General features: G+C 38.6%; 5 protein-coding genes, 3 long non-coding RNA genes, 1 other non-coding gene and 1 pseudogene across 27 annotated transcripts; 7 read left to right on the forward strand and 3 right to left on the reverse strand.

The window, feature by feature from the left end:
- Window positions 1-208,762: 208,762 nt before the first annotated feature.
- On the forward strand, window positions 208,763-396,561 carry LOC133245900 (uncharacterized). Of its 2 annotated transcripts, XR_009735809.1 has the most exons (5): window positions 208,763-208,865; window positions 380,889-380,971; window positions 388,287-388,439; window positions 394,972-395,120; window positions 395,869-396,561. It is a non-coding gene; the product is annotated as an uncharacterized LOC133245900 (long non-coding RNA). The 2 variants fall into 2 exon arrangements; XR_009735810.1 differs by lacking the exon at window positions 394,972-395,120.
- Window positions 368,951-823,646, reverse strand: CRPPA (CDP-L-ribitol pyrophosphorylase A). 11 transcript variants are annotated; one of them, XR_009735807.1, is made up of 25 exons: window positions 822,552-823,639; window positions 811,179-811,455; window positions 778,295-778,444; window positions 714,367-714,471; window positions 710,169-710,214; window positions 664,174-664,271; window positions 626,855-626,929; window positions 626,305-626,397; window positions 591,714-591,849; window positions 497,850-497,866; window positions 448,250-448,278; window positions 442,902-443,184; window positions 403,861-404,009; window positions 399,704-402,188; window positions 395,341-399,475; window positions 394,959-395,106; window positions 388,174-388,232; window positions 387,777-387,811; window positions 387,553-387,646; window positions 385,132-385,367; window positions 379,043-381,921; window positions 376,756-376,800; window positions 375,814-375,935; window positions 371,658-371,785; window positions 368,951-369,785 (listed from the first exon to the last, which is right to left on the reverse strand). XR_009735807.1 is itself a non-coding variant. In XM_061413612.1 (12 exons), the coding sequence occupies exons 1-12, from the start codon at window positions 822,806-822,808 to the stop codon at window positions 443,085-443,087; spliced, it is 1,383 nt and encodes a 460-aa protein (XP_061269596.1). In that variant the 5' UTR covers window positions 822,809-823,639; the 3' UTR covers window positions 442,854-443,084. The 11 variants fall into 11 exon arrangements, 8 of the variants coding, with proteins under 8 accessions (XP_061269596.1, XP_061269597.1, XP_061269600.1 ...); XR_009735808.1 differs by having other exon boundaries at window positions 368,951-369,781; window positions 371,193-371,785; XR_009735806.1 differs by lacking the exon at window positions 371,658-371,785.
- LOC133245897 (thymosin beta-10-like) lies at window positions 555,770-555,945 on the forward strand (annotated as a pseudogene).
- On the forward strand, window positions 730,607-733,784 carry LOC133245898 (uncharacterized). The gene is made up of 3 exons (XR_009735805.1): window positions 730,607-731,030; window positions 731,494-731,662; window positions 733,270-733,784. It is a non-coding gene; the product is annotated as an uncharacterized LOC133245898 (long non-coding RNA).
- Window positions 823,647-864,288: 40,642 nt separating the features above from the next.
- On the reverse strand, window positions 864,289-868,591 carry SOSTDC1 (sclerostin domain containing 1). The gene is made up of 2 exons (XM_061413618.1): window positions 868,211-868,591; window positions 864,289-865,704 (listed from the first exon to the last, which is right to left on the reverse strand). The coding sequence occupies exons 1-2, from the start codon at window positions 868,413-868,415 to the stop codon at window positions 865,289-865,291; spliced, it is 621 nt and encodes a 206-aa protein (XP_061269602.1). The 5' UTR covers window positions 868,416-868,591; the 3' UTR covers window positions 864,289-865,288.
- Window positions 868,592-916,463: 47,872 nt separating this feature from the next.
- LRRC72 (leucine rich repeat containing 72) lies at window positions 916,464-986,346 on the forward strand. Of its 4 annotated transcripts, none has more exons than XM_061413626.1 (9): window positions 916,464-916,670; window positions 933,804-933,877; window positions 947,603-947,672; window positions 967,619-967,700; window positions 968,407-968,517; window positions 978,593-978,682; window positions 979,933-980,085; window positions 985,232-985,259; window positions 986,115-986,346. In XM_061413626.1, exons 1-9 carry the CDS (start codon window positions 916,575-916,577, stop codon window positions 986,278-986,280), a joined length of 870 nt encoding a protein of 289 aa, XP_061269610.1. In that variant the 5' UTR covers window positions 916,464-916,574; the 3' UTR covers window positions 986,281-986,346. The 4 variants fall into 4 exon arrangements, with proteins under 4 accessions (XP_061269610.1, XP_061269612.1, XP_061269613.1 ...); XM_061413627.1 differs by lacking the exon at window positions 916,464-916,670 and adding an exon at window positions 927,391-927,590; XM_061413628.1 differs by lacking the exon at window positions 968,407-968,517.
- A 624-nt stretch (window positions 986,347-986,970) lies between these two features.
- Window positions 986,971-1,032,630, reverse strand: ANKMY2 (ankyrin repeat and MYND domain containing 2). Of its 4 annotated transcripts, XM_061413622.1 has the most exons (11): window positions 1,032,186-1,032,630; window positions 1,023,606-1,023,670; window positions 1,017,644-1,017,782; window positions 1,014,686-1,014,784; window positions 1,008,404-1,008,564; window positions 1,003,151-1,003,365; window positions 1,002,150-1,002,285; window positions 997,881-998,009; window positions 995,814-995,943; window positions 994,176-994,411; window positions 986,971-990,211 (listed from the first exon to the last, which is right to left on the reverse strand). In XM_061413622.1, the coding sequence occupies exons 1-10, from the start codon at window positions 1,032,250-1,032,252 to the stop codon at window positions 994,224-994,226; spliced, it is 1,329 nt and encodes a 442-aa protein (XP_061269606.1). In that variant the 5' UTR covers window positions 1,032,253-1,032,630; the 3' UTR covers window positions 986,971-990,211; window positions 994,176-994,223. The 4 variants fall into 4 exon arrangements, with proteins under 4 accessions (XP_061269606.1, XP_061269605.1, XP_061269608.1 ...); XM_061413621.1 differs by lacking the exon at window positions 986,971-990,211 and having other exon boundaries at window positions 993,216-994,411; window positions 1,032,186-1,032,629; XM_061413624.1 differs by lacking the exons at window positions 986,971-990,211; window positions 1,032,186-1,032,630 and adding an exon at window positions 1,031,505-1,032,115 and having other exon boundaries at window positions 993,216-994,411.
- Window positions 998,003-1,002,155, forward strand: LOC133245906 (uncharacterized). Its single transcript, XR_009735811.1, has 3 exons — window positions 998,003-998,191; window positions 1,001,277-1,001,396; window positions 1,001,717-1,002,155. It is a non-coding gene; the product is annotated as an uncharacterized LOC133245906 (long non-coding RNA).
- A 191-nt stretch (window positions 1,032,631-1,032,821) lies between the features above and the next one.
- On the forward strand, window positions 1,032,822-1,095,192 carry BZW2 (basic leucine zipper and W2 domains 2). 2 transcript variants are annotated; one of them, XM_061413619.1, is made up of 12 exons: window positions 1,032,822-1,032,963; window positions 1,049,857-1,049,921; window positions 1,060,271-1,060,447; window positions 1,066,844-1,066,947; window positions 1,068,371-1,068,436; window positions 1,072,028-1,072,163; window positions 1,076,089-1,076,198; window positions 1,080,756-1,080,926; window positions 1,082,974-1,083,120; window positions 1,084,562-1,084,700; window positions 1,093,847-1,093,969; window positions 1,094,731-1,095,192. In XM_061413619.1, exons 2-12 carry the CDS (start codon window positions 1,049,864-1,049,866, stop codon window positions 1,094,757-1,094,759), a joined length of 1,260 nt encoding a protein of 419 aa, XP_061269603.1. In that variant the 5' UTR covers window positions 1,032,822-1,032,963; window positions 1,049,857-1,049,863; the 3' UTR covers window positions 1,094,760-1,095,192. The 2 variants fall into 2 exon arrangements, with proteins under 2 accessions (XP_061269603.1, XP_061269604.1); XM_061413620.1 differs by having other exon boundaries at window positions 1,032,868-1,032,979.
- On the forward strand, window positions 1,037,288-1,037,360 carry TRNAG-CCC (transfer RNA glycine (anticodon CCC)). Its single transcript has one exon. It is a non-coding gene; the product is annotated as a tRNA-Gly (tRNA).
- Window positions 1,095,193-1,145,795: the final 50,603 nt, after the last annotated feature.

The following is a 1,145,795-nucleotide window of genomic DNA, read 5'->3' on the forward strand; positions in this document are numbered from 1 at the left end:
TGGCGTTGCAAAGAGATGGACATGGCTGAACATACACCTATGCAAAGGTTCTATAGGAAGATAAAACAGCATAAATTTTAGAGAAGTTTGAAATTTCATTTAAGGGAATGCTTATGTGTTGTTTGGACAGCAAGTTAGTAAGAATAGTCAACTGATTACTTTTTAGGATCAAGAAAGTAGTTATTAATAGTCATGGTGTCCATCCTTTTGGGACTAGGAGAATGTTGTTGTAGTTGACAGAACCAGAAACATCAAAAAAGTATTCCATTTAGAGGAAGGCGGTGAGGTTTATATTAAATACAAGGTATTTGAGCTGATTATTGCTTTCTGAATAGATCCCTTTATTAGATGAACTGGAGTATGCATTAAAGGTAAGTATAAAAGTGAGGCTTAGTTGCCAAGTGATCACTGATACTCTGATGATGAATGGGTTTCTGACAGTATAGGAGGTAACAATACAAAAATACCCATTCAGCCTTGATAGTCTCACAGAGAGAAAGAAAAGAACTCAAAACCATATGGAAGGCTTATCAGATGAAATATTAGAGAGGTTTGTAGCAAACACAGCAGATATTCGGAAAGCCAAGAGAAAAGAAAGATTTTATGAATGGGTGATGGCTAGTTTCAAATAGAGTAGAGTTCCTGTGGAAGATAATAGTTGAGAAAAGACTCAGAGAAGAATACAGTTAATAGCACGGTGAATGTTTCTGCAGAATATCCCTGGATCTGGAATGCAAAGGAAAGAAGGGAGTGCAGCAGTTTTCAAAAATTTGTAAATCACTCAGAAAAAAGAAAATAGTGCAGTTATCTAAAAGACAGGCAAAGGTAGTGGCAGTGCTTTTTTTTCCCCCTCACAAAGAAACAATTTTTTAGATGTTAAAGTAGGAGGAAAGAAGCTGATTATATTGTCATTACTCACTACATGTCAATATTGATTGAGTGGGTAATTGAGCTTTAGTTGGAAACAGTAAAATTAAGCAAAAAATAATACTTCTTGGAAGTCAGAGAGGGTGACTACAAGTAAGGAGTTTATTTAAATGAAGAGAGAGATAGAAAGAAGTATGCTACTTGTAAAATATATTTTAAAAGTCATATCTTTTCTATATTTGGGATGGGATTGTGGAGTTTTAATAACAATTTGATATTACAGAATATTTATTAAAAATAATAAAAATTTATAAATAATAAGAAATATTATTTGGAGGCCTTGGTTTACCTTTTCCATGTAAATTTTTCTTTCAGCCTTACTGCTTGAGGATGCTGAAATTTGATATACAGTATTCTGCTTATGGGGCTTCCCAGGTTGCCCTAGTGATAAAGAACCTGCCTGCCAGTGCAAGAGGCCCAGTAGATGAGGATTCAGTCCCTAGGTGGGGAAGATACCCTGGAGGAGGAAATGGCAACCCACTCCAGTATTCTTGCCTGAAGAATTCCATGGACAGAGGAGCCTGGTAGAGGCTACAGTCCGTGGGCTTGCAAAGAGTTGGACACAACTTGGCGACTAAACACAACAAAATATGTAATAATGTAATCAAAATATGAGCATCAACATTCTGACCAATAAGAACTTGGTAAGGAGAGACAACTAAGCAACTCTCTTATTAGGACCTCAGAAAGTGTTAAACATGCAATTTTTAGACATTATCAGAAGAAAGTACTTTGGACTTTAGGTCAGAATTCTGAAGACTCATGCTTTTACACAAATTTATAACTTGTTTTGTCAACCTTAAATTATGCTTCATCACTCTATGAAATGATCAAGAATTGACCATTAAGTTCAATAAACGTAAGTTCAACTCTCCTGTTTGCTTAAACTGAAGCTAGCATATTTTCTCAATATTATCTTAGAGCAAACAGGAAGACACATTTTGGATCTTTGAATTCTTGCATAGGACATATAGGTCACTCTCTTTCTTACTTTATTTTGAAATACAAACCACTCTCTTGAAAGACATATTAATCTACAGCTTCAATCAACAATAAAGTAAATGATAATAATTTAAATGCTTACAGAAATCATCCAAAAAGTAGGAAAAGATATCTAACACAGATTTAATTTTCTTCTGAGAAATAACCTCAGAATTACAAGTATTAGATATCTAATTAGGTTGCTGTAAAGAAGCCTTTTAAAAATTACTTAAAAGTAGGGAATGATTAAGTTGTGAGATCAAGAATATACATTTTTAGGAAAAGTAAAATAATGTCTTAATATTTTGCAGTACATACAAAATGAGACAAAATTTCATGAAAAACAATTTTGCTGTTTTTAACAGTTCTATTTCTCAAAAGCATAGAAAGTGAGTATCATGTACTTTTGAAAACTATCTTGAAAGATTAGAAAAGTGGTCCCTGTATGTATAAATGCACTGGTGTCAAAATGTATATTAGAAGTGCAAAAATAATCGTGTAAATGCATTCCTAGGGCTGTTTTAACAAACTACAACAAATTAAGTGGTGTAAAACAGCAGAAATTTATCCTCCCAGAGTTCTGAAGACTAGTAGTCTGAAATCTACTATTGAAATCAGAGGTCACGCCCTCTGAAAGCACTAGGGAAGGATCTTTTGTTGCTTCTTCCTACCTTCTGGTAGGAGCCAGCAACCATTGATGGTCTTTGGTTACAGATACATCACTCAAGCCTCCATCATTATGTGGCTTTGTTCACTGTGTCTCTTTTTTTCTTATAAGGAGACCAGTCATATTGGATTCAGAGCTCACTCTAATCTAGTATGACCAATAACATCTGTAAATAACCTATTTTCAAATAAGATCATATTCTGAGGTACCAGGTGGACATGAATTTTGGAAGGATACCAATCAATCTAATAGCAAATGAAAGCATTCCGTAAAAGTGGAGTGGAAAAATAGCAATATGTCTAATAATATTTTATATATTGTTTAATTTAAGCATGGTTTTGAAAACAGAAAGATTGAATAATATAGACAGAAATTCAGTCACATCTTTAGGTTCCACTTCTAATTCAAGTTCTCTTGTTAATTCCACCACATCTGCAGTTACTTCCTCCACTGAAGTCTTAAACTCAAAGTCATCCATGATGGTTGGAAACAGCTTCTTTTAAACTCCTGCTGATGTTGATATTTTGACCTCTTCACATGAATCATGAATGGCCTTAATGACATCTAGAATGGTGAATGCTTTCTGGAAGGTTTTCAATTTACTCTGCCAGAATCCATCAGAAGAAAGGAATTATGTATGAAATTCTTTTAAGAAATGTATTTCTTAAATAATAAGACATGAAAGTCAAAATTACTTCTTGATCCATGGGCTGCAGAATGGACGTTGTGTTAGCAGGCATAAAAACAACATTAATCTCACCATACATCTCCATTAGAGCTCTTGGGTGACCAGGCACACTGACAGTACTGACAATATTTTGAAAGAATTTTTTTTCCCCTGAGCAGTAGGTCTCAACTGCGGGCTTATACATATTTAGTAAACCAAGTTTTAAATACATGTCCTGTCATCCAGGTTTTGTTGTTCCATTTATAGAGCACAGTCAGAGAGAGTAGATTTAGCCTGATCCTTAAGAGTCCTAGAACTTTCAGAATGGTAAATGCGTACTGGCTTCTACTTAAAAGTTACCCACTGCATTTGGCCCTAATAAGAAAGTCAGTTCATCGTTTGACACTTTGAAGTCAGGTGTTGACTTCTCTCTAGCTATGGAAGTCTCAGAAGGCATCTTCTTCTAATAGACAACTGTTTGTTTAGTCTACCTTGAAAAATCTGTTGTTTCGAGTAGCTACCTTCATTGGTTATCTTAGCTAGATCTGGATAATTTGCTGCAGCGTCTACATCAGCACATGTTGTTTCACCTTGCACTTTGAGATTATGGAGATGGCTTCTTTCCTTAAACCTCATGAATGAACCTCTGCTAGCTTCACACTTTTCTTCTGAGGCCTACTCTCTGCCCTCATAGAATTGAAGTGAGTTAGAGTCCTTTTCTGAATCAGGCTTTGCCTAGGGAACGTTTTAACTGGTTTTATTTTCTATCCAGACCACTAAAATTTCTCTTGTTGTTTAGTCATTAAGTCGTATCTGGCTCATTGTGACCCTATGGACTGTAGCCCACCAGGCTCCTCAGTCCATAGGATTTCCCAAGAAAGAATACTGGAGTGGGTAGCCATTTCCAACTCCAGGGGAGCTTCCCAACCTAGGGATTGAACTCGCTTCTAATGCATTGGCAGGCGGATTCTTTACCACTGAACCACCAGAGAAGCCTAAAACTTTCTCTATACAGGCAATGAGGCTGTTTTACTCTCTTAATCATTCATGTATTCACTGGAGTAGCACTTTTCATTTCTTTCAATGACTTTCCCTCTGCATTTGCAACCTGGCTAATTGTTTGGTGCAAGAGGTCTAGCTGTCAATCTATAATGACTTTTGACATACCTTTCTCACTAAGCTTAATCATTTCTGGCTTTTGACTTAATGTGAGAGACATGATTCTTCCTTTCACTTGAACACTTAGAGGCCATTTTAGGATTACTATTTGGCCTAATTTCAATATTGTTGTGTCTCAGGGAATATGTAGGCCTGAGGGGAGGGAGAAAGACTGCGAACAGCCAGTTGGTGAAGCAGTCAGACACATATACTTATTAAGTTTGCTTATTAATAAGTATACTTATTAACTAAGTCATTTTGTCATAGTTCATGGCACTCCCAATAGCAACATTAAAGATCTTTGGTGATAGATCACCATAAGCAATATAATAATGATGAAGAAGCTGAAGTTGAACGGTTCTATGAAGACCTACAAGACCTTTTAAAACTAATACCCAAAAAAGATGTCCTTTTCATTTGAGGGGACTGGAATGCAAAAGTAGGAAGTCAAGAAACACCTGGAGTAACAGGCAAATTTGGCCTTGGAATATGGAATGAAGCAGGGCAAAGACTAATAGAGTTTTACCAAGAAAATGCATTGGTCATAACAAACACCATCTTCCAACAACACAAGAGAAGACTCTACACATGGATATCACCAGATGGTCAACACCAAAATCAGATTGATTATATTCTTTGCAATCAAAGATGGAGAAGCTCTGTACAGTCAATAAAAACAAGACCAGGAGCTGACTGTGGCTCAGACCATGAACTCCTTATTACCAAATTCAGACTTAAATTGAAGAAAGTAGGGATAACCACTAGACCATTCAGGTATGACCTAAATCAAATCCCTTATGATTATACAGTGGAAGTGAGAAATAGATTTAAGGGCCTAGATCTGATAGATAGAGTGCCTGATGAACTATGCAATGAGGTTCGTGACATTGTACAGGAGACAGAGATCAAGATGATCCCCATGGAAAAGAAATGCAAAAAACCAAAATGGCTGTTTGGGGAGGCCTTACAAATAGCTGTGAAAAGAAGAGAAGCGAAAAGCAAAGGAGAAAAGGAAAGATATAAGCATCTGAATGCAGAGTTCTAAAGAATAGCAAGGAGAGATAAGAAAGCCTTCCTCAGTGATCAATGCAAAGAAAGAGAGGAAAACAACAGAATGGGAAAGACTAGAGATCTCTTCAAGAAAATTAGAGATACCAAGGGGACATTTCATGCAAAGATGGGCTCGATAAAGGACAGAAATGGTATGGACCTAACAGAAGCAGAAGATATTAAGAAGAGGTGGCAAGAATACACAGAAGAACTGTACAAAAAAGATCTTCATGACCCAGATAATCACGATGGTGTGATCGCTGACCTAGAACCAGACATCCTGGAATGTGAAGTCAAGTGGGCCTTAGAAAGCATCATGACGAACAAAGCTAGAGGAGGTGATGGAATTCCAGTTGAGCTATTTCAAATCCTGAAAAATGATGCTGTGAAAGTGCTGCACTCATTATGCCAGCAAATTTGGAAAACTCAGCAGTGGCCACAGGACTGGAAAAGGTCCGTTTTCATTCCAATCCCAAAGAAAGGCAATGCCAAAGAATGCTCAAACTACCCCACAGTTGCACTCATCTCAGACGCTAGTAAAGTAATGCTCAAAATTCTCCAAGCCAGGCTTCAGCAATACGTGAACCATGAATTTCCTGATGTTCAAGCTGGTTTTCGAAAAGGCAGAGGAACCAGAGATCAAATTGCCAACATCTGCTGGATCATGGAAAAAGCAAGAGAGTTCCAGAAAACCATCTATTTCTGCTTTATTGACTATGCCAAAGCCTTGGACTGTGTGGATCACAATAAACTGTGGAAAATTCTTCAAGAGATGGCAATACCAGACCACCTGACCTGCCTCTTGAGAAACCCATATGCAGGTCAGGAAGCAACAGTTAGAACTGGACATGAAACAGCAGACTGGTTCCAAATAGGAAAAGGAGTCCGTCAAGGCTGTATATTGTCACCCTGCTTATTTAACTTATATGCAGAGTACATCATGAGAAATGCTGGACTGGAAGAAACACAAGCTGGAATCAAGATTGCCGGGAGAAATATCAATAACTTCAGATACGCAGATGACACCACCCTTATGGCAGAAAGTGAAGAGGAACTAAAAAGCCTCTTGATGAAAGTGAAAGTGGAGAGTGCAAAGTTTGGCTTAAAGCTCAACATTCAGAAAACAAATATCATGGCATCCGGTCCCATCACTTCATGGGAAATAGATGGGGAAACAGTGGAAACAGTGTCAGACTTTATTTTGGGGAGCTCCAAAATCACTGCAGATGGTGAATGCAGCTATTTAATTAAAAGACGCTTACTCCTTGGAAGGAAAGTTATGACCAACCTAGATAGCATATTCAAAAGCAAAGACATTACTTTGCAAACAAAGTTTCGTCTAGTCAAGGCTATGTTTTTTCCTGTGGTCATGTATGGATGTGAGAGTTGGACTGTGAAGAAGCCTGAGTGCTGAAGAATTGATGCTTTTGAACTGTGGTGTTGGAGAAGACTCTTGAGAGTCCCTTAGACTTCAAGGAGATCCAACCAATCCATTCTAAAGGAGATCAGCCCTGGGATCTCATTGGAAGGAATGATGCTAAAGCTGAAACTCTAGTACTTTGGCCACCTCATGCGAAGAGTTGACTCATTGGAAAAGACTCTGATGCTGGGAGGGATTTGTGGCAGGAGGAGAAGGGGATGACAGAGGATGAGATCCTTGGATGGCATCACTGACTCAATGGACGTGAGTCTGGGTGAACTCTGGGAGTTGGTGATGGACAGGGAGGCCTGGTGTGCTGCGATTCATGGGGTCACAAAAAGTCAGACACGACTGAGTGACTGAACTGAACTGAACTGAACTGAATGATGGAAAAGCTTGAAATATTATGAGAATTACCAAAATGTGATACAGTGACACAAAGTGATAAAATGCTGTTGGAAGAATGGCACCAACAGACTTGCTTGATGCAGGGTTGCCACAAGTCTTCAATTTGTAGAAAACAACAGTATCAGCAAAGTACAAGGACGTAAGGCATGATAAAACAAAGTATGCCATATTTATTCTCAAGCAGTTTACCAGAGATGTTAGTACTTTGCCCAAGTTTGCAGGGTTTTCAGAGACAAGGACTATGCTAATGTCCAATACTTTCAAACTGCAATCTGTGTATTTATGATAAAGTCTGTGTTGATTTTCTACTTTCTCTAAGTACTTTCAGCTTTTGTAATTGATATTATGGGACTGAAAGTGTTTCACAATAGTTGTTTCAGTTAGCCTTATCTCCATAGATTCCTGTGGGAAGCAGCAGATTAATAGATTTGGGAGCCCAGGGTGTAAGACCCTAGAACTGTAGCCTGGCTTAACTAAATTCTGTTCTGTGACATTGGGCACGATATTTTATCGCTTTGCACCTCAGAGTCTTCATCTGGAAAATGAAAAAGTATCAGAAGTATCATGGGAGTGAGAATTCAAAGAAGTAGTCTTCGTCAGGTAAACAAAGAAGTACCAGGCAGGCAGAGAGTAAGTCCTCAGTAGTCGTCAGCCATTGTTCTGTACCTCCTATTGCCCTAAAGCATTAAGCATGCAATAAGCATAATTTGCATACTTTCTCCTTTGTAACAGTTCTTTGAAATACCTGATTTGATATATAAGCTGCCTTAGTGTTGAGTGTATAATTTAACTTGAAAATTAACTGAAATATTATATCCCAAGTGTTATTTTAGTACATTTGAAGTCCCTGATTAACAGTTCTTGAAGAGGTGGAAATATACATAATTTACAATATTTTTTTTAAAAACTTGGCTTTTAGTCACATTCTTTCAGATGTACCAATTTTAGCTCTGCTACTCAAACTGTATTAAATTCAAAAGTATAGTAACATGACAGATACAAGGTCTTGGGCTGGATTTCAAAAACACCATCTAATTCCACTGTGTTGGTAATGCTAAATAAAAGTCAATATTTAATTGTGTGAGATATGTGCAATATAAAGATATAGAATATAAAACTATGAAAACTAATATATGAGAAGAAATATACCAATGAAGTAATGCTATCTGTATTTCATTAACTAAAGGTAATGAAAGTTCCTATGAGGGAGAATTCCTATTTAAATGAAAATTGCATGAGAACTAAAAGTTGGGAACTGAGGTTATTGAAAATTATACACAATATTTTATACCTTTTGAAATAAAAATTTATCTAAGATGAACTATATAACTGGATTCTCTATCAAAGTTCACATACTTATAACAAGTAAAAATAGGTAAAAGGTATTTCACTTCTATTTACCATACATGCTCAACAGAAAAATTTCAGGGTCTACTCTCCTTGAAATTCCAATGAGATTTAGACAATGCATTTTACTGGCTGCATGAAATCTTCTGATTTACAATTTAGAATTGTTGATCCTTATTTTATACACAGAGTAACTAGAAAACTTGAATAACTTTATTCCTGTAGTATTTGCTCTGTCAAAGTTAAGTTCATGATGAAAACCAGGACCAACCAGGCAGTGTTTCATACTCATCTCAAGCCTTTCTCATTTAGACAGTCAAATATTTCTAAGAAATAGTTTATTCTAGAATCTTCCATTTCTCTTAGCCATAAAAGTCTACCCATTGTCAAGTCTTATCAGTCTTAAATCCTGTCTTCTAAATATTCTTTTTCTTCCATATCATCTCTATTGCCAGTTTTGTAAAATAATTTCCATGTTCTTTTGATTCTAGTATAGGTGTCACCAAACCAACCTACGTACTTACAGCCTGAAGAATAAAATCCAGATTTGTTTATAAGATTTTTTATACATATATAAAGCACACGAAAAATGCATACAGAAAGATCCCATTTTAAGGTAGAACAGTGTTATTTTCTTCTTTAAAATCCCCTTCCTAAATTGCCACAACACTTCTTGTCTTCAAAATAAAAAATCTTTTGCCTTGATTGACTGATACAATGAGTTTGCTGCTAGAAAGTTAGACTCCAAGTTGCTTAACAAGAAGGCTATTTTGAATTTCAAATCATGTGGAGTTTAGAGGAAAGGGGGGCTTTGGGCTGGCAGGTACCTCAGAGGTCAAGCCCTGCTTCTCAGGTTTTTTGGCTCTACTTGTGTCAGTTAATTATCCTCAATCTGACTCCTTTCATGTTTGCAAGAGAGATCCCAGTGGTACCTATAGAACACAAGTCTCACCCTGCTTAGAGAAAAAGTGTTTCTCTTTTCCATGGAGCAAGGAAGTTTCTCTTTGATTTCCTGTTTAGACCCATTACTCCTAGGCCAATTACTAGAGAAAGACTGAAATTACTGATAGGTGTATCACTATCTGGGCTTCCCAGGTGGCACTAGTGGTAAAGAACCTACCTGCCAAAGCTGTTGACTTAAGAGAAGTGAGTTTGATCCCTGGGTTGGGAAGATCCCCTGGAGGAGGGTATGGCAACACACTCCAGTATTCTTGCCTGAAGAATACTATTGACAGAGGAGCCTGGCGGGCTACAGTCCATTGGGTCACAAAGAGCTGGACATGACTGAAGCAACTTAGCCTTCACATATCACTATCTGGAGAATAACTATCTGGAGTATAATGAATATTAAAGAGTCAATCATGTATTCTCTTCATATAACATATCTAACTTTTAGATGTTATAGTCTCAGTTTGCCTATACATAGTCTAAATGCTAATCACAATAAACTACCTCAGGTTTCCTAAATGTGCTTCCTTCCCATTAGGTACTTTCCCACTTTTGCATTCTTTAAAGGTTAACTCAAGTCCCATCTTTTCTGGATACATTTCCTAATTCTACCAAGCTGACTTAAGAACACCTTTCTTATGATCTTGATTACCTCAGCACAGTATTTCACAATCTCTTGCACACTGAGATTACCTGGAGGATAATTTCAAAATACTGATGAGTGGAGACCATGCTCAAATACTCAAATATCCTGATTCAGTTGGTTTGGGAGGGAGCCTGGACATGGGAAATATTTTAAAACTTCTCAGTGATTCTAATGTGAAGTTATGGTTTAGAATCCTGCTCTAGTATATCACTTGCCCTCTGTGATAGTTACTACAAATTTGTTTTTCTCTTCTTGGCTGTGAGCTTTTGCGGGTAGGACTGGTTTTTCACCTTTGCAACTCAAGCACCTAAGAAAGTGTCTGATACAAAGTCAGTACTCAGAATCAGTTGATAAAAAAAGGCTGAGTTTTGAAAGACAATCATTTCAATTCAACTTAGCAGTGATTAGCTGAACCTTCTACTGTGTGCTGGACTCTGTTGGAGATATTGGTGTACAGAAGTAAACAATACAGTGCCAGCCTTGAGGGAAACGTAATTCAAAGGGGTGCTCAGAACTGAGCATACTGATAGTAGCTTTTTAAACTACTCCACAAGAATAACCAATAATCTCAAATGACATCAACGTGTCATTCTTTCCTTCAATCATACTCATTACTAAAAGTAACTGAATGCAAAATTTTAAAAAATAAGGTCTTACAAATATATGACTATGTAAAGGCTAACTATAAATAGTTCCCTTTCATATTTTCTTTATTTAAATATTTAATATATGTTTCTATTTTTATCTTAGCTCCAAAATAAATATACCAAAAAAAAACCCTCTACTAAGTCTTACTTTGGCTCAGTATTCAAGCAAAGGCAGGTGTTCACTAAATAGAATGTGAAAATTAAAAGCAGTCTAACTGCAGAAAACCCTTTGAGCCACAAGTTTAAAATTTTTAATGGTTTTACAATCTTCTCAAGCTGTCAATGGAAAAAAGTGGCTTGACATTGAACACATACCAAGTCAGTAGCATAACTATTTTACAATGTCTGATTGGCCATTGAGAAAATAGTTTAAAATTCAATCCATGTGATGGAAATGCCACTTAGAAAAAGACCATTCATATTGCAGAGCTGCAGGAAAACTGTGGTTGTAACAGTTCCCTTTTCATTCAGCAACAGGATTCTTAAAGAATTACAAATGGAATGGTTCCTAGAATATTACATATTGGGTATTAGTAATATAAATTTTACCATCATAAACTTCATCATTAGTAAGAAGGAAAAAAATATTATTTTTCCATCCTATGGGTTAAAATGATTCCTCACATTAAATGAAGATTCTCAGGTTAATTTATGGGTTACCCTCTGGCAATGTCCATTCATAAATCCACTAGGATATTTGTACAGTAATTTAACTGAAATATACTGAACACTAGCTGTTCCTGTTTCTCACAGTAGATGTGGTTTTCCTAGTCATCCGTCCAACTTCCATGAGTATTAGTCGTAGATTCTGAATTCTATTTGGAAGTCTATGAGTAGATACAGATGCATTAGTGATTATAGGTTGCTGAAACAGAATTGGTTGCTTCATAGGGTTAGTATGTTGAATAACCCTCTATACCCCTTCTGTAAAAACAAATGAATATAATAAGGAACTAAATCAAATGGTGAATTTTAAAATTCAGTATCTGCAAGGAAAATTGTTATGAAAAGCTAAGTAGACTTAACCACATTTAGATCAGATTCATCTTATATATCTCAGTACTAGACAGTTCCGAGGCCTGTAAACTTTTAAATTTGTGTTAATTTCAGCTACATGTAAACTGCCTAGTTTTGAGAAATCCAAACTAACTGATTTTCTTTTATGCCTATTTTCTTATCTACTTTTGGGCTTTTTTGTTCTTGATTATTAATAGCAGTTTCCAAAATGAAAAGGGGCAAAGAAAGAAAGCATTACAAGTCAAACAGGATTCACCATATCTTGGTTATCAGCTCTGAAAATAATTTTAGTAGAAGATTAAAATTAGTGGATAAAATTAAAAATTCAGATAATTTGTGTATTTTTAAGATCTCTTTTATCCATTTCCTGACCATTGCTCACATCAGTAATTAGTCCTACCAGATAATTGTCTGTTTATATAAAATGAATTTATATAAAATTCTATAAAATAAAATTAAACATTAAAATCTACTTTAATAATTATATGTTGATAACTAATAAAAATTCCTGTGAAGTACTGAGAGATTTTCAAAGACACAAGAGTTATGAGGTGATGTCCTTAAAGTACTTTGAGACCTGGAAAGGAAGCTAATTTATAGTTACATACATTTTCTGATATAATTTAAATTTAGTTAGTTCCTTAAAGAAAACATACCACTAAGGTTTCATTTTGCTTTTTAAATGGACTTTTTTAGGTTTACAGAAAAATTAAGCAGAAAATTACAGAGCACCCATTTAACCCTTGTTTCAACACACGGAGCTTCCCCCATTATCAATATGCCCCACCAGAGTGGTACGTTTATTATAACTGGTGAACATACATTGACACATCATTATCACCCAAAGTCTGTAATTTACCTTAGGACTCATTCTTGGTGCTGTACATGCTATGGGCTTTTACAAATAGGTAATGACATCTGTACACCATTACAGTATCACTAGAATAGTTTCACTCTCCTAAAAATCCTCTGTGCTATGCCTGCCCATCCCGCCCTTCACATAACCCTGGCAATTAACCACTGATCTTTCTTCTGTCTTCATAGTCTGTCCTTTATAGAATGTCATATAGTTGGAGTTATACAGCACAACATGTTTTCAGATTGGCTTCTTCCACTTAATATACATTTAAATTTCCTCCATGTCTTTTCACGTTTTGGTAGCTCATTTCTTTGGGGCACTGAAAAATAGTCCAATGTCTGGACATAGCACAGTTTATGTATCCACTCACCAATGAAGGACATGTTGGTTACTTCTGAGTTTTGGCAATTATAAATAAAACCGCTATAAACATTTGTGTGCAGGTTTTTGTATAGACATAATTTTCCAATTCATTTCAGTAAATATCAAGTAGTGTGATTGATGGACCATATGGTACCATGTTTAGTCTTCCAAAATGGCTATACCAGTTTGCAATGGTTGCTTACATTCTTGTCAGTATTTGGTGTTGGCAGAGTTTGGATTTTGCCATTCTGTCATATAGTTGTAACTCATTGTTCTAACTTTAAATTTCAAATGATATAACGTGGAGGGCCTTTTCACATGCTTAGTTGCCATCTTCTTTATATATAAACTGTTAGGGCCTGCTATGCATGCATGCTTAGCTGCTCAGTCGTGTCTGACTCTTAGCAATCCTCTGGGCTATAGCCTGCCAGGCTCCTCTGACCACGGGATTTTCCAGGCAAGAATACTGGAGTGGGTTGCCATTTCCTTCTCCAGGGCATCTTCCTGACCCAGGGATCGAACCTGGATCTTCTGTGTCTCCTACGTTGCAGGTCGGTTCCTTTACCTGATGAGCCATTGGGAAAACTGCAGGCTTCTTTGGACTTTCCAGGTGGCACTAGTGGTATCTTCTTTGGGGAGATGTTGGCTCAGGTTTCTGACCTATTTTTTAGTTGGCTTGTTTACTTTCTTAGAGTTTTAAGAATTCTTTGTATATTTCAGATCACACTATTTTATCAGATATGTCTTTGGCAAATATTTTCTTAGTTTGTCTTATCTTACTCTTTTGACATTTTCATTCACAGAGAAGAATTTTTTTTTTTCTTTAAATTATAATGAAGTCCAACTTCTGAAGTCTTTGTTTCCTGAATCATGCATTGGGAACTGCAACTAAAAAGTCATCAACATACTCAAGGCCATCAAGATATTCTCCTGTTATCTTCCAGGAATTTTATAAATTTACATTTTATACATTTAGTTCTCTAATCACTTTTGGGCTATTTTTTGCAAAGCAGGTAAGGTCTTTGTCTAGATTCATTTTCTGCATGTGGATGTTCAGCTGTGTTAAGGTTTTAATGTTTGTATTGTGATCTGTGTATTTGTGATAACATCATTTAAAATTTCATTATATTTATTTACAAATATATTGTAAAGTTAACCTTTAGGAGGAGCTATGAAGGCAAAATAATAAATAATTATAAGCACAGCATTTATGAAATGAATATCCCTTATAAAGGCATGAGACAAATAAGAAATATAATACTTCTACAGAAATCAGCAGGAACATTGAAAACATTTCCCTATTATATTTTAAATTAAATCTTACAGAATTGTATTTTTCTGAAGAAATAGTGAACAGTGATTTCACTATCCTCTTGGGTAGTAATAGAAATCATTTATTAGATTAATTCATAAGCCAAACCTAATTCATAATGTTAAACCTAAGCCAAAAGAAATGCCATCTGTAAACAGGATTGGTACAGTTCCTATTTTAAAAACCTAGTCATTGCTTTATATAAATGATGGGAGAAAGGAAAAGCAAGGATGATAAACATCTAACATATTCATTTAACCTCTAATTTTAACAATTTATATGGCAACCACTATATCCCCATTTTAAGCATTACTGCTAAAAAATAGAATAGTATAGAAGCTTGCTTTAGAAGTTAATTATTCAACCTTTAACAGTGAAAATGAATGCACAGTTACCACAAAAATATGTGTGGCTTAAAGGGATTTTAAAAGTGATTATCTGTTATTGTAAAATATTAAATGTCTTTTCCTCAACAGACAAATAATATCCTTTTTATTGTGTACTATTAAAATCAAGTGTTGAAAAGTCAAAAGCAGTGGTGTGTGTGTGTGTGTGTGTATGCATATGTATGCTATTTTTTCATGTATATGATAAAGTAAATAGAGAACTTTCTTTTCAGCACTTTGAGAATTACATCTTTACACCTCTTCCTAAATCAAGGGCACAACAAGATGGTGTTTTTTTTTGTTTTTTTTTAAGATGGTGTTAAAAGTGATGAAAAATACCCAGGAATGAGGGGAACAGAAATCACTGACAAAAACTTATGTGATATAGAGAAGAGAGTTAAATATGTGTGTAAAGAAGTTAAATCAATCAAGTTTTTCTTGGATATAGCTCCATGCACACACTATTTCAATAACTTGTTCTTTTGGGGGGTATAAAAGAACATATTTTGTTTTTTTCTCTTAGGTATGTTATTAAAATAAGCAGATTTCCCCTTTCTCTTTCCTCTCAATTTCTGATCCATTTTGCAATCCCCCACTGATTCCATGTCAGCATGGTCTGTTTTTGACTAGACAAATAGTACACAGATTTATTCCTACAGAAACCATCTCTGGTAAAATCATAGAGTGTCTGCTTAAAAAATACCCAAAAGTTAACTGCGTGCTTTCCACTGGCCAGAAATAACTCACAGTAAATGAATCCACAAACCGGTCAATGGAATATTATAACCCTCTTAGGGGAGCCATTGTACTATGAGAGAAATTTGAAGCAGTGAATCAGCCTTTACTACACACACACACACATACACACACACACTGTGTATGGTATTAACTATGGTAACAAAAGGACTGTAGATCTGTAAAAAATTTCCACTTGAAGCCACATAATGCTATCTTATATTTCTTTCATTTACACTGTAACATGGTGATAACTTTTAAAATAATTTTCACTTATTACTGTTGCAACACTGACGAAGATCTGGACTGCAATAATTTCAAAATAAGAATGGGCTGGTGTTAGATAAATATCTAAGAAGATATAAAACTTCTTAGATATAAATCGGCATGGATTGAAAGTTGGTAATATGGGATATGTGTTGCTTAAACTAAATTCCAGAACTTATTTCAGGGGAAAAAAAATCTCACACTTTCAGTGCATACAGGGATTCTATATTTCTGAGATTAACTGTAAGAACTAATTTGACACATTTTTCACTAAAATCACTTTGGAATTTGGTGGCAAAGCTAGGGTTGCAAGTGTGGAAAAGTAAATATGGAAATAGAAACTTATAGAAGTAAAACTAAAATGTGCCATGTGGGGAAAATCATTAATTTTTCAAGTCACAATCTTTGACCATTGTTATATCATGGATCTGCCAATGCATAGATTCATCGTGCTATGATGACATGTTGTGTTACAATTTTTGTGTTATTTTTGGAAGCTCATTTTGAAACTCTGTGATCATACTGGGAAAAGATCTAATGTGCCTGAAAACAAAGGAATGCAATTTTTAAGGAAATAAATGTACAATTAAAAGGAGAGACACACTCTCAATTTACATCAATCCAATTTAAATATGTCCCTTAAATCTAAATGTCATAAAAATTAAGAGTATTCCTTCCAGCCTAGGGAGTTGGAAAATCTTTTCCCCTTCCGAAATGATATTCCAGGGGATTTCCAGATCTTTCTACCCTATTATACTTGATTGCTTTCTATTTCATCACCTCAAAATCTGATGTTGCCTAGAATATCTATAGTGAAAGTCGCTCAGTCGTGTCCAACTCTTTGCGACCCCATAGACTATACAGTCCATGGAATTCTCTAGTCCAGAGTACTGGAGTAGGTAGCCTTTTCCTTCTCCAGGGGATCTTCCCAACCCAGGCATCGAACCCAGGTCTCCCACATTGCAGGCGGATTCTTTACCAGCTGAGCCACCAGGGAAGCCCCAAAGAATATCCATACACTTACACAAACATACACATGCTAACTACAATAACTGTATGGTTTTCTCTTTCGCCCTTGTCGTATTTCCTACTTCATGTAAATCCTGGGCGAGGCACATTTCTCACTTCATCTGACTTCTGGGCTGGTTACATTTCTTCACCTCAGTTCTGAGTAAGGGCAGGATTTTACATGTCAGGATTGATCATGAAAAGAGCACGATGGCGAGGAAAGCATACCCTTGCTTTCCACACCTCCTGAGAATACAGATGTCATTCTCCTTCAGAGGTTATGCTTCCTTTGAGGTTCTTCCTTCAGAGGTGATGCTTCAAGGGCTGTAAGGAAGTGATCAGATTCACTGCCCATTTGAGTGGCTCTGAGTACACAGGATCTTCCACAGGAATCTCAAATTTTCTGCACATTTTACAACTGTTATTCCCGTGTGTTTGTATATCTCTACATTGTTAATGGGGAAGACAAACAGGGAAAAAGGGGAAAGAGTCACAAGGAGATATAAATGGAGAGCCTTTTATACAGTCTCCTAAGACAGCTTTCCTTCCAAGCCATATTTCCACTTCCTTGGTCCTTTCAGAGCCCTTGTCCCAGACATGGAACCACAAACGGTTCATGAAATGCAAAATATTGCAACTATGGCAACCCACTCCAGTATTCTTGCCTGGAGAATTGCATGGACAGAAGAGCCTGGTGGGCTGTACAGTCCATGGGGTCGCAAAGAGTTGGAGATGACTAACACACACACACATTTCAGTTGCATGGCTGGGGTGTGACTGTGGCATCTCAGGACAGAATTGTGACTGAATTCTCCTTATGTTTAATATTTTTTTGTGATTTGGTACAAAGTTATTCTTTATGTACAATATATAGGCTAAACAAATACTGTGGGTCAGGTTAGAAATGCAACCAGCACTGACAACACTGGTTTTTATTCATTTGCTCAACAAATATCCATTAAGCACTATAAGGATGTATTCAAATTTGCAAGCTAATGAGAATATAAGGATCATAAATTTCTTAAATTGGCAATTATCTGGAATTAAACTCTGTATGCTGAAGTTATTCCGTTTGTCCTCTTCTTGAAGATGTTACAGAATAAGTTTTATTACTTAATCACCACTAGAGATTTAATATGATTTCTCCAGTTAGATGTCTTAGGGTAAGGTAGGGGAAGGTTTTTTACTTTCAAAACACAGGTAACTTATACCCTAATTTTTAAAAGAAATGAAAGATTGTCTGCCCCTCTCTGCCTTTCTACCTATCTATATAGACAAATAGATATGCATATCAGTTCAGTTCAGTCGCTCACTCATGTCCGACTCTGCAACCCCATGGACAGCAGCACACCAGGCCTCCCTGTCCATCACCAACTCCCAGAGTTTACTCAAACTCATGTCCATTGAGTCGGTGATGCCATCCAACCATCTCATCCTCTGTCATCCCCTTCTCCTCCCACCTTCAATCTTTCCCAACATCAGGATCTTTTCCAATGAGTCAGTTCTTTGCATCAGGTGGCCAAAGTATTGGAGTTTCAGCTTCAGCATCGGTCCTGATGATTATTCAGGACTGATTTCTTTTAGGATGGACTGGTTGGATCTCCTTGCGGTCCAAGGGACTCTCAAGAGTCTTCTCCAACACCACAGTTCAAAAGCATCAATTCTTTAGTGCTCAGCTTTCTTTATAATCCAACTCTCACATCCATACATGACTACTGGAAAAACCATAGCTTTGACTAGATGGACCTTTGTTGGCAAAGTAATGTCTCTACTTTTTAATATGCTGTCTAGGTTGGTCATTACTTTTCTTCAAAGGAGCAAGCATCTTTTAATTTCATGTATATGTATATACAGAGATCTTTATATATATATATATATATATACACACATATGTATATATATAAACACACTTAGATATACATTTTCTCTATATACAAATGTATATAGTTATAGATATCTATACTTATATCTAGTATTTATCTAATACTTAATACATGTCATAACTTCTGTGTAGAAATATCTATAGAGAACCTTTCATTTATTAATAATTAGGATATTTTTGAGTCCAGTCTCAGGTACAGAGAAATAAGAGGCATTTTATTGCTAATCATACAAAGTCAATTTCACATCTATGATAACTACTACATGATATTTAAAAATCTCTATATTATCACAGATAATATCAGCTGGGGCTTCCCAGGTGGCACTAGTGGTAAAGAACCTGCTTACCAATGCAGGAGCCATAAGAGACGAGGTTCGACCCCTGGGTTGGGAATATCCCCTGGAGGAGGGCATGGCAACCCACTCCAATATTCTTGCCTGGGAATCCTGTGGACAGAGGAGCTTAGCCGGCTACAGTCCATGGTGCTGCAAAGAGTCGGACACGACTGGAGACTTAGCATGCATGCATGGATAGTATCACAAAAATAGATTAAATTATTTAATTTACTATTACTTTAATAATTTTTTATCAGTGTGTATTTTAAATTAAGACACTCATAAAGACTGAGTTGATTTTAAGAAGGAATGAATGGATGAGGAAAAAGAGGCTTCCCTGGTGGCTCAGTGGTAAAGGATCCATTTGCGATGCAGGAGACCTGGGTTTGATCCCTGGGTTGGGAAGATCCCCTAGAGAAGAAAAGGACATTCCACTCCAGCAGTCTTGCCTGGGAAATCCCATGGACAGAGGAGCCTGGCAGACTGCAGTCCATGGGGTCACAAGAGTCAGACACGACTTAGCAACTAAACCACCAGTACTACCAATATTGATATAGTTGAAGGTATATAGTCAGGCACTTAGAAGTACTAAGGAGAAGCACAGAAATTGAAACTGTAATCAGAAATCTTCCAGCAAACAAAAGCCCAGGTCCAGACGGCTTCACAGCTGAATTCTACCAAAAATTTAGAGAAGAGCTAGCACCTATCCTATTTAAACTCTTCCAGAAAATTGCAGAGGAAGGTAAACTTCCAAACTCATTCTATGAGGCCACCATCACCCTAATACCAAAACCTGACAAAGATGCCACAAAAAAAGAAAACTACAGGCCAATATCACTGATGAACATAGATGCAAAAATCCTTAACAAAACTCTAGCAATCAGAATCCAACAACACATTAAAAAGATCATACCTCATGACCAAGTGGGCTTTATTCCAGGGATGCAAGGATTCTTCAATATCCACAAATCAATCAATGTAATACACCACATGAACAAATTGAAGTACTAAGGAGAATTTCTACTTCTTGTTCAATTCTAATCAACAGTTTGGATTTTCAATTTTGAATATCTGAATATATAATATCTTAGTACATAAGTTTGTTTCAAAGACATTTTGACATTTCTCATAACAGTTTAAGTTTTTTATATTTTAATATTCTGTTTCATACATTGAATCACAAAAAAGATTTCTTTGAATCAAGGTGAAAACAAAAGCCTTTTATTTTAATAAACCATATGTACAAGATTATCTTCTAAATTCAAGGTATTTAACATAGACAAGCCTATGATTTGCAAAGTAACAATCTAGCTATAACCTAACTGTAACTACATGCAGATAGTAATAACAAGCTCTTTTCTTGACAATGATAGTTACTTGCAGTTTCTAAATGACTGCATATTCCCCTTTTTAATTTCATTTATTCAGTGACATATTTCCAGTTATCTTTTCCATTAAGTCGGAGAAGGCAATGGCACCCCACTCCAGTACTCTTGCTTGGAAAATCCCATGGATGGAGGAGCCTGGTGGGCTGCAGTCCATGGGATTGCAAAGAGTCGGACACGACTGAGTGACTTCACTTCCACTTTTCACTTTCATGCATTGGAGAAGGAAATGGCAACCCACTCCAGTGTTCTTGCCTGGAGAATCCCAGGGACAGAAGAGCCTGGTAGGCTGCCATCTCTGGGGTCACACAGAGTCGGACACGACTGAAGCAACTTAGCAGCAGCAGCAGTTTCCATTAAGTATTTTCCATAATTTTAACTTTCATATGATTCTTAGCAGTGAATATAAACCATTTCACACTGCAAAACATTTCTTTCAATGTAGCAGATGTTAAGGATGACATATTTCACTCAGCTGCACCCGTACATGGAAATACATTTTGAACATTTAGGTTAAAGTTGGAAGTAAAGGTAATCTACAGAAGGAATGAAAATATTTTAATAACATTATTTACTTTAGATGATAAAAATACTTTTACATTGTCCCTTTTTGTATTTTCATATTTTTGGAAAGAAATAAATACTTAGAGATCTCCTGGAATTGAATTTTTAAAATTAAGATATTAAACTACTTTTAAAATAAAAAATGTTAAAATGTTATATTAAAATTATAGATTTTAATGTCCCAAATTTAGAAGGATTCTTGAGTGCCCCATTTATACATGGCCTATTATTAAATACTATGTGATCCTCACAGAGAAAAGAGTTGTAATCTTGAAGAATATTCCTTATCTATATAAAATAGGTAACCAGCAAGGACCTCCTGCATAGCACAGGGATCTATACTCAATATTTTATAATAACCTATAAGGGAAAAGCATCTGAAAAAAGATATATATATATATATATATATATATATATATATATATACACAGACACATATATTCACCATATATATAACTAAATCGCTGTGCTATATATCTGAAACAAACATTATAAATCAACTATACTTCAATTTTATTAAAATTCAACCCCCCCCAAAAAAAAACAAAATCTTTGAAGCTAAAACTTAAACAAAAATAGAAAAAAAATTCCTTATCTGCTTTTAATATGGAATGCCAAAAACTATATATTTAAGAGGGTCTTTATGGGATTTTTTTGTATAACCGTTAGGAAATGGACATCCTTAGGTGTCAGGCAAGCCCTGTTAATTTTGCAATCCTTTGAACAAAGACATTTTGCCAATTATTATATATGTACATTACGTTAAAATATGTATTTTAAATATAGAATATAAAATAACAGTGGTAACTCCTTCAGATAACTACATTTTAATTTCTAGTAACAGAGTAAATCTAGGAAATAAACTTGTAAGAGTGTTTTGTTATTGTTGTTGTTATGAAATAACCCATAATATGTAGATGTGGAAAATCCCTATTTTTCCAGTGGTCAGATGTTTTGAACTTGTGTTGACTGAACCATGAAAATGGCTGATTCTAACACTCTATTGCTAAGGAAACTGGACCCGAAAGGTGTATTTCCTTGTTTTGTTCTTCTCCCCCCCCACCACCCCTGCCCCCGAATTACTTGCTTTTCCTACAAACTTCATAATCCCTGCTCTTATATTTTAAAATTATTCATTGAACTGTCAAACAAGTGAACAAGACAGACTTAACCAGTTATGTGGCTAAAAGGTGATAAAAAAGAATATTGTACAACATAATTTATAATAATTTGGCCCTGCATGATTTTAAAGGTTTAGATGTTATGGAATTTAAAAGTTGAATTAGAACAGGATACAGTTATAGCTGCTGCTAAGTCACTTCACTCGTGTCCGACTCTGTGCGACCCCAGAGACGGCAGCCCACCAGGCTCCCCTGCCCCTGGGATTCATCAGGCAAGAACACTGGAGTGGGTTGCCATTTCCTTCTCCAATGCGTGAAAGTGAAAAGTGAAAGTGAAGTCACTCAGTCGTGTCCGACTCTTAGCGACTCCATAGACTGCAGCCTACCAGGGTCCTTCATCCATGGGATTTTCCAGGCAAGAGTACTGGAGTGGTTGCCATTGCCTTTTCCGACAGTTATAGCTACAGACAAGAAATAAAGACCTTATTTCCTAAAAACTCACTACGGCCTATATGATCCACTATTGGGATGCAGATGTTGGGGGGAAAAACAAAAAGAAAAAAAAAACTTAAGAAAAATTGGAAAATATGCCTAAGTGTTGGAGAAGTGGAAGTCTATCAGAAACATCAGATTTAGACATCTTAATTATCTGCAACAACAGTCAACCAAAAGCATTTCACAAAATACAACAATGACATTTCTGAGAATTACTTGGAAAACTGATTCTTAATATGTGCAACACTGAAGAACCTTCCCTCAACAGATACTGCAAATATGGAACATGCTTTTGAAATTCTGAGGAAAGACTAGAACATTTTCATCCCAGACAACAAAGCACACCCTGTTAGCGCCACCTACCAGTTGCAGTTCAAACTGCAATGGAAGAAAAGATTGTAACAAGGCCTCTGACTATAAATAACTCACTTTCTTAAACTATGTAATATACAGTTATGTCTAATATGAAATGCTTTATTTTGAACTCATCATTTTATACTTTTTATATGGCCTCATAATAAATGATGTAGGTGGTTTCCAGTTACCCAAAAGTATGTAGTCATATTGTCTATGGATCACTATATACAGATCTATGAAAAACACAGCTTTCTAAGCTAATTACTATGGAAAAATTTAATTAATTTTAATCAAGGCCAGTGTTTTCTCCAGGACAATATAGTGTTCACACTTTGTCAACGTCTTTCTAACTGTGATGAAGTGTCATGGCAGAGAAACCTTTTATATCTTTCTGTATCGCTGGCCTTCTCATGGTATTCCAGGGTACAGAAAAATTCTAAATTTTTTATTCCAGTACAAACTTGAGCTTTACATGTAAAGGCCTAAAGGTTAGCCTTTATTTTTCTCTTGTGGTACTTGAAAATAATTAAATGAAATTTATTACTAAATCATTAAAGTATTATCACAAGATATTTTTATATAGTCATTTGGTTTAGAGCCTGCAGAACAGGAGGCAGTATTCTAAATTTTGCCTTGGAACACTGCTTTAGTTAAAAGACATTAAAGTCTCTCATGGGCATGTGGTATAGGCTTTTCTTTCCAAAACTAACATTCAATTGGCTTCATTCTCATTTCCTACCCTCCCTTTCTTCCTCTTCCTTTTTCTCCTCCTCCTTTTCTGACAGAAGCAGGGAAATTATTTGAGCATTTTGAAATAAATGTCCTTTTGGGGCCCAACATGTCTCTCTTTTCACTACACAATTAGAAAAGCAGAAGAGGCTACGTAAACCCTGAGAACCAGTCCAAACTGTGAGGCTAAAGGGTAAGCAAGTTTCCAAGATGAAACACAAATGCTTCCATGGGTAATTGAATTGGCTTTGGCAATTAAATCTATACTAAAGATTCAAAAAGACAGTTTGCTTATAAGCATAAACATACAAAGTTGTACACATTATTGCCTCAAAGTATTTCTTCTTTCATACATAATCTCCATTATGTATTATAAATGAATGAAAAGAACATTTGCTGGATCATAAAGTTCTATCTGGTTGACTTTGTTAAAAACTTTATGAAGAATTTTAAAGGACTACAAATAATGTTCTGATTGTTTTACTTTTGGGAAGAAAGAATATTCAGTTAGCACTTGTCCAGACCTCAGCAATATAAAGGCCTTTTCCTTTTTGGAAAGGAAGCTTTTTAATACACTTGGTTGACTTCACAAAAAAACAATCTGGGACGCAAATGTAGGCAATTTAAACTAGTCGTTCGGGTGAAAATCTTTCTGTCTTCATCTCACTCAAAATATTACCTAAATGTAATCTGAACCATTTAAAGTAGCTCTACTTAAATCGTGTTATGTTTTCAGTAGTAAAGACTGATAACTTGATAGTTCCCAAGGGTTTGATTCTTACAGTTTAAGTATAGAGTTGACATTACATGCTATTTTTCTGAAAATCCCCAGGGCTATAGTAGAGATGAGATAAGTAAAGATATACGGAGCTGTTTAGAAATCTGGAGCTATCTTCAAGCCCAGTACTATTGGCCAGCATCTCTATAGATTTATTCATTCTCACATTAATATAATCTTATTAACTGGTAATTAGAAGTAGATAATGAAACCTTGGCCTCTTAGTTCTAAATATATATGTATACATTATTTGTACTGTGAAAATGTCATTAAATATACTTTGTAGGTGTTATTTTTGGAGGTTAGGAGTTCATTTTTTCATTCTAACACAAAATTAAAATTTTATTACCAGAAAAGCTCTTAGTTCAGGCCATTACTTCTTCTCTTCCAAACAACTGCTTCATTCCTTGTGTCCCTAACTTCAACCACACATTCTTAAGTTTCCCTGAAGATAACCTTTCCACAGTTATCACATTGATCTTTTTAATGTAATTATCCCACCAGTTCAGTTCAGTTGCTCAGTTGTTTCTGACTTTTTGAGACCCCATGGACTGCAGCATGCCAGGCTTCCCTGTCCATCACCAAATGCTCAAGCTTGCTCAAACTCATGTCCATCAAGTCGGTGATGCCATCCAACCATCTCATCCTCTGTCGTCCCCTTCTCCTCCACCTTAAATCTTTCCCAGCATCAGGGGCTTTTCCAATGAGTCAGCCCTTCGCATCAGGTGGCCAAAGTATTGGAGTTTTAGCTTTAGCATCAGTACTTCCAATGAATATTCAGGACTGATTTCCTTTAGGATGGACTGGTTGGATCTCCTTGTAGTCCAAGGGACTCTCAAGAGTCTTCTCCAACACCACAGTTCAAAAGCATTAATTCTTCGGTGCTCAGCTTTCTTTATAGTCCAACTCTCACATATATGCATGATTACTAGAAAAACCATAGCTTTAACTAGACGGACCTTTGTCAGCAAAGTCAAGTCTCTGCTTTTTAATATGCAGTCTAGGTTGGTCATAGCTTTTCTTCCAAAGAGCAAGTGTCTTTTAATTTCATGGCTGCAGTCACCATGTGCAGTGATTTCAACCCCCAAAAATAGTCTCTCACTGTTTCCATTGTTTCCCCATCTATTTGCCATGAAGTGATAGAACCGGATGCGATGATCTTAGTTTTCTGAATGTTGAGTTTTAAGCCAACTTTTTCACTCTCCTCTTTCACTTTCATCAAGAGCCTCTTTAGTTCTTCTTTGCTGTCTGCCATGAGGGTGGTGTCATCTGCATATCTGAGGTCATTGATATTTCTCCTGGCAATCTTGATTCCAGTCTGTGCTTTATCCAGTCTGGAATATCGCATGATGTATTCTACATATAAGTTAAATAAGCAGGGTGACAATACACAGCCTTGACACACTCCTTTCCCGATTTGGAACCAATCTGTTGTTCCATGCCGAGTTCTAACTGTTGCTTCCTGACCTGCCTACAGATTTCTCAGGAGGCCAGTCAGGTGGTCTGGTATTCCCATTTCTTTAAGCATTTTCCACAGTTTGTTGTGATCCACACAGTCAAAGGCTTTGGTGTAGCCAATAAAGCAGATGTTTTTCTGGAACTCTCTTGCTTTTTTCAATGATTGTATGGATGTTGGCAATTTAATTTCTGGTTCCTCCACCTTTTCTAAATCCAGCTTGAACATCTGGAAGTTCATGGTTCACATACGGCTGAAGCCTGGCTTGGAGAATTTTGAGCATTACTTTGCTAGCGTGTGAGATGAGTGCAATTGTGTGGTAGTTTGAATATTCTTTAGGATTGCCTTTCTTTGGGACTGGAATGAAAACTGACCGTTTCCAGTCCCGCGGCCACTGCTGAGTTTTCCACATTTGTTGGCATATTGGTGCAACAATTTAATAGCATCATCTTTTAGGAATTGAAATAGATCATCTGGAATTCCATCACCTCGACTAGCTTAATTCATAGTGATGCTTCTTAAGGCCCACTTGACTTCACACTGCAAGATGTCTGACTCTAGTTGAATGATCATACCATGGGGTTTACCTGTGTCATTAAGATCATTTTTGTATAGTTCTGTGTATTCTTGCCACCACTTCTTCATATCCCACCATCACTGCATAAAAAGACACACTGGTATTCAACAGCAGTTCCTCATGTTAAGACTTGCTCTCCTCACTTCTCCATCTCGAATCTGAAATTCAGCCACACTGAACTGATGCCAATTATTTTAAAGGCCATATACTTTCTCTCTCAGTCACTTACTCCTAATCCCAATATCATATATTTATGACATATTCATATTTTAGTGAGGGATAGCATTTTACTAAATGCTTACTAATTCTATCTACTTTTTTGCATGGAGGGGTACACACAGTGTGGCTTGATGGATAGTAATTCCCTGACTAGGGAACAAACCCTGGCCCTCACTTGTGAAAGTATAGTCCTAACCACTGGGAATCTCCTGCCCTCTGTCTACTAAAAGAGCATGCCTATGAGGTCTTTCTTGACCTCTTCAATGCTCTATTCATCTATCCAAGTTACCTACTCAAGGGTACTGTAACCACTTCATAAGTAGTTTTCATGAGTCCATAAGATTTTAAAGGTGGAAACATACTAATCCACTTAGTTATCTTTCAGTTCAGTTCACTTCAGTCGCTCAGTCATGTCCAACTCTTTGTCACCCCATGAATCAGAGCACACCAGGCCTCCCAGAGTTCACTCAGACTCACATCCATCAGTCAGTGATGCCATCCAGCCATCTCATCTTCTGTCGTCCCCTTCTCCTCCAGCCCCCAATCCCTCCCAGCATCAGAGTTTTTTCCAATGAGTCAACTCTTCGCATTAGGTGGCCAAAGCACTGGAGTTTCAGCTTCAGCATCATTCCCTCCAAAGAAATCCCAGGGCTGATCTCCATCAGAATGGACTGGTTGGATCTCCTTGCAGTCCAAGGGACTCTCAAGAGTCTTCTCCAGCACCACAGTTCAAAGGCATCAATTCTTCGGCACTCAGCCTTCTTCACAGTCCAACTCTCACATCCATACATGACCATAGGAAAAAACATAGCCTTGACTAGACGAACCTTTGTTTGCAAAGTAATGTCTGCTTTTGAATATGCTATCTAGGTTGGTCATAACCTTCCTTCCAAGGAGTAAGCGTCTTTTAATTAAATAGCTGCATTCACCATCTGCAGTGATTTTGGAGCCCCCCAAAATAAAGTCTGACAATGTTTCCACTGTTTCCCCATCTATTTCCCATGAAGTGATGGGACTGGATGCCATGATATTTGTTTTCTGAATGTTGAGCTTTACGCCAAACTTTGCACTCTCCACTTTCACTTTCATCAAGAGGCTTTTTAGTTCCTCTTCACTTTCTGCCATAAGGGTGGTGTCATCTGCATATCTGAGGTTATTGATATTTCTCCCGGCAATCTTGATTCCAGCTTGTGTTTCTTCCAGTCCAGCATTTCTCATGATGTACTCTGCATATAAGTTAAATAAGCAGGGTGACAATATACAGCCTTGACGGACTCCTTTTCCTATTTGGAACAAGTCTGTTGTTCCATGTCCAGTTCTAACTGTTGCTTCCTGACCTGCAAACAGATTTCTCAAGAGGCAGGTCAGGTGGTCTGGTATCCCCATCTCTTTCAGAATTTTCCACAGTTTATTGTGATCCACACAGTCAAAGGCTTTGGCATAGTCAATAAAGCAGAAATAGATGTTTTTCTGGAACTCTCTTGCTTTTTCAGTGATCCAGCAGATATCTGCAATTTGATCTCTGGTTCCTCTGCCTTTTCTAAAACCAGCTTGAACATCAGGAAGTTCACAGTTCACGTATTGCTGAAGCCTGGCTTGGAGAATTTTGAGCATTACTTTACTAGCGTCTGAGATGAGTGCAACTGTGGGGTAGTTTAAGTATTCTTTGGCATTGCCTTTCTTTGGGATTGGAATGAAAACTGACCTTTTCCAGTCCTGTGGCCACTGCTGAGTTTTCCAAATTTGCTGGCATAATGAGTGCAGCATTTTCACAGCATCATTTTTCAGGATTTGAAATAGCTCAACTGGAATTCCATCACCTCCTCTAGCTTTGTTCGTAGTGATGCTTCCTAAGGCCCACTTGACTTCACATTCAGGATGTCTGGTTCTAGGTCAGCGATCACACCATCGTGATTATCTGGGTCATGAGGATCTTTTTTGTACAGTTCTTCTGTGTATTCTTGCCACCTCTTCTTAATATCTTCTGCTTCTGTTAGGTCCATACCATTTCTGTCCTTTATCGAGCCCATGTTTGCATGAAATATTCCCTTGGTATCTCTAATTTTCTTGAAGAGATCTCTAGTCTTTCCCATTCTGTTGTTTTCCTCTATTTCTTTGCATTGATCACTGAGGAAGGCTTTCTTATCTCTTCTTGCTATTCTTTGGAACTCTGCATTCAAATGCTTATATCTTTCCTTTTCTCCTTTGCTTTTTGCTTCTCTTCTTTTCACAGCTATTTGTAAGGCCTCCCCAAACAGCCATTTTGGTTTTTTGCATTTCTTTTCCATGGGGATCATCTTGATCTCTGTCTCCTGTACAATGTCATGAACCTCACTGCATAGTTCATCAGGCACTCTATCTATCAGGTCTAGGCCCTTAAATCTATTTCTCACTTCCACTGTGTAATCATAAGGGATTTGATTTAGGTCATACCTGAATGGTCTAGTGGTTATCCCTACTTTCTTCAATTTAAGTCTGAATTTGGTAATAAGGAGTTCATGATCTGAGCCACAGTCAGCTCCTCGTCTTGTTTTTGTTGACTGTACAGAGCTTCTCCATCTTTGGCTGCAAAGAATATAATCAATCTGATTTTGGTGTTGACCATCTGGTGATGTCCATGTGTAGAGTCTTCTCTTGTGTTGTTGGAAGAGGGTGTTTGCTATGACCAGTGCATTTTCTTGGCAAAACTCTATTCGTGTTTGCCTTGCTTCATTCTGTATTCCAAGGCCAAATTTGCCTGTTACTCCAGGTGTTTCTTGACTTCCTACTTTTGCATTCCAGTCCCCTATAATGAAAAGGACATCTTTTTTGGGTGTTAGTTTTAAAAGGTCTTGTAGGTCTTCATAGAACTGTTCGATTTCAGCTTCTTTAGCATTACTGGTTGGGGCACAGACTTGGATTACTGTGATACTGAATGGTTTGCCTTGGAAACGAACAGAGATCATTCTGTCATTTTTGAGATTTCATCCAAGTACTGTATTTCAGACTCTTTTGTTGACCATGATGGCCACTCCATTTCTTCTGAGGGATTCCTGCCCGCAGTAGTAGATATAATGGTCATCTGAGTTAAATTCACCCATTCCAGTCCATTTTAGTTCGCTGATTCCTAGAATGTCTACATTCACTCTTGCCATCTCTTGTTTGACCACTTCCAATTTGCCCGGATTCGTGGACCTGACATTCCAGGTTCCTATGCAATATTGCTCTTTACAGCATTGGACCTTGCTTCTGTTACCAGTCACATCCACAGCTGGGTATTGTTTTTGCTTTGGCTCCATCCCTTCATTCTTTCTGGAGTTATTTCTCTGCTGATCTCCAGTAGCATATTGGGCACCTACTGACCTGGGGAGTTCCTCTTTCAGTATCCTATCATTTTGCCTTTTCATACTGTTCATGGGGTTCTCAAGGCAAGAATACTGAAGTGGTTTGCCATTCCCTTCTCCAGTGGACCACATTCTGTCAGATCTCTCCACCATGACCTGCTCGTCTTGGGTTGCCCCATGGGCATGGCTTAGTTTCATTGAGTTAGACAAGGCTGTGGAACTAGACAAGGCCTGACTAGAGGCAACCAGTAACAGTTTACTGAAAACATGAATGGATGACTGAATAAACAAACAGATCAACTGAACAACTTTAGAAACAAGGAAATTGAGAGATAGCTTGATTTAGAGACTTGCCTGAGACAACTTGTTGAGGAAAAACTGCATTATAATTTACCAGATGACAATTATTATTAATCATGCAGTGTTCCTCCCCTTCTGATATCTTGATAGTAGTACCAGAAAAATCTAAGTATCAATATCATTAGTTTATAACTAAATCTTAGCTACAATAGGCCAGTAAGAATAATATGTTATTTTTTAATTTCTTTGTATTTCAACAAACTATGTACTTTGGCCAGCTGATACAAAGAACTGACTCTTGGAAAAAGACCCTGATGCTGGGAAAGACTGAAGCCATGAGGAGAAGGGGACGACAGAGAATTAGATGGTTGGATGGCATCACCAACTCAATGGACATGAGTTTGATCAAGCTCTGGAAGTTGGTGATGGACAGGGAAGCCTGGTGTGCTGCAGACCATGGGGTTGCAAAGAGTCAGACACCACTGAGAGACTGAACTGAACTGAATAATTTGAATATAGTGAACTCTACCTCATGCCTAAGGTGGAGAACAGCTTTGGCAGCTATGATTGAGTGACAGCCCTTTTTATAAAATAACTACGCTGCCCACTTAGCCCTCTTCTCCACAGTTTCTTGAATACTTGAGTTTTCCTGATTTCCTCCAGTGACTTTTTGTTGTTGTTGTTGTTAAGTTTGGAGAAGTACAGCCAGCTGGCCAGAATCTGCTTCCCATGTGTTCTCAATAATTTTTATTCCTCTAAGGGCTAGCCTATGCTCTCAAACCTGACTACACATAAGAATCACCAGGGTAATTAAAAAAAAAAAAAACAGGTAACACTATAAAGAAAGATAGTGACTAAATTGTTCAGGGGTGGCTCTTGGGCAATAATAGGTTATCAAAACTCCTATCTGATTCCAATGTGTGGTTAGACTTGGCCAAGTCCATTCTTCACTTTTCCAGGTGGAATACCAGAATGGCCTGACCTTTAATCTGATTTGCACATTTCTGCACACAGGAGATGATGCATGCCAATATATAATGACTATTCAAATGCAGAAAGAATGGTGCATTTGAAAAGACTGTTCTGTCCTTGTGTTTTAGTTTGGGAATGTAGCTTGTCAATAATGCCTATGGGGGCCAATGGGAAGATAAGGAAGTATTGGATTTCCTACCATCAATGTCTGACCTTGTCTTGGAAAGAACATACTGGAATCCTTTACAGATTTAGTTTTGGAAAGCCCCTCAGTTTCTCCTGGAAGTTGAGGCATGTGATGGAAGTGTCTGAATACAGAACAAAGAACCATTTCCCCTAATTTCTTTCCAATTCCTGCATATCTTTAAACTCAGTTCCCTACGGAGAAGGTAATGGCACCCCACTCCAGTACTCTTGCCTGGAAAATCCCATGGATGGAGGAGCCTGGTAGGCTGCAGTCCATGGGGTAACGACTGAGCGACTTCACTTTCACTTTTCACTTTCATGCATTGGAGAAGGAAATGACAATCCACTCCAGTGTTCTTGCCTTGAGAATCCCAGGGACAGGGGAGCCTGGCCGGCTGCCGTCTATGGGGTCGCACAGAGTTGGACACGACTGAAGTGAGTTAACAGCCCATTCCCCTAAACTCCTTGCACTGAATATGTGACCTGAATAAGTCCTACAGCAATGTTAAATGTTTAAAAAGATACTGTTTGTACGCAGCCCTCCAGAATCCTCAGTCATGGGATTCTCCAGGCAAGAATACTGGAATAGGTGGTCATTCCCTTCTCCAGCGGATCTTCCTAACCCAGGGACTGAACCTGGGTCTCCCACATTGCAGGCATATTCTTTATCCTTTGAGCCATAAGGGAAGCCCAGTATTAACACAGGAGATTAATGAAAAATGAACAATGAGCTATACTAAGGAGGCAAAATAGAGAGATAGTAGCACTCTAGTGCTTTGTTCTGTGCTAAGTCATGTCCAACTCTTTGCAACCCCATGGACTGTTGCCCCACTCCTCTGTCCATGGGATTATCCAAGCAAGAATACTGGAGTGGGTTGCCATTTCCTTCTCCAGGGGATCTTCCCAACGCAGGGATCGAACTCAGGTCTCCTGCATTGCAGGCCGATTTTTTACCATCTGAGCCACCAGGGAAGCCCCCCTCTAGTGCCTTACGACTACCTAATCAGTGATGATATCAATTCTGGTGTTGGTAGAGATTTAGGCAAAGCAAACTGCAACTAAGGTACCAGCCAATTCACCTGTCCTTTCTATGCCTCCTTTTCAGAGAAGTAGCTGTAGCTCATAGTATCTGTCGACTGAGCAGTGGGTCTGGAGAAACCCCCACCTCTGGCCATTGCTGACTGGACAAGAACAGACATTTGATTTAAAGCTACTCAGTTTATTGGTTGGCTACTGACCAACCGGCTTCTCTTCCAATCACTCATACTAATGGTGTCGGAGATATGAGGAGGGTTTTGGACACTGAAACCTTAAGGTTATACATTCTGTGGGCTAACGACCAGTTTCACCAATGTGAAATTAAATGTTCAATAGTTCCAAGTTAAATGTACAATGAATTGGGTATTTGGATTAAAGAGTGACAGAAAATCACCCAGTGTAACTCTCCATTGATATGACCAGGAGTGAGAGGGGAAGCTGAAGGGGACTGGCGTGCTCACCCAGCTCACTGCCCCCAGAACCCCATTGGCCTGAGCGAGCCGGGTCACCAGGACCCCACCCCTGCCGAGCCTTCCTGGCACCCACACCCCCTGGCCAACGACCTCAAGCTCATAACCCAAACCGCGAGCTTCCACACTCTCCAGGCCTCTACACGGCACACAAGCAGCCCTCGTGCCTCTGTGCCTGAGCACCCTTGGGCCACCTGGGCCCGAGGCCGCCATTTTGCGTCTCTAGGTCCCCCGGCTTGGTGCGGCGTCTGCTAGTAGGCAAGCGCCAGGCCGCCCCCAAGTGGATACCTGGTTAGCGGTCGAACGCTGCCAGCTTTCACTTGCCACCTCCTCGCAGCCTCTGTCTCTCATCGTCTCTTCTCTCCAGGCAGCTTCAACGGAGCTGAAACAGCCACTCCTGTTCCCAGCCACTATGCCGGCCCGCAGCCCATCGCCAGCACCGGAAACTCTGCTGCCTCCTCCCATGTCCTCTTCCCACTCAGAGGGACTAGTGCATTCCAGACCCCCGGCAGCCACGGGTCCTGTTGTCTGTGCACCATCAGGTTCAGTACCCCTTCCACCTTCATTGCCCACGAGAAGTATTACTGGTTCTCTCACGCCACGGAGCACGTGAAACGAGCCAGGCGCCACAGGATGGAGTGGTGTCCCATCCCACTTGTCTCTCCAGCTTGCTCATAGGAATACAGAGAAGGGGCAGACCCTTGACTGCTAGGATTCTTGCTTCTGGAACATCATCAAGCACAGGCCTCAGTGGAAGGGTCCTCCTGGATCCTTGGTTCGTAATAAAGATGTTCCGTTGGATGAACCAGCCTTAATGAACAGAAATTTTAGAGCCGTTCCTGGGGTTTTGATGACTCTGGTTGCTGGGAATCCTTCTGTGTTTCCTTCGAATTAATTTGGGAAATTCCCGTATTCATTTTTACCTCAGCTACTTTGGGTTCATTAACACTGCCCTTAATTACGGAGAAGGCGATGGCAACCCACTCCAGTGTTCTTGACTGGAAAATCCCAGGGACGGAGGAGCCTGGTAGACTGCCGTCTATGGGGTCTTACAGGGTCGGACACGACTGAAAAGACTTAGCAGCAGCAGCCCTTAATTAGGAAAATAATGAGTTCAAGAAGGTAAATATCTGTACTTTGATTTTCTTTTGGCACAAAAAGATTAGGTTTGGATTGACAAATGTTCAAGGAAGGCTTTTCACCAGAAGATCAGAGTGGAACGAACCATAGGTTTATGGAGGGAGGAAAAAAGCAGGAGAACTTGAAAAATGAGAAAGGCATTTTGAAAGTTACTGGTACTTCATATCAGTAAGATCTTTCTTATATAAAACATCATAATATTTTTTGCATGGCTAGAAATATTTTTTGATACTTTTAAAAGGCTACGTGGGTACACTGGTAAGAAATGCGTAAAAAAAAAAAAGAAAAATGCTGTCATTTGAAAGAATGGTGATGACGGTGATAACAATTATTAATTACATGCTAGGCTCTGAGCCAAAACCATAAGGAACTTCATATAGAAGATAATGTTGAATTCTAACAGTAGTTTTATTAAATAAAAGTTTTATGAATATCATGCCTATTTTATGGTTAAGTAAAGCTGAAGTCACAAAGAGTCCAAAATGACTGAGCGACTAGACACAGCATACCACAAAACTAAGCTTAGATTAAATCCTGTGTTTAAAGTCATATCGCTGGAATGTGGTTATGCAAATTCTGAAGGAATTGAGTCTGTTTAAGAGGCTGTGATCTTAACCACTCTGCTTTTATACTTGGAGGGAAACTTTCCTCAGTTTCTTGAGTTGGAACATTATCGGGCATAGTGGCAAAGCAAACCATCTAGAAAGGGAGAGGCTGGGAGTGTGGCTGTCTGACCACACAAAAAGCTGTAACATTTTGTTACAGCTGTGTTCTTGGCATGCATAGAGACTTTGTAAGATTTAATTTGAAAAAAAGATGATCTTGACACGTCTCAGGAACTTGATCAGGAAAAGAAAGGTAAGTCAGAGGACCACTTCAGTAATTAGAACAAAATAAATATAGGGGCTTGGGTTATGGTTGTCCAGGTTTGTGGAAGTTGGTAAAGGAGAAAAAGAGTTATTGACAATTTTAAATTTTGAGACTAGCGGACTAAAATATTATGGTGCCCTGGGGAGCAATAGGAAAATTTGAAAGTGTCCATTCTTTTCTATGAGGGAAGAAAAATAATTTTATTGGTTGTTCAGTCAAATTGCAAGCAAAGATGTGAGATAGATCTTTCTTTTGTTCAGGTGAATTGTTTTCCTCTTCTGTTCTAGAGAAGTCTCCTGAGTGTGGGGCTCAGTATCTCACTTCAGTATTTAAGCTGGTCTTACTGTGGACTTTGTTTTGTTCTCTGGGACTGTGATATTTCCTCCCTTATCCATATTTCAATAGCTGGATAGTATACTATTGTATGCCCTAATATCCTGTTCTGTTTCCCACAAGGATCCAAGTTTATGGAGATCTGTAGCTCAATACAGTGGTTGGAGTTTCTAACCAGCAGTAGCTCTTTGGTGCCGACTTTATATATTGTTGGATCCTTTCTTACTGACTGGTATGCCTAGTTCTTATGATGTTGTATTTTTCTTACCATCTACTATATTAACTTGGTAACTGTTCCTAGATAAGCCTGAATATCATACATACCTATCTAGTTTCCAGAAAGCAACTATTTCTAGTGGGGCTAATTCTACTTGGGTCACAGTCCAAATATTTTTGTTCTCCCATTGGTACAGAATTCCTTGATTTTATTTAACAGATCAGATATAATGTGTTGCTATAAACCTATAGGTTAGTAGCCAGTGTACTGGTGTTTCCTTCCTCTTTTTAAACTTGTAGTCACAAAAAAAGGAAACCACCAATAACCTTAAATTCTTTTCTTTTTTATCTTATACAGTGAAAGTCTTTCTTATGTTTGACTTGACCAATTCTGTCTCCCAAATGTAACCACTACAGAATTTGCTAAGTGAATCTTTTCTGATTTCCACACATTGATACATATCTGCATATGTACTCTGATACATTTATTATAGTCATTAATTAGTTTCTTTGTTTATAAAACTAGAATCATGGTATGTATGTGGGTTTGGGCATTTTTATCCACTTAATTATTATATGTAAGCTTACAAATCAATATCTCATTTCATTTAATCATTTTATAGTACTCCTTGAATGAAGGTACCATATTTTTATTGTTGTTGTTATTTTACTGATGTTGAAACTGCATGTAATGTTTGCAACCAGTATTGTTCTGTGTGAGAGTGTGAATTGTGTGTGTGCTACTTAGGCTAATATAACTGAAGAGTAGATTCTTAAAGGCTAAATTATTGGGGCAAAGAGTAGGCAAATTTTAAAATTACATACACATTCCCAGACTACGCTTTAAAACTCCTATCTTTTTGCACCAAATATTTGAGTGCCCTTTTACCACAGACTTGCCAACATTGAATAATATCAATGGTTTGATTAGTTAGGTAGTTGTGTAAAAAAATATAATATTATTTTAATTAAAGTAATGAAGATGAGGATCTCTTTATGTTTGCTTAGACATTAATTTGCATCGTCATTTATTTTATTCACTTATGTGTTTACTGAATTTTACTAAGTTGTTTTGGAAATTATTTACTAAGTTCTGTCTCCTAGATTTTACTAAACATTATAGGCAAGAGCTACTCTTTATTAATATGCTATTTGCAATTTTACTTTGTGTAATTTATTAAGATAAATACATTTTTCTTTTTGAATGCAGTATTTTAAACTTTGCATTTTAAACAGTGGTACCTAGAATGGTTAAAAATGCATTAATGTAACAACACTAGTTTTTTTGGATTTTGCATTAAGCAAGGACTACATGAAGAGATAGACTTCATTTATCTGAATGGACATACAACAATAAAAAACTCAACCACATGCACATACTCTTTAAAAACATGTAAAATATATCAGCTTTGTATAGTCTGCTCTTAATAATGGCAGTATGTTAAAGGAAATTTTAAAACTACTTAGCAGACATAAATGAAATATTTACAAAGAATTAAAAAATTGAGATTATGCTTGCCAGAAGTATTGTGGTATATACAGTTCTTCATATGCTATATTTTTAAGGCACAGCCAGTTTTTAGCATATTTGTGAGAGACATGTATAAACAAATTTGCTGTGTTATTTCCTTGCAAAGTATTGTTTTACAACTTCATATTGATTATGAATAGAATAGTGATTACAGTGACAATTTAGGGCTAGATTTACAGGCAACAATAAGATTTCAGTGAATGTGTTTTTAAAAGATGAAGACTGAGGCCTTGAAAGAGAAATAGAAGATGAGAAATTATCATTTCTGGATCTGGAGAGAGATGCTCAAGGAGCAAATCCCAGATTACTATGGGAATCAAGATAAAGATATCAGACTAGGGAAACTTTCCTTCATTCATTTTCTCACCTTTCTTTCAGCTCACTTTCTTTTAATTCCTCTAGGAAAAGGAAATCAGTGGTAGAACTGAATATATGCCTCTACCCATGTATCAGTAGACATCTATATTATTCTTCTGTAATTTTTTTCCCTATGACTAAATCAACTGGAAACTTCCTTCACCACTCCAGATGATCTTGGGTTATGAAAAAGACATCTCTTAAGAGAATTTCAGAGGAGAAAAATTCTTGCTGTCAGAGAATTATAACCAGCACAAATGTCCATTGTCTCCTAAGTATGTAGTTGGTGTGCAGTCAGTTTAAACACTATATACATTAAAATCAATCAGTATCTGTGGATTGGTGAATGATTTATCCGGTATTTCTTGTGTATTTATGATATGCTAAAGAGTACAATGGTGAGTCAAACCAGCAAGTTTCTTTCATGAAACTCAAATATATAATACTATATAAAGAAAATAGTGGTATGGTATAAATCATGGTCTTTGGAGTCTCAGATATTTAGTCTTGTCCCAGCGTTGTCCCTTACTAGCTATATGACCTTGGACAGTTGATTTGACCTCTCTAAGTGGTCTTAATTATTTTGTCAGAGATTGTTTCCTCCTGTTATTCCAGAAGGTATAATGGGAAGAACACTGACCTAGAAGAATCTTGGCCTGTTGGCGTCCACTCCTGCCCCCTTTCTCCTACTCACTCTGGGCCTGGGAGAGAAGATTGGATAAGGTAAGCTACTTCTTAAGCTTCTTAAGGAAGCTTTCTTAAGCATCTTCCATTATTTTAGGATGCAAGAAATCTGTCTTCACACTAATTTCACATTCATGAGGTACAATTAGCTTTCCTGCTGCTGCTGCTAAGTCGCTTCAGTCGTGTCCGACTCTGTGCGACCCCATAGACGGCAGCCCACCAGGCTCCCCTGTCCCTGGGATTCTCAAGGCAAGAACACTGGAGTGGGTTGCCATTTCCCTCTCCAATGCATGAGAGTGAAAAATGAAAGTGAAGTCGCTCAGTCGTGTCTGACTCTTAGCGACCCCATGGACTGCAGCCTACCAGGCTCCTCCATCCATGGGATTTTGCAGGCAAGAGTACTGGAGTGGGGTGCCATTAGCTTTCCTAGAGTTTCTCCATTCCTTTGTTTTTCAAGTTCTCTTGCAAGACTGTAGTTTTGAATCAAGGAACAAAGTATGTTGAAAGTTTTAAAGTTTCAAAATCATTTATTTACGAGAAAAGACCTTTGCCATTGGATTTCAAACAACGATAGGAGTGGTTTTAAGAAACGCAGTCTACACTATAACTTATTTCCCAAGGGCTCCAAAAGACAGACCTCTCCTTCTAAAACTTACATTTTTGGGAAAGGTGGAGCTGAACTCTCATCTGTAGAAAACATCTGTCAGAATACATGACTCATTGCCAGAAGCCCTCTTTTGGAATCTTTTCTTAATAACAACAATGTATAACAAAAAGACGCTTTGTATTTCAGTAATGCCTTTATTTAGACCTCCTTTCCAATCCATTTATAAACATGTCTAAGAAACAGGCTATGTCTAGACTACCAAACAAAAAAGGCACGAAAATCGAACAGGAAGAGTGTTGGAGCATTGCTGAACTGCTGTGTTCAGGAGTTTGAATATTCACAGTAGTTTATTCCATTTATAACTTTCATAAAAACGCTAAGAAAAAAATACAAATTTTACAGCAGCAGATTTCATTTAAATCCTTCTCTATAAATTTGGATGCATGTAAAACATCTTTGTTAATTATGATTGGGGCTGGTAATCTAAAGAAATGTAGGCTATGCCATGCTTACATACACAAAAAAGATAAACACAGATATAAGAGTGTCTTAAAGTAGTTTGCTGCTAAGTCACTTCAGTCGTGTCCGACTCTGTGTGACCCCATAGACAGCAGCCCACCAGGCTCCTCTGTCCATGGGATTTTCCAGGCAAGAGTACTGGAGTGGGTTGCCATTTACCCATTGTTAAATTGTAATATTTTCTAATTGTTGAATTGGGGGACCTCTTCATGTATTCGAGACACAAGTTTTTTCTCAGATACATGTCTTAGAAATAATTTATCCTAGTCCTTTGATTGCCTTTTTGTTTTTGAAAAGCAAAAACAAAAATTTAGTATTTGGAAAACTTTAGTATTTCCACATAAATTTGGGAAACAAATTGTAGATTCCTAAAATAAAGTCTACTGAGATTTTGGTTGGGATTGAATTGAATCTAAAGATAAATTTGTGGGAATTCTGTGGTGGTCCATTGGTTAGGACCTGGAGTTTTCACTGCAGTGGCCCAGGTTCAGTCCTTGGTTGGGGAACTAAGATCCTACAAGCTTCACAGTGCCACCAAAAAAAAAAAAGATACATTTGCAAAGAGTTTATGTCTTAGCAATATTGAGTCATCCAAGTTACAGATTCAAGGTATTTCTCTGTTTAGTCTTCATTTTATCTCAGGTAAGTTTTGTAATTTTCAGTATAGGTCTTATATCTCTTCTATCAATTTTATACATAAATATTTCATATATTTGATGTTATTAAAAATGACATTATTTTCATAATTTTAATTTCCAGTTACTCACTGCTAACATAATAGAACTGTGATTAATTTTGTAAATTGATCTTGTACCCTTGCAATCTTATAAATTTATTCACTAGTTCTGATAGCTTTTTTGTTGATTTTATAGGGTTTTATATACAGATGATTGAGATGATTGCCTTTTATTTCTTTTTTCTATCTGAATGCATCATCAGCTAGAATCTCAAGTATAATGTTGGTAATAATGAAAATTATAACCACCTTGCTTTGTTCCTGACTTTAAAGGAAAATATTTTCTCTTTCACCATTAAGTATGAGCTGGTAGTTTTTCATAGATGTCATTTATCAGATTGCAAAAATTTTTATCATTATTTACATTTGAAATAAATGTAAATTTGAAATTTACATTTGAAATTCATCAGACTCCACAGAGCACACACATTTGAGGGTGATGTTTAGAGGCAAAGGATAAGGTACAGAATGAAAAAGAAGATGCAGGCAGGCAGCATTATCTGAGCGAAATTCCACAAGGGAGTTCTGGTTCCTATGCATGTACCACACGTGTACCATGCTGTGTCTCCAGCTTGAATTGGCTGATGTGTGCAAGGATTGTTGGCTCCAGGGGAGTTCCCTGAGAAGCTTTCACTGGCCATTTAATCTGTCAAGCAAGCTTGTTAAAGTGGGTATGCTAGCGGCAGTCATCAGTAAAGAAAATGAGAAGATCATCAGAAGAGTTTCCGACCTTAAACAGCACATCATATAGTCTGCTTCCTTTATCTGGTCCTAAAGTCACAAAGCAAGCACCCAGGCAGTCTGGTGAGATAAAGAGCTTTTCCAGTCCAATAATAAACCAGCTCATTGTCTTCTTATTGTTGGAAGTTCACTTCTGTTCTTAGTTTGCTGAGAGTTTTATCAGGAATTGATAGTGTATTTTGTCAAACACTTTTTTCAGCAGCTCTTCAGATGATCACATGGTTTTACCTTTTAAAGCTATTAATAGGGAGAATCACATTGGTTAATTTTCAAGTGAAATTACATAGGCACTCCTGAGATAAACCATATTGCTCATGATGTATTTTTCTTTTTTTACATATTGTTGGATTGAGTTGCTAAAATTTTTTAGAAATGTTTACATCTATGATCATAAAAGATATTCATCTCTAGCTTTCTTTTGTTATAATATTCTTATTTGGATTTGGGTCAGGATCATATGGTCATATAGAATTGGGAAATGTTCCTTCTTCAATTTTCTTGAAAATCTTTTGTAGAATTTATATTATATTCTCCTTAAATGTTTGGTAGAATTTTCCAGTGAAGCTGTTTGATCTGGAATTTTTGTTACAGGAAGATTTTTAACTAGTAATTTGATTCCATTTAGGGCTATTCAGATGACCTGTTTCTTTTTGAGTGAGCTTTATTGGTTTGAGTCTTTAAAGGAAGTTTTTCAGTTCTTCCAAATGGTCAAATTTATTGTTTTAGAATTTATTATATTCCCTCATTTTTTCAGTACGTTTAAAATTTGTAGTGACATCACCTTTCTTGTTTCAAATTTGGTAATTTGTACCTTCTCGCTTATCAATCTGGTTAGAAGTTTTTAAGCAATTTTCACTTTTATTTATTTTGCACTTTTCTATTTCCATTTATTTCTGTTTTTCACAGTTACTGTTTCATTTCTTCTGTTTTCATTGTGGTTAACTTTGTTAGATTTTGATAATTTCTGAATATAGAAGAAATGCTCGGTTATGTCTCACTCTTTGTGACCCCCTCCAACTGTAGCCCACCAGGCTCCTCTGTCCATGGGATTTCTCAGGCAAGAATACTGCAGTGGGTTGCCATTTCTTCCTCCTCCAGGGGATCTTCCCAATCCAGGAAGTGAACCCACATCTCTTCCATCTCCTGCAATGGTGGCATTTTTACCACTAAGCCGCCTGGGAAACCCATAGAAGAACAAACTACTGATTTGATAATTTTCTTTTATAACATAGATATGTAGTGCTGTGATTTCATCTTTTAGTGCAGTTTCAGCTACATCTCAGACTTTTTGATAGGTTGTGTTTTCACTTTTCTTCAGTTCAGAATACTTTTTTTTCATATATTCTTTGACTTATGGATTATTTAAAATTTGGTCTTAGAGTTTACAAATATTTTGGAACTTTCCTAGTATTTTACTGTTACTAATTTAATTCAATTTTGGTATGAGAGCATACTTCATATAATTTGAGACCTTCTATATTGAGACTTCTTTTATGGATCTGAATAAAAACTTTCTTGGGAAATATTCCGGGTGTACTTGAAGTAAATGTGTGATCTGTTGTTGTTGAATGGAGAATTTCATAAATATCAATTAGTTCATGTTGATTGGTAATTTCGTTCATGGTGTTTATATCCTTGAGGAAATTCTTAAGGATGCTGAAGCTGAAACTCCACATTCAAAAAACTAAGATCATGGCATCCAGTCCCATCACTTCATGGCAAATAGATGGGAAACAGTGACAGACTGTATTTGGGCGGGGGGGGCTCCAAAATCACTGCAGATGGTGACTGCAGCCATGAAATTAAAAGACACTTGCTCCTTGGAAGAAAAGCCATGACCAACCTAGACAGCATATTAAAAAGCAGAGATATTACTTTGCTGACAAAAGTTCACATAGTCAAAGCTATGGTTTTTCCAGTAGTCATGTATGGATGTGAGAGTTGGACTATAAAGAAAGCTGAGTGCCAAAGAATTGATGCTTTTCAACTGTGGTGTTGGAGAAGACTCTTGAGAGTCCCTTGGACTGCAAGGAGATCCAACCAGTCCGTCCTAAACGAAATCAGTCCTGAATATTTGTTGGAAGGACTGATGTTGAAGCTGAAACTCCAATACTTTGGCCACCTGATGCAAAGAACTGACTCATTGATTGGAAAAGACCCTGATGTTGGGAAAGATTGAAGGCAAGAGGAAAGGGGGATGACAGAGGATGAGATGGTTGGATGACATCACTGACTTGATGGACATGACTTTGAGCAAGCTCCAGGAGTTGGTGATGGACAGGGAATCCTAGTGAGAGAAACTAGATTAGTGATTTCCTAGAGCTTGGGAATGGTGCAGAGTGTTTAGAGGAAAGAAACAAAGAGGCCAGTGGGAAAACACTTGGAGTTGATGTATCAGTTTAACATCTTGATGGTGATGATGGATCCATAGATAGATAAATATTAAACACTAAATATTGTGAGCCAACTATATTAGTGAGAAAAATCAACACAAGGTATTTCATACTAAATTCAAAGTAGAAAGTGGAGGAAATCTTAATTGTAAGAGTTCCAATAATTCATCATCTTTGAGACTGGGACAGTTACTGGTGGTATTTTAGAAAGTGTGACTTAAACTGTGTCTTGAAGTTAATGGTTATGTTCATGAAGGGAGTTATGGTTAAAGTGGACCCTGATTTTGGATAGTGATAAACATTAGTAATTTCCTGTAACTTTACACAGAAGGAATGTCTCCATATGGTACAAGCAGAAAACAATTGTTTTCTATTTCCCCTTTGCCTGTTCGAACTTTTCCGTGGGGCTCATTTCCTGTCTTCGGTTACATGTAGGATAGCCCTCATGTCTTGTCTAGTCTTATTTCAGTAATTAAAATGTCTAGACTCCTGTAACTGGCAAAACCTATGTCACTGAGAATCAATGATCTCCTCTCTCCACTTCCCCTTGTACCTGTTCAGGTGTGGGTTCTTTAGTAAAAAAAGAAATAAGCCTTCAGTTTCTGCATTTTTCCAAGTCATTGCTTCTTTCTTTCCAGCCCCTCTCCCCACAACCTGCCAGCTTGCCAACCCACATTTCTGCCCTCTCCAGCGATGCTGGAAGAAGAGAGTTCAGAACAGATCAGATGAGTCGCTCAGTCGTGTCCAACTCTTTGCGACCCCATGAATCGCAGCACGCCAGGCCTCCCTGTCCATCACCAACTCCTGGAGTTCACCCAGAATCACATCCATCGAGTCAGTGATGCCATCCAGCCATCTCATCCTCTGTCGTCCCCTTCTCCTCCTGCCCCCAAAGGCAATACCTAGTACTGACAAGATCTCGTTTTAACAAGCATTTAACTGTTTACCTTATGGAGTGTTCTCCTGCACTTCTGGTTACTCAGGTAGTGTATCTTTTTGTTTGTCTCTTGCCCTCAGCTCAGGATTCTTCTCTCAGCCTTCTGATGATACACTCATTTGGTTGGGTAGTATCAAACCTGCAGGTGGTCCCTTTTAAACTCATTACTGGCCACCAGCTCTTTCTCATTTGGCACAACTCTAGGTATAGGACACAGCCCATTTTATTGCAGGGATGTGTGTGATAGCTACCTCACTTCCTTCCACCTCTGTCTCTCCATCCTCCTATAATTCTCAGGCACTTGAGTGCTCTTTCTTCACTCCAGAGCACATATATCAAGGTCTCCAAATGGTTAGATTAATCCCCCCCTTACTGAATTCAGTTAAGAATAGAATACCATCCTTACTTTTCTGACACTTTGAGTGGAAGGCAGGAAAAAAAAAATGCCATAGGAGTTTGACAACTATATCCAAGGAAAAAAGGTTATTTTCTCTTAGCTTCTTCTTTTTTAAAAAATTTTTACTTATTTATTTTTTGGCTAAGGTAAGTGGCATGCGGAATCTTAGGTCTCTGAGCAGGGATCAAACTCATGCCCCCTGCAGTGGAGTGCGACCACCAGGGAAGTCCCTTTCTTGGCTTCTTAAACCTTGAAATGTTTGAGAGTATTTAACTAGGGCTTGTAAAACAGTTTTCATTTTTGTTTTCTTTGCCAGTCTGATGTAGGCAGTATTTCACCTCAGTGTGGAATGTGGAAGCACTTGCTCATTATTGTTTTCTTCTTGGAATTTGAAATCTCAGCCAGAACTGAAACAGAAAGGTTTCCATTTTGACATTCTATTAGAAGACTATATACTGCCAAGGGTAGGTTGTAATTGAATTCTACTGTCAGAGTCTGTGGTTCTTAGAATATAGGATTGCAAAAGGCATCATTTATAAGCATCTTGAAAAAGGTGTGACTAGAGTTAGGTTATTTAGTTTTTTGTTGGTTTGCATTTATTTTGGACTATGTCAAGATGGTATTAGGATTTGAATAACAAAGCAAAGTTTCGTACAACATTAAAAATGACAAAATATCAGAAAACAATCTTATTAATATAGTCATTTCCCATGGAAGCTATCAGAATAAATACTATTTTGAAAAATAGATATTTCTTATAATATCATAGATTTATTTAGCTTGACATTAAAATTATAATTTACTTCTTGCAACTAATAAGTATGATTGATTCTTTTGGGTATGGGATAATATGACTAAATGCCCAAATAGTTTTTATTATATCATGAATTTATCAGTCAAAGCTTCAGGTTGAAAAATTTATAACAAGTTAAAATAATAAAGTCTTGTGTACCCCAGTGTTCATAACAGCACTATTGGCAATAGCCAAGGTATAGAAACAACCCAAGTGCCCATGAACAGACATTTGGCTTAATACGATATAATATATGTACATATAATGGAATATTATACAGCCATATAAAAGAATGAAATACTGCCATTTGTGGCAACATAGACATAGAGAATACTAGGTGAAATAAGTCATGAAAAAACAAATATGATTATCACTTACATATCAAATATAAAAATAATATAAATAAATTGATATACAAAACAGAAACAAACATGTAGAAAGCAAACTTATGGCTACCGAAGAGAAAGGGATGAGGCTAGGGATAAATTAGTAGTACATGCTTAACAGATATAAACTGCTACGCATAAAAGAGATAAGCAGCGAGGATTTGCTGTGTAGCACAGGGAGCTATATTCATAATTTTTTAATAACTGATAATGGAAAATAATCTGAAAAATATGTATGTATGTGTATATATATGTGTATAACTGAATCACTGCTGTACACCTAAAACTAATACAATTGTATAAATCAACTATACTTCATGTTTAAAAGGTTGTTGTATCTAAAAAGGAAAAAAATGATAAAATCTTTAAAACTATTTCATAAAATGGGGATATTAGTGTGTAAATTTGTTAGGAGATGTGTCAAAGACAAAAATCCAGACAAGTAAGGTAAGTGATTTTATCTAGGCCTAATAGAGAGAGCACCTCAGATCTGAATATTAAAGTTACTGAGCAGAGTGGTTTTCCTCTAAATGTGTTTAGGTGGGAATACACAGTTTATAGGCTTCTCAACAGTTGCATAACACAAAAGAGAAAATACTTTTGGGGGAAGGTATGGGAACACAAATGTCTGAGAATGATTTATTCTTGAACAGGATGTACTTGGGAAGATCTACTTAATGTTCTTATAGAAGATAGAGGAAAAGATTGCCTGAATCCTTTCTGAAAAGACTGATTTGAACTTGTTACTGGATATGAATCACATCACTGAACCTGTATGTGGGAGCAAAGTCGATGTGTGTGTCAGGCAGTATGGCCTTTTATAGGCAGGATGGCTGATGAGCCAAGAGAAACAATTTCTTTATCTGTATTGTTCGCAAATCATCTGGTAGATTTGCTACCCGATTCTGAAGTCCAGTGAAATATTATAACTGAGTTTCAAAAAAGCAACTTATGTCTACTATAACAAAGTTATGTAATACATATTCTAGCAGATCAGTGATGTTAATCATATCTAATTTAGTCATATGTATTTATGGTAAATGTAATGAAACATTTATTCCATAGTCACCACTAAATAAGGTCAGTTTTAAAACTCTTGAGAAAATAATATATAATATTCTCTGATTAAACACATATTACACAAAGCATGAACAGATCCCACCAAAGTATTTCCCTGTGACACTCCGAGGTGCATGTGATTTTTATAAATACTTTCTTGCATTATATTGAGTTCAAAATCAGTGACATATGTTTAACATTACCTGTTGAAGAAATTCCAAGTTTACTTTCAATAGTTAAAGTAAGCAGATGCTTAGAAACTTCTTATAAACTGTCACTACCTAACTGTCACCTGTCAGTGTTAACATTTTAAAACTAACAGGAATTCACTCACTGGCTGGAGCAATCCCATGAAAACCGTGCCCAGAAAAAGTCTGGGGAAATGAACATAAAAATATCATGCAGATGAAAGAAGATAAAAGGAGATGGACTACTAAAATTTAGAGAGATCTCAACTGACCCTTTTCCTGCTTTGTTTGCTGCCTGTGTAGGATGGCTAGGAGCCATCCTGGGTTCTGAGGAGGGAGAGGGGGTTTCTGCCTGCGATGGTAATCTAGAGAGGTCTCTTTTTCTGAACTGGCCAATACATGTGGCTCAGTAAATGTGTATGTTGCCAGTATGCCCAGAGTTGTCGGGATGTAAGAGCCATCAATGTATCTAGATTCTGGAGTATCGTATCAGTCAGCTTTGGCTGCCAGTTTATACAGAATGGTGCAAATGTTCCAGCAGGTGGTTGGTAAGGTGGATTGGCTATCACTTCTGTGGTAGCTCAGCTTGTAAAGAATCCGCCCTCAATGCAGGCGATCCCAGTTTGATTCCTGGGTCAGGAAGATCCCCTGGAGAAGGGATAGGCTACTCATGCCAGAATTCTTGAGCTTCCCTGGTGGCTCAGCTAGTAAAGAATCTGCCTGTAATGTCGGAGACCTGGGTTCTATCCCTGGGTTGGGAAGATCCTCTGAAGAAGGGAACGACTACTCACTCCAGTATTCTTGCTTGGAGAATTCCATGGACAGAGGAGCCTGGCAGGCTACAGTCCATGGAGTCACAAAGAGTCAGACACAACTGAGCAACTTTCACTTTTCAGTTTTGTTGGGGTTGGAGTGATTCTGCCTTTGTAGCTGGGATATTGCTATAGGCAGATTGCTGCTGGAGTGGACTGTTCTAACAGCAGTTTTGGAATTCAACCTTTTCTTGCTCCAACAATTTTATTCTGGCTAGATATATTGAACCATCTGTCACCCTCCCATCTAGGCAAGAAGTAAGATAACGGATCTCTGGAAGATAACTGAAGTCTTACATAATTCAGACAGTGGGAATCTCTTCCTCCCCAAACTCTCTTCCCATCTTAAACCTGGAGGAATGTGGATGTTATATCCCTAATGGTTGCTCTCTGCCAACCTGTAGAGTCTGAGTGAATCAAAGTGTTGGCTTTACCAGTTACTGGCTGAGCAACTCTTCACCCTTGTGTGCCTTAGTTAACTCACGTAAAGCAAGCAGGGCGATCAAATTTGACGATAAAGATTCTGGAAATGGAATTCCCAGCTCTACTTTCTGGCTTAATCATCATTGGCAAATTATGTAACCCTTCTGTACCTCAGTTTTTTCATCTGGAAAATGGGGATCATAGTAGTAGCTACCTCATGGAGTTGATATGAAAGTTAAATGAGTATAAGTACTTAGAAGCTGGCACATAATAGACATCATGGTGTTTTCCATGATGATGGAAGGTTGGAGAGTTTTTGATAAAAAAAATTAGATGTCAGTGCATTTGTTGGCCAGTGTGATCATGTAAATCTTGCATACAGGTGAAACTTCAGAAAACATAAGTAGATAGAGAAATAGTTAAGTAATGTAACATATATTATAGATAATAGTATTTAAGTGACATTTCAGTATTTCCAATGGGCTGTTTTTTTTTTTTTCTAACTACTCTATGTTCAAAAAATGTATAAATAAATGTATCATTTTAAAAAGGACAAACTTGAAAAAAGAGAGAGGGAGAATTATATAGGGAGAATTAAGAATGAATTTTATAAAGTTAAAACTTATCACAGTAACATTTTAGATTTGAACAGGACTAATGGAGTGGTGAAGTGAGAAGTTTGGTAAATGTTCTCCACAAAAACAACAAATATCAGCAAAACCAAGTATTTCAGAACTCTCAAGATTAACCAAAGGCTTCCAACAATCTGAAGAGGAATGATTCAAGAAAAACTACCAAACTTCAGTAAAAACACTGGAGTCTTTGATGTTTAAGTTGGCCTACTCCCATCTCCCTGTCCACAGAAATGCAATTTAAAACCGCAATAAGATGTCACTTCGTATCGCCTAGAATGCTTGTAATAAATGAGACGGACAGTAACAAATGTTGATGGGAATGTGAAGAAACATGCTGGTGGGAATGAAATTTGTACAGCCACTTTGGACAGTGGTTTGTCAATTTTTCAAAAAGTTAAAGTATCTACACAAGAGAATTGAGCACATTTGTCCCCACAGGGACATTGTTGTTCAGTTGCCCAGTCATGTCCAACTGTTTGTGACCCCATGGACTGCAGCACACCAGGCCTCCCTGTCCCGCACCATCTCCCGAAGTTTGCCCAAGTTCATGTCCATTGCACTGGTGATGCCATCCAGCCATCTCATCCTCTGAGGCCCTCTTCTCCCTCTGCCCTCAATCTTTCCCAGCATCAGGGACTTTTTTTCAGTGAGTCAGCTATTTGCATCAGATGACTAAAATACTGGAGATTCAGCTTCAGCATCAGTATCACAGTCCTTCCAATGAGTATTCTGGGTTGATATCCCTTAAGATTGACTGGTTTGATCTCCTTGCTGTCCAGGGGACTCTCAGGAGTCTTTTCCAGCACTGCAGTTTGAAGACATCGATAATTCGGTTCTCTGCCTTCTTTAAGGTCCTGCTCTCACAGCCGTACATGACCACTGGGAAAACCATACGGACCTTTGTCTTGACTAAAGACCTTTGTCAGCAGAAGGATGTCTCTGTTTTTTAACACACTGTCTAGGTTTACGATAGCTTTCCTGCCAAGAAACAACCATCTGATTTCATGGCTACAGTCACCATCCACAGCGATCTTAGAGCCAAAGAAGAGGAAATCTGTCACTACTCCCTTTCCCCTTCTGTTTGCCATGAGGTAACAGAGCCAGATGCCATTATCTTACTTTTTTTTTCTTTTAATATTTAGTTTTAAGCCAGCTCTTTCACTCTCCTCCTTCACACTCATAAAGAGGCTCTTTAATTTCTCTTTGCTTTCTGCCACTAGAGTGGTGTCATCTGTGTATCTGAGCTTGTTGATGTTTCTCCCGCCTATCTTGATTCTAGCTTGTAACTCATCCAGCCCAGCATTTCTCATGATACGCTCAGCATATAGGTTAACCAAACAGGATGATAGCAAACAGCCCTGTCATAGTCCTTTTTCAATTTGGAACCAATCAGTTTCCATGCAGAGTTCTAACTGTTGCTTCTTGATCCTCATACAAGTTTCTCAGGAGACAGGTAAGTTGATCTGGTATTCCCATGTCTTTAAGAGCTTTCCACACTTTGTTATGATCCACACAGTCAAAGGATTTTAGCATAATCAGTGAAACAGAGGTAGATGTTTTTCTGGAATTCCCTTGCTTTCTCTATGATCCAATGAATGTTGGCAATTTGATCTCTGGTTCCTCTTTCTTTTCTAAACCCAGCTTGGATATCTGGAAGTTCTTAGTTTGCATAATGCTGAAGCCTAGCATACAAGATTTTAAGTATGACCTTACTAGCATGGGAGATGAGTGAAATTGTCTGATGGTTACCACATTCTTTAATACTACCCTTCCTGGGATCTGGGATGGGGATTGGCCTTTTCTAGTCTATGGCCACTGCTACATCTTTCAGCTTTGCTGACATATTGAATGCAACACCTTGATGGCATCATCCTTTAGGGTTTTGAATAGCTCTACTGGAGTTCCATTGCATCCACTAGCTTTATTAACAGCAGTGCTTCAAAAGTCCCACTTGACTTCACTCTCCAGAATGTCTGGCTCTGGGTGACTGACCACACCATCGTAGTAATCCAATTCATTAAGATCTTTTTTTGAGGAGGGAATGGCAAACCACCCCAGTATACTTGCTGTGAGAACTTCCTGAACTGTATAAAAGAACATAGGAACATGCTCACTGTTAAATTACTCATCATGTCCCCAAATTGGAAATCTGGTGTCACTCTTGAGGAAGAAGTTGAATTGGCAACAGGAGGGAGGCTGGGTTAGTGCTTCTATCTGACTTGGGTGTATGATTCAGAGCTGTGGAATCTAACTATGATGCCAGAGCCTGAATCTCTCTTGGGGGCCTTTACTTTTCATAGATATAGTTTTACTACCTGTGATCTATGGTTTGGCCAGCTTCTCCTTGTTTGAATAGAAGGAGCTGAGAGTCGTTAAAGGGATGGGGTGAAACAGCAGCTGTGTATTGAGTGGTTACCCACCACCCAGTGCTTTGCATTCCCTCAGTTGTTCTTCACAACAGCTGTGCCTAGGACCCCTTTGCTCCCATCTCCCTCTTGCCATAACTTCTGCTCATTTAGATTTGAGCAGAAGGAGGCTCAAATGCCTCCTTCCTTAGGGAATCATCTCTACTTACCCTCTACCACCACATTCAGTTACTCTTTACTGAAATAACTTTATTATATTTATTTCTTCTATGATACTTGCCTCATTTATTCCTTCAGAATAAATTCACGTTAATTATCTCATGTATTTGCTTGGTTATTATCTATCTGTCTAATGTGACATATCCATTCAATGAAATACTATTCAGCAGTAAAAAGAATTGACATTTGCTACAACATGAAGAACTTTAAAATATTATGCTAAATGACAGAAGCCAAGCATGAGAGAGGATATATTGTCTACTTCTATTTGTGTGAAATATCCAGAAAATACCAATTTTTAGAGAAATAAATTAATGGTTGCCTAAAGCTGAGAACAGGAATTAGCCATAAGTAGATAAGAACAATCTCACTGGAGGAATAAAAATGTTCTCAAAATGATCCATGGTGATGATTCCACCAGTCGGTAATATTAATAATCTTTAAAATTTATACTTCAAATGGGTGAATTGTATGATATGTAAAATATAGCTCAGTAAAATTTTTACAAGAATATTTTAGGCCAGCTTTTCCTCTCAGCAATCAGGGCATACTTTGCTGGGTATATACTCTGGGACCAATGGCCTGGAAGTCTGATTGGACAAAGAGCCAGAGTTTCAATTGCTAATAATTTGCAGTGCCTGGTACTGAAAGCAGGGATAGAGAGGAGAGTGTATGAAACAGTTACTTGGAAAACCTTTGGATGAAAAATCCATATAAAGAAAAAAATGGAATAAAAAATTCTTTAAAAAAGAAATTATTTTTTTAATTTTTATTTTGGATTTTTATTTTATATTGGGACACAGTTGATTAACAATGTTGTGTTAGTTGCAGGTATATAGCAAAGTGATTCAGTTATCCATATACATATATCCTTTTTCAAATTCTCTTCCCATTTAGGTTATTACAAAGTATTGAGCAGAGTTCTTTGTGTTATCAGTAAGTCCTTGTTGGTTATCTATTTTAAATATAGCAGTGTGTGCATGTCAGTCCCAAACTCCCAATCGATCCCTTCCCCCATAGAAAGGGGGTTTTGGACGTGAAGTTAAATTGCTGGACAAGAGAGAGTATGTGAAAGAAGATTTGAGGCCAAATTTAAGAATCAGAACTCAGACACAGTTTTTAATGATAAAGAGATAGCTAAGTGGCCTTGGAGCTGTGTGTAAAACCAAGCTCATAGTCCCTCTCTTCCTAGATTTTCTCTAAGGAAATAAACATGGATGGGTAACCAAGGAAAAAAACAAAGTAGAACTTCATTGTTATAAATAAGCATCTTTTATCATTGAAGCTGAACTTGAGGAAAATCCAAGTTACAATTGCAATATTTGTTTATTGAATACTACTGACTCCCATACCAATAGTATCGGGAAGGCAGAAGTTCCCTAGTCCTTCTCCTAGAGAAATTACTGAGGTCCTATTATGTGGCCCCATTGTATCTGTTCAGGCATTTGTTCAATAAGGATTTATTAAGCATTTATTGTGTGCTGGGCGCTATGCTAGTTGCTGGGGATACAATGGTGAACAAGACAGATACAATCTCCTTGCCCTCGTGGAGCTCACATTCTAGTTGAGGAAGACAGGCAAAAAATAAGTAGACACATAGAATGAGATAACTGCATGTATTTCACCTTTCTCCCTTAACAGGTGGTAGGATGATGGCTCATAACTATTTAAAAATAACAATTATCAAGCCAGTATTACGCTTCAGGTAATCTAAGCTGTTGGGATATACCAGTAAACAAAACAGACCTCAAATGTTGCCTTCGTTGAGCTTGAATTCTGAAAGGGAAAGAAAAGCAAGAGCACAGAAGTAAATACATCAGGTATGTCGTATACTAATGGTATTGGAAGACGTAAACGTAGAAGGGCATGTGCACTGCTGTGGGAAATGCGCTGCAATCATAGTTAAGGTGGTCAGGGACACTTCAGAGAGAAAGTGGGGCCGCTTTAGGTGTTGCTGACCAGGGTTCTTGGCCTCCTTAATCAGTAAAAATTGATAAGAGGCCAGATAAGAAATTCAGGCAAGGCTTTACTGGGACTCTTGCTTCAGCAGGAGGGAATGCAAACAAGATTCCCTTGTTCACTCCCAGGTGGTGGGTGTGGGGTGGGGTGAGCTAGTTCCTTATATGGGATGAGTGTAGAGGTGAGTGCAGAAGGAAATGGCAACCCACTCCAGTATCCTTGCCTAGAGAATCCTGTGGAAGGAGGAGCCTGGTGGGCTGCCGTCTACGGGTCGCACAGAGTCAGACACAACTGAAGTGACTTAGCATGCGTGCATGCATGTAGGGGTGAGTTCAGGGGTTGCACTAGACGGGCAGCTTAGTTGGTCTTCCCACCTTCTTGGTGATTCTGTGTGCTTGGTGCAGTACCCTGCTTTTGCTGCTAACACCCTGCTTCTGCTGGGTTTTGGGTCTTTTTGTATCTTGTTTTTTGTAATTAATCCCAACCGCACATCCATGCAGTTATTTTTAGTTCGCCATTACTTTCTTTGTGTTTTGCTGATGTAGAAGACCTTTGTCCAGGGGCAGGCACTTCAGCAAATGGTCCCAGGTCCCAGCCTGTCTCATAGGAAGGGACACAACCTTAGGTGAGTCATATCTCTATATCTGAGGCAGTCACCACAGTGGCTAACAGCTTAACACTACCCACCAACAGCAATCTCAGCTACGTTGCCTAGTCCTTTCCTGAAGAGAGATCCAGGCCCATCATATAGTCCAGTGAGTGGACTGGACTATATATAAATATATAGTATTTTCAAACTATGGAATTACAGAATGAATCATTCATCAATTGTTATATATAGGTGTATGTATAGGTGTTTAAGTCCCAATATGGTCAAACCAGATGAGGACGTGATACCATTTTTCTTTTAAATCTATAGATGTATACGTCTATCTACTAAAGAAAAGATCTTAAGCCATTAGGGCTATACTACCTAACATAGGTTTTAAAAAGTGAAACAGTTATCAAAATAAACGTAAGTAGAATACTTTAGTGCTAACTTTTTAGGTACAAAATATGTGTGTAAGAATTCAGAAAGTATAATAATAATATGGTGGAAGAAATCAAGAAGTGGATAGGTTTTTACCTGGGCATTTGCCATCTTTTTAATTCTTAGACTTAGTAAAAAATAATACTGTTGTTTTGTCTTCTTTTTTTCTCAAGTCCTTTATGATTTAAGCAAAAAGATGACAAAGTCATATGTATAAAGTTCTGTTTATTTCAAGTCTTCAACAGATTCTAGTTCTTTTACATTTAATCACAACCTGATACAAGGTAATTTAATTTAAATTGATAGTTATTTCATAAAGACTTTTCATGAGTGCATATTTTTAGAAATAGTAATAGCTATATTTATTTGAGTAATTTCTGTGTGTCAAGCATTATGTGGAACACTTTAACTATCTTAATTAATCCTATGGCATCCCTACCAAGAATATTCCAGTCTTAATTATCTTCATTAATATATGAGGAATCTGAGAGTTAGAGCCTCTAAATAATCTATCTAAGATTATCAGGTACTAAGCACATTGAAGATCCAGCCCCATCCTTGGGAATAGTTGCAAAAGTCATGAGAGCTTTATTGCAAATAATCCTGTCTGATGGCAACAGGTGAAACATTCCTGATATGAAATTGAGTATCAGAGATAGTAGTTATATATCAATGATATGAGTAGCACTCCTCAGTCTGGTCTCAAGCCCCAACGTCAGCTGCTGCTGCTGCTAAGTCACTTCAGTCGTGTTCGACTCTGTGCGACCCCATAGACGGCAGCCCACCAGGCTCCCCCATCCCTGGGATTCTCCAGGCAAGAACACGAGTGGGTTGCCATTTCCTTCTCCAATGCATGAAAGTGAAAAGTGAAAGTGAAGTCACTCAGTCGTGTCAGTCGTGTCCGACCCTCAGCGACCCCATGGACTGCAGCCTTCTAGGCTCCTCCGTCCATGGGATTTTCCAGGCAAGAGTACTAGAGTGGGTTGCCATTGCCTTCTCCACCAACTTCAGCTCTTCACCTCAAATCTTGAATGGAACAGTCAATCACCATGTGACCATTCACTTTTTAAAAAAATTTTAATTGAAGAATAATTGCTTTATAGAATTTTTTGGTTTTATGTCATACATCAACAAAAATAAGCCATATGTACACCCATGTCCCCTCCTTCCTGGACCTCCCTCCCATTTTTGTGATGAGAAGTTAAAAAGCCAGGAGCTAAAAACCTGAGTAATGACATGAGAGGTGATAGTTATTTGGTAAAAACTAACAAAGATAATTCAGTTGCATAAAATTTCATAGAAGAAGTATATGAGATGTGCTATGGAATAGGCTGATTCTCTGAAGATACATAGAAAAATCAGTCCAGCACCGGAGGAATGGAATGCAATGTTTAACACAAGCCAATTGCTGAAAATTGTCTTTGCAGAGAAATTCTGTAGTATGCAATTGCTTTAGCTGAAGCACATGGAGTTAATCATGCCATAATCGAGGGTTTTTTTCACTCTCCTTGAAATAATTAGCCACAAGACTGTAAGTGCATTTTTCATGTCAAATGGACAGTGGCTTCAAATAAATTGGAAAGCGGATGTGTAAGAGAGTGAGAAAAGAAGACTGACTTGAGGCATGAAAGACAAAATATCAACATCTCTTGTATAACCACTGAACATGTGTCAGCAAGCGTGAGGTCACTATTCACTGGAAATAGTAAAACTAAAATAGGGAGTTTATTAAGTAAGAGAAGCAGTAAAGTAGAGCTTATCTTGCCTATCAACCAGTAACTTGCAGAATATTGAGGACAGCACAGGGATTTACTTAACTCCGAATTCAAACAATATGAGTGAAGGTATGATAAAACTTCTAGAAAACCTAATGCTAAATATGATGTCTGCAGAAGAAGGGCAAAAACCCAATTGCTTCCTTGATCAGATCAAAGTTGATGAGCTGTGTTCTGGTCAGCACAATAGTTGAGATAATGATGGCAGAGGAGGGTATGTTACAAGAACATTTATGTTCTAGAAAGCATAGGAGATCTCTTATTCAAGACAGTTAACCAGTAATACTAGGTTAGGTAGTTCTATTTTAGTTCAGAATATCAGTTGTATGACTTCTGCCTGTGGTCATCTGTATCTGAATTTTCAGTAAGGAGTAGTCATTGTATTTTTTGAATCGCAGTTGAGTTTCTGTCAGATTCTAGTTTCATGAATAAAAAAGAGGCACACTTCTGATCTGGTCATGCTAAGACTATTTACTGCCAAAACCTGTACAGTGTATCACCAACCACAAATAATAATAATAATAATATCAATTATAATAATTGCAGTGTTCTTGTAAGACAACTTTATATATCAACTCCTGTAACTGTCATAATACACTTTGAAATAGATCCTATTATATTCATTTTACTAATAAGTAAGCAGAGATGCCAGGGGGTTGGATGACTTTACTGCCTCACACAGCTAGTAAGTAGCAGATATCGAAACCCAGTTGTCTCTTCTTTAGGGTCTGTCTCTTAACCACGATATACTGTCCTATAAACTGTGACAGCAGTACTGAAACCACTTGGCTATCATACGTGCCACACTCTCCTTCTTGGATCTAACTAGAGGTTTCTCATTCACTACTGCTGACCATGGAGAATCTCTTTTTGCTTCTAGCATGCCATAACTTGCATGTAGCCTCTGGTGGAACCAAGTTGCTTTTCTTCTATATTATAGAACAAGGTCTTGGGAGGCCTAAATATAAGGTGAATGGAAATTTACCCAATTCAAAAGAACAGCATCCCATATATCATAAATAAGAATGCTCAGAGGGACTGTATCTAAGCTCTGCTTATATAAACTTGGACTAATGATTGAAAAATGTTTTTAAAAAACTCAAAAAAATGTTCTGAGCAGTTTTAAAATGAGTAATTGATGTTTGTGGTGTCCAGGGACAAATTAGTCATTCAGAAATTTAAGAAAGGAAGAAAAGCCCCATGGGTGTTTCTCCAAATCATATTTTTCTTCTTCTTTTCTTTCCTGTTGTCTCTGTTTATTGTAATGATCTGTCTGATTTTTGGATAGTTCCATTCTCTATGTAGCTAAGATCACTTAAGAAGCATGTGCATGTTATTGCATTTCCTGGGTATAGAAGCAGTCCTGAGGTTAGTCAGTGATACTATAAGAAGTTGGAAAGCAGAGAAGGTAGTCCTGCTAACCTAGGACTTCTCTCTCCTTATAGTCTAATAATACTCTGGATACATCCTCCTACATCTTAATTTTGTTTTTACAAGCTTAGCCATCCCATTATCCATGGCAGCAATATGTCATTCCTTGATTGTCTCTCTTTCTAGCCTAACACCTATTAGACGTCTATCTTTAGAATTAAATTATTTTAACCAAAAGATTTAAGCTTCTGCCAATTCCAAATATTGATCTGCCCTAGAGAAATTGTCTTTTTAAACTCATCTGGGCTCATTCTCACTTTGACCTCTATCCAGAATCTCCTAATACTACTGTCATTTCAGCCACTATTTGTGTCCCGTTGTCATGGAGACTATTTTTCTGACCCATAACTTCGTTGACATCCCTCACCCCTTGCTCTGTCCTTAGGCCATAAGCCCAACCTAGAACAGCTATTATTTCTGAGGGTCTCTGTCTTTATGCTCCTTCACATAGTAGAAACACAAACTCTTATTTTCAGTCAACCATGATACATTATTTGATGCCCGATTCACTAATTTCCTTTTTGAGGGTCTTTTTGTGATGCACATTACTTGGTGTATAGTGGAAACTCAAAATATGTGTTGAAAAGGGGAAGAAAAGAGGTGGGAAGAACATGAAGTCAAACATTCTTGTGTTCCAACTTCAACTTAACCTCTTCTTAGTTGTGTGAATGTGAATGAATAAATTAAGCTATGTGTAACTCATATTCCTCTCTATAATGGGAGACTAATAATATATTTCATGTAAATTAGGAAGAGGTAATAGTTTTTGCCTTTAAAAACACAGTAGAATATAGTTTAAGTATTGGAATAAATGAACTGAATTAAAAAGATGTACATATCATATGTAATTGTATATGATTTATATCATATATAATTGTATGTGTATATGATATATGTAATAACTGGGATAGCAGCTAATATGGAAATTTAATATGTTTCAGATCAATGTCTTTAGTACATTTGTTTTCTTAAATACCAGAAAACTGATACATGATAACTTGCCCAAAGTAATGTATATATTAGCAACATTATTTTTAATCAGTTAGTAGTATTTTACATGAAGTGACAGGAAAGCCAGTATTTACTATTTGTATTTTTTTAATTCTTAATTTTAAACTAATCAATGCAATTTTTATCTGTCATACATGCATTAATTTCTCTTTTTGTGCAATAAATTATACAACTTTTCTAAGTATAGAAGAAGGAATATTAAAAAAAAAGTTTGAGAAAAGTTTCAGTTACTTTGAACTAATTCTTGATTACAATAACAATGCATGATAGAAGTATGGATGCAATATATTTTACACTGTCATGTTTCAAGGTCTCCCTAAAATGTTATGTAATTTGGCTTATTAGTTGCACTGGTCTATTTCACTTGTCCTCACAGCAAGCAAGGTATTGAAATAGGAAATTATTTGAGCCAAGTAATTTCATTGGAAGTAATTCAGTTCAATAGTAGTTTTTGAGTCTCTCCAGGACAAGTCAAAATACACCTTAACTTACAAATATCCAAAGTCCTGACCTTTTGATTTTTCATAGCTTTTCTTTATTGACATGAGTTATTCTTCCCGCCCTTTTCCAGTTAGTAATTTGGATTCTTTCCTGAGGAGGATTTTTCCATGCACACCACATAAAGCTATCCATCAGCTTCTTCCCATGGTTAGGTTTTTATTCATCTTACTAACACCAGTTTTTGTTGGAAACAAATCAGAAAGTCAGGAAAACTACAAATGGAAAAGATATGACATGTCAACCAGTATAACTTCCTACAAACGAGATTACTACTTATAATTTACTTTGTTTGTTTTATCATACCTGACACCATCACAAGAGCACCGTTATCCTTTAATCATAAAGTGAGAACAATTTTCTTGTTTAATGCTTAGTGTAATACTCAGTTTTATGTTTTCTCCCTTCCCAGAGTTGAAGGAAAAAATGAAGAGAAATATTTTGGCCGCATGATTCTCCTCCCATCCCTGCCCATGCCAAGTCTTTTCCTTTGAGCCCTGAACTGTTAACTCTCAGTGTACTCAGAGCCATTACTAAGCTAAAGGGGATTCTCCCCACCAGGGAAGAAAGCTATTTATCATTTACTGGAGAAGGGATAAAGAAAAAGTATCCAAATCTATTCTCTGGTTAAAAATGGCTAGCACCACGATCCTCTTAATTGCTATCTCCCTCTTCCAAACTTCCTTATCTATGACTCTCAACACTCTTACCCAATTATTCAGGCAACATTCAAGTAGTTCATACCATATGGCAAGCATTTTCCTAAGCATAGGGTTTAAAAAATTGAAATTCTGTAATTCTAACCCTAAAAGTGATGGGAAAAGAGATGGCAAACCACAATTACATACTATATGTAAAGTGATTTAATGGAGGAATGCACAAGAAGTGGTGAAGATATAAAAAGACATTACCTCTGGGATTACAGAAAGAGCTTCAGAGGAGGAATGATTGGTTTTGACTTGAAGAATGACTAGAAGGAATTCATTAGACAAGCTGGCCAAACAAAGGGAACAGAGCATGTAAAAATTGAAAGCTGTGAGTGAATGCAACACTCTTGGCACACAGTTCTGAGTCATAGGATGCCTGGAAGCAAATAGTGGATTTGGAACCAAACGTCATGATGTCTTTGATTTTTATTCAGAAAAATTTGATCCAAGAGTTTGGACGGTTTAAATTATAAGGGGTATGTCAATCAAGTTTGCATTTCTAAAACTTTATCCATCTTATTGGTATGGATCTTCTGCAAAGATCTATTTAAAATGTTTAGATGATGGTAACCATATTCTCTGGTGAAAAGAAAGGCAGGAAAAGCACGGTGGAATGGCCATGTAAGGAATTCTGAAAATCCTTGCTTCCATAAAATAATGAAAATTAACTTTTCAAAACTCTAAAAATTGACCAGAAGTCTTACAACAATATTAGGAGCACTTATTTATGAGAAATGGATGATGTGGGAGTGATTTCAACAAGAGGCTATATAAAACATTCCTCATTGTTTCCCCCCTTCAACAACAATTTGGCATCCATCCACAGACAGAAGTAGCCCTGAGGGACCTGGGGATCCAGCACCATACACCAAGGCATCTGAGAAGATCCACCCTAGCAGTGGGTATTAGGTATACAGGCTTTATCTTGGTAGTGGACCCTGTAGTGGTGTGTGAACTGGCTGCAGGTACTCTGTACCCCTCTCTGTGTTCTCTCCTAGAGAACACTATGTTAGATAGTTATTCATGGATAGGTGAGCTTTTATGGAAGTCCAGGAGAACTGCTGGCACTTAATTGGAACAGCAACAACAACAAGTTTGAAACCATTCAAGAGGGTGAGAGGAATCATTTGATTTTATCTATATCACCCCATTCCAAGGTGACATTCCAGTGCCAAGAGAGAACATGGCCAGAGATTTTTCCCAAGGAGGAAAGGAAGAACAGTTGAGTGCCCAGTTTTCCCAGCAGGGTGAATGCAATGCTGCCACAGAGGGCCATTTCTCTCTCCATCCAAAGCACCGTGTGTGAGCTACAGCAGTTGGAGACAAAAAGAGGCTGGGAGAATGACAGGTAGGACTCTCAGAAAGCATTAAAGGGACCTGGGTCCCACCATGAACTTTATGAGGAAGCTACCTGTGAGCCCCTGGGGATGCCTCATCTGTAGACATCCTCATGGCTGATGGGCACCCGTGGTTCTGTGTTCCTCACCCACATGTTTGTGGCCCACTCCTTGTGCATACTCCAAATGGTGGCATAAGTGACCTTTGGTAGAGGACTAGTGAGCAGAAAGCTGACCTGAGTCCCCAAGTCAGGGAGAGACCACAATAAGATTAATGGCTGACTTTTCATCAGAAACAATGGAAACCAGAAAGCAATGAGATGATATTTTCAAAATTCTGAAAAAGACTTACCCAAGAATGAAGTATTTTACAAAAACATCCTTGAAAAATCAATTCATTTTCAGACACTAAAACTAAAAGACTATCATTAAGCAGACCTGCTATACAAGAAATATTAAAGGAGGTCCTTCAGGCTAAAATGAAACTAGGTAATAACTTGCTTCAATGTGAAGAAGTAAAAACCCTAATAAAGGTCATTACATAAATTAATACAGATTACAGTATATTTATCTTTTTCATAAATCTTTTGTCTGATACAAAAGATATGTATAAATCAGTAATTAAAAATTATGTTTATAGCTTATAGAGATTATAATGTACAAAGATGTGATTTGTAGGATGATAGTATCACAAAGGAGTGGAGAGAGGGTGGAACTGTATCGGAGCAAAACCTTTATATAATACTAAAATAAAGTAGATACTTACTGAGCTAGATTGTTTTAGTTAAGATGTTAATTGTAATCCTAGGGCAGTCAGTCAGAGAATACATCAAAAAGTAATGAAACATAAGTTATAAAATAAAGTTGCTCAGTTGTGTCCAACTCTTTGTGACCCTATAGACTATAGAGTCCATGGAATTCTCCAGGCCAGAATACTGGATTGGGTAGCCTTTCTCTTCTCCAGGGAATCTTCAGTTCAGTTCAGTTCAGTTCAGTCGCTCAGTCGTGTCCGACTCTTTGCGACCCCATGAATCACAGCACGCCAGGCCTCCCTGTCCATCACCAACTCCCGGAGTTCACCCAGACTCACGTCCATCGAGTCAGTGATGCCATCCAGCCATCTCATCCTCTGTCGTCCCTTTCTCCTCCTGCCCCCAATCCCTCCCAGCATCAGAGTCTTTTCCAATGAGTCAACTCTTCGCATCAGGTGGCCAAAGTACTGGAGTTTCAGCTTGAGCATCATTCCTTCCAAAGAAATCCCAGGGCTGATCTCCTTCAGAATGGACTGGCTGGATCTCCTTGCAGTCCAAGGGACTCTCAAGAGTCTTCTCCAACACCACAGTTCAAAAGCATCAATTCTTCGGCACTCAGCTTTCTTCACAGTCCAACTCTCACATCCATACATGACCACAGGAAAAACCATAGCCTTGACTAGATGAACCTTTGTTGGCAAAGTAATGTCTCTGCTTTTGAATATGCTATCTAGGTTGGTCATAACTTTCCTTCCAAGGAGTAAGCGTCTTTTAATTTCATGGCTGCAGTCACCATCTGCAGTGATTTTGGAGCCCAGAAAAATTAAGTCTGACACTGTTTCCACTGTTTCCCCATCTATTTCCCATGAAGTGATGGGACCGGATGCTATGATCTTAGTTTTCTGAATGTTGAGCTTTAAGCCAACTTTTTCACTCTCCACTTTCACTTTCATGAAGAAGCTTTTTAGTTCCTCTTCACTTTCTGCCATAAGGGTGGTGTCATCTGCATATCTGAGGTTATTGATATTTCTCCCAGCAATCTTGATTCCAGCTTGTGTTTCTTCCAGTCCAGCGTTTCTCATGATGTACTCTGCATATAGTTAAATAAGCAGGGTGATAATATACAGCCTTGACGTACTCTTACCGACCCATAAATTGAACCGGGGTTTCCTGCATTGCAGGTGGATTCTTTACCAACTGAGCTATCAGGGATGCCCTAAAATAGTATGTTATAGTAGAAAATCTCTAACACAGAAGGAAGCATGGAGAAAAAGGAATGACATCAAGAACAGAATGAACAACATAAGATGTATGGAAAACAAGTAGAAAACAGGCAACTGCAAATGCTACTTTGTTCGTAATTGCATTAACTGTACATGGGCTAAGCTTAAATAAAAAAACGGATATTTGCAGAATGGATTCTTTAAAAAAAAAACCAGCTGTATGCTGACAATAAGATACAGAGACATTAATTCAGAGGCAAAAATAAATTGAACATACATGATGAAAAGATAAGTACCATTCAAACAGAAACCACAAGAGAGCTTGAATGGTCATACTAAAATCAGACAAAATACACTTTGAGACAAAGTTTGTTACTAAAGACAAGGGGAAATTTTTTTTTGTTGACAAAAGAGTTTATTCAATCAAGATGAGAAAACAGTTACAAATTTATATACCCACTTAAGAAAGAAGAACCCCCTCCAAAAATGAAGCACACACAGAATTGAAGGGAAAGACATACATTTCAATGATATATTTGGAGACTTCCATACCCCCCTTTCAACAGTTATTATATTAACTGGGCAGACTATCAAAAAAGAAAAACAGTATAACCCAGTTAACATTACCCACATCTGTTGATCACAGTCCAACATAACAGAATACATGTTGTTCTCTAGTGCACATGGGACATTCTCCAGGACAGATAATATGTTAAGCCCTTAAAAAATTTTCCACAAATTTACAAGGATTGAAACAAAATATGTTTTCTGACCACAAATGACAGGTAATTAATAGAATGATGAGTTCAAATCTGATATGATCAAAATATGAAGTCATTTTTTAAGCAGAAAGAAAAATTATGAACATTTGCTTTTAAGGAAAATTAATTTAAAAGTTTAATATTCAGTAGAAAAAACTATATAATCATATTCATAATGATAACTGGTAATGTACATAATCATATTAGATTGACCAAATTCAAGAATGATTCTAAGCACCTCATATTCATGAATATATTTTATCTTTCAGAAAACCTATCATAGAAGAGATAATATTATTATATTTCCATTTTAAAGCTAAGGAAATTAGGATAATGAGTAATTAAAACTTGTACAACATCACACATACCATAATTTATCAATTTATCAATACACATCAGGGTTGCTTCCATTTAAGAGCTATTAAGAATAGAGTTGTTATTAACATATGTATACGCTTGTATTTGGAACTCTGTGCTCATAATTCAATTCCTCTGAAACTCATACATTAAAATGAGATTAAGTGTGAAAAAGATTTATTGGCAAAAGTGATTATGAAAGATAAAGGGGAGAATCAGAGAAGATGGAATAGATTTCAGACCACAATTCAGATCTGATAGGAGAGGAAGGAAGGATGATTGCTAAGAAATTGTATCAAGCTACATGCTATTCTAACAAAGCTTTGGCCGAGTTAATGTAGGCCAAATTTGTTAACGTCATAAATCATATTAGTGAAGTTTCTTTGTAGTCTTTATTTTCTGATATTTTCTAATCATGAAAGGCATTACATTTTATCAGTTGAATTTTTGTGTCAACTAAAATAATCATAGTCATTTTTCTTTATTTTGTCTTCCCTGGTTGCTCAGCTGGTAAAGAATCTGCCTGCAGTGCAGGAGACCCTGGTTTGATTCCTGGGTTGGGAAGATCACCTGAAGAAGAGATATGGTACCCACTCAGGTATTCTTGGGCTTCCCTTGTGTCTCAGCTTTTAAAGAACCCACCTGCAATGTGGGAGACCTGGGTTCAATCCCTGGGCTGTGAAGATCCCCTGGAGAAGGGAAAGGTTACCCAGTCCAGGATACAGTCCATGGAGTCACAAAAAATCAGACATGAGTGAGTGACTTTCACTTTCACTATTAACATAGTGAATTACATTGATTTTCAAATGTTGAACCAGCCTTGTTTTCCTAAGATCATGATCCATTTTCTGATTTTCCTGGAGTATGAAAATCATTTTAAAATCTTGCCAGGTGACTCTTAATCACATTGAAGTTTTAGAACCAATGAGACCCATTTGTATACCTTCCATTTTCCTTTTCTATGGCTATAAGGTATACCGAGATAAAGTTATGAGTTCACATCAAAACGTCTAATTCATATGTAACAGAACAGTTTATCCAGCTTTCTCAATTGTGATACTTATAAATCCTTTCACATGCAGTGCATAATATACCCATTATCATTTATTTGTTTATTTACTTAAACATCTTCCCTGAACGTGAACAGTTTTTCATCCCTCTTGCTGTCACATCATGCTTGTGGCTACCTCATCACCCCATTGAGCTGTGACTCCCAAGGCATTGTCTACCCTCTTCCACACCAGTGCTCTGTTTAGCTTTCTTGGGCTTCAACACCTTACGCTAGACACCCGCTCCGTATGGACATGATTCTCACCTTACTCAGGCTCTGACTCAGGGCCACCTACCTTCTTGGGTAGAAACCCTTGTGAGCCCATTTGGGCTCCAGCAACTTTTGCAGGGCTGTGCTTCTACATGCATGTCCTCCTCACCTTGCTTGGATTCTAACTGCCCACTCTCTTGGACATACTCCTTGTCCTTCTTAGGCTCTGCTGTCTCACACTAGGCTGTCTCTCTTCAAGAATACACTACTCACTCTGCTCTTTCTCTCCCTGCATTGGAACTCTGCTGTATGTATTCTTTCCTCATCCCACTCAGGCCCTGATACTGTAGATGGAGCAACCCTTCTAGTGGGATGCCCTCTCACCCTCATTAGGCTCTGATATCTCATGCCAGGCCAATCCCCATGTACATACCCTTGTTAACCCAGTAGAACTTAGACAGTCTTTCCAAGGTATTCCCGCCACGTGGGCACTCTCCTCACCCCATCTAGATTTTCTGACACCCCTCTCTGAGCCTCATGTTTCCCACTGTAATGCTGACATAGTCAGTTACGTTGATCTGCCTAGTCTAAAGCTTTCAAGACTAAATTATTTATTAAGATAAGTAAAGGGTAGAGAAGGCAAAGGAAGGAATAGTGGAAGAGACAAAGAGGAAAATGAAACACTTGCTGTAAAATTTTAGAACTAGAAGGAGGAATCAGAATTGCTCTTTCTATGCTAGATGAAGTCCTGCCTTATAAACAGTCCTGCCTGAAGAACAGTGTCACTGGATATACTGTCTGTGAACAGAGCTATCAATGTTAATTAATGGGGCCTTGGAAGATGCTAATTTTTTAAAAAAAGTATTGACATAAAATTCACTTAAGATGAAATTCACCAATTTAAAATGTACAGGTCAGTATTGTTCAGTATTCACAAACCTCTGCAGTCATCCCTATCATCTAAGCTTTAGAACATTTTCATTACTCCAGAGAAACTCTGTACCTGTTAAGCTGTCAGTCCCCTTACCCCTCTACCCTCTGACATAGGCAACCACTAACTTCCTTTATTTGCCTAGAGACTTATCTTTTCTGGATGTTTCATATAAACAGATCTGTATAAAATGTGTTTTGTGACTAGCTTTTTTTGTTTAGCTTAATGTTTGTTTTCAAGGCTTATACATGTCATCACATGTATCAATACTTCTTTTTATGGTCAAACAATATTTCACTGAAAGTTATGACCAACCTAGAGAGCATATTCAAAAGCAGAGACATTACTTTGGCAACAAAGGTCCATCTAGTCAAAGCTATGGTTTTTCCAGTGGTCATGTATGGATGTGAGAGTTGGACTGTGAAGAAGGCTGAGCGCCGAAGAATTGATGCTTTTGAACTGTGGTGTTGGAGAAGACTCTTGAGAGTCCCTTGGACTGCAAGGAGATCCAACCAGTCCACTCTAAAGGAGATCAGTCCTGGGTGTTCTTTGGAAGGAATGATGCTAAAGCTGAAACTCCAGTACTCTGGCCATCTCATGCGAAGAGTTGACTCATTGGAAAAGACTCTGATGCTGGGAAAGATTGGGGGCAGGAGGAGAAGGGGACGACAGAGGATGAGATGGCTGGATGGCATCACTGACTCGATGGACGTGAGTCTGAGTGAACTCCGGGAGCTGGTGATGGACAGGGAGGCCTGGCGTGCTGCAATTCATGGGGTCGCAAATAGTCGGACACGACTGAGTGACTGAACTGAACTGAACTGACTGAATATTTCGTTGTAGAAATATGCCACATTTTGTTTATCTGTTTATCAATTAATGGACATCTGTACTGTTACAAATAGTGCTTCTGTGGAATTCTTGTGCAGAGATTTGCATATACATGTTTTTCGTAACTTGTATTAGTCTGCTCAAGCTGCTATAACAGAATACCACAGACCAAGTGGATTAACCAACAGCAGTTTATTTTCTCACAGCTCTGGAGGCTGGAATTTTAAGATCAAAAATGCTGGAAAGGTTGATTTCTCATGAAATCTCTGCTTCTCACTTGCTGATGACTATCTTCTTGCTTTATCTACACATGGACTGCTTTCTGTGCACATATATTCCTGGTGTCTCTTCCCCTTCTTTTAAGACAGCAAGTTATTTAGATGAGGGCTTCATTCCTATGACCTCATTTAGCATTAATTACTTCATTAAAGGCCTTACCTTCAAATTGAGACCTGTTGATGACTGGGGCTTCAACATATGGAATGGGATGGAGGACACAACTTGGTCCATAGCTTTCTATACTCTTGCCCCCTCCAAGTTCATATTCTTCTTGTATGCAGAATACATTCACCTCATCCTAGCAGCCTCCAAAGCATCAACTCCAAGTCCAAAGTTTTATCTAAGTATCATCTAAGTCAAGTGTAAGTGAAGCTCAAGGTATGCCTCATCCTGAGGTAAAATTCCTCTCAAGGTAGGAAGCTGTAAAACTAGAAAAGTTGCATGCTCTTAGAATTACAGTGATAGGACAGGCGTAGCATAAATATTCCCACTCCAATGGGAAACTGGGAGAAACTATAAAAAATGGATAAGAGGTCCCTTGCAAGTCTAAAAATCCTGCTAGGCAAATTCCATTAGATCTTAGGATTTCAGAATAATCCTCTTTGACCAGATGCTCTGTCCTTTGGCTCCACCACAGAGGTGACCTGTGGTCACAGGCCTGCGGGAATGGGGCCTCGCTATCAGGGCACACGAGGCAGCAGTCCCATCCCGTTGGCTCTGACTGGTAGCCCTACCCTCTCAGGCATGGCCTATGGCCTTGCCCTTGTGGCCCCAGGCAGGAACACGAATCAGTCCTTAACAGGTATATACCTAGGAGAGGAATTACTGGATCATATGGTAACTCTGTGTTTAACTTTTTGGGAAATCGCTAGACCCTTTTTCCAAAGTGGTAGAACTATTATATATCCTCAGCACTGAATGAGGATTCTAATTTCTCCCCATCTTCTGCAATCCTTGTTACTGTCTGAAGCTTGTCATTTTAAAGGAGCTCTTGAGCACAGTCACTGCTATCATAGTTTTAACCACAAGCCTCCCTAACATTCTTTCCTCTGCCCTTTGCTGACTTGTTTTCCTTTCTCTATCATTCTTTCTCATCAAGCTTATGCTGGCAGACTCCCTGAAAGCAAAACATGAAAGGGACCTTATGAAGCTATTTAAGGTTTTTATTTATTTATTTATTTAAACTTTGTTTTTGGTAGTATGACATTTGCCATCACTTAGTTACTATGGTTTTGCAAGGCAAGCTCTCTGAAGCTGGTTAGTTTTGCTGACTCTCCAGTACAGTTTCCATCCAGACAGTTTCTGATTGCCTAGAATTTAGCTAATTGAGCTTCAGGCAAGGACTGTCTAATGTCAGACCACGTAGGTACACATTAGAGAAAAGTACATTTAAAAAAATCAGTATAACTAATTGATACAATAGCATAAATTAGGTAATTGCTCAGTAATTTGTGCTGTTTACCTAGCAAATTAGCCCATAGTTTTAAAACAAATTTATGCCCTTGTAATAACCTTTTCACAGGCACCAATGTGGGACACGTCTAAATACCAAGGGAAAAATAAATGAAGTAGAATAAATATTTTTTTATTCAGTTAACTGTGAATTTTCTTAATAGCCCAAGTAAAACTGGTGCTTCTGGTGTCCAGCTGTGTAGTCCTTGTCTGTGATTTTTTTAATGGTGTTGTTTTGGTTCACAGTGGTCACATAAGCCTGGGATATCCTTTTTTAACTTTCAGTTGAAGATTATCAATATCAGACTGGAATTACATCATGAAGGATTATTGACTGATTCACTAGAACTGGTGCTGTAATACTTCTTCAACTCATACAGTGCATTTACTGTGAAGTCAGAGCTTCAGGGATTTTCTGAATACAGATTTTTCTATGGTAACAGAGAATATCTTGTCATTTTATAATTTTTTAGACTAAAGTAAGACCCAAGTGAAGAGAAAGTCAGCGGATGCTCACAATAGGAGGAACAAATTCCAGGCCACAACTAAAGACATTATAAATGCCTAAAATTACTCTCTTTATCTCTAAGGCAGGTGTTTCAAAACTGGATGGGTCCCAGATTTTTTTTATTTATTTTTGGTTATTGTTTTTCTAGAAGTTGAAAAGGATGTTAAAGATAAGGCAGGTGTTAAGATAAAATTCCTCACTAGGAATGACTCATCAACAGCCAATCAGGGGTTCTGTATCTGAACATGACCAGGGGGTTGTCCTGGTCATGGCTATGAAAACTCCCTTCAGTCCAGGAGAAAACAATATTTTTAAACAAAAGTTTGAAATAATTTCCACTTAAGAAAGAAGAAATCTCCATAGCCACTTGATAACACCATTTAGATAACAAAGAAATGTTACTGTTACTTTGTCACTATAAAGTTAGCAGCTCTGGTTTCAACCTTGCCTTTTACATTAATGTGTATTATATCTTTAATATTTAAAATTTTATAGGATGATAAATCTCTTACTACATCTAAATTGAGCTTATAAAAATGAATTATTAAAATACGTTAATAAATGATCATTAGCAAAAAGAAACAACCATAGAAAGTTTCAGGTGTTCAAGGCCAATGTCTTCCAGAGATACACCAAGTATTTTTTTCTAGGAAGAAAATGGATTAACAAATAGTACCAAGAAAGAAGTTTATTGGCCCCTTTTGTCATTTACCTCCTTTGGGAATTACGGCAAGGAACAGTTGCCCTTGTTAACCTGTGAACATTTTTCACTCCCATAGGTCACTGACTCTGGCTCAGGGGTCCAATTTTCCTTTCATTCATTAACTACATTGGGAAGCAAAGTTCCTAACCCTTTCCAGTCTAAATGTGGAACAATCACATCCCCTCACAATCAACTGCCAGTGTGCTGGAACCTTTACGTTTCACTGTGCTCTTGCAGTGACGCAAGTTTTTAACAATTGAAGGATATTAACTCAAAAACTTGTTTTCTAATTGGAGGAGCTCAAGGGATTTCAAATAAATGAGCTTGTATAAACTGGAAGCTTGTACATGTGCCTTTCCAATTATTTTTGTTCAAATTGGGGGAGAGGGCACTGCTAATCTCAGAAAGCAGATTTAAGAAATTATTTTAGCTATGAAACCAACTCAGGATAACAAAACTGAGCAGCTGTGAATTGTTTGGATAGCTGAGAAGACATAACTTTTTCTTTTATCTTAGTAAAGATATCATATATTCAAAATAACATAACTTAATTATTTAAATTTGTACATTTTTGTTGATCCTCTAGATTATTTCCTATTATTAGACCCATTGGAAAGAAGAAAAACAAGTGCCTGTTGAGTTGAATTTTAGACTTTTACCAGACCTTTTTCACCTTCCTCTCACTTGCATAACTTAATTGTGAATTTAGAAACCACACAGTATCCATTTGTAACAATTATTGTCTTTGTTAATAAAAGAGACGGTATGAAATCTATATTGTTGGCAGTGTGAGGGACTGTGTTCCCACGCTGTTTGAATTAAATACATTGCTTTCTGGAGATTGATGGGAATGCATTTAACAGAGCTTTCTAGGAACCTTCAAACTGTATGCTAGCACGGTGAGTTAAAGAAATTTGGTTTGGAAGTATGATGGGGAAATCCTCTGTGTTCTCTGTCATTTCCTACTCCCCGCTAGACAAGTGAGTAAGAGAGAGAGAATGGGACATGGGGTGGGATGGTGATTCTAATGGTTAATTAAGCTTTTATTCAGATAATATTAGATATTTCTTGAACAAGATTTAAGCACGTAAAATCTGTACTTCATCTTCACAAGGGAAGATATTCTTTAATAAAATATTTGATCATTCAGGAATAACTTATGTAAAATGGTGTATTAATATATGAATATATTACAAAATTCAACATTAAGAACTTTCCAATTTTCACACACACACACAAACACTCACACACATACACCATATCTCCTAAGGGAAAAGTGTCTTACCCTTAAATAAGACTTTTTTCAGTCAGCTCCTGGAATTGAGGCAGTTACTGGGTCAGCTGATAAAGAATGCACATTTGGGTGTAAAATTGAAATAATTAATTATTCATTTAGCTTTTTAAAGGTTTTTTAAATTACAGAAGTAATTCATAAAGACATATCTCTTATAAAGGATTCACACTATACACAAGACATGTGGGCAACCAGTTCTGAAAAATAGATTACCAGTAGTAGAATTTTTAGAAAAGAGGATATCTGTTTTTCACTCCCTTATTTTTTCTACATTTATTTTGTAATATACTACAGATTACCAATTTACAGTTTCACCAAGTGTATGTGAGAGTGCCTGTTTTTTATAACTATATTAAGATTCAATATTATCCATTACATTGTTTTCAGTATTATGGACAAAAATATTTTTATTGCCTTTTTGATTTGCTTTTCTCTAAGTGAATTTGAGCTTCTTTCAATTTATTATTGATTATATATTACTTTTAATTTCTTTTTTTGTATACTTGTGTTCTTTAGATTGTTTGTATTTTTCCATTTACTTTTATCAGAGCTCATTACACAGTCTCAACTTGAGATAGTTGCATTAAATGGTTTATTTGTTCAACATATATTTACTAAGAGCATTTACTATAACTTGTCAGTCACTGTTTTATGTCTTAGGAAAGCAGTAATAAACAAGACAATCCAGTAAGGGAAGACAGATTTAAGAATAAACAAACAAATGGATACCTAAGATAATTACTGTGAAGAAAGCAGATTATAAAAGAAAATTATACCAGAAATTCTCATTGCTAGTGGCAACAGAAAATAGGACAGCTACTTTTAAGATAGTTTGGCAGCTTTTTACAAAACTAAACATACTCTTACCAATGTGATTCCACAATAATGATCTTTGATATATACAAAAATTAACTGAAAATGCATGTCCACACAAAAGGATGGAGGTTTATAGCAACTTTATTCATAATTGCCAGAACTTAGAAGCAATCAAGATGTCCTTAATTGGTGAATGGATACATAAACTATGATACGTTCAGAAAGTGGAATATTATTCAGTGCAAAAAAGAAATGAATTATCAAGCCATGGGAAGACATGGAGGAAATTTCAATTTATATTATTAATGAAAGAAACTGAAAAGCGTACATCCTGTATCATTACAACTATATGACATAATAGAAAAGGCAAAACTATAGTGTTGGTAAAAAGACCACTGGTTGTCAGGAGCTGTGTGGGGGTGGGGAGGAGGGATGGGGATGACTAGGGAGGACACAGCCTATTTGGGGGCTACTGGAACTATTCTGTCTGGTACCATAATGGTGGAAACATGTCATTACACATTTGTCAAAACCTATATAGTGTACAACATCAAGGATAAACCATAATGTAAAGTCTGGACTGTGGATGATAGTGACATCATCTTAAGTTTTACCACTGTGATGACTGTGCCACCACTCAGGTGTGGGGTGTTGATAGTAAGAAAGGCTGTGCCTGTGTAGGGACAGGGTGTATGGAAACTCTATACTTAGAGCTCAGTTTTGCCGTGAACCAAAAACTACTCTAAAATAATAGTCTATTATAACAAATTATAATAGGTTATATATTTATATAGATATTATATATAATATAAATTTATATTACAAAATATTACATTTATATACATTTATATAATATATATAAATTATATACAAATTATAACAGGTTCTATATTTCTTCTATTTTATTTGTAATTTTGCATTATTATATACACTAAATACTATGAGGTAAGAGTACCCGGGTGGCTCAGACGGTAAAGAGTCTGATCCTGCAACGCGGGATCCCTGGGTTAGGAAGATCTCCTGGAGAAGGAAATGACAACTCACTCCGTATTCTTGCCTGGAAAATCCCACGGATGGAAGAGCCTGGAAAGCTACAATCCGTGGAGTCACAAAGAGTCAGACACGACTGAGCGATTTCACTTTCACTTTTTCACCTTCAAGTTCTAACTTAAATTTGTTAAATGGATGAGTTTCCATATGTTTAGTTTCATAATGATTTGGAGAGCTTTTGAATTCTCACGTTCACATGGGTCAGTATATGGACTCTGTACTATCCCATTACTTATATGTCCATACTTATGACAATGCCAAGTAGTTTTCATTACTTTGACTTTATATTTCAACATCAGGATGCATATGGTATAGGTCAAGGATGTGGACTCTAGAATGAAACCTGCTGCTGCTAAGTCGCTTCAGTCGTGTCCGACTCTGTGTGACCCCATAGACTGCAGCCCACCAGGCTCCCCCGTCCCTGGGATTCTCCAGGCAAGAACACTGGAGTGGGTGACCATTTCGTTCTCCAATGCATGAAAGTGAAAAGTGAAAGTGAAGTCGCTCAGTCGGGTCCGACTCTTAGCGACCCCATGGACTGCAGCCCATAAGGCTCCTCCGCCCATGGGATTTTCCAGGCAAGAGTACTGGAGTTGGGTGCCATTGCCTTCTCCGCAAATGAGACCACACAGTTACTAATGGTATATATAATTTAGGCAATATGTTTAGTCATCTAGTGTCTAAAACAACTCATCTGTCAAATTAAGATATATTAGGAGTTTTAATTATGTGTAATAATATATATGTAAAGCTTTTAGACGAATGCCTCACATAGAAGTGGCATTTATTACAGTGTTTACTGATTCTGCGATTGTAGCTCTCATGTGATAGCACAAGGACTCCTCTTTATTGTTCTTAGTTTTCAATAAACATTTGTTCTTTTAATTGAAGTTAAGTTTTAATTTGAAGTTAAGTTTTAATTTGATGTTCTGTATTCTGTATGATTTTGGAAAAAAACATTTGTTGATCATAAAAAAGATAAAATTTGCTGTCTTGATTTCTTTTGTAACAGGTTGCAATTGAAAATGTATATGTTAACTTGTATTGAATGAGTGTTTTTAATTTATATTGAATGAGTGTTGTCACTGTATTGTATCTTTCCCTACAGAAATAGTGAATTTCTTCACTATTATTCAGCTATTTACACCCATTGGTAAATTTTTATCCATATAGTGATAACCCTTTTTGTGCTTATTCTAAGACTGTTACTATTTTGTTGTTGTTTATGGAAGCCACTCTCCTCCTCTCATTCTCTCTCTCCTTAGTTTTTAACTTTTAATTTTTGGTCTAAAGGAAAATAAATAATTGATATTGATATTACGTAAGTTCACCTTTTCAGCTTCCTTATTAATTCTATTGATTTTTCAGTTGATTCTATGTATCCCTATTTTTTCGGGGTTACAACTGGTATTCTGAACTGCGGTACTGGGGAAGACTCTCGAGAGTCTCTTGAACTGCAAGGAGATCTAACCTGTCCATCCTAAAGGAAATCAGTCCTGAATATACATTGGAAGGACTGATGCTGAAGCTGAAACTCCAGTACTTTGGCCACCTGATGCGAAGAACTGACTCATTGGAAAAGGCCCTCATGCTGGGAAGGATTGAAGGCAGGAGGAGAAGGGGATGACAGAGGATGAGGTGGTTGGATGGCATCACCAACTCGATGGACGTGAGTTTGAGTAAACTCCGGGTGTTGGTGATGGACCGGGAGACCTGGCGTGCTGCAGTCCATGGGGTTTCAAAGAGTCGGACATGACTGAGCAACTGAACTGAACTGAAAAGTTATTTTGAGGTCTTAATTCTTAGTACCTTATAATGTGACCATAGTTGAAAATAGAACCCTTACAGATGTTATTAAGCTAAGATGAGGGTGCTGGCAAGGGTTGAAACCAGTATGATTGGTGTCCTTACAAGAAAAGCAAAATACCAGGTGAAGGCTGGGGATTCTGTGTGACTACAGAGGATAAGATGAGAGTGATGTAGAGAAGGAAAATAAGGATAGAAAGTCACCACCAGAAACTAGGAAGAGATAAGAAAGCCTGAGAAGCATGTCCCTGCCAACACATTGATTTTTCACTTGTAGTCTACAGAATTGTGGGAGAATCAGTTCTTATTATGATACATGTTTCTCTAGTTTGTGGTACTTCTTTATGACAGCTTTAGAACACAGATACACTTATGAAGACATATGACATGCAAATAGAGTTTTAACCTTTTCTATTTATACATCAGTTCTTTTTTATTGTGTGATTACATTGCTTGAGATCTCCCCACAGTGCTAAAGAGGAGTGGAGTTAATGGACAATAATCTTATTCTTGAATTCAATGAGATTCTTGTTATTAATTTGCTAATAGTATGTTGCTTTCTGGAACTTTTATTAGATAACATTTATCAAGTAAAAAAGTTTCCTTCTATTGCAGTCTGGCTCACAAATTCCATTAATTGATTTTGGAAATTTGGGGGAAACCACATATTAAAATGAAAATCATATATTTTTTCCTTCAATATTTTTCTGCAGTGACTTGATTTATAATACTCCCTCATGCAGAAACATTTTTATGTTCTTGAAAGAGTTATTTATAATGCATTGTTATTTTATTATATTACTTGATTCAATTTATTAACATTTTATATAGGATTTTTCATAGAAGTTTATAAATACAATTGACTAATAGTTAAGTTTCTCTTTTAGTGTTCTTTTGGCTGATTTGTTTCAGGATTATGCTAGTTTCGTAAAATGAATTGGGAAGTTTTATATCTAGATGTTTATATCTTTCCTTTTCTCCTTTGCTTTTCGCTTCTCTTCTTTTCACAGCTATTTGTAAGGCCTCCCCAGACAGCCGTTTTGCTTTTTTGCATTTCTTTTCTTGATCCCTGTCTCCTGTACAATGTCACGAACCTCATTCCATAGTTCATCAGGCACTCTATCTATCAGATCTAAGCCCTTAAATCTATTTCTCACTTCCACTGTATAATCATAAGGGATTTGATTTAGGTCATACTTGAATGGTCTAGTGGTTTTCCCTACTTTCTTCAATTTAAGTCTGAATTTGGCAATAAGGAGTTCATGGTCTGAGCCACAGTCAGCTCCTGGTCTTGTTTTTGCTGACTGTATAGAGCTTCTACATCTTCGGCTGCAAAGAATATAATCAATCTGATTTCAGTGTTGACCATCTGGTGATGTCCATGTATAGAGTCTTCTCTTGTGTTGTTGGAAGAGGGTGTTATGACCAGTGCATTTTCTTGGCAAAACTCTATTAGTCTTTGCCCTGCTTCATTGCGTATTCCAAGGCCAAATTTGCCTGTTACTCCAGGTGTTTCTTGACTTCCTACTTTTGCACTCCAGTCCCCTATAATGAAAAGGACATCTTTTTTTGGGTGTTAGTTCTAAAAGGTCTTGTAGGTCTTCATAGAACCGTTCAACTTGAGCTTCTTCAGCATTACTGGTTGGGGCATAGACTTGGATTACTGTGATATTGAATGGTGTGCCTTGGAAATGAACAGAGATCATTCTGTCATTTTTGAGATTGCATCCAAGTACTGCAGAGTTCCAAAGAATACCAAGAGATAAGAAAGCCTTCAGTCATCAATGCAAAGAAATAGAGGAAAACAACAGAATGGGAAAGACTAGGGATCTCTTCAAGAAAATCAGAGATACCAAAGGAATATTTCATGCAAAGATGAGCTCGATAAAGGACAGAAATGGTATGGACCTAACAGAAGCAGAAGATATTAAGAAGAGATGATAAGAATACACAGAAGAACTGTACAAAAAAGATCTTCACCACCCAGATAATCACGATGGTGTGATCACTGACCTAGAACCAGACATCTTGGAATGTAGACTCAAGTGGGCCTTAGAAAGCATCACTATGAACAAAGCTAGTGAAGGTGATGGAATTCCAGTTGAGCTATTCCAAATCCTGAAAGATGATGCTGTGAAAGTGCTGCACTCAATATGCCAGCAAATTTGGAAAACTCAGCAGTGGCCACAGGACTGGAAAAGGTCAGTTTTCATTCCAATCCCAGCAATGCCAAAGAACGCTCAAACTACCACACAATTGCACTCATCTCACACGCTAGTAAAGTAATGCTCAAAATTCTCCAAGCCAGGCTTCAGCAATATGTGAACCGTGAACTTCCTGATGTTCAAGCTGGTTTTCGAAAAGGCAGAGGAACCAGAGATCAAATTGCCAACATCTGCTGGATCATGGAAAAAGCAAGAGAGTTCCAGAAAAACATCTATTTCTGCTTTATTGACTATGCCAAAGCCTTTGACTGTGTGGATCACGATAAACTGTGGTAAATTCTGAAAGAGATGGGGATACCAGACCACCTGACCTGCCTCTTGAGAAATCTGTTTGCAGGTCAGGAAGCAACAGTTAGAACTGGACATGGAACAACAGACTGGTTCCAAATAGGAAAAGGAGTCCGTCAAGGCTGTATATTGTCACCCTGCTTATTTAACTTATATGCAGAGTACATCATGAGAAACGCTGGACTGGAAGAAACACAAACTGGAATCAAGATTGCCGGGAGAAATATCAATAACCTCAGATATGCTGATGACACCACCCTTATGACAGAAAGTTAAGGGGAACTCAAAAGCCTCTTGATTAAATTGAAAGTGGAGAGTGAAAAAGTTGGCTTAAAGCTCAACATTCAAAAAACGAAGATCATGGCATCTGGTCCCATCACTTCATGGCAAATAGATGGGCAAACAGTGGAAACAGTGTCAGACTTTATTTTTCTGGGCTCCAAAATCACTGCAGATGGTGACTGCAGCCATGAAATTAAAAGACGCTTACTCCTTGGAAGGAAAGTTATGACCAACCTAGATAGCATATTCAAAAGCAGAGACATTACTTTGCCAACAAAGTTTCGTCTAGTCAAGGCTATGGTTTTTCCTGTGGTCATGTATGGATGTGAGAGTTGGACTGTGAAGAAGGCTGAGCGCTGAAGAATTGATGCTTTTGAACTGTGGTGTTGGAGAAGACTCTTGAGAGTCCCTTGGACTGCAAGGAGATCCAACCAGTCCATTCTGAAGGAGATCAGCCCTGGGATTTCTTTGGAAGGAAGGATGCTCAAGCTGAAACTCCAGTACTTTGGCCACCTCATGCGAAGAGTTGACTCATTGGAAAAGACTCTGATGCTGGGAGGGATTGGGGGCAGGAGGAAGAGGGGACGACAGAGGATGAGATGGCTGGATGGCATCACTGACTCGATGGACGTGAGTCTGAGTGAACTCTGGGAGTTGGTGATGGACAGGGAGGCCTGGCGTGCTGCGATTCATGGGATCACAAAGAGTCGGACACGACTGAGCGACTGATCTGATCTGATATCTATTTCCAACTTTATTTCTTATTCCTGAAAACATTTAGTGGTGTTTTTGCCTTTTTTCATTTTCTTTTAGTTTTCCATTTTATATCTATTTAATGTAGTCTTTAAATGACAGTGTTCAACATTTTGATCATGACTACTCTTTCTTTAATTAAAAAATTATTAGAATACAGTTGATTTACAATGTTGTGTTAGTTTCTGTCGTATAGCAAAGTCTATCTTAAAAATTGTGCCTATCTATTTATTCCTTTTTTAAACTTTTATACAGTTTTTTTCTACTTTCTTCAGATGAAGCTTGGATAACTTCATTTTTACATTTTTTTTTTTTTAGTAATCAATTTATGGATAAATGTTTTCTTTTGAGCTTGACTTTGGTCACCTCCCAAAGATTTTGATATTAAGCATTCTTATCTTTATTTCTAAAGAGATTCTTATTTTCATCTTGATTTCTTTATTATCCCAAGAGATGAAATCAGTCAGTTCAGTTCAGTTCCTCAGTTGTGTCTGTATGTAGACATACTGATTGTGATTATTAGATAACATGTATCAAGTTAAGAAAATTTCTTTCTATCTCCATCTAACTAGCAAATTCCATTAAATTCCATTTATTGTTTAAAACTTATTTTTAGTTTTTTAGTGTGATTTAAAAAATAATGTGAGCTACATAGTCTCTTCTTTTTGGAATCTATAGAGATTTCGTTTATCTCCTAGTTCCTAACTAATTTGTGAATTCCCCAACTTTTTAAAAAAATTTTTGTTTGTAGAATATGGACACACACTTTTTAAAATTATATACACACAGGCATGTCTCGTTGTGTCTTAAAATTTCTCTATACATTTTTAAACTGTTCTTCTATTTTTAAGACTATTTTTTAAAGTTTTTCTTAACATTTATTACCACTTCGGTGTTATTTATTGGATTTATTTTGTATTTTGTCAGGAATAATCTACTAGTTCTCTTTTGGAAGGTCTGTAATTACGAGTTTTTGAGTATTTATGTTTTATAATGTTTTTACTTTTTCTTCTATTGATTATTGGTTTGGGTGGATATAAGATTAAGACTTAAATTCACAAACTCACAGTCATATTTTCCGAACTTGATGGATATTGCTTCTTACGCTATAGCATCTGCCTTTGAGAAGGAAGTCGGATTCAGGTCTAATTCTTGTTCTTTTGTAGGCAAGGTGTTGTTATTATTATTTTTTTTCTTTTTGGTCTCTCAGGAAGCTTTTAACTTTTCTCTTTATCCTCATAGTTTTACATTTTACCATGCATTTCAATGTGCAGTTCTTTCTTCATCCATTCATGTTAGGATTTTGTTGTATGTACATTTAAGTGTAATATGCCAAATTTTATGGAGGAAATTTTCTTTCTTTTTTTTTTAAATTTTATTTTATTTTTAAACTTTACATAATTGTATTAATTTTGCCAAATATCAAAATGAATCCGTCACAAGTATACATGTGTTCCCCATCCTGAACCCTCCTCCCTCCTCCCTCCCCATACCATCCCTCTGGGTCGTCCTAGTGCGGAAATTTTCTTTTATGTTAGTGATTATTGGTTTTTCTTCATACATTTGGTAGTTCATTATTGTAAACTCATTGTTTTATTTGATAATACTTGTTCAAATTTTATTAGAACTATTTCTGATTGTATGAATTTGTATTATACCAGTATGAAATGTAATTGTAGTTTGTCCTCTGAATGTGGGGCTCCATCTCCTTTTAAAAATATTGTCCAGATACCTTTGCTTCCTCTAGTAACCAAATCAGGAGATAGAGGAAAGCTAATTTGCATGAATTACAGTTTACAGTTAGTAATCTGAATAGTGGTTAATTAGACAACAGTGGTTATCATTCTGCTCCATAAGATTCAGTTACATTACTGTCTTCCATGACAGCTTGTCTGTAAGTGTTTTATACCATACTAAGGAATAGCTTCCCTCTTAACCTGAGTCTGCCTGCTTTCTGTTTTTGTAGAAATCCTCCTAATTTATAGAAAAACTAGTTTCTAATCCACCAGTGTAGGGTTTCTATATTATGCATGGTACCCTTGAGTCATGCCCTGCATAGCCTGTTAAGATATGTATCATCGGGCCAGGCAGGCATTATTTTCATTTTCCAATTTGTTGAGATTAATTTATCAAATTAGAAATTGTTTTCTTCTCGGTAAAGATGAACTTAAGAAGCAAGCCAGAAGTATTTTATTAGTTTGACATCTTCTGACAGATCTCTTTATTGACTTTATCATGTGATTGTTGCTGTCATCTGTGCACTATAACCTAGTCTTCTCTTTTTTTTTTGAGTAGTAAAGATAGATCTTGCCCTGTCATGAACATAAGACTATTACTACATGTAATCAGATAACATAAATTTCCCACTTCTCTCTCTTTTGTGGGTGTGTGTGTGTAAGTGATGGCAGTCCACTGTTTCTGAGGAAATTCAGAATATGTTGACTGTAATCAAATAATTATGATCTTTAATTTTGTCTAAAAATTAGTAGAAAGTTATTTGGAAGGAATGATGCTAAAGCTGAAACTCCAGTACTTTGGCCACCTCATGCGAAGATTTGACTCATTGGAAAAGACTCTGATGCTGGGAGGGATTGGGGGCAGGAGGAGAAGGGGACGACAGAGAATGAGATGGCTAGATGGCATCACTGACTCGATGGACGTGAGTCTGAGTGAACTCCAGGAATTGGTGATGGACAGGGAGGCCTGGCGTGCTGCGATTCATGGGGTCGCAAAGAGTCGGACACGACTGAGCGACTGATCTGATCTGATCTGATTATGAAAGTTATTCAAGAGAAGCAATAAAGGAAAGTAATTGACACTCCTAGTCTTTTCAGAAAAGCCATGGCTTGTTTGATGTCTGAAATGATTAGTTGACATCAAAGGCTTTGCCTGGCTTATGTCCTGCCAATAGTTTCATCCTGAGTACAATATTTTAGGAAAGGTAAACGTGGTTTTCTAGATTATTAGAAAACTTTTGCTCCACACAACGAATTACTGAAGTGAACTTCCCTCCATACACATTTCATTATTCTGTAATGTTTGACCACTAGTAACTCCATCTGGAACTTTATCTAGTCCCTAGCCAAAATCCTCCTCCTTCTTAAAGATATTCTGACCCTCCTCTGAGTTTTCATTTCCTCCTACTCTACCCGAGTGATGAGCTCTAACCTCTTCCCTCCAGATGTCAAACCCACCTATTCCCCTGAGATAAAATATATACAACAATTTTGCTTCACTGCTAACCATTCACCAAGGGAAAACTGAATTTTCACATGTCCATCTCAAAAAAACCATCAAAAGAACCCACTCCCACTGAAAAGAATTATATCTCTTTTGAAACTTATCCTTACTCTACCAAATATATAAATTTGAACATAAGAAATTATTTTAGTTTAAACTGTTCATACAGTTTTTTGAGTGTGCACACATGTGCAGACATACACCATATTCATGATAAATTATATCCAAATGACCATTTCTGTATATTAACTTATAAAAAATCATTCTATCATGTCTGAACTATTTGGAGGTAGGATTCTTCCATATATCTCATATATGCCTTATATTTTAACTCTCCTCTTTATAATTTCTTATAGTAATGATTGCTTATAACACTAATAGAATTATCTAGTGTTAGCAATAGAAGAGAACACAGAAATTATCTAATATAGCTTCTTACTCCCAGCATAGAAGCTTAAATCTAATTTTAGATGCTTACTATTTTATGATAAAAAACTATTTTATTATCTTTGATTTAATAGCCTCTTTTTCAAAGTAATGCATTTGCCACCTTCCAGAAATACAAGGATCTTGTTTATTTTAACCTGTTTAACTATCTCCCTTTATTTATTTCTATTTTGGTAACATTTTAAATCTGTACATATATATATTTATGTATATATATATACACACATATATGTATATATATACGTATACATATGTATAGAATGTATGTATATATATATATATTTTACACTGTGTAAGATATTGTTGCCATTACTTTCTATAGACAATATTCACTTATATTTACCCTTATATTTAATCTTTCTATTGTTTTTCAATCCTTCTTGCATGACCATGTTTTAATCTTCAATCATGTTCCTCTGCCAGAAAAATCCCTTTTAATGTTTATTTTAATGCCAATTTATTGGTATTGCATTTTTTGGTCTGAAAATTATATGTATTTTCCCTTCATTCATGAAGCTAGCTTTTGCTACTTTTGTAGAGTTGTAGGTTGTTAATGATTGCTTTCAAAACTTTAAAGATAGCATTTCACTATTTTTTGTCTGCTGCAAAGTCTGCTATTATACCTTAATAGTCATGAGGTTTTTTTCCTGGCTGCTTTTAAAATAATCTCAGATTTTGGTGTTAAACAGTTTTTCTAGCTCATTGAGAGAAGTGGTTTTTATTGTATATACCCTGCTTAGAGCTCATAATATTTAATACCTAACTTCTGTTGTTGTATTTTCTTAGTTGTAGAATTTCCATTTAATTCTTTTTACAAATTCTACATTTATATTGAAGTTCTCTATTTTGTACCTATTTTTCTTGATCATATTAATCATAATTCTTTTAAAATTTGTGTCTGGTTAGGTACAGTATCTGGGTCACCTATGCATTTGTTTCTGTCATCTGATTTTTTTTCTCCTGATTTTTAGTCATTTGGTTCTATCTCTGGGATACCTGGTAATTTTTTATTACATGCTAAACTTTGCCTAAAAAATATTGTGGAGTCTTTTCTTACCAGAGATTTAATTTTTATCCAGCAAAAATTAGAATATGAGTGGGTTAGTTTGTTTCAGGTAAAATTTTTAAATAATTTTTATTTAGTTTTGAAAGCTGGCTTACTTCTGTTGTGCTCTTAAACCCAGGAAGGATCTATTACTAGGTCCTCAGTTTATGAGGGCCTCTTTTCCTTAGAGGGCAGTAAAGTAATTTTTTCTCTCTGTAACACTGGGATTTTAATAAAAATCTGTTTCATTTTTTAACTCCTTATCATCTGCTTTCTAAATGTCTTTTTTTTTTTTTTTTTTATTGTAAATATGGCCCACACAGGAGTAGCTTAGGAGCTAGGAAATCCCATAAGGGAAATAGTACAGAGACTGTTAGGCTCATTTCTCTGTGATTCTCTTTATTATCTCAGATCTTGGAATCTTGAATTTTGGCTGCCTTGGTGGTCTAGAATTCCAAATTTTTATCTCCTTAACCTAAGTATTCTTGCCGGGAAAATCCCATGGACAGAGAAGCCTGGCGGGCTATAGTCCATGGGGTTGCAAAGAGTCAGACACGACTGAGCAACTGAGCGTTCATGCATGCAACCTAAGTTGATTGCCAAAATCTTTAACCTGTTATTTTCTGCCTCTTTGTGCAATGCTTCGAATTACCAGTTGTCCCAGGGGGAAAATAGCAGTGGCAAATATACATCTTCCTTTGATGCATTTCCTTTCTCTCCTAGGTCCCCTTGTTTGTTTGCCAGTTCCTCTGTTGGCTGTGCTTTACATTTGTGTTTTCACGTTTTACATTTTATTCAGCCTTTTTTCAGCAGTTAGCTTTAGCAGCTCCCTTAGTCAGATAAAACCTACATTGTTACAGTAAGAAGCATTCCAATATTTTTTTTAATATATTTTAAAAGTTGGATTGCAGGTTTATGAGTTAGATTAAGAAGATCAAGTTTACTACTTTTCTGACTCCCAGCTACAAGCAAGTTAACCTGAGTTTCTTCATATGTAAAATGAAGATGACAGAGTTGCAGCATCACAGAATGTGAGAAAGTATAGTTGGTGCTCTATATCTATAGGTTCCATATTCACAGATTCAATTGCAGATCAAAAATATTCAGAAAAAATTTCCAGCAAGTTCCAGACTGCAAAACTTGAATTTACCGCACACTCGCAACTGTTTATTACATAACATCGACATTGTGATAGTATTATAAATTATATAGAGATGATTTAAATATGCAGGGAGATGCATATAGATTACACGCAGATACTCTGCTGTTTTACATAAGGAACTTGAGCATCTATAGATTTTGGCATATGTAGGGTAGTGGCAGGGGGTTGTCCTGAAGCCAACCCCACACAGATATGAAGGGATAACTGTATAAGAGTTATATACTCAGTGTGCTAATAAGCATTGAGTGCGGCACTTGTGAAGCACAAAAAAAAGTTACAAACATAAATATCAGGTTCTGCTCTGAAGATATCACTCAGCAGAGTAGAGATGTCACATTGCTTTTTAAATTAACTCTTGCCAGTGCTTAGCAGAATCTATTCAGTGATTGTTGCAAAGTTTACTAAGTTATATTTAATTTTTTTTTCTTTTTAAAATCTTTTTTCTATCTCCTTTCTGTCTTGTGGCACCTCAGTTGTTCTGCAAAAAATTTCTTTAGTATTACCTGAAGTAATAGTATATTGTCTGTGTTTATTTGGACGCCGTTTGGCGTAAGTTTTATACTGTTGTCTGTTTAACTTGTACTTATGTTTTCTCTCTAACAAAATTGTACGTCCCTGATGGAAACCAGGAATTTTGCTGTTACTGTTGATAATACTCCCATGAGCAGAGTATAGAGCACATCATTGCCATTCAGTAATTATTCGTTGAATTTAGTTGGGGCATGAGTTGAAAGAAAGAAACTGGAAAAAGAGATTCCCATTTCAGTTTAAAAAGTTGCAAAAATGTACTGAAATTCATGGTTCTTAAGTCTGTGATTTCAAGAACATATTTCTGTGCTCTTTGATCACCCAGAAGATGTAAAATGTTAAGTCTAGTAAAAGAGATCATTTATTTCATATATTCAAAAGATAGGAAATACTCCAAATTACATATTTATTCATTTCAGGGACAAATTATGCCTTATAATAAAAAAAACATTAGCTTGTACTAACATATGAGAGCCATTGCACTATAAAAATTGCATTAAAGTCTTTTGTTACTTGAAAACAATTGATCTTAACAGTTTGGTTTTATGATTAAAATATCCAGGCTCTTTGGTAAAGGCCTCTTAGTTGCAGGTCCATTAGACCAGTCTTAAGAAAGGCCTGGCTTGTTAAACTAAGAGACTTACCTGAAACAGAACTTGATCTTGCTCTGTCTCAGTTCTTTGTCTAAGTCTACTTTTGATAAGGGCTTCTCTGGTGGCTCAGTGATAAAGAGTCCGCTTGCCAGCACAGAATATTTGAGTTGAATCCCTGGGTTGGAAAGACCCCCTGGAGAAGGAAATGGCAACCAACTCCAGTATTATTGCCTGAAAAATCCCATGAACAGACGAGCCTGGTGGGATACAGTCCAGGGGGTCACAAAGAGTGGCGTGACTAAGCAACTAAACAACAATAACAGCTTTTGATGAACTCCATGTGAGTATTGGAGCATCTTACATTATCTGCATTTGAACTTGTTCAGATCTTCCTTGCTTTCAGGTTCTTTCCACGAGGGCTCAAGTTCACATTTTCTTCTTCTGTTCAGTTCAGTCGCTCAGTCATGTCCGACTCTTTGTGACCCCAAGAATCGCAGCACACCAGGCCTCCCTGTCCATCACCAGTTCCTGGAGTTCACTCAGACTCATGTCCATCAAGTCAGTGATGCCATCCAGCCATCTCATCTTCTGTCATCCCCTTCTCCTCCTGCCCCCAATCCCTCCCAGCATCAGAGTCTTTTCCAATGAGTCAAATCTTCACATGAGGTGGCCAAAGTACTGGAGTTCCAGTACTTTAAAAGTTCCAGCTTTAGCATCATTCCTTCCAAAGAAATCCCAGGGCTCATCTCCTTCAGTATGGACGGGTTGGATCTCCTTTCAGTCCAAGGGACTCTCAAGAGTCTTCTCCAACACCACAGTTCAAAAGCAGCAATTCTTCAGCGCTCAGCTTTCTTCACAGTCCAACTCTCACATCCATACATGACCACTGGAAAAACCATAGCCTTGACTAGACGGACCTTTGTTGGCAAAGTAATGTCTTAGGCTCCCTCTATAATTCCAGTAAGTACCTATATGGGTTAATAATTACCTAAAATTCTCCATAGAAGCTTTTTTTCTCTAGCTTTTAAAGGATGCCTGGGCCACACCATAGCCTAAAAAACCAAACTTTCATTTTAAAAAGATGAACCCAAACCTATCTGAGGGAAAGATATAGGAGTGCTATTAGTAGTGATTTAAACACTGCATACTATTCTCAGTTTAGTCTTGGATTTGGATTGGCAAACAGAGTCAAGATATACAGTCAACTTCACCCAACACCAAGTGGCTTAGCTTTAAGAAGGAACGCGTTACAAGAAAAAATATAGCATGAAAGCAATAGCATAGAACTCCCAGGCACAGTCTTCCGTTTCCTAATATTTCACGTTTGTGTTGTGCTTGCAGTTTGTGTTGTTCATGAAAGATGAAACTAAGCCATCCTTCCGGGGACCTGTCATGCTTTATACCTGCTTAGCCACTCAGCCCCTTCAGAAGTATGTGACGCTCCTCTTTCTTCCTATTCTCTGGAGCATCTGTGTCCATCATCAGTAGCTTCCACATATTACTTGGTAACAAGTGCTTGGTAGCTCTTGGCCTAACTAATTTCCATTTATTTTAGCTTCAGTATAGATAATCTGCTAAAGCAGAATTGTCCAAAGATTAGGTGTCCTGAGACCAGAGGAACGCTACAGAACGAACTGTTAACCTACTTAACAGTGTTTACAAATTTATGAATAATGAACAAAACATCTGAAAAGGTCAATTATTTTGTATTAGTTCATGATATTCACTTAAGGAAGCACCTATCATTTAATGTATTTTTGGCATTGAACTTGTAGCTAATGCAAGGATTTTTCATTCTTTTAGCTTGCTAGTTTAAATACAAAATAGGTTTTGTTATTAAATGTTGGAATCATATTTTTAAAAGAATCCTGTAGTGACTTCACATTGAAATTATTATGTATTTTACTAATATTAGCACAGGAAAGGTTTGATAGCAAACAAGCCAGTATGAATGGATTGCATTGTCTAGCTATGTCTTTATGTTGAAAATATTTGTACCAAATGAAGCTCAGAACGACAAAAAGTTTCTTCTTTACTTCAGTTATTGATAAGAATAAACAATGTGAGGCCAAGGAGTGAAATTCTGAGCTTAGTTTTCTAGATCAAAGTAAAACAATGTGATCCGTCATAGCATGGTTAACAGAAAAATGTTTCAGTACTAGTGACATTTGTTATATGTTTAACTAACACATTCATAAATTTTTTAGTCAAAATACTGGGCTTCACAGTTGGCCAATCCTAAAGAATCCTCCTGCCAATGCAGAAGATACAAGAGACACAGGTTCAGTCTGTGGGTTGGGAAGATACCATGGAGGAGGGCATGGCAACCCATTCCAGTACTCTTGCTTGGAAAATTCCATGGACAAAGGAGCCTGGCAGGCTACAGTCCCTGGGATCCCAAAGAGTGTGACATGATTGAGTGAATGAGCACACACACCCACCCACACAATGAAAATATAAAGTACCATTAACTAGTCAACATAATACTGTGGTACTCTTATTGCAAACTATAAAACTGTTGTCAGTTTTAAATTACTCTTCCATTACAATCATTCCAAGAAAGTGCCTATGTATTTGAGTCTGAATATATCATTATAGATACCTGAATAATCTGCTCATCATTTGATCAAATTCTTCTGGAAGTCTTCCTAGTATTTGGTGGCTGCTGTTCTATAAGAAGGGGCATATAGAAAAGCCAGTTAGCTTGCCAGGGTCCATAAGTGTTTTAAAGCTTGTATTTAAAAGAGGCAAGTGCCTACTTTGATTTTTCAAATTTCACTAGGTGATAATTTCTCAGCTATCAGAATTAATGAAAATTCAGGAAATATCAAACTTCAGAGGATATAAAACCTCGCATAAGAACATTTTAGAAGAAGGATTCAGTAACCTTCCCATGTGACAAATCAGGCCTTTCTTTGTACACATTAGAGAAAAAAAGAGGTGGTAGAAGGTGTGGGTCATATGGGAGGCAAAGTTGGATCTAAAAGTTTCTGACAGATGTATCTTGATCAACTACTGCCCCTGAATATGGATCAGTCTCATTTAATTAACCAATCCTTCTCACATATTTTGTAGGAATGGAATACATGATAGAGCTCTTGGCAGATGTGATCACTGAAAGAATGAATGGAAGCACAGAGGAAGTAGAGTGATGCAGGTAGAGCTGGTGCAGCTTCACATGCATGCTAAGCTGCTTCAGTCGTGTGTCCAATTCTTTGCGACCCTATGGACTAGAGCCGTACAGGCTCCTCTGTCCATGGGAATTCTCCAGGCAAGAATACTGGGGTGGGTTGCCATGCCCTCCGCCAGGGGATCTTCCTGACCCAGGGATCGAACCTGCATCTGTTATGTCTCCTACATTGGCAGGCAAGTTCTTTACTACCAGCTCCACCTGGGAAGCCCAGATAAGGTGTATGTCCATCCATGACCCTTCATAAGTCCTTATTTCTGGAAGGTACTGACCACACGTTAAGGAATACTGTTCTCACTGTATTAACCTTTAGGACCAGCATCTGTGAAGGTGATTGAAATAGTATATTAGAATGTTCCCTATAAAAGGCAGGAAGGAAAATACCTCTGGCATAAGTAGATTGATTTTTTCCTTTCCCCTAAGAAATGCAAGTCTCACTTAGTTAAAGAAAGAAACATTCTCTTTTGTAAACATCAGCTCTAATGCTTTTTTGAACTTTTCTTACTTCTGTGTCACTTCTGTGTACTTGGAATAATCCTTTGCGTATATCCCATTTCTCTCTGTGTCTTTATTGAGAAAATACCAAATTCTGGATATAGATGAATGAAGAGTTTTGAAGCACTGGTGCTTTGTATAGGTAAACCTTTGGAAGGTCATGCATTCATTTGAAACAGGTCATGCATCTGTCCATATATTTAAATTTTTTTCGCTTCATGATCTATAGGTTTCAAAACAAATTGTACTGATAACACTTTTCATCCATTTTTCACACTGCACTCAGAAACACAGCTTAAACTAAAACAAAGGTGACTCATAGCCAAGGGAGTCTCTTCTTTTACTAGGTCTGTCCTCTGGAAGCACTTTCCCCCCTTCCCTAAAGAGCTTATGCTTTTACCAGCTAAACTTAAAATGGGTCTCTTCCATGTCCATTTCCTGCATATTTTGTTCTTGATCCAAAATATTTTTTATCCACCTTTCATGTCAGTATTTTAAATACCCTATTGTGCCTTAGTGAACATGTTAAATTATAAAATAAGAGAAGAGTAAATGTGTAAACGGAAAACTCAGCAAGCAACTGAAGATCCTAATACCCAAGTGAAGTAGGTCAAAAGGTTACAAAGGAAAAGAATATGGGTTTCTGGAAAGAGGCTTAAATATAAACAGCCCCCTGACCTTGGGTTCAAATACAGAATGAATAGAATGGTTGGACATATTTATTAAGGCAGATGATTTGAAAATTTTAATCCTATGCTAAACTGAAAAACATCCAAGGAAGGCAGTATTTGAGTGTCTGCCCTCAAGTCCAAGAGGAGGAACCTCTAGGGATTTTCTGGAGAGAAGAAACTCTATTACAACATTTTCCTGGCCTGTAAGCCGTCTTAGGAGGAAGTGAACAGAGCCTTTTGCCCCAAGGCCAAATTTCAAGAGGTTGGACTGCCAGGACATCCTACACACCGGACAGAGATAGTGAAGCCAAGACTACCCACATTCCCATGCTTTTAAAAACTGAGGAACCTCAAGGGGGTACTTGATTTATGTGGAATAATTGGCTTGCCCAAATATATTTCAGAAAGAAAACCTTTTCCATCACCCTCACCTGGGACGGAAAACTGTGGAAAATGGGGGTAGAAGAAGAAGGGCAAAGATTGAATTACTCCTTGGCTAATGCATTAGGACTCTTGGAAAAGAGTGCAATGTTGGGAAAATAACATTGACTAGCAGTTATTGAGCGATCATGTAGTTTTAAATGTAGCATCTGCTCTCATCCTCACAAAACTCCTACTAGGCATAGGCCATTATTATATTAAATTATTATATTAATTTTTATAAATGAAGAACCTTGAGCCTAGGTTGATTACCTAACGAATCAGGAAGCATGCTATGATCATAAAATGAACAGCTATTAAGTGATAAAGCCAGGACCAAACCCTTAACTCTCTGACTTAGCGCCTGTATTCTTGACAACCTATAGCATTGGATGAATGAGCCACTGCAATAAAGATAATCATGAACTGGGAAACAAACTTATCACATATATGATGTGTATGATTCTTTACTCAAAGTAATGAGTTTTATGAGTAAAAGATGTCAAAGACTATTTGGAATCCACCTATAGGTCGGTAAGTGCTTAGAGGACATAATATTACACTTTTCATATTTATTTATATTGTAAAATTTGTAACCTCTATGAACTAGCCCTACTCTGTTGCCAGCTGTTAGCAATCTATTGATACTGAAACAATGAAAAGTAAAATTTTAAATTAAATGTCTACAATATGTTGTTTCCCATGCTATTGCTATGTATTCATTCACACACGTTCTCTCTCTTAATCTAATGCCCTGCTCAGTGGTTAGCATAAAATATGCATTCAATAAGTATTTCTAAAATAATGAGGTAGGTGGTATTTCCCTCATTTTGCAGATGTGACAACTGACTCGCAGAGAAAACTTACCAAAGACCACAGGACCTCATGTAGGATTCAAATTTAGTTTTTCTAACTTCAAAAACCATACATTTGGTATAATATCAAAAGCCACAAAATTACAGAAATATGTTATTACAGAAATGAATAAAACAAGTGGAAAGGAGATTTCACTTGTGCAGGTTTCCTTTTCATGGAACAAGAATTGATTGTATATGGGGATGTGGAAGAGTGTGGAAGGAAGTATTCTTGGCCACTGCTTCCAGGTTTGTTTGTATCATATAATATTTTTATAGCATACTGTGGGAAGTGAGGAAATAATTGTCAGCTGGAGTGCCCTGGCCACCCATGACTCTGACCAGCTTACCACATGAGCTGAGAAATGCATAAGGTATTTTTTAGATCTTGAGATGTTCAGCTTGGTTTAGGAGATACGGTGGGAGATGATTTTGGAAGAGTAGTTTAGAGTCAGATTATGAAGACTTCTATATGCCATGTATTAGGATTATAAAATCATAATGAATATACAGAAAGCTAAAATAGTGCAATAATGGAAAAAAGTATTTTATCTGATTTTTTTTCCCTCAATCATTCTGTATATTTAAACCTACCTTTATAGCTTAGGGTTTCTTACTGTGATGCAGTTGATATTATACAAAACCTCCCATAGAAATTAACTATGAGAACTGAATAAAATGAAATAAAAAATAAAAGAGCAACTGTTTAAATTGTTCTTGGGACTTCCCTGGTGGTCCAATGGTTAAGACTCTACACTTTCAATGCAGAGGGCATGGGTTCAATACCTGGTCAGGAAACTAAGATACCACATGCTGTATGGTTCAGTGAGAAAAACTGTTCTCCAGTAACTAAGGCAACAAGAAAACAAGGAACCAAATTCCTAAAGAGAAGGGAAATTCTTTAAAGTGAACACTACATTTGTCTCCACTTTTTCATTTTGGCTGCCAATACATAGCCCTGAAATAGAAACTAATCACAAATCAGCAGCCTAGAAGTTGCAGAAGGACAACAAATTGGACTTTAGGATTACCAGAAGAGCCATAATTTGAGGGGTGAAAATCAGGAGACCTCTGACAATCTACATATAATTTCTACTCTAAGCATTTACTGATTTTGATCTATGGAGAACACTGAGATTCTGCTCAGAAGTTTAAAAATACAGTGGAGATTTTGAGAATCTAATGGTGACATAGAGACAAAAAGCAGTGTTAGACCCCCAAATAAGAATGATCCCATTTACTCAAGTCTTTTCCACTGAAATTCCTGCAAACATTGCATATAAGAAGTAAGAACAAACTAAAAATAGGCTAGTTCTTCCTGGATAAATAGATCTAATGAAAACTGTAACACTTTGAAACCGAAATCTACAAAATCAATTCAGTTCAGTTCAATCACTCAGCTGTGTCTGAGTCTTTGCGATCCCATGGACTGCAGCACGCCAGGCCTCCCTGTCCATCACCAACTCCTGGAGCTTACTCAAACTCATGTCCATCGAGTCGCTGATGCCATCCAACCGTCTCATCCTCTGTTATCCCCTTCTCTTCCCGCCTTCAATCTTTCCCAGCATCAGGGTCTTTTTAAATGAGTCAGCTCTTCACATCAGGTGGCCAAAGTATTGGAGTTTTAGCGTCAGCATCAGTTCTTCCAACGAATATTCAAGACAGATTTCATTTAGGGTGGACTGGTTGGATCTCCTTGCAGTCCAAGGGACTCCCAAGAGTCTTCTCCAACACCACAGTTCAAAAGCATCAATTCTTTGGTGCTCAGCTTTCTTTATAGTCCAACTCTCACATCCATACATGACTACTGCAAAAACCATGACTTTGACTAGACAGACTTTTGCTGGCAGGTAATGTCTCTGCTTTTTAATATGCTATCTAGGTTTGTCATAGCTTTTCTTCCAAGGAGGAAGCGTCTTTTAATTTCATGGCTGCAGTCACTATCTGTAGTGATTTTGGAGCCCCCCAAAATAAAGTCTCTCACCGTTTCCATTTTTTACCCTTCTATTTGCCATGAAGTGATGGGACCGAAATCTACAAAATAGTGTAAGAGACATCAAAGTAAACCAAAATAAATGCAGAAAAAGACTATGGTCAAAGACTGGTGGATTCAGCATTACTAAGATGCTAATTCTTTCTAAATTTATCTGCAGTTTCAACATAATTTCAGTTAAAATCCCAACTTTAAAAAAATTAACAATTTAAATTTATATGAGTATGCAGACCATCAAGAATAATCATGATAATCTTGAAGAACATTTTTGGAAGATTTATATTACCAAATACCAGTTATTTTATAAAACTACCATACTGAAAAGTATGTGAAATCTCTGGTACACAAATACATAATTTGACCAATGAACAGAATAGAGAGTCTAGAAGCAGACCCATTCATATATACTCATCTGATTTATGACCAAATTGCTGTTAAAATTCAGTAAAGAAATGATAATCTTTGCAGTTAGTAGTAGTAGATCAGTTTAATTTTTATGAAAAATTTAATTTAAGTTTTAATTTATTCCTACCTCATACTTCATATACAGAATTCAGTCACAGTAAATTGTAGACCTATGAGTTTTTGTTGTTGTTTTATGTTTTGTTTTGTTTTTGTTTGTTGTTTGGTTGCCAAGTCACGTCCAACTCTTTGCGACCCCATGGGCTAAAGCCCGCCAGTTGTCTTTGTTGGATTTCCTAGGCCAGAATCTGGAGTGGCTTGCCTTTTCCTTTTCCAGGGGATCTTCCCAACCCAGAGATCAAATCTACATCTCCTGCATTGCAAGCAGATTCTTTTATCACTGAGCCACCAGGGAAGCCCAGATATAAATGTAAAAGGTAAAAAACATAAGATCATACAAGATCAAGGAATATCAATATGTTCATTTGGTAGAAAATATTTCTCACAGTCTTCCTAAAAATAAATTTTTAAGTCATAAAAAAATCTATCCAGAAAGAAAAGTATTGATATATTACACTTTATTAAAATTAAAAGAAATTCTGTTGATCAAAAGCATACCTCTAAATGAGTGAAAAAGACAAGTCACAGAGTTTGAGAAGACATTGGCAATACATATATTTGGTAAAAAGCATGTCTCCAGAATTTATTGTTAAATACCTAAAAATACTTAAGAAAAGGGTATATGTGTATGTGTGTCCATGCGCGTGCTCAGTCATGTTCGACTCTCGAACCCCGTGGACTGTGGCCCACCATACTCCACTGTCCATGGATTTTTCCAGGCAAGAATACTGGAGTGGGTTGCCATTTCCTACTCCAGAAGAAAAAGGTAGTCAGTTTTATTTTAATGGCCATAGACGTGAATAGGAATTTTGAACAAGATAATTTCCAGCTGTCCAATAAATGTATCTAAATTTGCTCAAACTTGTTAGTGATCAGAGAAATAAAAATTAAAATCACAAGACAACCCCAAGTTTTGGTGAATATATGGATCCCTGAACTCCCGTACACTGAGTGGTAATGAAAATTTTTACAACTATTTTGGAAAACTTAAAATATCCACAGAGCTTAATGTTTGCATACTTTATGACCCAGCAGTTTCACTCCTAGCTGTGTAATCAAGAGAAACGCAAACCACTGTACACCAAAAAGCAGGTTTTGGAATATTTACCACACTGTTAGTCACAATAGAAACTGGACACAAATCTTCATCCACAATAATTTTTGTATATTTATATGATGGGATATTATACAGAAATAATAAAACTGTATGCAGCAACTAGATGACTCTTATTGATAGATGAGCCAAGATCCAGACATAAAAGAATACTTGTGTAGTGTAACTCTATTATTTAAAGCTCAAAACTGGCAAAACAAATTTCAGTTCAGTTCAGTCACTCAGTCGTGTCTGATTTTTTGCAACCCCATGAATCGCAGCACCCCAGGCCTCCCTGTCCATCACCAACTCCCAGAGTTCACTCAGACTCACTTCCATCGAGTCGGTGATGCCATCCAGCCATCTCATCCTCTGTCGTCCCCTTCTCCTCCTGCCCCCAATTCCTAATGGTTAATATTTAGGGATATTTTAATGGATAGACTGTTGGGGAGGCTTTTTGGATTCTCTATATGTTGTGTTTTTTTCTTCTTGTTGTTACTTACATAGATTACCTTTGACAAATATTCATCGAGCTGTGCATGTCAAATGTGTGTACTTTATGTGGGTGACATTTCAGTAAAAATGTAAATGTATCTTTATGCATAGTGTACAGAAATTCTATACATTTTATTATACATATATTTAAACCATTCCCTTTTGGCTGAGTGTACTGCTATCACCCTAAACTAAGCTGTATAAACTTGCCTTGTCTTTGGTTTCACCTTCCTATGCACATCTTTCTTTCTCTTCCCTTCCTTGATCCTCATAGGCCATAAAAACCTGAAAAAAAAAAAACTTTACACTTTTAGGGCTCCTAATTCTGTATATCTAAAATATAAAGTTTATGCTACTTTGCTTCAAACTTTCTTTCATTTTATTAAACCTTTGCTCAAACTGCTGCCACTCTGCTGCTGCTGCTGCTAAGTCGCTTCAGTCGTGTCCGACTCTGTGCGACCCCATAGACGGCAGCCCACTAGGCTCCCCTGTCCCTGGGATTCTCCAGGCAAGAACCCTGGAGTGGGTTGCCATTTCCTTCTCCGATGCATGAAAGTGAAAACTGAAAGTGAAGTCGTTCAGTCATGTCCGACTCTTAGCGACCCCATGGACTGCAGCCCACCAGGCTCCTCCGTCCATGGGATTTTCCACTGCCACTCTAGTCTTCCTTAATATCACTTTCATTACTCCTCTAAACAAAAATTGCAACAACATTGTCAACAATAAATTTTAAAATATCTGCTTGGTTTTGAAGGCAGAAACTGTTCTCTGCCTGTCCACTCCTATGTCTGGTAGCTCTTAAGAACACCCATCTGTCCTATCTGTTGGTCCAGAATTCTCGTTGTCCCTGCGATTTCCACATATTCCATTACATCTTCTTTTTCTCCCTCTCTCTCTCTCTGATTTCTGCTCACTGTTCATGGCCCCAATCAAGCCTTCTTTCTCCAATAAACATCCTTCATTGGTATGCCTATTTTCAAATACTTTACAGATAGAATGGTGTAACCTTATGCTGTCATAATTTGCTCTACCTGTGACCATTATAGCCTCCCAAGAAGGTATCAGCTCTTTAAGGAGAGGAAATATGGGTCTTCATTCCATATCATTAATTTGGCATGTGTGGTCTCCTGATGTAAGGTATTTTCCCCATTTCCGAAATGTGATTGACATATAGTCCTACATAAGTTTAGGATATACAGCGTAATAATTTGACATATATATATATATCAAGAAATGATTATCACATTAAGTTTAATGACCATCCATCATCTCACATAGATACAAAAAAAGCCCAAAACAAATCTTTTTTTCCTTGTAATGAAAACTCATATTCTCTTAACAACTTTAATACATATCACTTTCATACAGAAGTGCTAACTATCATAAAGTTGTACATTGCATCTCTAGTATTTATTGTGCCTTTTGACCACCTATCCCTAACTCCTCTTCCCACCTCCTTTATCTGTGTATGATTCATCTGCTTGAAGACTCAGTAAGATTCTAGAGGCCAGATTTCTAATTACACACTATATTTCCTCAAAAGATGAGCCTAATGTCTTGCATAAAGAAAACCTTCAATACATACTCATTAATTGCTTTTTCCTGATTCTTTCAAAGAAACAGATAGGCCATTATGTTATGGATACACCACAGAATTTTCCTTTATTAAAATCTTCCAATCCACTCACCGTCTGCCTAAAATCCTAACTCTCCATTATTTTTACAGGCTGTATAGGATCTAGGCCTTGCCTTGCTCTCAGGCATTTCTGTCTTTGCATCTCTCCTATTGCTTCTTCTCAGCTTTTTTTTTTTTTTTTTCCGTACTGGAATATAGCCGGTTAATAGTTCAGGTGCACAACAAAAGGGCTCAGCCATATATATATACATATACATATATATAGAAATATACACACACATGTCCATCCCCCCCTACACTCTCCTCCCATCCAGCTGCCACATGACATTGAGCAGAGTTCCCTGTGCTATACAGTAGGTCCTTGCTGGTTATCCATTTCAAATAGAGCAGTGTTTGGGATGGACATGTATACACTCCTTCTCAGCCTTTATTCTTACTCTTCTCTTGGCCTGGAAATGCTCCTCCCCAGGTCATTACAGTGCCTAGTTTTCACAAATGTTACCTTCTTAGGGAGGTCATAATCCGTCTCATCACTCCCTATAAACTATTTTCTTTTGTTTGTCTTCTTAACTTTACCTGTTCTCACCCCAAATGTAAACTACTCAAAGGCAGAGACTTTGAGTTTCTTATTTTTGGTATATCCCCAAGCCTTGCAATACAATATGGTTAAGAAATCTGAGTTGAATAAACATATGAAGAAATGAACAAATGAAATAAACACCTACAGATTACGATTAAATCAAAGATAGTAATTCAGAGTGAATTAAAGTGAATCAAATTAAATTCAGAGTGAATTAAAGCAGAAGATCCTGAGGGACAGAGTAGTAGATCAACCATACAGGAAAAAGGCACAACCTCAGAATATGTGAATATAATTAATAAAAATAGGGTGAATGTGAGTTGTGGGCAAATTTTTCTTACAAAATGACAGGATAAATGGTAGTGTTTTAAAATTTTTGAATTCAGCCTATATCAAATACTGAGCTACATGGTAAAAAAAATTAATAAAGTTGGCTATTTATGTCTAATTTTATTGTAAAAAGCCATGCATCTGGGGGCCAAATGACCTAAGAACACATTATAGACAATAACTCTTTAATTATTTGACATAGGTGGAGACAGAAATCATTATCTCATTTAGCAGATCTTAAAAATTGAGGCAGTGAAAACAAATGTTTGTCTAACATTTCAACACTAATTTTAGAGTATTATGTGGAATTTCAGTTCATAACTGCATGTTTGTTCCTGCATCTACTACAAAAATTATTACCAAACTTATACTGTGAACATACACTTCAACATGGTGAGAGAAGCAGCACACTCCACGTTCTACAATAGATTTCTCTTCTGTAATCATGCAATTATGGGTAACCAGAAAGGCCATGAATATAGCACTAGGTCTTAAATGTGGGCATTTCCCCCATCAATTTATTCAAAAAGTGCTGTATTCATGGTCAGGGAATTGGTTCAGGTTCAAGAATGGACTGACTATGGAAAGACATTAATTCAAGCCCAAATTAGAATCTTAAAGAATAGTGCCCCACAAAGCAGAGAAAGTGGGTTTGTGGTGGCAAAATTGTAGCACATACCAATTTGATGACTCCTGACAAATCACATAGAAGCAGTTTCTCAAAAAATTGTATCAGGATTTACAAGTAATATCAGTGGTATATGATCATTTTTCCCCTTGTGTGTCACTTCCTATAGATTTATGTCTTTACTTTTAGCTATTTTTTATTCTTGGATATCCCAAATTCCGCTCTCCTCCCACTAAGAAAGTTCCAGCCTTAGAGTTGTTAAAGTAAAAACAATTGTTGTTAAAGTGGAAAATGGAAGCAATTTTTATCATTGGCCCACCACAGTTTGGCTCAGTTCTTCAAGTCTCTGCTCTCGTTGAGAATGAAGCCAGACCACACACTGAGGCTGAATTACAACACTTCAAAAAGAAGAAAAACACTAATGGAAAAAGTCAAATGGGTTTCCAAATGGGAGGTGGTAGACAGTGCAGAAACGTCCTAGCACAGCTCTTATGAGGAGTATACTTTGAATCCAAGGCCCCAACACGTAATCATGAGTTTGCATTACCACGCTGCTGTGACTGCAGAGCAGGAAATGTCCATTCAGCTGCAGAGTGTACTAGAGTCCATCAGCCTCAGTGGGAAAGCCTGTTGAGAGCCTTTCACCCCAGTTCCCGCTTTTTGTGAGTCGATCCTGACATTTATGAAAATAAAAATGAGGGCTGCATGGAATATTTTTTCTTTAAGATTATTTCAGCAAGTGAGTGAATAAATTAGGGAGTGAATAATTGGAAAGAAAACCTTAAGTTGGTAGTGGCAGAGACACTTCTGATATCTTGGACACAAAGGCTGCTTTCTAAGTCCTAGAATCCAATTAAGTGTTGATAAATCAAATTGTGGGAAGGATAAGAGTGATGATGTATTTTAGGGAAAAATCAGAAAAGGTACTTGATTGCTTCTGGAATATTCTCCATCATTTGTGTCTGGCCCAGGCACTTGTTGTTTTCAACAACAAGACTCAGCCATGTTTGACTTTTTGCGACCCGATGGACTGCAGCAAGCCAGGCTTACCTGTCCCTCACCATCTCCCAGAACTTGCCTAGGCACTTAGGGTATAGTAGTAAGCAGAAGGAAACACTGTCCCTTCCTTCAGAGAGGCAGATCTGAATTTAAAAATGGCTACACAGATCCAAAATTAGGATTGCTGTGAATGCTAGAAAAGAGAGAGACCCATTAATATGAGGGTGTATAAAATGTGTGACTTGACTATAAGATTTTTCAGAAATTATAAAGGAGTTAACCTATACTGCGTGCCAATCACTTTCAGAATCATGAAGACTTTTATATCCTAAACACAGCCAGGCTGAGAAGGGTTTTCCAACACTGTATCTTGCTCAGACCTGAGAAAGTTAGGGTCATTTGGTGAGACATGTATGCTTTCATGGCTCTTTCACAAATATTATGCAAACTTTTGAAAATCTGGACCAAATTTGTGGAAGAGCACAAGAGCTCAGGAGTTGAGGAAGACGCTTTAAACTCACCAGAATAAATAAAAGGGAAAAATAGAGGAAAAAAGTGAAGGAAGAAAATGGACATTTTTAAGAAACTAGGTGCTCTGTATAAATTATCCCGTTTACTCTCCTCCATATACTGTGGATGTTGAGTGTAACTATCTACATTGTGTAGATGTGGAAACTGAGGCCTCCAAGAGTTCAGTAATTTCCTGACTATGACAAATCCAGTTAACAGATATGCTAGAATTTTAACACAGGTTGCTGGCTTCAGACTCATGCTCTTAATTTTTCCATACACAGTGCTTCTTCTCTAAAGAGAAGGCCACTAGGCCTTATCAGTGGATAAGATGTGTCATTCTAAAATAACCTCTGCCTCTAATCTAATTTAAATTAAGGGGAATACTCTTGAGAATTCAATGCAATTGCCATGATTCTAGGAGAAAATTTCCAGAGATTTGCCTTAACTCTGTGAGTCTTTGATACCATTGTTTTCTATCAATCTAGTCATGCCCTGACCTTTTTCTTATGAAAATAGATTGCCAGTCCCCTAACTATAGACATAGGCTCATAACCCAGGCTGGAAAACTATGCCTGGAGAACAAGTTTCTGTTCTGTGACACAGTATTGATTAATATGGCAGACATAGTGATTTGGTTCTAGTACTCAAACATAATCCATTCTTCTCTTCTTGACTCTATCACAGAATTTGGAAAAGGTGAACTTATCTTTATCCCAGTCTCCTGTGAGCTAAAAGTAGCCATGCAGTCCTTTTCTGCTCAATGAGATGTTTTTTTGCTAAATAGTAATTCTGTGAAAAATGTTGCTTCCTCAGTGAGAAAGAACAGACTATGTTGGCTTATTCCTTTTGCCTATTTGTTCTCTTTCCAATATGAAATTCGGTTGTAATACCTGGAGATGCAACAATTCTGTAACCAACAAGTGATGAGGACATGAGCCAACTTTGAGGGTATTTGGACAGAAAAATCGAGAGAGGTTGGGATTTTGAGTCACTTGCCTGGCTATTGACTATGTTCCCTTGGTTTCGTTACTGGGAAAATTCATGATCGTCTGATTGTTTCAGCCACTAATTTAAAAAAAATCTTTTCTGTTATGGCTTATTACAAGCTACTGAATATAGTTCCCTGTGCTATACAGTAGGATCTTGTTTATCCATTACATATATAATAACTTGCATCTTAAGCCACTATGAGTCTGAGTGAACTCCAGGAGTTGGTGATGCACAGGGAGGCCTGGTGTGCTGCGATTCATGGGGTCGCAAAGAGTCGGACACGACTGAGCGACTGATCTGATCTGATCTGATGAAGATATCTTCTGTTTTACTGCCAAAAGCACTACAGACATATAAAGTCAGAGGTGCAGTCATAAAACCAGCTGGCCAGTAGGAAATCTTCCTCAACATTTTTCTGCTTGAATCAGAAGGGTGATACTCTTTTGAGTGCTTTGTCTGAAGGGAGTGGTCATGTTCCCTCTGATTGTGGCCACTCCACAGAAACAGAATGGACCCCCCAAAAAACTGAGTGTAGATGTCTAGATTGATGATGCCCTGTAAACCCAGTAAGGGTAGGAAAAAACTAGGGATAAATCAGACAAAAGATGTGCTAGACCTGTACAAAAACTACAAAATTTTACAGGAAGTAATTAAAGAAAGCCTAAATAAATGGAGAAACATACACTGAACAGAAGTTGGAGAATTCAATATTTTAATATGTAAATTCTCCCCAAATTAATTTACAGACTCAAACCAACAACCAAAATCCCAGAAAACTATTTTTGTAGTAAATGATAAACTGATTTTAAAAATTATTTAGAGCCCCGAGCACCTAGAGCCTGTGAGCCACAAGAGAAGCTACTACAATGAGAAGCCTGTGCACTGCAATGAAGAGGACCCCCTGCTCACTGCAGCTAAAAAAGCCCGCCCTAAGCAGTGAATCGGAGAAGGCAATGGCACCCCATTCCAGCACTCTTGCCTGGAAAATCCCATGGACAGAGGAGCCTGGTGGGCTGCAGTCCATGGGGTCGCTAGGAGTCGGACACGACTGAGAGGCTTCACTTTCACTTTTCACTCTCACGCATTGGAGAAGGAAATGGCAACCACTCCAGTTTTCTTGCCTGGAGAATCCCAGGAATGGGGGAGCCTGGTGGGCTGCCATCTATGGGGTCGCACAGAGTTGGACACAACTGAAGCGACTCAGCAACAGCAGCAGCAGCAGCAATAGCAAGCAATGAATACTCGATGCAACCAACAGATATCTCTCTATAGATATAGATATATAGGCTCAATATGTATCATAGAACTAAATTTGAACTTAAAAATATAAAACTAGAGAAGAAAGCATAGAAGAAAAGCTTTATGACATTGCATCAAGCTATTGTTTCTAAGATACGACACTTTTGCAGTGGATGGGTAATAGTATTTCATTGAGATTTTAGTTTTCATTTCCTTATTGATATGAAATGTTAAGTATCTTTTCATGTGCTTGTCATTTTTGTATCTTCTTCAGTGAAATGTTTGTTTGTTCATTTTTAGCCCATTTATAATGTTTTATTTTGTCTTGAGTTGTATGTTCTTGTATTCTAGATACAAGACATCAGATCATTGTTTTGTAAATATTTTTCTCAGTTTGTGGCTTGCCTTTGCACTTAAAAAAAAAAAAACAAAACAGTTTCCCTCCAAAACTAAAAATGATGAGTTGGCTTTATTCTAGGGATCAACTTTATATATCCTAAGAAACCTTTAATTCCCACAAGGTCATGATAATTTTATACTGTTTTCTTCTAGAAGTTATAGAGATTTACCTCTCTGTATGGATATTCAATTGACTCATCATCTGTTTGCTAAAAACACTGTCCTTCCACTCTTCACTTATCTTGACGTATTTGATAAAAATTGATGGTTCATATGTATGCATTTCTGGACTCCCTGTTCTCTTTCGTTGGTTTGTTTGTGTACCCTTAATGCCCATATCACAAGTTTGATTACTGTTGTTTTGTTGGTTGGTCTCTAAGTTGCATCTGACTCTGCTGCAACTGCATGGACTATAGCCTGCCAGGCTGCTCTGTCCATGGGATTTCCCAGGCAAGAATACTGGAATGGGTAGCCATTTCCTTCTGCAGAGGATCTTCCCAGCCTAGGGATCAAAACTGCATGTCCTGCATTACAGGCACACCCTTTACCACAGCTGTTGTTCAGTCGCTCAGTCCTGCCCAACTCTTTGTGACTCCATGGACTGCAGCACGCCAGGCTTCCCTACCCTTCACTATCTCCCTGAGTTTGCTCAGACTCGTGTCCATTGAGTCAATGATGACATCCAACTATCTCATCCTCTGTCACCCGCTTCTCCTGCCTTCAATCTTTCCCAGCATCGGGTCTTTTCCAATGAGTCAGTTCTTTGCATCAGGCAGCCAAAATATTGGAGCTTCAGCATCATTCCTTCCAATGAGGATTCAGGGTTGATTTCCTTTAGGATTGACTAGTCTGATCTCTTTGTGGTCCAAGGAACTCTGAAGAGTCTTCTCCAGCACCACAGTTTGAAAGCATCAATTCTTTGGTGTTCAGTTTCTTTAAGAAGATCCAACTCTTATATCCACACATGACTACTGGAAAAACCATGGCTTTGATTATATGGATCTTTGTCGGCAAAGTGATGTCTCTGCTTTTTTAACATGCTAACTAGATTTGCCATAGATTTTCTTCCAAGGAGCAAGCATCTTTTAATTTCATAGCTGCAGTCACATGTGATTTTGGAGCCCAAGAAAATAAAGTCTGACACTGTTTCCATTGCTTCCCCATCTATTTCCCATGAAGTGATGAGACCAGATGCCATGATCTTCGTTTTCTGAATGTTGAATTTTAAGCCAGCTTTTTCATTCTCATCTTTCACTCTCATCAAGAAGCTCTTTAGTTCCTCTTTGCTTTCTGCCGATAAAGGTGGTATCATCTGCATATCTGAGGTTATTGATATTTCTCCCTGTAATCTTGATTCCAGCTTGTGCTTCATCTAGCCTGGCATTTCATATGGTGTACTCTGCATATAAGTTAAATAAGCAGGGTGACAATGATACAGCCTTGACGTAATCCTTTCCCAATTTGGAACCAGTCTGTTGTTCCATGTCCAGTTCTAACTGTTGCTTCTTGACCTGCATATATGTTTCTCAGGAGGCAGTTAAGGTGGTTTGGTATTCTCATCTCTTGAAGAATTTTCCACAGTTTGTTGTGATCCACACAGTCAATGGCTTTAGCATAGTCACTGAAGCAGAAGTAGATGTTTTTCTGGAATTCTCTTGCTTTCCTATAATCCAGTGGATATTGGCAATTTGATCTCTGGTTCTTCTGATTTTTCTAAATCCAGCTTTATATCCAAAAGTACTCAGTTCACGTACTGCTAAAGCCTAGCTGAAAGGATTTTGAGCCTGACTTGCTAGCATGTGAAGTGAGTGCAATTGTGGTAGTCTGAACATTCTTTGGCATTGCCCTTCTTCTGAGTTGGAATTAAAACTGACCCTTCTCAGTCCTGTGGCCACTGCTAAGTTTTCCAAATTTGATGGCATATTGAGTGCAGCACTTTAACAGCATCATCTTTTTGGATTTGAAATAGTTCAGCTGAAATTCCATCACCTCCACTAGTTTTTTTTTTTTTTGGTAGTAATGCTTGGAAAAAACTCTGATGCTGGGAGGGATTGGGGGCAGGAGGAGAAGGGGACAACAGAGGATGAGATGGTTGGATGGTGTCACTGACTCGATGACTGAACTCCGGGAGTTGGTGATGGACAGGGAGGCCTGGCGTGCTGCGATTCATGGGGTCACAAAGAGTCGGACACGACTGAGCGACTGAACTGAACTGAACTGAATTCTTCCTGAGGCCCACTTGACTCCACACTCCAGCATGTCTGGTCTAGGTGAGTGACAATACCATCATGTTTATCAGTGTCATTAAGATCTTTTTTAATACAGTTCTGTGTATTCTACCCCCGTCTTCTTAATCTCTTCTGCTTCTGTTAGGTGCTTACGGTTTCTGTCCTTTATTGTGTCTGTCTTTGCATGAAATGTTCCCTTGGAATCTCTAATTTTCTTCAGGAGATAGCTAGCCTTTCTCATTCTGTTGTTTTTCTCTATTTCTTTGCATTTTTCACTTAAGAAGGCTTTCTTATCTCTCCTTGCTATTCTCTGGAACTCTGCTTTTAGATGGGCTTGTTTTTCCCTTTCTCCTGTCTTTCGCGTCTCTTCTTTTCTCAGCTGTTTGTAAAGCCTCTTCAGGTGATGACTTTGCCTTATTGCATTTCTTTTTCTTGGGGATGGTTTTGGTCACTGCCTCCTGTACAATGTTATGAACCTCTATCCATAATTCTTCAGGCATTCTATCTACCAGATCTAATCCCTTGAATCTATTCATCACCTCCACTGTATAATCCTAAGGGATTTGATTTAGGTCATATCTGCATGACCTAGTGATTTTCCCTACTTTCTTTACCACAGAGCCAAGCTTTATTAAATTCTTGAATTCTGGTGTGATAACTTTGGCTTTTACACCAGCTGAATTTCCTTTTAGTTCAGCTGTACATTTCTAAAGAAAATGCTGTCCTTTTGTTCAACTTCCATTTCTTTCTTACTGTGATCACAAATTTCAGCCACCTTGGTTTCTCCAGACTCTGATGTCTGTCTTTTAAAATCTGCACTCCACAAGGCCACCAGACTCCTTCTGGGCTCATCCTTCCTACCCTGAGGCCTGGAAATTGCTTCCAGGAAGTACACTGAAGAGTTTACAGGACTGCCCTTGTTTGTTTCCTTTCTCTCAGGAGTCCCAGGTCTCTGCTGTCTGTTGTTCAATGTCTGGAAACATTTGTTACAAACATTTTACCCAGTTTTCTGTTTACATTGAGAAGGCACTGCCTGCAGCAGTTAATCCTTCATGGGCAGAAGCAGATTCCTGTCAGTCGTTTTAATTTTACCCCTTCTAGTGAATGTGTAATTTACCTTGCTGTGATTTAAATAGCTCATGATCTTGAGCAAATTGTCATGTGCTGGTTGTTCTTTCATATATCTTCATTTATGAAACGTTTTTCAAATATTTTGTTCATTTGTCTTATTAAGTCGTAGGATTTTTTTATACATTCAAGATGCTCTTGTCATAAATATATATTGTAAATATTTGTAAATGTATTTTACAAATATATTTGAGATATATTGTAAATATCTCTAGGTCTTTGTCATTCTTAATCATGTCTTTTGAAGGGCAGAAGTTTTTAGTTTCAATAAAGTCCAATTATTGATTTTCTTCTTTTATGATTCATCCTTTTCCAGTATCAAGAAACCCTTTGCCTACCCCAAGGTAACAGTTTCTCCTATCTTATTTTTCTATAAGCTTTATAGTCTTAACTTCTATGGTTGCATCTATAATCCACTTAAAATTAATTGTGCAAATATAATGTAAGAATTGAGGTATATGTTTTTTTCAAATCCTAGTTGTATCAGGATCATATGTTGGAAAGAAAATCTGCTCTTATTATTACTTTAACATATTTGTTAACATTGATTAACCACATATGTAAGTATGTTCATTTGGGGGCAGTCCATTTTTTTCCCTTGATTTATATATTTATTATACTTGAAGTTAGGTAGTACAAGTCCTTCAACTTTGTTCTTTTTCAAACTTATTTTGGTTTGAAAAAAAGAACAGAATTTCACAAGAGCAAACTTGAAGTCGTTCATGTCTAATAGCCAAGAAGGAAAGAATTGGGAAAAAATTAAATAATTATAACATTGAATTTTAAACCATAAAATAAATATTTATGTCCCCATACTAATATAAGTACAAATTTTATAAATGTGTATGGGGGGACAAAAGCTCTTCCATTTGGATTTTCAAGTAAATATAGAAAGGATGAGGGAAAATTCTGTAAGATTTTGCCATAAGTGAGTACTGAATTATGTCATCTTTTAAGGTGAATTATTTAGTTTGTGAACATACTGAATTAAGTGGTTGATCATTAATGTTAAAAAAGCAATATACTGATATAATAAATATTATGTATTGTTGTTGTTGTTTAGTCGCTAAATCATGTCAGACTGTTTCCAAGCTCGTGAACTGCAGTTCTCCACGCTTCCCTGTCCTTCACGATTTCCTGAAGTCTGCTCAGACTTATGTACATTGAGTTGGTAATACTGTCCAACCATCTCATTGTCTGTTCCCCACTTCTCCCCCTGGCTTCAGTCTTCCCGAACATCAGAATCTTATCCAATAAGTTGCTCTTCACATCAGGTGGCCAAAGTATTGGAGCTTCAGCATCAGTCCTTCCAACTAATATTCAGGGTTGATTTCCTTTAGGATCAACTGGTTTGATTATCCTTGCTGTCCAAGGGACTCTCAAGAGTCTTATCATCACCACAATTTGAAAGCATCAATTCTTTGGTGCTCAGCCTTCTTTATGGTCCAACTCTCACATCCATATATGACTACTGGAAAACCATAGTTTGACTATATAAACCCTTGTCAGCAAAGTGATGTTTCTGCCTTTTAATACACCATCTGGGTTTGTCATAGCTTTTCTTCCAAGGAGCAAGTGTCTTTTAATTTCATGGATAGTCACCATCTACAGTGATTTTGGAGCCCAAGAAAATAAAATCTGTCATTGTTTCCACTTTTCCCCATATATTTGGGGAAATGATGGGACTGGATGCCATGCCAGCTTTTTACTCTCCTCTTTCACTCTGATCAAAAGACTCTTGAGTTCCTCTTCACTTTCTGCCATTAAGGTAGTATCATCTGCATATCTGAGTTCTCCCTTGATTCCAGCTTGATTCCAGCTTGTGATTCATCCAGCCCAGCATTTCCCATCATGTACTCTGTGTATAAGTTAAATAAGCAGGGTGACAACATACAGCCTTGTTGTATTCCTTCCCCAATTTTGAGTCAGTCTGCTGTTCCATATCGGGAACTAACTATTGCTTGACCTGCATAACAGGTTTCTCAGGAGGCAGATAAGGTAGTCTGGCATTCCCATCTCTTGAAGATTTTTCCACAGTTTGTTGTAATGCACATAGTCAAAGGCTTTAGCATAGTCAATGAAGCAGAAGGAGATGTTTTTCTGGAATTCCCTTGAAACGTAAATAAATCTATAAGAACAATATATTTTATAAACACATATATATTATAGTATTATATATATATTAAGTTATAATGTATTAATAGTATAAAATATATTGATACCTTATTAATATATTTATGTTTTAATACTAATAGCAATAGCAATGATTATATTAATAATCATACAATGTAATATATGTACTTGATGTAATGACTTTATAATAATTTTTCCTGTTTATCATGATAGATCAAAATATAATTTTTCTGATATTAATATAGCTATTCCCACTTTCTGTTGGTTAGAGTTTAAATGTTATATCTCATTCCATTCTTATCCTTTTAAAACAATTCTAAGTAGATTTCCTGTAGACAGCTTATTGTCATATTTTGCTTTTTATGTACAATTTGACATCTTATTCTTTTAATTGGATTGTTTAGTCTATTGATATTTAGTATAATTATCAATATTTTTTGTATAAACAGCATATTTTTACTAGTGTTCAACATGATACATTGACTTTGTGTTTTATTTTCCCTAAATTAACAGTATTTTTCCATATTCTATTTCCACTATTATCTCATTATATAAAGCATATTAAAAAAATTTTTTACCTTGTATTTTGATTTCATCTATATGTATTTAACATCTCCAAATTTATGTACATATAGAAATCTTACTATGATATACTTTGATTTCTCCCTCCATTTATTTTTCAGTTGTTTTCATACATTTTTCCTACATGTGCTACAATTCATTGTTATTAAATTTTATTTAAGCAGTTAATTATCATTTTAAGAAATTAATGTATTTTATATCAAAACCAGGTAGTTACAATTTCTAATTATATTACTCTTATTTGTAGGTACAGTATTCATGCTGTATTTCCTCTTGCCAAAGAACCTTCTTTAGTATATCGTGTAGTACAGGTCTTCTGGCAACAGCTTATCTCTCTTTCATCCTTTGTTTTTCTTTACTTTCAGATGTTTTTATTGTGTTTACATTTTTTCAGTACTTTATTAATATGATATCATTGTTTACTTTCTTATGTTTCTTAAGAGTAGTATGCAGCCATTTTATTCCCTTGTATATATGTGCATTTTTACTTTCTCTTCTTGAAAAATTTCCCTTTGTTGTTGTTTTTTATTTGATTATGATATACTTTGATATTTGTGATAGGCAGAATAATGGCACTCCAAAGATAAACACACTATAAGACCCAGAAGCTGTGAATATGTTGCCTTTTGTGGCAAAGGAAAGTTAAGATAGCCAGTGGAATTAAGGTTTCTAATCAGTTGACCTTAAACTAGGGTAATTATCATGGATTATCTGGGAAGATTCAGTGTACTCACAGGTGTTCTTTAAAGCTTAAGAGAGACTAGAGAATTATGGGAAGATGTGATTACAAAGGAAATTTATAGGAAGATACTTACTGCATTAATATGCCTGGAAAGAAGGGGCCATGAGTCAAGAAATATGAGTTGCCTCTCAGAGAGGGAAAGGGCAAGAAAAAAATTCTTCTGTAGAGTTTTCAGAAAGAAATTCAGCCTGCTAACACCTTAATTTTAACCAAGTTAAGTGTGTGTTAGATTTTTGATATACACAATTTTAAGATAATAAATTTGTATTGTTTTGAGCCACTAAGTTTGTGATACTTTGTAAAAGCAACAGTAGAAAAATGTCAGAGTATAACTTTGTGTGTCTTCCTCTTTATGCTTTATTTATCTTCATGTGTTAGTGGAGTTTTTTTTTTTTTCTTCTTCTTCTTTTTTTCATTAATCTTGGAAAATGGTGGTTAATTCTTTCAATCTTTCTTACATTTCTCACTTCTGGGACTCAAATAACACTGATGCTGCTGCTAAGTCGCTTCAGTCGTGTCCGACTCTGTGCGACCCCATAGACGGCAGCCCACCAGGCTCCCCCATCCCTGGGATTCTCCAGGCAAGAACACTGGAGTGGGTTGCCATTTCCTTCTCCAATGCATGCAAGTGAAAAGTGAAAGTGAAATCGCTCAGTCGTGTCCGACTCTTAGCGACCCCATGGACTGCAGCCCACCAGGCTCCTCCGTCCATGGGATTTTCCAGGCAAGAGTACTGGAGTGGGGTGCCCTTGCCTTCTCCCAAATAACACTGATACTACCTCATAAATCCCCGAGTATTCTATACCTCTTTCGGTCCTTTTCCTATCTGGACATAACAGTATTTTTTTTTTTTTTTTAGTTTCAATTGTTGTATCTACATACTTACTGATCTTTTCTTTTGTGGTGTCTAATCTGGTAATCTCATTGAGGAACATTTTTAACTCATGCATTGTATTTTTCTAAGTAGTTTTTACTTTCTTTTCTATAGCTTGTATTTATTTTCTCATATGTTTATGGTTTCCTTTAAATACTTGAAGATATTTCTGATAATCCTTTTAAAATCATTATCTGTTATTTCATTTTTCTGTTATTTTGGAGTTTGTTTCTATTACTGGTTATGGGTAATAATTTCTTGTTTCTTCACATGTCTCCTCATTTTTACTGGATGTTAGGCACTTCTAAGTTTTATTCTGTTATATTATAGGTCTTCAGAAATCCTTTTCAAATTGGTAGACTCTGGTCAGGCTTCCCTGGTGGCTCAATGGTAAAGAATCTGCCTGCCAACGCAGGAGACACAGGTTTGAGCCCTTAGTTAGGAAGATCCCCTGGAGAAGGAAATGGCAACCCACTCCAGTACTCTTGCCTGGGAAATCCCATGGGCAAAGGAACCTGGCGAGCTATAGTGTATATGGTGTCACAAAAGAAACACATGCAACTCTGGTCTGGCATATAGTCTTACTTCTTTTGTGGCTTGCTTTTAAGTTTTTTTAGTGCAAGTTTAGAGTAGTTTTACTCTAGGGATGTTTAAAAGTCCTGCAAATATGTTCTTCTGCTGTCTTTCGATTGTCTTGAGTATTCAATATAATCTCTCAATTCTGGCTGGCCAAAACTCAAGTCTCCTAGCCTTGTGCAAGCTCAAAATACTTTTTATTTTATTGTCTCAGCTCTCTCTCTTCCTACACTAGTGGAGATTTTTCCTATCTGCTTGGACCTTAGAATTCAGCATCAGAATCAAGAATATTCTATGCAGATTTCTGGGACTTTTTCTTTGTATAGCTCCCTCTTTCTTAAACTCCAGTCTTCCCTGGTGGCACAGATGGTAAAAAATCTGCCTGCAGTGTGGGAGACCTGGGTTCAATTCCTGGGTTGGGAAGATCCCCCGGAGAAGGGAACAGCTATTCCCTCCAGTGTTCTGGCCTGGAGAATTCCATGGGCAGAGGAGCCTGGCAGGGTACAGAGTCCATGGGGTCACAAAGAGTTGGACACTACTGAGCAACTTTCACTTTCACTTTTTTTCCTTAAACTCCACTTTGCAGTTTTCATCGCCTTCACCTCTCTGAAGTTTTATCTTTGCCTCTTCAGATAGGCTACCATTATATAGCTAGGATTCTCCTCCCTACACATCAGAAAGTGTGATTCTCCTCCCTATGCATCAGAAAGTGCTTCTAGAGAGAAAACCCTGGGGAAGGAAATGATAACTCACTCCAGTATTTTTGCCTGGAGATTCCCATGGGCAGTGGAGCCTGGCAGGCTATGGTTCATAGGGCTGCAAAGAGTCAGACACAACTGTAGCAACTTACCATGCATGCACACATGCACTGTATATAACATGGATAAGCAAGAAGGACATACTGTATAGCATGGGGAACTTTAGTCAATATCTTATAATAACCTATAATGAAAAAGAATCACTTTGCTGTATACTTGAAACTAATACAACACTGTAAATTAGCTATACTCCAATTCTTAAAACATTTAAATGAATAAGAATTTAATACATATATACATTGCAATTTTCAAGTTTGTGTAAATATTTTATCAAATAGTTGATTATTTTTTCAAGAGATAGAATTTCTAATATATGGGAAAAATTGGCATTAAAACAATCTCCCCACTATTTTATATGTTTAATGCACTAGTAAATATCATAGTTTTGATGTCTTCTATAATCAATTTTTTAAATGTGTATATGAGTTCTTTTTGAAGCTGACTTCTGTCAGTGTAATATATTTTGTCATAATGTAATGTATTTTTAGCCTTGAATGATTTTGCTGACTTCTCTATTGTACCTTTCTGTCACAATAATAAACATTGATATTGAAAATTAAGCTTTTCCCTTCATTTTATTAAGCATAATATCTTACATTTTAAAGTATTTTTATGTTATTAGAATTTTTGATATTACCCTAAAAATTTATCTAAGTAGCATAAAATGCACATTCTGTTAAGTAATTATTAAACATTTACAATGAAGAATTTTTTATGAAATGCATTTCTTAATGAGATTGATAGATTTTGTTTGTTTTGTTTTAGGTTGTTTTTGTATCCTTGGATGAACATTTCTATTAGAATATAAAGAGTCTCAACATTTATTAGCTGCCCATTTCTTATTTTTATAGAACTAAGCCCTGAGGAATCACATACTCATAAATAAGAAAAGTGCAATGGAGGGAATTTTATTTTAACCATGTCATTCAATTCTTTGTACATCTTCTGAGTCACGTGTCAAAAATGACATGCTGATTTATCATTAAAAGTTACTTTTAATGATTCATAAGTGTATAACTAGATTATAGTCTAGGGTTTCACAGGTGGCTCAGTGTAAAGAATCCACCCATCGAAGCAGGATCCATAGGAGATGTGGGTTTGATTCCTGGGTTGAGAAGATAACCCAAGGAGGAAAAAATGGCAACCCACTCCAGTATTCTTGCCAGGATAATCTCATGGACAGAGGACCCTGGTGAGCTACACTCCATGGGAGTTGCCAGTCAGTCTTGACTGAGCAACTGAGCATGCACACACAAATTATAGTCTACTTCAGTGTTCCTAATTATAAAGAATGTGGAGCCATCTAGTCTGCAAAGAAAGACTTGAAAATGTCAGTTTTCATTCTAGTCCCAAAGAAGGGCAGTGCCAAAGAATGTTCAAACTACTGCACAGCTGCACTTATTTCACATGCTAGCAAGGTCATACTCAAAATCCTCCAAGCTGCACTTCAACAGTGCATGAACTGAGAACTTCCATACGTACAAGCTGGATGTAGAAAAGGCAGACTAACTAGAGATCAAATTGCCAACGTCCTTAGGATCATAGAAAAAGCAAGAGAAATCCAGAAGTAGAAAAACATCTACTTCTGCTTCACTGACTACTCTAAAGCATTTGACTGTGTGGATCACAACAAACTGTGGAAAACTCTTCAAGAGATGAGAATAACAGACCACTCTTCCTGCCACCTCTGAGAAACCTGTATACAGGTCAAGAAGCAACAGTTAGAATTGGACTTGGAACAGCAGATTGGTTCCAAATTGGGAAAGGAGTATGTCATGGCTGTATTATTGTCACCCCGCTTATTTAACTTATATGCAGAGTACATCATGTGAAATGCCAGGCTGGATGAAGCACAAGCTGGAATAAGATTGCAGGGAGAAATATCAATAACCTCAGATATGCAGATGATACCACCCTTATAGCAGAAAGCAGAAAAGAACTAAAGAGCCTCTTGATGAAAGTTAAGAGGAGAGTGGAAAAAGCTGGCTTAAAACTCAGCGTTCAAAAAATGAAGAACGTGGCACCCGATCCCATCACTTCATGGCAAATAGATGGGGAAACAATGGAAACAGTGACAAACTCTCTTTTCTTGGGCTCTAAAATCATTCCAAGCTCCAGGAGATGGTGAGCATGCTCTGGGAGATAGTGAAGGACACGGAAACCTGTCCTGTCCTGTCTATGGGGCTTCCCTCATAGCTCAATTGGTAAAGAATCCACCTGCAGTGCAGGAGACCTGGGTTTGATCCATGGGTTGGGAGGATCCCCTGGAGAAGGGAAATGCTACCCACTCCAGTATTTTGGCCTGGAGCATTCCATGGACTATATATAGTCCATGGGGTCACAAGGAGTCGGACACAATGAGTGACTTTCACTTTCAAATCATTGCAGATGGTGACTGCAGCCATGAAATTAAAAGATGCTTGCTCCTTGGAAGAAAAGGTATGACAAACCTAGACAGCATATTAAAAAGCAGAGACATCACTTTGCTGACAAAGGTCTGTCTAGTCAAAGTTTTTCCTGTAGTCATGTATGGATGTGAGAATTGGACCATAAAGAAAGCTGAGCACCGAAGAATTAATGCTTTCAAACTATGATGTTGGAGAAGGCCCTTGAGAGTCCCTTGGAAAGAAGGAAATCAAACCAGTCAAGCCTAAAGGAAATCAACCCTGAGTACTTGTTGGAAGGACTGATGCTGAAGCTGAAGCTCCAATACTTTGGCCACCTGATGCCAAGAGCCAGCTCTTGGAAGAGTCCCTGATGCTGGGAAATATTGAAGTCAGGAGGAGAAGGAGATGACAGAAGACAAGATGGTTGGGTGGCATCACCGACTCAATGGACAGGAGTTTGAGCAAGCTCCAGGAGATGGTGAAGGACAGGGAAGCCTGGCGTGCTGCAGTCCATGGGGTTGTGAAGAGTCAGACATGACTGAGCAACTGAACAACAAACTGTTATTCATCTTCATTGATGTCATAACTCCAATATTTTGAATTTTTTTCAGCTCCCTAGATATTTGAACAGCACTGAAAGTGAAAGTGAAGTCACTCAGCCGTGTCCGACTCTTTTTGACTCCGTGGACTGTAGCCTACAGGGCTTCTCTGTCCATGGGATTTTCCAGGCAAGAGTAGCAGAGTGGGTTGCCATTTCCTTCTTCAGGGGACCTTCCTGACCCAGGGATCGAACCCAGGTCTCCCACATCGCAGGCAGACGCTTTATCCTCTGAACCACCAGGAAAGTAAAGCATTAGTTGTGAATTAAAGAATTAGTTGTGAGTAAAAGAAAGATTCAATCTTTCTGTTGTGATATAGATCAATGGAACAAAATAGAAAGCCCAGAGATAAATCCACGCACATATGGACACTTTATCTTTGAAAAAGGAGGCAAGAATATACAATGCAAAAAAGACCATCTCTTTAACAAGTGGTGCTGGGAAAACTGGTCAACCACTTGTAAAAGAATGAAACTAGAGCACTAGTACATCATGAGAAACGCTGGACTGGAAGAAACACAAGCTAGAATCAAGATTGCCGGGAGAAATCTCAATAACCTCAGATATGCAGATGACACCACGCTTATGGCAGAAAGTGAAGAGGAACTAAAAAGCCTCTTGATGAAAGTGAAAGAGGAGAGTGAAAAAGTTGGCTTAAAGCTCAACATTCAGAAAACGAAGATCATGGCATCCGGTCCCACCACTTCATGGGAAATAGATGGGGAAGCAGTGGAAACAGTGTCAGACTTTATTTTTCTGGGCTCCAAAATCACTACAGATGGTGACTGCAGCCATGAAATTAAAAGACGCTTACTCCTTGGAAGGAAAGTTATGACCAACCTAGATAGCATATTCAAAAGCAGAGACATTACTTTGCCAACAAAGGTGCGTCTAGTCAAGGCTATGGTTTTTCCTGTGGTCATGTATGGATGTGAGAGTTAGACTGTGAAGAAGGCTGAGCGCTGAAGAATTGATGCTTTTGAACTATGGTGTTGGAGAAGACTCTTGAGAGTCCCTTGGACTGCAAGGAGATCCAACCAGTCCGTTCTAAAGGAGATCAGCCCTGGGATTTCTTTGGAAGGAATGATGCTAAAGCTGAAACTCCAGTACTTTGGCCTCCTGATGCAAAGAGTTGACTCATTGGAAAAGACTCTGATGCTGGGAAGGATTGGGGGCAGGAGGAGAAGGGGACGACAGAGGATGAAATGGCTGGATGGCATCACTGACTCGATGGACGTGAGTCTGAGTGAACTCCGGGAGTTGGTGATGGACAGGGAGGCCTGGCGTGCTGCAGTTCATGGGGTTGCAAAGAGTTGGACACGACTAAGCGACTGATCTGATCTGATCTGATCTGAGAACACTTTCTAACACCATACACAAAAATAAACTCAAAATGGATTAAAGATCTAAACGTAAGACCAGAAACTGTAAAACTCCTAGAGGAGAACATAGGCAAAACACTCTCTGACATACATCACAGCAGGATCCTCTATGACCCACCTCCCAGAGTATTGGAAATAAAAGCAAAAATAAAGAAATGGGACCTAATTAAACTTAAAAGCTTCTGCACAACAAAGGAAACTATAAGCAAGTTGAAAAGACAGGCTTCAGAATGGGAGAAAATAATAGTGAATGAAGCAACAGACAAACAACTAATCTCAAAAATATACAAGCAACTCCTAAAGCTCAAAACCAGAAAAATAAATGACCCAATCAAAAAATGGGCCAAAGATCTAAATAGACATTTCTCCAAAGAAGACATACAGATGGCTAACAAAGACACGAAAAGATGCTCAACATCACTCATTATCAGAGAAATGCAAATCAAAACCACTATGAGGTACCATTTCACGCCAGTCAGAATGGCTGCGATCCAAAAGTCTACAAGCAATAAATGCTGGAGAGGGTGTGGAGAAAAGGGAACCCTCTTACACTGTTGGTGGGAATGCAAACTAGTACAGTCACTATGGAGAACAGTGTGGAGATTCCTTAAAAAACTGGAAATATAACTGCCTTATGATCCAGCAATCCCACTGCTGGGCATACACACTGAGGAAACCAGAATTGAAAGAGACACGTGTACCCCAATGTTCATCGCAGCACTGTTTATAATAGCCAGGACATGGAAGCAACCTAGATGTCCATCAGCAGATGAATGGATAAAGAAAGCTGTGGTACATATACACAATGGAGTATTACTCAGCCATTAAAAAGAATACATTTGAATCAGTTCTAATCAGGTGGATGAAACTTGAGCCTATTATACAGAGTGAAGTAAGCCAGAAGGAAAAACACCAATACAGTATACTAATGCATATATATGGAATTTAGAAAGATGGTAACAATAACCCTGTATACGAGACAGCAAAAGAGACACTGATGTATAGAACAGTCTTTTGGACTCTGTGGGAGAGGGAGGGGGGATGATTTGGGAGAATGGCATTGAAACATGTATAATATCATATATGAAACAAGTTGCCAGTCCAGGTTCGATGCACGATGCTGGATGCTTGGGGCTGGTGCACTGGGACGACCCAGAGGGATGGTATGAGGAGGGAGGAGGGAGGAGGGTTCAGGATGGGGAACACATGTATACCTGTGGCGGATTCATTTTGATATATGGCAAAAGCAATACAATATTGTAAAGTTAAAAAATATAATAAAATAAAAAAAAAAGAAAGAAGGAAACAGGGAGAAAAAAAAGGCGGTATGAATTCCTTAACTATAGTCACTTTCTTAAATAGATGACTTTAGGGAAGACCGTAGATTGAAGTTCAGGATATGGAAATATGCACTGTTTTTGAATCTATCCATCTATTTCCATGTATTTACTTGTAAAATCTTCATGTACGCTATGTGGTCACGGGTCACAGGACCAGAAGGCTCTGGGTGTGTGCATCAGGACATTGTACAATATAGAGCGTACGATCTTTACTTCTCTTTCCTATAAGACTACCTTATTTGAAAACAAAAGACTACACAGTTAACTCTTTAATATACTATTCTTTTTTTTATAAATGAGACAGATGAAGCTCAGAAAAGTAATGTAGGATGTCCTGTTTCATGGGTGGTAAGTGTTGGACCTAGAACTCAAACCTGGGCTTCTGTTATTCCAGAGGCCGTACTCCTTTTATATATACTGTCTTTCAAGTGGGCAGAAAAATAAGTACGTTTGACAAACTTCATAAATGTAAGCTACTAGCTAAGAAGGTATTCACTAGAAGTGTACATAAAGAAAGAGAGAAAAAAACAAAACAAATTAAAAACTTGAGCTTGAAAAATGTGGAGGATTTCTATATGTAAAAACAAAGAGCAAAATAAACTAGGAAACAGTACAAAGAAGTCGGGAATGTGCAATACACATTGTAGGGGAAGGAGACAAGGGGAAAAAAACTATATATGGAGTTTAATTGGACAACAGAGAAAATTGGCAAGTTGCTGTTGAGTGGAATATGGAAAAATCTTAATGACTCAGTCCTTAAGAATTAGGAGTCACTGATGGGTCGGAACAGGGGACATGATAAAAATCATGTTTTAGGAAGAATTATCTGGTTGGTAGTTGCCTGCAGTATAGTTTGAAAAAAGCTTTGACAAGACTACCTAAGTAGGCTGTTGTAATAATCCAGATGTGAGATTATAATGGAATAGGCTACAGTGTTAGCTATGGGAATATAAAGGGAAAGACAAATACCAGAGACAGTAAGAAGAAGGAAATCAGAGACTAGGGTAGATATTCATGTGGGGAACACTGAAATATTAGGCAAGAATAACTGCCTTGGGTTGCTCAGACGTTTTAATGCAAGCTTAGGGCTCTGGATATTGTAAGTAGTGAGGAGCCAAAAATTTTTTTGAACATGAGAGTAAGAGTGTTTAAAGGATATTAATAGTGAAATAAGTATTTTCTCTTATTTTTCAGCAATAGCATTAGAATATACTTGTAAAATCTAGACATAAATAAAGCCTTAATTCCATAAATTATGAATTCCGTTCCTCTAAGGGTAATGTAAAGTTACTTATGTGTCATATTAAGTCACAGCCAGATTATTATTTCTTGTGTTTTGTGTTTAAAAGGTAGTGTAAGATGGTCAGTGAAACTTTATGATTGCTCTGGAATTGGCTTCTATCAGGAGACGAAGAGAATATAAACAGTTTGTGCTTAGACACATCTTCAGACAGTAAAGCTTGTTTAAGCAACGGCTCCTACTCCCAGCCGGTCACCACAAAACATGCTTCTTCCTGTCTGCTCATAAAGCCTTACTGGGAAGATAGTGATGAAAGGTGGTTTAGGGGTGGCAGAGTGAATTTGGTATTTTCCTAAGAAGATTGTAAGAGATCTGAATTTTTAAAGCAATTTAAATTTTTAAAGTAGTTTCACAATTTTGATGATTTTTAATTTAGATATACTTCCTAACTTCCTGACAATTTAAGCAATATTAGAAGGAAACTGCTAACTGTCCACAATTACAGGTTGTTTACATTTTATTTTATCATCATCATCTATCTATCACCTGAAAGTTGGAGATAATGAATCATTTAACCCTTAAATACTGCACTGTATGTATATTTTCTAAGACATCTGGTTCTTTTTAGAATGCGCCAGGACCAGCAATTTGTCCCTAATTTTCAATTCTAGTGATAAAATCCAGACCAACTGAAAAAGTCCCACTCAAGATCTTATTATAAAAGCATTCTATGAAACATTTTTCTTAAAAAGCAAATAGATAAATAGTAATGTGAGGTAGATTTGTTATAACAGCTACTTACTGAGATTTTAAAATGTACTTGGCAATGTATTAGTCATTTTGTATTTGTAATTTGTTCCTCTCATCATATATTTCTAATCATGCTATTCTTCACAATAAACTTATAATGGAGGCTCTATTTGGACAAAGTAGACACAAATATGAGTTCAGTGAGTAAAGAAAACTGGAAGTGCTATAAATTAATATTTGATAAATGTAATTTATGCCCCTTTATGTTAGAAAGGATACATTTATATCCTATTAATAGAAAATATCATTAAGTGATGTAGAGCATGTACAATTTGTAGAAGACTGTATCGAATAGATTCTCAAGTTCTTATTGAAAGTGTTCACTTTGAGCAGGGAGTTTGGGTTGCTTTGTTTTTATATTTCCTTTACTTTGTCCTAGGCTTCTTCACTGGGTACCACTGAAGAAGTTTTTTTTTTTTTCCTTGAACATTAGTAGCTTTTTATTCTAGAATGTTACAGTTGACTACTTGTTCACTTCTCTTCTGATGCCCCAGTGTTCATTTCCATCTTACTGTTTGTTCCGTTTCCTTTTCCTGATACTGTATGTCTAGGGAAGCCTTTGAATCTAGGGGAAAAAAGAACTCAGAGGGTCCAATAACTGCAAAATTATTAAATCTTTTAAATAACCCAGAGTAGATCATTCTTAAAATAACTTCCATGTTAAGATTTGCCTATTCATTTCTTATAAATGAGAATTAACACATGATTAACACATAAAATATGATTAGTTTAGTGTCTTCTAAGGGTCATGCATTGTTTTGTCATTTTACATAATGCCGTTTAATCTTCAAAATGATTCTCCAAGGGAGTAATATAGCTAATAACTGAGAAAAGATTACTATTGAAAAATCTGTGATAGAATATAAATAAAATATTATATTATAATTAAGCTACTAGAACAGAAATAATATGATAGAATAAATCTAAATAATAAAATAAATAAGAATATCTCAGCATTTGGGGCCCATTTATTAAATACTTATTTTGTTTCTGTTACTGTCGGGTGTCACTTTGAGAAAAACAATACTTAAAAGTTGTTTGAGATGCTTTTCCTTTCCCCACCTTACTCTGTATCTTCTCTTTCTGCCCTCTGGAACAGATAGTATGGCTGGAGCACTGGCAACCATCTTCGATCATAAAGAGATCTTGGGAATGGGAATCTTGTGCTAAACATGGTGGAGCAAGAAAAAAATAATTGCTGGTCATTAATGATATTGTGAAACTTCCATATCAGCCTAAATCTCCCTAATCCAGACTTTTTCCATGTGGAACAGAAATTTAATTCTCCCTCATGTAAGCAACTCTGTGGTATCATTTTTGGTTTTTCTGTTATTTAGAAATAAACCCAAACTCCTAACTTTAAGTACTTAAATATTCTGTATTATTTAGGTGCTAGTACCTTGTTTTACCATCAGCTCTATAGATAAAGTAAGAGCCGTTAGGCGTGGTAGAAGGAGATTAGATTTTTTTGTTTCAGACTTTGCTGACTACAATATAGTGGATAATTTGGAAATAAACAAACAAACAAAAACCCAGTACTGGAAGCAGAAAACCAAATAGATTGTTAGAATCATCCAAGAAAAAGATAATGAAGCCCAATCTAGGAAAGTTGTGGTTGGAATAGGAGGAAAAGGAGAGATTAAACAAATACTTAAGATATAAAACTGCCAGGAGTGTAAGATTGGTTGGAATTGGGATGGTAGAAACTAAAACCTCTCTGAGTTTCTAAGACAAGTGGTGCAATCAATAGAGCCAGTGCACAATGGAAGAAGATACGTCAGTGGAAAAGTTGACTTTCCGAATATTAGTTATTTATGTTAAAGCCAAAAGGATAGACACAGGATGCAACTGGATAAGAAGACGTTGCTATTGTTTAACAGAGGAATTTTGACTGGCAGCGTGTGGTGGGGTGAGAGATGGAGGGGGCAGGGGTGAGAACACAGATTATCAACTAGAGAACAGATACAGAGTGGGAAAATTAGTGAGCAGGTAATATAACCCTGGAGGTTCTCAGGATTGAGAGGTTGGTGGAGTAAAACAAGTGTCCCATAGGGGAGACAGAGAAGAAAAAGTGAATGAGAAACAAATGGATCCAAAAATCATTTCAACAAATGTCAGGTTGGAGTGAATAACAAAATGTGCACAGTACAGCAGATCATCACTGGATTGGGCAGTGAGGAAGTCATTATTTTTAATGAGCAGAATTCTGGTTGAGTTGTTGTTGGGTTGGGGCAATATTGCAGTCGATTAGGAATGAATGGTAAGTAAGGGTAGTTGACCATTCTTCAGAGAAGCTTCAGTTCAGTTCAGTTCAGTTCGGCCGCTCAGTTACGTTCGACTCTTTGCGACCCCATGAATCGCAGCACACCAGGCCTCCCTGTCCATCACCAACTCCCGGAGTTCACTCAGACTCACGTCCATCGAGTCAGTGATGCCATCCAGCCATCTCATCCTCTGTCGTCCCCTTCTCCTCCTGCCCCCAATCCCTCCCAGCATCAGAGTCTTTTCCAATGAGTCAACTCTTCGCATGAGGTGGCCAGAGTACTGGAGTTTCAGCTTTAGCATCATTCCTTCCAAAGAAATCCCAGGACTGATCTCCTTCAGAATGGACTGGTTGGATCTCCTTGTAGTCCAAGGGACTCTCAAGAGTCTTCTCCAACACCACAGTTCAAAAGCATCAATTCTTCGGCGCTCAGCCTTCTTCACAGCTTAGATGAATAGTAAAAGGAAACATTGAGTAATAGTGAACAAAATCTATGATACATTAAAAGGTGATTAAATGATAGCTGTTGTTTAGTTGCTAAGTTGTGGCCAACTCTTTATTAATGCTTTTGAATTGTGGTGCTAGAGAAGACTCTTGTGAGTCCCTTGGATTGCAAGGAGATCAAACCACTTAATCCTAAAGGAAACCAACCTTGAATATTCATTGGAAGAACTGTTGCTGAAGCTGAAGCTCCAGTACTTTGACCACTTGATGCAAAGAGCTGACTCATTGGAAAAGACCCTGGTGCTGCGAAAGATTAAATTGTTATTAAATAGTGATGCTATCAAAATAGCATCACTGACTAAATGGACATGAATTTGAACAAATTCCAGGGGATAGTGAATGACAGAGGAGCCTGACACACTATAGTCCATGGGGTTGCAAAGAGTTGGTGACTTAGTGAATGAACAACAACAAAAATGACAGCTGATTTAAAAAAAAAGAGGATTGAAGTGTCATTATTAAATAATTGACAAGAACATTTGGAGTGGCATCAAGATAATGCTCACATCCTTGGTCTAAAGAAATACAGTCTTGGCTTTAATTGCTTTAAAAAGAGAGCAGCATCTCAATACACATTTTAAGTTCTATGTGATAATGGATAAGATTATTAGATAGGAAATATTAGATATTCAAGGTGTTGTTGTTGTTCAGTTGCTGAGTCGTTTCCAACTCTATGCTACTGTATGGACTGCCGCACGCCAGGCTCCCATGTCCTTCACTGACTCCGAGTTTGCTTGAATTCATGTCCACTGAGTTGGTGATGCTATCTAACCATCTCATTCTCTGAATAACTAAATTTTGGTTGGATTTTGTATCAATGAGAGAAAATGAAATAAATCAGGAAGACAGTGAGGCAAATGATTGGTCCACTAATATATTTTCATACTTCTGCTGGCGACTAGGAAAATGATGTACCAGTCACATCTGTACTTTTTCAGCCAGCCTGCAGATCCAGGAGTAGACTCTGAATTAGTTACCCCGAAGCCAGCAAGCCCATGCAAATGTTGTAACTCACGTTTTTGAATTTCACCATTTCCCAAAGCAAGTTGACCCAATGATCTATATTTAGTGGTGATTTTTATTCCCAGATGTTGAAAACAGCTTCTTTGCTGGCACTAGGTCCTTGAGGATGCATTTTCCCTAAGCTTTAAATAGCATACTTTAGGGAATTAGTATTACCCAAGATATAAAAAGATTAATAAGGATTTAAAGTTAAATAACCCCGGTAATTCCTTTAATGGATATGCATCTAAACTGTTTCCTTGGTTAATATTATCGCAGCTTATTTATCACCGCATTCCTAGGAGATAACTCTCTTAAGTCTGTGACCATAGTGTTTCAGTCATAATGCAGTGCCGAAGCCACAGGCCTGAATTCTTGGCACAACGTGAGCAACCTTGCATAAGTCCATGTGTGAGCATTTGGAGAGCCTAGCCCTTTCGATACCCTGTGTAGTTTCTTTTTAAAGACATCTGAATTTTATCTGTGTCTTTCTGGCTTTCATTGAGAATGTTTATTCAATTCCATGTGAGAGAATTGAACTCTCGACAAGGAGCATGATGAATTTTCTAATTCAAACTGGGTACCAAGAGGTGGCCTGTCATCATTTTCCTTTTGTTGCACTGAAAAAAAAAAAAAATGAGTGAGTCTCCTTGAGCTCACTTCCCACTTCTGTTTCAAGTTCCCCCATCAAGTCATTAAACATTCTCTGGGTTTTGTCAACAGCCTGGTAAACATCCAGCGAAAGAATCAAAATAAGATCGTTTATTTAACATTCTTCTCCTCCAACTGCTGATTAGAATAAATAGTTTGGATAAAACTCCTATCTGATCCAACAATCACAAAAAGAAAACATTTTAGCTGTTGGGAGTTTAGATTGAGTTAGAAATACTTTAAACAGTGAAGAATTTTTTTTGCACACTTTGATATTTTCTTTATCTTCAACTCATCTTGTTAAGGCAATGTAAAAGCTAAATATTAATGTTGAAAAACTATTGAGAAAGCTTCTTAGCATTTAAGTAAGAATGTAGGCACTGATTTCCAGAACAAGCTATAGACGGGAAAGCCTCCGTGTTCCATTATAAGTAACTGAAGGAAGTTGAGTCTAAATAGCTGTTTCTGAAAACTACCTGAAAAGTCTGAAAAGACTACAGGTGAGATGTGTGCTGATTCTGTTTATCTCTGTTTAGAGAAGCCAGTAACAGCCAAAGGGGAAAAAATGTTTCTAGTTATCAAAAAGACTTTTAGACTTCTAGAATAGCAGATTATATTTTTAATGTAGCATTCAAGATTCTATAATTGTCCACAAAATCTCCTCTACCTCCACCTCCTTCCAACTTTGTTCTTATCAATTATCCCGTGCTTCAGATAAAATAGTATAAATACAGGCCCCACAGGATACCACACACTTCAGTGCAGTTCTGTCTTTCACAGCCCTCTGCCTCAGATGCTCTTTTCACTCTTTAAGGCTGATTATAATTCTAGTGTTCCTTCTGAATGACCTTAAATGCCACCATGGAACATTATCTTTACTCAAAATAATGATTGACTGACAAACTATGATTCTTCAGACTTGGACATTGGGCAAATGTTTCCTGGAAAAGGAATAAAATGAACCTGGCATTTTGAGAAAAACAACGAACAGTAATTGTGATAAAATTAGAGCTGTCAAAAGAAAGTGAGGGTTTTGGAAAACTTTTATTTACCATCATGAATTCTGTCATTTCCCAGTACTTTAAACACTTTTGTGATGAAATTGGTGAGGACATTAATGAATGTGACCTTTCGATAATGCATAATGAAATATGCCAGCCTTTGGAGGAGCAGTCTATGTCAATGATCTGTATCCAGAATGATGAATATGTGATTAAAAAATCAAAATCACATATGAGTAAAGTGTAAGAAAAACTAGTGATTTTAATGTGATGAGGTAAGAAAAGTTGATTTGTGTGATTTCAAGTTTTATATTTCAAATAACTTTTAAGAAACTAATACTTGTCTGGTTTTGGTACAGTATCAAAGAAGAATATTTGCAATTATCTGGAAATTCTCCTCCCTTTTCCAATTATTATCTGTGGAAAAAAAAACAGATTTTCTTTATATACTTCAACAATGAAAAAATACTCTATAAATTGGCTGCAGAAAAAAAAATGTAAGAATACAACTATCTTTGGTAATGACATCAAAGAGATTTCTATAAATGTGAAACAGTGCCACACATTTCACCAAAATTTTTCATATATGGTTATTTTTCAGAATAGCTGCCAGTAAGTATGTTTTATTGCTGCACGTGTTAATTTCTCCATGAAAACTGTAGATATGTAAGAAGTCCAACTTTGTCAACTTTAGCCTGGTTTATTTTCTGTAAGCAAGCAAATTATTTGGTTGATGAAGAATAAATACATATATTTCCTAGTAGTCTCATTGAAATTCAAGAATTTCTTAATGGTTTTAGGTTTAATACAAATTATTTTCACCCCTTTCTTCCCATCTAAACTTGGTTATAGGAGGGGAAATGGGGATAGAGCCAGGCAAGCACTACAACACTCAGTGAGGCAAGAGTGTTAATTTCTCAGTCTTGGGTGAAGGGAAGTAAGATAACTATATAATGTGAGGAGAGCTATGAAAAGCATATCCACTGGAATTTTGATATGCTATCATCACCACATTGCTTTAAAGCCTAGCTTGAAGGATTTTGAGCATAACCTTACTAGCATGTTAAATTGTTGTAATTACTTACACTATAATTATTTCAGTGATGTTAGTAATGCCTGCCTGTTCTTTTGTTTGGTTACATTTACCTGTTCATTCTTTTTTTTTTTCTTTTAATTTTATTTTATTTTTAAACTTTACATAATTGTATTAGTCTTGCCAAATATCAAAATGAATCCACCACAGGTATACATGTGTTCCCCATCCTGAACCCTCCTCCCTCCTCCCTCCCCATACCATCCCTCTGGGTCGTCCCAGTGCACTAGCCCCAAGCATCCAGTATCGTGCATCGAACCTGGACTGGCATCTCGTTTCATACATGATATTTTACATGTTTCAATGCTATTCTCCCAAATCTTCCCACCCTCTCCCTCTCCCTCAGAGTCCATAAGACTGTTCTATACATCACTGTCTCTTTTGCTGTCTCGTATACAGGGTTATTGTTACCATCTTTCTAAATTCCATATATATGCGTTAGTATACTGTATTGGTGTTTTTCCTTCTGGCTTACTTCACTCTGTATAATAGGCTCCAGTTTCATCCACCTGATTAGAACTGATTCAAATGTATTCTTTTTAATGGCTGAGTAATACTCCATTGTGTATATGTACCACAGCTTTCTTATCCATTCATCTGCTGATGGACATCTAGGTTGCTTCCATGTCCTGGCTATTATAAACAGTGCTGCGATGAACATTGGGGTACACGTGTCTCTTTCAATTCTGGTTTCCTCAGTGAGTATGCCCAGCAGTGGGATTGCTGGATCATAAGGCAGTTCTTTGTCTATCATTATCTTATAAATATATTTGTGAAATAACAAATGCCAGGTTTTTATTTTTCTCAAATTTCAACCAAAAATTTAAAACTTATTCATGTATTTTTACAGTTAGTATCTAAGTTTGGACTTAATTATGTCATCCTCTTTGCTTTCTGTTTTTTTTTTTTTTTTTTGGATGTAGGCTTTTTCCCCTCTTGTCTTTTGCTATTTAAGCATGTTATGTTTTCTCTGCACAGTTTTTTAGTAATATGGATATTTTATTTTTAGCTTTATTGAAATTTAAATGATAAATACATTTTTAAGATATTTCAAGTTTATGACACTATGACTTGATATATTACATATACATGGTGGAAGGATTTCACACTTCAAGTTTAATTATCAAATTTATCACATTACATATTTACCTTTTTTTTCCAGCAGGAACATTTATGTTCTAACTTTCTTAACAAATTTTAATCTAACAATACAGTGGTATCAACTACAGTTGCCATGCTATATATTAGACCCATTATACTGTATTAATCTTATAACTGAAAGTCTTTACTATTTTACTTAGTTGTCCTTACTTCCCCCCAGCCCATAGCCCCTGGCATCCACTTTTCTACTTTCTGTAAGTTTGACTTATTTTCCATCATATTCCACACAGGTGAAAAGTCATGCAGTACTTGCCTTTTTCTACCTCATTTCACTAAGCATAATATCCTCTAGATTCGTCCATGTGGCCAAGACAGAATTTCCATCTTTTTAATGGCTGAATAATATGTCTAGTGTGTGAACAATCCTGCACTTAATATGGGGCTACAGATATCTTTTGGAGACGTGGTTTTGTTCCCTTTGGATATATACCCAGGAGAGGGATTTCTGAATTCTATAGACAGAAGGATCTATTTTTATTTTCTTAAAGAAACTCCATACTGTTTTCCACAATGGCTGTAGCAGTTGACATTCTCACCAACGGTGTACGGGGGTTCCTTTTTCTCCACATCCTCATAAGTATTTCTTAACTCTTGTTCCTTTGATGATAGTCATCCTAATAGATGATAGGTGATGTCTCAGTGTGCTTTTGATTTACATTTCACTGGCGATTAATGGTGTTGAGCACCTTTTCATGTACCTGTTGGCCATCTGTATGCCTTCTTTGGAAAAATGTTTATTCAGGTCCTTTGCCCACTTTTTAACTGATTTTTTTTTTGCTATTGAATTATATGTGTTCATTTTATATTTTAGATATTAACTCCTTATCAGATATATGGTTCACAAATGTTTTCTCGCATACCATAGGTTGTCTTTTCATTTTGTTGATGTTTTTTCTTTTTTTGCTGTGCAGAAATTTTTTGTTTTAAAGTAGTACTGTTTGTTTATTTTTACTTTTTTTTGGCTTTGATTTTCATGCCAAATCCCCCCCCCAAATCATTCCTAAGACCAATGTTAATTAGCTTATTACACATATGTTTTCTCATAGGAGTTTCAAGGTTTCATGTCTTTATTTCAACACTATAATCTATTTTGAGTTGATTTTTATGTGTCATATAAGATAGGGTCTGGTTTATTTTGCATGTGGCACTATCCAATTTCTCCATCACCATTTAATAAAGGAAATATCCTTTCCCCATTGCATATTCCTGGTTCTTTTTTCAAAAACTGACTATATATGTAATGGTTTATTTCTGGGCTCCTTATGTTAAGGATCTGTGTGTCTGTTTTCATGCCATTACTATACTATATTGATTACTGTAATAATTAGTTCTGTAATATATTGAATATTGGGTAATTGCATTATTTTCCAATCTACCATAACAGGTATTTGGACCATCTTTACCAGATAAATGTGTGAGTGGCAGCCTTCCTCATCCCTTGTATATCTGGTGATGTCTACTTCCTCACCTTGCACATAAATAAATTTGGCTGCTCATAGAATTTTGCCACAAATCAAAACCATGACACCATTGTTTTCTGGCAGATGAACTTTTTTTTTTTTTTAATCTGGATGCTTGTAGTATTGAAAAATTTATCGTGTGTGTGTGTGTGTGTGTGTGTGTGTGTACTCAGATGTGTCCAATTCTTTACAACCGCATGGACTATAGCCTGCCAGGCTCCTCTGTCCATGTGATTTCCCAGGCAAGAATATTGGAGTGAGTTGCTATTTTATTTTCCCCGGGGGATCTTCCCAACCCAGGGATTGAACCTGCATCTCTCGGGTCTCCTGTATTGGCAGGCAGATTCTTTACCGCTGAGCCACCTGGGAAGCCTGAAATGTTTATCATCAAAGCAATCTAATAATTTCACTCATTGAAAAAGTAGCCTTTTGGTGACGTTTGTGTGACTGTTTCTGACATTCGCCTCCACAGATTTTGCTGTTCCTTCAGGGTATTTCCAGTGCACACAGTGCTTTAGCCTTCTGTCACCTGCCATCAGAAATGTTTCCGTGAGCTCCATTAGCTCTTCTTCTAAACCATTATGCACTAAAATTTTAGATTGGAAGTTGGCATTTTCTTACTCCCCTGAGACTGGTGGTATTTGCATAATCCTATCCCCATTTCTCCTCCTCTAAGTTTAGATGAGAGAAAAGGGATTAAAGTAGCTTAATATTAAACTCAAATTCATTTTGAAATCTCTCTAAAATATTGATTTCATCACTTAATATTCCTGGCTCAAAAACTGTCAGCACACCCAACATGCCTATTGGATAAAATGTAAATGTTGCAATTCATCATCCAAGGTTGGTCATAATATACTTTTTAAATAGTCTCTCCAGTTCCACCTCACGTATCTCCTCAACTCAGTTTTTTCTCCAATGAGATTGTTTTCTCATTTTTTTCGAGTTAAGCTATACAAGATTCTGCCCGCCCATGCCTTTCACACTGTATCACTGGTCTGAAAGGCCTTGTATCTTTGCAGTAAATTTTATTACTTGATTCCTAGCTTGAGACTTCCTTCTTCATTGAGCCCTCTAAAACCATAGTAGCTTATTTAGCATTTTCTTTCCTGTGTTACTCATGTTAGTGGTTAATTGTGTTGATTATTTTATACATAGAATGAGGAGTTGTCTCATCTCTTCTACTTTGATAATACCTTAGAAGTGGCACTCGGCAGTAATACTGTTTTATCTTCACTTTACTGCCAACATTATTTATATAGTAGTACTTAACAAATGCTTGCTATGTAAATGTGTAAACAGGGAAAACAAAAGAAGAAAGACCTAGTAGTTGGTTTTCATTTTAAGGTACTTTACACATCTTGGAAAAAAGTCTAAAATTCTCATTGAAAAATTCAGCTGAATTAGTTTATTCAGTAGTTTCCACAAAAACGTTTAAATTAGTATAGAAGAAAATTAAGCCACATTCAGATGGTATTTTGAATAACTCTCAATGCTGTCATTACTAGGGAGAGGTAGTGTTATTGTATCATGGAGGAAGACTGTTGAAATAGGCTCTGAAGTGAGGAACCTTGAATTCAGCTCTCTACTCTTTCACTATCTGATGGAGTCCTCGTGGGCTGTTTTCTAATTCCACTTGAGTCCTCTTGGGAAGTCTTCTAATTCCACTTTACAATTTTTTCATCCATAAAATGGCAGTAATAATGGTTCATGAGTGATATATCGGGAAATTAGGTGAAGACTTCAAAATTATTTCTAGAAGTACATTGTCTACCACATAGGAAATAATAAAAGTCTTATTTATTATGTTTCTATCACCCTAAAATATATTAATTCATCTGTTGTAACTTGATAAGACAAATCATATTATTACCCTAATCAAAGATGCAAAAACAGAGAGACAAGATAAGTAATTGTCCAAGATCATATAGTTTTTAAAAACTATAGCGCCATGGGGTCATCCGAATCTTTGCGACCCCATGGACTGCAACCTGCCCAGCTCCTCTGTCCATGGGATTCTCCAGGCAAGAATACTGGAGTGGGTTGTCATTTCCTTCTCCAGGAGATCTTCCCAACCCAGGGATCAAACCTAGGTCTCCCACATTGCAGGCAGATTCTTTATTGTCTGAGCCAGCAGGGAAGTCCCTTAAAAAAAGTAGTAGTACCAGACAAATCATATTGGGTATGTCCAGAGCTCATACTCTCGACTGCTAGGCTAATCTGTAAGGGGGGCTCCCCAGGAGGCACTAGTGGTAAAGAATCTGCCTGCCAATACAGGAAACAGAGGAGATGTGTGCTCGATCCCTGGGTCAGGAAGATCCCCTGGAGGAGGGCATGGCAACCCACTCCAGTATTCTTGCCTGGAAAATTCCATGGATACAGGAGCCTGGCAGGTTACAGTCCATGGGGTTTCAGAGAGTCAGACATGAACTGAGCATGCACACACACAGGCTAATCTGTTACTAAGATGTATAGAGATTCTTGGTATCTATTCTTACCCATCTTAACTCACATTGGCAGTCAAATTTCATGTAAGTTACATGTCTACTTTTGCAGAGCTGGTGTAAGCCTGTTGGGATGTTAATGGGAAATGATAATCCTCTATTTCTCTTGAGATGTGAACACGAGATGAGGGGATTTTAGAAAATATATCACATTGGTACAGAAAGTCATAAAATCTCTTTTCTGGCAATTTTCAACAATATTATTTGGAATAGTTAAGCTATTTCTGGATGAATTTCACATTTCATGGTCCCTTTTGAGCCTTATATTCATATAATTTGATTTTATAAATCCATTGATATATGGTACAGATAAGTTTTCCTTCATGTGGAAATGAAATAGCTAGTATCCTAAGCGGAAAAGAATTCATATTTCTAAATTAGGCTTCTGTTTATATGTATTTTTTTTGAAAAAAAATTAATTTGATTATATATACATTTAAATTAGACTGTACCTTTTTTGTAGTTAATAAGATAACTGCATTCCAACAAGATTTTAAAACATTCAAGCTGCAAAATCTTTTTCATGGCTATGGTAGATTCTGTACATTTTAGTTAAAGTAATTAAAAGGTCATCTTAGAACATTCATAGCGTAGACATATTAGGAGAGATAGAAGCAGTAACAGAGTAGGGAAGAAAAGTAAAGTAATAGGATAGCAATGGAAGAGCAGCTTGCTGGGCTTGAGATACTGCTGAATATGTATGTATCCTCGCCTCAGTATCCATAGCAGAACATGATGACAGTTCTAAAGGCAGCTCCCAAGATCTGCCAGACTTTTGGAAGTGGATGGCATGAGCATGAGTGGGTGTGTGAATGTTTTTTCCTAGCTGGACAGACATTTTCCTTCTGTTGCCAAAGCCTTGTTGTTTGTGTGCGAGATGAAGTCCCTGTTCCCGATGCTCCACCAGGAAGCAGTAGGAACACACAGGGAGCCAACTCCTATTTGGAAAACCAGACCAGCTCTTGGAAGGAAGCCTCAAAATATTGAGTTAATTTTTGTGAAGAAAATCATTTTTCTGTGGTTTGTATATCAGTTATTTAAATATCCTGAAACTGAGGTAGGGAGATAGCACATTACAAAAACCAAACTGAAATGACCTTAAATGCTCATTTGGACCGAGCCTTGTGATACTGTCAGAAAGCCAACAATAAGAAAATCATGCAGGATGGTGGCCAATCAGCTTCCTGAATGCAAAGAGAAATATCACAGTTTTGCACTTGTGAGGCCATTCCTACATTTTATCACCTTTCAGTGATGAAATGTTTCTTTACAAATAGTGAATATAGACACATTTGGGTTGAGATATAAAAGAGAGGAAAGAAGTGGGAAAAAATTGCCCTTTAAGTACTTTAACATCAGGCACAGAGAAGATGTCAATGAATACTAGTTCCTTTTCCTTTACAAAAATCCTCTCGATAACCCTTAAATATAAGTATTATACCCATTTTCCAAAAAGGAAACTAAATCCCACCACTTACAAATGACGGAGCTTGACTTGGTGTATTTGACCACAAATGACACAGACAAGCTTTCCACAACATCAGGATCTTTCTCCAATTGTACTGACTTTCCTATAACTATAGCAGAGATCCTTTTTTCCCTATTTAATTGGTGTAGTTTCTTCTCAAAATGTCTGATTTAATGAGGAAACCTTTCTCTCCCAAGCCATTATAAAGAAGTACTTAAAAGTTTGGGCCTCCAGAGTTAATCTGAGTTTAAAGACAAGTTCTGTCAACAACTATAGTATAATCTTGGAAATTACTTTAAAAGTCTCATGTTCAGAACAGTGAAAGGACATTAAGAACTAAGGAAATTTGAATGAAGTGTGGACTTTAGTTGAGAATAATGTATTCGTTCCTTAACTGTAACCATACTAATGTAAGATGCTAATTTTAATGTTCATATTACTTCTGGGCTTAGGGTATATGGGAACTCTCACAGTTTTTGTGTAAATGTAAAAGTGTTCTGAACTGTGGTGTTGGAGAAGACTCTTGAGAGTCCCTTGGCCTGCAAGGACATCCAACCAGTCCATTCTGAAGGAGATCAGCCCTGGATTTCTTTGGAAGGAGTGATGCTAAAGCTGAAACTCCAGTACTTTGGCCACCTCATGCGAAGAGTTGACTCATTGGAAAAGACTCTGATGCTGGGAGGGATTGGGGGCAGGAGGAGAAGGGGACGACAGAGGATGAGATGGCTGGATGGCATCACTGACTCGATGGACATGAGTCTGAGTGAACTCTGGGAGTTGGTGATAGACAGGGAGGCCTGGCGTGCTGCAACTCATGGGGTCGCGAAGAGTCGGACACGACTGAGCCTGAACTGAACTGAACTGAAAAGTGTTCTAAAATGTAAAATTTGTTTTTAAAAATGCTGTGTTTCTCCTCTTGGTTTTCTTATCATAATTTGATGAATTAAATACATATATAGTACTTAGTTCCTGGTAAGTGTGAATATGCAAATAAGTGTTAACTATTTTTTAGCGTTAGCTATTTGGGGAAGATGTTTAGGAAAAGGCTTCCCTCATAGCTCAGTCAGTAAAGAATCTGCCTGCAGTGCAGGAGACCCGGGTCCAATCCCTGGGTGGAAAAGAGAGTGCTTTTGGTAGAGAAGGAAATGTTTTTTATTGGGCATCTTTATAGTGTGGAAAGAACCAGTAGTCAGACTAAAGGGTTCCTGCCTTCCTACATCAGAAGTTTGTATAGCAAAGTCTTATCAGGGATGTGGTTTTTAAGGTCAGCAAGTATCCTTATATCTTCCAAGAAGAATCTACCAGCCTGCTTCTCTCCAACCTGTCTCCAGTTACCAATAAGTGTTAGATAAGATTGAAGAGAAGAAACACATGAGAAAAATTAAACTAAGCATTAAAGAGAAGCACATGAATCCCACATACAAGTTAGGGATATTCTGCTTAGAATGGATCCAGTGTGACTGGTTGAACTGTGTGAAGCTCCATGTTGGAAACAGTATTCTGCTGCCTAAATTTCTCAGTTACCAGCTGCCAATCACCAGATTCCTTTACCCCTCAATATTTGGCTGTATTGCCTTCTGTTACAATTTCCTTACATAGGATGAAAAATTCTGTGTAGTACCAAAGAAAGAAAGCATATGTGAAAAACTACCCCGTGAAATGAAACTAGGTGTCAGATGAAAAGAATGAACTAAGATGAATATCTGTGAATCATCTTGGGAAGCTCACCACATAAATTTGGGAGACAATGTTCCTGTCTTCTTCTTAACATGGTACTCATTTCATTTTCTAGTGTAAAACCAGATCCCAAGAGCAGTGAACTCCTAACTTCAAAAGATTTTCCTATAGCTGAAATTATACATCGACTTCCCCCAGTCTTGAATGTGCATCTCTAATAAATGTCTAGACCTTTGAACCACACTCAGTTGTGTAAAGTTATAAAGGAGACATACTACATTATGCCTGCACATGGCATTTGAACTCGATAAGGGCCAGCAGTTCTGTCTACCACTGGGTAATAAACTCTTGCATTCTAAAGTGTGAAAGTCGCTCAGTCATGTCCGACTTTTGGCGACGCCATGACTATACCATCTATGGAATTCTCCAGGCCAGAATACTGGAGGAGGTAGCCTTTCCCTTCTCCAGGGGAGCTTCCCAACCCAGAGGTCGAACCCAGGTGTCCCACATTGCAGGTGGATTCTTTACTAGCTGAGCCACAAGGGAAGCCCAAGAATACTGGAGTGGGTAGCCTCTCCCTTCTCTAGTAGATCTTCCCAACCCAGAAATTGAACTGGGGTCTCCTGCATTGCAGGCAGATTATTTTCCAGCTTAACTCTCAAGTAAGTCTAAATATGTCTTCATTTTTTAAAAATATAAATGATTGCTTTAGTTCAATAATCTTTAATGCTGGCAATACTAGAGGGACTTGCAAATTGCCTCCTATGTAAACTATAGAGATTTTTATTTAGTTGGGCTTGTGCAGACTGGGAATTAATATTTTTTAAATCTTTCTAGTTGATTCTATCATGCAACCAAGATTGAGAACCACTGTAGAAGTAGATCAGTTTAATTAATGCCTTTTTCCTTTAGCTTTTCATTAGTTAGATTCCTCACATATCCCAAATGGTACTAAGTTCTGAGGCAAAACAAAATAAGCGGCCTCTAGCCTCTAGGATTCTGAAATCAAATATGTTTGAGAAATGCTGTCTACTGTACTTCTTACAGGTTTCCCAGAGAGCGCTAGTGATAAAGAACTTGCCTGCCAATGCAGGAGATGTAAGGGAAGTAGTTTCAGTCCCTGGATTGGGAAGATCCGCTGGAGGAGAGCGTGGCAACCCACTCCAGTATTCTTGCCTGGAGAATCCCATGGACAGAGGTGCCTGGAGAGCTCCAGTCCATAGCGTCACACGGAGCTGGACAGGACTGAAGCAACTTAGTACATATGCACCTTCTTCTTATCCCTTTCTTAAAGAATCACTGTGCATTTATTAAAACTACAGGTTGTCAGATTTTCTGTTGAATATGAGCAAAATCCCAGAACTGTGGGGCTGTCAGCAAGCTGATGGAAAATGGACTTTGGGCAGACATATGTGTCATTTACATGTCTATAGGATGTGTTTAAAACCTGCCCTACCAAAAAATGAACTAATCTCTAGAGATGACACTGAGAATAACGTGGGTGACAGTCTCCCTGGCCTAATTAAGGACATTGGTATCAAGTTTGTGTCAGTGGAAAGCACATTAAGATCTTTAAATAGTACCATCACAGCTGTTGTCCCCTTGCTTGTCGATCTGAAGGGAAGAGAAAATTTCAGAAATGTTATAAATAGTAGAAATACACCTTAGCTCTCCTTGGATCTGTGCAAGGAAGGAAAAGTGGTGTCTTCTGTCTGCAGTGTAGGACTCTGCATACAATCAGGACCAACTGCTGACAGATTTCTCCCTCACTCCACCCTTGGAACCGGGCCAGAAACTGGGCTTCAAAGTATATCTAAGTGAAAGTTCATTTCAGCTTTATCAACAAACATGACTGCTGCCAAGTCATTCTGAATTGCCCTTATATAAACAACGTTTATCTGTTATTTCCCTTTGAAAATAAGTATTGTGTTTTTTGAATAAGCCAATAAAATACTGTTTTTCTTCGTGATTCCTGACATATTTGTTTATACGAATTCCATCAGTAAAACCTACTTTTGAAGGTTCCCCAAATTGGAAAAACATTTCGTATTTTGCCTATGAATGAGAGTACGAGTACAAAAAGGGCTATTCTGCATAATGAAATATTCAACATTACCACATTGAATATTACTATTAATAAATATGACCACAAAGTATTCCCCTCCTTTCAAACTTTAGTTTCCTCTTTAGTAAAATGGAGTGGATCACACCTACCTTCGTGGTAATGAGGATAAAGTGAGAAAATATTCACTGTATTTAACAGCTTTGAAAGCCATCCTCTGTCAGTGGTTTGCTACCCGGCGCATGACAAAGTCAAGTCTGTGCTGTCCTACATTCAGTTTGGCAGGACCCCGTTGGGGGTGGGGGAGATTGTAGTACACTGGAAAAAAAAAAAAAAGATTAGTGCAATTAAGCTTAAAATAGGAGCTTCTTGAGTCTGCATTAGACTCAAGGGCAGAGATAACCCTTTCAGCTTCCTCTACTCTCAAACTCATTGAGATTCATTCTGCTTTTAATTAGTGCAAACAAGTACAAAGGGTTGTGTTTCTTTCTCCTTTTAGGTCTTGCTCAGTCATGTATGATTCTTTGTGACCCTATGGACTGTAGCCTGCCAGGCTCCTCTGTCCATGGAATTCTCCAGGCAAGAATACTGGAGTGGGTTGCCATTTCGTCCTTCAGGGGATCTTCCTGACCCAGGAATCAAACCTGCGTCTCCCGCGTTACAGGCATTTACTATCTGAGCCAACAGGGAAGCTCTTTTAGGTCTTTACTGTTTAGAATCAGTGCTTTCCAAACTAGTTCTTCCAGAGCCCAAACACTTCCTCAGAAGTATTGGCGGGGGACAGAGAAGGAATGATCGCAGGTTCAAACAGATGCTTCCTCTTCCCACTAGAGCAGCTTTACTCCTACTCACTTATAATTACTTGTCCAGAACAAGATTTCTGGAGAGGAAAGAGTTCTTTAGCTCAGTAAATGTGGTGACCATTGCTTAAGGAATCACAGGAGATGGAGCACTGCCTAAAATGAACCTTCCTCCATCCAAAATAATAAGTGATTAAGTGACCTCCCATATTGAAGGAGTATGTTAAATGCCAATGTGCATGTTAAATTTTGTTTCTGTTTACCTCCTATGTGCTTTCAGATGCTTGTTGTCACTAAAAAAATGTTCTTTGTTTTCCTACTGCTACTGCTACTGCTAAGTCGCTTCAGTCGTGTCCGACTCTGTGCGACCCCATAGACGGCAGCCCACTAGGCTCCTCTGTCCCTGGGATTCTCCAGGCAAGAATACTGGAGTGGGTTGCCATTTCCTTCTCCAATGCATGAAAGTGAAAAGTGAAAAGGAAGTCGTTCAGTTGTGTCTGACTCTTAGCGACCCCATGGACTGCAGCCTACCAGGCTCCTCCGTCCATGGGATTTTCCATTTGTTTAAAATACAGTATGTTAAATGTCATTTTATTGGAACATGATATTCAAGGCATCGCTCTGGACATTCAGCACTTAAAAATGTGCAGAAGTCAGATCAACAACAGATATGACTACGTGATACGTTTTCATGGGGCTGCACATGGAGTCTTTAATATGTGCTCTGAAAGTTTTTTATTTTTAAATTGTTGTTAATCTTTTAAAGATTATTTCTGCATAGCAGTTTTTTTCATATTTGCTAGCAGAGTAATTCCAAATACAGAGAGACACTCAAATAAACAAACCGGACTCCAGTAGCACGTCATTCAATGCAAGGATGTGAAAGTTCATTTAATAAATATGAATACAATGAACTGACCTATTAGACATGTGCCCTACTGAAAGGTATATGAATCTCAAATACTACTGTTCAGGTACTACTGATGCTTTATTTCAAAAGAATTCAATTCACCAAATTTGATTCAGATCAGTGTATAGATACTTGGACTGATTTCCCAGATAATCACAGGTGAAAAGGATTATGTTTGTTGTCAAGTCAATCTAAGTAGGTTTGGGAGAAGGTATGATTTATTTCTCTTTCATTAGAAGCAATGGAAAGAGAGAATATTTTTCTTTTCTCTCTTTTCTTTCTTTCTTTTTTGCCTAAATTAGTTCATCACTCTAGAGAGAGCTAGAGTAGAATGAATAAAGTCTATCAATTATTTCAGGAAGTAAATTGTACTTTCCATAGGCTATCATAAATAGATTTTTTCAGTGTTACTGAGGTTACCAAATTAATGAAAAACATTTTGAAGCCCTAATAGATCTCCCCTTTGCCAAAGATTGTTATGAAGTGTAAATTGGAAGGATCTGACTTGAAATAGATATGTGAGGTTCCTTCAGGGATATGTAAGAAGATACCCACTGTAGCATCTTTTTTAGCGGTAGTGATTTGAAGGCAAACTGGGACTCCATCCAGGAGAAAGGCTAGCTAAAATGTGGAGGATGCACAATGGAGATTATAGAGCAGTTAGATACTATGGATCAGATAACGTGATGCAATGTAAACTGACCTTAAAGACGTGTGTGCTCTCACAGTCACACAGTCGCGTCTGACTCTGCAACCCCATGGACTGTAGCCCTCCAGACTTCTGTCTCTGTCCATGGAAATTTTCCAGGCAAGAATACTGGATTGGGTTGCCTTTCTCCTCCAGGGGATCTTCTTGACCCAGGGATCTAACCTGAGTCTCTTGCATCTACTGCATTGGCAGGCAGATTCTTTAGCACTGAGACACATGGGGAGTCCCGTAGAAGATGTAGTAATGGTCAGTGTGAAGGACAGAAGAGAGTGTGACACATAACACAGTACTGTGTAACTATGTATGTAAACTAAGTGTCTCTGCACCCTAAAACACAGTATGTATTTTTCAAAAGTACACATAAACGTCACCCCAAAATGTGCATTGATTGAAAAGTAAAGATTATTTCATTCAATCTTGTGCAACCACAGGCCACTGAAAAAGGGTTCATGATGTTAGTCCTCCACCATGTGTTAAGAAACACAAAGACTAACTTCCAGGGCTATCCGCTGGTTAGGGCTCTGCCCTTCCAACATGGGGGGGTCAGGTTCAATCCCCGGTTAGGGAACTAAGATCCCACATACTATGTACTGTGGCCAAAGCAATAATAAAGAGAAATATAAGGGAAAGAAGCAGACAACTTAATGCTCTGTTATGCTTTTTCCCTTTCTTACATATAATTTTTTTACAAGAATTAATACTGAGTGTTTACAGGACTCATAAAAAGGTCAGGATTATTAGCTATCTTGAAGTTAATTTAATCATTATTTCTGATATTAAAATTCTCCTTATAGCATAGCTTTCAAGTGCTTGTCCAGAGTCCTCTTCATTTTTGAAGGAGCATGCTTTTTTGGAATGTACATATTTATCCCATTAATAAGAAAACCAATAGCAGAATGAATAAGAATAATCTGAATTAGTATCTCAGGATCTAAAAATTTGACTTTTTTTTAGTTTAGTATTTTTTATTGAAATATAGTTGGTTTACAGGGTTGTGTTAATTACTGCTGCTGCTGCTAAGTCACTTCAGTCGTGTCCAACTCTGTGCGACCCCATAGATGGCAGCCCACCAGGCTCCCCAGTCCCTGGGATTCTCCAGGCAAGAACACTGGAGTGGGTTGCCATTTCCTTCTCCAGCGTTAATTACTATTGTATGGCAAAGTGATTGAGTTACATATACATACATTCATTTTTTAATATGGTTTTTCCATCGTTGTTTATCTTAAACCATTGAAAATAATTCTCTGTGCTATGCAGTAGGACCTTGTTGTTTATCCATTCTATATCCATTCTATATACATCTGCTACCCCTAAGCTCCCACTCCATCCCTCTTCCAACAACCCTTCTTTAAGGCAACCACCAGTCTGCTCTCTATGTCAGTGAGTCTGTTTCATTTTCATAGATAGATTTATTTGTGTCATATGTAGATTCCACATGTAAGTGATATCATATAGTATTTGTCTTTCTCTTTCTGACTTCACTTAAGTTTGATAATCTCTAGGTTCATCCATGTTCCTGCAAATGGCATTATTTTGTTCTTTTTAACAGCTGAATAATGTTCCACTGTATATATATGCACCACATCATTGGGCTTCCCAAGGACTCAGTGACAAAGAATCTGCTTGCCAATACAGGAGATGAAAGTTCCATCCCTGGTTTGGGAAGATACCCTGGAGAAGGAAATGGCAACCTACTCCAGTATTCTTCCCTGGGAAATCCCATGGACAGAGGAGGCTGGTGGGTTGCAGTCCATGGGGTTGCAGAAGAGTTGGAAATGACTTAGCAACTAAATAATAACAACAGACACATCTTTATCCACTCATCAGTTGATGGACATTTGTTTCCCAGTCTTGGCTATTGTGACTAGTGTTGCCATGAACATAAAGATGTGCGAATCTTTTTGAACTAGTTTTGTCTGGATAAATGCCCAGGATCTTACAATAATTCTATTTTTAGTTTTCTGAGGAATCTCCATACTGTTTTCCCTGGTGTCTGCACCAACCTACATTCCCACCAAAAGTGTAGGAAAGTTCCCTTTCTTCCATACCTGATCCAGCTTTTCTTATTTGTGGACTTAACGAAGTCTGTTTTGACTGGTGTTAGGTGGTACCTCGCTGTAGCTTTGATTTGCATTTCTTAAATGATTACTTAAATGATACTTAAATGATTGAAAATTTGAATTTTTAACAAGCTTCTTACCCCCATATCCACCAAGTAATTCTTATGCTCATGAAAATGTAAGAACTACTTAATAATGAAGCAACAATAAAGTATGCTTCACTCCACTCAAGTTCATATTCATGCTTGTGTGCATGCTCTGTCGTTTCAGTCATATCTGACTCTATGACCCCATGGACTGTAGGCTACCAGTGTCCTTGTCCAAGGGATTTTCTTGGCAAGAATATTGGAGTGGGTTGCCATGCCCTCCTCCAGGAGATCTTCCCAACCCATGGATCAAACCCACATCTCCTATGTCTCCAGCAATGTAGGTGCATTCTTAACCACTGAGCCACAAGGGAAGCCCTTGTTCCTATTTATAAAAAACATTTAAGATGTCTAGTGGTGAGCTACTTTGTATTTTTCCTGTATACTGAGTTCACACTTTGTTCTTCTTCTTTTTAATTGTTCTAAGACATCAAATTCACAATGAATTTTAAAGTAGAGGAAACAAATTTATTAGCATTTTTAAATCATCGTCTTGTTATTGTTGAAGAAGAATTCAAAGCCATCAGGAATAAACTTAAAACATGATTAAACTTATGTTCTTCTGTCTTGAATATCCCTATAGTTATCCTATTCAAAAAATCCTTTTCCTTTCAATAATGTCAAAGTAAAACAAACAAACACTCATTCACTGGCAGAATTGAAAGAAGGCATTAGGGATAAAATAAGATCTGGCACTAAAGTTGTGTTTGTCACATATGCATGTCTCTTACTAAGAGAGACTACTACTTAAGGATTTTGAACAAGAGCAACACTATTTTGAAATCTGACTTCTGAAGCCAAAATTTTTTGCTGTGTGCTAATAAGAGGACCACTTTCCCCTTGTCATTCTCTCTTTTGTAAAAATCTGAAAATTTACACTTCATGCGAAGGGGAAAAACATAGGAAAAATCCACACGTTTTCGAACCACAGTTTGTTGAAATGGACAGTATATTATCGGACATATAGAGATCAAGTTATTGTGGTTTTTAAGGCTGTTATCTGCCTCATTGATTTGACTTTGTTAATTTTAGAATTCTGGCAATGATGCCGAGACTGGGGACTTTTTTTCCTTCTATTCTCTCTCCAGAAGCTCAAAGAAAACTACTCATACCGCTGACATACACACACTGACTACAAACTTGCACATGTGGGTGTATGCATAAGCACGAGTGCATGCGCCGTGCAAACACACACAGCCTGTCCCTCTGAGAATAGAAATCTGTTCCTTTGAGCATTACAAAGAATACTAAGGGCCAAACCTCTTAGGGCTGGAAAATAGCTTATGTTCTTGCCAGTGAGTTAAAGCCGGAATATCCCCTTTGTCATAGCCAAATTTATGACATGGATCAAAAACTATAAAAAGCTATGTTGCATCCTGCCATTAAGGAGAATTAATATTTTCAGTGGTATGTTAACCAACGTTTTTCCAGTGTCTCTCGTTAAAAGCAGATTGTTGACTTTTCATCATGGTGTGCCAAACATTTTCATTGAAACCCTAACAAGACTTTCATCTTAGAACCATTATTTCTTAATGGACTTGGATGGGGCAACATAAAGGAATGGCTCTGCTTTGCAGCACGGCGGCATTCGGCGATGGCCATCATTAGCGTGTTGGGCCTTGCTGAATCATTACACATGTAGACATTTAAGGCATTTCCAGTGTGACTTCATTTTTTCCCTTGAAGCACGCTTCATGTTTTATCTATTATGCTTAAGCATCATAGGTTCTTTTTCTACTTTTATGTATCTTTATTATGATTCTTTCTGTTCAGATGTCCTGTAAAAAATATAATAAATCATTCATACACCCACAGAGCTTTTTTTTTTGTTTCTTTTTTTTTTAAGAATATCTATCTGTGGAGTTTTCTTCTGTATTTAGGAAAACAGTGCATCGTTAACAACCTTCAGCCCCAATAATTTTTTAGCAATGAACTACATGACATCAATTGTTCAGATTCCCCAAATGTATATGTTCTCTTATATCATTGTCTGGATGTGAACTGGAAGTGACTATACCATGGCAAAGGAAGTCTATAGCCTAGATGACAAAGGGTGCTATGAAAGCAGAATGGACCTTCCATTTGGCCAAGTTTGGAAAATACATGATGTGAAAATGCTTATGATACAGCCACTGAGCTGATGCTGATTTGCTCTAATTTGCTCTAATTTCTAATCTCTCAAATACATATTCAGAGTCAATGACAATTACACACCGAGATGTAAATTTTAGCTTTTGGCGTGGGTTCTCACTTCACTGTGTTGGCCTGAATGTCTGTTGAGTGTTTTATGATGTGGTCAATCAAACTGTAAGATATGGCTATACACCACACTGCTGACTCCGAAACCAGCAAGCTGAGAGTCACCTGAAGTTAGCGCTCAAAGTCAGATAAACTTCTGAACTCCAAGAATGTGTGGAAGACGGCCATTTATGCAGGAAATAATGCTTCATTCTAGAAATCTAGGTTTTATTGAGTTTAATATGCCTCCCAAGAAGTTTTATGATTGGGAAACCAGCATGAGTTAAATATATATTACAAAATCCTTTATTTGGAATATAAGTATAGCTATTCAGTTTTTATTCCTAGGAAGCAAAAATCAACCCACTTGCTCTAAATATAGCATTTCAGTTCAGATGCTGCTGAATGCAAGTAACAGTTTTTCACAACGTAACTCGATTGAACAATGAAAGGTCATCCATCCCAGGTAGGTAACTGAGTAACTCAAGTTTGCAGGGTTCTGGTCAGCACTTCTCCCATTGGCTTTTCCTCTTACTTCCAAGACTATTGTAGCTCCAAGTATCACTTCCTCACACAACAATATTCAAAGCTAAAACAAAAGTAATTGAAGCTTTCTACTTACCTTTCCTTTTTCTCAAAGAAAAAATATTTCTCAAAACTGAATAGATTTCCCTTTAAGGTTTTGTTTATGTTTGTGTTTAGCAAGTTATAGCACTTATGTAAGGTAGATGCAAATATGTTAAAAGTTGTTTGAAGGAAGCGCAAATGATTCAAATATCTATTGTGTCTAAACAGACATGCTATTACACTATTTAATAAATCGTGCAACTTGGAGACTAACCAGAATAGATGTAGTGACCAATCAGAATGGTCAGGTGTATGACTCGGGGCCTATTCAACTGAGAACTGGCTGAATTGAGTTGTTTTTATTTTGCCTTACTAAATGTTTAGATTAAAGGGCTTTAAAATAGAAGGTGATGGAAACCCATGCTGTCATTACCTCCACCAGACTGTTGATTTTTTATTGTTTTTCATTCACTAAATCATGTCCGACCTTTGTGACTCCATGGACTGCAGCATGCCAGACTTCCCTGTCCTTCACTATCTCATGGAGTTTGCTCAAATTCTTGTGCATTTATTCGGTGATGCGCTCTAATGATCTCATCGTCTGCTGTCCCCTTCTCCTTTCACCTTCAATCTTTCCCAGCATCAGGATCTTTTCCAATGAGTCAGGTAGACAAAGTATTGGAACTTCATTCTCAGCATCAGTCCTTCCAATGATTATTCATGGTTGATTTGTTTTAGGATTGATTGGTTTGATCTCTTTGCTGTCCAAGGGACTCTGAAGAGTCTTCTCCAGCACCACAGTTCAAAATCATCAACTCTTTGGTGCTCAGCCTTCTGTATGGTCCAGGTCTCAACATCCATACATGACTACTGTAAATACCATAGTTTTGATTATACGGACCTTCATCAGCAAAGTTTGTCATAGCTTTTCTTCCAGGGAGCGGGCATCCTTTAATTTCATGGCTGCAGTCCCCATCTGCAGGATTTTGGAGCCCAAGAAAATAAAATCTGCCACTGTTTCCGCATCTACTTGCCATGAAGTAATAGGATTGGATGCCATGATCTTAGTCTTTTGAATGTTGAATTTTAAGCCAACTATTTCACTCTTTTCTTTCACCTCATCAAGAGGTTCTTTAGTTCCTCTTTGCTTTCTGCCATAAGTGTGGTGTCATCTGCATATCTGAGGTTGTTGATGTTTCTCCCAGCAATCTTGATTCTAGCTTATGTTTCATCCACCCTGGCATTTTGCATGATGTACTCTGCATATAAGTTAAATAAACACAGTGACAATATATAGCCTTGATGAACTCCTTTCCCAATTTGTAGCCAGTCTGTAGTTCCATGTCCAGTTCTAACTGTTGCTTCTTGACTTGCATGCAGGTTTCTCAGGAGGCAGGTCAGGTGGTCTGTATTCCCATCTGTTGAAGAATTTTCCAGTTTGTTGTGATCCACACAGTCAAAGACTTTAATGTAGTCAATGATGCAGAAGTAGATGTTTTTCTGAAATTCCCTTGCTTTTTCAATGATCCAACGGATGTTGGCAATTTGATCTCTGGTTCCTCTGCCTTTTCTAAATCCAGCTTGTGCATCTGGAAGTTCTGTTGAAGCTTAGCTTGAAGAATTTTGAGGATTACCTTGCTAGTCTGTGAAATGAGCACAACTGTGTGGTAGTTTGAGCATTCTTTGGCATTGTCCTTTTTGGGATTGGAATGAAAACTGACCTTTTCCAGTCCTGTGGCCACTGCTTGCTGGCATATTGAGTGCAGCACTTTCACATCATCATCTTTTAGGATTTGAAATAACTCAGCTGGAATTCCATCACCTCCACTAGCTTTGTTTGTAGTAATGCTTCCTAAGACCCACTTGACTTCACACTCGAGGATGTCTGGCTCTAGGTGAGTGGCCACACAATCATGATTATTGGGGTCATTAAGATTTTTTTTTTTGTATTTTTTTGTGAGTTTATTTTTTTGTTTTCTCTTCTTTCTTTAAATTTTAATTAGAGGCTAATTACTTTACAATATTGTGGTGGTTTTTTGCCATACATTCACATGAATCAGCCATGGGTGTACATGTGTTCCCCATCCTGACTCTCTCTCCCACCTCCCTCCCCATCCCATCCCTCAGGGTCATCCCAGTGCACCAGCCCTGAGCACCCTGCTTCATGATTCAAACCTGGACTGCTCTTCTTAATCTCTTTTGCTTCTGTTAGGTCAGTACTGTTTCTGTCCTTTATTAAGCCCATCTTTGCATGAAATGTTCTGTTGATATCTCTAATTTTCTTGAAGAGATCTCTAATCTTTCCCATTCTATTTTTTCCCTCTGATTCTTTGCATTGTTCACTTAAGAAGGCTTTCTTGTCTCTACATGGTATTTTTTGGAACTCTTCATTCAATTGAGTATATCTTTGCCTTTCTCCTTTGCCTTTCACTTCTCTCATTTTCTTGGCTGACAACTATTTTGCATTCTTTCATTTCTTTGGGATGGTTTTGGTCACTGCCTCCTGTTCAATGTTGTGAATCTCTGCCCATAGTTCTTCATGCACTCTGTTTATCAGATCTAGTGTCTTGAATCTGTCACTTCAGTTGTATAATCATAAGGACCATCAGTTTCTTGAGGGCAAATAGTATGTTTTACTTATTACTGAATCCCTAATATTCAGCATAGCACTTGAAACTCAGAAGGCACTCAGCTATCTGGGGAATTATTAATAATCAATGACTAGATGTAGTCCAGTCGCAGAATATCTGGATATGCTTACTATGAAGTTGCAGTTCTTTTTTTTTAACTCTTCTGTTACATTCTTTAATTTTCAATAGTTTCCTTTCTTTAAGCTCTTTCTGTGTTTTTATGGCGTATAACTATAGTTGGTTAGAATATTTTATTCTTGATATGATGAAATGCCTAACCATTTTATTGCTGATATAATAGAATTTAGTTACTCTGTAATTTTTGAAAGGAAGTAGAATTTGCTACCCGAAAATATGTCTCTCTGGGATAAGGATTATTTTAGGCTGATCTTTTTAAAGAAACAGCAGACCTAGAAAAAACCCTGAAAAATGAATAGAAGTTACTACTTTTGTAAGAGATATTTACATTTATAAGGGAAATCTTCATGTGTAGGGGTGTGTCCTTCCAATTTGGCTTCTCTCCTGGCTCAACTGGTAAAAAATGCACCTGCAATGTGGGGAAACCTGGGTCCTTCCAATTACTAGGAAGAGGAAGATGACTATATCTCTAGAAACTCTTATCAAAGGAGAGGGCAAGGACCTCAATCTGTATAATGACCTTATTCTTATTTACTGTGCTTTGCTTGATAATCTTCCATAACTGGCTCCCTGCCTCCCAACATCTTATTTTGTCTTTAGCTGCAGACAGTATTTAAGGAGATGGGTCATTCTGGGGAGTTACCAAGTTGAAACTTGACACTTTCTAGTGTGTACAGGAAGAATACATGCTGGTATACTTTTGTTTTTCTCCTGTTATTCTGATGTTCTTACAAGGCATGCCTCAGCTGAGAACCTGGAAGGGTAGAGGAAAGTTACTCTTCATCTCCTAAACGTTATTTTTGAATCAAATATGTGTATTATAATTGTTTCAAAGTAGATATATTCTTCCTGGGACATATTTTGTTTCTACTATGATGGTGATTATGAGGTTAGAAATAATACTGCATTTTATGTTTTAGTACAAATTATTTTTTTTATGCTTCTTCTTTGGGCAGAGATTTACATTAGGTGAATTTCTTAATTTTGCAAAGTCCAAAATATATGTTATCTTTAAGAAGTACCTTGGCTAAGTATGCAAATATTGTGTGTCTTAAAATACATACAAAGGGAAGATTATGATAATAATATTATCTTAAAATCATATATATATGAAAGACTATGATTATTAAATTAATTCCTTGTTCAATAGGTCCAAAAAAGTCAGGGTACTTTTAAAATTTATACTTGAAAAAAAAAAAAACACAACTGCACCAAAAGATAGGAAAAGCAAAACTTTCAAAATGTGCTTTTGAACCAGTGAACAATATTAATACAATATTTGAGGTGCTAAATACTTTTAATTATTTCAGAATTCAAACTTACTTACTTATTTTGCTTACTTGAAATTGCATAAATCAAAAGTGCCTTTATAATTCAACCCAAATGGTATAGTACTTCAGTCAGCTGGTGGAACTGATTCAGGACATTAAAGAGATGCCTGCAAAGTTATAAATCGCTATTCCAATCGGAAGTGAAGAGGTTAATAATTTAAGATTCCACTGAAAAACCGACTAACAGAAAGGTTTCCAGCGAGATGCATTCGTTTGGGGTTTGTTCTCTTTTTTTCCCCCTCTACTCTCTCCTCTCCTGCTCTTTCTCTCATCTCTCTCTCTCATTTTTTTTTTTTTTTTTTTTTTTTACTCAGTAGGGGTTTAGAGAAGATGTTTAGAAGGGAAGGAGAGGGCTGGTTGCTGGCCCCCAGCATTCCCCCGAGCCCCGTTACGGAAGGGGGAGGGCTTCCTGCCCAGGCAGCCATCTGTAACATTCTGTGAACAGCAGGAACCCGGGGCTGCTCCAGTCAGTAAGCCAGGGTGAGGATTCTGTCTGCATGCAAAGAAAAGCCTAAAGGATTTTCCCCTCTTATTTCTCAAATTCTCTGTGCCTCTTTTCTTTTACCTGTTGCTGGTGAACAATGGAGCTGGCTTTATTAGGAGTTGCTCGTATAAATAAAATAGCATCTCAGCAATGTCAGACCAGTACTGTTGAGGAGACTGGTATCAAAATACCCAGCCTGCCTCCTGGAATGTGCTGGCAGCAAGCTGGCAATGTCATCATTCAGCTAATGTCACACTGTGGAACTCTTTCTGGATTTAGTGGACGTGTGTCTGATGTTCCCTAAAGTTACTGCTTTCTAGGCTTGAGTCAATTAGAGCTGACTTTTTGGAAAGTGGTGTCATTTAAAACCTATTTTATGAAAGTTATTTTTGTGCCTATAATTTGGGGCTCACACGTCTGTTATTTCCTCCAGTCCTTGGCATGCACAATATGCTGCCTATGGAAAGCAGTAAAGAGTGACAATGGAAAAAATAACAAGGGCTTTCTTACTTTCAACATCTGGAGAAAATGCATTTAAGGAAATGTTAACAAATAGGTACAGGAATTGATAAAGTAAAAAATATACGTGCTTCCTTATAGAGGCAAAAATAATCAGAATAGATGGATATTTTTAATAATCAGTTTTAGACAAAGAATACATTACAGTTTAACAGTGAAAACGATCTTATTTAAGAAGATTCCTTTCACATCCTTCCCTGGGGTCAGCCACATGACTAATGTCAAGTCCCCAAAGCACATAGGCACAAAAATATTTTCTCAGAACTAAGGCACGAGGATTCCCATTTTCAAATTTTCCTGTTTTCCACTTGTCAATAAAGTTTTACTATTATATTTAGATTCCTGGCAGCAGTCTAGAGAAGCAAGCAAATTCTACCGTAGAATATGACACTTAAAAAAAAAAAAACTCAAGAAGAAGCATTCCAATCCAGAGATAGATATTAGGATGAGCAATGTAGCCATAGTGTTATTGAGGAAAAAAATGTACACATCTGAAAGTATCCTATCTTTATACACCAAAATAACTTAAAGACAAAATATGCTTCAAGCAAAAATAAATCATCATGAATATCTACTACAGTCTTACTAAAAAAAATAGTAGATAGATTTCAGCATAGTTTTTCTACCTCCCTTTTTTCATTTTTATACCTTAAAGAAAGCATCAGTAAATATTCCCATCTGGTCTTTTTATTTTTGATGCTACATCACAGTCTTATGGTAGTATAGGCTAATTTATAAAGATATTGCATCAAAATTTGAAAACACAAAAATTCAAATTTAAATAATTTAAATTTATTAAAATAATTAAAATTAAATAATTTAAATCTTTTTTTCCTAGACTTAGCCATTGTTTAGATGAGAAAAAAAATTTCCAGATCAGTATTTGGAGAAAGAATACGTCTTGACAAAATATTGTAACAAAACTTATTAAAACCTGCAGAATCAGATCTGTAGAAATGTTTAAGTTTTAGAAAATAAGTGGATTGCTTCCAAGTGCATAGAGTTAGTGCTTAAGGGGTTAGAATGCCCTTGTTGGGGAGGATGGGGGTGGGAGAAGCACTTCCTAAGACTGCTTTAATTCCTTTCTTGTGTCCAGTCATCCTAATGTCAGTATCTAGCATTAAGCTTGGAGTTTAAATGTCTCCGAACTTTTTTTTTCTTTTTAATATTACAAAGGAAAAAGCCAGTTCCATCATCAGGAGTGTGAGACTGCTGTAGCATACCAGGAAAAAACAAATGACTACCATTTTATAACAAATAATTACTGTAAAAAGGAGGCTGCCCTGATTCATACAACCAGTGTTTCTTACCTGTCGTAAACCACCTAGGAATCCAACTAGCTGATGAACTGGCAATGAGAACATACTGTCCAGGATAAGCATGGTCCAAATTCTTGCCACCAGAAGAATGTTTTCTCCATTAAGGTAGATGTCACTTTTTTAAATGAATTAATACGTTGAATAATATTACAGTCTGGATAGGAGGTCCTGGGATCCATTTTGCCTCTTCAGGGAAAATATAAATATGTTGAATGTTATACAGTTCCAAAGTACAAGTCTCAGTGAACGGTTTTACCTTTGTCGGGTCTACATTTTCCAGGCACTTTTTATTTTATATAACTTATTAGTAATGACAGCACAGTTTTCTTCCATGTATTGACTGTTTTCAATGGCTATTCAAGAGAAATATTATTGTGAAAATCTCTAAATTAATGAGAGCCCCCATTTTTCTGGGCTAGAGCAAGATGTTCTTGAACCTTAGCCATATAGGTGCCAATAAAAGGCTGTGAAAGTTGTTATGGAGACATCTACACCTGCTTAACCATTTTACACTGCCCCTGTGATTAATACACAAAACCCTTGAGTCCGAATAATTATCCCTATTTTTCTGATAAGGAAACTCAACTTCACGACATTTTCTAGTCATTCCTCTAGTAAACACAACTTGAACTGCTTCTCTCTGACTTCTCAGATGGGCTACATGGTACTTCTCTATTTTGACCTATCCTTGGCTAAAGAAAGATAATGCCCCATAAACTGGCGATAGGTTCCTAGAGACCAAGAACCCTGGGGTTTGATTTATACATTCCCAGAAACTAGCACAGTGAAACACAAATAAGACCGTCAGTTCGTATTCGCTGAATGAGTGAGTGAAACAAACTCAATAAAGAGTTTAATTGCCGTGTTGAAAAGCTGTAAACTGCCTTGCATTTCATTAAGCTATTTCCTTCAAATTTATACTCATCTTTGAAAGATACATTTATTGGGTTTAAAGTGAAAGTTGCTCATTTGTGTCCGACTCTTTGCATGACAATTTTTGGAATTTTCATTTTATTTAGCTCTATTCCTTAGAATTGATAAGGTTAAGAAAAAAGACTTTTTATCTATATAGTTTAAAAATATAATCATAGCTCAACATCACTAATTAAAGAAGTACACATCAAAGCTGCAGTGAGATACCATGTCACATGCATTAAAATGGCTACTATTTAAACAAAAGACAAAATAACAAGTGTTGCTGAGGATGTGGGAAAATTGGAACCTCTGTATACTATTGTTCAGAATGTAAAATGTCACAGCTGCTATGGAAAACAGTATGATGTTTCCTCGAAAAATTAAAAATAACCTTACCATATGATGTAGCAATTCTAATTCTGGGTATATGCCCAGAAAGTTGAAACAACTCTCAAAGAGATATTTGTACATCCATGTTCATAGCAGCATTATTCATAATAGCTGAAACATATAATCATCCCAAGTGTCCATCAACAGACAAATGGATAAGCAAAGTGTGCCATATACATACAATGGAATATTATTCAGCCTCAAACAGGCAGGAAATTTTGACATGTGGTACAACATGAAAGAGACTTAGGGACATTATGCAAAGTGAAATAAAGCAGCCGCCAAAAGAAAAATAATGTGTGATTCCCCTTACAGAAAGTAGAATGGTATTTGTCAGGGGATATATGGGAGAGATGGAATGTGGAGTTATTATTTAATGGGTACAGAGTTTCACTTTTACAAGATGAATTGAGTTTTGGAGATGGATGGTGGTGATGGTTGAACAACTATATAAATGTACTTAGTATCCATGCACTTTACACTTAAAAATGGCTAAGATAGTAAAGTTTAAATTTTCTGTATTTCACCACAGTAAAAAATTTTGGAAAACAATATGATTAGGGAAAACAACATTGGTGCATATGTATAAGCCCCTTTTGGGGTTCTACTCAGCATTACCTCTCTCATGTTTTTTATTTTATGATTAATATAGGGGCTTCCCAGGTGGCACAGTGGCAAAGAATCCACCTGCCAGTGCAGGAGACAGAGGAGATAAGGGCTTGATTCCTGGGGCAGGAAGAGCCCCTGGAGTAGGAAATGGCAACTCACTCCAGTATACTTGCCTGAAAACTTACACAGATAGAGCAGCCTGGTGGGCTACAGTGCATGGGGTTGCAGACTCGGACACAACTGAGAGATGTGCGTGTGTGCACACACACATTTTAATATAGCTGAGGTTTTTTTTTAGAACTTTTTATTTTGTATTGTCGTTTTAATATTAACTGTACTTTTTTATTATGAGGGAGAAGATGAAGCTCTGTGGACCTTCATTAATTATTTAAGTGAATCTGGCATCTTTCAAATTAAAATAACCAATTTATTCTCAGAGAGTTTTATAGAGCCAGAGCTTAGGTATTCAGAGGAAAATATTGCCAAGGAGTCTTAAGAAAACCAAGAATTGTAAGAATATCCAGTTCCTTAAAAAAACAGTACCACCGTAACATGAATTATTTATTAGCAAAAAATTTTAAATTATTGATTAAAGCACAGGCATAAAAAGACAGCAGCAGTTAATAAACTGGACTCTTGCTCCACATTATATGGATACTGTGAATTGATTTTGGAATTTTAGCGTCAGCAATGAAGCTTCCATGGTCCAGATGATTCTTTATCTATTCATCTACCCATTAAAATATGTATTTTTAAAATTCATTTAGCAAATACTACTGATGACATTTGCTATACTAGCCCTGAGTAAGTAGGGGGGAATACAATTATGACAAACATGGATATATTGAAATACGCATTTTTATAAAATAAAAATTCTGAAATTTAAAGTTATGCATATTGTACAGACTTTTTTTTAAATTTATATGATCCAAATTTCTAACATTGAATTAGAATGTCTAAAATATAGCACTGTAAATTAATTGACAAAATTTGAATATTGCATGCTTTTACAAGTGTTTACAAGTGGTAGTTGTCAAATTTACTCATTTATGGTTTAAAAAGATCTTTCATGGTTTTTGCTCTAAGCTGTTTAACGAGGTCAGTAAAATTCTCTCACTCTGAATTTTTTCTTCTGTGACTAATTATAGAATTATATAAACTCACGTATCAAAGAATTTAATTAAAGGCACCATTAAGGATGTGGAGATAATGTAGATAGAAGCCTCAGCAGTTATTCAGATCCTGAAGCATGCTTTTAGTTGTGGGACATGTTGTTTTGGATTTCCCTAGTGGCTCAGATCGTATAGGATCTGCCTGCAGTACAGGATACCTGGGTCCAGTCCCTGGGTTGGGAAGATCCCCTGGAGAAGGGAATGGCCACCCACTCCATTATTCTTGCCTGGAGAATTCCATGGACAGAGGAGCCTGGCGGGCTACAATCCACAGGATCGTAAAGAGTTGGGCACAACTGAGCGACTAAGACACACACACACACACACACTGTTGCATATTTAGAAGTCAGCAAAGTCTGTGTGGTGTACTGCCTTGGTTTTTTAGGAAACCCCTGGTGTCAGTGCCAGCAGCCTTTCTTAGGTGGCTGTAGGGGCCTTGAATTTCAAATAGAAAACTGAAGAGAAAGAACCTTAGCTGTTACAATTTTACACCCAAATCAGGTAGTCCCCAGAAGCCCCAAGAAATAACCAGGTAAAAAAATTTTAAAGGTCAACTCAAGTTCCTGTGGTCATGCATGTGAGAGGAAAACCTTCCAATTTTTGGCTTTAGTTTTAGGCTGGGGATGTTTAGAGAAGACACACTTTACATCTCTCCCACTTTGGTGGTTCTTTACATATTCTTGTGTGCTTAGATACAGTTTCTCTAGAACTATAAATGTCTTTATGGCTTGAATGGTAAAGCTTTTGTCTCTGTGGAAGTTCAGCAGATATATTAATAGAAGATGCTTTCATACAGGCAGCATAGAGCAGAGGAGGTTGAGAACCGAAGTAGCAGCATTCACTGCTGGCTTCTGATCACATATGTTTGGTAAAGGGTAACAGGAAGGCAATGGCACCCCACTCCAGTACTTTTGCCTGGAAAATCCCATGGACGGAGGAGCCTGGTAGGCTGCAGTCCATGGGGTCACTACAATTGGACACGATTGAGCGTCTTCACTTTCACTTTTCACTTTCGTGCATTGGAGAAGGAAATGGCAACCCACTCCAGTGTTCTTGCCTGGAGAATCCCAGGGACAGGGGAGCCTGGTGGGCTGCCGTCTCTGGGGTCGCACAGAGTCGGACACGACTGAAGTGACTTAGCAGTAGCAGCAGCAGCAGCAGCAGCAACAGCAAGGAATTCCCTGATGGTCCAGTGGTTAGGACTTCTGGCTCTCATTGCCGGGGCCCCACAGTTAAATCCTTGGTTGGGGTGCTCAGTCCCTGATTGGGAAAGTAAGATCTCACAGGTTGTGCAGCATGGCCATAAACAAGATAACAGCAAGTAATTTGTTGGAGGAAAAAAAAGATATGGCTCTTCATTGGGAGATGCAGATGAGTAGTTTGGAAGCTTCAATTGGTTATTAATGAAAGCAGTCATTCAGAGCTTTCAAGAAATAACCAGTACCCAGTTTTCATTTTCTAATGGCTAGTTCTACCAAGAGTTTTGCAGGAAAACTAATCCTATATTGGCGGGAGCATAAAGATGAAAGGGAGATGTTTGGAATATGGGGATTTATTTCCCTTCTTTCTGGCTCAGATCAATCTTGCTGTCCCAGAGTGGTTTTATCCCAGCCAGGTAGCACCATCCAGAAGTGGCAGTGTGGAGTTGGGTTGGGAGCAAATGACAAGCTCCTCCCACAATACATACATTATAATGCTTTTCTTAAGTCAGAAGGAGAGGTGTTGAAATCTGATGTGTAATCTGATGTAATCTGATTGTAATCTGTAAGTCTGTAATCTGATGTGGTAGTGATAGATTTCTCCAAAAAATGACACTCATCTTTGTTTTAAGGCTTCCCAGGTGGCACTAAAGGTAAAGAACCTGCCTGCCAATGCAGGAGAGGTAAGAGATGCGGATTTGGTCTCTGGGTAGGGAAGATCCCCTGGAGGTGGGCGTGGCAATCCACTCCAGTGTTATCGCCTGGGCAATCCCATGGATGGAGGAGGCTGGTGGGCTACAGTCCATGGGGTTGCAAAGAGTTGGACACGACTGAAGTAACGCATGCTCACACATATTCATACTTGATTTAACACTTGCAATATTTAGGCTATTATAAAACAAGTTAAATTGTGCGTATATTTTAGTTTATCCAGCTTATTACATGTACATATTGTGTTTCATGTATTTGAACATTCAGTTTCTTCTACACATGGGATATCCATTATAACAGTATTACCTGAAGGTGGGGGTAGGGGCAGGTGCCCTGGTTGGTGGTGATAAACTTATAATTATGATTATGCTACAATATGGGGTAAAGCAACATTGTGAGCTACTATAATTTTTTAACAAGGTAATTTTCATATTTGCCTAGTGACAGCTAGCGAATGGGATTATGAAATTTGTAAGAAATGAAAACAGTAATACAGAATAAAGTAACTTTTTTAGCATGGACTTAACATGACCTTCCCTGCCCTTCCCCACTGTTTCTTTGTACACTCACATGTTACCCCATTTGATTCCCACAACGATTCTGTATTAGCCCCAAATTATGGATGAAGAAACGAGATTTCACTCAGTAATACTGGAAGCAAATGAAGCTAGAACCAGGGACTCGAAGTCCAGGAGTCTGTGGGCTACTCACCAAGTAGGCTCTCAATAAACACATTCGTCCACAGAGACTGAGGGTTGCTTCCTGAATGTTCTTGTTTTCCTGAAGGACCTTTCAGCAAGAACTGTGCTAAAAAATAAATTGGGGCATCGTAATTGAATGCTCTTGTGTTGCTGTCTGCTCATTGTCTCTCTCCTAAACAAGAACACATGGCACATCCATTTCTCAGCAGCATCACAGAATATCACTACCTAATTTAGGCTCCATTCAGGAAATAAATAGCAGGTCCTAATAGGGCCTTGGGAGGCGCAACTACATGTGTATACATACCAGCGTGAATGTACATAAGTCCCTTTGCTCTGCTCAGTCACAACAATTACTGTGAAAGCTTCAGTAACTTCATTTTGGCAAACAGAATGATAGGTCTGTGAACCAAATGTTAGCCTTAAAAAGTGTATTTTTCTGTTAGATCATTAGGTTTCTTTTTTCTGTACTTAACAGATGTGTGGGAACTAAATGGGTCTGGAGTCACTGATATTTTATGAATATGAAAAGCACTGTCCTTCCTGTGAATAAAAACAACCATTATCCAGTTAATTGATCTAAATAAAATATTTTTCAGCATTAAAAAAAAATATTTCCTAATGCTCTTAATTTTACTCATTATCCTCTTAATCTCTGGAAACCTGAAAATAAAAGCCTATGAGGCTATAAATGAGAGAAAACCCTTACTTTTGAATTTTTCTCCACTTGCCTGTAAAACTTGACTCATGTCCTCTTTGAGGAGGAGTGAGTGGCCAAGTTTGCAGCCCCCACTATTGTAAATAATACTGTAACGTGTACTATGTCATCACACACTAATCACTGTATGGAATAACAGGAAGGGACTTTGGCGATTACCTGATTTAATTCCCTTACTTTATAGAGGAGGAAACCAGGGTCTGGAGAGGGAAGTCCCCTGCACAAGGTCACACATATAATTAGGGGCAGACCATGTTTATTTATATTAATACAATTCACCCTTCACTGTTCTACAAGCAGCTGGTGGCTCTGTGACAGGAAAGGGGAACAAAATAGCACTGCTGCCACATACACAAACTTCATTTATTCAATTGTTAGCAAATATTTATTGAACCTTCTGGCATGCTAAATGTTGGGGATCCAGAGCTGAACATACAAGCTGAGATCCCAGGAGACAAAAGCAGCTCTCTGCTTCCATAGGCGACAATCAAAAGTTGTTCCATAATAAGCAAAGGCCATTGAGGACTCTTCACTGCATATGGGTATGGCTTAAAGATAATGGCTTCTAACACACAGAGTAAGAGAATTCAAGGGGTGGTACATTAATATTTCCAAAATTAGTAACAGCTGCCCCTTTCTGTAAGTAATGCGGTCATGAAAGATAATACATGAGGGCAAAAATAGAGTTGATGCTAGAACACTAATTCATGAACATCGCTGATTGTTAAATTGCAGTTTTCCTTAGGCTTCATATGCTCTAAAATCATTTTTTAAATATTCTTTTAAGCTCTGGAATAGAGATCACGAGATTAGAACTTTCTGCCCTTTGGTAAATGTTCTCAAGAAGTTTAAAAAAAAAAAATGACAAAAAAAGTTACACTCCTTTAAGAAAGTCAGACTACATAAAAGCCAGTGTCCCTTTCAGTTAAAACTTCTATTTCACGAACTATTTCACTTCATCTTTTGTAGAAAACGTTTTTATCATTAAAATTAAAAAACAAATTGAAACATATAATTTGAGTGATTTTTTTTTTTTTTTTTTTCTGTAACAGGGTTACACAGAATGGAAGAATCAGAAATACATTCCTAGAAGGTAGAGACAGTGTCTAGGATATCTGTGTAAAAGGTCATGCTGTTTAGTCGCTCAGTCATGACTGACTCTCTGCGACCCCATGGGCTGTAGCCCCACTGGGTTCCTCTGTCCGTGGGATTTCCCAGGCAAGAATATTGGAGTGGGAATCCTTCTCTAGGGGATTTTCCCTATCCAGAGATTGAACCTGCATCTCCTGCTTGGCAGGCAGATTCTTTACCCACTGAAACCCTGGGAAGCACACATAAAGGCATAAAAAACGCTGAAAAATAGTGAGCACTCAGACTTTTGGCATATCTCAGGTAGGAAGGATTCAGTATCCTGGAGATAAAAATGAATAGAAAATATGGTTAGCTTCACATAGAAGATTGCCTTACTCATGATGCATCCAGTTAACTAAACATAGAAGACAAAGTGGCTCTGATTTCTAAATCTAAGTGGTACAGGGTGCTGGGGAAAAAAGATCCAGTTTGAAATGCTTGTTCTGTCATAGTTTCAGTAAGATTCAAAAACATTAGAAACTGTGAAGATGAGGTAGCAAAGTTTTATGTTTTATATTCCTAAATTCAACTATCCTTCAAAGTGCAAATTTTTCATTTAACTTTAAGCAACATCTTAGAAATGATACCGTCTATATCTCCTGTAATTAGGCAGGATGCATTATTTACCCAATCCTGCAAATCCTTTGTCTGGTTTCCCTTCATTGAGATTTTCTACAGCCAGTTGTTATTTCTCTTAAAGACAAGGACAGTTAACAAAAAACAGATTAGAAACTGAAGTTCTTTAACTTCTTTAAGTTAACTGAAGTTAAAGAAGTGACAGAACCAAAAAGGATTTGCTTAATTGCTTACTTTATGTCAAAGCAGGCCTTGGGCCCTAAAGAGGAAAGTGAGTCTGTTTCCTAACAGATAATTACTGGGAGGATATTTTCAGTGACCATTCCACTGCCAGAAGAGTCAGCAAATTGGCAGCCGGGTTCTTCCATTCCTCTCCTCTGGTATTTCAGCAAGATAAGGTGGTGTGAGATCGGTTACCCCCTTCCTCTTGCCCTGGGCTTTCCATCTTTCTGTAGCAATCAAGGACAGTTCCTTTCCATGTTTCAACGTCAATCACCCCTCACACGCGCCTCCCCTCTTTAGAAATCAGTGGAATCTGCCTTGGGTTAGGAAAGTTCCAAAATACTTCCTAGCAGAATCATGGAAATTAAAGATGTGGAGGACTTCACTGGATCATCTCCTCCATCTCTTTCCCATTAAGGAGTTTTCCAGATGGGCAACTTTTGTACACTGGATGCCTCCTCTCGTTTCTGCACGGCCTAAAGTCAAATTGTGAGCATCCAAGTCTAATGTGGAAAGGTGAATAAGGCCTGCATTCAATAATTTCATAGACAGAAAAGTGCCTTATCCCAAAGGTGTTATCATATTACAACAGCTTTTGGATGGAAATAGGTGACACCTCATCAGAACAGTTACGTGAGAGTGCTGTATGGTCTTCCCAGCTCTATGGCCTGACATTTTTTTTTTTTTTTTTTTTTAAGCAGAGAGCAGTGTTTGGTTGCTGTGAGCACAATGGAACCCATTGGGAACTTGGCCTTTTCATTTTCTCTCTCTCTCTCTCTTGCTTTCTTTTTTGTTCTAGTTTTCTACACATAAGAACCGTTCTTTCAGGGTTTTCCCCCCTCCCAGAAACCTCCTGAAAGATAGGAGTAATGCCTAATGGTACATAGATAAATATGCAGGAGGACATAGGTCAGTAATAGGTATCATTTCACCAGAAATTTATTTCAGACTCTTCCCCTTCATATATTTCCATCAGCTTCACACGATGCTGCCAAAAAGTGGTGTGAATTTCTTTCTTAGTGTTAAATTATTAAAGAACCACCTTAAGTAAGTGCCATTGTGGTTAGAAGACTATGGCCACATTAAGGCCAGAAGAACCTTCTGATTTTTCCTTAATACAAAAACCAAACTTTAATGTCAGGTGAGGTGGAATCCTGGCTTGCTTTTCCCTTAACTGAGTAAACTTGCATGAGTTATTTAGCTACAGTCTCAATCTAGTCATTTGTGCAATGATTTTTTTAATAAGGCAAAGTATATGTTAAAATATCTGGCCCATACTAAATGCAAAATAAATAATAGATTATTTTCTTCCTTTTTTTTAAAGGTAATTAATCTAAGAGACTGGAAGAATCCCCAAAACAGGGGATAAATGTGAAAATGTTTTTCCCCGTCTCATTTTAAGAAAAAAACCAAATTAATTCTACATTTTTCTGGTAGCAATAGTGTGCTTCTGAGTACACAGTTCCTTGATACTATTTTTTAAAAGAAAGAAGAAAAAGAAATCTTGGCATTCATTATACAGTTGGCAAAAGCAGTTAAAAGAATTTTAGATACTAAACTTTTTAAATCCTCAGTATTCCATGATGCTCTTGCCCGTGACACATTAAAATATACCTTAAAATATTAATAACATTAGAATCATCAGACATATCATACTCATGGGTCAAAATGGTAAAGTCTCTTAGTTGCCAGTAGCAGGAAACAGCTTGAATTAATAAGCATAAAGGGCAACTTACAGGAATAATTTGGGGAGTATATTTCCTTGAAATACTCTTCCCTCAGATACTTCATTTTAACTTTTCTTCCTCATGCTGTTATTCAAATCTTACTTTCTCAGTGATGCTGTCCATGATCTTCCTTAATAAAATTATGATCCCCTTTACATCCCCAATCCTACTATATATGGATTTATTTATATTGTTTATTTCACGTCTACTGTCACTAAAGGTAAGGTCCACCGCAGCAGAAATTGTAGACTATTTTATTTATTGCTTTTGCCTTAGCAACTAAAATGGTACCTGGCATACAGTGAGAACTCAGTAAATATTTATTGACTAAGTGATTCTGAATCTCATGGAATCTGAGAAAGAAATTTTTTTTAAATTGGCTTCAGAAAAAGCCAGTCATGTTTTTTTAGAAGCAGGAGCATTTAGATTTTTCCCTTTGAAGCACTGCCATTAACATGGAAGTCCACTTTTATGGATAGAATGTGTCTTCTAACATGTCATTCTGTGTTCATTCTCTGTTAGCAAACCAAAGAATGCATTTGAAGGAGGGTATGACTGACTTGCCTGCCATTATGTCAAATGGCACCTCAAACATTTCTGCTTAGATTCTGGAGAAGTGGCCAACACTCAAACACTTACCAAGTAATATAAATGTGTGACACCAACTGGATGTGGTCCACGAGAGAGCCGTGTACCCTAGAGCTGTACTTCAGGGGATAGTGTACTGAAGCAGAGAATAAATTTCCTTTTTAAAGGGTGAAGCCCCTTTTTAGTCTGGCTGAGTGCTCTGTTGGGCCAAAGCCCACTTTTTCCCAGACATTCTAATTTTCAAAAGAAGTGGCAAATATGGATCTTTCTATAAATTCTCCCAATTTCAAAATTGTGGCGACTACTTAAAATGTGTTAAAATACACTGTGAAGATCACGCAAGGCATATGGAGAGGACAGATGTGGTCAGCTTGCCCTGTGTTTGTAATGTCCGGTTTAGAGTATCTTTCAGTTCTAGTTATCTGAATTTCATAGCCTAAGCCATTTTCATTTAATTGTATTTGTAACATTTATAAAATTATTAATAAAATCCTCCATTTCCAAGCTAGATTTCAAATGCACATAGTTTTCAACTTTCTCCTTCTAAAGGATTCTCCGTATTCCCTTAATTAATTTAATGATTTCCTTTAGACCTTTCTAGTTCATTGCATTTATATCTTTCTTGAGTATTTAAGGGAAATAGGTGAAAAATACTGAATCTGCATAAAGAACATCTAGGTTCCACTAGTGTCTCACTAGTTGTACAAGCTTGAACCCAGTCATGTAAGGTATTGGCACTTAGATATATGCCTTTGGACCCTTAAAATGAGAATGACAGCACTAATTCCTTTATCTTATGTGAGGCCATGTACTTGAAAGACTGTACAAACTATAAACTGCTTAAAATGTAAGACTTACTCAAATAGAATAACATCATAGCTTAGTATAGCTGTTGAGTCCCACTGAATACTTTGTGTCTAATAGAGTGCTTTATTGCCAATAAAATTCTTTATATCCTATAAAACTGAGAATGCATAATTACATGGTTTTGTTGTTGCTCCTGCCATCACAGCAACATTCTGAAATGTTTTCCAGACTCTTTGAACTTTTTCTTAGGTTGTAATTTATAATTAACAGTGTTCACTTCAGTTCAGTTCATTCGCTCAGTTGTGTCCACTCTTTGTGACCCCATGAATTGCAGCACGCCAGGCCTCCCTGTCCATCACCAACTCCCAGAGTTCACTCAAACTCAGGTCCATCGAGTCAGTGATGCCATCCAGCCATCTCGTCCTCTGTTATCCCCTTTTCCTCCTGCCCCCAATCCCTCCAGCATCAGAGTCTTTTCCAATGAGTCAACTCTTCGCATGAGGTGGCCAAAGTACTGGAGTTCCAGCTTTAGCATCATTCCTTCCAAAGAATACCCAGGGCTGATCTCCTTTAGAATGGACTGGTTGGATCTCCTTGCAGTCCAAGGGACTCTCAAGAGTCTTCTCCAACACCACAGTTCAAAAGCATCAATTCTTCGGCGCTCAGCTTTCTTCACAGTCCAACTCTCACATCCATACATGACCACAGAAAAAACCATAGCCTTGACTAGACGGACCTTTGTTGGCAAAGTAATGTCTCTGCTTTTCAATATGCTGTCCAGGTTGGTCATAGCTTTTCTGCCAAGGAGTAAGCGTCATTTAATTTCATGGCTGCAGTCACCATCTGCAGTGATTTTGGAGCCCCCCAAAATAAAGTCTGATGCTGTTTCCACTGTTTCCCCATCTATTTCCCATGGAGTGATGGGACCGGATGCCATGTGTAGTAGTTTATAAATTCATTTTGCCCTCAACCTAGCTCATCACATCCCTTTTCTGCCTTCAAATCAGATTCTAATTATCTTTCTGTTGTCAATTATCTCTTTTGAGTCACCCCAGTTATATTTGTCATATTTAATCACTCTTCCTCATTTGTTATTCATTTAAAAATACCTCCCTTGTTAATCCCTATCTTTAAAAATCACATCAAGACATTTTTAGCTGCTCAAATAAAATGTTTTTCTTTACGCTCCCAATTCTTCCAATGAAAAATTATCTCTTCTAAACATTTATATAACTTTATTAATTTAAAACTTAATGCATTTCACTTTGATAAATATTTATTCATGTATCACAGTAAGTACAATGATTCAGTCTTGTTCACTTTTGTAACTCTTACAACTCTTAAAATAGGAGTTTGTATATAATAGGTACTCAAAATAAATTGGATAAGTGGATTTTTCTTTAATTTTATTACCTGTATTTTCCTACATCAAAGTTAAGTGTTATTCTTTATTTTAATTGCTTTCCTTATATTCCTGCATGTTATGCCTGTTAACCTAAACTTAACTGTAGTTAACCTACACTTAAGACCTTGGCAATTAGGAAAAAGAAAACTTAAAGAATTCTCTCTTTTTTTCTCAGCAATATATTTAACATGTTGGTTGAGACTGTGTTCCAGCCTCAACCCCCAGAGAACCCTGACACTAACTTTTCTAAGTAGAGAAATGATCATTTATTCCTACACATTGCTTCCTGTCATTAAGCCATTTCCGTACTTAAGACAAAACATTTTCCATAATAACAAGGAAACCAAGTGTTTTTCCTAAATTGTTGTTTGACCACCTATAGCACACACACACTTACTTTCAAAGTTTTCTGAAAGTAGAAATTCTCTTTTGTCAATATCAGCTCTGAGAAATCCGGGAGATCCATCTATTTAATGTCTCTATTGAAAACCTGCTAAGTGCCAGGCACTATGAGACACATGAAAGGAAATCCCATTTAGCCCTTGAGATGCTTCACCTTTGCAATTAGCTACCTGCTTTAATATGAGTACAAAGGAGTAATTTTACCTGGTAGGGAGGCCCATGAAGGTTTAACTGAAGTGGACATTTAAGCTGAGTCTTCAAAGACAATTTACTTAGTGGTCAAGGATCAGGAGGTACATTCTGAGAAAATGGAACAGAGCATGTTGAATCATGGCTGCAGACACCAGCACCCAGTGTGATGATCTGCATGCAGTCTGTCAAGCTCTTCTGGAGAGAAGCCATATAGCAGATAAGACCAGAAGAGGCCTGTTGCAGAAATCCTTCTGAACTGTGGTTGTTGTGTTTGTTCAATCGCTAGTTGTGTTCAACTCTGTGACCCCACGGACTGCAGCATGCCAGGCTCCTCTGTCCTCAGGCTCCTCTGGAGTTTACTCAAATGCATGTCCATTGAGTCAGTGATGTTATCCAACCATCTCATGAATCTGTGAACTCATTTTCCATGAGAACTGTGGTGGAGAGTCCCTGTTTTATCCTGTAATCAAAACAGTCAATGTTTGCAACCAAGGAAGAGATCAGATAAGATATATCCTATAGAGTACTGTGAATGCTGGGATAAAAGATGTATATGTGGAAAGTGAGGCTATTTGCAGATTATTTGAAAACTTTAGTTCGATGCTCTAAGCTGTTAGAGCAGCAACAATGAGGAGAGAAGGAGATAAGCTATATTGTTTTGAAGGTTTAATCAAATGAAATATACAATTATAACTTGACTTCATTCAGTTCAGTTCAGTTCATTTGCTCAGTCGTGTCTGACTCTTTGTGAGCCCATGGACTGCAGCATGCCAGGCCTCCCTGTCCATCACCAACTCCCGGAATTCACTCAAACTCATGTCCATTCAGTTGATGATGCCATCCAACCATCTCATACTCTGTTGTCCCCAGCATCAGGGTCTTTTCCAGTGAGTCAGTTCTTCGAATCAGGTGGCCAAAGTATTGGAGTTTCAGCTTCAGCACCAGTCCTTTCAATGAATATTCAGGACTGATTTCCTTTAAGATAGACTGGTTGAATCTCCTTACAGTCCAAGGGACTCTCAAGAGTCTTCTCCAACACCACAGTTCAAAAGCATCAATTCATTAGTAAGGCATTATCTTCGCCTTGTAGAGGCCACATTACATATTTTTCCCAAAGTGATATTTTTCTAGGAATCCACGATATTATCATTCTTTCCAGGTGCTGCCATCCTGATGAGTATGAGGATACAAATCACAAGTCTGAAGTTCGCAGGTTTGCTTCCAATTTCCTCCCAGTGGACACTATGTACTGGAAACCATTAGTCTTTACTACCACAAGTCAGTTAAGCATGACAGTTTGCACATTCTAGCCAGAACTTTCACCAGGGTCCCTGATGATTTATTTATATCTAGTCCATCAATTAAATATAGAACATACTCTTGATTTACTCAGTACAACTTTGTTTTTAGATTTTTAACTTGCCATTGTTATGCATCCCTTGCTTTCCTTTAAAAATGAAGATCTTATCCCTCCTTTCAGAAATCTCTGCTCATCCCTCATTTCTCATTCTAGCTTGCTAACAGGAGCTGTGGTTGAGTTACTTTTTAAAATATGTGACACACATCTTCCCTGAGAAGATCGTCATAGGTGACTCCAGGCTTCCTGTGTTCCAATTTCTCTCTAAATGCTCCTTCTTTTCTTTACCAGTGTATGCCAATAAGTGAGGATAAAGAAATATGGGACAGAATGGAATTCTGATACATTATGTATCCTTTACCATGAAATTAAAACTGTTGGGTCTTAAATTATTTTATTTCTTGTAATCCCAGAAGTTTAATAAAGGTACATACCAGTTGTTCTACTTATTCCATATATTCATCCTGTTAGTGTTTTTAAGCAAAGAAAAAAAATTGGAAATAATCACAGTAGACTAAAATTTTATATTTAATGACTCAGCTATGGTATATCTAGATAATGTACTAAGTAGCCATTTAAAAATGATTATTTTAATCTGGTATTTTGACATGAAAAACTATAGAATATTATATAATAAAAAAACACATTGCATAATTAGATATGGAGTATGATTTGATTTTGTGATAATTTCTTTTTATATGATACAATTTGGGTAATAGAATTTCAGTTGAATTTGATTTAATTTTTACTGTTTTATATTTTCTGGTGAAGGTTGCCCATTGCAGATTCAGAATACTTGCTGTCTTTATTTAGGAATCTTGTCCTCTGTTTGAGGTTTGCTAACATTTTCAGAATAAAATTATTAGTAATTCTTGGTAATACAAATGATCCGTGGCATATTTTAAGAACGTTTTTGTGAGATGTCGCTAAACAAAACACAGTAAACCAAAAACCCTTGCATCATTTCCTCTGAGTTACTAGTCCTTGTCTGAGTAGAGAGAGACACTGGGTCTCCCCTCTGCTTAAGCCCAATCAGGATTAATTTCTTAGATGATAATGCCACCATGATTAAAACCAAGTTGACAACTCCACATTCACTATTTCTGGGATGATATTTAAATGTTAGAGAGAGAGAGAGAGAGAGAGAGAGCATTTTATATATTAAATTTACATACATGTATTTTTTTTAGATAGAAAACTGAGTTTTTTGTCTTGCTTTGTTTTGTTTTTCCTATGCTTTTTGTTGAAAGGATCTCAGCTCCTCTGCTCTCCAGTCCAGCATACCAGGGCACGATTTGGCATTATTATTCCATTCTTAGAAAAGGAAAGGACAGTGCTGGGCACATTGACATTCAGTTCTGTATTTATTTTCTTGGTGGCACGTATCCTGACCTTTCCAACTTGATACCTCGGGTTGATAGACTGTGTGCAGTTTTCTTTTATTTTCCTTTACTTTGGCAAGTCTTCCAGGGAAGAAAGGATGACTTCTTCCAGTATCCAGTGAGGCTTTTTTATGTTTTTCCTTTACAATCTGGAAAATTTCATTATGAAATCTGAAACATAATATTTATGCCACCAACACATTTTGCATGTTAATTTCCCAAGAAGATAAATCCCATTTTCTTACATTTCCAGAATCTCAAGGATCATGGGGCATCCCACACTTGCTCCTTGGATGTTCTACGCTGGTGCTCCATCTGGTTTTCTTTTCTAAACGTGTTCCCCTGAGATCGTCTTTAATTTGAATTGTATTAAATTCATCAAACTTCTTAATGAGCCTTGGGCCTTGTTCAACTTGTGTGGCAGTCCCTCCTGGATAGTAGCAGAGGAGAATCTTAACTGCCTTTAGTATCTTTACTTCTGGGCGTTCCCATCAGGTCTAAGCGCTGTTTCACATTATGTGGATGTCATAAATAACTTGGTTGAAAGGGTCAATGTTTTCTTATCTTGAAGAGAGTCAAAGGGCAGTTTGCATTTATCTAGGAAATGCACCTCACAGATGCTGGTCTTAAAAGCTCCTCAGGGGATGGGTGGGGAAATACTATTATCCTTACATAATTCTAAAAGCCTGGGGGGTGAGGGGTGGACCAACTGCACAAATTCTTTCCTTTCCTCTTCATCAAGGCCACAGCAAAAAGAAACACACACACACACACACCCCACTAGTAATTTCACTTATCTTACAGCTCACAGTTTCTACTCAGTAGTATGTACTTGTCTTGTCACATCTTAGCTTGTTTCCTTCAGGATGTTTTTCACTTGTATACAGAGTGGCTTGTAAGAGGTTTACTTAAGTACTATCTTGGAAACAGTTTCAAGTACACCTCCCCAAGTCAGAAGAGCAGAAGCCAAGGATTTTTTGTTTTGTTTTGTTTTGCTATGATGAACTGGGACTTGACTTAAGAAATTGAGCCCAAATTAGGTTTTAAAGAAAAGGATTTGTAACTGTATTCTAAAGGCCCCCTACACAGTCTACAGCTGTCTGGATCTGTTCCTGAATGGAAATCATAGATGAAGTCTGTGATATCTCCCTATTGAATTTTCAGTCCACCACCCAGTTTTAGTTCATGCTATCTGTTCCTTGCCAAATTCCACTTCCTTGAGACTGTAACCCATATCCATTGATTTATGTTGTAAGTCTGGGAAAATCAGCTTCTAAACACTAAAGAATTTGAATACTATCAATTCATCTTAAAGAACAGACAAATGCCTGCAAAATTCCTCTTGAAACAAATATTTTGAGATCAATTCTACTTTATTATTGACTTCCATTACTGAATTAGAGATTCTTTTTTCTTTAAATCAACTTTGTTGAGGTACATTTTCCTGGAATAGAATGCACTTATTTTAAATGCACGGTTTGATGAATTTTCATAAAGACATATGAAGCCGTAGAGCTTCCGATCCAAGCAAGATACAGAATAATTTTATCTCCTTAAAAATCCCCCTATGCCTCTTCTAGAGTGCAGCTAGTGAAAAATTCCAAAGATGAGACTGAGTTTGGCGGGTATTGGGAGTGGAAAGAAAGCCGGTGCAGCTGGCTTAGTGAAGAAGTGGAGAACAACATGAAAAGAGAGCAGAGAAGCAGGTGGGACCTGATCTTGCATGAAGTAAAGTTTGACTCTATGTCCAGTATAAAGAAGCCCTTGGAATCTTGTATATCAAGGAGTATTATGATCTGAGCAGCATCTCATTTTCTTTCCATCGCCATCTGTCCATTCCTACAGTTTCCACCTGGCTGAGATCCCCTACTTCATGCTTTCCTGATCCCATCCACAGGAATTTCTGGAATTTTTTTTAACCCCTGAACTTTTATATTACACATGTCTTCCGCTGTTTACACCATTGCTTCTGCTCTACTGTCTAGCATGTAAAAGGGATAGAAGGAAATAAAAGAAAGAAGGAAGGAAGGGTGTTAAAAACCTATTGCAAACTGATCACAATACCAAATTATATATTTTATAATATATGACTGCCCTAATTGGAAATTTACTGCTATTTAGGTAGTTTATGAAAAGTGAGACCAAGCAGAAGAACAACCATTTGCTAAATGCATACTATCTGGCATTAGTCCAGGCACTATAGCTAGAACTACAGAGTAGAGCATTTGATTTAATGACTACTAGGCTCAGTAGATGCTGCTTGCTTTAGCAAATGAAGAAATAGATTCAGAGAATTAACTTTCCCTAAGTCACCTAAGTTGTAAGAGTGCTCAGATCTTTATGGTTCCATAAGCTATTCTATTGGAGAAGGCAATGGCACCCCACTCCAGCACTCTTACCTGGAAAATCCCATGGACGGAGGAGCCTGGTAGGCTGTAGTCCATGGGGTCGCTAAGAGTCGGACACAACTGAGTGACTTCCCTTTCACTTCTCACTTTCATGCATTGGAGAAGGAAATGGCAACCCACTCCAGTGTTCTTGCCTGGAGAATCCCAGGGACGGCGGAGCCTGGTGGGCTGCCGTCTATGGGGTCGCACAGAGTTGGACACGACTGAAGCAACTTAGCAGCAGCAGCAGCAGCAGCAACCTATTCTATTCCCCTAATACATACTGTCTCCTCAAAATTAGGATTTCCTTTCTGATGTGTTAGGTGTGTTAGTCAGTCAGTTGTATCTGACTCTTTGCCACCCATGGACTGTAGCCCACAAGGCTCCTCTGTCCATGGAATTCTCCAGGCAAGAATACTGGAATGAGTAGCAATTCCCTTCTTCAGAGGATCTTTCCGACCCAAGGAGAGAACCCAGGTCTCCTGCATTGGCAGGTAGATTCTTTACCATCTGAGTCACTGAAATAATGTGAACATTTTAACTATGTGAACAGAAAGAGGGAAGGGAACTGGTACTGTTTATTAAGTTCCTAATATATGCTGCTCATTAAGCTAAGTATCTAAAATTTTATCTGTTTTAATTATTCCAGCTATCCCAAAGAAAGGCTGAGAGAAGTTAAGAAGCCTTCTCTAAGTCATGAAGCTCACTGGGACAGAGCTGGGAGGTGATTCAGCTGTGTCTGGTTCTGATACCCATATTCATTGCCTCTGATGAAGCCACCGTTTGAAAGAAAAAGTTGGCCTCACCTCCCTAGGACTAAACTTAAAAGGTATATAATATACTTATTGTGTAGAAACTTTCAGCCAGAGATGAAACAGAAAAATCTATTTCTAGGAACTGGGGGGTGGGGCCGTGATGTCCCTCCACTTCTGCACTGTCTGTGAAGAAGAACGTGGTTGTCAAGTGCCCTAGAATAAATGACACGTTTTGATAGATGCACAAGAGGGTCCTGGCTTCAGGGCCCACAGCAGCAGAACAGGAAACGCAGAGGTTTCCAGGAGAAATGAAGTTGCCTTCTCTAGGGAGAAACAAAAAGGAGCATTTGAACAGGCAGTTGATCAGTAGGAAAACTGCAAAGTGATAAAAGAACTGGAAGTCACAAAAGCCCTTGGCATACTAGTTTTAATAAAATGGTTTGTCCCCAGCTACACTTTATTCAGTGAGTGCCTTGATATATGTTTCTAAGAATTATCTTTTAACAATGCAGGTGTTTCCACTGAGCGCCAACCCCTGTCTTTACCAAGGATAAAAGAATCCCTTTGGACTATTTATCTGATTGACCAATCAAGATGTGCATTTATTTCTTTCAGTGATTTTAACCAGAGTTTTCACTGCTTTCTATTGTCTCAGGTGGACAGAATCTGCTACAGTTTTGGCTGTGTGACTTTTTACTAATTATTCATTTGGTTAAATTTGAAGCCATAATTATTAAGTATTTTAGTATTCCCCAAAAATTCCTTTTTAAAATTAGATTGCTACTTGGTAAAAAAAAAATCCTAACAATTCTGAGTAAAATATTAAATGTTCCAGATTGGTTTAGCATGAGAAAACACAATTAAAAATTTGAAGAAAGTTAATATATAACATTTTGACTCTTAGAACTCTTATAATATGCTTCCATATAATTTATTTTGTAATAATTAGATTAGAATCTCCAAATAGATCATATAAAGCGGGTATAACAATAACATGCATTACGTGATCCATAATATCTCCTTACTGTGAATATATTACAAGATGGCACAGAACCATATTAGCTACGAAAGTGATTTTTCAGCTGAAAATAAATATAAGAATTGCTACTGAGAATTTGCGGATTGAAAAAAACACTGGTTACTCTGGCACCAAATTATACATCTTGGTAATGAAAAAGAATAAAAATATCTTTGCCTGTGTAGAAACAGTTTTGTCACATGGTGAGACAAGCATACTGAAATTTTCTCTTTTTTGCTACTTAAGACACTCAGAACTAGCATTCATCTGGTATTTTGTAGGTAATTTATGATTTCAGTACTACTATAAAACAGCCACTTCTCAAAACTAGCGTAAATGAACCATATGCCCCAGATATATATATATTTTTTTCTTCTGGAGTCTATTGGGAAACTATTTGTTCAGAAGAGTATGAAGAAATTCAGCCTCACATCAGGGTCCTTGTCCATTATGAGTGACAATAAAATACACTAGGCCAGTGTAGATGTCATGTCTAGTGGTTTCTGGGGGAGGAGGGCTGTGGCGAGTAGGTAGCAGAGTCCTCTGACTTTGTGGATTAGGATAAAATGGCTATGACTTGTGTTTATTGCTTCTATTCACAATCTTTTGGAAATACTGTCTAGAACACAGGAAGAGAATGAGACTCTCTCATGGACTGCTCTATCATAGATCAGCACATCAGAGTCACAGTGGATGCTTAGACTGGGTTAATCAATTGTTCATATACTTTGAACAGACCCAAATTACTAATAATTGAAAGTAGCTAAGAAATTTAAAAATAGATTGATGTAATTTAGTGTTAAACGTTTCTGTATCCATTTATGTATTTACTTATCCTACCCAAAGAACCTTGTGCCTGCTACAGCTCCCCTAAACATGTTTGCGCTCTTACCTACTACCATATTTTGTTGTTGCTTCTGCTGTTCTGTTGTTTAATACAATCATTTTCCCTTTAGAGTCTATGTGTGACTTTTTTCAGATCTCTAGGTGTAGGGCTGACCCTGGAGAATATGTCAGGGACTGATTGCCTAACAATCAATTAATAATGATTGTAAATCAGTTATGATTAACTGATTATGTAATTGATTAAGTAACTGATTATGAATGATAATCAGTTAACAATCAGTTAATGGCAAAGAGAAACAGTGGAAACAGTGGCAAACTTTATTTTGGGGGGCTCCAAAATCACTGCAGATGGTGACTGCACCCATGAAATAAAAAGACACTTGCTCCTTGGAAGAAAAGTTATGACCAACCTAGACAGCATATTAAAAAGCAGAGACGTTACTTTGCCAACAAAGGTCTGTCTAGTCAAAGCTATGGTTTTTCCAGTAGTCATGTATGGATGTGAGAGTTGGACTGTGGCGAAAGCTAAGCGCCGAAGAATTGATGCTTTTGAACTGTGATGTTAGAGAAGACTCTTGAGAGTCCCTTGGACTGCAAGGAGATCCAACCAGTCCATCCTAAAGGAGATCAGTCCTGAATGTTCATTGGAAAGACTGATGTTGAAGCTGAAATTCCAATACTTTGGCCACCTGATGCAAAGAGCTGACTCATTTGAAAAGACACTGATGCTGGGAAAGATTGAAGGCATGAGGAGAAGGGGACGACAGAGGATGAGATGGTTGGATGGCATCACGGACTCAGTGGACATGAGTTTGAGTAAACTCTGGAAGTTGGTGATGGACGGGGAGGCCTGGTGTGCTGCAGTCCATGGGGTCGCAGAGTCGGTTACGACTGAGCAACTGAACTGAACTGATTGCCTAGCAGTCAAACAAACAAAAAGCCTCATAAAAATGGAAATAAATCATATTTAAGAAACTCCTTTGCAATTTGTCATCCTACTTGTTTCCATCACGTTAGCACTGCTCAGTGAATTGCATATAGAAAATGAATAAAAATATTTTTGAACTATCATTTCTTGGCATTGTCAATCTATGAACAAGACAGTTTTTTTTTTTTAATTTTCCATGAAGGGAGAGCATTTTCAATCTGCCATAACATATGCTCACCCATCTTTACCTTGAACCTACAGCATTTCACACTATAGTGAGCATAGATGATTCCTTTTTGACTTTTTTTATGCTGCTGGCAGAAGTCTTCTCGCGTTTGCTTTGAATCCAGTCTTCAGTGCATCTCTGTCTGCTTTTGCACAGATCCAGGAGTATAAGATGTAGCTGAGTCCAGCCTGTCGCCCGTACACCACCACGATGTCGCGAGAAAGGGCACAAGGACCCGTCAGTGTTGGCTTAGCCTTCTGCCCAGCTGGCGCAAGGTCAGGAACTACTTTTTCTTTGGGTTAATTTGCGAACTTTGATGGTGTAAAACAAGGTTCATATCTGTAATAAAAACAATATTGTAGTTTGAAGATTCGCAAATCCCCAAGGAAGTAATTCCTCAAGTATAAACATTGCTAGTTGCATTTATTCACTTGATTCCTCTTTATATGTTAAAAAGAGAAACAAACCCAACAGCCTTTACAAAAAGCATTTTCAGAGTGGCTTCACTTTTCTACAGAACATCCGTTAAAAATCAATAAAAGGCCAGGATGACACAAGATAGTGTTTATTTTTAAAGTTACCTCTATAAATGAATCTTCCAATTTCACATTTTTATGTTTCTCCTTTATGGTTAGTCTTTGGAGAAAATACAAATTAAAGAGTTTTTATTCAGTTGAAATGGAGGCTTTCTTTAGAAGAATTTCTTTCATAAAGCATAGATCAAATCTAAGCTCATATTTTGAATATGGAAATTCTCTTGGTGATGAAAGTTATACCGAGAAAATGTGGAATGTGTGCTTCATACTTTATGTGTTCTTGAAAATAATCACAGTGCCAGTGAACTTCAGGATGATGGAGTTTAATGGGCCCTGGAGTCTGAATAGATCTCATTTCTTGGATTAGCATATGAACTTGCAACCAGAAGTGTGTGTAGAATCAGCACAAATCTGCAGAGAGTCATGGCTCTGGTGGGAAAAACACGTGTGCCAGTCAAAGGAGCCCCTGGCTGCTGTAAGTGATTGAGGAATTGAAAACTTTGGCTCGCTCAGTGTAACTGGGTGCTAGACAGGATTCCACTAGGAAACTTGTGCTGAGATTAGACTAGTTTGTAAAGGATGCCAAGAAAAGCAGAGTTGGTGCTGCTAGGGCAGACTGAGGCATGAACAGTGAAGTCATTGGACGTTATAAAATACTCTAAAAGATGAGGAATTATCTAATAAAAAGTGTTGTCTTTAGTCTTTGGACCTGCTCTTTTGTTTTTCTTTTTCCTTCTCCTCCCTGTTGTGATCAGTCATTGATCTCCAACTAGGTTCAGTTATTTGGTTTCCCTGGCACAGTTGTCATCTGGTCTGGGAATTATAATTAATTATTTTTGTGAAATAGCGACTATCTTGAAGCAATTCATTTATACTGGCAGAAGGTCAAAGCTTGTTTCAGAGTTTTAAGTGCCTAAAAAGTTGAAAAGTATTCTCTTCTCATGTCCTGACAATGAAAGCCAGTAGGTAGTGTCAAAGGGAACTGTGGGGTTTCTGGCATTATTGCCCTTTGCTTTGGTAACAAGAAGAAAAAAGAATGACTTGGAAAGACATAGGAAATTTAGCTCTTACCTGGGTGGATCATGTCAAGTTTTGGTTTTTCCATTTCCCTGTATTTCATTTATTTTTTGGATAGCGTTGTAATTTTACAAAGTGGTTGTGAAAACACTGCTGACAGCTGAATTTACATCCCTGGGTCATAATAGTCACCAGGAGATTGGGTCCACAGTGAATAAGCAGCAAGAAATCTGGGTAGAGGAATGGGGCATAGAGATATTATGTTAAAAACTCATTTAAAATATCAAAAGACACCACCCAATCTAACTTTTTTCCTATCGGTATAGCCATAAGGTAGTTCAGTCCTCAGACACAGTGTGGGGGATATGAAAAAAAGTCATTCATGTAAATTAACATCTTAAATGCATTATTTTGTCTTCAAAAATCTTTATAATTACATGAAAAATATATTAGTATATTTGAAATTTAGAATTAAAAGCTGACTTACTGCCAAATAATGAGCAGGCTATTTTATTTTTGAGAGTTAGGAGAAGGAGAAAATCAAACTAATGAACAAAAAACAATTATTTATTAAACAGTACTTTGTTGATAGAAAATTTAGGAATTAAACAAGTCATATGACCTATAATCTAGGAGCAAAGAAAATTAACCAGTCTGTTCCTTTCAGATTCTTTAAGGCTGTGCTCCTTTCTATAAAGAGAAGCGAAAGAGACCAGTGTTTGCAGACTGTCTGCTTTAAGTCAGATGTTTTATACGCACTATCTCACACCCTCTGAATTAAATGCCACTCAGGGAAGCTTTACAGTCATCTTTTTAATGAATAAAAACATGAACCGCAGAGGGAAAACAAATAAATCCACTATTGTTAGTAAGTGATGAAGTTCAAATTTTGAACCAGATCTATCCACAAATTTATGTTTGATTTACTTCACTGGCAAGCTGGAAGTGGAAACCAATTAAACATTTTTTAAAACCTGTATTTTTGTCATTAGTACCATGGGAATGAAAAAAAAATCAATTGGAAAAAAAAAAACCTGCTTCATTCACATTTTATTCATTCAGTGAGAGTAGCTTGAAGCAGTGAATGACCACGGCTGGAGCAAAGAACTACCACATGTGCCTGAGCCTTCTCTACACCATCCTCGCTCTCTGGAAGAGCCTGGTGCTTTTGTATGGTTTTCCTTACGTGGTGGGCTGGCAGTATGGTCACAAGAGGAGACACAGGAGAGGCTGTGACAAACAAAGTTTCATACAGTCACAGGTCTGAGAGATAGGAGGGCAGGCAGACCACATGGGAAAGACACAGGATGGTCAGGAGCCAGAAGATGGAGTGAGGGGAAGATTTTAAGCCTGAGTCTTGACTGGGGACAGCAAGGCAGAGTAGAAAGTACAGTTTAAAGTTAGTTGGTTTGAATCCTTTCAGTGGGCTTTCTAAAGCTATAGAGGTGGTTCCTAGTTGCCTGGTAGTCAGGTACAGATGAGAGAGTTGGACAATAAAGAAGGACAAGTGCTGAAGAATTGATGCTTTCAAAGTGTGGTGCTAGAGAAGACTCTTGAGAGCCCCCAGGACAGCAAAGAAATCAAACCTGTCAATCCTAAAGGATATCAACCCTGAATATTCATTGGAAGGACTGATGCTGAAGCTCCAATACTTTGGCCACCCAATGCAAACAGCCAACTCACTGGAAAAGCCCCTGATGTTGGGAAAGATTAAAGGCAAGAGAAGAATGGGGTATCAGAGTATGAGATAGTTGGATGGCATCATCCACTCAATAGACATGAGTTTGAGCAAACTCTGGGAGATGGTGAAAGACAGGGAAGCCCAGTGTGGTGCAGTCCATGGGTCACAAAGAGTTGGATACAACTTAACAGCTGAACAACAAGGTCCTCAGGTGATTAAAGCAGAAGAATAAAGAGTAAGGCAAAGAAGTAAAGAGTAAGGCAAATAGAGGATGTGTTGGTTCTGGCTTCGTTAGTGTGCATTTTAAAGGCACACTCCGGGCCGAACTCTTTGCTATCATCTCTAAGAAGTGGCTGACCCCAAGAGGGGCAACTTCTCCCCAGCTGGAAAGTATTTTTTCTAAGATATCAAAACATTATAATATATAGAAAATTTTAAATATATACACTGTACCTGTTTCACATGCCATGGTTATTGCTGTCCCTTGTCTTTCAAGTCACTATCCCTTCAGGTCTTGGGTTTGAGAATATAGTGAACATCTTAACCATCTAATTGGCAGGCATTCTTCCTTCCACAATCCAGAGAAGCCTGAGTCAGTTCAGCTTTCTTACTTCCTTCATGTAACCTACATGACTCAAAAGAAAGGTAACCATACCACCCTCTGCTCATGAGCCTGAATTATCAAAGGTCCTGCTCTTCTTGATTAGTAATTGAGTCAAGTATGGGCATGTGACTTTATCTTGACACCCCCACCCCACACACAGACCAAAATAAAGATTTCTGAAGGGTTCTAGAGAAGTTTTCATAGATCTGCTAAAAGGAATACAGAAAACCTCTCATGTTGAACACTTCTGACCTTAATGCATCAGGCAGCCACTGCATGAATGCAAGGGAAAGAAATCTCAGGATGAAACCAGCCCTGCCTAGGACAGAGCAGAGAGTCAGCACTCGGGAACTAAAGGTAGAGTGGAGCTAGGGACTGACCAGTCCTACCTCTGCATGTCCAAACTCTGGATGACCTCTCAGTGTTTAAGCCAGGTTGAGGTGGATTTTTCTATTGCACATATGGGTCTTTGCAAAGGCTTGCTCCTGATACAGAAGTTTTAGATAAGAGAGAAAAAGCTTAAGAGGACCCCTACTACAACATTGGTTCTGGTGTTTATCCAGGACTTCTACTATTTGTTAGGTTTATGCAAATGTAATTATTGTTTTTGGACCATGAATTTTAAATCATTATAACTAACCTCAAGCACATCTTTATTAGTAAAAACAGGAACCATTACAGTCAACACATTTTCGCCAATGAGAAAGATGTTCGTTTATTTCTATAGTGTAAAGATCCACGCTTCAGAATTAGACAAGCTCTTGGAAAAGAATTTCTGCCTCCTGCTGTTTGTGGAAGCACTTTCCCTGTAAAAGTTGTTGAGATGCTTGAAGAAGTGGTAGTTGGTTGGCGAGAGGTCAGGTGAATGTGGTGGATGAGGCAAAACTGTGTAGCCCAATTCATTCAACTTTTGAAGTGTTGGTTTTCCGATGTGTGGTCAGGCATTGTCTTGGAAAAGAATTGGGCCCATTGTGTTGACCAATGCCAGCTGCAGGCTTTGCAGTTTTTGGTGCATCTCATTGATTTGCTGCGTGTACTTCTCAGATGTGATGGTTTTGCCAGAATTCAGAAAACTATACTGGATCAGATAGTCAGCAGACCACCAAACAGTGACCATGACCTTCTTTTGGTGCAAGCTTGGCTTTGAGAAGTGCTTTGGAGCTTCTTCTTGGTCCAGCCACTGAGCTGATCATCACTGATTATCGTATAAAACCCACTTTTCATCACACCTCACAATCTGATGAAGAAACAGTTCATTGTTGTTGCATAGAATAAGATAAGACAACATTTCAAAACAATGATATTTTGAGTTTTGGTCAGCTCAGAAGGCACCCACTTACCGAGGTTTTTCATCTTTCCAGTTTGCTTCAAATGCCATTGACCATAGAATGGTTGAGTTCTTTGGCAACTTCTCATGCAGTTGTAACAGGATCAGCTTCAATGTGCTTTCAGTTGGTCATTGTCAACTTCTGATGACTGGCCATTGCACTCCTCATCTTCAAGGCTCTCATCTCCTTTGCAAAACTTCCTGAACCACCACTGCACTGTAGGTTCATTAGTAGTTCCTGGGACAAACACGTTGTGAATGTTGCGAGTTGTCTCGCTGCTTCATGACCCATTTTGAATGCAAATAAGAAAATTGTTCGAATTTGCTTTTTGTCTAGCATCATTTCCATAGTCTAAAATAAATATAAAATACACAGCAAGTAATGTCATTAGCAAAAAAAAAACCCTGCGAGAAATGCACATTAAAATGATGTATAATATAACACTCATTTAAGACTGTATTCCTATATCAAACGGCAAAGTTCAACAGTGCAAAACCACAATTACTTTTGCACCAACCTACTAAAGAGCCTCTTGATGAAAGTGAAAGAGGAGAGTGAAAAAGTTGGCTTAAAACTCAACATTCAGGAAACTAAGATCATGGCATCCAGTCCCATCACTTCATGGCAAATAGGTGGGGGAACAATAGAAATAGTGACAGACTTTATTTTGGGGGGCTCCAAAATCACTGCAGATGGTGACTGCAGCCATGAAATTAAAAGACGCTTAGTCCTTGGAAGGAAATTTATGACCAACCTAGACAGCATATTAAAAAGCAGAGACATTACTTTGCCAACAATGGTCTGTCTAGTAAAAGCTATGGTTTTTCCAGTAGTCATGTATGGATGTGAGAGTTGGACTATAAAGCTGAGCACCGAAGAATTGATGCTTTTGAACTGTGTTGAAGAAGACTCTTGAGAATCCCTTGGACTGCAAGGATATCCAACCAGTCCATCCTAGAGGAAATCAGTCCTGAATATTCATCAGAAGGACTGATGCTGAAGCTGAAACTCCAATACTTTGGCTACCTGATGCAAAGAACTGACTCATTTGAAAAGACCCTAATGCTGGGAAAGATGAAAGGTGGGAGGAGAAGGAGACAACAGAAGATGAGATGGTTGGATGGCATCACCAGCTCAATGGACATGAGTTTGAATCAACTCCAGGAGTTGATGATGGACAGGGAGGTCTGGTGTGCTGCAGTCCATGGGGTCACAAAGAGTCAGACACGACTGAGTGACTGAACTGAACTGAGCGGAAGCCCTTCTGTCCCACCTTGCCTTTCAGGTATTGCATTAGAAAGAATGAGTACAAAGGAAATCATTTCCAGGAAACTGATGTCCCAGAATTAGGATAACACAATAGGAAATTAGTTGAGCATTTCCACTGTATCAGTCACTCTTTGGGGCTGTAGAAATATACAAAAAGCAAGAAAAATCTCCAATAACAAAAGTTACTAACAGTTTTAAAAGAGGAGAAAAACAATCAACAAATTAGCAAATACGTATATAATATGACAAAAGGCATGAATATTTTCATCCCAATGCAAAATAAGATTCTCAGTAAATATTAGAAAATGCTGTGAAGAAAATTAAGAGAGAATAAGGCAGTATAGAATGGCTGTGCACATGGAGAGTACTATTTGATACAAGGAGCTAAGGGTCAATCTTCCAAAGAAAGGACACGAAAGCAGAAACCCCAAAGACTGAGAGAAGCAGTCATGGAGTTATCTGGAGGAAAACTCTTCCAGACATTAAGAACAGAAAATGCAAAATCCCAGAAATAGAACCATTCCAGGTGTGTTAGAAAACTATCAAGAAGAACAATTTGGCTATCATAGAATGAATGACGGGAGTGGGAGAAGATGAGGACAGAGAGGGGACACAGAACTTGTAGGCAGACATAGGACATCATTAGCCACAATAAAGACTTCAGACTTTCTTGTTTTCAGGAGCTTTGTGTGGAGTGTGACATTTTCACTGCAGTGAAAAAACAGGCTCTAAGGAGGTCTGGGGGTAGGGAGACATGTTAGGAGGCAAATGCAGTAGTTCAAACGAGAAAAAATGATGAATTTGGAAGACAACATGAAGGTAGTAAGAAATGCCAGATTCTGAATATATTCTGAATATTACCAAATGATTGACTATGTAGTATGAGAGAAAGAAAGGCATCAAGAATTATTCCATGATTTTGACCTGAAAAAATAGAATCATCTCTTTTCTACGATGGTGCTAACTACGTGATGGACTACTCATGTTGGAGGTGGGTAGAGTTACAAGTTCAGAATAGCAGTTTTCAAATTCAGAATAGGTGAGAAAATTTCAGATTTTTATAGACTTTCACAGAAAAGTGTTGAGTAAGAGGCTGGGTATCCAGCTCTAAAATTCAGAAAAGAAAGTTAAGATTAAAGACCCAAATTTGAAAGTTGTCTGAATAAAAATGTATTGAAAATTGTGGGACAAAATTAAATCATTTGGAGAATGAATGCAGATAAAGATGATTCTTGAGCCCATCAGTGTTTAGCAGTCAGGGAATATGAGCATCACCCAGGAAAGGACAGAAGCGGATTAAAAGAGGAGACCAGTGAGTTTTAAAATGAAAAGGATGATCTGGAGGCCAATAAAGAATGTGCTTTAATGAGGAAGAAATGAGCAAGTGCTTCAAACACCACTAATTGGTAGAAAAAGATGAGAACTGGAAAATGTCCATGACTGAGAAAAAGGCCAAATTCAACTTGCTTGACTTTTCTTTTTTACAGGTACCACTTTATCATACTTCTTTAGCATTTGGAATGCAGACTAATTAGACTACTTATTTTTATAGAGATTATATTTGATTTCTTTTTGTTCAGTCCCTAAGTTATGTCCGAATCTTTGCAAGCCCATGGACTGCAGCACACCAGGCTTCACTGTCCTTCGCCATCTCCTAGAGTTTTCTCAAACTCATGTATATTGAACAGTGATGCCATGATAGCCAATAAGTGGTGTGATTAACAAGCTGAAAGCAGCTGCCTCTGTGTTTCTACCTAGACTCCAATTTGATGAGTGGCTTAGGAGTATTCTGAGGGTCAGCCTGCAGTAACATGGGAATCTTGAAAACATGCAAATAACATCTCCGCCAAAGCATTACATCGCTCATTGCACATTAAGGTGCACATTTGCAAAGCCACCAGAAAGCTGTAAAACAAATCTGATTGGCTTTAGCAATAGTTGAAGAAAGAGGACAGCATATATTAATGCTTTCTGGCAAGCCATTTGGAGATTTTTATTTAACTTTCATTATATATAGGTGTTAAATTATCAAAATACCTCCTGCCAATATGATAGGGTAAGTCTTCCAAACTAAAGCATTTCTACATCTGTGAAACAGCTGAATTTATGTCAAGTTTGTGAATCTATATAATTATAAATTTAATTAAATTCCAAATGATATTTTTATGAAGAATTCAGGCCTCCAAAATGAGTATTTTGCACAAACTCTCTTTTAAGATTAACAGTAAAATATTCAAACTAAAGGCTTTGTATTTTATTTTGTAGTAGAAACAATGTCTTTAGGCTGAAGAGAGCTGATGGAGTGCAGTACAATGAAAGGAAGGCTATGCTGTTAAATAGCAGTTAGTAATTAACCTTATGCTCTTTCTTGATTATGTCTATATCATAGGAGTTAAAGCAATGCCAAGTTTTTTTTTTATTAAATTTCAGTTCTAACTATACTTTGTTTCAATGAGATTATTTTTGTCTTCTAATAAACACATGATTCACAGAAATCTTAGTTTTCATTATGTAGTGATTAGGCATTAGTGATTTCTGTGACTCCAGATTTGAAAAATACCTCACTGACACTGAATGAATTCAATAAGACTGTATTGTAGACAATATGTTTATTACTAATTAGGGATAAATGTTAGCTTCCCAGGTGACTCAGTGGTAAAGAATCATCCTGCCCTTACAGGAGATGTAGGGGACATGGACTCAAACCCTGGGTTGAGAAGAGGAGAAGGAAATGGGAGCCCACTCTAGTATGCTTGCCTGGGAAATCCCATGGGGAGAGGAGCCCAGCAGGCTACAGTCCATGCGGTCGCAAAGAGTCGGACACAACTGATACACATACCCAGGGATAATGCTAGTTTTTGAAGCAAAGAATAAATCAACATGTCCATGAAAATATATGTAATCGTTTTTTCATGTTCCAGACACTGTACTAAGCTCTTCATTTATAATTCTTAATTCCTCAGACGAACTCTGAGGGATAGGACTATTTTACAGATGAACCCTGTTTTAAACAATGGGAACTGGGGTCTGGAAATTTTAAGTAATTTGGTGAACGTCACAGTAGGTATGTTGGCTTGCCAGGCTCTTAAGCACTACTCTGTACTGGGCCTTGATGTACAAGTACAAATCTAAAGGTTCTTCTAAAGCTTCTGTACCAAAGGAGATTAACAATAAATCAATAAATTTATGCAGTTTTTCCACATAGCTATCTCACAGTTTCTTAAGCTTTTATTAATATTTTTTTCACAGTGATGAATAGCTTTAATAGATACAAATATTGTCCATTTATAAAATACAAGACATGTATGCATTTTATTTAATTTATTAGTAAATGAGGAAACCAATAAAATATTAGAACATGTTAGTAAAGAATCCAGAGAGCACAGATATGCGCAGTCAAAAGCCGCTTGCTGAAGCAAATGTGTGAAAAACTGAATTCTTGGAGGTGTATTAGACAATTTTACTTTCTAGGAACAAGAATAATGTTCTTTGCTACCCATTTCTACAAATTATAAAGTTATAAACTTGCTGAAAGATAATAAATGCAGATAAGCCAAGGGTGTGCTAGACAAGACACCGTGTCATTTTTTGCCTGTTCAAAGTCTTTAATATCTGACAGTCCATTCATCTTGTGATCATAGTAATCTCAAAGATTATTCTTGAGCATAAAAAAGGCACAATTAGATTTGACCTGATTATTTACCCAAGTGCAACAAGAGTGTTGCTGCTGCTGCTGCTAAGTTGCTTCAGTCGTGTCCGACTCTGTGCGACCCCATTGACGGCAGCCCACCAGGCTCCCCCGTCCCTGGGATTCTCCAGGCAAGAACACTGGAGTGGGTTGCCATTTCCTTCTCCAATGCATGAAAGTGAAAAGTCAAAGTGAAGTCGCTCAGTCATGTCCGACTCCTAGCGACCCCATGGACTGCAGCCTACCAGGCTGTATCATAAAGGCTCTTTGAGTTTGCTTTGCATTTTCTGAGTCATACATACAGCACTGAACAGCTACAAAGGCCATAAATTAACCTCTGCCTAGATATTTTCATAAGGAATCTCAGATTTTGTGTTTGTATCAGATTTTGTTTCTTGTATCCCAAGGCCAGGAAGCCAAGCCCAAGAATCTCACTCCACTAGATTTTACTGGCAATACCTAAACATCTAAGTGAATTCCTATCTTCTGGAAGTCTCCCAAATTTTTAAAGATTCCTAGTCTGCCAAGAACTTACTTACTAAACTTTAGAATAAGGCTGGGACCCTGTAAGCCAGGTATTGGACCAGTTTTCTTAGGAGAAGTTTGGAGGCATTGGCTCTATACTTTTCTTTCCCCTGAAAGGCAGCCTGTCACACCTGATTTTTTAAGAGTTTCAGTCTCTAATACAATACCCTAGGCAAAAATCTTGGAGAACAGATTCTTGTTGTGGCTATGCAAATATTTTCATGAAAGGTACGGGGTCATACTAAGTTTCTGAATTCTTGAAAGAGAGGGTAAGTGGGTTGAATTGCATCTGCCTGCCCCTGCTGCTGCTAAGTCACTTCAGTCATGTCCAACTCTGTGCGACCCCACAGACAGCAGCCCACCAGGCTCCCCCGTCCCTGGGATTCTCCAGGCAAGAACACTGGAGTGGGTTGCCATTTCCTTCTCCAATGCATGAAAGTGAAAAGTGAAAGTGAAGTCACTCTGTTGTGTCCGACACTGAGCGACCCCATGGACTGCAGCCCACCAGGCTCCTCCATCCATGGGATTTTCCAGGCAAGAGTACTGGAGTGGGGTGCCATTGCCTTCTCCCTGCCTGCCCCACCCCACCCCTAAATACCTCAGAGTTCTAACACTTGCGAATGTGTATTGTTTGGAAAGAGGCTCTTTGCAGATTAATTAAGTTTTCTTATTCAGTCCCAGGAAATGAATTCTTATTCTACTGTATCTTGGACTAGTAGCCTGATTTTATGGCACTCTGGTTTGAAAGTTGTCTATGTGAGCTCACCTTCAAAGCCTGTACCCAAGAGTTTTTTCTTTGAAGTATCAATCATTAATTAAGAATTTCAAGACAAGATCATTCTAGATTTGGTGGGCCCTAAGTCCAATGACTGATGTTTTTTATAAGAGAAAGAAGAGGAAGATTTGGGACGCAGACAAATTGAGGGGAAGGCGGTGTGAGGACAGAGGCAGAATTGAACTGATAGGTCTACAAACCAAGGAACACCAAGGACTGATTGCCAGCTGCTCTCAGAAACTAAAAGACCTGGGACATCTTCTCCCCTCAGAACCTTCAGAAGGAATGATTTTTAAACTTCCCACCCTCAGAACTGTGGAGAATAAATTTTTGTCATTTTAAGTCACCCAGTTTTGTGGTCATTTGGTATGGAAATCTTAGGAAACTAACACAGGTAGTCAGTAAGAACTAAATATTATTTATAAATGCCATATTTCTGCTTTAAATGCAGATTTTACTAAATTGTATGCATTATAGGTAGCTTAAGATGAAAAAGAAAGGGCTTGCTTATATGTCCAGAAAATAGAAACTTAAAACTGTACCAACTGTATTCCAAACAAATAATCACAAGAAAATTACCTTCACCACTTTTCATATTCAGCTCTAGGAAATAAATGCTTATTCCAGTGAATCTTGGGTTAGTGTCTGACTTCATGAAGCCGTCTAGCAGTGTGGTGTGAAAGTTGTCTGTGTGATGTCAGTTTCAAAGCCTGCACTTGAGTTTATTCTTTGAAATGTCAATCATTTAAAGTCTCAGAGACCTTTTGTGTCCATGATACAACTTTGCCTTGCAGCTTACAGTAGGGACTTCAGGTGAGAATTAGAGTAAAATAAAACTGTTTAGAGACTTAATGACCTTTGTTATTTTATCACCATAGTCGATAATATTATCATCATAATCAATAATATCAAACAAAAGAAAGTAAAATTCGCTATGGGGGTATAGCATATAACTACTTTATAGAAATTTTGATCAATTTTCCCCCTTAGGGTAAAACTGTATTATGGAGAAAAAGGGCACTGACAAATTTCCAGGGACTTCCCATGTTTCTGAAATATTTACATTAACAGCATTTCACCCCCACATACATTATCTAGAAAAAGCTGAGTGTCTCTTCCGAACTGATAACTTTTCTATGCAACTCTTCCAATAGCAATAGATCAAATAAACGTAAAGTTGTCTCATATTTCTTTTTATTAGGTGATAGAACAAAGCTTTGTGATTTCTCAGGAGACCTCTGGGAAATCTCAAAAATAGTTCTAGATGTAAAATATATCCTGAAAATATTTTCATTCTTTCCTCAATTCAGGGACAGTTTTCAGAAGACAAAAGCAAAAGAGTGGTCACAGGCTATTTGGACACTTTAAGAAAATAGAATAATAGGTATCTGAGAAATGATTTCTAGTTACCTAGTTAATCAAAGTGACAGTGAAAGATATTAAAAAAACAAATCTAGAAGATAATATCTGTAGTGGATAGCCAGTCCCTTTTGCAAAGGATCTTCCCAACCCAGGGATTAAAACGGGGCCTCCTGCATTGCAGGCAGATTCTTTACCACTGAGACATCATGGAAGTCCCATTTAATCAAAGTGACAGTAAAAGATTTTAACTGCAAATTTAGAAGATAATATCAGTCTAAGAACTTTAGTTCTTTAATAGCTGAGGAATCGTTATTCTTTTTTGTTTGTTTCTGCTTAATTAAATAATCAAAGACATAAGAAAGTAAACATAAAGCACAGAAAATTGTTCTGAAGAGGCAGTATGTCCTGTGTAAGCAAGATAACAGAGAAAGTAAAAAAAAAAATCCTTTCATAACGTAGATGAAGGCATGAATCAGTTAACCAAGGAATTTAGCCCATCAAAAGTGAGCAAATGTGACTAAAATTTTAACATGCTTCATATTAAAAGCTTCTTTTCAGATTTAGTATTACATATAAACCAGGGATAATTAATTCCACCATGCCAAATTTTGTTCTATATTATACTCTTTCAATATTCTGGAACATGCTGACCTTTGGTTGGAGGACAACCTATGTTCTGAGGACCCCTAGGGAAGTCTTCGGAAGTCTTTGAGGTCAAAACTATTTTCACAATAGCATTAAGATTTTCTTTTTCAATTTTCATGCTCTCACAAGTGTGCGTTGGGGTTTTCCAGAAGGGACACAGTGTGTGATAGTGCAGTAGGCTGCATGCAGAAGCCGGTTGAGAACCCAGCTGTCATCTATTATTTCATATATTAAAGACATTTTTTTTAATGTGTAGCAAAGTCACTTTTTTAGCAAAAATCCTTTTTAGTAAATAGTTATTTTCATAAAAATATGTTCTTTCTCTTAACATGGTTGATTTACTTCTTCTGTCTTTAAATAAATGAGTAAATTTATATTTTAAAAATCCAACCATTTTAGGCTTGCATATGGCAAATATTGACAGATATAACCCACAAAATAATGCTTTTTGGGGTTGACAATACTTTCTAATAGCTTAAAGGTAGAAGTGAAAAAGTTTGGGGAAAGCTGCTTTAGGAAAAATGTACTCCTTTTCCCTAAAAAGGAAAAGCGCAGAGTTGTGTTTTCTTTCTACTGCTCCCTGTACTGTCTCAACCACTTACTAATTATTACTTTTAACCATAGTAACTAACTTCCATATCTAAAGTCATAGGAAGAAACACATTTATTAAAATGCAGTTTGAGGCCATTCTTTTATAGAATGGACTTCCCTGGTGGCTCAGACAGTAAAGAATCTGCCTGCAATGCAGGAAACCCGGGTTCGAACCCTGGGTCAGAAAGATCCCCTGCAAACTCCAGTATTCTTGCCTGGGAAATCCCATGGACAGAGGAACCTGGCAGGCTACAGTCTACAGGGTTATAAAGAGACAGACACAACTGAGTGACTAACACATTCACTTCGCTTTTTATAGAATTGACATAAAATATGAACTATACTGATATTTAACATCTAGATAAGAATAAGTAAGTAGCTCAGGATAATTAGAGGACTAGACACAGCAGAGCACGTTTTAGAGATGAAAAGAACTTCATTAAAATCACAAGTTATCACGTAGAGGAATTCAATATTCACCAAGAGACTGGCTCCCTATTTTATGAATGTAGTCAGAAAAATCTAACAAGAGCACAGGAAGGACAATCAGAATGGCAGCCAAAGCAAATATGCTTTAGTTAGAAAGACTCATGTTAGACCCACTGAATAGCTGTACACTCCCCACCATCCCACACCTCTCCTAAAGGGATGGGAAGATCCAAATTTATCTAGGAACTCACTGAAGATCTAATGACAGAGAGAAGCCACAGTGACTTTCTTTGTAAAGATTATTTTAGCTGAGGTGAGTTTTATTTGTTTTTTGCTTTTCTCTGGAAAAAATAAAAATAAAAAACTTATTATCAGTCCTGTTTTTTGTTCTTACTAGGAAATGGTGATGCAACAGCCAAGTACAATCAGAGTCTAGTGAATGGAAAGAAAATACATATGGTTGTGAAAAGTCAACTTGATTTGAGGAATTTGTAGGAAACGTCCAGGCTTCCCTGGTGGTTCTGTGGTAAAGAACCCACCTGCCAAAGCAGGAGATGTGGGTTCAACCCCTGGGTCGGGAAGATCCCCTGGAGAAGGAAATGGCAACCGTCTCCATTATTCTTACCTGGAGAATTCCATGGACGGAGGAGCCTAGCGTGCTACAGTCTGTGGGGTCGCAAAAGAGTCGGACAGGACTTAGTGACTAAACAGTGACAACAGAGGGTATGTCCTGTGCAGTCAAAGAAGACTCTACACAACTGCTAACGAAAGCCGCCTGTGTGCTTCTTAGCTGAGATAAACGCTCCCATCTTGGCTTGTGAAAAACTTAATCGGTTTTTAATTTTGACTTATAGTCATTTAATTTTCATGAACATACAATGACACTGAGATACTGTGTCAAGTTATAATATCATATTGGAAAGTATTAGAATGAGACTCACTATAGGCAATGCATTGGACTAGAGATACTCACATGTACTGTTCAGGAGTGTAACTCTGCATCTTTTCTGGAAGACTATTATAGTCACGGGAGAAGGCAGCGGCACCCCACTCCAGTACTCTTGCCTAGAAAATCCCATGGACGGAGGAGCCTGGTGGGCTGCAGTCCATGGGGTTGCCAGGAGTCAGACACGACTGAGCGACTTCACTTTCACTTTTCACTTTCATGCACTGGAGAAGGAAATGGCAACCCACTCCAGTGTTCTTGCCTGGAGAATCCTGGGGACGGGGGAGCCTGGTGGGCTGCCATCTATGGGGTCGCACAGAGTCGGACACGACTGAAATGACTTAGCAGCAGCATTATAGTCACATAATTAGGGCTTTTATAACTGTGGCAGTCCTGTAAATCAGCAGTTCTACTTCTGGAAACTTGCCTTAAAGAAACACTCAGATGTTATCAGTGTTAATGTAGTGTGCTAATAATAATAAAGAGATAGAAACAAACAGAACAAGCACCCATCCAGAGTTGGTTGAAGAAATTAGCAGTTCATCCATGTAATGAAACAGTAGTTACAAATAATGATATGACTTCATTTATTTCTTCATTCACTCAACAAATATTTAAATGTAATATTCTAGGAACTACTGTATAAATTGGGCACATAGAAATAGACCCAGAAGTCCCTGTCCTCCAGGAGCTTACATTCTAGCTGGAGAGAGAAGCAGGAGTAATGGTGCTAAGACATCATGTTAGCACTAAGGGGAAAAGCAAAGGAGAGAAATGGGGAAGCTGAGGAAGGAGCCCCTGAGAGAGTTAAATTTGCATCAAGAAGTGAAATAGCTGAGAGAATAAACCACATAGATATCTGGAAGAGTAGGATCCTATACAGACGGAACAGCTGATACCGAAGCCCCTCAAGAACAAGGGGTCAGCACGGGCAGAGGGGATTTAGCAAAAAGACTCAGGTGGTGAGGTCAGAGAGGAAAGGTCTTAGGTGGTGAAGTCAGAGAAGAAAGGAAGTGCCAACGAAGAATTTGGCCATTTTAGAAGGAACAGGTAATGTGATTTGTCTTACATTATAATAAGATTACACTAATTGCTATGTAGTTAGAATGGATATGGAACAACAGACCGGTTCCAAACAGGAAAAGGAGTATGTCACCCTGTTTATTTAACTTATATGCAGAGTACATCATGAGAAACTCTGGGTTGGAAGAAGCAATAACCTCAGATATGCAGATGACACCACCCTTATGGCAAAAGTGAAGAGGAACTAAGAGGACAGTGAAAAAAAAAAGTTGGCTTAAAGCTCAACATTCAGAAAATGAAGATCATGGCATCTGGTCCCATCACTTCATGGGAAATAGATGGGGAAACAGTGGAAACAGTGTCAGACTTTATTTTTTGGGGTTCCAAAATCACTGCAGATGGTGACTACAACCATGAAATTAAAACACGTTTACTCCTTGGAAGAAAAGTTATGACCAACCTAGATAGCATATTGAAAAGCAGAGACATTACATTGCCTACAAAGGTCTGTCTGTTCAAGGCTATGGTTTTTCCTGTGGTCATGTATGGATGTGAGTGTTGGACTGTGAAGAAGGCTGAGCGCCGAAGAATTGATGCTTTTGAACTGTGGTGCTGGAGAAGACTCTTGAGAGACCCTTGGACTGCAAGGAGATCCAACCAGTCCATTCTAAAAGAGATCAGTCCTGGGTGTTCTTTGGAAGAAATGATACTAAAGCTGAAACTCCAGTACTTTGGCCACCTCATGCGAAGAGTTGATCATTGGAGAAGACTCTGATGCTGGGAGGGATTGGGGGCAGGAGGAGAAGGGGACGACAGAGGATGAGATGGCTGGATGGCATCACCGACTCGATGGACGTGAATGTGAGTGAATTCCGGGAGATGGTGATGGACAGGGAGGCCTGGCATGCTGCAGTTCATGTGGTCGCAAAGAGTCAGACACGACTGAGCGACTGAACTGAACTGAATTGCTATGTTGAGTATAGATGAGAATGAGCTAAAGATGGAAGGAAAAAGACCAGTTGTGAGGTTTCTTTAGTTATCTAAGCAAGTTATAAAGGGGTTTAGACCTGATTGTAATAGTGGAGTGGGAAGTGGTAAATTTGGGGCTTATTTGGAAAGACAACAGCATTTTTATTAAATCGGATGTGGGCTTCAGTAAAATAGCTAAAAGATGACTTTAAGACTTATTTCTTAAATAACAGGAAGGATGGCGTTATTTTTTGAGATTAGGAAAGAGGAGTAAGTATGGCAGATAATATCAGTCAGATTTGAACTTGAACTTTGAAGTTTTGCATCTTAAGTTTGAGATGCCTATGAAGTCACCAGATAGAGATGTCAGTCACTTGTATATATCAACCAGGAATTGAGAGAAGTCCAGGATGCAGATATATAATCGGCAATGCATCCTGTAAATGGTATTTAGGGCTTTCCTGGGATCTCAGTGCTAAAGAATCCACTTGCCAATCAGGAGACTTGGATTCAATCCCTGAGTTGGGAAGATCTCTTGGAGAAGGAAATGACAACCCACTCCAGTATTCTTGCCTGGGAAATCCCATGGACAGAGGAGTGGTGGGCTACAGTCGATGGGGTCAAGAAAGAGCCAGACAAGACTTAGCAACTAAACAACAGCCACAGTGAAATGGTATTTACAGGCATTGGATTATATACGAACACAAAGGGTACAGGTATAGAAAGACAGGAGAAGAGGTGAACGGACTGAGCCTAATAACACTGCAAATGTTTCAAGACTGAAATTGAGGAGAAGTCAAAGAAACCAAGGGAATTCCCTGGTTGTCCAGTGGTTAGACCTCTGTGCATTCACTGCTTGGGGACCCAGGTTCAATTCCTAGTTAAGGAACTAGAATCCCGCAAGTTACACGGTGCGGCCAAAAAAGAGAGGAGTGGGAGGAGAGACCAAGAAGCAGCAGCCAGAAAATAAAATCAGAAGAGGCTCTGAAAGCCAAATGAAGACAGTGGTTCAAAAAAAGAAAGGGATCTGCAATGTCTAGTAAAGATCAAGTAAAATGAGGAATGAGGACTGCACATTGAGTTAGAAGTTAGAGGTGATCTTATGGAACAGTCAGTGGAATGTTTATAAATGTCTAATTGAATCTATATTTAGGTACTATTTTTGAATCCTACTTAAAATAATGTTTAGGGTATAAAACAATACATGTTTGGAAAGTGTAGTATGAATTTATTAAATATAAATTCATATCTATTATTTTTTTCTTAAATTTTATTCTGAGACTGTACATTTTGTACCCATGACTTTTATTCTGTGACTGACATTTGTGCCTCTTAATCCCCCTCACCTATTTCTCTAACAAGTAGGTGGTTGCTAGAGTGGAGGGAGGGGCAAGATAAGAGAAACATCACTGTGAATTTATATGTATATGCATACTTTGGCCACCTGATGTGAAGAGCTGACTCATTTGAAAAGACCCTGATGCTGGGAAAGATTGAGGGCAGGAGGAGAAGGGGACGACAGAGGATGAGATGGTTGGATGGCATCATCGACTCAATGGTTATGGGTTTGGGTAAACTCCAGGAGTTGGTGATGGACAGGGAGGCCTGGCGTGCTGCGGTTCATGGGGTCACAAAGAGTCAGACATGACTGAGTGACTGAGTGAACTGATACATGTTTAGTATTAAAATGCATATATAGGAGAAGCATGAAATAAAGTCCACCAAGATTATTAACAGGGTCTGTTTCATCAAGTGATACATTAAAGCCTTTGGTTTGGGGACTTTCTCTATAGCTTTATTTTTTCTGAATGGGTATCTATTATGTTTGCATTGAGGGGAAAAAAAGCAAAGGTAAAAAAATAAGGGATAAAAATAAACCACAAAAAATAAGATAATCTGCATTACGGTAAAACTCTTGGTAAGATAAAGATTAAGGTAAAAAAGACTGTTGATTCCTCTTAAGCTAGGAAATGTTTTAGAAAAAAGTTTAGTTGTAAAATGCATTTGTATTTAAACACTTGAAGAAGTTCATAGAACTCTTTCTTCTTACACAGTGAATTATTATTTAGTAAAGAGTGTTCTTTCACTTAAAAATAAAAATCTGATTTCAATTGTTCTTAATGGTCTAAAAACAAGATGTTGCGCTTGAAAGCTAATAAGAATATGCATTAGAAAGTTGGAATTTTGTTCTTTTTTTTTTAATTCACTCTTTTTTATTTTCCTATAGCTCAGTAAGTGTTTAATATAGCAAGACTTATATTTTACGTGTTTTAATAGTGATACTTTAGGAAAACCTCAGTTTACCAAAAGATCCTCAAACATAATCATGACCCAGGAAGCAGCTGTATTCCATTTCCAAAGAAAAAATTACACCATGCTGAATTGTTTAAAAGAAGTAATATAATGGTGATTTTTTGTGTGTGTGATTTAGTTTGAAATACTGTGCCTAAAATGCTGAGCTTGAAGTCCCATAAAGCTTGGTATGCTTTGCAAGAAAGCACTCCCAGCTTAATTTAGGCCAGGCTTCCTTTTGCTTTGAAGGAACAAAAAAGAAACATTAACTGTTCCTGGCCTTCTCCTTAGGAATTGACACAACATTTCCTCAGCAGTCATGGTGATGCTCATAGCAAGCTGAGCTAATTCTTAAATGAATAGATGAATGAATGAATGAACTGTGGAAAACTCCAAAAAAAAAAAAGAAAAAAAAGTAAGTCACCTTTTATCTTAACAGAATGTAAATGGAAAGTCTTAGAAATGTGAAACTTCCAGTCAAAAACATTTTTATTTCATGTGAGGCAGTTTTTTTTCAAAATCATGGTAGCTTCAAGCAGGCACCACAGTTTTTAGATTAAGCCTCATTGTGTTGTATCACCTGTCTAAAATCTAAAATGAGATAAATTTTAAAATATTCATATATTTATTCCTCAGTACAAGTAACATAAATGGAGATTCAGTCTTGCTCAATATTTGTAGTGCCTGTACTTCTTATTGTCTCTCACTGCAAGAACTACCTTCTTCCCTTTTCTTGTACTCAGTCTGAAAATATCTTTCCACTATCTCTATAATCTGAGTTTAGAATACAAATTATTGGTGTCAAATAATCAAATATCTCTTCTACTGATCTTATATAAATGAAAAGTTCAAATTCAAGAAGTAATCCTATGGAATACATGCTCTAGTCTACTAAAGTAGAAACAAAAATTATAAAGCAATGAAGTATAGATTTAAAAAATAATTATGGGGGACAATATAAAATACTTGAAAATATTTGATTGTTCCAAAGAATCAGAGAAAAGAAAGAACAAAAGAACAGAAAACTTGTTGGGACAAATAGAGATAAAATATATGGTAAAATTAAATTCAGTGCCAACAATTAAATGTAAATGGACTAAACACTCCTGTTTGAAGGCATAGGTTTTCAGAATGTTTTCAGATATATTGCTTACATTGATAAAATTGAACAAGTTGGAAGATTTAACTATCTGACTTTAAGTCTTGTTATACTGATAACAGTATATAAAAAAGTGTGCCATTTGGTATTGGCATAATAATAAATAGATCAATGGATCAGAATAGAGTCCAGAAACAGACCCAATTATACACAGTTAGTTTCTTTTTGAAAAGATAATAAAGCTATTTAATTTAGTGAGAGAAAATAAAATCTCTGTGACAAGTGGCACAAGAAAAGCAGATAAACATATGGGAAAAAAATAAACCTTGACCCAAATCTTATACCACGCATAAATGAGTTGAATTGTCAGCCTAACTAATGTAAAAGCTAAAACTATAAATTCCTAGAAGAAGAAACTGAAAGAAATATCTTTGCAAACGTATGTAGGCAAAGATTCATTAGAAATTTAAAAGATAAACTGGGCTTTATAAAAATGTTTAAATTTTCCTCAAAAAAAATGATCACATGAAGAATCAAGCCATAGAATGGGAGAAAGTATTCACAATTAGCATCTTACAAGAACTTGTAGCAATAATGTATAAAGAACTCTTAAAAATAATATTCAAGTAGTCTAAAACTAGAAATGATCAATGTCTTTCCACAGATGAATGGATGAACATATAATGATATAAATATATCATTATTCTACATGGCAATGAATAAAAGAGAGCTGATACAGAATGAGCCTCAGCTATATTATATTGAGCAAGATAAGTGTGTGTACTGTATTTTCCATTAATATAAAATTCTAAAATGTCAAAACTAAAATGGAGAGTAGAATAGATGTTCCCTGATGGTGAAGGGCAGGAAGGAACTTTCCAGGTTAGTGAAAATGATTTATGCCTTGATTAATTATTGATTACATGAGTATATACAATTGTTAAGAATCATTAAATTGTACGCCTAAAAGCCATGTATCTTATTGTACTTCAGTTATACCTCAGTTTGTAAAATGTGATCCTGTTGAGGAGCTCTGGCTGCTGGGATTCATCTACTGGGTTCAGGGGTATTAAGCAACACATTCTTTATTTTGCCCAGGAATGCTAAAGGTAACTAACTCTACCAATAGACTATATGGAGAGAATATAATAACCCTTTATAGTAATTCAGCACATAGAGTTTTAAAGTAAACATAACTCTCCTTTGGCCTTAAAATAATATCTTGAGTTAAGTAGGCAAACATCATTATTCCAAGTCATAAATGAGGAAAGTGAAGCTTTTTAGCAGGACCTAACAGTAGAAGGAGAATCTCAGTTTTTCTGACCATTAGCCAGTCCAGCTCTCTGGACCACTCTATCTGTATAGACCATTGTCATTTTAAAGCATTGATTGATTGTCCAAATTCAACAGTCATCCACTTATCTCCTGGCTGGGCTATTGGGTTTTAAAGATGGACACAAGGTCTCAATCCTCAAGGAGAACACAGTATGTACTTACTCTGCTGAAGTCCATTGTAGGAGGAGATCTATTTTGAACACCTAAACAGACGTCATGGGGCTTCCCAGGCGGTGCTAGTGGTAAAGAACCTGCCTGCTAGCACAGGAGATGTAAGAGATGCAGGTTCGATCTCTGGGCCAGGAAAATACCCTGAAAGAGGGCACGGAAACCCACTCCAGTATTCTTGCCTGGAGCATCCCCACGGACAGAGAAGCTTGGTGGGCTAGTAGTCCACACGGTCACAGAGTCAGAGACAAGTATGCAACTTAGCACACACACAGACACTAAGATGTGAATGCATTTTTCACATTACCTGATATGTTGGAATTAGACATCTTAATCAATAATCTATCAAAGTGTATTTATTAGGAACACATGCTTTTGGACTTCAAATTCATCGTATATCCAACTCTTCAAACCCTGAGGGGTAGTTTCTACTGCAGCCGACCAACCCACTAAAGGCGTGTCTTTATTTCTAAACTGAAAGTGGAGGCCTCAAAACCCCAGCAAGGAAACATTTGTTTTGGCCTTTTTTTCTTTCAGCTGTCATATATTCATTGAGAATATACGGACAGCTAGGTGCAGGAAGGATCCTGTTAAGTTTCCATAAAACCACCAACCCTGACACCGTAGAACGTTTGTTCCTTTTGTTGGTTTTCACATTCCCTGAAAATTGGAGGGGTGACTAAAAGAAGAAAGGCTCAACAGCAGGGCGATGGGAAAGTTACTATAGAATAATTTGAAGCTTGGTTCTCCTACACAATATCTTTTATTGAATGAAAGAAATAGTTTGAATTTCACTCTGAAACAGAATGAAATGGTGACTTTACCAAGGATGCCTTTCAGCCCTAATTTTATTTTTCATTATATCTTGATATTTAGGATTCAATGTTTATTAATTTTGCACTTTAAAATTAGCATAGAGGGACTTCCCTGGTGGTTCCGTGGCTAAGACTCTGCACTTCCAATGCAGGAGGCCTGGGTTCAATACCTGATCAGGGAACTAGATCCCACATGACACAATTAGGAGAAGACTGCAATGAAGACCAGCACAGCCAAATTAAATATTTAAAATAAAATAAAAGTAACAGTATAGACTAAATATACATATTTTAATATTTTAACTTATTTGGACATATTAGAATTCATAGCTTATAATGTTTAAGAAAAGTAAGATATTTTGACATTTTATATGGCATTTCTGACAGATTAAAAATATCCCTAATTACTGTATAAATAAGGAGCCGTAGAGCAACTGAAAGCCTCACTTGTAACTTTAATGAATGTCAAGAGTAATTCTTTTTTAATATTTTAGAGGTGGCTAATACCATATTTGTTGTACATTTTTCATATATAGCATGGTTTACCATTAGTCTTCAGAAAAAAAAACTTAAGACTATAAATTTTACCATAAAAATCACAGAAAATGATCTTGGTAATAAAGATTTAAATATTATTCAGTAAGAAAAGCAGTAGGTGTTAGAATTATAAGATTTAATCCGAGATTACTATGAATGTGTCGAGTAACTTGTTAAATCTGAAGAAGAAACTCTGATCGAAAGGATAACCAGTTTCCATTCCTAGTTTTGCCACTAAGTAAATGTGTGATACTGGATACAGAGAATTTTAGAATAATATGAAGGCCCAAAGAACTCAGTGAAGAAATTTTCTCCAGTGGCAAAGACCATTACACGATCCTACAGTCTTTGATCACTTATATTAACAAGGACTCATGGCTTCATGAAGCAGATGTTAATTTTCTGTAAATTATCTGAGATTACTTAAGTTTAAATAAAGTGGTATAAGTGTGCATGTTAGTTTTAATCTGTGCCCTAGAGATAACATTAATTTACAGAGTCCTAATCAAGACTACGCACCCCAGGGAAGTTGAACTACTACTTGGAAAAATTTCATCAGAATCCTGCACTACAAAATTATGGTGATAATCAATTCAATGGTCCTAAGTGTTGATCCCTGCTAAATGTCAGATGGTATGATAATTAGCCTAAGGAAAGTTAGCAGTGATTTTTTATCTGTGCTAAGACGAGTATTGTATGAAACAATATGGGCTGATCACTCTGCTCTTGGTCAAAAGAGGTATAAGCATCTTGGATTAGCTTGGTTTTTCAAACTGGTCCCCTAAACCTAGGGCTGTGTGCTCACTCTGACTAGCAGACTACAATAACTTTGCTACTGAAATGTTGTCACATTTGCCTCATGGGACCCTTTTATTTAATTTCATTACAAGAGTGCCCAAAAGAAGAAAGAAACTTTGTCAAGTTTGCAGGTTGCATTCCTCACATGAGGGTGCCTGTTAATGTGTGGCAGAATCTGGCCTGCAACTTGCTTTTATCATAACATACCAAGCGGCAGTAAAGTGCTGGAGGCTATCGTATCTACCCCCCCGCCCCAAAATCCAATAATTATTTATTTCTAACTTTATTGAGATATAATTGACATATAACATTGTGCAGGCTTAAGGTGTACAATGTGATGATTTGATGTATATATTTATTGCTAAATGATTTTCACAATAAGCGGAATGCAATTATTCTGAAGGACTACATCAGTTTAGGTAAGTTCACAACAGCAACTCATTCTGTTTTTATTTTTGTGTTAATGTCTCAGAATACTATTTATTAATTTGCAAAGAGAATATCAAATTTTAACTGAGCCAGAACATGTGTATTAGCTGATGAACACATTACCTCTTCTGGTTTTATAGTTCCCTTAGGAAATATTCTTTATATTTAGCTGACATTGACTTCTGTAAAACTTTCATGCGTTTGTCATGGTTTTTTACCTTCTGGGCCACACACATGAGCCTAATCCCTCTAAAGCAGAACTAAATTTTTAAACACAAACTCAAAACATGACTTATTTTTTTATTTTTTTTCTGTTCTGATTGAGACCTCATTTACCTAACAGTATAAAATTCAGTCTCAGTCCATTTGAGTGTTTACCCTTTCCAACTCATGTGAAAACCCTCGAGTCTCACAGAAGATAGTCCATTCAAGGAGTCTTTGCTGTGTTCACTTCATGTTTCTGTCTTCTAAATTGCTCACTGCTTAAGATCCCCTGATGAAGGCTGTACCTTGTCGTGGTCCCACAGCCCTGGTGCTGAGACAGGGCCTCTCTAGTTGCAGTAGGCTGTTCTACTCATATTCTGCTGCTTTCTTGGAAGACAGTATCTTGGTAATCCATGATATTTCATAGAATTACAAATCTTGATCCTCTTCTCACCATGGGAAAAACAGCCTAGCTCCAGGAATTTCTACCTCCCCAATCTGCAAGAAATAGGCCCTCATACACTAGCACACGTTAGCTTTGTCCCACAACATTTCATCATTCCCTTTGCCACGAGTCTTCACCACCATCTTCCCAGAGGCGATTACTGTTATAAATTTTTTAAACCATAGATTAGTTTTGCCTGCTTTAAAATTTGTATAAACAGAATTGTATAATGTGTATTATTTTCCTGTGTAAGAAATTCATTCTTTTTTACTGTACTATAGTAGCATTTCATTATATGAATATGCCACTGTTTTAGGCATTCTCCTATTAAGTTGTCTCCAGTTTTTAACTACTATGAAAAGAGTATTTGTGGATGTATATTTAAACCTTTTTCTTGGTTAAATATATTGGGGTACAACTGCTGGGTCATAAGGTAGTTATATGTTCAGTTTTATAAGAAACTGCCAGACCTCTATTGAAAGAGACAGTACCATTTTACATTCACACTAAAACGAATTCTTCTACATCTTCATCAATATTTGGTGTCGTCAGTGTTTTTGTAACTAACCATTCTGTTGAGTATGTAGTTGTATCTCACTATGGTTTGAAGTCCATCTTGTCTATACTTTTGTGTATAGACATACATAGAAGTAAGCCACAGTAAAACCATCACTTGTGTATTCAAGTTTGGGATCTTCAAATATTTAGAAGTATCCCAGTTGAAAAGATAAATATTCAAGTCTATTCCTAACTCTTGGGGGCAGGGGGTACAGATTTACAGTTCATCCTTGAGTGTTCTGGCCTCTGTTGTTTCCCACCTTTGACTTCCTCCCACCACTATGGGGTTGCCCATTTATGTAGGTTGTCCAGGTCAGGCATCTGAGCTTTGTTCTTCCCCATGCACAGCATCCCTTTGGGTCTAGGGAAGTGCACATCAGTGTCATAATCTGGAAGCAAGCCGAGTGGGTGAGGAATTCTGGGATTGCAAATAGCTGCAGGGTGGGCCACAGGGGAGAATGTGGACTTTAGGTGGACATAGGCTTTGATCCCCTACCCAAATCCTTGCTCTGTGGGAGAAGTAAGGATAGAGGCAGAGACCCCTCTTGTCCAAATCTGAGTATAGTAGTGTGAGAACACCCATTTCATCTGCTACTGAAGTTGCACTCTGTTACTTGCCTGAGCGATACCAATTTCCACCTCTTTTGCTGCAATGGCAGATCCTAAAGGGCTCTGTCATTTCCTCAGCCACCTTGGCCTTTCTACAGTATTTGGCTGAGATGTAATGTTTTCACAAGAAAAACGGAAACTCAAAACCAACCAACAAACCCAGGAAATGCAAAAACACATATATGGATGTTTACCTACCTCAGAGAATTGTTTGTGGCTGATACTCAGAAATACATTAGCGATATAGCCAAAACATAACCAGAGCAAAAGAACTCACAGCCCCCTCCCACACACACAGACACACACCCCCTTGCCAGATTTCTGTACAGATGGATCATTCAGAAATGCCTCAGAAATATTTATCAATCATAGGTGAATTGAACACTGCTTATATATATGGTGGTCACTGCTCCAAGGACGCTACATACACTACTTATTTAATCCTTACACGACTTAGCAACTAAACAACAGTAACAATTATTATCTTCATTTCAGATGTGGAAACTGAGGCATAGCCAGATTAAATTAAAAAGATTGCTTGAGTTTACTCGCTAGGAAGTTGCAAAGGCAACATTCAAAGCCAGACAGTCTGGCTGCCGAATCCACAGCCCGGCTAGGAGGCTGTGCTGGGTAGGTCTATGTGTTAGGCGTTTTATGAGGTGTTTTATATAGATTAGCTAATTCAAACTGTGACAAAGGTATAATTATCTCTGCTTGACAGATGAGAAAACAGAGGCTAACTAAGTTGCCAAAATTATAAAACTAGTAAATGACTGAGCTGGATTTTACTAACTTGTCAAAATCCTATAACTAATAAGTGAGTGAGCTCAGTTTCAAACTTGATTAAATTATATTTGGGCCACATAGCGTCTGAAGGCAATATGTAATATTTTTGACATTTTTTGTGTGTTTTCATTTTCAATTTATACATGGAAGAGTAAAATTCAATTATCTGGGCATTTCTTTTACATGGAACACCCCAGCCTTTAACAATACCTGATAAATGAGGTATTACTGTACCCTGCTACACACAGGGAAGATTTGATTTGATTTCCAGTCCTGCAGCCTAAACCAAACCCGGGATTTTGAAAGTGGTGCTATAGTTGGCATTAACTGCATTTGATTTTTCTCTGAGAGAAAAAGAGTTCCTTTTTGGACTTAAAAAAAAAGAACCAATATATCCGTAAATATCAAACACGTTATTTCATTTCAATATACATTTATGGATAAGATAACTTAGTGATTTCATATTTCCCTGTGAGTGCAATAAAATCTGAAGAAAATTAAAGGAAAAAACGTCTACACCAAATCATTCAATATGCATTCCTCGATGCATTCCACAGCTTGGAGCACATACAGGAAAGTATGGAAAAAATGACTGCCTGAGCTCTCCTACTTAGAAAGATTTAATTTTCCTTCTGAGCCCTTAGTGTGAGCATAGGTGCAGCATTTATTGTACATCTGTCACACGTTTTCAAGTTGCCACTGAATTGAGCATGTGCTCCTTAAATGTAAGAGAGAGTGAAAAACCAGGAAAGGTTCCTTAAAGAAAGCAGTGCATTTTCTATCCCTGAGAAATATTTGCACATTTAAGCATAAACAGAGACTATGCTTTTTACCCAACAGCTTTCTTTACTTCTCAGTACACTGCTTCTACGATAATGAGTCTTACCTGAAGACATGTTCATTGACTAATTATTCTGATTAAATTATGCTTTGCAAGCTTCAGAGTAAAATTCATTTTTTCACTGATCTTGAAAATACTAGAAGGTCTGAGCAGAGAGGTCTTCCACAAATGGGGAATCTCCAGTAGCACTATTGGGCTGGTGATTGGAAAGGAAGAGCAAACACAACTGCAATAAACCATGCATGTGGTGTGTGTGTGTGTGTGTGTGTGTGTGTGTATTAGTTGCTCAGATGTGTCCAGCTCTTTGTGAACCCATAGACTGTAGCCCACCAGGATCCTCTGTCCCTGAAATTCTCCAGGCAAGAATACTGTAGTGGGTAGCTATTCCTTTCTCCAGAGGCTCTTCCCAACCCATGGATCAAACTCAGGTCTCCTGCCTTGCATGCAGATTCTTTACCATCTGAGCCACCAGGGAAGCCTGCAATAAACCCTATGACTCCTTTAAAATAAGTACCTCTGTGAATGTTACTTCTGACGAGAATGCCATATCGATATGGATCTATGTTGACTAAGCCTGGTGGTGGTGGTGTGCCTAAATATTAGCGGATGATAGTGGCAAGAGACGGCATCCTTGTCTTGTTCCTAATTTTAGAAGAACTGCTTTCAACTTTTCACCATTGAGAATAATATTTGCTATGAGTTTGTCATCAGTTCAGTTCAGTCGCTCAGTCATGTCCTACTCTTTGCGACCCATGAATCGCAGCATGCCAGGCCTCCCTGTCCATCACCAACTCTTGGAGTTCACTCAAACTCATGTCCATCGAGTCAGTGATGCCATCCAGCCATCTCATCCTTTGTCGTCCCCTTCTCCTCCTGCCCTCAATCCCTCCCAGGATCAGGGTCTTCTCCAATGAGTCAACTCTTTGCATGAGGTGGCCAAAGTACTGGAATTTCAGCTTTTGCATCAGTCCTTCCAACGAACACCCAGGACTGATCTCCTTTAGGATGGACTGGTTGGATCTCCTTACAGTCCAAGGGACTCTCAAGAGTCTTCTCCAACACCACATTTCAAAAGCATCAATTCTTCGGCACTCAGCTTTCTTCACAGTCCAACTCTCACATCCATACATGACCACTGGAAAAACCATAGCCTTATGGCCTTTATTGTGTTGAGGTATGTTCTTTTTATGTCTACTTTCTGGAGGGTTTTTAATCATGAATGAGTGTTGAATTTTGTCAATAGCTTTCTCTGAATCTATTGAGATAATCATATGGTTTTTCTTTCAGTTTCTTAATATGGTATATCACATTGATTGATTTGCCTACATTGAAGAATCCTTGCATTCCTGGGATAAAGCCCACTTGGTCATGATGTATCTTTTTAACCTGTTGTGGGATTGTTTGCTAGAATTTTGTTGAGGATTTTCGCATCTATGTTCATCAGTGATATTAGCCTGTAATTTTCTTTTTTTGTGGCATCTTTGTCTGATTTTGATATTATGGTGATGGTGGCCTCGTAGAATGAGTTTGGGAGTTTTCCTTCCTCTACAAGTTTTTGGAAGAGTTTGAGTAGGATAGGTGTTAGTTCTTTTCTAGGAGTTGTGGTACATATACACAATGAGGGGCTTCACTGGTGGCTCAAACAGTGAAGAGTCCACCTGCAATGCAGGAGACCTGGTTTTGATCCCTGAGTCAGAAAGATTCCTTGGAGAAGGGAACGGCTACTCACTCCAGTATTCTTGCCTGGAGAATTCCATGGACAGTTCATGGAGTCACAAAGAGTCAGACACGACTGAGTGACTAACACTTCACTTTCATTTTCATACACAATAGAATATTACTCAGCTCTAAAAAGGACCACATTTGAGTCAGTTCTAATGAGATGGATACACCTAGTGCCTGTTATACAGAGTGAATTTAATTCAGAAAGAGAAAGACAAATACCATCTATTAATGCATATGTATGGGATCTAGAAAAATGGAACAGACGATCCTGTTTTCAGGGCGGCAAAGTAGACACAGACATAAAGAACAGACTTAGGGTCACAGTGCAGGAAGGAGAGGGTGGGATGACTTGAGAGAATAGTATTGAAACATATACATTACCATATGTAAAATAGATAGATAGTGGGAATTGGCTGTATGATGCAGGGAACCCAAAGCTGGTGCTCTGTGACAACTTAGAGGGGTGGGATCGGGAGGGAGGTGGGAGGGAAGTTTAAGAAGGAAGGGACACATGGATGCCTGTGGCTGATTCATGTTGATGTATGGCAAAAACCATCACTATATTGTAAAGTAATTATTCTCCAATTAAAAATAAAATTAAAAAGAAGAGGAAGGATGGAAAAAAGAAAACTGAAGGAGAGAAAAATATCCTTTAATAAGAATGGACTTCTTAAAAATTCTTACTTCTAAAATTCAAACTAGGAAGAGAAGATTTAAACCAAGAAAGAACTCACGAGGGAATGACTCTCTATTTCACGAGTTCTACGTATCATCACCATAAAAAAAAAAAAAAAAAAAAAAATTAGTGGTCGTGTTTTTACTTCCCCTGAAGCCTCCACACCACCGTGCTATAAAATGTCAATGCATAGTGTTGCAAAATTTATCTGTTTGTTTAGCTTTAGAACTTGACTTTCCAAGAATGCTTCAGCAGTGAATGAGAGCCCATGGTGAGAACAGACCCCACACAGCTGCTGGCACCATGGGTGCCTGGGCACAGCCCATACAGAGCAGGAAGTTGCTCCCACATATTTGGCAGAGACTGCCGGGGCATGGAGCCACTGGCAACCTGGCCTCCCCAGTGAGTGAAGTGAAGTGAAAGTCGTTCCGTCATGTCCAGCTCTTTGTGACCCCATGAACTATAGCCCACCAGGCTTGTAGATCTGTGGAATTCTCCAGGCAAGAATAATGGAGTTGGTTGCCATTCCCTTCGCCAGGATGTCTTCCCAACCCAGGGATCAAACCCAAGTTTCCTGAATTGCAGGTGGATTCTTTACCATCTGAGCCACCTGGGAAGCCAAGAGATTTTTTTCCTAAATGTCAGGGTCTCCTTGGGAGGATGGGAGCCAACATTGCCAGAGGCAAGACTTAGAAATTAGCAGAGAACAAAGGGAGATGCGAATGGAATAAAAAAAAAAAAAAAAGATTATGGCTTCTTTGCCAGAACCAACAGTGGATGGAGAAATCCGCTAAGTTGCTGGTTTGATAGATAGGGACTTCAAGGTGAAGAGTATTTTTCTTTTGTTCAGTGTTTGAACTCCACCCTGCTTTGATTTGTGATTTATACTTCACTTTGTTTTTTAATTGCTGTTGTTTGTAGCTATTTAATTTTTGTTTAAGAAACAAAATCAAATCCAATAAGAAATGAAAACAATTGATTACCTTCCAGACTATCATAAAGATCATATAGAAAGTATTTTTTTAATTAACTTTTAAAAAATGTTGGGAAGGCAAATACACTCTCTTGAAGTTCTGCTATATGCTAAAGAATGTGCTAGATATTTAACACATATTATCCTGTTTGGTGCTCATAATAACACAGATAAAATATTTATTTTTGGCTCTGCTTTGCTGATGTAGAATTTAAGGTACTAATCTCTGGTGACCTCAGCCTGAAGCAGATTGAAGTGGGGCTTCGGTTCCCCATCCAGAGACTGAGGTTGGGTCATGGCAGTGAGAAGAGCAAACCCTGACCATTAGACCAGTGGTCAGTGAAAAGGCCCTGGCTCTTTGGCTTTGTAGAAAAAGGATTCCCATAAATATGAAAATAGTGAAACAAGTAAAGTCTTTATTAGGAGGAAAAAGAGTATAGTACTTGTGGATAGATACATGGGCAGACTCAGAGAATCACTGAGTTGCACCCTCATGACAGTTTAAATCACTTATTTGGGGCATTTCTTCCAGTTTTCCTTTGGCCAATTATTTTGATTTGCCTGGTTCACAGTCCATATTTTGTCTATCTCAGGATCCTCCCTTGTGTGGGCACGCATTTCTTAGCCAAGATGGATTCTACCAAAGAGGCCTATGGGTAGTAACCATCACTTAGCTTCGCTCTCCTTTTGACTTCCAAGGAGGCTTTCTGTGCATGTGTAGGTAGGGAGGTCTCCTGTCTTTGAGAATGAGGAGTGGGTAGTCTCTTATCTTCTATCTAGACAGGGCCCAGCCTCCCCTCTCAATTGTCCTGCCATTCTCATCTTGGAGTACTGGTCCACAGGGAATGAATCTCCAGTTACTTTACCCTGGCAAGGGGAGGACATCTACCTCCTGCCTCAATACAAAGAAATAAAGTGACATGTCCAGAGTGGCACAGCCACAAATGTGATTTATGACTTGACCCTTGTCCAACAGAGAGTTCATTCCCTGTCCTCACACTGAAAAGCATTTCCAATGCATTTCTCCTCATTGTTAATTATGAAATAATTTTGTCACACAATAATATCTTATGCAAATAAGAATTTAGATGTTTCCAAGAAAATCCCATTGTCAGTTTTACATTCTGACTTTAACAGATTTCTGTAGAGATGTAAGTTTCCAACCTATTTGGTTGTGTGGATAGAACTAAATGTTACTATACAGAATCAAAAGAGAATTGAATTAGGAGGCTCTATAGATTGTCGTCATGCACTGTCCACAATTGTCACTAGCCACATGGGGCTTTTTAAAATTTAAATTAAAGAAAATTAAATGAAATGAGAAAAATGTAACCTTTTGTAAAAGTAGCTACATTTTGAGTTCTTGAATAGCCCCACCTGGGTGGCTGGTAGCTGCTGAATGGCACACAGCGGAGTATTACCTACTCATCTTTGCAGACAGTTGCACTGAGCAGTGGTTCTCTATTCTTTACCACTTCAGAGTCCAGAGGAAGAAGCAGATTTCCAGAAAGTTATTGTTTGTATAATAAATACCTCTGGTGTGCTTTCTCTTCCAGCCCTCTTGTCCCCACACTACACTGTCATGTAAGTTTTTTTTTTTTTTTAATATGAGAACAAAAGTAAACAATTATAGGAAGAACTGCAGGAAATTTATTTCTTGTTTGTAACATGCCGAAGTGAGGGGAAATGATACTTTTTTTTTTTCAGGATCTTATTGTGAACTGTAGGTTTGTTGGCAAAGATAGAACTCAGGTGCCCCAAATCATGTTTCTTATGAAAATGCTTTAAAACCTTGAGAGGCCAAAAAAAAAAAAAAAGGTCCTATGAAGCTTTGATTAGTAATGTCTTTTTCCTAAATGTGAATATCTGTAAGAGTTTCTAATGTTTAAGTGATGGTCATTTAATAAGGCATTTTCTTTTTTTTTTTTGTTTTTGTTTTTGTTTTTGATGCTTTTTATTTATTATTTTTTTTTTAAATTCAGAAATGGAAAATTTTAATGTACATAAAAGGGAGCTTTTATCTAGTGATTGACTTTAAATTTCACTGATAGTCCTAAAATGTTATTCTCAACATGAAAAAAAAATTTTTTTACAAATATGTTTCCTTTCACATACTAGTAAAGCCGTTAAGAATGAAATGTTGTTGCCATTTTGTTACTGTTATTGATTTTAATAATGTAACTTCACAATAGTTATCATATTTTAGTTTAATTCACTGTAATAGCACAAATCCAGGTGGTCATGACATGAACCAAAGTATAAGATAAACTCCAAATATAGGCCAAATAAAGGAAATTACCTGTTTTACTATAAAAAGGTAAAAACATAAATCAAAAAATTTTTTTATAAATAATAAAGCTCCTTTCAAATTGCATTAGCTGCATATCCTTGGCTCTAAGATTTGCCTAATAGCTATCCTGTCCATAATTTTTTTTAATTTTATTTTATTTTTAATTAATTTTATTTTATTTTTAAACTTTACATAATTGTATTTTCAAATGCCTATTTTGTGAAAATATAAAGTAATCCATTCAATTATGCTTAAATAGTGAAATTTAAAATTGAAATAACCAATATATTTTGTGAAAATTAAAATAATTTCCGAAACATTTTAAACCTTAATTCTCATGGTATTTGGAAATTGTCATTTCTTCACTGATTGTTTCATGTAAATAATCATATGTAGATTGTACACCTAAATCTACACTTTTTTTTTCATTTGGATCTAAACGTCATCAAAAACAGTTGAAACACATATAAACAGGGGTCCCCAACTTCCAAGATCTAACGCCTGGCGATCTGAGGTGAGCTCATGTAATAATAACAGAAATAAAGTGCACAATAAAGGAAATGGGTTTAAATCATCCTGAAACCATCGCCCACCCCTCCCCGCACTGGCCCACAGAAAAATTGTCTTCTGCAAAACCAGTTCCTGGTGCCAAAAAGCTTGGGGACCACTGCACTTAAGGACATTTTGAGTGAGACTCAAAAGACTTTTCTCTATACTTATTGAACGTTAACACGTGGAATCACTTTTCGTATAGTAGTTACAGCTGACTTTAAATAATACCTCACCGAGTCTTTGTGTTAATACTTGCACTTCTGTGTTCTAAGTCATATTCATTTATTAAGAAGGATTCAAAGTGCTTTAGTTATTACTTTCCTCACAGTATTCTCCTGGTGTAGGAAAACAACTAGCTAAATTCTCAGGAGGGAAAAATCAAGCACAAGGCTGTGATTATCTGAGAACTTTTTCAGTATACTAAAACCTATAGCAACTTGGTTGTTAGGTAACCTAGATCTGATGGCTCACAAATGATCACAGACAATGTGTGAGCATGCTAAGTCGCTTCAGTTGTGTCGGATTCTTTGAACTATAGCCCACCAGGCTCCTCTGTCCATAGCATTATCCAGGCAAGAATACGGAATGAGTTGCCACGTTCTCTTCTAGGGCATCTTCCCGACCCAGGGATTGAACCTAAGTCCCCTATATCTCCTGCTTTGGCAGGCAGGTTCTTTACCACTAGCACCACCTGAGAAGCCCCCACAAACTATGTAAGCCTCTTAACTTCCACTCTCGTAAAATCAGTGTTATAGTTAAAGGACCCTGACAGATATAACATTTATGACTGTGTTCAGTGTATATGTGAGTGCATTTATCATTTAGGATGTACACCAGAGCGAATTATCTCTGCTAGATTCTGTGACTGTGACATAGATTGGGTGTGGGGTTAAGTCCTGATATGATTATAACATTTAAAGATACAGAAGTTTTCACTGTAACCATCCTAGACCATCTTGTTCCACCATTAGGGATATCTCATGAAAGAAGTTAGACAAACATGATTTGAAACCATTACCCTTCAATTCAAAAGTTTCAGTGTTTTTTTGGTTTTGTTTTTTTTGTGGGAACCTGGTTCCCCAACTAGGGATCAATCTGTGCCTTCCTACAGTGGAAGCTCAAAGCCCTAACCACTGGACCACCAGGGAATTCCCAGTTTCAAAATTTTTAAAGTTTATTTCCCACACTGTCTCTGTCTCATCCAAGTTCTTATTTTTTTCTTTTAGTTTCTTTTAGCTTTCCTCTCTATTTCTTTTCTATTTTTCTAAACAGATTTTAGCAAATCTTGGCAATTGTCTTATGTTTAAGGCATACCATGAAAAATGGATCAAGAAGGCAGACCCTGTACATGGGTAGGTATGAGCTGGCCACCCAAGATGGCTGTTCTCTTGCTCTCTGCCAGTCCCTTCTTCTACCAGTACCCACTTAGCCTACACCCTACTCACCTGACTGACCTTCCTACATACTTGCCTCAGCCCTAGCTAATGACTGTTCTGACCTTTAGATCAGAGCATCTCCACCTGATAGCCTATTTAAGGGGCGGTGAGGGGCGGCGGGCCTCCACTAGTTTCCCTAGTAACCAAGGAGCCAACCAGATAGCAATTCCCCCTACAAGTGGTACCTTCCCCCTCCCGGCGGGACCGACGCCTGCTGCTGGGTCCTGCCCACAGGCCTCTGCCGCGCACTGTGAGGTGTCCCTCCAGGACCTTGCTTCAGACGTGTAAGTTTGACCTCTCTGTCACCGACTCCAGGCTGTTTCTTTGGTCTCAAAGCTGGGCAGGGACTGGGCTCGCAGGCCTGTGGGATGCAGCCCAACAATTGACTGCACAGCCAGGAGACCAAGGAAGCTGCTGTGAGCGCTGGAGACGTTCAGGAAAGGGAAGTTGTGGGGGCCCTGCACTAACACCTGGGGCTTGAAGGTTGTGTGTGTGGAGGGGGTGAGGGACCTGAGGGCGACCACCTACTGATGTGGGCCCGATGATAGCTGTCCTTGATGAAAGGAGACCACCCAGAGAGTACAGAGGACTCAGACACCCTCAGGCTGTTGCAGAGATGTGGCCGCCATTACAGTGGGAAAAAGTGGCCACAGGTGTGGTCTGGTTGCTGCTTTTTATATTAGGACCGCTGGTGCTGCGCTCACAGACCAGGTGAAGCTTGAATGCTGATCATGTTCCTCAGAAAGTAAGGTGTGGGAATGGGAGGGAATGATATGTACTATTGTCTATTACTGTTATTTGTTAAACTGAATTGGTGATTTAGAAATGGAAAAAAGAAAATCCCTGAAAAATGACCAAGATGGGAATCTTGACTTTCTAAGACTGATTTCTGTATATGCCATGAGAGGAAATGAGCTTTCTGAAAGGAATTGGTATTTCTTTTCTTGTGTTTTTGAGATGTAAATCATCTGCTTGGGATCTCAGGGACTTTATCAGAGAAAGGAAAAGAGACTTATTTATTTATGGATTACAGTTTTACAATGTGTTAGTTTCTGGTATATAGTATATGTGTATTATATATATTCTTTTTTAATATTATTTTTCTTTTATAATTTACTTTAAGATATTGAATATAATTTTCTGTGGTATACCATCAGTTCAGTTCAGTCACTCAGTCATGTCCGACTCCTTGCGACCCCATGAACTGCAGCACGCCAGGCCGCCCTGTCCATCAACAACTCCCAGAGTTTACCCAAACTCATGTCTATTGAGGTGGTGATACCATCCAACCATCTCATCCTCTGTCGTCCCCTTCTCCTCCTACCCTCAATCTTTCTCAGCATCAGGGTCCTTTCCAGTGAGTCAGCTCTTCGCATCAGGTGGCCAAAGTATTGGAGTTTCAGCTTCAACATCACTCCTTCCAATGAACACCAAGGACTGATCCCCTTTAGGATGGACTGGTTGGATCTCCTTGCAGTCCAAGGGACTCTCGAGTCTTCTCCAACACCGCAGTTCAAAAGCATCAATTCTTCAGCGCTCAGCTTTCTTCACAGTCCAACTCTCACATCCATACATGACCATTGGAAAAACCATAGCCTTGACTAAATGGACTTTGTTGGCAAAGTAATGTCTCTGCTTTTTAATATGCTGTCTAGGTTGGTCATAACTTTCCTTCCAAGGAGTAAGCGTCTTTTAATTTCATGGCTGCAGTTATCATCTGCAGTGATTTTTGGAGCCCCCCAAAAATAAGTCAGCCACTGTTTCCCCATCTATTTGCCATGAAGTGATGGGACTGGATGCCACGATCTTAATTTTCTTAATGTTGAGCTTTAAGCCAGAATCTTGCTATTTATCCATATTCTATATAATAGTGTGTATGTGTGAATTTCAAGATCTTAATTTATTCCTCTCCTCAAGTTTCCCCTTTGATAGCCATAAATTTGTTTTCAAAGTCTGTGAGTATTTGTTTTACAAATTAAGTATATTTTTATAATTTTTAAGTTTCTGCATATAAGCAGTATCATATGATATTTGTCTTTCTTTGGCTTAGTATGATCTCTAGTTCCATCTATGTTGTGGCAAATGGTATCATTTCATTCTATTTTTATGACTAATATTTCATTGAATATATGTCCCACATCTTCTTTATCCATTTATTTGTCAGTGGATATTTAGGTTGCTTCCGTGTCTTGGCTACTGTCAATAGTGCTGCTATGAACATTGAGGTGCATATATCTTTTCAAATTAGAGTTTTCTTGGCATATGTGCCTGGGAGTGATATTGTTGAATCATATGACAACTGTACTTTTAGTTTATTAAAATACTTCCATACTGTTTTTCTGGAGAAGGCAGTGGCAACCCACTCCAGTACTCTTGCCTGGAAAATCCCATGGACAGAGGAGCCTGGTAGGCTGCAGTCCATGGGGTTGCTAAGAGTCGGACATGACTTCACTTTCACTTTTCACTTCCGTGCATTGGAGAAGGAAATGGCAACCCACTCCAGTGTTCTTGCCTGGAGAATCCCAGGGACGGGGGAGCCTGGTGGGCTGCCGTCTATGGGGTCGCACAGAGTCAGACACGACTGAAGTGACTTAGCAGCAGCAGCAGCAGCATACTGTTTTCCATGGTAACTGCATCAATTTACATTCCCACCAACCTGGTAGGAGGGTTTGCTTTTCTTCACACCTTCTCTAGCATTAATTATTTGTAGATTTTTTAACGATGGCCATAAAAGAGGATTTTGTAAACTCTAGTGGGAAAACTGGGAGATCTGTGTTGACTGTGTATGTGTACCTTACAGTATACATTATAAATATAATGTTTCTCTACCTCCAAGTGGCATGGCCAAGATCATTAGGCATAGAAGCAGCAAGTGACTTCAAGTTAGTCACTAGGGGCGAAAGAACTTTTAATACCATTCAGTTATTAATGGTATTAATAAGTGACTGGGATAACATTTTTAAATAGGAGTATAATTGCTTTACACTGTTGTATTTAAGTTTCTACTGGACAACAACGTGAATCAGCTATAAGTATATGTGTATCTTCCCTCCCTCTTGTGGGTTAACATTGTTGAAGCCCTATGACTTCAGGCGGTACTCACTTTGATTTTGGAGGGGTGCTTTTCATTTCTTTCTTACTCATTCACGTCTTTTACTAAATATTGAGGCAAAAGGCAGGAATGAGCTATTAAACTGGAATAGCACCATGAAAAGAAGAAGATGGAGAAGAATGAGTTGGTTTTTCAGTTCAGTTCAGTCACTCAGTCATGTCTGACTCTGCGACCCCATGGACCGCAGCACGCCAAGCCTTGCTGTCCATCACCAACTCCCAGAGTTTACCCAAACTCACGTCCATTGAGTTGGTGATGCCATCCAACCATCTCATCCTCTGTCATCCCCTTCTCCTCCTGCCTTCAATCTTTCCCAGCCTCAGGGTCTTTTCAAATGAGTCAGCTCTTCACATCAGGTGGCCAAAGTATTAGAGTTTCAGCTTCAACATCATGATGTCCTTCCAATGAATACTGAGGATTGATTTCCTTTAGGATGCACTGGTTGGATCTCCCTGCCGTCCAAGAGACTCTCAAGAGTCTTCTCCAACACCGCAGTTCTAAAGCATCAGTTCTTTGGTGCTCAGCTTTATAGTCCAACTCTCACACCCATACATGACGACTGGAAAAACCATAGCCTTGACTAGACGGACCTTTGTTGACAAAGTAATGTCTCTGCTTTTTAGTATGCTGTCTAGGTTGGTCATAACTTTCCTTGCAAGAAGTAAGCGTCTTTTAATTTCATGGCTGCGGTCACCATCTGCAGTGATTTTGGAGCCCAAAAAAATAAAGTCAGCCACTGTTTCCCCATCTATTTACCATGAAGTGATGGGACCGGATGCCATGATCTTAGTTTCCTGAATGTTGAGCTTTAAGCCAACTTTTTCACTCTCCTCTTTCACTTTCATCAAGAGGCTCTTTAGTTCTTCTTCACTTTCTGCCATTAGGGTGGTGTCATCTGCATATCTGAGGTTATTGATATTTCTCCCCGCAATGTTGATTCCAGCATGTGCTTCTTCCAGCCCAGCGTTTCTCATGATGTACTCTGCATATAAGTTAAATAAGCAGGGTGACAATATACAGCCTTGATGTACTCCTTTTCCTATTTGGAACCAGTCTGTTGTTCCATGTCGAGTTCTAACTGTTACTTCCTGACCTGCATAGAGATTTCTCAAGAGGCAGGTCAGGTAGTTTGGTATTCCCATCTCTTTCAGAATTTTCCACTGTTTATTGTGATCCACACAGTCAAAGGCTTTGGCATAGTCAATGAAGCAGAAATAGATCTTTTCCTGGAACTCCTGCTTTTTCTATGATCCATCGGATGTTGGCAATTTGATCTCTGGTCCCTCTGCCTTTTCTAAAACCAGCTTGAACATCAGGAAGTTCACAGTTCACATATTGCTGAAGCCTGGTTTGGAGAATTTTGAGCATTACTTCACTAACGTGTGAGATGAGTGGAATTGTGCAGTAGTTTGAGCATTCTTTGGCATTGCCTTTCTTTGGGATTGGAATGAAAACTGACCCTTTCCAGTCCTGAGGCCACTGCTGAGTTTTCCAAATTTGCTGGCATATTGAGTGCAGCACTTTCACAGCATCACCTTTCAGGATTTGAAATAGCTCAACTGGAATTCCATCACCTCCACTAGCTTTGTTCGTAGTGATGCTTCCTAAGGCCCACTTGACTTCACATTCCAGGATGTGTGGCTCTACGTGATCTATCACAGCATTGTGATTATCTGGGTTGGTTTTGGGGACCCACAAATGCCCAATTTTGCTGAATGAGGAAAAACTTGTATAGTAATAGCAATCATGATGGTTAACTTTATGTATCAACTTGACTAGGCCAGTGTGCTTAAATATTTGGTCAGAAATTACTCTGGATAAAAGTTACATCTAAATCAGTTGATTCTGAGGGAAGCAGATTGCCTTCCATCGGGTGAGTGACTGTCATCCAGTCAGTTGAAGGCCTGAACTAAACCAAGGGCTAACCTCCCCTGGCAAGAGGGAATTCTTCAGCAAACAGCCTGTCCTGAGTCTTCAGCCTCATAGCCTTTCAGACTTAACCGTACAATCAGCTCATGGCTTGGTGTTCAGCCTTTCAGTCCACTATGCAGATAGTTGGACTTGCTGGACTTCACAATTGCATGGGCTATTTCCTTAAAATAAATGTCTTCCTATATATATATACACAGCTTATAGGGTCAGTTTCTCTGGACAGCTCTGATTAAGACAGTAATGAAAGAAAGGTAACAGAGGAAATTAGCAATAAGAGACTATTAGCAATTTTTAAGTGGAAGAATGATAAGATTGGAGTCATGTTTCAGGAAAATGAGTTGTGGTGAGATGTAAATTGCATGGAGGGATGAAGCACAGTAGAGAAACATGTGGAGGGGATGTAATAGAGGTTAATAAGTATTTGAGGACATGAGTGGCACTGTAATAAAGAGACAGCATAGATAATGAGAAAACATAGGTGGTGACGCTTCAGATTCTGGAAACAGACTGATCACAATTTGAAACCCCAGCTTTTTCCTTTCCTATTTGTTTGAACTCAAATAAGTTCCAGAAAAGCTTTCGTTATCCGTAAAATATAAGTAATTGTATCTATTTCCTAGAGCCATTGGAAGATTCGAATAAAGGCATAAATACTCCTGTAATGTGTAACACAGATTCTGTGTTTCTTGTATAGTAACCACTGAACAAATACTAGTTTCGGATACCCATCTCCCACATACACAGGATAGCTAGCACATATATGGAGAGTTAGCCACATGAGAGCTAGCTTATTTATGTGTATACACACATATGCTGGCTCTACATATATATGCTAGCTATCATGCATATATATGTGTGTGCATATATATAAAATGTGTATAAAGTACGTGGCATAAAAGCAGCAGTTCAGATAAGTTAAAGGGAGGAGGGGGATTCAAGCTTCTGTGATGTGAAAAAAAAAATGGTACTGTTAACAGGAATAGCAAAATCAAAAGCCGTAGCTCTTTTGAGGTAAGAGACAAGAAAGGATAATAAACTCATTTATTTTGGAACATGTTAAAATTCATTTACTAAATGAGACCTGAGGAAAATCTAAGTGGTTAGAAGTGAAAGTTTAATAATATGTAATAAAGTAGTTGGAGAAAAGCAATATCTTAATTCCAAAATAACTGGAATGAAACTTAAGATTTTAATTTATTCACTATGTATATTTCTATTAAGATAATATTAAGAAAGTTTTAATGAAATGGGAAAATGCTATATTATAGCCATTTCTTTCAATATATATATTAATTAAAATATAGTTAATTCCATGGTATAAAATTATAATTCATTAATTTTGTTTGCATTCCAGTAATCTAACAGATGAACCTCTGCCTTTTAAAAGTGGGTGCATGTGTCAGATGCCAAGTACTATGATTTATTAGCACTGATATTTGAAAATGAGAAATCATGGTCAGATGTACATACATATGACTGGTATTGATTACGTACTACATGTCAGGCTCTGTGCTGTAGTTACTTCTTCCTCAGAATATCCCTACTGCTTTGGACTTTATTCTCTAATCTATGGATGATGCTCCCTTTCCTTTGAGGACACAAAGCTAATAAGAATACAGTTTAATCCGAACCCAAATTTGATTTTACAGCACTTAGATGTGTGGACTGGTTACCGGAAAGCCTTTTTTTTTTTTTTTAACCCAGTGGTTATCAAAATTAAACCTTTTTATTGGTCAGAAAAGCTTCAAAAGCTTTCTGTGGCAAAAGGTTTTCTATACCTTTTGGATTCTGCTCAATCACAGAGGAAGTTGTAATAAAAGTTCTCATGGTAAGACACTTATTTCACTTTAGCTACTGTCTCCTCCCACCTTCTATAAAAAGTTTATGTACCACACAGACTATAAAGAACACAACTGAAGGCAGACTCACAGGATAGGGCTGAGGTAATCTGTGCTCTGCACACACTCTTCCTCTACACATTTGGAGGAAAGCACAATAAGACTTTTCAGACATCTGTTTTTGAGGTTAACGAAAACCGAAAACATCAACAAGACTCAAATAGCTTTAAAATCTTTAACACACTCTGCCATGTTGGAAACTACCTGTCAAAACACATTCTCTCAAAGCAACCTATTCCTCTTTCATATTTTATTTGTAAAATTATTCTATTATCCATTAGCCTAGCACCAAATCCATTTACTGTATCTGGGGATACTTTTTAAAGTAACATTGTAAATTGACATATCCTGTGTATTTATTGCTCCTTCCCATTTTCAAGCTCTGACGAAGCCCAGGGCCAAGGCCTTTGAAGACAGTCTAGAATCCTGCAACCAAAGGGAACATGTCAGGAAATGGGCTTCCCGAGGAGGCGAAGTTGCTAGCTGCTCTGTAGCTAGGCCACAGGCTGGCTAATGGGCAGCAGGCAAGTGACCACTTAGAAAAAGTACTGTAACAGGTGGCTAAAAAGGTGACTGGAACTAGAACCCACTTTGTTCTTATTCCATGAGCACTCATAGGTCAATCCATTTTTTTCTTACAGGTGGAATGATAGAGATTTCACCTAAATCCTTAAACCCATTTCATACCATGCTGCTGCTGCTAAGTCACTTCAGTCATGTCTGACTCTGTGCGAACCCCCAGACGGCAGCCCACCAGGCTCCTCTGTCCCTGGGGTTCTCCAGGCAAGAATACTGAAGTGGGTTGCCATTTCCTTCTCCAATGCATGCATGCATGCTAAGTCGCTTTAGTCATGTCCGACTCTGTGCGACCCTATGGACAGCAGCCCACCAGGCTCTGTCCACGGGATTCTCTAGGCAAGAATACTGGAGTGGGTTGCCATTTCCTTCTCCATTTCATACCATAAAAATACCAAAATAAATATTGAAAAATAACAGCACAAGCACAAACTTTTGAAATACTCATTAAGTAAGTAAAATCAAACAGAATATAAAAACCACTTTGTTAATGTCCCCTGTGGTTAATCACCCTATATGAATAGAAAGGGCAAACCATCTTACAAGGCAAATCCAGTAAGTTGGAAATATTTTATTCTTTTAGAATCAGTAAACCTTCTTTTGGGAACCACTTGTCTTTGCACCAGGATCAAAATTAGATTCACCTTAAATTTATTATTTATTAAACTATGAAAACCTTTGCATTAGTAAAGCTAAAGGCAGGACTGCCCCTAATATTTGCAGGGCCTGAGGCTTGCACTAGGCATGTCTGAGAATTTTAAAGTTATGTATCAGACTATGGGGCTTCCCTGGTGCCTCAGTGGTAAAGAATCCACCTGCCAGTGTAGGAGATACAGGAGACAAGGGTTTGATCCCTGGATCGGGAAGATCCCCCGGAGAAGGAAGTGGTAACCCACTCCAGTGTTCTTGCCTGGAAAATCCCATGGACAGAGAAGCCTGGCAGGCTACACAGTCCATGGATTCACAAAGATTGGGATATGATTGAGTGACTAAGAACATACACATATATCAGGCTATAGTCATGATCATTCCAGGTTCCCACTAAGGCCCTTAGAACCTGCTTTTGCACTTTCCCCACAGCTGAAGTGCAAGAGGTGTTGATCTCCCAGGCTGCATCAATCCCTGTAAACCCCAGTAGCCACCCGGATCTGTTGACACAGGGCAAGGCAGAAGCCGGTCCAGTACCCAGGATGCCCAGGCAGTCACTGGAATTACCCCAGCCTAAAGCAGTTCTGACCTGGTAAAGCTCCCCCAGTGCCAGGATGGCAAGATCTCCTCCCACTCTCTTACTTTTCTAGCTCAGAATTTCCTGGCAGTTCTAAGCACTTCCCAAAGCTGTATTACCCCAGGACGGGGAGGGATGGTGTTTAGTTGTTTTGAGCATCCAGTCTGACTCAACACCTACTTGCAATGATTTGAGTCAACCGGCTTAAATAGAAGCAGCTCCATTCCCTGACTCCCAGGGAAGAAACCGTGATTTTTCTCCACTCGCATGACTCACTCTCAAGACACACATCCTGTGTGTGTATGTGTGAGGCGGAGGGGCGGGGGGTGTCCCATACATTCCTCCCAAATAATGTTATTGGTGCAATTAGTTATTGAACTTGGGAAAACCTTCCTTAAAAGATCAGAAAGAAAAAAATTTGTATTTTGGTATTTGAGAAATGTGTTGATTCCCCTATAGCATGAGACCTAGCCCTGGAGCCTTTGAAAGCAGGACTTGCTCAGAAGAGAGAGATCTTCTTCATGCACTTTAATGTCCTCTTCATTGCTTTTCTCCAGTGTCTAGTAATTCAACCACATCTGCCAGAAAAACTAATTGCCTTATAGTCATTGTGTGACAGTTACAGTGTTACTTATGATAACAGTGTTTGGTATCAAAACTTTCAGATCTTTAAAGGTATAGTATCTCATATCTCATCACATTCTTATGGGTAGATTGCATTTCAGTAGGACCAAAACTTGCCACTGAGGACCCTTCTTCCAGCAGAGATGCACCCTTCTGCACCCCATGTGGTTCTTGGGGCATGGTCACTCCAGGGGCCTTACCCAGGATCTGGTTTCTGGGTCCTGGGGCCATGATTTAGGATTGGACAATCTGAGTGTCTCCTGCCCTGGCAACATGCCTGGTGGCAAACGGGGCTATTCAGAGTCCAGAAGTGCTGACAGATGTTGGGAAGAGTATGTTCTTTTTCTCAGGAATCCAGAGCATGTTGGATTAGGGCTGTCTGTAGTCATCTTGGTGCCTCATGAAAAAAGCCTCTGAAATTGAAGTCAAACAGAAGGAGAGATGAGAGAGAGAGAGTCCTCAGGATGGTGTTTAGATCCCTGAATCTAGTTGTGCCTCTTGGAAAAGCCAATACATATTTTTATTTGGTTTATTTTGAACTAGTTTGAGTTGGAGTTGTGTCACTTGTAACACAAAGCCAACTGAATAACAGAATTTCTGAAAGCAACAATTGATTCTGATCCCAGGCAAATCCGCCCAGATGTTTTACAACCACATCATTTAAAAAACTAAACCTATCTGTTTATCTCCCTCTTGACAAATCTGCCTTTCCTACTGTATTCCAAAACCTCTGACCAAAAGATATCACTCCCCTTGAAGTTCCATCTCCGTAAGTACTGCCACACTTTGTCCTGAATATTCGTGAATCCATCTTCTCTTCTACTGTCGCTGTTTATTCCATAATTTTTATTTTTTTGCTGATCTGTTGGAAGAACCTTTTTCTAACTGGTTTTCTGTACCTCGTTTTGCCCACTTGCACACTGTATTTGATCTTGTTGCCAGAGTGAGATTTGTGACAAGTACTTTTAATGATGTGACCCCTGTGTTCCATCCCACCCCTGCAACGCTCTCTCTCAATTGCTCATCATTGCCTGAAAGGTAAAGCTCAAATACCTTAACACTGGTTAGCTAGCTCCTTTATAATCTGGCTGAAGCCTGAACGTTTCTAAGCTGGCCTCCTGCCACTGCCTCACAAATAATCTGCGGTTCATCCATAATAAATTGCTCCAGTTCCTTGGGCAGTCATTTGTTTGCACATACTGTTTCTCCTTTATCTGAGAAGGCCTTTATATTTGTTCTCAGCAGAAAATTAATATGTGCTTTTCTAGACTCAATCAAACCTTGCTTCCTTCTAGTAAATGTAATCTTTCAAGGATCTGTACAGAATGGAAAGTCCAAATCAGTCTACTTCTTAAGCTTAGGATTTTGTTTGTATCCATTATTCTTAAATTCACTTAGAGAATCTGTGAGGTATGATCATAGAGGAATGGGAAATAGTAGAATGGATCTTAGAACTTTGCTGTGAAGAGGCCATGGTTATTATCTGCTGTTACAGAAGCCAAGGCAAATGTAAATTTTTAGTTCTTTTGATTCTGTACTGTTTGGTTGGCTTAGTGTATCCACGGGTCACGCACTTATAGTCCTGTAATATAAACCCACAATACACATTGGTGTGTGCTGAAAGCATAGGGTCATTCCATGTTGTCTATGACCTTTTTATTTCCATATAGCTTTTCTCCCAGAACCCAATTTGTATTTCTGTCTCTACACCTCTGAGTTGGAGATTTTCCTATATTTGCATCAGTGTTTTACATTGGACATTTCCTCAAGGTCTCTGACTTGGATTCCCACTCCCCCTACTTCGGATTACTTTGTAAAGCATATATATATGTCTGTATTGTAACTAGCCCATTGGAACCCACCACTTACACGTATGCCCCACTCTTGGGTATATGGGCTCTTCTTAATACTGACTAGAGTTTCCTTTTAAGTCTGGTTAGCAGGAAATATGAATGTTGGCTTAGTCATGAGCAAGATTTTAAGACCCAATAGTAATCACAAAATCCACCTAGATTTCTTTTGCAGTTACTTAGCGCTCCTTGCTTTGTCTTGTTTTTTGGTCTCCAAGTGGAAGGAAACAAAAGTTCCTGTTTATTTCTCTAAAGTGCCTGTGACACTGATTTGTTCATTTCCAACCCGAAGGTAGTCGAAGCCAGCAATAGGGTGACTCATCCATTTGAGATATTTTTTTCAGTCCATCTCAGCAAACTGACTTGTTCCGGCTCCAAAGCAACAATGCCTGGGCAAAGTGGTTTATCATTAGCTCCCAGATTGCGTGATGCCAAATGCTGGATTTTTAGAGTCATGGGTGTTCTGCAAAACCCTCAATGCCCAGGCGAGACATGCTGGATAGATTCTGTGCATTCTGGGAAATACATCAAGGTAATAATTACTTCCACATTTCCCCTCTTAAATACACATTTTTACTCAGGGCCACAGGTTGCCCTTACATACACCCAATGCATTTCAGATTTCTGTGTAATTTAAAGAAAAAGCATTGCTGAGGTGAGCCAAATTTATATACGAGTTCTTTGTATAAGTTATTTCAGAGCTACAAAGGCTGTGGACCCGTGCTTACATACAGTTTGTTTCCTTGTTATGGCTTTCTGCCATCAACTGGAATACCTTTCTTATAGTGCTTTAGCTCCCAATATGAAAAAAGGTTACTTATTTTTTTATAAATTTTTTAAAGAAAGACTCCTTATGTATGTTACTAAGAGGACTGGTTTACATTTTCAATACCCTTGATCTGGATATGGTAGGAGAGGTGATATGTTGGAACGGAAAATTGTGAATTGCAAGTCCAGTGGAAAGAATGGGATCGTTTTCTGTGGGGGCGAAGGAGAACGTATATAATTTTTTATTCTGTGGAAACTGAAGGCAAAATGTATTGAAACATATCTTTATGAATTATAAATAGAACTCGCTTCTGTTGCACTCATTTATTCCTTGTAGGATATATATTGTCGTTTGGTTTCATATCATTTTGAAATCTTTCTCAGAGTTAACATTCAGACTATCACTCTCTGTTCAGTATTGATAATGTCAATTACATTATTCATCTCCACAGATTTTTGTTTCATTACTGTTTGGAAATGGCTTTAACATTGCTTTGGTCATAGGTCTTTCATATAGAAATAGTTTTCTCAGTTTTAAGTGTGCCTTCTAATTATATTTGATTAAAGAACATTTGGGACTTCATTTGGGGGTTCTCTTTGTATATTGTTTTTACATTTTCCTAAAACCACTGACAGTTTATAGATATATTAGGAAGTCACTAGATTTTTCTGTGTTTCTTACTGTTGTCCATGCTTTCTATTAAAATACTTATTTAAAATAGCACAATATTTTGTCTGTGGTTTTGGGAACATTAAACTTAAGTGCATTCTGTGACTCAAATGTGTGTCTGTTCAGAGACATTCAAAAAGAAAAGCAATTGAAAGCTCAAGTGCAATGTTGTTACGTTTTTATTGAAAAGAATTTTTAAAAAGCCAGATATTGTGGTGCCAGATACATTACTTTAATGGTTAACTCCTTGACAGTCTGTCAAAAGGTAGAACTTGTATCTGGGATAGCTTTATGGGATAAACATGTCATAGCTTTCATTTTACTACCTCTGACTATAGAAAATTGTTTTAACTGATTAAACATGTAAATGGTCATGTGTTCAGTACCATCCATAGAGCTTTTGTGGAGAAAGTATACTGGATATATCATTTTAGGGTGTCATTAGATTGTTTGAATTTGCTTTAAATTAAAAATGACTTGAATATCTTCAGTTCAGTACAGTCGCTCAGTCGTGTCCGACTCTTCATGAACCCATGAATTGCAGCACGCCAGGCCTCCCTGTCCATCACCAACTCCCGGAGTTCACTCAGACTCACGTCCATCGAGTCAGTGATGCCATCCAGCCATCTCATCCTCTGTCGTCCCCTTTTCCTCCTGCCCCCAATCCCTCCCAGCATCAGAGTCTTTTCCAATTGGTCATCTCTTCGCATGAGGTGGCCAAAGTACTGGAGTTTCAGCTTTAGCATCATTCCTTCCAAAGAACACCCAGGACTGATCTCCTTTAGAATGGACTGGTTGGATCTCCTTGCAGTCCAAGGGACTCTCAAGATCTCCTCCAACACCACAGTTCAAAAGCATCAATTCTTCGGTGCTCAGCCTTCTTCACAGTCCAACTCTCACATCCATACATGACCACAGGAAAATCCATAGCCTTGACTAGATGAACCTTTGTTGGCAAAGTAATGTCTCTGCTTTTGAATATGCTATCTAGGTTGGTCATAACTTTCCTTCCAAGGAGTAAGCGTCTTTTAATTTCATGGCTGCAGTCACCATCTGCAGTAATTTTGGAGCCCCCCAAAATAAAGTCTGACACTGTTTCCACTGTTTCCCCATCTATTTCCCATGAAGCGATGGGACCGGATGCCATGATCTTCGTTTTCTGAATGTTGAGCTTAAGCCAACTTTTTCACTCTCCACTTTCACTTTCATCAAGAGGCTTTTGAGTTCCTCTTCACTTTCTGCCATAAGGGTGGTGTCATCTGCATATCTGAGGTTATTGATATTTCTCCCGGCCATGTTGATTCCAGCTTGTGTTTCTTCCAGTCCGGCGTTTCTCATGATGTACTCTGCTGCTGCTGCTAAGTCGCTTCAGTTGTGCCCGACTCTGTGCGACCCCTGAGACAGCAGCCCACCAGGCTCCCCCGTCCCTGGGATTCTCCAGGCAAGAACACTGGAGTGGGTTGCCATTTCCTTCTCCAATGCAAGAAACTGAAAAGTGAAAGTGAAGTCGCTCAGTCGTGTCTGACTCTGAGCGACCCTATAGACTGCAGCCTACCAGGTTCCTCCATCCATGGGCATTCCCAGGCAAGAGTACTGGAGTGGGGTGCCATTGCCTTCTCTGCATATAAGTTAAATAATCAGGGTGATAATATACAGCCTTGACGTACTCCTTTTCCTATTTGGAACCAGTCTGTTGTTCCATGTCCAGTTCTAACTGTTGCTTCCTGACCTGCATACAGATTTCTCAAGAGGGAGGTCAGCTGGTCTGGTATTCCCATCTCTTTCAGAATTTTCCACAGTTTATTGTGATCCACACAGTCAAAGGCTTTGGCATAGTCAATAAAGCAGAAATAGATGGTTTTCTGGAACTCTCTTGCTTTTTCCATGATCCAGCGGATGTTGGAAATTTGATCTCTGGTCCCTCTGCCTTTTCTAAAACCAGCTTGAACATCAGGAAGTTCATGGTTCACGTGTTGCTGAAGCCTGGCTTGGAGAATTTTGAGCATTACTTTACTAGCATGTGAGATGAGTGCAATTGTGCAGTAGTTTGAGCATTCTTTGGCATTGCCTTTCTTTGGGATTGGAATGAAAACGGACCTTTTCCAGTCCTGTGGCCACTGGTGAGTTTTCCAAATTTGCTGGCATATTGAGTGCAGCATTTTCACAGCATCGTCTTTCAGGATTTGAAATAGCTCAACTGGAATTCCATCACCTCCACTAGCTTTGTTTGTAGTGGTGCTTCCTAAGGCCCACTTGACTTCACATTCCAGGATGTCTGGCTCTAGATGAGTGATCACACCATCGTGATTATCTGGCTCATGAAGATCTTTTTTGTACAGTTCTTCTGCGTATTCTTGCCACCTCTCTTTATATCTTCTGCTTCTTTTAGATCCATACCATTTCTGTCCTTTATCGAGCCCATGTTTGCATGAAATATTCCCTTGGTATCTCTAATTTTCTTGAAGAGATCTCTAGTCTTTCCCATTCTGTTGTTTTCCTCTCTTTCTTTGCATTGATCCCTGAGGAAGGCTTTCTTATCTCTCCTTGCTATTCTTGGAACTCTGCATTCAGATGCTTATATCTTTCCTTGTCTCCTTTGCTTTTCGCTTCTCTTCTTTTCACACCTATTTGTAAGGCCTCCCCAGACAGCCATTTTGCTTTTTTGCATTTCTTTTCCATGGGGATGGTCTTAATCCCTGTCTCCTGTACAATGTCATGAACCTCATTCCATAGTTCATCAGGCACTCTATCTATCAGATCTAGGCCCTTAAATCTATTTCTCACTTCCACTGTATAATCATAAGGGATTTGATTTAGGTCATACCTGAATGGTCTAGTGGTTGTCCCTACTTTCTTCAATTTAAGTCTGAATTTGGTAATAAGGAGTTCATGATCTGAGCCACAGTCAGCTCCTGGTCTTGTTTTTGTTGACTGTATAGAGCTTCTCCATCTTTGGCTGCAAAGAATATAATCAGTCTGATTTCGGTGTTGACCATCTGGTGATGTCCATGTGTAGAGTCTTCTCTTGTGTTGTTGGAAGAGGGTGTTTGCTATGACCAGTGCGTTTTCTTGGCAAAACTCTATTAATCTTTGCCCTGCTTCATTCTGTATTCCAAGGCCAAATTTGCCTGTTACTCCAGGTGTTTCTTGACTTCCTACTTTTGCATTCCAGTACCCTATAATGGAAAGGACATCTTTTTTGGGTGTTAGTTTCTAAAAGGTCTTGAAGGTCTTCATAGAACCATTCAACTTCAGCTTCTTCAGCATTACTGGTTGGGGCATAGACTTGGATTACTGTGATATTGAGTGGTGTGCCTTGGAAATGAACAATCTTAACATGACTTAAATTCCAGCCTAGACTTAATTGGCCTATTCTCCAAATGCATAGTCCAGAATTGAATAGAATGTCAAGATTTATTTATTAAAATATCTTGTACCTAGAGAATGAAGAGAAAGTGAAGGTGGAGTTACCAAATTCTGAGTACTTATTCATTTGGGTTGATGCATCCAATTATTTCTAGTTCTGTAGCTCTTCTTTGGGAAAAAGGAGTCAAGTGGTTTCAAGCATTGGCTTTGGAATCACATCAAAAGTGTTCAAATACTAGGTTTTCTATTTGGAAGTGTTCAAATACCAGACTTTATATTTGATAGTCACATGCACTTGGGAAAATTGTGTGTCCTCTCTCAGCCTTAATATTCCCTGGAAAATGAGTAAATTTTAACCTGTATCATAGGACAATTGGAAGGATCAAATGAGATTAATGCAAGCAAATTATTTATCTTAGACTCCTGACACATCGTAAGATTTGTTAAATCATTCCCTAAGTGTTCGAGGTGAGGTGGAAGTTAGGGAGTGGTCGCTGCACTGATGAATGGCATACTAATACCATTTGCTAATATTCTGATGACAGAATGAAAGTGACCAAATTTAATGTAGATCCATCCGTATCTTGCTATCTCTCTTAATAATTCATTTGCCAGATCTAATAAACTCAGAAGTGAAATTGACATTCTGGACTACCCAAAGACAGTGGCAAGCTAGGGAATGGTGACTATCTAATAGCTCAGTAACTTCCCACACTATTGATACTGGAGATGTTCATGACTGGGCAGATGAGCACTTGGCTTACAGTGGGACCATATCTGTCAGTTGCTCCTGATCACAATGCCTGGGAAAACGGAAATGTGAAAAATATGTGTAGTGTGTGTAATATGTGTAGTGTGTGTAATATGTGTAGTGTGTGTGCAGATTCACAAAATTTGCAAGAAGATGCAAGTCTTGCCTATGTTTCCCACCAAAGGAAAATACAGTAGCTATCAACCATTGTTGTTGTTATTCAAGTTGTCAAGTTGTGTCTGAGTCTTTTGTGATCCCATGAACTGTAGCCCACCAGGCTCCTCTGTCCATGGGATTTCCCAGGCAAGATTACTGGAGTGGGTTGCCATTTCCTCCTCCAGAGGATCTTCCCAACCCAGAGACTGAACCCAAGTCTCCTGCATTGGCAAGCAGGTTCTTTATTGTCTGAGCCACCAGAGAAGCCCTTCTCATGGTTTTAGAGAAATTGTATTGGAAAGATAATTAACTACAAATATATTTACTGAGTCGCTTCCTTCAGGAAAGAATGCATATCATTCAGAGGGCTAATGTTAGTATAATATAAAAGTGACTGTCAGGACTGTCAGTGTCAGGTAAGTACCCAGAATGTTTCCTTAAACAACTCACGCAGTAACTTCTTCTGCAGGAAACCCTGGTTCAATTCCTGGGTTAGAAAGTTCCCCTGGAGAAGGAAATGGCAACCCACTCCAGTATTCTTGCCTGGAAAATCCCATGGACAAAGGAGCCTGGTGGGCTACAGTCCATGGGGTCGCAAAGAGTCGGACATGACTGAGCAACTGATAACTTATCTAAGTGGATGTGGAATGAGGTTTGAGAGGGAACATAGTATTATAGCCTCTTTTTCAAAACAAGTCTGTGCACACAGTCTGAGCTGTAATTTCATGTTTCTGTTTCAGTCTTTGTTTCTCAACTCACATTTTAAATTATTTAGATACAGGGGACAAGTCTTGTCCTTTTGCGAAGAACAGTTCATACCAAATGACACTGATTTTAAAACGTTTTTCTTCTTCTGCCAAAATGTTGCTACTGAGGAATTACCATCAACTCAGTTAAGACCCTCCAGTGTGAATGGTGGTGCTGAGTCACCCACACTCTCAACCTGATCCCCTTTTTGATCACAGCAAACTTTTGCAAAATAGCTGGGTGGAATGATGGTTAGAGGCAGTGAAACCATTCAGCTCAGACTGAGACTTGAACCCATAGCCTGGGGGCTCAAACCTGGTTAAAACCCAGTTTGGGAATTGAACCCATGTGGCCAGGACTTGAACTCAACCAAATCCCACAGTTTTCCAACTGAGATCACAGACCTAGTTTCAAGACCTAATGAAGTTCTGGTTCTTGATGTCTCATCAGAGGAAGTATTCAGTGGGAGACAAAGTGATTAGTTAGAAACACATTCCACAGACAGAGTATATGGGTCATCTCAGAAGGCAAGAGCTGTCTTTGGAGAAACACACTTCATAGACAAGAGTGTCAAACCCAATTAATATTCCAGTTCTTGGAGAATTGGAGAATGAACTGATAAGTTCATGCTAAAATCTATATAACAATGCCAAGGGCCTAGAATAGTCAAAAAAAAAAAAAAATGTGATTGGTTAGTTTTTATGGGCCAGGTAATTTCATACACTAATGAGTGGGAGGCTTATTCCAAGCATTTTGAGGAGGGGTGGAGATTTCCAGGGATTGGGCCACTGCCCACCTTGTGGTCTTTGGTCAGCCTTGGAAATGTCTTGGCGCCTCTGGGTGTGTCATTTAGCTTGCTGATATATTCCAATGATCATATACTGAGGATCAAGGTCTAGTTGAAGTTGACATGTCTGCCATCTTAGACCCATTTGGTTCTAATCGGTTTATGTTGTATCCTCGGGCTATGTCATTCTTTCAAAGGTTGTCCCCTGTCCCCTCCCTCCTGTTTCAGCAGCATGCGTAAAATGCTACATTTTCTGTTTTCGAACATGTTTCTAAAGGGATAAATACAACTCTGGCATCATTAACACTGTGTTCAGTAGAACCACTAAGCTGTATGCTGAAATGTATATTTGAATTGGGATGAAATTCACAGTGGCATACTAGACATCTACACTCATTTACACTACACTCACTGAGTGTAGTAATATCTATACTCATTTGTGTTGATAAAGCCAAATCAGAATTTCTGTGTGTATTTTGTGCCTAAGAAGTTGGTGGAGCCGAGGAGATGATTTAGGAGAAAGAAACATGGGTTCTAGGCCTAACTGGGTTGTCCTTTACTGGGTTAGTAATTTTCCTTTGTCTCAGTCTTCATTTCTGAAAAACAAGGGTTTGGGCTAGATGGTTGTTTTCCAAATGTACTGGATCTTAAAGAAGCTTATCGCGTCCTAGCCAGTCTTAAACATCGCTATTCAGCAGGGCTATAGCCTGTAAATCTATTATATATATATAATCAAATACTCCGAGTAACTTATATAAACACTGGATTAGGTGTTGTTTGACTTCCTTGCTCCCCACTTCAAAAAGTCAGAGGTATAGGAAGTGGTAGTTATCACATTGTTATTAATGTCCATTTACAAATGGCTATGCTGAGAGATGGGCCTATCAACAGAAAAATCTAAGAAATAAAATCCTTTAAGGACACATTATTTCACTTTTATTTAACTAAATGACAAAATATACATTCATTAGTACACACTAATACATTGAAACCAACCAATAGAACATGGTGGTCATTAAAAGCGTGTGCCATCTTGTTGAATGAAGCCTGAGGAGAGGGAAAACAGTTTTGCTTTTCTACCCTCTAGTCTTATGTGTATTTATAGAATCTCTTTGCAACATGGTATTGTAGGGTTTAGGAGCATGACGAAGTGTTATAAAAATCATGGAAATTCAGGCTTGATATGATCACAACTGCAAAGATTCTAAGTATGGGCCCTATTAAAGAGAAGAGCGATATAAAACAATACAGTTTTATAACACAGACAACACCTTTGCTCATGCTCAAACATCCACACACACAAGCACACTCATGCCCCCACAAATATGAACACATGCACACCCTCTTTGGAACACATGCTGTGTCACACTCTCAGTTCTGGATTGAGTTTTTAGTTGATTAAACACACGAAACTGAAACTATCCAAATAAACTCTCTTGGCAGTTATTGAAAGTCTTTTGAAGTAAGCCAGAATGCCTCTGCAGTATATGTTCCCATATTGAATCAGTCCCTGTCACAGTGATAGCATGTTTATTTTTTATGTTGGAACGTAGACTTCTTTCATTGCACCAGCTCTACGAAGATAAAAATAAAAGTCAATAATGCAAGGCTCCATGGGTTTGAAGACCTCCACTGTGGTGAAAACTTAGGCTCTAATTCTTTTTCAGTCTATTTAAAAGATTAGGCTGCTGCTACTTTGTAGCATTATTTTCAGACTTTTTCTCTCCCCTCTAAGAGGAAAAATAGTTTCTTGCTCCTATGAAGCAGTAAAGCTTCTTAATACTTTGGTGATTCCCTCATTCCTTTTATGTTTCTGGGGCCATGTGGTCTGTTGAAGCTTGTCATTTGTAACAGGAACTGACTGGGAGAGACCCATGTGGGAAATGCTAAAGGTAATTTTGAAGATTTCCCCAAAACCTTGTTCCTTTCTTCAGAGCCCTTTACTGCTCAAAAGCAAAATATTTTGAAATACCAAATTTGGAACTTGAACTATAAAGTAAAACAAAGTGAAATATTTCCAAAAATTAACTCATACACCCTGCATAAAAGCACCCTCTTCCCCCAAAGTCCCTGCTTTGCATAATGGTATCAACTGAAGTCTTGGCCTCTCATCCTGCCCAGTTGTTCTTCACATGCTGTGTTACCTACAAAACAGCTCTTAGTTCTCATTCTCTGGGCTTGTCTCATGGCTGAGTAGGATTTTGTTGAATATAATCTGTTAATCTCCCTGCTTCCTCTTCCTCAAATCCTAACCCTGTTGAAACAGTCTTCTAAAGTATGAATCTGACCTTGTCTTTAGAAACTTTGTAACTAGAATAACTAAGGAATGTTCTTCTCTTATGGTTATCAGGTCCTTTATAACCTATCTTAGACTCATATGCTATGATTTCCTTTAGCCCTTATTCAACCCCTCAGCCCCCTTTTAGGGACACTGACCTTCTTACCATTCCCTAAATAGGCCCTGTTGTTGTCTGGACTATCTCCGTAGACATGGCATTCCCCTACCTCTCACATCATGACACCTGTCCCAGGCTAGCAAACTCCAGTTCAACCTTCAATATTCATCTAATGTCATATTTCCTATGAGGCTTCCACATTTCTCCCTCCTAGAGTACTCCATTCATCCTCTATTTCCGATGCAAATCGTGCTATGGCTAGTATAATGAGTTGAATGTTGACCCCCCCACCAAAGGTATATCCACACCCTAACCCCCTCCAGTACTCTTGCCTGGAAAATCCCATGGATGGAGGAGCCTGGTAGGCTGCAGTCCATGGGATCGCTAGGAGTCGGACATGACTGAGCGACTTCACTTCCACTTTTCACTTTCATGCATTGGAGAAGGAAATGGCAACCCACTCCAGTGTTCTTGCCTGGAGAATCCCAGTGACGGGGGAGCCTGGTGGGCTGCCGTCTATGGGGTCACACAGAGTCGGACACGACCGAAGTGACTTAGCAGCAGCAGCAGCAGCCCCCTGAACCTCTGAATGCCACCTTATTTTGAAAAAGGCTCTTTGCAGACATAATTAGGAATCTTGAGATGAGATCATTATGGATTACACGAATGGCTTTAAATCTGATTCAAGTGTCCTTATAGGACACATAGAGGAGAAACACACAGGGAGAAAGGGAGACTCTGTGAAGATGGAGTCAGAGATTGAATTGACCACAAGCTGAGAAACTCCTGGAGCCACCAAAAGCTGTAAAGATCCCCCTGCCCCCCGCCCTGAGACTTGGGAGGGAGCATGACCCTGTCGACCTCCTGATTTCTGGCTTTAAACCTCCAGAACTGTGAGAGAATACATTTCTTTCTTTTTTTTTTATAGCCACCAAGTTTGTGCTAATTTGTTGCAGCAAACCTAGGAAACTAAGGATGGTTATTTATACATCTGCCTCAAACTAGATCTGGAAATCCTAGAGAAGAAAAAAAAAATCACCATAGATTTTTCTTCGTAATTAATAGACATTTTGGGAGTGGATTTAGGTTAATAGAAAAATTGAGCAGTAAGTACAGACTGTTCTCATACACCCCTTCTCCCCCAGTTTCTTTTATTATTAACACCTTCCATTTTTGGTATATATTTATCGCAATTAATGAGCCAACATGTATACATTATTATTGACTTAAATCCATAGTATGCATTAGGGTTCAGTCTGTGTGTGGTATTTTCTGAGTTCTAATAAATGTATAATAACATGTATCCACCGTCATAGTATCTTACAGAATAGTTTCACTGTTGCTGCTGCTGCTAAGTCACTTCAGTCGTGTCCGACTCTGTGCGACCCTATAGACGGCAGCCCACTGGGCTCCCCCGTCCCTGGGATTCTCCAGGTAAGAACACTGGAATGGGGTGCCATTGCCTTCTCCGGAATCGTTTCACTAAGAAGCTAAAAAATAAAGCCCTAAAATGCTCTGATGCTCTACCTATTCATCCCTCCCTCTTCCCAAACCTTGAAAACCATTGATGTTTTTACTGTCTCCACCTGTCTTTTCTAGATTGTCAGAGTTAGGATCATGGAGTATATAGTCTTTTCAGATTGTCTCCAGTCACTTAACAATATGCACTTATCTCTCTTCATAGCTTGATAGCTCATTTCTTTTCTCAGTGGCTGTTACTCAGGGTTTCTGGGTTGGTTCTGGGTTCTTCCTTGCTTTGATGTGATTTGTGTCATATCCTAAAGCCAAAGGACAAAGTGTGAACTGATCATGAAAAGGACACAGAAACACCTGCTGTCACATGAGAAAAAGGAGCCTTAAACCTCCAAAAGGTGTATAACTCATATTCATAGGTTGAATACATTTTGAGTTTTACAACTGGTAACTTTGACTTATTTATAAAACAGTTAAAAAGTGACTCATGTAATAGTTATGAATCTTACTTAGAGTCAGATTTTAATGGTTATTCCCATGGCTGAATGGCTAGGATCAGTTACCCTTTTATTTTGCCCTCCCACCATCTCTTTTTTAAGAGAAGAGTGTCCTTCAGTAGCATTCGGTATGTATGAATGAATGATATGAAGTGGAGGTTTTCGGTTCAGTTCAGTTGCTCAGTTGTGTCCAACTCTTTGCGACCCCATGGACTGCAGCACACTAGGCTTCCCTATCCATCACCAACTCCTGGAGCCTACTCAGACTCATGTCCATCGTGTTGGAAGATGCCATCCAACCATCTCATCCTCTGTTGTCCCCTTCTCCTCCTGCCTACAATCTTTCCCAGCCTCAGGGTCTTTTTCAGCCAGTCGGTTCCTTGCATCAGGTGGCCAAAGTATTGGAGTTTCAGCTTCAGCGGAGGTTTTAAGTCACAGTAATTTTAAGAGGTCTTGAAAGGAGAGATACTGGGTTGGCCTAAGTGTTCATTCAGGTTTTTTTGTAAGCTGTTATGAAAAAATCCAGACAAATGTTTTGCCAACCCAATACATATGAAAGAAGCTGGGTCCTGAGGTGATAGTTGTTAAAGGTGAGTGATAGAAATATGAGGGCTTGTTTTATTCTCTAAATTTGTGTATTTGAATTTACTCATTTGAAAATAATACTGATAAAGAGAATTTCAACATAATTTTAGGCAATTATATTAATTGAACAGAACTTTGATCTCATCTCAAAGCAGAATTTTATATGCTGAAAAAAATTCTAAAAGAACAAAAATTTTGTATGACTGAAGCTACTTAAGGATCTGAATGCAAAAAAAAATGTATATATACATACATATGTGGGGGGTATGTGTATTGAATATCTGTAATATATTCTTAGAAAACATATTCCAATATAGTAACAATAGGAAATATATTTGAATTATATTTATGAAAATACTGGAAAAAAATGCTTGAACAAATACTGACAATAGATAATACATAGCCAAATGGAAACATCTTAGGTGCCAATTTAAAGTCTAAAAAGCCAAGTATAGAAAATTTTTTTACTATTAAAGAAAAGTTTCAAGAAAGGATATTTGAGCAGTCTCATAAAATTGTCATCTTATAGTATGATTTTGGGTGCAGTTTGTGATAATTTCAAGGAAGACAGAGGTAACAAATCTATCATGCAATTCATAGTAAGTAATTTATGTTAATGTAAATAAATAATTTATGGATACATCACAAATGGGAAGGATTCCTCTCCCACCACATTGGGAACTGTCTTTAATTAAACTACAAATTCATATCATTCCCTTCTGAATAATGAAAATTTCCCTTCAGAATATCCTGAAAATATTGAACTGGAAAAAAGAAAACTCATATTTTGTTCACAATTTCAAATGGTTTTCAGTGTAAAGTCCTAAAACATAAACTTATTTTCATCAAACTAGTATTATTTAGCTTTGTTTTTAATAAATATATGTATACTTACACTAAGAAAATTCATTTAACAAAAGAGCAAAAGAAAAAAATCCCAGCCTCTTGTTTTCAGAAAATATATTAGTAGATGGCTCAAACATAGAATCTTGGTTCCCCATAGGACTCCAGCCAGCCCTCCCAGTACCTCGAGCTGTGGTCTTCTGATGCATTCTCCCCATTGTTTGTGATAAATATTTCTGGCACACTTATCATCTTAGGTAAAGTAAATTGTTGAAATCTGATTTACTGCCGGCTTTCGGGTGAAAATGCAAAAGGAGCTGAAATCTGTGTTTTGGATTAACATTTTATTATTTGGTTGATACTTTTCTTCTGCTTTGTAGCAGTGTTGTGATTTTGCTTGTTTTTAAGCTTCTTCAATTTTTGCTGCATATTTTGTCATTTGACTAATAGGAAAATGTTTGCTTCTTAGTCATCTTATGTCAGATGATTCATTTCTTCTCTTTTGGTTTTTTTTTTTTGATAACATCAGGCAACTTTAGTAGTGTTTCTAAATTTATCATGCAGCTGTTAAAAAAAAAATTCCCACTGGAATTCTAGCATGTGTACTTGGGTGCTGTAATGAATATGCCTATTTAAAATTTTTAAATTGATACTTCAATGTATACAGACTACATAACAGCATCTCTAAATCCATTTCCTGTCCCAAGAGTCAGAGTAGGCTGCAAAAAATGACTGTTGTGGTATGATTTTTATGAGGATTAGGATTTCAAGTAGTCACTGACTCATTTTTGTTGGTTTTGTTTCGGTGCTATAATAATTTTCCCTTAGTCCCACACCACCTTCCTAGTCATTCATTTAGCTTAAATTTATGTATTTATTCAATTAACATTTTGTGACCACTGCTTATTTGCCATGCACTAGAGGTCCAACCAGTCCATTCCAAAGGATATCAGCCCTGGGATTTCTTTGGAAGGAGTGATGCTAAAGCTGAAACTCCAGTACTTTGGCCACCTCATGCGAAGAGTTGACTCACTGGAAAAGACCCTGCTGCTGGGAGGGATTGGGGGCAAGAGGAGAAGGGGACGACAGAGGATGAGATGGCTGGATGGCATCACCGACTCGATGGACGTGAGTTTGAGTGAACTCCGGGAGTTGGTGATGGACAGGGAGGCCTGGCGTGCTGTGATTCATGGGGTCACAAAGAGTCAGACACAACTGAGCGACTGAACTGAACTGAGGTTAAACATTGGAACCGTGAAATGAATAAGACATGATCACTACATACAAGTAGCTCATACATTGTGAGGAACATCTTTGTTCAGAAGGGGAAAAGAAACTTGTGTTAAGACAAAGAAAAATAAAAATAACATCTTTCTCTGACATAGGCATACCTGAAATGATAAAACTGTAATATTGACAGCTTTGGGGGGAAAATGGACTTGCGGAAACACTTTAGATTGGGAGCAAACATTTGGATTTAAACACAAGGCTATCTAGAACCGACTTAAGTTGAATGACAAGGGTTTCTGGTGACATTTTTTGCTGCAATCTGCAGGCAAATGGTGCATATTTATAGTCTGGAGGTCATCAGGTGGAACTGCAGGGGGTTGGAGTGAAGACGAGGAGAAGAATTAGGAAACATAAAGGGAAAGTGAAACTATTTGAATATTTAGAAGTTGGAATAGGTGAGCCCTCCTATTAATAGGGGATAAGAATGACATGTGTAATGATGGGTATTCATCTCATGTATCTGATAGTGTGGTGGTGGCTAAGCTGTAAGTGAATAATACTATAAATATGATAAATGTTGTTACAAATTAGTAGATTTAAAACTGTTTGATTATACAATAGAATGGCTTTTATTCACCCTATATGAGCAATTGATGAATAAGCTATAATTTTTCATAGTTGTGTTTGGTACAGTCTGCCTTCTTCAATTATAATAGTATGAATGAATAGTAGGCTTAGGATCATGGATAGTGAGACTTGGTATAACACTGACAGGGGTGCAAGTTTTTGTCATGTTAGTAAGATTAACCCTGCTGTTACTGGGATACCTTGTAAATTCAGGTACTCAGAAGTCAAATGGTGATATCCTAGTTTTATGGTTAGGGCTAATGTTATTACTGTTGGTACTGTTGGATTAAAGATTTTTGTAATAGTTCATAGGCTGGAGTATAATAGGTTAATGATAACAGCTATTATAAGTAATATTGATGTGGTAGCTTGTGTTTGAAAATATTTAGTGCATGCTTCTATACCTCACAGGTTAACTTTTTTTAATATAGGAAAAATGGCTAGTATGTTTATTTTGAAACGATTCAGATAAGTAGTCACTTCAGTTCAGTTCAGTTGCTCAGTCGTGTCTGACTCTGCGCAACCCCATGGACTACTGCAGCGTGGCAGGCTTCCCTGTCCATCACCAACTCCTGGAGCTTGCTCAAACTCATGTCCATTGAGTCAGTGATGCCATCCAACCATCTCATCCTCTGTCGTCCCCTTCTCCTCCAGCCTTCAATCATTCCCAGCATCAGGGGCTTTTCCAATGAGTCAGTTCTTTGCATCAGGTGGCCAAAGTATTGAAGCTTCAGCATCAGTCCTTCCAATGAATATTCAGGACTGATTTCCTTCAAGATGGACTGGTTTGATCTCCTTGCTGTCCAAGAGACTCTCAAGAGTCTTCTCCAACACCACAGTTCAAAAGCATCAATTCTTCAACACTCAGCTTTGTTTATGGTCCAACTTTCACATCCATACATGACTACTGAAAAAACCATAGCTTTGACTAAATGGACCTTTGTCAGTAATGGCTTTTTGCTTTTTAATATGCTATCTAGGTTTATCATAGCTTTTCTTCCAAGGAGGGAGCATCTTTTAATTTCATGGCTGCAGTCACCATCTGCAGCGATTTTGGAGCCCAAAGAAATAAACTCTGTCACTGTTTCCATTTTTTCCCCATCTATTTCCCATGAAGTGATGGGACTGGATGCCATGATCTTGGTTTTTTGAATGTTGAAATTTAAGCCAGTTTTTTCACTCTCCTCTTTCACTTTCATTAAGAGACTCTTTGGTTCCTCTTTGCTCTCTCCCATCAGGTTGGCATCGTCTCCATATCTGAGGTTATTGGTATTTCTCCTGGCAATCTTGATTCCAGCTTGTGCTTCATCCAGTCTGCCATTTTGCATGATGTACTTTGCATATAAGTGAAATAAGCAGGGTGACGATATTCATCCTTGACATACTCCTTTCCCAATTTGCAGCCAGTCCATCATTTCATGTCTGGTTCTAACTATTGCTTCTTGACCTGCATACAGATTTCTCATGAAGCAGGTAAGGTGATATGGTATTTCCATCTTTTTAAGAATTTTCCAGTTTGTTGTGATCCACACAAAGACTTTAGCATAGTCAATGAAGCAGAAGTAGATGTTTTTCTGAAATTCCCTTGTTTTTTCTATCATCCAACGGATGTTGGCAATTTGAACTCTGCTGCCTCTGCCTTTTCTGAATCCAAACTTGAACATCTGGAAGTTCTTGGTTCACATACTGCTGAAGCCTAGCTTGGAGAATTTTTAAGCATCACTTTGCTAGCATGTGAAGTGAAGTCGCTCAGTTGTGTCCGACTATTTGCAACCCCATGGACTGTAGTCTACCAGGCTCCTCTGTCCATGGGGTTTTCCAAGCAAGGGTACTGGAGTGGGTTGCCATTTCCTTCTTCCCAGCCCAGGGATTGAACCCAGGTCTCCCATATTGCAGGCAGACGCTTTACCATCTGAGCCATAGGGAAGCCTAGCGTGTGAGATGAGTGCAGTTGTGCAGCAATTTGAACATTCTTTGGCGTTGCCCTTCTTTGGGATTGAAATAGAAACTGACCTTTTCCAGTCCTGTGGCCACTGCTGAGTTTTCCAATTTGCTGCCATATTGAGTGCAGCACTTTCACAGCATCATCTTTTAGGATTTGAAATAGCTAAGCTGGAATTCCATAATTTCCACTAACTTTGTTCATAGTGATGGTTCCTAAGGCCCACTTGAGTTTACATTCCAGGATGTCTGGCTCTAGGTAAGTGATCACACCATCGTGCTTAGCTGCATCATGAAGATCTTTTTTGTATAGTTCTTCTGTGTGTTCTTGCCACTTCTTCTTAATATCTTCTGCTTCTGTTGGGTACATACAGTTTCTGTCCTTAATTATGCCCATCTTTGCATGAGATGTTCCCTGGATACCTCTAATTTTCTTGGTGAGATCTCTGGTCTTTCCCATTCTATTGTTTTCCTCTAATTCTTTGCATTGATCACTGGAGGAAGGCTTTCTTATCTCTCCTTGCTATTCTTTGGAACTCTGCATTCACAGGGGTATATCTTTCCTTGTCTCCTTTGCCTTTCACTTTTCTTCTTTTCTCAGCTATTTGTAAGGCCTCCTCAGACAACCATTTTGCCTTTTTGCATTTCTTTTTCTTGGGAATGATTTTGATCACTGCCTCCTGTACAGTGTCACAAATCTCTGTCCATAGTTCTTCAGTCACTCTGTCTATCAGATCTAATTCCTTGAATCTATTTGTCACTTCCACTGTAAAATCATAAGGGATTTGATTTAGGTCATACTTGAATGTTCTAGTGATTTTCCCTACTTTCCTCAATTTAAATCTGAATTTTGCAATAGAGAGTTCATGATCTGAGCCACAGTCAGCTCCAGGTCTTATTTTTGCTGACTGTTTAGAGCTCTTCCATATTCAGCTGCAAAGAATATAATCAATCTGGTTTCGGTATTGACCATCTATCTGGTGATGTCCATGTGTCATCTTGTGTTGTTGGAAGAGGGTGTTTGCTATGACCAGTGCGTCTCTTGGCAAAACTGTTAGCCTTTGCTCTGCATCATTTTGTACTCCAAGGCCAAACTTGCCTGTTACTCCAGGGATCTCTGGACTTCCTACTTTGCATTCCAATCCCCTATGATGAAAATGACATCTTTTTGGGGGGTGTTAGTTCTGGAAGTTCTTGTAGTTCATCATGCTGCTGCTACTGCTGCTAAGTCGCTTCAGTCGTGTCTGACTCTGTGCGACTCCATAGACGGCAGCCCACCAGGCTCCCCTGTCCTTGGGATTCTCCAGGCAAGAATACTGGAATGGGTTGCCATTTCCTTCTCCAATGCATGAAAGTGAAAAGTGAAAGTGAAGTTGCTCAGTCGTGTCCGACTCTAGCAACCCCATGGACTGCAGCCCACCAGGCTCCTCTGTCCATGGGATTTTCCAAGCAAAAGTACTGGAGTGGGGTGCCTAGAACCATTCAAATTCAGCTTCTTAGGCATTAGTGATTGGGGCATAGACTTGGGTTACTGTGATTTTGAATGGTTTGCCTTGGAAATGAACAGAGATCATTCTATCATTTTTGAGATCATACCCAAGTACTGCATTTCAGACTCTTATTCACTATGAGGGCTACCCTATTTTTTCTAAGGGATTCTAGACCACAGTAGTAGATAGAATGGTCATCTGAAATAAATTCTCCCATTCCAGCCCATTTTAGTTCACTGATTCCTAGAATTTCAATGGTCCCTTTTGCCAACTCCTGTTTGACCACTTCCAATTTGCCTTGATTCATGGACCTAACATTCCAGGTTCCTATGCCATATTGCTCTTTACAGCTTGCACTTTACTTCCATCACCAGTCATATTCACAACTGGGTATTGTTTTTGCTTTGGCTCCATCCCTTCATTCTTTCTGGAGTTATTTCTCCACTGATCTCCAGTAGCATATTGGGCACCTACCAACCTGGGGAGTTAATCTTTCAGCATCCTATCTTGTTGGCCTTTTCATACTGTTCATGGGGTTCTCAAGGCAAGAATACTGAAGTGGTTTGCCATTCCCTTCTCCAGTGGACCACATTTTGTCAGAATTGTACACCATGACCCATCCGTCTTTCATGGCCCTACGTGGCATGGCTTATAGTTTCATTGAGTTAGACAGTGGGAGCTGGTTATTACAATTATGGTTCCTGAGATAATAGTTGTTAGGATGATGATCATAATGATGCAATTTATTAGTATAGGAAGGAAAGGATATAAACCAACATTTTAGAGGTATGGACCAGATGGCTTATTTAGCTGACCTTGCTGTTGAGTCATGTCTGACTCTTTGTGAACCCACAGACTATAGCCCACCAGGCTCCTCTGTCCATGGTATTCTCCAGGCAAGAACACTGGAGTATGTTGTCATTTCCTTCTCCAGGTGATCTTCCCAATCTGGAGATCAAACCTGTGCCTTCTGCATTGGTAGGTGGATTCTTTACCACTGAGCCACCAGGGAAACCCCTTAGCTGATCTTTCTCTAGAATATAGTGTAATGTGATGGCATGAAGAATTCTGAATTAAGAGTTCAATTCTTACAATTCTAGAAAGAAGAGAATTTAAACCTTTATTATTTACTCGATCAAAGCAACTCTTCTATCAGACATATTTGTTATTTTTTGGAGGAATACTCGATGTTATAATAGGTAGTGAGACCTGTCACGTGCACAGGGCTAGCATTAGTGGTAAAAAGACTTTTGAAGTAAATATGTTAGTTGATCATATGGGAATTGTGTCAAATTGAATTCATAGGAAATAAATTGTTAGTAGTAGTGTTTTGATAATAAAATTGTGCATCGTTTTGATTTATATGGGTTATGGAACTCTCCTAGAAATAGGATTGTTGTGAAAATGTTCAGTATGACGATGATGGCATTTTCTGCTGAGAAAAATACGGTGAATGGGCCTGCTGTGTATTCTATGGCTAGAAGAATGGGGATAACAAGTATTAATATATTAATTGTAAACATTGTGTTAGGAAGGGAATTTGAACCTCTGGCTATAAAAGTGTGTTTCATGCAGACACACACCGAGTGGTAGAACACACGCAGTGGGCAGGCAGTCCTCTAGTATCACTTACACTAATGTCATGTTTTTGGTAAATAGGTGGAGTTTATGTTTACTGAGTTCCTTTTACCTTTTTAAATCTTTCATTGACTGCATGCTTGTGTTTAATAAATAATGTTGAATTGTATTTATTTATTGTTAATGTTCTTGTTTAATAAATGAGTTTTATTTACTGTTAATTATCAGTGTGGTATTAGTTACTGATGCAAAGGTATGCAAGGAGAAATACTTCTTGTTATTCGTATTAACTTTATTGCCTCTATCGGTCAATAGACTAGTCAAGTATAAATCTTGAACTTGATTTACTTGTTGTTGGTTTTAGGGTAAAATTACTGTTGAGCTTGAAGTGGCAGCTTCTAAGCCAACTATGGTGGATATGGAACAACAGACTGGTTCCAAAGAGGAAAAGGAGTACATCAAGGCTGTATATTGTCACCCTGATTATTTAACTTATATGCAGAGTACATCATGAGAAACGCTGGGCTGGAAGAAACACAAGCTGGAATCAAGATTGCCGGGAGAAATATCAATAACCTCAGATATGCAGATGACACCACCCTTATGGCAGAAAGTGAAGAGGAACTCAAAAGCCTCTTGATGAAAGTGAAAGTGGAGAGTGGAAAAGTTGGCTTAAAGCTCAACATTCAGAAAACGAACATCACGGCATCCGGTCCCATCACTTCATGAGAAGTAGATGGGGAAACAGTGGAAACAGTGTCAGACTTTATTTTTCTGGGCTCCAAAATCACTGCAGATGGTGACTGCAGCCATGAAATTAAAAGACGCCTACTCCTTGGAAGGAAAGTTATGACCAACCTAGATAGCATATTCAAAAGCAGAGACATTACTTTGCCAACAAAAGTTTGTCTAGTCAAGGCTATGGTTTTTCTTGTGGTCATGTATGGATGTGAGAGTTGGAGTGTGAAGAAAGCTGAGCGCCAAAGAATTGATGCTTTTGAACTGTGGTGTTGGAGAACACCCTTGAGAGTCCCTTGGACTACAAGGAGATCCAATGAGTCCATTCTGAAGGAGATCAGCCCTGGGATTTCTTTGGAAGGAATGATGCTAAAGCTGAAACTCCAGTACTTTGGCCACCTCATGTGAAGAGTTGACTCACTGGAAAAGACTCTGATGCTGGGAGGGATTGGGGGCAGGAGGAGAAGGGGATGACAGAGGATGAGATGGCTGGATGGCATCACTGACTCAATGGACGTGAGTTTGAGTGAACTCAGGGAGTTGGTGATGGACAGGGAGGCCTGGCGTGCTGCGATTCATGGGATCACAAAGAGTCGGACACGACTGAGTGACTGAACCGAACTGATGGTGGTATTTGTCTTTATTTTCTAGTTAAGGTTGTATCCATTTCTGAAAAGCTGTGCCTTTTAGATTAACATTTTAAAGTACTTGAATATTTATAATTTGTGGTAATTCTTAAAGTTGAACTGAAATTCTTTTCCTAGACAACTAACCATCAGAAGGCTTCTTAGGCTTGTCACCGTCACTCACAGATTTGCTCACTGTTCTGCTATATAGATGAGTCTGTTCTAAAAAACTGGTCATAAGTACCTCATCAATTTCAGGATATTTAACTTTTCTTTGTTAAATGTTTGCAACTTAGATTGTTATGAGAAAGATACAAGGGGTAAACTTTGCTTTTTGCTACTTTTAATGTTTCTTTCACCATTCCCTTAGTTCTGTCAGTTCAGTTGAGTCACTCAGTTGTGTCCAACTCTTTTCCACCCATGGACTGCAGCACACCGGGCCTCCCTGTCCATCGCAACTCCTGGAGTTTACTCAAACTCATGTCCATTGAGTTGATGATGCCATCCAACCCTCTCATCCTCTGCCATCCCTTCCTTCTCCCACCTTCTATCTTTCCCAGCAACAGGGTCTTTTCAAATGAGTCAGTTCTTCACATCAGGTGGCCAGGGTATTGGAGTTCCAGCTTTAGCATCAGTCCTTCCAATGAATATTCAGGACTGGTTTCCTTTAGGTTTTACTGGTTGGATCTCCTTGCAGTCCAAGGGACTCTCAAGAGTCTTCTTCAACACCACACTTCAAAACCATCAATTCTTCGGAGCTCAGCTTTCCAACCCTCACATCCATACATGACCACTGGAAAAACCATAGCCTTGACTAGACGGACCTTGTTGGCAAAGTAATGTCTCTGCTTTTTAATATGCTGTCTAGGTTGGTCATAGCTTTTCTTCCAGGGAGCAAGCGTCTTTTCATTTCATGGGTGCAATCACCATCTGCAGTGATTTTGGAGCCTCCAAAAATAAAGTCTCTCACTGTTTCCATTGTTTCCTCATCTATTTGGCATGAAATAATGCGACCAGACGCCATGATACTTGGTTTTCTGAATGTTGAGTTTTAAGCCAGCTTTTTCACTCTCCTCTTTCACTTTCATAAAGAGGCTCTTTAGTTCTTCTTCCCTTTCTGCCATAAGGGTGGTGTCATCTACATATCGGAGGTTATTGATATTTCTTCTGGCAATCTTGATTCCAGCTTGTGCTTCTTCCAGCCCAGCGTTTCTCATGATGGACTCTGCATGTAAGTTAAATAAGCAGAGTGACAATGTACAGCCTTGACCTACTCCTTTCCCAATTTGAAACCAGTCTGTTGTTTCGTGTCCAGTTCTAACTGTTGTTTCTTGACCTGCATACAGATTCTCAGGAGGCCAGTCAGGTGGTCTGGTATTCCCATCTCTGTAAAAATTTTCCACAGTTTATTGTGATCCACACAGTCAAAGGCTTTGGCATAGTCAGTAAAGCAGAAGTAGATGTTTTCCTGGAACTCTCTTGCTTTTTCCATGATACAGCAGATGTTGGCAATTTGATCTCTGGTTTCTATGCCTTTTCTAAATCCAGTTTGAACATCTGGAAGTTCATGGTTCACATACTGTTGAAGCCTGGCTTGAAAAATTTTGAGCATTACTTTGCTAGTGTGTGAGATGAGTGCAATTGTGCAGTAATTTGAACATTCTTTGGCATTGCTTTCTTTGGGATTGGAATGAAAACTGACCTTTTCCAGTCCTGTGCCCATTGCTGAGTTTTCCAAATTTGCTGGCATATTGAGTGCAGCACTTTCATAGCATCACCTTTCAGGATTTGAAATAGCTCAGCTGGAATTCACTGGAATTCACTACCTCCTGCAGAGATACAGTCAGCAGCTGGAAATCACTTCCACTAGCTTTGTTTATAGTGATGCTTCCTAAGGCCCACTTCACTTCATATTCCAGGATGTCTGGCTCTAGGTGAGTGATCACACCATCATGCTTATCTGCGTCATGAAGATCTTTTAGATACAGTTCTTCTGTGTGTTCTTGCCATCTCTTCTTACTATCTTCTGCTTTTGTTAGGTCCGTACTATTTCTGTCCCTTATTGAGCCCATCTTTGCATGAAATATTCCCTTGGCATCTCTTATTTTCTTAAAGAGATCTCTAGTCTTTCCCATTCTATTGTTTTCCTCTATTTCTTTGCATTGATCACTGGAGGAAGGCTTTCGTATCTCTCCATGCTATATTTTGGAACTCTGCATTTAAATGGGTATATCTTTCCTTTTCTCCTTTGCCTTTTGCTTCTCTCATTTCGCAGTTATCTGTAAGGCTTCCTCAGACAACCATTTTGCCTTTTTGCACTTATTTGTCCTGGGGATTGTCTTGATCCCTGCCTTCTGTACAATGTCACAGGAGTGGTGGCTGCACAGTGCTGGAGTGGTGGCTGCATGGCACTAGAGCAACTGTGAGGAAATACCCCATGTCCAAGGGCAGAGAATCCCTGGCAATATGGTAGAAGGGGCAAAATTGCATTTAGAATCAAACCCCATACCTGCCAGAGATGCTCAGAGAGCTCAAACAAACCTTGTGCCCACCAGGATCCAGGGACCCCACAGAGACTGAGACAGAACTGTGTTTGAGTGTCTCCTGCAGAGGTACAGGCCAACAGTGGACTGTCGCAGGGGCAGGGGCTCTGGGGGCAGCAGACCTGGGTATGGCATAAGCCCTCTTGGTTGAGGTTGCCATTAAACTCAACCATAGAGCTGCCAGAACTTACATAGGACTGGGGAAACAGACTCTTAGAGGGCATAAACAGAACCTTGTGCACACCAGGACCCAGGAGAAAGGAGCAGTGACCCCACAAGTGACTGACCCAGACTTGCCCATGAGTGTCCAGGAGTCTCCGGTGGAGGTGGAGGTCGGCAGTGGCCTGCTGCAGGGTTGGGAACACTGAGTGTAGCAGTGCATGCATGGGACCTTTTGAAGGAGGTCGCCATTATCTTCATTACCTCCACCATAGTTTGGCCTCAGGTAAATAACAGGGAGGCAACACAGCCCCATCCATCAACAGAAAATTCATTAAAGTTTTACTGAGCGTGGTCCCGCCCATCAGAACAAGACCTAGTTTCCCCCTCAGTCAGTCTCTCCCATCAGGAAGCTCCCATAAGCCTCTTATCCTTCTCCATAAAAGGGCAGACATACTGAAAACTACAATCACAGAAAACTAACCAATCTGATGAAATCGACCACAGCCTTGTCTAACTCAATGAAAGTATGAGCCATGCCATATAGGGCCACCCAAGACGGACAGGTCATGGTGAAGAGTTCTGACAAAACGTGGTCCACTGGAGAAAAGAAAGGCAAACCACTTCAGTATTCTTGCCTTGAGAACCCCATGAACAGTATGAAAAGGCAAAAAGATAGGATGCTGAAAGATTAACTCCCCAGGTTGGTAGGTGCCCAATATGCTACTGGAGATCAGTGGAGAAATAACTCCAGAAAGAATGAAGGGATGGAGCCAAAGCAAAAACAATACCCAGTTGTGAATATGACTGGTGATGGAAGTAAATTGCAAGATGTAAAGAGCAATATGGCATAGGAACCTGGAATGTTAGGTCCATGAATCAAGGCAAATTAGAAGTGGTCTAACAGGAGATGGCAAGAGGGACCATTGAAATTCTAGGAATCAGTGAACTAAAATGGACTGGAATGGGTGAATTTAACTCAGATGACCACTGTATCTACTACTGCAGGCAAGAATCCCTTAGAAGAAATGGACCCCATCATAGTCAACAAAAGAGTCCGAAATGCAGTACTTGGATGCAATCTCAAAAATGGCAGAATAATCTCTGTTCGTCTCCAAGGCAAACCATTCAATATCACAGTAATCCAGGTCTATGCCCCAACCAGTAATGCTGTAGAAGCTGAAGTTGAATGGTTCTATGAAGACCTACAAGACCTTCTAGAACTAACACCCCCCAAAAATGTCCTTTTTCATTATAGGGCACTGGAATGCAAAAGTAGGATGTCAAGAAATACCTGGAGTAACAGGCAAATTTGGCCTTGGAATAAGGAATGAAGCAGGGCAATTAGTGCCATGCTACTGCTGCTGCTAAGTCGCTTCAGTCGTGTCCGACTCTGTGCGACCCCGTAGACAGCAGCCCACCAGGCTTGGCTGTCCATGGGATTCTCCAGGCAAGAACACTAGAGTGGGTTGCCATTTCCTTCTCCAATCCATGGAAGTGAAAAGTGAAAGTGAAGTCGCTCAGTCATGTCTGGCTCAACAACCCTATGGACTGCAGCCTACCAGGCTTCTCTGTCCATGGGATTTTCCAGGCAAGAGTACTGGAGTGGGTTGCCATTGCCTTCTCCAATAGTGCCATAGGGTATTTTAAATTTCTATCTTCTATGCTTTAAATGTTGAGTAAATGTTTTATTTAGCTGGCTTATACTTACTCTTCCCTGGTGGCTCAGATGGTAAAGTGTCTGCCTACAATGCGGGAGACCCAGGTTCAATCCCTGGGTCAGGAAGATCCCCTGGAGAAGGAAATGGCAACCCACTCCAGTATTCTTGCCTGGAAAATCCCATGGACAGAGGAGCCTGGTTGGCTACTGTCCATGGGGTCGCAAAGAGTCAGACACGACTGAGCGACTTCACTTAATTCTCACAGAATGGAGAGTGTTGGGCTAGATTTAGTTCAAAGTACTAACAAATTACAAAATCTAGGTGTAAACTAGGTGCTTTATTAAAGCTATGATTTGGTTTATCAATTTGTTGAATCTCGTCTCTTACATGATTAGGAAGTTATTACAATACTTGGAGTGTGACAGACGGTGTGTGTGTGTGCTTTGTAGTCTTATTCATTAACCACTTCTATTCTTAATTTACTAAATCCTCCTTTGGTTTTTAGTTTTCATAAAATCTTTTGAGTGGTGAGAAATATATTAAAGTAGGAAATGTAGCCCATTTATTCTGACCCATAGGTTACACCCTAATCTAATGTCTTTATGTGTAATAATTATGCTTGCTTTTATCTCTTTTAGGATTTAAACTGAATGTAGTATGTAGACTGAATTAGCAAGAGTTGGTGAGGTTTATTGGGTTTCATTGATTATAGAGCAGGCTCCTCTAGAGTGGTGTGAAGCACTGCCAAGTCATTTGAGTTTTCAGCCGTTGCTAGTAATACTCTGACCAATAATGTTATTTATTATAATTATTTGAGTTGAGGGCTAAGCATAGTGGATTATCTAATCCCAGTGTGAGTCGTAGCTGTTGTGTAATCAGGAAGTATTAAAGTCACTTTCATAGTAGATTTTTATTTTAGTTAATGGCTTTTTACAACTTAAAGTTTATTTTACATCACTGTTTAACATGCTTTGTGCTGAATTTCTATTAACTTGGGCTAATCATTTGACCGCAGTGGCTGGCATGAAATTTACCAATGCTAGTTAGTATAACTTAGTCAAACTTTCATTTATGGCTTAATTTTTATCACTGCTGTTTCCCGTGGAGGGTGTGGTTAAGCAAAGTGTTATGAGCTGCTAATAGTGGTGTGCTTGATGACTGCTTCTTTTAATCTTAATGATTTAGAGGGCATTCTCATGGGGCCTGGATGATTGGATGTGTAATTTTATTTAAAACTAGTAGAAAGGCTGGGCCCCAAACATATGTGTTTATGGAGTCAGTAAACTCATCTAGGCATTTTCAGTGCCTTGCTTTAGGTTTTAAGCTATGTTAACAAGCTGTTCTTAACAATGAGAGTAATATGTTTATAGTTGTTTTAAGGGATTTGCATTGAATTAAATGTTAAAATTTTGATAAAAATAGTAGATCTAGGGAGATCTGTCTATATAAATGTTAGATAAGTATCTCATTGGTACAATTATAGTTAGTTGGGTCTAATTTTGAGGATTAAGTTATTCATGTTTATTAGGTAGATGGCTGCATTCTATGTATTTTTATTTTTTCCTTGTTTGGGGAGTTTGGAATGTATTATAGTCAGGTAGAGCATGGGATTAAGTGGGGGTTGTGGGGTTTGTTAGAAGGCAATGGCACCCCACTCCAGTACTCTTGCCTGGAAAATCCCATGGACAGAGGAGCCTGGTAGGCTGCAGTCCATGGGGTCACTAGGAGTCGGACACGACTGAGTGACTTCACTTTCACTTTTCACTTTCATGCATTGGAGAAGGAAATGGCACCCCACTCCAGTGTTCTTGCCTGGAGAATCCCAGGGGCGGGGAGCCTGGTGGGCTGCCGTCTCTGGGATCACACAGTCGGACACGACTGAAGCAACTTCGCAACAGCAGCAGTGGGGTTTGTTAAGCAGGTCACTTCCCTGTTCAGTGTGCCTGCATGTGCACGTGCGTGCTCATGTGTCAGTAATTTCCTTATGTCCTGTAACCACTGCCTGAATAACAGCTTATGGTTGGTGATGTTGGTAAATAATACTAAAATCCAACTACAATTTATTTGGCTGTGTTAAGGCCATAGATGGCCATAGCTGAGTCACAGCATCCCTTTAAAAATGAAAAAAATACCAAATGCATGAAACCATAGTTATGTATGAACATGGGCTGATTAGTCATTAGTCCATCAAGATGTAGGATGCAAGATGTGAAACAATATGTGATTTTAGGTGAGATGCTCCTAGGTAGTAATAAGATGCCTGATAAAGTTGGCTTAAAGCTCAACATTCAGAAAACAAAGGTCATGGCATCCGGTCCCATCACTTCATGGGAAATAGATGGGGAACAGTGGAAACAGTGTCAGACTTTAGTTTTCTGGGCTTCAAAATCACTGCAGATGGTGACTGCAGCCATGAAATTAAAAGACGCTTACTCCTTGGAAGGAAAGTTATGACCAACCTAGATAGCATATTCAAAAGCAGAGACATTACTTTGCCAACAAAGGTTCGTCTAGTCAAGGGTATGGTTTTTCCTGTGGTCACGTATGGATGTGAGAGATGGACTGTGAAGAAGGCTGAGTGCCGAAGAATTGATGCTTTTGAACTGTGGTGTTGGAGAAGACTCTTGAGAGTCCCTTGGACTGCAAGATCAAACCAGTCCATCCTAAAGGAAATCAGTCCTGAATATTCATTGGAAGGACTGATGCTGGAAGCTGAAACTCCAATACTTTGGCCACCTGATGCATTATGTTACATAAAAATTTGAAATCCTTAACAGGATCCTCCATGATCTAGCTGAGACTTATCTCTCTAGCCACTTTCTGCCTTGCCTGCTCCACTTCACAATGGATTTTTTTAAGTTCTTTGGAAGGACAAGCTCTTTCCTAGTATCTGAACCTTCACACATGGTCTTATTTTCTGCCTGAAATCTCTTCTCTCACTATTTACTTTAATATTTCCTTTTTATATGCTTAATCTATATATTCCTTCACAAAACTATAAGCCTTACTTTGAATTCTCCTGTAATAAATGCCACGTACTTCATTCATATCCCCTTTTTGTCGGAGGTGAAGTTGATGCTAGAAATAGCGGATGTCAATTGCTCACATTTGTATCTTTCAGTGAAAATGGTCATTTGCAGAGGGCTATGCCATGTCTAATGTGGCTATAAAAATGTCTGACCCTTTGCATCAAGTTGAGACAGCTGAGCTCCAGATATCCATGTAGGATTTATTCAGGCCTCAGTTGCATGACAGGTCAACATCTCTGTCTGTTCAGTGCTATCTTTCCCACTTCTTCACAGACATCTCCATAGAGCTCTTCCCGGTACACACATACACAACCTTTTTTTTCCCTCAGAGTTTGTCTCCAGAGAACCAAACCTAAGATCATATCAGGAATAGTCCTAGGAAGTCAACTATAAAGTGAAAACCTTAGTGCCGAACTGTTCAGTGCCTGGAGGGTAATAAGACACCATCATCAATGTTAGGATGGGCGTGGATAGCCTCTGGCATTCTCTAGTTCAGAATTAAGCATTCACTGGTGATGAACTGGTAGGGTCCAATATCAGCAATAATATTTTTGGTACATGGGAGGGATGAGCAAATTAGTTAATGGCAGTGCCTGTAGAACTGGACATGGAACAACAGACTGGTTCCAAATCGGGAAGGGAGCACGTCAAGGCTGTATATTGTCACCCTGATTATTTAACTTATATGCAGAATATATCTTGAGAAATGCTGGATTGGAAGAAGCACAAGCTGGAATCAAGATTGCCGGGAGAAATATCAATAACCTCAGATATCAGATGACACCACCCTTATGGTAGAAAGGGAAGAAGAACTAAGGAGCCTCTTGATGAAAGTGAAAGAGGAGAGTGAAAAAGTTGGCTTAAAGCTCAACATTCAGAAAACGAAGATCATGGCCTCCAATCCCATTACTTCATGGCAAATAGATGGAGAAACAATGAAAACAGTGACAGACTTTATTTTTGGGGCTCCCAAATCACTGCACATGATGACTGCAGCAATGAAATTAAAAGACACTTGCTCCCTGGAAGAAAAGCTATGGCCAACCTAGACAGCATATTAAAAAGCAGAGACATTACTTTGCCATTGAAGGTCTGTCTAGTCAAGGCTATGGTTTTTCCAGTGGTCATGTATGGATATGAGAGTTGGACTATAAAGAAAGCTGAGCACTGAAGAATTGATGCTTTTGAACTGTCCTGTTGGAGGAGATTCTTAAGAGTCCCTTGGACTGCAAGGAGATCTAACCAGTCCATCCTAAAGGAAATCAGTTCTGAATATTCATTAGAAGGACTGATGTTGAAGCTGAAGCTCCAATACTTTGGTCACCTGATACAAATAGCTGACTCATTTGAAAAGACCCTGATGCTGGGAAAGATTGAAGGCAGGAGGAGAAGGAGACAACAGAGGATGAGATGGTTGGATGGCATCACTGAGTCAATGGACATGGGTCAGTAAGCTCCAGGAGTTGGTGATGGACAGGGAGGCCTGGCATGCTGCGGTCCACAGGGCTGCAAAGAGTTGAACACAACCGAGCAACTGAACTGAACTGAACTGAACTGAAAGCCTGTAGAAAGAGGTGGCTCTTGATGAGTTCCATTTGATTTATTGTCAAGAGAAAATGTTAGGCTCAGAGTAATTATTCCCCAATAGATCGCAAGATGTAAAGGCTGCAGGGCATCAATTGCATTTAAAGAAATCCTAATCTCTTGATGTGGGAGGAAGAGGTAGCAGAGGATCAGGTACATGACTCTATCCTAAAAATAACAGAACTGTAGGTGAGTTTGCATTCTCACCTGGCAGTCTTCTGCTCTAAGATCAGAGCCCAAATAAGAAAAGAGGGGACCCTAAGATACAGAATGAGGATTTCTAAATGAATCCTGTTGAGAACTTCACACCCCCAAATTCTCCTGAACCTGCTGGACCTGAAAAATTGACCATATACTCTTTATTAGAATTCAGTGGCTCCCCTGGTTTGAGGACTATGTAGATGCCTCAAGACACTTTGCAAGATGGTGCTTCTGTCCCCAATGATCTCCTCCCACCTACCACTGTAGCACCATTTCAATAACCATATCAAAAAGAAAAAAGTCAAATCCCAGAATAGCCTGAACAAGAATGAGCCTGATCTGCCAGGAAAAGAGGTAGGTTCTATCTTGAAGGATACTGAAGGAACTGCAGGATCTAGCTGATACATATCAGCAAGAGCCGGGAGACAATGGAACTGGATTGTGAGATGTACTCAGGGAAACAGAAATAAATCTGATCAGGAAAGATTATTGATGTGGGCTACTTTTCCAGAGAATAAAAGTCTGACAAGTGTCCTAGGAGATAGTACTAATACATGGCTAAGGTGACTCTTGAAATTTGTAAAAAATTATGGTCTTCCTTAGTTAAAAAGTGTTAGTTTCTCAACCATGACCAACTCTCTGGGACCCCATGGACTATCATCCACCAGACTTCTCTGTCCATGGAATTCTCCAGGCAAAAATACTGGAGTTGCCATTTCCTTCTCCAGGGTATCTTCCTGATTCAGGGATTGAACTCGCGTCTCCTGTATCGCAGGCAGATTCTTTTGTAAAGTATAAATGTCAGAAATGCTGTAGCTGGTAGTGGAGTAAGGGTTTAAAAAGGTCCTGGAGATAAACTTTCTAGAATAGATGTACTCCCTTAGGCTGGAATAGGTTCCAGGGGAGGGCCAAGGGAACCTTCCATTTACCAAAGCAGTTAGAAATGCCCAGTGAGAGGGGCAGCAGCATCATTGGGAAGTTCAGTGAAGGGTTTCTTCTGTAGACAGTAGCTGATGATAGAACATTCTGCTCCTGTTAGGGCTTCATGACGGTGCTGGTGATGATAGGATGCTAGAATGAGGTGGTTGCACTTCACTGTTAGAAGCAATGGAGAATGTACTTTATACAGTAAGGAGCACAGTGAGATCACAGGGCTACTGTGAGAGAGGTATGGAGAATGCTAACGAAACAGTTTTCGTGAAATGAGTGAAAGTCGTTCAGTTGTGTCTGACTCTTTGCGACCCCATGGACTATACAGTCCATGGAATTCTCCAGGCCAGGATACTAGAGTGGGTAGCCGTTCCCTTCTCCAGGGGATCTTCCCAACCCAGGGATCGAACCCAGGTCTCCCACATTGCAGGCAGATACTTTACCAACTGAGCCACCAGGGAAGCCCAAACACAATATTCAGTTCAGTTCAGTCACTCAGTCGTGTCCGACTCTACGACCCCATGGATTGCAGCACGCCAGGCCTCCCTGTCCATCACCAACTCCCGGAGTCTACCCAAACTGAAGTCCATTGAGTCGGTGATGCCATCCAACCATCTTGTCCTCTGTCATTTCCTTCTCCTCCTGCCTTCAATCTTTCCCAGCATCCAGATCTTTTCCAATGAGCCAGTTCTTTGCATCAGGTGGCCAAAGTATTACTGTAGACTACATAGGCATCTAAAAAGGGTATGTCTTGGTTTTACAGTGTAGACTAATTGAGGGAAGAGGCTGGATATATGGTGGAAAATACAGTCTGAATTTATTTGTACAGCGTGTTAACGCCCACTAGAGAGCATGAACCTCAGAAGAGAGACTAATCAAAAAGGTAGAAATAATACCTTCCCAGTGGTGCTAGTGCTAAAGAACCTGCCTGCCAATGCAGGAGACGTAAGAGACACAGGTTGGACCCCTGGGTTGATAAGATCCCCTGGATGAGGGCATGGCAACCCACTCCAGTATTCTTGCTTGGAGAATCCCATGGACAGAGGAGCCTGGCAGGCTATAATCCATAGAGTTACAAAGAGTTAGACACGACTTAAGCAATTTAGCATGCATGTAGTGACTAAAACTGAAAGACAGCCAGTTGCTGTCATTGGTCAGCCCAGTACTGGGACAAGGGGAGCATAATAGAGATGCTATGGTGGCAGAGAGGGAGGTTATACACAGGCAGTATCTGTAAGGCAGTTCAAGTTACTGCCCCTGCTGTATGTTTAACTGGCCAAAATAGATGCCATTACTGAACCTCTGATATGATGCCAACCCTAAAGAAAACTAGCCAACCACTTCGTGGAGAGTTAATTGTACTTGAAATCTCCAAGCTAGAAAGATGAGCAAGTAAAATTCATACACTGATTATACATTTGCCTTTCCTACCCACAAAGACTTGGCCATCCTCTCTATCTGAAAACATACAGAAAAAATTTTTATCTACTGGCACAGCATCCTGCATGTCTATGCCTTGAACAAAGGACTAGCTTTATTAGAGACCAAGATATGGCAGTGGGCACATGACCATGGGATCCCCTGAGACTATAATATATAAACCTCCCAGAAGTTACTAACCTGCTGAATGGTAGAATGGGTCTGACCACATATGCATCAATTTGGTTTGAGAGTGTATTAATTTGCTTTGTTGAGTTGCTAGGTCATGTCTGACTCTCTGCAACCCCATGAACTACAGCATGTCCTTCACTATCTCCTAGAGTTTGCTCAAACTCACATCCATTGAGTTGATGGTGCCATCCAACCATCTCACCCTGTCGCTCCCTTCTCCTCCTGCCTCATCTTTCCCAGCATCAGAGTCTTTTCCAATGAGCTGACTGTTTGCATCCGGTGGCCAAAGTATTGGAGCTTCAGCATCAGTCCTTCCAATGAATATTCAGGACTGATTTCCTTGTCTCTGTGGTCATAGGCTTAAATAACAGACATTTATTTTCTTTCAGTTCTAGAGGCTAGAGGTCAAAGGTAAAGGCAGGTTTGGTTCCCCCCGAGGCCGCTTCCTTGGCTTGCAGTTGGCAGCCTCTTGATACGTTTTCATGTAGTTAATCTCTCTGCCCAAGCACACCCTTAGTGTCGCTGTTTTTATTTCCTCTTTTAATAAGGACACTGAGTTGGATGGGCCTCATTTTACCTTAATCATCTCTTTAAAGCTCCTCTCTCCAAATATAGTCATATTATATGATACTAGGGTTCATGACTTCAAAATAGGAATTTGGGAAGTCAGTCTTAAAGGTAATCAACCCTGACTGTTCACTGAAAAGACTGGTGCTGAAGCTCCAATACTTTGGCCACCTGATGTGAAGAGCCAGCTCATTGGAAAAGACCCTGATGCTAGGAAAGATTGAGGGCAGGAGGAGAAGGGGGTGACAGAGGATGAGATGGTTGGATGGCATCATCAGCTCAATGAACATGAGTGTGAGCAAACTCCAGGAGATGAAAGACAGGAAAGCCTAGCGTGCTGCAGTCCATGAGGTTGCAGAAAGTGAGACATGACTTAGCAAATGAAAAACAACACAGTTCAGCTTGTAACAGAGAAGGAAGGGTTCTATCCTCCAGAACACTGTATATACCTTGAGTGAAGGAACTTTATACATTGGTTTGTCTCCAAAATCTCAAACACTTGAGACTAGGAACCAAAAAGTTGGAAGTATCAATAGCCCTAGTTACTATCACTCCCAAGAACCCAATAGGAAAGTTTGAGCTTCCTGTCTTACCAAGGACACAGTAAGAGCCCCATTCAACTTTCAACCCTCCAGTAACTTCATACTCCTCACACCAAGGGAAAATCAGGAAAAACAGGGAATCGCCATCCCAACAGGTATCTTGGCAGGACACCTATCCTGATCATGTGCAAAATGGGACTAAACATGTGTTGTGCTCAAGGGACTCACTGGGGTATGCCTCTGCTTCCATGGCCAGTTTTAATAATAATGAACAAGCACAGCAGCCATTGTCTGAGAAGAGCATGCTAACTAGGGACTCGGATCCTTCAAGGACAAAGATCTCACATACTTTACCAAGAAAACCACCTAGCAAGCAAGGGGGTTAGCTGAGAATGAGGAAAACGTGGACTGTATGGTGGAGCAGGTTGATGAGTATTAGTTAGTTACTACTAAGTGGTCACACTTTATTTTTGGGGGCTCCAAAATCACTGCAGATGGTGACTGCAGCCATAAAATTAAAAGATGCTTACTCCTTGGAAAAAAGTTATGACCAACCTAGATAGCATATTCAAAAGCAGAGACATTACTTTGCCTACAAAGGTCCATCTAGTCAAGGCTATGGTTTTTCCAGTGGTCATGTGTGGATGTGAGAGTTGGACTGTGAAGAAAGCTGAGCGCCAAAGAATTGATGCTTTTGAACTGTGGTGTTGGAGAAGACTCTTGAGAGTCCCTTGGACTGCAAGGAGATCCAACCAGTCCATTCTAAAGGAGATCAGTCCTGGGTGTTCTTTGGAAGGACTGATGTTGCAGCTGAAACTCCAATACTGTGGCCACCTCATGCGAAGAGTTGACTCATTGGAAAAGACTCTGATGCTGGAAAGGATCAGGAGGAGAAGGGGACAACAGTGGATGAGATGGCTGGATGGCATCACTGACTCGATGGACATGAGTCTGAGTGAACTCCGGGAGTTGGTGATGGACAGGAAGGCCTGGTGTGCTACAATTCATGGGGTCGCAAAGAGTCAGACACAACTGAGTGACTGAACTGAACTGAAGAGGTCACATGAGGCAGCAGTGGTTCATCCTATGGCCCTTCTTTTGTAAGTTTCCCAGGAAAGGTCAATAAGAGCCATGAAGGAGTTATTTCCAGAGATGGACAACTAGTTGGAAGATACAGGTGGATCTATACCACTTGGTCATGGTCGTGGTTTAGTCACTAAGTCGTGTCCAACTCTTATGACCCCAGGAGCTGTAGCCTGTCAAGCTCCTCTGTCCGTGGGATTTCCCAGGCAAGAATAGCAGAGTGGGTTGCCAGTTGCTTTTCCAGAGGATTTTCCCAACCCAGGGATCGAACCTGGGTCTCCTACACTGCAGGCAGACTCTTTGCTGATTGACCCATCAGGGAAGCCCATACCACTTGGTAGTAGACCATGATCATTACATGATGATTCCCTCAGATACCCCCTTTAGGGCTGACGCACCAGCCCCAGCTGTTGGAAAAACAGACTGCTAAGAGCTCACTGATAGACCTTCACTGTGAATTTCTTCAGTAGCCACAGGGAGCACCTTCCCCTCAGTGATAAATTCTTCCAGGGAGGCAGTCGGTAGCCAGTGCCCATGAAGATGCAAAGCTTTGTTTCCTTCCCTTAATTTGGGATAGCTTTGAAGGACTGTCCAGCAGCTAGACCTCCATAGGGTCCACTGAGAGCTCAGGTGCAACCTCATTGTGGCCCAGCCTCTCCCTCAACCCGATCCTGCTTCATCAGTGTCTCCACAAGTGTCCTGAGAGCACTCCACAATGGGTCTTCTCTGTGAAGCCACCACCCTGAATGTTTCCAGGATATCTGATCTAAAACATTCCACCCTCAGCCTTTCACCATATATCTTAGCTTTCTTTCAGAGCAATTAATATTATTGGTAGTAACTATACATTTATTGGAGAAGGCAACGGCACCCCACTCCAGTACTCTTTCCTGGAAAATCCCATGGACAGAGGAGCCTGGTAGGCTGCAGTCCATGGGTTCGCTAGGAGTCGGACATGACTGAGCGACTTCGCTTTCATGCATTGGAGAAGGCAATGGCAACCCACTCCAGTGCTCTTGCCTGGAGAATCCCAGGGATGGGGGAGTCTGGTGGGCTGCCGTCTGTGGGGTCGCACAGAGTCGGACATGACTGAAGTGACTTAGCAGCAGCAGCAGCATACATTTATGAGGATTCATTTATTTCTATATCAGCTACTAACATGATTGAGGGCAGGACACGTATGTAACTATTTTGTCCACTCCTGTAACCCCTTATATGTGGTACATAATTGGTACTTATTAAAGAGTTCTTTCTACCACTAATCAAACTGGATAACATGAACTGTTTTTTTAAGTCCTCTGTTAGTAATATATTCACCTTACACTAATAAATTCTTCAGTTTCTAGAAGAACTCCAAGCATGAAGGAATGTATCTGTCTACCTTGTGCAGGATGCTACATTCTTCAGGAGAAAATAGGACCAGCTCCCAGATCATGCCATGAGCTGTAGCCTCTCCTTGTTCCTCAACACTGTTTACTCATCCGTTTAGATTCCCCTAAATCAGCTCCTTTCTTTTTCCCACAAATAGCTAATTCGGCCTTTCTAATCTGCCTAAACACCTCCCCCTTCTCTCAACCTTGCTGTATCATTGCAGGGGACTTGAAGTTCTTGACACTACATCCATTTACAAAACATAAACACCGATGCCTATATCTGTGTCTACCTTTTTAGTGCCAGATCATTAGGAGTATTTTTTGTTTAAGGTTATCAGCACTATTTTTTATTGACTTATGCCAATTTTATTGACTTATGCCTGCTTTATTGACTATGCTAAAGCCTTTGACTGTGTGGATCACAATAAACTGTGGAAAATTGTGAAAGAGATGGGCATACCAGACTACCTGACCTGCCTCTCGAGAAACCTGTAGTCAGGTCAGGAAGCAACAGTTAGAACTGGACATGAAACAACAGACTGGTTCCAAAAAGGAAAAGGAGTACGTCAAGGCTGTATATTGTCACCGTGCTGATTTAACTTATATGCAGAGTACATCATGAGAAAAGCTGGGCTAAAGGAAGCACAAGCTGGAATCAAGATTGCCAGAAGAAATATCAATAACCTCAGATATGCAGATGATACCACCCTTACGGCAGAAAGGGAAGAAGAACTAAAGAGCCTCTTGATGAAAGTGAAAGAGGAGAGTGAAAAAGTTGGCTTAAAGCTCAACATTCAGAAAACGAAGATCATGGCATCTGGTCCCATCACTTCATGGCAGATAGATGGAGAAACAGTGGAAACAATGTCAGACTTTATTTTTCTGGGCTCCAGAATCACTGCAGATGGTGATTGCAGCCAGGAAATTAAAAGATGCTTACTCCTTGGAAGGAAAGTTATGACCAACCTAGACAGCATATTAAAAAGCAGAGACATTACTTTGCCAACAAAGGTCTGTCTAGTCAAGGCTATGGTTTTTCCAGTGGTCATGTATGGATGTGAGAGTTGGACTATAAAGAAAGCTGAGTGCTGAAGAATTGATGCTTTTGAACTGTGGTGTTGGAGAAGACTCTTGAGAGTCCCTTGGACTGCAAGGAGATCCAACCAGTCCATCCTTAAAGGAGATCAGTCCTGGGTGTTCTTTGGAAGGACTGATGTTGAAGCTGAAACTCTAATACTTTGGTCACCTGATGCAAAGAGCTAACTCATTGGAAAAGACCTTGATGCTGGGAAAGATTGAGGGCAGGAGGAGAAGGGGACAACAGAAGACGAGATGGTTGGATGGCATCATCGACTCAGTGGACGTGGGTTTGGGTGGACTCTGGGAGTTGGTGATGGACAGGGAGGCCTGGTGTGCTGCGGTTCATGGGGTCGCAAAGAGTTGGACACGACTGAACTACTGAACTGACTGATCAGCCCTAATTTTTTTAGGATAACATTTATTCTTGCCCCTTCCCTTCATAGATGAGCCTCTTGAAGAGGTGTTACATTTACTATTTCTGTTTCTTCACCTTCCAGTTTTTTCCCATCAATTTCAGCTTCCTTTGTGGAGCTCATCATTCCACTGAAATTACTCATAACAGGATTGCCAACAATCTCATTGTTAATATATCCCAACAGAATCTTTTTCAATCTTCGAATTACTAAGCCTTTCCTAAGAATATATGACACTTGTCCTGTCTCCTGAAATGCCCTCTTTCTTGGCTTTCGTGACACCAGCTAGATTTGTGTTCTCACCACTGTTCAGAATTACCATCTGGCAACTGTATTGACTCCTTGTCTTCTGGGACTCCTCTAATTATTGGTGTTTTACTGAGTTGTTGGCTCTCTTCTCTCCACATTTTATGATGTTCAAAAGATAACCCCGTTCAGTTCCTTGCAATAAATAACATCCATACCTTCAGTGCCAATCTCTATGTGAGTGTCAAATTCAACATTTCCAAACTCCAGTTTGTTATTTTTCTCACTTCTCCACTTTCTGTCACTACACACACACACACACACACACACACACACACTCCATTCACTCAGCAACACAAATGAGAAATTTAGGAATAATACTTGACTATTCACAGAGTTTTGTGAATTTGCATCTAATTATGTTAGTGCCTCACTTAAATCCCCTCAATAATCTATATAATGCCCAAGAAAAACCCCTATTTTGTTTATAAGACTCCTATACCTTTCATGGGAGAAGGAAATGGCAACCCACTCCAGTGTTCTTGCCTGGAGAATCCCAGGGATGGGGGAGCCTGGTGGGCTGCCGTCTATGGGGTCGCACAGAGTCGGACATGACTGAAACGACTTAGCAGTAGCAGTAGCATACCTTTCATGAGCTGAACTCCCTTTCACCAGAAATATTTTAATCATTCCCATCTCTTGTCTAGAAAGGCAAGATAATTCTAGAGAATAGAGCTGCCTAAATTTGAATTCAAGGTGTACCATCTGTATGACGTTTGTAATCTGTGAGAGGAAAAATAATTAATTTGTCCATGTCTCATTTTCCTTTAATGTTAAAAGAAATGAATATAGTATCCATTTATTTATGCATGAGAATTAATTTGTATCCAACATGTAAAAGTCTACAGTGGGTGCCTGGTAAGTAGGAACCACACAACAAATGTTACCTGTATTTATTATTTTTATTACTAATAGCAGTAGTAGTAGTATTCTGGACATTAAGTTTCTTCATGGAAGGTACTGTGGTAGGCATATAATATATCTTAAATGTTCATGTATGGAAAAAAAAAAGAGTTCTTTAGAAAACCAACTCATGATACTATGGAATATTTTACTTCTTTAAATGCTGAAATAATTGCAAAATTAGCACATTTCAAAGAATTTCAGTAAGTGTAAACTCTGAAACTATGACAGAAAGAAAATATTCTGTTACATATAAATTGAAAAGGGTCATTATCTTGAGAGACACATATTTCATGTGTAAAAGCTTGAGAAGCAAATATTTTCTGAAAGAATCAAAAAGAAAATGAAAGTTAAGCCATAAATGTATCATGCCTATTGGCATAGGAAAAAGTAAGTTTTGCAAAATAAAGCTCAACCAAAGCTTACTTGCAAACTTTCTTATTTAAACCTTCTGGAAGAGACCGAAAACTCAACAACTTGGCTTATCAAAGACTGCAGTCAATATAGCAAGGCTTAAGAAAGATTGGAATGAACAAGCTGCTTCACAGACTCGGAATGTTATTAGAGTCAAAGCCAGCCACACCATATGGTTGCTGAAAAATCCACTCATCAGGAAGAGCCATAAAATTGCACTGTATTTCTTGAGGCATAAAACTCCTACCTATTAAGGTTAAAAAAAAAAAAAAAACACAACACTCACAGAAAACTTGGAAGGAAAGGGAAGCAAGATTAGAAGACTTCCAAAATGTGCTTAGAGTATTCATGCTGTATATAGCTACATGGCAGACAGCAAAATAGGTTGTAGGTGCTGCAGACATAATATCAATGCACAGAAACTCCAGGCTGTTTGTGAATTGTCTGTAGAAGTTACCAATTCAGTACTCACCCATGACTGATAGATGCCCTTCCAATGGCCTTTTCACCCACTTCATGTCCTGATTCAACTACTGCCATGCATTTCCTTTTATTCCACAAACTTTTTGGAATGAAGCAAGTATTATGATCTTTTTAATAAAACAACCAAAACAACATTTAGGTATCAAATATACATATTTCTAAATCAAGATAAATTTGACTCTGAGTAACAGGTAAAAAAATTCTTATATTGCAGATTATCAAGTCCCCCAAATTATATAAAATCTAAAATTATATAAAGTCCTCCAGTTTTTTTGGGGGGGTTGGATTTCATTTTCTATTTGTCAGTGCATATTGATCATGTGGGACTGGTCCCCTGAGGATGGGAGGGACCACTGGTTTCTCACTAGGCTGGAGAGAGGGCATTTTGCCTAAATTTACAGCTTCAAAGTCCACCATCTGGTCTCCTAGGGATGTCCTGAAGCTAGTGTCTTCTGAGGTCCTACTTCTCCCTCCAGAGTAGCAAGAATCATGCACTGTAACTGTAAGAATGAAACTATATATTTTGTTTCCTGCAGCCTTATTAAGTCTTATGCAATGGTAGAATTCTTCCCTATTCTTGAATGAAAACCTGGATGAAATCGAAGTCCCTGCAATTTATGCTGTTTATGTAATCGCACACACTGTCTTGTTTCAGTTATTAGCATATCCAGACCAAGATTCTAATTAAACTCTTAACTTGATTAAATATTAACATGTTCTCTAGCCTGTATGAGCTTGAGGCTGGAGCCTGCAAAGGGATTGCAAGACCAACTGATATTTGAAGTCAACTGAACTCCTGGCCTTGAAAGTGAACGTGTTCGTTGCTCAGTGGCATCCACTCTTAGTGGTCCCAGGACTGAAGATTGCCAGGCTCACTGTCCATGGGATTCTCCAGGCAAGGATACTAAAGTGGGTTACCATTCCTTCTCCAGGAGATCTTCCTGACCTAGGGATTGAACCTGGGTCTCCTGCATTGCACACAGATTCTTTACCGTGTGAGCCCCAGGAGGCTGTCACTCCTGGCCTTGGTCCATAGTTAAACTTGACTTTCTCTTTTGAAGTACTTGCATAGCCTCTTCAGGGACCCTCACCTGTCTGTTCAGTTCAGTTCAGTTGATCAATCATGTCTAATATTTTGTGACCCCATGGACTGCAGCACACCAGGCTTCCCTGTCCATCACCAGCTCCCAGAGCTTGCTCAAATACATGTCCACTGAGTCCATGATGCAATCCAACCATCTCATCCTCTGTCATCCCCTTCTCCTCCTACCTTCAATCTTTCCCAGCATCAAGGTCTTTTCAAATGAGTCAGTTCTTCACATCAGGTGGCCAAAGTATTGGAGTTTCAGCTTCAATATCAGTCCTTCCAATAAATATTCAGGAGTGATTTCCTTCAAGATGGACTGGTTTAATCTCCTTGCAGTCCAAGGACTCTCAAGAGTCTCCTCCAACATGACAGTTCAAAAGCATCAATTCTTCAGTGCTCAACTTTCTTTATAGTCCAACTCTCACATCAATGCATGACTACTGGAAAAACCATAGGTTGGACTAGATGGACCTTTGTTGGTAAAGTAATGTCTCTGCTTTTTGATATGCTGTCTATTTTTATCATAGCTTTTCTTCCAAGGAGTGCCATTTAATTTCATGGCTGCAGTCACCATCTGCAGTGACTTTGGAGCCCGCCAAAATAAAGGCTGTCACTCTTTCCATTGTTTCCCCATCTATTTCCCATGAAGTAATGGGATTGGATGCCATGATCTTCATTTTCTGAATGTTGAGTTTTAAGCCAACTTTTCACTATTTTCTTTCACTTTGATCAAGAGTCCCTTTAGTTCCTCTTTACTTTCTGCCGTAAGGATAGTGTCATATGCATATTTGAGGTTATTGATATTTCTCCTGGCAATCTTGATTCCAGCTTGTGCTTCATCCAACCCAGCATTTCACATGATGTACTCTGTGTATAAATTAAATAAGCAGGGTGACAGTATACAGCCTTGACGTACTCCTTTCTCAACTTGGAACCAGTCAGTTGTTCCATGTCCAGTTCGATCTGTTGCTTCTTGACCTGCATACACATTTCTCAGGAGGCCGATCAGGTGGTCTGGTATTCCCATCTCTTGAAGAATTTTCTACAGTTTGTTGTCATCCACACAGTGAAAGGCTTCAGCATAGTCAGTAAAGCAGAAGTAGATGTTTTCTTGGAACTCTTTTGCTTTTTCTATGATCCAGTGGATGTTGGCAATTTGATCTCTGGTTCCTCTGCCTTTTCTAAATCCAGTTTGAACATCTGGAAGTTCACAGTTCATGTACTGTTGAAGCCTGGCTTGGAGAATTTTGAGCATTACTTTGATAGCATGTGAGATGAGTGCAATTGTGTGGTAATTTGAGCATTCTTTGGCATTGCCTTTCTTTGGGACTGGAGTGAAAACTGACCTTCCCAGTGTTACTGGAGTGTGTAGCCATTCCCTTCTGTAGGGGATCTTCCTGATCCAGGGATCAAACTGGGTCTCCCACATTGAAGGCAGATTCTTTACCATCTGAGCCACCCAAAATATACAATTTCCCGTCAGTTTAATTTGGCTTTTAAATCCTCTGTTCTTATATTGGAATAGGTAAGTAAGATGTAAAGAGCAGTCTTATATTTTTCTCACCAACTGATCCCACTATATGAATATTAAAAACGAAAGCAAGAGTTTCACATAACTACACAGGTCAGTAACTACTGAGAAATAATACATGCCTCTTATATATAATTTCCCCAAAGTAAAGATATCTATGTATATGTGTATACATTTTAAAATTTTGTTCTCCAAATATCGACTGCATTTGAAAGCTCTGATAATCTGTGCAATGAGTGATACATCTTTAGTGCTATTGAAACATTCCTTGCATATACCATGAACATTCAACAGGAAATTTAAAACTTTTAGGGAGGATAAGTATAACAAAACCAATAATTAAAATTAACAATCTGTGTTCATTTTCATAGATACTGTGACAGGTGAGAGCTAACATCATTCATCTCTAAGTTTTCTTTCCTCTTCTTTGTCTTGTTTTTGTCAATGGTGAGTGTACCTGAGTCTCAGTTGTGTGCAGTTCTCAGTTGAGAAATATAAAGAATGCAATGAAGAATCTCAAAAGAGGAGCCATTTATTTTTCAGTTAACGAAAGAGAAAGACAAGGACCAATCTGAAATACTTGACTGGGATCCCAGAGTTGATACTTGCACCTTAACAGAAATTTGAAATAGAACCAAGTATTGGAATAGAGAAGTATGTAGAAAATGACAGTGATCTCAATTAGTTGCGTCATCAGGTAAAATACTAAGTGAAAAGCCCATGTGGAGGAGGAACTCTACTATAGATGAGGTTATTGCTTTGCTGTCTTATACATAAGTTATTGCAAGGAAAAGGCAAATATTTAAACTGCCAATTGAATAAGTAACAATACCACTTATCTCCCAAAAATACGGTGAACATTCATTTAGTTCAATTCAAAATTATTTTTTAGGCCTCATTGCTTTAGGTTGTCATAAAATTTCTGTGTGTGTGTGTGTGCATGTGTAAATACAGTGAGAGCTCATTAATGGTACGGAACTAATTCAACTGATGAATCAAACTGGCAATGTGGGAGGAAGAGTGGGTCATTGTAAATGTTGTACAAGGTATGATATATTACCTGTGAGCAGAAAATAAGTTCTCTACAACAATAGGAATGTGTTTGGGGTGTGCTGAGTGACAGTTTTAAATGTATTGGAGTGAACAGTAACTCATATAATGATGTGTAATTAAGAGAAACACAATACCATTATGTTACCATTTTAAAAATGACAGAGCTGAGAATGTTTTCTTGGGAGAACCATATTCAATTGGACATGTAAGCTGGGGAACTTCAGTACTGTCTTCACATGTTTGAAACTACCATGTGGAACAGGGGATAGATCTTTCTCTAGGTGCCAGAGGAAAATGAGCAAAAGGTAAAGGGAGATCATGTTTGGATCAATTATAAAATGGGTATCTCAGAAGGAAGGAGGTTCTCTGCCATCTGAGGTGTTCTGATGTGAGATGTTAATCTTGTCTGAGATAGAGTTTCACTTGGCTCATGTTTTTGGACTCAAGACTCCCTGTGCACCTCCTCCTAACACATTAGACTGATATGGAACATAGTCTAATAGGTTAAAGAGGCAAATGTATAGGAATCCGCCTTGGCTCCCTACCCTAATTAGGGATGCCATATTATCTTAGCCTGGGCTAAGAGGAGTTGGTATCCAAGTCACAAAATTCTTTTGCATCTTAGACCTTTCAAAACAGATAACTTCCTCCACTGGCTCTGAACCAGCTCTAAAGAATCCTGTATTTCTTTGTTCAATTAATCCATGTCTTCCTTTTTTTGTTTTCAGTCATGAAACTATTCTTTATGGATTTCATAACTTAAAAATTCCTGTGATACATTGACAGACCAAAAAAGCACTTTCTCTTTTCAACATCTGTACTATGATGATTTATGACCTCTCTTTATTTGGTTTGCTGTCCTACATTTTTTAAGCAGTAGGTAGAAGAATGAGAATCAGTTCTTTGAACTGTACTGTATATAAATATCTGAGCTGAAGTACAATAACAGGTCTGTTGTGCATCACGAAGTAAAACCAGTAAGGTAAATAATGTAGCCGCATAAAAATATCTTATTATTCATATTATAAACACCTCTGATTTTACCTAAACACAGCCAAGTACAGAGTAGCCATATTATCTTGGTGTTGTGCGTAGCAACCATGAAGCCTATAAACTTCCATGGGTATCTGTTTACAGTATTTTCTAATCAGTAAATGGAGGTTAGCATTGGTTCATCATTAAATTCAGAGCATTATTCTATACAGATGGTGCTTTAACATTTTTTCCCATATGGTGTCATATTTATTTCTACAAAGGAAAAGTGATGACAGAATTTTTTTGAAAAAAAAGTTCCTAAAAAATATGTATTAAAACAGCAGTAGATTTCCCATTAAGCAAAGAATTCAGTACCTCATTTTTCAGCCAGCTGAAGGAGCGCCGAGAATGTACTGGCTTTGAGAAAGATATATCTTTCCAGCCAAAACTCTTCAGAGAAGTTCAATATGAATAATTTCCATTCAGGAATTCCATCTTTCATATGCCAGGTGTCAGGACTGTCAAATCTTTGGACTGTTTAGTCTTATCAAACCTAATAAAACAATCATACATAACCACTAGGAAACATTTTGTTGTTCTTTTCTTCACAGCATCACTTTTAAGTTCATCTTGGTTTACTAAAAACCAGTTTCGCATTCTTAGACATCTTGTTCAGATTTCTAAAGAAAATTTTCTTGAAAAGTATGTCAATATAAGGAGTTATTCAAATATACACATAATACAAGAGTGATATTCAGATGTTTATATATTGAATGTAAACTATGAGACATGAAGTTTAAATGGTATTCTTTCTGAGGGAAAAGAAAAATCGATGGTAGAAACCTTTTAGTTTTAACTTACTGACAGTTCATGTGGAGCTGGATGATGTTGGCTGGATATTTCTTTGTACCAAACATTTGAAATTCAGTACAGAAAACGGGTGTGCAGATTGCCTCCTTGCACCGTGATTCAGTCTTGTGACAGCAGGGTTTCCCTTGTAGAACTTTGAGTTCAAGGTGTCCTTATTTTACCTACTTCCCATAACTTGTAGTTCTACAAAAGAAATGGAGTAGAGAGAATTTCTCAAATGAAATATCTTAAGTGTCACCTGCAATTGGTATTGTTAAAATCAGTTCCTTGGATTAGTAATATTAAAGTCTGTTTTAATTTCTCCAACAATATATTGGTAAATAAAAGGAAAATATATTTTTAGAGGGAAAAAAGTGGAAATGTTAGTCACTCAGTCGTGTCCGACTCTGCAACCCCATGAATGGTAGCCTGTTAGGCTCCTCTGTCCATGGGATTCTCCAGGCAATAATCCTGGCATGGATAACAATTCCATTCTCCAGGGGATCTTTCTGATTCAGAGATCAAACCCAGGTCTCTTGCACCGCAGGCAGATTCTTTACCATCTGAGTTACTAGGGAAGCCCCAGGGAACTGATGCAGTTGCTTAATGTTGCTCAAGAACAGGATGAAGCATGATATAGGCTGCATTTTCATAATCCTTTGCAGGTTAAATTTCTCTAGATATATGAGGGGATAATATAAATCGCTCCTTTGCATACCTATCCTGAAATGGTTGTGAATGATCTTAGCAGTTCCTGGATTCCATTTAAGAAGGATGTAATAACTTTATTGCCTTCCCTGGTGACTCAGTGGAAAAAAATCCCCCCGCCAATGCAGGAGATGCAGGTTCAATCCCTGGCCTGGGAAGATCCCCTGGAGAAGGAAATGGCCCCACTCCAGTATTCTTGCCTGGGAAATCCCATGGACAGAGGAGCCTGGAGGAAACAGTCCACGGGGTCACAAAAGAATCGGACACTGAGAGACTAAACAACAATGGTAATTCTGTTGACCAACTGCCAGATGATGGGCCACGTACTTTTAGACGTATTATCTCCTCTGACAATTTCAGTTGCCCCTTAGGTCTGTCAACCAGTCCTGCTTCTAGTTAGGAGGAAGTCTAAGCCATGACTTATTTTCACATCACTGGGTTCACTAGATCTTATTTGTCTATAAATTATAGTTCTAAATTCGAGGATTCTGTCTTAGGTTTAAAACCAAGTCCTTGACTATTAATTCAGTTTTATTAGGTGAGTGTGTGCTTTATTCTTTCAATACTGACCTGATACTTGAGTTCATCCAAGAATACTTGGTTCTGTTGGCTTTACCCATGTTTCTCCAGAGACTTGAATTCAATCCAATAGTTCTGCCTCTGGGTCTTGATGTTTTATTGCTGACAACGAGAATATCCCATCATTAATCTGTTGTAGCCTCTATGGTGATATCTGTTACTTTGGAATTATAACTAATCACTAGTGGGATAGAGATACTCAGTATAAACCTGTATATTCTTATAGCAGAGCAATGTTTGAACATCACCTATCATATTTGCCATTTTTAAAAAAACAATAGAAAATCATCAGTTGTAGGAATTATCAAGGCAGCGTCAAAGGACAGTTTGTCATCTAGATCCCGAGGACATAAAATCTTCAAAGCCAGAGAGCCTATTTCATCATTGTATTCTTTGTGGCTAAAATGGGTCCTGCCCCAGATTCCTCTGTCCTGTCTTGAAAAACCAGGCAGGTCTAGTTGCTGTATTCTAATCCATTCCAGTCTGCCTCCAGAGTTTGACTGTAGTATCCGATAACTGTTTTGTTTGTTTGTTTGTTTTTTAAGAGCCTTAGGTGCTTAAATTCTTAAAAGTATTTAACTCAGATTAGCAGTTGCAGAAATTCATGGCAGAGCAAAGCGAAAAGTAAAGAAGTTGAAGTGAAAGGGAGAAGAAAGAAGATGTAGAGCCTATTATACAGAGTGAAGTAAGCCAGAAGGAAAAACATCAATACAGTATACTAACGCATATATATGGAATTTAGAAAGATGGTAACAATAACCCGGTGTACGAGACAGCAAAAGAGACACTGATGTATAGAACAGTCTTATGGACTCTGTGGGAGAGGGAGAGGGTGGGAAGATTTGGGAGAATGGCATTGAAACACGTAAAATATCATGTAAGAAACGAGATGCCAGTCCAGGTTCGATGCACGATACTGGATGCTTGGGGCTAGTGCACTGGGACAACCCAGAGGGATGGTATGGGGAGGGAGGAGGGAGGAGGGTCTAGGATGGGGAACACATGTATACCTGTGGCGGATTCATTTTGATATTTGGCAAAACTAATACAATTATATAAAGTTTAAAAATAAAATTTAAAAAAAAAAAGAAAAAAATTTAAAAAAAGAAGATGTAACTAAGAATATCATAGGTGACTTTGTGATTGGTCATAGAACTACACTGACAGATAATGTTTAGTTAAAAAAAAAAGTTTAGTTTAAAAAATGGATATTTTAGGGGGAAAGTTTTAGGGGGAAAGTTCTGACTTTTTATTCATTTTACTTTTAAAATTACTTTTTATTAGAGTATAGTTGCTTTATAATGTTGTATTAGTTTCTGCTGTACAGCAGAGTGAATCAGTCACACGTTTAACATAGATATGGGCTTCCCAGGTGGCTCAGCAGTAAAAAATGCACCTGCCAATACAGGAGACTTGGGTTTGATCCCTGGGTCAGAAAAATCCTGTGACAAAGGAAATGACAACCCGCCCCAGTATTCTTGCCTAGAAATCTCAGAGGAGCCTGGCAGGCTACAGTTCATGGGGTCACAAAAGAGTCAGATACATCTTAGCCACTCAACAACAACAATATATATATATATATATATATCCCCTCCTGTTGAACTGTGTTCCCACTTAGGTCACCACAGTGTATTAAGTAAAATTCCCTGTTTTATACAGTAGGTTCTAATTAGTTATCTATTTTATACATAGTATCAATAGTGTATATGTGTTGGGGCCGGTGAGGAGAACTGGGACATATATATGTCATCTTCTTGAAGAATACTTAATATGCTTAAATTAGTTTTTTGCACATCAGTTCTCATGATAGTCGATGTTCCATACCTAACGCTGCATGGTCATATCCATGTTTCGGCACTGAGTCTAGAATTTTCTCCCCAGTAGTCAAGAAAACAAGGAAATGAAGATGACACCATACAGATGATGTGTTCTTGGTTCATGTCAAATCACTATTTAAAATAAAATTTATATTTATTTATTTTTAAAATTTACCAGTTTGACACATATACTCTTGATAGTCGGAAACATTTAAACAAAAACAAACTTATTCATAATCATTATGAAATAACATATAAAGTAAATATTAACCAAATGTGAAGGTAAATCGCTATACTGCTTAACATGTACAGTTGGAACACAGAAATATGAATTATCTAAGAGAACAAATAATTTTAGAAATGCAGGAGAAATCATTTATTGGGCAAGAGAAATATTTCATGTATTTTTAGAGACTGTATTTAGTCTGCTTTGGTTAATGAATAGTATGTCCCCTCAACCATTAATTGATCATGCATCCAGATGCAAAGGGAAATATTTTGGGAATATGCCAACATTTTATAAATTAATGTATCAGTTCAGTTCGGTTCAGTCTCTGTCATGTCCGACTCTTTGCAACCCCATGAATCGCAGCACGCCAGGCCTCCCTGTCCATCACCAGCTCCCGGAGTTCACTCAGACTCACGTCCATTGAGTCAGTGATGCCATCCAGCCATCTCATCCTCTGTCGTCCCCTTCTCCTTCTGCCCCCAATCCCTCCCAGCATCAGAGTCTTTTCCAATGAGTCAACTCAGTCCATAAAAGAATTCTAAGTGATAATTTTTACATGGTGGTGTACAAACATTCTTGTAGCTTACAGAACTCAGCGGTATATTATCCTTGTTGAAAAAAAATATACTTGAGTCTCAATAATTATTTACTGGATTATATAAGAATATTTAAAGCCAGTGGTGATACTGACTGTGAAACATATATATATGCACACACAGAGAAAGCATTTTTCAGAAAATGTATGTGCATATGTGCTCAGTCATGTGCAACCCGCCAGGCTCCTCTGGCCATGGAATTTTCCAGGCAGGAATAGTTAAGCAGGTTGCCATTTCCTGCTCCAGGGCTTCTTCCTGACCCAGGGATCAAACCTGTGTGTCCTGCGTGTGCTGCTTTGGTGGGTGGACTTTTTACCACTGTGCACCTGGAAAGTCCCCAGAAAATGTCCACATGTAATAGACATGGGATTGAAAGAGCATTCCTACAGAAGATAGTTAACAAGAGGTTTATATTAACAAATTTCTTAGCCACCTGTTTTCACAGAATTTCAGTCACATCTATATCCTTATCTACTGTCTAAAATCTCCAGCTTTTCACCGAATAATTTTAGTTGAAGTTTTCACAGAGATTGAAAAAGCTGGCTCTGTGAGACTGTATGTGTGAAACACTTTTAAAATGGATGCCCTTAACACGATTTTTTTCTATGTTTATTTTACTCATATTTTTGCTCTTCTACTATTTTTTTACACATATTTTCCTTCCAACTTTGACCTGTATATCCTGAGGTAACTCTCCCCTACTTCCTGACACTTCCAAGTCAAAACTCTCTCACTCTTTACACCTAGTGGGGATCATGGTTTCTTGTCACGAGAAGGTGTGCTGTGAGATTCAATCTGTTGCCACTCAACGTAAACATCTTTCTAATCCCTGGTGATGGTCAGAGGTCTCGGTGGCGTACAGTACTGTCACCCACACCACGGTGAAGCACAAAGAATGAACCTTCATATTCAAACGCTTATAAGAACATACACGATGACACAGTTGTCAGTAGTACTTGTGAGAATCAACTTAAAAACAAAAATCTCAGCTAGTGTATCTTCAGGAGATTTTTTCCATGTGTAAAATCTCCGCATGTGCAATATTCTCAGCAGGTTGAAAACTACATTAATTGTTCACAAAAAGTAGCAGTTTGATACTTTTCTCAAACTTAGTGTTGAATTATTTTCACTTGTTTGAAATTATTTTCCTACTTTATTTCTATATTTCTCACACCATCCACTGTCGTACTTAAACCTTCAAAAATATTTCACAAATATTTCTATGTATTATATAAATACATTTGATATACATCTGTATATGTCCATGCGTGTATGTGTGCCTGTATACACACACACACACACACACGTATCTACATACATACACACATTTTGGTGAATAGAATATTTATCTGTGTGTTTCTCTGTTCTGCCTAGACTTTAATTTCAAAGCCTGTGTTTTGAATAAGACTGTGAGTGCCCTATTTGTTAAAATTAATGAAATACTCTTCATTTTTTTGCATGTACATACTCCTAAATGATGATGCTCATTTTGTAACTACCTTCTCTACTATAAATTATCATTCCAGATGGCATTCCATTGTTTCAAAACAGATGCCACTTGCCATCTTTTAGGAAAAGATTGTATTTAATAGGAAGTCTGGGCAGTGTTTTTCTACAAAAAGGGAGAGAGGGTGTAGCTTGAGGAACAATATTAGGCTTTGCAATTGAATTGTTCTTCTACGAATTACTTCCTAAAAACTGATGTAAGCAAATAACTCTTCCAAGTCTCTAAGAACTTCTTTACAGTAGGAAGTAGCTCCACAATTTGCTGAAAATATTTTCATCTCTCCACTCAGGAAGTAAGGATCAAAAGCGATTATTATTTCTTCTTCCTTAAACACATCATAGGTGCCATGTGTCATAGAATACACACCCTAGTTCTGGGTGTGTATGCGTGTTGGGAAACACTAGCATACTCTTACAAAGACGCATCTTCCTTCCCCTCCCCCCTAAAAATGTTCTTAAATAAATTAAATGTAAAGATTAGTGGGAATAGAGACTTTTATTTACTACAGTTGTCTCAGTGCCTAGTTCAGGGTCTCACACAGATGCTTGATAAATACTAACCAGATGAATGAATGAAAGCTGTTTATAGCTTCAGCTACCAAGCAATAAACTCAGTGAACTAAAGGACTCCAGGCTCTCTCCTCACTCACTATATCAGCCCCATAGGTAAGAAAGATCTCAAGGATATCACAGACTCAGTTTACCCTTTCAGGTGATAAGAATTGTCTATGTGGTGTCTGGGAAACACCAAATATGGAGATAAAGGTATATCTTTATAGATAAAGATATAAAGGCCGTATAGAACATAAGGGGAAAAAAACCCACACCAGACTGAGCCAGGTAGTGAATGAATTATCACTAGTCTGTTGTTAGGTGAAGGGGGTGATATCAGTGTCTGAATCTCTTTCAGGGTCTATATTCTATCATTCTATGAACATTTTCCCCACAGTACACACTGTTTGCTTATATTCATGGATGTTCTGGTGCTAACAGCCAACAACGCTAGATGAGATAGCATCAGTCCATAGGGTTGCAAAGAGTTGGACACGGCTAAATGGCTTAGCATGCATGCACGCATGCATAGTAGTTAAATTCTGGTTCATCAATAAGCATTTCTTTTTTCCATTTCATTTGGACTTTTCAACTGGCACCCACAGTGCCCTAAAAGTCGTGGTACTTTCTCTTCTAATCAACACTGTTGGTCTAAATGTCCAGTAAACTTTATTTTTAGTGAAAATAAGAATGACATGTTTCAAATTTAATTTTACATACTTGACTTAGATGGTTTCCATAACTTACGTAAGGGCATGCTATATAAGAATTATGAGCACTTCACTCGCATACCATATACTGCAAAAAGAGAAGGGACTGCTTTTCTCAAACCCTTGGTGATAAAGTGGAGCCGTTCATGTCTCCTTCACTTCCACTTCAGCTTCTTTCATTCACTTGAACTCTGCTGAGGGCCTTTGTGGTGAGCAACTATTGCTTCTGCCAGCCCAGCATCCATTCTCCTTCTTCTGATACAAATACCCTGACTTTCCTCAGGGAGCCACCCCTCCCCAAGTCTCAGCCCTGTGGTTAGAAGGCACCTGGCATCACTGCTAGATTCCAGACTGGACTTGTAACCCACGTTTGTCAGATCATTACATCACATTGATACAGCAGTTTGTTCAAGGGTAGGTGTGTCACTCAAGCCAAACTCATAAAACTCAAATCTAGAATTTTATTCTCCATGGGGTCACAAGAGTCAGACAGGACTCAGTTTCAGTTTTTATTTTCACTTCGTACATATACATATAGGTAAATAGAAAAATATCTGTGGATATGTATGCATGTGTAGACATGTGTGCATGCATGAATTCGAGTGGGGTTAGCATCAGTGACATCCTATTAGCAAATCAGTTCACTCCATGCCCAGATACGGGTTTCTAAATACCACTCTCTAATAAAGAACAGAGCTCCTGGGAGAAATGGTTTTCTCTAGATGTGAGGCAGGAAAATATGAAATAAGCCTGGATCATTATACAGTAGCAGAAGTAAAGGAATGTAGGGAAAAAAGAAAATGAAGGAGGTCGGCATATGGAAGGGCATAAGAGCCAAACTGAAGGATCTCCAATGGACAAAGTTTGAATAGCTTGAATAACAGAATAAGTTACTGGGGTGTTTGAGATTTAAACCCCCAAAATAAAAATCTGTAAGAATTTAACAATGTAAATAAATTAATTACTGCATAAATAAATAGGGAAAATTCAATGACTCTCCCTGCAGAAGAGTTTCATTTAACAAATTGAAAAGTACCAAGAGAAATTAGAAACCACCATTAGGACACTACAGTAAAAATTGCGACAGGCAAAATCCAAAGGTGAATGCTAAAGTGAGTGGGACAAAAGTTTAAGCTGAAACAAGATATTTGCACAGTATTCCTTTACAGTACTTAATAATCACAAGACAAAAGTAGTTCCGAATGAAAAGTCTTAGCAGTTATGTCCATAGCCAAGCGGTTAAGGTTGCCGTTACCAGCATTGATTCATGTAGCCCCTGATACTAGGTACTGAAAAGGGCACATCAATTCTGTGATAGTCTTTTCATTAATCCTAGCCTGAAGCCAATCATGAGAAAACATGAGACAAACCCAAGTTGAAGGGCTTTCTACAAAATAACCAGTACTCTTCAAACATGTCAAGGTCATAAACACAAGAAAAGACTGAAGACTACCCCACATTGGAGGAGACCACATAGGCATGAATCCAGCATAGGAATCCTGGATTATTAGATTGGAACAGAAAAATAGCAGTATTTTTTTTTAAATGATAGTATTTGAATAAGGCCTGTACTTTGGTTAATACTCATGTGTCAAGGTTAATTTCTTGATTTTTGATAAATGTTTTATAGTTATAAGATGTCACTGTAACAGAAAGCTGAGTGAAGGGTAAAGGGGACCACGCTGCTTTTGCAATTATTTTATAAGTATTAAATTTTACCAGTGCTAAAAACAAATCAAACTTCTTGATCCTTTAACCAGTAGTAGACTATCAGTGCTATTCATCCCATGCTGCCAATTTGAGTTTTATTATTTAGGACATTTCCTAATTTTCCCCATTTTGTTTTCTGTGATCATAGAAAAAACATGGAAATACCACAAAGCATCATGTATGTAATTTTTAAAAAATTGACTAAGCTCTTGTATCAAACAGATAGCAGAGTCAGTGACTGTAGCTTAGTTCTCCATCCAGAAGAGCACAGCGCGGGGCTTCCAGGGTATCAGGCAGCTTTGGTCTATAGAGTGATTCAGAGGTCCAGGTTTCATTCATATTTTTTCTTCACCATCCTCTATGGGGTCCTCCCTGTGTGTTACCGTCATATCCAAGTTAGAACTGTTGGGAAGTAGAAAGAAAAGCTCAGGAAGCTCTGCCAGGACTTAAGAAATTATCATGGAAGTGGCACGTGTCAGTTCACTCATATAAACTGGAACATCTGTCAGGATGTCTAGGAACAAAATCAACTGCAATTCTGTTGCTATGGAAGAAGAGAAGAAAGACTTTGGTGGTTGACTACCAATCTCTAATACAAGAATAAAGAGCATTTTTAGGAGATTCCCAGTTCAGCAATCATTTACAATAATGAGGAACTTCAAATATAGAAAAGAATCTTTAAGCAATATGAATAGTGTCATAAATATTAATGATAATAGCTGACATCTGAATAGTAAGTTATATTTCAAAAATGTTTTTCCTGTGAATTGTCGCATTTAATTCTGTGAAACAAATGTATTAATCCTAATTTATAAAGGAAGAAATTAGAGCAGAGAGAGATTAAATATTAAATAATGGTGCTGTGGGAATACAATTCTAGATTATCTGACCCAGCATGGGAATTTTCTTTATAGACTGTGTTTGGATACCTTCAGTTTAATTGTTAAGAATGGTTTGAAAATTCAGAGGTAAAGTTTCACCTCAGTATTATTAAAATCACATTGTTAGAAAATTGTATACACTGTTTTCAGGGAATTAGGAGTTTAAGAATGAGTCAGACTCTCCTTCTGAACGTGACCTAACCATATTTGTTCAGTTCATAATGACTGAATGTTTTATTTAGACCAAAGAACCACTAATTTCAGGCTCTGGTTAAAAGCCAGACCTCGAAGTCTCCTATTATTCCAAGACTCCATTTCCAAATATTTTATTTCCTTAATTTGTCTCATGCACTGGTTTTGTCCCAGGCAGTTCTCATTCAACTCCAAGTTCAAACAAGAGCCTTCAGTTTCACAGTCTCTCTTCTCTCCCCCAATTTGTCTTGGCTGATCGCCTCCCACTGTGGCCACACAATTTCTCTCATTTGCACAGTTGATGCCGTAAGTCACTGCTGTTGGCAAGGGAGTACTTGAAAGGTTACGTTCCTTCATAGAGAGTGTGGTTAAAGGACAGAACCCAGAGCAGAGGACCCCTCCAGTCCATCACATTCCGTGATCAGTCCCCTCCTTGTGAAGTGATAAATATCACTCCTATACAGCTTAGGATTCTAAATAAGTATTCAGGTCATTTCCTTTCCTGCCCATGTAAAATTGATGTCAAGATTGCAATGAAACTGCCAAAAATGTCAGTTTGATTTTTCATTAATGGAAGTGTAGGTATCTGAACAGAGGAGCTACTCTATGTCCTTGCTCTGTGATAGACTAAGCCAACCGGAAACTTTAAGTGGAAGTCATAGTCTCTTAGCTTAAGAGCCCTGTCTATACCTGTGGACTGTTAGAGAAGTGAAAGAACTCAGACATTCCAGGAGGAATGAGAGAGGCTCTTACTAAGACTGGACAAGCATTGTCTCCAAGTATCTCAAAGGCAGCCTTGAACCATCCTTCAACAAGGCATCACTCTGCATTACCTAATAGAGAAAGCCCGACTTTGGTAATTATTAGAAATCTTATCTTAGCTCAACATGGAGAAAAATAGGTGTAAACATCAGAGATGTCTGAAAAGGGAATGTCTGCAGTGAGCTAGTTTCTTACCCCTTGGAAGGCTTCAGGCATGAGAGCAGCAGTTTGAAAGTCTGTGGTTAAGAGAGTAAAGGCTGGCCCACATGGCCTGGCTCTGCAAACTTGGACACACTGTCCTTTAGCATCCTTGCAACATAAGTGGAATAACAATGCCATCCATCTTAAATAGATTTGTGACAGTTTATATGGAAAGTACTGAGATGAACTTTTAATGATACTAAAGTTTCAATAAATATTGTAAATATTTTTTAAGAGCCAGAACTGGAGAAAAATCTGTAAATGGGAAAAATAAAAAACACATGGGAGACTGAAGAGCTACATTGAAAGTTATAACCAATTTGTATACTCTCCTTAAAACTCCAGACAGTCTGCCTTCTGTATTGTCTTTATTAAATAACAAACTATTAGAGGGCAGAGAATGTATGAAGACAATATCAGTTTGAAGCAAGTAAGATGCGTTAGTGTTTTGCTTTTCCACCAATGTGTCTTGGCTTATTAGTGGGCTGTGAATGCCTTATGGGTATGGTTACAGGGGATAACAAAATTTAAAACAATTTTATAACCATTTAAAATGTATATCAATTACAATTATTGCATGGATCCATTTCAAGCATCAAAACATATTAAAAATTTACATTTATTTAGCAATTTAAAGTTGTTCACTAAAACTTCTGCAAACATTAACTTAGACTTTTTATTACTGATAAATAAAGTACAGAAACTATGATGTTTCTCATCAGGCTTCACATAGATCACCCCGAAGTTACTTCTAAATGATGCCAGTGTGCCAATTAAAATTGTTTTCTACATGTCATGACATTAAAATGTATGAGAAGTACTTAACTGCATTTTTTTTTTAAATACAGTAGTCCTTTGATATATGCAGCAGATTGGTTCCAGGACCCTCCCTACTGATACCAAAATCTAAAAATGTTCAAATCCTTTATATAAAAGGCATAATATTTCCATATAACCTATGCTCATTCTCCTGTATACTTTAAATTATCTCGATTATTTCTAATACCTAAAACAACGTAAGTAGTATGTACATAGTTGTAAATACAATGTAAATGCTATGTCAGTAGTTGAGAGCGTGTAGCAAGTTCAAGTCTTGCCTTTTGGAAATTTCTACAGGTTTTTTAAAACATATGTTTTCCATTCATGATTGGTTGAATCTGTGGATGTGGAACTTCTAGATACAAAAGGCTGACTGTAATCTTTTTATTTATTTATATCTTTTACTAAATCTCAATATAAAAATTATGATAAAACCAAGTTAATCTGGTCAAAACCAAATTTTGATCAAACTTGGCATAAGATTAGCTAGATTTTATCCTTCCAAGGGACACAGTTTGAAATTTTTGTAGAAACCACACTGCAGTGATCTTTTATGGTGTGGGCTATGATCTCTTTTTGGCAGAAAAAATTTCCCTGATGAGTGAAAATTTACATAAAATTCAAGTATGACCAAATAATGGTCAACTCCATGCAAGTATGTATTTATGTGTAACTTAGAATAACTCTTTAAAGTGAATTATTATACCTTACTAAATGTAATATTTATAAATAAAAATAATACATTCCTCTTATTTACTGTTGGTTTTTTCTGCAATGAAGTCTGGCTCCCAAACACATTCAACAGTGCTGCAATCTTGCTGTTGACTGGTACTCATATACATGGGTTGGAAATTTGGTAGTGTCCAAGAAGGCATGATTTGTTTTAGTCTTGAGTTGAATGTATTTTTCAACTGCTTTCTTGCTTTCTAATAAATTCTGCTTTTAAACCACTCTGGACAAATTTAGCTTTAGACTGTATTTTATTTTTATTGTAATTGCTCCTTCTTTCTCCAGCAATAAGGAAGTAGAAATGGAAAGTTTAAGTGGACTTTGTGTACCTAAGTGTATCATTATCAAAATAGTTTGGGAGCCAGGAGTACAGTGAAAGAACACTAAAACTTGAGTCAGAATATCTGACTCTTAATTGTTAAATTACTTTAGACAATTTAGCCCCATTGAATCTGCTTTCTTAGTAAAAAAGAGAGTAACGGCATGCCCATTAACTCTGTTACAAACGAGAATTGAAGAATTGATCTACTGTAGAAGCTTAGAGATGTGAGTTATGTCTGTGTCTGAATGTTTTTAATGATCAGTTTAGTCTTAACATTGTTATTCTGAATTCCGAAAGGGACTACCAAACAGAAGCCATGGTAAACAACCTCCAGTAAAAACAAATGACATGAAACAGGCTCTCCTCCAATAACTTTCTCCCAGAGCATCCACTGACCACTAGCCAGCTGTGATGCAGGCATTCATTTATAAATACATTCAGGCAAAGAGTATAGTGACTAGACAGCCGCAACATAGCTGACAAAGTTTATTTAATCATTTTAACCGTTGTCTTGGATTTCTAAATCTATGATAAATGTAAATAAAAGCTAAGGAAACCAATCGAAGCCAAAACTAATGGGAGGTGGGGAATAAAAAGGCAAACATGGATCAATTGCAAAATAACAAGGTATGCAAACCAATGTCCAGGTACATATCTTCCTTTGTGATTCCAGAGTACTACAGAACTCAACATGAAAGACCAAGAATGGTCAGAAATGTAAAATATTTAGCAGGCATTGATGGATATAAACTTGAATACAAATATACCTTGAATGCAATTGAAAAACTGAGAATAGAAGTCATGGCACACACACGGTTATGATAGATATTGTCAGAATGCCTCATGGGCCGACAGGCGCACTGATGTTCATGGCCAGAAGTCAGCACTTCTCCTGGTCACACTATTCCTAGCTTGGGAAGCAGAGATCAATACATTCCATGAGAATAGTGAAGATTAGGGTTATTTGATTAGACTCAGAAGCAACATAAATAAGGAAGTCTTCTACAGAAAACCTTGATGTTCTACCCCTTATCTCAACAGTGTTGTCGATCCCCAGCCCCCCAAAGCAAGCAATAAGGAGGAAAAGCAACATTACATGAGGGGTGGCCTCAACTATGCCAAGGAGTATTTGTTATTCTTTCTTTCCAGAGCTGTTTCCTCTGATGGGCACCAGCAGTGTCATGCAGGTAGATCTGTGAGAAAGTGCATACAGCCCAGGGAAACTTTCCAAGCACTGGTTGGAGGGGATTGATTTTCTGTTTTTAAAGAAAAGTCTGTCTCTCTGAATCTTATGTCCATTAACTTCAGGTTACTTACTCGACTTTCTCTTGAGGTAGTGAATAGTCTGGAGTTATCATATGTATTCCAAGGTTGTGTTCACAACATGCTGGGGAGAGTATAGGACTATCAGTTACAGAAAAATTACTTTGATTTTGTTATATTCATTGTATACATGGTTTTCAAAGAGCAAAAAGCATAACTTTGTGTTCATATAAGTAAATAGAATTTATTAAGACCAAAGGATCCTTAAGAACAGAGGTTACACTTACATGAGCTCATGGTGCTTTGAAACGTAAGCTAAATCAGGCTGGTAGCTGATTAGTTAACTATCTTTACTGTGTTGATAATTGACCATTGTTGCTGAGTTGACAAGAAATCTAAATCTGCAACTCAAAGGGGCTTCCAATATTCTGTTAAAATATTTTTGAAATTTAAATCCCAATGTTAAGAAGATAAATAGGTTTCTTGTTGGGGATACAGTTTGGCAGAGAATCAGTGTCTCTAGAGCTTTGGATGCCTTGTTGAGATTTTAGCTTCTTTTGTCCTTTTCCTGTCAAGCAGGCAAGGAGCTCTATATGTAACCACTTTAGTAAAGATGTAGGGCAGGAAAGAGGAATGAGCCACAAGTCTATGTGAATTTTTTTTCTCTCAATTTTTAAGCTCTTGGGAGAACCTAGATAATTTTATGATGAAGCTAAATCTTCCTTGGTATCATAGGCATGAATTTCTGAACAGACAGGGAGGATTGGTTAGACTGTGAATAAGAAGAGACAGACAGAAGGACCAGGGAAGCCACATCTTGTTCTTTAGCAGTTCTGCTGCAGAACTGGCTGGCAGGCAGGCAGGCAGGCAAGATAGATAGTCAGGTAGGTAGATAAATAGCTAGATAGCTAGATACCTGGCCGTGTTATCCCACTGGGTACACATGATCCCTGGAAGGTAAGTGAAAGGATCCTGTCACGCAAGCATGTACAGGAAGCAGGAAGGAAGCAGCTGAATTCTAAGAGCCTGTGAATCCTCTACAAGGGTCATCCCCAAAGACTGGGGTCAACATCTAGGATGAGTCACCTGTCCCAGGTTACCTAGGATTGCCCCACTTGTAGCAGGAAATCTTCTCAGTCTCAGACAAACCAAGACATTTGTCCTGTTCCCTTACCATTCCTCCCCCAACCTCAAACACAGGTTTTAAGTATATGGAACGAGGGAACAAGTCTAAGATGAGTATTTCAGAAAGGACTGAGATTTTCACCTGACCTAAGGAATGGTCAGATCAGAAATTGAGATTATGAAATCAAAAGGAATTATGGAAAATACTCTATTTTTTATACACCAGAGCTTGTGTACTAAATGATACCTAAAATAGTTGAATACTAGAAGCAAAGAATGTCAGCAGTTTTCCAATATCACTAGCCTTAAATTCTATACTGAGCTAAAACATTGTGTAGAGTGACCAAAGAAATATGTCATAATTACAAAATTCAGAAACTCTCATAGCATTCCTGAAAAAGGTACTTGAAGAACTACTAGTTGATACAGAAATGAATCAATAGCAAAACTCAAGAACTGATATTTGGCAAAACTAATACAATTATGTAAAGTTTAAAAATAAAATAAAAAAAAAGAAAATTGTGTAATAAAAATCACATGAAAGCCTGTAGAGTAAAATTATGTCTAAATAATGATTGTAAAAATGATAGTACAAGTAAATGCAAAAAAGGTGGAAAGTTTCTGAAAAAAAATTGACACAAGAATGATAATTCAAAGATAACTTTCATCATTTGGGCCTTTACATATTGTACCTTCATATACAAATTGTACCTTCGAAGATGGGGAAGTAAGATTATTTTTTAATTTTTTAAAATTTTTATTGAAGTATGATTTATAATGTATTAATTTCTACTGTAGAACAGATTTATTCAGTTATACACATATATGTATATTCTTTTACATTATGTTTTATCATAGGATACTGATTATTGTTCTCTGTGTTGTATACAGTAGCATCTTGCTGTTTATCCATTCCCTGTATCATAGTTTACATTTCCTAAGCCCTGCCTCCTCCTCCGTCACTCCTCTAACGCCCCTCCTTGGCAACCAGAAGCCTCTGTGCCCATGAGTCTGTTTCTGTTTCACAGATACATTCATTTGTGTCATATTTTAGATTCCACAGATAAGTGGTATCATATGGTATTTGTCTTTATCTTTCTGATTTACTTCACTTTAGTGTGATAATCTCCAGTTGCATCCATGTTGCTGCAAAAGGTATTATTCCATCCTTTTGACGGCTGAGTAGTATTCCATTATATTTATGTGACACATCTTCATCCATTCTTCTGTTGATGGACATTTAGGTTGTTTCCATGTCTTGGCAATTATGAACAGTGCCACTATGAACATAGGGGTGTGAATGTATCTTTTTGGATTAGAGTTTTCTCTGGATATAAGCCCAGGAGTGGGATTTTTGGATCATATGGTAATTCTATATTTGGTTTTCTGAGAAGTCTTCATACTGTTTTCCAAGTGTCTGTGCCAAATTACATTGGGGAAGTAAGGTTAAAAGCATTCTCAGTTGTTTTTTTTTTTTTTAATTTACCAAAAATGTCAAAGGATTTGTTAAGAGAATTGATTTTATAATTATAAATATATGGTAAAAGAATTGTCCAGAAATCATAAGTATATTATTTTAGATGAAAGAAAAATAAAACCAAAAAAAGGAATAGGAATGTAATATAAATGTGCTTAGTTGGCTCAGATGAAGAATCTTCCTGCAATGTACAAGACCTGGGTTTGACCCCTGGCTTGGGAAGATACCCTGGAAGAGGGCATGGCACCCATTCCAGAAACCATAAATAGATTATTTTAAATGAAAGAAAAATAAAAGGCAAAAAGAAATAGGAAGGTAGTATAAATAGGATACAAAAAACAATTACTAAAGTAGGTCTGGTCATATTGCATATGATAATGGAGGTTAATGAGTTAAAATCCTTAAATTATAAAACTCTCCATTTTCTTTGGAAAAAAAAAAAACTTATTATTGAACATATGGTGTTATAAGAGAAATACCTAAGTTCAAAGGTGTCTTTGGGCTGTCCATTACTGCTGAATCTTGAAACCCTATTGTAATATCACTAAAGTGATTATTTTAAAAGACACAGACGCACAAGGATACTGAAAGTAGGAGTAGAGACCATAGCCACAGGGCTTTGAAGCCTGGGAAACGTGAATGAGAGGCCATGGCCTGATCTATACCACAGAGTCTTCAAAAGACTCAAGAACCAATGTCCACAGGTACCACAGTGAGGGTGAGGCTGATAAAAGAGCTGTTGGATGAGAGCTATTTGAAAAGCAGTTGTCTGATCCTATCTCCTTTCCCACTCTTTCCCCTAACTGCCCCTCCTTCACCCTATTCATTGGTTCAAACTCCATGGAAAATTGACAGACAGGATCTCTGGACGGAGAGATACAAGGAAAAATTGAGGACAAGCGTGATATGACAAAAGAAAACCCATGGGCATCAAGAGTACACATGCCAACTACATAATGAGACTTCCTCCTCAAGTACCTTTGCCTTTTTATGGCCCTTCTACAGCCAGGACTTAACTTCTGGGTAGGGCCTTAGAGGGTTTTTCAGTGGGAAATGTGTACAGCCCCAAAGAAGGGGAATAAAGGCACTGGCGCAGAGACGACACATGGCCCAGTCAGATCCTCTTACTGTCATCTCAAGAGCAAAGGCCCCATAACAAGCACAGGGCTTGTAATCAGCTTTCAGGCCCTTCAATCCTAAATACAGTAAAGAAACCAGGATTAGCAAGCATTTTATGAAAGCCTCTAATGTGAAAGGGAAGGGATCGAAACAAACAGAAAACGAAAACAATTTGGAGGAAAAGAAAATTGTGAAAAGTGAAGGAATAAAGAATATCATAATCAGAGAGAAGTACTGAATCTCAAACTCAAGTATATTAGACTGTTATTCAAAAATGGCAAATCATATCTATCAGATCAGATCAGATCAGTTGCTCAGTCGTGTCCAACTCTTTGCAACCCCATGAATGGCAGCACGCCAGGCCTCCCGGTCCATCACCAACTCCCGGAGTTCACTCAGACTCCCGTCCATCTAGTCAGTGATGCCATCCAGCCATCTCATCCTCTGTCATCCCCTTCTCCTCTTGCCCCCAATCCCTCCCACCTCCCAGCATCAGAGTCTTTTCCAATGAGTCAACTCTTCGCATGAGGTGGCCAAAGTACTGGAGTTTCAGCTTTAGCATCATTCCTTCCAAAGAAATCCTAGGGCTGATCTCCTTCAGAATGGACTGGTTGGATCTCCTTGCAGTCCAAGGGACTCTCAAGCGTCTTCTCCAACACCACAGTTCAAAAGCATCAATTCTTCGGCGCTCAGCCTTCTTCACAGTCCAACTCTCACATCCATACATGACCACAGGAAAAACCATAGTCTTGACTAGATGGACCTTTGTTGGCAAGGTAATGTCTCTGCTTTTGAATATGCTATTTAGGTTTGTCATAACTTTCCTTCCAAGGAGTAAGCGTCTTTTAATTTCATGGCTGCAATCACCATCTGTAGTGATTTTGGTGCCCAGAAAAATAAAGTCTGACACTGTTTCCACTGTTTCCCCATCTATTTCCCATGAAGTGATGGGACCGGATGCCATGATCTTCGTTTTCTGAATGTTGAGCTTAAGCCAACTTTTTCACTCTCCACTTTCACTTTCTTCAAGAGGCTTTTTAGTACCTCTTCACTTTCTGCCATAAGGGTGGTGTCATCTGCATATCTGAGGTTATTGATATTTCTCCCGGCAATCTTGATTCCAGCTTGTGTTTCTTCCAGCCCAGCGTTTCTCATGATGTACTCTGCATATAAGTTAAATAAACAAGGTGACAATATACAGCCTTGACGTACTCCTTTTCCTATTTGGAACCAGTCTGTTGTTCCATGTCCAGTTCTAACTGTTGCTTCCTGACCTGCATATAAATTTCTCAAGAGGCAGATCAGGTGGTCTGGTATTCCCATCTCTTTCAGAATTTTCCACAGTTTATTGTGATCCACACAGTCAAAGGCTTTGGCATAGTCAATAAAGCAGAAATAGATGTTTTTCTGGAACTCTCTTGCTTTTTCCATGATCCAGTGGATGTTGGCAATTTGATCTCTGGTTCCTCTGCCTGTTCTAAAACCAGCTTGAACATCAGGAAGTTCACGGTTCACATATTGCTGAAGCCTGGCTTGGAGAATTTTGAGCATTACTTTATATCTATAATTACATCTAATTTTAATATCTAATGAAGGTTAAAAACAGTAATTATTAATGCTATAAAAGGTGTGATGTACTTTCCCAAACCTTGTAAGAAAGAAACCTGAAATAGTAAACCAAGATACATGAACATTTATCTGCATTTTTGCCCAGAAAACCCAGTTCTAGAAAATGATCTTGTGTAAATTATTATACATGCACAAATGGTATAAGGACAGTCAATCTGAAAGTATTCAGAGTAGCAGAAAGTGAGAAAAATTCCATATGTGCGTGGAAAAGTGGATGGTTTGCATATAAAGTGACTCAAATTGTTTTAGTTATTAGGAATCATGTAACAACAATTGAAGACTGAACATTTTTGTAATATAATTTTAAAACTTATAAGTTGCAATTTCAGCTTTGAAAAAGTTTAGGCATGTGTGCATATGTGTTTAGGTATACATATAATTAATAAATGCTAAGAAATAAAGAGGACTGAAAAGTATATCAAAATTTAGCTGTTTATTTCCGAGTAATGGGGTTATAAATTAAACTTATTTTCTATTTTCATATTTTTGTTTATGCTCTTCAAATCTTTAAATTTGAAAATAAATCTGAATATTTTAAATCTTTAAATAGAAATTTGAAAGCCTCTGCAGTTGAATTGGCAAGTGACAAGTATGGAATGAACAGTTGTCCAAAGCATTTGATTGCTATTATAGACTTAGTGTTCCTACTGGCAGAAGAAGCCCAAAATAACCAGTAAAACTTGTTCACACAACTGTGCTGACAATGATATTAATGCCTAGAACAACACAACAGTTCACTAAGGGAAAACCATGTTGGGTTCAGCTCAGAACCAGAGGAGGGTAAAAGTGAATGGAAAAAGATGAGATTGACAGGGAAACCCAATGCTCAGTTCAAGCTCCCTGCCTGGGTGGGCAGTACGAGTGGGAAACTAACCTCTCCAGAATTGGGGTTCACTGGCCGCAAGTAGAACAAAGGCTTGCAGAGCTGGCCAGACTGAAACAAGTAGCTGTAACAGCATTCTGCCCTATGAGTACCACCCTCAACATAATTGGCCACCTGAACAAAGGAAAGCAGGGCCCGGGGTTCTCCATTCAGGAAGCAAATCTGAAGAGCAGGAACTGGAGCCATGTGCCAACACTTCCCCAGGATCAGAGGCCAAGAAAATAGTGTAATATCTGAAAAACAAATCTGGTCAGTTTCTCATAGGACTTCCTAACTCAACTATTTTTGAATTGGCAGTATATTTCTAAGGGTCTGAGTATTGGTTCTATCCTAAAACCATGAGGTATTGTGAGGTTACTTTTACATGGTAACAGACTTTATTAAGTTATATAACTATCATTTCTGATATTGGAAAGAGAGCTAGTCCACCTGAATTGTTGGAGTACCTATTACTTTAATACAAAACAACAATGGTATGTATATACATACATATATACATAATACACACACGTGTGTGTCTGTGTGTGTATATATAGAAGATAAATAGGTTTCTTCTTGTGGATACAGTTTGGCAGAGAATCAGTGTCTCTAGAGCTTTGGATGCCTTGTTGAGATTTTAGCTTCTTTTCTCCTTTCCCTGTCAAGCAGGCAAGCAGCTCTATATGTAATCATTTTAGTAAAGATGTAGGGCAGGAAAAAGAAGAATGAGCCACAAGTCTTTGTGGACTTTTTTTTCTCAATTTTTAAGCTCTTAGGAGAACCTAGGTAATTTTATGATGAAGCTAAATCTTCCTTGGTATCATAGGCAGGAATTTCTGAACAGAGAGGGAGGATTGGCTAGACTGTGAATAAGAAGAGACAGACAGAGGGACCAGGAAAGCCACATCTTGGTAAAGAGTCTGCCTGCAGTGCGTGAGACCTGAGTTCAATCCCTGAGTCAGGAAGATTCCCCTGGAGAAAGGAATGGTTACCCAGTATTCTTGCCTGGAGTATTCCACGGACAGAGCAGCCTAGTGGGCTATAGCCCATGGTGTCACCAAGAGTTGGACGTGACTGAGCGACTTTCACTTTCATAAAAAAATATATGTATACATATATATGAAAAAAATATATAGGCTTCAGTTCCTTTTTTTCCACTAAGCATTCAACCACTGTTCTTTATGTATAAGATATTGATTATGCCTAGCTATTGAGTATTTAAAGACAAGTCCCATGTGTTGTTTTTCAAATCTAGTAGGGGAGGGAATAAAATTAATATATACATGCTTTACTTATGTAATTATACATAAAGGGCTCTTATTAGTTAGTATAGCTAGGAAATTTGCATTAATTAAAAAAAACCCTTGTTATATCAATGACTTCACATAATAAAACTTTATTTATCAATCATAAAAATCTAAAGAAGATAAGTTTTTTAGAGCAAAACTCCACCAAATGGTGACTTAAGAATATAGACCAAAACATAGCCTCCAAATTTGCTGTCAAAAAGAGATGGAAGTGGCACACTGGCTTTTAAATATTTCATATCAGAAGTGATGTTTGTACCAAACGTGAGAATATGTGTGTGTGTTGAGAATACTTAAGATCAACTCTCAACAAATTTCATTTATGCAGTACAGTATTATTAACTATAGTTATCATATTTATGAATTCATGTCATAACTGAATATTTGTACCTTCTCACTAGCTCTCCTGACTTTCCCCTGGCCTCTGGCAATCACCTTTCCACTCTCTGGTTCTATGAGTTCAATTTTTTAAAGTTCCACGTATAAATGAGATTATGCAGTATTTATATTTCTATTTGACTTTATTTCACTTAGCATAAGGTCCATGTTGTCACAGGTGGCAGGATGTCCTTCTGTTTTATGGCTGAATAATATCCCATTGTGTGTGTGTGTGTGTGTGTGTGTGTGTATGAATGAATATTTACACATATATGTACACCCACCACATGTCTTTATCCATAGCCATCTCTTGGGCTCATAAGTTGTTGCCATATCTTGGCTATTGTGAACTATGCTTCAGTGAACATGAAAGGGTAGATTCCTGTTGGAGATAACTGATTTTATTTCTTTTAGATAATGCTCAGAAGTGAGATTGCTGGTAGTTCATATGGTATTTCTATTTTTAATCTTTTTAGAAATCTTTATACTGTTTTCCATAATGGCTGCACCAGTTTACATTCCCACCAACAGTGTAAAAATGTTCCCTTTTCTCTACATCCTCCCCAATACTCATTATCTCAAATCTTTTTGATAACAGCTATCCTAACAGATGTGAAGTGATAGCTCATGGTGGCTTTGGTTTGCGTTTCCCTCAGAATAAATGGCAACCCAGTCCAATATTCTTGCCTGGAGAATCCCAGGGACAGAGGAGCCTGGTAGGCTGCCATCTGTGGGGTCGCACAGAGTCGATCATGACTGAAGCGACGCAGCAGCAGCAGCAGCAGCAGCAGAATTAGTAATGTTGAGTACCTTTGTATATACCTTTTGGCCATTTGTATGTCTTCTTTGGAAAAATGTCTATTCAGGTCCTTTTTCCACTTTTAAATCATGTTAATTTTTTATATTAGCTGTATATGTTTTTTACATTAACCCCTTATCAGATACATGGAATGAAGATATTTTCTCCCATTCTCTAAGCTGTCTTTTCATGTTGTTTACTGTGTCCTGTGCTCCACAGAAGCTTCTTAGCTTGCTGTAGTCCCACTTGTTCATTTTTGCATCTGTTGCCCATGCTTTTGGTGTGCTACCCAAAAAAATCATTAAAAAGACCAATGTCAAAATCTTTTCCTTGCATTTTTTGGTAAGAGTTTTATAGTTTCAGTTCTTATATGTAAGTTTTTAATACATTTCAGTTTCATTTTTTGTGTATGGTATAAGACAAGAGTCCAGTTATATTCTTTTGCGCATGGATATTGGGTTTCCCAAACACAACTGATTGGAGAGACTGTCCTTTCCTCACTGGGTATTCTTGGCACACTTGTTAAAGATTAGTTAACTGTATATGCATGGGTTTATTTCTGGGTTCTCTGTTCTCTTCTATTGGTCTAGTGTCTGTTTTCATGCCAGTACCTCAGGGCTGTTTTAGGCTCTGCAGTTGGTTGGAGTTCAGTGGGCCTGCTTCCAGGGGCAAAGACAAGTGTTTCTCCCATCAAGTCTCTGGGCAGGCAGGACTTCTGTGACACCATAGCTGAGAGAGGCTGAGGTTCAGTGATAGAGCCATTTCTGGATCTGCTATCAGATTGAGGGTGGCGGCCTGCCTCAGGAGGGATGAGTATGGGGAACAGATGGGCAGAATTGCCTCCAGGTTTTAGCTAAGAGGGGCTGGAGTCAGGTCACAGGACCATACCCAGGACCAATGTCAGCAGGCCTGTTATCCAAGGCACCTATCAGCATGACTCCTGCTGGGTCCCCTGGTGGGTGGTCCTGGCAGCAGAGCCAAGGCCATTTGGGGTTGCAGTTAAGCCAGTTCTACAGGAGACGGAGCTATTTTTGGGTCTATATCTAGGACTATGGGCATCCCAGTTGACTCAGTGATGAAGAATCCACCTGCAAATGCAGGAGACACAGGAGAAGTAGGTTCTGTCCCTGGGTAGGGAAGATCCTCTGGAAGAGGACATGGCAGCTCACTCCAGTATTCTTGCCTGGAAAATTTCATGGACAGAGGAGCATGGCAGGTTACAGTCCATGGGGTCACAAACAGCTGGACATGACTGAGTAACTGAGCACGCATGCATCCAGGACCATGATTGGTGAGTCAGCCACCTGTGCGTGGGCCTGCCTTCTCAAAATACCCCTCCTTAGTCTTGGACTCCACTGGAGTTTCAGTCTCCTGCGTGGGTCCCAAAGTTCCCACAAAGATACTTCTATCTGTGGATGGCTGCCAGATTATAGTTGCTGAGGGCACAAAGGAGCCGGAGACCTCCTATTTTGCCAGCCTGCTGAAGTCATCTCTAATTTCTTATTTTTGTATTTAACCTAATAGCCTTGAGTGGGGGGAATGTTGATTATTTAAGATTTTGTATTTATTAATGTAAATGAAGGGAGCTTTGCTTAGCACAATGCCAGCACATAACAAGCTCTTCATGACTATTTTGACCCATTAACTGAGAAACAACAGTAAGAAAATGATTCTGTAGCAAGCACAAAATTATAGCCATGTATGATATGGTTAACTGTTTAAGAAATTCTCTTTAAAAATAGTAAAAAAGAACTGGAAGAGATAAGTCATCTGGTAGAGATTCTAGAAATATAAGATCAGCCCTCAGGCCCAAATCAACCAAAGTTCTAATCCAAATTCAGAAAACAAAGCTATTTAAAAATTCAGAACCATAGCAGACATAACAATTTAAGTGATCTTTTTCACAGATCTTTCTATCCAAAACTTTGTAGGAATTTCTTAACAAACTTTGTTTCAATCTTAATTATGTCTTTTCCTACTTTTTTTCTTCCCTTTTGTTGTTAGCTGGCTCCATTTTTGTTTAATTATGCAACTCTTATATGATGATTTCCACATTAGATGAGGCAGAGCTACTACAGTCTGTGATTATTGTTAAGGTGGGCTGTGGCTCAGTGTTTCCATTCCTTTTTACCCTTCGCTGACCATTACAGAGAGAATGGTATCAACTTTAAAATACAAAACACCTGGGTTTAAACAAACATCTCTGCTGCAAAATTACTGTTACTGAAGCTGGCTACAAAGACATGTACTAAGTTTAGAAGATAAAAATCCAAATAAATACATTAGAGATAAATCACACAGAACAATGTGCCTTGAAACTTGGACTTCTCTGATTCTAATGACTTCTCTTACTCTAACAAAGAAAAATTCTGAAGAGAAGTAACTTTCATAGACAAGAACTGCTGAACAAAATCCTAAATCATTGCTCCTAAGTATTTATGTTTTGGAAAAGGGGATGGCAGCATACTCCAGTATTCTTGCCTGGGACATCCCATGAACAGAGGAGCCTGGTGTGCTACAGTTCATGGGGTCGCAAAGAGTCAGACACGACTAAGCCACTAACACTTTCAAATATTTATGTTGACAGCAGCCAGAAAACAGTTCTCAATTGGCTGTAGCTGCCAAAACAAAAACCCATAGAGGTTATAAAAATCCAGGAAATTCAGTTCAACTGTTTAAAGCATATTTGGAGATACCTACTAAGTGCTGGGCACCACTGGCCTCTGGAAATTAAAAAATGTGTATGGTATTTTCATGCTGATACTGGAGTAAGCACACCTATTCAAACCCTGATAGCAAGTCTGGATACATTACTGTTATCTAAAGAATATTCCCAAAGGCATTCATTTACCTTATGACTCAGTCAACATTTGTACTTAAATAATAATTAATAGTCATTTATTAGGCTCCCACAGCATTCTAGACTCTAAAATCCACCTAAATATGTAAAACTCTCACTCTCAAGGTGGTACTGGCGAATAATGGTCCTATTTTTCTAATATCTCTCATCCCTAATTCTTTATCTGAAAAAAAAAAAGCACTATGTACATTGAAATGCTTTATTTCATTATATTAAATGAAAGTTTACACATGGAGACTGCTGAGTGCTCCATACATATGCTACACTATTTGTCCATAAGTCTAGGGATTTCCTTTTCTTGGCATGAATTATAGGAGAAGTGCCTCACACCCGGACTGAGTGAGTTATTCTAGCTTATGGTGGTGTTGGAGAGAAAAGCACATAAACCAGAGGATGTCATTAGACCAGTGACAATGGAGGAGAAAATATCCAGCGTTGACAGCCGCGCTCACTTGCAAGCTGATGGGTGTCAGCATGCCGAGCAGTACAGACAGAATGGCTTAGGAAGGGGTTTGCTGCATCTGGTGAGAAAGGAAGTGTAACAGCAAAAAGAGAACAAAATATTGTATGTCTGTGTTTGCTCCACCTAGGAAAAGCAGACACAATGAATCCACAGTATGTATAGAGAAGGAACTAACCACATGTATTAATACGGTCTTTGTGCCTCGGCTATAAAACAGGTTCTGGGCTTGTAGTTAAAGTGGCTGCACAGATGGGGCCTTTTCCCCTTTCTTTGCAATATTCCATATTCTAATTATGACTTGCACTGCTTCTGGCACGAAAGCAAGGCCACTGATGTGGCCCCCAGAGTAGGCATGATAAAAAGCCAGGCCCATGAACTTGTGTGACTGCTCTTTTCCACTTCCCTTCTCCTCCCTTGGCTAATTCAGTCTGGTTTTTTTGTTTTTTTGGTTTTTTTTTTTTTTTTTTGGACAGCATTTGGAATTCTTCAAGCTGTCTCTGGTTGCTTTTCACTCACTGGGAAAAAAAAAAAAGAAAAAAAAGGATCAGATCTTCAGAAGTAACTCTATAGTTACTGGCAGGAGAAGAAGCCCAGACTACTTAACAGTGTGGTTGGTATAAAACCCCACAAGCATGTGAAGTGCTAATAATTGATTACAGTAAAGAGGACTGTGTAAGAGCTAGTGGAATTGTCCAGTGTTCTATGTAAAATCCAAGTGCAAATCTCCATCAAGGGTGACAGGTTTCCCCACTGCATATGAGACTTTATTTTGGCCCTAAAGGTTTAGGTTTTCCATTTTAGACCGTAAAAGAATAACATCATAAAATTAATGAAGATCACTAAATGAGATAGATGGTCTAAATCGTCTTATATTTTTGTGATGGCTAGTAGAGTCTCGTAAGTTTTCTCTTCTGTACAAATTGATTTGAACTATCGAACATTAGGCGATTCATTGAACTGTATCTTAATATTCCATCAGATTCTTATGAAGAACAGTTTTTGGTAACCATGAGTCTCAAGCTGTATAGCTGTAAATATAGGAAAGTATCTTACACAATCGGTACTTAGGTTTTAGCTCTTTGAATATAGTAATAACATAATTCTTAGGTAAAGGGCCTTTCGTTTTAATGTTATTTAAAATACTTGATGCTTTTTCCCCTCTTTTTCTTGCTTGCAGTCATTTTCCCCTGATATATCAATACTCTGTCATTTGATAATCATAAGCATTGTTGTATTCATTCACTCACTCACTTTTTTTTTCAATAAATATGCATTAGTGCCTGGAAGTAGAGTAGTTAACACACCAGAATGAAACCCATACTCTCCTAGAAGGAGATAGGTAAAAGATAAAATAAATATATAGTAAGCTAGATATTGACAGAAATTATAGAAAAAATATATAAGAGGAATAGGGAATGGAATTTTAAATATGGTGGCCAGGGAATGCTTCTCTGAGAATGCTGTTTATACTTCAGTAGAAACAGACAAAAATCCATTCATGTGTATTTATGATAGAATATGGTTTTGCTGAGAAAATGAATGCAAAAGCTTTGAAGGCAGATTATTCATGGAGTGTGAGAAGAGGAGCATAATGGAGCAACCAGTATAACCAGAATGGAGCAACCAGTGAAGCTGACCATGGAGACATCACCAGGACCAGATTGTATAGACCAATGTAAGGACTTTAGTTTTTACTGAGTGAGATGAGAACCCTTTGGAGGGTTTATGTACAACAGTGACATGTTTGAATTTATGATTTGAAAGTCAGTTTATTGGTAATACACTGTTGGAGTGAAAAAGGCAGAAATGAGACTATTCACTGCAATTATTCATTCAAAAAATGATGCTTTGGACTAAGCTGATACAGATGAAGTGAATACAGATGGTTGGATTATAGATGTATTTTAAAGGTAGATTGAGTGGTACTTGGTGATGGATTAAAAGCAAATTATGAGGAGAAAAATTTAGAGATTTGGGTGTTGGCAAATGAAATGTGGATTTGTCATTTACTGATATGGAGAAGACTCTGTGAAGGACAGATTTGGAGGGAATGGTAAGAGCGTGATTTTGGAGTTGCTGAACTTGAAATACCTATTAGATATCTAAATAGAGAGATGTTGAGTTTAGAGAAGAGGTCCAGGATGCAGTTATCCATCTGGGAGTTGTCCATGGAGAAATGATTTTTGAAATCATCTAAAAAAGAGATGTGATACCCGAAATAGTGTAGGGAGAGAAGGCTTTGGGGTCTTAGGCCTGAATCGCTCCAGTGATTCCTGTCAGGGGGATATAGAGAAACCCTCAAAGGAGTATTAGCTGAAGCAACCAATGAGGAAAAGAGAAAACCTGAAGACTGTAGTATCCTGCAGTCCACATGAGGAAACTTTTGAGGAGGATGGGGAGTGGTCAACTGTATCAAATTCTGATGACGGGTCAAATGAGATGATGAACAAGAACTGGTTTGGATTTAGTAACATGAAATTCATTGGTGATTAGACAAGAAAAATTTCATTAGTGTGGTGAGTTCCAAAGCTTGACTGGAGAGCCTGTAAGAAAGAAAGATAGGAAAAGAGAGAAGAATTGAGGACTGTTAATTTAGACAACATTTTGAAACCTTTTTTTTTTTTTTTTAGATAAAAGGAAATGGAAAATTAAGTGCTAGCTGAATGGGATGATAGAGTCAATAAAATCCTTTTCTTTTTTCAGACAGGAGTAATAGTGCACGTTTGTTATACATGATCTAGTAGGAAGTAGAGGAAAATAAAACAAGAGGGACAACAATGTCTAGGAGAGTAAGCAAACAGTCTCCTGCCCAGTGGAAGAACTGTCTTTAGATAGGAACGAGTTTAAATCATCCACAGTCCAGAGAACAGATACAGGTTGGTGGTTAGTTGTTATGGTAGGACCTTGTGGAAGCGCTCTTCTGTTTCTATTTTATCTGAAAACAAGGTCATCAGCTAAGAGTTAGGATTTAAGAAGAAGTATCATGAGTTTGAGGAGAGAAGCAAGAGTAGGAATTATTTTTCAGGGAGAGTAAAAGAATGAATGGACTAGGGAAATATAATATGATTGCCAGGCAACATTAAGAGCCCACTTGAGATTAGAGGTCATAAATTTAAAGGAAGACAATCGTTATGGTTGTGTTTTTCTGCAGTCATATTCAGCTGTATGGGAACAGATGTGGAGTAGGCAGAGAGATGGATTTAACCATGGATTAACCATGGGTGAAATTCTGCAAGACAAGTGTAATCAAGGAGAGAGAGATGGAGGGCGGGAGAGAGGCAGGAAAAGAGGGAAGAAAGGGAGAGAGGGAGAAATTAGAATGATGGGTCATGGGATATAAGGTAGGTAAATAAGAAAGACAGTTCATAAAATCATAAGGGTGACAATTAAAAAGTGGTATAATCAATCGATTTTGGCCCCCATGATGTATAAATAAGCATGAACTGGAAAGGCAAAAAATAATAGTCATGGAGAGAGATTCCTGAAAAATGCAATTTTGGGAAGTTAAGTTGCTGTTCAGTTGCTCAGTCATGTTCGACTCTGCGACCCCATAGACTGCGGCACACCAGGCTTCCTTGTTTTTCAATATCTCCCAGAGTTTACATAAACTCATTTCCATTGACTCAATGATGCCATCCAACCATTTCATCCTCTAAGTCCCCTTTTCCTCCTGCCCTGTATCTTCCCCAGCATCAGGGTCTTTTGCAATGAGTCAGCTCTTTGCATCAGGTGGCCGAAGTATTGGAGCTTCAGCATCAGTCCTTCCAATGAATATTCAGGGTTGATTTCCTTTAGGATTCATTGATTTGATCTCTTTGCTGTCCAAGAGACTCTCAAGAGCCTTCTCCAGCACCACAGCTTGAAAACATCTATTGTTTCGGTGCTCAGCCTTCTTTATGATCTGACTCTCACATCCCTACATGACTACTGGAAAAACCATAAGGAAGTTAAGAGTTGTTAGTAAAAAGAAAAGAAACTATATGGTCTAACCTTAGTACTGTCTGTCTTACATAGATGGAAGGTGATCATTTTAGAGAGAGGAGGGCAGGGCACCAAGAAGTTAGACTGAAGGAGCATCTGCATAGATTTTGAAATCAGCAAGAATTAAGACAGGAGTAGTTTAGGAGAGAGTGACCTTTATCTAAGAATTAAATTCCAAAAGAAAAAAAGGGAAGTGACCTAGCAGCCAGCAAATGAGTGCAACAGGGAAAGGTAACATGAGCTCTCACAGCATGAGGTTTAAAGTGGGAAGAATTGATGAAGGAGAAAGAATTGCTGAGAAATACTGACAAGGGACAAGTGCATGACCCATGCACAGGCCCAGGGGTAGGAGAGTGTGGAAAAGAGCCACCTGTTAAGGGGACTCCTGAGGAAGCAGTGTCCTCAAGGAAGAACCAACTGCAGTTACAGGGGTGGTTCTCAGCCTTGGCTGCTCATCTCATAAGTAGATTCGGTAGATAATAGATAGGATGAAGGGCTACCCCAGTGGCTCAGTGGTATAGAATCTGCCTGTGATGCAGAAGACACAGGAGACCTGGGTTCAATCCCTGGGAGGGGAAAATCCCCTGGAGAAGGGCATGGCAATCCACTCCAGTATTCTTGCCTGGAGAATCCCATGGACAGAGGAGCTTGGTGGGCTATAGTCCACAGATTCGAAAAGAACTGGGCATGACTGAAGCAACTGAGCACGCATGCTCAGGTTGAAAGTGAAAGTGTTAGTTGCTCAGTGATGTCCGACTCTTTGTGACCCCATGGACTGTAGCCCACCAGGCTCCTCTGTCCATGGGATTCTCCAGGCAAGAATACTGGAGTGGCTTCCCATTCCCTTCTCTGGGGAGTCCCAACCTAGGGACTGAACCTGGCATTCCTAAATTTCAGACACATTCTTTACCATCTGAGCCACCAGATAAGCCCTAGATAGGATAGATAGATATGAGTTTGTGGGGAAAGCTTTACAAGTGAAACTGAAAATTATTTATTTGAAATAAGTCTAAATAGAACAGTCTATCTATCTAGACTGTCAGTCTATTCTATATAGTCTGTTATCTAGACTTATTTCAAATAAATAATTTTCAGTTTCACTTGTAAGGCTTTCCCCCAAAATTTTCATGGAAAATCTGCCACAGGATTAAAACAAGTAGTTTTTCAATCAATTAAATTCCATGAAAGACATTACTTACATTCTCTATTATGTAGTGAAAAAAGTATCCAGGGTCATGCACATAATCAGTTTTCATTATCCCAGAAGATCTAATCAAACATAATTAGGCAGGAAGTAATCTCACTTAAACATTCTTTTGGTATGAAGAGTTCTCCAACAATAATAAAGACTAATCCTTCTTCACGTGTAACATTGAAGATATGGAATTACGTGTGTCACAATCCAAGATGGCTGTGCTACAGCCACAGGAAGCCCGTGGTGCTCTATTGAGCTGGTTGTCCACAGTGCCTCTGTTACAGGCACTATACCCAAGGAGATCTAGATATACAGCAGCAATCTACCCTGTTTGTGAGAAAAGCTGTGTTTCTATGATTCCTATAAGGTGGTTGTTCAGTTGCAAAGTCATGTCTGACTCTTTGTGACCCTGTGGACTGCAACATGTAAGGTGTCTGTGTCCTTCACCATCTTGCGGAGTTAGGTCAAACTCAGGTCCATTGAGTCGGTGATGCCATCCGACCATCTCATCCTCTGTCATCCCCTTCTCCTTTTGCCCTCAGTCTTTCCCAGCCTCAGGGTCTTGCCCAGAGAGTCAACTCTTCTCATCAGTAGGCTAAAGTATCGGAGCTTCAGCTTTGGCATCAGCGCTTCCAGTGAATATTCATGGTTGATTTCCTTTAGAATCAACTGGTTTGATCTCCTTGTATTATGATTTATAGTTCACTGTGAATTAATGTATAATTAGTGCTAGAGAAAAAGTTAAAGTGCTTAATTATAAGAGACAAAAGAGCCAATTCAAACCTTTTTAAGGCTTAATGTTTTATTATTTGAAAATGTATTCATTTATTTCTTCAAACAACAGTTTCTGAGTATCTAATATGTATGAGGCACTCTACAGGCTAATGGGCACATGGCAGTGAAAGAAACTCAAACTTCCCATAATTTACATTCTTCTTCACTCTGGTGAAGAGTCTTTTTATTCACCACCCAAAAAGCAAGATGTATGAGTGTTTCCAGATAAATAGAGGCGGCAGGGATTAACTTTAAATTGGATATTTCCTCCTAAAATTATTTCCTGATATCCCTTGTGAAAATTTAAGATATATAGGAGTCTTACAAAACTTGGAATGAAAAGTCGCAAACTCAGGGAAAGCTAGTTTCTTAGTAAATCTCTTGTGATGTTCGTAATTTCAAAAATCAGAAACAAATGTTTCTGTCACCCCTAACAAGTGAACAGAGGCAGTTAAAATCAACTCATATATCTTAGATTTTTTGTTAAAGATGAATACTAAGAACATAGATGAGACTTTAAAAGAACAGGAGAGATCTGAGGGTTTAAAAATAAAAAATGTAGCCATAATTCCTCTGAGAGGAAGAGCTAAGACAAAATAGAGTGGTGTTGCAGAAAGAAATGAAAATCCCCAAGGCAACCCAGCAAAGGAAGAAGAGGTTCTCTTAAAGTATAAATGGGCTTTTGTTGAATTTTAACAAGCCCTCAAAGGACAGATGCCCGGAGATGTCTGAAGTTCTTCATTTAATGTGAAAATACTTTACACTTTCCTTTAAACAAAGAAATCACCCCACTGGCTAGGAGCCAGAGCTTGCACATTTTTTGAGGCACCACAGGAAAAGAAAAAAGAAAGAAGCCAAGCATTTCCACATTCCCCCTAGGGGACGAATATGCCCGGGTCCCAGATTCTCATCAGTGGCAGCTCTGGATCCCTGATTAATGAGTCCTTCCATGCTCCTGGCTTTGCCGCCCCCACCGCTGCGCTCCAGTTTCAATTTTCACCCCCTCTCTGGACGTGGCTCCTCAGTGAAGACAGCCCAGAAATGATGTGGAGGGAATAAAAGGGAAATGCAGATATTAGTGCTACCTGACCAGCAGGAAATTTGAACTGTATCAGTTGAGATGGCCCAAAGAGCTGTTGAAATGTAAGATAAAGTTTAGAACAGGATTACTATGCCATGGATTATTTGTGGGGGAGCCAACAGAGTTTAAACTAGAACTTTATGAGTCACTGTGGCATACTATCACTGTTTCACTCCCTCCTTCTCTGGATGGGGGCTTCTTTAAGTCACAGCTGCAGTGGAGGCTTTTTATTTAACCTCCTGAAAAGGACTCTGTGTCATTTGGGTGGCTGAGCTGGGTTAACTTATCTGTGGGTTGTGATTTACTTGAGTATGTGACCGTGATAATCGTAGATACAGATAACCATAGCAATGACACCTACCTATCATACTATCTGGGTTCTATAAATATAAGATAAATACATCTCCACAGCATGGAAATATGGCACAGAAATGGAAGATATGAGATGCTCACGATTCACTCATGGTCCCCCAGCCAGGGGGCTTCCCAGATGGGCAGTGATAAAGAGTCCGCCTGCCAATTCAGGAGACCTGGGTTCAATCCCTGGTTTGGGAAGATCCCCTGGAGAAGGGAATGGCAATGCACTCCAGTATTCTTGCCTGAAAAACTCCATGGATACATGAGCCTGACGGGCTACAGTCTATGGGGTCACAGAGAGTAGACATGACTGAGCAACTCACCGTTTCACTTTTGGCCTGTTTCTGAGCTGTATGACCTTGGACAAGTAGCAGCCTTGTTAAGACTCAATTTTCTCATCTATTAATCAGGGTGATAATAGTAGGTTTACTTTAAAGATTAAATGAGATGATGCATAATAGATAAAACATAATCTGTATACTAACATTATAATAAATGACGGCAGTTAATTCGATGTCAATAACATGCCCCCAAATAGTGGTTGCACCCCAATGGAATCTAAAATTTCCACTTGTTTTACTCCCAGAATATATATTAAAAGGTTGTTTTATACAGCTCAGGGATCGGAAGATGGCAGGGATATTTTTAGTTACAAGAAAGAATTGTGAAAAATAATTTGTGTGTGTTAATCACTCAGTGTCTGACTCTTTGTGACCCCCATGGAGTGTAGCCCGCCAGGCTTCTCTGTCCATAGGATTCTCTAGGCAAGAATACTGGAGTGGGTAGCCATTCCCTACTCCAGGGGATCTTCCTGACCCAGGGATGGATCCCGGGTCTTGTGCATTGCAGGCAGATTCTTTACTGTCTGAGCCACCAGGGAAGCCCCAAAATCAATTTGAGCATATCTAAATCCTGGAGGAGAAGGAGACAGCAGAGGATGAGATGGTTGGATGGCATCACCGCCATGATAGACGTGAGTTTGAGCAGGCTCTGGGAGTTGGTGATGGACAAGGAAGCTTGGCATGCTGCAGTCCATGGGTCACAGAGTCAGACACAACTGAGCGACTGAACTGAAATCCTGGTAACAAGCTGACAACATGAAGCAAATAATTAAACTTAGAAGAAACAGAGAAGGGGCTGTCCAGGGTAAATCAGAACAAGAAATGCCTTCTTCTCGTTTTCTCCCCGAATTGTCCCTCAGTCTTGGATTTCTTCTGGGCTGTTTAGTTTATAGTCGGTGTGTTCTTGGAGCAGCAGTTGCTTGGAGCTCAGCATTGTGGTTTCTAGCAGCAAAGGAAGCTTTGTGACTGGATCACTCTAAGTCACTCTGTTTCAAGCTGCCAAAGACTCTGGGGTTAAGAAGAATGGTAGAGGACCTCTATAATTTAAGACTAGTTTTCTTTTTTGTTTTTTGTTTTTTTCCATTGGAGCGATTCAGTGTGCATTGTGTGCACATGTGTTCCAGTACAGATGGAGACTCAAATGACTGTCAGACCCTTTGGTGTGAGTTCAAATTTCCTGAAGGTGTTGGAATGTCTGTAAAACATCAGATGCCCTTCTGCTTGAGTTTTTTTTTTTTTTTAAGTAAATATATTTTAATTCTCTGCTGATGTGAAATCTCATTTTATTTAGGGAAAGGTTTGACAGTGTCTTTGAAAAATTGTTCATTAAAAAAAAAGCTTTTGAGTTTCTGGCAGGTAACTGATTCTCATAGTAAGAAGTTAGATCTGATTTGTCCATAATCAAAAACCAGGCATTGTGTTTGTGTGTCTTCCCTCCCCTGCACCCCAAAATCAAATATTTTTTTTCTTGTTCCAATACTATTAGTCATATTTTAAAGAATTATTGGTGAGCTGCTGTCATCACTCTTACAATGCTTTTTCCTACTTAAGCTTCAGAAAGTTTTTTTTTTTTTTTTTTCAGGGAGGCTTGGATGACTTTATCAGTATTCATGCTGGGGTTTTATTTCTAAGCCTTTGGATAACTGTAGAGTAGCTTCCTCCAGCTTCATTTTAAACTAATCGCGTTTGTCAAAGAGCAAAGAAGCCTCCGCCATAGTTGTGCCTTCACTAGTGGGTCCTGCGGTCTGCAGCTTCCCCCAGCTACTTTTGTAGCTGAGAATCAAAATGTTAAGAAAATGCTGCGAAAAGGATTTGGGGCAGATAGAATCCTCAGTTCATAGTATTTCTGTCCTCAGCCAGAAACTGAAAATACAAAAATAACCATCAGTTAAAACATCAGCAGCAACTAATTTACAGGTGTGCTGAATATGTAGCTGCTTATTTAACATGCCTTGAGGTGTGTGTACAGTTTCTATTTAACCAGTTATTCCCCTGCATAAGATCTCTTGTTCCCTGTCCCATGGCAGACATTCTACCATTAGAGTCACTCCTGTGGATTCCAAATCAAAGACTAAAGCAACGCCACTAGAATGCTCCTGTGACAATGTGATATATGATACTAGTTCACTCAGGATTGGCTTGCTCATGCTGTGGGAGCAAAGTACCACCAAGTCACTTAAAGCAACTTCAAGCAACTTAAAATGATAACTGTTTTATATTTCCTTATGTGACATGTCCATCATGGGGACAGAGGGCTTCTACTCACCACAGACATTCAGGGAATTTTCTCATGATCATTCCAAAAGAAAAAAGGATTCCTAAAGTGATGTTGAAGTTACAGTTAAGTACTCAGATCTCCAGAGTGACACACATCACTTATAATTACAGTTCATCTGTCATCACTGGTCACATGGCCCCCATGACCACAAACACGGGCCAGCAAGTACATCCAGTGTGAAATGGTGGGAACTTGACAGCATTTGTTCAGAGCACTAATAACTCTCGACAGTTACCTCAAGGGAGGGGTTCTGAATTTGGAAACAGCCTTTGCCTTCTGGCTCCAGGAATTCTCAAGATGAAGTGCTGGATGAGCTGGGGGGAAGTAGGAGCAAGTCTCATTAGGTTGAGAGCCTTCATGGATGGAAGCCACAGGGAGAGGATCATGTTTGTCTGGAAGCAAATAGCAGATGTTAGGCAAAAACAAGAGGGAGATCAATTTACTGTGCAACTTTGCTAATATCAGTTTTGCTTACAACTGTATTGTTGAAATCAAAGTCAGACTTTTTAATGTAAATATAACATATTTTAGACATAACACAAAATAATAAATACTGTATGTGAGATCATCATAAAAAATGTTATATATTTGTGGACTACTACAAATAACAAACCAAGTCATTCACTGTATGCTTAGCATCAAAAGAAAATAGCTGAAATTTGAAATGTACATACACTAAAGTTTATGTGTACAAGTTTCTAAGTTTGCTTCAGTTCAGTTCAGTTCAGTCGCTCAGTTGTGTCCAACTCTTTGCAACCCCGTGAATCGCAGCACGCCAGGCCTCCCTGTCCATCACCAACTCCCGGAGTTCCCGGAGTTCAGACTCACATCCATCGAGTCAGTGATGCCATCCAGCCATCTGATCCTCTGTCGTCCCCTTCTCCTCCTGCCCCCAATCCCTCCCAGCATCAGAGTCTTCTCCAGTCAGTCAACTGTTCACATGAGGTGGCCAAAGTACTGGAGTTTCAGCTTTAGCATCATTCCTTCCAAAGAAATCCCAGGGCTGATCTCCTTCACAATGGACTGGTTGGATCTCCTTGCAGTCTAAGGGACTCTCAAGCATCTTCTCCAACACCACAGTTCAAAAGCATCAATTCTTCGGCGCTCAGCTTTCTTCACAGTCCAAATCTCACATCCATACATGACCACTGGAAAAACCATAGCCTTGACTAGACGGAACTTTGTTGGCAAAGTAATGTCTCTGCTTTTGAATATGCTATCTAGGTTGGTCATAACTTTCCTTCCAAGGAGTAAGCGTCTTTTAATTTCATGGCTGCAGTCACCATCTGCAGTGATTTTGGAGCCCCCCAAAATAAAGTCTGACACTGTTTCCACTGTTTCCCCATCTATTTCCCATGAAGTGATGGGACCGGATGCCGTGATCTTCGTTTTCTGAATGTTGAGCTTTAAGCCAACTTTTCACTCTCCACTTTCACTTTCATCAAGAGGCTTTTGAGTTCCTCTTCACTTTCTGCCATAAGGGTGGTGTCATCTGCATATCTGAGGTTATTGAGATTTCTCCCGGCAATCTTGATTCCAGCTTGTGTTTCTTCTAGCCCAGCATTTCTCATGATGTGCTCTGCATATAAGTTAGCTTAGGTAAGTGTTATTATAAGTATTCTCAGAATTGACTAATATGGAAAACTATTTGCCAGGAAATCAACTTTTTCTGTATAGTAAGAGGCCACTTACAGTTGGTTTCAATCTTAGGTGTCATTGTTTTGATTAATTGTGCATTTTGTGGTTAAGTAATTGTTCATTTTTGTATAGTCACTCTTTCAAACCATGAACCACTCATGAATACTAGATGGCTTAATTTTTTCTTATTTGTGTTCAGGAGTTCATTCCTTTTAATGTTGCATAGAATTCCATTATTTGGGTACATGAAATTGTTTATCAAATGGTCTGCTGAGGAATGCTTGAGTTGTTTCTGGTTTTTGGTATTACAGATAAAGCTGCTTTGAACAGGTAGGTACAAGTCTTGTGTGGACATATGCTTTCAGGGCTCTTGGGCATATACCTAGAACTGGAATGACTGAGTCATGGGAAAGTATATTTTTAACTTTTCAAGAAATTGCCAAACTGTTTTCCAAATGATTGTACAATATTCTATTCCTGTGAGCATCATATGAGAGTTCTAATTCCTCCGTATTTTCACAGACACTTGGTTTAGCCAGCTTTTTAAATTTTAGCTGCTCTCATAGATGCATAGTACTATTTCATCGTACATTTAATTTTAATTTCTCGAGTATTTACCATTTAAAATACTTCGTGAAGTATCTGTTCAAATCTTTTGTTTATTCTTTGGGTTGTTATTTGTAATGAACTTGCAGGAACTCTACATATTCCTGATACAAATCTTTTGTCTGAGAATGTTGTAGTTTCTAACCGGCTGTTTTTGCCTTTTCATTTTCTTAACTGTGTCTTTTGGAAGAAGAAAAGACTTAAAAAATACAAGCAATTAACATTTTAGGTTAGAAAGTAACATTTCTAAAGGGAGAGACTGTCCTCAAAATTGTATCACAGTCCTTCTGGGGCTAAAACATGAGGCATTGTTAAGGTATGAACAGTTCAGAACTAAAGATAATCATAACAAAACCCAACAACCATATCCATTTCCTGAGTGCTGAGGCTGTGCCAAGCAATGGAGTTGGCTACTTAAATAGGAAGTGACTGAGACAGAAGCCCTCCCAACTACAAAATTATACAAATTTTTATCTCTGCTAAAGCCAGCACATTTCTGGTAGTGTTTCGTAACTACTCCAACAGCTTAAAAAATAGTGAGTAAAAAATACACAATGTATTTTTTGTGTAGTGTAAACATCTACTTCTCTGACTTTCTTTCAAATACTATGATACTGAGATGGAAAAGTTGATGCAGGTGATAATCTCAAAATGCGAGATCAAATTGTTTTGCATTCATGTCCCTTTTTAAGAATTGAAACAATGATACAGCATTATATTAGATAAGAGGGGTTGTTTGCTTTATTTTTAAAATATTTTTATTAATAGTTACCTAAGTTATTTTTTAACTATTAAACTAGTACACTGTGAAGAAAATCTTATGGGTTTTTTAAGATAAAATATGACGTTTCTGGAAAATATCATTTTTATGTTGGGTTATTTCAGTTGTACTTGGCACAGGATTCTTTATTCACTGGCTTTTGTCACGTGGTTCTCTCCGAATAAAACAGCCAATAACTGAGTTGCAAGTCAAAAGGAGTTTCATGTTTAAGTCTTAAATGGTGGTAAAAAGCTACGTATGTACCCCTGCATAGGGTAAGCTCTAGCTTCAATGTGACCAGTTTCAATTTTCAAGCAAATGAACTGAGATTAAATAATAAAAAGAATTCAAACCATAAGAGGTAGAAAGTAAATATGTATGTAAAAATGTGGGAAATATAAATTTAAATATAAAATACAGATTTAAACATAAATGTTAGTAATTATACTTGGTGTTAATACATTAAATTCCCTATCAAAGTCAAAGATTTTAACTGAGTTTATCAACAACAGCAACAATTCTGTACTTATAATAAGGGGCACAGCTAAATACAAAGTTAAGAAAATAATTAAAAGTAAAAAAAATATTTGATAAGCAGAAACTAGACACACACAAAGCAACTAAAGTGATAATAATATTGAGGTATATAAGTCAGAAAGTGTTAGCAGAGATGAAAAGAAAATTTTCATGATGATGGAAGGTTCAGTTGATCATGGTGATAAGAGGTTTCAATTCTAAGTACCTAATTATATAGCTTCAATTTTATGAGAAAAATTAACCAAAATTCAGGGAAATGTAAAAAATTAATATGGAATAGTATACAAATTATGATCACTTGGCTATAAAACAATAAATGAAAATAACATAAACCACAGTGTAAAAATTTTAAAGAAAAGATGTCAAAGCCAAATCTCGTGAGATTTAAAAAAAAATTACAATCAGGAAGAGATTATTCAAGTTCTGCTACATTGGTTCAGTATTTGAAAGCCAGTCAGTGTATTTAATTAAAAAAAATTAAATTAAAAAAAAATAAAAATAAAAATCCTGATTTTCTTTATGCATTCAGAAAAAAAACTAGACAAATTACAATTACCATTACTTATAAAAACTTCTGTAAAACTGAATTAAAAAAACTCCCTTCATACTAAAGTGTATCTTCAAAAATCTATAGCAAAATACAAAGTCATAAAATATTAAAGGCTTTCCCCAGTAGTGTCCTGTTTACAAAACTGCTATTCTACTTTGTATTGGGTTTCCTAGCTGTTACAAGAAAGGAAATAAAATGTACATGGAATGGAAAGAAAGAAAAAAAATTGTCACTCTTTGCAGTCAGGAGATCCAAAATAATCATTATATAAATGATTAAGTGGGTACATCAGGGTTGCTGGATATAAGGTTGTATCTGGGTTCTCCAGAGAAACAAAATCGAAAGGAAGTGAGGAAGATAGATGGGTTGGGTGGGTGGATGGACGGTTGGATGAACGGAAAGGCAGGTAGGTAAATAGATGGATAGATACAGGGGCAGAATTTGAGAAAATGTCTTACGTAATTGTGGGGGCTGGCAAGTCTGAAATCTGTAGGTTGGGCCAGCAGTCTGGAAATTTGGGTTAAAATTAATGTTGAATTCTTGAATCTGAAATCTTCAGGACAAGTCATCTGATAAAGTTTCCGATACTACAATCTTAAGGCGGAATAACTTCAGTCTTTGCTCTTAAGATCGTCAACTGGCTGGATATAGCTCCCCCATGTTATGAAGTGAAGTGAATTGAAGTCGCTGAGTCGTGTCCAACTCTTTGCGACCCCGTGGACTGTAGCCTACCAGGCTTCTCTGTCCATGGGATTCTCTAGGCAAGAATACTGGAGTGGGTTACCATTTCCTTCTCCAGGGGATCTTCTTGACCCAGGAATCGAACCCGGGTCTCCCTCATTGAAGGCAGACGCTTTAACCTCTGAGCCACCAGGGAAGCCAAAACGTCATCTCTTTTACTCAGTCTAATGGTTTAATCACACTTTAAAAAAATAGCTTCACAACAGCATCTTGACTGGTGTTGAAAATAGTTGGGCACAATAGCCTAGCCATGTTGATAGCCATTGCAGTCCACCCCTTGTCAATTTGGTACCCATACACATCTCCTTCGAACATACTTAATTTCTAAAGACATTATTAAAGTCTTACTTCTACTTGGTATGATACAACAATCCTGTATGAAACCCAAAGTTCACTAACCCTTTCACCAGAAGATGATTCAAAATCCTTGAGTGACAGTCTTCCCTTTATATTCTGTAACTCAAATACTCTGATAGAAAGTTAATAAAGCTTAACTACTATGATGCAAAGTCAATACATCTCATATCATGATAAGAGAGGAAAGAAAAAATGTTATGTATATACACAAATATAATCAAAATAAGGAAGACATACTCGAAATGATTACAGTTGTAGGTTCTGCAACTGGTCATGTGGCCGTGACTGGTATTTGAAATTACCTACTCCTCCATCCCTTCTGTACTGTCTTAGCCCTCAGAAAGTACCTCAGGTGGTTGTGGTCTATACCTGGTAGCATGATACAAATTTTATTCCTGAAGGTTCTAAGCCATTAGTAATCCTGCCTCAATTGGGTTGTTGTAGTTTTCTATTCACTTTAACCACAGGGCATGGTAGTACTAAGAGATGCCCTAAAGCAGGAGTCCCCAGCTTCCCAGATCTAATGTTGGTGATCTGAGGTGGAGCTGATATAGAAGTAAATGTAATGGACTGGACTCGAATCATCCTGAAAGTGTACCCCCCTCCCCAGTCCGTGAAAAAATTGTCTTCCAGGAAACCAGTCCCTGGTTCCAAAAAGGTTGGAGACTTTTGCCCTAAAGGAACCTGTGCATTACAGATATATTCTTCCTTACTTCCATTTTATAACAACAGTCCAATTTCTTTTTAAGTTTGTATTTTATATTGGAGTATGGACTTCCCTGGTGGCTCAGATGGTAAAGAATCTGCCTACAATGCAGACCTGGCTTTGATCCCTGGGTCTATAAGAGCCCCAGGAGAAGGGAATGGCTAACCCCTCCAGTATTCTTGGCTGGAAAATTCCGTGGACAGAGGATCCTGGTGGGCTACAGTTCGTGGGTCGGACACGACTGAAGGGACTTAGCATGCACGCATAGCCAATTAACAATGTTGTGATAGTTTCAAGTGGACAGCAAAGGGATTCAGCCCTACTAACTTCCCTTTGGTAGTTAGGATCAGCCCTCCTAGCCAGTGTAGTAATGCCCATATTTCCCTGTTGATTCAGAGGCATGAGGAGCCCAAAGTGGCCAGGTGGCAGTCTTCACTTCCAGTTCAGTGGAATCATGCTGTATTTTCTGGTGGAAGCATTCCTTCCCTTGGAGACCTATAGACCAGCAAAACCAGCAAGATGATGAGGATAGGAAGAAAAATTTTTTTTACTGATGAACCACTCGCAGTAATAGTGATGTCACCTCCATTTTCACCCCTTGATCCCTGGACCCACGGTCCTGGATATGGGAGAAACAAACCATATACTGAGCACTGACTTTCAAGATTCCTTGATATTTATATCATATTATGTATGTGCTCAGTTGCTCAGTCATGTGTGACTCTTTGCAACCCCATGAACTGTAGCCCTCTAGGTGCCTCTGTCCATGGGATTTTCTAGGCAAGAATACTGATGTTGGTTGCCATTTCCTACTTCAGGGGATCTTCCTGACCCAGGAATCAAACCTACGTCTCTTGTGTCTCCTGCATTGGCAGGTGGATTCTTTACCATTAGTGCCACCCTAATGGGAAACCCTATTATATACACATACATCTAAATCCATGCACACATACATATATATCAGGGAATCTTGAAAAAACTAAAACACAATAAGTTATGAACTATGATACCATTTCATATAACATATGAAGGCATACATCACAGTATTAGTTTACACACATATAAATAAGTGGTTAAGTATTAAAGTCTGAACAGAAAAGATACACAAAGTGCAAGAATAGGGTTATTATTAGACAAAATTATATGATTGGAGAAATGTCTAAAGGAATTTTAAATTATAAACTTATTTTTTAAAAATTCTGAATCAAATAAGGCAAAACATGACATTTTTCAAAAGGGGCACCTGAGTCTATCCTATGGACTGAATTGTGTCCTTCCAAAATTTGTGTTTTGAAGCCCAAAACCTGATATAATGATACTTGGAAATGGAGTCTTTGGGAGGTAATTAGGTCTAGATGAGATCGTGAGGGTGTGGCCCTCGTGATGGAATTAGTGCCTTTATAATAAGAGACATCAGAGAGCTTGTTCTCACTCCATCTTGTGAAGACACAGCCAAAAGGTGATCATGTGTAGCCTGGAAGAGAGATCTAATCAGAACTCTTACCCTACTGGCATCCTGATCTCAGACTTCCAGACAGCAGAACTATAGCAGATAAACTTCTGTTAGTTAGGCCATGTTGTCTATGGTATTTTGTCATGGCAACCCAGGCTAAGATAATCTTTATTACCTTATTCAGAATATAATTCCTTATGTTTGAAAACTCACTCCCTTTAAAAAAAAAAAATCCATTGCCATGTTGCCCAAAGAGTTCATAGAAAAGCAGAATACTAGAAAAATTAAAAGTAAGTGAAAGCATTTTTTAAGTTTAAGTGACTATACAAGTATCAGATATTGTAAAATCCTTTAAGGTAGGAATTATGTGTATATCACCAAAGCCGAGTGAAGTATCTGCCACATACCAGTGCTTAATATCTGTGACATACAAAGAGTATATCAATCAAACAGAAAGCATAAAGCTCCACTAACCATTGTTCTCCTGAAATCTCATAATAAAGAGAGGGGGTTACAGCAACCACAAAAACTTATCTTTTCAGGGACCTATTATCATGTCACAAGTTTTCAAGCTTTTAATGCTGCTATAAATAACAGGGAACCCTTGGCCTGCTTAAACCAGTTTCCTAATATTCTCTTTTCACAAATTACTAATTCTGGCTTCTACAGTTGTGATTAAGCCCTTTCCCTTGCTTTTTCTAATCTTTATTTTTTTTTTTTAGACTTTTTGCTTTATAATGCAGTATAACTGATTAACAATGTTGTGATAGTTTCAGGTATACAGGAGAGGACTCCACCATACATATACCTGTATCCATTCTCCCCCAAACTTCCCTCCCATTCAGGCTGCCACATAACATTAGGCAGAGTTCCCTGTGATACACAGTAAGCCCTTGTTGGTTGTCTGTTTTAAATATAGCAGTGTATATGTCCATCCCAAACTCCCTAATTATCATTTTCCTCAGTCCTTTTCCCCTAGCAACCATAAGTTCATTGTCTGAGTCTGTGGATCTGTTTCTGTTTTGTAAATAAGTTCATATGTATCATTTCTTTTTAGTCTGCTTATAAGGGATGTCATACAGTATTTATACTTCTCTGTCTGACTTACTTCATTTAGTATGACAGTCTCTAATTTCCTCCATGTTGCTGCAAATAACATTATTTCATTCTTTTTAATGGTTGAGTAATATTCCTTCATGGAGAAGACAATGGCACCCCACTCCAGTACTCTTGTCTGGAAAATCCCATGGATGGAGGAGCCTGGTGGGCTGCAGTCCATGGGGTCGATAGGAGTCAGACACGACTGAGCGACTTCACTTTCATGCATTGGAGAAGGAAATGGCAACCCACTCCAGTGTTCTTGCCTGGAGAATCCCAGGGATGGGTGAGCCTGGTGGGCTGCTGTCTATGGGGTCACACAGAGTCGGACATGACTGAAGCGACTTAGCAGCAGCAGGAGCAGTGTTTATTGAGTACTGTAGATTATAGAAGGTTTCCATCTTTGTAAAATATTTTGTGGATAGCAGAGATTTCTTTTTCCATATAATACTTCAGTTCAGTTGCTCAGTCGTGTCTGACTATTTGTGATCCCATGGACTGCAGTACCCGAGGCCTCCCTGTCCATCACCAACTCCCGGAGTTCACTCAGACTCCCGTCCATTGAGTCAGTGATGCCATCCAACCATCTCATCCTTTGTCATCCCCTTCTCCTCTCACCTTCAATCTTTCCCAGCATCAGGGTCTTTTCAAATGAGTGGGTTCTTCGCATCAGGTGGTCAAAGTATTGGAGTTTCAGCTTTAGCATCATTCCTTCCAAAGAAATCCCAGGGCTGATCTCCTTCAGAATGGACTGGTTGGATCTCCTTGCAGTCCAAGGGACTCTCAAGAGTCTTCTCCAACACCACACTTCAAAAGCATCAATTCTTCGGCGCTCAGCCTTCTTCACAGTCCAACTCTCACATCCATACATGACCACTGGAAAAACCATAGCCTTGACTAGCCAGACCTTTGTTGGCAAAGTAATGTCTCTGCTTTTGAATATGCTATCTCGGTTGGTCATAACTTTCCTTCCAAGGAGTAAGCGTCTTTTAATTTCATGGCTGCAGTCACCATCTGTAGTGATTTTGGAGCCCAGAAAAATAAAGTCTGACACTGTTTCCACTGTTTCCCCATCTATTTCCCATGAAGTGATGGGACCGGATGCCATGATCTTCGTTTTCTGAATGTTGAGCTTTAAGCCAAGTTTTTCACTCTCCACTTTCACTTTCATCAAGAGGCTTTGAATTCCTCTTCACTTTCTGCCACAAGGGTGGTGTCATCTGCATATCTGAGGTTATTGATATTTTTCCCGGCAATCTTGATGCCAGCTTGTGTTTCTTCCAGCCCAGCATTTCTCATGATGTACTCTGCATAGAAGTTAAATAAGCAGGGTGACAGTATCCAGCCTTGACGTACTCCTTTTCCTATTTGGAACCAGTCTGTTGTTCCATGTCCAGTTCTAACTGTTGCTTCCTGACCTGCATACAGATTTCTCAAGAAATCCTGGGTAATTTCATACTAAATAGGGGCATGTGATCGCTTCCTTCTTTTGAGCTAATCATCCCAGAGAGGGAATCACTCCTACTTTGTATCATTCCCCAGAGGTGAACTTCAACTTCTCCAGGAAAAGTGAGCACATTTTATTAACCTGCACCACATGAAGTTTGGGAGGTTTTTTGGTTAATAGACCAACAAGCTGTCATTGTAGAGAACAACTTCTAGCCTGTGGGCCTGGATAAAATTATAGAAATGGAGCTATCAGGGAAAATCTAAAAAGTGTGGCTCCACGTAAGAATTGTACTTATGGTTCTCTCTCTCTCTTTTTAACATCATATGTGTTTATACTTTCACTAAATTTCCAAATGTGTTAATTCAAATTAGTCTCCTAAGTATTCCCTTCTGTCGGTAGCATTTGGCTGTACAGTAAAATGAGCAGCTGCCACAAAGCATTCGCTAATGCTCCCTTCCTCAGAGGGAGATTAGTACAAATTTAAGTTTGTGTTAATCCCCACCTGTAGCACCATGATCTCTGTTGGGTTTTGCTAAGTTTAAATAATTGCTACAAAAATAATTTGCTCTTATTTGCATAATATAGGACTGTAGCAACAGTTTCTGCGCTATATTATTAACCTGTTTTGTGGTAAATGGTGTTTACTTATGGCCTTGGACATGTGGTATCTATTAAGTAACATCTCCAAGAATGGATGCTTTCTTACTTGTTAAATGGAAACCAAAATGTCAAAAATAATTTGGGGGAATGTAAAAGTAAATGGCAAATGCTGACAGTCATGAGGCTTACTGAAGTTACCAAAAATGCAGATTGCTTAGACATTAATAAAAAATAATAATAACAGCTTTTGAGGCTTGACTGGGACCATTTATGGCATGATTTCAACATCACTTAACATGACGCATTCATATTTTCCCAGTGCCATTTCCAATTACAGTACAATACAAATTTTATTAGTTGTCTAGTAATACTGTTGACTCATTGGAAAAGACTCTGATGCTGGGAGGGATTGGGGGCAGGAGGAGAAGGGGACGACAGAGAATGAGATGGCTGGATGGCATCACTGACTCAATGCACATAAGTCTGAGTGAACTCCGGGAGTTGGTGATGGACAGGGAGGCCTGGTGTGCTGCGATTCATGGGGTCGCAAAGAGTCGGACACGACTGAGCAACTGAACTGAAGTAATACTGTAGATAATTTAAAAAGGCAGTATATGCTTTTTAAAATAGGGACATTGATTCTAATTCTACAAGGCTTTGATTTAAGAAAAAAATTAATGAAACATTTTTATATAAGGGAAAAATAATTATCTTCCATGGTTTTATTATTGAGTTTTTCATTTTACTTCAATTGTCTTAAAAATGGTTTGTAATGGCCTAGCATGAACATAATGAACATGCATTAATTACAAAATGTTTTCAAATGTAAATGATCAGGATCCATTTGGGAGATGAGTGTCAAGTACTTGGGCCCAAGAATAAACCTGGTATCTCACCAAATGTTTTCTGCTCTGAAAACTGGCATCCCCTGTGACTTCAGATCCCATATCAAAAATGTTCAGTCATTCTTCTCCAAGACCACACTGCTCAGAACTCAAGCAAAAATTTCTTCTTGGAAATTGTTCCACTCAGTTTGACTACCTCATTAATAATCTGAAAGAATGATGGGAACAGAAACAATGTCAAAAAATGTTGGTACCACTGCTAAGTAAAAACTTTTGAGCTATATCACCACTCAGCCCTTAATGTGGGTTTCCAGGTGGCACCTGTCAATGCAGGAGATGCAAGAGCACAGGTTCGATCCCTGGGTTGGGAAGATCCCCTGGTGAAGAAAATGGCAACTCACTCCAGTATTCTTGCCTGGAAAATCTCATGGACAGAGAAGCTTGGTGGGCTACAGTCCATGGGGCCGCAAAGAGTCAGCATGACTGAGCACACACACAGCCCTTAACATAATGGAGTTTTGTAACAGAATTCCAATACTGAAGGAAGTCTGGAGAAGTACACTGTATCTTTGGGTAGGTAGAAGAAAGAACTAGGGGGAAAAAAAGAAAAAAAATCCTGAAACTTTGGATCTTTAATTCTCCAATTTTCATTGATAACTCATAAAAAAACCATTAGACATTTTTATCTTTATGTTTTATTTAATCAAACTAGTTTCAAAACTGAGTTTCCATCGTGCCAGGCTGATGGAGGATTCAGCCTGAGATTTCCTGGTGCTTCCCCTACACAGAGGTGCCAGCACTGAGAAATGGGAACTCTCTTGCACCAGTGCTGACAGTTACAACAGGCTGCTGCATGGCGGCCTTGAGGTCTTGTTGTTCTCAGGAGCTCTGGTGCTCCACTTGAGGCATCTTCAGAACAGCTGAGAAGCCGAGGATCTCAGTGAAGTACCAGAGGATTGTGTGATCTCTTGGGTTACAGAAATACCCCATATTTTTCTTGTTCTTAGAAGCACAACCCTCTCCCTTGCCCCCACGGGTTTCCAACACTGTACCTTCACTGATTTTAGGAGGAATCTGCTTTATGTATGTATGTAGCTTCTATTAGGTGGGTACTAATGGAATTGCAGTTTCAGACTGAATTTTAAATCATTATAACTGGGCTCAAACACATCTTTATTAATCAAAATAGGACCCATTACAATCAGTACATTTTTGCCAATGAGGAATAAGTTTGTTTATTCTGTAGAGTGAAAATCTGTGCTTTGAACTCTTGGAAAGCAATTTCTGCCTCCTGCTAGTTGTGGGAGCATTTTCCTTGCAAAAAGTTGTCAAGATACCTGAAGAAGTGGTAGTTGGTTGGTGAGAGGTTAGGTTAATATGGCGACTGGGGCAAAACTTCATAGCCCAATTCGTTCAAGTTTTGAATGGTTGGTTGTGTGATGTGCTATTGGGCATTGTCATGGAGAAGAATTGGGCCCATTCTGTGACTTATGCCAGCTGCAGACATTGCAGTTTTTGGTGCATCCCATTGATTTGTTGAGCATACTTCTCAGATGTAATGGTTTCACCTGGATTTAGAAAGCTATTGTGGATCAGGCAGCAAACCACCAAACAGTGACCATGACATTTCTTTGGTGCAAGTTTGGCTTTGGGAAGTGCTTTGGAGCTTCTTCTCTGTCCAGCCACTGAGCTGGTCATCACCAGTTGTTGTGTGAAATCCACTTTTCATCGCACATCACAATCTGGTCAAGAAATGGTTCGTTGTTGCTTTGTAGAATAAGAGAAGATGAAAATTCAAAACAGTTATTTGATTGCAGTCAGCTCATGAAACACCCACTTACCGAGCTTTTTCACCTTTCTGCTGCTGCTAAGTCACTTCAGTCGTGCCCGACTCTGTGTGACCTCATAGATGGCAGCCCACCAGGCTCCCATGTCCCTGGGATTCTCCAGGCATTTCACTTTTCTAATTTGCTTCAAATGCCAAACAACAATAGAATGGTTGACATTGAGTTCTTCAGCAACTTCTCCTATCGTGAGAGGATCAGCCTTGATGATTGCTCTCAACTGGTCATTGTCAACTTCTGATGCCCAGCTACTTTGCTTCTCATCTTCAAGGCTCTTGTCTCCTTTGGAAAACTTCTTGAACCACTACTGAACTATGTTTGTTAGAATTTCTTGGGCCAAATACATCGTGGATGCTGCAAGTTGTCTCCTCTGCTTTACCACCCATTTTGAACACAAGAAAATCACTCTAATTTGCTTTTTGTCCAATATCATTTCCCTAGTCTAAAATACACATAAAATAAATAGCAAGTAGTAAGTCATTAGCAAAAAAACATAAAGTGAGAAATGTGCATTAAAATGGTGTATTAAATAACCACATTTATTTAAGAATGTATTCTAATATCAAATGACAAAGTTCAACAATGCAAAATTGCAATTACTTAGGCACCAACTAATATTTTTCTGCTCTGCAAAAATATCCAAGGAAAGGAACAATAAATATCAGCTACCCACCTGGAATGAAGAGACTGGGAAATTTTTAGGGAGTGCAAATGCTCTATAACATAAAAAAAAAAAATCTGCAATAAAAATGAGTTAAAAATGATTGCCAAAAAAGTTTGTCAGGAAATTTGAATTTTTATGGTAACTGAGCCAAAATTTGAAAATACTTCATCTTGCCCCTTCAATGCACATCATTCTAAGAAGTCTTAAAACATGTGATATATATATATCTATATAAATATATATATATAGATAGATAGATACTTTTTTCCCAACCATTTTTGTCTGATTTCCTATGAACTCAAACTAAAACTGACTTTCTCACTCTCTAGACTCTCCTCTCCAACCTCTCTCCAATCCAGTCACTTCTGTCTCATCTCGTCTTCACTGGGGACCGCAAGGCTGAGATAAGTCCTGAGAAGGAGTACATCTTACATGTAGTGACTCTCAGTGTTTCAGAAATACTGCTTGACAACAGCTAGATTCTGTCACTACATATTCCTCCTTGAGTCAGCTGGTGATGCTTTTCTCAGTGTACACTGTTACTGGGTCCTCTTGATTTTACTTTTGTCTATGAATTTCTTTGTGTTGGCATTTTTATGATGCAGTGCTCGGGTGGCACTAGTGGTAAAGAACTCACTTGCCAATACAGGGGACATAGGAGAAGTGGGTTTAATCCTGGGTCTGGAAGATCCCCTGGAGGAGGGCATGGCAACCCACTCCAGTATTCTTACCTGAGAATCCCGCAGACTGGCCGGCTACAGTCCACAGGGTCGCAGAGAGTCGGACATGACTAAAGCGACTTAGCACGGCTACCTTACAGCACTTCATCCAGAGCCTTCTCTTGAGAAATCTACCTGCCTACATGCAGATTTCCCTTCATTTCACCCAGTACAAACATCACATGAGTCTTCTGACAATAGTTTTAAGTTGGTGTCCTTGGTCCTGTGCAGTAGTGTTCATTCTCTCTCGTCAGAAGGATGACTACCATGCTTTTCAGCGTGGCATTTTCCACCCTACAGAAATATGGACCAAACTGTCTTTTAACTTATTTCTTCTTATACCTCTTTTAAAAATTCAGTCAATCTAGGGATACCCTATGTTTCCTTCTTTGCAACCCACAGGACTCTTTGCCTGTTTTCAGGGTATCCCTATTGCTTTCCTGCATCTGATGTTCTTTAATTCCAGGTCAAGACCTGCCTTCTCCAAAAAAAATGCTGCATATCCTATTGTACAGACCAGTGGCTTCTCTTGTGTGAAAACTCCCAGGTTTTCTTTCCAGTAGCCATTCTTTATTTCCTTGAGTATATTCCCACTTAGACTTGTTGGTGCTCTTCTTGGATTTTTAAATCATTCATATTATGAATGAAGTTTCACCTGTGTAGCTATAGAGTGTGGGCTTTGTATGGGAAACTGTGGTTCTTCTGTGTAGAGATCAGCACAGAATAGGGAACTGTTTCACCCTGCCATAAAGATGTTGAAATGAGTGTATAGCCCTGCCTCAGCCTAATGACAACGGCAGAGTTTAGAGAATATGCTTGTAGTGAAAATTAACATAGAACAAATTGTGCCTAATGTGTGTGTGTGTGTGTGTGTGTGTACTCAGTCATGTCCGACTCTTTGAGACCCTATGGACTGTAGCCCACCAGGCTCCTCTGTCCATGGGATTCTCCAGGCAAGAATACTGGAGTGGATTACCATTTCCTTCTCCAGGGGATCTTCTCCTCCCAGTGATTGAACCCAAGTCTCATGGATTACAGTTGGATTCTTTACCACTAGTGCCACCTGGGAAGCCCTGTGTGTGTATATATGCACATAAGTATGTGTGTGTGTGTGTGTGTGTGTGTGTATGGAGGCTTCTGGTAAGAGATGCTGATTTGATCCCTGGGTCAGGAAGATCCCCTGCAGGAGGACATGGCAACCCACTCCAGTATTCTTGCCTGGAGAATCCCATAAACAGAGGAACCTGGTGGGTTACAGTCCATAGGGTCACAACAGGACTGAAGTGACCTCGCACGCATGCACACATGCATGCGTATATATCTATAGGTTCTATTACAAATAAAATGGCTAAGTATACATCATGACTTTTGGAGAGATTGGAGAAAAGGATTCCACATTCCTCTGGAACAAAGAAAAAGGAAATTTAACTAGTGTAGGGGATGTCTTGCCTCCAAGAAAAAGGATAAACCTTCCTCCAGCAACCTGAATCCAATCTAACCTAAAAAAGTATTCTGTATGCATGTAAACGTGGATAATGTTTGAACTATCCATTCATCAAAGCATTAAAACCCCGAAACTCATTTCTGCTCTCCAGAATGGCGCCATTGCACATTTCTGCTCCAGAATAATTCGTGTGGACGGATCTGGCAGCCAAACATGAAAGTGTGGGTGCTGAACGGCTGGCAGCTGGCCCAGCAGTTAACCCTGCTGTTTTAGAATGCCATAAAATAAGCACAATTTAATCTTTCCAAATCATTTGATCAGTGGCTGTGATTTCCGCAGAAAATAACTTCAAAGAAGACAGGCACCTTTGTTGATGCTTGTTTAAGCAGCCTGAGTGCTAGTATATTTAAGAATAAGAAACAAAAAACTCAAAGCCTGTGATAGATTCTTAAGAATCTGAACCAACAGGGTATGTAAACCAGCCTATTGATTTTCCCTGGTGGTAAGGATGTGCTCACATTGATACAATTAAGAGATAATGTCATCAGCTAAAAGGTCATCCCAGGTAGATTCATACTGCTTATTGAAATCTATCAAAGTGTGGAGTCTTTGCCATAGATACAGAGAACAGATTGGTGGTTGTCAGAAGTGGGGATTATGCATCAGTGGTCAGTGAAATGGTGAAGAAAGTCAAAAGGTACAGACTTCCAGTTATAAAATACATGAGTTATGGGGATGTGATGTATAGCATGGTGACTTTAAATAATATTGTACTGCATATTCGAAAGTTGCTAAGAGTATATCTTAAATGGTCTCATCTTAAAAGAAAATTCTCTAAGTAAGGTGACAGATGTTAACTCGGCTTATTGTGGTGATCATTTTGCAGTATATAAAAATATCAAGTGATATACACCTGAAACTAATAGAATGCTGTGTGTCAACTATACTTCAATTGAAAAAAAAAAAAAAGAGACTTTGTTATGGGGAACACAAATCAGTACATAAAATTGTGATGTCTATTAAAGTAATGCTCAAAATTCTCCAAGCCAGGCTTCAGCAATACGTGAACCATGAACTTCCTGATGTTCAAGCTGGTTTTAGAAAAGGCAGAGGAACCAGAGATCAAATTGCCAACATCCGCTGGATCATGGAAAAAGCAAGAGAGTTCCAGAAAAGCATCTATTTCGCTTTATTGACTATGCCAAAGCCTTTGACTGTGTGGATCACAATAAACTGTGGAAAATTCTGGATGACATGGGAATACCAGACCACCTGACCTGCCTCTTGAGAAATCTGTATGCAGGTCAGGAAGCAACAGTTAGAACTCGACATGGAACAACAGACTGGTTCCAAATAGGAAAAGGAGTTCGTCAAGGCTGTATATTGTCACCCTGTTTATTTAACTTCTATGCAGAGTACATCATGAGAAACGCTGGACTGGAAGAAACACAAGCTGGAATCAAGATTGCCGGGAGAAATATCAATAACCTCAGATATGCAGATGACACCACCCTTATGGCAGAAAGTGAAGAGGAACTCAAAAGCCTCTTGATGAAAGTGAAAGTGGAGAGTGAAAAACTTGGCTTAAAGCTCAACATTCAGAAAACGAAGATCATGGCATCCGGTCCCATCACTTCATGGGAAATAGATGGGGAAACAGTGGAAACAGTGTCAGACTTTATTTTTGGGCTCCCAAATCACTGCGGATGGTGACTGCAGCCATGAAATTAAAAGACGCTTACTCCTTGGAAGGAAAGTTATGACCAACCTAGATAGCATATTCAAAAGCAGAGACATTACTTTGCGAACAAAGGTCCATCTAGTCAAGGCTATGGTTTTTCCTGTGGTCATGTATGGATGTGAGAGTTGGACTGTGAAGAAGGCTGAGCGCCGAAGAATTGATGCTTTTGAACTGTGGTGTTAAAGAAGACTCTTGAGAGTCCCTTGGACTGCAAGGAGATCCAACCAGTCCATTCTGAAGGAGATCAGCCCTAGGATTTCTTTGGAAAGAATGATGCTAAAGCTGAAACTCCAGTACTTTGGCCACCTCATGCGAAGAGTTGACTCATTGGAAAAGACTCTGATGCTGGGAGGGATTGGGGGCAAGAGGAGAAGGGGACGACAGAGGATGAGATGGCTGGATGGCATCACTGACTCGATGGATGTGAGTCTGAGTGAGCTCCAGGAGTTGGTGATGGACAGGGAGTCCTGGCGTGCTGAGATTCATGGGTTTGCAAAGAGTCGGACACGACTGAGCGACTGATCTGATCTGATCTGATTATTGATCTAATAAAAACACACACTTATTTAGGATACTCCCCACAATGACCTTACTTAATTTATGATACCAATCTGAAGTACAGATTGCATCATTTTATCTTATGATGACTTCAGTTCAGTCACTCAGTCATGTCCAACTCTTTGTGACCCCATGAATTACAGCACATCAGGCCTCCCTGTCCATCACCAAGTCCCGGAGTCCACTCAAACTCATATCCATTGAGTCGGTGATGCCATCCATCCATCTCATCCTCTGTCAACCCCTTCTCCTCCTGTCCCCAATCCCTCCCAGCATCAGGGTCTTTTCCAATGTGTCAACTTTTCGCATGAGGTGGCCAAAGTGTTGGATTTCAGCTTTAGCATCAGTCCTTCCAATGAACACCCAGGACTGATCTCCCTTAGGATGGACTGGATGGATCTCCTTGCAGTCCAAGGGACTCTCAAGAGTCTTCTCCAGCACCAAAGTTCAAAAGCATCAATTCTTCGGTGCTCAGCTTTCTTCACAGTCCCACTCTCACATCCATACATGACCACTGGAAAAACCATAGCCTTGACTAGACAGACCTTTGTTGGCAAAGTAATGTCACTGCTTTTTAATATGTTGTCTAGGTTGGGCATAACTTTCCTTCCAAGGAGTAAGTGTCTTTTAATTTCCTGGCTGCATTCACCATCTGCAGTGATTTTGGAGCCCCCAAAAATAAAGGCAGCCACAGTTTCCCCATCTATCTGCCATGAAGTGAGGGGACCAGATGCCATGATCCTAGTTTTCTGAATGTTGAGTTTTAAGCCAACTTTTTCACTCTTCTCTTTCACTTTCGTCAAGAGGCTTTTGAGTTCCTCTTCACTTTCTGCCATAAAGGTGGTGTCATCTGCATATCTGAGGTGATTGATATTTCTCCCGGCAATCTTGACTCCAGCTTGTGCTTCTTCCAGCCCAGCGTTTCTCATGATATACTCTGCATATCAGTTACATAAGCAGGGTGACAATATACAGCCTTGACGAACTCCTTTTCCTATTTGGAACCAGTCTGTTGTTCCATGTCCAGTTCTAACTGTTGCTTCCTAACCTGCATATAGGTTTCTCAAGAGGCAGATCAGGTGGTCTGGTATTCCCATCTCTTTCAGAATTTTCCACAGTTTATTGTGATCCACACAGTCAAAGGCTTTGGCATAGTCAATAAAGCAGAAATAGATGTTTTTCTGGAACTTTCTTGCTTTTCCCATGATCCAGTGGATGTTGGCAATTTGACCTCTGGTTCCTCTGCCTTCTCTAAAACCAGCTTGAACATCAGGAAGTTGATGGTTCACGTGTTGCTGAAGCCTGGCTTGGAGAATTTTGAGCATTACTTTACTAGCTTGTGAGATGAGTGCAATTGTGCAGTAGTTTGAGCATTCTTTGGCATTGCCTTTCTTTGGGATTGGAATGAATCCTGTGGCCACTGCTGAGTTTTCTAAATTTGCTGGCATATTGAGTGCAGCACTTTCACAGCATCACCTTTCAGGATTTGAAACAGCTCAACTGGAATTCCATCACCTCCACTAGCTTTGCTTGTCATAATGCTTTCTAAGGCCCACTTGACTTCATATTTCAGGATGTCTGGCTCTAGGTCAGTGATCACACCATGGTGATTATCTGAGTCATGAAGATCTTTTTTGTACAGCTCTTCTGTGTATTCTTGCCACCTCTTCTTAATATCTTCTGCTTCTGTTAGGTGTGTACAATTTCTGTCCTTTATCAAGGCAATCTTTGCATGAAATATTCCCGTGGTATCTCTAATTTTCTTGAAGAGATCTCTACTCTTTCCAATTCTGTTGTTTTCCTCTATTTCTTTGCATTGATCACTGAGGAAGTCTTTCTTATCTCTCCTTGCTATTCTTTGGAATTCTGCATTCAGATACTTATATCTTTCCTTTTCTCCTTTGCTTTTCACTTCTCTTCTTTTCACAGCTATTTGTAAGGCCTCCCCAGACAGCCATTTTGCTTTTTTGCATTTCTTTTTCTTGGGAATGGTCTTGATCCCTGTATCCTCTACAATGCCACAAACCTCTGTCTATAGTTCATCAGGCACTCTTGTCTATGTGATCCAGTCCCTTAAATATATTTCTCACTTCCACTGTATAATCATAAGGGATTTGATTTAGGTCATACCTGAATGCTCTAGTGGTTTTCCCTACTTTCTTCAATTTAAGTCTGAATTTGGTAATAAGGAGTTCATGATCTGAGCCACAGTCAGCTCCTGGTCTTGTTTTTGTTGACTGTATAGAACTTCTCCATCTTTGGCTGCAAAGAATATAATCAATCTGATTTCGGTGTTGACCATCTGGTGATGTCCATGTGTAGAGTCTTCTCTTGTGTTGTTGGAAGAGGGTGTTTGCTATGACCAGTGCATTTTCTTGGCAAAACTCTATTAGTCTTTGCCCTGATTCACTCCATATTCCAAGGCCAAATTTGCCTGTTACTCCAGGTGTTTCTTGACTCCCTACTTTTGCATTCCAGTCCCCTATAATGAAAAGGACATCTTTTTTGGGTGTTAGTTCTAAACATTCTTGCAGGTCTTCATAGAACCATTCAACTTCAGCTTCTTCAGCATTACTGGTTGGGGCATAGACTTGGATTACTGTGATATTGAATGGTTTGCCTTGGAAATGAACAGAGATCATTCTGTCATTTTTGAGATTGCATCCAAGTACTGCATTACAGACTCTCTTGTTGACCGTGATGGCTACTCCATGTCTTCTGAGGGATTCCTGCCCGCAGTAGTAGATATAATGGTCATCTGAGTTAAATTCACCCATTCCAGTCCATTTTAGTTTGCTGATTCCGAGAATGTCGACGTTCACTCTTGCCATCTCTTGTTTGACCACTTCCAATTTGCCTTGATTCATGGACCTGACATTCCAGGTTTCTATGTAATATTGCTCTTTACAGCATCAGACCTTGCTTCTATCACCAGTCACATCCACAGCTGGGTATTGTTTTTGCTTTGGCTCCATCCCTTCATTCTTAATGGAGTTATTTCTCCACTGATCTCCAGTAGCATATTGGGCACCTACTGACCTGGGGAGTTTCTCTTTCAGTATCCTATCATTTTGTCTTTTCATACTGTTCATGGGGTTCTCAAGGCAAGAATACTGAAGTGGTTTGCCATTCCCTTCTCCAGTGGACCATATTCTGTCAGATCTCTCCACCATGACCCGCCCATCTTGGGTTGCCCCACGAGCATGGCTTAGTTTCATTGAGTTAGACAAGGTTGTGGTCCTAGTGTGATTAGATTGACTGGTTTTCTTTGAGTATGGTTTCAGTGTGTCTGCTTTCTGATGCCCTCTTGCAACACCTACCGTCTTACTTGGGTTTCTTACGTTGGACGTGGGGTATCTCTTCACGGCTGCTCCAGCAAACTGCAGCCACTGCTCCTTACCTTGGATGAGGGGTATCTCCTCACTGCCGCCCCTTCTGACCTTGAATGTGGAATAGCTCCTCTAGGCCCTCCTGGCCCTGGGCAGCCACTGCTCCTTGGAGGTGGGGTTGCTCCTCCCGGCCGCCACCCCAAGCCTCAGGCGTGGGGTAGGTCCTCCCGCCCGCCGCCCCTGGCCTCGGGCGTGGGGTTGGTCCTCCCGGCCGACTCCCCTGGCCTCCAGAGTGGGGTAAGTCCTCCTGGCCGCCACCCCTGGCCTCAGGCGTGGGGTTGGTCCTCCCGGCCGCGGCTCCTGGCCTCCGGTGTGGGGTAGCTCCTCCCGGCCGCTGCCCCTGGCCTCGGGCGTGGGGTAGCTCCTCTTGGCCATTCCTGTACCGTCGCAGCCTGGCACTCTCCACCGCTGCCCCGACCTCAGACGTAGGGTAACTCCTTTTGGCCGCCTCCTCTCGGGCATGGGGTCCTTCCTCCCAGCTTCTGCCCCTGATCTTGGACGTGGGGGAGCCGCCCACGCTAAATGTGCCAGTCGCAGCTGCCCACACATCTCCCTTTAAGATATATTTTAAATTAAGGAAACCAAACTTGAAGTGTTCTAGAAGGAGGAGACCCTGTCGTCATAGTTCAGTAATTTTATCATGGTCAGTGGAACTTGGAGACATGGTTCATTAAGACCATCTCACTTTGTCTTGATTTTTAAAAAATGTATAGAAAACCAAAAATATATTATGTTCTCACTGCATTTATCTGACTTAGACTTAAATACAGAATAAAGTAGTTTAAGCCAAATTTACTTTTAATACCAATAGTGAATAGTGATAGTGAAGTCGCTCAGTCGTGTCCGACTCTTTGTGACCCCATGGACAGTAGCCAACCAAGCTCCTCTGTCCATGGGATTTTCCAGGCAAGAATACTGGAGTGGGTTGTTATTTCCTTATCCAGGGATCTTCCCAACCCAGGGATCGAACACAGGTCTCCTGCATTGTAGGCAGACACTTTACCATCTGAGCCACCAGGGATTTAATATCAATAATACAAAGCAATTTATTTCTTATTTACCTTATCATCAAGAACTAACATAGACGTCACATCACATTTTATGAAGAACCCTAAGTTGCTTCGGAGAAGGCAATGGCACCCCACTCCAGTATGTTTGCCTGGAAAATCCTATGGACGGAGAAGCCTGGTAGGCTGCAGTCCATGGGGTCACTAAGAGTTGGATATGACTGAGCGACTTGACTTTCACTTTTCACTTTCATGCATTGGAGAAGGAAATGGCAACCCACTCCAGTGTTCTTGCCTGGAGAATCCCAGGGACAGAGGAGCCTGGTGGGCTGCCATCGATGGGGTCGCACAGAGTCGGACACGACTGAAGTGACTTAGCAGCAGTAGCAGCTAAGTTGCTTTTCATCAATTTTGTCCATTATCTCTTGTGAAAATATTCTGTTTTGCTTCCTTTCTTTATATTTTCTAGTGACAACTTTTGTCTTACTAGTTAATAGTTCTTTATGTAACTCACCATGATTCATAGATTTTTAGTTCCTTGATCTGTACCTTTTGTATGTTCATTGTCCATCTATACTTATATCCTTTCCTCCAAAAGTAGGATCCATGGTTTGTCCTAATACCACCCTCAAATTCCTTGCCCTTGAATATTCTTATTTTGTACTTTTTGGATTATTAATTTCTATCTCTGGTTTACTGCAAACAATTCAAGTCTGTTATTTTTCCTTGGCTATCATTGATTACCAGGGGGAAAAAATGGCCTAACTCTGTAGTAAATGGCATTACAGACATGACATTGGATGGAACAATCTTTATGCTGATCCCCATTTCACCCAGAGATTGTTGCAGATGTTTACATTCCTTAAACCTACACCATTCAGTCTCTGCAGATGATCTGACCATAGAATAAAATTTTCTCCCCTCAAATCCTGTGGGGAGTAGGGTCTTGATCACCCCACCAGGAGACCAAGAGACCAGGAAACCAATAGACTGAGAGAACTGTTAATACAAGTGGAGAATGAGGGACATCTGAAAAAAAGGTGGTGGATGAGGGGTATTACTCACTCTCCAAAGGATGACCCACTCAATAGCCTCAGAATACTCCTAACACTTCCTGATTCCTCTTGAGCAAAACCCTGCTGCTGCTACTGCTAAGTCACTTCAGTTGTGTCCGACTCTGTGTGACCCCATAGACAGCAGCCCACCAGGTTCCCGCATCCCTGGGATTCTCCAGGCAAGAACACTGGAGTGGATTGCCATTTCCTTCTCCAATGCATGAAAGTGAAAAGTGAAAGGGAAATCGCTCAGTCATGTCCAACTCTTAGCAACCCCATGGACTGTAGCCCACCAGGCTCCGCCATCCATGGGATTTTCCAGGAAAGAGTACCTTTCCTTAAAGACTGACGTCAACACCTCTGCTACTATTGGGGACTCACTTGCTTTCCACACAGTCTTTAGCATAGGAGCCTGAAGTAACAGATTAATAGCTGTAGCAGAGAGCTATTTTAGTGGGATTATCTTTGTGTCCATTGGTGGAAGGATTCTGCTTTGGGAACTAGAACCTGTCAATCCACTGAACCTAAATCTGTGGCAATGAGAGGCACAATTCCCCCAAGTATGTCACTGGAGCAAGGGTAATTGAGATCATGGCTACTTCCACTACTTGGTTCCCAAACTCACGTACTCTTCAGATGATGGTATTTGATTTAGAATGTACACTCATTCCTGAAGATGACGCAGTCCTGGAGGAGAAACCTTGCAGGGTATCATATCCAAACTTGTGCTTCAACTGTACTTTCTTTTTTTAAAAAACATAAAAAAGTTCAGTCACTCAGTCGTGTCTGACTCTTTGTGACCACATAGACTGCATCACGCCAGGTTTCCCTGTTCATCACCAACTCCTGGAGCTTGCTCAAACTCATGTCCATTGAGTTGGTGATTCCATCCAACCATTTCATCCTCTGTCGTCCCCTTTTCCTCCTGCCTTCGATCTTTCCCAGCATTAGGGTCTTTTCCAGTGAGTCAGTTCTTTGCATCAGGTGGCCAAAGTATGGGAGCTTCAGCATCAGTCTTTCCAATGAATATTCAGGATTGATTTTCTTTACGATTGACTGGTTTGATCTCCTTGCTATCCAAGGGACTCTCGAGAGTCTTCTCCAACACCACAGTTCAAAAGCATCAGTTTTTCGGCACTCAGCTTTCTTTATGGTCCAACTCTCACATCCATGTTTCAGCTGTACTTAAAGAGGCCAAGGTACTATACTCTTGAGCTAGTGGTTTCTTTGTGGTCTTATATGGGAAAGAACCAATGGATCCCTTGGTCATCTTTCCACTGCCACATATTTCATGTAATTATCAAAACATTTGGTATTATGTGTCAGTGAATAAAACACTCTGTAAATCCTCAGATACTGGTCCAAACAAAGCTCTGCTGTCATGGAAGTCAATTCTTTACCAAGAGTATGTGTCAATTACAGTTAAACTGAATTGCTTCTGCTTTCAGAATGGAATGGTCCAACATAGTTAACCAGAAGCTGATTGGACTTGTCAGGGTTCAGTGCTGTCCTAGGGTCTGGGATTAATACCTTTGCTGACAATTTGGGCATTTAGTAGGGGCAGTCACAAGATTAACACTGGTGAAGGGGAGGCCATGTTCCAGAGCCCCACTGTAGCCTCCATGACTTTACTCTTCGTGTATCCATTGTGCAGCACCAGGATGGACAATGATGAAGGCTGGGTGATGTTTACTGGCCAAGTCTTTTGATAAAGAGACTTGGTTGGTTAGTGCATCTTTTGTGAATAGTGTGTGTATTCTCTGATAGATGTTGACAAAAATTTATGATCTTCCCATTTTGTGCTTAGTCCATAGGTCCAAACACATATCACTTCTCCAGACCTCCTTCTCCCCAACTTCCCATTCTTACTTTTTTTTGCCCTTGACCAATGAGCTGGGCTATTTAGCACTGTCCATGAGTTCATTTGTCCTTGGGCTATTTCTCTTTCCACACAAAGTAAATGTTAACTTCACTCTGAGCTCTACCTCTTGGGAGAGTTTTCCTACACTATTTCCTTTCAAGGAAACCCCTGAATTGAGCTGTAGTGAAGTAACCACCCTTTTTCAAATAACACTAACATACTATACCAACCCTTTAGCAAACCCATCACTGGCGAATAGTCTTCTCCATCTGCTGGTTATAAAAGATCTTCAGTGCTGCCTTAGATGTGACTTCGGGGAAATCTGCCGATGTAACAGTGGTAGATAATATGGGGGCACGGGCTAGGCCACCTGTTCATGCATTTCCTTTTTCTCTGTCTTCTTGCTTATGTCTAACTCTGGATGTACCACTTCCATCTTATGATGACTGCTGGGTTCCCCTGGCCATATTAACTCAGTAATCTGAGAGGACTCAGTTCATGATGGCCGTCTTTGGTTGCTTGGTCTCTTGATATCTATTCAGATGCTCTATTCCTACCAAGGCCCCTCTGCATACCAGGAAGTATGTAGCAGGTGTATTTTCAGGAGGTGTGTAGTTCTTGGCAACAAATTGTATGACCTGTTCCAGAACCGAGGGGTCTATGTGAATATTCCCATCACAGATGCCACAGTCTGCTGTGATTCTCCCATCACAGGCATGTCTGGTACCACAGTACAGTACGGCTCAAGAGGCAGCGGCTTTCCCCACATCATGCCTGTTTCTGCTCTGAGCCCTGCTAAAAACTAGGAGCCTTCCATGTTACCCAGAAAATGTGTTGGAACATTACCCCTAGTGCTGAAGATGATGACTGCAGAATTCAGAGTGTTGTGCTTCTTTTTTTAATATTCTCTCTATTCCACACTTTCCCTAAAAGCATTTTAAACTTTCTACCATCTCCAAATTTTGACTTGGTGTATACAGACGAGAATAGGAAAAATTTTACCTCTTTATTAAGCACTTTCTTTCATTATGTTCCCTGGTTATGTAAGCAATACGTGTTAACTTTGTCATTAATTGAAATCATGGATATTGTCATGGCAAATTATAGTTATTTCATTACAGTTATTTGTATCCTTCATTATGTTAATATTGTGAGTTATAGGCCTGCTTGTGAGCTCTTGAGTTTTTATAGTTTATAAGTACATATATTACTGCATCACAAATTCATGAACTTTTTAACATATTTGACATTACACCTCAATATAGTTGATTTCCCTTACGTCTCTATATACTAATATTATATATTTACAAATATTTTTCTGAGAAGGAATCCATCAGCTTCTTCAAAATTCCACAGAGGTCTCGTTCATGGCATATATTTTCGGAACCCCTGCCTAGACCAGGCTTCTCTGTCACACACGCTCCTTTATGACACAGAGGCTTCAGCTTACATGGCAATTCCTCAGAGGCCTCCCTGACCACCCGCCCAAAGGAAGCCTCCTGGGCACTTCTAAGACACACTATCCTGTTTTTCTTTCATCAGAGTATTTATAAATGCCTTATGTTTCCTTGTTCACATGGCTGTTTGTTGGCTTAGTCTGTCACACTTGATCAAGTTGACATTTCCTTCTTCAATGTCCATTCGAGTATTTCAGGCTTATCCCTTGAGATTTCCTTCAAGGGATAAATTTCCTTTAAATGATCATTTTCCTCAGGTTTTTCCTACTAACACTTCTTTCTTCTCTAATTCATTTTCCTACCTGGACAGTTTCACTCACTCCCACTAGTACAAACATCACCAGAAGTGTATTACTCCCGAGGAGATGTACAAGTCCTCAATCCTGTGTCCCCCATCCTGAAATCCATAAAGTTCCCTTTTCCTACTAAATTTATTAGCAGCAAAACAGTACCTGAATTAACAAAATAGCCTTTATTGATCTCAAATCCTGTGAATATTCATGCATTTCACCAAGAGAACTCAAGGTTTGGTATGAGCTACATGGCACTGCCCAAGATTCTGCTAAAGATACTACTTTTTATAGGACATGTGTGTGTATGAGTCTTTCAGTCATGTCTGACTCTTTCCAACCCTGTGGACTGTAGCCCACCTGGCTCCTCTGTCCATGGGATTCTCCAGGCAAGAATACTGGAAGGAAGGGTGGAGGTAGCCATTACCTTCTCCAGGTTATCTTTCCTACCCAGGGATCGAACAGAAGTTCACATTGCAGGTGGATTCTTTACCGTCTGAACCACCAGGGAAGCCCTTTTATAGGATGTAAATAACATATTACTTTTCAACTCTGAAAAACTGTGACATTGGAAGGGCTGAGATCATTTGTCTATTTCTAAACCATCTGTAGATTTTAAAAAATAGTTAATATTGTTAATGAGGGATATTATAAAGATCTTTAATGAGATATATATTTTCTTAATAATAACCCATATTTACTGTCTTATGAGTATCAAATAGCTCAGTGAGATTCCTTGCTCTTCTGCTTACAAGCCACATCTCCAATCATTTCTCGACAAACATCCAGTTTTTCAGCTATATCAGGCTAGGCTTATGCACATACGTATGCACGTACCTCACTTCTCTATTACTTCTGCCCCTGGAAAGTAAATCCTTATGTGTTCAGTTTAGTTCAGTCGCTCAGTCGTGTCCGACTCTTTGCAACCCCATGAATCACAGCAAGCCAGCCCTCCCTGTCCATCACCAACTCCCGGAGTTCACTCAGACTCACATCCATCGAGTCAGTGATGCCATCCAGCCATCTCATCCTCTGTCATCCCCTTCTCCTCCTGTCCCCAATCCCTCCCAGCATCAGAGTCTTTTCCAATGAGTCAACTCTTCGCATGAGGTGGCCAAAGTACTGGAGTTTCAGCTCTAGCATCATTCCTTCCAAAGAAATCCCAGGGCTGATCTCCTTCAGAATGGACTGGTTGGATCTCCTTGCAGTCCAAGGGACTCTCAAGAGTCTTCTACAACACCATAGTTCAAAAGCGTTAATTCTTCGGTGCTCAGCCTTCTTCACAGTCCATCTCTCACATCCATACATGACCACAGGAAAAACCATAGCATTGACTAGACGGACCTTTGATGGCAAAATAATGTCTCTGCTTTTGAGTATGCTCTCTAGGTTGGTCATAACTTTCCTTCCAAGGAGTAAGCATCTTTTAATTTCATGGCTGCAATCACCATCTGCAGTGATTTTGGAGCCCCAAAAATAAAGTCTGACACTGTTTCCACTGTTTCCCCATCTATTTCCCATGAAGTGGTGGGACCGGATGCCATGATCTTCGTTTTCTGAATGTTGAGCTTTAAGTCAACTTTTTCACTATCCACTTTCACTTTCATGAAGGAGCTTTTTAGTTCCTCTTCACTTTCTGCCACAAGGGGGGTGTCATCTGCATATCTGAGGTTATTGATATTTCTCCCGGCAATCTTGATTCCAGCTTGTGTTTCTTCCAGCCCAGCGTTTCTCATGATGTACTCTGTGTAGAAGTTAAATAAGCAGGGTGACAATATCCAGCCTTGACGTACTCCTTTTCCTATTTGGAACCAGTCTGTTGTTCCATGTCGAGTTCTAACTGTTGCTTCCTGACCTGCATACAGATTTCTCAAGAGGCAGGTCAGGTGGTCTGAGATTCCCATCTGTTTAAGAATGTTCCACAGTTTATTGTGATCCACACAGTCAAAGGCTTTGGCATAGTCAATAAAGCAGAAATAGATGTTTTTCTGGAACTCTTGTGCTTTTTCCATGATCCAGTGGATGTTGTCAATTTGATCTCTGGTTCCTCTGCCTTTTCTAAAACCAGCTTGAACATCTGGAAGTTCATGGTTCATGTATTGCTGAAGCCTGGCTTGGAGAATTTTGAGCATTACTTTACTAGCACGTGAGATGAGTGCAATTGTGTGGTAGTTTGAGCATTCTTTGGCATTGCCTTTCTTCGGTATTGTAATGAAAACCTACCTTTTCCAGTCCTGTGGCCACTGCTGAGTTCTCCAAATTTGCTGGCATATTGAGTGTAGCACTTTCACAGCATCACCTTTCAGGATTTGAAATGGCTAAACTGGAATTCCATCACCTCCACTAGCTTTGTTCGTAGTGATGCTTTCTAAGGCCCACTTGAATGTCAAGTCAAGTGAGCCTGAAAGAATGTGGTCCACTGGAGAAGGGAATGGCAAACCACTTCAGTATTCTTGCCTGAGAACCCCATGAACAGTATGAAAAGGCAAAATGATAGGATACTGAAAGAGGAATTCCCCAGGTCAGTAGGTGCCTAATATGCTACTGGAAATCAGTGAAGAAATAACTCCATTAAGAATGAAGGGATGGAGCCAAAGCAAAAACAATACCCAGCTGTGGATGTGACTGGTGATAGAAGCAAGGTCTGATGCTATAAAGAGCAATATTGCATAGGAACCTGGAATGTCAGGTCCATGAATCAAGGCAAATTGGAAGTGGTCAAACAAGAGATGGCAAGGGTGAATGTCAACATTCTAGGAATCAGTGAACTAAAATGGACTGGAATAGGTGAATTTAACTCAGTTGACCATTATATCTACTATTGCGGGCAGGAATCCCTCAGAAGAAATGGAGTGGCCATCATGGTCAACAAAAGAGTCTGAAATGCAGTACTTGGATATAATCTCAAAAACAACAGAATGATCTCTGTTCATTTCCAAGGCAAACCATTCAATATCACGGTAATCCAAGTCTATGCCCCAACCAGTAACGCTTAAGAAGCTGAAGTCGAATGGTTCTATGAAGACCTACAAGACCGTTTAGAACTAACACCCAAAAAGGATGTCCTTTTCATTATAGGGGACTGGAATGCAAAAGTAGGGAGTTAAGAAACACCTGGAGTAACAGGCAAATTTGGCCTTGGAATACGGAATGAAGCAGGGCAAAGACTAATATGAGTTTTGCCAAGAAAATGCACTGGTTATAGCAAACACTCTCTTCCAACAACACAAGAGAAGACTCTACATATGGACATCACCAGATGGTCAACACCGAAATCAGATTGATTATATTCTTTGCAGCCAAAGATGGAGAAGCTCTATACAGTCAACAAAAACAAGACCAGGAGCTGACTGTGGCTCAGATCATGAACTCCTTATTACCAAATTCAGACTTAAATTGAAGAAAGTAGGGAAAACCACTAGACCATTCAGGTATGACCTCAATCAAATCCCTTATGATTATACAGTGGAAGTGAGAAATAGATTTAAGGGCCTAGATCTGATAGATAGAGTGCCTGATGAACTATGCAATGAGGTTCATGACACTGTACAGGAGACAGGGATCAAGACCATCCCCATGGAAAAGAAATGCAAAAAAGCAAAATGGCTGTCTGGGGAGGCCTTACAAATAGCTGTGAAAGGAAGAGAAGTGAAAAGCAAAGGAGAAAAGGAAAGATATAAGCATCTGAATGCAGAGTTCCAAAGAATAGCAAGGAGAGATAAGAAAGCCTTCCTCAGTGATCAATGCAAAGAAATAGAGGAAAACAACAGAATGGGAAAGACTAGAGATCTCTTCAAGAAAATTAGAGATACCAAGGGAACATTTCATGCAAAGATGGGCTTGATAAAGGACAGAAATTGTGTGGACCTAACAGAAGCAGAAGATATTAAGAAGAGGTGGCAAGAATACACAGAAGAACTGTACAAAAAAGATGTTCACAACCTAGATAATCATGATGGCATGTTCACTCATCTAGAGCCAGACATCCTAGAATGTGAAATCCTTCTGTGTAGTTCTTGTAATATCTACACATCTCTGCGATGTTTTCGCTAGCCTGCCAAAGCAGAATTACTGAATGTCATTTGGGGACACTTCTGCCTGAATAATTATTGCTGAAAACTCTTACCACATTAAATTGCAAAAATGCACATACTAGTATTTCTCTTGCCACTATGTGAGGAGCTCCACGAGTATAGATGTGGTGATTTAGTCACTAAGTCATGTCTGACTCTTAACCCCACAGACTGGAGCCCACTAGGCTCCTCTGTCCATGAGATCTCCCAGGCAAGAATACTGGAGTGGATTGCCATTTCCTTCTCTGAGCAATGTCGTATTCCCACAATGATGCCTGGCTCTGTTCTCACAGTATCTACTAGACAGATTTACCATTTTCTCCAGCTCCGTCCTCCCATTGCATTCCCTGTTGCTGTTAATTGCACTAACAGGTATCTGTTCACTCAAGCATCAGTCCTTCATTCTCCCTCCCATGATTCTCTTTAAGCATAACATTAGTCACTCATGCACTTTGAATTCATATTCTCTAGCTCCTGTGTCACTGCTATATGCCCTCATTATCTCTCACCAGCATTTTGAGATACTGTCCTGTTTCTCTCCTTGTAAACTGACTTTCTGTTCAGTCTGTTGTTATTCTAAAAGAATGGTTTAATTGTGTTACATGGTAAATTGAGATGTTTTAAAATGAGCTTACCCATACATTAGTATTGCACAAATGTCCTTAGAAGCTGCCCCCTAGTCTACTATTCAAGCACCGCTCCTTGTCTGTCAACCCTGAGTTTGTACTTCACAGCAAATCTTCTGTGACTTGAATCTTTTGCTTTTTCTGGTATGTAAGCCTCGATAATGGTCCCGTGTCAAGTTTCACCTTATGTTAAATAGCCAGATTAAAAGCTAACCTTTATAAAAATATTCTCCAAGTGGAGAAGATGGACGTCTCAGCTCAGGGAGAGAGAGAGAATTCACCCTTCTTCTGCCATTGTGTTCTGTTCAGGCCTTCAGTTGATTGCATGATGCCCATCCATATTGGTGAGGGTAGATCTTTCCTGTGTCCACTGATTGAAATGATAATCTCTTCCAAAAACACTGTCAAGGACACACCCAGAAATAATGTTTAGCCAGCTTGTCTGAGCATCCCTTATGGTTGTCAATTTGACACAGAGACTTAAACATCACAGTTAGAATTAAGATAAGGGTATCTGTTGTCACCGGTATTGTTTAATTATTTCATAAAGTAGTCAACATATAGTAAATGCATAAAACAACAAAAATGAAACAAAAATTTAATTACTTGTAGATTATATGATAATTTGTTTAGAAAGGCAAAATAGCTGTTGATTTTATTAGAAATTATACTAAATTTCAAATATTCAATAAATATTTGCAGAGTTAATTCTTTGACAAAGTGTTACATAAAAAACATATACTCCATTCCCACAATTAATAAAAATATAACATACCTACAAGTAAATTTTTAAAAATAGTTATTATCTTTAATGAGAGATATTATAAAGATCTTTAATGAGATATATATTATCTTGCTGAATAATAAAACTTTAAAATATTTAAAAGTATCCATATTTCCTAAATTAATGTGAAAATTTAAGAAATTTCCAGAGAAAATAGACTTTTGCTTCTCTTTGTTCTCAAATCAAACATGATAAGACTGAAAAAATTTTGAAATACAAGCAGTGAGTGTGGCCTAGTCTTGTTCAGTCGCTTAATTTTGTCAAACTATTTGTGACCCTATGGGCTAGAGCACCCAGGCTTCACTGTCCTTCACCATCTCCCTGAGCTTGCTCAAACTCATGTCCATTGAGTTGGTGATGCCATCCAACCATCTCATCCTCTGTCATCCCCTTTTCCTCCTGTCTTCAATCTTTCCCAGCAGCATCAAGGTCTTTTCCAGTGAGTCAGCTCTTCCCTTGTAGCTTAGTGTAAAGAATCTGCCTGCAGTGCAGGAGACCCAGGTTCAATGCCTGGGTTAGAAAGATCCCCCGGAGAAGGAAATAGCAACCCACTCCAGTATCCTTGCCTGGAAGATCTCATGGACAGAGGAGCCTGGTAGGCTGCAGTCCATGGGGTTGCAAAGAGTCAGGCACGACTGAGCGACTAACATTTACTTACACTTTATAGCTCTTTACATCAGGTGGCCAAAGTATTGGAGTTTCAGCTTCAGCATCAGTCCTTCTAATGAATATTCCGGACTGATTTTCTTTAGGATTGATTGGATTGATCTCCTTGCTGTCCAAGTGACTCTCAAGAGTCTTCTCTAGCACAAAAGTTCAGTTCAGTCGCTCAGTCATGTCCGACTCTTTGTGACCCCATGAATTGCAGCACGCCAGGCCTTCCTATTCATTACCAACTCCCGGAATTCACTCAAACTCATGTCCATTGAGTCGATGATGCCATCCAGCCATCTCATCCTCTGTCGTCCCCTTTTCCTCCTGCCCCCAATCCCTCCCAGCATCAGAGTCTTTTCCAATGAGTCAACTCTTTGCATGAGGTGGCAAAAGTACTGGAGTATCAGTCCTTCCAAAGAACACCCAGGACTGATCTCCCTTAGAATGGACTGGTTGGATCTCCTTGCAGTCCAAGGGACTCTCAAGTGTCTTCTCCAGCACCACAGTTCAAAAGCATCAATTCTTCGGCACTCAGCTTTCTTCACAGTCTAACTTTCACATCCATACATGACCACTGGAAAAACCATAGCCTTGATTAGATGGACCTTTGTTGGCAAAGTAATGTCTCTGCTGTTTAATATGCTATCTAGGTTGGTCATAACTTTCCTTCCAAGGAGTAAGCATCTAATTTCATGGCTGCAATCACCATCTGCAGTGATTTTGGAGCCCCCCAAAATAAAGTCTGACACTGTGTCCACTGTTTCCCCATCTACTTCTCATGAAGTGATGAGACCAGATGCCGTGATCTTTGTTTTCTGAATGTTGAGCTTTAAGCCAACTGTTTCACTCTCCTCTTTCACTTTCATCAAGAGGCTCTTTAGTTCTTCTTCGCTTTCTGCCATAAGGGTGGTGTCATCTGCATATCTGAGGTTATTGATATTTCTCCTGGCAATCTTGATTCCAGCTTGTGCTTCTTCCATCCCAGCATTTCTCATGATGTACTCTGTGTAGAAGTTAAATAAGCAGGGTGACAATATCCAGCCTTGACGAACTCCTTTTCCTATTTGGAACCAGTCTGTTGTCCATGTTGCACCAAAGTTGGAAAGCATCAATTCCTAGGGATTCAGCCTTCTTTATGGTCTCTCACATCTGTACATGACTACTGGAAAAACCATAGCTTTGACTCTATGGACCTTTATTGGCAAAGTAATGTCTCTGCTTTTTAATATGCTGTTTGTCTTAGCTTTTCTTCCAAGGAGCAAGCATATTTTAATTTCATGGCTGCACTCACCATCTGCAGTGATTTTGGAGCCCAAGAAAATAAAAACTGTCACTGCTTCTACTTTTTCCCCTACTATTTGCAGTGAAGTGATGGGACCTGGATGCCATGATCCTAATTTTTGGAATGTTGAATTTTAAGCCAGCTTTTTCACTCTCCTCTTTGACCATCATTTAGAAGCTCTTTAGTTCCTCTTTGTTTTTGTGCCATTAGGATGGTGTCATCTGCGTATCTGAGGTTATTGATATTTCTCCCAGCAATCTTGATTCCAGCTTGAGCTTCATTTAGCCCAGCATTTCACACGATGTAGTCTGCATATAAGTTAAACAAACAGGGAGACAGTACACAGCCTTGTCGTAGTTGTTTCCTAATTTGGAACCATTCTGTTGTTCCATGTTCATTTCTAACTATTGCTTCTTGACCTGTGTACAGATTTCTCAGCAGGCAGGTAAGGTGATCTAGTATTCCCACTTCTTGAAGAGTTTTCCACAGTTTGTTGTGATCCACACAGTTAAAGGTTTTAGTCAATGAAGCAGATATTTTTCTGGAATTCACTTGCTTTTTTCTATGATCCAACTTATGTTGGCAAATTGACCTCTGATTCCTCTGCCTTTTCTTTTTAATTTTTTTTTTAATTGAAGGATACATGCTTTACAGAATGTTGCTGTTTTCTGCCAAACCACAACATGAATCAGCCATAGGTATACATATATCCCCTCCCTTTTGAACCTCTCTCCCATCTCCCTCCCCATCCCACCACTCTAGGTTGATACAGAGCCCCATTTGAGTTTCCTGAGTCATACAGCAAATTCCTGTTGGCTATCTATTTTACATATGGTAATGTAAGTTTCCATGTTACTCTTTCCAAACATCTCACGCCCTCCTCCCCTCTATCCATGTCCATAAGTCTATTCTCTATGTCTGTTTCTCCATTACTGCCCTGTAAATAAATTCTTCAGAACCATTTTTTTTGTAGATTCCATATATATGCATTAGAATATATTTATCTTTCTTTTTCTGACACACTTCACTCTGTATAATAGGTTCTAGGTTCATCCACCTCATCAGAACTGACTGAGATGTGTTCCTTTTTATGGCTGAGTAATATTCCATTGTGTATATGTACCACAACTTCTTTATCCATTCAGCTGTCGATGGGCATGTAGGTTGCTTCCATGTTCTAGTTATTGTAAATAGTGCTGCAATGAACAATGAGATGCATGTGTATTTTTCTTTCCTCAGGGTATATACCTAGGAGTGGGATTGCTAGGTCATATGGTTGTTTTATTCCTAGTGTTTTAAGGAACTGTCTTTTCGTAGTGGCTGTATCAATTTACATTCCCACCAACAGTGTAAGAACGTTCCCTTTTCTCCACACCCTCTCCAGCATTTATTGTTTGTAGACTTTTTGATGATGGCCATTCTAACAGATGTGAGGTGATATCTCATTGTGGTTTTAATTTGCATTTCTGTAATAATGAGCAATGTTGAGCATCTTTTCATGTGTTTGTTAGCCATCTGTATGTCTTCTTTGGAAAAATGTCTGTTTAGGTCTTTTTCCACTTTTTGATTGGGTTGTTTGTTTTCCTGGTTTTGAGTTGTGTGAGTAACTTGTATATTTTGGAAATTAATCCCTTGTCAGAAGTTTCATTTGCTATTATTTTCTCCCATTCTGAGGGTTGTGTTTTCACCTTGCTTATAGTTTCCTTTGCTGTGCAAAAGCTTTTAAGTTTAACCAGGTCCCCCTTGTTTACATTTGTTTTCATTTCCGTTACTCTAGGAGGTGGGTCATAGAGGAGCTTGCTTTGATTTATGTCATCGAGTGTTCTGCCTATGTTTTCCTCTAAGAGTTTTATACTTTCTGATCTTACATTTAGGTCTTTGATCCATTTTGAGTTTATCTTTGTGTATGGTGTTAGGAAGTGTTCTAACTCATACTTTTACATGTAGCTGTCCAGTTTTCTCAGCACCATTTATTGAAGAGGCTGTATTTGCCCCATTGTATATTCTTGCCTCCTTTGTCAAAAATAAGGTACCCCTAGGTGCATGGGTACCTATTTCTGGGCTTTCTATCGTGTTCCATTGGTCTATATTTCTGTTTTTGTGCCAGTACCATACTGTCTTGATGACTGTGTTTGTGGTATAATCTGAATCAGGAAGGTTGATTCCTCCAGCTCCATTCTTCTTTCTCAAGACTGCTTTGGCCATTTGGAGTCTTTTGTGTTACCATATGAATTGTGAAATGTTTTGTTCTAGTTCTGTGAAAAATGCCATTGGTAATTTGATAGAGATCACATTGAATCTGTAGATTGCAATCGATAGTACAGCCATTTTCACAATATTGATTCTTCCTACCCAGGAACATGGAATATATCTCCATCTGTGTCATCTTTGATTTCTTTCATCAGTGTCTTATAATTTTCTGTGTACAGTTCTTTTGTCTCCTGAGGTAAGTTTATTCCTAGATATTTAATTATTTTTGTTGCAATGGTGAATGGGATTGGTTCCTTAATTTCTCTTTCTGATTTTTCATTGTTAGTATATAGAAATGCAAGTGGTTCCTGTGTATTGATATTGTATCCTGCAATAAATTCACTGATTAGCTCTAGTAATTTTCTGATACTCTCTTTAGGGTTTTCTATGTACAATACCATGTCATCTGCAAACAGTGAGAGCTTTACTTCTCCTTTTCTAATCTGGATTCCTTTTATTTCTTTTTCTTCTCTGATTGCTATAGCTAGGACTTCCAAAACTATGTTGAATAGTAGTGAAAAGGTGGACAAGGAAGTGGACACTGTTGTCTTGTTCCCAATCTTAGGGGGGATGCTTTCAGTTTTTCACCACTGAGAATGTTTGCTGGAGGCTTATCACATATGGCCTTTACTATGTTGAGGTAGGTTCTTCTATGACCATTTTTTGAAGAGTTTTAATCATAAATGAGTGCTGAATTTTGTCAAAGGCTTTTTCTGCATCTATTGAGATTATCATATGGTTTTGGTCTTTCAATTTGTTAATATGGTGTATCACATGGATTAATTTGTGTATATTGAAGAATCCTTGGCATTCCTTGAATAAACCCAAATTGATCATGGTGTATGAGCTTTTTGATGTGTTGCTGAATTCTGTTTGCTAAATTTTGTTGAGGATTTTTGCACCTATGTTCATCAGTGATATTGGCCTGTAATTCTCTTTTTTTGTGTAGTCTTTGTCTAGTTTTGGTATCAGGGTGATGGTGGCCTCGTAGAATGAGTTTGGAAGTGTTCTTTCTTCTGCAGTTTTTCTAAAGAGTTTTAGAAGGATTAGCTCTTCTCTAAATGTCTGATAGAATTATCCTGTGAAGCCTTCTGGTCCTGGGCTTTTGTTTTTTTTTTTTTTTTTTGGGAGATTTTTGATCAAAGCTTCAATTTCAGTGCTTGTAATTGGGTTGTTCATAATTTCTATTTCTTCCTGGTTCAGTCTTGGAAGGTTGAACTTTTCTAAGAATCTGTCCATTTCTTTCAGGTTATCCATTTTATTGCCATATAGTTGTTCATAATAGTCTCTATAATCCTTTGTATTTCTGCATTGTCTGTTGTAGCCTTTCTTTTTTCATTTCTAATTTTGTTGATTTGATTCTTCTTTTTTTCTTGATGAGTCTGGCTAAAAGTTTGTCAATTTTGTTTATCTTCTCAAAGAACCAGGTTTTAGTTTTATTAATCTTTACTATTGTTTCTTTCATTTCTTTTTCATTTATTTCTGCTCATATCTTAATGATTTCCTTCCTTCTACGAATTTTGGGGGTTTTTTTGTTCTTCTTTTTCCAGTTGTTTTAGGTGTAACGTTAGGCTGTGTATTTGATGTTTTTCTTGTTTCTTGAGGTAGGATTGTATTGCTTTAAACTTCCCTCTTAGTACTACTTTTGTTGCATCCCATTGGTTTTGAGTTGTTGTGTTTTCATTGTCATTTGTTTCTAGAAATTTTTTTATTTCCACTTTGATTTCTTCTGTAACCTGTTGCTAATTTAGAAATGTGTTGTTTAATCTCCATGTGTTTGTGTTTCTTACAGTTTTGTTTTTTCTCTTGTAATTGATATCTAGTCTCATAGCATTGTGGTCAGAGAAGATGCTTGATATGATTTTAATTTTCTTAAATTTACTGAGGTTTGATTTGTGACCCATAATGTGGTCTATCCTGGAGAATGTTCCATTTGCACTTGAGAAGAAGGTGTATTCTTCTGTATTTGGATGGAATGTCCTGAAGATATCAATGAGATCCGTCTCGTCTAATGTATCATTTAAGACTTGTGTTTCCTCATTAATTTTGTTTTGATGACCTATCCATTGGTGTGAGTGGGATGTTAAAGTCTCCGACTATTATTGTGTTACTGTCAGTTTCTCCTGTTATGTCTGTTAGTGTTTGTCTTATGTAGCGAGGTGCTCCTGTGTTGGGTGCATATATTTACAGTTGTCATGTCTTCCTCTTGGATTGATCCCTTGATCATTACGTAGTGTCCTTCTTTATCTCTTGTAATCTTCTTTATTTTAAGGTCTGTTTTGTCTGATGTGAGGATTGCTACTCCAGCTTTCTTTTGCTTCCCATTTGCATGCAATATATTTTTCCATCCTCTCACTTTCAGTCTATATGTATATTGAGGTTGAAGTCAGTTTCTTCTAGACAGCATATATATGGGTCTTGTTTTTGTATCCATTCATCCAGTCTGTGTCTTTTGGTTGGAACATTTAATCCATTTATGGTTAAAGTAATTATTGATATATATGTTCCTATTGCCATTTTCTTAATTGTTTGGGGTTGATTTTGTAGAACTTTTTTCTTCTATTTCTTGACTATATAAATCCCATTAACATTTGTTGTAAAGCTGGTTTGGTGGTACTGAATTATCTTAATTTTTGTTTATCTGAAAAGCTTTTGATTTCTCCATCAATTTTGGATGAGATCCTTGCTGGGTTACAGTAATCTAGGTTGCAGGTTTTTCTGTTTCAGTACTTGAAATATATCCTACCATTCCCTTCTGGCCTGTAGAGTTTCTACTGAAAGATCAGCTGTTAAGCTTATAGGATTTCCCTTGTATGTTACTTTGTTGATTCTCCCTTGCTGCTTTTAATATTCTTTCTTTGTGTTTAGTCTTTGTTAGTTTGATTAGTATGTGTCTTGATGTGTTTCTCCTTGAGTTTATCCTGTATGGGACTCTTTGTGCCTCTTGGATTTGATTGACTATTTCCTTCTCCACTTTGGAGGAATTTTCAACTATAATCTCTTCAAAAATTTCTCATACCCTTTCTTTTTCTTTCCTTCTTCTGGGACCCCTATAATTTGAACGTTCGTGCATTTGATACTGTTCCAGAGGTCTCTGAGACTATTCTCAGTTCTTTTCATTCTTTTTACTTTATTGTGGTCTTCAGAAGTTATTTCCACCATTGTATCTTCCAGTTCACTGATTCATTCTTCTGCTTCAGATATTCTGCTATTGATACCTTCTAGAGTATTTTTAATTTCAGTAATTGTGTTGTTTGTCTCTACATGTTTATTCTTTAATTCTTCTGAGTCTTTGTTAATTGATTCTTGCATTTTCTCCATTTTGCTTTCAAGGTTTTTGATCATCTTTACTTACTATCATAATTCTGAATTCTTTTTCAGGTAGTTTGCCTATTTCCTCTTCATTTACTTGAACTTCTGTGTTTCTAGTTTGTTTTACTTCATGTGTGTAGTATTTCTGTGCCTTTTCATTATATATATGTTTTTAACTTATTGTGTTTCAGGTCTCCTTTTCCCAGGGGCTTCCCTGGTGGCTCAGAGGGTAAAGCGTCTGCCTGCAATTCAGGAGACTCGGGTTCGATCCCTGGTTCAGGAAGATCCCCCGGAGAAGGAAATGGCAACCTACTCCAGTGTTCTTGCCTGGAATGGATGGAGGAGCCTGGTAGGCTACAGTCCACAGGGTCGCAAAGAGTCAGACAAGATTGAGTGAATTCAGTTTCACTTTTCCCAGGCTTCAAGGTTGAATTCCTTCCTTTTGGTTTCTGCCCTCTAAGGTTGGTCCAGTGGTTTGTGTAAGCTTTGTATAGGATGAGATTTATGCTAAGTTTTTGTTTGTTTGTTTGTTTTTCCTCTTATGGCCAAGGCTGAGTGAGGTGGTAATCCTGTCTGTCTGCTGATGATTGGGTTTGTATTTTTGTTTTGTTTGTTGTTTAGATGAGGCATCCTGCACAGGGTCTGTTGGTGGTTGGGTGATACCAGGTCTTGTATTACACTGGTTTCCTTTGTGTGAGTTCTCACTATTTGATACCCACTAGGGTTAGTTCTCTGGTAGTCTAGAGTCTTGGAGTCAGTGTTCCCACTCCAAAGGCTCAAGGCTTGATCTCTGCTCAGGAATGAAGATTCCACAAGTGGTTTGTTATGACATTCAGTTCAGTTCAGTCACTCAGTTGTGTCCGACTCTTTGCGACCCCATGAATCGAAGCACACCAGGCCTCCCTGTCCATCACCAACTCCCGGAGTTCACTCAGACTCACGCCCATCGAGTCGGTGATGCCATCCAGCCATCTCATCCTCTGTCGTCCCCTTCTCCTCCTGCCCCCAATCCCTCCCAGCATCAGAGTCTTTTCCAATGAGTCAACTCTTCGCATGAGGTGGCCAAAGTACTGGAGTTTCAGTTTCAGCATCATTCCTTCCAAAGAAATCCCAGGGCTGATCTCCTTCAGAATGGACTGGTTGGATCTCCTTGCAGTCCAAGGGACTCTCAAGAGTCTTCTCCAACACCACAGTTCAAAAGCATCAATTCTTCAGCACTCAGCCTTCTTCACAGTCCAACTCTCATATCCATACATGACCACAGGAAAAACCATAGCATTGACTAGACGGACCTTTGTTGGCAAAGTAATGTCTCTGCTTTTGAATATGCTGTCTAGGTTGGTCATAACTTTCCTTCCAAGGAGTAAGCGTCTTTTAATTTCATGGCTGCAGTCACCATCTGCAGTGATTTTGGAGCCCAGAAAAATAAAGTCTGACACTGTTTCCACTGTTTCCCCATCTATTTCCCATGAAGTGATGGGACCGGATGCCATGATCTTCGTTTTCTGAATGTTGAGCTTTAAGCCAAGTTTTTCACTCTCCACTTTCACTTTCATCAAGAGGCTTTTTAGTACCTAAAACAAGAAACCAAAGATGAACCCCAGACAAATGTCAGTTATAAAATCAGGCAAATAATAATTAAAATAATGGAATATTCACATATATATATACACCCATGGGCAAAGTCAAAACAGTCCAACAAAAATAAAGTACAATAGATTGACCTGGCAAACAAAGGAAATCAAAAATTATATTTACCAGTTAAGAACAAAACTAACTAAAGCACAAACTGGAAAAGAAAACTAAAGCAAGGTGCCGGGGGAGGGGGGGGAATAAAGCAATGAAAATAAAACAAATATGTTGAGAGGAAAGAAAGAAAATAGATATGCAAATTTAAATAGAGGTAGATAAAGATTTATATACATTAAATATTAACTGCAAGGGGAAAAGAACAGTAAGAAAGGCAAACAAAGGAATAAATGTAGAAAAAGTATAATAGGTTTAAGAAAATTAAAAATTAAAATTATAAAAAAGAAAAGGAAAAAAATGGAAGAAAGAAAAAAGGAAAACTCCACAGAACTGCAAAGGCCCAATGTAGAGGCAGAGATTGATAACAAGAATAAAAAGTGTGATTGAATATACACATATACACCCAGAAGCAAAATCAAAACAGTGCAACAAAAATAAAGTAAAATAAATTGACCTGGCAAACAAAGGGAACCAAAAATTATGTCTACCAGAACAAAACTAACTAAAGCACAAACTGGAAAAGAAAACTAAATCAAGGTGCCAATTGGGGTATAAAGCAATGAAAATAAGACTAACAACTTTAAAGGAAAGAAAGGAAGAATAGATATGCATAGTTAAACAGAGGTAGATAAAGAAGATTTATATATATTAAAAATTAACTTCAAGGGAAAAAGAATAGTAGGAAAAGCAAACAAAAGAATAAATATAGAAAAAAATAATACGTTTAAAAAATTAAAATTACAAAGAGAGAGAAAAGAAAACAAACTCCCCAGAACTGCAAAAGGTGAACATAGAGGCAGAGGTTTATAACAACAATAAAAAACGTGACTGAGAAAAAAAGAAAAAAAAAAGCTCAAAAGATTGGTTAGATTTCATAGTGCCAATAAAATCGACAACTATAACAGAGTAGGGGGAAAAGGGGAAAAAAAGAAAAGAAAATCCAACAGAATCTATAGAACAAGTCAAAACATAAGAATAATAAATGTTTTTCCTGAGTCACTGCTGTTAGAGTTTTTTCCCTCGCTGGGATCACAGTCCCTTGGATGTGATCCTTGGATGCCCTCTAACACTGTGCTGATCTCTGGACCTGCTGTGGGGGCTGCTCAGATTCTAATCTGCTCCTACTCCTCTGTGTTCTTGCCTCCAGTGTCTACAGCTATCAGAACCAGTGTGTTTTCTTTCGTGAGAGCTCTCAATGACCTTTTACTTATTCCACAGACAGAGTGTCTGCCTAGTTGATTGTTTAGATTTAATCTGGAACTTGTACAGTTGGTGGGAGGGTTTTGGGTCTTCTTCCTTAGTCACACAGTGCCCAGGTTTCGATTGTGGTTTATTTCCACCTCTGGATATGGGTCATCCACTGGGGGTAGCTCCTGAGGCTGCCCTGGAGGACTTGGATTTGCCCCTGTGAGGGCCAGGTGCAGAGGTGGTGCAGCTGCTTGGGTCACAAAGGTTCTGGCAGCACCAGATGCTCAGGGGAGTTGGCGGCCAGGGCAGCAGGAAATATAGTGCTCTAGAAGGGTATGGCAACCAGTGTTGGCCAGTATGATCCAGTATTCTTGCCTGGAGAACCCTCCTCCCTGTCAGAGAAGCCTGGCAGGCCACAGTCCACAGGGTTGCAAAGTGAGACACTACAGAAGTGACCCTGCCCACATAGGCACAAGACTTTTTTTGCCTGTGGCAGCTCTGCCCCAGTGAGAGTTGAGTGTGAAGGTAGCGCAGCTGCTTGACTTGCGGGGACCCTGGCGGCGCTGTGTGCTGGGAAGCAGACTGCCTCCACCCCAGAAGTTATGGCCCTATCAGAGTCTTTTTCGAGCCTCTTGTAGCTGGCGATTAGAAGGCCTCCTTGGCCAGTCTTTCTCCATAGCTCTGCTCCTTCAGGCCCTTAGAGGGCTTCCTTGCCTGGGGTCCTTCTCTGTTGTTTGGTGCATCAGGCACATAGAGGGGGGCCCCCTGGGTGGGGTCCTACTCTGTAGATCAGCATGTCAGGCACTTCAAGGGGCACCCTGGAAGGGGTCCTGCTCTGTAGTTCAGTGTGTTGGGTGTTTGATGTGCCAGCCTCTCTATTGTTCAGCTGCCAGTGCCTGCATCTTGGGGGAGAGAGGCTATGGTGATGGCTCAACCCCATACACGTGACTCACCAGTATCCCCTCGATTTCTCGGCTGCCTGGCTCTCCTCCACAGGCATTTCCCACCACAATCTCCTCTCTAACATCCTCTCTATCTGTCACATCCCCTCGCAGTCAACAGAAGCCCTTGCCCTGGGATTGCTCCACAATCCCTAAACTCCAGCTCCCAGCCACTGTGCCATCTGGGGTATATAAGGCTGTGGCAAGGAATGTCTGATTCTCATTCCATTTATTTAGGCTGCCACAGATCAGCTGTTTCACTCTCAACCTTAAATGTTTCTCCTCTGACTCAGACAATTGTCCCAGTGTGGGCATCAGACCCCTGCTTCAGTTCCCCCACACACCGAGGGCAGGTCCAGTTCTACTAACACTCCCGTTTCCCCCCCTTGTTCCTTCATCCTACTGAGTTTTCCATATATTCTTTCCTGCTGGTCAGGTCCTTCTGTCCACTCTCAGCTGGCGTTCTGCATGCACTTCTGTGTCTGAAGGTGTATTCCTAATGTGTCCGTGGAGAGAGATGTACTCCACCCAGCTCCTCCACCACCATCTTTTTCTTCCTCCTCCTCTGCCTCTTCTTAATCCAGCAAGAACATCTGGAAGTTCTCAGTTCACATACTGTTTAAGCCAACTTGAAGGATTCTGAGTATGACCTTGCTAACCTGTGAAATGAGTGCAATTGTGCAGTAGGTTGATTAGATTAACCTTAAATTCAAGCTGCTGCTGTTATTTAGTCACTAAGTCCTGTCTGACTCTCTACAATTCCATATACTGAAGCCCATCAGGCTCCTCTCTCCATGGGATTCTCCAGGCAAGAATACTGGAGTGGGTTGCCATTTCCTTCTCCAGGGGATCTTCCTGATCCAGGGATCAAACCAAAATATTTTCAAGGGAAGATAAGAATGCTGTAGAATAAAATATAGAATAAGATCTATTTATGACTGACAGGTAGTAAATACATTAAGAACACATGCCTAAATAGAGCTTCAGAAATGCACAGAGATGGTAGCAGCAGATAGGGAAGAGAGTGCTGTGTGAGTGGAGGAAAGACAGTGAAAGAGGCCAAAGAAAAAATAAAAACTGCCTTTTAATCTTATTATGTATAACTGTACACTAAATTTTTTTTTAGATTGGCATGTACTGTATTGTTTTAGAATGGAAAAGAAAAGGGAAAAGAGAAATTGTGATAAAATTCATGTTTGTGTTAGAGTAATTAAACAGGTGTCCTCTGACAATTATTACAGTTTTTTAGAAAGTATTTGTTAGCATCAATAAATTGAGTAATGTGCATAAACATTGAGCCAATAGTGGTATTTTCAAAAATTATATAATAGCCATATAAATTTAAGTATTCAAAATTGTTTATGAGAGAATGCTCAATGAAGAGTTGATTCTAATAGATAAAATTGAGAAACAGCTTAAACACTTTATCAATAAGGATTGAAATCTTAAATAACATGATTTATTTATTAAGAGAATACAGTACAAAATTAAAATTTTGAAGCATATCTCTGTGTATTGGACCTAAAATTCCATTTAGCTTTTGTAAATGAATAATAATATTAACATAATAATAGGAACTATTGGTATATACACTGTTGGTATATATATGTACAAAATTATAATATACATGAGTCTATTAACATATATGTTGTATATAAATATACATAATCTTTTTATATTTGAAAAGTAAGATTAAGGGCTCTAAATTTTTGCTCTCATTGGTAAATGCTTTCAAATGATGATTTAATACTTTTAATATCAGAAAAATAAGAACTTATCAACTCAAAACCACCTAAAGCTTTTAGATGTCTGCAAAAATTACTGATATAAACACAACTTGGTGCAATTAAATAAGTTGTCTTCTTTGAAAAAAGAAATTAAAATTAATCTAATGAATGTAAAACCTTATCAATTTAATATCACTTGTTAAAATATGAATATCCAAGAGCTCAAACATTGCCTGTTTGCACGCATCACACCACTCATTCAAGGTAACTTTCAAGCCTAAGAAGACCAGCAAATTATTCTCACTAAAATTAGTTGATCTCTCTGCGGACTTCCCTGGTGGCTCAGATGGTAAAGCGTCTGCCTGTAATGTGGGAGACCCAGATTTAATCCCCGGGTCGGGAAGATCCCCTGGAGAAGGAAATGGCAACCCACTCCAGTACTCTTGCCTGGAAAATTCCACGGACGGAGGAGCCTGGTAGCCTCACTTTCTGTAGACCTATGCATCACAATGCCCATTTCCAAAAATCAATGTTGTTTTCTCATTCAGTAACATAAAAATCCTTCTCAGTGACAAGGTTTTTCAGCCTTCCCTCCTGTGGGTCAAAGTTAAGGATTTCCTCTTGCACAGAACTCTGAATGTGGAAATGGATGAACTGTATTAATATCAACCAACCCATCATCTGTTTGATTTGTACACTCAAACAATTAGAGCTTATAACCTCTTGTAAAAAACTTTATTTCCAAAAGATACCATGATGTTGAAATTGAAATTCACAGAGATAATATTAAAAAGGAATTAACTATGTTTTCAGAGGATTTTATCTTATATTCAGGCTTTGGTCATGACCCATGAACAGTATGAAAGGCAAAATGATAGGATACTGAAAGAGAAACTCCCCAGGTCAGTAAGTGCCCAATATGCTACTGGAGATCAGTGGAGCCTGGCGTGCTGCGATTCATGGGGTCGCAAAGAGTCAGACATGACTGAGCGACTGATCTGATCTGATCTGATCTGATTGTCTCAAATCACTTGTAATTTGTAGGTTAAAGAAAATCATGAAAAATTTTAGTTTAGTAATGTACATTCTAATATGAGAAAACAAAGTAATTTATAAACTCTAATGTATTTGAAGTTAGGAAATATATGTTAAGCATCTAATTTACATTGAATTGAAAAAGGCAATAAAAGTCTGATTAACATGATCTCCTTAGACATATGTTGAATAAAAGACTACCTTAATGATGATAATCATATTTTATGCTTTAATTTGGAGTTAATTGTGGAAGTTTTAGTGTTTTAGATATACAGTATTTATGCATCTTAAAAATAAAATAATTTTTATTTTATATGAAATTCATAAGAAGGCAAAACTCTAAAAACGTAAAAACTCTAAAATCCAAGCTGAGTGAAAATAACACAAGATTTATGATACATATGCATACTTGTTGGCGGTTCTGTCTTATAATAAAGTCAGAGGTTGCAAAGAAACATATATGAATTACCATTTCCTTTTGTACTTATTTTATATATATAAAACACATATGCTTATTGCATCATATATGTATGTATACATATAGTACCTACATATACATATAAAATGCACACACACACCCAACACTACATCTCCTGGACTCTAGAAGCAGAATGGCACCTCTCAACCACAGTCACCCTCACTTAACATTTTAAAGGCACAGTTACTCCATCCTTTAATAAGGCTGTTTTTAAATTTTGAATCATTTCCTCTAGCTTTCCATGGTAAAGTATATTTTTTAATATTTTATATATATAGAAAAACACTGAATGACCTTATTAGCTGCAGGCTATAAATGCCACAAAACAGATTTAGAAATTGGAACATACCCAGCATAAATGGTTACCAACAGTGAACTGGAAGGCATACAAAACAGGGCAGTAAAGCCACCACACAATATGAGGAAAATCATTAAACGATCTGGAAAAGCATCAAGATGGCTGGCCTCTTTGTAGTTCCAGCACAAAGACTGAGCCTTATTTCTAAATATTTTCCCTGGTGGGGAATAACAGCTTGAAAATAATCCCAGATGTATTCATTTGTGTAACCATTTGCTTCTTGTAGCATATAGGCATGGAAAAATTATTGAAGGCTTCAGTTCTGGACTTGTATTTTTTAAATGTCAGGCTTTTGAAAAATAGCACCATTTTTCTTTAAAACCGTTCATTTACCTGGAATGTTGGCCAGCAGGCCTATAATATGGACTTGGTTTTGTTAAGATTGAAAAAATGCCCAATGGCAAAAGAGGAATGGGCAATTTCAGTGGATATAACTAAATGTGAACCCAAACTTAAATGAGCAAATGTCCAAGCAGGGTGAAAACCAGTGCTTTTATGATTCTAAGCTAGCCAAGGAATTCTAGATCCTGTTAAAGAAATAGCAATTTAGAGAAACAGTAATCTAGAAATTTTTCTTTAAAGATACTGAAAGCAGACCATTTGAAATAAAGTTTAAAACAGTTGACTTTACACTCAGGGATTTTTTTTTTTTTAATCATCCTTTCATTTTGAGATGATTCTAGATGTTGAGACAAGAGTTCCAAAAGCTACAAGTCATTTCTGAAAATCAGTTTTAAAACACAGTTAGATGAACACATTTTTTAGTTCTGTCAATTGTTGACAAATTCACTTGAACTTTTCGAGTTCTAAAAATGTTTAAATTATCTGCTAAGTATTAATTCAACTTTCTACATTTGAGTAAATGTTAATTTTTTTTTAAAGTAGTGTCTCTGGTAAGGGTGGGGCAGGTATGTGTCTGTGTGAGTGTGTGTGTAGGGAGGAAAAAGGGGAATGAGATTTTAATCAGTGTCATGCTTTTCTCCTCACTTGATCAGATTTTTGTTGTTGTTTTAAAGATCAGTAGGAAATAGCTCACATTTTTAGACATTGTAGTGCTGAAGTGTTGTTTCATTATTATTATAAACTAGACTGTTGTTTAGAATGTGAAGTGGTATGTTTGAACCCATCATCCATTTGACAGATATTTAATGAGCACCTGTGTTATGCCAGGCAGTTTTGCAACCACGGTTTCAGCAGTGGCAAGGAAAACTCTTGTGGCTTAGATGGTGTCACCAGTCCAGGTTCGATGCACGATGCTGGATGCTTGGGGCTGGTGCACTGGGACGACCCGGAGGGATGGTACGGGCAGGGAGGAGGGAGGAGGGTTCAGGATGGGGAGCACATGTATACCTGTGGCGGATTCATGTTGATGTATGGCAAAACCAATACAATACTGTAAAATTAAAAAAAAAATGTTAGCTATAAAAAAAAAAGAAAAAGAATCTCCAGCCTACAGTGCTGGAGACCCGGATTGGATCCCTCCATCAGGAAGAGCTCCTGGGGAAGGGAATGGCAAGCCACTCCAGAATTTTTGCCTGGAGAATTCCATGGATAGCAGAGCCTGGCAGGCTACAGTCCATGGGGTCGCAAAGAGTCAGACACCACTGAGTGACTAACATACATAGACACAAGGAAGTCTGAGTACATCATTCTTCAGACGGCTTCTCAGAAAAACTAGAATCATAGTCCTGATTATCTAAGGAAAACAACCTGGGACGAGAAACAGAGTATTTTTCTCATTGACATACTCAATATATTTTGTAAGCATGACATCAGTTTCCTCATAATTGATGTAAAACATTTTTCATCTGAGTATGTATAACTGCTATCCTGTAGCTTAGAAAAAAATCTCTTTGATTCAAGTGATCTCTTGCCTTGAGATATACTATTATCCACAGGATGATGACACCAGAAGGAATGGATTGGATTAATTTTTTCAAGCGAAAATAAGGAACTCAATCTAAACTATGTAAAACTCACCTCACTATGATTTATTGCTTTTTTCAAACCATTGAAGCTGCAAATAAAATTTATGACGGAAGAATAATAAATTAGGACTGGATAAAGGCATAATTTTAGGCCTCAAGTTCCTTGTACAGTTAGATTTTAGCACATAAAATGGGGAGCAGCATAATACTAACAAGTTAATAAAGTCAGCCAAGTGCTGACATGTAGAAACATTTTTTTTAAAACAATGGGTCGGTCCAGTCAGTTAGCCTTGTTGACAACCTGAAATTTCAAAACCTTCATTACTTACATTCAATGAACATTAAAAATGTAGAAAAGTTCATAAATACATGCAGCAGAGGTTCACTGGTCTTAGAATATATTTGGGGAGTGGGGGTGGGTAAGTTGCCTTTAAAGTCAAAACTGTAAAATTACCACATAATAAAAGCCTGTGCTTTGAACGCTAATTGCCCATTTATTTAAAAAAGAGGGAGGGGAAAGCTCTCTTCTTACAACTATGAGAGTGTGATGTAGAAACTTTCTTAGGTTTTCCTGAGGTGTGTTTTATGTATTTTTGTCTTTACTGCGCTTTTCCATTTATTCTTGATTTTAATGTTACTAATATGCATAGTATCAAGAAGGCATTATGTCTATGAAGATTCCTACTGTGTTTTAATTGAGAGTAAATTGCCTTCAATAAATGGGGCTTCCTACTGGCCTGGAAAGCTGGCCCACCCTAGTGGCCAGGCACAAACGGTCGTTTGAAGAGTTAAACCGAGGCACGATAGCCCACTTTGTCAGCTGCCTAGAGGGAAGTTGTCAAGTCTGGGACCCTGCTGCTTTATTCCTATAACTGTGTTTTAGAAACACCTCACAAGTGGAATTGTGGTTGCCTCATCCAGAAAATGTGGAAAGGATTAATGTGGCATGTAAAACAAATCACTCCTGAGCTCAGCTGAGAAAGTGGGTATTAAAAGCACTGCAGTCAAAAGGGCTTTAGTGAGAGGGTCACGGTGATATACAGTCCGCATATGTTGGGCTGGTAATGCTTCAGGGTGTTTGGAAATGGTAATGGTCCATGGGTGTAAAGTCTTTCAAGACCTCTTAAAGGCACATGTGTTTCTTGAGCATGTCCTCCAAACAAGGGCCTGTTATGGGCTAGACTCACTGAAGCTTTTAAACTTTATTGATTGGTTTGTGGGATTCCAGGTTCACTTACTGCTTAAAAAGAGAAGGAAAGAAAAAAAAAAAAAACCTGTTGATAAACATGGGCAAGAATCCCACTTTAATCTCAACCTTATGAATCAATAAACAGTGTGGGATGTTGCCTCCTCATCGATTACAGTATGCACTGTTTATTTTTATTATGGAAGTGCTTGCTAGTTTTCCGAGTTAATGGCAATAGATCTGGGTTGTTCTTCTAAATCCAGGTGCTTTGTAGATTTATTTTTGAGGGGGAAGGAAAGGGAGACGTGAAGATTTCTTGCTATTTGAAATACGAACCATGCTCTTAATAAAAACTTGTGGGTTTCAAGTTGAGAGAGAACAAATAAACGTGCTAAGGGTAATTTCATAAACTGAAATGACTTTCTTTGGTATTCCCACTTTAGGAATCAGTTCATTCAGAGCTTATATTATAATGCAAATATGTAATTCTAGCCACAGTTGAATGAATGCTTAAATAAATAAAATGCAGTAGTTTTCTACATAGCAGTAAACTATTTTTTTTTTGACCAATTCTCCTCTGTTTGGTTTATATTTGCTCTTTTTTATGGGACACTTATATTTTTTCCCCAGAAGGTTAGACCTCATCCATTCATCCATTTTTCTAAATAACCTACTCCAAAGGATCATGCAAAATCTTTGAAAAGATGAAAGCACAGGCAAAGGTTGCAATAAATAAGGAATGATGCATTTAAATAGTTGTCAGCACATGGACTCAAAACAAGCATGTGTTTTTGGGTAAGACCTGATAAAATATCAAGACAGGTTCGCAGGAAGTACTAGTTAACTGACCTAAAAATCTCATCAGTGAAACTAAACAAATAAAAATATTATGTGAGACTGGAAAAAGGCAAGGTAGGGTGCTTTTGTGTTTGGGTTCAGTGCTCCTGAGTTTGGCCCCAACTTACAACCATGACTGCAAATATTTTTTCACCAACTTCAAGCATGACGTTATTCGCTACCTTTGCTTTACTGAAGGCCTGGTAAAAGTCAAGATCAATAATTTCTCAGGACCATTTCCACTCTACACTGAAATTACAACCAGCCTGAGGGACAGAGCAGATATAAAATTTCTTGCCTCCTCTGTAAAACTCATAAAGCATCTACATTGCTTTGTTTTTTAATTGAACTTCCCGTCTTAGTCCCATTGACGTCACTACTCTCTGACAAACACATTTGACCAGGGGTGGGGAGGTGTATGGTGAGCGCCTGTGGTCATTGTATTGGAAATGAAGTGGATGTGTACAGAAAGAATATGGAAATGTCAAAATAGCTAGGTGGTAAGAACAAGGGAAGCTGCCAATATCATTGTATTTGGCTATGCAAGCATGGAATATTATGGCTATGACTACTTGATATTCAGAGAAGCAACTAATGTTGCTGCTGTCCACATGCCCAGCTGTGGCTGAAAAGGACACTCACAGCCTTTTGTGCAAAATGCTCTGTATAAGAGTCACTGTTCATGCACCAGTTGTTCTTACTGCCTTTGATCTTCAGATCCTTTTATTTTATGCGAACAGTCTTCATCAGCCAGAAGCAAGCATGAGTCTACAGCCTTATCTTCTCAATTTGCTTATAATTACCCCTCCAAGAAATTTCTGCCTTAGATATAAATGGAAAATGCTTTAGATATTTGTGCTCTCTGTTAGAAGCCACCGCTTCCATATGTAAAACTACTCAAAATTTTCTATTCTACGTTTAGCATTTTTCAAATAATTTCCTGAATATGGTAAACATCCAGAGGGTCAAAGTGCAGTGCCTATCTGTTTCATTTTATTGGGATAGTTTCTTTTCCTACTGGAATGATGATAGCAAGTGGATGATCTTGACAACGGTCTTTCCTTTGTCGTTAGGTATGTGTGAGTCTGTACGTGTATGTGACATTTTAAACTGGAAAGGGTTCCGGGCCTGAATGATAGATTCTGAGACATCTAAGCAAGTTCTGAGTTGGGAAAATCCCTGTGCTCAAGGGTTCTGACTTGGACTGCTTCCTCAAACGCACTAATTGGGGACCTGGACTGTGTTGAGCTTTGCAGGTTTCCATGTCTCCCAGACACACTGCACGTGAGGGCAGACTAACCCACACCAGGATGTGCTGCACACCTGTACAACAGATGACCAATTTTAAATGTGCAAAGAAAAACCTCCACAGAAAAACATGATGTTTCCTTCACATGGTATACATACAATTCAGACAGCTCAGGGGCTAAAGCATGCCATTTCACTGTAAGTTTTCATTGCTAAAGACATTTTATAGGGCTTAAATTTTATATAGTCCAGTATCAAGTAGAACTCCTAATTGCGTAACTTCAAAGTAGACATGTGAGCCCAACTTTAATATTATTTTAGTGGCAATCACTGCCCTTCCAATTGTTCCTATGAGGTCCTATATTAACATTATTATTGGGAATTTTATTTAACTTCAATTTTAGTGAGACCTGTGCCTCCTCCTTTGAGTAGGAGTTTGAACACTTGAGATTGAATTGATAGAGAAAATCAAGTCTGAATCAGTTTATAGCCCAGAGGTACATTGTGAATCCCATAAAGCATTGTTGCAGGAACCTGGTTAGTGTTCTGTACACCTGCTTAATGTTTTTTTCATCATCACAAATGTCAAAGTGCTCAGTAAGTCACTGGGGTTTGAATGACAGCCGTGCGCTAAGCAAGAAGTTATGTTTTTTCACTACCAAATTGGACCATAAATGATGAAAAAGAGGTCAAAAAGGAAGTATGGAACCATACAAATTTGAAAGGGGAAACTGCTAATAGCCATAAACCCGGTGCAATCAAAGGCTTGGCAAGTCATTGCAAATTACCTGCTCTGTGAATTACTGATCGCACTGCATTATGATATAGAACTTTCTAACTCCTTTCATCTGTAGCAACAGGGTTTCTAATAGCTCACAGATCAAAAGCAAAACACTGCCAGTGGAATTCTGATACAAATAAGCCAAGGTTGCACAAGTATAATCCATGTGAACAAAATTTTAATATACATCCAATATTGCTTTTGGTCAGTGGATTATTTAACATAGTTTATGTATTTTACAAACCACACTTAACCAATACAATACTTAATGAAAGTGAAGATAGGTAAGGTATGCCTGACTAATATAAAAGGAGGAGTGAACTCTTACATGATACTTTCGTTAGGGACTAATGTAAGTTGGTGTGCCATAAGCCAGATCTTGGCAGTCTTTCAGATGGAAGATGTCAAGTCCCTAAATCTTTTTCTTCTAGCCCAAAACTCAGACATGTGGGAGTCGGGGGTACTAAAAATTACCCCTCCAAATATTTTTCTTACTAGGGAAAATATCTGTATCAATAAGTTTCTTTTGAAAAATATAAAATGCCCATTAATGGAGAAGTCTGGCGGTCCTTTGCATGCCACTGTAATCAGATTGTTTTCCTCCAGCCTCTTTGCTAGAGATCAGGGGTACTGATTAAATGGACATATTTATTCTACATAAAAAAGCCCAGGGAAAAGAACACACACACACAAAAAACCTTGAACTATCAGATACATTATAGCAAAGACTTGGCTCAAGTGTTGCCAAGTGAGATTTTTGCGCTGATGCAAAAATACCCTGGTGCCTGGGAGGTGAAGAGGAAGAAGCAGATGAAGCAGACAGCTGCCAAGGAGAGAGTTTCAGTTATACTGTACTTGGATCTTTTGTACTTGATAATAACTGACAGAGTCACAAGTGAAAATTATTTCCTTATTGGTTCTTGGATCTAAGTTCTTATGTAACCCACTGCAGTTTTTTTGTAAGGATAATTTTTTTTTAATTTGTGATAATTATTCAATTAGTGTTACTCCCTGCCCTAATGTTGAAAATACAGTGAAATGAGAGCTAGCATTCTTATAGGAAATGCATGTAAGTGGCCACACTGAGATAAACAAAGAATACAAATTGCAACAGTTCTATAAAGAATATAAACAGATGGCCAAGAAAGGTATTCTTTAATATTTATTTTTATTTATTTATTTGGCTGTGTCGAGTCTTAGTTACAGCACTCAGAGTCTTTAGTTGTATACAGCATGTGGGATCTAGTTGTTGCAATGTGGGATCTAGTTTCCTGACCAGGGATTGAACCTGGGCCCTCTTGTACTGGGAGCATGGAGTCTTAGCCACTGGACCAGGAAAGTCCCTGAGAAGGTATTTGAATAGGTCTGTTCCCTGAGGGAGAATGGTCAGGAAATGCTCATAGATGAAATGCTGTTTAAGCTGGGATTGAGTCAATATGAAAAAGCGAGACGTGTAAAGAGCAGGGTAGATGGGAAAGATATGACGCAAAGAAGAATAATACAGGTCCAAAGTATGTGAAGGGCCAAGGGTAGTTGACGAAGAGCAAGAAATACCATGTGGCTGGGCCACAACAAGCAGGGGAGAATAGATGATGATGAGGGCAGATGATGGAAGGCTGTGAGTCAGAGTGAGGAAAAGAGCAACATGTTATAACTAGCTATTCTAGGAAGAACAAATGATCTGCGAGAAAGCACTGAAGCAAAACCAGCTAGGTCAACATTGAGGTGCCCAAGTGAGATGACGGTGGTTTGGATGAGGGTGGTGGCAGTGGAGGAACACAGAATTTAAAGCAATCTGACTCTGCACCCAACAAATCCCCAGAGAAGTTGTGAAAGGCTTCCTGTCATTGTGGCACAGTAGCCCAACCTTCTGGTTAAGGTGTCCCAGTGAACGATACTCTACCCCCAATCTCCAGACAGAGGATCTGCCTCTCTCAACAGTACACCCTTAAAATTGGTGTGAAAGTTGCTTAGTCGTGTCTCTTTGCGACCCCATGGACTGCAGCATGCCAGGCTTCCCTGTCCATCACCAGCTCCCAGAGCTTGTTCAAACTCAAGTCTTTCGAGATGGTGATGCCATCCAGCCACCTCATCCTCTGTCGTCCCCTTCTCCTCCTGTCTTCAATCTTTGTCAGCATCAGGGTCTCTTCCAATGAGTCAGTTCTTCGTATCAGGTGGCCAAAGTATTGGAGTTTCAGCTTCAGAATCAGCCTTCTAATGAATATTCAGGGTTGATTTCATTTAGGATTGACTGGTTTGGTCTCCTTGCAGTCCAAAGGACTCTCAAGAGTCTTCTCCAACACCACACTTCAAAAGCATCAATTCTTTGGTGCTCAGCCCACTTTATGTTCCAACTCTCAGATCCATACATGACTACTGGAAAAACCATAGCTTTGACTAGACAGACCTTTATTGGCAAAGTAATGTCTCTGCTTTTTAATATGCTGTCTAGGTTGGTCATAACTTTTCTTCCAAGGAGCATCTTTTAATTTTATGACTGCAGTCACCATCTGCAGTAATTTTGGAGCCCCCCCCCCGAAAATAAAATCTCTCTGAAGTGATGGGACTGGATGCCATGATCTTAGTTTTTTGAATATTGAGTTTTAAGCCAACTTTTTCACTCTCCTCTTTCACTTTCATCAAGAGGCTCTTTAGTTACTCTTCACTTTCTTCCATAAGGGTCATGTCATCTGTGTATCTGAGGTTATTGATATTTTTCCTGGCAATTTGTCTTTATCTTTCTGACTTATTTCATTTAGTATGATAATGTCGAATTGCATCCATGTTGCTGCAAATGTCATAATTTCATTTTTTTGGATAGCTGACTAGTATTCCATTGCGTGTGTGTGTGTATCTTCTTTATCCATTCATCTTTTTTATCTTTATCCATTCATCTTTCAATGGACATTGATGTTGGTTCCATGCTTTGGCTGTTGGACATTGTGCTGCTATGAACAATAGGGGTGCATATATCCTTTTGGGGGGTACATTTCTTTATTGCAGTATAGTTGCTTTGCAGTGTTGTGTTAGTTTCTGCTATACAGCAGAATGAATCAATTACACGAGTATATATATATATATATATCTCCACTATTTTATATTTCCTTCCCATTTAGGTCACCACAGAGCATTGAGTAGAGTTCCCTGTGCTATACAGTAGGTTCTTATTATCTGTTTTATACATAGATGTGTATAGGTTGATCCCAACCTCCTGATCTGTCCCACCTCCCCATTCTGAGGCGTGCATGTATCTCTTTAATTTTGTCTGGATATGTGCCCAGGAGTTGGCTTGCTGGATCATGTGGTAATTCTTAGGTTTTTAAGGAACCTCCATACTGTTTTCCGTAGTGGCAGCACCAACTTACATTCCCAGCAACAATGTAAGAGAGTTCCCTTTTCTCTACACCCTCTCTCCAGCATTTATTTGTAGACTTTTTTAATGCATTTACAAATTTTTTGAAGTACAGCTAATTACTATGCAAATCTCTTTGCTCTGCTCTGATGCAGAGCAAAGTGACTCAATTGTACACATGTAGACTTTCCTTTTTTAATATCCCTTTCCATTGTGTTTTATCCCAGGATATTGAATATAGTTCCCTATGCTATATAGTAGGACCTTGTTTCTTATCCATTCTATGGCTAGTAATTTTCATCTGCCAACCCCAAATTCCCAATCCTTCCCTCTCCTACACCACCCTGCTTGGCAACTACAAGTCTGTCCTCTATGTACATGAGTCTGTTTTGTACATAGATTCACATGTGTTATATTTTAGATTCCACATATAAGTTATATGGTATTTGTCTTTCTCTAACTTACTTCACTTAGTATGATTTCTAGTTGCCTCCCTCTTGCTACAAATGGGCATTATTTCATTCTTTGAGCAGCTGACTAGTACTCCATTGTATATATGTGCCGTATCTTCTTTATCTGTATGGACATTTGTCTCCATGTTTTGGCTATTGTGAATAGTGTTGCTATGAACATAAGGGTGCATGTGTCTTTCTGAATTATAGTTTTGTCCAGGTTTATGTCTAGGAGTGGAATTGCTGTATCATATGGTAATTCTATTGTTAATTTTCTAAGGAACCTCAATACTCTTTTCCATAATGACTACACCAACTTACATGCCCTCCTGACAGTGGAAGAAGATTCCATTTTCTCCACAACCTCTCCAGCATTTATTGGTAGACTTTTTAATGATGGCCATTCTGACCACTGTGAGGTGGTCCTCAGTGTAGTTTTGATTTGCATTTCTCTAATAATTAGTGACGTTGAGCATCTTTTCATGTGCCTATATGCCATCTGTATTATTCTTTGAAGAAATGTCTATTAAGGTCTTCTGCCCACTTTTCATTGGGATTGTTTTTTGTCGTTGTTGTGAAAGACGATTCAGACTGTCAGATGGCTGAAGGTTATCACTTGGCCTTTCTTGCAGTGCAGTGTTTGGGTGTCATCATCTATCTTGTTGTTCAGTCACTAAGTCATGTCCAACTCTTTGCAACCCCGTGGACTGCAGCACACCGGGCCCCACTGTGCCTCACTGTCTCCTGGAGTTTGCCCAAGCTCATGTCCATTGAGTCAGTGATGCTATCCAACCATCTAATCCTCTGCTGCCCTCTTCTTTTGCCCTCAATCTAGCCCAGCATCAGGGCCCTTTCAAATGAGTTGGCTCTTGAATCAGGTGCTCAAAGTATCAAAGGTTCAGCATCAGTTTTTCCAATGAATATTGAGGGTTGATTTCCTTTAGGATTTACTGGTTTGATATCCTTGCAGTCCAAGGGACTCTCAAGAATCTTCTCCAGCACCACAGTTCAAAAGCAAAAGCATCAGTTCTTTGGTGGTCAGCCTTCTTTATGGTCCAACTTTCACATCCATAGATGACTACTACATAGCTTTGACTATATGGGTCTTTGTTGGTAAAGTGATGTCTCTGCTTTTTAATACACTATGTTTGTCATAGCTTTTCTTCCCTCATCTATGAATCACTTCAGTGTCATTTAGGGCAAGAGGCTGCTGAACCAGGATGCCAGCCACCCCAGGCCCACCTTCCAGGGCTGAGTGACTATCATGCTGTAAACCTGAAACTCTGCTGAGGCCATGTGCAGGAAAGTTCTAAAGAACAGTCCCTGAACCAGGAAGCTGCCTGTATACATGCACGCCAGCCTTTAGACCATGTAAGCTCAGTCATGCTCCCAAACAAGTGTAAGTTCTATGATGCACTCATTCCCAACAGGGAAATGGGAAGGAAGTGGAAGCAAGGAGAAATAATAAACAACTGGCTTCCCATGAGGATTGTTGAATTTTATCATGAACATATATTTTGGCTAATATTTACAATATGGCATATGCTGGCCTCTTTTTGAGGAAAAGAATATACAGAAATGCTCCTAAGTTCTTTTTCCTATCCTGCACAAATGGAAAAAAATAAGTTCAGAAAGCACAAGTTCACTACCTGCCTCCAGTTCAGGTCAGTTCAGTCGCTCAGTCATGTCCGACTCTGCAACCCCATGAATCGTAGCACGCCAGGCCTCTCTGTCCATCACCAAATCCCGGAGTTCACGCAGACTCACGTCCATCGAGTCAGTGATGCCATCCAGCCATCTCATCCTCTGTCATCCCCTTCTCCTCCTGCCCCCAATCCCTCCCAGCATCAGAGTCTTTTCCAATGAGTCAACTCTTCGCATGAGGTGGCCAAAGTACTGGAGTTTAAGCTTTAGCATCATTACTTCCAAAGAACACCCGGGACTGATCTCCTTCAGAATGGACTGGTTGGATCTCCTTGCAGTCCAAGGGACTCTCAAGAGTCTTCTCCAACACCACAGTTCAAAAGCATCAATTCTTCAGCGCTCAGCTTTCTTCACAGTCCAACTCTCACATCCATACATGACCACTGGAAAAACCATAGCCTTGACTAGACAGACCTTTGTTGGCAAAGTAATGTCTCTGCTTTTCAATATGCTGTCTAGGTTAGTCATAACTTTCCTTCCAAGGAGTAAGCGTATTTTAATTTCATGGCTGCAATCACCATCTGCAGTGATTTTGGAGCCCCCCAAAATAAAGTCTGACACTGTTTCCACTGTTTCCCCATCTATTTCCCATGAAGTGATGGGACCAGATGCCATGATCTTAGTTTACTGAATGTTGAGCTTTAAGCCAACTTTTTTACTCTCCTCTTTCACTTTCATCAAGAGGCTTTTGAGTTCCTCTTGCCATAAGGGTGGTGTCATCTGCATATCTGAGGTTATTGATTAGGTGATAAAATTAAATGTATAATGACAGAGAAACAGGCATATTAAAGCAATGAGGAAAGATTACCATTAATTTTGATTAAAACACCTTAATATTTCTTTATGAAACACGACTAGCTGATGTTCCTCAGTTAATGCATTTGCATATTTAAAATACTATCACAACCATTTTATCAGAGTGTAACTTGTCCAATATTGAGTCGGAATTTGAGTTCCTCTGATTTTCAGTCTCTGTTTGCTATTTGTGCTCATTGCTAAACTCCTGTTTCATATTCACAGAATATATTTACATATTTCTCAATGCATGGGTAGGCCCAATGCATATCCAGAGGTGTCACAGAAGGTTAATCAAAATCAAAAGAGTATGTTTTTGTGTATACATACACGTATTGCACTATTTTTGAACAACAGTCTGTATTTTTTTCAGTGTTTTTCCACAGTGTGTATTTTTTCTCTGAAAAAGAGAGTTTGAAAAGAATTGCCAGATCTGTCTTGGAACTTCCATTTTAAATTCAAAACAGATTCCCAAACGTCTACTGGGATATATCTCCAAATACGACAAAGAATGTGCACCTGTGATTACCTAAACCGGCCAAAGAAGGGCACCAGTGCCTCACATAAATGTTGTCACAGATATTTTTTATTTGGTTATAGAATTTTATCAGAAATCCCATGGCTCGGTGGAGAATTCTATCTGTCCTACAGGTCTACTTCTTGTCTTTAGATAACATTTTACAGCAAAAACCTGACATATTGCTTCTGTCACCCTTTGGCCACTAAAGGAACTTAAAACAGCACAATGGGTGAATAATAAGGAGACAAAGGGAATTTTCTGCTCTTTTGGCTCAGTCCATGCATGTGGTCATAATTTTCCAACTTTATGACAATAAAGGGAATGAATTTCTCTCTCCACTGCTCCTTCCCCAGTTGATCTTCCACTGTTTAGCAGTTGGCCGTATGTATTATAGAATGATTAAATAAGCTAAAGGGTAACGAACGAGATGGCTACTTGAGATTTACAAGGAAATAATGAATGGTGGAGAAAGAGTAGCACGTTTGAAGGGCAGGTTCAAAGAGGCACTAACCAAGGTGGATGATTATCTTACAGTTTCTGAGAGCCAAATAGAAAACTGAAGAGACCCTGACATGTCTCAGGCTAATTTGTTCTGTTGTGTGCTGTGGCTGATAGGATAGACCCACATCAGCCTGGAGTAACTGCAATAAAAATCTTATTTTCTTCTTTATAATTGTAGGCTACACCTTATAGTCCTTTACCTGATTTATCTATGAATTCTCCATACCATTTGGATGGTTTTTAAGACTGAGTTTTCAAACAACTACTTACATGACACAGTGATTTTACTTGTATTCAGTATTGCTCAGTTTTCAAAACCAGGCAAAGAAAACAGTCACATTAAAAAAAAAATGTACAAAAATACTGAACAGAAGGATGGATAAACAAATTGTGGTATGTCCATACACTGGGATATTATTCAGAAATTGAGGAACAAACCACTACAACCCCATTGATAAATCTCAAAAACATAATGCTAAGTAAAAGATGAGTAGTTACTATGAGTAATTACCATGTGGTTCGTTTGACCATGAAAACTAAAATGCCTGAAATTATGATATAAAAACTGGAACAGTAATTGTCTCTCTGGGCAGAGGGCTAGGAGGTGAGGGTAATGTTGGATTTGGCGTAGTAATATTCTATACTTTGAAAGAGGTTTTAGTTACATGGGTGTAGAAACACATCAAAAATCATCAAATGATACACAAGATATGTGCATTTTGCCTTGTAAGTTGAACAAAAAAGTCATTAAATATTGAACCCTGGTTGATAATATTCATAGTTTTGAGGTGAACAGCACTGAGACTGCAATTAACTTTAAAATGCATCAGAGTAATGATATAGATTAGTAGGTAGAGAGGTGAAAAGTAAAGAAAGCAGAATTATAGAAACTAGATGCTAAATATATGGGTATTCACTGCACACCTCTTTCAAACTCTATTTGGAAATTGCCATAATTAAAATATTAGGAAAAAAATTAGGCATCACTGTTTTCCTTTTTCCTTTGTGTTGCTCCCGAAAACTTAAGAGTTGAAATGAAAAAACCAACAAAAATATTGGCTACAGCTCTCTCAATGAACAAGGCTCTGATGTTCTGCTTGCTATTCTGTTTAAGCCAGCACTCCATGATAATTTAACATGGAAGTGAATGACTTCCTTACCCAGAAAGGACTATATTCTCACAGTGAAGAACAAGCATGCAAAGCAATGATGGAAGTGCGCTGGCCAGGGATACATGATGAACCTGCTATATGAGAGCCCTGCTCACAGACCTTCCCCGTGGCAGCGAGCAAACAGTACGGGTTCTTCCTCTACAAAAAGGGACAAGTAGATATAGTGATTAACTACAAGGTTTTGAAGTCAGGGGCATGCATCTAAGTTTGCATTTGGGCTCTTCCTGCCATTAGCTTTCTTTCCCTATCAATGTTATTGAACTTTTTTCCATGTTTTGGTTTCATCATTTACCAAATGGACGAATTATTTGACATTTACTCTTGAACGTATTCTGAGGAATAATGAAGTACTGAGGTTATTATTATCACACGCAGACACACACAGAACTGGAGAAGAGAGAACAGAAATGGATTAAGTGTGATGGAATTTAAAGAAAAGTAAAGTTTTAGAGCAGAGGATAATGACAAAATAAGCTAGAAAGAATCAAACTATCAGACTGCACAATTCCTGGTTTTCCCATGACTGCTTTTTTATTTTCTTTTTTGTACTATGTGGGTTACAGAAGTACTTTTCCCCCTTGAACATTAAAGCGGTGACAGCAATGATTATTCCTAAGCACAGGTCTGAATAAAAAGCCATACTATGGAATATTTTACTCTCCCTGCAAATCTCCTCACAACCTTCTCATAAATAAATGGGGCTAGAGTCAAGAAAACTATGTTAAATCCCTCCTTTACTGTTTGGACTGTTCCCAAATCATTCATCATGAATACAGGAGGATGGGGGCTTCTCTTTGGCATATATCTTAGGGAGGTCTGGCAGGGTTAAGGGAAAGAGACAAAGGAGCCTGTGCTCAAATAGCCAGGGTATTTTTGCCAATCTAATGCTTTTAAAAATACATGCACAGTATACTTTTGTCAGGAAATCCTCAGGATGCTTACAGTGAAGGTGGTGAAAATTGCTTAGGCAGCTCAAAATCGTATCTAGAGCTTTTTGCAGAACAGTGTTCTGACAAGTGAAGATGAGAATATCCATCTCTAGATCTTAAACTCAGTGACCCTGAGAATTGGCAGTAATTTTTTTAAAATTGGATTGGAATCGAGTAACTCTTTAAATGTGAGTGGTATCTATTTCCATTCTATCAGTATTTCTGGGCAAAGAGGATGACGTTGTACAGGCCAATTTGAGGGCAAAAATATCTTGGTCCCAGGGAAACTAGGCATGCTGTATAAGAGTCACAAAATTCATGATAGATTGCTCTGTGCAATTGCTCTTAAGGATTCCATGTCCTATTTTAAATCTTTGAAATGAAACTTTATGCCACAGGGTCGTCAATGAGAGGAAAGGGTAAAGGAAAAATATAAAATAAGGCTGAAGCAAGACAGCACATCTGTTACGGTATGAATGGCTCTTACAAATTCTCTTCCTTTCACTCAGAAACGTCTTATTGTTAACTGTTTTATTTGGGTGGGGTATACATTATTTATGGGGTTTAGAGTAGAAGGCCACCATGTTTTATCTTTTTCTGGCTTTTATGCTTGAAAAAACAATGCTAAGTTGTGGTTGTGTCAAGATAACTTTAAGTGAAAAGTACATTTTAAAATTTCTTTAATTAAACATGATCAAAGGCACCCTTAAAGCATTTGAATGAGCATTTTGCTAGTTATATGGCACTGTCTCTATTCTTTTAACATGGCTATTGGCTCAATGAACCTGTTGTTGGTTCAACAGTTCCTTCTGCTATGAACGACCAACATTTTCCACTCTTTGAAACTTAGTGTTTTACTATATACAGATGAAACACACCTGTTTCTGATATACAACCACTTTCAATTTTTGTTAACTGAAAAAATTCATGAAATGGAAAAAATCTGTGTACTCCTTTCTGGTGTAAAATATAATTTGGAGATTCATGTTGTTGATTAAAAAACAGTGAGCACCTACTGTGCGCAGAAGGCACTGTGGGATTAATTCAACAAATCTGAACATGTTTATGGAGCACTAACTCTGGGCCGAGCCCTCTTGCACGATCTGAAAGGTGGGTTATGAAAACAAAACAAAGCAAAAATACAGAGACAAACACCAGTAACAAGCAGGGAAGGAAGCGTGATAGAGTGTGCTGGGGGGTGGCCTGACTTTTAGATAGGATGACCAGAGCATTTGGTATTGGGGGAAACAAGATTATAATGGGAAAAGGTGAAGAAAGATTGGGAAGAAAATGAAGGTGCAGACAATATAGTTCGTTGTGGAATATCTTTCCCAACAGAGGGAGCAACAAGGGCCTTGAAGTGGAGGAACACTGAACACTTGAAGAAGAGGCCAGTGATGCCATAGCTGAACACCTGGAGTGGGAAGAAGCATAGATGAGTTCATAGAGGTAACAGGGAGCCAAATTATAGTAGGTCTTGAAAGCCATTGAAAAGGCTTTGTTTTTACCACGAGCAAGATAGGAGCCTTTGGAGGGGTTGAATAAGAGAAAGCATTATCTAAGTTTTTAAAAAATTACTTATTTCAATTAATTTTTATTGGAGTATAGTTGCTTTATAATGTTGTTAGTTTCTGCTGCTGCTAAGTCGCCTCAGTTGTGTCCGACTCTGTGCGACCCCATAGACGGCAGCCCACTAGGCTCCTCTGTCCCTGGGATTCTCCAGGCAAGAACACTGGAGTGGGTTGCCATTTCCTTCTCCAATGCATGAAAGTGAAAAGTGAAAGTGAAGTCACTCAGTCGTGCTCGAATCTTAGCGACCCCATGGACTGGAGCCCACCAGGCTCCTCCATCCATGGGATTTTCCAGGCAAGAGTACTGGAGTGGGGTGCCATTGCCTTCTCCAGCAAAGTAAATCATCTATACACATATCCCCTCTTTTTTTATTTCCTTCTCCTTTAGGTCACTACAGAGCACTGAGTAGAGTTCCCCGAGCTCTACAGTGGGTTCTCATTAGTTATCTATTTTATACATACTATCAGTATTGCACATATGTCAATCCCAATCTCCCAATTCCTCCCACCAGCCCCCTTCACGTTGGCATCCATACATTCGTTCTCCACATCTGTGTCTCTATTTCTGCTTTGCAAGTAAGATCATCTATACCATTTTTCTAGATTCCATATATATGCATTAATATACATATTTGTTTTTCTCTTTCTGCCTGGCTTCTTATTTGCTTTGCTCCGTATAACACTCTCTAGGTCCATCCATGTCTCTAGGCCCAGCTAATTTTGTTCCTATTGGAACAAAGAGGCTGAGTGATATTCTATTGTATATGTAATACATCTTCTTTATCCATTCCTGTGTTGATGGACATTTAGGTCTCTTCCTTGTCCTGGCTATTGTATGCAGTGCTTCAGTGAACACTGGGGTGCATGCATTTTTTTTGAATTATGGTTTTCTCCAGGTCGATGCTCAGTAGTGGGATAGCGGAGTCATATGGTAGTTCTGTTTTTAGTTTTTTGAGGAACCTCCATACTGTTTCTTTATAGTAGCTATAGCAATTTGCATTCCAGTCAACATTGTAGGATGGTTCCCTTTTCTCCACATCTTTTCCAGCATTTGTTGTTTGTAGATGTTCTTGATGATGGCCATTCTGACCACTGTGAGGCGATACCTCATTGTAGTTTTGATTTGTATTTCTCTAATAGTGATCTTAAGCATCTTTTCATGTGGTGTTGGCCATCTGTATGCCTTCTTTGGAGAAATGCCTATATAAAAGTCTCCTGCCCATTTTTTGACTCAGTTTTTTTTTTTTTTATATTGAATTGCAGGAGCTATTTGTATATTTTGGAGATCAATCCTTTGTCAGCAAATATTTTCTCCCATTCTGAGGGTTGTCTTTTCATCTTGTTTATGGTTTTTTTTGGCTGTGCAATACCTTTTAATTATTCCTAAATCAGTATAGTTGCCCTGTTGCATACACACACACAGTAGTATGTGTATGTAGAGACAGAGAAATCAGTCAGCAAGCCACTGAGTATACCAGATGAGAGACAATTATGGCTTGGGTCAGGGTCATAGACATGAAATGCCTAGAAGTAGATTCTGGATATATATTTGAGATTTGCAGAATTTACTGAAAGATTATATGCATAAATTAAGAGAGAGATGAATCAGTGATTCTAAAATGTCAGTTGCCATTTATTACAGAAGAGAAGGTAGGAGGTAAAGCAAGTTTTGAGGGATGGCAATGGGGGCAGGGATTGGGATTTCTGTTTTGGACACATTTCACAGGAGATGCCAAGTGAGGAGGCAAAGTGCAGATGACTCAGCATGTAGGTGGGGAGAACCATTGGGAGCTGAGGTCAAGGTCCAGGCTGGACACACATATTTGGGAGTCATCAGCATTGAGATGATATTTAAAGCTGTAAAATTCCATAAAATCATCTTGGGAGTGAGTGGATATTGATCAAGTACCAAAATGAAGCTTTACTAAATAGTGAAGAATCCAGACTGATAAGCTAGAACCCAAAGAGGGGGAGGGAATGAGACACCAAGAAGAAATGGGCAGTGAGCAAGGAGGAAAACTGAGAAAGCATGAGGTCCTAGAAGTCAAGTGGCGAAAAAAAAAATGGAATGAGGATTATAGAAACAATTCTTAACCTTATAAAGATACAATGATATAAAAGTATTCCAAATTTAGTAGAGTAAGTGGTAAGTGCTACAAAAGATCTGTATTTCTGGCTGCTACAGTCGCCTACAAAAGGGATTCCTGACCCTCAGTTCATGAGAGGCCTGCATGGAGTGGGCAGCATTTACACCCAATGTTGAGGGATGTGTAGAAATTTGATTGGTAGAAGTGGAGGAATAGAAGACAGTTGTATCAGAGGGAACCTTTTACTAAGAAGCTCAGAGAAGGGAAAGGATGAGTATATTTGAGGAACAGCGAGTAGTCAAGCTGGCCTGGGGTGGAGAATGTCCAGACCACTTGCTGCACACATCTAGGGCAGGTTGCCAGGGGCTGATAAAGATGCTCAGATTTTGTTATGTGGTTTTTGTTTCTTTACCAACTCTTCAAAGCAATGGGTATAAGAAGTCTTAACCCTGAACCTTTCTTTTCAATCCTTTCTCCCAATCTCTCACCTACCAAATCTTGTCTTCTCATCTGTAAATACAGTAACAGTCATGCACAAACTCTATCTGTTTAGCAACTGTGGAGTTCTTGTTCTAAGGTAACTCTGGTAGGAGAAAAGAGAGTAACATGTGCAAAAATAATCACTGTAGTAGGAGTTGCTTCTGTGTTCCAATTCTGAAGTTGGAGGAAAAGGGTAGAGAGAGAAATAAGAATAAGATAAGGCTCATTCTTTGAACAGTTGCACAAATTTCTGAGGTCACTTTGCCTTAATAGCTGGAAAATAGAAAATTCATGCTATATATTTGGAATTTGGCCCAGCACAATCTGACCTGTGCCCCAGTGCCATGGAGACGAGAAAGTTGTGTTGCCAGCATCCAGATACAAAATTCCTTAAAAATAACAGTCGTCACCTCTGGGGCCTGATCAACTCATGGCACTGAAGAAAAAGAAACATGAGGAGGAATCACATGAGATTTTCTTCTCAGTAACAGACAGGAAATATATTAACAGATTCCATGCCTCAAAAAAATGAACATGGTAAATTTCATGTGAATTTTAATTTTAGGGTCAATTTCATGAGTTTTCCCCCCTCATCTTTGTATTCCCAGTGACTTAGTGGGATGAACTGAGTCAGAGGACCTATTATCCATTTCGAACTCAGTCACCAGTTTAAGCCCCCTGGTCTCTTTGCACTTCATGGGTCTTATTTGCAAAATTAAGGGAGGGGACACTGGTATAGAAGAAAATGGGAAAGTCATCCTAAATCTGTAGGATTTGGAGTCATACATATTTGGTAGCTATAGGATGCTGTGCAAACTACTGAGTGTCTCAATTTCAGTTGCTGAAACACAGATTGGAAAGAATAACAGCTCTCACCTAGTGCTGTGATGAGGATTAAAAGAATTCATGTACAGAAAACTTCTGGCACATAGTAGATCCTCGAATAAATACTCATTTCCTTCCTTCTCTTAATTTGACCATTTTAGTTCCAATATAACATCAAGCACTTATTTTGCAGAATATTTTTTGAAAGAAATTACAGAATTTACCACTATTTGTTGTTTTGAATTTTTAAGAAATGGCATCTGCAGCCTCTACGTTTAGGGTGAAAAATAAAGAATTTGCCCGGAGCGCGTACTACATGAACAGTGAGGAGAAAACTGGTATTCCCCTCGGGAGATTTAAGATTATTTGGGGAAAAAAGAGGAAGGAAGGAAAGGAGGAAGGAAGTTAGTTGATAAATAGTTTTAAAGTCTATAAATTTAAAATAAACCAAATAAGAGAAAGAAGAGTATTTGTTCCACTGTCCTTCCCATTAAGATGTAGGTTAGGTACTAGGGCTGGCATGACACAAACATCTATCTTCTTCCTAAAATGGAAAAACAAATTTTATGAAAATGAGTGAGTTAACAGCAGGAATGTCAGCTCAGTCAATGACTCAATGCTCTTGTAAAAGGAAGTGTATACTTTACTACTTTGGCCTTTCTATATTTTTCTTATTTTGTCTGACTACATATTGCAGACATTCTTTTCAGTTAGCAAGTAGTCTAATTTGCAGCTGCTTTTATAAAACCAAAGCTTCCCTCCTACAAATGAAAATGTTCAAGTCCTTCGATCTCTAGTATCATAAGGTTTGTTATTTCAGACATGTAAAACACCCAGAGCACGAAGAAAACACAATGAATGGCCACCATCCCTCAGCGCCATCCATTACTCAGCCGTTTCAGTTTTGTCATACAGTATGAAATATAAATGGAGAAAGAGAGGAAGGGAGACAAAGCAGTAATTTACGCCTGTCTAGAAAGTTTGGCACTGCAGCCCCAAGTACAGGGAGCCATTTACAGGAGAAAAAGCGTAACCAGAGACTATGGAAGTGTGGAAGGTGAGATCATCCACCAGCAGCAATCTTTCAAATTCATAGACACTTGTGGATTCATGAGGTGAGAATGAGCAGTGCAGAGGACTGCGGAATTCATTTCCAGTGTTTGACTTTGTTAACACACATTCTCAAGCTGTCTTTGTTATGAGATAGCGCTCAACTTCTTAGTGAAAAAAAATCCGTATAGAAAATATCCCCATTAATTGGAAATAATAATAGTGTCAAACATAAAAAAGACCACAGGACTATTTATGTAATTCTAAAGTATTATTTAAAAGAGAAATATATATATATATATATATTTATAAATACATATAAAACATATATATTCTTTTAAATATATAATTATATATCTCCTATATATAATTATATGTGTGTGTGTGCATATATATATATTTATTTAGGAGAAGTTTGCACTAATCATCTTTTTTTAAAAAATCTTTACCTGAATTTTTAAATGATTAATTTGAATTAACTAATTGTAATTTATTTGAATGTATTTGTCTTCATTAAGAATAATCAAAACTTGTCTTGAAATGTCTTTTAACTAAACTTTTTTCCAAGGCAGAAATAAATCTATCAGTGATTTAATAGGACAAGAAAAGTAATTTATGGAATGAAGCAATGATCCATTACCTTTCTCACACCTTTCTCACAAAGCCTTGCATAGATATTATGTCAATTTCAAAATCAGAAGAAGGAAATGCTAATATATGTTAGTAGTTTCTCTAGAAACTGGCAAATCAAAATCTAGGAATGAAACGATGATACTGTGAAAGTGTTAGGGGGTGAGAGAGGGAAGAAGAGGTAGCATCAATTATAGCTTTTGGGGTCTGAGTGTGTACCAGAAAAATTAAAATAACATGTGTCAGTAAAGTGTCATTTGTTCTGAAGGACTTGCCTGACAATTCAGAGATTTTAAAGTAGTTCCTCTTCTGGTGTCTGCTTCCTGGTGGGTGAGGTTGGTCGAGATTTGTGCCATTATCCCCTTGCTAGGGAGTCTGATTTGGAGAAGGCAATGGCAGTCCACTCCAGTACTCTTGCCTGGAGAATCCCAGGGACGGAGGAGCCTGGTGGGCTGCCGTCTATGGGGTCGCACAGAGTCAGACACGACTGACGCGACTTAGCAGCAGCAGCAGCAGGGAGTCTGATTGGTGTGGTGCTGACCAGAGCCTGCCAGCATGTAGCGCAGGGTCTGCTTTGCTCTGTGGGTGTCAATGCGCCTGTCAGGGGTGGGGTCTTGGAGGAGAGGCCTCCAGGTCTGGTGCTTAGCTGTGTCTGTGATCTGCAGCGAGGTAGGCAGATTGCAGCACTCCCCTGGGGAGAACAGCCACTGAGTAGTCCTCCCCTGGAGCTGCTCACCTGTGAGTGTGCTCTGCTGTGTCCCCATCACCCGTTGTGCCAGCTCACCAAGTGTGCTGTAAACATGCGGCCTTACGACTACACATGATTAATCCAGGTGATTAAATTAGGGGTAAGATGAGGAACATCTGAAAGGATAAGCAAGGACTTTAGCTGTCTAATCCAGAGCTTTTCAAATATTAAAGTGCACAAGTCACTTGGGATCTCATTAAAATACAGACTACGAATCAATTTGGGGTGGGACTCAAGATTCTGTCTTTCTCCTAAGCTCCCAGGCCATGCCAATGCTGCTGATCTGTGAAGCACACCTTAATTAGCAAAGCCTCAGATCATGACACAGGAAGAAAGTTTATCAGAGAAATTGCATCTAGAGAAGTCTGAATATCACATGATCTTTCTTTTTTTTTTTTTTTTAGTATTCATCCCACTTGCATAATATCTAAGACAGAACTATGTCATACCATATTCTTTTTTTTTTCTGAAAAATTTCACAATATAATGTTGATAGTTTACCATGAAGAAATTAAGAAAAGAGAATAGTTTCTAATGTTTATCCATGTATTGACTGTTCGTAGTGCTCTTTACTCCTTCCTGTATTTCCAAGTTTTGTTTTGATATTATCATCATTCATAAAGGACTTTATCATTTTTTATAGCTCGTGCATGCTTCCTTAGCTTTCATTTCTCTGAAGGTGTTTTCACCCCCATTTCAAAAGATACTTTCAATGAATATCTATTACAGAATTGACAGCTTTAATTTTTCAGCACTTTATTATTTTTTTTTATTTGATAAATTTAACGCCTTTTATTGCCATACCTCATTTTACTGTGCTTTGCTTTAGTGAACTTTATAGATACATGTTTATTTATTTGTTTTTTCCTTGTTAATTTTCTGTTTAGTTGATCTATCCATTAGTGTGAGTGGGGTATTAAAGTCTCCCACTATTATTGTGTTATTGTTAATTTCTCCTTTCATACTTGTTAGGATTTGTCTTACATACTGCGGTGCTCCCATGTTGGGTGGATATATATTTATAATTGTTATATCTTCTTCTTGGATTGATCCTTTGATCATTATGTAGTGACCTTCTTTGTCTCTTTTCACAGCCTTTGTTTTAAAGTCTAATTTATCTAATACCAGTATTGTGACTCCTGCTTTCTTTTGGTCCCAATTTGCATGGAAAATCTTTTTCCAGCCCTTCACTTTCAGTCTGTATGTGTCCCCTGTTTTGAGGTGGGTCTCTTGTAGACAACATATGTAGGGTCTTGTTTTTGTATCCATTCAGCCAGTCTTTGTCTTTTGGTTGGGGCATTCAACCCATTTACGTTTAAGGTAATTACTAATAAGTATGATCCCGTTGCCATTTACTTTATTGTTTTGGGTTCGAGTTTATACACCATTTTTGTGTTTCCTGTCTAGAGAATATCCTTTAGTATTTGTTGGAGAGCTGGTTTGGTGGTGCAGAATTCTCTCAGCTTTTGCTTGTCTGAAAAGCTTTTGATTTCTCCTTCATACTTGAATGAGATCCTTGCTGGGTACAATAATCTGGGCTGTAGGTTATTTTCTTTCATCATTTTAAGTATGTCTTGCCATTCCCTCCTGGCTTGAAGAGTTTCTATTGAAAGATCAGCTGTTATCCTTATGGGAATTCCCTTCTTTGTTATTTGTTGTTTTTCCCTTGCTGCTTTTAATATTTGTTCTTTGTGTTTGATCTTTGTTAATTTGATTAATATGTGTCTTGGGGTGTTTCTCCTTGGATTTATCCTGTTTGGGACTCTCTGGGTTTCTTGGACTTGGGTGATTATTTCCTTCCCCATTTTAGGGAAGTTTTCAACTATTATCTCCTCAAGTATTTTCTCATGGTCTTTCTTTTTGTCTTCTTCTTCTGGAACCCCTATGATTCGAATGTTGTAGCGTTTAATATTGTCCTGGAGGTCTCTGAGATTGTCCTCATTTCTTTTAATTTGTTTTTCTTTTATCCTCTCTGATTCATTTATTTCTACCATTCTATCTTCTAATTCACTAATCCTATCTTCTGCCTCTGTTATTCTACTATTTGTTGCCTCCAGAGTGTTTTTAATTTCATTTATTGCATTATTCATTATATATTGACTCTTTTATTTCTTCTAGGTCCTTGTTAAACCTTTCTTGCATCTTCTCAATCCTTGTCTCCAGGCTATGTATCTGTGATTCCATCTTAATTTCAAGATTTTGGATCAATTTCACTATCATTATTTGGAATTCTTTATCAGGTAGATTCCCTATCTCTTCCTCTTTTGTTTGGTTTGGTGGGCATTTATCCTGTTCCTTTATCTGCTGGGTATTCCTCTGTCTCTTCATCTTGTTTAAATTGCTGAGTTTGGGAGTCCTTTCTGTATTCTGGCAGTTTGTGGAGTTCTCTTTATTGTGGCGTTTCCTCGCTGTGTGTGGGTATGTAGAGGTGGCTTGTCAAGGTTTCCTGGTTAGGGAAGCTTGTGTCGGTGTTCTGGTGGGTGGAGCTGTATTTCTTCTCTTTGTTCAGTCGCGCTATGGGGAGGGAGGGAGGGATGCTGCAAACAAATGACACTGGTGTGCGCTCGCAGTGCCTCAGCCACACTGGGTCTGCCCCGCTCACGGCGCGTGTAGCCTCCCTGCCCACACTGCTCAGGCTCTAGGTTGTTCCGCCGGGAACAATCCGAGGCTGGCCCTGGGTTGCATGCACCTCCCAGGTCCAAGCCGCTCAGGTTCAGGCACTCAGGTAGTCCTCAGAGGCGCAGACTCAGTTGGGGCTGCGTTTTGTGCTCTTCCCAGGTCCGAGCAGCTCAGGTGATGAGGTGTTTGGCGAGCGCCAATGCTGCGACTTATCGCCTCCCCGCCACTTGGTTATCTGGGTGTAAAACCAGCGCACCTTCTCAGGCAGATGTTGACCGTCCAGACCCCCAATATGTTTTAGTTAGCAAATAAGCCAGTTTTATAGATAATGTCTCTCTGAGGCTGCAATTGCCCCCTTCCGGCTCTGGCTGCCTGTCACCGGAGGGGGAAGGTTTGCAGCCGGCTACCTCTGTTTAGTCCTTTGTTCCGTGCGCGGGCTGGCGGTGTCTTAGGTTAGGGCTGGCTTTTCGCATGGTAGATATCCCACAGTCTGGTTTGCTAGCCCAAATTATTTCGCTCAGATAGTGCTCAGGGTATTCAGGCCAGATTCTTACTCTCAGCGATGCAGCCCGCGCCGCGCCTCCCTGCCCAGCCCCCGCTTGCTAATGGCGGATGCAGGCGTCTGCGCTGCTTCTCCGCTGGAGGAGTTACCGTAGGGCTCGCAATCTGCGAGTTTTAATTGTTTATTTATTTTTCTCCCTGTTATGTTGTCCTCTGTGCTTCCAAAGCTCGGCACGGATTCGGCAGTGAGAAGGTTTCCTGGTGTTTGGAAACTTCTCTCTTTTTAAGACTCCCTTCCCGGGACGGAACTCCGTCCCTCCCTCTTTTGTCTCTTTTATTGTCTTTAATATTTTTCCCTACCTCCTTTCGAGGAGTTGGGTTGCTTTTCTGGGTGCCTGATGTCCTCTGCCGGCATTCAGAAGTTGTTTTGTGGAATTTACTCGACGTTTAAATGCTCTTTTGATGAATTTGTGGGGGAGAAAGTGTTTTCCCCGTCCTACTCCTCCGCCATCTTGGCGCCTTCCCCTCCACATGATCTTTCTTAGCACCCTTATTCCCACTCAGTTCTTTGCAATGGAATCTACTCTAAAAAAACATAAACAAAAGTAACATATTCAAATAAACACAATATGATATTTTTACTAAAGCAAATAAATGCATTATTTAGCTCAGTTCTCAAAAGAGCCTGTGAACTAAATGCTTTTATTGGGTTGGCCAAAAAATTCATTCAGGTTTTTCCATAACCTGAATGGAGAAATCTGAATGACGTTTTTGGCCAACTCAATATTATTTTGACTTTACAGAAAAAGAAACAGCCTTGGGGAATTTAATTAAGGCAAAACCACATATGCAAAATTTAGAAACAGTTCTGAATTTGGCAAATCTTCACTCCAGAGCCTAAATATTCTAGTCAGTTTTACTACAATTGTCAAATTATGCTATTGCATTCTTAGTTATTTTGCAAACAAAGCACTAGACAAAAGAGACAGTAGGGATACAAAGATGTAGGAACTTTGGGATACACCATCTTCACTGACAGCTTCTAGAACAGGAGGGGCACAGGAATAAATTACTCTTGACATTAGCAATCTTACATGCGTGGTGAATAGAAGAAGCATTGATGCAATAAATCATCTCTTTCAAGACCTAGAATGAATACAAGAAGAGAGTAAGATACTGGATTCAGCTCCGTAAGCTAAAGAATGGACAAAAATATTCTAGATAAGGACATGCTGGAGCCTCCACAGCCCTGAACATATGGGATAACCCTTAAAGCTCCACGTCTGAAAAAATAGCCCTTAGATTTTAAAATCCCTAAAGGACTTTTACAATATGAAGGATTTACTATATGAAGGGTATACTATTAAACATTTTATGCATTCTGTTATTTTTAAAGAGTATAATCCTTCCCCTAAGGTGTGCTGGCTCCAGGGTCTTTGAACAAGTCTAGACAAGAATTAACCAGGAGCCATCATTTTCATTATAAGTATGTTATAATTATGTTTGCTTATTTCACACTGTTTAATATACTCCCTCCTGTTAAACTACAGCAAAGGCCTTTAGCACCTGTTGCTTATTTCTGCCAGACTGAAAGTATTCCTTTCTCTTTATTATTCGTGTGCAAGGATAAGATGGAACTTGCCAAGAGTTGTCATTCTTGAATGCACCTGCCAAGTGTCAGATACTTTAATAGCTGAAATGCTTATAGCATATGCTGTGGTTGCTGCAGCTACCAACTTCCAGTGCCCGGAATTTCACAAGAGATGGAATACATGCAGGATGACAGATTCATTCCTTGATACACACGTATGTGACTATGTGCCCATGGGTATACACCACACTTATATAACACATCCCCAGGTCAGCTTTGGAGGAGAATATTTCTTAAAGTAATTTACTACCTTACATCTTCAACTTAAAAAAAAAAAAAAAGAAAGAAAGAATAAATCCCTTGGACTATACTTACTTATTTGTTGGCAGTTGCTCGACCAGACTGGCATCAGCCTGAGTACTAAAAAAAATAAAATAAAACTGAGTTTTGGCTTACAAGGTAGCACCCCACATCCTTTTTTGGTAAGTTCTTTTCTGGTGATGCCTAATACATTCCCCACTCTTCTGTTAGGTCTTCAGTCCATCCAGATAAAAGTGAGGACTGCACAGCCGCAGTGATTGAGGGGCGGGGCTGGAATAGATGTCTTATCCTCCATACGGAGGTCCCAGTGGGGTGAAGATGGAAAGGAATGCATCCTTGTTCCAATTTACTGTCTCCTGCCAGTTCTGTCAGATCTTATCAGAGGTGCCCAGTGGAAAGGGGAGAGGGTAGAAACGGTTTTCTAGAATGCTGACATGGGACTAAAGCCAGGAAAGATGGAGTGATGATGGTTCTGCGTTCCTTGCTTTACCACATTCCCAAGGACAAGTGAGGCCTTCCACGCTTTTTTCCAGTTTCCCAGGAGCCCATGTGTTTCATGCTTACTTCCCCTGCCCATGTATATATAGCTGGCAGAACATTAACCTCCCTCTCCTTGACAGATATTTTAAAAAAAATCTATGTAACATACAAGAAAACAACTCTGCAGCAGGAAGCAGTCTTATTTTATGAACACCCTTCCTCAGGTAACATCAAGATAGTACAGTTTAGACAATTAATTTTCCCTTTAGAAACACTAGAGTGCAATATTCCTGGACCTCTTTCCCTCTCTTTCTCCCTCTTTTGCTTTCACTGTACCTCTCTTTCATGTATGAAATTACCACTCAGAGCTCAAGCTGCTTGATAATTAAAGAATAAATTAGACATCTCAAGGTCTTTAAAATTTGAATAAACATGAGTTTAGTTCATGAATAGCAAGCTTTCACAAACCAAGTAGTCAAGAACCTTGTTGGCATAGCACCTGAATGGAACCAAGGGCTCTTTCTCAGAGGTAGAATTTCCCATATAAGTAAGTCTACAAACCTCTTCACTGATAATTCATTATACCTTCTGGAAAGGGCTGTCTTGCTGTGTAGGGCTATAGTCAAGCAATTTTTCTTTTCCTAAGTTAACTTATACCCTGGTAAGTAATCCTTCTTGGATGTGAGTCAGTCACAAGGAGGATTTTTCTCAGAGGTTCCTGGCACATTTAATTTATAATTGATGCCACCGATGACATAAAAACAGAAGTGCATTATACTTAAGGACAAAAAAGATTCTTCAGGTATACTCAGAGTGAGCTCATTTTTGCCAGTGAAGAAATAGAGCACCTGCAGGTAAGTGGTCTATGTTCCCATGGGCTCTGCTACCTGTTAATAATAGTATTATTGGATCATTACCTAGGAAAACAACCCTAGGAAAAAAGTCAAAGCTCATGGCTTTCAGCAGACTCAGAAAAACACATAGGGAGCAGAGTTCTAAACTCTGCCTTTCAGAGCCTAGGCTGCTGATCAAAGAATTCCAAAGAGAATTCTGTGCGCTGTCACTGATAAAATTTAAAAGGAGATTAGAGACCTGTTTCCAGCCGGAATAATTTGAAAGCTCTGACATGTACCATTATACTGTGTGATGAACATTTCCAGAAGAATAAGATGTCTGTTTTGACCTGTGCAGTGTAAAAAAACACGTTGAAGAGAAGGACAGAGGATTATTTTTATACAGATACCAGAAAGCTGCCCTCCTTATTGAGAAAGTATGGCAGGCTGAATTTTTGTCTTTAGTTTCCTTTGTAATTTGAAAGTCCTCCCAGATAAAACTTTGCGGTATACAACTTGGTTTTGACATCCTGGCTTTTTGCCTCTAACTGTTTATAAGTCATGCAAGGAAGTCATCTATCTTGACCAATATGGCTTAGACATATTTTCCATGTTAATTACACATGTTTGGACTGACATTGCAGTGATACAATTTCATTGTTTAAAACAACAGAGTGGATGGCTCTTCAGCTCAACAAGTATAGGTAAAAATTCTTCCTAGGGTAGATGGAACAAGTCTGGAAACTATATAGGCACAGGCGCTAGTGGCTGAAACCCCAGGGACTAAGAAGCTGATAATTCTGCAATGATCCCTTGTTTCAATTAAAAGCATGTTGGAAAACTATGACATAGTTATCAAAAAAATTACAATTATAATAATATATGTGTTAGACACTCCCACAAGATTGGTATCCTGAAAATAATCAGCAGTTGAAAAGGAAGCAGAAGCATTTTAACTCCGACCCAATGGAACTATTCACATTTTGGCTGTGTTTTTGAGCAGGACCTCCACATTTTTTTACACTCACCAGAACACCAGCAGTTAACCCCGTAATGGCCAACTGCTAGTTATTACCCTACATTTGGTCCGCAGCTGCATGGCTCTGCTCACTTTATTGTCGTTTCAGCCCTCAGCCCATTAGATGCCTGGTGACCGCTTGCATGCAGAGGGGCCTTTGGTTAACTGAATCCCCATCAGGATCACAGCTGTTGTAAAATATGCGGTGACAAAAATATCCATGTGCAATGCATGGCAGATAAATCTGCAAGCCAATTTAAGCAAAACCTGAAAAACAAATGAGGGCACTAGTCAAACGCTCTGGCTTCTGAACATTACAAACTACATTTCCTTTATTTGGGGGGAATATGTTTCCTAAAATGCCAGCATTCCCCTCTCAGTGTAACAGATGACTGGGGCTAAATTTCAAAGTGATAGGCCCAGTTAAGCAAAAAATACACTTTTCCACCTTCCTTCACTCAGCAGTAAGAGAATGAATGTCATGTTCAATTATCCAAACAGATTCCTGACTTTGGCATAATGCTCACATCAGCATTAGGTATTTATTCACAGTGTGCCTCCACTCAAACACCAAACCCGTGTTTCAGTTTCTTTCCGCCTGGACGCCTAGCACAGGGGTTGCATATGTGCAAGCGTGTCCTTCCACAGCGGCTGGCAACAGCTGAGCTTCCGGTCCGGCCCATCACACAGCGGGCCCTGAAAGTAGCCTGCAGGTAACTATGGTGGCTGTTACAGTGTCAACCCATTGTCCAGTTGTGACACTGAGAGACTGTGCTCATTCTGCTTCATATTGCTACCTGCAAGCATTTAAAAATAGGAAGAAGACAAGGAAATAAACTACCCCCCAAACAGGATGAAATAGTTTCTCAATTGGTATCACTCAATGTCACTCCTTTGTCATTTTGTCAAAAGTGAAAATCAGGTAACAAACGTGACCGGAGACTCCCTTAGGTCTAACTAAATTTAAATTCACAAAGTGGGAATTGTTTCTGGTTCTAACTAATCTAAAATTTGGTTTGTACCTGCATGTGTTGATTGAATGAACTCCTCTCCCACATGTATTCTGTCCATTCACTCGATTGTTGAGATGTTCCTTAACAGATTTTCCTCCTCCATTAACTTATTCTGACATGTTGTAAGTGCCCGCTATGTGCCAGGCACTGGGGATGAAATACTAATGAGTCACAGCTCCTGCATGCAAAGAATCGAGCATTCAGAGGCATAGAATCTCTCAAATGTAGGAGAGGGAAGATTCTTTTTATTCCCCTTCCACCCATGGACAGAGGAGCCTGGTGGGCTACAGTCCATGGGGTTGCAAAGAGTCAGACATGACTGAGCAACTAACCACAGCACACATGAATCCTCCACTTCTCTGCTGCCATAAATTACACAAATGAGAGGGAAAAGCACCATTAGTTATTAAATACTTTTAGCTGTTTCCCCAACTTGGTTAGGTAGGAGAGAACTCATGGTTATATTACCTATGCACTGATGGATGGCCTGTTGATTTCTTAGTAATGGTCATTGGGAAAAAAGATTTTTTTAAAACTTAAAACTAAAAATTATCAGTTAGATACCTGGAGCACAGCCAATGTTTTATGTGCAGGGAGTTAAAAAATACAGTGTGATTTATACATTCTATCTTTAAGGAATAGCCTTGTCACGTCAAACAAGGTTATGACAAATAATTTAAAAATAGAATGGATTACAATTCGTTTATCTGTATATCTATGTATGATGGGAAGAAGTATGCATATGAAAGCTCCTGGTTTTTAGCATTGTCAAAGTAAACTTAATAATTAGTTTAGATTCTCATAATCTCACGTCATGTTGCTCTATTTCTTGCTGTTTTTCAGAGGCTCCCCTCCATCCATAAGATAAAGCACTGGAAGGGCTGTGTGGGATCCATGCGTGAGTGCAGCTCTGCTACACGAAGCCGGTAAACTTACCAAAGATTTGATCGAAGTCAGTGAATTCCAAGCCTCTTTGCTCTATTTATTTCTCCCTTCTGAAAGTGTGTGGAAGTGTTAATCACTCAACCTAGTCACTCAGTTGTGTCTGACTCTTTGTGACCCTATGGACTGTAGCCCCCAAAGCTCCTCTGTCCATGGATTTCTGCAGGCAAGAACACTGGAATGGGTGGCCATTCCTTTCTCCAGGGGATCTTTCCAGGGATCAAACCCACGTCTCCTGCATTACAGGTAGATTCTTTACTGCCTGAGCCACCAAGGACGCTCATTCTCTCCTTGGGCCCATATTTTTCTCCCCATATTTCAGTTTTCTTCTTGTGTCTCCTCTCTGTTGGTTAATGTTATGCTGTTATTTGAAAGCAGATCATGGTTCATAAAATAGAGGTTTTCTATAAAGTTAACAAAAATAACTTTATGGATTTGAATGTGAACTTCTATCTGACCAAGAAGACTGATAAGATACATCCCTTTACACTAAATATATAAACTTGGAGCCAAGGGCTAGGGATTTCCCCCACCTCTAGTGAAATCAGTTCAGTTCAGTTCAGTCGCTCAGTCGTGTCTGACTCTTTGCGACCCCATGAATCGCAGCAAGCCAGCCCTCCCTGTCCATCACCAACTCCCGGAGTTCACCCAAACTCATGTCCATCATGTCAGTGATGCCATCCAGCCATCTCATCCTCTGTCATCCCCTTTTCCTCCTGCCCCCAATCCCTCCCAGCATCAGAGTCTTTTCCAACGAGTCAACTCTTCGCATGACGTGGCCAAAGTACTGGAGTTTCAGCTTCAGTCCTTCCAATGAACACTCAGGACTGCTCTCCTTTAGAGTGGACTGGTTGGATCTTGCAGTCCAAGGGACTCTCCAGAGTCTTCTCCAACACCACAGTTCAAAAGCATCAATTCTTCAGTGCTCAGCTTTCTTCACAGTGAAATAAGAAAGTATAATAGTAAACACTTTCTGAACTTGTTTCAAGCTTTTAAGAAAATTACAATAGCTCATTTCTTATACTTATCATAATAGAGGAGAAACGAATATGTGGCATTCAGTGTAGTCCAAAAATTACTTGTTGTATGCATGTGTGTGTGTATATATCCTAATAGCATATATACATGTATTACTATATACAAACATATATGTATATACATTATTAGATATTTTAAGTACAAAGGAAAATGAGATACTCTTATACATAAAGTTACTACTAATCACAGGAGAAGTAGAAAATGAGCCAAGAGCTTAATCATGATACAGAAAGGTTCTAAGCAGAAGGAAAAGTATCATAAAATATATATATTGGAGAAGGGAATGGCAACCCACTCCAGTATTCTTGCCTGGAGAATTCCATGGACAGAGGAGCTTGGTGGACTATAGTCCATGGGGTCACAAAGAGTTGGACACGTCTGCGTGACTAACACACACACATATATGTATATATAAGGATGAGCACCTGGCCCATACCAGATAAGCTCTCAAGAGGCAAGCAAACTAACTCTTAAAAGCTAAATTTAAGAAATCAAAGAAAAAGGCATATCATAGACTCTTACTTCCAAGGAAATAGTTTATGAAAAGAACAGACGCATAAAACATGTTGAATTTTAAGGAACCACAAATTACTCAAAACAAAATGCAAGAGATGGAAAGACGGAAGAGACTAGACAAGAGAGCTAGAACTGATCAAGAGGGCTTTAGATACCAGATTAGTAGGGTCTGGGATTCATTAGGTGATGAAGATGCATTAAGAAATTTATGAAAAAGATCATGATGAGCTAATAAGGGCCTATGCTAAGCACTATTTGCCATGAGCAGGAAAAAGAAACATACTGAATATATTCAGGAAATAAAATCGATAGGATTTCACATAGAAAATATAGAGGAAAAGCTGGTATTAAATGTGATTTTCAAGTTTTGTCTTGAGTTAGAAGTTTGTTGATAGATTTTACTACTTGAAATAAGAAACGGAAAAGGAATCTGATCAAAAGCACAGGTGGAAGCTTAAGGCGTAAATGGTAATAAGGAATAACATATCTAAAACTACTGAGGCAATAAGAAAAAGTAAAAATATAAATGAGTTTGTGTACTCATCAATTTTCTCTCAAGTTAAATAGAGTTTTGCAGGCTGGCGGACAACATCTATCTAAAAGAAATTTAAATTGAAAGTCAACCCTTTTAAACTGAAGAAATAATCCATATTCTAGGAAAGAATGATAACTAAGAAAAGTATTTTCTAAGAGTTCTAACTACAGCATTTTTTTGTTTTAGAAAACATTACATCTGTACCATTACCTGAAACTAGATTGTTTTTAAGTAACATATTAGCTTTGCATTCCACTTAAAAGTGAAAATACAATGCAAAAGAATCTTATAAATATTGGAAATTATACATTTTATGAGCTATTATCCAACCTTTAATTACAAAGAAAATTTATAGGCCTGCCATTTATATGAGAGGGAGAGATGAAATGGTAATAATATGAGAGAGAGACAGAGAAATAATATGAGAAAATATCTATACACATTTAATAAAAATGAAAGTTAAAATAATTTGACATCATTGTTTATCAGTTGGCAAAGATGAACAAATGTAAGAAAACAAGCACTTTTAAATACTCTCAATGGATATAAAGAGATTTCTTATATAGCAGTTTAAAAATATAGATTAAAACCTTTAAATTTTACACACCCTTTTTATGAAGCATGTTATTTATAAATTGAGTATATTCAAGAAGTAAGCTGTATACACATATATATGTATGCACACACACACATAGATAGATAGATCGGTCCCTGTTATTAAAATGAATACATAGCATTTGTGGTGGTTTTAATCAGTGTTTTTTATATTTCAAAGAAAACATCTGATATTCAAAAATAAAAAATGAAAATTGTAAGATTTCTCAAAAGGACTTATGAAGGGTATCTTAGTCATACCCCACAGAACTTCTAAAAATCCTCTTCCTCCATTTATCTTCCCTAAAAGCCTCACTACAGTTGGGTAGGTTCTCCCACTGTCTCTGATTCTCTATTAAAATTCTCCAAAACCTTTTAATATAATTAAGCACTGGTCATTTCTTCTCTGTCACCTCTTTTCTCCATCTTTTCAGATCAACTTTTTTCTTGTCTTGCATGTGTCTTCCTCAAGTGAATTAATATAGCCTCTTAAACAGTGCTCTCATTCATCCATTTCCGGGATCAACACAGCCAAAACCCCAAGCCTTAAATTGCCAAAACAACGTAGCTTTCCTCTTTGGAAGGAAAAGAGAAGGCTTTAGAAGAGGGCAGCTGAAAATATGTATATGTTAATTTTTGAAAATATGTCATAGAGAATTTATCATATTTGTTCTGTTTATTACTGAAAATATTTGACATTCTAATTATCTAACAACAGTTGATTAGTTACATTAATTATGCTAAATTCATTCAACAGAATTTGATGACATAGCTTTCAAATTGTTTGTTGTGTGTGTATAGGTACATATGAAATATATTTAATGACAATGATATTCATAGATTAAATTTAAAATCACTAGTTTAAATTAGTTTCTGTAGTTAACCTCTCCATTTTTTATTACTGGCTATGTTGAGATATCAAACTATTTCAGTGATTGAGTGAGTGAGTGAGTGAAGTCGCTCAGTCGTGTCTGACTCTTTGCGACCGCATGGACTGTAGCCCACCAGGCTCCTCCGTCCATGGGATTCTCCAGGCAGGAATACTGGAGTGGGTTGCCATTTCCTTCTCTAGGGGATCTTCCTGACCCAGGGATCGAACCCAGGTCTCCTGCATTGCAGGCAGACGCTTTAACCTCTGAGCCACTTGTGATTTTCTTTTGTCCTATGTTTTCTAAATATTTTACAACAAACATTGGTGATAAGATTAAAACAGTGATTTGTAAAGGTGGAAGTCTTTACTGCTCTAAATAATATGTTAAACTCAGAGAAATGAAAACGTGTCTAATTTCATCCAAATTGAATTTTTTTCAAAAGCCTCTAATTGACACTCATTTGTTATCATGTATGCTAGTAGTTCTAAAAATGGATAGATGTGAGTTATTTTTAGGACTAAATTAAAAAACACAGAACAGTTTCCAACTCTATTACTTTGCTAGGGCTGCCATAACAAAATATTAATACCTAACATAGGTATCTTGAATAGCATAACTTCATTCTCACTGTTCTGCAGGCTGGAAGTACAAGACCCAGGTGCTGGCAGGGTTCATGTCTTCTGAGGACTCACTCCTGGGCTTGCAGATGGCTGCCTTCTTGCTATGTTCTCACATGGCCTTTCCTCTGTTCACGTGCATTCCTGTAATCTCTTCCTTTTCTCATAAAGACACTAGTCCTATTGATCCAAGATGACCTCATTTAACCTTGAAAAAGTAAAGTGAAACTGTTAGTCGCTCAGTTATGTCTGACTCTCTGCAACCCCATGGACTGTAGCCTGTCAGGCTCCTCTGTCCATGGAATTCCTAATTACTGCTTTAAAGGCCACATCTCCAAATTTAGTTATAGGAACTTAGGGCTCCAACATATGAATTTTGAAAGGAATATAATTCAGACCATAATGCCAACTAAAATATACTCTCAGTTAAAATAAACTTCAACTTAAATTCCAGAAGGTGGATATGAAGATAATAATAGAAAGATACAATTTATACAGTAGCACTACTGTATATTTTAGTATATTCTAATTCTTTGAAATGTGTTGTGTACAAAGTAATTCTGTTAACTAAGAAATATAATTAATGAAAAATTCCCTTTTTCAGTAATGCTAAAACTAGAACGAGTCTGAATGTATTTTCTCTACTTTTAATCTAGCTGTGCCATTACAAGGTGTCACATACACAACTGTGCTAACAGATATAGTCATCTAGAATGCATAGCTGGAAAGGAAATCCTCTACTCCAGGGAGTGCCTTAAAAAAAAATAGGAGGCCTACTCATTAGTTGTCCTTTGTTTTCTACTTTGGGTTACATCAAACTGACCAAAATTCCTATTTATTACTAGTCCATTAAAACAAAAGCAAAGTTTAGACAGAGAGCATTAATCAATTCATATTTCCATAAGCACAAAGATTACGTCAGCCAATAAATCACTCAACCAGCTGTGTCTTTTTTAAAAAGGATTTGTAAATAATCAGTTTGACTGAAATTAATTGCATTTTTTTCTTCCCCCAATCCCTCACACATACAACAGTATGAAAGTATCTGGAGACAAAAAGTAAGCTGAGATTCTGTCATAAATAAGATAACCAATTTGGCTTATACGCCAAGTAATCCGTGGTGAGATCACTGAGTCCTTAGGTATAGAGCAACAGCAAAATGTAGTACTAAGAAATGCGATCACAAAATTTTCCAAGGGGCATAGTTTTTCAATGTGTAAAAAGTCATCCATATATGAGGACTTTTTTCTTTTGTGAAAGCACCATCACAATGATTTTATTTACCCAATTATATTTCATAAACTTTTATCAGATAATTTACCTAAATGATTTCTGACTCTACACTTGTTTGAAATGTGGGTTTCAAGGATTGGCTACATGAAATAGAAGTCACCTCATGCCCATGGCTTCTACTTCATTCATCCAGTACAAACATCAACATGGCAAAAATCCATGTCTAGAAACTTCCTAAAGAATGAAATGTCTTTCCTCTCTAGAAAGTAGCAACATGAAAGATGACTGAGAATGGTAAGTATTCAAAACTATACCTTACAGTGTTAACTACAGTCACCCTGCTTTACTTTAGATCTTCAGACTTTATTCACCTAACAGCTGAAAGTTTATACCCTTTTACCAAGCTCTTCCCACTTTCCCCAGCCTTCAGCCTTTGGCTACTCCTTTTCAGTTCTCTATTTGTATGAGTTTTACTGTTTTGTTTTTCAATTCCACATATATATGATACCTTACAGAGCAGAATTTGTCTCTGCTTGGCTTTCACTTAGCATAAAACCTAAAGGTCCATCCGTATTTTCACACATATCATGATCTCCTTTTTCCTCATGGCTGAATAGTATTCATAGGAGTGAGTATGTGTGTGATTCTTGAATATGATGTCCTGCGTTTCCATTTTGCCTTGGGCCCTGAAAAATTAGGTAGCCAATCCTAAGAATATGTTATCCTGAGGATCCCATATCAATTCAAACTCTTCTCTGAACATCATCTTTAACTTCTTACCTTAGGTCCTGATGATACTGTTTCCCTTGTCTGACACAGAGGATGGATTTTTCTAGTATACCCCAAGTAGCACGTACCAGAAGAAGGTAAGGCATTGGTTGTGTATCACCCCCCTCCCATTTGCAGCTTGCACCACCAGACTAAACCACCCACTACATCTCCTTCTTAGTCTCATATTTTGACCCAGTTACTCCCTTACATTTACTCTTGACTCATTCTCTTCTCCAGTTTGGTTCATGCCATCATTTTTGGTAACTGTAGGAGGCCTATGGATGAACTATTTCCTCTGCCTGTCAGAGCCCTTCCTTACCTTCAGTCACCTGTTCCTCCGCCCCCTCCCAGCCAGTGATGCTGGCTGTATCAGCAGTAACTCACCATACCTGAAATCTTAAAATCAGTCACTCCCTTCTCCGGCTGCCACCTGCGTTGATTCAGTTTTCAGTCTCAGGTACTCATTTTGCAAGAATTCTTCATCTTCAATAAAACATCAAACCATTGACTTTACTTTTCATTCTTCCAACCTACATATGTTTCCTTTCCCCCCTTTAACCAGGCTTTTAATCCATGTTTCCTAGTTGAAATAATTCCCTTTTAAGTATTTTACCTTCTTTGCCTCCTTTTTTCCTCCAGCATCTTCCCCTTGAAAACCGTAAACATTGGCTGAAAGCATCTTAAAACTTTTTCATGCCAGCATCTGAGAAGCTAAATGTAATTGTAGAGTAACAACTAGGAGGAATAAAACCACCTCACATTTGTGCTAAAAATTTTATACAGATATTGACAGGGAGGTCTGGTGTGCCACAGCCCATGGGGTCACAAAGAGTTAGTCAGGACTTAGCGACTGAACAACAACAAAAACATACAGATATTTAACATTTCATACAGATATTTAAAACTTTAACCATGAAAGCTGGGATAATTCTAGTTTTGAACTAGAGAATTCTTCTGTAAAATATATACAAAGACTCATTTCTCTTTAAAATGTTTAAATTGTTTCCTACCTCTTTGAGAAGAGCAACCAAACATCTTCCAGGGCTTATAACAGCGCTTCTCTAGCAACCTATGGGGAGGAGAGTTTGTTTTAGTTTATGCTTTTGTTTCTATTCTGTTTCAGCATGGACTGAGACAAGGTCCTACTGCCTATGGTTGGAAGCAATCTGCAATGTGAGATGCACCATCCAAGTTCACACTCACCTGAACTGAGTTGAGTCTAGTGATGAAGGGCTGGAGTCTCTGCAATTTGAAGCTGTTGTAAAGGTTTTACATTGTAAGTACTTTAGTCTGTTCGCTACCAGCAGTGGTTTAACCCAGACTATTACTAGTGGTAGTCTACAAGTCCCTGTCTCTCTGACCTTAATCCACACAAACCCATCCACTTGTCTCCGACACAGCAGGCGGCTGGCTTCCTTTTTGCCCTTCAGATGAACTATCAGGCCTCTGGACTCAGAAAATTCTTTGTCCAGTTCTCCACAATAAACCTTATTGTTATCCTTCAGGTTTCAGCTCAGACACTGTCCTCAGAGAGGCTCTCCCAAAGGCCCCCTTCTCAATCAGTGGTCTCCAATTATTCCCTGAATCATAATACAGCTTATTCCCTTTATAGTATATTCTAGAATGTTAACATATTCTTAAATTTTTGTTTTTTAATGCATTATAAATTTTGAAATTAACTGGATTAGTATAATAAGTAACCATCCTTTGCTTGGCAAATCTACCCTTTCTAATGAAACCAGAATTAATAAACAGGTATGCATAATCTTTTTGGTAAAAACACATAAAAACACACACACTTTTTTTTTTTAAATGGACTCATTCTCTACATATTACTCTGGAATAATTTTTCACCTAAGAATATATTTTAGACATTTCTAAAGTCTAGAGACCAACACTTAACTGTTTTAAGAAACAGTTAAGCAAGTATATACATAACTCAGGTAGAGAGAGTTAAGTAAATGAGATTTTTGGTTATGTTTTTAATCTGCAAGGTTTGTCGCTGTTTGTTTGCTTTGCTACTTCTCTGTTTCCTTTCTTCACCTTCATCAATTCACCCTCCCCCATGAGGATTCTTTTTAAAAGTTCAGTGCCTGCCATTTTTTATAGTGTGTGTTGTGTGTTGTTCTGGTCGCTGTAGTGTTGTGTTCTGGTTGCTTTTCTGCATCTTGCTTTTCTCACTCAACGACTTGTTGTCATAATTACCCCAAGACAAATGGCATAGGTCTTACTCATGGTTTCTGATTGCTTCTCAATAGCCCATAGTGTGACTGTATCATATTTTTTTCTCAGTTGAAGGCCATTCATTCTTTCTGATTTTTGCCTCGTAAAAAAAAAAAGAAAAAGACAGTGAATATTCTCATATGTATATTTTTATACTGTGGTGTTTTTACTTCTGAAGAATGTGGTTGCTTCTAGGTTGTGGTTATGTACATTTTTAAAGGCATTGTTAAAAATTGTTCTCCAAAAAGATGGGGATAATTTATCATTCCAGTAGCAAAGAATGTATCATTTCCTTTATACTGACCAGCAATAGATTTACTGAAATTTAAAAATTTTGTCAGTTGGTGATGGTAAAATGATACATATTACATTGTTATTTTTAGTACAGGAAATTTGAGTTTACTCATTTGTGAATTCCCTATTCATATCTTTGATGTAATTTTCTATTGAGTAGCTTGTCCTTTTCTTTACAATTTGTAAGGATTCCTCCTATATTATAGACATTAAACACTCATCATCATCGTCTTGCAACCTTGTTTTTTTCCCCATAATTCTTATTATCTGTCTGCTGACTTTGTTAGTATAGTAAACGTTTGTCATGTCTGTGTCTGTTCTAAGATCTACTGAACATTCTTTCTGTATGTGAATAACTTTCTACTCATGAGTTCCGTCTCCTCAACTAGAAAGCAGAAACTCATTTTCACAGGTTCCCTTGCAACTAGGGTACAAGAACATGCTCCTATCAAATTCACCTGCACATAACTCCAAGGTGGAAATGATGAAAGCAAGACAGTGAACCGTGGCTTCAGTGTCCTACAGAGGCAGCAGAGGTATCTTCTCAAAAGTAGTTCCTCGGTAGAGTTTGGGCACTTTTCCTACAAAATTGATTTTCTGAACATGTTGTTTCCAACCAAGAACCCTAACTGATACTGATATCAGTGTGTATACAAAAGTTATAATTTTAATGTCAAATGTATCTTAATTTATTTTTTCTGGGCTTCTGTAATGTTATACAATTTCCCCTTAATCCCTATATAAGTAGCCTTTATGATTTTCTTCTATTTTTTAAATTTTAAATCAATAGGGAACTACTAAATGTACATGTACACATATATTTATATTCATTTTTTGTTTGTGAATATTTATAAACAATTGTTGTTTAGTGGCTAAGTCATGTTTGACTCTTTGTGACCCTACCAGGCTCCACTGTCCATGGAATTCTCCAGGCAAGAATACTGGAGTGGCTTGCCATTTCCTTCTCCAGGGGATCTTCCCCACCCAGAGATTGAACCCATGTCTCCTGCTGAGTTACCAGGGAAGCCCAATTTATAAATAATATACTGTGTGGATGACAACGAACTGGAAATTCTTAAAGATATGGGAATACTAGGCCATCTGACCTGCCTCTTGAGAAACTTATATGCAGGTCAGGAAGCAGCAGTTAGAACTGGACATGGAACAACAGACTGGTTCCAAATAGGAAAAGGAGTACGTCAAGGCTGAATATTGTCACCCTGCTTATTTAACTTATATGCAGAGTACATCATGAGAAATGCTGGACTGGATGAAGCACAAGTTGGAATCAAGATTGCTGGGAGAAATATTAATAACATCAGATATGCAGATGACAACATCCTTATGGCAGAAAGTGAAGAGGAACTAAAGAGCCTCTTGATGAAAGTGAAAGAGAGTGAAAAAGTTGGCTTAACACTCAACATTCAGAAAACTAAGATTATGGCATCTGGTCCCATCACTGCATGGCAAATAGATGGGGAAACAGTGAGAGACTATTTTTGGGGGGCTCCAAAATCACTGCAGATGGTGACTGCGGCCATGAAATTAAAAGACCCTTGCTCCTCAGAAGAAATGTTATAACCAACCTAGACAGCATATTAAGAAGCAGAGACATTATTTTGCCAACAAAGGTCTATCTAGTCAAGGCTATGGTTTTTCTAGTAGTCATGTATGGATGTGACAGACTATAAAGAAAGCTGAGCTGAAGAATTGATGCTTTTGAACTGTGGTGTTGGAGAAGACTCTTGAGAGTCCCTTGGACTGCAAGGAGATCAAACCAGTCTATCCTAGAGGAAATCAGTCCTGAATATTCATTAGAAGGACTGATGCTGAAGCTGAAACTCCAATACTCTGGCCACCTGATTCGAAGAGCTGACTCATTTGAAAAGACCCTGATGCTGGGAAAGATTGAAGGCAGGAGAAGAAGGGGACGACAGAGGATAAGACAGTTGGATGGCATCACCGACTCAATGGACATGAGTCTGAGTGAACTCCAGGAGTTGGTCACGGACAGGGAGGCCTGGCGTACTGCAGTCCATGGGATCACAAATAGTCGGACACGACTGAGCAACTGAACTGAAGTATTATATGGAAAAAGAGAGAAATCTCTGCTATCCACAAAATATTTTACAAAGATAGAAACCTTCTATAATCTACACTACTCAATAAACACTGCTGCTGCTGCTGCTAAGTTGCTTCAGTCGTGTCCGACTCTGTGCAACCCCACAGACGGCAGCCCACCGGGCTCCCCCGTCCCTGGGATTCTTCAGGCAAGAACACTGGAGTGGGTTGCCATTTCCTTCTCCAATGCATGAAAGTAAAAAAATAAAGTGAAGTCGCTCAGTCATGTCCGACTCCTAGCGACCCCATGGACTGCAGCCCACCAGGCCCCTCCGTCCATGGGATTTTCCAGGCAAGAGTACTGGAGTGGGTTGCCATTGCCTTCTCCGCAATAAACAAACACTAGCCCCACTTTAAAAAATATGACTGAAGCTGCTGAGAAACATCATTTTTAATTTAATTTAGATTAATTTCCATTTAAATGTAAATAACATCTGTGCCTGGTGGCTACAGCATTGAACAACACATAATAGGGACCATTGGCATTTTTACTATATTAATTCTTCCACATGAGTGGACCCAACTTAGTTCCCTCTGGTTAAACAGCTAATTGTCATCTCTATTTAATAAATAAGTCTTTCTTTTCCCAAAGAGTAGCTAATGTGACCATATATGAAAGTTTCATATATACACATTTATTTTCTAGATTCTCTATTTTTTTATGGATCCATATGGCTAATACCGTATTGATATTATTATAGCGACTTTATAGGCTGATGTATAAAGCATATTTCACAGCTTCTGACTCTATATCTAACTTTCCTTGGCTGTTTCAGACTTATATTCTTCCAAGTGAAGTTTTATATCATTGTATCCAGTTCTAAAAACAACCTTGATGAAGTTCTATTTATTAGTGCCTCAAATTTATTGAATAATTTTGAAGAATTGGCATTTTTACTATATTCTTCCCATCCAAAATCACAGTATATTTTTCCATAGTTTAAATATTGTTTTATGTCTTTTAGTAGTCTATGAATAAGATTCATAGATTTTTAAAAATATATGTCCTTTGTTTTCTTTTTTTAAAGTTATCTATGAAAATATTATACTCTTTTTTATAAATGAATATCTTTCCATTTTCATTTCCATTGCTTACAGATAATATAAACAAAACCTTTTGGTCTTAACATATTTATTTTGTTTTTATCTTAAATTCTCTTATCCATTATTTTTCATTGGTTCTGATTTTAACTAGAATCTGAATTTCTAGATTAATATTGTCATTAGAAAAAAATCTATTTTCTAATATTTATACTAATATTTTTTACTTAGCATTCCAAAGCAATAGCAGCAGTAGAAATTTACATCTAATTTTTCATATTAACTTCAATGAGAATTTTCTAACTTAATGATTAATTTTAGGTTTATTATTTTGTCATACTTTATTCCTATTAATTCATATAATTCTTTCATAATGTACTGGTATTACCATATGACTTTTAAATAGATTGAGGTAAGTCATTATACTGATGGACTTGGGATATTACAACTATCTCTTATTTTACAAAGATCTCTGTATCTGTATTTATATAGGAGTTCAGGCTACATTTTTGTTTTTATATGCTAACTTCATAAGGTTTCATATTAAGAATTTTTCCAGTGGATTGTAGTAACTTAAATAACATAGGAATTATCTGTTTTTTATGAAGATTTGATGTAATCCAGCTGTGAAAATCTGTGGTCTTAGTGGCTTTTATTAATGGCAGATTTTTAACCTTCTCAATAACTTTTTTGATTATTTTCAAAAAATTTTTACGATGATTTTAGAAATTTAAATTTTTAGAAAAGCATCTATGTCACCTATGTCTAAGGTTTTCAGATCTGTTGCAAAGGACTGTCTTCACACATACTTTTTTATTGTTTTATGACTATTTTAATCACACCTCTAATTATGTCTCATATGTCACTCCCATTCTTGCATATTTTGTTCCTTTCTATTCCCTTAATCAGGCTTCTTTTTCTTGCTTCTCAAATCTCACTTGACTTTCAGTATAGTTCAATAATTGGAGTTAAGAGATCCCTTTTCTACAAATAGTTATAATGGTATGCTATTACAAAACATTTGTCACTATAAATAACAAATTCTCTGGTTACCTTCAGTCTTCACATATAGCTCCATCAGAAAGTCTATTTCCATTCAGTAATAAAAGCTGAGTACCCCTGTTATGCGGGGGCCTATTACGTGGAAGAGATGAGGCACAAACTGTATTTAGTAAATGGGTGAGGCAACTATTTGTTGGCAGCCATCAGAAGAGGAAGGGAGCAAAGAGAACGAGACAGTTTTTGTGTGACTAGGAGCTGGTATGGTAATCCCTGTATGCTGCAGACACAGAGCTAACTCTCAGACTATTTCTTAGGTTCTTCAGAAATCTCCATCTCTATGGAAGAGGTGGGTTGATTACCAATTTGGCTGGTTAATACTCCTTCTATAGTCACTGAGAATGCTTCAGGGTCTGGGCCTCTTCAGTAAATCTCCCTTGAGATCACATTTCCCCTTCAGAGAGCCCTGAACCTACAGATGATCTCATGTAGGCTCTTTCTCAGGCATGGCCCATGTATGGTAGGGGTTGAATCATTCAGGTGTCTTTACTCTGAGAACTTCTAAGCACAAGAATCCCTGCCTCCCCTCTCCTTAGGTTTCCCTAGTGGCTCGGTGGTAAAGACTCCACCTTCCAGTGCAGAAGACGCAGGTTTGATCCCTGGGTGGGGAAAAGCCCCTGGAGAAGGAAATAGCAACCCATTCCAGTATTCATGCCTGGAGAATCCCATGGAGAAAAGAGCCTGGTGGGCTACAGTCCATGGGGTCACAAAGAATCAGACACAACTTAGCAACTAAACAACAACCCCTCTCCTTGGCTTGTCTGTCAGCTGCCAGCTAGTTACTCATTTGTGACCTTTATATTTAACAAACTGAAGTCAGACCCTAGGCTCTTGTGTCCCCCCCAATCTGCCACAGAGTTACATAAGATTCTCAATGTTCTCTTTAGATCTGAAATGAAGAACAAAGTAATCCCCGCCCTTCTGCCTTTATACTCAGAATTTCACAGAACTGCTATTTCTGAATAATCACTTTACTAAATTATAACCATGGTCCAATCTCAGAAAAATCAACCTAACTTAAGCAATTTTAAACAGCAAAAGATGAATTGGTACTTACCAAATTGTTGCAGGGCAGGAGAGCTCTAAGTGGGCCTGAAGCACTGACTCCCAGAGCACCATTGCAGAAAGGACGGTCAGGCTTTGGTCACTTTTGCCACCATCAGAATACTTCAGTTGATGCTATGCGCCAGTCTCTATTGCAGTTCCTAAGGATACAATGGTAAACAACATCGGACAATAAATTCCTGAAACAATGAAGTTTTACTTTTAGGGATAAAGTGGAAGGGGAGACAGGAAGCAAGCAAGGTACATGTGTAAAATATACATTTATGTTACATGCTGATGATTGCCATGCAGACAGATACCAGAGGCAGCATGCGATTTTAAGCAGGTTTTTACGATTGGAACATTGTTGGTTTTCTTAAAAGACTGACACATACAAATATATCTGAACACTTTTTGAATAATCCTTGATATTTTCTGCTCTTGGGATAATGCCCCAAGTCTCTCAGCCAGTAAATGGGGAGTGAGTATTCAAATTCAGGCCTGGGTGTCTCCAAAGCACATGCTCTTTCCACAACCCATTATTTTTTAATAGTAAAATATAAATGATTTCTAGATTTGCCACATCTCCATTCTTTTATTAATATACATGTAATTAAGAATTGACATATATACACTACCATGTGTAAAATAGATAGCTCATGGGAAGCTGCTTGTATTCACAGCTTGGTGTTCTGGGATGACCTAGAGGGAAGGGATGGGGGTAAGGTGGGATGGAGGTTGAGGTGGGAGGCAGGCTCAAGAGGGAGGGTGTGTGGATATACATAGAACTGATTTGCTTCACTGTACAGCAGAAACATAACATAACATTGTAAAGCAATTACACTTAATAAAAAAATTTATATTATTTAGAGAAGTCATTGAATCTAAATAGATTAAGGCAAATGTCTTTGGGTCTTTTATAGCCATAAGGCCATTCCTGGAAAGTTCTGAACAGCTTCCTCAATGCATAATTATTGCTCAGTCTGAAAACATGGTGTCTTGAGTTCTGCCTTGGAAGATGCTAAGCAAGATGGCTGCAGACAGCTGGTGAGGTGTGTCTGGTGTTATCTGTACATTCTCCCAGAACAGCTCTAGTTCTGCCAATTTATATATTGAAATGCTCAGGAGTAATCACCATTCTTAACAGACTGGATCTTGTCCAGGCCCAGATTCTTGGACTTCTCTGAATCTCACATGATGGCCCCAGAATCAAATTCTATTAACTGCTAAGGACCACCCAGGAGTAACCTTTAAACTGGATGTAGACATATCAAATTTCCCAGAGCTCTGTCAAGCTAAAGTGGGTCACCCAGACCACACAGGCAGGACAGGAGATCTAGTGGAGTTTTGGTTTGGACTCAACTTCCAAAAGAATGTGTGATGTCTTCTCCAGTCTTGAGAAAACAAGCCAGAGCCTGTGCACTCATGGAAACAGCTTGGATGCGGTATATCCTCCCACCACTTGGCTTCAGTAACATGCGTGAGTATCAGCTGTCCTCATCTGAGCATCACAGCTATGAATCCTCAGCTGTGAATTTTCCTAAGAATGTTGTAAAAGCCATCTCTCCAATCTCGCCTACCCAGTAGATTAAAGAAACCTTTAACTTTGTTTCCTCTCAGTTGTCTTTGTCGGATTCTTGGTAAATTCAGATTATTTTAATCAGTGTTTTTATATAAAATTAACTAGGTAATTATATATATAGTGCATTATAATTTTTAGGTGATATTTGTTATATACATGCAAGATTGACACTGCTTATCATTCAGTTTGTTTCTGTCCTTGAGTTTTGGGAACAACACAATCAGAAATATCTACAACATAAAGATTATATCTTTATGTGAATTGACAGCAGTAAATTGGGATTTGATACTTTTTTTTAAAGTCTGATCATGCTAGTACAGTAGTTTTAATTTACACCTGGTTGGGTGTCTTGTACATGAGCAAAAGTGGAAAGTGATGAATGAGCACACTGAACCATTCTCAAGCTGAGAATTTTTGACCTTGTGAGTATATATTACTACTGCCATGTTCTAAGCCTTTCTACTAACTCCCTTGAGCAACCCCAAATTGATACTGTTATTTAAAAGAAATTTTTCTTGTGTAAAGAGATACTAGTATAGTTACACTGCAAGTCACCATATAATCTGATCTAAGCAGAGACATGCCTCTGAAAAATCCGGGATGCTGCTTTCCCTCCGACCATCCATCAACCCCATGACCGAGAAGGTAAGGCAATTCTATTTATGAGACTCCACTTTCCCCCAAAACCAAGAACAAGAGGGTTTACCAGCTTATAAAATATTTAAAATTTCATCTAAGATAGATAAACTGATGTGCGAATGATAGTTCTATGGAGAAGAGAGAAAAGTCTGCTAATTTGTCTGTTTCTTGAACAAGAGGAGGGGCTAACCCAAGAGTCGTTCATCAGCCACCATGTGGAATCACTTATGCCAGATGGGGCCATCAATTACATTGGAAAGCACTCGCACTGTACTTTCTAGATTGTAGGGAAAAAATGCTTATATAAAGTGAAAAAGAGGGAGCAGTAAGACTGTACCTGGTTGATCCAATCCCCCGAGTTCCTCCAATTCTATTACCATGGATTGTCTTTCATCACCTCCTGGATTTTAACCTACAAGTGCACTGCAATACTAGCATCCAGTTACACATCCATTGGTGAGCAGACACATGAAGAAAACTCTCGAATTTAGTCATTTATGTGTCAGCAAGCAGGGAGCCCCACTTCCCCCATTGCCAGAAAACTTCCTTCTACGCCACTGGAGTCATGGCCAGACATTTACAAGCCATTCCCTTTGGCCGAAAATTTGGTTTTAAACCCTTAATGATGCATCTGCAACTACTGTTTTATTGAACTAATTTCAAATGCAGTCATGTTTCCAGTAGTCTATGACAGTTTTAAAAGTTTGAAGAGACCAGGAGTTGGAGACAACAGTAGAGCAGATGTGTTTCATTGGGATTTGTTAACATTTTACTAAACTATGTTATAGAGCCATTTCAGAAGGCAAGCATCAGCTCAAGCAACAACTCCTCCGTAAACACATATAATTCCATGTCAACTGATAAAATGAGAATACACACGCCACCAAACTCCCAGCCCAATATGCAAATATATGTGTGTGTGTGTGTGTGTGTGTGTGTGTGTATGTGTGTATATATATATATAAAATTGCAGAATCTGCCTGCAATGAAGCAGACCTGGGTTCTATCCCTGGGTTGGGAAGATCCCCTGGAAAAGGGAATGGCAACCCACTCCAGTATTCTTGCCTGGAGAATCCCATGGGCAGGTAGGTCAGGTAGGGTCACAGAGTTGGACACAACTGAGTAACTAACACTTTCACTTTTTTATTCATTTCATATATATATATGTGTGTGTGTGTGTGTGTGTTTTACTCATTACTCACATACACATACACACAAATACACACACACACACATACATACAGAGTAAAACATAGTCCTGTAAGTGCCACAACAGGTTCAGGTTATTAATTTTAAAGAAAATATACTTACTCATTTTAAAAAATGAAGTAACCATTGGGCATCTGTTATACAGCAGACAGCCTTAGGTTTTTGGGATTCATCAGTGACTAAGATATGTGAATTCAAGGAGCTTCTGTTTTAGGAGAAGGAGGTGGAGGCAGACTGAAGTAAAAACAATAAGTAAACTACAAATCTTCCTAGAAGGCGATAAGCATGATGATAAGATAAATAGGTGGAACAGGACTAGAGAGCTCTGAAGTACAGGGACCGGGGAGGGCTGTCAGGTCACAGAATGTGAGCAGTCAGTGGACTGCCTGACAAGGTGATATCTGGACAAACAACTGAAAGATGTGAGGGGATTAGCAAGTATTTTTTAAATAACAAATTATGAAATATGAAAGCCTAAAAAATAAATTTGATAAATTATACAACAATCTGATAAACAGAGCTGAAAACTAAAGTTGTCAGAGAGCAAGAATGATGGTAAAAATACACTTTCTTCAGTTACTTCTCACTCTGCCTCCTCTTCTCTTGTGGCTCAGCTGGTAAAGAATCTGCCTGCAATGTAGGAGACCTGGGTTGTGTCCCTGGGTTGAGAAGATCCCCTGGAGAAGGGAAAGGCTACCCACTCCAGTATTCTGGCCTGGACAGTTCACTGGACTGTATAGTCCATAGCGTCGCAAACAGTCAGACATGACTGAGCGACTTTCACTTCATTTTCATGCCTCTTCTTACTGCTGCTTTTCCATAAGTCACATCTTCCTCATTTCCTGCTTTGCTCTTTTCTTTCCCTGACAAATTCATGTGCTTCCTTGCTCTTTATACAGGTATTTTTAAAATTTATGAATAATTAGTGGTGCTTCCAAGAATACATTATTATTTTCCCAGGAAACCAACATGACCACTTACCTTATTCTTGCTAGAAATATCTTTTTTCTTTATTCAGGTTGTGATCATCAGAATCATACATTAATAGTAAACTCTATGGCTCATTTAATGATTTTAATTTTGTTCCTCAAAACCTTGTCCTAAAAGTGAAAAGTCATAAATTGAAAGCAAAGTTCCTTAATTTTAAAGAAATTACAAGGTATATCATCCCAATCCAAAATACTCAAAAAAATTTTATAGACTGGAATATATATATATATATGAACAATGAAAACAAGTTTATATAAACAGTGTGAATAAACACAAACCGCAGTGTGAAAGTAAAACAAAGTCTGAACACAAATTGTCATGAAGTTTACTTTACTCACTAAGGCAGGCGGAGCTTCAAGGATGGCAGTTGGTGCTTATCTTCAGACAGGAATTTGACATCACAGTTGGATATACTGGACATATTAGTTTCCTAGGGCTGCCATAAGAAACTAGCACAAGCTGGGTGGTTTGAAACAACAGACATTAATTCTCTCATAGTTCTGTAAGCCAAAGGTCTAAAATTAAGTCCAAAAGTCTTGGCAAGCTTTCTGGAGTCTCCAGGGGAGAATCTGTCCCAGGCCTCTCTCTGAGCTTCTGGAGATTCCCTGTAATCCTTGGCATTCCTTGGCTTGTAGATGCATCATTTTATTCTCTGTCTCTGTCTTCCCATGGTCTTCTCCCTCTGTGTCCAAATTCCCCTCTTCTTAGGAAGACATCTATCATTTGATGAGCATCTACCCTCCATTATGATCTTATCATGAGTTGATTACATCTACAAAGACCCTACTTCAAAATAAACTCCTATTCACAGGCACCAGAGTTCAAACCTTGACCTTGTCTTTTTGGTGGCACAATTAAATCCTGGAAAAGGATTTCTTTTTCTTAAGACTGTGACAAAAATAAAGGCTAAACCTAAAAACAGTGGAACATGTGGAGACACATGGGAACATGTACAGAAGAGACTAAAGATTCAAAGGATGCTACATCTTCTCACCTGGCGTACTAACACAGAACAACAATGTTTTGTTTCATCCAAACATGATGCTCAATTTGAATTTGTTGCAAAAGATATTAGAAATGATTGTGTTAACTAAGTGGCAACTCTGTCTGAATCTGGAAATGTACTATTTAGTATATAGTTTTCAGTATATTTGGAAATGAAAAAAATTTCAAAAAAGTGTTATTTTGAGAAAAGTGAGCTGTTATAGTCAACACTGGTTAATCGTACAGTTATAACATGAAGTAAATCTGTATCTTCAGAGTCAGGAGCAACCCACCTGTAATCTAGACTTACAGTATATTTTCATAATAATGTACTAAAAGCCGTATTTCCAATGTATGCTACTTAGTTGGCACTTAAAATGCTTAAATATCCCTATAGTATATCATTTCTTCATAAAATGGAGGGAAAAAAAAGGTTGTTTCAATGTGGAGGCTGCAGTTTCATTTTTCTGATTAAGCAATTTGCACACCAACTGTTACATATTGAATTATGTTCCCTCAAAAGTATATGTTGAGGTTCTAACTCCCAGTATGGTCTCATTTGGGAAGGGTCTTTGAAGATGTAATTAAGTTAAGATGAAGTCATTAGGGCCCTAATCCAATATGAATGGTGTTCTCATAAAATAAGAAATTTGCATGGAGTCAAACAGTATGTGAAGATAAAAACAGGACACCATGTACAGATGAAGGCTGAGACCAGGGTGAGGCATCTATAAAGAACGAACATTAAAACTCCTAGAAATCCACCAGAATCTAGGAGAGAGATGTGGGAGAGACTGTCTCTTACAGTCTCGATTGCTCATAGGGAAGACAGTAAGATGTAAGCATATCTCATAAGGAAGATGTAATAAACAGTTGGATGAGACCTCTGGAAAAGTGTATTAAGCTGACAAAAACCCCTCCTTTTCTTCTTTTTCAAAAACTGCTGGTATGGTCCTGAGGTCTAGCAGCCATGTGGGGACTGAGTAGAAGGCTAAGAAATTTATCCCAGAATCCCTGACACTCATGTGCTACTGAACTCAGTGACTGCCTAGCTCTATACTTTGATTTACAAATGTATAACCACATATATTTAAATCACACAGGTCTGTCACTAGAAGCCAAATGCAATTCTTCACCAATATAAAAATCTATCTGAGGATCTATCCATCCTTGGTTTCCCAGCTTCCAGTTAGCTTACTCTGAACTTGTCACACTTTACAATGCAGAGTAATGCACTAACATTCCTCATTTTTGTCATGAAATAAACACTTGACCATGAGAATATTATTGCACATTTCAAGGAACATAATTCTAATGAAACCACAATATTTTTTCTTTTGAGCATTGTTCTTATTTTATCAGGAAAAAACTTGAGAGATAAAGAAAATTCCCCCTCAAAAACTCTTTAAGTTACTATGTTTTTTTATTTATCATGTTAGTAATCATTTTTCAGTGCCACAAAATGAGTAAGACCTAACTTTTTGGTGTGAGCTTAAGAGAGTTTTAAATTTTGTGGGCTGCCAAAAATATATGAAGATGGCAATGGTTATTCACTGAGACCTCTTCAAATAGCTTTAATAGCAGAGGAGTGGGAAAAGTGGAAATCAAGAAAGGAAGAACTTGAGGGATTCTTAAAAGTATATTAGTGTTTTTTGCAACCCAAGTAATGTCTAAAGCATAATTCTAAGAGGGATACTGGTAGGTGTGATATGGAAAACACTTAAAAAATATACCACAGAACCACTTACCTGAGGACCTACCTGGTACGTCTGTTTTATTCATGTCGTGTAAGAGATAAATGGAAGCCATTTTTTGCTTTAAATGATCCTTCTTTCCTTTCTTCAAAGAAAAAATAAAGAAAAAAGAGAAACAGACTATCATCTGAATTCCTTATAAACTGAAGCTACAGCATTGCCTAAAATTAAGCTTATGTAATCTTCAATGTCATACAGTTAAAAGTATGTGGTCAAATGCTTAAGAAAAAAAAAAAAGAAAATGAGGTTTTAAGAGATTTCCCCATGCTTTCCTAGTTAAAATGCTTACTAAAAACCTATGCCTAGTTGCCATCAATTTCCCCCTCAAAATTATATTATCTCACTTAAGAAGTCTTGGCTCTATTCCATTACTTGGCATTGCTGCTTTGAGGGTCTCATCTTCCATGTGAAGAAACAAGTCCATAATGACCAAGCACCTGAGATGCTTTGGATGGTTTGTTTTTTCTTCTTGGCTACAGCATCTAGGCTCCACAAGACTGTCTTAGTCAAGGGCCCAAGTAAAAATATTTTTAATTGATTACCATTTGGGGGCAGGAGGAGAAGGGGATGACAGAGGATGAGATGGCTGGATGGCATCACCGATGTGATGGACGTGAGTCTGAGTGAACTCCGGGAGTTGGTGATGGACAGGGAGGCCTGGCGTGCTGCAATTCATGGGGTTGCAAAGAGTCGGACACAACTGAGTGACTGAACTGAACCATTACAGAAAAGTCAACCAATAAAGACTTTTAGGAAAAGTCTTCCCGGGCTTGTAAGTCACTCTTTGGCAATCTTAAGCAACAACAGGCTTCACTTAAGAAATAATACTGTAGTTCTTGGCCAGAGGAACAAAAATCACAGATGGATCCAGACCTCTCATCTTTGTTTCCTCCTAGTTGCAGATTTTCAGTTTAGGACTTCTGATTCTTACACTGTTACAGGTGCTGCTTCTTCCCTTTGAACCATCTTTCTCTTACCTTCTTATTTTCATAGCCATTATCCTTCCAAATCCTGTTTCTGAATGACATCATTATTGAGTTCTTTTGACACTTAACCTTGATACTGAAGTGTAACATCTCAAACGTGTGTTGCATCTTGGAGTATAATGAGATGTCATGTTCATGACCTTATTTCTAAGGAAGTAGGTGAGGTAGGAAGGATCATAAATACAGAGTCTGACACTGAGGAGCAGAACAGCTATTTATAACTCAGTATCACATATATACTAAGTGACAGAGCTAAGACTAGCATCCAGTTCAACTTTCTCATCGAGTTCTTCCATTCACTCTGCTGCATTTCCACACTCACTTTTGAAATGGGTACTTTTGCTCCATCAACTAGGAAGGTGATTGAAGTGACTCGTGGGAGAGAGAATTCTCTCCCAGTCAGACATGTCTCCAAATTGAATTATTAACATTGGTGAAAGTTTAAGAAGCTACTAAGGCACAGAAAAATGTCATTTTGAAATAAGCAATTTACATTATGATACTCTCGACATTTACCAAAACTATAATATTCAATGCCACTCACTGCAAATCTAACACAAAGCCATTCTTGAAAGCTGAACAAATGACAAATGTTTCCAGAGGTATCCTTGGCCTGAATTATGTGGTTCCCATAGGGAATTTTATGAATCCAGGTACAGGATGTCATAACAGTGTCTGCTTGGATCAGACAGCCTTGCTCCTCGATTTACAGGACATTTGGCTTGTATTCTTTGTTCCTTAATCTCGTCAGTTATTTCTAAGGAGACCTACCATGCCTCCGTCTTAGAAAATGGTCTTCAGGGTAAGTGAAGGATGAATATTGGTGGCAAAAATCCAGTTTTTCTCCTCTGTTCTTCCAATTCCTACTTCATTTTAGCTCCTTTGCTCCATCTATAGCCATGAGACTCAGCCGAGCACAACTACAAAAACAAAGTCGAGTGAGCACACCCAGAGCCTAAATCAATGAAACCAAACTTTGTAGGTGAGGGTGTAAGTACCTGGAAGCTTAGAAAACCATGTATACCTGTATTTTCTCCTGATTGTTTTCTGTTTTTCTTAGCCATCTGTGTGGAACAGATATTCTGAGTGTATTCACTAGAGAAAAAAAATGTAAAAACTTCTCTTATATTAAAAAGTAATTTGCTAAGTCAAGTATCCCTTCAGTAACTACCAACTGAGAGCTTGTTTTGAGAGACAGTAATTCTGTGATAAGCGCTGGGGCTATAACATGAACCAGACAAGTTCAGCTTTGCCTTCATGAAGCTTATAGTCTGATGGAAATGTACAAAAATGAAAAAAAATAGTAAGTATACAACAGTGAGAATATAAAATTCTATGAGAAACTGAGAACAAAGCATTCCCATGGGTATATCTGAGATTGAATGCAATCTACTCTATATCTGGTTTAACTCAATTCAAACTTTCTCCTACTCATAAGAAATTACATAGAAATACAAATAAATAAGGGTGATATTTTGATAAGGATAACCCTGTGCTTGCTATACTACAGAGAAAAATGTAGATCATTCTTAAACTTGAATCTACTAATAAATTTTTATTAACTGCAACGTAGTGTCTTATAATCTATGTGATGTCATCTTTCTAAATATGAAGAAATTATTTTGAACATTAAAGTAAAATAAAATGACATGCTGTTTTATGCTAATAATTTTTTTTTTTAACAGTAGGACTTCCACCTTTTTTGTGTCTTAAATTGGGTGCACTTATGGGTGTTATTCCATGAGAAAATGAAACCACCAAAAACCATGGTAGGAAATAGGTAGCTACAGCTAATGTTCATCTATACTTTCAATAAACTATAACTTATTATTATTTATTACTTTTAATAGAGAAATTATATTCTATAAGATAGTGCTTTAGTGTGGTCATGCAAATATATCACATTTTCAATTTATTCACTTAAATTCATTGCTAAGAAGGTATGCATGATAGCTTGATGCTTAATAATCAAAAAATAATGAACTGGAGCACATTACAGATTAGTTTCATAACTCAACCAAATTTACATAGTGTTTCAATGAGAAATAACCAAGAAACCTTGGCAAGATTCTACACTGTTTTATAATGTCATCCCAGGAAAGAACTTGCTGTTGGTAGAACCCCTAAACTTCCACTGCAAAAATCTCATCTCTGAGTTAAAATACCTTCTAAAAATAATAAATAAATACCTTCTACAGGACTTCTCTGGTGATTCAGTGGTTAAAACCCTGTGCTTCCCCTGCAGGAGGGATGGGTTTGATCCCTGATTGTAGATCTAAGATCCCGTATGCTACATGGTGTGACCAAAAAAAAAAAAAAAAAAGGAAACCTTCTAATTTCTCCATCTGGTAAATGTCTCCTAAAAGGCTACCAATTCTGACAGTGCTATAGCTACAGCCAATCCTAGTTTAGAGCTGACAGTAGCAAAAAAAAAAAAGAATAAATAAAAAAAGAAACCCAAAACAAAACAAAAAACCCACCACAGACATATAATTTTTTTTTAATATTCACAGTTCCCAAAAGAGTAGTTGTCAACTGTCCAGGGAATGTGTCTATGTGGGCCAAACCCACAGAGAACTAGTCTTATCTAGTATGTATTTATTTTACTATTTGTTATATCATAAATATAATCCAGTTTCCCTTTCTTCATGAAATGTTAATGTATGTGTTCTAATCTGAAGCTGGAAATCTCTGTCATACCAGTGCTCATAAAAGAATAACAAAATTTCATATTATTTCCAGATATTTTGACTTAATACATTTTAAAAATTCTACATTTATATAACTAGCTTCAAATAATAATTATGAACAACATTCAAAAATAGAAAAGTATCCATCAGTTCAGTTTGGTCACTCAGTCCTGTCTGACTCTTTGAGACCCCATGGACTGCAGCATTCCAGGCCTCCCTGTCCATCACCAACTCCCGGAGTTTACCCAAACTCATTTCCATCAACTCCATGATGCCATCCAACCATTTCATCCTCTGTTGTCCCCTTCTCCTCCTGCCCTCAATCTTTCCCAGCATAAGGGTCTTTTCAAATGAGTCAGCTCTTCACATCAGGTGGCCAAAGTATTGGAGTTTCAGCTTTAGCATCAGTCCTTCCAATGAACACTCAGGACTGATCTCCTTTAGGATAAATTGGTTGGACCTTCTTGCATTCCAAGGGACTCTCAAGAGTCTTCTCCAACACCACAGTTCAAAAGCATCAATTCTTCCGTGCTGAGCTTTATTTATAGTCCAATTCTCATATCCATATGTGACTACTGGAAAAACCACAGCCTTGACTAGACAGACCTTTGTTGGCAAAGTAATGTCTGCTTTTGAATATGCTATCTAGGTTGGTCATAACTTTCCTTCCAAGGAGTAAGCGTCTTTTAATTTCATGGCTGCAGTCACCATCTGGAGTGATTTTGGAGCCCCCCCAAAAATAAAGTCAGCCACTTTTTCCTTATCTATTTGCCATCAAGTGATGGGACCAGATGCCATGATCTTCGTTTTCTGAATGTTGAGCTTTAAGCCAACTTTTTCACTCTCCTCTTCAACTTTCATCAAGAGGCTCTTTAGTTCTTCACTTTCTGCCAAAAGGGTGGTGTCATCTGCATATCTGAGGTTATTGATATTTCTCCCAGCAATCTTGATTCCAGCTTGTGCTTCATCCAATTCTTTAAATACATTTCAAATGAAAATATTCTAATTCTTATATTGAGTAATATACTTTCTATGAATATCTTCATTTGGTATGTGGTATATAACACATGCTTTAAAAAGATTTTTTAATTTGTTGAAAAAACAAATTATGTATATACTTGTATACATATATCTAATCACATTAGCATAATGTTAACTGTTATATTCTAAACATTCATATATCCAGTCCAATATAGAAACCAGCAAAAGAGACACTGATGTATAGAACAGTCTTTTGGACTCTGTGGGAGAGGGAGAGGGTGGGATGATTTGGGAGAATGGCATTGAAATACGTATAATATCATATATGAAACGAGTCGCCAGTCCAGGTTCGATGCACGATACTGGATGCTTGGGGCTGGTGCACTAGGACAACCCAGAGGGAGGGTAGGGGAGGGAGGAGGGAGGAGGGTTCAGGATGGGGAACACATGTATACCTGTGGCAGATTCATTTCGATATTTGGCAAAACCAATACAATATTGTAAAGTTTAAAAATAAAATAAAATTTTTAAAAAAGAAAAAAAAAAGAAACCCACTAATCTACTTAAAACCGCACTTTCAAAATAATGAAAAATATTCATTTTTAATAGTTACTCTCTTCCCTTTACAAAAAACAGTTTCTAACTAAAGTTTGACTTTTAATAATTTCTAGCTTAAGGCGTTTGAGCACACATATTTGCTTTCCTTTCTTGTAGAACCCCACCTAAAATCACAGTAAAACAATAACAACAAAAACAACAACAATAAAGAATACACTCATAACAGTGAAAGAAAGTAAAGGAGAATTTTAAAAGAACAACAAAAAGTGGGTGCGGAGAATTAATTTTGTGACAGTTGGGCAGCCTAGATACCAAAACATAACTTGCCCTGAAAATAGCTAAAAATGCTGGATACAGTGTACACAGCATCAGTTAAATTTGTGGGTATGCTATTAAGAGACAAGGATTATGTGAAGCAAAAACTTGGCTTTACCTTGAAGATATTTGTTAAACCCAGGTAATCTTGAACTACCGTTTTCAAGATTTCACATCATGAGAAACTTAAAATAGACCCCAGAGCCAAGCCAATATGGAACTCTTACAGATGATTTTCCTACATAAACTGGAGAGACATGGTGCCATGTTCTTGATTAATATATAAGTGAACACTGTCTTCTACAATCTCATACCTCCCCGTCCTCACCCCACCCCTCCAACTTCTAACACCACCACCTACACTTTTTCTGCTAATGATAAAAATAAAAACTGCCTGAATTGACACTTGGTGCTGGCAGAGGAAAAAAACAACTCTCTTTATAGCACTGAAACATATACATTACCATATGTGAAACAGATAGCTAGTGGGTGGTTGCTGTATAACACAGAGATCAACCCAGGGCTCTGTGACAACCTAGATGGGTGGAATAGGGTAGCAGGTGAGAAAGGTTCAAGACAGAGGCGGCATATGTAAACCTACGGCTGATTCATGTTGTTTTATGGCAGAAACCAACACCACATTGTAAAGCAATTATCCTCTAACTTAAAAAAATTAACTCTCTTAAGAATTCGTAAGTACAAATAGTTTCTCAATGAATTTTACAAATCAATGATATATCACTTAGAAAGCATAAAAATTTTAAGTCATGAATTTATTTTTAAGTGGTCCAACATTAGTAGTAAGTATAGGCAGTCAAAAACTTCATATCTTTTCTGAGGGATACCAATCATACTAAGGCCTTAAAAAATTCCCAGATAAACTTCCAAAAAATTTGAACTCATACTCAAAATCACCAAACACGTAGGAAATCAGGCACCACGAAGGAAAACCAGAAGAATCAACACGTAGCAGAATCAGACATAAATGGGAACAAGGACAACTGTTAGAAAATGATGATGGACATGGCAGATATGAGTCAAACTCTATCAATCATCACTGTGAATGTCTACATGCACCAATCAAAAGATAGAGATTGTCAGAGTGGATCTATAAACACAGATCCTGAATATGCTCTCTACAAGAAAGCCACGTTTAATATAAAGACAAATATAAATTAATAGTAAATAGATGGAGAAAAGTATACCATAAAAACACTAATCAGAAGAAAGCAAAAGTAGGTATATTAATTTCAGACAGAGCAGAACTCAGCAACACCATCAATCAATGGATTATAATTACCATGCATATGTTACTTCATCCAACAAAAAAATACTCATCCTTCTCAAATTCACATGGAAACTTCACCAAAATAGATGATATTCGGGGCCATAAAACACACCTTTAAAATATATTTTAAAAGACAGGAATCATTAAATGCCTGCTCTTAGACACAATGGGATTAATCTAGAAATCAATAACACAAAGACATTTGGGAAAGATAACTGTATTTGAGGAAAGCCCAAAATATATGGAGATTACACAATATATTTCTAAATAACATATGGGTCAAAGAAGAAATCTCAAAAGAAATTTAAGAAGATTTCAAACAAAATGAAAATCCAGCTTATCAAAATGTGTGGGGATGCAGAAAATGTAGTGCTTGGAGGAAAAGTTATAGTATCAAACGAATATATTAGAAATAAGAAAGATTTAAAAATCAACCATCTAAGTTTCCAACTCAGCAGACTAGGAAAAAAGAGAAAATTAAAACCAACATAAGCAGAAAAAATAAAAAAAAAAAGATTTCCAGAGGAGAAAGGGACGACAGAGGATAAGATGATCGGATGGCACTACTGACAATGGATATGAGTTTGAGCAAACTCCAGGAGACGGTGAAGGACAGGGAAACCTGGTGTGCTGCAGTCCATGGAGTCACGAGGAGTCAAACACGACAAGCAACTGAACAACCTCAGCAAAGAGCATAAATCAATAAAATTGACTTATGGAATAAGGAATCAATAGAGAATATCAATGAAACCAAAAGTTGTTTCTTTAGAAAGAGTCACAAATGTATTTTCATTAAAACAAATTGTATTGGAATGTAGTTGATTTTGGAGCTTCCCTGGGGGCTCAGTGGTAAAGAATCCACCTGCAAACACAGGAGATGTGGGTTTGATTCCTCAGTCAGGAAGATCCCCTGTAGAAGGAAGTGGCAACCCACTCCTGTATTAAAGCCTGGTGGGCTACAGTCCGTGGGGTCACAAAAGAGTTGGACATGACTTAGAACTAAACAACAATAGTTACTTTAAAATGTTCTGTTAAGTGATTAATAAAATTGATAGGCTTCTATCCAGACTAAGAGTAAGAGAGATATATACTACTATTATCAGAAATGAAAGAGGAAGCACCAGTACAGATCCCGTGTACATTAAAAGGGTAATAAAGGAATACTATGGACAATACTCCTCCCAACAGTTTGAAAACCAAGATGAAATGGACCAATTCCATGAAACACACAGTTTGCCAGAATTCACACAGACAGACCTGGATAATCTGAGTAGATTTATATCTATTTTAAAGAAATCGAGTCAATCGTTAACAGCTTTCAAAAGTATAAAGCACCTGGCCCAGATGGGTTCACTGGTAAATATTTCCAAACAGTTAAAGAAGAAACTATACCAATTTTCTATTATCTCTTTCAGATGATAGAAGAAAAGAAAGTACTTCACTAACTCACTTTTGAAGCTACTATTACCATAATTTTGAAACAAGACAAAGACACCTTAAGAAAACTAATGATCAATATTTTTCATGAACATAAAATAAATGCAAAAATCCTCAAGAAAATATTAGCAATTTGAATTCAACAATGTATTAGAAGAATTATACACCACAACCAATTAGGATTTATCCCAGATATGCAAGGCTAATTCTGCTTTTGAAAATCAATATAATCTATCACATCAACAGATTGAAATATAAAAATTACATGATTTTATCAATAGATACATAAAAAGGCATTTCACAAAATAACACCCATTTATGATAAAACTGTCAGTGAGTGAGGGGGTGAACATCCTTAATAAATAATCTACAAAAAAAGCCCACAGCTCGTATCACACTTAATGGTGGTTATTTACTCCTAAAAGTTGAAAACACATCCAAACGAATACCTGACACATATGTGCATAGAAATTTATTCGTTAATTTCTAAAACATGGAAGTAACCATGATGTCCTTCAGTAGGTGAATGGATATGTAAACTGCAGTACATTCAGGCAATAGATTATTACTCATTACTAAATAGAAATGAGTTATTGGGCCATGAAAAGACTTAAATGTGTATTACTAACTCACAGAAGCCCATCTGAAAAGCCTACATACTATAAAATTTCAATTGTATTGCATTCTGGAAAACGCAAAATTATGGAGATATAAAAAGATCAGTGGTTGCTATGAGTTGAGGGAGGAGAACGGATGAATAAACAAAGCACAAAGGATTTTTGCTGCTGTTGCTGCTGCATCACTTCAGTCCTGTCCAACTCGGTGCAATCCCATAGATGGCAGCCCACCAGGCTCCGCCATCCCTGGGATTCTCCAGGCAAGAACACTGGAGTGGGCTGCTATTTCCAATGCATGAAAGTGAAAAGTGAAAGTGAAGTCGCTCAGTCATGTCCAACTCTTCATGACCCCATGGACTGCAGCCTACCAGGCTCCTCCATCCATGGGATTTTCCAGGCAAGAGTACTGGAGTGGGTTGCCATTGCCTTCTCCGAAAGGATTTTTAGGGTACTGAAAATCCTCTGTATGATAACATAATGATGCATGTCATTAAACACTTGTCGAAACCCATAGAATGTACAAAACCAAAACAGACTTTGGGTCATTATTATATGTTAATATAGATTTATCAATTGTGACAACTGTTCTAGTCTGGTGGGGATGATGTTTGTTAACAGGGGAGGCTATGTGTATGTGAGGCCGGGGTCTATGAGAAATCTCTATAACTTCCACTCAATTTTGCTGTGAACCTAAACTGTTCTTGAAAAAAATAATAGTTTTTTTTTTTAAAGAGTAGGCTTAGGGAAATAAATGTTTTAGATTAAAAATAAGAACAAGTAGCAGAACACAAAATTAGAACCTCCAAGTAGCTGTCTCTTTGGAGCAGGACTGTGGGTAGAAAAAGACGTGGATTAGAAAACCACTGTTTTTCATTATAAACCCTCCTGTACTAGGTGATCTTTTTCCTATTAAAATGAACCACTTTCATCTCAATTGATGGATGGGTAAATAAATCACAAAACTGATATAAAATGACTCCTGTGCAGAACTTTTATCGTTCATGTAATTAATTAACTTGTGGCTGCCCAGCCTTGTCTGACATCCTCCACTCCACATTGTTTTTACTTCTTCATCAATAGATGCTATCCCATATCATGAGGTATAATGCTATCTCTTTTTCACAGGAAGAGCATCTAATTAAACACGAGAGCTGAACTGCAGGAAGTTTCTTCTACAGCTTCTAAAATATTTTATAATCATCACTACATGTCAGCTGAGCTGCATGTCAATCATGGGCAGGACCAGAAAGAGGCAACTGAAAGTCCCTGGGATCATTCGGCCTAATTTATAGCCAGAGCACAACTGGAATTTAGAGATCCTTCCAGGGATTCAGAGATGGCAGCTCAGCCACCTGAAGAGTCGTACACCCTACTTGGAACACACCCACAGACAGACAAACCTGTTCCAGGTCTGGGGTTCATTCAGTGAACCTGGCAGAGACCCAGGACTACCTAGCCCACCTCATCTCTAAGCCAGTCCCCTTCTGTCCCTAGTTAACCTTGTATCAAGTTCCCTTATTATTTTTTAAAGAAGCTATACAACTGGAGGAAATTTGGGAGGACAAAATCCACCCCGCTTCATGTAAGATCAGGAATGGCAAGCTGTAAAACTTGTCCCCTGGTGAGGGAGCATATGCCTCACTGGGTGCTTTGCTACCTATGCTATCAAAAGGGCACAGTTCCCCAGACTTTGTTGGGGCTTCCCTGATGATTGAGTGGTAAAGAATCTGCCTGCCAATGCAGGAGACGCAGGACACACAGGTTTGATTCCCTGAACTTGGAAGATCCCCTGGAGGAGGAAATGGCAGCCCACTCCAATACACTTGCCTGAAAAATCCCATGGACAGAGAGGCCTGGTGGGCTATAGTCCATGATGTCACAGAAAAGTTGGACACTTAGCAACTAAACAGCACCATACTTTCTCAAAGAGCATAAACTCATCAAGTGGCCAAATACATTCTCTTCCTCCTACAATTAAAAGAAGGAAAAAGAAAAGTTCCAATCTTGTCTTCGTATTGCTATTTGTAATTCAGTCTCCTCTCCGATTTTCTTTCCAAGTGACTCCTCCCAATACATAGCAACCCAGTAACATGGAAATCCCAAACCACACCTTTCTAAAACTACCCCACGTTGGCAAACAGTGCAGTAGGGAACTTCACTCAAGGGATGAATGATATCCCAGGTTTGATTTTTCTATGTCATGTAATTACCTCTTCACATTTTCCAATGTCTTGTCTTTCCTATATATTTTCTAAAGCTTTACTTTATCAGAACTGAATGAATCTTACATTTCATATCAAAGGTATGCAAAGAAGAGAAGAAAGAAGAATTTCACAGATGAGGTTTCCCCAAAAGAACAGATCAGTAAGAAATCATTGCCAACCTCATGATGAAATATATTTATAGGTTTGGAGTATTAAATATACATTAGCACAATATAGTCACTGCAATGATAACCACAAACACATCAGAATTCATGTTTCACTTCACTGGACCTGTCTATGCTTTCCATTCTCACACAAAGAGCAGACTTTCAAAGAACAGTTCATCTAAACCTGAATCGTAAATAGTACACCTTCGCATTTAGTGACAAAATTATGTTGGCAAAATATGGTATTTTATCTCATGCATTTTAAAGTGTGTTTATGTATGGAGGACAGGTGTGCCCTTGCACACATGTACAGATGGAGTTAATATACTCACAAACATACATGGCATGGACACTGGTCTTTGTGCTGTTATGCCAGCACACCATGTGTTCCGTTGGCTTGGGCTCATCATTTCCTGTTCCTCTGCCTGTCACACTCTCCTGCAGTCAGCAACATGCTTCGTTCCTGCCACAATTTTATGCTTTGCTCAAATTTCGCTTTCCTAGTGAGGTGTTCCCAGATCACTGAATTTAAAATTACAGTTCCTTCATCCCAGCAGCTCCACAGGCTTCTTCCCTGTTGTACTGTATTGAATGGGCTTTCCAGGTGTCACTAGTGGTAAAGAACCTCCCTGCCAATGCTGGAGACGTAGGAGACAGGTCAGACCCTTGGGTCAGGAAGATCCCCTGAAGAAGGGAATGGCAACCCACTCCAGTTGTACTACCAGGAGAATTCCATGGATAGAGGAGCCTGGTGGGCTACAGTCCATAGGGTTGCAAAGATCAGACACTGAAGCAGCTAACACACACACACTGTATTTAATATCTATAATGTACTTATCTCCTTTGTTTTCTAACATCAATGTGTCTGACACATCAAGATGCTCAGAGGCCTTTTTTTAAATACTTGAATGAATTTGAAGATGATGCAAAGAATGTCAACTTGGTATCCTAATAACCTTGAAAGTGTCAGTTTTCCACCATATCAGTGGAACTATATGTTCTTTCCAATTGCCAAATGTTTTTTCTTTTTTCTTAAGAGATTTATTAGCTTCCCCCATTTTCAACTGTTCTCACTGGCCTTCTAGTCTGTCTTCATCCAGTGTTTATTTGACATTTCCTAGTTTACTGAGGACTACCTCAACAAAAGGGGTTTTCCAAGCAAAAAAATTCCCACACACAAAAAAAATCAACTCTGCTACAGTGAAGAAGTGAAATTGCCACAGGAGGTCATGTAAACAAAGTGAAACATATCTGGGAATTACAGGCGAGCGGTCCACCCAGGAGGAGTAAGAAATTGGACTGCCCAAGGAATCCCCTGTTCCCCTTCCTCAGAAGATATGTCTCTGGCAGGGGTCCATCTACCCCCACTCAACAGGCAATCATTTTCCAGGAGAGCCATTTGGACATGTGGCTACTTTCCAGTCACTTGAGAAGTTCTCCAGCAACTGTGTCCTGAGATGTCTATGGCGTAGGTATGATTTCAGAAGACAGATCTGCCTGAATTATTTCTTGCCTGGACTTGGCTGGGACTTTTTTCCATCTATTCTAACTTTTTTTGGTCTAGATTTTTATGAGTATTGAATAATAAGTATTTTAGATGTCTCTAGTAGCTGAGATCAAGTCTTAGACAAAAGACTTCTAAGACTGAAATATAAATAGAGAAGAGTTCAGGATGACATCATGGTGTGTGCACACCAGAAGTGACCACAAATAACCTACAATAACCTTTAAAATTAGTTTTTTCCTGACTTCATAAAACAATATTTTATTTGGCAGACACACATTGGCAAACTCTTTCAAAAGCTCTATTTGTTTTCTGTATCCAGGAAGACACAACCAGTGTTTTCATATAGGTTTCCTTCTATGCTGCGGTTTTGCCATTTTCTGCTTCTTTATGAGTGGCGGTTACAGAGTATTTTTCTTTGAGACATTTATTAAGAGTAACAAGGACATGAATGAAAAACCATCCTTATAACAATACAGGGTGGGTTTCTGCTTCCACATGCAGTGCTGACCAAATCCAAAGGACAGAAGTTGAATATATCAACAGTGATACAGTTGCTTTATCCTGAGGTTATATAATAATATGCAGCTGGATAAAAATATATTATAGTATATTGCAGGGAAACAGTCCACGTGTCCTTTGATGTGTTCATGGAACCCAAGATTAGAAAGAGAACATTGCATCATGACCTAGTTTTTTAAAAAGGGGTGGGGGGGGTAATAAAACTATCCAAGACAAACTGAGGTATAACAGAGAACAGGAAGAGAACTTCAAAGTTATCTCATAGGTATGCCAATTGTTCTGGTTTTTAAAAAATGTTCCTATTGCAAAAAAAAAGTGATATTTTTCCTCAATATTTGAACAGGAAATCCTTCTGAATCTGATTAATTCCGTATCACTCAGGTTTTCAAATTAATTCACATCAGTTTTTCAGACTTCTACTATTCCTCAGAAGACCAAGATGGGTGTGTATCAATCCTTTCAGATATAATAAAAGCCAAATTTATATTTCCCAAATAAACAGCACTTCTAGAACAAGTCACCGTATTTCATTTTCTTCTTTGGGTTCCTATTAATCTTTTACCCTTACACAGGCAAAAGAGGAAGGTTCCAATAATTAACCTTGTGCTGTTGACCTAACCAAAATTAACTGGCTATGCAACAATTTAGTTGTCCATATAAAAACAGGAAGAGAGATTTCCCCAAGTAACCCTTATTCACCATGAGAAAAACAGCTGGTGCTCTGTCTTTCCATATGAGCCTGTGGGGCATGGATGAAAGGCTGTATATGTCTGATATCCTCTCTTGTAAATGGGTGGTTTTTTTCAGTGGAAGTATGCCAACATTGAATTCCTGAGAATCAGCCCCCCTGCGCCCACCCCATACCCCAAAAACAGCCTGGTCAAAATATTTAGAATTATATTTTCCTACGAGGAGGTCTGTGAAAATGAACCAAGTTTCCCCACCAGCGTTATATGAATAATCACTGCAAAATAATAGTGGAAACCTACACCTTCCCCTGCTCCAAAAGGAGGCAAAGATTAATAAGAAACACTGCCTCTGACAACAAGAATCAAAGTTTTCCTACCAGACTTCTCTGTGTCCTGTTTTCCAGTAGTTCTGCTACATTCCCCATAGTACACTGCTGGGAGTTTTGATTTTTTATTTTTGCTACGCATGCTCACACATCTGTTGCACATGTGTGATCAACCGACTCGATTCTCGAGCCAAATGTCCTGTTAAATGGACAGAGTGGGCAGAGCATTCCTTTGAGAGTTAGATTCTGCCTCTGGTGGATTGCCTCCAAATGCAATGGTGTAATAAAGCAAAGAAATCTGCTCATTGGAATTGCATTGAAATGAACTGTGTCCTCCCCTAAAATACCATATGGTCGTGATCCCTGGAGGTACGGCACATAACACCTAGGTCTGGCAGACTCCAGGGGAGGGCTGTAAACGTCCCTGCGTAGTCAGCCTGTGAAAGGCAAGAGAGTTGACAAGAAGCATGCCGGGTGAAACCAGAATCCTATCTGATGTTCCTCAATCAACTCGAAATGAAAGAAAGGAAACTGAACAAAGAAATTCTAGCAAGTTGTCGTGGAGAAATCCTCCTTCTCCCATTAAATAGCCGTTCTTGGATCTCACCTCCAGGAAAAGTGAAACCGTATGGAAAGAAAACTCTTTCACCTGAGCAGTAGCCAGAGTTTCTTTGCAGCAAATTATCCCAATAAGCCTCAAGTGTACGTCTGCAAAGCAAAAGGCCGTCTTCATAACCAAACCTCTACCAGAGCCAAGAGCAGAGGGACCAAGGAACTGGAGATGCTGGGAGTCGTGTCTCTGCTCTGGGTGATGCTCTCCGTGAACCTGACCTTACTGCAGGTAGTAGCTAGCTGGCCACCTGCATGCCAGTCTGTGAATCCTCTCAAAGGACAACAGCCCCCACCCACCCACCCGTACAAACACCATTCCTTTTTAGCGGGGAGTGAAAGTGAAGGTAACTTTGATGGTGAGGTACTGATATGTCTATATGCCAAATAATAGAAGAGAATAGCCTATCTTATCCTCCACAGTAGTCAGATTAAATAATTTCTATGGTATAAAAGTTCAAGTATGGAGTTTAACCACAGTAAAACCCCTGTAGCCATTGGTAGTTGTAACATTCTCACCTATATCATCGGTTCAATTCCAGTTTTCATTTGTCTTGAAAACAGACACATTTTCCATCAATCCCTAATCAAATATGTTTCTAGAAATAGTATAAGAAATTACCTCAAGACATGAAGTTACTCCTGCCTGAAATTTTTTTCTATCCTAATAATTTGATGATAATGATATATCTCTGCTAATGGCATGAAAGAATTTCTAAAACCCTAGTTTCTTCTCATCCCTCATTTTTCTTTCTCTAGGAGCTTTAACAGTAAAGCTTCTATCCATATATCCAAATTTAAATCATAGATTTATATACCTGTTCTTAACTTTCCTGAAAATTCAAGGTTTATTTTTCATGTCAAATGTTACTTTGTGTTTTGATTTTTACAATTCCCTTGTGATTAATTTTGAGGAAGCTCAGTTATGATGAATTATAAAATATAGCTATTGAGTAATGAATAGTATTTAGGACATATTAGGGCAGTTTTATCTTAAATAAGTCAATAGTAGGAAATTAGTTAATAGTCACTCATTTAATCTTAACCAGAATCCAACAAGACAAGTATTATTCTCCCTGTATTTTACAGATGAGGAAATTGAGGTTTATCAGGATTTTGTCACAGGGCTAAGGTCAGGAGCAGAAAATTTAGCTGAGGTATAAACCCCATCTTGTGTTTATAGAGCAGTGTTCTGAAATGACTATTACACCATCATGGTAGAAGGGCTTTTGGTTTTATTTTGCTGTTGAGATTCAGACTCTAGAACTGTCATTTCAGACATGTATTCTCCAGATTCTAAGATCATGAAATGGGAAACTCTGATTTACCTTCACAATCTCACAGTATTTTTAGAAACCATCATTTAACTAAATTTTTTCCTTCTTCAAATCTGAATCTTTTCCATGACTAAAGTATGAATCCATACTTTAAATTCTGCCTCTAATAATATCATCTAAAAAGCTTAACTTTTCTTCCCCCAATCTTTTCTTTCACAGAAAAAAAAAAAAAGTTTCGTTAATCTTACCAGAAAAGTCATCTTTTTTCCTTACTTTCTAAAGGAAGGTACTTTGCCAAAAGTAGAGATTAAAAGTACACAAATAGATTTGATTTTAAAATATTTTGAAAGAACTAAGTGTGTTTAATTGAAGTTTTCCCATCAGTAAGGCCTTTTCCTCTCTGAATCATTTTTGCTTGAGGATCTCTATGAACATTGCAATCACAAAAAATGGCTCTTGGAAATCATGCAGCAGGCAGTTGACATTTCCACTGATACCCATATTTCAGAATAATCCCCATAATATTAACACAGATGTTTCTTTTTTTCATTAACTGTAGTATCTTCAGATTTGATACTGAAACACCAAATAAATGTCAGTTCTTCTTTGTTGTTGATAAAGACATCAGATTCTGAAGCAATACTCCATTCATATATTACAACCCTGTTTATTGTTTCAGCAGAGGAGTTCTGAGTGCAAAGTGTGTGGGAAGAATATTTATCTTATTTTTACAGATCAGAAAGCTGATGCATAGAGATTAAATTCTATTTATGAAGTCAATGAAAATATCAACAGAACTGTGATGAGCCAAGTCTGCATTCCACAGAAGTCTAAAAATAAAGTGGATTTTCAAGTCGTAAGTAACTAGAATTTCGAAACATAATGTAAAATTAAAGAATTAATATATTCATGCCTTACATTTCAGCCTTAGTCTAGGTCATCGATATTTTATCAGACTCACCAGAAATTCCCAGCACAGTTTGCCAACTGATCTAAACACATTAAGTCCAAAGGAGTCATATATGTGCATACATATAAATATATATACATATTTTAATTTAGAGGATGTATTTCTCTAAAATGCATAGTATCACCTGTGTCCAGTAAATATAAAAGTGCTTTTAGTTGGGGACAAGACTGCAGAAACACAAATTCTCACACTTCTCAGTCCAGTTCTAAAAGCAATGTCTGGTCATGTTAATAATGCTGCTAATTGTCCAGGATGTAAATTTGGGTGTAGCTATATTTCTTTTTGGATGTTTGGTATCTTTCTTGTAATCTGATTCTTTGCCATCCCCATAGGCAAGTGGGCATTTGTTCTTGTGGGCACTCATATCAATACTCTCTCTCTCTCTTTTGCTGATTTTAAATGGTTGGCTTTGTTGCAGTGAAAACAGAGCATCTCCAAGAATTTGAGAAATAAGTTCCTATTCAGACCCAGAATCATGGTCTGATCATATTCTCTAAAATTATTTCTGCAGTTTCACATCTGAATTAAAATTAAGAAATTAATCAGAGAGAGGAAGGAGGGAGGAAGCATAGACGAGAGGCAGAGGGAGAGAGAAAAGCAAACAAGCCCAAAATAAAGACTGTGAAGACTAGCCTCAGACAGCTGTCGCAGAGCCTTTCTAGTCCAACTGCTGTTTCTCCAGTTAGCATACAAAGTGCCGCGTGTGAAAACACTCGTGTATAAACAGGAATTTGAGCTCAGCAACACTCCTGCTTACTTTCTCTTCCTCTCCCCTCCCTTCTCAAAGTCCTTTTACTTCCTAATCTGCCAAATCAAATGCTAAATCAGGAGCAATAGCCTACAATTAGCCTTTTCAATTAAAATGGGGAGTTCAAAGTTGACTCCAGAGTGAGTAATTGCTTTTGAAAACCACAGCCAGCAGGCAGCTGCCAGATGATTACAACAGTTTATTTAACCTCAAAACATCTGATCAATTTTATTATCTCAGCAGAAGAGAGATACCCTGGAGCTCCGGGGTCTGAAATATACTACTCATCCTAGATGTCTGAGTGAAAATAAAAATTCCTGCACGCTATAAATATCCTTTTGCCATCACCTTGCTGAGAAAACAAATGCAAGTCATACTTTCTTCATCCGAGGCTAAGAAACTGAAGGCGAAAGCACCCTGCTGTCAGCTGGGGCAAGAGGAGGGGGAAGGGGACCAGGAACAGACCATTTTCAAAATTACAAGGTTTAAAAACATTCAAACATCTGGCTCTTGATGTTTGGGGTTTTCATTATCCAGAAAGGAGACAGAGAGAGGGCCGCCAACCTCACCAAAACAAAGAATATCACGTTGCGAGCATCCTGGTTTGGCTGCCTCCTCAAGGCCGCCGACCTTATTTTTCTGAACTCCGCTCGGAGGCTCCAGGGATGAAGACAACTAAACTCTGCCTGTTTTACACGTGGCCTGGGAAGCCCCCAATCCCCTGCCTCCACCCAGTGAGGCCGGAGCACAAGCACGGAATACATATAACTCTCCCGGCCTCCACTCCTGGGGATTTCTCCCGGCCCCTTCTTCCAGACCTAGCCGTCTATCCTGTCTCTCCAGGCCTTCCTCCCCGACCTTTGGATTTATTTCCTCACTGCTTCTGCAAGCCCGCTGGAACCCACTGCACTAGACAGGTGGTGTTGACCATTTCACTTTCTCAGCAGCTTTGTTGTGAAGACTGAGTGGTTACCATACATAAGGTGCTGAGAGCCAGCCTGACACATAGGGAAGTGCTGTGTAAGCTTTAGCCTTTTGTTTTGATAATTCTCTCAAGATTGGACCTGGCCTCTTGGGCAATTCTACCCACTCTGAGGCCCAGCTCTCAGCTCCTGGACATCTCAGATAGTCTGGATGGAGGGTTCACACAGCTGGGTACCTGGGCTGATTTGGTGCCCCTACTTTGGTGTCACCTTATAAGAAAGCTTTGATACCATCATGTAGCTCTCATTTTTCAAGCAATTTAACCACCTTGAACAGTGACCCCTAATTATAGTTATTTCTGAAATACACCATCATTTCCAGCCACAGAGGAGTAGCTAGACACTAACTTCCATCACTGAATTTGAGGAATATTAATATTGAATCTTTTCTGCCCATTGTAGGAACTGCCAAGTTCAAAGGAAAACAACATTCGAAGAACAAGTCAATTTAGGAAATGTTCATGGGAAATAAAACCACTCATTTCAACAAAAAGCGACTTCAGTATCCAAAAAATCATGAAAGCACAATCTCACTACTTATTCTTTGAGTTTGAGATGATTGTGTTTTATGTCTAGTCCCCAATCCCATTTCACTTTTCCTTTTAGAACCATGTTAACATATGTGATACCTTGAACTCCTAGAAGTTCTTGTGTAATAATGTTTTGTGTATATTTTAATATGAAGTGCATTGATTAAGACCTAATAATCTATCAAGGTTATTGATTTATTAAAAGTTTGGTTCATTTTAAAAATTATTTTCTTCATTCCACCCAGTGTTCTCACAATATATTCATGTCATTTCCTGTACATCTAGTTTGTTGCTTTTAGTTACTACAGAGTACTCTAAAGTGGGTGCTCAAGTCATTTTTACCTCACAACTCAATTCCTGCTATTAACAACAACATTTTTAACATCCAATAGTTTATCTCATATATGATCAACCTGATCTAAAGTCACACAAATTTTACTAATTCCCTGACGGGATTTTTTTATTTTTTTGAACTCCAATCTTAAGCTTTCCACCTGAATTATCAAAATAAATGTTCTCTCTTTCACTTTCTAGTGAAGAAATACTCAGATAAATTAGCAGTTTTTATTCTGAAATCTGATTGTTGGCAATCAACCTGTTTTGTTGATAAAGGTAAACATCCTTCAGAGACACAGAGTGATGTAAAACACAGACGTCTTAAAAGCCTTGTGAAACTAAGCCACGAATAAAAAGTAAATAATTAGCCAGCCATGTTTTCGGCATCTATAGCGTTTTAACTACAAAAACGTAGCAAATGCTAAGATTCTAAAGACAATATTCAAATTCCTGCATTGCAGCACTATTTGATACAATGCAATACTGGAGACAATTTAAATGTCAATAGGAAACTAGAGTCTAAATAAAATACAGGTTTTTATGCAATTATAAAAAAGTAATTCCATAAGTACTGACACAGGAATATCTTAAAAATACATTGTTAGTTAAAAAGAAAAAAGGTCACGGAAAAATATTTTCCATATGATTCCGTTTTGTTTAAAAAAAGGCAATAGAAATACACGTGTATAAAAATACATACACACACACACACACACATATATATACATACTGGTTTACATGTGCTAGAAAATAAGATTCAAATTGCACCAGAGGGATAACAAAACCTAAGAGAAGGGAAAAAATTGCCTTTTAGTATGTGTCCTTCAGTATCAATATTTACATATTACATTTTTGGTTGTTTACAAGTATGTATTAATGTCTTATAAATTTTTCTAAGTATAAAAAAACAAAAGTATAACAAATAAGGCTGGCTTTTGAGGAAGGTTGGATATCGGTTTTATCCATATATAGAGTGATAGAGGAGCTGACCTGGCACAGCCTCATCCAGGCAAAGCAGAAGTAGACGGAAGAAAGAAGCAAAAGAGCATATCAAGAAGTCACCCCTACCCCAAGTCACTTGTTAGAAGGCAATCCAGAATCAAAGTGACTGTTTCCACACTGACATATCACCTGCCAGCATTTGTTTGTTTTTTAATTGCAATGGAAAAGAAAAAGAAGACCCTCATTTTAAACAGAAGTAACATTTTTCAATGAACTAGAGAAGTTAGGAAAACTAAATTTTGTGACCAGTGATGCTGACTCTAAGGTGATTTTTTAAAAAATCTGTTAGAAATGCATTTCAAGACGCTAAGAAACTAAAATATATATGAAATATATGTGTGCTTCTTTCTTCTTAAAGAAGATTATGTAAATTCTAGTTTACAATATATTTTACCAATAAAAGGCTAATATCTCAATTTTTCATACATATTTTACTTTGGAACTTTTGATATTTTAATGGTTAATGTTTCAAAATAAATATTTTTAAACTTTTTATCTTCAAATATTCAAACATGTAAAGTCCAATCCAAAACAGAACTTGGAGACTAATGTAAAAATTTAATATTTTAAGTTATTTACAGAAACTTGAAAAAATTTAAACAGAAATATGAAAAAAAGAGGTAAATGCAAAGCCATCTATACTAGAATGAGAATGAACATACTTTTATCACTGAAAAACAGACATTTTTAATTTTTCTAAGACAGGCAGGCTTCATTCTTTAAGGATGAAACATTTGATTTTGATACTGTGTAATCATGTCAGTTGTCCAGCAAAACATTTTTGCCTTAAATGTCTAGGAAAGCTATAACACAAAGTGGTAAATTACAAGGAAAATATGGAATTATATCCATGGCAAATAAAACAATAACAGGCCTAACAAAATGTTCTACTCCATGTAGAACCAAGATGTTTTACACTGATAACCACAAATAAGTGATCTGGGTTCTATTTTCACCAGTCATTTAAAATTGTGAATTCTTTACCTACACAAATAAGAATATTACTGTTAGATACTAAACTAATTATTTATGAAGACAACTTTCCTTGCATATCAAAATACCCCATAATATTTTAATGAGAAAAACATTTTTAAAAGTATGAAACAGATTCTAGATATTTGCACTTGAATCTTGCTTTGCTGATGGTTTACCAGAAGGCAACAATCGAAAGGAAATATTTATGATATTATACTCCCTCTAGTGTTGGAGAAGATAATGGCAACCGACTCCTTGCCTGGGAAATCCCATGGACAGAGGAGCCTGGTCTGGTGGGCATTTTTTTAAAGGCAAAGTTCAGCTATCTCCTTATACACTCCAGGGCACTGTGAGCTTCAGGGTTCGCCTGATCCTCAGTGGAAAGGGTCTTTGCACATTATTGTCAACCATGCCTGTGATACAGGAACCTCAGAGACATTACTTTGCCAACAAAGGTCCGGCTAGTCAAGACTATGGTTTTTCCAGTGGTCATGTATGGATGTGAGAGTTGGACTGTGAAGAAAGCTGAGCGCCAAAGAATTGATGCTTTTGAACTGTGGTGTTGGAGAAGACTCTTAAGAGTCCCTTGGACTGCAAGGAGATCCAACCAGTCCATTCTGAAGGAGATCAGCCCTTGGATTTCTTTGGAAGGAATGATGCTAAAGCTGAAACTCCAGTACTCTGGCCACCTCATGCGAAGAGTTGACTCATTGGAAAAGACTCTGATGCTGGGAGGGATTGGGGGCAGGAGGAGAAGGGGACGACAGAGGATGAGATGGTGGATGGAATCACTGACTTGATGGACGTGAGTCTGAGTGAACTCCGGGAGTTGGTGATGGACAAGGAGGCCTGGCGTGCTGCGATTCATGGGGTCGCAAAGAGTCGGACACGACTGAGCGACTGAACTGAACTGAACAGTAGCAGAGGAACCCTGTGTGAAGCCAGAAGATCTCAAGGCTCTTACTGTCGAAAGGGTGAAGCAAAAACATCTGAACAAAGCAGCAGAACTTAGTCTCAGTACAGGGACAAGGTGTACCTACGGTGTACCCTCCAATTCTCCTGATTTAGACGGCTTCATACTGAAAGTCACACCATTGTGTTAATGTCCTTTGAACAGAAAATCCCTCCACCCTTTGGCCCTTTGCGCTAGCACAAAACCTACGACTGAGCAGGCGCTTCGGCTATGCTCACTAGCCCTGAGGACGATGTCCTGGGTTTAACGCCGGCGTGCACCAATACTTACTAATTCCCATGTATACCAACTGACAGATTCATTTGCCTTTCAGATTATCTGCTGCTGATAGAAGTGTTCTTGTGGTCAGAGGAAGTTAGGCAAGGTGTGAAGCGAAAGGATGTTTAGGACAGCTCTTAAGCTGTGTCATGGTGAGGAAAACCTTGGAGACAGGGCACTGTCGATGAAGGAGGGAAGAGACATATTTAAAGAGAAAGGAACACGGAAAACACATATTTATCTAGTCCAGATCCACGAAGCCGCAGAAAAGGAAGCTCAGCCCTCTTCAGAAGCAAAGTGCCACCTACCCTAGAAGAGAATTATAGGACTTTATCTACTGTAACACTTATAATTGTATCTACCTTATGTTTGGGGCAGGGGGGAAGCCTGACTGTAAAATCATTATACAACTCGGGAGGGGGCAGGTGTGAGGCAGAGAGATGTGGGGATATAGACAACTAGAGAGCAGTGGTTTTCTTTTTAGGTTAAAATGTTTGAACACACAATGCTGTTTGTACAAGTGAACAGCAATATAAACACATCAAACAAGCTAAGCAACATTTCTCAGCCTGGCCTGTGATGTCACCAATGCATGTATCCAGTTTTTACAGAACAATTTCTATGGTGCAACCCAAGGCCTATCCAATTTGAATTTCTAGGGATGCTGTGTGATGAGCAACAGTTCAGTTCAGTTCAGTCACTCAGTCGTGTCCGACTCTTTGCGACCCCACTGACTGTAGCACGCCAGGCTTCCCTGTCCATCACCAAATCCCGGAGCTTTCTCAAACTCATGTCCATCGAGTCGATGATAAGCAACATGCTGGTCTTTAACAAGATCCCCAGATGATTTTCTGTACAGACGTAAAAGTATAAGAATCTTAGCATCAGGGACTAAACACACTTCTTCACAGACCCTTATAAAGGAGTGGGGGTGGGGGAGGTAGGCTCTAAGATATCAACTTTGGGGGCAATCATGCACAACCCAAGTTCCTTATATATTGCCTTTTGAAAGTTGTCATGCCATCTCTTGATTCAATTTCCCTTCTGTGTGTGAAAGGTATTTGGTTTTTTTGAATAATGCTGTCTAACATTTAGAGGCCATATTGAAAAATACTTATCTTTACATTCTAGGATCACCTTGAGCTTGGAGAAATTACACTCTGAGAAGCCCACAGTAAAACCGAGACAACAAATCAACAGTTTTGTATCCTTCTTTTGGCTAAATTAGAGAAGGTGCCAATATATTGCAAAGATAGATGTATCCATCCATCTGTATATTGAGCAGCTACTATATATAATGTATTATGTTCAATGGCATGAATACCAAGACGATAAGTGAAATTAGTCTGGTCCTTACTCATTTGAGTTTGTTAAAATTTCTGGAAAACAGCATCATGAAAATTTATAAGCTCATGTGAGAAAGTTTTGTTTTCAGGTTGATGCTTGAAAATTAATTCTAGTTACATGTACATGTAAGTGCCTGTCAATAACAATATATAGGCCAAGACAGTTGCTTATTGTGCTGTTGTTTCATGGAAAAATTTATGCAGCATCGGTCTTTGTGGGCTGCAAAATGGTTCAGTGGTTTTCTGGTTCAAAAACAACAGAAAAAAGAAAATCTTCCTAACAAACATCACGCATCTCAGAAGAAATAGCCAAGAGTGTGGCCAAATTGATCATAATCCAAGACATCCTCTAAAGTGTAGCCTTCCTGCATCTTAGATAAACCATGGCAAAAATCACTTTTATTATTTTAAGAATCTGTCCAAGTGTCATCTTAGAAACTATATATTCTATGGTGCAGAGACTAAGGGAATCTTGGGGAAAAAATAAAAGAAAGGCTGAGCTTTTTTATTTTGTTTTTTGCTGCCTTCTACTTTGTGTTAGCTCTTTCAACCACAGGTCTCCTATCCGCCACCCCCTGCCTCCGTGACACACTGCAGAAGCACAGTTCCTTAACCATGTCCCCATGACCTTCTCTCTCTGCTATGGGGTAAGGAAGGGTTAAAACTGTGATTCTCAAGACAAGGGAGAGGAGAAGAAGAAAGCAGGAAGAATTGTGCATTGATCCAAAAGTTATGCTTTGGTATAATTTCTCTCTTAAAAAAAATTTTTTTTTAATAACAAAAGCTTCAGAGAGCAAACTTCAAATAAAACATCTTTGCTGGCTTGCTAGTTTTTCATTCTTGTTATAAGAAATTACCATAAACGGGGTGGCTAAAAGCAGCACAAACATATCATCTTAACAATTTTATAGGATAGACGTGAGGGTCTATAATTACAGTGTAGCCAGGCTGCATTTCTAGAGGCAAATCTGTTTCCTTACCTTTTCCAGCTTCTAAAGGACATCAGCATGCCTCGATCTGTGGCCCCTTCTTTTCAAAGCCAGCAGTGTTGCGTCATCCTGATTACTCTTTCGTAGTCACACATCTATGACTCTCTTCCTGGCAGCTATTTCCACTTGTAAAGACTACCATCATAATAACGACGGTAGTCCTTATTATATAAGAGCCGACCAAATTCACCCAGGGTGATCTATTTAAGATCAGCTGAAAAGCAGTCTTAATTTCATCTTCAATCCTAATCGTCCTCTACCATGTAATGTAATGTGTTTATAGGTTATGGCATTAGGATAAAGCTATCTTTGCAGGGGCTGTTATTCTGCCAACCAACCACAACTGGTGAGGAAAGTCAAAACATGGTCACTACTAACCATAAGAAGAGGCATCCTTTTAAAGGGAGATGCAAAATGCAAATCACAAAAGTGTAGGAGGATGAAAGCGGTTCATTAGACGGGGACCAGTTAGGAAGGCTGGGCAACATCAGCTTAGTGTAATACTCACTGTTCAGGAAGTGGTTGATTGGGTGGAGAAGGCAAATATATTGATGTAGGTGCCTAGATTTTAGCCTAACAACTAAAATACTCTCAAAGCAAAAATTAAATAGGTATAACTTCAGATATTTTTCATTCCAGGGGTTTACAGTTGAAGGAAAATGAAACCTTTGAAATTTCTCAGCCTGTAGTTAGGAAAAGTGCTGTTGTTGTTTAAGCAGTGTCCAACTCTTTGCAACACCATGGACTATAGCCTTCCAGGTTTCTCTGTCCATGGGATTTCCCAGGTAAGAATACAGGAGTGGGTTGCCATTTTCTTCTCCAGGGGATCTTCCCAATCCAGGGATCCAACCCAAGTCTCCTGCACTGGCAGTTGGGTTCTTTACCACTGAGCCACCAGGGACCTTTTCCTTAAATATGATGCTGTTGGGAGTACACTGATGCCACCAGTGGGGTGCTCTGCAAAATTCCAGAGAAAGCAATTTACATCTTTCATTTGTGCTGTTTCTTTCACTTTTTTGATGGTTATTGATCTTTCTTCATTTTCAAAATTAAGAATGAATTCAAAATGAAGGTGAATTCAAAAATGAAGGTGAACTCAAAAATGAAGGTGAATTCAACTAGAATATGAATTTCTCAGATAGGCATCAAAGATGAAGGAATGCCAGTAGTCATAAATGCCCATGCCTACAGAAGCCAGGCAAAAAAAAAAAAAAAAAAAGAGGCAGAATGTGATACATCAAGGAGAAGTGAAGCACCTGGCCTGCCTCGTGAGAAACCTGCATGCAGGTCAGGAAGCAACAGTGAGAACTGGACATGGAACAACAGACTGGTTCCAAATAGGAAAAGGAGTACGTCAAGGCTGTATATTGTCACCCTGCTTATTTACTTATATGCAGAGTCCATCATGAGAAACGCTGGGCTGGAAGAAGCACAAGCTGGAATCAAGATTGCTGGGGGAAATATCAATAACCTCATATATGCAGATGACACTACCCTTATGGCAGAAAGTGAAGAGGAACTAAAAAGCCTCTTGATGAAAGTGAAAGAGGAGAGTGAAAAAGTTGGCTTAAAGCTCAACATTCAGAAAACGAAAATCATGGCATCCGGTCCCATCACTTCATGGGAAATAGATGGGGAAACAGTGGAAACAGTGTCAGACTTTATTGTTTTGGGCTCCAAAATCACTGCAGATGGTGACTGCAGCCATTAAATTAAAAGACACTTACTCCTTGGAAGGAAAGTTATGACCAACCTAGATAGCATATTAAAAAGCAGAGACATTACTTTGCCAACAAAGGTCTATCTAGTCGAGGCTATGGTTTTTCCAGTGATCATGTATGGATGTGAGAGTTGGACTGTGAAGAAGCTGAGCGCCGAAGAATTGATGCTTTTGAACTGTGGTGTTGGAGAAGACTCTTGAGAGTCCCTTGGACTGCAAGGAGATCCAACCAGTCCATTCTAAAGGAGATCAGCCCTGCGCATTCATTGGAAGGACTGATGCTGCCGCTGAAACTCCAATACTTTGGCCACCTGATGCAAAGAGTTGACTCATTGGAAAAGACCCTGATGCTGGGACGGATTGGGGGCAGGAGGAGAAGGGGACGACAGAGGATCAGATGGCATCACTGACTCGATGGACGTGAGTTTGAGTGAACTCTGGGAGATGGTGATGGACAGGGAGGCCTGGCGTGCTGCGATTCATGGGGTTGCAGAGTCGGACCCAACTGAGCGACTGAACTGAAGCTTATGGAAAATTAGAGTGTGCACTCCATCTAAAAAGGGTGCTTACTGCTTGGACTGAGATCACTAGATTTGTGATAAAAAGACCCCTCATCTTTAGACAGCTGCATTTTTATAATAAAATTTTCCAATTTTCAAACAGGGGCAACTATTTCATATTTTAGGAGAAGCATGAAAAAACACATCTGTGAGTAATGCAGCTACAGAGCTTCCAATGTGTAAATTCTGGCTCATTTTCTGGTCTTTCTAAAGTTCAATGCTACAAAACACCACTCAACATAAAGGGTAAACTTGATACTGCTCCTGCTTGCGAGAGAGAAGAACATACTTCTGTACTGAGTAGAGGGCTAGACTATCCTGCTTTAAAATATCACTTGAGTTCATACTTTCAAACACCTCTCCATTTGATTTTTATAATTTTCTATGAATCATAAAGGCCTTTAAATATGCTTTGTTTACTACTAAAATATAAAGCAAGTCCTTTCAAGAAACAATTTTGGTATCAGACAGCGGTGGGGGAAAATATTTGGTTTGTGATGAGCACAATAGGATCATTCTGGTCATTGCTAAGAGTCTGAATATCACGAAATATTTATAATAATCAAATGCTGAAAGTGTGCTCAGTGGCTCAGGCATGTCCAACTCTTTACAATCATATGGACTATAGCCTGCCAGACTCCTCTGTCCACAGTATTTCCCAAGCAAGAATTCTGGAGCAGTTTGCCATTTCCTCTTCCAGGGGACCTTCCCAACTCAGGGACTGAACCCGCATCTCTTTCAACTCCTGTGTTAGCAGGCAGATTCTTTATTACTGAGCCACCTGGGAAGCTCCCAAATGCTGAATGCCATGTTCAAACTGTCAATGTCAGTAAAATAAAGAACAAGCATATTTCAGAATTTCCGTGACAGAGGAAACCCTGCAAAACACACACTCACATACATATGTAATAATGTATATCTGCATTCATAAAAATGTGTACAAATTATTTCCCCCACTGAATTGATCTCATCGCACGCACCACAGTCCAAACAAGGAATCAAATTCTACCACCAGGTGGAGCTTAGCTTCCATTAAAGCAGCAGATGAGTAAAAAAGATCGCAAGAGCTTTTTTGAATTCTTCACAACCCTGAGGAAAAGACTGAAGTAAAAGGTAAACTAGAGTAGAACCTAACTGCAAATAGTAAGGTGTACTAAGACGCCAGGCCGGAGCAACAAATGGTGGATACACTTGCTGGAGAAGCAGGGAGAGAGCTCCTGTAGAGTGTGGGTCAGGAAGGCAGATGAGAAGGCCTTATATTAATGGCTGATGAAAGGAAAGAAAATTTGGGAGGCCCATTCAGTATTAAGCTTGCCTAAATTCTTTATGTGGCACTAGCAGTAAAGAACCTGCCTGCCAATGCAGGAGAATTAAGAGACATGCGTTCGATCCCTGAGTCAGGAAGATCCCCTGGAGAAGGGCATGGCAACCCACTCCTGTACTCTTGCCTAGAGAATCCCATGGGCAGAGGTACCTGGTGGGTTACTGTCCATGGGGTTGCAAAACGTTGGACACAACTGAGAAACTGACATTTTTTAAAAATAAAATTATTTTATACCTGTTACCCACATTTAATAGCCAAAATTCAAAGAAAACAGAGATATGTATAGGATGCTCCTATTCTTAAGGTGGTAAGATACTATAAGTTCTATAATAGCAGATATATAATAGCTTATATATGACATAAGCATAGATGTAGAAGAAATAAACATGTGTAAAACATGTAGTAATAGAGCCCATCAGGCAGCAACAGCATGTTCAAAAGCATAAGACATAAAAGCAGAGTGTGATCAGGAAATGGTAAGTGGTTGGCTGGCATGGGTGGCATACAAGGTGTGAGTGCCGCACAGTGATGAGGGCATAAACTAAAGTGATGGCAGGAGAAAAGAAGAAGAAAGGCTCAATTTGATGGACAGTTACGAGGCAGGCAGTGACACAGGGAACAAGTTTAAATAAAAGGAGGCACAACTTCAAAAGGTAAAGAGCAGCAAGTTCTGGGAACACTGACAAGACATGAACTTGGGCAACACGTCAAATCTGGGGAGAAAGTATAACCTCAGGTTTTGATTAAGTTTAATGTAACTAAATATAAACAGTAAGATATCCAAGTATAAAAATGTTGCTCAGAAGGCAATTAAAGATAGGACAGAAGCCCATGTGATGTTCACTGGTTGGGGGAGGCATTTGGGACAGACCAGAAAACCGCACTGAAATGCACAGCCTTCGCCGGCATCCTCATTTAATGCTGTGTAGAAGCCTAGATTACTCGTGGAATTAATTGTTGTTGCGCTCTTTGTGCTTTTGCCTCACCCCTATATTCAGAGCCAGTAGCCTGGATCTACAGTTTGTTGCCACAGGGGTTATAGAAGGGAGAAAATTTGGAAGAGCCTAAAATTACAAGTGCTGCTTGTTCTGGTGTAAAAGCCAAACTCCACTAGATTTACCAATGATCCCTGGGTAAGGGAAAAGAGGAAGGGCCTTTGAGGCAAAAAGAGAATAAGAGAGCGACCTGAAGGTCAAGAAAGAGGATGATGGGACTCGAGGATCCAGGGACTTACAGTCCCAAGGCAATAGAAATACAAACATAAAGAAACAAGTGGGACTTAATCATACTTACAAGCTATTGCACAGCAGAGGAAACCATAAACAAAACGAAAAGACAACCTACAGAATGGCAGAAAATATTTGCAAATGAAGTGACAGACAAGGGCTTAACTTCCAAAATATACAAACAGCTCATACAACTCAACCATGACAAAAAAACAAACCACCCTATCAAAAAATTGGCAGAAGATCTAAATAGACATTACTCCAAAGACAAACAAAGGGCCAATTGGCATATGAAAAGATTCTCAACATCAATAATTATTAGAGAAGTGAAAATCAAAATGACAATGTGGTATCACCTAACACCGGTCAGAATGGCCATCATTAAAAGACCTACAAATAACAAATGTTGGAGAGGGTGTGGAGAGGAGAGAATCCTCCTATGCTGTTGGTGGAAATATAAGTTGGGTGCAGCCACTATGGAAGACAGTTTGGGGTGATGCAGAAAACTGAAAACAGCATTACTATAGGATATAGCAAGTCCATCCCTGGGCATATACCCAGAAAAAACAAGAATTTGTAAAGCTACATCCACCCAAAGTTCATATAGCACTATTCACACCAGCCAAGGAAAGGAAACAACTAAATGTCTATCAACAGACGAATGGACAAAGAAGACGTGGTACATATATATACAATGAATTACTGCTGCTGCTGCTGCTGCTGCCGCTTCAGTAGTGTTCGACTATACAGCAAAATTGTCTGTCCTGGATTGGGGTCAGGGTGGGGCAGGGGAGCAAGCGAGCTGGGTGTGGGAGTAGTCTCCTTTAAGGAGTAGTAACAGAAATATCAATAACCTCCGATATGCAGATGACACCACCCTTATGGCAGAAAGTGAAGAGGAACTAAGAAGCCTCTTGATGAAAGTGAAAGTGGAGAGTGAAAAAGTTGGCTTAAAGCTCAACATTCAGAAAACAAAGATCATGACATCTGGTCCCTTCACTTCATGGGAAATAGACGGGGAAACAGTGGAAACAGTGTCAGACTTTATTTTTCTGGGCTCCAGAATCACTGTAGATGGTGACTGCAGCCACGAAATTAAGACGCTTACTCCTTGGAAGGAAAGTTATGACCAACCTAGATAGCATATTCAAAAGCAGAGACATTACTTTGCCAACAAAGGTCTGTCTAGTCAAGGCTATGCTTTTTCCAGTAGTCATGTATGGATGTGAGAGTTGGACTGTGAAGAAGGCTGAGCGCCGAAGAATTGATGCTTTTGAAGTGTGGTGTTGGAGAAGACTCTTGAGAGTCCCTTGGACTGCAAGGAGATCCAACCAGTCCATTCTGAAGGAGATCAGCCCTGGGATTTCTTTGGAAGGAATGATGCTAAAGCTGAAACTCCAGTACCTTGGCCACCTCATGCGAAGAGTTGACTCATTGGAAAAGACTCTGATGCTGGGAGGGATTAGGGGCAGGAGGAAAAGGGGACGACAGAGGATGAGATGGCTGGATGGCATCACCGACTCAATGGATGTGAGTTTGAGTGAACTCCAGGAGTTGGTGATGGACAGGGAGGCCTGGCGTGCTGCGATTCATGGGGTTGCAAAGAGTCGGACATGACTGAGCGACTGAACTGAACTGAACAGTTATCTACACTTCGTGCATTTAAAATTTGGTTTAACACCACAATAATGTCCTCTAAGTAGCGTTCCCTGGTGGCTCAGTGGTAAAGAATCTGCCTGCAATACAATGCAATGCAGGAGCTGCTGCTAAGTCGCTTCAGTCGTGTCCGACTCTGTGCGACCCCATAGATGGCAGCCCACCAGGCTTCCCCATCCCTGGGATTCTCCAGGCAAGAACACTGGAGTGGGTTGCCATTTCCTTCTCCAGTCAGCCATAAAAAGAATGAAATGAAATAATACCATTTGCAGCAACATGAATGCAAACAGAAATGATCACACCAAGTGAATTAAGTCAGAAAGAGCAAGACAAATACCATATGACATCACTTTTATGCAGAATCTAAAATATGACACAAATGAACACAGAACAGACTCAGGGACATAGAGAGCAGAATGGTGATTTCTTAGGAACTGGGGATTAGTGGAGGGATGGTGTGGGAGGCTGAGGTTAGCAGATGTAGTGTCTGTAGAGTGGATAAACAACAAAGTACTACTGTATAGCACAAGGAACTATATTCAATATGTTGTGATAAACCATGATGGAAAACAATATTTTAAAAAGAATGTATGTATGTATGTATGCTGTACTGTGCTGAGTTACTTCAGTCAAGTCTGACTCTTTGCAACCCAAGGGACAGTAGCCCACCAGGCTCCTCTGTCCATGGGATTCTGCAGGCAAGAAAACTGGAGTGGGTTGCCATTTCCTTCTCCAGGGGATTTTCTCAACCCAGGGATCAAACCTGCCTCTCTTTTGTCTCCTGCATTGTCAGGCAGGTTCTTTACCACTAGCACCACCTGGAAAGCAATAATATATATGGAGAGTAACAATGACATATATACATTACCATGTATATACTGAGGCCACACACACACACACACACAAATAAAATGAAATAGGCAAGGACTACTGTGTGTGCTCATTCAGTCGTGTCCGACTCTTTGCGACCCCATGGACCGTAGCCCACCAGGCTCCTCTGTCCATGGGGATTCTCCAGGCAAGAATACTAGAGTGGGTTGCCATGCCCTCCTCCAGGGGATCTTCCTGACTCAGGGATCAAACCTAGGTCTCTTGCATTGCAGGTGGATTCTTTACCGACTGAGCCACCGGGGAAGCCCATGGACTACTATATCCTGAAATCAAATCAACATTTAAAATAAAAGCTGCAGAGTCCTGGTCTTATTTCTACTCCTGATTGCTGGCCCTTGAAGGACAGTGGGGACAGATGGCTGAGGACTAGATGAGCAGTTCTGATGCTCTGATGCTTCTTGAGACCCACCAGGTTCTTTGTACATCCCTGATGAAAAAGGAGCCTGAACAATGCCAGAGATTGACTTTTATTCTAACCCCAAAGGACTGGGGATTGAAATCAGGGGTGAGGTTGTTTTTTTTTTAAGATATTTCTGGACATGTGTATTTGTAAATTGAGATTCCATCACATTACAGATGGCTCAATGGATTCTTGGCTGTTTGATTTATATATTCTCTCTTGATAAACCAGGCTGGAAATTTCTCAACAATTTATATCCCAAGAAATAAAGGCTCAACTAAAGGATTGTTGATACTGCTACTAGACAGAAGTTAAATTCTGTACCTGAAAGGGACCTTGGCAGATTATCATCACATTTAATATAAGCTAGAGTTAATCAGACAGCTAAAATTTAATGCTTAACCCCAAGGACAGTACATCTTTTTTAAAATTTTTAATTGCTGTATAATTGCTTTACAATGCTGTAGTTTCAACTGTGCAACATGGGTCAGCTATATGTATACACACATCCCCTCCCTCTTGAGCCTCCCTATTCCCCAATTCCCATCTCACGCTCTAGGTCATCACTAGGCACCAAGTTGAGCTCCCTGTGCTGTACAGCATCTTCTCACTGGCTATAATTTTACACATGGCAGTGTGCAAATATGTCAATGTTACTCTCTCAGTAACTGTCCTGAGGTCCATTTTGAGGTCTGAGTCTCTATTCCTGCCCTGCAAATAGATTCACCAGTACCAGTTTCATAGATTCCATATGTATGTGTTATTACATGGTATTTGTTTTTTCTCTTTCTGACTTATTTCACTCTGTATGACCATATGACCCAGTAATCCCATTATTGGGCGTAATACCTGAGAAAAAACCATAATTCCAAAAGACACATGCACCCCAATGTTCACTGCAGTACTATTTACAACAGCCAGGACATGGAAGCAACCTAAATGTTCATCAAAAGATGAACAGAGAAAGAATACATGGAACATATATACAGTGGAGTATTACTTAGCCATAAAAAGGAAGAAAATTGGGTCATTCATTGTAATGTGGATGAATCTAGAGTCTACCCAACATAGACAAGGAGATTACATCTTAACAGTGAACAGAGGTATATAAAGAAAATATTTCAATATAAAATGTAACCAGTAAGTGAACTTGACATGTGCATACCCAAGCAGAAGATTTTGCTGCTCTGTAAGAAACTTTAGGGAAAGGATTTGTTAGGGGCTAACGTGAAATCTTGAAGCCATAATGAGACAGGATCCTCTGACTCAAATTCCCAGAGGTGCTCTCCTTTAAGTCCCCATCATTACCTAATGACACCACTAAGTTCACTTTCATCATGTCACTTTCCATTTTGTCACAATTTTCATCTGTTTCTCATCTTTCCAGCAAAAGTGCCACAGAGAATGGTTATCCTGCCTTTTCTCTTTCTGAAAGTGAAAGTGAAGTCACTTAGTTGCTTTCAACTCTTTGCGACCCCAGGGACTGTAGCCTACCAGGCTCCTATGTCCATGGGATTTTACAGGCAAGTGTACTGGAGTGGGTTGCCATTTCCTTCTCCAGGTTTCTCTTTCTAGAACCTGCCTATCTCCTTGTAGAATTTCCAGACAACCTAGAGGCCCTGAGCGTTAAGAGATGCCCGATAACTAGGGAGCAGGATACGGTCTGCTATGTTAAAGTTCTCGCCTTAATACTAGGAGACCCACATCTGCTGCTAATGACTAACTCTGCCAGATGGCAGAAAGCCCACAGTAGAATGAGAATTAAAACAAAAATACACAATTGCATAAGTAGATTCTAAATATTTTTATCACCATGTCTATTACTGGTCATTTTTTATTGTTATTTAGGATAATGTTTAGATCCTATTGATGAGCAGCTATGTAGTGGGGAAGTAACAAATACAGGATTGCAGCACTGCCTGTACCACTTACAAGCTGTGTGATCTTAGGATCTTAGGGGCCTCAGGCTCTTCTGAGAAATAAGGAAAAGTTCTCAAGAAAGTTACATCAGGTATGCAAATTTTATCTGGCAAAGATGAAACACATTCAATGGTAATTATTATGGAATAACTAGTTGGTCTCCGAGATACTCTTTTATGATAATAAAGATCACAAAGGAAAAAAAGCAGTCTTTCTTTTACATACTTTGCCCATACTTATGTTACCTTAGAGTGTTATAAGTTGATCATGTCTAGGACTGCAAAATCCAGACCTTGGGAAATGTTATCAGTACTCACGCTGTTTTGTGTTTAACAGCAACTTAGACACGAGCATTTCTCTTGAAGAGAATGGATGACGGTACTATCGCCCATTCTGGGGAACGTCTAACTGTAGAATAAGAAATAAGCTAAGTCCTTTGGATGGGCTTCCCTGGAGACTCAGATGGTAAAGAACCTGCCTGCAATGCAGGAGACCTAGGTTCAATCCCTGGGTCAGGAAAATCTGCTGGAGAAGGGAATGTCTATTAACTCCAGTACTCTTGCCTGAAGATTTCCATGGACAGAGGAGCCTGCGGGCTACAGTCCATGGGGTCACAAAGATTCGGACACAACTGAGTGACTAACACTTTCACTTTCAAGTCCTTTGGGTGGGGATGCAGTAGACACTTCTTGCCCTTTGGTCCAGGAGTAACTGGACCGAAACATCCAATAATCTACACTGCTTCCAGTAGTGGCTCAGGCTCTCTGAGTGAGCTGGATGAGCATTTAAGACTGATATCCTGTACTCAAGGACAGTCCCTCAACAGGGATTGTTCAGACTACAAACAGCTGTGCCCAGGAGAGTGGTTTTCTCGTGAAGGTAATAACAGCAGCATGGTGACAAGATGAAAAATAAAGGGTAAAAGAAACTAAGATACTTAGTCTAGAGCATGCACAAAATTGCTGGGGAGGATACTGTGAATCAGGTTAGTTTCTTACAGAAACCATGTGGGTTCATGTATTAATAATCTGGGTTTAGGAAAAAACAAAGCATGTAAAATCATTTTCACATCACTGGCTAGTGAAGTCACCCATGTTAAAGTTATGCAGTCACTTGAAGATTGTGTTGAATCTGCATTGCCAAGGAGTATTGTTAAATGTGTATAATTACAAATAAATACTTTTTTATTATGTATAAATATGTACAACATATTCTCTATTCTCCCAGTTTAAGATAAACTTTGCTAAATCTGTAATACCTAATCTCTACAAGTTCTCCTTTTATGTGTATATAAAAAGTAAGCTCACAATGCAATTGTTCAGAACTGTTTTAAGATAGTGTTGACATAAGACTCTCTCTCTCTATATATATATATATATATTTATATATATCTTCTCTTTTACTGCATTCTCATTCTTTCTCTACATACATGCACACAAGAAGAATTAATAAAGCTATCATATGGTGGAATTAAGAGAAAAGTTTACGCTTAAGTTTTAACTCTGGGTCAAAAAAATTGAAAAGACCACAATTTGCAATTCATACACTAAGATAAAGAATTGAGAGAAGAGAAGAGTGTGTATCAAAAGCGCTCCAGTGGAAAAATCCCCAATCTAACTCTATTTTATTCATGGATGTGTGAAGAGAGTCATTAAGTGTATTAATTATAAAGATAAATAATTAATGCTACATATATTATGTATGCTAAAAGAGTATAAAAAACTGGCTTCAGAACTGAAGGTTTGTTTGATATGAAGCAAAACAGTAAATAAATAGTAAAATAAAAATAAAGTTGCATTGAGGCAACACAAATAGGTTTGGGAAGAAGTTATACTATAAATAATGCCATAATTTATCCAAATCTTTTAATATCCTTTAAGATTCCTAAACCAGAGCCAAGCATATTTGGTCTAGAGTTGCTTCTTTCTGCAATCTTATTATAGTATAGTGCACTTAATCTTAAATTCCTGATTTATGGTAGAATTTACGGATATTCCCACTGGGATCCTAAAGCTCTTAATTTGTTTACATATTTTGGCATTTTTCCAGATTTATGTGAACAGTAACAGATCCAAGAAACAAAGAAAAGGAAATGTCTTTGAATAGCATTCTTTTACTATCAGGTCATACATACCTCCATTCAGTAAAACAGGCCACTGAATTCCTGAACTGGGCAGTTCAATAATACATTTTTTAAAACTCAGGTGGGATTAAAGAGAATGATTTTCTATTCAAACAAGAAAAGCAAAAGGAACTATGAACTTAACAGGGTCTTAAAAACACACACACAGGATGGAAAAAGAAGTCCTCCAAACTATAGAAAAAAATTAGTAACACACAGATTTTATCATCTATTTCCTCCTCCTCAAAGGGATGTTTTGTTATCCTCTTAGACTGAAGAGCTTGCTCTCAATTAAATTAAGGGCTCAGATGTAAAGAATAGAAAAGGAATAAAAAAAGAAAAGGAAAGAAAAAGCTGACATACCAACAAACCAAGCAATTTCCATAGCCCATTTTATAATGAGGTAGAACAAAGAGCAAAATGGATGGTGCCAAAATGGCTAAGCTCCAGAAACCTCATTCAGTTAATCCACTATATGCTTTGCCAAACCTTATCCAAATAACCCAATTATTACAGTCCAAAGGCTGGTGGAAATTCTTACGAAATTGGCCTCCATGTGGAATCTCAAATCATGTTTCCACTCAGGTCAAAAAGATCACTAGAATTGTCTTGTGGTAGCTTTGGCCTCTGGCTTAACTGCAATTGTGCAAAATGGAAAATGAGGGAATGCATCCAGGTAGAATTCTGGATGTAGATTTCCACTGGATTCTTTTAAAACCTCAAGTATGGAACAGTCCCTCCTAGCTGTAATCCAGTTCCCTGAAAAGTGTCCAAAACAGAATCAGAAATTCTGAATTTTCAAACTGTGTTTGGCTTCTAGTGTGCTGGGTGATCAGGAACCCTTAATCTCTGTATCTATATTTTTGGAATTGTCATATCACAAGGTTGATACAAACCACCTTACAGAGACCCTACAAGGATTAATTAAGGTTAAACAAAGAAAAAAATGCATTAGACAATTCAGCCTTCATCTATGCTTCTAAATAGACCCAGATGTTTTATTAATAACAACTATTCAGATTATTTGGTAGCATCTTCGCTAAGTAGAGAGTAACTTGCATAATGCATTTCAGCTGTAAAGACTTTTAAAAAATATATCCAACTACTTTTATTTTAATTCTATATTACTTTCATTAGCAACAGAAAATCTATTTTTTTTTCTTCATACACACTAATGTGTTAAAGTCAGATCTTGTGTTTTGTGTGGTTCAAATTTAGATATGAATCTTTTATGTGGTGGACATAATGTAGGTTTTAATAAAGGCTTAAGAGTGAAGAAAATAAGCTCTTTATATAATAGAATTATTTAAGAACTCATGATAAAATCCTGCACAATATTATTTACTTTTTAAATCCTGGCAATCCAGTATCATCACAAGTAGTTGTCAGAATCCTTTCTCAAGCTTCAAAGTAAGTACCGTTTGTAGTATTTCATGTACAGATGTGAGAGTAGGACCATAAAGAAAGCTGAGCGTGAAAGAATTGATGCTTTCGAATTGTAGTGCTGGAGGACTCTTGAGAGTCCCTTGGGCAGTAAAGACATCAAACCAGACAATTCTAAAGAAAATCAACCCTGAATATTCATTGGAAGGACTGATGCTGAAGCTGAAGCTCAATACTTTGGCTACCTGATGTGAAGAGCCAACTCATTGGAAAAGATCCTGAAGCTGGGAAAGATTAATGGCAGGAGGAGAAGGAGACGACAGAGGGTGAGATAGTTGAATGGCATCATCGACTCAATGGACATGAGTTTGAGCAAACTCCAGGAGATACGAAAGACAGGGAAACCTGCTGTGCTGCAGTCCATGGGGTTGCAAAGAGTTGGACATAACTTAGTGACTGAACAACAACAACATTTCATTTACCTAATCAGTATTTACTGAGCAAGATAAACTGATCAATGTATTTCATCGACTGCAAAATTCAGATTTTAACTCCACATGCTAAAAAAAAGAAGTTCAGATTATTTATCCATTCACCAAATAATGTCAAACACATATTTGGGACATGGGACAGTCTCATGACAAGAGAAGACTTCCTACTTTCTTCTGCCTAGATGTTCTCTAGACCTTCCTTTCTCTTGCGAAGATGATGAATGGATTTCAACTTCTCTTTTTAGGTCTTGTTGAGGCACAAATACCTGCAATGCAACTCTAGTTCATCAAGGCAATATTTCCTTCTACTTTTCTATGTTACACTTTTGTTATCCAGGTACGTTTGATCATTCAATGCCTGAGGAAATCCCATAACTTCAGAGCTCAAAGACTGCCATCTCTGTGACTGATAAAATTTTTATGTGTGTATCAGTCTTTGGCTTCCCTGGTGGCTCAGTGATAAAGAATCCACCTGCCAATGCAGGAGATGTGGGTTTGATCCCTAGGTCAGGAAGATCTCCTGGAGAAGGAAATGGCAACCCACTCCCATATTCTTGCTTAGGAAATCCCATGGACAGAGGAGTTTAGTGGACTATAGTTCAAGGGGTCGCAAAGAGCCAGACACAACTGAGCAACTGAACAACGACAACAAATCACTCTTTGTAGGTTTACTGGCACATACAAACCCAAGGATGTTCTAAAATATTGTCTGTGTGGAGTGGCAATGGCCAAAGGAAACAGAGAGTACAGCAACACTCAAAGGTTTTCCTTCTCATATATATACACACACAGACATACACACACTGTTGTGGACGTTATTTTGTTCTTTTTATGAGTGACTGAGCGACTAACACTAATTTACTTAATAAGAATCTGCATGCATTGGAGAAGGAAATGGCAACCCACTCCAGTATTCTTGACTGGAGAATCCCAGGGATGGTGGGCTGCTGTCTATAGGGTCGCACAGAGTCAGACACGACTGAAGCGACTTAGCAGCAGCAGCAGCATGTAGCACAGGGAACTCTACTCAATATGCTGTAATAAACTATATGAGAAAAGAATCAAAAAAATAAGAGAGTGGATATTTGTATATGTGGAACTGATTCACTTTGCCGAACAGTAGAAACTAACACAACATTGTAAATCAACTATACTACAATAAAAATTTTTTAAAAATATGCCTTTCCATGGGAAAAATAGTGTGTTTTATAATACTATATAGAATCATACTTAGGAATAACAGCTCCAAAGTTAGATAGTCAAATCTGAATCTCAATTCTTGCACCTGTGCTTGAGTGACTCTGTTACTTAAAGTTATTAAAAACGTACGTACCTCGGTTTCTTCATCTTTTAAATGGAGATTGGTATGCTACTGAGGACGTGAAGTTATTATAAAGAAAAAGTTATGCACATGCAAAAGTACTAAAAACAGTTTCTGGAACACGGTAATTCACTCAACAAATGTTAGCTATTTCTATAATCAGTATCATTTTAGACCCAAGAAAGTTTAACTTCTTCGGAAAACTTTTCTATAATATTCAGGTCTACTTTTCTCCTTCAGTAACAACTAATACGGAAGGAGGCATCCAGAGAACCTTCTAAGACTTTGGGATCATCGCCCTAACCAACAGGTCTCCTTATAAACTATTTCCTTTAGCAAAATGTGTGTCTCCAGATAAATTTTAGACTTTTGAGATTAAAGGTACCACACACTACCACAGATTCCCTTTCCTTGCTTACCAACTAGTGCTCAATGAAAAGATTCAAAACTCAGTAGTAGCAAAACAAGAAGAAAAAAAAGCCCATAGATGTTTATTGAGTTCACCTGTCTGCTGGAGGCCCTGCCAATCAGCCGGGCTTTTTCATCCATTTGATGACTAGCTGGAGGTCAGGTGATCAGGCTGTTTTCTTTTGGAGGCAGCAGGCCAGGCTGAGCATGTGCATCTCACGGTGGGGTCAGAAGTGGGAAAAAGCAAGCAGCAATATGCAAGGTCTCTAAGGTCTTGTCTCAGCAGTGCCCTGCCACTTCTGAGTTGCTCTGTTGGCCAAAGAAGGTTTTGTGATGAATTCCAAGGTCAAGAAGTAGACATAAATTCCTCCTGTGGAAGCTAAGTGGAAGGAAAGAGTATTTCTAAACAGCAATTCAACCCACCACACCCATGCAGACATCATTAAGAGGACACAATATTTTTCCACTGTGCCCAATTACAGCTTTTATATCCTTAGCTGCCAAAGTAATTGCTGGGAAACCTGCTAATTAGAAGGGAAAGAAGAAAAAAAGCTAATTAAGACTTCTGGTTTTGTAAATTTTTAATATACTTTACAGAATATAGCTGAATCTCAAATTCTACTTGTATGCAATGTAAAACATCATACTGTTACAGTTTGAGAATACTGTATTTATTCAGTTGAGGCTGAGTCAGTTTGAAAAACAAACACATATATGCTAATTATCAATGAAAACTGTCATTAGATTTAAACATAGCAATAATTTAGTTATCAATTACCTCTATTTTGTTTTGTAAAGAGAACATTTAAAATATTTAATAGTAATTTCCTACTTTTCACTTTAAAAGATATATACGCTTTCATAATTGTGAAACTAAAAATACATGAGAATATATATAAATGTTACAGTGCCAAACACCACCTATACAGCCGCTTCTAGCCCACTTATTTGAAACTATATTAATAAATACTAAAACAATATGTACTTACCATTTATTCTGCTTATTTTTAATTAAACTTTTAAAATAATTTCAAATCTTTATCTTAAATGGCTTTCTTAACCTTTTGCTAAAATATTATAATTTATGTTTCTTTGATATAATTAGTTTCAACATTAAAAAGAAGTAAAATTTACATATTTAACTTAAGAAATGTAATATTGCAAATTGATTTTTATAAAAGAAATACTGCACACACATATGTGTATATAAAGTAAAATTTGATAGTTATAATTACAGATGGCCCTTGAAGATGCAGGGGTTGGGGCACTGACCTCCCCAGTAGTTGAAAATCTGTGTATAATTTATAGTTGGCCCTTTGCATCCATGGTTCCTTCCAATCTGAACATTCAACCATTGTGTAGTACTGCAGTAGATACTACTGAAAAAACTCACGTATAAGTGGTCCAATGCAATTCAAACTTGTGCTGTGCAAGGGTCAACTGTTTAATATACAGTCTTTTCATGGCAAGCCAATGCAAAATGCTTAAAGTGGCCACAGTAAGAATGGCTTTGGGTAGAATAGGGATCTGACTTTTATCTGTAGATGAGTATTTACAACAAGTCATCTCTCACACTGAGCACTTTCTTGAAAACAAAGAAACAAACTACCTCTTAGCAATGAAGGTCAATCAAACCACTGATCACACTGTTAACTTCCTAAAAAGGCTGACTTTAAATGGCATGTAATTAAGTAGCATGCATTTAAAAAGAAAACCGTCTTTCCACAAATTTTTGCAAGTAGAAAGCAATTTCAGCAATCCTCAGGCATACTTTACCATTATTTTTAAAGGAACTTTGGAAAATAATGTGAAAATGGACAGTTTTCATGAATGTATGTTTCCAGAAATGAAGATGAAAATAAACCTGTAAAGTTGCCTCTGGATCTCTCAACAAACACAGCTGATTTACCTTTCTCTCTTGGGGAATATTTCTCTTTGTTCCCTTTATCCTTAGCTATGATTTCTGTATGTTGAAAAGCCAAAAGCCTCAGGACTTTCCTGTGCTCACTGGATGGACAAGTCCCTTTGCATCCATTCCTCCAATACTCACCCAGAGCCTCTGGTTCATGTCCCACAGCCTCGCTGCTGGATGTCCATTGCCTGCAATCATTGCTATATAGGAAATAAGCTTAAAACTCATTCTTAGTACCCAAGTTTAAGCCCTGTTTTTTGCTACTAAGCAGACACATGTCTTTGGAGAAGTCAGTGAAGATCTCTGAGCCTCAGTTTTCAGTAAAGGATGTGAGGAGATTTCTTTAAATTATTTTCAATGCTGTGAATCAGTTTTCAAATTATAAAGAAAAAAAGTAAATGCCATAATGATGATGGGGATTTCAGACCCAACTTAATATTTTATCTAAATCTCACACCACTAAATGTTTACAACTGCCTAGGGTAACGGCATACGGTTCCCAGGTAAACAAATGGTCGTCTGGTATAACGTCATACCAGAGAAGAATTCACCTTGGAACAAACAGTACGTCTTTCAACTGAACAGTCCATCATTCCATTGAAATCTAAGGTAACACAGCCAGCACTCAATAGATACACTGATATTGTTTGTGCCAGAGAAATGCCCAGTTTCCCACCATGTACCTAAAGACATGAATCTTTTCTTTAAAAATCTTGATAATTTTTCCCCTTTTGCCTTTATGAGCACTTTCAAATTCTTAAAACACTCACTTGAAGACATCAACAGGAATATCTATGACCTTTTACAATGCAGCCAACCCATCCTAACAAAGAGAGTTCTAACCAATATCCACACAATGCCCATATATTTTTATCCTCAAGATTTTTAATTAAATGATTTATTTATATTTCTTAACATCCCAAGAGACAGAGAGAGAGAAAATGGTGAGCCCAGGAATTTAGATTCAAGCCTACATTCATTCAAACCAACACAGTTCACCTAGGAGAATGCATTGCAACAATTATTTCATGTCTTTTATATTCTACTATTATTTAAATATAAAATATAAACTCTACAACTACCAAGGATACTTGGGAAATAAAGGGAAAATTACTCAACATGTTAAGAAGAGACTGCACAAGGCAGATAATTCACAGACTATCTGTAACTGAAAAAATTTTATGCAACTTTCACAGTTCCCACATGGCAGGTTAAGCTCTGGCATAACCCTAGTATGTTTCTATAAAGTATATATATAGAACAAAAAGCATCTCTAATGACTGAATTCACAGAATTATAAAATATAAGGCAAAGGGAAAATCATCAGCATCTAAGATGTATATACCAGTGGGAATTTGAAGGAGTAAGAACTTAAAAAGGTAGCAGTTATTAAAATTATTTGATATACAATCAACTAGCCTTTGAGTGGATCACAATAAACTGTGAAAAATTCTGAAAGAAATGGGAATACCAAACCATCTGATCTGCCTCTTGAGAAACCTACATAAAGGTCAGGAAGCAACAGTTAGAACTGGACATGGAACAACAGACTGGTTCCAAAGAGGAAAAGGAGTACATCAGGGCTGTATATTGTCACCCTGCTTATTTAACTTCTCTGCAGAGTACATCATGAGAAACACTGGGCTGGAAGAAGCACAAGCTGGAATCAAGATTGCCGGGAGAAATATCAATAACCTCAGATATGCAGATGACACCAACCTTATGGCAGAAAGTAAAGAAGAACTAAAGAGCCTCTTGGTGAAAGTGAAAGTGGAGAGTGAAAAAGTTGGCTTAAAGCTCAACATTCAGAAAACGAAGATCATGGCTGCTGCTGCTAAGTCGCTTCAGTCGTGTCCGACTCTGTGCGACCCCATAGACGGTGGCCCACCAGGCTCCCCCATCCCTGGGATTCTCCAGGCAAGAACACTGGAGTGGGTTGCCATTTCCTTCTCCAATGCATGAAAGGGAAAAGTGAAAGTGAAGTCACTCAGTCGTGCCCGACTCTTCACGACTCCATGGTCTGCAGCCTACCAGGCTTCTCTGTCCATGGGATTTTCCAGGCAAGAGTACTGGAATGGGGTGCCATTGCATCCGGTCCCATCACTTCATGGCAAATAGATGGGGAAACAGTGTAAACAGTGTCAGACTTTATTTTTGGGGACTCCAAAATCACTGCAGATGGTGATTGCAGCCATGAAATTCAAAGACGCTTACTCCTTGGAAGGAAAGTTATGACCAACCTAGATAGTATATTGAAAAGCAGAGATACTACTTTGGCAACAAAGGTCCATCTAGTCAAGGCTATGGTTTTTCCAGTGGTCATGTATGCATGTGAGAGTTAGACTGTGAAGAAAGCTGAGCACCGAAGAATTGATGCTTTTGAACTGTGGTGTTGGAGAAGACTCTTGAGAGTCCCTTGAACTGCAAGGAGATCCAACCAGTCCATCCTAAAGGAGATCAGTCCTGGGTGTTCATTGGAAGGCCTGATGTTGAAGCTGAAACTCCAATATTTTGGCCACCTGATGCAGAGAGCTGACTCATTTGAAAAGACCCTGATGCTGGGAAAGATTGAGGGCAGGAGGAGAAGGGGACGACAGTGGATGGTTGGATGGCATCACCGACACAGTGGACATGGGTTTGGGTGGACTCCGGAAGTTGGTGATGGACAGGGAGGCCTTGCGTGCTGCAGTTCATGTGGTCACAAAGAGTCAGACACGACTGAGCGACTGAACTGAACTGAACAACTACCAGTAGTTTATATACTTTCAGAAGACTAACTTGAGATTGACCAGTGTTAATTTCATGACACTTTCCAGTCTTCCTTTAAAGTTATTCACAAAAATCAGAACCCTTTTCAATTAATGTAAGTCAAAACTATATTTCATAAACCGAGGAAAACATACAATTTTAAAACATTAGAAAAGCAGGACAGTCTATCTCCTTTAGGAATCTAAGGTAATGTGAGGCTATTGGTGAAGATACTCAGATCATAGTTCCCTGCTATCTCTTTTTTGTCAAGGTATGAAAAATCAGAATGCAATTCAAATAACCCACAGAGAAAGGATATTGTTATAATTAACAATAATCATTAATCTTAATTTTAGTCTCATTATACAGTGATTTGCTAATTAACATAGAGATAATAGTTGACATTTTCTAAACTTTCATTCCTTGGACAATTAGCTGACTACTCATTATTTCTATTTTACCCTTTCATGCCTTTGTGAAAAGATTCTTTATGTGAAGGCCATTATTTTCCACTTGTCTGTTCTTTTCCAATTTAGGGAATTTATATTTGGCATGCATAAAAATGTTTTTAGTTCACCTAAGCATCATATCCTATGAATTATAAAAGACAACTTCAACATTCTACCATATACAATTTGCAGGGAAGCACAAAAGAAATACTTGGGGGAATGTTTCTAAGAACACAGCAGGTAATTTCCTCCATGTTCTTCATGCTACCAGTAGTTGACCAATGAGTCCAGAATTTCTTTCTTTGATTAAGGCAGAAATAATGGTGGTGCCTTGCCTTAAACTTTCCCGTAGCTTCTGTTCCTCCTGAAAGAAAAGAAAACAATATTTGTTCTAGAAATAACTTTTCTTTTTAAAAGAATATTTTTTAAAGAAACTTCCCCCCAACTTTATAGAGATATAAACGTAAGTATAACATTGTATAAATTTAAGCTATATGATGTGATGATGTGATATACATATATGTATGTGTGTGCATATATATATATAGCAAAATTATTACTCAAGAAAAGTTTGTTATCACATCACCTCATATAGTTAACTTTTTGGAAGGTGGTTAATAACATTTATGGGCTTTCCAGGTGGCTCAGTGGTAAAAAAAATTCATCTGCTAGTACAGGAAACATGGGTTCCATCTGTAGGTCAGGAAGATACCCTGGAGTAGGGAATGGCAACCCACTCCAGTATTCTTGTCTGGAAAATCATATGGACAGAGGAGCCTGGTGGGCTACAGTCCATGGGGTAGCAAAAAGTTGGACACAACTGAGGAACTGAGCATACACACATAAACATTTAAAGATCTACTCTCTCAGCAACCTTGAAGTATACAATATAGTACTGTTAACTTTTCAGCCACTAGGCTGTCCGTTAAATTCTCTGAACTTACTCATCTCCTAACTGGAAGTTTGTATCTTCGGACTAACATCTCCCCCATTTCCTCTACTTCTCAGCCCCTGGCAGCCACCAATCACAGACTCAGCCCCTGGCAACCACCAATCACAGACTCAGCCCCTGGAAACCACCAATCATAGACACAGTTCCTGGCAACCACCAATCATAGACTCAGCCATTGGCAACCACCAATCACAGACTTCAGTTCAGTTCAGTTGCTCAGTCGTGTCCAACTCTGCGACCCCATGAATTGCAGCACGCCAGGCCTCCCTGTCCATCCCAACTCCCGGAGCTCACTCACACTCATGTCCATCGAGTGGGTGATGCCATCCAGCCATCTCATCCTCTGTTGTCCCCTTCTCCTCCTGCCCCCAATCCCTCCCGGCATCAGGGTCTTTTCCAATGAGTCAACTCTTCGCATGAGGTGGCCAAAGTACTGGAGTTTCAGCTTTAGCATCATTCCTTCCAAAGAAATCCCAGGACTGATCTCCTGCAGAATGGACTGGTTGGATCTCCTTGCAGTCCAAGGGACTCTCAAGAGTCTTCTCCAACACCACAGTTCAAAAGCATCAACTCTTCGGCACTCAGCTTTCTTCACAGTTCAACTCTCACATTCATACATGACTACAGGAAAAACCATAGCCTTGACTAGACGGACCTTTGTTGGCAAAGTAATGTCTCTGCTTTTGAATATGCTATCTAGGTTGGTCATAACTTTTCTTCCAAGGAGTAAGCGTCTTTTAATTTCATGGCTGCAGTCACCATCTGCAGTGATTTTGGAGCCCAGAAAAATAAAGTCTGGCACTGTTTCCACTGTTTCCCCATCTATTTGCCATGAAGTGATGGGACCAGATGCCATGATTTTCGTTTTCTGAATGTTTAGCTTTAGGCCAACTTTTTCACTCTCCACTTTCACTTTCATCAAGAGGCTTTTTAGTTCCTCTTCACTTTCTGCCATAAGGGTGGTATCATCTGCATATCTGAGGTTATTGATATTTCTCCCAGCAATCTTGATTCCAGCTTGTGCTTCTTCCAGCCTAGCGTTTCTCATGATGTACTCTGCATATAAGTTAAATAAGCAGGGTGACAATATACAGCCTTGACGTACTCCTTTTCCTCTTTGGAACCAGTCTGTTGTTCCATGTCCAGTTCTAACAGTTGCTTCCTGACCTGCATATAGGTTTCTCAAGAGGCAGGTCAGGTGGTCTGGTAGTCCCCATCTCTTTCAGAATTTTCCAGTTTATTGTGATCCACACAGTCAAACGCTTTGACATAGTCAATAAAGCAGAAATAGATGTCTTTCTGGAACTCTCTGGCTTTTTTGATGATCCAGCAGATGTTGGCAATTTGATCTCTGGTTCCTCTGCCTTTTCTAAAACCAGCTTGAACATCTGGAAGTTCACGGTTCACGTATTGCTGAAGCCTGGCTTGGAGAATTTTGAGCATTACTTTACTAGCGTGTGAGATGAGTACAATTGTGCAGTAGATTGAGCATTCTTTGGCATTGCCTTTCTTTGGGATTGGAATGAAAACTGACCTTTTCCAGTCCTGTGGCCACTGTTGAGTTTTCCAAACTTGCTGGCATATTGAGTGCAGCACATTCACAGCATCATCTTTCAGGATTTGCAATAGTTCAACTGGAATGCCATCACCTCCACTAGCTTTGTTTGTAGTGATGCTTCCTAAGGCCCACTTGACTTCACATTCCAGGATGTCTGGCTCTAGGTGAGTGAGCACACCATTGTGATTATCTTGGTCTTGAGGATCTTTTTTGTACAGTTCTTCTGTGTATTCCTGCCACCTCTTCTTAATATTTTCTTCTTCTGTTAGGTCCATACCATTTCTGTCCTTTATCGAGCCCATCTTTGCATGAAATGTTCCCTTGCTATCTCTAATTTTCTTGAAGAGATCTCTAGTCTTTCCCGTTCTGTTGTTTTCCTCTATTTCTTTGCATTGATTGCTGAGGAAGGCTTTCTTATCTCTTCTTGCTACTCTTTGGAACTCTGCATTCAGATGCTTATATCTTTCCTTTTCTCCTTTGCTTTTTGCTTCTCTTCTTTTCACAGATATTTGTAAGCCCTCCCCAGACAGCCATTTTGCTTTTTTGCATTTCTTTTCCATGGGGATGGTCTTGATCCCTGTCTCCTGTACAATGCCCCTGGCAACCACCAATCACAGACTCAGCCCCTGGCAACCACCCATCATAGACTCAGCCCCTGGCAACCACCAATAACAGACTCAGCCCCTGAGTGAAGTCGCTCAGTCATGTCTGACTCTTTACCACCCCATGTACCATAGCCTACCAGGCTTCTCCATCTATGGGATTTTCCAGGCAGGAATACTGGAGTGGGTTGCCATTCCCTTCTCCAGGAGATCTTCCCAACCCAGGGATTGAACCCAGGTCTCCCACATTGTAGGCAGATGCTTTACCGTATGAGCCACCAGGAAAGTCAGTTACACTAAGCTATGTCTATATTAGATAGGTCAACAAACAAACATTAATATCAGGTATTTACTGGTTTATAAAAAACAGTTGGAATAAATACAAATTTTAAACTCACTTTTCCCCATTTTTCCTCAATCTCAGGAGTTAGAGATGGTCTAGATAAGTGCTCCTGAGAGCCCTGGTCTCAAGGCACAGGGAAAGAAAACCAAGTTCTAACAAAATGGCAGCAGGTTTAAACCAAATGGTGGCCAGACAAAGCAAAATGGCCATCAAAAATCACAACACAGAACACAGAGATGAAACACACATATAGACTTGGCAGTCTTCATCAGACACTCTCTTAAATATAAGAATACAGTCTTTCAGAAAATCTCCTATAGAGACAGAACTTCAGATTCAAGTACTAACAGAGTAAATGAAAATATCTCAGGTCTTCAAACATTTCAAAGAGAGGAAAGGAAGCCAGCCTGAAAGGAGGAGGAGGAGGAGGAGGGGTGAGAGGGGGGCAAAAGGGGTGGCCTTACAGACATCTCCTGCCACCTGCAGATACCCAGGCATTATGGGACTTTACCCTGGGCCTCTAGAGAAGGGAGGACTAGAACTTGGCCCTACCAGAAACCAGACCAGAACTCAGTCGCTGGCAACCTCCAATCACAGACGCTCTGTTAGTATGAGTTTATGGAGTCACTCTGCACTGGCTTGCTGTTCTTTGGGCTCAGCATTGCTAGAAATCAGACTGCAGCCACTGGCAGGGACTTGGTGCCCCAGATAAAGGAGAAATGCTTTTATAAGCACTTTTGTTCTAGAAAAAATATATGCTGAAAGTACCAAGAAAAGCACTGACACAATTTCAAATGCTAATACTATGAAACAAAAGGTTATTTTCCCTGAATCCAATATCTGACCAACTTTGGTTTGGCTTTTTACTGAAGTGTGAGCATCTCTCTGATGATGCAATTCTTTTCTTTTTTTTTTTTTTAGTGTTCTTCAACAACAGACTGTTATAAACTGTGAGAATTGGTGTGGAGGGGGGAAAAATCTTCTTGTTTTTTGAGTAAATTATCAGGCAGATTTGTGAAATGAATTACCTCACAAGTTGCTAAAATGTGGGTTTTGCCTTTGAAATCATATTCTTCCTTAGAAATTCATATTCTATGAAATTCTGGGTTTTTTTAAATTATTTAGGCTTCCTGAATGCATGAAGGGATGATAAAATGAAAGAAAAATGAAAGTGGAAACAGAGTTAATACCTTAAGGTCCTCGGGTTATGAATTGAGCTATATCCAACGGAGAGATCTAGTGACCAATTTCCACACTTTGGCATCATCCGTAATGCCTTATCCCAACATTCAATCCATATATTCTACTCAAACTGCTACTGTCAGCATAATACCTTGGGCCCAAGATTACTGAAACAATCTTGTAGTCTCTCTAAAGTCTGTCCTCTTCTATCCTATTTCCTCCATAGCAATGAAAATACTGATTATAAATAATAAAAATCTGATCACATCATAATTCTGCCTAAAATCCTTTGAAAGCTATCTTTTATTTTTTTAATTTAATTTTATTTAACTTTACAATATTGTATTGGTTTTGCCATATATCAAAATGAATCTGCCACAGGTATACATGTGTTCCCCATCCTGAACCCTCCTCCCTCCTCCCTCCCCATACCATCCCTCTGGGTCATCCCAGTGCACCAGCCCCAAGCATCCAGTATCGTGCATCAAACCTGGACTGGTGACTCGTTTCATATATGATATTATACATATTTCAATGCCATTCTCCCAAATCATCCCACCCTCTCCCTCTCCCACAGAGTCCAAAAGACTATTCTATACATCAGTGTCTTTTTTGCTATCTCGTATACAGGGTTATTGTTACCATCTTTCTAAATTCCATATATATGCGTTAGTATACTGTACTGGTGTTTTTCTTTCTGGCTTACTTCCCTCTGTATAATAGGCTCCAGTTTCATCCACCTCATTAGAACGGATTCAAATGTATTCTTTTTAATGGCTGAGTAATACTCCATTGTGTATATGTACCACAGCTTTCTTATCCATTCATCTGCTGATGGGCATCTAGGTTGCTTCCATGTCCTGGCTATTATAAACAGTGCTGCGATGAACATTGGGGTACATGTGTCTCTTTCCCTTCTGGTTTCCTCAGTGTGTATGCCCAGCAGTGGGATTGTTGGATCATAAGGCAGTTCTATTTCCAGTTTTTTAAGGAATCTCCACACTGTTCTCCATAGTGGCTGTACTAGTTTGCATTCCCACCAACAGTGTAAGAGGGTTCCCTTCTCTCCACACCCTCTCCAGCATTTATTGCTTGTAGACTTTTGGATAGCAGCCATTCTGACTGGCGTGAAATGGTACCTCATATGGTTTTTTTTTTCTTTTTTTTTTTTGGACACAGTAGGTGTTTAATAAACGTTTGGGGGAATAAAGTTTAGTCAGTCTGCCCAGAAAACTACTCTATTGATTTCTAAGGTTTCTTTATGTAACTCTTGCTTCCAGCCTCAAAGCAGAATTGTCCTTTATCAGAGGGAGGAAGGGGCTGTGCTGATTACAGGAAGAGATAAAGGGATCCTCCATAGTCAGAGGTTACCTCTGTTACCTCTGAACCTGCGTTTTTGGTCTTGTTTCTGCAAGGAACTTTTAACTGCGGGTATTGGTACTAGCCGGCTCTCCTTCCAGTGCTACTGCTCACCACTTTGGCAGCTCCGATTTGAATCAAGTCCCATCAGTTTTTTTTTGTTTTGTTTTGTTTTTTTTTTTTTTTATCACCTACTGCATCTCCAGAATAGAGGACAGTGTCTGGATTATAGCTAATCATTCGATACAAAGTGGGTTGAATATGTTCATTTTTCTCTCCTATAGGAAGGAATTATTAGATAACTTTGCAAAATTTTATGAAGAGCTTTTTCAATTTTTATATTCAACAATATATTACAGGGATGCTTTTTAGCTGAAAGTAAGTGCTAAGTACATCTTTTTTTTTTTTTTTATTCGGTTAATAACTGTAATAGTACAGTTGTCAACTTCAGTAATTTAACATGGATAAAATACTTTTATTAAATCTACTGTCTGTATTCTAATACTGTTAACTGACCCTCAGTGTCCTTTTTAGCACTTTTTCCTTCTAGTACAAGATCTAGTCCAGGATCAGATATTGCATTTCATTGTCATGTTGATAAAGTCTCTTTTAATCTGGAACACTTTTACAGCCTTTCTTTGTTTTTTATGATATTGTCATTGTTAAAGAATACTGCCCCTACTTTGTTTTTTTTTTTTTTGACAGCTTTAATTTTTCAGCACTTTTTTTTTTTAATTTGATAAATTTAACGCCTTTTATTGCCATACCTCATTTTACTGTGCTTTGCTTTAGTGAGCTTTATAGATACACGTTTTTTTTTTTTTTTCTTTTTTTTTCCTTGTTAATTTTCTGTTTAGTTGATCTATCCATAAGTGTGAGTGGGGTATTAAAGTCTCCCACTATTATTGTGTTATTGTTAATTTCTCCTTTCATACTTGTTAGGATTTGTCTTACATACTGCGGTGCTCCCATGTTGGGTGGATATATATTTATAATTGTTATATCTTCTTCTTGGATTGATCCTTTGATCATTATGTAGTGACCTTCTTTGTCTCTTTTCACAGCCTTTGTTTTAAAGTCTAATTTATCTGATACGAGTATTGTGACTCCTGCTTTCTTTTGGTCCCAATTTGCATGGAAAATCTTTTTCCAGCCCTTCACTTTCAGTCTGTATGTGTCCCCTGTTTACAATAAAGAGAACTCCACAAACTGCCAGAATACAGAAAGGACTCCCAAACTCAGCAATTTAAACAAGATGAAGAGACAGAGGAATACCCAGCAGATAAAGGAACAGGATAAATGCCCACCAAACCAAACAAAAGAGGGAGAGATAGGGAATCTACCTGATAAAGAATTCCAAATAATGATAGTGAAATTGACCCAAAATCTTGAAATTAAAATGGAATCACAGATAAATAGCCTGGAGACAAGGATTGAGAAGATGCAAGAAAGGTTTAACAAGGACCTAGAAGAAATAAAAAAGAGTCAATATATAATGAATAATGCAATAAATGAAATTAAAAACACTCTGGAGCCAACAAATAGTAGAATAACAGAGGCAGAAGATAGGATTAGTGAATTAGAAGATAGAATGGTAGAAATAAATGAATCAGAGAGGATAAAAGAAAAACGAATTAAAAGAAATGAGGACAATCTCAGAGACCTCCAGGACAATATTAAACGCTACAACATTCGAATCATAGGGGTTCCAGAAGAAGAAGACAAAAAGAAAGACCATGAGAAAATACTTGAGGAGATAATAGTTGAAAACTTCCCTAAAATGGGGAAGGAAATAATCACCCAAGTCCAAGAAACCCAGAGAGTCCCAAACAGGATAAACCCAAGGAGAAACACCCCAAGACACATATTAATCAAATTAACAAAGATCAAACACAAAGAACAGATATTAAAAGCAGCAAGGGAAAAACAACAAATAACACACAAGGGGATTCCCATAAGGATAACAGCTGATCTTTCAATAGAAACTCTTCAAGCCAGGAGGGAATGGCAAGACATACTTAAAATGATGAAAGAAAATAACCTACAGCCCAGATTATTGTACCCAGCAAGGATCTCATTCAAGTATGAAGGAGAAATCAAAAGCTTTTCAGACAAGCAAAAGCTGAGAGAATTCTGCACCACCAAACCAGCTCTCCAACAAATACTAAAGGATATTCTCTAGACAGGAAACACAAAAATGGTGTATAAACTCGAACCCAAAACAATAAAGTAAATGGCAACGGGATCATACTCATGAGTAATTACCTTAAACGTAAATGGGTTGAATGCCCCAACCAAAAGACAAAGACTGGCTGAATGGATACAAAAATAAGACCCCTACATATGTTGTCTACAAGAGACCCACCTCAAAACAGGGGACACATACAGACTGAAAGTGAAGGCCTCATATGGTTTTGATTTGCATTTCTCTGATAATGAGTGATGTTGAGCATCTTTTCATGTGTTTGTTAGCCATCTGTATGTCTTCTTTGGAGAAAGTTCTTTGGTCCATTTTTTGATTGGGTCATTTATTTTTCTGGTGTTGAGCTGTAGGAGTTGCTTGTATATTTTTGAGATTAGTTGTTTGTTTGTTGCTTCATTTGCTATTATTTTCTCCCATTCTGAAGGCTGTCTTTTCACCTTGCCTATAGTTTCCTTTGTTGTGTAGAAGCTTTTAAGTTTAATTAGGTCCCATTTGTTTATTTTTGCTTTTATTTCCAATATTCTGGGAGGTGGTCATAGAGGATCCTGCTGTGATGTATGTCAGAGAGTGTTTTGCCTATGTTCTCCTCTAGGAGTTTTATAGTTTCTGATCTTACGTTTAGATCTTTAATCCATTTTGAGTTTATTTTTGTGTATGGTGTTAGAAAGTGCTCTAGTTTCATTCTTTTACAAGTGGTTGACCAGTTTTCCCAGCACCACTTGTTAAAGAGATTGTCTTTAATCCATTGTATATTCTTGCCTCCTTTGTCAAAGATAAGGTGTCCATATGTGCGTGGATTTATCTCTGGGCTTTCTATTTTGTTCCATTGATCTATATTTCTATCTTTGTGCCAGTACCATACTGTCTTGATGACTGTGGCTTTGCAGTAGAGCTTGAAGTCAGGCAGGTTGATTCCTCCAGTTCCATTCTTCTTTCTCAAGATAGCTTTGGCTATTTGAGGTTTTTTGTATTTCCATACAAATTGTGAAATTATTTGTTCTAGCTCTGTGAAGAATACCGTTGGTAGCTTGATAGGGATTGCATTGAATCTATAAACTGCTTTGGGTAGTATATTCATTTTCACTATATTGATTTTTCCAATCCATGAACATGGTATATTTCTCCATCTATTAGTGTCCTCTTTGAATTCTTTCACCAGTGTTTTATAGTTTTCTATATATAGGTCTTTAGTTTATTTAGGTAGATAGATATATTCCTAAGTATTTTATTCTTTCCGTTGCAATGGTGAATGGAATTGTTTCCTTAATTTCTCTTTCTATTTTCTCATTATTAGTGTATAGGAATGCAAGGGATTTCTGTGTGTTGATTTTATATCCTGCAACTTTACTATAATCATTGATTAGTTCTAGTAATTTTCTGGTGGAGTCTTTAGGGTTTTCTATGTAGAGGATCATGTCATCTGCAAACAGTGAGAGTTTTACTTCTTCTTTTCCAATTTGGATTCCTTTTATTTCTTTTTCTGCTCTGATTGCTGTGGCCAAAACTTCCAAAACTATGTTGAATAGTAGTGGTGACAGTGGGCACCCTTGTCTTGTTCCTGACCTTAAGGGAAATGCTTTCAATTTTTGACCATTGAGGATAATGTTTGCTGTGGGTTTGTCATATATAGCTTTTATTATGTTGAGGTATGTTCCTTCTATTTCTGCTTTCTGGAGAGTTTTTATCATAAATGGATGTTGAATTTTGTCAAAGGCTTTCTCTGCATCTATTGAGATAATCATATGGCTTTTATTTTTCAATTCATTAATGTGGTGTATTACAATGATTGATTTGTGGATATTGACAAATCCATGCATCCCTGGGATAAAGCACACTTGGTCATGGTGTATGATCTTTTTAATGTGTTGTTGGATTCTGATTGCTAGAATTTTGTTAAGGATTTTTGCATCTATGTTCATCAGTGATATTGGCCTGTAGTTTTCTTTTTTGTGTGGCATCTTTGTCAGGTTTTGGTATTAGGGTGATGGTGGCCTCACAGAATGAGTTTGGAAGTTTACCTTCCTCTGCAATTTTCTGGAAGAGTTTGAGTAGAATAGGTTTTAGCTCTTCTCTAAATTTTTGGTAGAATTCAGCTGTGAAGCCATCTGGACCTGGGCTTTACTTTGCTGGAAGATTTCTGATTACCGTTTCAATTTCCGTGCTTGTGATGGGTCTGTTAAGATTTTCTATTTCTTCCTGGTTCAGTTTTGGAAAGTTGTACTCTTCTAAGAATTTGTCTATTTCTTCCACGTTGTCCATTTTATTGGCATATAATTGCTGAAAGTAGTCTCTTATGATCCTTTGTATTTCTGTGTTGTCTGTTGTGATCTCTCCATTTTCATTTCTAATTTTATTGGTTTGATTTTTCTGCCTTTGTTTCTTGATGAGTCTGGCTAATGGTTTGTCAATTTTATTTATCCTTTCAAAGAACCAGCTTTTGGCTTTGTTGATTTTTGCTATGGTCTCTTTTGTTTCTTTTGCATTTATTTCTGCCCTAATTTTTAAGATTTATTTCCTTCTACTAACCCTGGGGTTCTTCATTTCTTCCTTTTCTAGTTGCTTTAGTTGTAGAGTTAGGTTATTTATTTGACTTTTTTCTTGTTTCTTGAGGTATGCCTGTATTGCTATGAACTTTCCCCTTAGGACTGCTTTTACCATGTCCCACAGGTTTTGGGTTGTTGTGTTTTCATTTTCATTCATTTCTATGCAAATTTTGATTTCTTTTTTGATTTCTTCTGTGATTTTTTGGTTATTCAGCAGCGTGTTGTTCAGCCTCCATATGTTGGAATTTTTAATAGTTTTTCTCCTGTAATTGAGATCTAATCTTACTGCATTGTGGTCAGAAAAGATGCTTGGAATGATTTCAATTTTTCTGAATTTACTAAGGCTACACTTATAGCCCAGAATGTGATCTATTCTGGAGAAGGTTCCGTGTGCGCTTGAGAAAAAGGTGAAATTCATTGTTTTGGGATGAAATGTCCTATAGATATCAGGATCAGTTATAAACCCTTTACCTGGCAGGTCTTTTATCCTTCCAACCCTCTTCTTATCATTCCCTTAAAATCACTCAGTTCTCCAAGCTATGTAGAATGGTTTAAGAATGCCTATACAAGCCATTTTTCAAGCTTTCATCCCTTTGCACTAACTAATCCCTTTGTCAGAAAAGCTGTCCCACTTGCATCCTAGCCTAGCTGACCCAACTAACTCTGAGGTTCAACTCAGGTATCAGTAACTCTTAAAATCTCTTTGACTGCTGTTCTCCAACTCAATTTGAGTGAGGTGAATATTTACTTAATTCTAATAGTCTTTCTAGCTGACCATCTATTCCACCAGATGATCAGTTTCTTTCTTTCACATTTTTAAAAGACTTTTTACTTTGTATTGGGGTATAGCCAATTAACAATGTGATAGTTTCAGGTGAGCAGCAAAAGGACTCAGCCATACATATACATGTATCCATCCCCCCCAAACTCCTCTCCCTTCCAGGCTGCCATATAACAAGATCCGTTTCTTTATGCAAAGAATATTTTATCTTTGAAGACGAAAAATCTAGTTCAATGCCTTACACACTGTAGCACTCCATAAACTAACAAATTCAAAGCACAGGGAGCTCTGACTCTGATGGACATATATTCACCCTTTCCGTTTGATTCATTTATTAACAATAACAAGTATTGGATTACTTTGTTTACTCCTGTTTACATATTTACCCAGAAGTCTGGCAACTGTGCAAACAAGAATGCTATCTTATCGAAGCCTTCCCACTACCACCATGCCTACACTAGCCCAGGCTTAGGTTCCTCATCTTTGATGATGATAGTTAAGAGATTATCTCGGCCCCAGCTACTCTTTTCATCAGTTTCCCTGATTGTGTTCTAAGAGGTGGAGATAGGGAAGAGGCACTGGGGCTGAACAGTGGCTACTTCACCTCTTGTGAGTGAGTTTTAATGTCATTTCAATAATGGATTTCAAATTCTGTATCAGTTTCAAGAATATCAAATCACACTAACAAATCATTTAAAAACCAGATATGTTTGAGCTTAAAATGTAATTCACAGATAGGAGTAGATATCATTCGTGACACACCGTTCATAAATATAGAAATAAGTATTCTAAAACAGAAAAAACTAGAAAACAACTATAGACACATATTTGTCACTCTTAATGATTAATTAATTACAATGTTGCAGGGTATGATACACATCTATTTCTAAGTCTTATTAAATTGAGATATGCAACAGATGATGATAATAAAGATTTTCCATTCAAAAATAAACAGGAAAAGGTGATCTGCATAGTCTCTTTGAAACCAGTTTACCCTTATAATGAAAGCAGCACAGTAACAAAGAAATGAAGGCGGAAAAAAAGTCTGTTTAAGATTCTAGGGCTAGAAAAATCACATTTCTCTATCTTGGAATAAATCTTCCATGCTCATTTTGATTGCTCCATAACTTACATATCTAACTAATAATGAATTTAAGTAAGAATGTTCTTTTAAAGATTTGCAATTGTTTATAGGCATCATTTGCAAAGATTATAATTTAGTGAAAAGAACCTATGGTATTTCACTAAATATTTTTATCCCTCTCTGCCTGACTCAATCATTTCATCTTTGAAAAGCATGGAATTTTAAGAGCTGATTTACACAAGATGGTGAGACAGACACATACTTAGAAAATTCTAGTAGGTACACAGATTAGATATACAAATAATTTATGGATTTCAAACTCATCTCAAAACTCCATTTCTCTATAGAAGTATTGATAACATAAGTAAAAACAACGCAAATAAAACTTTAAAATGCATTTTCTGCTGAAAGTGGATTTGCAAAACAGTATTTTAACCCTTGATGGAGACAAAGATGTGAGGGACATTACAGGTGGACATTTTATTATCATTCATCCATATTTACATATATATATATATATATATATATATATAGGCATTCATTCCTTTCTGTGTTCCAAATATTACAGGATAAAAAGTTTAAGGTTAAAACTACACAAGCAAGGTCAACATGAACACTGAAAAGTCATGCTGATGATATGTATTCTTGATTTTTTTTTTGAATACTTTTTTGATGTGGACCATTTTTTTAAAGTCTTTATTGAATATTTTACAATATTCCTTCTGTTTTATGTTTTGGATTTTTGGCCACTAGGTATGTGAGATCTTAGCTCCCCAAGCAGGAATCAAACTCATACTCTCGGCATTGGAAGGTGAAGTCTTAACCACTGGACTGCCAGGAAAGTCCCTCTTGATAGACTTTACAGAATCTTTTTGGTAAGGACTAAACCAAGTAAGACATGTAAATCACCGACATCTAACAAATATCCTATTATAACAGCTGCTAGAGATATTTTTATGGAGCCACAACAGCGTAGCTGATATCACCTACTCACTAATTCACCATACACAACCATTAAACCTGAAAAACTCTAGGTAAAAATGTTGTTTACAGATCTAAGACAGTAACCAACACATATTTACCATCCTTGAAAGCAGAGACCATTGGCTAACATTCACCCCAGATGTCTTGTTAAGAGAATTTTTCAAAACTTATGAAGAGGAGAAATAGAGCCCAAGAGAATGACGGTCTCTCTGGATGTTAAAAACAGAGGTTACAATTTAAAATTGCCCAAGTGGCTCCTATTGGGCAAAAAAATCCTTGTTAGGGGAGAGTTGCAAAGAATTTCTAAAATTCTGCTGAAAAGTCCACTTGTTTGACCAGTTCCTACTCAGTGCTTGCATAGGAAGAGGCTCCATGGGGATTAAAAGAGAATAATTGCTGGCAAGCTGGAAGGAGGAGCAGAGATTTCAGAAGCTGCTCTGTACTTAGGAGGAGACTAGATGTGATTTAGGCTGGAACATGGAGACCTTGGTGAACATTCATGACCTTCAGCAGAGATATCTGATTGGCCATGCCTACAGCCTAGGAATAAGGACAAAACTGAACAAGAGCTGCCGAACCTCCAGAATAGCAAGTTGATTTCCCAATAATACAAGTGCTTGCCAGAACAAATTTTATTCTTTGTAAGAAGCTAAAATAAGCCAGAACTACTTTTATAATGTATTATAACTAATGTATGACAGGCAGTAAAATATTACTCGACAAGTAAAGAAGTAGAACACAAAGCAGGAAAAAAAAAAAAAAGTTCAGTCGCTCAGTCATGTCCAACTCTTTGCTACCCCATGCCCTGCAGCACACCAGGCCTCCCTGTCCATCACCAGCTCCCGGAGTCTACCCAAACCCATGTCCATTGAGTCAGTGATGCCATCCAACATCTCATTCTCTGTCATCCCCTTCTCCTCCTGCCCTCAATCTTTCCCAGCATCAGGGTCTTTTCAAATGAGTCAGCTCTTCGCATCAGGTGGCCAAAGTATTAGAGCTTCAGCTTCATCATCAGTCCTTCCAGTGAATATTCAGGGCTGATATCCTTTAGGATTGACTGCTTTGATCTCCTTGCTGTCCAAGGGACTCTCAAGAGACTAGACTGTAGGTACTATGGCTATAGCTGGGCATAAGAGAAATGAGGGGATTCAGAGCATGGTAGGATCACAGAAGGCAGGAATGGTTCCTCAGGGAGACAGAATAAAATGATGAGAGAAAGAGGAGGAAAATACTGTAGAGTTCCAAGATGGATAAGAAATATTTTGCGACAAGAGATAACTGATTCTTAGAGTGGCATATCAGTGTGATAAGCTAGAATTTATATAGGTATTGTAAGGAAAGTGTGCACCCAACAAAAAAGTAAGAAAAAAGTACCCAAATTAATCAGCAGTTTATTTACAATGTGTAACTCTTGTTGTTCAGTTGCTAAGTTGTATCTGATGCTGTTGTGACCCCCATGGACTTTTAGCCTGCCAAGTTCCTCTGTCCATGGGATTTCCCTGGCAAGAATGGGTTGCCATTTCCTTCCCCAGGGCATGGATCTTCCTGAACCAGGGACTGAACCCACATTTCCTGCATTGGATGCAGATTCTTTACCACTGACTCACCAGGGAATCTCTATGTGTAACATTAGCAACATTCATTTCTAGGCTTCAGGTTTACCTTGATTTATACTCAGCAGTCAGAGAGAATAAACTGTGAACATGGCACATTAATGTTTATATAACACATAAAAAACAAAAGCATTAATTTTTTTTAATTAAACAAAAAATGGGAAGATACATAAAAAGATATGTTAAAGTCTATGGTATTTTCCAAGTAGCACTAGTGGTGAAGAATCCACCTGCCAATGCAGGAGAGTAAGAGATGCAGGCTCCATCCCTGGGTCAGGAAGATCCCCTAGAGGAGGCAATGGTAACCCACTGCAGTATTCTTGCCTGGAGAGTTCCATGGACAGAGGGGTCTGGCAGGCTATAGTCCATAGCGTCGCAACATTTCTGCTTAAATCTAAATTATTGTCATAACAGGAATTACTTGTTTTACTTTATCACTCTATTCACTTAATAACAATGTCACATTTTGGAAAAAATATAATAATTGCAAACACTATCATCTCATAAAATAAGAATATAACTTCTAGCTGGAAAATACAACATTCACTTTTTTTATTGGTTAAAGCTATACTATAAACTAGAAACTGGTCATAAAGTAGCCAGGTTTCTTAAATTACTGGAAGGGAAAATATCAAAATGTAAACAAGAGTTATTCTTGGATGACAGATTTATGGCTATTTTTATTTCATCTTTATATTTTGCATTATTTTCAAAATTTTCAGAATAAACACATTTTATTCTAGTAAGAAAAGAAAGCTTTGTAAAACTTACTTTCAAGACTATTTAAATTCAAGGAACTAAATTTGATTTGTTATATAAAACTGATAATTCATAATATTGTATACATTTTTAGAGAACATTTACCCCCACCAAAATACTCAAAATCTGTACAAAGAAAACATTTTTGTTTGAATATTGCAATTTTCAATAAAAGATCACCAAAAGAATCATAGCAATAATTTACAAAGTTTAGCTTTCTGCTGATTTAGAGGTTAAGAAAGATATAATGGAAGTCAAGCTAAAAGTAACAACAGAAAAATATGTACTTAATTTTATTCAGCAGGTTAGCAATTTCTCATTGACATCTTGAAAGAGTCTCTTACAGCTGGATTTTTTTAAATATCAGGAAAAATATCAAATAAACTATCAACATAAAATTGCTATTTTAAATTTTTTATATCCTCAAACTGAATTATTTAGCATTAGAATTCACCATGGGTTTTAACTAGAAATTTGTCATATTTAACTATTTCCTTATCACTTTGTACCTTCAGGATTAGGATAAAATATGTTATTTTAAAAACAGTTTTATTTTATATTGAAGTATAATTGATTTACAATCCATTATATATATATTTTTAAAACCTTACACAACTTAATAGAAAAGATAACAAACAACTCAGTTAAAAAATGGATACAGGCTCCAAACAGACATTTCTCTGAAGAAATAAACTGTGTTTAGATGAAAGATTCATGAAAGTTCTGATTACTTTTATCTTTTAAAAATATAATTCTCAATTTACTCTAGAGTGTCTTTTGAGAAATTTGTATGCAGGTCAGGAAGCAACAGTTAGAACTGGACATGGAACAACAGACTGGTTCCAAAGAGGAAAAGGAGTACGTCAAGGCTGTATATTGTCATCCTGCTTATTTAACTTATATGCAGAGTACATCATGAGAAATGCCGGGCTGGAAGAAACACAAGCTGGAATCAAGATTGCTGGGAGAAATAACAATAACCTCAGATACGCAGGTGACACCACCCTTATGGCAGAAAGGGAAGAGGAACTAAAAAGCCTCTTGATGAAGGTGAAAGAGGAGAGTGAAAAGTTGGCTTAAAACTCAACATTCAGAAAATGAAGATCATGGCATCTGGTCCCATCACTTCATGAGATGGGGAAACAGTGGAAACAGTGTCAGACTTTATTTTTCTGGGCTCCAAAATCACTGCAGATGGTGACTGCAGCCATGAAATTAAAAGACGCTTACTCCTTGGAAGAAAAGTTATGACCAACCTAGATAGCATATGGAAAAGCAGAGATATTACTTTGCCAACAAAGGTCCGTCCAGTCAAGGCTATGGTTTTTCCAGTGGTCATGTATGGATGTGAGAGTTGGACTGTGAAGAAAACTGAGCACCAAAGAATTGATGCTTTTGAACTGTGGTGTTGGAGAAGACTCTGGAGAGTCCCTTGGACTGCAAGAAGATCCAACCAGTGCATTCTGAAGATCAGCCCTGGGATTTCTTTGGAAGGAATGATGCTAAAGCTGAAACTCCAGTACTTTAGCCACCTCATGCAAAGAGTTGACTCATTGGAAAAGACTCTGATGCTGGGAGGGATTGGGGGCAGGAGGAGAAGGGGATGACAGAGGATGAGATGGCTGGATGGCATCACTGACTCGATGGACATGAGTGTGAGTGAGCTCTGGGAGTTGGTGATGGACAGGGAGGCCTGGCGTGCTGCGATTCATGGGGTCACAAAGAGTCCAACACGACTGAGCGACTGAACTGAACTGAACTGAATTAAGTCTTATCAGTACAACCCTGTACTTGGAGGGTTTTTTTGTACTTACTGTATCTTTTTTTTTCTCTTTTTGGTTGATGGATAGGTTTCCTTCCCATGATTATATCTCTTATTTTCAGTAGTGTAAAAACTTTTTCAATGCAAAAATTCTCATGGGGCTCTTTTTTTGGTTGCAACTCAGAGTTTTATTTGGTAAACAAAGGATAGTACACCCCCCAGGCATGAGAGCAGGCCAACCCTGAAGAAGAGGCCTATATAGGTCTTCTGCCCACTTTTTAATTACAGTTTTATATTGATTTCTATGAACTGTTTACATATTTTAGATATTAATCCCTTATTGGTTATGCTATTTGCATACATTTTCTCCCATTCAGTAGGTTGTCTTTTTGTTTTGTCAAAAGGTTTCCTTAATCTGCAAAATCTTTTAGGTTAAATTAGGCCCCATTTTTTTTTTTAATTTTTTAAAATTAATTAATTTATTTTAATTGGAGTCTAATTACTTTACAATATTGTAGTGGTTTCTGCCATACATTGACATGAATCATCCACGGGTGTACATGTGTCCCCCATCCTGAACCCCCTCCCACCTCCCTCGCCATCCCATCCCTCAGGGTTGTCCCAGTGCACGAGCTTTGAGTGCCCTGTTTCATGCACTGAACTCGGACTGGGGATCTATTTCACATATGGTAATATACATGTTTCAATGCTATTCTCTCAAAACATCCCACCCTCACCTTCTCCTACAGAGTCCAAAAGCCTGTTGTTTATATCTGTATCTCTTTTGCTGTCTTGCATATACGGTCATCGTTACCATCTTTCTAAATTCCATATATATGTGTTAATATACTGTTTTGGTGTTTTTCTTTCTGACTTACTTCACCATGTATAATAGGCCCCAGTTTCATCCACCTCATTAGAACTGATTCAAATGCATTCTTTTTAATAGCTGAGTAATATTCCATTGTGTAAATGTACCACATCTTTCTTATCCATTCGTCTGCCGATGGACGTCTAGGTTGCTTCCACGTGCTAGTTATTGTAAACAGTGCTGCAATGAACACTGGGGTACATGTGTCTCTCATGCGACTTTGAAGCCTTTGGCAAGGTCTTTGAAAATCAAGAGGAAGAGGATTTCTTTATTGTCACAGAAGACTGGGGATGAAGGGGGTACCTCATCATTCACAGCAGCTTTTCTTTTCCCCTGCTCCAAGACCTGGGTTCTATCTCTGGGTTGTGAAGATCCCCTCGAGGAGGGCATGGCAACCCATTCCAGAATTCTTGCCTGGAGAATCTCATGGACAGAGGAGCCTGGTGGGCTACAGTCCATAGGGTCGCAAAGAGTCAGACATGACTGAGTGACTAAGCACAGCACAGTATCACCATCCACTTCACAATTTAGATAGGCATAGTCTGCCACTCCAGAAGCAAGTGATGAAGAAGTAACACATTGCAAGTGTACAAGTGGTCGATTTTCTGTAATGCCATATCCTCTGTAATGCCATATCCTTACTGATCAACTATCTCTTTCAGTTTTCTCAAAGGACAACTTTTGGCAAAACTATACCCAGTGTGAAAAGTGAAAGTGTCAGTGGCTCAGTCATGTCTGACTCTTTGCAACCCCAGGACTATAGCCTACCAGTCTCCTCTGTCTGGAATTCTCCAGGCAAGAATACTGGAGTGGGTAGTCATTCTCTTCTCCAGAGGATCTTCCCGACCCAGAGATCGAACCCAGGTCTCCTGCATTGCAGGCAGATTCTTTATTATTTGAGACAATAGGGAAGCCATACCCAGCGTGGCTAAACTTAAAGTACTTTTTTAAAAGGCATATTTCTAAATATTAAACCCTATTACGCTATCACACAATCAGTACTTGAATAAAGAGATATAAATAAATTTATGGTATGCTGTTAGAATCAAATTTATAGTACTTTTGTAGGATATTGTCTCCAAGAATGGCAGGAAAAGCTATGACATCACTGTTCTCCAAATCTTTATAGACAAATTAAAAGAAATCTTTTAGATATTTTCATCTTCCATGAATATCATTCCTAAAGAACACAATGTACCTTGTTAAAAGAAAATTTATAATTTAAAAAAATATATAAAAATTTAGGCTTTAAATTTCTCAAGATATTATCCTTAAGGAAGGGTAAACATTATATTTTCTCAGCAAATTTCATACCAAAAGCCTAATTCAATTTCCATGAATGACAAAACTGTCCTGAAATTCAAGTGGCTTATATTTTGATATTAATATCTTTCTGCCATCCACCCTTGTTTTGGTGAACTCATGTAAAAATTATCTAAATGCTTCAAAATTTCAAGCATTCTAAACAAATAAACTCTGTATATATGTCTGCATATGTATCCATCCATACCACACAAAATACACAAAAATCAAAACTGTATACTTTAGAAATATTTAAATTTGTGTCACATGTATAAGATAATTAAAATCATATCCCAATAATCAGAGGCTAAATTTCCTTTCTGCATACAATTTGCTGATATGGAAGAAAAAAAATCTAATGGTAACACACTGTCCCCTAGTGGAAATGAAAATAAATGCCTGGTGTTGTAAATCTCCCAAACTGCAGGAAATAAAGCAGTCATTAACTAAGAGACTGAGAAAAACAAAACAGTTCTCTCCAAATGAAAAGAATTTGCCTCTTGCTCGTCTGAGTGAAACACATGTCTCCTGAAAAATACCAGGGAAAACGTACTTGAGTTCACTTATGAACACGGTCACCCCATAGCACTTCTCATCTCCTTTACTCTTCAGGCCTGGCACAAGGCCTTGCACAAGTGAAGGTGCTCAGTGAGTATTTGTGAAATTGGATAATTAAGAAAAAAGAGAGAGCTGGTTAAGAATATCCTATGGGGGCAGCAGTGTTACTCTGCTGAATGAGAACAGAGAATAAAGATTAATACAGACCCAGTATTAATACAGTATGCAGAGCTCAGAGCCAGAACACAGTGGGGTAAAACACGGACAGCCAAAAGCACCAGACGTCTGGCTCGAGGAACAAGCAGCTCATTATTATGTCAATTATTTCTAGATCTGGGACTTGTCACTGTCATACTGTACTTTGTTACAACATCATTCACAATATCAATTCCCCAACCTAATAAAGTTGAAAAAGCTGTCTCATACACAATGTCTCTTTTAATCAGCAAAAATGTTTTGATCGCGTACAACTCACGCAACGGTTACCACGTCCTGCTAGTTTTGTGTTGTGACATCCCTCGCCAGCTGTACTCCAACCACTCTAAGTCTAGTCTTTATCATTCTGTAACTAGATCCCGCTACAGTATCCTAGCTGGCTACTTCTTTCTGCTCTTGGCTACTGCACTAACCTTACTAGAACAATCATTTTCATGGTATTACTTTCAGCACAAACTTCACCTTAGAATTCAAGATTATTCCCAATCAATCCTCCTGAACATACTTTCCCTCCTTTACTATACAGAATCGGCTTCTGTGGCCATACTGATATAATCATTATTTTCTCCAGTAAAATTGTATCCCAATAATTGTCTTTCTAATTCACATGAATTTTCTAAGACCTGGCTGCGATGACTTCCTCTTATGAAGTCATCTATTTTATTGCACATCAGTAATTTACATGATAACAGTTTGCCTCACAATCTCTTACAAATATTTTGTCAAGTTTGTGTATGTATAAGATCCCATTTTCTTAACTAAACTGTAGAAAGTAAAAGGCAACTCTCCCAAATTAAATTTTAAAATCAAAGTACTATGCCTACAGTAGGTACTCAGGAAACGAACTAGATGAATTTGCTAATTAATTCTATAAAGATCTGGCTTTATATAAAACTGTTAAGATATATTTGAAGCATCAAAATTTTTAGATAAAGATACATCATTATAGAAATAACCTCCTGAAAATAAAAATAAGAAAAAAAACCTTGTATCTATACTTGAAAACTGGAAAGATGTCAAAAGCAAGAAATTTACGCTACACGATTTCTCTCCTATGAAAAAAAAAAGCCTGGTCTCAGAGATAAGTGTAAGGGACAATAATAAATTTACACTAATATACCCAAGTCAGGAGGATAAAACAGACAATTACGTAGGTATTCTCTTCCTTGAGGTGGTTGCATAAGCAAAAAATCTGTAGACTAGGTGTTGGTAAGCAATGGGTACTATTTCTGCAGTGGGTACTATTTCCACAATGGGTGAGAAATGATAGGATGGACAAAAAGATTATTCATAAGGCTATCTTGCTGAATGGATTGCTCAGGTGTTACTAGAAAAATATACTGATAATTTCTCTTAGAACATAAAGCCTGGGTAAAATTTTTCCATAAACTTTAGACTCAAAATTTTAACTACAAACTTAAATAACTAAAATAGCCCAATTCAAACATAACTTCTTGATAGGAACATGTGAGTGGGCAGAGAGAATTATTGTTAAAATAGTTCTGGGCAGTTAAAAAAGAAAAAAAAAGTCTAGTTCATGACCATTAGACTTCAATATTGGTTTAATGTGTGAGTAGTTAGTATCCAAAATTTTACTTGTAAAGTTCCACAGAAAAGTATTTACCTTTGTATTAAAAACTGTATATTCTCATAAGAATGAAACTCCTTTCAATGACTATATTTCAAGAAGTTCCCTGATATTAACATATAAGGTATATATTAAGATATGAATGGATAGATGTTTTTTTCACTAAACAGAATATGTAGTTGGGCAAGTTAGACAAACGCATAAACACATATATGCGCTCAAAATAGTAAGCTATGAAGAAAACAACAGACCAGTTTAGTTTCAAAATGAATCCAGCATTAGGATTTCCAAGCACAAAGTATTTTAAAACTATGTAAAAAAAAAAATTCCTAATTAACAAAAACTGTTCTAACCTGATCAGAATGGTGCCAACTTGTATCAGCATTGACTAGCAGAAAACTAACCTGACAAAGCTCTCTCCTACAATGAAGAGCAGAGGTCTTTTGCATGGAGAACAACACACGGTAGAATATTATCCATAGAGCTTCTTCTCAATAAGAAGGTAGACAAAAATCAGCAGATATGTGAAACAATTTCTAGATGGAAAGAACTTTTTGAAATCATTAGAATTAACCACCTTTCTCTGAAATGATGCAGCAAAGTGAAAACAACAAGATTCAAGAAGATGCTTCAAACACAGAGGTAAGAACAAAGCAGGAATAATTTTGTGTCACTCCAGATTTCATACAGATATTAAATAAATGTATTTGAATTAAATATCTTATTTGAAGTGGCATACAATCTTTTCTTAGCTAATTTAACTTAGCTAAATGGAATACAGATTTGAAGATCTATAGAGCTCAGAAGAATAAAAGAGTAAAAATAATGAGAAGAGAATCAAGATACCAATTAAAGAACTAAATTACATATATTACTAGGCATCCTGGCTAACTGTAAGAACCCAAAAGGAGACACTGTGGGATATGCAGGGCTCTGAAAGCATACCTAACAATTGCGTTTTTTGGGTTTTTTTGTTTTTTAAAAAGAGTATTTTAAAACTTATCTTACACGATCATGAAATAAATGAGTACAAAATAAAAATGAGACTCCTTTCAGTGACTGTAATTCAAGGAGCTCCCTGAGATTAGCTGTAAGTTATATATTAAGATATGAATAGATGGATGCTTTTTCCACTAAATGAATATGTAGTTCAGCAAGCTAAACAAACAAACAGGTATATGCACTCAAAATAATAAGTTATGAAGAAAACAACGGATCAGTTTAGTTTCAAAATGAATCCAGCATTAGAATTTCCAAGCACAAAATATTTTAAAACTATTTAAAAAAATTCAAAATAAACAAGTATAGGAATAACAAAAATAAGTAAAGGCCCTCAAAGAAGAGCAGGCTTGAAAAATAAATAGAATTTACAAATAAAAATGTTACAATTTAAACAAAATGTCTCAAAAGATGGGTCAAACATATTAGACTCACCTGAAAAGAGAATTACTGAAACTGAAGACAGCATTGAAGAAATTAATCAAAATTCCTATCAGAACATATAAAGAGAAGTTAAGAGATTTGGCAGACATGATAGCAATGTTTAATACATAATCAGAAAGTGAGGAGCGAGACAATGGGGATAAATAATAAATAAGTTATTGCTAAAAAATTGTGCAGAATTTATAGAATATAGGCATTCATTCATAAAGGAAACCTACTGAATTTCAAAGTGGGTAAAAAGGAAATTCAACAAGTAGACAAATTTCAGGGAAACCATGGAACACTAAACATAAAGACATGATCCTAAAGCAGCTAGAGAGAACAATCAACACAGGACTAACAGTTACGTTACATGGAAAACAGCTTTTCTCACAGCAATAACAGTGGCAAAAACATGACATATTTGCAAACTGCTAAGAATAAAAATAAAAAAGTCACCAAAAAACAAAACTTCCTTCCAAAAATACCTATCAACCTAGAATACTTATACATAATACCCCACAAACAGTATTTATTAAATGAAAACAGAAGATGGACTCCCTCAGATAAACATAAAATTTTATTCCTAAAAATACTCTGGCACTAAAGGCTGTACCTTAAGTAGGAAAAAAAATAATTTCAGAAAGAAAATCTAATAGGTTAGAAGGTATGGAAAACAAAGAAGTAGTTCTAAAATAAGTCTGTAAATCTAAAAGAAGAAGTGTCTCAGGGAAAAAATGTAACATTTAAATGTGGAAAGTATTTAAAAGAACAAAATACAAGCGCTGAGTAAAAACACCAGCACAGGGACTTGCCTGGTAGTCCGGCGGCTAAAGACTCCACACTCTGAATGCAGGGCCTGGGTTCAGAACCGTGATCAGGGAACTAGATCCCACATGCCGCAACTAAGACCCAGAGACGCCAAATCAATTTTTAAAAAAGAACCCTAGCATAAAAGGTGGAAGGCAAGTGATTAAACAAAATGTTCTGAGATCCATGAAAGTTTTGGCAGATTAAAATAATAAGATTTTCACATAAATAAGGAAAATAAAATTTCAAAAAATCTAAGAAATAGTCCATGAACAATAGAACAAGAAACTTAAATTAGTAGAGGGGAAATGGGATAAAAGATTTCTAGGGGTTTTCAGGGATCTAAAGCCAATGGTGACTGTCAATATTTTCTCCAAAAACAATAATTAACAATGAAACGATTAAAACACAAACACACAACACTTTCAGTGTTGAAGGGAAAGAATTTCCAAACTTCAAAATAACTGGAAGTTAAAAGATAAAAACAGAAAACCACCGAATTTCAGTGAATAATTTCTCATGTGCCTCTGCCCTGTCTCAAGCCTTCATGGCAGTTAATGGCAGTCTGACAAAAACTTGAAGGAAGTGGAAAGCTACTATGAACATCTAAAACCATCAACAGAGAGAATAAGCCTACTTTAAGTGTAAAACAATTTTTTTAAAGTATGTAAAAATAGTAAAAAAAAAAAAAAAAAGTAAAAAGTAGAAAAAAGTGCATGCATAAAAACAGCATGACCATGAGAACTGACTTTATGCTTGAATGGAAGTGACAGTCCTCTCCTGGAAGAGAAAAATACAAAAAGAAAAAGAGAAGTAATCTAAAGTAGTTGAGAGGTAAAGGGGAAAATTTAGGATACTTAAATAACAGAAGATTCCCCCACCATTAAATAAGAAAAATTAACTAAAGAATCTGCATTTTGCTACATTGACAGGGAAGGCAGCAGTAAGTCAGATTATCTTTAAACTAGCCAAATTCACAACAAAGAAACAAGAGTGAACTTAATACATCCACACAGAGTTATTACACGAAAGAAGGAAATTAAGATTCAGCCACCTAAATTAATGAACCACCCTATATGCCGAAAAACAGAAAAAGAAATGAGGCAAAAGACTGTAAGGTAACACTCCGAACTGCATAGAAATTTTTCTTGGTATCAACCAGGATGAATGTAGGGGTAATTCAGAATGAATTATTAATAACAACAAATGAAGTAAAATATTTTATAAATAAATAATAAAACTGAAGAGGATGAAAATGAAAATAACCAACCTAATTATCTTCAGAGAATACTATTTTCATTCTACATTTTAAGACAAAGAACTACATACAGCTATTGTACTCTAATTAGTAAATTTGTTTTACCAGAGATACGTGCTAGCAATTCTGAAATCACACTTATATGTTTCCAAGAATGAACAAAGTAGTAAACATACTGCTGATAATAAAAGCTAGATTCCTCACCCTTGAAGAAAAGGGTAACATATAAGGAAAGGGAGAGGCTAGAAAGATCCCATGCTATTGGACTGGAAACAGAAGTCAGTGTGAACTCATGGTTTAGTGTAGATAAAGTATACATTACATACAAACATATGTATATAAATATAGAAATAAGTGTATAAAAATACATACACTTCCTAGCAATGCCTACTCAAAGGGTTTACAAATAACAATGCTCCAGGAGCAATGAGCACCCTAAGTGCCCAGATCTTGGTTTCTAAATACTATTATCTAATAAAAGAAATTTGCTTTTCTTTAAGAAATTGTTGATTCCAAGGCTGGGAGAGGAAACAAGAAAATCTTAAAGTATCTTTTGGTTCTAAAGAGTAAGGGATGCTCAAAATCTGATGAGGACAGTAAGTAACATGAAAGTCCTCTTAATGACCAAATTTGGCACAAATAAAGCAACAAAATAATAAAGTTATTCAGCAAAATTCATAAAATAAAGCTAATACTCATGAACTGACAGGGAGAGAGAGATGAAAGAAGAGAGGAAGATAGAAACTCTTCCTTATTGTAAACTTTTAATTATTAAACTTGGAAAGAATGATGGAAATAAAATAACCACATTTTGACAAGTATCACCATATAATTGTTTCTAGCAAGAATCAGGAGAAGGCAATGGCACCCCACTCCACTACTCTTGCCTGGAAAATCCCATGGATGGAGGAGCCTGGTAGGCTGCAGTCCATGGGGTCGCTAAGAGTCGGACACGACTGAGAGACTTCACTTTCACTTTTCCCTTTCATGCATTGGAGAAGGAAATGGCAGCCCACTCCAGTGTTCTTGCCTGGAGAATCCCAGGGATGGGGGAGCCTGGTGGGCTGCCGTCTATGGGGTCGCACAGAGTCGGACATGACTGAAGCGACTTAGCAGCAGCAGCAGCAGTATAAGACAGGATACTACCTTACAAAACCACCAGGGGAAAAGGGTAAAGAAAACATAACACATCCTATGGGGTAAATTCCATTAACTAGAAACTTAAAACCAAGAGAGCCTGAGTAACTTTTCCAAAGTCACACAGACAATAACTAAAAAATACAGACTTAAAATCAGGATTAGAATGTATTAGAGTCCAAGCACGTAACAGCATCAGGGATAATCTTATCCAAGAAAACAAGCTTCTAAATGACCGAAGTTTTGACCCATTAATTTTTATGCTCAGTTTAATATCAAATTAAAAAGATAATCCCTTTTGAAATTTTTATATGACTCAGCAACAATAAGCTGGCTGTGTGGTCTAACACACAGCATGGTACGTATGCTCTGCCCCTCAAATAGTAAAAGAGTAAATAAATAAAAAACAACCAAATTAATTTATGTTTTATGATGTGAATATAAACTGATGAGAGAATTAACTCTCTTGGGTCAATAATAATAAAAAGTCTAACTTGAAAACTGGGATACTGATTCCAGAATTGGTAACATTCAGACAAAAGGTAGGTTCAGTGAATACAGATGGAGGTATAAAGGAAGTTCTGTAAAACAGATGTAGGGGACATAACACAAATATTTACTGAGTCAAATGTCACTTTCTCTTATAGTTTATGTTGTCACACATATACACATGGCAAAGGTTAGCAGGAAGCCTTGTCCATTTCAGGAACTGTCATGCCATAAAATGATCAGCCATAGGGAACAACATATACCAGAGTCACGTTGCTAAAGCAAAGGCAAAAATAAAAATTGAAACCAAAACATACATTGATTTGACTGTCATGCTTGGTTGGTTTTGGCATGATCCCTGGCAGGATCTGTTTTTTATTGAGACATGATGAACGTTTGCTTGCTCTGCCGACATGTTTTCAGTGAGGTGTAGAGCATAGGAAAGGCTAGGCAACATTTTAATTATTTCTCCAGCATTATAATAAACTGAAAAAGATCTGGGGAGAACACAAATAAGCAGCGCATTTAAAAATCTCCTGTGGCACCCTGGAAACCTCACAAAGGAAGCACTGACATATTTTCCATTCACCCAGCCTAAGGCATAAATCTCTGGTTTCCTGGATGTACTAATTTCATAAAGAATAATTTAAGTGTTATATAGAACACACACAATCAAAAGGAAAAGAAAATCTACAAAACCTTTCTTCCTTTTAATTGTTTATTCATTCTGATTGGGATTGGAAGACCTTTAAAAGACAAATAAGTGCCTGACAGCTATAAATAATTAAAATACTAGCAGAGAGGAATAATAGTTGCAGGGGAGAAAATGTCTGTCTGGCTTATACACACGTTCAATGAGAAGAGCAACAGACACTGTTGTGTAGTGAACACTAAATCATGAAAGTAAAAATGATCGATAATCATGATAGGAATATATTAAAAGACATTTAAAAGTAAACTCGAGTTCAATGACAGGAAGTTCTTACAAGTCATTAGGTACATCATTCTTATAAGAAATACAGCCCTCTCGCAGAATGAAATACTTATTTCTGTGACTTGAAAAATGAAAGGAAAACATGCACTAAAAAATCTAGCCTGCTTAGTTTGTTTTGTTTGGATTCACGCATTTTACTTGGAAATAAGTTCTCATCAATGCAGGCCAAAGACAAAACAAAAATAACAACAGAGAGATAACCTAAGACTGTTGCTTACGACGGCATTCTGGATATTGTACTTCTCAGTTTTACAATAAGTCTTCAAGAAAGGAGAGCTTGGGGAGGTTTTTCTAATTATTAGGGAAGAAGCCTTGTTCATCATGTTCATGATCTTGATATTCAATACTGAGGGGACATCCTGATTTACAATCATTATGTTCATTCTGAGGTAACAATTTCTTGTATATTCATTTATAGCATATTATCTTTTTGCTTTTAACTAGTAATGTGCTGTTTCAGTTCAGCTCAGTTCAGTCACTCAGTTGTATCCGACTCTGCGACCCCATGGACTGAAGCATGCCAGGCTTCCCTGTCCAGCACTAACTCCCGGAGCTTGCTCAAACTCATATCCATTAAGTCGGTGATGTTTAGAAGGGATAAAGTGGATATTTTATGAGAGAAACAAAACAGATTTGTTTAATCAAAGAGTAAAAAAGAGTCCCTTGGTTTTGACTAGGTACATTGCAATTTTTGTTTCTCATTTAAAATATTTAATCATTAAAAAAGCTGAAATACAGTTAATGTACAATGTTGTGCTGGTTTCAGGTATACAGCAAAATGATTAAACATATATATGTGTATATATATATTTTTCAGATTCTTTTCCATTATAGATTACTACAAGATATTAAATATATCTTGCAGTATATTCAATAATATCTTGAATATATCTTCTCTGTCCTGTAAGTAGGTCCTTATTACCATCTATTTTATATATTGTACTATGTGTAGGTCAGTCCTTCCCCAATAGTGTAGAGTTTTCAATATCTCATAACATTAGTCTGTTTGTTTATAATAGGTTTATTAATCCAAAAAAAGAGATTTATGAGAAGATTGCATATAGGTTAATGCTATATTTTAATATGCTTGACATTTAAACACTCTAAGAAATGACAGTAAGCTTCTCAGTACTTATTTGTCCACCCTTCTAAGCAAAATAATTAATGGCCATTTCCTGCCATTTGCTATGTTGCTAATTCCTAGGGTGTATAAAACATCAACAAACCAAGTTATAGAAGAGGAATATTGACTATAGATGAGCTATATTTGAGTTGATTCAAATTTCAGATAAGTCCGAAGGCAAACTAGTTAGACTCATAAGGAATGACTTGTTTGTAGAGAAATATGACAGAATCCTCAGTACCTAGGGCTCTGTCCAGAAACATCCACTTTCACATCAATCACAAGAAGCCAAGAATATGTTTTAAAAATAACTGTTTTATAGGTCTTAGCGGAGGACTGCCCGACATGCTAGGCCATAGGTACCATGGGATGATAATGATGAACTCTAAAATATGGATCGTATGCCAAGCTGTATGATGCTTAAGAGACATGGGAAGATATCCCTATCCATATTCAACTACAAAAATCCATGGGGTGGGAATTTTAAAGGAATATAGAATTTGTGGGCTTTTTTTTTTTTTTTAACTACGTACAGCTCTCTCCATTTTAGAAAAAAAAGCTTGACAAATTGAGGGACGAATATGTAAAAGGTTTACTCTGGCACCAAAAATTTGACATTTTTACTAATAAAAACCAAAAAATTGTGAATAAATTTGACTTAAACAAGAAACACTTAAACACTCTTGTTTAACACACTTCAATAAGAAAACTGCTAATCATCTTTTTTTTAAGAGCCACTCAGAAAGCGAATATCTGAAATGGCATTTAAAACACAATCTCATATTTTCATTGTGGAACAGGGAGCTGCTGCTGCTGCTGCTGCTGCTAAGTCGCGCAGTCGTGTCCAACTCTGTGCGACCCCATAGACAGCAGCCCACCAGGCTCCCCCGCCCCTGGGATTCTCCAGGCAAGAACACTGGAGTGGGTTGCCATTTCCTTCTCCAATGCATGAAAGTAAAAAGTGAAAGTGAAGTCGCTCAGTCGTGTCTGACTCTTCAAGACCCCATGGACTATAGCCTACCAGGCCCTTCCATCCATGGGATTTTCCAGGCAAGAGTACTGGAGTGGGTGCCATTGCCTTGGAAGCCACAAAAGAAAAGTAGTTCCAGTTTTTGAAACTAAAACATGATCTTTTAAAACTAAATAAACACAGAATAGAGTTTTGTTACTTTAAATATAGTAACTATTAAATTTATTTTTTGCTACTAGTAAGACAGTATCAAGAATAGTCATCACCCTTTACTCTGGGCCATTGATGTTATGTCAATTCATCTGAAAATAGCTGATCTATTTCATGTAACCCAATAGAATAATTCAGAAGCTCATTAAAAATAAACCTAGTGAATCAATAAAAGTGTAATTACCACAAATTTGAAGATAATGTGAGAAAGATAACAGCCAGGGAAGGATGTGATTTCAAGTATAGGATTATGAATAATGAGAATTATCACTGTGGACTCTGAAGACCATCCTCCCCAACCCTACCCCTCAAAATGGAATGTTGTTATAAGTTCTAAGTACATTTTAAATGAAATCGACTGATTATTTTTTAATTGCATGAAGTAACCTGTCTAATGGATGATGACTTAAGAATGTAACAGAAGAACAAAGCTCTATTTAATAAGGATTTTTCATTTTAATAAATCACTGAGAAGTGGGATCAAGCTGGTAACCTGACAGCACATGCCCCCTCATTTTAAATCTCTGCAAAGGTGTCCTGGTAGTGATGGTGGGGTTAAGTGCGCTCTGGCAGTGCACATGTGTACACACAAATACATATAATGGTGATACTGGAAAATAAAGAATGCCATGAAGAGACTAGACATTTTGGAGAATTTCTGAGAAACAGGAAAAGATGGAATTAGACTGGAAACTAAAACCAAAGATCCCAGTACACACAAGGTAGGGCTCTGCAGATGACAATGTGGGATTGATTTCAGCCGAAGATGAATAAATTCCAGGAGCAGAAAAAGATCTTGGGCCAATCTCTGGGGGTAACTCTTCACTAACTATATTCCAAGGAGTGGGCAGGATGGCCTGTCTCCTCAATCCCCATCTACATTAAAGAACTGGCAATAAAGATGGTTATTCACAGCCTAAAGAAATCATGTGGACACTTGATCCAGAGAAATGACCATGCTGTAGTTGGCAAGAAGTTCTAAAAAGAAAGGGAGTCCTCTATAAGGAAAACAAACTATCAGAAGTAAATGACATTTATACAGTAATAGTACGTGGGAACAATACTGTGTTAATTAAAAGTTGTGAAAATATGGATACAATGTTCTATCATAATACACTGGAAAAAAATTCTTTATATTAGGATTTCAAGTTTGCTTTCATCATGTGAGAATCTATTTTGATGTAACATGTTATGAAATTAAATGAAAAACACAATAGGAATTTTTAATTAGATGCCAAAAGGCATTTAGTACTATTCAAACCTATCCCTGAGTAAGAATACAAAAAGGGGGGAAAAAGTGGGAAGAAGAAACACTGTTTCATCATATTAAGAATTTCTCTTAGAGGAAGCACAGGATAAACTGCATCACTACTAAAATGCATCACTGTATTGGGTTTCTTAATCAATATAACAAAAAAAGAAACATGAAGTAATTAAATGTTAGAAAGTAAGACAATCCATCTTGCCTTTTAAACATAAAAAGTAATCATTTGAAAATATAAAAGAACTGTTAATAGCCTGTAGCAAGTAACCAGGTACAAGATCAATCCATAAAACAATGTGAGTTTTCCTACATAATAGCAGTAACTAGTTAGAAAATTTAATATTTTAAAGTATTCCACTTTATAAAATTTGATAGCTCCCAAAACATTGACAATAATCAATTGTGAATGTAATAAAGGAAAAAATCACTAATAGTAAAGATGAAATTCCATAAAATGGTCATAATTTACTCTTGAACACTGCTAGATAAAGCACTGACATTTCCAAATTAAAACAGACTAATCAATGACAAAAATTCAATTGAAACTCAGAATAATTAAATTGACTCTGCATGTGTAGGATGTTCAAAAAGAATAAATAACAAAAATCTACTAAATGTTAAACATTACTCATCCAGTAGTTTTATAGCTAATGTTACTAATTTTCTTAATTTGGATTTATGTTATTGACTGGTAAAAACAATCAAGTGTCAAAAGTTAGTTTAAGATTTCAGTTAAAGGGATAATAAACTTATGCAATATTTGAAGCAATTCTATTCTTCAACTACAACTAAATCCGTTTTGCTATTCTTAGGTGCTTTATGGGAAAATAATAGGGAACTATTCTTTTATGTATGTAAAAATTCATCTCAACCTCTCTAAACAATATCAGCGACTAAGGTCATCATTTCCCTTTATTTTCCCAAAGTGAAATGTAGAACTTTAAGAAAGCAAATCCATAGTTAGGGGGATCAAAAGTGTGTTTAAATGAAAAGCCTACTAACCTGAGTTAGAGCTAACCTGTGACTTGCACATAGATGGTAATCAGAAAAAAAAAGGTTTTTCAATATAAAGAGAAACCAGAAGACAAATAAAGTCAAAGGAATAACTTGGCAAGAATGCCAGATTTAGGCCAGAACATAAAACATGGGAGTTTTTAGTGACAGAAAGAAAACAGGAGAAAGACAGTAACGAAAGGAAGAACTCAGGCCAGATTCCAACTTGGAAGGGACAAGGGAAAATTAGAAGCAAATAATATACTACCTTAGTAGGATTCTGTAATGGACAGAATTAAGAAAAGGCCAAATTTGTTACATTTTCAACAGAGCGTGATAGTCATAGAAAAATTTTTTAAGTTTTTATATAAAATAAGTTAACTGATCAAAATCAACACAATTCATCACTATAAATGCATGAATTTTTAAATTACTTTTAAATAAATTTGAATAATGATCATAAAGTCATGCTCAGCAGCCAATGAATAAAACTTACCTTAGTCCCATCTTTTTAACATCTAAGTATATTAGAATATAAAGTGTGATTTTGACAGGATGGTTAAGGTTTACCCGTTACTCATCTAAGAACTTTTGAGTATCTTCTCAAAATAAAAATCATAACATAAAAGCATGTGATGAAACTGTATAAAAATGAATTAATGGTGAATTAATAGACCCCATTCTATTTCTTCTGACTCTATTTTATTTGATTTTACAGAACAATCATGAAAAATTGAGTAAAATTGGTAGCCTAAAGATATTAGACAGCCTTTGTAACAGATGAGGATAACATCTTGTTAAGCAACAATCAAATAAATGAACCCACAGCCTAACAGCTGAAACTCTATGTTATTTGGCTTCTAATGGGATTTACCTTTTATTCTTCATATTGGTCAGCGTAACAGTAAGTTATTATGGTTAGAAATATGATTAGTGAAAGAGAAGAAAGGAGAAAGATATAAGGAGAGGGGTGAGCAATTTAAAGGCATCAGAAAATAATTATTTTTACTTCATGACTAAATGTATAATGTGCAAATTATTCTCAGGCTTACAGTATACTTATAAACAAGAAACATTAGTATATATTGCTTTAATTATGGTAGCTAAGCCATAAGAGAGAAGGCATAAAAGGAAAGGATTCAAAGTTTTAGCAATCCATCTAATTTTAGTTAGTACTACCAAACTCATTATTTTTGGGGTAAACAATCAGATCAGACGGTAAAAGATCAGATGGGAATTCCATGGCTTCTCTAGTGGCTCAGATGGTAAAGAATCTGCCTGTATTGTGGGAGACCTGGGTTTGATCCCTGGGTAGGGCAGATCCACTGGAGAAGGAAACAGCAACCCACTCCAGTATTCTTGCTTGGAAAATTCCATGGACAGAGGAGCCTACCAGGCTACAGTCCATGGGATCACGAAGCGCTGGACACAACTGAGCAACTAATACATACAGAGTGTTTCTGTTTGAGCATTTCAGTCATTCTGAATCTCTGATATATCAATATTCCAACTCTCAGGACCCATTCTTTCCAGATTGATGACCTAGTTTCATGTAAGATGTAAGATCTGGGACAAGAATGTGAATGCAGTCAAATAAATATTGAGCTTTTAAAAAGTAAGTATTTACATTCTACCTCAGATCATCTCAGATTCTATCCATAGCAAGCTTATAACACACCTTAGAAAATCAGTTACTCTAATCAAATTCTTGACAGACATTTTGTGTGATAAGAATATAACAGTGGAGTTATGATAATGTTAAAATATTAGCCACAATATTTTGGTCATTGGAAATAGATAATCTGTTTTGAAAGGAAAGAATTCATTATTTTTCATTAGTAGTGCATATTGGGATATTTTGCAATCAAGAAAAAACATGAGAGAGAGAGAGGGAGAGGGAAAAGGGCTCTTTTAAATAAAGTTTCCAGAAAATCTTTAGTTATGCCTCAGAGACCATCCCAACCATCTCTGCTGTATGGTTAGTTAGGAAATGACGTTATTCAGTTCAGTTCAGTTGCTCAGGCGTGTCCAACTCTTTGTGACCCCATGAACTGCAGCACGCCAGGCCTCCCTATTCATCACCAACTACCAGAGTTCACCCAAACTCATGTCCATCGAGTAGGTGATGCCATCCAGCCATCTCATCCTCTGTCATCCCCTTCTCCTCCTGCCCCCAATCCCTCCCAGCATCAGGGTCTTTTCCAATGAGTCAACTCTTCACATGAGGTGGCCAAAGTTTCAGCTTTAGCATCAGTCCTTCCAATAAACACCCAGGACTGATCTCCTTTAGGATGGACTGGTTGGATCTCCTTGCAGTCCAAGGGACTCTCAAGAGTCTTCTCCAACACCACAGTTCAAAAGCATCAATTCTTCGGTGCTCAGCTTTCTTCAAAATCCAACTCTCACATCCATACATGACCACTGGAAAAACCATAGCCTTGACTAGATAGACTTTGTTGGCAAAGTAATATCTCTGCTTTTTAATATGCTATCTAGGTTGGTCATAACTTTCTTACTCAAGATAAAATTGGGTTTCTGAAGGGAGGAGATGGGCACTTAGGAGACTCTGTCTTGCATGTTTTATTTAATCCTCATAAAAAAATTAAACAATAAAAAAAATCATAACGGTAAATTCTTCCTTCTGTTCTACACAGCCCATTAGTAAATTGAGGAATGGATTTCCAAAGTGCTAGGGTCAACTTCCTAACAGTGAACCCAGCCCTTACTCTACCAAATTGCAATAACTGGGAAGTTCCCCGGAAACTTTCTTCCTTTTGTATACTGCTGAGGATTAATTTATGGGAACTAAGTAACAAATTCTATATCCTATTTTTTAAAAAATCAGGTTGAAATGGGATAATATCAGGAAGGTATTCCTATGAGTTTGAAGTTTAAAGGTGAGGAGGTTCCCAACTTTCAGAATGGAGTATATTCCCTGTTTTTAGTTCTTTTAGACAAACCTAGACATCGTATTGAAAAGCAAAGACATCACTTTGCTGACAAAGGTCCATACAGCCAAAACTATAGTTTTTCCAGTAGTCATGTATGAATGTGAAGTTGGACCATAAGGAAGGCTAAGTATCGAAGAATTGATGCTTTCAGACTGTGGTCCTGGAGAAGACTTGAGAGTTCCTTGGACTGCAAGATCAAACAAATCAATCCTAAAGGAAATCAACCCTGAATATTCATCGGAAGGACTGATGCTGAAGCTGAAGGTCCAATACTTTGGCCGACTTACTGTAAAAGACCCTGATGTGGGAAAGATTGAAGGCAAAAGGAAAAGAGGGCAGCAGAAGATGAGATGGCTCAACGGCATGGCTGACTCAATGGACCTGAGTTTGAGCAAACTCTGAGAGATAGTGAAGGACGAGGAATGCTGGTGTGCTACAGTTCATGAGGTCACGAAGAGCCGGACGTGACTTAGTAATTAAACAACAACATAGTTCATTTTAGTGAATTTTCAGTGAAAAGCCATATATATTTACCTATGTATTTATTTAGCCCTTATACTCTACAAACCTGCCTAGGTAGGATTCTGTCTTCTGCTTACTTTGTTTCTAGTACTACTTTTTATGACATGGCCATTTACACATTAACTAAATATCTATTGTGTATACACAAAGTGCTACACAGAAAACCAGGAGGTATATAGAAATCTATTAACAGGTAGTTTCTGTTATAAAAAATGTATACTCTCTAAAGATTTTTATGATGAAATATATATATCAAAAATTTAAAGAATAAGACAGAAGTTAACACCTTAATATTCTTAGATACACAGCTCAAAGTTTGCTTGGAAATAAGCAGAAAATCAAGGAAACTGAAGTGTTTCATTCTGATCAAGTAAATGAAACTTTGGTTTCATCTGTTTTATATAAAAGTCCATCCACTCCATATTAAATAATTTTTGTAAAATGGATTTCAGTGATGGAAACAACCTTTTTAAACCAAAGATAGTAGTAGATAGGAGGAAATAAATGGTTATAAGTAACATACAGATAATGATGCGTGCTCATTGGACCAACTGTCTCATAAAAGTCAACCAAGCCTTCTAGGACTTGAGCTGGGAGTTTAGAAGTACAGAGAATACAATTCCCCAGAACCAAAGAAAGGAAAATGCTGTGAGGACCCCGAGGGCCTAAAATCCATGCTCTATTCTATGGAAGACACCATCACAACTAACAAAAGCCCTGGGTTGGGATATTATTAGTTGTACAAGTTTGAAACCGAGGTCGAAAATTTAAATCATATACTCAAGACAATACCCATGGACAATGACTCCTCAGGTGATTTATTCAATGAGAGAACTACTTTGAAAAGAACCATCTGGAGCAAGAATGATGGAAAGGGCTTAGAGCAGCATTTCTTAATCTAAGCATTACTGTCACTTTGGACTGATAAATTGTTATGCGGGTGTGATGTCCTGCGCTTTATCTGATGTTCATCATTATCAATGGCCTGTACTTACTACATGCCCATAGGACCACATCCTCAGTTGTAACAACTCCACCTGTCTCCAGATATTGCCAAATGTCCCCTGGGGGCAAAATTCCCTCTGGTTGAATACCACTGGATGAGAGGTAGAGAGAGCAATTATCTTTAGATATAAAGTGAGAGGGACCTTGACTCAAGTGGTGCAGCCAAGACCTATATGGGTCTTACATACATAATGAAGAAAACATATACAGAATTCACTTATTGATTCAAACTTCTAGTTTCTATAATGGAAAAATAATACTCAAAAATGGAAATTAGAGAATTTATATTTTAATGAGGTGAGTGAAAGAGTGGAAAGAGAGATATTGGGTAGATGATCTCTTCATATGAAACCTAAGTCTACAGAGAATGCTATGCTATGCTAAGTCACTTCAGTCGTGTCCAACTCTGTGCGACCCCATAGACGGCAGCCCACCAGGCTCCCCCGGCCCTGGGATTCTCCAGGCAAGAACACTGGAGTGGCTTGCCATACAGAGAATAATTAACTATAAAAACCTTTTCTGAACTGTTGACAGATAAAAATGAAAATAGAAGTAAATGATATAGAAATGGTCTGAAAATACAGGCAATCCGGTCATTCCTAAACTTGCTTTAGTAAATTATGACTGAATTTCAGCTAGATCAGATACAAATTTACCTCTTGTCAAAATATCAGAAATGTTCCTAAAATGATGCACAAAATTAAATCTAACCATAAAGCAAAGCTACCATGAGACATTCCATATTTAAGTGAACACTGTATCAAACTTTTCTGAGAAGTAAAGAGGGATTTTGCAGTTCACTTATATACTGTTTTCAAAGTCTGAATTTTTACATTGTATTTCCTCAATACACTATTAAAAAGAGTAAATAAATTCCACAAGGTGTCCTTGGCCTAGATCTCAAAACCACTTTATTTCAATATATCTTCGCAAAGATGAAGAATTTTCTGCCTTTTGATGATCATGATTTTATCGTTATTATTAGGTGCTTTTGGTAATGCTCACAACGAAACAGAAAAGCTGTATGTTTTCAACAGGCATAATTTCAAATGCACAGCCAGAAGGTTTTAATAAATTAAAACAAGTACAGTGTCCAGCAGAAGGTTAATCTATACCTCTGTGAAGACCCTTGTTGGACAGGTCCTTGAATACTTTGTGGTTAGGTAAGACTATTATATAAACTATATATTGAGCTTCATGCCTTGCAATTACGTTGTGTTATTTGTGAAAGCTCTTTCAACTTATTTGGAATTTTGCTTTCTCAACTGGCACCAATTACATATTCAAAGACCACCAGAAATAATTCTTCCATCCCTTTTGGGATCCACAAGCTTGTTATGAACACCTAAGCAACTGTACAGGAACATTATACTTTGATAATAAACAAGGCCAGGGAGATGATTTCTTCCATTAGAAAAATTCTTGCTCATAAATAATTCAAAAATAAAAAGAGAAATGATAATTCCACCAACATAGGCAACATTATCTGAAATCAGAGCCACCCTGCGCAGGATTTTGAATTTTGAAAGCAACAGCTCACACAAATGAGTGACTACTGCTTGCCCTGTCAATACATTCGTCTAACAAAGCCTCCTCCATATGAGCAACCGCAAACATTTATGACTGCAGTTGTTAATCTCCCATGAAAAACTATTTCCATACTATTTTTAACTAGTATATGGAAATGATTATCTGTTTACCTCTGAAGCATGAAAACTCTTACAGCACCCTTTATAATGTATTTATGTACCATTTTCCTTCTCATGTCCTTGTCAGAAGTATTCACATCTTCCTCCCAGAACAAAAGTTGAGAAGCAGGCTGATTTCTTTTTTTTATTTTATTATTAAATTTTTTTTTTTTTTACTTTACAATATTGTATTTTCAATCGGCTCCTTTTTGTCTTCCAAATTTCATGCTACTGGACCTACTTCTCAATAGCTTTTCAATTCTACCTTCTTAGACAAAAAATGTAGTTAGTTGTGTGATACTTGGAAAAGTAGATTGTATGGCAAATGAAATTCATAATTCACCTGGACCACATATGTATAAAATTAAGTATTAAATATTTTACTATAAGTTAGAAATGATATTTTAAAAATATAAGAAGCCTTTTAAGACAATTATGGACCTGAATGAAGATTTCTTGAATGCCCTTTTACCAAGTGTTTTAAATTAATTTAGTCACTTAATAACCATATGATATGAATATTATTTTATCTTTACAGATGAGAAAAATTAAGGATCTCATGAAAGTTAACAGAGCAAATAAGTGATGGTCCTGTGTATTAAATCTAGTTCTATCTGAATTTCAAAAATAACATTTTTTCCTATGATTCCATATTCTATTCTTTCTGAATTTAAGGACTCGGTGACCAATGAGACTGACTTCAAATAAGTAGAACCTGAAATAGAGTTATAAAAGCAGTTAATGCAAATGATTATGGAGAAACATATGGTATTTATTCTTAAGGAAACTCATAGTTTCACTTTGGAGACACTTTTATTTCTATGGTGTCTTTTAGAGCTGTCTCTATTGCATCAAATACATGGAACACCAGCACTGCACATAGATTTCACAGAAGAAAAGAGCTATCCATTGTTTATTACAATGGAATGAGATAGGATGGTGAATTATATGCATAACCAATAGTATCATATTATTACTGCATATAAAATATAATAGTATAATTGCATTAATATTTTATAGACTATATATTAATTTTAATTATAGTATTAATACATAACATATTATATAAAGATACATATATATACATATATGTGTAAATCTTTATAGATGATAAATCTTCTCATTAACCACACCTCACTCTACCTCCATCTATAATGGATACCTCCTTTCTTCCATGAACTCTTCTCTGTGAAGTGCTGATGTTCCATATATTTGATACACACATATATATTACAAAAATATGTATATATTATATATGAAGTATCTATACATCATATATACTTTAATATATATGTATGCATATATAATATTTTAAAATCACAATCTGTAAAAGCAATTCTTACTATAAAAGTATTCCCTATGCCTGAGAGCTCTGATCTCTATAATTGGGGCCAAGTTTGAATTCACTAAGATAATTTCTTGAAACACTATATTACAGAAAACCTGATTAAGGCACTACTTTATTTATTTATTTTTTATAGTATATACACTTTTATTTTATTTTTTTTTACTTTACAATATTGTATTGGTTTTGCCATACATCAACATGCATCCACCATGGGTGTACACGTGTTCCCCATCCTGAACCCCCACCCACCTCCCTCCCCATACCATCCCTCTGGGTCATCCCAGTGCACCAGCCCCAAGCTTCCTGTATCCTGCATCGAACCTGGGCTGGCGATTCATTTCTTATATGATATTATACATGTTTTAATGCCATTCTCCCAAATCATCCCCCCACTCCCTCTCCCACAGAGTCCAAGAGACTGTTCTATACATCAGTGTCTCTTTTGCTGTCTTGCATACAGGGTTGTCATTACCATCTTTCTAAATTCCATATATATGCGTTAGTATACTGTATTGGTGTTTTTCTTTCTGGCTTACTTCACTCTGTATAATAGGCTCCAGTTTCATCCACCTCATTAGAACTGATTCAAATGTAGTCTTTTTAATGGCTTAGTAATACTCCATTGTGTATATGTACCACAGCTTTCTTATCCATTCATCTGCTGATGGACATCTAGGTTGCTTCCATGTCCTGCCTATTATAAACAGTGCTGAGATGAACATTGGGGTACACGTGTCTCTTTCCCTTCTGGTTTCCTCAGTGTGTATGCCCAGCAGTGGGATTGCTGGGTCATATGGCAGTTCTATTTCCAGTTTTTTAAGGTATCTCCACACTGTTCTCCATAGAGGCTGTACTAGTTTGCATTCCCACCAACAGTGTAAGAGGGTTCCCTTTTCTCCACACCCTCTCCAGCATTTATTGCTTGTAGACTTTTGGATCGCAGCCATTCTGACTGGTGTGAAATGGTACCTCATTGTGGTTTTGATTTGCATTTCTCTGATAATGAGTGATGTTGAGCATCTTTTCATGTGTTTGTTAGCCATCTGTATGTCTTCTTTGGAGAAATGTCTATTTAGTTCTTTGGCCCATTTTTTGATTGGGTCATTTATTTTTCTGGAATTGAGCTGCAGGAGTTGCTTGTATATTTTTGAGATTAGTTGTCTGTCAGTTGCTTCATTTGCTATTATTTTCTCCCATTCTGAAGGCTGTCTTTTCACCTTGCTTATAGTTTCTTTTGTTGTGCAGAAGCTTTTAATTTTAATTAGATCCCATTTGTTTATTTTTTCTTTTATTTCCAATATTCTGGGAGGTGGGTCATAGAGGATCCTGCTGTGATGTATATAGAAAACTATAAAACACTGATGAAAGACATCAAAGAGGACACTAATAGATGGAGAAATATACCACGTTCATGGGTCGGAAGAATCAATATAGTGAAAATGAGTATACTACACAAAGCAATCTATAGATTCAATGCAATCCCTATCAATCTACCAACGGTATTCTTCACAGAGCTAGAACAAATAATTTCACAATTTGTATGGAAATACAAAAAACCTCAAATAGCCAAAGCAATCTTGAGAAAGAAGAATGGAACTGGAGGAATCAACGTGCCTGACTTCAGGCTCTACTACAAAGCCACAGTCATCAAGACAGTATGGTACTGGCATAAAGACAGAAATATAGATCAATGGAACAAAATAGAAAGCCCAGAGATAAACCCACGCACCTATGGAAACCTTATCTTTGACAAAGGAGGCAAGAATATACAGTGGAGAAAAGACGATCTCTTTAACAAGTGGTGCTGGGAAAACTGGTCAACCACTTGTAAAAGAATGAAACTAGAACACTTTCTAACACCATACACAAAAATAAACTCAAAATGTATTAAAGATCTAAACATAAGACCAGAAACTATAAAAATCTTAGAGGAGAACATAGGCAAAACACTCTCCAACATACAAGACACTACTTTGGAAAAAAGAGAACTGAAATTCAACTCTAGTGACCTGTACTGAACCTTTTTTATGTGGTTAAGGAGTGGAAAGGGCTTCCCTGATTGCTCAGTGGTAAAGAACCTGTCTCCCAAAGCAGGAAACTTGGGTTCTGTATCTGAGTGGGGAAGATCCCCTGGTGAAGGACATGGCAACCGACTCCAGTATTCTTGTGTGGAGAATCCCCGTGGATAGAGGAGCCTGGCAGGGTACAGTCCTTGGGGCACAAAAGAGTTGGACACAATTGAGCAACTAAAAGAACAACAAGGAGTGTAATGGATAAATACCAAAGGAGAGTTGAAATTTAGAAACAGCTAAACACAATCTCATGTTATTAGAATATGATTAAAAACACTATATAATATTTAAATTTTCCAACAAGATTTAAATCCAACAAGATTTAAGATTTAAATCTTATTCCAACAAGAGGTTTAACTTTCTAACTTCAACTGACACTATATTTGCGTTTTTCACTAAAATATTTGATTCTATTATTTCCTATAAGCATTTCAGAAAATGCTTGAGAAAACAGAAAAACAACTGGACAGTAAATCTAATGAATAATGCTAAGCAAAATTTAAAGACAACTATGATCTTTGCTTTTTCATCACCATATTGTATGAAGTATACAAACAATGCATGATGAATTGTAAACTGCACATCTGCAATTATAATCTTGCATAAAAAATGAGCACTGAGTGCTGAATAAACTAGCAATGCTTTATTAAAACTTCAGGAAACTATCCTGTAGGAAACAATGTTTCACAACATAAGCTTTATTTATTTTTGAAGTGGAAAAAAATATGTAAATTTAAAACAACAGTAAAACCAATATGCTATAAAAATATGCAACGTTAATAGAACATGAGCTGCCAACTGTTCATATATATCTGACGTATTTCTCTAAATGTACTGCTTATAGCTGAAGATGTTTATGTGAAAACAAGATCACTATTTCTAGAGAATATCTGCAGTTTACCTCCTCTCCCTCACAATAATCTTTCAGGTAAGACAAATCACCTGCAAGCTAAAATACCTAAAATTTCTGAAGAAAAGGATTTGGCTATTCAAGAGCAGAACTGACAAAGGTACTATATTTTGGGGTGAGTGGAAAAAGTTAAAACTACCCTTGAGTATAGCCCAAGAAATATTAAATAATACGTTTTCAGTACCTTCAAAAACTATTAACCAAGAATGGTTTAGAATCATTCAAGAGTTTTTAAGCGATCATCAGAAGTTATCCAGATTATACCCCAAGTCCACAGTTACCTGTATTAAACTGTGTTTCATGTTTTATCTTATATCACTGAGGTGTGAAAACTCATTATAACTGCAATCTTACACAAGCTCCAAAACATAAACACAAGGGAAAAAATATAATTTGATGACCTTAATATACTTTTCCCAGGGATTTATACACAGTCCCTGGTGGCTCAGAGGTTAAAGCGTCTGCCTGCAATGCGGGAGACCTGGGTTCGATCTCTGGGTCAGGAAATTCCCCTGGAGAAGGAAATGGCAACCCACTCCAGTATTCTTGCCTGGAGAATCCCATAGACTGAGGAGCCTACAGTCCACGGGGTCGCAAAAAGTTGGACATGACTGAGCGACTTCACTTTCACTTTCAATACACTTTTCTAGTGATAAAAGTGTCTAAATATTGTGAAATCATTTTTAAAAATAGAGGGTCTTCCTTAAAATGATGTTTTATTTGAATGGTATAGAGTAAGAATCATAGTAGTTAAAGAAGCTACTAAAAAATTTAAGGGACCTATTTACTCTCTTTCTGAGCGACTTCCTTCATATGAGAAAGTTGTCAGGTCATTAACTGAGGAAGAGTCAATGTAAAGTATTAGAAAGAATATAAGGAGGAGGAACTGACAATCTAGGTGAAGATCTGGGATGTGAAAACATTGTGACCTTTGGCATCTCATTTAGCTTCTCCAATTCTTATCCTAGAAGAGAGACAACAAATCCTAACTTGTCTACTGCTGAACCTGTCTCATCTACAGCCAGAAGTTTTCTAAAGTGCAAATGAGAGTTCTAAGAAAGCCCTGATCAAATACAACATTTTATGAAGTTAATGCTCATATATGTTTTATCACTGATTCTCTTTATACTACCGTGGAAAAAAGTTTAAAAATAAATACTACTTTATATCATGTTTTTTTTCCCTAAGCAACTATTAATACTAAAGTGATTTAAAATACAAAGGTGATACCAAAATCAGATACTTTTTCTTTCTCTTGCACTTAGACTACACTTGTCCTTAGATCCATGGTGCCTGGCATATAGTAGGCACTTAACAAAAACTGATCCATAAAGGAAGGAAGGAATACAAGTTGTTACCTCTTGTATTACCCAGACAGAAACTTGCTATGTGCAATAGTTTAAGAGTTAACATAATTAAATATTCCCAACCTAGATACAGGCATAATTTTCTATTTTGGAATTCTAAGACTAACCATATATAGTTGCTGTGTTTTTCCAGAGCAGAAAGTATGCTCCAAAATACAGAGAAGTGCCATGGCTACCAGACTTATATAGTCTGGTCAACTGTACTTCCCCCCAGACATAATTAGCTTAAAGTTTACTACTATTTTGCCATTATTAAAATTCTTTGATTAAAAAAAAGTCAAGTAGAGTTAATGCTCTTAATAAAGTATACCCAAAGGAACACTACACAGGTTAGAGCAAAATAATTAAAATGCATGTACCATATTTATGTCATTCATTAATTTACTATCATATGACTGGTTTTTAAGAAGCATTATCTTATTTCCTTTATTCATATAAATTATTATGCAGAGACATAAAAAATAAACTTACAACCTAAATCGCCTCAGTTAAGAGCCAGGTTAGGAGGACAGAACTGAAACTTCTCTGGCCCACTTGCTACCCACAAAAGTTCCAGAAGGGACCTGTCAAATTTTTCTGTAGAATGTAAACCACAACCTTATATAAAACTTTTATCTCAATCTTATAAGAACAGCCTTTTCTAATTCATAGGGAAACATTAATGAGGTTTTATATTTCCCAGCATTTCCTGTATATGTTTCAATAATCACATTATAAATTTTTATAATAAAATATGCATTTATTATAAACTTCTGCCATTTTTAACAACTAAAATGTCTTCATATTTGGAATGTTAAGCAGTTAATAGCTCCTGAGAACTGTTCATTCATTCGTTTTTTTAAACAGCTAGTATTTTAGTACCTAGTATAGCTTAGGCACTAAAGACAGGTGTAAAGTATTTCACAAGGAAATGGAACCAAAGCACATTTTGGTTATTAACACCTAAGACTGGCCAACGAATCTTCAATTCCAAACCTTTGCTTAGTTGGTCCTCCTCGCTTGGTCAGTTAGTTCCACCATCTCCTCTTTCCACTTCAGCTGGAATCTTACACTAGGGGTCAGCAGACTACGGCCCTCAGAGCAAATCAAGGCTACCTCTTGTTTTGCAGTTAATATGTCATTGGAACGTGGCCGTTTCATTCATTTGTTCTTTGTCTATGGCTATTTTGTGCTACAATGGCAGCATTAAGTACCCATAAAACCCCTATATCATCTTTCATCTTTTCTAAGAAAACAATTTATAAAGAATATTTTGATACCTAGGCTTTAATTATACATTTTATTAAATATTTAATCAAGACTTGACATCTGAATTTTATGCAAAATACTAAGAAACAAACTTCTCTATATTTTCTTTTCTAATTTATGTAAATTAGTTAAGAAAATAGACTAAATGAGCCAACAGCTGTATGGAACTTTCGATATAGTAACCTACAAAGACTAACAAATCTAAAATATTAAACACAAGAGATTAAAGTAAGCTATGTAAATATAAATATTAAAACACTTCACTTTAAAGGGCAAAATAAAAAAGCATCATATGTATTCTACCTTTCAGTATAATTCTTATCTTTTCCAGGCTAGTAATTATCACAGTGTTAGGAAGATTATTTATTGCACTGCATCTGAAAATGCCTGATAAGAAAACCCCCAGGGAAGCAACTGTGTAAGTAAAATAGGCAAGCCTGGATCTTCCACTGAGTGCAAAGTATGCATGCACCTATCAACTGGGTTCTACATTAAATACAGGAGACCCTGGTGGCTCAGACGGTAAAGAATCTGCCTCCAAAGCAGGTTCAATCCCTGGGTGTGGAAGATCCCCTGGAGAAGGGAAAGGCAACCCACTCCAGTATTCTTGCCTGGGAAATCTCATGGACAGAGGAGCCTGGCGGACTACACTCCATGGGGTTACAAAGAGTTGGACGTGACTGAGCAACCGACACTTTCACTATACTTAAGATGGAAAAGTCTTTAATGTCAAGAATAATGTTCTATATTTTATTAAACACACTGTATAGGAAAAGAAAGACTTTAAACATTGATATGTAAATTTAAATACGAATAATGATAAAACTGTTGATTTAGTCTTAGATAAACCATTCTTACAAAATAATCCCATTTCTTAAAGAAAAGCAAAATCCATGAGAAGAGTTTTCCTAGGTTTGTATTCACACACTGATATTTTAAATTTCTTTGGCTTCCTTCCTAGGCTACTCAAAATGCAACATGTTGGAGAAGACTCTTGAGAGTCCCTTGGACTGCCAGGAGATCAAGCCAGTCCATTCTGAAGGAGATCAGCCCTGGGATTTCTTTGGAAGGAATGATGCTAAAGCTGAAACTCCAGTACTTTGGCCACCTCATGTGAAGAGGTGACTCATTGGAAAAGACTCTGATGCTGAGAGGGATTGGGGGCAAGAGGAGAAGGGGATGACAGAGGATGACATGGCTGGATGGCATCACTGACTCGATGGACGTGAGTCTGAGTGAACTCCGGGAGTTGGTGATGGACAGGGAGGCCTGGCGTGCTGCAATTCATGGGGTCGCAAAGAGTCGGACACGACTGAGTGACTGATCTGATCTAATCTGATGTTATAAATACAAAGGTGTAATAAATCTCCTCTTAAGAATAATGTATAATTCAAAATTCCATTGTGTGTTAAATTCTAATGAGGTTTCAAGCACTTTTAGATTTTAGCATGTTAATGGGTTATAAAATCGCCAAAGAGGAATGAATTTTAACCCTGCCGCTGCTGCTGCTGCTGCTGCTAAGTTGCTTCAGTCGTGTCCGACTCTGTGCGACCCCACAGACGGCAGCCCAACAGGCTCCCCCGTCCCTGGGATTCTCCAGGAAAGAACACTGGAGTGGGTTGCCATTTCCTTCTCCAATACATGAAAGTGAAAAGTGAAAGTGAAGTCACTCAGTCGTGTCTGACTCTTAGCGACCCCATGGACCACAGCCCACCAGGCTCCTCTGTCCTTGGGATTTTCCAGGCAAGAGTACTGGAGTGGGGTGCCATTGCTTTCTCCGATTTCAACCCTAGCTCACCTATAATTTGGTTTCTTCATGCTCAAACAATGATTGTAATAAGATTTCACCAAACTGATTTAAAGATGAATACTAAATGCCTGAAATACATCAAGAAAATAATTGTGGTAAATATTTGTAACTGGGTAGGCTTGGCAGTTCTACACTTTAGTTCGATCTCCTATAAAAAATGATGGGAAAAAAACAATGTTGGGAAAATTTTTTAAATAATCTTCATCTTGTAACTGGCTCTGTTAATGTGTACAGAGCACTGAGAATAGTGCATGGCATATGGCAAGCGGTGTACAAAGTCTAAATCATGATCATTACCACCACTATCATCCCATCTTAGAAATAAAACAGCACAAACAAAACAAACTCATCTAGAGACAAATTTCCTCTCCAGGAGTGAAGCACTTGAAAGTAAAAGTGGCTGAAATGTATGCTTCTAGGTATTAAAAACCTGAAAATTGCCACTATTCAGGAAAGCTTTTATGCTAAGACATCCAGAGGATTAAAAACTTCTCTTATTTTGAGACCAAATACTGTAGAAAAATGAGACCAAAAACATGTAGCACAAAAATCTGAGGGTTTTTATGAGATCCATTTAAGGAAGAGGTAAGAAGGATGGTAAGTATTTCTCCGTGAAATAAGGTCTGTGCTGTGCTTAGCCGCTCAGCAGTGTCTGCCTCTTTGTGACCCCAGGGACTGTAGCCCGCCAGGCTCTTCTGTCCAAGGGGATTCTCCAGGCAAGAATGCTGGAGTGGGTTGCCATGTCCTCCTCCAGGGGATCTTTTCAATCCAGGGATCGAACTCAGGTCTCCTGCATTGTAGGTGGATTCCTTATCATCCGAGCCACCAGGGAAGCCCAGAAACAAGGTCATGGCTACCTGAAAAGACCTACACATAGGTCACTGGATATGTAACATCAAACACTGAACATTTAATTCTAGGTGAAGTATTACAAATAGAGTGTACTTCTCTCTGACAGACGGATGACTACCTATAGTTTCCCTAGTCACATGCAAAGCACTAATGTATCAGTCGCTCACTTAATGGTAGCATTGTGCCAATGGTATGAGCAATAGAATCAGATATGGTCAGATATTTTAGCTGTGGTATGCAGACAATTTTTAGAAAAGACATAGTAGGGGAATGACCTAGGAAACTACCCCAGCTCCTGCCTTATAATGATCACAGCAACAGTGAAGAAAGAAAGTGCGAAACACCAGTAGAGTCAGAATTCAGAGCGTTTAGTTACTGGCTTTATCTGGAACATGGAGAATAATTAGAAGTGATTTTTGGATTCAGGTAACTGGAAGAACTGTGGCTCCCCTAAAAAGTAGCAGTGACGGGAGAATACAACAGTTCAGATTCCTTATCTATAACACTGGAAGGAATGCTACATCGTGGAAATATCATAAAGCATGGAGGGGTGGGAGTTGGCAGGGAGGTTCAAGAGGGAAGAGACATATGTATACCTACGACGGATTCATGTTGATGTATCACAGAAACCAATGAAACATTGTAAAGCAATTATCCTCCAATTAAAAATAAATAAACTTTTATTAAAAAAAAAAAAAGAAAGATAAAGCATGAAGACTAAGCAGTGTGGCATACAAAAACAAGGTTTCAACCTGCTGGCCAATACTATCTAAATGGAACTAATGGCCCTTGAGCAAGGTAACTACGGAAAAATTTGCAATCAAGGGCAAGTTGATTCATGTAGCTGATTTACAGTCTCATATAGTATATAAACTTTACATACAATTTGTTCTATAGATAAATGTCACAATATTCAATCACCATCTATTATACATAACTGAGTAAAATGGGCAGAACTTTTGAACCTCATCTAAATGTTCCTATTATAGTATGATTTTGGACACAAACATAGTTCTGTCGAGTCATTAGTATGTGTTCAAAATAAATGAGAGCATGCACAATTTTTACTAGAGCTACCATGAGTACTTTGGAAACAGGCTAGTTAGAATCAAATGGCACATAATAGTAGTAATCATAACAATAATGATAATAATTAAATAAAAAATAAACTTATAAAACTAAAGATGCTGAGAATTCTTCCTAAATCCCTCCAAATATAATAAAAATCTTACCAAACCTCTGTTGTTCTCTACCTGCAAAATGTAAAGAAGAAAATAAAGGGTTTAATTGGAAATTTTATCCTCATAAGGCCTCAGTACATCTGTAAATTTATGTCTGAAGACATTTTTCCAAATAACATTCCATGATGTATATAGTATATTCTGTGATAAAAGGGAGTCATGGTCAACAAAACATGGGAAATAATGAATTAACCTAACTTTACCTACCCAGAATCTTTTATAAGCCAATATAAATTGTGAGTCTCCCCAAGTGGAATACAGTACTATCATTGCGCAAATCAATTTGATCATGAAGTAATTCCCTTTTAGGGGAAGTGAGGTGGAGAAAACACTATTGGGAATCAATGCCTTAGGTTATTTCACATGAGTTTCAAGACAGTACTTCATGTGAGCTTCACAACAATCAGAGAAGAAGGCAGAGCAGATAAGGATCCAACTGGTGATAAGAAAATTTAAATTCAAAAACATAATGCAAGAAGCCAATAGTGAGATTGACCGATAGATTTGTTCAGTTTCAATCTAGCAACGTGGTTTTATTAACCAAGACAATTTCTGATCTCAAGGAGAATACCACCCACAAGCTGGAGAAACTAATGTCTATGCCAAATATGGCATACTCTTCTACACTGTAAAACAGTCATGGTACAGCTGACTTACTCTCAAACTTTGCGATATTAAGCTATTTGAAAATATCTTTTGTAAGTTAAGTCTAAATGGGGAAGCAGTCAAAGTTATTAAAGCATGTGCCAAATGAAGTTTTGATATCCCAGGAACTTTCTGTGATATCAAGACTTAAAATTCTCTTGGTAGAGACAAGAAGTTTGTGTGGTAGTTAGCCACACGACAGAGGAAGGCAAAAATAGCATCTTTCAAAGAGAAGTAAAATGCCTGAGAAATTATTAACTGCACATTTGCTTTAAGAGTCAAAATGCAGTTTGCAAATGTTTCATATTAAATCATAAAATATATATATAGTCATTCATTATCTTATGTAAGAAACCCAGCCCCAACAACAACAAAAAATCTTCCTGGGAACTTCAAACCAGAGAAAATAATGCATATTTTGTTAAAACACATACCCTACATACACAGACAGACACACACAGAAACACAGACTTCATTATGAATTTTAGGAATCTGAAGAATATACAAAGGATATGGAATATCTCTTCACCAAGATCATGATCTACAGGACATGACCCACCAGATTCAAGGTACTTTATTATACTGTTAATATCTAATTAATCTAGGTAGTGGCATATTTATAATCTTGTTACCATATTTAAAAATACATATATCTCCCTTACGGGCCTCCCTCATAGCTCAGTTGGTAAAGAATCCACCTGCAGTGCAGGAGACCCCGGTTCGATTCCTAGGAAGGGAAGATCTGTTGGAGAAGGGATAGACTATCCACTCCAGTATTCTGGCCTGGAGAATTCTATGGACTGTATAGTCCATGGGGTCGCAGAGAGTTGGACACAACTGAGCGACTTTCACTTTCACACTTTTCATATCTCCCTTTTGGGCTTCCCTGGTGGCTCAGATGGTAAAGAATCCACTTGCAGTGCAGGAGACCTGGTTTCAATCCCTGGGTTGGGAAGATCCCCTGGAGGAGGGCATGGCAACCCACTCCAGTATTCTTGTCTGGAGCATCCCCAAGCACAGAGGAGCCTGGCAGACTACAGTCCATGTGGTCACAAAGAGTCGGACATGATAGCAACTAAGCACACACAGCACATCTCCCTTTTATACTCCTTAAGTTACATGACAAACTTACTTCATTTTTGTTTAACATTGTTACTTAATCTGCAAGAATTTAAAAAATGTTTAGTACACAAAGGTTTTTATTTAATATTATGTACTTGCATCTATTCTAAACAAAAAGATCATGATTTAAACTTATGAGGTTAATTCAGTGCTCTGTGGTGATCTAAATGAGAAGGAAATAAAAAAAAAGAGGAGATATATATGTGTAACTGATTCACTTTGCTGTATAGTAGAAACTAACACAACATTGTAAATCAACTATGTTGTTGTTGATATTTAACTACTAAGTCATGTCTGAGTCTTTGCAACCCCATGGACTATAGCCTGTCAGGTTCCTCTGTCCATGGGATTTTCAAGGCAAGAATACTGGAGTGAGTTGCCATTTCCTTTCCAAGGGATCTTCCCAACCAAGGGATCAAACCTGAGCCTCCTGCATTGGCAGGAGGATTCTTTACCACTGAGCCACTATACTACAATCAATACAAATTAATTTTAAAAATAAATAAATTTATGAGATTAAATTTTAACATTTTTCACATCTGTTTGTAACTTCTTATGTCATTAATATATAATACTTTCTTTCAAGCTTCTAACAATAACCTGTAAGTGATCCTTACCACTATTAAGTTCTTACACATTAGTTGCCTATTTGCTGCCATAACAAATTAGCACAAATTTAGTGGATTAAAACAATACAAATTTATCTTAAGAGTTCTGCAGCTGAGAAAAATAACACAGATGTCACTGGGATAATAGCTCTAGCAGAGAACCCATTTCTGTGCTTTTGACAGCTTCAAGAGTTACCCACATTCTTTGGCTTGTGGCCCCTTCCATCTCCAAAGCTAGCAATACCTGGTAAAGTCTTTTTCTCACTTCCTATCATTCTGAAAATTGATTCCCTCTTCCACTTACTGAAACATACACATTACCAAATGTAAAATGAGATAGCCAGTGGAAATTTGCTGTTTGACACAGGGAGCTCAAACCGAGTGCTTTGTAACAACCTAGAGGGATGGGATGGAACCAGAGATGGGAGAGAGGTTCAAGAGGGAGAGGACATACGTATATCAATGGCTGATTCATGTTGATGTATGGCAGAAACCAACATAGTATTATAAAATATTTATCCTCCAATCAAAATAAATTAAAAAAAAAAAACAACAACACATTGGGCCTACTCAGATCACTTGGCATGACCTCCCTGCTTGAAGGTCAGCTGATTAGCAATCTTGTTTTCATGTGCAGCCTTAATTCACCTTTCCCATTTCAAGTATCATATTTACAGGTTGCAGAAGTTAGACCCAGGACATTTGGTGGGGAACCACTATTCTGCTTACTAGAGTCAGCCACAAACTCCTCCTTCACATGCTGTCAATCAGTATCTGTCTTTAGGTGTTTCTACTTAGGACTTCCCTGGTGGTGTGGCAGTAAAGAATCTGCCTGCTACTGCAGGGAACACTGGTTCCTGCTACTGTAGGTTCAGTCCCTGGTCCAGGAAGATCCCACATGCTGCAGGGCAACCATGCCTCTGCGCCACAGCTGCTAAGCTTGTGTGCCGCAACTACTGAAGGTCACGTGCTTAGAGCCCATGCTCCACAAGAGAAGCCACGCAACGAGAAGTTTGCGCACCACAACTAGAAAGCAGCCCTCACCTGCCGCAACTAGAGAAAAGCCTGCACAGCAATGAATGCTCAGCACAGCCAGAAATAAGTTAATAAAAAATTGTAAAAGGCATTTCTCTTTAAAGAATGTTTACTAAAGTCTTCAAATAATAGCAAAAGAGTAGATGGTTTGTTTATAGAAAATCAAGGATGAAAGCCTTAAGTGACTCAATTAAGACCTTCAACATAACTTATCATTTCAGAAATGTTAATAGAACACAATGAACAAATTTGAAATCATGAAACTAGTATGATCTAACAGGTGTCATTCCTACCTTCTCTCAAAAAGAAGCAATTCCCTGGCTTCCATAAAAGCATCTGCTTGATGCCTGCCACATGCCTCTCATCTGTCTCCTTTATAAACGCCCAAGGATTCACCTTTTAAATTAAGCCTTCTATCAGTAGCCTGATATAAATACACGGTTACAACATCCCCACAGTCTTTTGTTCGTGACTCTGCCAAGCATAGTTATTAAGACTGATGTCATTTGTGCAGTAGCTGCTTAATGACCTATATTGAAAAATTAATCAAGTAACAGAACTTTGCTTTTAAGAAAAATAAAACATGAATTTTTCTCACCTAAGTTATACTCTAAGCTCCTTGATGGTCGGAACATGTTTGTCTTAGTGTATATCACAGGTTCCAGCACATAGCACGGATCCAAAAAATAATTGTTCAAAGAATAAATGAAGACGTATTAACATGTACCTTAAGCCTTCTACCATTTTTGTCCTTACTTGCCTAACACAATCTCCTAGAACTCGCATTATATAAATTTTGCTTTAGTTAAAAATCCAACATTCAGTCATAATTTAGAAATATTTACTGAGTGCCAACTATGTGTCAGGCTTGTCAGAGTCCTTATTAATACCGTGGCAGTTTAGTTCCTGCCTTCATGTCTATAATTTGTGGTCTTTCAGAATTTTCCACCTTAGTTGATGTTGATATCTATTTGATGCTGATATCTGTTCCAAGAATTATTTCTCAATCATCTCAAGCAGAAACGACCTGTCTTTTCCAGTCCTCAATATTGCCTATTCAATTCACCATTTACACTGCCTCACACAGAAATTATTTATATGAACATCTCATCTCTCCCAGTGCAATTTCTTATAAAGCCCCTCGTAAGTTATTGTACACACACAATAGTTGGACACATGTTTTTCCCTTAAAAGTATAACCTCTACAAAAACTTAGGAAGGATATTTTCTCATTTTCATTGACATAGTTATTTTATTTTTATTAACAGTGAAATATTTGTGAATTTTGGCCAATAGAAAATATTTAGACTGTGTGATTATAAAGAAAAACTACAGTACTGTGGGTGAATGTACAGTCATTACTTATGTGTAGATAGATAATATTTATTTCAATCATCCCTATATGCCAAAGAAACTACAATACACAAATTTCTCCTCCAAGGGCCAACCACTGCAATCTGTCTATACTACTTTATGTCTTTGGGCTTCCCTGTGGTAAAGAACCCACCTGCCAAGCTGGATACGTGAGTTCAATCCCTGGGTCAGGAACATCCCCTGGAGAAGGAAATGGCAACCCACTCCAGTATTCTTGCCTGGGAAATCCCATGGACAGAGAAGCCTGGCGGGCTGTAGCCCATAGGGAAGCCCCAGTACTTTGGCCACCTAATGCAGGGAGCCGACTCGTTGGAAAAGACCCTAATGTTGGGTAAGATCAAAGACAACAGGAGAAGGGGGAAGCAAAGGATATGATGTTAGATAGCATCACCAACTCAATGGACAGGAATAACTCTGGAAGGCAGTAAAGGCCAGAGGAAAGTGCTGTGCTGCAGTCCATGGGGTCAAAGAGCGTGACACGACTTAGTGACTGAACAACAACAATGATGTCTTTGCATTGGCTCACATTTGGAGCAATTGTGATATTACCAAGAGATTTATCCCATTATACCTTCCATCACAAGGAAAGTGAGAGAAAGCCAGTGCAAGATATACAATTAAAGATAGAATTCAAAAGAAAATTCAAAAACTATATTTTATATGCCAATTTACGTTTTTCTATAAAGTAAATGGAGATTTATTTGTAATATTTTGTGTCATTAATACAACAACAGTACAAAAATTTTGCACATGCATGATAGGAAGGAGTGGCCCTTGGTACAGTATATTTGAGCCTAAAACATTAAGTGACAATAGATGTGTGGGCCAGATTAGGTAGAATGTGCCCAAGAGAATGTGGCCACAGTTGGCAAGTGAACTAAGACTTGATCTGGAAATAATCATCACCTCTCACTCCTAAACCTTTCTAATAAGTAACACCATCTCCTCAAGAAAGGGTACTGATGCAGACCTATGGAGTATGGTCAGTTCTTCAAAAAGTGTCTTGCCAACTAACATTTTTAAAATGCTCCCCAAACCTTCTGAAATAAACAAGCCTGCCAAATACAATAAAAACAAGTTGATATGCTACAGTAAAACAAGTGGATAAGCAATAAAGTACATGAAAAACATTTCACATTATGCATAGGAGAAAACAATTTCAATGGTAAACAAAAATCAAATGCTGTCTCAGTTAAGTTTTCAAAACATCTAATGTACCCTTTAGGCTTGAGGCAATTTGTATCCAGAAAAATGAATACTGTCTGATAAGGATCAGTAAAATCTCAAATTTATTTTTAAAGTTAACTATTTCCAAGTTTGAAAATTCCTTCTATTTTATTTCATTTATACTTAATCCCCTGGAGAATGGCAACCCACTCCAGTATTCTTGCCTGGAGAACTCCATGGACAGAGCAGCCTGGTGGGCTACAGTCCATGGGGTCAGAAAAAGTTGGACACGACTGAGTGGCTAACATATGAAACCTACATAAAGGAAGAAAATGCCTTAACTTTTACACTGCCTCTCGATTCCCTGAGCTGCCTTTTGTAAGAGTCACTGTAATTGTAATATCATTGCTATAAGCAAAGGAAAATCAATAGCAGATTCAAGTCATAATTTCATACATTAACCATGAAACCAGATTTTAGAAAAACAAAGATGGAATTAAAAATAATTAGTTATATATGGATTCCCTGATAGCTCAGATGGTAAAGAATTCTTCTACAGTACAGGAGACCTGGGTTTGATTCCTAGATTGGAAAGAACCCCTGGAGGAGGGCATGGCAACCCACTCGAGCATTCTTGCCTGGAGATTATCATAGACAGAGGAGCCTGGTGGGGCTACAGTCCATAGGGTCACAAAGAGTCAGACACTTCTGAACAACTAACACATCAACAAATGGATTATTTCACTAACTCGCCAAGAATCAATCATTGGTGATTTGGAAGGAACTGAGTCAATCCACATTCACCTAGAATTAATCCCAGGAATCACTCTTTTTGAATGCTTTCCAGAGAAGCCCTGAGTAGCCAGGCTGGGCTCTTGATAGTCGAGATCACATAGAATGTAAAGGGTTTAAATGTTGAAGAAGTGGAAACTTCTCTTTGTATCCTATCCTGCCACAGCACAGAAAGAGAGCCCCGTCTATGATAGTCTTATAGAATGGAGGATCTAGAACAACTTTCTGCAAGGAATGTGCAGGAAACATGCACAGCTCCTCTTCATGCTATCACCAGTGAAATGACCACTGACAGAGGAATGGATAAAGAAGTGGTGGTACATACAGATACAACAGAATATTGCTCAGCCATTAAAAAGAATGAAATGATGCAGCAACATGGATAGACACTGAAATTGTCATACTGCGTGATGCAAGTCAGAGAAAGACAAATATATAACATTGCTAATATGTAGAATGTAAAAACTAAAAAAAGACACAAATGAATTCATTCACAAGGACAGAAACAAACCCATATGAACTTATGGTTACTGGGGGGAAGGAGGGATAGTTAGGGAGTTTGGGATTGACATATACACATTACTATATTTAAAATAAATATCCAACAAGGACCTACAGTATTCAAAAATGGAGATGGGATAAGAGAATGATATAGCTGAGATGAGCCTGGCTGTGTGCTGATAATTCTTAAATCTAATTGATAGATTCATGAGGATTTATTACAGTACTCCTTCTAATTTGTGTATGTTTGAAATTTTCCATAATAATAAAGTTTTTAAAAATTGTATTACTACATGTACAGGCATTGTATCAATACTGAGGAAATCAAGGCCCTTATTTTGCATTCTCCATTTTTTCAAAATTTAGCATTCAGATATAACAGTGTTTTTCATTAAAAAGATAATATGTGGTATCCCTATATACTAAAATAATTTCTTAGGTTACCAGAATATTCATCAATTAAAAATTACAAATTACAATTAAGTTTTAACTATATCTATAAAATCATTTGGCCTCCTAAAGAGAAAAATCAAGTATTACTAGAAGCTTAGTTTATCTTATGTAGAATTATCACTTGATAATTCTACATAAGATAAAACAGGTGCTATTTGATGAAGTATTTTATGCCATAACTATATAAAATCTTGTATACTTAAATATTTTAATAAAATAAGTAAAACAATTTTTAGTGATTATATATTTATCACAAACCGTATGCTACACAATGTCAATGGAATATTTAGGGGACTAGGATTACTTGATTTATTTCCTCTAAGTTGATGGATACTCAGCAACTTTCTTTTTACTTTAGCACTTCTAAAATTTATTTTAACTAGTCAAACAAAACCTCTCTGTCTTATTAAGGATACTGTTAAGATTAATATAAAGACTTTTCGGTGGAGGATGTTGAAGTGATTCTGATGCCAAATCACCATTTTTAAGGATGCTAAATGCCAGGACTAAACCTGCAGGGATCCCTTGACACATTCTGAAAACATGAACCCTGGCTTTTTAATAACTTTTCATCTCATATTGAAAATCTGGTATAAATAAGGAAGCACATTCTGCCATTTTTAGAATTAAAAAAACACCACAAAAGAAAAAAACTATGAATGAGAGTTAGGATTGTCAGTAAGCAAAATTTCCTGAGTGAGCACCATATGCTATAAAAAAAAATACTAAGGATCCCATATTCCAATCACTAATAAGAAATAATCAACAAATAGTTGCTTTCTTAAAATTCTGTTAAAGACACAGTTCAAAGAGCGGTACAATAAGATAGTGTAAATGGGATGGGTGTGGTGTCTCAGCACCTACATGAAATTGCCTATTTGTTAATTTGTTGTCCCTTTCAAGAGAGAGAATAGTTTCATTCATAACAAATATAAGACAAAATAACTTCAAAAATTTAAAAATCACCATCTGAAACCATCAACTTGCCAAAACCAAACTTGGGAGCACTCAATTTTTGTTTGCTTTGCTTAATAATCTAGATATATTTCTTGTAGATTTTGAAGGAATAGGCAAAAAATTATAAACTGTATGATTTTTACATAATACATATACACACACATAATACACACTATAGTGGGTGCACAGGAAAATAACCACTATCCTGACCACCAAGAGCCTGGTTTTGATTTGTACAGCACTAATATTACCAATTCAATAAAAATCTAACTTTATACAATGCTTTATTCAAAATATCTGCAGAAATATTGATTGGGTTTACTAATATTTTGTATATTAAATTATTTTTAAATTTCTAATTAATATATGCATCCTAAGAGAAGGCAATGGCACCCTACTCCAGTACTTTTGCCTGGAAAATCCCATGGACGGAGGAGCCTGGTAGGCTGCAGTCCATGGGGTCGCTAAGAGTCGGACACGACTGAGTGACTTCACTTTCACCCTTCACTTTCATGCGTTGGAGAAGGAAATGGCAACCCACTCCAGTGTTCTTGCCTGGAGAATCCCAGGGACGGGGGAGCCTGGTGGGCTGCCGTCTTTGGGGTAGCACAGAGTCAGACACGACTGAAGTGACTTAGCAGCAGCAGCAGCATTAGAAAGTCTGATGCATTTTTCAGAAAGAAAAGCAGCTTTGTACGTTCTTCTGCATAAATTCTACTCTGTATTTTATGGTGTACTTGTTATTGCCTAAATTCTCAAAATAATTGGATTTTACATATTTAGAAATTCAACATTTAGGGCAAAGGAACACTTCCTTAGTAGCCTGTCTTATTTATGTTTAGCTTTAAGTAAAACAAACAATATACATTTAGGTTTATACACTAGATCTATTAGCCTACCAGAAAGATTTGTTGTCAATTTCTTTTCATAATTTCTTGCATAAACTACCTATAAGGTATTTAAACTATTATAATATGAATGTAAGTCAGTGATCAGAAAACTATTAGTGAGTCAGATCTGGCTTTGTGGCCTATTTTTCTTCAATCTATAAGCAGAGAATTATTTTTATATTTTTAAGGGGTTTTAAAATAATGGAAAAGAACATGAGGCAAAGATTGTATGTGACCCATGAAATCTAAACTGTTTACAGTCTGTTCCTTTATTGAGTACATTTGATGACTACTAGTATAAATAATTTCCTATCATTCTTTAAAATTAAAAACCTTATTTAGTCAACTCTCAGAATTTATTTACTGTATAAAGCAAGGCAATCCCCTAGAGAAGGGAATAGCTACCCACTCCAGTACTCTTGCCTGGAGAATCCCATGGACAGAGGAGCCTGGTGGGCTACGGTCCATGGGGCCACAAAGAACTGGACTCGACTGAGCGACTGAGCACGCGCACACACACAAAGCAACACAAACTGCAGGCAAACGGCAGGCACAGATGCATCTACCAAGTCATATTTCTTACCCTCACCACACACAAAGGACCCTAACTTGACCCATGCATCACAGATACCCAGCAGGTGCTACACAAGAGGTCTCACATTGACTTAGTTGTCTTTAAAATGGCCTCTTGTCACTGAAATTATGGTGGACATTTTATGGAGGAGGAACAAGAACTTCTGGAAGGTTGAGTGATTTTTATCTAGAAAAAATAAATTGTGTGTAAAATGTGCTAATTAACATTTTCACCTTAAGTAACAATCAGATCAGATCAGATCAGTCGCTCAGTCGTGTTCGACTCTTTGCGACCCCATGAATCGCAGCACACCAGGCCTCCCTGTCCATCACCAACTCCCGGAATTCACTCAGACTCACGTCCATTGAGTCAGTGATGCCATCCAGCCATCTCATCCTCTGTCGTCCCCTTCTCCTCCTGCCCTCAATCCCTCCCAGCATCAGAGTCTTTTCCAATGAGTCAACTCTTTGCATGAGGTGGCCAAAATACTGGAGTTTCAGCTTTAGCATCATTCCTTCCAAAGAAATCCCAGGACTGATCTCCTTCAGAATGGACTGGTTGGATCTCCTTGCAGTCCAAGGGACTCTCAAGAGTCTTCTCCAACACCACAGTTCAAAAGCCTCAATTCTTCATAACAATATAGCCCCCTAATTTTGAACTTTTCGACTTTCCCCAAGGGATAAATTCAAGGTAGAGGTGAGAAGCAACTGCTGGAATTGAAATATGGAGCATCACCAATTTCTTCCAGTGTTGTATTCTAATTTTTTAATTAAAATAATGCCAATCTGAATTGTATTTTATGTAGCAGAATGCAGACATTTAACCACTCAACTCATAATTATAATTATAGACTTGCATTTGAGACAATCGTATCTGGAAAGCCTTTCATTGAGTAAATTGTTTAAAATTTAATGATATGTGGCTCTCAAGTGATTTATTACATTTAAGTAGTCCAACCACAAGTGGCAATAAATAACTTCATGGGGGTGGTGGCCTGCTGCCCACTACTTGTATTGGGGTGTGCCAAAACCAAATAAAAACAATATTCAAGGTTTTATTTCCAGAACTTGAATATAAATAAATTTATTGAGCACTGGCTAAATATTATAGTCTTGATGCCCCACATGAATTATATAATGAATGTGAAGCCATGCTTATAAGGAGTGTATCAATCTAAATACTCAGAACAACAAGATTAAACATTTGTCATAGGACTCTAAGAGTAAAAAATACATGCCTATATATTAAAATATATAAATAATCACTGATATATCCATTTCTTCTGAGACTCAGTGAGTAGAGTAGAACTAGAGATTACATTTAAAATTTTCTTGTGTTTGAGACTTTCTAACAAAACATGCAAGTGTTTTTAATGCAGTTCTCTTTAAATAACACTGATATTTTACTATTGATTCTTAAAGTTTTTAAAAATGCTGTTATTGGTCTTGAATAGTAATGCACTGCTGCATGGTGTCCATTGTTCTATTTATTTCTTCTACCAAACCATGGGCCAGCTATTTATATCATACATAATCAACATAAATCAACTGCCCCCTCATTTTAATGGTACAAAGATGCCTCCAAATTATATTACTTTAATATCCAAGTGTGTGATGAGAGGACTCATCTCACTGAACAAACTATTGACCAGTTCAGATACTACAGAATTTCAAGTGTTGAGTCACATGATGAGCTCCTTAACAGATGTACAATAGAAACATGATGATAGATTTCGGGGAATTATAATTTAATAAAACCAAAGAAAGAAAGAAAGAAAGCTGAGGGCCTAAGAATTGATGCTTTTGAACTGTGGTGTTGGAGAAGACTCTTGAGAGTCCCTTGGACTGCAAGGAGATCCAATCAGTCCATCCTAAAGGAGATCAGTCCTGGGTGTCCACTGGAAGGACTGATGAAGCTGAAACTCCAATACTTTGGCCACCTGATGCAAAGAGCTGACTCATTGGAAAAGACCCGACTCATTGGAAAAGACCCTGATGTTGGAAAAGATTGAAGGCAGGAGGAGAAGGGGATGACAGAGGCATCACCAACTCAATGGACATGGGTTTGGGTGGACTCCTGGAGTTGGTGATGGACAGGGAGGCCTGGAGTGCTGTGGTTCATGGAGTCACAAAGAGCTGGACACGACTGAGAGACTGAATTAAACTGAAACAAACAAAAACATAAAGAGAAACAGAAAAGGGTTCTTTAACCTCAGTCTGAGAAGCAATACTCCACAGGATATGGTAAGAATATGAGGGAATGTCAAAGGGAGGGGGCAACACAAATAAGTGTGATTAAGATCAACATAGATAATGTATACGTTTCTTAAAGACTAAAATGTTGTTTTGTCATTAATGAGGCAAATACAAATGAAGCTAAACTCTGTATACTCTCAACTTACTGAGAAGCAAAAAGTACCCACTACATAATTAAGCTATCTGGAATTAAGAAGGGTGTCTGGGTTGGTTTACTGGAGCTTTGGCCAAGGTTCAGACTCAAAAATAGCTCTAGGGTCAGCACTCACTCTCAATTTATCGCACTTGGTTCATCTCAGTGACTGTCTTTGCTCTGTCTGAGTTAGACAAGCTTTGGGCCAGTTTTCCCCACACTTGTACTTTGCAGCCAATTTGTGTGTCTAGGAAGGCAGTGGCACCCCACTCCAGTACTCTTGCCTGGAAAATCCCATGGACGGAGGAGCCTGGTGGGCTGCAGTCCATGGGATTGCAAACAGTCGGACACGACTGAGCGACTTCACTTTCACTTTTCACTTTCATGCATTGGAGAAAGAAATGGCAACCCACTCCAGTGTTCTTGCCTGGAGAATCCCAGGGAGAGGGGAGTCTGGTGGACTGCCGTGTATGGGGTCGCACAGAGTCGGACACGACTGAAGCGACTTAGCAGCAGCAGCAGGACAGACATTGGCAGCTTTTTCAAAGGACTGTGCCAAGGGTTTAACATCCTTTCTTGTGGTTTTTGTGAAGGGAAGAAAACCTAAATATGCTCCTAGTCTTGAGAGTCAAGTCTTGACCACACACAGCATCCTTCTGGTGACCTCTGTAACTTCACTTATTCTCCCCACCTCATCCCTCCCACCAGATGCTGGGACTTTATTCACGCCATTTTAGAAGATGGCAAAGGAACAAAAAGATACAGCATGACTCAGGAATGAATGTGTAAAATGACAGGTCTATGTCTAAGAAAATTCCATACTATGTCATGTGGAATATTTTCACTGCCATCAAGAGATGGAAGCTTTACAACAAAAAAATACAGTTCTGATTTTAAATTATCATAACAGTGGGTTTTTTAAAAACTTTTCTTGGGTGTCCTAGATCTCTAAGAATCTAATAAAATTTGTAGACCCTGTTGTAGGAATATGCATCAACAGACTCAGGACTTTCTAGGTCATTTGACAGAGTTCATGGGTCAATAATCGTGATTTAAGAAACTCTGATCTAATTCAATCCTTTAATTGTATGAAGAGTACAATTAAGCTCCAAGGAGGTAATATTTTTTGCCTAACACAACATAGCAAGTTAGCAGCAAAGACATACAAGTTTTTGTACTCCAAATCTAATGCCCTGAAGAGACTCATAAATTAATTCTTTTGATAACAAAGACTTCAAAGCAAACCACAGGAAGCTACTGATAAAGAAGAGAAATACTTTGAGTGTTTTTAAGATATGGGGAAATCTTTCAGAGCACATATCCTGTTCTTTTTTTTCCCTTAAAGAGACAAGAAGTGAAATTCATAAACTTGCATTTGTTACTCTGATTTGAAGAAACCGAAGCGAGGAAGACAAGCAAATAGGGTTAAAGAACCCTGAAGGACGGGGCTTCCCAGGAGGCATTAGTGGTACAGAACCCGTCTGCCAACGCAGGAGACCTAAGAGACACAGGTTCTATCCCTCAGTCGGGAAGATCCCCTGGAGGAGGGCATGGCAACCCATTCCAGTATTCTTGCCTGGAGAATCTCATGGACAGAGGACCGTGGCGGGCTACAGTCCATAGCATTGCAAAGAGTGGGACACGCCTGAAGTGACTGAGCATGCATGCAAGCACCTGGAAGGTGCAAGAGTTGGGGAAAGTCCTCATATGGGAACTTGATTCTGCACCAGGTGTGTATTCATTTCGATAAAACCAAGTCATCCTGAACATTATTGTAAGTATATTAATCAAAGAACATTAATTAAGATTTTAAAGCAAAACATGCTTCGACTTCCTCTCGCCTAGTGCCCTCCCTAGTTACCATCACCTTCGTCTACACTGACTGCAGCTTAAAACCCAAGTCACCCCAGGCTCCTCCCACTCCTTTGGCCCCTCATTCTCTAAGACTCATCAGCTCACCTCTACGTGGGTCTCTTGACTCCATCACGTGATGTCCTCTCCATCATTCCTGCACGTCTCAAGCTCTAGCCACCTCTTGCCTGTCTTTGCTTTCTTTTCACTTATGTCTCTTTCTACCTCTATTTCTTTCCAATTTAACTACCAAACTGCTCTGAAAGAGACCTTTCTACAAAGCAAATCTGATCACATTACTCTCTGACTTGACCCCTTTCAGTGGTTGTTACCTAGAAGCGTCCTTTAAAAACTTTTGTTGAACTTCTGAAATATTTTCTAAGTGCTGTATGATAATAACATTTTCATTTTACATGGTTTAAGATAAAAAGAATGCTTACTTTAAATTATATTATCAAAGTTTATATAAAGAGTTGCATATGTTATATATGTATATATACATAAAGTTATATGTAAAAGTTATCTCATATCATCTTTAAACTCATTTTATACATAGGAAAGGAAGTTCTTGCTACTTTCATTGAAAAAAGATGAATCTTGTTTGTATTGCTATATATTTAAGAAAACAAGATTTACAGCATATTGCATATTAAAATGTAGAATGAACTTATTCTATTATATAATGAAAAGTAAATAATACTTATACCCTAAAGTTTGATCTTTGTAATTTTACCTTAATGAATTAAACCAATCAATCCTAAAGGAAAACAGTTCTAAATATTCACTGGAAGGACTGATGCTGAAGCTCCCGTACTTTGGCCACCTGATGAGAACTGACTCCTTAGAAAAGACCCTGATGCTGGGAAAGACTGAAGGCAGGAGGAGAAGGGCACGACAGAGGATAAGATGGTTGGATGGCATCCCCTACTCGATGGACATGAGTTTGAGAACACTCTGGGAGTTGGTGATGGACAGGAAGCCTGGCGTGCTGCAGTCCATGGGGTCGCAAAGAGTCAGACATGACTGAGCGACTGCACTGAGCTTAATACATCAGCCAGCTTATTTTTTATGATGGTATGTCTTGTGCTGCTGCTGTTGTTCAGTTGCTGAGTCAAGTCCAACTCTTTCCTGCCCCATGGAATGCAGCACACCAAGCTTTTGTCTCATGCTTAAAAGCTAGGAAGAAAAGAGAAAATATCCCACAATACCATTTGTAAAGACTCCTCCACAGTGATGAAAGTCAGAGGGACACGTTCACCTACTTCAGGGGTTTCAGAATCATTAAATGGGTCATTCTGGGTTACCAGCATAGCATCCAAGGTTCTTCTGAAGACTCTGCTCCACCTCTGGGTCCTTCACTCTATTTACGTCAACTAATTTGGAGTTCTCCAGACCCATGCCTTCGAATATGCTGTTTTTAATTCCTGTAGTATTCCTGATTACCATTTTAGTAAATGTAGACATTTCCATTCATCCTTTACACCCCAGAGTATGAATCATCTATTCTCTGAGGCCTTTTCTGAAACACTTTGTTCTCTTGCCATCCCTCTGTTACCTGTATGACACATTACTGTCAACATATGCATTTCCCTTCTGAACTCTTAATCGCTGGGTAGTATGACACTTACTACCAAACATGGTAGGGGGAAATACATATTTATGAATAAATTCATAAATGAAATGAATAGTTAATTTAGGAAAATAAAGCAACTGGAAAACAGAACAGGTACAGGTAGAAATTTTCTCAAGAAAATATATTTTTCTTATCTAATGATATACTATTAATTTTCCTTCAAGTTTTTTGAGGGGTAGGGAGGGGGTGGAGAAGATATCCAAAACATGTTACATGAACTTCAGGTATTGTGACTGAGTCTACAACAATACAGATATATCTGGCATAATATTAATGTGGGACAAACCAAAATTTTACTTTTGTAACATCTCTTAGTGAGTGCGATGATGCTCTTAAAACACTGCATTTCTCACTATACATTCAATTGTATATATGTCTGATATTGCTAGCTGTCTACTAAGGACTTTCTCCCTGCTCCTCAATTATAGTAAAATGTGTCTGAGAAATGGATTCTGGCTGGAGATTGCATTTCCTAGATCCCTTTGCTACATGTATGCTGCTGTTCAGTCGCCCAGTCGTGTCCGACTCTTTGCAACCCCATGGACTGCAGCACACCAGGCCTCTCTGTCTCTCACCATCTCCCGAAGTTTGCCAAGTTCATGTCTATTGCATCGGTGCATGTATGACCATGTGACTAATCCCTCATTGCTAATGGAACAAAAGCAAGAACAATATGAGCAACTTCTATTTGACTTGCTTAAAGGAAATCTCTGGCCCAAGGCTTCTGTTCTTTTCTTTTCACTTCTATTTGGAGTTGTTGCAAACAGTGACTTTGGAAGTTGGGCCCCCAAAATGGCAGAGGCACTGCCTGCATGAAATAGAGCTGCTAACACACCTGGAGGAGCCATCTGGACTGTTACCCAAGAGAAAAATAAACTTCTATCTGGTTTCAGCCACTGAATTTGGGATGTGTCAGAGCAGTTTAGAAAACTGCAAGTCTTTGTATGGTTCTACATCTACAATATATGTTTATCCAATTTAAATCAATTCTCAAAGCAGGTCTTTTAAAACTAGCAAATGTTAGTATTTACAATGAAAAACTCATCTTCTGAACTGCAGACTTTCAGAAAACAAATTTTATAAAACCTGATCTAAAGAAGCTAGCTTTGTATCTACATTTAGAAGTGAATTTGCTGACAAAAATAAACCAACTTTTATGCAAAATGGACATAATAAAATTTCCTATTACGAGGCCCTACAGAAAGGGAAATACAAAAGAGCTAAGAGAGAGCTATATGGTGAAAACCCCAAATGCTGATGTTTTCCAAAAGTGGCTGGATGCCATTAAAAATTCTGAATTTGAGTATACTTCCTGAATCATTACATAAAACTAGGAAGACTGCCAGTTTCTTTTGTTACATGTGGGATAGTTAATTATTAATGGAATCCTAGTTTCTTGTGAGACAGAACTAAGAATATAAATATGAGGTAGAACCATTATTTAAAACCTAGTTTCTGCTAATTTTCATGTTGACTTCAGAATAAAAAGTTTTGGTTTGTTACAATCATACATATTTTATAATTCATTATAGAAATGAACTCTATAGTAAAGTTTCTCTTTGATTTTTATTGCCAAAGGGCACTCATGGAAAAAAAAAAAAAAGGTCTGTCAGTAAAAATTAATTTCCTGTAGGAAAGTATTCAGAAGGAATTCTGTAGTGCTACAAATAAATAGGGCTTCCCTGGTGGCTCAGACAGTAAAGAATCTGCCTGCAATGCAGGAGACCTGGGATCCATCTCTGTATCAGGAAGATCCCCTGGAGAAGCGAATGGCAACCCACTGAAGTATTCTTGCCTGGAGAATCACATGGAGAAAGGTATAGTTCATGGAGTCACAAAGACCTGGACATGACTAAGTGACTAACACTTTCAGTTTTTCACAAATAAATGGTAAAGAGATACTTCCTGAACATATATGGATATACAGTATATATATATATATATATATATATATATATATATATATAAAATATATACTTATATGAATTCATATACTTATATGAATATATATAAGTGTGTGTATATATATATATATATATATATTTTCCAATACTTTGGCTACATGTTGTGTAAAGCTTACTCACTGGAAAAGACCCTGATGCTGGGAAAGACTGAAGGCAGAAGAAGGGGATGACAAAGGATGAGATGGGTAGATGGCATCACAAACTCAATGGTCATGAGTTTGAGTAAACTCCAGGAGATGGTGAAGGACAGGGGAGCCTGGTGTTCTATAGTCCATGGGGTCACAAAGAGTCAGATGTGACTGAGCGACTGAACAACAACCATGCCCTGTATATCCCATGACTCTGGATGTACTGATGCTGTGCAGAAGCCCCTCTCTCTTTTATATCACCACCTTCTTCTCAACATCAGTATGGTTCCCCATCATAAAACAAGAAACCTCTACGTGGCCAGTCTCCTTCAGGGCCTGCACGTCCTGCCTGCCCTCTTCACAGGTATCATCACTGTCTTCAAATTGCCACGTTCTCATTAGACTTCAGAGAAGGCAATGGCACCCCACTCTTGCCTGGAAAATCCCATGGACGGAGGAGCCTGGTAGGCTGCAGTCCATGAGGTCGCTAGGAGTCAGACACGACTGAGCGACTTCGCTTTCACTTTTCATTTTCATGCATTGGAGAAGGAAATGGCAACCCACTCCAGTGTTCTTGCCTGGAGAATCCCAGGGACGGGGGAGCCTGGTGGGCTGCCATCTATGCGGTCGCACAGAGTCAGACACAACTGAAGTGACTTAGCAGCAGCATCATTAGACTTCATCTTACTGCCATCTGATTTCCTCCTAGACTAACACCGTCACAGCCCTTGTCATGGTTACCATGTTCCTACATTTTAAAACAAATGCTTTAAGGTCCTTACCTTACTTGACACTGAGAGTCTGAGAATTCCCTGCATTAACCAACTCCATGTACACCACTCACTCTGTAATACATGAACATGGGATAGGGGTTCTACTTACACAGTCACAACCTCATGGTGGCACTTGGAGGTGTGAAACCTAGCAACCTGCTTTTTCCTTTGTGTCTGGTAATGTGAACCAATTCTTCCTTCCTTCGAATGTCCTTTTATCTTAGTGTCTAAAATAGCATACTTGCAGCATGGTTACTTCTCAGCAAGTCCACATTCCTTTGCCTACCTCTTAAATGTCAACTTCCCTGGGACTCTAATCTAGGCTTTCTGACATCCTATTAAATCTATGGTTTCAATGTCCTACTTATTGATAACACTTACATCCAAATCCTAAGAGTAATAATGATAATAGTATTCCTGTTACTCTTACATTTTACCATTTTTTAACGTGTGTTTTATCATCACAATTGCATGAGGAAAACACTATTTTTATTGCAGTTTCAAAAGATGTGGAAAGTTAAGTTCAGAGAGATTTAATCTAACTGTCCATGGCCGCAGTGCTGTTTGGTAGCAGAGCCAAGATTTGGACCAGATAATTTGTCGTTCAGGTTTCCTTCGGATGCTGCCAACACTACTGCATACCACCAGACTCAAGCCTATACAATAAGCCTTACCCACACTGCCTCCTGGACTTGATATACTCATGTACGACCACTGGGTTTTTCTACCTTTGTGTAGCTGATGTTTCAGTATTGACAATCATATGACTGGCTAGGCCTGCACATGTAAACATTTTGGTCAACAGGGAACTTCAACTGAAACCAACTAATCATCCCCTGGCCAAATAAGACCAAGATGAAGGTGAACAAGTTGGAGAAAAGTATGTCCCTACTTCATTTATACAAGTATGGCTTAAATGAAACACAAAACTTAAATATAGACATAATTCCAACTTTTCAAGTGAAAGATTGTGCCTTGGGAAAAATTCATGATGCTATACCTCTGCACAATTATTTACAGAAAATACTTTACATGAAAATGTAAAATACATGTAATCTTCATTTAAGAATGTGATTCACTCAGAGACGTTTGAACCATTCAGACCACATACTAACCAATCAGACATAGCAATACCCAGATCAAAGGCCATTCACAAGGTGAGATATGTATTTGCTCCAACTCTATAAGAAAGTTTTCAAAAAGATGTACATTTTAGGTACCACAGATATATGAAAAAGTGACTTATTCATGGTAGCTGCTGCTGCTGCTAAGTCACTTCAGTCATGTCTGATTCTGTGCGACCCCATGACCCCACCAGGCTCCCCGTCCCTGGGATTCTTCAGGCAAGAACACTGGAGTGGGTCATGGTAGCTGGCAAAAAAATAATATTTTACCAATAATAGGTATGCATGTAATAAAGGCAGAAATTGTTGTCACTTTATGTTAAATGAGACCAGTGATAATTTGTGCCCTGTGCATAACTTCCACTGAGCTCTGATGCTCTACAGTTCCTTCAGTCTTGAATTCATTATACCCAGAATGGAACTCATCACAGGTTCCCTTGAACCTGATGCCCACCTCATGTCAGGACTGCAGTGAAAGACTCCATCATGAAACAGTTGTCCAGTTAGAAACATGGGCATTATCTTTGGTTTCTCCCCCTTGACAACTTCCAAAATGCTTTTGTAATACAATCTCATGCAGTGTTTTGATGAATGCAGTCCTGTGAGGCTGTATTTTATAAACGAAGACATTTATATTCAAAGAGGTTGACTTACCCAAAGCCACAGACCTAATAGTTAAGATGTTTAATTTATGGTACCTCAGTTAATATATTTGTATATATGTTATCAACCAGTCCATTCTAAAGGAGATCAGTCCTGGGTGTTCTTTGAAAGGACCAAAGCTGAAACTCCAATACTTTGGCCACCTCATGCGAAGAGTTGACTCATTGGAAAAGACTCTGATGCTGGGAGGGATTAGGGGCAGGAGGAGAAGGGTATGACAGAGGATGAGATTGCTGGATGGCATCACTGACTCGATGGATGTGAATCTGAGTGAACTCCAGGAGTTGGTGATAGACAGGGAGGCCTAGCGTGCTGCAATTCATGGGGTTGCAAAGAGTCGGAAACGACTGAGGGACTGAACTGAACTATCTCATATAATCATTAGAGCATTCCTGTGATTAAACCCTTTTTTCTAAAATGAGGTAATTAAATACAAGGAGAGATTAAGTCAGTCACTATAGAATTGAAGCCAAGATTTGAGTTACTCAGTAGAGTCCAACTCTTTGTGACCCCATGGACAGTAGCCTTCCAGGCTCCTCTGCCCATGGAATTCTCCAAGAATACTGTAGTGGGTTGCCATTTCCTACTCCAGTGAATATTCTTGACCCAGGGAATCAACCCACATCTCCTGCATTGCAGGCAGTTTCTTTACGCTCTGGGGGCCACCAGGGAACGCCCATCAGGTTTAAAACCTCCTCTTAATTACTCTTGCCCTCAGTAAATTACAAAGTAGGTGTCTAAATCCAATTTATTATCCCAGTAGGTGATCATCCCACTGACCAGCTGTCCCAGTGATGGGACATTTTCTTTAATTTGGGTCTAATAGCGTTATAACAACAACTGTTATACTTTAGACCTTTTTCTTGAAAATGATTTTTAAAACTTTTGTATACACATTTACTTTTACAGAGACCATTAAATCTAAATGATATTTTAGTGACTGAGAAATTTATGATGCATTTCAAAGTTGTCCTTATTAAAAATAATTTTCTATAACAGAGCTGGAGTTTTCTTTATTAAAAAAAATCAGAACACAAAGAAAACCTAACAATAACCAGACTCTAGAAACAATAATACTTTCTTTACAAATACTTGGATAATTCTGTTTTCTTACCATTTCCTTTCTTGTCTAAAATAAAGATACATAACTTTTCTCTATTCATCTTCTCTCACATTCTCCAAGAAAAACCCAAACATTCTGGATATTTTTAATTAATAAAACTGGTAAATTTTATGCATAGTACATATGAAAAAGGAAAAAGACTGAGAGATTAAATGATCTGTGTAAATTTTTAAAAAATGGACTAGCAATAGCACTAGGAACATAACATATTTTAATTTGTCTTGTGAACTAAACCTAGAGACTTGGTTTTTGACATCTGGGAAAAAGAACCACATTTCTGAAATATGTTCAGCCTTCGTCAGTTCTAGGAATTAGATCAATGCCATAAACGTATTCCTGCCATAGCAGAGCAACACAAGACTATGCTATAAGCAGTAACTCAATGTATGGAACCATCACACATGGGAAGAAATGATCAATTAACTAACTTCCTATGTTCATTTTGCCAGATGGAACCCACGTGTAAATATACAATTTAAAATAACATTTTTTCCTTAGAAGACACTTAGAAGAAGTTTTTGAAGATGCCATAGTTGCTTTCTTCTCTCTCTCTCTCTCTATCCTTCCTCTCCCAGCCACTCCAGTTAGACTGCTGTAAAAATCACTAGTGCCCAAACATGAAAAGAATGCATAGCTCATGTTGGTAAACTGGCTCAGGTAAACTTCTAGAGAGGTCCTGCCAGGTGTGCTGGAAGAGTATCCTACAGACTGAGGGATCAGATTTGCCTATCTTTACATTGTATAATCTTCAGGATGAACAATGCCACGAGGTTCTAACTACTTCATCCTCACTCATTTCCTTCATTTAAAAAGTGCCGAAATCCCACATTACATTTTCTTTAATTGAAAGAAAGTACACCATTCCCCTGATTACATTCTGTCTGAATATGAACACTTTATGGCTCACCTTCATTCATCACCTCTTAAATGTTATAATATCTTTGTTTGTATACAAAATTAAACCTGTGTTTCTATTCAACAGGCTTTGTTAACTACACAAGTACAATCTAAGAAGAAAGATGTAACTGATAAACATTGCTCTATTTAAATGGTTCTTTTTAATAACACCAGAGTAGACAGTTGCATGAATGTCTCTGATCGTTGTTATAGCCTAAGCCATTTTTAACAAACCACAGATAAAGGAGAATCTACAACTTCTGTGAGTTATCAAATGGTTAAAAATACAAGGCCTTCTCAAGAGCCTCCAGTGTTTCTAACTACTGTGCCAAGTTTAAATTCTTTGAACTACTTTTCAGGAGTCACAGCATGGCCTTACTAGGTCTCCACTGTTCTTTGATAGGAGCACACACCCCTTTGCTGAAGGTGTTATGCTCTTTTCCACCTCTTCACCTTTCCCAATACCCTTCTATTTGCCTATTTTTAACATAAAAGTACAGTCCTCAAATGGTTTGTTATCTCTTCAAAGAAAGCTTTCTCCATCTTTTCCAACCTACTTTCATCACCAACCTCTCCATGTTTATAGAAAATGTGTACGACATAACACAAAACGGCATTTATTTATATACTGCTTCCTAGCTGATTGTGTTGGCAAAATTAAATTTTTTCATCTGATTTATAAACTCTGAAAGCACAGGGGATGTTATATATATATATATATATATATTTTTTTTTTTTTTGCAGGGGGGGGTGGGGGGGCATTTCCTAACAGATACTGTCTATACAGTAAGTGATCAAAACTCAAATTTTCTAAGAGATTAAAACATTTTCTGTCCCAGGTTTCCTAAGAAGGGTTATCCAGTCTGGAATAAAGGCATGGGGTCCAAATGGCCAAGTCCATTGCTTATCAAGGGCTTCCCTGGTGACTTGGATGGTAAAGAATCTGCCTGCAATGTGGGAGATTCAGGTTTGATCCCTGGGTTGAGAAGATCCACTGCAGGAGAAAATGGCAACCCACTCCGATATTGTTGCCTGGAAAGTTCCATGGACAGAGGAGGCTGGTGGCTACAGTCCATGGGATCACAAAGACTTGAATGCGACTAAGCATGCAGGTATATGAATTGCTTATCAAGGTGTTTCCATCACTGAGGTCATGTGGTACATGTTGGAAAAGGAATGGGCTAGTGGATATTCCAGGTTTCTACTTACTAGCTGTCTTACATAGGCAAGCAAGTTAATCTCTGAGCCACTGACTCCTCTATATAAAGTCAAGGATGAGAACACTTATATCTCACTGATTTCTTTGTTTCTTTTGAATATCCTGTGCATATCCTGCGTCAAGGCTCTTTCTTCTGCTTAAATATTTCTTCCCCATCTCTTTATCTAGTGCATATCTATTCTTAAACATCACATTCTTATAGAAGCTTTACTTACTTGCTTATCATTTTGTTTTGTTCAATGACTATCTTTTTTGGTTAACTGTACTCTGATAGAAAAGGCTTCTCAATCAAAGAGGACACTAATAGATGGAGAAATATACCACGTTCATGGATTGGAAGAATCAATATAGTGAAAATGAGTATACTACCCAAAGCAATTTATAGATTCAGTGCAATCCCTATCAAGCTACCAACGGTATTCTTCACAGAGCTAGAACAAATAATTTCACAATTTGTATGGAAATATAAAAAACCTTGAATAGCCAAAGCTATCTTGAGAAAGAAGAATGGAACTGGAGGAATCAACGTGCCTGACTTCAGGCTCTACTACAAAGCCACAGTTATCAAGACAGTATGGTACTGGCATAAAGAGAAATATAGATCAATGGAACAAAATAGAAAGCCCAGAGATAAATCCATGCACCTATGGACACCTTATCTTTGACAAAGGAGGCAAGAATATACAATGGATTAAAGACAATCTCTTTAACAAGTGCTGGGAAATCTGGTCAACCACTTGTAAAAGAATGAAACTAGAACACTTTCTAACACCATACACAAAAATAAACTCAAAATGGATTAAAGATCTAAACGTAAGACCAGAAACTATAAAACTCCTAGAGGAGAACATAGGCAAAACACTCTCCGACATACATCACAGCAGGATCCTCTATGACCCGCCTCCCAGAATATTGGAAATAAAAGCAAAAATAAACAAATGGGATATAATTAAATTTAAAAGCTTCTGCACATCAAAGGAAACTATTAGCAAGGTGAAAAGGTAGCCTTCAGAATGGGAGATAATAATAGCAAATGAAGCAACTGACAAACAACTAATCTCAAAAATATACAAGCAACTCCTACAGCTCAACTCCAGAAAAATAAATGACCCAATCAAAAAATGGGCCAAAGAACTAAATAGACATTTCTCCAAAGATGACATACAGATGGCTAACAAACACATGAAAAGATACTCAACATCACTCATTATCAGAGAAATGCAAATCAAGACCACTATTAGGTACCATTTCACACCAGTCAGAATGGCTGCGATCCATAAGTCTACAAGCAATAAATGCTGGAGAGGGTGTGGAGAAAAGGGAATCCTCTCACACTTCTGGTGGGGATGCAAACTAGTACAGCCACTATGGAGAACAGTGTGGAGATTCCTTAAAAAACTGGAAATAGAATTGCCATACGACCCAGCAATCCCACTGCTGGGCATACACACTGAGGAAACCAGAATTGAAAGAGACACATGTACCCCAGTGTTCATCGCAGCACTGTTTATAATAGCCAGGACATGGAAGCAACCTAGATGTCCACCAGCAGATAAATGGATTAAAAAGATGTGGTACATATACACAATGGAGTATTACTCAGCCATTAAAAAGACTACATTTGAATCAGTTCTAATGAGGTGGATGAAACTGGAGCCTATTATACAGAGTGAAGTAAGCCAGAAAGAAAAACACCAATACAGTATACTAACGCATATATATGGAATTTAGAATGATGGCAACAATAACCCTGTGTACGAGACAGCAAAAGAGACACTGATGTATAGAACAGTTTTATGGACTCTGTGGGAGAGGGAGAGGGTGGGAAGATTTGGGAGAATGGCATTGAAACATGTATAATATCATGTATGAAACGAGTTGCCAGTCCAGGTTCGATGCACGATACTGGATGCTTGGGGCTGGTGCACTGGGACGGCCCAGAGGGATGGTACGGGGAGGGAGGAGGGAGGAGGGTTCAGGATGGGGAACACATGTATACCTGTGGCGGATTCATTTTGATATTTGGCAAAACTAATACAATTTTGTAAAGTTTAAAAACAAAATAAAATTTAAAAATATTAAAAACAAAAAAAAAATAAAATATTTTCCAATTAAAAAAAAAAAAAAAGAAAAGGCTTCTCAGGGGCACCACAGGTAAAGAACCCGCCTGCCAATGCAGGAGACATAAGAGATGCAGGTTCGATCTCCAGGTCAGAAAGATCCTCTAGAGAAGGGCATGGCAACCCACTCCGGTATTCTTGCCTGGAGAATCCCAGGGACAGAGGAGCCTGGCGGGCTGCAGTCCACAGGGTCACACAGAGTCAGATATAACCGAAGTGACTTAGCGCGCATGCATGCACTCTGATAGAAAGCACAGATTGCATTGTGTAATTCAAACTACATATCCAGTACACTATATAAATAAGCAAATGTTACTTACTCAGTAGTTGTTTCCTTTCCTCTTTCCTCTTATTATATTTGATTTGTTTGTAGTTTAGATCCTGTAAGTAACTTTTCTTATTCCTTGATGTGCTCTTAGCATTTGACTAATCACCACACAAAAATGTGAAATGAAGACACACCAAAAATATGCTATTTACATAAAGAAATCAACAAGGTCAAGCAAAACAAAAAATATGGGTCCATATCTCCTTTGTATGAACTGGCTAAGCAGAAGATTCACCATAATTTCAAACCTAGCTGCTTATCTGGACACCAGTAAATAGTTCTTACAACTGGATTTACTTAGATAATATTTTCTTAACCCATTAATATGAAACTGTTTAAAATTAAGTGTACAAAGAGAAAGCATCTCATGATGGAATATGAAAAGGTCAATCTGGAAATCCTTCTTTGTACTTGAACTCTTGGAGCTTCCCAGGTGGCACTAGTGGTAAAGAACCTACCTGCCAATGAAGGAGACATAAGAGATGCAGGTTCAGTCTCTGGGTTGGGAAGATCCCCTGGAGGAGGGCACGGCAACTCACCCCACTATTCCGGACTGGAGAATCCCATGGACGGTGGTAAGCCTGGTGGGCTGCAGTCCAGTGGGGTCACAAAGAGTGGACATAAATGAAGCAACCTAGCATGCACACATGTACCTGAACTATTACTAATAGGTACTACCATGGAATAGACTTCTACAATGGAAAACATAAATATTAATAGGTATTGTTATTTTCATGCTTAGCATCAGTGGTTTGTCCCATTAAACCTGCATTAAGAATCCAGGGCTTTCCAGGGCTCAGTGAAAAGAATCCTCCTGCCAATGGAGGGGACGTGGGTTCGATTCCTGGTCTGGGAGGATCCCACAGGATGCAAAGTAATTAAGTCTGTGCACCACAAACACAACTGGTCTGTGCTCTAGAGCCCGGAGGCCACAATTACTGAGCCCATATGCTGCGACTACCGACATGCCTGCACCCTAGAGCCCGTGCTCCCCAACAAGAGAAGATGCCACAATGAGAAACCCACGCACTGCAAAGAAGACTAGCTCCTGCTCTCTGCAACTAGAGAAAAGTCCAGGCAGCAACAAAGACCCAGCACAGCCATAAATAAATATTTTTAAAAATCCGCATCAGAATCCAGACCAATACAAGTTATTAAGAATGAAGGAACACACACACAAATCATTGATGTAGTACTGAATGAGATCCGACAATGACATTCTCACTGAAGCAAGAAGAAACTTGTTATTAAAACAAGAGAGGTCTTATTCCATTTAGTAAGAAAAAGTAGGGTGTTTACCTAAAATTAAAAACAAACCCTCGAAGGCTGTACAAATAAAATCTCCTGTTCAATTTTTTCAGACTGAAGGTTAATGCTAACCAGTACACCCTAAAGGGGAAAAAAAAAAAAAAAGTATACTACGTGGCTTTATTTACACAACTGCTAAAGAAAGTCAAGTTTCTCAGGAAACAGGTAGTGACGACTGCTCAAACAGTGACAATTAGATTTGGCTGGCAGTACCTGGTGGAGCAATGGTCCCTGAGGGGGCTTCTCAAGTAAAATTACAACCCCGCACAGCTAAGCACTTGCAGTCAGTGCCAACATACATGGAATGCAGGATTAAAGAAACTGAAACCCAAATCCCAGAAACATGACTTTCTGTACTCCTCAGAGGGCAGAATTATATCATCGTGCCTGCCTCACACAAATAAGAAAAGACCATGAAAATATAGCTTATTTCCACTCTAATACCTGGGTTACATCTTTCCTAATTTATAAAAGGCAAGATGTCATTCAAATGGATAAAAATATTACTGGAGCACATTAAAAGGTATACGTATTATGTGAACAAAAAAGAAAAAAAAGGATGGGAACTCGCAAGGGAAAAATATTGAATCCATTCATACATGAAGAAATAAAAGTTTTTTTGAAAGATAAAACAATCTTTGGCTGCACACTTGTCTAACACATTTTGTCTAATAATTTCATAATTTAACATTGTCAATCATAATCTTAATACACTTGTAGCAAGATGGCAGAGTAGAATGACGTGTGCTCATCTTCTCCTGTGAGAACTCCAAAATTACAACTCACTGCTGAACAACCATCAACAGGAGAATGTTGAGTCCACCAAAAAGAGATACCCCATGTTCAAAGGCAAAGGAGAAGCCCCAGCAAGACAGTGGGAGGGGCGAAATCACATTTAGAATCAAACCATATACCCGCCAGAGACCCTAGGCAGACTCCAACAAAATCTTGCACACACCAGGACCCAGAGACCCCACAGAGGCTGAGCCAGACCTGTGTTTGAGTCTCCTCGGAGGTACGGGTCAGCAGTGGCCTGATGCAGGGGCAGGGGCTCTGGGTGCAGCTACCTGGTCACACAGCCTGGGGCATAAGCCCTCTTGGAGTCGCCATTAACCCCACCATAGAGCTGCCAAGCAGACGACCCACAAACTGCAGAACAATTATACCAAAGAAATTCTCACACTATTAAGAAAGTTCTAAGACCCACAACAGATTTCTCAACCTGGGTATCTGCAAAAGGGACTGAGAATCCCCAGGGAATTTAACTTTGGAGGCCAATGGGATTTGATTACACAACTTACACAGGACTGGGGGAACAGACTCTTGGAGGGCACAGACAAAATCTGGTGCACACCAGGACCCAGGAGAAAGGGGCAGAGACCCCACAAGAGACTGACCCAGACTTGCCTGTGAGTGTCCAGGAGTCTGCAGTGAAGGCGTGGGCCAGCGGGGCCTGCTGCAGGGTCAGGGGCACTGAGAGCGGCAGTGTATGTACTGGACCTTTTGAAGGAGGTTGCCACTGTCTTCATCACCCCCACCACAGTTTGGTCTCAGGCCAAACAACAGGGAGGGAACAGAGCCCCGGCCATCAACACACAATTGGATTAAAGATTTACTGAGCAAGGCCCTGAGCATTAGAACAGGACCCAGTTTCCCCCCCAGTCAGTATCTCCCATCAGAAAGCTTCCATAAGCCTCTTATCCGTATCCCTCAGAGAGCAGACAGAATGAAAGCAACAATCACAGAAAATTAATCAAACTGATCACGTGGACCACAGCCTTGTCTAACTCAATGAAACTATGAGCCATGCCCTGTGGGGACACCCAAGACGGGTGGGTCATGATGGAGAGTTCTGACAAAACGTGATCCACTGGAGAAGGGAATGGCAAACCACTTCAGTATTCTTCCCTTGAGAATCCCATGAACAGTATAAAAAGTCAAGAAGATAGGATACTAAAAGATGAACTCCCCAGGTTGGTAGATGCCCCAATATGCTACTGGAGATCAGTGGAGAAATAACTCCAGAAAGAATGAAGAGTGAGAACTAAAGCAAAAACAACACCCAGTTGTGGATGTGACTGGTGATGGAAGTAAAAGTCCAATGCTGTGAAGAACAATAATGCATAGGAACCTGGAATGTTAGGTCCATAAGTCAAGGCAAATTAGAAGTGGTCAAGGAGGAGATGGCAAGAATAAACACTGGCATTTTAGGAATCAGTGAACTAAAATGGACTGGAATGGGTGAATTTAATTCAGATGATCATCATATCTACTACTGCGGGCAAGAAATCCTTAGATGAAATGGAGTAGCCCTCATGGTCAACAAAAGAATCTGAAATGATATACTTGGGTGCAATCTCAAAACGACAGAATGATCTCTGTTCGTTTCCAAGGTAAACCATTCAATATCACAGTAATCCAAATATATGCCCCAACCAGTAACGCTGAAGAAGCTGAAATTGAACGGTTCTATGAAGACCTACAAGACTTTCTAGAATGAACACCCAAAAAAGATGTCCTTTCATCAGAGGGGACTGGAATGCAAAAGTAGGAAGTCAAGAGATACCTGGAGTAACAGGCAAATTTGGCTTTGGAGTTAAAATGAAGCAGGGCAAAGGCTAACAGAGTTCTGACAAGAGAATGCAATGGTCATAGCAAATACCCTCTGCCAACAACACAAAAGAAGACTCTACACATGGACATCACCAGATAGTCAATACTTAAATCAGATTGATTATATTCTTTGCAGCCAAAGATGGAGAAGCTCTATAAAGTCAGCAAAAACAAGACTAGGAGCTGACTGTGGATCAGATCATGAACTCCTTATTGCCAAACTCAGAATGAAATTGAATAAAGTAGAGAAAACCACTAGACCATTCAGGTATAACCTAAATCAAAACCCTTACGATTATACAGTAGAAGTGACAAATAGATTCAAAGGATTAGATCTGTTAGGCAGAGTGCCTGAAGAACTATGGATGGATGTTCATGACATTGTACAGGAGACAGGGGTCAAGACCATCCTCAAGAAAAACAAATGCAAAAAGGCAAAATGGTTGTCTGAGGAGGCCTTACAAATAGCTGAGAAAAGAAGAGAAGCAAAAGGCAAAGGAGAAAAGGAAAGATATACCCATTTGAATGCAGAGTTCCAAAGAGTAGCAAGAAGAGGTAAGAAAGCCTTCCTCAGAGATCGATGCAAAGAAATAGAGGGAAACAATAGAATGGGAAAGACTAGAGATCTCCTCAAGAAAATTAGAGATACAAAGGGAACATTTCATGCAAAGATGGGCACAAAAAAAGACAGGAATGGCCTGTACCTAACAGAAGCAGAGGATTTTAAGAAGAGGTGGAAAGAATACACAGAAGAACTGTACAAAAAGATCTTCATGACCTAGATAATCACAATGGTGTGATCACCCATCTAGAGCCAGACATCCCAGAATGCGAAGTCAAACCGGCTTTAGGAAGCATCACTACGAACAAAGCTAGTGGAACTGATGGAATTCCAGTTGAGCTATTTCAAATCCTGAAAGATGATGCTGTGAAAGTGCTGCACTCAATATACCAGCAAATCTGGAAAACTCAGCAGTGGCCACAGGACTGGAAAAGGTCAGTTTTCATTCCAATGCCAAAGAATGTTCACACTACCACATGATTGCACTCATCTCACACGCTAGTAAGGTAGTGCTCAAAATTCTACAAGCCAGGCTTCAACACTACATGAACCGAGTAATTCCAGATGTTCAAGCTGATTTTAGAAAAGGCAGATTAACCAGAGATCCAATTGCCAGCATCCACTGGCTCATCAAAAAAGCAAAAGAGTTCCAGAAAAACATCTACTTCTGCTTTATTGATTACACAAAAGCCTTTAACTGTGTAGATCACAACAAACTGTTGAAAAATTTTAAGAGATGGGAATACCAGACCACCTTACCTGCCTCCTTCATTCTGTTGCTTCAGAAACAACAGTTAGAACCAGACGTAGAACAACAGACTGGTTCCAAATTGGGAAAGGAGTACATCAAGGCTGTGTATAGTGACCCTGTTTATTCAGCTTATATGCAGAGTACATCATGAGAAATGCTGGGCTGGATGAAGCACAAGCTGGAATCAAGATTGCCGCGAGAAATATCAATAACCTCAGATATGCAGATGACATCACCCTTATGGCAGAAAGTGATGACGAGCTAAAGAGCCTCTTGATGAAAGTGACAGAGGAGAGTGAAAAATCTGGTTAAAAAATCAACATTTAAAAAACTAAGATCATGGTATCTGGTCCCACAACTTCATGGAAAATAGATGGGGAAACAATGGAAACAGTGACAGACTTTATTTTCTGGGCTCCAAAATCACTGCAGACTGTGACTACAGCCATGAAATTAAAAGACACTTACTCCTTAGAAGAAAAGCTATGAACAGCATATTAAAAAGCAGAAACATTACTTTGCCGACAAAGGTCCATGTAGTCAAAGCTATGGTTTTTCCAGTAGTCATGTATGGATGGGAGAGTTGGACTATAAAGAAAGCTGAGTGCCAAAGAATTGATACTTTTGAATGATGGTGTTGGAGAAGACTCTTGAGAGTCCTTTGGAATGCAAGGAGATCCAACCAGTCCATCCTAAAAAAATCAGTCCTGAATATTCATTGTAAGGAATGATACTGAAGCGGAAGCTCCAGTATTTTGGCCACCTGATGCGAAGAATTGAATCACTGGAAAACATCCTGATGCTAGGAGAGATTGAAGGCAGGAGGAGAAGGGGACGACATAGCATGAGATGGTTGGATGGCATCACTAACTCGATGGACATGAGTTGAAGTAAGCTCTGGCATTTGGTGATGGACAGGGAAGCTTGGCATGCTGCAGTATACAGGGTCACAAAGAGTCGGACACAACTAAAACTAAAGTGATTCATAATCTAAAACTCAGAGTCAGGAAAGTGAATTATACCTAAGTGGATGATTTCTCATAAAGCGGTAAAGGATTACTTCACTTTATTATTTTATAATATATTAAACATTTGCAAGAGATCAGTGTTACTCAGATAACAAGAACATAGGTAGCCTAAGGATGACATACTAAGGCTTCAAAATTCAAGAAAGAAAAATGAACTTAATGATATTTAGTGTCCAGCTAACTGACAGTGTGACTCAGTTGCCGAAGAATAACTAGGTCCTGAGCCAGAGATTTTTCTGCCCCCAAATGCATCACCGTTTCACTAACATCTTTCTCAAGGATGGCATCGGGAAAGGAAAACATAGGGAATCCCCTGGTGGGCTGGTGGTTAAGAGTCTGCCTTGTAATTCAGGGGATGTGGGTTCCATTCCTGGTCAGAAAACTAAGATCTCACAGGCCACTGGGCAACCAAGACCTCATGCCGCAGAGACGGAGCCCTCACACTCTCGAGCCCAAGTTTCACAACTAGCGCGCCTGCGGGCGGCAGCTACCAAGCCAGCATGCCACAATTAGAGAGTCCTGGTGCCACACGTGATGCGACTGATACCTGACGCAATACATAGTTTTTTTAAAAAAGAAGAAACATGGTCTTTAAAAAAAGGAAAGTAAACCATAAAATTCACATGCTTCTTCTGAACGACTGGCTCAAACAAGTTTATTTGCAACAGTAGTCTTTTTGCCTGCTTAGATAAAGGAAAAGAATTCTCCTTAGATTCAGAAAAATGAGTAGGGCTGTACTGAGGGAAAATAAAGACAAAGACAAATGTTAATAATAAATTAGAAGCAAGTAATTATGACTTTCCCAGTAGAGATAATAATATACTTCTTTTAGGAAGCTTTGAATTTCTGTGACCAGCAGCTAACATGTCTAATTAGTCCATATATTAAAGAGAATTTTCACACCCTCAATTAAAATATGCTATTAGAACCAAATAAAATATGAAAGTATATATCATGGGTATCCTATAATGTAGGGTGTGATTACTTTTTTTAATCCTGTTATTTAAAATTTATTTCTTTTAGGTAGTCAGTTAATTCATTTTTGGCTTCTCTGGTGGCTCAGTGGTACCCACCTGCAGTGCAGGAGACTTGGGTTCAATCCCTGGGTTGGGAAGATACCCTAAAGAAGGAAACAGCAACCCGTTCCAGTCTTCTTTCCTGGGAAACCCCATGGACACAGGAGCCTGAAGGGTTACAGTACATGGTGTCGCAAAAGAGTCAGACACAAATTACTGACTAAACAACAACATTTGTGGTTGTGATTACTTCTGTTAACTTATGGAACTGATTCTTTGTCTTCCTGCTTAAAGAGTGCTATCTGCCTGCATTCTCCCATTTCCTTTGCAGGGGCAGAAAGCAAACAAGACTGTACATAACTTATTAGCAAATGATTAGAAACTGGCAGGCAGAGGAGAAATACTGGAACATTAGTAAATTTTTACTTTAGTAACAATTTTTTATTTTAGAATATATTTTTAGCTGAAAGGACATCATCTTTAAATCTCTCCCTATTGAGTATCAAGAGGCACCTGTACAACATCACCAAACATTGAAAATGTTACTCCTACCTTTTATGTAATTCAGCACTGACTGCCAAGCCCATTATAACTAAAATCTAATTTATATTAAAATTTAAACAATGAAATGTTTTGAGTATTTTTATATACTTGTCCGTTTTGCAGAATTTGCTTAATTTTGATTTAACCTCAAAACTTTACCCACCCCACTCCCCAACAAAGGAGAACTTTCTCTTAGAAATGGTGCTTTCTGTTAGTAGTCCTGTATGATTTTTTTCCCTTGCCAAAGACATTTAAGGCATGGTACACATTCTTAACTTTGGGCTTCCCTGGTGGCTCAGACGGTAAAGAATCTGTCTTCTGTGCAGGAGACCCAGGTTTGATTTCTGGGTTGGGAAGATCTCCTGGAGTAGGAAATGGCAACCCAGGCCAGTATTCTGCCTTGGAGAATTCCATGGACAGAGGAGCCTGGTGGCTATAGTCCATGGGGTCACAAAGAGTTGGACATGACTGTATAACTAACACACACCACACACACAATTTCTTAACAGGTCCACTTGTTCTGTGGCATCCTCCTGGCACCAACCCTGTTGATAATCCTGATAAAAATACTTTCATGTAGTCTACTTAGACAATAAAGGTGAACTCAGACGGTAAAGTGTCTGCCTGCAATGCGGGAGACCCAGGTTCGATCCCTGGGTCGGGAAGATCCCTGGAGAAGGAAATGGCAACCCACTCCAGTATCCTTGCCTGGAGAATCCCATGGACGGAGGAGCCTGGTAGGCTACAGTCCATGGGGTCGCAAAGAGTCGGACACGACTGAGCTGTATTGGTGTGCTACAAATAGTACTGCAGTTTCCCTCCTCTCCTACTGCAAACACCCTTTGAGTACCTTTCTTCACCTCCCTCCTCAAACTGGCAGAGGAAGTTTGCTCTTCTACACACTCTTATTTGGGTAAAAATGGAATTTGCCAGGCAAGAGTACTGGAGTGGGTTGCCATTCCCTTCTCCAGGCGATCTTCCTGACTCAGGGACTGAACCCACTTCTCCTGCATTGCAGGCAGATTCTTTAACGTCTGACCCATGACGGAAGCCCACATTAGAAAGGATTGCTTGCCAACTCCCCTCCCATCATAAATCAGAAAGTAGAGACACTGGGGAACTTCTCTGTAATCATACGAGGAGGAGTGGCCAGAGGGGACACTGAGAAGCCTGATGGTCCATTGTTCTGTAACTGGGGCTGCAGTTAGGGTGGAAAGGGTGGTTACCAGGCAGTTGCAGAGGTCGGCTCCATCCTCGGAGTGTGGAAACTGAGGACCAAGCAGTGTGGCATGTGATACGAGGACTGCGTGCCTAGGGACAAGAAAGGGTAAAGAGCAGAGGACAGGAATGCCTTCCAACACATGGAGTCTGAAACGGTAATTCTTCTTGCAATGACAGCCTCCTCACCCAAGAACACGATCATTGAAAAGATGGTGTTTGGATAGATGGTGTTTGGATACGTGACATTTCTATGTCAGGTTTTTAAAATAGCAGTTTGCTAACATTTAGGTGGTGAAGAAACCCACATTCTGATAATGTAGACAAATGAAGACCCCTTAGTAGCTTTCCTTTTCTGAATTACATATGTGCAGTTATACATGTTTTGACCTGTGGCACTCATATTTATCATGTATCACCTTCATAGAAGATCTAGAAAAGGTATGCAGGTGATGGATAAAGTATATTTAACCTGTCAGTCTCAAACCCAACTCATTTAAGGAACACTTCAGAGGAACATAACAGTTCCTGGGGTGAGTAAAGACGTTTTAACAAGTATCAATATAGTTATCAAGCAGTCAGCAGTATACCTAACATACAACAGAAATGCTTTTCTTGCTAAGAAACGAAAACTGTCTTCTAACATTGAAATTCATGATATCCATGATGTGCTTTGTTTTTAGCTAAAGAAATCCACAATGCTCTGTAGTACTATCTGTCTGCTCCTAATGCAATGTAAGTTATAGTGAAGTTAAAAAGTTCTGTCTTATTTTTTCCATTTTATCAGTTTTGGTGGGTTTTTTAAACTATTTTGTCTACTATTGTACCTTGTAAGTCTCTAACATTAAATATAATGAACAATAAGACATTTCTAAATAAACTAATAAACAGATGTTATATCTTAAGCAATACTGCCAGGTTTTTAGGTTAAAAGTACATGTAATATTCTTAGGTAAATCAAAAGATTACCTTCTCTACAAAAACTACTTACAAAATGGGCATATATGCATTGGAATATCTCTGTAACAGACAATCCATGAGTTACAATAGCTCTACTTAATCACACCCTATGAATTTTACATCCTCTCTTATTATACAAAAACATGGCAAACAAACAAACAAACGCTGCTTTTATGTAACCTAAAAACTACAAAGATGAGCATAACAAAGTTTGATTAAATATTTATTGAATTAATAAGTGAAGTTAAAGCTAGGCTGCCAATTTAACAAAGTCAACATAATAAACAAAAAGATGTAAGAAGGTGGTTACTGAGATAAATGTTTTTTTCAATGGCAACAATACGAAAATCAGGCAAAGTGAATATATACTTCTAAAATAGCAACAGTCTTGGCAATAGCTTAAATTCTTAGCTATAGAACCAGTGAAACACTGCAAACAAACTTTCAGTTAAAGTAAGTTATGGCTTGATAGCAACATCCTAATGTAACTCAGAAAACTGAGTTATATAATAATTCCAAATGTAGGAGAAAATGCAAGAGTCATGATTGGAAACCTTCATCTTACAGAGTAAGGGTGAGCAAATCCTTTCTGTAAGGAAGGATGTCATAAGTATTTTGTTTTATGAGCCAAATGATCTTTGTTACAACTACCAACTCTGCTCTTAACATGCGAGTTGCCATAGGAAATACAAATGAATGAACGTAACTGCATTTCAATAAAACTTTAGTTATTAAAAACAAGCACTCTTCAGATCTTGCCCATGAGCAGTAATTTACTAATCCCTATTCAAAAATTTGCTTCCAACTAAAATCAGCTATACCTCAGAAGTCACCAGTCTTTCATGCATATAATCACAAGGAAAAATTATTAAATGAAAAAGAGAAACTGAGTTTTAAAGAGTCACAGAATTAGAGGAAGATAATAGTACCCAGTTCTAATTTTATTTTTTCCCATGAAGTACCCAAGCAACTACAAAGTCCTTAAATTGCATAATTTTAATTTTTAAAGTGGAAACCATGGATGTTTATATGGAATTCTTTAAAGAAAAAGATCAATGAATTTTAATTATTTAGAAGACATATCTTTCAATTAATACATTCCAAACAGGATTTCAAAGTAGCTCTTACATTATTCAGCAAAAAAATTCAGGTTAAGGACTTCCCTGGTGACCCAGTGGTTAAGAATCACCTGTCAATGCAGGGGACGTGGGTTCAATCCCTGGTCCTAGGGGTTTCCACATGCTGCGGAGCAATGGGTCTCAACTACTGAGCCTGTGTCCCAGAGCCACAACTACTGAACCCCGGGAGCTCCAGAGACCATGCTCTGCAACAGAAGTCACCACAATAAAAAGCCTGAACACCACAACTAGAGAAATCCCACGGGCAGCGATGAAGACACAGTGCAGCCAAAAAGAGAAAGTTCAAGTTAAGATCAAAATAGTCTATAACATAATATTCATTCTACTTGGTTATGGATAAAATAACTAAGTTGTAAACATTTCTATACATTTTAAAAACAATTATAAGATACACTTCAGGTCTCCAACTGAGACAACAGGAGATAATTTTTGTTGTTTTTTGAACATCTGGGAATTCTTTATAGTTATACGCTCATACGGCTTGGTGGAAATGTACTGTATTTTTAGGCAGTAAATGGAAACCAGTGGAAATGGTTTTCACAGGCACAGTTTTAACATTAGAGTGAACAAAATGGATTTGTAAACATACATAAAGGGAAATTGAAAAACTGGAAGAATTTTAAAGCCTGATGTTGAGAAATCTGAAACTGCTCAGTTTTAAATATAACAAACTCAAATCACAGTACTCTCTAAAGTATCCTAATTTCATCTCCATTTCTACTGAAACTACAAAGAATTCCATTAGGATAATAAAATATTTAAATCGAAGAAACAGAAGGACAGCTTAAACAATAGGGAAAATCATTTTGCCTGTTACTATGAGTCATTCTGGACTAAAAGTTATTGAATTTTTTTTTAATCAACCCCAAAGCTTCTGAACTTTGACTTCATCCAAAACAATACTATGTCTCAAATCCAAGGTTTATACAAAACCAGACTTTGCTTTAACATAGGCAGTTGTATCATTTTCCATATTCTCATTATTGGAAAAATGAACTCACCAATTAGCTGGAAGTTGTGTTTTTTATCCTAAAAGTAAATTATCCTAAAAAATCCATATATAAGATTTACTTAACAGATATATCTAGAATTTCTACAATGTACACAAATTTCATATAAATGTTTCTTATGAATATTTTCCTTTATCCAAAACTCAGCAATAGGGCTTCCCAGATGGTGCTAGTGGTAAAGAACACGCCCACCAATACAGGAAACTTAAGAGATGCAGGTTCAATCCCTGGGTCAGGAAGATCTCCTGGAGAAGGAAACGGCAACCCGCTCCAGTATTCTTGCCTGGGGAATTCCACGGGCAGAGGAGCTTTGCAGGCTACAGTCCATAACGTTCCAAAGAGCCGGACATGACTGAAGCGACTTAAACACCCGCATGCACACATAACAAAACTCAGCAACAGCAATCGAAGTCTTTACCCTTTGGACCTACAAATTCACAGAAGTCCCTGAGAGCCAAGAGTGAACACAGATGACAGAGGGGGAGAAAGAGAGTCCCCTCTAAACCTGTGTATAATGTCCTGGTAAACTCTGAAAATTGCACATGTATATACTGACTCTAATAAACACTGCAAAAGATTTGAAAACTGAACTTTGATGCAGAACACTGCTCAGGTCCCAGACTTTTCCCAGACTCACATGTGATGGCACACATGTGAGATGACTGGGTAACACTGCAAAAGCTTCAAAAACTAAACTGACTTTGAAACCACAGCCCTCAGGAGGCAAGGTAGGATTTGCAATCTGAATACAACTAGGTGGATACACTGTCAAAACAAAACAAATCAACATTTTTGGCAGCATTTCAGTGGGATACAGAATGCCACAGTATAATACTTAAAATATACTGAATGCAATAGAGAATTTCAATGGATATGAATTTGAGAAAACTCTGAGAGATAGTGAAGGAGAGAAGAACCTGGTGTGCTGCACGCGGTCCATGTGGTTGCAAAGAGTCTGACATGACTTAGCGACTGAACAACAACAGGAACTCAAGAACTCAAAGAGGCAGAAAAATCTCAAGAACTGTCAAGACAAAAGAAAATAAATAGACACCAACATCAAGATGACCCAGAGGGTGGAATTATCAAAAACTTTTAAGCATGTATGACAACCACATCCCATAAAGTGAGAATAAAAACTCTCAAAGTGAAGTGAATGATATATATCTCATCAAAGAAACCATAAACTGCAATTCAACTAAAACACAGGCAAAGAACTTGGACATAGTTCCAAATATGTGCAGATGGCCAATAAGCACATTGAAAAGATGCTAACCATCAGAGAAATGAAAATCAAGACCAAAGTACAACACTAATTACATCCATTAGGAAATCTATTAGCAAAAGATTAATAAACAAATAACAAGTATAGGTAACGATATAGAGAAATTGGAATGCTTGTGCACTGTCAGTGGGAATATAAAGCAGGGCAGCTGCTAGGAAGAGTGGTGTAGCAGTTCCTTAAAAAATTAAAAATATGATCCAACAGTTTTATAATGCTTATGGTTATAGTACACCCAAAATGACTGAAAGCATAATATTGAAGTGAAGTGAGTGAACTGAAGTCGCTCAGTCGTGTCCAATTCTTTGCGACCCCATGGACTATAGCCCACCAAGCTCCTCCATCCATGGGATTCTCTAGGCAAGAATACTGGAGTGGGTTGCCATTTCCTTCTCCACGGTATCTTTCCGACACAGGGATCGAACCCAGGTCTCCTGCATTGCAGGCAGACGCTTTAACCTCTGAGCCGCCAGGGAAGCCCATAATCTTGAAGAGATAGTTATATAACCATGTTCATAACAGTATTACTCACAATAATAAAAGGTAGAAGCAACCATCAACAGATGAATGGATAAATAAAATGTGATATATACCTACAACAAAATATTATTCAACCTTAAAAAGAAAGGACATTCTGACACACACTACAACATGGGTGAACCTTGAGACATTATGCTTAGTGAAATAAGCCAGTCATAAAAAGAATACTACTGTATGATTCTACTCAGACAAGGTAGTTTACAATGGTCAAATTGATAGGAATAGAAAGCAGAATGGCTGTTGCCAGAGGTTCAGGGTAAGAACAATGAGAGGTTAATATTTAATGCATTAGAGAGTTTCAGTTTTCCAAGATGAAAAATGGAATGCAAGGATGGCTGTACAATAATGTGAATATACTTAATGCCACAGAGGTGCATACTTAAAAATGGTTAAATTTTGTGCTATATATATTTACAACAAATTTAAACAATAATTAAAATAATTTTTAAAAAGGGAAATTTTATAATTTAAAAAAACAAGAAAGGAAATTTGGTATGGATGGTGGTGGTTTAGTCGCTCAGTCATGTATGACTCTTTGCGACCCCACGGACAGTAGCCTGCCAGGCTCCTCTGTCCATGGGATTCTCCAGGCAAGAATATTGGAGCGGGTTGCCATTTCCTTCTCCAGGGGATCTTCTCAACCCAGGAATTGAACCTGGGTCTCCTGCATTGCAAGCAGATTCTTTACCAACTGAGCTGTAAGGAAAGACCTTGGGGTGGATGAGTTCAACTTAAAAAAAAAAAAAAATCAAGGTCAATAGAGCAAAGACTTACTGTGGAGATAGATTACTGAAATGTTGAAATCTGAACAAAAGAAGGAATATGACTGAATCATGACAGTAGAGTCTCAGGAACTTGGTGGTGGTGGTTTAGTTGCTATGTTGTGTCCAACTCTTGCGACCCCATGGACTATAGCCCTCCAGGTTCCCCTGTCCATGGGATTCTCCAGAAAAGAATACTGGAGTTGGTTGACATTTCCTTCTCCAGAGGATCTTCCCAACCCAGGAATCAAACCTGGGTCTCTTGCATTGCAGGCAGATTCTTTACCGACTGAGCTACAAGGGAGGCCACCCAGAAACTTGGAGGACAATATAAATATGAAATTTGACATGCGTATTCTTAGAGCTCTAAAAGAAGGAGAGAAAGAGACTGATGCAGAAAAAATATGTATATTTTAGAAAGAATGACTCTCCAATACACTTGAAACTAGCACAATATTGTAAATCAACTATACTTCATTAAAAATGTTTTTAATAAAGTATAAATTAAATTGGAATGCTAAGAAATTCTTAAACAATCCAAATTAATGTATAAAAGAGTAAAAAGAATAAAAAAATGATATTCAAACACAAAACAATTGTAAGTGGTAGATGCAAGCTTGGCCATGTCAGTAATTGCATTAAATATAAATGGTCTACACAAACAAAAAAGAAAATAAAACAATTTGATTTTAAAAAATAAGTAAATAAAATACTGCCTACAAGAAACCAATATTAAATAAAATAATATTGTTAGGGTAAAACTACAGTGAAGGGCAGAAAAAAATCAACCATGAATACACCAACCAAAAGGAAGCTATAATAACAGTATTAAATCCAAATAAAGACGACCATGTTTTGTTGAGTCAATAAGTCATGTCCAATTCTTTTGTGACCCCATGGACTGTAGCATGCCAGTCTCCTCTGACCATGGGTTTTCCCAAACAAGAATATGGGGTGGGTTGCCATTTCCTTTTCCAAGGGATCTGCCCAACTCAAGGATTGAACCTGGGTTCCTACATTGCACATGGATTCTTTACCACTGAGCCACCAGGTAAAGGAAAATTCCCATAAACAGGGCATTACATAGCGATAAGGAAGTTGATTCACCAAGAAGATATACACCACATCCCAGGTCCTCAAATAAACTTTAAATATTTTGAAAAATTGAATCATATAAAGTATATACTTTGCCTATAATTATACAAAAAAAAAAAATCATTGGCTGACATACATCTTGAAAATCCCCAAATATTTGGATATTAAATGTGGTCCACTAGAGAAGGGACTAGCAAACCACTCCAGTATTCTTGGCTCGAGAACTCTATAAACAATATGAAAAGGTAAAAAAAAAAAAATGACACTGGAAGATGAGTTACCCCAGGTTGATAGGTATCCAATATGCTACTGGAGAAAAGCTGAGAAATAGCTCCAGAAGGAAAAAAGAGGCTGGGCCAAAGCAGAAACGACACTCAAATGTGGATGTGTCTTAAGACTGATGCTGTAAAGAACAATTTTGCATAGGAACGTGGAATGTTAAGTCGTGAATCAGAAAACTGGACATGGTCAAGTAGGAGATGGCAAAAGGAGATATCGTCACTTTAGGAAAGAGTGAACTGAAATGAACAGGAATAGGTGAATTTAATTCAGATGACCATTATATTTACTACTGTTGCCAACAATCCCTTAGAAGAAATGGAGCAGTCCTCATAGTCAACAAAGGGTCAGAAATGCAATACTTAGGTACAATCTCAAAACCGACAGAATGCTGTTTCCAAGGCAAACCACTCAACATCACAGTAATCCAAGTCTTTTCCCCAACCAGTAATGCAGAAGAAGCTGAAGTTGAATGGTTCTATGAAGACCTACAAGACCTTCTAAAACTAATACCAGAAAAAGATGTCCTTTTCATCATAGGGGACAGGAATACAAAAGGAGGAGGAAATCAAGAGATAACCTGGAATAATAGGCAAGTTTGGCCTGGAGTACAACATGAAGAGAAGGGCAAAGGCTAACAGAGTTTTGCCAAGAGAACACACTAGTCATAGCAAACACCCTCTTCCAACAACACAAGAGAAGACTCTACACGTGGACATCACCAGATGGTCAATACTGAAATCAGACTGATTATATTTTTTGAAGCCAAATATGGAGAAGCTCTATACAGTCAGCAAAGGCAAAACCTGGAGCTGACTGTGGTTCAGATCATCAGCTCCTTCCTGTAAAATTCAGGCTTAAATTTAAGAAAGTAGGGGAAGGCACCAGGCCATTCAGGTATGATCTAAATCAAATCCCTTATGATTATACAGTGAAGGTGACAAATAGACCCAAGGGATTAGATCCCATAGACAGAGTGCCTGAAGAACTACGCACAGAGGTTTGTTACACTGTGCAGGCGACTCAAACAATCACCAAGAAAAACAAATGCAAGAAGGCAAAGGGGTTGTCTGAGGATGCTTACAAATAGCTGAGAAGAGAAGCAAAAAGCAAAGGAGAAAGGGGAAGATATATCCAACTGAATGCAGAGTTCCAGAGAAGAGCAGGGAGATAAAAGAAAGCCTTTTAAGGTAAACAATGCAAAGAAATAAAGGACAATAATAGAATGGGAAAGACTAGAGATCACTTCAAGAAAACTGGATATACCAAGGGAACATTTCATACAAGGATGGGCACAATAAAGGACAGAAATGGCATGGACCTAATAGAAGCAGAAGAAATTAAGAACAGATGGCAAGAATACACTGAAGTCTATACCAAAAAAATAAAAAGTCTTAATAACCCAGATAACCACAATGGTGTGGCCACTCACCTACAGCCAGACATCATGAAGTGTCAGGTCAAGTGGGCCTTAGGAAGTATGACTAAGAACAAAGCTAGTGGAGGTGATGGAATTCCAGTTGAGCTATTTCAAATCCTGAAAGATGATGCTGGTTAAGTGCTGCACTCAGTATGCCAACAAATTTGGAAAACTCAGCAGTGGCTACACAGGACTGAAAAAGGTCAGTTTTCGGCCACTCCCCCAAAAGAGCAATGCCAAAGATTGTTCAAACTACCATACAATTGCACTCATTTCACACGCTAGCAAGGTAATGCTCAAAATCCTTCAAGCTAGGTTTCAACATTACATTAACTGAGAACTTCCAGATGTTTAAGCTGGATTCAGCAAAGGCAGAGGAACCAGAGAACAAATTGCCAACATCCACTGAAACAGAAAAAGCAAGAGAGTTCCAGAAAAACATCTACTTCTGCTTCATTGACTATGCCAAAGCCTTTGACTGAGTGGATCACAACAAACTGTAGAACATTCTTAAAGAGATGGGAATACCAGACCACATTACCTGACTCCTGAGAAACCTGTATGCAGGTCAAGAAGCAAAAGTTAGAACTGTGACATGGAACAATGAATCAGTTCAAAAATGGGAAAGGAGTACATCAAGGCTGTATATTGTCACCCTGCTTATTTAACTTTTATGTAGAGGACATCATGTGAAATGCTGGGCTGGATGAATCAGAAGCTGGAATCAAGACTGCCAGGAGAAATATCAATAACTTCATATATGTAGATGATACAACTCTAACAGCAGAAAGAAAAGAGGAACTAAAGAGCCTGTAGATGAAAGTGAAAGAGGAGAGTGAACAAGCTGGCTTAAAACTCAACATTCAAAAAACAAAGATCATGGCATCTAGTCCCATCACTTCATGGTAAACAGATGGAGAAAAGTGGAAACAGTGACAGATTTTATTTCCTTCAGCTCCAAAATCACTGCAGATAGTGACTGCAGCCATGAATTTAAAAGACACTGGATCCTTTTCCTTGGAAGAAAAGGTACGATAAACCTAGACAGTGTATTAAAAAGCAGAGACATCACTTTGGCAACGAAGTCTGTATAGTTAAATCTATGGTTTTTCCAATAGTCATGTAAGAGTTGAACCATAAAGAAGGCTGAGTGCAAAGAATTGATGCTTGAAACAGTGGTGCTGGTGAAGACTCTGGAGAGTCCCTTGGACAGCAAGGAAGGAGATCAAACCAGTCAATCCTAAAGGAAATCAACCCTGAATATTCATTGGAAGGACTGATGCTGAAGCTCCGATAATTTGGTTACCTGATGTGAAGAACTGACTCATTGGAAAAGAACCCGAAGCTGTGAAAGATTGAGGGAAGGAGACAAAGAGAGTGACAGAGGATGAAATGGTAGAATGGCATCATCAACTCAATGGACATGAGTTTGAGCAAACTCCAGGAGATAGTGAAGGACAGGGAAGTCTGGCATGCTGCCCTTCATGGAGATACAAAGAGTTGGACACAACTTAGCAACTGAACAAAAACAACAAAAAAGTTCAAAGGCAAATGATTTAAAAACCCAGAACACTTAATTTTGAAAACACTCCCTAAAGACAAAAGATGCTAATTAAGTTTCTTCTTCACATAATCTCTTTCCTTTTAAATAAAACTATAGTAGGAGATGGGCTTCCCTGGAAGCTCAGCTGTTAGAGACTCCACCTGCAATGCAGGAGAGTCCAGTTTGATTCATAGCTCAAGAAGATCTTCTGGAGAAGGGATAGGCTACTCACTCTAGTATTCTCAGGATTCCCTGATGGCTCAGATGGTAAAGTATCTGCCTTGCAATGAGGGAGACCTGGGTTCGATCCCTGGGTTGGAAAGATCCCTTGGAGGAGTGCCTGGCGACCCACTCCACTCTTTTTGCCTGGATAATCCCCATGGACAAAGGGGTGGGCTACATACATACAGTCCATGAGGTCCGAAAGAGGTGGACAGGACTGAGTGATTAAGCACAGCACAGTAAGAGCTAAATAGCAACAGTAAATACATGATAATTTTATGAAAGCTGGGAATCTTATTAAATGGGTCATCAAATGAAGAGTTATTTTGTTTGGAATTTTTGTGGACGTGTTAAACAATTGTGGTTTTCCAAGCACTGCAACTACCAAGTAAATTTTGTTGTATCTTTCTATACACCGACTATACTAACTTCTTCCATCAACTCATAAGAGAGAAGATATGTTCAAGAAAATATAAACAGTACAGAGAGGAGATTAACAAAGGTTTCTTGGCTGTTGTCCAGTAGAGAGGGGGAAAAAAAAGACCAACTTCCGATTTGACTGGAACTTGTTTAAAACATCTGAATGCTTTTAAAGGCAGCTTTGAGATCCTCTCTTTGGCTGCTGATGAAGCAGTGTGGCTGCTGAATTTAGGAACGGAGTAGTTACTTGGAAGACTCTAGCACCTAAGAAACAATGCAGAATGTACCACAGGACAGTGACAGATGGAACTGACATACACGAAGAATAGTATGGCACTTGCAATGATTGTTTTTTTCCCTGCTGGCATCTGGGGATGTTTAGGGAGGAGCCCAAAATGGGATATTAGTTATTCCAAAACCATATGAAGTACAGTTGTGAGCAGAATATCTGAAGATTCATACTTATGCCTATAATGCTTTAGAATTTAAAGAACTGGTGGAATATGAAGACTAATGAAAACATCCATGCAAACACACACGATCTTACATGAATTACTGGGAAAATAGTGGGATAAACCATTTTCCTTTGGTTTTAAGGAAAAAAAATGTAGTATATATACAGTATTATCAACAACTTTTTATTCTCTGAACCAGAATCATCTTTGGGATCTCTCAGAGTACTTTTAAATTTCCTTCCTAAATAGGATCTTATATACCAGTTGAAGGCAGAATATCAATGACTTGTTTTTACATAATTATATCTCCCTCAGGATATTACTAAGAGTATGTGACACATAAAAGTATTCAATGAGCGTATGTATATTAGAAGATACATCTATCTACCAAGAGACAGTAATTTGCTATTACTAAAATGTCTATGTAAGCATTTTTAAAGATAAAGCTGCTAAACTACTGCCAATGATAACTAATATTTATTGTGCATTTGGTACAGTGGTAAAGAATCCACCTGCCAATGCATGAGACCTGGGCTTGATCCCAGAGTTGAGAAGATCCCCTGGAGAAGGAAATGGCTATACCCTCCATTATTCTTGCCTGAGAAATTACATGGACAGAGGAGCCTGGCAGGCTATAGTTCATGCAGTCACAAGAGTTGGACATGCCTTAGCCACTAATAACAACAACAACATCATACACTCATTATACTGTTATAGCAACATGAAGAGCATTAATTTCATTGCATGACCTAGGCATAAAACCCTACATAAATCTGGTTCAGTCTCCATTTATGACAAAGGATATAAAGACATGGATAAGGAATTATAATCATTGTGTGTATCTTGGAGTGTCTCAGGTCTTACATCAATTTTGACACCATGTTGGAAAATCAAACTGTAATTGCATACTGAAACAGTAAAAGAAGTAATACAAAATAATGAATTAAAATATTTCTATTTGATTCAAAGTTTTCAGATCACATTATACAGTTCCCTGAATAATTTTTAATTTTGTTAAAGCATTTTTTTTTTTTCCTGTCATGCTCTCCATTAAAACTCTGTGCTGTGCTTAGTCACTCAGGCATGTCCAACTCTTTGAGATTCCATGGACCGCAGCCCACCAGGCTCCTCCGTCTATGGGGATTTTCGAGGCAAGAAGAATGAAGTGGGTTGCCATGCCCTCCTCCAAGGGATCTTTCCAACCTAGGAATCAAACCAAGTCTCCTGCACTGCAGGCAAATTCTTTACCGTGTGAGCCACCAGGAAAGCCCAAGACTACTGGAGTGGGTAGCATATCCCTTTCTCCAGGGGAACTTCCTGACCCAGGAATCGAACTGTCTCCCCAGAATTGCAGGCAGATTCTTTACCAGCTGAGCTTCCATTTCTCTTTGTTTGTTTCTTAGCATTGTATTCTTTGATAAACCAAAAAAAAAAAAAAAGCTGCATTTTGAAATTAAGAATTTACAAAGTCTTAATTTGATATTAAGAAAATAACTCAAAGTTGCTAGTGGTAGACTGTATCATGTTTCCTAAAGGTGCCCTTATTCAAATTCTAGAAATTGTGGATTTGCTAATTATTCCTTTACATGGCAAGATGTGCTTAAATTAAGGATCTAAAAATGGAAAGATTCCCCTAGATTATCTGGCTGAAGTGAATGCAACCACAAGAGTAGTTACAAGAGGGTAGAAAAAGGTTTAGAATGAAAGGTGTGTCAGTAGAAGCATACTGAAGCAATGCTCTTTGAAGATGGAGGAAAAGCCCATAGCAAGGAAAGCAGGAGTCCTTCATATGCTAGAAAAGCAAAGTCAAGACCCTCCCCTAAAGCCTTGAAAAGAAACATAACCATGTTGACACCTTGATCTGAGGACTTCTGGTCTTAGAAACTATAAGATACTAAACAGTGTTGTTTTAAGTCTCAAAGTTTTATGCCATTAGTAGCTAGTTACATTAGCAATAGGAAACTGCAAGTGAAAGTCGTTCTGTCATGTCCGACTCTTTGTGACCTCATGGACTACACAGTCCATGGAATTCTCCAGGCCAGAATACTGGAGTGGGTAGCCTTTCCCTTCTCGAGGGGATCTTGCCAACCCAGGGATCGAACCCAGGTCTTCCACATTGCAGGCAGATTCTTTACCAGGTGAGCCACTAGGGAAGCCCAAGAATACTAGAGTGGGTAGCCTAGCCCTTCTCCAACAGATCTTCCTGACCCAGGAATCGAAAATAGGTCTCCTGCAATGCAGGTGGATTCTTTACAAGCTGAGCTATCAGGGAAGTTCAGCAATAGGAAAGTAATATATTTTCCCATATATTTGTGTGGTAAATAACATCTAGAGCTATTTCAGAAATCTCTTTAAAAACAAACAAACAAACAAACAAAAACCCTATTCTTGATGTTAATTTTCATCAGCAGAGAATTCTCCATAGAATGACCAGTAATAGTGGCCATTACAATTTGGAAAGACTGCATTCATTGAACATATTTATATGAAAAAAAGCTATGCTTTCTGAACATCAGCAATAAAATCATAAGGTTATAAATCAAAGGAAAGGTTGTTAAAATTTTTAGGTTTTTAAAAAAATAAATATATAATTCACAGAAGTATATAAAGTTTTAGTCAAATGAAATGTTATAATAATAACTTTATAAATATGTTGGACCATATAGACTGCAGGTTCTCAACCCATGCTGCACATTATCATCACCTGGGGAATTCGAGCGATAAATTCCATTTCCTGACCCTACCCTGAGAGACTCTGATTTAATGGTTTGGGGTAAGACCCAAGACCCAGACATTAGTATACCTTGAAAGGCCTGCAGGTGATTTTAACATATAGCTAGAAAGGGCTGAGAAAAAGCAATATAATCTTTTATACAAGTCTATAACCCTTAATTAGTAATAAAATTCAGTTGAGAGATATAAGAAGGCAACAAATACATTATATAAGAGTGTACCTGCTATGTTCTCTGTTATATTCGAGAATGCTGTGCTTCATATATAATGATAATGGCAGATTTATTGATCAAATCATAAGTGTTTGCCTAATTTTTCTAATCTCATTAGGTGCTTATGTGGCAATGTTACTTACTGGTTGAGGTATATGGGAAGTATTTTAAAGAAACTATTACATTAAAATTTAAGACTTTCTTAACCGAAAAAACTGAATATGAACTATAGACCTTAAAGACATATTTATTTTCCAATTAAAATATATTAATATGAATACTTAATATCCAATAAAATGTTCTAATAAATAATTAGAATGTCTTGTTATCACCACAACTAAATTTACAGGGGTAAGAATACACAGATAATGATAAACAGGTCAAATTCATGAATTTTGTTAATCATCATGTGTCTTCTCCAAGTCTCAAGGTTTAAGATATAAACAAAACAAATTATGTGGTATCAAATGCAACAAAACAAAAACAGAAACTTAATGGCATGAAATTGGCAATTTTCACTGCTATAGTCCAAGCTTTTTCATTATGGTACATTTTTGTTTTTTCAAAAAAACATTCCATTTGAAAATAGAGCACTTTTCCCGAGTCAAAAAAAAAAAAAAAGCATAAATTATTAAATTAGTGCAAGAATGTGATACTTGTTATTCCATAACCTATGTATAATTATCTTCCTTCACACATGTAACAACGTTTCTTTACACTAAGAAACATTTAGAAATAGTATAAACACTAAATATTAGCAAACCAAAGACCAGTGCTCATATTCTTCAACAAATATCAATTATTTCTTAAATCAGACCATTTGTTTACAGTAAATAACTTACACAGATTTTTAATCTATTCCATATAGAGTGCATACACACAGAAACAATGTAATTAATCACTAACAAGCAACAGAACTAGTGTAATTTTGATTATCATCAATATTTATTTCTCAGTCTGTAACCTAATGTTCAACTGCTAGAAAGGATGGCAAACATTTACCACTGAACAATAAATAAAAACATATGTAATCCATACTCTACATCTGTTTCATAAAATATCTCTTGACATGTAACTGAAATACATTATTTAGATTCTTCTATAATTGTCTAACTAATTGGTATTAGCCAACCTTAATAGGGATAACAGGAGAAATACCTTCTCTGGGTTAAGTTATGTCAATGATTATATGCCTGAAATAATTTTAATTAGTATTAAAAAGTTTAAAAATTTTTTAAAGTTTATGACATAATTCCACAGTGATCAGAGAACAGCTCTGTATGATCTTAATAACTTTAGAGCATAAAATTTTTTCACCTTGTTTTATGTCCCCGGATATGTTCCAGCATCTTCTAGTTTATAGTCTAGGAGAATTTGAATAGAATTTATATCCTACTGTTGTGTGAAAATTATATAAATTTTAATTATGTTAATTGGTTCATGCTACCTTTCAGGTCTATTATATGCCTCTATTTTTCTGTATATTCATTCTATTAATTTTTGAGAGTTTTATATGGGAAGTGAAAAAAAAGTGAAAGTGAAAGTTGCTCAGTCGTGTCCAACTCTTTGCAATCGCATGGACTATACAGTCCATGGAATTCTCTAGGCCAGAATACTGGAGTGGATAACCTTTCCCTTCTCCAGGGGATCTTCCCAACCCAGGGATCGAACCCAGGTCTCCTGCATTGCAGATGGATTCTTTACCAGCTGAGCCACAAGAAACATCAACTAAAAATATTAATTTATCTACTTTAAAAATAATTTTAATATATAGTGGAGCTATATGTAACTTTGTCCTGTATTTTCCAAGTCTCCTGTAAATATGTTACCATACTTTCATAATTTAAAAACTAGAAAAAAAATTTTAAGTTTATGATAATATAAAAGGGTTTCAGGCCTTTCAAGGTATTTTTAGGAGGTGGGTGGGTGGATGAGGTAAATAAGTCACAGTAAAATTCCTTGTTTCAACAGAAAATAAACAGTATAGACTGTCACTGTGGTTTATAAACATCATTTCAATAACATCCTAAAAATCAGCCCACTGGGAACAAAACCCCTCTGTAACAAAGTATTAAATAGATAAGTATGCCATAAATTATTCAATAGAAATTTCTAGTGTTACTCAAAATAATTTGGATATAGATGGGATTTCAGAGAGCATCTACTCCACACTTCTCATTTTAACAAGAGGAGATTGATGTTCAAAGAATTATATTTATCACTTTCATAGCAAATAAATACATTACTAGTGAAGCATCAGTACTAGTGAAGCATCAGTACTGGCTTCCTGATTTCCATTTCCAAACTCGACTCACCCATAGCACTTTTTAAGCAATTAGAACTCATCCAAAGTTTAATTGTGAGTTGTACTGAGATTTTTTTTTTCTTACCCTTTTGAACTTCTTCAGGCAATCCTATGTCCTTCCACTTTCAACACACTGCTCTACCTTAAGTCAAATATATGACAAAACCAATACAATACTGTAAAGTTAAAAAATAAAAAAAAAAGAAGAAAAAAAAATTAGAACCAAATAGGGTCTGATGATCCATCTTCACCCTCGTTAACTTCCATCCTGTGCCAGTGACAGAGTTGACAAAGTAACAAAAATGCCTTGAGATTTATTTAAGCCCTTTATGTATCTGTCCAAAGAAAGAATTTGCCAGAAAAGACTGATAAAGAAAATGCTAAATCAAGTCTTAAACAATGAGGACATTATTGTCTCAATCTCCCAAGTGCTTAACAATCAAGGTCCCGGTTCCCTGTCTCAAGAATGCGGGGTTTCTGCACCATTTTCATTTGCTGTCATCAGTGTGGACTTCATCTGGAGGTTAGTTTGATTTTTGTTGATATAGAAGGAATGGAGACTTTCCTATTTTCCTGATGGGAGTGAAAATGGTTTTCCTTAGGCTTCTCTAAGAGTCTAAAAAAATTTCCCTGAAGCCTCCAAAAAATTTCTCCTTGCATCCCAACAGCCAGAATTCAGTCATACCCTAAAGCAATCATCAGCAAGGGAGAAAAGACTATCTTTAGACCAAACAGTACATCTCTGAAACAAAGGACAGGATGGTTTTCCCTATGACACATGACTTTATGCAACAAGATGCTGAACAGCATGTAGGTTCTATGAGAAAAGGAAGGAGGGGATCATAGTCGCTGAGCAGTCAGCCCTCAAAGTTCATTACTCCTTTAGCTATAAAATTTCCATACACAGCCTTATTGCCTTATTTTCAAAACTCCCAGGCCTACCCACACGCTCCTATCCCTTCCCTAAAGGAGAAGACTCAGCGTCTCATATGGTCCCTGCATTAAGCTTCAAGTCCAGATCCTTAGGTAATGGCCACTATCGCCAGTAGGTCCAAATTGCTTAGTGAACTCCATCTAAATGATAAGGTATCTACACCTTCATATCTACACTCCAATTAACAGCGGAATAAGACCAGCAAGCAACTATAAAATGCCAGAAAGACGATCAATAAAAAGCAATCAAAAGTAACCATGGGTCCAAAGTGTGCTCATACTCTCTTGCAGGACAGGGGAAGAACAGATTTCCAGTCTGCAAAAGGAACACGTTCTTGGGTGGCCCACATTTCCGCTCTCTACCCTCATCCGTTTTCCATATGGACACACTGCTGAACGTGGCTGTCACGTGCATGCTCAGTTGCTTCAGTTGTGTCCAACTCTTTGCGACCCCATGGACCATAACCCACCAGATTCCTCTGTCCATAAAACTTCCTGGCAAGAATACTGGAGTGGGTTGCCATTTCCTCCTCCAGGAGATCTTCCCAAGCCAGGGATCAAACCCTCATCTCCTGCACTGGCAGGTGTATTCTCTACTACTGAGCAACCTGGAAAGCCTGAATGCAGCTATCAGGCAAGATCTAAGAAATATTTTTAATATTCTAATTTTAGTCTATAATTTACTATTTTTTTCTCATGTACAAGAAGTTGTAAATGAAGTATTTAAGTGAAAGAAAGCTTTTGTTTCATAATTTCCACTCTTCAGAAAAGGTTTTCCAGTTACAATTTAGAGAGGATGGTATAATTAGTCAATAGAAAGAAAACCTTTCTTTTTTCAATTTCATAATGATAGAAAAGTTAAAAACAAAATTTCAAATAGCTTTAATTTGTATAATCAAATGTTATTCAATGATGTAGAGACTAAATGACAAAGATGAGGTTATCATTGCTCAGGTATTACCCTCCTGCTACGAAGCTTATTACTTTAGGCCCTTTGAGCATATGGACCTTATGGTTTCCTTCCTGCTTTACTCGTATGTGTTTAATTAGTCATGGTACACTGAAAACACAAACCCAGTCACTAAGCAGATTTCTAGGGTATTTTCTGTTCCCAAAGCTGGAACTTCATGATAATATTTCTGGACTATGTCCCAATAAGTACATTAACAGCTTTTTGCTTAGTTTAGACAGAAAGATGCTTTATTAATATTTTAATAACCCATGCTAGAACAGAAGAAACATATCAAATAGGTCATTTTCCTGATTCCTTTTCATGTCTAATTTCTGTGAATTAACTTTATAACTATACTAGCTATTTCGTTTTCCTGTAAACTTAAAACACCTAAAGCAACTCATTAAACAAAGAGCAAGTATCAACAGTAATCAGCTCAATTATAGCTATCGTGAAGGAAATACAAATACACAAAACGTTAGGAAAACACTCAAGGTTCCATGTAAAAAGAAATACAACCACAACTTGGTATATACATACACAATCTGATAGTTTAGAGAGCACATGGAATGAAGCAAAAATTAAATAATAATTTCTTAAGAACTGGGGAGCAAATGTAGAAGATACATAGATTGATGAGAGGCTGGAGAGTCAAATGGTTTCCACGGAAGCCAAACCAGGAAGAACATCAGGAAGGATCTTGAGGTTTGTATGGCTGAAGCAGATACTTGTGTTGGAGATCAGTGAGCATGTGTAAAAGTTGGGAAATGCAAATACCCAGCATGACCACTTCAAGCTGCAATGTGACCTAGCTTGTGATCTTAGATAAATGAAGAGTTCTTCATTTGAGGAACATTTCATCATGTGAGGAGGAAATGCATGATTTTAGATGAAGTCATTATTTCCATCTATAAGTAATATTTACTTTATGTTATTTTATAGCTAGGGAAATGAGAACAATTGTGTGGTGTGAGACAAATATATGGCAAAGCAGAGGAGTGTTGTAAAAAAGAGATTAGCATTAAAGTACATGTTCAATGACACAGATATTGGTATGGTTTCAAAACCATACTCAGTGATTGAAATGGTTACTATATATCTGCTGCTGCTGCTGCTAAGTCGCTTCAGTCGTGTCCAACTCTGTGCGACCCCATAGACGGCATCCCACCAGGCTGTTCTGTCCCTGGGATTCTCCAGGTAAGAATACTGGAGTGGGTTGCCATTTCCTTCTCCATCTATACATCTATGTATATATAATACATTCAAACAATGTTTCCTACAGTATTGCAATTGTTAACATTAGAGGACTAGATATCAGACTGGCTTGAGAGTCTATTCTACATCTGCTTCTGATAGCGGCAAGACCATGGCCCACTTACAGAAACTCCCTAAGCCTCAGCTTCCTCACACCATGGTGATAACTCCCTAACAAGATCATTGTAATCGTAACATTGGCTTCCCGGGTAACTCAATGGTAAAGAATCTGCCTGACAATGCAGGAGATGTGGGTTCAATCCCTGGGTCAGGGATACTCCTGGAGAAGGAAATGGCAACTGACTCCAACATTCTTCCCTGGGAATCCCAAGGACAAAGGAGCCTGGTGGGCTATAGTGCATGGAGTTGCAAAGAGTCAGACACAACTTAGCAACTAAACAGCAGCAGAAACAACAATCATAATATCAGGTAATGATCCCAGAGACCTAAATTCAGTGTTAGAACATCGTGCTTCCTTAGTGAATAATAACATTACTTGTCATCAACTGCCCAACTTCTCAAGAACAGTATAACTGATATTAAATTGCATCTATTTTCATGCACATTTCAAAAGAAGTATCTCATTTTACAAAGATAATCTGAAGATAATGACAATTGTGTCATATTTTCCAACCCAAATGTATTTTATAATAACAATTGACTAATATATGTCAGGTCTTTCAGCTCTATAAGAAGTTTCTAAATAAGTTCAAAGAACCATTATTTCAACTTTTCTAGTAACAATAATGAAAAAAAAGTAGAAAAACAGAAAAAGAAAACAAAAAAAGGTCAATTTAAATGCGATTGAATGACTTCCACATAAACATTTAGTATGTCTCAACATCATAATCTCCTGGCTCCTGGAGGATAAACACATGAATAATCATGTAGATTTCAGTGGTTGCAGTTTCTTAGGTCATCAGGACCAGAGTGAATCTTAGCAGGAGCATAACTGAAACTATCTGACTAGCAACCAGTGTAGTAACAAGGGAAGATATCCCCGAAAGGTGAATAAATGCACAACAAATGTACTGATAGAAACCAGAGGGCTCACAGAAGCCAATTAACAACAGGAGAGCCATTTTGCTGCAACCGGATCTCATTTAAAGGTCTCAGAGATAAAAAGTACCCCAAATAAATGTATAATGTGCATCCATTCCTGCCCAGACAGTAATACTGTCTGGAAAACTGTGGCTGCATATTTACCATCTGGCAACTGGGAAACATTAGCAATGGAGCAGCTAGCTGCTTGAGCAAGAGCTACCACATACCCACATGCACGGAAAATCTGAATCAGCAACAAAGTCAGAAGCATATGTCCTGCCAAAGAACGAATATTCACAGTGTTGCCAGTACCACACAGGTTGAATTAAATGCAAACGCCAACAACTCTTACAATTCGACATTGATATTCTGCCTGACAGCAACATTAAAGATCAAAACATAGCAATGATATAGGATAATTCCTCAAGGGTTTGTATATAGTTAGTGTGAGGAAATGAATCAGAGACTAGTTATAATCTTCAGAGTAATGGCTTTTCTGAGCAAGAAAGACTACTGTAAAAGAAGAGAATACACATCACACAGAGAATCCCAAGTACACGTATACGAGGCAAAAAGGCTTTGGAAATCCTTTACAAAGAGGTAATGGCTTTAGCCTTTAAAATCTGAGTGTGTTGATTTCTGTCTCTCTCAAGTCTTAAAATGTATGTATTGCTACCCTAAAACCATTCAGCATTAAGTATCAGTAGAAGGATTCTTTGATACTAAGTATATATTCCCATATCTCTCATACAACTGTTCTTTGCTTTATCATAGTCATTATCAAGATCAAATTTAAAAGTTCAGAGAAAACTAGACTTGCAAACATGAGGCTAAAATGAAAGTTCATCCAAACATATAAACATCAAATCAGCCTGCAGACATGTAAACCAAATGCTTCCCAGCTAGCATATGCATTTACCCTGACAAGGCTCTGTTTTCATTGCTCCCACTGTTTCATTTCAAAGTATCTGGCCAAGGTTAAGCTAGAAACCTATTTTTAATTGCTGACTTTTGATAGAAGACATCTCTAACTTGGAAATACTGCTTCAAATAATGTATAATGCAGAGAAATTATGGTTTGAATTTCTTGTAAGCATCAGAAACAAAGAATTAGGTACAGTGCAGTTTGGATCAGTGTGTTACCAAATGAACCAAGTAACTGTAATTAAACAATAAGCATTCCTCAATAGATTTATTCCATTTGGCTTCGCCTGGATAACTGACAATAAAAAGAAATCCTCCAAAAAACACAGGTCTGATCATGCTTTTTCTGCAGTTGCAAACTTTCAAAGGCCTCCCTTGTCTTTAGAAGCAGCAACTATTAGTGTGGCTTTTGGGGCCAATATCAATCTGGCAATCTCACAATGAAGAGAAGAGGTTTTCCCAACATTGCCAAGAATGAGGAGGACCCTTATCAACTTCACAATTGCTCACAGACTATACACCACCCTGCATAATTGTAGAACTTTCAGTAGTTATCACCTGAAGAATGCATAATAAGAATTAAATTAGTAATGACTTTATCAATTATAACATCTACATACATATGAAAATAGTATGTATAATTACTATCTACACAAAATTTTGACAGCAGAAGAGGTTTGAAGACCCCTATAGTGGCTTTCTACTCCATAGTTGAGGCAAACTCTTTATGACCCCATGGACTGTAGCCAGCCAGGCTCCCCTGTCCAGGAATTTTCCAGGCAAGGACACTGGACTGGGTGGTTATCCCCTTCCCCAGGGGAATCTTCCCAACCCAGGGATCGAACGTGGGTCTCCTTCATCGCAGGCATATTCTTTACCACCTGAGCCACCACGGAAACCCTGATGGTTAAGGAACCACTCATACAGTGAACAGAATAAGAAATGAGGGATTCCTTGGGCAGTGTTGTTGCTCCACTGCCTGGCACTATGCTTGCAGGAAGTGTGCCATGTTTATTTGCTAAGAGAATGAAATAGGTCCCTTGCTGCAGCAACACCAGTGAGAGCAGCAGGACTGTAGGCTTGGAGCGTAACCTCTTGGATTGTTTTAAGAAAATGGCAGACAAGCTGGACATGGGGGAAATGGCCAGCTTCAATAATGCCAACCTGAAGATGAAGACGCAGGAGAACACCCTGCTGGCCAAAGAGATCATTGAGTAGAAGAAGCAAGCAAAGTGAAATTTCCTAAGGACCTGAGGAATTCTCTACCCCTTCACCTTAGAGAGCTCAGTCATGATGTGGAGAACGTCACCTGCAAGATGGAGACAAGTGACAGGTTGTGCCGTGAATCCAGGTATTCCACGCCGATGTCACTGGCCTGTGGGGCTTTGAGGGGATCCTCCAAACAGACTGCTCGGTGTAGGGTGTTTGAATAAGGATGGCTACAATAATAACTGCAATGTGGCTGAAAAGAATGTTCAATGAGTGATTTTAGGTGTGTTTAATGTAAGCAAACTGAACTAGTTATGAGTTTGCCAGACAGAAAAACACTTCCCTGGTTTGACCTGATATTATAAAAAAGTATTTGTATGACTAATGAAAATAAAACACATCTCATGACAAAAAAAAAAAAAGAATGAATGGCTTTAGATCACAGTTTCAGTCATAGTTACTAAGCTTTGGGACTCTGGATTAGTTGTCTCCTCTAGTGGACTGCTCACTCAGGTATCCACAAGGCTCTTTCCATCAGTTCCCTCAAGCCTCTGCTTAAATTCCATCTTTTAAATGAGGCAAACCCCCATGCAGGATTCTTAAGACCCTCTCACTTAGTTCACTGGATTTTCTTTCCTCTAGCACTAATCACTCTCAACGATTCTCTAAATTATTATCGAATTTTTTTGTTATTATTTTTCCTTTGTCTCCCACTCACTAGAAGCCAGTAGAGAGGTTTTCTGTGACTTCTTCACATTCTAAAACAATGCCTGGAAGGGACTTCCTCAGTGGTCCAGTGACTCAGACCTGCCCTTCCAATGCAGGGGGGTGCAGGCTGGATTCCTGGTTCAAGAACTAAGATCCCACATACCATGTACGGCCAATAAAAAAACAAATGCATGTGTGTGTATATATATATATATATATATATATATATATATGTGGGGGGGGGTGTGTGTGTATACACACTATGCCACGTGGGAAGCCCTCATATGTGTGTGTGTGTATGTACACACACATATATACATATACATAAAACAATGCCTGGCATAATGACATTTTAACAATGATTCAGTCTTTGGATAAATCATGTCTTTTTGTTGATGCTGATCCTTCCTCTATTAAAAAAATAAGGAATAAAACTTCTCCTACTTCATTTACAGAGTGGTTTGAGAATCAAATGAGTGATCCAATCACTGTTCTGAAATAGATGTAAGTAGACCTGTAATTCTTTGACATGGGATGATGCAAGTGAAGCAGGTGAGAGAAATAAGACTACCCTCTCCCTCATAGAGGCCCCACAGTTTGGGAATGATACTTCACTGACATGACTGAGAGTTGTAACTAGAAAGACAGGCTACATGTTTTAATTACAAATTATAAGCCAGCCTGCTTTAACTTGGAATCTTTTTTTTTTTTTTTTTTACCTAAAACACCTTTAGTTTCCCAACTGAGTTCAGCGTGGTTCTCTACCATCATAGGTATGATGGTTAGCTGTGGCTAGGCTAAGGTGCCCTAGTTTGGCAAAAACTAGTCTAGATCTGGATGTAAACTAAGTTTGAGACACGATTAACATTTACAATCAGTTTATGATAGGCAGAGCAGATTATCGTCCATAATGGGTGGGCCTCATCCAATCAGTTAAAGACCTTAAGAGCAATGACAGAGGTTTCACAAAGAAGGAATTCTGCCTTAGGACTGAAATCTGCCTGGGCTTCCTAGTCTGCCTGCTGCCTGCCTCCCATACAGATTTCAGACCTGCTGATTTCCACAATCAAGTGGCAACCTCTCTCTCCCCACACATATATACTTTTGGTTCTATTTCTCTGAAAAGTCCTAACTAATACAATAGAGTTCTCATGACTGAAGGTTTAGAAACAATGCTAGTGATATATCTTCTTAAGAGGAAAAGCAATATGCTCAATTTCATTAACTTATTGCTTCTGGAAACTAGATTGATGTACTTAATGCACAGATTTTAAGTGTAAAGGTTCAGCTCAGTTCAGTTGCTCAGTCCTGTCCGACTCTTTGCGACCCCATGAACCGCAGCACGCCAGGCCTCCTTGTCCATCACCAACTCCTGGAGTTTACTCAGACTCAAGTCCATCGAGTCAGTGATGCCATCCAGCCATCTCATCCTCTGTCATCCCCTTCTCCTCCTGCCCCCAATCCCGCCAAGCATCAGAGTCTTTTCCAATGAGTCAACTCTTCGCATGAGGTAACCAAAGTACTGGAGTTTCAGCTTTAGCATCATTCCCTCCAAAGAAATCCCAGGGCTGATCTGCTTTAGAATGGACTCGTTGGATCTCCTTGCAGTCCAAGGGACTCTCAACAGTCTTGCCAACACCACAGTTCAAAAGCATCAATTCTTCGGTGCTCAGCCTTCTTCACAGTCCACCTCTCACATCCATACATGACCACAGGAAAAACCATAGCCTTGACTACACGGACCTTTGTTGGCAAAGTAATATCTCTTGTTTTGAATATGCTATCTAGGTTGGTCATAACTTTCCTTCCAAGGAGTAAGCGTCTTTTAATTTCATGGCTGCAGTCACCATCTCCAATGATTTTGGAGCCCAGAAAAATAAAGTCTGACACTGTTTGCACTGTTTCCCCATCTATTTCCCATGAAGTGATGGGACTGGATGCCATGATCTTCATTTTCTGAACGCTGGGCTCTAAGCCAACTTTTTCACTCTCCACTTTCACATTCATCAAGAGGCTTTTTACTTCCTCTTCACTTTCTGCCATAAGGGTGGTGTCATCTGCATATCTGAGGTTATTGATATTTTTCCCAGCAATCTTGATTCCAGCTTGTGTTTCTTCCAGTCCAGCCTTTCTCATGATGTACTCTGCATATAAGTTAAATAAGCAGGGTGACAATATACAGCCTTGACGTGCTCCTTTTCCTATTTGGAACCAGTCTGTTGTTCCATGTCCAGTTCTAACTGTTGCTTCCTGACCTGCATACAAATTTCTCAAGAGGCAGGTCAGGTGGTCTGGTATTCCCATCACTTTCAGAATTTTCCACAGTTGATTGTGATCCACACAGTCAAAGGCTTTGGCATAATTAATAAAGCAGAAATAGATGTTTTTCTGGAACTCTCTTGCTTTTTCCATGATCCAGGAGATATTGGCAATTTGATCTCTGGTTCCTCTGCCTTTTCTAAAACCAGCTTGAACATCAGGAAGTTCACGGTTCACGTACTGCTGAAGCCTGGCTTGGAGAATTTTGAGTATGACTTTACTAGCATGTGAGATGAGTGCATTTGTGCGGTAGTTTGAGCATTCTTTGGCATTGCCTTTCCTTGGGATTGGAATGAAAACTGACCTTTTCCAGTCCTGTGGCCACTGCTGAGTTTTCCAAATTTGCTGGCATATTGAGTATAGCACTTTCACAGAATCATCTTTCAGAATTTGGAATAGCTCAACTGGAATTCCATCACCTCCACTAGCTTTGCTTGTATTGATGCTTTCTAAGGCCCACTTGACTTCACATTCCAGGATGTCTGGCTCTAGGTCAGTGATCACACCATCGTGATTATCTGGGTCGTAGAGATCTTTTTTGTACAGTTCTTCTGCGTATTCTTGCCATCTCTTCTTAATATCTTCTGTTTCTGTTAGGTCCATACCATTTCTGTCCTTTATCGAGCCCATCTCTGCATGAAATGTTCCCTTGGTATCTCTAATTTTCTTGAAGAGATCTCTAGTCTTTCCCATTCTGTTGTTTTCCTCTATTTCTTTGCATTGATCGCTGAGTAAGGCTTTCTTATCTCTTCTTGCTCTTCTTTGGAACTTTGCATTCAGAGGCTTATATATTTCTTTTTCTCCTTTGCTTTCTGCTTCTCTTTTTTCACAGCTATTTGTAAGACCTCCCCAGACAGCCATTTTGTTTTTTTGCATTTCTTTTCCATGGGGATGGTCTTGATCCCTGTCTCCTGTACAATGTCACGAACCTCATTCCATAGCTCATCAGGCACTCTGTCTATCAGATCTAGGCCCTTAAATCAATTTCTCACTTCCACTGTGTAATCATAAGGGATTTGAGAGAAACCCAAGTAAGATGGTAGGTGTTGCAAGAGGGCATCAGAGGGCAGACACACTGAAACCATACTCACAGAAAACTAGTCAATCTAATCACACTAGGACCACAGCCTTGCCTAACTCAATGAAACTAAGCCATGCCTGTGGGGCAACCCAAGACGGGCAGGTCATGGTGGAGAGGTCTGACAGCATGTGATCCACTGGAGAAGGGAATGGCAAACCACTTCAGTATTCTTGCCTTGAGGACCCCATGAACAGTATGAAAAGGCAAAATGATAGGATACTGAAACAGGAACTCCCCAGGTCAGTAGGGGCCCAATATGCTACTGGAGATCAGTGGAGAAATAACTCCACAAAGAATGATGGGATGGAGCCAAAGCAAAAACAATAACCAGCTGTGGATGTGACTGGTGATAGAAGCAAGGTCCGATGCTGTAAAGAGCAATATTGCATAGAAACCTGGAATGTCAGGTCCATGAATCAAGGCAAATTGGAAGTGGTCAAACAAGAGATGGCAAGAGTGAAAGTCGACATGTTAGGAATCAGTGAATTAAAATGGACTGGAATGGGTGAATTTAACTCAGATGACCATTATATCCACTACTGCAGGCAGGAATCCCTCAGAAGAAATGGAGTAGCCATCATGGTCAACAAAAGAGTTGGAAATACAGTACTTGGATGCAATCTCAAAAATGACAGAATGATCTCTGTTCGTTTCCAAGGCAAACCATTCAATATCACAGTAATCCAAGTCTATGCCCCAACCAGTAATGCTGAAGAAGCTGAAGTTGAACAGTTCTATGAAGACCTACAAGACCTTTTAGAACTAACACCCAAAAAAGATGTCCTTTTCATTATAGGGGGCTGGAATGCAAAAGTAGGAAGTCAAGAAACACCTGGAGAAACAGGCAAATTTGGCCTTGGAATACGGAATGAAGCAGGGCAAGGACTAATAGAGTTTTGCCAAGAAAATGCACTGGTCATAGCAAACACCCTCTTCCAACAACACAAGAGAAGACTCTACACATGGACATCACCAGATGGTCAACACCAAAATCAGATTGATTATGTTCTTTGCAGCCAAAGATGGAGAAGCTCCATACAGTCAACAAAAACAAGACCGGGAGCTGACTGTGGCTCAGATCATGAACTCCTTATTACCAAATTCAGTGTAAAGGTTAGTAAATTTTGAAAAAATACAACTGTATATCTACCATCTCCATCAAAATACAGAACATTTCCATCATCACTCTTGCCTTTTTCCACTGTTCTGATTTCTATTACAGAAAAATATAAAGTTTTGCCTGTTACAGAATTTCATATGTAAGAATTCATGCAGTGCTCTTTTGAAAATGGCTTCTATTACTTAACCATGTGTTTGAGATTCAACCATGTTGTCAAGTATATCTATAGATTTAATTTTTAACTTTTACGTTAGGTTTCTGATCACCTTGAATGTTTGTATTAAGTAAAAAGTGGAGGTTGAAGTTCACTGCTGTCTGGTAACTCTTCCCAAATGTTCTAGAACCATGTGTTGAAAAGATTTTCTTTTCCCTATAAATAACTGAGAGGTCTTTGTAAAAATCAATTCACTATGTATGTCTGTGTCTATTTTTGACTCTCTAGATACTTCAGTTCCTCTTACATCAATTTCACATAGGTTTAATTTTGTACTCTTAGGATTCTTTAAATCAGCTGGTATCAGTCATGCAATTTTATTATTTAAAAAAAAATAGTTACAGCTATTCTAAGCCCTTTGCATTTTCCATATATATTTGGAATCAGTTTTTCATTTTAAAAAATCAGTGCCTGTTGCTACTTTGATTGGGATTGTACACAATTAAAGCTCAGTTGGTAGACAACTCTTCATTTTGTCAGTCCAGGAACATGATATATATCTTCAGTTCAGTCACTCAGTTGTGTCCGACTCTTTGTGACCCCATGGACTGCAGCATTCCAAGCCTCCCTGTCCATCAACAACTCCCGGAATTTACTCAAACTCATATCCATCGAATCGGTGATGCCATCCAACCATCTCATCCTCTGACATCCCCTTCTCCTCACACATTTGATCAGGGTCTTTTCAAATGAGTCAGCTCTTTGCATCAGGTGGCCAAAGTATTTGAGTTTCACCTTCAGTATCAGTCCTTTCAATGAATATTCAGGACTGGTTTCCTTTAGGATTTACTGGTTGGATCTCCTTGCAGTCCAAGAGACTCTCAAGAGTCTTCTCCAACACCATACTTCAAAAGCATCAATTCTTCGGCGCTCAGCCTTCTTCACAGTCCAACTCTCACATCCGTACATGACTACTGGAAAAACCATAGCTTTGACTAGACGGACCTTTTTTGGCAAAGTAATATCTCTGCTTTTTAATATGCTGTCTAGGTTGGTCATAACTTTCCTTCCAAGGAGTAAGTGTCTTTTAATTTCCTGGCTGCAGTCACCATCTGCAGTGACTTTGGAGCCCAAAATCACCTTACTTACTAGGTACTAATTAATTTCTCTCAGTAATATTTTGTAATATTAAGTATAGACATCTTAAAGATTTTTCTAAACTAATATTCCTGAGGCTCTTATGTTTTATTAGTGATAGTTTAATTTTTAACTTTAGTTTCCAAGTTGTGGCCAGAATATGAATAAAATTTTTCTGTATTTTCTGTATATTTAAAATATAAAAAACAATATTCCTCCAAAGTTAATTAGCTCTTGGACTTAAAAAAATACATATTAAAAACCCATGAAATTAATATTCTACATAGCATAATGTAGAAAATGTTGCTTTACTTCTAAGGTAAATTTAACTCCAATAGATTATAATTATAATCTGGAATACACTAATTCTCTCAACCACAGAGACTCCCATAGATCAAAACTATAAACTTCATCATGATCTTAGGTCACTGCACTTACAAGCGTGGGCTTCCTGGGTGACGCTAGTGGTAAAGAACCTGCCTCCCAGTACAGGAGACACAGGTTCAATTCCTGACTTGGAAAGATCCTCAGGAGGAGGACATGGCAACTCACTCCAGTATACTTGCCTGGAGAATCCCCATAGACAGAGGAGCCTGGCGGGCTACAGTCCATGGGGTCGCAAAGAGTTGTAGATAGCAGAAGCAACTTAGTACATGCTTATCTACTTGGGAATAAATGCAATAAACACTCTAGTATAACTGCCATAATTATAAAAGATGTCAAATATCAATCTTATTTTTCAAAAAAACTTTATAAATCAGTGCAGAAGCACTGCTTTTGCAGAGGCAGGACACAGAGACTTCAAGACACAACTCTTCTGTGTGGTCCACCCCATGGTGTGAAAATGGCCAATTCATGTAGCATTTTCTTCTTCATTTATGCAGGATCCTCCCTCTTTACTCTGTTTGGAACGTAGAACTCTCCCAACCTCTTCACCACCAACACCAAACTTCTTCTCCTTCAACAAGTAGCAGTGAATATGAGTTTTCATACTTTGGGGCAGATTGATTGCAATCAGTATGTTTAAGAACCCAATCTTCAGTACCCACTTTTACTTGGGAGCGAGATTACTGGCTTGACTGCTCTCTCCCCCTTTGGACTCTCCTTTTTTCCCACGAGGTCGCTTCTATCTCCTCCCTCCCCCTTCTCTTCTCTACCCAACTCTGTGAATCTCTTTGTGTGTTCCGGACTGCAGAGAACACTTAGGGAACTGATTACTGGCTGAATCTGTCTCTCTCATTTTGATTCCCCCCTTTATCCCTCGGGCCACCTCTGTCTCCTTCCTCCCTCTTCTCTGTGTAACTCTATCAACATCTCTGAGCGGTCCAGACTGTGGAGCGCACATAAGGAAGTGATTGCTGGTTAGCTTGCTCTCTCCTCTTTTGATTCCCCTCTTCTCCTCCTGGTCACCTCTCTCTCCCTCCTCCCTCTTCTCTTCTCCATGTAACTCTGTGAACCTTTCTGGGTATCCCTCACTGTGGAGAAACTTATCATCTTTAACCTAGATGTTCTATGAACAGTGCTGTATATATGGAGAAGTATTGAGGCTACTGTAAAAATAAGACTGAAAACCAGAGGAAGGAGCCTTAAGTGCAAATCCTGAGAACATCAGAGAACTCCTGACTCCAGGGAACATTAATCGATAGGAGCTCATCAAATGACTCCATACCTACACTGAAAACAAGCACTACCCAAGGGCCAACAAGTTCCAGAGCAAGACATACCACACAAATTATCCAGCAATGCAGGAACATTGCCCTGAGCTTCAATATACAGGCTACCCAAAGTCACATCAAACCCACTGACATCTCATAACTCATTACTGGACACATCATTGCACTCCAGAGAGAAAAAATCCAGCTCCACCCACCACAACACCAACACAAGCTTCCCTAACCAGGAAACCTTGACAAGCCACCTGTACAACCCTACCCACAGCGAGGAAACTCCACATTAAAGAGAACTCCACAAACTGCCAGAATACAGAAAGGCCACCCCAAACACAGCAGTATAAACAAGATGAAGAGGCAGAGGAATACCCAGCAGGTAAAGGAATAGGATAAATGCCCACCAAACCAAACAAAAGAGGAAGAGATAGGGAATCTAACAGATAAAGAATTCCAAATAATGATAGTGAAAATGATCTAAAATCTTGAAAACAAAATGGAGTTACACATAAATAGCCTGGAGACAAGGATTGAGAAGATGCAAGAAAGGTTTAACAAGGACCTAAAAAAAATTAAAAAGTCAATATATAATGAATAATGCAATAAATGAGATCAAAAACACTCTGGAGGGAACAAACAGCAGAATAACAGAGGCAGAAGATAGGATAAGTGAGGTAGAAGATAGAGTGTTAGAAATAAATGAAAGAGAGGAAAAAATAAAAACGAATTAAAAAAAATGAGGACGATCTCAGAGACCACTGGGACAATGTCCAACACCCAACATTCAAATCATAGGAATCCCAGAAGAAGACAAAAAGAAAGACCATGAGAAAATACTTGAGGAGATAATAGTTGAAAACTTCCCTAAAATGGGGAAGGAAATAATCATCCAAGTCCAAGAAACCCAGAGAGTCCCAAACAGGAAAAACCCAAGGTGAAACACCCCAAGATACATATTAATCAAATTAACAAAGATCAAACACAAAGAAGAGATATTAAAAGCAGCAAGGGAAAAACAACAAATAATACACAAGGGGATTCTCATAAGGATAACAGCTGATCTTTCAATAGAAACTCTTCAAGCCCAGAAGGGAATGGCAAGACATACTTAAAGTGATGAAAGAAAATAACCTACAGCCCAGATTACTGTACCCAGCAAGGATCTCAAATATGAAGGAGAAATCAAAAGCTTTACAGACAAGCAAAAGCTGAGAGAGTTCAGCACCACCAAATCAGCTCTCCAACAAATGCTAAAGGATCCTCTCTAGACAGGAAACACAGAAAGGGTGTATAAACTCGAACCCAAAACAATAAAGTAAATGGCAATGGGATCATACATATCAATAATTACCTTAAATGTAAATAGGTTGAATGCCTCAACCAAAAGACAAAGACTGGCTGAATGGATACGAAAACAAGACCCCTATATATGTTGTCTATAAGAGGCCCACCTCGAAACAAGGGACACATACAAACTGAAAGTGAAGGGCTTGAAAAAGTTATTCCTTGCAAACAGAGACCAAAAAAAAGGAGTAGCAATACTCATATCAGATAAAATAGACTTTAAAACACAGGCTGTGAAAAGAGACAAAGATGGACACTACATAATGATCAAAGGATCAATCCAAGAAGAAGATATAACAATTATAAATATATATGCACCCAACATAGGAGCATTGCAATATGTAAGACAAATGCTAACAAGTATGAAAGGGGAAACTAACAATAACACATTAATAGTGGGATACTTTAATACCCCACTCACACCTATGGATAGATCAACTAAACAGAAAATTAACAAGGAAACACAAACTTTAAATGATACAATAGACCAGTTAGACCTAATTGATATCTATAGGACATTTCACCCCAATAAAATGAATTTCACCTTTTTCTCAAGCACACACGGAACCTTCTCCAGGATAGATCACTTCCTAGGCCATAAATCTAGCCTTGGTAAATTCAAAAAAATAGAAATCATTCCAAGCATCTTTTCTGACCACAATGCAGTAAGATTAGATCTCAATTACAGGAGAAAAACTATTAAAAATTCCAACATATGGAGGCTGAACAACACGCTGCTGAATAACAAATCACAGAAGAAATCAAAAGAGAAATCAAAATATGCATAGCAATGAATGAAAATGAAAATACAACAATCCAAAACCTATGGGACACTGTAAAAGCAGTGCTAAGGGGAAGGTTCATAGCAATATAGGCATACCTCAAGAAAAAAGTCAAATAAATAACCTAACTGTACATCTAAAGCAACTAGAAAATAAAGAAATGAAAAACCCCAGGGTTAGTAGAAGGAAATAAATCTTAAAAATTAGGGTAGAAATAAATGCAGAAGAAACAAAAGAGACCATAGCAAAAATCAACAAAGCCAAAAGCTGGTTGTCTGAGAGGATAAATAAAATTGACAAACCATTAACCAGACTCATCAAGAAACAAAGGGAGAAAAATCAAATAAATAAAATTAGAAATGAAAATGGAGAGATCACAACAGACAACACAGAAATACAAAGGATCATAAGAGACTACTATCAGCAATTATATGCCAATAAAATGGACAATTTGGAAGAAATGGACAAATTCTTAGAAGAGTACAACTTTCCAAAACTGAACCAGGAAGAAATAGAAAATCTTAACAGACTCATCACAAGCACGGAAATTGAAACTGTAATCAGAAATCTTCCAGCAAACAAAAGCCCAGGTCCAGACAGCTTCATAGCTGAACTCTACCAAAAATTTAGAGAAGAGCTAACACCTATTCTACTCAAACTCTTACAGAAAATTGCAGAGGAAGGTAAACTTCCAAACTCATTCTATGAGGCCACCATCACCCTAATACCAAAACCTGACAAAGAGGCCACAAAAAAAGAAAACTACAGGCCAATATCACTGATGAACATAGATGCAAAAATCCTTAACATAATTCTAGCAATCAGAATCCAACAACACATTAAAAAGATCATACATCATGACCAAGTGTGCTTTATCCCAGGGATGTAAGGATTCGTCAATATCCACAAATCAATGTAATACATCACATTAACGAATTGAAAAATAAAAGCCATATGATTATCTCAATAGATGCAGAGAAAGCCTTTGACAAAATTCAACATCCATTTATGATAAAAACTCTCCAGAAAGCAGGAATAGAAGGAACATACCTCAACATAATAAAAGCTATATATGACAAACCCACAGCAAACATTATCCTCAATGGTCAAAAATTGAAAGCATTTCCCTTAAGGTCAGGAACAAGACAAGGGTGCCCACTGTCACCACTACTATTCAACATAGTTTTGGAAGTTTTGGCCACAACAATCAGTGCAGAAAAAGAAATAAAAGGAATCCACATTGCAAAAGAAGAAGTAAAATTCTCACTGTTTGCAGATGACATGATCCTCTACATAGAAAACCCTAACGACTCCACCAGAAAATTACTAGAGCTAATCAATGAATACAGTAAAGTTGCTGGACATAAAATTAACACACAGATATCCCTTGCATTCCTATACACTAACAATGAGAAAAACAGAAAGAGAAATAAAGGAAACAATTCCATTCACCATTGCAACGAAAAGAATAAAGTACTTAGGAATATATCTACCTAAAGAAACAAAAGACCTATATATAGAAAACTATAAAACACTGGTGAAAGAAATCAAAGAGGACACTTAATAGATGGAGAAATATACCGTGTTCACGGATCAGAAGAATCAATATAGTGAAAATGAGTATACTACCCAAAGGAATCTATAGATTCAATGCAATCCTGATCAAGCTACCAATGGTATTTTTCACAGAGCTGGAACAAATAATTTCACAATTTGTACGGAAATACAAAAAACCTTGAATAGCCAAAGCAATCTTGAGAAAGAAGAATGGAACTGGAGGAATCAACCTGCCTGACTTCAGGCTCTACTACAAAGCCACAGTCATAAAGACAGTATGGTACTGGCACAAAGAGAAATATAGATCAATGGAACAAAATAGAAAGCCCAGAGATTAATCCATGCACATATGGACACTTTATCTTTGACAAAGGAGGCAAGAATATACAAATGGAGAAGAGACAATCTCTTTAACAAGTGGTGCTGGGAAAACTGGTCAACCACTTGTAAAAGAATGAAACTAGAACACCATACACAAAAATAAACTAAAACTGGATTAAAGATCTAAACGTAAGACCAGAGACTACAACTCCTAGAGGAGAACATAGGCAAAACACTCTCCGACATAAATCACATCAGGATTCTCTATGACCCACCTCCCAGAATATTGGAAATAAAAGCAAAAATAAACAAATGGGACCTAATTAAACTTAAAAGCTTTTGCACAACAAAGGAAACTATAAGCAAGGTGAAAAGACAGCCTTCACAATGGGAGAAAATAATACCAAATGAAGCAACTGACAAAGAATTAATCTCAAAAATATACAAGCAACTCCGGCAGCTCAATTCCAGAAAAATAAATGACCCAATCAAAAAATGGGCCAAAGAACTAAACAGACATCTCTCCAAACAAGACATACAGAGGGCTAATGAACACATGAAAAGATGCTCAACATCACTCATTATCAGAGAAATGCAAATCAAGACCACAATGAGGTACCATCTCATGCCAGTCAGAATGGCTGCGATCCAGAAGTCTACTAACAATAAATGCTGGAGAGGGTGTGGAGAAAAGGGAACCCTCTCACACTTCTGGTGGGGATGCAAACTAGTACAGACACTATGGAGAACAGTGTGGAGATTCCTTAAAAAACTGGAAATAGAACTGCCATATGACCCAGCAATCCCACTGCTGGGCATACACACTGAGGAAACCAGAATTGAAAGAGACACGTGTACCCCAATGTTCATCACAGCACTGTTTATAATAGCCAGGACATGGAAGCAACCTAGATGTCCACCAGCAGATAAATGGATAAAAAAGATGTGGTACATATACACAATGGAGTATTACTCAGCCATTAAAAAGAATACATTTGAATCCGTTCTAATGAGGTGGATGAAACTGGAGCCTATTATACAGAGTGAAGTAAGCCAGAAAGAAAAACACCAATACAGTATACTAACACATATATATGGAATTTAGAATGACGATAACAATAACCCTGTAAGTGAGACAGCAAAAGAGACACAGATGTACAGAACAGTCTTTTGGACTCTGTGAGAGAGGGCGAGGGTGGGATGATTTGGGAGAATGGCATTGAAACATATATATTATCATATGTGAAATGAATCACCAGTCCAGGTTTGATGCATGATACAGGATGCTCGGGGCTGGTGCACTGGGATGACCCAGAGGGATGGGATGGGAGGGAGGTGGGAGGGGGGTTCAGGATGGGGAACACGAGTACACCCGTGGTGGATTCATGTCGATGTATGGCCAAACCAATACAATACTGTAAAGTAATTAGCCTCCAATTAAATAAATTTATTATTAAAAAAAAAAACTATAAATCAGTGCAGAAGCACTGATTTTGCAGAGGGCAGGACACAGAGACCTCAAGGCACAACTCCTCTGTGTGCTCCACCCCATCATGTGAAAATGGCCGATTTATGTAGCATTTTCTTATTCACTTATGCAGGATCCTCCCTCCCTACTCTGTCTGGAACTTAGAACTCTCCTAACCTCTTTACCACCAACACCAAACTTCTCCTTCAATAAGTAGCAGTGAATGTGCGTTTTCATACTTTGGGGCTGACTGATTTCAATAAAACTGAAATTTATCAATGGCAAAATTTACCAGGAGCAGGCAAGTTAAGCCTTAATAATAGAATCAAACACCTGTTCATCTATGTTATATATATATATATATATATATATATATATATGCGAGCAGATGAAGAGCCACAGTGACAGAAGGCAACAAACTGGCCTTTACATCACATTGGGAATTTACCTGGAAGAAATCTAATTTAGGCCTTTCACACTATGTTGTAAAGCAGAGAGGACTGTTAACCTACATCTTTACTGTCCAGACACAACACTATTGTCCTGAGATACACAACACAGAATTTTCACTAAGTGGATGAAATAGGACACTTTCATCTCTGACTCCTTCTAGAATATGGAGACCCCTGTGTCCAAGTAAGAACATAGGGGCTCATTGGAGAGCTTCTCTGTACATATCACTCTACTCTGCCCCCAAAGACATTTTACACACATACATACTTTTGTTAATGATGAATTTCCAAGCTCCCTTAACCATGTCTATCCACATCCTTTTTGCCTCCTAACCTTTCCCTAAGTTTGATGATGAGGCTTCTGACAAAGTAGCACATTGTGGAATTAAAAGCTCTCTGTCAACACAAACATAAAAGTCTTATCAGAAAAGAAAAAATTCTATAGGAAATTTTTCTCTACCTAGAACAAGCTAGGTGAAGGAAAACACTAACTGGATTTACTTTTTATTTTGCTGCGGTTTTCATGAAGAAGCTTTTGTTTCTCTGTGTGTGTTTAATTGAGTTGCAAGAGTATAAGGTATACTTTCCCTTAAGGTCAAGATAAAGAGGATCCTACAGATAAGATGACCAGATAGAACAAGAATCAGTGGTCTGATCCACCTTAATACTGAGAAACTTGTGCAAACTCAGAAACTCTGCTCTGTGAGTTTAAGACCTTTCTTGCTCTGTGAGTTTAAGACCACTTTTGTTTTCTTTCTTGTGTTTTGGTGGAGGGGTAGAGGGTCTTAAAGTATGGCATCTTTTCTAGGGATGTTGTTAGGGAGGTGGCATCTGGGAATCAGTGGGATGAGAGACTGGAAAAGAGACTTTGCAGTCTGAAACATCTACCCAGATCATTCTGATGGGGTGGGTTTCTGCACCAGCACTGTGATTACCCCACCCCACAAAGACTCATGGGGGCAAATTATTAAAAAAAAAAAAAAAAAAGGCATGAAAAACACTGTTTACAATGTTCTTCATAATATACAATTAGAAGTCCAACCCAAAACAAAGTAAGCTACCAATGATCCCTAGAAGCAAAGTTAAGCAGATAATGAAGGTGAATGCTATTACAGAAACAGTGTTCTGGCTCCCTAGCGCTCTCTGGAATGTACGCCCACTAAGCCAACTCTGTCAGTGAAACACAGCAAGCACCTAAGAACAATTCTTTCTGGAACCAAGTATTTCCATAGAGACTTTGTTTGCTTGTTTTAACAGGGTTAATTTTTAACCTAACTTCAACTTTTATTCTGTTTCTTTGCAAACTTCAGTTTTTCAAATACAGCCCCACCTGCAGCTGATCAAGGCAGCCCAGCTCAGGAAACTATCTAGGTCTCAGTGATGCCACAGCCACTGTCTGATGCAATTGCACTGAGAGGGACACTTCCCAGAAGTGCAGAGAATGGCCTCAGCTGAGGAGTAGTCGTCAAAGTTGCTCAGTTGTGCCTGACTCTTTGCAACCCCATGGTCTATATGGTCCATGGAATTCTCCAGACCAGAATACTGGAGTCGGTAGCTGTTCCGTTCTCCAGGAGATCTTCCCAACCCAGGGATCGAACCCAGGTCTCCCGCATTGTGGGCAGATTCTTTACCAGCCGAGCCACAAGGGAAGCTCAGCTTACCCCATTTAAAATGATGCAGACCAAGTCCTGGGAAGTCTTTAACTTCATTCCAGACAGGAGTTAGGACTGAGAAAGTACAGTGATACTGAGACGGGAAGGGGCCAGGGCACAACCTTTAAAAGAATGGCACTGCTGTTGAGGATGCAACATAAACTGGTTAGAAATAACTAGGTCCAAGATGGAAGAGCACTGACTTCCACTAGACCTTGACCTCCTTATACACTCTTTGTAATATACTGGCATATGCTAAATGACACACCAGTGCCATGTCACCAATGCCACGACAGTTCCAAGTGTTAGTCACTCAGTTGTGTCTGACTCTTTGTTCTGTCCATGGAATTCTCCGAGCAAAAATAACTGGAGTGGGTAGCCATTCTCTTCTCCAGGGAATCTTCCCAACCCAGGGATCAAACATGGGTCTACTGCATTGCAGACAGATTCTTTACCATCTGAACCATCTGAGCCACCAGGGAAGTTTATGACAGTTCCAAAACTGACCATAAAAAGACAAAAAGTGGGTGGTGGCCCAATTCCTGGAAATCTCCTCTCCTTCACCCAAAATAGCTGGAATATTCCTCCCACTCATTAGCCTATATAATTAACCACCCCTATAAAAACTGACTACCCCATACCCTGGGGCCTCTTGTGCCTCTCTTGCCTTCTGAGATGACCCACAATCTCTCTTTGGAGTATCTCCCTGAATAATCATTCTTTCACTTTACTATGGCTCACTCTTGAATTCCTTCCTGCACAAAGCCAAGGACCAAGATTTGACGGCCATAACCTTGGACGTGACCTGGGAGGTGACCATTGTCTCATGTCCCACTTTTTTCCCTGCAACAATATAATAGAGCGAGGGCTCTACTATAAAAAGCTTCTTCCCTCCAGAGGACTTTTTTCTCAGGCAATGTCTTCGGGCTCTGCTCTGCATGCCCCCTCCTACCCTTGCACATCCATTCTTGTCATTCCATGGATACAGACTATTCACTTGGCCTGCATAGCTTGCCCTTCACTCCTCTGTAAAAACTAAAGACGAAGTCTGGTCCTGGGTTTCCAAGACACCCAAGCAAGGATTCCTTTGGTTCATATGCCATTCTCAAGGAAAGACCTGCCAAGCTTCGTGGTCTGCAACATTTCATCCCTAAACAGTCAAGAAGTGAAGGCTGGAGCATAGAGTAACCTGAACAAGAATATCAACTACTTAATCAGAAGTCCACTGAATGTTAATAATTTAACATTTTGGACAGCGTGTATGGAATTTTTTTTTTTTTTAATTTAAGAATCTCTTCTACAAAAGTCTCACTGAGTAGGTGAACACTATGGTGCATTTGAAGTCCAAATTCAGTTCAGCTACTTATTAGCTTATGGTATAGGGGAGTTAAAGTCTGTGGGCCTGGGATTTCTCACCAGTGTACGGTGGAACTAGTACCACCCACATCACGAGACTCTTCTGAAGTTTCAACAAGAGTGTATATGAATGTGCCTAGCACATGCAGTGCTTAGAAAGTATAACCCTCTTTCCATACTACCTGAATGGTTAATTTTAACAAATGCCCTTCGTTTTGCAGATTTGATTACATAGACACGGACAGTAGAAACTAAAAAAAAAAAATATATATATATATATATATATATATATATATAAAGAGAGTTCATGGAGTTATTTTAGGCTGAGAAAAGAAATGCTGTAGGTACAATCAATATAAAAGCAGAGGTATTTTCCAAAAGAACATGAAAGACTGAATTTTAAAAATGCAGAGTCTCAAACCTGAATATTTGCAAAGAATTCTAGAAGTAAGTCATAGTTTAAAAAAAAAAAAAAAAGAGTTATCTTTACTGATCACGGAAGAAGATCTGTTCCTATCACATCAAACTTTCTGGTGACAGGAAAGCAGACATCACTCAGTTTCACCTTCTGGGAACAGCAAAGACAGTGATCACAGAGATGACTCAGAGCTTTGCTGCCATCTTCACAGTAACAAGTCTCTTCATAACCTAATGATACATGTTATTTTAAGACACAAAGTATGCCAACCCTGCTAAGTACTCAAATGCTGACAGTCATGTTTTAGTGAAAGACAATAGCACTTTGTTCATCTGATAACTGTTGGGAAAACCCCTTAAAAAAAAGCAAAATCCTACCCAGGTCGAACAGAATAAGGTAAACATGATCAATGTGACACGCCCACATCATGAATACACCACTGTGAATCCGAGGACAATTTCAGGTACAGAAAGGAAAACCTAGTTATGAAACCCGATCACACACCTGAGAAGAGCAGACGCTACTGGCAGGGCAGTGGATGGGGACCAGGCAGGAGGCTGGTGCAGCGGCAGCAGGCTTCCCACTGGGCACTACAGTTTAAGTTTAAAACCATGAGAATTCGCTTTTTCTCAAAAAAAGTCAAAATGTAAACACAAATCTACAAACCTTGGCATCGTCTCATACGCAAAAAAACTGAGCCTTCAATTCAGCTTAGTCATCTCCTTCATTCCTTTAGATGTCAAACTTTCTAGTTTCTACTGTAAAATTAGGGGCTTTTTTCTTTTGAATTTTGTACAGTATAAAGTTATGAGAACTGCAGAACTCTTGGCACATAAAGACAGTGTACAAATCTCTGTACTAAGAGATGATAAAATTCTAGCACGACTTCTAGCAGGAAAAAAAAAAAAACACTGCCAGTAGAACATACCATTGTTACAGTCAATACAAGGGGATAAGCCCCCGATCTCCTTAACCCTTCCCCACTTCCTCATTCTCCCTTTAAAAGGCCGAGTTACCTAAACACAAATTGATTGGAACTCATTTGCTCCTCCTAGTATTCAGTCAGTAGTTACTGAAAAAAATCTGTTTTCATAGCTTAAGCTAGTGTCTGGCATTTTTAAAAAAATCTTTGATAGCAGTGCCTTTGATATGTATAAAGAATATGTCCAAAGACCCTAATTAATTCTTACAACCTTGTTTAGCATCATAGCACAAAATTGTCCCAGTTAAATGAATTAGAATAAAAGTAGTAAAATATTTAATTGATGCCCTTAAGTCTTCCAACAATTCTATAAACACACATACACCATTTGAGTCTAAGTTGGAAACCTTCAGAATGAGCCAAGAAAAACAAAGAAAACATTAAACCTGTAAACACACACTAAAATTATTTTTGTATCACCATTAAAATTCAATTTCCATGGAGAATTTGTGTTGTTTTTCCACTATTTGTATGGTTTTTGCTTTTATATTATTTGTACTTGTTTCCTGAGTATATACTCAGAACATGAAGTTTTTAAACTTCAGGAAAGGTTTTTTTCTTACCTTGTGTCTTTGCACTGACTAGAGAATTCATTAATGTAGATCCATTAATGGTGTTTCTGGTATCCAGATTTTGTTAGTTTCACAATCTAACAAACAATCAGACATTTCACTCTAATTTATTCTAAAACCATCACCTTAAGATTTCTCAATTCCAAAAGAAATGCCTTTCCTTCTGTGGGCATTGCTACTTTTCTACAAATTTCTGCTACCTCAGATGAGTTCCTGTGCAAGGAGCAAACTGCTATGCTTTAGTACTTACTAAGGGGCATATTTCTCATCACCATAGTTACTCAAATGAATGCCTCTGCATAACTACAAACTGTTAAGGGTTAAGGATGTTGAAAAGCATTCTCTCACACTAGAAATTGGAAACGTTACATATATATATATATATAATTTATAATTAAATTTAAATGTATATATAATTTATATATAAATATATATATAAACGTATATATTTACCTCAAGACCAGTGTTCAAACACAGGAATAGCTAAATTTGCAATAGATATCTAGAAATACTATGAACACAATCTGCATTAAATATTTTCTGCATGGCATTCATATCCTTACAAATTCAAAACACTTATGGAATTCAAGAACAATCTGAAGCCTAAAGATTCAATTAACAATGTAAGTTGATGCCTAATTCGATTTCTGCACACCATTAATCAAGATGCAGCTACCTTATATCTTAAGATGTCTTATAAGTCCATTAAAATTTTTCTGCAAAAATTTTGCAAAAGCAAAATCACAAGGTTTTTTCCAAAATGTAAATATCACATACATTTAAATGCCTAACATTGTGAAAGATTAATAAATTGGCATGTCATCAATTCCCTTAAGCAATAAAGCAGGTACCTAACAGACAATGACTGTTCACACAGCAGTGTGGTGAGAAAGCTTGCAGAAACCTGAAACAGAAACATCTAGAACAAAGATATAAAAAGCCATTATTGCTTAACAGAGCACTTTATTGCTGAACTCTTTCAACTCAAAAGGAATTGCATTCTTGGTTTTTAATTTCTGCTTTTAATTGTACAAACGAACTTATTTACAAAACAGAAATAGAATCACAAATGTAAAATATAAACTTTAAGTTACCAGAGGGGAAAAGGATGGGAGGTGGATAAACTGGGGGGCTGAGATTGATACATACACATTACCATATATAAAATAGATAACTAATAAGAATCCACTGTCTATCACAAGGAACTCTACTCAATACTCTGTAATTGCTTATATGGGAAAAGAACCTAAAAAAGAGTGAATATATGTATTTGTATAACTGATTCACTTTGCTGTATAGCAGACACTAACACAACATTGTAAATCAACTAAACTCGAGTAAAAAATAAATTTTAAAAATCTTTTATATTTTTCTATACATTCTTATCTCAATATTTTTGAGCTACTTCTCACAATGGCCCACATTAAAAACTGTATTAGAACCTATTAGAACCTGGGTCTCCTGCATTGCAGGCAGATTCTGTACCAACTGAGCCACCAGGGAAACCCTTGGCTTAAACAGTAAATATTTCTCACAGTTTTGGAGGCTGCAAAGTCCAAGATCAAAATGCAGGTAGATCCAGTGTTTGGTGGGAATCCGCTTCCTGGTTTGAAGATTGCTATCTTTTTCTTCTGTCCTCTTGTGTTACAGAATATAAGGGCACTAATCCCATTTATGAGAGCTCTACCCTCATGATCTACTACTTATCTATCTCTGAATACCATTACACTGTGTTGGGATTTCAACATATGATTTAGCAGGGACACAAACACTAAGTCCATAACATGAACAGTTAATAATCTATCATTTGGACCTGTCCAGCATCTGTTTCTCATGTTGTGGGGGAACTGTTACCACAATTTTCTTTAGGGAATGCATGCAACCCTAGTTTGGGTGAGCTAACCTGGCATCAAAGGTAAGCAACTTAATTCTTAACTCTATGGTTAACAGAATGAACATTCACATGTGCCAAAGGAATTGCATCAGAAAATAAAGACACGTTTTACAAATGAGCTTGATAAAAATAAGAGCCAAGACTTTTGGTGAAAAAACTGGGATACAGACATTTTCTTTCCATGGAGTTTACTAAACTTATAGAATATAGAACTACAACAGCTGGTGCTTATGTTTTATACTATTCAGAAAACCACGTGAGAATAAAGACTTAAATTATTGGGTATATACTGAACTGGAGAAGAGACAGCCAAGAAAGAGAAAGAGACAATGCCCCTTTGAGCATCTGGGGTCCTATAAAACATAAAGCTGGGATCCTGGGTTTTCAGCTATATTGTTAAATCGGAATTGTGCTATTTTCTGACATTTGCAATTAAAATTTCCCAACTGATAGGCCAATTAGTTTCCCAATTAATTCAACTGGCTTAAAAATTCCTGGTGTCTAAATCTCCCTCCAGTAAATTTAGTTGAAACTGACATAAATGCTACATTTTCTTTAAGTTTTGAAATGATCATAAAATTTGTTCAGGAATCAAAATACTGAAATCTATACATTAACATAAAACTACATAAAGTAGATTTGCACACATTTATTAAGACAGCATATCTGTCTTAATAAGCAGAGACATTACTCTGTCAACAAAGGTCGGTCTAGTCAAGGCTATGGTTTTTCCAGTAGTCATCTATGGATGTGCGAGTTGGACTATAAAGAAAGCTGAGCACCAAAGAATTGATGCTTTTGAACTGTGGTGTTGGAGAAGACTCTTGAGAGTCCCTTGGACTGCAAGGAGATCCAACGAGTCCATTCTAAAGGAGATCAATCCTGGGTGTTCACTGGAAGGACTGATGAAGCTGAAACTCCAATACTTCGGCCACCTCATACGAAGAGCTGAATCATTTGACTCTGATACTGGGAAAGATTGAGAGCAGGAGGAGAAGGGGACAACAGAGGATGAGATGGTTGAATGGCATCACCGACTCAATGGACATGAGTTTGGGTGAACTCTGAGAGTTGAGGATGGACAGGGAGGCCTGGCATTCTGCGGTTCATTGGGTCGCAAAGAGTCAGACACAACTGAGCAATTGAACTGAACTGATTAATAGATAATATATGTCAGAGACAAAAAAAATCACTATTTTCAAATTTTCAACATAACTAAAAAAACTGACAGAATCAATTCACATATTTCTGTTATATAACAAACTATGGCAAGTGTACATTTCCTTTCTAGCTCATCAAAAATTCTCAATTTATTTACCTAAGTTACAACTTTATAATTTACAAAGATTTCATAGTCTATAGTTTCCTTTTTCAAATAAAAATCTTAATGAATTTGGTATTCTGACTAAAAACGTTCATGTTTCCCATCTAAAATAAAAGTACTGGACATTATTCAAGACATTTGAATTGAGACAAAGGGGAATCTAAATCAAATTCATATCCAAATAATATAAACCAACTGAAACTCTGATCAAGAAGGCTAGAAACTAGCAGTGATTTAGCCACCATATCTGAGTCAAACTTTGGATGCTTGATGAGGCAATTACAGAATTCTAAAATTTCCATTTAAGCACTTAGAGTTAAATAAAATGTCCTGGAGAGAAAAATTCCCTGTCTTTCTTCAGTTCAGTTCAGTTCAGTTCAGTCGTTCAGTCATGTCCAACTCTTTGCGACCCCATGAATCGCAGCACGCCAGGCCTCCCTGTCCATCACCAACTCCTGGAGTTCACCCAAACTCATGTCCATCGAGTCAGTGATGCCATCCAACCATCTCATCCTCTGTCATCCCCTTCTCCTCCTGCCCCAAATCCCTCCCAGCATCAGGGTCTTTTCCAATGAGTCAACTCTTCGCATGAGGTGGCCAAAGTACTGGAGTTTCAGCTATAGCATCATTCCTTCCAAAGAAATCCCAGGGCTGATCTCCTTCAGAATGGACTGGCTGGATCTCCTTGCAGTCCAAGGGACTCTCAAGAGTCTTCTCCAACACCACAGTTCAAAAGTATCAATTCTTCGGCACTCAGCTTTCTTCACAGTCCAACTCTCACATCCATACATGACCACTGGAAAAACCATAGCCTTGACTAGACGGACCTTTTTTGGCAAAGTAATGTCTCTGCTTTTGAATATGCTATCTAGGTTGGTCATAACTTTCCTCCCAAGGAGTAAGCGTCTTTTAATTTCATGGCTGCAGTCACCATCTGCAGGGATTTTGGAGCCCAAAAAAATAAAGTCTGACACCATTTCCGCTGTTTCCCCATCTATTTCCCAGGAAGTGATGGGACCGGATGCCATGATCTTAGTTATCTGAATGTTGAGCTTTAAGCCAACTTTTTCACTCTCCTCCTTCACTTTCATTAAGAGGCTTTTGAGTTCCTCTTCACTTTCTGCCATAAGGGTGGTGTCGTCTGCATATCTGAGGTTATTGAGATTTCTCCCAGCAATCTTGATTCCAGCTTGTGCTTCTTCCAGCCCAGCGTTTCTCATGATGTACTCTGCATATAAGTTAAATAAGCAGGGTGACAATATATAGCCTTTACATACTCCTTTTCCTTTTTGGAACCAGTCTGTTGTTCCATGTCCAGTTCTAACTGTTGCTTCCTGACCTGCATATAGGTTTTTCAAGAGGCAGGTCAAGTGGTCTGGTATCCCCATCTCTTTTAGAACTATAGAAGCTATAGTAGTAGAAACAAATATATTAATTTCTTTCAGTTTTCTAAAACATTTTTAAAAATTATAACTTGGTAAGCTTTTTGCTGTTTTACTGATTTTTTTTTTTTAACATCAGGAAATTTACTATTCTTAATGGTGTAGACAAGAAAGCTCTCCCTCGTTTTACCATAGCACATACGTTTTTTAATGAAGTTCCAAAGATACACTAGCTGAAAAGATATGTAATCTCCAGTGTAATATATAAGGTTTTAGAAGTACAGGCTTTCACAGAATCAGCCTTGCTGGTAGCAAAAGGCGTGGGTAGCTGTTTTTCATTACTTACTTTCATGAATTCACCACAAGGGCCACATTTGCTATTGCTAAGCTAACCATTGGGAAACATACCTTTGGAAATAATTAAGCTCTAAAAACCTGAAGTTATGCATTTATAACATCCAATTAACTTGCTATAGTTTCTTCAGTAAAACCTCTCCCTGAGGGGGAAGGTCAGGTCTCAGCCATCATCTGACTTTCTCAAGATGCTTTACAAAGGCCCCTGCACACACTTAAAAACAAAGACAAGGTCTTAAAACACTCAGCAAAAATCTGAGGAAAGGTAGGAAACGTTCCAGAAAAGGAAATGGCAACCCACTCCAGTATTCTTGCCTGGAGAATCCCATGGACAGAAAAGCCTTGAGGGTTACAATCTGGGGGGTTGCAAAGAGTCAGGTATGACTGAAGTGACTGATCACACACGCAGGAAATGTTCACTTGCAATTTACTTAACTTGAGAAAGCATATTTGTAAAGAAAACTCATGTTCTTGTGACAGTGTGGCAAAGCTAGATGATCCTTTAGTTTATGAGAAAAACAGTAACTACAAAGTAAGAAAATAACAGAGGTTTTTTAAATTATACTGACCAGGTCATTTGATGAAAACTATTAAGCCTCTTCCCAGTCATTTACCTGGTTATTTTTAGGGTAAGTACAAGCCTTCATTATTGAAATTGCTATCAAGTTTCAGAAATGTTGGCCATTGTGTGTTTTAACTGTTACTCTATGATCAGTATGTATTTTTTTTAATTTTTGTAACATTTCCATCTAAAAAAATTAGATTTAGGGATCATGTGTATTCTTTCATGGGTCAGACCTGAGAATTCAATAACTAGATTTTTAGCAATTTCCTATCCAGGTTTTTAGCCTATTTCTTCTCATGAAGGTCAAAAAAGCCTAATAATGTTGTGTTACTGCTGGACTTTTCTTAACAGAGAAGAGACCACCCGTCCTGAAGAGCCTAAATCCTTTAATCGCATCAAAACATCTTAAATATGAAGTCAAAAACTTAATGCAGGGATAAGAGGATTAAGATGGTGAAGTATATGGCACAATCATTGTAAACCCTAGTGTGTGTGTGTGTGTGTGTGTGTGTGTGTGTATACTGAGCAAAACTTAACTATTCCTATTTAAAATTCAAAACTAAACATATTAAGTCAAAATCAAAGATATCTAACCATGATGTATGGCAGAAACCAATACAACATTGTAAAGCAACTATCCTCCAATTAAAAATAATTTAAAAAAAGAAAAAAACCTAGGCATTAAAAAAAAAAAAAAAAGTATCTATGTAGCAGGCAAGCAAGAAATGGCCTGACTTTTCACATGAAAGTAACTTGAAATATATAGCATAATATAGATGCATTAGAAAACCACAAATCTCTACATTTATACATTTAAATCATTTTACCTATAACTTGGTATGTAGTTAAATACAGCTGATATCTTTTCCAAGCAGTATATTCTCACTAGAGAATCAATTTTTTTAATTGACTTTATTAGCAAGAATAGAGCATAAGGTTGGCTCAAACCTATAAACTAAATATAAGGACATATCAGTAACTGCTATATAAATTACTTTAGTGGTCTCTGTTTTAATACATTCCAAATTGCCCCAATTTCAATTTGCAAGCCTATGAATAGAAATTAAATTTCCTTTCTTTGAATATTTTTAATGAAAAAGCCTTTATGGTAAACAATAAAAAAGTAAAGCATGTTTCCTATAATAAACATTAAATTTTTGTGTTCCTGAATCCTCTTCTAAAAAGCTTATCTGTGGCGTAGTTATGAAACATTATGATTCAGAAGCTTTTAGGCCACAGGTACACATGGAGAATTGTATTTTTATAAAGGAAGTAGAGTAAAAATGCAAAAGATTAAAATATATTTTTTTAGCTGAAAAAAATGGTAAATCATCTGTGGTACTACTGAACACTCTTTCCTTATATTCTTGCTGATGCAGAATTTCAGCACAGTACAGTGATTAGAAACATGCAAAATATAAACAATGGCCAGAGCCTAATAATCATCATGAATGATGTCTTTGTAAAACATCTGTGTTTTTTCTGTCCATTAAAATGCAGATCCCAAAGAGTGATTGTAGATATGTTTGTTATTAAACCAACTCATCTAATAGCATTACTATATAATTGCCATTATGCACTCAGTAAGAGAAAGTTGAAGCTTAATTAAAATATATTTCCTTACCAGTTGTCAAAGGTGAATAATGAGATGGATGGAAAACTAATAAACTTCACTGTTTTCCATACACAAATCTTTATGCCAAACATTACTCATATCTTCCTGTCAATGGAGAAGGTCTCTCTGTATTTCCTTAGTGATCATAATAAATAAGGTTGATAGGATTCTCAGAGACAATAAACACACGTTTATTTACAAACTATTGTAAATTTACAAACTGTTATCTTTGCTAAATCCTGATGGTTTAGGGCAGAAAATAAGGAATTTACATAAAACTAACTCTCATTCCTGGAACACTGTCCTTGGGTAGTTCCAGATTTTGGAACTGTTACCCTTAATCTAAATGGCATGCAATATCTAATAGTCAATAAGCCCCTAATATTTCTAAGTATTCCGATTTATTGCCATTGGCTTAGAATTTTAAATCTTAATTATCTTGACTTTCCATTTCTTCTTTCTCGTTTCCCTTCCCACCCTGCTTGATGTTTCCAAGACCCCTAGCATGCACATCGTGTTCTCTACTTGATTCAGTTAAACATTTCAATTTTAGAGTTCTTTGCACAGCTGCTTCTGCAGTTTGGATAATTAGTGTTTCATAAAATGAAAATAAACAGAGAAAGATACCTCCCTCCCTCTAATGTTCTTTAAAGAAATTCTACATAAAAACTGCTGTGATATATATATATATATATATATACACACACATACATACGTATATCAGTGACCACTATCTACTGGTTTCCATGCCCTGTGTTGTCACCTCATCTGCCTGTGGGCAAAATCTTGTCATTTGCTTCCAATGAACAGAATACAAGGAAAACTGGCAGGATGTCTCTTGGCGATAATGTTACAGAAGACTGTGACTGCGGTCTTGATTCTCTGACTGCTCTGCTATTGTAAAATGCTCTGTGAACAGGCCCCCATGACAAGGAATAGAGGCAGGCCTTCAACCATGAGCTTGTGAAGAAGTGAAACCTCAGTGCCATAGCACAGAGAAACTGATTCCTTCCAACAGCTAGCTAAGTGAGCTAGGAAGAGGATCATTCTCAGTGGAGCCCTGAAAAAGGCGCTGACCCAGAGAACCACAGAGACTGTGAGATAATCTATGTAGTCTAAGCAACTAATTAAAGTGAAAGTTGCTCGGTCATGTCCGACTCTTTGCAACCCCATGGACTATACAGTCCATGGAATTCTCCACGCCAAAATACTGGAGTGGGTAGCCTTTCCCTTCTCCAGGGGATCTTCCCAACCCAGGGATTGAACCCAGGTCTCCCACATTAGGCAGATTCTTTACCAGCTGACCCACAAGGAAAGCCCTTAAGCAACTAATTTCTGGGGTAATTTGTTATGCAGTAACAGCCAGCTAATACACTGTGCAAAGGATTTACTTCATTAAGAATTTTCCATGGCCATTTTCATGCACAATGGTGCTTCTTTCATTCACAAAAATTAAGTGGAGATCTGCAGCAGAAGTTTGAATCTAATAATCCATTTCATTTAGATATATCTAAGTAAAATAGGTTACTGCTGCTCTCTCTAATGACTTGGCCAAGTAAGCTAACCAAACTCCTTGAAGATAGCTTCAGTTTTTCAAACGTGCAATTTTGAAAAGACATTATCTTTTATAACCTTATTTTCCCAAAGAATGACTAAAGCTAAACAATAAAAGCCAAAACAATTTTGAAAGTGAAGAATATTTAGTCTCATCAACACTCCCACATCAAAAAGCCTGATTGCTCTGAACAGGATATTACAGGTTTCTGGAAACAGATCTGGTGCTGCTTCTTTTCTGTACATGCCATACGATTTGATGGCCTGGATAGAAATGTGAGTTTTGCAAAGAATTCACAGTTGAAGTCCAAGTAATTTCTCACTTCAGAACTTCAGGGAATAGAGTTTTAAGCCTAATCTCTCCAAAGATTTTCATTAAAAAAACAAAACAAAACTGTGTTCAGCTACTTGATAGCACACACCTATTTGTTCTCCAAGTGATCACACAGACTTGAAACTCTGAGGACAGAAGAGCAAATGGGGCGCATCTGAGAGGGAAAGACTGATGTCAATTGTGTCCTACCAATTAAGGTCTTTCATAAAGGCATCTGAGAGCATTTGAACCTGTTTATATAGTTCTTAATGTTTCATTTGGAATTTCCTTAAAGTTATTACAAAGTGATTCATTGTCAAGAATGTTCTCTGGATGTCCGTTAAAATAGATCCAAAACCTTCAAAACCCAGACAACAGAGAAAGAATAGGATTTCTTAACTCATCAAGTAGAGAGATCTGGCTTATGCCTTGGACACAAGATCAGTTTACACATCTTTATCTAATTTACCGTTTTGCCAAACAACTTTCACCATTTCACATCCTATTTTTGGAAGTTTATAAAAAGCTCCTCATAAGTCTTTTACAAATAATTTTTCTTTAAAAAACAAAAAATTACAGAACTGCTTTGGTAACTTTCTTCCCTTTTTATGTGTCTCTCAGAGCTCTTGTTATTCTTGTAAGAGAAGCTGTTGTTGTAGTTGTTGGAAGAGAAGAAACAGTTGTATTCAGGAGCAGACAGAAGATACAATGAACGTGAAAAATGTTAATCACTCAGCCATGTCCAACTCTTTGTAAACCCATGGATCGTAGCTCTGCCCATGGAGTTCTCCAAGCAAGAATACTGCAGTGAGTTGCCATCCCCCTCTCCAGGGATCTTCCCAACCCAAGGATCAAACCTCTGTCTCCTGCATTGCTGGCAGGCTGTTTACCATCTGAGCCACCAGGGAAGCCCAGAAGATAGAGGGGCTCTCCTAGTTTACCCCCTGACCTCTCCAAGACTTGTTTTCTATAGGTCTGTCTGACGTAGTCCCTTCCCCCATCTTATGAAAATACCAAGCCAAATTAATGCTTCCCAAAGTCCAATTTCCCACTGTATCAAATGCAGTGGAATGCCAGTTCAAAGGAGAAGAAAGGAGACAGAAGATAATGAACAGACTAACATGGCACACACTCCCTTTCTTGCTAACATGCTTTACATTTCCTTAACCTTTCTCTGATGGATGTTAATTCCTTCCCTGTTACGGACTGAATCTTTGTGTCCCTCCCCCAGATTCATATGTTGAAATCTGAACTCCTTTATGATGCTTTAGGAAGTGAGATGTTGGATTAACTCATTAGAGTCCTTGTCAATAGAACAGGGCTTTTAGAGGCCTCACCCTGTCCCTGCCATGTGAGCACCCAACAAGAAAATATTGCTTAGCCTCCAGGAAAGGAATCCTGAGAACTCAAACATGCTGGTGCCTTGATCTCAGACTTCCAGCCTCCAATCTGCAGTAGCAGCAGACAGACTAAGACATCACCTTTGTCATCTACTTCACTGGGGTATCTAACCAAAAAACAGAGAGAGAGAGAGAACAGTTCCCGCTCTAAACTAGAATAAAACATATGAACAATAATGAGTAAGCCTCAGTAAAATAAGGGAAATAATAGTATAGTGAAGCTTACAGTCTGCAGGGAGAGGACAGAAAACCCAGGCCCAGTTCCCGCGTTGCTCTGTGTCAGACTGAGAGATGGTCAACATATAACCTGATGCAGCCCGCACGCCTCTAGTGTGTCCACTTTCTCATCCAACAAAGGCTTTAATGCAGAAGTTCTGACTGCATTTGTAAAAGTGCATTTCACAAATGGAGAATCCAAAGCCTAGGAAGCTTACACATGTGTGCTAAGTCACTCAGTCGTGCCCAACCCTTTGCAACCCCATGCATGGGGTTCCAATCCTCTGTCCATGGGATTCTCCAGGCTAGAATACTGGAGTGAGTTTCCAGGCCCTCCTCCACTAGAAAGCTTATATCCTTTATTTAAGGTCTTATACCTAGTTTGTCAGTTAACGGGGAAGATACTAGTTCAGTTTAAGAAATAACCAGTTACAATAGCTTTTGGAAGCATTTTAACCATGAACCTGTGTCATCTCTAAAGCCCTGAGCATGTAAAATGCACAGATTTAATACAAAACTTCTACAGATAATAATTTTATAGACTTTGCCAAATTCTTATCATAAAAGTTCATACACAAAATAGTACTTAAAAATGTATAACTGCAGTAGACACCATATGGAAAGCCTACATAGAGACAAATACCAAGCTCGTAAAGACAACTCATTAATGGTGCTCTGTCTGATTTCATTTCGATCCAAGACAAGACTCCACATGACATAGATGGGACTGATATTGCAAAGTCAAGCAATGCCTGCCCTAACCATAACCCAGTTTTCATTTCTGTGCAATAGTGACTGCAGAGTAAAAAACCAAACTACATTACCCCAGATTCTATAATATCTAAATGCTATAGGTACTGTTATGCATATGAAGAGACTTAGAATGTGAAAGTGGCACCAGAAACAAAGAGACTATATCTAGGAAACCCTTTTCATTTCCTGGATCGGCTACAGTAGAATTTCTACCCATGGTTCATCGCATATCATGTACCCAGAATCAGTAAAGGAAGGCATTTTTCTCAGCACAGTCCTACACTGTGGTTGAGCATGTCTGTCAACTGCCCTGCTCCTGGATACACAGTGCCCAATTCTGGTTCTGTGACTCTTGAGAAATTCTATACAACTACAAAATACCTTTTAAAAATCTGTCTTGTAAAAAAACAATGAAACATTTTTTTTTTGTTTACAACTAAGAATCCTTAACAATATAACTGCTCTATTATACTGAATGTTTTTGAGTGTTTAGAACAGTAGTCATTAATGAACAAAGAGACCTGATTTCAGTTACCTGAGAAACCTTTTCAAATGGCCATTCTTCACTTACTTACCAAACGTAATCATCATTCTAGTCTACTACTGGCTAAACCTTACCTGCCTCCTGTGAAATCTGTATGCAGGTCAAGAAGCAATAGTGAGAACCAGACATGGAACAACAGACTGATTCCAAGTCTGGAAAGGAGTACATCAAGGCTGTATATTGTCACCCTGCTTATTTAACTTATATGCAGAGTACATCATGCAAAATACTGGACTGGATGAAGCAGAAGCTGGAATCAAGATTGCCGGGATAAATATAAATAACCTCACATACACAGATGGCATCACCCTTATGGGAGAAAGCAAAGAGGAACTGAAAAGCCTCTTGATGAAAGTGAAGGAGGAGAGTGAAAAGGCTGGCTTAAAACTCAACATTCAAAAAACTAAGATCATGGCATCCAGTCCCAACACTTCATGGCAAATAGATGGGGAAACAATGGAAACAGTGACAGACTTTATTTTCTTGGGCTCCAAAATCACTGTGGACAGTGATTGCAGCCATGAAATTAAGACACTTGCTCCAGAGAAGAAAAGCTTTGACAACCTAGACAGTGTTTTAAAGCAGAGACATTACTTTACTGAGAAAGGTCCATAGAGTCAAAGCTATGGTTTTTCCAGTAGTCATGTATGGATGTGAGAGTTGGACTATAAAGAAGGTAGAGTGCTGAAGAATAGATGCTTTTGAACTGTGGTGTTGGAGAAGACTCTTGGGAGTCTCTTGGACTGCAAGGAGATCAAAGCAGTCAACCCTAAAGGAAACCAACACTGAATATTCATTGGCATATTCATTGGAAGGACTGATGCTAAAGCTGAAGCTCCAATACTCTGCCCACCTGATGCAAAGGGCCGACTCATTGGATAAGAGTCTGATGCTGGGAAAGGTTGAAGACAGGAGGAGAAGGGGATAACAGAGGACAAGATGGTTGGATGGCACCAATGGACACGAGCTTGGGCAAGCTCCAGGAGATGGTAAAGGACAGGGAAGCCTGGCATGCTGCAGTCCATGGGGTTACAGAGAGTCATACACGACTGAGTGACTGAACAACAAACACAGAAAGCCCTATGCTGTTGCTGCTGCTGCTGCTAAGTCGCTTCAGTTGTGTCTGACTCTGTGCGACCCCAGAGACGGCAGCCCACCAGGCTCCCCTGTCCCTGGGATTCTCCAGACAAGAACACTGGATTAGGTCGCCATTTCCTTCTCCAATGCATGAAAGTGAAAAGTGAAAGTGAAGTTGCTCAGTCGTGTCTGACTCTTAGTGACCCCATGGACTGCAGCCTACCAGGCTCCTCCATCCATGGGGTTTTCCAGGCAAGAGTACTGGAGTGGGGTGCCATTGCCTTCTCCGAGAAAGCCCTATACATGTGTGTAAAAGAACTCTGTACAAATGCAGAGGTTTGAGAATATCTTGTGTTTAAAAAGAAAAAAAAAAAATCTATGTAATTCTATTTAAATATAAACACCTTGTACATCAACACTGTGAAGGTTTGGCCCAAAATCAAGACCATCTACATTACCAGAAGCATCACAAACAAAACAAGGGAGGCTTTCTTTAAGCCAGAAAGAAAATATATATAACACAGATACAGAAAGTCAGTTCAGTATTCTCTCTTCCAAGTAGGGGCTTATTAACAAACCAAAGTGAAAGTGAAAGTGAAGTCGTGTCTGACTCTTTGCGACCCCATGGACAGTAGCCTACCAGGCTCCACCGTGCATGGGATTTTCCAGGCAAGAATATTGGAGTGGGCTGCCACAAAACCTACCCAAAGAAGAAGCTCTTGAGCTAATGTTATAAAAACAAGTTTAAGAAATCTAGAAAGGTTTAACTGCTCAGAGGCTTAAAAGTATACATGATAACTACCTACAAAACACCTAATGGCTCGCACAGAATCAGATTTAGGGAACAAAGTCTAGTGTATGAATACTATGAAAAGTTGTGTCTCACAGCACCATGGAAAGCACAAACCAACAGTCTTCTCTGAACAGTGAATAGAAGCTCCACCTTATACATCTTCATACCCTTGGTCTTTAGAGTGTCAAATAGGCATCTGATGCTAGACGTTCTGCTTCAACCAAATGGGAAAATTAGTACAGAAATATAAAAAGACTGTGCAGGAGTAGTGGTTACTTATGGTGTATTTGTGAGCAGTGTTTCTCAAAGTGTCTTTTAGGGAACATGGAAGGAATGATGCTAAAGCCGAAACTCCGGTACTTTGGCCACCTCATGCAAAGAGCTGACTCATTGGAAAAGACCCTGATGCTGGGAGGGACTGGGGGCAGGAGGCGAAGGGGACGACAGAGGATGAGATGGCTGGATGGCATCACTGACTCGATGGATGTGAGTTTGAGTGAACTCCAGGAGATGGTAATGGACAGGGAGGCCTGGCGTGCTGCGATTCACAGGGTTGCAAAGAGTCGGACACGACTGAGTGACTGAACTGAACTGAACTACGTCCCATGATTTATCTATGGTTAAGTGTTACAGGAGAAATGGAGAATGGCATAGCCCTTGTTGCTAGTTTGAAGTTATGAAATGATAATCAGTATACTAAAGGTTCATGAGAAGCCCTCATTAAAGGAGTCTATTCAACTCTATTCACTGCCACTTCCCCAATTTTTTAAGCACAGCTCTTTTTCAAATGGCATATCTAACAAATATCCCAGGAGCTTTTGGAAATGCTCCTTAAGGTGGAATTATGCACTAGAAAATGTGTTGGGCAAAGAAGAGTCAATTCACATTTCTGTCTTTAAGGATAAAAGTAAATCCTACATTTTAAACATTCTCACATGCTTGAAACATCTCCATTATTATATTGTCAAGAAGAGACAAGCAACGCTAAAGTAAGCTATCTTTGCATCCTAAAGTAACGAGAGACGGATCTTGAAGCCATTGCAGGACCATTTTTTTTCTAAATTACTTTTGGTAATTTAGCAGACAGCTGGCTTAGGAGATCCAAATTTGCTTGAAACAGCAGTCAGATACTAAGCAGAGGGCTGCAAAGGCTCCTCCTCTTCAACGAGGCCATTTTTCCAATCAGGTACAGTCACATAAATACTCACTGGACTCTAGTTCATAAAAGTATAGAGCATGTCACATATGGGAAAATGAGTACTTTTTATGTAAACACTCTACACGTGTTACCAAGTTTAGCACATAAAACAGAAGATAACCAATTATACTTGAAATTCAGAATAACAAATACATTTTTGTGCAAATACGTCCCATGTAATATTTGGGACACACTTATGCTAAAAAATAATTTTTGTCTGAAATTTAATGTTCTATTTCATCTGGCAACCAGGCCCTCCCCTGGAATGCCAGCGACAGACCCTTTGTGCTTAGTCTAAGTCATACGACAGAGAGTTCCAGAACTGTGTGTGCTCCACCATTCCCTGCTTGTAAGGTTTCCCTGAGTCATCTCTATTTCATATCTGCAAAGCACAGTATTAGTCATGAGCCTCCATGACACCCTCGCATGGCACAAGAGAAAGAACTGACTTATTCTTCCCACCACGACAACCCAGAGTATAACCAAAGACAATGCATTGAAGAGGAAACGTTCCTGAAGGAAGACACAGACCCGAGTTCTTACTCTTATTCTGCCAGGTTCATAACCTTGTGCAAGTACATGTAGCTCTTCAGGCCTTGGTTGTGCTGACTTCAGGAACCCTACAGGACTAACATTTTACAATTCCACGATCCTAAGTGAACTAAACTTTGCCATGTCCTTGTGACCAACTGGAGGTCATGCCTGTCTATGTTGAAAACAGAGGAAACCACCTCAAAGTTAAAGAAAAACAAGGGATTGGCTAAAAGATGACCCTTAATTAAAATCCATTTGTTTCAAAAGAAATGTTACTTTCAGGCTAAAAAAGTCACCTTAAATATTTCATAAACAATATATGTTACTCATCAACCATATAACTTTAAATACCTCTCATACCCTGGACAGTCAGTACCAAATCACTTTTATTCCAGACCACTAAAAAAAAAAAAAAAAAAGCAGTCGACTATTTTACTCCCCTGAGTTCTGTGTGGTACACCCCTAAGACATCATAAAGCATTCTGCTAGTTCCATAAAAGGTGTCTATGCACGACAAAGGGCAAATCCATTTCCTCTAACAGATTCTCGAAACAATTTGATTTAAATAGCATTTCTCTGCACAAAGAATCTCTAACGCTAATTCATTTTGCCTTCAGCTTAAGTCACTGTCTATTAACAGACAGTGAAATAAGAGTTTTTCTTTAGTTAAATACCATGCCCTCATGCAATCTGAATGCCAGCCACTGCTTTCAAGGGATTAAAATCTTGATTACCAACATCCTTAGCATAGCATCAAAGAAATAAATATATTAAATTATACAAACGGCTAAGAATCATGACTTTAGGGTTGCCAGCTAAACACAAAAGTCCAGTTAAATATGAAATTCGAATTTCAAACTCCAACACTGGGATGTACTCAAAATTAATATTTATTTGAAACTCAAATAACTGGGGATTGTATTTTTTTGTTTCCATATCTGGCAATTCTATGTGGGCTACTCCGTATGAGATATTTGCCAATTTTCATTTTTTTACCCCCAATCAAAACACTCATTTTGATTTTTAATTTTTCCTTAGAGTCAAGAGTTTCTACCTGCTTCAGAATATGAATAGATAATAATTTTCCAGCCCAAAATTTCATTAATATTTCTTTGCTTTAAAAAAAATCAGGTTCCCACCAAAAAAAACCTGTAGTCTACAGAACATACAATCTTATCAATATTTTTACCTACCTGTGGGAAATATATGAGAAGGCCAGATAATAAAATATTTCTTTTTTTCGCTTCCTTGGCAAACTCTCTAATCTGCATTACCTTTTCCATTTTCTGACCTAATGGTACTGATTCATAATCAAGAAAATGCACCTGAAAAATAATATAAAAGGTAACAATTAGAATACCATTCACTTTTCCTTGATTAACATGATATTAAAGAAGCTCAAAACACATACAGAAAGAACAAGATGGCAGAGGAGTAGGTGGACGTGGAGTACATCTCTCTCCACAAATACATCAGGAATACACCTTCAGACTCAGAATTGCATCAGCAGAACATCAGCTGAGAGCAGACAGGAGGACAATACCAGTGGAAAAGAATATATAGAGCCATGCAAAACTCGGTAGGATGAAGGAACTAGGGGGAAAAACAAGAGTGTTTGTAGGACTGGACCTGCCCTCAGCAGGTGGGGGAACTGACGCAGGGGTCCCATCCCCACACTGGGGCAATTGTGTGAGTCAGAGGACAAACGTTTAAGGCTGGGAGTGAAGAAGCTGATCCATGGCAGCCTAAATGGAATGAGAATCAGATAGTCCTTGCTGCAGCCATACATACCCTGGACAGGGACACAGGTCCCCTGGAAGGTGCAGCAGCTAGGACCTGGAGTTTAGGGATTGTGGAGCAATCCCAGGGCAAGGACTGCTGTTGACTTTGGAGAGATGGATCAAGGGGATGTGAGGCAGGAAACTGTGGTGGGAAATGCCTATGGAGGAAAGCTGGGCAGTCATGGAAGCAAGGCAGTACTGTTGAGTCATGCAAAGCAGGTGGAGCCATCACCATACCCTCTCTCTCCCCACACGCCAGCATCGGCAGCTATTGTTCAATAGAGAGGCTGGCACATCAAACACCTGATGCATTGAACTACAAGGCAGGACCCCACCCAGGGTGCTGCTTTAAGTGACTGATATGCTGATCTACAGACTAGGACCCCACGCAGGGGGGCCCCTCTATGTGACTGACATGCCAAACAACAAAGAAGGACCCCAGGCAAGGGAGCCCTCTAAGGGCCTGAATGGGCAGAGCTACAGAGAAACACTGGCCAAAGAGGCCTTCTGATTGCCAGCTACAAGAGGCTCGAAAAAGACTCTGATAGGGCCATACTCCTGGGGCAGAGGCAGCCTATGTCCCTGCACACTTTGTGCCGCAGGGTCCCTGCAAGCCAAGCAGCTGCCACACCTTCATGCTCAACTCTCACTGGGGCAGAGCTGCCACAGGCAAAAAAGAAAATCTTGCGTCTATGCACACAGGGTCGCTTCGATCATGTCCAACTCTTTGTGACCCTGTGGACTGTGGCCTGCCAGGCTTCTCTGTCAGGGGTGGCTCTCCAGGCAAAAATACTGGAGCATACTGGGCAATACTGGTTGCCATATCTTTCTAGAGCACTATATTTCCTGCTGCCCTACCCGCCAACTCCCCTGAGTACCTGGTGCTGCCAGAATCCCTCGACCCAAGCAGCTGCACCACCTCCACACCTGGCCCTCACAAGGGCAAACCCAAGTCCTCCAGGGCAGCCTCAGGAGCAAACTCCAGTGGATGACCCATACACAGAGGTGAAAATAAAACCACAATTAAAACTCAGGGGCAGGGTGGCTAAGGAAGAAGATCCAAAACCTTCCCACCAGCTATATGAGCTACAGATTAAATCACACGATCAACTAGGCAGATTCTGTGTCTATGGAATATATAAAAGGATATTGAGAGCTCCCACAAAAGAAAACGCACTAGTTCTGATAGCTGTGGACATTGGAGGCAAGAACAGACAGGAGTAGGAGCAGATTAGAATCTGAGACGCTCCCACAGCAGGTCCAGAGATCAGCAACAGTTGGAGGGCATCCTAGGGAGGTGAGGTGGACTGTGCTCCCAGCGAGGGAAAGGACTCTGTCAGCAGAGACTCAAGAAAAACATTTATTATTTTTATGTTTTGATTTGTTCTGTAGATTCTTTCAGATTTTTCTTTTTCTTTCCTTCCTCCCTACCATCTGTTGTAGTTGTCGATTTTATTGGCACTATGAAATCTAATTAAGCTTTTGAGCTTTATTTTTTTTCCCCTGAGTCACATTTTTTTATTGTTGTTATAAGTCTCTGCCTCTACATTGGGCTTTTGCAGTTCTGTGAAGTTTTCCTTTTTTTTTTTTTTTTCTTTTAAAAAATTTTTTAAACCTATCATTTTTTCTACATTTATTCTTTGTTTGCTTTTCTTACTGTTCTTTTCCCCTTGCAATTAACCTTTAATGTGTATAAATCTTCTTTATCTACTTCTATATAACTTTGCATATCTAGTCTGTCTTTCTTTTCTTTCTTTCCTTTCCTCTCAACATATTTGTTAGTTTTATTTTCACTGCTTTATTTCCCAATTGGCAACTTGCCTTAGTTCTGTTTTCCAGTTTGTGCTTTAGTTGTGTTCTTAACTGGTAGATACAATTTTTGGTAACCTTTGTTTGCCAGGTCAATCTACTGTACTTTATTTTTGTTGGACTGTTTTGATTTTGCTTATGGGTATATATGTAAATGTGTATATTCAGTTACTTTTTATTGTTGTTATAAATTTCTGTCACTACATTGGGCTTCTACAGTGCTGTGGAGTTTTTTTTTTTTTCTTTTTCTTTTTTTCTTTCTTTTTCCTTTCTGTGAAAAGACAACCCTCAGAATGGGAGAAATTAATGGGAAATAAAACAATTGACAAAGGATTAATTTCCAAAATATACAAGCAGCTCATACAACTCAATACCAGAAAAACAAACAACCCAATCAAAAAGTGGGAAAAAGACCTAAACAGACATTTCTCCAAAGAACACATACAGATGGCTAACAAACACATGAAAAGATGTTCAACACTGCTCAGTATTAGAGAAATGCAAATCAAAACCACAATGAGATATCACCTAACATTGGTCAGAATGGCCATCATCAAAAAGTCTACAAACAATAAATGCTGGAGAGGGTGTGGAGAAAAGGAACACTCTTGCACTGTTTGCAGGAATGAAAATTGATATAGCAACTATGGAAGGTGATATGGAGATTCCTTAAAAACCCAGGAATAAAACCACCATATGACCCAGCAAACCCACTCCTAGGCATACACCCTGAGGAAATCAAAATTGAAAAATACACATGTATCCCGTTGTTCATTGCAGCACTGTTTACAAGAGCTAGAATATGGAAGCAACCTAGATGTTTATTGACAGATGAATGGACAAAGAAGTTGTGGTACATATACACAATGGAATATTCAGATCATATCAGATCAGTCACTCAGTCGTGTCTGACTCTTTGTGACCCCATGAACCGCAGTACGCCAGGCCGCCCTGTACATCACCAACTCCCGGAGCTCACTCACACTCATGTCCATCGAGTCAGTGATGCCATCCAGCCATCTCATCCTCTGTCGTCCCCTTCTCCTCCTGCCCCCAATCCCTCCCAGCATCAGAGTCTTTTCCAATGAGTCAACTCTTCGCATGAGGTGGCCAAAGTACTGGAGTTTCAGCTTTAGCATCATTCCTTCCAAAGAAATCCCAGGGCTGATCTCCTTCAGAATGGACTGGTTGGACCTCCTTGCAGTCCAAGGGACTCTCAAGAGTCTTCTCCAACAGCACACTTCAAAACCATCAATTCTTCAGCGCTCAACCTTCTTCACAGTCCAACTCTCACATCCATACATGATCACAGGAAAAACCAGAGCCTTGACTAGACGGACCTTTGTTGGCAAAGTAATGTCTCTGCTTTTGAATATGCTATCTAGTTTGGTCATAACTTTCCTCCCAAGGAGTAAGCGTCTTTTAATTTCATGGCTGCAGTCACCATCTCCAGTGATTTTGGAGCCCAGAAAAATAAAGTCTGACACTGTTTCCACTGTTTCTCCATCTATTTCCCACGAAGTGGTGGGACCAGATGCCATGATCTTCGTTTTCTGAATGTTGAGCTTTAAGCCAACTTTTTCACTCTCCTCTTTCACTTTCATCAAAAGGCTTTTTAGTTCCTCTTCACTTTCTGCCGTAAGGGTGGTGTCATCTGCATATCTGAGGTTATTGAGATTTCTCCCGGCAATCTTGATTCCAGCTTGTGCTTCTTCCAGTCCAGCGTTTCTCTTGATGTATTCTGCATATAAGTTAAAAAAACAGGGTGACAATATACAGCCTTGACGTACTCCTTTTCCTATTTGGAACCAGTCTGTTGTTCCATGTCCAGTTCTAACTCTTGCTTCCTGACCTGCATACAAATTTCTCAAGAGGCGGATCAGGTGGTCTGGTATTCCCATCTTTCAGAATTTTCCACAGTTGATTGTGATCCACACAGTCAAAGGCTTTGGCATAGTCAATAAGGCAGAAATAGATGTTTTTCTGGAACTCTCTTGCTTTTTCCATGATCCAGTGGATGTTGGCAATTTGATCTCTGGTTCCTCTGCCTTTTTTAAAACCAGCTTGAACATCAGGAAGTTCACGGTTCACATATTGCTGAAGCCTGGCTTGGAGAATTTTGAGCATTACTTTACTAGTGTGTGAGATGAGTGCAATTGTGTGGTAGTTTGAGCATTCTTTGGCATTGCCTTTCTTTGGGATTGGAATGAAAACTGACCTTTTCCAGTCCTGTGGCCACTGCTGAGTTTTCCGAATTTGCTGGCATATTGAGTGCTGCACTTTCAGAGCATCATCTTTCAGGATGTGGAATAACTCAACTGGAATTCTATCACCTCCACTAGCTTTGTTCGTAGTGATGGAATATTACTCAGCCATAAAAAGGAATGTCTTTGAGTCAGTTCTAATGAGGTGGATGAACCTAGAACCTATTATACAGAGTGAAGTAAGTCAGAAAAAGAAAGATAAATATCGTTCTAAAGCATATATGCAGAATCTAGAAAAATGGTACTGAAGAATTTACTTACAGGGTTGCAGTGGAGAAACAGACATAGAGAATAGACTTATGGCCATGGGGAGAAGGGAGGAGAGGGTGAGATGTATGGAGAGAGTAACGTGGAAACTTACATTACCATATGTAAAATAGACAGCCAATGGGAATTTGCCGTATGGCTCAGGAAACTCAAACAGGGGTTCTGTATCAACCTAGAGGGGTGGGATGGGGAGGGAGATAGGAGTGAAGTTCAAAAGGGAGGGGATATATGTATACCTATGGCTGATTCATGTTGAGGTTTGACAGAAAGCAACAAAATTCTGTAAAGTAATTATCCTTCAATAAAAGATCAATAAATTTATTTAAATAAATAAAAAATACAATTAAAATATTGCAATTATTTTTATCAATTTATATTAGCTTCTAGTTAATTGTTTCCAGTGATAAATACTTAATAAAATGAATCATTCTTTATAAACACGGAAGTAGTAAACACTCACTAACAAATATAAAATGCTATTTCCATTTGTGCCAGTCAATGCATAAAGAATATATAGTTACATCAAGTCATTCAACTTTCTTCATAATTTGTAATTTGAAACTAGACAAGACAGAAATAAATGAATCCATAAGAAATTACCACTATTAATAAAATTCAAGGGACTTATCCAAGTACATAAAGGTTTTAGAAGAATCCCTTTCAAAGTAATAATTGGAATTTAACAAATAATCATCTACTTCTTAAAGTAAATCCAGAAGAATTTTATATAGAATTCTTTTAGCTGTGTTAGTGTTTTTTCTTGAAATTGTTTAAGTAATTAGTTTAAGCATTATTTTTCATTTAAATTTAAGGTCTCGGGTGATTTGTGCTCTTTTCATCAAAGTATTGAGGTGATACAGTACTATCTTTCATGGGACATAAAAACTAAAACCACAATAGCTTCAAACTAAGATATTTAAAATAAAAATGCACATATACAATTAGCATAAAGAAATATATGTATTCCTTTGCAACATCAAATTTTTAAAACTCAAGAATTACTTGTTCAATTATGTGTTTATTAACTAGAAGCATTTTAAAAGACTCCACCTTGTATACTAATACTAATCCCTTATACCAATCATGTACTAATCCCTTCCTCTCTGTTCACTCATATGGAAATGTGCTCTTTGAAAAATCAGACAACAAAACACCTTATTATGTTCTTTCTATAAAACAAAGGAGTGAGTTTTTTCACCCATTATATTTCATTTTGCTCTTCCAGGGAAAATTACCTTTATTCCATTTTTAAATTATGAGATAGTGCACAATGCATATTAATTTAATAAACAGTTAATAACTTTCTTGGAACTTTTCATTACCTATTTATTGTTGTTCTTTAGTCACTAAGGCATGTCTGACTCTCTGGAGGAGACCCTACGGACTGCAGGCTGCCAGTCTTGCCTGTCCATGGAGTTTCCCAGGCGAGAATACTGGAGTGGGTTGCCATTTCCTTCTCCAGGGGATCTTCCTGACTCAGGGATCAAACCGGCATCTCCTGCATGGACAAGCGACATTCTTTACCACTAAGCCAACAGAGGAGCATTATGTATAGTCAGCTGAAAATGTTTAGCTGCTTCCTTTTGAAATCTAAGGTTACAATAAAGACTTTTTCCTTAAAAATGTTCGATTCATTAAGAAACTAAAAGAACAAAGAATAAAAGCAAAATAAAATAAAATTTTAAATGTTTGGTACATATACACAATGGAATATTACTCTGCTATAAAAAGGAACAAAATTGAGTCCGTTGTAGTGAGGTAGATGATCCTAGAGTCTGTCATACAGAGTGAAGTAAGTCAGAAAGAGAAAAATAATTATTGTATAATGCATATATATATATATATATGGAATTTAGAAAAATGATATAGATGAACCTATCTGCATGGCACGAATAGAGACGCAGATGTAGAGAAGAGACTTTTGGACACAGTGGGGTAAGGACAGGGTGGGGTGAGCTGAGAGAGCAGCACTGACATAGATACAGGACCATGTGTAACACAGAAAGCTAGCAGGAAGCTGCTGCTCACAGCTTCCCGCTAGGGAACGCAGGGATCCCAGCCTGGCGCACTGTGACGACCGAGAGGTGTGGGATGGGGGAGGCAGGAGGGAGGCTCAAGAGGGAGGGGACATGTGTACATCTATAGCTGATTCATGTTGTTGTAGAGCAGAAACCAACACAACATTGTAGAGCAATTATCCTCCAATTAAAAATAAAATTTTCAAAAATGTTTGGAAGAAGAAAAGCAGAAAGAAAAAGTTTCAAGTTTTTCTATCTGCTGAATAACTGAAGAAAAGACAATGCAAGCCTGAAAGCCTGGGCTCACCTTCCCCTAAGCTCTGCTTTCTTTAAAACTTATCAAAGTAAAACTTCAGGTGTTTTCCCAGGCAACATCACTTATGGGAACTCCTGACTAATGAACCACACACAGGCTGGAAGAACTGTGCATGAACTAACAACACTAGATTCTCCTTCCAAGTAATTTGCAGCCAGGCATCCCCTAGCCAGGACCTGGAAGCTAATGACTATCAGCAACTGCAAAAGCTGTCAGTCCCTGTTTGTAGCTTTGTTGTTTTTGCCATTGTTCAGTTGCCAAGTCATGTTCAACTCCTTGTGACCCCATGGACCGCAGCACACCAGGCCTCCCTGTCCATCACCATCTCCTGGAGTTTGCCCAAGTTCATGTCCATTGAATCAGTGATGCCTGATGCCAACCATCTCATCTTCTGTCACCCACTTCTCCTGCCCTCAATCCTTCCCAACATCAGAGTATTTTCACATCAGGCAGCTAAAGTATTGGAGCTTCAGCATCAATCCTTCCAATGAACGTTCAGGGCTGATTTTCTTTTGGACTGACTGGTTTGATCTCCTTGCTGTCCAAGCGACTCTCAAGAGCTTAAGTCTTCTAAAAGGATGGCTCCCATACCACCTCTGGAATCACCTTCCCTCACTCTGGAGAAGCCAAGGTAGAGGGAGAAGTGGGTAAAGAAAAGCTGCCCCTAAACGAACAAGAGATGATAAGCTCAGGAGCTAAGGCAGAGGCCATGCCCACCTCTGTCCTGTCTTTCCCCCTGCCCTGCAGTCTCTCACAAAGTTGATAAAACTAGCCCTATATAGTTTGACTAGAGCTATAAGGCTTCTAGTCTTATGAGTTTTATGTATCTAGCTGAGCCTAAAATCGCTGTGTGCTTGCTACAAAAAGCAGGCTAATTCCCTCAGATTGAGGCAGTTTTGGAAACTGCAGTCGTGATATAGATCTGAAGCCAGGAGGGTGAGATTCTCTCCTGAGCCCGTAAGGCCAGATCACTATACAGCCCCCTACCAGCTGGACTAGCGAACAACACTGCTATTCAAAGTTAAAAGCCTCACAGGACTATTTAACTTTTCAACTGTGCAATTTTCTACACTAGTCAGATACCATGAAATGCCAGAGGCCACCAAGCCCAACACATTCAGGTGAATGGAATGCCTTAGAAATTTTGCAGTACACAACCTGGGCAACCCTACTGCCAGCCTAGATTGACAGCCACAGAGACACACATTTCTTGTGTAATATAAGTCTGCTGACAAATTTTGAATTCAGAAAAATCTCACACTAATGTAAGAAAACTGGGTGGTAGGGAGAGAGCTTGTGTAAAAATAGCACAAGGAACAGAAAAGACAAGAGCATCATACTTCGTAATTATAGCTTGCATAGAAACATAAAATGCACAGAAATGAAAGAGTGGAAATGCTGGCAACACATTAATTAGAGAAGGAGTGATGACTATGGTACAACTGGGACTGGACGTCTGCACCAGGAAACCGCCATTAGAGTTGGCCCAGGAGGAAACGCGTGCTGCCAGGACCTGGGGAACCTCGATGCGAAGTCAGAGCTGGGAGCAAGTGCTCATTTTTAATTTTCCTAAGACAGTGTCCTAAAAGACAGTCTAAAATTAATTTATAAAATACCAGTTAATTATATTAATTATTAATTATAAAAGTAAATGATAGGACTTCCCTGGTAGTCCAGTGGTTAAGAATCTGCCCACCAATGCAAGGGACACAGGTTGGATGCCTGCTCCGGTAAGATTGCACATGCTGCAGAATAGCTCAGCCAGAGTGCCATAACTACTGAGCCCGAGCTTCAGGGACCAGAAGCCTCAACTGCTGAGCTCATGCGCCGCAACTACGGAAGCTCTCATGCCCTAGAGCTTGTGCTCAGCAACGAGAGAGGCCACTGCGATGTGAAGCCCACACACTGCACATGGAGAGTCGCCCCACTGCCCTGAACTAGAGAAAGCTGGAGCAGCAACAAACACCCAGCACAGCCAAAAATAAATAATTTTTTTTAAAAAGGAAATTATAACTTCAGCAATGAAAAAGATATAAAAACTAAAACTCTAGACAAGAACATATTATATTGTAATGAAAACATTCAATAAATAAAGTGTGCTGAGTCTTTTTTTTTTTTTTTGGACAGAAAGTAGAGACCTTACATGTGGTTAACTTAAAGCTAATTATGTATATTAAAAAGTAGTACTATTTAATTAAAGCTATATATAATTATATCTTATAGTTTCCCAACCTGCAGAGTGACTAAAGGATTATCTGTATCAATGCAGCAAAGTATAGGAGCAAAGTCAAGCAGCAAACAAAATGACTGGCCAACATCAATAGCCAAAAAAATAAGCTTGTAGAAAGAATCCCAAACATAAAAATAAAAGATAAATGTAATACTTTTAACTATTTCTTAAGTGAAAGATTTATCAGATTGCTTTTTTAAGAAAAATCTAACTCTAGGCTGGTTAAATTATAAATGTCTAATGAAAACTACCCTGAAAATATGTATTTTACGGTTATGATAGTTTTCATTAGACATTCATGTATGTGCTAGTATGAAAAACTGGTATGCAAATGCTACCAAAAATGAAGGTTGTATCAATATAACACAATATCACAAGGTTTAAGATAAAAAAAATTAATACAGATAAAGAAAAACAGCACATACTAAAAAGCAAAACATAATAATCATAACTTTATTACTAAGAAAATAGATTTTAATACACAAAGCAAACAAATGACTGAATAATGAGAAAACAATATCCAAATCCATAAACATGGGAGAATATCTGACTGCATGTCTCTCAGAAACTAACTTATCAGACCAAAATTTTTTCATGTCAAAAGGCTTCTGCACAAGGTAGGTTGAGGGTATTTCCTTTTCCTTTCAAGGTTATTGTTTTACTTTTTGTGGCTGCTTTTATCTAAGAGAAGTTGCACATGAGCTGATACTACTTCACATTAAATGGACCAAACTTCCTTATTTACTGATCAGATAAAAGCTAATTTTTCTTACAGAAACAGGTGTTGTAGCAGAAAACATCTAGGTTGAAGTAAAGGCTATGGTACATGTACAATGATTTTTAAAAGTCCTTATCAAGTCATGAGATTCTAAACTAGGAACAGAAGACTTTCAACCCCAGCCATTGGTCTGTAAGATTCAACATACCCTAGCTCCTTGAAAACAAAAAATGTTAACACTTAAATAAATCAGTAGGCCTAAGCTGTTCACCAGAGAGTCCATGAAATTAAGGAAAAAGTGCATGAAAAGTGAGCTCTGGGCAAACTATCTATATACCGACAAATTGCCTATGGATCCCACTGTTAACCTAAAATAAAGATGGTGACCTGGCAAATCCCACAGACAGAGGAGCCTGGTGAACTACAGTCCGTGGGGTCACCGAAGAGTCAGACACAACTTAGCGACTAAACAACGATGGGTTGTTTTGCTTGGGCTCAGAAGAGAACTGTGAGTTGGGGTCTGTAACCATGGTAAGCCACATGCAAGTTCCCACACAAGAAAAGGAGAAGGCTTTTACTGAAGGAAAAGGAAGTTGGAGGGCTTTCTCTTCTGGGAGAAGAGTTCATGGCTTTCCATTCACTGAGTCGGATCAGGAAAGAAGTGTTTCTTCTCCCTGTTTGCCTCTGCTATAATCTCAGGCCATAAGAGCTCACCCTTCTCATCTCCTTACTCTTTTTAGTAGAGGTTTATGTTTATAGAGGTTATTCCCTTCATGAATCTCAGCCTTGCCCTGGCAAAGGCGTTTGCATAACTCAATGAAGCGATAAGCCATGTGATGCAGCATGACCCAAGATGAGTCCTAGTGAAGAGTTGTGACAAAACATGGTTCACTGGAGGAGGGAATGGCAAACCACTCAAATATTTTTGCCACAAGAACCCCATGAACAATACAATATTATAAGACAAAAAGACATGACACTGGAAGACGAGCCCCCCAAAGTCAGACGGTGTTCACAATGCTAATGGGGAAGAGCAGAAGATAATTACTAATTTCTCCAGAAAGAAGCCACTGGACCAAAGTGGAAACAATGCTCAGTTGTGTAGGTGTCTGGTGGTGATCCAATGCTGTAAAGGACACTATTGCAAAGGAACCTGGTATGTTAGGTCCATGAATCAGTAAACTGCACATGGTCAAGCGGGAGATGGCAAGAGTCAACATCCACATCTTAGGAATCAGTGAACTAAAACTGATGAGAATGGACAAATTTAATTCAGATGACCATTATATCTACTACTGTGGGAAAGAATCCCTTAGAAGAGATGAAATAGTCCTCATAGTCAACAAGAGTCCAAAATGCAATAATTGGATACAATCTAAAGGAGAAAGAATGATCCCAGTTTGTTTCCAAGGCAACTCATTGAATATCACAGTAATCCAAGTCTATGCCCCAAACACTAATGCAGAAGTTGAAGTTGAACAGTTCTATGAAGACCTCCAAGATCTGCTATAACTAATAACAAAGATGTTCTTTCATGATAGGGGATTGGGGTGCAAAAGTAGGAAGCCAAGAGATACCTGGAATAACAGGCATGTTTGGCCTTGGAATACAAAAATGAAGCAAGGCAAAGGCTGAAAGTTTTGTCAAGAGCACATGCTGGTCATAGCAAACACCTCTTTCAACAACACAAGAGACAATTCTACACATGGACATCACCAGATGGTCAATACTGAAATCAGATTTGATTATATTCTTTGCAGCAGACGATGGAGAAGTTCTATACAGTCAGCAAAAACAAGACCTGGATCTGATTGTGGCTCAGATCATGAGCTCCTTATTGCAAAATTCAGGCTTAAACTGAAGAAAGTAGAAAACCATAGGCCATTCAGGTATGACCTAAATCAAATCCCTTATGATTATACACTGGAGGTGATGAATAGATTCAAGGGATTAGATCTGGTAGACAGAGTGCCTGAAGAACTATGGACAGAGGTTTGGAACACTGTACAGGAGTCAGTGACCAAAACCATACCAAAGAAAAAGAAATGCAAGAAGTCAAAGTGGTTGTCTGAGGAGGCATTACACATAGCTGATGAAAGAAGAGAAACAAAAAGCAAGGGGGAAAGGGGAAGACATACCCAACTGAATGCAGAGTTCCAGAGAATAGGAAGGAGAAATAAGAAGGCCTTCTTCAAAGAAAAGTGCAAAGTAGAGGAAAACAATAGAATGGAAAAGCCTAGAGATCTCTTCAAGAAAACTGTGGATCTATCAAGGCAACATTTCATGCAAGGATGGAGATAATAATGGACAGAAATATCAAGGATCTAACAGAAGCAGGAGATTAAGAAGAGGTGGCAAGATTCACATAAGAATTCTACAAAAAGGTTGTAATGACCCAGATAACCACAATGGTGTCATCACTCACCTAGAGCCAGACATCCTGGAGTATGAAGTCAAGTGAGCCTTAGGAAGCATTACTACCAACAAAGCAAGAGGAGGTGATAGAATTTCAGCTGATCTACTGAAAATCCTAAAAGATGATACTATTAAAATGCTGCAGTTAATATGCCAACAAATTTGGAAAACTCAGTCATGGCCACAGGACTGGAAAAGGTCACTTTTCATTTCAATGCCAAAGAAGGGGCAATGCCAAAGACTGTTCAAACTACCATTGCTCTCATTTTCCATGCTAGCAAGGTAATGCTCAAAATCCTTCAAGTTAGGCTTCAACAGTACATGAACAGAGAACTTTCAGATGTACGAGCTCAGTTAGAAAAGGCTGAGGAAACAGAAATCAAATTGCCAACATTCACTGGATCATAGAGAAAGCAAGGGAATTCCAGAAAAAAATCTACTTCTGTTTCAGTGACTATGTTAAAGCCTTTGACTGTGAGGATCACAACCAACTGCGGAAAATTCTTCAAGAGATGGGAATACCAGACCACATTACCTGCATCCTGAGAAACCTGTAAGCAGGTCAAGAAGCAAGAGTTAGAATTGGACATGGGACAATGGACTGGTTCAAAACTGAGAAAACATACATCAAGACTGTATATTGTCACCCTGTCACCTTATTTATAAGTTAAATAAGCATTTAACTTATTTGCAGAGTACATCATGTGAAATACTGGACTGGATGAATCCCAAGCTGGATTCAAGATTCCCGGGAGAAATATCAAGAACCTCAGATATGCAAATACTACTACTCTAATGGCAGAAAGTGCAGAGGAACTAAAGAGCGTCTTGATGAGGGTGAAAAAGGAGAGTGAAAAAGCTGTCTTAAAACTCAACATTCAAAAAACTAAGATCATGGTATCCAGTTCCATCACTTCATGTCAAATAAATGGGGAAAAACTAAAAGCAGTAACAGATTTATTTTCCTGGGCTCCAAAGTCACTGGATGGTGACTGCAGCCACGAAATTAAAAGATGTTTGTCCTTGGAATGAAAACTATGACAAATGTAGACAGTTTATTAGAAAACAGAGACATCACTTTGCCAACAAGGGTCCATATACTCAAAGCTATGGCTTTTCCAGTAGTCATGGCTATGAGAGATGGACCACAAAGAAGTGTGTCGAAGAATTGTGGTGCTGGAAAGATTCTTGAGAGTCCCTTGGACTGCAAGGAGATCAAACCAGTGAATCCTAAAGGAAATCAAGCCTGAATATTCATTGGAAAGACTAATGCTGAAGCTGAAGCTCCCATACTTTGGCCACCTAATGCAAAGACTCTTTGGAAAAGACCCTGATGCTGGGAAAGACTGAAGGCAAAGGGAGAAGAGGCAGCAGAGGATAAAATGGTTAGATAGCATTACCAACTCAATGGACATGCATCTGAGCAAACTTCGGGAGATACTGAAGGACAGGTAAGCCTGGCATTTTGCAGTCCATGGGGTCACATTGAGCTGGACATGACTTAGGACTGAACAACAACAAACCATGTACTTAAATTACAGGGCAACTTTAAGATATGAAGTAGTAAAACATAGGAGAAAAACACAGCTCCCTTCCTGAATACTTACTATGTGCTAAACATGTCAGTTTTAAAGGATGAGATAAGGATATTGACCTTGTTGTTGTTCAGATGCTAAGTTGTGTCTGACTCTTTGTGACCCCATGGACTGCAGCAAACCAGGCCTCCCTGTCCTTCACCATCTCCTAGAGTTTGCTGAAACTCATGTCCATGGAGCTGGTGATACCATCCAACCACCTCATTCTCTGTTGCTTCCTTCTCTGCATGTCAGAAATCTTTCCCAGCATCAGGGTCTTTTCCAATAAGTCAGCTGTTCACATCAGGTGGCCAAAGTATTGGAGCTTCAACTTCAGTCCTTCCAATGAATATTCAGGATTGATTTCCTTTAGGATTGACAGGTGTGATCTCCTTGCTATCCAAGGAACTCTCAAGAATCCTCTAGTACCACAGTTTAAAAGCATCAATTCTTTGGTGTATAGCCTTCTTTACAGGCCAGCTCTCACATCCATACATGACTACTGGAAAAAACCATAGCTTTGACTCTACAGACCTTTGTTGGCAAAGTGACATCTCTGCTTTTTAACACTCAATCTAGTTTTGGCACAGCTTTTCTTCCAAGAATCAGGCATCTTTTAATTTCATGGCTGCAGTCACCATCAGCAGTGATTTTCAGGTTGACAAAATTTGAGCACAAAGAAATAGGATGCATCTCAAAACTCTCTTTCACCACGTGAGAAAACCTGATGGCATCATGAAAACCAGAAGATAATCTCCAGCAGATACACTTCCTAACACCAATAACATAAAATTTAAGCATATACATAACACTCTGCTACTAATTTTGAATTCTAAAATACACCAGCTACTTCTGAGGTCTAGAAAAACATTCAGTTGCTGCAATGCAATCACTTTTAATTTTAAAAATAGGGCAGATTTCTACAACTGCAGTATAAGGCTGAAAAATGGTCATGATAACTGGAGAAATATAAATGTTTTGCCTTCATAAAACAAACTTACAGTTTGGACAGGCTTGTATCCACTGAAATACAGCAGAACATTTTATCTAGGTTGAGTTCTGCAAATGTGCTTAAATTTCCACCAAGGAAATATTCTTTGGTCTCTTCTTGAACCATTCACTTACTTACCACATTTAAATTATAGTAAGAACAATATTAACCAGTGAGGATGCCATTTCTAAATGTTCTTTTTCATGTATACATAACAAAGATAAGGCTGTCTTCCTATCCCCCACCCAAAATAAAATGTAATTTCATCTTTTATTTTTTTAAGGTAGCAAATTCACTGCTATAAAATAGTAAACTGCTTAAACATTTAACATGTGGGTAACTTCATGGCTTTGTGGGTGGGTGAGATTTCTGGCACTTAGAGTTTAGTTTTTGCCTCTTTGCCTCATGTCATCTACATTCAGTTCTACATATGCTTCATATTTGTCTTAGAAACCATTTAATAAACCCCTGGTCCCGGTGAACTCCAATTACTTTTTTATATTTTCAACTGTGAGTTTTCACCTGTCTCTGAAGACAGGTACATTAACTAAAGGACAACGGTTAATATCATGTACAATACTCTTTAAAACATCAGGAATGCTCCATGACATCACATTTAACACTTCTATCTCATTTTGGAGTCCATGTTCACAGGAAGGCCTGAGAAGGGAGTCGGGATATGTGGTAGAAGAGGAAAGATTCTTTGTTTATTTGACTAAGAAAAAAGTTAATTTGTGGAGCTCAAGTATATATCAAAGTAACACATTGCTTAATGGCCACCAAAGTAGAAGGAAGGTTGGTCAAAATTAAAGTTCTGGTAATTATCAAATAATTGAGTTAGAAATAATTGGTAGATAGAAAGAGGTTCCTTGAATCCACACAATAGATACTACAAAAATTATCAACATGTGTGTACAGAAAAGTAAATTGTGTGAATGAAGTCCAACATCTTCAAAACATCACTTTTCAAAAGCACTATGAGGGAAATCTAATAACCAATAAAACTAGCCAATATGATACAGATCAAAGTGAGAGTTTATCTTATGGATTAGGGAAAAAAACCCCAAAACTTCAGAAAAACTTTCATCTCACTTCAACTACTTATGAACTACATGAATTCTATTAATGAAAATTACTTTAATAAATTGTACTCATAAAAAGAAAAAAGAACAAGTTTTTAATAATGAATCACTTCATTTTAGAATAAATTTAAATCAATGCCACGATGAAATTCAAGTCATAATTCTGATGAATAGAAACTAATTAAGTTTTAAGCAATCATGGAAATTCAGAGCAAATGCCTAATAACTTATTTGTAAATCTTAATAAAATAGCAGCAAAGCTAGTAGGTTGGGAAATAATGGCATTTAAAAAGTGGTAGTAAATAAAATAAAATAGTACTTTGCATTAAAACACTAACTATACAAGAAGTTTCAAAATTCTAATGATTCAATGAATTAAAAAGTAAATGAGTTTTATATTACCAGTAAATAGTTTATATTTGTGTACCATTTTTTTCATATCCTTATTTAAAAAGATCAAAGTAATGGAATAAGAACCTCATGTTTTAAGCAGTCAATATAAAAACCTAGTATAACTTTAAAACATTTAAAAAATCATAAAATGAACATTTTTTTCAGATTATTTCACAAGATTGATTTTCTTCTAAGGATATAATTCTGTCACTGCTGTATTATGTTTCAATCATCTGAAGCATTATATACAACTACAATTAACTTAAGGAACATCTATATCATCTGTAACAAATTCTAAGGACCAAAAGTTAAAAGCAATCATAATATGAAGGACTGATTTGTTTAGCTAGTATTATCTGAAGCATTTAACTCTTCATTTATTTATTGATATATTTTTCTGTTGGAGAAAACTGAGAAAAATTGACAGAAAATAAAAATCACTGAAGAAGTTAAACAAAAAGGTATGTGATTTCACTGAGTTTAGTACATTACCTTTATACATTTTACTGTCTTGTCAAAATTTCATCTTACATGGTAAAGCTTATTACTGCTTAAGCAACAATTATTATTAAGACTGTCTGCAGGCCACTTAGATCAGCATTTTCTGATTTTTTTAAGAAGTTATTTTTGGAGTTCACAAGTAAAGGCACCCTATGCATTGGGGCAAACCACTACAAAAGTCCGTCATAATACTTTGAATTTGGAAGAATAACTGATTCTGTTTTCATTTGCCTATATTTTTAAGTGAAAATGTCAAGGCAAGTTCAAGTTAATAAACATTTCGGAATGCCTACACAAGCTGTCTTGAAAAGGGAGCACACGAGTGTAAAGGAAGAATTCCAAGAGGAAATATTGTCACTCGTGCTTTATGGATAATAGGAGTCAAGCAAGCACTAGAAAAATGGTCTCTCAGGTAGAAAACCTCACCAGGGTAAACAAAGATGCGTCAGGTAACATGGTACTGTACAGAACTAGAGTAGCTCAGATTACCTGAGGGCAAACTGCTCAGTGAAGGAAGAAGAATCAGGATGCCAAAATTAAGCAAGAGCCAACCAGACTAAGGCTGTATGATCTGACTGAGTTTTGTCCAAGAGGGGATGAGGAGCGTCTGGAAGGTTCAGATGATGATGGGATTCAGGGCAGGTCACCCCAAAATATACCACTTTGACATACTGATTGTTATGAATTAAAGTTACTTGAGAAACAATGGGTACAGGACACTCTGACCCTCCTCTATGTCCCCCTGAAAGCGGGAAATCAATTTCCCGGGTGGAACCTACCTTCCCTGCACCAGGAAGAAGAGAGACACCCTCACAGCCAGAGACGGGGGATTCAGGGCCCATGGGCTCTGCTTAGTGTTTTCACTCATTAGTGTTCAAGACTGTTTCTTTGTCTAGTCAGTTCTTCATAAATGTATTACTATTATTTTTTTGTCTAAAAGGGCATATCAACAGCCTGCATTGATCACTCTTGAGACCCTTGTTCATAAAAAATTATTTTTTTTCCTTCTGTTAATCTGCCTGTGTCAAATATTAGACCAGGCAAAAGAATCTATAAGGATACAGGGAAAAAAATTTCCTTCCTGACAAGGAGAGTCTGTAGGTTTGCAATGAGCACCAAAGAATTGATGCTTTTGAACTATGGTGTTGGAGAAGACTCTTGAGAGTCCCTTGGACTGCAAGGAGATCCAACCAGTCCATTCTGAAGGAGATCAGCCCTGGGATTTCTTTGGAAGGAATGATGCTAAAGCTGAAACTCCAGTACTTTGGCCACCTCATGCGAAGAGCTGACTCATTGGAAAAGACTCTGATGCTGGGAGGGATTGGGGGCAGGAGGAGAAGGCAACGACAGAGGATGAGATGGCTGGATGGCATTACTGACTCGATGGGCGTGAGTGTCAGTGAACTCCGGGAGTTGATGATGGACAGGGAGGCCTGGCATGCTGCGATTCATGGGGTCGCAAAGAGTCGGACACGACTGAGTGACTGAACTGAACTGAATGTTAGCTATGATGAGGTCAAAACTGAAAAAAAAAGAGACACTTTTGGGAGGAGCAGTTCTTGGAGGGAAGAAGATGAATTCAAACTTTTTAAACATCATGCACTTAACATTTTGCACATGTCAAAGTGAAGGAATAATGACGATTAGATGCAAAAACGTAGGAATTGGCACATAAGTAATACTTTACATCATGAGACTTGGTGACCAGACCCAGAGAGTATATGTCTAGTAAAGAAAGTGGTGCATGTTAAGTCACTTCAATTGTATCTGATTGTGACCCCAGGGACCACAGCCCACCAGGCTCCTCTGTCCATAGGATTCGCCAGACAACAAAACTGGATGGGTTGCTGTACCTTCCTCCAGGGGATCTTCCTGACCTGGGGATCAAACCCACATCTCTTACATCTCCTGCATTAGCAGGTGGATTCTTTACCACTAGCACCACCTGGAAAGCCCCATTAAAGAAGGTCAAACAGCTATTTTTCATAAAGGTACTAAGTAATGGTGGCAAATAGATCATTTCAGATTGAAAATATAAGCCAAAGTTCAAGAAACTATAGCCCATGGGTCTCCAGCCTCCTGCCTGTTTTCTGTGAATGAAGCTTTACAGAAACACAGCCACACCCATTCTTTGACCTCTCTGTCAAATACCTATGGCACGTATGTCTATGGCTGCTTTTGCTCTACAGCAGAGTGGAGTGGTTGCAACCAAGACCACAGGGGTCCAGTATTCTTGCCTGAAGAATTCCATGGACAGAAGAGCCTGGCAGGCTACAGTTCATGGGGTCACAGAGTCGGACACAACTGAGCAACTAAAACTTTACAAGAAAAACCTGCCATACCTAATATAAAAAACTGACCTTGGATCAAAGGAAAGAAAATGGCCCAATTATCTCTTGTAAAATGAGAGTATTCTACTAAACAATTTCTAAGATCCTTTGCTTCTTTAACAACTTCTTGCTACTCAAAAGGGCAAGTATTGACATCCCTGACAAACGTCATGTGATAAAGTGAAATGAGCACAGCACTTATTCTTGAACTGAGGATAATAACATCTGTGATAATCAACTCTTAGGGCTGCTCTGAGGATTAAATGGGATCATTTATTTTAAAAGAAAAGGATGATGACTCATTATTTCAAACATTCAATGTGTCTGTTATTATTAACATAATTACACTATTAATATGTATTAACAGGCCATATTTGGGGTGAGAGTTGGGTTCTGAGAATTATAAATGTAGTGAGTGTTGCATTTCTTACAAATGGGAAGAACAAGAAAAACAAGATCAGTTATATTCTCATTGGTTGAGCCAAAATCTAAGAACTCAGTTATTACCATAAACACATTAAGTTTTTCAAAAAGACAGGTACAGTTATTTCTGAAAGGATCAAGAAATGGGGATAATACAGTACTCAGAAGAGAGATGCAGACTTAACAATCCTGTCATTCCAAAGTAAGAATTTTCCATTACTGACACTAGAATTATCTTGGCAACACTAGTTCATTCTACTTTAGCAGGTACCAGTGGATAAAATATCCCAGCACTTGACTACAGTGAGTATCAACTTCAGAATCCCATAAAATAAAACCTGTGGTGCCTGGAAAATTGAATCATACTATACTTTTCAAAAGGTTCACATATAAACTTATTGCAAGTAGCGTTCAAGCCAAAGCATGTTTGGAACAAGAAGCTTTTTTCACTGATTCCATCATCTTTTCATTCTTTCAATAAAAGAACTGTTGAGTTTCTAGAAAACCGCCAAAGTAATCTATTTGTAGGTAGCTATAGATTTTCATCCCAAGGGAACAGTGTATAGGCTTGGGAATATTCTTACCATCTTCCTGTCTCTAATGAAGCAAACCACAGACAAGAATTTGTTTTATTGTTTTTGCTTTTTCTCAGAATATATAGCATTAGAACAGAGAAAATTTTGAAAAAAACATGACACATCATACAAACACTATAAAAGACTTGGCAAAAGCATTATAATATGAAAGATATTTTAAATTGTGCCTATAACCTGAATTCTATCACAATTCTACTATTAAGGAGACCTTGGAGGAAAGTGGCATGCCTTCTCAAGTAGGTTTTAGGATTAATAACTTCTGTACAAACACACACACACATATAAAACACCAACACACAAACGCCTGGAAAGCTTTTGGACATGAGTGAAATCTTTCCAATTATTTCTGCCAACAAATTCATGATAAATCATCTGCCTATTCAGCTTTCAGAAACAAAGCAAAAAATCCTTCTCTAACGACACCTATTTTGCTTTTATTCACTCAATTTCACATCACATAAAATTGGAGATTATACTGCCTTTCTTATTAAAGAAAAAAAGTGAAAGTGTTACTCAATCATGTCCGACTCTTTGTGACCCCATGGACTGTATGTAGCCCACCAGGCTCCTCTGTCTACGGAATTCTCCAGGCAAGGGTATTGGAGTGGGGAGCCATTCCCTTCTCCAGGGGATCTTCCTGACCCAGGGATCAAATCTGGGTCTCCTGCACTGCTGGCAGATTCTTTACCATCTGAGCCAGCAGAGAAGCCCCTATTCACTAAACCTTAGTACTTCTATCTCTTAAATATATCTTGATTGTATCACTTCTGCCCATTCACTGTACAACTCCCCTAGTCCTAGCCACCACCATTAATTTTGAGACTCATTGCCATAGCCTCTAAATGAAGTCAAAGGCACCAAGGAATCCCCCTGGACCACTTCAGCCCATTCTCTGTGCTGCATCCAAAATGATGAACACAGCGTAGAGCTGATGACATCACTCTCCACTGTGCAGCGCTCCGTTACAGCTCAAACCTGACCTGCGCCTGTGTAGTTCACATCACAACTCTCCCCAATGTGTAACTCATTCTCTGCTTCTGACATGCTGGCTCTTTCCAGTCAAACCACTCTGTGTGCTACTGTTTCCAAATAGAAATGCTCTTCCTCTTAGTCCTCAGAAACTCAGACCTCACTCAAATATCAGTTTTCAAATTTCAGCTTTCTCCCTTATACTTAAGATCTATCCTGACATTCTACTCTGGACTAAACTGCCCCTTTCTCAAACAGACCAAGTTAAAGTTCTTACCTTGGGGTAGCAGACAGATAGTGACCAGGGTCCTGTGACCTCCCAGCCACTGGGTCACTTTCTAGGCTAATTTCCATCATTTAATTAATTTCTTATTATTAGGAATCTTCATTTACAAAAACAAAAATACCAAAACAAAATTATTACCTTACTTAATAAAATCTAGAAAATTAGCACATATGGAAATTCCTCATTTCTAAAGATGTAGTTTTTAAACATGTTACCAAATAAGCTACACATATGTCAAAATACCTGACAGAGATATTCAATTAATGTTATATGAATTTATATTAAGCAATTAATTAATCAAGAGAGTAGGATAGTTCCCTGTAAAGTGCTAACTTTTTTTTTTTTTTTAGTCACTAAGTCCTGTCCAACTCTTTTGTGACCCCATGGACTATAGCCTGTAATTCGCCAGACTCCTCTGTCCATGGAATTTTCCAGGCAAGAATACTGGAGTGGGCTGCCATCTCCTTCTCCAGGGGGTCTTCCCAATCCATGAATCAAACTCACGGCTCCTGCACTGGCAGGGGGGTTCTTTACCACTGAGCCACCAGAGAAGCCCTAAGGCACTACCTAGACAGCACTTAAAGCAAGTTTAAAATGAATTCGTACGAAACAGCACTAGTGTGAGTTTTAATGATTATGAAATCACTTTCTGGCAGGAGCTGGCTACACATGGAGGGACAGATTTCTTGAGAGATGGGGAGAAAAATTAATCTTGCAACTCTTGTTAAAGAGACAAAAAAAAAAAAAAAAAGAGGGGTAGGTGACAAAACAGAAGGGCTAGACTTAACCCAATTTTTTTAAAAAGCCAGATAATGAGAACAGGAAGATAAATAAGAGAGAAATAAATACAAGAGAAACCATTTTTAAAACTCCATGAGTCTTGTGATAAGGATTAAAGTACAGAGCGATCAATAATCGCTCAAAAAAGGAATATCCTACCACCTGATTCATATTTAACATGACTATGCTGCTACTGCTAAGTCGCTTCAGTTGTGTCCAACTCTGTGTGACCCCATAGATGGCAGCCCACCAGGCTCCCCTGTCCCTGGGATTCTCCAGGCAGGAACACTGGAGTGGGTTGCCATTTCCTTCTCCAATGCATGAAAGTGAAAAGTGAAAGTGAAGTCTCAGTCCTGTCTGACACTCAGCGACCCCATGGACTGTAGCCCACCAGGCTCCTCCGTCCACAGGATTTTCCAGGCAAGAGTACTGGAGTGGGGAACATGACTATAATCATCCAAAATTGCTCTACCATATCTTTATGTAAAAGACATCCACTGTGGATCATACAAAAGTAAAAAGATGTCATAAAATCCTGTAGTATAGACAATACTTTTAGAAAGAGAAACTACTTAGATGCAATCAAGCACATCCCATTCTTTTACAAATAAAAATTCTGCCCTGAAGTTCACAGACATGAAATAACTTGGCAAGGTCAATAGGTATGTTATTTACTCATCTAATACTTGTACCTTAATAACACTCCAAGTTCACTTCTTTACCACACCAAAAATCTAGAACTTAAAAGCCAATTCTTTCTATTCAACATCTCCCTTATAACAGTATAATTTATATTTCTCCATGAAGTAAAATTTTATTAGATATTATAAACAAAGCCAGGTTTGGCTATGTTCATATTAACATCTGTATTAGTTAATTTATAATTAATTACTGAAGTATGACATGTAATTTTAAAATAATGAATGATACTGAAATACATTTGGTCCCATCTTTGTAAAGAAATAGCATAACATAAACTAAAGGCCATTTCCACTGTTTAAAACAGAATCCAGTGCGTGCACACACACACACACACACAAATCTAATAAAAGAAATCCCCAGGCATATTTTTTGAAAAACTGAATGACAAAACCAATTGTTAATTTCCTTTTCAAGAGATAAAATTCATGTAAGCCTCTTAATAAAGGCGGCTACTTTCATTTACTTTGCTCCTGTGCATTTCATGTTAAATTCTATAAACTCATTTACTAGAATAGCAGCACCAAATAAATTCACAAACAACTTTGCTCATCTGACCAACTTTAGTAAACTACTTAAAACAGGTAATTAAATTGTGACTCCAAAACCCTGTAGTTAATCAATAAAAAAAAAAAAAAATTAATCAGAAAACCAAGCAAAAGTCCTCTGGAATTCATTCTATTTGTACATCCATTGGAACATCATTCTATCTGAAAATAAACAACCTTTATTCATTAAAAGAAAGACTACCAGAAAGTATGTCCTGTGAGAATCAGTTCTTTATACATCACAAGTTACACGTCCATCACAATTAATCTTAGGTAATTTCCATACCCCATAACACAAACTTTCCAGTAACCATTTGGCCAGAAGCAAATATCTCCTAAAACTTAAAAAAACAGTCAATTCTTTCTATTCAACACCTCCTACAAGAATGACTTCATCATTTCTCATCTTTGTGTTAGACATGAATCCCATCATGACTGAAATTGCTAAAAGGTTCTAAAGGTATTTTAAACTAGTATTTATTTAGATTTTATTATTGATTTAGACAGGAAACACCTGAGACTCACTATATACAAAGACAACAAATGAAAACATTTGAAGAATTCTGTGGAAGTGATTGCACTTTTACCACAGAAGCTGTGTATAAACCTGAGAGAGAAAACTTGACTGTATCTAAACTGATGACATCATAAACATTTAACATGATAAAGTTAGAATTTTCTAAGGGAAAATATCAAGGTATCCATAAGGCTACAAGAGCAACATGGTTAAGAAAGGAGTAAAGAATCTACCTGCAATATGGGAGACCTGGGTTTGATCCCTGGGTTGGGAAGAACCCCTGGAAAAGGGAATGGCTACCCACTCCAGTATTCTTGCCTGGAGAATTCCATGGACCGAGGAGCCTGGCGGGCTACAGTCCATGGGCTTGCAAAGAGTCAGACACAGTTGAGTGACTAACACTTTCAGTTTTCACTAAGAAAGGAGTAGAAAGGGGAATTGGGCTGAATCCCTAGGTTATTCATTGGCTACTAAACACTCAAACACACACACACACAAATCGATTCAAAAATAAATATAAATAGAGACCTGAAACATACATAGCTGGTTCTTGAAAAATGTGGGAGTTAGGGGTGCCAACCCTTTGTATAGTTGAAAATCAACACATAACTTATAGTCCACCCTCCAAATACGTGATTCCTCCTCTATCCCATAGTTCCTCAGCATCCACACATTCAACCAGGTAGGATGGTGCAGCATTACAGCATTTAACTACTGAAACAAATCCGCACAAGTGGACCTGCACAGTTCAAATCAACATTGTTCAAGGGTAAACTGTGCCTGGGGAAAAGCAAACCCAAGATGGAGGCAGGAAGAATTACAATAGGAAGTGCTCTCTCTGTTTGTCTTGTAAGAAATTTTACCTCAAAAATAAATCTTCTTAACAAAAAACACGTCTCACATCTTCTTAGTCCGGTAGTTGTAGGGTTAACAGGATGAACTATATAGAACAAGAAGTGAAAGTGAAAAATATACATGATAGGTTCTGTTAAGAAATTTAACAAGATCACAGATTTTTATAACTTAACTTCAATAAAGGATCAGTACCCTGTGAAGCTAAAGTAAGAAACTACTAGCATTTAAAAGAAGGAATCAATATGTTTTTCCAATTGTCATTTGTTCTTTATTAGGAAGAAATGTTAAACACATATATTTGGGTATATGTGTATTTTTAATCTTTTTCCATCTTATTATTTAACACATTCATGAGAGCATAAGAGTAACAAGTGTATATGATAAACTGCACATTGGATTGATTCTGTTCCTGGCTCTGCCCCTGGTGAGCGTGGAACCTTCTGGAAACAATTTACATCTGTGACAGTTCCCCAGATGTGAATGTATCAAGTGTCGATTGATGTTGGCTTTCTATTTTTTTTTATTTGCTGACATGTTCAAATATTAAACATTTTGAAGTATTTTAAAGATCATGTATTCTGATCTGTTATGTCAATAAGCTACTTCCTGAGAACCAGAACTAAATTAGGCACTTTTGAAAGTTTATTTATGTTTTTCAAAGCATTAAAATTCCATATGGGAATTTATGTTTTTTGCTTAAGTAAATTCATGAAAAGATTCCTATCTTTTCTACAGCACCAATAAAATGACTGGCTGCACTGTCAGAGGAAAGTAGAGTCCTACAGTAATCATCCAGATAATTACCATAAAATTTTTGCTCTGGAAAGTGATAAACTGTTCTATCAAGTAAAATTAAAGAGTTTGCTTGGTTTCTCAATTTTGAATTTCCATTTAGATTTGTAGCTAATTTTCTTCTGCTTTTAAAAATTAAACATTTCTCTAGTGCCTATTACATGATCAGCTATGTTTATGCAGAAAGTAATAATATACTATCCTTAATCTCATCTGATGGGGCTTCCCCTGTGGCTCAGCAGTAAAGAATATGCCTGCAATGCAGGAGAGCCATGAGACTTGGGATCGATTCCTGGGTGGGGAAGATCCCTTGGAGAAGAGCATGGTAACCCACTCCAGTATTTCTGCCAGGAGAATCCCACGGACAGAGGAGCCTGGCAGGCTGAAGTCCATGGGTTTGCAAAGTCAGACACGACTGAAATGACTAAGCATGCACGTAATCTCATCTGATAGTGGTATTAAAGAATGTTTTATAAAAATCTTGCCAGATCCAAATAAATTAGAATCTCTATTTTACTTTCTGGACCTGGAAAATATTTTTTTGACAGTTTCACAACTGGCTTTACATAAACTTGGATGGAAAATTGCTTTGGTTAGTTCTGTCTCCTTGAACTATCTTTTCCATTGTTGGGGAAAAAAATACCTCTCTGATCATTAATTTCAAAGCAGATTCAGGCTATGATTCAAGATTCTTAGCACTTTAGTGTCTTATACAGTTTAAGTAAAAGCCTATGTAGGTTTTTTTTTTTGAAGTGATTTTTATATCAGAAATTTTGTGACTTTACCTTTTACTAGTTTGCTACTTTATTAAAATAGTAAACTTTAATAAACATAATAAATTTTAGCAAATTTATTTTATTGCCTTTTCTAAATATTTATCATTATGTAAGTAGTGAATAAAAGTAAACAATAGGAGTAGAAAACAAAGAAATGAACATGTCCCACGTTGAAAGCTACTATTTCGGATGATTCCAAAAAGAGTTTGCAGATGACTCTCTTGACAGCTGCAATCTGAAAAAGGTACTACCAGTACTATATACTCCCTGGTAACCACAAGAAAGAGAAGCTAACAAAAACTTCAGTCAACTCAGGATAAAAAAACTTGGCCCCTTGATAACTTACGTGATAGACTAAACAGCATCAGAAATCACATCTGAGAAGGATTCTTAAACACAATTCCTACACAACTTTATGAAAGAAAGCTTTTTTTTTTTTTTTTTACTGTTCATAAGTTTTTTCTTCTTACAAAACACAGAGAGGGATCTAAATTTTTTAAATTCCTTCTTGCCAACCAGTTTCTAGTTTAGAAAAGATTTTTTTCTTCTTTCAGGTACAGAGTAGACTGGTACAAGATGTGCTTATTATCCAAATATGTGTTCCTAGGGGCTCATAGTTGAAAGGTGGCATAGGATAACAAATGCCATCCTAAGGCACACAGACTCACTGAGAATTCATACAAAGTGATCCGCCCCACTATCTCTGCCCATTTTAATGCTGGCACCTCTTTTGCCATCTGTCACTCTCCAGTTGGCTACAGAAATCTGGAAAATTCTAATAATTGACTATAATTACAATTAAGTTATACCTACCAAAACAAAAGGTTTTCTAAGTTGATCAAATTAACATTGATTAAACTCTTTAAATCATACTTAACATCATCCTGGAGAAGGAAATGGCAACTTCCTCCAGGATTCTTGCCTAGAGAATCCTGTGGACAGAGGAGCCTGGTGGGCTGCTGTCCATAGGGTCACACAGAGGGGACACGACTGAAGCAACTTAGCATGCATGCATGCCTAACATCATCGACAATTAAGAACCTGGCAAAATTAGGCTACTTAAAATACATAAAATGAATATAAGCAGGATGACCAAATAGATAGTCCAAAAAAGTATTTTGAACACAAAAGTAATAAATACTTTTTAAAAAACTGAAAATATTCAAAGATGTCCTTGAAGGAAGTCATTACATATTACCATATAAATGTTTACAAGGTCATTCAAAAAAGTTTATTTTTGCAAACATAACCTAAATTTTAAAAACAGAAGACAAAATTATTTTAATAAATATCTTAGTTCTTCCAAAATAAAACCCCAAGTACTTGTCCTACTCTTCATGCTAAAATTTTGTTCCTTTTTTTACATAGATCTTAAAGCAGCAGCCTCTACCTGTGCCAGTTTATCTTAAATAACAAAACCCTCCTACACTAAGTATTCCCTAACTCATTTTGCTTTCATAAATGCCAGGGAGAAGTTAATCTTTGAAAAACCAAGACTCCTGCAGAACTATGTGAAATCTTAAAAAAATAAAAATAAAACCTAAGAGTCTGATGCTGGGAGGGATTGGGAGCAGGAGGAGAAGGGGACGACAGAGGATAAGATGGCTGGATGGCATCACTGACTCGATGGACGTGAGTCTGAGTGAACTCCGGGAGTTGGTGATGGACAGGGAGGCCTGGCATGCTGCGATTCATGGGGTCACAAAGAGTCAGACACGACTGAGCGACTGAACTGAACTGAATCATCCTAAATACTTAGAACCCAGCACCATTACCTATCCATTCCTTTAGTAGTTAGCTCCCTCCAAGAGGTAAATACTCCAGATGAAGCTCCAGATGAAGGAAGCCACATATACCTTTGGAATGACTACTGAATGACAGCTAACAGGGAATTCCAAAAATACTGTCTGTGTCTACATGAGAATATAATAGAAGAGACATGTGGGCTTCATCAATTCTGTAGGTCTGACGTCAGTTTTTTAGCACTGAGAACATGACCTAATGTTTTCACCAAACAAATGTCCCAGCTAAACTGACCTTCAGTTCTGTTTCTTCTGCATACTCATCCGTATACAGTAAAACATGATGACACTGCAAACAACAACCTTAACTAGATAGTCTCTTAGTTGAAAAGCTCTCACAAACACCTACTCAACCACAATTTTACTTTTCATCTAGCTGATTCCTACCAAGTCTTCCCCTCTTCAGATGGACTGAAAATTAAAGTTGATAAACCTTTCTACAGAAAAAAGGAATCCTGTACTAAATTTCAGCCAGACAAAATAGGACTGTAACCATTTACAATGTGCTCTGTGCTCAGCTACTGAGTCATATCTGACTCTTTGCAACCTCAGGGACTATAGCCCACCAGGCTCCTCTGTCCATGGAATTTTCCAGGCAAGAATACTAGAGTGGGTTGCCATTTTCTACACATGGATTCAATAACCATTGAATCACACTGTCCCAGAATAAAATTGGAGATACTTTTCTATGACTCTAATTGTCATTTTGCATTTATTTTCTAATGAATAAAATCTATCAGTTGAGGGAAGCAAAGGAATGGACTATTCTTAGAACTTAAGAGTACTTAACAAAAGCCTTATAGAAAAAAAAAAAAAAAAAAACCCATGGTAAGGTACTCTTTGTCATGGTTTAATCTTCTAGAGAAGTAATTCAGATAGAAGCAAAGTAGACACACCATAGCCTCGGAGCTGCCTGGTTCACATAACGGTGGATTGCAAAGTCATGTCCAACTCTTGTGACCCATGGACTGTAGGCTGCCAGGCTACTCTACACATGGGATTTCCCACGCAAAAATACTGGAGTGGGGTTGTCATTTCCTCCTTCAAGGAATCTTCCTTACCCAGGGATCAAACCCACATCTCCTGTGTCTCCTGCATTGCAGGTGGATTCTGTACCCATTGAGCCACCACAGAAGCCAAAAGGTGGTTCATATAATATCTTTTGCAGACATATATACGTATATTGCGGAAAAGGCAATGGCAACCCACTCCAATACTCTTGCCTGGAAAATCCCATGGACAGAGGAGCCTGGTAGGCTGCAGTCCATGGGGTGGCAAAGATTTGGACATGACTGAAGCAACGCAGCAACAGCAGCAGCAGCATACATATATTAATGCTTATGAACTCTGGTGTTGGAGAAGAGTCTTGAGAATCCCCTGGACTGCAAGGAGATCAAACCAGTCAATCATAAAGGAAATCAGTCCTGAATATTCATTGGAAGGACAGATGCTGAAGTTGAAGCTCCAATACTTCGGCCACCTGATGCAAAGAGCTGACGAATTGGAAAAGATCCTGATGGTGGGAAAGACTGAAGGCAGGAGGAGAAGGGGACAACACAGGCTGAAATGGTTGGATGGCATCACTCATCATGATTAAATGGACATGAGTTTGAGCAAACTCTGGGACATGGTAAAGGACAGGGAAGCCTGGCATACTGCAATCCATGGGGTCGCAAAGAGTTGGATGTGACGGAGAGACTGAACAACAACAATACATATATGTGTAATTGAAAAAAAAAAAAGGTTCACATAATATCTTTTCAATTACATATATATGTACATATGTCTGCATATATATTTATACTTACATACCCACACACTGTATCTACCTGTGTGTATATATTTTTCTCTTTAATGTGAAAATTATGTCCCCAGATATCTATACTCTTTTATTTTACAACTATAATATTTTCTGCACAGCTATTGATATTTATTTGGGGAATATTTGAATGGCTCTGCCAAATTTTAAGTCACAGGGAAACTCAAGTGGCCTTTTGACAATTTGGAGGCAAAGGAGCATCAGAAGGAAAACAGATGAAGCCTTTAACAATCATTCACAGGACAATTCAAAAATCTGGTGACAATTTACTTGGCTCTCAAAGAAGGCAGCATCCTTTACCTTTCCAGTGGTTTGCTCCAGCCCAAGGATTCAGATTCTAGATGTGTTCTTACGACATTTTCCTATGAAGTTTAATAATAACCCTAATATCACCATGCTGACTCTACCTATACAATGGGAAAATAGTGGGTAAGCAAATATTACAGAGTGAAAGTGAACAATGTACAATTTTTATGGTAAACTGACTTATAAAAATACTATCCTAAAGCTAGTTCTCTTTTGCTGTCTCATACACAGGGTTATCGTTACCATCATTCTAAATTCCATATATATGGGTTAGTATACTGTATTGGTATTTTTCTTTCTGGCTTACTTCACTCTGTATAATAGGCTCCAGTTTCATCCACCTCATTAGAACTGATTCAAATGTATTCTTTTTAATGGCTGAGTAATACTCCATTGTGTATATGTACCATAGCTTTCAGGGTGGGAAGATTTGGGAGAATGGCATTGAAACATGTATAATATCATGTATGAAACGAGTTGCCAGTCCAGGTTCGATGCACGATGCTGGATGCTTGGGGCTGGTGCACTGGGACAACCCAGAGGGATGGTATGGGGAGGGAGGTGGGAGGAGGGTTCAGGATGGGGAACAAGTGTATACCTGTGGCAGATTCATTTTGATATTTGGCAAAACTAATACAATATTGTAAAGTTTAAAAATAAAATTAAATTAAAAAAAAAAGAAAAGAAAAGAAAACATTGCCTGGACAAAGCACTGATTTCTGTGTTTGATTTGTAAATAACATTTATATAGAATAGTTCAGAAAAAAATTTTAAGGTAGGTCTCATACTTCATGGTGTACAATGCATGAATTCCTTTAACCATGTTGGAACTTTTTGCCTCGTCTAAGAATTAAATGCAAAACCCAGCAACTGTGACTGAACTTACAGCATTTCACATACTCTCTCCACATTTGATCCTGGAACAGAGTTTATGTCTAAGAAACCAGTGTGAAAACCTGAATAAAGAAAACACCAGAAAATGCAACTTAAATAAAAAAAAAAATAAAAATAAAGCTAGTTCTTGTAGATGTTTCCTTCCTAAGTAGAAGACTGTCCATCTTTTCCCTTAGCTTGATAAAGAATGCTAGGTAGCCAAAAATATCTAGCATTTACTAGGATGAAATGGAACTTTACAGAGATCAACAGAAAACTGAATTCAAATACGTATGGAAGTAATACATAGGACTTAGATTGAGATACAATTGTTGCAATAAACTGCCAGTTCAGTTGAGTGGCTTAGTCATGTCCGACTCTTTGCAACACCATGGACCGAAGCATGCCAGGCCTTCCTGTCCATTACCAACTCCTGGAGTTCACTCAAACTCATGTTCTTTGAGTTGGTGACGCCAACCATCTCATCCTCTGTTGTCCCCTTCTGCCTTCAATCTTTCCCAGCATCAGGGTCTTTTCAAATGTCAGTTCTTTGCATCAGGTGGCCAAAGTATCGGAGTTTCAGCTTCAGCATCAGTCCTTCCAATGAACACCCAGGACTGATCTCCTTTAGGATGGACTGGTTGGATCTCCTTGAAGTCCAAGGGACTCTCAAGAGTCTTCTCCGACACCACAGTTCAAAAGCATCAATTCTTCTGCGCTCAGCTTTCTTTATAGTCCAACTCTCACATCCATACGTGACTCCTGGAAAAACCATACCTTTGTCTAGACAGACCTTTGTTGACAAAGTAATGTCTCTTCTTTATAATATGCTATCTATGTTGGTTATAACTTTTCTTCCAAGGAGTAATCGTCTTTTAATTTCCTGGCTGCAGTCACCATCTGCAGTGATTTTGGAGCCCAAAAATAAAGTCTGTCACTCTTTTCATTGCTTCCCCATCTAGTTGCCATGAAGTGATGGGGCCAGATGCCCATCGTGACATTGTACAGGAGGCAGGGATCAAGACCATTCCCAAGAAAAAGAAATGCAAAAAGGCAAAATGGTTGTCTGAGGAGGCCTTACAAATAGCTATGAAAAAAAGAAAAGCAATAAACTATAAGAATTAACAATTTAAAAACTTTGAGAGAGAGAGAGAAAGAGAGAAATGTGTGTGTATTTGATTAAGAGAGGCAGAGGAAAGGAGGAGAGGAAAATTCAGTGATGACACAGATTCCCACCTGGGCAACTGGCACAATTGTACTGCTGCTAAGAGAAGTCAATTGATGGGGAATGTGTTTTGTGATAGATCTGATACGCTAGCTGTGAGAGGACAGTCAAGTACTCAAATGGAAGTACCTAATAAAATGCTGAACAATGTAGAACTGAAGCTCAGGAATCAGATTAGAGCAGCAGCAGTGAGCTTTGATTCATCTCATCCAAACTGGAAAGAGCAGGAGCTAGGCTATTAAATGAAACTAACACTGCATGGCTGCCAAAGGCCCAAGACTGTAACATGAACTATATTTAATCATTTTAACCCTGACAATAAAGTAGGGCTATAGTAGCCTCATTTCTAAAAGGAGGAAAGCAAGTCTCAAAAAAGTGAAGTCACTTGACCAAAGAAACGAGGTATTCTGAATTCAAGTCTTTCCTCTCTCTACAGTACCATTCTGCCTCTTTAGAAGAGTATCTGGGTACATGATACAAATGAGGCTTCCCAGTGGCTCAGAAGTAAAGAATCTGCCTTCCAAGGCAGAAGACACAGAAGATGCAGTTTTGATCCTTGGGTCAGGAAGATCCCCTGGGGGAGGAAATGCCAATCCACTCCAGTAGTTTTATCTAGAAAATTCCATGGACAAAGGAGCATGGTGGGCTACAATCCATGGGATCACAAAAGAGCTGGCCAAAGAGTTGATATGAATGAAATTTCTAAGCAAGTGAACATGGAGAGACGAACAGGGAGCCAAACAGAACTTTGACTTTATCTCCATCCTATAGAGCATTAGATACCTCCAGCACTGGGAACACTTCCTGATGTTCCTAAAAATCTCAATGAAAACATCCATATTTCTGTTAAAATCAGTCACATGAGGAATTTGGATTTCCACAGTCAGCAGCAATTGTGGAACTCACCTTTAGGGCATGAAGTCAAATACAGCAGGCCCATGAAATAATCAAACTTCCCCCAACTGCTAATTCAATTCTACATGCACGGCTTTGTTGACAGCTACTTATTTTTAGTGCAAATTTTCTTTATTCTGTATTAATAATCTCACCTAACAAAAGGTAAATTTCCACACTATGGGACAGGCCTGAGCATTAGAATTCAGCAACTGCTAAGCAATTGTTTCGAGAACTTCATGTTTGGAATCCCTTCCCTCAGCAATGCTGCTGACTGCAGATTCTTATCAGCTGGTTCCTCAGGCCTGGGCTCTGATTTTATTACTTCTCGGTTTTGCTCTCTGAAATTCTTCTCTGCCTCACAGTTTTAAAAGCCAATAAAAGTAAATTCTGTACTAAACATAGAGCTTTAGTCTTTCATAGAAAAAAATCTCTCAAACTTTCCTGGGTGATTTTTCTAGGACTTCTCTCTCATTTGTTGTTCATTCTACTTTTGCTGTCCATGGGACAGAGAAGATGAAAAAAAGTAAGAGTATTTTATTGGATATGATTTTTCCCCATTTTTTTTTTTATCTTTGGGATTTATTCTCTAACGGCACTCTGATGATACACTACAATAAAGTTCTTTCACATTATCCAAACAACTGGTCAACTCAGCAATAAACTCTGCAATTCAAATGAAGGAAAAGACATGAAATTTTTGCTAGGTTGAATTAAATTGTTTTTCAAACCTGTCAGTTCAACCAAATAATTGAAATACTAAGTACCTGCAGTTAGAGAAGTCAGAGCGAGAAAGTACATTCAAGAATCCACCAAGAAGAATTTCTTCATTTAGGTTTAGTTCGATTTAAGTTGGGTGAAATTTTGTTAAAAAGAAAAGTTCAATTTCAAAGAAAAAAGCATAAGTTGAAAAGTGAATTAATTAACTTACTGAAATAACCACAACAGGATATAAAATGGAAAGATTACTCTCTTCCAGCATATTCAGTAACCTCTGGGTTTCTTCAAAATCAGAGGTCATAACCTGAAAGACCAGAAAAATAAAAGAAAGTGAAAAGAAGTTAAGTGATTTAAGAGTTAATTCAAGGAGAAAAATGCAGAGCTTTTAAATATTTAAACATTCAAAATATCTATCAAGCTTAATTTTAAATTTTCAAACAATGCTGATACCCATAAGATTATAGCTATTAAAATTTAAAGAATTCATTAATTCAAACCTGTCTTTTTATCTAATTTTTATCAGAAACTTGAAAATACTGTCTAAAGAAATATCACTCTCTTCTCATTATGGGAACTAGGTTGTAAGAAAACGTTATTTCCTTATTTCAAAAGACAAAAATAGCATATTGAAATAAATATTGAGTAATACAACTCACCTATCAAAATCTTAAATATTTAAGAATCAAGAAAACTAAGTACTCTTCCACATTACATTCACACAGATTCTCAAGTACATTCAATCACTTGTATTGACTACTTACATTCACACAAACAAAATTGTAGCATTGCTCTAAGATGATTTGCTGAAGATCTTGGCCAGATGTGACTTTTACATGCTAGGACAAAGAACATACAGGAGAACAGAGTTTACAAACTACACAGAAAACCAAACATGAAGATAGATAACTATATGAACACAAAATTTCTATAGGTACATAAAGCCAAGGGCCATATATAAAAGCAAAATAACTCTGACTTAAGTTTCTGAGGCTAAAAAAGAAAAGCATTTGAAATAGTCCATAAATAGTTAATATTATTGTAGCAAATAAGGATATAGGAAATTGTTTTAGATAAAAAGAGGTAGAAAAAGCTGAAGATATATTCAGGACTAGGTAAATCATCTGGCTTTTTTTATATAAAAATATACTGCAGAAAATAACTGAATAAAATTTAAAAGTTGGTTAGATGAGATTTGTTAAAAGATTCTGGAAGCATGTTAAATACTACAGTTACAAAGAAGAGATTTCACTAAATATGGAATGACTAGAAACTGGGAAAGCAACAAGAAATTATATCATAAGAGGGCTTATTCTGAGGGTCAGAATAGGAAGACCCTGAGCTCACCCCTCCCATGAACACACCAAAACTACAGATATATATAGAATAATTATCTTTGAGAATGAGTTGAACATTAGCAGAACAGACTTTCTACAACCAAGGATATAAAGAAAAGGCTGCATCAAGACAGGTGGGGACAGGCAGAGGGTCAGTCTGGTGAGAACCCCCACTCCTGGTGCCTCACTCCATATGCAGGAGGAATACTGCAAACGTGAAGGTCCCGCCGGAGGAGCTTGCAGTCTGAGCCCCACACTGGATTCCCCAGCCTGGGGCAGAGGGGTCTGCACCAGGAAGAAGAGCTGCTATCATATCCGGCTTGAAAAAACAACATATGAAAACTTCCTAAATCTGGGGAAGGAAATAGACATCCATGTCCAGGAAGTATAGAAACTACAAAACAAAATGAATCCAAAGAGATGTATACCAGTAGGGACACATTATAATTAAAATGTCAAAATTCAAAGATAAAGAGACAATCTTAAAACCAGCAAGAGAAAAATCAATTAGTTATATACAAGAAAAGCTCCATAAGACTATCAACTATTTTTTTCAGCTGAAATTTATAGCCCCAGAAGCAACTAGCATGATATATTCAAAGTACAGAAAGGAGAAAACTTACAACGAAGAATACTCTACCTGGCAAGATTATGATTCAAAAATGAAAGAGAGATACTCGAGTTTTCCACAAGCAAAAGCTAAAACAGTCTGTCACCATACAACTGGCCTTACAAGAAATGTTAGAGGGAATTCTTTAAATGTAAAATGCCATAGCTAGAAACCAGAAATTTGTGAAGGAAAAATCCACTACGAGGCAAATATATAGTAAAGGTAGTAGATCAACCACCTATATACGTGGTATGAAGATTAAAAAACAAAAGTAGTGGGGAGGAGCCAAGATGGCAGAGGAGTAAGACGGGGAGAACGCTTTCTCCCCCACAAATTCATCAAAAGAGCATTTAAACGTCGAGTAAATTCCACAAAACAACTTCTGAATGCCGGCAGAGGACATCAGGCACCCAGAAAAGCAACCCAACTCTTCGAAAGGAGGTAGGCAAAAATATAAAAGACAAAAAAAGAGACAAAAGAGGGAGGGACGGAGCTCCGTCCCGGGAAGGGAGTCTTAAAGAGAGAGAAGTTTCCAAACACCAGGAAACCTTCTCACTGCCGAATCTGTGCCGAGCTTTGGAAGCACAGAGGGCACATAACAGGGAGAAAAAATAAATAAACAATTAAAACTCGCAGATTGAGAGCCCTACGGTAACTCCCCCAATGGAGAAGCAGCGCAGACGCCTGCACAGCCATTAGCAAGCGGGGGCTGGGCAGGGAGGCATGGCGCGGCCTACATCGCTCAGAGTAAGAATCTGGCCTGAATACCCTGAGCACTATCTGAGCGAAATAATTTGGGCTAGCAAACCAGACTATGGGATGTCTACCACACGAAAAGCCAGCCCCAACCTAAGACACCGCCAGGCCCGCGCACGGAACAAAGGACTGAACAGAGATAGCCGGCTGCAGACCTTCCCCCTCCGGTGACAGGCAGCCAGAGCCAGAAGGGGGCAATCGCAGCCCGAGAGAGACATTATCCATAAAACTGTAAGCAGGCTTCTTTGCTAACTAAAACTTCTTGAGGGTCTGGACGGTCAACATCTGCCTGAGAAGGTGCGCCGATTTTACACCCAGATAACCGAGTGGCGGGGAGGCCATAAGTCGCAGCAATTGCGCTCGCCAAACACCTCATCACCTGAGCTGCTCGGACCTGGGGAGAGCACAAAACGCAGGGCCAACTGAGTCTGCGCCTCTGAGGACTACCCGAGTGCCTGAACCTGAGTGGCTTGGACCTGGGAGGTGCATGCAGCCCAGGGCCGGCCTCGGACTGTTCCCCGCAGAACAACCTAGAGCCCGAGCAGTGTGGGCAGGGAGGCTACACGCGCCGTGAGTGGGGGCAGACCCAGTGTGGCTGAGGCACTGCGAGCACACGCCAGTGTTATTTGTTTGCAGCATCCCTCTCTCCCTCCCCACAGCGCGACTGAACAAGTGAGCCTAAAAAAAAAGTTTCCCCCACCGTCCCCTTTGTGTCAGGGCAGTAACCAGACACTGAAGAGACCAGCAAACAGAAGTTATAACAGAGGGAAATGCCTTGGAAGCTACAGGCAATAGATTAAAACCCCGTGGTTACTACGGACTACATAGGAAGGGGCCTATAGATCTTGAGAAATATAAATTGGACCAAGGAACTAGCCAAAAATGAACTGAACCCACAATACTCACAACAAAACCAGAGAAAGTCCTAGATATATTTTTACTATTTTTACGATCATTCTTTTTTTTTTTTTTTTTCTTCCAATTTTATTTTATTTTTAAACTTTACATAATTGTATTAGTTTTGCCAAATATCAAAATGAATCCGCCACAGTGTTCTTTCTTTTTTTTTTAAGTCCTCTATTGTTCCTTTAATTTTCACTTTTATAACCTATTACTTTGCAAAAAAAAAAAGACCCTATTTTTTTCTTCTTCAGCAAACTTCATATATATATTTTATAATTTTTTTACCTTGTTTTTTTTTTTCTTCTTTTCTTCTTTTCCTTAACATCGTATTTTTGAAATTCCAAACTCTACTCTAGTTTTTTAATTTTAGCTTTTTGGTATATGTTATCAATTTTGTACATATAGGTTTTTTTTATAATTTTTGTGACTTTTTTTTTTCTGTTTCTTTCTCTTCTTCTTTTATATAACATTGTATATCTGAAATTCCAAACTCTACTCTAGATTTTTAATTTATGCTTTTTGGTATTTGATATTAATTTTGTACCTGTATTTTCTTTATAATTTTTGTGACATTGTTTTTGTTTGTTTGTTTTCTCTCTTTATGTCTCTTCTTCCTTTTTTTTAACATTGTATTTTTGAAATTCCAAACTCTACTCTAGATTTTTAATTTTTGCTTTTTGGTATTAGTTATCAATTTTGTACCTGTATATTCTTTATAATTTTCGTGACCTTGTTTGTTTTTCTTTGTTCGTTTTTTCTCTCTTTTCCTTCTTCTTTTCTTTAACATCGTATTTTTGAAATTCCAAACTCTACTCTAGATTTTTAATTATTGCTTTTATGTATTTGTTACCAATTTTGTACCTTTAAGAACCCAATCGTCAGGACCCATTTTTCACTAGGGAGCGAGATTACTGGCTTGAGTGCTCTCTCTCCCTTTGGACTCTCCTTTTGCTCCACCAGGTCGCCTGTGTCTCCTCCCTAACCCCTCTCTACTCTACCCAACTCTGTGAGTTTCTGTGTGTTCCAGACGGTGGAGAACACTTAGGGAACTGATTACTGGCTGGATCTGTCTCCCTCCTTTTCATTCCCCCTTTTATCCTTCTGGCCACCTCTGCCTCCTTCCTCCTCCTTCTCTTCTCCGTATAACTCCGTGAACATCTCTGAGTGGTCCAGTTGTGGAGTGCACGTAAGGAAGTGACTACTGGCTACCCCACTCTCTCCACTACTGATTCCACCTCATCTCATTTGGGTCACCTCTAACTCCCTCCTCCCTCTTCTCTTCTCCATGTAATGCTGTGAACCTCTCTGAGTGACCCTCACAGTAGAGAACCTTTTCATCTTTAACGCAGATGTTTTATCAATGGTGCTGTATAGAAGGACAAGTTTTGAAACTACTGTAAAAATAAGACCGATAACTGGAAGCAGGAGGCTTAAGTCCAAACCCTGACTCCAGGGAACTCCTGACTCCAAGGAACATTAATTGACAGGAGCTCATCAAATGCCTCCATACCGACACTGAAACCAAGCACCACACAAGGTCCAACAAGTTCCAGGGCAAGACATACCAAGCAAACTCTCCAGCAACAAAGGAACACAGCCCTGAGCTTCAAGATACAAGCTGCCCAAAGTCACCCCAAAACCATAGACATCTCATAACTCATTACTGGACATTTCATTGCACTCCAGAGAGAAGAAATACAGCTCCACCCACCAGAACACCGACACAAGCTTCCCTAACCAGGAAACCTTGACAAGCCACCGGTACAAACCACACACAGCGAGGAAAAGTCACAATAAAGAGAACTCCACAAACTGCCAGAATACAGAAAGGACATCCCAAATTCAGCAATTTAAACAAGATGAACAGACAGAGGAATACCCAGCAGATAAAGGAACAGGATAAATGCCCACCAAACCAAACAAAAGAGGAAGAGATAGGGAATCTACCTGATAAAGAATTCCAAATAATGATAGTGAAATTGATCCAAAATCTTGAAATTAAAATGGAATCACAGATAAATAGCCTGGAGACAAGGATTGAGAAGATGCAAGAAAGGTTTAACAAGGACCTAGAAGAAATAAAAAAGAGTCAATATATAATGAATAATGCAATAAATGAAATTAAAAACACTCTGGAGGCAACAAATAGTAGAATAACAGAGGCAGAAGATAGGATTAGTGAATTAGAAGATAGAATGGTAGAAATAAAAGAATCAGAGAGGATAAAAGAAAAACGAATTAAAAGAAATGAGGACAATCTCAGAGACCTCCAGGACAATATTAAACGCTACAACATTCGAATCATAGGGGTTCCAGAAGAAGAAGACAAAAAGAAAGACCATGAGAAAATACTTGAGGAGATAATAGTTGAAAACTTCCCTAAAATGGGGAAGGAAATAATCACCCAAGTCCAAGAAACCCAGAGAGTCCCAAACAGGATAAACCCAAGGCGAAACACCCCAAGACACATATTAATCAAATTAACAAAGATCAAACACAAAGAACAAATATTAAAAGCAGCAAGGGAAAAACAACAAATAACACACAAGGGGATTCCCATAAGGATAACAGCTGATCTTTCAGTAGAAACTCTTCAAGCCAGGAGGGAATGGCAAGATATACTTAAAATGATAAAAGAAAATAACCTACAGGCCAGATTATTTTACCCAGCAAGGATTTCATTCAAGTATGAAGGAGAAATCAAAAGCTTTTCAGACAAGCAAAAGCTGAGAGAATTCTGCACCACCAAACCAGCTCTCCAACAAATACTAAAGGATATTCTCTAGACAGGAAACACAAAAACGGTGTATAAATTCAAACCCAAAACAATAAAGTAAATGACAACGGGATCATACTTATCAGTAATTACCTTAAATGTAAATGGGTTGAATGCCCCAACCAAAAGACAAAGACTGGCTGAATGGATACAAAAACAAGACCCCTACATATGTTGTCTACAAGAGACCCACCTCAAAACAGGGGACACATACAGACTGAAAGTGAAGGGCTGGAAAAAGATTTTCCATGCAAATAGGGACCAAAAGAAAGCAGGAGTAGCAATACTCATATCAGATAAAATAGACTTTAAAACAAAGGCTGTGAAAAGAGACAAAGAAGGTCACTACATAATGATCAAAGGATCAATCCAAGAAGAAGATATAACAATTATAAATATATATGCACCCAACACGGGAGCACCAAAATATGTAAGACAAATGCTAACAAGTATGAAAGGAGAAATTAACAATAACACAATAATAGTGGGAGACTTTAATACCCCACTCACACCTATGGATAGATCAACTAAACAGAAAATTAACAAGGAAACACAAACGTTAAACGATACAATAGACCAGTTAGACCTAATTGATATCCATAGGACATTTCATCCCAAAACAATGAATTTCACCTTTTTCTCAAGTGCACATGGAACCTTCTCCAGGATAGATCACATCCTGGGCCATAAAGCTAGCCTTGGTAAATTCAAAAAAATAGAAATCATTCCAAGCATCTTTTCTGACCACAATGCAGTAAGATTAGATCTCAATTACAGGAGAAAAACTATTAAAAATTCCAACATATGGAGGCTGAACAACACGCTGCTGAATAACCAAAAAATTACAGAAGAAATCAAAAAAGAAATCAAAATTTGCATAGAAACGAATGAAAATGAAAACACAACAACCCAAAACCTGTGGGACACGGTAAAAGCAGTCCTAAGGGGAAAGTTCATAGCAATACAGGCACACCTCAAGAAACAAGAAAAAAGTCAAATAAATAACCTAACTCTACACCTAAAGCAACTAGAAAAGGAAGAAATGAAAAACCCCAGGGTTAGTAGAAGGAAAGAAATCTTAAAAATTAGAGCAGAAATAAATGCAAAAGAAACAAAAGAGACCATAGCAAAAATCAACAAAGCCAAAAGCTGGTTCTTTGAAAGGATAAATAAAATTGACAAACCATTAGCCAGACTCATCAAGAAACAATGGGAGAAAAATCAAATCAATAAAATTAGAAATGAAAATGGAGAGATCACAACAGACAACACAGAAATACAAAGGATCATAAGAGACTACTATCAACAATTATATGCCAATAAAATGGACAACGTGGAAGAAATGGACAAATTCTTAGAAAAGTACAACTTTCCAAAACTGGACAAGGAAGAAATAGAAAACCTTAACAGACCCATCACAAGCACGGAAACTTAAACTGTAATCAAAAACCTTCCAGCAAACAAAAGCCCAGGTCCAGACGGCTTCACAGCTGAATTCTACCAAAAATTTAGAGAAGAGCTAACACCTATCCTACTCAAACTCTTCCAGAACATTGCAGAGGAAAGTAAACTTCCAAACTCATTCTATGAGGCCACCATCACCCTAATACCAAAACCTGACAAAGATCCCACAAAAAAAGAAAACTACAGGCCAATATCACTGATGAACATAGATGCAAAAATCCTTAACAAAATTCTAGCAATCAGAATCCAACAACACATTAAAAAGATCATACACCATGACCAAGTGGGCTTTATCCCAGGGATGCAAGGATTCTTCAATATCCGCAAATCAGTCAATGTAATACACCACATTAACAAATTGAAAAATAAAAGCCATATGATTATCTCAATAGATGCAGAGAAAGCCTTTGACAAAATTCAACACCCATTTATGATAAAAACTCTCCAGAAAGCAGGAATAGAAGGAACATACCTCAACATAATAAAAGCTATATATGACAAACCCACAGCAAACCTTATCCTCAATGGTGAAAAATTGAAAGCATTTCCTCTAAAGTCAGGAACAAGACAAGGGTGCCCACTTTCACCATTACTATTCAACATAGTTTTGGAAGTTTTGGCCACAGCAATCAGAGCAGAAAAAGAAATAAAAGGAATCCAAATTGGAAAAGAAGAAGCAAAACTCTCACTATTTGCAGATGACATGATCCTCTACATAGAAAACCCTAAAGACTCCACCAGAAAATTACTAGAACTAATCAATGAATACAGTAAAGTTGCCAGATATAAAATCAACACACAGAAATCCCTTGCATTCCTATACACTAATAATGAGAAAACAGAAAGAGAAATTAAGGAAACAATTCCATTCACCATTGCAATGGAAAGAATAAAATACTTAGGAATGTATCTACCTAAAGAAACTAAAGACCTATATATAGAAAACTATAAAACACTGGTGAAAGAAATCAAAGAGGACACTAATAGATGGAGAAATATACCATGTTCATGGATTGGAAGAATCAATATAGTGAAAATGAGTATACTACCCAAAGCAATTTATAGATTCAGTGCAATCCCTATCCAGCTACCAACAGTATTCTTCACAGAGCTAGAACAAATAATTTCACAATTTGTATGGAAATACAAAAAACCTCGAATAGCCAAAGCGATTCTCAGAAAGAAGAATGGAACTGGAGGAATCAACCTACCTGACTTCAGGCTCTACTACAAAGCCACAGTTATCAAGACAGTATGGTACTGGCACAAAGACAGAAATATAGATCAATGGAACAAAACAGAAAGCCCAGAGATAAATCCACGCACATATGGACACCTTATCTTTGACAAAGGAGGCAAGAATATACAATGGATTAAAGACAACGTCTTTAACAAGTGGTGCTGGGAAATCTGGTCAACCACTTGTCCAAAAGTCTACAAATAATAAATGCTGGAGAGGGTGTGGAGGAAAGGGAACCCTCTTACACTGTTGGTGGGAATGCAAACTAGTACAGCCACTATGGAGAACAGTGTGGAGATTCCTTAAAAAACTGGAAATAGAACTGCCTAACGATCCAGCAATCCCACTGCTGAGCATACACACTGAGGAAACCAGAAGGGAAAGAGACACATGTACCCCAATGTTCATCGCAGCACTGTTTATAATAGCCAGGACATGGAAGCAACCTAGATGTCCATCATCAGATGAATGGATAAGAAAGCTATGGTACATATACTCAATGGAGTATTACTCAGCCATTAAAAAGAATACATTTGAATCAGTTCTAATGAGGTGGATGAAACTGGAGCCTATTATACAGAGTGAAGTAAGCCAGAAGGAAAAACACCAATACAGTATACTAACACATATATATGGAATTTAGAAAGAGGGTAACAATAACCCTGTGTACAAGACAGCAAAAGAGACACTGATGTATAGAACAGTCTTATAGACTTTGTGGGAGAGGGAGAGGGTGGGAAGATTTGGGAGAATGGCATTGAAACATGTAAAATATCATGTATGAAACAAGATGCCAGTCCAGGTTCAATGCACGATACTGGATGCTTGGGGCTAGTGCACTGGGATGACCCAGAGGGATGGTATGGGGAGGGAGGAGGGAGGAGGGTTCAGGATGGGGAACACATGTATACCTGTGGTGGATTCATTTTGATATTTGGCAAAACTAATACAATTATGTAAAGTTTAAAAAGAAAAAAAAATTTAAAAAAAAAAGTAGTAAAAATCATCTGTTTCTAAAATATTTAAGTGATACCCAAAGTAAAAAGGTATAAAATATGGCATCAAAAACATAAAACACGGGTAAGAATAAAATGCTGTGCTAGAATGAATTTGGACTTAAGCCACCATCAACTTAAAATAGACTACTACATACATAGTTTGTCATATATGAATTTCATGGTAACCACCATGAGCCTCATGGGCTTCCCTGGTGGCTCAGTCAGTAAAGAATCAACCTGCAATGCCAAGACCCAGGTTTAATCCCTGGGTCGGGAAGATCCCCTGGAAAAAGAAATGGCAACCCATTCCAGCGTTCTTGCCTAGTAAGTCCCATGGACAGGGCAGCCTGGTGGGCTACAGTACATGGAGTCACAAGAGTCAAACACAACTTAGCAACTAAACCACCTAAACCACCATGTAACCACAGGCCAAAAACCTCTAACAGATACACAAAAAATAAACAGAAAGGAATCCAAACATAATGCTAAACAGAGGCATCAAATAACAAGGGAAAAGAACAGGAGAAGAAAGAGAGAAAGAACTACAGCCCAATCAGAAAACAACAAAATGACAGTAATTGTATACCTAATCAACACTCATTTCAATCTAAATGGACTAAATGCTACAATCACAAGACACAGGGCGGCTGAAAGGATTAAAGAAAAACCAAACTTATCCACAGGTCACCTTCAAGTGACTTATTTCATATCTAAAGACACACACAGATACACACAAAGTAGCAATACTCATATCAAACAAACTATGTAACAAACTGTACATTTTTTAAAACAAAAAATGTAACAAGAGAAAAAGAAGATCATTATATAAAGATAAAGGGATCAATCCAGCAAAAGAATATAACACTTGTAAATATCTATGCATCCAACAAAGGGCCACCTAAGTACATAAAGCAAATATTAACACATATACAGGAAGATACCAACAATAATATGATAATAAACTTTAACACTCCACTTACACCAATATTTAGATCAGAGAGAATATCAGTAAGGAAATATTAGCCATAAAGACACAATAGACCATATAAACTTAAATAGGTATGTACAGACCTTCAACCACACAAACAGAAGAATACACATTCTTTGTAAGTACACATGGAACATTCCCCAGGATAGATCACACATTAGATCACAAAACAAGTCTCAATAAATTAAAAACTAATTCTTTTCTGACCCAAACAGCATAAAACTATAAATCAATTACAAGAATAAAACTGGGGTGGGGGGGAAACCACAAAATGTGAAGCCTAAACCAAAAGCTACTAATCAATCAGTGGGTCAATGAAAAAAATCAAAGAAGAAATCAAAAATTAATCTAAAACAAATTAAAATAGAAAGACAACATTCCGAAGTCTAAGGGATACAATGAAAGTGGTTTTAGGAGAGATACTTATAGTAATGCAGGCCTACTTCAAAAAGCAAGAACAACCTCAAATAAACAATCTAACTTTGCACCTAAAGGAACCAGGAAAAGATTAATAAAAGAAACACAAAGTTAGTTGAATGGAGGAAATAATAAGTCTAAAATACAATGCTTGTTCCATAATAAAACCGGAAACTCTGTAACTCAAAAAGCATTGTCTCTTCAGTAGATCTCAGCTTTAATTCTACCTAATTTTGACAAGGTATTTGAGAAAGAGAAGTATTTGAGAAAGAGAAGTAAAGGTTTGAGGTCTTGGCTATGCTATAGAAATTACGTGGCTCATAAATTTCAAAAATTTTATTTTTGTTTAAAGTTTTTGAGTAGATATTTCAGAGAGAACATTAATTTTTTAAAAAGACAGAAACAAAATACTGCCATAGTAAAATAGAGAAGAAAACAGCTTGCACTGTGTAACACTTAGTTTGTTCAAGAAGTTTCATCTTCTAGACATTACAGGGAGATTATTTTTCAGGGGTCTCTCCTGTATCCAAACATTTTTAAAGGCATGAATAGCTAGTATACACCAAATTGACTTTTCAAGGATGTACATATAGCAGGCAGACTTTCAAAAACAGGCAAAACCTTATTGGAGCAAATTTGCTTGTGTTCTAGAAAGTAGAGACATCTCTCTCTACAGAGAAGATCTGCTTGGCATTCTAGAGTAATAAAGACAACGTCTCTCTTGTAAGAGGAGGATGGGCTGGTTTGCCAGCAGTCCCAGTTTAACAGCAGTGCTTCTCAATAAGAAGATTCTTTTTAACGTGCTCCACTGCCTAACAACATCCATCTCTACTGACATTTCCCTGGAGGAATTGCAATTCAGAAAATCAGTGCTGCTCTGTTATTCTCCTTACTGCTATAGTCCTAACAAACTCTTTTCACTGACTCTGGAGTTTCATGTCTTTTGCCAATATTTACAACATTGACATGTGTGTTAGCATACAAAATGATTATAATCCTCAGATCCTGCCTAGTTTCTGACTTGACAGATAATGAAATAAGGCAACTATGTATCTTAACTTCAGCAAATATAAGTGAATTCTGAACTCAAAAAAAATGACTTACTTAAAAAATTTTTTCCTTTGGAGATACATAAAATAAGATCTAGGACAAGAACATGAGGGATATTCCAATTTAGCTTTTCAAGTATTAAAAGTGATAAAATCCTTGGGAACAGGGAATGGGGTCTCTGAGGACAGAAACATGTTTGTAAACACTAGCACATACTCAACAAATAGGTTTTTAAAATTTAGCAGTCTTGTTCCCCAAAAAAGGAAAAACAGGATATGTTCTTAAAATCAACTACATGGAAGTTTTTTAAAGAGGTAAAAAAAAAAAAAAAAAATCCAAAAATAACACTACCTAGAAATAATCACCCTGAGCATTGGATAAGTATCATTTCAACAGTCATCTATTAATAATACATGCAGTAAGCTGCTAGGACAAAAGGACGAAGGAACAGAAAAAAAAACACAATCATATGCACGTCATTTAAAAATTCTTTAGTGTTAGCAAAAAAAAACAAAAACAAAAACCCTTAAACATAATAAACCTGAAATTGCTGCTAAACTTAAAATTATTCTTCACCTCCAGGGAGCTTTTCCTAAATGTTAAGATGTCATGAACCAGGGGAGGACACTGGACTTTCAATGGCAACACACTGCATGTATAAGTCAGTGTTAACTGATTTCCTTCTAGGATAGAGAAAGAAATAGCATATTGTAATTCTGCCCACAGCCTGGTTCTGGTCAATCATACTTCTACCCTGACAAGGCTTGTTAGATTCATAGCCAATTCTATAGCCATAATTCACACAAGTTGACATAATATATGCTCAAGACAACAGCTTTAAACAAAATCTCTCCATTTATAAATTCATATTAATTCACTTCTCTATTTGATGAACTTCAAATGCAAGTAGTTTTTCGTTTGTTTTTTAATACAAGCCTCAACATTTTTACATTCATTGAGTGTTTCCTTCTATTCTGGAAGAATAGTTTATCTGGGAATAAAAGTTCAGTCCATACTTTTCCTCAAAGATTTGTAGTCTCTGCACAACTATATTCAAACACAGAGCATTGTCCTGATGCTTTTTTTTTTTTTTTTTTTGTGCTTAAACTTCTGAGGATTCTTTTTTTTTTTCTAATTTTATTTTTAAACTTTACATAATTGTATTAGTTTTGCCAAACATCAAAATGAATCCGCCACAGGTATACATGTGTTCCCCATCCCGAACCCTCCTCCCTCCTCTATATTCAAACACAGAGCATTGTCCTGATGCTTTTTAAAGTCTGTACGTCATTTACTCACTCTCTAGTCACCATTTTTGGGGGGTAGATTTCAACTTCAATAGTTCTAATAGAAAATAGACACAGAAGTTACATGAAATGTTTTCCTGTTGTCTAATTAAATGACAACTTGGCTGGTGGTAATATTCTTGAATTTCACTTTCCTTCCCTCCAAAGTTCACAGACGATGATTCATTGTATGTATTTGAATGGTAAGTACTATGAAGGTGTAAGCGGTCTGGCAGAGTGTCCTCCTTTCTGTAAGTTTTGTTTTTGTGTTTTGCTCCTAGGTACCTACCTGAAGAATTCTTTATGAGGAAGTTCAAAATCTTAATTAGAATCAGACCATATTTACATTTTCAATTGCTGTTCCTTTTTTTTTTTTTTTTTTTGCTGTTCCTAATTTTTTCTGAAAATATACCCTTTACATTTTACAGAACCAATTAGGCATTTCAATGAAACTTTTTTCTAACTTTCCAAATAATATCATTTGTCTACTTGACATATTACATAAATATAGTCCATATATTGGATGCTTTTATCATTATTCACATCTATTCTCTATTATTTATCATTTAATTTTTACTTTGAATACACTGTTATTATCTCAAGTTTCCCTGTGATAATAACTGACCTTTGCTTCTATGTCTAATGTACTAATTATTTCTACTACATTGTTGCTCAATTGTCTCCATAGTTCTCATTCCATTAAACTCTTCAAATACTGTCTTTTGAATTTTTAACCCTCTTGAATTCAGATTTTTACTGAGTTTTTCTACAGAACCAAAAGGAGAGAGAATATTTTGAGAGGTAGGAGAGTCTTGAAGTTTCTTCCAAGTTTTTAAAATCAGATTTGTGTGTGTTTTGATTTTCAGTATGCATTGTAGAGCTTATTAATTATTATTTTTTACAAAGTGATGAGTTTTAAAATGATAGAATGATGGGCACTGACAGTATTCCCTGCCTCTGCTGAAGCACCACGGAGAATTCAGGAATTTGCCCACTTTTCCAGACCTTCATTTTTTTAACCCACTTAAAAAAATAAAAAAAAATCAAATTACATTTTTTTTCCATCTTGAAACTGAGACTCTTAAAATAATTGTTTCCAGTGAAGTTTAATTCTTTTATTTGGTCATACTGCTTTCCTCCCAAACAGAAAACAAACAATATTTTCCATGCTTGAGTAAAGAAACTTAGATTTTACCTAAATATAGCAGAGGAGACTTTGACGCCTTTAATAAACAAAGACAGTATTAGACAATGCTATTAGGTTGTTTATGAAAATGTTCTATGGCATCATCTTAAACTGTCATTCCTAATGTTTCCACTTTCAAACACAACAAATGGAACAATCTGCTGGCTAGAACTCCTTGATCTGTAAATACTTTGGTTCAAAGAACATTTAAACAAAATTTAAAACAACCTTCCGATGTGTTTAGTAAAATTTAAAAAGCATACCCCCCACTCCCCCCAACAAAAACCACCATGAAATATTTTCCTTACATCATAAAAAAATAAGAAATTCAGAAATATTTACTACTAACAAAATAGAAACATCTGCATATTCAAAATACTATTTAAAGTAGGGATCTTAGGAAGGAAGCTGGGTTGCCAAAAAACGTTTTCCATTTCAAGAATAGTTAAGGCTTAACTAAGGATGAAAGGCTTTGGTTTCAGGTCCCATGAGTCAGAGGTTCAAAAATGTGTTTCTGAAAGTCAGCCCTCTTTTTATAGACTATATTAGCTGGATCATTTCTTACTCTGAATCCATCAATTTCTCACCTCCCTCCCATTCAAACAAGGGCACTAATGTGGGTATATGTGGGTATACACAAGGGAATAAATGGAGAAGGAAATGGCAACCCACTCCAGTACTCTTGCCTGGAAAACTCCTTGGATGGGGGAGCCTGGTAGGCTACAGTCCATGGGGTCGCAAGAGTTGGACACGACTGACCGACTTCACTTTCTTTCTTTCTATAGTTCCTTTTGGAGAAGGAAATGGCAACCCACTCCAGTGTTCTTGCCTGGAAAACCCCATGGACAGAGGGGCCTGGTGGGCTATAGTCTATGGGGTTGCAAAGAGTCATTCACGACTAAGCAACTAACAAGCAAACACACACAAGGGAATCAGAGACAGATGAACTCTTCACTATGGAGACAACACATTAATAATTTACAATCCTGTGTTGGCTAGTGGGTAGGGGAAATGGGGCAGATGTTGGTCCAAGGGTACAAAGCTTCAATTATGCAAAATGAAAATGTTTTGGGGATTGAACGCATGGTTCAGTTCAGTCACTCAGTCATGTCCGACTCTTTGAGACGCTATGGACTGCAGCATGCCAGGCCTCCCTGTCCATCACCAACTCCCGGAGTTTACTCAAACTCATGTTCATTGAGTCAGTGATGCCATCCAACCAACTCATCCTCTGATGTCCCCTTCCCCTTCCACCTTCAATCTTTTCCAGCATCAGGGTCTTTTCAAATGAGTCAGTTTGTCTCATCAGGTGGCCAAAGCATTGCAGTTTTAGCTTCAGCATCAGTCCTTCCAATGATAATTCAGGACTAATTTCCTTTAGGATGGACTGATTGGATCTCCTTGCAGTCCAAGGGACTCTCAAGAGTCTTCTCCAACACCACAGTTCAAAAGCATCAATTCCTCGATGCTCAGCTTTCTTTATAGCCCAACTCTCACATCCATACATGACTACTGCAAAAACTATAGCTTTGACTAGACGGACCTTTGTAGGTAAAATAATGTCTCTGCTTTTTAATATGCTGTCTAGGTTGGTCATAGCTTTTCTTCCATGGAGCAAGTGTCTTTTAATTTCATGGCTGCAGTCACCATCTGCAGTGATTTTGGAACCCCAAAAAATAAAGTCTGTCACTGTTTTTGCTGTTTTCCCATCTATTTGCCATGAAGTAATGGGACCAGATGCCATAATCTTAGTTTTCTGAAGGTTGAGTTTTAAGCCAACATTTGTACTCTCCTCTTTCATTTTCATCAAGAGGCTCTTTAGTTCTTCTTTGCTTTCTGCCGTAAGCGTGGTGTCATCTGCATACCTGAGGTTATTGATATTTCTCCCAGCAATCTTGATTCCAGCTTGTGCTTCATCCAGCCCAGCAATTCTCATGATGTACTCTGTAAGGCTGCATATAAGTACAGCTTTGATGTACTCCTTTCCCGATTTGGAACCAGTCTGTTGTTCTGCGTCTACTAACTGTTGCTTCTTAACCTGCATACATATTTCTCAGAAGGCAGGTCAGGGGGTCTGGTATTCTCATCTCTTAAAGAATTTTCCATGGTTTATTGTGATCTACAAAGTCAATAAAGCAGAAGTAGATATTTTTCTGAAACTCTCTTGCTTTTTCAATGATCCAAAAGATGTTGGCAATTTGATCTCTGGTTCCTCTGCCTTTTCTAAGTCCAGCTTGAACATCTGGAAGCTCATGGTTCACGTACTGTTGAAGCCTGGCTTGGAGAATTTTGAGCATTACTTTGCTAGCATGTGAGATGAGTGCAGTTGTGCGGTAGTTTGAGCATTCTTTGGCATTGCCTTCCTTTCGGATTGGAATGAAAACTGACTTTTTCCAGTCCTGTGCATAGCATGGTGGCTATAATTAACAATGGTATATGGTAAAACCAAAGTTTACTTAAGAGGGTAAATCTTAAGTCTTCTCACCCCTACTTCCCAAAAATAAAATGGTAATTATGTGAGGTGATGGACTTATTGGCTTGACTGTGGTGATCACTTTAAAGTGTGTAACAAAACATCAAGTTGTATACATTAAATATGCACAATTCTTATTGGTCAATTAAACCTCAATAATTGGACAGCAAGGAGATCAAACCAGTCAATCCGAAAGGAAATCAAACCTGAATATACATCGGAATGACCGATGGAATGCTAATGCCGATGCTCCAACAGTTTGGCCATCTGATGCAAAGAGACAACTCACAGGAAAAGACCCTGAAGCTGGGGAACATCGAAGGCAGGAGAAGGGGACAACAACAGAGGATGAGATGGTTGGATGATATCACTGAATCAATGGACATGAGATTGAGCAAGCTCTGGGAGACAGTGAAGGAGGCGAAGTCTGGCACGCTGCAGTCCATGGGGTCGCAAACAACTGGACACAACTTAGTGACTGAACGACAACAAAATATCTCAATAAAGCTGGGGTGGAAAGTATTTCTACACTGCAAATCCAGAGAATTTTAGGTAGCTACCACTTCTGCCGAAAGATGGCTGAGTCTGGGCCATCAGTTCCTCAGTTGCTGCCTTTATCAGTGGAGTGGCTTCTGGCCTGTGGGTGCTGTCCCTGGACCTCCAGTCTAAGGAGAAGAGCCCAGAGCCTCCTCACCCTTCACTCAGTAGTATTCACCTGAGACGCACCTTTCAGAAGTATTCACTACTTCCAAATTCTGAGTTGCCAATTAATATTTGCTTCATGGCTATTTTCAGACTTTTGTGGTGGTTTTGTCCACGTTTCAATGCACATTTACTCTCTTATTTTTTAGAATCAGCTCTAAAGCTCTTTGTAGTTACGAACAAGACACCTAGAGCCAAGATCCCTTGGTGTTAGAATCTAGCTTTGCAAAAAATTTGCTGTACGACATTGGGCACATTGCTTAAGTCCTATGGCTCAGTTCACCCATAGGTAAAGGGAATACTTCAGAACTGATGTGTTTGTTAAATTAATATGTGAGAGTTAAGAATGAACTTTTTCAGGACTTATTCCTTACTGGCTGGTCTCTAGGAAAGCTTCAAAGGAAAAAGCTATAGCTTTAACACAACGAACGTTGGTAGAGTTTTGAGGTGGTAAACATTCAAAAATCATGTTACCATTATACCATGTTCTAACATTTATGTTAAAACATCTAACATCTCTAACCACAAACACTGAGCTGGTGGATCATGTCAGTGGCCCTCCACTTGTTTAGCTGCCACCACAAGACTCAGACCCTAGCCTGTCAGACATATCAAAGTCTTGACAGTGTCTTCATCCTAAATGCTGGGCAGGCACAGGAATACTAGAACCAAGGTTCTGCTACACTGTAATGGTGTTGGATCCCAGGCCTTTACAATACCCAGGAAAGGGCTGGTTCTCCTTTAATTATGTACCTTAAAAGCCACAGTGCACAGACATAAGAGTCTTATAATGCAGTGAAAACTGCCTTTGTTCTAGAAAGTCCCAAATCTAGTGTGAGTCCTGTCATGTCTTTCATCTTTATTTTCTTGAATTTATGTAATGCCCATCTTTGCATAGAGCATACATTTAATGTTTGCTATTATTCCACTCACTTCTTATTTAACTTCCACTTTTAAATGACATTGTGACACATCACCATATCTTTTATCCATTATCCCTTTACATTTTAAATATTACATTTATCGAGGTTTCACTATTCATCAGACACACTGTGCTTAGTCATGTCCGACTCTTTGTGACCCCATAGACTGTAGCCCACCAGGCTCCTCTGTCCATGGGGATTCTCTAGGAAAGAATACTGGAGTGGGTTGCCATGCCCTCCTCCAGACGATCTTACCAACCCAGGGACCAAACCCAGGTCATCCACATTGCAAGAGGACTCTTTACAATCTGAGCCACCATGAAGCCCAAGAATACTGGAGTGGATAGCCTATCCCTTCTCCAGGGGAACTTCCCAACTCAGGAATCGAAGAGGGGTCTCCTGCATTGCAGGGGGATTCTTCACCAGCTAAGCTAATCTGTGCTAAATACTTTAAACAAATATCTGAAACCACACAACATACGTCTGAGTACACTAGCATTATACGCATGTTACAGATAAGGAAGGAAAGCACAGAAGTCACAGAGCCTATCTGAAACCACACTGCCTGTGAGCAGTAGTACCCAGACTAAGCTCTGGGGAACCCTCAACAATGTTAATCTCTCACGTAGACAGGGTGTTGGTTTACTGCGGGTCACTTGTACTATGTCATGGAAGCCACAAGACTTTTACTCAGATGACAGTGACACTACAAGTCCCAAGGTCAGCTCAAGAGAAACAACTCATTCGGAGGAAGTCATTTGAGTGCTAAAAAGTTTAACTGCCACCTCTGACAATCTCCTCAGATCATTTTTCTGGGTTCTGGACAGAAAACAAAGTCTCTTAAGGCAGATCTTCAGATTCGATACTGGTAGAGTATTGGAGTCACTGAAATCAATATACACCAAGCAGGTGATGGTACCATAATTATTGTCATCAGTTCAGTCTACCTGACTCAGTTCAGTTCAGTTCAGTCTCTCAGTCATGTGTGACTCTTTGCGACCCCATGGACTACAGCACACCAGGCTTCCCTGTCCATCACCAACTCCCGGTTTTATTCAAACTCATCTCCATTGAGTCGGTGATGCCATCCAACCATCTCATCCTCTATGTTCCCCTTCCACTTCCACCTTTAAGCTTTTCCAGCATCAGGGTCTTTTCAAATGAGTCAGTTCTCATCAGGTGGCATTGGACTTTCAGCTTCAGCATCAGTCCTTCCAATGAATATTCAGGACTGATTTCCTTTAGGATGGACTGATTGGATCTCCTTGCAGTCCAAGGGACTCTCAAGAGTCTTCTCCAACACCACAGTTCAAAAGCATCAATTCTTTGACTCTCAGTTTTCTTTATACTCCAACTCTCACATCCATACATGACTACTGGAAAAACCATAGCTTTGACTATACGGATCTTTGTTGCAAAGGAGAATCTCTGTTTTTTAATATGCAATCTAAGTTGGTCATAACTTTTCTGCCAAGGAGCAAGTGTCTTTTAATTTCATGGCTGCAGTCACCATCTGCAGTGATTTTGGAGCCCAAGAAAATAAAGTCTGCCACTGTTTCCAGCGTCTCCCCATCTATTTGCCATGAAGTGATGGGACCGGATGCCATGATCTTAGTTTTCTGAAGGTTGAGATTTAAGCCAACTTTTTCATTCTCCTCTTTCACTTTCATCAAGAGGCTCTTTAGTTCTTCTTCGCTTTCTGGCATAAGGGTGGTGTCATCTGCATATCTGAGGTTATTGAGATTTCTCCTGGAAATCTTGATTCCAGCCTGTGCTTCTTCCAGCCCAATGTTTCTCATGATGTACTCTGCATATAAGTTAAATAAGCAGAGTGACAATATACAGCCTTGACATACTCCTTTCCTGATTTGGAACCAGTCTGTTGTTCCATGTCCAGTTCTAACTGCTGCTTCCTGAGCTGCATACAGATTTTTCAGGTGGCAGGTCAAGTGGTCTGATATTCCCATTTCTTTAAGAATTTCCCAGTTTGTTGTGATCCACACAGTCAAAGGCTTTGGCATAGTCAATAAAACAGAAGTAGATGTTTTTCTGGAACTTTCTTGCTTTTTCCATGATCCAGAGGATGTTGGCAATTTGATCTCTGGTTCCTCTGCCTTTTCTAGAACCAGCTTGAACATCTGGAAGTTCATGGTTCATGTACTATTGAAGCCTGGCTTGGAGAATTTTGAGCACTACCTTACTAGTGTGTGAGATCAGTGCAGTTGTGCAGTAGTTTGAACATTTTTGGGCATTGCCTTTCTTTGGGATTGGAATGAAAACTGACCTTTTCCAGTCCTGTGGCCACTGATGAGTTTTCCAAATTTGCTGGCATATTGAGTGCAGCACTTTCACAGCATCATCTTTTAGGATTTGAAATAGCTCAAATGGAATAGCTCAACTGTAATCCCATAACCTCCACTAGCTTTGTTCACAGTGATGCTTCCTAAGGCCCACTTGACTTCACATTCCAGGATATCTGGCTCTAGGTAAGTGATCATACTATCATGATTATCTGGGTCATGAAGATCTTTTTTGTATGGTTCTTCTGTGTATTCTTGCCATCTCTTCTTAATATCTTGTGCTTCTGTTAGGTCCATACCATTTCTGTCCTTTATTTTTCCCATCTTTACATGGAATATTCCCTTGGTATCTCTAATTTTCTTGAAGAGATCTCTAGTCTTTCCCATTCTATTGTTTTCCTCTATTTCTTTGCACTGATCACTGAGGAAGCCTTTCTTATCTCTCCTTGCTATTCTTTGGAACTCTGCATTCACATGAGTATATCTTTCATTTTCTCCTTTGCCTTTTGCTTCCCTTCTTTTCACAGCTATTTTTGTAAGGCCTCCTCAGACAACTGTTTGCCTTTTTACATTTCTTTTTCTTGGGGATGGTCTTGATCCCTGCCTCCTGTACAATATCATGAACCTCTGTCCATAGGTCTTCAAGCACTCTATCAGATCTAATCCCTTGACTCTATTTCTCACTTCCACTGTATAACCATAAGGGATTTGATTTGCGATCAATGCAAAGAAATAGAGGAAAACAACAGAATGGGAAAGACTAGAGATCTCTTCAAGAAAATCAGAGATACCAAAGGAACATTTCATGCAAAGATGGGCTCGATAAAGGACAGAAATGGTATGGACCTAATAGAAGCAGAAGATATTAAGAAGAGATGGCAAGAATACACAGAAGAACTGTACAAAAAAGATCTTCATGACCCAGATAATCACGATGGTGGGATCACTGACCTAGAGCCAGACATCCTGGAATGTGAAGTCAAGTGGGCCTTAGAAAGCTTCACTATGAACAAAGCTAGTGGAGGTGATAGAATTCCAGTTGAGCTATTCCAAATCCTGAAAGATGATGCTGTGAAAGTGCTGCACTCAGTATGTCAGCAAATTTGGAAAACTCAGCAGTGGCCACAGGACTGGAAAAGGTCAGTTTTCATTCCAATCCCAAAGAAAGGCAATGCCAAAGAATGCTCAAACTACCACACAATTGCACTCATCTCACACGCTAGTAAATCATGCTCAAAATTCTCCAAGCCAGGCTTCAGCAATATGTGAACCGTGAACTTCCTGATGTTCAAGCTGGTTTTAGAAAAGGCAGAGGAACCAGAGACCAAATTGCCAACATCCGCTGGATCGTGGAAAAAGCAAGAGAGTCCCAGAAAAACATCTATTTCTGCTTTATTGACTATACCAAAGCCTTTGACTGTGTGGATCGCAATAAACTGTGGAAAATTCTGAAAGAGATGGGAATACCAGACCACCTGACCTGCCTCTTGAGAAATCTGTATGCAGGTCAGGAAGCAACAGTTAGAACTGGACATGGAACAACAGACTGGTTCCAAATAGGAAAAGGAGTACGTCAAGGCTGTATATTGTCACCCTGCTTATTTAACTTATATGCAGAGTACATCATGAGAAACGCTGGACTGGAAGAAACACAAGCTGGAATCAAGATTGCCGGGAGAAATCTCAATAACCTCAGATATGCAGATGACACCACCCTTATGGCAGGAAGTGAAGAGGAACTAAAAAGTCTCTTGATGAAAGTGAAAGAGGAGAGTGAAAAAGTTGGCTTAAAGCTCAACATTCAGAGAATGAAGATCATGGCATCCAGTCCCATCACTTCATGGGAGATAGATGGGGAAACAGTGGAAACAGTGTCAGACTTTATTTTTCTGGGCTCCAAAATCACTACAGATGGTGACTGCAGCCATGAAAGCAAAAGACGCTTACTCCTTGGGAGGAAAGTTATGACCAACCTAGATAGCATATTCAAAAGCAGAGACATTACTTTGCCAACAAAGGTTTGTCTAGTCCAGGCTATGGTTTTTCCTGTGGTCATGTATGGATGTGAGAGTTGGACTGTGAAGAAGACTGAGCACTGAAGAATTGATGCTTTTGAACTGTGGTGTTGGAGAAGACTCTTGAGAGTCCCTTGGACTGCAAGGAGATCCAACCAGTCCATTCTAAAGGAGATCAGCCCTGGGATTTCTTTGGAAGGAATGATGCTAAAGCTGAAACTCCAGTCCTTTGGCCACCTCATGTGGAGAGTTGACTCATTGGAAAAGACTCTGATGCTGGGAGGGATTGGGGGCAGGAGGAGAAGGGGACAACAGAGGATGAGATGGCTGGATGGCATCACTGACTCAATGGACGTGAGTCTGAATGAAGTCCGGGAGTTGGTGATGGACAGGGAGGCCTGGCTTGCTGCGATTCATGGGGTCGCAAAGAGTCGGACATGACTGAGCGACTGATCTGATCTGATCTGATCTGACCACCTTAATGAAAGTCTTCCTTTACATGTCCCTGTGTTTCAGTGTTAAAACTTCCCTTGGAGGTCAGTTATTTTCTGATGCAAAACCACAAAAATTGTGGAATTGAAGATACAGGTCCTAATCCTAACAAACTTGAGAACTATCACAAAGAATTCACGACTCCCATTTTACCATTCAGATTATACATTCAAAGATAGAAAGGTTCCAGGAAAAAGGCAAAGCCACCAAATCTGCTCAAGCTTATCTTTCCACCGAGTTTTACTACAGAATGTTACACTATATATAACTAATGGGAAAATCTGTAGTATGTAGGCACTAGTTCACACAAATCATAATATTTGGCAGTCATATTTTATAAATATTATCCATTTTGTATATGATAAAGGATGATATGTTTTAAAAAGTATGCACAATAATATGACCACCCTACATTTCTTAGGCTTCCCTTGTGGCTCCACTGGTAAAGAATCTTCCTGCAATGCGGGAGACCTGGGTTTGATCTCTGGGTTGGGAAGATCCCCTGGAGAAGGGAAAGGCTACCCACTTCAGTATTCTGGCCTGGGGAATTCCATGGACTGCAGCCTATGGGGTCGCAAAGAGTCTGACACAACTGAGTGACTTTCACTTCACTTAACGTTTCTTAGTAATATATGAAACATTTGCAAGCTGAGAATTGGCAAGCTGACATAAACAAATCTAATCTGTCCTAATTTAAAATTTTGTTCAAGTCACAAAAAGTAGGGTACCCTATCTATTGGATTAGCATAGGTTAGAGTTTCATTCACTCAACCGATAAGTATTAAGGACTCTGAATGTTGAAACCATACCAACAGACCAGACAGTTTCTATCCTCAAGGAGACCATGCTGGGAAAATAAAATTAACCGAAATGAAGTTAAGACCTGTGCTTCTCCAAGTTTGATCTGCATAAGGAATTCTGGGAATCTCATTAAAAATACAGATTTTGATTCCTTTCATGTATTGGAGAAGGAAATGGCAACCCACTAGAGTATTCTTGCCTAGAAAATCCCAGGGACAGGGGAGCCTGGTGTGCTGCCGTCTATGGGGTCGCACAGAATCGGACACAACTGAAGCAACTTAGCAGCAGATGTGGAATGAGAGCTAAGAATCTGCATTCCTAACAAGCTATCAGGCAATGTTGCTATACCTGGTTCAAGGATCACACTGAAGAAATGAGCGGTTATATAATCTGAAAGTCCTGTCTCATTCTCAGTAGATAAATTCACCAAGGAATGTACCTTCATTACTTTCATCTAACCAACAGAGAGTAACCTTGACTCAACTGAAGGTATTGTGTTTCTTAAGCATCTAAAATAAATTACCTATGTCTTTTATTAAATCAGTATGGCAAACTAAGTAACAAAAATGAAAGAATTCATTATTTCAACTGTATTTTCCCTCAAATCCTTACCAAATTTACAGCATGATAAAATTTATACTTATAAAATTTTGACTCTAAGTAACACAGACACTGCTCAGATATATACAGAGTAACATTAGCACCTAGTTTTCATATAACCATGCACTAATTAAGTATGTACAATTATGTTCTAGTCAAAATGTCATTAATTTGAAATTACTAGAATCCACACAAAACACTGCTTTCAGTTTTATAAATGATATAAATAGTCTAAAGGTTACAGTTTATTATATTAGCTATGCATTCATTAGAAATTATAATTATATCTAAAAAGCCACACACATATATGGCTTTATCCCCAAGTAATTATAAAATGTGAGTGTGTATGAAACAAAACAGTTTACATTAGTAGCTCTTAAATGTGGGAAACTGTCCTCAGAGGCAGCCCAGCAACATCAGGAGACACTGTCAGTTGTCAGAATTGGATGGGAAAGTAATACCTGTGCCAGTTAGTAGAGGACGTTCCTGTGCTCAGTCGTGCCCGACTCTTTGAGACCCTGTGGACTCTAGTCCACCAGTCTCCTCTGTCCAGGGGATTTCCCAGGCAAGAATACTGGAGTGGGTAGCCATTCTCTTCTCCAGGGGATCTTCCTGACCCAGGGATCGAACCTGCATATCCTGCATTGGCAGGTGGATTTTTTTTGTTTGTTTTGTTTAATCACTGAGCCACCAGGGAAGCCTAAGACGGGGATGCTATTACATATTCTACAATGCACACACAGGCCAGCCCCCAGAACAAAGAATTATCTGTACCAAAATTTTAATAACATAGCAACTGCAGTATCCTGGATTAGATGGATAGTTCTGGTTTTCAATCTTCAATCAGTAGCTGACATTAAAAGAAATAACACTCTAACAACTTGAAGACTTAAGTAGAGTTACTTGGAAACAAGAGAATATTAAAATTGTGCTTTAAAAAATGTATTTTATCAGATAGGTGTTTAAAATAACATACCACAAATATAGCAACTGTGTTCAAAATGATTAGATAAGATCTATGTGATATCACTTATTATATGTGGAATCTAAAAAAAAAGTATACAAATAAATTCATCTACAAAATGGAAGTAGAGTCACAGATGCAGAACACAATCTTAGGGCTACCAAGAGGAAGAGGGGGAGGGAGTTTGGGACTGACTTATACACGTGCGTGCATGCTCAGTCATGTCCAACTCTTTGCAACCCCATGGACTGTAACCCACCAGGCTCCTCTGTCTATGGGATATTCCAGGCAAGAATACTGGAGTGGGCTGCCATTTCTTCCTCCAGGGGATCTTCCCAACCTAGGGATAGAACCCGTGTCTCCTGCACTGGGAGGTGGATTCTCTACCAGTGAGTCACCAGGGAAGCCCAAAAGATTCAGTACCAACTGTGAAACGTCTGAAATAACAGGTTAAAATGTATAGACTTTGACTCACTTGCAGTGAACAGTCACTGAGTGAATGAGAAGAAAGAGAGATTTTTAACCTAAGCAGACAACTATGTATAAGGCTTTGAAAAAAGTTCTCAGGTACCAAAATACCATGGATAATTTATTCTGACCACAAGTTCAAAGGAGTACATTTGGTTCAGTTTCCCTAACACAACAAAAACCTCAGAGCTGTTACATACTTAAAGTCACCAGAACGACAGGATAATCTACTTTATGGTGTTATTAAGTATAGTCATGCTTCATGCAAATAGTTGAAACACATCGCCCAACTCAATTATTCTGGGAAACATTAATAAGTATAAAATGATTACTTAAAAATATTACTTATCCTCTATTCAGAACCAAAAAGAAATCAATAAAATGAAATGAAATCAGTGACTAAGCTTTAAAATTCTATCTCAGTTTAAATAGCATGAAAAAAGTAGTGTATACATATTCATGAAAATCAACAGTTGAGGGTTAAAAACTATAATCTACATGCCAAAGAACAATTTTTTCAGCTTTTTATAAAAATTTTCTTTCTAAACATGTTTACCATGTGTGTAAAATCAATTTCCTGAATTATAAGGAGACTTGATTTTTACAAATATATGCCCAAAGTTAGACTAATGGCTATTCTCTCAACTTGTTTGTTTTCAACTTAGCATAACATAACTAGAACTTGTGTGCAATGACTTCATGACTAACCAGACAAGGATTATCATTTTTACAAATTAACCATCTGGTTTCTTTAGGGAAAATAATGTTTCAATATGTCCCTATGTTTCAAAAATATACACAGATACAAAAGGTGAAGACATGTTAAGTACACAAAGAAAAAGTAGAGAAAGTGCCATTTAGGGACGATTATCCTTACTCTCTCATTAATAACCATATTCTAAAACTTTGACAATCCATATAAACTGTTAATTTTATTAAATAGAGCATGAACATAATTAATACCATCCCAAGCAACTAGGTGGTCCTGTAACTTTGGACCTTTCTACCTCTGGAAAACTGATCAGAAAAGCTGGCTAACATCCCAAACAAACTAAACGGATTTTGTTGGATGGCCTTCAGCTAATTTCTATAGCCTTGAACATACACCAAAACCACATACTCTAACTGAATTAACTGTGTTGGCATTGTTTAGAGTCAGAGGTCCAAGAAACCGTGTTCACAGTGTTATTTTACTATTATACTGTACAGCATTCAGCTTCAAAAAAATGAAAAATCGCTATTTTAAACATTGTTTAAAACTACGTTATGTATTAAAATAAGCAAGAAATAATCTGTGAGGCTTCCCTGGTGGCTCAGACGGTAAAGAATCTGCCTTCGAGAGAGACCTGGGAGACCTGAATTCGATCCCTGGGTTGGGAAGATCCTCTGGAGATGGGCATGACAACCTACTCCAATATTCTTGCCTGGAGAATCCCATGGACAGGGGAGCCTGGGGAGCTACAATCCACAGGGTCACAAAGAGTTGAACATGACTGAGTAACTTAACACTTTTCACTTTCAGCCCTATTTTGAACAGGTCTTAAAACTCTAAGATAACTGAGTTTGTTCTATTTCTTTAATTTCTGCTTTTCTTCTTACTTCATTTGCTGTTTTGGATGTTTGTTTGGCCCTAACCCTAATACTCCGAATTCAGTTAGGTCTATAAGAAAAGGCACAGATCCATACACTGGACAAAACCCTGAAGGCATTAGGAAAAATAAACTAAGTACCCCAGACAGCCTCAATAAAACCAAAGCATGCCTTTCACCCAGGAAAACAAATAATTTTCAGTTATATCCTGTTTGTCATTTGTGGTTACATTAAACAATAATTAAATTATATGCTCCAGGAAACAGGTAGGGGTGGATAAGCGAAATACAAAAAAGCCTCTATGGTCCTTGTTTGTTCAGATTATAGATCAGCATTCTTCGGGAGGTGCTTTTCTTTTATTATAGGAACAAAAATTGAGTTGAAAACACTTGTGATTTTAGGGGTACTGTGATGTATAAAAACATTAAATGCTTCCTTTTTCTATAGAATTTTACTTTTAAGGAGCAACAGCCAACAATCTAGTTAATCTGGATCATGGCATTTTCAGCTGAAGTCTTCCACCACTTCACTTTGCTTTAAACACAAAATATAAGCAATGGTAGTGGTCACAGTAGCAGTGGAGTTGGTAGCAGTCACAGTCATCTAACAAAACCTACAAGACGCCATTTAGACCCGTCCTAGTCTCTTGCCCTCACCTCCCACCAGTCCACCTCCACTCCAGTCATACAAGTCTTATTTCGGAGCCCGTGAACGTAACTCTTTGAGGGTTTTCACATGTTGTCCCTTCTGTATTTCTCTTTAAATAGCTAACTCCTGCTTACCACAGTCCGTGTGTTAGTCACTCAGTTATGTCTGACTCTTTGAGACCCCATGGACTGCAGCCCGCCAGGCTACTCTGTCCATGGGATTCTCCAGGCAAGAATACTGGAGTGGGTTGCCATGTCCTTCTCCAGGGGATCTTCCCGACCCAGGTCTCCCAGTCTCTCTTAAAGGCAGATTCTTTACCATCTGAGCCACCAGGGAAGCCTCATTACCAGTCTAGCCTTAAATGAATGCCACATCTGCCAAGAGATTCTCATTTACTGCTCTCTACTCGTAATTTAAATCACTGTCCAGGGCTCTTTTACATTAAGGACAGTTTAGTTTTTCCTTAGCATAGTTATCACAATTTGTAATTAAACATGGTTTATGTATTTGTTTACTGTTTTATCCCCAACTGTACAGTATGCCCCTTGAGAATAGGGAACTATACTTGCTTAGTTCAACTGCCTAAATCCAGTGCTTAATCTTTTTTTTCATTTTTCTTATTTTTAATTGGAGGATAATTGCTTTACAAAGCTGTGCTAGTTTCTGCTGTACAACAGCATAAATCAGCTATGAGTATACATATATCCCCACTTTCTTGAGCCTCCTTCCCACCCCAGCCCCAGCAATTAAATCTTGATATGCATTTAATATTTGGTAAAGACATTCATGAACTAAGGAACTAATCAAAGACTAACTTTCCTACTTATAAATTCCTTACTATTCTCAGCACGGTATATAGCATGAATTATTTTTCAATAAGAGTTGGGAAGAAGGGGAAAAGTCTCTTCCATTACTGTCTACTGCCCTGATGTATCTTCTGGAGATCTCTGTCTCTGAAGTAGCTTGGTTCTGTGAAATACTTTAGTCTCCTTAAAGTAATCAAGCCTGATAATGAAGACTTGAAATTTTACTTAGAGTGAAATGTGCACATGAATGGAGGGTGGAAGAAGGGTTCTCTATTCAGTTAATTCTTTATTTCACCTTTTAGCTACCTCTTCCATGTGTTTGGCGTGTATCATTACATTTGAGTTGAGATATTCAATACACTGAAGTATGGCTCACAATCTAGCATGGATAATTATAATAAGCATACCCAATCTCTTCCTTTAGTTTCATGAGGAAATTTTCTTTCTTTTCATGCCAATAAAACAATCTTCCCATTGTGCACTGAGCGACTCCACACCTACACGGATCTACCCTACAGATGCCTGGATTTCAGTAGTGTGACTTCACCCTTTATATATGTTCTTTTCAAAATCAGACAAAAGCTCTGGGGGTAAAAATATTAGAATATGTGGCATTTTGCATCTGTAAGTTATGGGCTGAAAATGCTGTAAGGTAAATGCGTCCTTATAAAGGAAGAGAAAAATGACAGAAAATTGCTAATTACTTTCCCAAGGAGACTTCTTTCTGACCTTAAGTATAAGCCTTCTGTCAAACTTAAAATTCTTTTCTTTCATCTTTTCTTAGAAAAATATTCAGTAGTATAAATCATAATGAATCAAGCAGCACCTACACTCAATGAGTTACATAATCTTATGACAAAGTATTAAGCCATAGATCTCCCCATTTTTATTTGTAAAATGAGAAGGAAGGTCATAGGTTTATTTTAAAGGATTAAGGTACATATTATTCTCTCTGGAACATGAAGGGCACTCAATAATTGTTAGTGGCATGACTGCTTATAACAGAAAACATTCAGATATAGTCCTTGTGGGGTTTAATAGTTTTTAGGCAAATTTAGGAGCCAGGGCAGATTTAGCAGAAAGGAATGACATCTCCTCTTAAGGTCAACCAAGACTGCCTGAGTCAGTTAACAGGACACACGAACTTCCACTTTACAAGCTATATCTTCATTAGGCTCATTTCTTCTGAAATTCAGTCTATACTCGGTATGTTTCATCAGATTATACAAAGGTTTTAGGGCTATACTATGGACTGATCATCATAAAAATATGAACAAATTAGTCTTTAATTTTTTTCTTGGTTGGAATCTGAAAATTTGTTAGGCTGGCTTACATTGGACAGACATTTAATTCAGGAGATTATATTCATTCCTTGGAGAGAGTATGCCCTCAGGCCATTAGTACTGGCTAGTTGGTGTTCCTTGTCTGGCACTGATTCCAAAACTATTCAGCATTTCGTGATCAACTCTGCAATTTTTATACAGAATTTCTGTAGACTTAAGTACTAAAGACTAGATTCCATATATTAATAGACTGTACCTGGCAACCCACTCCAGTGTTCTTGCCTGGAGAATCCCAGGGAGGGGGGAGCCTGGTGGGCTGCCGTCTATGGGGTCGCACAGAGTCGGACACGAATGAAGCGACTTAGCAGCAGCAGCACACTTATTTGACTAGGGAGTTATAGTTGAGATGGCTAATGTTCCCAGTGAGGAAATGTTAGGTACAATAAAGCAAATTTCCAATGTTCAGAGGAGACACAGGTCTATATATAGTCTGCCTCACAGGCCACAGATAAGGAGGATGGCAATACTAGTGGGCATTTTCTTTTTTGCAACTTAGTAAGAGATTTATTTTGAGATAATAAGTTTGTGATAATCAGTCTCTAATACACACCCCACAATGATATCCACACTTCCCAATATGCACAATCTTGTAGGATTCCCTCCTCTCAAGTGTGGGCTGGACATACGGACTTGATTCAAATCAACAGAATACCAAAGACACAATGGAGTGTCACTTCTAAGATTAAATTACAAAAGCACTGTGCCTTCAATCCTGAGTGTCATGTGGTGAGGCAGCCCTGTGGAGAAGCCCATATGCAAGTGATTGAGACCTACTAATAACCAGATAGGTGTGAGAGCAGAATCCACTTCCACATCAAGTCTTCAGATTCGACTGCAGAGGACAGTCTACAGAGGTCAGACAGCTTGACTGAAATCAGATGAAAGACCTTGAGTCAAAGGAACCTGGCTAAACTGCGCCTAGATTTCTGACCCACAGAAACTGTGACAGAGTAAATGTTTGTTAATTAAGGTCACTACATTTTGGGGTAACTTCTTATGCAGCAAACATGGTACAATATGTAAGACAACGTTCAGCTTAGTAATAAGAAGTTATGACCGTTTATCTATTCATTTATCTATTCAACATTCTATAAATGTACGCCTTTTATCAAGACTGCATCATGATTTGGGAAGACGTCACATGGGGCTGTAGAGCCTCCACAGAACAAAAGAGAAGGATACATAAACCAGAATTCAGAGAAAAACAAGCAGGAAAAGCTTCCTGGGGGAAATGACATCATGGATGAAGGCCATGAGGCAGAAAGTACTATCGCATTTGAGAAACTACAGAAAGTAAAGCTGGTCTGAAGAGGGCACGGTTATAGAGTGCAGGGCTCTTTGGCCAGGGTACCAGTTAAGATCGACTTGGTGTTACCCGAGTCCAAGTTCACGTCCGTGTACCTGTGCTGCCCCTTCAGAGCAATGTTAACGAGCACCATTTAAACATCCCCTCTATGTCCCAGTTCTTTCTTCTGGAAAATAAGGATAACAGTACACATTTCAAAAGGTTGTTAAGGGCATTTAAAGCTATGGCACTTAACACAAAATAAGTGCTGAAAATTGGTGGCTGTTATTATTGCCGTTTTTGTTATTTTTATTAGTAGTACTAGTAAGATGTGAGAGATCTTATGAGACATACCAAGGAATTTTCTTACTACTTTAGAAGCAATGGAAAACCAAGAAACAGATTTGACTGGGGGATAATATCATAAGATAAACAGTTTATAATCATCATTCAAACAGCCCCATAAAGAATAAATATGAGAAGAATAAACTGAAGGCTGGTGGGGAGTTAACAGACTGTTACAATAATCTGGACAAGAGCCATGGTGCATAGCACAGTGGCCGTGGTAATCAAGAGCAAAGGAACGCAGGAAGGATCATGAGAGGCAGAATTCAAGTGCTTTGGAACCTGATTTGCTTCATGAGTGAGACAGAGAATGAGTCATACCTTACACAAGGTTTAGGTAACTAAGTAAATGATACACATTTTCAGAAACTGATACCCCCAGCAGATGGAAGATTGGCTGGAAAAAGAATCTGTGAATGTGAAATATCATCTATTTTTAAACAACTTCTGATTGAATATACAGATCTGACATTCAGGAAAGTGGTTAAACTCAGGGCTAGAGAATATTTTGTGTCCCTAGCAAATAATAGATACATGAAGCCATCAACTTTTTTTTAAAAAAAAGAAATACACTTATCTATGTACAAAAATCTAAAAATCATCAATAGAATCTCGAATCCTGCAAAAGAAACTTGGAAGAAGAAACCAAAAATGAAAAAGGTTAATAAGAAAAACAAGATGTTACAGAATCCACTGCATAAGATTCCTTCTAGGAAAAAGAGTATCATACAAAAGAGTCAAGGGGTACAATAGATAAGGTAAGAGCCAATAGGGATCTTATGGATTTCCCACAGAACAGTCGGTCCCTAAGGACCTCACTAAGAGCAGTTCCTGTGGACGGTTGGCGTAGAAGCCAGGGTGTAATGACTGAGGAACAAGAAGATAAATGATCCTAAGATTATGCAAGATTACTACAGGGTAATCTTGCATTTAGAACTATTTCTTTGTTTTTGTTTTAATGGAAGGAACATGTATCAATGGGGGAGGGAGAAGAGAAAAGCAAAATCAAAGCTCAGGAGAGGAAATAGTTTTAATGAAAAGATGGCTACAGAAGCAAGATTCTTGAAAGATCGGGTGCTTGGAAGATAAGAATGTTCTCATATTTGAACGTGTAATTACACTCTGAAGCTACAGACAAGATCATATCTAAGAGCGGAGGTACTAATGGTTGGGTTGGACCAGTGATTCTCAACTGGAGAGTGATTTTGCCCCCCTCCAGGCAACCTTTAGCAATGTCTGGGAACACTTTGCTTGCTACAGCCAGGGGGTATAATACTGTCATCTAGTGGGTAGAAGACGGGTATGCTGCTAAACTGTACAAGGTACAGGAAAGTTCCTCCCAATATATAGTCCAAAATGCTGATAGTGCCGACATTAAGAAACCTGGGTTAGACATTTAAGGAGAGAGGAAGAAGGTTAAAATATCCACTGAGGAGAACAGGGAGCTGACGATGGAATCATGGTACACTTACTTTACAATATTCAGTGCTCACTGCAGAATGAAAACCATTATTTTTAAATGACAATAATCTGCACTTCTGTGTAATTTTCTCCAGCAGTATTAAGATGAAATATAGGCTCAGAGAAGTGAAAAGTTAAATCGACAACATGAACAAGGTTTTACAAAACAGGTCTTAATAGAAGGACAAGAGAATTAGAGATACTGATAAAAGAGCCATGATCCACTAAAGTGAAAGATCATGGTATCCAAGTAAAGAAATGTATGAAACAAAAGGTAGCTGAAAGAGAGAAGGTAGCAGGCTTTGAGTTTTCTATGAAACTTTAATATATGCATTGAGAGTAATTGAGCAAAAGTAAAGGAAGATAAAACATTGCAGCCAGAAGTTAAGAAATAGCCTTAGTATTTATTTTTCAGCAGTTAGGATGATGGCAACTCATATCCACATGAGACCCAACAGGCAGACAGATGAAGAGCACTGAAAATAACAGACACTGGAACTGAGGATAGGATGTGAGAAGCTAGGGTGATGGGGGAAAAATCACACAGTGCCAGTTATACACCACTGAGTATATACCTAAATTTCATGTCATATCATTATTTAAACAATGATTCAAAAAGATAATGGACCCCAATGTTCACTGCAGCACTATATACAATAGCCAGGGCATGCTGCTGCCACCAAGTCGCTTCAGTCATGTCCGACTCTGTGCGACCCCATGTACTGCAGCCTACCAGGCTTCTCCGTCCATGGGATTCTCCAGGCAAGAACACTGGAGTGGGTTGCCATTTCCTTCTCCAAGCCAGGGCATGAGAGAAACCTAAATGTCCACCGAAGGAAGAATGGATAAAAAAGATGCAGTACATACAGAAAACAATATTACTCAGCCATAAATAATAAAATAATGCCATTTGCAACAATCTGGATGGATCTAGAGATTGTTACACTGAGTGAAGTAAGTCAGATAAAGACAAGTATCATATGATATCACTTATATGTAGAATCTAAAAAAAAAAAAAATGCTACAAATGATCTTAACAAAACAGAAATGAGTCAAAGATGTAGAAAACAAATTCATGGTTACCAGAGGGGAAAGAGGGGTGCAGATAAATTGGGAGATTGGAATTGACTATACGCACTATTATTAAAAAAAAAAGGCGCTAAGTCATGTCCAGCTCTTGCGATCCCATGAACTGTAGCCTGCCACGCTCCTCTGTCCATGGGATTCTCCAAGCGAAAATACTGGAGTGGGTTGCTATTTCCTTCTCCAGGGGAACTTCCTGACCCAAGACTGAACCCAGGTCTCTCTCGCACTGCAGGCAGATGCTTTACAGACTGAGCTACATGGGAAGCCCACTCTAAATAAAACAGATAACTAATAAGAACCTACCGTATAGCATAAGGAACTCTACTCAATAATCTGTAATGACTTATATGAGAAAAGAATCTTGGAAAGAGTGTATATACATGTATGTATAACTGATCCACTTTGCTGTACAGCAGAAACACAACATTGTAAATCAACTATACACCAATAAAAATTAAACAAAAAGCAATGAATAAACAGAAATTTCTGTTAAAACAGAGCTGGGAGACCAGAAGCGAGAGATCTCACAACCTGCTACTACAGTCTGTTCTACAAGAGCAAACACTCATCTTTCCTGGAGAGGACTCAGCACATGGAAAACCATGGTCTGTCTGTTCACTCTAGCCCTCCCAACTTCCTTTTCCCTTCTACAAAAGTGTTCTTCCCTTGCTATGGGGGTGCTTACATGTGGCTTGTCATGGTTGCAGACCACAAATTTCACTTCTCTGTTTACCCCCAAAGAAACCTATCTTTGCTGAAGAAAGATATGGCAGTCTGTTTTAGGTCAATAATTACCAAACATATACAGGAAAAGCAGGAACAAAAAGAGACTACCACAACAATTTTTAACAAAAAGGACTCTTTGTAGTATCTAACACTGAGAAGATCAAGGGATAAGTCACAAAGGATCCAACAGTTGGGTGCTCAACAAGAGTGTTGAACCCATTTTTAGAACCCAGCTTTCTAAACCAAGGGTTGATAGCCAAAGTTCCAGTCACAGTCTTCCAGGGTCCCATCCTATTGGTTTCTGCACTGAGTGGGTAGAGCATGAATGAAATTATCCAAGAGTAGAAGACTATTTTTCAGGCAAAACGTTGCCAGTGTCCGAACTATTGCCTCAGGAGGTCAGACAATGGGAAATTATCTACACTTAAATATCCCCCAGGATACAGCAATGGAATTAGGGCACAGAATTTAGAAACAGATTCTTAGCAGTAAATTCAAGACACAAAACAAAGAACAAGGTGCTAAAATTTCCAGCAACAGAAGTAGAATACCTAAAGTCTACACATAGAAGCAACATGGAAAAGAAGAATGTAGTATATAACCTTCAAACTGAAGAGACAGCTGAGATAGCTGCCATTTCTTTTCAGCTTTAGATTGTTGCTCCAAATGCTGCTGGTAGAATTTAGCACTGACTGCCGTCAAAACCACCAAGGGGACCTTGTTAAAAACTGACATTCTAGAAATTATCCCAGATGATTCACTAAATGTTTACACATTTCAGGAATTTATGCATTTAGCAGTTCATGGATTTAATACAGGACTGAAATTTGGAAACTAGTAGTATTTACTACTTGGACATGTAGTCAATGAACATGAAATTGGGCAAACTCTGGGATATAGTGAGGGACAGGGAGCCCTGGCATGCTGCAATCCACGAGGTCTCAAAGAGTGAGACAGGACTTAGTGACGTGACAAAAACAAGGATTTACTACTTAATATTGTCACACCTTCATCTCAACTCATCATTGTTAAGTCTATTTTAGTCCCTATTCATTGAAAACTTATGATATGGCAGATGCTTTTCTAACTGCATTAAAATACAATTTTAAAGTTCAACTGCCCCAACAACTTTACAATGAAGATATCATTAGCATTTTCAATTTAAGGTAGAAAATTAGGCAATACAACAGTCATCTGAGCACCAGCAGCCTGATATCAGAGCCTGTTCTCTGTACTGTTACCATGATAAAACTAGCCTACTAAAATAAACTTGTTCCTTTTACTTTCAACTAGAATTATGTATGTTGTTAAAAAGTCCTCATACATTGACCATAAACCTGGGCAATTACACAGTTTAATGAAAACAAGAAAACTGTGGAAAACTTAATACAAATCAGTTTGGCAAGCGAAACGTTTCAAAACACAAGATGATCATAAAAATAATGGATGTCCTTATGGGTAAAAGTAGTTCATCATTTCTATACACATCCTCACACCCACTACTACTTCTGCATTTCCTAACCCTAATATTAAATATGAGGTTAACTTGGACATTGACCAGTTCAGAAAAAGGAGGTGGCAGCAAGAAATACACATTCACCTCTTCAGTATCACAATTATCCTATCTTTTGCAAATGTGTCTGTCTCTTTTTTCTCTCAGTCTATTTTCTTCTTGTTTTCAATGAATTTTAGTCAAGTATGTAGAATGCACTAGACACTGTGGCTCTCACGACAAGTGTCCAGCTCACAGGGCCCAAGTGTACCAGGGCAGGGGGGTTTCTAAAGCAGTCACACTGGCTCTAAATTTTAAAGGAGAAATAGAGCTCAGAGGATGAAGTTAGGGAGGAAGACCAGAAGAGAGTAGATGAAAGGAATGGACTGTATTTCAAGTCAAAAGTGTAGGAAAAACAAAAAATTTTGTTGAAGTGAAATAAGAAAATTAGCTTGAAAGCATTTTTATGCCTTCCAAAAGAAGCCATCTTTGTACAAATAAAGTATGTGGCAATCTAATATCATTTATCAAACTGGATCTTTGAATACTTACATTTAATTCAGTTTTTAGCATTTCTTCAAGACAATGACCTACATGTTCTTCATCTTCTTTTGTGTCCATAACTACACAAACTTTTTGTGAAATTCTTTCTGAAATAAAAAAGAAATAAAATTTTAAGCTTCAAAAAGATTATGAAACAAAGTCCTAGTACACTGAAACCTATACTTACCTGCTATTCATAAGTACTGAATACGGGGTTGTGGGCTTTGGGCCAAGTGAGGTGACCTATTCTTGACTCATTAACCAACCAAGTCAGTAAATCTATGTATTTAACATTTTGTGGGTGGATAACTGGGACATCATGTAAGCAACAGAAATAAGAGATCTTCAGAAACATCTGAAGAGAGTAACTGGAGGTGACAGCTATTTTGCTCGACTTCAATCCTTCTGCATTTACAAGGAATCTCCCAGGATCTGATAGAATCCCTTCTCTCAAGCAGATCCTCTCTTTAGGCCATCAGATAGCTCCTGCATACAGTTCACTGTGCCATCTGGTACCTTGATGACACACAGCATTTTCCTTGCCATTCCTTTAGGTTCAGTCAATTCAATTAAATTCCTGCCTCTTTAACTATTATTGCACGTTAAAATAGCCAAAAATAGATATTCTCCAAATGTGGAAGGCTTGAAATTATATAATTTAAAATCATAAGCTGTATGACATAGAGATAGTCACCTTGGTAAACCTTGGGTACACTCTCACAAAATATACACAGTCCTCCTTTATAGCAGATATAAAATACTAAGAAAAGGCTTTACTACTACAAATTTAAGAAAATATTTCATGGTATTATGTCAAGGACTTTTTAAAAAAGCCTAATTTTAAATAGGAGTCCCAAATCAAAGTAGGTTTAACACTTGACCCAGCTGCTTCTTACGCTGGTAACTCCATATAACAGTCTTTCTATAAACACTGTTCTAGCAATAGTTAATGATTCGTCCAAACAAAGCTGAGAATGACAAACCATTTAAAATAACATCACCAGTTAATGGTACTCCTATTACTATCCACTTCCCACTTATCAAGAGTATTATATGTTCCAAGAGTCATACCCTATATTCACATCAATTCTCATGATGATCCTGCAAACAGTATTACTGTGAATCTACATAACAGATTAAGGAAACTTTACTTCAGAGAAACAAAGTAACTTGCCCAAGATCACAGGGTTATGATTAGAAGAAAAAGAATCAAATCCAAAGAAATTAAGCATACAAACACACAGCTATTATACAGCCCTAAAATGAAAAGAGTTATCTGACATAAACCGAACATCAAGGATTTTCCTATGAAAGTTTCTAATGTTTCATAGTCATTATCCCATTTAATGGCTCAAAATAAATATGGATTATTAGTTAAGTATTATAATTCCTGTTTTTATTCATCACAACATACTTAAACCCAGGTCTTTCCAAACCTTGTGCTTTTTCTATCATGCTGTCTACCTTATAATAATTACTTATAATAATTATAATTATAATCATTCTTTTACATCCTACAAATTCAAGAACACTAATACAGGCACAGTAATTTAAATGGATTCAGAGGACACTTCTATACTGAAAATAGACCTGCTATAATTATAATATCTTAAAATCATTTTATCCTTTTAGGACTGTGTTCACCCATCAGTAAGACTCCAACCAAGTTGAAAATGTCTATACTTTTAAGTTACATGAGCCAAGACATGGAAGCAACCTAAATGCCCATCAACAGACGAATGGATAAAGAAGATATGGTACATATATACAATGGAATATTACGCAACCATTAAGAAGAATGAAATAAAGCCATTTGCAGCAATGGTGAAGAGACCCATGGATTGTCATAATGAGTGAAGGAAGTCAGAAAAGGAGACATATTGTTTGACATCCCTTATATGTGGTATCTAAAAAAAAATGATACAAATGAACTTATTTACAAAACAAAAACAGACTTACAGAAGAAATTTACAGTTGCTGGGGGTATGGAGGGAAGGGAGAGTTAGGGAGCCTGGGATGGACACATACACACCGCTATATTTAAAATGGATTGCCAACAAGGACCTACTGCATAGCACACGGAACTGTGTTCAATGTAATGTGGCAGCCTGGAAGAGAGTACACTTTGGCGGAGAATTGGATAACTTTGTATGTATGGCCGAGTCCCTTCACTGTTCATCTGAATCACAACATTGTTAGTCAGCTGTACCCCAACACAAAATAAAAAGTTTTAAATACAGGAGCTGTCAGGAGCCATGTTAGGCATTACTGACAAAATGGAGACATGGCCCCAACCCCTTCTCCTCATCTTGCAGGCATGGCCCCAGGATGAAGGAGTTAGGCCTTGTGATTCTGACTTGTTCTTTCCTTTCTTTGGTTGAATTGGCTGGAAAGAATATTAAGGTGCTTGAGAGAAGCATGAGAAAGCACAAAGCCTTCTGCAGTTGTGCCCAGAAAATAATCTATAAAATAACCATTGACATTTGTTCAAGGATCTTTAAAAACAATGTCCCAGGATAAGCCATGGGAAGGATTATTTGCTGAGACCTGTTTGTGAGGGAATGTTTATGGCAAAAGAAGTTTGCTGAGTTTCAGTTCAGTTCAGTCACTCAGTCATGTCCGACTCTTTGCGACCCCATGAATCGCCGCATGCCAGGCTTCCCTGTCCATCACCAACTCCCGGAGTTCACCCAGACTCACGTCCATAGAGTCAGTGATGCCATCCAGCCATCTATCTCATCCTCTGTCGTCCCCTTCTCCTCCTGCCCCCAATCCCTCCCAGCATCACAGTCTTTTCCAATGAGTCAATTCTTCGCATGAGGTGGCCAAAGTACTGGACTTTCAGCTTTAGCATCATTCCTTCCAAAGAAACCCCAGGGCTGATCTCTTTTAGAATGGACTGGTTGGATCTCCTTGCAGTCCAAGGGACTCTCAAGAGTCTTCTCCAACACCACAGTTCAAAAGCATCCATTCTTTGGCGCTTAGCCTTCTTCACAGTCCAACTCTCACATCCATACATGACCACAGGAAAAACCATAGCCTTGACTAGACGAACCTTTGTTGGCAAAGTAATGTCTCTGCTTTTGAATATGCTATCTAGGTTGGTCATAACTTTCCTTCCAAGGAGTAAGTGTCTTTTAATATCATGGCTGCAGTCACCATCTGCAGTGATTTTGGAGCCCAAAAAAATTAAGTCTGATACTGTTTCCACTGTTTCCCCATCTATTTCCCATGAAGTGATGGGACAGGTTGCTGAGTTTAGGGTTTAGGAGCAATTAAGAATAGCTAGAACCCTTTTTAGGACAGAGTGATCTTAAGATGCTAGGGGAAAACAGGATTTATAAAGATAAGAAATAAACTGAGGAATGTAGCATGAGTTACAATGTAATCACAAGTTAAGTATAGGACACATAAGGGAAAGTAGATAATAGATAGTAAAGTGGATTCTGAGAGAATCGCTGAAGCAGGAACTCTGTTTGTAGGACAACAATGATTTCTGGAGACAATAAATCTGGGTGGGGAAAACTAAAATGTCAAACCTCTGACCTAATGCTTTTGTCAAAGTATAAAAGAAAATCTGAAGCTTGAAATAAACATGTAGTTCTGTACCATGAGTCAGAGGCTACATCATTGTCCGCCAACACCGCTCACCCCTTCAGGCTGATTTGCTGGCTGCTGGAGCTGGACTCCGGAAAGGAGCCTAATTAAATATAATTAAGAACATAAATGAATGGTCAAAATAGTAAGTACTATGGAGCATCACTGTGATTAGAAAGATAAACTGGTTGACAATATTATATAATTCTTTATACTAACATGAGCTAGGGGTTCACTCTTGAAAGATGAGTAAGCCTTGCTTAGTGGAAGCAAGGGGCTTTGAAAGCTATGAAGAGAAACAAGATTTTTTTTAAAAACTTAATGTTTTGGGGGTAGAAAGATTATAAGCATGAAGTTTCTGTGATAAGATACAAGATTTTGATAAGATACAATAAGCACTCAAAAAAACACGGAATGATTCAGCAATGAACACTGTGAAGCCAGATCGTAATGTCCTGAACACTTGAGTGTCCTGAAAGCTTTAGATCAGAAGGTTATAGTTATTGCTTGTAACTATAATACAAGCAACAGCTTTTGAAAACCAAGTTAATTCAAATATGTGTTATATTCTCTCAAATATTTGGAGAAATATTTGGAATTTATAACATCCTAGTAAAAGTCTGATTACTGTTCCAAATGTTTCTCTCACATACCAAAAAATTATAATAAAAAATCTAATGTGTAAGCATCAAGTAACTCACTACATATACAATGAATATGATGGCACCACAATAATTCTTACTAATTTATAAAATAATGCATAAACAACACTTTTTAAAACAAAACACAACATATGCAGATATCCCTTCTTTGTTGCATCATATATCCTTTACCGAATTCCGAGCTCTATCAAGTGTAAATCAACAATAAATTAAAATTGACATTATCTCCCTTCAAAAATGAAGTACAGTTAGCCCTTGAACATAGGTTTTATCTGCAAAGGATCCACTTATACACAGTTCTTCAACAGGAAATAGTATAGTTCTTAGTTCAGTGCTATACAATCCACAGTTTGTTGAACCAACAGACAAGGAGGATCAACTGTAAACCACAAGTGGATTTTCAGTTTTGTGGAGGGTCAGTGCCTCTAATACCCATGCTGCCCAAAAATCAACTGCATAAATAAAATGGAGTAATTCAAAATCTATGATATTAATTTTATGCCATGTGTCAGCTGTTCTAAAAAGAAAGCTTTTTTTTTGGGGGGGGGGGAGGTGGTGAATCTTTGCAATAAATTTTACAATAAACTTGCTCAAAATCACCTGCTTTTTAGACAAAAATGACAACTTTAAAATATCAAGGTTTTCAATTATAAATGATATATTTCTCTATTTATTAATATCTTCCTAAATTTTTCTCAAAGCTTTATAAACTCCAGTAGAGAGTCCTTTAGTAATTTTTGCTACATATCTAAACAACTTTGTTGATGCTATTGCAAATAATATTTTATTACATTTTCTCTTTGTTGATACACAAAAATACATTAAGATTTTTATACAGTTTTTGTATTCAGTAACTGTGCTAAATTCACTTATAAATTCTAAGAGTTTACAACTTATTTCCAATTTTTTACATATAAAAACATGTCAATTGTGAATAAAATTTTATCTCCTTTTTTCTAATTCATAATATTTTAATCTGATAATGCAATCTTTGGAATATTGCTCCTATGTTTATGATAAAAATTAGCCTGTAATTTTTTTCTTCGAAGGTCATTGTCAGATTTTTACTAAACATTTACACTGCCTTCATAGGATGAATTGGAAAATTGTTCTCTCTTTCTCTACTTTCTGGAAAAATGTGTTCAGTTCAGTTCTGAGGCAGAACTACCTAGGCAGGTTGATAAGAAGTCTAGGGGTCCCCAAGGAGAGAGGGGTCTGGAATTCTCAAGGAGGAAGAAAGGACAAACTCTTTTTTTCCTCTACATTCCTTAGGATAATGTATCCTGCCTGAAGACAGTCTCTGGATTAAACTTGGCTAATCCTGTTATCTTAAAATGTAAATTATGGGAGTAGGTCTGGTGAGGTCTTTACAACCTCCAGACATTCTTTGGATTCACTGGAGAGTATATAATTCCATTGCTAACACTAGCAAGTGGGTACTCTTTCTACCCTCTTCTGATGTCTATGTCAGAAGCTTTCTCTATCTCCTTTATACTTTAATAAAACTTTATTACACAAAAGCTCTGAGCAATCAAGCCTCATCTCAGGCCCCAGATTGAATTCTTCTCCTCCAGAGGCCAAGAATCCCAGCGTCTTTTCCTGATCTTTTCATTGTTCAGCAACAGCCTTTCAGTTCAGTTGCTCAGTCGTGTCCAACTTTGTGACCCCATGGACTGCAGCACGCCAGGACTCCCTGTCCATCACCAACTCCTGGAGTTTACCCAAACTCATGTCCATTGAGTCAGTGATGCCATCCAACCCTCTCATCCTCTGTTGTCCCTTTCTTCTCCTGCCTTCAATCTTTCCCAGCATCAGGTCTTTTCAAATGAGTTAGTTCTTCTCATCAGCTGGCCAAAGTATTGGAGTCTCAGCTTCAGCATCAGTCCTTCAGTTTAATATTCAGGACTGATTTCATTTAGGATGGACTGGTTGGATCTCCTTGCAGTCCAAGGGACTTCTCCACCACAGTTCAAAAGCATCAATTCTTTGGCGCTCAGCTTTCTTTATAGTCCAACTCTCACATCCATACATGACTACCAGAAAAACCATAGCCTTGACTAGACAGACCTTTACTGGCAAAGTAATGTCTGCTTTTTAATATGCTATCTAGGTTGGTCATAACTTTTCTTCCAAGGAGTAAGTGCCTTTTAATTTCATGGCTGCAGTCACCATGAAATTGACATTGTTTGACATAAATTGACATTATTTCTTCTTTTTAACGGTTTTGTAAAATTCACTGGTAAAAGCCAACTAATTTTGTAGTAGCATTTTCAGTTAGATTTATGTCTTAAATGGACAGACTTTTCCTAGTTGTATTTGCTTATGAATGTGTGTTCATTTGATCTAAATTTAAGTCATTTAGCATAAAGCTGTAGACTGAATGTTTGTGTTCCCTCCAAAACTCATATTGAAGCTTTAACCCCCAATGTGATAGTATTAAGAGGCAGGGTCTGTGGGAGGTAAATAGGTTTAGATAAAATTATGAGAGTGAAGTCCCCATGATGAGATTGCTGCTGTTGCTGCTGCTAAGTCACTTCAGTCGTGTCCGACTCTGTGCGACCCCATAGACAGCAGCCCACCAGGGCCCCCTGTCCCTGGGATTCTCCAGGCAAGAACACCAGAGTGCACTGCCATTTCCTTCTCCAGTGCATGAAAGTGAAAAGTGAAAGTGAAGTCGCTCAGTAGTGTCCAACTCTTAGCAACCCCATGGACTGCAGCCCACCAGGCTCCTCCGTCAATGGGATTTTCCAGGCAAGAGTACTGGAGTGGGGTGCCATTGCCTTCTCCACATGATGAGATTAGTGTCCTCATAAAAAGAGAAAAAGACACCAGATTTTCCTCTGTCATCCATGTAAGGATTCTGCAAGCCCAGACGAGAGCCCTTATCTGGGAAATAAATCTCCTGGCACCTTGATCTTGGACTTCCCAGCTTCCAGAACTGTGAGAAATACACTGTTGTTTAATCCACCCAGGCTACAGTAGTTCATTATAGGGCTTCCCTGGTGACTCAGACAGTAAAGAATCCGTCTGCAATATGGAAAACCCAGGTTCGAGTCCAGGGTCCAGAAGATCCCTTGAAGAAAGGAACGGCTATTCACTCCAGTAATCTTGCCTGGAGAATTCCATGGACAAAGGAGCCTGGGAGGCCACAGTCCATGGGGTCGCAGAGAGTCAAACATGACTGAGCAACTAACACTTTCACTTTAAGATGACCAACAAAGTGATTTACAACATCTCACTGCAATGTCTATGAGTTACACCAATGCTCTCTTTTCATTTCTGATGATAATTACTTGAGCCTTCAATATTTTTTATGTTGAATTTTGCCAAGGTTTTATCAAGTTTATTAACATTTTCAAAAGAAAATTTTATTGACTCTATCTTAGGCTTATTTTCTAACTCATGAATCCTTACTATTTTCTTCAGTATCTTCTTCATTCCACTATCTTTGGGTTTAATTCACTGTTGTAATGTCTTACAAAAGACACTTAAATAGTGGGCTCTCTGCTTTTCCTTTTTTTCTAATACAGTCAGCCCTTGAACAATACAAGTTTAAACTGTGAGAATCCACTTACAGATGGAGTCTTTCCATATATACATTCTACAGTACTACACAACTGTGACTGGTTAAATCTAAGGAGGCAGAACCTCAGACACAGAAGGTCAACTGTAAAGTTATCCATAAATTTTACACTGTGTGTAAGGTGAGGTTCCAGCCCCCATGTTGTTCAAGGACCAAAACTTGAGGCTGTAAATTTTCCTCTGCTGCTGTTGCCTCTAATAACAGCTTAATTATATACATTAAGCTTTGTGATATTTTTCAGTTGTTTAAATTATTTCATTTTCATTTTTCTAACTGTATACACTTCTAATTTCCACTGTGATTTCTCATTTGACTCACAGGTTATTAATTTTTATTGTTTTTATTAATCTGCTATTGTGCAATGAGTGGTCAAAAATTTAGCAGCTTAAAACACCAACTAATTAATTCACAATTCCATAATGCAGACAGGAAAGAGAGAGAAAGAGCAAAGGAGAACATGAGCATGCCCAAGGGAGCTCACACATAGAGAAACGATAAAGCAACAGGGGCAAGATATAAAAAATCAGTGAAATGCTGATCTGCCTAAAACACAGATGGAAGTTATATGCACTATTCTTACATCTTTTAAGGGATTCCCTGGTATCTCAACTGGTAAAGAATCCACCTGCAATGCAGGAGACCCCAGTTCAATCCCTGGGTCAGGAAGATCCCCTGGAGAAGAGATAGGCTACCCACTCCAGTATTCGTGGGCTTCCCCAGTGGCTCAGCTGGTAAGGAATCCGTCTGCAATGCGGGAGAGTCCTGGGATTCGATCCTTGCATTGGGAAGATTCCCTGGAGAAGGGAATGGCTACCCACTCCAGTATTCCAGCCTGGAAAATTCCTTGGGGTCGCAAAGAGTTGGACACAACCGAGTGACTTTCACTCAGTCTGCATAAAAGACAGATGGAAGTTATATGCACTATTCTTACATCTTTTAAGTTTGAAAGTATTTAAATATTCAAATCCCCAAAACAAACAATACACAATTAAAAAAATTTATATACACACATATACATATAGTCAGAGACTTTAAAATTCATCTAAAATTTTAATTAAGTGAGGTGATGGATCTGTTACCTAACCTTATTGTGGTAATCATTTCACAATACATACAATCAACAAATATGATTGTACTTCATGTACAACTTAAAATGTTTTAGGTCAATTATATCTTAATAAATTCTCCTCTCTGTTCATTAAAGATCAACTGAGCAAAACATAAATAAGGACCTAGATTCAAGACAATGTAACATAATAATGAACAAAGTGAATCATGTGGTTTCTGCATTGTCTGCTGACCTCCATAATTCTCACTTATATTCTACACAGAGATCTGTCCCAGTTGGCCACTTTCTTATAGTTTCTACAGTCCATATCAATGTCCTTTACCACCAACAATGATTAATTTTCTGCCTGGCTGTGGTCATTTAAAGTCTAAACTAGGTTCAATTTGTTCTCAACCATGGTTGCACACAAGAATCAACTCTCAGTATTCTTTTTGCTTTGCCTTTATATTTTTAAAATACATATGTGTATAACTCAACCAACAAGGTTCTTGCCTCTATTTTCTAAAGCTCCAAAAGTGATTCTGATGCTCAGCCACGGTAAAAATCTCAGCTTACTCACTGCACTAATTTGCTATATTGTGAGACTTATAAAGGTTTCTGTACCTTTAAAAACACACAAATTACCTACTATAGTTGGTTAATTCCCCAAAAATGGTATAAGTCTTTTTGAGTATAATCATTTGGGGGTACTTTTTCAGTTTTATATCATGTGCATATTGTGGTCATTGGAGAATGAAAAGTTTAGTGAGAAAAAAAGGTGCTGAGTTACTCATTTCCCTTTGATATTTGGGGTGTGAAACTTTTACAGAAATCCAAATCCACCCAACTCCTACACTGATCTGTATGACTCACTGGGGTTTACAATTTAGCCATTTCTTGCTCAATACTGTAAGGGCAATACCATAAGAATAAAATGCCTTGTTTATATTTCAATTACAGGTATGAGTCACTTCTTGGTGTCTGATATTGGTTAAATTGCTGAGGCAAATGCAGTTTTTCAAAATTTTACACAAATTTTGTATCTGAAAAGATTCTAAAAATAATATAGTCTTATTTTGACAGCATTTTACATGTATGAAATGAGAAAAGGAACTAACAATTTCTATGTAAAGCCATTTTTTCTATTAATATAAGGAGTCTGCTCTGTGCTTAGTCGCTTCAGTTGTGTCTGACACTTTGTGACCCCATGGACTACAGCCCACCAGGCTCCTCTGGCCATGGGATTCTCCAGGCAAGAATAATGGAGTGGGTTGCCATGCCCTCCTCCAGGGGATCTTTCTGACCCAGGGATTGAACTCACATCTCCTGAGTCTCTTGCATTGCAAGTGGATTCTTTACCACTGAGCCATCAGGGAAGCCCAATAAAGGAGTTTATAAGTATCTAAAAGAAGACATGGGAATAATAAAAGATCCTATAGGAGGATTAATGAAGACTGTATGAGTTAACATATGTAAAGTTATGCAGAATGCTTTGTACAAGTACATAATGCTTTTATGGTCATATACATTCAGTAAGATATAAATTAAGACTCCTTTTATGTTATCAAAATATGGCCTTCCTCTAATTCCACATAGTGTCTTGCGGTCTTCACCTTTCAGAGTTTAATAAACAATCCCTATCAACTTTGCCCCACTTTTTTTCAAGTTTCAAAGTTTCACCAAATACGCAGTAGCTCTGTGTGGTAATGGAATGCATATCTTTTTTTTTTTTTTTTCGCCCATGCCAGGTAGCATGCAGAATCTTAGTTCCCTGATCAAAGATCGAACCCAGGGACCCAGGAATGACAGCACAGAGTCCTAACCAGTGGATCACCAGGGAAGTCCTGGAATACACATCTTAAGTAATAAATAGTACCCTGTTTTCACCACTGAACTCTTCTAAAGCTAAAATAGATACCTTCTAATTCTAATTATTCATGTCTTAATTTGTCCATCAGACCCAGGCTAAAGCATCTTGTGTTTGTGCTCAGGGGCTCAATCATGTCCAACTCTTTACAACCCCACGGACTGCAGCCCACCAGGCTTCTCTGCACATGGAATTTTTCAAGCAAGAACACTGGAGTGGGTTGCCATTTCCTATTCTAGGGGACCTTCCCTAACCAGGGATTGAACCCATGTCTCCTGCATCGGCAGGTGGATTCTTCACCACTGTGCCACCTGGGAAGCCCCGTGTTAAAGCATCTTATATGATTTCTATTAATGATTCCACAAACACACACTGACAACCTTAACTGACAATGTTGATGTACTTAAGATCTTTATCAACAAAAGACATCTTCTATGACAGACTTGTGCCATGCAGATGGAAGGCTAAAATGAGAAGGAATGTAGCTATAGGAACAGAACTCAAATAAACTGTACCTCCTCAAATCCACATTTATTCTAGTATTCCTCAACTCAGGAAGAGGGGAGAAAATGCACATATTTTAAATTCACTTTTTTCAGAAAGCACAAAACACTTTCTCAACATAATATGATTAATCCTTATTATTTCTCAACGCAAACAAAGTATTTAACAACTTCCTTGAGGTTAATGATGAAATCAAAAGAAAAACAGAAGCCTTTAGAATTCTTAATCTACTGTTCTAACTATTAATAAAGCACTTCTTAGAAGTTTTTAGAGGTTAAAAGAAAAACAATAGCACTGGGGGAAAAAACCATAAAATCATTTGACTTCCCAGAATCATAAAAACACTCACACAAGAGTCTATTCTTTGTTCTCTCCCCCTAAACAACCTAAGGATAAATTGGAAAACCACTGAAATTTAATCATACCTGTCCAGTCAACTTGATGACTAATATTATTCTGAGTTTCAATCTTCATACTACCCTCTTTTATAAACAACTTTTAAAAAATCTTTCTAAAAGGCATCTGTGTCATATGAGGAAATATTTTGATATCTAAACCAGTAGGGTACATCCCCCTAGAAAATCATTTTAAACATGTACTCTAATTTATACTGGATAATTTGATTTATATATCACATTTGGTGTCACACAGCTCTCAAACGGACTTAACATAAAAAACTGGAACATAACTTGGAAATCAATAGGTTAGTATAAAAGCTATAAGCATTAACAAACTCAAAATTTTCAGTTTGAGTGGAATCTTCCTCCCCATGCATGACAACTTGTAAATGGCCAAAGTATACATACAATTGCCAATAATTAATAATAATGCCAAAAATAATGTGCAACTTGATTTTACTTTACTGGCTATGGTGATTAACTCTGTCAACTTGATGGAGTTGTAGGATGCCCAGATATTTGGTCACACATAATTTGGGTGTTTGCTGTGGGTATTTTTAGATGAGTTTAACATTTATATCTGTAAACTAAGTAAAGTTCTCCCTAATATGGGTGGGCCAATCACTTGAAGACCCAAATAAAACAAAAGGCTGACCCTCCCACCAAGTAAGAAATGAATCTTCTGTGTAACAGCTTTACACTGAAACCTGGCTCTTTATGATTCCACACAAGTCTGCTGGCCTTTGGACTTGAACTGGGATACTGGCTTTGTAGATTTTGGATTTGTCAGTCTTGATAACCTATAATCATGTAACCCAATTCCTTATTGTGTGTATATACATCTCATTTATTGTGTTTCTCTAAAGAACTCTAATACACTGGCAAGAAAGCATTTTAAGCATTTTTCAACAGATAATTCAGTATTATAAAGTCCTCACTAGAGGATTCCCATTCCCTTTATTTTACATGGGGCAGCATATGATCACCCCCAACCCCTTAGGTTTTACACCTTATTCTTCAGTCACTAAATCATAGCACCTCCAATTCCCTGGACATATCATGATCCTTGTGCTTAACATTCATGATCCCCCTGCCTGCAGTGCCATTACATTTCCTTGTCTAATTCTCCAGTAAGGGCTACAGCAAGTATCACCTGCATTAGTAACTATAGGCAAATGTTTTAGATGTATTTTGGTGGTAAGAGGAAAAAAGGAGAGATAGTAACAGAATCACCAGGAAGACATTTTTGAAACTACAGTCCCCCATCTCCAAACCTCCAGTTCTGATACATGAAGATATCTCTCTCAAACACATATAACCACACAACTACGATCCTCCACATATCCAAGTATGAATCAACACATTGCTGAATCTAAGTATTCCTGGGGAAAGGTCTCTCACCACTGAGTTTCCGAACAGGAAAGAAATCCACATGTACTGAGACCCTAGTAAATCTATCCACAAAGCATATGGTCAGGTGGTAGACACCAACAGAGCTGTATCGGTTCCATATAGCCAACCATCATTCTGGTGGTCAGTGCATTCATTTTGATTTCTTAGTGCTCCTGCCATTCTATAATTATTTGTAGTATTGCACTGCTTTTTATTATGGTAATACTTTTATACATTATTTCATTTAATCATTCCAAAAACCAAGGAGAGCAATTCCTCATTTTACAGATGAGCTAAATGAGGCTATAAAGCCAGTTAAGTTGCCCAAGATCATACTGCCATGCACTGTGAACTTCAAGCTTTCTAACTCAAATCTATGGAAGGTAGAATCCTAAATGATATTTCTCTCTCTCATACTGTTTTGCATTTTATTTTGCCTTCATTATTATTTTTATATTGGATTATATTATCTATTTGTTCTTTTCACCCCCAAATCACAAACTCCTAACTCTGTAACTTACAATTTTCTAACACCAACCCCAGGTTTTAGCACAGGGCACCAAGAAGGCATTGAACACTGATTAGTCTCCAAGCTCTGTGTGAGGACCATAACCAAGACACTGTTAGTGGTGTCAACTGTGTCACGCTCAAAATGTATCTGTTGGACCTCTAAGTCCCAGTTCCTCAGAATGTGGCTATATTTAGAGATATGAACTTGAAGAGGAATCAAGAGTAATCAATTAAAATGAAGACATTAGGGTGAGCACTAATCCAATATGACTGGTGTCTTTGTGAAAAAAAAAAAAATGAAGAAGAAATCTGCACACAGACATGCACGGAGGGAAGGCCCTGTGAAGACACAGGTAGAAGATGTTAGGCCAACCAGAAGTCAAATACACAAGCCACAGAAAAACCTAGTCCTGCCAAAATCATGATCTCAGGCTTCCAGCCTCCAGAATCGTGAGAAAGTTCATTTCTGTTGTTCAGGCCACCCAGTGTTTACACTTCATTATGGCAGCCCTAGAAAACTAATATACAAATTCTCTGTCTTAAATTTGTTGAATAAAAATTACCTTTGTTGGCCACATCTCATCTCATTTTTTAGACCAGGATGCAATACAAATTTGCGAATATAAAGAATTAGATATATAGAATGAGAGATCAGAAATTATATCAGGAGAATATAACTTTAGAGAAAGGAATTAAAAAATTGTTGTTTTTAATTCCTATCTCTAAAGTCAGATTCAATATACAAGCAGCTTATGCAGCTCAATACCAGAAAAACAAACAACCCAAATTAAAAATGGGCAAAAGACCTAACCAGATATTTCTCGAAAGAAGACATACAGATAGCCAATAAACACATGAAAGGATGCTCAACATCACTCATTACTGCTGCTGCTGCTAAGTTGCTTCAGTCGTGTCCGACTCTGTGTGACCCCATGGACTGCAGCCTACCAGGCTTCTCCGTCCATTGGATTCTCCAGGCAAGAACACTGGAGTGGGTTGCCATTTCCTTCTCCATCACTCATTACTAGAGAAATGCAAATGAAAACTACAGTAAAATATCATCTCACATCAGTCAGAATGGCCATCATCAAAAACTCTACAAACAATAAATGATGGAGAGGGTGTAGAGAAAAGGGAACCCTCTTGCACAGATGGTGGGAATGTAAATTGATACAGCCACTATGGACAATAGCATGGACATTCCTTCAAAAATTAGGAATAAAACTACCATATGACTCAGAAATCCCACTACTGGGCATATATCCTAAGAAAACCATAACTGAAAAAGACACATATACCACAACATTCACTGTGGCACTTATTTACAACAACCAGGACATGGAAGCAATCTAGATGTCCATCAACGAATGAATGGACAAAGAGTTGTGGTACATCTATACTATGGAATATCACTCAGCCATAAAAAGGAATGAGCTTGAGTCAGTTCTAATGGATGAACCTAGAGCTTGTTATACAGAACGAAGTAACTCAAAAAGACAAAAACAAGTATCATATATTAATACATATAGATGGATTGAGAAAAATGGTACAGATGGACCTATTTGCAAGGCATGAATAGAGACACAGACATAGAGAGCAGGCTTGTGGACACAGCATGGGAATGAGAGGGTAGAATGAACTGAGAGTGTAGCACTGAAACATATACATTCAGTTCAGTTCAGTTCAGTCGCTCAGTCGTGTCCGACTCTTTGCAACCCCATGAGTAGTAGCTCACCAGGCCTCCCTGTCCATCACCAACTCCCGGAGTTCACCCAGACTCACGTCCATAGAGTCAGTGATGCCATCCAGCCATCTCACCCTCTGTCGTCCCCTTCTCCTCCTGCCCCCAATCCCTCCCAGCATCAGAGTCTTTTCCAATGAGTCAAGTCTTCGCATGAGGGGGCCAAAGTATTGGAGTTTCAGCTTTGGCATCATTCCTTCCAAAGAAATCCCAGGGCTGATCTCCTTTAGAATGGACTGGTTGGATCTCCTTGCAGTCCAAGGGACTCTCAAGAGTCTTCTCCAACACCACAGTTTAAAAGCATCAATTCTTCAGCGCTCAGCTTTCTTCACAGTCCAACTCTCACATCCATGCATGACCACAGGAAAAACCATAGCCTGGACTAGACGAACCTTTGTTGGCAAACTAATGACTCTGCTTTTGAATATGCTATCTAGGTTGGTCATAACTTTTCTTCCAACGAGTAAGCGTCTTTTAATTTCATGGCTGCAGCCACCATTTGCAGTGATTTTGGAGCCCAAGAAAATAAAGTATGACACTGTTTCCCCATCTATTTCCCATGAAGTGATGAGACTGGATGCCATGATCTTCGTTTTCTGAATGTTGAGCTTTAAACCAACTTTTCACTCTCCTCTTTCTTTCATCGAGAGGCTTTTGAGTTCCTCTTCACTTTCTGCCATAAGGGTGGTGTCATCTGCATATCTGAGGTTATTGATATTTCTCCCGGCAACCTTGATTCCAGCTTGTGCTTCTTCCAGCCCAGCGTTTCTCATGATGTACTCTGCATATAAGTTAAATAAGCAGGGTGACAATATACAGCCTTGACGTACTCCTTTTCCTATTTGGAACCAGTCTATTGTTCCATGTCCAGTTCTAACTGTTGCTTCCTGACCTCCATACACATTTCTCAAGAGGCAGATCAGGTGGTCTAGTATTCCCATCTCTTTCAGAATTTTCCACAATTTATTGTAATCCACGCAGCCAAAGGCTTTGGCATAGTCAATAAAGCAGAAATAGATGTTTTTCTGGAACTCTCTTGCTTTTTCCATGACCCAGCGGATGGATGTTGGCGATTTGATTTCTGGTTCCTCTGCCTTTTCTAAAACCAGCATGAACATCTGGAAGTTCACAGTTCACGTATTGCTGAAGCCTGGCTTGGAGAATTTTGAGCATTACTTTACTAGCGTGTGAGATGAGTGCAATTGTGCAGTAGTTTGAGCATTCTTGGCATTGCCTTTCTTTGGGATTGGAATGAAAACTGACCTTTTCCAGTCCTGTGGCCACTGCTGAGTTTTCCAAATTTGCTAGCATATTGAGTGCAGCACTTTCACAGCAGCATCTTTCAGGATTTGAAATAGCTCAACTGGATGTAAATCAAAACCACAATGAAATATCATCTCACACCTGTCAGAACGGTCACCATCAAAAAGTCTACAAACAATAAATTCTGGAGAGGGTGTGGAGAAAAGGGAACCCTCTTACACTGCTGGTGCAAAGAAAAACTGGTACAGCCACTATGGAGAATAGTGTGGAGATTCCTTTAAAAACTGGAAATAGAACTGCCATATGACCCAACAATCCCATTGCTGAGTATATATACTGAGGAAACCAGAATTGAAAGAACATATGTACCCCAATGTTCACTGAAGCATAGTTTACAATAGCTAGGACATGGAAGCAACCTAGATGTCCATCTGCAGACGAATGGATAAAGAAGTTGTGGTACATATACACAATGGAATCTTACTTAGCTATAAAAAGGAATACATCTGAGTCAGTGCTAATGAGGTACATGAAACTGGAGCCTATTATACAGAGTGAAGTAAGTCAGAAGGAGAAACACCAGTACAGTATATTAACACATATATATGGAATGCACTAGTAAAGTAATGCTCAAAATTCTCCAAGCCAGGCTTCAGCAATATGTGAACCATGAACTGCCTGATGTTCAAGCTGGTTTTAGAAAAGGCAGAGGAACCAGAGATCAAATTGCCAACATCCACTGGATCATGGAAAAAGCAAGAGAGTTCCAGAAAAAACATCTATTTCTGCTTTATTGACTATGCCAAAGCCTTTGACTGTGTGGATCACAATAGACTGTGGGAAATTCTGAAAGAGATGGGAATACCAGACCACCTGATCTGCCTCTTGAGAAATCTGTATGCAGGTCAGGAAGCAACAGTTAGAACTGGACATGGAACAACAGACTGGTTCCAAATAGGAAAAGGAGTTCGTCAAGGCTGTATATTGTCATCCTGCTTATTTAACTTATATGCAGAGTACATCATGAGAAACGCTGGACTGGAAGAAACACAAGCTGGAATCAAGATTGCTGGGAGAAATATGAATAACCTCAGATATGCAGATAACACCACCCTTATGGCAGAAAGTGAAGAGGAACTTAAAAGCCTCTCGATGAAAGTGAAAGAGGAGAGTGAAAAGTTGGTTTAAAGCTCAACATTCAGAAAACGAAGATCATGGCATCCAGTCCCATCACTTCATGGGAAATAGATGGGGAAACAGTGGAAACAGTGTCAGATTTTGTTTTTCTGGGCTCCAAAATCACTGCAAATGGTGACTGCAGCCATGAAATTAAAAGACGCTTACTCCTTGGGAGGAAAGTTATGACCAACCTAGATAGCATATTCAAAAGCAGAGACATTACTTTGCCAACAAAGGTTCGTCTAGTCAAGGTTATGGTTTTTCCTGTGGTCATGTATGGATGTGAGAGTTGGAGTGGGAAGAAAGCTGAGCGCCGAAGAATTGATGCTTTTGAACTGTGGTGTTGGAGAAGACTCTTGAGAGTCCCTTGGACTGCAAGGAGATCCAACCAGTCCATTCTGAAGGAAATCAGCCCTGGGATTTCTTTGGAAGGAATGATGCTAAAGCTGAAACTCCAATACTTTGGCCCCCTCATGTGCAGAGTTGACTCATTGGAAAAGACTGTGATGCTGGGAGGGATTGGGGGCAAGAGGAGAAGGGGACGACAGAGGATGAGACGGCTGGATGGCATCACTGACTCGATGGATGTGAGTCTGAGTGAACTCCGGGAGTTGGTGATGGACAGGGAGGCCTGCGTGCTGCCATTCACGGGGTCGCAAAGAGTCGGACACGACTGAGCGACTGATCTGATCCGATATATATGGAATGCATTATATAGAGAGAATATATATATGGAATTTAGAAAGACAGTAATGACGATCCCATATGCAAGGCAACAAAAGAGACATAGATGTAAAGAACATACTTTTGGACTCTGTGGGAGAAGGCGAGGGTGGAATGATTTGACAAAATAGCATTGAAACGTGTATGTAAAATAGATTACCAGTTCAAGTTCCATGCATGAAGCAGGGCATTTGAAGTCAGTGCTCTGGGACAACCCAGAGGGATGGGATGGGGAGGGAGGTAGAAGGGGGTTTCAGGATGGGGGGACACATGTGCACCCATGGCTGATTCATGCCCATGTATGGCAAATATCATCATAATATTGTAATTATCCTCCAATTAAAGTAAATAACTTTTTAAAGAAAGATACAAACAGATAAAAAAAGTTCATGAAGAGATAGTTAACACCATTAAATATCAGAGAAATATCAAGGAGGTTCCTCTACATGCCTTTCAGTATGACTAAAATAAAAAATACTGACAATGCCAAGTTCTGGCAAGAACACATAGCAACTAGGCTCTAAAATCTTGCTGTTGGGAATGCTAAATGATTTGCCCACCTTGGAAAACTGGCAGTTCCTGAAACAGATAAACACATACCTACCATGAACCTTTTCATACTGTTCATGGGGTTAACTGTGGTGCTGGAGAAGACTCTGGAGAGTCCCTTGGACTGCAAGGAGATCCAACCAGTCCATCCTAAAGAAAATCAGTCCTGAATATTCATTGGAAGCACTGATGCTGAAGCTGAAACTCCAATACTTTGGCCACCTGATGTGAAGAACTGACTCATTTGAAAAGACTCTGATGCTGGGAAAGATCAAAGGTGGGAGAAGGGAACGACAGAGGATGAGATGGTTCGATGGCATCACTGACGCAAGGGACATGAGTTTCAGTAAACTCCAGGAGTTGGTGATGGATAGGGAGGCCTGGCGTGCTGCAGTTCATGGGGTTGCAAAGAGTCAGAAACAACTGAGTGACTGAACTGAAATGAACTATGAACCTAGTAATTCCACTCTTGGGCATTTACCTCACAGAAATGAAAGCGTATGTCCACACAAAACCTATACATGAATGCTTACAGAAGCTCTACTGCTGCTGCTGCTGCTAAATCGCTTCAGCTGTGTCCGACTCTGTGCGACCCCATAGGTATCAGTCCACCAGGCTCCCCCGTCCCTGGGATTCTCCAGGCAAGAACACTGGAGTGGGTTGCCATTTCCTTCTCCAATGCATGAAAGTGAAAAGTGAAAGGGAAGTCCCTCAGTCATGCCCAACTCTTTGCGACCCCATGGACTGCAGCCTACCAGGCTCCTCCGTCTACTAGTAACTATTAAACACTGGAAACAACCGAGATGTCCTTTGATGAGTGAATGGATAAAACCTCCACACAAAGGAATACAAACGCAGCAATAATCAATAAATGCAACAGTCTGGATTAACACCAAATGCATTATGCTGAGTAAAATATGTAAGACTTACAAGTTTTTTTTAATGCAACAGTTTTGTTTCAAAACAAATAACTTTAAATACAAAAACATCCCTAATTATCAAAAAGCCAAAAGAAAACATTTATCTTAAATTTTTATTTTCTAGAATAAGAATTAAAAAATAAGGTCAGCCTTAAGAAAATGTCTTCAATATAATGTAACTCCAAGTTCTGTAGGCTTAACACTTAAGAATCATTTTTACCTGAGTAGGTACACACACAGATTGTTTTCTATTTGATAATACACAAATATACATACATTTACTAATTTCTATACGGAAAGAGGTAGGAAATATTCAATTATGCACATGAAAGTGACTTATGACTAAGAGAAATTTTTTGAAAGAAACACCTCATTTGCAAAATTTTGCTCAATACCAAGAGAAAAAATTATTTAAAAGAGAAAAATAAAAGAGAACTCTTGAAAAGTGGCAATGACAGTCAAGGAACACTTATTAAGAATCCCAATATAAAAACAAAATTGGATGGTAAAACCAAGAACTCATGGACAACATTTTCATAAGCTTAGATACAAAGGTAATATAAATAATCTTCATGATGCAGTCAAACAAAACGAACCCATGATATAAGACCTGAAACACTGTACACCATCTAGGAATCAATAAAAACAGGATGTCTAACAGATAGGATAATAGAAAAAACTTAAAGTTTGCCACAGTCAATAGCCACCCTAACTGGAGGAGTTTTATACAATAAAATAACTTCATACAATATAAGAGAAACGGTGCTAGTAGTAAAGGATCCACCTGTCAATGTAGGAGACATAAAAGATGTGAATTCAATCCCTGGGTTGGGAAGATCCCCTGGAAGAGGTAATGGCAATCCACTCCAGTATTCTTGCCTGGAGAATCCCATGGACAAAGAAGCCTGGGGGGCTACAGTCCGTAGGGTCACAAAGAGTCGGAAACAACTGAAGCAACTTGGTACACATACACAATGCAAGAGAACTTGGTTAGGTCTGAAGGAACGGCGTACATACTATGAAAACTGACGCAACAGAGACCCCCTTCAGCACCGGGTCCAACTAAAAGAGAAACTGGAAGTGGAATCAAAGTTACACAGGACAGAAACAAAGTCAAAAGAGAGAAGATCCACATGAAAGTATGAGAGAAGAATAGGGTCAGAAAAATAATAGAATTGCATTTCCCTATTTGTTGACACCATGAGACAGCAACAGAAGAGGAAGCTTTTTGAGTTATTGTGACACTTTTCTTCATCTTCAAGTTTAAGAAAAATGAAATTCACATCCAAAAAATGGGAAAATACCCAAGCCAAACCCCAGAAAAAAATTATTATAAGCAAAAAGAAAACAAGGACCAGAATAACACCTCTAAAAATAATGAGAGCATGCCAGAAAGATGTGCCTATCAAATCAAGCCAAACTGTAATCTATTTCAAAACAAGCTATAAAACATTACTAATGAAATCAAACATGAAAGAGCCACTTAATTTGGAATTTAACAGACTCAAATTAAGTTGCAGAACTCGGGAAAGAATGCAAAATAGAAGAAAAGATTATTTAAGAAATGAAGACCACATTAGAAAATGACGCAAGTATAAAACCAACCAATAATACTTTAAGAGAAAATGTAACAATAAATTTTTTTGAAGATAAACATTCAATATAAAGTAATAAATATTAAAGTTAGGTAAAGATGATCCAACATAAACATAATAGCTTTTATTAAAAAAAGACATTACTAAAAACTACACGTAACACCTATACACACACAAGTATATTACATATCAATATTTATAAATATTTACCAATAAAAATCAATATGAAGACATTTTCTAGCAAAATTAATAGACTTATAAAAAATAATTCCTTTGGGCACAGAGGCAAAAAGAATAAACAGATAAGGAAATAAAATGAAATAATCGTAGGACTTTATACAAGAAAAACAGAGAAACACACTTAAGTTATGCCAGGGAAAATACATGAGCCAAGGATTTTATATTCAGTAAAACTAACTTTCAAGAATAAAGCACAAGCAGTTATTAATGTGAGTTAAATTCAATTTTCCCAGGGACCTTTCCCAAGAAATGTACAAGAGCTCATGATTAAGATAACTAAGTCTAGAGAGACATGAACAAAATTATTGATGAACAGTGTAAAACAGTTACTAGCAGAACCGCAACTGTGTAAGAGATCAAGTTAAAACAGTACAGTGTATAACAGCTACATAATCTGAAAACATACAAGGTAAAAAAAATGGAATAGGAGAGTAACTGGGGACAGTACATGTAGGAAAAAATTGTTTAAACTTTTATGGAAATAATATTGGTTTATAACATTAATATTGGCACTTTGAGACCTAGGGTGTGCACTGTTGAATAAAACAAATGAGTATTTATATAATATTCTAATTCTATTATTCCCTCTACCTTTGAGAAACATGATTCTCAACATGCTGGAAATAAGATACAACTTAATACTGAAGTGACTTCCCTGGTGGGTACTTCCCTGGTGGCTCAGATGGTAAAGCATCTGCCTACGATGCGGGAGACACGGGTTCAATCTCTGGGTTGGGAAGATCTCCTGGAGAAGGAAATGGCAACCCACTCCAGTATTCTTGCCTGGAAAATCCCATGGACAGAGAAGCCTGGTAGGCTACAGTCCATGGGGTTGCAAAGAGTCGGACACAACTGAGCGACTTCACTTTCACTTTCAATACTGAGGTATCACTATGAACTTATGAAATATTTCATCTTTATGTAAAAATGCTATTCATAAAATAACTGCTAACTTTGGGGAATGAGAAACCGATAAAGGAAAATAACCAAGCATTTACTTTTGTCATAGAAACTGTACCACTAGACAACTGAACAGTAGATAGAAGTGTTTCTTTGTGAATATAACTTAACTAATACCTGAAAACTAATTAATACAATTAAAATATATTTCATGATTTTGCAGGCCCCCTCAAACCCAGTGGCTCAGATGGTAAAGAATATGCCTGCAACGCAGGAGACCCAAGTTTGATCCCTGGTTGGGAAGATCCCCTGGAGAAAGGAATAGCAACTCACTCCAAGATTCTTGCCTGGAAAATCCCACGGACAGAGGAGCCCTGTGAGCTACAGTTCCTGGGGTCGCACACGCCTGGGCGACTAATACTTTCACTTTCCAAATCTATTAACAAATACAAGCAATGAGTAGCAGCGCTGCTATTACCACACTACAGAGCAACCAGACATTAGGTGTCCCAACAAAACACTCACACCGCCTCTGGTCTTGCAAAAAAAGAGATGAAACTAAATCCAGTCAAGCTTCTAGGTCCAGTTATGATTTTGTAGAGGACAGAAAAACATACAGAATTGTATCATCCATAAATATGCACTCATCAAAATTCAAAAGAAGCACTACAAGTCAAATGGCCCAAGTCTAGAAAAAGACAAAGTATAAGCAAAATAAAGGGATAGGGAACCTGTAGACTGAGATTTTAAATGTCATTTTAAACATTATCACAACCAAACCATAGACTCTATGGATGCACATATGAGTGATAAATGTTAAAAGAAATATTAGGAGATTGCTACAAAATCTGGATTGCCACTACAACTGTGTAAAACAGAGGAAAAGGCTTTTGTGCAGTGGGTACAAAGTGACTTGATTTGAGTGACTTTATGCAAATGTGTGCATTATTCTTTAAGTTACAAATTTGTTTGGTTTAGGTTTCTGTCTGTGGGTTATTTGACAATAAAAAGTTAAAAAAAAAATTACCTGAAATCAGACTAGTCTTCTCATCTGTACTTCTATTCATTCAAAAAGTATATTTATAGATGATCAAGGGACAAAATAGGGTCTTCAGTATAGCACATAATGGTACAGAAGGGTCTAAAACACACTGTTAAAGCAATCAGTAAACTTAAAAAAAAATTTAACTTAGAAAAAAACTGCCAATAACATGAAAAGAGAAGAGCAATGGTATTTTTATTTACAAAGCATGAAGCTTTAAGAGCTCAAAATATCTTAGAGTCCTATAAATTCTGATGAATCAATGCAATATTCCTAATAAACAGAAAATATTAGCCTCCTTTAACGTAAAAAGCAACTGAGGCCTAGAGTAACTCAGCCAAATCAGTGGATTAGTTCTCACTGAGTGACGATTATTATTAGTATTATATTATTATTATAAATATATATTAAATTCTAACAAAACTATAGCTGGCAAAATCATCCTAGCCTCTTCAGAGATGATGATACAAATGACTTGCCTGAGGTTGCACAGCTAGTAACTGCAGGAGCCAGCATTCCCATCAAGCAACCTGGGGTGGAGTCAAGGCCCTCAACCACCCCACGTGCCGAAAGAACTGATACACAACACAGATAATTCCCTAATTCAGCATTTTACCCAGGAGCTTCCCGATCTTTTACTTTTTCAATTGAAACAATACATGAATGGCAGTCTCACAGGTTCATGGAGTAAAAAGGATTCTGTGCAGTTTCTGGCATACCCTGTTATCTCCCAAACATTCAGGCTAATAGAATGTAAGAGAAAACGACGTCACACTGAGGTGAACACAGTCTTCTCTTGAAGCCTGTAATGAAATAACTGGCAAACTTTCACTACCGAATTACTGTATTTCATGAATTAAAACTTTTGTTTTTCCTCTGTAGAACTTCTTTGGAATAGGGATGGCATCATAACATTGCTGATCATCAGGACCTTATGAAGACATACTTAACCTCTATTAGCATACAGTAAAACTACCGTTTTGTGTGTACACTTGTGATTTCTGCAGTTGTGGCATTACAGATTTGCATAACCACCACCAGAGTCAAGATACAAAGCAGTTCAATCCCTCATGGCATCTTTAATATCACTGTTAATTAACTACATTCCAATATAAAATAATTCTTTAATTTTAAATATTAAAACCATAAAAAAACAAAATAGATAACCAAAAAGGACCTACTGTAGAGTACAGGGAAGTCTGCTCAACATTCAGTAATAACCTAAATGGGAAAATGGTTTTAAAATATATACATACATGTATTTGTGTAACTGAATCACTCTGCGATACACCTGAAACTAACACGACATTGTTAATCAACAATACTCCAATATAAAATAAAATTTTTTTAAATATCATAATAAATGGAATCATCCAAATTATAACCTCTGGAGATCAGTTTCTATCATTCAGTGTGATTCCTCTGAGGTTAAGTTATTTTATAAATGGACAATTCATAGATTTTCACTTGAATTGCCTTTCGTTTGTATAGAAGTAACAGTTCATCAATTCATCCACTGAAGAACATCTGCATTGCTCCACACTTCTGATGATTATGAACAGAACTGCTATAGACATTTACATACAGTTTCCTGTGTGAAAGTAAGTTTTCCTTTCTCTAGAGTATTTGCATTGGAATAGAGCTGGATCATACAATAAATGTGTTTTTCTTGCTATCAGAACTTGCTATCAATACCATTTGGCATTGTCACCAGCAATTGTATAACATTTCCAATTGTGTTTTCCTTTTTTTCTTGCAGTCTTATGATAGGTTTATTCAGTTTTATTAATCTTTTCAGAGAACCAGCTTTAGTGTTTTTTTTTTTTCTCTAACATTTTGTTTTCAACATCATTAATTTCTGCTCTTTATCATTTCCTTCCCACTGCTTACTTTGGGTTTACATTGCTCCTCAACACAGGAACTCAGATCATTGATTCAAGACTTTTTTCCATCCTTAATATAAGCATTTAAATGCTATTAAGTTCCCTCTTAGTACTGTTCTAGAAGGATTCTATAAAGTGTGATGTCATTTTGTTAGAAGTATTTTCTAAGTTATCTTGAGACTTTCTGTTGGACACAGATGGTTTAGTGTTTATTTTCCAATTGTCTTTTTTTTATATAACCTATTATTGATTTCTAGTTTGTTTCCATTATGGTCAGAGAACATACTTTGCATGCTTTCAATTCTTCTAAATTTGTTAAGATTTGTCTTATTACCTAGGGTACATTCTGTCTTGGAGAATGTTCTCAGTGCACTTGAGAAGAATGTTTATTCTTTTACTACTGGATGGAAACTTCTGTGTAAATTAAATCAAGTTAGTTGGTGACACTATTCACTCTTCTTATATCCTAGTTTATATTTTATTGATTCCAGCAAACACAGAAATATTACATTTTCCAACTATCATTGTTGATTTATCTAATTTTCCCTTCACTTTGGTCAGTTCATGTTAAATATATTTTCAGTCTCTGTGGTTAAGTGGAAACACATTTAGAACTATGTCTTCCTGGTGAATTTTTCCCTTTATTATGTAAGGTATGTCTTTATTACTTTGTCTGATATTTATATGGCCACTCCAGCTTTCTTTTTATTAGTAAATACATGGTATGTGTTTTTACTTTTATTTACTTGTAACCTTCATTTAAAACATTATATTAGAAATGAACTCCTATAGGCGGCGTACAGTTGGGTCATATTTTAATATTCATCCTAAAAACTTTACCTTTTAATTGGTATGCTAAAACCACTGACATTTAATGAAATTACTGATGTACATGGATTTAGGTCATTTACTTTATTATTTATATTTTTTTTCCCTCTGTTTTATGTTCCCCTTTTCTCCTTTCTCTCTTGCTAACATCCTTTGGATCACAGAGAAAGCTACAGAATTCCAGAAAAATATCTACTTCTGCTTTACCGACTACACTAAAGCCTTTGACTGTGGATCACAACAAACTGTGGAAAATTCTTCAAGAGATAAGAATACCAGACCACCTTGCCCGCCTCCTGAGAAACCTGTATTCGGGTCAAGCAGCAACAGTTAGAACAGGACACAGAACATCAGACTGGTTCAAAATTTGGAAAGGAGTACATCAAGGCGGCATAATGCCACTCTGCTTATTTAACTTACACGCAGAGTACATCATGGAAAATGCGACTGGATGAATCACAAGCTGGAATCAAGACTGCAGGGAGAAACATCAATAATCTCAGATACGCAGATGACACCACTCTTATGACAGAAAGCAAAGAGGAACTGAAGAACTTCTTGATGAAAGTGAAAGAGGAGAGTGAAAAATCTGGCTTAAAACTTAACAATCAAAAAAAGAAGATCATGGCATCTGGTGTCATCACGTCATGGCAAATAGATGGGGAAATAATAGAAACAGTGAGAGACTTTATTTTGGGGGGAACCCAAAATCACTGCAGACAATGACTGCAGCCATCAAATTAAAAGACACTTGCCCCTTGGAAGAAAAGCAATGACAAACCTAGACAGCATATTAAAAAGCAGAGACATTACTTTGCCAACAAAGGTCCGTCTAGTCAAACCTATTGTTTTTCCAGTAGTCAAATATGGATGTGAGAGCTGGGCAAGTAAAAAGGCTGTGCACTGAAGAAATTGATGCATTTGGACTGTGGTGCTGGAGAATACTCTTGAGAGACCACTGGACTGCAAGGAGCTCCAACCAGTCCATCCTAAAGGAAATCAACCCTGAACATTCATTGGAAGGATGCTGCTGAAGCTGAAGCTTCAATACTTTGTCCACCTGATACAAAGAGCCAACTCACTGGAAAAGACCCTGATGCTGGGAAAGATTGAAAGCAGAAGGAGAAGAGAATGATAGAGGATTAGACGCTCAGGTGGCATCACTGACTCAATGGGCACGAGTCTGAGTAAGCTCCGGGAGATGGTGAAGGACTGCATGCTGCAGTCCACGGGGTCGGAAAAGAGTCAGACATGACTAAGTAAATGAACAACTCCTGGTTTAAATTTTTTTATAGTATTCACGTTTATCTCTTCTGTTTCTTATCAAATCTCTATATTTTTTTAAGTGGCTGCTCTAGGGACTTCAATATTCATATCTACCCTTTTAGAGTTTAAATAAAATATTTTACAACAGCAAGTAAAATGTAGAAACCAACCTGGAATTAGAGGTCCCTTTACCCTACCACCTTTGTGCTGCATTTACTTACCCACAACACTGCAGCTGTCTCATACATAGGAAAACTCATCAAAAAATATTATCTATAACAGTTTTTAAATGTAAAAGAGAACTACATGAGTCTATTCTACTGATTGGTTCTATAGTTGTTGTTTAGTCACTAAGTCGTGTCCAACTCTTTTAGGACAGCACGGACTTTAGCCCACCAGGCTCCTCTGTCCATGGAATTCTCCAGGCAAGAATATTAGAGTGGGGTGCCATTTCCTTCTCCAGGGGATTTTTCTGACCCAGGGATCAAACCTGCATCTCCTGCTTGGCAAGCAGATTCTTTACCACTGAGCCACCAGGGACGCCCATTGATTCTTTTGTTTCACCTTAATTCCTGATTTCCAAGATTCCTTCTGGCATCATCTCCTTTATATGAAAGGAGATATCCTTTCAGAGTACATCTTCTGGCAACAAAATTATCTTTGTTTCAATTACATGAGATTGTTTTTATTTTACCTTTATTCCTAAAGTGTATATTTTGGTTGGATATAAAATACTGAGTTAATACTATTCGTTTTTGGAACTGTAAAAATCTTGTTCTACTTTCTTCTGGTTCCCATGTTTTCTCAGGACAAATTTATAGTCTTTCAAATTGTTGTTCCTCTATTAGCAGTGCATCCTTTCTCTCTGGCTACTTTCAAGAGTACTGTCTTACTTTTCAACAGTTTTGCTTACAAAGAATCCATGTGTGGATATCTTTGGGTTGAAAGTGAAAGTTCAAGTGTTAGTCACTCAGTCCTGTCCGACTCTTTGTGACCCCATGGACTGTAGGCCACCAGGCTCCTCTGTCCATGGGATTCTCCAGGCAAGAATACTGGAGTGGGCTGACATTTCCTTCTCCAGGGGATCTTCCCAAGCCAGGGATCAAACACAGCTTTCCTGCACTGAAGACAGACTCTTTACCCACTGAGCTACCAGGGAAGCATAATCTCTGATAATCTTTGGGTTATCATGTTGTAATTACCTGAGCATCTTGCATCTGCAGTTTTATATCTTTTATCAAATTTGTGAAGTTTTTATTCAAAATTTCTTCTACATTTTTTTTCTAAACTGTACTTTTTCCTCTCCTTCCAGGATTTAGATGACCTGATACTTTCCCACACATGAGAAGCACTATTAATTTTCTTTCCCAATTTTTTTTCATTCAGTAGTTCAAACTGAAAAACTTTCAATGATTTATTTTTAACTTCAGTGGTACTCTGCCATTTCCATTCTGTTATTAAGACCATCCAGTAAGTTTGTGGGTTTTTTTGATTACTTTTTTTTTTTTTTTCAGTTTTAAGATTTCTATTTGGTTCTTCTTTATATTCTCTATCCTTTCATTGACTTTTCATCTTTCAAGAACATTTCCCCTTACTTGTTACAGCATTTATGTACCAAGCACTTTAAAAGTATTTTTTATAAAATTTTAACATGTGTGCCATCTCAGCACGGGTATCTATTAGTCATCCTTTCCCACGGGAGTTTAAATTTTTCTCACTCTTTGTATGTTTCAGAACAGATCAGATCAGATCAGTTGCTCAGTCATGTCCGACTCTCCGCGACCCCATGAATCGCCGCATGCCAGGCCTCCCTGTCCATCACCAACTCCCAGAGTTCACTCAGACTCACATCCATCGAGTCAGTGATGCCATCCAGCCATCTCATCCTCTTTCGCCCCCTTCTCCTCTTGCCCCCAATCCCTCCCAGCATCACAGTCTTTTCCAATGAGTCAATTCTTCGCATGAGGTGGCCAAAGTACTGGAGCTTCAGCTTCAGCATCATTCCTTCCAAAGAAATCCCAGGGCTGATCTCCTTCAGAATGGACTGGCTGGATCTCCTTGCAGTCCAAGGGACTCTCAAGAGTCTTCTCCAACACTACAGTTCAAAAGCATCAATTCTCTGGTACTCAGTTTTCTTCACAGTCCAACTCTCACATCCATACATGACCACAGGAAAAACCATAGCCTTGACTAGACAGACCTTTGTTGGCAAAGTAATGTCTCTGCTTTTGAATATGCTATCTAGGTTGCTCATAACTTTCCTTCCAAGGAGTAAGCGTCTTTTAATTTCATGGCTGCAGTCACCATCTGCAGTGATTTTGGAGCCCAAAAAAATAAAGTCTGACACTGTTTCCACTGTTTCCCCATCTATTTCCCATGAAGTGATGGGACCAGATGCCATGATCTTTGTTTTCTGAATGTTGAGCTTTAAGCCAACTTTTTCACTTCCCTCTTTCACTTTTATCAAGAGGCTTTTTAGTTCCTCTTCACTTTCATATGTTTAAGTGACCTTAGATCATGTTATGTATATTTAAGTAATAGCCTTTCTCATCCCAAACTCTCCCTGCACATTCCATTTCTTTAGTGCACTTCTCTTCAGCACTCCTACCAGGAAGACGGGGTCCCATTCACCCCATTTTGTACACATTTCCCATGACTGCACCTGTGCCCAGTGCTAAAGAACAAGAGAAATTAAAAACAGCACCAGTGCTCTCACCCCACCTCTTAAAACTACAGCAACTCTGGTTTCCGGTTTAAGATGGTGGAATAGAAGGACATGTGCTCACCTCCTGTGACAGCACCAAAATTGCAACTAGCTGTTGAACAACCATCGACAAGAGGACACTGGAACCCACCAAAAAAGATACCCACATCAAAAAACAAAGACGAAACTGCAACAAGATTTTAGGAGGGGCACAATCATGATAAAATCAAATCCCATACCCACCAGGTGGGTGACCCACAAAGTGGAAAACAATAATACCAAAGAAGTTCTCCCACTGTTGTGAAGGTTCTGAGCCTCATTGGCAGGGTTCCCAGCCTGGGGATCCCTGGAAAAGAGGACTTGGGAATCCCCAGGAAATCTGACTTTGAAGGTTACCAGGATTTGATTACAGCACTTCCACAGGACTGAGGAAAACAGACTTCACTCTTGGAGAGCATAAACAAAATCTTGCTGAAGGGACAGAGGCACTGGTAGCAGCAGTCCTGGAAGGGGCCCCTTGGTATGAGCCCTCTTGGAGATCATCATTAATCCTACTAACAGGGAGGGAGCACAATGCCACATTTTATCAGCAGATAATTGGATTAAAGCTTTACTAAGCACAACCCTGCCCACCAGGGCAAGACCCAGTTTTTCCCACAGGAAGCTTACACAAGCCTCTCAGCCTCCTTAATCAGAGGGTAGGCAGAAGAAGCAAGAAGAAGCACAATCCCATAGGAGCTAGAACAAAAACCATATTACAGAAAGTTAATCAGAATGAAAAAGCAGCAAGTTAGGTCCCAGATGAAGGGTCAAGATAAAACCTCAGAAAAACAACTCAATGAAGTGGAGATAGGCAACCTTCCGGAAAAAAGAATTCAGAATAATGACAGTGAAGATGATGCAGAATCTCAGGAAAACAATGGAGAAGAGAGAAGAAATGTTTACCAAAGACCTAGAAGAACTAAAGAACAAACAAACAGAGATGAATAATACACTGGAAAGAATCAGTCGCACAATAACTGAGGCAGAAGAACAGATAAATGACCTGGAGGTCAGAACAGTGGAAATCACTGCCACAGAACAGAATACAGAAAAAAGAATGAAAGGAGATCAAGACAGCCTAAGAGACCTCTGGAACAACATTAAACACACCAACATTTGCATTTTTCGGGGCCCCAGAAGAAGAAGAGAGAAAGGACCTGAGAAAATACTTGAAGAGATAATACTGAAAACTTCCCTAACATGGGTCAACCAAGTCCAGGAAGCACAGAGAGATCCAGGCAGGATGAACACAATGAGAAACACACTGAGACACATAGTAATCAAACTGACAAAAATTAAAGATAAAATATTAAAAGCAACAAGGGAAAAAGGACAAGTAACATACCAGGGAACTCCCGTAAGGTTATCAGCTAATTTCTCAACAGAAACTCTACAAGCCAGAAGGGAATGTCATGATATATTTAAGGTGATAAGGCAGAAGAACTTACAACCAATACTTTACCCAGAAAGACTCTTGTTCAGATTTGATGGAAAAATCAAAAGTTTTACAGACAAGCAAAAATTGAGAGAACTCAGCACCACCGAACCAACTTTACAACAAACGCTAAAGGAACTTCTCTAAGCAGGATACACAAGAGAAGGAAAAGACCTACACAAAATAAACCCAAAATGATTAAGAAAATGGTAATAGGATCATACATATTGATAATTACCTTAAATGTAAATGGATCAAATGCAAGAACCAAAAGACAAAGACTGGCTGGGAAGATGAAAACATATGCGTGTATGCACCTCCACTTACCACATCACACTATTTAACCCCCTAAATTGTATATAATTATTTTATATTGCTAGGTTAATCATGTTTTCATTATGGCTTACAATTGTAATGATCTTTTAGGTTTTGTATGGCTATTGATTGTGAAAACTAATAAATGTTTCCTACTACTGTGATTTGTGCTTAATACAATAATCATATCATGATTGGTCAAAAGAAAATAACAGAATATTACTAAAACTATCATTTAATAGAAAAATCTGTAATCACTTTTCAAAATCCAGAAGGATATCAGAATTATCTTGGAATTTTTTGAAAAATACAAATGCTCAGGTATTGTTTTTTTCCTCCAAAGCTCCAGATGTGTTTCTAATGAGAAGCTATGTTTAAAAACAACTGGACTATATGATGATCCTTTACTTTTATCTAGTTTGTTTCACTTTTTTTATTTCATACTCAGTGCTCCCATTTCATTTAGTTTATGTTATCCAGTTTCTCCATCTCTTTTCTTTTTTTTTTTTTTGATCTTCATTCTCCAGCCTTTACCAAGCATAGAAGAAAATATTTTGTTCATATATATACAAAATATATATATATACACAAAATATTTTGTGTGAGTATATATATATATACACACACACACAAATATATATACATATATATATGTAGTATATACACTACATATTTTAGAAAACTTATGAATTTTTGCCTAGCTAAAAATTTCTGATATTTTGATTCTACTTGTTTGACTTAGTATGACTAGAATGCTAGATTTCTAAATTATATTCACTCAAAATTTTGATGTAATTCCATGTATTTGGGCATCTAGTATTACTGCTAAAAGTCTACAAAGTTTATCATCTTAATGATTAAAAAAAACTTGAATGAGGCCTGAAACTTCCAATCCCATTCTGAGAATATAAGGACATACTATGCTGTTAAAACAAACAGGAAATTGACATGGGATACAGTCTCACTGACTCAAGTGCAGGCTTAGCTCAGATCTCACAGAGTGTCATGCTAGTGTCCCTCATTTGTTTCCATACCTTATTCAAGACTCCACACTGTATTTAGTTCAATTAAGCAGCTTCAGCTTCATGCAACAAAGTCTGGTTAAATTCTGTTTGGAAGCTTCATGCAACAAATTCTGGTAAATTCTGTGTGCATTTATTTTAATTCTATGACAAATATTTTCTAATTTTCCTTGTTATGACTTCTTAGATATACCCCTCATTTAAAAGCAGACATTTAATTTCCAAATACATGGAATTTTTAAAAGTATGTTTGATATTAATTTATTTTATATTAATTTATCATTTAGATGGTTTCTTCTTCGCAATCACCCTCTGAGTTTTTCCAGTCTTCTAACTTTATTGAGGCTTTTAATGGCTAAGTCAAAGATCTAGCTTAGTAAATGTCACGTTGCACTTTAAAATATATGAGTTATTTTCAAATTTCTTTTGATATTGATTTCTAACATAATTCCACAGTAATAAGAGAATGGATTCTGTATGATTTCAATACCTTTAGACCATGAAATTTTTGCACCTAGTTTTATGTCTCTGGATATGTTCCAGTGTCTCCTAATTTATAGTCTATGGGAACTTGAATAGAATTTGTATCTTACTATTGTGTGAAAATTGTATAAATCCTAATTATGTTCAATTGGTTCATAATGCTTTTCAGCATATATTCTTCTACTTCTCTGTACATTCTTTCTATTAATTTCTGAGAATTTGACATTGAAACTACAACTAAAAATCTTAATTTATCTACTTAAACAATCTTACATACAAAACTATATGTAATTTTGTTCTGTATTTTCCAAGTCTCCTGTAAATGTGCTATCATATTTTCATAATTTAAAAAATAAAAAAGAAGCAAAAAATACATAATAAAGTTATGTGTAGAATAGAAATTCTACATTGTGAAAGGGAGCTACAGAAATTTCACTTTACCATTTTAAGTTCCTTGTATACTTCTAATGCTATACAATGATTCAAACTAATTGATAAAAACTGTAATATATGAAGCATTTTCATAACTTAGTATTTCTAAAATTCTGTGATTTAGGAGGCATATTCTTAATTGTAGCCATCCATGCTGCTGCTGCTGCTAAGTCGCTTCAGTCGTGTCCGACTCTGTGTGACCCCATAGACGGCGGCCCACCAGGCTCCCCCATCCCTGGGATTCTCCAGGCAAGAACACTGGAGTGGGTTGCCATTTTCTTCTCCAATGCATGAAAGGGAAAAGTGCAGTGAAGTTGCGCAGTCATGTCCGACTCTGTGCGACCCCATGGTCTGCAGCCTACCAGGCTCCTCCATCCATGGGATTTTCCAGGCAAGAGTACTGGAGTGGGGTGCCATTGCCTTCTCTGAACTAACCACCAGAGAATGGCAAATCTGTTACAGTTGATGAACCTACACGGACATAACAAAATCATCTGAAGTTCATAGTTTACATTAGTGGTTCACTGTTTTTGTTGTATCTTCCATGGTTCTATGGGTTTGAATAAATCTATGACATGTACAGGCTACAGTCCATGGGGCTGCAAAGAGACATGACTGAGCGACTAACGTACACACACACATGCAACATGTATCTATCAAAAAATAAAATCACAATGACTCTAATCAAAGAGAAATGTTCACTTCCCATAGAATTTTAGACTTCTCTGAGCCCCCATTTTTCCCTTTGTCAGTGTTACTACTGCCATATGATTGCATGTGGCACTGAAACGCTTGTTGAGTAAGAGCAAAGAAGAAAGGGGAGATATCTTCACTCCCCAAATACTGAGAAATTCCTTTCCTACTTCTCTTTTCTCGGAGCTCTGTCAACTCCAACTGCCACTTCTGGATTTTGGGCTACCCTGGACCCAGATCAAGACACAGAAGACTGTGACATAATTCACTACCAGTTAGGCAGCACTTCAAATTCAGGTTTTATTCATTAACCCACCTTTACTATTTACTTTGAAGCCTGAAACAGCTGTTCTATGTATTCTGTCCAAGTTTTACAATGTCATTCAATAGGAGCAATGGAGGGGAGTGATCTTGCTCCATCTTATCCAGAACCAGAACCTTGCCTGCACTTTTCTTTCTCAGTGGTATAAAAGTAACATTGCTTCTTACAAGCAATGCCACCTTAAACTCAATGAATCATGGTAGAAATGAAATACCTGGCCACATGCCTCCCTAATCTCATACAAGACCACGTTCTGGGTGACAGCTGCTTAACAACATTGTCCACCTTATACCAAAATAGTAGAGACCATCTAAACCTTTAAACTTTGAAAGCAAAGTCACACTGTCTCTCACGTGCATACTTAATTAGGCAAGAGTTAATAGTCTACAGCGGAACCCTAAATCAGATGCTTGTGGACATGTGTGTTCAGTGGCTCAGCTGGGTCTGATTCTTTGCAACCCCATGACGTGTAGCCCATGAGGGTCTTCATCCATGAAATTTTCCAGGCAAGAATATTGGAGTGGGTTGCCATTTCCTACTCCAGGGGATCTTCCTGGGTTAGGAGACCTAGGGATCAAACCTGCTTACCTTGTGTCTCCTGCAGTGGCACGCAGATTCTTTACCACTGAGTCACCTGGGGAGCCCAAATCAGATGCTTAGAGACTTAGAAAGTAATATAAAAATCTCAGCTGGGTCACTAGGTCACATGTAGTAGAGAAGACAATAGTGTCAATACCAAATCCAAGTAAGCATTAATCAAAGCCCATAATGATATAAGGGCTTCCCTGGTGGCTCAGACGGTAAAGAATTTGACTTCAACACAGAAGACCTGGGTTCAACCCCTGGGTCAAGAAGATCCCCTGTAGAAGGGAATGGCTACCCACTCCAGGATTCTTGCCTGGAGAATCCCAAGGACAGAGGAGCCTGGAGGGCTACAGTCCATAGGGTCACAAAGACTCGGACACAACTGAGCGACTTTCACATTCACTTCACTTTCACTTCACATAATGATATAATATAGAGACAACAGCTCAGAAGGTCAGCTGTCTTTGTGCAGAACCCTACAATGCTACAGCTACATATCATTAACTCCAAGAGGAAGCAGTGAAAAAAGACATAAAGGTCTGTCCAGCAAAGGATCCTCCTCTGCCTCTGTTTATCTCTTTGCTTTCCCAGGAGTTGATAGTAGCAGAGAAGAACATTAACACATTTCCAACCCTCCACCCCAGAGAAGGCGATGGCACCCCACTCCAGTACTCTTGCCTGGAAAATCCCATGGACAGAGGAGCCTGGTGGGCTGCAGTCCATGGGGTCGCTAAGAGTAGGACACGACTGAGCAACTTCACTTTCACTTTTCACTTTCACGAATTGGAGAAGGAAATGGCAACCCACTCCAGTATTCTTGCCTGGAGAATCCCAAAGACGAGGAAGCCTGGTGGGCTGCCACCTATGGGGTCGCACAGAGTCGGACACAACTGAAGCGACTTAGCAGCAGCAGCAGCAGCAGCAACCCTCCACCCTGGGGGTGCATCAAAGGACTCCTAGCATGCTATCTGGAATTTACCCAATTCCAATTGATAAATGTATTTTTACCAATTTGGGGGCAATTGGGCAAATGTATTTTGCCCAATTTTTCAATGTTTCACAGCTTCATTTGTCAAACTCTTTTGAAATTCTCTCAAGTTTCAATCAAGTTGTAAGTACAGAGGAATATCTTCAAAGCTTTCAATCCACTAATTTAATGTGTTTTGAAAACTACAATTAGCCCCCTTTGGTTAGGATATATAGTTTTAACAAAATGTATTCATACACAATGTCTTTTCTAACTAAATTCCTATATAGGAGGCATAAAATATGAATCTCAAAGCTTACAAAGCTGGCCAAGATCTAATTTGTAGTATCAGTTCAGTTCAGTCACTCAGTCGTGTCCGACTCTTTGCGACCCCATGAATTGCAGCACACCAGGCCTCCCTGTCCATCACCAACTCCCAGAGTTTACCCAAACTCATGTCCATCAAGCCGGTGATGCCATCCAGCCATCTCATCCTCTGTCATCCCCTTCTCCTCCTGTCCCCAATCCCTCCCAGCATCAGAGTCTTTTCCAATGAGTCAACTCTTTACATGAGGTGGCCAAAGGATTGGAGTTTCAGCTTCAGCATCAGACCTTCCAATGAACACCCATGACTGATCTCCTTTAGGATGGACTGGTTGGATCTCCTTGCAGTCCAATGGACTCTCAAGAGTCTTCTCCAACACCACACTTCAAAAGCATCAATTCTTCGGTGCTCAGCTTTCTTCACAGTCCAACTCTCACATCCATACATGACCACTGGAAAAACCATAGCCTTGACTAGACGGACCTTTGTTGGCAAAGTAAGGTCTCTGCTTGTTAATGTACTCATCTTCTAAATATTCTTCTAACTGCTCTTGAGCATTAGAACTCTTGGTATATATAAAGTATCAGGTGTTCCTTGAAGGGTTAGAAAACAAGTGCAGTTTGGAGACTTCATTCAAATTCATAAAACAGTAATACATAAAATCTTTAATATACACAGCTTCCTGCACTACTGTTATTGTTGTTCAGTCTCTGAGTCATGTCCAACTCTTTTTGCGGCCCCACTGAATGTAGCCGGCCAGGCTCCTCTATCCATGGGATTTCCCACGCAAGAATATTGGAGTGGGTTGTCACTTCCTTCTCCAGGAAATCTTCCTGACCTAGGGATCAAACCTGCATCTCTTGCATTGGCAGGCAGATTCTTTACCACTGAGCCACCAATCCTGTTTACTGTATGAAAAACCCACTGACACATTCATAAAGAGTAAGGAATACCTAGACATATGTTTCCACTAATTAATCATGAATAGGCACTCATAAGTGGTCAGAATGGTGTTTGTATTCTACAAAAAAACTTCAAACACAGTGGTGAAGAGAGAATACTAAATTAGTTGTATAAGCAAGTAGACAAAAGATCCAGAAGTCGGTCTTCAATTTTCTTAGAAACATCTAACATGATGATTTCCATCAGGCTTTATCCAATATATTGACCTCTTCAGTCAAAATTTTAGTGTAAGAAAGAAAGAACTAAATCAAACCCAAAGAGAGTCATCTCCAAAAGATGTCAAGCCCTAATCCATTCAAAGTGAGGGCAGTCATTTTCTATTCTCCTGTTCAGTCCACTGAACCAAAAACCAATCTCAGAGGCTATTTTTGGTCTTATATGAAAAATTTTAAAGGAGTCCTAAACAGAATCACCATTGCCAAGCAGTGAAATAGCCATGTCAGTTCCACCTGTACACTGATGCTGGAGGTTCCTCTGAACACCTTGCTAGAGGAAGTGTTTACAACAGTTAAGGGAGGAGGCAGGCAGCAAGGAGAAGCAGTCACCAAGTCATGACTACAGGACAAGTGGACAACCGGGACAGTAAATACGGACTGGCGAAGGAAAACACAGAGACCCACGCTGAAAGGTCGAAATGGGCTCCTCAAAGTCAGCTTTCTTGTCAACTGTGTATGTTTTACCTGGAGAACAATGGTATGTAGGCAGATTTTTTAAAAGACATTTTATATCAGATCTTAACCACATTTTTAAATGAGTCACTGAATTCAAATGAAGTTTCCTACCTTGCTTCTAAAAATAAAGAGCAGACGTGTGACATCTTATCTCTTGCACATTTTCACATGCAAGGATATTACTTTTTTCCAAGTAAATGATGCAATACTTTTCAAAGTATATATTCTTTCTTAATTAAGAGAAGTAAATCTAAAGGAAATGCAATTTTCTAAGGCTAGTGACTCATCAGGATATATATAAAATGCATTGTATTGTTAATTAAAACACAAATATCATGTTTTCATTTTTTATTACTTTTTTTCCTACCTACATCAGAGTTAAGCATAACTGCCTGGCTTTTGTCTGTTATCAAGTCTTATTTAGCTAGTCACTTAATACCTCATTGTGACCTTAGATTTTGAATATGAAAGATTTACTTGCTTATGCTTGAATAAGCCAGAGCTTGACTGTGAAGAAAGCTGAACACCTAAGAATTGATGCATTTGAACTACGGTGTTGGAGAAGACTCTTGAGAGTCCCTTGGACTGCAAGGAGATCCAACCAGTCCATTCAGAAGGAGATCAGTCCTGGGTGTTCTTTGGAAGGAATGATGCTAAAGCTGAAACTCCAGTACTTTGGCCACCTCATGCGAAGAGTTGACTCACTGGAAAAGACCCTGATGCTGGGAGGGACTGGGGACAGGAGGAGAAGGGGACGACAGAGGATGAGATGGTTGGATGGCATCACCGACTCGCTGGACATGAGTTTGAGTAAACTCCAGGAGTTGGTGATGGACAGGGAGGCCTGGCGTGCTGCAATTCATGGGGTTACAAAGAGTCGGACATGACTGAGTGACTGAACTGAACTGAATAACAAATTAAGGAAATTATAAAGTTAAACAAAAAAGCAAACTTCACTTTCTCTAATCTCCACCCAAATATTAATTTTCCAACTTACATTTTTTCCAGTAAGTTCAAAGGAAAACAAACTGCTATTAAATCATACTGCAGACTTCTTGTTCTTGCTAATTAAAGCTTGACGCCAATGCCCTTACAGATTCATGTAAGATACAGTCAGTACTATTCAAGACAGTAAGGAACAAACAGTGAATTATTTACAAAGTAGTTATGGTATTAATGTGAAAATTTGGAAAATGAAATACCATTGTCAAAAGCCAGACACATCAAAAATTACACTTTCCATGTAAATCTTAGTTGTCATTTTGCATTATCCAAATGGCATGGTTAATAATAAAATGGCATCATCACTGACTATTTAGTGAGAAAAACCTGATGAGGATGTACCACAGATGTACAAAACTGAAGTACTTTGCAATCTGCTTGAAAAGACTTGAAAGTAACTATGTACTTGAAATGTCATTATTTTAAATGAAAATAATAGAGAATCACTTAAAAACAAAAACATTAGTTTCTCCATATAAAGCACACATGTGACACTATGCGTTTTCCTAAGCTCAGTAACACTGAATCAGTTTTATTCACATGTAATTTGATTCTATTCCTTTCAGCACCAGAGCCAACTTAAAAGCATATTTAGCTACTTTCAATCAGTTCAGTTCAGTCGCTCAGTCATGCCCGACTCTTTGCGACCCCATGAATCGCAGCACGCCAGGCCTCCCTGTCCATCACCAAATCCAAGAGTTCACTCAGACTCATGTCCATCGAGGCAGTGATGCCATCCAGCCTTCTCATTCTCTGTCGTCCCTTTCTCCTCCTGCCTCCAATCCCTCACAGCATCAGAGTCTTTTCCAATGAGTCAACTCTGCGCATGAGGTGGCCAAAGTATTGGAGTTTCAGCTTTAGCATCATTCCTTCCAAAGAAATCCCAGGGCTGATCTCCTTTAGAATGGACTGGTTGGATCTCCTTGCAGTCCAAGGGACTCTCAAGAGTCTTCTCCAACACCACAGTTCAAAAGCATCAATTCTTCGGCGCTCAGCCTCCTTCACAGTCCAACTCTCACATCCACACATGACCACAGGAAAAACCAGAGCCTTGACTAGACGGACCACTGTTAGAAAAGTAATGTCTCTGCTTTTTAATATGCTGTCTAGGTTGGTCACAAACTTTCCTTCCAAGGAGTAAGCGTCTTTTAATTTCATGGCTGCAGTCACCATCTGCAGTGATTTTGGAGCCCCCCAAAATAAAGTCTGACACTGTTTCCACTGTTTTCCCATCTATTTCCCATGAATTTTGATGGGACCGGATGCCATGATCTTCGTTTTCTGAATGTTGAGCTTTAAGCCAACTTTTTCACTCTCCTCTTTCACTTTCATCAAGAGGCTTTTTAGGTCCTCTTCACTTTCTGCCATAAGGGTGATGTTATCTGCATATATGAGGTTATTGATATTTCTCCCAGCAATCTTGATTCCAGTTTGTGCTTCTTCCAGCCCAGCATTTCTCATGATGTACTCTGCATATAAGTTAAATAAGCAGGGTGACAATATACAGCCTTGACATACTCCTTTTCCTATTTGGAACCAGTCTGTTGTTCCATGTCCAGTTCTAACTGTTGCTTCCTGACCTGCATACAGATTTCTCAAGAGGCAGGTCAGGTGGTCTGATATTCCCATCTCTTTCAGAATTTTCCACAGTTTATTGTGATCCACACAGTCAAAGGCTTTGGCATAGTCAATAAAGCAGAAATAGATGTTTTTCTGGAACTCTCTTGCTTTTTCCATGATCCAGTGGATGTTCTAAGTACAAAAGAGTTCAATTTCTTGCCAACTTGTATGATTTCTTTAAAAAACTGTATGAAACATAAAAAAGCAGGCATATGGGGATTTGTAGCTGATTGTGCATAAATACTTGACATTGAAAGAAATCACCTGGATCAATGATACTAAAAATAAAAATCTATTTTCAGAATAAAGTCTAAATTTCTGAATGAAAAGGAGATACTGTAATTCCAAAAAATCAAGTTCCTTTCAAATACAGTACTTAGCAAATGGAAAGCATTATATAACTTAGAAAAGATGTGAATTTTATAGATATTATTGTTCATAAAAATATGAATATTACTATTTAAAGTAATATTAACTAAAGTCCATTAAAAATTAAATGATTATCAATTTTACCTATTCTTTCCACTTTTATATAAAACACCATAAGGCCTCTTTATATCACTAGCTTATTTGGGTTTATATAATCATAATCAGGAGAGAACAAAACACAATTATTTTTAAAATACTCCAGCCACAAAATTAAAAAATATTAAAAGATGAGATCAAGGATGATGGTAGAAAATAAATGCAATATTTTAGTTAGAAATCCCTTGCTGCTAAGTCACTTCAGTCATGTCCGACTCTGTGCGACCCCATAGACAGCAGCCCACCAGGCTCCCCCGTCCCCAGGATTCTCTAGGCAAGAACACTGGAGTGGGTTGCCATTTCCTTCTCCAATGCATCAAAGTGAAAAGTGAAAGGGAAGTCGCTGAGTCGTGTCCGACTCTTCACGACCCCATGGACTGCAGCCCACCAGGCTCCTCCATCCATGGGATTTTCCAGGCAAGAGTACTGGAGTGGGGTGCCATTGGGGCTTTCCATCCTAGAAAATTTTAGCATATTGAAACTTTTACCATGATATGGTCAGTCTATTCAATCAAATTTAGGTTTGGGACTATTTGACTGATATATGCAAATGTAGATAAAGTATGTTACTGCTGTAATCACTTTAATAGTCTGAGTAGGTCTGAGCAGGTAGAGCAGGCTTGGGTGGGCTCAGCCAGCTTGTGTGACAAAAGTACAATATCTCTTTAAATGGCTGTTTACAAACTTATCAGTCAATCTACCTATTAACCACATTAATCCCTAGAAAAGTTTATATTTTAAATTTCACACACAATAGAACCCTAAGAGAGTTAAAATTAAAGAACAATGACCAAATCCAATTCTATACCTCAGAAGGAGTATCAAAAATGCTTTGCTTTGAATAAAAGTAAATTTGTGATTCACTATACATTTTTCAATGCTATGTTGTCAAAGACTGTACAAGAAATGTGAGAGTACTACTTATATATGTTTCTTATTATTGAACAGTTCACTATAAATGGAAATCCATATAAATACACTGATGGTAAAATAAATTAAGCTTAAAAAAAAACTTCTCTAATAACATAAAATAAGTCAGATTCTGAGACTTGCTATAAATCACAATTTGAAGATTTCAGTAAATCTCTAAATTATCTGTTTACATACAGACAGATTAATTTCTCTGAGAATTGTCATTCAATTGTTAAGTCGGGTCTGACTCTTTGTGGCTCCATGGACTGCAGCATGCCAGGCTTCTCTGTCCTTCACTATCTCCCTGAGTTTGCTCAAACTCATGTCCATTGAGTCAGTGATGCCATCCAACCATCTCATCCTCTGTCATCCCCTTCTCCTACCCTCAATTTTTCCCAAGATTAGGGTCTTTTCCAATGAATCGGCTCTTTGCATCAGGTGGCCAAAGTATTGAAGCTTCAGCATCAGTCCTTCCAATGAATATTCAGGGTTGATTTCCTTTAGGATAGGCTAGTGTGATCCCCTTGCTGTCCAAGGGACTCTCAAGAGTCTTCTTCAACACCACAATTCAAAATCATCAATTCTTTGGTGCTCAGCTTTCTTTATGGTCAAACTTTCACATTGATACATGGCTACTGGAAAAACCATAGCTTTGACTAGACAGATCTTTGTCAGTAAGGTGATGTCTCTGTTTTTGAATATGCTGTCTAGGTTTGTCACAGCTTTCCTTCCAAGAAGTAAGTGTCTTTTAATTTCATGGCTGCAGTCACTATCTTCAGTGATTTTGGAGCCCAAGAAAATAAAATCTGTCAGTGCTTCCACTTTTCCCCCTTCTATTTGCATGAAGTGTTGGCCACCTGATGCAAAGAGCTGACTTATTTGAAAAGACCCTGATGCTGGGAAAGATTGAGGGCAGGAGGAGAAGGGGACGACAGAGGATGAGATGGTTGGATGGCATCACCAACTCAATGGACATGGGTTTGGGTGGACTCCGGGAGCTGGTGACAGACAGGGAGGCCTGGCGTGCTGTGGTTCATGAGATCGCAAAGAGTCGGACACGACCGAGTGACCGAACTGAACTGAACTGAACTGATGGGGCCAGATGCCATGATCTTAGTTTTTGAATGTTGAGTTTTAAGTCAGCTTTTTCACTCTCCTCTTTCACCCTCATCAAGAGGCTCTTTAGTTCTTCCTCACTTCTACCATTAAGGTGGTATTATCTGCATATCTGACATTATGGATATTTCTCCCTGCAATCTTGATTCCTGCTTGTGATTCATCGAGCCTGGCATTTTGCATGGTGTACTCTGAATATAAGTTAAATAAGCAGGGTGATAATATATAGCCTTAATGTACTCCCTTCTGAATTCTGAACCAGTCCATCGTTTCATGTCTGGTTCTAACTGTTGCTTTATGACCGCATACAGGTTTCTCAGGAGACAAGTAAGGTGGAAAAGTAGAATACTAGAACATGTTAACTAAATAAAACAATTTCTCCCTGCAAACAATTTCCAAAACTAAAGCCCCTGTGATTATACTTAAAATGTAGGCTTTTACATGATAAAGCCTACTCTTGACATTAATAATATATAGGCAAAGTATTGAAATGTGTAGAATCCTCACTGAACCATTTACTAACTTCTTGCAAAATAGATCAGTTCCATTTTACCTAGGTACTAGAGATAAGACTTTGCAAAGAAACCACACTAAGTTTTTAATTTCCTTCTGTTGAGAACATAACCAACTACATCATGGTTTAGGCATCTTCTCCAGAGTCATGTTTATACATTGCCTGACTCATATGTAAATATGTGTCAACATTTTGATTTATAGCTATAGATCATCTGTTTGCATACACACAGATGCCCAAATCATTATATTAATAGTTTGAAACACAATACTGTCAAAGCACAAAAAAATATAAAGATAAAATACAAATACAGAATGTCACACACAGAGAAGAGATTTCAGTTTTCTGAATGTGAAGCCAGATGATTGCTGAACAGGCTTTGCATAAAATAAGATTTTTTAAAAAATGTTGCATTCACAATTCCCACTCAGTGTTTTTTTTTTTTTTTTTTTCCAACTTCAATCAAGGTCACATCTCAGTCAGTATCTGAGTACATCATTCTGTCCTTAATCTAGTTTTGAAGGAGTAAATTACAAACAGATTGTAAAGTACCACACTTGCTTCAGTCCTGGGGGCGGGCCCCTCTGATTTTGGCTAGGACCGTATACACACATACACAGCAACAACAGTGCTGTCCAGAGACAACTGATGGTCACAGCGGGGGAAGGGAGGGAGGGCAGAGTGCCGCCAGCACCTATTAAGTAGAGACCATGCAACTACTATGATGCCAAACACAGTTCCCTGAACAAAGAAGGTCCTGGCCCAAGATGCCAATAATGCCAAGGTTCAGAAATTGTGATGGAAACTGTGGAGGCTGCAAAAATACAGAATGAACACATCTCGTGCATCATCATTTCATTCCTAGCACAGTGTCAAGCACATTTAATAAATATTTATTGATTATGAAATAAACCACTTCTGTGCAGTTGAGCTACGAGAGATTAAAAAAATGAGACAAGGATTATTATATATATAATACCTAAAATCACAAAGCAAAATCAAAGTCATTGTCAAAACTAAAAGGAACTAAAGATCATTCAGACCAATTTCTCTTTTTCAGAAAAAATTTTTTCAGGCAAAAGATGCTGTCTAATGTAACGTGTTGGCAAGTGTTGAGAGGAAATAGTTTTCTGAATAAAAACAAAATACATTTACAAATCAAAATGTCAGTTTTCACTTCTAAAATGTCAATGTCACCTACTTTTTTCAGATTAATAAAATATTTCCTTCATAAAAGTTAAACCAATGTAACATAAAGCATGTATGATAGTCGCTCAGTCATGTCCGACTCTGCAACCCCACGGACTGCCGCCCGCCAGACTCCTCTGTCTATGGAATTCTCCAGGCAAGAATACTGGGGAGGGTTGTCATTTCCTTCTCCAGGGGATCTTCCCAACCCAGGGACTGAACCCAGGTCTCCCACATCGCAGGCAGATTCTTTACTGTTTGATTACCAGGGAAGCCCCAACATAAGTCATAATAAGTGATATTTCAAAGCAGGAAATAAAATAAAGGTAATTATTTTTCAAAAAACCCAAATCACAGACCTCCCTGGTCTACAAGATTTATACTTCTGAGAAGTCAGGGCTTTAAAATGTCATGAGAAATTCTGAACTGGCTTACGGTTTTGAAACACAGGAACTGACAGTCACAAGGCCAAACATACCCTTAATAATCGATTCAGCTGCATACAGATCTCGTTTGTAGGTCACCTAGAGGACAGATAAACTTCATTAGATTTAACAGAGAAGAAAGGAATGTTAAAGCAATAAAATAATGCCCCCAAGGAAATTCTTGATTTTGGAGAAACCATAAACACACAACACTGACAAGTTTTAAATTATAACAACATCAGTTTATTCAGAAAAAAATATATTTTACTTCTACAAATGCTTGAAAATCTGTTTTTAAATCTTTGAGTAAATTGTTGTGTGGCAGTTGTTACCAAAGTCTTATTAATATAAGCATCATATCAAAGAAAATGTGGTAGCATTTACATACAAGTATTAGAATTATTATTTAATGGGTTTTTTGTGGGAGGAAATAAGGAAAAGAATATATTTGAAAATTACCAAATTGCATGTTCAGTTGAAATGAGATGATTCTCAAAGACCAGTTCACAGTGAGGGTCTTCTGAATTGAGTTTATCTGTGTACCCTCAGATAAGGCTCACCTTTTTAATATTTTTACTAATGCATGACTGACAGACAGCCTGGAGGCTACCATCATGAATGTCAGAACAATCGTGATCTTTGCTTAAGAACATACAGCCTCTTTGCGATTATAACCTGTTCCTTGTTATATAACCTGCCACGGTCCTACAGCAGATAGTTCTCAGACCACACGCAGTGAGCTCAGGTACAGAACATGTCAGATGCATTGCACTGTAGAACTGCTTTTCCTTCACCACAGAACTCAAGAAGAGAGTAAATAATAAAATATATTAGTAAGTACTCTAAGGTCTTAGGAGCTTATCATTCAAGAGCTCAGATGATTATGATGCCAGTGTCTCAAAACCCGCTTTGAGAAATAATTAATACCTTTCCATATCAATAATTTGGACAATTTTTCTCCAGAGTAACTCCGAACTAAACTTGTGCAAAAACTGTTCAGCTAAGTGGTTCACGGCACTTCCACCCAAATAGGTTTCCCTGCTATGCCTAGATCCCGGCAGGTAAACCACCCTGGCCCAAAATCTGTATCTTACAACTCAGAACTAATGTAGTAGCTGACTTGTATGACAAATGGAACTTTCCTCAAGCAGTCAACCAAGCTATTAAAATCAAGTATGACATTGTTAAATTATCCCTAAAACAAGCAATGCCAACCAAAACCAGTACTACAGTTACTGATCCAAAATATAGCTGTATCATCTGGGGGAAAAAAAAAGTAGTAAACAGACACTTAAAGCTTCAGACTCTGCATTTTACCAAATGAAAGACTGCATTGATCTCATTCGCTCATGTAATAAATATATCTCAAATACCACCACATCATAGGTCCTGTTCTAACGGCTGCAATAGAGCAATGAACACAGTGAGCAAAACTCAACCTGCAGAATCAACGTTTTAGAGATACACTTCTCTTAGAAGAAGTGAATAAAATATATTTGTTTCCATGAAAACCCAAAGTTAACTAGACAGCTGAAATCAGCACTCAATATTTGCAATTTAGATGAGAAAAGGCTTTTATTCCCTTTAACTGTCTGCTATGTAAGGTAAACTCAAAACAGTAATTAACGGAAAGATGCCTAATTACTATAGCTGATTTTTCATTCCTTCCTGCTTTCTTTGAGGAATATAACTGCATTCCAAATTTACACAGAATAATTGTGAAAGTGCTTTATTCTTTTTTTCAAATAAATCTATCTTAACAATGGGGTTTTTTAAATAAAGAAAATTTGGTCTCAAATACTAAAATGACTTTTCTAGCATACTTGCAAAACAACGCTTATGCATTGAAATCAGCCTTAAGAATAAAATATATGTATTACTACCCAAAGGTCCTTGGGTACTACACTAATATTCAAAAAGAAACTATATAACGAAAGACAGTTAACGTTTTTTTTTTTTTTGGCTGCACTGCAAGGCTTGCAGGATCTTAGTTCCTCAGTTAGGGATTGAACCTGCACCCTCAGCAGTGAAAGTGGTGTGGAGTCCTAACCACAAGACTGCCAGCAAATTCCCCTAAAATTTGAATTTTTTTTTTTTTTTTGGTCTACATTTTCCTATTGGCTATCAGCTCAGTTGCTCAGTCATGTCCAATTCTTTGCAACCCCAGGGACTGCAGCACACCAGGCTTCCCTGTCCATCACCAACTCCCAGAGCTTGCTCAAACTCAGGTCCACGCAATCAGTGATGCCATCCAACCATCTCATGATCTGTCACCCCCTCCTCCTTCGGCCCTCAGTCTTCCCCATCATCAGGGTCGTTTCTAATGAGTCACTTCTAGTGGGGAGCGGGACACAATTCAACCCCCAGCACCACATGTGAAATGACTCAGCAAGGGAATGAAGAGAAGCACTTGGAAAGGCCAGCTTCCACTCAGCGCACTGACATTTGTCGCACATACAACGGAAGCAAGCTCCAAGGTGTGAGGACTAAAACCGTGCTCTGTGTTGCTGGTGGAAGCAGTGAAATTTGAGATTTAATGCAAAAGACACTGAAGTATATCTATGGAGTTCAAGTGGAAAATTCAAAGAGCTTTCTTTCTACCTGAAGACCTGAGGGTGCTTCACACATTTAAAGAAGGCTCAGAATACCCATGAGAAACAGATAATAACACAGCCCCCTCAAAAAAAATGAGCAAAGAGGCCAGAGGGTGTTGACATGTTAGTAGCAATAAATGTCTTGAGGTTTCATTTATTTATTTTTAACATAGCCTGTAAATTAAGTTTAGCAGATCTGTAGTGATGTGAGTCAGAGAAGGCAATGGCACCCCACTCCAGCAGTCTTGCCTGGAAAATCCCATGGATGGAGGAGCCTGATAGGCTGCAGTCCATGGGGTTGCTAAGAGTCAGACACAACTGAGCGACTTCACTTTCACTTTCATGCACTGGAGAAGGAAATGGCAGCCCACTCCAGTGTTCTTGCCTGGAGAATCCCAGGGACGGGGGAGCCTGGTGGGCTGCCGTCCACGGGGTCGCACAGAGTCGGACACGACTGAAGTGACTTAGCATAGCATAGTGATGTGAGTCAGGATCTTTCACAAAACACCTAATTGGTAATTACCCTAATCCTCCCAATGAATATGTTTATCACCATCTGTCATATATAGATAAAAAATAAACAAAAAGAATAAAATATTGACCTAATGGATTAGTGACATTTGGAAACTCTTAAAAGAGCAATAATACTGCATTAATTTTCTCTACCAGGCAATAAATCAGGCATGTCAATATCCTGTAATCTTGTAACAATTTAAATAGTATGAGACAATCTTAGCACGTAGCAAGGCCCATCACATGATTGTACAAAATACCTAACACATAAGGCTTCTTTTTGTTTTTATGTCAATGAAGAAATATGCTTTTGGATTCATATTAGCTCAGAATTAGGATGAATGTTTACTAGCCAGATTTAGATGGATGCTTTATAAAGATTTCACCCAATATTTCCAAAGGAGCAGTACTTATTCAAAATTATGATATGACCCTACAATTCTATTTCAGAATACACTGTTCAGTTTACCCCATTTCTACCCAATGAAACACAGGAGAGTCACGCTGTAAAGCACTCCAGCCTCAACAGGAACATGCAGTATGATAATGCTACAACCACTTGATTCCTCCTAAAGAAAGAAGTCTGTCATGAAATCAGTCAAGCCTGACCACGGGAAAGAGCACAATGCCTCTTGGAGGTGGTGAGTTCTTCCAGGCACCAAGCCTACTGGGTCAAAGCTACTGCAGATATGTGTTTCAATAACACATTAAGTTGGAGCTACCATCCGAGGGACTGAGAGGAAATGTTGTTGCTGTGAGAAGCAGAGTGGTGCCCTCAATCCAGCTGAGAGCAAGGCTACACAGAAAAACATTACACACCAAGAACATACACAAAAATTGTGAACAAAACAATCTTACTGGCTAAATGGGACCTGTTTGAGTAAACTATCCCAACATGAATTTTCTTGCAACCGAGCAACAGAAATGATACCATAATTCGATGGATCAGAAAACCCACTGAGACTCTTAACACCTTTAATGTATATGTACACACATACTTTTATTCCTGGAAATACTGTTTCGATATGAAGCCAAATGTTTTTAGACTTCTCTATTTTCTAAAGCACCTGGAAAGTGTCAGTACTTGCAGAGCATATCTTCAGGAATGACACATCAATACAGAGCTAAGCACCAACTTCCTTACCTTCCAGAGGTCAGGGGATCCTTCCACAAGTTTTGCTTTGATATGACTGTATTTTAGAGCCAAATGCAAACACTCAGTTCCAAATTCCAAGTCATAGTCACTACACTGGGTAGGAAGAAAAAAGAATTAAGAAGTTAAAATATAATATTAAATAATCTTTCAATTTCATAATCAACTACATCTAGAAAAGAACCCAGAGAATTCACGAACTCTTTAATTAGCCACTGATTAATCAAGTTAAATTAATCTTCTTCATGCCCTAAAAGCCAAATGAAACCAATAGAAAATAGAAATATTGCAATCATGTTTTTAACTTCCTAAAGAGTTTCAATGAAAGTTGCTCAGTCATTTCTGACTCTTTGAGACCTCATAGACTGTAGCACGCCAGGCTCCCCTGTCCACTGGAAGCTCCAGGCAAGAATACTGGAGTGGGTAGCCATTCCCTTCTCCAAGGGATCTCCCCAACCCAAAGATTGAACCTGGGTCTCCAACTTTGCAGGAAGATTCTTTACCATTTGAGCTCAGATGTCAGATAAATACAATACTTTATTTCCTTTGCTCAAAAACTACATTTCCAAACATGTTTGTAAAATGCTTAAAGGTATGACTGAGGATTACCATATCAGAACTTAATTTAACAAATATTCAGTTCAGTCGCTCAGTCGTGTCCAACTCTTTGCGACCCCATGAATCGCAGCACGCCAGGCCTCTCTGTCCATCACCAACTCCCAGAGTTTACTAAAACTCATATCTATCAAGTCAGTGATGCCACCCAGCAATCTAATTCTCTGTTGTCCCCTTGTCCTCCTGCCCCCAAGCCCTCCCAGCACCAGAGTCTTTTCCAATGAGTCTACTCTTCACATGAGGTGGCCAAAGTACTGGAGTTTCAGCTTTTTAGCATCATTCCTTCAAAGAACAACCAGCACTGATCTCTTTTAGGATGGACTGATTGGATCTCCTTGCAGTTCAAGGGACTCTCAAGAGTCTTCTCCAACACCACAGTTCAAAAGCATCAATTCTTCAGTGCTCAGTTTTCTTCACAGTGCAACTCTCACTTCCATACGTGACTACTGGAAATACCATAGCCTTTACTAGACAGACCTTTGTTGGCAAAGTAATGTCTCTGCTTTTCAATATGCTATCTAGGTTGGTCATAACTTTCCTTCCAAGGAGTAAGCATCTTTTAATTTCATGGCTGCAGTCACCATCTGCAGTGATTTTGGAGCCCCCCAAAATAAAGTCTGACACTGTTTCCACTGTTTCCCCATCTATTTCCCATGAAGTGATGGGACCGGATGCCATGATCTTTGTTTTCTGAATGTTGAGCTTTAAGCCAACTTTTTCACTCTCCTCTTTCACTTTCATCAAGAGGCTTTTTAGTTGCTTTTCACTTTCTGCCATAAGGGTGGTGTCATCTGCATATATGAGGTTATTGATATTTCTCCTAGCAATCTTGATTCCAGCTTGTGCTTCTTCCAGTCCAGCGTTTCTCATGATGTACTCTGCATATAAGTTAAATAAGCAGGGTGACAATATACAGCCTTGACATACTCCTTTTCCTATTTGGAACCAGTCTGTTGTTCCATGTCCAGTTCTAACTGTTGCTTCCTGACCTGCATATAGGTTTCTCAAGAGACAGGTCCAGTGGTCTGGTATGCCCATCTCTTTCAGAATTTTCCACAGTTTATTGCGATCCACACAGTCAAAGGCTTTGGCATTGTCAATAAAGCAGAAATAGATGTTTTTCTGGAATTCTATCTCATCGACGATCCGGCAGATGTTGGAAATTTGATCTCTGGTTCCTCTGCCTTTTTTAAAACCAGCTTGAACATCAGGAAGTTCACAGTTCACATACTGCTGAAGCATGGCTTGGAGAATTTTGAGCATTACTTTACTAGTGTGTGAGATGAGTGCAATTGTGCGGTAGTTTGAGCATTCTTTGGCATTGCCTTTCTTTGGGATTGGAATGAAAACTGACCTTTTCCAGTCCTGTGGCTACTGCTGAGTATTCCAAATTTGCTGGCATATTGAGTGCAGCACTTTCACAGCATCATCTTTCAGGATTTGAAATACCTCAACTGGAATTCCATCACCTCCACTAGCTTTGTTCGTAGTGATGCTTCCTAAGGCCCACTTGACTTCACATTCCAGGATGTCTGGCTCTAGGTGAGTGAGCACACCATTGTGGTTATCTGGGTCGTGAAGATCTTTTTTGTACAGTTCTTCTGTGTATTCTTGTCACCTCTTCTTAATATCTTCTGCTTCTGTTAGGTCCATACCATTTCTGTCCTTTATCAAGCCTATCTTTGCATGAAATGTTCCCTTGGTATCTCTAATTTTCTTGAAGAGATCTCTAGTCTTTCCCATTCTGTTGTTTTCCTCTATTTCTTTGCACTGGTTGCTGAGGAAGGCTTTCTTATCTCTTCTTGCTATTCTTTGGAACTCTGAATTCAGATGCTCATATCTTTCCTTTTCTTTGCTTTTTGCTTCTTTTCACAGCTATCTGTAAGGCCTCCCCAGACAGCCATTTTGCTTTTTTGCATTTTTTTCCCATGGGGATGGTCTTGATCCCTGTCTCCTATACAATGTCATGAACCTAACAAATATACCTATCCATAAACCCCCAAATCTCTTATATTTATACCAAAACACTGGCAGGTCACAGCTTTCTTATTGATATTTTAAATAACAACAGATCTTTTTAGATGATATATTTTGATTCTGAACATGGTACTGTATCAGTCTTCCATTATGAGAAAAAAAAAAAAGTGAACGCCTATCAAATTTAGTAAAATACAAATAATATTTTTTAACATTTTAGGCAGAACCATCCAAATGACCAACATAACGCAATTAAATAATGGTCACTGGGTATCTATCATGTCCAAGGTTTCTTTTAAGTACCAGCATATAAAGATAAATGAGACATGTTTTGTGTCCTCAAGGAACTCAGGTTTAAAAGAGGAAGCCGATCTATAACAAATATTTTGTAACAGAATGTGATAGATGGAGCATTAGCAGAATATTTACAAGTAGACCAGGAAATACAGTATTTAATTCTACGTAAGGGTACTAGGGAAGCCCCGTTAGAGGAAATGGTCTCTCATCTCTTTCTAAAGACTGAATCGGGACTTCCCTGATGGTTCACTGGCTAAGACTCCGCACTCCCAATGCAGGTGCGCTGAGCTCAATCCCTGGTCAGGGAACTAGATCCCACATACTGCAACTAAGACTTGGCACAGATAAATAAATAAAGATTTTTTAAAAATAAAATAAAGACTGAATAAAACTCAAGGATAGGAATACTTTTCAGGCAAAAACTGCCCAACAAAGATACAGAAATTGTAGACATCTGCTGGATTTGCATTTTACCAACAGCACAACCATGACTTACCTGGTGGTTCAGATAGTAAAGAATCTGCCTGCAATGCAGGAGACCAGGGTTCAATCCCTACTTTGGGAGATCCCCTGGAGAAGGAAAAAGGAACCCACTCTAGTATTCATGCCTGGAGAATCCCACGTTCAGAGGAAATTGGCGGACTACAGTCCAAGGGGTCACAAAGAGTCGGACATGACTGAGCAAATAACACACACACACAAGAGCATATCCATTTAAGAGAGACTGCAGGAAGGCAATAAATCTGAATATGACATTTAGAACAGTTGCCAATCTTTATTGGAAATTACAAACCCTACATTTTAATGATTTGTGAAGTTAATATGACAAAATATATAACCAGCAAGTATATATCAGTTCAGTTCAGTTCAGTTGCTCAGTAGTGTCCGACTCTTTGCAACCCCATGAATCGCAGCACGCCAGGCCTCCCTGTCCATCACCAACTCCCAGAGTTTACTCAGACTCACGTCCATCGAGTCAATGATGCCATCCAGCGAGTCAGTGATGCCATCCAGCGAATAGAGTCCCAAATTAACGAGAACTATTTCAGTTTAAACCTCTATTCTTATAAACAACATAACATGACATTTTTAAGAAATGTCATGATATGTCCAATATACTATATAACATGACATTGAAGAAATCTAATTTCATCTTTAATATAGTATTATCAACACTTCAGTTCAGTTCAGTAGCTCAGTCATGTCGAACTCTTTGTGACCCCATGGACTGAAACATGCCAGGCTTCCCCATCCATCACAAACTCCCAGAGCTTACCCAAACTCATGTCCATCTGTCGGTAATGTCATCCAACCATCTCATCCTCTGTCATCCCCTTCTCCTCCCACCTTCAATTTTTCCCAGCATCAGGGTCCTTTCCAATGAGTCAGTTCTCCCCATTAAGTGGCCAAAGTATTGCAGTTTCAGCTTCAGCATCATCCTTCCAAAGAATATTCAGGACTGATTTCCTTTAGGATGGACTGGTTGGATTACCTTGCAGTCCAAAGGACTCTCAAGAGTCTTCTCCAACACCACAGTTCAAAAGCATCAATTCTTCAGCACTCAGCTTTCTTTATAGTCCAACTCTCACATCCTTACATGACTACTGGAAAAACCACAGCTTTGACTAGACAGACCTTTGTTGGCAAAGCAATGTCTCTGCTTTTTAATATGCTGTCTAGGTTGGTCATAACTTTCCTTCCAAAGAGCAAGGGTCTTTTAATTTCATGGCTGCAGTCATCATCTGCAGTGATTTTGGAGCCCCAAAAATAAAGTCTGTCACTGTTTCCATTGTTTCCCCATCTATTTGCCATGACGTGATGGAACTGGATGCCATGATCTTAGTTTTCTGAATGTTTAGTTTTAAGCCAAGTTTCTCACTCTCCTCTTTCACTTTCATCAAGAGGATTTTTAGTTCTTCTTCACTTTCTGCCATAAGGGTGATGTCATCTGCATATCTGAGGTTATTGATATTTCTCCCTGCATCTTGATTCCAGTTTGTGCTTCATCCAGCACAGCATTTCTCATGATGTACTCTGCATATAAGTTAAATAAGCAGGGTAACAATATACAGCCTTGACGTACTCCTTTCCCAATTTGGACCCAGTCTGTTGTTCCATATCTGGTTTTGTTGTGTCTTGACCTGCATACAGATTTCTCAGGAGGCAGGTCAGGTGGTCTGGTATTTCTATCTCTTGAAGAATTTTCCACAGTTTGTTGTGATCCACACAGTCAAAGGGTTTCACATAGTCAATAAAGCAGATACAGATGTTTTTCTGGAACTCTCTTGCTTTTTCAATGTTCCAACAGATGTTGGAAATTTGATCTTTGGTTCCTCTGCCTTTTCTAAATCCAGCTTGAACATCTGGAAGTTCACAGTTCGTGTACTGTTGAAGCCTGGTTTGGAGAATTTTGAGCACTACTTTGCTAGTGGGTGAGACGAGTGCAATTGGGCAGTAGTTTAAACATTCTTTAGCATTGCCTTTCTTTGGGACTGGAATGAAAATTTACCTTTTCCAGTCCTGTGGCCACTGCTGAGTATTCCAAATTTGCTGGCATATTGAGTGTAGCACTTTCACAGCATCATCTTTTAGGATCTGAAATAGCTCAACTGTAATTCCATCACCCCCAATAGCTTTGTTCATACCGATGCTTCCTAAGGCCCATTTGACTTTGCATTCCAGGATGTCTGGCTCTACGAGAGTGATCACACCATCATGGTTATCTGGGTCATGAAGTTATTTTTATATAGTTCTTCTGTGTATTTTTGCCACCTCTTCCTCATATCTTGTGCTTCTATTAGGTCCATACCATTTCTGTCCTTTATTGTGCCCATCTTTACTTGAAATGTTCCCTTGATATCTCTAATTTTCTTGAAGAGATCTCTAGTCTTTCGCATTCTATTGTTTCCCTCTATTTCTTTGCACTGGTCACTGAGGAAGGCTTTCTTATCTCTCCTTGCTATTCTTTGGAACTCTGCATTCAAATAGATATGTCTTTCCTTTTCTCCTTTGCCTTTAGCTTCCCTTCTTTTCTCAGCTATTTGTAAGGCCTCGTCAGATAACCATTTTGCCTTTTTGAATTTCTTTTTCTTGGGGATGGTCTTGATCACTGCCTCTTGTACAATGTCCCGAACCTCCATCCATAGTTCTTCAGGCACTTTGTCTATCACATATAATCTACTGAATCTATTTGTCACTTTCACTGTATAATCATAAGATATTTGATTTAGGTCATACCTGTAGCTACATACAAATACATTATGCTTTAGTAAACTTTACCTGTCTCCTGAGAAACCTATATGCAGGTCAGGAAGCAACAGTTAGAACTGGACATGGAACAACAGACTGGTTCCAAATAGGAAAAGGAGTACGTCAAGGCTGAATATTGTCACCCTGCTTATTTAACTTATATGCAGAGTACATCATGAGAAATGCTTGGTTGGATGAAGCACAAGCTGTAATTAAGACTGCAAGGAGAAATATCAACAACCTCAGATATGCAGATAATACCACTCTAATGTCAGAAAGCAAAGAGGAAATGAAGAGCCTCTCGATGAGGCTGAAAGAGGAGAGTGAAAAACCTGGCCTGAAACTCAAACATTCAAAAAAAATTAAATCATGACATCTGGTCCCATCACTTCATGGCAAACAGATGGGGGAAAGGTGGAAGAAGTGACACATGTTATTTTCTTGGGCTCCAAAATCACTGCAGATGGTGACCACAGCCATGGACTTAAAAGAAGCTTGCTCCCTGGGAGGGAAGACATGACAAACCTAGACAGCATGTTAAAAAGCAGAGACGTCACTTTGCCAATAAAGGTCCTTATAGTAAAAAGCTATTGTTCTTCCAGTACTCATGTACAGAGGTGAAAGTTGGACCATAAAGAAGGCTAAGGTAAGTCACTTCAGTCGTGTCCGACTCTGTGCGACCCCATAGACGACAGCCCACCAGGCTCCTCCGTCCCTGGGATTCTCCAGGCAAGAACACTGGAGTGGGTTGCCATTTCCTTCTCCAAAAGAAGGCTAAGTACTAAAAAATTGATGTTTTTGAATTGCGGTACTGTAGAAGACTCTTGAGAGTCCCTTGGACTGCAAGATCAAACCAGTCAATCCTAAAGGAAATCAACCCTGAATATTCATCAGAAGGGTTGTTGCTGACGCTCCAATACTTTGGCCAACTGATGCAAAGGGCTCACACATTGGAAAAGACCCTGATGCTGAAAAAGACTGAAGGCAAAAGAAGAAGGAAGCAGTAGAAGATGGGACGGTTAGATAGCATCACCAACTCAATGCATATGAATCTAAGTAAACTTCAGGAAATTGTGAAGGACAGAGAAGCTTGGCATACTGCAGTCCACGAGGTGGCAAAAAGTTGGACATGACTTAGTGCCTAAACAACAACAAAATCTCCACATTCTATTAATAATTCCAACATCTGCACAATCTCATCTAGTAGTATGCAAGTAAGGCCAATCTACAGTTAAAATAACTATTTTTGGTTAAATCCCAAAGTGAAGTGAAAGTCACTCAGATGGGCTTCCCTGGTGGCTCAGATGGTAAAGAATCTGCCTGCAATGCATGAGACCTGGGTTCAATCCCTGGGTTGGGAAAGTCCCCTGGAGAAGGGAAAGGCTAACCACTCCAGTATTCTGCCCTAAAGAATTTCATGGACTGTACAGTCCACGGGGTTGCAAAGAATTGGACATGACTGAGTGACTTTCACTTCTCTCTCTCTCTAAACTCCAAAGAAGACTACCAATAACCCTTTTCCTGCCTCTCTTTCCAGATGCAGAATACTGAACATATTCATGGACAGCCTTAAAAGTGCTCACAAAGTGCATACTGAGAAAAACAGCTTCTTTCTTCCCATCTCAGGAATGAGAAGTACTTGATGCTGTGCTCCTGCCAGTCACGTGATGCACCAACCAAGAATGGCAACAGTTTACCAAGTGCAAGAAGTCTTCAGGACTCCAATCAACAGAGCCAGTAGGAAGCAAAGGAAATGACAGATCAGATACTTCCAAAGCATACACCAAAACAGAAACTGAGCGATCTTGGCAGAAATACTCTGAACTTGTCATTCACTGTATAGAATAAGTTTACAACTATTTATGGGGTTTGGAGGCTTTCCTGATAGCTCAGTTGGTAAAGAATCCACCTGCAATGCAGGAAACCCCAATTTGATTCCTGGGCTGGGAAGATCCACTGAAAGGATAGGCTGCCCACTCCAGTATTCTTGGGCTTCCCCAGTGCCTCAGATGGTAAAGAATCTGCCTGCAAAGCAGAAGATCTGGGTTCGATCCCTAGGTTGGGAAGATCCCCTGGAGAAGGGAAAGGCTACCCACTCCAGTATTTTGGCCTAGAGAATTGCATGGACTGTAGTCCATGGGGTCTCAAAGAGCTGGACACGACTCAGCAACTTTCACTTCAATTATGGGGTTTTGGTAATGTTTTTGCATTAAACCTTACTTCTATGGTTACCTCAAAAAAGTGCATACTTTATGACAAATTAAAATCTGAATTTGTTTCTCAAGAACGTGGATGATGATTTCTACTGCCTAGGATATGAAAAGCTAGCAAAAGTGATGCTCATTTCAAGAACAAAAGAAAAAAGCAGATAAACTACAAAAACAGAACTTTTTCTTGAAACCATCAAAGCTGAGGTCACAGGATAACTGAGTAGCACTAAATCTAAGAAAAGGCATCCTCCCCCAAGAAGTAGAAGATGCCATCACCAGCTCACCTATAGCAGAACACAAAAGGAAGAAACATCAGGTCCCATACAGACAATAAGATAAAATCTCCTAAAAATTTCAACAAACTATAAATACTGAATAGAGGCAATTAGGAGAATATAGAACCTCTGGGAAATACAAACACAACATGAGTTAATACCCCATTCAGACTTTTCTTTAGCAACCCAACTGGGTGCTCATCAAATTCTAAACTCAAGGTAATCACTAGACAAATGCTTTATAAGGTAAGAGTAAGAAGTCAATAGGAATAAAAGGGAGTCATAAAATGAAAAATACAAAGGCAGACAGGAAAAAGAAAAGGAACAAAAATAAAGCAACCAGCAAGATGTTAGATTTTAATCAAGTAAGTTCAGTTTGTAAATCATCTTCCTGCAATGCAGGAGACCTGGGTTCAATTCCTGGGTTGGGAAGATCCCCTGGAGAAGGCAATGGCAACACGCTCCAGTATTCTTGCCTGGAGAATCCCATGGACAGAGGAGCCTGGTGGGCTACAGTCCATGGGGTCTCAAAGAGTCGGACAAGACTGTGTGACTAAACTACCACCAAATTAATTAAGGTGTAGCTGCACAAAATGTGGACATTATCCAGCATGGGGGCCGTAGTGTTATCACTGATCACATGAAAAACACACAAATATGTAGATGCTGAGAATCCTCTGCCTCCCTAAACCAGGAGCTCAAAATAGCATTAATAATATTCTCCTATCAATAACCTCAGATATGCAAATGATACCATCCTTATGGCAGAAAGCAAAGAAGAACTGAAGAGCCTCTTGATGAAAGTGAAAGAGGAGAGTGAAAAAGTTGGCTTAAAGCTCAACATTCAGAAAATGAAGATCATAGCATCTGATCCTATCACTTCATGGCAAATATATGGGGAAACAATGGAAACAGTGACAGACTTTATTTTTGGGGGCTCCAAAATCACTGCAAATGGTGACTGCAGCCATGAAATTAAAAGACCCTTGCTCCTTGCAAGAAAAGTTATGACCAACCTGGACAGCATATTAAAAAGCAGAGACATTACTTTGCCAACAAAGGTCTGTCTAGTCAAAGCTATGGTTTTTCCGGTAGTAATATAAGGATGTGAGAGTTGGACTATAAAGAAAGCTGAGCACTGAAGAATTGATACTTTTGAACTGTGGTGTTGGAGAAGACTCTTGAGAGTCCCTTGGACTGCAAGGATATCCAACCAGTCCATCCTAAAGGAAATCAGTCCTGAATATTCATTGGAAGGACTGATGCTGAAGCTAAAACTCCAATACTTTGGCCATCTGATGCGAAGAACTGACTCTTTTGAAAAGATCCTGATGCTGGGAAAGACTGAAGGCAAGAGGAGAAGGGGAGGACAAAGGATGAGATGGTTGGATGGCATCACCGACTCAATGGTCATGAGTTTGAGTGGACTCCGAGAGTTGGTGACAGACAGGGAGGCCTGGAGTGCTACAGTCCATGGGGTCACAAAGAGTTGAACACAACTGAGCAACTGGACTGAGCTGAATATTATCCTCAGGTATAACCCCTTGGCACACTATTGACTGTCCAGCCCAGTCACCTTAGAATGAAATTCACAATCAACAGCCACCCCCCACTATAAAACTCACAAAGTACAACCAATCACCAACATATACACATGAACAGAAAAGCCAGTTATAACTGAAATGCAAGGTAAGACTAACATTAAAGATAAGGTCAAAATGTCAAAAAATGTTTTGGAGAAACTAGAAACTACACAGTCAACAAAGGTTTAACAGTCCCAGAATAATAGTGTTTATACTCGTAAAATAAGGATAATATTCAGAAGGGCAGAAAACAGAAAAACATAATGAGTCAAAGTCCAATATGTTAATAAAAATCAGAAGAACGTAAAAGGTCTGGAGAAGCAAACAACCAAATAATTTTTAATTGCAGTAATAAGGAACGAGTCCCCAAATTTAAACAATCTTACAGAATATAGATGCCAATAGATGAAAACACACCAAATCCAATTAACAAAAACAAAAAGTCTCTTGTAAAGAAGCAGGAATCCAAACTGGACAAGACTACTTAATAGCCAACAATGAAAATCAGATAAATAGTGGAAGGGTTTCTTCATAATTTAGAAGATAGTGATTGTCAATATAAAATCATAAAAGCTATATATCCTATCTGAAGGCAGAATATGGACTTACAGAAACACTGGAAGTCTCAGTAGAATTTTAGTTCCTATGTACTTTTTCAATCTAGGTTTCTTAACAGGTTACTTTTTTTTAAAGAGTTTTAGGTTCAGAGCAAAATTGAGCAGAAAGTACAGCTAGTTCCCATATACTGCCATCCCCACATATATATAGGCTCCCTCGCTAACAAAATCGTACACCAGAGCGGTGCACTGAACCTACATACTACTACTACTAAGTCTGACTCTGTGCGACCCCATAGACGGCAGCCCACCAGGCTCCCCGTCCCTGGGATTCTCCAGGCAAGAACACTGGAGTGGGTTGCCATTTCCTTCTCCGATGCAGGAAAGTGAAAAGTGACAGTGAAGTCGCTCCTACCTGAAGTCAATAGTTTACATTAGGGTTCACTCTTAGTGTTTCACATTCTACACATTGTAACAAGTGTATAGTGGCATGTACCCACCACAATGGTAACATATAGGATACCTTCACTGCACTAAAAATTCTTTGTTCTCCTATTCATCCTCCTCTGTTCTCCCAATTCCGTGCAACTAATTAACTCTTTCCTGTACCCGATAGTTTTGTCTTTTCCAGAAGTCACATATCTGGAATCAAATAGTATGTGGTCTGCTCAGACTGGTCTATTTCACTTGGTAATATATATTAAAAGTGCCTCCACGCCTTTCATGACTTGAATTATTTTTAGCACTAGATAATATTCCATTATCTGGAAGTACCACAGTGTCTGTGTGTATAAGGAAATCTCGGTTGCTCCCAAGTTTTGGTGACTAGGAATAAAGCAGGTACAAATATTGAAGTGTAGGCTTTTGTATAGATACAAACTTTCCACTTATTTCAGTAAATACAGAGAAGTGCAACTGCTGTATCATATGCTAAGAGTATGTTTAGTTTTGTAAGAAACTGTCAAATTGTCTTCCCAAGTGGATGTGCCATTTTGCATTATCACCAGCAATGAATTCTGTATGAAAATGTGAATTAAAAGAACAATGAGATATCACTATACATCTATTAGAATGGCTGAAATCCAGAACACTGACAATATCCAGAGTTGGTGATGAGGTGGAGTATCAAAATCTCAGGTTCAATACAATCCCTATCAAAATACCAATGCCATTTTTCAAAGAAAGAACAAATAATTTAAAAACTCCTATGGGAACACAAAAGACCCTGAATAGCCAAAACAACGTTGAGAAAGAACGGCAACGCTGGAGGTATCATACGCCCTGATTTCAAACTATATTACACAGCTATGGTAAAAAGAAAAAAGAAACCAATATGGCACTGGCATGAAAACACCTAGTTTAAAAGAACAGAATAGCGAGCCCAGAAATAATGATAGTGATAGGCTGTCACTATCATTTAATTGACGCCAAAGAAGACAATAATATACAACGGAGAAAACACAGTCTCTGCAACTAGTCGTGCTGGGAAAACTAGTCAGCTACATGCAGATGAATAAAACTAGAACATTTCCTTATACCATATACAAAAATAAACTCAAAATGTATTAAAGTCTTAAATGTAAGACTGGAAACCAAAAAACCTCTAGAAGAAAACACAGGAACACTCTTTCACATAAATTGTGAAAGCTTTGGGTTTGTTTTTTTTTTTTCCTCTACCTCCTAATGCAAGGAAACAAAAACAAATAAACTGGACCTACTTAAACTTAAAAGCTTTTGCACAGCAAAGGAAACTTTTGACAAAATTAAATGACAACCTCCTGAATGGGAGAAAATACCTGCAAACAATGTGACTGATAAAAGGTTAATATCTAAAATATATAACCAGCTCATATAAACCATCAAAAATTCAAACAACTCAATTTTAAAAAAATAGGCTGAAGACCTGGAGAGCCATTTTTCCAAACAAAACCTATAGGTAATCAACAGGCACAGGAAAGACGCTCAGCATTGCTGATTAGAGAAATGCAAAACAAAACCAGAATGAGATATCACCTCACACTTCTCAGAATGGCTATCATCAAAAAGATCACAAATTACAAACTGCTGGCAAGGATGTAGCAAAAAGAGAACTCTGTGTGTTGTAGACAGGAATGTAAATTGGTATAGCTACTGTAGACAACAATAAGGAGGTTTCTCAGAATGTGAACATAGAACCACCGTGAGTGTGAGTGCTGAGTCACTTCACTCGTGTCTCTTTGCAACCCTATGGGCTGTAGCCCGCCTGGTTCCTTTGTCCATGGGATTTTCCAGACAAGAATACTGGAGTGGGTTGCCATTTCCTACTCCACTGTGTCTGCCTGTTTCAGGACACCAATCTGTCCTGTTATCTCACTTCTCTGTTAGATTTAAGACACGTTTTTTATTTTTCAGTTTGTTTAGCTTTGTACTGTTAGGATAGGGTGATCATTTCTAAGTTCCTTACACGCCTGGGAAAGCAGAAGTTCCCCACATACTCTTTCTCAGGAGATGGGGATGTGCTCCACAAACTTGGGGAGCACAGTGAGAAAAGGGAAGACATAGGATGCAGGAAGCAAGATATTCTAATAGGTGAGGAAAAAAGAGAATTGCCAGGAGAGTGGGGAGGAACAGTCTCAAGGCAATTGCTATGCAGGAGGCAGAGTGACAAAACAGGTAACGGGAATTGTAGTTCCGCAGAATGGATGCCTACAGATGGAAAATAAAAGGTTAAGAATGAATTTGCATCCCTTCAGAAGGTCTCAGGAGAACCTGTTTGCCTCTGAGAAGAAAGACTAAGGGACAAGGTTAACATGAAGATTTAATTTTCACCCTTGACATGTGCACATGGTCCTTGCTCTTACTGGAAAAAAACTTGATACAGTATTTATGTAGTATAATATAATATGCAATATAATTGTTATATTCTCAAGAAATATATGCTTTCAAGAGTTAAGATTTTGTTTCCAAACATATATATTTAATGCTTTCAGCAAATCAATCTGATGTCCTGGTAATAATTAAGTTGCAGAGCATTTAAAGCTCTGAGCATGCAGATCTAAAAACAATATGTCTACTATAAAATATTAAATCTGGTTAGCATCATGATAAACATGGGATAGTTCTCCTCAATTTGTTCCCATTCTTACTTTTTTTCTAGCAGTAATTTAAAGCAATCTGCAAACTGTGCATTAAGATTCATAACAAGTCCATAGATGGGGCTGTGCTTAATTAATGAAAGTATATGTGTACTTGACTGAACTTGACGCATTGTTGCCAAGTGGTTAGGAGCATTGATGTTGAAGTCAAAAAGACTTGGGTTCCAACTCTGTTCTTCTACATAACAAGTTATCTGACTGGAGAGAAAATACTTAAACAAGTCTGTACCTCAAGCTTCTTCCATTTTCAGAAATGGAGAATAAAAACTACTGAAAAGAACTAGCATAATAGCCATGTGAGGTGCCTGGCATAGTGTCTAGTCTATGGTTATTCCTTGATAAAGTCTAGATAGTTAGGGGCTATAAATATAGTTAACCATACAAATTAAGGGCTTCCCTAGTGGCTCAGACAGTAAAGAATCCGCCTACAATGCGGGAGTCCTGGGTTCAATCCCTAGGTTGGGAATATCCCCTGGAGGAGGGCATGGCAACCCACTCCGGTAATCTTGCCTGAGAATACCCATGGACAGAGGAGCCTGGTGGGCCACAGTCCACAGGGTCACAGAGAGTCAGACACGACTGAGTGACTAAGCACAGCACGTACAAATTAAGGTTTGAAAGCGAAACTGAAACTGTTAGTCATTCAGTCATGTCCGACTCTTTGTAACCCCATGGACTATAACCTGCCAGGCTCCTCTGCCAACAGAATTCTTCAGGCAAGAAAACTGGAGCTGATTGCCATTCCCTTCTCCAGGGGATCTTCACGACCCAGGGATCAAACCCAGGTCTCCCACACTGCAGGCAGATTCTTTACTATCTGAGCCACCAGGGAGCCCCAAATCAAGATTTAAAAAGTAGTTACTCAGTAATAGCTATTCAGTAATATCTAATGGCTATATAGAGTTATATGTTTTCTGTAGTGATTCTGGGGGTAACTCTGAAATTGTGTACAACCTTTTCCTTCTACTTTCCTCACGCTTAGTTTCCATTAAGAAAAACGGAAGACACACTGGCAGTGAAACTGGAAGAATAAAGATAAAATCGAAAAAAAAAAAAAAAGGTTTAAACTATAATTTTATTCTCACTTGTGGCAATGACAAACATAGCCTCTTCTCATTTTGTTTCATTCTATAAATCACATATAGTTGGTAGCTTTTGTTATGTGTATATTCTTTTTCCATCTTTTCTATGTAGTAGTTAAGTGACTACTGTCAAATAGCTTGCAATATACCTCTTGCGCTGTTCAGTCAGTCTCCATGGACCATCATCCTAGAGTTAACGACCTCCTCCGCTGCCCATTCCCCTGTACCATCCTGTTTTGCTGCAAATTCATTACTTATAGAGTCCTCACTTCCTAGATATGAAAGAACACCCATTTCTCACCATCACTCTCAAGTGCTTTCTCCTGATTTTCCCAACCACCACTACTTCAGGCAGGATTAACATTCCAGACCCTTGCACCTCTCTTTCTGTGCAAACCCTCTGTCCCTCCAAAATGCACGCCATCTCAACAAATCTTCCAGTCTTCAAAATACTGTCGTCTGTCACTACTTCATAGGCTCTGCCATTTCAGACATGTGGGATCAGTCTTCCATTTTGCTCAAATTACCAACATTATACCGGCTGAATCCAAGGTCCATGTGCACAAACTTTAAATATTCTAGCCATTTCCTTGCTAGACTTTATTTTCACCTGAACAACTAATTTCTGTTGTGGAGAACTTTATTTTTACCTTCAGCTGAGACTCCTCTGAAACTTTTCATTTCATAATCCAATCTGACTGCAACTTCCAACCATCATTTCTCTTACTCTCCTCTCCCAGTGACCCTGAATGAGGCATCCAATCCTGTAAAACCTCCACTGGTTCTTGATTAGCTCATGCTCATTTTTCTAGACTGTCCTTCATCAACCAGGAGACTATGGTTGAAGGCACAGAAAATTTTATTACTAGCACCCCAACTGCCTTGATCATTTGTCCATCCACTAGATTTCCTCTATAAACTCCAAGTACAAAATCATGTCATCTGTTTTCTAAATTTTTAGCTCATAGATTTCAGTTATCAAAGTACATAGTGCAAAGAACCAACTATCTCTACCAGATTTGTTATGAAAAAGTCAACCTCACTCCCTTTGCTCTACTTTGTCTTCACCATAGGCAATCACTTTTCCTTCTTTCAGTTAAGCCTCTAATATTCATTTCCATGTGTAACAAGTCAACTACTGTGTGCTGTGCTTAGTCCAACTCATTGTGACCCCACGGACTGTAGCCCGCCAGGCTCCTCTGTCCATGGGGATTCTCCAGGCGAGAACACTGAAGTGGGTTGTCATCACTTCCTCCAGGGGATCTTCCTTGCCCAGGGATCGAACACAGGTCTCCTGCGCTGCAGGCAGATTCCTTACCATCTGAGCCACTGGGGATTAACAAATATACAAATCTCAGTAGCACACAGCAATTGACTTCTTTCTCACACACAGCTGTGGGATGGCTGAGGCTGACTGTGCTGTAAACTGCAGGACTGTAGGTTGGCTGTGGCACTTCTGATCCGTGGGTCACACACTGCAGGTCACACTGGAGGGACAGAGACCAGACTGTGCCTTCCTTAGGACAACAGATGCAACAAAGGGCAAACCCAACAGCAGAGGCACATTTATGCCTCTATCTACATCTCCTCTGCAAAAATCCCAAAGCAAGCTAGCAGGCTCAATCCAGAATCAAGGAACAGAGAAAGACTTCACTTACCAGGAGGACACAGTAAAGGTAAAAAGCAGAATACTGTCAGGCCTGAACAATTGAAATAGTTTACTATCACACCATCTCTCTAAAGAACATACAGCTCTATTTTCTGAGTTAGCCCGCAGATATAGAAGAATTGTGTCTCCTCTCCTCCCCGCATCACAATACACACCAACACTTCCTATTTCCCATGCCTTCAGTATCTTAATTTTTGGTTACATCGAGTGTTTACATTAGTGACTATGTCATCATCACTCATAGCTAAGTTCTACACTGAAATTCCTTTCCTGCACCAGTCTTTGTTTTTCCTGGAGTTACAACTTCTCTTTTGCTTCAACTGTTTAGTTTTCAATATACCTATGAGTCATTCAACAGCAAATAACTATTTGTCTAGATCTACTCCAAAGATATTCAGACAGGTAAGGTATTCACCAACTTTGTATTCCTGAAGCAGTCGCCCTTGGAGTCTTCTGACCTTTTTCCTCAGGGACTGGTGACAGTGACACACAGCCATCCTCCTGAGAACACCCTACACCATCATCCTGGGGATACTCTTCATCTTTCTCCTGCCATGAATTTCCAACGGCCATGTAATTTTTTTGAATAACTCTCTGTACACATCCTCTAGTAGCTTTCTGAGAAAAGGACTTCAAGAGGTAAGCTTTAAAAATACTTTTTGTTCCATTATTTCTTTGATATTTCTTCCTCTCAATTTTCTCTTTGGGAAAGTTTTGTCATCGAATGCTTACTTTTTTAATTGGACTTCTAATCTTCTTTTCTTCACTGTATTTCATCTTTTAATATTTGGGGGAAAGATCCTCAGATTTTAACTCCAGATGTTGTTTTTATCCTCTGAACATTAATTTGTTTGAGCATTCTGATCTTAGTTCATGTTTGCAATGAAGTTTTACCTCTGTAATGATATTAACTTTTTAAGAGTTTTCCTTTCTCTGCATATTCGCTGTCTTCTCATGGTATGCTTTTCTCTTTGTTTTGGTCTCTATCTTCCACGGTAAGTGCGTTCTTCAAGTGGGATGGTAAACCTATTCAGCAATGAGTGCAGGAGTGGGGTTTGTAAACCATGAGCTTCACTACAGGCTGATGGGGTTGAGATGATTACCAGGGAATCTCTGAGGTTAGTACTTTTAGGTCTTCATTCTTAGACTAAACACATTATTCAAATAAAACATTTCCAATGTCCAGCCAGGAGAGAAAACCAAGCCACCAAGATATTTGCTGCTGAGTGGGAGAAGACGCCAAGGGCTTCCCCCATCAAGTAGGCAGGATGCACATGGTCTGTTAGTCATTGTTTGGGGCAAGGCACTCCTTCCTTCAACCAGTGTTCTCTTCCGAACGGAGGGAGCTCTTGCTCCACACCTGCTTCTGTAGTGGGGATGAGAAGGGTCATAGAGTAGATAAGGTGATCTAGAGATCAGACTACTTTTTAGTAGTTTTTACATTCCACTAAAGTCCCCTAATTTTGTCCACTTCACTCAGTTCTATGGGTTGCTGTTGTCCAGTTGTTAAGTCATGTCTGATTCTTTGTGACCTCATGGACTGCAGCACACCAGGCTTCCCTACCCTTCACTATTCTCCTAGAGTTTGCTCAAACTCATGTCCACTGAGTCAGTGATGCCATCCAACCAGCTCATCCTCTGTCTAGGGGTACCTGGGGCTACTAGTTTCTGAACTTTTGAGAAATTCTATTGTAGTCAATTTTAATTCTTAGCTTTCCCTACAATTCCCTGCTAATTCAGCCTTCTCAGATTCATTGCTGTCAGTTACTATTCATTCACTTTCTTTCTAGTTATTTGTTTGCCATCACCACTTTTCATTCTCCTTATTCCTATGGGTTCACATTGTTTTTAGTCCCTTGCTAAGGGACTTTAATGAGGTTTTGTTAGTAAACAAAACTAGATCCATGTTCCATTGGTTATCTTTACCCTGAAACAGGAATATGTGCATTCTAATTAGGTAAGTAATTCTAAATTGTCACCCACTGAGATCGCTTCAATTTACATTTCCATCAAAAACATATGAGAATGTGGCAGAGTTGTTAACATGAGGTAAATGAAAAGGACTCAGAGGGACTGGAAAAACCTCTAAAAATATTATTTTGTGTATAATGTGGTTATTTTTCTGGGGAGGGATTCAACAAGTGTCAGAGCTTTTGTAACACAAAAAAGTAAGGGACTATTGTTTTATGGTGATCATGTAATGGTTCACGGTTACAAATAATCCAATCATGTATCTATTTTTCCAGCTTCAGCATCACTTGCAGTTTTATTTCTGCAAAGCAGCCTGGGACACTTGCCCAACAAAGAATATATGCACTGGAGAAACACTAAACCAAAGGCATGCATGCACAAGTTTCTCACTCTGCCATTACAGAATCCTACTCACAATGTTTCAAGTAGAAACAAAATAGGCCATCTTACAATGAGGTAAATAATGAACACCTGCACTCAATTTATCATCTGAAAAATCAGACTTGAAGCTTTTGCATACATTTACATTGTTTGAATTATGCAACGTATTTTAGAACTACAGGAGAGACAGTTGTCCAAGAAGCTTTGTTCTTACAATACATCCAATCATTGTATGAGTAAATAAACAACTCAGACTAAGTCCATATGAGGTTGATAACATGGATGCAGTCCTCAGTCTTTAGGAAACAAAGTGTAATGACCTGGCTAAGGACAAGATTTCTTCTAGTACAAATTTTTAGATGAGTTTATATAGATTACATTACAGAAGGCTTTCAAACACCAGTTTTAAAAATACTATCACTTTATTCAGATTTTTTTTGCCAGTGCTACTGAGCTTATAGACAAACACCACCCATATACATCAGTTAATTATTACCTAGAAGGTGATACTTTTTTTGCTGCATCCAGATAATTAGAGATGAAAATAACATGGAAACGTGAATTTCAGTGGCAATTTTATATCTGTTTTTAGCTATTTCTGTTGACCTTCACAATCAAATATTGTCAAGCTTTATTAAAAACTATGAAGTTCACTGGAGTATTTTACTTTTATGTAACTTCTTTGAAAAAGAAAATGATCAAAGTTATCAAATTAAGAAACTGAGATGCTACCCAGAAACCCACTGAGTAGACATATCACACATGCATTATCCAGCCTCAGTGTCAACAACTAAGGGAAAAACTGAAACACTAAATCAATATCCAACCTCAAAGATAAGGCAACTTTAAATTCACGCAGGGAGAACTGTTAGATGGCTGCTGTTGTAATCTCATCAAGAGATCATGAAGATCTGAAATAAATCTAGGAATAGAGAAGGGAAGGACTGGAGCTAGAAGCTATTTCAGCATCAATAAGGTTGGAGACGCTATTACCCCAATTGGAAGGTGCAGAAAAAGAGAAGAGGTCTGTTGATCAGATTCAAGGCATCAGTTTAAGTTCCCTGTAGGACAACTAGTAGGAATACACAAAAGAAGTTGGAAATACATGTCCAACACTTATGAGAGAAACAGATAAAGAATAATTAGAAAACTTGGGGAATATCTACCCAGATACCATAGCTAAGTTAGTAAAGAATCCACCTGCAATTCAGAAGACCCTGGTTCTATTTCTGGGTTGGGAAGATCCACTGGAGAAGGAATAGGCTACCCACTCCAGTATTCTTGGGCTTCCCTTGTGGCTCAACTGGTAAAGAACCCGCCTCCAATGCAGAAGACCTGGATTTGATCCCTGGGTTGGGAAGATCCCCTGGAGAAGGGAAAGGCTACCCACTCCAGTATTCTGGCCTGGAGAATTCCACAGACTATATAGTCCATGGGGTCGCAAAGAGTCGGACATGACTGGGCAACTTTCACTTCACTACCCATATACTAAGCAAATATCAGTGGAAAATTTACCATGCACCCTTCTCTAAAAGCACTGAGAAGGATGAATGAGGCTGGGGGAAATTATACAAGCAAATCAAACATAAGGAAATCAAATGTGTGTGTTCACAGGCTAGGAGAAATGTAGAAAAGCACCAATGACTTCATGATATTAGTTTTACTTTCCCTTCACTGATACAAGTTGCACAAATTTAACCTGAGTTTAGTGTAATACTTAAAACTGTAACAATATACTGTAAACCCCAGTCAAAAAGTATCTCATTATCTCTTCTGAAACCACAGTTTTAAAATTATCCCACCTTCTCAACAACTTGCCCAATACCTTTTGTTGACCCACTCTTTAGACTAATTTCAGTACCTTCAGTCTTCTCCCTGGTTCGCATATTTCATGTGATGTTTTCAAATATTTCTTCCAAGTCTCACTTTACAATCTAGTTCCCCCAGCATCAACTTTTCACTTAAACACTGTGAAACTGTTTTCAAGTTTTCTAGGAAACTCTGTGGCTCCTAGAAAGAAAGACAATGCCGAAGAATGCTCAAACTACCACACAATTGCACTCATCTCACACACTAGTAAAGTAATGCTCAAAATTCTCCAAGCCAGGCTTTAAGAGTCCATGAGCCATGAACTTTCAGATGTTCAAGCTGGATTCAGAAAAGGCAGAGGAACCAAAGATCAAATTGCCAACATCTGGTGGATCATCAAAAAAGCAAGAGAGTTCCAGCAAAACATATACTTCTGCTTTACTGACTATGCCAAAGCCTTTGACTGTGTGGACCACAACAAACTTTGGAAAATTCTTAAAAAATGGGAATACCAGACCACCTGACCTGTCTCCTGAGAAACCTGTATGCAGGTCAGGAAGCAACAGTTAGAAATGGACATGGAACAACAGACTGGTTCCAAATAGGGAAAGGAGTACATCAAGGCTATATATTGTCACCCTGCTTATTTAACTTACATGCAGAGTACATCATGCGAAATGCTGGGCTGGATGAAGCACAAGCTGGAATCAAGATTGCTGGGAGAAATATCAATAACCTCAGATATGCAAATGACACCACCCTTATGGCAGAAAACGAAGAACTAAAGAGCTTCTTGATGAAAGTGAAAGAGGAGAGTGAAAAAGCTGGCTTAAAACTCAACATTCAGAAAACTAAGATCATGGCATCCTGTCCCATCACTTCATGGCAAATAGATGGAGAAACAGTAGAAACAGTGAGAGACTTTATTTTGGGGGCTCCAAAATCACTGTAGATGGTGACTGCAGCCAGGAAATTAAAAGACCCTTGTTCCTTGCAAGAAAAGTTATGACCAACCTAGACAGCATATTGAAAAGCAGAGACATTACTTTGCCAACAAAGGTCTGTCTAGTCAAAGCTATGGTTTTTCCAGTAGTCATGAAAGTTGGACTATAAAGAAAGATGAGCACCAAAGAATTGATGCTTTTGAACTGTGGTGCTGGAGAAGACTCTTGAGTGTCCCTTGGACTGAAAGAAGATCCAATGAGTCCATCTTAAAGGAAAATCAGTCCTGAATATTCATTGGAAGGACTGATGCTGAAGCTGGCCAATACTGAAGGTGGCCAATACTTTGGCCACCTGATGTGAAGAACTGACTCATTTGAAAAGATCCTGATTCTGGGAAAGATTGAAGGTGGGAGGAGAAGGGGACGACAGAGAATGAGATGGTTGGATGGCATCACCAACTCAATGGACATGAGTCTGAGTAAACTCTGAGAGTTGGTCATGGGCAGAGAGGCCTGGAATGCTGCAGTCCATGGGGTCGCAAAGAGCTGGACACGACTAAGTGACTGAACTGAACTGTGGCTCCTAAAAGCTATTCTCTACAGCCTAACCTACATCTTTCAATCATGAAAAGTCATAGCTAAGAGAACAGGAATTAAATCTGCCTCAAAACTAGGCCACTAAGGCTAAAACTAATAGCAATAAAAAGGTACTCAGCAATAAAATGAACGACGGACTGATCTGTGCAACAACATGGATGAATCTCACCATCATTATGCGTTAGCCTAAGAAGCCAAACACAAAAGACTACAGATTATAATTCCCATTTATGTGACATTTTAGAAAAGCAAATTCAAAAGGAGGCGAAAACAGATAGGTGGTAGCTAATCTTAGGGGTGGGAGAAGGTAACTGACTACAGATTTGGACATGTGATTTGCCCTATCCAATAGAAGACAGCAATGACAGTGTGCCAGTGGCAAGTCTAGGCTTTAAGAAACCTCGTGTGTTCCCATCCTTTTACACCTCTTCCAACTCCATGAGAAGACCATGCCTGGACAGACTGCTAGTCAAACAAAGGTGCAAGAATGGAGCAGAGCTGTCCAGCCAGCATACACCCTCAGTGCAAAGAAGAATGGCCTCAAAGCACAGCATATGAGCACACGAATAACCACACCCACCCCCCCTACACACACACACGCACACTGATGAGAGACTAGACTGAGGCCTACAGGTCCCTCTCTCACCGTCAGAGAGCTAGGCTGAGGTTCCTGGGCAGGATGAAACCATAGCCCCGTTGCAGCCCAGTGAGTAACTACTTAATAGGATTGTGTAGGGACACTGGGATGTTAACCAGGAACAGCTGGGTTGCAATACTTCTATAATAGGTAACATCCTATACTAAGAAATTTAATAGATCTCCTTAGCAATAAGGAATGGGGATCATTTTGTTTGTTGTCAACAAGCATAGAACAAGTGAGTAAAAACACAGCCCAGGAGGGAGGTCACTTTCCTGCTCCTTTTTGGCACTTTCTATGGACTTCAGCATAGACCAGCAGAGCACGCCACTGGCAAACACCAACTCCTCTGTGCCACACCTCACTCAGTGCGCCAGCCTTTGATGGACTCAGACCCTGTGTTCAAAATGAATTACACTGGCTCTTGCCACCGCTAGTACAGATGGAGGCAAATACATGTTGCACTGCTATTCACAAGGCCTAGAGACAAAGAACACTCTGCTCTACACATTCACTACCCTCATTATCCTATCACTATGTAATCCATCCAATGATGTAACAACTGAATTATAAAAAGCACAAGATTTTAATTTCATCCTTCTCATTTTTATCACAACAAAGTGCCTGAAACAATGTAGGATTTTCTGGCTTCACCTGAATTTATCTGCTTCTGTTTCCATAATTTAGGCATCATTGAGATACTGTAGCTGAATTTTTAAATTATTAGATGCTTGACATGCCCTCATCTCATTCCCCTCCCCGCTCCTTTTTTTCTAAGGAAATGTCTGATCTACAGTCCTGACCAAGAAAGCATCAACCTTGTTTCATTTTTCCTGTCATATCCCTCTCTTCCCAAACCCGCTTCATAGAGCCTCCTGACTGGTCTGGACCTACCCCCAGAGTAGCCAATCAATCAGATGACCAGTAGCTTATGATCTGGATGAACTGGCTGATGGAGGTTCTGTATCCCAGAAATTTGAAGTAGTACATAACCAAAGAATTTGAGCCAGTTGAGAAAGGAAGTCAAATCTACTACAGCATGCATTCTTCTTGGAGCTCGAGAGGTATGACAACTAAATCTGAAGTTACAGGAAAAGAGAAATCATAAATTTAGCAGGTAGTGAAAGAAAGTAGATTAATCACAAGGCACCAAAATCCCTAAAAATAACTTGGGGTCTCAACAGCTTGCCAGTTACCAGTCAATTATCTTTTCCCAATCACTTATGTATCTTTCTTGGAAAACTTTGAATCTCTCTTCCTTACAAACTCAAGATTTAATCAGGAATGTTCCATGGATACTGCAAAGTTCTAGTGTCGATAAAAGTTCCTGATAGAGACAATTCTCTCAAAATCCTTCTGAAAGATTTCATGACTACCAGCATCACTGATAATTACTTGTAAATATGATGAACTGCCCAAAAGCCTTGCCCATACCATGAAAAGTACAAGACTGACTCATCTCTGTGAGGATGCGACACAGGTACCCCTTTCACAACACATGTGAAGTCTCCAGAGACTCAGTTCATTACCATCAAACTGAAAACTCTTCTTCCATGCACCAAACATTCAAAAAATTCCATCTTTAACCTTAAAGTAAACCTGTACAATGGAATACATCAACCATACAGCCAACATCAAAAGGAATGGCCCTCCTTTTTGAACCATAGTTTGGGAATATATAGTGAACTTGGTAATAAGTAAGTGACAGTCTGTCTGAAACCTACTATGAAAATATTTAGTCTTGATGCTCAAAAAGCATAGCGTAGTAACACCTCTTTGCAAGATCGGGATATGTTTTAAGAGGAACTTGGGGAAAAAAAACAAAGACATTTCAAGGGATACCATGAAGGACAAAGCTCACGACTCATACCCAACTCCAGCTCTCAGGCCTCAGAAAGAACTACAGTCCCTCCTGGAGTAATAATTATTTCCTGAATGCTGACATCTATGCCCTGTTACTCAATGTAAGTGAAAGCATATTCTCTTTCCAAAAGGATTATCATGATATTAAACAGACATCCAACATATGAAGGCCCAGATGAAGTACCAAAAAAAAAAAAAAAATTACAGGAAAAGAAACAGCTCTGATTAGGTTTCACTGTGAAAATATCAAGAGTAGGAAACTTATGTAGCTATCAAAGAAGGAAATCCCTCTTAAAATGTGGATGTCCTGGGATCAAGAGAGATCATCTGTCCTTACAAAGGCTGTCACAGAGGTCCTGTTCTCCAGGGAATCCTCCTGTTAGAAGATTTAATAGCCATCAAGTCCAGTATGAGCTAAAATTATCTTTATTTGTAGGCTTTGGAACCACAAAAAAAGCGGAAGCAATAGTCCTGAAAGAAGCAATTAATCTCTGTTAAATACATGTAATCAGTTCTGCATGTGTTATGTTTTGAGGTTAAGAGAAAGATTTGAAACATTTCTAAAAATTCTTGCCAAATCTTGTGTAGTTTGTTAAGTGGTGTGATTTTCTTTTCCATGAAGTATGATGCTTCTGAAAGATCTCTGGGTGAACAGCACTGAACACTGAAAGCTATCTCTTGATTGTTCAAATGCACAGTCGCAGGATAGCTTCCTTCCCTCATGTAACTCCAATTAGGATGGACTTTATCTACTGTCTAAACCATCAAATCCCAAACACGCCACCATATTTGCTCCACCCGGGGCCAGTTTTGGTGCCTTGCTTCAACTGTCAGAGAAAAAGGAGCTGGAAACTGATGTTTTCCAGGTTAGAATAAAATGAAAATCAACACCTTGAATAGACATTCCAGTTCACTTTTACCATGTTTTAACTCTTTCCTGGTTTTCCTAAAAGAATCTAAGTATTTTGTAGTATCCCTTCAATCATCACCTTGAAGAGACAGCAGTTCTTTTATTTTCTCCTTTCCTGAGAGTGGAGAATGCTCCAATTCATTCCAGGTCAAACTCTGATTACCTTAAATGACCTCAGCTTTGAGGAAAAGCAAGGGAAGGTGGCCAGCACTCAGGGGTATCAAGCAGCAAGCACCTTAACACTTTTGTTTATAGTGCATCTTGTGCAAACAGAAAAACGGTAACTCTAAGGGAACAGCCATTGGAAAGGTCCATAGACTCTCTCCAGCATAAACTACTTTTTATTTCATACATTTAGTTCACTAAAAATTTTAAGTTAAATGATGATTTTTATCCTAAAAATGTATGTTTATTAAGAAAATATATAGCAATATATATGCTCGTGTGTGTGTGTGTGTGTGTGTGTGTGTGTGTGTGTGTTATTCACTCAGTCATGTCCAACTCTTTGCAAGTCTATGGACTGTAACCCTCCAGGCTCCTCTGTCCATGGGATTCTCCAGGCAAGAATATTGGAGTGGGTTGCCACTGACTTCTCCAGGGGATCTTCTTGACCCAAGGATAGAACCTGGGTCTCTCACACTGCAGGCAGATTCTTTACTGTCTGAGCCACCATGGAAGCCCATATATGCTCATATCAGTACATATATATCAGCATCTATGTATGATAATTCCCCTGGAGGAGGAAATGGCAACCCACTCCAGTATTCTTGTCTGGAAAATCCCATGGACAGAGAAGCCTCACAGGCTACAGTCCAAAGGGTCACAAAGAGTTGGACAGAACTGAGGACAACACCATACATGTATCAACATAGGCACTAACAAGGGGGCGCTCCACGGTTCAGCAGTAAAGATGCAATGTGCAACACACCCCCTTGCTTTGTACAGAGTGGAAATTCACCGCACCTGACCCAGGTGTGTCCCATATCATTGATTTGCAACAAAATACTAGGCCAGATTCACCACACATTGTCTTTGCTTAATGCTAAGAAACTGTATAATGCCTTTTATTTTAGTTCTCCATAAAATTCAGATTACAAAGGCTCCTGCTGTAACTTCTCATTTTATCTAGTATTTTTGAAAGCCACATATATTTCACCTTAGAAGATGATACTAACTCACATGTTTACTCACCGTAGAACCTTGAATGAGAAAATATCTTAATTTGTCCAGGATATTTTTAGAGGAGTTTTTGTTTTTAATGGTTTCTTCTCCTATTGTTTATTCCTTGTTATTATTTTCCTCAAATCTCTTCTTAAAAGATTTGAGAGCCCTGACTTAATTTTTAACTGAAGAACTTAGATATCTAGACATTTCATTGTGCAAATAAGCTGGTTAAATACAGAACAATTTAAGTAAGTAGTAGACTACATTCAAAACACTAGTCTTACTTCAATTTTACTGCAAATTAAAAACACTACATAGCACCACAGTTAGATTAAATCATAATATTCTTATAAACGAATTCCTAACTTTCTGCTTTGCTTAGAAGAACTACAGACAAGTAACTCTACCTTTGTTTTCAAAATGGAATGCTTCCAACTGTGTTTCGAGAGAGAATGTGTGGTAATTTGGCGTCATTTTTAACATGATAGCCTGCTAACCAAACAACACACTTCAGGCCGCAGTAGGAAAACTGAATCCTTTACCAATGGCTTTCTGAGCAGCTTATCTACAAGACCTGGAGTTAAATTATCAAAATAATTAAAACATTATAACCCCACTATGGGAAACTTCAAAGTGTAACTTTTAAAATAAATGTTTTTTCATACAGTTTTAATCACTGATTATATCCAAGAGGTAGGTCAAACCTATTCAAGGCCCTATGCAAAATGAATTTAGCACTAACAAAAGTTAGGAGCTTGTGAAATACTGAATTTATTATTCCATCCATTATTTGCTAGCATTTCTACCAGTGCCTGATAAAAATGCAAAGGAATTTGTAATCAAAGATAGCATATTTTCAAACTATATTCCAGAGGTATCAGATTCCTACTAAAATTTAGTGTCAATCATATGGCTCTAGAAACCATATACTACCACCATCTGGATTACCTGAGAATAGCTTGTCTGCACCAATTTTTAATCTAAGACTGCTTTTAGAGTAGTCAGGCCTTTCACTGTCCTTAGATTATGTACAAATAGTATTTGACTAATGATTAAGGAACAGTGACTTCAATAGGAGGGCATTATATTAAACATGTGGAAAATTAACTCCTTAGGTACTGCTTTATCCACATGCAATCTTTTCTTCTCATCAGTCAAACTGCAAAGTAATAGTATAAACAATCCTACACACACAACATACACACGCACACACAAAAGGCCAGGGATTTCACAATCAGATTAAGCCCTAACTTACGTATTTTCATAAGGAATTCCTTTAGTTTAAAAAAAGGTCTAAATAAAATTAATTCTCCTTTGGTTGCAGTCACAAAAGTCATAAAAAGGAACAAGTCCCTAGAAACCATGAAGTCAGCCACAAGTAAAAGAAATATTGCATTCAACTCCAAGGAATTTTTAGATCAGGTTAAACCAGCAGGAGCTTCCCTGGTGGCTCAATGGTAAAAAACCCACCTGCCAATGCAGGAGAAGCGGGTTGAATCCTGGGTCGGTAAGATCCCCTGGAAAAGGAAATGACAACCCACTCCAGTATTTTTGCCTGGGAAATTCCACAGACAGAGGAGCCTGGTGGACTACGTCCCCAGGGTTGCAGAGTCAGACGTGACTTCAAGACTGAGCACACAAACCAGCAGAAGTTCCTGCTTATTTCAGAAGTTTTCAACAGCTTTCCCTCAGTTTACCAAACTAGAAAAGGTAAAGTGCAGTCACCAAGGATCAGGAGCTGAAAATAACTCATTTTCCTCTAGCTTTAAGTAATAAACTCCATGAAACCATATTATCTTAAGCAGTGGTCCCCAATTTGTTAGGCACCAGGGGCTGGTTTCATGAAATACAATGCTTCCATGGACTGGGGGTGAAGGTGGGGAGGTAGTGGTAGACACCCCTGATCTTAAGGATCACAATAAAAACAAATGCACTCATCCATTACATACACACTCACAAATTATCAACTGCCATAGGTCAGGAACTGTGCAAAGTAATAAGAACCAACTCACTGCATTCTAAAAGTTGTGTGTCACAAATAAGAAATTTTTTTAATTTTGTCTGTTTTTAAACACTTCATTATCCACACTATTTTATGACATACCTTAGTGAAAACAAGTATATTTCTCCTCCCCAAAAAAAGATTCAGCATAAGACTGTCTGTCATCTTTACTTGCCACCACTCCTCACATAATATACCCTTATCTCCCCTTTAGCTTTAATTGAAAAACAAAAATACATTAAAAATTGTCTCCAAGTCCATCAGTTGCTTCTGCAGAAGTGCACTGTGTTCTCTGAGTGTCACTAGCTGTGATCCACAGCAAGTGTTCCTTCTGCAAATAAGTTCAGGAAATGCTAACTTCCACAAAGTTCAGCAACTTCATTTCAGAGACTTTGGTTTACTAATACACATTTTGAATATTCGAATAGGGGTTATCATGTCTAGCATTTCCCAAGTATATTTCACCAAGAAATCTTTTCCCAAACCTTACTATTCTCAAGAACAAAGTTCCATGGACTACAGCTTGAAAAATTATGATTTAACCCTTCCTAGTTCAACTTTTCCACAGAACATGCTCACAGTCCATCTCCCTCTTCTAGTCTCTCCCTCTGTTTTATTTTGTCTCTGTTCTATCACTTTCTCTATTTTTCCTCTCCCCCACCCCACCCTCATATCTGTATCTATTTCTTTCTCATCCTTTCCAGCCCTCCCTTCCTTCCTTTCTCTCTCTCTCTCCCCACCCCTATACTTCTTTCAGAAAAATCTAACCACTGGTTTCATGCCAACCATAGCATCTATATATTAATAATAAGCCCATGTTTAACAATCAAGACCTTGATTATGCACCCTAAGATTTTATTTTCAAGTTACTAGTTCAAAGTCGGAGAAGGCAATGGCACCCCACTCCAGTACTCTTGCCTGCAAAATCCCATGGATGGAGGAGCCTGGTAGGCTGCAGTCCATGAGGTCTCGAAGAGTTGGACACGACTGAGCAACTTCACTTTCACTTTTCACTTTCATGCATTGGAGAAGGAAATGGCAACCCACTCCAGTGTTCTTGCCTGGAGAATCCCAGGGACGGAGGAGCCTGGTGGGCTGCTGTCTATGGGATCGCACAGAGTCGGACATGACTGAAGCGACTTAGCAGTAGCAGCAGCAAAGTATGTATGTGCTTTGTGTTAGACACTGATTTTCTTATTTCCAGAAACATCTCTCAAGCTTGTCCACTTTACCTATTTAATCAAAGGGCAGTAAGGCACTAATTTCATCTAATGTGAAAATTATCTACTAGTCTAATGGGAGAAAATATGCCTGATCTGTCAAGTTAGCATATCTATTGAATCATAATGAAAACATCAAAGTAGATATAAACACATTTTAGAGACAGATATTTCCAATTTAAAGAACAAGACATTTAGAAGATATTTATTTAGTACTTAAATATAATTTAAAATAATTAACATGATAGATACAACATGTAAATTGTATACATAGTATCAACTTTAACATATTTGGTTCTTGCATATTTGACACTGATACTCCTAAACTCAGGCATAACTGACTTGCAAAAATTAAGTAATGCAATTACTTGATTTAAAATTACTTGTTGAGAGGGCTAAGCAAAAAAAGCTAAGTATTCCAAAAATTCCTTTTTCCATAAGAACAACAAAATCATTAGCAGATATTATGAAAATCAACTTTTTAAGAACTCTGCAAAGTAAACATAGGCATGTGACAATCTGTAGAACTGTTCTAATACATAACATCAAATCTTGGTAAAAATAGATGTTGTACAATTTTAATATACTCTGTTCTGCCACACACTCTCTTCTGGGCATAACAGCCTTGCAAACCAACTGCGTTCAATGACAACAAAAACCAGAAGGTTAGAACAAAAGCAAAACAAGGTCACAACTTCTCAAATCCATTTCCCAGATAACTGTCATAATCCAACCTGTCCAGAAGCTCCCTGAAAAATCCAAAGCCCAAGGTTTGTCTTTATTTGACTAGAGTCAGAGCTTTCCAGTGCAGTGCTTCCCTGGGAGCAGCTGTCTAATGAAGTTTTGTTAAAAAGATCTGTTAAAACTGTTAAAAGATCCAGTTTAACAAAAATATAACAGATATACAAAGAAAATGAAATATAAGTAGAGAATAATTATGGGAAAGAAACTGTCTGAAGAAGCTGAGACTTTGGACTTACTAGACAAAGACTAAGTTTTTTAAAATATGTTTAATGAACTAAAGGAAACCATGTCTAAAGAATTAAAGTATTAAAAAGTTGCCTTGTCTGTTAGAGGATATTAACAAAGTAGAAATCACTAATAAAAACCAGATTGAAATTCTGGAACTGAAATAGAATTTGAAACTGAAAACTGTAACAGAAATGAAAACTTTACTAGACAGACACAACAATATGGTTGAGCAGTCAGAAGAAATAACTGGCTCAATGAAGACAGGTCTCCTATGTTGGTATGCTTGATGAGGTCCCACCTAGGAGAAAAGGGGCAAAAAAGAATTTGCAAAGAAGTAATGTCTGAATGCATCTTAAGTTTGATGAAACATGTTGATATACACATTTAAACTCAATGAGCTTCGAAAAAATAAATAGGAAGAGATACACATCTGGATGCATGACAACCAAACTGTCAAAAAAAACCAACAAGAATCTGGAAGGGAACAAGTAACTTATGCACAAGACTCATCACTCAAGTTAACAATTCTTCAGCAGAAACCATGGAGGCCAGAAGGCAGTGGGAAAATATATTCATAGTGCAAAAAGAAATTCAACCAAGAATTCTGTAGCTAACAAAGCAGTCCTTCAAAAATGATGCAGAAATTAAGGCATTCCCAGGTAAGCAAAAAGTGACAGAATTTGTGGACAGCACGGTCTACAAGAAACACCAAAGGGAGATCCTGAGGCTAAAATGAAAGGACGCTAGACGGCAGCCTGAACCTACATAGAGAGTACCAGTAAATATATCTACACACAAAGGTAAGCGTAAGTGACAGTATAACATATTTTTGGTTTAACTTTTTCTTCTTCTTATAAGACAATTGCAAAGAGCAATAATTATGATTGAAGGGCATGCAGTGTATAAAAATGCAATTTATATGACAATATAGCACAAACTAGTGTATAGAAAGTAGACAATGGAAGAGCACTGTTGACTCTTGTATTGTCTAAGAAGCAAATCAAGGTAATTCTTTTAATGTCAGAAAAATTTCAATAAACAATTATGTAGGACAGACAAACATATCTGCAGGCAGTACTCAACCATTAGGTCATCAGTCTTGGAACTCTGCTGTAATGTTGCTCTCAGTACTATAAAACTAATAAATATGTACAATTACCCCAGTTTATACAAAGAAAATTCACTCAAAGTGTAAGCATGCCCATGAGTGTCCAAGTCATCAAAGCTGAAACCTTTACTCACTTATTTGCACCAGAACCCAAATGATTTCCTTTAGTCCTCTGCATCATTATATGTAACTTAACAAATATTATATATAAAGGCTTCATTTGCTTGTTGCTAAGTTAACTTCCCTATGAAAACACTATTATTTATTCTGTATTATATAGGTAAGTGCTCTAATGCAGTATTTAAAAATGCTTGTAGTAAACTGCCACATCAAAATAAGATACTCTAGAAAATAGTCAATTTCAGCTAAAAATATAAGCCTATGTCCATCATTTCTTCCAAATTGTTTTTTTTTTTTTTTAAATAAGGGACTTTTTTTTTTTTTTTTTTTTTAACAGAGTGGCTATTCCATGCCAGGCACTGGGCTCAGGACTAGGGTAACACAGTGAACAAGACAAAGTCCCCTCCTTCTTAGACTACAACTTACAGGGGCGATAAAGGTAACATTTACCCCACCATAGAGCTGTCAGAACTTACACAAGACTCGCTATTAACCCCACCATAGTTCCACCAGGACTTACACAGGACTGGGGAAACAGACTCTTGGAGGGCACAGACAAAACCTGGTGCACACCAGGACCCAGGAGAAAGGGGCAGAGACCCCACAAGAGATGACCCAGACTTGCCTGTGAGTGTCCAGGAGGCTCCCGCAGAGGCGTGGGCCAGCAGGGCCTGCTGCAGGGTCAGGGGCACTGAGAGCCGCAGTGCATGCACTGGACCTTTTGAAGGAGGTAACCATTGTCTTCATCACCCCCACCACAGTTTGCTCATAGGTAAAACAACAGGGAGGGCACACAGCCCCGCCCATCAACAGAAAACTGGATTAAAGATTTACTGAGCACATCCAAAAGCTGAATAAGCTGAGTTGAACAATTTTATGAAGACCTATAAAACCTTCTAGAACTAACACCCAAAAAAGATGACCTTTTCATTATAGGGGACTTGAATGCAAAAGTAGGAAATCAAAAGATACCTGGAATAACCAGGGCAAAGGCTAATAGAGTTTTGCAAGAGAATGCACTGGTCATACCAAACATTCTCTTCCAACAACTCAAGAGAAGACACTAAACGGACATCACCAGATGGTCAACACCAAAATCAGATTCATTATATTCTTTGCAGCCAAAGATGGAGAAGCTCTATACAGTCAGCAAAAACAAGACCAAGAGCTGACTGTGGCTCACATCATGAACTGCTTATTGCTAAATCAGACTTAAATTGAAGAAAGTAGGAAAAACCACCAGACCATTTAGATATGACCTAAATCACATCCCTTATGATTATACAGTGGAAGTGACAAATAGATTCAAGGGATAAGATCTGCTAGATAGAGTGCCTGAGGAACTATGGATGGAGGTTCGTGACACTGTACAGCAGGCAGTGATGAAGACCGTCCCCAAGAAAAATAAATGCAAAAAGGCAAAATGGTTGTCTGAGGACGCCTTACAAATAGCTGAGAAAAGAAGAGAAAGGCAAAGGAGAAAAGGAAAGACATATCCATCTGAATGCAGAGTTCCAAAGAATAGCAAGGAGAGATAAAAAAGCCTTCCTCGGTGATCAGTGGAAAGACATAGAGGAAAACAATAGAATGGGAAAGACTAGAGATCCCTTCAAGAAAATTAGGGATACCAAGGGAACGTTCCATGCAAAGATGGGCACAATAAAGGACAGAAATGGTATGGACCTAACAGAAGCAGAAGATATGAAGAAGAGGTGGCAGGAATACACAGAAGAACTGTATAAAAAAGATCTTCACGACCAAGATAATCACGATGGTGTGATCACTCACCTAGAGCCAGACATCCTGAAATGTGAAGTCAAGTGGGCCTTAGGAAGCATCACTATGAACAAAGCTAGTGGAGGTGATGGAATTCCAGCTGAGCTATTTCAAATCCTAAAAGATGATGCTGTAAAAGTGCTGCACTCAATATGCCAGCAAATTTGGAAAACTCAGCAATGGCCACAGGATTGGAAAAGGTCAGTTTTCATTTCAATCCTAAAGAAAGACAATGCCAAAGAATGGTCAAACTACTCCACAATTGCTCTCATCTCACACACTAGCAAAATAATGCTCAAAATCTTCCAAGCCAGGCTTCAACAGTATGTGAACCATGACTTTCCAGATGATCAATCTGGATTTAGAAAAGGCAGAGGAACCAAAGATCAAATTGCCACCATCCGTTGGATCATCGAAAAAGCAAGAGAGTTCCAGGAAAACATCTACTTCTGCTTTATTGACTACGCCAAACCCTTTGATTGTGTGGATCACAACAAACTGTGGAAAATTCTGAAAGAGATGGAAATACCAGACCTCCTTACCTGCTTCCTGAGAAATCTGTAGGCAGGTCAAGAAGCAACAGTTAGAACTGGACATAGAACAACAGACTGGTCCAAATCAGGAAAGGAGAACATCAAGGCTGTATATTGTCATCCTGCTTATTTAACTTACTTGCAGAGTACTTTATGAGAAACGCTGGACTGGATGAACCACAAGCTGGAAACAAGATTGCCAGGAGAAATATCAATAACCTCATATGCAGATGACACCACCCTTATGGCAGAAAGTGAAGAAGAACTAAAGAGCCTCTTGATGAAAGTGAAAGAGGAGAGTGAAAAAGTTGGCTTAAAACTCAACATTGAAAAAACTAAGATCATGGCATCCAGTCCCATCACTTCATGGAAAATAGATGGGGAAACTGGTAACAGTGAGAGACTTGATTTTGGGGGGCTCCAAAATCACTACAGCCTGTGACTACAGCCATGAAATTAAAAGACGCTTGCTCCTTGGAAGAAAAGCTATGACCAACCTAGTCAGCATACTAAAAAGCAGAGACATTACTTTGCCAACAAAAGGCCATCTAGTCAAAGCTATGGTTTTTCCAGTGGTCATGTATGGATGTGAGAGTTGGACTGTAAAGAAAGTTGAGCACGAAAGAATTGATGCTTTTGAACTGTGGTGCTGGAGAAGACTGTTGAGAGTTCCATGGACTGCAAGGAGCTCAAACCAGTGAATCCTAAATGAAATCAGTCCTGAATATTCATTGGAAAGACTGATGCTGAAGCAGAAACTCCAATACTTTGGCCATCTGATGCGAAGAACTGACTCATTTGAAAAGACCCTGATGCTGGGATAGATTGAAGGCAGAAGGCAAAGGGGATAACAGAGGACAAGATGGCTGGATGGCATCACCAACTCAATAAACATGAGCGTGAGTAACCTCCAGGAGTTGTGATGGACAAGGAAGCCTGGTGTGCTGCAGCCCATGGGGTCACAAAGAATCAGACACGTCTGTGTGACTGAACTGAACTGAAAGGTACCAGACATGTAAACCAGACCAAGTAGACAATTACAGATTACAATCAGTAACAAGACCAAGCATAGTAAGAGCCATCCAGTCAAGCCTGGTTTATATCAACCAACACTCATCCAACATGCAATCCATTCAAGTGAGAATGACTGTTTTTGCATGCTGTGGGGTCTTGGGGGGAATATTTGTACCAAATAACAGCAGACAAACATTTGTAACCAACAGTTGTAACATCAGGCACTGTATTAGAAACTTTACATGTGTGAGCTCATCCAAACCTTGCATTGATCCTTCGCCATAGGTAATATTTTTAGCCCTATTTAACCAATAAGGAATTGAGAGTGACAGGTTGAATTACCTGCTTACAGTCACACCATTAATGACTGTGAGAACCAAGAATGAAACCCAATCGGTCTAATTTTAAAGTTCTGTGGCTCCTCATTACTTTGATGGTGCCCTTTCTCCTAAGTTGGCTCCAGTGTGCTAACAACAGTATCAGTATGTATATTCTTGTGCTATTTCTTTTCTAGCACTTACGAACGTGAATTATAAAAAATAAACTACAAACTCGAATTGGTGTTTCCAGATTTACTTTCGCTGTTCCTGCCCTATTGGGACCTACTTTACCTAGGTACAAACTGAACAGAGTGCTACCAAGCTTTGATACCATTTTAAATGATCATACTGTTTCATCTTCCAGAAAGTGAAAGCAAGCAGTTATACCAGCAAAGTAAATGTAACTATTTATCATTTACATTAGATAAGAAAAAATTTTAAGAAAATTCAGTTTTTACAAAAAGTCTTACTGAAAATATTATTTCCAGATTTGATAGTGACAATATCCTATTGGAAAATAAAGTATCATGGCAAGAATATTTATTTTAGGAATATACTGAATTTAGTAAATTCCTTTATCTGAATCAAGAAAGCCATGGTAAGTATCAAAAGTGAAATTTATTTAAATGCAGCACTCAACGCACAGTTCATTTTTTTTACATAATTTTATACTGCTTTTTATACCACAAGGACATGACATAACGTGGTGATTTGTACTATGGTTGAAAACAAAGGGCATTTATGTGTTCCACAATCCATCAGACTTAGGTATGAAGTAGACTACCCTACTTCTAATGACAGGAAGTCTGTGACTTCCTGAAACTCCCAGTTCCACTTACTGTTTTGTGGTAGGGAACACACAGACTGTATGAAAGGATTTATCCTATCTTTGTCAGCCTAAGGAAGCTTTGGACATTTACTATTTTTTTTTAATTTACAAGGAAACTTGAGATTACTTTAAGGAAAAGGGAAAAAAAATAAGTCTGGCCAAAGTATTGTAGAATTTTTAGTTTTTCTTAGAAATGGAGGATATAAAGTTTTTCCTTGAAGCTTTCTTATTATCCTAAGACAATAATGGTTAAGGGTGTGTTTCTAAAAAAGGAATTTAGTGTCATTAAACACGTACGTTGAATAGAGTGTTTCCTGAACCTCCCCACTGAATTACAGACATCAGATACTAACATCCTATTTATTGCTTCTATTTCAAATATGGGATTCCCTGATAGCTCTGTTGGTAAAGAATCTGCCTGCAATGAAGGAGACCTGGGTTTGATTCCTGGGTTGGGAAGATCCCCTGGAGAAAGGACAGGCTACCTACCCCAGTATTCCTGGGCTTCCCTGTGGCTCAGCTGGTAATGGGTCTGCATGCAATTCAGGAGACCTGGGCTCTATCCCTGGGTTGGGAAGATTCCCTGGAGAAAGGAAAGGCTGCCCACTCCAGTATTCTGGCCTGGAGAATTCCACGTATAGACCATGGAGTCTCACAGAGTCGAACACGACTGAGTGACTTTAACTTTCACTTCAAATATACTCATTCTCCTATGGCATATATGTCTAAAACCTATTCAACATTAGAACCAAATTTCAAAGTGAAACTGAAAAGATGAAAACCACACAGGTAAAGAGACAACATGCTAATAAAAACTGACTGCTCAATATATTCACAACTGAGCTAAGGACATAGTCTCTAATCTTTTCCTCCTAGGTTATCAAACCTTATTAAAAGATACTTGCAAAAGAAATTATACTTTATTATGGGCAATTTATTATCAAAATGAATTAGAATATAGCACACCACTGTGTAAAGAATCAGTTTCAGGAAACCCCACAGGTACTCGGGCTGTAATGTTTATCTTGTTTTTGCTGTTTCATACATATGAGCGCTTTTAAGTACCTTGACTTCTTAACTACCAAATGGGAAGATCACCTACCAGTTACGCTGCTTTCCACAGACTACTCAGTTAACTAGTTTCCCTTTCCCTCTGCATGAATAAAAACTCCAACGTGAATTCGACCAAAGTCCTAGGATGAGGCCAAGGAAAGTGAAAGAAAATGCAAGTGAAAGTCACTCAGTCGTGTCCAACTCTTAGCAACCCCATGGACTATACAATCCATGGAATTCTCCAGGCCAGAATACTGGAATGGGTAGCCTTTCCCTTCTCCAGGGATCTTCCCAACTCAGGGATTGAACCCAGGTGTCCCACATTGCAGGCAGATTCTTTACCAGCTGGGCTACAAGGGAAGCCAAAGAGGACATTTTAAATCATTTTCAAAGGACCAAATAGCCTTAAAGACACCATACACATCTGCCAGATCAATTTCCATTCAAAACACATTTCCAGCTCACACAGCTGTAAGGAACAGATATAAACACCTGCTCAAAGTGGATGCTTAGACCAACAGGCACCCAAATGAGAAGTGTCAAAGCCAAGAGCAAGTAGCTCCAACCCAAGTAATACGATTCATCACTTGTTCAATGAGTACATTCTAACATCTAACTGTTATGTAGAAATTTTAAAAGAAGAAATACGTCATTGAACAGAAATGTGATGTGATTAAATCTGTTTCAGTTCTGTAAGCTAAAAGATCAATTATTATTGGAGCTTTGCATAAAGACCAGTAATTTTCCCCACTGAAACAAACTTGTTTTTTCCCCCTACTAAATTAAGCCTGAAATCTCTTTCAAAGCAACTGTTTCTTTTCTAACACAATATAAAATATCCCTGTGGTGATTCATCTGGTAAATGCATTTACCACTAACTCCTCATATTTTTAACTCCATCCTTCCATCAGCTCAGTCTGCTTGGGCTGCATTAACATCCCAGGCCCGTTTATGCTCATGAAACCAAGCAAATTTCCACTGGATGATCTTTTCAACCTCTATTCATCTCGCTGACTTGACAATTTATATACTCCAGAAGTGAAGTAGCTCATTCGTGTCCAACTCTTTGCAACCCCATGGACTGTAGCCTACAAGGCTCCTTTGTCCATGGGATTTTCCAGGCAAGAGTACTGGAGTGGGTTGCCATTTCCTTCACCAGGGGATCTTCCCGACCCAGAGATCAAACCAGGGTCTCCTGCATTGCAGGCAAACGCTTTACCATCTGAGCCACCAGGGAAGCCCCTTATATACGCCATCCAAGCTCAAATAACAAAATATAATCTGAACAACAACAAAATTTCAGGGAAAAAATTATAGGTTACTTCCAAATCTTAACATTACGAAAGTTAAAGAAATTAAGTTTAAAGAATTAACAACAAGTTTTTTACAAGTAAAGGACAGGGAAGCCTGGTGTACTGCAGTCCAGGGGGTCACAGAGAATCAGACACAACTTTGTTTCTGAACAACAGTAAGTTTTTACATGGGAACACTTCACTAGGGAGTGAACAAACTGAAGCCAACAATGGATTCACAGCAAGGTGCAACTTCCACTAATCACTGCTGCTTCTATTTATTTCTTCTGAACAATCCAACAAAGATCTTTTCCCTTTTCATGGTCAAAATTACCATGACTCAGAAAAGTATAGCAAATGACTGAAAATAAAAGTAGCAGAAACTAAACACAAACAGGCCTGGGAGATTCCACACTTTTTACTTTTACAACATGATGATTGTGGTGGATTAAAGAGAGACACAATGGCACCCCACTCCAGTACTCTTGCCTGGAAAATCCCATGGACAGAGGAGCCTGGTGGGCTGCAGTCCATGGGGTCGCTAAGAGTTGGACACGACTGAGAGACTTCACTTTCACTTTTCCCTTTCATGCACTGGATAAGGAAATGGCAATCCACTCCAGTGTTCTTGCCTGGAAAATCCCAGGGACCGGGGAGCCTGGTGGGCTGCCGTCTCTGGGGTCTCACAGAGTCGGACACAACTGAAGCGACTCAGCGGCAGCAGCAGCAAAGGGAGACATAAATTCTTTGGGGTGGGGTGGCATTGTTTTCCCTCTCCTTAAATATACGAGCTGGACTCTAACTATTCTGACAGATAGACAACAACGGAAGTGGTGGTGCTTCAGACCTGGGCACAGGCTGTCACAAGACCAGCAGCTTCCACCTTGATCTCCTGGAACCCAGGCTAACCTCAAGTTCACGGTCCCACTCTTCAATTCACTGTTGATCACAGTCTGTAGATTCATTACAGGCTTTTTAAATCCAGGATATATTTCAGTTCTCAAATGTTCGTTTGATTTTTCAACCCTTTCTGTATTTGTCTTGAAACTCCTCACTCACCCATTCTATGAACTTTGTATGTCAAACCACGTCTTGTAGATTCTTCAATGTATTTGTCATGATTATTTTAAAGTCACACTGCTTTCCCATCTTGGGGTCTTTTTCTTTAAACTTTTCCTAACCTGAGTCACTTTTACCTTTTTAATTGTTTAATGGCTTGAAACACATACTAGACACTGTAGAGGACGTATTTTATACGAACTATAGATTACTGTTCTCCATGGTGTTTCCTGGGGAGAGGCACTCCTAAAATGTAGTCCTCCTAGAATACTGATGAGAAGCCAGAGGTGTTTACCAATTCCCTTTAGCATACCAAGACACTGACTCCAAATCCTGTCTTCCTTTAGGGTGAGCAGCTGAGGTCTCTCTGTTCATGTCCTTCAGGCTTCCCATTGATGTTTTCCCTGAGACTCTAGAATACTGTGAATACTGCACAATGCACAGCCTGGAAGTCGGCAAAGGCTTGAGGATATTTCATACGCGTGTTTCAGGCCTGCCTCCTCTGTGGCTCCCAACATTTTGGAATAGCCCTTTCAATGGCCAACTTCCTTCGCAAGCCAAACTCCACCATCTAATTTCTCAGGACCAAAAGAAAAAAAAAAAAGTTCTCGGGCTGACCATTTCAGAGACCAAGAAGTTACCTCAGGCAGAAGCACTTCATGTATCAGTCGGGAGTCGTCAACTACACAAAGATTTCAATAGGAGAGATTTAACATATAGTATTATTAACTATGTACAATTGTTATACTACAAATGAGTAGAACAGAACTCTATAAAACATACCAACTCTGAGGGAACACACCCAAGGAAGGAACAACTTGGAAAAAGGAGAGGGTAGGGCCTCAACCCAAGGCTGAGATTGCAATCTCACTGGAGAAAGTATGGCTGTGGCCCACTGTATGGTGGAGGAGTTTAGCCTCTTGACCTGGGCCAGAGATGGTACACAGTCAACAAGCTAAGACTGGCATTTCAGAAACCACGAGCAAGGAGGACTGGCAAGCTAAGAGCCCCTCTGGATGGCCGGGAGCCTGAGACTGATGAACAAGGAAATGCAGACAGGGACTGACAAGCCCAAATCCTCCTGCTGGAATGCCAAGCAACCAACATTGGCATGCACACAAGTGCGGTCCAGGACTGCAAGCAGGAATCCTCCAGCAGCCTGTCAGCGGGCAGAGAACGGCAGGCCAGAACTCGCATCAAAAGCTCGTTCAAGAGTGACTGGCACTGAGTGCCACACACTCTCAGGTGGCAGCTGTGTATCTAGCAGGAATGAAAGTACACCAGACTCAAGAAGAAAGGCCTTTTCCTCCTGCAGTGTGTCATTAGCATGCTCTGCAGCAAAGGAGAGATGTCCACGTCTATGGGATCCAGCAATGCAGTGCAGACTGGATTTAGAGCCGAGTACCACACTGTATGGGCCTCCTCAGTGGCTCAGCAGTACAGAATCCACCAGTAATGCAGGAGCTGAAGGAGATGTGGGTTTGATCCCTGGGTGGGGAAGAACCCCTCAAGGAGGGCATGACAACCCACTCTAATATTCTTGCCTGGAGAATCTCTTGGCCAGGGAAGCCTTGCAGGTTACAGCCCATGGGATCGCACAGAGTCAGACACAACAGAAGCGACCTAGCACGCACACACCACACTGTATAAATATGTATCTTACCCAGCCCGATCCCCTTCTTTCAAGGGTTGAATTCTTTCCCACTTTTGCATATCTTTGGTCCTCATTCCCTTTACACAAACACACATATATACATACGTATCTCATCTCTCTTTCTCTACCCATGTCTCTTTCTCAAGGAAGATTTGGAGTTTATTGTTTTTGAATGATAAACTGAAGAGCTGTCTATTCAAGGAATTCTGTCCTGACTAGGAGCCAAGAACCGTAGGAAATGATTTGACACAGAACCTGGAGAACATCATAAGCAGAGAACCACCACTATTTCGTTTCAGATTACCTACTGGGAGGTTTATGACATGTATGGCCATCTTGGCATTTTGCAGTGCTCCTAAGTTTCACTAAAACCCTGTCCAAAATGATCTCAGTTAAAAAATAATAATAATAATAATTCCACTAGTTATAAAAGAAATTCAGTTTATTAAAAACCTATGACAATGTCTCCTTTAATGGCTGAGATAATGCTAAACTACATCTCGAGGTTATATTTGGAAATATCAAACTCTTTCTCAAGACATTTATGCCCACAAATAACAATGTCCATAAAATCATGACAAACTTTGAAATCATGTGTAGGGCAGAGATTAAATTTTTATTTGTTAGAAGTCCACAAAAATATATCAGAACATGTTGAAGGGCAGATAGTCTGAAGGGTTGGCTCCACACAACTATTTCAGACACAGCTATTCTCTACAACAAACATGGCTCCTAAAATGCCAGATTAAGAATCTTTTTTATGTCACTATACATGACTTTTCAATGTTCTAGGCAACAGCCCAATAAAACAAAACCCTGCCGGAAGCACTTAAAAGCAAAACTTTCCTTCTGGTTCTTTTGGCAATGCTTTGTGAAACACCCAAGAAGAAAGCTATATTACAAACACAAACAACTTTGGCATCAAAAAGCATGTGAAATTATTACTTTATAAGAGACATATGCATCTTTTTAAAATGCTAAGAGAATAATTGAGCAACAACACAAAACAGTAAGAGTTGCTTGTACCATATTTAAGTGGACACAGTCTGGACAAAACTCCACACCGGAATTAGATGTACCAGTCTGAGGAGTAACATGTGATACGGGGTTACAGGAATTAGACTTCAGGCTGTGTGTGGCTGGGGAAGATGTGCACTGGACATGCAGGCTCAAGGATCAGAGAAGGCAACACTGATCAGTCAATCTCAGTAGACAAACACACCCTGCCACCGAAGCGGGATGCTGAGGGGAAGTCGCGGAGAGGTCTGTGTAGCTACGGCCTCAACTGGCCCCCAGTCCAGTGTCTGTCTTGTGGTGAACTGGGGCTAGTAACTGTCAATGGCATTATTAGTCAGATAGACAAGCTAGGTGGAGGGACATGGGGAGGACAGGGTGCAGCTACCAGGCATCTTTGCGTCTGTTGGTCAATCTATCTGACAACAAAAAGACTTCAGGAGAAAAATGCCTTCTGCTTTCCTTCAGCCTTCCAAAACTCATTCATACTGTCCTTTTGGCCAATCTAACATAGAAAAATAGTTTCCAATTTAGCCAAACTGATCCTACAATGCCTACCACAGATGGGTATAATTCAGATACCCAATACAAGAGGTCATAATTCAGAGATGCACAGAAAAGAACAGTCATTAATTCACCCACTTAACAGAACATACAGTTTGACAGGTGTGAATGAAATGCTATGAATTTTAAAATTTAAATTCCTTCATGATAAAGTATATACTCCAAATAGCTCACTATATATTTTCCCATCATTCTCTAATTTTCCTAAAAGGAAAGAGCCTCGGGAGGGATAAATTGGGAAACTGGTATTGACATACACATACTACTACAGATAAAGTAGATAACTAATAAGGACCTACTGTGTAGCACAGGGAATTCTACTCAGTACTCCATAATGGCCTATATGGGAAAAGAATCTAAAAAGGGGGATAAATCTATATGTATAACTGATTCACTTTGTCGTACACCTGAAAAAAAAAATTGTGACTCAACTATGCTCCAATAAAAAAATTTTTTTAAAAAGACCCTCACATAAGAGTTTAAGTTCTTAAATCTGCCTCCAAAGCTTTTTTGCTCACGAGCTGGTAAGTTAACACCCAGATGCTAAAACATATACTACACAAATTAACATAAGAAGTCCAAGAACTAAATGAGATCAAAATTTAATTCATCATCTGATTGTGGATGAACCCAAACCTTACAAGGCTTCCTTCTACAGTCAAGTGAACCAAGAACTTTTTCATTCTGAAACTGATTTCTTCCCTCTAAATAACAGCATCTCTTTGCTAGTACACAGTATGGTTCATGATGTGATCATGGAATTGCTTGGTAGTCAGGAAGTCTGTCATTTTTGGAAGAGCATAAATTAGAAGGACTGCCTGTGGGCTGCTGTCGGTCATCTCCTGTCACATCCAAAGCCTGGAACTGGACGGTCAGTTATGTCTGATTCTCCGGTGTCCATGTAATTTCTCAAACCTTCTTATAAATCCTGCCCTCTCCCAACAGTCCTCCAGAAGTCAGCTCCTACTGTGAGATGCAGACTCTCGTAGTAAAAGGTCAAAAAGAGAAAATACTATATCTCTTCAGTTCATCTGTTTACTTAAAAAAAAAAAAAAAAAGCAGCTTATCTTGCCAAATTCTGTAACCAAAAGATCAGGATTTTAGAGATAAAACAAAAAGCCTTTGACAGCTCCAAGAGGCCCTCTGCCTACTGCTCAGAACAGAGCACATATTTCCATTGGATGCCTCTTTCCTCGCATTCCATTCCGCCCCCCCACCCCTCAACCTTTAACTTTCTTACCAGAAAGGTACAAACACAGCAAAGATTTCCAGTAATCTCCCAGACTGGAAATTTTTTTTTTCCTACCACCTTATTTTTCCATTACAATGTCATGAACTCAGGACAAACTACAGGAAGAAAGTAATAACCCTATTGTTTTTGTGATCCCCTCTTCAGTCTGATTCTATGTCCCATTTGCCTCATCTTTTGTCTGCCGTTTGTTTTTCTTACAAACAATTGTAATTAGACTGCCTCCACACTGCATTTTTTAAAACATTACCTAACACAGGTAAAGACAGATATTCATATCTTATTAGTACACTTTCCTAAAGAATAGGTATGAACCAGGGTAAGAGCATGAAAAAACTTTATATATTCTCTAAGGTTTCTACACTAAGTATATAATATAAAATATACAATGCTCTTACAATTTATTATACCAAGACCTCACAAATTTTAGAATTCTCACAACAACATGCATTAAACATCTACTAGATTTGAGGCACTTTGCTAGACAATGAAAACAAAAGAAAGATTCAGAGTTAAATATGTTTAGGGGCTTCCCCAGTGCCTCAGTGGTAAAGAATCCACCTGCCAATGCAGGAGACATGGGCTCCATCCCTGGGTAAGGAAGAATCCCTGGAGGAGAAAATGGCAACCCACCCCAGTAATTCTTGTCTGGAAAATTCCATGGACAGACGAGGTTGGCAGGCTACAGTTAATGTGGTCACAAAAAGTCGGACACAACTGAAGCGACTAAGCAGCAGAGCAGCAGTGGAGACAATTACATTCAAGACTGCATGATCACCCCAAATACCCAAACAACCCTAAAAAAAAAGAAATTCTCACATTTTGTGATTTCAAAACATACTAAACAACTACAAAACTTAATGCAAAACTACAGTAATCAAATCAGTGTGGTCCTAGGATAAAGACAGACAAACAGACCAGTGGAACAGAAATAAGCCCTTACATTTTTGGTCAAATTATTTAGTCCAAAGACTATTTAATGGGGAAAGGATAGCATTTTCAACAAATGATGCTGGGGAAAATGAATATTCACATGCCAAAGAATCAAGTTATACTCTGACCTAACACCATACACAAAAACTAACTCAAAATGAAACAAAGACTTAAGTGTAAAAACTAAAATTGTAAACCTTTTAGAAGAAAACATAGAAGGTTTCAGGACACTGATTTTTCAATGGTTTCTTGGATATGGCACCAAAATACAGACAAAATTTGATAAATTAGAGTATATCATAATTAAAAGACCCATGCATCAAAGGGTACTATCACCAGAACTGAAAAGGCAGTCTACAGAGTAGGAGAAAATATTTGCATAGCTAATCTGGTAAGGCATTAATATCCAGAATATATATAGAATTTCCACAACTGAACAAGAACACAATCCAGTTTTTGAAAGGTGCAAAGGACTTGAATAGACATGTCTCCAAAGAAGATATATAATTGGCCGATTTTTATACAAATAGCCTCTTCCTATAGATAAAAATTAAAAATAATATGTCAATAAATTTGAAATATCAACAGATAAATTTCCAGACAAACATAGTATGTCAAAATTGGCACCAGGAATATGACAAAGCTTTGATAGTTCAATAACCATTATAGACACTGAAATGTTAATTAACAATAGCAATCAGGTTCCAGTCCAATTCAACATTATAAAATGACCTAGAACTAATCTCCTCACATGGACACACCAAGTCTACACCTACACACCGAGCACTTCCTCCTGAAGAACTGAGGGCTGATTGAACACATTCTTCACAACAAGTAATAGAAAGACCACACAGATAAAGATGGGTAGGAGAGATGGTACCAGTGAAAATCACACCCCACAATGTGTCAACTTGCTGTAAGGAGGGACATCACCAAGGGGCCTGTGCACAGATCTGCCTGTCCTGGGGCACCATGGAAAATAAACAGTGGTTTAAAGGACACCTATACTACATGAAGGAAATGCATTTACTAACCAAAGAGCATTTGCCAAATGAAAGGCATAGGGATAGTGAGGAACAGCTGAAAATCTCTCTGGGATCAGAGTCACCACAGACTGCCATTTTTTGCATTCCTCAACCTTGATGGCACAGGTGGGAACACGGTCCAGGCACTCAATTGGCCTGCCAATGCTGCCACAGTGCCCCCATAACCTCTGAGCCCATACCAGCTCCAGGCATCTTACCAAGTCAGCTCTCCTATAGTAACACCAGAACCTCACAGTGCCCATTCAAGTTCCAGTGGTCCTTCCAAGGTAGCCCCATCACAGTGCACCTAGAGACCCTCCAGCCCAAGACCATTCCAGCCCACCTCTCCAAGTCACCCAACCCACAGAGGCTACACTAGGCACACTCCTAAACAGAGCCAGGCCCTTAAGACCAGGTGCATGTGTGTGCTTAGTCATTCAGTCATGTCTGACTCTTTGTGACCCCATGGACTGTAGCTCACCAGGCTCTTCTGTCCATGGGGATTTTCCAAGGAAGAATACTGGAGTGGGTTGTCATGCCCTCTTCCAGGGGATCTTCCCAACCCAGGGATCGAACCCAGGTCTCCTGCATTGCAGGAGGATTCTTTACCATCTGAACCACCAGGGAAGCCCAAGAATACTGGAGTGGGTAGCCTATCCCTTCTCCAGGGAACTACCTATCCCAGGAATCACACAGGGGTCTCCTGCATTGCAGGCAGATTCTTTACCAGCTGAGCCACCAGGGAAGCCCTAAGACCAGAAAAGGCGCTATTCTGCTTAATTCAAAGATATGCAGAAATTAAAGAACAAGATAAACCGGCTCTCCCCAAGTCTAATGAAACAGAGAGAACTTACCTAATAAAGAGTTAAAAGTAACAGTCATAAACATGCTTACCCAACTCAGGACAAAAACAGAGAAAAGACTATTAACAAAAAGTTACAAACTGTAAGAAAGAACTACTCAGAACTGAAGAACACAACAATTGAAATGAAAAATACACTAGAAACAATCAACAGCAGATTAGATGATAGAGAAAAATGTATCTTCAATCTAGAAGACAAAATAGTGGAAATCACCCAAACAATATCTGTCAATACGTATCCATCATTTTTAAAGTAAATAAACTAAATGCTCCGAAAGACAGACCAGCTGAATGGACAAAAAAAATGAGACCTATCTATAAGCTGCCTACAAGAGACTAGTGTAAGATATAAAGACACAAAAAGATTGAAAGTGAAGTGATGGAAAAAATTCCATACAAATGGAAGCAAAATCATACAGTTGGGGATAGCAACATGCATACTCAACAAAAAAGACTGTAAAAGAAAGACTAACTGAAGACAAGGGCATCAAAGAGTAATAAAGAAGTTAATCCAAAAGAAGATAATACAAAAATATTTATACACCCGATGTAGGAGCACCTAAATACATAAAGTAAACATTAATAGACATAAAGTGAGAGATGTACAGCAATATAGTAACACTAGGTGACTTTAATACTCACAACAATGAACAGATCATCCAGACCAAAAAAACTGATCTAGAAACAATGGCCTTAAGACACATTAGCCCAGATAGACTGGATACGGAACTTTCCATACAAAAACTATATAATACACATTACTTTCAAGTGCACGTGAAACATTTTCCAGGATAGACACCATGTTAGGTAACAAAACAAGTCTCAATAAATTTAAGAGGACTGAAATAAAATCAAGCATCTTTTCCAACCATGAAACTAAAGAGCAGCTCCAAGTAGAAAACTGGAAAAAACAAATGTAGAAACTAAACATGTTATTGAGCAACCAATGGACAAGAAAATCAAAGACAAAAGCAAAATACCTTGAAACAAAGGAAAATGTAAACTATCCAAAATCCATGGGAGACAGCAAAAGCAGGTCAATTCTTCATTTATAAAAACAATTTGTGCCCCCCTATCTTTCCTGCTTTTCCTTTTCTTTTTTATTTATTTTTTAAAATTATTATTTTTTTTTACTTTACAATATTGTATTGGATTTGCTATACATCAACATGCATCCGCCATGGGTGTACACATGTTCCCCATCCTGAACCCCCCTCCCGCCTCCTTCCCCGTACCATCCCTCTGGGTCATCCCAGTGCACCAGCCCAAAGCTTCCTGTATCCTGCATCGAACCTGGACTGGCGATTTGTTTCTTATATAATATTATACATGTTTTAATACCACTGTCCCAAGTCATCCCCCCCCCCATAGAGTCCAAAAGACTGTTCTATACATCTGTGCCTCTTTTGCTGTCTCGCATACAGGGTTATCATTACTATCTTTCTAAATTCCATATATATGCGTTAGTATACTGTATTGGTGTTTTTCTTTCTGGCTTACTTCACTCTGTATAATAGGCTCCAGTTTCATCCACCTCATTAGAACTGATTCAAATGTATTCTTTTTTAATGGCTGAGTAATACTCCTTTGTGTATATGTACCACAGCTTTCTTATCCATTCGTCTGCTGATGGACATCTAGGTTGCTTCCATGTCCTGGCTATTATAAACAGTGCTGCGATGAACATTGGGGTATACGTGTCACTTTCAATTCTGGTTTCCTCAGTGTGTGTGCCCAGCAGTGGGATTGCTGGGTCGTATGGCAGTTCTAGTGCCAGTTTTTTAAGGAATCTCCACACTGTTCTCCATAGAGGCTGTACTAGTTTGCATTCCCACCAACAGTGTAAGAGGGTTCCCTTTTGTCCACATCCTCTCCAGCATTTATTGCTTGTAGACTTTTGGATCGCAGCCAGGTATTTTTCACAGAGCTAGAACAAATAATTTCACAATTTGTATGGAAATACAAAACACCTCGAATAACCAAAGCAATCTTGAGAAAGAAGAATGGAACTGGAGGAATCAACCTGCCTGACTTCAGGCTCTACTACAAAGCCACAGTCATCAAGACAGTATGGTACCAGCACAAAGACAGAAATATAGATCAATGGAACAAAATAGAAAACCCAGAGATAAACCCACACACCTATGTACACCTTATCTTTGACAAAGGAGGAAAAAATATACAATGGTGAAAAGACAATCTCTTTAACAAGTGGTGCTGGGAAAACTGGTCAACCACTTGTAAAAGAATGAAACTAGGACACTTTCTAACACCATACACAAAAATAAACTCAAAATGGATTAAAGATCTAAACATAAGACCAGAAACTATAAAACTCTTAGAGGAGAACATAGGCAAAACACTCTCCGACATACATCACAGCAGGATCCTCTACGACCCACCTCCCAGAATATTGGAAATAAAAGCAAAAATAAATAAATGGGATCTAATTAAAATTAAAAGCTTCTGCACAACAAAAGAAACTATAAGCAAGGTGAAAAGACAGCCTTCAGAATGGGAGAAAATAATAGCAAATGAAGCAACTGACAAACAACTAATTTCAAAAATATACAAGCAACTCCTGCAGCTCAATTCCATAAAAATAAACGACCCAATCAAAAAATGGGCCAAAGAACTAAATAGACATTTCTCCAAAGAAGACGTACAAATGGCTAACAAACACATGAAAAGATGCTCAACATCACTCATTATCAGAGAAATGCAAATCAAAACTACTTTTCCTTTTCAAAACTCCATGTAATGTGAGATTTCCTCTGAGACTTTATTCTAAGGCTCTTCCTGATCACTCCAACTCCAATCCAGGCCTACCTAAACACTGAGTAGGGGAGGAGAAGGAACGGGCAAGCACATCATGTTAAAAATGGCAATACAACAGCTGAGAAGTGTACTGCTTGTGGATATAAGGAAAGGACTTCACAAAATTTCATGTTCGAAATTGGTTTCTTGTTAACTCAGCATTTAAAGCCTAATGTGTTAATACCCAGTATAAGATACAAGTCTTAGTCATTCTAATACGTGTGGGGGGTGGGCAGGATACATATTACAAAGGGAAATTCCTGTTATATTCCTTTAATTGTATGACTGTATTCTTGGACCTAATTAAGTGACAGGAATCTTTAAAAATCAAATGGTTGTTTTAGGCATGTTTTTGAAAGATGTTTTTTTTTTCCTTTCAAATTAAACACTCGTTTTTATTAAAATACTCTTAATGGAGATGGAGAAAATTTAACACATTAATCTCTACAGTAAAGTCTATGATATCAAAGAGTACATAGTTAACACCAAAAGAACAATTCTGTCACTAGTTGAGACCTGATGTGTCTTCCATGCGTGTGCATTTTCACAAAAATTTATCTTCTAAGATTCTCACTGAAAACTTAAACATTTGTGTTAGAAATGAGGCCAGGTCTCTCAATAAAGTTTAGAATACCATCTGTACCTACCATATCAATTTTCCTCAAAAAACTGATTCATGTAATTTTAAAAGCTTTTGTACAAAATTTTTCAAAAGCAGTATAGAACATGATTATGTATTGAATATCCAATAAGAATACTCTGAACCAATCTAGTGCTTTCCCTCGTGTTTCTATAGACTGCATAATTTTCACTGCTGAATTTGTTTGTTATTCTTTAGCCATCTTCTTCTTTAGCAGCTGCTTGATGTCATCAAAAATTCAAAGAATGAAAGTTTTTTTTAATCATTTCTAAGCAACAATAGCTTTATTAACTATGCCAAAGCCTTTGAGTGTGTGGATCACTATAAATTGTGGAAAATTCTGAAAGAGATGGGAATACCAGACCACCTGACCTGCCTATTGAGAAACCTATGTGCAGGTCAGGAAGCAACAGTTAGAACTGGACATGGAACAACAGACTGGTCCAAATACGAAAAGGAGTTTGTCAAGGCTGTATATTGTCACCCTGCTTATTTAACTTATATGCAGAGTACATCATGAGAAACGCTGGGCTGGAGGAAGCACAAGCTGGAATCAAGATTGCCGGGAGAAATATCAATAACCTCAGATATGCAGATGACACCACCCTTATGGCAGAAAGCGAAGAAGAACTAAAGAGCCTCTTGATGAAAGTGAAAGTGGAGAGTGAAAAAGTTGGCTTAAAGCTCAACATTCAGAAAATTAAGATCATGGCATCTGGTCCCATCACTTCATGGCAAATAGATGGGGAAACAGTGGAAACAGTGGCTGACTTTATTTTTCTGGGCTCCAAAATCACTGCAGATGGTGACTGCAGCCATGAAATTAAAAGACACTTACTCCTTGGAAGAAAAGTTATGATCAACCTAGACAGCATATTCAAAAGCAGAGACATTACTTCACCGACAAAGGTCCGTCCAGTCAAGGCTATTGTTTTTCCAGTGGTCATGTATGGATGTGAGAGTTGGACTGTGAAGAAAGCTGAGCGCTGAAGAATTGATGCTTTTGAACTGTGGTGTTGGAGAAGACTCTTGAGAGTCCCTTGGACTGCAAGGAGATCCAACCAGTCCATTCTAAAGGAGATCAGTCCTGGGTGTTCATTGGAGGGACTGATGTTGAAGCTGAAACTCCACTACTTTGGCCACCTGATGCAAAGAGCTGACTCATTTGAAAAGACTGTGATGCTCAGAAAGATTGAGGGCAGGAGGAGAAGGGGACGACAGAGGATGAGATGGTTGGATGGCATCACTGACTCGATGGACATGGGTTTGGGTGAACTCTGGGAGTTGGTGATGGACAGGGAGGCCTGGCGTGTTGTGGTTCATGGGGTCGCAAAGAGTCGGACACAACTGAGAGACTGAATTGAACTGAACTAAGCAACAAAATCAAGTACATTGGAAAGTCCAAAACCAATCAAAACCAAATACTTAGTATTAATATATCTTAAATGTATATCACATCTATAGATTTTTAATGACTTCAATTACTGTCACCTCAGTCACATGTCAGTATTCACATATCCAACTAGTTTTCCTACTGTGTGTATGTACTCATACATTTGGACATGTAAGCATAAAAACACATTATATAGAGCTAACAAAACAAATTATATTAATATAATATCATGAGCATATTCATGCTCCATAAAAACTCCCTCAAAACAACTTTAAGTGACACTTTAAAATTACTAATTAAACTAGTCTCTAGAAATAGAGGACAAATATAATTTTTCACATTTACAAAAATGTTGCAAATCACCAGCTTTAAACCCAAATATCTGTCTACATTTCTGATTTCTCAGACGAATTTCTTGAAGGTTTTAGAAAAGAATTCAGTATGTACATACACATTTATAGTGTCCCCATGCAAAGCTTTTTATATAATAACTGACCTGCTGCTGCTACTGCTAAGTCGCTTCAGTCATGTCCGACTCTGTGCGACCCTGTAGACAGCAGTCCACCAGGCTTTCCCATCCTTGGGATTCTCCAGGCAAGAACACTAGAGTGGGTTGCCATTTCCTTCTCCAATGCATGAAAGTGAAAAGTGAAAGTGAAGTCGCTCAGTCATGTCTGACTCTTCGAGACCCCAAGGACTGCAGCCTACCAGGCTCCTCCGTCCATGGATTTTCCAGGCAAGAGTACTGGAGTGGGGTGCCATTGCCTTCTCCAAATAACTGACCTAAGTGATAACTGACCTAAGTGATAACCTAAGTGATAACAAATAAACATATACCTATGTATACCTATATATGTATAAAATTCTTATATTTGAAAATATTACAAACTTCACAGAAGCCATGAACTCTTCCAGGTGCTAGAGATAAGACAAAATCCCTGCTCTTATGGAACATTCAGGAAAGAGAAAAAACCTACCAAAAATACGTCAGTGATATGAAACTAAAACAGAATAAAGCATTACATGATGAAGAATATTATTTTATATGAAGTTATCAGTGGAAAGCTCCTTTAATGAGGTAACATTTGCATAGGCATCTAAATGCAGAGTGGAAACAGTGTTAATATCTTGAAGTGGCCCAAAAGAACCAGTACATTGGAGATTTTTCATATTTATATGCATATTCTTTTCTGTTCCTCCACTGAACATATATGTACTTGATACTAACAATGTGTCAGGCAAGTTACTAAGACAGATACCATCCCTACCTTCACAGGGCTCATGGTCTAGCAGGAGAGTTGGACATTTCATAATTGATTTCACAAGTAATTATTCCACTCTAATTGTGATGCTGGGCAGAAAAAACAGGGCACTTGGAAACGTGTAGTAGGCTGGTCTAACCCAGTGGATGTGAGGGTGGACAGTAAAGTCTTCCTTAAATGATAATCTACTTACTATCTAAAGGATATATAGCAAGATAGGAAGTAAACTTCTAGACCAAACTTGTATTTGAGGAAATAAGGTGAGCATAACTAGAGCACATAGAACAGGAGAATGATGAGAGCAGATGAGAAATGGTCGGGAAAACAACACAGCAGAGCCACGTACAGAACTTGCGTCCTGACATCTATAAGCGCCCAGCACCACGGAACCATTTGAGGAGGAAAAGTCATCCGTAATCTCAAATTTTAAAAAAATGAAAATAAAAAAACCTTTTTGGTCATGGCCATATGACTCTAGATCAGATTAAGATGTGTTTCTTCTGCATATAATTCAATCTCATGTGACCTGTTAGACTTACAACTAACTAATTTCTGATGAACTCAGGAAATGATTAACACTATTATGTATTTTCTATATGAGTTCCACAAAGGAAAGTTACACCCTTGATAATATATAACAACTTCACAGGTCAAGTACATATTTCAAGGTCACATTAATGACTGACCCATTTAGGTGGTTTTTCAATCCAATATTTCAATTTTCCACAAATGCCCAGAAAATAATCCTTGAATATAGATGTATTTTTTTCCTTGGGACAGCTTTGTGTTTTCCCTTGGGACAAGTTTTGTATATTTTTAGCTAAAGTATAAGAATTTAAGAACACAAGACAGTATTTACTCTTTCAAACCTTCTCTTTCCTAAGCCTAGATACCACCCCTCCCTGGGTCTCACCTAATACTTGCACCCCATATCACTGAGAAGATAAAAACCAGACTACAAATTCCACATCTTCCCTACATCTATTAATTTATATCTATACCCAAATATGGCCTTAGCTCCTGTCTCTGTAGCCTTATACGATACCCTATCCCTTCTCAATACAGTATCAGTCAGTCCTGAATATTCACTGGAAGAACTGATGCTGAAGCTGAAACTCCAATACTTTGGCCACCTGATGTGAAGAACTGATTCATGTTAAAAGACCCTGATGCTGGGAAAGATTGAAGGAGGGAGGAGAAGGGGATGACAGAGGATGAGATGGTTGGATGGCATCACCAACTCAATGGACATGACTTTTAGTAAGCTCTGGGAATTGGTGATGGACACGGAAGCCTGGCATACTGCAGTCCAAGGGGTCACAAAGAGTTGGACACAAGTGAGCGACTGACCTGAACTAAAATAATTACATCAGCATATCAATATGTTAATGCAATAACTGAATGCAGAATGCCAAAGAATAGCAAGGAGAGATAAGAAGGCCTTCTTAGATGAATAGTGCAAAGAAATAGAGGAAAATAAAAGAATGGGAAAGACTAGAGATCTCTTCAAGAAAATTAGAGATACCAAGGGAACATTTCATGCAAAGATGGGCAAAATAAAGAACGGAAATGGTAAGGACCTAACAGAAGCAGAAGAGATTAAAAAGAAATCACAAAAATACACAAAAGAACCATACAAGGAAGGTCTTAATCACCCAGATAACCACATGGTGTGGTCACTCACCTAGAGCCTGACATCCTGGAGTCTGAAGTAAAATGGGACTTAGGAAGCATTATAACAAACAAGGCTAGAGGAGGTGATGAAATTCCAGCTGAGCTATTTCAAACCCTAAAAGATGGTGCTGTTAAAGTGTTGCAGTTAGTATGTCAGCAAATTTGGAAAATTTAGCAGTGGTCACAGGAGTGGAAAAGGTCAGTTTTCATTCCAATCTCAAAGAAGGGCAATGCCAAACAATGTTCAAACTACTGTACAATTGTGCTCATTTCACAAGCTAGCAAGGTAATGCTCAAAATCCTTCAAGGCTTCAACAGTACATGAACCGTGAACTTCCAGACGTTCAAGCTGGATTTAGAAAAGGCAGAGGAACCAGAGATCAAATTGCCAACATCCACTGGATCACAGAAAAAGCAAGGAAATTCCAAAAAAACAACTACCTCTGTTTCACTGACTATGCTAAAGCCTTTGACTGAGTGGATTACAATAAACTGGAAAATTCTTCAAGAGATGGGAATACCAGACCACTTTACCTGTCTCCTGAGAAACCTGAATGCAGGTCAAGAAGCAACAGTTAGAACCTTTCATGGAACATGTGAATGATTCAAAATTAGGAAAGGAGTATGTCAAAGCTGTATATTGTCATCTTGTTTATTTAACTTATATGCAGAGTACATCATGCAAAATGCCAGGCTGGATGAATCACAAGCTAGAATCAAGATTTCCAGGAAAAACATCAACCACCTCATAAAAAGAGATGGTATCACTCCAATGGCAAAAAGTGAAGAGGAACTAAGGAGCCTCTTGATGAGGGTGAAAGAGGAGAGTGAAAAGGGTGGCCTGTAACTCAACACTCAGAAAATTAAGATCACGGCATCCGATTCCATCACCTCATGGCAAACAGTCCGGGGAAAAAGTGGAAGCAGTAACAGATTTTATTTTCTTGGGCTCCAAAATCACTGTGGATGGTGACTGTAACCTAGAAATAAAATGTTTGCTCCTTGGAAGAAACGGTGACAAACCTAGACAGTGTATCAAAAAGCAGAGACGTCATATTGCCAATGGTTTGGTTTGGTTTGGTTTTGCCAATGGTCTGCCATAGTCAATGCTATGGTTTTTCCAGTAGTCATATATAAATGCGAGATTTGGATCATAAACAAGGCTAATCGCTGAAGAACTGATGGTGCTGGATAAGACTCTTGAGAGTCCCTTGGACTGTAAGGAAATCAACCCAGTCAGTGCTAAAGGAAATCAACCCTGAATATTCATTGGAAGCACTGATGCAGAAGCACCAATACTTCGGCCACCTGATGTGAAGACCCCAATTCACTGGAAAAGACTCTAATGCTGGGAAAGATTGAGGGCAGGAGGAGAAAGGAGCAACAGAGGATGAGATGGTTGGATGGCAGCACCAACTCAATGGACACTTTTGTCCATTGAGTTTAAGCAAACTCTGGGGATAGTGAAGGACCACAGAAGCCTGGCGTGCTGCAGTCCACAGGGTCACAAAGAGTCAGATATAACTTAGTGACAGAACAACAATAACTACAGTCAATATGCTACGTCATCCACCTTCACAAAAAAAATTCTTAGTTTATAACCCCTTTCAGTTACGCCCATATGTCTCCTCCATATGCATGGAAGTTCCTATAAAGAGCGGCCTCCTATTCACTAGCCAATCAATTGCACCCAGGCTTCTGTTACTACTCCTCCCCTTCAAACACCACTCATCTCACATTAGTAAGGCTTATGGTCAGTTCTCAATCCTTTCTTCTGTTTAAACCATTATGGAGCACTGAATCATTCTTGAACTCCTTTACTAGGCTCCTGGGACATTACCCTCTTACTCTGCGGCCACTCCTCTTCTGAAAAATCTTCTTCCCAAGATATCTATTTCCTAATTCCCAGAATCTGAGTATGTCCATTAATATGGTAAAGGGACTTTGAAGATAACATTAGAGACTTTGAGACGGGAAGATCATCCTGGATGACCTAGGTGGGCCTGATGTAATCACTAGAATTCTTCTCAGAGGAAGGCAGGACACAGAAGGCAGGAACACTGAAAGCAAGAGTAGTACGAAGGACAGGCCAGGAGCCAAGAATGAAGTGGCCTCTAGAAACCGGAAATGTCAAGGAAATAGTCTCCACTGCAGTCTCAAGAAACACAGCCCTATCATCTTGATTTTAGATTTCCGATCTCCAGAATTTTAAAGTTCTCTTTTCAGTTCTCTGAGAGTGTGGATTTGTTTCAACAGTAACAGGAAACTAATACATCTTTTCATACTCAGAATCTGTGACTGCCCCAGGATTCAGCCTTTGTCCCTCCTATTTTCTCTCTACCAGTTTTTCTACTTATCTCAGTCAATGCCACAGCATTAAATGTCTGAAAGATGATAATTATCAAGTGCCTATCTTTTTATTTTTTTATTGAAGGATAATTGCTTTGCATAATTTTGTTGTTTTCTGTCAAACCTCAACATGAATCAATCAGCCAGAGCTATACATATATCCCCTCCCTTTTGAACCTCCTTCCCATCTCCCTCCCCATCCCACCCCTCTAGGTTGATACAGAGCCCCTGTTTGAGTTTCCTCAGCCATTCAGCAAATTCCCATTGGCTATCTATTTTACACATGGTAATGTAAGTTTCCATGTTACTCTTTCCATACATCTCACCCTCTCCTCCCCTCTCCCCATGTCCACAAGCCTATTCTCTCTGTTTCTTCATTGCTGCCCTATAAATAAATTCTTCAGCATCATTTTTCTAGATTCTGTATATATGTGTTAAAATACAATATTTCTCTTTCTCTTTCTGACTTACTTCACTCTGTATAATAGGTTCTTGGTTCATCCACCTCATTAGAACTGACTCAAATGCATTCCTTTTTATGGCCTAGTAATATTCCATTGTGTATATGTACCACAACTCCTTTGTCCATTCATCTGTTGATGGACATCTAGGTTGCTTCCATGTTCTAGCTACTGTAAATAGTGCTGCAATGAGCAATGGGATACATGTGTCTTTTTCAATTTTGGTTTCCTCACGGTATATGCCTAGGAGTGGGATTGCTGGGTCATATGGTGGCTTTATTCCTAGTGTTTTAAGGAATCTCCACACCGTCTTCCATACTGGCTATATCCATTTACATTCCCACCAACAGTGCAAAAGCATTCCCTTTTCTCCACACCCTCTCCAGCATTTATTGTTTATAGGTTTTTTGATGATGGCCATTCTGACCAATGTGAGGCGATATCTCATTGTAGTGTTGATTTGGATTTTTCTAATAATGAGCAATGTTGAGCATCTTTTCATGTGTTTGTTAGCCATCTGTATGTCTTCTTTGGAAAAATATCTGTTTAGGTCTTTTTCCCACTTTTTGATTGGGTTGTTTGTTTTTCTGGCATTGAGTTATATGAGCTGCTTCTATATTTTGGAAATCAATCCTTTGTCAGTTGTTTCATTTACTATTATTTTCTCCCATTCTGAGGGTTATCTTTGCACCTTGCTTATAGTTTCCTTTGCTGTGCAAAAGCTTTTAAGTTTAATTAGGTCCCATTTGTTTACTTTTGTTATTATTTTTGTTACTCAAGGAGGTGGGTCATAGAGGATTGTGCTTTGCTTTATGTCGTCGGGTGTTCTGCCTATGTTTTCCTCTAAGAGTTTTACTGTTTCTGGGCTTACATGTAGGTCTTTAATCCATTTTGAGTTTATCTTTGTGTATGGTGTTAGGAAGTGTTCTAATTTCATTCTTTTACATGTAGCTATCCAGTTTTCCCAGCACCATTTATTGAAGAGGCTGTTTTTGCCCCATTGTATATTCTTGCCTCCTTTCTCAAAAATAAGGTACCCATAGGTGCATGGGTTTATTTCTGGGCTTTCTATCTTGTTTCATATTTCTATTTTTATGCAGGTATCATACTGTCTTGATGACTGTAACTTTGTAGTAATCTGAAGTCAGGAAGGTTGATTTCTCCAGCTCCAATCTTCTTTCTCAAGATTGCTTTGGCTATTCTTTTGTGTTTCCATCTGAATTGTGAAATTTTTTGTTCTAGTTCTGTGAAAAATGTCATTGGTAATTTGATAGGGATCACATTGAATCTACAGATTGAGTTTGGTAGTATACCCATTTTCACAATATTGATTCTTCCTACCCAGGAACATGGAATATATCTCTCCATCTGTTTATGTTGCCTTTGATTTCTTTCATTAGTGTCTTATAATTTTCTGTGTACAGTTCTTTTGTCTCCTTAGGTATGTTTACTCCTAGATATTTCTTTTAGTTGCAATGGTGAAAGGGATTGATTCCTTAATTTCCCTTTCTGATTTTTCACTATTAGTATATAGAAATGCAAGTGACTTCTGTGCATTCATTTTGTATCCTGCAACTTTGCTATATTCACTGATTAGCTCTAGTAATTTTCTGATACTATCTTTAGGGTTTTCTATGTACAGTATCATGTCATCTGGGAACAGCGAGAGCTTTACTTCTTCTTTTCCAATCTGAATTCCTTTTATTTCTTTTTCTTCTCTGATTGCTATAGCTAGGACTTCCAGAACTATCTTGAATAATAGTGGTGAAAGTTGACACCCTTGTCTTGTTCCTGATCTTAGGGGGAATGCTTTCAGTTTTTCACCATTGAGAATAATGTTTCCTGTAGGTTTATCATATATGGCCTTTACCATGTTCAGGTAAGTTCCTTCTAGGACCATTTAATCATAAATGGGTGTGAATTTTGTCAAAGGCTTTTTCCTGCATCTACTGTCTACAATGTGAGAGACCTGGGTTCAATCCCTGGGTTGGGAAGATTCCCTGGAGAAGGAAATGGCAACCCACTCCAGTACTCTTGACTTGAAAATCCCATGGATGGGGGACCTTGGTGCAGGCTACTATCCATGGGGTCACAAAGAGTCGGGCACGACTGAGCGACTTCACTTTCACTTCCACTGAGATCATATGGTTTTTATCTTTCAATTTGTTAATATGGTACATCACATTGATTGATTTGCATATATAGAAGAATCCTTGCATCCCTGGAATAAACCCAACTTGATCATGGTGTATGAGCTTTTTGATGTGTTGCTGAATTCTGTTTGCTAAATTTTGTTGAGCATTTTTGCATCTATGTTCATCAGTGATATTGGCCTATAGTATTCTTTTTTTGTGTTGTCTTTGTCTGGTTTTGGTGTCAGGGTGATGATGGCCTCGTAGAATGAGGTTGCAAGTGTTCCTTCCTCTGCAACTTCTTGAAAGAGTTTTAGAAGGATAGGCATTAGCTCTTCTCTTTTTATTAATTTTTCACTGGAGTCTAGTTGCTTTACAATGTGTTGGTTTTTACTGTACAGCAAAGTGAGTCAGCTATATGCATATATCACCTCTTTTTTGGATTTATTTCCCACTTAGGTTACCACAGAGCCCTGAGTAGGGTTCCCTGAGCTCTACAGGAAGTCAAGTGCCTATCTTTATCTGGATCTTTCCACAGAATTACAGTTTCATATATTCAACTATTGGAGAAGACAATGGTACCCCACTCCAGTACCGTTGCCTGGAGAATCCCATGGATGGAGGAGCCTGGTGGGCTGCCGTCTATGGGGTCACACAGAGTCGGACACGACTAAAGTGACTTAGCAGCAGCAGCAGCATATTCAACTATCTCCTTCACATTTTTTACAAAGTCTACAGGAAATCTCAAACAGTACAACAGAAGCAAACTTTTGATCTAATCATACAAAAACTCTCTTCCCTAGCATTTCCTATCTCAATAAAGGACCACTGTGTTCTAGTTATTCAGAGCAAATCCTCGGACCCATTGGTCTTCCCATTCTGAAATTTCCTTGACATTTCCGGTTTCTAGAGGCCACTTAGTCAGACAGGCCATTTAGTCTACCTGAACAGGATAGACTAAATGGCCTAGCCTCACTTTACCTCTAAATCTCTTCAGAACACAAACACTTCACACCAAATACTATATTGCACAAATCGCCCTAATTGTCATCATCTTTGCCTTGATCATCACAATAGCTTACTTCTTCCCTCACCTTCTGTAAGGTACCATCCCCACAAGGGATAGGGTGGCCCCACAGAAGTAGGACTTCACACAGCACCATCTAAAGTTCCCCTTTCATTCAAGGTAAAACCTAAAGCCCATATCACTGCCTTTAAGACGCTACAAGATACCACACACAGGGCCTCCCTAACCACATCTCCTACTTCCCTCCATGATGTCATTCTTCTCTAGCCTCATGCCACCTTTTTAGATTCTGCATCCTGTACCTAAAATAACGCTCTCAGTTACTGGCATGACTTATCTCCTCACTTACTTCCCAATGCTGGCTTAAATTTTACCTTTTCAGATGGTACCTCTGACCAATCTATAGAAAATGACTTCCCACCCCTGGAATTCTGTCCTGTTTTACTCTTTTCTACTTGTTAAAACCAAAACATATATATACACAAATAGTATAGATAAGAGAAAAATATTTTATACAAACTTCCTTATGAATGACTTTATGATCAAAAATGATTTTCATAAGAACTTGCATCAAAACCTCCAAAATGCTGTGAGCATTCCTCATCTGAACCATAGAAGAGTTGGTTTTGTGTGACTCCATTCTCAATTCTCCCAAGAATGCAACAGAAGAGACTTTACCACATACAATGAATACCTTAGGGATGTATGTGGTAAATTTTGGTTCCCAAAGATCGCTCAGTCACTCAGTCGTGTCTGACTCTTTGCGACCCCATGGACTGTAGCCTACCAGGCTCCTCTGTCCATGGGATTTTCCAGGCAATAGTACTGGAGTGGATTGCCATTTCCTTCGCCAGGGAACTTCCCAACCCAGGGATCGAACCCGGGTCTCCTACATTGTAGACAGACGCTTAACCATCTGAGCCATCAGGGTTAATCAGGATCACATGACAGGCTTGTTTGTTAAAACACAAATAGGTGTTTCCATTCCCAGAGTTTCTAACTAAGTAGGTCTGATGTGAAGGCCCAGAATTTGCATTTTAACAAGATCTAAAACATGCTTAAGGTTGCTGGGCTGGTAACCATAATTTGAGAATCAGTACCTCAGTGCTTTAGGGCTTAATTCTCTATCAAAAATTGTTGAAAAATACTACTCTAATGTGAGGCTCACAGGATTATATTAAATTTTCTAAAATAGAGCTAACATTTATTCTTCTTAAAGTGAATGCTCACATAAAGATGAACAAATTCTTTCATTAATCTTAAAAAATATTAGAAATATCAAGCAGATGTCTAGCTCAGCAAGATTTAGGCTTTTATGATTTTTAATAGGGTAACATTTGATTAATGACCAAATGAAGGTAAATTTCTGTGTAGCAAATTTTAAGAAAACAAACCATGGTCAACTATTCATACCATGAAAACTGGTTCTCATTTACTGAGAATTCAATATTTAAAACAGTAATTGATAATCAAGATTGATTCATTATGTCATTAACTACTTTTTATCCAAAATGTGGGCTTTCCTGGTGGCTCAGTGGTAAAGAACCCTCCTGCCAAGGCAGGAGACATGAGTTTAATCCCCGAGTTGAGAAGATCCCCTGGAGAAGGAAATGGCAACCCACTCCAGTATTCTTACTTAGAAAATCTCATGGACAGGGGAGCCTGGCGGACTATAGTCCATGGGGTTCCAGAAGAGTTGAACATGACTTAACAACTAAACAAAAACAACTATCCAAATTGTGGTATTCTTTTATTATAAAATGTCAATATTTATGTTACTATTATCTCATATATCTCTACAGTCCATCCATCTCTAGTTACTGATTATTTAACATCAACCAAGCCAAGCACTGCTTTAGCTGTTGCAATGATCCTTTTTCATTGGAAAGTTTCTGTCAAGCATGATACCTGATATTTAATAACTGTTTAATGAATAAACACAGAAATGAATAGCAGTAAAATTTACAGGTACAAAATGTTTCCAAAACATGAAAACAAAGATAATGTAGTATAACCTAAACATAAATGATTTGGTATTTTGAAATCACTTACCTTTAAAATTTTAACACAATGTCTCTACAGCTGTGCAGATTGTTTACTACAGTAGGGCTAAGACTGCTTAACTTTCAAAGACCCACTCACCAGGCAGGCCCTCGGCCAGCGTCAGGGAGTTTGCTTCTTGGCGTGTTTCCAGGGATAGTTAACTGATAAGAGTGGTTCACTGTGCCTAGACATCCATGTAAACAATATGGTTTACGCTGAACACCTGCTTTCCTCCTGGGAATCTGAAATTTATGTGCAAGGCAGAACTATCTACATGACCAACCCAATGCCTTAAGACACCAAGTCTCCAATGGGCTTCCCTGGAAAGAAGCATCACACCCATGCTGCTGCCTTGTCATTGCTGGAAGGAAGGTGTGCCTGTGTCACCCTGGAAGGGACAGATCACGAGGACGATTTCACATGGACTCCTCCAGACTCTGTCTGGGTCTTTTTCACATACGAACCAACTTCACTCTAATTAATTTGAGCCTTGAGTTCACTCTAGAGCACCATGAGTTCTTCTAGCTAATCTCCACATATGGGAGTGATTCTTAAAGATGCCCAATATGGCAGATTTTTAAAAAGCCAAGATTCTTACCTGCTGATATGCGTCATAGATCACATCAAATAGAAAGGCCTGTGGCATTTCACTTGCCCTGTATCTGGCACGTTCCAGTGAGTGGTCTAAGCAGCTGTCTGCAGATGGACTGATGACAGTAGATACAAGAGGTCGGATTGCTCCTGAGGCCTAAAGAACAGAGATGCAAATGACACATTTACATGACCTAAAAAATATCTAAAAGTTAAATTCTGAACTCTGGATCTGTCTTGAAACGGATCTTATACCTTCAACAAGCTACCTCAAGAAAATATTCAAACAAGTCTTTATTTTGGCTCATAAATAAAATCATTTACAATCAAAAACCAGTCTCAATACTTCCCTGGTGATGCAGTGGATAAAAATCTACCAATGCAGGAGACATGAGTTTGATCCCTGATCCAGGAAGATTCCACAAGTCGTGGAGCAACAAAGCCTGTGCGCCACCGTTAAGTCCATGCTCTAGAGCCCTGAAGCCATAACTCGTGAGCCAGCAAGCTACAACTACTGAAGCCCATGTGTCCTAGAACTCATGCTCTACGACAAGAGAAGCCACCACAATGAGAAGCCCGGGTACCGCAACTCAAGTATAGCCCTTGCTCGCCACATCTAGAGAAAGCCCACGTGCAGCATAAAGACCCAGTGCAGCCAAAAAGTCCCCACCGATCTCAAACCACTGCAGTTCTATATAGTAAGAGATATAAATAATTTTTCATTATGGGTCCAAAATCCTTTTCATCACAGGCTGTTGAAGTCAAATATTAAGAAAGGATGCTCAGATAAAATTGGACCCTCCCTGAAGATGAGAGACAGAAAGAGACTATTGTCCAAGAATGAAATGGGTTACACATGAACATTTACTTGTTAATGTGCCTTCAAGTATTTAATTTACATATTAGATCATTAAGGAAAAAAACACATTCCCTAAGATCTCCAAAATGAGCTTTGCCACCACCCAAATGACAATGAATTTCTGCCTTGCTCTAATTCCTGTGAAAAATAGCTCCCTTCAAACACAGCATCCATGTGAAGCTCCCCAAGGCAAAGCGTCCACTGATTTAAACTGCTCTGGTGAAAGCTCTGTCTCATTAATAGATGCATCTAAATTTTAAAAATACACCTTATCTGACAGTTTTTCCCTTTACCTTTAATAAAGTTACACTGTAATATAGTCTTGCAGGTCAATACCATACAGCTACCTTGGTGAAGTAGCCTTAAAATGAAGTTCCCAGTTAGGATAATTAACCCAACTGTCCTAGATTAACTGTAAAATGTCTTATCTTTCATATAAATACAGCATATAACATTAACACCTAAGAAGAATTTGGTCTCCAGGAGACCACATCTGAGAAATATAGACTGTCCACAAACTAGTTTACAAAAGCCAAGGGATTGGCTGAAAATCAAAGCTAATGTGTGAGCCAAGCAGACAGTGTACAAACTGTGTCACCATTTCCAATGACTCAAGCAGAGATTTGGAGCCTAGGCATAAAAGCAAAAGTGAAGAGAGAGCCAGGGCTGATAGGGAGTGATCATGTCCAAGTGGATGAAAGACAGGTAAAGAGCAAGCCCATTTGGTAGCTCTGTTTTTAGTTTTTTAAGGATCCTTCATGCAATTCTCCACAGTGGATGTACCAGTTTACATTGCCACCAGCAGTGTAGGAGGGCTGCCTTCTCTCCACACCGTCTCCAGCATTTACAATGGGTAGACGTTTTGATGATGGCCATCCTGACCAGTGAGAGGTGATAACCTCATTGCAGTCTTGATTTGCATTTCTCTAATAATTAGTGATGTTGAGCACCTTGAAAAGATGAGCTTTCTAGCCATCTGTATATCTTCTCTGGAGAAATCTTTTTCTTTTAATATTGAGCTATTTGCGTGAGCTATTTGTGTATTCTAGAGATCAATCCCTTGTCAGTTGCTTTGTTTGCAAATATTTTCTCCTATTCTGAGGGGTTTTTTTTTTTTTCATTTTGTTTATGATTTCCTTTGTTGCACAAAAAGCTTTTAAGTTTCATTAGGTCCCATTTGTTTATTTGTGGTTTTACTTTTATTACTCCAGGAGGTGGAACCACAAAGATCTTGCTGTGATTTATGTCCGAGTGTTCTGCCTATGTTTTTCTCTAAGAGTTATATAGTATCCAGCCTTTAATCCATTTTGAGTTTATTTTTGTGTATGGTGTTAGGGAGTGTTCTAATTTCATACTTTTACATGTGGCTGTCCAGTTTTCCCAGCACCACTCATCAAAGACACTGTATTTTCTCCAGCATATATTCTTGCCTCCTTTGACATAGATTAGCTGATCCAGCAATCCCACTTCTGAGCATATATCCAGAGAAAACTACAATTCAAAAAGATACATGCACTCCAATGTCCACTGAAGCACTATTCACAATAGCCAGAACATAGAAGCAACAGAAATGTCCATCAACAGAGGAATAGGTAAAGAAGATGTGGAACATATATAAATGGAATATTACTCAGCCACTAAAAAAGAAAGAAAGATGCCATCTGCAGCAACATGGATGGACCTAGAGAGTATCGTACTGAGTGAAGTCAGACAGAGAAAAACAAATATTACATGATATCCCTTATACGTGGAATCTAAAAAAAGGGTACAAAAGAATTTATCTACAAAACAGAAATAGAGTTACAGATGTAGAAAACAAACTTATGGTTACAAGGGAGTAAGGTAGCAGGGAGGGATAAACTGGGAAGTTGGGATTAACATATACACACTATATGAAACAGATAACTAATAAGGACCTACTATACGGCACAGGCAGCACAGAGAACTCTACCCAATACTGTGTAATGACTTCTATGGGAAAAGAATCTAAAACAGAGTGAAGAGATATATATATATGTGTGTGTCTGATTCACTTTGATGTACACCTGAAACTAATATAACATTATAAATCAACTATACTCCAACAAAATTTAAAAAAGAGAGAGAGAGAGCAAATCCAACTTGTCAAGCTAGCACCTATTAGCAGAGGTTTTGGAAGACAAGACAGGAAAGGAATTCACACATGTACATAGTGCTTTTTAAGAGAAAAAACATAGTTCTATTTCAACTACTTACAGTTCACTCTATGCCAGACTATGTCATAACATTAGAAGAACATGAGATACACAAAATGTCACCAAGAGCTGTGCAGAGTCTCTTCCCAGCAAAACAACTGTAACTAAAGAAAAACATTTTTCAAAAACAACCATTTAAAGTCTTTGAAAATTGTCCTAAGGGCATTCAACAAATTAACATTTAAGAATCTCTCTTAAATCTTGTAAAGAACGAAGCCTGTGGTACTAGAACCATCATCCATTTTTTCCTTCATTCCACAACACCCAGCTCAGTGTGACTAAAGTTCCACTCAGAGTAGGTGTGACCAAGAAGACAGGCTTCCCTGTACCCCTAGCTCCCAGTGGGAGGGGCAGAGCGGAGCATTTCCCAGCCCACTCAACTCCAAGACACAAAGGCTCAATTACAGACAAGTGTGGCCAAGAGGTGGTAAGAGAGTCCTTCTCCCACAGAGTCTCCCACAGTCTCCACCCACAGAGTGAACACCTACCCCTTGCATGGTAGGCAGAGAACACTGCGGCCATCACCCTTGGCCCAGTTCACACAGAGGGCAGAGGTTCTGTGCTGGAAGAGGCAAAAAGAAGAGGAGGCTATTGCCTCTAGGCAGCACCTTACTCATGAAGAAGTGATGTCGCTCGCACAGCATGCCTACCAATAGCCCCAAAACACAGGCATGGTGACTTTGCACAGGGAGAAAGACAAGTTCTAATAACAGACAACTATGAAGCTCGCCCCAAGGGAATTCACTTAATTGGAAGTGAGTGTGAGAAAGTTTAAGGATAAGTACACGCTCAGAGATCAGCATGATAAGCAGTTAAGAGGAAGGTGATCACTTCATGAGAGCAAAAAGCTGAACCATAGGCAAGCTAGTTTATCGGAGACAACCAGAACAAGAGACAGCTAACAAGAATCTCCCACCAATCCCTAGAGTCAGAGCAAACCTCAAATACTGGCTTCACAAACTATCCCTGCCAAGGCGCCAGAATTTAATTGGATGGAACCATAGGGCACTCTATGTACTGGGCACTGGTCCAAAGTAAAACAGTTAGCAGGCAATGAATGGAACTTGTCAGTTGGGTGTCAGAGGCAGGCAGTATAACAAAGAGATCAGACTGCTAAAACCACTCTTATTCTCTGATGACTAAACACACATCTATAACCCCACCCTCTGTGAAGTGACTTCAGAGGTTTTGCCCTGTACAGGAACAAGACTGTGACTTTTCTGGTTTATTTTAGTAGCCAAGAAAATAAGCCCTACAGAGATAGACAAAATACATTTTCTAAAATATGCATTTTTCAACAACAAAAAAATGGAAAGACATGGATCCAAACAGGAAGGTGAATCTATACAAAGAAAAAAAAAAAAATCAAGGAACAGAAACTGCCTGCGAGAGGACCAGATATCACACTTAAGCAGGTAAGACGTCAAATCAGGTATTACAAACATGTTCAAAGAACAAAAGGATACCATGTGTAAACAGAGTATGATGACCATTAGTATCATCAATATTAAGAAGAGATATCTTAAAAACTGAGTAGCAGTTTTAGAATTAAATGTAACTATAATGAAAAATTCACTAGAGAGGTTCAATAATAGATTTGAACTGCAGAATACCTGAATTTAAAGTTATATCAATAGATTCTACAAAGAAAAAATGAACAGATTCACCAAGATATGCAGGACATCATTACAGACATTTCTGTAATAGGAATACCAGAAGGAGAATAAAGGCAAGAAAGGAGCAGAAAAAATATTCAAACAAATTATGATTGAAAATTTCCCAAGGAAAACAATCTCCACACTCAAGGAGATCAATATATTCAAAGCAGAATACACACAAAGAAATTTATATCCAGACATATCATAGTAAAAAATGAAAAAGCTAAAATTACAAGAAAAAATGTTGAAAGCAACCAGAGAAAAATGTTTTATCATTAACAAGAGAACACCAATAAGATTAAGAACAGATTCTAATCAGAAACAATGGAAGGAAGAAGGCAGGTAGGTGATATGATAACTGCTCAAAATAAAAACCTGTTAAACATAAAGTCCAGCAAAATGAGAATTTACAAAAATCAGATCAAAATAACTCAGAGCAAACAAGCAGATTTCATGTCTAGCTGATTCACCCTACAAACTTCAAGCTGAAAGAAAGCCAAGTGTAGACAGTAATTCAAATCCACATGAAAAAAAGACCACCATTAAAAAAAAAAAAAACAAGAAAGAAATAGTATAAATGCCTATTTCTCCTGTCTTATGAGGTTTAAAAAGAAACTATAAAATATATAAGTAACTGATCAACCTATAACATTGAAACATGTATTTGACAAAAACAGCATAAAAGATTAGTAAAAGTGTATTATAAGAAGAAAATAATGGTACCTTGAGTCCACAGTAACAAGTGAAAACTGAAAATAGAAAACAAGAAGGTTAATATGACATTGGGCTTCCCAGGTGATGCCATTCCTTATAAATACAGCTCACCTTTCTTCTCAGCTTCTGTAACTGTTGTAAAATAAAATGAGGTGATAACAACAGTGGACTATTTGGGTTTCTAACATACATGCGTCTAACATTAAATAACACAAAAAGGCGGAAGAGGGAATAGAGCTATTTAAGGGTAACATTCCTGTATCTTCCTAGATTTTAGTTAGCATATATCTGGATTATGTTAAGATATATACTATAAGCCATGGAACAGTCACTAAGAAAATAAAAGTTGAAATGAAAAAATAAGAAAATTAATGTTCCAATAGAAAACATTATTTTAATATGAAAGAAAGCAGTAATGAGGAAAGACACACAAGAAACAAAATAAACTGGCCAATGTAAACTCAAAAATATCAGTAACATTAATTTTAAGTGGATTAAACAATCTAAAGTCATACTGTCAAACTGGACTAAAAACCCAACCGTATGCTATGTATAGGAAACAAAAATCTGAGACTCAAAGATCAAAATACACTGAATACAGAAGGATGAAAAGGATATATATCAAGCTAACAGTAACCATAAGAAAGCTGAAGTAGCTATATCAAAAAAAAAAAAAAAAACAGATAAAATCCTTTTGTAATCAAAAAAGAAAGGGCAATTCAACAAAGTATAAAAATTTATCTAATAGATCCCCAAGTACATGGAGCAAAAATTGGTGGGACTTAAAGGAGAAATAAATAATCCAACCATTGGAGACATCAACATCCTATTTTCAATAAAGAGTAGAACAACTAGGCATTATGGAAATAAGACTTGAAAAGCACTATAAACCAACTATACCTAATGTATCAAATACTCCACCAACAAGAATATGTTCTTCTAAAGCGTACATGGAGAATTCTCCAGATCAGACCAAATACTCAGCCATAAAAAAGACACAGTAAATTTTTAAAAATTAGAGTCATATTAAATATGTTCTCCAACCTTAAAAGTGAAATTAGAAAACAGTAGTGCAGCCAAATGGCTGTCTGAGGAGGCCCTACAAATAGCTGAGAAGAGAAGAGAAAGGCAAAGGAGAAAAGGAAAGATATACCCATTTGAATGTAGAGTTCCAAAGAACAGCAAGGAGAGATATGAAAGCCTTCCTCAGCCATCAATGCAAAGAAATAGAGGGAAACAATAGAATGGAAAAGACCAGAGATCTCACCAAGAAAATTAGAGATACAAAGGGAACATTTCATGCAAAGATGGGTGCAATTAAGGACAGAAATGGTATGGACCTAACAGAAGCAGAAGATATTAAGAAGAGGTGGCAAGACTACACAGAAGAACTATACAAAAGAGATGTTCATGACCCAGATAACCACAAGGGTGTGATCACTCACCTAGAGCCAGACATCCTGGAATGCAAAGTCAAGTGGGCCTTAGGAAGCGTCACTACAAACAAAGCTAGTGGAGGTGACAGAATTCCAGCTGAGCTATTTCAAATCCTGAAAGATGATGCTGTGAAAGTACTACACTCAACAGGCCAGCAAATTTGGAAAACTCAGCAGTGGCCACAGGACTGGAAAAGGTCAGTTTTCATTCCAATACCAAAGAAAGACAATGTCAAAGAATGCTCAAACTACTGCACAATTGCACTCATCTCACACACTAGCAAAGTAATGCTCAAAATTCTCCAAACCAGGCTTCAACAGTATGTGAACCATGAACTTCCAGATGGTTAAGCTGGATTTAGAAAGGGCAGAGGAACCAGAGATTAAATTGCCAACATCTGTTGGATCATCAAAAAAGCAAGAGAGTGCTATAAAAACATCAACTTTTGCTTTATTGACTATGCCAAAGCCTTTGACAGTGTAGATCACAACAAACTGTGGAAAATTCTAAAAGAGATGGGAATACCAGACCACCTGACCTGCCTCCTGAGAAATCTGTATGCAGGTCAAGAAGCAACAGTTAGAACTGGACATGGAACAACAGACTGGTTCCAAATCAGGAAAGGAGTACATCAAAGCTGTATATTGTCACCCTGCTTATTTAACTTATATGTATAGTACATCATGCAAAATGCCAGGCTGGATGAAGCACAAGCTGGAATCAAGATTGCAGGGAGAAATATCAATAGCCTCAGATATACAGATAATACCACCCTTATCACAGAAGGTGAAGAGGAACTAAAGAGACTCTTGATGGAAGTGAAAGAGGAGAGTGAAAAAGCCAGCTTAAAATTCAACATTCAAAAAACAAAGATTATGGCATCTGGTCATTTATCTGGCGCAAATAAAAACACAAACTCAAAGATACCCACTCCTTTGTTCACTGTAGCATTACTTATAATAGCCAAGACATGGAAATCTAAATGGCCACATGAAAGAAAAGATAAAGAAAATGTAGAATACATACAATGGAATATTAACCAACCATAGAAAGAATGAGATTCTGCCATTTTCAATGACTTATGAAGAACTCCAGGTTCTTCATATGTGCTAAGTGAAATAAATCAGACAGAAAGACAAATACTGTATGATCCCACTGTGTGGAACCTAACCAAAACAAAAATAGCTCATCAATACAGAGAACAAGCTGTTGGGGGGAGGGGGAAAAACGTGTGAAGGAAGTCAAAAGGTACAAGCTTCCAGGTATGAAATAGGTCATGGGGATGTACTACAGTTAATACTATAATGCATATTTAAAAGTTGCTAAAAGAATAGATCATTAAGTCTCTTCAGAAGAAATTCTGTAACTATATATGGTGATAAGATACTGACTTATTGTGGTAATTTCTCAATGTACACAAATGTTGAAACATTATGTTGTATATCTGAATCCAGTATGATGTATACGTCAAAAAATGTTTTAGAGAACCAAAAAGTAATGTGGGAATTAAGAACACAGCCACTGAACAACAGACTACTAAATGAATCAGAGAAGTCACTGTGAAAATGATATTTTGAGAGCAGCAACATACACAAGGCAATGTAACCTGAGAATGCAGCTAAAGTATTTACAGCTGGGATTGTCCATATAAAAAAGACATTTTCCAAATCAAAAACCTAACCTTCCACCTCAAGATACTGGAAAAAGAGAAAGACTAAAGTTAACAGGGCATAGTGAACATAAAAGCAGAAAATGGGAAAAGGAAAAAACAAAAGCAAAAGTTGGTTCTTTGAAAAGATTTAACCACTTTTTTCTAGTTTAGCTAAAGGTTTGCAAAACTCAAATAAGTAGTATCAGGAGTGAAAGTGTTGACATTTCCACTAACCTTGCAGAAATAAGGAGTAAGAAAATTGTAAGTGTATTTTAACACATTAGGTTACAGATAAAATTACAATGATCCAGAGAGACACAACCAAAATTACTTCAAAGATAGAAAATTTGAATAGACTTTTAATAAATTTAGGCATTTTTTAATTTCCCACAAAGAAAGCCCAGGCCTAGATGGCTTCACTGGTTATATATAATAAAAGAAAAAAAACTGTAAACACCAATTCCTCACACTATCCCAAAAGGCAAAAAAGAGGAACACTCTCCAACACATTCTTTAAGACAAGTATTACCAAAACCAGAGACATCACCAAAAAACCTAACTACAGATAAATATCCCAGAAAAGTACAAAAAAAAAAAAAAAAAAACCCACAAAAGTCAAGATAACAAACCAAATTTGGCAACAAGTAGTATTATGTACCATGACCAAGTAGGATTTATCCCAAGAAATTTAATATTAAACATACCAAAAAAAAAAAAAACCAATGTAATACACCATGTTAATAGAATAAAGAACAAAAAGACACAAACAACTCAAGAGACTTAGAAAAAGTATCTGACAATATCCAACACTCCTTCAAGAAAAAAGCCATGCAACAAACTAACAGCAGAGAACTTGCTCCATCTGATCAAGGGCATCTACAAAACGTCCACAGTTGACATCATACTTAATGGTGTGATGACTCAATGTTTTCCCTTCAACATCAGGAACAAGGATGTCCACTGTTTCCACTTTCAATAAAAGCACTGGAAGTTCTCGTCAGGGCAGTTACGCAAGAAAATCTAATACAGGCATCCAAGAAACTAAAACTGTCTTCATCTGCAGATGACCTAATCTTGTATACAGAGAATTCTAATGCATCCATTAAAAAAGTATTAGACAAATAAACTAGTTCAGCAAGAACGCAGCGGACAAGATTAATACATAAAAGTGTATTTCTAAATATTAACAATGAACAATCCAAAAGTAATTCATTTACAGTATCTTCAATAAGAACACTTAGGAACACTTAAAGTATATTTAACAAAAGGATAATATATTTAGATATAGTCAGTATGTGCCAAACATGCTAAGAACTACAAAAAAATGTCCTACCTCTTATAGAAAGGCCAACATCTCCACATACTTACAGGCATCCATTCCTTCCCATGTAGATCTTCATACAATAGTCTGTCCTGCCTCAATTTTTATTCTTTTATTAAATTGTCTCCATTTTTAGAGACAAACTGCTTAGAATGCAAGCCATTTGTGACACCTCCCATCATTAAATCAGTCTTCCATCGATCATACATCTGCCAGCTATTATCAAATTTCTCCACACCAGTTTAAAGCAAAACTCTTTCAAACAATTGTCTGTACTGTACTACTCCTTATCTGTAATTTCTCTCTCCTCTCATGCATGTTATGGTCTACTTTTATTAGGATTTTATCTCCACAACTCCACAAAATAAATTTTTCAAGCTCACAATGAACCTCCACATTGCTCTTTATCTTCTTGAGAATGTCTGTTCACTTGGTTTTCAGAAACCGTTATCACCAAGGAAACCCTCTTATCTTTCCACACTTGAAATACTAGATCCTTAAATCCTCCTTCTAAGTGGAGAGTACTTCCAGAGCTCAGACCTCAGACTCCCCTAGCTACATTCATTCCATAGATGACCTCCTCAACCCCGTAGCTTCAAGTATCAATACCATCTTACACTAGACCATGCAAATCTATACACCCAACCCAGAAAGTTCTCTTTAAATCTGGACTTGTACATCCAAATACCTATTTAACATCTCTGTTCATTTCAAAACATACATCTGGACTATAAAATCAAAGTTCTGGTTTTACCCATACCACACACCCCAAACTGGCTCCTCAACAGACTTGCCCATCTACATACACATCTATTCTTCTAGTTATTCTTACCAAAAACCTTGAAGGTCATTTTTTTTCTGCTGTCTTACATTTCATCATGAATCCATCAGCAAAACATCAGTTTCAAGTATTACAAATATGCCCAACGTTTCAGTTTCTACTGCCACAGTCTGAATCCAAGGCACCTATGTTCACTCTCTCAGCTCCCACACATGAAGCAGTGATCATGAACGCATTATAGCTGCACAGAGTCACATGAACAGGTTTCTGCCAACATACTGTGCAAATAACATGCCATCAAAATATACGTAAAGCAGTTAAAAATCTGGTGACTGTGTGAATTATACCTCAACCAAAAAAATAAAACCAACTAGTATGTTCTTTAGGGATACATGCTACAAAATTGAACAAAAGGGCAAGAAAACAAACTTCAAGATAATGTTTATCTGTCTAGGACAAGTAAGCATAATCAAGGCAGGGACAGAGTATCTAGTTGTGTTATATTTATTACACCACGTGTTGTATCTTCAAGTGTCTGAAGTTCTCTGCATGTTTTCAGTATTTTTAAACAGAGGATTTCTAAGATGTATATCTATGGACCCTCATTTTGATTACTGAAAACTAACATTAAGAGCAGAGATCATTCAGAACTTAGATGTCATTATGGTAGGACTGGCGTGTTCCAGAAATTACTAGGTTGTTTTCTATGGGAGCCAGAATATCACTTGGAAAGTAACACAACATAAAGACAATTGAAATCAAAAGGTGGCCACCAGCTTCCTAAGCCCCACTAACAAAAGGCCCGCGAAAAGGGTAACAAGTGAAAATAACTCCTCTGTTAAAGTATGGGCAAAGTCAGTTGCCTTTAAAATACAACTGAAAAGTTTGTTATGAAACATAATTGCCAAATTATCAAACATACTGTCTCCGTGGGAATTAGCCTAATAAGCTCTGAATGGAAGCTTAACAGCTCAGCACCACAGTGATTACTTGCCTCTCAGGCTAATCTATCAAATATTTCCACATGTCAATGCATGGAAATCATCATAGATACAAATCATTCAATATGGAATAATGAACCCCACCTCTACAGTTTACTTTTAAAAGCAAAATTGAACAATGCTTATCATCCATCCACACAGCAGGTACTAACATGCATTCCTCCTCAGGCATCTGCATTCAAGCTAATTATGACACTCTACAACAGAAACCCTGACTAGGTAATTACCATTTCAGTTAGCTGAGTTGTCTTTATTCAGAGACTACTTAATAAATGTTTACAGAATAACATCTTCAAAGCTGATCATTGTAAGTTATGAGATTTTTTACTATTTAACATTTTTATAGTAGAATACTTCCAGTCTCCTTTTACAAGGAAAGAATCTATAGCTTATTCAGTACAGAAATATAAATTTTAGGAAAATCTGTACAAATTGTCCTATCACTACAAAGTATCCCTAAACTTGAATATGCAACAAAAAGGAATAAGGAGCCCCCATTGTATACGAAACTTTGATTCTGGAAAATTGGAGTAATACCATTTGTATAAAACTTAATGTGATCAGAGATATATTTGGATATCCACTAAAGTTTAATTTCTAGGTATACTTATTTCCCCTTGGTCTATCCTTTCCAACTTCATTTTCATAATTAATTGAACAGATATACAAGGGCAGATAGTTTCAGGTAATAAAACAAAACAAAGTCACCCACAAAGGATTAATCTCCAAAATATACAAACAGGTCATACAACTCAATATCAAAAAAACAAACAACCCAATCCAAAAATGGGCAGAAGATCTAAATAGACATTTATCCAAAGAAGACATACAGATGACCAAAAGGCACATGCTCAACATCAATCACTATTAGAGAAATGCAAATAAAAACTACAATGAGATATCACTTCACACAAGTCAGATGATCATTATTCAAAAGTTTACAAATAATAAATGCTAGGGAGGGTCTGGGGGCTTCCCTGGCGGCTCATCTGGTAAAGAATCTGCCTGCAATGTGGGAGACCTGGGTTCAATTCCTGGGTTGGGAGGATCCCCTGGAGGAGGACATGACAACTCACTCCAATATTCTTTCCTGCAGAATCCTCATGGACAGAGGAGCCTGGTGGGCTACAGCCCATGGGATTGCAAAGAGTCGGACATGACTGAGTGACTAAGCACAGAGAGGGTGTGGAGAAAGAAAACCCTCCTACACTGTTGGTGGGAATGTAAATTGGTACAGCCACTGTGGAGAACAGTATGGACTTTCCTTTAAAAAGAGCTATCATATGATCCAGCAATCCCACTTCTGGGCACATATCCAGAGAAAACCATAATTTGAAAAAATACATGCACCCCAGTGCTCACCCCAATACTATTTACAACAGCGAAGAAATGGAAACGACTGTGAATGTCCATCGACAGGTGACTGGATAAAGAAGATGCGGAATATATATACAATGGAAAACAAGTCAGCCATAAGAAATAATGAAATAATGCCATTTGCAGCAACATGGATGAACCTTAAGATGATCATACTAAGTCAGAGAAAGAAAAATATCATATGATATCATTTATATGTGGATTCTAAAAAATAATACAAATGAACTTATTTACAAAACAAACACACTCACAGACTTTGAAAACAAACTTATGGTTCCAAAAGGGTAAAGGTGGTAGGGGAGGGATAAATTTGGAGGTTGGGATAAACATATACACACTATGATATGTAAAACAGACAATCAACAAAGGACCTACTGTAGAGCACAGGGAATTCTACTCAATACTCTGTAATAACCTATATGGGAAAAGCATGTGAATGATAGATATATGTATAACCGAATCACTTTGCTATATGCCTGAAACTACCACAACACTGTAAATCAACTATACTCCAATATAAAACAAAAATTAAATAAAACAGTCCAGAACACATTGCATAAAATTATGAAACTGGGTAGTTAAAGTATATTCTCAATATACATACATATTAACTTCAACAGAATTTCCAAAGTGTTGTTCATCACTGCTAAATAATCATGCTGAATAGTTCTAAGAGATTCCACATACAACCCATGCCAAAGTTTCTCATTATTTAAATTCCACTGTTTCTCTTCAGATTAACATTTTTCTAACAAAAATTAATGCCACAACTATCCTACAGCACATGGACTTCAAAAAATAAAGAATTATCTTACTCAAAATGTCTATCATGCTAACATTGAAAAACCTCGTGCCTGGTTGATATTCAAATATGGCCTGGAGCCTGGTTTCAGACACAAAAATCCTTGTTTTATATATTGCAAAAATCCAAAACAGGAAGTATAGGAGACCTTGTTTTATGAGAAAAGATAAACCATAAACCAGGTCGGAAAAGGTCCCAGGCAGTCATACCCCTTAGATAAACACTCTTTCCATAAATAGGTCTGCAGAGATGTGGCAAGGAAAAAAATCAGTGCCAAAACCCTAATTTCACAGAAACTTGGAGGCAAGGATGCAGGAGGGCAGGAACACGGGGATTTCAAGAGAAGAGATGACGCCTACTGCCAGGAAAGATAAAAATTAAAAGCACACAAAATACATATCCCCTGTTTCCTGTGGCTCACATACCATACTAACAGTCAAGTCCAGTCAGTCCAGTTCCCTGAACATTTTAGTACTATCTACTTCCCTATCCATTTGGCTTTAATAGACTTTGTCATCATTCAGCTGCATCATTACTATAGATCCCAAACTAATTTCAGTTCCCTTGAACTCTTCCTTTAGTCAACCTACCAAACCAGGCAGACAGTCATCCTTGTAGAATTCAAGTCTTATCATTCCCTGCTCAAAGCTCAGTGGCTCCCTCTTACCTATGGACAAAATCCAAGGAAAGCAATCAGTGAGGATTAGTGAATTCCAATCTACAATGATTCCAGAGACACTGAAAAAGTCAAATTTAAGTGGTTCTATCCAGTTGAACAGGGCAGGTCTGCAATTCAGAAGCAAGAAGCCCAAGAATAAGAGAGATTTGGGCCAGTGTTTCTGTGGGAGTTAAAACAAGTGCATACAGATGTGTTGTACCCATCAAAATAATAGTCTTAGAGGGGCGGTCCTAAGATGGCGGAGGAATAGGACGGGGAGACCACTTTCTCCCCCACAAATTCATCGAAAGAACATTTGAACGCTGAGCAAATTCCACAAAACAACTTCTGAACACTGGCAGAGGCACCAGGCACCCAGAAAGGCAGCCCATTGTCTTTGAAAGGAGGTAGGAGAAAATATAAAAGATAAAAAGAGAGACAAAAGAGTTAGAGACCAAGACCCGTCCAGGAGAGGGAGTTGTAAAAGAGGAGAAGTTTCCAAACACCAGGAAATCCTCTGACTGGCCACAGGAAGCTCAGAGGGCAACATAACTGGGAGGAAAAATACAGAAATAAAACCCACAGATTTACGTGCCTAATTGCAACTCCCAACGGAGAAGTAGCCCAGACGCTCGCATCCACCACCAGCAAGCAGGGGCTGAACAGGGAGGTGCGGGCCGCATTGCTTAGGGTAAGGACCAGGCCTGAATGCCCTTAGGACAATCTGAGGGAGCTAGGGTGAGATAGCAACTCAAACTGTGGGATAGCCAGAGAGAGAGAGAGAGAAAAGAGAGAGACAGAGAACTTTCCCGAGAAAGGCCTTAACCTAAGGCACTACTGGCCGCTCACAGAACAAAGGACTGAGCAAATACCAGAGGAGAGCTTGCCGCTGCGGACCGGCCTATCCCCTGCCAGAGACAGGCAGGCGGGCGACAGCCAGAGCTGGAAGGCAAGGGGCAAACTCAGCCCCAGAGATGGCATCCTCCACCAAACTGCAAGCAGGCTCCCAGTTGCTAACCAAGTCTTCCTGGGATCCTGGACGGTTGACATCCACTGGGAGGGTCGCAGCCAGAGATCAGCTCCCCAGAGGAGACGCATGGCACACCTGAGATGGTACTCCCGATGCGCACCCAGGAAACCAAGCAGCTGGGACTGGGGAGGCGATAAGACACACCAAACACCTGGTCGCCTGAGCTGCTTGGACCTGGGAAGGGCACAAAACGAGGCCCAACTGAGTCTGCACCTTTGTGGAGTAACCCAGAACCTGAACCTGAGTGGGTTAGACCTGGGGAGTGCACACAACCCAGGGCCCGCTTTAGACATTTCCCCTGTAGAGCAACCTGGAGCCTGAGCAGTGTAGACTGGGAAAGCACACACGCCATGAGCGGGGGCAAACCCAGTGTGCCCCAGACACTGCAAGCACTCCTCACACATGCCAGTGATATTTGTTTGCAGTGTTCTTCCCTCCCCACAGCACAACTGAACAAGTGAGCCTAAATAAGTGACCATTTTCACTCCCTTGTGTCAGGGTGGAAATTAGACACTGAAGAGACTTGCAAACAGAAGAAGCCAAAATAAACAGAGGGAACCTCTTTGGAAGTGACAGGTGTAACAGATTAAAACCCTGCAGTTAGCACCAACTACATTGGAAGGGGCCTATAGATCTTGAGAAGTATAAGCTGGAACAAGGAACTATCTGAAACTGGACTGACCCCACACTGCCCACAACAGCTCCAGAGAAATTCATAGATATATTTTTACTATTAGCATTTTTTTAATTTTTTAGTTGTTTTTTTATTTTTAAGTCCTCTATTATGCCTTTAATTTTCATTTTTATAACCTACTATTACCTTGCAAAAAAAAAAAAAAGACCTTATTTTTAAAGCAAACTTCATATATATTTTCTATAATTTTTGTGACTTGGGGTTTTTTTAATATTGTATTTTTCAGAGTCTAACCTCTACTCTAGATTTTTAATCTTTGCTTTTGGTATTTGTTATCAATTCTGTACCTTTAAGAATCCAATCAGTACCCATTTTTACTTAGGAGTGTGATTATTGGCTTGATTGCCTTCTCCCACTTTTGACTCTTCTTTTTCTTCCCTAGGTCACCTCTATCTCCTCCCTCCCCCTTCTCTTCTCTACCCAACTCTGTGAATCTCTTTGGGTATTCCAGGCTGTGGAGAACACTTATGGAACTGATTACTGGCTAGATATGTCTCTCTCCTTTTGACTCCCCCACCCTCTTCTCCTCCTGGTCACCTCTATCTCCTGCCTCCCTCTTCTCTTCTCTATGTAACTCCATGAACCTCTCTGGGTGTTCCAGGCTGTGGAGAGCACATAGGGATTTGATTACTGGCTAGAATGCTCTCTCCCCTTTTGATTCCCCCTCTTCTCCTCCTGGTCACCTCTATCTCCCTCCTCCCTCTTCTCTTCTCCATGTAACTCAGTGAACCTTTCTGGGTGTCCCTCAATGTGGAGAATCTTTTCTCCATTAACCTAGATGTTTTATCATCAGTGCTATATGGATGGAGAAGTTTTGAGGCTACTATAAGAATAAGACTGAAAACCAGAGGCAGGAGGCTTAAGTCCAAAACCTGAGAACACCAGAGAATTCCTGACTTCAGGGAACATTAACTGATAAGAGCTCATCCAAAAGCCTAATACCTACCCCAAAACCAAGCTCCACCCAAGAGCCAACAAGTTCCAGAGCAAGACACACCACAAATTATCCAGCAATGCAGGAACATAGCCCTGAGCTTTAATATACTGGCTGCCCAAAGTCACACCAAACCCATAGACATCTCAAAACTCACTACTGGACACTTCATTGCACTCCAGAGAGAAGAAATCCACCTCCACCCACCAGAACACCGACGCAAGCTTCCCTAACTAGGAAACCTTGACAAGTCACTCGTTCAACCCCACCCACAGGGAGGAACCTCCACAATAAAGAGGAACCACAAACTGCCAGAATATAGAAAGGCCACCTCAAACACAGCAATCTAAACAAGATAAAAAGGCAGAGAAATACTCAACAGGTAAAGTAACATGATAAATGCCCACCAAACCAAATAAAAGAGGAGACAGAGAGTCTACCTGAAAAAGAATTCAGAATAATGATAGTAAAAATGATCCAAAATCTTGAAAACAAAATGGAGTTACAGATAAATAGCCTGGAAACAAAGATTGAGAAGATGCAAGAAATGTTTAACAAGGACCTAAAAGAAATAAAAAAGAGTCAATCAATAATGAATAATGCAATAAATGAGATAGAAAACACTCTGGAGAGAACCAACAGTAGAATAACTGAGGCAGAAGATATGATAGTGGAAATAAATGAAGCAGAGAGGAAAAAAGAAAAAAGGAATTAAAAGAAATGAGGACAACCTCAGAGATCTCTGGGACAATGTCAAACACCCAACATTTGAATCATAGGAATCCCAGAAGAAGACAAAAAGAAAGGCCATGAGAAAATACTTGAGTAGAAAATAGTTGAAAACTTCCCTAAAATAGGAAAGGAACTAATCACCCAAGTCCAAGAAACCCAGAAAGTCCCAAATAAGATAAACCCAAGACAAAACACCCCAAGACACATATTAATCAAATTAACAAAGATCAAACACAAAGAACAAATATTAAAAGCAGCAAGGGAAAAACAACAAATACCACACAAGGGGATTCCCATATGGATAACAGCTGATCTTTCAATAGAAACTCTTCAAGCCCAGAAGGGAATGGCAGGACATACTTAAGTGATGAAAGAGAAAAACCTACAACCCAGATTACTGTACCCAACAAGGATCTCATTCAAATATGAAGTAGAAATCAAAAGCTTTACAGATAAGCAAAAGCTGAGAGAATTTAGCACCACCAAACCAGCTCTCCAACAAGTGCTAAAGGATCTTCTCTAGACAGGAAACACAGAAAGGATGTATAAACTCAAACCCAAGACAACAAATGGCAATGGGATCATACTTATCAATAATTACCTTAAAATGTAAATGGATTGAACACCCCAAACAAAAGACAAAGACTAGCTGAATGGATACAAAAACAAGACCCCTATATATGCTGTCTACAAGAGACCCAACTCAAACCTAGGGACACATACAGACTGAAAGAGAAGGGCTGGAAAAATGTATTTCACCCAAATAGAGACCAAAAGAAAGCAGGAGTAGCAATACTCATATCAGATAAAACAGACTTTGAAATAAAGGCTGTGAAAAGAGACAAAGAAGGACACTACATAATGATCAAAGAAGATATAATAATTATAAATATATATGCACCCAACATAGGAGCACTGCAATATGTAAGGCAAATCCTAACAAATATGAAAGGGGAAATTAACAATAAAACAATAATAGCGGGAGACTTTAATACCCCACATCTATGGATAATTAGCAAGGAAACACAAACTTTAAATGATACAATAGACCAGTTAGACCTAATTGATATCTATAGGACATTTCACCCCAAAACAATGAATTTCACCTTTTTTCTCAAGTTCACACGGAACTTTCTCCAGAATAGATCACATCCTGGGCCATAAATCTAGCCTTGGTAAATTCAAAAAAATTGAAATCATTCCAAACATATTTTCTGACCACAATGCAGTAAGATTAGATGTCAATTACAGGAAAAAACCATTAAAAATTCCAAAATATGGAGGCTAAATAACCTGCTTCTGAATAACGAAATCAAAAAAGAAATCAAAATATGCATAGAAATGAATGAAAATGAAAACACAACAACCCAAAACCTATGGGACACTGTAAAAGCAGTGCTAAGGGGAAGGTTCATAGCAATACAGGCTTACCTCAAGAAACAAGAAAAAAGTCAACTAAATAACCTAACTCTACACCTAAAGCAACTAGAAAAGGAAGAAATGAAGAACCCAAGGGTTAGTAGAAGGAAAGAAATCATAAAAATTGGGGCAGAAATAAACGCAAAAGAAATAAAAGAGACCATGGAAAAAATCAAAGCCAAAAGTTCATTCTTTGACAAGATAAATGAAATTGACAAACCATTAGCCAGACTCATCAAGACACAAAGGGAGAAGAATCAACTCAACAAAATTAGAAATGAAAATGGAGAAATCACGACAACACAGAAATACAAAGGATAATAAGAGACTATTATCAGCAACTATATGCCAATAAAATGGACAACTAGGAAGAAATGGACAAATTCTTAGAAAAGTAAAACTTTCCAAAACTGAACCATGGAGAAATGGAAAATCTTAACAGACCCACCACAAGCATGGAAATTGCAACTGTAATCAGAAATCTTCCAGCAAACAAAAGCCCAGGACCTGAAGGCTTCACAGCTGAATTCTACCAAAAATTCAGAGAAGAGCTAACACCTATCCTACTCAAACTCTTCCAGAAAATTGCAGAGGAAGGTAAACTTCCAAACTCATTCTATGAGGCCACCATTACTCTAATACCAAAACCTGACAAAGATGCCACAAAAAAAGAAAACTACAGGCCAATATCACTGATGAACATAGATGCAAAAATCCTTAACAAAATCCTAACACACAGAATCCAACAACATATTAAAAAGATCATATACCATGACCAAGTGGGCTTTATCCCAGGGATGCAAGGATTCTTTAATATCTACAAATCAATGTAATATACCACATTAACAAATTGAAAGATAAAAACCATATGATTATCTCAACAGATGCAGAGAAAGCCTTTGACAAAATTCAACATCCATTCAACATCCAACATCTGGATAAAAACCCTCCAGAAAGCAGGCATAGAAGGAACATACCTCAACATAATAAAAACTATATATGACAGGCCCACAGCAAACATTACCCTCAATGCTCAAAAATTGAAAGCATTTCCCCTAAAGTCAGGAACAAGACAAGGTTGCCCACTCTCACCACTACTATTCAACATAGTTTTGGAAGTTTTAGCCACAGCAATCAGAGAAGAAAAAGAAATAAAATGAATCTAGATTGGAAAAGAACAAGTAAAACTCTCACTATTTGCAGATGACATGATCCTCTATATAGAAAACTCTAAAGACTCCACCAGGAAATAACTAGAGCTAATCAATGAATATAGTAAAGTTGCAGGATATAAAATTAACACACAGAAATCCCTTGCATTCCTATACACTAACAATGAGAAAACAGAAAGAGAAATTAAGGAAACAATTCCATTCACCATTGAAATGAAAAGAATAAAATACTTATTAATATATCTACCTAAAGAAACAAAAGACCTATATACAGAAAACTATAAAACACTGATGAAAGAAATCAAAGAGGACACAAATAGATGGGAAAATATACTATGTTCATGGATTGGAAGAATCAATTTAGTAAAAATGAGTATACTATCCAAAGCAATCTACAGATTCAATGCAATCCCTATCAAGCTACCAATGGAATTTTTCACAGAACTAGAACAAATAATTTCACAATTTGTATGGAAATACAAAACACCTCGAATAGCCAAAGCAATCTTGAGAAAGAAGAATGGAACTGGAGGAATCAACCTGCCTGACTTCAGACTATACTACCAAGCTACAGTCATCAAGAAACATGGTACTGGCACAAAGACAGAAATATAGACCAATGGAATAAAATAGAAAGCCCAGATATAAATCCATACACCTAGGGACACCTTATCTTTGACAAAGGAGGCAAGAATACACAATAGAGAAAAGACGATCTCTTTACCAAGTGGTGCTGGGAAAACTGGTCAACCACTTGTAAAAGAATGAAACTAGAACACTTTCTAAAACCATACACAAAAACAAACTCAAAATGGATTAAAGATCTAAATGTAAGACCAGAAACTATAAAACTCCTAGAGGAAAACATAGGCAAAACACTCTCTGACATAAATCACAGCAGGAACTTCTATGAGCCACCTACCAGAATATTGGAAATAAAAGCAAAAATAAAAAAACGGGACCTAATTAAAATTAAAAGCTTTTGCACAACAAAGGAAACTATAAGCAAGGTGAAAAGACAGCCTTCAGAATGGGAGAAAATAATACCAAATGAAGCAACTGACAAAGAATTAATCTCAAAAATATACAAGCAACTCCAGCAGCTCAATTCCAGAAAAATAAATGACCCAATCAAAAAATGGGCCAAAGAACTAAACAGACATCTCTCCAAAGAAGACATACAGACGGCTAATGAACACATGAAAAGATGCTCAACATCGCTCATTATCAGAGAAATGCAAATCAAAACCACAATGAGGTACCATCTCATGCCAGTCAGAATGGCTGCGATCCAGAAGTCTACAAACAATAAATGCTGGAGAGGGTGTGGAGAAAAGGGAACCCTCTCACACTTCTGGTGGGGATGCAAACTAGTACAGCCACTATGGAGAACAGTGTGGAGACTCCTTAAAAAAAATGGAAATAGAACTGCCATATGACCTAGCAATCCCACTGCTGGGCATACACACTGAGGAAACCAGAATCGCAAGAGACACGTGTACCCCAATGTTCATCGCAGCACTGTTTATAATAGCCAGGACATGGAAGCAACCTAGATGCCCATCAGCAGATGAATGGATAAGAAAGCTGTGGTACATATACACAATGGAGTATTACTCAGCCATTAAAAAGAATACATTTGAATCAGTTCTAATGAGGTGGATGAAACTGGAGCCTATAATACAGACTGAAGTAAGTCAGAAATAAAAATACCAATACAGTATACTAATGCATATATATGGAATTTGGAAAGATGGCAACGATGACCCTATATGCAGGACAGCAAAACAGACCCAGATGTATAGAACAGTCTTTTGGACTCTGTAGGAGAAGGCAAGGGTGGGATGATTTGAAAGAATACCATTGAAACATGTATATTATCATATGTGAAACAGATCGCCAGTCTAGGTTTGATGCATGAGACAGGGTACTCAGGGCTGGTGCACTGGGATGACCCTGGGGGGATGCGAAGGAGATGGAGGTGGGAGAGGATTCAGGATGGGGAACACATGAACATCCATGGCTGATTCATGTAAATGTATGGCAAAACCACTACAATAATGTAAAGTAATTAGCCTCCAATTAAAATAAATTAAAAAAAAATTTTTTTTTAATTAAAAAAGAAAGTCTTACAAAGTTACATGTTGCATGATTCAATTTATGGAATTCTAGAAAAGACAAAAATATAGGAGCAGAGAACACATCAGTGGTTGACAGGAGTTATTAGAGGAACAAAGATCTGAATAATAAAGACAACAAAAGGAAATTCTCTAGAATGTTAGAAAAGTTCTGTGTCCTACCTGGGGTTGTGATTACAAGAATCTTTACAGGTGTTAACACTCTGATTGTACATTCCCCCAAGGTGACAAATGTAGATTTAAACAATATAAATATTCTATCACACATAGATTTAAACAATATTAAGTATTATGCAGATGGTGACTGCAGCCATGAAATTAAAAGATGCTTACTCCTTGGAAGGAAAGTTAGGACCAACCTCAATAGCATATTCAAAAGCAGAGACATTACTTTGCCAACAAAGGTCCGTCTAGTCAAGGCTATGGTTTTTCCTGTGGTCATGTATGGATGTGAGAATTGGACTATGAAGAAGGCTGAGCACCAAAGAATTGATGCTTTTGAACTGTGGTGTTGGAGAAGACTCTTGAGAGTCCCTTGGACTGCAAGGAGATCCAACCAATCCATTCTGAAGGAGATCAGCCCTGGGATTTCTTTGGAAGGAATGATGCTAAAGCTGAAACTCCAGTACTTTGGCCACCTCATGCGAAGAGCTGACTCATTGGAAAAGACTCTGATGCTGGGAGGGATTGGGAGCAGGAGGAGAAGGGGACAACAGAGGATGAGGTGGCTGGATGGCATCACTGACTCGATGGACGTGAGTCTCAGTGAACTCCGGGAGTTGGTGATGGACAGGGAGGCCTGGCGTGCTGTGATTCATGGGGTTGCAAAGAGTCAGACACGACTGAGCGACTGAACTGAAGTATTATGGGCATGATTTAGATTGCTCAGAAATACTTTGTTCCATGAAAATAAAAGTTAAAGAAATCTTATTTAAAGAGTAGGAAGGAGTATCTGAAAAGCGAGTGATCAAAAAAAAAAAAGGAAAGAGTAAAGTCACAGAAGCCAAGGCAGGGGCAAGATTCCAAGGAAGAGCTAGTGAACACTATCAAGTTTAAGACATTCTGTATACACTGTGTCCTCTAAAGCTCAACTCTTGTGTCAGTCATCTGGAGTTGGCATAAATGCATGGTTCACAGCCAGACTGCCATTACTTCTGACAGCAGTGGGGTGCCCCAGGCCACCAACACTTATGACCAACTGACTCCAAATTCAACAGGTTCCCACAACTCCTTTTAAGTTCAGTAATTCACTAGAAAGTGAAGTCGCTCAGTCGTGTCTGACTCTTTGCAACCCCGTGGACTGTAGCCTATCAGGCTCCTCCGTCCATGGGATTTTCCAGGTAAGAGTACTGGAGTGGGTTGCTATTTCCTTCTCCAGGGGGTCTTCCTGACCCAGGGATCGTACCCGGGTCTCCCGCATTGTAGGCAGATGCTTCTTTGACTGTGTGGATCACAATAAACTGTGAAAAATTCTGAAAGAGATGGGAATACCAGACCACCTGACCTGCCTCTTGAGAAGCCTATATGCAGGTCAGGAAGCAACTGTTAGAACTGGACATGGAACAACAGACTGGTTCCAAAGAGGAAAAGGAGTACATGAAGGCTGCATATTGTCACCCTGCTTATTTAACTTATATGCAGAGTACATCATGAGAAACGCTGGGCTGGAAGAAGCACAAGCTGGAATCAAGATTGCTGGGAGAAATATCAAAAACCTCAGATATGCAGATGACACCACCCTTATGGCAGAAAGTGAAGAGGAACAAAAAAGCCACTTGATGAAAGTAAAAGAAGAGAGTGAAAAAGTTGGCTTAAAGCTCAACATTCAGAAAACTAAGATTGTGGCATCTGGTCCCATCACTTCATGGGAAATAGATGGGGAAACAGTGGAAACAGTGTTAGACTTTATTTTGGGGGGTTCCAAAATCACTGCAGATGGTGACTGCAGCCATGAAATTAAAAGACACTTACTCCTTGGAAGAAAAGTTATGACCAACCTAGATAGCATATTGAAAAGCAGAGACATTACTTTGCCAACAAAGGTCCGTCTAGTCAAGGCTATGGTTTTTCCAGTGGTCATGTATGGATGTGAGAGTTGGACTGTGAAGAAAGCTGAGCGCCAAACAATTGATGTTTTTGAACTGTGGTGTTGGAGAAGACTCTTGAGAGTCCCTTGGACTGCAAGGAGATCCAACCAGTCCATCCTAAAAACCAGTCCTGGGATTTCTTTGGAAGGGCTGATGTTGAAGCTGAAACTCCACTACTTTGGCCACCTCATGCGAAGAGCTGACTCATTTGAAAAGACCATGATGCTAGGAAAGATTGAAGGCAGGAGGAGGAGGGGACAACACAGGATGAGATGGCTGGATGGCATCACCGACTTGATGGACGTGAGTTTGAGTGAACTCCAGGAGTTGGTGATGGACAGGGAGGCCTGGAGTGCTGCGATTCACGGGGTTGCAAAGAGTCGGACATGACTGAGCAACTGAACTGAACTGAATTCACTAGAATTACTCAGAGCTCAGGAAAATGCTTATTAGATTAATATGATTATGATGACTTCCATTACAGTTTTATGACGAAGGATGCAAATCAGACTAGATCAGGGAAGAGACATGTGGGTGAGACCTGGGGAGACCAGAACACAGAGCTTCTGTGGTGCCCTCGCCCCTATACACTCAGGCAGCACCACGTTTCCAGCATATCACTGTGCACCAACCAAGTGGCTCCTCCCTGCGCTTCAGTATCCAGAGTTTATTGGGATTTCACTCCCTAAGCATGATTGACTGAACCACTGAGCATGTGACTGAGTTCTGTCTCCAGCAGTATTCCTCTCACCCTGGAAGCCCAGCTGATTCAAAGCCCCAGGGGTCTTTCTGATAACCAGCCTCTATCCTGAGTCATCGCATCATATTAGCATAAACTCAGATGAGATCCAATGGGCTCATGCAAAATGAAGACTCTGGACAAATTTCAAGGATTTATTCTCCCTGCAAGGAACCAGGGACAAAAGCCAGTTGAACTCCTGTACTATACAACAGACTATAAGTGTATTTAATCAGGAATTGGAAAGTTACAGTGATTTTAGAATAGTCAGAGGACAAAGAGGCCAGACTGCAAAGCACTGAGAAGTAAATTGGAGATGAATCAAGAGAAGCAATAAATGTAATTTGTTACTGTAAGTTGATTAGGGAGAAGAGGATAAAACATCATTAGAGATGCAAAAGCAGAGGGCTTGGGAAAGAAACATATGCTAGTAACTAAAATCATCCCTCAGGAGCAAGTCTTTCAGGGGTTGCTGTACTGATAGCAATGAACTGAAAATGAGACCCTTACTGGCAGTTCTTAGAGTATATGTAATAACTAATTAATCCTTTTAAAAAGGATTCTCCCTATATCTTTACTTTTCAGTGTTCCAATTTATTTTAGTCTTCTAACGCATCCTTTATAACAATGTCCTTAAAACTACATCCATTTGTGCGTACTAAGTTGCTTCAGTTGAGTCCAACTCTTTGCAACCCTATGGACTCTAGCCCACCAGGCTCCTCTGTCCATGGGATTCTCCAGGCAAGAATTCTGGAGTGGGTTGCCATGTCCTTCTCCAGGGGATCTTCCCAACTCAAGAGATGGAACTCAGGTTATCTCCTGTGTCTCCTGCATTAGTAGGCAGGTTCTTTACCCCTAGAGCCACCTGGAAAGTCCCCTTATAAGTACAAAATGAAGTGAAGTGAAGTTGCTCAGTCGTGTCCAACTCTTTGCAACTCCATGGACTGTAGCCTACCAGGCTCCTCCCTCCATGGGATTCTCCAGGCAAGAGTACTGGAGTGGGTTGCCATTTCCTCCTCCAGGGGATCTTCCTGACCCAGGGATCAAACCCAGGTCTCCCACATTCCAGGCAGACGCTTTAACCTCTGAGCCACCAGGGAAGCCTGAGACTTCATCTCTTGACTTAAAACCGTGCAGAAATACACAAGTACTTCATACTTGTAAAGGACTCCTATTTTGGCAATATGGCAGACCACAGACCTTACAAAATCTATTACAATTCTTTAAATGAAGAAATCATAAACAGCTTTTTCTAAGTGATTTTTAAAACTGCCTTTTTAGAAATGAAATTTAAACTATGACCTAAAACTAACATAATAGCAGCCAGAGGCCAAAGAAGTAAGATGGCAGAGAGTCTTGGGTTAAAAAGAGGCATTAGTTTTAAAAAAAGAGAAGTAATGAGGAATTGGATCTTGAGTCTCTGCTATTTGCTTCCTTAGAATTGTAGCCTCAAAGATCTGTGAGAAGCTATCAATTTAGTTAAGTCACTCAGTCTTGTCGGACTCTTTGCGACCCTATGGACTGCAGCACACCAGGCTTCCCTGTCCATCACCAACACCCAGAGTTTACTCAAACTCATGTCCATCGAGTCAGTAATGCCATCCAACCATCTCATTCTCTGTCATCCCCTTCTCCTCCTGCCTTCAATCTTTCGTGGCATCAGGGTCTTTTCCAGTGAGTCAGTTCTTCACAACAGGTGGCCACAGTATGGGGGTTTCAGCTTCAGTCCTTCCAATGAATATTCAGGACTGATTTCCTTTAAGATGTCCTGGTTGGATCTCCTTGCAGTCCAAGAGACTCTCGAGAGTCTTCTCCAACACCACAGTTCAAAAGCATCAATTCTTCAGTGCTCAGCTTTCTTTATAGACCAACTCTCATACCCATACATGACTACTGGAAAACCCACAGCTTTGACTAGATAGACCTTTGTTGACCAAGTAATGTCTCTGCATTTTAATATGCTGTCTCGGCTGGTCATAGCTTTCCTTCCAAGGAGCAAGCATCTTTTAATTTCATGGCTGCAGTCACCATCTGCAGTGAGTTTAGAGTCCAAGAAAATAAAGTCAATCACTGTTTCCATTGTTTCCCCATCTATTTGACATGAAGTGATGGGACCAGATGCCATGATCTTCATTTTCTGAATGTTGAGTTTTAAGCCAACTTTTTCACTCTCCTCTTTCTCTTTCATCAAGAGGCTCTTTAGATCCTCTTCACTTTCTGCCATAAGAGTGGTGTCACCTGCGTATCTGAGGCTATTGATATATCCCCTGGCAATCTTGATTCCAGTTTGTACTTCATCCATCCCAGAGTTTCTCATGATGGACTCTGCATATAAGTTAAATAAGCAGGGTGACAGTATACAGCCTTGACGTACTCCTTTTCCTATTTGGAACCAGTCTGTTGTTCCATGTCTAGTTCTAACTGTTGCTTCCTGACCTGCAAACAGATTTCTCAGGAGGCAGGTAAGAAGGTCTGGTATTCCCATCTCTTTAAGAATTTTCCACAGCTTGTTGTGAGCCACACAGTCAAAGGCTTTGGCATAGTCAATAAAGCAGAAGTAGATGTTTTTCTGGAACTCTCTTGCTTTTTCCATGATCAAGTGGATGTTGGCAATTTGATCTCTAGTTCCTCTGCCTTTTGTAAATCCAGCTTGACCATCTGGAAGTTCACGGTTCACGTACTATTGAAGGCTGGCTTGGAGAATTTTGAGCATTACTTTGCTAGTGTGTGAGATGAGTGCAATTGTGCAGTAGTTTGAAAATTCTTTGGCATTGCCTTTCTTTGGGATTGGAATGATTGAATCCAGTCCTGGATCCACTGCTGAATTTTCCAAATTTGCTGGCATATTGAGTGCAGCACTTTTACAGCATCATCTTTTAGGATTTGAAATAGCATTTAAAGAGCAGACTGTACTCAAAGCAAAGACAATACAGCAAAATTGTCTGTCCTGGATTGGGGTCAGGGTGGGACAGGGGAGCAAGCAAGCTGGGTGTGGGAGTAGTCTCCTCTAAGTAGTAGTAACAGTAGTAGTAGTAGTGTCCTCAAAGTAGCGTTCCCTGGTGGCTCAGTGGTAAAGAATCTGCCTGCAATACAATGCAATGCAGAAGCTGCTGCTGCTAAGTCGCTTCAGTCGTGTCCGACTCTGTGCGACCCCAGAGACGGTAGCCCACCAGGCTCCCCCATCCCTGGGATTCTCCAGGGAAGAACACTGGAATGGGTTGCCATTTCCTTCTCCAATGCATGAAAGTGAAAAGTGAAAGTGAAAGTGAAGTTGTGTCTGACTCTTAGCAACCCCATGGACCGCAGCCTACCAGGCTCCTCCATCCATGGGGTTTTCCAGGCAAGAGTACTGGAGTGGGTTGCCATTGCCTTCTCTGCAGCACAGGAGACATGGGTTCAATCCCTGGATCAGGAAGATGCCCTGGGAAAGGAAATGGCAATTCACTCCAATATTCTTGCCTGGGAAATCCCATGCATAGAGGAGTCTGGTAGGCTACAGTCCGCAGGGTCACTGAAGAGTCAGACATGATTTAGCAATTAACAACAATGTCTACAAAATCTCAACCCCAAAATTGCCCAAAGTTGCTACATATTGGAAAAGTCCTTGGGATCCCTGGCAGAGGGAACACAAATTCACATTTCAGAAACATACCTTTATCCCATGTCCAAAGGATTCCTGTTCAGAGTCCTGCCAAACATGGGCTTCCCAATACAAATTGCAAAAGAGGATACAAATCATGAATAAAAGTAAATAGAATTGAAGAGAATTAAACTATCAAGAATTACTGTTATCTATAATATATAAAATATGTTTAAATATTGAAAAGAAATATAGGAAAAGACTAATCACATTTTAAACATATATAGAACTCCTAGAAATTGATAATTAATATGATTGCAAAAATACTTTAGGAAGAGATTAAAGCTAAAGAATGGAATAGAAAACTGAAATTACCCAGGACGCAGCCCACAAGAACAAATTGAAAGTATTAACAAGTTGAGACATGAGGACAAGAAAAAGTTTATCCTACATAGATGTATAAGGAGAAAAAGCAGCAAAAGAGGGGAAAAGCTGTCAGGTGGCAAATGGTACAAGGTCAATATTCAATAGGATAATCACTCCGGATTTTCTAGAATTCATTTTAAACAAAATGTAAAATTCATAAAGAACAATAAATCCAAAGCATAGGGGGGAAAAATCATATCTTGACATACCAGAGACACTGCATAATAGCTTAAAAATTCTTACATGCAATCAGACAGAACAGGAAGATTACTTTCAAGGGATACCATTATATTCATTAGCAGAGTTCACAAAAGGTGTATTACAGTCAGGAGATAATTACATAATGTATTTTCAAGGTACCAGGGGAAAAAAAGCTATACACTTAGAATTTTATACTCTGACCAACTATCAAAAGTAAAAAAACTAAAAGAAAATAAAAGAAAAGCAAAAAAAAAAAAAAAAAAGATTAACAGCTACCCTACTAAAGTCACCTTGCCTCTACAGAACCCAAGAACAAGAACGCAGCATATACAGATAAAAGAAAGGAACTGGTGTCCTGGCAACACTTCTGAGCCCCCATATGCAGACAACCTAATTTTACCCTTAATTTGGAGAATCTTAGTCTCTTAAAATAATACATCACCATTAATTGGGATTTTAAACCAAAATGTAATGTAAGTTAAAACATCAGAGTTATCTGAAGCCTGTACACCCACCAAGGGTCTGTCACAGCCTCAGAAAATCATTCAGGAGGTGATTTATCTCCAGGGACCCTTGGGAAGGGCTTGAAAATTAAGAGGCAAGAAAACAGGTGATCAGTTAAACACAATTTAAAATAACAAAGGAGAATGAGTTCAAAGGAATCCCAGGCAAACATAGTCAGGGTGTTCCAAGCAAAATCTTTGATTCAGACTGGGCTTCTGCAATTTACCTCAGGTTAAAAACAATGCCAATTTTTCCCCCAATTCAAGAACTTCAACTACTAATAGTGTAAGTCTCAATTAATTGCTATTTTGTTTTGTTTTTATTAGAATTTAGAACAGTGTAGGAGAGGTGACAGGAAATGTCTCAGTTTCCTGAGGCTATTTATTGGGTCACTCCCCTCAACATTCTAAGGAAATTAGAATGAGCAAAATAAATTGCCCAGTCAAAAACTGTACTGTTTAAAGCAAACTGTTCTTGAGTAGCAGAAACTAGCTTTTCATTGCCCTTGAGCTTTTTTACAACTCTCATAAATTATAGATAACTGACAGTAAATCAAAAATCATTGCTGCCTATACATTTGCCAATAGATTTTGCCCAGTTCAACTGGCACCCCACACGCCATGGACAAAAATACAGCTTTGTCTATTTGTGAATTCATTTCAGCATTCCTTTATTCCACATAAATTTGTTCTTCTCTGCATTGTAACATCTGTCTGGTTCCTGATGGCAGTAAAATCCTTAACATGCTCCTTATATTTTTATGAAAATAATTTTACACTCGTGAAAATTATCCCTTAACACCAACAAAAACAATGCTGTATTTCTTAAGAGACCAAACTTCTGAAGTTTTCTTAAATTCGTTGTAAAGATTTAGCTTTAAACCAACTTCTTAATGTCATCAGAAAGTTTCAGATTTAATTAAAATACAATTTACTTTACTTAGAATGCATAATGAGATTGAATCTTACAAGTTATATTCTGATTAACACACTTAAGAAAATTAGAGTCTAAAAGGAATTCTAACAAAACCGCAACTAATAAGAAACCACTAACTGCTCCACATTTTTATGTTTTACTGGTCACCTTTTTTAGTCACCTGTTACATGACATTCTCAGCACATTAAATAGCTCAAATTAATATTTTGCCTTTCAGATACATTACCAAAAGGATCACTTTATAAACAATCTTAGAAATTCTCTGAATACTCAAAAAAATCCAAATGTTTGATCTTCACAGTGAGTTTAAGTGATATTTTTCCAAAAGGCAAATAGGCAAAGAACCATAATTTTATTTGTACTATGGTATGCGTTAGACTTTGCATCTGCCCAAATTACATAGACCTTCCTAAGAACCTTTACACTTGTAAAGTTTTACTCGAATTCTGAAGAGTTATAAATCTTTGGTCCTTTTACTTCTCCTTGTCACCCTTGTACCTGACCACACTGCTTCTACCACAGTCGAAGAGCATGGAGAGGAGCAAGAGCTCACAGAAAACACAAGAGCCATGAGACAGTCGTCTGGTCGCTAACGTTCCTGCAACATAATTTTCACTACATCAAAACACCACCTAGAAGTTGAAGATAAGAAAAATGTTTCATTTTACCTATGGAATTCTCATATACATCTGAATTGTAAAGAAGTTCATGTTGGAGAGGGATGAAATAAGGAGCAATTTCCTGAAAATTAAAATCCAAATACATATAGATAACTAAACAGAAATCAAAGATTGTCTTTCCCAACTGAGTATAACTTCCTGCCCACCCAGATGGCTAAAAAGCCTGCAGTGACTCCTCCTGTTGGGTCTACAATCTTTGGAGGAAACTACTATCTTAGATATTGTAATTCTTACAGTAATAACACTTTAAATATTTAGCACTTTACTAGGGGTCGCAAAGAAGTCGGACACGACTGAGCAACTGAACTGATGCAGTTAATATATGCATAATTTCCAATTCTAAAAGCAACCTTACAAGTTAGCATCTATATCTTTAGAAGGAAAATGAGCTCAAAGAAGTTGAGAGAGTTGAACATACCATACTACTAATAATTAGAAAAACAGAATTGGGCGTAAGTCTGTTCAACTCCACAGCAAGTCTGGGCCATAAATTTTCACTAAGTCTCAAATTTAGACCACCAACTTAAGTTTAGTAACTATTATGCTATTTATAGGATTTTAGCCTATCAGTCTATAAAAAACAAGTATGTCCCAAAGATTACAAGAGGCCTTCTGCTATCCTGTGTTTATTTTGGTGAAATAGAAGTGAACACAGCATTTTGTCATCCTAAGATTATTCACTTTAGAGGATGTAAAAATCTTGCCTGGCTGTTTGTGCCACAAAATAAACCACTTTTGAAGACTGAAAAATTGTGTGAAATGAGCCAGGGTTGTTTTTTTTTACATGATACGACTCCTAGACTTTTACAAGATTTCTTAGGCATTTTTAGGTAAAAGAATGGAACTAAATGTGCAGCTAAGGTCCACCCATTCGTATCTGTACTCTAGCGACTTTATTGCATTCTTCTCCAAATAGCTCATATTATGATAAATGACTACATAGCAAAAGAAATACCAGAACAGTCTCAGAATCTATAATAGTATAGACTTCCTAAAACAAATTAGCACAATGTCTTAGGTAATCTTGCCCAATTAACTTGACATTTAAATCCATCAAAATCTAGCAAATCATTGTGTGCTAGTGTTTACCCCTTTTATCCATTCTCAAAAGTATTCAAATACTTACCCCATGTTCCTGAGCAGCTGTGACAACTTTAAGGAGGACATCTTCCTCAACAAATGGTCTCACAGCATCGTGGATGATCACTACTTCTGGCTTTGAGAGTCTACAGTTGGGCTGATCCTCTGCCAGCGCTTTCAGACCATTAAAAATTGACCTGTGGCGGGTCACTCCGGCTTCAACCAGTGAGATACGTTTATGCTGGTACCTCTGAATAATTCCCTTCATTGTTTCCATGTTCTCTCTGGTTACTGCCACAATAATGTCCTTTATCCAAGATACTCTGCAAGGAAAAGGATGCACACATTTCGTATCAGTTGATTCTTAAACAACGGAGTTAGTAACAAAACTGGGTTACCAATAAGTACAAACACATCTTCATAAGGACATTAAAAACTCAAAGTTATTAACTAACTCAATTTCATGCATTTTAATCAGGTCTAGTAAAAGGGTTAAGACTTTGAATTTTTCATACTGTAGATAGAAACACAAATATAAGTTGTGTTTTTCAATGCATAGTGTGAAAGTACCTTTATGATGAAACATAGATGTACCTTTATTGTAAAACAAAGATAAGATATATATATATATATATATCATGCATTTCTTAGGGTAAAATTAAATAATTAGAATATACATCAGTAGATTGAAATAAAAAAATGTAAAACTATGCTTTTAGGTTGCTCTTTTTTCCTCCAAATAATTCTCTTCATTGCATAGGAACAATTCAAAGCACTTTTGAATTCTACAAGTTCTGTCTCTTTGAGAAGTCCATCGAGTCAGCAACAAAGTTGGATCACTGAACTAAATTTGGCTTACATCAAGGTGAAATATTTTAGCTTAAATAGGGAAACGCAGCTAATTAAATCTGTTTAAGTATAAATCAGGCTTAAATAAAACAAAACATATATTAAGGAAATATAAAATTAAAGGAATTCATCTGTTGAGTTAGATTCAAAACAGACCAGTTTTGTTCTGTTCTGAAACACTTTCTTCAAGACCGAGTGACACACAAACACTCTCCATCCAGGGCACTGAGAGGCGGTGGCTGCAGCGGGGCTGGGCAGACCTCTCTGGAACACCAGTGCTAAGAGAGGCAAATACCACTATACACTCAGAGTTCCACAGCCGGCAGGCCCAAGCCAGGAAAACTGCCTCTGGCCGGTGTCATCAACTCTGATTAAAGGTCACTGTAAAATCTAAAGGCATTCTTTGCCTGTGAGATCCTACATGTTCATGCTAGACAGTTAAGTCTTATACTCACTTTTAAAGAGACGGAAGAAGGGTCTCAAAATGACTGAATAATGAAATTAACTATTGAACAATGAAAAATACTGGATTGCTTTGCTCAATAATTAACCATCTCCTGCCTTCTGCTATTGAACAAACCCACCCTGAAACCCAGAACTCCATTCTGCCTGTGGCTACAACAACACCGCACTGACGAATACAACCAAAACTTTACAGGCACACTATCCTTTCGTTTTAAGTCCATTCCCTTAACAAATGTTTGTTGAGCACTGAATAAATGATCAGCCTTGAGTACACACTGGAAATAGTTACAGAGGACACAAAGAACACCAGCAACTGCTAAGCTGCCGTCGAGAGGTCCAGACTTTAGGACCGCACGCGTTCCATTTTGACCAGCGTAGCGAAGGCCAAGATGATGCTCCCTAAGGAAGCAGAGTTTTCTCAAGTGGAGAGAGGCAGGAAAACAGACAAAAGGATTTGAAAGGAGAATGAGAGGGATGGTTTAAGCACAGGCCAAGCCAAGGTCCTGAGGAGCTAAGAGGAAATTCCCATGAAAAGGCCCAGGCAAGTGACAGGCTGGCCTACTCCACGGAATCCTCCAAGGCCACGTGAGAGGTGTTGGTCTTCAATCTTAAAAAGACCTCCAGGGGTGACCTCCCTGGAGGTCCAGTGGTTAAGGTTCCACCTTCCAATGCAGGGGGTGCAGGTTTGATCCCTGGTTAGGGAGCTATGATCCCACATGCCTTGAGGACAAAAAAACAAAACGTAAAACAGAAGCAATGTTGTAACAAAATCAACAGAAGACTTTAAAAAGATGGTCCACATCAAAAAAATTCTTAAAAAGAGAGAGTAACAGGAATCCTTAGAAAAGCTTTATGCAGGACATTTACACCCAAATTAACAGTCACTTCCCCCAGGGTTCTAAGCACTGTTCAATGACAAAATGGAAATCGTGGCAGTCAAAATAATAACTCTCGAATGACATCATCTAACTCCCAAAACCGAGAATATGTAACATTACCTAAAAAAGGAACTTTGCATATATAATTAAGTTAAGGATCCTGAATTGGAGAGACCCATCAGGGCTATTTGGTAAGTCCAACAAAACCACAAGAATCCAACAGGGAAAGAAAGACAAAAGGGTTGAGGGACAAAGTGTGGGAACAGAAGCATCAGTCATTATGACATAGGATCATAAGTCCCAGCGGGGCTTCCCTGGTGGTTCAGTGGTCAAGAATCCACCTGCCAATGCAGGAGACACAGGTTTGATCCCTGGGTCAGGAAGATCCCCTGGAGAAGGGAATGACAACCCACTTCAGTATTCTTGCCTGGAGAATCCTATGGACAGAGGTGCCTAGTAGGCTACAGTCCACGGGGTCGCAAAGAGTCAGACACTACTTAGCAACTAGGCAACAAAAAAAAGTCCCAGAATCTGAGAGAGCAAATGGACTGCCACCTGGCAAGTAAACAGACTGTACCTAAAAGACTCCAAAAAGAGCATAGCGCTGCTAATACCTTTATTTTAGCCTTATGAAACTGATTTTTTTACCTCTGACATCCAAAAGGTTAAGAATGTATTTAATATTACTTTAAGCCACTGAGTTCATGGAAATGTTTATAGGAGCAACTGCTACTGCTGCTGCTAAATCGCTTCAGTCGTGTCCGACTCTGTGCGACCCCAGAGATGGCAGCCCACCAGGCTCCCCCGTCTCTGGGACTCTCCAGGCAAGAACACTAGAGTGGGTTGCCATTTCCTTCTCCAATGTATGAAAGGGAAAAGTGAAAGTGAAGTCACTCAGTCGTGTCCGACTCTTAGTGACCCCATGGACTGCAGCCTACTAGGCTCCTCCATCCATGGGATTTTCCAGGCAAGAGTACTAGAGTGGAGTGCCATTGCCTTCTCTAGCAGCTACTAATTTAAGAGCATAAACTTTACCCTGACTGCAAGATGGAGAATAGATTGGGTAGACAAAGGATGCAGATAGACTAGGTTGAAGTCTATCTGAATAGAGGCTCCTGCTGAAGTCTGGTGCAAGACAATAATGGTAGCCTGGCTATCAGATGGAGGTTGTGGATGAGAGATATTAATAGTAATCTTCCTGATTTAGTGGCAATAATCCTCCTGAGTCAGTAAGAAAGATGGGCAAAATAAATCATTTATCATGTAACATGAAATAGCTAACATCAATTAACTTACTAAGTCTTAAGCATTAGTCATCTTTTAACTCACATAATCCTCATGCTGTATACTGTCTCACATGGGACAGAAACATCAGAAGGAGCTGATACTCAAATATCTTTATTTTCCTATATTGCCATCTGATGCCAAAAACAACCTGAAAACAAAAAATTACCATTTTCCATCAAAATACAGCATTCTATCTTCTAGAATGTAGGCTCCATGACAGCAAGGATAACATGAGTTTTGCCCATTGCTTTGCACCTAGAAGGTACTTGATAATTATTTGGTACTCAATAAAAATTTTGGTCTGACACATCTACCAGGATCTTACAATAAAGCAGAGTTCCAAGGATTATGAAAACACAGAAAGCTCTCCTCATCAACCTGAAGAGAGAATGAGAAGCAATGAAAATGCCTTCGTGGGCAATGTCACTTGTTGCTTGTTTTGATGAGTCTGACTCTTTATTCTGATTTCTAGATTCTAAGGGTTCCAAGGGGCTTCCCTGGTAGCTCAGATGGTAAAGAATCCACCTGCAATGCAAGAGACCTGGGTTCCATCCCTGGGTTGGGAAGATTCCCTGGAGGAGGGCATGGCAACCCACTCCAGTATTCTTGCCTGGGAAATCTTATGGACAGAGGAGCCTGGCAGGCTCCAGTCCATGGGGTCACAGAGTCAGACACAACGGAGCAATTAACACTGTCACATACCATCACTGTCAAAGATCCAAGGATGGCTGGGACTACTAATGATTTGTCAGGCACCTTGGGGAAACTGTAATCACAAACAAAGCAAAGCAACAACCGTCACAGAATACAGACCAGAAAATATGCAGTTATCTGTGTAGGCAATAAGGAGGATTGTGGAAGATGACTAAGTATGAGTTGATCTGGGCTTCACCAGTGGCTCAGCAGTAAACAATCCACCGGCAATGCAGGAGCTGCAGGAAACTAGGGTTCGATCCCTGGGTCAGAAAGATCCCCTGGAGGAGGGCATGGCAACCCACTCCAATACTCTTGTCTGGAGAACTCCATAGACAGAGGAGCCTGGCGGACTATGGTCCGTGAAGTCACAGAGAGTCAGACACGACTGAAGCAACTTAGCAAGCATGCAGGCATGGGTTGCTCTTTGTTTTGTAATCCATCTATCCCCAACCTATCGCTGCAAACTTGGCAACTGTCAGAACTTCCGTCCTAAATCTTACACTGTTGACTTCCCTGGTGGTGCAGTGGATAAGAACCTGCCTTGCAATGCACAGGACACAGTTTCAATCCCTGGTCTGGCAAGATTCCATATGCCACAAGGAAACTAAGCCCAAGCACCACAGCTACTGCGCCTGTGTGCCCTAGAGCCTGTGCTCTGCAAGGAGAAGCACGGCAGTGAGAACCCAGCTCACTGCAACGAAGACTAGCCCTTCATCTCCTTCATTAAGCTGCCAACTCACAGAAAGCAAAGATGATACCCCAGAGTGTGGCTCATACTAAGCTTTCAGTAATATTAATAGGAGCAAAAGCAGCTAAGATATATTCACTGTTTACTAAGTACCATGCACTATTTGGAGCCTGTGCCTCTAATAGTTCACTTAATATTCACATCGGCTCTGAATGAAGTCACTATTATCTTCATTTCACAGATGGGGCAATGACCTGCCCACAATGATACAGCTATAAAGTGACATGACTTGGGTATACCCCTATCTGACTTGGGAGCTCACACTCTTAATGTCTATAAAAGCACTAACACTGAGCAGTCATAAAATCCATCAGAGGAAAAAAAAGTCATGTCTGGATCACCATGTCCCCAGAAATTCATTTACTGTGAACATTACCGCTGCATTTGTAGTCAAAAATGGTCAAGTTTATTTCTTAAGATTTAAGCAAATCTCAGTATTTCTTCTTTCATTCATTTAGTCATTCATCAAACATCCAGTAAGCATCTGTCATTTGCCAGACATTAAACTAGACACTGGTGATCTGGTAACAAAGAATTCCTGACCTCACAAACTATATACCAAGAAATATCTGTTAAATGAACCAGTAGATAAGAGAAATCGTACACTATTAGGAATTAAAATATGCTCTTGAGTTTTATTAGGAGGACATCACATTGAGTTTGCTTTTTTAAATAGAGAAGTTTTAAGTACATGTTCAGCTGTATCAGTGAACAGGATTTTCTTCTACGACAAGCGCTTAACCTACTCACCTTTTACCTTCCATAGTCTACTCTATCAAAAAGTTTAAAGCAACTTTTAAAGAAATGTTGCTTTTTTGATCAAAAGTCACATGAGATTAAATGTTAAAACAGAATAATTAAAAGGGAGAAAGACAGGACATTACTTGACAATTGTCATTCAAATATATCTTTTGTGAGTTAATGAACACCCACAGGTAAATCCCAATTTTAGTAGAATGCCTTAAAATAGCTAAAAAATGATTACCTATGTTCTGTCTATAGTATCAAATGGAAAGGAGTCCAATAAAGTAAAATGTAGATTATACAGATATACTTGTGGCCTTAGATCATTCCAAACAATTTTTATGCGGTTCTGAACAGAAAAACGTCTTAAACGAATATTTCTCAAACTGCAGATTTCAAAACCCATTAGGAGCAGGAGTGCAAGCTCAGTCATGTCTGGCTCTTTGAGACTCCATGGACTGTAGCCAACCAGGCTCCTTTGTTAATGGAATTTTTCAGGCAAGGATACTGAGTGAGTTGCCATTTCATACTCCAGAGGATCTTCCCAACCCAGGGATCGAACTCAACATCTCTTGTGTCTCCTGCACTGACACGTGGATTCTTGAGCACTGGTGCTACCTGGAACCCGTTAAAGTATCATCAGATCAATTTCCTAAGTTTAGCCCAACAGTTTTGCATAAATAGTAATTAATAGAAAAGTGAAAACAGAATGCATAGCAAGTAATAAGGATAAATACTGTTCATGAAATTCTCTCAAATTTGTTGTATGCAGTCACGTATGTGTCATTAAATCATGAGCAAAATCTTGTATGAATAGGTCACAATGAAAAAGTTCAGAAAAATGTTTTAGCCAGCTCTTAAGAGATAATGGGCTTGTTATGCTGTTTTGTTCAGCAACCAAGCATACACCCAGCACTTGCAAGCCCTTGTAAGTACTGTTTGTGTTTCAGAGGATTTATTCACATACTTTTCTAGCTATAGAATTAAAAGCCTTTTACAGTATTAAAATTTAATAATGTAGAATCAGGAGACTAAGAAAGGCCTTAAGTACCTCACACAGTGCACAGTGAACAAATATTTGCTGAATAAATGGATCTGGCCGACCTCCTTAGCTGAAGGCAAGTCCACACCGAACCCCCTGTGTAGCTGGATTTTATCAAGTTCTGAATATTTCCTTCCCAGCACATTCCATAGGCAATTACAGACCTAACCTCAAGTTTCATTACACCTACAGACATTTTGAGGAAAAAACACAGTATGCCAGATATTATTTTCTCTCAGAATATTTTAAGAGTATATTGAAATATATTTCTATCAATATGTGTATTATATTTTTAAAAGAAGTATTACAGGTAGATTCTGCTCAGACAGTTCAGCAAGATCAGTTGAAAACAGATTTAAACAAATGCTTTTTAAAAACAGATGGAAAAATCAGGCCCTGTTAATACCCCTTAAGTGCTCTCACCCAGGCTGCAGAAGTTTGGCCTCCAGGGAGAGGGGCAGCTGTGACTCATCGCCCGGACACTCACCATGGAAATCAGACCTCGGGATCGTCCTGTGGCCATCATTCCTCCTCCTCCTAATCCATCCTGATATTTTATTATTTTTTTTTAATTTAAACTTATTTATTTTAATTGAAGGCTAATTACTTTACAATGTTGTATTGGTTCTGCCACACATCAACATGAATCCACCACGGGCGTACACGTGTTCCCCATCCTGAACCCCCCCTCCCATCTCCCTCCCCATACCATCCCTCCGGGTCATCCCAGTGCACCAGCCCCAACCCTGATATTTCACAAGTAAAATACTGAATTGGTGTGAAGGGGCTGGCTCCTCACTGCCTTGACACATCTCTTTAATGTGGCCCATGAAGGCTTCCAGTGGTCAAGCCCAAAATACCAGTCCTGGTCTTCTCTTTTGTCTCACAAGGGCCCCGGGGAAGCCGATGGGAATGTAAATCTCCAATCACCTGATCTCTTCAAAACTCAATCCCACTCCGTTTCTTCTAAGATATAGGCCTCTGCCTTCACCTGATTCAGACTTAACCTTTTCATTAATGAAGCACTCAGACAAAAATTTTAACTCAAATTTAGGTATCTGAGCAATCACTCAAAAGCACCCTTAATTCATCTCTTTTTCTGAATCCTTAATACAACTAATCACTAAAAACTGCCAATTCCCGTCTTCAAAATATTTCTCCTATGTTCCCTACTCCATTCCTACTTTCAGCTTAATGAAAGCTATCCATATTGCTCATTTGGATTAACAGTTATTGCTTTCTATTCTCTAACAGTTTGTAGTGGTTTTCAGGAATTCAGTGGGACAGAACAATTTTTTTAAGTACACAAAAAATATTAAAGAAAATTTCAGAAGATCAAATAAGCCAGACGTTAACACATTGAAAAACACCATGGAGTCTTAAACTATTACTAAAAACGGACTTTCATCAATCTTTCAAGTAATAAAAAAGCAAGCTAGTCTCAATCACAAAATCCATGGTTGCCATAACATACAAATTGACAAAATGAATTTTTCATCTGGAGTTATCAGACTCATGGAGACCAACTCATATTAACCAAATTAAAAGGCTCTGAAACATGAATCTGAATGCCAACGTATTAATATACAATGATATACATTACTACCACAATGTCTGGAAAACTGTTTGATCAACACAACAGCAAATTTTCTTCCTATAAAAGATTTCTATGGAAAGCCAATTTATAATAATGTTTTTTGATGAGCATGAAACCTTATCAAGGAACATCTTAAGCAGTGTCCTCAAGAACTCAGGAAGCCTCAGGAGCTATGGAGAGAGAGAAGTGTGCCTGAATTTGTTCAAATCTATGGTCACAGGAATTTCTACCCAGCCTACCATCAGCATGAGTCTGAATAAATATGGCCAAAGTTTGCTTCTCTTTTTCGCTTTCATTGTAGTTGTCATTTGACTCTATTTAACTATTCCAGGTTAACTTTCTTTAAGTATTTGAAGCCAGAAATTAGAGTGCTAGCCGGAATTTTTACTTTCTCTTTCAGACCTGGGAATATATATTTTTTAATCAGTAAAATGTAGATATCACTTGATCCATTGTGAGTAGATTCCACAACTTAATTGTCAGAGCTTTATGCCCCTGCCAATAATACCACTATCACATGATTTCTTACAGCAGTGATTCCTTTTACAAACTCAGGTTATAGTTATATAAAGGATTAATACCCTTGACCTCAGTATCTCATTAACAAAAAGGAAAAAAAATCAAAGTTCTCTTTAAGTTATAATCTGTGATTCAATTTATATTTTATTTCCCCCTAAAAAGCCAAAGAAGGCAATGGCACCCCACTCCAGTACTCTTGGCTGGAAAATCCCATGGATGGAGGAGCCTGGTAGGCTGCAGTCTATGGGGTCACTAAGAGTCCGATACGACTGAGCGACTTCACTTTCACTTTTCACTTTCACGCATTGGAGAAGGAAATGGCAACCCACTCCAGTGTTCTTGCCTGGAGAATCCCAGGGACGGGGGAGCCTGGTGGGCTGCCATCTATGGGGTCACATAGAGTCGGACATGACTGAAGCAACTTAGCATTAGCATTAGCAAAAAGCCAGAATGAAACTTTAAAACTTCTAAAAATGTTTTTAATCAACTTCTGAAAGACCTTTGTTCTTAGTACAACCTACAAATTATTTTACATTTGATCCTTTCAGTATAATGTCTATAATGCAGAGATCTGAACAAGCTGTATAATCTCGGTATACTAAACACATATATACTGCTACACATATAAAGGCTAATTGTAATATACAGCCACACTAAACTAGTTTGGATAGACGTGGAGCCTCCATCTCACCAGTTAAAGCCTTTCATCAATGTGTCTGAGATCTGTGTGAGTTCAGGGATTCTTTTAAATCTCATTTAATCTGATCATTAAAGAAATTTCAATGGCACACAAGTAAAAGGTGGCTAGACTAGAAAAAAAAAAAATGTGTATTTTCCCAATTTCAACTGAAGCAGAAAAACAATATGAAGTCCCAGACGGTTCACAAGGCAAACCTCTCAATGTCTCCTCCAACGTCTCAATTTTGCAAAGATAGGTGCTTTAATGTGAAGCATGTTTGAAAAGTAAAGTACTTCCTTTAGTCTGCCCTTGGCACTAAGGATCTCATTGGAAAATGAGACCCTTGCTCTTAATTTCTCTATGGCCATGGAGCACTTCACTTGGCCACTGGTGATGCCTCCAGTGTTCTGACAAGTATCTATCTGGCAGTCTAGTTGCTCTTTTGAAGGTTTCAACCAGCTGTCTCTATAACTGGACACAGTTGCTATCTCTCTGCCCTGTCTTAAACAGTACTTTTAATTCCTGGGCCTTTCCAGGGTTCTACGACTTCCATCAACTTGTTTCCTTCACAGCTCTTCTACCTGACAGCTGTGCCTCCACTTCCTCAGGCCCGCTGAAATGTATGGGTTCTAGACTGCCTTTCTTCCAGAGATTGTTGTTCTCTTCCCTGCTCCCTTTCGCTTTCATGTTTCCATTGTGGGGCCATACAGTTTCACTTGCTTTGGGTAGGTAAGTCGACATGTAATAAATGTTTACATGGCATTGTTCCACTGAAAACTAAACTAGTCATGCTTCTTAACATTTCCCTATCCTATTTCAGGGCCAAACTTGAGGCGTGGGGCCTCCTTCTAAGTCCTCATCGGTTTGTCTTTAAGTTGGTCCTCAGGACCAAAAGACAAGAGCTTCCATAATTTACCCTTCGGGATGAAATGCCCTAGGTCTTTAGCACCATGCTCTAGGAAAACTATTATCAGTCTTGTGGAACCCCATTCTTTAACCAATACAATGGCTTTCATTTGGCAAACAGCTAGGAAGCACCCATATATATCCCCCTGTAACACAAGGTTTCCAAGGATCTCCTGAGACATACCCCAACATAATCATATTCCATAACTTCTTCACGCACTGTAATAGGACCAAGAATGATCTCTGTTTCAAAATGGAGGTTTTGATTAGTTATTATTCCTATTAGGATTTTATTACTGCTGTGACCGAATTGGGCTTTCCTGATGGCTCAGTTGGCAAAGAATCCTACCTGCAATGCAGGAGCCCCAGATTCATTCCCTGGGTGGGAAGGTCCCCTAGAGAAGGATACTGCAACCCACTCCAGTAATTCTTGCCTGGAGAATCCCATGGACAGAGGAGCCTAGTGGGCTACAGTCCATTGGGTTGCAAAGAGTGATCGAATTAAGTAAAAATCGAAAAAAAGTCTTATTTTTAATTCAACAAGCCCGTCCCAGAATTCTTTTTCTTTAAAATTGATACTTTTAAAAATATACACCTAACTCATTTCACGTTGGCTTCTGGAAGTTTAACCACCACAGCAACACTTATGTGGACCTTTGTACTTCTCCCCCACTTCCAATCCCTCCAGCTGCACCCCAAAATCCACATCACGCACACAGGGCCCAGAGTTAGAACTAAACGTCCCCAGCCCTAACCCAAGCACTCCCGAGGGCGACTCCACGGGCCGGCGTCTGTGGGGCCTCTCCAGGCTCCCGTTCCGTGAAGGGCTAACAGGAATGGCCCCCGAGCTGGAGGGTCCGAGCCGGGGGAGTTCAGCCCTGCAGTCCGCCCAGGGCGGGCGCCAGCGCGAGCGCAGCCCCAGGGGCAGGTGCGGCGCGCGGGCCGCCCTAGGCGGGAGGGCGGGGAGCGGCGGGCCGGGGACCGCGAGGCGAGCCCGGCGCCGCCTTACCTCTCCAGGGCCTGCAGGGTGTAGCTGATGAGCGGCCTCTCCAGGATGGGGCAGAACTGCTTCGGGGTGGGGACGCCCATCCTCTCCCCGCTACCCCCCGCCGGCAACACGGCCGCCACAGCCGGCGCGCGACACCCGGCTTCGGCCCCGAAGCGGCTCAGCGAGGAGGCCGAGGCCGCCGCGTCCGCGCCGCGCAAGCCACGCAGGCGAGGCCCCGGCTCCGCGGGCCCGGAGCCGCCAGGCGGCCCTAACTCCATGGCGGCGAGCGGCGCGGCGCGCCCCGCTCGCCGGGGTCCGCTCGGGGCCTCGGCCGGGGTCGTGCGGGAGAGGCCGGGCGGGGGCAGAGCGGGCACACGGACAGCGCCCACCCGAGCCGCGCGGGCCTGGCCGCCCCACGTCCCCAGGGGAGGATCTAGCTGCCAGTCTTCCCTCTCGGCGCGTCTTCGGCCTCAGTCCCGAGCCCAGCGCCCCCGGGAGGGCTGAGTTTCCCGGCTCTCGCCTTCTCCGGCAGGCCCAGCAGCCCCCGCAGGTGTCAGCTCTCCCTAAGTGCCTACGGGTCTCCTTAACCTAACAGCTGTGCTCAGGCCGTAGAGGTCAGGTCTCCCTCCCATTCCCTCTCCCCTCGGAGAGATTTAAAGAGATTTGGATGGGAGTCACGAGATGGGCCAGAGAGATGTAGATGTACATCTCGATTATCTTTCATTCCGCTCGTGAGGCTTCCTGGCTCCTCAAGTAAAGACAGGTGGACGGACAAATATGAAATATCATTGAGTCAAACTGCCGCGGTTACCAAATTTGTCTGCAAATCGGAAACACCTGGGGAGCTCAAAAAACGCTGACTGGTATGCCCCACCCTCAGAGACTGGGTTTAATTGGCCTGAGCTTTGGAATGATTTTAAAGATCCCCAGGTGATTCTAATGAGCAGGCACGATTTTTTTTTTTGAAACCACGAAGCCAAAGCAGTAATACTAATAATTGCTGAGTAGTCGGCACACAGTATCTCATTTAATCTCCAGGAGAACCCATCTATTGCCATTCCACTTATACACAGGCGGAAACAAAGTTCACTGTTTAAATAACTTGTGTAAGATTGCACCCTTAATGGCCTTTGCCCAAAAGTACAGCCAGAGTTGAAGAATTCCAGGGCCAAAGCCTATCATGCCCTTATTTAGTTCTGTCTTTGATAGCAATGTTTACCTTGAAAATGTACTGAAATATTTGGAGTGTCGAAGCAGACTGTATTAGGTCTCTGGAATGTAAACTCCTTGAGGGCAGGGTCCTTACTTTTTTGGTTTGGGTACTGTCCTGGAATATAAGTGAAGCTTAATAAATACTTACTGAATAAGCTACAAATTCAATGAATGATAGTCGAAGTATATATAATTAAATATTTGCTAATTTATGTTTATAACTAATCTTATATTAGTTAATATAAGATTCATTAAAAAGGAATCTTTTATATATTATCAGGTTATAATATTCCAATTCAGTATTTTTAGCCATTTTCCCAGTTTAGAATAAAGCATACAAAATTAAGATTTACCTTTCTACTCTTATTGTCTTTTATTTGATCTTATTATTAAAAGCACTATCAGTTTCAGATCGGTTGCTTTTATTATAATTAATCTTTAGCTCTGTTCTACTTAAATTTTGTCAGGTCACTAACTCTTAGCCAAAAAGTAGGCTTCATAATACACTTGACTTTGTAGCACTACCACTCCTGTGTCTAGACTACAGTATGCGTTCAATTAATATATGTTGACTAATTGGGTGGATAAATGAATAACTGAGTCTATCTACAGAGACAAAAAAGCAAATCAAATTATTGTTTCTATTAATATTGATCTTTAAACCTCACTTTTTTAATCTAATGGTGGAGCTAATGCTATTCTTCATTTTCTTAGTCTTAAGCAAAAATATCATAGTAATAAAATTCTTGTTATATTAATTTCTATATAATCATTAATATAATTAAACTTTGAAAATTTAACCAGAATATTATTTTATTGATTTAGTTCTCTTCTTCAAGTAACTTTGCTCTGATCACTGTGAACTCATAGATCTTACATACTATACCGTAATGATGTTTAATAGACAGACTTGTACTGAACGAAAAAGGACAGACTTTATTTGTATATAGCAATATGAGAAGCAAAGATGAGAAGCAAAGTTTTTGTTCTATGTCTTTCTATATAAACATAAATAATTAGTTCTTTATTTTATATTCTTTGCATAGGGGATGTAGTTTCCATGTTGCTTTATACTGAAGGGGAGCAAAATATGCCACTTCAGCATATTGACTACTTTAAAGTTACTTAAGAAATATCATGAGCAAGACGGACATTCTGACCCTCATTTGTCCTCCTGAAAGCAGGAAATAAATCCCTCATATGAAAATACCTTGTAGCAGCAGAGAGACATCCTTATCACTATAGGCAGGGAATTCAGGGCAGAGCAGAGTATATAAACACACCTGGTTACTTCTTCATTAATTAACTTTTCCAAGCCCCTCTATTTTGTCAATTCCTCACAAATGTATTGCTCCTCAGTCTAAAAGGTATGGAAGCTGCTTTAGTTACTTCTTACTACTTTGGGGTTCCCATACATGCAAAATTAAACTTGGTTTTCTCCTGTTGATCCATCTTAGGTTAACTTAATTATTAGGCCAGCCAGACAACCTAGAATCGATGAAGGAAGAAGTTCCACTAAAAGTTATAGCAGCCACATTATAAGACTATTTTCCCTGTAGTAGATATTTAATAATGTCCCTCCTTCGTATCTGAGGGTTCTGCATCTGCAGAGTCAACCATTTCATCAAACTCCAAACCTGTGGATACAGAGAAGGGATTGTATCCATCATTTAATATAAGGAACTGGAGCAGCTGCAGATTTTGGTATTTGTGGGGTCTGGAACCAATGCCACGTGGATACTGATGGACAACTGTACATACCCTGGAAAGTAAGATCCTCTGTGATACATTGGTAATAAGTACTGTAAGAGTTTAGAAAAAATAAAACCCAAACTGTATAATAGGACTTCCCAGGTGGCGCTAGTGGTAAAGAACCCACTTGTCAATGCAGGAGACGTGAGAGACACAGGTTTGATCCCTAGGTTGGGAAGATCCCCTGGAGGAGGGCATGGCAACCCACTCCAGTATTCTTGTCTGCAGAATCCCATGGACAGAGGAACCTAGTGGGCTATAGTCCATGGGGTCACAAAGAGTCAGACACAACCAAGAACTTAGCAGGCACACAGGTATTATAATGTAGAGTAAGCAGAAGGGAGCAGTTCTTGGCGTGGTTTTTTGATCTGGGCTTCTGTGATAATAGCGGCCTCCCAAAGATGTCCGTGTCCTAACCCCTGATACCTGTGCAGGACACCTAATAAAAGGGTGGTGCAGCCGAGCAAGAACTCAGCTCAAGTTCTTGCCATGGAAAGAATGTTCTGGATTATCCTTGTGGGCTCAATGTAAACCCAAGGGCCCTTATAAGTGGGAGGTCAGAACTAGAGAAGGAAGTGTGAAGATGAAAGAGAGTGTTGGAGTGATACAGGGCTAGGAGCCAAGGCATTTGGAAATCTTCTGGGAGCTGGGTTAAGTAAGGAACCAGATTTTCCTCCTAGAGATTCTGGAGGAACATGCATTCAGAACACTAAGGTGATAAATTTATTTTAAGTCACAAAATTTGTGGTAATCTCTTACAACAATTGGATACTAACATGACTTCATACTCGGGGAGCTTCACATATATACATTGACTATCATCTCCAAATGAAGTTATGCTGCTGCTGCTGCTGCTAAGTCGCTTCAGTCGTGTCCAACTCTGTGTGACCCCGTAGATGGCAGCACACTAGGCTCCCCCATCCCTGGGATTCTCCAGGCAAGAACACTGGAGTGGGTTGCCATTTCCTTCTCCAGTGCATGAAAGTGAAAAGTGAAAGTGAAGTCACTCAGTCATGTCCAACTCTTAGCGAGCCCATGGACTGCAGCCTACCAGACTCCTCCATCCGTGGGATTTTACAGGCAAGGGTACTGGAGTGGGGTGCCATTGCCTTCTCCGAAATGAAGTTAAACATAGTTTGAAATACATTGATGTGAAAAAGGAAAACTGTTTATTCTACTTTATGTCCCATACCTAGGCCCTAAATGCACTCTGCCTTTTAAAAATTATTTATTTATTCATTTTTGGCTGCAGTGAGTCCTCATTGCTGCATGGACCTTTCTGGAGTTGTGGTGAGCGAGGGCTACTCTCTAGTGGCAGTGCACAGGCTTCTCATTATGGTGGCTTCTCTTATTGTGATGCACAGGCTCCCTGCGCACAGACCTCAGGAGTTGTAGCACATGGGCTTCGATGCTCCACCACATGTGAAATCTTCCCAGACCAGGGATCAAACCATGTCGCCTGCATTGGTAGGCAGATTCTTTACCATTGAACTACCAGGGAAGTTCCTGACTTTTTAAATACATCCTGTAATTATCTTTAATTATAAATCCTGAATAACACTTTGCAACCCCATGGACTGTATAGTTCGTCCAGGCCAGAATACTGGAGTGGATAGCCTTTCCCTTCTCCAGGGGATCTTCCCAACCCAAGGTTCAAACCCAGGTCTCCCACATTGCAGGAGGATTCTTTACCAGCTGAACCAGAAAAGGTTTATGATAAATATATACCACAACTTCATGACCTCACTTTGACTTGTCTTTTTCTTTGAATGAATATAAAATTACCCATTAAGTGGAAGTGGCTCTCCTCTTTATATTTGAAAGGCCTAAAATTCTGTTTTCTGGGTTGTTTCTACTTGTCAGTATACCACAGAATATTTACCTAGGGGAATTTATTATTATTATTCTTGCAGAATTTTAGATCAAATTGGGTTAATTTTTCTAGTGTTAATTGAAGCACAATTAGCACTGCCAGTCACTCCCCACCTCCCCAACCACATTGTTTTAATAGCATTTCTAGAGGTTATTTGGGGTGTCGCTCATAAGTGCTAATGAACATGGCTTATCCTTTAACTCTGCTGAAATCAGAGCCAAACAAAATAAATAACAGGTCAGCCCCAGCATTTCTGTCAGCCCCATGAATTCCATTTCCTGTTTTTCTATTGTGTATCTTATGTAAATGAGACAGTCCATCAACCTCTGATCTTTAACTCATTTTTATACATAAGAAACGTAATGCTCTGAACTGAGGTCTTTCTGTGGATAATTCAAAGTAAACACCACATGGCAAAAAATTATTTTCTTTGACTTTCTCAATATTTCTTACAAAGTTATTTATCAACTGTCTCAACTCTTTACTTTGTTTCCTGAATAGCTAAAAAGTAAAAGAGTGGTGAATATTTAGCCTTAGGACTGAATGATAAATTTGACATCATTAATGCTACTGAAGTTTAACTTTTCATAAAAATAATTTGGGGACCATTGCTAATATATGTAGTATTTCTTGTATCGTTTATATAATATAATCATTTCAGTTCGGTTCAGTCGCTCAGTCGTGTCGACTCTTTGCGACCCCGTGAATCGCAGCACACCAGGCCTCCCTGTCCATCACCAACTCCCATAATTCATTCAGACTAACGTCCATCGAGTCAGTGATGCCATCCAGCCATCTCATCCTCTGTCGTCCCCTTTTCCTCCTGCCCCCAATCCCTCCCAGCATCAGAGTCTTTTCCAATGAGTCAACTATTTGCACGAGGTGGCCAGAGTACTGGAGTTTCAGCTTTAGCATCATTCCTTCCAAAGAAATCCCAGAGCTGATCTCCTTCAGAATGGACTGGTTGGATCTCCTGGCAGTCCAAGGGACTCTCAAGAGTCTTCTCCAACATCACAGTTCAAAAGCATCAATTTTTCAGCGCTCAGCCTTCTTCACAGTCCAACTTTCACATCCATACATGACCACAGGAGAAACCATAGCCTTGACTAGATGGACCTTTGTTGGCAAAGTAACGTCTCTGCTTTTGAATATGCTATCTAGGTTGGTCATAACTTTCCTTCCAAGGAGTAAGCGTCTTTTAATTTCATGGCTGCAGTCACCATCTGCAGTGATTTTGGAGCCCCCCAAAATAAAGTCTGACACTGTTTCCACTGTTTCCCCATCTATTTCCCATGAAGTAATGGGACTAGATGCCATGATCTTCATTTTCTGAATGCTGAGCTTTAAGCCCACTTTTTCACTCTCCACTTTCACTCTCATCAAGAGGCTTTTTAATTCCTCTTCACTTTCTGCCATAAGGGTGGTGTCATCTGCATATCTGAGGTTATTGAGATTTCTCCTGGCAATCTTGATTCCAGCTTGTGTTTCTTCCAGTCCAGCCTTTCTCATGATGTACTCTGCATATAAGTTAAATAAGCAGGGTGACAATATACAGCCTTGACGTACTCCTTTTCCTATTTGGAACCAGTCTGTTGTTCCATGTCCAGTTCTGACTGTTGCCTCTTGACCTGCATACAGATTTCTCAAGAGGCAGGTCAGGTGGTCTGGTATTCCCATCTCTTTCAGAATTTTCCACAGTTGATTGTGATCCACACAAAGGCTTTGGCATAGTCAATAAAGCAGAAATAGATGTTTTTCTGGAACTCTCTTGCTTTTTTGATGATCCAGCAGATGTTGGCAATTTGGTCTCTGGTTCCTCTGCTCTTTTTAAAATCAGCTTGGACATCAGGAAGTTCACGGTTCACGTACTGCTGAAGCCTGGCTTGGAGAATTTTGAACATTACTTTACTAGCATGTGAGATGAGTGCAATTGTGCAGTAGTTTGAGCATTCTTTGGCATTGCCTTTCTTTGGGATTGGAATGAAAACTGACCTTTTCCAGTCCTGTGGCCACTGCTGAGTTTTCCAAATTTGCTGGCATATTGACTGCAGCACTTTCACAGCATCATCTTTCAGGATTTGGAATAGCTCAACTGGAATTCCATCACCTCCACTAGCTTTGTTCGTACTGATGCTTTCTGAGGCCTACTTGAATTCACATTCCAGGATGTCTGGCTCTAGGTCAGTGATCACACCATCGTGATTAATCTTAGAAAATATATTACTGGCACATTTGTTGTAGGAAGGGGACCCCTTGAAGGACCCAAGAGTGAGCTCTTATCCAACACTCAGAAATAAATTGTATGAGGAGATACACATGAAGACAAAGCAAGAGACTTTATTGTGAAGGGGTGTCCAGGCAGAGAGCAGCAGGGTAAGAAAAGCCAGGAGAGCTGCTCTGCCAAAATGGCTCACAGACTCAGGTCTTCTGGTAATGGGGTTAGTTTCCGGGTTGTCTCTGGCCAGTCATCTTACTTGACCCACAGTCTCACTCAGGGTTCTTCCTCTCAGCATCTCCCAAGATGGATTCCAGCACAAAGGATTCTGGGAAGTTGGTCATCTCCTTCCTCTTTTGTCCCCTCCCAAATTTTCCCGGTTAGTTTTTGGCAGCGGCACTATGTTCCTTATTGGCACCTCCTGTTGTAAGACAACTCAGACAAGTGGTTATCATCATGCCTGGCCAAGGCAGTTGGTTTTGATCAACAGTCCCCACCACAGTGGTCCCCTAATACCTTCTGACAGAACGTTTGCTTCAGTAGGTCTGAAGTAGACCCACAATGCTGCATTTTTAATAGGCTTCCTTAGGTCCTCCTAATGTAGGTTGGACCCGACTCATATAAACCCTGAATTAAAAAAGAATTACACCCCAATTCACTTTATATCCCGTGTATTTTAATTTCAAGACCTAAAGCAAAATGCACATGATATATTAAATGTGCCATATAAAAAGTGCATAAGAAATCCATTAAAATGTCTGTTTTATTTTCTCGTTAATTTATAAGAAGGGAAACATGAGGGGGAAATGTTTAAGTGCCAGGAATTAAAAAAAAAAGATGGTAGAGACCTGGAGAACCTGTGCTATTTCTACAGACATGTTGTTAAAAAACACATCACTCACCTCTGAGAGCCATCAAAGGCCATATCCTTGACCACCGCTTAAGCAAAATTGAAATCATTGCCTGGAACTCTGCCCTGAGCATAGAACTCAAGGGTGCGATTCAATTGAGGGATGACACATACCTGCAGAAACTAAAAGAGGGGAATGACCTCTATGCATAAGAAATGTGGGAGAGGTGATATCTTTGATGGGTTTATTTAGGAAACAAATGACTAGCCTAGAATTGGTGGTAGCCAATTTTCATAATCTGTGGAAAAGAAGAACATTCAGAATCATCAATGAAGAGCAACTGTTAGTCAAAGAAGATTTGTCAATTCCGCAGGGAAAGATCTTGGCAGCAGTTATTTCTATATATTAACTGCAACTCACTACTAAAACAAGATTTAAAGAAGGAAAAAACCCTAGTCTTTAAGAAGTAAATGCTCCCTGAAAATTCAAAGTCATATCTTTTTACTGAAGAATAAGAAAAGAAGAATGTGGATATTTGAATGTGCCATTATTACCACAATCATCACCACCCTCCCTGCTGAGCATAGAGTAAATATAAATTATGAGCTCTGCATTAGTCTGAATGTGGAACATCATTGCCTTATAATGCCTTACCAAGAGGGTACCAAGCCTGGATCTTAAGCAGATCAAAAGGGACTATGATGGAATAGCATACAGAGAGGCAAAAAGTCAAAATAAAGGGAGAGAGAAGACTGAGACATGAGGATACAGTCTCTTCAGTGATATCTAAAGAATATGAAGATACAAACTTTTAATTTTTGTTTAGGAAAAAAGAGTGCTTCACTGCTTTTTAGCATGGGGCATTTACTGGACTAGCCAAAAAGTTAAAAAACAAAAAAAAAAACAGTAGTTTGGGTAGATGCTGTAAGATGTAGTTAGGAGAACAATTAGCTAAGGTGGTTTGGACAGGAAGCACTTAGTGGTGGTGGAAGGACCATAGAGAAATAAATTGTGGTATATTGCGAAAAAGAAGAAATGAGCTCACTGTGTTGTTTATGCTGTGTATGATTAGAAATGTTCAATAGAAATTAAACACTTCCACTCGTCACTATGGCTAATCACTAATGATGTAAGACATAAGTAAAGGAATGAATAAGTGAAATAATGTTCAATGTGCCAATGAATATAACTAAATGCGTGAAGACCAATTTACACTTAGTCTTCAGAAAAATCTGGATGCTTAAAACTCTTCCCAAAAGAAAAAGTTGCTTTGATTTAAAGTTGCATAATCCTCTTTCTTCTTCTCCTATTGTTATTCCTAAAGGACCTCAAGACTTTGACAAAAGATTAAAAAAAAAAAAAAAACTTTTCCTTTTGTCAAATCTTTCCTTAGCAATTATTTTCTCTGAACTTCATAAAAAATCTTTGATTATTAGCTGCTATAGTACAATAACATATTATGCACAAAATTAACTAATACTTGTCCTGGGCAAAACTTCAAATTTCGTTGTTTCTCTTTCGCTCTCCTGGCCTCCTGTGTTCTGGTCCTTTTTCCTTTCTTCTTATCATCTCCTGAATTGGCCATCTCACTATCAGGTCTGCTGATCAGAAGTTCATCTGTGGCTTTTACCTGTGGATTTAACCCTTTCAGCCCTGACCAGAACAGGCAGCTCCAACCTGTCAGAGGGTTGCATCTTGAATTCGTCTTATTGCCTAGAGGAACTGCCCTACCATTCACAGGGTACACCCACCTCCTGGAAATCTTCCTCCTGACCTCTACTCCACTTGACCCAGGGCTTATGATTGACTCCTGCTTGGAATCCCACCTCTCTTTGGCATAAAGTAGGCAATGGCATCCCACTCCAGTACTCCTGCCTGGAAAATCCCATGGACGGAGGAGCCTGGTAGGCTGTAATCCATGGGGTCGCTGAGGGTCAGACACGACTGAGCGACTTCACTTTCACTTTTCACTTTCACGCATTGGAGAAGGAAATGGCACCCCACTCCAGTGTTCTTGCCTGGAGAATCCCAGGGACGGGGGAGCCTGGTGGGCTGCCGTCTATGGGGTCACACAGAGTCGGACACAACTGAAGTGACTTAGCAGCAGTTCTCAGCCAAGCTACACATTTGTGGATACAAACTGCATCAGATGCAAATGCTGTATCAGAATCAGATGAGAGCTGGAAGTGTTTATTATCTTGAGCTTCTACATTGCTAGATCACACATGAAACCTGGCTGGGCGTGTGTGTGTGTGTGTGTGTGTGTTAGTTGCTCAGTCATGTCTGACTCTTTGCGATCCCTTGGACTGTAGCCCTCCAGGTTCCTCTGTCCATGGAATTCTCCAGGCAGGAATACTTGAATGAGTAGCCATTCCCTTTTCCAGGAGATCTTCCCAACCCAGGAATTGAACCCGAGTCTCCTGTATTGTAGGCAGATTCTTTACCATCTGAGACACCAGAGAAACCCCTGGCCTAGTTTAACAACTCCTAATTGACCAGGGTGAACAGAAGAGTTACTGCCTGATGGGACTGAATGTTAAATCAAGGAGTATGGCTGCTTTCACTCCATCGTGATATAGGTTTGTTGAAGAATTATTGCTAATTGTATGCATTGCATGTTAGGCACAGTATGGTATGCATATATCAATAAATCTTTTGGGTCTTACAGCTGCTTTTGTGAGACAAAGGTCATAATTCCTCCCATTTTACTGATGTGGACCATGAAATTTCTGACTTGCCAAAGGAAGCGATGGGCTGTTATGCCAGGTCTGTCTAAATACTGACCTCCGATGGAGAGGACAGTGTTTCCAATTTGTCATCAGTACTCTTCAGTGTGAGGTTTAGCTCTTTAATGCCTATCTTGACAAAATATAACAATAAACTACTTTTCAGTGAACAGTGAGCAACATTTCCTACAGCAAACTTTCCTGGATGAAACTGAGATGAACTAAGGGAAGAAGGTGCTGCCAATTATAACATGCCATTGAAATTAAAATTTCTTATCGTGAATGATGGCTCTTCTGTCACCATCCTACAATACAAATTAAATTTTTCCTAAATATTGTTACTTCCTCATTTTATTAACTGACTTCAAAATCTTCTATTATTTTGAACTTCTCATTTCAAAAATTTTCTGACCACAAATATTCCATTTCAAAACTGTTCTGACCACCACAATTCTTCTCGAATAGAAGGGTAATATAAATAAATAAATTGAAACTGAGCCCCCTATTGGTGATGAAATATTCCCCCCAAATGGCATAGTAACTTAATTTTTGATGGTCTTTGTTGTTAAACTTCGGAAAGTTTTTTTAAGCATCAAATATGTTCAATTGGTTTTTCAAAGATCCCTAGTATAACGCAGAGACATTATTACCTCTTATAAAAACCATATTTTCGTTTCCCCAATAATCTGTCCTAGCTTAACACTCAAGGACCAAGGCCACAATCTTGCAAAATTTCAGGAGAAACCATGCCCAGAAAGTATATTGTAAACTTGCTTCCTGAAGTTCGGTAATGCAATAGTCGAGACAAAAACTTTCAATTATTACTCCATTGCTGGTTATTAACTAATTTTCAAAGAATGTGGGAGTTTTTGTGTGTGTTAGGTTTAGGAGTTTTTAAAACATGATTGTATGTGCCTAAATTACATGTTTTAGATCTTTGAAAGAAAGGATGAATTAATATTTGCTTATTATTTTTCCTGGTAAACACTATTCATTAAGTGAACATCTTAAAAAAATTGAATAATTTCAATATTACCATAAATTTGAAGTGGAAATTTTTTTTTGTAAAGGAGTTTATATAAATTATTTAAAAAGTAATTAAACTGGACCTCAACTAAGGAGTTTATTGTAGGAAGGAAAGTGATCTCTTCATGGATGGAAATTGAATGCTTTCATAAAGTGATGTGTTGTAGTTATTGTGACAGCACAAATTATATTAATAACTAGTTGGGAATTGAAATAAAATGTTACCAAGTTTCAGAGACTTGACTTTTAGTTGAGTTTTGTGTGATTGCTACATGAATGAAATGAAATCTAAGTATTTCTCCTAACACACACATATATGTTTAGAATTCATTGTCTACAATAACAGTAATCTAAAAAAAAAAAAAAGTACCCTCAAGAGCATGCAAGAAAGTAAATATTAAAGCTTCTGTTTGTATTGTTTTATTTTTTATTCTCTTCTTCTTAAAATGTAATTTTTATGAATCGTCTAATATATTGACATTGATAAATGTGTATAATATTTAAAATTTTTAAATATATATTGCTAGTGGATGCTCAGTTTATTTCAGTTCAGTCACTCATGTGTCGGGCTCTTTGCGATCCCATGGGCTGCAGTACACAAGGCTTCCGTGTCCATCACCAACTCCCAGAGCTTACTCAAACTCATGTCCATTGAGTCAGTGATGCCATCCAACCATCTCATCCTCTGTCATCCCCTTCTCTTCCTGCATTCAATCTTTCCCAGCATCAGGGTCTTTTCAAACGAGTCAGTTCTTTGCATCAGGTGGCCAAAGTATTAAAGTTTCAGCTTCAGCATCAGTCCTTCCAATAAATATTCATAGTTGATTTCCTTTAGGATTGACTGAGTTGATCTTGCAGTCCAAGAGACTCTCGGGAGTCTTCTCCAACACCACAGTTCAAAAGCATCCATTCTTTGGCTCTCAGCTTTCCTTTTAGTTCAACTCTCACATCCATACATGACTACTGGAAAAACCATAGCTTCCACTAGATGGACTTTTGTTGGCAAAGTAACATTTCTGCTTTTTAATATGCTGTCTAGGTTGGTCATAGCTTTTCTTCCAAGGAGCAAGTATCTTTCAATTTCATGGCTACAGTCACCATCTGCAGGGATTTTGGATCCCAAGAAAGTAAAGTCTGTCACGTTTTCCATTGTTTCCCCATCTACTTACCATGAAGTGATGGGACCAGACACCATGATCTTAGTTTTCCTGAATGTTGGGTTTTAAGCCAAGTTTTTCACTCTACTCTTTCATTTTCATCAAGAGGTTCTTCAGTTCTTCTTTGCTTTCTGCCATATAGGTGGTATCATCTGCATATCTGAAGTTATTGATACTTCTCCCAGCAATCTTGATTCTAGCTGGTGCTTCATCCAGCATGGCATTTTGCATGATGTACTCTGCACATAAGTTAAATAAGCAGGGTGACAATATATAGCTTTGACATACTCCTTTCCCGATTTGGAACCAGTCTGTTGTTTCATGTCCAGTTCTAACTGTTACTTCTTGACCTGCATACAGATTTCTCAGGAGGCAGGTCGGGTGGTCTGGTATTCCCATCTCTTTCAGAATTTTCTACAGCTTGTTGTGATCCACACAGTCAAAAGCTTTGGCATAGTCAATAAAGCAGAAATAGATGTTTTTCTGGAATTCTCTTGTTTTTTCAATGATCCAACAAATGTTGGCAATTTGATCTCTGGTTCCTCTGCCCTTTCTAAATCCAGCTTGACCATCTGGAAGTTCATGGTTCACATACTGTTGAAGCCTGGCTTGGAGAATTTTGAGTATTACTTTACTAGTGGGTGAGATGAGTGCAATTGTGCAGTAGTTTGAACATTCTTTGGCGTTGCCTTTCTTTGGGATTGAAACGAAAACTGACTTTTTACAGTCCTGTGGCCACAGCTGAATTTTCCAAATCTACTGGCATATTGAGTGCAGCACTTTCACAGCATCATCTTTTAGGATTTGAAATCGCTCAACTGGAATTTCATCACCTCCACAAGCTTTGCTCGTAGTGATGCTTCCTAAGGCCCACTTGACTTCACTCCAGGATGTCTGGCTATAGGTGAGTGATAACACCATCATGGTTATCTGGGTCATGAAGATCTTTTTGTATAGTTCTTCTGTGTATTCTTACCACCGATTCTTAGTATCTTCTGTTTCTATTAGGTCCATACAATTTCTGTCCTTTATTGTGCCCATTTTGCATGAAATATTCCCTTGGTATCTCTAATTTTCTTGAAGAGTTTTCTAGTCTTTCCCATTCTATTGTTTCCCTCTATTTCTTTGCACTGATCACTGAGGAAAGCTTTCTTATCTCTCCTTGCTATTCTTTGGAACTCTGCATTCAGATGGATATGTCTTTCCTTTTCTCCTTTGCCTTTCTCTTCTCTTCTTTTCTCAGCTATTTGTAAAGCATCCTCAGACAACCATTTTGTCTTTTTGCATTTCTTTTTCTTGGGGGTGGTCTTGATCACTGCCTCCTGTACAATGTCACAAACCTCCATCCAAAGTTCTTCAGGCACTCTATCAGATCCAATGCCTTGAATCTATTTGTCACTTCAACTGTATAATTGTAAGGGATTTGATTTAGGTCATACCTGAATGATTTAGTGGTTTCCCTACTTTCTTCAATTTAGGTCTGAATTTGGCAATAAGGAGTTCATGGTCTGAGCCACAGTCAGCTCCCGGTCTTGCTTTTGCTGACTGTATAGAGCTTCTCCATCTTTGGCTGCAAAAATACAATCAGTCTGATTTCAGTATTGACCATCTGGTGATGTCCATGTGTAGAGTCTTCTCTTGTGTTGTTGGAAGACGATGTTTGCTGTGACCAGTGCACTCTCTTGGCAAAACTCTGTTAGCCTTTGCCCTGCTTCATTCCGTACTCCAAGGCCAAATTTGCCTGTTACTCCAGGTATCTCTTGATTTCCTACTTTTGTATTCTAGTCCCCTATAATGAAAAGGACATCATTTTTGGGTGTTAGTTCTAGAAAGTCTTGTAGGTCTTCATAGAACTGTTCAACTTCAGCTTTTTCATCATTACTGGTTGGGTCACAGACTTGGATTACCATGATACTGAATGTTTTGTCTTAGAAACAAACAAAGATCATTATGTCATTTTTGAGATTGCATCCAAGAACTGCATTTTGGACTCTTGTTGACTGTGAGGGATATTCCATTTCTCCTAAGGGATTTTTCCCCAATGTAGTAGATATAATGATCATCCAAGTTAAATTCTCCCATTCCAGTCCTTTTTAGTTCACTGATTCCTAAAATGTTGATGTTCACTCTTGCCATCTCCTGTTTGACCACTTCCAATTTGCCTTGATTCATGGACCTAACAGTCCAGGTTCCTATGCAATATTGCTCTTTACAGCATCAGACTTTACTTCCATCACCAGTCACATCCACAACTGGACACTGTTTTTGCTTTGGTTCCATCTCTTCATTCTTTCTGGAGTTATTTCTCCACTCTTCTCCAGTAGCATATTGGGCACCTACTGACCTGGGGAGTTCATTTTTCAGTATCCTACATTTTTGCCTTTTCATACTGTTCATGGGGTTCTGAAGCCCAGAATACTGAAGTGGTTTGTCATTCCCTTCTCCAGTGGAACCCGTTTTGTCAGAACTCTCCATCATGACCTGTCTATCTTGGATGGCCCTTTGGCTCTACAGCTTGACTCATGGTTTCACTGAGTTAGACAAGGCTGTGGTCCAAGTGATTAGTTTTCTCTGACTGTGGTTTTCATTCTGTCTGCCCTCTGATGGATAAGGATAAGAGGCTTAGGGTAAGTGGATGCTCAGAATTTGTTTAATGATGGAGATTCATATCTAACAAAGTTTAGACCTAATGTTCTATTGTTCTGCACTTATTTTTTAACACTTAAGTAATGACTAAGTCTTCTCGGGCCTCTACTATCTTTATGATCTTAGCTGAGTTATTAAATTCCTCTATGTGCAAAATAGAACTAATAATGATATGTTGCAGTAGCTGCATTGGAGAGGGAAATGGCAACCCACTCCAGTGTTCTTGCCTGGAGAATCCCAGGGACGGGGGAGCTTGGTGGTCTGCCGTCTATGGGGTCACACAGAGTCCGACACGACTGAAGCAACTTAGCAGCAGCAGCAGCAGCTGTAGTGATGATTGTATCATTTGTAACATCTGAGAACTGTTTTGTAAGAGACAGAGTGTTATTCAAATGTGTGGGAACACCTTGAGAGCAGATAATAGTCCATTTTTGTATTTCCAGGATTTTTCACAGTAGCTGGAAAATAGAATATGTTTAATAAATAAATGAATGAATGAGGATCTACATATATGATTAACATTCTTATGTGCAAAAGCAAGATGTGGTGGAAAACATAAATGATCATAAATGAGAAAAATCAAATTAAGTTTTGCTCTATCTATTGACTGTGATTTTTATTTTAAACAAATCATTCATTTTTGCTGAGTTCAGTTTTTTCCCTCTATAAACTAAACATAATAATATTTTCCCATCCCACCTCACAGAGTTGTTTTTCGAATAAAATTTATGTGAACTATATATGTGAAAGTTTATCATGAACTCTTAAGAAATTTCTCTGCTAACACTGGTGATGATTTCCTGTGGCTCTATCATCTCCTGCTAAATTGCACTTGACTAGAAGGAGAAGTTCCTCCCTGCCTTATGCTCTTGTTACATTCCTTTCTGCGCCTAACACAATGCTTTATCCATAATAAATTCTTTATTTTATTTTATTTAAAGCCATGTTAAGGAATGGTGACCTTCTGTTTTCAAACCTGCCCATGCTTTTGAGAAAAACACTGGTGGTGTTTGAGGGGTTCCGACCAGTACCAACTTGTGTCCCCCCAAGCACTTTTTATCAGTGAGAAGACAAAGCACGTAACTGAAGAGAACACTTGATTTATACCTGTCTAGGCAATCAACCTGCCACCCATAGAAATGCTGGAAGTTTGGCAGTTAATCAGCAAGGCAATTTTTGTCCTCTATTCTTCATTGACGATCCTTTCCGTTTGTTCCATAATGGTGCTCCTTAGTCATTATGTCCTGTAGTAAAAGCTGTGTGAATAAGGACTTTGTCTCTACAGCCAGAACAGGGCCTGGTATATCCTGGATGTTTAAGAAATACCTGGGGGAAGAATGAATCAAGAATTCATGGAATGAAGAATATGTATGCTCAATTAAAATTTTGAAGTATTTACCCAAACGTTGATTTGGTTTAATTCAGTAAAAAATTTCCCCAATTTCCATCTTTATAGAAGATTTAAAAAACTAAAGCTTATGCTTAATTCTTGCAATTTCACTCCTGTGTTTATGTATATGCATGTTTTCAATGCATATGAATAATGGACATATTTTTTATTAAAACTCCTATTTTTTCTGAAGATTGTAATTCCACATTCAAGAAAAATCAAAAATAACCACTATGTTTCAACATAAATACATCCATTCTTAAGCATATGTCTTTCTTAGGGCTAATTACACCTTTTTTCCAAATATATAACCTAAGAAATAATTTTCTACACAAACTAAAGAGGTTACAGAATGAAAATTTAAATTGAACCATTCAAAAAATCATTATATTTCTTTTAGAAGTTACATCACATATTTGAGTATTAGAAAATAATCACATTTTCAAATCTGATAAAGTGTGCTTTCCCAAGACTTGAAACGTAGGTGTAATTTTTTCTCACTCTCCAATATAGTACAGAAATTTTATTTTATTTTTTTAAGATTTATTGATTTATTTACTTATGTGACTGCACCAAGTCTTCGTTGCCGCACACGAAATCTTCCTTGTTGTGGCAAGAAGGATATTTTGGTTTGTTTTTTAGTTGCAACATGTGGGATCTAGTCCCCTGGCCAGGCATCCAGGGACTGAATCCAGGCCCCTGCATTAGGATTGTGCAGCCTGAGTGACTGTGCAACTAGGAAAGTCCCCAGTATAACACTTTCCTAAAACACTTGAATATTATCTCTGCAAGATTTATAGAGTAAGAAAACTGAGGGCCCAGATTTTGTATCGGCTTGCTCAACTAACCATATAAATTCCTTCTCTCACCTTGCCCACCTTCTGGTGGGTCAACTGATGAGAAATTAATTGACCAAAAGGCAAGGAGTAGGGAATGAAGGGCAAAGTCCTGAGTAAAGAGAACTGAATAATTAAACTCTGAATAGTCAAGAGTTAACTTAAAATACCAGGATTCCCTGATAGCTCAATTGGTAAAGAATCTGCCTGCAATGCAGGAGACCCTGGTTTGATTACTGGGTTGGGAAGATCTGCTGGAGAAGGGATAGGCTACGCACTCCAGTATTCTTGGGCTTTCCTAGTGGCTCAGCCGGTAAAGAATCTGCCTGCAATGTGGGAGACCTGGATTCTCCCGCAGGAAGAATCTGCCTGCAATGCAGGAGACCTGGGTTCGATCCCTGGGTTGGGAAGATCCCCTGGAGAAGGGAAAAGCTACCCACTCCAGTATTCTAGCCTGGAGAATTCCATGGACTGTATAGTACATGGGCTCCCAAAAAGTCAGATGTGACTGAGTGACTTTCACTTTCAACTGAAAATAGCTTTTTACAAAGGAGAATTCAAATTGCTGTCTCCTTACCAGATGGAGAATTCAGTTTGTCAAGATGAGTTGATTCTCCAGCAGATGATGTAACCTGTATGTTGTTAACTGTAACAGGGGTCTGGTAACTAGGCCAAGAAATTGATAATAGAGAGTAAGTAGTGATGAATCTTTTTCTAATCAATGAGGACTACGTTTCTTAGAGGTTGTTTAGTCTATGCTGTTACACATTAACAGCGTATGTAACACATTACATATTTTAAACACATTTTCTGCTTTTTAAATTGCTATAATTATAAAAATGGATTGTTTTTGCTCATAAATTATTACAGGAAAAAGTGATGATCAAAAGTGTACTTATTGACTTGTGTTCATATTCTAGAATACCAAGACTATTTCACAGACAGATTGGCATAATTCAGATTCCTTTGAATAGTGGCTAAATTGGACTCAAGTAGAATTTAATTTAGAGTTTGATCTATAAATAGTGATTTACTATAAAACAGTGGGGCAGTTTAGGTGACAGTTCTAACTCTCATTATTAAATATATATAAAAAATTTCTGAGATGCCTTAAGAATATAACCAAGGGGAAAAAGTTCTTTTGGAGATTGGAAAAAAAAAAAAGATTCATGCACTATCTGGATCTCGGCTAATAAAAATTAATTAATCAATAGGTCTAAATTATGTCTGTCCACAACGCAGCCAGAGTACCAGTTTACCAGATGTTCTTAAAGTTACCAGTCCCATCATAATTCCTCAAATGCAGACAGTATATCCTTGGGGGTGGGGGAATTATAAAAGAGAACAGACGCTAGTGGAATAAGGAAGTGCAATGGTAGGTATGTTGGGTAGAATAATTATAGTTGTTAAAGAAAGACTATTCAAGGAACAATGCATAATTGTACATCACCAAAAAGTCACAATGATCAACTGATCAGTCTACAACACCCTCCACTAGAGAGGAGTGCCTGCTTTTCAATAAGTACCCAGAACACTGGAAGACAAATGGCATTTCTGAACAGCCATCTCTTCTGCATATGGTGACTATGTTTATCAAACAAGGGATCCTTTTTTTCAGGGTGCCTCCTCCATTGGAGATACTTGGCTAATCTTTGCTATACTCTTAATTTCCGTTGGGGCTTCCCTGGTGGCTCAGATGGTAAAGCATCTGCCATTCATCTATTTTCTGGTTTGGTTATTTGTCTCCCATTCTAAACTGTAAACTACCCATGATCATTTTTCCTGGGAGGGAGATAACTTTTTATTAAATTATAATATTTGTGCAGGAAAGTTCACATATCCTTAGTGTAGAGGTCAATGACTGCTCACCAATTGGACACAACTGTATAACAAGTTTTCAGATTAAGAAGCAGAGGAGCAGCAACACCCCAGAAGACTCTGATACTATGTTCTCAGTTCAGTTCAGTTCAGTCACTCAGTCGTGTTCGACTCTTTGTGACCCCATGAATTGCAGCACACCAGGCCTCCCTGTCCATCACCAACTCCCATAGTTCATTCAGACTCACATCCATCGAGTCAGTGATGCCATCCAGCCATCTCATCCTCTGTCGTCCCCTTCTCCTCCTGCCCCCAATCCCTCCCAGCATCAGAGTTTTTTCCAATGAGTCAAGTCTTCGCATGAGGTGGTCAAAGTACTGGAGTTTCAGCTTTAGCATCATTCCTTGCAAAGAAATCCCAGGGCTGATCTCCTTCAGAATGGACTGGTTGGATCTCCTTGCAGTCCAAGGGACTCTCAAGAGTTCTATGTTCTAGGTTGTTATATTCTAAAAGTAAACGTTTCCTGACTCCAAAAACTGTGATTTCTTTTGCTTTTCTTGAACTTTCTATAAATGGAATTATATAGTATGTAACAAGTACATGCCTGACTTCTTTTGCCCAACACAATGTTTATGAAATTTGTATTGTTGTGTATAGTTGTAGATCACTCTTATTGCTCTCTGGCCTTACTTGTTTATCCATTCTATTCCTGATTTGCCTTTTCAATTTCTAGTTGGAACTATTCCAAATAATACTGTTCTAAATATACATTCACAAAAAGTATAAATCCTTGGTAAACATGTGAACTTATCTCTGTGGTGTATATATGTAGTAGCATGATTTGTGGAGAAGGCAATGGTGACCCACTCCAACACTGTTGCCTGGAGAATCCCATGGACGGAGGAGCCTGGTAGGCTGCAGTCCATGGGGTCACTAAGAGTTGGACACGAATGAGTGACTTCACTTTCACTTTTCACTTTCATGCACTGGAGAAGGAAATGGCAACCCACTCCAATATTCTTGCCTGGAGAATCCCAGGGAGAGAGGAGCCTGTTGGGCTGCTGTCTATGGGGTCACACAGAGTCAGACACGACTGAAGTGACTTAGCAGCAGCAGCAGCAGGGCATACATATATTCAGTTTCATTAGACATGGCAGACAGTTTTCCAAAGCATTTAAGCTAATTTCCACTTTTACCATCAGTGTGTAAATGAGAAATAATATTTGGTTTGTTCACCACGTTATCTCCTGCACATGTCACAGTGCTTAGCACCATGTAGGTATTCAAGAAGTCTTGGCTGAATAAATTAAATTGATCTATGTTAGAAGCATCTAGATGACTATTATCATTTCATCAATCTTCAGGTTTATAAGAAGCCAAAACAGTTTGCTGGCCCACTTCATAATTTTACCAAAAACCACCTGACAAAAAAATACCTCTTCATTGAATGCTATTTTCTAGGACAAATGGCTAACTCAATGGAATAAACAGTATCAAAATAATGATGCTATTAACCATCTGACAACATATTGAGTTTAGATAGTTTAGCAGAGAAAGGCACTTTAGTCTCAACTTTCCCAACTCCTCTTTATATAATTAAGGACAAAGAGGCCTAAAGAAATCATGTTAGGTGCCATAAGTGGACATATTCTTCATTTTCTTCTTTAAAACTTTGTGATAAATGATTATTTATATAAAATAATGTGCCTTGCTAAGAACAGACTGAAACATTTATTTTATTGGTAAAACTCATGTTTTTTCTGTGACTACTCCCAAAAATGCTTTTTTTCTTTTCATTACTTAAATAGAACAAATTATTTTTGTCATTATGTAAAATTGTTCAGATTTTATCTTTCAGCTGAGATTGCTCTCTTTTTTATATGGTCTGATTAGAATCAGTTCTGAGGTTCAGTGGTTTTTAGCAGGGACTTTTTATTTGTTTATATGTTTTTACCAAATGCATCTAAAAAATAAAACCATGTGGAAGAATAATAAGGCTTTAAGCCTTTCATCTAAAGAATAAGTACTTTATTGTAAATACAATGAAGATGGAGAGAAATTCAATTCAACATTTAATATGTTTCTACTAATAATTGCAAATATTCTGAGGAGGCTGAATCACTGCAGTGTTCCAAGGTCTGGGACAAAGACTGGATTTGGATGAAGATATGCGTATTGGAGAAGGCAATGGCGACCCATTCCAGTACTCTTGTCTGGAGAATCCCATGGACGGAGGAGCCTGGAAGGCTACAGTCCTTGGGGTCGCTAAGAGTGGGACATGACTGAGCGACCTCACTTTCACTTTTCGCTTTCATGCATTGGAGAAGAAATGGCAACCCACTCCAGTGTTCTTGCCTGGAGAATCCCAGGTACAGAGGAGCCTGTCGCACAGGGTCGGACATGACTGCTGCGACTTAGCAGCAGCAGCATGCATAATGGTGTGGTGCAAGATCCACCTGCCAATGCAGGAGACACAGGAGACATGGGTTTGATCCCTGGGTTGGGAAGATCCCCTGGAGGAGGAAATGGCAACTGACTCCAGTATTCTGGCCTGGAGAATCCCATGGACAGAGGAGCCTGGGGGGCTATGTCCCATGGGGTTGCACAGAGTCAGAAACGTCTGCAGCGACTGACTGCGCATACACACACGCATGCCACAGCCCAAGCAACTTGTCAGTAGATATGAGGCTAATTCAAGTTAGAAGTAGAGAAAGTCTAAAAAGAAGGACTGAAGTTCAGCAAGTAAAGAGCTTAGAAGTCACACTCTGTGCTAACAAGTAAAAAACTAAACAAACTGAAACATCAACAACTCTTCTTACTTTAGTCAGAGAAATGAGGTCTCAGGACAAACCACTGGCCCCCAAACGACTTTTTTACAATGTCTTATAGTTCAGATGTGGGATTGAGCCTCCAGCACTGAACTCCTTCTCTCCAGTGAATCTTACTTTAACACAATTTACACGCCATGTTTTGTCTTTCCAGAAATTTAGATCTTGCCTAAGAGTAAGCTACTTACTCATCTTAGGCCATTGCTAAGGCTTATTAAACCTCAGGTCTTATCCGTAGGGTGTGTGTGCTTAGTCACTCAGTCCTGTCCGAATCTGTGACCCCAGGGACTGCAGCCCAACCGGATTCTCTGTCAGTGGGAATTCTCCAGGCAAGAATACTGGAGTGGGTTGCCATGCCCTCCTCCAGGGGATCTTCCCAACCCAGGGATCAAGCCGAGGTCTCCCACATTGCAGGAAGATTCTTTACCAACTGGGCTATAGTGGGAAAAAACAACTTTTTCAAGAAATAACAGATTGTAAGAAGTAGAAGTAAAATGAAGGGCTTTCAGCTCTCTCAAGTTTTCACCAAGTGAAATGAGTATGTTAATATTGACACCTTTTTGGATAGTTTTGAAAACAGTTTTTGCTATGAACATCCTTAAAACGAGCTTAGGCCCAGGCAGGGAGAGATAAAGCAATCAAAATATAACTACCTGACTCAACAAACTCCATTTTGATGTAAAAGAAAGTTATATCAAAGAGAGCAGGCATCAGTTAGATTTGCACAAAAACCTACTTTGTTTCATTCACATTCTTAAGATTTTTCTGTTTCATCAGACAGTGATTCTTTGTGTCAGAGGCAGAGTGTGTACACTAACTAGTCATCTCTCTGAGCTTCAAAAACCTGCTTGGGATACTGATTTCATCTACCTAAAGGACTGAATTACAGAATCAAGAAATACAGTAAAGAACTGAGAATGTGACATTGAGTTGAAATAATTAATCTGAAAAAGAAGTCAGAAAAAAAGAAACATGAGCAAAAACACCATCTACATAAAACAAACTTCCTAAAAATCCCTGAGGAAAGCTGGATTCATGCTTTATATTGAAATGCCTCTTCCAGACAGCCTCACCAACACTTTTCATTTTTCTATTAATTGCCTTACAACTGTCTATTAGCACTCATCTGCTACAACAGGATCTTAGGCATCAGGGAATCAGAGATTGTGCAAGACCCACCATCATCCATGCCGCCTTGCCATGGCTTGGAGACACAAGCCATGGTGGGAAGAATAACAGGCAGCACTTCTGTCCATCTTGATATCTAAGGGTCTCAACACCTGTCTCATAGCAACAGTCAATCCCAACTCCCTCACCCACAAAGAAATGCTCTGCTTTGAAAAAGCAAGATGAAGTTTTCTTCATTAAGAGGGTATCAAGCTATTATGTAAGAGCTATCTATGCATGCATGCTAAGTCACTTCAGTCATATCCAACTCTGTGACCCTGTGAACTGTAGCCCACCAGGCTCCTCTGTCCATGGGATTCTCCAGGCAAAACTATTGGAGTGGGTTGCCATCCTGTCCTTCAAGGGATCTTCCTGACCCAGGGATAGAATCCGTGTCTCCTTATTGCTTCTCTTATGTCTCCTGCATTGGCAGGCCGTTGGTAAAAAACTTAGTTTACCTCTCCAAGAAATTTCAATCTAATTAAAGAAAAAAAAAATGATGTAAACAAAACCTAGAGCAATGAAGTAGTCAATTAGGCATTTCAGATTATGAAGTCAACAGACTAGGTCAGCATCCAGTGATAAAAGAGTTTGATTGTTAATCCAAGATTTATGTGCTGCTGTTGTAATAGCTGGGCTTCCCTGGTGGCTCAGTGGTAAAGAATCTGCCTGCCAATGCAGGAGACATAGGTTCATTCTCTGGGTCAAGAAGATTCCCCTGGAGGAGGAAATGTCAACCCACTCCAGTATTTTTGCCTGAAAAGTTCCATGGACAGAGGAGCCTGGCAGGCTACAGTCGTTGGGGTCACAGAGTCGGACACAACTGAGCGACTGAGCACATATGCGTGTTGTAATAGAAACAACTGACTAACCAGAGCCGCTTTAACTTGTGTGTGACAGTAATTTCACCTATGAAAAGCAAATACTAAACAGAAAAGAGGGATAGATAGCTAACTACTATTTCAAAATTACCAAGTCATAACTAGTTTCTAGCATAAAATACTAAAAGAAAGTTTTTTCATCTTTAGAAATGAAAACTTTAATGTTTCTAATGAGCTTTCCTTTTCTATTATTAATAAAAGACACAAATGAAAAGTTAATATCCATATTAAATGCAGGCATTAATTAGAAATATAGTGTTCCTAAAGAATATAAAACAAATTTGCCAAGTATATTAAGGTTATCCTGGCATAAGAAAGTTACATCACTTTTTAATGCCAGTGAACTATGTTGAAAGAATCTTTAAAAACAAAATCTTTATTTATACTTCTTCTAAATATCTTCTTGTGAGGTCAAGGATAAAATATACTTCCAGATACAGCAGGCATGTTTTCCTGGAATTTTACCATTGATTTTTATAATGGTGTTAAATATTTTATTTCCACTTATGTTACTGTCTTCCAGATTTCCCCCTACTAAACCATCTTGGCATATAGAAGAAAATATATATGACAAAGAATTTAGTAAATAAGGCAATGATTAATCAATTTGTAATCTCAAAAGAGACTATAATTTGTAATACACAATTACTGATAACACAGAGCATTTAAAAGGGAGTAATATAGGATTGAGAAATGCTTAAATAAACAGTATAAAATCCTGTGCAAGTTTTCAAAACTTATATGGCATTTATTATCTTCAGAGAATATAGTCAAGTCCACTTACTTTGTTTGTGTATTATTATGTCTTTCTATATTTTATAAATATTATTATATTTTTATATAATATCTTTTGTATTATTATTATAATTTAAGCTTTACTGATCCATTGGACCACAGGAAGAAAATCTGCATTTCAATTTTATCTCATTTTATTCTATTTCTTTTTTAAATATTAATAATATACAGAATATATTAATAGAGTATACATGTAAATAAATAAATGTATTTTGGAGGAAAGTTTCCCAAAATCTTTTTTTCTTGTGTAAACATGTTCAAAAATTTAGAGAATGACTTTAAGCCATCAGTTAACATAAGTTATGTAAAGAAAAAACAATAACTTGGACATTTAGGAGTGGATTGACGTATTTCATTGGAATTATGAGAAAGAAAAACTGAAATTGAAAGTTGCTCATTCATGTCTGACTTTTTGCGACCCCATAGACAGTCCATGGAATTCTCTAGACCAGAATACTGGAGTGGGTTGCCATTTCCTTCTCCAGAGGATCCTCCCAACCCAGGGATCAAACACAGGTCTCCAGCATTGCAGGCATCTAGATTCTTTACTAGCTGAGCCACAAGGGAAGCCCAACGAGAAAGGAGGAAGAAAGCAAAAGAAAAACTGCTCTTCTCCTTTTACTGAAGAAATGAATGAAAGCATGAACCCTGAAGTGACATATTGGAAAAGTAAGCAAATTCACCAGGTGGTTCTGTGGTAAAGAATTCGCCTGCTGATGCAGGAGACATGGGTTCTATCCTGGGAGGAGGAAATGGCAACTCATTCCAGTATTCTTGCCTGGAAAATCACACGGGCAGAGAAGCCTGGCAGACTACAGTCCATGGGGTTGCAAAGAGTCAGACAAGACTTAGCAACTGAGAACTCTTGCAAGCAAATTCAGCAGCAGTCAAGATTGAGCATAGAGCCAAAAGGAGGATAAAAGCGAAAATGCTTCCTACATCAGTTTTTGTGTCACACAAATATGTGAAATGGGTGAGAAATGACAGCATAGCCAAGAAAGCAAACCAAGGGTGGTTCAAAAGGAAATGAGTAAAGGCATTAACACTTTACTCATTAACACGAGTGACGGAGAGAGAGAGACTCTTTGAAAACTACCAAGATGCCAAAGCTATTTTTTTTATTTAAAATTAACTAAGATCAGTCCAGAATATCTTTCTAAGATGTGTCTGCCCTCCACCTTGCATCCCCCACCTTGCTAACTCTTGCTTCTTTGTCTGCTTCCCTCTGACCAACTCATGGTCTACTTTCTTGACCAAGGACTTGGGGAAGATGAAGTCCTTAGCCAAGCCTGAATTCTCCTCCACCTAACTAGCTGGTCTGCACTTAAGAAACATGATAATAACAACAGTAATAGCAGTAGCAACTAACACTATGAGCCCACACATTGAGGAATTCTTGAAATTATAAATAATTATCCCATTTTACAGATGAGGAAATTGGGGCATGTATTGCTCAAAGTAGTCCACAAGTAAGGGCAAGATCAGGATTCAAACCCATGTATTTGGGCTCCAGTATCTATGCTCTTGATTACTCTGCAATACTATCCACCAGCATATGAAAGAAAATACAGTGAATTTTGAATGGATTCCTCAGATAATCTTTCCTTTGTATTCTCATTTCTAGGATCCCAACATTCTAAAACCTTTGCTTAGATCAAGTAATATTACCATTTGTGGATTAAGTGCAACATATGGGTGTTCAAGTGTAAGGGAGTAGAGTAAGGGGGAAAGGAAACTACTCCAGTTACAGATGTTATTTCTATGCATTCAGACATAGGTGAGAAAGAAATTGCGAAGTTGGCAGTGCTTCTTATCCTTTGTACATCTAAAGGCTGTTCTCAGCAGTGTAACTGCTAAGCAAAGCCTGGCACAGCTGTTCATTCTTTCTCATCATCTTTTATCTGTGTAGTGCTTTCCTCTTAATGTGAGGCTTTGAAATTCTGAAAGCCAAGTGCTTCATTTCCCATCATACCACACTGAAGCCAAGTTTCTAAATTGGCTTTGATGTGTATTTAAAATGGCTTGGCATCCTGCTGTCATCATTCCCTGGATCGGTCCCACTATGTGAAACTGTGATATGGTTATCACTGTCCCAAGTGAGGAGACCAGCTGCATATGGAACCATGATGATGTCCTTCTGCAACTTTACATGGTTCATGGGTTATAACTGATGACTGCTGGAGAGTGCAATGTGAACAGGTAAGAGTTACACGTTTTGAAATCATGTGGGAGTAGGTAGATACCTTCCTTTCAATCCACAGACCTTCAGTCTTAAGCTTTCAACTCTGAAGCTTTATTTTCATCATGGATTACAAGGGCAGCCAAGCTTAAACACTGCCACATTCAAACATTTTCTTTTCTAAGGTTGAAGAATTTGCTTAACATAGGATATACGTTTATATTCTAGATAACACCTTTTGGTGAGAATTATCATATTAAGTCTATGCCCTGACCAGTAATGCTGAAGAAGCTGAACAGTTCTATGAAGACCTACAAGACCTTCTAGAACTAACACCCAAAAAAAGATGTCCTTTTCATTATAGGGGACTGAAATGCAAAAATAGGAAGTCAAGAGATACCTGGAGTAACAAGTAAATTTGGCCTTGGAGTACAGAATGAAGCAGGGCAAAGGCTAATAGAGTTTTGCCAAGAGAACGCACTAGTCATAACAAACACCCTCTTCCAACAACTCAAGAGAAGACACTACACATGGACATCACCAGATGGTCAATAAAAAAATCAGATTGATTATATTCTTTGCAGCCAAAGATGGAGAAGCTCTATACAGTCAGCCAAAACAAAACTGGGAGCTAACTGTGGCTCAGATCATGAACACCTTATTGCCAAATTCAGACTTAAATTGAAGAAAGTAGGGAAAACCACTAGACCATTCAGGTATGACCTAAATCAAATCCCTTATGATTATACAGTGGAAGTGACAAATAGATTCAAGGAATTAGATCTGATAGACAGAGTGCCTGAAGAACTATGGACAGAGATTCGTGACATTGTACTGGAGGCAGTGATCATGACCACCCCCAAGAAAAAGAAATGCAAAAAGGTAAAATGGCTATCTGAGCTGAGAAAAGAAGAGAAGCTAAAGGCAAAGGAGAAAAGGAAAGATATACCCATTTAAATGCAGAGTTCCAAAGCAAGGAATGTTAAGAAAGCCTTCCTCAAATGATCAATGCAAAGAAATAGAGGAAAACAATAGAATGGGAAAGACTAAGGATCTCTTCAAGAAAATTAGAGATACAAAGGGAACATTTCATGCAAAATAGGCACAGTAAAGGACAGAAATGGTATGGACCTAATAGAAGCACAAGATATTAAGAAGAGGTGATAAGAATACACAGAAGAACTATACCAAAAGATCTTCATGACCCAAATAACCATGAAGGTGTGATCAGTCATCTAGAGCCAGACATCCTGAAATGTAAAGTCAAGTGGGCCTTAGGAAGCATCACTATGAAAAAAGCTAGTAGAGGTGGTGGAATTCCATTTGAGCCATTTCAAATCCTAAAAGATGATGCTGTAAAAGTGCTGCACTCAATATGCCAGTAGATTTGGAAAATTCAGCTATGGCCACAGGACTAGAAAAGGTCAGTTTTCATTCCAATCCCCCCAAAAAAACAATGCCAAAACATGTTCAAACTACTGCACAATTGTGCTCATATCACCCACTAGTAAAGTAATGCTCAAAATTCTCCAAGCCAGGCTTCAACAGTATGTGAACCGTGAACTTCCAGATGTTCAAGCTGGATTTTGAAAGGGGAGAGGAACCAGAGATCAAACTGCCAACAACCATTGGATCATCAAAAAAGCAAGAGAGTTTCAGAAAAACATCTACTTCTGCTTTATTGACTATGCCAAAGCCTTTGACTGTGTGGATCACAACAAACCATGAAAAATTCTGAAAGAAAGGGGAATAGCAGACCACCTGACCTGCCTCTTGAGAAATCTGTATGCAGGTCAAGAAGCAATAGTTAGAACTAGACATGGAGCTACAGACTGGTTCCAAATCAGGAAAGGAGTACATCAAGGCTGTATATTGTCACTCTGCTTATTTAACTTATATGCAGAGTACATCATGTGAAATGCTGGGCTGGATGAAGCACAAGCTGGAATCAAGATTGCTGGGAGAAATATCAATAACTTCAGATATGTAGATGATACCACCCTTATGGCAGAAAGTGAAGAACTAAAGAGCCTCTTGATGAAAGTGAAAGAGGAGAATGAAAAAGCTGGCTTAAAACTCAACATTCAGAAAACTAAGATTATGGCATCTGGTCCCATAACTTCATGGGAAATAGATGGGGAAACAATGGAAACAGTGAGAGGCTGTTTCCTTGGGCTCCAAAATCCCTGCAAATGGTGACTGCAGTCATGAAATTAAAAGATGCTCACTCCTTGGAAGAAAAGCTATGACCAACCTAGACAGCATATTAAAAAGCAGAGACATTACTTTGCCAACAAAAGTCCATCTAGTTAAAACTATGGTTTTTCCAGTAGTCATGTACAGATGTGAGAGTTGAACTATAAAGAAAGCTGAGAGCCAAAGAATGGATGCTTTTGAACTGTGGTATTGGAGAAGACTCTTGACAGTCTCTTGGACTGCAAGGAGATCCAACCAGTTAATCCTAAAGGAAATTAGTCCTGAAAATTCACTGGAAGGACTGATGCTGAAGCTGAAACTCCAATACTTTGGCCACCTGATGCAAAGAACTGACTCACTGGAAAAGACCCTGATGCTGGGAAAGATTGAAGGCTAGAGGAGAAGGGGATGACAGAAGATGAGATGGTTGGATGGCATCACCGACTTGATGGACCTGAGTTTGAGTAAGCTCCAAGAGTTGGTGATGAACAGGGAGGCCTGGAGTACTGCAGTCCGTGGGGTCGCAAAGAGTCGGACAGAACTGAGCAACTGAACTGAACTGATCATATTTGGTGAGCAGTTCTCAGTTAATATGAAATGGATTTATGGAATAGATAGTGCCTTTTTCCAACTAATATAGTATTTCAAAGTTTGAAATGCTGTCATAAAAAACCCCAAATGGAAACCGATTTGTAGTTAATCATTCACCTATGACTGCATGTCTAATGACATGGTCATTATTAAAGCAGTTAGCAGCAATAATAGCAAAAATAAACACCCAATTCCTATTCCCCACTGTATCCAAGGGGCTTTCTAGGTGGTACTAGTGGTAAAGAACCCTCCTGCTCTCAGACTTTCTCCCAAAAGTCTCTTTTAGATTCTCATCTCAAGCTGGAAATGGGAAGATCACTGCTAGAAGAGACTTTGGATCTCAATCCTTACTATTTAGACATTTTAGACATGGTATAAAAAGAGAACGATTGTATAATAATTCAGCACCCCCTAAATGCAGTACACTGTTCCAGATGTTGTAAAGAAAAGGATGCCCAGGCAGGTATGTTTGACTTTCTTTTATCTTATTTAATTTAAACTTTTTATTTTCTACTGGGGGTATAGGCAATTAACAATATTGCAATAGTATCAGATGAACTGTGAAGGAACTCAGCCATACATATACATGTATCCATTCTCCCCCAAACTCCTCTCCCATCTGCTGCTGCTGCTGCTAAATCGCTTCAGTTGTGTCGGACTCTGTGCGACCCCATAGACGGCAGCCCACCAGGCTCCCCCGTCCCTGGGATTCTCCAGGCAACAGCACTGGAGCGGGTTGCCATTTCCTTCTCCAATGCTTGAAAGTGAAAAGTGAAAGTGAAGCCGCTCAGTCGCGCGTCCAACTCTTCACGACCCCATGGACTGTAGCCTACCAGGCTCCTCCGTCCATGGGATTCTCCAGGCAAGAGTACTGGAGTGGGGTGCCATCGCCTTCTCCCATCTAGGCTGCCACATAACAGTGAGCAGAGTTCCATGTGCTATGCAGTAAGTCCTTGGTTATCCATTTTAAATACAGCAGTGTGTACATGTCCATCCCAAACTATTCCTTCCCCTCATCCTTGCCCCATCAACCATAAATTCGTTATCTCAGGCTGTGACTCTCTTGCTGTTTGGTAAGTTCATTTGTATCATTGCTTTGACTTCCCCTATCTATCCTCTACTCTTCCACCCTGTCCTCTGCCATGAGGCTCACCTGTACAGATTATATTCACCAGCTCCCAAGCCTATGGCTTCTGATGGGGTCAGCCCATGGGAGCCCTGGCAGAAGATCCATCAGAAGGATAAGGGAGAAAGGAGAGTGACGGGGTATTTTCCCCTGGACCCCTGACTCGGCAGGTCCTTCTGGTGGTCTGCTTGGCTTGCCTGCAGCCCACAGCTCCTCCCCATGTGTGCCCCCACCTTCCAGTCCCCACCTCAGCCCCATCTTTCCCTCTTCTTAGGGCCTGGGGTTGTGACAGTGCTGCTGTTGCTGGCCTTGGGCTCCTGCACTAGGCTCTGTACTTTCCCTATTCCCCACCCACACTCTTATAATGAGTCCCCTTGTAAATAAATCCTCTTTAACTCACCCTGAGTAAGCTGTCTGTTTCTATTTAGATGCTAACTAGTAAGTACAGAGATGTCAACTCAGGTCTCAGAAGTCTACAATTTAGTTGCATTTCCCAAGGCCGTTCAGAAGTAGTACACTGGGGATTCGAATTAAATTCTCCTGACTCTAAACTGGGGCTTCCCTCGTGGCAAAGAATCCACCTGCCAATGCAGGAGACTCAGGTTCTACCCCTGGATGGGGAAGATCCACTGGAAAATGGAACGGCTTCCCACTCCAGTATTCTTGCCTGGAGAATTCTATGCACAGAGGAGCCTGGCATGAGTTCATGGCATGAGTTCATGGCATGAGCCATGCCAGAGTTCATGGCATCGCAAAAGAGTCAGACACTTAACAACTAAGCAAAAACAACTTTAAACTGAGAGATCATTTGAGTACTCAATATGGCCCATCGTGCCTCGTTTGTGTGTGTGTGTGTGTGTGTGTGTGTGTGTGTGTGTCCAACTCTGTGTGACGCCACGGGCTATAGCCTGCCAGGCTCCTCTGTCCATGGAATTTCCCAGGCAAGAATACTGGAGTGGGTTTCCATTTCTTGCTTCAGGGCATCTTCCCGACCCAGGGATGGAACCCGTGTTTCCTGCATTGCAGGCAGATTCTTTACCACTGAGTCACTGAGGAAGCCCATCATATGGCCCATAGACCACTTTAAACAAACACAACAAAAGGGCTGCTTTTTAAAAGCTTATCAAAGCAAGCTTTTTAAATCTACTGGTAGTAATTGATGAATTAGGAAAATTCATATAAAATATTTCTATTTCTGCTTGAGTATTTTTTAGTGGGAGCAGATATGAAACTAGTGTTTTTAGGCATGGCTTTTTTTTTTTTTTTTTTTTGTAGTCCCATTTCCCTTTCCTTTGCTTCACTGTCAACTTACTGGTCCTAGTGAGGTTCCAAGCCTCATCTTGATGTGTTTTCTCTTCCGGAGAGGTATGTATCTGAGAGGAATCAAAAACCACCAACAGAAGGTTAACGAGGTGTTGGTAGTTATGGAGGAGCTGGAGAGAGGATTTGTTTGTTTACATGTTTGTTTGTTGCTTTTACCAGGGAAGAGAGCAGCAGAACTTCTGATAGTCTGGAGATTACACAGTGTTGGAAGGTTCCTATTTTGGGCAGCAGAGAGCCTGCCACAGTCTCCTGAGAGACTGTGGTTTTCAGAAGTCATTCCAGCGGTGTGCTACAGTGCTGACTGTGTTCTCACAAGCCTCTGCTCCCCGTCACCAGCATTTCCAGCTCTTTATTTCAGCTCAGCATACAGCGGCTCTGGTATTGTGGTCATCTTCCCCTTGAACATGCTTATCATTACTACAGGTCATAAAAGAGATCATAAAACACAATGGAAAATTCATATAGCCCAGAATGTCCAGGAACCACACCTGTTTTAGCTTAATAATATCAGTGAATCATAAAAGCCTTAACTCCAAAAGAACACAATGATAAAAAAAGGGGGGAAGGGGAAGGAAGAGGTTGCTCCAACTCAAACATCTGCTGAAGGCATTCTCTTGGATTTTTTCCCTATTCATGAATTAAGAAATGAGAATAAAATATACATTTACACAAATACAATTCCAGTTTTTTTTTTAATTATTACTCTCAAATGTATGTTAATGACTGAAAACCAATTTAAGTGATAAAATGTCAGTGTGATTGGCCTGATATAGCAATCATCTGGTGTGATCCATAAAATTCTCTGTATTTTTGGAGATGGTTTTGCTAGGACTTTACCATGTATTGCCAGGTAGATCATCCTATCATTACAGGCTCTTGTCAAGAGCAAATTGACTACCATGGCATTATTTCAAAAGTATACAGTTACTTTAAAACATATATGTAAATGTTGGGTATAAGCAATGTTCAGTGTCCTAGTTGCACAAATCTCTACAAATTTTGTTTGCCAGCATCATCTATAGCTCTTTCCTTTACTCTTGCCATCACCAGCAATAAATGGCTTCACCTAATGTAGAGAAATTATCAGGAAACTGGAAATGGTCCATGGGAAGTGCCTGGTAACAGACTATAGTCTCAGCAATCCTGGAGTTGGATCTCCAATTTCATCTTTGATAGCATGCCTTGATGAGGTATTGACGAAGATGGAAAATGCCAGTTCCATAGCAAATCTGACCAAAATCTTAATCTGAAAGTTCACAGTGGAGTGCCCTGGAAGCACCATCAGAACTGAAGAATGGGTGGTGGTGGTTTAGTTGCTAACCCGTGTCCCTGTCCTACTCTTGCGACCCCATGAGGGGAAGCCCACCAGGCTGCTCTGTCCAGGGAATTTCCCAGGCAAGAATACCGGAGTGGGTTGCCATTTCCTTCTCCAGGGGATCTTCCCGACCTATTGATTAAACCCAGATCTCCTGAATTGCAGGCAGATTCTTTACTGACTGAGTCACCAGGGAACTGAAGAATAGTACTCGTTAATCGGTCTTCTTTAGTGGCAGATATGGGTGACTGAAAGTATGGCTATGTTGTTTGGGATAAGAGAAAGTGAATATTTTAGGCTGGAAGATACTTCAGACGTTATCGAGTTATATGCCCTTATTTTATGGATAAAGTAAATGAACCTTAGAAAGCCTAAGACATAAGTGTGATTTCACCCAACCAGTTAGTAGCAGCACATTCTAAACCATATCCCAGGTCTTCTCTTCCCAAGTTCCCATGTCTGGCAGTCATTTGTATAAAATTGCTACATAAGACAAAAGCAGATAAGTTGAACTGAAATATTTTTATTATTTGTTCAAAATGTCAAGCTATGTCATTGACTACATGCAAAATATTTCTTCACTAGTATACATCGTGAATAAAATTCATCGAGTCTTAGTGTCAATAAAAAGGCAAAGTGGTAACTCTTCACTGGATTATTAAATGCATTTGGCAAATTTTGTCTTTGGTTTACAATAAGACAATTTGTGATAAGAAAGCTGTTGTTTAACTCTCTAAGCTTGAGGAAATAATACAAACATACAACATAAAGAAAATATTTTATAATGTATAGACCATATATGAAAAAGTAAGAGAGGAAACAAGGCAAAAAAGTATACCAAAAACTCTAGTTGGTAAAAATTGTGAACTATTCTATATGAAGTGTCAGATCAGATCAGATCAGTCCCTCAGTCGTGTCCGACTCTTTGCGACCCCATGAATCGCAGCATGCCAGGCCTCCCTGTGCATCACCAACTCCCGGAGTTCACTGAGACTCACGTCAATGGAGTCAGTGATGCCATCCAGCCATCTCATCCTCTGTCGTCCCCTTCTCCTCCTGCCCCCAATCCCTCCCAGCATCAGAGTCTTTTCCAATAAGTCAGCTCTTCCCATGAGGTGGCCAAAGTACTGGAGTTTCAGCTTTAGCATCATTCCTTCCAAAGAAATCCCAGAGCTGATCTCCTTCAGAATGGACTGGTTGGATCTCCTTGCAGTCCAAGGGACTCTCAAGAGTCTTCTCGAACACCACAGTTCAAAACCATCAATTCTTCGGCACTCAGCCTTCTTCACAGTCCAACTCTGGCATCCATACATGACCACAGGAAAAACCATAGCCTTGACTAGATGAACCTTTGTTGGCAAAGTAATGTCTCTGCTTCTGAATATGCTGTCTAGGTTAGTCATAACTTTCCTTCCAAGGAGTAAGCATCTTTTAATTTCATGGCTGCAGTCACCATCTATAGTGATTTTGGAGCCCAGAAAAATAAAGTCTGACACTGTTTCCACTGTTTCCCCATCTATTTCCCATGAAGTAAGTGGTGGGACCAGATGCCATGATCTTCGTTTTCTGAATGTTGAGCTTTAAGCCAACTTTTTCACTCTCCTCTTTCACTTTCATCAAGAGGCTTTTGAGTTCCTCTTCACTTTCTGCCATAAAGGTGGTGTCGTCTGCATATCTGAGGTTATTGAGATTTCTCCCGGCAATCTTGATTCCAGTTTGTGTTTCTTCCAGTCCAGCGTTTCTCATGATGTACTCTGCATATAAGTTAAATAAACAGGGTGACAATATACAGCCTTGACGAACTCCTTTTCCTATTTGGAACTAGTCTGTTGTTCCATGTCCAGTTCTAACTGTTGCTTCCTGACCTGCATACACATTTCTCAAGAGGCAGATCAGGTGATCTGGTATTCCCATCTCTTTCAGAATTTTCCACAGTTTATTGTGATCCACGCAGTCAAAGGCTTTGGCATAGTCAATAAAGCAGAAATAGATGTTTTTCTGGAACTCTCTTGCTTTTTCTATGATCCAGCAGATGTTGGAAAATTGATCTCTGGTTCCTCTGCCTTTTCTAAAACCAGCTTGAACATCAGGAAGTTCACGGTTCACATATTGCTGAAGCCTGGCTTGGGGAATTTTGAGCATTACTTTACCAGCGTGTGAAATGAGTGCAACTGTGCGGTAGTTTGAGCATTCTTTGGAATTGCCTTTCTTTGGGATTGGAATGAAAACTGACCTTTCCTGTGGCCACTGCTGAGTTTTCCAAATTTGCTGGCATACTGAGTGCAGCACTTTCACAGCATCATCTTTCAGGATTTGGAATAGCTCAACTGGAATTCCATCACCTCCACTAGCTTTGTTCGTAGGGATGCTTTCTAAGGCCCACTTGACTTCACATTCCAGGATGTCTGGCTCTAGGTCAGTGATCACACAATCATGATTATCTGGGTTGTGAAGATCTTTTTTGTACAGTTCTTCTGTGTATTCTTGCCATCTCTTCTTAATATCTTCTGCTTCTGTTAGATCCATACCATTCCTGTCCTTTATCGAGCTCATCTTTGCATGAAATGTTCCTTTGGTATCTCTGATTTTCTTGAAGAGATCCCTAGTCTTTCCCATTCTGTTGTTTTCCTCTATTTCTTTGCATTGATCACTGAAGAAGGCTTTCTTATCTCTTCTTGCTATTCTTTGGAACTCTGCATTCAGATGTTTATATCTTTCCTTTGCTCCTTTGCTTTTTGCTTCTCTTCTTTTCACACCTATTTGTAAGGCCTCCCCAGACAGCCATTTTGCTTTTTTGCATTTCTTTTCTATGGGAATGGTCTTGATCCCTGTCTCCTGTACAATGTCATGAACCTCATTCCATAGTTCATCAGGCACTCCATCTATCAGATCTAGGCCCTTAAATCTATTTCTCACTTCCACTGTATAATCATAAGGGATTTGATTTAGGTCATACCTGAATGGTCTAGTGGTTTTCCCTACTTTCTTCAATTTAAGTCTGAATTTGGCAATAAGGAGTTCATGGTCTGAGCCACAGTCAGCTCCTGGTCTTGTTTTTGCTGACTGTATAGAGCTTCTCCATCTTTGGCTGCAAAGAATATAATCAATCTGATTTTGGTGTTGACCATCTGGTGATGTCCATGTGTAGAGTCTTCTCTTGTGTTGTTGGAAGAAGGTGTTTGTTATGACCAGTGCATTTTCTTGGCAAAACTCTATTAGTCTTTGCCCTGCTTCATTCCATATTCCAGGCCAAATTTGCCTGTTACTCCAGGTGTTTCTTGACTTCCTACTTTTGCATTCCAGTCCCCTATAATGAAAAGGACATCCTTTTGGGGTGTTAGTTCTAAAAGGTCTTGTAGGTCTTCATAGAACCATTCAACTTCAGCTTCTTCAGCGTTACTGGTTGGGGCATAGACTTGGATTACTGTGATATTGAATGGTTTGCGCTGGAAACGAACAGAGATTATTATGTCATTTTTGAGATTGCATCCAAGTCCTGCATTTCAGACTCTTTTGTTGACCACGATGGCCACTCCATTTCTTCTGAGGGATTCCTGCCCGCAGTAGTAGATATAATGGTCATCTGAGTTAAAGTCACCCATTCCAGTCCATTTCAATTAGCTGATTCCTAGAATGTTGACATTCACTCTTGCCATCTCTTGTTTGACCACTTCCAATTTGCCTTGATTCATGGACCTGACATTCCAGTTTCCTATGCAGTGTAAAGCTAATTAAAGATTATATGCAGTGTAAAGCTAATTAAAGATATGAAGTGTAAAGCTAATTAAAGATTGGAAAGGATTTTTTAAAAAATCGTGGTTATTGAGTTCAATGTTTTAGGCTGTCTTTGGAAGGCAAATTTAAACTAATACCTCAATAAATAAAAGGATTTAAATGATCATTTTGCAAAAATTCACCAATATTATAATATGAAAGATTAAAAAATTTGTGCAAATTTAATGACAATAAATTTTTTAGGATGAATTTCTTCCTACTGAAAAAGATGATGTGTGTTTGTGTGCTCAGCCATGTCCAACTCTTTGCAACCCTGTGGACTGTAGTCCACCAGGTGCCTCTGTCCATTGAATTTTCCAAGCAAGAATACTGGAGTGAGTTGCCATTTTTGACTACAAGGGATCTTTCCAGCCCAAGGATCAAACCTGCATCTCTTGTGTCCCCTGCATTGGCAGATGGATTCTTTACCACAGAGCTACCTGGGAAAGAAAACGGCGACATTATATTCTAATAGTAACTTACATTTAAGCCTATCGGGCATTTAATTAGTTTTATGAACAATGAACTTCAGCTGAATATGTTTATATCACAGACAATGTCATTCACTTTAGACATTGTCTCAGATTCATGCATCTAATCCCATCATTAAGAAATTAAATCAATAATACAAGGTAGCCCTTGGTTTGCAGTTACTCAAATTCAAAAGAAAATATTTAATTTCCTTCTTAAATCTCCCAAGCTGTTTCAGTCTTCATTTGTAACAGAAAATAAATCCTTTAGCAGGGCTGCAATGCAAATGATAAACTTTCATCACTCAGTCTGATTTGCACTGGAAATAATTACACAGCTTGGCATTAATTCATTTTAATCAATTTTTGAAACTGGAAGTTGAAATATCTTCCCACTAGGATTTTTGGAGTAGTTGTTACCCTGTAGTTCTTTGAGATGATTTGCAGAATATGCAGGCAAAGGCACCAAACACCATAGATGTTAACTATGGAATTAGAAATGATGGACAGACCAATATATTGGCATATCTATTCTAGTAGGTCTCTCTCTGTGGATGTAACAAGGATTTCTAGTGGCCGTATGTATACTCAGTTCACAAATCTAAACTAATTTTAATTTACCATAGAGCTATATTTTAATAGGTTCGAATTAAACCAAGGTGCAAATCATCACTATCTGTCCTCGAGGGAAGGAGACAGTCTAACAATAAGCTGTAGCACTGAAGACTTCAGTCATTTTCCTGAGTGTCTACAAGGATTTTATCAAAGTTTTGCCTTGCATTTTATGTTTCATTTGAACTGCGTGACTATAGAAAGTATATATAAATGCTGAATTTATGGTATGCAGTGAATTGCCACATTAGTGCTAAAAAACATTTTCAAGAGTTGTCTAATCCAAACTACACTTTAATTCCAAATGTAATGAATTATATTTTGATACCTACATTTCATGGTGATTGAAAAAAATTTTTTCAACACACTAAATTTAAACTTTTAAAGGCTTTAATTTACTCAACAATTTGGAAGTTTCCTGGCTTTGCTTAAGCTAAGTACTATTCTTTCCATTCATGACTACTGAGTATAACCTACTGAAAGTCTATTAAAATAAATATGATACAAAATAGATAGATCAGGTTATACAATTTAAAAACGTCATTCTAGTAACATTGGCTGAATGACAGCAAGATCATCTGACAAAAACTTACTAAGTTTATACAAGGCAGGAAGGATTAAGATTCAGTCTTTTTTAATAAAAAACATACTCTAATTTTCATTGTTTTTCAAAAAATATACAGTAAAATAAACATGGCTAACAGAGTGTTGTCAATTAGTGGTTATTTGCAACTAGCCTAAGTGAATAAATGCAAATGATTTGTAGTTAAAATACTAATTTTTTGCAAGTGTATATTTCTGAAGCCTCTATGTCCTTACTTAGGTGTAACATACTATATGTATTCTTTATTTGTATATGTGCTATCAATTTTTCTTTCATTCTTGTTATTGATTAAAAAATAACTATATCTATATAAATATCAATATCTAACTATATATCTACCTATCTATCTCTCTATCAAGCTATCTTCTAGCAGTAAAGCTACTTGAAAAAAGCTCTTTATTCATATTGGCCAAAGTGAATTTGGTAAGTCTTTTATGGATAAATATTATGAAGTGAGCTAGAAGTCAGGCTTTGCCAAAATTATCACAATCGCCATTTTGAAATGATAGTTACTAAAACAAGAATACAATTATGCAGAGTTTAATTAGACTAGAAAATGTGAATTAACTGTAAAAAAACAAAAACTGAAATATAATGAGCAATTAAGATGCAAGTACTTTTTAGCATTTTAAAATAATAACTACAAAGCTGCATTTTCTGTTTAAATTTTCATTTCACTGACTGCCTGATTGTATCTTAGGCTTGTCTTATTGATTGCTGACCTTTTCCTGTCATTGGATGTTAAATACCATGTAATGAATGCCTCACAATATAATATGGCCTGAAGTGGATCAGTAAGTTGAATGTGACCATAAGAAATGGATCCAATTCTTGACTTAGCAGAGACTAATCTTATTTATAAGGTTCCTTTATTCCATTTCATTTTTTTCTAGTATATTCACTTACTAAACACTATTATTAATCAAATTAGTGGTGATTTTAGTATTTTATCATTGTTTCAATGTTTCATTAGTAAAAGGCAACAACATAATCTTATTGACTGTGAGGCTATTGTCTGGTCAATTCCTTTTTAAGCCTCAGGCTTTAGGACACACTAGTTTTTAGATCCTCTCTAAGACCGTCGACTTCACTTTCACGCATTAGAGAAGGAAATGGCAAACCACTCCAGTGTTCTTGCCTGGAGAATCCCAGAGACGGGGAAGCCTGGTGGGCTGCCGTCTATGGGGTCACACAGAGTCGGACACGACTGAAGCGACTTAGCAGCAGCAGCAGCAAGACCTTCTATAGAGGGTGCTATGATGTTGAGAAGAAAGAAATGCCCAAATCGTCTTAAGTCCTCTGTTATGTCAAATATCCCAGATTGAGAGATGATGAGCAAGTAAAGTAGGCATAGGAAATAATACATTTTTGGTATATTTTACCTGTGATGTAATTATTATGAATGTTCCATGTATAATGATATTATATGTAGTTTAAGATCCAGTTAGTAAGACTGGAAAATAAATCAATATGGACACCGAATCATTATTTTAATTGAATGATACAATAGTTAGCATATTTAAAATTGAGAGATGTTTTCTTGTCCTCATGTACGTTGAGGCTCTCCTCCCTTTCACAGGGAAGGGACAACATTGTGTCCTTTATTTAGCTTACTATGGTTTATGTAATACACATGTGACTTTTAGACTTGTGGTTACAGAAAAGAACAATCTACAAAAAAGCAGTAAGGACTCCATCACGCTCAGGATCCAAAAAAAGAAAATCTAGATCTTATCGATCCATAATCAAGCCTCTTTGGTTTTCTTCACTTAGGGTGATGGAATCAATGATTAAATTGACAAATCAGTGAGTTAACTGTATAATCTTGTTCAAGACTGATCACGTTGGTTAATAAACGTGTCAAACTTGAAAACACCGAAAAACTTGTTTTTGTTTTCTTTGCTGTTTTCTTTCATTTTAGTTTTTGGTTTGAGGACCATGCAAGAGTAGTCAGTTTCCCAACATATGGCAGTGATTGTTTTCACAATTCCTTTCTCAGACTTAACTGCATATTAGAATAACCTGAAAAACTTTAAAAACTGCTAATATCTGAGTCCCAGGTTCAGAAACTTTGATGTAATTTGGATGGCAGCCTGGTTACTGGGTTGCGTACTATCTCCCCCAGGTGATTATAATGGGCAGCAGATTTGGCATCCACAGGTATATATAAATATGATATTCTTCTTACAACTCACTGCTGGGTTGTCATCCAACTTTTTCAAGCATCTTATTTACCAACTAGATGGTCTCCCTCTCTCTCTCTTCTTACTGTAGATTTTTCTATCAAAACTTGAATGTGCCTTATATTTTTAAAAACTAATGATTCTGATGTGCTTCTTCTGTAGTTTGTGTGCTTATTCTGTACCATTTTATACATGTTCAAGGCAAAGACAACAACATTTAGCCGTGTTTATTTTTGTTAAAAGAAACTCATTGAAGGTCTAGTCACCTTCTGATTGCACAGATTAAATCGGAAACTGTTACCTATTTCATCTTTACAAAGCATCTTATTGATTTTTAAAGATCTGTACTATTGACAAAGTTCATGATGAAACATATATGTAACAAGGAGACTAAAATATTTATTTTACATATCTACAGTATGTATTGTCATACTTCTAGATCAACCACAAATTATACAGGAAAATATTTAGGTACATGAAAAAACTTCGAAACATAAAAAATTAACATTTTGAAAACAATCACTTGTGAAAGCTCATTAAATAATAACATTGACAAATAAATAGTTAATCAGCTTTACTTATTAGCTGCTGCCATGCATTTCTGGCATTCCATTCCAAGCAAGGGTCAGCATGCAGGGTATAATTTCATACTATGAGACTGTAAAAAGCTACAGGGCTTATTTTTGAAGTGAAATGTCACAAGCTCTTTCACTCTTTCAAAAGGAGATCACTCTTGGCAGCTAAACTGTTCCCATGAAGATTACCAAAAAAACACCCTTCTGAACTGTTAACCTGAAGATTCATGGCAACAACTTTTTAAAAAAATTTTCAATTTCAAAGAAGTTTTGTTGGGTGTGGGGTGGAGAGGATGGTTTGGGAAATGAAGGGTTACTGAGAAGCCCTTTTCCATGTTAAAAAGATTCAGTGATGGGTATAGTATCACCCGTCTTTCAAGAACCATGGGGAATTAATAATACAGGATGCGTGGAATTTAAAGGCAAATCGCATCCATGGATGCTCATACATCTTGAAAAACTTGAAAAATCTATCTCCCAAGAAGCTCCTGATACTCAGGACAGCTGGCTGAGTTTGATCAAAGCAGAAAGCATATATTTTCAAGTAAGAAAATAGCAGTGGCAGGCTCGAGTCGTCCAAGCAATCAAATCTGTAAAGTAGATGGTTCCTAGTCAGTCCAGTTTGGAGGTCTGGATTCTAACTCATGCTGTGCTTGCTGGGTTTGCCAGCTCTCTTGCGCTCTCGCTGATGCTGGGCTGGCTTGGCAGGCGACAGGCTCTCGAAGTTGTGACTGGACTCGTTGTGCTGCCGCGTGTACCTCTTGCACTTGCAGGCGGTGACCACGGTTATTTTGTAGGTGCGCGTGCTGCCGTCCTGGCACTGCAGCTGGATTCTCTGGGTACGCGTTTTGTCATTGACACACCTCCACTCCTGGGAGCTCCTCCGGCTCCAGTACTTTGTTCCGTAGCCCCCTCCGATCCAGTTAGGCAGCACAGGCAGGGGCAAGCACTCGCCAGCACACACCAGCTCTTTCAGAGGGCTGATGCTGGTGCACTGGCCGTCTGAGATGTATTTGGTGGAACGCAGTTCTCGGCAGCCTACTTGAACTCGAGCTGCAGGAAGCAGGAAAAAAAAAAAAAATATATATATATATATATGCATGAGAGGCACAGGCAAACACTCAAAAAGAAAAGTAATCTGCATTGGCAAAAAATAATGTCCAAATGATAGCAAATTCGCCAATAGGAAGTGAACTCTTATTTTGTTCTCACAATGCAAAAATCCACCTGGATGGTTATAGAGAAAGCTTGCATGAAAATTATCAGTTATGGGATAAAATAAACTGAGCCTGATTTGTTTTTTCATGTGTAACATTAGCTAATTGCTTACTGGAGTATTTGAAAATCCCATTTTCTTAGTTTTACTCCCCTGATAAGTATTAAGCAGTTCTAAGTTTTATGTATGAATATTCATTCTTTAATGAGCTAACAGGCAGTATATGTTCATGTTCTTCACTCACAGGTCTATTAGTTAATGTCTACAAGTGCTTTTAATTAGGTATTTCAAAAAAATCTACTGAAAAAATGTGGAAAGAATTTGAATATTGTGTACAATGAAATCCATAATATTTTGTTTCAATTAAAAAATTCAGCTGCAGAGAATCATATATACATATGTGTACAATGTCTGACATTTTTGCATCTCAAACTTAATAACTACACTTTAAACATAAATTCCCAAACTATCTTTTAAAAACACAAATATTAAAATGCTTGAAATGCAAAATGTCACTACAACTCAACATTTAAGGAATATAAAAGCTCCTAAATCAGGAACGTATGGTTGCCATAACAACTTGGCTACATTTCCATGAATTTTATGGCAGAAAAATGCCTAACATGTTTGATTTACAACTGCAAAAGGAACCGCAGTGTTTGTTTCCTGAATATTGGTCATGGCAAACTTTGTTTAGTCATTTGAATTTGATAAGTATGTTCTCTAATAGATTGTTTCTTGTTCCATGCCTTAGGTAATTAAAGCAAAAATTAGTCTTAAATGTTTGGGTTTTCTTTTCCATTGCTTTGTTATCTCAAATTGAGGAGAATTGTCTGTCATTTGCTTGGGGAAAAAATCCAGCCTTGTTAACCAGAAATATATATATATATATATATTTCAAAGTACAGACTGCTGAGATTAAAAAAAATAAAGATTATAAGGGACATTGAAGTGGTCTCGCATAAGATATTGAAAGCTAATATGAAGTAGATATTGAATTAGGAGTGTTACTTTAGCACTGTGCCCCTAGAACTTATGAGGTAAAAGATATAGTCTAAAGGGATGTGATAGTTGTGGGAAAATGTAATTATATGTTTATACATATAATTATACGTACACATCTGTACGGATATGGAGTGTGAGATTGAAATTAAAGTGTAACCTAGCTGGCCAGTCAGCATACTCTGCCTGTCTAATTCTGACTCCAGCTCACCTTCCTGCAGCTGCCTTAAGAATGCACCTGGAAACAGCCGAGAGGATTTTGACCTGCCTAGCTTTTTGTTCCTGTGTATATAGAAATTTGGCATTTTTGCAGTGACAGTTCATTGACAATGAATACCCACCGCCTTGCTTGGTAATCTTAAATAATCAGATAGTTCTTGTATATGTAAAAGCAAACATCTTCATGTAACTTAAAAAACACCGTGCTTTTCTTAGAAAGACATAAACAGTCATATTTGCTTTGGTTTTTCAAAGGTTGAAACTCTTTTCAGCACTTGAATGGAGTTGAAGGGAAGATTTCTTGTGAACTCTTTCTCTGTTTCTCTCTTAAAGTCCAATTACTAGCATGTGAAAGGAGTGAAGCAAAAGTTAGGAAAAGACATTTGAATCCCTCCAACTAGTGGTCAACAAGTATGTCGATTAAGCAAACAGAAAGAAAGAAAAACAGTTTTTATACAAAGTATTATTGTATTGTCATTATTTTAAATCTCCAAACTCATAAAAGTTTCCCTGGTCTTTCACAGAAATCTACAATAACCTACATTTTGATCCGGTGAATAAGAAGTTATTTCAGAAAAATATGATTCTCCAATGTTTAGTTTCATCCCTCTTTCTCAAAGACCATCTCCAAACTTCACTTATTTCACTAGATATTTTTTAGAAATTGGTGTGAGCCTTTTTTTTCCCCCTCAGAAAGCTTCTTTTTCCCCCCCTTGTGATTTCCCATGTGTGCTTTGGTTATTTACCTTTATAGACTCTATCAGAACTGCACAGGTTTTGAAATAAACAGAACACAACCTGAATTTAAGCTATCTAGAACAACACTTCATGAAAAAAAAAAATCTCATTCTGCATTTCAAAGAAGCAACACTTTAATTCCTGGAAACATTTTCTCTTGGAATGTTGGAAAACCAAAGCCTGTGCCTACATTATCAAATCACTGTTTTAGTTATGTTAACTTTGTAGGGAAGAATGCCAGTCTACACATGCAGCGGATTGCTCCCAGATTGTTTAGCAAAACATGTATGGTTCAGGTTAGTTAGCAATGAAATAATTCGACAGGAATGTGAGTTAATGCTACCAAATAAGAACACCAAATTCATGCAAGTAAAACACACTTACTGTTCCGATCCAGTCCAGCGTTACTGAAATGCCTGCCTCCATTTCTGGCTTGATTCATTGTGCTGTTGCTGCTAGGGTGTGCTGGAACAGGTTTAACCACATGTGAATAAAGGATTTCTGTGGCATCATTTTTAAAAGCCAAACAGCTTTTCATTAGGATGCATGCAAGGGGAATGAGAGAGAAATGAATGGCAGGAGGAAGCATGGTGAGTGGAGGATTTGCTTGGCTGGAGAGCTGGTTAATTCCTTTCCCTCTGCTTCTGCACTGTAACTGTGAAATTCCTCCTCAAGGTTCCCTTTATATATCCACTGAGGTTTGGCGTTCATTCAGGTGTAAAGTTGTGTAGCGCTACAGAGTGAAAACACGGAGAAGGGGTGGGATCCCTACATGACCCTGCGAAAGAATTTTACCAATGGAAGAGAAGACTACAGAAAAGGAGGAGCCTGGTATCCAAATTGCCTGAAATTTCAGAGTTGGACTTCATCAGTTGTCTGAGAGCTGAAGCAGCCAGGCGCATTCTATAGCAACTACAGCCCCTCTCGCTCTCTCTCTTCTCTCTCTCTGCCATTTCCTTTCCTAAATCTAGTTCACATTCGGGTTTCATTTAAATGAAAATACACTGCTGTTCATTTGAAGACATTTGCATTCCCACAGTTGTTTTGTATTTGTAGTAGGGAGGGGCCTCACCCCAGATAATAGGAGGAATTCAGGAGTTTAAATATTGTAGGGCTCGAATGAAGCACCTAATTAGTTAAACATTTCTCGTTTGTCAAGATACAAACCACCTTTTTTTCTTTTTTTTTCTGAAAGTATAAGGCACAGAGCTAAAAATCTGCCCCCTGGACACACTTAAATAATGCAGCTTTGATCTGCATGAACTGCTGCGCTCCTAGGTAAATTATTGCCAGGGGTTCTGTATGGAGAGTAATGAGCATAGCTCTGTCTGCATTAAAGTAACTAATATCCATTTGCATCTTAAAAATATGACCCAAGCATTACCGTTCATAGCATCATTTTACATGAAAGCCATTTCTGACTGATTATTTTGCAAATTCAAGTTAATTTTTGCAAGGTTTTTCATGGGCTGCAGAACACGTATTTTACCTCCATTTACTAAACATTCTGTTCATGACTTCCTTTGGCTCTGCTGCTCACATAAGAAACAAGGTAGTCTTCTGTTTATCCACACATGACACAGATGTTCCATTGACTACCAGGGATCTCTAAGGGCTTCCCAGGTGGTGCTCATGGTAAAGAACCCGCCTGCCAATGCAGGAGACATAAGAGACACAGATGCGATCCCTAGGTTGGGAAGATCCCCTGAAGGAGAGCATGGCAATCTACTCCGTATTCTTGCCTAGAGAATCCCATGGACTGAGGATCCTGGTGGGCTAACAGTCCACAGGGTCGCAAAGAAACAACTTAGCATGAACACACACAAGGATCTCTAGCCTTAAAACAGTAATGAAATTCCAACCGATTGGTGGGATATCTTGATTGGAATCAAAATTCTGAAACTGTTGTCAATTTTAATTCTATTTTTGCCGTTTGTGTGGCTATTAAACTGACCCTGTAGGATGGATATATCTCACCTCTTTATAAACTTTGACCTATTGTTACTGCTCTTTGGAGCTTCCTAGGTGGCTCAATGGTAAAGAATCCACCTGCCAAAGCAAGAGATGCGGGTTTGATCCCTGGGTTAGGAAAATCCCCTGGAAGAGGAATAGGCAATGCGTTCCAGCAAGCTTGCCTGGAAAATTCCGTGGACAGAGGAACCTGGTGGGCTACAGCCCATGTCACAAAGAGTCAGACACAACTGAGTGACTGAGCACACATATACAGCTGCTATTCCTATCTATCTGCCTGTCACCTGGGCTTTTCCACAGTGGCACTGTGGGCATTTTGGAATAGACACTTATTTGTTACGGGATGCTGTCTTGGGAGTTGAGCAGCATACCTAGTTTCTACCCACTAGATGCCAGTAGCACCCCCAGTTATAATCAAAAATATGTCCAGATGTTGCCAAATGTCCCCTGTGAGCTAAAAAATCACCCCAGTTCAGAACTACTTTTTATCTATCTCACTGTTCAAAGAAAGTACACTTAAGAACAAAACATTAATGATTTAGTAGTGCTAAGAAATTACTGTATCTTTTAGGAGAAAAATGATACTGTGGTTTTATGTAAAAACAACTGCTTCTCTTTTAGAATTAAATACTGAAATATCCTTAGATGAAATCACATGATGCCTGGAACAAAACTTCAAAAACAACATAGGAAGTGCGTTTGGATGGTGCTTGATTTGATGGTTGCTGAGGCTGGATTCTGGATATTCCTTTTTGTTTACTTTTGTGTATGTTTGAAATTCTACATAATCAAAAAATGTTTTAAACCTGAATTCAAAAGTCTCAATGTACACGTACTGCCAATCACATCTCTATCTTAAGACTATATGTAGTCATTTATTCTAACATTCTTCCTGGAAAATTATGTATGTGCACATAGAGATTATAGATCAGACATCCTTCTAAAATAGTAACTATGAAAAACTTTTTTTTTTTTTATGCTTTACAATATTTTCTGTTTGTTTTTTATTGGGGTACAGTTGCTTTACAATGTTAAAATAGTAACTATGAAAAACTTTTTTTTTTCTGCTTTACAATATTTTTTGTTTGTTTTTTATTGGGGTACAGTTGCTTTACAGTTACTGCTGCAGGGTGAAGTGAATCAACTATATGTATACATATATCATCTCTTTTTTGGATTTCCTTCCCATTTAGATCACCACAGAGCATTAAGTAGAGTTCCCTGTGCTATACAGGAGGTTCTCATTGGTTATCTATTTTATACATATTAATGTATATATGTCAATCCCCATCTCCCAATTCATCCCACCATTTTTACCCGCTTAGTATCCATATGTTTGTGTCTCTATTTCTGCCTTGAAGACAGGTTCATCTGTACCATTTTTCTAGATTTCACATTATGCACTAATATATGATATTTGTTTTTCTCTTTTTGACTTATTCTTTCTGTATGACAGTCTCTAGTTACACCCACATCTCTACAAATGACCCAATTTCATTCGTTTTTATGGCTGCTAATATTCCATTGTGTATGTGCACCACACTAAAGAGTGTCTTATCCTGCTTATCAGGGGACTTCATGTTCATGAAGTACGTTAATATTAACTGTTGACTGGTAGACCCAATGCCTAAAGGAAGTAACACGGCCAAAATAGCTAATTTCTTTCCCTATACTATTTTTTATGCCTGGTGTGTGTGTTAGTCACTCAGTCATGTCCACCTCTTTGCTACCCCATGGATTATATAGCTCACCAGGCTCCTCTGTCCATGGAATTCTCCAGGCAAGAATACTGGGGTGGGTTGCCATTCCCTTCTCCAGGGGATCTTTCTGACCCAAGGATCAAACCCAGGTCTCTTACATTACAGGCAGATTCTTTACCATCTGAACCACCAGGGAAGCCCCACTCAACAGCCTCTTTTTTTTTCCCAGTTGCCTAGAGGTGCCGTGCTGTGCCAAGCTGTTTCACTTGTCTGACTCTTTGTGACCCCATGGACTGTTAGCCCACCAGGCTCCTCGGTCCGTGAGATTCTCCAGGCAAGAAGACTGGAGTGGTTTGCTATGCACTCCTCCAGGGGATCTTTCTGACCCAGGGATCAAACCTGTGTCTCCTGTAGCTCCTACATGGCTGGTGGATTCTTTACCTTTGAGCCACTGGGGAAGCCTGTTTTTTTATGCCTGGAGGAGGATATTACTATTATTATTGTTGTTCTTATTATTTTGGCTACACTGCATACTTGTGGGATCTTAGTTCCCCAAGCAGGGATTGAACCCAGGCCTAGCATGGAGTCCCAACCACTGGAGGAGGAGGGGATCATTAAATTTTCAGTTTAATTGTTAGATTGTTAATCAACTTGCTCAGACTAACTCCTAAGTGTTAAATATGCTCTGTCCCTAGTATTCTGTATGTGCAGCCTTAGGATATTATGTCTGGCAGAAGCAAAATTAGGAATGAAGACAATGTGGTTGTTATACATGGACAGGAAATTCAACATTCAGATGTGACTTCTGTGACTGGGTTACCAAAACACTGTGACTCTCAGTTTTGCTTGCCTGCTCTAGCTGTCTCACTCGTTTCTATGAACATCAGCTTCCATAATGTAAGCTTTCCTGTGTAGAAGCCCCAGTGGCACGAAACAGGTGTCTCTCACCAGTAAGGAATAGAAGCCCTCAGCTGAACAACCCATGAGGACTTGAATTTTATCAACGACCACAAGTGTGAACTTGAAAGCAAATATCCCCACAGCCAATTCTTCACATGAGACTGCAGCCCTGACTTAACACCCTGAAATGATAAATGTTTTAACTAAGTTTTACACAGCTGTAAATAATTTACACAATATTATCTGCTTTAAAATGAAGATATAATCATTAAGCCATTCATTTTGTGAAAAATGCTAGAGTTTTGAAAGATCAGATATGGAATCATTCAATATGGTGACTGAGTAACTTTCATTCTTTGGGCAAGCTTTGACATTTATTTCCCAGTCCTCAACTGACTCATCAGTATGATGCCATTATTAATAATCAAATAACATCAGAATTAGAGTTCCCTGGTGGCTCAGACAGTAAAGCGTCTGACTACAATGTAGGAGACCTGGGTTCAATACCTGAGTCGGGAAGATCTTCTGGAGAAGGAAATGGCAACCCACTCCAGTATTCTTGTCTGGAAAATCCCATGGACAGAGGAACCTAGAAGGCTACAGACCATGGGGTCTCAAAGAGTCAGACATGACTGAGTGACTTCACTTCACTAATATCAGAATTACTACTGTTGGTCTGATATGCAAAAGCTTGAAAGTAACTTTAATACTCAATTGTTACTCCTGGCACTAAGAAAACCTGAATTTGAATCTTATTTCTGCCATTATAATCTGTGTGAACTTGGATGTACTTCCTAAAACTCTTTAAAGTCAGTTCCTTCAACTGTAAAACATGACCAAATTTACCTACCTCACAGAGAAATAAGAAAATGTGAAAGTGTCTAGCACAAAATCTGAAATGTAGGGAAAAAAATAGTCTTTAAAAATGAGTCTAAGACTATTGTTTCTCATTAGAATCTTTTTTATATATAATTTTGTTTCTCTCTTTATTTTTGGCTCTACTGGACCTTCATTGCTACATGGCTTTTTCTCTAGTCGTGGCAAGCAGGGGCTACTCCCCAGGTGAGGTGCATGGGCTTCTCATTGTGGTGGCCTCTCTTGTTGCAGAGTATGGGCTCCAGGCCCGCAGACTTCAGCAGTTGCAGCCCATGGGCTCAGTAGTTGTGGCATACAGGCTCAGTTCCTACAAGGCATGTGGGATCTTCCTGGACCAGGGGTCAAACCCGTGTCTCCTGCACTGGCAGGAGGATTCTTTACCACTGAGCCACCAGGAAAGCTCTCCTTAGAATCTTTGAATTTAAAAATGACCTTGAAAAAAAATAAAAAATTCTCAAAAAAGTGCAATTACTGTATTTAAGGTGTGGAACGAAGAGCTACAAGAAATGATCAAATATTAAATATTTTCTTGATTAAGAAAATAATTAGCCTGACTGTTTTTTATCTTTGAAAGGAGAAAAATCAGAATAAGTATAAGCAAAACATATTTACTGAATGCAACAATGAAGTATATCTGGTCCTCTGTGGACTTTAATTATTTTCAGAGAGTTCCAGTTAATAAGATAGACCTTGTACATTGGAAAGGTAACCATCATTAGTTTAGAAGAAAATTAAAACTACTTCAGAATCTTCAAAATTCTTAACAATAGGATGAGCTAACATCTTGGATTTATTTCATATCAACACTTGAAACCAGTGTTTATCATGGATGCTATAGTCCAGGGACTGTAGACTCGAATGAGGCATGGAGCCTATGCTCTTCACTTTCCTGAAAGTTTCTATTTAGAATTCCACTAAAGGAACTCCCTTAACCTGATCGTTCTGTACTATTTTCTACCTTCCTCACCACCTTTCTTAGTTGTCTCTTTATTTTTATTTTGCTTAAATGCTTTTGGTTTAATAAGTAGAGCAAATATTATTTTTCTTACAAGCTGCTTCAACAGAGATAATATTAATTTAGATAGTGCTGATTATAATCCAGTGTGCGTGCTAAGTCACTTCAGTCATGTCCAACTCTTTGTGACCCATGGACTGTAACCCGCCAGGTTCCTCTATCCATGTGATTCTCCAGCCAAGAATACTGGCGTGGGTTACCATGCCCTCCCCCAGGGAATCTTCCCAACCCAGGGACTGAACCCACAACTCTTATATCTCCTGCATTGGCAGGTGGGTTCTTTACCACTAGCGCTACCTGGGAAACCCATAATCCAGTATAACTTGATACAAAACCCAAGTGGAAATTTCAAACCCCATGGATATATTTCCCGGTAGAACTTCTCAATCTTGGCTCTACCACGGACATTTTTGGCTGGATAACCCCTTGTCGTGGGACCTGTCCGCTAAGTTATAAGATGTTCAGCAGCACCCCTGGGCTCTATCTGCTAGATGATGTTTGCACCCCCCTCACCCAGTGATGACAATCAAAAACACCTTCAGACATTGCCACATGTCCTCTGGTGCACAAAATTGTCCTGGGTTTTAAACTACTGGTTTAGGCAAATTCTCCAGTAAATTTCCTTAAAATGGCAGCATGGTACTGTTAAGGAAAACTTCACATGTAAGCTCTAGAGAGCAAGTTAGGACAGTGGGGCTATGGTTTCCATCCATCTGATTCTATACTAGGGAGAGAAGGAATTTGTCCTTTTTTTTTTTCTTGATGAATATTTATTTATTTGACTGGGCTGGGTCTTAGGTGCAACATGCTTGATCTAGTTCCCTGACCAGGGATCAAACCTGGGCACTCTGCACTGGAAGCCCAGAATCTCAGCCACTGGGCTCCCAGGGAAGTCCCAGTTTGTCCCTTTTCACTGGCATTTTGCTATCTTGCTCCACAGAGATGTCCTCATTCTGTGCATTTAGCGCACACCAAGTCCCCAAACTCAATTTGATCAAGGTTGTAGCATATTAAATATCCTATCCCCAAGGTGAGAGCTAGAATTAGTTTTGTTCCACAAACCTGATAGTTCTAAAACTGTGTTTTACCTGGGTGTTAGTTAGATATGCAACTTCTGGGCCTGACCTCAGGCCAGAATCAAAATCCCTTGGGGTGGAACCCAGGACCTTGTGTTTTAACAAGCTCTCCAAGTCATTTTTATACATGCTGAAGTTTGAGACATACTGTTCTTGAATCATGTGTGCCCTCCTAACTGTGGCCTGTCCCCATGATTTCTACCATGGTTGCCACATCTATTTTAACTGGGCTTTTACTTCAGACTGGGGCTTCTGTAGTGGCTCAGATGGTGAAGAATCTGCCTGTAATGCAGGAGATGCAAGTTCAATCCTTGGTGTGGGAAGATCCCCTGGAGAAGGAAATGGCAACCCATTCCAGTATTTTTGCCTGGAGAATTCCATGGACAGAGGAATCTCGGGGGCTACAGCCATGAAGATGCAAAGAGTTGAACACAACTGAGTGACTAACACTACTTCAGATTTGTCCAGTTTTCACAGTCAGATGGAAGTCCTGCCCTAAAGCTCAGCCCAGCTGGACAAAACCCAACCCCATTTCCTCTTCCTGCATTTATTTCTCCCTACTGACTGGATTGTCTTAGTGTCCCCCCTGACTTTAATGTTTTGTCCAACGGAGATGATCACAACAACTACTGCTATGTTGATGTCATTGCTCACTAGAAATTGTGGCAATCATATCTGATTCTCTCAGATATCAATGTGAAACTAGACTTAAGCAAAACACTTCAACCACTGTGATTTTAATTGTTTTCCACCAGTCCCAGGCACATCCCACAGCCACATTAGGCTCCTAGTCCTAGCAACATTCAGTCTGGCTTCCCTCTTTCTTTAGGAATCGCTTAGTGGGCATCGTGGCCAACCCAAAGATGGTAAGGAACTTATATAACCAATAGAGAACAGTTGATAGTTCCCTCGTAGGTCAGAAAATTGGAGAACAACAATAACAAAGTATTTAGCAGAGCATTTGGCCCAACAACACCATAGTCTTTTCTGTAAAATACAGTTGTTATGTGTGTGCTAAGTTGCTTTCGACTCTTTGCTGACCCATGGACTGTAGCCCGCCAGGCTCCCCTGTCCGTGGGATATCCCAGGCAAGAATACTGGAGTGGGTTACCATTTCCTTCTCCAGAGGACCTTCCTGACCCAGGGATCAAACCTGACTCTCTTGCATCTCCTGCATTGGCAGGCGGGTTCTTCACCACTAGTGCAACTTGGGAAGCCCAAAGTTGTTATTTTTGTTGTTCAGTCGCTCAGTCATGTCCAACTGTTTGCAACCCGGTGGACTGCCTACACCAGGCTTCCTTGTCCTTCACCATCTCCCAGGGGTTGCTATAGAGGTTTCTAATTTCAATTCTGGTTTTTTCTGTTTTTGGCCTCAAGGCATGTGGGATCTTAGGGATCGAACCCACACCTCGTGCATTGGAAGCACAGAGTCTTAACCACTGCACTGCCAGGGAAGTCCCTCTGATATTTTTAATGAAGTAATGTGCCTCTAAGTTATGTACAGATAGAAGCTGTGGTAAAGAGGATCCCACAGCAACAATGTAGCTGGAGGGAAGGGAATGTGACAGGGGAATATTGGGGAACAAGTTTGACCACATTGATTAGAAAGGTAGATTGGAGCAGATCATGGACTATAATCCTGCTTTGTATGTTTAGAAGTTTGGGCATTATTTGGTGAGCAGTAGAGAGCCATTGCACCCCCACTCCAGTACTCTTGCCTGGAAAATCCCATGGACGGAGGAGCCTGGTGGGCTGCAGTCCATGGGGTCGCTAAGTGTCAGACACGACTGAGCAACTTCGCTTTCACTTTTCACTTTCATGCATTGGAGAAGGAAATGGCAACCCACTCCAGTATTCTTGCCTGGAGAATCCCAGGGTTGGGGGAGCCTGGTGGGCTGCCGTCTATGGGGTCGCACAGAGTCGGACATGACTGAAGCGACTTAGCAGTAGCAGCAGCAGCAGCAGAGAGCCATTGAACGATACGTGTATGTTTGTGTTAATTTTTATTTTCACTAAGTATAAAACACTGTGTAACATATACCTATGTAAAGTGATAGGATGTTTCCACTACCCAGAATTTCCCTTTTCTGTCCTTTCCTTGTAACCAGTTCCTGCCTCCTCCCTAAAAATAAACCACTGTTCTGATTTCTGACACAGGTTATTCATCTTGTCCATTATAAAATTTGATTTAGAAATGACTTTTTACATTGTTGTGTACTACTATATTGCATGAACATATACAGTGTATTTATCCAGTTGGACTGGAGTGATTCCAGCTTTTGGCTCTTACGAATAACACTTCTATAAACACTCTTATACCTGTCTTTTGATGCATATAGGCATACCTTTTGGGGGTTATATATCTAGTTGTGAAATAAATGAGATATAGGATGCATGTACACTCAACTTTAGTAGATAATACCAAAAAGTTTTCCCATGTGATTTTATTAAATAAAATTTCTATCAGCCCTGACGTAGTTCCCCTGACAGAGAAAGAAGATCAACACGATGTTTCAGGAGACTGAATCCAGTTGCAATGTATGAGATGGTTTAGATGTTGTCATATGGCAATACACTTCACAGGTAGTGCTAGTGGCAAAGAACCCACCTGCCAATATAGGAGACATAAGAGACACAGATTCCATCCCTGGGTCAGGAAGCTCCCCAGAGGAGGGAATGGCAACCCACTCCAGTATTGTTGCCCGGAGACTCCCACGGACAGAGGAGCCTGCTGGACTACAGTCCATTGGATTGCACAGAGTTGGACACAACTGAAGCGACTTAGCACTCACACACACCTACTGCAATATGGAAAGGGGAAACTGCAAGAGTTCAGGTGAAAAATAAGACCCTGAACTTGAAGGAGAGAGGAAAAGCTAGAAGAGAGATTAGACACACTAGGGAGATAGCTTGGAGGGTGTTTGGAAATGAAAGTACATGTAAAAATAAAGTTTTAATGCTGGGTCACAGAGAGACTGAGGTGTCAAGAGAACCAGAGTTGGCAGAGTTTAGAGTTTAATAATGAATTGGGGCTGAGTTAGAATAAAGTTAGGGTGTTTACAGGAACCCAGAAGGAAGTGCCTAAGAGACAACTGTAATCAAATCTCAAGAAATCTGTCGGGGCTTCCCTGGTGGCTCAGTGGTAAGGAATCCACTTGTCAGTCCAGAAGACACAGGTTTGATCCCTGGTCTAGGAAGATCTCACATGCCACAGAGTAACCAAGCCGGCAAGCCCTAGAGCCTGTGCTCTGCAACAAGAGAAGCCACTACAATAAGAAGACCAAACACTGGACTAGAGAGTAATCCTGGCTTGTCGCAACTAGAGAAAAGCCCGTGCAGCAGTGAAGATACCCAGCACAGCCAAAAATAAATAAATAAAATTTAAAAGAGAAATCTGTCCCTTGACTAACAGGAATTTCACTAGGGTGCTTTCCTATAACTTTATCACGATAGAACTTGATTTAGAAACGCTCTGTCAAACAGCACCAAGACTTTCATTTATATATCTATTGTCATCTAATCATGCCCTGGATAAAAATCTAACTCCCTACTTTCAGGGGCTTCCCTGAAGGCGATAGTGGTCAAAGAACCTGTCTGCCAATGTAGGAGACACAAGCGACTCGGCTTCCATCCCTGAGTCGGGAAGATCCCCTGGAGAAGGAAATGGCAACCTGCTCTGGTATTCTTGCCCGAAGAATCTCATGGTCAGAGGAACCTGGCGGGCTACAGTCCACAAGGTCACAAAGAGTGGAACACGACTGAAGTGACTTTACACGCATTAAGTATTATATAGATATACTTGTGTTACCAACCCTCCCCACTCTGTCCCCAGTGAGGGTCCTCCTGCCCCGGTATTGGTGAAGCCAATAGTATGAGACGGTTCAATTCAGAAGCAAAGGAAAGTTTCATTTTTCCCTCAGAGAACGGAAATATTGGAGCTTCCGCTCTAGAGCGCACGCTCTCTCTGACCGGCTGGGGGCGGAACTACTTTATAGGATACAGGCAGAGCGGAAGGAGAGGAGCTCTCACGAGACGCCTACAGCTCCTGCAGGAGAGCTGCGTCAGGCTCAGCGTCTGCACCTGGCCCGCCACCGCCATCTTGAATCTCGGAGTCATGCGCAGCTGAGGGGTTGACCGCAGCCTTTCCTGCTCGGAATTCTGGCCTGAAACGCCAGGTTCCACCCCTCTGCCCGCAGTATTGTGTGAGCAAGTGAAACTACACTGAGCACAAAGTAAAAGAAAAAAAAGGTTAGACTTTATTTTACTACCTAAAATCTATTTTTATTTTTGCTTCCTGAGAATGCTAAGGGGCTTTGCCAGTAACATTTGTATAGGCTTAGCAAACAAACGCCTTGCATTTTATGTGGAACTATAAATAATAAACATCCCTCAAAATTTCTTCTTTTATTTCCTACCAAAAAATCACTAGCTTAGTTCGTTTCTATCATTATTTTCCTGAACTACCTTACCATAATTTTTTTTTAAACTATATTTCTTGTTTTCTATTCTCTTCACTCTCCACAGTGACGTCCAGAGTTGTATTTTTTTAAAAAAAGGAGTCTAAATGTCTCATTTGAAAGTGTCATTCTTTCCTTTTACTTGAAGAATAAATACCTTTATAAGCCAGCTACCCTCATTTCATGCCACCCTCTTATAGTTTATACCTTGGGAGTAGTTTCTCATGCTCATCATTCGATTTAATGTTTTCATGACTTTCATTCCTGGAAGTGTTACTTTCATAATTCAAAACTCTGCCCTTCACAGTCTTTCTTAAATATATATACTTAATCAAACACTAGAAAAGAAGGAAAAGGACAGTCGAGGCAAAGGAAGCTTTTCTGAACACGTGAGAGATGGACCTCTGAGGGTTATGTACTAGTGTTTAAAATAATATAAAGACATTCATTTTAGTTTCAATATATTGTGGGATTTCATTTCCAGCCCTAGCATACTGCAAAACACATTTAAGATCAGTAAAATACTTTAAAATCTAATAATAAGAAGCATTCAAATAATAGAAGAATGCATACAGATTTTCAGCATGCAATACTTAATTTATGAAGCTTGCCAGAGAATACTGATTTAAATTTTCAAATACATCTTTTTAATGCTCTCATGCCATTAACAAGAAAATTAGCATGAGTACTTAATATTTACGCTCATTTTAAAATGTATTGGACAAATACAAAAACTATTGTATTAAGGAAAAGATTCACCTTGTCAGATTTCTACTCTTTCAAAAACTGGAGTTATAAAATTGTGAAAATGTCATATGAAAATGTAAAAAATGTCAACAGTTCATTAAATATAAGGAACAATTCATTTCTTCCCATCCCTCCTTCAGTCTTGTTCTCTGATGATAATCACAGTTAAGAGTGTCTTGTAATATTTTCCAATATTTTCTGCATTTATAACCACAGTTACAACCACATGTATATACATACAAGTATATTTTTAATTTTTTATAAAGACTGGATCATGATGTACATATGATTTTTCAAATTACATTTTGTAATTACCTGTCATGTACATTTTTCTGCATCAGAATGTATAGATTTACCTCATTCTTTTTAAACTTTGCATTGAGTGAGTTGTATGGTTGTGGCACAAATGATTCATCCAGTTCTCTATTAATGTATATTTAGATTCTTTTTAGGCTACCTCCTTTATAATTGTGGCAGGAGGTTTGTTTCATACAATTATTGTTTTCAGCCCCCTTTTTCCTCTTTTCCTCCATCCAGATAGTTGAGGAGAGGGTAGAATTGGGAATGGAAGAGTAAGGTTGGTTATAGGTACTTCATGAAAGACCAGAGAGTTAAGTCATTCTGTCGTGTCCGACTCTTTGTGACCCTGTGGACTGTAGCTCACCAGGCTCCTCCATCCATGGGATTTTCCAAGCAAGAGGACTGGAGTGGATTGCCATTTCCTTCTCCAGGGGATCTTCCCAAACCAGGGATGGAACCCAGGTCTCCCTCATTGCAGAAAGACCAGAAGCCAAGCCTTACACCCTGACAGCATCCCAGACAGGTGTCTAGGCTTCAGAAAAGTGTAATAACCACATGCATTTCAGATCTCAGCAAGAAATATAATTCCATAGCCTCTGGATCTGAAGGAAGTATGTAGACTGGACATGAACAGCTTGGTAGTGACCAATGGGAAATGATTGCTAATGAACAGAGCCTAGAGGAACCTCACCAGTACCTTGGCCATATGGAGGAAACTTTGCAAAGTTCTTAGTAGGAAGCGGAATGGGATGGGAGTGATGAAAGGAAAGTGAGGGCCGGAGTTCTAAATTAAACTGATTTTAAAATATAAAGAAATACAATATATATGTTTTGCACATATGAGCTTCTAGGTGAGAATTCATAGCATTTTCATAAACAGTTTATCTTGGTATATTTAAAGTTGCACTTTAATTTTGGAGGCTTTTTATTCATGGAGTACAATTCTGTTTCAATGATTACAGGAAAAATCCCCACTGGAAATAGTGTTTTTTTTAATCTTGACGTCATTACATGTGGAATTTTGTGATATCCATTTGTTCTTTCAGAATATAATTTCAACAAAAATAAATCATGTATTTATTATGGCCTCAAGTTGTTAAGGATTTATTGTATGATTTGGATGTCACACAGACATCAAGCATGGTTTAAAATACATAATATGAAACAATAAAATTTAAGAGTTTGTTTTGAAGAAAGAAAAAAATTTCTTTATGGAAAAGCGACGCTTATACTATGACCATTTCATTTTAGTTTGCCTTTGCTTTTACCTTTAATTGGTACTTTTGCAATCTTCATTGAAGGCTTTAGCCTTAAAGGTTGGCAAAAGATTAAGTCAATTAAAAATCTCATGGAAACAATTTAACTATTATTCTCTGATTAAGAAGCGTTGATTAAAATTGCTTTTAGAAGGAAAGACTGAAAAGATCCTTAAAATGTCTTATGGTTTAGAATTTTACTATGTCAACTAACAGTTTATATTGTCTTCAGGCCTAATTCTCTAGCATGTTTATACAGCAGTTGAGGGCTGTTGGTCTGACAGTGCCTGGGGAGGCGAGGCTCCTCTGACAAACAGCCAAAGAAGAACTTGAAACAGACAGACAGGGGAAAGTCCACTCCTGCCAGGACACTGCAAGCTGCTTAGTGACCCTTTAAATGTTCTGCTAGTTTTGTTGCCATACTTGGTAGTCCTGGGAATCTGGCTAGTCTCAGAAGCTGAGCTAAACAAAATACAACTGTGCACAGCCACGCCCTAGGGTGACTGTCTCCAAATACCATACAAGTCCGAGGCTGAAGCACTTGAAAGGCTTGTATCTCTGCAGATCAAATCTTCATAAGACTGAGCCTTTAAAGACAACCCTTAAGCACATAAATGTTGTCATTTACGGCACTGTTTCAGCGCTATTTTACCTTTCCAATTATGAAGGTGGCTAATGCACATGATAATTACAGTTCCTTAAAATTTATTCACTCTTGAGCAGATCAGCTCAGAAATGTTGGCACAGTTTCAGGGTTCCTTAACAACTGCTTGCCAAACCTCTCTTTGATCCAGTGAAATCATCATATGATTCAAAACAAGGCCTAGAGCCTTTCAAGAATTCACATCTTAAATCCTCATCTTCATCGCCCAACCTCCCTGTGTTCAACCTAAAACTGATTTTTCCTTATCAATGCTAACGAATAAGTTTTTCTTTCTATGGGATTTATAATATGCTTTCTTTGTTCCCTTTCATGTAGTCACCATTTTAACTAATATTTGTTAAGTGCTTATGCAGTAGAGATTGTGGCTTAGCCTGTAGTTTAGAATTAAGTTACCTACCCTAAATTTACTACATATGATAGAGGCAGTCAGTTAAACAGATAACCACCATAAAGAGGTCTAAGTCAGGGTAGCATAGAGTAGGAAAAGGAACTTTGGGCTCAAAGCCTCTGCTCTAAGTTGCTTCAGTCGTGTCCAACTCTGTGCGACCCCGGAGACGGCAGCCCACCAGGCTCCCCCGTCCCTGGGATTCTCCAGGCAAGAACACTGGAGTGGGTTGCCATTTCCTTCTCCAATGCATGAAAGTGAAAAGTGAAAGTGAAGTTGCTCAGTCATGTCCAACTCCTAGCGCCCCCATGGACTGCAGCCTACCAGGCTCCTCTGTCCATGGGATTCTCCAGGCAAGAGTACTGGAGTGGCCTCTGGTGAAGGTCAAAAAGATTCCCAGTAAAGATAATTCTGTATGGAGCATTGAGGAAAAATAAAAATAGGCAAATGATAAAAGCAAGTGAGTGGGGGTATTCTAGACAGAAAAAATAGTGTGTGCACTAAGGTATGGCCGCCAGAGAAAACATGGCAAATTTTAGAAACAAAAAACATTTTGCTGACTTAAAATCCTGCCTGTGGAGAAACTAGAAAAGAGGTAGGAGACATAGGCATGGCAGGAATTTGAATACCATTTTTTGCCCTCCTGTCACTGTTCAGTTGCTAAGTCATGTCTGACTCTTTGTGACTCCATGGACTGCCGCACACCAGGCTTCCCTGTCCTTCACTATCTCCCTGAGTTTGCTCAAACTCATGTCCATCGAGTCAGTGATGCCATCCAACCAGCTCATCCTCTGTCACCCCCTTCTTCACCTGCCCGCAATCTCTCCCAGCATTAGGGTCTTTTCCAATGAGTTGGCTCTTCACGTCAAGCGGCCAAAGTATCGGAGCTTCAGCATCAGTGCTTCCAAAGAATATTCAGGGTTGATATCCTTTAGAAATGACTGTCTTGATCGCTGTGCTGTCCAAGGGACTCTCAAGAGTCTTCTCCAGCACCACAATTAGAAAGCAGTAATTCTTTAGTGCTCAACCTTCTTTATGGTCCAACTCTCACATCCGTACAAGACTACTGGAAAAAAAATGTAGCTTTAACTAGATGGACCTTTGCCAGCAAAGTGATGTCTCTGCTTTTTAATATGCTGTCTAGATTTGTCATAGCTTTTCTTCAAAGGAGCAAGCATCTTTTAATTTCCTGGACTACAGTCAGTAACCGTCTGCAGTGATTTTGGAGCCTAAGAAAATAAAATCTGTCACTGTTTCTGCTTTTACCCCATCTATTTGCCATGAAGTGATGAAACTGAATGCCATGATTATAGTTTTTTGAATGTTAAAAGCCAGGCTTTTTTTCTTTTGCCCTCCTAAGGAGTTTGAATCTCATTCTAAAGTCAGTGTCGACTTTTAGAAAAATTGTGAACAAGAAGGTGATTTGACCAGTTTGGAGTTTTGGGTAGATGACTTGAAGGGATTGTAGGGAAAAACCTTAATTCGGAAATATTAATATATAACATATAGTGCATGCGTGCATGCTCAGTTGCTCAGTCGTGTCCAACACTTTGTGACCCCATGGACTGTATGTAGCCCACCAGGCTCCTCTGACCATGGGATTTCCCAGGTAAGAATACTGAAGTGGGTTGCCTTTCCCTTATCTAGGGAATCTTCTTGACCCAGGGATCAAACCCAAGTCTCCCTCATTGACAGGCAGGTTCTTTATCATTGCACCGCCTGGGAAGCCTTGAGGGGAGTATCTGAACCTCAGGACAGTGCTGACAAAAACAGACTGAACTATCACTCCTGTGGGTCAGGAATATCATAAAGAAAGAAAAAGAGGAAAAACTAAAAGGGAGAGGGAAGAAAAAATAAGGGGAAATGAAAGCTGTAGGGAAAAGAGAGAAAGGGGGAAAGGCAGTGGAGGTGATTTGGAAGCAACACTTGTTGCTTAAATCCTAGCTTTCCAACCAGGATTGAAAAGCAGGGAGGAAAGAGTCAGAATATGTTGATAGCATTCTATTTCTTTTTAAAAGGTGCAATTTATTTTCTTTCTTTAAAAAAATTTTTATTGAGGTATGATTGACATACAAAAAGCTGTACATGTGTAATGTATCCAACTTGTTAAGTTTGAGGATAAGTATGTAGCCGGGAAACCATCACCACCATCAGGGCCATAAACATCCATCATTTCCGGAAGTTCCTCTCTGCCTCTTTTTGTGTAAAGGTTTTGACAAATTATTTTCTTTTTCACCTTGATATCCCAATGACTCACATCAGTAAAAATTCATGCTAATCTGGCCTGTTCTGAAGATAATACATAGCAATTCATATAATTTCTTTAAGCCTTCCATGATTATAAATTGAATATCATATCCAGTTGATTTGATCAAAAACTCTTTGATGACTTTCTTCCTATCACATAGATTTCAAATCTACCAACAATTGTCTTCTCTTCCCTCAAATACTATTCAGAGTCCACTCACTTCTCACCATCTGAGCTGCAACATGCTTGACCCAAGCCCCTATCTCTAACCTGTACTCAGCTCCCTCTACTACTGACACCCTAAATGCTGCTAACTCTCCAGTGGTTTTCTATCACTTTGTAATGATCCAGAGACTGTGAGTAATCTGGTCCCTTGCTACCTTTTTGTCTCCATCTCCTCCTACTTTCCCCTCTTCTCTCTCTGATCCAGCTACATTGAGCAATTTTTTGTCTCAAATGCACCATTTGTCCCAGGTCCGTTTGCATTTCTGTTATCCCTCTGCCTGGAACGTCTCTCCCCCAGATATCCTTTGTTCAAATGGCACGATAATTGAAAGGAATTCACAATCACAATCACAAAGTTAATGTAGTATTTTTGTCATCATTTACATTTTATATTGTTTATTTTGTTTTTCACCACCCCACACCTCTCCCCCCTAACCAGAATACTCCTGGAGAGAAAGGGCTTTATTTTATTCGCTGTTAGCTCCTACATGCCTAACTGTATCGTTTTAGTCATGTTAGATTCTTTGCAACCCTATGGACTGTAGCCCACCAGGTTCTTCTGTCCATGGGATTCTCTAGGCAGCAATACTGGAGTGGGTTGCTCTGCTCTTCTCCAGGGTATCTTCCCGACCCAGGGATCAAACTTGCGGTCTCTTACATTTCATGCATTGGCAGGTGGATTCTTTACCACTAGTGCCACCTGGGAAGCCCACAGGCCTATATCTGGGTTAAGGTTGGTGCTCAGTATTTCTAAACTAACCTGATAAACCAATGAGTATATAACTGTCCCCTGAACAGTTCTTTTTTGCTTTATGTGATGCAAAGTAAGCATTATTATTTATGAGAGTTGTAGTCAAGAACTCAGTCCCTTCTCTTTACATATAAATATTCCAACATTGCCAGCATCCTAGAGGATAAACATTTTTAGCATGGAAATGAAAATGGCAGTTACTCAGCCATGGTTTTAGGCTAAAGGTTAATTAAACTGAACTAGAATTTTGACATCTTTTCAGGATTCCCAAGTAACCTAAGGATTGGCCAAAGTTCTGCTTCACTCAAAGTGACAGTTTTTCAAAGGAAATAACAACTTAGTGATGGGACAACCCAGGGATACTTAAGGAGAAAAAACTTCAAAAATATCTTTAAATACCAAGTGATAACCCCAGTTATCATGGAGTTACATCATTGATAATTTGATTGATATGATATTTATTGAATGATAAATTAATTAGAGCATTTACCTGAAATCTTTACAATATTTACTCTTTATTCATTAATTTTGTCTCTGTGTTACATTTATTTTTGTACTTTAGTCCCATTTTATAATTTCTTTATATCTATGTATTTTTTAAACTTAACAGAGGTATTTTATATTTTAGACTGCTGTTAAAATGGGATTTGCTTACATGATTTTTTCTTAATATTTGTTGAAAAACTACAGATAATTGGTAATTGGTAATTGATCTTGTATCTGACTGCAGTACTAATACTGTTAAATACTTTTTAGTTGATCTCAGTACTTCTTGGTAATCACATCATCTTCCAATACTGATGACTTTGTGCCTCTTTTTTCAGTGTTCTATATTTTTGTTTCCATCATATATTGTTTTTTATTCTACTGGTTAAAGCTTTCCACCAACTTAATTTATATCCGCAATGACAGGTAATCTTCTATTGTTCCTGACTTAACTAGAAATGAATTTCACATTCATTAACTTTGGATATTTATGTTGTGTTTCAAATACACACTTTTTTGTTGTCTTTTTCCTTGATAATTCAAATACACTGAAGCAAATACTTTTGTCCATAAATATTTGTATTTCTTATTGTTTCCTAAATATGATGTTAAATTGTTTGCAGAGCTTCATGTACAAATTATCTGCAGTATACAAGTCCTATTCTTATCAGCATTTGTTATGGTTGTTCAGTCGCTAAGTAATGTCTGACTCTTTGTGACCCCATAAACTGTAGAATGCCAGGCTTCCCTGTCCTTCTCTATATCCCAGAGTTTGCTCAGACTCATGTCCATTGAGCTGATGATGCCATCCAACCATCTCATTCTTTGTCGCCTCCTTCTCCTCCTGCCTTCTGTCTTTCCCAGCATCAGGGTCTTTTCCAGTGAGTTGGCTCTTTGCATCAGGTGGCCAAAGTATTGGAGCTTCAGCTTCAGCATCAGTCCTTCCAGTGAATATTCTGGATTGATTTCCTTTAGGTTTGACTGGTTTGATCTCCTTGCAGTCCAAGAAATTCTCACGAGTCTTCTCCAACACCACAGTTCAAAACCATCAATTCTTCAGTGCTCAGTCTTCCTTATGGTCCAATTCTCATATCTGTACATGACTACTGGAAAAACCATAGCTTTGACTACACAGACCTTTGTCAGCAAAGGTCTTTTTGCTTTTTAATACACTGTCTAGGTTTGTCATAGCTATTCTTCCAAGGAGAAAGCATCTGTTAATTTGTGGCTTCAGTCACCATCCACATCAGCATTTAGTATTGCCAATTTAAAAATCCCAGCAATTTAATTGATAAAGAATTTTTTTTAATCTAATACTGTATGTTTTAATTTCTTTGCTCATTATTACTTTCAGGGTTTTTTTTTTTTTTCATTTCTTAATTGGCCATGTTTATTTATTCTGAAAATCCCATAGTTTTATTTAGTCATGAGTTCTGAAAATATAGTGAAGAGAATAATTCCTTGATTATTGTATTGCTCATTTTAGCACGTTTGTGAATAAGACCAAGTTGCTTTCAGAAATATTATCTTGGATAATCTTAAGCCACATGTGAAAGGATCTGTTTCTTTCTACTCACCCCAAACATGAGAAGAAGAATTTTTTTATTGAATTGTCAGTTCAACAGATGAAAATTGCATTTCTTAAATATATCACTTTCATATCTAAGACTGTGAATAAATAAGACCATTTTTCATGTTTATCATCAAATTTTTTCTTTCTGTATTATTTGCTCTCCTCTTTAAATTGTATTTACTTTATTCTTTCTATATATTTGTGAAAGGTCTTTGCCTATGAAGTTATTTCTATAAATAGGAAGTATTTTTCAGTTTGATTTGTCATTTAATTGTGCTTATGGTTCTTATTTATTTTCTGTACTGTCTCTTGTGCCCCATCTCAAGTATTCTATCCTCACCTCTTATTCCAGCCTGTTGCAGAATTCAGTTCCCTGCTAGCTTCACCTTGCTTCTCCTGGGTGCAGTCTGAGCGCATTTGCCTGAAGCCCTTTTCCCAAACCTCTTGCTTCCTGACTTCTCAACAGGACACACAGGAACTCACTTGTACCCATTTTTATATCCTGAAATTATAGAGGAATCAAGGACTTTCCTGGAGATCAGTGGTTAAGACTCTGTGCTCCTGATGCAGGGGGCTTGGGTACTATCTCTGGTCAGGGAACGAAGATCTCACATTCTGTGTGGCAAAAATATAGATATACATAAGATATAGATATAGAGAAGAATCAACAGTCTCTGATTATTGCTACCTCTGACTATTGAGGTCTAGGGGAAATGAAGCTTCTCTTTTATTCCTTCACGTGGACCTTGAGTCATCTCAGCACATCCCTAGGGACAGAGTAACCTGACACAGAGAGTGGCCAACAAGATCATATATCTTTGTATTGACTCTTTCTGTCAACCTGTTTCTCTCCTTCTGTCACTCATTCCTGCTGTCTGGGATCGTATTCCCAAATAAACTACTTACACATGGATCTTTGTCTTAGACTGTACGTTGAGACTGTCATACATGCTTTTTACACATAAGCTTTGTCTATGTCTGTGTGTGGTCATGGGTATGTATGACCCCATATATTCCTCGTGTATTTCACTGTTTTTATTTCTTCATGCTTATAAAGGCTTTCTCTAACCCCAGGGTCAGATGAATATATTTGTGTACATTTTAGTTCTTCATGATTCATTTTCTTATCTTCCTTATTATATAAAGCATATTTGGTAAGTAAAAAGCACATCACTTATATCTTTTAAAACATCATCAGCTGTCTTTTTCAAATATCAAGTGCTTAATATTTCAAAGTGGATTTTCTTCCTAAATTTCTTTTCTTGTATATTTAGTGATTCTTGGCTGATGTTGCCTATATATGTAGAATATCACAGTAGATATCAGTTAAGTGATTTTTTTATTAAACATAGCTATTAAATTATTCAAAGGCAAAAAAGTTTTTTTCTTCAAGGTAGTGATCTTTTTTTTGTTATTTGTCCCAAATAACTTTTAAACAAAATTTTAAATTTGACTGAACATCTAGCCTTTTCTCACTGACTTTGTCACTTAACTTGTCAGAGTTTCAAGAGAATTACAGATTAACAGGAAGAGACTAATCCACATATTCCTACTCTTCTTTGCACACGATTATAATTTAATTAGCCCAGAATACAGACATATAAATATCCACAGAAGAGGAGCAGATGCATATCAAGATGGTTTTTCTGTGTTTCCAAACTGGACTCACAGCTGCTGGTGATGCTCCACATAGAGGCTTGTCACAGCAGAGTAAACAGCCGAACTCTAGCTTTTCCGTAAGTCTTAAATATTTAGGGTTTATATCGTCATTCCAGAAAAACTTATATCAACAATCTAATTGCTTCCATTTATGTACACGTCTATGAACGTGAAATTATCCAGATTTTTTTAAACAAACCTAATCATAAGCAAAGCCACAGCCACATGAGGGTGGGCTGTGAGAAACAGCACTCTAGTGTTCTTGAATGAAATCATTGCCTTCGTCTTCCGAGTATCTCAAAAAACAAACAAAACAAAAAGCAAACCGTTCCCCCACAATCATGTACTAAATGTTTATGTGTACAGGAGGCTGTTTCTCTGGCTTTCAGATCCTTATCATTTTGAACTTTCAGTCTATTCCTATGACAGAACTACCAATGATTACTGAAGCTTTTCAAATATGTTTCAATACCTGACAGAGCAAATCCTTTTTCTTATTTTCCTTTTTCAAAAATGTATTGGTTCTTCTTGTTTGCTTATTCTTCCAGTTGAACCTTATTTTCTTTTGTCTGCATCCCACAGCTTGTGGGATGTTAGTTCTCTGATCAGGAATTGAACCCATGCCCTCAGCAAGTGAAAGCATGGCATCCTAACCACTGGACTACCAGGGAATTTCCAGTTGAACTTTAAAACCACTTTGTCACATTCTTCCAAAATGTGGTGGACATGGAAACCCATGATCCAGAACCCCCAAGGAAAGGCTTGTTGCCCAGCTGTGAGGACTATGTAGGTACCTTCCAGCTGTCAGCCCCTTCAGGGTCTCGTCCCTCCAGAGACCACGTCCATCAGGTACCTGGCAGAGGAATGATAAAAGGATCAGTTACTTCAACTGGCCTGGGACGACTCTGTGGAGCAAACAGCCCCAGGTGGTTAGCTGAGGCTTTTGGCATCTACATCTCAGTCCATTACTCCTTCTAGTAATAATTCTATGAACTACTATGGGATGGGCCAACATCTTTATTAGAATGGCCATAATAACTTACTCATAGAGAGATTCATTTTAAGAAATACTTACTGATCAATTCTGCTGCTTTCTCCTTCATTTCCCCATATGTCAATTCCTAATAAATGTCTTATATTAGGAAATCAACCTGCAACAAATTTAACTGCAATAGTGCCAAACTTAGCAATTGTGAAAAATTGACTTTCTTTTCAGCTTTTCTGGTGGCTTAGTGGATAAAGAATCCGTCTGCCAGTGCAGGAGATGAAAGTTCAGTCCCTGAGTCGGGATGATCCACAGGAGAAGGAAATGGCAACCCACTGCAGTATTGCCTGGAAGATCCCATGGACAGAGGAGCCTGGCAGGCCACAGTCCATAGCGTTGCAAAGAGTCGGACATGATTAAGCACGCACATTGTTGTTGGGCTTTCTTTTATCTCAGTTTTTCCATTTAGGAACAGGAGATGTCTCTAAATTTATTAAGTCTCCTTATATTAACATATTTCTTAGCAAACCTCTCCTCATATAGAGTTACAGATTTCTTTTTAAGGTTTTTCATGGTTGCCTTATATTTATGGCTATTATTGGTTTCTCTATTGAATCAAGCTCTTCCATTGTATCTTCAATGTGACCTGTAATATTATAAATTTATTTATAAATCATTTTGTACATGTTATAAAACATTTTTAATTGGAATTTTACTGAGTTCACTTGCAAAGTATGCTTATTTAAAACATTGCCTGCATTTTTCTGTCAGGTTTTCTCTTTTCCTCCATGATAATTTGTACCTGGCTTAATGAAATTATAACCAGATATATCTAAAAGACTTCAGTTTTCCATATTTTAAGAGTAATCTTAATAATGATAGCATCTATTGAGTTCCTCTAAGGTATCGAGCTTTGGCACTTGAATGGTCTGGTGATATAACCTACAATCTTAGCAGCCACTCTACATTATAAGCTATGCTTTTCAAAGAATACATATAACTTACCCATTAGTTAATTGCTTGCAAGTTATGAGTCAAACCCTAAACTTAGTACTTTAGCTCTGAAGTAAAAAAAAAGAATTATGTATAAAGACTTTTCCCTCCAGCAATATAACCAAACCACACCTTCCTAAGTTCATTTTTATCATATATAAATATTTAGGTATTTAATAAATATAAGTAATTTATATTTCAATTTTGATAATATGTATTTTAACTTCATGACACATACATATGTAAAATCCATAAGTAATTTCTGAATGCATATTCTTTATATAGCATTCAAATGTAAATAAGCATATGGACTAAAAAGTTAAATTTCACCTTCACCTTATTCCCTTCCAAATGCTCGCCCTTCTCTAGAGGAAACTACCATTAATGATTTTCCATATATCTTTGCAAACATTTTCTATTAATTTATACATTCACATGAGTTTACGTATATATATACACCAAGCTAGTATGTATAAATTTCTTTGTGTGTTTGTTAATTTATTGAGTTTATACTTCATGCATTATTTTGTAATTTGCTTTTCTTACTTAACGTCCTCAAGCCTTTCCATGTCATTGTGGAAAATCAACTTTTTTTCTTTGTAAGCTCTTCAGGACCACCTGATTAGCACTGAAGCCCCCTGAAAGTCCAGACCTGGATTAGGCAAGGGCTTGATACATGAGTAAAACTGAAGCTGCAAAACCAAGTAGAGAATTGAGGGTAATTATTTTGAAGATCTGCTGGAGAAGGGTTAGGCTACCAACTCCAGTGTACTTGAGCTTCCCTTGTAGCTCAGCTGGTAAAGAATCTGCCTGCAATATGGGAGACCTGGGTTTGATCCCTAGGTGGGAATATCCCCTGGAGAAGGGAAAGGCTACCCACTCCAGTATTCTGTCCTGGAGAATTCCACGCACTATAGAGTCCATGGGGTCCCAAAGAGTCGCACTCAACTGAGTGACTTTCACTTTTCATTTTGAAGACAGATCTTTAAATAACTAATACATACATACACATACATATATACATATGTTATATAAGCCAAACATTCCCATCTCACATTGATTTAGTTCATTGAAAACTTAACAGATTCTTACCATATTTTTGTCACCAATAACATTTTATCTTGGACATTGCATTATTTAGAATAAAGCTTTGTCTGCATATACTATAAATCCAAAATCACAGTGAGTTAGATAAGATGGATTTTTATTCTCCTGTTTTTTTATAATATTTATTTATTTTTAATTGATTGATGATTGCTTTAAAATATTGGTTTGATTTCTGTCATACATCAACATGAATTAACCATAGATGTACATATTCTCCTGTTCTTAACAACACAGTCTGAATTGTGCACATCACTTCTACTCACATCTCATTGATCTTAAAAATCTAGTCACATGGCCACATCTATTAATAGCTCAAGAGTGTCTGGGAAATATAATCTGGGCCATCATGAGCCCAGCTGAATATTGTTTGGCTAAGGATGAAGGGGAGAACTAGTAGACTATTACAGGCTGTTCTCTATAATCTCATGATTCAGTTTAGAAAAGTACTCAAACAACCACTTTTCTAGGGAAGCTTCCCTTATTTTCTTTAAATGCTTGATCTAATCCCATTTGAAAAACTTCTTAAAATTGAATTGAAAATGCTGGTAACCCAATACAGCAAATCTAATTTCATAAGTTTCTTTACTTAAATCTATTAGCCATTGTTAGCCATTATGAACCAAAATCTTTGTTAGACTGGTCATAATTACTTACTAATAGAGTCATTCATCCTAACAAATATTTATTGACCAGTAAGTTCTTACATCAGTCCTGAAAAACACACCCGAAATAAAGTAACAAAGATATCCCCCAGTATGTGTTTATCTGTGTTACTAATTTCATCGAAATCAAGTCATGTGCATGGATAAACATTAGTGAAGAAATACAAGACAGTTTACCTGTGTTACTTCTATTATACAAAAAAAATCTTCTATATCTGACTTCATTTAACATTTTGTTAAAGGAGTCAGAATGTAAGGTCTTTGTTTTTACAATAGTGAAATAAAACAAAAAGGAAGATTAATGTTCCAACAATCTTATAGCCAAGAAATTCCTCACATTTATTTGAGTAATGCATCTGATGAAGTGAAATATATTACACACCAAAGTTAACCTCTCTTTTACTTGAAAGAATAGCATGAGGGTAGAGCAGAATGAAAAATGAGTTTGAAAATGAACTTCAGGAATACGGGACACCCAATTGATAACTGTCTATCAACCCAGTTCTTTGAGGAGAGGTATTTCTTGATACTAGTTTGGTTTATCTGTATATTGAGGGTGTATGTTGATGACAGGTCACTAGAAAAGGTCCCTGGGAATGAATGACAAAGTACTAAATCACTTTATCAAACCAACTTTCTAGCATAACACAGATGCCTTAAGCTCTTGAAAATTTTTCCAGCAGAGACTTCTTTAGTTCTGAATCATTGTAACGCAACATACTATGTCAGGTGACTTTTGCCCTAACATTCTTGGGGCCAACAAGACAAGGATGAATTTATATATGTTTCTTTTGCTTAGTCTCTTGCATCCTATGCGTTTCTTTAAGTAGATGAATTTCTGACGCTAGCATTTACTTTCTTAGAAAAGAATATTCAGATAGTAAAGTATATGCCTTTCGGATTGAAAATAAAATCTTCCAAGGAATACTCTAATCAGAGTATACAAAATATACCCATTTGTCCAAAATACATGTCCCGTCTGTTCCTTACTGCCCATTTGCAGGTAGCGATTACTGACCCGGAAGCATAGTGCTGCAGTAGCCCACTGCGTGGTGGAAGGTCAGCAAAGCTCACAGTAAACATATTAACGTCTACTCTGGAGTATTGCCGGGGGAATCCATAGCCCCAGCCAGAACGCCAAGAAAGGTCATGTCGTTCTAAGAAACATGAACAACCGAGGAATCCTATCACAGCTTTTCCTATTCCTGTTAGTCCTCTGTAGTAGCAACCTCTTACTCTGAGAATGATGACATAGAAGAAAAGGAAAAGTTAAGGCAATCCATATCTCCTTTTCTTTTCAGTTCTTTCCTGCTCATCAGCATGCCAAAGGTAGAGAGTGTTGGTAGAATGCCCTGTTTCAAGAAGCAAAGTAAAAACAGTTGAGATGGTTTTGAGCAGTTTCTACTCTTCTAGTGAGGACAAAATACATAAATATATACAAGATATGACACATGAATTGTGCTAATTTCAATAATTTTACATAAAAATGAAATGGTCTTATATTTGCATTTAAGACTGACATTGTACACCAAGATGAGTAACAAGATTCATATTGCAATTTTTTAATTTGCTTTTTACTTACTGAAAACAACATGAAATAAAAATCATCAAGACAAGTGGAGAGACTGCAGAAAAAAGGAAAGACCTCTACATTTTTTTTATCTTTAATGAAAATTGCCTTACTTTTTGAAAAACTGGCCCCATACTTTCACTTTACACTGAGCTCCACAATTTATGTGGCTCCTGTGTAAGCTCAGTATATGTACCCTCTGTGGCCTCTGCAACCTGACTTAGGCGTTGTCCTTTTTAAGTCACTTCCGAGTCTGATTCTCTGTCCCTTCTACCTCAAGAATCTCAGAGCTACCCAGTGACCTTTAACAGATTCCTTTTCTGTTTACTCTAGCTGGGTGGAGTTCTATTCTTTGCAGTCAAGCACAGTGACTGATAATAATAATAACCAAAATTCATAGATTCTTACTCTATGCCTAGTGCATGTTCTCATAATATTGAGATAGGTATGATCAGCTACATTATCCAGATAAGAAAATCTAGGGTGAAAAAATCAAATAAACTGTCTGATTTCACCAGCGAATACATCCAGGGCCAGGATTCAAACTCAAGTGTCTGATTCCAATCCTACGTGGAGCCACATTTACTGTCATTTGTCCTTTTAAACTTTGTTGATCCCTATGGCAAGTTTTGACTAAGTTCTGTATAGGCACTGTGCCACCTAAACAGCCATTGTTAGAATCCGAGACAGTACATGTTTGATTCATCTTGTTGCTAAAAACATAATTCTTAGGAAAGATCCAGTAAACTCTTTTCTGAGAACCACATTGGTGGTAATCAAGAATGTTCAATGGTTTTTACATCTCTGGGATTCATTATCTCTGAATTTTACTTCCCTCAATTTTATAAAATTTTACTAACCTAGGATTACATTGATTAGGAAAGGCAGACAAAGTGAGGAACTTGGATGGCTTTAAATACAAATATTCACCTCTTTTCCTGTTTATCAGAGGTGTTAAAATATTAATAGCTTTCCCAGCAAGTTGTTTTCATACTGCTTGTGCTATTTATTGTGTCTCTGATCGAAGTCCACACAGACATCCTGGCAGGAGGCAAGATTTTGCAATTACAATAGATTCTTGGAAAGTTCTGCGTAAATAAACAAGGGACAGAAAGACTGAGCTTGATGGAATTTGGAAGTTTAGATAATACCTACCTGTACAAAGTTGATCATTCTGCCCTGAGTCCTATGCTCTGTGAAAATTAAATCACTAATTTAGGATGCATGTTGTTTCAGTTTTTAGATGTTCCCAATTTTTGCTGGTGCAAGGTAATAAAGACATGGTGCTTTTTAAAAAAGTATACAATGTACTGTAAAAAAAAAAAGAAAAGAAACATGTAATGTTGGCTAAATGGTGCAAGTTAAAACACTACAAACCACAAAGGTGAGGATTGTAGGACAAATATTTCTTTACCAGCTATGGGTGGGATGGTGTCTTTATGATTTATTCTGAAATAACAAAACAATCTGAAACAATGAAGTGTTTCTCTGTGTGCCTCATGAATATATATGAATTCACTTCATGATAGAACAAGTCATTGGCTGCCTCTGCCAAACAGCCAGAAGGGGATGATTGATCGTTTTATGCAGAACCTTTCACAGTCTAAAGGGACTTGAAATCTGTAGTTGACAAAATGGGAAACACTGCCAGAAAGGAATGTAACTCTTCAATAGTATCACAATATTTATACTGATGACCAGAAGTACTTAAGAACTAAAAATCACAAACTTCCCAAATCCACTACAGATTTGTTTACATAAACTATGTTTCTATTACTTCTTTAAATAAAAACACTTATTGCCTTTAAAGTACGTATACTAGAAAGTAGATTTGGTTAGCCTTAGTTGCTCACTTCATACATACTGGAGAGTTACTGTTTTCATGAGAAAAAAAATTTTTTTTTACCTTAAGTGAATATGAGCAAATGATTTATTTTATTCACAAATAAGGAGAATGTCCCTTCCTGAAATGTAAGTGGTATAAATTTTTTTATTTACTTAGAATCTAAAATTATATCTTCATATAATTAGGTGATCATTCACTGCTGTAAGCTCATTTTTCAAATTTATGGCTACTTGAAATTATTTGGAGGGAAAGGGATTACTTATACTTGCTTCTATCCGTAAAAATGCTGTCTTATTGTAGATTCCCCCAAATGTGAATTCCAAGATGTGGAGTTAGATTTATTTGAAGGGTAATCACAGGAATCAGAAGTGAATGAGCAGGAAGAAAGAGAATGGAAGGAGAGGCCGGTACAGGTGTGCATTACTGAGACTGCTGCTGGAGGGAACAGGGACTCAAAACTGCAGGAAACAGAAACAAGCTCCACTGGAAGGACACGTGCTACGTGCCAATCCCCAGCTACTGTCCTCCACTGGCTGAGGGTTACTCTCCTGGGGACATCAACTCCCTTCCCTGCTGGGCTCATGTGTGCAGGCTGAGGGTGCTCCCAGGGCTTCAGAGAAAGCTCTGCAACAGAAAAGTGGAGACTCTCCTGCCTAGAGGTGCAACAAAATGCAAGATACCCAGTTCAGTTAGGGTTTCAGATAAACTGAATTCTTTTTAAATTATAAATATTACATGAAGTATACTTTCACTAAAAATGATTCTTTATCTAAAATTCACATGTAGCACAGCATCCTTTGGGTTTTTTTTATTCCCTTCTAAATCTGGCAACCTTACCACTAGCTAAGTGCTTGCGATGGGTTGGTGTGAGTCTGAACTTGCCCAGAACTGTTTGTCTCTGCAGCAGCTAAAATCAGAGGTGAGCTGAGGGCAGGTAAAGCAGGGCACCCAAAAGTGGCTGCTACACGTGGGAATTCTTAGATAAAGAATCAGTCTAACTTCACCAAAAAGATCACATACACTCATTCTATCTGTGTCGTTTTTCTAATTAACACTTTTTTTTTTCTTTTTGCTACAAAGAGGTCTCCATTTAACATCCTCATAAATCAGCTTTTATTCAACTCTGTACAGCACCAGTTTGTTTAACCAAAATTATGCAACAGATTACTTATCTCTTGAATCTTCTTAAGTCCTCTTAGGCTTGCTTATGCCGGTTTCTTGCCACACTGTGATCATAGATGGTTTATGTGCTACCAGTAAATGTTAGTCCAGGTCATCTGAGAAGCAGATAAAAAGAGAGGACCAGCCATGCATGAGATTTATGAGGGGCAACAACACCTATGAGAGGAATATGAGAAGGTTTGACCTGAGAGAGGCAAAGAAAAGGATGGATAGAAGACGGTTAAACTGTAGTACAGTTTTAAGAGATCTATGTAGGGCCTTGGGAGAAGGCAATGGCACCCCACTCCAGTACTGTTGCCCGGAAAATCCCATGGATGGAGGAGCCTGGTAGGCTGCAGTCCATGGGGTCGCTAAGAGTCAGACACGACTGAGCGACTTCATTTCCATTTTCCACTTTCATGCATTGGAGAAGGAAATGGCAACCCACTCCAGTGTTCTTGCCTGGAGAATCCCACGGACGGAGAAGCCTGGTAGGCTGCAGTCCATGGGGTCGCACAGAGTTGGACACAACTGAAGCGACTTAGCAGCAGTAGCAGCAGCATGTAGGGCCTTGGGCAGTCAGCTTTCAGAGTTGTGTGTCCTTTGGGGGCAGCAGTGCTGCAGTGGTGACCCTGGCACACTCAGTCACTGACCAGGAATGACTCCTGGGAAGCACGGCCTTGGCGTGGACAACAGTGGACCTCACAGCACAGTACCTGGTGCCTTGTCAGTTGGGTTCCCTGCTATCATGAAGCTCACTTTCATGGGCAATTGCTACTCAATTTCACAAGAAGAGGTACAAAACACACCTGCTAAATATACTCATTAACTGACTGAGTACCCTGTTTAGAGAGAGCCTTGAAAAATACTTAACATTCATATTCATCAAATTAAAGTAACTGTGGAATCTGATTTATAAAGATATTTTAGGACAGGGAAATTTTGTAGCATTTTTTCCTTATCATTTTTTCTTAGACAAGAGCCTATTTCACCAGTTTAGGGCCTATTGGCAAAATATAGTAATAGTATCTACTTCTTAAAGCTATTGTGAGGATTATATGAAGATAACTCAAATAGAACCCTTAGCATATCACTGCCACTTGATAAAAGTTCAATTAATATTGGCTATTGTGTCAGTCGCTCAGTTGTGTCCAACTCTCTGTGACCCTATGGATTGCAGCCTGCCAGGCTCCTCTGTCCATGGAATTCTCCAAGCATGAATACTGGAGTGGGTTGCCATTTCCTTCTCCAATTGGCTATTTGTGAATAATTATTAAGAGCCAATATGGCATGGAAAGTGGCTTCCTAGGTGATGCAGTGGTAAAGAATCTGATGCAGGAAACCTAAGAGATATGGGTTTGATCCCTGGATTGGAAGGATTACTTTGAGTAGGAAATGGCAACCCACTCCAGTATTCTTGCCTAGGAAATCCCATGGACAGAGGTGCCCAGTGGGCTACAGACCATGGGGTCACACGACTGACTAAGTACATACACATGGCATGGAAAAAATGTGACACATGTAAAACTGCCTTGCTTTGAATATTGTCCCTAGCTCTACATTCCCAGGGAAGAACACAACATCTCCCTTCCTAGGGCCAAAGAAACTGGGAAAATATGGGAGATGATGGATGTGTTAACAAACCTTATTGTGGGAATGATTTCACAGTATATACGTATATCAGATCATCACATTGTATACTACACCAAGTTATATGTCAACCATATCTTAAAAAGCTCAAAATATTAAAAAGAAAGAAACTGAGAGGAATGGGTCACCAGGATTGATTCTGTTACTTGCTTTAAGTCATAGAGGCCATGACTCTTAAGTCTACCAACTCCATTTGTCTTGTCATCTACTTCTACCTAATAAATCACCACTAAAACTTAGTGGCTTGAAACAATACATAAACATTTATTACATCTCGAGTTCCCCTGGTTGAGAACTCAGGAAGGAGTCTTATGGGCAGTTCTCATTTGGAGTTTCTCATTCAGTTGTAACCATATATTTGCTGGTCCTGCAATTAACCTGATGGAGAAGGCAGTGGCACCCCACTCCAGTACTCTTGCCTGGAAAATCCCATGGACGGAGGAGCCTGGTAGGCTGCAGTCCATGGGGTCGCTAAGAGTCGGACATGACTGAGCAACTTCACTTTCACTTTTCACTTTCATGCATTGGAGAAGGAAATGGCAACCCACTCCAGTGTTCTTGCCTGGAGAATCCCAGGGATGGGGTAGCCTGGTGGGCTGCTGTCTATGGGGTCGCACAGAGTTGGACATGACTGAAGTGACTTAGCAGCAGCAGCAATTACCTGAAGGCATGCCTGAGTTTGGAGGATCCATCTCCAACATGGCTTTCATTAGACTGGCATGATGGTGCTGGCTGTTGGTTGGAGGCCTCAGATCCTCTACACAGCAATGTTTGAGTGTCCTTGTAGCATGGCGCTGGCTTACTGGAGAGACAAAGGTGAAAGCTACAAGGCTTCCATGACTAAATCACACACCATCCCTTCCCACAATGGCTCACACAGGGCTAGCACACAAGGATATGAATATTTGGACACAAGGATTATTGGGAATTGTCTTGGAGCTAATACGTTAACTAAAACCTACAGAATATAGAATAATTGTAATTGTATAATTGTAATATAAATAATTATAGGAATAACTCCTTTAATAAGAGTGCTTCTAGCCCTGGAGAATTCAGACAAGAATCATCTTTCATCAGAGCTAAATTAAGTCTTGGTTTTTTGTTTGTAAATATAGGCAAACGCAATCTGACTGCCATATGCTCCCCTTTTGTTGTTGTTGTTTAGTCGCTAACCCATGTCTGACTTTTTGCAACCCCATGGACTGTAGCCCTCCATGTTCCTCTGTCCGTGGAACCAGGCGAGAATACTGGAGTGTGTTGCCATTTCCTTCTCCAGGGGAGCTTCTTGACCCAGGGATCAAACCGGTGATTGTCTACTGCTGAGCCAACAGGGAAGCCCATGCTACCCTTTTGGAAAGCCTAAAGCAAGGCTGTAAGTGGGCAGCTTTCATGCAGAATTCACCCCCAAAGTTATATTTGGCTTGGCCTAAGCAGTGCATACAGTGAATATGCAATTAAATGCCTTTAGAGCAGCATTTGTTCTCCACTTTGCCACCACGCTCTACTCTTTTAAATCATACAAGTGATATATTGTCTACTTGACCCCTGAAAGGCCCCAGAAATCCCTATCTTAAAGAAATGGAATTTCTAAGTGTACAGAACAGAGGGCCAAGGGAAAAGAAGACTAGACCAAGAGTTCCTAAAGCAAGCTCACTCAGCTGTCCTCCTCTATGCAGAGGAGTTTATAAGAACAAATGACTGTCTTGGCAGTGTCATGAAAGATTTAACATAGGCAAAAGAACAGTGCTCTGAGAGTAAAGTCTGTTTAGTACTAAAGTACGGAAATGGAAACTTCTGCGGAGGTCTTTAGAAGTAGGAAAGATCCTAATCTGCCTGGAAGAATTTAGGTGTGGTTTTTCTTGGGGGTAAATGGATTGGTTTATATAACTTACAAAGTTTCTTCTATGATTTTTTGACCCCCTTCTCTGACTTTTTAAAGAGTTATCCATCCTCCCTCCACCCTTCCCACACACAAAGTCCCCTTAGGTGCAGAGTATGTCATGACTCTCTCATGAAGCTCAGCAATCCACTCTTCTGGGAAAGGGGAAGACCACCCAGGCAAACAGTGATCAGCTGTCCTCTATAACCTATGTATCTGACTTGCTATAAATTGTCTATCATTTCACTCTTCCATTTGTAGAATTATTTTCAAAGTCTGGTCATTAGCACTATTAATTTCCAAAAGTTTCTATTATTTTGTTTCCTTTTTCCCCTAAAAGTATTCTCCATGCAAAAATATTCTGATTTTAGTATATCCAAAAATATATGCATATCCTTAAAGTTCAACACTTTCAACTAAAGAACAAAGTAGTCTGTAATTTACGCTTTATCCAAACCCCAACATTTTCAATGTGTGTGTTCTCATGTGAAGAAATCCAATGCTTCCAACATATTCTTTGAATGTTATGTTTTCTTTTCTAAACAAACAATGTGATGATCAATTTCAACCTTATGCCCAGGCTTCTATCCAAGTGTGTTTCCCATTAAAGTTCATCATAACTTTTCCAAATGTGTTTCTCAAACAAATCAAGATTCTTTTATCCCTATATAGCTAAATAGTCTTGATTTAATTTGAAAGAAATTTCACATATCAAAGGTCAACAGAAATTGTAGCTTAGTGCCACCGTTAAATTTTTCATTGCAATTGGAAAGATTAAAAAGACATAATATACATCACTTTATATTCTCAAAATTTAGAAACTTCTTAACTCCTTTTTTCTCTTGTGTTCATTCAGTGAAGGTTTTTTTTTTTTTTTTTTTTAACTTTATTCAGGTATAATTGACAAATAAAATTGTAAGATAGTTAGAGTTCACGGTGATGTTTTGTTAGATACATTTTGAAAAGATTCTCCCCATCAAGTTAATCAACACATTTGTCACCTCATATATTTATATTTTTTGTTGCTGAATTCTACTGTTTTAAAATTCAATTACGTAATACAGTGTTATTGACTATAGTCACCATGTTATACATTATATCTTCCGACTTTATTCACCTTCGAGCTGGAAGTTTGTATCCTTTTTTACCAACCTCTCCCTGTTTCCTCCATCATGCATCCCCTGGAACCTGTTTTTCTAGTTGTTTTTGTGAACTTGACTTATTTTTTAAGATTCCACATATAAATGACTTGTTGTTGTTATTCAGTTGCTAAGTGAGATCTGACTCTTTGTGATCCCATGGACTGTAACATGTGAGGCTCCTCTGTCCTCCACTATCTCCTGGAGTTTGCTCAAGTTTGTGTCCATTGAGTTGATGATGCTACCAAACTATCTCATTCATGCAGTATTTGCTTTTCTCTGTCTGGCTTATTTCACTTATAATGCCCTCAAGATCGATCTAAGTTGTCAAAAATGGCAGAATTTCCTTCTTTATCTTGACTGAATAATATTTCACACATATACCTATGTGTGTGTGTGTGTGTGTGTGTGTGTGTGAGTGTTGTGTGTGTAGATATATATATAGAGAGAGACAGATTGTTTTCAAGTCTTGGCTACTATGAATAATGCTGCAATGAATATGGGAGTACAGATACCCTTTGATATCCTGTTTTCATTTTCTTTGGATATATACCTATAAATGAGATTGCTAGATCACGTGGTAGTTCTATTTTAAAATTTTTAAGGAAAATCCATATTACTTTCCACAGTGGCTGCATCAATTTACATTCCCCAGCAGTACACAAGGGTTCCCTTTTGTCCACATCCTCACCAACATTCTAACAAGTATAGGTGAAATCTCAGTGTGGTTTGGATTTGCATTTCCGTGATAGTTACTGATTTGAGCACCTTCACATACACCTGTTGGTCATCTCTATGTCTCCCTTGGAAAAGTGTCTATTCAGTTCCTCTGCCTGTTTTTTAAATAGAATTGTTTGGGGGATTTTTGCTGTGTGAATTCTTTAATTTTTTTGCATATTAACTCCTTATCAGATATATGATTTGCAAACATTTTCTTCCATTCCGTAGGGTGAGGAAATTTGGATATGAAATGAATAGTAGATGACAGCTGTATGCTAAGTTGCTTCAATCATGCCTGAATCTTTGCCACCCCATGGACTGTAGCCCTCCAGGCTCTTGTGTCCATGAGATTCTCTAGGCAAGAGTATTGGAGTGGGTTGCCATCTCCAAGGAATTTTCCTGACCTAGGGATTGAACCCACATCTCTTATGTCTCCTGCACTTGCAGGCAGGTTCTTTACCACTAACTCCACCTGGGAAGATTTAGTTGATTTAACAGCATTGTGAATATGTTTTAAAAGTCCAATATCTTAGTTATATACTATGAATAATGATACTTGGGGTTAACTTTAAAATATTCTAAAAAATTATGGAGGGATAGACAAAACAAGATTAATAAGAATTCTCTCTACATATATGATGTTTGAATTTTGGAAAGACTAGAAAAATGTCATCAGGAGAGGTAATTATAAAGGAAGGCACATGAGGAAGAAAGAATAGAGTTACCCATGGTTCATTGGCTTTAAAATATACATTATACTTTTAAAAGCTCAGTAAAGAAGAATACGTTGAAAAATTATGTTGAGGTTGTATTGTATATGTGGGGGTGTATATGGTAGTCTCTTAATACCACATTAAGAATTTAATTATCTAATTTGTAATAAATATGGACCCAGTGAGTAATTTTACACTGAACAGCAATTAACCTTGTTTTGAAAAAACAATGTTACTGTTAAAATTTTTTTTGATTTAACCAATATGAAATCACTTGAGCATAACTTTCTTTTTTCAAACAACTTTCTTGTTCACCTATTCAAAAATATACAAAAATCTTATAGTAGTTAAATGTTTTAAAACAATTTTCTAACTCCCAAGATTCTGAGATGTTCTATATTCTCTCTCTCCAACCCCTACTCCCATCATTAGGTTGAGAATTTCCATGTAGTGTGTGTGTGTGAGTATATGTGTGTGTGTATGTGAGTGTGTGTGTGTGCATGCACTGTGGGGCAGATAGCAGAGAGAGGGCAGAGAAGCAAGAGATCCTGGGGCACCAAAGGGTTCAAAACAGAGGCGAATGAGTTGTGGGAACCGCCGCCAACCTCTGCTACCTGAAACCTTGCCATTTTTCCCACTGTACAATATAGAAATGAAACATCAAGGAAATCATGCCCAGACAGATTTCTGGCACAGTCTGGCCTTCAGCTGGAATGGAAAGAAGAAGGAGATGGTCTGTTGGATCCAGAGCAAGAGATCAAGGAGTGGAAATAATGAAACTCTCAACTGGGGTTTGCAAACTTCAAGTTCAGGGAGTACCCAACCACTCTGTCAGCCTCCTTAGGCAAGCAGGAGCTTTCCCTAAACATGGAAGGCTCAAGTGACTCATTTTGTGGGAATGCTAAACAAAACTGCTCTGGGTAAGTCACTGTAAAGAGTTTTGGCAGCAGCTTCAGGCTTCACAGGGCATTTGTGAAGGCAGCAGAGGAATGAGGTCACATGAGTTAGGAAAAGACCTCTAGACAGAGACAAGGATTCAAGATCAGAGAACAAACACAAGTGGCAATAAGAGTGGTATTGATTACAGGGAATAAATTAATAGGGGCTAGAGCAAATATGCCCAATCTGCTGATCTGGTGGTGGGAGTCACCGTGACAGGCTAGGGACCTTAAAAATGCAGACAGCAAGAAAAGAATAAGAAAGAAGAGAGTGTGAGGATGAAAGAATATTATCAGGAGAAAGGAAAAGCAAGCAAGCATGAGAGTGGATACTAACCCATTCTACAGAGTATCTTTACTCCAATACTTCAGCCACCTGGTGCGAAGAGCTGACACATTGGAAAAAGACCCTGATGCTGGGAAAGATTGAGGGCAGGAGGAGAAGGGGGCCAGAGGATGAGATGGTTGAACGGAATCATTGACTCAACAAATGTGAGTTTCAGCAAACTCAGGGAGACAGTGAAGGACAGGGAAACCTGGCATGCTGCAGTCCATGGGTTCTCAAAGAGTTGGACATGACTAAGTGACAGAACAACAACAAAGGTATAACATGGGATTCCCAGGTGACTGGAACCATGGTACAGAATCTTTCTGCCAATGCAGGAGGCACATGTTTGATCCCCGATCCAGGAGGACCATGGAGAAGGAAATGGCAACTCCAGTTGTCTTGCCTGGAAAATTCCACAAACAGAGGAGCCTGCCAGGCTACACTCAATGGGGTTGAAAAGAGCTGAACATGACTTAGCACACACATGAGATATAACATTTACTCCAACATACCGGCACAAGCTGGAATCAAGATTGCCAGGAGAAATATCAGTAACCTCAGATATGCAGATGATACCACCCTTGTGGCAGATTGAAGAAGAACTAAAGAGTCTCTTGATGAAAGTGAAACAGGAGAGTGAAAAAGTTGAGTTAAAACTCAACATTCAAAAAATAAAGATCATGGCATCCGGCCCCATCACTTCAAGGCAAATAGATGAGGAAACAATGGAAATAGTGACAAATTTTTATGTTCTTGGGCTCAGAAATCACTGCAGATGGTGACTGCAGCCATGAAATTAAAAGACACTTGCTCCTTGGAAGAAAAGCTATAACCAACCTAGATAGCATATTAAAAAGCAGAGACATTACTTTGCCAACAAATGTCCATCTAGTCAAGGCTATGGTTTTTCCAGTAGTCATGTATGGATGTGAGAGTTGGACTATAAAGAAAGCTGAGCTGAAGAATTGATGCTTTTGAACTGTGGCGTTGGAGAAGACTCTTGAGAGTCCCTTGGACTGCAAGGAGATCCAACCAATCCATTCTGAAGGAGATCAGCCCTGGGTGTTCTTTGGAAGGAATGATGCTAAAGCTGAACCGCCAATACTTTGGCCACCTGATGTGAATAATTGACTCATCTGAAAAGACCCTGATGCTGGGAAAGATTGAAGGCAGGAGGAGAAGGGGACGACAGAGGATGAGATGGTTGGATGGCATCACCTACTCAATGGACATGATTTTAAGCAAGCTCCAGGAGTTGGTGATGGACACGGAAGCCTTGTGTGCTGTAGTCCATGGGGTCACAAAGTGTTGGACACAACTGAGTGACTGAACTGAACTAAACTGAACCATGGAAGAATAATATTGAGGTAGCCTATCATAGTGAACTCAGGTTACCTTCTCCTTAACATGTGCCATTTTTATAAGACATTCCACAGTTTGGGTTTTTTAATCTCATAAATAAACAATATTCTTATCCTAAATCAGTTGTAACATAGCCATCAACTACAGTTCAAGAAGAATAAATAAAGAAGCAGTTTTACTTGACGTTTGTTTTTATTACATGCTCAAATATTGGTTCAGTTCAGTTCAGTCACTCAGTGGTGTCCGACTCTTTGCGACCCCATGAATCACAGCACACCAGGCCTCCCTGTCCATCACCAACCCCCAGAGTTCACTCAAACTCACGTCCATTGAGTCTGTGATGCTGTCCAACCACCTCATCCTCCGTCGTCCCCTTTTCCTCCTGCCCCCAATCCTTCCCAGCATCAGATTCTTTTCCAATGAGTCAACTCTTCACACGAGGTGGCCACAGTATTGGAGTTTCAGCTTTAGCATCATTCCTTCCAAAAAACACCCAGGACTGATCTCCTTTAGAATGGACTGGTTGGATCTCCTGGCAGTCCAAGGGACTCTCAAGAGTCTTCTCCAACACTACAGTTCAAAAGCATCAATTCTTTGGCGCTCAGCTTTCTTCACACTCCAACTCTCACATCCATACATGACCACTGGAAAAACTATAGCCTTGACTAGATGGACCTTTGTTGGCAAAGTAATGTCTCTGCTTTCAATATGCTATCTAGGTTGGTCATAACTTTCCTTCCAAGGAGTAAGCGTCTTTTAATTTCATGGCTGCAGTCACCATCTGCAGTGATTTTGGAGCCCAGAAAAATAAAGTCTGACACTGTTTCCACTGTTTCCCCATCTATTTGCCATGAAGTGATGGGACTGGATGCCATGATCTTCGTTTTCTGAATGTTGAGCTTTCAGCCAACTTTTTCACTCTCCTCTTTCATTTTCATCAAGAGGCTTTTTAGTTCCTCTTCCCTTTCTGCCATAAGGGTGGTGTCATCTGCATATCTGAGGTTATTGATATTTCTCCCAGCAGTCTTGCTTCTAGCTTGTGCTTCTTCCAGCCCAGTGTTTCTCATGATGTACTCTGCATAGAAGTTAAATAAGCAGGGTGACAGTATACAGCCTTGACATACTCCTTTTCCTATTTGGAACCAGTCTGTTGTTCCATGTCCAGTTCTAACTGTTGCTTTCTGACCTGCATATAGGTTTCTCAAGAGGCAGGTCAGGTGGTTCGGTATTCCCATCTCTTTCAGAATTTTCCACAGTTTATTGTGATCCACGCAGTCAAAGGCTTTGGCATAGTCAATAAAGCAGAAATAGGTATTTTTCTGGAACTCTGTTGCTTTTTCCATGATCCAGTGGATGTTGGCAATTTGATCTCTGGTTCCTCTGCCTTTCCTAAAACCAGCTTGAACATCTGGAAGTTCACGGTTCACGTATTGCTGAAGCCTGGCTTGGAAAATTTTGAGCATTTCTTTATGCAGTGGGAGTGAGAAATGGATTTAAGGGACTAGATCTTATAGATAGAGTGCCTGACAAACTATGGACAGATGTTTGTGACATTGTACAGGAGACAGGGATCAAGACCATTCCCATGGAAAAGAAATGCAAGAAAACAAAACGGCTGTCTGGGGAGGCCTTACAAATAGCTGTGAAAAGAAGAGAAGTGAAAAGCAAAGGAGAAAAGAAGGTATAAGCATCTGAATGCAGAGGTCCAAAGAATAGCAAGGAGAGATAAGAAAGCCTTCCTAAGCGATCAATGCAAAGAAATAGAGGAAAACAACAGAATGGGAAAGACTAGAGATCTCTTCAAGAAAATTAGAGATACCAAGGGAACATTTCATGCAAAGATGGGCTCGATAAAGGACAGAAATGGTATGGACCTAACAGAAGCAGACGATACTAAGAAGAGATGGCAAGAATACACAAAAGAACTGTACAAAAAAGATCTTCACGACTCAGATAATCACAATGGTGTGATCACTCACATAGAGCCAGACATCCTGGAATGTGAAGTCAAGCGGTCCTCAGAAAGCATCACTATGAACAAAGCTAGAGGAGATGATGGAATTCCAGTTGAGCTATTTCAAATCCTGAAAGATGATGCTGTGAAAGTGCTGCCCTCAGTATGCCAGCAAATTTGGAAAACTCAGCAGTGGCCACAGGACTGGAAAAGGTCAGTTTTCATTCCAATCCCAAAGATAAGAAATGCCAGAGAATGCTCAAATATTGGTTACCTTTTCAAAATATGTCACATGTCGTCTCCCATTTCTTCCCTGCCCAGGCTCATCAGGTCCTTTGAGGGTGGCTGCCTCAACAAAGGAGATGGTCTCTTCAGCCTACTTATACAATTGTGTGTGCCATTTCCTCCTGCCCTCTTACCTGTGCTCTTCCCCAATTCCATTTCAGCATTTTTGAAACTTTAGGCTTTGCCTCTCTGTTATCAGACTCAATACAATTCTGTTTACCTGGCTTCGGCTTTTAAATATTTGCTAGTTTAGGGGTAGCTTTTCATGTTCTAGCTAGAACAGAAGAGAGAAGAAGCTAACAAATAATAGAGTCCTGGCAGCCTTCAAATGTGTCTAACCACAACTTTGATGGATGCTAAAAATAGCATTTATAGCAAGTGAGCCTTTGCTGGGAGGCCCTGCAAAACTACACCTAATTCTCTTCTCTGTCCTTCTGCTGTTGATTCTCTTGATTTCCTGCTTTCAACTGATCCAGCACTAAAGTCTGAAAGAATGAGTCTCAACTTCAACTGCTTACTAGAGCCAACTGGGTGACTTTAGCAAACATTGATGCTGAGGTCCTAGCCTCCATGATTTCATTGTCATCAGCCTGGGGTGCTGCCTGGGCTCTGGGATCTTGCAGGTTCTCTCATGTAATTTTATCATACAGCCAATTAAAAAAACAAAAACAAAAAACTGCCCTAGAAACAGACCCCATAGTTCTGGTTGCCTAAGTGGTATTCCAATCTGACCAATCCCAGTTTATTCAAATTGAGGAGGAAATGGGACTGAAAATATGATAACTGAAGTGTCATTTACTACTAAAGTACTAGTTCTGAAAAGGATAGAGCCAATCTAAGTGTATCAATATGCATTGGAACACTGTAGCATTTTCTTCAGTTCAGTTCAGTTCAGTCGCTTAGTCACGTCCGACTCATTGTGACCCCTTGAATCGCAGCACGCCAGGCCTCCCTGTCCATCGCCAACCCCTGGAGTTCACTCAAACTCACGTCCATCGAGTCAGTGATGCCATCCAGCCACCTCATCCTCTGTTGTCCCCTTCTCCTCCTGCCCCCAATCCCTCCCAGCATCAGAGTCTTTTCCAATGAGTCAACTCTTCGCATGAGGTGGCCAAAGTACTGGAGTTGCAGCTTTAGCATCAGTCGTTCCAAAGAAATCCCAGGGCTGATCTCCTTCAGAATGGACTGTTTGGATCTCCTTGCAGTCCAAGGGACTCTCAAGAGTCTTCTCTTAGCTCACTGAAATAAGGTCATCCAGACTGAATCCAAGGAAGATGTTCATGCTACATTTGGGACAATGTAGAGTATAGGAAGACTTAAACCAGAAATATGTAGTAGTTGTAATAGACATTCGAAGCCAGATGCAATTCAAGAGGTTTACAACAGACTGGTTCCAAATAGGAAAAGGAGTACGTCAAGGCTGTATATTGTCACCCTGCTTATTTAACTTCTATGCAGAGTCCATCATGAGAAACACTGGGCTGGAAGAAGCACAAGCTGGAATCAAGACTGCTGGGAGAAATATCAATAACCTCAGATATGCAGATGACACCACCCTTATGGCAGAAAGGGAAGAGAAACTAAAAAGCCTCTTGATGAAAGTGAAAGAGGAGAGTGAAAAGTTGGGTTAAAGCTCAACATTCAGAAAACGAAGATCATGGCATCCAGTCCCATCACTTCATGACAAATAGATGGGGAAACAGTGGAAACAGTGTCAGACTTTATTTTTTTGGGCTCCAAAATCACTGCAGATGGTGACTGCAGCCATGAAATTAAAAGACGCTTACTCCTTGGAAGGAAAGTTATAACCAACCTAGATAGCATATTAAAAAGCAGAGACATTACTTTGCCAACAAAGGTCCATCTAGTCAAGGCTATGGTTTTTCCAGTGGTCATGTATGGATGTGAGAGTTGGAGTGTGAAGAAAGCTGAGCGCCAAAGAATTGGTGCTTTTGAACTGTGGTGTTGGAGAAGACTCTTGAGAGTCCCTTGGACTGCAAGGAGATCCAACCAGTCCACTCTGAAGGAGACCAGTCCTGGGTGTTCTTTGGAAGGACTGATGCAGAAGCTGAAACTCCAGTACTTTGGCCACCTCATGCAAAGAGTTGACTCATTGGAAAAGACCCTGATGCTGGGAGGGATTGAGGGCAGGAGGAGAAGGGGACGACGGAGGATGAGATGGCTGGATGGCATCACCAACTCGATGGACATGAGTTTGAGTGAACTCTGGGGGTTTGTGATGGACAGGGAGGCCTGGCATGCTGCAATTCATGGCGTCGCAAAGAGTTGGACACGATTGAGGGACTGAACTGAACCGAACTGAACAGAGTGTATAAAGAGAAGGTACCAAGCGCTGAAGAGAAAAGGAACCAGAGCTACAACCTGGAGCCAACGATTAGGAAAAGGAAATAGAAAAGGCAACATGAGACATTTACTAGTTGATTCCAGTTAATTCCAGTGGAAGGAGTGTACAAAGCCTGGTCAATATTTGTCTAATTGTGCTGTGCAAGTATAACTTGGCAAGCTTTCCAGGTGGTGCTAGTGGTAAAGAATCCACCAGCCAATGCAGGAGATGTGAATATGATCCCTGGGTCAGGAAGATCCCCTGAAGGAGGGGATGGGAACCCACTCTACCACTCCAGTATTCTTTCCTGGAGAATCCCATGGACAGAGGGGCCTGGTGGGCTATCGTCCATAGTGTTGCAGAGTTGGATACAACTGAAGCAACTTAGCATGCAAGCAGGCAAGTATAACTTGGCACCTACTTGCTCACAGGTCCTAATACAAAATTCTTCACTCTGTTCTCCTTTGAACATATTGTATCTGTCCATACAGACTGAGCTACACTGCAGTAAAAAAGTTTGCCTTCCCTATGAAACCTCAGAGAATCAATACCACAAGTGTCTCAGTCACACACCACGTCCCCCAGGAGGAGGTAAAAGTCATTCAGGAACCCAGACTGATGAAGCAGCCACCATCTCAGAGGTTGACCTCCTCATGTCAGAGCAAAAGAAATGTCATGGAGGATCTTGCACTGTTATATAAATGCTCCCATTCAGAAATGACCCAAATTATTTCTATTTGCAGCTCACTGGCTGTAGCTAGTGACCTGGCCCTGTGCAATGAGAAGGGACCAAGGAAGTGTAATCTAACCATGTGCTGAGAAGGTGAGAGGACCAGAAATATGATGAGTCCCTCAAATGGTACCTCATCATCATGGAGAAACAGTCAACTTTTCTTTTTTATCATGGAAACAGCTATGGATAAAGATAGCTCTATCCATAGACAAACCCGTACAGCTTATTAAAATCAGAGACATCCCTTTGCTGGTAAAGGTCCATCTAGTCAAAGCTATGGTTTTTCCAGTAGTCATGTATGCATGTGAGAGTTGGACCATAAAGAAGGCTGAGTGCCAAAGAATTTATTCTTTCGAACTATGGTGCTGGAGAAGACTCTTGAGAATCCTTTGGACTGCAAGGAGATCAAATCAGTCAATCCTAAAGGAAATCAACCTTCAATATTCACTGGAAGGACTGATGCTAAAGCTTCAGTATTTGGCCACCTGATGTGGAGTTTACTCAAGAGACCCTGATGCCGGGAAAGATTGAGGACAGGAGTAGAAGGGAGTGACAGAGGATGAAATGATTGGATGGCATCATCAATTCAATGGACATGAGTTTGAGCAAACTCTGAGAGATAGTGAAGGGCAAGGAAACATGGTGTGCTGCAGTCAGTGGGGTCACCAAGAGTCAGACATGACTGAGCAAATGAACAGTAACAGCAACAATATCATGTTATATAGCTGGGTTGTACCCACTAAAATGTAATGAAGGAAAGAAATTTTCTCTTTTATTTTTCCTGATGTGTCCCTAAGGCCTAAAATAGTTCTTTAGCATGAAAGAGTTTAAACAAATATTTTTGGGAAATAAAACTCTTGTGAGAAGTAAGAATAAGAAGAAAGAGAGCTAAGAATGTTATCATTTATCAGAAGGACTATGACTAACTTGCTATTAATCTTTTCAAAATCACCAAGTAAGACACTTCCATAGTCAAATGATTCACTAACTTTATTGAAATGATGCTGTCATCACTTTATTAAATTGCTTCAGAAACCTTACCTCAATTAAGATCAAGTACAAATCCCATCTATGTCCAATATCACGTATTTATTTATTTAAAACATGTATTTATTTGCTTTTGGCTGTGCTGGGTCTTTGTTGCTGTGCACAGGCTTTCTCTAGTTGTGTTGAGCAGGGGCTCCTCTCTAGTATGCATGGGCTTCTCATTTTGGTGGCTTATCTTATTACAGAGCATGGGCTCTAGGGTGCAAGGCTTTCAATACTTGCAGGTCGTGAGCTCATTGGTTGTGGTGCACAGGCTTAGCTGCCCCGAGGCATGTGGAATCTTCCCAGACCAGGGATCAAACCTGTGTCTCCTGCATTGGCAGATAGATTCTTAACCACTGGACCACCAGGGAAGTCCCAATATCACATATTTAACAACAAATAGCCATCAGTTTAAAAAAAATTTTTTTGTTAAGAGGAAGGGCAAATGGATGGCCTTCTCCACTGAGTTAACAATCTCAAGAAATAGGGTAACATTTCAAATTCTCACACCTGCATGGGAAGTCTTAATCATGTATATTGACCTGGATTTTCCCTATATTAATCTATAAATTTAGTGCAACCCAGTCAAAATTTCAATTGGACTTTTTTCTGCATAAAATTGTTTCCATTTTAATTTCATCAGGTTCCTAACTTCCATAAGTCACTGAGTTTCACCCAAAATGTCTTTGACATTTGCTGGAAAGCTGGATTGGTTTAGGAAAATGCTTAACATCAGTGAAACTCTCTGGTGAATTTGCTAAGAAGTAACACCATATGATGATAACCATCATGTCATCTTGGGAGATTCCCTGATGCCCTATCCTCTCCCATCCTGGGGCCACCCTCAGAGTGCAGCAATGGAGAATCTAAGCATGGTGACCTTCCTCCTTTCCCAGACCCCCAGATTCTCCCCCAGCATGCTCTGGACATTGTGACCAGTTAGAGAGAGCTGCCCAGAGGAGCCAGGCTGAGACTTCCCTTGATCCTGGGCACATGGCCCGGGATATGTGAGGACAGGTTCTGACCATTTTACAGTTTAAGTCCAGCAGGGAAGCCCAGTGTTACCCATATGGTGACAGATAATATTAGTCGGTGACTGGTGCAAAAGTAGACGAAGCCAACATGGCAGGAGGAGTTCAAGTCTCTGAGCCTTACCCAGGTGGCTCTGCATTCTGGATGGTGTCTTTACTCATGGTCAGAAAGAAAATGTGGCCTGTCAAATGCAATGACACAAGGTTTAAAGGCAGCGGACTGGCAGATTAAGCCTGGCCACTCACTAAGGCTAGGAACTGAGTCTCATTCCGATGTTCACCCCCAGCATCAGCCTCCTTCCTAGTACGTGATGGAGGTTCTTGGGCTTCTCCTGAAGGAAGTTAAATAGAAAGCAGGTCAGGATGTTCTCAGTAGACCATTCATGATTAAGGGGTGGTTAATCTGCAACATGGCTTCCCAGATGGCACCAGTGGTAAAGAATCTGCTAATGAAGGAGACAAAAGAGATGCTGGTTCAATCCCTGGGTCAGGAAGATCCCCTGGAGGAGGGCATAGCAGCCCTCTCCAGTATCCTTGCCTGGAGAATCCCATAGATAGAGGAGCCTGGTGGACTTCTGTGTCTCTTACTTGGCTTTGAGTTGTTCTGTCTAGTGAGAGATCCATAATTTACCTATCATAGGCTGAAAGGCAGGGGTGCCTTTTAACCCTAAAATGGTGAAGGACCCCGGTGAGCACGCCTGGCCCAGGTATGCTTGACATCATCCGGGAGTTGATTTGGGCAGCTGATTTCCCTGCATGCAGTTGAGGCAGGGGAGACCTCAGTTTCTGGCCTGTGAAATTCACCCCACTCCTTGGGTAGCATGAACCTCCTGGGTGTTCCTCTCTCTCTGGTGGCCTGTTTGACCTCCCCTTTCTGTGCTGTGTTGAGTTACCCCCACCCCCTGAGATTCCTCATCTCAATCCAAATTCTGTTCTCTCATAATTGAAATTCACTTCCCAAGTCTGCTCTCCCAGACTGACACTGTGGACAGTTTGCTGGGAATCTTTCCAGTCCTGCTTGGGGCATTTATAGGTTTATACAAACACTCTCTTTGTAATCTGTAGATGGTCCTGACTCAGTTTTTACAGCAAACATTGTGTGATAAACTAAACATCTTTCCTCATCGGTAAATGTGACTCTATTGCATCATTCTTTTACAGCTGTTTAATTTCCACAGGACAGATGATTCAAAAATCCTTTCCCCTCTCCGGTTGTTTCTTAGATTTCCCTTATTAGAGATAATATCACAGTCATGTACTTTGTCCCCAGATGATCATACATGAGGAACTGTAAGGGCAAGGGAGCTAGGCCTCATGGGGGTGGGTCCTGCCTGTCCCTCTTACAGCTGTGTGACTCTGGACCCGTTACCTAAATGTCTGTGCCTCAGTCTTCACATCTGTAAACTGAGCCTGCTGTGGAAATCTTGCAGGTAATACAGCAACATAAAAGATTTATCGCCACTCTAAGCTGCCTTCTGGTCACAGGAGTGATGAAATTGTGGTAGGGGACTGATCAGAAGTACCATGACATTAACCCTTTAAAAGGGTTCTATTTTTAATTTATTTATGGCAAAACAGGGTCAGGTACTTATTTTTATATTTCCAATTGATAAATATCACTACATAGGTTTTACAGTTAAAACGTCATTTTAAATAGCTACTTTCTGTAACTTAAGATATTTCTGATAAGATGGAGAAATGGTTATATATGTTTTAACTTATGAAAACCACCTGTATTAACTGTAGGGACTATAGCACCAGTGTGCATGCAGCGTCGCAGCTTTCTGTTCTGACAACTCCCATCTTTTTTTCCTCTGAGTGGAAAAATCTCATAGCTTTTTTTTTTAACTTTGTACATAGCTATTTGTCATATCAACTTGCTTCTTTAAATAGACTGCTATAAAAGTTGCATCTGAGCAAGGTTTTAACTCTTGTTGGAACAGACTGTCACTGGGTAAGCAGTCAGTCTCAGTGGGGTGACGGAGAGCAGGGGTGTCAGAACCCGAACTTGGTGACAAACTCATTGGTGCATGAAGTGGGCCTATACTGAGGATTCAGAGCCTCTCTCATTTCTGGAGAAGCCTCGTGGAATGGCCGGTGGGTGCCAGTGTCAGAGTTCAAGCCAGGTAAGGAGCGTGTCCTTGTGGAAAGAGGCAGCCTGGGGGTGGTGTAGGAGTTCCAGCAGGGGGAGGTGGGCATCCAGCAGACCCGTGTGGACCGTCAGTCTCCAAGCTGAGTGAAGGGAGAGTCCATCTTGCAGGGCCACCTGGGCTTCAAGGTGGACCTTAATTGTCCACGAATGAGAGCAGTACCACCCCACTGGCCAGCGTTTAGGAAGGCATTGTGACACCATTCAGGCCCAGGACACCCACAAGGATGTATTCAGGAAAGGAGAGACTCCTGGAAAGGTTTTCACTCTCAGAAGGTGATGATGAAAAGTAGCCCCTCTTATTCCTCTCAATAGTAATACATCAAAACGTGAAACTTGGAGCTGCCACTGCTGTCCTGTGACAGAAGGAGGCGACCTGAAGGGAAGTTGACTTAGAGGAGTATAGCATTTAAAATGAGCAGGGTTCTGGAGCCCTGGTCCTGACTGTATAGAGCGCAGAACTGCTCTTCCTTTGGGCTTCTGTTATGGAGGCAAGGCATTTCTTAACTGTTTGAACAAGTAGAGCCTAGTGTCCAGGTGCCATAATAAAAGACATCCTACCTGATAACTATACCTTTCCTCCATACTTAGCACCTATCACTGCCAACGAGTCTGCTAGTGGCTCTGTGCGTGACAAACCAGAAGGACCAAGACACTGGGTGGTTGGAAGCAAAACCCAAGATCATTTATAGATAAACAATATAAGATCCAGGGCTTAGAAACTGTCCTGGGAAAAACCCACAGCCAGACTTTATGATTTTCCAGTGGGTCGCTCTTATGTGGAACTCCAGACAACTGCCTCAGGGTCATTCCACCAGTTAAATGAAGCTTCTTAAATGTTCTTCATTAATACAGAGTGTGAGCTTGTTATGTTGCCATGGCTACCTACAGTTTAGGTGTGATCCATATCTAAGTAACAACATGAAGTTAAAAAAATAGCTTATTTGATTAATAATTGTATAGGAAAAAAATATGGCAGGAGGGAACAAAATAGCCATAGGGTGAGAAGTTAAGCTGTGGAAGCTATACTTTTTTTAGCAAAGAAACTGTCAAGTTTACCAATCCAATAATATTCTTAGTAAATTTTCTTGTCAAAGGACTTCTGACAGGGAATTCCTGAACTTTTAGCGAAAACAGAACCCCCAAATACCAAGGGATCATGTCAAAGAACAGAATAATTTTGATAGTAGAAGTCATTTTCACCGTGGGCCACACCAAGATAAACAGTTAATGGGCGTGCACTTGTAATACTTTGAGTCATTAATTTGTAAACGACAAAGATCGGAAATAAGGGATTTTCTTCACCCCAAAGACATCCTACTTACTAAGGCCATAATACAAAATATAACAAAACTCAACAAAAGGAAATTGAAAAGGAATGTATGTAATCATACCAAAGACAGGATGCATGACATTTCCCACCAACTAACACCACAATAGGTAGCTGAATCAACTAGCTATACAATCTGACTTAGAAAATATAGAAAAGATTATTTAAAATAATGTCATATAAAGGGCTTAGTTGAATTCCTTTGTCGAATGGTATTCACACTTTAGTGACAGTATTTTAAAAGTTTGTTAGTAAAGGTAGGAATGCAGTAGAATATTTTTAGACCACCTACATTTAGCATACATTAAATTACACAACACATTCCTTTTAGTAAATGCTCCTTTTATAACATTCATTCCTGTTACTAATAGAAACTGCAAAGAGGATTATGATATTTAATTAATTCACAAAATGCAGCTGTACTTCAAGCTCTTGGCATCTGTCCAATATTTTTAATGTAAATTTTTAGAGAAAAAAGAGGAATTATTTCAATTTTTTCTTATTAGTTCTTAATTTGGGGGAGGAATGGGGCAAGTGAGATCAATAGAGGAAAACTCTGGGCAAGTGTTGCAGTAAAAATCAGAGTCAGTGTGGGCAGGATGTAGATCCAAGAAATCCCGTGTATATGTGAAAATTCCATGACGTTATAAGGTACACCTTCAGGATAATACTGCCACATCAACAAACTTGGTAGTATTCTTGATTTAAAGTACTTGGTAGTATTCTTGATTTAAAGTAGAGAAATCTAGTATAAACCAGCTTAAACAGAAAGAAAAGTGTATTGACCCACATAACCAAACTGCAGTGGAAACAGGCATAAAGCTAGCTAGCACCAAGAGCTCAAATGCCATTAGACATGATCTTCTCTTGCTCTGTATGTTAGTTGTTTTTTTTTTTTTTTTAAGTGAATAAAGGCTTTTTATTTAATTATTTTTTGGACATGCTGCATGTGGAACTTCCCTGAACCCATGCCCCTTGCACTGGACCACCAGGGAAGTCTCTGTCTGTTAGTTTTATTTTCTTCTACTGTAGATCCACTTTCTATATAGAAAGAAGCATGGGTGGTGGCAGTCTCTAGGCTCATACAATAACAGTTTAATGATAGTGAAAAGATCCTAGAAAGGGATTCTGATTGGCCTAGCTACTGTGATGGATCAATAATTGTGGCTAGAGTTGTGAGGTCTGGATAAGCTTAAATCCCCACCTTTAGACCAAAAACTATAAGCCAGGGAGGTAAGTCAGGCAGACCCTATTCTAACAGTGGCTTTTAACAAAACCTCTCATTATAAGAGTAGGGTAGAAAAATGAATACTTAAAACTAATACATGTAGGATGAGTTCTAGTTAGCATTATTAGAAGAGTAGAAATAGTCAGTAGAAAAAAACCATCAGATTATAATGACAACCAATAGAGTGGAAGAATATACTGCAAGCCACATATCTGACAAGGGTATAGTATTCAGAATATGCAAGAACCGGAACAGCTGAAAAACAAACCAATCAAGAAGTGGGCAAAAGTCTTGAATACCCATTTTTCCAAAGAAGATATACAAATGGCCAACAGGCACATGCAAATGACACTCAACGTCACTAGTCATTGCTGTGCTGTGCTGTGCTCACTCACTCGGTCGTGTCTGACACATCATGACCCTGTGGACTGTAGCCCACCAGGCTCCTCTGTCCATGGGATTTCCCAAGCAAGAGTGCTGGAGTGGATTGCCATTTCCTACTCCAGGAGATCTTCCTGACCTTCAACCCGAGTCTCCTAGGTCTCCTGCAGTGGCAGTTGGATTCTTTACCTCTATGCCACCTGGGAATCCGTTAGTCATTCAGTTCAGTTCAGTTCAGTCGCTCAGTCGTGTCCGACTCTTTGCAACCCCATGAATCGTAGCACGCCAGGCCTCCCTGTCCATCACCAACTCCCAGAGTTCACGCAGACTCACGTCATTAGAGAAATGAAAATTAAAATCATAATGAGTGTTGGTGAGGAGTAGAAAAATTCAAACCCATATGTTGCTGGTAGAAGTGAGGTGGTGCAGCCACTGTAGAAAACAGTTTGATGGCTCCTCACAAGTTAGTTTGGACCGTGGGAGGGAGCAACCAGAGGCTGTGGGAGGCAGGCTTTGTAGGAATAAGAGGGTGGGGTGCCTTGGTTCCCACACAAGGATGTGATTAGATTGACGAATTCTGCGGGCTGGCAAGGAACTGAAATCTGCTGCTTAGGAGTAAGTAGTAATTGTGCCTGGTCTGCTTGATAAGGAGGATTGCTTGACCAGGGGACCTTATCTGTGAGGGCAAGCAGGGAGGAGAATGTACACTTAGGTCATTTGAGGGCTTCCTGGTTTCAGGTATTGAGGCAGCAAGTGATACTAATTCCAAGTCTTATACTGCATAGATTTACCACAAGAAAGAAATCCTCCTTTCCCCCTTAGTTCCAATTATTCTGCTTAGCCTGTCTCAGATCATGTACCTACCCTTAATGCCAGAGGTTTGAAGATTATGATTATCAGCCTCACTGGGCCATAGGATTGGGAATGAAGCTGTGCCCCAATGAAGAACATCTCCTTTCAAAAGACAGTGATCAAATGACAACATAATTCCTAATCACAATGTGTTCCTTCCCTCTGCTCCCCTACTTCCTTTCTCTCTCACTTTTTTCTGTTTCTTTTCCCTTTTTTCTTCTCTTTATCTCCTGCTCCTCACCTCCTCTCTGCAGCTTCCCTCCCATTCTCTTTATCCCCTCCCCCATTTTTTTACTTTGTTCTGTTCTCTCTCACTTGCGTCTCCTTATCCCCTCACCTGTTTTTAATTGTCCATGCCTGCAACAGCCCCCAACATGTATCACCTATATAGTGCCCCAGTGGCTCAATGGTAAAGAATCTGCCTGCAATGCAGGAGACACAGGTCCAATCCCTGGGTCAGCAAGATCCCCTGGAGGAGGTCATGGCAACCCACTCCAGTATTCTTGCCCGGAGAATCCTCATGGACAAGGAAACTGATGGGCTACCATCCATAGGATCGTAAAAAAATCAGACACTACTGAAGCAACTTAGCACACAGGAATCTAGTGGCCTTCAGCTGGACTCCTGCTCCTTACTGCTTTAGTCAGATCTCTAAGTAAAGGAAGAAGAATTAGGCAAAGCCAAAATTAACTGTTAGTCTACTTTTCCTATCCAAATTTACAAAAACTGGCCAAATTTCATGGAAAGTATACCCTAATTGGGAAAACCAATTTTTCCTTTGTTATAATCTAAAATGAGTTCATGAAGCAAAGATCAGTTTCTGAAACTCTAGATGTACTTTCAATGCAAAATCTCTCAATGACTTTATACTTTTTATGAAAAAGGTTTTTCTGAACTGCTTTGCAATACATAGTATCTCTAATTAAAATAATTATTGATCTTTTGTCTTTGTTTTGTGGGAAAAGGTGGTAATGAAAGCATTGCTAGTAAAATACCTAGCAGCTGAATAAAGGCTACAAAGAGTACACAGTTAATATGGTCAATAACACAGTTTGGAATTATTTACAAAGGTAATTGAAACACTTCACACTCTAAGCAAATAAGAGTAGTGGTTTTAATGATCTACTTGAATGCCAGGTAATATCAGAGTAGAACCAACTACAATTAATGTGTTTAAAGCTGTAGATACCCATGAGATTGCTTCCTAACAACCGTTTCTTGGAGTGAATCTCATTCACATCCTCTAGTCCATGGCAGAGTGTGTAGCTTATGGTAGGGACTCTGTCAGTTTCAGTGCCTGACTGGCTAAAGGAATGAATACATTGATAAAGAACATCAGATCATCTGATGTAGCTACCTCATGCAGTGAGACTGCACTTTAAATGGCTTGATTGCCCAAGTGTAGCCTGTGGGTAACTCAGGCTTCTTGGAGCTAGTTTGGAAGTCTCTCTGCCACTTTGTAGACAAGAGCAACAAAGAAACTGTCTCCAGGAATCTCAGATGCCACTGCTAACACTGATCTTCTGCAGAAATAATCCAGGTCAAAAAGGGATATGACTTTCAAGCTGAGTCCTTATTCTGAAATGTTTAAATTATGGGGGTGTGAAGAAGAAAATTCCAGCAGGTTCAGATGCTTGAGTTAGAAAGAGTCACAAAGAAGCCTATATGTTAACAGAGGTGAAACCCAGCTCCAACATAACACCTCAAACTTGAGAAAATAATAGTGCTTCCATTGTCCCACTACATTTTTTTAACATACAGCACATTTGAAAAAGTTTTCATGTAAGAAGATGAGAAAATATTTATTGACTTGGTAATAGCATTTATTCTGGTAGATGGTATTTTTTTTATGTCAAAACTCAATTTAGATTAAGTTGTAGTTTAATAACAACCCTCCAACTAAATCATTGTCTATTATGATAAAAGAGTTAAATTTATTTTTACATTTAAACATGTAGTTGCATGCAGATAACATTCCAAAAATATATCTGTCTTTCCAGATTTAAATATTAATTTGAAATTGTCAGGATGGAAATTTTGTCAAGTGTTTACAACATAAGGTGACAGGAGCAAGAATTCTTTTGAGAAAGATTGAATTTGATTATTTAAATGTATCTTTCTGGTCTTCTGAGATTTTAAATTGATATTGATGTCTTTTGTCAGTTTTTAAAAATTTTTTATGTATATATCTTTAATTGGCATATAATTGCTTTACAGTGTTGTATTAGTTTCTGCTATACAACTATATTGATATTTATATATAATGTGCATATTATATATAATACATACATGTGTGTGTGCATGCTATGTCACTTCAGTCATGCCCAACTCTGTGTGACCCTTTGGACTGTAGCCCACCAGGCTCCTCTGTCTATGGGATTCTCCAGGGAAGAATACTGAAGTGGGTTGCCATGCCTTCCTCCGGGGGATCTTCCTGACCCAGGGATTGAACCTGTGTCTCTTGCATCTCCTGCACTGGCAGGAGGGTTCTTTACCACTAGCACCACCTGGGAAACCCCAATAATATACATACATGTTTATAATGACCTATTGCTGCATGGCAAATTACCTCAAAACTTTTGCAGCTGAAACAGCAAACATTTATTATCTCCATTTCTGAGTGTCTGGAATCTGGGTGTGCCTCCACTGGGTAACTCTGGCTGAGTTTCTCAGGAGGCTGCATGGCTGTGACCTTCTCAAGGCTCCAGTCTGGGGGATCTACTGCCAAGCTGGCTCATGTGACCATTGCAGGCTTCAGGTCCACTCTGGCTATTGTCCAGAGACACCAATACCTTGCTATAAGGGCCTCCCTATAGATCAGCTCACAACAGGACACTGGTTTACCTCAGAGTGGGCCAGAGAAAAAGGGAGAAGGTGCCCCAGACAGAAGTCACAGTCTTTTTGTAACCTGCCCTCAGAAGTGATAGCCTGCCCTTCTGCCATATTGTTCATTCAGAGTGAGTCCAAAGTCCAGCCTACACACGAGGGGAGAGGATTAATTACACAAGGATGCGAAAACCAGTAGGATCACTGGGGGCATTGTGGAGTTTGCCTGCTATGTATGTGTGTGTGAGGGGGAGGTGCACACATGGGTGTACATTTGTATGAATATATACGTACACGCATGCACACACATGCATTTACATGTGCATGCACACATATGCTGGGTTTCCCAGGTAGTGTTAGTGGTGGAGAACCTGCCTGCCATTGCAGGAAATGTAAGAGACACAGGTTCAGTCCCTGGGTCTGGATGATCCCCTGGGGGAGGGCACGGCAACCCAGTCCAGTGTTCTTTCCTGGAGGATCCCATTGACAGAGGAGCCTGGCAGGCTGCAGTCCATAGGATCACACACAGTCAGACATGACTGAAACGACTTAGCATGCACACACACACACATAAATATATATACACACATATATATACATGTATATAGAGCCACACATTTATATAGAGACTTTATGCTTGAAATGCCTGATTGCTACATCATATGTGTGATAAAATGCAATATTCCTTTTTATATTCATCTATTTATTATTAATTGAAAGATAAGTGCTTTACAATACTGGGTTTCTGTCATACATCAACATGAATCAGTCAAAAGTATACGTATGTCCCTTCCCTCTTGAACCTCCCTCCCACCTTCCACCCCATCCCACCACTATAGGTTGTCACAGAGCCTCAGTTTGAGTTCCCTGAGTCATACAGCAAATTACCACTGGTTATCTATTTAACGTATGGTAATATATATGTTTGCATGCTACTCTCTCCTTTCATCTCACCATCTCCTTCCCTCCCTTCTGTCTTGTCCCTAAGTCTGTTCTCTATGGAAATGCAGTATTCTTAATAGCATTAACAAGACTTCTCTGCCAGCTTAAGATAAACGTCTATCAGTAACTCATCAAGTCAAAACTGAGCAAAGCAACAGAAGGGTTAGTAATTTCGATGACATTACACAATGAAGTGCTATAATGAAAATTAATATTTGTGAGTTGTGTGAATTCCACCCAGTACCACCTCTAATTTCAGGCAAGGGGGCTTCTGCCCTAGGCTCCTTGATTTAGAGGACACTGCTCAAGTCTTCTACTGGACTCATGCCCCACCACTCTCATGCACTCCACCGAGGGACAAGTGGATGAACCCACCTGGAGTTCTTGCCCCCTCTATGACCCTAATGGACATGTGATGCCCTAGGTGTAAAGGATAGTGAAAAGGTAGTTATAGGAGGGGATGGGCAGAACTTAGGTTCTTGGGAGAAGATGTGAAATCACACTGAAGCAAATTCAGGTTTGGAACTGATTATATCATTTGATTAAGCTGGGACTTTGTCTAGAGGTTTCTAGCTTTTCCAGACAATATAGGATGTTTCCAAACTTGAATCATTTCTTATTCCTATACAGGAAGGTATTTTGAGGGTTGTATGTGAATTCTGAGAGAAAACAGGTATGTAAAGATGAAGTGGAAAGGGCTGCATCACTTAAAGCATCAAGTGGTAGCATTCTGGGCATGGACCTTGGATGTCAGTGAAGGGGTGCTTTTGGAGATAGATTCAGAAATGACGTTTATTCAAAGTCTGGAGGCAACAGCCATTAGCCTGGGAGAAGAGAGCAAAGAAGACAGCTTTGAACTTCCCAGGGGGTTCCGTGGTAAAGAATGGCATCATATATCATAAAAAGATATACATATAAGAATGCAATTTGATAGTAACTGATATTTATTCTATGGTCATTGTATTCAGTAGGAATGGGTGGTAATTATTCAAGACAAATTAAGAAGAGAATTTTTTTAAAAATTATGTCGCTTTCATGATGGCCATTACATGCATAATTTTTTTCTTACACACTTTTTACTAGCAAATTATTCTTGAAAAACAATTATATGTCAACATCTCAATGAGAACCTTTTATTCTGTGAACAATACATTCTACCTGTCTGGGAGAGTGTAATTAAATAGTGGATTTTTTGAAGTAAACTTTCAGCTTCTTTATTTTACTGTTGAAGAAACTGAGGCTCAGAGCCATTAAGTGACTAGAAGGTGGCCAACAGATAGTTAATTTCAGAACTGAGACTAAACCCCACATGCCCTGACTTGGAACACAAGGCTTTTTTTTCTTATCCAAATCCACATACATGATATGATAGAGCTTTCAAACTGGGATATGCATAGCCCTGCAGGCAATGGCAGCATGCCAGGGAGGCAAAGCCACAGGATAAACACAGGGTGTCTTGCTTCAATGTAAATATTACTCAAAGATTTGAGGGGAGTTAGGGGGAACAACTTTATTTTTATATTAAAACAAAATTGATTATAAAGGAGAATGTACATTTTACATGAATTTTTAAAATTTCAGCTTGGATTCCTCAGGCTATAATCCCATCAAATGGAGGTAAAAGTTCTCTCTGTTCACTTGGCTAGGGAGGGGTACCTCTTCTGTAGCTCCCAGTGTATGAAGACATCTAGGAAGAACCTTTTATACAAGGAGTGCCTTCACTAATTCCCATCTTTCACATTTCATTTTAAACTTGCATTAATTTAGTCCTTGCAATCAGTTAATGGTAAATTTTTCTTGAAGAGGGAACATGTAAAGACCTCTTAATAGATGAGTCTCTGAGTTCCTTTCCTAAGAACAGAGCTGTCTGTTTAAATTTTATTTCCTCCTCTGAATCAGTGTAAAGTGAAGAGATTTCAGAATAAAATATTTAAATGTGATTTTACTAGAAATTAACTGGTTAGTAGTTTACTTCTATAAGACACTCTCTAAAAATAAATAGCCTATGGTTGTAAACCTCACATTTGTGTAATGTACAAAATTGACCAAGGAGTATGCATTTCCATTTTTCTATGTAGCATATTAATAAATGATATCTGGAAAGTTGTAATACATATTAACAGCAAAGATGGGAGACAAGATGCTAGTAAATTATTTTATACCTTTTCTCAGTGGACCATTCCTCTCTGATTTTTATTCCTGGGTTAAAAACTATTTAAACAATGGTTCTTAGATGGTTACTTTCCCCATGGTACCGAGAAGAACTTTTATCCACCTACCCCAACAGGCTCAAGTACTTATAAAAAGTATTTATACTCAAATATTTATAAAAAGTTCTAGAAATAATATGTTTTGACTTCTTCACTGAAACCTTTTTTCAATGCTCTATTCCAATACCAACACTTTTTAATGCAAGTAGCTTGATCCATTTCAAAAAATTACATTTAATTCCTAGATTTCAAGTTCAAATTTGGTGCCAAGAAACCAACCTATTGAATTGAATCAATTTTTATTAAATGCAATGTGTTAGGTCCTGGCCAAAAAAAAAAAAAAAACACAACCCTCCAGCCTCCAAAGTTTTCCAAGCTAGAGGAAAACCAAATTCATATAAATAAAATCATCAAGTCTTCAAGATTGGATGAGACTGGCCAAATAGTGGCTCAGCTTAACAAAATAAATCCTAATGCAATATTTCTTTTCAGAAAATAAAAATTAATGCAAAACATACATGATAAACAAAAATGTCAAATTTTAAAATAAAGACAGTCTCACTAGTATTGATTTTTTCCCCCTCCTTTTGCGTTAAGCTCCAGGAGGACTCCACCAGGCACCGCTTCACTCCTACCCTCCACAGGTGGCTGGTGGTTTCCACACACATCTACTTTTCAGAAACCTAAATTTTCTAATATTCATATCTCAATAGAGTTATTATTACTGGGTGACTTCAGTGGGGCCCTCTGATACACTCGTGGTCTCTGGTCTCTACCCGATCGCGATCCCTCCTTCATCCGCGGTATGCAGCACCCCGCGCAGGAGAAACACTAGAGACCTGAGGTGCGACGCAGTGGCTGTTGCAGGGCCACAAGCGCAAACGTCACAGAAGTCCGGATTTGGCTTCACATCTTCCCTACTTCGGATTGGCTTTTAGTCCACAGGGCGGTGGTAACTCTTGGTAACCGCCAGAACAGTCAGCCGCAGGCCAGGCTGGGTCGATCACAGGTGCTGCTGAGTGCCTGGGTGTCCTGATGGCCAGGGACCCCAGTCATCTGCCGCGTGCCTGCCGACCCCCAGCAATCCCAGTGAGGGTCGCAGAAGCTGCCCTGGAAATCAGCCGTACGGTAAGCATCTCCCTCTTCCCCAGACCACGGAGCGTTTCGGGGGATCCTGACAGATGCTCCAGTCCGCTAAAGGCCACTCCGGGGTCCGGGGCGAAGGGATAATGCAACCAAGGTCCCCAGGCAAACCTTCCACTGAGGCTAGAAGCCTGTAATCTCCTGAATGGGGTTTGGGGACTGCCCCGGTCCACACTAATTTACTCTGACCCTTTCCCATTTAATATCTCCTGCATATACAATTGGAGAAGGAAATGGCAACCCACTCCAGTGTTCTTGCCTGGAGAATCCCAGGGACGGGGAGCCTGGTGGGCTGCCGTCTATGGGGTCGCACAGAGTCGGACACGACTGAAGCGACTTAGCAGCAGTAGCAGCAGCAGCAGCATATATAATTATGGCAGTTTATAGAGACTAACCGGAGAAGGCAATGGCACCCTACTCCAGTACTGTTGGAAAATCCCATGGATGAAGGAGCCTGGTGGGCTGCAGTCCATGAGGTCACAAAGAGTCGGACACAACTGAGCGTCTTCACTTTCACTTTTCACTTTCCTGCATTGGAGAAGGAAATGGCAACCCACTCCAGTGTTCTTGCCTGGAGAATCCCAGGGACGGGAAAGCCTGGTGGGCTGCGGTCTATGGGGTCGCACAGAGTCGGACACGACTGAAGCGATTTAGCAGCAGCAGCAGCAGCATAGAGACTAACAGGACTTCCCAGGTGGCGCTAGTGGTAAAGAACCCTCCTGCCAATGCAGGAGAGGTAAGAGACACGGTTCGATCCCTGAGTCAGGAAGATCCCCTGGAGAAGGGAATGGCAACCCACTCCAGTATTGTTGCCTAGAGAATCCCATGGACAGAGGAGCCTGGTGGGCTACAGTCTATAGAATGAAGGAAGAGTCAGACACGACTGAAGCAACTGAGCATGCCCGCTGGCACACAGAAATTAAGACCATAAATTTGAAATCTTGACCCTCCAACAGATATATATACATGTAGAGCCCTGAAATGTTGTTTCCCTAAAGTGCAGATTGACACACTGGGAGGAGAAGTTGTTTGAGGGACAATACAAGCAGAGTTGAGGACAGTTTGCTGCTGCTGCTAAGTCATTTCAGTGGTGTCTGACTCTGTGCAACCCCATAGACAGCAGCCCACCAGGCTCCCCTGTTCCTGGGATTCTCCAGGCAAGAACACTGGAATGGCTTGCCATTTCCTTCTCCAATGCATGAAAGTGAAGAGTGAACGTGAAGTCGCTCAGTCGTGTCCGACTCTTAGCGACCCCATGGACTGCAGCCCACCAGGCTCGTCCATCCATGGGATTTTCCAGGCAAGAGTACTGGAGTGGGGTGCCATTGCCTTCTCCTGAGGACAGTTTAGATAATGACTAAAAGAATCCTTGAGTGGGAAATGAAAAAAGTCACAACTGTGTTGTGCCATTTAGGACCTAACAAGGTGTTCTCGAGTTCTCACACTTATCTAGAAAGACTTGGAGCTATGATAATTAATCAAGGCTGAACGTTCTATAATGAATTGGAAACTTCACACTAAATCCTAACTAACTCGTGGTGCATGTGTATTGCATGAAGGTATAGGAATGTATCATTATAGTAGATAAACCATCAAAGTGAGGATATTTTCTTCTATAGACCTTAATAAAGTCTTCATTCTTCTAGGATGTAGAAGTCCCACAATTTTCAAATATGTTATTCTATTTTATCTAGATCCCAAGGTATCTGCAGTGGAAGTAGCTGCTTTTTTTCTTCTCTATGCTAAAACGATCTACATCTAAGTTTTGTGCTGTGTTGTTTTTATTTTCCTGTTTCATCAGTCAGTTAATTTGAAAGCTAACATTTCCCCCTTTTCAGATTCCTGAAATTACTCTGCAAATTGAATACCTTTTCTGTGTGATATTCTCTACCATGCTACACAATATTGCAGATTCAAATTCTACCTTCTTGAAACCCACCCTCCCTGCTCCCATTGTCTTTTTGCTTCTCTTCATAACTTTATAACAATCCCTCGTGTATCTTCTTATGCAGCTTGGCTCTCTCCTCCTCCATCCAAATGTAGACACTTCAGGATGATCTTCCCTGGGTCCCACTCTCTCCTCTGTGCTGGCTGACGACCAGGCTGGACATATCTATCCTGACACTCTGGTGAGATTCGCTCTCCCACTTGCAACTTTCTGGTGGTCACCTTGACCTCTTCCACCAGTGCCTCAATTTCACCCTTTCTCAACTGCATGCATCTTCCCTCCCAGTCACCTTTCTCATCATCATGTCATCACATTATTATCATCACCAGTGGCTTCCCTTGCCCTTATTCTCTGCCTCCAGTTACTTGCCAGTTCTCATCAATTCTCTCTGTATCTCACATGTCATACCTGTTCACTGCTCATTCTCACTTGCTTCTGTCCCTGAGGCAGGCGTATCAGATCTTGACTTGATTTTCCAGAGGCAACCTTGCTTCCTGTCTGCAGTTCAATCTGCACCCTAAGCCATGAGATATGGTATGCTTTGTCACATCTTTTCTCCTGCTTAAAAATCCTATAATACTTCTCTGCAAACTTCCCAGAGTTGAGTCCATTGATAAATTACCCAGTTGTTATTAAGTCCATTCTTTTACAGCCCAACAAAGCAAGGGAACCAAAAGAGAAGGAGGAAAAATGATTTTAAAATAACTTGATATTGGATATTACTTAAAAGCATTGATATAGTTGTCATGTGAAAAATCAGAACTTTATTGGACTTCCTTACACTGATTTCACCATGCTGTTAGTATATATATTTATTGTATATATATTTAATTTATATATATTCAAAATTAAGTTTAATTTTATATTACATAAAATATGTGATTTTAAGTTAGAGTTCTTGACCCATTAAAGTTTTCTTTAAGCAGTAGGTACATACTTCTGAGCCTAAATTTCAAAGTGAGCACAAGTATATGACCCCAATTCACCTTTTAAAATGGATCCCTCACAGTTGCTTGCTGTATTCCTTTTTCCTGCAGCCAAAGAATGTACAGCCCTAATGCCTTGTACGTTCTTCCCTTGCTTTTCCTCCTTTGTGTACTTACTTCCCTGTGACTAAAACACTCATCCATCAAAATCTTTGTCTAAATTGTCCTCATCATTCAGACTGAGTCCAACTGTCAGTCTTGCCCTAAAATCCTCTCAAAGTTCCCAAGGTTGACAGTACTTTCTTATTCCTCTGAATTCACTAGAGTGGTATTTTTCTTTTCTCATAGTGCTTAACATTTGCAACCTTCTTTTGAAACATTGTGTATCCTTCCTTCTCTTATTCAAAGTTTACTTATAGGGAATAGACATCTTACCTGATTCATTGCTACATTTACTAGCTAGCCATAGACTAAACTAGTCACAGCCTGAACCACAGTAGTTTGTGGTTCAATAAATAGCTGAATGATCTGTTTGGACAAACTTTGGTAGAAATGTTCATGTAAAAGTATGCTGTTGTGTGCAGCTATAGTAAAAAATAGTATGGCAATTCCTCAAAAAGTTAAACATACAATTATCATGTTATCCAGCAATTCCACTTCTGAGTATTAATATATACTCAAATGAAGTGTAAACAGGGTTTCAGATATTTGTACACCCATATTCATAGAACCATTATTCGCAACAGCCAAAAAGTAGAAGCAACCCAAGTGTCCACTGATAGCTAAATGGAAAAACCAAATGTGGTATACACATACAATGGAATATTATTCAGCCTTAAAAGGAAGTAAATCTTGACACACTACAACTAGGTAATTCTTGAAGACATTATGCTAATCGAAATAAGCCAGTCACAAAGAGACAAATGCTGCATGCTTCCATTTATATAAGGTACTTAGAGTAGTCAAATTTATGGAGACTGAAAGTAGAAGGGTGAGTGTCAGGAACAGGGGAGAGAGGGAAAGAAATGAAGAGGCAGTGTATAGTGGGTACAGAAGTTCATTTGAGATAGATGAAAAACTTCTGAAAATGAATGGTGGTGATGGCTGCACAGCAATGTGAATGCACTTAATACCACAAAAATGTACAGTTAAAATAGTAAATTCCACATTATGTATATATTACCACAATTAAAAAAAAAAAAAAACAGTTCAGGGAAAGAATTCTTGTGTCTCTGTAGATGAAAGGAATATGCTGCCAGTGAAGTTGTTTGTTGATTGGGAACTGGAACTGTTCCACCACAGATTCACTGAAACTTGAAACTTCTTGGCACATTTTCGAGTTCTTTGGCATTTTGACACTTTGGTGTTACCAGGTTCATATGAAAGTTTTGCTTGGAAGGAAGTATGCCATGATAAAGAGCTGTGTAAATGAATAATTAATTACATCAGTGATTTACATATTGTGAGTTTAAATTTCCCTTTTTCATCTTTTTATTTTCAAAATTTAAGTCTTGAAATATTCATTCCATGGGTAAAATGTTCAGAATGTATACTAATTTCTGATTACTAAGTTAATGTCATAAAATATTCAAACATTATTGAAAAATGAATTTCCTAAAAAGTGACAGTCCCTTATAATCTCAAGTAATAACTTGTTAATGGTTTGGAGTGTGTGCATTTTGTGTGCATATAAATGTCGTTAGTAACAAAAATATTGTTACATATATAAATATTATACTGCCAATGGCATTTTTACTTAAAAATATATTTTGGATATATTTTTTAGGTCTAGATATCCATCTCTCTCTGTTTTTAAGCTATTGCATATGTCCTACTGTGAAGTTGCATCTTACTATAACCCCTATTCCAATTAATTGGGCATATTTCACAACTACAGACAATGTATGTATGAGATGAGCAATGATATTCACATTTTGCTTGTGTGTGTATGTACTGATGTATTTCTGAGTGTTAGATGTGAAACTGTGGGATTAAGTTAGAAGCCAGCTTGCAATTTTAAAAGGTAGCTGCAAAATTTTAATTATACTTTGACTAAGCCTTAACATTCAAAACACTTTGGCAAAACTGAGATTGACTGTGTTTAGTACAAGCTGATGGTTTTGATGTTTAAATTAAAATACCCAGATGTGGATGTCTAATGGGTTTTTCTAAACTCCAAATTCAGCTCATTTATCATGGTCAAAAAATACCCTAATGGAAAGGCCTACACCTGAACCAATAAATTCTCCAAGCCCCAAGATCCAACTTGTGTAACAGGGTCACAAAGAAAGTTTGGGGTATAAATTAGCAGCTGTTCTCCATCCCTGGGATATCTGTCTTCCTCACCTCTAGATACTTGTTCATCCCATTAAATCTAACTTTTTCATGTCCCCTACTAGGTAACAAAACCAATGTCAAAAATCCATAAATCACTTCCTGACAGTATAACCTCACCACCCACAACAAATTCAGGTTGAAATTTCTGAAATTTGGTGATTGCTTTGACCCTGATAATTACAGTGTTTGTCAGATTCCAGAAGTGCAATGATTATACTTTCCACTTCTGCTGTGTCTTGTTAGCTTTACTCCTTCATTGACAAATTATAGACGGTCTTTAATTTTTCCATATCATCTTAGGCTACATGGCCTATAAATGTTATTTTGTAATTTAGTAAAGGATCTTAAGAAGAAAAAGCAAAGCAGTGAAATAGCTGTTGTTGGATGTGTATTTTCAAACAAAAAACCTATGGGAATAAAAATTGCTTCTTCTCCACCAAAAATTCCCATGGTCCAAGTATATTAGTAATTCTCGAAACATGAAGACACTATTTCTTTGCAGAGGAAAAAAAATAACATTCATACACTCATTCATTCATTTGTCTGACATTGAGAACTTATAGGGTGCATTATACTCCCTCCATCTCCAACCTTGACACTGTCTTCTGTAAAAATGGAAATCCTACCAAATATCAGTCCTTCATGCTTAAAATAAAGGAATATTTACAGATATTTAAAGACCAAATTACTCTTCCTCATGGAGAATAAAAAGCTTGTTTTTGGTATATAAGCACACATGCACATTTTTTTTCTCTTGATTAAAATTTATTTACACATCTGTGCCCGGGATTAAGGATAATGAAATTCAACCACAAAAATGATTAAGTAATGTTGAATTGTAGTGTTGGAATTTATCAGTTTAGAGTAGTTGCCTCCATATTCACCTTTCTTTTGATCTTTTTGTAGACATTATTGTTATTGACTGCAAATGTCTCAGTATTTTTGCTCAGTGGAATGTGGCTTGACAGATTAATTATATGTTATCAGGCAATTGAAGAACAGCTAAAGATATGTGGCCACAAGAAGGATGCTGATGTCTTTGAGCTGTTTCTTTCTCAAAAGTAAGTGTACTTTATGTAAGAAAGAGAAGGGCATCATGTTATGTTTTATAGATTCAAATGTTCTCTTCCCTTGTTTTCCCCTTGTGTGGACTGGCTTTCACATGGTTTTTGGCATTCACAGTCTCTATTGGAGAGGCAGGATCCTGAAATGGATAAAAACAAAGATTATGGAGTCAGGCTGAGTTGGAATCCCAGTTCTGTCTCTTCCAACTAGATGATCCTGGGCATGTCGTAAACCTATTAGGGCTGTCAGTTTAGCCAATATAAATGTAGAATACCAGTTACATGTGCATTTCAGAGAAACAAATGAATATAAGTCTTTTAGCATAAATATACCCCACATCACATTGGGACATTTGTTGTTTCTCTGAAATGCACATGTAACTGTGGATCCTGTATTTTATCTGGCAAACCTATTGCCTACATATAACAGTACTACCTGTTTCACAGGGTCATTGTGAAGATTAAGTGAGTTAGTTGAGAGTAGGGAAGGGTCTGATACACAGTAAACAATCAGCATTAGTGCAGTTAATATTACTACTGTGATTAAAGGATAATGATTCATTATAGCACTGTACTAAAATGATAGCCCCTATTATACTATAACCACTACCCAATAACCTTCATACTAACTTTACTGGTAAGTAGGAAAACTTCTGCCTTATGTTACAATTTCCTTTCATTCCACTTTAACTTCTCAATGTGGCAGGCAGCAAAGTGAGTCTGTCAGTAATGCCTAACGCGGCTCCCAACTTCTTCTTCAGAGCAAGTCACAGTGCCTGAGGTAGAGCCCAGGTGGAAGACAGAGTATGTGTTCAATTGGATGCTGACAGCACAGGTTTTACTACTGCACCAGTGATGCCTATGTAGAAAAGAGGCTTATCATATTTCTACTTGTACTTAATATTCAGAACTTAGCTACTTTTTAAAGAAAATGTCCTACTTTATCAATGAAGTTAATCACTTTTTCCCTGGTGATTTGAGGAAATCCTTTATTAATAAACATATTTATTTTGATAAATATTAATATGTTTTAGTTCATTAGTGCCATGAATAATAGTTATCTTTGTAATGACCCTGAATCTCTTGGTGGTAAGAGAATAAATAGCTAATAAATTTAAGATTTTAAAAAATAAACTTTTTAGAATGGAGCAAGTATGATAGGCAATTCTGACAAACTTAAGGTCATACTTTGATCCTCTCTATAGACCAGTTTGTTTTACAATAACAATAAATATTTTTTTGTCTTCAAAAGATTGCATCTCTAAGCCTTTCATGATTTTAACAACTGTATACTATTGATCATTAGGATAAGTAGATAACAATAAGAAATGCTTTAAAACAGTAGCAAAAAGGAAATATTGATTTTCTGACAGTGGATAATTAGTGGTCTTCTCAATTCAAGGATAATACATTTTATATCCTCAGAATACTAAGTTATCATTTAATACATCTAGGTACAAAAAATGTTTCACAGTCCAGATGCCAATAAACTGGGTAAATTAGGTTATTTGCCTAAGTCTTTGTTGCGCTTGGAAAATGGAAAGGATCATATCAATGTTTCCTTGAGAAATCATGGAGAACATATACTGTAACAACAGAGTTAATGTATCATTGTCAGCATGAGTCATTGTCATCAATAGTAGTCGAATTTCTTTCTTTTTTTTTAAATTTTTTTTTACTCTAAAATATTGTATTGGTTTTTCCATACATCAACATGAATCCACCACAGGTGTACATGTGTTCCCCATTCTGAACCCCCCTCCCATCTCCCTCCCATCCCATCCTTCTGGGTCATCCCAGTGCACCAGCCCCGAGCATCCTGTATCATGCATCAAACCTGGACTGGTGATTTGTTTCACATATGATATTATACATGTTTCGATGCCATTCTCCCAAATCATCCCACCCTTGCCCTCTCCCATAGAGTCCAAAAGACTGTTCTATACATCTGTGTCTCTTTTGCTGTCTCGCTTACAGGGTTATTGTTACCATCATTCTAAATTCCATATATATGCGTTAGTATACTGTATTGGTATTTTTCTTTCTGACTTACTTCACTCTATATAATAGGCTCCAGTTTCATCCACCTCATTAGAACTGATTCAAATCTATTCTTTTTAATGGCTGAGTAACTGAACTGAACTGAACTGAACTGAATACTCCACTGTGTATATGTACCACAGCTTTCTTATCCATTCATCTGCTGATGGACATCTAGGTTGCTTCCATGTCCTGGCTATTACAAACAGTGCTGTGATGAACATTGGGGTACACATGTCTCTTTCAATTCTGGTTTCCTCAGTGTGTATGCCCAGCAGTGGGATTGCTGGGTCATATGGTAGTTCTATTTCCAGTTTTTTAAGGAATCTCCACACTGTTCTCCATAGTGGCTGTACTAGTTTGCATTCCCACCAACAGTGTAAGAGGGTTCCCTTCTCTCCACACCCTCTCCAGCATTTATTGCTTGTAGATTTTTGGATAGCAGCCATTCTGACTGGTGTGAAATGGTATCTCATTGTGGTTTTGATTTGCATTTCTCTGATAATGAGTGATGTTGAACATCGTTTCATGTGTTTGTTAGCCATCTGTATGTCTTCTTTAGAGAAATGTCTGTTTAGTTCTTTGGCCCATTTTTTGATTGGGTCATTTATTTTTCTGGAATTGAGCTGCAGGAGTTGCTTGTATATTTTTGAGATTAATTCTTAGTCAATTGCTTCATCTGCTATTATTTTCTCCCATTCTGAAGGCTGTCTTTTCACCTTGCTTGTAGTTTCCTTTGTTGTACAGAAGCTTTTAATTTTAATTAGGTCCCATTTGTTTATTTTTGCTTTTATTTCCAATATTCTGGGAGGTGGGTCATAGAGGATCCTGCTGTGATTTATGTTGGAGAGTGTTTTGCCTATGTTCTCCTCTAAGAGTTTTATAGTTTCTAGTCTTATGTTTAGATCTTTAATCCATTTTGAGTTTATTTTTGTGTATGGTGTTAAAAAGTGTTCTAGTTTCATTCTTTTACAAGTGGTTGACCAGTTTTCCCAGCACCACTTGTTAAAGACATTGTCTTTTCTCCATTGTATATTCTTGCCTCCTTTGTCAAAGATAAGGTGTCCATAGGTGCGTGGATTATCTCTGGACTTTCTACTTTGTTTCATTGATCTATATTTCTGTCTTTGTGCCAGTACCATACTGTCTTGATGACTGTGGCTTTGTAGTAGAGCCTGAAATCAGGCAGATTTATTCCTCCAGTTCCATTCTTCTTTTTCAACATTTCTTTTGGCTATTCGAGGTTTTTTGTATTTCCATACAAATTGTGAAATTATTTGTTTTAGCTCTGTGAAAAATACCATTGGTAGCTTGATAGGGATTGCATTGAATCTATAGATTGCTTTGGGTAGTATACTCATTTTCACTATATTGATTCTTCTGATCCATGAACGCGGTATGTTTCTCCATCTATTAGTGTCCTCTTTGATTTCTTTCACCAGTGTTTTATAGTTTTCTATATATAGGTCTTTTGTTTCTTTAGGTAGATATATTCCTTTTTTTTTTTTTTTTTAGGTAGATATATTCCTAAATATTTTATTTTTTTCATTGCAATGGTGAATGGAATTGTTTCCTTAATTTCTCTTTCTATTTTATCATTATTAGTGTATAGGAATGCAAGGGATTTCTGTGTGTTGATTTTATATCCTGCAACTTTATTACATTCATTGATTAGCTCTAGTGATTTTCTGGTGGAGTCTTTAGGGTTTTCTATGTAGAGGATCATGTCATCTGCACACAGTGAGAGTTTTACTTCTTCTTTTCCAATTTGGATTCCTTTTATTTCTTTTTCTGCTCTGATTGCTGTGGCCAAAACTTCCAAAACTATGTTGAATAGTAGTGGTGAGAGCGGGCACCTTTGTCTTGTTCCTGACTTTAGGGGAAATGCTTTCAATTTTTGACCATTGAGGATAATGTTTGCTGTGGGTTGGTCATATATCAGATCAGATCAGTCGCTCAGTCGTGTCTGACCCTGTCCATCGACTCAGTGATGCCATCCAGCCATATGTTCCTTCTATGCCTGCCTTCTGGAGAGTTTTTATCATAAATGGATGTTGAATTGTGTCAAAGGCTTTCTCTGCATCTATTGAGATAATCATATGGCTTTTATTTTTCAATTTGTTAATATGGTGTATTACATTGATTGATTTGTGGATATTGAAGAATCCTTGCATCCCTGGGATAAACCCCACTTGGTCATGATGTATGATCTTTTTAATGTGTTGTTGGATTCTGATTGCTAGAATTGTGTTAAGGATTTTTGCATCTATGTTCATCAGTGATATTGGCCTGTAGTTTTCTTTTTTTGTGGCATCTTTGTCAGGTTTTGGTATTAGGGTGATGGTGGCCTCATAGAATGAGTTTGGAAGTTTACCTTCCTCTGCAATTTTCTGGAAGAGTCTGAGTAGGCTAGGTGTTAGCTCTTCTCTAAATTTTTGGTAGAATTCAGCTGTGAAGCCATCTGGACCTGGGCTTTTGTTTGCTGGAAGATTTCTGATTACAGTTTCAATTTCCATGCTTGTGATGGGTCTGTTAAAATTTTCTATTTCTTCCTGGTTTGGTTCAGTTTTGGAAAGTTGTACTTTTCTAAGGATTTGTCCATTTATTCCAAGTTGTCCATTTTATTGGCCTATAATTGCTGATAGTAGTCTCTTATTTTCCTTTGTATTTCTGTGTTGTCTGTTGTGATCTCTCCATTTTCATTTCTAATTTTATTGATTTGATTTTTCTCCCTTTGTTTCTTGATGAGTCTGGATAATGGTTTGTCAATTGCATTTATCTTGTCAAAGAACGAGCTTTTGGCTTTGTTGATTTTTGCTATAGTCTCTTTTGTTTCTTTTGCATTTATTTCTGCCCTAATTTTTAAGATTTCTTTCCTTCTACTAACCCTGGGATTCTTCATTTCTTCCTTTTCTAGTTGCTTTAGGTGTAGAGTTAGGTTATTTGACTTTTTTCTTGTTTCTTGGGTATGCCTGTATTGCTATGAACCTTCCCCTTAGCACTGCTTTTACAGTGTCCCACAGGTTTTGGGTTGTTGTGTTTTCATTTTCATTCATTTCTATGCAAATTTTGATTTCTTTCTTGATTTCTTCTGTGATTTGTTGGTTATTCATCAGCGTGTTGTTCAGCCTCCATATGTTGGAATTTTTAATAGCTTTTCTCCTGTAATTGAGATCTAATCTTACTGCATTATGGTCAGAAAAATGCTTGGGATGATTTCAAGTTTTTTGAATTTACCAAGCCTAGATTTATGGCCCAGGATGTGATCTATCCTGGAGAAGGTTCCATGTGCGCTTGAGAAAAAGGTGAAATTCATTGTTTTGGGGTTAAATGTCCTATTGAAATCAATTAGGTCTAACTGGTCTATTGTATCATTTAAAGTTTGTGTTTCCTTGTCAATTTTCTGTTTAGTTGATCTATCCATAGGTGTGGGTGGAGCATTAAAGTCTCCCACTATTATTGTGTTATTGTTAATTTCCCCTTTCATACTTGTTAGCATTTGTCTTACATATTGCAGTGCTCCTATGTTGGGTGCATAATATTTATAATTGTTATGTCTTCTTCTTGGATTGATCCTTTGATCATTATGTAGTGTCCTTCTTTGTCTCTTTTCACAGACTTTGTTTTAAAGTCTATTTTATCTGATATGAGTATTGCTACTCCTGCTTTCTTTTGGTCTCTATTTGCATCAAATATCTTTTCCCAGCCTTTCACTTTCAGTCTGTATGTGTCCCTTGTTTTGAGGTGGGTCTCTTGTAGACAATATATATAGGGATATTATTTTTGTATCCATTCAGCCAGTCTTTTAGTTGGGGCATTCAACCCATTTATGTTTAAGGTAATTATTGATAAGTATGATCCCGTTGCCATTTTCTTTATTATTTTGGGTTCAAGCTTATACACCCTTTTTGTGTTTCCTATCTAGAGAAGATCCTTCAGCATTTGTTGGAGAGCTGATTTGGTGGTGCTGAATTCTCTCAGCTTTTGCTTGTCTGTAAAACCTTTGATTTCTCCTTCATATTTGAATGAGATCCTTGCTGGATACAGTAATCTGGGCTGTAGGTTATTTTCTTTCATCACTTTAAGTATGTCCTGCCATTCTCTCCTGGCCTGAAGAGTTTCTATTGAAAGATCAGCTGTTATCCTTATGGGAATCCCCTTGTGTGTTATTTGTTGTTTTTCCCTTGCTGCTTTTTATCTTTGTTCTTTGTGTTTGATCTTTGTTAATTTGATTAATATGTGCCTTGTGGTGTTTTGCCTTGGGTTTATCTTATTTGGGATTCTCTGGGTTTCTTGGACTTGGGTGATTATTTCCTTCCCCATTTAAGGGAAGTTTTCAACTATTATCTCCTCAAGTATTTTCTCATGGTCTTTCTTTTTGTCTTCTTCTTCTGGGACTCCTATGATTCGAATGTTAGGGTGTTTAACATTGTCCCAGAGGTCTCTGAGATTGTCCTCATTTATTTTTACTTGTTTTTCTTTTTTCCTCTCTGATTCATTTATTTCTACCATTCTATCGTCTACCTCACTAATCCTATCTTCTGCCTCCCTTATTCTACTATTTGTTCCCTCCAGAGTGTTTTTGATCTCAATTATTGCATTATTCATTATATATTGACTCTTTTTTATTTCCTCTAGGTCCTTGTTAAACCTTTCTTGCATCTTGTCAATCCTTGTCTCCAGATTATTTATCTGTGATTCCATTTTGATTTCAAGATTTTGGATCATTTTCACTATCATTATTCTGAATTCTTTATCAAGTAGATTTCCTATCTCTTCCTCTTTTGTTTGGTTTGGTGGGCATTTACCCTGTTCCTTTACCTGCTGGGTATTCCTCTGTCTCTTCATCTTGTTTATATTTCTGTGTTTGGGGTGGCCTTTCTGTATTCTGGCAGTTTGTGGAGTTCTCTTTATTGTGGAGTTTCCTTGCTGTGGGTGGGGTTTTATGGGTGGCTTGTCAAGGTTTCCTGGTTAGGGAAGCTTATGTCGGTGTTCTGGTGGGTGGAGCTGGATTTCTTCTCTCTGGAGTGCAATGAAGTGTCCAGTAATGAGTTATGAGATGTCAATGGTTTTGGAGTGACTTTGGGCAGCCTGTATATTGAAGCTGAGGGCTGTGTTCCTGTGTTGCTGGAGAATTTGCATGGTATGTCTTGCTCTGGAACTTGTTGGCCCTTGGATTCAGTGTAGGTATGGAGATGTTTGATGAGCTCCTGTCAATTAATGTTCCCTGGAGTCAGGAGTTCTCTGGTGTTCTCAGAATTTGGACTTAAGCCTCCTGCTTCTGGTTTTCAGTCTTATTTTTACAGTAGCCTCAAGGCTTCTCCATCTATACAGCACCATTGATAAAACCTCTAAGTTAAAGATGAAAAGTTTCTCCACAGTGAGGGACACCCAGAGAGGTTCACAGAGCTACATGGAGAAGAGAAGAGGGAGGCGGGAGATAGAGGTGACCAGGATGAGATGAGGTGGAATCAAAAGAGAAGAGAGCAAGCTAGCCAGTAATCACTTCCTTATGTGCGCTCCACAGTTTAGACCACTCAGAGATGTTCACGGAGTTATACGGAGAAGAGAAGAGGGAGGAAGGAGACAGAGGTGGCCAGGAGGATAAAGGGGGGAATCAAAATGAGGGAGACAGATCCAGCCAGTAATCAGTTCCCTAAGTGTTCTCCACAGTCTGGAACACACAAAGAGATTCACAGAGTTGGGTAGAGAAGAGAAGGGGGAGGGAGCATATAGAGGCGACCTGGTGGAGAAAAAGGAGAGTCCAAAGGGGGAGAGAGCGGTCAAGCCAGTAATCTTGTTCCCAGTAAAAATGGGTACTGAAGATTGGGTTCTTAAAGGTACAAAATTGATAACAAATACCAAAAAGTAAAGATTAAAAGTCTAGAGTAGAAGTTGGATTTTCAAAAATACAATATTAACAAAAAAGAAAAAAAATCACAAAAATTATTAAAAAAAAAAATATATATATATATATATGAAGTTTGCTTTAAAAATAGGGTCTCTTTTTTTTTTTTTTGCAAAGTAATAGTAGGTTATAAAAATGAAAATTATAGGCATAATAAAGGACTTAAAATTAAAAAAAATTTTTTTTAATTAAAGAATACTAGTAAAAATAGTAAAAATATATCCAGGACTTTCTCTAGTGGTGTTGTGGGCAGTGTGGAGTCAGTTCATTTTCGGATATTTCCTTGATCCGGCTTATATTTCTCAAGATCTATAGGCCCCTTCCTATGCAGTCGGTACTAAATACAGGGTTTTAATCTGTTGCACCTGTCACTTCCAAGGAGGTTCCCTCTGTTTTAGCTGCTTCTGTTTACTGGTCTCTTCAGTGTCTAATTTCCACCCTGACACAAGGGGGCGGTGGTGGACACTTTTTTAGGCTCACAAAGACACCCCACTCCAGTACCCTTGAAAATCCCATGGACGAAGGAGCCTGGTAGGCTGCAGACCATGGGGTCACGAAGAGTCGGACACGACAGAGCGACTTCACTTTCACTTTTCCCTTTCACGCATTGGAGAAGGAAATGGCAACTCACTCCAGTGTTCTTGCCTGGAGAATCCCAGGGACGGGGGAGCCTGGTGGGCCGCCCTCTATGGGGTCCCACAGAGTCGGACATGACTGAAGCGACTTAGCAGCAGCAGCAGCAGTTCAGTTGCGCTGTGGGGAGGGAGGGACCCTGCAAACAAATAACACTGGCGTGTGTTTGCAGTGTCTCAGCCACACTGGGCCTGCCCCCGCTCATGGCGCATGTGCCCTCCCTGCCCCCACTGTTCAGGCCCTAGGTTGCTCTACCAGGAACCCTCCGAGGCCGGCCCTGGGCTGCGTGCACCTCCCAGGTCTAAGCTGCTCACTTTCAGGTACTCGGGTAGTCCTCAGAGGCGCAGACTGGGTTGGGCCTGTGTTTTGTGCCCTTCCCAGATCCGAGCAGCTCAGGTGACCAGATGTTTGGCAAGCACAGTTGCTGTGACTTAGTGCCTCCCCTGTCCCTGCCAATTGGTTTTCTGGGTGTACAATGGGCGCACCTTCTCAGGTGGATGCTGACCGTCCAGAATCCCAAGAAGTCTTGGTTAGCGACGAAACCTGCTTACAGTTTGGTAGATAATGCCTCTCTGGGGCTGCGATTGCCCCCTTCTGGCTCTGGCTGCCCTCGCCTGCCTGTCTCCGGTGGGGGATGGGCCGGACTGCAGCTGGCTAGCTCTGCTCAGTCTTTTTTTCTGTGGGAGGGCCTGACGGTGTCTTGCTGATGGAGTGGGGTGCCATTGCCTTCTTAGGTTAGGGCTTTTCGCATGGTAGCTATCCCACAGTCTGGTTTGCTAGCCCAAGTTAGTTCCTTCAGATTGCCCTTGGGGCATTCAGGCCCTGTCCTTACTCTAAGCAAAGCAGCCCACGCCTCCCTGCCCAGCCCCAGCTTGCTAGTGGCGGATGCAGGCGTCTGCGCTGCTTCTCCGCTGGGGAGTTACCATTGGGCAGGTAATCTGTGGGTTTTAATTATTTATTTATTTTTCCTCCCAACTATGTTGCCCTCTGTGGTTCCAAGGCTCACCACAGACTCATCAGTGAGAGTGTTTCCTGGTAGAAACTTCTCTCTTTTTTAAGACTCCCTTCCCAGGAGCTCTGTCCCTACCTCTTTTGTCTCTCTTTTTGTCTTTTATACTTTTTCCTACCTCCTTTCGAAGACAATAGGCTGCTTTTCTGGGTGCCTGATGTCCTCTGCCAGCATTCAGAAGTTGTTTTGTGGAATTTACTCAGTGCTGAAATGTTCTTTTGATGAATTTGTGGGGGAGAAAGTGGTCTCCCCGTCCTATTCCTCTGCCATCTTAGGACCGCCTCCAGTAGTAGAGTTTGTATCATTGTCTTCCACTGCTGCTGCTGCTGCTAAGTCACTTCAGTCGTATCCAACTCTGTGCGACCTCATAGACGGCAGCCCATCAGGCTCCCCTGTCCCTAGGATTCCACTAGCCTCACTTTAAAATGTAATAACCTGTTATTAATTTAGGACAAATTTATATGCAAAATAAACCGTTCTGACTTAAGCTAAATTCTCCTCAAAAGTGAGCCATTTTATTATATTATCTATAGCAGAGTGTAAGTACAACTATTACAAGAAAATTAATTTGACAGTGATGTGACAAAGTTGATATTTTATAGCATTAATATATGAAAATAACTTTTCTGGGAATCCTTGTAGAAACACTCTAAATGGGGCTTGAGTTTCTCTGCTACCATGTAGTGGCTGCTTTATTTTTCACAGAAAAAAAAGTGGAGCTGACGTACCAGCCTTGTTGTCCAGTGCAATAAGTGTGTCAGTGTCCAAAATTAGCTGCACATCTTCAGTGAAAGAGGAGAATGCATTATGTATACGAATATATTACAAGTTGCTTTGAAAGAACCCAGAATATTTTGTTGTGTCAGGGAAGTTCTTGAAGACTAATGGCACCTGTCAAAAGGACAAGGTGGTCTACTTGAAAAGCCTTCTGTTTGGGATAACCTGAGAATAATTTTTTTTTAATTGATAAAAGATTAAGAAAAACTCTTCAAATCTGAGAAGGATGAAGATGAGAAGGAATGAGAGAAAGAAAGGGGAGAAGCAGATCTTTTTTTTACCAAGTACCAGCTAATAAATGTAAAAAGAATGAGAGGATTAGAAACATTACCATTTCATAATCCCAAACATACTGATTCAGGTCAATATTATTAATCAAAGCTAAAGCCATTGAATAAATAGTTATTGAGAACTACCAATCTGTTCTCTGCAGGTTGGCAGTTACCAGAGGGGAGAGGGATTTGGAGGTAGGGCATGAAACAGGTGAACTTGATCAAGAGGTACAAACTTGTTGGGCATGGAATGTATGAGAATACAGTTAATAATATTGTATTAACTTTGTATGGTTTAAGCAACTGGATTTCATCTGGTGATCATTTTGCAGTATGTCCAGTGTCAAATCACTCAGAATTTTGCCCCAGATATTGCTTTTCAATGATAAAATATGTAAATACTTTCACAATGAAGAGAACTGGAAAATACAGCCTTAGCCAAATCACTGAACTTAGCTTCACCAATAGGGTGAACAGGTGGCTCAGTGGTAAAGAATCTGCCTGCCAATGCAGGAGACATAAGAGATCCCTGGGTCAGGAAGATCCCTTGGAGGTGGGCATGACAGCCCACTCCAGTATTCTTACCTGGAGACTCCCTTGAAGAAAGGAGCCTGTAGGGCTACAGTCCATGGGGTTGCAAAGTGTTAATCACGACTTGGTGACTGAGCACACACACACAACCTTCACAAAGAGTGGGACAAAGTGGCATCATTTTGCCTCCTAATGTGTAGTAATTACCACTGTTGTAGTTAAAAAATGATCTACCTTAAATTTAATCATGAGGTAGCAATCAGACCAATCAAGAATGTGAGAAATTCTATCAGACAACTGTCCTGGACTCTTCAGAAAGTAAACGTTTGAAGGCAATAAAGGAGAGAAGGTGACTATTTTTAATTTAGGAAGACTAATGAATTATACAGAGTATATCATGCAAAGTACTGTGCTGAATGAACCACAGGCTGGAATTAAGATTGCTGGGAGAAATATCAACAACTTCAGATATGCAGATGATACCATTCTAATGGCAGAAAATGAAGAGGAACTAAAGAACCTCTTATGAGGGTGAAAGAGGAGAGTGAAATATCTGGCTTAAAACTCAACATTCAAAAAACTAAAATCATGACATCCAGTGCCATCACTTCATGGCAAATAGATGGGGAAAAAGTGAAAAGAGTGACAGATTTTATTTTCTTGGGCTCCAAAATCACTGCAGATGGTGACTGTAGCCATGAACTTAAAAGACACTTGCTCCATGGAAGAAAAGTTATGACCAAGTTAGATAGCATATTAAAAAGCAAGAGATGGCTTTGCCAAAAAAAGGTCTGTATAGTGAAAGCTATAGTTTATCTAGTAGTCATGTATGGATGTGAGAGTTGGATGATAAAGAAGGCTGAGTGCCAAAGAATTGATGCCTTCATATTGTGAGACTCATGAGAGTCACCTGGACTTCCCTGAATATTCACTGGAAGGAGATCAAACCAGTCAATCCTAAAGGAAATCAACCCTGAATATTCATTGGAAAGACTGATACTGAAGCTGAAGCTCCAATACTTTGGCCACCTGATGGGAAAAGCCAACTTGTTGGAAAAGACCCTGATGCTGGGAAAGATTGAGGGCAGGAGGAAAAGGGGTGGAGGCAGAAGATGAGATAATTGGATGGCATCACCAACTCAATGGCCATGAATCTGAGCAGACTCTGGGAGATAGTGAAGGACAGGGAAGCCTGGCATGCTGCAGTCCATGGGATCACAAAGAGTCAGACACAACTTAGCAACTAAACAACAAACAATGGGTTATACCAACTGAAAATGGGTTATACCAGTGCATCAATGTTGATGCATTTCTGGGTTTAAACAAGCAAAATATCTATAAAAGAAATGTAGGGACAACAGGAACAATTTGAATATGAATAGCAGTGTATTAGATGATATCATTGAATTCAATTTTAATTTTCTTAGGTTTGATATTGGTATGGTAGTTAAGCAGGAGACTGTCCTTATTTGAGGGATGTGTGCGCTGAAGTATTTATGAATCAGAGCCCTGGAGTCATGTCTGCAACTTATTTTCAAAAGATTCACCAAGAAACTTATCAACTAGCAAATAGGTAAATTGTGTCTACAGATAAGAGAGTGAACATAAATGTAGCAAAATATTAAAAATTATGGACTTCTCTGGTGACTCAGTGGTAAAGAATCCCATGGACAGAGAAGCCTGGTGGGCTACAGTCCATGAGATCACAAGTGTTGGACATGACTGAAGTGACTTAGCACAGACACATATGATAATCAACGATGGGAGAATAAAACACTTCACTCACTCTCTGCCTCTTTGAGTCCTGCAGTTTCCATGTCTTAAATCCAGTTTGGCCAAGATCTGGACAACCTCAAACTAAAGACCATGTAGGCAGCGTTGAAGCAGGAGCTGATGCTGTTTCCCATATTGACCTTAAGTCTGGTGTCTTCTGCTCTTACTTTTGTTCCTCTGGCCTCTCCTCAGTGAAGTCTTTTAAAATAGAACAGTCTTTCGGACTCATGGGAGAGGGAGAGGGTGGGGTGATTTGGGAGAATGGCATTGAAACATGTATAATACCATATATGAAACGAGTTGCCAGTCCAGGTTCAATGCACGATACTGGATGCTTAGGGCTGGTGCACTGGGACGACCCAGAGGGATGGTACGGGGAGGGAGGAGGGTTCAAGATGGGGAACATGTGTATACCTGTGGCAAATTCATGTTGATCTATGGCAAAACCAATACAATATTGTAAAGTTAAAAAATAAAATAAAATATATAAAAAAAATAAAATGAAAGTCCCAATAAATTCAGTCATAATGAGGTATAAATTCTACTAATGTGATAAATTTCCTCCTTTTAGTATTTGCTTTAACTGGCTAACAAAAATCTTAATCCAAGAATGAAGTTTTAAAGGTGGAATGTAGGAAATTAGCCTGTATAAACGTGCCAATAATTTTGAAAGGACAGAAAGCGGCCTTTTCTATTCTCCCCATGTCATACTATATAAGCAACTTTAGACATGAATAAATTAATTGTTGCTAATACTCACTTTCTCTTTTCCTTTCTAGGGAGCTGACAGAGGTCATTGATCTTTCTAGGTTTAAAAAATTAAAATACTTATGGCTACATCATAACAAGGTAGTGTGATATTTGATTTTTACATGGTTGTATGATTAAACTACAATCTTAATTTCATGTTTTAATAGAACTGGTCATTAAAAGTATTAATATTTTATACTCCTAATTTTAATATAGGTAAGAAACTATATGTATATACAAAGTGGTATAGGGCCAGTGGTAGAGAATGTGCCTGCCAACACTGAAGACTTAAGAAATGTGGGTTTGATCCCTGGGCTGGGAAGATCCCCTGGAGGAGGGCATGGCTACCACTCCAGTATTCTTGGCTGGAAAATCCTCATGGACATAGGAGCCTGGCGGGCTACCGTCCCCAGGGTCGCAAACAGCCAGAAACAATTGAGGCGACTTTGCACACATGCATATTGAATAGGTCAATTTGTGAGATGTTGTCAGATGGGAGCTTTACTTTTTCCTCCCATGTTCTTTCAAAATTGTTCAATGTAAGCTGTTGCTTCCCAGTTTCCTGGAAGAAAACTTGTGCAGTCTCATGACTTTTTTTCTCTCTCTCTCTTTTGTAGTCCAGGAGCTGTCAGTCCATTTTAAGCTACAGTCTTAGGCTCAGTTCAGAAATGAGAATGTGGAGATGAATATGAGACACATCCCCCATCTCTCCTCTCTTATTCAGCTAGGGCTCACTGCGGATGGCCATCTGCCTTCTTCATTAGCAAGGGGATGTGGTTGGTTGTTTTCTGGCCTTGCATCTCTACCCCAGCCTTCACAAGTTAGTGTGGAATGGAGAAGTGCGGAGGCAGTGGAAAAGCCAAGGAAAAGCAAAGTTCTTTTTCGGTTTGCACCCACTGGTATTAACAATGTTCAGAGTTTATTTTTTTCTCCCATTGGGTTATTCAGAAACCCCCTCTGCTAGGTTTCTTCAACTCTGATTCCTCTTTGCTGGCCACTCCAGACCTCCCCTAACCTTGTATCCCAGTCGTTCTTACATCTGAGCATCTCCTCGCCTTGGCAAACTGCCCTCTTGGGCAGGATCCTTTGTAAAATGCCCTAGATCAACATTTCTCCAAAGGTCCTGCATGCATTCCCCAGAACTCACACACATTGTCCTGCCATGTGAGGGACTGATTACCTCCCAAGCTGATCTTGCTTCTTCAGGAAGTGCCATGCACTAAGCCATCATGTCACCAGCTGCCAGGAATGCTCATCAAGGTCACTGAATGTGGCCCTTGAAGCTGCTCTTAGAGGCCAGGGTTAGTTGGCAGAGTCTTCCCACCGCTTCCTCCATAGTGGGGCCTGACTGGAGCTCCAAGCTCTCTTCAAGTCAAAGAGCAGGACTGAACTAAAATTCAAGCCAAAACAATTACTATAGTTAGCTAGTCAGTCATTCTCAACTTTCTGAAGTGTGACTTTCCAACAGCTTGTATTTTGTTCATTATAAATTGATGATCCAGTCTTAGCATTCTAAATTTAAACTTTCAAACACCAGCTGATTGAAAAATAACAATTTGAGTTTTCGGTAGTGGTCCGCTTGTCAAGCAATAGTCCAGATTTACAGCACTGAATCTTTAAGCAGCCATGTTTATGAAAGTATTTCAGTATTACATTGCAATTTGTCTGTTTTTTTAACCAATTAAGTGGAAAATGGAAAAAAGTTATTCTAGTATTAAGTGCAAGCATAAGTTGCATAAGCTTGAAATAATTTCTAGGAGAACAAGCACAAATACCTTCAAGGCCCAGGCAGCTAACAACTGAAATGGAAAGTGCACAAACTACTTAAGGGCATACAGGTTCAAAACTCTTTTAAACAGTCTGCCAAAAATTATCCTGGGTCACAGTGTGTGACCTCCAATTAGAAAAAGATGGAACTCATCAAGCATGGCAAAAGTGACTAATCTTTGTTTTTCATGTGTGTTCGTTGTGGTGTTCAGTGTTCAGCTTTGAAGGAAAGAACATGTACAAATGTTGGCAGTATGTCTAAAGGGAGAGGTGTGATTAGCGATTTTTAATATTTTTTTGGCTTTCTTGTAGTGGACACCGTCCCACCTTCCGGCAGTCACTGAATTTTCATACAGTTAACTTACAGATGCATTATATACATAGGAAAGGATTGCACACACTGTCAACTATTGTACTTTGGGTTTGAAGGGGGACTGGTGGAGAAAGGGTGCGACAAAAGGGCTAAATTCTCTTCTAGTGTTCGGTTATTTATGTTTAACAAACTATATTCTTTCCCAAATAGCCATCACTTAACTTTGTTCTTTAAAAATAGATTTATTTAGATTGTTAGATGGCATCATCACCAAGTCAATGGGCACGAATTTGAGCAAACTTTGGGAGATATTGAAGGACAGGGAAGCCTGGAGTGCTGCAGTCCATGGGGTCACAAAGAGTAAGACATGACTTAGCAATTGAACAACAATTCCATATAATCCTGAAAAGATATCATATTCAAATAAATTTTAAGTGGTCATGAGATGAGTGAATAAGCCAATGTGAATTTTTGGGTTGATCAATAGTTGACTGGTTGCTAAGTTGTCAGAGTATTCACACTCCATGAAAAACTGAAGTCTTATTCAGCATCTAAAACTCTAATGGGCATATTAGCTATGATGGTACTTCATCAAAATTCCTATGGAAAAAATGTGAGTATTAGTTTTCTTTACAATCTAGGTTACACTGGGTGAACTACTATCAGGAAGTTACTATGCCAGTATAGAAATGATATGGAGAATCTTGGTGAGAAACATCAACAGTGACAAATGAACATAAATATTTAGAATTATAATGTTTTGCTAACAATGGTTTGAATCCGTGACCAGCATTGTTCTTACATTATTGTAGAACATAAATAAATGTCCTTAGATTTATTTCCTACCCTCTGTTTAGGAAAAACTAAGGCATAAAATGAACACATCTTTTTTGTTTATTCATTTATTCAATCAACAACTTTGTGGAGGCAAATGTACTGATCATTTTATGGGTTGTCTATTGATTATCCATTATCTTCCTTTACCTGGATAGCAGAATCTGAGTTTGTGTTTTAGTACACACTTGTTGTTACTCAGGTAGGTGGTCCCATTCCCACTTCCAAAGCGTGGAGCCTGAACTGTTTAAACCAGTCAGGATAACCCCATCCTCCTTGTGAGTGGCTAGTCAATGAATGGGCTCATAATCCAATTGTTGCAATAGAGACAGTGGAGGTAGCTCCTGGGAGACTTCTGTGAAAGGTTTCCTTATTCCTCAAAGCACACTCGAAGAGAGGTCCGCTGTTTCCTCTGGACATTTTCTGGCCTGACTTATAAGCCAGAAACCATCCTTCCAACTTGTGGATATATCCAACATTTTGAGAAAAGCAGAGCTCAGAGAATCATTGAGATTTGGGGCTCTTAAAACTTCTGGACTCCTAGATATGTGAGATAATGAGTATTTGAATTTATGTGCCAGTTTGAGTTGAGCTTAGAGATTACTTATAGTCAAAAGCATGCTATCTAATATGGTTTATTCTGTACTTGTTTTAGGCCACTGATAGACTATAACAATGACTATGACGGTACCTGCCCTAGAGATAGAATTGGGGATTGGCTATACTCCTGGTGAGGGCGTTGTGGTTGCAAACTACCTGGAATGGAATGAGAGAAAGCAGTGGTTTGGGGAGACAATGAATGAGTGTGGTTTGGTGTGTTTGGAGCCGAACATGCTTAAAGGGTGCACACTTCTCCCCATTATTATGCAATGGGTGATAAAACTGGAGCTTCTAGTCTGACCTTGAACCAACAAATTAAATAGGTACAAATTGTTTCTAAGGATTTGCAATGTCCCAACTCTCCTAGGTTTGTTCACGCTATCCTGCTTCCTCCTTCATTATGCTCTCTAGGGCTTGCTTTCTCCTTGTATTGTGTAGATATTCACTAGTTCTGTAGCAACTCTCTTTCTGAGTCATCTTTCTCTCATCTCCACTGATGTAGTTAGTGAGAGGCAGCTGCTCTTAGGTGTTTATAAACTGAAGCCTTCAAAACACTCTCTTGTCTCATCTTCCAGTGAGCCTGACTGAGGGAATTTTAGGTCACAGTTCATCTTTTCTAGCTTTCCTAAGAATCTGGGTCTGCTCAGAAGAGTGATCTAAGTAATTTGCATGTTGTACTACAGTTCAAAATGGTCTGTATACATTTGATCTATTTGTGTTTTGGCTCATTTCCTTGAAAGTTTTTTTTTAAACAGATGTTTAATAATGAGTGTATTATAGTACCACAATGCTAGTGTCTTTCTGTTTCTGGAAGATCTAGCAGTACTTGGGTATATTCTATTTATCACAGATTACAGTAAGCATTTGATGAGAAACCTGTATATAATGCCTCACCAAGCAACTATCCAAAATACAATCTGAGTTTCCACCGCGTAGCAAAAACTGAATAGTTGACAACTCTTACTAAGTAAATTTAAATAAAAATACATCTTCTGACAAAGTCATACTTCATCATCTAAAAAGTAATGAAAATATTTATAACAACATTTTCCACACTAAAATAAGCAAAATCATTTCAAGAAAGAGTGAGCTCATTCTTCTGTACCATAAAGATACGTTGTTTTTCCCTATCTCCCAGACAGGCAGCACATTCTGCAAATTTGGTAAAGGGCACGCACGTGTGTATTTTAGGAAGGCATATTGATGTACAAAACTAGCAAGTCACAATTTGAAAATTAAAATAATTATTTGTAACGTACAGTTTTAAATATTTGTAAAGAACTCTTTGAGCAGCAATGCTTTTTTTTTTTTTCAGGTAGTTTTCACAACATGCTTTGCCTCATGAAAGTTTAGTTGATTCCTTTAATCAGGTTTAGGTATATATACATTTATCTATTCATTTATACATGCCATACTTTGTTCCAAAAAACTATTTAGAGCACTACAAACCCTGTGGTAGAGTGTATGATAAATTAATGAATAAAATGAACTAGCATACATTCCTTATAATTTGGGCTCTTAGGTGTTTCTGTTATCTCAGTGTAATATTAATTATCTCTCATGTCAACTTTGTTGAAAGAATATTTTACCAAATATTTAAAACCTCCTCAAAAAAGTAACCTAAATAAGATTTCAGTGCATGGTTGTGAAATTCATATACACTATATATCTAGTTGCTTCCCAGGTGGCTCAGTGGTAAAGAACCTGCCTGCCAGTGCAGAAGATGGGCTCCATACCTAGGCTGGGAAGATCCTCTGGAGAAGGAAACGGCAGCCCACTCCAGTATCCTTGCCTGAAGAATCCCATGGACAGAGGAGCCTGGCAAGCCATTGTCCATAGGCTCGCAAAAGAGTCGGACACGACTAGCAACTAAACAACAACAATATTTATATGATCCAAAAAATGTAACCTATTTGGGGGAAAAAATGTATATAAAAATGTCAAGAACATGGAGTAAAGAGGGAAAAACATGAGAATGAAGATCTATTTGCATTGTACAAAAACAGTTATTTCTCAATATTTTTAAAGTGTAGATTTTATTTCCAAGTATTGTATACATTTTAAACTGATTCAAATGAATGCATCATGTTCACTTATTGGACAGGAACACCATATACATGAACTTAGAAATCCTAAAAGTATACTGAAATTTTTCTTTTTTTTCCTCCTATATAATTCAGTGTATATTATTAAAATTGTTCCCAACTAATACTTAAGAATTTCATGTAAATTTAGGGCTATTGTAATTATAATATCAAACATGTGATAATATACTCCTTTAAATAACACATAATTATAGAATTTTTCAGAATTGTGTCATGTCATTTAATCTCTGGTGTAGGGGTCTTTAAAGCCCCAAGATTTTCAATTCTGATACTACCGACCTTCTGAACTGGATCATTCTTGGTTGTGGGGGTGGTATTGTGCATTTGGGGATATTTAGCAGCATCCCTGGCCTCTACACACTATATATCAGATTTCTCCCCAGAAGCAACAACTAAAAATGTTTCTAGACATTGTCAAATGCTCTCCGGGGTACAAAATTGCTCCTCACTGAGAATCCCTCAAAGACAGAGTGATCTGTGGAAATCTAAGTCAAAACATGTTACTCTTCTACTCAAAATCTCTAATGGTTACCTATTATTTTCAGCTGAGTTCTTTCAGTAGCCTAAAGGCTCTGCACACATAGGCTGCCAGCTTACCTCTCTGACCTCAATACCTCTCCTCTCCCTAACTCACTGACCCAACAGCACTATGCACCCTATTATCTCTGGACCTATATACACTGGCTAGCCTTCAAGTGCTCCTGCATAGATATTCTCATGGCCAACTCCCTTTTCCTCATCAAGAATTTGTTCAGCTATTACCTGCTCTGTGAGGTCTTCCTGACTAGCCCATTTGAAATATAACATTATCTCCCTGTTGGCACCCCCAATCTCCATGCTTAATTTTTTCCCCATACCATTTATCAACTGATTCCATAATACACAATTTACTTATTGTAAGTATTATTTGTTTTCTCTTTCCCTGCTAGAAAAAAAGACAGGGTTTCTGTCTGTTTTTTTTCATAGCTATACCACTGAATTTAACACAGTGCTGGCACACAGTAGCTGCTCCACAAGTATTTGTTGAATGGAAAAATGTGTACATAAACATTCTAATATTTTCTCATAAATATATTTCCATTTTGTCAGTGAATCATGAAAGTCATGTAATGGATCATAAATTATAAGTTTGGGGAGGGTAATGACAATATTTTACTTAATATGATACTTTTTTGTTCCTTCAAAAATAGTTTCTAGGTTTTGTTTTTTTCAGTTTCTGTTTTGTTTTGTTTTTTAAGCATCATAGCTAGGTCTGCCAAGTTGAACTTTTCTTTGCAAAGGTGCTAGCTAAGGTAAACAGAAGTTCACTTAACAGAAGCATACTTTAGCTGAGTTAAGCAGGAAAGTAATATATTGAAATGATACTGGGTGAATATTAGGTAGTTTAGGAATCAAGTGTAGGAAATTCTTAGGATCAAAGAAGCCACGGCCACAGCCATATCACAGAAGTGGCTTCCACACGCACTGTTGACTTGCCAATCAGCAAGAGAAGCCCCCACCCGTGCTGCTGTTTTCCTGTCCCCATTCCTGCTGCCACATTTCCACTGCAGTGGGGAATGAATATTGCTGTCTCCTTCTCTGCCACCACCAGATTTAACACAAAACTGTCTCTACCTCTTTGCATTACTTGTTTCTGATTTTTTTTAATTAATTTTTATTGGAGTATAATTGCTTTACAATGTTGTGTTAGTTTCTACTGTACAGCAAAGTGAATCAGCTATACAGATACATATCTCCCCTCTCTTTTGGATTTCCTTCCTTAGGTCACCACAGAGCACTGAGTAGAGTTCCCTGTGTTAAACAGTGGGTTCTCATTAGTTACCTATTTTATACATAGCAGTGTATGTATGTCAGTCCCAATCTCCCAATTCATCCCACCCCCTTTTTTCCCCCTCCCCGCTTGGTGTCCATACATTTGTCCTCTACATCTGTGTCTCAATTTCTCTTTGCAAATAAGATCATCTGTACCACTTTTTTTAGATTCCACATATATGCATTAATAGGTGAAATTTGCTTTCTTCTTTTTGACTTACTTTACTCTGTCTCTAGGTCCATTCACATCTCTACAAATGACCCTGTTTCTTTCTTTTTATGGCTGAGTAATATTCCATTGTATATCTGTACCACATCTTTATCCATTCCTCTGTTGATGGACATTTAGGTTGCTTCCATGTCCTGGGTATTGTGATTAGTGCTGCAGTGAACACTGGGGTGCATGTGACTTTTGGAATTATGATTTTCTCTGGATTGCATTACTAGTTCCTGATTTAAAGTTTAGAGTGGATGTGTAGGATTGCATCCAGCCTAGTCATGTGTCCACACATTACCTGTCAGGAAATCTAGAAAAGCGAGTATTTTGCCTAATGAGGAGTAAGTCCTAATACCTACCAAAGCTCATTAGATAAAGAATTCCTTGAATTGTGGGGAAGATGATTCAGTGCCAGGAAGCTAAAAAATAATGACTCATCTGTCTTATATTTAATAAGATAATGTTTAGAAAGATGAAAATCCAAAGAATAATACCAATAGTTACATAATAATTCCTGGCAGAGTCTGGAACTCTGGATACTGAAAGGGGAGCTCAGGTATAGTTATAATCCTGTTACTAATAAGCTGATAATATTTAGCAAATATTTGTCTAGAGCTCTGATTCCTCTTACATAATATGCATGTATGCTAAGTCGGCTCAGTCGTCTCCATCTCTTTGTGACCCGATGGACTGTAAGCTTACTAGGGTCCTTGGGATTCTCCAGGCAAGAATACTGGAGTGGGTTGCCATGCCCTCCTCCAGGGGATCTTCCCAACTCAGGGACTGAACCCACTTCTCTTACATCTCCTGCATTGGCAGACGAGTTCTTTACCACTAGCACCACCTAGGAAGCCCCCTTATATAATATACGGGATATTTATTCTTCATAACTAAGGGGTGTCATGATGGAGAAATTTGATGGCATGTGTGAAGTACTGAACAAAGAAGCACATACAGTAAGCATGGAATGAATATTAAGAACCTACTCTTTTTAAAAAAATTGTTTTTAACAGCTATATGTATCACTATTATAATAATTTAAAGAATTAGCTAATTCTATACATTAGCAACATTTCTGCACACTCTGCCCTCATTTGTTAGCCCCCAGATGCAACAACTTTCAGTTTTTTAAGTAATCTTTTGTTGTTTAGCTGCATATCTCAAAGTCACATTCTGGTATTGTTGCCACTTGATTTTTCCCATTTAGACAATAGCTATTGAGTTTCCACAAAAATGAGGATTTAATACTTTGTCTTTCCTGCCTCCACTTCCATACTTTCCATACACAGGCATACTTTCCATTTCCCATTCCCCTGATGTGGCAGTATTGTGATTTTGGTTAAATCAATATTCACTGGGTATGTTATTATGACAACCCATGCTCTTCAGAGTTAAGCCATGTGTTAAGGTCTAGCTACTTTCCCTTTATTGGATTTCCTCTACTTGCCTGGATTTTATTTTCCTTTGATTTGTTAAGTAGTTTTTTGTTCTGGGTTGAATTGTTTCCCTGCCCCAAAATTTATATGTTGAAGTCTTAGACCCCACTGTCTCAGAATGGGACTGTATTTGGATATAGGGCCTTTATGAAAGTGAAAGTCACATAGTCGTGTCTGATTCTGCGATCCCATGGACTGTAGCCCGCCAGGCTCCTCTGTCCATGGAATTCTCCAGGCGAGAGTACTGGAGTGGATTGCCATTTCTTTCTCCAGGCGATCTTCTTGACCCAGGGATTGAACCTGGGTCTCCCACGTTGCAGGCAGATTCTTAACCAACTGAGCTACTAGGGAAGCTGCTGCTGCTAATAAGTCGCTTCAGTCATGTCCGACTCTGTGCGACCCCATAGATGGCAGCCCTCCAGGCCCCGCCATCCCTGGGATTCTCCAGGCAAGAACGCTGGAGTGGGTTGCCATTTCCTCCTCCAATGCATGAAAGTGAAAAGTGAAAGTGAAGTGGCTCAGTCGTGTCCGACTCTTAGCAACCCCATGGACTGCAGCCCACTAGGCTCCTCCGTCCATGGGATTTTCCAGGCAAGAACACCAGAGTGGGTTGCCATTGCCTTCTCTGACTAGGGTAGCTACTAGGACTTTTATATAGAGGAAATGAAGTTAAGATGGGGACATTAGGGTGGGCCCTAATCCAGTGTGACTGATGTCATCATAGAAGAGGAGATTAGGATAGAGAGGGAGAGGAGAGAGAGAGCAAGAGTAAGAGTGAAAATGGAAGGGAGGAGGGAGAGGGTCAAAGGGGAAGAGAGAGGGAGAAAGAGACGAGGAGGAGGAGAGAGAGAAAGAGAGAGAGAGAGAAAGAGAGGGAGAATAGACATTGCATACAGATAGAAAGTCACGTGAAGGTATCAGAAGGGGCCATGTACAAGTCAACGAGAGAGGCCTCAAAATGTAACCAGTCTTGCCAGCACCTTGATCTTGGACTTCTAGCCTCCAGAGCTATGAGGAAATAAATTTCTGTTGTTTACGACACCTAGTCTGTGATATTTGTTATGCAACCCAAACAAACAAATATACTTTTTGTTAGTTACTATTACTTATTCAACCCAAACTCTCTCCCAGTTGACCAAATCTATTCAATGAATCATTCCGTAGCTTTTATTTCTTGAAGAAGTATGCCCAGAGCCTTCTGACGTGCTCCACTCTGGACTTCTGCCCGGTATCCCTCTGTGCACAATTTTAATCACCCTTCATAGCCATACCAGGGACTCCCTTTGCCCCCTCTTATTTCTTGTATTGTGTGTCTTACATTTTTCTGAACTGCATTCTCCAGCGGCTTTGTGAGAAAGTGTTCCATGTGGTAATTTTTTTTTAAGATTGTGTATGCCTGCAATTGTGTATATTCGGTGTTCATATTTGGACAGATATTTTGGCTCATTGGGTTGGTAGAATTCTAAGTTAGAGATAAGGCATCACTCCACTGTTCTGTATTTTTTCAGCGTAACTTTTGAGGAGTATGAAGCCATTCTTCGTTCTGATCCCTGATCCTTGAATATGATGTGTGTGTGTGCACATGTGAGCACATGTGTTCTGTCTGGAGGACAGTGTTCTGACATGTTACAGTGATGTGCTTTGGTACAGGTCTGTTTTCAACCATTGTGGTGAGCTTGGGGAAATTACAGTCAAGAAACTCATATCTTTCCATTTGGGGAATTTTTCTTGGAGTGTATTGTTGATTTCTTTTTCTCTTATGTCCACCATTCTCTTTCTGGAACTCCTACACAAATGTTGAACTACTGAACTGGCTCTCTAATTTTCTTTTATTTTCTCCATTTTCTATTTTTTTGGTCAGATTGCTCTACTTTCTGAGAATTCCTTCAACATTCTCTTCCAACTCTTTTATTACATTTTAGACTACATTCATGTTTTTAATTTCCCAGGGCTCTTTTACCCCTCTAAATGTTATTATTATATTATCTTTATATATAGCAGCATTAAACTATAAAGATCTGGCTGCCCACATTCTGAGAGCCAAGCTGGGAAAAGAGGTCTGGGAACCCTCAACATATAGTGTACATACATTCCCTTAATCTCAGTTTTCAGTGGGAACCTCTGTCTTTACATCTGTCTAGCGGCTACTTGACCAGGAACTCTTGTCTTAAAAGAGTTCCCTTAAAAGAGTCCCTCATTCCACCCAGGGAATGAATCTCTAGTCTTTTGAGGTGGTAGGGGAGAAGTCCAGTTGCCATATGGTTATACTGGAAACATTATTAAGAAATAGAATTTCTCTGTTCAGTTAATCCTCTCCTCTTTATCCTCACATCCAGTCTTTGAGACTTTTTAGAATTTTGTGGTATAAATATAAGGTTGTTTTCTGGTTTAGAATCTGAATTTCTTGTTTCTATTAATTCTATTACCCCTAGATCATATACTTCCCAAAACCATATTGCTATGGTCTGATTTTCTGTTCTCCCTCTCTTTATGAACATACATCTTTTGAAACAATTATTTTATTGTCATTTTAGATAAATATTTGGCTGGAAAAAATTAAATCTGTGTTTATAATACGAACTTTTAACCAGAAGTCATTTTCCTCACCAGCAATCATGTGCATAATTCTTAAGTTTCCTTCCAAGTCTGTGATCTTGTTTTACAACAATAGATGTTTTTTGAAGACACTCTTTATATTGATGGCATTATTCAGATTTAGTGAACATAGTCTCTAAAACTGATTTTACAAGCTGTATCCTAGGGAGCTATTATGGAACATAATTCTAGAGACACTCGGAAATCTTCTCAGAGCACAATACCTATTCAGACTGACCTGAAAGTCAGCAATTAGAGAGTCATCGATCACAATCCTCTAATTGAAAAGAAATAGCAGGACTTCCCTGATGACTCAGCTGTAAAGAATCCACCTGCAATGCAGGAGACATGGGTTTGATCCCTGGGTCAGGACAATCCCCTGGAGAAGGAAATGGCAACCTATTCCAGTATTCTTGCCTGGAGAATCCCATGGACAGAGGAGCCTGGCACACTACAGCCCATGGTGTTACAAAAGAGTCAGACACGACTTTGTGACTAACAGGAGCAGCAGCGACTGCTAGCAGACAGTGTTCTAAGAGAAAGGGGTAAAGTAGTGAACAAAATAATTTAGAAGAAACACCTTTGGGATGGCTATCTTAAGCCTTATCAACAATATAGCAGTTTACCCCTACCTACCAATCTGCAGAAATGGGACTCTAAAGCATGTTGAAAGGGCTTGAAGCAGGGTGTTCAGGGGTAAGAGGATGCCAGGAAAAAGGAATGCTGAAAAGCAACGTGGAAGAAACCAAGAGCAAGTGCATTTACTTGCATATTACTTTGCTTCACACCAATGTTGGGTGGTTCTTTTAGTTTGGGCTGACTGGCAATCAGATGCATCTGTCTAGTTTCTGCTGGAAAGTCATTGATAAAACTGGAGAAAAACTTCCTAAGGGTTGGAGACATGAGAGGACAGTGCCTGGGACCCAAAGTTAGCCTAAGATAGTGGCAGCCAGACTGGAGCAATTTTTGAGAGAAACCCAGATCCCTTGAGATTCAAGATTAGATCAGATGGATGGGACTAGTCAAGCCAGTGACTCAAGCTGCATCTGGGAATGAGCTTCACAGCTCAGCTTCCTACCCTGGGTGGTAATAAAGTTCAGTGGTTCCCAGCAAGGACACTGGAGTCTGGGCCAAGCTTCAGTTCCTCTATATACTAGCTGTGTAGCCCTGTGAACAAGTTACTCAACCTCTCTGTGTCTGTCTTATTGCTTAAATAAGGTAATCTTATTTGTGCATGCATGCTAAATTGCCTCTGTCATGTCCGACTCTTTGTGACCCCATGGACTATTTCTCACCACGCTCTTCTGTTCATGGGGTTCTCCAGGCAAGAATACTGGAGTGAGTTGCCATACCCTCCTCCAGGGGATCTTCCCTACCCCGGTATCAAACCCACATCTCTTATGTCTCCTGTGTTGGCAGGCAGGTTTTTTTTTTAACCATTAATGCCACCTGGGAAGCCCATATATCTATGTAAATATCACATATATATGTATCTTCAGAACACATTCATAGAAGGCAATGGCACCCCACTCCAGTACTCTTGCCTGGAAACTCCCATGGATGGAGGAGCCTGGTGGGCTGCCGTCTATGGGGTTGCACAGAGTTGGACACGACTGAAGTGACTTAGCAGCAGCAGAAGACATTTGTACTTTGCCATATGTGTATATATCTCGAGATTATTATAGTTCTCTTCTTTTTTCTCATTTGATGCCAAATATTTTGGGGTATATTTTAAGCATGTTTTTTGGTTATTGCTGATATAGTAGAAAAAAATAATTGTGGAATATTTTTTATTACTCCATATTTTCCATTACTCAAACTAATAATATTTTCCATTATTTGAAATTATATTCAAGTTAAGGAAGAAATATCAATAACTTCAGATATGCAGATGACACCACCCTTATGGCAGAAAGTGAAGAGGAACTCAAAAGCCTCTTGATGAAAATGAAAGAGGAGAGTGAAAAAGTTGGCTTAAAGCTCAATATTCAGAAAACTAAGATCATGGCATCTGGTCCCATCACTTCATGGGAAATAGATGGGGAAACAGTGTCAGACTTTATTTTTGGGGGCTCCAAAATCACTGCAGATGGTGACTGTAGCCATGAAATTTAAAGATGCTTACTCCTTGGAAGGAAAGATATGACCAACTTAGATAGCATATTCAAAAGCAGAGACATTACTTTGGCAACAAAGGTTCGTCTAGTCAAGGCTATGGTTTTTCCTGTGGTCGTGTATGGATGTGAGAGTTGGACTGTGAAGAGAGCTGAGCACTGAAGAATTGATGCTTTTGAACTGTGGTGTTGGAGAAGACTCTTGAGAATCCCTTGGACTGCAAGGAGATCCAACCAGTCCATTCTGAAGGAGATCAGCCCTGGGATTTCTTTGGAAAGAATGATGCTAAAGCTGAAACTCCAGTACTTTGACCACCTCATGTGAAGAGTTGACTCATTGGAAAAGACTCTGATGCTTGGAGGGATTGGGGGCAGGAGGAGAAGGGAACGACAGAGGATGAGATGACTGGATGGCATCACTGACTCGATGGACGTGAGTCTGAGTGAACTCCGGGAGTTGGTGATGGACAGGGAGGCCTGGTGTGCTGCGATTCATGGGGTCGCAAAGAGTCAGACACAACTGAGTGACTGAACTGAACTGAACTGAATGTCTTCTGGATGGTTTATATAGAAATTCCCCCAATTTAATGAACCACATGATGCACTATATGCCAACTTTTGATCTGAGAATCAGACAGTCTTGGATTTGAACCCTTGCTCTATTATCTTGAGAAACTGTTTAGCTTCTCTAAGCCTCAGTTTCCTCCTAAGTAAAAAAAGAAATAAAACAAATACCATGGTCTACTGTAAGAGTCAGATGACGTTGGTGAAAACATCTAGCTTAGTTCCTGGGTCATGATAAATGTTTAAAAGATATGACTTTTCCCTTGAGTCTAAATCAGTAATTCCCAATCAGGAATGACTTCTCAACCCCTCTCCCACCTCACATATAAAAGGGGAATATGTGGCAATGTCTGGAAACATTTTCTATTTTCACAGCTGGGGTGTGTATGCTACTGACTTCTAGCAGATAGAGGTTAGGGATGCTGCCAACCATACTACAATCCACAGAGCAATTCCACCAACCCCAACAAAAATTTATCTGGCCTCAAATGTCAATAGTTGTAAAGGTTGAGAAATCCTGCCCTAAAAGTATGCCTCCTTAACTTTAAAATCATGCTGGCCTAAAAATTTCCCCACTAGTACATCAGTGCTTACCCATAAGAGCTTTATCTTAAATGTAAGTGCTCTCCACTCTATCAAAAGTAATAATGGTTAGGGAGTAAATAATAGCAGCTATTGTTTATTGACCACTTGCTATGTGCCAAACCCTGAGCTAAGATATGTTGGTCTTGTTTAATCACTAAGTCACATGTGACTCTTCGCCACTCCATGGACAGCAGTATGCCAGGCTTCCCTGTCCTTCACTATCTCCTGGAGTTCGCTCAAACTTATGTCCACTTAATCATGATGAGTGATGCCATCCAACCATCTCAGCCTCTGTCTCTCCCTTCTCCTCTTGCCCTTAATCTTTCCCAGCATCAGAATCTTTTCCAATGAGCTGGCTCTTCACATCAGATGGCCAAAATATTGGAGCTTCAGCATTAGTCCTACCAATGAATATTCAGGACTGATTTCCTTTAGGATTGACTGGTTGGATATTCTTGCTGTCCAAAAGACTTTCAAGAGTCTTTTCAAGTGCTCAGCCTTCTTCATGGTCCATCTATCACATCTGTACATGACTACTGGAAAAACTATGACCATGTGGGCCTTTGTCGGCAAAGTGATGTCTCGGCTTCTGAATATGCTGTCTAGGTTTATCATATCTTTTCTTCCAAGGAGCAAGCGTCTTTTAATTTCATGGCTGCAGTCACTATCCATGGTAATTTTGGAACCCCAAATCTGTCACTGTTTCCACTTTTTCCCCATTTATTTGCCATGATAGGATTGGATCCCATGATCATAGTTTTTTGAATGATGAGTTTTAAGCCAGCTTTTTCACTCCCCTTTTTCACTCTCATCAAGAGGCTCTCTAGTTCCTCTTTACTTTCTGCCATTAGAGTGGTATCATCTGCATATCTGAGGTTTTGATATAATTTGTGAAATGTCACATTCTAATATAAATTTTATGGCAATCCTTAAAATTGGTAGTGTAGATTTTTCTAAGTGGAAAATTGTAATAATGTTTTACTTTAACAATGGTCTGAGTGTCAAAATAATCAGCAAGTCTTTCAACTCCCATTTCTGGATCTTAACTTCAGCAACTTGGTACCTTGCAATGTCTATAAGGTCCTGTGAATTTTACCTTGGAACTATCTCTCAATTTCCTCTACTTTGATCTTCTTCCATGGTCATTACTGTACTCTGGGATCCATATATTCTTTTGAATTAGCATAACACCATTTTTGTTAATCTCTTGTCATTACTGTCTCTCCTAAACAGTACTCTTTCCTGCCATTTTCTTTCCAAAATAAAACTGGTAAATAACACTTCTCTGTACAAAATCTTTTAATAGTTCCCCAAGGTCCTCATGATCTGGCTTTATCTCCTTTCACTCCATTTCCCCCAAATCATTTCATCCCAACAAGTAGTGCAATCTTAAAATTCCAATAATCATGATTCAGAGATGTTAACGCTCTTGAGAAAATTATTATTCTATAATCAAGATTAAATGGTTTGAGTTTATTAGTATTCTTGTGTTAATGCATAATGCAAGAGAAATTAAAACCTCAACTAACTAGTAATGTTCTGTCAATGTTGGGCAGGCAACTGGGGGGAAAAAAAAGAGAAGAAAAAGTCATGATTTGCCCTGGTGTTCTCTTTCCATGCTGATGTTAAGTGTGGCTATCATTAGATTAGGGATTGGTGAGGGGAAAGACAAAAAGGTAATGAGTGGCTGTCAGGAGGTTAGCAGGAAGAGTGGAAGGGATAGGAAGCAACTGGGACCCACCCCTTGCTGTGTCAATGGTCTCTCCTACTTGGCACAAACTTGGCTCCTTTCAAAAAGCTGAAGTGAAATTACTAGTGTTTCTCCTTCACAAGTGCTGATGTAATTAGGTACAGATAAGACTGAGAGAAAATGAGGTTGAGCAGAACATGTGCATTTTATAGATTCATAATTTGGGACTGTTGCAAGTATAAGAAAAAATTAAATTTGCTAAGGAAACCCATTTTCAAACTTAGAATATAAGTCTAAAATAGCTTTTCTGAGTTATGAGAGGGCATGAGTAAAATTTCTAATAAATCCTCACTAAGTCAGATAAGTTGGCATCTGTCTACCTAAATCAATCCATCAAAAGTTAAAACAGTTTTATTTAACTGATGACAGTATTTCCCGTGATAGATTTTAATAAACATATAAAACTAATTTACAATCATGAGCACTTATTTCTGTATATATAAACCAGTAAGCACTTGATCAAAACTGTTTCATGAGATTCTTCTCCCTGCTACATCCTGTATGAAGCTGTAAAGTGAGCATTGTTCACATTTAACTTAAGCACTGCTTTTAGAACTTATCTGCCCCACCCTGTGACTCTACCATATCTCATCCTCATAACTCAAATCTGTCAAATTTTATCAGGGTTATAAAATCAATATTTTTCTTTAAAGTAGTGGGATTCTCCTTGCAGGGTAACAAACATTTCTGAATTCAGATCAGAGTTAAATACTCCTATTACGTACCCTAATGGTTCATTAGAGGAATTATCAAGAGTGCTTTTGACTATTTCCAATTCATATAGCACACGAAATTTCTAATCTCATCTTGAAAGTAAGATCACACTTCACCGTGTAGTTAGGAGAATGGAGAGATGGGAAGGATCAGAGACTGAAGAAACATGGTTTCTTTCCTTAAGGAAGACACAAAACCAGTGATCAAGTAATTGCACAAGTCTAAGAAAGTGTTGGATGTGATCAAGAAAAGGAAGGTTCATGGGATTTGGACTTATCAGGAAAGGACTTATTAAAGAAAGATGAGCTGTAAAGTAAGAGGATTGTGCTGTATCTTGTCTGCTTCTTGGAAATGGTGGCCAGTTGAGCTGTTAGCCCTGGGTCTGATCTCCTGAATGTATGTAGATTACAGAGTCCTTGGTTCAACTGAGATCTGTTGACATGAACGACAGAGAGCCCGAGAAGAGGAGATGGCTCATAGACTGGGGTATAAAAAAGAGAATTCAGAATTAGGCCTTCTTGGGGGAGGGGGAACAGTGGTGAGAGGGGGAAGGTATACCTCAGCGGAAGGGCGGGTGGGTGGCATGTAGAGCATTTAACTACTGAATTAAACCATCTCTCAGGAAATCTGACTCAAAGTCCTGGAGCATGTGGAAGTTTAGAGAAACAAAATGTGGGTCAAAACAAAGCAAGAAGACAGCACTGAGATGCAAAGAGATCAAAGAATGGTCTCAGTGAATCTCTGGAGCAGTGGAAACGTGTTGTGGCAGCCTGCTCAGGGATGGTGGGAGAGGCATTGCCAGCCTAGGGCAGATCCTTGAGAATAATCAGAAATGTACCAGGAAGAAAAGCCATTCAGGCAAAGAGAAACCATGACTCATACACAGATGCAGAAACGGCTTAGCATTATCTGAGGAGGGAGCCCTTGGCACATAATGGCCACTCAGTAATATGTGGTGGTGAATCAGTGGATATATGGAGCCAAATCCAGTGCTATGACATGGAGCAGAACAACAGGAAAGGTTGTCGAAACAAAGGGCTGGACCAGATTCCAGAAGCTTTGAAAACCACACAGTTTAGAGGGGATGTGGTAAGAAAAGTTTGTATTAAGTCAGCTAGTTCAGTTCAGTCTCTCAGTCGTGTCTGACTCTTTGCAGCCCCATGGACTGCAGCATGCTAGGCTTCCCTGTCCATCACCACCTTCCAGAGCTTGCTCAAACTCATGTCCATCACATCAGTGATGCCATCCAACCATCTCATCCTCTGTCATCCCCTTCTCCTCCTGCCTTCAATCTTTCCCAGCATTAGGGTCTTTTCCAAGAAGTCAGTTCTTACTATCAGATGGCCAAAGTATTGGAGTTTCAGCTTCAATATCAGTCCTTCCAATGAATATTCAGGACTGATCTCCTTTAGGATGGACTGTTTGGCTCTCCTTGCCATCCAAGGGGCTCTCAAGAGTCTTCTCCAACACCACAATTCAAAAGCATCAACTCTTCGGCACTCAGCTTTCTTTATAGTCCAACTCTCACATCCATACATGACTACTGGAAAAACCATAGCTTTGACTAGACAGACCTTTGTTGGCCAAGTAATGTCTCTGTTTTTTAATATGCTGTCTAGGTTGGTCATAGCTTTTCTTCTAAGGAGCAAGTGTCTTTTAATTTCATGGCTATAGTCATCATCTGTAGTGATTTTGGAGCCAAAAAAATAAAGTCTTTCACTATTTCCATAGTTTCCCTATCTATTTGCCATGAACTGAGGACCAGATGTCATGATCTTAGTTTACTGAATGTTGAGTTTTAAGCCAACCTTTTCATTCTCCTCTTTCACTTTCATCAAGGGGGTCTTTAGTTCTTTGCTTTCTGCCATAAGGGTGGTGTCATCTGCATATCTGAGGTTATTGATATTTTTCCCTGCAATCTTGATTTCAGCTGGTGCTTCATCCAGTCCAGCATTTCTGATGATGTACTCTGCATATAAGTTAAATAAGCAGGGTGACAATATACAGCCTTGATGTACTCCTTTCCTGATTTGGAACCAGTCTGTAGTTCCACGTCCAGTTCTAACTGTTGCTTCTTGACCTGCATACAGATTTCTCAGGGGGCAGGTCAGGTGGTCTGGTATTCCCATCTCTTTCAGAATTTTCCACAGTTTGTTGTGATCCACACAGTCAAAGGCTTTGGCATAGTCAATAAAGCAGAAGCAAATGCTTTTCTGGAACTCTCTTGCTTTTTCGATGATCCAACAGATGTTAGCAATTTGATCTTTGGTTCCTCTGCCCTTTCTAAATCCAGCTTGACCATCTGGAATTTCACAGTTCATGTACTGTTGAAGCCTGGCTTGGAGAATTTTGAGCATTACTTTGCTAGCGTGTGAGATGAGTGCAATTGTGTGGTAGTTTGAGCATTCTTTGGCATTGCCTTTATTTGGGATTGGAATGAAAACTGACCTTTTCCAGTCCTGTGGGCACACACTCTTTTTATCACATGTACCTTCAAAGGCAATTCAGTAGCCCAGGCAAGAAGTTGCAGATAATTAATAAAAACACCAAATGTTAGCTCTTAACTAAATTTATATATGTGCATATAATTATGTATAGTTTTTGTAGTAAGTATATTGTTCTCTAACTCTCATTTTCAGCTCCATGGAATAACATTTCTAACCAGAAACTATTGTCTGGCAGAATTATATCTAAACAACAATGCAATATTTGATATTGAAGGTATGTCTTAAATTTTCTCTTTTAATTGAAAAGATTTTCAATTAAATAATAACTTTCAACTATGGTATTGCTGAGGAGGACATGGCAACCCACTCCAATATTGTTGCCTGTAGAATCCCATGGACAGAGAAGCCTGGTGAACTGCAGTCCATAAGAGCTACAGTACAAAGAGTTGGACATCACTGAAGCAATTTAGCACATACACATGCATGGTATTGCTAATGGTGTGGAAAACTCTGTTTTAACATTTCCATTGAAAATATATGATAGAAACTTAATTTTTAATGTTCTTATGTATATTTCATTTAAGATGTGCTGTTTGATTATGGTTTTAGCTCAATATTATCAAATGTCTTATCCAAGATGTTAAAGAATCTTTTTTTTTTTAACATAAAAATTTTGCCATTCTACTGCATCATTGGACACAAACTAGATATTGTGGAAGCAAATTTTTTAACAATGTTTGGGAGCATTAATAAAAATAATGACTTCATAAATAATCTTAAATGTTTTTACTGGTTATATTTTTTCCCAGTCAAATCTGTGTTTCACTCTGAGTTAATTTTGTATCTGCAACAATCTCTAAAGTGATAATTACAAGCCAGGTATTAAAGTACTTGTATACTATTATCATGAGTAGTACAAAACATTTTTATTCATTTAAAAAAATGTTTTAAATCTTACACAAATATTTTATTTTTTTCAGGCCTGCACTATTTGCCTTCACTGCATATACTCCTGCTACATCACAATGAGTTAATAAACCTTGACGCAACAGTAAAAGAGTTAAAGGGAATGCTAAATCTGAAGACCCTAAGTATTAATCTGCACTTTATATGTCCATAATTTAAAAGTGATAACACACTATTTCATGTTTTGAATTTAAACTAGATCAGTGTTTTTAACAAAACTGCTTAGATGTTCCCGAAAACAAGACTAGATCTTAATCTCTTTAAAAATACATTTTAAAAAGAACAATAGGTAGAAAAAACTTTTGTGAAATGATACAGTATGAAAATGCCAAAAGTGACCCAAAAGAAGTGTTACATGTTACATCTGTGTTTTGGGTTTTTACCTCAAAAGGAAGTTTTGGCATTTATTATATGATTCCACTTGTTCATATAAATGTCCAGAATGGGCACATTGATCAAGATAGCAACACTGAGAGGTAACTGCTTTTAAATAGATTAGTGTTTAACCCAGGGTTGGGGGATGAGGGTCTGTGGAGTGATAGCCTGGCATTTCTTTTTGGGGTGATGAAAATGTTCTGAAATGGAAGGTGGTAATGGTTGCACATCATGCAAAATACCAGCCTGGATGAAGCACAAGCTGGAATCAAGATTGCTGGGAGAAATGTCAATAACCTCAGATATCCAGATGTCACCACCCTTATGGCAGAAAGTGAAGAGGAGTTAAAGAGCCTCTTGATGAAAATGAAATGAGGAGAGTGAGAAAGTTGGCTTAAAACTCAACCTTCAAAAAGTGAAGATCATGGCATCCAGTCCCATCACTTCACAGCAGACAGATGGGGAAACAATGGAAACAGTGACAGACTATGTTCTTGGGCTCCAAAATCCTTGCAGATGGTGACTGCAGCCATGAAATTAAAAGATGCTTGCTCCTTGGAAGGAAAGCCATGACCAACCTAAACAGCATATTAAAAAGCAGAGATATTACTTTGCCAACAAAGGTCAATTTAGTCAAAGCTGTGGCTTTTTCAGTAGTCACGTATGGATGTCAGAGTAGGACCATAAAGAAAGCTGAGTGCCGAAAAATTGATGCTTTTGAATTGTGGTATTGGAGAGGACTCTCAAGAGTCCTTTGGACTGCAAGGAGATCAAACCAGTCCATCCTAAAGGAGATCAGTCCTGAATATTCATTGGTAGGACTGGTGCTGAAGCTGATGCTCCCAATACTTTGGCCACCTGATTTGAAGAACTGACTCATTGGAAAAGACCCTGATGCTGGGAAAGATTGAAGGCAGGAGGAGAAGGGGACAACAGAGGATGAGTTGGTTGGTTGGATGGCATCATTGACTCAATGGACATGAGTTTGAGCAAACTCTGGGAGATAGTGAAGGGGAGGGAAGCATAGCGTGCTGCAGTCCATGGGGTCTCAAAGAGTTGAACACAACTGAGTGACTGAACAACAACGATTGCACAATTCTGTGAATATACTAAAAACTATGAATTGTGTATTTAAAATTAGTGAAGCCTATCATATGGAAATTATATTAATAAAGCTGACACCCACCCACCCCCCACAAAAGAGCATATTTTAATGGAAGTTTTCCATTGGGTAAACCACAAACTTAATTCATAGATAACCAGGAACTGGCCTCAGTATTTGGAGAAAGTGTGAGATGGGTTAGAAAAATAAATAATACACAGTTCCTACTCTCAATAAGCTTATAGTGTTGAAGAGTAAATAAACTGGTACATGATGGCAATTCAGAACAAATGTTTCTAGGTGGACCAAGGGAAAAGAGTCAGAGCAGTGAATGGGTTTTCAGATTTCAGAGTTTGAAACTTCTTTCAGTTCAGTTCAGTTCAGTCACTCAGTCGTGTCCGACTCTTTGTGACCCCATGAATCGCAGCACACCAGGCCTCCCTGTCCATCACCAACTCCCGGAGTTCACTCAGACTCACGTCCATTGAGTCGGTGATGCCATCCAGCCATCTCATCCTCTGTCATCCCCTTTTCCTCCTGCCCTCAATCCCTCCAAGCATCAGAGTCTTTTCCAATGAGTCAACTCTTCGCGTGAGGTGGCCAAAGTACTGGAGTTTCAGCTTTAGCATCAGTCCTTCCAAAGAAATCCCAGGACTGGTCTTTAGAATGCACTGGTTGGATCTCCTTGCAGTCCAAGGGACTCTCAAGAGTCTTCTCCAACACCACAGTTCAAAAGCATCAATTCTGCAGCGCTCAGCTTTCTTCACAGTCCAACTCTCACATCCATACATGACCACAGGAAAAACCATAGCCTTGACTAGATGGCCCTTTGTTGCCAAAGCAATGTCTCTGCTTTTCAATATGCTATCTAGGTTGGTCATAACTTTCCTTCCAAGGAGTAAGCGTCTTTTAATTTCATGGCTGCAATCACCATCTGCAGTGATTTTGGAGCCCCCAGAAATAAATTCTGACACTGTTTCCACTGTTTCCCCATCTATTTCCCATGAAGTGATGGGACTGGATGCCATGATCTTAGTTTTCTGAATGTTGAGCTTTAAGCCAACTTTTTCACTCTCCTCTTTCACTTTCATCAAGAGAAACTTCTTTATACAGTGTCAAAATATAGATATTTTCTTTCCCCCCTATTTATTTTGTATTATTTTCTCAGAATTGCCTGAGACAGTGCTTTAAATATGTGTAAACTGCTGTTGTTGGTGGAGGTCTTGATCAGATCAAAGCATAATTATTAAAGTTTTCAAATATTTTCAGTGTTGATTAGTTATAGCTACTGTAAGGAGAAATTATTTAAGTGCTTATAGGTAGGTTCTTAAACTAACTATTAAGATTACCCTAAGTTCATGGGAATTCAGTGCTTATTTTTGAGATGTAATAAGGTCTATTAAAGACTTATCAGGATTGACATGCATATTTGTATCTGGCCCTTCTGTGCTGAACAGGTGCTTCTGTGATTAAGAGACTGGTTATGCAAGATCTACTCTACCTTACCTTCACTTTTCTGTAAAATGGGCTAATAGCTACCTCTCAGAATTGCTTCAAATATTAAACTAATTCTGTAAAATACGTGGGCTTTTTTTCCTTTCTTTTGGCTGCTCTGTGTGGCTTGTAGGATCTCAGTTTCCTGACCAGGGACTGACCCCAGATGTAACAACAAAAATATTATTTTACTATGGATTGTGTAAAGTTGGATAATGAATTAAGATGCACATGGTCTAGAAATTCTGCTTATTGGTAAAGAGATTTTTTTTAATTGACATTTTAAATAATCATTATAATAACATGTTTGAGTGTTGAGAAAATACTTTCTTATAATATTCTCATTTAAATCTTCATAACAATCCAATGATGTGATTAGCATGATGTGATTAGAATTATTCCCTCTTTAATGGTAGAAATGCAGGGCTCAGAGCTTTAACTAGACTACTATGGAATGTTAAAACTTAAACTCATACTGTGCTTCTTTTATTTATCATTCATTCATTCATTCAATAAATATTTATCATGCATTCACTGAGTGATACTCTTCTAGATGGGGACATAAAGGTACACAAGAAAGACCCCATCTGGATCTGTATGGAGCTTACAGTTTTCTAACAGTCAACCTTTGTATTTCCTGAAGACCTGAGGTGCCTGAATGCAAAACTAATTGGACAATTTGCCAAATATAAGAGCTCGATAATTTAAGCAAATTTATTTTACAAGGCAAGATTTGGAGGTTAGCAATCAAGGTTGCCATCATAGTCAACAAAGTTATGCCCTAAACAGAAGTGCCTGGTGGGGGCAGGGGATGGGCTGGGGTGTGAATGGAGTCTGAAATTCAATTCAGTGCCTGCCTCCCGTAGGAAGCCTCTGTGTGGCCACAGAGTAGTGTCGGCCCTGAGGTGGGGTGCAGGAGTGCCTTTTCCTGCTCTCTGAAAGTCTATTAGCTCAGCCTGGTAGTGTAAGGTCCATACCATTGCCTGTCACAACGTTTTAAGTGACCTCTACTTAAAAATCATAGTCATGTAATTCGTTATATAAATTGTTATAACTGAGAATCTTAGAGGGATTTTTTTTTTTTAATAGAGAAAATGGTGTGTATAATTGCCCCTCCCCGCCAAAAAAAATTTCTGAAAAATTTTAGTACCAAATATGCAGTTTGAACCCTTACCTCATTTTGGTTAAAGATATTATATTTTTAAAAAATGTTGGCATTTACTAGCTACTCAGCATTTGGTCCCATCACTTCATGGGAAATAGATGGGGAAACAGTGGAAACAGTGTCAGACTTTATTTTGGGGGGCTCCAAAATCACTGCAGATGGTGACTGCAGCCATGAAATTAAAAGACGCTTACTCCTTGGAAGAAAAGTTATGACCAACCTAGATAGCATATTCAAAAGCAGAGACATATACTTTGCCAACAAAGGTCCGTCTAGTCAAGGCTATGGTTTTTCCAGTGGTCATGTATGGATGTGAGAGTTGGACTGTGAAGAAGGCTGAGCACCGAAGAATTGATGCTTTTGAACTGTGGTGTTGGAGAAGACTCTTGAGAGTCCCTTGGACTGCAAGGAAATCGAACCAGTCCATTCTGAAAGAGATCAGCCCTGGAGTTTCTTTGGAAGGACTGATGCTAAAGCTGAAACTCCAGTACTTTGGCCACCTCACGCGAAGAGTTGACTCATTGGAAAAGACTCTGATGCTGGGAGGGATTGGGGGCAGGAGGAAAAGGGGACGACAGAGGATGAGATGGCTGGATGGCATCACTGACTCGATGGACGTGAGTCTGAGTGAACTCCGGGAGTTGGTGATGGACAGGGAGGCCTGGCGTGCTGCGATTCATGGGGTCAGAAAGAGTCGGACACTGCTGAGCTACTGAACTGAACTGAACTGAACTGAATTATATTTGTGCAGTAATGTCCCCAAATTAAGTTTCTATAAGGTTCATTTGCAATCACAGAATAGACTCAGCTCATTAACTAAAATGAGAAATCCATGTATTTTCAAGTGTTAAGAATTTTGTCTTTTCAAGTTGTAAAAACTGTATAAAATGCTAAAATGTTATTATTCCACTTCAATTACCAGTTCTTTAGAGGGTGAGAAAATAGCCTGGAGGGTAAACCTCTAATCCATTTCAGCACTGCACCCTCCACTGGCATTTATGAAGAGAACTGCCGAGAGATTGCCCAAGATTGCTCCCATGGCTGGGAGCTTCAGGGAGGCCTAAAACTGCTGCAGAGTGTGAGGTCCTGGAAACTGGAATTCCTGACTTCCAGGCTGAGTCAGGCAGGACACACCTTTTCTCTCCAGGCAGTCTTCCTTTCCACACCCTTCCTCTCTTGCTCCGTTTTCCTCTTCCCTTCTCTCCTCCAAACTCTTTCTAAATCTGTACTGGTGTCGAAGACCTGCTTTGTGGCTGCAGACTTTCACTGACCTTCAGCCTCCCTGCCTCTTTGCTTACATGGAAAAAAACATTCCAATAGCAACAAAATGCTGAACCCATTCTGTTTCTAAATCTTTAGTCTCCCCATTTCTAATTGTCTCTGTGTTTCATGAAGCTCCACTATTAGAAGGTATATTTGGATTCCCACATTCCAGAATTGTTAAGACTTGCTTTCCTTGCAGTCTTTAAGGATTCACCATTGGAGACAGGAAATGCCCCTTCTCAAAGGTGCGATCTCCAGCTTTTACAGATTCTGATCTTAAGCATATCCTGTCCCGCCCTTCCCCAGTTGGCCGCAGTCCACTGCTGATGGCAATAGTCAGGGAGTGAAGAGGGATGCTGAGAGGTCATTGTGGGATCATGGTCTCAACGGTCTCTTTATTTATTTACTTGGCCAAGTCAGGTCTTAGTTGTAGCACACAGGGTCTTCATTGTGTCTTGTGGGATCATTCCTCATGATGCACAGACTCTCTAGTTAGTTGCTCCATGGCTTGTGGGATCTTAGTTCCCTGTCAACTACAAATTGGTGCTTGCCAAGATGGTTGCCAATGACTGAACCATTTGCCATGCCATGGCCATCAGAGACTAAACCCCGCACTGTTGACCTTCAACACCCCCTGAGAGAGTTCAGGGTGGAGTAAGGCACTCTGTGCTTCAGGCAATCTTGTGGGACAGGACTTTAGATAGAAGTTTTAGGAACAGATTTTACCATCCCAATTCTTGCATCTCCTCATATCTAGAAAAGCCCTAAATTCCTTCATGGTGACATCAGGTCCTAGCAACAAACTTTTTCTAAAATGAATGCTTAATGGTATTGAACTCCCCCTTCATCAAAATCCTCTATATTGACCTTCTACTACCTCTTTGGAGCAGTCTCTTACAGCTATCTGCGGTGCTGCCTCCCGGGCTGCAGTCCTCATTTTGCCCCAAATAAAACTTAATTTGCAACTCTCAAGTTGTACATCTTTTTAGTCAACATGATCAAGGATTGACCCTATGGCCCCTGCATCGCAAAGCAAATTCTTAACCATTAGATCACCAAGGAAGTCCCTCAATGGTTACTTTATCTGAGACTCTTTACCCTGAAATGCCCCTCAAGGTTAGGACTACTTCTCCCATACAATGCAGTAGAACAGTCCACTCTATTAAAAAGCCAGCTGGACCTTTTATTGCTATTTATCCTGAAAGAGCATCCCTCACTCTCTTAACCCCTGGTTTAGTTCAAGTTTGTCTTTCAAAAATCAGATATCACTTCCATATTCAGGACAAGCTGTGGCCCAGAGATTTTAGTTGAAATGGTAACAGTGGAGATTCTGATCTTGTAAATAACCTTGAGCCAGAACCTCTGTCTGATTGTTGACAGCTAAGCTTGGAGAAGGCAATGGCACCCCACTCCAGTACTTTTGCCTGGAAAATCCCATGGATGGAGGAGCCTGGTAGGCTACAGTCCTTGGGGTCACTAGAGTTGGACACATCTGAGCGACTTCACTTTCACTTTTCACTTTCATGCATTGGAGAAGGAAATGGCAACCCACTCCAGTGTTCTTGCCTGGAGAATCCCAGGGATGGGGAAGCCAGGTGGGCTGCCGTCTATGGGGTCACACAGAGTTGGACACGACTGAAGCGACTTAGCAGCAGCAGCAGCAGCAAGCTTCCTTCCACAGGCTTCTCTGTACAGACACAGATGGAACTGCTTTTAACTTCTCTATATCATTTCCTCATCTATTAAAATGAACATGCTGACACATTATTAATTACATCAGCTTTCTTCAAAGATGATCTTAAAAATATTCAGGTTCATTTAAATGGGATTTTACATTTTGCTTTAAAAGTTAACTGGTGCTAATTATTTAGATAAATTTTTTTTTCCTCTTCTGTTTCCATAAATAGCTTCACACATGTGACTCATGGAGCTCAAGCTTGTGCAGTAAAGTAGTAGAAACATTTTGATATATTATTGGGTAGATGTAAATTGCTTAGACTCAGAATCCCAAATTAAGATAAGCAAGACAGTGCTGGCGCCATCAAGGTGTACTCTATAAGTAGCCTAGAGGAAAGGTGGATTAAATAGTATTAACCTATTGAAAGTGAAAGTGTAAGCAATTTCACTTCATAGTTCCCGAAAGAATGTACCCATACATCATAGAAGGCTTTCAGAACTTTCAGACACAGGAAACTGATATCATATCTTTGAAACTTTATTTATGGTAATTTTAGTAGCATCAGTCCAAAACTCATAAATCCAAAATATTTAATGCTTGATAGTATGGAGGGGAAAAAAGAATTAAAAATAAGATTGCTTCCTTCTTAAAATTTGAGTAAGAAAAAAAGTGAATAATAAAAACAGAATAATTTTAAATTATTTAATTCTATTTTTTAAAGTTAACTTAGAGACTGAGAATAATAGCCCAGTTTTCTGACTTGCTACCACTTAGATTTTATGATGAGATGAATGTTGAACCACAATAAGCACGAGCTTTTAGTATTATGACACCTTTTTAATAAGCAATATTAGTAGATCCAAATTTGGTGATTTGTTTAGCAAAAGCCAGAAGTATTACAATACATAAATAAGTTAGTTAACCAAGCACTAGGACGAAAACCAAGAGAAGGAATTAAATAGTAATGTTCTCAGAGGGAAAACAGACTATGAAGGGTATCCCCAAAGTAAACGTCATTGTAAGATGCTTGTGCATTTTCCACTAACATCACATGCAAAGGCAGACTCTGCTCCTAGCTGCTACAATGTAGGACAGGGTTATGAGGTGTCGGATGTGATTCTCCAAGTCAGTAACCACAGAGCAGCCTTATGCACAATAGTGCGTGTGAATTTTTCTTCCTCCTAAACTCTCATTAAAAACAACAGTGCTTTGCTTTTATATTCTTGAAGGTGATCGTTTTCTTCTTTTTCTGGCTGAAACTACAATGCATGATTGCTGTGGATCTTTTTAAATCTGTCCTTATTACTGGTTTAATATACATCCATTCTATTCCCCATCCTATAGTTATAATTATTTTGTTATGTTAAATTCCTTGTCTTTTAAGATTAAAATTCAAACCAGTTTTGTCACTTAAGAAATCTTGAAAAATATCCATTTTATTTTTCCTCTAGTTTCCCCCAATACATACATATTTCCTTTCTTTTAAATTTTCTTGTTGCCCCTGGCTCTACATTTTCTTTTATGCCTTTCCTCGTATAACTTTTGTTTATTATGCACCAGGTGTCTTCCATTGCCTGCTTTAAGTCCCTCTAAAGCTCATGTTTTCCACAGGGAATAGCTATATATAACGATTTTATTAGCCGGAAAAGTTAGTGTTTATACAACAAATATCAGAATGTTTTATTTCCTGCAGAAAAAAGCATGCAGATAATTAGCTTCTTCAGTTTTTATCTAAACAGTTTGTTTTTCAAGCATGCCCTCTGCCCCTGTCTTCTTTATGTTGCAAACTCTTCTTTATAAATATTAATCAGTTTTTTCCTGGGTTTCCAGTGCTTAATACTTTCATGCTTTTATCAAACTTAGTATTCTATAAATAGTCAAATGCTACAGCTAAATGTACATTAAATGAGCCTCATTTTGTTGAGTGATATTTGTACAATAGCTGGAGCTCTTTCTGTTACTGCCATCTAGTGGTTCTCCTCACTAGGTATATTTTCCAGAATTATTTTCTAGAAATTCCATGTAGGCAGAATCCAATAGCTAAAGATATCCAAGTGAAAATTATAAAAGACTGTATTGAAATAACCCTGCTTAATATTATCTGAAGAAGGAGAGGGAAAATATTCTACCTTTTCTCTGGAAAATAAAATACAACTTCCAGTTGAAGATTTTTTAAATGTTGATGCATTTTTTAAAATCTTCTGATGCCTAAGGGATGTCATGAGAGAAATGCCAGGAGTTCTTCTGCATTAGCATGCCTCCCACCTCCAGCAACTGGATTAGCGAGCATGGTTCTTTAGGTATCCTAGCACCTCCACACAAGGAAATCCGAAGCCCCCGTGCTTGGCCAGAGGCATGCGGGGTGCAAAACCAGCATCTGTTCACCTCTGCTCCTGCTGAGACCTGAAGCTGCTACTGGCTTTACATATTCTGAACTAGGCACAATGGTGGGAAGCCAAGAAAGAAAACTCTGTTCAAACGGTGTACCACATCTCAGCTCATCTCCTCACAGACACCAATGTGACCTTTGAGAGGGGAAGAAGAGAACCAAATGAGCAAATCCTTTAATAAAGAGCAGCAGCAGGAACCCTCTTTTATTGCTGTTCAGTTGCTCAGTCATGTCCGACTCTGCAACACCTGGACTGCAGCACACCAGGCTTCCCTGTCCATCACCATCTCCCAGCGCTTGCTCAAACTCACGTCCACTGAGACAATGATGCCATTCAACTATCTCATCCTCTGTGGTCCCCTTCTCCTCCTGCCTTCAATCTTTTCAGAACCCTCTAGAGCTGATATTAAGTTCTTCCTTTACTGATTAACTTATGGACATGTTAAAAAATTTCCCATTTGTGGCAGATTTGGGTCACAGATACATCCTCAGCACCTAGCACAGTTCCTAAAAGATAGTAAGCATTCCAAAAATTTTTGTTGAATGAATGAATTTAACAGATAGAAAAAGTAAGTCCTGCAATGAATAGGTAAGGTTTTGATGAAACCAAAAGTCTGTGAAGCAGGGCTTCATATATACTTATGTTTTATATTAATCTTGCGATTTTTCATATAATGTGTTAAATGAAACTGATTTCAAAATCTGACATCTTAATTTGGCTTCTTTGTTTGCAGCTCTCTACCAAAACCCTTTATGCCAGTATAACCTGTATCGTCTGTATATAATCTACCACCTTCCAGGAGTCGAGTTGCTTGACCGAAATCGTAAGAGCATTTCTTCTTGAAGAGAAATATTGGAGAGCCAGTCTTATAACTCAGTGGTTTAAAATGCTGATGATCTTTGATCTTTGAAAATAACTGTCTTTGTAAATCAAAGTTTTTCAATTATTTATTTTTGAAATTTTTGCTGAATGAAGTTTGCTCTAGTTTAGGAGCTTGTCTGTTGACGACTTCATAGGAAAGACCATCTAACAGAGCCTGGAGAAAGGTCTCCTTTTGATTCTAGCTTTGTCAATAATACATGTTTTTCCTTATTCTTTTTTAAATTTTTATTTTTTTGTCAGTTATGTATTGAATACTCATTCGCTGACCCCCTGGCACTCTTTTAATTTTTTATTTCAAAAATGAGACAATTGGACTAAATCTCTTAAGGCTTAACCTATTTAAATTCTAAAAGTCATGTTCATATGTGAAACAAATTGCCAGTCCAGGTTCGATGCATGACACAGGATGCTCAGGGCTGGTGCACTGGGATGACCCAGAGGGATGGATGGGGAGGGAAGTGGGTTCAGGATGCGGAACACGTGTACACCTGTGGTGGATTCATGTTGATGTACGGCAAAACCAATACAATAGTGTAGAGTAATTAGCCGCCAATTAAAATAAATAAATTTATATTAAAAAAAAATAAGTCATATTCTTTGAAATTCTGCAAGTATATATGCATATATATATACTAAAACATGTAATCAATCATAACCTCTTTGTGATATATTTTTAGACATTGCAGACAAACTAGTATGTCTGATTTGTATAAGCCACAAAAAAATAATCAACCTCAGTGCATTATATTTTACATTTTTTGAGGTCTCTTTTACCCATAAGTGCTATTTACCTACCTACCTACTCACCTTTCCACAGATGTGAACATTCTTAATCATTTGTAACTGAGTAACTTCTTAATGAGGATATATTAAAACCATATGTTTATTCTTCTTTTTCCTCATAGCCTTGAGGAAAAGAAGAGATGTAGCACAGTTGTAATTTCAATCATCCATGGTGATGCATTAGAATGTCTGGATGAGATAAGATAGATCTGTGCCCTGTGACATGAGGGACATATATTGAGCTTGTAAGATTAAGGAATTAGCTTGGTAGAGTTTTTACAAATTGATTATGACAGGATGTTTACATACAACGTAATTAGGACAAATCCATTTTTGACAGAAATTCTATTTTTTTACTCACTCTGCATATAATGCCATGCAATAACATTGCTTTTTTGCATTTGTCAGAAGTTACAGAAAAGGAAAGAAGGTCGATGATTACGCTTTTTAACCATAAAAAGGCTCATATTGTTCAATCAATAGCATTCAGAGGAAAAGTAGATGCCTCATGGGATCCTCGATCACCATTTAAGCAAAAACCAGCGCAGAGAGTACCTTCAGGTATTTTGAAAAAAGAAAAAAAAATGTAATTAAAACTGCACAAGCTTTTGGTTAATTTGATTATAATAACTTCAATTTACAGTAAGCTAAGCACTTACGTACTGAAATATTTTCTAATTTTATTAGCCTAATTAAGTATGCAACCTTCATCATCATTTGTGTATATTAAATTAAGTAAGATAATGTGATAACAATGAGACAACACGTTGACATCCACACCCCAATATCTAGCACAACATAAAGGGCTCAGTGAATAAGCTGCAATTGCTACTATTATCAATGACTCTGGACAATTTCATGAATTAAGGCTATACGTTTTTGATAATATAGAAAAATATTAAAAATAAAGATCACTGCAATTCCTGCATCCAGAAATAAACATTGTTATTTGCTTGTACTCTCATACACTGTGATCATATGTAAGTATAACTTGAATATCTTCAGTAATATATTCATTAGTTGGAATTTAACTTTCTTGTATGTAACAGAAATCCAACTACAGTGACTTAAGCAAATAGAGCTTTACTTTACTCACACAACAAAGAGTGTCCAAGGTTAGTATAAAGTTAAATGATGTTTTCGGTGTTTGAGAATACATCTATCTTTTGTTCTGTGATTCTTAATCTGCTTTATGGTTGCCAAGTGGTTATTGTACCATCAGGTATCACATGGGGAGATGAAAAATGGTGCAAAGACAAAAAGCCTTTTCCTCATGACATTTTGCCAATGAGACAACATATATTTGCAAAATAACCAAATAGATTCTCTAGAAACAAAGGGAAAAGATATTAAATTGGAAAATAGTTTTGAAGAAATTACCCAGAATGCAACATAGAAAAATAAGCAGGTGATAAGGAGACATTTGGAAATAATGTTTACTTCCTATATAAATTTAGTAATAAATGTTGTAATCCCACAGGGAAAAATAGAGAAATTGGGCTGAAGGTAATGTTTGAAATGGTAATGGCTGGCAATTTTCCGAATTTGTTTAAATGTTATACATCCTTAGATTCACCAGACACAATCAATTCAAAAACATAAAAGACATAAAGCAGCAACAAATATCCACACCAAAGGCAAAATGAGGTTAAAATAGAGAGAAAATTGTAGATTACCTACAAAGGAATAATTTATAGATTTATAACACACTCAACTGCAATTATGGAAATCAGAAGACAGTGATCTAATACTTTTAAAATACTAAGGAAAATAAATAATCAACCAAGAATTCTGCAACCAGCTAAATTATTATTCAAGAATGAGCAAGATTAAAAAAAAGGCAAAATCAAAATGAAAAGTCAACTTTTTATCATGAAGTTTTTCCAACAGAAATGGTTGAAAAAATATTAAACACTTATACATGTCCCTGTATATTCAACAATTAATATTATACTGTATTCACCATCATCTATGGAGAAAGCAATGGCACCCCACCCCAGTACTCTTGCCTGGAAAATCCCATGGATGAAGGAGTCTGGTGGGCTGTAGTCCATGGGGTCGCGAAGAGTCGGACCGACTGAGCTACTTCCCTTTCACTTTTCACTTTCATGCATTGGAGAAGGAAATGGCAACCCACTCCAGTGTTCTTGCCTGGAGAATCCCAGGGACAGGGGAGCCTGTCTATGGGGTCGCACAGAGTTGGACACGACTGAAGCGACTTAGCAGCAGCATGAGGCTTTACTTCTTATGTAAACTAAAAAATATCAAGTATTGATGAACCATTTAAATGCTTCAGTAGCAGACATAATGAAATTTCCTTCCTAAATAATTTGGCCTGTAAATTTAAAAAATAAGGACATTCTTCTATAAAGCCACAATGCCATAATCACACCTAAGAAAAACAGTGTATTTATATTTAATTTTTATATGTTATTTAATATATAATCCATATTCAAATTTCCCACTTGTTCCAAGATGACTTCTACAACTGCTTTTCCAAACCAGAGTCCAGTCAGAGTTCACAATTATGTTTGGTTGTTGTGGTTCTTCATTGTTGTTTAGTCGATAAGTCGTGTCCAGCTCTTTGCGACCCCATGGACTGCAGCATGCCATGGCTCCCTGTCCTTCACTTCTTCTGGAGTTTGCTCAGACTCGTCCATTGAGTTGGTGATGCCATCCAACTATCTCAGTCTCTTTTAATTTAAAATAGCCTCCATTGTTTTCCCATGACTTTTTGAAGGGACCAGGCCAGTTACATTATAGAATGTCTTGATTTGTATGATTGTTTCCACAGAGTATAATTTGACATATTCCTCAATCCCCTATATATCCCATAGAATAGGAGAAATACCTGGAGGACATGTTCTGGATGCAGAAGGCTATAGTGTAGAGCAATGATTATCAAAGTGTAGTCCCCCAAATCAGCAGCAGCATCAGTTAGTAACTTGCTGCAGATGCACATGCCCAGGAAGCTATGTTTTAACAAGCCTTTCAGGTGATTCTGATGCATACTCCCACTAAGAGAACAACCAGTGTAGAGGCAAGAAACAAGTTTTAGGATCAGATTCTCCTGGATCTAAACACCAGCTCTGCTAGTAATTACACGTTTTGTTTTGGACATGACTTTGCTTCAGCCTCCTGATTTTTAAAAAGCGGATGATATCTTCTTTTGGCTGTCAGGATGCTTATTACACAAACCATTGCACCACCTGATCTGACACATAACAACTGCATGATAAGTTGGACTGTTCTATTGGTTAGCCACTTGGTTTTTCTTTTAGTTCATGTAAAAGCTAATACTCAAACTAAATGCTACTGGATTAGTGGCGGGGCAGGGCGATAAGCCATGCTGTAGTAGAAAAGGAACCTCTGGAGAGAAAATCCCCACTCTTAGAAACAACCAATGCACCTATTAACAAGCAATATAAGACCACCCCCATCTGTTTATCATACGTAGAGTGTTTTCCAAGTGTGAGGAGGATAGCTGACTACTACCTTTAGAGCTTTACATTTCTTTCATATCAAATCTCCAAAAACAAAATTAGGGAAGAAAGGATAGAGAGAGTATTTCATTGCATTTGAAATCTTTCTTCTTAATCCACATTCTTAATTCATAGATAGGTTGACTATAACCCTCCCCCAAATTGGCAGCATGACCCTAATTAATCTCTCAATCTCCATTTTCCACAAACCAAACATTTATAATGAACTTAGTAGAACTCCCTATGTAAGCTCTTAAAATTGTGCCTTATAGTTTTATAGTTTCTGTATTTGTTCTTACTGTGATGTGCACATTGAGGATGATATTCTTTCACTGGAAATGAACTATACTTGAAAATGTTTATAGAGCAATTGTAACACCACATTTTGATTTTATTACTCTTTGCCCTAAATTGAGAAAGAAATCAATTGTATTCCAAATAGCTTGAGAAGCAAGGACAACTTGAAATTTCTTCAAATCCCAGGAATAAAATTAAAAAACACAACTGGAAGAAATATTTGCAGTATATACAATAGGCAAAAGTTAATGCCCATTATATCAAAGGATCCTATAAATCAATTTGAAAACTAGTGACAAAAGATGTGGACATTATAGAAGGAAATAAATGTGACATCCAACAATCAGCCCCACTAGTGAGCAAGTAAGTGCAAATTAAAGCAATGAGATGCCATTTTCATCCTGCAGTTAGGCAAACACTGGAAAGGCTGGTGAAGTGGAGGAGAGACAAAAGCATAACTCATACATAATTGGTGGGAGTGTAAATTAGTTCAACTTTCTTGCAAGGTCATATGGCAATGTGACAGAACCCATGCACATATAAAATATGCAACCTATTCAACACAGCAACTAAATTTGAAATCTCTCTACTACAGAAGTATCTGCACACACACAAACAGATACATGTATAAAGTGCTAATTGAAACATTTTTTGTAATAGAAAAACAATAGAAAGTCTAAACGGTCACTCATAGAAAGTTAACTTATGGCACATCCTTACAATACAAACTATTGGATTAAAGAATCATTCCATGATAAATCTTGAATACAAAAAAAAAAAAGAAAAGATGCATTTTGAGTAATATAATGCATTCCCTGCTCTAGGGGATCTTCCCAACCCAGGGATCAAACCCAGGTCTCCTGCACTGAAGGCAGTTTCTTTACCAACTGAATCACCAGGGAAGCCCAATATAATGCGGAGTAAGGACAAAATTCGAATTCTGTCAGCAAATAAATCTTTTTGTATATGTATGTGAGTGCACATGTATACACACACAGGAGGCTGGAAGCATACATACAGAACACTTAATAGTGATAGTACTGATAATGAGGAACTGAAAAGGTCAAAGGGGAATTTCACTTTTTACTGTTTTCTTATTTATATTCATCATAAGCAAAATGTGAGCTTTTTGTAATTGAAAATGTAGACAGAGTCTGGGGAGATCAGCAAAGAAATGGAAGACTTGCACCAGCCACTTGTAATGGGAACGATGCCTTGAACCCCTCTCCTAAGGCAGAGTGTCCCCGCTGCCTGTGGGTTGGCAAGAGCTCAGACTGTGGGCTTTGCTGGTCCAACAGGTGTTGGTACATTCCATCACTAGCCTGGCACTGGGCCTCTGGAGAGGAATAAACAAAGCAAGGACAGTCTCGAGAAGATACCATAGGAAATCCAAGCTTTGAGGACTAGCCTTTGAGCTCCAAAGCTAGGGAAGATGTAGAATCTTATGACCTAGGATTTGTTTATTCTGTTTCTTTGAAGTTAATGCCAAGAATCCAAGTGGCTTAAACTGCCCTAAATATTTTTTCCACATTTGGTCTATTAGTCCATTTACAGATGCATGTGTCTATCTGAAAAAGAAAAAGGCTCTGTTTCTGCACATGAGACTCAGTATCTTAATTATAAAAATCCCCACATGGATTCCATTGGTAACCAAATTGATAGAGCATGTTGTTCTCAGTTTTGAGGCATGTATTATAGTAAAGAATTTGCCTCAAGACATTAGAAACACCTAAGGTTCTATACCTGAGAGAAAATTTCAGTTTGGGGTTAGGCATCATGGCAATTTTGATGAACTGAACTATTTATCTGAAAGACTGCTCAAAACCCAGAAACATATGCTCTAGACTTTTTCCTTTATAGCATTATTTCATTGCTTTAAAATGCTGAACAAACATTTGAGAAATACTAATTTAGAATTTCTTTTTCAGACTTTGCATTTGCAAATAATGTAGACAAGTAAGTGATTTTTAAACTTTACTTTTATTATCATGTTATTTCATAATTGTGGCGGTTCCCTAAATTATTCCCATTTCCCCAAATGAATTTTAATGACTTAAAAAATGACTAACCCTTTGATAGGAAAAATCACACTGTCTTCCTGTGATGAATGATTTGAAGCTATATATTTATATTTGATATATTTAGGGTTTTTAATATTATTATTATAACCTAAAATAGATTAAGAAATGGAGTGAGGTGGAGGGAGAAGTTAGGAAAAAAGTTATACCTGATATTAAAAATGAAGGTCCTTACTTCTTTTTTACTTTTCCCCCAAATATGTTCAGTGAGCATGATAATATTTTTAAAAGAAATGGTTCATAACTGAAAAAAATCTTAATTTATGAATATTGATAAATTTTTTAAATCATCATTCTTTACATTTTGCACTAAGGAATTTTTTCTTTGGTTCAGTCTTGAAAAATATTATCTCCAAGCACTTTTCATAAAATGTAGCATAATGCAGAGAAATAATAACCTTTCAATAAAATGTGTATAATATACTAATATGTATCATAGCTATAAATATTTTAATCATTTCATTTAACCACTGACTTTAAATGTGAATGCAAGAATAGTCACATCTATACTGACATCTATTATAGCTGATCCCAAATATGTCCATTGTATTTTTAAAATATACAATAAAAACAGTGTTACTTGTCCTGAAAGTCATTTGTCAGTAGGGCTCTAAAGTTACTTGTCAGTGGTATTATACTACAAATAACAGAAAAATATGGCACTATGCCTTTAAATTAAATATGTGTTTTGGTCTAATTGATTTTTTTCCTGACATAATTGCCATTTTTGCAGAACTATGTTTGATGACCCAGAAGATGCTGTTTTTGTAAGGTCCATGAAGCGATCGGCAATGGCTATTACCTCTCTGAACTGGGACACGGTGCCAACACGAGAGGAAAAATACCTTGAAGAGAAAGACACAGGACCTGCCCAAATGCTTACAATCACACTGAGATAGCCCCTGGGGTTTCTAGAAATCTTAGTAGTTTTCAGTTATATATTAAACTTTACTGTGATTAGCATATTCTTTATTTCAGTTCAGTTCAGTTCAGTTCACTCAGTCGTGTCTGACTCTTTGCAACCCCATGGATTACAGCACACCAGGCCTCCCTGTCCATCACCAACTCCCAGAGTTCACCCAAACTCACGTCCATCGAGTCAGTGATGCCATCCAGCCATCTCATCCTCTGTCGTCCCCTTCTCCTCCTGCCCCCAATCCCTCCCAGCATCAGAGTCTTTTCCAATGAGTCAACTCTTCACATGAGGTGGCCAAAGTATTGTGGTGTTATTTGAAACATTAGGATGTAAACATAAACACCAAGGAAAAATAATTCCTACATTTTCTCTTCAGTTTCTTTTGAAGTTAAACATGGATATAGAAATATATGCAAATTGTTTTAACAAATTTAAAAAAAAATGAACATGTACATGTAACTATCATCCTAGATCAAGAAATAGAACATTACCAGTACTCTAGAAACCTCATTCCTGTTACCAGTCCAATGACCAGTTACTACATCATCCTGGTTTCTAAACCATGTATTGTGTTTCTAAACACATATATTAGATATTAATATACATTAATATCATTTCTAAACAATATATTAATGTTTTTGAAAGGCATATAAATGGAATCATAGAAGCTGAATTATTTTTTCTGGCTTCTTTCACTCAACATTGTAAAATGGACACATGTTGTTGTTAGTAGCAATAATTCTTTGTTGTGCTCATTGATATACATAGTATTCCATTGTATGACGATGACACAGGTATAACTTTCACTCTCACCTTTGGAAGCATTTATCAGTTCTGGGTGTGAGCTTATGATCTGTGGTTGGCCTACCCAGAAGCGCTCTATAAGAGGGAAGCAAAAACAGAAAAGTTTTCAGCAGTTTCCTGGTGCCGAGACAAAAACTGGACATGTAAGGTAACTCAAAATATATTGCTGATCTTCTCCAGCTAAGCTCAAGAGCTAGATAAAAGCTTATAAAAAGCAGAGCAACATGTCCCCTTACCTGATGGTGCCTAGATATTACCACACTGTACCACAGATACACTGTAGAAGTGGGGCTGAAAGCAAAAGCAAGAGAGGAAAACCCGAGAGGGCGTAGTGAACCGTCGCCAAGAATCTGTGACCTCCTTTTACCTCTGGGCACATAGGATTCTGTGCACAGCTAGAATCTGCAAAGTCTGGTATGGTGGCTGGCAGGTTACAGCTGAGGCAAAGAAAAAGAGTTTCATGAGTGGCTGATATAAAGGCAAAAATGATGGCATGTGGCTTCCAAGATGACTTCACAGGAAGAATCAAAATGTTCTCTTCCTCTCTCCTTCTCACTTAACCTGCAGAAGCCAGCTGTCATGACACTTACGCAGTCCTCTGGAGAGACCAACGTGGTGAAGAACTGAGACCTACTTCCAGAAGTAAGTAAGGAAACTAAGTCCTCTGCTGACAACTATGTGAGTTACAATTCTTCCCCCAGACCCAGTTAATCACCTTGCAAGTGGGTCTTCCAGATCCAATTTAAGCCTCAGAGGACTGCAACTCTGGTTGAAAGCTTCCTAACACCCTCCTGAGGACCAAGCCAGAACTGCACCATCAAGCTGCTTCTATTTTTGGCCTGCAGGAACTTCATGAGATAATGCTTACTGAAGCGTCAAGCTGATAAATTTTGGGATAATTTACTATATAATTAATACAGTGTGTGTGTGTGTGCTCAATTGCTCAGTAATATCCGACTCTTTCCTTATGGACCGTAGCCTGCCAAGCTCTTCTGTCCAAGATATTTTCCAAGCAAGAATACTGGAGTGAGTTGCCATGCCCTCCTCCAGGGGATCTTCCCAACTCAGGGATTGAAACCGCATCTCCTGTGTCTCTTGCATTGGCAAGGTGGATTCTTTACCGCTGAGTCACCGGGAGGCCCCAAGTAACACAATAACCCAGCCTAATCCATAATGTTACAAGTATTTGTTGTAAGTAACAGTATCTTGTAAAGCCTCTGGCAAGCTGAGAGGACTTACAGTGCGGTCTTCAAGGGTCACAGCATCAGCAGCAGAGAGCTCGTCACTGATCAGTTCGAGGAATGCCACTGCATTCATTCTAGAACTGGGAGCCTGAGCTGAACTCATCATGAACTGAGTACCATGAGACCCACCAACCGATAATGTTGGGTGGGCAGAGCAACAATCTATTTCAGGATGGAAATGGTGTATTTTGACTCAGATTTAAGATGGCTCATAAACTGCACAAGCAGTATTACTTTTTAATTAGATTGCAGTAAATGGAGGATGGGGTATTGCAATACTCAGGTTAACCACTAGAAGAATAGTAAAAAAAAAAAAGTTGTTTTTAATCCCACAATCGATAAAAAGGAAGAAAAATGTATTCCAATTGCAAAAATATGGCTAACAAGAGGCTCTTGTTAGCCATAACAATATGGCTCTCTAATTGTTTTAGAGAACTAATGGAAATATATATCATTTGTATGAAAAAGATTTGTTTCAAAATGCACTCCTCAATACTGGGTACTTCTGGTTCAGGAATGAAGGCCTATTAGTTCCACGACAGGAAAACATTACATTAAATACCATTTGGAGAAAAGGACAAAATAAAATACATGATCCTTACCTAAATAATCTAAAACTCTACCAAAATGGAATACACAATTGAGAGTCTTTAATTATTTGCTTCAAAAAACAAAGACCCATTGAAGTGGGTTCGAGAGGAAGCACATTTATTTCAGGATCCATCACTTGATGTTTTAACTGGGGAAGAGAAAACCCTGATACACAGATTTGTGGAGGGCTGTGGTTCTAAGCTAGAGCTCTGGAATTGGACAATCTAGTTTAGTTCTTCCACTTACGAGTTATGTTACTTGGACAAGTTAATTTCTATAGAGGCTTTAATTTCCTCTTCTTTAAAATAATAAGTTACTTCAGGGAGTTGCAAGGATTATACTTGATCATGTATGTAACATGTTAAGTAGAGTGGCTTTCTCAAAGTGCTCAATATATGTCATCTATTACAGCTGACCCTTGAACAACTTGGGTTTGATCTACATAGATTCACTTGTGGGCAGATTTTTTTCCAATAAGTAGCATGTAGCACAGTACTACATGCTCTGTAGTTGGCTGAATTCACAGATGTGAAACTATAAATACGGAGGACAGACTGGAAAGTTATACTTGGATTTCTGGGAGGGTGGGCACCCCTAACCCCTGTGTTGTTCAAGAGTAGTTGTGCCCCTTAGGAACTATACCTAGCATCAGAGACTGATGTTTGTGTTCATTCAAAATGTACACGTTGAAATCTAATTCCCAGTGTGATGGTACTTGGAGGTAAGGCCTTTGGGAGGCAATCAGGTCATGAGCTTGGAGCCTCATGAATAATAGGATTAGCAAGCTTGTAAGAGGCCAGAGAGGTAGCATGTCCTTTCTGCTAGTGAGGACACAGTACAGTGGCCCTCTGTAAACCAGGAAGACGACACTCACCAAGAAGTTGACCATGCTGGCACCCAGATCTTGAACTTCTAGCCTCCAGAACTGTGAGAAATAAATGTTTGCTGTTTAAACCACCCTAACCCATGGTAATTTGTTTCAGTAGCTCAAACTAGGACGTGTAGTCTATTAGGGTTCTTAAGAGATACAGAATCAACTGGGTACATGCATATTTACAGAGAACAATTTATTTTAAGGAACTGCCTCATGCCATTGGCACAGGCAGGGCTGGCAAGTCCAAAATTTGTCGGGTAGGCTGGTGCAGACTTGAAATCCAGGTATGCTTTGGTGTTTCAGCTTTGAGTCCAAAATCCACAGAGCAGGCATTTGTCTGTTGGACCTTATTTTTGCCTCTGATTGTTGTTTCCATGTTACTGGCTTCTTCTGCCTCAAATCTGTGATATACGAGGCAGAAAGAAAACACAAAAAAACAAGTATCATTGCTTGGTCCTGAGGGGCCTAGCCCATCTGCCTTCTTCTGTTTGTTTTATATGTAATGTCCAGGGTTTTCAGTCTTACTTAGGAGGAGGAATAAGGAAAAGTATGTATACACTATCTTCCCAGAAGTGTTCAGATTTTTTAAAAAATGTAGCTGAACTAGTTTCACTTGTGGCTTCTGAGTTTAGTGTCATATTTAAGAAGGCCTTCTTCATGCCAAAGTCACTAAGAATTCATTCATGGTTTCTTCTGGAATTGACAATTTTTTCACATTTAAAATTAGTCATTTGGCATCATCCCTGAGATTAAGTAGTTTTACATAAGTGTATGAATTTGCTAGCTACACTGCCCTGAACTGATCAATTACATAGCTACCTGATTCATCGCAAATTAAGATCACCATTCAAAAAGATGCCTTTATTGCTTTATAAAACTAGAATTTTGTCTTTAAAGGACATAGAAGCTAGGCTAGAGCCACCTTTTGGGGGGAAAATCTTTATCTGCTAAAGTATTCAATCATTTTTAGCAGGAAGAAGAAAGTTGTTTTTACTAAATTAAGATCTTGCTTTTTGTCCATGCAAATGATGCTTTAATATTATCAGAGCTTACATAAACATTATTAATTTCTATACAACTGCAAACAGATATGCTTTTCCAAAATAAACATTAGGAGATGAAAACCACCTTGTAGTGGTAGCTTCTTTTCCAACCAAAATGGTAACTGTGATCCAAAACCTGACCTGCCTTTGTACTTTTTCTAAGAGCATCTAATCTCAAAACTTTCATGTGCCTTCGTTTTCCTTTTAATTATATTTATATACATTTAACTTTTGAAATTTGATCCCATTAAGTTTTTCAAGGAGGTCTTAATAGTTCTTTGCTTTGATTTATAGAAAGCCAAATGAGAAATCTGCTCACGTAACCAAACAAAGCACACCCAGTGTGGACCACGTCAGAGCCCAGTGAATTCGACACCCTTCCCTCCTTGTTTCCGTCTCTTATCTGTATCTACTCAGTGGCTGCATTCTCCTAGGTACCTCTACATGTCAGCTTCTGAACTGAATCCTTATAATTTATGATCATCCCAAGGGAGAAACAAACAAAAACCCTCCCTCTTTGGCTTCAGGAAGGTAAAATCTCTGAGAGGTACTCTGATGGGCCTCGTTGTGGCCAAGGAAACAGGTCACTACTGATGGTTATAAAACTGGGTGACTAGGAAGACATCTATCTCCCACTCAAGAAGGGAAGTGATTTGCTTCAGAAGCAGGGGAGATGGTCCTGAGAAGATAAAAACACTGCGGAACTACTTCAAGTATTTCTGTTATGTTTAATATCCAATAATATTAAAACTCGAGTAAACTCATAAACATGATGGATGGCTAAAATCAGTCATCTTTTTAAGGGCTGAGGGGTTACCCACCACACCCTATAAAATAATGGCTTGTCTACAGAGCTCTACTATTATCTCATGTCTGCAGAGAAACTACAGCAATGGTAACATATTAAGAGTGTACAATGTTGTAGTCAAACTGCAGACCTTGCTGAGTTCCAACTCTGGACTCTTGGATGATTGAGTGGGCCTTTTTAGACTTTAACTATCTGTGCTGTGAGGGGATAAGAATAAAGCCTAATTCATGGGGTTGTTGTGAATATTAAACAAAATAACTTCAAGATACAGTAGCTTTCAGTGTTAGCTATTATTATTACCTAGTTGGTAAAGAATCTGCCTGCAATGCAGGAGACCCAGGTTTGATCCCAGGGTTGGAAAGATCCCCAGGAGAAGGAAATGGCAACTCACTCCAGTATTCTTGCCTGGGAAATCCCAAGGACAGAGAAGCCTGGCGGGCTACAGTCCATTGGGTTGCAAGAGTCAGACACAATTTAGCAACTAAGCCACCACTGGGTCAAACAGCACAATCCAAGTTTTGAATAAACCCATTGGCTGATTTAATATTTTATTATATCAGCTCTGAGTACAAGACACTACAATAGTAAGACTATTCTATTCTAATCCTTTGGGTCCTGTTTTTGAGAAAAGTTTCTTGATGGCATATTGAAAATAATTCAATATGGTGAAAAAAAAAAAAAAAAAGGGTAGCTGGATGACCACCTGTTTTGATGGTGTTATAATGGAATCATCTATTTTTGGTTATTTATGACAAAGAGAGTACCATCAGAACCAACCTCATTTTTCTTAAATTCCATTTTCTAACCAATCCTTTCCTGAAATATATCTATAGAACTTTTGATACTGACATGGCTTATATCTGAAGTCCTCTTTGTCCAGCTGGAAAGTTACTATTAGTGCCAGCTGTAGCTGTGTTGGAGTTCTGACTCATATTAGCATTCATTTCAATAAAGAGAAAATCACCTCTATGTTGCCACATCTCGATTCTCCTACACCCTTTGGCTTTTTCATAACCTTTCATGCTATCTAAAAACAGGGACCATGATGATACCACATACCCAAAAAATAATTAAAATCAGGGAACTCGGGTTAAAAATTTACTTGTGGAAGAGGAAGGCCTAAGAGGACCATTTTTCTAGTCAAAAGATAAACGTTTAGCATTGTGTGTAGATTGAGGGATTTCAATGAGAGAAGGGGGGCTTGTCATGATTCACAAGTGCAGGAAAAATCTGCCTGTTGAATTCCTACCCACTTAACCCTAAACAGTGATTTACTCACAAGAAGGCTTCCTACAGCAGCATCGTACAGGGTATACAGAAGATGTACATGTTGGGGCTGGGAGAAAAGTAACTGAGTGTAAGGAAGAGAAAAAGCAGCAAGACAGAAGAATCTGATCAGTGAAGTGAGGTGAGAATTCTTGTCATACTGACTTACAATTGTAAATATTAAAATAATTATTACTGTGTTCTCCAGTGTTTCCTAAAATGTTTTAAGTTCTCTAATATTTCTTTACCATTTGCCACCCGCTAACAGCAATAAACTATGAAAAAAGATTTAAATTGGCTCTATTAGTGGGCACAATTTATTTTACAATCAACACAAAGGAACTTTGAAACACAGCACTATCTTCAAATCTCACTCTAGCTCGATTTAAATACTCAGACACTAAAAACTGATGCCAGCACAGCCTATAAAGGACAGTTATAAATCAGACAAGTTATATAATCAGACAAATCTTTCATGGACAAGAAGAACCCCATGAAAAGCTTATAGGAAGGTCACAGCCTTTCAAGTGGAAAATGGCACATAAATCAGTTTTATAGTAACCGTGGACACAGTATGTTTAGCCTTTGTTTAACCAACAATTTCATCAAACATCTTTTTTTAATGCACATGCTGAGATAACTGTGGCTATACCTCAGTTCCTCCTGGGGGATTTGACATTTCTGAAGGTACAAATACTGTAGATAAAATGTCACTGCAGGAACTACATAAAGTTCAGTCTGCTCAGGATAAATTCTATAGAAAAGTACAATTAGCTGAACTATGTCAGAGCTCCTTTAACATGTAGCTTTTCTTCGTTTCATTGCATCTTAATAAGTAGCACTTTACCATAAATGCTATTTATATAAAGCATTTTATTTACATATAAGTTATGATTCTAACTACCCATCTCTGTGGCTATAAAATTTTTCTTTTCCTGAAAGTCTCCTCTCTCCTACAACTGTTCTGCTTGCCTCTTTGTTCCCAAGAACATATATTTCTTTTTTAAAAGGAAATTTATTTTCCTTTGAGAACAACTGCTGGGAAGCCTGCCTCAGAAAAGGAACAGAAATGTTTCTCCTGCATTTTGAAAAAACGTTTTTCTCTCCAGGAATATCTGTCTTATTATAGAACAGAATCGGAATGAAGGTCTTGTTGGAAAGCACATATTCTGTGAAATGTGGAATCCCGCCACAGTCCCAGGCAGGTATGGAGCCAAGTAGGACGCAATCATGTGAGTTCCCAGCTACCTGCCAGGTGAGGACTGTCTGCGCTTGCTCGGACACTTGCTCTGGCCCTTACTCCTCAGACACCTGCGGACCTACTGCAGCCTCCTGTAAGCCTTCCAGCCCAGCATCACTCTGCAGAGATTCTTTCTCGCCTTCCTCAGAATCCTTAGGATTGTCATTCTTTTGGCAGATTCTCGTTTCAGCCTCCTCCGGCCGCTCTTCACCAACACAATTAGAATTGACATCAAGTTTGCTATCTGATAAAAAGAAGAAGAAAAAAAAAAGTCATCTGGCTCTTACCATGTGCCAGACACTTCTAAGTGCTTTGGTGTATTAAATCATTTAATCCTCATAACAACCACAAGGGGGAGTTTTCTATTAGCATTATTCTTTTACAAATGGGGAAACAGAGAAGAGAGGGGGTTTGTTAACTTGCTCATAGTTGCACAGCCAGCGAAAATAAGAGAACTGGCATTTGAACTCAGGCCTTGAAATCAGGATTGAAGACAAGCAAAATCCACATTCAAATACAGCTTTGCCATGAATTAGCTTGACATGCTTGGGTAGGTAAATGCCTATCCAAGGCTGTCTCCTTATAAAGGATAATAAAGCCTATCGCACATTTGTGGAGAATAAAGGAGTAGAATAGTGTGTGGAATGGACTGATGTCTAACAACCAGGAGTTCTCATCCACTGACAACCCTCCCATATGGCTTCCTGAGTATGTGACCAGCTGTTATACACCGCTTTCAACACACAGGATATAAAGGTTTGGTCCAGCAAACACAAAAAAGCAAGACAGTCAGAAAGCCTGACTGTTCTATTAATAATCTATTTATACCAGTTTATTTTGTATGAATGCAGGTTTGTACAAATCATCTATTTCCATTAATATGTTTCTCCACCAGGTGGCAAAGGGACATGGTCCTTTGAGGAATAGAGATGAGCATGCTTAGTATCAGAATCACCCAGGTAACCTTTTGGCAACCTATCACTTCCCAGAATGTGTGATACATATCCTATATCCTCGGGTGGGACGTAAGAGTGTGGGCGGTTCTCTTCTCCAATACGTGAATCATTGCCCAAGCAACTCACTGTTTCTGATGAAAATGAGTCATACATTTTATGAGGAAAGGAGAGGAAAAATAATATGGAACTCACTGCCCTCACTCTTGTGGAAAGTTAAGCCATGCAAGTTAACTTGTAATTTATAAATTTACTCCATAATTTTACCCGCAGTTTCATAATTAAGAAAGTTAAAGGCTTCCAATCTTAAAATCTTCACATAGCCATTAGGGGAAATTTATTTCCTTATTCAAAGACCTTAAAATCCTTTGTGAGCAAAATATAAGTAAACTATTCATTAAGAGTCATATGGCTCCAGAGCAGTCTCATGAATTACAAAGTAGAAAGGGGAATAAACACCATTCCTCAGAATTCTATGTTTTTCATTTTCTAGTGCTATCTAGGCTGACTATAGTCTGTACATCACCCCAGAGACTCAAAAGAAGGATATATTTAAGTGTAATCCTGATGTTGGTTACCCCAGTCTTCCTTGGTTCCCTGAGAAGACGCAGTTCCTGTGAGTCCTGTGTTAATATAATTGATCCTTCCTCTTCCTGCTGACAAGTATTACGGTCTCGGTTTTTATATACTTACTGTTCTCCTCTTCACTCTTTGCCTTGGCAGCCTCCAACTGTTGCTTCTCATAAATGTCCTTGAGATTCTTACAGATTTTTTTATGGGCAAACCAGTGTGTTTTCTGGCAGGTCTGATCACAATATATTACCTGAAGGCAATTGTAGGTTTATTTTCAAGAGGTGTAGTCACATGGTTTTTCAATTACAACATTAAATCAAGTACTGTGCTGTAAAAATATTAACTTGACATGGCATCCCTGGTGGCTCAGATGGTAAAGAATATGCCTGGAATGTAGGAAACCCGGGACTCATCCCTGGGTTGAGAAGATCCCATGGAGAAGGAAATGGCAACCCACTCCAGTATTCTTGCCTGGAGAATGTCATGGACAGAGGAGCCTGGCGGGCAATGGGCTCACAAAGCATCGGACATGACTAAGTGACTAACTCCCAATGTGCTTTATTTTAAAACCATGATGTATGAATGTGTATTGTTTACCTTTGCAATTTTTAGCTTACACTTTTAAACAACAATGGATATATAACACACGGTCTACCAAAGACTCTAACATATGATTTATTTAAGAGACTTCTGTGTACCAGAATTGATATGGTACAAAGACAAAGAAAATACAATTGTTGTCCCAGAGGAAGCTGGAGCAGGATGGGGCAGCACGGACGGAGGCTAATAATTAACAACATGATTTATATCCTAGAACAGGACGTCACAGCAATGGGAACACAGAGGAAGCAATGACTCACTCTAAATAGAAGGAGTCAGTAGACAGAGAAACAGGAAAGAAGCATTCCAAGTGGATGGAATAACTTGTACAAAAATGTAGGACTAGGAAAGTGAATGCTGTGTTTAGGACAGCAATACATTTGTGTAAATAGAGCTTAGATTTTTATAAAATTATATGCCAAGCACTGGGCTAGGATGCTATACATAGAAGGTTTTACAGACTATATTACTGGCCCCAGTTCTTCCCTCTTCCCTGCACCCATACATTTTCCCATGTGACTTCAACGTTCTTTTCTCTGAAGGGGAGGAGAATTAACTTTAAATATAACCATGCAACTTGTTTTGGCCAGAGAAATGAGACAGCATGGCAATTTCAAGGCTGGACCTCAAAAGACCTTGTATGTTTCTGCTTGCCTACTTATAGCTCTACCATCACCATGAGGACATGTCAACCCTGGCCTGCTGGTCCAAGGAGGATGAGAAACACATGGAACAGATGTGCCCCAGCCAACCACAAACATGAGGGGAAAAAAAGACTTGTTTTAAGTAATGAATTTTGGAGTGTTTTTATATGTGGCCATATTTAATCATTATAAATGGTCTCATTTAGTTCTCACAACTCTAGCCCCATTTCACACATAAGGAAACTGAGGCTCAGGGAAGTAAGTAACTTAAGGTAATGAAACTGGAAAAGAAGTTTCTAGCAGAACATGACGGGTTACAGAAGAATGTGCTAAAGAATTTCAGCTTTAAAAACAATAGGAAATTAACATGATCTATAGGGTAAAGTGAATGTACAGATGCATGCATGTGGGTAGTATCTGTATGTGAGAAGAATCCATTCAGATATGCTCTTTATAAAGATAATTCTGGCAGAAGTTGGTAGCAGTACAGAAAGCTTAAAGATTGGTGACAGTGAGAAGGGAGTGAGAGCTTTACAAGGAAGAGCTGATGAAGAGAGAGTAGTTGAGTCAACATTGGAAGATTTAAGACTGCATATTTATGAACTGTTGTAGGTTCTCATATATGCACCAGTCTCAGTCCCCTGTGAATAAGTTTTCTCTTGTTTTCTCATAACCATTCATTCATTCATACTCTCTTTTTTGGGTGTGGTCAGCATAGAAGCTGGGTAACATGTGAGCTGGACAGAAGAGGGAATAGAACTACATGTATCCTATAGCTCTTTTTCAAAATTATTTTAAAATATTAGATTCAATACTTCATATCTAATATATTAGAATTTATTAGAAAAAAATGCCAACTATTACATTTATAGAATATTAAAACTCAGTTACCAACTTCGATGAAATCTAAACCAGATGTCAATGAACTTAACTTCATTCTTACCATTTTGCACACTGAACATCTTTTACTTGCTCCTTTTTCTCCACAGGTAGTGCAAAATTCAACATCCACAAAACCCACCTGACCAGTGATGGCTTGGGTAAGCACAGAGAATGCAGTGGGATCAGAACCCTAGAGGAAGTAAGAAGAGAAAAAAAAAAACTCTGAAATCACCATGGACAGACTACAGAGAAGACACTTTGAGAAAAAGAGACAAAATCATTAAGGTCATTAAGGCGAGAGACAGCCTGCACAGACTTTATGACACATACACCTTTCTGAGTACACCTTTTTCTGCATCAAGTACATGGCAGGTAAGTCGTGGATCCAGATGTTGAGAAAGAAAAAATTTGGCTCTATTCTAGAATAAATGTATTTTTCAACTGGGATTATTCAGTAAGCATACAAAGATTTCAGATATAGGACAGTGAACTCAGAGTGGAATTTCCTTCTAAGAATTAAGACAATATATAATACATATTCTGAGGGACAATTTATAGGATACATCACAAATATTTATCATAATTCTTAAAAGTTTAATGCAACTTAAGTGTTTTAAAGAACTTGTCTATTTAAAACTATTTACTTGATGTAGATCCACAATTCTAATAGATAAAAATTATTACCTTTATCACTGAAATGCTCCAAACTCTTAAGATTAAAGGGCTATACGTATGGTTGCATTAGGTTTTTAAGAAAAACCAAAAATATGAAAATTATACAGTTATTGAAAATCAGAGTGGCTTGCTAAAGAGGATTTATGAAATTTCTTAACAGAGGAAATTATAAGGGCAAATATTTATCTGCCTGGGGTAATGCTATTAAGATCTATTTAAATATTTATCTGCCTGGGATAATACTATTAAGATCTACTTAGAACAATTACAGGGTATGGAGCTATCATACCTATTCACAACAGTTCTTGTTTCTGAGTTTTTCAAATTTGCTTCTTTATTCTTAACTAAAAATGTAGAAATTTTCATAATTTATATTTTTATTTTTATTTGCTTTTCCTTTCTAAGAGCATTTATTTTACCAGTTATACCTAACAAATAACCACCTTAGAACACTGTTTTACACGGGACTCATTTCAAAACCACTTTACTCCTCCTGAAAACAATTACGAAGTTTCTTTTTAGTTCAAGAGTTAAGAATTCTCTTTTGGAATGAAGATAATATAACAGTGAGAAAAAAGAGCTAAAATAAAACCTCAGATACTAGTTACAAGTTAATAATTTCATCAGGAATGAATGGCTATGGCAGTTGTGCTGAAATGACAGTGTATCAGATGGTTTGTTCAAAAGTCAGATCCATCTACACTTTCTAAATTAGAGTCTCTAAGGATGTGGTCCATGTACCTGCATTATTACAAGTGATTCTGAAACATACGAAAAGTTTGAGAATTACTGGTACTTAAATGTTTTTACAATTACATGTTCATGTTCAAATGTTCTTTTCATAAACATGACTCAGACAGGGTTTCCCTGGTGATCCAGTAGTACAGAAACCTGCCTGCCAATGCAGGAGACATGGGTTCAGTCCCCGGATTGGGAAGATCCCAGATGCCTCGGAGCAACCAAGCCTGTGCACCACAAACAATGAGCCTGTGCTCTAGAGCCCAGGGCCCACACGTGCCGCAACTACTGAACCCCGCACACCCTACAGCCTGTGTTCCACAACAAGAGAAGACACCACGATGAGAAGCCCGTGCGCTGAAACTAGAGTAGCCTCCATTATCTGCAGAATATCTGCACAGAATGAATGTCTATGGCAGTTGTGCTGAAAAGAGGGTGTGCATCAGAGCTTGTTGAAAATTGCCGCAACTACAGAGAAGCCCTTGCAGCAACGAAAACCCAGTGCAGCCAAAAATTAAAAATAAAAATTAAGGGGGAAAAAAAAAATCATGACTGAGACATGTTCAAAATCTTCCCCAAGATGGGACTTTTGGAGGAGTCACAAAACAATGATATTCTCACAAATATACCAGAAGTAAAACTAAAATATTTTTTGCTAGAAGTATGGCTATTAATGTGAACTATTGCCTCAGAAAAAAAAAATTGATGGTACAGCAGAGTAACCATGTGAAATCTTTGTCACAGTTGAGTGATAAGAATTCTTTCTTACTATAGAAAACCTTTGTCATCTACTTTGTTAAATATGTATCCTATAAAATCAGAGACCTTAGCTAGCCTTCCAGAAGTTAAAATATACACCTTCAAATGATAAAGCAAAATATCTTTAACAGTCTCATGTTACAATGCTTGAGCAGCATTTCTTAAATAGAGCTATGCCTCACGCTTCCTGCTGAACTCTGTGACAGGCAGAAGCCAGAGTTCCACGACAGGCAGAGGTTTGGGCTCAGACACTAACACTGTCAGGAAATACCACAGGTGATCTTCATGGCAGCCGGCCGCGAGAACCACCATGTCATGGGACAAGGTTAATACTGCTTCAGAGGCTTCTGAACTTGCAGAATACTGGAATCTGTCAGGCAGTCAACAGTGGCTATCTGGCACAACCACAAGCATTGCAGATCAAGTCTTCAAGAGAGCAGAAGTTTTTAAAGAGAGAAATGTTTCTAAAATGCCTTAAACAAATATTATCTTGATTACTGGTGACTCAGATCACTAGGATAAACATCAGTCAAACACCATACTAACTACACTGTTCTATGATATAGGGCTAAGATGGATTGTTGAGTCCTACACTGACCTGCTTTGACTTTTTAAAAAGTACTCTGACCTGCTATTTTTAGTTTTTCTGTTTTCTCCCTTAAAGGTACAATGTCAGCTACACTTATTAGTGCTGGATATCATTCAGCAGCCACTGTTAATTGCTTCTCTGATAAGCTTATGCTTTCCAGCTCTAGACCAATTTTATTTTGTTGCCTGCCTGGGACAGGAATATGAGTTTGGAGGAACAGCATTAGATGCCTCGCAACTGTGAGGTTATTAGCATGTGCATGATAATCCATATGGCTAAAGAATACTGGGTGGGAAAATGGGAAAGGATTTGGGCCCCTAGTTCACTGTACCAGACTGGGTCTGCCTTCCCCTGGGCACATATTTAATATGTGGATTAAGTAAGCTCTGATCTATTTAATTCATAGTTGGCTGGAGTATGATATGCACAGCCAAAACACATTCATAATTGATAAGCTACCCTCATAATATGCTAACTTTAAACTTCCAAAAACTTAAACACCAAATAGCCAAGCGTATTAAAGAGCAAGCGGAAAGAATCTCTATGTGAAATCATGGTGAACTCTCAGAATCAATGCATGAACTTCATGAAATCATCTTGTCTGCTTAGGCCTTTCTTCTTTAATGGTTCTGATTGGATGACATCTTAATATATAAAAGGAGCACCTGGAACTCATTTTTAGCCCTGATTTTTCAGGCTGAGAATGATACAACAGCCTAGAGAAGGCAGAGAAGAACCGACACTGCCGGAGGGAGGAAGGAAGGCATGGATGGTAACAGTGTCAAGATCAGTTTCTTGCCTAATACACAAAGGCTGGTAAGGGATTTCATTGAAATGTATAAAAGCGTAACTGGTATAGATAAGGTCATCTGAAAACTATCCAACAGGGAAGGCAGGGAGTGTCTTTAATACCTCTTAAATAAATACATGACAGAAGTAAGTAAAGAACAGATAATAGAGTTCAAATTTACTTCCCATAACTGTTAAGTATAAATAGACTTTTTTTTAATGTGTGGAAAATTTATAAAATCAGAGGCATTAAGGGAGGATCTAAGAAGCAGGACATACTTTAAGACTGTTTAGCAGGATACACAATGAGCTTTCCTGTAACTCATCCTCTCACGTCCTCCGGACAGGAAACCATCAAGGTAGACATTTAATTCCTACTTCCATCTAGTACGGGATTTTATGCTGGTTTTTCACAAGCTACGTTTGAAAACACATGGGTCTGTATTACGTACTGGATGTGATCCTCCCATTGAGGTTTCACCGAGTCATTAAAAATGTAAGTATTCACTGTAACTATAATATCTATATTCTGATCTAAGGAAATACTGTGTATTAAACCATGAACTATATAAATGAAAGAAGAGGACAGAGGGAAAACACATAAACAGAAACAGTGTTAGCAGGCAAATTTATCTCCATGTTTGTTTCTGAAATTTTCCTTAAGATAATTATGCCTTTATTAGGTAACTAAATAATGCTAAGGAGAACATGCCTCTAATTGTATAAAATATGGTAATTAGGTTTTACTGATGGAGTTAACCTAGTTAGGAAGAGCCTTACGATTTCGACAGGAGCAATGCTTCGCACCAGCTGCTGCAGGAGAGTAGCTTCACAATAAGGAAATTTTCTGATACTTTCTCGAATGATCTTTTCTTGATATACTGGAAAGCCATCAGAAGCTCGGCCTTTTAACAAGCTGAAAGATAGTTTTAAAAGAGTAACTGGAATTGAATTACCAAGCATTTCCTCCCAGCTGAACACATGAACTTTGAGTAGTTCCTTCCTCGCTCCATGGGCCTCCCTGGTAGCTCAAAGGGTAACAAATCGAGACCGGGGTTTGATCCCTGGGTTGGGAAGATCCTCTGGAGGAGGGCATGGCAACCTACTCCAGTATTCTTGTCTGGAGAATTCCATGGGCAGAGGAGCCTGGCGGGCTACAGTCCATGGGGTTGCAGAGAGTCAGACATGAGTGAGTGACCAACACTTTCACTTTTCTTTGCTGCTTAAGATTTTCACTGTGTAGTCACATCATGAGGATTGATTCAATTCAAATTGCTATTCCACTTGCCCATTAGGCCAGGTCTTATCAGGTTTAGGAGCCCAGGGATGTATTTTAAAAGGTGACCCCTGACGTAAAACATACTAGACGTTTATCAGATTAGCTAGTTACTTATTACCATGGCACTTATTTGAACAAAGAATGTAAATGCTGATTAAGTCACACCCTTCTGACTTAGTTCTCTTTTCTTAGTAAAATCATGAGAATTTGACCCTGGACTTGGGCTACCTTCTAGCTGTATGCTTTTACAAATGCTTTTTAACCTCTCCAAACTTCAGATTTCTCAACCCATAATTTAGGATGGCAAAAATGTTGTAAATGGTACAGAATGGAATAGTCAATCTAGTTTTAATAGGGCCCCTGGTTTCTGGCAGATTAAATGTGATCTCAACAATAACAGCTGCTGCTAAAATGTTTAATTTTTAAAGCCATAATGAGATTTCATATAATAAGACATTATCCATTTGAGTGTATTTTATACATGACATGGTAAAAACTGTACCTTTTGATCAGAGTGTCCAATTTATTTTCTCTGTCTTTTAAGAAGTTAATACATTTCTGAAATATACAGCTGATGTAGTGCATTTTCATAGCCAGTACTTCATTCATGTCTCTTTGCTTCATACATTTCTCACAAATCAAATCCATCACCTTGTAGCATTTATTCAGAGCTGCTTCTTCTGCCAGCAGAGGATTCTCATTTATAAGCATCACAATCTAGAAGAAACCCCAGTGAGCTTAGAAATTCCATGAGAGATTTTTCCATGCTCAATTTAGGCCGTCAGTTTTGATTACCAAATAAAGTCTTTCTCATGGTCACATATTTACTATGTTAATTCAAATAACGCAAATTGCCACTGATCAAGTTGTGAAACTAATAACAGAAGGACATCATGAACTCTCTTGAACTCTGTATCAAAGTTATTGTGTGATTTGTCATCCAGTTAAACTAAGTATTAGTTGGCCACTTGGAATCATGGTTTCTGTATCTGTTAAAAGCACTTTTACTCAAGATAAAAGTGTCAGTCACTCAGCTGTGTCCGACTCTTTGCAACCCCATGAACTGTAGCCCATCAGGCTCCTCTGCCCATGGGATTCTCCAGGCAAGTACTAGAGTGGGTAGCCATTCCCTTCTCCAGGGAATCTTCCTGACCAAGGGATTGAACCTGGATCTCCCATATTGCATGCAGATTCTTTATGGCCTGAGCTAGGGAAGCTCTCTTACTAAAGATAAGCATGGCATATTTGCATACCCTTTATATACAGAAACAAATCACACAGCAATCACTGCTTTTTGCTAACATTACTGAGTGTTAGGATTTCATGGCTAGGAGAACCACAATTCTCATTCATTCTTGTTAATTATAAGGAAATGAGGTTTTTAACAGGCGGAAGTCTAAAAATAAAAGGTGTGTATTGCTTACTAACTACATTTCTCTGTGGAAATTTTCCTAATATACTTCTAATCATTATTATGAATAGATGAAAGAGGAAAGCAAAAATAGCTTTAAAAAGGGGATAATTAAGAGAGTTATCCAATATGATGCATTATGAGTCCTACACTTCCCAAATATGCACAGATTAAGCCCAAATTCAGTGTAAGAAGGAGTATTTTCTTCTTTATTGATTGCATAAGGACACCTGTACAAATCCGTATGACATAACAGTAATGTAAATATGTGGGAAACAGAGGCATAACTGTATTCTCAGAGCAGAAAGTCATTCAGTATTCGTTAACCTACGTGTCACAGTAAAATGTGATCCCAGGTAACCGAAACATTAGGAAACAACAGACGGCAGATTTCATGAATCAGATCCTTGTCTTTAGACAAGGAGCAAGGTAATTGTTAACTTAAGGAAAACCCATGCCCAAGCCTCCTATGTGAAAATTTAACATAAACTAAATGTTCTTGTTAAATTAAAATAAGACTTTTACTTATTTCTGACCCTACTGATACACAGCCCAGTATTTTACTTCAAATATAGCACTCAATAACAAACTAGACTTCATGAAATAAGTATAATCAGAATCCTTATTGATAAATTTGCTGGCAACTTCCCCTACCATTATATAATTCAAAAGTTAACTTGTGGCAGAGAAGAAAAGAATCATTAATTATTTATATTTCTATCAACTGCCATCATGTGATGCTGTTTGCTCAATATTTTGTATACATTATGAATCAAAGCAGAGGATCTAAACTTGCATGTGAGAGTTCTTAAAAAAAAAAAAACACCCCAAATAGAACCCAGGTTAATGATTTTTTTTGTTTAAGACATTAGACTTTATTTACTTTATAATATATATCAGTAAACCCCATGGACTGTAGCCTGCCAGGCTCCTCTGTCCATGGAATTCTCCAGGCAAAAATACTTCAGTGGGTTGCAATTCCCTTCTCCAGAGGATCTCCTGGACCCAGGGATTGAACCCAGCATATTCTTTACCATCTGAGCCACCAGGGAAGCCCAAACACAATGAAAAATGATACATATCCACAGCTTAACAATGAGCTCATGAAAGCATTTATCATAGCTGCACACAAAAGAAAGAATACTTGAATTAGTTTCCTTCCTTTAGTCTCTGAAGCATTATAAAGGGAAACATTAATAATTACTGAGGATGAATAAATAAATTCTGGGATTAAAAATCATGTTAATAATCAAAAAACGGGATCACTTGCACACGTCTCTCTTCTGATCGCTTACGGACCCTGCTAAACTCTACTCTCATTCTTCCTTTTGCCTCTGCTTTTCTCCTTTGTAAACGTCTATATCCTGGCCATCAGCACAATTCCCTAAGTGCCTGTTGAAAACAAACATCCTTATTGCTATAGCAGCCACTTAACCTCCTCATAAATGTATCTGTGTTAGGTACACTGTGGCAGAAGGTGCCCTGTTGGATCAAGTGCTGTACTGAGCTTATTTTTAAAGGTCTTTGATTTGACTGGTGGCATTTAGTTACTCTTTAATAATATGCCCTCTGAAGACCCATGCCAGCTTGAAAAGGGGTAAAGCAATGAAAATGGCCCATAACCAAAGCAACTGGGCAGCTTTTAACTAAAGTGTGGATAAAGAAAGGTTTTCAAGCAAATAGACTATATCTACAAAAGGCGAGGTCTGGTCTGAAAGAAGGTACTATAATCATAGAGTAGTCTCTCATAAAACCAAGTGCTCTAAAAAATAAAATGTAGGCTATTTTAGTTTACAATTTGTCTGTATAAATATACCCCTTAATCTAACTTATGCAAAATATGTGCCTTTAAAGATAATTGCAGATATAATAATTCTTGGGATGTTTAACCCTGAGAGACTAGGTTCTGTGTAAACATCAAAAATTACTCTACAGACCCAATTGTCACAGTAACTGAAATTACTGTCATCTCAAAGGGTGGAAACAGACATAAGACACAGTGAATCAGAAACATACAGAAAACATCTTTAAATCAATCCAACCCAAGATATCCTATAATGCGGTGGTCCCCAACCTTTTTTGGCACCAGGGACTGGTTTTGTGCAAGACAATTTTTCCACAGGGGAAAAGGGGGTTGGGGAGGAGATAGTTCCAGGATGATTCAAGTGCGTTACCTTTATTGTGCACTTTATTTCCATTATTATTACATCAGTTCTACCTCAGGTTACCAGGCATTAGATCCCAGATGCTGGGGAGCCGGGTCATGCTCGGACTGGAGGGGGAGTGATGAAGGCCTTATAAAACCACACACATTCTCTGCATTGAGAAATGCTGGATGCCTAGGGAAATTCCTGTTTTCCCACCCCAGCCCGCTCCACTCCTAATACAAAGAGTACCACAGAGACACGTCATCATTTCCAAGAGTTCTCTCTTTCCTGCATGTGCTGGGAGGGAAAGAAAGACTGAAACAGAAGAGACCAAGTATTTTTCCAACGGTTAAATTCTAAGTCCTATACAATTTCCACGAGAAACACAAACCCCTGCTCCACGGCAGAATTTCTTTTTTGCCCAGCGAGGATCACAAGTGTTGCATGTAGTGGTCCTTCCGAAATGTCGAGTAAAACATCTGAGTTTTGAAAAATAAAAACAGAATAGACTGCACTTGTCTGTTGTGTGGGAAAGGATCTGCTACTTTGTCATCTCTCTTGATGGCCCAGAACACTATTAATAACTTGGGGGAAAGGCCACATGAAAGGTATTATTTGATTTGTGTGTCCCTCAAGCTTCAAAAGACCATATGCCAAGGGATGCAGCAATAAAGTAATAACATTACATATAATTTATAACTTATCTTTAAGTGTGTGTTAGTCTTCAAAAGAGTTACTTCATGAGAGCTGTCCACTTACTCTAATGACGATCAGTATATTCCAGATTTTTCTTTTGTAACAGACTAAGGAAATCCATTTCAGTACATTATAATAACACCTTGCACTAAGGGGAAGCTTCAGATTTTGACCCAACATACATCTTGCTCAACAAAGAGTTCTCAGGACTTCCCTGGTGGTGCAGTGGCTAAGACTGCACTTCCAACGCAGGGGACTCGGGTTCAATCCCTAGTCAGGGAACTAGATCCCACATGCCGCAACTAAGACCCAACACAGTCAAACAAATACATAAATATTAAAAAACAAACCAAAGAAATCCCCAAATAGCTCTGAGTTACTATCAAATCTATACATTATGAATGAAGGCATGTGGCAGACACTGAAGTCTGAAAAAGGTCAGTGCTGTTTCCTGACTCATGAAAAAATTATATTCATTTGGATTAATTTTTCAAAACATAATCATTTTATAAGCAAAAAGGTCATATATAAAGTATGAAGAAAATAGCAGTGGGAATAGTTCAGGATAACCCTTGAAGTTTCCCAGGTATGCTATGCGAACTTCTGAGGTGGTTTACAAAGTTTGAAAATCTGTGTGATTTGACTATTTACTGGAAGAATTGTACTACTTAAATGCATCAGATACGTACTTGCAGGAAAGAAATGTGTTCATGATTACACTTCCAAACACTGCCTGGAAGGATAATTATTGTACTGGATGCTGTTGGTCCCTCACCCACAGCCTCGTTACCAGGCCCATATACCAGATTCCTGCAACTGGGACTTTTGGCTGAAATGGCTCAGAGCTGCCTCCTTCCTCGGGGAACTCCCTTCATCCAGAGAGAACCACCTCACTTGGCACCATCTGGGCGGCTGTCCTTTCCCCCGGGGACAGACTTCAACCATGACATACTGATACGGGAAACCCTGGTTTCCTTGCCTCTCTGGAGCCACTAATAAACAGAGCTCACTGTGAGATGAAGTGGAAGCTAAGTTTTGGCTGAACCCACCTCTCTGCCTTGGTCTTCCTCTTGCTCTGGTCTGTGTCCCCCACTCTCTTATAGGTTTCAAACAAGTGCACTACTGCACTGTATCAACTGAACGGGAAAGCCTATCACAAGTTTTACATCAACAAAAAGCAACCCAAGACAATTAGGACCCATATACTAAGAGCAGTTTAAATTCTAAAGCAATATATAAATGGGCTTCCCTGGTGGCTCAGATGGTAAAGAATTTGACTGTAACGCCGGAGACTGGGGTTCCATCCCCAGTTTGGGAAGATCCCCTGAAGAAGGAAATGGCAACCCACTCCAGTATTCTTGCCTGGAAAGTTCCAATGGACAGAGGAGCCTGGTTGGCTGCAGTCCATGGGGTCGCAAAGAGTCAGACACAACTAAGCACACACGCACGCGTGCACACTCACACACTTTAAATAGAAAGCAAATACGATAAACTACAGTACCTTGACAGGATGAAGATTTGTTGTAGTGATAATTTTGTGCAGTGGGCCTGCCAACTTTGGGGGCAGTTTCGGTTCTTTATCCAGTCCCTGGGGCTTAGTGTAATAATCCAGTTTCTCTCGAGGAAAGAAATTGTTGATTATAGTCACACAATCATGTTGACCTTTTAATAGGAAAATAGGAAATGTATTGTTTTATCATTCAAAATAAGACATTTTCCATTTTTTCATTATGTTGTTCTGTTTTCTCAAGTCAACATGTGTCAGCGTCCTTAACTTTTAGGAGAGTAGAGGAGGAAGGGGAGAGGTCAAATATTTTAGGAAACATCTGTAAGCATGCTATTCGAAGCCAAGAAATAATCCCCTTTTAAAGACACAAAATCTACAATACATAAGAAGATTATGCAGATAACAACAACAATAATAAAAAAGCAGTGTTCTACTTAAAATTGGCCCTAAATATTTAATAAAAGTTGTGCATAATTTAAATGTTTCTTCTTCCACTCCTACACAAATGATGTTCGTTCTTCCCTAATCACATCTGGCTTTCTTTACACAAAATTTAAATTTATTCTGTATTAAGTTTCTTATTGTCATTATAATTACTACCCATTTTGTTAAGCTAATCTCTCCTCCCCTTGGATTTGAGAAAAGCTTGGCCTTTTTGTGAAATGAAAGAGAGAAAAAGGTTTTGCTTCCATAAGCTTGGAATCCACACGCTTGGAATCCACACTGTAGCTCCTCATAGATCCCTGTGCCACTTCTGGAAGCCAATCCCCAGAGGTAAAAACTGTTCCAGGAAAGCAGAACCTTCCCTGGAGAAGCTGGCGGCCTGACTGTGTGTCCCTGCTGCGTCCTCCCCGCTGGCTCCCTCTCCACTACTTCTCTGGAGCAAGGAAGTGGCCCCTCTGGACAAGCAGGGCACATCTGCAATTGCAGGCTTTTCCAGGAATCTCTGCAAGACAGACGTCTTCCTCCTTTCTGCCTGATGAGGGCTGAAAGAGTCCTGCGGAGCAGACCCAGATGCCAGGGCTCCTGGAGAGGGGTCTGCTCTGGGTGGCACGTGTGGCCTCTGCCCACTTGTGTATGGTCCAGGGAGCATCTGCTCAATCCTGCTGACAACAGGTGACTTGCAGGGGGACTGCACTGTGGTCCAGGCGGATCTTTGAGGCTGGTCAAGTTCTCAGCTTGCCCAAGAGTTTGAGGATAACCCAAGAGCTGTGTCTCAGCAGAGGCTGAAATATTTCCTGGTTTGTTGACCCTGGGCCCAGAGGTATAGAGAGATGGCACAGCCCTTCATGGCCCACGACCCTGTCAGCTTTACCTGACTGCCTAGGAGATGCAGACCCAAGTGGATCCAATCTGGAAAGACTGCGCAATGTCTCCAACAGAGGGCCTCTTCCGTGGAACATGTACTATAACATCTACTACAACCACTCCACAACCAAACCATAAAGAAAACCATCAAAGAATACTTCAGCAGCTCAATTACTGTATGTAAAGAGACTCTCATGGACCACAGAGAGATTCCATTTTTAAAAGTTAATAGACAAACTGAGAAGGGTAATCCTGGTTACAGTGGAGAACTAAAATAGTAATGCAGAAGATGAATAGATAAAATATCTCAAAATAGATTAAAAATTAGGATATAGAAATCACTACGGGAAAGATGAGAGAGCTGGAAAAAACAGATCCAGGGGGAAAAAAGAAAAGAAAAGAAATGGATGGAGAACTAATAATTAAACAAATGATAAAAACAACACAGTCATGATTTGAAAGCAAATTTTAGTAGCGATCACGTATCTTTTGGTGTTTGATGCTATTTGTAAGTACTGAGACATCACTTTCTTTTTCTACACCAGAAATCTCCATTATATATATCTTGAGAAGTCAAACAGTAACAAGAAATACTAAAAAATATAAAGTGTTCTGTTTGGAAAGATTATTTCTACCTACATAATTTTCAAGAAGGGAGGAAAATGACCATCAAGCAAATATATTGCAAGCAGCATGAAAACATGACACAGATAACAGAGTGCAGGAATTCACAGCTGTGTGTGAAGCAACTACAGATGAAGACAAACTGCTCTGCTTTTTTAAAACACCAGGGAAGCTCTAAAACACAGCCAGCTTCAATAAAAAGATAGATGTTCCCGTTTAAAAAAAAAAAGATACTCTAAAAAAGCTTCTCAACGTATAAAGAGACCTAGGAAAATTTGAAGTTAGAAGAATCAGAGAGAGAGAAAAACATAGACTTAGCTTGTAACTTACATCTTCTCAGCAGTCCCCTAATGAGGATACTCAGAAAAAGCCTTGTTAGCAGTTGGAAATATCTGTGCGTAAAAATAATGGCTATATAACAATGACACTATCACAGGACTACGCGTTTCTTAAAATTACACCTTTGTGAGAAGGAAAAAAACATGTTGTTTTTTTTCAAGATTTATCTTTCTCATTTTAGATATTGCTTAGGTTATTCTGATATTTTAAATAATCCATCAATAATTTGTTAGCGTGATATACAGGAGAAGGCAATGGCACCCCACTCCAGGACGCCTGCCTGAAAATCCCATGGGAGGAGGAGCCTGGTAGGCTGTAGACCATGGGGTCACGAAGAGTCAGACATGACTGAGCGACTTCACTTTCACTTTTCACTTTCATGCATTGGAGAAGGAAATGGCAACCCACTCCAGTGTTCTTGCCTGGAGAATCCCAGGGACCGGGGAGCCTGATGGGCTGCCATCTCTAGGGTCGCACAGAGTCGGACACGACTGAAGCAACTTAGCAGCAGCAGCAGAGTGATATACATATATATTTAAAGTTTATCTTTATAAGTTCTTAATGTATATTTCATTTTTTATAACTGAAATTATTAAATATTTAGCTTTATTAGTTTTTAATTTATGAATTGGGAATACATGCAAATAAAACAGTACTATTAATACAGAAAATAAGTGCTGGGAGTGGGAGCTGGGTGGGGACCACTTTGTGTTCCATCATTACTGTCACTGGACTTGAGTCTTCTAGACTAAATGGGCTCACTGAGTCAGTCCTAGGCAGGATTAATGAGAACATAAATACAATCAGACACATCCAGTACAATTTTTTACTTTCAAGGACAAACTGAAATTGAAACACACTTCTAGCATAAGAAACAAAAAGCTGACAAAGACAAATCACATTCGCACTTGCAAAACCAGGATTTAGAAAACTGTGGAGTCATGTTTACATATAAGAGAGCAGAGCAATGATACAAGAATCATGGAACAAGCCAAGATAGAACTTGCATTTCAGAGAAAAAGATAGCTTTGGTTATGATGGGTTTCAAATCATGTGCGATCTGAGAAGGTCCTATAATCAAACGCTAAATGAGAACAATGATCAAGATGGAGCAAGGAGAAAAGAGAGTGTGGAGAAAGAACAACAGCCCTTGGTAGCAGAGACAGTCAATCCCAATGGGTGGAGACAGCACGACAAGAGAAATTACACTGTAGATGGCGGGGACTGCTAAAGGAGAAAGAACACACCGTGGATGACATTCTAATGATACATTGGTACTAAAAATTCTAGACTGTCTCAGCCAAGGCCACACCTCGTGGTAGTGGTGGAGGAGGAAAGGAAAGTCCGGATGCCTGACAAACACAGGGAATGTGGAGAAATAAATTGAGTTTTAATGATTTCATCTTGTTGGGGTTGCTAAATGGGCAAATATAATACCTTAAGGGTGAGGCACCAGCTACAGTTTTGTTCATTTCTAGATAATAACTAAGAAATACAGGTTTAACTGGGAGCATTGTGAATAGGAGAGTATGTACTAGTAGAACAGAAAAGCATTCTTGATTTTTAAGTTAATAAAAACAGAAAGGAAATGTACTCTAACAAGGATAGGCCAATCACATTAAGGAAATACCAGAAAACACACAAACCATCATGTAAGGGACTTCCATGGTATACTGGCAAGAAGAATGCTGGAAGAATATATTTCTATGACCATATTTTTAAAAGATTAAAAAATCTTGCACATATGAATACAAATGTATATGTATCGACCTGATTGAGGGAAATAAAAGTGGGAGAATGAGTTTTTAATAAGACTAACTGTAAGGAAAATATAATGTCAACTTGAAAGGGTGCAATGCAATTTTCTATGAAATTAGTCTAAATAGATTAAAATGGAATGAAAACATTACCCTCACTCTAGGATGGAAATGAAGACATTTGTACCTTAGATTTTTATTAACATGGTAGTATTAAAAGAAAAAAAAAAGGAGAAAAAGAAAACTATTCTATTAATGGTTGAAACACAAACTCCTCCAGTACTTTCAGCCCTGTGGTCTAGGGAAAGACACTTAACCTCTATCTGAGCTCTATTTCATTACATCGTGGACATAATGAAAACTTGCAGAGTTAAATAGAATTTCAGATCATGTAATTCCCTGGCGTCACTGTACATATCAGAAAACTGAAGATGTGGCAGTGAAGGGATTTGCCTATGATCTTGGAAATAATTAGGAGCAGACATGAACTAAAATATGAGTCTCACGATTCCTAGTTTAATGTTCTTTTCTTACTACACTGACACCCTTAAAATTAGCTGAGAGGTGAGGTGGTGGCAACCAGGGAGCCCTTAACTATGAGAGACAAATATTTCTCTGCAATTTGCTCAGCAAGGTCATACCTTTTTCAAATCTTCCTGAAACTGAGTTAAAATAAAACAAGAATATTTGTTTTCATAGAGCTGTGAAAAAAAGTGACTCTGTGACTGTTTGACTTAATCAACTGTACCTATTATGAGTAGCTTTAAGTAACACAATAATAAATTTTAATACCATATACAGTTAACTGTCCCCCATATCTGATTAATTCCCCCAATGCTGCTGCTGCTGCTTCAGTCGTGTCTTGACTCTGTACGACCCCAGAGACAGCAGCTCAGCAGGCTCCCCCATCCCTGGGATTCTCCAGGCAAGAACACTGGAGTGGGTTGCCATTTCCTTCTCCAATGCATGAAAGTGAAAAGTGAAAGCGAAGTTGCTCAGTCGTGTCCGACTCTAGCGACCCCATGGACTGCAGCCCACCAGGCTCCTCCGTCCATGGGATTTTCCAGGTAGGAGTACTGGAGTGGGGTGCCATTGCCTTCTCCGAATTCCCCCTATATCTCAGCTTAAAAGTAATTTCTCTCTTGACATTCCCTTGGAATGGGAGAGAAGATCCCTCCCTTTGATGTATTTCTATGGAACCCTTAAGTCATCCACCGGAGTGTATTTTCAGTCATTCCTATTAGCCACTTAGTGCCATAAATACACAAATATCCTGTTTTATTCACCAAAGCATCTAGAGTGATGCTTGATCTATAGGTTGTGAATGTTAAATATCTGTTTCATGAACCATTAGGTCTCACAAAGCTATTTACTGTATTCCCAATAAATCAGATGTTTCTGATTTTGCTTTTCTATCAGTGGACTCCGCTAACTGCCAACTCAGTGGGGCCAAAATACCAAATATCAAATATTCATTCCCACTCTCTTCTAAACCCTCTCTATCAAGTAACAGGATTAACATACCAAGAAATACTGGACACATACAATAAATGTTGATGGTTGCTGAGGATGATACTGAAAGAGCTGTATGTTGTATTATCATTAATACTCATTCTTAATCATTGTTATAATTATTATAAATAGGAATAACTGATGGCCTTTATTGAGAGCTACAGTTAAAGCTCTTTAGGTCTATCATTTCATTTAATCCTTTTAATGATCTGCTGCTGCTAAGTCGTTTCAGTCGTGTCCGACTCTGTGCGACCCCATAGATGGCAGCCCACCAGGCTCCCCTGTCCCTGGGATTCTCCAGGCAAGAACACTGGAGTGGGTTGCCATTTCCTATTTTAATGATCATGTAACCATTATATTGAAGATCAAAATCATTAAGTAACTTCGTATTAGGTGGTACAAACAGAATTTCAACCCAGATCGTTGACTCCACAGTTCTTATTCTTGAATACTAGGTTTAACTACTTCCTTAGAGGAGTAAACTATTCTCATTCGAGCATTTGACTGCAACAGAAAGGCCTCACCACACTCTCTATCTCAGAGTGGAAATTTGAAACAGCTTGTTCATGTTCTCCAAAATGTCATTAGGTGTTTCATTAAGTTAGACAAAACCATAAACGTTTGCTTTTGAAAAAGGACACGTGACAGATATACACTCTGAGAAGCAAAGTGGCATTTTTTTTCCATGGGGGAAATTTGGGGTATAACCTAATGTAAAACTGTCCTAAAAACTCACCCACAAAGGCTGCCATCTGAGCTGCTGTTCTTCCTACAGAGTTGACAACATCTGTTTCGGCACCAGCTTCTAGCATTACCCACGTGATGTCTTTATTACCTAGAGTTAAAAAGAAACATTTGTTAAAAATAAGGAATGCCCAATTCAAATACTGCCTTTTAAATAATCCACACTCTTTTTTTCCCCAATTAGTTTCAGGTTTCTATCTGGTGAATATTTTCATTTTTCCCAAAATATTTATCAAAACTACAGTAAAAAGTAAAATGCGACAGAACCCACAGAGAAATCAACCTTATTTTCTAGAAAAGAATAGAAAACATGAAGTAGTACAAAAATGGCACAGAATTGAATATCACTTTTTTAAAAAACAAGACAAAGTATGTTTTTCCTTGCTTAGTATAAAGTCAAAACAAAATAACAAAAACAAAGAGAGAAAAAAGAAAATGAATCAAAGTCCTCACTAATGTCTACAACTCATCCCCTCCCTTACTCCTAGAGGCCCTGAGATAACTGCTGACGGTTGAGGACCTATCTTTCTACGTTCTGTCCTGTTTAAACATTCACGGTTATTTTATTTGCATTCTTTGACTATAGGAATGATTATAGATCATTTGCTATTATAAACTATACTCAGTGAATAGCATTTTCCATTACTTTTTGCAAGTTTGAATTATGATTTCCTTAGGAACAGTTCCTGGAAAACATTGTAGGATCAAAGGTTATGTATATTTTAAATGCATTTTACCAGGCAGCCTCCCAACAAGGTTAGGCTTATGTGCACTTCCCAAAACAGTGCACAAAAAGTTCCCACGCCAATGCTGGGCTTCATCATCCTCCTTAACCTCTGCCAATACTGTAAGTGAAAAACTAGCATTTGTTGTCCTAATCTGATGTTCTCTGTTCGTGAGAGTGGTTTTGAGTTTTCTAGTCAGTTGTATTTCTTTTGTTACTGTTCAATTTTCTAATTGTCTACTGTAGTATTTGTTGTTTTCCAATTGATTTATAAGAACCCTACATATATAATGATATCACCCATTAAGATATTCAAGCTGGATTTAGAAAAGGCAGAGGAACCAGAGATCAAATTGCCAACATCCACTGGATCATTGAAAAAGCAGGAGAATACCAGAAAAACATCTACTTCTGCTTTATTCACTATGCCAAAGCCTTTGACTGTGTGGATCACAACAAACTGTGGAAAATTCTTAGAGAGACAGAAACACCAGACCACCTGATCTGCCTCCTGTTAAATTTGTATGTAGGTCAAGAGGCAACATTTAGAAGTGGACATGGAACTACAGATGGTTCCAAACTGGGAAAGGAGTACGTCAAGACTGAATATTGTCAACCTACTTATTTAACTTATATGCAGAGTACATCATGAGAAATGCTGGGCTGGAGGAAGCACAAGCTGGAATCAAGATTGCCGGGAGAAATATCAATAACCTCAGATATGCAGATGATACCACCCTTATGGCAGAAAGTGAAGAAGAACTAAAGAGCCCTTGATGAAAGTGAAAGAGGAGAATGAAAAAGCTGGCTTAAAACTCAACATTCAGAAAACTAAGATCATGGCATCTGGTCCTCAGTTCATGGCAAATAGATGGGGAAACAATAGAAACAGTGACAGACTTTATTTTTGGGGCTCCAAAATCACTGCAGATGGTAATGGCAGCCATGAAATTAAAAGATGCTTGCTCTTCAGAAGAAAAGCTATAACCAACCTAGACAGCATATTAAAAAGCAGAGACATTACTTTGCCAACAAAGGTCAATCTAGTCAGAGCTGTGGCTTTTTCAGAAGTCACATACAGATGTGAGAGTAGAACCATAAAGAAAGCTGAGCACCGAAGAATTGATGCTTTTGAACTGTGGTGTTGGAGAAGGGACTCTCCAACCAGTCAATCCTAAAGGAAATCAGTCCTGAATATTCACTGGAAGGACTGATGTTGAGGCTGAAACTCCAATATTTTGGCCACATGATGCAAAGAACTGACTCACTGGAAAAGACCCTGATGCTGGGAAAGATTGAAGGCAGGAGGAGAAGGGGACGACAGAGGATAAGATAGTTAAATGGCATCACCGACTCTATGGACATGAATTTGAGTAAGCTCCAGAAGTTGGGGATGGACAGGGAAGCCTGGCGTGCTGCAGTCCATGGGGTCACAAAGAGTCGGACACAACTGAGTCACTGAACTGAACTGAACCCCCTTTAAGACATGTAATAACAATTTTCCATATTGTTTAATTTATATTTTAATTCTATGTAGGGTATTTTCTACATATGGAAATATTAAGATTTTATGTAATCAAATTAGGCACTGTTGCCCTTTTTGAAGCCTATATTTTATGTTATGCTTAGAAATGCCTTCCAGTTCCAGGATTAAAAAACTACAGATTACTGCTTTCAAAGCATGATAATATTATATTACATATTTCTTAAAAACTGTAACAAGTACAGATAATTCCACTTAATTTTAGATACTTCCCAAATTGTCTTCATTCTACAAACTATAAGAAACATGAATCAGAGTAAGTTTCTAAACAGATCACCCTATTTCATACAGAAATGTCAATGAAGCAAACTGCTCTATCGTAGCAGCTATTTTGTCAAGAGAACAACAAAGAAGCTTCAGTATTACTTCAAAATATAAAACTACAGAACATCAAAGGAACTAACTTGTAAGAATAAAAGATCAAGCTTCATGGCTCTAAACAAAGCATACCATTAACAGAATCAGTTGATTTAAATAACTAAAGAAACATCACCAAATTAACTGTATAATGTATTTCATACATTGTACCTTTTCAAAACCAATTCCCATCATGTCTTTCCATAAGACATGATCTTAAAATTACTACAACAAAAACACACTTAATGAAAAAATATACATAAACTTATAACAAATTGGTATAGGTGACTATTATTACTGTATTAGAATACATGCGAAAAGTTCACCAGAAAGTGCAGCAAACATGAGGGCTGTGTATCCATGTTCATGTTGATGACAATTTACATCAGCTCCATGTCGTAAAAGTAATTTGCACATATCAAGTTTTCCTTTATATGCAGCATGCATTAGAGGAGTCATTCCATTCTTTAACAGAAAGGGAAAAAAATATTAATTTTACTTATTTACCTTTCCCCCGCCTATGAACAATTTATGCAATTAAGTTAGAACACAAAATAAAATGAATTAATAAAACCATCTTTATAATCTACATTTTTATACTCACTTGCCACTTGGATCTTCTATAAACTGCTGAGGAAAAAAGATAGTTTCACTGGAGCCTATTATACAGAATGAAGTAAGCCAGAAAGAAGAACACCAATACTAACACATATATATGGAATTTAGAAAGATTGTAATGATAACCCTGTATGCTAACACATATATATGGAATTTAGAAAGATTGTAATGATAACCCTGTATGCGAGACAGCAAAAGAGACACAGATGTATAGAACAGTCTTTTGGACTCTGGGAGAGGGAAAGGGTGGGATGATTTGGGATAATGGCATTGAAACATGTATATTATCATATGTGAAACGAATCGCCAGTCCAGGTTTGATGCAGGATACAGGATGCTTGGGGCTGGTGCACTGGGATGACCCAGAGGGATGGTATGGCGGGGGAGGTGGGAGGGGGGTTCAGGATTGGGAACATGTGTACACCCGTGGTGGATTCATGTTGATGTATGGCAAAACCAATACAGTATTGTAAAGTAATTAGCCTCCAATTAAAATAAATAAATTTATATTAAAAAATTAAAAAAAATTTTTAAAGAAAAAAGATAGTTTCATTACTTCAGCTTTTCAACAGATTAGCAAACAGATTCAGAGAAGAATTGCTCAACCTCACTTAACTAATAAAATGGCCAGGGCAAGACTGAAACTAAATTTATCAGAGCTCTCATCCCGCCTACACATAGCTCTTGAAGAAACAAATGGAACAAAGAGATACAAATGCACTACAAAAGAAAGAAAAAAGTAAGGAAAAACCTTAAGATAAATAGCATACATATCAAGGGGAAAGTTGAATACAGTATATCCATAGCATGGAATATTATTATGTATTGATTGAATTCATCTGTATCTACTGAATTAAAGAGTTTCATGAATTACTACTGCCAATGAGAACAACAAGATGCAAGAAATGCATATTAAAGTACCCTCAATTTTAAAACAATGATCCTCAAAATCACATTTATATTTCAATCCTAAATATGATTTGGTCATATATGTGATTATATGAATATGGAGAAATGGCCAGTAGTGTTTACACCAGGCCACACTGTTTAGTCTCCACATGTTTTGTCCATATCCAATGAACATCCAACCGTATATGTTAATTATCTAAAACCACTTGGTGGATAAATAAATGAGCTGTTTCCTATAAGTAAAATTTCTCAGAACCCAGGAGAGACTCTCTGAGTGCTGGAATTTCAGTTGTTTTGGGTAAAAACCTCTCTAAAATATATAATCTCATTTTTGGAAAATTTTAGAATACTAACATAATTTGAATTGTTTTTAATGATTCTAGACTATTCTTATGAACATAATCCTCAATATTATCAGAGGTTATGTTGACATGAGAATTATTGGGAGGCTGTACAAGAGGCAAATTAGTAGGAGTAGTCAAAAGTTTCTTGGCAGTAGTAATGGGAAAATGATAAGGGAGTAGTTTTAAAAACTTTAGATATGATGACATTAAAAATAATTAAAGTTTCTCTCTCATAACTCTTAAAGAATTCATCAATATTAGTCTACTAAGTTATAATCCTATTATCATTAAAAAAAGCATTCATTCAGCAAATACTTACCGAGTGCCTAAGCTATGTCAGACAAACCTATGCACTGTCGTAGCAATGAACAAAGCCCAAGCCCCTGAAGTCTAAGTCCTGGGCACTTAAATTTTAGTAGGGGTCACAAGGCAGACGGTGATAATAAGCGCTATTGCGAGAAAACATTGCATAAGCTGGAGAGGGAATGCCACTAGGTTAGAGGAGGTTATTATTTTTAAAAGTACAAAGAATATGCCTCTGACAAGGTGGCATTTTGAACAAAGTCCTGGAGGAAGGATGTAAATATTGAATGACTAGAAGAATGAGCTCCCTGAGTGGTTCAGTGGTAAAGAATCCTCCTGCCAAAGCAGGAGATGCAGGTTTGATCCCTGGGTCAGGAAGATCCCCTGGAGAAGGAAATGGCAACACACTCCAGTATTCTTGCTTGGAAATCCCATGGATAGAGGAGCCCGGTGCACTACAGTCCATGGGGTTGCAAAGAGCCGGACACAACTCAGCAACTAAACAGAGAAGAATGCTCCAGTAGAGAGACTGCAAGAGTAAAACTCTTTGGTGTTCTGTGTTCAAGGAATACCTAGGAGGCCAAATCTGTGTGCAGCTCACTCACAGAATGTCCAGGACCTCTCTGTCTCAATCCTAGTGCTCTGTGTGTGTGTTAGTCACTCAGTTGTGTCCGACTCTTTGTGACCCCCATGGATGGTAGCCCACCAGGCTCTTCTGTCCATGGAATTCTCCAGACAAGAAGACTGGAGTGGGTTGCCATTTCCTTCTCCAGGTTTAAACATATATAGGATAGTATAGTATAGGAGTGTGTCTAATGTTTTAAACATTAAATAGGATGCCAGTGCTTGTGGAGGGTTTCCAGAAACTTATTCTTTTATTAAGCTACAGAAGAGCCATTCTACCTTAATCTGTTAAAGAGTGTTTACCCTCAGTAGCTAAATTTTATCAAATACATTATAATATCTATTGAGATGATCTATATATTTCTCTTTTACTTTGTAAAATAGTGATTTACATAAGATTTTCTAATTTGAATCATCCTGTCATCTTGGAGAAACCTTACTTTGTTAAGTCTTATTATTCTTTTGTTACACCACTGGATAAAGTTGCTAGTATTTTATATAGTGTTTCTGAATCCTTATTTAAAAAGTGCATTGAGCCCACAGTTTGCTTGGGCTTCTTCCTATTTTGGCATCAGCATTAAGATTATTTTATCAAAATGAGTTGGGCATCTGCCCATATTTTTATAAATTAATGGTACAATCTGTGTAAAATGAGAATTAAATGGTCCTTGAACATTTTGTAAAACTTACTCAGGTCTATAGCTTTAAAAGGTAGTTGGCAGTTAGATACATTTACACAAATCTTTTATTTTCCATTTTTATACTTCTATATGAGATGAATATGTTCATTTTAATGTTTCTACAAAAATCACTACTTTCATATAGATTTTCAAATGAATTAGCTTAAATATAAAAGTTATGACAATTTTTTTTTTCTCACTGCAGTTATGCTCTCACTTACTTCCTTGGTGTTTATACATATAATTTTCTTGCTTCTACTTTCCTAATTGTCTATGTTTTGGGGGGCAGGGGATCTTACATTGATAACTTTATCTTTTCTTTGTAAACAATTTCATTGTGATATGATTTACCCATTTAACGTTACAGTTATATAATTTTCAGTAGTTTCAGAGTGGAACAACTATCACCACAATCAATTTTAGAACACTTATGTCATACCCAAAAGAAACACCATGCCCACTGACAGTCATTCCCACTGGCCCCCACCCAATCCCATCACCCAGCCCTAGTCAACCACGAATCTGCTTTCTGTATCCTGGACTTGCTCATTTCTGAATTCTCCTATAAATGGAATCATAATATTCACAGTCTTGTTTGATTGGGTTCTTTTACTTGGCAGAATTTTACCCGACATTCACCATGTTGTAGCATGCACCAGGATGTCTTTCCTTTTTATAACTGAGTAATACTCCATTGCATAGATATACCAAACTGTGTTTATCCACTTATCAGTTGACCAATGTTTTGAACTGTTTCCACCTTTGGCACTTTGGCTGTTACGAATAATGCTGCTATAAACATTCAAGTTCAAAACTTTTGTATTGCCATATGTTTTATTTTTCTTAGTTATATACCTAGGATTGCTGTGTGATACGATGACTCTTACGTTTAACCATTTGAGGAACTGTCAACCCATTTTAAAGAGCAGCTGCACCATTTTACATTCCCACCAGCAAAGCATGAGGGTTCCAGTTTCTCCACATCCTCACCAATACTTGTTATCATCTCTTTTATTTTCACCATCCTAGTGGGTATTCCATGCATTGGAGGAGGAAATGGCAACCCACTCCAGTGTTCTGGCCTGGAGAATCCCAGGGACGGGGGAGCCTGGTGGGCTGCCGTCTACGGGGTCACACAGAGTCGGACACGACTGAAGTGACTTAGCAGCAGCAGCAGTAGCAGTGGGTATAAAGTAGCCTCTCACTGTGGTTTTGATTTGCACTCCCCTGGCAGCTAATTTTGAGCCTTTTTTCATGTGCATATTGGCCATTTGTATGTTTTCTTTGGAGCAATGTCTATTCAGATCCTTTGCCCATTTTTAAATAGGGTGATTTGTAATTTTTATTATTGAGTTGTAGGGGTTCTTAACACATTTCGGTTACAAATCCCTTACCAGATAGGATCTGTAAAACCATTCATTCTGTGGGTTTTCTTTTTACTTTTTTGGATGGTGTGGTTTGAAGTACAAAGGTTTTCATTTTTGTTTTTTCTTTTGTTGCTTATGTTTAATGACTTTTAAAATTTTTTATTTCGATTTTTTCTTAATTCATTTCCTGTATTTTCTGAGAATATTATTTTTCATCTAATTTCATGAGCTGAAAGCACAGACCACCACAAAGATTTAAAGTACAATAATAAATGCTATGAAATTTCCTCTGAATATGATTTTGGCCACATGACACCAGTTTTTGATCAACAGTAGCTTTTGGTAAATATTGTGCTTTCAGCTGTAAATAGTAGGTAAATTCTACTTCTATTTCTTCCTTTAGCCAAGAATTATTCAGAATTTTAACACGCATTCAGGTTATATGTTTTATTATTTGGATCAAATTTTTATTTTCAGTGTTATATTACATTTGGTGACCTTGTTCAAAATTAGCTACAATTTTCCTGTACAAATTAGTATCATTCACAGGCAAATTTTTACCAGTGATCCATGTAAAATGGGGATGTACTATTTCTGTCTTATACACAGTGCAGAGACTGTTAGGTTATCCAATTTTCCAACTCTTGAATACTTCTACTTAACCAGAAGATGCTTTTGTGGTCTTACAAATTTCTCCTTTGATTTCTGTCTTTTTCATTTTGAACCTCAAAGCTTATAGGCTTATTAGTGAAGGCTTAAGGCTGTCATGTTCTTGGAGGATTCTTAATGATCTATAGCAAAGAGTCTTCATCTTTTTGTTTGTTTTTTGCTTTTGCTTTATTTTGTCTGATATTAATTTTGCTATCCATGTGTGGGTAAAGGGTTAACAAAACACTTCCTTTTCTGCGTGAGAAACAGAAATTCAGTTAACTGTCTGTAGTACTAGAACTGCCCTGCATAATTGTGTAGCTACTAGCCACACATGGCTAATGGCTGCCATTCTGGACAGCTTGGAAGAGAAATTACCATCATCTCAGAAAGTTATTTTGGACAGCAACTGTTCTATAATGTAGAGTTTAGATTCAGTTAACCTTCCCTAGGAGAACTGCTGGATGTATGTTTAAAAACGAGAAATATTCTAAAAATTTTTTTCAGAATGTGATGTCAATTTATACCTAATCCATTAGCATATATAAGTCCAGTGTTTCCCATACTTCATAAGAAATGATATAGTATTGGTTTAATTGTCACTTATTTGATTGCCAGTAAAATTAAACATTTTTTACATGCTATTTGTCTTTTGCAACCTGTCTTGCTGATATTTGCTTTAGAGCTTAATATAACTTGAGGACAAATGCTAGAAAACAACTCTTATTATTAGATTTTATATATTATCTATTCTCATAGGAAGTAAAACATCTTATTAAACATTTTAAATTTTACCTCATCCAAGCAGTTGACACGAACATTCTTGCTGCCTAACAATGTTCCAGCTTCTTGGACAGTACCTTAAAAAAAGAAAGAAAGAAAATGCAAAGTATTTATCTTTAGAAAAGAATCTAATGCCAAGGAAACAAACTTTAAAGGATTATCTGTGAAACTAAGATGAGTCAGGTTAGGTTATTAAGAAATAAAACATCAATCACATAGTAGTTCTTCCACAAAGTAATTATTCCCAAGAACAGATTCATAGAGCCTAAAATAGCTCCATCTTGCTTTTACTTCCACTGGCCTCAGAGTATATTAAATTGGCCGCATTTTCCTTTTGGCAGTAATACAAAAACCACAAGGCCTAAGACTTTTAATACTGAAACAATCTTAAAGGGCATCTAATCCAACCCACCATCTAAAGCTTAAACTGCAGTCAGTGTAATAACTGGGGTTCAAAATCCAGTCAGTATTTATATACGTTGTCACCACTAGGCCCTGTGAATTGATGGCATTCTTGTAATAGAATTCTTGGTTTGGAAATGCTGAGGTAAACGTTATCTTTAAAGCCCGGTACTGTATAAAAGTGCCGTTACGGCCAGGATTCAGACTCTCATACTGAAAGTCATCTGATATAAAACTAAAGGTCAGTTTCTGTAAATTTGTAAATACGCTGTAATTGGGCCACAACTGTCAGGTTTTCCAGCCGTCTATAAGACACACTGACAGAAGCAAGCAATCTCAGGAGAAAATGTTGCTATTATCGTCATTAGTAGAAGCCAACCACATGTTCTGCCAAAAAAATTCTAGTGTGAAGGGGAACAGGATAATGAAATTGCACGTTCTCAGGGAGAAAGGATGAGCTAAGCCTCTCCTCTGAAAGGACATGGAAGAACTGAAGCATTCTCAATGAGGAATTATTTCTTCTTTTTAAATTTAGAATTATAGTTCAAGAATATGCTAAACTCTGCAGTTCTTCCAGAGTTAAAGGTGGAAAGCAGAATCGAGTTTAGCCTGCTTCTTTCTACCTGATCTGCTTCTTAGGCACATTATCTGAGTGCTCCTAACCAACAGAGGGGAGACACAGAAATGTCTCCTAGACCGAAGCTGCAACAGCTCGGCTGGGGAAATGTCAAGTGAGTGATCTGCACGGCCCTGGACTATGACAGCTATTCTCTCAATAGTTCGTTTGTCTGATCCTGCGGTCCATCTGAGGGCCAGTTGGTATCACTGGTTGAATGGCTATGGCTACAGAGAGAGAGGGGAAAGCCTTCAATCATGCAAGCAGGTTCTGTACAGAACCTTATCCATACCCATGGTTTCTCACCAGAGACTCAAACATCTTTGGAAAGGAATTAGAACAAACTCTAGCATCCCAATTTCACTTGAGGAAGATGCTTCAGTTGAACCTCATTATCCACTGAGGAATAACTGAAGTTACTTTTCATCCAACCAAGAGATGTTTATGCAGTAAAGGGAGAATACTATAGGGACTGTGATCATGCCAAAGCCTGCTATATGTTAGGGGGAAGATGGGAATTACAATCATAAAACCTTGGCTCAGGTTAGGGAACAGGCCAATAATTCTATAAAAGTTGAGCCCAAGGGCTAACAATGCATGTTGAATCTGTCCAGTCACAGGGCAATTTAAAAAAAAAAAGATGAGGCATTCACTCACACGCCATGGAATACCAGTTAGTCTTTTGAAATGCAGGGACCATGGTTAGAAAACTTTTCTCAAATGGTTTGGGAATCCAGAGAATGAAAACAGAGTTTGGAAAACACATGAGCACAATACCCCCAAGAAATGAAACTTCCAATGATTTCTAATTTGGTGTTCCTAATTTAATGACATTAGTGGGAAACTGTACAAGTCTACAAAGCATGGAAATGGGAGACAAATGGTTAACGCAGAAGGATTTTTTTTTTTTTTTTTTGGCCATTCCTCACTGTGCATATAGGAGACTCTCAAACAATATTTTGCAATTAAGTTTAAAAGATTAATTGCTTTCCTCGAGAAAGAAATGTGTTAAATCTCAGTTAACAAACTCTTAAGATGAAGAAATGTGGTACTAAAAGAGGGATAGGAAATGAGACATTTCACTGGAGACAAAAATGAACAGACCTATAATGAAGAAAAGTAATATTTAATGATTTGGTTCCCTTGTGAGACTTTCTCCAAATTACTCCAGAGAAGAAAACACAACCTAACCTGCTCCATTAGGGTGGGACTGATAACTTATCTGGATGGACCAGCATTTTAGCAGAAAAGAGATCACGGTAAGTGTGATAGTCTCACTGTTACTGCCCTCTCTTATACCACACCACAGACCTTTTAGCATCACTCTAAAAATGAACAAGTCCTATAAAACCCTCAGTGTTCCCATCGATGAAACAGAAATAATAACATCCATCCCATACAGCTCTTAAGACTAAGGGCTTGTCTTGGTGTAGGGTAGAGAGTACAACTTCTGTGCACACTAGATGCTCCTGTTATTTGTATTTAGAGCAGCATAATAAAATTTATTGTGACACTCCTAATTTCTAGTTTGGGACTACTGGTCTCACTGAGCACAAGAAGTTGCCAAAATAAACAAAAAGGGAGAAACAAACATGACATCTCTGTTCCCAGCAACCCATCAGATGGTCATGAGATCTGGATATGTGTGAATTCTAGGCTTCCCTGGTGGCTCAGCTGGTAAAGAATCCACCTGCAATGTGGGAGACCTGGGTTAGATCCCTGGGTTGGGAAGATCCCTTGGAGAAGGGAAAGGCTACCCACTCCAGTATTCTGGTCTGGAAGAGACAGACATGACTGAACGACTTTCCCTCCACTTCCCAAAAAGAATGTCTTTTTGTGAGGAAGCTGTATCAAAGTTAAGTATTTAAAAAAACTCTTTGACTTGTTAGTTGCTATAACATTTATGTGTAAGTAAAATCATGTATAAAATAAAGTGTCTGGATTTTAAAATAATATGTGGATACAGATTTAGTCATAAATACACAGTTATAAATGTATTTTTAAATAGACTTTTAATTACAACATGCATTTTGAAATACTGACTCTGTTTAAGTGTAAAGTTTCTAAATTCTCCTACTTGTATCTATTTTTAGACTTTGTAACCAAATGTCCTTAAGTTAGGATTATGAATCACTGCATAAAAAAAAAATAGAATCTAAAAGAGCTGTTTTGTAAATGAACACAAGGAAGCCCATAGAGGTTATAAAACCTGCCCAGTCATATAGTTAACAGTTTCTATGTATTTGAATTTAAATTTGTTTTTGAACTCTATGCTATAATTGATTATTAGGAGACCTGAATCTTTATCAAATTGCCAACATCCGTTGCATCATTGAAAAAGCAAGAGAGTTCCAGAAAAACATCTACTTCTGCTTTATTGATTACGCCAAAGCCTTTGACTGTATAAATCACAACAAACCATGGAAAATTCTTAAAGAGAAGGGAATACCAGACTACCTCACCTGCCTCCCGAGAGATCTGTATACAGGTCAAAAGGCAACACCTAGAACTGGACATTGAACAGATTGGTTCCAAATTGGGAAAGGAGTACGTCAAGGCTGAATATTGATTGTCACCTGCTTATTTAACTTATATGCAGAGTACATCATGTGAAATGCTGGGCTGGATGAAGCACAAACTGGAATCAAGATTGCCAGGAGAAATATCAATAACCTCAGGTACGCAGATGACATCACCCTTATGGCAGAAAGTGAAGAAGAACTAAAGAGCCTCTTGATGAAAGTGAAAGAGGAGAGTGAAAAAGTTGACTTAAAACTCAACATTCAGAAAACGAAGATTGTGGCATCTAGTCCCATCACTTCATGGCAAATAGATGGGGAAACAATGGAAATGATGAAAGACTTTATTTTGGGGGGCTCCAAAATCACTGCAGATGGTAACTGCAGCCATGAAATTAAAAAATGCTTGCTCCTTAAAAGAAAAGCTATGACCAACCTAGACAGCATACTAAAAAGCAGAGACATTACTTTGTCAACAAAGGTCCGTCTAGTCAAGGCTATGGTTTTTCCAGTGGTCATGTATGGATGTGAGAGTTGGACTATAAAGAAAGCTGAGCGCAGAAGAATTGATGCTTTTGAACTGTGGTGTTGGAGAAGACTCTTGAGAGTCCCTTGGACTGCAAGGAGATCAAACCAGTCCATCCTAAAGGAGATCAGTCCTGGATGTTCATTGGAAGGACTGATGCTGAGGCTGAAACTCCAATACTTTGGCCACCTGATGCAAAGAACAGACTCACTGGAAAGGACCCTGATGCTGGGAAAGATTGAAGGTGGAAGGAGAAGGGGATGACAGAGAATGAGACGGTTGGATGGCATCACTGACGCAATGGACATGAATTTGAGCAAGCACTGGGAGTTGGTAATGGACAGGGAAGCCTGGCATGCTGCAGTCTACGGGGTCACAAAGAGTCAGACCCAACTGAGTGACTGAACTGAACTGAATCTTTCTATGTATCAGAGGCACTAGAAATAACCGTATTAACTCCACAGGACCTTAGAGCAGGATCTTTTTAACAGTCCCAAATTGGAAATAACTGAAATGTCCCTAAGTGTGACCAGATAGGCACATAATGATACATCTATACACGGGGAATAAAAAAAGAAAATAAAAAACAAACTGTTGGTACCATACAGATGAACCTCAAAATCATGATGCTGAGTGAAAAAAGTCATGCAAAAAAAAAGGGGGGGGATTATTTACTGTACTTATTTTATAATTCCACTTTTATAAAATTCTAGAATAAATAAATTTAACCAACAGTGACAGAAACCTATCGGTGGTTGCCTAGAGACAGGGTTGGAGGGAGTGGCAGATTATAAAAGGTATGCAGAATCTTTTGAGGTAACGCAACTGGTCATTGTGTGGATTGCAGTGAAGGTTTCGTGGATGTATACTTATGTCAAAACTCTCTTTTAAAAAATGTGCATTTTAAATATGCATCGTTTATCATACTTAAATTATACTCCAGTAAGACTGGTAGAATAAACCTTATTGTTCAAGCCTGTTTCATAGCTCCTTTAACACAAATAATGGAAAAGGAGAAAAAGAAAAGAAAGTACATTACTTTCTCGTGAAATCAGCAATACTGACTCCAGGGATTTCAAGTACTAAACAAGATAAGTAATGAAAGACCTTCTAGTTTATATTCTTAAAGGAGGTTTCATTTATTTTGAAACAGTGCTTCCTCAGTGTTTAGTGAAAAAGATATCAGAACTTGGAAGAATGGCTCAATCTACAAGTAATATAAGCCACTAAACTGTGCTTCAGTGATTTCATTTCTCTTCTGAAATGTTGTGAAATGGATGCTGTCAGTGACTATAATTTAAATGGATATGTGAGAAACAGCTTCTCAGTTTCATCTGGAACTTCTTCTTGGCATTCCAACAAATAAACAACCTGTAGAGTAGCTAGCATATGAATTCACTCAAAAGAAGAAATTGTTCTTAAAGTGTCCAGTGCCATATGTGGTATTCTCTGGGCTATAAGTCCCCCTTACAATCTGCTTAACTTTTGGAGGGCAGTGATTAGCAGGATGGAGACATTCAAAACTTTGCTGAGCTTATTTCAGACTGGCCAAGGTGACAGGTCACACTTGGCTAGAAATTTATTGTTAATTTCACAGACTAGTACTGACTAATCCAGTGCTTCTCAAAGTCGAGAAATGTACCAAAAGGAGGAAAAATATCAGAACTGTACTCAGTTCTTTAAAAAAAAAAAAAAAGGCTTCTTATGAGTACAAATAAAAGCTCTGTTATATGACCTTTGTTCGGCTATAAGCCAACAATTTTTTTTACAAATTGTTGTTTAGTTGCTAAGTCATGTCCAACTCTTTGGGACCCCATGGACTGTAGCCCACCAGGCTCCTTAGTCCATGGGATTTCCCAGGCAAGAATACTGGAGTGGGTTGCTTCTTTCTTCTCCAGGGGATATTCCCAACCCAGGTATTAAACCCACTGTCTTCTGCTTGGCAGGCAGATTCTTCACCCCTGAGCCACTTGCACACAAAACTACAAAATCACTTACAATTAAAATTAATTTAACTTGACAGATGATAATATTTTAATGCAATTACCTTACAGAGTGAGTAAGATATGGTATGGACTGCTATGGTGTTGATTTCATTTTTTCATTTTTTTGTTTAGTTTGTTTTCAAGTCCACCATGTTTCTACAACTGTGGGCCAGATGATATCTCTGCTCTGCCACTTATTACCTGTGTTACATTGGGCAAGCTATTTAACTTTTCAATTCCTTGGTTTATTACCTATCAAATAGAGACTGCCATATTTACCATAATCATAGCCAACACAATATCTTAAATACTTTATATATACTAACTCATTTAAAATGTTGTAAAGTGTTACGTGTGTCTTAGTTGCTCAGTCGTGTCCAACTCTTTGCGACCTCACAGACTGTAGCCTACCAGGCTTCTCTGTCCATGGAATTTTCCAGGCAAGAATACTGGGGTAGATTGCCATCCCCTTCTCCAAAGGAACTTCCCAACCCAGGGATCGAACCCTGATCTCCTGCATTGCAGGTAGATTCTTTACCTTTTAAGCTACAGAGAAGTCTGTATTCCTAGCTTATGAAGATTAAATGCACGGATACATCTAAAGTGCTAAGAATTATGCCAGACCCATGATAATAGTCGGTAAAGGTCAGCTACAGTTTTCTCATTACTTTTTGAAGAGTACGGTGATGTCCCACCGGCCTTCACTTGACAAGAATGTATCACATACTAAGTCCATCACACTTCTTTTCTCATCAGCTTGCACCCAATAAATAGCTGAAAGAGGGTCCATGTAATTTGTTGAACAATGTGAGCCCGGTAGAAAAAAAAAAAAAATCACAGGGTTAACCAGGCTAAATTCACATCAATTGTTTCATTTAATCTTTACAAATAAAAACTAGTGGACACTCAGTAATTTATCCAAGCTTTCCCCTTCCCACACACACACACATATACACACACACACACACACACACACACACACACACCCCATCTACACCTTTCAGAGACCCACTTTACAAAACTGCTCTCTTGTTTACACTTTTGAGAGAAGGTGATAGCCCTGGACTGCTTAAAAACAGCATTTGCATCCCAGGTGGATTGTAAATTGATCCTTTGTCTCCTTTTTTGCCCAGCACTGTACCTGGCACAGAGCTGAGACTCACATGGTTGGGGAGCTGAATCCCAGAGCCACCAAAAGCACGGAGAAATTAACCAGAGATAGGCAGAACAGAAAGACTGCGTGCCAAATAGGTCAGCGAGAACCACGCTGAACAAACACATTGCACTAACTCCAAGGCCCACAAATTCTGGGCAAAGAACACTTATCATGACAAACACACAGCTGTGACTAACTTAAAATTCTTGAGGTCACATCGGGTGGGCTCAGGTCATCAGCACCTGTTGAGTTCCAATCTGATTTTTCTCTCTTTTCCGAGTGCACTTTCCTTGTCAGTATAAAGTTTGCCTTCCTCTCTCTCTGTAGGTCCAGATCTGAGCCATGTTACTTAGAAAGACTGGAAATTGGGAAGCTTTTTATGTCATTATGACCAGCCTCTCTGCCGATCCCGATCTAGGGCAAGCTCATTCTTGAGCTTAAAACAGCCACGTGAACAACGCCCGCAGTTCCCACGCATCCCCATCCCCGCGTGGTGACAGTACCGAAGCAACGTATTCATGCTGTTGTCCCCTGCCAGGTAACGGGACTTGGCAGTAAACTCTTCTGGGATATCCGCTGGGGGACTGAGGGGACACATGGCTTCTGGCTCGTCCCCGGGGCCTGCGTCTCCCTCCCTAGTACTATGAGCGGTGGAATTGGGACTCGCGTTGGGAGAACGGAAGAGAATGCGCGCAGAGAGCGATTACCAGATCGCAGCCCTGCCCAGAGCGCCAAGCGGTGTGGACGCCTCCTCAACCCCTTCGCTTTCGCGCGAGTTTCTGCGGCGGTCGGGGCTTCTGGAAGGATGCCAGGGAGGCCTTGCAGGCAGAAGCCTCAATGAGGCAAGTTACAGATGTCGTTTTGTGCCCTTATAAAGAACCCTGCTCCTTAGGAGCTCTCTCCACCCCCCAAAAGGGGGCGGAGACAGCCAAGGGATCCAGATCATTCGGCCCCCGGAAGTCGAAATGGCCCTGTAGACACCCGTCTATGAGCCTGAAACTTTACGGCCACTATCGCCCAGGCGGACTGTGGTCAATTCACCTGAGGAGTTTTGAAGAATGCACATTCTGAGGCCCCACCCCCACGTGGCTCTTTATTATCCGATGTGGAGCCCGGAAAGGTGCCGCCTTCTAAAAGCTGATTCAGAGGACGAATGTCTGCAACCTCCGCTCTCGTCCCAGCTGCGCTTCTCCCTCCCCACCTCTCCGCCTCCGCAACTCGTCCCAGACCAAAGGGAGGAGCGCTGTTACCCGGTGGTAGGGTGTCAACCTCGGAAAACCGCAACCTGGGGTCAGCCGGGCCTGGGGCGCGGCAAGGGCTCCGCCACGCCCCTCCCTCCCCTCCCCGGCCAGGCAGGCAGAGCCCCCGTCGCAGCCCAGCACCCACACCTTTTCCGATGACTTCCAGCAGCTCCTTTTCCTCCTGGGTCAGCTCGCCTTTCTTTATGTGAACCATTGCTTCCGCCAGCTTGACGGCTATTCTGTGTCTTCGGGAGTACTAAAAAGAAACGACGTGTCTGTATTAGGAAAGCCAGCCGCAGTGTTAGGCAACTTGCGACTAAGACACTAAGTAGCCAACCGCGGAAGCATTCGAATTCTCTCCTCCTTCCAGGCGCTGGCGAGCAGCGGGCGAGCTCGGGCGAGCCGGGCGGGCGGTCTCCGTAGGCCCAGCGGTAGTCCCGGCCCCCCGCGCCTCGTTGGCCCGGCAAGGAGGAGGAGCTGCAGGAGGCAGCAGCGAGGCTGTCCCATTGGAAGAGCCTGGGGAGGAAAAACCAAATGGAGAAAAACACTGGGGGGTAATTAAAAGCTTCTTGCACGTTTCCCCCAAGCCACTCTTTCCGGTTCAGATATTTAAGGGCACACAATAATTAAATTCTCTATCTGGAACTTCTATGTTCGAAAATTTCTCCTTGGGCCTGCATCTCCCTGGTTCTCGCTATACAACCTCCCCCCTTTATTTCCCTGGAAGTGGAGCGGCCCGGGCCGGGGGCGGGCTGGGAGGCGGAGCGGCGTGGGAGGCGGGGCTGCGCCGAGCTCCGTGTGGATGTCAATGTGTCTGTCCTTCACTCCTCCATTGTCTGCCACCACCGCTGCCGCTTCTGCCACCGCCGCTGCCGGGATCGCCGCAGCCCCCAGCCTCGCGCGTCGCCGCTACCTCCTCGGACAGGTGAGAAGCAAACCAGGTAGGGCAGGGGAGAGCCGGGAAGCCTTAGACCACTGGAGCCAAAGCCCGACTGGGAGCTTCCCCTCCGGCCGAAGCTGCCCGGGAGGAAGCATGTGCCTGCTCGGGCGGCTTCCTGCCTCTCGGTGGGGAAGCCTCCCCTCCACCCCATTACGATCGCTTATACAGCGTATCGGTGCCCTAGAGTAAAGACCCACCGCTCGCCACGTTTGGCCGCCCCGAGAGACCAAGAGCGGGCAGGGGCTGGCCACGCGGTGGGAAGTGGCGGGTGCACAGCGTCTCGTGCGTGGCACCGCCAGATGCAACTCCGGAGGAAGCCAAGGTTGAGGCTCTGAACTACGGGTGGGGAGGAAAGGAGAGCTCCCCATTACAAGCGAGGTGAAAGCATGTGAGAATAAGTCTCTTCTGGCAACCTACCTCTCGCCCCCACTTGTCATCTCCTCCGGCTTCTGTGGAAGCTGTAGAAGGAAACCGGATCTGATCGCCCTGTGTGCCTGTAAAGGGTGTTTGGAAGCAATTTACACGTGCACTAATACTTGATTTAGGAGAGACAGTCAAGGGGGAGGGGGGAGGAAGGGCCTCTTCACTCTGCTAGAGTTCCCAGTCTCTTTGTAACTCAGATCTTGAGATTTATGGAAATAGGGAGGGGAGGGGGAAGGGGCGGAGATTAAATTGGTGTTGCTGTCTATATATAGCATTAGATTAGCCTCTTAATCCAACCTTCATTCAACTGTAATATGTAACCTCAAGCTTTCACTATGGGAAGCTAGGGGATAAATACAAGTGTGCACCCTCCTGTGGCTCAGCCACAAGACTTGCTTGCTAATATGAAGTCAGTCATTCCTCCCGAGTGCTTATCCATAATATATTTACAGCATTGGTGAAAGCTTGTTTAGAAATTAGTGTTTACTGTTTTTCTACAGTCTAGTATTAGTGTTTCTCCTAAGACCCTTCTGCTTCCAAGAGAATTATTTGAATGATTACGTAGATTTTTTTTTGTTAAGCATCCCTCCCCACCACTCTTTCTCCCTTCTTGTGCCATATATGAAGTGAAATGTATTTTCTTCTGGCCTTACACCTTCATTTCTTGGAAGCATTCACTAACACTTCTGAAATCCTGGAAGATGTTCACCCTTATTTCCTGCCTTTAACAAACCCCCTCCCCCCCCCAATCCCAGATGTTTTCTTGTCTAAGGCTTCATCTCTGCAGGCTGGGACAAATCTGAGCCAGAACATCTCACATGAAAATGGTCTGAAATTATTCAACTCAATGTATAACAAAGAAACTTTTGTTCAGGGATGCTTTAATAATGATGTGACTGTTCAAACAAGTAGTAAGGCTTTTGAGTGACCCATCTTTTGTAACACTTAGAATGCTGCTATTGCCACAGTTACAGCTGATTGAAAACACAGTCTCATGAAGGAGCAACCCACAAACCTAAGAAAATGCTTACAGAGTAACCTTTCCTTACCAGGTGATTTAACATTCTATAAATCTGAAACTCCAATACTTTGGCCACCTCATGCGAAGAGTTGACTCATTGGAAAAGACTCTGATGCTGGGAGGGATTGGGGGCAGGAGGAGAAGGGGACGACAGAGGATGAGATGGCTGGATGGCATCACTGACTCAATGGACATGAGTTTGGGTGAACTCCGGGAGTTGGTGATGGACAGGGAGGCCTGGCGTGCTGCAATTCACGGGGTCACAAAGAGTCGGACACGACTGAGCGACTGAACTGAACTGAAGGGATATTACAGAATTGGGTGCTTCATTGCCAGAATTTCCATCTCTTCTGCCAAATTGGGGCCACGGTTACTTGAAGGTCACACCTGTTTGTCTCACTGAGGTTGTCAGTTTCTGAAGGATAGCAACTTATTACTTGTTTTCCTGGTGCCTTGTTGATATTTAGTCCTCTGTGACTACGTTCATTCAGTAAATCTAGGCAGCTAGAAATAAAGCAGCTAACATCTGCCTTGAAATGCATGTAAATAACATGTTAATTCTAAATTTCTAGGTAATGTAATGGGTAGTGTTTATCATATGGGTTACATTCATTGTTTTGTACAGTGTTAATATTGAATGTAGGAATAGGACTGGCTAATGAGCATACCTCAGACTTGTTCAAGGAACTTTTTTTGTATGAAGAATGTGTTCACATCAAAGAAGTTTTGTTGGTAATAAAACAGCTACTGCTTACTGGGTATTTAGTCAGCACCAGATAGTCCACCAGAAGCTTTGTATAGGATTAGTTTAATCGTTGTTGTAATGATCCAGAAATTAGCCAATATTACCCCTGTTTCTGAAAATAAGAAGACAGAAACAAAAAGAAGTTAATTTGCCCACAACCCTACAGTTAGGAAGTATCACAGCCCAAACTGGAACCTCGATCTGTCTCCAAAACCTTTTCTCTTTGCGTTATTCTCTATTTATGTGGCTGGAAGTAAGGGGGAAAGTATATATTCTTATGTGGTTCAGTGTGACAAAGATAGAAAAAACTCTCCAGCCTCTTCCCAGTTTTTCTCCATGTCCTACAACCCACAGTGTCTATTTTTCTCCTACCTTTACTAAGAAATTGTATGTGTTTATAACTTGCAGGTGTATTTCCACTTTTTTTTAAACAAATGAAAAGTGTGCTAACACACTTGCACACTGTGTAATGGAATTTATATGATGCTTTGGTTTCTTTCCTCTTCTGTGGGGAAAAAAAAAAAAGATGTCTGAAATGTCTGAAATTCTCATATGTGTCCCTGTCAGCCCTTTGCCTACTCCTAATACCCTGGACTCTCCGCCGATTGCAATGGATTCCTAAGTAGCTTGCTTCCCGTCCGGCTCATTCAAGGCACCACCACCAATAAACAGTGAGCGCTCATCATCTACTGAAGGGTGAGACACACTTTGTAAAGACAGAACTGATTCCCTTAAAAACCTGTCGGTGGCTCTCCACTGGCCGCAGAGAAGAGGCTCTGCTCTGGGCTGGAGGTCTACTTCCAGTTCCTCCCCATGAGCCGCAGAATAGAGGCCCAAGTCTGGTCTGGGAGGCTCTGACTTCTGGTCCCAGCCAGCATTTCCAGTCAGCCAGCCCTTCCCACATACTCTGCTCTAAGGTCACCTCACTGCTGATTCCCTAACATGCCAGTAACTTCTACCCCTCTGTTCCTGCTTTTCTCTCTTCTTGGAATGACCTCCCTTTCCTCTTTACTGAGTGTTTCTCTCCTTCCCAGATCTGATCAAGTGTCAACTTTCAAGAAACTTTCTTCTACGCTATCCAGGAGGGGAATACAGGCCCCAGTAAACATGTTTATTCCTGTTCAACAAGGGTGATAAGGACAGTCTTTCCTCATGAGTTGCTGGTACAATTGCTGACATCCTCTAACGTTCTCCAATCTCCTTGTTAGCCCTGATCCCTCCCCGCACCCCTAAATTAACGTCTTTGCTGCTTCATCTGGAGCTCCATGAAATACCCTAAAGCCAGCACCTTTTCCACGGCTTTCTAGTTCAGCGTTTGTTAATCTATTTGACCCGTTCTCCTCCTATACTATAAATTAACTAGTATTAGTTTACTTTTGCTTCTCGAGACCGTGACCCAGTGTCTTGCGCTTAGTGTGTGCTCAGTGCGTACTGAGTTGAATTCAGCTTGATCTCTAAGTTATTTTAGGTAGATTTATTTCCCTACTTGACTAATCCTTCCTGGCAATGTGAGGTGATGTGGCACTAAGCACACATAGTCGTAACCAAGGGCAGAAAGTCTTTAAATGTTTTCAGTCTCAAGCTGCTTGACATTCTGATGAATGCTATCAACCAAGAAAAAAAAAATTGTTCATATGTACGTGTTACAAATTTTGCAAACCATTCCTGGATTCTCTTTGAAACCCTTGACTTCCAACTCTGTGCTTTAAGAGAATGCTGTTTGTGTTTTATTGCAGGGGAATAGCTCATTTTTGAGTGTTGTAACTTTGGGGGTAATGTTTTCCTTGACATTTGACTCTCTTGTCTTAGGTACACTTCTTGACTGAGTTGGATATTTGATGATCTTAAGGAATTTCATTTTCCTTTAGGTCTGAAACTAATATTATGGTTATATTTTAAAATATCCCTTATCTTTTAGACACGGGTACTGAATTATTTCTAACACTGGCTTTAATCTAATTTTGTGACAGTGAGGGCAGAGACTGAGTAAGAATATTAATGAGACAAAACTCACCATGCTGTTAACAGTTTAAACTGGGCAGTGAGTACATAGACTTCGTTAGACTTATTCTCTTTGAGATTTTTCCGTAATGACGTTTTGAAAAGGAAGGTTTGAGACTTCCCTGGTGGTCCAGTGGTTAAGACTCTGTGCTCCCAATGCAGGGGACCCAGGTTTAATCCCTGATCAGGGAACTACAGCCCACATGCCACAATTAAGGCATCCTGCATGTAGCAAGTAAAATCCTGTGCAGCCAAATAAATTTTAAAAAATAAAGAAATAAAAAGGAAGGTTTGGAAGTATTACAGCCTCTTAAGAAATTGTTGTTTCAGTTTTTTAAAAAAAAGAAAGCAATATGGATACAAATGTTCTTTCTCTGTTCTTGGAGTTTAGCTTATGCAGTTATCCATTTAATGTTAAAACAGTTACACCTAAATCTGCAAAAGATTGTCTTGTGAACAATGCATTTGCATAAACTGTTCATGTCACACTTTAACTTCTCCCCCGAATGAAGAAGGGGTAGGTGGCATATCTCAGCACTGTGTCACAGGCTTATGAATATCCTGATGTCAGTTAATCTTCATCCTTTTTGAACTCTGACAGAGTAATTTGCAGACAAGTCTGAACAAGGGGTGCAAATGTATTTCGTTTAACTGAGAAAATCAAGATATGAATGAAGTAGAGAGACCGATTTTCTTCTCCGTCTCATAGACCACGTCAGAAGACGTTTCCAAAGAAGGAGTACTTTGGTAATGTTGTGAGCAGCATCAGTGTAGTTAGAACAAATATCTCAGTGTAGGAAAATGAGGACCACACTCAGGTGTGCCTGACACACCCGTCCTCAGGGTTTGCTTAACTAAATGCTCATTTTGACACCTGCTTTCTGAATTCTAAAACTTTATAACTTGTGTGTCCTGATGTTTACATTTCTTGTATGATGTTTTGGACTTTTGAAATGTTAATATATCCAGAGGCCAACATGAAATATTTTGGTATCATTTATAATCTTGCAGATTTTTTTTTTTTTTGGAAAGGTTTTTAAAGCATATTTAGTTAAGCTTTAAAGCCAAGCCTTCACAATATCTAAGGCAGTGCAGCCAATCCAGTCTCATTGCCAGGTCATGTTGAAGTACACACTCGGGTGCTTCCAACTTCAACTCATATGTATTTATATTAGCTAGGTCACTGTGGAATTTAAAACTCTAGGCTGCTGCCTCTTTATCTCTGAGTATAGTAAAGCAATTGCAATAATTAAAAATAGAAAGCTATTTCTGCATCAGAAGGGAAAGGTAGTGTTTGCCTTCCCAATAAATACATTTAAGGTAGAAAATCGGTGTTTTTACGTCTTGTTATCTGATTGCCTTTGCTGGGTTTTTAGAACAACCCAGCAGACAAAGCAGCCCTTAAAACTACATTCATCAGCCTCTGAGTAAAATCTCTTCCTGGTCTGTTGATTGTGGAGTATAGCAGTCCCATTAAGTAGCCTCTTCTGACCTGGTGGGAAATGATTATGGATGAGCCCTGGGAGACAGCCAAGCACAGCCCCGTAGCCCTGAGAATTAGAGTGGCAAAGCCAAGGCTCTGTGATGAGGTGGCTTTTCCAAGGCAATCTCTCTTGCTTTCACTTTGTTCACATATAAAACAGGGATGGTAACCAAACTTACATGTGACTTTGAGGATTCTTGAGGATGCCCTGTGAACTATAAAGTGTTATATAAAAACTAATTGATATTTTTAGGGCCAATTCTCCCTGTTTTTACAGTTGAGAAGTAGATGAATAACAGTTGTAGGTCTAGGTAATAAGTCATTTTAAAGTAAAATTGTATAGAAATTAGTATTCATATAAGCCCTTCTCCCTACATTTTGGAAGAGATTCATTTTTCAAGAGAGACTTTCATAAAAGATATAATTCTAATAACTATCTCAGGATTAACATTATTTATATATATATATATATATGTGCATGTATATATATATATATTGATAAGAAAGATCTTGGTGCGTATCTGTTGTTTTCAGCAAATCCCAAATGATATATGTGATCTTTGTCTTCAAGAGGCTTCCAGTGTCCTCTAGGAGACCTGCCAGTCTCTGACACAATAAGGACTAGAGTCCTTTGCCTGTTCAAGTGGCTGTCTGGCTCCTTCCAGTCTTTCAACTTTAATTTGAACAATGTGGTTATTCCCCTATCCACCCACAGGTTTCCTGCTCCCAGAGTGCCCTCCTCCACACATTTCTGCATCACATTTTACTCAAATCCTTCTCAGCTCCTCCTTCAAACAGCCTTCTCCAATGCCTAATCTGAGCAACACAGTCCACATGTGTAGGTTCCCGAATGGGTGGCGCTCAGTGGGAGGGTCAGAGAAAATGAGATTCTGAACAGAGTCTGGAAGGACTGGTGAATTTGAGCAGGTGAGCCAGAAAATGGAAAACATTCCAGGGAGAACAACCCCTAAGAAAACAACTCCATAATATACTATAACATAAATATTTATAAAATAAATATTGCCTATAATTTTCTGGCTGACCGTCTTAGAACTAGAAATCTTTAAGTCGTAGAAGTGGTAGATTATATTTTAAAGCACACTGGGTTTGTTGTTGTTCTCAAGTAGTTTATGACATCACATGTTTTCGACTAAACTGAAAATTATAAAGCAGTATCTTTAGAATTGTTGGTAGCAGGAAAGTTAATAATGGACATGAAGCAATGGAAGAAAAAAATCATATACTTATTAGAATATTGTATCCTTGAATACAAACTGATTCAAAATTATCCAAAATAGTTAAAATATCAATAGTCAAAACATCTAGACAATCAAATGAGTAGGAAATTGTTTATGAAATTTATTTTGCAAATGAAATATAATCCATGGAACCTGTTTTTATCTATACAGTACCTTTAAAGAATTTTATTCTCTGATTTTTTTTCCAATTGGATTGTTCTGATTTTTTTCCTACTTTTATTGACGAATGGAATAGACTGAAATAGTTAAACCTGAGAGATGCAACTCAGGGATTTAGTAATCAGATTAATGTGAATCATTTTAATGCGGGATTGTGATTGTCATTAGGAGTTTCCACAACATTTTTTCCTTTATATCTACTGGGGAAAAAAATTTGTGATAATTTAAAATAATTTCTAAATTTTTTAAAATATAAAATCTACCACTATCAGCAGTGTATACAAGAATATTTTTCATTCTTAGCTCACTCTGATTTCTGTGCTGGGGCCATGGGTCTCTTCAACAAGTATCTTTTGGGCAGTTAAATACCAGCTAGAATGAACTGACCTGTTCTAAATTTGGCATGTGATGAGTGAAGAGTGCCAGAAAATGTTCTGATAGTCATATTTGTAAACTATTTTGAAAATAAAAGGTTTAGATAACTCACTGAATGACCCATTCTTTTGACAAACACCAAAGAGAGTGCGTTCATTGTTCTTGCCTGATTTTTTAACTGGAGGTGTAGCCTTTGGTATTTTTTGTTTTGTTATCTTTAATTATCTTAATTACAGAAATGATGTATTAATAGGAAAACAATAATAACAAATTTGTGAGAGATGTAGAATTATGTTTCCTCTTCTCATAATCCAACTTATTTTTATGTTAGATGAGGACTTTCAGAAAATAATTGTTAGATGCACTGTTATTTTGAGGAGTCCTAAGTAAATCTGAAGACAACCACTGGGCAGAGAAGGGTAACAGTAATGAATATTAACTCTTCGCACTGTGGAGACTTTATCATAAGCCACTGCGAGGTATGCAATTTTATAATATTCTACTGTCATCCTTTTTCACATATTCACACAAAAGACTTGAATGGTTTTCAAACCAGCCTCTATGGCTTCCTGGATTTGTGACTATTTCTAAGAAAAAAAAAGAACAGGACATACGTTCTTCTCAGTATACAAGGTAATAGAAAGGGGTTATTGTAAACAGGAAGGAGAAGCCCGTGTTTCTGGTACAGAGGAAGCTGCTGGCTAGAGGAAAGGATGCCACTTCTCCGCGTGGAGGAGTGTGAAGATGGTGTTTACATTAGGGTCGAGCCTCTGCAGGAAGCAAGTTGAGCACTGGCTCCCACAGTACCAGAAACCAGGGAGCCATAAATTTCCTACTATTTACATGTCCATGAGAGTCAGGATTTCTGTTAAATCCTCTTGCTAAAGATGAATGTGTTTGTCCTTACTAGAACTCCACAGAGAACTATTTGGCGTTTTGGAGGTAACATATGCTAATTTAGTTTATCCAAGTGCTGAACTAGACATTAAAATTAATATTTATGCTTCACTCTCTCTTAACTCTAAACCCATAAAATCCATAAGGCAAATAATGAAAAAGCTGCCGTCAAGGATCGTGTAAATTGTTACCCTACAATTTTGGTTGGTTCTTCGGAGGAAGTGCATTCTGAGGAGACAGTTGATGGGTTCTGGCCCTGGCTGTTCTGTGCTTGATTTTTCCTCTTTGATCTCTGCTGTTATCACCAAGGTTAGAATGGAATGCATGGCCTCAGACAAGTGGCATGACATCTCAGAGTCTTATCAGAGTCTATCAGAGTCTTAAGCTTATCAGAGTGGGTCTAGGTTTAGTTCTTCGGGTTTCAAAGTGTTCCAAGCTTCATGGATAGCCATTATAAGTTAAAAAGTAAAAAACAACAACAACATACATCGAATTGTTAAAGCATTACTAAACACAATTTGAAACTCAAATTCATCATGTGATGGACTTTAACATACTGGAGACCATTCCTTCTTAACTCACACTGCCAGGTAATTTTGTGCAGTGCTTGGCTCAGAAGTCCACCTGCTAGAAAGTGAGCACCAGGCCTCTTATCTATGCATCTTGTCTGGTCCCCACTGCATCCCTATTGCCCAGAACCAGATAGGGCTTCCCGGGTGCCGCTAGTGGTTAAGAATCCGTCTGCCAGTGCAGGAGACGTTAGAGACTTGGGTTTGACTCCTGGATCTGGAAGATCCTCTGGAGGAGGGCATGGCAACCCACTCCAGTATTTTTGCCTGGAGAATCCCATGGACAGGGGAGCCTAGCAAGCCCCAGTCTACAGGGTTGCAAAGAGTCAGACAAGACTGAAGTGACTTAGCACAGCACAGTGTATGTTTAATAAGTGAATGCAAAGAAGTTATTCTCTATATATTTAGGCTTTTTTAGAAAGTATACATGAGAGTTTGTAATTGTGCTCTGGTCTTCTTTCCCCCTTTTAATTTGAGTTTGTATGCTGCTGCTAGGTCACTTCAGTCGTGCCCGACTCTGTGCGATCCCACAGATGGCAGCCCACCAGGCTCCCCCGGCCCTGGGATTCTCCAGGCAAGAACACTGGAGTGGGTTGCCATTTCCTTCTCCAATGCATGAAAGTGAAAAGTGAAAGGGAAGTCGCTCAGTCATGTCCGACTGTTTGCGACCCCATGGACTGCAGCCCACCAGGCTCCTCCATCCATGGGATTTTCCAGGCAAGAGTACTGGAGTGGGGTGCCATCGCCTTCTCCGTGAGTTTGTATGATTCACTCCTTTAAAATCATACCTGGGAATGCAGTCTCATATAAGTGTGCTGTGTCCCATAAGTCCCAGGGCTAAGACTGGATACTTATATCCAGTGTATGCTCTCCTCATTGTGAAATAGGCATGTGTAACTTTGTGTGTGTGTGCAACTCTTCAAATAAAGCTTCATCTGCTAGACAGGCTTGGGCAGGTTCCCTCCTGGGAGAATGGGGGCAGGAGTGGCCTGGGAGAACTCACAAGTGAGAAGACATTTGGATTTCTGCCCACCACCAAGTTTGAACTTCCTGAAGGTCCATTCCCATGTTTCTTAAGCCACTGCTCCAAAGCAATATTCTACCACTAGCTACCAGTCTTTTTTGTTTTGTTTTTCAGAAAATTCTGTTTTCTTCTCCTTGATTAACATGCTAAGAGAGGAACAGATTTCAATCCCCCTTGCCATAATAACTTACCATCTTATCTTCTGTTTGTACTGATAGTCATAAACATTCCCATCACTTTTGTGTTTGATACAAAATTAGCCTAAATCAACTGCGCCCTGGCATTTGACACCACTCCCTGCTAATTTTTTAAACTTAATTTTTTTCCGTTCACATCAAAGTTAAGGGTACAGAGATTTCGTATATACCCTCTGCCCACATACATAGCCTCCTCATTATCATCACTCCTCACCAGAGCTAATCAGTGATACATTTGTTTTGTCTAAAACTGACATTTGTCTAAAACTGACATATTGTTTGGCAAACAAAAATAAATCACTCAAGAAAATATCTGCCTGATTGCTGCTCTGATATGTGTAGACCCCTGTGTACAATTTTCAGTTCTTGAGAGCAAGGCCCGTCTTTGGCTTTGCTTGCCTTTTTTCCTCTGTAGTATGGGGTCTTCCAACCTTGACACTGGAAATTTTGGACCAGATAACCTTTTGCTGTAGGGGGCTCTCCTACAACATTATAGATGGTTCAACAGCATCCCTGGCCTCAACCTACTAGATTCCAGTAGCACCCCAATCCTCCCAGCATGACAAACAAAAATGTCTGCAGACACTGCCAAATGTCCCTTGGGGAAGAAAATTAAATTAACCCTGGAGTGAAGCCACTGCTGTGGCGCAGTGCTTGACACAGAGTAAGCTCCCCTCAAATGCTTGATAAATTAATAAATATGTTTAAACCACAGCTAGACATTTAATCATTGGGTATTTCTCTGTTTCATGCTACCATTTCCTCTAAATTCTCCGAATTTACAGCTTGAAGTTTCGTAGTAGGTATGCAGCTCTTATCACCATCCTCTTGTAGATAAAAATTCTAAGGGTCTCATCTAGCACAAAGGTTTTAGGACATTTTGTTAGTAAAACACCCTGAGATGTTATGTTTGAGGGATGGCTTTTCTAAAAACTGAAGTATATACAGTGTGTGTAGTTGAAGGTGTGTTTGTGTTTTTCAGAGTGTTGAGATATAAGAATGACATCAGCAAGATTAGGCCATCTGGGAAGCTGAGAGGGGTGGTCAGTTGCTGGGGGAAGGGAAGGGCCCAGGAGAGATTGCATCTGGGGAAAGTGGAAGCTCCCAGAGAAGGAGGTGTGCTTGCCCCAGGGACTTTGTATAGAGTTCATTAAATAGATAGCATGAATGGATAAGCAGAGTGAAACTATTTAGGAGTTATTTATACTTCTTGGGAGTTTTTGAAAATAACTTCATTGAGATGAAATAAAGGACATGATGTAATCATCTTATTTCAATGAAGAGGTTGTACAGTGATACTTAAAATGTAATTTCTGAAATATTTTAATTAAAAGGGAAGCAAAAATACAGTATTCAAAAACAAGATAAAGTTTAAGACGTGAAATAGATTTGGAAATGTTATAATGAAAATTTAATCATGATGCTTTTATGTCTTCTTAAGGAAGATTTAGATGAACATAATTAACTCTTAGTGTATTTTTTTTCACAGCACAATTCCTTAGGCTTTTGATCCCTCTTTCTTATAAAGTCATTGCTTAGCACAATTTAAGTTCCAACTGTTAATGTTCCTCACTGGAAACTATTGTTGTAAAATTTTGAGAAGACAACTGTAGTTTATTGTTTTGTACTTTTTAAGATAAATACTTTTGTTCTTTGATTTCATTGATTATAAAAGTGAAGAGGATATGATATGAATATAACAATAATATTTATATTAAAGAATATTTGACTGTATTTAAAAACATTCTTCTTTTATAGATAGGCTACTTAGTTTAAATTTTAATGTTATTGCAATTATTATAAATACTGAAAGTTATGTAGAATTTGCTGGGAGATAGAATGAAGCTTGTTGTAGAGGCTGGGTGATTTTGATTCCAGAGAGGAATCATGATAAAGATATTGACCAAACTAATGTTAAGCTGGGCAACAAAATTGTGTATTATTATTATAGGTATATATTTAGTTTATTGCTTTAGAATGTTCATAATTTAAGGTTTCACAGAGCAATTTAATTTCTTTTCTTTTGAGAGAATGATGCTGCAGTATTATCAACCCAAATGATCCCAAGACAATGTTTTATACAGGATTTTATGATGTTTGTTCTTGCAGTTTTAGCTTTAATGGAAGGGAGAATAGTTTATAATTATGGACATATTTTTAGTTCTTTTTATGGAAATTATTTTACCTATTTGGAAGATAGAATAAAAGGTAATTCTTGAAACTTGCTCCTAAACACAAGAGTATTTCCCTAGAATATTGCAGTGAAGTGGCTCAGTAATATTTTGAGTTTTGTGCGCTGGTGTTATTGCATCTTTACAACACACTTTATTCTTTGGGTATAATTTTGTAGGGCAACAGTATTATACCCAAAGGATAAAGTGTGCCTGGGAAATCCCATGGACAGACGAGCCTGGTGGGCTGCAGTCCATGGGGTCACAAAGAGTCAGACACAACTTAGCGACTAAACAACAGCAAAAATAATTTTTAGTATCAGAATCAATCAGAAGTCTTTTTGTTTCCATTGTCTTAAGTAATATAGATTGTACACAGAGAGTTTCACTTTGGAGTTTGGTATTTTTTCTTTTCTTTCCTGCTGTAGACACATAGTTTTGAAATTTGGGCAGAATGCTCTGCAGTTACTTTATTTGAAAAATGCTAAGTGAAAAACTGCCTTTCTTTGAGTATATTTTCATCTTCTTCTCAAGTTTGTGTGTTGAGCCATGGGGAATGCTTTGGAACTGCATTCCCTGTCATGATAGCCACTAGGCATGTTGGCTGTTTCAGTTTTAATTAGTAAAAATTAAATAAAACGAAGCACTTTCTTCCTCATTCACACTAGCCACACTTCAAGGATGCTACAGGTGTCTAGTGGCTACCATATGAGACAGTGCAGATACAGAACATTTTCACTGCCATACACAGCAGTGTTAGGTACACCTTTCCAGGATGGGTGTGGGCAGACTACAGCCTGGAGGCCCATTTTGAGCTTGTATTTATTTTGTAAATGAAGTTTTACTGGAATGCAACCAAGACCACCTCTTTGCATTTTGCCTGTGGCTACTTTCAGGCTGTAACAGCGAAACTGAAGTTAGACTAGAGACCTGGTAGCTCGCAGAGCCTAAAATACTACCTTTCTGTCCCCTTCTGGAAAAAGATTGTGACCCCACTTTAGAGGATCCATATTCATAATGTCGAGGTTGTTTGAATAGCAGTTATTCTATGTGTAGAATATATTAGCGGTATTAAATGCCTTACATAAAATAGGTTATCATACTTGAGAGATGAGCCAGACCAGGACAGGCAAGATCTTTTACTAGTTGAGAACAGGCTTCCCCTAGGAGGGACAACTGGAAGATATGTCTGTCTCTGATTGATCAGACACTTTCCAAAATGGAGAGAATTAAAGAAGAGTATAAGGGAAGGCAACACACCAGGTGTCAGTCTACTCAAGGTGGGCAGGGCAAGTGGCAGAATTAGTCTACAGTAGCCGTGAGACCCCTCAGTGCTGCCGGCCCCTCGTCACACTGCTGCCCAGAGTCTGGTTGGAAGTGAGAGATGGAATGTGAAAAGGGCGTGAGATCAGTTAGCCATTTAGGCTCAAATAGAAATTGGTTTAAAATTATTATTTCATTAATAGAGGACCTGGTCTCTAATGTTTGATTAAGTGGATCATTTTAGTATTTTTATGACCTCATCTTCTAACATTTCCAATTTTACATACAATTTTTTAAAAATATGTACTGTTTTAAACCATGGAGTATTTCCATTTTGGTGGGACATGAGCTTATTTTTCTCTGTGAATGTTTGAGTTACAGTGTTCTGAATGGAAGCCAAATTATCATGCTGTTAGTGGATATCAAGTTATAAATTGTAATGCAGTCTTATAACTGTGAGCTTTTTTGGTTGGCCTAGGAGAACTGCCGTTGTTGCTCTTCTGCTGTGACTTGCCCAGGTTTAGGCTGGTGGAGTTTCTTAGTCTATGTGTCCTTGCTCTTCTTTGGCCAGGAGTCAGTGAATGCCTTATAAAGGCTGACCCTCTCTGGAGCAGATTATAATGTAGCACCGGAGCTAAATTTAGAGAAAAGCCAAGCCTCTGCTCCAAATAGTAACAGCTAAGTGATAGAAACTTTTGGTGAACAGAATATCTTCTCTTAGTCTTTCAATACCACTAGGTGAATCTCTATTTGTGTGTGTTTGTTTATTTTAATTTTTGATGTTGTGTATGTCAAAAATCTTTGCATACTTTTTTTAAACATTTATGTGTTCTTACCTTATTTTCCACATAGAATATGTTCAGGTTGTATAAAACAAGCCCACATAACTGAACTTTGAAGATGCAAACTTTCCTGTTTAAAGCTAAAGAAGGTATTATAAACAGAGCTAAAGAATTTTTAAAATAGAGTAATTCACTCCTAGGTAGGTTGTGTTTGGTGGTAATTCTCCATTAGCAGGAAAATTTAAATAAGATAATAAGGTAATTAGAGAATTCAATGTATTTATACTGTAGACTCTAATAGAAGGGGCACACACTTTAAAAATATTTTTAAATTCTGAAATAAAAACATCTTTGGCAAAGGGTAATGCCTTCCTTACATGTTCAGCTACTGGAGAAGTTTCAGGCTCTATTTTTGGTTTTGTATCTCAGTACAAGACCCAAACCCTTTAACAGGTATTTTTTTCTTTGCTAACACAAGAAAATATTTTGTATGGCATTTGTTGTGTTTGGGGAGGTATGGAAACATCAAGGAAACCACATGCACACTTAGGTATATTCATTACTTGTGCCCCAGTGGAAACGTTTGCTGATCTAGAGTGAATCTGTTGAAAATGCCAACAGGGAAAATCCTGAATGAGAGAATTTTTCTGTAAATATTAGAAACTCTATTTCCAGTGCCTCTCAAGTGAAATAAGATTTCACTGATTAAGGTTATTGCATTTGTAACTGTTTCACTATGCAGCTGCTGCCCCTACGCGTACACCTGTCAATCCCTTCTCTACTCTTGACCTAGGGGAGCCCCACTGTTGTTTCACCTGCCTCATTGTTCTGTAAATGTTTGTGTTTTATCTCTGCTGGACTCTGTGCTCTTTGAGGGCTTGGAATCTAGCTTAGTCACCTTTATATCTAAAAGCAGAATGTAGTAAGTTCACTTTATAAGACTGGTAAAAATTCTCTCTCTTTAACCATGAAAGAAATTACTTTTGGGCTTTGTTACTTTATTTTTAATGAATTTCACTTGTGAAATGGCGATTCAAGTTTTTCCATGATAAATAGATTGCTTTCTCTGTGAAAATAGGTGTTTCTCTTCTTTCACGGGATGGGTGGGAAGAAAGTTTTGGTACATAAATTGAATAATAATTTTTCCACATTCTTGAGAATGTTTTTTAATTACAATTTTTAAAAACTTTGAAAGAGAAATAATTTGCTTGACATTGTCTTGAATTGTTTGGTCTTCATAACTTAGGCAATCTAGATACATTTTCAGATTGTAATATTTATGTCAGCAAGGTTATTCTCAGTTTGTAAAAGCTCATTTTAGAGCAGGTTTTTCACTTTTTAAAAAGATAATTTATGATATTTTAAATTATTAAGTTCAGTAGAAGAATTAAAAAGCCCACGTATGCATCCTCTGAAGTAAACAAACAAATGAAAAACTGTTTCTTGTCTCATTCTTAAATGTTCCTTGCCTAGAAAAGCAAATATTACATGTACCTCCTTTTAACCAAAAAATTATGCTTTGCACTCTTTTATTCAATTTGCTTTTTTCCTTCACAATTTCCCTTGAACATCTTTCTCAGTATGACAGCTTATTGACAATTATTTATTCAATACTTGCTCTCAGTGTTGTTTTATGTGCTAAAGATACAATTTTGAGTAAAACCTGCGAAGTCCCTGCCCACAGGGCGGTTACACTGTCATCAGGGGAATAGACCATGGCAAACAAATACTAAAAAATGCCAGGGGCTGCTATGAGCAATGAAGAGAAATAAAGCTAGAGAAAGACACGGAGCCTTGTGAGTCGGGATGGCCTGGGAATTTCTCTGAAAAGGAGGTGTTTGTGTGCAGAGAGTAAAGCCACATGAATGCCTTGGGAAAGAGTCTTCCCAGAAGAAAAATGACCTTCCCTGGCCCAGTGGGAAAAGCAGAGGGCTGGGTGACTAGAGGGGTGAGTGATGGGAAAACATAAGTGTAGGAAGCTTGATCAGAGAGGTAGCAGGGCCGTATGTAGTACATTTGCATCTAATTCATTTTGTAACGCTTCATAGTTCCATTCAATGGCTTATTATAACTTATGGAACCAGATACAGGTTTATGGGTATTTGACTTTTTCATTTATTTATGCATCCAACAATGTTGCAACTAAATCCTTTTATATACACATGCGTATATTTACATACTTACATGGGTATAACTAGAAGAAATTCCTTGTAAAGGAATTGCTGGACCATAGGTTTTGTACATGTAAATATTTATATTCACCAAATGCTTTCCAAAAGTATTGCATGGAGTTTATCCCTTATGCCAAAGTTTATGTCTATGGTTATTATACTTATGTCTTTTGTCAACACTAGATATTATTAAACTTTAAAAGTTTTGCTAGTTCAGTAGTTACAATTATCTCATTTTGAAAAGTATATTTAGATGACTAAAGTCAAACATACTTACTGGAAATATATTATATGGGCTGTTTATTTGAAGCACATAATCTTTATTTTTTTGTTTTCAGAAATTTTATGAATAAGCATCAGAAGCCAGTGCTAACAGGCCAGCGGTTCAAAACTCGGAAAAGGGGTAAGTTGTGTTGTGTTTGTGTGTATATGGCGGGGGCAAGGAGGGCAGGGAGGTGAGGAATGTTATTTAAAGTTCTAATCAATATATAAGTTTGGAGATTGTCAAATTTAACAGTATAAAACCAGTTATTTTACTAGCAAAGGCCAGTTTCTTCAGGAGTAGCCCAAAGAAATTGCAATTCTGGATATTTGAACTATGGGGCAAATCAGAACAAGGATGAGGAACTTGCTCTAGTAGAGAAAAGAGGGAAGCTGAGAGGGGCTGTAATAACCCAAGAGTCACATTAGGAAGCTGGAAGTCCAAAGTATGGAGGCTTCTCATAGGCTGCACTGGTACACTCTTTGATTGGCTGGGCTTTGGTTAGGTGGAGAAAAGTTTTCTTCTTCCTTCTGGATAGTAAAGTAGGCAACAGCTTTCTGTTGGAGACTAGAGATGAGGGCATTAAGTCTCTTCCTGTTTGGAATAATTGATGGTGCGTGAGAGGGTGTAAGAGCTCCCCCTACAGGCATGTCTGGACTCCAGTTGTAGCTGGAGTGAAGTGAAGTGAAAGTCATTCTGTCATGTCCGACTCCTTGCAACCCCATGGATTATACAGTCCATGGAATTCTCTGGGCCAGAATACTGGAGTAGCTAGCCGTTCCCTTCTCCAAGGGGATCTTTACCAGCTGAGCTACCAGTGAAGCCCACTTCTATGTGAGGTTTCTTAATTCCACAAAGAAGAATTAGTATTATCTTTGTTCCCACCTAACCTCACTAATTCCTGTCTTTTGAGCTCTGACTGTAAAATCTAAAGTTCTGCATTCCAGCTTCAGAACTGCCAGTTATTTAGGAGTTTGATTTTTGAACAAGGCATTTAACTTGTCTGAGCTTTGTGTCTTTAGCTACAAAATGAGGGTAATTATGTCTGTTCAGGTTGCCTTAGTCTTATGTGAGGCTATGAAGGCAATTGATAAACTTCACTATTTTTGACATTTGCCTTTGCACTTGTGGTTTTTGCTTTCTTTATGTTTTTAAGAAAATGTTCATATGCAAAGATAGTAAAGCTAAGAGATGTAAAAGGAAAGAGATATAAAAGAGCTGTAACTGTTTCAGAATTTTGGAAAGTCGAATGAAATTTACCTAAATATCTTTAAAACTTTAAAATTCATATTTTCAAGTGTCTTTTATTGTGGGAAAAGTAGTGATAAAGCCAGTTTGATGGTGGCTGTTAAAACATCTGTATGTGAGTGACTCCTTTCATGTTCATCTTACCATTTCTCTGTATAAAGAATTTTTAAGTATTCTAAATATTTAACCAGTTTTGCATAATTTATACAGAAATCCTCTTGGATTTAAGAATAGTTGAGCTAAAACTTGATTGGAAAACTTTTTAAAGTATGAAATATGGCATGACTAACACTGAGGAGAGTGACTGAAAAATATTTAAGGAAGTATCATGTGTAAAGATAAAGTGTGATTGAGTATCTTTGTGAAGGCCTCACTGCTGATTATGAAACAGAAGCTATGTAATGGTCGTCTAGCACTAAATTATTGGATTGTTAACCTGTGTCAGATGCCTTTGGCATTCCCCACCAGTGTCTGTAGCTGAGGGTCTCTTGTAGTGCTGTCTGTGTAAGAAGCAGCCAACTGTGGTCAAGTAGAAAGAAAAGATTTCTCAATACAATGGGTCAATTGAATAAGAAGAGATTATAAGAATCACTCAGTAGCAGTAAGGTTAAATTTAACCATAAATGCTGCCTGCCAAAAAACTTCACATTCTCTCTAAAAAATGAAAAAAAAGTTTTAAAAACCAAAAAGGTAGTTATTTTGTACAGTATTTCTGTCTTATATGCTTTTATGTTTTTATTTTTTGCATCCTTGACTCATCCCCATAAACGAAGTACAAGTATAGCCTGAACCACCGCCTGTGTTTAGTCCTTTTAGAAACTGTGTCCCCACTTACACAATGAGGATTGAAATCTGGAAGCAGATAGCCATCCAAGGTGCCGAAACCAGCATGCATTCTTTGTCTCATTGTGTAAAGCAGTCTTGGGAAAAAAAATAATAAATAAATGACGTCGTTGATTTCCAAAGGACTTAATCAGAAATCTAGTCACAGTTAAGGTATTCTTGCTCCTGGTAATGTGATAATATTTAACGTATGCCCCACTGTGAGGTGAAGAAAGGTTTGCCACCACCTGCCCACTGAGGGAACGTGTTAATCTCAGACCTGGATCTTCAGCTCAGGCAGCTTTCTTAACGTGACGCTGATTCACGGTAGCTGAGCTCCAGTGCCAGGAGAGGGCCTTAGGATGGATTGCACAAGAGCAAACATGAGTCAACGAGTAAACTGGCCCTTACAGTCGGTCAGTTCTGAAACGGAAAGGTTGCCTCTCATACTGAACTGGTTTGCCTCTGATTCATCTGATGGGCAAGATTGTGCCTGCGTCTCATTGCTTCAGGAGTACGCACAGAGAGCCACCCAGAAATATGTTATCTATAATTTGCCAGTTGATCTAGATTTATATAACTCAGGTCTGTTGGGGATTTAAAGCTCCATTTGAGCCATTTTGTGCAAACTGCTGACTGGGGGAAAAAATGGAGTCAACCTCATTTTCTGCTTTTCATAACAGTGAACTGCCTCCTGACAATTCATCGTGCTTTGGCTTTTCTTTTGCTATTATGATGGGGCTGACTTCAGATAAATGGTTGGCAATTTCATAGAGCTGAGAAAATAAATCTGCAGAGGATATTTCAAGGTCATTTTAATAGGCTGTCTTCTGAAGCTCTGTCTTCAGTTTGTAACTATTCCCTAGCACAGCTAATGCTCTTCCCTGCCAAGTCAGTCTAAAAATGTTTTGTTCTTTTTTCTTCTTCTTAACATCAAAATGAAATATTATGGTGTGTGCATGCTAAGTTGCTTCAGTCGTGTCTGACTCTTTGTGACTCCATGGTCTGTAGCCCACCAGGCTCCTCTGTCCTTGGGGGTTCTCTAGGCGAGAATATTGGAGTGGGTTGCCATGCCCTCCTCCAGGGGATCTTCCCAAACCCAGGGATCAAACCCGTGTCTTATATCTCCTGCATAGGCAAATGGGTTCTTTAACATTAGCATGACCTGGGAAGCCCAAATATTATAGTGGGGCACATCATATAGAACTTATCCTTTATGAAATATGCACATCTTACTTATAAAATTTTCTCCAAAGAAATTATGTTTTCTACTGTGACTTTTGGGAATCCAAGAAGGATGAACACTTCTCGCCTGAGCCATTGTTATGCTTAGATGAAATGAGCGAGATGAAATGTTTAATAATTCAAGTGATCCCCCTCTAAATTTTGTAGAAAAATACAATTAAAATTAGTGAAAATAGGAGCGAGAAAAAATGACCAAACATCAGGCATCCAGAGTGGCCACGTACTCAGGTTTCTCTCTGAGGCTTTAGATCTGAGTTGGCGGTTTTAAATAACTCTTAAGATTTGTAATAAATGGTGTTAGGAACTAATGAAGTGAATCATTTAAGGTAATATATATTGGAAGTCAATCTGTGTGTATGGTTAGAAAATCCATGATACTTCGCATTCTTTTTCTCTACCTCAGTGACCTGCAGAAAAAGATGGTAGCTTATGTTATTTTTGTCACTATGTTGGGATATCTTCCCAGTTACCATAGTTCTTTGAGAAAGCAATAGTATTTAGATAACTTATAAGCACATCAGAAAAAGACCTGTTTCTCTCTGTGCCATAGAAGGGTGATTATGACTAACTCCTCAGTGTCACACTTGTAATTCACCAACACAGACCCTAAATGTTCCCACCTCAGGGGAGCTTTGACCTGCCAAATGGAAACTCAAGGGAGCAATGTCATAATTTTGTTAGAATTTTGTTGATATTTCTGCTGCACTGTCCTCAAATGAAATACATATCATATTTACTGTTGGTTGTTTAAGGTGAAAAAGAACCTTTGGGTAAAATACTGTTTTGTTTCCCCAAACTTCCATTAACGTTCTTGCCATTTTCCTGTACAGGAATTTTAAATTCCTGCAGATGAACACTTAACTTAGCACGTGGGAGTTCTGCTCTTCATCCTGCAAGAGAATTATTAATCCTCCCAGGCTGTCATGACTTTTTAAGATTCCCAAGCTATACATGAGCATCTTGACCTACTGCATTATTACTCACTGTTGAAATATCTCTGGCTGTAATATACTGCCTTTCTCTCCCTTAGCAAGTCTTTTGAAAAAGTATAACTGGAGGGTGAAGGCCTTTTCACAAGCAAAAGTTTTTAAGTTGACTGTTAGATTCAAAACAAAGCTGTCTGTATTTCTAGCTTGGTCTGAATTGTACCTTCTTGACCAACTTATATTTTCCAATGCTTCAAATTTATAATTTCAAACCATCAAAAAAGTCTGTTCTGCCACCTGAGTCAACATCCTAATAATGGGGTGCCATTATGTGGGTGGCCTCAGTTGATTTTGGGAGCTGGTCACAAGTTTCAATAAGCTTAATAGGCTTCCCTATTGGCTCAGATGGTGAAGTATCAGCCTGTAATGCAGGAGACCCAAGAAGGAAATGGCAACCCACTCCAGTATTCTTGCCTGGAAAACTCCATGGACAGAAGAGCCCGGCTGGCTACAGTCCATGGGGTCACAAAGAACTGGACACAACTGAGTGACTAATACTTAGTAAGCAACCTGTGGTCCTTTTTGACTTCTCGCGTTTTTGCATTAAAGGAAACAGAACTTTTTCCCAAGGTGGGAGGAGAATTACCCTTTAGCTGGGCGCCCAGCAGGGGGATGACACTTGCCAGTGAGTTTGTCCTTCTGGTCACAGTTGCCTGCCCCTCCCACACCCATGATCTGTTCTTGTAGGGTGCCCATTCTCTCCCTCCCCCGCTTCACAACAAGACCCTAATTATGTTTTCCCCTGCAGTCAACATTTGCATGTTCTTGTCTGCATAATGTTTTGCTTATGGAATCAAAGGGACTTTTATCACTTGTTCATGACAAATAGTGTTCAAGTTAATTTACATCTGTCTTCGTGGAATCCTACGCTGCGTGACTGTGACTGGTACTGGGAATGCCATTCTTCTCTGCTTCTGAGGTTGTGGTATTAACCTCTTACAACACATCCTTTCTGTTACACCATAGGTAGGCAGTCTGTACAAACTAGATAGCTGCTGTCTGGTTTAAAATGTAGTTTTTAATTGTATCTAAGTCATGCACATACATGGTTTGAATAGTCCACACATACATGGCTTAAATAGTCAAACCATTCTGCAAAACATGTTGCAACAGTAGCAACTCTGCTTTCCAGCAGTATTCTTTCTAACCTTTAACTGCTTCTTTTAGCATTTGCATTTCTATGACCACACAGCACTTCTACTTGGCTGTTTCTTGATGTTTCTGTTGGAGAGGTGTATTATGGATGCACTTCCTGCTGTGGGATACGAGGATTCTTTCACGCCCCCCCCCCCCGCCACCCACCTGCAAAATCCTCTTCTTGGTCTGTGTTCTTTCATTTTATCAGTTTTAGCTAGACTCTTAATTAGGGGTTATATCATTGTGACCTGGTACATGGTCTTCAGGGCTAAACTATTATTTATGTTTCTGAACATCATTTTCACTTTGGATTAAATGAGTTTATAGTCAATGATTTTAGCTTTCTGTACCATAAAACTAGGCAGCACCACACTTTCCTTTGTTATGTAAATCTCTTCATATAAGCAGTTTTGGAATTCTAACAATGATATTTTATTGAAGGAATTCTAACTATGTATCACTTCATACTGTATGATTGTATTGGAAAACACTCTTCCATTCAGTTTGTTCTTTAGACCAGTTGTCCAGCTGTTAACAGTACAGCTTGAAATGTCCCTTTTCCTACTATCCTGAAAAGCACTGTTGTCTATCTCTTAGATTTTTTTCTCTTTTTCCTGGGATCTCATAACTTAATAAGATCATGAAATCATGAGTTACTCTCCTATTTTGGTGGAGTGTCTGTTTCAATTGCTTTTTAAAAAGAGTGAATGAGAAACATAATTTTTGAGGCCTTAAATGTTTTAATATATGTTTAATCTGCTGTTACGTAGCAATGGGGACAATAAAGGACAGAAATGGTATGGACCTAAAAGAAGCACCAAATATCAATGAAAGGTGGCAAGAATACACAGAACTATACAAAAAGGATTTTAATGATCCAGATAACCACAATGGTGTGATCTCTCACCTAGAGCCAGACATCCTGGAGTATGAAGTCAAATGGGCCTTAGGAAGCAACACTAGGAACAAAGCTAGTGGAGATGATGGAATTTCAGCTGAGCTATTTCAAATCCTAGAAGATGATGCTGTTAATGTACTGCCCTCAATATGCCAGCAAATGTGGAAAACTCAGCAGTAGCCACAGGACTGGAAAAGGTCAGTTTTCATTCCAATCCCAAAGAAAGGCAATGCCAAAGAATGTTCAAACTACCACACAATTGCACTCATCTCACACGCTAGTAAAGTAATGCTCAAAATTCTCCAAGCCAGGCTTCAACAGTACTTGAACTGAGAACTTCCAGATGTTCAACTGGATTTAGAAAAGGCAGAGGAACCAAAGATCAAATTGCCAGTATCTGCTGGATCATCAAAAAAGCAAGAGAGTTCCAGAAAAACATCTACTTCTGCTTTATTGACTATGCCAAAGCCTTTGACTATGTAGATCACAACAAACTGTGGAAAATTCTTCAAGAGATGGGAATACCAGACCACCTGACCCGCCACCTGAGAAATCTGTATGCAGGTCAGGAAGCAACAGTTAGAACTGGACATGGAACAATAGACTGGTTCCAAATTGGGAAAGGAGTACATCAAGGCTGTATATTGTCACCCTGCTTATTTAACTTATATGCAGAGTACATCATGCAAAATGCCAGCCTGGATGAAGCACAAGCTAGAATCAAGACTGGTGGGAGAAATAACAATAACCTCAGATATGCAGATGACACCACTCTAATGGCAGAAAGCAAGAGGAGCTAAAAGAGCCTTTTGATGAAAGTGAGAGAAGAAAGTGAAAAATCTGGCTTAAAGTCAACGTTCAAAAAGTGAAGATCATGGCATCTGTTCCCATCACTTCATGGCAAATAGATGGGAAAACAATGGAAACTGTGACAGACTTTATTTTCTTGGGCTCCAAAATCATTGCAGATGGTGACTGCAGCCATGAAATTAAAAGACCCTTGCTTCTTGGAAGAAAAGTTATGACCAACCTAGACAGCATATTAAAAAGCAGAGACATTACTTTGCCAACAAAGGTCCATCTAGTCAAAGCTATGGTTTTTTTCAATAGTTCATGTATGGATGTGAGAGTTGGACTATAAAGAAAGCTGAGCACCAAAGAATGGATGCTTTTGAACTGTGGTGTTGAAGAAGACTCTTGAGAGTCCCTTGAACTGCAAGGAGATCAAAGTAGTCAATCCTAAATGAAATCAGTCCTGAATATTCATTGGAAGGACTGATGCTGAAGCTGAAGCTCCAGTACTTCGGCCACCTGAGGCAAAGAACTGACTCACTGGAAAAGACCCTAATGCTGGGAAAGACTGAAGGCAGGAAGAGAAGGGGACGACAGAGGATGAGATAGTTGGATGGCATCACCAATTCTATGGCCATGAGTTTGAGCAAGCTCCAGGAGCTGGTGATGGATAGGGAAGCCTGGCGTGCTCAGTCCATGGGGTCACAAAGAGTCAGACTTGCCTAAGCAACTGAACTCCACTGACCTATGTTTAATTAATAGTGTGACCAAACACTGGAATTCTGGGTTGAAAATTGTTTTTCCTTGGAATTTTGAAGGAATATCTTCTGGCTTCTGGTATTTCTGTTGGGCAATTCAAGGTTGTTCAGTTTCTTGATACCTTGTATGTGATTTGGTTTTTTGCGCTTGAAACTTCAGAGAGTTGCTTTATTCTGCAGTTTCACAGTAACGAATACTCCTTGTGGATCCACTTTCAGTCCTTGTGCTGTGTCCACAAATAGTCTTTCATTGGGAAACTCACATCTCCTTTAAAACTGAAATTTCTTGAAAGTTTTAAATCCTTCCCTTTTTAAGAAAATTATCTTTTTATTCACTTGTTTGGACATTTGACTAGTCTGCTCTTTTTCTTATCTTTATGCTTCTATTATGTAGGTGTTTGACTTTTCTGTCAGTTTCTAAGAGATACTCTCGGCTTTCTCTTTTAACTCTTCAATTGAGTTCTTAAGTTTTTCTATCATATTTTTCATTTCCAAGAACTATTTTTTATTCATGTAATGTTTCTTTTTTCCATGGCATTCTCTTCTCCTCCTCTTTCTTCCTTTAAAAAAAAACAAAACAAAACAGTTGCAATATCTACTTCTCTAAAGACATTTACGATAGAATATTTTGGGGGGATGTCATCCTTTGCCCCTTTTTCCCATATGCTGACTCAGTCTTTGTAAGGGGGAAAGGGTGAAATTCTTTGAACTGAATGTTAGATCCTTTGTCTTATCTAGTCATTTTTTTTAACTCGTCATCTGACATCTAGTTTGTTACCTTCATTTTTTTTCAAGTGATCCTTACTTTGTTCAAGATTTTACTCCAAAGTGACCTTCCACAGAGAAGTCTCTCTATTAGAGAGACTCTAGAAGACTCTAGAAGTCTAGAAGTCTCTCTAGAGTATGCTGAGGAGAGAAAGTTACATAGTATCTGTATCCTTAAATCCTCTGAAATAATTCAGGGCATCTACAAAATTCAAACTGTTTTCCTAATAAAATACCAAGATAATATTTTCCCCTTTCACACATTCTCTCAGGAGTTTAACAGTGGTTTCAGGATGTGTGATACTGCAACAAATTGGACGCAGTACATTTGAGAATTTGTCTATCTGCCATTACTCCAGACTTTTAAAGAAATGCAAAAGTGTAAAACAGTGCCTATCTTCTCACTAATATCTTTCATGTAATAAATAGTTTTAATTTTATTTCTATAAAATAAGTTTCCATGGATGTAATAATCCATAAACACAAGAGTTCTTTGGAAACTTTAGTACTTTGGAAGGTTGTCAAGGGGTCATGCAACCAGGAAGGTTGACAACGTCTTCTCTGAAGCTGGATTTATAAACATATAGCTCGGGTATTTATTAAATATTTAAATATTCTGGAATAACTTATCTTGTTAAAAAAATATATATATCCTTCCAGGAAGTAACAGGTGTTGGTGAGGATGTGGTTAAAGGAGAACCTTTGAACACCCTTGGTGGGAGTGTAAATTTATGCAGCCACTATAAAAAACAGTATGGAGGTTCCTTTAAAAAATTAAAAATAGAACTACATATGACCCAGCAACTACACTTCTGGGTATTTATCTGAAGAAAATGAAAACACTAACTCAAAAAGATATATTCACCCCAGTGTTCACTGAAGCATTATTTATAATAGCTAAGATATAGAGACAACCTAAGTTTTCACTACTCAGCAATAAAGAGAAGGAAACCCTGTTGTTTGTGACAACATGGATGGATCTGGGAGGAATTATGTTAAGTGAAATAAGAAAGATGAATTCTATATGATCTCTATATGTGAAATCTTAACAATAAACACAACAAAAAAGCTCATAGATAACAGATTGATGGTTGCAGGAGAGGGTATGAAGAGGCGGGCCAATGGGTGAAAGTAGTATTCAGAAAGAACAAGCTTCCAACTGTAGAGTAAGTAATGAGAATGTAATGTACAGCCTGGTAACTACAGTTAATAATACTGTGTTGCATACTTGAAATAAGATCTTGAAAGTTCTCATTACAAGACAGAATATATGACTATATATGGTGATGAATGTTAACTAGACTTAATGGTGATCATTTTGCAATATGTACAGATACCAAATCATTAAACTAATATCATATATCAATTGTATCTCAATTAAAAAATTTTTTAAAGAGGTACCCCTCTTTATTTCCTCCCTCCCAGTCTTTATTTTGTTTGTTTTTATATTCTCCCTTATTCTTAGATGATTCTCCCAGAGTCATTTTCTTTTTCTATCCTGGATAGAACAAAATTTTTAAACTTTTGATTGTTATACTTTATTTTTTATTAGAGAGTTAGAGTTAATAGTTACACTGGCCTACCCTATGAGTGATACAAATGATTGATCATCAACTTTTTAATGTGTTAAAGTGTGGCCCCATTTAGCGGAAATCAGTTGCTTAAATGAATATTTAAACAAGGGCTTTAACATGAAAAATTAGTGCAAAATCTTAATTGTCTTTCAACTTTTAAATAACCATGCTATCAAATAAAAACCAGTGAGCAAAGGAAATGTATGGTTGCATTTGGCAATATGATGTATAAGTAAAAGAACCATTGTATTATCTATTATTTTAGATGAAAAAGAGAAATTCGAACCCACAGTCTTCAGGGATACACTTGTCCAGGGGCTTAATGAAGCTGGTGATGACCTTGAAGCTGTAGCCAAGTTTCTGGACTCTACAGGCTCAAGATTAGATTATCGTCGCTATGCAGACACACTCTTCGATATCCTGGTGGCTGGCAGTATGCTTGGTAAGCCATATACTAGAGCATCTTATAGTATTATGTACTTTCAATTCTATTGAAATATTTTCTTATGAGACAGAATCTTTATAAGCTTTACATGCATGATAGTTGATTTAAAAAAAATACAAATGGGAGTCTGTAAAACTTTTACCTAGATTATGATTTGGAATGGTGTTGATGTGGCTGTGAAATGTTTGTTGGTTAAGAGAGGCATAGCACTGAGAACTTTTCTTGACAGACAACATGGTTGGCCACTTTGCTGTAGCTAAAAGCCAACTTTCCTATGTGTCCCTAATCTTTGAATGTTTCTGGAGTGGATTTAGGAGGGGTAATTTCTGCATTATAGTTGGGGATCGTCTAGATCAGGGGTCCTCAAGCCCTAGTCCGTGGGAAAGTTGTCTTTCGTGAACCCAGTTCCTGGTGTCAGAGAGGTTGGAGACCACTTATCTAGATCATTGCAGTAGATTTAAGGGGCTTACCTAGTGGCTCAGACAATAAAGAATCTGCCTGCAAGTTAAATCCCAATTGCCATCGCACCTTTCTTTTTAGTCCCATCCACCCTTTTTTTGGTACAATGAGCAGTGAGATTTAACTTTGTCAACAAGTTTAAAAAGAAGTTCCAGTGTTTCATTAAATATCATTTCATCAATCAATAATAAAATGCCTAAGAAATATAGTTTGTATTTAGTTTTTAAAAAATCCTCGCAATTGTGAGTGTGTAACTAAAAGGATTAAAGATAGAAGTTTGGAAATTATTAAAAATAGGTAAAAAGCAAAATAAAAACTGTGTCTTACAGAGCAGGGGCATCAGGGGAAAAGGTTTCAGAATACTATTTAAGTGTCCTGGTGTGTTGATCTAAATGTTTATTAGGTATCACGACCACTCATTTTTCCTCTCATAGTTGTTCTTAGAACTTGGTTTTGGTAACTACTTCCTATGGTAATCGTAAATCACTGCAAGTGGTCAGATCCCCAGGTCAGTGGTTTTCAACCACCTGAAGGACAAATGCAAACATATGCAAGTGTTTTGGTTGTCACAAAGATGTGGGAGTGGAGGCCGGGTATGCCACCTACTCTGCTGTGCAAGGAACATTCTGTACAATCAAAAATTGCCCTGCACAGCATAGTGTAAGTGCCTTTCATTGAGAAATGTTGCTTAGGCCAACCTACTGTAAGACAGGGTATATACAACCTTTCTAGATAGTGCTGTGCTGTGCTTAGTCACTCAGTTGTGTGCGACTCTTTGCGACCCCATGGGCTGTAGCCTGCCAGCCTCCTCTGTCCATGGGGATTCTCCAGGCGAGAATCCTAGAGTGGGTTGCCATGCCCTCCTTCAGGGGATCTTCCCACCCAGGGACTGAACCCAGGTCTTCTGCCTTGCAGGTGAATTCTTTACCATCTGACCCACCAGGGAAGCCTATCTAGGTAAAGCTACCCTTTAATTCTTCACTCTGAGTTCTTATATCTATCTGTGCTGGTCCATGGCCCCATTCACTTCCAGACTCCTTTTTGATTTGAACTGCTGGCTTTCACTATGTGCCAAGTTTATTTTTATTGCTACTTTTTATGAAAATCTCATTATCGTTATAGGTAATTCAAGTCCATGTATAAAAGCACTTTGTAGTGTGCTCAAATCCCAATACTCAGAAATTGCTGTTGTTGTTCAGTCACTAAGTCATGTCCTACTTTTTGTGACCCCATGGACTACACTACACCAGGCTTCCTGTCCTTTATTATCTCCCAGAGTTTGCTGAAACTCATGTCCATTGATTTGGTGATGCCATCCAACCATCTTATCCTCTGTTGTACCCTTCTCCTTCTGCCTTCAACCTTTGCCAACATCAGGGTCTTTTCAAATGAGTCAGTTCTTCGCATCAGGTGGCCAAAGTTTTGAAGCTTCAGCTTCAGAATCAGTCCTTCCAGTGAATATTCAGGATTAATTTCCTTTAGGATTGACTGGTTTGATCTCCTTGCAGTCCAAGGGATTCTCAAGAGCCTGCTGTAGCCCCACAGTTCAAAAGCATCAGTTCTTCAGTGCTCAGCCTCCTTTGTGTTCCAGTTCTCACATCCATACATGACTACTGGAAAAACCATGGCTTTGACTAGATGGACCTTTGTCGGCAAAGTGACACCTCTGCTTCTTAATACACTGTCCAGGTTTGTCATCAAAAAGCAGAGGCATCACTTTGCCGACAAAGGTTTGTCATAGCTTTCCTTCCAAGGAGCAAGTGTCTTTTCATTTCATGGCTACAGTCACCATTAGCAATGATTTTGGAGCCCAAGAAAATAAAATCTGCTAGTTTTTCCCCATCTGTTTACCATGAAATGATGAAGTGATGGGACCTGATGTCATGGTCTTAGTTTTTTGAATGTTGAGTTTCAAGCCAGCTTTTTCACTTTCCTCTTTCACTCTCATCAAGACACTCTTTAGTTCCTCTTCACTTTCTGCCATTAGAGTGGTATCATATGTATATCTGAGGTTGTTCATGTTTTTCCCAGTAATCTTGATTCCAGCTTATGCTTCATCCAGTCCAGCATTTTGCATGATGTACTCTGCATGTAAGTTAAATAAGCAGTGTGACAATGTACAGCCTTGATGTACTCCTTTCCCAATTTGGAAATAGTCTGCAGTTCCATGTCCAGTTCTAACTGTTGCTTCTTGGACTATATACAGGTTTCTCAGGAGACAGGTAAGGTGGTCTGATATTCCCATCTCTTTCTAAGAATTTTCCACAGTTTTTTGTGATCTACACTGTCAAAGGTTTTAGCGTAGTCAATGAAGCAGAAAGTAGATGTTTTAAAACAAGTATAATCACTGCAGATGGTGATTTTAGCCATGAAATTAAAAGACGCTTACTCCTTGGGAGGAAAGTTATGACCAACCTAGATAGTATATTAAAAAGCAGAGACATTACTTTGTCAACAAAGGTCCATCTAGTCAAGGCTATGGTTTTTCCAGTAGTCATGTATGGATATGAGAGTTGGACTGTAAAGAAAGCTGAGCACAGAAGAATTGATGCTTTTGAACTGTGGTGTTGGAGAAGACTCTTGAGAGTCCCTTGGACTGCAAGGAGATCCAACCAGTCCATCCTAAAGGAGATCAGTCCAGGGTGTTCATTGGAAGGACTGATGTTGAAGCTGAAACTCCAATACTTTGGCCACCTGATGCAAAGAATTGACTCCTTTGAAAAGACCCTGATGCTGGGAAAGATTGAGGGCAGGAGGAGAAGAGGACAATAGAGGATGAGATGGTTGGATGGCATCACCAACTCAATGGACATGAGTTTGGGTAAACTCCGAGAGTAGGCAATGGACAGGGAGGCCTGGTGTGCTGTGGTTCATGGGGTCACAAAGAGTTGGACACGACTAAGCAACTGAACTGAGCTGAAGTGTGCTCAAATGCCAATACCCAGAGATAACTATTGTTAATATTTGGTTAATTCTTTTCTACAGATCTTCTTTACCTAAGTGCATAAACTTTTGAGGATGGGATGATATTATACAAACACAATAACTCTCTCTGCTGTTTTGTATTTACTCTGCAGTATGTTGTTGTCTTTCTTACTATAATAAGTGTTACCTCAAACGATTCTGAAAAGAATGAAAACCATATTAAGAGTGAGATTGAACCTTTCCTGTTGTGATTATTGGCTTTTTCAATTTCCTTAACTATTACAAACTTTTACTGATACACTGGTAAATTGTGTGCAAGGAAAATCTTTGGTCAGTTTTGGTTCTTGTCAAAGTCACAAATGACTTCACCCGTCAATCTGGGGCACCCTTTTCAGCTCGTAGTACCTTCCTGGCAGCACTGTTGACCCTTTGATCATCCTTGAAGTGTTTCCCTTTCTTTCCTTTCATAGACCATTTAGACTCCCTACTCCCTCTCTCAGTGCCACTTCTCATATGGCTCAAGGTTTCCATATTTGCCACCTCACATATGTTCAAAGTTATATGCTTTGCATTGATTGTCTCAAGACTTCATTTACCGTCTCCATAATGATGATCAGCAAATTTATAGCTACAGCCCATACCAGGATCACAAGGTCCGCAGCATCTTGCCTCTCTCTTACTCATAAAACTTAGAGTTCAAGGGGAGATTCCTTCACCACCACCTTCATTTTACAGACACACACATTGAGCGCTCTTTGTCAGTCTTTCCACTGTTAGACTTTTTTCCTAATAAACCACATATGTTTGAAAAAAAGAATTCATGTTTTCACGCCACATTCATATGTCCAAAACAGCGTAGGACAAAATGTTTGGTACGGTGTATGAGCACAGTTAGTATAACCCCAGATATCTACCAAGGCCAGACCTATGATGTAATGAAAAAAGTTAGCCACATTATTTTTATATAAACATTTTGTTTGCTAATTTAGTATGTAAGAGTTTTCTTCACATTCACAAAAATATTTAGCTTCCACTGCTATTCTTGAGACAATAGTTATCTTGGCTTTTCAATTGTATACTTTGAAGAGGAGATACAAGAAACACCTTACTTTTCTTCTATTTCGAGAAAAACAGAAAATTTCACAAAATTTTTACAAATGGCAATTAATACTTGGTCCCACTATTGGGGGAAAAAAAGCGAGGTGTGTTATTATTATTGTGTACACATATTATTAATGTGTAACAAATATTTTGTTTTGTAAGCGAATGCAGTTTTTAATTTTTACCTCTTTAAAGACTGTAGTTTCCAAATCAGACTTTTCAGTTGTATAACCTCTATCAGATAGGAATCATTAGTCCAGAGGTTTTAGAAGATTATCCTCTTAATAAAATTTTGTTCCCCTCCCCCCAAAACAAATTTGTTCTAGGTGGTTGTATTCATTATAAAGGGCTAATTGAATTGTGCATAAATTAATTGCATGAGAACGGACTCCTGAAGGAGCTGACTTTTCTAACAACGAATTTACTTATAAAACTGTAAGAAACAATTGGCTATTTGTGGCTCATCTCATCCAAAGGTATGAAATATGACTCAAATCAAAACACTAAAATATGGCCTGTACAAATATCTACTCAACAAATATTTGAGTGTATAGTAGTTATTAACCTAATTTGACTTGCTCAAATTTCCACCCTAATTCTGATGAAGTAAAATCAGAAAACAAAACTACCTAGTGTTCTGACTCTGGTCTTCTAATCAACCAATGTTTGTAATGGCCACCATTGAAACTTATAGGAGGAGCCTTTGAGCATGTGTGTATGAGTGTCTGACTTTTTGCAGCCTCATGGACTGTAGCTTGCCAGGCTCCTCTGTGTGTCCATGGGAGTTCCCAAGCAGGAATACTGGAATGGGTTGCAATTTCCTTTTCCAGGGGATCTTCTCAACCCAGGGATTGAACTTGCATCTCCTGCATTGGCAGGTGGGTTCTTTACCATTGTGCCACCTGGGAAGCCCTCTGAATGAGGAAAGTTGAGTGGTAGAAAAAAGGCGTTCTTTTGTTCTAATCCATTTATTTGTCCATTTCTTCCATGATACTATATAGGGTATGGGGGCAAAGATGAGCAACAATAAAATACACTCTTTCCTAGCCAATGCAACTGCTGGTGATCAAATATAAATGACAAGGGGTCAGAGTGTATACTGATCAACACCGTGTGGATAACTGGGTTAGTGAGGAGGAAACATTCTTGATACCTACTGAAGTGGAAACCATCAAGATCTACTATAAAAGCCAGGTCTGGAGAGTACTAGTGTTGGTGAATTGGAGTCCAGCAAAATATTAGTAACAAACCTGGAAAGTGAACCATGTTCTGATGCAGGAAACATCAGGAACTACATTGAGAATAATCGAATTAAATTCACTGAGTAAATGTTATTGTTTAGCTATCGTGGTTAAGGATACACTTTGGCAAGAACCAGACTTACAGGGTCCAGTGAAGTCAAGTATGTAGATCAACAGTCCCATACCCTGTGGTAGGAATACACATTCGAATAGCCATTTTGCATTATCATAGAAGTATAAACAAGGGCGGTGCAGTGGTCAGGACTCTGCTTCCAGTGCAGGGAGCATGGGTTCAGTCCCTGGTTAGAAAGCTAAGATCCTGCATGCTACACAGCACAGCAAAAACACAAACCAAACCGTACAAACATCTTTTATAAGTGAATTAGTTTTTGGAAAAGTTAACTCCTTCACGAGTCTATTTGGATGCAATTAATTTATTCATAAGATTTAATTAGCCCTTCGTAATAAACACAACCACTTGAACGCAATTTTTACTAAGGTGATAATCTTCTAAAAAACTCTGTATCTACATATGTACATCATTCTATGAACGTTTATGTGACACCTACTTTTACTGTTTTCCTAGATGTGCAAGAATTGATCTCTTGTACACATGCTCTTCTGATTTCAGTGCTGCCCTAATGGTCATTAACCGTTCTCTTACTAGCCCCTGGAGGGACACGCATAGATGACGGTGATAAGACCAAGATGACCAATCACTGTGTGTTTTCAGCAAATGAAGATCATGAAACCATCCGAAGCTATGCTCAGGTAGGGCCTGCCACTGAGAGATTGTTGTGCTGAAAGGGAAACCTTTAAATAAGATTTAAGAACAGTTAAGATTCAGAAATTCTTCAGGTCACTTTTTTAATAGAAATGTTCAGTAGCTCTTAAACATATGGAGAGATACTTAACTGCACTCGTAATAAGACAGTGATCATTAAACTTCAGGAAGATAGAGCGTTTTTACCTTTCATCCATAAGAGACATGAGGAATCATAATTTCTGTTGGAATATAAGTTGGTCCCAGCTTTAGGGAGAGTGAAGTGAAGTCAAGTCAAGTCGCTCAGTCGTGTCCAACTCTTTGCGACCCCATGGACTGTAGCCTATCAGGCTCCTCCATCCATGGGATTTTCCGGGCAAGAGTGCTGGAGTGGATTGCCATTTCCTTCTCCAGGGGATCTCCCCGACCTAGGAATCGAACCCGGGTCTCCTGCATTGCGGGCAGACGCTTTACCGTCTGAGCCACCAGGGAAGTCGTTTAGCACTATCCTTCAAAACTAAAACATCAAAGGATGAAAATCCATAGGTCTGAAAATCCATAAGTCGATTCACAGGCTACTGATTAAGTAGAGCTTGGTAATTCATATTAATAAACTATCAGGTAGCTGTTCAAAAGAAAGAGGCAAGGAGATACTTGTAATACATAAAGCCTATAAAGGATTTATATACAGATTAAATAAAGAACTGTAAGTCAAGAAAAAAAGGACAAGCAGCCTATTAGGAAAGGAGATGATTCAAGTGCATCACATTTATTGTGCACTTTATTTCTATTACTGTTACATTAGCTCTACCTCAGATCATCAGGCATTAGAGCCCAGAGGTTAGAGTTACTTTGGGGGTAGGGCCTCAGTGTATGAATTTAGGAGGAACACAGATGTTTGGTCCATAACAAGCATCATTCCTCTTTGAAAAACAGTCCGGGATTCCACTGACACACTGCGAAATCCTGCTTGAGAGTTCTAACTGGATGGTGGGGGCCAGTAGTCTTTATTGCTCATCTGCTGAAATCATGTTTGTATTCACCTGGAGTATAATCTCCCCTAAACTCTGATCTCCTCCCATCATGTATCTCAGTGATTGTATCTGTAATCCCCTTTGTTTCAGTTATTAATATTTTCCATCTCTGTGTCACACAGTTTGAAAATTATATTCCTTTTATTTTCATCAAATTCATTTTTTGTTTTCTCACCTATTATATTCTCAAATGGATTTGTTTTTTTTTTTTCTACGTGCATTTTGATCCTGTTTTATCCCCCAGGTCATAATAACTCTTTTGAAATGTTTGTGGTTCTCATATCACAGTAGGAGAATGTTTAACTACATGTTTTTATTACTGTAGACCCGTGTAGTTGAGGTGAGTTTGCCTTTTAAAATTGTTTACATAATATTGACTGGTTTCTGTTATGCTTAGGTCTTCAACAAACTCATCAGGAGATATAAGTATTTAGAAAAAGCATTTGAGGATGAAATGAAAAAGGTAAGAATTCAGATGTAATATACTATGTTTGCTAAAATGATGACAGGAAGAGGGATGAAATTTTTGCTTTTATAGTGGTAGTCCAGAGAACCACAGACCTCTTTAAGCTTTTAATAAATGCTTGTTGAGTGAAGAAATGAGTATGACAGATCATTAGCTAATAGCTGTAGAAAGAAATACACGATTAGCCTAGAACTTTTCCTTCATGTTTAATGTAAGCCAGCATGCTTTGTTCAAAGGAATATTTTTATAGAATATATAATTAGTTAAAGCTTATGAAAGAGCATAGCACAGCAGCTATTAATCACTAAAATTCTTTAATTTTAGAAGATGCTGTTTAGCAAAGGAGATAGAAGCATGCCTTTGGAATTAGTATCTGGGTGTAAATCTCATTGGTTTTTCTCATCTATAAAATAGCTGCAATAAAAATATGGACTTTATGTATGGTTGTTGTAGGGATAATTTCTATGAGCTGTAAGGTACTTAGCACAGTAATTGACCTCTAATAAATAGCCAAATAAGCAATAGCACCTTATTAAAGAAGCCCTCTTTTCAGAAATTGCAGTATGTTCCTTTCTAGTTTGTAGCTCCTCTTTATTTATATATGACAGTTACAGATTTGTATGCTGCTTTGCCATCATTTCTGATTTTAGATATCTGCCTAAATTATAAACCAAGGGAATAAAGAAACCATCAACTTTGTTACTTTGCAACATCTACTTTGTTGCTTACCCACTCTTGCTTCCCTTTGTTCAAAATGGTTCCATATATAGCAAACATTTAAGCAGCAAAATCATTTTTTTAAATCTGTATTCTCCATGGCTCTACTTTCGTACAAAAAAATCCTTCAGCATGAAAACATACAACTATATATGCATACAGATGTTCATCACAGTATTGAGACATAACAAATTTTCATGGTGGAAGACAGGTTCATTAAATCCTGGTCTCTCTCTACAGTGGGATACTATGTAGTCAGTTAAAGAATGAGGCATAACCACATGAATTGATGACAGGAAATGTCTATGATAAATTGTTAAGTAAAAGAGCAACCATTTGGCAGAAGTTTAACCTTAGCAAGTTACTTAATTTCTTTGTGCCTCAGATTTCTTTGTTGAAAGCGAGGATCAAGACTTTCATAAATAGTCATATATACATACTGCTACTGCTAAGTCGCTTCAGTCGTGTCCGACCCTGTGTGACCACATAGACGGCAGCCCACCAGGCTCCCCCGTCCCTGGGTTTCTCCAGGCAAGAACACTGAAATGGGTTCCCATTTCCTTCTCCAATGCATGAAAGTGAAAAGTGAAAGTGAAGTCTCTCAGTCGTGTCCGACTCTTAGCGACCCCATGGACTGCAGCCTATCAGGCTCCTCCATCCATGGGATTTTCCAGGCAAGAGTACTGGAGTGGGGTGCCATTGCCTTCTCTGCGTATATACATAAAGTGTTCAGAAAACTTTCTGCTCCACTCAGTGAGTTTGAGCTGTTATCAATGTATAGTTCAGTAAAAGCATGTGTATACATGTAGTTATTTATAAAATGTAGGCATATAGAAGTACATTTAAGAATCTGAAAGGACACATCTCAAACTGTTAATAATGTTTATTCTAAGGAAATAGGATTAAAGAGATTATTCACATTTTTATATTATTCTATGTTAGATTTATTCTACTAGCGTGTATTACATTTTTTTACCATGGAAAAACATTTGAATGGATTAAAGTGGTCCATTATTTGGCTAGATGCTTAGAAAACAAGAAGTGTGTCATTAAAATAGAGGGATAGATAGGACCAAAAAATGATACTAAAGCATTCAAATAAACATCTTACCACTGTGCCCAATAATATCACTCATGGTTTTCTTCTCCTAGTTCATTTGAACCTTGAAAACTTTCTACTCGATTCATTTGATGAATATGCTTTCAAGAATTATTTGTTTTTCAGAGTATCCATTTTTTACATGTAGTGTCTGATTTTAATACTTATTTGTATAATTGAACAATATGGATATTAATTTTAAGAAAAGCTAACTTTTGCATCATTTTGCTAATATAATTGAGTTTTTGATGAATATGTTAATGTTCTTAAATAGTGTTAATATTTTTATCTTGGCAGTTTTTCATTATTTACTTGTATCTTTCTTATTTTGACAATGAGGAAAAAGCCAGATTGATGTAAAGTATCTAGTTTTTATTTTCAGTTTTTTTCTTACCTCATTCCTGCCGCGCCCTGGAGCTTTAACCATTGATACCAATTTCTTTCACTCCCTCTTTTCTTGTGAGCTTAGAAAGTGAGCTTCGAAAGTCTTTAAATCATTGAGACTTTAAAAGGCATAAATGGGGAGTGAAATGGGCTAGTTTGATTCCAGTTCTGCCACTTACTCATCATATAAATATTTGGAGAGTCACATAACCTCTCTGTAATATAATAATTCTGTAACTGTTGGGGATGGTACATTAATATAGCCCTATTCACTGCACAGAGCTAACAGAATTTCATTGGCCATAAAGCACTTAATAAGTCTGTATTTATGCCAGTGATTTTTTTTTCATCGGTATGGGGTAATGAATAAGTCTGGAGAGCCCCAGTCGTGATTTTTGGCCCTGGGGAATCTCAGTAACATGCCTAAAGTCTGTTGAAACAGAGAAAAGTAGCCATGAAATACAAATATAGTACGGTCAAAACACTAGGTGGCTAGGAGGGTTAGGAAAAAGGAGGGCATGGATACTCTTAGAACTCACACTGGCAAGTGGGGTTTAGCCCCTTTGCTTTGCGTTCCCTTCCAAGTTTTCTGGGGTTGCTGCTTTGTCACTTCCTCTACTGCTGGGATATGATGTTGGCAGCGCTGCGACCCAGAAGGACCCAGACAGCATTATCACCTTCTCATTACAATTGTTCTTTCCAACCCACAGCAGTGGCCTTTTCTCCACTCGTAACTTTTCTTTATCTTATATCCTCCATCACCTCATCACCGGGGTTGGTGGTAAAACTCTATGATCTAAGAAATACCTAGTTTGAAGCTCACCATTTTAAAAAGAGGCATCAAGAACCTTGAAAACCCTTTTTTACCCAGTCTTGTTTTAAAAAAGTATGCTGTGGGCTCAAAAAAGTATATGCTAGATGTCAAAGCTTATTGACTTCTGTTTTGTTAAAACGCAAAGAAAATGGGTAGATGTATGATGGGGTGGGGGTGTGGTGGGGGGCGCAGCACTAGGGAAGCATACAAAGAAATGAAAGGCAACAGTGTATTCAGAAGACACTTGGTAATGTTTACCCTTTGTCGCATACAGTCAAATTTAAGTTATTTATGTGACCTGTTTACACTGTTCTCCAAAGGCCTCTTTTCCTTCCCATGAATGTTATCTGTAGCTAAATTGTAAGGAAATTTGGGAGGAAGGAACAAGGCCTGATAAAGTCCCTTTCTATAGCACTCAGTTTATAATGGGACATATGTGTGTGTCTCCAGTGAGTAAGTGTGCTACCCGTGAGCCGTCAGTTGTGAGCCACCTAGCTGTGGATGTGCATTGTTTGCTATTTTCCTACTTTAGTCCTTTGCTTTATAGACATGGTTTCTTTTGTTTGACCCGCAGCTTCTCCTCTTCCTTAAAGCCTTTTCCGAAACAGAGCAGACAAAGTTGGCGATGCTGTCGGGGATCCTGCTGGGCAGCGGCACCCTGCCTGCCACCATCCTCACCAGTCTCTTCACTGACAGCTTAGTCAAAGAAGGTACGCATGTTCATTTTCTTACCAGTCAGCTGGGAAAAGAAAGCCAAAGAGAAATACCAGTACCTCTTCTTGGCGTTCTCTGCGCCCATCCGTGCTCCATGTAAGAGACTGTGTGTGTGTGTTCAAACAATAAAAGGATTGTATGTGTTTCTTGTAGGAATTTAGGAGAAAAATATGCACACCTATACAAAGACAATCAAAGAATAATAATAAACTAGAATTTTTGGCATAAGTCTCAGTCAAAGACCCTGAAATTGATCAGTTCTAAACTGTTTCTCTCAACATAGACACTTACTGACATACTTTGCTGGGACAGTGATTCATTGTGCAGGACTCTTTATTCTTTGTGGGACATTTAGCCTTTTTTGCCCTCAGAAACAGAATGCCAGCCTAAAACACTTGCCTCCATTTAGTAGAACAGCCAAAAATGGGCCTTCACATTCCTAAATGCCCCCCAAACTCTTACTTCACTGGTTTGGGCCATTCTTCTGAACTGTTCCCCTTCAAGATCTTGTGCTCAGAGGTTCGTTCTGATCACATTTTTAAAGTATTCATTATGTCTGTTTTAGAAGTCCAGACGGCTGCCTAAGACTTTTGCTTTAATTTTAAGGCATTAAGAGTTTGATGGGCATACATACAATTACATGGTTATAGAATAATACAGAAGTGGGCTTTTTTTTTTTCTTGTAGGAGGATAATGATATTCAAGTTTTAACTGCAGTTAAACAAAGAGTTATTTTTTTTCTTAAAGACAAATTAAAAGAGCTTTTGTGAAAACATCTGTTTCTTCTTAGAATTGGGTTTTACTCCTACAGATGTGAAGTCCTAGCCTCATTCATGCCTGCAGTGAAATGAGTTATACTTTTCTTATAACTGAGAAAAGAATAGTAAATCAAGAGTCAAATCATATTATTTAGAGATTCTCTATAGTTTTAGACTCTCTAATTGTTATTAATATATTGTTAAAATATTATAGCACTTTAGAATGTTTTCCTGAAGAGAATTCGTGATCCTTCATCTTTTATTTATGGTACTAGCCATTTTATACTAGGAGAAAAAGATAAAATGTAAACAGTAAATGTTAATTAACATCAGACTTATCCCTAGCATTTATAACAGAAAATAATTCTTTCTGGTTGTATTAAAAACTTAAATGATGTATGTAATTTCTTTTGAAATGTATTAAAATTAAATTATTAGAAAGATAAATGGACAAATGTGATAGAGCGAATACAGCAAAACATTAACTGCTGCAGAATCAAGATGGTGAGTACATGAGTGTTTACTTTTCAGTTTGTTCAGTTCTTCTGTAAGAAGCTCTTCTTGAAATTTTTTATGGTAAAATGTTAGGAGGGGTAGGAAAGTATACTTTTGCGATAGAAGTGACATAGTGCCTCTGTCATATGGTTCTTCCTTATATTCCACCATCTTTAGAAACTAAAGTCTTAAACTTTTTCTTCCCAAATAGGAAAGGGTTATGAAATTATACCTTTTCCCCAACTTCCCACCCAACAAATGACCAAGGGGAATCATCCACTCATCAGAATCTCAAGTACAAAGTTTCTCCAATCCTTCCACCAGGAGCCACGTTTAATGCACAGTGATAGGTTTGAGCCTGATTTTTTTTTTTAGACTCCTAGTTTCAGGCATACTTTATTTCTCTTACTTACGATGAGGATTACAAGATCCTTTTTAAAAATTTTAATTACATTAAAGACAGCATTCAGATTCTTATCAAAAAGGAATTGAGACATCAGTGTTTCCTTTTACTACTCTAGATTCATGAGAATTCTATATTCAAAGATTGAAAGATTATGACACCTGAGTTTAAAATTTAATTACTTGCTAATTAAGCTGATATTAGCTGTTAAAAGAGTTGTGAAAATATATTATTCTTAGAAATCCTGTAAATTATATTCTTCATGGAAGTGATAATAACAATAGTAATTTACTGAATACTCTTGTCTCATAAATATGGCTGTGGATGAAATATGTTAATTTAGTAAATCACAACTGTGTCATCATAAGAATTTTCTACATTTGTGATCCCTACAAATGTCTGTTTTAATTTCATTAAAAAAATGATATAAGCAAAAAAAAAATTTTTAATTACATAAGTTTATATTAAATTTTATATTGACTATGAAGTAATATTAAAAATCCAGGTCAACAAGTTGACAACATAAAATTCTCTAGCTCATGTTTATTGTCTTAGTTTGAGGCTGGAGGGGCTTAGTTTCTCTGCTATTCAAAAGAAAAACATTGGGTAAAGCTGGTGTCTGTATTAGTTGGACTTGTTTACCTGTAAGTAACTGGAAGACAGGACATAAATTCCTGTGTCAGGGCATTTCTTCTTTTTTTCTTAAATTTTATTTTTTACATTTTTTTAATTGAAGCAAATTTGATTTACAATGTTGTGTTAGTTTCAGGTATATAGCAAAGTGATTCAGATGTATATTCTTTTTCAGATTCTTTTCCCTTATAGGTTATTACAAAATACTGAGTATAGTTCCCTGTGCTATACAGTAGGTCCTTGTTGGTTATCTATTTTATATAATAGTAGTAGGTGTGTATTAATCCCCAGAGAAGGCGATGGCACCCCACTCCAGTACTCTTGCCTGGAAAATCCCAGGGACGGAGGAGCCTGGAAGGCTGCAGTCCATGGGGTCACTAAGAGTCGGACACGACTGAGCAACTTCACTTTCACGCTTTGGAGAAGGAAATGGCAACCCACTCCAGTATTCTTGCCTGGAGAATCCCAGGGACGGGGGAGCCTGGTGGGCTGCCATCTGTGGGGTCGCACAGAGTCGGACACGACTGAAGCAACTTAGCAGCAGCAGCATGTGTTAATCCCATAATTCCTAATTTATTCCCTCCCCCATTTAAAGGCATTTATTTCTTATGTAACAATATATGTAAAAGTTGAACAGACTTCAGAGTGAACAGCAATATCATTCAGGGCTCAAATTTTTCCCTCACTATTAATCATTGCAGAAGGAGGGTGGTGCCAGGGCTTAGACTAATTAGAAGTCACCTGGCCTCAGGAAGATGGGAATTCTCTTAGGAAAGGGGACTAGAGACTGCTTTTAGACCACCAACAATAGTGAAGTCTTCAGTTCAGAAAAATCACTTTAATGTATCAACTACTCCTTAAATTTTCATTAAATAAATGCAACATTAATTTAGACATTTAGAGTGTTCACAGAAAAGCTGTCTATTAGTTATCTGATTACTTATATTTAGAAATAAATCCTGTTATAAATGAGTATGTAATTGAGTGGATTCCTGATTAACATAGCAATGTTTAAAATCTCTTTAAAAACATCCAGAAAAGATTTCAGCTGAAAACAGAACTGACATTTTTATAGCTTAACTCATGAATATTTTAAAATGCTTTTTACAAAAAGTAAAACTGTAAAGTAAATGATGCATGTAAATAAATATAACTTTATTTATTTATACCTGTCACTATTGATGTTCTTTCGCTGGCATCATTTATCAGCAGATTAGTTGACATGTTGACATTTCAGTCATACGACTCATGATTTATTTGTTGTACCTCAGGATAACTGTTATAAACATGGAATATTGGTGAACCACAGAGTGAAATAGAGGCAAAACACTATAACATCCTTGGCTTTGAATATGGTTTTGGCCGTGGTAAAAATAAACTTACAGTTAAAACAGGTTGGAATTCGGGAGTCCAAGTTAGAAAAGTACTGTAACTTCTTTTTTTCCTTCTCATGAAAATATTCTTTTGAGTAATGAATAGCCTAGAGAACTTTCCATTTTTCCTTTGTAACAAATCAAGTCTCTAAGTTATTTAGTCATTTCAGGGCACCTAATGGGAAATGTTGCCTTATGCATTATCACAAGCAGTTTTTCTTATAAAAGGTTTACTCTCTCTCTCTCTTATTTTTAACAGGCATTGCGGCCTCATTTGCTGTCAAACTTTTTAAAGCATGGATGGCAGAAAAAGATGCCAACTCTGTTACCTCCTCTTTGAGAAAAGCCAACTTAGACAAAAGGCTGCTTGTAAGTGTTGTTTGGGCAAAGGGTTATATGTTTCATGCTTCTGCCATGGCTCTGTCAGTGTGTGCAATGTAATACACAAATGCCCGAGTCTATGTCAAATTGGAACATGGTTCCTTTTATTTCTGTATTATTGTAAGATAGAAACTAATTCCAGTTTAATCTTTGTTGCATAAATAAATGGAATGATAAAATTAAAGAGTCACAGGGAATATGGAGACTTTCAAATTTGAAAGTTTGTTGACAGTGAAAAAATTACCTCTGATGCAGCTAATAACTGTAGAAATTTAAAGTTTTAATATGAAATTTGAGGTCACATTGATCTCACCTAATTAGACATTTATGGATATCTTGAGTCATAATTGAATAACACTGATCTCAAATACAGTTAGTTTCTTAACAAAATAAAAGTTTAAACAAGATTTCTTGTTTATACCAAGATTCCTGAGAAATGCTTAGATACCTATGAAAGTGAACAAGTTAATTGTAGTTAGTTTGAAACTTTCATTATCATGATTGCTTGATTATATTTTTACTTCTGTATCTTTGTATTTTTCAAAGAAAATCAAGAAAAATATTTGCTCTAATAATTTCTATCTGCCCCCTATAATTTCTTTCTGCTAGAAGCCACAGCTGTGACAGAGATTGCTCCAAGTGAAATTGCCTTTACAATTTTAGGACAAAGTCTAAAGTTGAAAGACATGCTTGCCATGTTCTCTTTACCTAGTTTCTTATCTGTTTTCTCTTCCAGCGTGTCCTACTGTGCAAGGGTATTGATCCATGGGATAAGTCTAAATCTGGCTCATTGTAAACTCTTGTATTTTCAAGGACTTAAAATTCCTTTATCTTTTGCAATTTACCTTAAAATAGCTCCCTTGGAAGTCTTTAGAATTTGATAAAGGAGAAATTTAACTCTAGATTCTTGTTGATTTTTGCCACTGACAATACTTTTCATTTTAGTGTGTATTTATTAAGTGTCTGCTTTGTGCCAGGCTCCAGCCTAGAAGTTGTAGAGTCAGTAGAGACAGGATAGAAAAGTTTCCTGCCTTTGTGGAACCCACTCATAGCAATGTAGGGTGTCTGGAAGTCACTGAAGACAAGTGAATAGGTTGTGGATGTCAGTGGAAGTTCATATGAAAGTGTGTGTTCTCATCCCTGAGCCTGTGGAGTAGCTGTATCTTAGCTCAGCAAGGCCCACTGAGATCTACATGCCCTTTCTTTCTGGGACCCATGGTGAAGGAACAGCTCCAACCAGAGCCCTTCTGTCCTCATGTCAGAGGACAGGAATACAGGACAGCAAAGTGAGCCCTTCTGGTGTTGTAGAAGCTCGCCTTCTTTGGCCAGAAGAAGTCAGTGAGAAGCCTGCCAGTGGGGCAGGAAGATTTAATCCACTCATGGGCTACTTCTCCACCTGTGAAGACAGGTACAACAAGGAGGGGCTTCACTGAACACTTGTTTAAAGGAGACTGGGTGAATTATTAGGAAAAAAGATATAGTCGAGTACTACTTAACGCAGGACTCAGTTATTTCTCTTTTTTTAACTTTTATTTTGTATTGAGATATAGCTGATTAACAATGTTGTGATAGTTTAGGGTGAACAGCAAAGGAACTCAGCCATACACATACATGTATCCATTCTCCCCCAAACTTCCCTCCCATTCAAACTGCCACGTAACACTGAGCAGAGTTCTGTGTGCGATACAAAGAGGTCCTTGTTGGTTATCCATTTTATTTTTTTTAATACCAATTTATTTTTTATTCATTCATCCTTACAATTTTATGCTTATTATCAAGTGTTTTACAAGGCACTGTATGTGAGTGTGGGTTAGGGGGTAAAACTGAACCTTTCTTTCCCATATTAAACTTTTGAAAAAGCTGTGCTCTTCTAACTGAAAGTATGGTTCCTAAAAGACGGAGAAGGCGATGGCACCCCACTCCAGTACTCTTGCCTGGAAAATCCCATGGATGGAGGAGCCTGGTAGGCTGCAGTCCATGTGGTTGTGAAGAGTCAGACATGACTGAGTGACTTCACTTTAACTTTTCACTTTCATGCACTGGAGAAGGAAATGGGAACCCACTCCAGTGTTCTTGCCTGGAGAATCCCAGGGACAGGGGAGCCTGGTGGGCTGCCATCAGTGGGGTCGCACAGAGTCGGACAGTACTGAAGCAACTTACCAGCAGCAGCAAAGACACCAGTAATCACAGCTTGGTTAACTTGATTAGGTTACTTCATTTAAAAAGTGTTTAATGTATTTCCTTTTTGAAAAACACATATCATTTAAGTGTTCTTACTAGGTTTCTTTGTCTAATGTATTTTGAGCATGAAAAGCTTAGGTAACAGTTTCTACCAGAAACTCCGTGAGGACAGGGTGGCTATGTCTTAGACCATGCCTGCATGCTGTTTGCTGACTTACAAATGAATGAGGAACTAGAGTGTCAGTTCCACCATCTAGGAGGAAATTTTTGTTTCACTAAGCTGTTTAACAAAATTCCCTCTGCATTAGCACATTTGGGGGAAAAATAGCATATTCTCAAAGTTTAGCAATTACCTACTTCTGTAATACAGAAGCAAGAAAAATATATAGCAACTCCCAGAAGAGAGGAGATGGGAGACATCATTCTCCCATCAGTGGAAAAGGGAGCAGTGATCAAGATATTGAGCTGAAGCTATTGAAGAAAGTCAAACAAGCAACCTTTGTCTTTCTCGGGCTTATAGTTTATTGCAGGGGAACAGGCAATAAGCTGAATAATTAATTTAAATGTGTAGTATAATAAAAAGTGAAAAGTGCTCTGAGAGGAAAACCAAGTAGTGAAACAGTGAGGTGTGTCTGTGGTGTGGGAAGGCCTGTCATAAGGTGACGTGCATGAGGAAGCTAACTATCTAGATATATTCAGGAAGAGTATTTCAGGCAAAGCCTTTGAGGCACGGCATGTTGGGAACAGCAAAAGAGAGAATTTAGTATATTACGTGTCATTCATAAGGATTATGGTTATAGTTCATAAAAGTAAAAAATCACTTTTGATGATGTATTACTCTGAACATAACTTGCGATCAGACTTTGCAGTCACGTTCTTCCTAAATTGAATACAGAATGCTGGCACAAATAGTTACTGACTTTGGAGTCATGCAGCCTAATTAGTTGTTTAACCTTGTTGAGGTTCAGTTTATTTTTCTGTTGTGTACAATTATTAGCAAAATACCTCATATCTGGATTCATAGAAGAAAGTAAAAATTAAATTAGGCCCCTGCCCCCAACAAATTCAGAAGACCTCTTAACAAATATCAATGACAGAACTTCAGTCAGTTTTGAAATGTTTGCTTAACATGGATGTATGTTTTAATGCTGCTCCCACCAACTCTGTTCTGACATTTTGAAACTCATGACTCAGCTCAAGGCAGGTTATGGGATGATGGTGCACAAAATATTGAAATTTGAATCATGACAGAAGCCATCTGGCCACGTCCCTATACTTGGTGGCAAACTCATTACAGATCTTTCTTCAGAGATTTTTACTGAAGCCCATACAGCCATTGGCCAATATATATATGCAAATCTAGCCATCATAAAAGTCTGGATCTGTTTTGTAGACTCTTCAACAGTCTGAAAAATGTGAGAGCTTTGAAAACTGCCTTGCTTTCTTAGTTGAGTGCTGGGAGTCACACAGGATTAGAACATGACTAAGTGTTCCTAAGCCCCTGCCAAGCTGTATAAGGTGAAATGGAAATGAGGTAAAAATGTAAGAGCAGCCATGGTGTACTGCGCTTTTTAAAAATTTCCAAAAGAATTATGTAATGAATTAAAGAGCTGGTAGGGCAGGTTTAGATTAGATCTCACCATGAACTTAATTTAGAGCCACCATCATTAAGAGATACAGCAAAAATTCCCTGTAGTGAAGCCTCTCAGTCGTGTCCGACTCTTAGCGACCCCATGGACTGCAGCCTACTAGGCTCTTCCATCCATGGGATTTTCCAGGCAAGAGTACTGAAGTGGGGTGCCATTGCCTTCTCTGAGCTATTTTAGACTAATAGCATTTTCTCAGAATGTGAATCGAGGTCTATGAGATGATAATAGTCAATATTGGGTTTTTTTTTAAAATAGTATCTCAAATCATTTCAGCATTACTAAAACTGGTTTTTGTCTATTAACTCATAGTTAAGTAAACAGTATGATTAATAATTTCCATTTTTCTTATTGGTTTAAAATAATCCCAGCCTTACTCAGTTATCACCTTATTTGTACTTAGTTTAGCAAACTTGGCTGTTTTTGCATATGCTACACTTCAATTAAAGTAAAAGAAAAAGTAAATAGTGGTTCCAAATGAGTGAAACTAGTTTATGTAAGTTGATTAACATTTTTTATTCTTTGTCAAATTGCCTAATTTTGAAAGGTGTCTTAGCAAGGGCTCAAGAAATATACCTTGAGATGTATTCTTTTGAAAAATCAATCCTTATTCTTTTCTTCATGAGATAGTCTAAGTGCTACTTTAAGAAAATGTTCTTTATGCTTTCAGAATGTGAATGGCTTATTGTATGACAGTCTCTCGTCTTTTCTCTCTCAGGAACTCTTCCCAGTTAACAGACAGAGTGTGGATCATTTCGCTAAATACTTCACTGACGCAGGTCTGAAGGAGCTTTCGGACTTCCTCCGAGTCCAGCAGTCCCTGGGCACCAGGAAGGAGCTGCAGAAGGAACTCCAGGAGCGTCTTTCTCAGGAATGCCCGATCAAGGAGGTGAGGACCATGGGCTCACTTCACTGCAAAACCACGGGCGAGGGGCATATCCTCGACTGTGCAGTACACACTTTACCGCCCTTAAAGGAGACTGCCCTTCGTTCATTGCTATGAACTTGAGGTCCTTTTCATACCATATAAATGGGCTCAATATCAAAAACATCCTCCAGGATGTTCAGAAAATAATGATTATTTCCATACAAATGACTTATTTACCAGGTCACTATGGTTGTCAAAATATTTCATCTGCCTAATAGATTCACTGTCCGCTGCTATCCACTAGCATTATACCTCAGTTTAAGGTGATTTTTCCCATTTTATTGCAGATTATATAATATGGTTAAGTATTAGCTTAATGTATGTAGACTTCGATTTTAAGACAAAAAAGGGGTGGTTTTGCATTCATGTCATGGATAAAGACCAGTTGGACCAGTGACTTGCTGGCTTCCACTGGCAATAACTGGGTATCTGCATAATGTAAATACTATATTTTTGTATAGCTATATAGTTCTTGTGGCTATGACTGTATTTTTTTTTTTAAGTCATACCTGAAGAAAACTTCCCATTTGAACTTTAAAAAAACTTTTATGTAATAATTCAAAAGTTGCATTAGAGTCCTTTCCTTTTGCCACTTACTCTCAGGTCCCAAACCCTCACCACCCTGCTTGCTTAGAGCCTTGCAAGGTACCATGTATGGTTTAAAATTTGAGATTTCAAGATGGTTTCTGGCCAGCAGGTGGAGGCGTTGGTCCTAAGTCTCATAGCATTAAGGCCAGCAATATATTCAGTAATCTTTATCCAAGCAAAAATCTTGAACATGATTTTCCGTGGTGAAAAAAAGCAAACTATAACGAACACTGTGATACTTTCAGGGATAGAGATGTCACATTTCTTTGCAGCTTTTCCCTGTCAGCTGGAGGACTGGGACTCCTCCGTTCCTTCTTTTCTCAAAAGCTGCTTTCCCCGCTGCAATCCAGGCTGTCAGGAAAGAAAACAGTATACTTTCATTTTGAAAAGGAAGGGAGAAAAGTAGTTGTACTGTTCACAAAGTGGTACATTAAGATGCGTTATGGTTTTTAATTACTTCTTAAGCCCTCCAGGTGGCGGTAGTGGTAAAGAATCCATCTGCCAAGGCAGGAGACTTAAGAGATGCAAGTTCAATCCCTGGGCCGGGAAGATCCCGTGGAGAAGGAAATGGCAACTCACTGCAGTATTCTTGCCTGTAGAATCCCCATGGACAGAGAAGCCTGGTGGGCTACAGTCCATGGGTTCACAAAGAGTCAGACACGACTGAGCGACTTAGCGTACATGCATGCACTGAAATCCTCAGCTCTACTTGGGATTTTATTTCAAAAGGAGAAAGATTTTTTTTTCAAACAAGTTTAATATAATACACTGTTAATATAATACACTGTTAGGCAGAATTTATTCTGTATGATCAGGTTTTTAGGATACATTAGCATATTTAAAAGTATTTCTGAAGGGAAAATAGCCTGCTGAGGGTTGCAACATTGATATATACCATCTAAAAGAAGTCTTTGTACTTTACAGTTTATTTACATGAGGCATGAGGATATTCAAAAGTGATAATTAAAGAATAAATTGTAGTTAGTGCCTCATACCAACCCAAGATATTTTTCATCAAGAGGTTTTAAGTTGAGGATTGGAAGTAGACATTCACAGCTCTGTTGCTTTCTTCAAACTCCAGAAAGTCAGACTGGCTTAAATAATCCTTGCCCTGCTGGACTCAACAGGGGTCCTGCCTGTAAAAGACTAACCCTGAGAAACCAAGATTCGCTGTTATTTTCTATTACCCAGCAGCTCCTGGCCAGAGCTAAGCCTATTAATTTGGGGACTAAAAATAAATCTGCTCTGAGAACAAATCATTGTGTTCTCCTCTGCCTTGGAACTTGAGAGCATATGCCAGGAAGGGAGGGACTGAGCAGCGTATCTGTCTGCCCCAAACCTTTTACTGACTAAGCACAGAGAGAGGGGAATCTCCCCACCTGCGTGTTCCTCTTTTGACTCCTTTCTTCGTGAAATGTAGGTGGTTCTCTATGTTAAAGAAGAAATGAAAAGGAATGATCTTCCAGAAACAGCAGTCATTGGACTTCTCTGGACCTGTATAATGAACGCTGTGGAATGGAACAAGAAGGAGGAGCTCGTGGCGGAGCAGGCCCTCAAACACCTGAAGGTACAGGGTCCCTGCAAGGCTGTCCAGGCTGCAGGCCAGCTGCAACTCTAACAGCGGGGCAGACGGGTTCTAATCATAATGCTCCCAGGTTCAGTCCAAACGTACATTTCCTAATGTTTTTCCTTTCAAATATGCCACCACCTAAAATGTTTGAGATGTAAGAGCTTTTGAAGTACCTGAGGGTAAGTTCTTATTAAAAACAACATCAGAAAATCCACAGAATAGTCATATATTCAGTATTAGTTAAAGAGGAATATAGTCTGTTAGTTTTCCTTCTACCTGACAAAAATTTTTAAGGAATATTTTGTTTAAGTAAGCTACAAGTTGACATTAGAATTTGAATAGTGAGTGGTGGAAGAAATCAACTGATTGTATAAATTGTATATTTTTGTACGGGGATATATATGTGTTTGCCTTTATCATCCTCTCCGTGTAAAACTATTAAGAAACGTAGAAAACTTAGAACCTGCCTTCAGAGTTTACACTTGAATTGGGAAGCGAGCACCTACATAGTATAAATTCGGTAGGATATAAATCAGATAACTCTTCAATATTTAGGAGAACAGAGCAGTGAGCATCCTATGCAGGCAAGGATCAAAGGAGGAGTTTGTGTTGAGCTCAGTAACTCTTAGAGAAAATAATAGCAAACATCAACATCTAGGGGCTTCCCTGATGGCTCAGATGGTAGAGAATCTGCCTGCAATGTGGGAGATCTGGATTTGATCCCTGGTTTGGGAATATCCTCTGGAGAAGGGAATGGCAACCCACTTCAGTATTGTTGCCTGGAGAATTCTGTGGACAGAGGAGCCTGGCGGGCTACAATCAGTGGGGTCACAAAGAGTCAGACAGGACCGAAACACACACACACACATCAAGAACGAGAAGCCAAGGTCGTTTAAGACAGAAGAGCAATATGAACAAAACCATAAAGATGTTTTGTGAGGGCATCTGGGAAGAGACCTCTACTCTTCCAGTGGCAGAGCCATACTCCAGGAGTGGAGGAATCACAGCAGGCCTGGGAACCTTCAGAACTTAGGATCTCTGTCTCATTTTCACAATATCCATTAGACAAACACAGTAGCATAGCAATTGTCTCTGACAGAGTCAGGAGTTCCTATTTGGTCTCTTTTAGCAGGTACAATGAGAGAAATCTGATATGATGCAGGGATAAAAAATTCATTTTGGTTGGACACAAAATTATAATAAAATAATCCTCAAAGTGGAAGTTTTCTAAGCAAATCTCCAGGCGGGTACAATGAGAGAAATCTGATATGGTGCAGGGATAAAAACTTCATTCTGGTTGGACACAATATTATAATAAGATAATCCGCAAAGTGGAAGCTTTCTAAGCAAATCTCCAGGTGACCGCTGTGGTTCAAGTGGCATCAGCCCTATCCCTCCCAACAAAAGTGAACGGTCTTCCTCCCCACTCCTCTTCCAGCAATACGCTCCACTCCTGGCTGTGTTCAGCTCCCAAGGCCAGTCAGAGCTGATCCTTCTGCAGAAGGTTCAGGAATACTGCTATGACAACATCCATTTCATGAAAGCCTTTCAGAAGATTGTGGTTCTCTTTTACAAAGGTATGTATCTGTGTTGTTCTGCCACTATGCTTCCGTGTTTTGTTGAAGCTCTTTTTGGGCCACAGCAAGGGGAAATAGATGGGGAAACAGTGGAAACAGTGTCAGACTTTATTTTTCTGGGCTCCAAAGTCACTGCAGATGGTGACTGCAGCCATGAAATTAAAAGACACTTACTCCTTGGAAGGAAAGTTATGACCAACCTAGATAGCATATGCAAAAGCAGAGACATTACTTTGCCAACAAAGGTTCGTCTAGTCAAGGCTATGGTTTTTCCTGTGGTCATGTATGGATGTGAGAGTTGGACTGTGAAGAAGGCTGAGCGCCGAAGAATTGACTGCAAGGAGATCCAACCAGTCCATTCTGAAGGAGATCAGCCCTGGGATTTCTTTGGAAGGAATGATGCTAAAGCTGAAACTCCAGTACTTTGGCCACCTCATGCAAAGAGTTGACTCATTGGAAAAGACTCTGATGCTGGGAGGGATTGACGGCAGGAAAGAAGGGGATGACAGAGGATGAGATGGCTGGATGGCATCACTGACTTGATGGACGTGAGTCTGGGTGAACTCCGGGAGTTGGTGTTGGACAGGGAGGCCTGGCGTGCTGCGATTCACGGGGTCGCAAAGAGTCGGACACAACTGAGCGACTGATCTGATCTGATCTGAAGGGGTGATGCAGAGGGGGACATGGGTTTCTGCTCATCTCTGAATTTTAGTGAGGCAGCCACATTATGTAGACAGAGAAGGTATTAATATGAACCCCATAGACGTCTATGGCCCCAGGTCCCGGTCTGATTAGGCCCCTGTGCACTTCTCATTGATGGAAATGGCTAGAAGACTGGTGATGAACTTATAATTTTGGGACGTGGGGAGGGAGGATGGTGAAAAAGACTGTAATTACTAAAAAGAAGGTCTGTGTTCGAATTGTAAGGATTAGTTCTAACAACAGTGATCACCAGAAGCATGTTCAAACCTTTCAGATACCATCAAGCTGGTTCTAAATTAGCTTTAAACTTTGTGTTTTAGTGATTTGGCTCAACCAGTCTCCTGTTTGCCCAGGAAATGACTATTTTTAGATTTTCACATTTACTGTCTGTTCATTGTGTTTATAAGGATTAGGTTGCCATGACAACTGGTACTGCCAGTTTATTAAAAAATGAATGCTCTAGGGTTTTAACTGATCTCAATGTCTATACCTATAGTATATTTTTAAAAAATGATCCTAGACTATTCTTTGGTATAGCTTTGTGTAGTTTTATGAGGGGGGGTGGGGCGGGAGCATTTAAACAATGATACATTTTGAACATGATGAAATATTTATTAGAATTACTGGTATCTTAAATGGCATAACACAGAAGAAAACTAAAGTATAAACTAATGGACCTCCCTGGTGGCTCAGACGGTAAAGAATCCACCTGCAGTGCAGGAAACCCGAGTTCAGTCCCTGGGTCTGGTAGATCCCATGGAGAAGGGAATGGCAACCCACTCCAGTTTTCTTGCCTGGAAAATTCCAGGGATAGAGGAGCCTGGCAGGCTACAGTCCATGACATCACAAAGAGTCAGACACAACCGAGTGACTAACAGACACGCACACAGCAAACACATAAATGAGTACCAGTCAAATGTTTCTTTGCTTTTTGATGCGTTCTTAAATTTGTCTGTTTTGAATGACAGTTTGGAATGTAAAAATTTTACATCATCGGTTGCTAGCTATTTGGGAAAAAATGCATGATAGCATTTCACAGAGTTTTAATTGGCTCTCCAGATTCTTCACATGCATTCATCTTGCCCACAAGTGTGTGGGTGATATTTTTGCTTTCTCAGCACTAAGGTATTCGGGCACAATTTTTTGTGTCAGTGGGAGACTGTGATGACTGCAGAGTCCCATTTGAAGTTCAGTAAAAGATGTTTTTGTTTTTTGGGGGAGGGGGGGCCAGGTCTGTCTTAGACTCGCTTGGATATGGTTGTGAGAGAGCAACATCCTAAAACTAGGGTTTACATGATACCCCAGGTCATGAGATAGCAATGTCTTAATGCTAGGCGACCCATCAGAACCAGACCTGCAGGTCCCATGGCAAACATACCTGTGGTGCCCAGTGCCCAAGACAAACTACTTATTAATCAGTAAAGGCATTTAGGTGGCATATTAACTATTAACGTCCTATTCTTCAGATTTCTCTTTTTAACTATTAATGAATATCAGCATCCTTCCCCATTATACTTTTTATAACAAACCACTAACAGCTAGCAAAACTGGCGGCTTTGAGTTATTTCCTATTCTTCAGCCCCAAACGCTAAGGAACAGTGGCCTGGCATTATAGCCAAGAAATGGGCACCAAGAAGTACAAAGAAGAGGCATTAGCTGTTCCTTAGGCAGTAGATTAACCAGGTGGTCAGCTTTTAAATAGATTGTTTCAGTTAGTACAGTCTGGTGAGCATGAGCAGGCCCAAGGGAACATGGGAAGATAAGTGTCAGCATCAGTTCTATTCTGGCCCAGCTGTTTTTGGAAATGAAGTCAGGAAACTTGCAAATAGAAACCTAAACTATATTTTACTGAAAAGTTAAAACTGAATATCATTTTCTAAGTAACTTCACAATTTTCCACAAAATTATACATATAGGCTGTTTTTCTGAATAAAATAATTGCATTTCTTTCTCTTGAGAACATGGAATCCCTGAGGAACGGTTGTTCTTTATGACTGTTAAGAGAGTTACTGTGTTTCCCTTCCTTTTTATAGTAGTTTTTACCTTTGCCTTATTTCATTCAGCAAACACTCGTGCACCAGTAGACAAATATTTCCTCTGTCTTTCTATGGATTTGGATGTTCTTGTCCTGTGTTTCATATGCCTAGGAAGACTTGAGGACTGTGTTTGTTAAAACACTCCTTTTCCAGTGCCTGTGTGCGTGTGAATCACCGGGGGAGCTTGTTAAAACAGATTCCCCAAGGATTCTGATTCAGTGGGTCCAGCCTTGGGCCCTCAGATTTCCCTTTTAACAAATTTCCAGGTGATGCTGTGACTGTTGGTCTCAGATCACTGATTGATCTAAAGGATGTTTATTGAATGCCAGAAGTGACAAATCCCATGAACTATAGTAACATGGTTAAGATTATGCTTAACCATTAATTCCATATACACATATACATTTTATAAATATCAAGTAGTGTTTTGTCTGCTTCTTTTATCTAGTGATGGGAAGCCCTTTACATTTTGCTTTAAAGCCAGTTTTCAAAAATGTAATGGAAATCATTTCTCCTTTCCCATTTTAGAAGTCGCTCAGTAGGTGTCCGACTCTTCGTGACCCCATGGACTGCAGCCTACCAGGCTCCTCCGTCCATGGGATTTTCCAGGCAAGAGTACTGGAGTGGGGTGCCACTGCCTTCTCCGAATATCTCTATTACATACACTCATCTTCCTGTATTGCTAGAACTTGAGGATAACAGAAACTGTGGGATATGACTCCCTATGTCCCCTCTGGAAACCTAATTGCTTAAAAGAATGCCATTATTAAAATTTTTATTTTTATATATTTTATAGAAAAAAAATAGTGGAATGAAAGTGAATAAACTTTGAGTAATGCTTTGCAGCAATGAAAGGAGAAAGTGGTGATTGGTCAGTTACTGAAGATTTACATTTTGTACTAGAATCTAGATTTTTATATTTCTAAGGCAGTAAGGAAAACAGTAAGTGCCTCACTACTTTTCTAATATTGCAGTATTCACTTTCTAAAATAAATTTCTTTCTTCCTAAAGCTAGGTACTGTATTCTCAGCATGTAGGTTTGGAAAAATATAAAACTACCGCCTCAAGTACTGTTAGTATCTCTATTATGGCTTTTATTGTTTGTGGATATATCGTAGGTTAAATTCTGTTCCTCACACACATTTTTCTAAAAGAAGTTTCTTATTCTAAGAGATTTTTGACCTTCTCACATATAGTCCCAGCTTTCTTAGGGTAAATTATATTTGACTCATGTCCCTATATGACACTGCTCATAAAAAGTACTGAATTTTATGTTTCAAGTGACATCGTTTTCAACTTAAATATTTAAATAACTGACATCACCTAACACTTTGCAGTTGTCATAACACTCTTAGGATATTGTCTCTTTGACCCTCGTGAAAACCCAAATTTTGAACTAAAATTCTACACATTGAGACATACTTAGTTTTTCTCATCAGGTTATTTATTATACATGTACTGAGTGCAAACTAGCTGTCAAGTCTTATGTTAAATGCTGGAAATGAGATGAACAAAATAGTCCCTGACTGCCTGGATTTCAGAGTATAGAAGAAAATCCAAAATTATAATCACAATGTGTCTGTGTATTCATTCACTCAGTCATGTCTGATTCTTTGCGACGCCATGGACTGTAGCCTGGCAGGCTCCACTGCCTGTGGTATTTTCTAGGCAAGAATACTGCAGTGGGTTGCCATTTTCCTCTCCTATAATCACCATATCAGTGGCAAAAATAAGGCTAGTACCAATAAATGATGATGAGAAGTGGAAGGATGACAGCAGAGGGGCCCCTAACTCAGAGCTGAAGCTAACTTGGTGAAGGAAAAGGGAAGGCTTTCAAGGGACCAGAGAATTTTCCCAGAGGTGATGAAGAAGTTGGCCACATAGAAGGGAGAGAAACGCACTGTAATATGAGGGGCCCTAGTACAACTGTGGAAAGTCTCCTTTCTTACTGTACTTTTACTGATTGTCTGTATTCCTAGTAGGTAGTTGGGGGAGATTCCAACACTTTGTCATCTCCATCTCCCAGTTATAACGAACTCTTCTCCCTACTTTTCCTTAGTGGAAAACACAAGTTCTCTCTCTCCTACATTTGTCAAGGAGCTCCTTCCATTTGTGATTAGATTTTTTCCTACACAAAAGTTAACTTTCTTTTTGATATTCACACTTTGCCTCAAAGTTGCCCTGTGTCATTGCTTCTGTCCCTTCTTTATCATTTATTTCCCTAGAAATTTGGTCTTGCAGCAGGTGTTTATTATTAAATTCTTCCACGAGCTCAGCTCTGCACAAAGTTGGTCTGATTTTTCAGTAGATGATATATCTGGTAAGTTTTACCTGTCATGTACAGTCCTTTTCACAAACACAGTCACCAACAAGGATTCTAGTACTTGCATGGTCTCTTTTGGCCTCTGTGGGGCAATCAAATGCAGGAGTGAGCTCTCAACCTTCATAAGGAAGACACGAGACAGAGTGTCACTAAGCTATACTCTGTCGCCTTTGCAACCTGTACATTGTATCATAACATGATTTATTATGTGAAAAGAAAAAATAGAATTTCCCTTTAATTCTATATTTTATTTTATAACGTTAACAGTAGTAGTTGTTCAGTTCAGTTCAGTCGCTCAGTAGTGTCTGACTCTTGGCAACCCCATGGAGTGCAGCACACCAGGCCTCCCTGTCTATCACCAACTCCTGGAGTTCACTCAAACTCATGTCCATCGAGTCGGTGATGCCATCCAGCCATCTCATCCTCTGTCATCCCCTTCTCCTCCTGCCCCCAATCCCTCCCAGCCTCAGGGTCTTTTCCAATGAACACCCAGGACTGGTCTCCTTTAGGATGGACTGGTTGGATCTCCTTGCAGTCCAAGGGACTCTCAAGAGTCTTCTCCAACACCACAGTTCAAAAGCATCAATTCTTTGGCGCTCAGCTTTCTTCACAGTCCAACTCTCACATCCATACATGACCACTGGAAAAACCATAGCCTCGACTAGATGGACCTTTGTTGGCAAAGTAATATCTCTGCTCTTAAATATGCTATCTAGGTTGGTCATAACTTTCCTTCCAAGGAGTAAGTGTCTTTTAATTTCATGGCTGCAATCACCATCTGCAGTGATTTTGGAGCCCAAAAAAATAAAGTCTGACACTGTTTCCACTGTTTCCCCATCTATTTCCCATGAAGTGATGGGACCAATTGCCATGATCTTCGTTTTCTGAATGTTGAGCTGTAAGCCAACATTTTCACTCTCTTTCACTTTCATCAAGAGGCTGTTTAGTTCCTCTTCACTTTCTGCCATAAGGGTGGTGTCATCTGCATATCTGAGGTTATTTGATATTTCTCCCGGCAATCTTGATTCCAGCTGTGCTTCTTCCAGCCCAGCATTTCTCATGATGTACTTTGCATATAAGTTAAATAAGCAGGGTGACAACATACAGCCTTGATGTACTCCTTTTCCTATTTGGAACCAGTCTGTTGTTCCATGTCCAGTTCTAACTGTTGCTTCCTGACCTGCATATAGGTTTCTCAAGAGGCAGGTCAGGTGGTCTGGTATTCCCATCTCTTTCAGAATTTTCCACACTTTATTGTGATCCACACAGTCAAAGGCTTTGGCATAGTCAATAAAGCAGAAATAGATGTTTTTCTGGAACTCTCTTCTTTTTTCCATGATCCAGCAGATGTTGGCAATTTGATCTCTGGTTCCTCTGCCTTTTCTAAAACCAGCTTGAACATCTGGAAGTTTATGGTTCACATATTGCTGAAGCCTGGCTTGGAGAATTTTGAGCGTGACTTTACTAGTGTATGAGATAAATGCAATTGTGCGGTAGTTTGAGCATTCTTTGGCATTGCCTTTCTTTGGGATTGGAATGAAAACTGACCTTTTCCAGTCCTGTGGCCACTGCTGAGTTTTCCAAATTTGCTGACATATTGAGTGCAGCACTTTCACAGCATCATCTTTCAGGATTTAAAATAGCTCAACTGGAATTCCATCCCCTCCACAAGCTTTGTTCGTAGTGATGCTTTCTAAGGCTCACTTGGCGTCACATTCCAGGATGTCTGGCTCTAGGTGAGTGATCATACCATCGTGATTATCTGGGTCGTGAAGATCATTTTTGTACAGTTCTTCTGTGTATTCTTGCCACCTGTTCTTAATATCTTCTGCTTCTGTTAGGTCTAACTCAATGAAACTAAGCCATGCCATGTGGGGCCACCCAAGACAGGAGGGTCATGGTGGAGAGGTCTGACAGAATGTGGTCCACTGGAGAAGGGAATGGCAAACCACTTCAGTATTCTTGCCTTGAGAACCCCATGAACAGTAGTTGTTAGTACATGCATATAGTTTGTAAACCAAAAAATATACATATGTTGGGAGTGTATGTGCTCAAAATTGTCTTGCTGATAGGAGAACATGATGAAAACAGTTTGGAAGTTAGTAGTATAAATCACAGGCATGTTAAAGATGTCATAAAAACAAATTCTATAAAAAGGACTTTTAAGATGCATGTTTGAGATAATTAGTGTTCCTGGAAATTTTCTGCAAAGCGTTCTTACCCAGTAACAAATCACTTCCTCGAGTTGTGAACCATCTTCTTCCTATGGCTATGAAAACTGGGCTTTGATGGCCAGAGCTAGGAAAGTTCTTTCATCATTGTGAGTGGAGAGTGCAGAGCTGGAAACATGAGAAACTCAAAGACTAGAAGCTAAGAGTAATTCCTTAGGACTCTTAATTATAATTTCTAAGTCTAGTCCTTATAAATGAATAAACCCAGATTTCTATCTTCCTTTGCAAAATGTAGTGTATTTAATGATCAAAATAAAAAATAAAACACACTTTCATATTTTCTAAAACCAATCATGTGCATTTTTAGTCAATTTAATCTCTTCAATTGAATCTGAGAGCCAGTTATTAATTTTAAAAAACAAGACTTTTGTTATGAAAAGATCAGTGATATTATGAATGAAAACAATATCAAATCATTTCTCTTGTTTTTATAAGTTAAAGGTATATTTTAACTACAAAAACATCGTTAGAATGATTTATCAGCATTTGCAATGGATTGGGTATATGCTTTCTATTTCATTTCACACTCCAAAACCCCAAAAGACAACCCATTACAACATTGGCAAAGTATGTAGGCTATTGTTTCCACATTCCCCTTTCTATTCTTAACATTAACTATTCTGAATTAATGATAACTTGAGAGTATCAAGGTATATTTGTGGAATTTAGAGTTTTAGGTAGTAGATATTTAATAGATACGGAGAAGGCAATGGCACCCCACTCCAGTACTCTTGCCTGGAAAATCCCATGGACAGAGGAGCCTGGTGGGCTGCAGTCCATGGGGTCGCAAAGAGTCGGACACGACTGAGCAACTTCACTTTCACTTGTCACTTTCCTGCATTGGAGAAGGAAATGGCAACCCACTCCAGTGTTCTTGCCTGGAGAATCCCAGGGACGGGGAGCCTGGTGGGCTGCCGTCTATAGGGTCGCACAGAGTTGGACACGACTGATGCGACTTAGCAGCACCAGCATTTAATAGATAATACTTTCTCTTAAAAGCCTGTAGGAAGTCTGTCTAACACGTCTTTCTCTCTGAATAGTGTATAAGGAAACTCATGTGATTTAGATATTGTGGGAAAATAAATTTAGGACAGCAATAGAATGATGTAGAACTTTGGATTCTGTGTATATTGGTCCCATGGTATACCCAGGAAGCTCATCTTTATATTTAATCATTAATATTATCATTATTCTATCTATAATATATATTTTTTCGTTTGCCCTTTTTTGCTCCTAAAGTAAATCCCCTTAAAAGACCAGTCATTTGAGGTCGCTGCTTAATCAAGATGTGTTTGAAACTGGCAGGACAAAGGGTATTCTGAAATGCTAGAATTGCTGATTCATTGGCAAAATAACCCAGTTTCCTCCCAGCAAATTAACACTCTAAGATTTCCAAGTCCCAGCCTCACCATCATCACTAAAGTACTGACGGTCCTATCTACTGCGCTTCCCCAGTGGCTCAGAAGTCAAGATCCCACCTGCCAATGCAGGAGACAAGGCTTCCATCCTTGGGTCAGGAAGGTCCCCTGGAGAAGGGAACGGCAACCCACTACAGAATTCTTGCCTGGGAAATCCCATGAACAGAAAAGCCTACAGTCTGTGGGGTCACATAAGAGTTCCACACCACTGAGCAACTAAACAACATCACCACCCGAACTGCCAACATACTCAGGACACTGTGCTGTGTGGAAACAAGCTTGGTTCTTGTCTTCTGATACGTTTCAATGTGCGTTTCTTTTATAACAGAATTTTAATATTTGAAGTGATTGCTTTCTATTAAACTGTAAGACATGAACTTGCTTTGAAACATGATATGTATGTAATACCTTTGAAATGTTTGATTTGAAATTGCAGCTGATGTGCTGAGTGAAGAAGCGATACTGAAGTGGTACAAAGAAGCACATGTTGCCAAAGGCAAAAGTGTTTTCCTTGACCAGATGAAGAAATTTGTGGAGTGGTTACAAAACGCAGAAGAAGGTATGATTGTATTTAACGGCCCTGGTGGCCATTTATCGGGTCCTTTCTCACTGTAATTCAAAATAGCTCCTCCCTCCACAGGTTTTTTTTTTTTTTTTTTTTTGGCTTTGTAAAACTGAAGTTCTGAGCCTTCATTTCTGAATCAAGGCAATGAAAATATCTGCATGATAAACAAAACAAAATCTCTTAAATTATCCCTGCTGCTGCTAAGTCGCATCAGTTGTGTCTGACTCTGTGCAACCCCACAGACAGCAGCACACCAGGCTCCCCCGTCCCTGGGATTCTCCAGGCAAGAACACTGGAGTGGGTTGCCTTCTCCAATGCATGAAATTATCCCTAGTGGAGGACAAAGAGGAAGAAATAATCAGATGTGAAAGGAAAAACATAATTACATTTATAGGATTGTATAAATTTTTTATAGTGCCTTTACTGGTTGACGTGCTTACGTGCTTAAAGTGGGAATACAAGTTGGAAGAGCAATAATGATGAGACTTAATCCAACTAGGCATGAGAAGTTGATGATCCAAGTAGTTATAGTCACCAGTAATATTTCTGAGTATGTTGCCTTTTTAGAAAGTCAATTTCATTTAAAAATCAAAAAGTTTGCTTTCTGCCCTGTCTATGAGTCTCTTAGTCAATGGACACCCAGGCAAAAATGTCTTTTTTTAGGGGACAGGGAGATAAGAGTAGAAACTATTTCCTGACCTCGTTTAACAGTCTCAGAAGAAAACGACCTGACTTGTCTCTCTCTTCTCTTGTAGAATCTGAATCTGAAGGTGAAGAGAATTAGGTGGCTCCAGAAGCACAATACCCAGGTCACCACACAACACTTTTATTGGGAATGCTGAGCCATTTGAGAAGAGAAACTTGGCTTCCGTTTTCACAAAGGAAAAAAAAAAAAATAGGATAGGCTTCCCTTTTGCCGAGGGGGAAATGGTTTTTTGTTTTGTTTTGTTTTTAAATGGAGCCCTGAGGCATCAGCGATTATACTTGGGACTCTACCTCTCACTCACTATTCGCTAACTTAAAGCCATTCAACAGGGAGTCCAGTAGGTATCTGAGGCGAAATACTCCACAGACTCCCCTTTTTTTAGCTGTATTTTTCAGGTACTATGTGGTGAACGCCCACTGGTGTCTATTACAGGGCCACTTTGGTAGTTGTGTATCTGCTCGTGTATGTGATTTGACAAACCAGTTTTTTAAAATAAATGGCTTTTTAAAAATCTGGGCTTATATTTTCAACGCTTTTATTTCTTTACTGTCCTGACTTCTGTACAGATGACATTTCAGTGTCAGGCTTTCTTTCCCATCCAAAATGCTGAATGGTTCTTGTCGATCAAAGCACTTCTACTCCTTGTATCACTGGTGAATATATTTCACTTACCTTTGTAGCGTAATAGAAATCCACCCAAAAGTATAGGCACACTAGCACCAATGCCATGAATTGATAATAATAATATTATCTGCGTGTGAGGATGTCATTTTCATTATGCAGGAAATAAAAAGGACAAGAATAATTAGAAGTCATAGGATAAAGAGCTTTACAGCCCCTTGAAGTGACTAGCATACCCCAGGGGGCGCTTATATATTCTTTCCTAAGATTGTTCTCCTGGAAAATGCTCCTCTTTCATTCTGGTTTTTCCTTTCAGTCTGCATCTTATTTCTTCCAGTCCATTAGTTCATGGCAAGCCTCCATCTGCCCCTCCTTCTGCCTATCTAAAAATGAGAATTATGAAGTTAAATGGTATTCACATCATAGAGTGCATATTCAATGTGTTTATTTGAAATGAAAAAAAATGAATAATTTTTATTGAAAGCAAACTTGGCAAACTAATTTGACAAGTCCTGATTGCCAATTAGTATACATGGCAGGCACACTCTGCAAGTTAAATCTTCATCTCTGATGTTTTGACAGATTCAGATAAAGATTAAAATATTGAAAATTACATTCAATTTGTAATAACAATTTCATATGTCAACTTTTATGTATTTTAGATTTAAGTTTAAATCAGCATGTTCCCTGTCATTTTACGGATCTTGAGTAAGATGTGTGAAGAAGATATTTGACTTTGCCCCACTGTTTCCAAAGTATCCACACTGAGACCTACTGTCCTAGGTCTTAGTGACCAAGTTAGTGACCAAGATGGAGCTAAAAGTCCCGTTACTGAGTTCCACACCTGTGCCCTTTTGTCCCTATTTTCTGCTGTCAAATTATAATAAAATGTATGTTTCTACAGTTCAATCAGAAGGTTTTTCAAGAAGCTTCAGTAGCACTTCTACTGAGCAAACATCTGGGAAGTCAGTTTTCTACCATATAAACTACTTAATGTTTTCTAACACATAATATTTTTTCCAAACAGAGCTTAAGATAGTGATTTTCAGGTAAGTAATCATGGGTGAGGGGCTCCCTGGGTGGCTCAGCAGTAAAGAAGCTGACTGCAATGCTGGCGATGCCAGAGATGGTTCAATCCCTGGGTCAGGAAGATCCCCTGGAGAAGAAAAATGGCAACCCACTCCAGTATTCTTGCCTGAAAAATCCTGTGGACAGAAACATGATGGGCTACAGTCCATGGGTTCGAAGAGTCAGACACGACTGAGGTGACTGAGCAGGTATGCACAGTCATGGGGGAGAAGAAGGATACCTATCAGCAAAAACTTACAGAAGCCTCAAACCAAAGCCCTTTCTTTCTCTGAAAGACAAGTGTCTCTTTTACTTTTTAAAAATAAAACTTGTCCTAATTATACAACTAATTGCATTAGTTATCTATTGCTACACAGCAGATTATCCCCACATTTAGCAACTTTAAACAACAGACGATTATCCTATCAGTTTCTGTGATTTGGATCCATGAGCAGCTCAGCAGGGTGGCCTCCAGCTTGACCTGTCCTGAGGTTGCAGTCAAGCTGTTGGTGGGGCATGCAGTCCTCTGAGGCAGCATTGCTTCCAAGCTGACGGTGGTTTTAAGATCAGGCCACTCAAGATGGCTGCTCTCTTGCTCTGTCCACATCAGCAGTCCCCAACCACTTTGGAACCAGAGACCAGTTTCCTGGAAGACAATTTTTCCACGGATAGGGGGGCAGGGGCGGGGCTTCAGAATAATTCAAGTGCGTTACATTTATTGAGCTCATTGAGCAGGAAGCAGAGCTCAGGCAGTAACTGTGAAGACAAAGCTTCTGTTGCTTGTTGGCCTCTCACCTCCTACTGTGTGGCCAGGTCTAGGCTGGGGAAAAGAAAGTGTTAGTGGCTCAGTCGTGTCCCACTCTTGGCAACCCCGTGGACTGTAGCCTGCCAGGTTCCTCTGTGCATGGGATTCTCCAGGCAAGAGTACTGGAGTGGGTTGCCAGGCCCTCCTTCAGGAGATCTTCCCAACCCAGGGATCAAACCTGGGCCCCAGATTCTTTACGTCTGAGCCACCACCAGGGAACCCCTGCTCAATAAGTCCCAGCCTCCTCTACACCCTCATCACATGACTGACCTTCTGTCTTAGTCATAGAGTCTAATCTGTAAATGCCTCCTTGCGCCAGGCCCCAGGTGCTGATTGTTCTAATCATTAGAGCAGACCCCTCTACTCAGTTTAAAAGGAGCGGGCTTTCTGCTGGTTCTCCTGGTAACTGATGAGCACACCTGATGTCAGTTCCCTTGTAACTGGTAACCTCCCTTTGCCCCTGCTACCAAAGACTGCACGTCTTGCCCTGGTGTCTTTGCTGCTGTCTATCGACTTGATGGGGTGTTGCTCCAGGATCCTGCTTCAGATAAATAAGCTCCCCCATCCATTAAAACATTAATGTCCCTGTTGCTGCCTTAGAGCTCTTTCTTCAGTCTTGAGGCTGGGTGAGTGTGGGGCCTGTGGGGTGCGGCCCCAAAGCAAGGATTGGTGGACCTCAGTTCCTTGGTGACGTTTCGCTATAGACGCGTGTCCCTTACCACAGGTCCTCTACTTAGGTTGCCTGAGAGTCTTCATGGCATAACCCCTGGCTTTCCCCAGAATGAGTGGTGTGAGAAAGGCAGCCCTGGAAGGGCTAAGTATTTGAAGTGACCTACCGTACTGTCAGGTTCTACTGGTGGCACAGACCAACTCAGGTACAGTGCGGAAGGGGGCTACATGAGGTGTGACTTCCAGACAGCGGGGAGACGCGAGGGCTCTCTTGGAGGCTGGTGACCACAGTAGTGTCAATCTCTATTAATTAGTCTTACTATTAGTCTCTATTAATACATACTAAAATCGTTTCTAGTTAGATGAAAACTGTATGTTAGAGTTTTTAATCTGAATAGATTAAAACTAATGTTAATGAAAGCACTAAGAGACAATGTAGGAAATATCTTTTATATTTTTTTATCTGGCTGCATTGGGTCTTCATTGGGGCCTGCGGGACCTTTCATCGTGGCGAGCAGGCTCCAGAGCACAGGCTCGGTAGTTGTAGTGCAGTGGGGGGCAAGTTGCCCCATGGCTTGTTGGGAACTTAGTTTTTACGTTTTTTAAATGTTTTTATATTTTTTACAAATATGGCTTTGTTAATTCTTTAAAAAGTTAAGTCTATTCTGTACCATTTTTATCCTGCTCTTTATTAAGTAGTGTTTGATACCATTTTGCCACGTCAATAACTATCCTTCAAGTATATGATTTTAAAATATGTATAATTATCCTTGGTATGGATGGAGCATAATATAATACTCTTTATGTTCAATGTAAGTTCAATTACTACTCTTTATGTTCAAAGTGTCTTTAAATGTTTTGCTTTTAAAAATAACCGTTTAAAATATTCTGACATAAGGTTTTGTTCATCTATGGTTATTCAGAAAAAAATAGAAATGGAATTTGGGTCAAGGGATTTGAATAATTTTAACACAAGGGAGTCTTACTTTTGAATTTGCATTTCTAAAAAATCTTTATTTGGCTGCACCAGGTCTTTTTGTAGCACACAGAATCTTTATTTGCAGCATGTGGGATCTAGTTCTGTCACCAGGGGTTGAACCTGGGCCCCCTGCATTGGCAGTATGGAGAATATCTTATTAAGCCAAGAAAAGCAGCTTCTGGAAATACATCAGGTCCGACATGACTACAGGCAATTATTTCTTTACACTAATTTCTTCTGAAAAATTACTAACTTCAAGGTTCCTTGTGATAGATGTCTTGACACCTCCATGGGATTAAAATATTTCTTCCAGGAAAAACAACTTTTTAGAGCTAATCTTTGCATCCTTAGAACACCTTGTTTTGTGTGTGTGTTTCAACCGTGTATTTACCTTTAAGAAAGGAAAATGGAATCTGTGGACTGAATAGAAGCTAAGCACACCTGTGTGAGCAGGGCTCCAGTGAAGACCATGCACATGAGCACAGTCCTAGAGGACGCGCCCTCCCAGCCTCCACCGCTCCCTCCTGTAGGTAGATCGTCATCCTGAGTTCTGACAGCGTAGGTTCATTTCCCTTGTGTTTGAAGTGACTGCATATAGGATCAGTTCACTTAGGCCTTCTTTTGTTCAGCTTTACCTAGTTTCGTCGTCAGTTTCTATGTTGAGTTCTTTTCTGGTATGTGATTAAGTGGACCCTGTCAATCTACAGACAGTAATACCCAGCTCTTTCAGCAAAAACATAGGAAACATGAGGACACTTTTTTTACTGAGCCAAAATGTTGCCCTGTTTTCTTTTAACACAGAAAAGAATTCCTAGGCACATTTCTGCTCGTCAGAGATCATTTTGGAAATCGCATGTATTTCCTTAGAGTAGTCATTACCAAAAAAAAAAAAAAAAACTACGCCTGCCTTCTCTGAAGGACTAGTTGCATTTTATATGGGCAGGATAGATGTTTTAATGACATCGTAGATTCCTGTGACCAGGAATTGGGTGTTCTTGTACCCATATTTTGGCTTTTCCTTCTGTGTAAATAGAGGAATAGAGAAATGAATTTGGAATTGGTTGGTTTGAGCTTAGAGGACCATTCTGTCATTAATTAGTTGATTAACTTAAATAGTAAGTCACTTGTTCCGTTGTTAAGTCATGTCCAACTCTTTGTGACCCCATGAACTGCAACATGCCAGGCTTCCCTGTCCTTCACTATCTCCCCGAGTTTGCTCAACTCTTGGTATTTACTCTGCTTAATTGTAAAATAAAGGCTTGTACGAGATCAGTCCTTAAACTGGGCCCTCACAGTTCACAACATCCAAAGTGAAAAGTAAGACTGTTTTCATCAGATGCTCAGATTCTTATGTCTGTGACCTGAGAAAGGTAAATATAATTAGGCTAGACTGTGGGTTCTTAAATCTCAGCATGCATCAGGGGCACCCAAATGACTGAAAATTGATTGCTGATCTCACCTCCCTGCTCAGTAGGTGTGGCGCAAGGTCTGAGGACAACTTCTCAGTGATCCTTGAAACACCTGACACCAGTCAGGACCACACTGACAGCCACAGAGCCAGATGGTTACCAAAGTCCACTCCTGTGCAGCCATCTGCAGTCCGCTAGATCTTCAGTAAAGGAGGTGGGTTGTACTTTGCTTACCTCTGTATTGCCATTCAGCATAGCTTGGCAGGAAGTTGGTGTTTGAAAAATGTTTGAATGAATAAATGAACAAATGTGCATTAAGAATTCCTTTTTAAAGGGTTGATCATAAATTCATCCTAATGTGTTCCTATATCTTCTTTGAAAAGTTCAGCTTTGGGACCATAGTCTGACTGCTCCTTAGTAAGAATTTGAATTAATGAGCTAGACAGAAATCCATGACTATTGATTGCGGCATTCTATTGAAGCAAAGCCAGTAAAACTATTGAAGCAGAGCCAGTAAAATGTGGGGCCATAATTTACAAAATGATCTGACCCTGTCTTTTTTTTTTTTTTTTCCAAAAGTAGCAAAAATACTTTCTCATGAGGATTGTCTAACCAGGCTCTATCTGTACCAGTACATTGTGGATATTGACCAACTGTGAACCCCTCAGCCTGCCCTCTCTGACCTAGAATGGGTCTAAGAGAGGGAAGCTCTAACTGGACTTGATTACTGGTTTTCAAACTTTATCTGAAAACCATCTGGATCACATGGCAGAGTGAGTGAGAGTCGCTCAAAATCTCATGGAGGCCTTGTTAATTATGGGTTGTAAACAACAGCTCCAGAGTCTCTGACGCAGTACACCTGGGGTAAGACCTGAGGATTTGCATTTTCTAACAAGTTCCCAGGTCATGCTGTTCCTGCTGAACCCGTGACCACATGTTGAGAACCACTGGGCTAGCTAATCTGTAAACCCTTAGGAATAGGCATGTTGAAGCAACCCAACCTCACAGAATGGGACTTTAATTTAGACTAACTCAAAAGCTACTGAATTTGTATCATTTCTTCCCTAGCTCTCTCAAGCTCCTGTCTTCCCTGAATCCTTAAGTATTCTTAAGAAGTATGAGAAAGTTTGAAAAATCTAAATTCAGACAGTCTTGACTTCTTGCAATACAAAAACGCCTTTGAGGAAATGCTGGAATCTTTCTTAGCATTCTCTTTCCTCTTGAACAGGAAAGCCCAGTGGTTTTCTGAGTGTAGACTTCAGACCAGCAGCAGCAGTATCATCTGGGAGGGAGGCAGAAATGGAAAATTTCAGGATCCACTCCAGAAACTCTATAGGTCAACCCAGTGATCTATTTTAACCAGCCCTTTTGGTGACTCTGATCCACCGTTAGGTTTAAAAAACCACTGGCCTAACTTAAAATCGGGTACCAGATTATCTTGAAACACATCTATAAAAGACATGAAGGTAGCAGGACAATTAGAATTTCAGGTTTTGGCACAGGTAAGGGGTTAGTGAGACAATAGAGGTCACTATTTTTGAAGGCTGGATCAGAGACTGGAAAATATCTTTGGGGGCAGGATGACCCACTATGCTTCGGGTAAGTGGGTTTTGTTTTTGGTTTTTGTTTTTTTCTTCTTTCCTGATTTAAGAAAATAGAGGATGTCAATGCCCTGTAACTACATAACTCAGACCAAGCTATGGAAGTGGCTGCTGTCCCGTATGAACTCATTTCCCAGGTGCATGGGAACAAACACCTTCTGAAAAGTTATAGTTCTTCTAGAAACTAGTTTTCCCTCAATTTCTTATGTTCTTATTGAGCAATGAAATGAAAATGTATTTTCAGATTTTTTTTCTTCATCATATCTTACCATCAATAAGCATAGAAATAAGTTTAGTAGTAAAGAGCAGCAGCTCTTCTAAATAAAATAGAACTGGAAGATGAGTATTCTTGAAATAATCTCCTGATAATAGGAATATAGGGGCAACAGAAGAGGGAAAGATGAATGTTATGTGTACATGCATATAGGAGTCTAGATAGGAGGATTACATTTAGGCTAACTGGCTTGTAAACAAAGATTTTAAAATTCTAATGTCATTAGCAAATGAAATATCTGATCATTTCTCTTTTTTTCACCAAAGCTTAAAGCTTTTCCATGGATTTTAGAAAAGGGGTTTACTTTGCCCAGTACAGGCTCTAGTCTTCTGTTCACGTCAAAGCATGTTTCACATCATAGTCATTACTAAATGACTTCTGAAATATTATGAACTGCAGCAATGGCCCGTGAACTATTTACAAATGTGTTTTAAATTTTCCAGATATTTGAGTTTTTCTAATATGGTTTGCTACTTTCTAGTTTAATTTCACTGTGATCAGAGAACTCGTACACTATGATTTCACAGCTTTAAGTTGATTGAAACTTGTTTTAGAGTCCAGTGTTTGGTCTGTCTTCATGAAAGTGCCATATATTCTTGACAATAGCGTGTGATCTGCAGGTCTGATCTACAGGAATTTTCTGTAAATATCCATGAGAACATGATGGTTGATGGTGTTCAGAGGTTATGTTCTTTAATGATTTCTTTGCCCTGTGGCTGCATCGATTTCTGAGAAAGGGGTATTAAGATCAACTCTGGTTATAAACTATCCCTTTCTCTCTTTAATTTGACCTACTTTGCTTCATATATCTGGAAGCTCTGTTATCTGTTGTATATACATTTATGATTAATGTGCCTTTCTGATGAAATGTCCAATTTTTCATTATTGGAGAAGGCAATGGCACCCCATTCCAGTACTCTTGCCTGGAAAATCCCATGGATGGAGGAGCCTGGTAGGCTGCGGTCCATGGGGTTGCTAAGAGTCGGACACGACTGAGCGACTTCCCTTTCACTTTTCACTTTCATGCACTGGAGAAGGAAATGGCAACTCACTCCAGTGTTCTTGCCTGGAGAATCCCGGGGATGGCAGAGCCTGGCGGGCTGCCGTCTATGGGGTCGCACAGAGTTGGACATGACTAAAGCGAAAATGTCCCTCTTTACCTCTAGTAATAATCCTTGTCTTGAAATCTGCTTTATCTGATGGTACAGCCACTCCACCCTCTTAAGGAATACTATTAATATTTGTATGGCATATCTTTTTTCATTCATGTCCTCTCAATCTGTACATTTATATTTAAAGCATGACTCTTGTTCACAATATAACTGAGTCTTGCTTTTTGAAAAATCCATCTCAATAATCTGCCCTTTAAATGGAATGCTTGGTTCATTGTTAATATAGTTGAATTTAAGTCTACGATTTTAGAATTTATTCCTATTTGTCCCCTCTGTCTTTAGTCCTCTTTCTACATTTTCCTGCCTACTTTTAGAATTAATTGAATATTTTTTAGAATTCCACTTTAATTTATCTATTCCTTTTTAGCTGTACCTCTTTATATTTTAGTGACAGGTCTAGGGATCAAAATGGACAATCTTAAATTTTTAGTTTACTTAGAGGTAATATTGTTTTATTTTGCATAAAATATAAATACCTCATAACTGTATAGACCTATCTACCCTCTCCTCCATCCTTTGTGTAATTGTTGTCATATATATTCCATCAATGACATTATATCTATAGAATATAATATTAGCACTTTTTATTTTAAATAGTTATAAGCATTTTTTTAATTAAAGAAAAACATGTGTTATACCTCTCTATTTTGCCATTTCTGGTGCCCTTCTTCTTTCCTGAATAGCTGAGTTTTCATCTGGTACCATTTCTCTTCATTATAAACCAAAAACCAAAACCCTAATTTTTATAATTTTTAGAGGTGTAGGCCTACTTACAAATTATCTTCAGTTCAGTTCAGTTCAGTCACTCGGTTGTGTCCAGTTCTTTGCGACCCCATGAACCGCAGCACACCAGGCCTCCCTGTCCATCACCAACTCCCGGAGTCCACCCAAACCCATGCCCATCGAGTCAGTGATGCCATCCAGCCATCTCATCCTCTGCCACCCTGTTCTCCTCCTGCCCTCAATCTTTCCCAGTGTCAGTCAGGGTCTTTTCAAATGAGTCAGCTCTTCGCCTGAGGTGATCAAAGTATTGGAGTTTCAACCTCAACATCAGTCCTTCCAATGAACACTCAGGACTGATCTCCTTTAGGATGGACTGGTTGGATCTCCTTGCAGTCCAAGGGACTCTCAAGAGTCTTCTCCAACACCACAGTTCAAAAGCATCAATTCTTCGGCACTCAGCTTTCTTCATAGTCCAACTCTCACATCCATACATGACCACTGGAAAAACCATAGCCTTGACTAGATGGACCTTTGTTGGCAAAGTAATGTCTCTGCTTTTGAATATGCTATCTAGGTCAGTCATAACTTTCCTTCCAAGGAGTAAGCGTCTCTTAATTTCATGGCTACAATCACCATCTGCAGTGACTTTAGAGCCCAGAAAAATAAAGTCAGCCATTGTTTCCACTGTTTCCCCATCTATTTGCCATGAAGTGATGGGATATATGTATGTATATTATTCTTTTGAATAAAGAGGAGTGGGATACACTCACCAGGTGTTCTTCTCTTCCTCCAAGTGCCAACTGTCCCATTTTTTGTGCCTGTACCTTTATCTCCCTGATTTTTTTTGGTTACTTTCCAATGCCTCCAAGTAATTGTTTTTCATATTTTGTTTAGCCTTTATATTTGTTATCCATGGGGAGCTTGGTCTTGTAGAAATCAATCGGCCACTACCAGAAGCAGAATCTTGAAGAGTGAATTCTCTTAGGAATCTTACTGATCAGCTGGCAGCTATAGTCACACAATGTGTGCGTGTGTGCTCAGTTGCTTCAGTCATGTCCAACTCTTTGAGACGCATGGACTGTGGCCCACCAGGCTCCTCTGTCCTTGGAATTCTCCAGACAAGAATGCTGGAGTGGGTTGCCATGCCCTCCTCCAGGGGATCTTCCAACCCAGGAATCAAACCCATGTCTGCCTGCATCTCCTGCATTGCAAGCGGATTCTTCAGTAGGAGCCACCTGAGAAGGGCCTAGTCACACAGTACCCAACCTGTTTTTGTTCAGTTAGGCCCCAAAAGTCGAGCGATCTAGGAGGTAACAAAGGAGGGTGTGTGCCTGCTATGAACTTGGCATTCGACTCTACCACACTCAAACACGAATTCACATTCTACTCCAAGCCAAATGCTAATCAGAGATGTATGAAAGCCAGTTAACCCATGGTTAACTTGACTCCTCACAGCTCCAGAGAGAAGACTCTGGTTCCAGAAATCCTCCTTCACCCTAGATTACCAGCTCTGTCAGGTACTAGTTACTTTGGCAGAAGTAAGAGAAGTCTAATGTTTTGTAAAAATCAGTGTAGTTTCCTCAGGAAACAAACCTGTATTAAAACTTAATCAAGAAAGCAGCTATACTCTTGTCGAAATTAATCGGCCACTACCAGAAGCAGAACAAATAACAATAATAATCAGGGACTGGAAATTGCTGCCACAGGAAGAGAGAATGTTTTTAGGTCGTAATTTATATCACAAAAGTAATATCACAGTGAATGAACATCAATGTCACACCTGGGATGGGGGGTTTGGTTATCAGGTCTCCAATAGTTTCATATCATTATAGACACCTTTAAACCTATTCTAACTTATGTTCTAGCTCATAGAGAAAAGCAAAATTATGAATATTGACACATTTCCTGTTAATTTTAATATCACCTCTACTGGCAGTTTGTTCAAAACACTTAAAGGTAATGATGATAAACCACTTTAGAAATAGGCTGTGGGTTTCATTATATACCAGAACTTCTTCCATGACTCAGTGTTTTCTGTTGAAGTATATCAAGATATAAGGACACCGTATCTTGTACTGGTCAAGATTCTACCAGGGAAATAGAACCAGTAGGCTATTTATATATAGACAGACAGATAGATAGAGATATATCAATAAATATAGACAAAAACACACATATATACATACATGGGGATGGATACACTATTGTGCATGAAAGCTGCATGTAATAATAAAATTGTATTATTTAATCTCATTTTAAAGTGCTGAAAATAGTATGAATTCAGTTCGTCTTGAGATTAAAATGCCCAAACTGTCAAGGAAAATCTCCAAACTATTCTTAGAATAGTTTGGGGGGACAATGTTCACATTTGAAGTCTACAGTAGCATGGTTTTGGGAAGCAGTTCATCAGATTAGGATTCAAAAGACCATGGTCTCAATTTTTATTTTAGTTTAAAAAAAAAAGAGACCACAGTCTCTTTGTTCTTCATTCTTATTTTCTCTTGGTTGGTGTCTATGACTCCCTAATTCTTGGAAATGCTTCAGAATTGCCTTCTGACCTCTTCAAACCTTATCAATAAGCTCTTGCTGCTGCTGCTGCTAAGTCGCTTCAGTCATGTCCGACTCTGTGTGACCCCATAGACGGCAGCCCACCAGGCTCCCCCATCCCTGGGATTCTCCAGGCAGGAATACTGGACTGGGTTGCCATTTCCTTCTCCAATGCATGAAAGTGAAAAGTGAAAGTGAAGTCGCTCAGCTCTTACGACACCCTAAAAGAATGATCGTCATAGAAAAATGTAACACTTGTTAAAGCCACAGATCACAATTTTTTACATGCTCAATCAAATTCATAAAAGCCACTGATACCTTCCTCTGCCACCCTGTGGATTAAAATAATCATAGAAGTCAAATATTAATTCCTAAAGTTGTTTTAGTTAGATGAAGTCCAAAGGCTTATTTTTTCTGCTTGTATATAAAAAAAATGTTGTTTTTCTAGTACAATGACTAACAAAGTTTCAAGCAAGTAAATAAACTCCCTGGAGGTCCATTTTTGTGTATTATTTTAAATACAGGGAAAACATTCTTGTTGCTTAAAATCATGCTGAAAATAAAGAATGATTCTAATAATGAAAGATTTGCTGGGAACTAAATGAATAAAATAGATACTGCTAAAGATTGAACCGCAAAATATGTTAGAAATGTGTGCATTCAGGGAAAGTGCATAGAACTCACAAAAGAATGTGCTGCTTCTGGGAAAAAAATAGCAGGCAGCTGGCAAGAGCTTGCCAAAGAGTGGTATCAAGGTAGCTCAGGCAGATGATTATAGCCAGACAGCCCACTCTCGTGTGGAGTGGATGTGCCATTGTCAACACCAGAGTCCCCTGTTAGCATCTCATTTTCATCCTGGGGGCCATTCTTCCTTCCTTTGGACACATTTTTGTATTTTCACAATGGAAAAATGAAGAGTAAAGGGAACTCGGGGTATAGAGAGCAGAGGAATTAAAAGGAAGAACTGAGGCTAAACGAAGTGCTTGTTTCGGTGACCCATTTACTATTTGTCCTTCTCGGGTAGGGATTGGCCCTAGAACAGGGTACCATTTCAGAAAGAGCAATTGACTATTTTCTAAGAAATATGGAGTAGTTTAAACAACTCACTGTACCTTTCAGCTCTTAAAAACTCAACTTATAAACTTGATTTGTCCAACACAATAGCCAACTGAAGAATACGGCCTCTTAGTGTCTGTTTAGGGAGACAGTTACTCTCTCTGCTATCCACAGAGGCTGCACATATGAGTGTCTGTTTGGGGCAAATTGGGTTTTCTTTTCTTCACTTTATAAACACTGAAAAAGAACTTACAAAGTAAAACATATAGCACTAAAGATTCAATTTTTGAAACTGGATTGAAATTGTATAGAAGTGGTGCTGGCCTTCAGAAATGCAGAATTCAGAGTGACCTAAATGTAGCTTCATACCTGCCTTTTCTAAAAAGTTGATCACCTCTTACAGGCTGTCTTTCAGCAGGATTTTAGCAGAAAATGCTAGAAGACATGGACAGACACACACACATATAGAGCAGCTCTGAAGTTATTATCATCTTGGAAGGTAAATGAGGGAGTAGATGAAAAGCAAACACAGAACCCAGCCCAGGAGAAGGGAAGGAGACAGAATGATATCCTTAATTCTACATGGAAGCAGAGCACACCACAGGTAGTCTGGGCTCTGAACCAAATAGGAGAGGTGATAATCAGAGAAAGCCTCACAGATCAATATTTAATTAAAGAGCATAAGGGTCTGGCAGTTAGGAAACACTTTTCATATCAATTTGGTCTCATAGTTCCAGCCTTACCTCAGAACAGAATAGGTTCAAGACGAGTTTAATTCTACTCAAATTTATAGAAATGCAAATTGGCTTAAGCCGTGATGAAGGAGAGCTAACACTTATTAATTAGAGTCACTGCTACTGCTAAGTCACTTCAGTCGTGTCCGACTCTGTGTGACCCCATATACGGCCTCCTACCAGGCTCCGCCGTCCCTGGGAGTCTCCAGGCAAGAACACTGGAGCGGGTTGCCATTTCCTTCTCCAATGCATGAAAGTGAAAAGTGAAAATGAAGTCGCTTAGTCGTGTCCAACTCTTAGTGACCTCATGGACTGCAGCCTACCAGGCTCCTCCGTCCATGGGATTTTCCAGGCAAGAGTACTGGAGTGGGGTGCCATTACCTTCTCCGAATTAGAGTCACTAACTGGGCTTAACTATGGATGTTCCCTTGGATCTTCCTCTAGGTTGTCTATCTTACTTAAAATTGATTTTTTAGTGTTTCTGTTATGGTGAATGGCCTTCTAATCTATATCTTAGCCATACACAAGAGAAACCGAGTTCTTTTTTAAAAGGCAGCTAAGGCAACACCATTCACCCAGGGTTTCAGTCACCTTTATGGCAGCAACCAGAGGTACCGGCTTGAGCAGTGCTGGCTTCAAAACCACACCTAAAAGCAACACCAGAGGTAACAGGTGTAGATGCCACAAAAGAGATGAGTGAAAGCTGCTCACAGACCATTGTTGGATTAATTTCCTATTGGCCAACAAATCACCACACATGTACTAGCTTAAAACCACACAAATCTATTATCTTACTATCTGGTGGTCAGAAGTCTAAAATGGATCAGCAGAGGTATATTCTTGTGTAGACTTTAAGGAGGAATCATTTTTCCAGTTTCTAGACATGCCTGCATACCTTGGCTTGTGGTTCCTTCCTCCACCTTCAGGGGCAGTGGCATATTCTCTGGGCTATGCATGTCTAGTCTCCCTCTTATAGGAGTCTTGTGGTTGCATTACATCCAGATAATCGAGGTTCATCTCTCCACATCAAAAACCTTAATTTAGTTACATCTGCAGAGCTCTTTTGCCATGGAAGTAACATATTCAGAAGTTCTGGAGATGAGGTTGTGGATATCTTGCTGGGGTAAGTGTGTGGGATAATCATTCAATCTACAACAATCGTCAAAATGTCAGTCAAAATTTCAGAGCATTTGCTTACAATGCTCATTCACAATGAACTAAGAGAAAAAAATTATTAGCCCTGGATACTTTAATTCAGCCTTGATTAAGTCAGAGGGAAAAGTCCCTATTTAACATGACTGAGCAACTTTTACTTCACTTCTCTTCAAAAATGCTTCAGTGAAACAGATGGAAAAATAGGTGCTGAAACAACGGATGCGTGAATTTACATCACTAGGTTAGTCATTGTCATATGTTGAGAGAGAAAGAAAGATAGAGGGCAATATTTACCCTTTATCAACCATTAAAAAGTAAGTTAAATCTACATTTAGTCTGCTCCTTATCATCCAAAAGTGAATATCTTCATCCGTTTACTAAATGGGAAGGAAATGTTCCCCTAGTATTTCCTTTTTCTACCTTGTTTTTATATTTATATTTTATTTTGTTTTATTAGAGATCCCCTTCTATTGTTGACCTTAGAACTGTTTTGTTTGTGGAAAACAGTGTTTCTAAAAATATTTGTTTTGGAGAACAGTGTTTACTTAAAGTTGTGGACAGTGTTTGTTTCAGGAGGTTGAATTTATTCACCAGGCTCCTGATAACCAATATGACTTCACTGATCTGCTGGAAGCAACTCAGCCAATTAAAAAATAAAGAAAAGAAAGATAAAGAAAAATTTGATCATTTAAATTAAGAGTATCTTATGGTCTCATATGTGAAATTTAATTTTGCAAGTAAACACTTTTTTTATTTTAAAAACAGTTCATTTTCACTTAAAACTATAGGTATTTTTTAATAACAACTTAACATTCTTTATTCCTCATAACATAGTAGTTTTATGAGTCTTCTGATTCTTCTAGTAACTTTAAATAGTGTGCAGTTGAATCTTAAATGTAGGCCTCCAGTTTTCCCAGCATCTCTGTCCTTTTTTTTTAATACATTTGAAATTTTTCTTAATTAAAAGTAGAACAATTTGAATTGTTCTTACAACGATTCTAAAATATATATTTGAAATTATATTTTAAGATCTGATGGCACTTCACTTCTTTCTTTACCAAAGAAATGTTGGTAATGTGGAAAGTTCTCTGATAATGCCAAATGGATTTCAAATCCATACAAACTTTTGAAATATCAAGCTTTTCAAAATAGTATTAAAGTTTTAATTTACAACATGTAGTATAGTAATATCACACTTTGGCTAAACCAAATAGTATGCACCATCAGCCATAAATGGAAGGAAGACCCCAAATCTAGGGTACCTCAAAGGTGTTAGATGTTCTTAAGTTTTGATAATCTCAGAAGTATAAATGCTTCAAAAGAAAAAACATTGAAAATGTAAATTATTTATATTTATCACATCATACAGTTTTGAGAAACTTTGAATAATAAATTTTTTGATAAAAAGCCCATAACATAAATTTACCACTTTAGCCATTTCTTCATGTACAGTTAAGTAGTATTAAGTGTATTCGTAGTTGTGCAGCCAGTTGCCAGAACTTTTTCATCTTGGGACACTGAAACTCTATGCCCATTAAACAAGTACTCATCTTCTCTTTCCTACAGCCCCTGGCAACCACCCTCCCATTTTCTATTTTGATGAATTTGACTGCTCTAGATAACGCACATTAATGAAATAATTCAGAATATGTCTTTTTGTGACTGGTTTGTTTTACTTAGCATAATGTCCTCAAGGTTCATCCATTCTGTGGCATGTGTCAGAATTTCTTTCCTTCTTAAGGCTGAATAATGTTCTATTATATGTATATATCATGTTTTGTTTACTGGTTCATCCATTGATGCACATTTGAGTTGCTTCCTCCTCTTGGCTTTGTCAATAATGCTATGAACATGAATGTATCAATATCTTTTCAAAACCCTGCTTTCGACTCTTTAGATATATATCCAGAATCGAAATTGCCGGATCATATAGTCATTCTATTTTTAATCTTTTGAGAAACTGCCATACTGTTGTCTATAGTAGCTGCACCATTTTGCATTCCCACCAACAGGGCACAAGGGTTTTCATTTCTCCACATCCTTTCCAACACTTGCTAATTTTTGGTTTACTTGTAGTAGCCATCCTAATGTGTATGAGGTGATATAATATTGTGGTTTTGATTTTGCATCTTCCTAATTATTAGTGACATTGAGCATCTTTTCATATGCTTATTGACCAAAGGATACATTTTTAATTTAATTTTTTGTTTTAGTGTCTGCCATCTTCCAGATGGACTAAAACAGAACCAACAAAATTAATTTTTCAAATATTTTAAAACTAAATAAGTACAGATAGTCTTCCAGATCATGCTGATTTTATAAGTTTGTGACATCTATACTAGTGAAAGTGAAAGTGAAGTTGCTCAGTCGTGTCCGACTCTTTGCGACCCCGTGGACTGTAGCCTATCAGGCTCCTCCGTCCATGGGATTTTCCAGCCAAGAGTGCTGGAGTGGATTGCCAGTGGATCCTTCTCCAGGGGATCTTCCCAACCCAGGAATCGAACCGGGGTCTCCCGCATTGCAGGCAGACGCTTTACCGTCTGAGCCACCAGGGAAGCCCGTACTAGTGAAGATATTAAAACTTAAAACTGAACTGAGACTTTTGGGATCCTGCGTATGTAAAAACAGAGAAGGTTTTGCTGTTTAGCTATACCTGGTCAGAGTCTCGCTATGCCTCTGGGCCTCACTTGAAATTACTTGACTTGCTTCCATCTGGGATTCAACTCTTGCAGTTCCTCCCTGGGCAGCTTTTCCGTGCTGGGCAGTGTCACCCTTGGTAGCTGTTTATTGCAGTAGATGTTGAGGTGTCAGAGTGGAGTAATGAGTACTTACATCACTCGTTGTCTGGGGAACCATGGAAATGCCCTTAAACTCCTCTTGTTTCAGGAGGTCCCCAGACTGGGGAGTGTAATGCACCCAGATCCTGCTTGGTCACCAAGGAGGTGCAGGTGTCCTTTTGCATGAGGTAACCAAGTCTTCTTTCTTTCAGCATGATTATTACTCAGCTCTTAAAGTGATGTCTTAATCTAATTGTCCTCCTGCAAGCTGGTACAACTTTCTGAGCTTCAAATTTCTTTGGACTTTTGAGTATTCAAAATATTTCCAGCATCTTCTAGGCTTTTGATCTCATCAGAGACCGCGATAGCCAGCAGCTTTCTGTAAAGGCGGACAGATAACAAAGCCAAATAAGGAAGGTCGTAATCATATTTTAAATGTTATCATATATATGCTATTTCAATCATACTTTAAATGAGCCCAAATCTGTGGAATGTTACTTGCTATTCCTTCTAAATCATTTGATACCCTGAGTGGTACATAAATAATTGAATATTGACTTTTAATTAAGGCTATAAAGAGAAAGCTGATTTATGTAAAATTAAATGCTTTTTAATAGCTAATTGAGAAAACACTTTTAAGCACTTAAAGTACCATACCAGGAAACTCAGCAAATTGCTAAATTTGATTTGGTAAAGTGTTCTCAGATGAAACATAGGATTCACTTTCCTTCTGTAAATGAATGTTCCTTTTTAATTCACAAAGCTCAGAATTTTATTTCAGTATGGCCAATACGTCAAACATTGACCAGGTGATGTTTTAAATAATATTTTATATTAATGTGAAAAAACAATATATCCTATGACTACTAAGGAGCTCAGTAATATGCTTCATATCTTTGTGTTTTATAGATAGTAAGGATAACTAAGCATTATGTACTGAATCATGCCCCTCTCCATTCACATGTTGGTGTTCTAACCCCCAGTACCTTAGAATGTGACCTTATCTGAAAATAGGATCATTGCAGATGTAATTAGTTAGGATGAGGTCATTTTGGAGTAGGATGGATTCCTAATCCAATATGACCAGTGTCCTTATTGGATGGGGAATATGGCACACAGAGACACACACACAGAGATGTCAAGAAATGCCAAAGGTTACCAGCAAACCACTAGAGGCTGAGAGAGTGGCACGGAACAGATTCCCCTGCACGACTCTCAGCAAAAACCAACTCTATCAACACGTTTATTTCAGACTTCCAGCCTCTGTAACTGTGAGACAACATATTTCGATTGTTTAAACAACCCTGCTTGTGGTATCTTGTCATGGTAACCTTAGCCAAATGTTATGGACTGAACTCTCACATCCCTCAAAATTCATGTGATGAAGTCCTCTTGCCCATTGTGAGGGTGTTTGGAAGTAGGGCCTTTGGGAGGTTATTAGGTTTATATAAAATCTTGAAGATGGGGCCCCGAGATGGAATGATCATCCTTATGAAAGAGGCATCAGTGAGCTTGCACTCTCTTGTTCTATTTCTCTGCTCTGTGGGGACACAGCAAGAAGGTAGCCATCAACAAAGTGGGAAGAAATTCCTTTACCAGAACCCAGGATGCTGGCTCCCTGATCTTGGGTTCCCAAGCTCAGATCTGTGAAGAAGTGTCTTATGTTTAAGCCACCCAGTCTATTGCATTTTGTTATAGTAGCCTGAGCTGACCAAGATACCAACTCACATACTGGGTAACCCACATGGAACTCCAAGTTGAATATGAAGTACAGATAGCCCTATTGAGTGTCTGAAGTCAAGGTGACATAAAAATTTCTTCTAAAAGATTGAAGATAATTATAAATGTCAAATTTTTGAGCATCCTAAAATTGATCAGATATTAATTTTAGAAATAGATGAATAAAACAAATACATTTAAATATGAATGTAAACTGTGTTCTAATGTGCTTCAGTATTGGGAATCTTGCCAGTCAGAGCTAATTCAGATATTTGCCAAATTAAAACACATTATAATCAAATAAGTACATCAGTTCAGTTCAGTCATTCAGTCATGTCTGACTCTTTGCAACCCCAGGCTTTCCTGTTCATCACCAACTCCTGGAGCTTGCTCAAACTCAGGTCCATCAAGTTGGTGATACCATCCTACCTCTATCATCCCCTTCTCCTACGGCCTTAAATCTTGCCCAGCATCAGTGTCTTTTCCAGTGAGTCAGTTCTTCGTATAAGATGGCCAAAGTATTGGAGCTTCAGCTTTAGCATCAGTCCTTCCAATGAACACCCAGGACTGATCTCCTTTAGGATGGACTGGTTGGATCTCCTTGCAGTCCAAGGGACTCTCAAGAGTCTTCTCCAACACCACAGTTCAAAAGCATCAATTCTTCGGTGCTCAGCTTTCTTGATGGTCCAACTCTCATATCCATACATGACTACCGGAAAGACCATAGCTTTGACTAGACGGACCTGTGTCAGCAAAGTAATGCCTCTGCTTTTTAATATTCTGTCTAGGTTGGTCATAGCTTTTCTTCCAGGGAGAAGGCATCTTTTAATTTCATGGCTGCAGTCACCATCTGCAGTGATTTTGGAGCCCCCCAAAATAAAGTCTGTCACTGTTTCCATTATTTCCCCATTTATTTGCCATGAAATGATGGGACCGGATGCCATGATCTTAGATTTTTGAATGTTGAGTTTTAAGTCAGCTTTTACACTCTCCTCTTTCACTTTCATCAAGAGGCTCTTTAGTTCCTCTTCATTTTCTGCCATAAGGGTGAGATCATCTATGTATCTGAGATTGTTGATATTTCTCCCAGAAATCTTGATTCCAGTTTGTGCTTTATCCAGCCTGACATTTTGCATGATGTACTATGCATATAAGTTAAATAAACAGAGTGACAATATACAGCCTTGATGTACTCCTTTCCCAATTTGGAACCAATCCATTGCTCCATGTCCAGTTCTAACTGTTGCTTCTTGACCTGCATACAGATTTCTCAAGAGGTAGGTAAGGTGATCTGGCATTCTCATCTCTTAAAGAATTTCCCACAGTTTGTTGTGATCCACATAGTCAAAGGCTTTGGCATAGTCAATAGAGCAGAAATAGATGTTTTTCTGGAACTCTCTTGCTTTTTTGATGATCCAGCAGACAATGGAAATTTGATCTTTGGTTCCTCTGCCTTTTCTAAATTCAGCTTGAATGTCTGGAAGTACTCGGTTCATGTTCTGTTGAAGCCTCGCTTGGAGAATTTTGAGCATTACTTTGCTAGCGTGTGAGATGAGTGCAATTTTGCAGTAGTCTGAACATTTTTTAACATTGCCTTTCTTTGGGATTGGAATGAAAACTGACCTTTTTCAGTCCTGTGTCCACTGCTGAGTTGTCCAAATTTGCTGGCATGTTAAGTGCAGCTCTTTCACAGCATCATCTTTTAGGATTTGAAATAGCTCAGCTGGAATTCCATCACCTCCACTAGCTTTGTTTGTAATGATGCTTCCTAAGGCCCACTTGACTTCACACTCCAGGATGTCTGGCTCTAGGTGAGTGATCATGGTTACCTGGGTCATGAAGATCTTTTTTGTACAGTTCTTCTGTGTATTCTTGCCACTTCTTCTATGTGACTAGGTGAATACAATTGTCATTTCAGTCATTATACTTAATTCCTGAAAGCCAAATAATCAAATTTCTTTTTAATCTTCAAAACAACCCTGTGGGGTAAAGCAATTGTTAATCTGACTAGACAGCCGATGAGCCAGATCAGCAAAGCTAAGTTACTCATCCAGATTTTTACAGATAACAAGTCATGTGTGACTTCTGGGTGTGGGTATTTAAATGCTATACCACCCTTAAAGAAAATGCATAAATTTCAAAATACAAATTGTAATAAATTTATTTTACAAGTCTGTCATTTTTATAAAAAACTTAAAAATGGAAATTACTCTTAGAATTTCTATATCTGAAGGGCTGGCTCTTTATGTGATTGCATTAAACTGACTCTTAAACAACACTGATTTAAACTGCATTGACCCATTTACACCTTGATTCTTTTCAATAAATACAGTCAGTACTCACTCGTGTTTTCATTTTACAGCTGAATGTGGGGAAAAAACTTGTGTTGGATTAGAGATCATAATATGAGGAATCAAAAAGACTAGAATTTGAGTTCTGATTTTATTCAAACTGTTTTAGCTTCCTGTCCTTGGGTGAATCATTCATCAATTTCTTTGTTTTGAAGACAAAGATAACACTTGGAGTTTTGACTTCACAGAGGGTTGGCGCCTATAACCCCTTCATTGTTCAAAAATGAACTCTATATTTAAATATATTTTCTCAGTGAGTTTTTTTTTAAGTAGACAACTAAAGAAAAAATTTCTAACTCATTGGTGGGACGCTTATTTCTTTTGGATTCTTAAACAGGCTCTTACTTAGGATCTCATCCTTTTCCATCTCTTATTTTGAGAATTATATAGAATGGAATAAAATGTGTTCTGCAAGTTTAAGTTCTTATTTATTATGACTGATACAGTAGAATATTTGTGCCATCTTAATATAGAGGTCTCTAATCTTATGTCCTGTTTAAGATCTGTTGTCTTTCCTTACCAAATGCTTTAAAACAAACTTTTCTGTTCTTACTTATCAAAAATTTTACCCATTACTTTTCCACAAATGTTTCCTAACCTCCTTTATTAATATTACTATCATCCCTATTACAAGAGTTTATTAACGTCTCACAGGGTTGCTGTCACAGTTGAATGAGATAAAATTTATTTTGTAATACAGGTCCTCTCATATGCAAATTACCTAGTGTCTCCCAAAATGTTAGTCGCAATTAGATGAGATAATCAATAAATACCATGCCTAAACACATTGTCAACCCTTAGTGAGCCCTCACTACATATTAGTTGTTAATAATAATGTTAAAGATGAGATTCTTTTAATAATGAATATAGAGATTTATGTTGTAATGAGCCATGATCATGTATATACTGATAGTTCATTAAATGATAAAAGAATGGTAATAAATCTTTTGCTTATGCTCAATGAATTAAAAAGCAGAACAATAAATAACTTCTTTTTCTTTATACTTTTACCCATTTATCAGTAGAGACACCCCCAGGAGGTTGAGACAAGAGACCCTGCATGCTACTGGGGACACTGGAGGAATGGCGGTGCCTGCACTGGTGTTGCACGGGGTGCCTATCAGTGCTTTAGGACCTGAGTCTCATTCTCCAGGATCCCCTGGCACCAGAAAATGGTTTCCAAACTGTGGATGACTCTATTGGTTGACTGTCCTAAGATTGCTTCCTGTGCAGTATTTGCTGAGTGGAGGTGCTGAATAACTTGAAAAGTACAGCTCCTCATGCAGTTAAATGAGTTCGTGGTAACAGATGCCTGAAAGGATGAGGGTTATAGATACCTCTGCTGGGTAATCCCTTTGGAAGTCCCCAGAAATTTCCTTGGTCAGATCTAGAGCCCTGTTAACTGTATCAGTGCTGAGTAGCTGGAGGAAATTATGACTGTGCTGTCTTCACAGTTCTAGCTACCATGATCTCACTCTATATTTTTTGACTGACTACTATTAAAAAAAGTAGATGGCTTTTTGACTGGTAATTGGATAATTGGGTAAACTTCCAATCAAAGAGTAGATTGTAGATTGAAAGCAGAAGAGGACAACAGAGAATGAGATGGTTGGATGGCATCTCCAATTCAATGGACATGAACCTGGGCAAACTCCAGGAGATGGTGAGGGACAGGGAGGCCTGGTGTGCTGCAGTCCATGGGGTCACAAAAGATCAGACATGAGTTAACAACTGAACAATGACAACATATATTTTGGGGCCAAAACAAGACTAGCAGAAGCATTTTATATTTCTGTGAGTAGCTTCTGAAACAGAAAAAGTCAACCATATGAATTAGATAGAAATTTTAAATAGTGTAGTAACTTTAGAAACGTCCATGTAGTGGAAGGTAAAGACAGTTCTGGACTGCAGAGCTCCTCCAGAAGAGAGATTTATTGAAAATGCTGAACAGGCTCTGGAATCACAGAGGTGTATCGGTGACCGGAAATCACCAGTTCAGCTGGTGTCAGTGCTGACCCAGGTGTCATTCTAAGCTGTCGTGTGTCCCTCTCTGCTCATGTCCCACAATCTACATCATACCCTGCCTGCCAGACCTCTGCTTTAGAATAGCAGCAGGACAGCAATCCAACAGGACCCACTGGGCAAGCAAGCGTGTGCTTTCATCAAGGAAGACAATCTATCAAACAGAGACTGAGCAAAAAGGCACAGATTACTAGAAAACCAGAGTTGAGTCTGTCCAGTTAAGATTCTATCTATACTTTCTTCTTACCTTGATTTCCTTATCCTCACCTTTTTGCTGTGAGAGCCAAGCTGGGAATCACGGGTGCTCACCAGTTGTCCAGAGTTAAGAGAATCCCATGGATATTGGTAACATGGGAAGAGGAAGCTCCTATTTTAATCATGTGTTTGACAAATATATAGTGTTTGAGATCTATGAGATCTACACTGTGATACATGATGGGCATTTAACATTGACAAGACAGATCTGATCCATGACTTTGTAAAACTCACATTCTACTGGGGGGAAAAATTCATAAATACACAAATATCTAATTGCAATGATTGGAAATGCTTTGAAGGAACAAGATAGGATGTTAGAGCATTTAGGAAAGGAACCTAATTTAGAATGAGATAAATTTAGAATGAGATGTTTAGCTTGAGAACTAAAAGATACATAAAATGTAGGCTGAAAATGCCACGGAAGTGGTATAAAGATCTGAGGTGGGGAGGGGTGGGGGAGGAAGGACGTGAGAATGGGCGGTTTAGGCAGGATGAACAGTGATCTTGCATGAAGGACTTTCAGAAGACCAGAGATTTGATGTGGCCTAAAAATGAAGAAGAAAGATCAGTGAAGACATGGAAGTAGGGTTAGTGGGGCAGGGGAGTGGGAAATGAACTTTAGAAGTGGTCTGGACCCAGTGGGTCAAATTAAACAAATGGGACTTTATCCTTAGAGCAAAAGAAAGATCCTCCTCCTTCAAGCTGTTTTATTGAGATGTAATTGAGATATAACACTGTGTAAACTTAAGGTTTACAAAGTCTTAATTTGATACATTTATATATGGCAAAATGATTACAATTACCTCCTTAGCTAATAACTCCATCTTGTCATATCAGTCAGTTCAGTTCAGTCGCTCAGGCGTGTCCTACTCTTTGTGACCCCATGGTCTGCAGCACAGCAGGCTTCCCTGTCCATCAACAACTCCCAGAGCTTGCTCAAACTCGTCCATTGAGTCGATGATGCCATCCAACCATCTCATCCTCTGTCATCCCCTTCTCCTCCTGCCTTCAATCTTTCCCAACATCAGGGTCTTTTCCAAGGAGTCAGTTCTTTGCATCAGGTGGCCCAAGTACTGGAGTTTCAGCTTCAGCATGCTGCTGCTGCTGCTGCTAAGTCGCTTCAGTCGTGTCCAACTCTGTGTGACCCCATAGATGGCAGCCCACCAGGCCCCCCCGTCCCTGGGATTCTCCAGGCAAGAACACTGGAGTGGGTTGCCATTTCCTTCTCCAATGCATGAAAGTGAAAAGTGAAAGTGAAGTCGCTCAGTCGTGCCCGACTCTTAGCGACCCCATGGACTGCAGCCCACCAGGCTCCTCCATCCATGGGATTTTCTAGGCAAGAGTACTGGAGTGGGGTCCTTCTAATGAATATTCAGTGGTGATTTCTTTTAGGATTGACTGGTTTGATCTCTTTGCTGTCCAAGGGACTCTTAAGCGTCTTCTTCAACACCACAGTTCAAAAGCATCAATTATTCACTGCTCAGCTTTCTCTATGGTCCAACTTTTATAACCATACATTACTATGGAAAAAAACCATAGCTTTGACTAGACAGACCTTTGTCAGCAAAGTGATGTCTCTGCTTTTTAATATGCTGTCTAGGTTGGTCATAACTTTTCTTCCAAAGAGCAAGTGTCTTTTAATGTCATGGCTGCAGTCACCATCTGCAGTGATTTTGGAGCCCAAGAAAATAAAATCTGTCACTTTTTCCCTTGTTTCTCCATCTATTTGCCCTTTTCCTGTCACATGATTGCCCTTTTTTGGTGGTGACAACATTTAAGATCTACTCTTATAGCAAGTTTCATGTATACAATACAGTATTATTAGCTATAATCACCACACTGTATATTGATGCCCAGAACTTGCTAAGCTTAATGACGTTTGTACCCATTAGTTAATATCTCTCCATTTTCCCCACACAGACTCTGGTAACCACCATTCTAAGATCTTGAAAGCATTCAGCAAGAGTGTGTCATAAACAAATTTCTGTGGAGTATGAATTCTATGAGAACAAGAGTGGGAGGGGAAAGCTGATTCAGAGACCATCCTGGTAATTCAAGTGCAAAATGAATGTGAGTGTGTGTGTGTGTGTATTGGTGGAGGGCAGAGGCTGGGGCACTGCCTAGTGGAGGTACAGACAAGTAGACAGATTTCCTTAAAGTGAAGTCAGCAGAACTTGGTGACTGAATGTGAGAATGCTGTGAGGTATCTGAAGGTGTCAAGAAGCTTTTCACATGAGTTAGTGGTGATAGAAGGTACTTGGGAGGAAAGGGTGAATATGGAAAAAGAATGGAGTTGGGTTTGGGTAAAAATCAAGAGTTATTTGAAGTAAAACAACACCTGAAGTGTTTCAAGTGCACAAGTTAGATGAGAACAGTGGTTGTGTGGCTACTAATAGTATTCAGTACGACAGGAGATTAGCAGGTCCCGTGGTGCAGGGATCCCCTACTTCTGGGATCTAATGCCTGATGATCTGAGGTGGAGCTAATGTAGTAATGCTAGAAATAAAGTGCTCAATAAATGTTATGTGCTTGCATCATCCTGAAACCATCCGCCCTGTCCAGTCCATGGAAAAATTGTCTTTCATGAAACTGGTCCCTGGTGTCAAAAAGGTTGGGGACTGCTGCCCTAGGGCAGAGGTGCTCAATGGTGGATTTTTATTAAAACCACCTGGAAGGGTGTGTGTATATGTGTGTTTACTATGAGATGTTTAGGACACATTCTGAAGCCATTGCATTAAACTATGTGAGGTCAAGAAATCCATATTTCTTAAAACTTCTTCAGATGATTGCAAGGAGCAACTAAGACTATGAATTCCTGGCTGTGAGGAGGAAACAGCTAGAATTAAATTGTTGCTTTTTGCCCATGTCCAAATATTCGCTTGTTCTTGTGACTCTTCATGCTGACATTGCTACTGAACCAAACTTGGGTCCACTTGCCCTCTGTGCCGCAAAGCCTGCTTACTGGTGAAGAAAGTTCAGGATTTATCTGTAATGTGCCAAGAAGTATGGGCAGCTCATCTTCCAAAGATCTGACCTTCCTGATGACTTTCAGGGAAGGATTTTATTTTATTTATAAGACTTTCTGATGTGGACTATTTTGGGAGACTTCTTGAATTTGTGACAGCATTGCTTCCATTTTATGTTTCAGTTTTTTGGCTCTGAGGCATGTGGGATCTTAGTTCCCCAACCAGGGATGGAACCTGCATTCCCACATTGGAAAGTGAAGTCATAAGCACTGAACCACCCAGGAAGTCCCTAAGGAAGGATTTTAATGGCAGTGTTTGGAGTGAGGACTCCAAACGTGAGGATGTGTGACTTTCTTCTGATTGGTTGGTGGTGGGGTAACGGGGTGAAGTTTCAAGAATCTTAAGCAGCCTTCTGGTCCCAACCAGTCTGGGGTCTACAAACTTCTGCTCCACACTTACTCACCATGCTTCACTTGGACTGGGTTGGGGGTGGGGGCATCTTAGTTCTTGCAGAGCTCAAAGATGTGTATCAGGTTGTCATGAGTGTCCTTTGAGGAGGAACTCAGGATGTCTATAGCTAAATTATTATCATTATTTTTCTTGTTTATCTGCTTTTCCTTTGTTTCTGCATTCCCTCACTTCCCTGATTGGTAAATGCTTGAGTTTGCTCTTTCGAACTCAGGGAAGGCCTAGGAAACTAAAGCCTTTTTCTAAAAACAAGAAATGGGGGACATGGAGAGACTTTTTGTACCCACATGGGCCCCTGATTGGTTTCAACCCCCCTTTTTCTTTGTTACTCCTCAATCCTGAGGGGAACAAGGGTGGGACCAGAAAGGGAATAAAGTTTTAGATAGCTTCATCATACACCTGGCAGAGGAACTTGGTTTCAGGGGGACTCGGTTTCAGGCAGAATGCATTCCAATATCGCTTAGCTGATAATGGGCTTCGCTTCCTCACAGACCCTTCCTTTTGTCTGTATGGCCCTGTACCCCCATCTCACTCTTCCTTACTGCCTAGATGAAATCTCTGGGTTCCAACAAGATCAATAGAATTTTACAATGAAAAAAAAAATCAAAAAAGGAAGACACCATCAAAAAACAACTTGAAAGATTAGGGATCTTCTGAGTAATAGTCAGAGGTTCCTAACCATTACCAAATGAATGACCCTGGATGATATTACCAAACTAAAGGGATCCTGTGGCAAAGAAGAATGCTTTTGCAATACTGTGTAACATCTCCTTTCAAATGCAAACATATCCGATGCCAGAGTATCTTTTACTCCTTCTAAGGAAAAGATGGATGGCCTCAGACCCTAGCAGGGCTTCCCCTCATCACCGGTAATTTAGTCACTGCCAGGGCAACCAAAAGCATCATTTCCCACCTGGGGAGTTGCTGGGGCCCAGCCTTTCAGAGGCTTCCTCTAGAAGTTAGTCTAAATAGCAAGTGCTAGAAAGTCTTTAATCTGTGAGTTAGCATTTCAAAGATCAAAGATAATAGAACTCTAAAGTCCCTGCACCAAAGAGCTGGCTGTCACCAGGCTGAGTTCAGAGCTCCTACTCTGTCTTTCCTTCCTGTCTCCCAGTCCTCTCTTTTCTCTCTCTCTGTTCCCCCTCTCTCTCTTTCCTTCCTGTCTCTCTCCTCTCTCTCAGTGCTCTCTTTCTCTGTCCCCCACCCCCGTTTTTTAGGAGTATGCTGTTTGTTTCCTTTCCCTTGGTGCTTATTATATAATTGTCTGTTTTTCTCTCTTGTCTGTGCTCCTCCAGCTGTCCTTTCTCTTGTACCTCTCATGAAGCAAATAATTTTGAGCTTCTACTTTGTATTAGGCGCTGTGCTAATTCTAGATATTTAACAGAAAAATAAAACAAACATGATCCTTCTCCTCATGTGTATTTATGACGCTTGCATTTTCCCTTTCCTTCAGTTTGTCTATTTTCTCTTTCTACTTCTTTGACCTCTGACCTCCATTAATTGGCTATAATGTAGAATCAAAGAAAAAAATTAATTGCAACTTATATATACACACACACATATATAGCTAATCTCTCTCTTCCCATTGCCTTACATTTTGATGTTTTTTCCTACTTCAAAAATCAAGGTAAAACAATAACTGAAGCTAATTAAGCAGGGGCTGGAATATTATCCATTATTGAAACACATTAATAATTCTCAGTAAAATGTCTTAAAATTTATTTACAGCAAGTGGAGTAAATGAAGTTTATACAGAGTCTCATGGCATTTTAGCTCAAATTTTGCTACTAAAAGAGTCTCAGCCCCAGACTGATTAAAAATAAAAACAACAAGCAGCTTTATTTTCAGAACTTTTTTAAAATTAATTTTTATTGGAGTATAGTGGCTTTGCAATATTATATTAGTTTCTTGCTATACAACAAAGTGAAACAGTTATACATATACATGGATCTGGGGCTTCCCCAATGGCTCAGTGGGTTCAGAATCTGCCTGCAATGCAGGAGACACAGGAGACTCAGGTTTGATACCTGGGTTGGGAAGATCCCCTACAGAAGGAAATGGCAGTCCACTCCAGTACTTTTGCCTGGGAAATTCCATAGACAAAGGAACCTGGCAGGCTACAGTCCAGTGGGTAAAAAAGAGTTAGACGCAACTAAGCACTCGCATGAACAAACAATGCATATATCCACTCTTCTTTTTAGATTTCCTTCCCATTTAGGTCACCACAGAGTGCTGAGTAGAGTTCCCTATGGTATATAGAAGGTCCTCATTAGTTATTTATTTTATACATAGTAGTGTGTGTGTATCAGTCTCAATTTCCCAATTCATCCCACCTTCTTCTTTCCAACTTGGTAACCATATTTGTTCTCTATATATCTGTAACTATTTCTGCTTTGAAAATAAGTTCATCTCTACCATTTTCCTAGATTCTGTATATAAATGATATTACACAGTATTTGGTTTTCTTTTTCTGACTTCACTCTGACAGACTCTAGGTCCATCATGTCTCTGCAAATGGCACTACTTCGTTCCTTTTTGCGGCTGACTAATATTCCGTTGTATATATGTACCACAACTTCTTCATCCATTCCTCTGTCAATGGACATTTAGGTTGCTTCCATGTTCTGGCTATTGTAGATGGTGCTGCAATGAACATCAGGGTGCATGCATCCGTTTTTTGTTTTCTTAATTTTTATTTCTGATTGTGTTGGGTCTCCATCGCTGCATGGGCTCTTCTCTAGTTGCAGCGTACAGGTTTGTCATTGAGGAGCACAGGCTCTAGGGTGCTTGGGCTTCAGTAATTGCAGCACCGGGGCTCAGAGTTGTAGCTCTCAGGCTCTAGAGCACAGGCTCAATAGTTGTGGCTCATGGACTCAGTTGCTCTGCGACATGCAGGGTCTTCCCAGATCAGGGATTGAACCTGTGTCTCCTACATTGGCAGGCAGATTCTATATCACTAAGCCACCAGGGAGTGCCTGTGTGCATCGTTTTGAATTATGCTCTTCTCCAGATATTTGAATAGGAGTGGGATTGCTGGGTCATATGATTACTCTATTTTTAGTTTTTTAAGGAACCTGCATACTATTCTCCACAGTGGCCGTACCAGTTTACACTTCTTCCAACATTGTTGAAGGGTTCCCTTTTCTCCACACCTTCTCCACCATTTTTTTTTTTGTATATTTTTTGATGATGGCCATTCTGACTCATTTGAGATGATACCTCATTGTAGTTTTCTTTTTCTTTTTTTCATTTACTTTTTAATTGGTAGATAATTGCTTTACAATGTTGTGCTGGTTTCTGCCATACAACAACACAAATCAGTCATAATGATATACATATCCCTTCCCTCTTGAGCCTCCCCCCGACACACCTACCTCTACATTATTGTAGTTTTGATTTGCATTTCCCTAATAAATAGTGATGTTGAGCACAGAGCTTCTTTATTTTAGAATAAAGACATAGGGTTTTGGACCTACTAGCACGTGCCTGGTACATAGTAGGCACTCTTAGATATATTTGCTGAATGAACTTTCACTTATTTTATTGTCTTGCACACCTAGAATAAAATCAAAACATGTGCATCATGTAAGGACAAGTGAAAATGAGAAATGAGAGGCTTGATTCTCCCTGTAGAAAATGAGAGATTTCCTTCTCTTTCCTTCTTTGACATTTACTTTAGAAAAGCTATAATTGGAAGTGCTTCGAATTCTTTTGAGGACTGGATTGGCATTCGGTCAGCTTTGTAACCTGAGAATGTTTCTCTCAAGAGACTGGGAGTGGCCTCTTTGAATATGAACATCAAGGAAGGTAGCACCCCTCTCTCCCAGTTTCTGGGGGACAGTGGTAGACTTATTTAGGTGGGTGCTTGGTTCTGAGTTGCAAAACTACCTCCTATCATAAAAAAAATAAGAATTTAGCTTTTCTTCTTGGTAAAGCCAACAAGCCAATGCTATGTATGTATGTATGTATGTTGTTATGTAGCTGCCCACATAATTACCAGGTTAAGTTAGAATGAACTACATGTGACAAACGGTGCTGGCAAGTCCTCTTACTTGAGGACTAATTACTATTTTTTTTGAACATGTAAAGGATGACTTGTATTGGCTAGGGTATGTAAAAAGTTAAGATTCCTCTCTGTTCTTGTAGCCTCTGAGAGCGATTTAATGCTTATGGAATAATAATAATTTAAAAAATGTTTCTTTTTCTACTGTCTTTCTGGAGAGATTTTTGGATTGGGAGAAGATTTTATTTTTAATTCTGTTTCCCCAACAATTTGTACCATGATGTAGTAGTCATATTTTCAAAGATCATGTTCAGCTCATTTCAGCTCCTTCTTCCTGAAATTTTTGTTTGCTAGTGAATAATTTCACTTAATGTTCAGTTAACCTTTTGTGCCAAACATGGGCAGTTGGTAGGTGTCATTTGTAAAAGTAATATGTGGATTTCTTAAATATTGCTGCATAAGACAGAGACTGCTGGGGTGGAGATGGGGTGATGATACTTGAGGAATTTGAAAAAGAAAAGCTAAGAAGGAAATATTCTGAAGGCAGTGGCAAAACCTGAAAAGAGAAAAGGGTGTCTGAGCAGATCAAGTTTGAGAGATTATTCAGTGGCTGTGATGGCTAATTTAATGTGTCAACTTGTCTAGGCTAAGGGATGCCCAGAGAGCTGGTAAAACTCCATTTCCTGGCCTGTGAGGATGTAAAGAAGGTCACCCTGACAGCTATGGGTGGATGTCACCCAATCGCTTGAGGGCCTGTGGAAAGCAAAAAGGCAGAGGAAAGTTGAGTTTGCCCTCTCTGCTTAAGCTCAGACATCCTTGTCCTGCCCTTAGACAACAGTGTTCCTGGCTCTCTACCCTTCAGATTCAGACTTGGACTTAATACCACTGGTTCCCCCTCTGATTTTCGGGCCTTTGGACCCAGACTTACATCATTGGTTCCCCTGATTCTCAGGCTGTCAGGCTTGAATTATTTTCTTGGTTCTCCTGCTTTTAGGCAGCAAACTGTGGGACTTCTCACCTCCATAAATGTGTTCAGTCGGTTCCTATAAATAAATTCCCTGTGCCTCTCTCACTCTTTGTCCTACTGGTTCTGTTTCTCTGGAGAACCCAGACCAACACAATGGGACTCATTTCTGTGTTCCTGCCGAGTCATCAGTTTTAACTCATTTAGGATCACAGACTCATGTGATCTCATGTGAAGTTGGTTTTATCCAGACTGTTGAACGAAGTTTCATTGGTCACTGCACTGAATATAACTGAAATTACTGTTAGCAGTATAGATGTGCAAATGTTTTTGGAATTTAGATATTTAATCTGTTACAATATCTTTGGCTGCACATAAGAAAATATCTGACTCAATGGCCTTATGAAGACACACGTTGGCCCCTCTGCAAGTTTAGAGGAAGGACGAGGCTTCGTGATTGGCTAAGCCCAGTCAGTGACTCTTGTTTCATTTCTCTTTTATTCTACTGGCTGTGCCTTCTCTGTGTTATCATTATTCTCAAACTGGTTCCCTTATCATGCATGTGCCATGCTTTACAACTGCCTACTCTGAAATGCTACTTTTGTCCTAATATTTCATGCAAGACTCCTGAGATTCTTGTTAATTAAACCCCTTAGTTCATATGTCTACACCTGAAGCAAAGTCTGTGGTCAAGGAAAGCCAGCAAGCCATCTAAGAACCAGGCTTGCAGATAGAGTGAGAATCTGCAATCCAGGAATCTGTTCCTCTGCATTGTATGTTTATTGGGAAATTGAGTGTATACGTTAAGCAAGGAAGACGGTAACTGGAGTAAATGGATACTGGCTAGGAATCAACCCACAATGTATAGAATAGACCAAGTCATGTCTGTTACAATTTTCAGTTCAGTTGCCCAGTCGTATTGGACTCTTTGCAACCCCATGGACTGCCAGGCTTCCCTGTCCTTCACCATCTCCCGGAACTTCCTCAGACTCATGTCCGTTGAATTGGTGAAGCCATCCAACCATCTCATCCACTGTCGTCCCCTTCTCCTCCTACCTTCAATCTTTCCCAGTATCAGGGTCTTTTCGAATGAATAGGCTCTTTGAATCAGGAGTCAAAGTGTTGGAGCTTCAGCTTCAGCATCAGTCCTTCCAATGAATATTCTGAGTTGATTTCCTGAGCTTCCATCATCCCAAATCTGGTGGCAATGCAGAGCAGAAGGCTCTGCCATCTCTGATAAAACAACAAAAACAAGGAATAAACTTCAGTTGTGTTCATTCATGAGATTTCAGGGTTAACATGACCACATCATAACCTAGCTTATCCTGACCGAATTATTACGTCACATTATTGGATCATATCTGGTGTTATTTAAGCACTATTAAAGGTGCACCTAGTGAAAGCTCTGGTTTTTCTAGTAGTCATGTTTGGATGTGACAGTTGGACCATAAAGGACGCTGAATGCCAAAGAATTGATGCTCTTGAGCTGTGGTGTTGGAGACGACTCTTGAAAGTCCCTTGGACTTTAAGGAGATCGAGCCAGTCAATCCTAAAGGAAATCAATCCTGAATATTCATTGTAAAGACTGATGTTGAAACTGAAGTTCCAGTACTTTGGCCACCTGATGTGAAGAGTCAACTCACTAGAAAAGACCCTGATGTTGGGAAAGATTGAAGGCAGGAGAAGGGGATGACAGAGGATGAGATGGTTGGATGGCATCACCCACTTAATGGACATAAATTGAGCAAGCTCTAGGAGATGGTGAAGGACAGGGAAGCCTGGCATACTGCAGTCCATGGGGTCGCAAAGAGTCCAACACAACTGAGCAACTGAACAAAACAAGTTTAAGTGCTTTTAATTCATAAAGTAGTACTTATATTGATGAGGGTTGGGTCCTGGCTTACTGAAACATCTTCTCTTTATGGTCCAATCTTATTCTCTTTTACAGCTATGAATTAATATACAAAACATGCCTTTCCTTACTCAACTCTGCCACTTGACCTAGAGGTTAACAATATAAGTGCACATTACTTTATGCGTAAAAGTGTTAAGCTTTTAAGTATGAGTCTTATGGTCAAGAATTCAAGTAACTCCTCTGAAAGAGTCCTCTTAAAAGCAGTTTCCTAAGAGAGCACAAACGAGTTACATTGAAAACACTTCCTTGTTGCCACTAATTTGAGAACATATAATAATGTTTTGCGCTTCCTTGGTGGCTCAGTGGTAAAGAATCTACCTGCCAATCCAGGAGACACTGGTTTGATCCCTGGCTCAGGAAGATCTCCTGGAGAATGAAATGGCAACCCACTCCAGTATTCTTGCCTGGAAAATCCCATGGACAGAGGAGCCTGGTGGGCTCCTCTTCTACAATGAGGTTGTAGAAGAGTCAGACAGGACTTAGTGACTGAACAATAAAAACAACAATAATGTTTTACATTCATGTACTGTTTTAATGTTTCCAGATTTTTTTTCATATGTTTTATCTGTTTTCCTCCTTATTCTGATTAAATGGGGTATTGGAAAAATGGTATCATTGCAGGTTGTAGATGAGTAAACTCTAGGATCAGACTTATGCAAGGCCTAATCCATGGCTAAACAAGATTTATAGACTGCCAAGTAAGTGGTATTTATATCATGCCACGTGTCAAAACCACGTCTCTGAATAAATATCAGTCATATTTCCTATGATTTTCTAAAATAGATGAGGCAATAATCAGTCTTACTTTTCTAAGACTGTGTGTTTTCACAGCATAAACTAATTTATTGCGTATTGCCTCAAAATAATTGGTTAAAACTGGACATTTACTTGATGCTTGCCAAGAAACACAGAAATGATTTAAAACTCTCTTGCATGCTATTTGGTGAGTTCTTCTAACAAACTTCTAATCTCAAACTATGTATCTCTGGAAAATAGCATCAATCAGTTAGTTCAATCACTTAGTCATGTCCAACTCTTTGCCACCCCATGGACTGCAGCACGCCAGGCTTCCCTGTCCATCACCAACTCCCGAAGCTTACTCAAACTCATGTCCATTGAGTCGGTGATGGCATCTAATCATCTCATCCTCTGTCATCCCCTTCTCCTCTTGCCTTCAGTCTTTCCCAGCATCAGGGTCTTTTACAATGAGTCAGTTCTTTGCATCAGGTAGCCAAAGTATTGGAGTTTTAGAGTTTCAGCTTCAGCATCAGTCCTTCCAGTAAATATTCAGGACTGATTTCCTTTAGGATGGACTGGTTGGATCTCCTTGTAGTCCGAGGGACTCTCAAGAGTCATCTCCAACTAGGAGAAGGAAAATAGCATGGACATATTTTATTATAAAGAAGTTAATTATACAAAACATTTATTTTCCAACCAAAAATCTAAGTTTACAATGAATATAGGTTAGAATCTGGCAGGGCAGGGAGCATGGTGTGTTAGATATTGTGCTGGGGTCCCCACATTCACCCTGTCTCAGTGAGTCACTATGAGTACTATGAAAAGCTGTTAAATGTGTGGTTACAGGTTATTACAGTGAAAGGCCACAGATTAAAATTAGCAAAGGGAAAAAGATGCATAGGGAGAGGTCCAGGAACAATCAGGTATAAGTTTTGGGTTCCCTCCCAGTGGACAGTTCCCTCCCTGTCCGTCACAGAGGGACACTTTAATTCTCCCAGTGCTATGTGATGACACATGAAAAATGTTTCAGGCCATGGAAGCTTACTTTGGTTTTTATTGGGGTGAGTCAGGTAGTGGTCCAATACCTTGGCCACCTGATGCGAAGAACTGATTCATTTGAAAAGACCCTGATGCTGCGAAAGATTGAGGGTGGGAGGAGAAGAGGACGACAGAGGGTGAGATGGTTAGATGGCATCACTGACTCAATGGACATAAGTTTGAGTAAGCTCCGGGAGTTGGTGATGGACAGGGAGGCCTGGTGTGCTGCAGTGCATGGGGTCGCAAAGAGTCAGACATGACTGAGAGACTGAACTGAACTGAGTCAGGTAGACATTGGCTTCCCTGGTGGCTCAGCAGTAACAAATCTGTCTGTCAATGCAGGAGATGCACGAGATGCAGGTTTGATCCCTGGGTCGGGGAGGTCTCCTGGAGGAGGGCATAACAACCCACTCCAGTATTCTTGCCTGGGAAATCCCACGGACAGAGGAGCTTGGTGGGCTACAGTCTATGGGGTCGCAAAGAGTCAAACACAATGGACATGACTGAGCAAGCATGCACTCACACATGCATGCAGGTAGAGCTCTAGCCCTGTGTGATGGACCACAACTCCGACTCCAGTCCGCCCCGCCCTGCCAGAGCAGAACAGGCATTCACCACAAAAGCAGCATGGCCTAAGGCCTCAGGCATGCAAAGCACTTATCAGGTTGAATATTCCATGGCTTAGCTCATCTCCTAGGAACTGGTTAAGGGTAGTCGTGAAGACTGGCTTTTCTTTACAATGTGCAAGGTTTAAGTAACTCAGGTCTGCTCTAAAAAGGGAATGTTTTTGAATCCCTTGTGATACCTAAGCCCCAACTCTGTGATCTTTAAAATGGGTGAATAACATAGGAAACCAAATGATTTAAGTGGAGTATCAAAAAAAAAAAACAAGTGAAGAAGTCTTATAGTTTATCATTTTTTCAGGGGATCATGGAAAGTTGGGGCTAGGAGTGTTGTAGTCAACATTCGATAGTGTCAGTGTATTTCTTTAGTCATTCTGTAAACAGTCCTTGAATGCCTAGAATTTTCTAGGTGCTGCTGCTGCTGCTGCTAAGTTGCTTCAGTCGTGTCCAACTCTGTGTGACCCCGTAGACGGCAGCCTACCAGGCTCCCCCGTCCCTGGGATTCTCCAGGCAAGAACACTGGAGTGGGTTGCCATTCCCTTCTCCAATGCATGAAAGTGAAAAGTGAAAGTGAAGATGCTCAGTCGTATCCGACCCTCAGCAACCCCATGGACTGCAGCCTTCCTACACATGGGATTTTCCAGGCAAGAGTACCAGAGTGGGGTGCCATTGCCTTAGAAAACAAAATGTTGAACCATACTAACATGCTTCTTGCTCTCACAGAAGTTTTATATGTGTCAGTCGCTCAGTCCTGTCCAACTTTTTGCAACCCCATGGACTGTAGCCCACAAGGCTCCTCTATCCATGAAATTCTCCAGGCAAGAATACTGGAGTGGGTAGCCATTCCCTTCTCCAGGGGACCTTTCCAACCCAGGGATCAAACCTGGGTCTCCTGCATTGCAGGCAGATTTATTACCACCTGAGCTACCAGGGCAGTCCTCACAGAGGTTATTAGTATATTAAGAATGTGTAGAGAGATAAGTAAAAAGACTTGGGCAAAAGGAGCGATAAAAATGATGATGGGATTGGTAAAGAGATGTGATGAGAGTAGCTTATGGGTAATGTTACCCAGTTAGTGGTTCTCAGCAGTTATTCAAGCAGTTTGATTTATTCTGGCCCAGGGACTGTGAGCAGAAGGTGTCTGGACCCTTTATGACTGACAGAAGGTGTCTGGACCCCTTATGATGTTTTAAAATCAGGTGTTTACTCTGCTTTTAAATAGCGCAAATAGCTGTGAAAAGAAGAGAAGTGAAAAGCAAAGGGGAAAAGGAAAGATATAAGCATCTGAATGCAGAGTTCCAAAGAATAGCAAGGAGAGATAAAAACAGCCTTCCTCAGCAATCAATGCAAAGAAATAGAGGAAAATAACAGAATGGGAAAGACTAGAGATCTCTTCAAGAAAATTAGAGATACCAAGGGAACATTTCATGCAAAGATGGGCTCGATAAAGGATAGAAATGGTATAGACCTAACAAAGCAGAAGATATTAAGAAGAGGTGGTAAGAATACACAGAAGAACTGTACAAAAAAGATCTTCATGACCCAGATAATCACGATGGTGTGATCACTCACCTAGAGCCAGACATCCTGGAATGTGAAGTCAAGTGGGCCTTAGAAAGCATCACTGTGAACAAAGCTAGTGAAGGTGATGGAATTCCAGTTGAGCTATTTTAAATCCTGAAAGATGATGCTGTGAAAGTGCTGCACTCAACATGCCAGCAAATTTGGAAAACTCAGCAGTGGCCACAGGACTGGAAAAGGTCAGTTTTCATTCCAATCCCAAAGAAAGGCAATACCAAAGAATGCTCAAACTACTGTACAATTGCACTTATCTCACACGCTAATAAAGTAATGCTCAAAATTCTCCAAGCCAGGCTTCAGCAATACGTGAACTGTGAACTTCCTGATGTTCAAGCTGGTTTTAGAAAAGGCAGAGGAACCAGAGATCAAATTGCCAACATCCGATGGATCATCGAAAAAGCAAGAGAGTTCCAGAAAAACATCTATTTCTGCTTTATTGACTATGCCAAAGCCTTTGACTGTGTGGATCACAATCAACTGTGGAAAATTCTTCAAGAGATGGGAATACCAGACCACCTGACCTGCCTCTTGAGAAACCTATATGCAGGTCAGGAAGAAACAGTTAGAACTGGACATGGAACAACAGACTGGTTCCAAATAGGAAAAGGAGTACGTCAAGGCTGTATATTGTCACCCTGCTTATTTAACTTATATACAGAGTACCTCATGAGAAACACAGGGCTGGAAGAAGCACAAGCTGAAATCAAGATTGCTGGGAGAAATATCAATAACCTCAGATATGCAGATGACACCACCCTTATGGCAGAAAGTGAAGAACTAAAGAGCCTCTTGATGAAAGTGAAGGAGGAAAAGAGAAAAAGTTGGCTTAAAGCTCAACATTCAGAAAACGAAGATCATGGCATCTGGTCCCATTACTTCATGGCAAATAGATGGGGAAACAGTGGAAACAGTGTCAGACTTTCTTTTTTGGGCTCCAAAATCACTGCAGATGGTGACTGCAGCCATGAAATTAAAAGACGCTTACTCCTTGGAAGGAAAGTTATGACCAACCTAGATAGCATATTCAAAAGCAGAGACATTACTTTGCCAACAAAGGTCCGTCTAGTCAAGGCTATGGTTTTTCCTGTGGTCATGTATGGATGTGAGAGTTGGACTGTGAAGAAAGCTGAGCGCTGAAGAATTGATGCTTTTGAACTGTGGTGTTGGAGAAGACTCTTGAGAGTCCCTTGGACTGCAAGAAGATCCAACCAGTCCATCCTAAAGGAGACCAGTCCTGGGTGTTCATTGGAAGTACTGATGTTGAAGCTGAAATTCCAATACTTTGGCCACCTCATGCGAAGAGTTGACTCATTGGAAAAGACCCTAATGCTGGGAAGGACTAGGGGCAGGAGGAAAAGGGGACGACAGAGGATGAGATGGCTGGATGGCATCACCAACATGATGGGCATGGGTTTGGGTAGACTCCGGGAGTTGGTGATGGACAGGGAGGCCTGGCGTGCTGCGATTCACGGGGTCGCAAAGAGTCGGAAACGACTGAGCGACTGAACTGAACTGAACTGTACCCTGCAGGTGGTCACCCTGAGGTGATTTGATAGAAGCTGCTTGTGTTACTGGGTCACCACATGAAATATAGCTGTTTTGACTTTCAATTTTGCATATATGAGGCATACACTTTTGTTAGAATTATGAAATTTCAGGGTCAAATTTTCATCTACCATATCTAATACAGTACCTAACCCTAGGAATTAGGAAGGCCCAGAGTGAAAAGAATACCAGGAAATAAAAATAGTTCAGCATGACTGGATTAAAGAATTTTGGAAAGGCCAATGAGAAGAATTAGGATGAAAGGTAGAGGTACAGTCCAGTCTTTGAAAAGCCTTGTAAACCTTATTAAGGAATCTGAAAAATGGTAAAGAGACAGTAAATCAGGCTTCCCTGGTGGCTCAGTGGTAAAGAATCGGCCTACAATGCAGGAGATGGCAGGTTCGATCCCTGAGTCGGAAGATCCCCTGGCAAGGAAATGGCAACTTGGAAATCCCATGGACAGAGGAACCTGGTGGGCTACAGTCCAGGGCATTGCAAATGAGTTGGACATGAATCAGTGTCCACTAAACCACCACCACCAAAGAGTCACTGAGGATTTTAAGCTAGAATTACAAGCAGGTCGAATTTATGTTTCAGAGTGATGACTCTTGTTGCCGCATAGGCGGTAGATTGAAGCAGGCCAAAATCTGAGCAAAGGCGGCATGTGACAGCTGCTGTAACAGCAGATACGAGGAAGGTGGCCCTCAGGTGATGAGGAGGCTGGAGGTAAAGGGCAGGAGGGCAAAGTAAGGTTATCAGGAAGCCTTTCAAAGGCTTAGTGGAGGGGTTCTAGCAATGTACTCAAGTAGTCCAATGTTTCTGTAAAATATGTAAACATAAGATGTTTTAACCCTGATCAGCTGACTCTCTATTCTAACTTTTCCTCTGTCATATTCTCCCTCATGTCAGGTGGCTTTGTGGAGGCCATCCACATAACTGAATTCAGTTAGGGACATATTTAGTTTGGGTTTATACAGTTATGTACCCTGCAGTCACTTCCCTATATAGCTATTTCATATGTATTACATGTATGGTTTAGCTAGTCATGGGACTAGGAATGACTTCCAGGAAAACTCATTGCCACTGTGCTAATCTACCCCATGAAACAGAGAGATGCAGTGCCAGAAGCGAAAAGGGTTATGAATTTATCCTGTGGAGCCCAGCGCAAGAGGAATGTTGGGGAAAAAGGTTGTGATTTACAGAGACAGAAGGAAGTCTGTGAAAAATTCTTTCAAGCATTGGATATGTAAAATTGTAAATGGAAGATTCTGTCTCAACCATATCTCATCAAAATGGAAGTTTTCTCTTATCAATAGAATTGCATAAAACTTGTAAAATATTTCACTATATATGGCTATCAATGCAAATTTTTTTGAGTTGTCGATTCAAAAGCATTTAAGGTTATGAAATGCCTTGAAATGAAGAGCATATATATGTAAGAAATTTGTTAGGGTGTGGCTGCTAATGTGAAAGCTACCCTCAATGCCTGCTGGTATTCATGGCCTTTATAGTCTCCTCCCTTAAGTCTGGGTTGGCTGTATTGCTTGGTTTTGACCAACGTGGTAAAAGTGATGTAGGTGAGTTCTGAGGATAAGTCCTAAGAAATCTTGCAGCTTCTGCCTGGATGTCTTGAAACGTACTCTAGGAATACAACACATTGCTTTAAAAGTCCAATTACCATGATATTGCCATGCTGTGAGGAAGCTCAAGTTGGTCATGTGAGAGGCCTGGATCCCCCACAGATTTCAGCCATGCCAACTGAGGCCCCAGGCATTTGGTGAGGTCCCATGTTTTATATCCATGGCACCCCACTCCAGTACTCTCGCCTGGAAAATCCCATGGATGGAGGAGCCTGGTAGGCTGCAGTCCATGGGGTCGCAAAGAGTCGGACACGACTGAGCGACTTCACTTTCACTTTTCACTTTCATGCATTAGAGAAAGAAATGGCAACCCACTCCAGTGTTCTTGCCTGGAGAATCCAGGGATGACAGAGCCTGGTGGGCTGCCATCTATGGGGTCGCACAGAGTCGGACACGACTGAAGCGACTTAGCAGCAGTAGCAGCATGTTTTATATCCAGTCAATTTGAGCCTCCATCTGATTGCAACAGAATGAGAAACCTCAAGTGAGGAAGGCCAAACTGAGTTCAGAAGACCATGAGAGATAACAATAAGTTACTGTTTTAAGTCTCTATTTTGGGGGAGGCAGCTTGTTAGACAGCAAGAGACAACTGAAATAGAACCACTGTGGTATAATAAAGACCACCCCACAAAATCTTTTCTAGACTCATATCAAGACATTGAGTCTGTTTCCTCTCCCCTTGAATCTGGCCTGGCAAGTTAATGCTCTACCCAGTGTATAAGAAGTGTTACTGTGCCAGCTCTGAGGCCTGTCTTTAAGAGGATTGTAAGCTTCCACTCCATCTCTTAGAGCACAAAGTCATCATGTAGTAAATGCACACAGAGCCTACATGAATAGTCTCTCAGACTACATGGGGAGAGAGCATCTCACCTGAAGTCCAGCATGTGAAAATAGACTGTCCAGACTAGCCTGCTATCACCAAATAACCCTGTCAACATTACGTGGAGCAGAAGAATTAGCCAACCAAGTCCTGCTCAACTTCTTGATCTAGGAAATTATGAGGTATACTAAACTGATTATTTTTTTAAGCTACTAAATGTAGGGGGTAATGTAATGTGTTATGCAGAAATAGATAATGCATATCAGACATGCTTCAAATTTAAATAGTATTATCACTAATGAATTGTGACTATAAGTTGTAGAGTAGAAAAAAGTTAATCTAAATTACTGATAATAAAAATTAAAATTTCAGTTAACTGTGTTAGAGAAAGACTGAATAACTTTTCTATTTTCTCTGTGGAATATATTACAAAACATTTACCATTAAAAAAAGAGATCAAAAGTGAGCAACCAATGGGAGGGAGTTCAAGAGGGAGGGGACATACGTATACCTATGGTTGATTCATGCTTATATATGGCAGAAACCAACACAATATTGTAAAGTAGTTATTTACCAATTAAAAATAAATTTTAAAAAATAGCCAAAACATAGAAAATATATAGTTATGTAAGACAGTAGATTAATAAAAGCTCAATTTTTTTAAGGATTTTGTGAGGTTTTAGAACTGATCATTTATTTTTAAACATGTATAATTTATTGTGTTTTCTTTATCCATTTTAGACAATTTAATTTTGTACCAAATTTTTTTTTTGTACTTTGATAATCTTTTTCTCAAAGTGTTCCTCCAATTTCAGAACACTGAGGTCAAAGAAGATCTACAAGCTTTCAAAGAGAGGAACAAAAAAATGCAAAGGGTCATAAATGAAGTATCAGGAATCAGAATGGCTTTGGACTTTTTAACAGCACTGCAAGATAAAATTTAATAATAATAATTTAATAAGAAAAAACTTCAAAATTCTAAGAAGAAATAATATCCAAACTAGAATTCAACACACTGGGCAATTTCAATAAAATGAGAGAGAAGAATAGAAAATTTTTCTGAGGAATTCCCTGGCAGTCTAGTGGTTAGGACTCAGAGATTTTAGTGCTGTGGCCCAGGTTCGATCCCTAGTCAAGGAACTAAGATCCCTGCAAGATGCGTGGCCCAAAAAGTAGAAACACTTTTTTCTGAATGATGTTTAAAGTCCCCCAAAATTTACCATGTTCCTTTATTTTAGGAAAGTGCTTAACAATGTGTTCCAGTGTACTCAAACTTATAAACAGGATATGACTTAACTGAGACATGCTTTTAGTTCTAAAAATTGTCTCTTTGCCCTAAATTGTACCTGGTGGATTGCCCAAAATATCATGAAGAAAAAGAAAGAAAAAAATATATATATTATGAAGATACCAACAGCTAATATACAAAACCCCCTGAATTGAAATGATGAAAGTTACCTTATGAACTACACTCTCTAATATACAGTTACTGTTTTAAAGAAAAATTTGTGCAAGGAAATAAGTTTGAAAAATACACAGATCAGGTAGTCACGCATTTGGGAGGGTGTGTATTTTTTCCCAGAATAACATTGTTTACATAATATAAAATATGAGATTACTGCTACTTTAGGTTATTAATATTTCTCTCCTCTTTCTCAACTCTCATAGTTAATTACGAAGTGATCATTCAGGAACACTGTCAGCATCTCAGGAGTTCCCTGTCACCTTTTTGCAATCACTATTTCCACACTGCTGCTGCTGCTGCTAAGTCACATCAGTCGGTCCGACTCTGTGTGACCCCATAGATGGCAGCCCACCAGGCTCCCCCGGCCCTGGGATTCTCCAGGCAAGAACATTGGAGTGGGTTGCCATTTCCTTCTCCAATGCATGAAAGTGAAAAGTGAAAGTGAAGTCGCTCAGTCATGTCCGACTCTCAGCGACCCCATGGACTGCAGCCCACCAGGCTCCTCCGTCCATGGGAGTTTCCAGGCAAGAGTACTGGAGTGGGTCACCAGTGCCTTCTCCGCTATTTCCACACACACCCTTCCAAATACGTGACTACCTGATCTTTATGGTCATCAATCCCTCAATTTTATTTGTAATTTTTATCAGTCATCTCTAAATGCAATCATCTCTAAATACTGTCATTGAATTTATGTTTTTGGATTTTATATAAATGAAATGATAAAATCTGCCTTCTTGCATTTGGGTTTCTCTTACTCAAGTCCATGTTGGGTAGGACACATCCATATGGTCGAGGTAGCTGGATATTTTTCATTTCTGGTTTGGGATTGGGTTCTACTAATGGGCATACCATGACTTAGTCATCCATTTCTAGTATGGATGGATGCCTGAGTTATTTCCAGCTTGGATGATTTCCAGTGTACCAGAAGCTGCATTAAACTGTATTGATCTCACTTTTAGAAGTCAGAAAGATGTATGTTTTTACAAGTCAAAAATAGTTACTTCTATAAATGCTGGGTTTCCTTGTTTTTCTCAAAGACAATGATAGCTTATTTAAATAAATATTTATTTATTTAAATAAAATGGTTGACCACTTTAATTGCACCTTTTCCTATTCATTCTGATGTATTTGTATTAATTAAGGCAGTATTATTAGCTTTCAAATGAAAAATAATACATTTACTTAATTAGCCATTGGACTAAATAAATATTAATGGAACACATAATGATCTATACTACTCAAAATGAAACATGTTCAGGCCTCAGAATTGAAATAGGGTAGATTTCCAGAAAGTTTTGTCTTAGATGTGATGGAACATTGTAAATGTCATCAATTCCTTCTAAATTGTTATCTTCCTGGCACATTCTTAGCATAGTGAGTAAAGAAAAATTGGAAGGGAGGATGTGGAGACGAAAGAGGCAAAGGTTAAGCGGATTACCCCATCCCTGAAGCCGGCTGTCCCGCCTCTTTTAAGTCAGCTGATCGGAAGTCAAGCTGGATTTGTCTGACCATTAAGCTGGATTTGCCCATTAATGGCTGAATATGCCACCCAAAATAATCCCAGAAATTTAGAATTGAGATTTTGGGGTGCTGTATATGACAAGATAATCATACATAGCCAAATGTTTTCATCCTCTTGGCATCACATGGACAGGAAAATGAAACAAGTAAAAGCAAGATAAAAAAAAAAACTTCAAATTTAATTTGTAGTTAGAAGAAAAACATTTTCTGAAAATGAAATATGATTTAAGGTCCTTTAGCATGAATTGTGAAACATTCTGCACAGCAGAAGGGAGTCTGAATATTATTGTAGGCAGGATGAATGTGCTGCCTTTAATTGCTAAATTTTGGCAAAACATCAAAAAGGATAATAGAGAAAACAGAGCAAGAGATAGACTTGGAAAGAGACAGGCAGCTATTGATCAGCTCCTTTGTCTCATTCTTGGCCAAGAAACTCCCATCTTGAGCTTCATTCAATCCAAAAAGCTGCAAATCATTCCAGAAGAAAGTTTCTACAGTTCTTTCCTTTATTTCCCCTGGAGATACAAGAATGTCAAAGAAAGAGTGAACAAAAAAATTTGTAATAAAAAAGCTGTCGTTGTAAATAATTTAACTAGATCAATTCTAGTAAAATCACTGACATATTTTAAAAATTGGCACTTAATTTATATAATAATATTTTATTGACAAAGGAAAATAACTTGGGGTTGAGATATAGTATAGCAAAGTGTACTGTAGTTTAGGGCTTCCTTGACAGCTCAGCTGGTAAAAAATCCGCCTGCAATGCAGAAGACCTCAGTTCGATTCTTGGCTTGGGAAGATCCCCTGGGGAAGGGATAGGCTACCCACTCTGGTATTCTGGCCTGGAGAATGCTATGGACTGTATAGTCCATGGGGTCACAAAGAGTCAGACACGACTGAGTGATTTTCACTTTCAGTGCAGTTAAAGCAGTTTAACACTTGCTGTATTACTGATGTTTTACGTGACTATAAGTTGTGCATGAGCAATTTTATGTTCATATTTCTGAGAAGTTTAGGAAGACTTTTGGTAAGAGAGTTAAACATTCTGTGCAACAGCTTATAAATAATTTCGCTTAGGATTTGTTGAACAAAATCAAGTCTTGGTGTTGAATTATTAAAAAAAGAAATGTTGACTGAACTGATAGGAAAAAAAATCGAAAATTTAAAAAATAAAGGTGGTGTCAAGCTAAACCCAAGTCCCAGTGGCTCATCGGAGTAAAGAATCTATCTGCCTGTAATGCAGGTGACACAGAAGACACGCGCTCGATCCCTAGATTGGGAAGATCCCCTGGAGGAGGAAATGGCAACCCACTCCAGTATTCTTGCCTCAGAAATCATGCTACAGTCCATGGCATTGCAAAGAGTCAGATAGGACTTAACAACCGAACAACAACAAAAAAAACCTAAGCCACAAAGAAAGAATTTTAAAATATGGATTGTTAAAACCTAAAAAGGATTAACCAGATGAAGTTAGAGAATTCCTTCATGGTAAAATGATGAAGACTGAAAAATCGCAAGATGTGACCAGAAAAATATTTTTAAGACAGAAGGGGGAAATATAGTCAGAATTATTACAAGAAAACACCTTTCCTCTTGTGGGCAGCATAGTTGAGCCAGCCCCCAGGCTATCCTCTGAAATCCATCAGAGCGTTTGTGACTGGCAGTACTTAAGGCAGGCTCATTGCTGGAGGGTGTGCTGGATGTCTCTGACGTTTGGCTTTGGCTTGAAGACTCCTTTCCTTGCTGGCCTGGCCAAAGCTTTTAAAAACTGCACTGCAGTCCAAGACCTTCCTTCTTTCCTTTCTTCCTTTCTTCTTCCCTCCTCCCTTCCTTTCATCCATCCTTCTTCCCTCTTCCTTCCTCCCTCTCCTTTATCCTTTCTTCCATCTCTCCTCCATAGAGGTGAGACCTATATTGCATTCCCTTAACTATCCTTTGTTGTTGTTCTTCAGCTGCTCAGTCATGTCTGAGTCTTTGCGACCCCATGGACTGCAGCATGCCAGGCTTCCCTGCCCCTCACTATCTCACCAAGTTTGCTCAAACTCATGTCCACTGAGTCAGTGATGCCATCCAACCATCTCGTCCTCTGTTGCCCACTTCTCCTCTTGCTGTCAATCTTTCCCAGGATCAAGGTCTTTTCCAAAAAGTTGCCTCTTTGCATCAGGTGGCCAAAGTATTGGAGCTTCAGCCTCAGCAACACTCCTTCCAGTAAATATTCAGGGTTGATTTTCTTTAGGATTGACTGGTTTGATTTCCTTGCTGTCCAAGGGGCTCTCAGGAGTCTTCTCCAGCACCACAGTTCGAAAGCATCAATTCTTCAGCGCTCAGCCTTCTTTATGGTCTAACTGTCACATCTGTACATGACCACTGGAAAAACCATAGCTTTGACTATATGGTCATCTGTCAGCAAAGTGATGTCTCTTAACTCTGCTAGCCTCCTATAGTTATGTCCCCATTTACCCTAACAGATGTTTCTCCCAATAAACCTTTTGCACATCTAATCCAGTCCTGGTTGAGTTTTGAGGACCTGTCTGATAACTGTAACATCTGGATCTTCTTTGGTTTTGCTTCCATTTCTTCTTTTGACCATAGTCAATTTTTTTTTTATTATCCAATCTTTCATGATTTTGATTTTGTGTCAGGTAGTGTATATAAAAGAACACTGAGAGTGAAGCAAGTTGTATTTCCCAACAGAAAACAGTACATCCTTTATTCTGCCAGGGTACTACTATGGATACCTAAGTAGTGCACACTGTCATTGAGATGGGTCAGGACTTGTTACAGGCTTAGTTGGATTCTTCAGCACTGGCTTCAATTATTTTTGAGGTTACAATCAAGGTTTTCCTTCTATATGAAGGAGCCCTCATACAGATCTCTTTGTACTTTACAGCCCAGCGACCAGCACTCTAAGCCTCAGGAGACATGCTTACAACCTGGCTGTTATTTATTTATTTTTTTGCCGTGGAGCATTCTTCATTCTTCAGTCATGTCCTTGGATTTCACTCACATCCTTGTGAGTTCTTCCCCTTTCTTGCTGTTCTATCCCAGTCCTGGAGGGCTCTTGCAGCCCACGGGAAAGGGATTTTCCTCTTCGGCTAATTCCTTAGCCTTTGGCAGCCACTGCTTTGGATTGGGTAAAGACCCAGATTGCTCTGTCTTTCCTGTCCTATTCTCAGCTTTTAGCCATCGTCACATTCGAGGATGTTTGTGCATCCTGAGATATTGTGGAGGGAGCACTTTTGTCTGACAACAGACTACGAACAGGGAAGGGAGTCAGCCACACATGTACATGAATCCATTCTCCCTCAAACTCTCTTCCCATCCAGGCTGTGTGGAAGTCTTCTTTCCATGGTGGTTTAGTAGCTAAATTGTGTCCAACTCTTGGAATCCCATGGACTGTAGCCTGCCAGGCTCCTCTGTCCATGGGATTCTCCAGGCAAGAATACTGGAGTGGGATGCCACTTCCTTCTCCAGGGGATCTTACTGATGCAGGGATGGAACCCGTGTTTCCTGCATTGCAGGCAGTCTCCTGATTGCAGGGAGATTCTTTACAGACTGAGCCACCAGGGAAGCCCCTAATAGCTAATCCCTAAGAGTGAAAGCTTGGGCTTCCATGGTGGCTCAGATGGTAAAGCGTCTGCCTGCAATGCGGGAGACCCAGGTTTGATCCCTGGGTTGGGAAGGTCCCCTGGAGAAGGAAATGGCAACCCACTCCAGTACTCTTGCCTGAAAAATTCCATGGACAGAGGAGCCTGGTGGGCTATATAGTCCATGGGTCACAAAGAGTCGGACATGACTGAGTGACTTTACACTCAAGAGTGAAAGCACTGTGGGATTTTTCCTTCCTAAGAATGTCATTACTTCTTGGGTTTAGTTCCCTTTAGATATCTTTGTTTCTTCAGTTCTATGAGAATTTTTTTTAATCGAGGTAAAATTGGTATTTAACTTTATGTATGTTTCTGGTGTATAGCATTATAATTCTACAACCATATACACTACAAAGTGATCATCACTGAAATTCTAATTACCATCCATCATCATACAATTAATACTGGTCACCCTCTTTGCCCACCTTCCCACTCCGTTCCTCTCTGGTAATCGCCAATTGTCCTCTGTGAGTTTTTGTTGTTTTTGTCTATTCATTTGCTTTGTTTCCTGGTAGGTTTTTTCTTTAAAAAAAAAACTATTTTGTAGCTTTTCTAGCTCATTCTTGTTAGGGTGGGATCATCTGAAATTTCTACACCCAAATTCTAAGAAATCCCACCACATTCATTTGTTTTCTTTTCCAATTTGCAGTATTTTCTTTGTTTTCTCTCTTAAAGGCCACAGCTCTATCAGCCCTCCTACTCTTGCAGCTCCTCCCTGGTTTCTGTAACTGTTCCCTTAGATTGCCCCTCAGACTTAAGGGGAATTGTGACTGCTTGCTCTTTCTAGCTCTGAGCTGTTTCACCATCCTGTTTTGGCTTCCTTTAACTTTGTCCATATTTTTCAAAACAGTCTCTTTATTAAACTCTTCTCAGTCATTGAAATGAGCCATCTCCTTCCTATTGGACTCCTGATTGAAAGGGGACATTCCTACAAAAAAAAAAAAAAAAAAAAAGATTGAACCCACAGGGAGACAATAAAGAGTAATATGGAGAAGGAAATGGCAATCCGCTCCAGTACTATTGCCTGGAAAATCCCATGGACAGAGGAGCCTGGTAGGCTACAGTCCATGGGGTCGCAAAGAGTCGGACACGACTGAGCAACTTCACGTTCACGTTGACGTATGAAGAAAGCATAGAGTTGTCAAAGTTGGTTGAGTGATGTTCAAATGGTAGCAATCTTGTCACTAATGAGAAGAGGAAGAATAGATATCCCCACTAATTCTTTTTCTTAAATAAGCGTCTAAAATGGAAAGTTGAGCTACCAAGTTTTACTTGGGTTTGAGAGTCATTTTCCAGATTAAAATTTTTAAAAAGCTGGAACTCTTTTGGGGCATGTACAAAAGGTTAATATGGAATAATACCAGGGCTAAAGAATTAATGTGGCTTTCTTGGTGAAGTGAGGTCTGGGGAGGTTAAGAGAGGTTAGAAGAGGAAGCAGATAATTCCAAGAAGACAAATTATCTTTTTATCAGCTGCTAAGTTGCTTCAGTCGTGTCCAACTCTGTGCGATCCCATAGATGGCGGCCCACCAGGCTCCCCCGTCCCTGGGATTCTCCAGGCAAGAACACTGGAGTGGGTTGCCTTTCCTTCTCCAATGCAGGAAAGTGAAAAGTGAAAGTGAAGTCGCTCAGTCGTGTCCGACTCTTTATGATTCCATGGACTACAGCCTACCAGGCTCCTCCGTCCACGGGATTTTCCAGGCAAGAGTACTGGAGTGGGGTGCCATTGCCTTCTCTGATATAAACAGTATTATTTGCTATCACATCATTTACTCAGCATGAACTCTTAGGTTTAGATATTTTATAAATATCTGATTATTTCTCTGTAAGATCATTTTTTGGTAGAACGCACCATGAAATATGGGCTTCCCTGGTAGCTCAGACGGTAAAGGCGGCTGCCTACAATGCGGGAGACCTGGGTTCAATCCCTGGGTCAGGAAGATTCTCTGGAGAAGGAAATGGCAACCCGCTCCAGTATTCATGCCTGGAAAGTCCCATGGACCAAGAAGCCTGGTGGGCTACAGTCCATGGGGTCGCAAAGAGTAGGACACGACTGACCAACTTCACTTCACCATGAAATAACCAAACCTTTCCTAGTGCCTGAAATGCAGTAGGTATTCAAAAACTGTTAGATATACTAATACTAGCTGGCATTTATTGAGTCCTTACTTACAGTGCCAGAAACTGTGCAAAAAGTGTTTGACATACTGTTAATATCCCAATTTACATGCGAGGCATTTG

This window comes from Bos javanicus, chromosome 4, assembly GCF_032452875.1.
Source record: "Bos javanicus breed banteng chromosome 4, ARS-OSU_banteng_1.0, whole genome shotgun sequence".
Classification (NCBI taxonomy): domain Eukaryota; kingdom Metazoa; phylum Chordata; class Mammalia; order Artiodactyla; family Bovidae; genus Bos; species Bos javanicus.

Excerpts from the sequence above, each read along its gene's own strand:
- ANKMY2 (XM_061413622.1), bottom strand. The coding sequence starts at position 1,032,252 with ATGGTTCACATAAAGAAAGGCGAGCTGACCCAGGAGGAAAAGGAGCTG. Across the intron at positions 998,010-1,002,149 it reads GCATTGCTCCTGTCGAAATC|GGTTCTGATCCCACTGCATT; the intron begins GTAAGGCTCTTC and ends TACTTCCTCTAG. Across the intron at positions 995,944-997,880 it reads GATGTTCAGTGTGCAAAATG|GTAATATATTGTGATCAGAC; the intron begins GTAAGAATGAAG and ends AATTGCCTTCAG.
- SOSTDC1 (XM_061413618.1), bottom strand. The coding sequence starts at position 868,415 with ATGCTTCCTCCTGCCATTCATTTCTCTCTCATTCCCCTTGCATGCATC. Across the intron at positions 865,705-868,210 it reads CGCTGGACTGGATCGGAACA|CTCGAGTTCAAGTAGGCTGC; the intron begins GTAAGTGTGTTT and ends TGCTTCCTGCAG.
- LRRC72 (XM_061413626.1), top strand. The coding sequence starts at position 916,575 with ATGAAGTGGGCCTATACTGAGGATTCAGAGCCTCTCTCATTTCTGGAG. Across the intron at positions 968,518-978,592 it reads GCTAAATCTGAAGACCCTAA|CTCTCTACCAAAACCCTTTA; the intron begins GTATTAATCTGC and ends CTTTGTTTGCAG. Across the intron at positions 980,086-985,231 it reads AGCGCAGAGAGTACCTTCAG|ACTTTGCATTTGCAAATAAT; the intron begins GTATTTTGAAAA and ends TTTCTTTTTCAG.
- BZW2 (XM_061413619.1), top strand. The coding sequence starts at position 1,049,864 with ATGAATAAGCATCAGAAGCCAGTGCTAACAGGCCAGCGGTTCAAAACT. Across the intron at positions 1,066,948-1,068,370 it reads CCATCCGAAGCTATGCTCAG|GTCTTCAACAAACTCATCAG; the intron begins GTAGGGCCTGCC and ends TGTTATGCTTAG. Across the intron at positions 1,084,701-1,093,846 it reads TGTGGTTCTCTTTTACAAAG|CTGATGTGCTGAGTGAAGAA; the intron begins GTATGTATCTGT and ends TTGAAATTGCAG.
- CRPPA (XM_061413609.1), bottom strand. The coding sequence starts at position 822,808 with ATGGAGTTAGGGCCGCCTGGCGGCTCCGGGCCCGCGGAGCCGGGGCCT. Across the intron at positions 710,215-714,366 it reads GATCCCCTGACCTCTGGAAG|GTGACCTACAAACGAGATCT; the intron begins GTAAGGAAGTTG and ends TCTGTCCTCTAG. Across the intron at positions 533,320-591,717 it reads TTCTCATATATTTCCCACAG|GCACGCAGTCCTCGTATCAC; the intron begins GTAGGTAAAAAT and ends TCTTGTCCCTAG.